Source organism: Rhodnius prolixus, unplaced genomic scaffold (genome assembly GCF_049639745.1).
Source record: "Rhodnius prolixus isolate KJV_2025 unplaced genomic scaffold, Rpr scaffold_4, whole genome shotgun sequence".
Lineage (NCBI taxonomy): Eukaryota > Metazoa > Arthropoda > Insecta > Hemiptera > Reduviidae > Rhodnius > Rhodnius prolixus.
Window position 1 is genome coordinate 25,477,898 of NW_027411614.1, and position 1,045,058 is coordinate 26,522,955.

The 1,045,058-nt window shown below is 35.2% G+C and overlaps 8 protein-coding genes and 1 long non-coding RNA gene across 11 annotated transcripts; 4 read left to right on the forward strand and 5 right to left on the reverse strand.

Moving 5' to 3' along the window:
* Positions 1–11,008: 11,008 nt before the first annotated feature.
* On the reverse strand, positions 11,009–364,529 carry LOC141456502 (lachesin-like). Its single transcript, XM_074132563.1, has 9 exons — positions 364,217–364,529; positions 318,845–318,957; positions 232,572–232,672; positions 184,134–184,319; positions 149,750–149,942; positions 112,596–112,724; positions 102,226–102,345; positions 20,464–20,637; positions 11,009–18,100 (listed from the first exon to the last, which is right to left on the reverse strand). Exons 2-9 carry the CDS (start codon positions 318,909–318,911, stop codon positions 17,778–17,780), a joined length of 1,293 nt encoding a protein of 430 aa, XP_073988664.1. The 5' UTR covers positions 318,912–318,957; positions 364,217–364,529; the 3' UTR covers positions 11,009–17,777.
* LOC141456503 (uncharacterized) lies at positions 36,747–39,381 on the forward strand. Its single transcript, XR_012459799.1, has 2 exons — positions 36,747–38,252; positions 39,211–39,381. It is a non-coding gene; the product is annotated as an uncharacterized lncRNA (long non-coding RNA).
* Positions 335,693–336,085, reverse strand: LOC141455578 (uncharacterized). Its single transcript, XM_074130718.1, has one exon. It carries the CDS (start codon positions 336,083–336,085, stop codon positions 335,693–335,695), a length of 393 nt encoding a protein of 130 aa, XP_073986819.1.
* A 7,401-nt stretch (positions 364,530–371,930) lies between the features above and the next one.
* Positions 371,931–376,691, forward strand: LOC141456484 (leucine-rich repeat-containing protein 58). The gene is made up of 4 exons (XM_074132513.1): positions 371,931–372,568; positions 372,650–372,866; positions 373,867–374,056; positions 376,125–376,691. The coding sequence occupies exons 1-4, from the start codon at positions 372,063–372,065 to the stop codon at positions 376,289–376,291; spliced, it is 1,080 nt and encodes a 359-aa protein (XP_073988614.1). The 5' UTR covers positions 371,931–372,062; the 3' UTR covers positions 376,292–376,691.
* A 25,080-nt stretch (positions 376,692–401,771) lies between these two features.
* On the forward strand, positions 401,772–934,327 carry LOC141456190 (chaoptin-like). Of its 3 annotated transcripts, none has more exons than XM_074131931.1 (9): positions 401,772–401,889; positions 510,681–510,790; positions 608,821–608,983; positions 659,589–659,733; positions 745,696–745,806; positions 767,605–770,068; positions 805,933–806,084; positions 806,194–806,570; positions 925,335–934,327. In XM_074131931.1, exons 3-9 carry the CDS (start codon positions 608,824–608,826, stop codon positions 925,661–925,663), a joined length of 3,738 nt encoding a protein of 1,245 aa, XP_073988032.1. In that variant the 5' UTR covers positions 401,772–401,889; positions 510,681–510,790; positions 608,821–608,823; the 3' UTR covers positions 925,664–934,327. The 3 variants fall into 3 exon arrangements, with proteins under 3 accessions (XP_073988032.1, XP_073988034.1, XP_073988033.1); XM_074131933.1 differs by having other exon boundaries at positions 806,206–806,570; XM_074131932.1 differs by lacking the exon at positions 401,772–401,889 and adding an exon at positions 508,778–510,606.
* On the reverse strand, positions 492,130–492,951 carry LOC141455588 (uncharacterized). Its single transcript, XM_074130740.1, has one exon. It carries the CDS (start codon positions 492,949–492,951, stop codon positions 492,130–492,132), a length of 822 nt encoding a protein of 273 aa, XP_073986841.1.
* On the reverse strand, positions 597,439–598,518 carry LOC141455589 (uncharacterized). Its single transcript, XM_074130741.1, has one exon. The coding sequence runs from the start codon at positions 598,516–598,518 to the stop codon at positions 597,439–597,441; it is 1,080 nt and encodes a 359-aa protein (XP_073986842.1).
* LOC141455509 (uncharacterized) lies at positions 650,609–651,672 on the forward strand. Its single transcript, XM_074130618.1, has 2 exons — positions 650,609–651,028; positions 651,327–651,672. Exons 1-2 carry the CDS (start codon positions 650,609–650,611, stop codon positions 651,651–651,653), a joined length of 747 nt encoding a protein of 248 aa, XP_073986719.1. The 3' UTR covers positions 651,654–651,672.
* Positions 934,328–1,005,877: 71,550 nt separating the features above from the next.
* On the reverse strand, positions 1,005,878–1,007,185 carry LOC141455590 (uncharacterized). The gene has a single exon (XM_074130742.1). It carries the CDS (start codon positions 1,007,183–1,007,185, stop codon positions 1,005,878–1,005,880), a length of 1,308 nt encoding a protein of 435 aa, XP_073986843.1.
* Between the last annotated feature and the right edge of the window lie 37,873 nt (positions 1,007,186–1,045,058).

Below are 1,045,058 nucleotides of genomic sequence, written 5' to 3' on the forward strand. Positions count from 1 at the left end.
TGGAAAAATACGTTTAAGAAATGGAATTTTCATTCGTTTCAATGCGGCTCGCAAGCCGCGGGTTGACGACCCCTGGTCTAACCCATAAAAACCCTCCTGGGTGCGCTTTGAGTATAGAAATGTAAAGGGCTAACCAATTCGAAAAAAGAAATCCCCTAGAAAAATATTTAAGTAAGTAATCAAAAGATCACTTTCAAAAGCATGTTGATTCTGAGAAGATAGGAGATTCTTGGTAAAATGCAAGTTTTTCTAGTGCCAATTACAGTTTCCATATTCATATCACAAATCGGAAAAGTCTTCTCGCTAAATCATTTAGGAAGCGCATTTTAGAAGAGGTTGCAAAAAATAAAGAAAAAGAGAAAACACGATAACTTGGCATTTGGTAAACTGTTTTGAGAAAACTTGTTCAATTATGTAATATGATATTTTTATATTAATTAAAAACAAAAAAAAACTCAATTTAATTCCGTTGAACGCTTTATAATTCACTTTCATGTCTTCACAAAACATATTTAATGGGTCTATTTGATGCTAGCCAATTTTAGATAGAAATTATTATGTTACATTCTGTTTGATCATTGTATACTTTAGGAGTTTCAACTGAGTAAAGGGTTTTAGCGACAAACCACCTTATCTAACAGGTCATTCAAGCAAGTTCTTTTTATAGGAATCTTTTATAAGCAGCTCTATCTTTCCTTAGTATTCATCCTGCGACAACAAATAAATTTCATGTAGAATGCATTTTACTTCTACAAGTCAATATATATTTTTTCTTTTTAGTAGATTTACGTTCTTCAGAGCTGCCTTATGAATCTTCTTCTTCTAAAAGCAGAAAGGAAAGAAAATAAACCCCACTTAAGAATATTTACCCATGGGAAATAAAGAAACTTCTTAGACAAATTTTGGCATTTCGCACACTACGTATAATTGATTGCGAGTTTGTTTTAAAATAACTGTCTTTCTCACAAGGTGTATTTTGATTAGTTATTAAAATCCTAATCAGACTGACTTGATTTTTAACAATTGTTCCTTCTATCCAAAACGTTTCGAAATACTCAGAGCCCATCTTTAGTCAACATTTCAAAATAACATAGATAGATTAAATTAGGGCAGCCTCAAGGCCTACGCCACTGCGACCCCTTTGGATCTATTGTGGCTCCCCTCACTCTAAAGCTCACCCTCCAGACTCGTCCGTTTAATCAGACTCTTAATTCTGGAGAGCGACTCTTGGGTAAAACTCACAGGCCTTGGTTTTTCCTCCCCGAGAAGTAACATCCTTAGCAAGACAAGCCCTTCACACTGACACAACATGTGCAGTGCCGTTTCCTCCTCCTGCTGACAGAACCTACAGAGGCTATCATCCACCAGGCCCATCCGATGTATGTGTTTTCTGAGCCTGCAGTGGCCAGTTAATAGGCCTTCAATTATCCTTATAGCCCCCACGGCCTTGACGGATTAATTCTGCAGTCAGCCTCGGCGAATAGCCTCTAAAGAACTCCTTCGCCTGTCTCTGTCCAGTGGTGGCGAGCCACCACTCCTGAGACTTACTCTGCACCCATGAGTTAATCATCCGCAGACTTAACACACTTCGAAACCTCAAAACAGGGCGGCTCCGGGCCAACGAAGTGTCCCGTAGAGCCTTCCCGGGCCAATAAATCTGCCGCTTCGTTTCCCTTATGTTCTGAATGACCAGGTATCCAAACTAGAAAGACCTTATTTTGGTCACTAATTTCCTTCACAGCACTCAGACAGTCCCAAACCAGCTTTGAATTGACCTGGTAGGAACTAATAGCTATTAGAGCAACCTGATTATCCGAGAAAATTACGACCTTAGAATTAATAATTCCTCGCCCATTAATCTCGGTAGCGCAGAACCTAATTGCAGCTAGCTCAGCCTGAAAAACTGTAGCTAGTTTTCCTAGCCTAACCGAAAAGCTACATTTCGGTTTCTCCTCGTACACTCCCACTCCGTCTTGGAGCCATCCGTGTACCACATCGAATCTCCCACAACTGGGGGTCTACGTCCCCAAGCGTCCCGGTCTCTAATACAGACTTTGAAAGGCTTGTAGAAGTTATATTTGGGAGTCATAAAATCCGAAGGCAGGCCCAGAATAGGGTCGGCCTCCAGCTTCTCGTTGCATAGCTAGAATGGAATTTTAGCAAAGAATTCAATTTTATTCTTGATGTAATACAGATGTTCGTAAAACCAAAATTGCATCAAGGTGCACCTGGTGAGCTGCGCCAAGGTTGGTTTAAGTATTAAAGAGAGACTTAGGACTACCTAATTCTCTCGCCTATGACATAAAAATAAAAAATAAAAGAAAGAAAACGACCAATCATATCATTGATTTTATCCTTAAAAGGCTGTTTGTTTTCTAAAATTCTGATCGGTTATGGATTTCCATAACACCAAATAATTGAATTATCACTTCGGAGTAAAAAAAAATATCATTCTCAAATATTTGATAGCTGCTTTTAATGTGCACGGAATTGTCCTGTAAGGTAGAAGTGCACATTGCACTGAACTGGCATTTCCTTTAGAATCATCCAAACATAAATGTTACCGTAAAAATGCTTAAAATAAAATTGAATCAGTAAATGGGAGGTTTTAAAGGAAATCTAGGTAGCATTTTTGAGAATTGTATCAACATTTTATTGTTATTTTTAATTTCTATTTAATATATTACATTATTTATAGAGGTTAGGTTCTAAGTTCATATTGTTACCTAAACCATAACTTGACATGTTGGTTAGCCTGTAAATTAGTTTAGTTTTTTTTCTTTTAAAAAATGAAGGTAGAAAGCAGGTAGCAAAGATTAAAGTGGATTGGATGTTTGATGGAAAAGCGAGAGGGACTTTATACGGGCGCTGCGTGTCGCCTATTTGCATAAAACTTAACAAATAGAGTTTCACAACTTGGCTCTTAAATATTTTTATATATATACAGTCCAATCAACTTTAGAATTTGCTTCCAAACAACTTTGTGCCTGTACACAATATTATTAGCTCCATACGATATTTTAAATAAATTAGATTGGGACGATTCCAGTAAATTAGAAGTAAAAATGTTTCTATTTTAACCATATACTTAGATATGTATGTATTTCATAATTCTTAGATTAGGTACTAATGCCGTTAAATAGCCACTGCTAAATGAATAATATTGCAGATTAAAACTTATTAACACCTTGTTCAAGTCACTAACATAATTCCTCATCATATATGTACATATTGCGAACCAAAATTTCAAAATTGTTCTAGGGATTATAGAAACAGGCTAAATTGTGAGGAAGAAAATCCGTTCATCTCCGAGAATCCTTCTAATCAATTGTCTTAAACAAACCTCTGGACTCTCTAGATTCTTGTTTCATTCGTTTCAACTGCTGTCTAGATTAGTTGTTTCCTTCATTCAATTTATAACAAACTTCCAAGCACCTATTGGGTGCTAATTTCTCTGCCTTTTTCTTATGTTCTCAATGTTACGTCTCTCTGACTTCCTAAAAAGTTTCTAGAAAGACTCCATTAACTCTGTGATAACTACCATCCAATTCTTTCCTTTCATCACCCAAGGGATGAAATTATTCATCTTCTTTAGTTGGTAGTAGTGTTTAAGCCCGCCTGAAAAAAAAGGCAATACCTTACTTACACTTTTACGTTTTAGACTTTCTGACATTTATATAATCTTCCAGTTTCACTTCACAGAGGGAAATTACTCAATTCAATTTTTCTGAACTTTTCCATATACTTTCATGATGTACTTCCTTTTTTAATAATAGATTAGATAGATAATAGATAGGTAGATTTATTGTAATCTTTTGATTCCTAGTTCTTTAGTTCAAAATTGATGAAATAACCATTTATTTATAACCATATGATAGTTATCATAGAGAAATATATTTTCGTGAGAATAGTTAAATAAGTTATAGAAGGTAAAACTTTGGAGGTTTTCAAATTCGTTAAAATTTAAAAAGTTTATAAAAGTAATGTAAAGTAATCGCCTATTTTTTCAGGCGGGGCTTAACGTCCGACTACCAAATTAGGTGTCGTGAACGGAGGCGACTAGCAAACATACTTTACTGTAAGTTTCTTTTATTAACCCTAAATAAAATCCAAGGCCTAAGACCGGGAATCGAACCCAGTACCACAATGCATATTAGCTTCGCAGGTCTCGCCTCTAACCGCTCGGCTACCGTGGCGCTCTAAAAAGTTTATATCTCTCTTCGCATTAATCAGATTTCAATGAATTCTATACCGAATTATAGAGAAAAGTTAGCTGTATAACTGATGTAAAATGCAATGTTCTAGTGATGAGATATAAACTAATAGATAATAAGATATAGAAGGTTAAATTTTGGAGGTTTTGTAAATCGTTCAAATTTCAAACCTCGACATCTCTTTTCATATTCTTCAGATTTTAATGAATCCTTTACTGAATTGTAGAGAAAAGTCTGCTCCATAACTGGTATAAATAGCAATGTTCTAATGATAATATGTAATAAAATATAGAAGGTTGGAGGTTTCGCAAATGGTTCAAATTTCAAACCTTGACATCTCTTTTCGTATTCTTCAGATTTTAATGAACCCTTTACTGAATTGTAGAGAAAAGTTTGCTCTGTAACTGGTAAAAATAGCAATTATTTAGTGCTAATAGTTAATGAGCTATAGAAGGTTAAATTTTGGAGATTTAAAAATCTGTTATAGTTTCAAACCTCTGTATCTCTCTTCGCTGTTCAGCAAATTTCAATGAATCCTTTACCGAATTGTAGAGAAACGTTAGTTCTAAAACTAGTATAAAATGTAATGTTTTAGTGATAGTAGGTAATGAGTTACAGAAGGTCAAATTTTGGAGGTTTCCAAATTAGTTCAAATTTTAAACCTTTGTATCTCATTTCGCATTTATCAGATTTCAATGAATTCTATACATAATTGTAGAGAAAAGTTAGCTCTATATCTGGTATAAATTGCAATGTTTTATTGATAATAATAAAAAATATTTTTGTTGAATGTAAAGTCCAAATTATCACGCCAATATATATCAACATTAAATACAAAAACTGGCTTACCAAAACAAAATAAGTTTAAAAACGAAATGCGAAGATTAAACATTAAGAAAGACTTAATAAAAACCAAAGATGTTCACATTGAACTGGCCAACATTTTTCATGAAAGGTCGTGTTTGATAGAAACATAGTTAAAGTCAACTTATCTACGCTGAATCCTATGAGTCAACCTCAGACGATGGATGCAAAATTCCAGAACCGGTCAGGTTAGGAATCGAATAGGTCACACAAAAAATTCATGAACTCAAAATCGGAATTCATCCACCCAAAAAAAAAGAAAAATCTAAAAAGGAAAAGCTCAAGACCTATTTAGAGAAGGAATGAGAATGGAAATTTGAAGGGATGACCAAAAGAATCGAATGATGAGTAGATAGAAGTAAATTATTCAGACATTAAAAATTAAATTAAGGAAGACAGCAATGAAATTGGAACCCGATGAATCACGTCAAACATTTTCAAATTTCAAGTTTCCTTAGGATCAAAAGTAAACAGTTAAATAAAAAAAATAGATTAAAAATGTAGTAAATTTGGAATGTTGGATATTTGGCAACCCTGTTGAGGGTGTAAGAGAAGGGCTGACCGTTAGGGGTAGCTAGAGGTAGCAGGTAGTTGGAGACATTCCTTAGTGGAGTAGAGTTGAGTTTGGTCACTCTTTATGGAAGTTATGCCTTATGAATGTTATGTCTTATGAATTATGTGAATAAACTATATTTAGGTTAATTTGTGTTTATTCAAACCCTTATGAGTATTTAGGAAATTATTATTATGTTTTATGTGTTTTAGTTTTGTGTGTTTCTCTCCCGTTTTTATTTTTATTTTTATTCTTTTATTTTACAAAAATAATATTTCAATTGTGAATATAAATGTACGAGTATGTTTGCCAGAATAAAAGTTGAAGAAGTATTGTTGAAAAGATTTAGTGAATCTATAAAGATACACTGATTAATTAGAACAACAAAATGAACTATTGGAATATAAAGAAACTGAAAGCTGACGGCGGCGCAGGATGGACAGGGTAAAGATTAGGAAGGGATAAATGAACTTTCCTTTTATCCAATCTAAAGAGATGATGGATGAGGGACCACAAGAACTACGGTAGTAATAGAGGGTTCTAGAAATGGGGCAAAAGTCTCCAGATTGGTATTTTATAATACTTAGAAAGTGCCGGGTATGAAAGATTTCTGCCGCCCCTTCCACTTAAGTGTTTAAAGAAGGGATAAAGAATGATGAAGAAGAGGAAGGCTCTTTGAAGTGAGGGAGAGAGAGATGGTAAAAAAAACTCTAATGTGTTGGATGCTCCACTTTCTAACCGACTTGCCTGAGTGCATCAACACTGGCCGCATTGACTCTTAAGCAAATGTATCTATCCGAGAGGAAAAGAGAACTTAGGTTTGGAGCGTTTCTTCCTCTCTCAAATATTACAAGGGTGCAGGTTACATATTACTTTTTGTCGTCAACACGGTGTAAACGGAACCATCAATAACTATGAAGAATAATCGTCGGTCGTCAGGCTTATACGCTTTCCATAACGACCCGAAATAAATTATTGTTTTATTAAAAATGTTTAAAAAGAATGAATTTATTGGAAGTTGTTTCGTCCACGTCATTGTAGGAAGAAGGATTAAACAAGAAGCCTACGATTAACAAAATCCTCCGTATAAAAAGTACGACGAAAGTCTTTAAAAACTTTTGAAAAGTCTTGAAGAGTGAATGTATGATTGTTTGGTGCATTTTGTATTTACCATAAAAAAAGAAAAATAAACTTCTAAATAACTAATTTAAAGAGTGGAATAAACAGTAAAACAAAATTCCACTCCAAATTACATGCTTAATATTGAGAGCTCCATTGAATCAATATTCATATATATATTTTTTAAATTTGTTTATTTTTTTTACAACTGTATCCAGTACAATAAGCAAAAGAGATGAGAGATAAGGATAGCGCAAATGCACTTGCACGTATATACTATATACGTATGTACTTATACATATATGCGTGTGCGCCAAGGGCGTGAGTGCAGTGAACGACGACCATCCAGTGATGGAAGCCGTTAGTTCGCCAGATTGGCAAGCTTACGCAGCCACCATCCTAGGAGGTCGGCGTTATATGTTTAGATGGTCGCGTGGCCACCGCCGCTTTAGTCTGCGATGTGGATTTGAAGGAAGTAGTTGTAGTAGAAATGTTGTGGATCAGAAGGTTGTCATTGTGTAGATTTGAGTGGAGTTTTATGTAGCGAGATTGTGCTATTTCAGAGACGAGAAGAATATTTAGATCAGAGTGTATAGCATGATTGGAGAGGTATAAGGGAGCGTTAACTATTGTTCTCAGGATTTTAGACTGAAAGGTTTGAAGTCGGTTGATGTTCGATTTTTTGGCGCTTCCGTAGAGCTGTGTTTCGTATTGGGGCAAGTAGGGCGGTGTATAGTTTTCTTTTGTTCGTCAGAGTCAGTTTTGAACGTTTTTCGAGTAGTTTTATTAAACCTACATTTCAAGCATTGTACGAGGGTCGTTTGAAAAGTCTGTGAAAAGTCAGAGAGATAGCACCACTGGCGCGTATCGAGGTTATGTTTAGTTAGTAGCATCTCTTGGAAGAACACACACCAAGTTTCAGCCAGATCGGTCTATTCCTTTGTGTTTGGCATTCGTTTGAATCGAGGAAGTCGAGTGATTTTCAAAAAATGGACGAAAAAGAATTTCGTGTGTTGATTAAACACTACTTTATGAAAGGCAAAACGCCTCGGGAGACTAAAGAGAAGCTTGATAAACATTATGGTGACTCTGCACCTTCGATTAGAACAGTTTATAAGTGGTTTCAAAATTTTCGGAGTGGCCATATGGGCACAAGTGACGCTGAACGTTCTGGACGCCCTGTTGAGGTTACTACTCCAGAAATCATTGATAAAATCCATGATATGATGGATGACAGAAGAGTGAAGGTGCGTGAGATTGCTAGTGCTGTGGGCATCTCGAATGAACGGGTACATAATATTTTGCATCAACATTTGGACATGACAAAGCTATCCGCAAGATGGGCGCCGCGATTGCTCACGCTTGACCAAAAACGAAATCGTGTGAAGTGTTGCAAGGACGGTTTGCAGCTGTTCCAGAAGAATCCGCAGGACTTTAAGCGTCGTTTCGTCACTGTGGATGAAACATGGATACATCACTACACTCCTGAGACCAAAGAACAATCTAAACAATGGGTTACCAAGGGGGAATCTGCGCCAAAAAAGGCGAAGACCGTTCCTTCGGCCGGAAAGATTATGGCGACTGTCTTTTGGGATTCGCAAGGAATAATCCTCATCGACTATCTGGAAAAGGGTAAAACTATTACAGGTGCATATTATTCATCGTTATTGGACCGTTTGAAAACCGAGCTGCAAGAAAAACGCCCACGATTGGCCCACAAAAAAGTCCTTTTCCATCACGACAACGCAACAGCTCACACCTCAGCAGTTGTGGTCGCAAAATTAATGGAAATAGGGTTCCAACTCGTTTCACATCCCCCCTATTTTCCAGACTTGGCTCCCTCGGACTACTATTTGTTCCCCAATATGAAGAAATGGCTGGCGGGAAAAAGATTTTATTCAAACGAGGAGGTGATTGCAGAAACGAATGGCTATTTTTCAGACTTGGACAAATCCTATTATTCGGAAGGGATCAACAAACTAGAGCAGCGTTGGACGAAGTGTATAAGCCTAAAAGGAGACTATGTTGAAAAATAAAAAAGGTTTACCCCAAAAAATTAAGTAGTTTTTATTTTTGCACGGACTTTTCAAATGACCCTCGTATTAAAATCTTATCTGCACCTGACACCCATCTAACCAAGAATTTAGCAGTGGAGATTTTGTAAATCTTAAAATTCTGTGGTTCAATCGTTGGTCTCAACATTCAAGACAATATTCAGCAGATTCTGGGTTTCAGCTTGAGAATCTCCAAACATGGGAAGTCCAGTTTTAGGCATTATTAAAAAAACTTAAAAAGGGCTGATAGGGAGGTGTCTGTGAGTAGAGCGATACACTCTGAGCGTTTTCTATTGTACAAACAGCTAGTGCTAACCAATGGTGATATTAAATGTCAGCTGACGAAATGCGTCAGCTCTTGAAATTAACAGTTTAATTACTTAGGTTAAATGCTGTACCCTGTTATACAAAGGAGTCAGGCAAGGAAATATGTTTAATGTGCTCCCGTGTTCGTGAAGACCTATTTCATTTTCTGTGCAAATGCCCAATTTACTCGTGAGTTACGAAGCCAATACTTTGGGGTAACGGTTTTTTGTCGCCGGAGACTGTTGTGGACTCACTTACAGGGGTTGCCCATTTAGTAACGCTATTAAAATTTGTTAATGGGGCTCTAGTGCTCGGGTCAAAACATTGAGGGAAAAAAAGATGCGTATATAATCACTTTAATTCTTTATATTTTATATTCTAATCTATTTATGTTCCTAAACAGTTCAAACTCTGGCAGACGGCTTTATGCCATGTCCAATAAGTACAGTGTGTTCTTATGTATGTATTTGAATTTTTTTCTAAATAAACGTATTATTATATAAACAGTAAAACAATCTAGCATGATATCCAGCTTTTTGTAAAACGTTGAACAGGAACTTGCGTTCTATTAACTAAGTGCTTTTCTTTAAGCTACCTGGATTCCACAACTTCTTTGTGTAGTTGATCTATTGGAAAAACTCTAATGTTGTTGGTTAAATTCCTTTTGTCTCTTGAACTTAATTACCTGCTAGCTTTACCAAAAATCCATCAAACCTGAGATTTTATAATTAAAAAAAAAAAATTGGTTTTCAATGAACGAATTTAAGGAAGTGCCAAAAGCTCACTGAATCAAACCCAACCCGACAATCAAGCCGTAATTGACTGCACAAGGCGAAATATACATACATATTGTAACGAAGTTGACCTGGGCAGAGAAGAAAGGCCTAGATTGTTCTAGGGGTTGAGCGACCAAAGTCGGTAACAGGCCACCACTGTGTAAACAAAAAGGGCCGGTCTCTACCTGAGCTGGAAAAGAAAGGGCTAGATTGTTCAAGCAGTTTAGTGACCGTAACCTGTAACGGTCCACCACTGTGTGAAAGCCAGCTAAGAGAGAGAGGCCCCAGTTGGGGAGGTGGCAGTATGTGTTTTCCCCAGCCAATGAACGGCAGGTGGAAGTGAGACAGACGGAGTTGGAGTGAGACAGAGTGTTGGAGGAGGGCGGCCCCAGTTGAAGTGTTGGCAGTATGTGTTTTCCTCAGCCAGTGAGCGGCAGGCGGGCGTGAGACAGACGGAGTGGGGCAGTTGCAGTTAAAGGGAGACAGACACAGCTGGAGAAGTCAGTTTTGAGTTAGTCAGTCTTTGGAAAGTTAGTCTTTGAGAGACAGTTTTGTGAGACACTTTGGAAGGAACAGTTTGAGGGAATCAGTGTTGCGGAGTGCTTCAGAGTTAGCTAGTTGGGCGGTTAGTCAGTTAGTGAGTAGAGCTTTGTTAGTTCAGCTGAGACTAGTAGTCAGTCGTGGAACAGTTTTGTGGCGTTACGTAGTGAGTAAGTAACAGTAAACTGTTGTGACTGTTGTAAATGGTAACTGTAATGAATAGCGTTAGTTGCTAATAAATGTTAATGTTAGTAATGTTAATGTGTTAATAAATCAGACTACTTATAAGTTTAGCGAGTTTTAATATTTATCAAACCCACAAATTATTAAATTAACTAGTGGCAGGCACTAGTTGTAGTTGTGAAGTTTTTAGTAAAAGGACAAAAAAACTTTACAATATGTATGTAGTTCTCAACATAATAATGAAATTGAAAATTCAGAATCTTACGAAAATATATATAAAATATTTTGAATGTGCTAAATTATGATTACCAATAGTCTTCTAAAAAAATACTTCCGTGTTCGCAAAATAATATCAAAATTCAAAATAAATTCAAAATTAAAATAAATCAAATAACGCAGCATATTTATAATTTTATTTTAGCCTACAGTTGTAACAAGATCATACAAATATATTAGCCATATTCATTTTTTATTTATATCTTCTTTTAATTTCATACATTTCATTTATATAGTTTATGCTACTAAAACTCTCTTTGTTGTCTTACTCGTAATAACCACTCTTATATTCATCAATTATCATTACAATTATAACCAATGAATATCTATAAAACTTAAATAACAAAAAAAAAATTACATATTTAATATAATATTCACATATGGCTAACAAAATAATAAAAGCAATTATTTTAGCTGTTATTACGTTTATTTCTTCTTTTTTTTGTCAACATCCAATAAACAATCCTTTAAATATATATTTTTTCTTAATATGATTTCTTAACTAACTATAATGCAATTTCAAACGTTTATACAAACTACTTTTATTTATTTACAAATTATAGAACCGATAAACTTTTTGCTTTCTTTAATAATCATATTTCTTCAATTATTCCAATTGAATAATTTTTTTTTAAAAAAATAAAGGAAATTGTTAAAATTTTCAACGAGAAGAAAAATTAATTATCCAACTCTCATATTTAATATATGTATAAATATAATGTATATAATTTTAATATCTTTAAATAATCCATTTTATGGACACGTTATTCGAGTTTTCAACTCCTAATAAAAAAAAAAAATGGATATGGATTAAATTTTATTATTTTTTAAAAATATTATTTACATTGTTATTACATATTTATTGATGATATTTATTCATGTTTTCTTGGAGTTAATGCCAATTATAGAATTTTTTTTGTTTTTTATTGTTATTAAATTTGGCACAAAATTACCCTTTAAAATATTTATATTTTCAAATATGAACTTTTAATTTACTCCAGGAAAACTGATATCTTTTATTTTATTTAATTATGTACAATGTTTACAAAAATTTGAGATAAAATAAATTTTTATACACATAAATAATCTTTTACTATGATTTTATTTTTAAACATCTACTTTTCGGTAAACTACAATGTATCTTACCAGTTTGTAGCCTTATGTAAATAAGGTTATTACAATATATTAATTGTATGTACTTGGTAATAAATAAATATTCTTGTATTTTATTACATAAAACTGGTCAATTTGTTTCAAATTTGTTATTATCACCACCTTTTTTTTGTCTTTCCTAGGCTTATTTTTTAAAAGCATGAATAAACAATGACAAGCAGCAAATTCTAAAGCTAAGATTTGTAGACTAGTTAGCTAGTCCCAAGAATGTTAGACAAACCAGCCAGCAATACTTGGGTTATGTTGATGTTAAATATGTTCATTTGTTTCAGCTTGATATGGGTACCGATAGCAGAAAAAAAAAGAGTTAAGAAATGACTAATTTTAAATTAAATCCTTTAAAATCTGTAGAAATATTAAGATCAAGTAAAAGACAAAATTTAGACACACTAAACTGCTATTTTTTAATATAGTTAGTTTCTAAATTCATTGTAATGAATCGGCTACATAAAAAATTATATTAATTTACTTGAATGCGACTTTCACTTCTTACTTTTATTAAAACCTCTTGTTTCTTAAAGACTGGCTTTTGTCTAAATAAAAAAATTGTTTATTTTATGAATCTCACTTTCTTAATCGGCGATTTCCCATCTACAGGTTGCCGGTCAGGTTCAAAGAGTCTTTCCTGGACCTGCCAAAGACCTTTGACAGCCATCACCTCTTTTTCTGTTCAACTATTTCATCGTCTTACCATCTCTGAACGATCGTCTATCGAAGTAAGCTATACTCGCTCAAGCCATTCACGAATAAATGTTATTGGATTACTTGAAGAGGTGTATTTGAAAAATGCGAAAGGATAGAATGAAGAATTGAGATGTCAGGTAGAAAATGGTCCTGTTAGAAAAGATGGAGGTGGAATAAGGAAGGGGAAGTGGATAAGGTATGGACATCTTAGTCCATGGCTTCAGGCATGCCAGGGTAATAAGTGCCAAAAGTGATCATTATTTGGCTGTATATATACAGGATGACCAGAGTTATATGCTCCACCCACTTTTTTTTTAAACGCCGGGAAATTTCAAAAAAATAAAAAAACACGTATTTAATCATTTTTAGTCTAGTTTATTTTCAGTGATTGACCCATTTTTTTAAACCCCTGTATCTAGAGATACAGCATCCAACTTTTTTTTTTCAATTGGAACGTTATATTTTTTGCTGCATATTTTTATAGTACTTGAGCTCCTAAAAACAAACAGAGCGTGGGAGTCCAGAGTTTTGGTGTGCCTAACCGTTGATGGTACCCATCCGTGGACAGTTTGAACAGCAGCAAAAAAAAATATAACGTTCCATTTGAAAAAAAAAAGTTGGATGCTGTATCTCGAGATACAGGGGTTTAAATAAATGGGTCAGACACTGAAAATAAACTTGACTAAAAATTATTAAATACGTATTTTTTATTTTTTCGAAATTTCCCGCACTTTAAAAAAAAAAGTGGGTGAAGCATATAACTTTGGTCACCCTGTATATTTAAAACGATATCAATGTTCTCTCTCTCTCTCTCTCTGTAGGCAGGTTTTTTGTTTTTCATGGCTGCAGTGCTGCAGAGATCTGATAGCCAATGATCACACGAGCCTCAACTCAAGTGAAGCATGGTACCGAGAAAAGGTGGAAGAATTACACCGAACAAAATTTAGCTGTGGGTAATATTTGGCAAAAAGATACGATAAATAGACTGAAATAGAGAAATGGATGAATTTCCATTCTTCAGCCAAAAACTATATGAACACCACAGAAATTCTGTAAGTTTGGCCTTCAAGTTCAACCATTACCCAACTAGACATTTTTTTTTACTAAGTTCTTCCAGTGACTTAAGCATTTCTAAATGATTCCCGCTATGATAGCAATGATAAAGTTTACGATGAAACAAAGAAGTTATTGGATTTCTCTGTAAGTTAGTTCACTTCTACTCGTAATTTGTGTCGCCTAAGAATTTCTTTAAAATAGCGCCCAAATTTTGATTTAACTATTTAAATTTAGAGCCATAATTAATGAAGTAACTACAGAAATATGTAAAAAAAAATATATATATATTTTGACCAGAATAAATAAATGATTGTTCACATATATAATTCACAAACGTTGAAACATAAGACTAAATAAAAAGGCAAATCGACTAACAGCACATATTGACAGAGTACTCAAGAAAAAAGTAATTCCTTAGCAAATCATTTATATTATCTAGGGTTCTGTAATTTCAAATAAATATGACTATATTGAAACATGTTTGGGTTTTATAAAAATAAAAGAAATTGAAAAATCACTTGTGGAATTATTAAGCAAATAATTTATTGTTAAATCAATCGTTTAATTATTCTAGAATAAAGTAAATTTTTGGCGAAGTTTTGAAAAGAGAGATGGCGTTTCCAGGGGAATCAACGCAAAGTTGTATTGACCATTTAAAACCAAATTTTCGTATTTATTAATTATAGAAAGATTGTTTTTGTTTAATATGCCTACCATGAGCTTTCATCAAGGATAGCAAGAAGTTAAGAGCTAGCTAAAATTATTTGTGTTGTCATTATCTTGGAAAAGATATAGTCTGAAAAATGTTTTATCTCTCATGAGGTAATAAAAATAATATTTTTATCTCTCATGAGGAGTTCACTCCTAATTATAACGATATCATTGCTGTTGAAAGCTCAGTGTCCGAGTCTACATCAAGTTGCAGAATTCTAAAATATTTTTTCTAGGATTTCCTAATATGTTATATGTTGTACTTATGATCTGGTTTCAGGTAACACTTCAATAATAAAGTAACCTATTCTAAAAATGCTAACTTTCTAACTTTTTACAATTCATCTGCTTTATTGTTTGAATAAACTTTCATTATTTTGGTTATCTTTGTTGGGAATTGGACTGTATCTTGAACATTTCGCTATTCGAGCGTTAGCTGGAGTTTACACCATTTCGCAATTGCTGACATGGTTGAAGTCATTATTGTTAGTGAGTACTGAATCAAGGTACTCAGTCTCACTGGTAACTTTTTAAATCTATATTCCCCACCTTGCAGATTCCCTAAATTTTCTTTGACTTCATATAAGGGGTCTTATCTTCGGCAACCTGGAGTCCAAACGCAGCCGCACCTACTTCTAAATTCTTGTAAACTTATTTGAGCGCTTTTGCAGACCTAGCTGTTAGTACTACGTTGCCCACATAAGGCGAGGCTTGAAGAAATAGGTTTTTGTAAACTTCCTCCATAGTTTATGGTAATTTTCTGAACAACCATCTCTAGAACGAAATTGAAGAGTACAGGAAGAATCAGAGAAGGGATTAGCTTTAGTGATTATGGGATACTAGTTTTCAACGCGAAGATCCCGAGTTCGAGTTAGCCATCAGATTTCACCTTCCTACAGTCCTTCTGTAACGAGGGAACACTGTCATGAGGACAGCAGTACACTGAAAGAAAGTTCCAGACCTCTTATGACTTCAGAGATTGACGCACCTTAAAAAGAGAGGACAAAAAGGGAGAATCGGGACGCTATTTACTTTCACTCATTTTTAGTCACGTAAGTTTTCAAGTTTAATGTATCGGACCCACCATTTTGGGCAAGAACAGTCCGAAATATTTAGCATTGTACAGAACATATAAAAATAATAGTTCTCATGATGAGGGTCAGATAAATGGACAAGGCAAGCACATTCTGTAAGATTGGTTCATGTTAGACATACCCACACATAAATCCAAAATGTTCACATTAGATTATATTAGACCTTGACTGAATTTCTTCTTTACTTTAAGAAGAAACCTTTCCTGAACCTAAAACACAAATATGGCTGTCTCAGAGAAATATAATATATATCTTCTTAGTATCTCTAGTAGATAATAAATCCAAGCTTACAAATATACCTCAGTTTCCTAAATCCACTTCACTTTCACATGAATAAGATTCCCAAGCTGGCCAACCTTGTTCACCCACTTTACTAACCAACTTCTAGAATACTTTTCTAGCCTATTATTTCCTGTTTCATTCTCTTCATGTTGTACGAACTACATTGTTTATAAAGTTTTAACAATAGCTTGTGATATTTCTTTTCTATTGGCCAACTTATGAAGAAGTATTTGCGTTCGGATAGTTTTTTTGAGTTATTCCAGAAATGCACACTAATATATGAAAAAAAGCCGGATTTTACAAATTGGTTAGAGTATACATCTTCAATTTTGTTTAAAGCTGGTTAATAAAAGAGTATCAGATTGTAAACAAAGCCAACCAGGATTACAAAATAAATATTTCGTAATTTATTTTTATTAGAATTTGCTGGAGCCTACTAGCTATTTGCTAGTTTCGCGAAACAAGCCTTTTCATGCTCATACGAGGTGTGGCTATTAAATAACTGATACTGCTACAGAAGAACTATGCATACGCTAAATCTTAACGACCGAAAGCTGTGCAGCGTAAAGCCTTCTCTTTCGATTGCAGCGTCTCACGTGCTTGTAGAGAAGTCTGTCTGACCGGAACCGTCGTTTGTACGACGTATAAGAGGTGTTAGTTTCGTTTTGCCGAAAACATGATACTACACATGTAGTAGAGCAACGATTGTCGTGAAATTTCACATGAAAATGGGTAAAACCGCTACTGAAACTTATCTTTCATTAAAAGAAGTTTATGGCGATGAACGTTTATCACGTGCGTAAGTTTTTGGTGGTTCAAGCGTGTCCAAGATGACCGAGAAGATGACGGAGATTATGACCGCCCGGGTTGCCCTTCCACGTCCAATACGGATGAAAATATTGATTATAATTAATCAACATTACTACCGAACCGTGAGGTGCTTGCTTAACTCCGTGAAAGAGTAAGGAAAAAACGACCCAATTTGTGGAAGAACGGTTCACACTGCATTATCCTGACAAGACGTTTCTAGCCAAGTACAACATCCCAGTTTCAGGCCATCCGCCTTATTCGCCTGGCCTGGCCCCATGTGACTTTTATCAGTTCCCCAAAGTCAAATCTGCATTAAAAGGAACACGATTTCAGTCCGTTGAAGCTGTGAAAGCAAAAGCGGCACGCGTCATGCAGGTGCTCACAGAAAAAGACTTCCAGCACTGTTTCGAACAATGGTAAATACGCATGGAGCGTTGTAGGGTTAGGGGAGGGGTGTATATTGAAGGTGATAATAACTAGTTATGTATAAATTTAAAATAAAATGTTTTACAGCAATAGTCTCGTTATTTAATAGCCACTCTATGAAAGATGTATGTGACCACAAGTTACATTATGATATTGCAAAATTTTTTATCTTATATTGTTTGCAAAATAAGATTTTTTTTTTTTTGGTATTTATTTCCGTGATATTAATTAGGTATGAATCTTTTCTAATACCATTTAAATGTTATTTTTATTATTTATTATTATTAATTATTTATTTGTTTTATTTTATTTTACAGGAGAACCTATTCGGAGAAGATTCGGTTCTCAGTGAACTTCATTTTCTGCGCTGGCGTCTTTTTATAATATATTAAATTAATTTCTTAGATTTTAGTGAAATTCATCTAAACAGCTATTCAAGATTACATAAGGACACGTACGCCATGGTTCTAATTAAAGGTGAACTAAGGTAAGGACTGGAAGGTAATAATTTAGGAACATGAAGCTCTAATGTATTGTCACATACTTATAGATTAATGTTTCTTTTTGTTTAACTCAATAATTCCCATGCCTTTAATGCTATACAGTATGTGGTGAAGGAAGACAATGAACAGTTGGCTGCCGCGTCAAAACGGTAGCTATAGAGCTAAAATCGTTGGCAATATAAGTACACAATAGCTCAGTAATCTAACTCTAAGTTCAGCACCTTTAGATTCTTGGCTAGGATCTAAGGTTACTTGACCACTGGTCTGTCGACCACTTGGTGGCGGTGTATCCGGTAAAGATGACTCTGCAGATCCTTCTTCTTCACCTTCGCCATCCACTTCTAGATCATCTTCAACTACAGAATTAGTATTACTGCCCCCGCTGGTGATGCTCGCCTGATGTCCAGTTTGAGATGGTGAACTGTTTCCAGTGGCTGGCAATGCGGGATATCGACGGCCTACTGCACCAGGAATCTCTAATCAAAAAATATTTAAATTTTTTATGGTAATTTCATTATTTTCGAGCTCATACTAAATTAAAAATAATTTAGCGAAGTAACTGTAAGGGAAAATGCAAACTTCTTTAGCTGGGACACGACCTCTAAGGTAATTCTTTAACAAAACATTATTTGACCATATCTCAATATTTCTGTAGAAAAGAATAATATTCTATATTACAAGATTCTTTTTATATGCATTTTAGGGATAAGCAAAATGTTTCTAGACAAACCAGCGTTAAAATTTATCGTACAATCTGAAGTAACCTACTTCAACTGATTCGACAGTCTGGTGGCTTTTCCTAACTTTACTTAACTACCAGGAAATGGTTATTTTTTTAACCACATTTTTGATTATTGGATAACGAAGTAGACCTCTATGTTAGGTAACCTCTTTGTAATGATTGCTCTAATCGCTTAATTTAGTTAATCCTGTTCTTATTATCCATTGCGAGGTCTAACTTTCTTAATAAGACCAAAGAACGCGGTCTTTGTATCCGGTGTATGCTTAATGAACATGCAGAGGTGCAGATTAAAATTAGGAAAAATTGAGAAACTTCTTGAAAAATTAAAATTCCATAACAAAAACATTGAGGACATATTGTGGGCTAAAAAAATTTACTAAAGGATGAACAGACCTCTTGAGGAGGCAAGAAGAATATAGAGTCTAATCCAACGTTTAAGGACTTTGATTAATAAGAATGTAAACAATCCTCTGTATTTTAATTACGTCTTGTTCCGAAACGTCACCTTTCGCCTGTTTAAACCACTTTAAAACTGAACCCCAATCATCCATGCCACGAATGCTTTCACACATTCAATATTTTTACATTGACTTCTGTTCTATACTCTAATACGAGGGTCGTTTGAAAAGTCCGTGCAAAGTCAGAGAGATAGCACTACTGGCGCATATCGAGGTCATGTTTAGTTAGTAGCATCTCTTGGAAGAACACACACCAAATTTCAGCCAGATCGGTCTATTTCTTTGTGTTTGGCATTCGTTTGAATCGAGGAAGTCGAGTGATTTTCAAAAAATGGACGAAAAAGAATTTCGTGTGTTGATTAAACACTACTTTATGAAAGGCAAAACGCCTCAGGAAACTAAAGAGAAGCTTGATAAACATTATGGTGACTCTGCACCTTCGATTAGAACAGTTTATAAGTGGTTTCAAAATTTTCGGAGTGGCCATATGGGCACAAGTGACGCTGAACGTTCTGGACGCCCTGTTGAGGTTACTACTCCAGAAATCATTGATAAAATCCATGATATGGTGATGGATGACAGAAGAGTGAAGGTGCGTGAGATTGCTAGTGCTGTGGGCATCTCGAATGAACGGGTACATAATATTTTGCATCAACATTTGGACATGACAAAGCTATCCCGCAAGATGGGTGCCGCGATTGCTCACGCTTGACCAAAAACGAAATCGTGTGAAGTGTTGCAAGGACGGTTTGCAGCTGTTCCAGAAGAATCCGCAGGACTTTAAGCGTCGTTTCGTCACTGTGGATGAAACATGGATACATCACTACACTCCTGAGACCAAAGAACAATCTAAACAATGGGTTACCAAGGGGGAATCTGCGCCAAAAAAGGCGAAGACCGTTCCTTCGGCCGGAAAGATTATGGCGACTGTCTTTTGGGATTCGCAAGGAATAATCCTCATCGACTATCTGGAAAAGGGTAAAACTATTACAGGTGCATATTATTCATCGTTATTGGACCGTTTGAAAACCGAGCTGCCAGAAAAACGCCCACGATTGGCCCACAATAAAAGTCATTTTCCATCACGACAACGCACCAGCTCACACCTCAGCAGTTGTGGTCGCAAAATTAATGGAAATAGGGTTTCAACTCGCTTCACATCCCCCATATTCTCCAGACTTGGCTCCCTCGGACTACTATTTGTTCCCCAATATGAAGAAATGGCTGGCAGGAAAAAGATTTTATTCAAACGAGGAGGTGATTGCAGAAACGAATGGCTATTTTTCAGACTTGGACAAATCCTATTATTCGGAAGGGATCAACAAACTAGAGCAGCGTTGGACGAAGTGTATAAGCCTAAAAGGAGACTATGTTGAAAAATAAAAAAGGTTTACCCCAAAAAATTAAGTAGTTTTTATTTTTGCACGGACTTTTCAAACGACCCTCGGTATATTCATTTCCAACCAAAATTTAAAACCTTCAATGCTGATATTTGATTTCAAATATAAACACCCGAATAATTTTAATCTTTTTTATTATCTCTGACATAAGAACTGAGGCAAACTTCCTTCATTCTTCTCAGTTACCAAACTTTAGTTCTAGATTCTAAACTATTAAGAATAAACTAGAAATAATGTACCGTATAGTCGTATGCTGCGTTCCACTTCTCCTAAAGAATTCTTAGCAACACATCTGTATGTTCCAACATCAGTTTTCTTCAAATTGTACACTCTGAGCATCATTTTTGTTTCAAACAATGATCTGACACTTACTTTTGTCTCATATTTCTCATTGGTTACAACCATGTTGTCACCTGGAAAGTAAAAACAAATAATAATAATAATGATGATTCGCTGGTATAAAATGAGTAGAAAATGCTGATTACTATCTTTTGGTTACAAGCTTACTGATTGTGGCAGTATTACGTTTTAAAAGCTGTTCTAAGTTAAAAGACAAAGGTTATTTAGTCTTATAATTCTGAGCAAAATAAAAAGTCAATTACTGTTGGACCTATTCATTTGTACGCTTTGCAAGGCACATGTAGGAGAGGTTGCTTTAAAGTCGTACCACTGCCTAACTTGTACCTCATTTTTCCCTTAAAGATGTGCAGCGACAACACGATATATAGCCTAATTATTACTATGCAGTCTTCAGTCAATAAAAGGGTTCCAATGTATCGCGTTTCTGGGTCTCTCAAGATTGTAAATCTGATTGATAAGTAAATTTATTAATTTTTCCCTGTAATTTTCTCCGTATGATTGGTAATTTTAGCAACGATTAGATTTATACATAAAATACGTACCTATTTTAGGTTTAATTCTACTGCATTTAAACCAATGGTTCTCAAAGTCTCTTGTCTGGCAAATGATAAATAAAGTTTATGTTGCCCCTGTTATTATATGTGTTTTTTACAGTTAGTAAAGTATGATGAAAGGAGTCGTTTTTGAAAAATATAAAAGTTATATAAAGTAAGTTTACACCTAAACAACTCAAAAACATAAAAAAAACAAAAGTTTTTTTAAAGTTGTCTGGTAATAAAATATGAACTTAATGTGAAATATGCGCGTGATGCTGTTTGCGTATTTCTTTGATATAGATCGTGTAGTTTAGAGACATACACTCATCTCATTTTCAAAAGATTTCTAATTTTTCTCTCGTCTTTGTTTTAATATTTACAAAATACTAGTTCACAAAACACGATATGGAAAACTGCGATAAAATACGAGGGTCGTTTGAAAAGTCCGTGCAAAAATAAAAACTACTTAATTTTTTGGGGTAAACCTTTTTTATTTTTCAACATAGTCTCCTTTTAGGCTTATAAACTTCGTCCAACGCTGCTCTAGTTTGTTGATCCATTCCGAATAATAGGATTTGTCCAAGTCTGAAAAATAGCCATTCGTTTCTGCAATCACCTTCTCGTTTGAATAAAATCTTTTTCCCGCCAGCCATTTCTTCATATTGGGGAACAAATAGTAGTCCGAGGGAGCCAAGTCTGGAGAATAGGGGGGATGTGAAACGAGTTGGAACCCTATTTCCATTAATTTTGAGACCACAACTGCTGAGGTGTGAGCTGGTGCGTTGTCGTGATGGAAAAGGACTTTTTTGTGGGCTAATCGTGGGCGTTTTTCTTGCAGCTCGGTTTTCAAACGGTCCAATAACGATGAATAATATGCACCTGTAATAGTTTTACCCTTTTCCAGATAGTCGATGAGGATTATTCCTTGCGAATCCCAAAAGACAGTCGCCTTTATCTTTCCGGCCGAAGGAACGGTCTTCGCCTTTTTTGGCGCAGATTCCCCCTTGGTAACCCTTTGTTTAGATTGTTCTTTGGTCTCAGGAGTGTAGTGATGTATCCATGTTTCATCCACAGTGACGAAACGACGCTTAAAGTCCTGCGGATTCTTCTGGAACAGCTGCAAACCGTCCTTGCAACACTTCACACGATTTCGTTTTTGGTCAAGCGTGAGCAATCGCGGCACCCATCTTGCGGATAGCTTTGTCATGTCCAAATGTTGATGCAAAATATTATGTACCGTTCATTCGAGATGCCCACAGCACTAGCAATCTCACGCACCTTCACTCTTCTGTCATCCATCACCATATCATGGATTTTATCAATGATTTCTGGAGTAGTAACCTCAACAGGGCGTCCAGAACGTTCAGCGTCACTTGTGCCCATATGGCCACTCCGAAAATTTTGAAACCACTTATAAACTGTTCTAATCGAAGGTGCAGAGTCACCATAATGTTTATCAAGCTTCTCTTAAATCTCCTGAGGCGTTTTGCCTTTCATAAAGTAGTGTTTAATCAACACACGAAATTCTTTTTCGTCCATTTTTTGAAAATCACTCGACTTCCTCGATTCAAACGAATGCCAAACACAAAGAAATAGACCGATCTGGCTGAAACTTGGTGTGTGTTCTTCCAAGAGATGCTACTAACTAAACATAACCTCCATACGCGCCAGTGGTGCTATCTCTCTGACTTTGCACAGACTTTTCAAACGACCCTCGTAAGTGCTTTAAATTTTATATTCAAAATTTTTATCCAAAATGAATTCAGATACATTTTCACTTCTTTCACATGTTCACTTCGTGTATCAAAGTACTTTTTCGGCTTCTGTAAAACTTAATCTTCTTATCTGATAAAAAAACCATTCTATGAACATTTACTTCCACATCGTTTGGCAGATCAAAATTCATCACATGCTTCACTTGCGAAATGTCCAACCCACTTCAAGTCCACCGCAGATGCAACAAGTAAAGGAGTACTTGCAGTGCGAAAATTTTTTAGGACTTCTTCTGTTTCTTTCTGTGATCTGTCACCCAATGAATTAAAGTAAGAGGATATCCCGATCTATAGAGATAATCCTCCAATAAATCGGCTCCTTTATTGGTTTCACAAGAGTCTGTTGATTATACAAATGGATTTCGAATCCCGTCAAACATGTTAACAGTCATACATCATGAAAAATAATGGCTAATTTACAGTATATTAATTAGATATACCTTTGAAGTATTTTGCGATTTAAGTATTAATATGTCAAATGTTGATTCCCAAATCGTACCCAGATAATTCCTAAATCAAACTGGTACGATCTAAAGCACCAGCATGAGTATCGAGACAGAAAGAAAAGTATTGCTTTGATTTTTATTTAATTTATTTTTTGTTTAGTTTAAGGCGCGTCATCATCTGAGGACATTGGAGCCCATAGCTTTCTCAGTGTACTGCCAGCCACCAGAAAGGGTTCTCTCGTTACAGACAACAATATCCATGACCGGAAAGTGAGCTGTAAAAAGCTCGTAAGGAAAAAATCTGAGAACCAGCAGAGATGTACGTATTCGAACACAGGATATCCACTTGGAAATCCAGTACTGAGCTAATCCGTACTATATAATATTATTACAGATCTTAAAAAAAATTGGTAGAAGTTAAGTCCTGCCTGAAAATAGTGGCGATTTCTTTACTTTTACTTTATTTTATTTACAGATCCTAAATATTTCAAAAAAAGAGTTTGTAAAAGTTGTAAACGTGGAAGAAGTGTTAGCAATGTTTTGGAATAGAGATACTGGTTTTAATAAAGTGCACATGGTTGTTTAAAGTCACGTCATTCTTCGACGATTCAATAAGTGAATCAAATTCGGAAGTTCTAAAAATCTGACCGGAAATGTAAAAAAAGAATTAGTCGGAAATGTTCTTACTCTAGAATCCTCTTTCTTTGGCCAACAGCAACTAATCTGAGAAAACTGACCGATTCAATTGGCAGAGAATACAAATTAACACATCGTTTTAACACAGAAAACAATAAGGTACGATAAAATGGTACTACTATTGTATTGCAATTTGAGGCGGTTAACGAGTTTGGCTATCTAGGGTCCCTAGTTAGTAGTGAAAATCAAGAGAGCCTGGAAGTTAAAAGAAGAATTATGGCCGCAAATAGGTGCTATTTTGGCCTAGTAAAGTACATTAAAAGCAAGCATATCTCCCGCAGCACGAAAATTCAAATATACAAGACGTTGATACGGCCAGTGCTTATATACGGCTCCGAAGCATGGACCATTCAAAAGTAGATGAGAGGTCCTTGGCGGTATTCGAGCGGAAGGTTCTCCGTAGAATTTATGGCCCTGTACATGATGGACAGAACTGGAGAATCAGGAAAAACCGGGAGGTATATGCTTTGTTCAAGGAACCGGATATCGTCAAAATGGTAAAACTCGGAAGACTGCGATGGGCAGGGCACGTGGCAAGGATGGGAGATGAAGAAATACCCCCAAAAAAAATTATGGAAGGCAGCAAACAAGGTCCCAGGAGGGTAGGCAGACCAAAAACGCGAAGACAGGACTGTGTGGCAAGGAATGCTTTGGCATTGCTTGGATTCCGTAACTGGAGGGCGGCTGCGCAGGAAAGAGACGCCTGGCGGGCACGTCTTGAGGTCTCTTCATGAGTTATAGCGCCATTTAAGAAGAAAAAGAAGAATGTATTGCAATTTAAGTTAAAAAAAAAACAAAAAACAAAAAATTGTAAAATCAATAAACTTCGGTTGTAGATATCTTAATCACAGGATAAGAATTAAAGAGGAAACTGGATGCTGGAAAAAGAGATGTGATATCAGTAAGTTGCTGCTCCATCGGAAATTCAACGTAATTCATCCAAAGTCATTTTGTCTTTGGAAATGAGCTTTAGGCAAAGAGCCGAAGTATTGGTCCAATCTGAAATGGACTAACCATGTACCTTTGAATAGCATCACACGACTTCATTGGCGGAAGCATTCTATTCCAAACTTTTAGCATAATGCTTGTTAATGGTAACAATATAATAAACACATTTGCCTCACCTACCATAGAAATTACTTACTCAAAAAGTGAACTTTTTTTTTTAAGAAAAAAGACAACTGACAGCTTGATTATAAATAAAACTTCGAAATTCTAATTTCAATTTTAAAAATGACTAGATTTTTTTTCTAAAAATGTATACTTTTCTAAAATAATTGGCAAAAAGCGTCATCAACAAATTTCAATGTCTTGTACATTGATGTAATTAGGTTTGCTTTAGTTCCAACTCTCTAAGAATACATAGAAAAGTCGAGAAGCAATAGATAATTATAAAATTGAAGCTATTCTCCATAACTGTTGAGATGGAACCACACTTAAATAGATATATGTATATATATTTTTTGCGCAAATTAGATGTAGATCCAGAACTACCTTCTACAGTATGTCGTCAATTCATCCAGGTAACCCCACATCTTATATCAGATGATTACTGGGCACCATCTAATTTATAATATTCTTAATATCATTAGTATGGAATAGCAGACTTTATCCGAATAAAAAAGACAAATACTGGAGTAGTTACGCTTTTCTTCTAACCAGCAATTAGAGCGATTACTAACAAAACTATTAAACCATTAAATAAATCCAAAGGAAATCCTATCTTTAGCTGAAAAGAAATACGGTAATGTTAAGTTTACACATACAGCACAGCAAAGAAAAGATAAGCATTCTTTTTATCATTGGCGATAACAAACAGTCCAGCTTATTTCAGTTTGATGACATCACTGTTACTTTTATTCATTTCATCCTTATCTTCATTTATGTTTCGTGCTTCTAATCTCGACATTTATGTTACTTTACTGCTTTTCCTTTCTTTAATTGAAGGAATGAAAATAACTTTTGGACAGTATTTAGTTTAATATAAGGAAACAATTTTAGGAGGAGAAAATTATATATTCTAATTAAAGAATTTATCAAAAGTTGTAAAAATGATACAGCCATATCGATAAATGGTTTTATGAATACAAATATTTTTCATATTTTACTTATCTTATGTACACATAACTCATGACGTGCTACAGGCTGTGAGTAACCTTAATTATGCTAGAAGAAAAAATGCTTTACTACAGTAAAAAGTAAAATTACATTCAACGACAAAACATTTTTACTGAAAAATAGAGGATTATATATTTTTTAGGAAAACGCTGAGAAAAATGAAATTAAAAAGAGAAATAAAACGTTGAAAGAGTGCGGCATGTTTTTAATAATTTTCTGAGGTAACCATGGTGATGAGAAAAAACAAACCAGCAAACCAATTATAATTTACGCTAATCTACGGATACGAAGAACAAACCACTCGGTCTGGCTTTCTGTAGAAACAGCTAAATTAGAAATGTTCAAGAAACAACAATAACGAATCGCATTATGCCCATATTTTTCAAATTTATGAAGCATTTTTTATACACTTATTTACTTAATTAAACAGCTAAGTATAAAAAAAAAGAAGTTACTGCAGCATTAACTTCAGGTGTGGCGTCATATCTTAGTATAAACCTTCTTTAAACAGTTCTTATAGTGTAACGAGTTCCCGCGGACCGTTAAGATTTCTTATTTTCAAGATAGGATTCATAAATATTTTGGCAGGATACATAGATTTTGCAAACTAGATAAATAACATGTGAACAAGTAACTTTGAATTCCTCTTCAATCTATTTGGCAAAATCCATTTATCCTGCCAAAATATTTATGAATCCTTTCTTAAGATACCAACAATCTTCAACCGTGTTACAGCAATACCGAGGATGTATGGGTGAGTAGCTGCAGATAAAATGATTCCGCCCGCTTCTGACCTGACTTTCCCCACATTCCTGCCACTTGTTGTAAACCCATTCTTTGTTGGTAGCACTAGCAAGGCATTGTGTAATGCCACAAAAGCGTTCAGTCCCAAGAAAACTGAACCGATTCCTAACCGTGGGAAGACATGAATGGGCCCTGAATCCCTAGTACTCGGTCACTCAGACTAGAAAAACTTTATGCTGAAAATCATTCTTGTCAAGATTTTTAAACAGTCCCATAATAGTCTTAAGCAGCTAGTATAGGAGTTAATAAACGTTTTAAAAGTATACTGGTAAGTACTGTTGGTTCCTCGTCTTATAACCAAAACACAAAGGTTCGTTGTGACTAGTACCGCCTAAAAGACGAAGCCAACCCTACTTGGCTTACCCAGGGTTTAAACCTTGGTTTAGCTTCATACAAACGGCTTCCACTCCTTCAGCGACTTGAAGCTGTACTACTCAGAGACACCTGACAAACACTTCCAAGTCTCTCTGACTGATTTGCAATTTTTCAAGACTTGCTGAAGCTGAATTAAGGATATTAACCTAGTTCCATTTGTCAAAGTTAATTTTAGAATGCGTAAAAACAAATATTTGCAAGCAGTAAGTAGGTTTTTTTGTACCACACTCTGCAATAAATCAAATCAAGAGTTCCACTATCTTCGTTTTAAGTCTGGACGAAAAGTCATGGAGTGAGCAATTAGTTCTTTATTTGAAGCTAATGAGTATAAAGTGGTGGGAAAGTGGAAGATGAAGGAATATTGTGGAAATTAAAATAGCGCGAAGGGAAGGGTGCACCCTGTGCAGAAGGGTGAATACTAAGAGAGCGGCGCTGTATAGGGATGCCTTATTCAATTTGAGAAGGTCCCAACAGTTTCTTGGCAACTATCCAAATCTGCTCCCTCTTACATAGGACGCCAAAACCACTTCATCTGTGAATTATAAGAAATTGATTTTATAATTTATCATTTAACCACTCAGATGAAATAATATTCCCATCCAAACACTGACCATAATTTTGTTTAAAGAAACTAATTCTTAATTTGTTACTAAGCGTAGAACTTTATTGAAGGTTGCTATTAAAAAATAAAGGATCTTCTACTATTTGAAGATAACATAAGATACTTGAGACTGAGTAACTGCAGCAAAACTACAAGAAAAGATGAGATTTCAATGTAGGAATACGAAAATTGCAAATATTTTCAAAATTATTCTTAAATTTACAATTGATAAGTCGTAGTTAACCCTCTAACGGGCGCAATATTTTTGAAAAACCATAGGGCGCCACTAATCTGAGAGATTAACGACCCCAATAGCTGTTAATTTCATCAAAAATGTTTTGGAAACGTATGCAAAATTTCAGTTAAGTTTTTCTTTAAAAAAAAAAAAACTCGTAAGTGGAACAGAACATTGATGTGAATAGAGAAATCAGTCATCCCTAATTTTGAGGTGCACATTTATGAATGAATGTGTGAAATGATTTATTAGCATTATCCAATAAATTTTTTACGCATTGATGCTCGCCTATATTCAGAAGAGCGAAAGAATGACCATGAACCATCTCCGAACGTTTCTGTCGACCTTGTCACCAACTATACCAGGCAAACGCCATAAAATATTATGGCTCCCTCGTCTAACAGTAGAAGTAGGTTTTTTATCCGACAATTTGGTTACTTTATCTGTACATACGCACTCAAATTCATCCACATCTTGATCTTCTAAAAATTTAAAAAAATAAGCTTGTTTAGTGTCCAAATCCCCTTCTCTTTCTTCTATTCAATATTATTTAACAAAAGACACTCGTTGCAAAAAATAGTCAATAAGTAGAAAACTGTCTTTTAAATGATAATATGTAGGTACTTTGTAACAGTTTTTGATAAGAAAACTTGAACAATTTTAATACCCAAAGAATAAGAACACATCGGGCGCAACTAGTCTGACAGATTACGCGGACGCTAAGTAACACCACATAACTCACGAGTAAAACACCGACAGGCCGTTTAGTTAGAAGAAGGTAAAAGAGGAAGCTACTGAGGGCCATGGCTCATTCAAAGAAATACCTGAGTTGCTAACAATAAGAAAATGCCCTCTTCATCTCACAGATTAAATGCGCCCGATGGAGGGTTAAAATAAGATCTGTTGGATTTAGCCAAGAACCTTTCTTGAAGGTGTAATATAAACTAAGTGTACAGTAGACGCGGATTGTTTATAAACCAGCCAATCTACAGAACCGTTAACCAAACTGTATCTTTGTCAGTTTGTAAAGTCACTTTTTGTCCCTTACAGTAATTTCAATTAGTAAATCACTATGACTGTTCTAGTCATAACAAAAGTGTTCCTAAAGTCTATATATTTAAGTCCTAAGTTTATTCACAAACAAATCATTCGCTGGAGCCAAACTGAGTGGCTGTTTTAAAATGCATCAAGCATACAGTCATACTAATGCTTCAAGAACCTCTTTCGAACCAATCTTCTTGCCTGGCAAGTATTCAGCAGAGAGCCTTCATAATGACCAGTGTCTTCACATTCAAACTGATTTTGTACCACTACTCCAGCGTTTCCCAACCTGTAGTATGCATAATTATAATTATAATTTTGAACCAACGCGAGTTGCTGGTTGGTGGTACACGAAAAAAAATCAACAATGGCGGACATGAAAAATTAAAAAAAAAATCATAATTTTTATTAATATTAAATAATTAATAAAAATTATTTTAATTAATATTACACAGTAAAGTTGTTTATATATACAGAAATAAGGTTAGTCTGCCTCAAGATATACGAGAAAATATAATAGTGCTTTTAACAGGATTAAAATTACCTTTCAAGGAGTATTTTCCAAAGCCCGAAAACACAAAATGTTTAATACATTTTGGAATTCTCAAAATTTATTACAAAATGTTGTTGTTCACTGTTGAAATTCATTTATTTTCAACTTATAATAATTCTATCTGAAATAAGATTGGGTGGCCCTTATTTTACTAAATTTAAAATAAATAATTTAATTTATACAATCAAACCCAAAGGTCATTGTTTAATGTGTAGTAAGAATGAGCCGGAAACATTAATTCACCTGTTTATCAGCTGCCCAGTCTATGAAAGTTTTAGAATCCCACTCATTATAAACAAATATAATAATCATAAAGAAGAATTGTGTAAATTAATTAATAATTTTGAAGAGAAAAATATGTACGCAATTTTTAATTGTAAAAAGAAAAAGTTTTAAAACTAAGATCTTACACCTTACAAAGTTTATAAAGTGAACATGAACTTCAACTGCTTTGCAACAGATACATTGTCTCTCTATACAAATAAAGATAATAATAATAAAATAACACACTCGGAATAACAAATTTCACGAAATACAATCATTTTTACGAAATGGTACAATTTAGCATCATGTGCTAACAAATGGTGCGCGAGCCAAAAAGGTTTGGGAAACGCTGCACTACTCGATCAGTCGATGGACTTAATTGCAGATCTGTAAGTATATTCTGAGGTTTTTCTGGTGAAAATTGATCACAAAACGTCCAATTTCAGTGAGATCTCAAAATATGAAATGCTCTCTAAATTTCATTTTTAGCCAAAAGTAAACAGAGCATATACAAAGTTTTTGATTTTTTTTTGGTATAAAATCTCTCCCACTCCTCTTTTCAGTTCTCAAGACCATGAGGAACTCTTCAAAACAGCTGCATAATAAAATATATCTATGTACTTCACTCCCACGGCTCAGATCTCTGATAAAGCAAAGTTAGGAACAATAATCTACAATATATGCATAAATAAAATCCCCTAAGGCTATTGGTTGGGTTGAGTGCGCTACTGCGTTGGCAAATGGTTTTTTTATCCCTTCTTATTTCTTTTCATCCATTTTTTTTAAAAGAATATTATAAAGTTTGCAAATTTACTTACTCTTTTATAAAATGTAGTAGCAAATAAGAATAATAGATATGGCTCGGCGAATTTGGCCTCAATAAATTCCCTCTGAACACTAAATTTTACATTTTATTTTGTAATAATAACAATATTTTTTGTATTTTTTTTTTTTTTAAGTAAATAATGACAAATAAAGGGAACGTATTGCAAGACTACCTTTCATTCTAAGAGTACTGGGTCCATTGGGAAGAATTTAAGGCCGCAGTAAAGACGATAGTGGTAGAGAAATTAAGAAAACGTGAGAAAATGTGCAATCTATCTACCAAAAAATTAAAAAAAAGAAAAAAAAAACATTCTATCAACCAATCTTGGACCTTTAATGACGTTCGCCTATCAAGTAAGTAAGAAGAACAATTAACAAATTAAGAATCTTCCAAAACAAAGTATTGTGTATCGTCTTGGAAGCAATGTAGTTCTTGTTAAACCTCAGGAAGTTAGAAATACCTCTGATCAAAAGTCTTTATAGTCAAATAGAATTTTAGATGGCCTCCAATAATGGGAAGCTAAAATACTCTAATAACCAAAAACCACTCGACGACTATCTGCTTCTTTTTTGCGTTTATTATGCTACAATCAGCGCGTTAGCGCTATAAGTAACAATGATACAATAGAGTAATAAATGATAAGGTAACGAGTGGAGGAGTTACCCAGTGGTAACACTCTAAATCATTATATGGTTAGACACTCTCATCACTTGAGAGGAGATCACGAGACCACTGTCTTTTAAGACGTCTTGTCGGGTTGTCAGGAGGAGTTCTAGATTTTGAGCTAGAGGATTTATATGAGATTGCAGGCTGAAGTAGAGTTTTCTGTACCGTGTTTTAGCAACTTGGGTGACAAAAGGAATGTTAAAGTCATTGTGTATAGTCAGATTGGAGACATAAAATGGAGCGTTTACGATAGTTCAAGTATTTTAGATTGAAGGGACTGAATCCTTTGGAGATTGGAGCGTTTGGTTGAACCCCACAGCTCTATTCCATACGCCCAGATGGGTTTCAAAATAGAAGTATAAATCAGAATTTTGTTGTCTAGAGAGAGTTTTGATCTGTCGTCTAAGAGTCTTTTAAGTAGTCGATAGCGTCTGTTTAGTTCAGTTCTTTTAAGTCTAGTGTAGAGGTTCCAAGAAAGTCTTCGGTCTAAGTAAAGCCCAAGGTAGCGGGCAACGTTCACTACTGGTAGAGGTGTTAGGTTATAGAAGACTGGAGGAGGAGTAATGCGACGAAGAGTGAAGGTGATGTTTTGCGACTTGGTTTCATTAAGCTTTATAGCCCATCTCTTGGACCACTGTTCTAAGGAGGAGAGATGAGATTGCAGATTTCTGTGAGCAAGTACAGGATCATGGTTGGTGGATAGTAAGGCGGTGTCGTCTGCGAATGTGAGAAGTGTGGTGTTAGGATCAGTTGGTATGTCTGAAGTGTAAATGGAGTAAGACTGGGACCCAGAAAGCTGCCCTATGGAACCCTATCGATATATCTGAATTTAAATTAGAAACGAAACCTAAAAATGTATTTATGTAATGCATCCATATTTCGTGTAAATCAGAAAATAAGCTACCAGGAAAGTAAAAAATATTATTTTCTTCTTTTTATATTAAGTTTTGCAAATGAATTCTAATAATTTCACTACCGAGTCTGTTTTTATATAACGATATTTTGCTCTGAAATAAAAATTATTAAAAAAAACCGTAAAACCCGGTTGACAAACTTCGTAATTAATATTGTAATACACATTCCTTCTATTGTGATGAATTTCATGAGATAGCAGATATTTTTATTTCAATTTTCAATTAAATGTCACGCGCTAGTTTGTTCTTGTTTTTAGACGACCTTTCGTTATCTCATATTAAATCGAGAAACAGCAAAAATTCTCCAGGTATGAATTATTTTCTGGATAATTTTATTTAAAAAAAAAAATCTTATCGCTATTTCACTCCTAACCAACTTCAGTAATTAGTCACTAATCTTTAGCTATTTTTCTGGTATCTGTAAAACTTTGATTGGTGCTAAAATCTCCGAATGAATCAAATATCTATTAGCACGTCTAGTATCAGTAACAAGGTTTATCAAATAAGATCAATCATCATTCGGAAATCAATGAAATAAAAGAGAAATCGATATAGATTTAGATGAGATCTTTTTATTTTAGATTGGCTCAGTAACACGAAAGTTAGCAGAGTTTTAGAAGTTCAACATCTTTCATGATGACATGTGAAGTCTTTGATGAACACCCATAACTTTGGTTGGTATAATTGGCCTGGTCTACAGGTTGAATAATATTTCTCGCTATTTATTGCTAATTGCTAAACTTCTGTGGGTTCATTTAATGCGAAGTTCTTAAAACGTTACAACACCAATATCAACGGCTCTTTTATAACCAGTACTAATCTTAATTTCTGCTGAACCCTCAATTACACAGCCTAATTCTTCTGTTACAACACCAATATCAACGGCTCTTTTATAACCAGTTCTAATCTTAATTTCTGCTGAACCCTCAATTACACAGCCTAATTCTTCTGTTACAACACCAATATCAACGGCTCTTTTATAGCCAGTACCAATCTTAATTTCTGCTGAACCCTCAATTACACACCCTAATTCTTCTGTTATGACGTTATATGTGCCAACTCTTGGAGAAGGATTAAAACTATCCAGCGTTTGGTGTTCCTGTGTTTTACATTAAATATATATCTTTGATGAACACCCATAACTTTGGTTGGTATAATTGGCCTGGTCTACAGGTTGAATAATATTTCTCGCTATTTATTGCTAATTGCTAAACTTCTGTGGGTTCATTTAATGCGAAGTTCTTAAAACGTTACAACACCAATATCAACGGCTCTTTTATAACCAGTACTAATCTTAATTTCTGCTGAACCCTCAATTACACAGCCTAATTCTTCTGTTACAACACCAATATCAACGGCTCTTTTATAGCCAGTACCAATCTTAATTTCTGCTGAACCCTCAATTACACACCCTTATTCTTCTGTTATGACGTTATATGTGCCAACTCTTGGAGAAGGATTAAAACTATCCAGCGTTTGGTGTTCCTGTGTTTTACATTGAATACTCCTGTAATAGAAGAGAGATACTGGAACTGAAGCCTATTCAATCACCAAGTGCAGGTGGGTTTCAAAGATTCAGCTGGGAATTGCTCTTAACCAAAAGCTCCTGATTCATTCTCCACATACAGGAAATGCAAATCATTCAGGATTTATTTCCAGTGAGAATAGATAGCCTATTACTTGCACATTGCATATTTAAGCCAAATTTTGTTGCATCTTCAGTCACTTCTGAAGCTAGGACCTCGTTGTAGGTAATAATTTACGAGGGTCGTTTGAAAAGTCCGTGCAAAAAGAAAAACTACTTAATTTTTTGGGGTAAACCTTTTTTATTTTTCAACATAGTCTCCTTTTAGGTTTATACACTTCGTCCAACGCTGCTCTAGTTTGTTGATCCCTTCCGAATAATAGGATTTGTCCAAGTCTGAAAAATAGCCATTCGTTTCTGCAATTACCTCCTCGTTTGAATAAAATCTTTTTCCCGCCAGCCATTTCTTCATATTGGGGAACAAATAGTAGTCCGAGGGAGCCAAGTCTGTAGAATAGGGGGGATGTGAAACGAGTTGGAACCCTATTTCCATTAATTTTGCGACCACAACTGCTGAGGTGTGAGCTGGTGCGTTGTCGTGATGGAAAAGGACTTTTTTGTGGGCCAATCGTGGGCGTTTTTCTTGCAGCTCGGTTTTCAAACGGTCCAATAACGATGAATAATATGCACCTGTAATAGTTTTATCCTTTTCCAGATAGTCGATGCGGATTATTCCTTGCGAATCCCAAAAGACAGTCGCCATAATCTTTCCGGCCGAAGGAACGGTCTTCGCCTTTTTTGGCGCAGATTCCCCCTTGGTAACCCATTGTTTAGGTTATTCTTTGGTCTCAGGAGTGTAGTGATGTATCCATGTTTCATCCACAGTGACGAAACGACGCTTAAAGTCCTGCGGATTCTTCTGGAACAGCTGCAAACCGTCCTTGCAACACTTCACACGATTTCGTTTTGGTCAAGCGTGAGCAATCGCGGCACCCATCTTGCGGATAGCTTTGTCATGTCCAAATGTTGATGCAAAATATTATGTACCCGTTCATTTGAGATGCCCACAGCACTAACAATCTCACGCACCTTCACTCTTCTGTAATCCATCAACTTATCATGGATTTTATCAATGATTTCTGGAGTAGTAACCTCAACAGGGCGTCCAGAACGTTCAGCGTCACTTGTGCCCATATGGCCACTCCGAAAATTTTGAAACCACTTATAAACTGTTCTAATCGAAGGTGCAGAGTCACCATAATGTTTATCAAGCTTCTCTTTAGTCTCCTGAGGCGTTTTGCCTTTCATAAAGTAGTGTTTAATCAACACACGAAATTCTTTTTCGTCCATTTTTTGAAAATCACTCGACTTCCTCGATTCAAACGAATGCCAAACACAAAGAAATAGACCGATCTAGCTGAAACTAGGTGTGTGCTCTTCCAAGAGATGCTACTAACTAAACATAACCTCGATACGCGCCAGTGGTGCTATCTCTCTGACTTTGCACGGACTTTTCAAACGACCCTCGTATTTGCCTTTAACATTCTCTACCAGCAAAGACCACTGAGGTTAATAAAAGAAACATAATGCTTACGTAGAGGTATGTAAACTGAATTTGCAACAATGAGGTAACAATCTTCCACATTGTTAGTACCAGTATGACATGTTACCTGTGAAATAATCAGACAGTGTTCCAACGTAAGATTTATTTGGAACTTTCATTTAAGTTTTAATCTTTCGTACAATTTTAATGTTTTGTTGACAGTTTTCACATGTACGTAGTTTAGGTTTGAGCTATATTTGACTGGTTAGCTAGTGGAAACTGATGGATTTTTGGTTGAGAAGGTCTATATTTAGATTCATGTAGAAGCATCTATTACTTTGAGGTAGTTATTTTACTTATTTAAGGAATCAGGAAAAGTCTTTTTAAGATTCCTGGGTCTACATAAATCAGAATGAGCTGCAATCCTTGTAATTCAGTAAGTTACTGAGTTGGTTGAACCAGTTCTATTGGTAGGAGGACCGGTTGGATTGCCAATTTTCTTAATTTAAGATAACAAAGTCAAGGCATTCTGTTGTTACTTTTAGAAAGAGTCGTTTGACTGCCCAATTCAATGCCAATTTTTTTATTATGCTAAATGGCTTGTTCTATATTGTCCAAACCGATCAAAAGCTTTTTATTTAATCTGTAAAGCTTTTTTAAAACTCTTTATAGAGACTGGCTTTTCAGCGGTGTTCAGATAGCGGGACTCATATCTCACTATAGTATTCTTTTTTTGAGTTCGAATAAAAGGATTCCTGGAGAAAAAATTTTAAAAAGAATTTTAGGATTTCTCTTGGAATGTACTAGGACCCTCGAAGAGCTAGATTCTATTTAAGATGTACTCGTATTTCTGTTTTGGGTGCCGAGACATATGGGAATTTTGGGTAACGAGTAGGTGGACTGGCTGGCCAAATTAGAAGTCTTACTCCACCTTATTAGCTCCCAACTAGCTTCTGGCATGTCATTTGACCCCCGTACGTAGGATATCCAGTGTGGGCGGTCACGCAGCATTCATTCTAACGGATGAGTTCGTATGGGTTGTCCGACAGTCTAAATTTAGATTTTGTAGAGCCCCTGCTGTGTCGAGTGTGAGATGCTGTCGGTCCTTTTATGGGCCTCTCTCACGCACTTCCTTGATGGGTACTCCACAGGGCATTATGGCTTAATGAGATACCTCTACCAATCATGTCTGATCCTTTCTGTAGAGTTTATGGGTCGAAGGAGGAAATTCCATCCATCTTGGATGGTTCAGGTTGTAAGGATCTTTAATTGGAATAAGTTGCAGGAGCATCTCTTTAAGATTATTGTTCTATTGGTTCTGTCGGTTAGGATTTTGACCCTAAGTCGAATAGAGCTGTAGTTTTCCTTTGGGGCAGCTTAATGAAAGGTCGTCTCCCTACACTCGAGTAACAACCAAATATTGTGAAAACTTTAAATGGTATTTTTCAAGTTCATTTAAATAAAAAAACTACAAAAAAAAAATTAGACCAGCAGCTATAAGAAAACTGAAATAGAAATCTCAATTACAAAAACCCGATTTCCAACACTCAGTGTCTTATGTGTAGGAGACACTGTGGACGCATCCTCCCTTTATTAAGATAGATTTAGTCATTAGACCTTGTCCAGGAAGTTAACGTGAGCTTCTATTGTGACGAGTTTCAAATGAATAGAATTTTATAGAGAAAATAAGTATAATAACTGTAACTCTGGTGAAACAGGCAATGTGTTACATTTCATAATTTTGTTTAAATAAATACCTCATCTTCTCGCCTTTCAGAAATAGATATTTAAAACAGTATCTCCCAACTGTGGTTAATGATGACAGTTCAGAAAGTTAGTTAACTAGCATCAATTTTAATAAAATGTACGATATTTATCTCTTCGTTGCAGCAATGATTAATTTCATCTGATTCATGGATGTTATTTAAAAAAAAAAAATATTTTTAATTGGTAGATTATTATCTTTCTTTAATTTTCTTTGTTTTTTGTTTGCGTAGTAATGAGGTTTTCAAATAATAAACCTCATTTGAAATACGAAGTAATGAAACACGCATTAAAATGGTTGCATAAAATTCTTTGTGTAAATGATGATAATTATGTAAAAATCTGCTTAAAGAGACTGATTGTAGTGAGTAACCTCTATTCAAGCAATATTAAATTTAATTGGTATTTACAATTAGTTGAATGTTTAAAAGAAATTAATTTAGAAGATTTGGGCTCATTAGAATGCTTGCATTACAAACCTAATATATCTATAATTTTAGGCAGGTACTACAGGGAATATTTGCATTTAACTGTTTTAAATAAAGTAAATCAAAGTATGTTTAATATATTTTGGAACTCTCAAAATTTATTACAAAATGTTGGTCAACAATATTTAGATAAATCTATTTCTTTTCAAGTTGTAAGAATTTTTTCTGAAATAAGATTGGGTATCCCTTATGTTAATAATTTTTTTTTTTTTTGTAATTTACAATCTGTATAAATATATAGGATAAGTAAATAGGAGGTGAATAAGATGAACTGGTGCGGGAAGAGCAGGAGGAGAGAAGCTATCCAGCGGTAGCACTCTCTATATGAGATAGGGGAATGTGAGGAGAATATGAGTGGTAGAGGGGAGAGATAGAGGAGTAATGACGTTTAGGTCTTCAGACCTCAAGGAAGTCGCGGGGCCACTGGCGATTCAGTCGGTGAGGAGTATTAGGGATGTCAAAGGAAGCAAGAGACAGTACAAGAGGATTAGAGCTAGTCGAGTGAGTAGTATGGAATTTTTGTTATTTAGTCTTGGCGAGTTGGTCTATGAAGGGAATGTTGTCGTTGTGAAGAGCGAGGTTAGTCACGTAGAAAGGAGCGTCAGCTATCTGTCGGCAGTAGTTTTGACTGAAATGTCTGTACAGACCGTATGTTTGTTGGTTTGGCTGAACCCCACAGCTCTAGTCCGTAAGTCCACATAGGTTTGAGGATAGTACTGTATATTAAACGTTTGAGTTCAATGGGCAATTTGGAGCGTCGCCCAAGTAGTCTGTAAAACAGTTTCGCAAGTTTTGTCATTGCTTGTCTTTTAAGTCTAGTGTGTGGGTTCCAAGTGAGTCGTTTGTCTATGTAGAGCCCAAGGTAGCGCACCAGTTCTGTACAAGGAAGAGGATTGCTGTTGAAGAAGACAAGTGGACAGGAGCACCGCCAAAGAGCATGCTGGCATTTCTGTGAGTTCATTTTAATCCGCCACTTCTTTGCCCAGAATTCTATTTTTTGTAAGTGTGTCTGAAACTTGTAATTAAATTTAAAAACAATAATGTAATTTATACAAGCAAACCAAAAGATCATTGTTTAATGTGTAATCAGAATGAGCCGGAAACATTAATTCACCTGTTTATCAGCTGCCCAGTCTATGAAAGTTTTAGAATCCCACTCCTTATAAACAAATATAATAATCCTAAAGAAGAATTTTGCAAATTAATTAATAATTTTGAAGAGAAAAATATGTACGCAATTTTTAATTATTTGAAAAAAGTTTTAAAATTAAGATCTTATAGTCTACAAGGTTTATAAAGTAAACATGAACTTGGAACTCCTTTGTAACAGGTACATTGTATCTTTTATACAAATAAAGTTTGAAATGAGATTTTTATTTTATTATTAAAATTCACGGTTTTGACTTATTAAAAAGTTCTACATTTGTATGTAATATGCGAATTTCAATTTTTGCTGTAGATTTTCTATTGACGATATTCATTGTAAATGGAACGCTGAGGATATCTGTACTTGCTGCAACCTGAATTTACCTGACGACCTTTTTCATTTTTTCTTGACCTGCCCTTTATTTGAATCATTAAGGTTATTACATATAAATCAGTACTTGTTGGATGGTAATGGCCTGATTGGCCTCCTTAAAATAGATTCTGTTAATAAACTTTACAATATTTATTACTTTACAATTAAAGCCTTAAAAAGAAAATTGTTAATAGCAGATACCCTTAGGTATGTTTTATAAATTTAAGTCAGCTCCATACTTCAAATTGTACACTTTATCAAACTTTCATTTATTTACTTATTTATTTACATTTATTTATTCACTATTTTCTCTCTCTTTCTCAATCTGTCTGCTTTCCCTACATTTCTATTTGGTATATATTGAACTCCTCTATAATGATTGTAACTTATATACAGAATAAAATAAAATAATTAGGCACAGGACGGATTCACCGGTAAAGTAATTAAAAACATAAACTAATTCTTTTAATAAAGTGATAAGATATTTATTTATTTTTTGAATTTCGATTTTTTCTTATATCTAAATTCGAGTACAGAAAATAAATTTAATAACATTATTAATTAGGATCTTAAATTAAATAAGTTACGAGTCTCTTTTTAAAAATCCAACTGCCAGTACTCTAGTTCTCTATTTACCCTACTTCTAAAATTGTTTTCTACTTCATTTCTTTTTCTACAATGTCTCGAGTAGAGTTTGTTTTTTAGTTTCATTGTTTACTTTAAGTTTAAATTAATTATTTTATACTATGTATTTTTAGTATAAATTTTTGTTATTTCCTTTCTTTTACTATATCTTAAGAAATGTATTTTTGATTTAAAATTTAATCATGTATTCTGTGAACTCCTCTGTAACGGTTTGTACAAACTTAAATACAGATAATAATAAAAAATAAAAAAAAAAAAAAAAAATTTTGCTGTAGACAAATGTGTCTTAAAAAAGCTATAATAAATAAATAAAGATAAAAGTACGTCATAAATTCCATCACTTCAGTAGAATCTGTTTTTCAAGAATATATTCCTTTTCATAAATGAGTGAATTAAAAACAAAAAAAATGCGTAAAAATAAATATATGTATTATAGTTACGAACGCTATAATTGTAACAATCAAACCGACGATTAATTAAAGTACGGAATTAGGTGTGATAATAGCAAATAAACAAGCACAAAATAGTTGACTAGCAAACGGTGATCTTGTAATGAGGTTTATACGAGTATATGCTCATCAGTATGCGGCTAATGTAGAATGTAGGTCTGGCGAGATAATACTGATTATGATTGTGATGGCCTGTTGTAATGATTGTAGTGAGGGAGGCGATGATGGGACAGGGTGGTGGCTTTTTGTAATGTGATCTTGTTAAACTGATGATGGACTTGCACAAAATATCTCACATCATATGACTGCAATATTCTTCATTATCTTTTTCCTCATCCAATCCATTTCAATAGACATTAACTTCAGAAAAAAACTGTTATTTATTTAGTTTTTTTTCTGTAAATACTGATGTAAGGACGTCACTTCCTTCGAATACACTCACCGAGCCTTGATACTCCCACATCACAAAAATACATTAATCAATCCTATATCTGCAAAGGATGCAGTCCTTGCAGTCTAAAATTCTTCGCTCTATAGTAAACGCTCCTTTCTACGTCACCAATTAAACCATTCACACAGACTTGAATCATTTCCTTTCGTCACACAAGTGGCTAAAACACGTAACAGAAAATTCCATCTTAACATTCAATCTCATCACAATCCACTTGTACAACATCTATCTTCCAGAACATTTCCAGACAACACTTCCAGACGTCTTAAAAGACAGTGGCCTTGTGATCTCCTCTCTGATGAAGAGAGTCAGTAGAATGTAGAATGTTATTGGAGTGTTACCGCTGGGTAACTTCTCCACTCTGATATGTGTGAATGTTGCTTATTGTTACCCTTGTTGCTTATAACGCAATGCGTTTGTAACTAAATAAATGATTAATAAAAAAAAAAATCAATTCTATATTTCTTTTAATTCGGTGATCTGGATAGCTTGCCTCCTCATTTATCGCCTAAAGGACGGCTCACCCCAGGAGTTACCAGGAATAGGTGAAGATAGCATGTATTTCTAGAAGAAATATACAGCAAGAGAGCAGAGAGGATTGGTTTGATTTTTAGGCTTTAGGAAACTGATTTCCTTAATCTCTCTTAAGTAAGGAGAACTCTTTTAAAGAACAGCCGCAAGATACTGCATGCCTGCTCTTTCCCACGGAGTACCTAGTACCTGACACCCTTCTAAGAAGTGTTCCACCGATAACCTTTCTTGTCATCGATGGAACCATAACTTTTTACCTACAACAAAAAAGAAAGCAACTGTTAATTCGTCCACGGACAATATCCTTTAAGAATGCAAAAAAAAAAATGCATTTAAGAAAATATCATCGTATGCTCTTAAAGCATACCTAGATAGAGTGAATAGAAAAATATAATTAAATTTTATAATTAAATTAAAACTTTAAACTTTCCCAATATAAAATATAAATAATAAATAAACAATTAATTAATTAAACAGTTACAAACTTTTTGCCCGATATGGTCTACACAGTACGGAAATAAATGTCTATTAAAATGCAACTGAGGTACAAGTATAGCATTAAAACAGAAGTGTTCATTGGTATAGCCTTGAGTGGATGCTTTAAAGACGAAACTTCATTGAAGTGAGTACCTCTGCAGCGCAAGATGATGCAGGTGTAGAATAATCCGTGGAATCCTTAATTCTCTACTCTTCCAGAGCTTATTTAATTCTTTGAAAGTTGTCCAACCGCCAATAGAGAAACTTACATGGTTTAAATGTAATACATGTACAATTAATTCGCTGTGCTTGTATGTTGCGGGCACCGCACGTTTAGAACAACTGACTTCTTGCCAAATTTGCGCTGCTTAACAATAGCAAAGGAAACGGTTTATTTTTCAGAAATAGCTTCTGGGTCTTCAAAAAATTATTCTGATTACCAGAAAATCGTTTGGTACAATTAACATTACTGCCAAACCAAAACAAAACAAAAACAAATGAAACTTACCAAAACACAATAAAAACGAATTTTTAAATAAACGGTGTGCATCATGAAAAAAAATGTCTGAATTTAACACGTGTTTGTTCAAATCTTAGTCTTGTTAAATCGCCGATTCATGCAGCAGGAAATTCTCGACGTGAGTTGGCACACGTGACTTTTGTTTTATTTTTATCTATGTTCTACCACTGGACCTACCATTTTCTATATGTTAAATTTTTCATATAAACTGGTTAATCCGAAGGAGCCCAGAGGTGACATCTTCTGTAGATGTACAGGCATCACAAATGACCGCTTTTGGTTACTGGATATCAAGGTAAAGCTATAAGATTGAAAAATGATGAAAAAATATGAAGCCAATTGAGGATATAGTTTATTAATTAATGATTGTTTTTTAAATGATCAGTATTTAATGTTTTCCAAAGAATAAACTTGAGTAATCTTTGTCATAAGATTGTTCACAGAATTGTTGAGTGCCGAAAACTCTAAATGAAACAGGAATAATAGTATTAAATCTAGCAGGATAGCTGCAAACATCTGACAATGAGAAAGAAATTGCGTGAGATAAACTATTAGCTATTGTTGGCCAAGCTGGGTGAAAAACGATTTAAGATGTACTTCGGCTCTGAGAAAGTATGTGGAACAGTTGGAGTCAGATTATCTAAGGCCTTGAGAAACAATCTTAACTGGACGTAGCAATATTATTCTTCGTTAAAGGAACTCATTTTTCTGCTAACTATCAATAGGTTAGTTAATTTCAGTTCTTTTCTCAAATAAACAAATATGTTAGAACACACAGAAAGTAAATTAAAATATAAAACGAATTCACTCAAATGACCAAACAAAAGTTTTAGTTACTTGGCTCCGAAAATAACTAAGATGAAAAGAAAGTTTCAGATACCAAGGTTACAATATTCAACTATTCAGTTTTCGGAGATCAAATAAATATAATCATAGGGTGGAAAAATAAACGAAATATTATCTGTCTCAGACATAATATCATCTTGATAATCGACTCATTATAACTCTAGATTCGGTTCCTTTAATGTTACTCTCCAAAAGAATATACTTATATTTTAGCCATTCCCATCACACTGATCACTAAAAGAAGAATAGAAAGATGAACACACTATCTCTTACTGCTGTAACCATCAAGGCTCTAACTTACAAACTGTCTTTAAACTACGAACGTTTAAGTTATATGTAATTCTTAACCAACATCACAGAATTTGTAAAACTGTACATTACACTGAAATGTAACTTTCAGTGAATTCTATCCCAAATGCTAAGATGAATTGTTCTAGAAAAGAGATTGCATTAAATTAGCTATAAAACTATCTGTTTGTCCAATTTGTATGTGTATATGTTACCGCGAAGAACTGAAATTGGAGAAAGTCAAGATTGAACTTGGTGAATGTTGAAATTCACATTCTCTCTTGGTATAAGACCGAATATATGTGGTTTAAGTTGTTGTAATAAATAAGATTGTATAAAGTCCATCAAATAATTAAGTTTATTATTAGTATTATTTTATTTTCTCATTTAGAATGATCGTAAAGACATTAAAGTTACGTTTATTTTGAACAGTTTGTTAATTTTAAGTTAGTAGGACCTCCTCTGCTTTTAGTCTTATTACAGCTTGTAGTCTTTTTGGTATACTTTTAACAAAGTTTTCTAATATATTTATTGAAAGATTGTACCATTGCTTTTCCAAATGATTCTTTGTTAGTACGGGCAAGTGCCCATTAAGTCAAGGGATGTGTTCATCTAAAATCGTTCAGAGATTCTGATTGAGTTTTTCAATTTTTTGTTCAGTACACAATTTGGATGCCACTTTGAAAAGGTGCTTAGCGTGGTTATCTTGCTGGAAGATAAACGATCCCAAGTATATCTTTTCTCCTGATTGTTGTGAATTATTATTTAAAATGTTATAATAATCAACACCAGTAATTCTCCCATCAATTTTAACCAATTGTCCTCATTCTTGCTAGAAAAACAGCCCCCAATCATAATCGAAGCACTGCCGTGCTTAATAATCGACTATCATTTTGCTTTTTTAGGCGATCTGATGGCCTATACACCATACTCTTTTCCTTCTCTTCATTAACTTAAATTAAGATTCACCAGAGTATATAATTTGTTCCCAAAATGATAAGGGCCTAGGCCTATATACACGGCTACCAACATTAAACATTCTTTTGTCAGCCACAGTGTATAATATGCTTTAATAGAAAAGTATGATTTAAAAACATAACAAAAGTAAAATATGTTTATCCAACATTCACTATCAATGCATGGCGGATGTTGACATTTGCCGGTATAAGTCAGAAATATAAACGTTTGAAGTTTGAACTAATGTAAAAACCTCCGAATTTTAACCTTCGATATCTCATTAACTATTAACACTAAAACAATGCGATTTATACCAGTTATAGAGATTACTATTCTCTACAATTCGATAATGGATTGATTGAATTCTGATAAACACAAAGAGAGATATAAACGTTTGAAATTTGAACTAATGTAAAAACCTTCAAAAGTTTACCTTCTATATCTCCATAACTATTACACTAAATCAATGCGGTTTATACGAGTTATAGAGATTACTATTCTCTACAATTCGATAATGGATTAATTGAATTCTGATAAACATTAAGAGAAATATAAACGTTTGAAATTTGAACTAATGTAAAAACCTCCAGACTTTAACCTTCTATATCTCATTAACTGTTAACACTAAAACAATGCGGTTCATACGAGTTATAGAGATTACTATTCTCTACAATCCGATAAAGAATTAATTGAATTCTGATAAACATTAAGAGAAATATAAACGTTTGAAATTTGAACTAATGTAAAAACCTCCAAACTTTAACCTTCTATATCTCATTAACTGTTAACACTAATACAATGCGGTTTATACGAGTTATAGAGATTACTATTCTCTACAATCCGATAAAGAATTAATTGAATTTTGATAAACACAAAGGGAGATATAAACGTTTGAAGTTTGAACTAATGTAAAAACCTCCGATCTTTAACCTTCTATATCTCATTATCTATTAACACTAAAACAATGCGGTTTATACGAGTTATAGAGATTACTATTCTCTACAATTCGATAATGGATTAATTGAATTCTGATAAACATTAAGAGAAATATAAACGTTTGAAATTTGAACTAATGTAAAAACCTCCAGACTTTAACCTTCTATATCTCATTAACTGTTAACACTAAAACAATGCGGTTCATACGAGTTATAGAGATTACTATTCTCTACAATCCGATAAAGAATTAATTGAATTCTGATAAACATTAAGAGAAATATAAACGTTTGAAATTTGAACTAATGTAAAAACCTCCAAACTTTAACCTTCTATATCTCATTAACTGTTAACACTAATACAATGCGGTTTATACGAGTTATAGAGATTACTATTCTCTACAATCCGTTAAAGAATTAATTGAATTTTGATAAACACAAAGGGAGATATAAACGTTTGAAATTTGAACTAATGTAAAAACATCCAATCTTTAACCTTCTATATCTCATTAACTATTAACACTAAAACAATGCGTTTTATACGAGTTATAGAGATTACTATTCTCTACAATTCGATAATGGATTGATTGAATTCTGATAAATACAAAGAGATATAATAAGGAGATTTACAAATATTTCGGACATACACCAAGTGAATCTTGTCATTCCCCAAAGCGATAAAATTTTTGAAAAATTATTTAATAAAATGCCATCGGCCCAATTTGCTTTTTATTTTAGGATATTTTCCCAAGTTTGATTTTAATTAATATTATTCAGTTGAAAAGACAATACAATCTCGTACATAAATTTACAAGGAGTGTGGCTTTGGCAGTGAAAGTGAACGTATCGCTCTCTGTTAATCTCAATTTTTTCAGTGTATATAGTGATTGGTTTGTCGTGAAATTTTGCGTACTTGTTAATTAATGTGAATTGATTACATTTTTGAAATTTCATATAGAACTGCGCAGTTACGAAGAAGAAATTAATGAAAAATAAAGGGGCATAATTATAGAATTGCTATAAACAGTTGTGGTAGAGTTGAACAAGATAAGTCTACAGTTCAAGGGTAACGTTCTGTTTTTGTTTGTTTCTATCGTACAAGTAAACAATACTCATTAATAATAATATTATTACTATTATCAGTGCTTTTTGATTTGAATAAATAATAATTATGGCTTACTCAATTGAGGATTTAATGAACGAAATAAAGAAAAATTTATGTGAGACAAGAGAGATAAAAACAACTTTGGAGAAAACTTTAACTTTAATGGAGGATGTGATGAAACAGTTTTCTGATGTAAAACTGAAATGTAAGGAGTTAGAAGAAAAGAATGATCGCCTAACTGAGGAAGTTAAAATTTTAAATATGCAGTTGCGGCGAAATAACTTTATTATTTATAACGTACCCAAGACTGAGAGTGAAAGCGTTGTGGATAGGGTTAAGGAAGTCTGTGCTGAAGCGGAAGTTATAGTAACTGATCAAGATATAAATAATTGTTTCAGAATTGGAAGAGGTGGGGAACCATGCCCTATTTTGGTTTCGTTAAACAGTAATTTGCTAAAAAGAAAAATATTTAATAGAAAAGAACTATTTCAGCAGAAGCATTATCGCTTAGGCCATGATCGCACTAAGGAAGAGAGAGAGGAAGGAAGGAGGATCTATGCTTGTATGAACAAAATGAAAGAATTGGATGATAGAGCAGTGTATAGTAAGAAAGTGTTTAGATTCAGGGGTAACCACTATAGTCTGAAGGAGGCTGAGGCGCTGTTTATTGAAGGTCAAGCTGGCTATCAGTCTGAAACTGTGTCAGAAGGGGAACAGGCTAAGAAAAAGAAAAGACTAGATGATATTAAAGAACGAATTGGTCAGTTTCGATTTCGTGCCAGATCAGACTCAGCTACATCAGTCAGATCACTACCATCCTGAACCTCGACAAGAAGACGCTCTTTCTACTTACAACCAACCTTCATTTTCTAGTAATGCAAAAGAAACTGTTCCTAAACGTATACAATGTTTTGGTAAGGTCCTGAATATTTCTTTTTGTAATATTAACGGCTATAGAAATTTGTTTAATTTAGATAGTTGTGAGCTTGGTTTGTTAATGGATAGTGTAATAATATGTTTAGTAGAAACCTGGCTTACTGATAGTAATTTTAAATTACCAGCAAATTTGAGTAAATATACATCTTTTTCAAGTGATGCTCATAAAATCAACCCAAAGGGTCGTGCGAGTGGAGGGATGTTGGTTCTTGTCCATGAGAGTATTGTGGAAGACGTTACTCTGATTGGGAAAACTTCTCACTCTATATTTTTGAGTTTAAAAAGAAATAACTTGCTTTTTGTTGTTGGTACTTTTTATTGGCCTCCCACCAGTGATATAGACCATTGTTTAGATCAATTAGTTTACTCAATAGAAAATATTACAAATAAATTTCCGGATAGTAAAATATTGTTGTGTGGGGATTTTAACTGCCGAGTTGGAAGCCTTAATAGCTTACCGGATGACTTATTTGAAAATTGTGCGCTGTATGGTTCAAGAGTAGTCTCGGATAGAGTTATCAATAGGCGAGGTAAACTTCTTGTAGAAACGCTGGAATTTCTAGGATTTTTTCTGTGTAATGGAAGATCTGTTTCGGATAGTCCTGCGAAATATACTTACATATCGAGTGTGGGTAAGAGCACTATTGACTTAATTTGGGTTAATTTATTTATTTATTTATTTATTTTACATCTATACAATACACACTGGTACATGATAGATGGAGAGTGGTTTGACATACAAACTATTGTAGTAATTAACATGTAGTAATTAGCAGAAAAACAAATGGAAGAAAAAAAATGAATGAACAAAATAAACAGTAAAATAAAAATTAATAAAATAAACAACCTTAATTTGACAATATCCATAAAGATAAAAGCCAAATAAAGCAAATATAAATTAAAAGGTATCCATTAAAAGTCTAAAAGAAACTTTCTCATTTTTAAACTGTTAATTGTAAATTTATAAACATCAAATAAATGATTCTTATTCTTTATAGAGAAAATACTTGTTGCAGTTAATGGGTAATATTTACATAAATATCTCTCTCTATACAAAGAAAATGCAGGACAGTCAATAAACATGTGAGCCAAGGTTTCCTGACTATAGTTACAGAGAGCACAAGTTGACTTAATTTGGGTTAATGAAGCTTTCTTCAGTTACTTTAATGATTTTTCTGTAGCAATTCTTTCTGATCTTTTGGATCATATGTTATGTAGGGTTTTTTTTTGGAACTACCTGAATATTCTGTAGAAAAGTTCACTTATAATGAAGATAATATAGTTAAAATTGTTAAGTGGGACCAAAATAAAAAAGATGTATTCCAAATGATTTTATCGCAAACAAATAATATATATTATAATAATACTGACGTTGAATTGCTTTTTCGTAACTTTGTAGAATCTGTTGAGCATTCTCTTTTGAATTCGGGTTTAATGACCTATAAGATCCAGCCAAATTATTCCAGACTACCGGTAAAGCAATTCTGGTATGATAATGAATGCAGACAGCAGAAAAGAGTAGTCCGAATGAAATATAGAGCATTTCAAAGGGATCGATCATCACAGATTTTGTTACAGGAGTATATTAATAATAGGAGACAATATAGATTATTAATTAATAAGAAAAAAGAATGACTTCCGACAAACTATCATTGCAGGTATTCGAGATATAAATAATAGCAGCCAGTTTTGGAAGACTATAAAGACTATTCAGGGTAGTAAAAGAAATATTAACGAAATTAAAATTGAACAGTGGGTAAAATTTTATCAGGAAGTGTACGGAATTAAAACGATAATAGAAAAAAGATACTTTTCCGTTATTGACCCATTTTTAGATGCACAGATTTCTTTGGACGAACTGCAGCGGGTTATAAGAAAGAGTAAAAGTAATAAATCTCCCGGTTTTGATGGAATAATATACGAAGTATTTAAAAATTTAACTCCTGAATGGGAACATTATCTGTTAAATATGTTCAATATGGTGTTAGAAAACGAACAATTGCCAAAAGCATGGTCAAAATCGAAACTTATTTTATTACATAAGAGAGGGGATAAAAAAGATGTTGATAATTATCGTGGAATATCATTATTAAATAATATTACAAAGCTTTTAACAAGTATTCTAGCTCAGAGAATTTTAACCTGGGTTGAGCGCGAGAACCTGCTACCGGAAGAGCAGGCAGGCTTTAGGCAAGGTAGAAGCTGTTTGGATCAGATATATATTTTAATGTCGCTAATTGCCATTAACTTTAGAAATCCAGGTAGTTATGTATATGCGGTGTTTGTGGATTTTAAAAAAGCATTCGATTCTGTGGGACATGAGCTACTTTGGGAAAAATTGTTTGCATTAGGTATCAGCGGTAAAATGATTAGACTTTTGAAGCTGTTGTATGATAACGCGACAATGCAAATCAGTGTTAGTGGAACATTATCCGAGGAAATTGGAATATCAAAAGGCCTTTTACAAGGGGAGAGCCTTAGTCCTGTGCTTTTTATATTATTCATTTCGGATATAGTAACTTATTTTAAGAATAATGGCGCTATTGGTCTAAGTGTTGACAGTTCTCTGGAGGTGATCATGCTTCTATTTGCAGATGATCTTGTCTTGCTAAGTAACTCTTGGTCGGAAACGCAGAAGAAATTAAATTTGTTAAAAGTATACTGTGGTAATAATTCATTAACACTAAACCCAAATAAATCTAAAGTGTTGGTATTTCATAAATCCGGAAGAATGAAAAAACTAAAACCTCTTTTTTGGCATGATTTGGAGCTTGATTATACGCGAAACTATACTTATCTTGGGGTATCATTTTCATCTTCGGGTAAATTTAAACAAGCCTCAGATCATTTTATACAGAGATCAGCGGTGGCCGGTGCAAAAGTAAGGAAGATTTTGGTTAAGGGTAGATCGGATACTTGGGGAACAAAAATGACCTTATTTGATGCGATGGTGGCATCTACTTTATTGTATGTGTCCGAAATTTGGAGCCTACGTTATCTTGACGCCTTGGAAACCGTTCAATGTAAGTTCCTTAAGTCCCTTTTTTACTGGCCCAAATGTACTCCTAACTATGTGGTTCGATTGGAATTGGGACGGAGTCAGGTTGCTGCAAAGGTGTTCAATGGGGTGGTGAATTATTGGATAAAGTTGATGAAATTACCGGAAAATAATCTGTTAAAACACTGCTTTAGAGCACTTTGCAAGCTTGATTCCGTCTGTGCTGATGTCAATTATAACTGGGTGAGCCAAGTAAAATATCTTGCAGAAAATGGAGGAGATCCAGAATTTTTTACTACGTCGGATATAAGTTATCTAATAGAGAATAGGAAGAACTTGTTGGAGAAGTTCAATAATAACTTGTTATCGGTTGATTTAAATAGAATTATTAACTCAAATTATCTGCCTTTTTATCGTAGAGTTTTTAATTTTAAATGTTTTGAGCCTGAGGATTATATAAAATTTTGTACAAGTTTTGAAAAAATAAGGATAGTCAGCCAATTGAGGGTTGCAAATGGTGACTTTCTAAGGTTTTATATAAAAGGGAAAATGTATATTTTCAAAGCAGAAGAAAATTGTAAATTGTGTAATAAAGTTATAGGCAATGTTTTGGAGCATCTTATTCTAATCTGTTCTGGTTATTGTGACTACCGCCAGCGTTACATACAAAGATACATAGTTCATGATGATAATTTACAAAATGTGGAGAGTATCCTGGATTATAACAATCTAATAAAATTAAATGATGTTTATTGTTATTTAGTGGAGATGTTAAGAAGGAACGATTTTGTTTGATTTTATATTTACTTAGGGGTTGCTTATTTTATTTTATTTGTATGAAAAGTTATATAATGTTTAATTTGTTTATCTATTTTCTTTAAAGGACTATGTTATCGCCCCTTTTTACAATAGTTTTTGAATTATTTAATCTTGTAATTAATGGTTTTTTCGAATCGTAAGCATTACTACTATTTATTTCTGCTTTATTTTGTTGTATTGTATATTAACTGAGCCAGACTCAAAATTTGTATAAGAATATTCTTTAACAAATAAAAAATACTACTACTACTACTACTACTACATAAATTTACAACTTGAGGTGAGCCTAAACTTTGCTCTCTATCAAATTTTCCTTAAAAAATGTTACAACTAAAAGTTTGGTTGACTGATTCTGGCGACATCTATCCGCGTCTAAGCGTAACGTTAAATTTGAATTTTCTGCCATTTATGTAGTTATCATCAAACAACTGAGGACATAAAACATACTTAGAAAAATCAGTAAAACCACTTTTTCCTACACAGGACTCCCCAAGCGAATATTTCCATTAAAAACTAAAAACAATTGTGGGTTGTAGACTGTATTAGAAGGGCGGTTCCTCCAGAAAGGGAAAGGAACGCAGGCAATCCAAAATGCCCATTGTTCCCCGCCCACCCATCATCTCATGAGAGATACCTGGGCTTTAGAACAACAAATCCGGCTAAAGGTTGCCAGATGCCAAACTAATAAAGTAGCAACAGTACGCTAGGGAGCATGGCGACTTAATCGCCCAGTGCACTGAACAAACCTAGAGAGTTCATTTAGAATACCAGATGCCACAATCTCCGGTCGGCAGACATTTGACCTCCGACGACGAGAAATCTAGTTTTAGAATAAACGGGACACACCTCTACAAAGTGACGCAAAGTCTCATTGGATTAGCCAGCGCAAATTGGCGACTGGTTAAGGCCGCATTTATTTGAAAAGATGGTACGCTAAATTTGCCAGATCACTCAACACCTGAACCAACTGGCGGATCCGGGACCTGCTAAAACCAACTATAGCCGTTTTTGACAGGTCAAGAATTTCTTTAGCATGACGGCAGTCAGCTCGGGATCTCCACCGTTTCCGATGTTCCTTCAAAATCCACTGCTCCATCTCTGTTCTACAACGTCGATAGGATACAGGGATGCTCCTTCCTTTGCTGTTTCATCAGCACGTTCGTTACCCGTAATCACGGAATGATCAGGGGACCAAGTAACCGAAACAGTATTCAAAGCTCCCAACAATTTGAGAGCAGCATGGCAAGAATTGACCGAGATTTGGTTCTTACTAGGAGAGACCAGAGCTTTAATTGCAGTCTGGCTATCCGTGAAGAACCAAAAAACAATAATCTGCAGATCAAAATTTTTTCTAACGAAGAGAAAAAAAAAGTAAAAATCAAATCTAAAAAAAACTGCTGACTTTGATGATGCTGCCATTATTGATTTTTAGATTTTTATACAAGTTTGATAGGCTATTATTGCAACAAAATATCAAGTGTTCATTTGCACTGGACTATTTAAAATAGATTCGATTCACGTTATACTGAAATATTTTAATTTTATCTTTCAAAGGATGGGAAATTAATGTAAAAGACCATTCTCATTAGTTGATAATTAAATTTGTCTGTAATTAATTGAAAACCAGGTAGATATGACCTCATCGCGGAAGGTCAATTACGAAAACAGGAATGGCAGCTATAATTGGAATCCAAAACTTAATTCAATGTACTGTAGATTTGGATGTTAATAGATGATTTTGATTTTATTTTTGATTTTTTTCTTTTTAGAAAATGTTAATAAAATTTGTATTTTAAGGAAGGACAAGTTACATGAAATATAAGAAATATGTAAAGTAGAATCCTTTCACATCTTTTAAAAGTAACTCTCAAAATAATATAAGGTCTGTCATATGTGGGGATGCAAACCAACTCTAATAAGGAATATAGGGATGTCTTGCGTACAAAGATGGACGGTGAAGAGATGGGTATTCCCAGAGCCAATCTGAAAAAAGGTAGAAACCCTTTTTCTCTTTGTGGTCCAGATAACACGTCTTACAGTGCAGAATCATGTCCGTTCTCTGTTTGTATCCACTACCGCCACCTTTATATCATCGCAAAAAGGATAACAACCGCAATATTTCTCAAATAATATTTGTACTCCATCGTGGATTAAAGAAAATAAAAAACCAAATAATAATAATAATATTTGTTACAAGTTTTATTTCATGCGACCCACAGGTCCTCGAAAAATTGATCCTTGAAGGAGAATAATAGTCCGAGGAGTGAGGTTAAGTTCAAATACCTGGGTTCTGCATTTAAATAAGAAAGGGACATGGATGATGACAGCTGGAAAATATAGAGAGAGCTGTCCGCCTATTAAATGGAATGTTGTGGAATCTAGGAGTCTCTACAGAGCGGGAAAGATTATTTACTCAGCTGACACTGAGAGCATGTTCTTGTAAGGGTGCGAGGTGTGGTCAATTAAAAACCCTAAGAGCAACGAAGGTAGATTTCTGGTGGAGCGCTTGCCAATCAAGGCTTTCAAAAATTAGCAACAAACGCGCTAGGCGAGTAGTAGATGTAACCTGTGATGTACTAGGCAAACTAGAAGAAAGTACACCCACCAGGGTATGGCCAAATTCTGTTGATATCGGAATTAAGAAAAAAAGGCTAAGATATAGATGGTTTAAGAGGGCTCTAGATTGGATTCCTCAAAATAGAATGAGGATTAAGTTTGTTTGGAAGGATTGAAGAAGCGGTTGGTTCCCATCTCACAGCTATTGGACAGAAATCGAGATCTGGCGATCCATGAATGGATTAGGCGATTAATTGAATTCGTCTTAATAAATAAGTGAATAATTGCAACTTCTTTGGTAAGGTAAAACATTAAACTGTATTAAGTGTTACAGCCAAGATTAACCAATAATGAACTTGCCAGAGAGTCGTTATCCTTACGGGGTTAGAATAGAATAGAATAGAATTTTAGATGAGACGGGACCTACGCCCCACGGCACTGCAGCCACAGAAGACTTATTGTGCCAGCCCCTTCTTAGTTCTAGTAAGCGAACCCTCCCCTCCTAAAGAGGTAGAGGACTTTCCCTACTAGTTCTTTTTGCGCTACTATCTCCTTCGGCCTCAGCGTTCCAAAGGTTTCGTAGCACAAACGCTCGATTGCAACGCAATCGAACAGCAGGTGAGAGGCCGTTTCCTCCTCTTCCTGACATAATCTCCACAACTGTTCCGAGCTAATAAGCCCCACCTTGCACAGATGCTTCCTGAACCTAGCGTGCCTCGTGAATAGGCCTGTAATCAGAGTAATCTGATTTCTACCCAAGCACAGGATCTCTTTGGTTCTTTGCTTAAACAGCCAAGGCATAATAGTCTTGCTGTGTTTAACCTCAGGACACATCACCCAGTTCTTTTCGCGCTCCCTCCAGATCCAAATTCTGAAAGCCGCACGAACCGAACCCCTGGTGATCCCCAGGATAGGCTCCGGACCGATGAAAGGAGTGTTAGATCTATTCCTGGCCAGTTGATCAGCTTTCTCATTCCCTTCAATCCCCACATGACCCGGCACCCATTCCAGCCGAACTGTGTTGTGCCGCGCCAGTAGTTCTAGGGCCTTTCTGCATTCCTAAACCAGGGAAGAGGTCATTTTGAAGGATACAAGAGCCTTCAGTGCAGCCTAGCTGTCCGAAAAGATACGAATCTCCCTATTTCTAGGTTTTCCTCAGCACATATTTGAATAGCAAAAACCTCGGCCTGGAAGAAGGTGGCGTATCTCCCAAGAGACCTCTCAATGAGAATCAGGTTTAACCCCATACACTCCAGACCCAGTCCCACAGTCCATCTTGAAGCCATCGGTAAACCAAATGTCTCCCTTCCGGTACTGGTCCATCCAGTTCAACCTCCATTCAGTCCTCGGTTTAATACATACCTGAAATGGAGTCTCGAAACTCCTGACGGGGTTAAAGGCAATGTAAACTCTGTGAAGGTAGAAGAAGGATATTCTGGAGTGTCACCATCTTAGAGAGAGCACGTTGACACGGGATTGGCTGTTGTTTAGACTAACGGACATTCTTAGTCTAATTACTTAATTGCGGGCATCGTAGTGGAAGAGCTTTTGTGGTTGATGTTCAAAGAAATGTTGCTATTTAAAACTCAACTACACAAACCCAAAACCGTTTAGAACTTGCATCAAGAGCGGAAAACGCCATTTCTACCACCTAGTAGTGCCCTCATTAGCTGTACCTACGAGCAGAAGGTGCGAGGAGTCAAGGTAATCCTCAAGGCAATAAAACTCAATTTTACTGAGAGACGTGCAGAGAAGAGTTATCCTCAGAAGATCTGAGTAACACTTATGGGAGGAGAGAATAGAACTAATGGAGCTAGGGGTAAGTTTCTGCTAACAGCTTCTTCTTTCTCTCTTCCCAGCACTTCGCTAGCCGAATGCAAGGTATCCCGAAGAATGAGTGTCATAGAGATAAGTGTATCGAGAATGAATCTTCTAGGAATCGAGCACCGAATTAAGCGCCCCTAGATAGTAATTGAACTACTTTTTAAATTAAATGTGTTTTACAAAAGTCATGTTTGTCAGCAAGAATCTTAAGAAAATAGTCTGCTATTATATAAAATAATAAACATTGATCTTTGTTCCGCTTTTCGGCTATGTATATCAGTTTAGGCACAGTTTTTTGAGAGAACTAGTCTGAATAAAATATTGTTCCAGCCGACGTTTCATTCTATATTATTTATACCATCTTCGGGTCTACAAATATTACAAAATTGCAGTAAATAGATAAGACATGAATATGAATACTACATAACTCTGTGTAGACATCTTAGAAGTCTGCTGCCTTCGCTCACACTCTGGTGGCACCAGAGGGCGGTCGGCCCCTCGCAAACAGCCCGTCTCTCGCCACAGCAACATTGTAGGACATCCTGCTCCAGCAGAACTACAATCCGACCTTCTCAATGCTCACAACTTGTTGATATAAAAAGACATGTCGCTCCTCTAGCTACTCTGGAAAATATGACTTTTCCAAAGACAAAATTTTTTAAAACTCAAAATTGTAGGTGTTAAATAAAATTTTACTTTATGAAGACAGTTTAAATTTACCTCGTGATTTTGTAAGAACAATTTTACACGATAAATCTGATGCAAGAAAAAGAAAAAAGAGCCTAATTTTAAGTTCTAATATGAATGTAAATGTTCACTTAACCCTCAACTGGTATCGTCGGGTCAAATTTGACCCGCGCGTTTCTCTTTTCTGTGGCATTTAGTAAGTATTAACTATAGACATCTCCCCTTCTCTGAATTCTCCTCCTTCATCCTCACCAACAATCGACCATACCAATCAGTGTATGTGAATAATGAGCAGTGCAAGTGAATAAAATATAGGTTTTGGGTCAAATTTGACCCGACAATATTTTTATTTATTTTTTTAATTTATTACATACTGCTTTTGGGGCTTAACCCCTTAGCATGGAGTTTGACATTGATTTACAATAATACATAAATAGTAAATAAACGCAAAAAAATAAATTTAAATTCGTGACAACAAAATTATATGAACTTCCCAAGGGCTTTTCTTTTCCTTTCTGTCTTACGTCAGATCTTAGCTTTCATTAGCTTTCTTAGCTTTCTAAAAGTTACCACTCATTAAGTAAAAAACTTCTTATTTGTAAAGATAATTTAACGTAATCACATACAGCATTGATTTGATTTACAGAGTTAATAGAAAATAGGTTTACATAGTTTTCTGAGTCAGGCAAAGCTGTTGCAATATAGTTGTTTAATTTATGTGACCGGAAAGGCTCGAAGACCTGGCAGGAGAAAAGGAAGTGCAGCAAGGAGTCTGAAAGGTTATTTTTACAAAGAGTACATATATTGGAGCTATCGAAGACATAAGTACAAGAGTTGAAATAGATTTTTGTTTTATTGAGGTTAGCTAATCTAAGCTGGGATATTAAGCGAATTTTTTTGATGGAAATAAGCCAAGATAGATGCTGTTCATTGCTGCCCAGACTACTTATGTGACGGTACAAAATATTATATTTACATCGGTTAATTACATAGGCGATATCTCTACTTAAACAGTCATTCCAGAGTTGTTTTTCTAAGTTTTTAATTTGGGATTTAAGAATAACGGGATCTCCCTGCATAAAATCTAAAGCACCTATGGAGTTTAAAATTGATTTAAACTGGGTAACCCAGTTGTATTGAACTTTATTAAACGGAAGAGTTTCCCTAGCGAGAAGAGCGTCAAAGCAGATGCGAGGTAATCGTGTTGGGGGCATCCCAAGTATATTTACTGCAAGGGTAACCATACTTTTAAATATTCTAACTTTTAAAGGGACAAGTCCATATTCCAGACGCACAATACTATTTGGCGTAAATTTACTGACATTATAAATTTGTTTAATAAACTTCAGCTGTACTTTCTCAATTTCATCAAAGTAGTTAAATGCCCACAATTCTCCGACATATAACAAAGTAGACCTAATTAAAGCGTGCAATAATTTATCTCTAACTTTTGTGTCTGGAGTGCGGGATTTTATCAAAAGTTTGTGTACACGGGTTATTGCCAAGTTACCTTTTGCGGTGAAATACTTACAAGCTTGAAAAAACTTACCCGTTGCACTTAATGGCAATCCCAAGTAATTCACTGAATTTACTATCTCTATCGGTTCACCAGCGAAATACACTCCCCGAAACTTCTTCGAATTTGACCCGACAATACCATTTACGTTATAACTTTTTTTCTTAATATTTTTTATGTTTTGAAGTTTGTTTCCTGTTCTATTTTTTAATATTATTCTATAATATTAAATATTATATTACATAATACTTAATATTATTGCTGATAACTGGTTCTCTTCAGTTAGACTGGTCCATGAACTAGGAAAGCTAAATTTGTCTTACTCGGGGACATTACGGAAAAAATAAAAAAGAAAACCCCTCTTATATAATTCCAAATAAAGAAAAACTACCGTCGGAACTTCACTGTTTGTTTTTACTGGCAACAAAACGTTGGTTTTTTGTACCAAAACCAAACTAGTATGTTATACTCGCATCATGATAATTCAGTACTTGCAGAATTATGGAAAACAAAATATTGTTTTCTTTAGGACTTTTCTATTTTTGAACTGAATATCTTACTTTAAGAAAATAAAGTTTTTCAGTAAATATTATATTTTGTAACTTAAAAACAAAACTGCAACTTTTGAATTTTTAACTTTTTTTTTGTTTTTCTTAATCTTTTGTTAAATTTGTTTATATTCATCATTATCATCATTTTCGTTTGCAAAAAAGCTGACCTGACGATACCAGTTGAAGTTGAGATTTTGAGGATACCAGTTAAGGGTTAAGTAATTTTACCATTACTTATTCTGAGCAACTATTTATGTATGATTTTGAGTATCATACATCGAAAGACAGTAAAACCAAATGAACTGATAGTATAAAAGACGGAAATCCGGATGACAGGTAAACATTTAGTGCGTCGTGATGCTTTTTCACCAAAATACGTTTTAGTTTTTTCCGCTTAAAGTCAATATTAAAAAAAAATATATATATAATAAATTTGCAGACAAGAGGCAAGAGTTTTATTTTATTAGATGCAGGAAGTATATGGGATGTGACAAAAAGGTAACCGAGACTTGGTAGGGTTTGTTTGACAAGAGTGTCATGTATAATACATAGCGGCTCATAGGGCTGGTATTAGAGGGGAGGTACTAGTTCTGTCCTGAAGGTACTCTTGTAAATAAAACAAACCACTTTAGCAGGCTTGGTGTACGGGCGTGCTAGGTGGCACCAGAGGGCGGTCGACCCCTCCATATCCAGTCCGTCTCTCGCCTCAGCAACATTGTAGGACATCCTGCTCTAGCAGAACTACAATCCGACCTTCTCAATATGCTGCATCCATCCTCTCACACAACTTGTTGATATAAAAAGACATATCGCTCTTCTGCACTAAGCTAGATCGTCCCACTGTTCTTCTACGGATTACAAACTCTATCCGACTAACATCAATTTCTTAAAGCAAATACTTTTCTTTACCTTGTAATCTTATTAATATGTAAGAAACGAATTTATTTACATTACACTGAATTCTATCTATAATAAATTAAGAAAATAATAATATTTAAAAAAATTAGTTTATCTTAATTTGTTCTAAATGTCCATTTTTATAAAAAGAAACTATTTGAACCTCTTAGAACCTCCCTGAAGAGCTTTGATCGTTACAGTTGTTACGAGAAGGTGTACATTGCTGAAAGGAGAGAATGTTCGCAGGAGGATGCAATGTTTCCTTGCGAGTAGTTATCGCTCATTTGGGGCTCATTTTGGGGCTTTACCAGAGAACTCATTTGGTTGCCAGAAATTGGAGCAGATAGATCAATCCTAGGGAAGTTAAAAGACAAAATGCTGTAAATACCGGCTCCTTATTCTCCTAGGAATCCTTAGAATATTTCTAGAAATGGTTTGATCACATTTTTGGTAACTTTAGCCTCTTAATGTAAACTCTAGGATGTCCACTTCCAAGCCATCGACCATTTATTGTTTTTAAACTGCATTTCTGTCACTACTTAGTGGTAAGGTAACACTAATACTTCATGGTCTTTGTCCAGCGAACCCCTGCCGTGAGGCAGCTCCCAATTTGTAACTAATTTACATTTTTTTTTTGTTTTTCTTGATTAATCTATTTAACATCAACTGGCAGCAGACGGATATCCATGATGGAAAGAACCAGTTTTATATTATTGTTTAATTAAATAAAGTTGTTATAGTTGAGGCAGCCTCTGCGACTTACCACCATTTTTCTTGTTTTTGTTGTTCACATTGCTGTACCTAATGTAGGGGTAGTGAACCCCCACAACTCATCCACTCTAGCGTAGGGGTAGTGAAACCCCACCACTCACCCACTCTAGCCAGAGAGAAAGGGACAGCCCCCTTGGACACAGAGAAGGGAGGCTCGGCGAAGGTATATAAGAACAAGAGGAAAGTCAAATCAGATTCATCATATCATATTCAATTCAGTGAGATATATATTCAATTCGGAGATTCGGAGATTGTGTAATTCAGTTCAAAGTCTTACACTTGAGTTGTACACATCGGTTAGCCACGTCAGTCAGTCTGTTCTGTTCTTGTAGTGTAAAGTATAGAGTCCTTGACAGTCAGTCATATAAATACATAAAGTCTTATACCGATACTAAAAGTGTTATTTATCCATCAACATCCACAGCCAACATCTCTCTCTCTCTCTCACATCTGAACCCATGACAACGGGGGATGATGTAGGGGTAGTGAACCCCCACAACTCATCCACTCTAGCGTAGGGGTAGTGAAACCCCACCACTCACCCACTCTAGCCAGAGAGAAAGGGGCAGCCCCCTTGGACACAGAGAAGGGAGGCTCGGCGAAGGTATATAAGAACAAGAGGAAAGTCAAATCAGATTCATCATATCATATTCAATTCAGTGAGATATATATTCAATTCGGAGATTCGGAGATTCTGTAATTCAGTTCAAAGTCTTACACTTGAGTTGTACACATCGGTTAGCCACGTCAGTCAGTCTGTTCTGTTCTTGTAGTGTAAAGTATAGAGTCCTTGGCAGTCAGTCATATAAATACATAAAGTCTTATACCGATACTAAAAGTGTTATTTATCCATCAACATCCACAACCAACATCTCTCTCTCTCTCTCACATCTGAACCCATTACACTAATTTAAGAATGCTCGCGAATCGAAATCTAAAATTTTAATATATTGCTAATATTGCGGGTGCCCCCTTTAATATTCAAATTGATGAAAAATTTGTCCAACCACGATAAAAACAACAACCTTTGGAATGCCATAAAACTAGTAAAATGGCTAAATTATTTTACTAGAAACAATTTATAGACTAGGATAGCTAGTGTATAAACCTCCCTCAGAAAGAATCTCTCAAATATTTAATTCTGGGACATTTTATGAACGATAGTTCACTCAGCAGACCAGCTTGTCATACTTAATTTTCACTTTTAGAGATGGCAAAAAATTTAGTCCTGACTTTGACATGTGAAATAATAAATTAAGCAGTAAAAAATAAAGCAAAGCGTCTCTCTTTCCATTTGTATGGAACAGAAGAATGTTTTTTTCTCTCTTTTTTAAAAAAAAGAATCAAAATATCAGTGTTAAAAGCATTTCTTCAAGTTTAATTAGCTTGAACTCGTCAAAATGGATCAGTCAAAATTCCATAAATAACTTTGTAAAGCATACTTTAAGACAACTGTCATCTTACTTGTCAAATAAACTTTTTCCATTTATTTAATTTTTTTTTTATTATTATTATTAATTTTTTCTGTTTAAAGTGGTCATTATTATTACTTCTTTCAAAATCCGTTGAAAAAATAACTGTATTATTTCTAAGAGCTCTTTTTGAAAGGAATGTAAAGACAGCATCTGCAGAGAGTTCTTCTTTTCAAGGATGTTCTCTCTCTCTAAGTAAAACTCTACCCTTCAATTCCCCACAAAAAAACACAGTTGACTACGGTCAAATAATGGTAGAAAAAGCATCCCCAAGAAGAAAAGTCAAGAAAAGATGAGGAAGAGTATATCTTCTTGATACACTTTTTCTATTTGAATACGTTTCTGAGGATGGTGGTTTTAAATAACACTAAATCATCGGCGGCCGCAGTTCGCCCTCGGAGGGAGGGTTGGCCGTGCACAGCTTCTTCTTGCTCCTGTTCTCTCTGCAGACCCTGTTCACTGCTCCGCATACTCTACTACCACTACTTACTGCTCAACAAGCACCAGGGTGGAAGTTTTTTTCTTTTTTTTTCTACCACCGCACACCTCCGGCTCATACTCATTGCACAAACCACTGGAGGATACTTTAGGCAAAGATTACCAACTTTTAATAGAATACAACACCCTTCTAATTACTATGGGGAAAACGTTTCTCTTAAAATGAAATGTTTCATTACTGGGTAAGATAAAACAAAAAAAAAGTGATGAGCCATGGGAAAAAGTAGTGTGCACTAAGTATTTTATAAACGTATAACGCGGCACACTAACTTTAAACCACTAGATAAAGGGCACATACGTAGTGGCAAGGAGAGAAGTGTGGAAAATATTTATGAATAACTTTAGCAGAACTCTCTGAAAATATTATCATTCTTTCATATGCGTTAGTTAGAAGATGAATATCTCTGTAGAGAGGGTTTAGTTTCAAAAAGTTTGGTCAAAGTAAGAAATATTAACTGGCTCTCATGGAGAAGTATAACTGTTACTAGCAAAAGTGTTTATCATGCTGAAATTTGAAAAGGCTATTCTACAGAGATTCCAGTGCCATCTATTTTGGAATTACCTACTCTGGAAACAAAGTATAACTGTCCAGTCATAATGTAAGAAGATGAACTACACCGGACAGTATTAGAAAACAGTAGGAATGGCTCACGTTAGAGGGGAATGAGGGAAAATGAACAACTGGTTGAATTGACCACAGGAGAGGACAGATTTAACAAGTATCTTTGACGAAAATACAGAAATAGAATAAAAATTAGGTTTTACAGGCTATCCTTATTTCAGATACCTGAAAAAGGAACAGGAGAAATTGTGGATTCCCTTTGATTAAAATATTTTTGAAAATTAAACCAAGAAAATGCGGAAATAACAAGATCAGGCAGTAGGATTAATAGATACGAGGTGTGGCTATTAAATAACGAGACTATTGCTGTAAAACATTTTATTTTAAATTTATACATATTTAGTTATTATCACCTTCAATAGACACCCTACAACGCTCCATGCGAATTTACCATTGTTCGAAACAGTGCTGGAAGTCTTTTTCTGTTAGCTCCTGCATGACGCGTGCCGCTTTTTCTTTCACAGCTTCAAAGGACTGAAATCGTGTTCCTTTTAATGCAGATTTGACTTTGGGGAACAGATAAAAGTCACATGGGGCCAGGTCAGGCGAATAACGGTTGGCCTAAAACTGGGATGTTGTACTTGGCTAGAAATGCAGTGTTAGCCGGCGCGCTGTCTTGATGGAGAAACCATGACTTGTTCTTCCACCAATCAGGGCTTTCACTGAATTTAGCAAACACCTCACGGTAGTGATGTTGATTAATTATAATCGATATTTTCATCCGTTTTGGACGTGGAAGGGCGACCCAGGCGGCAATCATCTCCGACTTCTTCTCGGCCATCTTGGAAGCGCTTGAACCTCTCATAAACTCGCGCACGTGATAAACAATCATTGTCATAAACTTCTTTTAATAAGTTTCTGTAGCGGTTTCACCAAGTTTCAAGTGAAATTTCACGACAATTCGTGGCTCTACTACATGTGTAGTATCATGTTTTCGGCAAAACGAAACTAACACCTCTCATACAAACGACGGTTCCGGTCAGACAGATTTCTCTACAAACACGTGAGACGCTGCAATCGAAAGAGAAGGCTTTACGCTACACAGCTGTCGGTCGTTAAGATTTAGCGCATGCATAGTTCTTTTGTAGCAGCATCAGTCTCGTTATTTAATAGCCACACCTCGTATGCTTCAACAGGTATTGAGAGGGTGAATCCTGAAAGGCAGCTTGAGAAATGACCCAGAGGAACCAACAATAAAAATATAATTCGACAAATATTTAGTCATCCTGGACATTGCAAGAATGGTGGAAATTGCATTTTCCATATTTTCTTTCTCAAAACCTTAATATTTCAAAAGTTTGTAAAACAGAGTAAGTAACGGTTCCAATGCTATGCCAATAACTTAAATTAGCGGATTACACACTAAAATAGTAACAATTATGAGGAAATATTATTTAGTTACTTTTAAATTCGACACGAAACTAACTTGGTCTGAACCCATTACACATAAATTAAGTTCTTTAACCAGTTAAGCGGTTTGGTATACACGTCATACCAAATCTGTATGACGGTGCGTTCGACGTGTATACTCGTGAAAAATATAAAATTGCCATTAACTATAAAAACTCGAAATTTTAATAAAATACAATAAGAATATTATTTGGTGGGATGTTTCCCTTATCATACTGATAGAACTGCCAAGTATTTTATACGGAGGGGGTGGAGGGAGCCAGCCAAATGATAAGTGGTTGGTATATGTTTGGTCTCCGCATTAGAGATTGGGAATTACGCACGCAAATAGAAGCTTTCAACCCTTGTGCAATGCCGTTTTTACCTTAGATAGAGGTTCAGATCTCAGTACGAGCATGATTTCATTTTGCACAGGATTCTAAGCTCTTTTCTTCCTTGTAATAGCTCTTGCGTCTCTAGTTAACTAGGCAATGCATACGTGAAGCGGTGCAAGATTTTGAATTGCATAGAATGCTCTGTAATCTCAAGCCCCAGAAACTGCAGAAGAAGTGCTTGCAGTGACTATTAAGACGTTTTGTAAACTTTTGGTTGTTTTGCCCTGCGTTCGACGTGTATACATATCATTGTCTGATTTTAATTCCGCACAATGTGGGGGGTTTTAAAATCTAAATTCCACGCTTAACTGGTTAATTAAGCTTGCACAGTATGCATGGACTTAAGTAAGATTGAAGAGCTTTAATTTTTCCAAAATAAAGGGAGAAGGTAAGTGGGACTTAAAAACGATGAGTGTGATTCCAGCGATCATCTCGGCATCAGTGGTTTCAGCATTGGAGTCTCAAATGGGCTCTTTTCAGGACAATTTCCGAAGTAAATCTCCCGGGATTTACATCATCAACTTATTGGGATAAATAACCCAAACTCGCCACCTGATAACCCTTCTCTTCCATAAAAATTATCGATTTCTATTAAAAATACAGGCTATTTCACAAGAACATTAAAATTTTAGAAGTTAATAATTCGTCTAAAATCCAAAAGCTGGTGTTAGGCTGAATTCTCTCAGGCTAAGTCAGTAATAACTTAAAGTAAATCTAAATTATAATTATTTTTGAAGCAAATCTTAAATTTTAATTTAAATTAAATAAAAGTGACGTACTTTCTATTCACAAGAAGTAATTTAATTGCAAATGAAATGCCTCAGGATGTATGTCGTACTGTATAAATGGTAGTTGGTTTCTAATAGCAGAAGTTAAGCATTCATTCCTTAATATCTATTAATATTAATTTGGAGATTTCACAATTAAAACAACATATTATTATCTTGACTCGAAGTAATAATATTATTATCGAAAAACTCAACTAACTCTCGCTATAATTCTCTAGATTTCAACTTATAGGATCTAGGTGCTTATTGCTGCTTCCTTATTTATGTTAGCCTGTACCAAAAATGTCTAAATTATAAATTATACTTTCTAGGGTTGTGAAAATCGACTCAAAATCGAAAGTTTTCACGTTTACCACACCTTCACTTAGAAGAGTGAGAGAAGGTAAAAATTACAAAAAAATAATGAGTAACATAATAATATCTGCATTGATGTATCATACACCTCCTACGTCATGCATATATAAATAAGCATATATAAGCAGAAAATGGAAAGGCAGCCCAAAGAAGCAGATAAAATGGTTTGCATAGGGTTCAGACTATACGGCGTGAGACGGTTCTAATAAACTGTAGCGAAGTTACTGGTAACCTTCCACCCTAAATTCACAGTTAAAAAAGTGGGTTGTATCGAAATTCCATAGCAAACCTTTTTTTCCTTCAAACATTCCATCAAAACTCTATTACATCACCAAACACCACAGTCTATAAATTTCAGTTTTTTTACTTTAAACTTTAATACCTTTTGGATTTCATTAATAAGTAAATTATCAGTCATTTTTAATTACTTAGAGGAAATTAACTTTTAGTTAATAATATTCTAGCCACAATATTTAATATTTATTATTTTTGGTGACTGATTCATTGATACAATGGGATGAAAAAATAACTGCCTGTGTCAGTCATTTGTATTTTTTTTATTATGCCGAGCTTTCGACCTAGGGACTAGGTCATCTTCAAAGCTAATTGTCAATGTAATATTTTACAATATAACGTAATGTAATATAATATTAGACAATGTAATGTTATATTATGAAAGGGTTGGTGTGTCTTCTGCCTGGTCTGTTCATGGACTGAGTGTGATTGGCAGTAATTTTTTATCCCATTGTAAAAATGAATCAGTCATCAACAATAATGAACAGTAATTACAAGACGAAAGCCAATCGTGATCACACTCAGTCCATAAACAGACAAGACAGAAGAAACACCAACCCTTGAATGAATTTTAAATATTACATTGTCAATTAGCCCTGAAAGATGACCTGGTCCCTAGATCGAAAGCTCAGCTAAACAAATACAAAATGTGACTGGAATTGGCAGTATATTTTCAACCTATTGCACAATATTTAAATTAACATATTATGAATAAAAAACTTATTCTTTTTTTGTTTTAATTATCGACCTTTTCTCGAAGGCTTTCCATCTCGACTGGCCACCGGGATTGCTTGCTGAACTCTTTATCTAATTCTCAAATCCGACGTTTGTCTAGTCCCGATTTTGGAAATATTTCTTTCCCAGTTCGTGCAATCGTTCCCTAAGGTCAGGCCTGTCTACAATAAATACACTGCTGATATCTTTACCCTAACTCACAATCTTTACTTTTTTGTGACGTCGCAATCCTTTCCTCTCACAAAGACTCGGTCCTTGCCTATTACTCTTCAATATCATATAGAATTCTTGAGCCTTGTTTAAAATAGGAGAGAATTAAAATAAATGAAACAAAATGTAATTACATTAGATTCGAGGCGCCACGGTAGCCGAGCGGTTAGAGGCGAGACCTGCAAAGCTAATATGTATTGTGGTACTGGGTTCGATTCCCGGTCTTTAGGCCTGGATTTTATTTAATGATTAAACGAGAAATAGTGAAGTTCGTTTGCTAGTCGCCTCCGTCCACGACACCTAGTAAATGGTAGTTGGACGTTAAGCCCCGCCTGAAAAAATAGGCGATTACTTTACTATACTTTACTTTACTTTACTCTACATTACATTCTCCCTAAGGCGAACTATTCTTCCACCCATTTACCTAAACCTCACTCCTCTTCCCACAACAGATTGTGTTAATTACCTAGGACTCTTCATGGACAAACGCCTAACCTGGAATCCACATACTAGACTTAAACGGAAGGTACTAGACGATTCAAACTTTTCTTTAGACTTTTGAACAAACGACTAATCTATAACATGATACTGAAGCTGCCTGGACTTACGGAATGGAACTTTGGGACTCAGCTAAAGCTAATTTCAGTACCAATCTATTCAATCAAAAACACTCCGTCAAGTCATTAATGCTCCTTACTTTGTACCTAACTCAACCATGCACCGATATCTCTTTGTTCCCAATGTTTCTAAAGCAGCAAGATCTCACTATACCAACCTCCACGCCCCAGATTCCTCACATCTTAATCCTCTAGTTTCCCAATTTATTGCATTGCCAGGAAATCCTCCAAGACGTTAGCCATGTAGATTTTCTTAATGAAGTGTCAGTGCATAGTATTGTAATGGTCTTATTTGGGAATATCACTATTGAAGGTGATTCTCACTTCATGCTACTCATGGTAAATATAAATAAGGTAAGTGGGGGGAAGATGCCACACTTAACACTTATTTCCGTTTTGTAGGAAACTGGGTTATCGAAAAACAACACCAAATGTATCAACGTCTAGGTTGTTTTTTATTCTTTAATTACATATATTTATTAGTATATTTAATTAAATGCAAAACCATTAAAAATGCATTTGAATGAAATTTGTCAAAACTGGCATCTTCCCCCATCATATGGGGAAGATGCCAGTTGATGCGGGGGAAGATGCAAGAATATCTTAAGATATAAATTGAGAAAGAAAAAATTACAAATTTAATGTTAGGTAAACAGCAAAATCTTCTCATTAAACACTGAGGGGAAGGAACACCGAACAAAAGACATTTTTTGTTTAATTTTTAACATTTTTTGCAATGCAAATTGTCTTTGCTGCAAATTTCATGTAGCCATTTCTTGCATGTTATGCATTGAAGCCAATCGCATTTTGGGCCCTTCCTATCACAAAAATATCCTTTACACTCAATACAAAAATCATCGTCCTCCTCTTCAATGTCACTTTCACCACTGGTCATTACCAAATTATCGGGAGCGGAGGATGCTGAAGATGAACTGTCCTTCCTTTTCTTTTTCTGCAGTACTTTTCCCCCTTTTTTTGTCGGCAGAGTAGCCTTTCTACCCAATGCCTCCCGTTTCTCCACCGTCTTAAGGACTTCAGCAGTTTGTTTCTTTCTTCGAGTTTGCTTGGGTTTCTGAAATCTGGGGATAGGACTAATTTCTTTAAAAGAAGTGATGGTACCGCTGCTGCTTGTTGAAGCTATTGCCAGAGGTGCGTTAACTCCTTGTGTGGCATTCAAATTTTCTTTCATATTGTCAGAATGGTATAAGCATGTTCTGGAATTTTTCGCGTATCGTATGGATAAATTCCGCATGCAGAAAATCCCACGCTGCCATTTCCAACAGTGGCATTATATGTACCGTGTTGGGTCAGCTTCTCTTCTTGAAGTTGTAAAAATATTTATTTTAAAAATATCGTTTTCAATCAATAATTTACTTTGTGTGAAATTAGAAGAGCGAAATATCGATTAAAATAAACATCTCCCTACTACATTATTTTTCTATTTTTTTTGGGGGGGGGGGCGTTCCAACAACTAGATTTTATTTTGTAGAAATCTGTTCTAGTTAGTGTTTTTACATTAATTAAAACTCGTACATCACTGTATTGTACTCTGAACAATCACATGGCGCTGATGCTGTAAATATTCAAAACTTCAAAAGGCCCATAAATTATTTATTAATTAATATTTTATCCAACATAAATTACTTTAAAATGGTGAATAGATGTTCATTTATTATTGTAGGAATACATTAATTCACTTTAATGTACATTTGATGTTCATTAAATAATTTAGCCTTGTAGTGAACGAATTTGAATTGAAATGAAAATGTAACCTCATTTAGGGTAATGCTGATTGCACTAAATTCAAGACTAACAGAGATTCTCTGCACAAATAAAACTATAAAATAAGAAAGTTGTGCATATTAGTAGTAATGAATGATTATTTATTTTTCTGATTGTCTAAGTGCGATGAATACAATGTAGTTTTAAATATAGTTTGAAACTACATGTCGCTAAATATCGCGTTGGCAAATAAGTTCGTTCGGTTTTTATTTTGGTACAGATTCATTCCGATTTTCTATTTTTATTCTCGGCGCAAGCGCAGAACCCGATTGTTCATTTGAAAGTTTATGTTAAGCTTATCCTTTCTATGGATTTCGGTTTAACAAACATTACTATTGCGCTTGCTGCGTAGCTGTAAAGATGGCAGAAAATAAAGTGCATTTTCGTCATATTTTGCTCTATTATTTTAAAAAGGGCAAACGAGCTGCAGAGGCTCGTAAAAAGATATGTTGTGTTTAAGTTGATGATGCTTTTGACAGAACGCGTGTGCCAAAAGTGGTTTGCCAAATTCCGTTCTGGAGACTTTGACATTAATGATGCGCCTCGCTCCGGTCGCCCGACCGAGATTAATTCAGATGATGACAATGGCGTAATCGATAAAGATCCATGCGAATCGGTGAGAGAGATAGCAATAGCACTTAACATATCAAATACAAGCTCCAAAAATATACAAGCGCCAAAAACGGCTGGGATACGTTTCTTGGCTCAATGTTTGAGTACCGCATGAATTAACCGAGGCCAACTTAGCCACTCGCATATTCACTTGCGATTCGCTGCGGAAACGTCAAGAAAACGACCCATTTTTAAAGCGGATGGTAACGGAAGATGAAAAATGGATCGTCTACGATAATGTAGTGCGTAAAAGATTATGGAAGCACTGCAGTGAGCCTGTACCTTGAAGGCGGCATTGCATCCGAAGAAGATTATGCTCTCCGTATGGTGGGATTATAAAGGTATCATCTATCACGAGCTGTTACCTTCAGGCAAAACAATTGATTCAACCGCATACTGCTTGCAGTTAACCGAATTGGACCAAGCAATCCGCACAAAACGTCCAGAATTGGCAAATCGCAAAGGTGTCGTTTCCCACCACGACAAGGCCAGACCATATACGTCATTGACCACTCGGAATAAACTGCTAGGATGTTTTGCCTCATCCTCCGTATTCACCGGACCTGGCACCTTCTGATTATCATTTATTCCGATAGTTGCAGAACTCCATGAACAGAAAAACTTTCGATAAAGAAAAGACTGTCAAAAAAACATTTTGATTGGTTTTTCGACGATAAGCCACAGACGTCCTACGAACGTGGCAAAATGAAGTTGGTGGAAAGATGGCAAGAAGTAATCAATAAGAATGGTCAATATATCGTATACATGATTAAAATGAATTCTGTGTATCAAAAAAATTGCTATTTATTCCACTCTCAAAAACCGAACGAACTTATTTGCCAACCCATTATAATGTGCAGCAATCATTTTCAAAACTCCTGATTGAGTGTAAATAATGGCATAAGCGGTGGCTGTTGCATGATTGCTCACAAACACAGAGGTTTTTGTAAAACCCATTTTTTCTGACTCAAAGGGACCTCAAAACGGACAGTTCCAGTGGAAACTCAAAATCAGCGCGATTGCAATACTTAGGAGTATGAGAAGGTGAAAAGTAATGGGTAATTCAGTAAAAAACTTATTTATTTATTTTTACTTCAAGTTATCAAGGATACGCTTTACAAATTTCTGGTTTATTTTTGGATTTCAACTAACGCAAGCAACTATAGTAGCTCCAAAGATCAAGGGAAAATTCCATTTGAAATTGACCAGGAATTTCGCCAAATTATTTTTTGCTCCAACTGGAGTTCCATTGATCTGAAAGTAATACAAGAGCAAGGCTCTCTATGAAGGAGAACAGAAAATAAGATACCATAATGGGAGCTATGCTTCCTGAACTGAAATCATCGTACTTTGGTACTGTGAAGTAGTAATGTTTGTCAGTGAGCTGTAAAAAATGTTTTACTCTAGATTTGGACCAAGAGCCCAACTTTCGGACACGTGTTCTTTTTTATATTAAACAAATCTTACCAATAATGATACAAATTTATTAATTAAATCATTTGCTTATTTCTTTTTAAATATGCTTTTTTAATTATTTTATTTCTCTCGAATGAAATGTAACACAGACCTCACGAGACCTCTTTGGATAAGTCTCTCTAGTAATTAATGATGGAAAAATTATAATTTTGATATTATAACAAACCCATAATATTATAATTACACTTGATGTAATCTTTAGCTTTAAATTGTTTTGATTTTGTTTAATTTACCAAAATATTTTGACGTGAATATGTCTTTAAATTTAAATCATATGATGGCAATCCAAAAAATCTAATGATAACCAAATCGGGGGATACAGTTTGGCATTATAGTTTCGAATCTATCGTCTATTTCCAAAATTAAATTAGACCACTGAATAGCTAAAGGATCAAAGAATTCATTACGATAAGCGAGGACTGTGACACATCACGCACGGTGGAGGGGGAAGCGCCGCCATATTGAGATCATTTTGCTGCGTATCGAGATTTGCAATTAGTATAACTTTTGACTCGGAGACGCTAAGATGTACGTTTAAGTTTTAATCGTCAGCTGTCGTCACAATCTATCGATTGTATATAAAACATTAGTGTAAAATAGTGACAGTGAATATAATAAGGTGTTAGAATAAAAAAATATTATAAAAAATATATAATGTCGGCCTATACGCGTCGAAAAGCCAAAACCAAATACAGAGATCGTATACGGTTGGAAAGGGCTTCTCAAGAACAATCGAATGGTAAAAGTCGCAAAGCCGGTGGAGTCGCCATATATCGCAACATCAATAGCTTCACTGATTGTAATAGAGTTAACATTGACATTTCGGAAATTTATTTGATAATGAAAGACGCAAAAGCTGGTGATGTCTATCTAGTAAACGAAAAAGGCCAATGGCATCTTCAAATTAGTACTCGGGTGTGTGTATATCCATCCGGGCACAGCGTTAGCAGAAATTAAACTCTTTATGTTACGATCGTTGTTAAAATGTTCCAAAAACATCGCTACAATTATACCCGATTACGAGCCTGATCTTACTACACCAATTATGATATTTGGAGACTTTAATGTTGATGTCTCACAAAACCGCTCATTGCCCGACTTCGTACTCAGCGAGTTCAATTTGTCTTATATTGAAACTTCTCCAACAACGTTAGGTAATACCTATATTGATTTAACGTTTACCAGAAATCTCGATATATCTTGTATGCCATTTGTGTCGTACTTTTCGTATAACAGACCTATAATTAATAAAGTTATATTGTAACACAGTAATTATTTGTTTCCTTGATTTCATCCTAAATACATAAATAAAAATATTTTATATAAAAAATATAACCTGTTACGTAAACGTATTCACGTACAAGACACGGCCGTATCCATGACACAGACACAGTATTTTTTTTTTTTTAACATTTTCAGTTTGCAGAAATATGTAGTTTTCGCTAAAATTGAAGTACAAATGAATACCAATCCTCTAATTCTGTCAATTAGGATATACGAGCTATATAGGCGCCACGGTTACCGAGCGGTTAGAGGCGAGACTTACAAAGCTAATACGAGAATGTACTGTGGTACTGTTTGATTCCTGGTCTAGGCCTTGCATTTTATTTAATGTTTAATATGAGAACTTTATAGTAAAGTATGTTTGGTAGTCGCCTCCGTCCACGACTCCTAATTTTTAGTTGGACGTAAAGCCTGCTTGAAAACATAGGCATTACTTTACTTTACTTAATTTTTGTCAATTTGCAAAAATAATATTAACATATGTTTATAAAATGTAAAATACGTTTGTAAAATGAATATAAAAGAAATAACAGAAAAAAAAAGGTCGAAATAAATCGTACACACGGACAAAGATATGAGTGGCACAATGTTAGTATTGGTGAGGAAAGTTGTTAGGCAGATAAATCTGTTGTAGGCACGTACTATATACTTGGCTATAAAGTTTTCATTTGGAGCCTGGATCCGACCAGCTCAGTGTGTACACGGCAAGCAGCAATACAGTCACATCCTCTCATCCTAGCCATTCAATAACATCTTGCTTTTTATATTTTATAATAAAACATACACTCACAAAAATAATTCTATTGTATGATTAATGGGATAATTTATTTATTTTATTAAATGAGAACTGGTTTGATGATGAGCCGTTGTTATGGACTAATAAATTTAGTGAATGATAAGAATATTACCAAGTCCAAATTGATAAAATCAACTGAGCATTTTGACTAAGAATGTATTTACACACTTTTCCTTACGATAGAACGTTTAAATATTTTCTCGATTCAGAATCTGTGTAAGTAATTATGGCACAACTTTTTCTCCGTCTTATACAGGGTGTATGCGGAGGAGTGGTCGAAACTTCGGGAGGTGATTCAGCAGCTCAAATGCAACAAAAAATATTCTCTTCTCTTTGGCCCGATTCTCAATAGTGTCCAAGATATTTGCATTTTTAACTTTTCCGTCGATATTCGCGTTTTTCACCATAAAAATGGCAGTAACCTTTCTAACCTTTATCCTACAACAAACCTGATTATTCCAAACGAAAGAGCGTTAAATTTCCTATAAATTTGCCCAAAACGTTTCTTGTAACAATGAAATTTTTACTTTAATTTTTAAAAAATTCGTTCTCGATGATTTTTGTTAAATTTTTCAACTGCATTTTTTCAATGATTAATAAATCAAGGAGTAGGGAAGGGATTAGCTATGAGGTTAGCATACTGGACTCCCACGCGGAGGTCCCGGGTTCGAATCCAGCAGCTGACCCTTAGATTTTCTCTTCCTAGGAGCTTCTTACAGCTCACTGTCCGGTGATGGACAGTGTTGTCTGTAACGAGAGAACACTGTCCAAAAGGCCGGCAGTGCACTGGAAAAAGCTCCGGGCGCTAATGACCTCAGCTGTTGATGCGCCAAAAAAAAAAAAAAAAAAAAATCAAGGAGTCACATAATTTCAGAAAAAGTGGCGCATTTATTGAGCTTCAAGATAATATGGATTTTTTTGGTTTTTAATAAAGCCCTACCCCGAACAGAGGGGTGTAAATGCAGAAAACTGGGATTTTGCGTAACCTACTTTTCACTACTAATTTACTCAAATTTCAATTTTTGGGGAAGGAACAAAAAGAAAAGTAACCATTTTAGTTTTTAACAATAATTATTTAATAAAACGGAAGTAAAAAATAAAGTATTATCACTTGTATATTAGCATTTTCTAAGGCTGGCCTGCATTATCTGGTACGAAGTTAAAACGGTCAAGATCTCTCTGAGGAATATTCGGAGTTGATAGAATAGAGGATCATGAGCTCCAGATGAACAGTAAACGAGTTGACGAATGATTAAAATATAAGAAATAGGGGAGAGGTTGCTGTACAATGGGATGTAACATTCTTCTTGGAAGAGTAGGATTTCTTAGCGCGACACGATTTGAAGGGCAGAATAGAGTAAAAAGTGGGCAAAAGTTGACCCAAGTTCCAACCCAAGTTCAAAATTTGCAAAAACTCTAGTCAGAAAATACAGCTCAAAAGCGTTAGCGCAATTAAAAGCTCTTCTGGAGACCTTGGACTCAAATCCGACTTCATATTTCTCCTATAAAATTCCACAGCTCCTATAAAAACCAGTTTTGTCCTTTCTAAACCAAGACTGTACTCAAACTCCGATTAAGTGCTCAGAACCACTTTGTAAGCGACATTCCTGGTGTTTCTGTCTGGTTGGAGGAAAACCACGATGTCAGGTGGAGCTGACTCTGCTGGAAGACTCAAACAACTGCCCATAGAAGAAACAGAAACTTCTCAGATTCACAATTACCACTCGCCAGCACTGTTACTAATGAAGAATAACGAAACACTCTTGTACAGGAAAACTGCAAACGTTTAAAATGATTTTGGTAGTCTGATGGAATTATAAGAATGCTGAGTATGATATGAAGACGGTTTCTTCCTGATCGACATCCTGTGGATAACTAGTTTCAATAACGTGTTTGTGCTGAATCTTCACTTGAAGCTTGATGCTCCTGCACAGTTTGGCAGTTGTTAGACAGTGCAACAGTACAATAGGAGCAAACCTTGAGGATGTGTAATACTTGAGATGGTACTCCTGATCGGTATCCAAAAATTGTTTCTGATGCTCAACAGAAAGCTTCATATAGGCGAGAATCAATTTTAGAAACCAACTTCTACCCAGTTTCTAAAAACTCAAAGTAAAATCGCATCAATAAATCAGGGCAGGATTAACTTTTCAAGCATTATACACCCAGTTTAAATGAAGTTGCAATGTTGGTGCCACTGTTTTTGGCGTTTTAATCGAAGCATTTAAAGTTTTTAAATTTAAAAATTGAGGTATAAATTAATAAGTTAGCCGTTAAAGAGCCTCCATCAATAATGGAAGAAGTCGCAATGTTAGATTGGTGAGCGTATCTAAATTGTCGAACGCTCACTTTCTAGAAAAGTAGAAAACAGCATCAGACCTAGGAATCCCAAAGAAAATAGTCAGGCTTGAAATTATCAAAAACCTGTTTGAAGCGAGCACTTAAGGCCTAATTAGAACATCGTGTGCCAAAGTTCAAGTTTTTCGGCCAATTAGTTTAGGAGATTTCGTGGTGAGTGAATATTAATTGGCTTTTATACATTTAATTGGGATTTCAAATATGATTTTTAGTAGTTAGGGTGAAGGGACCAGTAATTGACTGCTTAAGAAAAAATTCGAGTTTAAGATAGAATAACTTCCGTTATTTTGGCTCCAGGTGAAGGTTGTAAAATTGTACCGCTCCAGTAGGATGTATTTTATTTTATTAATATTTTAAAAGCAGTAAATTCGATCTTTATGTCAACCAAAAATGATTTTTTTTGGAAGTATGTCAGTGACCCAGTAATTGACATACCGAATTTTCGGTGGAACCAGTGTTTGACATGGGGTGGGACCAGTAATTGACATACAAATATATTCATGAAACGACATAAGGTATGCATTTAAAATCACTTTTAAATCTAAATAAATCACCTAAATCACTTTTTCAATTGGATTTATAACAAAAATTAGTCTTATTCATAATTAATTACAATCAGTTTTTAAATAGGCAAACCTAAATAATCTAATATTTTTTCAACATTGCCCTTTTTTATGCAGTTTTTGACGATCAACCCTTACACAACTGTCCTACCGGACAATTTTAATTAAGTCTAAACCAAGACAGGTAATTTGAAGAACAGCCCTTACTTTCAATAGTACCAAGGAGATATTAGCTAAAATGCTTGTTAGATCGTACACAATGTCTGTCGGCTCGCTTTTATCTCTTTCTCTCAACTCTTCCGCTCTCTTATCCTTTCAAGTTTCGGCTAAATATTTTGTTACTTAAACCCTTTTTTGGGAACTTTTTTGGTTCTCACTTTACCAAACTACCCTCTCTACTTCCGATTAGACTATGTGGTCACATCCTTGTTTCATTCATTCCGCCTATAACGCTGCTACCGATGGCATCTACGCGTCTTTGGGTTCGAGTTGTTGGTGCTTTCTAGTGAACCAAATTTCTCCTAGCTTCCCTTCTTTTGGAGCGCTTCGCTAATATTTTCCACAATCTGTGCTGCCAGTGTCATTTGCTTCGAAACCAAACTATCTGAATGTAATTCATTCTTACTTTCTGCATCTATTCAGTATTTTATTGTTTATTATTACTGAGTTACCTCTTGGGCACATGTATATATACATTGTGTGCACGTTCATCGTGTCCCGCAACAGGTTGTAAGCATTCGCACTTATAACAGTAATAAATAAATGAAACGTCAATGAAGAAACAACTAGATTAAAAAATATATATCTGTTATTGACTCTTTAACTTGGAAAGGATAGGTATTAATATACACATACCTACAAATAAACCACTGATATTCACATAACTAGGTAACCAATTGACAATCCTCCTTAGCAACGGCTTGTTTTTTCCTTGATTTTGAACTTTTAACACAAATAACCTTCCACTGATACCAAGGAACCTTCCAATAATTAATAATTTTCTGGAACTGCTGCCCAAAGGCTTCTCAATAACGAAATTGAAAGAATCACCACTAAAAACGGCTCATATCCCTTATAATACCAGTTTATTTCTGGTATGTCAATTACTGGTGCCCGGTCAATTACTGGTCCCTTCACCCTAAATACTTTTTATAAGAAAGTCTTTTAAAAATCAATAAAACGAACCTTTTAGAGCTTGTCAACTCATCTGTTACACCGTTTTAAGGAAATAAAGATAATAAATCCAACCTTTATCAATATGTTCTGTGTTTCCTGTGTGTTTTGCGGACAAAACGACATTTGACATGAATATTTATCGTAAATTTCAACATTTTATCTTTGCATTCATTAACCAATTCACATAACTAATATGTGCCCTATTTTATATGACATAATTCTCTAAATATTATTATGCAAATCAAAATTTATTTACATTTAGTTGCAGTTATTCATAAAAATGAACAATATACAGTATTCGCGGGGGATATGTTCCATAAATATGCCGCGAATACAGAAACCGTGAATACGGAATGGTAATTTATATGGGATTATAGGGGATACGTTCCTAGCTGACAAAATAAAAAAAAACTAATATATAAAAAAATCAATTTAATTGAAGTTTTTGAACATTTTGATTAATTATCTTAAGGCTTAGGCAATGGTTTGAAGAATTTTGTAATTTTCTCTTGCTTGGCAGTTTTTAAAAGCTTTTGTTTGCAGTCAAAGTTTGAACTTGCCACTACAACTACCATCAGGTTCTTTAAAATGAGCGTAAAGATACTTTGTCTTCTCCCGGACCATTGGACCACTCAGGGGCACCCTTTTTTGATTGCGGTCTTCGATCCATAATGACAACGCCACTTCCATTTTTTTCTATTGCTGGATCACGAACAATTGCTTTCATTCTGTGCGTTTACATTCTCAAAAACACCGATCGCGGCGAAGGCGGCTTATGTCAAAGTCCTCGGCGATATCATTTATCAACATACTTTAGGCAAAGTTGTAATACTAAGATCTATTTTACTTTTTTTATTAGTCCATTTGACGGCATTTACAAAGGATATTGGGTTGGATACCTATTGGAATCCTTTTATTATCATAGTGTACTTTGGCGAATATAGGAATTGGGTCGCATTTTTTTAATCCGCGAATAGTGAAGACGCGAATGAAGGAAGCGCGAATAAGGAGCTTTTACTGTATTAAATTATAGCTATCGTATTTCAGATTTGTGATACAGTAAATTATATTAATTCATTAAATGTTTTTTTCTGAATAATAAAGTGAAGGCAGAAGGGCCCGGAAGAAAACGATGTCCAACGCCGAAACAAGGAGACGGGCTAAATATCATTGCAAAAAGAGAAACAAGTTCATTTATATACCCATTTGTTTTTGTAAAATGCGTAGCTATAAAGAATTGCTAGAAAATGAACCACCAGAAAGAGGCACCACATTTCTACTGGTATATAATTATTTATTTTAAGAACGTTTATTTTTAATTAGGTACATAAAAGATTTTTTTTTTTAGATTTAAGGCGCGCCAACAATTGAGGTTATTGGCACCCGAAGCTTTTTTTCGGTGTATCTCTGGCCTCCGGACAGTGTTCTCTCAAAAAGACCTTCCTTCCACAGGATAATTCTGCAGTGCTGAAATTATGACAGGCCTGAAATTTTACACTTTCTTACCCTAGCCCCACTTAAATGGGCGCTAGAAAGACTGTAATGAATAAGCTGTAAATTTTTCCAAAGTAATTTGCTGCATATCGCCTTAGGTACACCGTGATATATGTATACAGAATGAATCAATCGACAATTAGCTGGAGGAACCAACAATGAAAGACTCTGATGATGGTCTGGTTAACACACATATTTCTAGGGAATCTGAGTTCTGTAGTGGTAAGAGTGGGCTAAAGAAATTCAAAGGAAATGAATCGAACACGTCTAAATTCAAAGATACTATCGAACTATCTGTTAAAGTTAATAGATATATGATTTTAATACATAACTTTGTATTATACTGTGCTTCGTTAGGCAGAAACAACCTGCCAGGAAAATTAAAGATATTGATAAAAAAATATTTCTCGAGAAAAATAACAAAGAAAATTTCGTAATAACCTAATGGCAACCAAATTTAGTTACTTAAAGAACAAACACATGTTTCATACAAGAATCTTATAGATGGTTTCATAAACATGAATTTACCGAGTGCATTTGACAGGTGATTGGCGTGATTAACAAACAATTGACGTCAGTAGCTTGGGTGTTTTTAGGTTTTATGTAATTTATATGCATTGAAAAGATTATTATTTATAACAATAAGAATTATTTACTTCATTATTTCCCTCTTTTTGCAAAATAATAATAAAAAAAAAATGTTATAATACTTGTCAGTGGTTGTCTTTATGGCCGTCTGAAGGGGTGTCACTAACACATTGTTTTTTGCCCATTTTTACAAAATACAGTGAATATAAACGCTTATAGAGTAACAAAGAAAGATAAAAAAAAATATCATAATTGTAAAAAATTGAACTTAAATAGCAACTAACATATTGTAACGAAGTTGACCTGGGCATAGAAGAAAGGCCTAGATTGTTCTATGAGTTGAGCGATCAAAGTCAGTAACAGGCCGCCACTGCGTAAACAAAAGGGCGGTATCTACCTGTGGCAGAGAAGAAAGGCCTAGATTGTTCTAGGGGTTAAGCGACCAAAGTCGGTATCAGGCCACCACTGTGTAGACAAAAGGGCCGGTCTCTACCTGAACTAGAAAGGAAAGGGTTAGATTGTTCAAGGAGTTAGTGACCTGTGTAAAAGCCAGCTAAGAGAGAGGCCTCAGTTGGGGTGGTGGCATATGTGTTTTCCCAGCCCGTGATTGACAGGTAGGAGCGAGACAGAGAGTAGGAGGAGGGCGGCCCCAGCTGAGGTGGTGGTAGTATGTTTTCTCCAGCCAATGAACATCAGGAGGGCGTGGAAACTTATGCTCAGAGAGTTGGAGGAGGGCAGTCCCAGTTGGAGGGAGGCACGCAGTTAAAAGGAGGCAGACACAGCTGGAGAAGTCAGTTTTTAAGGAGTTCTTAGTGAGTTGTTAATCAGTTTTAATCAGTTAGTTTTGAGTGAGTCTTGGAGAGACGTTAGTTTGGAGAGACACTTGGGAAGTGACAGTTTGAGAGAGTCAGTGTTGTGGAGTGCTTCAGAGATAGCTAGTCAGGCGGTTAGTCAGTTAGTGAGTAGAGCTTTGTTTGTGTAGCAGAGACTAGTGCAATTCGGTGCAGTGCGGACCAGTGGTCAGTCGGGGAACAGTTTTGTGGCGTTACGTAGTGAGTAAGTAACAGTAAACTGTTGTGACTGTTGTAAATGGTGACTGTAATGAATAGCGTTAGTTGCTAGTAAATGTTAATGTGAGTAAAGGTAATGTGTTAATAAATCAGGTTATTACTTACAAATTTAGCGAGTTTTATTATTTAATCAAACCCACATATTTAACGTAACTAGTGGCAGGCACTAGTTGTGTAAGTAAAGTTCTTTCTTAGTAAAAGATGAAAGAAAAACTTTACAATATGATCCCTTTAAGGCGAAGAGATAAACTACAATGTGAACTTTACCAATCAAAAAAAAAAAAATTAATTGTGTGTTTAGTTGAATAAATAAAATTGTCATTCTCAATTACTGGGGAGTAACTGTAGATCCATACAGATTCATTCAGATATTCAATTAATCCATAAAATCCAAGACTTCCTTGCAAAAATAATTAATTCAGAACTCTTTAAGAATTGGGCACTCGCCAATGAAGTGGAGCAGATTCTCCACTCTCATTTGAAAAGATTATTTTTTTTTTCAAACGAAGGTACTACTTTCTTTAGGATATGAATCTATATAAGATTCAGAAAGCCAGTCATAGTCTTCAATGTATGTTATTTTTTATTTGTTGACGTAAAGGAAGGTCGAAATAAAGATGATATATAAGAAGGTTTCGTCTGTTACCTTTTTTATATGAAAAATAAACTAAATTTGAGACTATGATTGATTTTCTGAATCTTATATAGATTTATATCTAAAAGAAGTGAAGATAACGTACTATATACATATATTATAACAAAAAAAAATAGCCTTAACCCTCAAACCACAAGATGCGGGTCGGATCCGACCCGAGGCGAAAACAAATTTCCATTGTTCCCCCCACAATTAACTCTTAGCGATTAGACTCGGTATACCCTTTCTGTGAGTCCTTAGGAAGAGGCCACACTGTTTCCGCCGATTCGGTAAGGGTCTCTTCGCTCTCTAGGTTTGTATTTCTTTCAGTAAGTCAGATTCTGGATCCGACCCGACCTTGGTATTAACGTTATACGTTTTGTCCTGCACAAGTGGAACAAAAATGAAGAAAGTTACTATGGAGATGCACGTTCGACGTTTCTCAAGAATCTTGCGTTTGCCTTGACGCTTCCTCTAGAAGAAAAAAGGCTGAAAAACGAGCGTTTTCCAAAGGAATTACTCCTTACGATTGGAAAATATGTCCTACTTGTTCCCACTGATATTGGCGAACAATCAAATGATTTTTTTCCTTAACAATGTGATAATTTTGTTACCACACCACTATTTTACTTTAATTTTCATTCAACCTTTTTGTAAACTGTTTTGTTTTTATTGAGACAAAGTTCCTTTTTCAAGTTCATTTCTTCACTTATTAGTCCAATCTAAATAGACTAATGCCATAAAATTATACAATTTATTAAAAAATTTATACATTTTATATAGAAATAAATGTGTTATTTTGAGTTATATTTGAGTTTTTCACTGTAAGCAAGAAAATATAGTATCGGGTCGGATCCGACCCTACCTTAGTGTTCGTGTCAAGAAAATTCATCTTGTGGTTTGAGGGTTAAAAAATAAGAATAAAGGAAGGTAATTATTCAGTTATATTTTGCATAATCCAACTACAAAAGGAAGGGCTTCCCTTCAAGGATTCAAATATATCTTGTGACGTACACAAACATTTTGAGGATAATGATTTGTACAAAATTAAAATAAATAATTTTCTACCATTAATTACTGCATTACTCAAATTGATTAACAAGCTCTTCGTCCAAAAGTGAGGTAGGAAATGATTCAGCAAGTACGAGACTTGAAAATTTGTCAGATGGTACCTTGAGAAACTGGTTGAAAGATGGTAGGCTAGTGAAGAGTAGGCAGAAAAGAAATGCAGAGGGGTCACCAGGTAAGCGGCAGTCGAATACAGGCAGTTTGTAAGTCACCAAAAGAGGGTATCTAAGCTATGCGACATTCCTCAAAAGAAAGCATCTAAGAAGGAAAGCAGTCTACAAACGGAATAGAAATACTACTTTTATTAATATTGGTTATTGGAATGTAGGAGGTGTAAGTACTTAGACTCAGATGGATGGTGTTGAGGTAAACAAATTACTTGAATTCGATACATTATGTCTATGTGAGACTTGGTTAAGCGCCGACAACTTCTCCATTCCTCAATATTTATTAAATTACGATGAAATTAATATGTAACTATATAATTGGAGATTTATTTGGTTGAATTTGAAGTTGACAAATACTTTATTAAAATTGAGTAGTTTGATAAAGAACCAGGCTTGTACGATCAATTTTAATCGAACAATGGAATGAAAATTTGCTCGGTGTAAAACCTCAAATTTGCCTTACAACTCGTGCTTGAATTCAAGTTCTACATTGAATTAGCCAAACATGACTTTAAACTCAAACTTTATACAATGTTTCGGCACCTCCAGGTGATGCGACCGCTACTTAAAGAGGACATAAACCCTCATCAGGGAATTATTTTTTAGAGTTTCGCAACTCATCACGGTGAAATCATCATTTCTTGACCCCATGCTCCGAGCACACAATTCGATCTACCATAATAATTTGGAAACTCATTTCAGATAAAACTGGATAAAGGATACTATTCAAAAGGAAAAAGGATAGGCTACCGTTTAAAGAGTTTTTTCTGTGTAAAAACTATTTAAAAAAAAAAAAAAATCAGGAGACCTCAAAATGGTTATTCCAGGTGAATTCACGAAATTGATAATTTGAAGTGATTGCAATACTTCGCTAACTTAATACGTGAAAGTAATAAAATTATAAAAGGTCATTTAAATTATTTAATTATTTTCCAATAAACTGTTAATGCCCAAATTTCGCCATTATTTAAGTAAATAAATAATACTGTACAAATACATTAAATACTAATTACATTTTCTAACGAACCAAAGTTGGGTATAAAACTGGCTCGCCCTACTGCATGGTGTTGATATCTTAACTGGGAAATTAAAGTGTGGAATTCCATGCCGTAAAACAATTATTAGCAGAAGTGTAATTAAAGTTGACGATGGTTTTGATTAAACTGAGAAGTCGCAGTACTCTGACTTCGTGGCAAGATAAACATTATGAGTTATGTTGTATAGTACTCTGTGAACATAATGTATACTAAATTAATATTATTAATAAATAATCAATTAAATTCATTAGCTGTTTGCTGTGAACCCTTTTTATTGAACCAAGAAAATTTAAGTGATTTTACTGAAGACTGGTTCGACTGGGTGCTTGTTCGATACGAAGATTGATTTAGCAACCATGAACTGAAAGAAAACCGAATGGTTGCTTGTATTCTTTGTAAATTTTCAGCAATTTTGTAGATTCTCAAATCTAATTAATGTAAAGTCTCTCAGTCTTTACATCGCTTAGTTTTTGGTTGCAAGGTCTTGATTATCAGTCTGGAAATTATTTGGAAATGAACTTTATTTGTTATAAGCCAATTTAGTTTCTTTATTTAACCAGAATAGTAGTTGAGCTTTGATATCAAAGTTCCGGAAAGAAAACTCAATGCTGCCCTAGTTTCAATCTCTTTTTGATCCTTTGTCAGCTTTTTGAACTATAAATAATCTTCTCCCATGCTTAACATTCATAAGAGAATTCAACGACTAAATTGACAATAGTCTAAAAACAACCCTAAAGGCCCTAAAGCAGCTAAAAATTCGAAATTTCTGTTCTGCCGATTCCACTAAGGAATCATAAGAAGCACAGGCCTCATTTTCTTGGTCATCCCCTCAAGCAATTCTTTTATGAATGTAACTTTTTGTTATTATTATTTTTTTTTTTTTTTTTTTTTTGGGCGCATCAACAGCTGAGGTCATTAGCGCCCGGAGCTTTTTCCAGTGCACTGCCGGCCTCCGGACAGTGTTCTCTCGTTACAGACAACACTGTCCATCACCGGACAGTGAGCTGTAAGAAGCTCCTAGGAAGAGAAAATCTAAGGGTCAGCTGCTGGATTCGAACCCGGGACCTCCGCGTGGGAGTCCAGTATGCTAACCTCATAGCTAATCCCTTCCCTGTGTTATTATTATTATTATTATTAGAAAATTTATTGAGATGTTGGAATTTTTCACATAGTTTTCCATGGCCCTCTAAATTCGAATTGTAACTTTAAATCATTCTAGAAGAATAATAATACGCGTTCGAATGTAATATGACTCAGATATAGATTAGATTAGATTGTTTAAGACGGGCGGTTCCACCAAAAGGTGGAAGGAACGCAGGCAATCCTAATGCCCATTGTTCCCCGCCCACCACTCATCTCATAAGAGATACCGGGGTTTAAAAAAAAAAAAAAAAAAAACGCATCCGGCTAAAAATTGCCAGATGCTAATATAATAAACTAATAAATTAGTAACAAGGCACTAGGGAGCATAACGGCTCAATCGCCCAGTGCACTGAATAAACCTAGAAAGTTCGTTTAGATTACCCGATGCCACAATCTCCGGCAGGGAAACATTTACCCTACCGAAGACGAGGAATCTAGTTTTAGAATAAACTGGACACACCTCAACAAAGTGCCTCACAGTTTCATCGGACTCACCACAGCCAGCACAATTTGGCGACCGGATAAGGCCGCGTTTAAAAAGATGATACGCTAAATTCGCATGTCCACTCAACACCTGAACCAGCTGGCGGATCCGGGACCTGCTAAGACCAACCATATCCGTTCTCGACAGGCCAAGGATTTCCTTAGCCTGGCGGCAGTCAGTTCGGGATCTCCACCGTTTCCGATGTTCTTTCAAAATCCACTGCTCTACCTCTGTTCTACAACGTCGATAGGATACAGAGATAATAGGCTGAGGAGTCATTGTTATCAACGCAGCTCCTTCCTTTGCCGTTTCATCAGCAAGTTCGTTACCCGGGATCCCAGAATGACCAGGGGACCAAGCAACCGAAACAGTATTCAGAGCTCCTAACAAATTAAGAGCAACGTGACAAGAATTAACCGAGATTTGATTCTTACTAGGAGAGACCAGAGCTTTAATTGCAGCCTGGCTATCCGTGAAGAACCTAATTTCAGTATCAGCAAATCCCTTCCAGCGGAGTAAAGTAGCTGCCATCTCAATAGCAGCCAACTCCGCCTGAAAAACAGATGCATAATTACCAAGGTCAAGGCAGATGCGTTCCCATCGGAGCCCAAACTGGGGTCCCCAGATGCAGAGACCAGCACCTGCCCTATCCATCAATGACCCATCCGTAAAAACAGAAATGGCATTTGTTGATAACTCGACGGCCGAAGCACAAGCCTCCTCCCTCGCGAGTATCTGAACCCCATAATTCCTATTGAAATCCAGAGTCGCAGGGATGAAGTCCCCCGGCATGGAGAGCACTGCAATTTGCTTTTTATCTTCCCAAACCAGATCAGCATGACTAATAAGCCTGCCTTTCCGACCGAGAAGGTTCGTAGATGCCCACGTGCCGACACTCTCAAGTCTACGCGCGGCCATCAAAGCCTCCCCTCTAAGAAAAATATCCAAGGGAGGAAGCCGTAACATAAATTCCAAAGCAGATATAAGGCACAAAAGATTTAATATAATCTTTACATAAAGTCGATCTGAGTTTTAAAACTAAAACTGGCAGATTTCTAGTTAGCAGAACTACACTTCGCAATGTTATACTTTTAATAATGAACGTTACTGGCTTATTTTTCTGGGTGAGTTGCTATTTTACTTTTCCATAATACATTGTGAAATTATACACTACTTCTGATTATCCGTTACAATTTTTTGTACAACAGATCTAATTCCAGAAGAATAATACGCGTGCGAATGTAAGATGACTCAGATTGGTGAATTGAGATTTCCAAATCCTATCAAACGCATGTTATTTTATTATCACATAATCTCAGTGGCATTATTCGATGTGCATATATGAATAATGATATGTCAAAAAAATGGGTTCATCCAGTTCAGGTAGTCATTTTAATTAATTTTAATCGGTTTGAAATTAGGTGGCAGTGAGAAAATCTTTAGGCCAGTGACTGGAGGATTATCAGTTAACTTTTGCACACCAATGTTAGGAGATGTGGAATAATGGAATTTTATATTTCAAAGTCGCTGGTGAGGCATCGATTAGGAACATAAAATAGGATGCATGGTAATTTTTCGACTTATTTTTAATTGAAATGGTAGGAATTAACATGCTTGGCAGATCTCAAACCGTGCAGCATCCTTATGTCCATTGTTTACGTTGTTTGTTTTCTCTCTGAATTTAAGAACGTCGGACATTTGTACCGCCTGTTCAGTTTCTGTCTCTTCAGTCTCCTGATTGAGTTCCAGGTAAGTAGCATACCACGATGAAGATCACTAGGAACAGGTAGAAGAGTGTAAGTAGAAGTGTGTAATTTACGCATTAGATTTTCTATCTTTGGTGCCAGGTTTGTAAAGAAATTGTGAAAAGTTGGACAATGTTTTGATGCATTACACGTTTCGGATTGGAAGCGATTACTCATCGCCAGGCTGTGATGGGATATCTGCAGCATAGAATATACTAGACTGCAAGGAGTGGTTATGCAGAATGAATTTGAGTATTAAGGTAAGTTTCGAAAAAATGAAAGGATTCTTCTGAGCTTCCACAAAAAGCGAAAGATGCCAATTCTGATCAAAGGATTCAGCAATATTACCTTTCCAGAGCGGAAGAGGTAACGTCTAAGAAACGGTGTCATAAGCCAATCTGAACTGAAATTCCAGGGACAGAATTCTTGAAGAAAGAATAAATATGCTTGAGAAGGAGCCGCTCTCTAGTGCCTGTCGCACAATAAGAAAGAGCCGTCAAGGCAGTAGGTTGAAGAAAGGACTTTTTAGGTTAATGTAGCAGGATGATGGAAGCGAGTATCCACAAGGATAGGCGTGGAATGAAGGATTACGATTGATTAAACAGATAAGTCCGCTTTTTTTTTTCTAGTGAAGTACTGAAGAAAGAGATAAGGTCGAACCAGGTATTTCTGAGGACGACTACAGGGAATGGCCCATTTGTATTTCATGCATTGATCTCCGACATTTGCATTCCCATTAGCAAAAAAAGATATCGCCTTATAATTATAAAGTTTTATTATAGAATCATTACCTTTTTTTTAACTTTCGAAAGCTTTTCATTTTTTTTTTTTTTTTTAAGTAAATACTAAATTAATAAAAATACAATAAAGAAGTAAAGTAATCGCCCATTTTTTCAGTCGGGCTAAACGTCCAATTACCAATTAGATATCATGGTCAGTGACGGAAGCCAATCCTTAACTATAAAATTTTTTTTCTAACAAATCAACACTTTCAATACACGGGATTCGAACAGGAGATCTCCTACTTGCAAATCCATACTTCATAACCACTAGAACAAAACACACCCTTAAAATATAATAATCGCCTATTACAGGTAAGACATAATATTCTCCACTAACATCTATGTGCTTAAATCAGAGCTAGCAAAGAAATATGAATGTATTTAAAAGTTATAGCCGATTAGAATGAATGGAAGAAAATGATTAGAGGAGGATTACGTGATTTTAATTCAGGTTAAGCTATAAGGATGGCAGGAAGATAGAGTACTGATCCATCCATTAGTTGTAAAGTTTATAAAAATAGTTGGATATAGTAGAGGGATGAATGTGTGAAGCGAATGTATTTATAGGTAAGAATGGAGAGTGAGTGATATTCTAGTGATAAGCAACTAGACGATGCTGGCTGTATGGCGGAAGCCAATGACAAAAAAAGAAAAGCCCAAAAAAATATAATAATTGTTATTATAACAAACTCAATTTACAGTCAACGAAAGAACACCACCCTAAGGTTTAGAAGGCTTTGGGCGCCAGTGATCTAGGCGTTGACGGGTCTTTAATTAAAATAAATAATAAAAATAGCATCACTTCATAAAAACTACATTCTTATTATGAAATAAAAGTAAGAGTTACACAAAATACAGGAGAGCATTATTATTCTGAAATAGAAGTTGATCAAGGCGTTATAGAAGATGAGAGGCTAACAATGCGGCCATTGTCATTGTGTGCAGGCATGTCTATGCTGGTTTAATAGGTCCCACGTACTTTCAAGATTTACCTGATACAGTTCGGCTAAAAACAACTCATTTATCACTTGAACACCCTGGGGATTTCTCACCTAGTACTATACTACGTCTTAGAACTCTCTACAACCTCACCTTATTACCAACCGGCAAAATATAACTATTGTTTCTGAAGATAGTGTTTTATCATTTACCCTGCCATTCCCTATGATGAACGTTAGGGTTTTCTCGACCTTTTCGTATTTCTGCCCTCTTTTCCATAATACATTTTTATTACCTTTGAAATTTTTATTTACCATTTACGAAACCACGTTAAGAGAAGGTTTAAATGAATTTGTATGTATCAGGGATGGCGAACCTTTTTGAGACGTGGGTCAAATTTTGTTCATTTTTTTTTTTTTAGTACAAGCTCTTGGGTCACTAATGCCCATTTGCACAAGAGTTACGTTTAAAAATTTTAAACTGAATATTTTCAAAACTAAATATCTTTAAAATTCAGTTGGCTTAACGGGTCGAAACAAGTGCTATGGAAGTCTCTTTTTACAAACATAACTGAACAAAACCTTACAAAAGTGTGTGTTTTATCTGAAGAAAAATCTAAATATGGTTATTTGCTTTGGGTTGTCGATTTTTTTAACAAACAAAATTTGAGTGAAATTATACATTTTATTTGATATTTTGTAAACATTTTTGCTTTATTTTAAATACTACAAAAGCATTTGTCGTCATTTGCGTTTTAGAACTGTAATGATCAAACTAAAGGTTATAGGTAGCATTTAAATTGCTTCTGTGTCAATGCGGATAGAAAAAAGTACAGATGGAATATAAGTTATCAACACAATTAGAATATTTAAATCAACCCGCGTAAACAAACAGATGGTTGCCTAGCGATTGTGCGTCAGTGTCTGACTCGCGGGTCATAGATTCGCCATCATTGGTGTATACTATGACTGGCTCGGATAGGTTCAGAATGTGATGAAAGAGTAGCAGTAACGTCAACGTATGTTGAAACAATTTGAATCGTAATTTAATGAAAATTTCTGGCGCTTGAATCCGTGTAAGGGTTCTAGAAGAGACGTTTGTTTAGCAACAGTCTGAGATGTCGTACTTCAATTCGCCGGAAGAATAGGTACGATCTCGTTTTAGAAATTCTTGGAATGAGTACTTGACGATCAAGGATAAAGAGTTAAGATTTCTTCTCGTTGACCTTTATTTTCCATTTACGTAACCAGGATTCTGGTAAGTAAATGGGATTGGAAGAATAGGATGGTAATAGTGGTACTCAACTACAATAGGATATCATCGGCTGACGTACAAAACTGATGTAGTGAGAGAGATTGAGTGAAGGTGGTTGGTAAATCGTACACCGTTTAAAATGTGGAGAAGCGAGCGAGGGACTTATGCACTTCTATACGCGGAAGAGATGCATGAACACAACCAATCTTTTATAAAGAAATAAGGTTCGATTTGGATTCTTGATTGCTCTGAAGTAAAATAAAACTTTAATTGGTGCATTGTGTGACTTTTTTTTTTAATTTAAAGTACTCTATTACAAAAATTACAGTTAGTAGGCCACGATAGAATTGTAGAATTATTAACAAACACAATATTATAAGCTATTAATATCATTAATTAATATTGTTGATGGATTATTAGTTAGACTGATCTAATAATGAACATTATACAGATAATACTGTCCTCAGCCTTAGGTATGGCTAATTTACAATAATACAGATAACAGGAACCTTAATTATAGCTTAACATTAATCATAATTATTAGCAAATGTAACTATAATCACTAATTACAAATGTTAACATGTTATACTATATGCCTATGAAACATATACGGACAGCTGTTAACATTCACTCTGAATAATTACTGCAATGTTTGTTCGAAAATAATACACTAGATTAGATTCTGAACGTAGCAAATTCTAGTGTGAAATAATCTTGATTCTCTATTGCAATTTCATTTAACTCTGATTGGGAAATTTTGAATAAATTTGAAATTTATAAGTAACTAAAAATTGAATTTATTTTAATATTAAATAAACGCTACTTTACAAGAAAAGTCAGCCAGAAGCAGAAAAAATAAGAAGCGCTAATTGAATAAAAAAATTCACAAAAATTTTAGTTTAACCAGTACTCGGTTCCAGTCAACGCAAGCACATTGGGAAAAGATTAGCTGAGTAGTTAGCGCACTTGATACCCATGCTGAAATCTCAGCTTCTAATTAAGGCAGCCTCAGATTTAGTTAGAAAGGAATAAATGGCACAATTGCTAGATAATGCAAACATAGTGGGCTACTTCCGTCAAAATAATATCACCTCATATTTTTGGAAAGTTATAGATGGATCTGACGATTTTCTAAGTTATTCAGAATAATTTGAAATTCACTTTTTCTAAAATTTACTTCTAATCATTTCATTCCAGTTTTCATTCTTATCTCACGATAAGAGTAGATCACGAGGCCATCTTCTCTTCAATCTCCTTAAAGGATTACCTGGTAATGTCGAGAAAGATAGGTGTTCTATGAGAGGGTTAGGATGAGCTGCTGTAGAGTGGAATGAAATTTGAGAAAACGAGTGTTAGCAAGATCTGTAATGAAAGAGATTTTGAGGTTCGACCTATTAGGTAGCAGTTACAGTAGATACAAGAGTCTTTGGTTATGTAGGTTAAGTTTCTAACGTTTGTCAAGTAGTCTGGCGAAAAGTTTGTAGCGTTGGTTAGTTTCTTGTCTTTTCAGTCTAGTATGGGGGATTCCATGTCAACCGTTTGTCTAGGTACAGTCCAAGGTAGCGTACTTTATCCACAGTTTGTATAGGAGTTTGGTTCAAGATGATAGGGGGTAGGATTTTCCGTCTAAGAGTAAATACTATAAACTTTGACTTCGTAACGTTGGTTTTGATTCGCCATTTGAAAAGCCAGTCCTGTAAGTGGTTGATGAGAGTTTATAGAGCTCATGTAGCGATAAGAGGATCGGAATGAGGAGATAAGATGGCAGTATCGTCAGCAAAGGTAGAAAGAATGGTATTTGAATGTTGAGGTATGTCTGCTGTATATAAGGAGTAAAGAAGAGGACCTAGGACACTGCCCTGAGGAACACCAGCTCGAGCTAGATGGATATCAGAGTCTGCTGCTCCACAATTGACTCTGAAATATCGATCTTGTAGGTAGGATTTGAGGATGAGGTAGTAAGTATGAGGAAGAATCTCCCTCAGCTTAAACAGTAGTCCCTCGTGCCATCCCCTGTTGCCTAAGAGACAGAAGATACACCAATTCAGTAAAAATATCATATAGACAATGAGCCCTGAAGATGACCTGGCCCTAGGTCAAAAGCTCGGCACAATTAATAAATATAATAACTGAAATTGGCCTTTATTTTTTCATCCTATTGTAAATAATCATATTTGCAGTGGTATCCAGAAAGGTTACTTTGTTTCTTTTGACTGTTTCTCAAACAGCGCTGATTAAAAGTATCATTTTTTAAAAAGAAAGTGTGTTTTAAAAAATTGAACAAAGAATAAATAAGAGTGATTTCAGTTCTAATTGAAAAGCTTTAAATAAGAGTAACAGTAGAAGGTGCGAAGGGTGACGTGGCTTCAGGACACATTAACCCTTCTCCTTCGGTCCTCTCTTAGGACAAATATTTATTCAACAGTTCCTGTTGGAGTTTAGCCAACATGAATCCTGCTACTCCTGCGAGCTGCCACCAACACAACCTGACCGTATCCCAGTTGGAACTCCCCAACGGTGTGATTTTCAACCCGATGAATTCCTTAATAATATAAATAAAAACCCTGTAGACTTTAGAGTTGGCCAGTGACGGGCTTGTAACCATATATTTCCTTCTCAACCATTTTCTCTTCTTCAAATAATGGGCCTTTTTAGTTTAGTTTTTTATATTTCCACTTTCATAAAATATTTTAGGATATTATCAGCAGGGAAGCTGTTGAACAGCTAAATTAGAGATCTTGTATAGATTTTTTTAAGTGAGGGCTGAGTTCATTGAAGGTTATTCACCGAGGCTGACTGCAGAATTAATCCGTCAAGACCGTGAGGCTATAAGGATGATTGTAGGCCTATTAACCAGGTCACTGCAGGCTCAGAAAACACATGCATCGCATGTGCCTGGCAGATGATAGCCTCTGTAGGTTCTGTCAGGAAGAGAAGGAAACGGCACTGCACGTGTTGTGTCAGTGCGAGAGGCTCGTATGGCTAAGGATTTCACTTTTCGGGGAGGAAAAACCAAGGCCTGTGAGCTTAACCCAAGAGTCAAGAGTCTGATTAAAAGGACAGGTCTGGAGGGTGTGCTTTAAAGTGAGGGGAGCCACAATAGATTTTAAATCTCATTGTCAATTTTTTTCTAGTATTCAAAATATGTCTACTATTCACTTTACTGGTCGAGAATTCTGTTATTCACCCAATTCTTACGGATATAAATCTACATAATACTTAGAAAACCAATCATCTTATCTAATATATACAATTTTTTATTTGCTGCTTTTAGGAAGGGAACAAATTGCACTGAACGCCCCATTGTTTTCTAGGAGCACACAAATACACTGAGAACTCGACGTTCACGCTATTCGACATTGCTGATCACAGAAACCAAATTTATGAGAAGTAAATATTTCCCATGATTTTAGGAGAGGATAAATTCATTTAAAGAGCAGTATCTAGAAGTGTGCTTCTCAGAGAGAAAAGAGTCTTTCAGAGCGAGAAAATGAAACGGTAATAATTGGCTTTTTAAGTTTAACAATAATTATTATTTCATCGAATTTCCACTTGGTTCAACGAAAATATAGGGAAATTTCTCTTTTTGGAATTAGCGGGCGTTTGTTGGAAGTGATAAGGTTATTTGGCAGTTTTAGGTGAATAAATAGACATAAGAAAGTTTACTATTTAAATTGTTTGGCATAGCATTCTTACATGTAACCTTTATTTATTTAAATTTCCATAATAAAATAAAAAATCAAAAAGAGAGCAAGTTTTAAGAATAATTTTGATTCATCGTGATTAAAAATAAAACAATGAATGTTTACAAAATGCAGTAATAACCTAAAAAACTTCTGCCACCCAAAATAGATAAAAATTAAAAATAAGTTGTATATTTAATATTTGTATAGAACACAGGCAAAATTCCTTGAAAAACTATGACTCCATCTTAATTTATTGTGTTATTATAATTGTTATTTAAAGCGCGTCAACATCTGAGGTCACGAGCGAGACTTTCCAAGGCACTGCCAACTTCTGGTCAGTGTTCTCCCACAACTGCTGCATTACTGTCCATTGCACAGTAATGCAGCAGAAAGGGTATCCTGTCAGAAGAAAATCTAAGGGCAGCTAGCCCTGCATGTGATGCCGGGACCTCCAGGTTACTGGCGCACAGCTATGTCTATAGAGCTAATCTCTTCCCTTATTAATTATACCTATTAATTTTAGTAACTATGTTTTTCATATTTTTCATGATAAAAGGTATGATGTATTGATTTTCAAAAATTTTATTGATTTGAAATGTCGGGCGTGGCAAACTCGAATACACAAATTTTACAAAAAAAAAAAAAAAAAATTCTAAGCGAATATAAAATTAAAAAATCATCTGATGTAGCAGAATTGGAGTCATCTATTGATAAGTATATTTTCGGATTTATTTATGTACCATTAACGAGCGTTCATTTTTTATGAAATAAACAAGTAACGGTTTCATAGAAGGTCAAAAAAGATTTAACTATACATAATTGAAATATAGTAAAGTAAAATCTTGCCTTTACAAATACATATAATCTGTTTTCATGAATAAAAAAATATTTGAATTATTGATAACGTATTTATATTGGCCTTGAAAATGGCCCAATATCGCTAGGAGTGCCATAAGCTACACGCTTCACCTCTACTTCTTTACACACCAAGAGACGGCTAGTAATGCTCATCATATATGCATTACACATTTACTGGATATCGCCCAAATAAAGTCAAGGCTTTGAATGTACTCAACTCATTTATTTCTTAACTTAAAACTACTGAATGATAATAAGAGTATGAACAATAACCAAAATATAATGAAGTAAAAATTAACTAGTACCATAATTAAACGACACCTGTCGGCGCCCCCACAAGATAGCTCGCAATCAATTACAATCAATTCATCACAATAATCTATTAAATAAAGTCTATGAACAAGACTGGATTTAGAAACCCAAAATAACACTTACATCTTAACTGGGAGGTCTTGTACAATACATTATAACCTTCACAACAATGGTATGCGGTAAGGTTAAGATTTGAAGGATAAGAATGCAGGGAAAAAGAGGAAAAACCTGCAGATAGTGTAGAAACTGTATGTGCTTTAGTCTTCTGTTAGAGAAGTATGTGTAGGTTCAGGTGTTGAATGGACATGCGAATTTAGCGTTGAATGGACATGCGAATTTAGCGTTGAATGGACATGCGAATTTAGCGTTGAATGGACATGCGAATTTAGCGTTGAATGGACATGTGAATTTAGCGTTGAATGGACATGCGAATTTAGCGTTGAATGGACATGCGAATTTAGCGTTGAATGGACATGCGAATTTAGCGTTGAATGGACATGCGAATTTAGCGTTGAATGGACATGCGAATTTAGCGTTGAATGGACATGCGCATCTTTTCAAATGCGGCCTTATACCAGTCGCCAATTTGCTCTGACTGTGGTGAGTCCGATGAAACTGTGCGACACTTTGTAGAGGTGTGCCCAGTTTATTCTAAATCTAGATTTCTCGTCCTCGGGAGGTTAAATGTTTCCCTACCGGAGATTGTGGTGCCTGGTAATCTTTACCAGAACTTTCTAGGTTTATTCAGTGTACTGGGCAATTGAGTCGCCATGCTCCCTAGTGTCCTGTTGCTACTTTATTAGTTTATTGTATTGGCGTTTGGCAACCTTTAGCCGGATTTGTTGTTTTAAAGCCCCGGTGTCTCTAATGAGATGAGGGGTGGGCGGGGAACAATGGGCATTTTGGATTGCCTGCGTTCCTTCCCCTTTCTGGAGGAACATCCCTTCTAATACAATCTGTAATCTACAATCTACAATGTGTAGGGTATAAAAGGAGGCTAGCTATTTAGCGGCAGAGTAGATTAGGATGACAGTCTAGGATGGAAAGGAGTTTCAGCAGACGATTTTGGATATAGTAGGGTACGGGGATAATGGACGCAGTCTCGTGGAGTGAGTCAATTTTAGTGCGTCGAGGAGAGTCTGTTGCGAGTCTGAGAAATTTGTTCTAGCGTTGTCTTGGAGTTTATTGATGTTGCTACTACAAGTCCAGGCTCCAGGTGGAGCAGGCATAGAGCAACATCGGCCTGATGACTACTTTGTAAAGGAGGAGTTAGTTAGTCACAGTCATTTTGGAGTCACGTGAGAGAAGAGGAAATAATAGTCGTATAGCCAGTTTGCCTGCGTTTACTTTGTCCTGAACGTGCGTAGTGAAAGTCAGTTTGTTGTCTAAAATATAGCCCTAAGTACTTAAAGTTGGTAGACCACGGGATCAGAGAATCATTATGTCTAATTTGTCGATTAAAAAAAAAAGAAGTCTACTTTTGGTATGTTAAGAGTATAGCGTTAGTCTTATCGTGGTTTATTTTAATTCTCCACTTAGTGCAGAATTAGGTTAGTCTAGGATGAATAGTTCTTAGGATGGAACCTTGTGGAACGTCTGCTGCAATTGGGTAAGGGTATGAGGAGGCAGAGTTTAAGGGATTTTAGGTTTGTGTTTTTTTAGGTCTCTGATCAAATGGCAGTGTTGAACAATTAAGGTTCGATTTGGATATCGAACTTCGAACCATTTATTCAGTAGTGTGTGAGGTGGTGGACTTCTCGTTACCTTCAACTACGTAAATTTCGGCTTTTGTTTTCTTGTTTCCCTTAAAATCATATAAATCTACTAATTTTTTCTTGCTCTAAGCATAAATAAGATAAACCAATAAATATGACTACATTACGATTGATATTTTTTCAAGATGTAAGAAAATTGCTCTTTAATTCCCCCCCCCCAAAAAAAAATTATTCAGGCATTGCTCCACCATTAACACAAAAACTGGTTCTCTTTAAAGACATTAAATAAAATAATAATGGCTAGAGGCAGATCTACATAAGTTTATCTTTCAGAGAATGGGTTACAATAAATGTGTTCATATACATTAAGAGTGTAAAGCAAGCCACTTAAGTGGGTTTAACTTGGCTAACTAAGAAAGATCTACTCACAGATCTAACATAACTAATAATAATAACCAACTTAAGCTTGCTATTTACCCTTCTGTTATGATAATTCGTGAGAAGTAGCGATGATTATTTAGTTCGTCAACAGTCTACAACTGTTTAACAGAGAAAAATCTCTCTACGGTTACTCAAAATGCATTTACTCCATCAAAATGGAAGTTCAATGCAACTAAGAGGATCGTGCACAATATCTTAAGATTTAACTCAACTATCTACTACTTCTATAAGTAGATATTCCTATATTGCATTTGATGTAGATGTAGATAAGTAGTTCTGGCCGATCTTCAAAATTTACATTAAAATGGAGGACCTCCTAAAGCCTAATCCATTTCATTGTAAAACGAAGTGTTTTCTCTGAGTTTAATGCTATGTAAAATTAAGTTTTAGTTTAAGGACAGTGCTTTTAACCAAGTTTCTGTTTCAAAGCTTCTTTAAACGCTCTTCGGGGCGTGTCTTTCTTCGTCTTTACCACATCGTTTTCATTGGAACAGAAGGACAGAAAATCGAATACCAAAAACAAGCGAGCTACAACGGAGAAAAATAAGTGAGAATAATAATTTTGGAGTACCATATTTGCAACAGAAATTCATGGTATGTTTCACAATGGTGTTTTCTTTTTCTTTAAGGCGGTTCATTGGAAAATATTCATTCGAAATGAAGTAAAACAATCTCTATTATCAAAAAGAGATTTTATGATGAAAGAAAGAATGCAAAGCTTTCTTGGCACGACACTGGTTTGGAATAGTAGGGCGAAAGTAAAAAGAATATAGAGCAGAATATTCTGGAGGAAGCTGAGAACCATGGAACGAAAAGATACTGGCGTTGATGAGATAGATGGGGGGGGAGGCAGAAGCTTGAAGGAAAAGTGGCAGGTGTATATTGTTTCCTTGTGTTCTGAAATGCCGAGGAGGTGGAGGCGAGTAAGCAGAGCATTAGACTTACAGAAAAGCCTGCTTTAGTGACATCGCACGCCTTCCAGAGTATGACGAGACTAAGTTTCCCCATGTCTACCTGTGTACAGAGACAGCATACATGGGGAGCCAGACACACTGATGGAGTTGTAAGGTTTCGTGTTACCCACCAACACACATAAACCCACAATAGAATTTCTCAGAACAATGTTACGATCAACTCATTTATATCCCTAGGTGAATAGACGTGTCATACATCATGCTATACTATTAACCAAACAATAATATTTCTCTAGTCTTCTATTATCTGAACACTCATTCTGAATAAAGAAACACGAAATAAATAATTGATCTAAGAACTTTATTAGTAGCAAAATTTAATTAAAAATACCTAAATTTAGGGCCACAAAGAAATTAATTTCAGTAAAAACAAACCAATATGTTAAAGTAATGAAAACATCAAATTCGGCATACTTTATGTGAACCTTTACTCATTATAAGTTTACCAAATTTCAGTTTTCAAAATGAAGTAATAACTTTTAAAAATATTACTTCTAAAGTAACTCAAACCTGTCTTACAAAAATACTCCTAGATACACCTAGAACAGAGGTCGCCAAAGTGGTCTATATAGACCCCCAGGGGTCTATTTAATAAAAGTAGGAGTCGACCTAGCCAGGAGGACGAAAGAAAAACAATTTCGAACCCAATATAGCGAACCTTGCAAAGAAGCACCAGGCACACCCATCTCATTAATTAAGAAGCAATACTTTAGTTACTTTACTTATTATTTTTACTTATTTATAATTACTTATTATTTAATAAATATTAAGGTATTTAAATTTAAACGTTAACATAGCAGCTAGATAGTGTTGTCGTAAAAAAATGAAACTTCTGGAAGCTGGCAGTGAATTGAAAAAAAGCTCCGGGCGCCATTGATCTCTGATGGTGATGCGCCTTAAAAATAAATAAATAAAATAAGATAGTAAAAAACTAGTAATTTCTGGGGTTGTCAAAAGTTTGCGAAGCAAACAACATAGATTAATATTTCTGAAAGATAAATTGGGCAATCATGACAACTGTGAGCGACAAGGAGTCCATTGAACAAGAGTTCCGCATTCAAGTTACGATATTCTTGTCAATCTCTGTTAAGCATTTCTTCAAGTTGTGAAAAACTCTGACCGAAGATGGTTACGGGTGCATTCAAACTGATTCTCTCGGATAATAAATGAATGTCGAAACACAAAACTTACCTTAATTCTATTATTATTATTTTTTAATGATTTAAGGAGCGTCAATATCTGAGGTTATTGGCGCCCAGAGCTTTTTTTCAATGCACTGCAATGCAATCCGGACAGTGTTCTATCGTTACAGACAACACTCTCCATCTCTGGACAGTGAGCTTATAAGAAGCTCCTAGAAAGAGAAAATCTAAGAGTCAGCAGCTGGATTCGAACCTGTGTCCTCCGCGTGAGAATCCAATACGCTAACCGCATAGCTAATTATTATTATTATTATTATTTATACTGATTATGAAAAGGACGGTATCTATTCGCCACTACATGCAAAGAAGACATTTTATTAATTAATTAAATAAATGTATTATTTATAAATTATGTACAAAAGTATTAATTTATGACCGACTCGTAATTCTGACACATGTATTATAAAAAAAATGACATACGATACATCGGTAAATGTATTATAAAGATACGGACATTGTTTGGTTAAAGGAATTCATATGAAACGTTCGTTGTATGCAATCAATAAATGTTTTACTTTATTCAGTGAATAGATTTATTACAATCAACTTTTTTGCACAAAAATTCTCTCAAACGTTTAAAAAGAAATGAACAGTTTAATAGATCTATGTCAGACATGAATGGATGCAAAATGATTAATTTTTATTTTGTCAATAACATTTTCTGACAATACATGCATTTACGTTAAGCAAAAGGACGATTTTTTTATTATTATTATTAATGTCACTTCAAAAGCAAATTGACTTTTAAAAGATCTTTATAAAGCTTCTTAATTTTTGCATTCAATAAAGAATAAAATGTGTGGACGATGGATGAATTTATCCATCAATATACGTTGGATGTAATGAAATAGTTCTAAGAAGATATGACAACAAAGCAAAACAGAGTGCTTCTTCATTACTCGAACATTTTCAGAAAGCTTCCCTCTCTCTTCCGGAAAGTATGTCAAATAAAGATATACTTGTGTGCCGCAAATAAAAGAACTCCTAAGAAAAGCCTTACGCTGAACATGGGCCCTTAAAACTAATTCTTTGTGACAGAGCATGCAAAGAGTATACGGATTATTAAAGGTTATTCAGGTGTCTGAGGTGGTGAAGATTGCCCTCAGGTGTGCTAATACCAAATAGATTAACCTATCAAATGCCTCTTCATGCTCTTGAATGTATATTGTGAGAGTATTGTGGCTGACATTGTCTCCTCGGAGATGCTTAAAGCCTGAAGAAATGGCCGGTCCATTTACCCTATAGAATCCTCAAATAATATAACCACCTTAAATAAGTTACCTTTTTATTTTCACTTAGTATTAAATGTCTATCATTTCTATTTCAAAATAATTTCTGTTAACGAAAGGTGTAAACTGAAATGCTAGAGAGAGATTGTGATGAATATTTAATGCTAGTATTAAAGTATTAACATTTACTTCAATAATCAAGTGCTCAAATAATAAAGGATGAGACCCCGTTTCCAAAGGAGTCTCTTGGGGCCTGCGTTCATTCAGAATAAGAGGGTGGTATCTCATTAACATCAACGTATTAAATGATTAAGTTACATTTATATTTTGCGAATAGAATCAAATTAAAATATAAAGTAGTGTTTATTTATTTAAATTGCTACAATATTAGAGCAAAAACACAGACTTTTATTTGAAACAAATGATGAAGGCACGGCTCTTTCAAGAAAATTTGATGAATCACTACAAAGACAGACGTTGCACTCGCATCACCATTGATAACTTACAGTCTAGGATTCAAGCAGCATAATTTCTCTAAAATACCTTTTTCTTTTTCAAAGGAAATCTTAGTCCTTATACAGGGTGATCCATTTAAAACACACCAATCGCTAATAACCTTTTTAGGAAAGCGGAATTCCGAAAAAAAAACCCACGAAGTAAACTAAATGTTTTTCTTTTTTGTCTAGTTTTCAAATTTTCCACCCCCGATGCTGAATCTTCATTTTTGGCGGAGTTACGGCTAAAAAACCTGATCGGGGTTTTATAAGGACCTCTGGTTTTGACAATGATTATGAAAACTACATAAACTATTGTGAAAAATGACGTTGATCCCGTTTCGATATCCCTAATATTTATCGAGATATTTAAGATCAAAGTTACTATTTTATCTATTCGTGATCGGTTTTCAATATTAATTTTCCACCAGAAATACACGTTTTGGGAGGTCCTCTGGCTGCAAAAAATGTTATTTGTGACGCAAATAACAAAAATAATAATAATTTAAGATTTTAAAACATGTAGTGTAATGTAATGGTTGTGGGGTGAATCAGGATAAATTTGTTTTTCATCAAATAAAAGCAATCATCACATCATTTTAGTGCAGCCAGTATGCAAGACTTCTTGACTCATGATTACGGGAGAATATCTTGCCACGGGGTAGGTCTAGTGGTCAAGAGCGTGGCCTTGTAAGTGGGTGATCCCCAGTTCGAATCCCGTGTATGCAGTCGTTCTTATTACTTAAAAAGTCATCACACTTTTTTTAATAAAGTGTAGTCATACGCGGGATTCGAACTGGGGATTCTTGCCGTATCCTTTTGAATTGCACTGCCAGCCTCTGGACAGTGTTTTTTTTTCGTTTCAGAACGTAGGTAGTATCAAAGCACAGTGGGCTGTAAGAAGCTCCTTGAAAGCGGAAATCTAATGACCGCTGGGGTATACGCGTGGAAGTCTAGCCTAAGCGTGGAACCATATTATACAGTGTATAGTTAGTTACAAATGTTCTCCAGTTCGTTATCGTCATCAGATTTATTTGGGGAATCGGTCTAAAGATTTGTCATGCACAATCTGAAAAAAAGAAGAGATTTTGATTGGGCGATTATCTGGGCATTTTACAATTTGATGCAACACTCCCTAGCGTTTACATTAAATATCACACAAATTCCTTTAGTTTTTAGTTACGTAAATAATGATAACTTTATGCGATGTTTGAAAACCTAACCTGAGCGATAACTTAGCTAGCGTTAGGTTATTAAAATAAATGCTGCTTAAGCAATTGATAATTTTAAGTGGTATAAATAACACAATAAGATTTAGTTTAACATCTCATTGTTCCCAAAAAGAAATGTGAAGAAATTATCAATTAAAACCAATAAACCGAAAACAAAACACAATTTTTGTTAGTTTGTTTTGAAACCCATTTTACTTCGTATAAACAGTAAATGAAATCATGTTACTTACTGGAATCTCTCATCCAGTATATAATGGCTTTAGGAGATGCTTCTACGTAGCACTCAAGGGTGACGTCAGTACCGAGTGGAGCACCAACCAGTTGATTAGGTACTTGTATTACTGGAGGAACTGAAACAGAAGCACATTAATTAGACTTAACTTAATCGAAACCATTGTTTGTATGACAAAACATTACATGTTATGTAAAATCTCGTGGTGTTACAGATCTCCTGATCTTTGTTGTGATTTCTTTCTGTGGAATCATCATAAAGCCAAGTATGGTGCATATAGATCTTCATCCATCGCTGTACTCAAGAGAATATTCAACAAGAAATCGGTGGAAATCCTTCAAAGGCATTGAAGCATTGAGAGTGCCCACAATTGTGGGGTCTTCAAAAATGTACTGCTTCATTTTTCTCATAAGATCATCCAAGAAGTCTTGTTTCTAAATACTCAAATTGAGAACTGTTGTCTGACCTCAGACTACTATTTAATGCCAAAATCAAAAGTTGCTAGCGTTATTCAAGAGCTGACGACAATCTAATATTTATTTTTTTTGGCCTACCGTTATTATCAAGATCATAAATAATATTTAAACGCAAACTTTAAAGCTATATCACCGCAATTTCTAGTTGCACTGAGGCAAAGCCTTGTAAAGCAGATTTTTTGTTATTTAAAGAAATTCTTCAACATAAAATTTTAACAGCATGGGAGATTATCTAGGATGATGCAAGATAAGATTAAGACTAAGAGATTAGTGTGATAATGCAAGGATTTATGGGATTTTTTTAATGGAAGGTTCGAGCTACTAGTCTGATGTAATGAAATTTTAAGGTATTTGTGGATGGATACATATTTCGGATTGAACGGATCGTTGTCTCTGGAGGTTGGAACGTATGGATTGAACCCACAGTAAAATTCCCCCGTGTCCAGATGGGTTTTAAAATGGAATTGTGCATGAATCATTTGTGGTTTAACGTGAGATTTGATCTGTTGCCAAGAAATCTCTACAATAATCGGTTCAGTCCAATTCTTTTTGGTTGTAAGAGGATTTCAATGTAGTCTTATATCCATGAACAACCAAGGGACTATGGTGGGGAGCAGTAAGGGTTAAATTTGAGGAACATTTAATAGAGCAACCAACAGAGGCTGAAAGAAATATTTTGGAATTTGGTTTCATTAAGCTGAATTTTCTAATTTTTAAACCATTCTTCTAAGGATTTGAGATGCGTTGAAGGTATCAGCTTGTCAGAATTGGGTCTCTGGGAGGAGAAAGGATTGCAGTGCCATCTGCGTGTGTGAGGAGGATAAGCTGTACATAGGATGGGATGGCCCTCTTCTACCAGATGGATAGGAGAAGGGGAAGGACCAATTTGCCGAAGTACCAGTAAGTAGGCCAAGAAAGATTTTTGGAATAAGGTACAAAATGGTGAATGGTGAATTTTCCATTTCCAAAGCAGTCACTCGATCGAAGGCTTGCATCATGTCGAGGAAGACAATCCGCAGATTAAATTTAAATATTTTAATATTTCTCTCCCTTAATAAAAATAGCATTTCAAAGAAAAATAGCAATATATCGCAACGTTAGGCTTTTTATTAAAATATTTTTATAGTCTGGAATGAACTTAGTTTAAACGGATTTAAAGATTAAAAGTAATGAAGCTCCAATTCGTTATAATTTTCACCAGTTACAGGGTTTAAAGAATATTAATTTCAGGTATTAATATTTGATACATGGTACCGAATCAAACACATGTGTGTACAACATATCTCAGCGGAAATAAGGGCACATTAGATAAACCAGTGCCTAAAGCTGTCCACTTTTCCTGATTAATAATACATAACTCACAGCTTGTCACCTCTTGTTGCAATAAACATGTTTTATATCTATACACCATTGTTACAATCTGGGATTATGTATCAATGTAATACAATGTGTTTAGATGTGTCGCTTTTATTATTGTGGATTCTGTAGAGATCGCATATCAGATCCAGGATATTTGCTTTGAAAAAACAAATTAACATTTATTTCAATATTTTACAGTTATCGGAGTTTTTTTTTATTTTCATTTTTAAAAATTACGTATTATTTCGAAATAACTTTTAGACATTCAACCACCAGTTTTACATGAAAAGAAGTACTTGGTGCCGAAAACGGATTTATTTTGTTTCTCCCACCCCTGACCACTCCCCACAAGGACAACGTCTCTTATGATCGTCTCTTAAGAGACTTGCCCAGATTGACTTAACCCGGCTATGGACCACATATCTTTCACTGATTGTTCTACGCGAGTGCCGTCTTATTTATAACTATTCTAACCGCAGACAAAATTGAATTAGATTATGAATTCTGCAATGAACAGTATTCAATAATTCAATAACAGTTCATAAATAAAGTCAACAGTGGATTAGTACCTAGATATACGAGGATCGTTTGAAAAGTCCGTGCAAAAATAAAAACTACTTAATTTTTTGGGGTAAACCTTTTTTATTTTTCAACATAGTCTCCTTTTAGGCTTATACACTTCGTCCAACGCTGCTCTAGTTTGTTGATCCCTTCCGAATAATAGGATTTGTCCAAGTCTGAAAAATAGCCATTCGTTTCTGCAATCACCTCCTCGTTTGAATAAAATCTTTTTCCCGCCAGCCATTTCTTCATATTGGGGAACAAATAGTAGTCCGAGGGAGCCAAGTCTGGAGAATAGGGGGGATGTGAAACGAGTTGGAACCCTATTTCCATTAATTTTGCGACCACAACTGCTGAGGTGTGAGCTGGTGCGTTGTGATGGAAAAGGACTTTTTTGTGGGCCAATCGTGGGCGTTTTTCTTGCAGCTCGGTTTTCAAACGGTCCAATAACGATGAATAATATGCACCTGTAATAGTTTTACCCTTTTCCAGATAGTCGATGAGGATTATTCCTTGCGGATCCCAAAAGACAGTCGCCATAATCTTTCCGGCAGAAGGAACGGTCTTCGCCTTTTTTGGCGCAGATTCCCCCTTGGTAACCCATTGTTTAAATTGTCCTTTGGTCTCATGAGTGTAGTGATGTATCCATGTTTCATCCACAGTGACGAAACGACGCTTAAAGTCATGCGGATTCTTCTGGAACAGCTGCAAACCGTCCTTGCAACACTTCACACGATTTCGTTTTTGGTCAAGCGTGAGCAATCGCGGCACCCATCTTGCGGATAGCTTTGTCATGTCCAAATGTTGATGCAAAATATTATGTACCCGTTCATTCGTGATGCCCACAGCACTAGCAATCTCACGCACCTTCACTCTTCTGTCATCCATCACCATATCATGGATTTTATCTATGATTTCTGGAGTAGTAACCTCAACAGGGCGTCCAGAACGTTTAGCGTCACTTGTGCCCATATGGCCACTCCGAAAATTTTGAAACCACTTATAAACTGTTCTAATCGAAGGTGCAGAGTCACCATAATGTTTATCAAGCTTCTCTTTAGTCTCCTGAGGCGTTTTGCCTTTCATAAAGTAGTGTTTAATCAACACACGAAATTCTTTTTCGTCCATTTTTTGAAAATCACTCGACTTCCTCGATTCAAACGAATGCCAAACACAAAGAAATAGACCGATCTGGCTGAAACTTGGTGTGTGTTCTTCCAAGAGATGCTACTAACTAAACATAACCTCGATACGCGCCAGTGGTGCTATCTCTCTGACTTTGCACGGACTTTTCAAACGACCCTCGTAATTAGTAAATATTTATGGAATAAATAGCTTATGTAGTTATAGTTGCAGAATAGTTTTCTTGTTTTTGTAAGTTATTAGGAACCTAACATTTATTTTTTAAAATGGTTATTAATTTTTTAATTTCAATTGAAATTCGCAACTACAACAATTGTTGTAACAAGAAAACATAGTACATTATAACACAATATCCAGAAGGAGGCACCCAGTGGTGTCACTTCACAATCAAGAACACTTATCACACTGCTCTCATGATAAGAATAAGCTGGAGAGGCCAATAGAAAGGCACTTCTAGAAAACTGTGCTGAAATTATTTCATTTAAACTGCTATTTTTGTGTAATGTAGGGGGTTTAACTCTTGTGGACTGTCAAGGAGAGTTGAATTTGCTGATAAAATACTGATTTTGAATAAAATTACTCAACCGCAAATGTTTCTTTATTGAATAGAATGTACACTTTTTTTGAAGATTTTTCAAAAATAGTTCGTAAAATTTTAGTAAAGGTTCCAATATATATTACGTACTCATGAATTTATAACTTTCAAATAAAATAACTTTTCTTAATATCGTTAATAATAACTTTTATGACAGTGCTCTAATAGAAGTTGGAGTAAGCTACACTCTAAGTTTCATTTTAACCCTTAACTAGTATTCTCAAAATCTCAACTTCAACAGGTATCGTCGGGTCAGCTTTGACCCGAAATTTTAAATGCACATTACTGTGCATTAAATGCACAAAGGTCGATGATATAATTAAAGTCAATTTAGTTTTTAGAAAATTTATTTTGCAAACGAAAATGATGAATATTGAGGGTTAATGAACGAATTCAACTCTATAATTTTTACAAGAATTTAATATGGCTTAAATATTCGGGATTTAAAGATAATTTGGGAGTTAGAACCTTGAGTATAGTGGTCAGAGCAGGGTCTTGTGAGTAAGTGCACTCCAGATGTTTTACTCACCTAGTAAGTGCGATTGCAGCTCCTCTATCCTTTCAGAATTCTGGTTATAATCAATAAATATATTGGCTAATGCTTGAATATTACCTGTTTTTAGATTCGGATCGATTTAGAAAATAAATATTCCCAGATGGAAGAAAATTTCACGAAAATGTTACAACTACATTCGTGTATTCTTTTGTTTTTAGGAAACCAACATGACCTACGATTTAAGAGAATTTAAGAGAAATCTAAAAACATAATTATCATTTATTTAAAAGTATATTTAAACAAACGCATTGATAAATATGATTAGAGCAACAGATATTCCAAAAAAACAAGGTGAAAACTATGGTGTATGTTAGTTTAGTTTGTGTGCATGAAAGGATTTGTAGGGCCGAGACTTTGTGAAGAAAGGGAATTCGGGTGAGTTAAGGGAGTTTAATATTGTAGTCGCATTAATCAGGAGAGTGTTAACAACAATATAGTGGCATCAGCATTCCCTCTGAAGGTGTTTAACCGTGAGCACATTCACAGATCTTGCCGTCTGATAACAGATAACCTGTGTTTCTTTAATTAACTTCAACTATATATATTATATAGTGTATAAGAGTGTATATGTATACTTCTATTTAGTAGACAAAAGTTACATTAACAAAAAAATAAAATCATGCTAAAGTTTACTTTATTTTTCACTGTGTCTTGACGTAGTTATCAATTCTTATATTGCGATATTGATTGATTGCAAATTGCTGGTAAGGGTTTTCAGAGGAAAATCTTCGTTTTGTGGTTGCCTGAGTTTCCAAAAAATACTGGGATTTAAAAAGTTATCTGTATTAAAACTGGTATGACAGTGTTGTAGAAGGGTTGAATCGTCAAAAACTGTATGAAAAAGAGTTAGGTTGAAAAACACCCAATTTTGACAATTGTTTTCTATTTTTCTATAAAAGATAAAATTCCCAAATTTTCTTTAAAATATAGGAAAAATCCTCCTTTATGGTAATTTTTTTCGCATCAACCTTGATTTTATAGATTTTCAAAAATAGTTCTTGTTCTTGTTGTTGTTACCTTTTTTATATTAACAACCAGGGCTGGATTTAGATGAAGAGAGACCCTAGGCTATTCCACTTATGAGGCCCTTTCTCCCTCTATTTTTAAGTTTGTAAATTACATTTTTATGTTTGTTTATTAGTCATATGCGTAGAATTACTCCTTATTTACGGTTCAGTGTTTTAGTGTTCACTGTTTTTAGAATAGTGTAATTTTAATTTTGCTAACAATTTGAATGTACTCGTAGGCCCCTCTTGATCTTGAGGCCCTAGGCTGAAGCCTAGTTAGCCTATAGGAAAATCTGGCCCTATTAGCAACGTAGCGTCAAAACTCGTAAATACAGTGTTGTCATTTGATTCGCAATTTCATGCAGACGTGCCTCTAAACTCCCTAAGGAGTTTAGACGCTATACATTGAATTGGAGATGAGTTAGCCCCCATGTATGTGAGGCCTCCTCCAAAATTATTTTTGCTAATAACTCTATAAATTTTAGCCCAATTTTGATAAAATTTGGCAGGATGAAAGAGTTAGGGCTCCCCTACGTAACATTAAAGCTTCGTCCTACTTATACGATTACTAAGGGAAGTATTGCATCGTTTCTAATTATTAAAATTAAAGTTTGAATTTGGAATTGGTTGGGTCACCAACAGGTCTAACTCCTGTGCCCTACGACGTCCATTTTGAATAATGATAAGCAGAAAAGGTACAAGGTAGCGCTTACTACAACCGTGCTGCAGCATCCGTAAGCACTTTATTAATATAAAACCAAATTTCCATCTAGCTAATGACAAAGTAGTATAACCTGGTTTGCAGAAAAACTTTGCCAGGTATCAATTAGTGACCGTTAAACTTTTTACTTGCTGTTAGAACGGTAGAGGTGGTCGTCGTGTATGTTTTTGCAAAACTAACTGCTCACATAGCTAATTTAGAAGATGGGTTTTCAATTTCAAGAATTATTATCTTTAAAGCAATAATTCGCATAGGAATTTAAAATGGAAAAAGATGAATAAAATATTAAAGAAAAAAAAACAATCAAATACATTAAATTATTTTGCATTAGGTAATGAAATATTAAAAAAAAATAGAATATGAGAATTTGCATATTCATTCTCTTTATGAATTAGTTAACTGAGTATTATATTATTATTATCATCTTTTTCTTTTAATTTGTTTATTTATTTTGTAACGTATGAGGTACAATAAGCAAAAGAGATGAGTGATAAGGATAGAGCAAATGCACATGCACGTATACGAGTATATACGTACATACATACACGCGCACATGCATGTGCGCCAAGAGACGTGAGTGGAGTGAACGACGACTATCTAGTGATTAAAGCCGTTAGTTCGCCAGATTGGCAAGCTTACGCAGCCACCATCCTAGGAGGTCGGCGTTATATGTTTAGATGATCGCGTGGCCACCGCCGCTTTTGGTTTGAAGGAAGTGTTTTAGTTGACATTTTGTGGGTCAGAGGGTTGTAGTGACTGTGTAGATTTGAGTGGAGTTTTGTGTATCGAGATTGGGGCTTTCTTACAGAAACGAGAGGAATATTTAGATCAGAGGGTATAGTATGATTGGAGACGTAGAAAGAAGCCTTAACTATTGTTCTTAGAATTTTAGATTGCAAGGTTTGAAGTCGGTTGATGTTCGATTTTTTGGCGCTTCCGTAGAGCTGTGTTTCGTATTGGGGCAAGTAGGGCGGTGTATAGTTTTATTTTGTTCGTCAGGGTCAGTTTTGAAGGTTTTTCGAGTAGTTTTATTAAACTTACATTTCAAGCATTGTATTAAAATCTTATCTGCACCTGACACCCATCTAACCAAGAATGTAGCAGTGGAGATTTTGTAAATCTTAAAATTCTGTGGTTCAATCGTTGGTCTCAACATTCACGATAATATTCAGCAGATTGTGGGTTTCAGCTTGAGAATCTCCAAACATGGGAAGTCCAGTTTTAGGCATTATTAAAAAAAAACTTAAAAAGGGCTGATAGGGAGGTGTCTGTGAGTACAGCGATACACTCTGAGCGTTTTCTATTGTACAAACAGCTAGTGCTAACCAATGGTGATATTAAATGTCAGCTGACGAAATGCGTTAAAGTAATTGTAGTCGGGTGAGTTGATAAGTCGGCAGTATAGAGAATATAAAGTAAGGGGGCTAGAATGCTTCCTTGAGGAACTTCAGCGAGTATTGGAAGGATAAGAGAAGAAGAAGAAGAATCTTGTTTGACTTGGAAGAAACGGTCGGAGAGATAAGACTTAAGAATGAGATAAAATTATTATTATCATTATTATATTTTAAAACATTTGTAATAATTAAAATCTGCAATGAAGGTTCAGCCGGCTTTCTCTTACTATTTTTCTCACAGTTCTAACTCACAGATTTTGTTCAAACTCAGAACGTTTGAGTCATATCCAATTCCTTAAAGGGGAATCAACTTATCTCTCCTCAAAGTAGTTCTCGATGAAAACAAAAATTTGCATGATTCCAAACTTATTAATTGCAATAAGAGTAAATAAGAAATAAACTAAATTAATTATAATAAAGTGCTTAGCGTATTGGTTTCCCACGTGGAAATCCCGCGTTTAAATCCAGCAGCTGGTACTTAGTTTTTCTTTTCTAAAGAACATATTCTATCTCCGGTGATGGATAGTGTTTTCGGTAATGAGCGAACACTATCAGGAGACATTGCCCTGACAAAAAGTGCCAATAATTGCAGATGTCTACGCTCACTTGGTCATAACTATTGATTGAATAAAAATGCTATTTATTTTCTAAATACCAACACAACGCCTGCCTCAAAATAGTCACGAGAATTACAGTTTCTCCTTTTTAGATAGCTTATCATCTCCTTAACACCATTTAGGTTTTAATCCTGCCATTTGAGAATACGCCGTTGCAAAATTGTGGCAATGATTTCCAAATGAGGCAAGTCGTGTCGGAAGTGCATCCATGTTGCAAGCTACATCCTTCCCCTTACTCTTATACTACTATCAAAGGTTACTTTGGGGAAAAAATAGATGACTAGCCATCAGATCAAAACAAATCTCCTTCTAATCACTTGAAATACATTGCAACCTTCAGAATAAAGCCTTCAATGTCAAGTAATTTAACACCATAAATATTCTCTAACCCACCTCATCATTCCAATCATCATTACTGTAGTGGAATCTGAACTAATTGAAAAACCATTCGAAGGCCGATTACCACTGCAAACCTAGATATATGTGTTTTTTTATCGAGTTATATTTAATGAATTCAAAAAAGAAAATATATGGATAAAGAATTGAAAGACAAAAATAAAAAATGTTAAAATTATTATGCAATAATGAAATATTACAAAAATTTGCATTATTATTTGCATACTCAATCATTTTGTTAATCAGATAATTCACTTTGTATTTTTAAACGTACTTACAATAAACATTGTTTACCTCCATTGCTCTTCAAACGCTGAACAAAGCGATAGTTCAAATTTTTGGCTTTCAGATTTTATAATAACTTTCATTAGATATTATGAATGGATATTTCAATTCAATTATTTAGTAGTTTCTTAAATTATTTATCAAAAAACGCCTCTACTTAGAAACTCTATCCTCTATTAGTAAAATTACTGTCATAGCTAATCAAAATAAAAATGTTTAGTGAAAAGTCAATTTTGAAAATTTTAAATTTTCTCAAGTTAGTGAAACTTCCAAAATATGGCTCATTAATATTGTTAAATAGACACAGACTGCCAATGTATGTTGTAGATTGCATGATGTGTGATAACTAAAATTGGATATATGAGTCGTCCAATCGGGTATTACCTTGGCTCACCTAAAACTGGTGTTAACAAAAAATGTTAATTTTAGTGGATTTAAGAGTAATGAAAGCATACGAAACTTAATCTGATCAAGAAATTGAAAACAACGCCGAAAAATTTAATTTTTAATTTAGAAAATATCTAAATTATCTGGCTGAGTAATTAATAGTTAACTACAAATCTAAAATACCCAGAGAAATGCCGACATTCCTAGTTTATTTCTGGCAGAGCTCCTGTTCTCCTGTCTTCTATAACAGCAATCTTCTTCTTTGCAAAGTCCTAGTACTGTACCTTAAGCTTTTCACTAATAATAGACTAACATGGAACCTGCCCATGAGTAAGACGCACTACATCGTCCAAAGAACTCAAACGACTGATATGCGTCTCAAACCTATGTGGACAAACAGACTGGAGCCTGTGGGGTTCTGTCAAATCTACAAGCACACGGACAGTACGAACATTTCAGTCAAAATTACTCCGGCAGATAGTTGACACTCCTTTCTACGAGACTAACCTCACTATTCACAAGACCTCAACATCCCATTCGTACACCAACTCACCAAGACGAAATATCACTAGTTCCATACTGTTCTCTCTAGCTGCTCTAATCCTTTTGAACAGTCTCTCACTTCTTCGACAGTCCTGACAATCCATCTCGCTGACTGAATCGCCAGGGGCACCGAGACTTCTTTGAGGATTGAAGAACATAAATATCCTATAGAGAGTGCTACCGCTGAGCATTTCATTCGTGTTCACACAAACACACTTACGGTATATACTTTACTTATATAAACACAATGAATTGAAAGAGAAAACAGGACAATTAAAAAAGAAAAAGATAACATTATTACTTAGAAATAAATCTCACAAATACTTACAATGAACATTGATTGATATTCTTTTGCTAACTGCAGGTGGCACGCCATTTGATGCCATGCACATGTAGTGTCCCATGTCAGATCTAGAGATTCTGTTGAGACGTAACATCGTTCCTTCGTGTACTAGCTCTGTAACAAAAAAATTATATACACATTAAAGAAAGTAAAAGCAGAATAGAACGAGTTTTTTTTTTTTTTTAACCCATTCCTAGCCAATTTGTATATGAGCCGTACACTGCACAACTCGATTAACTCCTTAAAAACAAAAAATTGAGAAATGTGGTGGAATATTGTACATTGTTTTTTTAAAATTCCGTTTATATATATATATATTTTTTTAATTTATTTTGTAATTTACAATCTGTATACATTGTATACAATAAGTAAATATGGAGAGAGTGATGAACTGGTGCAGGAGGAGAGAAACTACCCAGCGGTAGCACTTTCTATAGGAGAGAGGAGAATGTGAGGAGGAGAGTGTGAGGAGGAGAATACGAGGAGGAGAGAGGAGAGATAGGAGAATAATGATTTATGTCTTCAGCCTACAAGGAAGTCGCGGGGCCACTGGCGATTCAGTCGGCGAGGAGTATTGTTAGAGATGTCAGAGGAAGCGAGAGACAGTACAAGAGGATTAGAGCTAGTCGAGAGAGTAGTATGGAATTTTTGGTATTTTGTCTTGGCGAATTGGTCTATGAAGGGAATGTTGAGGTCGTTGTGAAGGGTGAGGTTAGTCACCGTAGAAAGGAGAGTCAGCTATCTGTCAGAGGAGTTTTGACTGAAATGTTTGTGACTGTCAGTATATTTTTAGGTTTGGCTGAACCCCACAGCTCTAGTCCGTAAGTCCACATAGGTTTGAGAATAGTGTTGTACTCGTATATTAAGCGTTTGAGTTCAATGGATAATTTGGAGCGTCGTCCAAGAAGTCTGTAAAACAGTTTCGCACGTTCCGTTTATAATATAAATACAAATTAATTTACCATTATCATTCAGCACCTGCTACTGAATTTGAGTTGAGTTATTGCAACGATTTACCTTACAGCATTAAGTTTATTAAAATTGCTTTTGAAATAAATTATTTATTATTCAATGGCCACAAATATTCTTGTCGCTTAATGGTGTTAATCTTTATTATTTGGGAAATTTATTATAAATATAAAAAGCTATGGCTGTACCCTTTTGACACTTAAATTTAAGTTACTTCAAAAAGTGGAGTTAATCGATTTGTGTAGTTTACTGCTCAGTTATACTGTTTGTGTGCTCACAAATATGTACTCATTAGAGTTAATAATTTATTTAAATTAATTATTTCTTTTAATAAATTATAGAATAAGAAAATCTTTTAGATAATATATTTTAAATTAATGTCAGTAAAGGACTTATAGCCTATCGCTATTTCAGTAATTACTAACTTCATTCTCCTCTCTAGATATTTAATAAAACCAACACAACTCATACGGTACGAAAATTGTTGTTTAATCGCAAGTTTCGCCGATTAAGAAATTACAAACATAGTAATGGATTCAATTATTTTATTCAATAAATAATAATGGCGAACAGAAAATTAGAATAAATATCTACTATCTCAGAAACTATATCTGAAATCATAATTTTAATATTTTCAAATTAATATGATGGCAATGAGGTCGCATAGCAACCAATAAATGCGGTTCTTATAAAACTTATTTTTGTTAAATTATGCAAGCTGTGAAGCTAGAGCATAATATAACCACCAAATCTCTCTAGAGACGCCAATTATACGGTAATTTTCCCTTGTTTTATACTCTATTTGGTGGAATGAAATTGCCCAGTTGAATTGGTATAAATTAAACCATATTTGTTCCTGGCAAATATAGTAATTCCCAAAGGGTTTTTTAAAACATTTTTATTAGGTCGATAGCGTAAATAGTATTCAATTTGTACATTACGTAGGTTAATGCTAGTTTAGATATATAAAACTACGTTTTTTTATTCTCCCTCACCCACTGTAGCAACGTCCTGCACGTAGAACACATGGGGTGGTTATGTAGAGATAACGTTGAACGAATGGACCAGTCTGTTACAGCGCTAATGGTAGAAAAGATGTCGATCCTACTTGAACGTGTCAACAGCAGATACCTTCAATTCCGTTGCTGCAGAATCACAGAATGTTTCTATCTCTCTCGTCTATCCACAGTTCACTCAACAATTTCTGACCATATATTTGAAAGTAGGACATCCCTTTCTCTCCATAATCAGTAGAACCTTCACAGCATCATGTCTAATCTGGTGGGAAATCCTTATATTTAACACTTGAGCATGTCAAGTCTTATAATCGTAAAAAAAAAAAAAAAATTGGTAATTCAGCTTTGATTTTTACTGATTATGAAATTTATTATACAAGGGTGGAAAGGTTAGGTTTTACTCATGAGTTTAGGTAATTTCTGTACGAGTATAGCGAAAAGAAATTTCAGGCCAATTGCCAGGTTTAGAAAAGTGGAAAAAATATTGTTGAATGGCGTTTGTCTTTTATTTGACGTCATATTAATCGTATGACGAAGGCAGCTTGAACGAACTAGAAAGTTTATATTACAGCCTCAGAAATATTTCTGCATTACCGCCATAGAATTTGTTGCAGTTAAACATGATTGTTAAAAGTTAAATCCCATACAGTTCCACTATATAGGGTGTTCATTTTAAGACGGCTCAAATGCATTTCATGCTTAGACGGTAAATCTGAGCAAAAAATACACCAACCCTAAAATGTAAAAATATTACTTTCTAAACTAGCCCTGAAGATGACCTAGTCCCTAGGTCGAAAGCTCGGCAAAATAAATTTTACTCGACTGAAATGGCAATTATTTTTTCATCTTGCTGTTAATGGTTGCCAAACATGAGAAAGTAATCGCCTATTTTTTTCAGGCGGAGCTTGACGTCTAACTCCCTATTAGGTGTCGTAGACTAATAAATAGAAAATAGCTACTCAATGGATTCGAACTGGAGCTCTCCCATTTGCAATACCATGTTTGCGACTCCAACACTTTTTATAAAGGAGTTATATTTTTTCTTTAAACGGGCTTTACATCTAACAAGTAAATTAGGTGTTGCTGACGAAGGCGACTAGTTAAGTATTAGGTTGGTGCAAAAATAATGCAGGTTTTTATATGCCAAAAAAAAAAATTATTATAATTTGTATAAAACTAAGATTATTTATTCAATATGTTCCATCATTATCAACACATAGTCGCCAACGTGTCAGAAGCATTCTTATTCCAGTTTCTAAAAAATCTTTATTTAAACTCTCAATAAACTCGCGGAAGGCATTTTCGGTTTCACTTCGGTCCCTAAAATTTTTTCCTCTTAAGAAGTTGTCCAAATGTCTAAATAAGTGGAAGTCCGTCGGCGAGAGATCGGGGGAGTATGGAGGGTGCGGAAGTGTTTCATATTTCAATTCCTGAAGTTTCCTGAGAGTTGGCATTGCGATATGTGGGGCCTGGCGTTATCGTGAAGAAGAATTGGTCCTTTCCGATTCACCAATGCTGGACAAAGATTTTGCAATTTCCTATGCATTTTGTCAATTTCTTGACAATATGTTTCAGCCGTGATTGTTTCGCCAGTATTTAGGAAGCTGTAATGAATAACACCTGCAGTAGACCACCACACTGTCACCATTACTTTTTTCGGGTGCAGGCTTGGTTTCGCAAAATGTTTTGGTGCTTCATCCTTGTCCAGCCACTGGCCTGACCGTCTCCTGTTGTCGTATTGGATCCATTTTTCATCACATGTCACGATTCGATTAAGAAATGGTTCATTTTGGTAGCGCAACAGAAGAGAATTGCAAATTTCAAAACGCCGATGTTTTTGGCTCTGGGTCAATTCGTGAGGTACCCACGTGTCGAGCTTTTTAACTTTACCAATTTGTTCGAGATGGCAAACGACTGTTGAGTGGTCAACACTAACTTCTCTCGCAAAGTCCCGAGTGGTTTTGCGAGGGTTATCTTCCACCAATGCCCTAAGATGGTCGTGATCAACAACAGAGGGCCTACCGCGACCTTCCTTGTCTTCGAGATCAAAATCTCCAACACGAAATTTTTGGAACCATCGCTGCACTGTACATTCACTGATGCTTCCTTCACCCCAAACAACATTGATGTTACGCGCAGTTTGAGCCGCACTTCGACCAAGTTTGAACTCGTAAAAATAAATTTGACGAAAATCTTGTTTTGACATGGTGAATATCGGAGGTCTTAACTCATACAAAATGGGACACCAACTAAACTGATATTTGAGGAAAAACAACATTAATAAACATTGTTTATAATCCATTACCTAGACTGGAGGATTATCTTTGTTTACTTGGCAAGCAGAAGTAAACAAAAGATGAAAGTTCAAAAACCTGCATTATTTTTGCACCAACCCAATACTTTAAATTACTATACTGATCTATTAAAAATGCACCAATTGGTAATAACTTTTTAGAAAAGAGGAAATCCGGAAAAACCCATTAAAAAACTATATATTTTTTTTGTTTAGTTTTCAAATTTTCCAATTCCCAATGCTGTATCTTCATTTTTGGCAGAGTTACGGGCAAAAAACTGATTGGGGTTTCGATATACCTTGATATTTATCGAGATATTTAAGACAAAAATCAGATGGTTGCTTTTATTTGATGATAAAACAAATTCACCCACAACCATTACATTGCACCACATTTTTTTAAATCTTCAAATTTTTTTTTTGTTCTTTGCGTCACAAATAACATTTTTGCAGTCAGAGGACCTCCCAAAACGTGTATTTCTGGTGGAAAATTATTATTGAAAACCGTTCACGAATAGATAAAATTGTAACTTTGATCTTGAATATCTCGACAAATATTAGGGATATCGAAATGGGGTCAACGTCATTTTTCACAACTTTTTGGAAAAGTTGCATCAGGAGTGAAAAATTTAAAAACTATTCAAAAAAAAAACAACAGTTTACTTCGTAGGTTTTTCCTGAATTCCGCTTTCCTAAAATGTTATTAGCGATTGGTGCGTTTCAAATGGATCACACTGTGTAAAATACTATTTATTATAAATTTCTCATATAAAGCATTAAATATAATCCAAGCCCCAAGGCAATACTGGGAATCGAACTCAGTACCTACCTCAGTAGTTTTACGGGTCTCGCATTTAACCGCTCGGCTACCGTAGCACTTATGAAAAGGAATTATTTAGGAATCAGCCAATGGTTTGGCTTATTGTACAGTTTACAGTTGCCGAATAAGTTACAAAATCTTCAGCATTAAAAATCCACCTGATTTAAATACTAATGTTATGGTCCTATAGCATGCATGATCATTAAGGGTTACAATTTAAACTTTCAACCAATCAGAAATTCGCCATTATTCGTAATAATGAAAGAATTCAGTAACAATTAAAAATTGTGAACAGTTTTGTATACAATGGGGTGTGGCGCTGATGGTTTAATGCCGTACAAAGGAAAGATTGAGGACGAAGCAGTAAATAGCAAAGGCTGCATAGATGCTGATGATGAGGTTGGACAAAGCGGGCTGGCCAAAGGGAGCCTTGAGGTCCCTCACCATTCACCACTATAGCCTCATTCTCTAATGAACCCCCACGGGCCACTAAGTACATTGTTATGTTTCAATTAAAAGCCTTGGCGAAGAAAGGGTAACTCATGCTAAGGGATTCGCTTGGCCCCTACAGCCCCATCCTAGAATTTAAGTTTATCCTTTTCTAAAAGTTGGACAACCCATTTTAAACACTATATCCATATCACAAGCTAAATTATAAAACTTTGAGTTGTTAATACGAACAACTTTCATTTTTTCTTCTTTTTTTTTAATATACTACATTATTAATACTTATTTAAAAAAGAGTAACTTCCCAAAGGGAGACTCATCTAAAGTTATGATGATTACTATTTGTTTATGTTTCTGATTCATATGGACTTTTTTATATGAAATATTAAAATGATTCTATCTTGATGTGTTCACATCTTATGGAAAGAAAATTTTAAGTTCTAAAGACAAGGAAGACAGTAAATTCACATCAATTTCCGTCAAAACTTTACTCACTACAGGATCGCCTAAAATATGAATATTAAGTATGAGTATTGTTAATAATTTTGCGGACTAATTCATTAATCCAAAAGTAAGAAATATGAGATTATTGACAGTCAGGCAGAAGACAAGCAACAGTCAAGGCAGAAGACACAGCAACATTTAACCCTTCATCGGTGGCAATATTTTTGTAACGCCAACTAATCTGTGAGATTAATCACCAAATATCTGTTAATTTCATCAAAAATGTTTTGAAAACGTATGAAAAATGTCAGTTTATTTCAATTTTTCTTTAAAAAAAAACTTGTTAAATTTTATATATTTATTTGCAACTGTACAAAATATACGTACATCTAGCAAATGTATATTTACAGATAAACATTTGATTGTGCCACTGAGCTGGGTCAGTACCACAACCAGGATGACGGGATGAGAGAAACCAGCCAGCGCTGAAACTCTCTAGGAACTTATTGGGGTTTAGGAAGCAATGAGGTCACGTGGCCAACGCCGCTTTAGACGACGTGGAGGATTGTCAGGATGGGACGATGTGGATAGTGATTGAGCCAGAGGATTTGGGTGATCAGAGAGTTTGCTGAAGAAATTTAGGAATCGGGTGTGGATTAATTCATTTACATACGGAATATTGAGATCATGATGGAAAGTGCGGTTGGAGACATAGAATGGTGCGTTAACAATTCGGCGGAGGACTTTAGACTGAAAAGATTGGATAAGTTGGAAATTGGATGGTTTGGCGGAGCCCCACAATTCTGCTCCATAGGTCCATATATTGGTCGTAATAGTGTTTTGTAAAGTGTAAGTTTGTTTTGTACGTTCATGGAGGATTTCGGTCCAAGGAGTCTCCTTAGTAGTCCGTAACGTCTGTTCAGTTCTTGTCTTTTAAGTCTTGTGTGAGGGTTCCAGGTTAGACGGCTTTCTAGATAGAGCCCTAGATAACGAACCTGTGTGGATGTCGACTTGTTAAATAACATTAAGGAACATTAACATGAATAGAAAAATCACAGAAATCCCAAATTTGGAGGGGCACATATTTTGTAAATATGCGATAGTTTATTAGCATCATTATCCAAGAAATTCTGTACGTATTGGTGTCCGCTTTGTTCAGAAGAGCGAAATGAACATGAGCCATCTCCAAACGTTTCTGTACACTCTGTATTCCTATAGTCACCAACTACACCTGGCAAACACAATAAAATATTATGGTTTCCTCGTCTAACTGTAGAAGTAGGTTAACTTAACCGACAATTTGGTTACTTTATCCTGTACATACCCGACTCTATTTCATCCGCATCATGTTCGTCTAAAAAGAAAAGCTTCTTGCTCAGAGTCTGAATCTCCTCCCTCCTTTTTTTTTTTTTTTTGGCATTGGCTTCCGCCATACAGCCAGCATCGTCTAGGTGCTTATCACTAGAATATCACTCACTCTCCATTCTTACCTACAAATACATTCGCTTCACACATTCATCATTCTACTATATACTGCTATTTACATAAACTACTGCTAATGGATGGAGCAGCACTCTGTGCTCCTGCCATCCTTGTAGCTTAACCAAAATTAAAATCACGTAATCCTTCTCTAAGCATTTTCTTCCATTCATTCTAATTCGGCTATAGCTTTTAAATACATTCATATTTCATTGCTAGCTCTGCTATCGACTTAAGCACATAAATGTTGGTGGAGAATATAATGTCTTCGTAGCGAAATGGTGCATCTAAATACCTGTATATGTCGTCAAACATTCGTTTCCTTTCTACCACATAACGTGGACATATCATTATTACATGTTTGAAATCCTCCTCCTCAATGCAATCTACGCAAAGAGGAAAGGACCTTTTGTTGATCCTGTGTAGATACGATCCGCACACCGCGTGGTTCGCTCTCAGCCTGCTTATTGTCATAACAACCCATTTATTAGTGACAGTTCCCTTAAACCATGGTTGTCTAGGTAACTGATCTGCCATAGTTTTATAGAATCTACCTTTATCACCATTATTGTAATCTGTCTGCCTTCTCTTTCTTCTATTCAATGTTATTCTACAAAAAAACTCTCATTGCAGAAATAATCAATGAATGGGAAACTGACTCATAAATGATGAGTACTTACTTTGTAAGGAGTTTTTGATGAGAAAACCTGAAACATTTTTCTACCCATCGGGCGCGACAGATTACGCGGACGCTAAGTAAGACCACGTAACACCACCGACAGGACGTTTGGTCAGAAGAAGGTAAAAGAGAAAGCAACTGAGGGCTATGCCTCATTCTAAGAAATGCCTGAGTTTCTATCAACAAGAAAAATACCCTCTTCACCTCACAGATTAAATGCGCCCGATGGAGGGTTATGTTAACAGCGTAAATATATATACATATTTGTGAAAAAGTATAAAAACTAGGGAAAGAATTAGCTGTGTTGTATTGGATTCCCAAGCGGAGTTTCCGAGTTTCTTACAGCTCACTATCCATTGATGGACAGTGTTGTTTGTAATTAGTAATCACTGAAAAAAAGCGCCTGGCGCCAATATCCTCAGATGTTGACGCGCCTTTAATAAAAACAAGTACTAAAAGATGACCTAGTCTCTAGGTCGAAAGCTTGGCGATAAATGGTACAAACAATTATGCCTATTATGTTAAATAAGAACCTACGTCAATTTTAACGGTAGGGAGGTAAATACAGATTATTTATTAGCAAGCATTTAGGCTACAAAGGGCAGGCAATAGCTGGGAGCACGGCAATACAGAATAAAAAAAATTTATAATACATAATGAAATTAATCCATTAAGGACCTTAACTATTTTATGCAATTTTTTTAATGATATTTTGTAGGATGCTTTATAATGGTGAAAAATACATAGGAAAAATGTTTAAAAAAAATTATTTTTGGAAAAACTATGTTTTTCTCAATGTTGCCAAATGGCAACAAATAGACATAGGAGTACAAAAAACTTTATTTCTTTTATAGGAATAAATATATTATTAAACCATAAAACCTAATTTAATTACTATTTACACGAATGAAATCATTAATTACCTATTTGAGAAGGAAAATTAAAATGTATGAAATTCCGCAAAACCATCGATACATAGACCGACATGACATTTTTTACATATTGTGCGGATAATTGATTTACTCCCGGTGGCTGCACATCTCCTTTTCTTTTTGCCTTCCGTTTTCGCTACAAAATGCACCATTTGGTCATAGCTAACTGAATGTCGAAAAACTAATACAGCAGGAGCAAGTAACTGATACCTAGGTAAATGGGTAATATCCCCTCATCCTCCTCCTCACCTGATTCTTCGTCTGTCAAAACAGAAGGGAAGGCGCAGGGGCTTTAACAAAAATTTAGTCAGGGAACAACTCATCGTCGTAACTTCAACAGAAAAACTTGGTCTAAAATAAAAGAAGTGGATGTAGCACAAAGGCTCTTTGTTGCCATTTGACTACAGCAAACTTTAACTTGTTGTAAATTCAATCTAAACATTGCAAAATTGATTTTATGTTTTCTAGTGGTACACATACATCCATTAAAACGAAAAACTTTGAGAAATTTCACTTAAAATAAAACAGTAAACAAATAATAATTAACTAACTCTAGGAGCTGCTGAAGGTATTGGAGATCAGCCATTATTTTAATGGGTTGGCAACTTAGTCATTGCGGATTTTGCCAACAAATGGTTTTAGCACATTCTTTTGTTTTGTTTACGTGATCAAAGCATCTAAGCTGGATTGTTTTCTTGTTCTTAGGACTTTCGCCTTTAATTTAGTAAAAAAAATTTATCGATAAGTCATTTAGTTTCCTTTTTATCCAATTTAAAAATGGAAGAACAAGACGCGCATTTCAGACAAATTTTATTATATTATTTCCGAAAAGGTCAGAACGCATCGCAAGCACATAAGACGTTATGTACCGTATATGGGCATGAAGCCTTGAAAGAAAGGCAGTGTCAAAATTGGTTTGCCTAATTTCTTTCAGGTGATTTTTCACTGAAAAATGCGCAACGATCTGGCAGTCCAGTTGGAGTTGATGAGACCCATATCAAGACTATTTTTGATTCAGATCGTCATAGCCCAACTCGTGAGATTGCAGAGAAGCTCAATGTATCGCGTACATGCATTAAAAAAAAAAAATTAAAACCACTTGGCTACGTCAAGAAACACGATTTATGGATCCCTCATCAGCTTAAGGAAATTCATTTGACGCAACGCATTAGCGTCTGCGATTCGCTTCTGAAACACAACGAAATTGATCCATTTCCGAAACGACTGATTACTAGCGACGAAAAGAGATCAGTTTACAACAAGGTTATTCCGAAAATGTCGTGCATGATGCAAAATGAACCAGCCCAGACGTCACCAAAAGCTGAGATTCAACAAAAAAAGATTATGCTGTCAGTTTGTTGAGATTATAAAGGAATTCTGCACTTTGAACTTTTACCAAGAAACAAAACGATTAATTCAAGCGTCTACGTTGAACAACTCGCCAAACTGAGCGATGAAGTTCAAGAAAAGCGGCCAGAATTGACAAACCGTAAGGGTGTTGTTTTCCAGCATGATAACGCAAAGCCCCACACACCTTTGGTCACCCACCAAAGATTATTGGAACTAGGTTGGGATGTGTTGTCACATCCACCATATAGCCCAGGCCTTGCGCCTTCAGATTACCATTTATTTCGTTCCATACAGAGCTCCTTAAATCGTAAAATTTTTAATGATGCTGATGATGTAAAATCACAATTAATTCGTTTTTTGCTGGCAAAAATCAGAAGTTTTCTGAACATGGAATTATGACACTGCCTGAAATATGACAAAAGGTCATCGACAAAAACGAAAAATGCTTAATTGAATAAAGTTATATTTTTAAGCGAAAATTTTGAATTTTCCTTCTTATTTAAAATCCGCAATCACTTAGTTGTCAACCCATATCATTTCTCTCACTTAGTTACTCCTCATAGACAAAAACCAAGCCACTAATTACTAAGAAAAAGGTTTTTTCTAAATACCAATAACTGCTAATTATCGATAAACCTACTACAAGATGTGTGGTAACGTTCGAAAATATAGAGAAGTTTGCTTTGCCATTTGGCAACAAAGGTCCTAAATGGGTTAAAGTAACTTATTAAAAGGAAAATAAAATAAAATATTAACTGTCACCTCTTTTTTTGAAAAATATTCGTAACAAAGTAATGGGCGGGTAAGTACAGAAATTATTAAGGAAAGATGAATAAATATCATAGATAGAAAATTATGCTAAGGCTAGGTAAACTAAAAAAACATGGATTTACAATATGTACTTCTATTTTCTCTTCTATTTTCTCTAATATCAATACCGAGCTAAATGAATTGAGAAAAAGACGCAGGCTAGATTAGAGCAGAGGTTTCAGTTGTGGTTTCGAGTGGTAGATCTGCCGGAATGTGCTTTTTCTCCCAAAACCTCTGTCACTTGCCTTAATCTTAGCTAGCCACTTATACCACTCAGCTCGTTTACGGGCCAAAAGTTCCATGTTTCGAACAGTGAGCTGAAGCTGGATTACTATAATAGTAGAAACTTCTCTTACGCTAGAAAGTTTTGCATCAATTCTACTTTTAGTGAAGAAAATATTCTTAACTGTTGACTATTTTATGATGCCATGAATCTCAGTTGAGTTTTTTTACTTTCCATTTAGTAAATCTGTTTAACCTAGTTTTAATAATAATAATAATAATATATATATATTATTATTATTATTATTATACGGTTCAAAATGAATTTAGGGCGACATGTTTGGGTGAGGGAGATCTGCCACAGATGCCAAAATGTCTATAAGTGTCTGTAGGTCTATATTCGTCAACCCGTTGTCAACCGTGTGTAAATTTGAAATTTAGTTCGTTTGTCTGTCAGTAAGTTCGTTTATGTCTGGTTGGATGACGGTTATCACTTTCCATCTCGATTGCCATTATGCACATATGTCATTATATATATATCCATATTTATACGCATAATGCGTCATCTGTTAAAGATATAACAAGAATAATGCACCTTATAGAGCTGTTGAAAAAGTGTTGCATTTGATTTGGAATCGTTTATTATTGTTTGCACATATTAGGCAGTTGAGTCTGAAGAAAGCAAACAGCAACTGTAAGGAGTCGCTTAAATCAAATGCATTTAATGAAAGATCAAAAAACGTTGTTGACTTCTCCCCAGATCGCTTGGTCACCGTTCTAAATAGCATTAAGGGATTGAGAACCAAATTAAATGTAGCAAAAATTACCTGAATTCTCCATTAACTACTAATTGTTAATTAATTTTAACTATTAATTATTAATTGTTAAAAACTATTGTAGCTTCGCAAATACGCACTTTGGTCCCACAGAGGTTTCTTTAAACAAACTAAACCAATAAATGTATCAATATCCATAACCTTTGAAAAATAACCTTTAAAAATTGAGCGCGATGAGAGCGAAGTAATCGAACATGTCATAACGCGTTGCTCTACTCTCTACAGATAGCGTTGCTCTATCTTCGCTTTGCTCTCCACTATGCGCGGTCCCATATGTTTACTTGTGTTTGATTTCGCCGCTTTGCTCTTCGTTATCATCGTCGCTCCACTATGTTTCCAGCCTAAGACTACCTGCTAGGAGTTCTAATCTAAAAATATCCAAATCATGCAGTCCAAAATTATTCTCCATATACTATGCGTCCATTCTTACTCTACAAATAGATCCTTTCATCATCACTTTGGTCAAAACCATTTAGGACAGATTCCTCACACTCCATTCCACTAGCTTAAGCCTCCTGTAACAAAACCTATGAAGCCTATTTCCCAAGAAACTTTCCAAAGACGCTGAAAGTCGCAGGCGAACTGTTAGATAATTAAAGGTAATCATCACTGGATGATTTTAATTGTATAAGTAGTATTTATAATAACAAATCATCCAGCTCCAGACAATGTTCTCCCATCATAAAAAAAGACAGTTACCCGACAATGAGCTGTAAGAAGCTCTTAGAAAGAGAAAATCTAAGGGCCGGTAGCTGAATTCGAACCCGGGATCTACGCAATGGAATCCAGTACGCTTACCTCTGAGCTAACCGCTTCTCTCCGGCCAAATTCATAGTATGGCAACCACCACGACTAATCTCACTGATAAATAGCTATATAAATTTGGTCCAAGCGCAAAAATTTTCTATCTTATTTAATCACATTGCGATTATTGCAAGGCATCCAAATTTTGCTATAAGGTTTTCATTAATAATATGTTTATTATTACTATTATTATTTTAACTTATTGCATAACTCACCGTGTGGGGATTCATTAGTTCTGCTTGATAATAATATCATTTAATTAACAAGCAAAATGCATAAACGTTATACAATTATTTGCATTTCATTTATAAAATATACAAATTATATGAAAACTTGGTCGATGGGGGTTGGAGAGAGAAATAATAAAGTTCTCTTGGTAATTACATAGATATTAAATTCATAGATATTAGTACGAAGTGAAAACAGTTCTACTCGTATATAGTCGGCAGTGTCTGGCTGCAAAAAGAAACACAGAGGCTGTGGTACAGTGAATCTGCAGGCAGATGGTTCAGCATCCCAACACACTGCCTCATAGAGTACACCTCTACCTGCGTCTAATTGAGGCGTAATATATATACGGATGGAAAATGAAAACAATATCTGATAGTGCATACTGTATTTATAAGGGCATGTTTATAAATACATGGTAATTTAATGAAATACAAAGATTTTACTGCACTTTTATTGGTTGGCTGCTGAAAATAACATTTTAATTAATTCATTTTTCTGCTGTTTGTGTAAAAGAGAATTTTTTTTTAGGAAAAATTATTTCATTTACTATTAATTAAAAACACAACCTCATTAAATACATCTCAAAAAATAATTGCTAAACTTGCAGTCACACCTTTGATGTACGTATTTAATAAAGAACTTAGCCTTCTAATAATTTTTGTGTGAATTATTTTAAATAGTAATTGTAATTAAAATATTCTTCAAAAACTTAGCTTTATTAAGTACCTATTGCATTGTCTGTTCAAAAATAATAAAAAATGGTTACATAGCTATAAAGAACAAAATGGAGGCATACTGCTCTGAGGATCTCCAACCTGCGCAGGAAAAAGAAAGGAAAGAAGGACTTCTTACAAGAAGTCTCAACTTATGTTTCATGTAGTTTCTTTGGCTCCAGGAGCCTTGGCCAGTGCACTTTCAGCTAAAAGGAGGAGCATTTTGTTTACTGAAAATACAGACTGTTAGATCTTCGAGAAGCAATAGATTAACATATTTATATATATACAATAGATGATGCGAACATTTTTAATTTCAATGTATAAACCCTCGAAGGGTTGTTGATTTTTGGAGGGGGGTTTTAATCAACAGCAGGTAGATTAAATGTGCTGTTAATTCAGGATGAATACTTAACATCTATGTTCACAGAGCACAACCCGTGTATAACTCAAATCACATCGTAATGGATCCCTTCACGTTCAAAATAAAACTGTGGCTGTGTCATGGACATGGCCTTGTGTTGTACGTGAATACGTTTACGTAACGGGTTATATTTTTTATATAAAATATTTTTATTTATGTATTTAGGATGAAATCAAGGAAACAAATCGACGATCGAACACAATCTAAGCCTGTACAGTCCTTTGTCGATGTAGAAGCGATTTCATCATCCACTTGCATAATTTCAACCGCCGCCCCAGCTGCAGATGTACTGACACCGTCGTTGATCCGCTCGGCCGCATTCATTCTTTTACGTTCCCGGCACAGCTAGACTCGGTCATATGGTGTTTTAGTACTACCATTCGATTGTTCTTGAGAAGCCCTTTCCAACCGTATACGAACTCTGTATTTGGTTTTGGCTTTTCGACGCGTATAGGCCGACATTATATATTTTTGATAATATTTTTTTATTCTAACACCTTATTATATTCGCTGTCACTATTTTACACTAATGTTTTATATACAATCGATAGATTGTGACGACAGCTGACGATTAAAACTTAAACGAACATCGTAGCTTCTCCGAGTCAAAAGTTATACTAATTGCAAATCTCGATACGCACCAGTGATCTCAAAATGGCGGCGCTCCCCCCTTCACCGCGCGCGATGCGTCACAGTTCTGGCTTATCGTAATGAATTCTTTGATCCTTTAGCTATCCAGTGGTCTAATTTAATTTTGGATGTAGACGATAGATTCGAAACTATAATGCCAAACTGTATCCCCCGATTTTGTTATGATTAGGTTTTTTGGATTGCCTCCATACGATAGCAAATTTAAAGACGTATTCACGTCAAAATTGCAGTACGAAGGATCAAAATCTGTTTCTCTTTTCTTGCAGCTATTCTGGCGTTCATCAACGACGCAGGATCTATGCTAAAACCTTGAGTACTTGTTCTGTCGTTACAGAAAATAAAATTAAAATTAAACCAAGTGCCTTAATTTTTGCTTAGGAATTTAATGCACGATCATAAAGGTAACCTCTTTCCTGAGTTCTAGTTGTATAGTTTATTTTTTTGAAAAAAGTTTGAATATTAATTTTTCTCGACAAACGATCTAAGTTTTCACTTAGTAACAAACGATTTATCTATACCATGATATTCAAACTTGCCTGGACATGCGGGATGGAACTTTGAGGCTCAGCCAGAGCTTCCAATATCTTCCGAGTACCAATCTACTGAATCAAAAACACTCCGTCAAATCCACTAATGCTCCTTACTTTGTATCTAACTCTACCTTGCACCGAGATTTCCTTGTTACCTATGTTTCTGAAGCTGCAAGATACTTTTACATTAAATTCCACACTTCAATCACCACACATCCTAATCCTCTAGTATCTCCACTTACTACTCTACCAGGAAATCCTCCAAGATGGTTGAAGCGCAGTTGGCCACGCGATCTTCTAAATGAAGTAAGTGCCAATGTACAATAGTGAACTCTTCCTCTTTGGGAGTTTCACCAATGGGTGAATTCTCCCTTCATGCTACTCATGTCAGCTTTACTTATTGCAGACAATACTGCAGTTGTGTTGCACCTAATTGGTAGTCGGATGTTAAGCCCCGCCTGAAAAATAGGCGATTACTTTACTTTTTCTGCAACCATGTAGGAATGTTCTCATTACTCAATTAAAATCAGCTGTGTAATGCCCAACTTTACCTCACAAGTGGGGAAAAATTGCCATTAGTGTCACTTTCCTCACTAGTGAGTGAAAAAACTTTATTGTGCTTCCTTGATATAAGAAGTTTTGTGATTAACATAAATATTTTCTGTAAAACTTTAATAAGCTTATTTAACGTAACTAAATAATTAAAATACGAATATTAAAAAATAAAATAAAAATTGAAAGGAATATAGAAATAAAAATAATACTTTAATAAATAATTAGATATTTTTAATTATAACAGTTAAAAAGGTTATAGTGTTACCTTATAGAAATTTAAAATGGATTCTAGTGATTCCTGTTTAGAAAACACTCCTCCATCAATAAAAGAAACAGCAGAAAATGTAATAAGTAATTTATTACCAAAAAAATCGAAAGATCGTTATACAAGTCGTTACAATAATTTTAAGAAATGGTGCCCTGGCAAAAACGTTAAAAACACATCAGAAAATATACATACTTATAGCTTACTTTCATGAAATTTCTGAATCTTATTGTGGCCTGTATATTCCATGTTAAAAACTACCTTAAACATTAATGATAATTTAGACATAAGTCAATATAAAAAGCTTAAGCTGTAGGACTTGTGATTTTTGTATACTGTAAAAATGAAATTTTTAATTTTTTTAGTCAATAAATCTAATGGTTGCAGAAAAAATATAATATTTAACTCGAGTGTCAAGTATTTTCCTCACACTCGGCAATCTGCACTTGCACTCGCCTCGCTTCGCTCGCTCGTGCGTGCAAACCCTGCCTCGTGTGAGGAAAAGTACTACTTTCCACACTTGTTAAATAAATAACTTACTTTAACTGCAATTGTAAAAATAAATTAAGTAAAAAAAAATGTAACGCAAAGTAATTAATTGTGAACTCCATTAAAAAACATTTTTTGAATTAGTATTCTGGAATTTTGATCAGTTTCCGAGTTGTAAGAACTTGGTCTTGTAAGCTTCGAGCTAACTCCCAACGCCAATTAAAATTATGAGTAGATTTTTAACTGGGCACAAATTTCACTTAGAAACATGTGCTTTTTATTCAGCGCAATGATTTCCACCTGCCCTCTTTTTTATTCATAAAAAAAAAAGTCAAACAAGGGCACAAATCAAAGGGCTGCTGTTAATAAATTGCACTGGCAATCAAATGTGAGTCAGGCAATTGGTGAGCGATTTCAAATTACAAATGTAATATGTAACAGATTTTATTGGGTGTACTATACAACAAGAAAGGTAAATTTATTATACACTCAACAGCAAAAAAAAAAAACCGGACACTTAATATTTTTTATATTAAAAGCTGATTATCAGTAATGTGTTTGTTTTTGTGGGTAATCTGGTTATTACAGAGATGGAAGGGTCTAAGTCCATTGAATTAATCCCTTCAGGATTAGTAGGGCATGAGATAAGACTCAGATGTGGCTTATTTGTCTTGAGGCTGCTTTACCTGACGGAACTCTTCTAAACTGTAAGTAGGTTTTCGCACCTTTAGGGATCTTTAATTTATTAACCGCGCCTTTCTGTCATTAATAGACGTGATTTTTTTTATTTTGGTTCAGAATAATGGTTCTTTCGAATGTAGACGTAGCCCGAGCTGATGCCTTGGCAAGAGAAGGCCGGAGCGTCCGATCTTTCGCAGAAACCCTTGGAGTAGCGAAGTCCGCCATTAATGTTGCACTCCGGCGTTTCCGGGAGACTGGCAGTTATGAACGGAGGGCTGGCAGTGGCCGACCAAGGGCCACAACTGAAGTTGACGATCGATTTATCACGCTCTCAGTATTGAGAGACCGCCATTTAACTGCTCCTGAGGTTCGGCACAGGCTTCAAGTGGCGCGAAATACGCGTGTTAGCTCGGACACAGTACGGCGGAGACTGAGGGAGCGTTGACTTGAAGCAAGGCGCCCCGCGACAGGGCCCCAACACCAGGAAAGGCGTAGTAGAGAAAGGCGATTATTTGCCGACCAGCATTTTAATTGGACTGTAGAGCAATGGGGAACAGTTTTATTCACAGATGAGTCTCGCTTTGGTCTATACCACTCAGACGATCGAGACAGAGTATGGAGACGATCAGGGGAGCGATTTGCTCCTTCGCGAGTCACTGCCTTTCGAAAGGAGATCAGTTATGGTTTGGGGTGGAATCAATTTCCACGCCCGTACTGAACTGATTTTCATTGATAATGGGGGCTCTGACTGCTCGGAGGTACATTGAGGAAGTGCTCCTAGAGGCTGTGACCCGTTGGCTCCATTTATTGGTGACCAATTCATTTTGTTGCAGGGTAATGCTCGTTCACATACCGCCAGAATTGTTACCGAATACTTGGAGCAAGTGGGAATCACAGTTCTGGACTGGCCTGCACGAACTCCCGATATGAATCCCATAGAACATTTATGGGATAATTTAGGAAGGCGTGTTAGACATCGTCATCCTCCTCCTAGTGACTTAAATCAGCTCCAAATTGCTGTTCGTGAAGAATGGGATGCTCTGCCGGTGGAGTACGTCCAAAATTTAATTTCTTCTATGCCTGACAGGATTAGGGCCCTTCGCCGTAGAAGAGGGAGAAATACCCGCTATTAGAAGAACATCCCTTGTCAGAAAACCTGATAAGAATGACGAATAAAGTTTAAAAAAAAAATGTGTTAATTTCTTATTTTTTCTTTATTTTATAATTTTGTGTCAATAATTAATAAAAATTAGTCATTTGTGGCAGATTTTTTGTAAATAACTTATAAATAAACCAATTCTTACCATAAATTAAAAAGATTAGCGTATTTAACAAAATTATAAGACCAAATCTGAGTGTCCGGTTTTTTTTGCTGTTGAGTGTATTATTTTTTTATGTCGCTGGAAACCTACGAAGAAACCTGGTACCTCAGTTCAGGTTATAAAGGATTAAACTTCTGTTCACTCTTCTCTGAAACACTACTAATTGGGTCGGACAACAAAGCGCCGGCAGTCAATAGATTTTTTGTGTGTGTTTGTACTACTTTATTCCAACAATCAAAAACTCGGGGATTTTTTAATTTTGACAAGTGGGCTTCACGGTGGTTTAACATTACAAAGAGTCTAAAATAGTATAGATGGGTTTAGTTTAAAATTACTTTTGTACAGTGATGCAAATTTAATTTTACTGTTATTAGTGTTAATTAACTTTATGGTTATTTTAAAATAGAGATTTATGTATTATTGATCTCCATTTATTTGATTTCCATTAAGTACTTGGGCGATATTACAGCTGCAAACTATCATAATTTGTGTATTATGCTTCAATGTAAATAAGTAGCAAATGTTTCACTTGCATCTCCCATACATATTTGAAGAAATCAATATACTAAGAGATAATTAATTGAAACAATTTTCAATTAAGTAATAAAACTACTACAAACTCCTAAAAGTTCTTTAAAGAGGATGAAACCAACTTTTACAGAGTTATATACCATTTCTTCATGACGAAGGGTTCTCAATCTTGTGCCTGCGGGTACAAATGCGACACTCTTTAAAGACTTAAAATAATGATAATAATACAAAAAAGGGAAGGGATTAGATATGGGTTAGCGTATTGGATTCCCTCGCAAAGGTCACGGGTTCGAATCCGGTCGCTGACTCTTAGATTTTCTCTTCCTAGGAGCTTCTTACAGTTCACTGTCCGGCAGTGCACTGAAAAAAGCTACGGGCGCCAATAATCTCAGATGTTCAAAAAAATAAATAATCAAAATAAAAAACGTTACAAATAAAGGATCCTACAAAATCACATCCTGTTTTGGTTCCAAATATTTGTGCGAATCTTCATTTTCGACTACGAATACCATTAAATCAAAAACTAGATCTCAACTTTAACCTAATGCTGACCTTGATGATAGTTTACGATTGGCATTGTCATTTTACACATATAACCGTAAGAAATTAGTCAATTAAAAGCAATGTCAAAGATCGCATTAATCCGACTTTTATAATAAGTTATTTACATTTTATAGTAAAACTATGTTATAAAATGTATTTTTATAAAGCTACTTTATAAAGATACTTTTTCATTCAAATCCGGTTAACACCAGCAACTATTTTTAGCATCCTCAAATAAACCCCGTGATACAAAAAAAAAAGGTTGAGAACCCCTGTCTCAGACAGTGAAGATTTTTAGTTTTATATTTTGCCACCGAATCAATCATTGGGGAAGACTTAGCTGCATCGACTCCTAAGCGAATAGCCTGGGTTTATCCCCTGCTTTTCAATATTCTTTTGCATCTGAACTTCTTGGAGTTTACTGTTTAGCGAGGGTTGATTGCAACGATAGAATTCTATCCAGAAACCGACAGAACAGAGTAAAAGACTTCAGATGTTGATGTCCCCAAATTTAAAAAAAAAAACAACTATATTGCAACAGCTTTACCTGACCCAGAAAACTATGTAAACCTATTTTCTATTAATTCTGAACATCAAATCAATGCTATATGTGATTACGTTAAATTATCTTTACAAATAAGAAGTTTTTTACTCAATGAGTGGTAACTTTTTGAAAAGCTAAGAAAGCTAATGAAAGCTAAGGTCTGACGTAAGACAGAAAGGAAAGAAAAGCCCTTGGGAAGTTCATATAATTTTGTTGTCACGAATTTAAATTTATTTTTTTGCGTATTTTTATATCCACCATTTATGTGCCATTGAAAATCAATGTCAAACTCATGCTAAGGGGATAAACCCCAAAAGCAATATGTAACAAATAAATAAAATAAATAAAAAGTAGCTATAAAGATTTAAAATTATGAGGCACAGGCGAAATTAATTTTTGTTTTGTTTAGGTACAGAATTTGTTTACGAAAAAGAAAAATCTAAGCTAAATTAGACCTAAAGTAGTATGTCAAGGAGGTGAGTCAAGTTTACCAAAGTTAAGGGAATACACCCTTATTTAAGAGATTAAGAAGTTTAGGACGAAAGGGGACTTAGTAAAGTACTGAGATCCGCCCAATTAGTCACCGGTACAACATGTATATATTTTAATTGTTTAGACATTAACTGAAGAAATTTGAAGAAATTATTTATTTAGAGCAAAACAGCTTAATACGAGTAATTAGTAAAAAGCGTATTAAATATATTTTTTAAATATACGAGTAAATAATGTTGGTGAGAGGGAGATACGTTTGAACAGGGGCACCTTTGAACAGTTTCAATTTCTCGCCAAACATTTATGATTGGTAATTTTCTCCATATTTTGTGATAAACCTGTTGTATAATTGACAGAGTTTCCCTTCGTTTTCATTGTTTGTGAAGTCCAGAATTGAGGAATGTTATATTTTGTAAGGTGGAAGTAAAATTTTTGTTGCAGCTTTGAAAGTGTATTGTGAAGATTGTAGTGGACAAGGTGTAACTATCGTTAGTCCATATTACCATTTGGAATTCGTATTTTTAAATCTAGTATTTACAAAAGTCTATTTGCTTGTAAAAAGTGTTGGATATTATATTTTCTTTTATGGAAGGAGAGCGGGGCACATTTCAACATCTCAGTTAAAATGTGCCCTACCGACTCCAGCAAGTTTGTGACTTTTTTTGGTTTAATCGCAGAGAAGGGGAAAGTGGTCCGAACCTACATTAAGAAGCGCAACGAACCGAATATTTTGTTCAAACTTCCTAAACCCATCACTTCGGGTACAACAACCTGAACTGAGTCATTCTTGATTTTTGAACTAGATTTCAGTGGTTTAAAAGAGATATTAATGTAGTAGTGAGAGAAATAACTGATAGAAGGTAGATTCAGAGTAAAGTAATATCATTTCTTTCTATTTTATATTGTGTTCAAAGCTACCCCACCAATGGGGCAGATATTAACATTTGACACAACATTTTTAAATTAAAAAAAATATAGATATTTAATAAAATACTAACTGTTTATTGATATAGATCTCTTTAGAAGACTTGAAAGTTGTAGAAAACAAAATAAAAAGGTTCAATAATACGATTCTGTGCACTCTGTAACAGCAAATGTAAATTCTGTTCAAATGTGCCCCCCTCTCCCCTAATATAAATAATAGTTCAATACAAATAATGTGACTTCAGGTTTACAAAACATCAATTTTATTGTTGCACTTTGATATGTTGCTATTTACAGTAAGCTGACTGATTTAAACAACTTTTACTAGGTTCAAATAAAATCAATGTAACTTTTTCTGAGGATAAAGTCCTTAGTAGGCCCTTAAATTTAACAAAAATACCTGGATTACCTGAGTGATTGGTGGAAATAGAACTGCATGGACCTGAACATTAAGAAATGCGCAGCAGTTACCTTCATTAGAAAGTGAAATCTGTATTTGGCGGCCTCTAACACTGAGAGGATCATACATAAATAGGGTTGAAATGGTATGGAATTTTGGGGTGGTCATGAACCAGGATCTTCAATGCGATGAACACATTGATGAGATATGTAAAAAGGCTAAATCTAGAGCAGCGGTTCTCAACCAGTCGGTCGCGACCCTGGCGGGGTTAAAATAAATATTTCTCAATATACAGGGTGATCCATTTAAAACGCACTAATCGCTAATAACTTTTTAGAAAAGTGGAATTTCGAAAAAAACTCACGAAGTAAACTATATGTTTTTTTTGGTCTAGTTTTCAAATTTTCCACTCCCGATGCTGCATCTTCATTTTTGACGGGGTTACGGCCAAAAATCTGATCGGGGTTTCATAAGGACCATTGGTTTTGACAATGATTATGAAAACTACATATAAAACTGTGAAAAATGACGTTGACCCCGTTTCGATATCCATAATATTTGTCGAGATATTTAAGATCAAAGTTACTATTTTATCTATTCATAATCGCTTTTCAATATTAATTTTCCACCAGAAACACACGTTTTGGGAGGTCCTTTGACTGCAAAAAATGTTTTTTTTGACGCAAAGAACAAAAGTAATAATAATTGAAGATTTTAAAACATGTAGTGTAATGTAATGGTTATGGGTGAATCAGTATAGATTTGTTTTATCATCAAATAAAAGCAATCATCACATCATTTTAATGCACCCAGTATGAGATTCTTACCGTAATGTTAGGTCAAGAAGTCTTGCATAAGGCGTATGTTAAAATGATGTGATGGTTGCTAGATGGTTGAAAACTAAACCAAAATAAAACATAGTTTACTTCGTGGGTTTTTCCGGAATTCTGCTCCCCTAAACAGTTATTAGCGATTGGTGCGTTTTAAATGGATCACCTTGTATAATTAAATATTGTTTTTGTGATTAATCACTATGTTTAAATTATGTTTGATTTGTAGCAATGAGAATGCATAATGCATATCAGGTATTTACATTCCGAATCATAACTGTAGCAAAATTACAGTTATGAAGTAGCCACCAAAATGATTTTTTGGTTTGGGGTCACCGCAACATGAGGAACTGTATTGCGGGGTCACGGCATTAGAAAGGTTGAGAACCACTGATCTAGAGGTTTTACATTTTAGGCAATGTAGTGACATCTAGGATACCAAAGCCCTGAAATTCGTATATTACTGCTTTGTTAGGTCAAAACTTGAGTATGCCACAATTATTTGAAATTTGTACACAGCGGGCGCAATAAAGCGATTAGAATAGCCACAAAAGAAATTCTTCCACTTCCTTAAATGTTCACCCACCATTTTCTAGAAATCACTTCTTTAGACTCTGAAAACAATATCCTCAAAATGGAAAGTTTAATTTCAAATTTTTGGCATGATAGCCAAATTTTCCTCACCTGGTAAAGTAAAAATATAGCTTATTTCAAACTAAATAAACTAATCAGAGCAATACTCCTAACGGAATCGCTATGGGGAAAACAATCGTGTCTATAATTAAATATTCGGCATCACCGAGAAGGAAAATGACATCAACGCCTATTTTGTGTCAGAGTGAACTAAGAGCCAAATCAAATTAAAAAAAACAATATAAACAAACAGTACAAAATACACTACCAAGTTACTGTTCAAATTATTTCCTATCTACACTCGGCTAGTTTTGAGAGTACTTTAAAATATCTTCAGTTTCAAATAGTACAAATTCGTACAAACTGTTTACTAGAAATACTTGATTTAGTAAATACGGCATGGTTAACACCTTTTAAACGAATTATTTTGAAAAGTGTTGTTTTAACAGTAACCTATCTGAAAATAACCAACTACTGTAGTATCACGTTGCAAAGATAATGTTATTTAAGTAGTGGGCAACGTTTACCATTCAAGAACACCTTTTGATTTTACAAGTGTATTCTAAACAAAGTGTTTCGTCAGTTTTGATTCAGTTAATGTTTGATTTAACTTCTTCAACATAATTCCCAAACCTTGTTTTTGCAATATATTTTATATAAAAGTAGATGATGATGTTTCTAGCCAAGAGAAGAAATTTAGTTTTATATTTTTAACTTTAATATATTTTGCTGGGCATAGAAACGAGAAATATTGATTTAAGCTTGTTATTCAGACTTTAAAAGATATCCTTTGTACTCGTATACTTGTGAGACGCAATAAGAACAAGAAAAAAATTGAATTCTATGAACTACGCAACTAGTTTGCTGCTTTAAAGTTTTCTATTTACATATCCAATATATACACAAATCTAGATATGTAAAGATTTCAAATAGAAATGTTTGGGTTAAAAGAAAACATAACTTACAGCGTTGAAAACAACTACTGATGCTGATGAATTTTATTCAATTTAAAAGACAATTGAAGTGAATCTTTGAGAATTACGTATTATCTTTTCTCGCCCAACAACTGCAGTAAATTACATTTCATTCTAAAATACATAAGTTACAATATGAAAACTTTCTAGATTATATTAGATTTTCTTTCGAAGAGAAAAACAAAATTAACCGCTTTATATTTTTATTCGTTGTGACTGAAACTTGGGAAGAGTAAATAAATGCTGGAGAATACCCAAAAAATGCGACGAGTTTCTCTTTTCATTCAATCATTACTTCGCTATTGACTCAAATATTTCTCAATATTTGACATTTTTAATTTCAGTTGGCACTTGGGCTAGAAGAAAAATATTAAAAGCTCTAAGCGATTTAAATAATTTGGTGTGAACGCTAACACGATCTTAAGGCCGTACAAACATTTTTCAACTCCTTAACAAAAACTTACAGTTTTAAAAGTTAAGTATAAGGGTTGATTAAACGCCAAAAGGTACACAAATCAGCAGTTCCCAACATTTCATTAATACTTCATTGATATAATTTAAGTAATTTTACTGCATTAATTTTCCTTCACATTTTTTAGAATTTATTAGATGTCACAGACCCTTATGCTGGCCATTTTCGTCTACAAAATATTTACTCAAGTAGCACACCATTTAACTTAGATTGACTGTAATATCTATTTATCTATAATAATCAAACTATTAATCACAGGTTAAAAAGAAAACGTTATAAATAATAAAAAAAAATATGAGGCTAAAAAATTCATAAACTTTTTTAAAAAATGCTTACACCAACATACATCGATGATTTTATTTATTTATTTTTATTTTTAAATAAAAATCGTTGGTTTAAGTTCATCCTTCGATTAAAGTAATTGTTATTTTATGTTGTAGTCAAACGTTTGTAATAATAAGTAATAAATAATCTGGCTTTATCGCAAATAATATAGTTTTCTTCAATTACATTCTCAATCTAGGTGTTCTTCCCACAATGTTATATATATGTAATATAAAATAAAGAAAATAAAGATATGCATATTTTTAGGACAGCTAATTATTCCAGTATTTTACCATAAGTAAAATTAGGGGGACTAAATTAAATTACAATTGAGAAATGAGTAATTATTGTTGAATAATCTACTTGTTATTAACTGTATGTTATTTGTGCTCACGAATATTTCGGTAAGACGAATTCAAGACTGAAATATTGTTTTGAATCCTCTGTGATTCAAATTTAAACAGTAGCCGACTCTAACTTAGTCTTTTTCTACTTTAACATGCATGTATATGTGACTACTCAGAATAAAGGGCACATTAAAGAGAAATCAGAAGAATAATTTGGAATAGAGTTAAAATAAAGTACCTATTTAATTACGAAGATATAATATACATTTTATCATAATTGTAACAAAATAATATTATGAATCAACTGGCCAGCATAAGGGTCTGTGACATCTAATAAATTCTAAAAAATGTGAAGGAAAATTAATGCAGTAAAATTACTTAAATTATATCAATGAAGTATTAATGAAATGTTGGGAACTGCTGATTTGTGTACCTTTTGGCGTTTAATCAACCCTTATACTTAACTTTTAAAACTGTAAGTTTTTGTTAAGGAGATTTTTGTACCTTTTGGATAGATTTTCCTTTTTGTCTATTTTACAAAGTTACATATCTTCTTTACAGATTTTTTTAAAATTTGGAATAAGCAATTCTATCATTATAATCTGATAAGGTGTTAAGTCGGAACCGTAACTACCACTGGAGAGATCTTTTTATAGAATGATTATAGTTGCGTTCCCCCAAACCATCCTCAATAACAATTTTCTTGAAAAAGCGTTTTGAATAACATAGGAAGGTATTTGTATGTAAATAGCAAAATTAAACTGCGATTTCAGTACTTCCTTTTAAGAGGAGTAAGAAAAATAAACTACGATTGCAGTACTTCTCCCTAAAAAGCAAAGAGGAAAGATTTTTTAATCGAACGACAATTCATTGATTTAAATCGGTTCACTCATTGATAATTTAAACGATTGCAGTACTTCCTCTTAGCAGGTGTAAGAGCAAGATGGCACTTCACAGCCACGTAGAGGAGCTTTAACCACTTATTCGGGCTGAATTTTATCAAAATCGGACTAAGCGTTATAGAAATATTGATAATAATAGTTTTAGAAAGGGTCTTATTTGGGTGGGGCAAACTCCCCTCTTTATGAGGCACGGCGTCGAGACTTTTAAAGTGCAAATCTGTACAAAATTTCGATTCGAATGACACTTCATTCATGAAAATCGGTTCATGTGTCGATAATTTGCAACGATTGCTATACTTCCCCTTAAAAAGTGTTAGAGCTGATCGTCGCTTTAATGTTACGTAGGGGAGCCCTAACTCTATCACCCTACCAAATTTTATCAAAATCGGGCCAAGATTTACAGAGTGATTAGTAATAATAATTTTGGAGGGGGCCTTACATAAAGGGGGCTTACTCCTCTCCCATTCGATGTTTAGCATCGAGACCCCCAAAAGGCACATCTACATAAAATTCCGAATCGAATGACACCTCATTTATGAAAATCGGTTCACGCGTTTAGGCGCTACGTAGTTTACAAAAAAGGTAACAAGAAGAAGAAGAAGAACAACAACAACAAGAAGAACAAGAACAAGAACATTTTTTTGAAAAAGCCGTTTTTGCTCATTTTCGGCAACTTTTTTCTCGAAACCTATTAGATCTGGGTGGTTGCAAAAAAAATACAGTTATAAAGGAGGGTTTGGAGTAAGATTTAAAGAAAATTTGGGAATTTTATCTTTTATAGAAAAAGAGAAAAAAATTGTCAAAGTTGGGTGTTTTTCAACGTTACGCTTTTTCGTGCAGTTTTTGATGTTCAACCCTTATACAACTGTCCTACCGGACAGTTTTAATCTACGTATTTTCCTCTTTTCTTGGAATTCATTTTTCCTCAATTTATTGATCCTTGAGAACACCAATAGGCTGTGTAAAAGCGGGTTATTTTGAAAGGGCCCCATTTGAAAGCTTTAACGCAGCAATTTTTCCAGGAACTTTTAAAAATAATTTTTCCATTGTAAATGTTTAAATTCAGAACTGAAGTGTAAGTAAACAAAGTTAAATTTTAGAGCCAGTCTAAGAATTGTGGCTGACGAAGATTTGTTCGGAAAACATCTGCAGGTAGCTTTATTTATTCTTAGAGCCTCAGTATACTCGTATACCAGGCAGAGAAGAAAACAGACTCTATCCTGTTTCACTGCGATGTGGTGTGAGATTTATGGATGAAAAATGTTGAAAAATGACAATTAATAAACACTTATAAAAGTTTGTCACTAGACTATATCTATTAAACCAAGGCGAGACCTGTAAAGCTTATATGAATTGTGGTACTGGGTTCGATTCCCGGTCTTAGGCCTTGGATTTTATTTAATGGTTAATAAAAGAAATTTACAGTAAAGTATGTTTGTTAGTCGCCTCCATCCATGGCACCTAGTAAATGGTAGTTGGACGTTAAGCCCCGCCTGAAGAAATAGGCAGATTACTACTACTACTACTACTACTACTACTACTACTACTACTACTACTACTACTACTACTACTACTACTACTACTACTACTACTACTACTACTACTACTACTACTACTACTACTACTACTACTACTACTACTACTACTACTACTACTACTACTACTACTACTACTACTACTACTACTACTACTACTACTACTACTACTACTACTACTACTACTACTACTACTACTACTACTACTACTACTACTACTACTACTACTACTACTACTACTACTACTACTACTACTACTACTACTACTACTACTACTACTACTACTACTACTACTACTACTACTACTACTACTACTACTACTACTACTACTACTACTACTACTACTACTACTACTACTACTACTACTACTACTACTACTACTACTACTACTACTACTACTACTACTACTACTACTACTACTACTACTACTACTACTACTACTACTACTACTACTACTACTACTACTACTACTACTACTACTACTACTACTACTACTACTACTACTACTACTACTACTACTACTACTACTACTACTACTACTACTACTACTACTACTACTACTACTACTACTACTACTACTACTACTACTACTACTACTACTACTACTACTACTACTACTACTACTACTACTACTACTACTACTACTACTACTACTACTACTACTACTACTACTACTACTACTACTACTACTACTACTACTACTACTACTACTACTACTACTACTACTACTACTACTACTACTACTACTACTACTACTACTACTACTACTACTACTACTACTACTACTACTACTACTACTACTACTACTACTACTACTACTACTACTACTACTACTACTACTACTACTACTACTACTACTACTACTACTACTACTACTACTACTACTACTACTACTACTACTACTACTACTACTACTACTACTACTACTACTACTACTACTACTACTACTACTACTACTACTACTACTACTACTACTACTACTACTACTACTACTACTACTACTACTACTACTACTACTACTACTACTACTACTACTACTACTACTACTACTACTACTACTACTACTACTACTACTACTACTACTACTACTACTACTACTACTACTACTACTACTACTACTACTACTACTACTACTACTACTACTACTACTACTACTACTACTACTACTACTACTACTACTACTACTACTACTACTACTACTACTACTACTACTACTACTACTACTACTACTACTACTACTACTACTACTACTACTACTACTACTACTACTACTACTACTACTACTACTACAAATACTATAACTAATACCCGAATTATCAAAATTAAAGCAAATAATGCGTGAAATTTGAAGGCAAGCAATGGTAGTGTGGTGTCGAGGGCGCCTTCTCTTGCATTAATAAATTTAGAACTTAACAAAATTTCAAATCAGATTTTTGATCCTAAAGAAGCTTTAATGCTCTCTACTTCCCTGTAAAATGCAACTCTAAGTGCATTATCTTGGACTTTTGCTCGACAAGCGCCTTACTTGGAATCCCCATACTCGACTCAAGCGACAGGAACTTTACTTACGTAACCGAATGACCAAAAGACTACTCGAAAAACGCTCCAAATTGTCTCTTAAGAATAAAAAGAAACTCTACACAGCTTTACTAGCCCCAATCTGGGCATAGGAACTTGAACTGTACGGTACTACAAAGCGTTCCAATCTCGACCGCATCCAATCCCTTCAATCGAAAATCCTACGTCCATCGTTAGCGCTCCTTTCTACGTAAGCAATCAAACTATCTACACTGGCCTAAAAATTCCATTTGTCCTTGACCTAGCCAAATCCCGATACACCAAATTTCATTCCAAACTTTCCCAACACTTCAATCCGCTCTTAAACAATCTATCCCAAACTACTCTTCCCTCGAATCCTCCACAAAGACTGAAGCGTCGATGGCCTCGTGATCACCTGATTGCATGGTAGAAAAGGGCATCCTTCGAATTCACTTCAACGGCATCTTGTGTTAGTCGACTCATGTTGGTTACCGTTGGATGGCCCTCATTCAAATCTTTCAAGCCATTTTTGTTTATATATTGCAATCTGATTTACTTGTAGCCAATTGGCAGTTGTAAATTAAATAAAGTTAAAAAAAAAAAAAATACAAATGGTATAATATCAACAAATAATAATTTTAAATGTATGACGTAAACATTTTATAACTAAGTTTGATTTGTTAATTGGTGTTTAAAGGCATTAAAAACTTCTATTAATCAAATTAAAAGATCAATCCTGAAATTAAAAGTTTTTTTTTTTAATTTTAGAATATTAGGAATATGATGTTAAGCTTAAATTTTATTTGGAGGTTCACTTGAATTGTCCAGTTGATAAGAAGTAAATGAAATAGTTGAATTAAAGAGGGTTATTGTTAACAAGCAACGGAATTAGAGATGAACAGAGTGGAAAGAGCTAGCAGAGTACCACGCGGGGGCGTCCAGTTTGTAGACTATTACGTGCAAGCGAAGATAAATCACTCGTCTACTCTTTCTTTACCGCCTCCTTGTATCAGCAATGCTCCCTCTGTCTGTAGGTATATATGTGTGTGTGTGAACAGGGTTATTGGCGAGAGTGTGTTGTGTGCGGATGGTTTGGTCTGGGGCTCTAGAGGTGGACGACCAAAAGCGGACGGTCCTGTGGACAAACACAACCTTGTTGTTCTTTAATTTATATTCTCTGTTTACACACCAAGGAGGCTCTGCCCCTCTTTAAAGATGATACTACATTCACCCCTCTTCTAGGACAATAATAGTTATTTCACCCTTACTTTTTTTTTATTTTGTTTTTGTCTTGTACCGAAAGGAAATGGAGCAAGAAGAAATGACCGGTAGAAAAAGACATTTAACAACCTTTTTCTTATTTTCCTTGTTTATAATCCATCAACCAAATAACAATCATCCATATCTGATGATTAAATAGTCTTGTAAAAGATGTTAACTGTTGAGAAGGAACCACAGATTTTCAGAAAAATCCATTTCTAATAAATTAAGAAATTAAATTGATTAAATTAAATATTGTTAACCAACACAAAGGTGAAATAAAAACTACCTTAATTATTGAACAAATTATTCTTAATTATCATTTTGGATTTTGGAGCGTCGCTTCATCGACCAGGAACGTAAACCTTCCTTGAACTTGAAAGAATACTCTGTTGCCTAATTTTTTGGACATTTCTGAGACGATTGGTTGAGTGTTACGCCACAATCTGTTGGAAGATAAGAGGCTACCGGCCAGCGATTGATAGTCGAAATCCTTTTTAAGGAGTCTCTAGGTTAGCTTGATATATAGCAAAACAGCTATGCAATAAAGCACGAGCGATAAATTTACAGAAAGTAATAGTAGAATTTAAGAACACTGACAGAACAGTATATAATAATAAATAATTTAAATTGTAAAATTTAGAAGTACGTAATAAATACAAAATGGCTAACAAACTGACGTAGGTACATTGTGGTTAGCGAGTAAATTTAGACTCTACTCTCTGCTGACAAAGTCCTCATATTTATACAACATGGTTCAATGAATACTTTGTGTGGTCTCCTCCTCAAAAAATAAAAAGCCTTTTGTCTTTTGATCTTTATACCTCGATCTATTATGTTTTATAATTTCAAAATTAATTTCAATATTTCAAAATTTCGTTTGTTGACCCGTCTGGCGCAACTCGAAACATTAGACACCTGCTACTAACTCAAAACAGTTCTGGGCTGAGTTATGTAAAAAATACAGGATAAGATCTGTCCTTAAATATTTACACCAAATAATTTTGTAATAAAACCTTTTTGCCTGAAGTATAAATTAAAAATTTGGGCGCAGTATTTTTTCACTAAAAATATTCTAAAAATAAATAAGATAAATGTCTATATGGTCAGTTTTTTTAAGTGCCAGAATATCCACTAGAATTAGATGAAAAATAAATGTCTATGTTACCATAAAAGGCCGAAATTTCAGAATGTCGATTTTTTTTTTTGGTGCATCTCAACACATACCAAATACGACGCTGAAAGGCCGAATATTTGGGGTATATTCTTTTACATTTGGACCATGACTGGTGTTTGCCGACTTTGAACAGATATGCTTTGGTGGAGCTCGAAGCAAGAACCTAAATCCTTTGTTCACCCATGATTGAGGCCACGTGGCATCTATTTGTTATTCTCTGGAATACTGTTGTTTGTCAGTCTTATGCAAGATTTGGCTGCTGCGTGAAACGTTTTCTTAAATTATATTAAATTAGGTTAGGTTAGTAGATTTGGTTAGTTTTGAGTTCAACAGTTTATTTACATGTGCTGTTTTGTCAAATATCAAATGTTGTAATAATAAAGTATGATTTAAAAACGAAACAAAAATAATTTCAATTTAACACTGATGACAGCCACAAATGAAGATGTTTAGCAAATATTTCGGACATACACCGAAATTCAGCGTACCCCAAATTTGGTCTTTCTTGGTACCATCTACACAACAAAGAAAACGGAGGAAACTGGTAATTGTTCCATTGGTTGAACAATGTAGATTTGCTCACGAATATACGAAGAACTAGCTAAATTATTCAAAAACTATTAAAAAAAGCATTTAATAAATCTAACCATCTAATGTATTACCAACTTTCTATTAGGCGTAAAATAATTAAGTCGATTATAATTAGTGTTATTTATTGAACAGAATTTCTAATTTCACTTTCTTTTAGAAAGAACAAAGTTTAGTAAACTGTTACACGTGAAAACATTGTTGTGAGGGAGCTAGCTCAATCCAAATTCACCTAGGTCCTAATGATTATTCATTGTTACGCCCAAGGCAGAATTCCATAGCTTTGCAAACCCATATTACTTATGGAAGCACTAAAGACTTGATTAACAAGAAGTAATATTCACAAGAATTCAATTAACTTATAACAACAGATAGGCATAGTGTTTTAGTATTGATTAATACGCAAATGCCGATCAAATATATGATTTTAAGTGTACGAGTATATATGTTATGTTCTCTTGAATGAAGTTCACTATGTACTAAAACGGGTTCCTTTAGAGAATATTAAGGATTGCAAGTTCGCATATATGTATTCCTTTTTATTCGGAATGTAACAATGCTCTACGACCTAGAACTATTGTAACACGCTACTGGTTCCAGGAGGGTAACTATATCACTAGAAGAGGGAGGGTACTATTGATAATTGGTTGGGAGAAACTATCTCCTCCAATCCAATCTTCCAAAGATCTAAGAAATTCCAGGTTCTTGTAAACACTGTTCCAAGGAAGGTAAGTTTTTCTCACAAACTAGTTCCTCACGAGTGTTAAATCTTGCTTGGATAATTGCATCGCAATCAGCTGAGAGATATAGAGTATTTTCACCAGATTCTATAGAATTTCCTCCATTTCACCACAAAATCTACAGTGTAACCCCTCTTTTTTTTGACGCACATTCTTCAGATGACCCTTGAGTCCTGTGAGGAAAACTTGTCAGCTTATGGAACTTATCTTTAGTCAGACTGAAAAACGCTTCAGACTAGAAAGGCTAGTCCAAATCATGCTGTAGACCTGCTAACACTTCCATCTTTACTCCCAGTGTTGAAGGATTCAAAGTCTTATATCTTCCGCGGCAATATAACCCAGCTCTCACTTTATGGGTTACTCTGGTCCGATGAGTTTGCTAAACCATTTCCAGACCAAGATTCCTGAACTGGTTACACTGGAAGTTCAGCGTTTCTTTGGCAGTCTGGTTAACAGAGAGTGTAATAGTTTCCTGGATGCAATTGTTCCAGTTGACTTTAAACTAAACGCATTTTGCTGATGAGTGAATTTCTGCCAGAAAGATGCTAAAAAAACTTCCTCATAAGTGGGTATGTAAATATTTATTTATTGGATGTACGTACGCATGTATACAGGGTGAACAAGTAAGTATTGTCCATAGGCCTACTGTGTGTAGAACATCTAAAGTGTAGTTCAATGACTTGTTGGCCAACTTCATATTTTCCACTGTTTTTGAGTGACGTAACTTTAATTTAAAAAAAAAAAATCATTACTTTTTTCCAATAAAAATGTTATTACTCAGACAATTTTAGTACAAATTCGATTCTGATAACACGGATAGAAAGACAGATAAATTTTCTAAAAATTGACACCATTTTGAAGCATAAATTATTCTCCAAACAGCCCCAATCTTCCTCCGAATGCAGGAAAAATAAAAGTAATCGAAATTTTTAAGAAAACTCATTAGGCCCTTATGTGATCATTATCAGACCTAGGTGCTGGCACTTTTTTTTATAAAAGTTTTCTTGTTTAATAGGCTTTCAAACGGTACATCATTTTCCAGTATTCCTTTCATCTTCGTATGAGAAATTACGTTTGTTTTGCAAGAAAACGTGTTCACGAGCACTCAAGAGTTAAACAAGGAAACTTTTATAAAAGGTGCCAGCATCTAGGTCGGATAATGATCACATAACGGACTAATGAGTTTTCTTAAAAATTTCAATTACTTTTATTTTTCCAGCATCCGGAGGAAGATTAAGGCTGTTTGGAGAATGACTTATGCTTCGAAATGGTATCAATTTTTAGAAAATTTATCTGTCTTTTTAACCGTGTCATCAGAATCTATTTCGGACTAAAACTTTCTGTGTAAAACATTTTTATTGGGAAAAAGAAATGATTTTAGAAAAAAAAATTAAAGTGACGTCACTCAAGAACAGTGGAAAATATGAAATTGGCCAATACGCCATTGAACTCCTACTTAGATGTACTACACACAGTAGGCCTATGGACTATACTTGCTGGTTCACCCTGTATGTGTAATGGTGATCTTTCGGTGTATCTATGCACCATGTATCTACAGTAAAGTATGACCAAACGGAAATTCTGAATTTTAAAGATTGTGGAGCCGTTCAGAAATAATTTTTTCATTAATTCAAATAAGTGCTCAAGCAAAATGAAACTTTAAATTTGGGGTTCCAATATTTAATCGTTTCTAAGCAAAATCATTGTACTAAATTTTAATTTTAACTCCTAATTATAAAATAATAGTAATTTGAAATTCAAATATAAATTATTAAAAAGGTACGTATTATAATAAAATGTATATAGCTTTTTAACCAAAATTACATCAGTTTTGAACCTAAAGCGATGATAAATAATGTTTAAGGAGAGGCGGTGCTTGGATACAAAGGAAGCGCTACCCACATAGGCGGAGGCGTGTGGAAAGTAATTTTGGAGTTGAGTAAAAGGGAAGACAGGTGAGGGTGTTAATTTGCTCTTAAAGCCTGGTTTGGAGGCTGGAGTGTGGGCAGATGGTATTAGTGTACTCCAGAATGGGCGGCGAATATATTCGAAGTACAGAGGTTGATCATAGTCACATATATAGAAATACTCTACAGCTACTCATATATCTCTTTCCACTCGCAGTCTCTCATGTTGGCTCTCTTTTCTGCTTTGCTTAAACTCCCCTATGCAACTATAGTTGGCAAACTTTAGTATATATAATACTCATTGTGTTAAGTATATGTTGCGATCGTAGGTGCGAGGTAGGAGTGCTGTCGCCTGTGTGAACAGATACAAAAGGGTGCTAAAAGTTGTTCAGGCATGTTTATAGGTCCGATGTAGAGGTTTTATCAGGGCAGGTGTTTACTTGTGGCCCTTCTACAGCAGAATCTCCTCCCTCCAGAGCGTATAGAACACCATCTAAACCTCTAGTATAGGTTTGAAATGGTTTTATATATATAAACTTACACCCAGACTAACACACAGATATACAGAGAAAAACTCAACATTGATACACACACCACTACTAACAACGAGCGCGACCCAAAACAGGAAAAGAGAAAGTAAAGGAAGCAACAAGAGAAGAGGATAGTGACACAACGCTCTCACCACGAACTGTTCTCAACACACTGGACCACTGAATGGTAACAATATTGTTGTGGGAATTGTCTGGCCAAGCTAGTAGAAAGAAATGGCTAACCTTCCCAATTCTAATAACAATATATTCTAACTCAAGTCTCTTTGTTTTTCACATAATAATTAATTGACATGCTATTTCTATTATTTAATTATTATTTTAGTCTACTTTCTTCCATCAAATTAAGACATTCCGCTTTCGTGGAGCACTAAGTAAGCACGGGTGTTCAGATTTCTTTTAAGATCAATTCTTGATTTTCCTTCTGTCTTAAGTCCTGTTTCTTCTCCTAAGTTCTTATTTTAGATAGAAGGGCTTGGAAGCCAGATCGCCACTGCCAGGTGATTCTTTGTCGTACACTGACCGTTCAAAAAATGAAAGTACTGGGAGACGGGTGTACCGAGCAAAACCGAATTTGATATTTCCATTAGCCTAGGTAAGCTGGCTACAGTTTTTCAGGCGGAGGTAATCACTATATACTGACATAATTATGGGACAGGGAATAATTATTCTCCAAGTCATTATACTCCAAAACATTTACTCAAGGCAGACACTGCTTACAAGGAATCCTGACAAGAATTGTTAACCAATAATAAGGTTATTCTCGTTTGGTTGCGATTTGGTTAAAAAAGCAATAAGATGGTGCAGCACTTGGCTCAGCCAGTTCTCAGGATACCTGTACCCCTTTTGTGGCATGGCAAAATACCATATAATTGCAATGATCAGAGAATGGTTGCAAACCAAGTCTCAGACTCAGAACTGGCTTGGAAAAAATAATAGTTTACTTATTGGAAGAAAACTAACTCACCTTTTTGGATTTTGCCAGAATTTTCTCTGAATACTATTTCAGATCTGTCTTCCCTTTTCCACATAATGTCCGGTGTAGGATATCCTCTTGCTTTGCATACTAAAGTAACTGAACCACCTTCAGGTACCATCACGTCACCAGAACTTTCTTCGTCTATAATGTCCGGTGGTACGACAACGTCCAAATAGCCCATCTAAAAAAATAATACAATTAGCATTAAATTTAAAGGAAACAAAGTGGCAAGTAGAATTAAACAAAAAATATTAAAAAAAATAATAATAAATAAAGGAAGATCTCGGATTCGAGTTCTGCCTGCCCTTAGGTTTTACTTTTCCTAGCAGCCATGCAGATCTCTGCATGTTGATGGACAGTATTCTCTGTAAGTGAAAACAGCATAGTCCGGAAGTTGGTACAGCATTGAAAAACCTCCAGGCGCCAAAGACCTCAGATGTTGACGTGCCTCAATTGCGACCCGCACAGACTTTCTGAATAATAATAATTATTATTTTATTTATTTATTTTTAATGATTTAAAGCGTGTCAACATCTGAGGTTATTGGCATCCGGAGCTATTTCCAGTATGCTGCCGGCCTCCGGACAGTGTTCTTTCGTTACAGATAACACTGTCCATCACCGGACAGTGAGCTGTAAGAAGCTCCAAGGAAGAGAAAATCTAAGGGTCAGCAGCTGGATTCGAACTCGTGACCTCCGCGTGGGAATCCAATACGCTAACCGCATAGCTAACCCCTTCCCTTATTATTATTTAAAATTTATGTTATAACTGCCACTCTCTGAAATAATCTTTCGAAATATTGGAAAACAATTTAAAAATAGGTTAATGTTGAATTTTGCAGAACATGTTTAGCAGTAGGTTGGCCTCCAACAAACTATGTAGAAGGTAAGTCGATTTAGATTCAGACTAAAGATGGAGGCTTTTGTTCCAAAGGCATATAACCAAAAGAAACCTAATGTGTCATACCTCGTAATTCTGATAGAGAGAACCTCTTCTTTTTACTAGAGTCGGTTTTGGTGCATTATCTTCCCATAGTTCCCAAACGCCAGAGGACTCAAAATACAAAACTAACGAGTTCTACGCAATGAGAAAGAACATAAGATCCACCGTCTTCGTCTCCTGTCACAGTCTGCACAAGGGGCAAGTTACATTTTTAGCAGGAAAGTCTATGGAGAAGTTTTCTTTCTTCTTAGATTTAGTCGATACTGGCATTCGATCTGGTATTGTCAAGTTCGACTCGAACGAAAAGTATCCTACTCGCCTTAAACAGGTCGGACTTGAATGTCTCATGCTTTCCTGAAATGACTACTTCTTCAGCATATAATCTCTAAGGGGCCTAGGTGATGAAGTGTCCCTCAGAACAGACGCCAGTTTTTTCACCATCGGGTTAAATATTATAAGTTCAATGCTGGATACAAACTTTGCCCTCTAAGAACCTTGCTATCTACAGTCGAGGAAATGACTAGTTATAATCATTTGAATAACCTAAATCTAGTTACTACGTTGAAATTACACGTTAGAGAGGATCATTACATATCTCATAATATGCCAAGAAACTGAATACTCAGAGACGGTTTTGCATGGGGCGCCCTTACTAGCATTTAACTGATGATATGATAATACAACCCAGAATTTTAGATTGGAAGGACTGAATTCGCTAAATGTTGGAAGGTTTTGCGGAGCGCCACAATTCGACTCCATAAGTCCAAAGTTATCTCACAAGTGTTCAGTACAAAGTCACTCTGTGGATAAATTACATTAATGTACAAAAAATTATTTAGATTGTTTCATTTGTTATTTATAGGTTAGATAGTATTTTGTACTTAAACATTATTTACGCGTTAGTTGTTACAAATATAATATATGTATGTAATCTTTAAGGTAACGTTGTTCAATGTACACGAGTAAGGAGATAATTATTAAATATGTGGTTTACTTTTACTTGATTCTTTCCGATTGTTGAACTTATTATAATAATTATTGTAATTTGAAAGTGTAAAAAAATGTTTAAAGTAATTATGTACGATCTATTATAGTACAAACATCATTTTTCACAAAGGGCACTTTACAAAAGGTGCAAAATTATATGCATAAACTGCTTAACTAGGTAAGACATTTTTATTTATGTACCTAGGCATTATATAAAATGCTCTGCTTGCACATTCAGCTGGTAACATAATTCTGATTTAATAGTAGTAGAAATATTTTGTATTATAATAGCTACAATAATTCGCTTGAATGAAAAACCACTCATTCGCCTCTTCTTGATACTATTGTCAAGGTTATTAATCCAAAATTTTATTCAATTTCCAAAATAAGAAAAGTAAAGTAATTGGCTATTTTTTCAGGCATGCTTTACGTCCAACTACTAATTGGTGTCGTGGACGGAGGCGACAAGCAAACATACTTTACTGTAAATTTCTCATATTAAACATTAAATAAAATCCAAGGCCTAAGACCGGGAATCGAACCCAGTACCTCTTTGCAGGTCTCGCCTCTTAACCGCTCGGCTAGCGTGGTGCCTAAATTTCCAAATATTTTACCAATATTAAATCTCACCAACATTATACACTGTAAAGTCGTAAATTATGCAGAAACATAACTGTAGACAGAGTGGCCTAACCCAACCAATACCAAGTTAACAGATAAACCTGGCAGCCACTCTCGAAAAAGTGAACTATAAACAAGATATTTTTGGTAAAGAGTTTGTTAAACTTGATTTTACCAATAAATATAACCGCTTTTTAAAAGTCTCCAAAAGACAGGATCGTACTTAACAAGAAAATGGAACTTTGAAGCGTATCTACTTTCTCATAAGTTCTTTTAATTGTATTTTCCGAAAAAATTATCTATATGAAATTTAAATGAAAGCGTAGGAGCTGATATCAAGGAAATCAAAAAATAATAAAAAAAATTTTCGTGTAAATGTAACTTTTTCAAATCAAGAAATATAGTTTCAAATTTGATTTTTATTACATAGCAAGGCTGAGCAATAAACAGATTATACCAATCTGCTTCTTCTAGAAGTGCCTTTAATCGAGTTTCCCTTCCGTATGAATGTATAGATATACTTAAATATATTAAGTGGAATACCAAAATTTAAAGACAATTGTAGGAACCGTTTTTAGGAAAATCTCAGATTTCTGAAAAATATTTCCAGTACAGAGGCTCTTCTGATCCACTGGTTTTCTTATCGTCAACTGGAAATTGAGTTATCATTAAAATATCTAGGTGGCAAGGCAGTAAAATATACAAAATTGGTACTTAACCCTCAACTGGTATCGTCGAGTCAAATTTGACCCGCTCGTTTTTCTTTTGTGTGGCCATTTTGTAGGAATTAACTATAAACATCTCCCCTTCTCTGAATTCTCCTCTTTTATCCTTACCAACAATCGACCATACAAATCAGTCGTTCTTGAGCAGTGCAAGTAAATAAAATATAGGTTTTGGGTCAAATTTGACCCGACAATACCATTTACGTTAACTTTTTTCTTAATAATTTTTTATTTTTATGTTTTGGATTTGTTTTCTATCCTATTTTTTAATATTATTCTATAATATTAAATATTATATAGTAAACATCACATAATATTTGATATTATTACTGATAACTGGTTCTGTTCAGTTAAGCTGGTCCATGAACTAGGAAAGCTAACTTTGTCTTACTCGGGGAAATTACGAAAAAAATAAAAAAGAAAACCCCTCTTATATAATTCCAAATAAAAGGAACTACCGTCGGAACTTCATTGTTTGTTTTTACTGGCAACAAAACGGTGGTTTTTTGTACCAAAACCAAACTAGTATGTTATACTCGCATCATGATAATTCAGTACTTGCAGAATTATGGGGGGGAATTTCTTTAGGATTTTTCTTTTCTTTGAATGAACATCTAACTTTAAGAAAATAAAGTTTTTCTGTAAATATTATTTTTTGTTTTTCTGGTTTTGTAACAAAAATTATGTAATAAAAGAATGCAACTTTTGTCATTTTTAACTTTTTTTTTGTTTTTCTTAATCTTATGAAACAAATTTAACAAAACATTCATCATTTTCGTTTGCTAAATACATTTTCTATCAAAAACTAAATCGACTTTAATTATATCATTGACCTTTGAAAAGTAATGTGCATTTAAAATTTCGGGTCAAAGCTGACCCGACGATACCAGTTGAAGTTAAGATTTTGAGGATACCAGTTAATGGTTAACAGAAACCTTATCCAAAAAGTGTCATTAGTCGAATGAAAAATTGATTCAAGTAAAAGTTGGAGATCTCCACATTTACAATTAGTGCAATTTTACTGAAAATTATTGGAGCCTTTTTTGAAAACCAACTTTAAAACTAAAAAACAGAAATATTTATTGACTAAAGTAGTATTTCCGGTAGACTGAGTTTGACCAAAACCTTATTGTTGCGCCCTCTATTAGCAATTTAACCAATTAGCGAACTTTCTGGGAGGAGTTACAGAGGACACGCCCACAAAATTTTTAAAAAACATTCAAGGTATCCCAAAATGGATATTCCCTGCCAAAACTCATCATCAATAATCTAATCTGCACGATTGCATTCCTTCTCTTCCTTCAGAGTAAGAGAAAATAAAACAATCTGAACATTTCCTGAAATACTTTTTTTACTGGTGTATATATTGTAAAGTCATGATGAAACCAAATTCCTTTTCTAGTAATTGTTCAAAACTTCAAAGCAATAAAATAATAATTATTATTGCAGATATTGGCGCTGTATTAGTATTTGTGTCTTTGCGCGTAAATAGAGAGATGATAAGAGTTTAATTGGTACCAAACCTTTATGTTCCTCAGAGGCTGGCTCGACTGGAATGAGGCATAAGAGAGTTTTAGTAGTGGTGAGCCGCACATTCACACTCCCAGTGGGAGAGTTATCCAATTCAGAAGTAAATCAATCCGCTTGCTATAAGACGTCCTTACTTCCCCGCTTTTTCCATCCCACCTTTCGTATCTCGACAGAAAACCGCTGAATGTACTCAAGGAATGATTTAATTTCCTTGGTGCCGCCAAGAAAGGGTGTTCATTGAGAAGAGTGAAGAAAATGCCTGAAAGAATCTCCTATCCGTTTCTTTTTTCACTTAAACATCTCAAATATCTCCTTTATTCTATGTTCCAATACACATACGTATACACAGAAATGTGTATATAGAATGCTATATTTATACACACAATATAATATCTTTTTTACCTAAATTTTTTCTGAATGTTTACAATAATCCCTATCGATCTTTTCAATAAATAAATATTTAAAAATTGCAAAAACCACCTATATTTCCTCTTGAAGCGTAATCTTCAATGAAGACGTAAATCGTAATTAAAGTTAAGTAATAACTATTTTGTGACGCACTGGTAACGAGAATGAATATTTTAGATTCACATAGAACATATTAGCAGTAATTGCATGTTGACTCTTATCAAGACCGACCAAAATGAAGCTGTTTAAGTTTCCAGTCAGACCTCTAGGGAGCAGTGACTTGGACTCTTAAAAGCAGTATTTGAGAATCTTCGAGGCGAGAATTATGTGGCGTATATTCAGAGGAGTATGTAGGCAAGATATTTGGCGGTTTAGATCTAACCAAGAATCGGACGACTTTAGAGGTCATGAAGATATAGTACTTTTCATTAAATTAAAATTCATAAGCTAGCTTCGCTATGTTGAAAGACTACAGATTAAAGGCTTCTTGAAAGACTATAGATTCAAGAGAATAACAAGAGAGATTTTCCACGAAAAGAGTAGAAGACACCCGAGGAAATGTTGTAGTAAAGACTTAGAAGATGATCTGTTGTGGGAATGTCCTTTCCCACCAATGTTTCCTGGTGCTGAAACATTCGTTGGCATTCGACTTATCCTTGGACGTCATCAATGTGTGGCAATCCCAATTGGCTACGTTGGCGGATACAGTGCGGAGTGCTTTTCGGGAGGAGTCTGGGAGAAGGGCCAGAAAGACAGAGCGTTTCCTCCTTTACAGGACACTAATGGAGGATATAGATGATAGCAGTTCACTTTTTGGACATATAGCCAAAGCGCAATTAAATTTTAGAGACCTTAGCTGGCTCTTTAAAATTCGAGCCGAGCTACTCAGACTGAACAGTGTCCCGTGGTTAGAGCGGCAAGGTGATGATAGCATGTGCCCTCTGTGCTCCTTAGGGATACAGGAGGATCTCTACCATTTCCTGGTTATACGTCCTACTCTAGATGAGCTCCGACTCCTGATCATGGGAAGTTCTAGTCTTTCTGGCTATTGTTCTTTCTGGATATTGCCTTTCTGGATATTGTTAATCACTTTTGCTAAGAGAGCATGGATTGTAAGATACAAAATTAATTAATAAATGAAGAACCTAGAATTTAAATATCTTTTATTGATTATTATTTTTAATTTTTTTATTTTCAAGAAGTTTGATTTATTTTGTTCTTTTAAAAAAGCTCTAGAATTTGCTTTCCATTGTACTTCATCTTTTTCTGTCTCATGTCCTTATTTTTTGTATTTTTAATTTTAATTTATTTATTTAGTTTTTTCTTTTTTTATATATGAAGGCTAACTCCTGCAGATGGCTATAGCCATGCAATTTCCTAAATTTTGTATTTTGTATTATTATTATTGTATTATAAAAAATAAAGGATTAATTAATTAATAAATAAGTCTTCCAGATACAGCCCACTCAGTAAATAGAAACAGCTAATCCCGATTGTGCGGGACGGGAGACATTTAATTTCATGATTTTAAGATCTTCAACAAAACGTTGTAACAGATTCTTCTTTTAAGAAATCTAGTTTTAAAACCCATGTGGGCGTATGGAATAGAGCTATGGGGTTCAACCAAACGCTCCAATCTCCAAAGGATTCAATCTCTACAATCTAAAATACTTCGAACTATTGTAAACGCTTCATTTTATGTCTCCAACCTGATTATACACACTGACCTTAACACAAGATGCTAAAACAAGGTACAGAAAACTCCACTGCAACCTGCAATCTCATATAAATCCTCTAGCTAAAAATCTTTCTTCAAGAACTCTTCCTGATAACCCGACAAGACGCCTTAAGAGACAGTGGCCTCGTGATCTTCTCTCTAGTGAAGAGAGTGACTAATAGCCTAATGTTTTGGAGTGTTACCACTGTGTAACTAGTATAACTCTGTAATTCATAGTTCTGTTATCACTGTTACTTATAGCGCCAACGTGCTGATGGTAGCAAAAAAAAAAAAATCTAGTAATACCTCAAAAATAATTGTAGTAATACGCAATATTCATTTCCTGCAAATAGACCAATGTTTAACTTCAAATATTTAACATAATCCAGAATACAATGCACGATAGTCTAGAGCAGCAATTTCTAAATTTTAAAAGAATTCGTTACTTTATTTTTCAATTCGCCAAAGGTAATTTCTATTTTTTACCTATAACGATGTTCCAATCAGAGTTAACGGACATCATTTAATCACCATCATGTTCTTAATTGGCAAATTGAACGACATTTAGACAATGAAGGCCCTGTAATTCCCTTAAGATTTTTTTTTATTTTTATTTTACAAAAAAAGTTCATTATCACTTTTTTCTCATGAATAGCTCGCATGAATTTATCTCACCTCAATTTACTTTATTATTTATTTATTTTTTTTAAATACAATATTTTATTATTAAAAATCGCTAAAAACTACTAAATTTTTTGGAGTAAAATACTATTCCGCTCAACCGATATTTAGTAAATCATGGCTTTTACTTACAAATCGAATACTAATGAAGGAGTGAGTCCACAAATTACACTAATAATATAGAGGAAAGATTTCGAAGACCGACATTCCCGAAGAACATTCTTTAGAAGCAATTACCTGGGAACATGTTGCAAAAAAAAGTTATCAATTTACAAGCGAGCTGTACATAGAAAATTGTGAAAAATCGTTAGGATAGTCGAGAAGCTGAACAAACGTGACACTTCCAACTGGTTTATTTGTGCAAAAGTGCAAAATCTAATGCTGGATCCCTTGATCTTTCAGTGAATTCCTGTTATTGATTTATGTAACCACAAACATAGTACACAGTGGAGGAGAGGAGTTCGATCTCTGTCTCCCCATCGCAGCTCTCGGACAACTACTGTGTTTAGAAGCAGGTCAACAGTGACGGTGGGAGGACCTTCTCTTAGCCAGGATTTTGGTATTGCTGAATCACACTATCTTGCTGAGAAGTAGGTGTAAAGGGAGTCATCCTCAGAACATTTGACATCCCCATGGATGGATTGCGCGAATATAGGGCAGTGGAAAGGGAGATAACTTGCCTTTTGGTGGAGAGTGAGTTGAAGTGGCTATCCCAAATTGTTGGCTCCCTTCTCTTATTTGGAGTTTCCCAAAAAACCTGTGTGGTTTCTCCCTTAAATATGATCGAAACTACATAAAATAAAACCACAACATGTTGAATTTAGGACATAATTTGAAATTAAAACATTGTATATGCTTTCTGACCTTCATTTTTTGAAACTTTATTGTAAAGTGAATGTATTTCGAGTAATCTTAAATGTATCTCTTAGTAATCATAAATTGCAAACCTCGGTTTATTGTGGTGGGAGAAGATCTGAATGTTTACTTAATAGTCTGGAGAGAGTTCTACACCGTTGCATCAGTTCTTGGTGACGTGTGTTAGAGATGGTTCCAGGTAAGCAATTGTCAAAGATAGTTGAAGTAAATAAGCGGGAAGGAATTGGCAGAATCTGAATTTAAAGAAAAGAAAGACTAGCTGAACCGTCAGCAAAATTAAATCTTAAAATGTTTAAGAGTATCAACTGTGATATCTGGTAGAGGTTGGGTACAAGTACACTGTCTACCAGCAGAAAAGGAAAGGTGGAAAAGAGAGAGTGCCACCTCTTCAATGACAAGAAATACCTGTCAGTGAGAAAGCCTCGAAGGACTTGGTAATAGGTTTAAGGGAGAGCATTATTGAGAAGTGACTGCAAACTTGGGTGTAGCAGAGACCATTTCGATGAATTGTTCAACGACATGGAAAGCTAGAGAACAGGACTGTCCCGACTCAAGGTGAGATGAAGATGACGCTAACAACACGATGACACTGATAAATAGTTGAGTAACAGCTATGAAATCTGATTTGTTAATCGGGAATCATATTTATTTTAAACCTTGGTTGAGAGATTTCTCTATAATATCTGCTTTTCCAATATTTTGTCAACAAAATAACCCTATTGGGACTATAAGAAGTAAGCAGGCAAGAAAGATTTTTTGGGGGGGTTTAAGGATCAAACAGACAACGGATTGTTTCCAGGATTTAAGCAGAAAAGGGCACTTCTTATGAGGAATGAACCAGGATGTAGAATCAGGTTGGGTAATATAGGTTAAGAATTGAGAAGATAAGATTCTGAATAAAATACGAATACGTGTGTTGGCCCCACTGTTGGTTTTTATAGGATGTAAACGCAACCGGAGAGAAAACGGTGTCCATAGATATGTCCACGAATGCAGTTCATCCGCTAACGATTGTGAAATGGATGGCAAAGACAGACGAGAAGGAAGGTTACGAGCATTTATACTAAAGATAAAGATATAAACAATATACTGAATTAAACGCAATCTAATTGACCCTAAGTCGCCCGCCTTTTCTTTCAAAAATTCTTTTACTCCAGTTAAGATGAATCTGCATGCTTGACAATCGTTAAATGTTAAATTTGTTTAAATAAATAGTTATTGAACAAAATATGAAAGAATAACTATCTTCCGGCTCATTTTGAGCCGAATTTTATTAACATTTAAATTAAGAGAAACTTTTTTAAGAAATCATTCCAAAAAATTAACTCAAAATATAAATTATATGATAAAAGTAAAGCGGCCAGATGTTGCTTCTCAACGGTATTGTATTTAATCGATCTTTACTTCTAGTGATTAAACCAAAACAAACTTATTAATAACTCAAAGAAAAATAAACCAATACCATCTTAAAGGAAATAATTTGATGAATTTTAGAGAAATGATTTATTTACACAGCGCTGCAATAATCAATTAAGTTTGGTAAATAGTATTTTTAATAGCTAAGCAAGAATCACAGATAGTAAAGCAGTTTATCATTACTTAGAAAGCCGTTTTCTTGTATTTCCAGTTAGCGTTAGAAAGAGAAGTGCTCTAAAAAAACAACCCCGAAATGTTTTACGTTGTTTCAAGCCTTTTGAAACAAATGTCGAATACCTTTCACTACTCTTAGTATAGATAAATAAAAGCTTTACTTATTAATCAGTATTTTTATTTTATAAGTACACACATAAGCTTCGTCAGAGGCAAGATTAAAGTAGCTGCTCTCTTTCTACACCCATAGGCAGTGATAAATAGGAGGATAATGCATCCACATGCAACATTGTAATGGTACAGGGTACGGAATTGCTATACAAAGTGCAACCCAGTCCTTTAACCAGTTAAGCGCGTTTGACGTGTATCACTTCAAACCAAATCTCTGTTACGGTGCGTTCGACGTGTATACTCGTTGTGAAAAATATAAAATTGCCATTAACTATAAAAACTCGAAATTTTAATAAAATACAATAAGAATATTATTTGGTGGAATGTTTCCTTTATCTTACCAATAGAACTACCAAGTATTTTATACGGAGTGGGTGGTGGGAGACAGCCAAATGATAAGCGGTTGGTATATGTTTGGTCTCCGCATTAGAGATTGGGAATTACTCAAACAAATAGAAGCTCTCAACCCTTGTGCAATGCCGTTTTTACCTTAGATAGAGGTTCAGACCTCAGTACGAGCATGATTTCATTTTGCACAGAATTCAAAGCACTTCTCTTCCTTGTAAAAGCTCTTGCGTCCCTAGTTAACTAGAGCAATGCATACGTGAAGAGGTGCAAGATTTTGAAATGCACAGAATTCTCTGTAATCTCAAGCCCCAGAGATTGCAGAAAAAGTGCTTGCAATGACTATTATGACGTTGTAAACTTTTGGTAGTTTTGCCCTGCGTTCGACGTGTATACACTGTCATTGTCTGATTTAAATTCCGCAAACTGTGGGTTTTTTTTTTAAAACTAAATTCCGCGCTTAACTGGTTAAGCGAGTTCCAACGTCATGACGCGGTCTAATCCCAAGTGATAGAAATCCATATTTTCCTGAAAAAAACTACTTCATTTGCTGAAAACTAATAAATAACTTCCTTAAAACTTAATAATACTATATAATGGAAACCACCAATCAACATCAAGATTTTCAACTAAAGGATAGAAACAATTTATTGTAATGACAATTAACAACAAAAGAACCAAATAATTGGGTAAAAAAAATAAATTCAAATATAGTTTAGCAATTTTAATTAGTTTCTTAATTTTTTGAGCTTTAAAGCTCAAGTAAATCCAAATATTATAAATCAATTACCTACCTAACCTTCTGCGTCTAACCTTCTTCGTCTGAAGTTAAAATTCATTTGTACGAGCCTCCCATAAAGGACACTCTCACTAGCGACCACCTCCATTTGCGGACAGTTTTTGGATTTTCCCGTTTTACCCCTATACACTTTCTATATAAAAGAACCTCCTCTAACGGGCACTCTACATACCGACCGCGGGACATTGATTTTGGAGAACGGATTATATGTTTCACCTCCCGCCAACGCCCACCTTATTATTAAAAGTTTGACGCGGTGATAAAAAATAATTATCCCCTCTCAAGTTTTTGTTTTTTTCTGGTTTTTCCTAAAGTTTCCTATATAAGCTCATAGATCTTGTACCATTTTAATCATTTTTCAATATAACTTTGGGCGTACAATATTATTTTTTCCGATATGTCTCTCAAACGAAGTGGTTAACTTTAGGAGAGAAAATAAATGTGTTGGAAGATTTTGCAAAAACCAAATCGAGCCATCGTCAACTTGCCGAAAGGTTTGTTCTATTTTTCTAATAATAGATGATAGTATGATGATAATTTTACCATAAATTATTATTGTTATGAATAAATGTGATGATTATTATAAAAATTGTTATAAAGATTATTAATTAAATTAATAATATGTAGTTTTTTGATAAATGTTTTGGATAATTAAGAAAAATTTGATGCATATCATATAGCTAAATAATTATGCAATTATGTACGTTTTTAAATCTATTAATATTAAACAATTTTTAAACAGATGTTTGGAAAAAAAAAAACCCATATTTTTTCATTAAGAAACTTGCCTACATCCTTCTAACGACAACCCTCCTAACAGCGGCCACTTTGCTTTCCCCCGCCAGTGACCGTTATTGAGAAGTTCGACTGTATTCAAACGATCGCTATACTCGTGTGGATAATATCTAAAATTGGTGAGTAAAAACTAATTTTCCGAAAAAGTGCAATAAATAATTATAATTACTGGAAGCAAACACAGTTTCCTATTTAAAATCTTGATTCGAATAATTTTTCTGTTTGAATAAAGCTGTAACTACTTATTGCTATGATAGACCCATAGTAATGCAATATAGCTCCTCATTATGTGCCTTATTTACTTTTCCTCGTGAACTTACTAGATTCAGATAAGAGAAAACCTGACTTTCGGAGGTATTTGATAAAAGTTGGCTAACTAGAAATAAATGAACAGGATGTTATATATAGAATCTGAGGTGAGTTAGGTGGGTTGGTTTAGGGGATCAGCTTTGAAAGGTGAGATAGCTTGACGCTCTATTAGTTAGTTGTTGCCAGTGTGGAGGAAGGCCTCTAATTCTGTTGCGGTTCGTGCTGCATAGGCTACACAAATGGCAGGAATGTGTTTTATCCCAGTAGTACTAGGCGCACACCCCCAGTGAGGTAGCCACGTATACATGCATAACCTCCTCACCACTTCAGTAAGAGGGTGGTCCGTACCGGCAGCGGCGGAGACAAAGTTGCGGCCTCCTCACCTGGCCATTAATTAACTCCCTCGCCAAACCACTCTGCCTCCTTCTCTCTCTGTCCATAATACTCTTTATCCTCCAGAGTTCTTCCACTTCATTCTAGTTCCTTCTCTTCACATGAGGAGCAGTTTGGGCCCAGCTAGCTAGCAAGAGGAGTAAAACCAACAATGATTACACCAAGAGCAGGAATCGGGCCACCGCAGGAATCCATTAGAGGTAGCAAACCAAACACTAACAGTCTGATAGTGGCTAGCCTTCTTCTGCTTCTACAGCACGCAGCTAATCTACCAGATGTCCAACATATATATCCATCCAATAGCTCTCGCTGCTGTCACATATCCTCCAACATTGAGCCATCATTCCTTCCCTTGCCGTTCCCTCTTGAATGGATCTCAAGCCACTACCGCGTTCCACCTTAGCAAACATTATTGCGGTTTAACTTAATTCTAATCTCATTTAGGAACTTACAATATTTGGTAATTCATGTAACTCTAACAAGGTTAGTTCAAGTTAATTCGGAAATTTTATTTAAGCCAAACCTACAAGCGCAGAAATATTACTAAGTAATTAATACATAAAAATGACTAATAAATAAAAAAAAAGAAAAGTTGATTATTTTGATACAATACTGATACATTTCTAAATCCTAACGTGCGTTCAGTTGTACGTCATAGTTATTTATTTAACAAGTGTGGAAAGTAGTACTTTTCCTCACGCGAGGCAGGGTTTGCACGCACGAGCGAGCGAAGCGAGGCGAGTGCAAGTGCAAATTGCCGAGTGTGAGGAAAATACTTGACACTCGAGTTAAATATTATATTTTTTCTGCAACCATTAGATTTATTAACTAAAAAAATTAAAAATTTCATTTTTACAGTCTACAAAAAGTAATTTATTTATTATAAACATTTATTGTTATATTATAATTATTTACATTACTTACGTATTCACATTACTTATTACATTTTCTGCTGTTTCTTTTATTGATGGAGGAGTGTTTTCTAAACAGGAATCACTAGAATCCATTTTAAATTTCTATAAGGTAACACTATAACCTTTTTAACTGTTATAATTAAAAATATCTAATTATTTATTAAAGTATTATTTTTATTTCTATATTCCTTTCAATTTTTATTTTATTGTTTAATATTCGTTTTTTAATTATTTAGTTACGTTAAATAAGCTTATTAAAGTTTTACAGAAAATATTTATGCTAATAACAAAACTTCTTATATCAAGGAAGCACAATAAAGTTTTTCCACTCACAAGTGAGGAAAGTGACACTAATGGGAATTTTTCCCCACTAGTGTGGGAAGTTGGGCATTACACAGCTGATTTTAATTGAGTAATGAGAACTTCCCCACACGGTTGCAGAAAAAAGAATTTTTACAATTCTCCAGAGTTTTTGAGATGGTACAGAATAGTAAATCAAGTATATTTGATTTTAAAGTTACGAGGTTTTGAATTCATTTCTGCAGCAATGTTTTTTTAGTTGTCAGAACTACCTTTCATGGGCCACCTAAATATCCCTTAACAGCTCCAAATCTTTTTGTAAGGGTTTATTTCTTCTTCCAACTACTACAAAAGCTACCCTCACTACTTCGAAGTTTTAAGAAATATTATATTTCGTGAGATTCAGAAACTAGTTGCAAGGATATCTGCAGTAAAATAGTCTCTGGAATAAATAAAATAAATAAAAAGGCTGTTCGAAGTGCCTGCAAAGTCTACAGATGAACTTCTCAGATTGTATCTATTTGAAATTAATCACCCATATAAAAAGCACTGGTTAATTTAATCTGTTATGCGAAAAATCTAATCAATAAAATGGAACTTTATTGTTATTATTACTAATTTGTATTTTTAATGATTTAAGGCGCGTCAACATCTAAGGTTATTGGCGCCCGGAGCTTTTTTTAGTGCACTGCCGACCTACGGACAGTGTTCTCTCGTTACAGACAACACTGTTCATCACCGGATAGTGAGCTGTAAGAAGCTCCTTGGAGGAGAAAATCTAAGGGTCAGCGGCTGGATTCGAACCCAGGACCTCCGCGTAGGAGTTCAGTACGCTTACCGCATAGCTAATCCCTTCCCTATATTATTATTATTATTATTATCACTTTTAAGGAGCATCAACATCTGAGGTTATTGGTTATCCTTCTCTAAGAGAAACACAACTGTACGCAGGCATCCTATTATAAATTGTACTGCATTGAAAGAATAACGTTTTAATAAATAATTGTTCAATCTATAAGATAATAATAAGAAATAGCATTTTTTACCATCAACCAGTCTTACACTGACAATATTTCTTGCTCTGAATGCAGTAAAGGAGAAAAATTTCCAATTAAAAGTTTTTTCTAACTTCAAATTTCTTAAAATATTCTTGAATTTTAATGCGTTCAACTCTGTTAGTTCCTAAAATATGCCATAATTACTGCCAACTCCGTCAAGTAACTTAGCCAATATAGTTCATCCCGCTCGGCTTATATTGATTACTGAAATTAAGTTATGTAAAATCAAAATAACATTTAATAAGATCTCTAATTTTTTTTAAAAAATTATTTTTATTGATTTAATATTTTTTATTGCAATCATTTAAATTATCAAAGCATTCAAATATGGATTTCCGAAAGTTATATTTTTATGTCAGTATATTCTTCTTAATTGGCTCTACAGTCCAAGATGGACCTTGGCCGCCCTTACAATTCCTCTTCAAGTATTGTAGGTTTCTTAACATATCGAAACAAGAAGGGAGAGTTGGCCCTATGCTTAACTCTCATCCCTGGAAGACCGTGGCTTTGATTCTGAGGTGCCTTCCCCTAGGAAACTGTCTTCACCTTGGCTATGGAGTTCTTCCTAGCCATTCACAGCGGACATTGTTTCTCATCCAGGAGGCTGTTGTTGATAACTGTCTAGTTCAACCTCCACCACACCTAAAGTCTGCTCCCAGTTTGCAACATCCAGGCCGAAACTGTCCAGGACTTTGTTTTCTAATCCAGGCCACCGAATTTGTGGCAGTATAAGTTTATTAAAATAATATGTTTTTATTTATTTTTTTATTTTAATTCTTGATATGGGCTTAGCCAAAGCTTCCAATATCTATAAAATCCCATCTTTCCAGTCAAAAACACTCCGTGGAATCGCTAATGCACCTTACTTTGCATCTAACTCTACCTAGCACTGAAATCTCCTTGTCCCCTACGTTTCTGAAGCTACAAGATCCTGCTATACCAAATTCGACGCCTCAGATTCCTCACATCCTAACTCTCTAGTTTCCGAACTGGCTGCATTACCAGGAAATCCTCCAAGATGATTAAAGCAGCGGTGGCCACGTGATCTTCTTAATGAAGTAAGCGGCTCGTGTACAATAATGAAACGCTCTTCTTTGGGAGTTTCACCATCATGTATTTATGTCCATCATCGGACAGTGTGCAATAAGAAGTTCCTAGGAGATCAAAATCTACGGGCCAGTAGCTGAATTCGGCCCAAGTCCTACGCATTGCAATCCAGTATACGCTAACCAATCAGCTAATGCCTTCCCTGTGCCCTAATTATTGTTATACACATTCATTAATTTAACTCAAATGCATCCCCCACATTTTGAACATGCTGAATAACATTATTATTACTACCAATTATCGAAATTATTATCCCAACCGACTATTCCCTAGTTTTGTCACTTCTAGTTGACTGATTGTCTCAAAGTGTACATTGTACGATCTTACTATGATCTCTGAAGCAAGTATAAAATTCAAACACCGAAATTTTTCGATTATCAGTTGTGTTGAGCGAACCAATTAACAAACAGAGAAATCATTTTAACATAACAATTTTTTTAATTTTTAGTTTGTATTCAGAAGAACATGTAGCAGTTATTTCTTGTGATCGAAGTTGAGAGTTGTTACTTTTCATCGTTCGAATGTTTCATTTATCGATTTTCGATAAATGGACTAATGTTTTCACTAAATTATTGTTAAACAATCCCAATAATTTATTGACTGCGGTTACTATACTTACTTACATCTGTAAGCTAAGAATTTTAAGTTTCACTAGGAGAAACCTGTAGAATGTTATTTCAGTTTGGATAATATCTAGGAGGCACTATATCTGTCAATGCCAATTAACTTAAGTGCTAGTAAACGCAGATCAATAAACTACTCGTTTGCTTAACTGACCGTTAATTCATTTAATATAAGTGCTATACATTTATAAATAACAAACCTATTAAGTTCAGTTTTTATCAAATATTCAACTACCAATTAGGTAGTTGAATATTTGAGTAAAAAAATTGGCGATTACTTTACTTTAATATTATAATAAATTAAATAAATTTCAAGAAGACTAAGAACGAGAATTGAACCCAGTAATAGAATTTATCCCATAGCTTTGGTAGCCTTTGCCTCTAACCGCTCGGCTATCGTAGCGCCTTACTTTACCTTGTATTCTCTGTATCTACGATTGTCCATGGTGCTTGTTCAAAGATATGCAATCAGTTAGACACTGTTGGAAAGGAGCTCTAAATGAAACTATATTTACCAAAATAACATCTATTCTCGGTAAATCTTAAGAATAGCTCCCCGGAGGTGTGGCCTAATTCGAAGTGATTCTGATTCGCTGTTACTATAGAACCCGCCATATTCAAATATAAATATAAAACTATTTCTTTATTTTATATTTACACTTAAATCTAGCGGGTTATATGGTAACAGCGAATCAGAATCACTTCGAATTATTTATTTAGGATTGATATTTCTATTTAAACACCCCTGATTTATTTATTTCTAAATGGGGGGCTTCGCCCCCACACACCCTGATTTTTTCTTAATGGGGGCTTCGCCCCCCATACCCCCCTCCTAACCTACCTAATCACCCTCAATTTTTTAATTTGTGTCACAAGATTCATTACAATAATTACACAGAACAACACAAAAGAAACTTACCTTATTCTGTGGAGTCCTTTTCCTGAGGAGGGTATACTTGTCGAACTCCCTCCAGAAAATCGAACAAAATTTTATAACATTCATTACTCCATCCTCACTCACTCTACAATCATGCTTTAATTTAAAAAAAAACTGCAAATTTAAAACGCTCATACTCATAAAGTTACAAAAAAAAGGCACCTCAAGTCACAAACAGGGCACTCGCGGGAACTATTAATACATTAAACAGGAAGCAGTTACTACGCAGTAAGTGTACTGCGCTTGCCCGCGAAACATAAGAGTTACGAAATTCGCACAATCCGAAACAGTTCATTGGCGGGAAGTAGTTTAAAATCTCACCGGTAGGTGCGCTGTACTTCCCACCCCCTAAAAATAAACAGGCCACACCTCCGGGGAGCTATTCTTTAGATTAGCCCTTTTCTCAGCTTCTAATTCGGCTCAAAATCCTACTGCCGATTCTCTGCCTAACTTCTCAGAGCAGCAAACAATTCTAAATTAAGGAACTGAAGTTTCTTATCGCTCGGGATAATTTGAAAGTATTACTTATTATTACAAGAGCTCTATCGTAATCAAATTTCTAATGTATCTAAATTTTATTTAACATCTGCTAGTACAATAAATAAATAAATAAATAAAAAGCATCTGATTTTGAAACTTGAAAATAGAACAAATGAAATTGATTTCAAATAAATGATAAAAGTGACTCTGGAGAACCTATTGCCAATGCAAGGCATTTCTATTAGAACGAGAATCAAACAAAGCAATCTAGGAATTAAATGAAATTACCACCGCTTCTCTGGATTCAATTAAATATCTCTGCGCTACTGAAAGTAAAATTCTGTAAATTATTAAAAGGGTCAGCAACAAGTTCAATAACTTTATAACAAATACTGGCTGTAACAAAAAAAAGAAAGAAAAACCCTGAAATTATTAAAATGCTTTTACACTTTTAACTTCTAGAAAATACTAAATCATCAACTATTTCCCTTTTTTTAATTAAGGCGCATCAACATCTTAGATCATTAGAATCTGAAATCTCTCTTTCATTATTGATGGCACTGCCCATGGACCGGACAATGTTTTGTAAGAGCCTCATCTGCAAGAAACTCAAATCTAAGTGCCACCCATGGGTACCCACTACTTAGCTTGCCTTCCCTGGCAATTCTCTGTTATTTCCAAAATAATTTCCTAGCAAAGTTTTTCAAATGAGAAATTATCATATTTATATCTATATTGTGTTTATATTACAGTCGAACCTCTCAACAACGGACACTGACTGGGGAAAGCAAAGTGGCCGCTGTTTGGAGGTGATCGTTAGAAGGAGTTAGGCAAGTTTCATAATGGAAAACTATGAGTTTTTTGTCCAAACATCTATTTAAAAATTGTTTATTATTAATAGATTTAAAAACGTACATAATTGCATAATTATTTAGCTATATGATATGCATCAAATTTTTCTTAATTATCCAAAAAAATTATCAAAAAACTACATATTATTGACTTAATTAATAATTTTTATAACAATCATCACATTTATTCATAACAATAATAATTTATGGTAAAATTATCATCATACTATCATCTATTATTAGAAAAATAGAACAAACCTTTCGGCAAGTTGACGATGGCTCGATTTGGTTTTTGCAAAATCTTCCAACACATTTATTTACCCTTCTAGAGTTAACCACTTTCGTTTGAAAGACATATCGGAAAAAATAATATTGTTCGTCCAAAGTAATATTGAAAAATGATTAAAATGGTACAAGATGTATGAGCTTATGTAGGAAACTTTAAGAAAAACCAGAAAAAAACAAAAACTTGAGAGGGGATAATTATTTTGATCACCGCGTCAAACGAACTTTTAATAATAAGGTGGTCGTTGGTTGGAGGGGAAACATATAATCCGTTCCCCAAAATCAATGTCCTCGGTCGCTATGTAGAGTGACCGTTAGACGGATGTTCTTTTATACAGAAAGTGCATAGGGGTAAAACGGGGAAATCCAAAAACTGTCCGTAAATGGAGGTGGTCGCTAGTGAGAGTGTCCTTTATGGGAGGTTCGACTGTACATGTATATACGTATTTATAGAGAGGTAGAGAATTTTTTTATTTTAGCTCCTTATATATGAAATGAGTGTGTTGTGGAAGATTTTTGGCCCTAATTGGAGAAGCGGTAGTTTGAGGATAAAAAGCAACAGTGAGCTTAATAATTGAAGGATTTGGTCACCGAGGTTAAAGTAAGAATGATGGAATGGCTGGGACATATAGAGAGAATGGAGAGCGATCGAGGATTCAAAAAGCTGTGTCAGGACCGACCGGAGGGTAGACGGAAATAGAAAGACCTAGAAGAAGGTTGACTGAGGAAGTGGAGGAAGAAGAGGAAGAAAATTACACTAAATTTTTCATTCTAAGGCAATAATATACAATATATATATATAATATGCAATAATATACAGGGTGTTCAGCATAAGACTACGGTAACTTCGGGAGGCGTTTCTGGGCATCATTTGCAACAAAAAATTCCATATAAACTATGGTTCTATTCGGCTCCGTTTTATAGATATTTTTAATTTTATGTTTTTTCAAGGTGTTACTACTTTTTAGCAAAAAGTTGTCTATATTTCTCAAACTATTAAAGCTACAGCTATTTTAATAAGCTCATTAGAAAGAAGGTTAAATTTCCTTTTAAATAAGCTAATTTGTATTCCAAAATAATAATAAGTATTTTACTTTGTGGCCCAAACATAAGAAATAGCAAGTTTCTAATTTTTTCCAAAAACTTTGACTTCATTTTTCTCAAAAACATTTTATATGAAAAAACCGTGCACTATTCAGGAAAAACATCTACATACGATCACCTTTCGAAAGGTATACAATATTTAGGGTTATGTTAAAAATTGATGCAGAAATCTGTGATTAATTGCAAAAAAGTAGGCCTCAAAACAGTGTCGGCATTATGAAAGGAACTTACTTATCGCTCTAATCTCCAAGTTAAAAACTGATATGTTTTATCCTAATACGGCTTATAAAAACAAATAAATACAAGAAGAAGAAAAGATAGTTTAAAGTCTACATTTTCATTAGATATTTAGTTGTCATTTTGCTATCATTATGCCAGCGTATTCGAATATTGAATATCACGATATGTTATACATCTACGGTTTCGTAGATGGGAATAGTGGAGAAGCTAGGCGGGAGTATTCTAGATGTTTTCCTGATAGGGTGTTCCGAACGCTAAGACGATCGTGGAGGTGTACTGGCGGTTCGGTGAAGTATTCCATCCACTATTATTTAATTTGGGGATCAGAGCGAGTAATAAGTAAAGTAATCGCCAATTTCTTTAGGCGAGGCTTAACGTCCATCTACCAATTAGGTGTCGTGGACGGAGGCGACTAGCAAACATACTTTACTGTAAATTTCTTTTATTAACCATTAAATAAAATCCAAGGCCTAAAGACCGGGAATCGAACCCAGTACCACAATACATATTAGCTTCGCAGGTCTCGCCTCTAACCGCTCGGCTACCGTGGCGCCCTAAGAGTAATATGTTTTTGGCTTATTCATTAGCTCTCCACAATCTCCTATGTTCGGCTTATTCATTAGCTCTTTACAACCTGTTAATTCCAAAAGTTTATTGAGTAGTTCAAAATGATGATTTATTCACATTATTTGGCATATTTCTTTAATTAACTAAAGAATAACACACAGATCTAAACTCGTTAAACGAAAATCCTTTCTTTCGAAATTGGTACCTAACATTCATTTAACATCATATTCATTTTTCTTCTTTTTATTTTATTTTACTATTTATAATGTAAATTTTATATTTTTGAATATAGTTCTTAAATTAATTAATTATTAAATTACACGTTTGCAAAAAATCGTACTGGATTTGATGATTCTGATCAGTTATATTCTTATGGTAGGTGAATTCCTTTCATAATGCCGACGCTGTTTTGAGGCCTACTTTTTTGCAATTAATCACAGATTTCTGCATCAATTTTTAACATAACCCTAATTATTGTATACCGTTCGAAAGGTGATCATATGTAGATGTTTTTCCTGAATAGTGCACGGTTTTTTCATATGAAATGTTTTTGAGAAAAATGAAGTCAAAGTTTTTGGAAAAAATTAGAAACTTGCTATTTCTTATGTTTGGGCCACAAAGTAAAATACTTAATATTATTATTTTGGAACACAAATTAGCTTATTTAAAAGGAAATTTAACCCTCTTTCTAATGAACTTATTAAAATAGCTGTAGCTTTAATAGTTTGAGAAATATAGACAACGTTTTGCTAAAAAGTAGTAACACCTTGAAAAAATATAAAATTAAAAATATCTATAAAACGGGGGCGAATAGAGCCATAGTTTATATGGAATTTTTTGTTGCAAATGATGCCCAGAATCGCCTCTCGAAGTTACCGTAGTCTTATGCTGAACACCCTGTATAATATAAAGGGATAATGAGCTAAATCTTGTTGCTAGTGTAAGCAGTTCTCTGCGAGAAATAAATTTTATTTTCAAAACTCGACTCTCTCAAAATGAAATAGGGTAAAGTCGGGTGAGATGGCCACCATTTAATTTGGTGGGTACCTGAAAATTTTGGTTAGGGCTAGGCTTACTTTATTATTATTTTTGGAAACCTCATACGCTCACAAACATAAGGTAAGGAAAAAATTTCAGAGAAAATGCTAAGGGAAACATTTTTTTATTCTTACCAAAAAAAAAAAATAGCAGTTGGCCATCTATGCCTACTGGGCTGGGTGAGTTGGCCAGTGCAACTTGGGAGAGATGGCCACATATTGTAAATGAAATTGCACTAGTAAAACGTAAAAATAACAGGAAACAATGAATGGTTACTTAATATTTACTTATTATTCTTCTTTTTAAATGCGCTTTTACTACAATTTTGGCAAGTGTATGCAAAAGAAGAGCAATTTTCGTGGAACCACTTCCGCCATATTATGCATTCCAACCAATCTTTTTTTTCTGGTCTTGTTGTAGCTTTCCCCATATCCTGTACATTCAGTTTCATCGATTTCTGAAATGGCGTCACTTTCCTCTTCAAATTTGATTCCTGTTTCGTCCTCTTGGGGAAGGTGAGCGTTTTCTTTTTCGGACAATCCTTTTATTCAGAATCTCTCTTTGGGTATGGTATTTCTCGTTGGTTTGGATTTCTTTGCAACTCTGTTTTACACAACAGCAATGTGCTCGGCAGAAATTAATAAAGTGGCAACAGACTTGGCTCGTTTTCTTGCAGAGATGACAGTTTGGATGTGGGGTTAATACGATCTTTCCAGGTGTCAAGTCTGAAATACTTTCCAACGGAGTTGTGCTACGAGGTTCTTCATCTGCATGACTACATGATGGTATTGCATCCATTAGAGCATTTGTAATTCGACAAAATGTAAAGTGAAAAAAAAAGTAAAAATAATTGGCCATCTATCCCTACTGTTTGATGGCCGTCTGTCCCGAATGCTAGGAAGAGATGGCCTACACGATAAACATAACACAACGCATACTTTTTGACAGTTTTGGAGATTAGGATTCATTAATGTATATTTTACTTACCTAATATGTAGAAAACAACTCTAATGTTTCGACACATACATTCAATGCAACTATTATAAAATTTTATGTTCAGGCGATAATGTTTTTATTCTCTGAGTTAATTAATAACCCTTTACCGCAGACCAAAATAAACTCACTGTAATAGACATGAATGTTCACCACTTGAGAGGTCACGCAGCGCCGTCGGACGACATTTCGGTTAAATTTCGGCTGTTGGCCATCTCTCCCGATTGGCCATCTCACCCAACTTTACCCTACTTCAAGTTTGTCTAATTATGTGGAAACAAGATTTCTAAAAGGGATTCAGCAAAAGCAGTATCATCGGATAATTCAGATAAGAAGAGATTGGAGGAATGCCCGCGTTAGATTAAATTGCAGGATATCGTACAGTTTTACTAACTTTAAATGTAGACAATAATGAAATATCAACAAATATCCCGAATTAGAAGAGAATAATTGCGTTATTATGTTGATAACAGTAGAAAGATGAAATGATGTTCAAAAATTTTTTGTTTTATTATTCTAAATTGTTATTTATACTCTGCGTACTACATGTTATGCTACGTTAGGGCTGAGATAAATGTCATCTGCTAGCAATATCAAAGTTGCAATTGAATTCCCTCTCTACTACTGCTTACTAGAGGTACAATGCATCGTTGCAACCTTGCAATATTGAACTATAAAATCCCATATAGAAGATTCTATAAAAAGTGAACATGAATAAGGAAGTAATATAAGAAAAGTTACGCATGTCTCCCTTACATGTAGCTAATATCAGGTATTTATTTTCCTATGAATCGAATTTTCAATTAATTAATCGTTTTCGAAACTACAAGTAATTAATTCCCCCCCCCCCCACCAATGTTCAGTAGAATTGTAGAGGCACAGGAGAGGGGAACAAAATTAAGAGAAAAATCCATTGATTGAACAAATGAGATAAGATTTAATTGTGATGCAAAGTACTCGTGTAGCCAACGAACGGTCGTGAAATATAATTGGAAACTTACTTAATTGTTCCGTCTCTATCTGATTTTTCCATTTCTCTTTTATTTCAAATTATTTTAGTTGGAAAAAAAATGGAATAAAAATTATAACTTTACACAATCACCAACATGTGCACATAAATAGAATTGTTCCAGCCATTTTCCGAAAAAATGGAAAAAAGTAAAAAATGCAATCAATAAAGCTATTTTTTTTTTAAATTGCAATAAATTTGAATTTTTTTTTTGGGCGCATCAACAGCCGAGGTTATTAGCGCCCCTAATTTCCGCTCCATCTCGAACTTATTACCCCTTTATTTGGGATGGCAGATGTCCCCCAGTACCATGCGCATCCCGGCGCTGAATCTTGGACCAGCAAGGTTCAGTGGAGCTCCAGCTACCGAACAATGGTTCCACACATTCCTTCTTGAATCATCGACGAGGAGGTGGATGGATTCCTTGTGTGTCATCCCTTATATTGTTAACATTTCGGAGTTATCCAAGCCCCTAAGCACAACTCTTATCAATCAGATTATAATCTGATTATTATAATTTTTTTTTTGCGATTATTTATTTATTTATTTATTTATTTATCTACGCCACCCGTAAGTCACGGCAGTTCTGCCATCCGACGTCGGGCTTCCCAGTACACTAATGCTTTTTTCCTGTAGATATCGTCCGATAAGATAAGACTTCTTATGTCCTCGATAGAAGGACACACGTCAAAGTGTTCGGAGGACATGTCTTCTCTTCCACACAGAGTGCAGGTCGGGTCCACCGCCAACCCAATGCGACATAGGTGGGCCTGCAAATAATCATGACCCGTGAGCAGTCTGAAGCAGGCCACGCCATCCCTTCTTGTCAGATTAGGTGGAACTCGTCCACCTGGTTCAACCAATACTTGCCACCGTTTTCCATCCGCTTTTGCTTTTTGTCTGCACTTAACTTCTGATCAAAGACAGGCAGCAGTTATCCTTTTAAAAGCGTGCATAGAGATCGGTTGCTCAGGTTGATCCATTTGCGCACCTCTTTTTGCCAATTATTCATCGGCGTTTATTTATGCTAAAATCAGCGCGTTAGCGCTATAAGTAACAGTGATACAATAGAGCAACAAATGATAAGTAACGATTGTAGAAGTTACCCAGTGGTAACACTCCCAAATATTAGGTGGTTAGTCACTCTCTTCACTGGAGAGGAGATCACGAGGCCACTGTCTTTTAAGACGTCTTGTGGGGTTGTCAGGAAGAGTTCTAGAAGAGAGATTTTGAGCTAGAGGATTTATATGAGATTGCAGGCTGAAGTGGAGTTTTCTGTATCGTGTTTTAGCAACTTCGGTGATAAAAGGAATGTTAAGGTCAGTGTGTATAGTCAGGTTGGAGACATAAAATGGAGCGTGTACGATAGTTCGAAGTATTTTAGATTGAAGGGACTAAATCCTATGGAGATTAGAGCGTTTGGTGAACCCCACAGCTCTATTCCATACGCCCAGATGGGTTTCAAAACAGTAGTATATATCAGTCTTTTGTTGTCCAGAGAGAATTTAGATCTATCGTCTAAGAGTCTTTTAAGTAGTCGATAGCGTCTGTTCAGTTCTGTTCTTTTAAGTCCACTGTGGGAGTTCCAAGCTTATAATTATAGTAATAATAATTTGAATATTGAGTTTTATTTAAAAACTCGAATTTTATTGATCTTATTTAAGAGTAAGATAGCTACAGAATCAATAAAGTGTAGTAGACCACTTACCAAGAGGACATATTCAAATTTAAAGACGATTTTCGGAACCGTTTTTGAGAAAATCTCTCGTCTCCAAAATGGAAAACGTGTAAACCAATGGCTGCCAAACTTTTAAACTTTTTTGATCATCGACCTCCTCTACACACACAACTCACAAAAAAAAAGTTAAAAAAGGAAAAAACTTATGTGTTCCTTAAATGTTTCCTTTATTTTTACAAATTGAAATTGATACTTAAATCAATGAGAAGGATGCGCTTGATGACGCTTGACAAGATTAGCTAATGTTTGGTTCGAAATTTGGTTAGTTTCAGTCTTAAATTGTCTCGAAGCTCCGAATTCAATTTATTTCTCTTCCTTCCTTTCCTTCTGGGGCGCTACAGTCCTGAAAGGACCCAGGCCTCCTCAACCAGCCTTCTCCATTCCTCTTGATCGTGAGCTCTTTAGATCGCCATCTTCGCACGCCCATGCTCCTCAGGTCTGCCTCCACATCATCCAGCCACCTCATACGAGATTTCTCTGCTTTGGTAAAATAGAATTAACTTCACTGAAGCTGGATTTAAGCGTATACGACAAGGGGTCTCCAAACTGCGGCCCGCGGGCCACATGTGGCCCCCCCTGAGGACATTATCCGGCCCCCGCCGCACTTCCGGAAGGGGCATCTTTTTCATTGGTGGTCAGTGAGAGGAGCACTACATGTGGCGGTGCCGCAAAGCGCTGCGTCGCTCATGTACAGTACTGATTCCGGTGACGCGGGATGCACGCGTCTCGGCTCCGGAAGCAGTGTACAAATAACAGCAGAAGTAGGAAGAAAGGCAAAGCACTATAACTAGACCGGACATTGACCATCTCATTAGCCAAAAGCAGGTCCATAATTCCCACAGAAATACTGGGCAGTTTGGTGATTTAAATTTACTTGTTCTTTAATTGAAATATTCCATTTGTTCCCGTTTTTTTTTTTTTTTTTACTTTAAAATAGTTTGTTTTATTGTCCGGCCCTCCAACGGTTTGAGGGACAGTGAACTGGCCTCCTGTGTAAAAAGATTGGGGACCCCTGGTATACGAGCTTGGAAATGCCGCAGTACAAAGTTTTGGATATTTATGCGTAATATCTATATTCTTTCAAACTTTACTCATAGTTAAATTATTAATAAAAAAAACATATTTGCTTCAAGATAAACTAATCGACTCCTCCTAGATCGGATCGACCTCTCATTACATTATATCGACCCCCCAGGGGTAAACAGTGGTACTTTTGATTAAAGAATTTTTATTGCTAATTGACTGCCAGATCTCCAGAGAGTCAATCGAAATATTAGTTTTCAGTTTCAGGAGATTTTTCGTTTTTTAAGTATTTTATTCGCGCACTTTTTTTCTAGAAACTACTTTTTTTTTAGATTCTGCAGACTTCAAAATTGATACTTTCTGTAAAAACTTTTAGTCTAAAATTTTGTCGACCATATTACTTTATTTAAATCTTGTGGGAGAGTAGGAAAAAATAAAAATAAATAAACAAACAAACTGAACGTAAAGCAGCCAATGGGAGACTCTGGAGACTGTAAATGGAACCCCCTTACCACTTTACCAACTTTTATTTGAGAGCGAAAAAGAAGCTCTCTGTAGCCAGTGTTTTAAATTTACTTATATATAAAAGATATAATACGGCAAGAGATAGAGGAGCAAATGAAGGAAGACGGAATGGGAGGAAATAAAGACTTGCGAAGAGGTAAGTTTAGGGATTGGTTGGAATGGCAAGATGAAATAGGAAGGAGATCTTACGCCTGGGCTACTTCCAATTCAATCAAACTCACTTTTCTCCTCTTTGATTCATAATCGACCTATTTAGCTAAGGAAAGAATGAAGACAGTGTTCCATTCCGTTATTTAGCGAGCACATCCTCCAGTCCACCTTCATTTAAGTTTTCACAATAATTTTTTGGTGGTAACTATTTCTTTTTCTTATTATAGTAATTAATTATTTTAACCAATCACATTAATATAGCTTGAATGACGTTAAAAATATAAAGTTTAACACTGCATTGCCAATCCGAAGTCAATTTGTCTCCAAAAAAAAAAATAGGAATGGTCTCTGTTTCCCCACATCTCATAGCTATCCCGAAATGCTTTTAGATATGCTACCCCCACTCTCTCACCATTCGATTGTCACGAGCTGCAGACAGTGGAATTCTTAGTTTCTTTTTGCAGATTAGTTAACTTGAATCATAAGAGTCATTTTGACTCCAGATTGGCATTACACGTAAATCGATCGGAGTCATTTCGGCTCCAGATTGGCAATATAAGTAGATTTTCTGTTATTAACTTGATTCCAGATTATTACCTAAATGCTTATTTGATAAATTTACATAATTTTCATAGAAAGTATCAAGGCACAAAAAAAGCCTCTTTCTAGAATTGATTTTCTGTACGAATCGGAGCAAAAACTTGCAGCGAATTGGGTAATTTCCGATCCGTGCCAACAGTGCACAGTAATTGAAAAAATAGTGAATGTAATTAAAAAAATGAAAAATTCCCTGATCAGAAGGCATCCAATCAGGGTTCTAGAAAATACTGAAATTACTGCGATCCTAAGTTGAAGTTAATTCCTTCTGCGTGAAATGTTAAAGCCGATTTGTGGACAAAATTTGTTTTTTCGTTCTTAATTCCTATTTTTTCTCATCCTTTAATGCAAATTTTATTATTAAAATTGAAATAAATGTTAAAAATATATAAATAAACTATGGAGTCAATATGACTCCACATTGGCAATTCGAGCATTGGCAATGCAGTGTTAACCTTTTTTCTTTTAGATTCTAATTTACTTGAAAGTCAGGATTTGTTCTTCTTAAACTATCCACGAGAACGCCCAACAAGATTCTGGCTTTCAGCGAAATTACTGTCTTCTAGTTCCGTTAATCGTTAATAAAGCGATTCTTCTTCAAAGCCTGTATTCTAGAAGTAAATAATTTATGACATTTCGAAACAAGTACGCTGTAAAGGTAGAACTATAACTATGTTAGTAGCGGCCAGTGCCTAGCCAACATATTGTTCCCCAATCTAATAATTTGAAATCATTTTATAATGGCCTCGGCTATATGATTCTAGCAGTCCAATATGTTGACATTTTGTCATTTCTGTCACTGTCAATCAATGCCATGGTGGTCATTGCAATGTCAATGTCATTTCTTGTAACGTGCAATGCATCGTAGGGAATCTCCTATAACAGGGGTGGCCAACAAGTCGATCGCGAGGCCAGTTTTGGTCGATTTTCGATCGCTCGCGAAGTCTGGGGTAGAATTCCGTGTACCAAGGACTTTGAAGCGATTGTAGAAGACAAAACTTTCTAGCAATAGTTTAATGCATTCTGGGAATTTGCCAAGGTCATAAATCCCTAGAATTCTGACAGCCAGACAATATGTCAGGATATACACATAATTATGATTCCTTGGTTAGAGACATGCAAACTAAGTCTTCCCATTAATGTTAAAGCAACAAAGTAAATTATAAATCTGTCTTTATCTGTAGCTATTTTGAATTAATAAATATTGTTAATAATTATCCATGTTCTTTTAATTCCCCTGGATGTGAGTTTTTTGGCTCTTTAAATGATTATTGCTGTTGTTGTTTACGTAGGTAAATAAGCCGTATATCTATATTTCAGTACGAGGTGTAATCAGCGAGCTATTGATAGATTAGCAAAAAGTAAGTCATATTATTCTTTCATGATAAATTTTCCTGGCCCAAAAAAAAACAAACGCGAAAGTGAAATATTGAAATCAAATTATCGGCCATACTGTGCATTTTTATAACAACTTTTTCATATTTACGAACAAATAGTACAACAACTTATACCTTGCAGTTGATAAAAAAATTAAATTGCATTTTAAGTTAGTAAAAATCTATCTTGAAAAAGTGTCGGATAATCGAATATTTTAGGTACCGCATGTACGGAATGCTGCGATCAAAAGATGGGTCTGGAAATTTATTTCCTTCATGAGCCTATATCTCGAAAACTTAATAAGTGATTTACAAAATAATATATTTTACTTATCTACCCAAACCTAGCTGGAATGCACCTTATACTGAAACGCAGTGTATAAACATAGTATGCATTTCTCACCCCTTCTTCCTCCTTAGACTACGCCTATGACAAGTCGATCGCGACACACTTTTAAGATAAAGAGTAGATCTTAAGGTAGAAAAGTTGGCCACCCCTGTTCTATAAAATCAGCCAACCCGAAATGCAAATTTGAGTTCCTGAGATTTTGCCCTAAAATGGATAAATTAAAAGAAAACAAGACAAATAAGTAACTTTTATTTATTTCCTCAGAAATATCCTTAATAAAGCAATTCTGGGAGAAAAGAGCGGTTACTCCTTTTTAAGTGTCACTTAATAAGTGCAATTAGGGTTCACATTATATGTTTAATAATTATAGAGATTAAGTATATAAGTGATTTTATTTTTAGAAAGTGCGAAAACATCTAAGGTTACTGGCGCCCGGAGCTTTTTCCGTATACATGCTAGCTAGTTTGACACACGCAGATCTGTAACTTAATTTGAAAAAAATAAATAGATTTTATCATTTAAATTTTATAAATGAAAGAAAAGATAATTAAAAAACTTATTCAAAGTATCACATACATATACATTCACATCATTCACTGTCAGCAATTGGCAGGAAGTATAATACAGTGTTACAAAAACATTATGCTAAGATTATGGGTGCAAAATTTCAAAACCATCCAAAAGTATAAAAGAACGTGCCACGCTAAGAAGAATAAAATCAAGAGAACAAGTTGGCTAGATTTTAAAAAGTTCTAAAATAATACCTATTCAATGCTAGGACATAATCTTATAATGTTAGATATAATCAAACTCGATTTCTAACCGCTCGAACGTACTAATCTCTGACAGTCAGTTAATGCTTCATTTACGACGGAGAAATTCGACTTTATGTCGTAAACGTTCGCACATTCTGAGTGATTGATAGTTCTGATGCTATTTCATCTTAAAATAAGCTTAAGATCCTCCTGCAAATAAGCAGTTAATTGCTGCTTAACCTCATTATTAGCTTCGTATAGGCCATCGTTTCCCAATCTGTGGTACGCGAGTTGCTGGTCGGTGGTACGCGAAAAATTATCAATAGTGTCGGACAAAAAAATAAAAAAAATTTAAAGCAAACAAATATCATAGAAACGTTTTTCCCTATAATTCATACAAATTATTTTAATTAATAATATTATACAGTAAAGTTGTTAATAAGTACAGTAATAAGGTTAGTCTTCTCAAGATATATGAGAAAATATAATAGCACATTTAACAGGATTAAAATTGTCTTTCAAGGAGTATTTTCCAAAACCCGAAAACACTAATGATAATTGGATTTCAAACCCCTTCTATAAAGAAAATTTAGGAAAAGCTACATCATTATCGATAAAAGATAAAGAAAATTTAATAGAATTATCATGTGACAGAACTTAAATGATAACTATGTAAAGATTTACTTACAGAGACTGGATTGTAATGAGTAAGCTCTATCCAAGCAACAGTAAATTTCATTGGTACTTACAGGTAGTTGAATGCTTAAAAGAAATTAATTTAGAAGATTTGGGCTCAAATATAATAATCTTAAAGAAGAACTTTGTAAATTAATTAATAATCTTGAAGAGAAAAATATGTACGCAATATTTAATTATTTAAAAAAAGTTTTAAAACCTTACACCTAACAAAATTTATAAAGTGAACATGAACCTGCACTCCTTTGCATCTCTCTACAAATAAAGATAATAATAATAAAATAACACACTCGGAATAACAAATTTCACGAAAAATGCAATCATTTTTACGAAGTGATACAGTGTGGCATGATGTACGCGAAGTGGTACGCGAGCCAAAAAAAAAAGGTTGGGTAACGCTGGTCTAGGTGATAGATTTTTGTAAACACATGGCGGTGTTTTAATTTGGCATTGAAATAGGCGAGACTCTCAGTACAACAATTCAAATATTTGTTTAAATATACTAGCATTTGTATGAAAAATTTCCATTTTATGTGAAGTTTTTGATTTTATTTAATTTTTTTCTTCTTCTTTAATAAAATAACTTAAAAGAGGTGGTGGTTATAACTGGAAACGGACCAAATGGAAACCTAAAAGCAAAGACTGAGAGCATTAAACTGTCAAGAAGTCAAGGTAAAAGACTTATTCAGAAAAGTGGCCAAACGCTTTCTTTTCTTGAAGCCAGCATTTATAACAGCCATAAGGACTGTTTCTATTTCTTCCATGTCCTTTTCTTTTGATACCAATAATTGCCAGACACAACTTCACCCTGTATTTTTTTCAAACAGTAAACTGTGTCTTCCACTGAAAGACTAAATGGTCGATTTGAACGGAGCGACAAGTGCCAACACTTGAATATCAGCCAACTAATATTTGCCAATGAAAGCGGCTTTAAATGAAGAAATCTTTGCTGTTTGTCCTCTGATTTATTTGGAAGATATTTTCTATTAAAAAGAAAGAAAGAAGCTATTTAAGTCGCACTTTCTTTTTGTATTCATATTACTTGGAAATTAATATTTTATATACTTATTATTTTTAAAGTTTGCTCTACTTTGAGTAGATCAATTTCAAATTAAAAAAATGATAATAATATCAATAAATAGCGCTAATGATCTTCACAGTGGTTGCGCAAAAAAAAATCAATAAATATCAAAGAAGCCACTTCTTCAGCAAAGTAATTTTTGAAAAGAAGAATTGTGGAATCTCTAAAGTTCTAAGAGAAGATATAGAAATTGTTTAAATTTAAGATTTTGAATACTCAAAACCAAAAATATGACATAATCAATACATATACATTCTTTATTTAGTAAGAGAAGCTAAAAAATAGTATTACTAGTATTGATTACAAACACATATAAGATGGACACAATTTATCAACGTTCTCTTCCCATTGCCGCTTTTTCGCAGACGCCATTAAGCAAAAAGATGCAACGCAATGTGCGTAACAAAAGTTTATAACAATAATCTAACGTAGAATAAGGGGATTAACTATGCGGTTAGAGTATTGGAGATACCAGGTTCGAACTAGCTGCTGTTCTTTAGAATACGGTTACCAGACGACCCCGTTTCCCGCCGCGACAGACCGCTTTCTGTGTACCGAAGGCCTTATAGTTTTTTCTGAGGCAGTGACGTTTGTACATAAAATAGTAGGCCGCAGAGTTGAAAATTATAAAATTGTAACATAATTTCTAGTAACATAGTACAGATAATATAATGTAGGGCAAGGGACAAAGATTTCTTTGTATTTAAAAAATACCTTAAAATAATAATAATAATAATAATAATAATAATAATAAAAGGGAAGACTTCAGCTGTTGATGCGCCAAAAAAAAAAAAAAAAAAAAAAAAAAAAAAGGGAAGATACGGTTAGCGTACTGGACTCCCACGCGGAGGTCCCGGGATCGAATCCAGCTGCTGACCCTTAGATTTTCTCTTCCTAGGAGCTTCTTACCGCTCACTGTCCGGTGATGGACAGTGTTGTCTGTAACGAGAGAACACTGTCCGGAGGCCGGCAGTGCACTGAAATAGCTCCGAGCGCTAATAACCTAAGATGTTGACGCGCTTTAAATCATTAAAAAAATAAAATAAAATAAAAATAATAATGAGGGAAGGGATTAGCTATGCGGTTAGCGTGCTGGACTCCCACGCGGAGGTCCCGGGTTCGAATCCAGCAGTTGACCCTTAGATTTTCTCTTCCTAGGAGCTTCTTACAGCTCACTGTCCGGTGATAGACAGTGTTGTCTGTCCGGAGGCCGGCAGTGCACTGAAAAAAGCTCCGGGCGCCAATAACCTTAGATGTTGACGCGCCTCAAATATTAAATAATAATAAAATCCGAATATTCCTTAAGAAGGGGCTAAATCAATAAAATAATGTTCAAAAGGTTATGATTAAAATTTAAAAAATGTTAAGTAATCTGTACAATAATTAGTTCTTATTTATTAAAGAATGGTCTTATTTAATGTTATATTCATTTTGTGAAATTTATGATAGTAATAAAAAAAGGGGCAAATTTTATAACCTATAAAAGCATCCGCCCCAAACAATTTCACCAAGAAATTATCTTCCTTATTGAACTTTTTTCTTTTTTTAATGTTTACAATGTATATTAAATTATGCAAGAATTTTGTAATAACCAATAATTATATCAGCCCAGATGGGAAATATGTAACCTTCATAAAATAAAAAGTAAAATACACTATTTCTTTTAAAATATTAAATAAAAACTCACCTCACTTTTCATTGGATCTGTGTTAATCTGGCACATGTATGTACCTCGGTCTTCTTCTTGAACGTTACGGATATGTAAATTCCAAGTACTGTGGTCTGAATGCGACACAGCTACGCGAGGGTTGTGCGTGATTACGTGCTCGTGGATTGCTTGTATCGCTTTCGTGTCCGCCTTAACCCACCCAACCTGCACATAAATAAAATATGGTATAAGACAATATGGTATAAGACAATATGATACAAAAAATCAAAAATATCATTTATTTTTACTTTCTCTTAATGTACTAGGTAAGGTGATTTTAGATATTTTACTATTTCTGGAAATAACAGTTTTGCGGTTCTTGAGTCTAAATAAGGTTTGTTTACTAGTTGGTATAAATATGAGTGTTGCAGTGACCGCAAACGAGATATAATTTCTACAGAATAAATACAGCAAAAACAAAAGTGTGAAAAGACAAATGCTCAGATAAATATAAATGTGAGCTGGCCAGTTTATAGCAATCTTTCGCTGTCCAGCTATCCTAGGCATTGTGATTATTAGGTCATCTACAAGATCATTAGGCCTTTTTCAGCCGCACAGCCAGCTTCCGAAAAGTGGCAGACTATACTATCAACGAGCTGTAAGATCTCCGCCGGAGAGCGCTAACCATTGAACTAATTTCTTCCCTCACCAATACATTATGATCACTTAACTGGTATCCTCAAAATCTGAACTTCAACCGGTATCGTCGGGTCAGCTTTGACTCGAAACTTAAAATGCACATTACTTTTTAAAAGTCATTGATATAATTAAAGTCGATTTAGTTTTTCTTATTAGAAAATTTATTTAGCAAACGAAAATGATAAATATTTTGTTAAATTTGAATAATAAGATTAAGAAAAACAAAGAATGTATATTATAAAGATAATCTTTCAGTAGCCTTGAGATTCTGATCTCTGTAACTTTAAATTACACATTAACCAACAACGTATTTGAGAAATCTTCAAACTAAAATAAGTTTTAGTTAAGAACAGTTATGATGATGTAGCTTAAAACTCCACAAATTTTACACTACCCTGAAGATGGTAATAGATGTACCGAAATGTTGGAGAGATGAGAACAGTTATGATGATTTAGCTTAAAGTTAAACTTCACAAATTTTACACTACCCTGAAGATAGTAATAGATTTACCGAAACGTTGGTGAGATAACAATTATGATGATGTAGCTTAAAACTCCACAAATTTTACACTACCCTGAAGATGGTAATAGATGTACCGAAATGTTGGAGAGATGAGAACAGTTATGATGATTTAGCTTAAAGTTAAACTTCACAAATTTTACACTACCCTGAAGATGGTAATAGATTTACCGAAACACCGAAGGCGCCACGGTAGCCGAGCGGTTAAGAGGCTTTGACCTGCAAAGCTAATATGCATTGTGGTACTGGGTTCGATTCCCGGTCTTAGGCCTTGGATTTTATTTAAAGGTTAATAAAAGAAATTTACAGTAAAGTAGGTTTGCTAGTCGCCTCCGTCCACGACACCTAATTAGTAGTTGGACGTTAAGCCCCGCCTGAAAAAATAGGCGATTACTTTACTTTTTACTTACTGAAGATGGTAATATATTTATCGAAATGTTGGAGAGATGAGAACAGTTATGATAATTTAGCTTAAAGTTTTTTTTTTTTTTTTTTTTTTTTTAAATCTTTTATTGCAATTTACCACTGCAACAGTTGTTGCAACAAGCAAATACGGTGAAAGAGAAAAGAAATAACGGGAAATCATGATTGGAGAAGGCACCCAGTGGTGCCACTCCAGTAACGTGCTTAAAATAAGAGAAGATCTCGAGGCCATCTTCTCTTCAATCTCCTTAGAGGATTACCTGGTAATGTGGAGGAAGATAGGTGTTCTATGAGAGGGTTAGGATGAGCTGCTGTAGAGGAATGAAATTTGAAGAAACGAGTGTTAGCAAGATCTGTAATGAAAGGAATTTTGAGGTCATTATGGATAGTGAGGCTAGATACATAGAACGGAGCGTTAAGAAGTTTTCGAAGTATTTTTGACTGTAATGTCTGGAGGCGTAGTGAGTTGGAACGTTTAGTCGATCCCCATACTTCGATGCCGTATGACCAAATGGGTCGCAGTAACATTAGATATAAGAGTCTTTTGTTATGTAGGTTAAGTTTCGAACGTTTGTCAAGTAGTCTGGCGAGAAGTTTGTAGCGTTGGTTAGTTTCTTGTCTTTTCAGTCTAGTATGGGGATTCCATGTCAACCGTTTGTCTAGGTGCAGTCCAAGGTAACGTACTTTGTCCACAGCTGGTATAGGAGTTTGGTTCAAGATGACAGGAGGTAGGATTTTCCGTCTGAGAGTAAATACTATAAACTTAGACTTCGTAACGTTGGTTTTGATTCTCCATTTGAAAAGCCAGTCCTGTAAGTGGTTGATGTGTGTTTGTAGAGTTCGTGTAGCGATAAGGGGATCGGAATGTGAAGATAAGATAGCAGTATCGTCAGCAAAGGTGGAGAGGATAGTATTTGGATGTTGAGGTATGTCTGCTGTATACAAGGAGTAAAGAATAGGACCTAGGACACTGCCCTGAGGAACACCAGCTCGAGCTAGACGGATATCAGAGTCTGCTGCACCACAGTTGACTCTGAAATATCGATCTTTTAGGTAAGATTTGAGGATGAGGTAGTATGTATGAGGAAGAATCTCCCTCAGCTTGAACAGTAGTCCCTCGTGCCACACCCTGTCGAACCCTTAAAGTTAAACTTCACAAATTTTACACTACCCTGAAGATAGTAATAGATTTACCGAAACGTTGGTGAGATAACAGTTATGATGATGTAGCTTAAAACTCCACAAATTTTACTCTACCCTGAAGATGGTAATAGATGTACCGAAATGTTGGAGAGATGAGAACAGTTATGATGATTTAGCTTAAAACTCCACAAATTTTACACTACCCTGAAGATGGTAATAGATGTACCGAAACGTTGGTGAGATAAAACAAAATTTGTGTTTGAATTTATTGATTAACCGCAACTCAATACTCCCAAAATCATAATCGTTTTAGTGTGAGTTGAAATGTAAGTAGACGATCTCATGGTTTAAAATTTCATTGAAACGCTGCTTCCCATCTCGTTGTAAAGGATTTTAATGTAATTTGTTAGATTAAATTTGAGGATGATCAAGGACTGAACTAGTTTTCTTTGTAATTAAATATCTGCAGTGTGAGCGACAAAAAGAGAAATTCTCAAAAATGCTACTCTCTAAGTATTCGGTAGCATTAAGAAATTAAAACACTTAGATGATAAAATATTAAGTGCGAGTCACGTTTAGTTAATTTAGTAATGTTATATTCAAAGACATATGTATTTACAAGCACATGTTTAAATTAAATAAAGTTGAAGAAAAAGAGAGCACAGGGAAGGAAACATATAGAAGAAAGAAGAGCCATGGTGTTAGCTCATTCCGGTAGAAGATTTATGCATGAACCTGAGGCGACAACATACCAGTGTAAAGCACGATGCAATATATTTATATATATGTGAGTTTGTCTACATGAAGGATATGTGAATATATATTCGTCTCCTTCACAACATCACAGCTGCCCTGGTACACACGGCAAGTGGGCCAAAAAAAGGGACATATACATATCTAAAGGTTCAAAGAGTTGACTTAGTTAATGTTTAATTTAATACTGTACGAGATGATAAGATGGTGTCCGCACGTGTATTACAAGTATAAAACTAACTAAAAACAGAACTGTGCTTTAATATGCATAATCTCTAGCATTAGTTAATTAAAGTAGAAGAAAACAACAATACACAGATATTTGGTGACAAAAGTAGTGGCTTTTACATCCAGATTTCTGTGAATATGAGAGCGTGCACGCACGTATGTAAATACCATAACAAAAAGAAACTCCAAAAATTCAAAAAATATATGCTATTTACAAGGGGTCAAAGTCGGTAAACCGGAATTCCCACTTAAAAACCAGTTTTTCAGTTGGCTTATTAAAATTTTGTCATAAAAACAGCTACTTCGATTTTATTTAAACTTGATGCGCTAATTGACTATAAAGTGGATCGATAACTTTTAATTGAAATACAATTTTCAAATATAAAATAAAATAAAATTGTGTAAAAGGTTAGCAAAAATTTACCAAGCGAGTTCAGAAGAAAAGGTCCAATATGCATCTTCTAAGATCAAACACTCTTTTCAAGTCATGCTAAGTTTAAAAACAGTTAAACAATTTTTAAAACACTAAAAGTCTAATTCAACGAGATAATGATTGCCAACACTTGATCTGTAACTAAAATTTAAAAAGTGATTCGCCTTTAATAATAATTGAAAGAGTTGTTAGTTCAAAAAGAATTTACTTATTTGCCCCTCATATACTTAATTTACATCAACTAAACCACCTCTAAGCCAAAACCATCCCCAAAAAGCAATTTTCTAGTGGAAAAGATCAAATAAGAAAATGTGGTAGGATTTTCATTGGAGTCATTTTTGAGAAGACTTTTACTGTTTACCACAGTAAGACAGAGCAAATGAACTCAACTGACTATCTCTTGAACAAGAGAACAGAATAAACAAAGAGTTCGAGGAACAATAGTTTTATACAGGGTGTTCATTTTAAGACGGCTCAAATGCATTTCATGCTTAAACGGTTGATCTGAGCAAAAACTGGAAGAGGAAAAATTTGTTGCCCGTCACTTCTAGTTTTAGAATATGTGACTCGAATTTAGATTCCTGATCGCATATACGGCAGACGTGCGTCCAAAAGTAACGTTTCACAGTTGACCCCCATTTTCATATACACAGTTTTAAAGAGTATAAAAAGCTATGAAAGAAATCAGAAACCGCAATTCGATATCTTTAAAATTAAAGGTGCTAGGCCATTTCAAAATCTAATATTTATTAATCATATTTCAATTTTTTGGCTGGCTCGTAAGCCAGGTTAGCCAGGAGGTTATCAACTGCTCTCTGTATCTGAGGAGGCACCTTTGAAGGCACAGTACTTGCTGCACAAGCTGCGTAAAGTGCATTATTTGATAAATTAAGGAATAAGTTTGATCTTTTAAAGGAAAGATATTGATCACTTAAATATGTGGCAGGAGATTTCCAATTTTTTTGGCAATTAAACGCAACTCTTCCAAAAATACCGAAAAATTGTTTGTAACAAATGTAAAATTATTTTTTAGCCATTTTGTGTATGGTTGAGAACATCTAAAGCTCTTAAACATTTGATTTTTCTTAGAAAATCACAAGGAAAACGACTTATTTTCCGATATTAAGAAAAATACTAGCTTTACTGTCTTGGCAATATTTTTAGTAGAAAGGGGATGAAAAAATACATAAAAATGACCTATCGCGTGCTCTTCTTTCTCTTTGATAACAAGTTAAAATTGAAATGGTGTTAATAAATACCAGATTTTGAAATGGCCTAGCACCTTTAATTTTGAAGATATCGAATTGCGGTTTCCGGTTTCTTTCATAACTTATTATACTTTTTAAAACTGTTGAAAATGGGGGTCAACTGCGAACCCTTAACTTTAGACGCGCGTCTGCCGCATATGCGATCAAGAATCTAAAATCAAGTCACATATTCTGAAACTAGTGGTGATGGGCTACTAATTTTTCCTCTATTTTTTGCTCAGATGAACAGTTTACGCATGAAATGCATTTGAGCCGTCTTCAAATGAACACCCTGTATATTGATAATTGAATAAATGAAGTAGTTATGTTTCTCGGAAAGCTTAACTAACGTTTAATAAATTAAATGAGAAGTACGTTTCCTCTTCGCAAAAGGCTGATGAAAGAATAGAAATAAACCAATAAATTATACTTCCGTTAGGTACCCATTTTTAACTTTTATCTTAAAAACTGCTTTTTCTGTTTTGCCTTGACAATTTATAAAATTACTAAGAATTAATTGTGGTTCTAATTGTCCAAATTTGAAGTAAATCGGCTGACCTAAAGAGCCACATTACTAAATAGATTTATTAGTTTTTTGCGAGTTTAAACGAGTTCAACCACATTTTTAAATGTTAGTTACTCAGTCAGTGAATTTATTTGTTAATAGTTCTGTAAAAATATTGTAATGGCAGTTAGAATAATTCCACTTAAAATTACAATGAGACCTACGCCAAGGTGCTTTTACTTCTCATAAGGAGCTTCATAATTTAGACCTACTAAAGTTGATTTCCCTTGGAAGATTCCGTGGTATTGGCAAGTTAGCTTGTGCTAAAGGGTCCAAGTCTACTTTGGCAGTCACTAGTTACAGTAAACCCTATCCAGTCTTCTGATTGATTGCACTTCTAAAGCCCAATCGAATTTTAGCTGTTGAGCTACAACGATCAAAGATCTTGGGCCAACTTTTTTATTAAATTTTTTAAAAATTATCTAACAAAAATTGAAAAGAACTCCTGTTGTATACTATTTACTGATGATACCGTCTTTTATTTAGAAATGACACTCTAGCCGACCCATTGACGGAATAACAATTGATTTTAATGTCGGAATGTTTTAAGCTTTTAATATCTCAAGAAACAAAGAGCTTTCCAAAATAAATCCGAAACCGATCTTATATATCCAATGAAGGTCTTGTTATCTTAATAACTTTATTAAAATAAATGGTGCCCAACTTTCTTGGAAAAAGGAAGTTAAATATTTAGGGTTTGCATTAGACTCAAACCCAGGGGAGTTACCAAACTTATTTAATCATCAACCCCATCGAATTTTCAAAACCATTTATTGATATCTTCATCATTTATTTTCAGTTATTTATTTATATGCCATAATTATAAAGAATAAACCTTGTTTGAACAATTCGCATTATTTATTTATTTATTTTTATTTTTTAGGGCTGTACAAGTGATTTCCTTGCTGCCAGAAGCTACTATCCTTATCGAATTCCTCCTGGGAGACTGAGTAAGTTTTTCCGGTAGTACTGTAGGATATTACTTAGTACTAGTGGGAGCTCATTGATCTAATTAAATTTCGCAATGCAGAATATCCTGTTAAAAATACTTTTACTACTCGGAAAATATACGAAGAAAAATATTTGTTCAGGGAAAATCCGCTTAAGAGATTCAATGATAAATATCTTAAAACTATTACTGCCGTAAGGAAACTCAGTGGTTAGCGCACTGATTCCGTAAGGGGAGTTCGCGGGCTGGTATCCTGCAGCCTGCCTTAGGGGTTTTTTTTTTCCTTTCTTTATCCTCCTACAGCTCACTTTCCGGTAAAAAGTCAGAACGGTCTGACGGAAGAATACATTCCAGAGGCTGGCAGCGCATGAAAAAAGACCATGAGCAATCTTAGGTATTCATTATTTTTCATATAAAGTTAGAAACTGTCCAGTATCTGTTTTAATTTATATATAAATTGACGACCTCGTAAGTTGTGAGTATTCGACTCTTTGCTGTTTTGAATCAAGCTTATATTTACCTACAAAAGTTTTTATTTATTTTTATAGCTGCAGTAAATTTCTCTAGAAAATGAAGCTGTTGCATGATATAATTAACATACTGAGTAGCGTGAGAGGAAAATAGATCCATTGGCGAAATTCCTAATGCACTTTTACTGCATGAAATTGCAACAAGTTTGGCAACTACAGGGTTATGTACTGAGTATACTAAGGTATGGAACTTATTATAGAGGGATTTCGCAATTTCGGAACAAGTAAGAAGCATTATGAAGAAGTTTCACTGATTGGAAAGAGTTGGTCTTTGAAAGCTTTGGCTGAGCTTTGAAATTCAATTTCTTATGTCCAGAGAGAGAGAGATTTGAATATAATTTTGTAAATAATTAGTTTGTTGTTTGAAGAAAGATCCGAATATTTGTCAAGATGTCTAAGAGACATCGTCAGTTAAGTTCTTCCCGTTTATGTCTAGTATGTTGATTCCAGGTTCCAGGTAGTCTATGAATAATTTACACCATTTTTGGAGGGAAGAGGTGTGTCCATTGTGATAAATGGGTAGAAAGCCAGAAAAAAGGAGGGAATGTAATTTAATTTACTTTAATTCTCCATTTGTTTTTAATCAAAAGTCAAAGGATTCTAAACGTGATTGAACGGCATAGGATAGGAAAGTTCTAGGTCTTACGGGTTGGAAGGATGGCCGAGTCATCGTTGTAGGTGGAAAGAAAAGGGGCGAGAATGGCAAGGGAATTGTGTGAAAGTGGTAAGTGAACACCCTTCCGGAGGAGTCCTGTACGAATTGGGAAGAAGCTGTGTAGACAATTCCACAAACATAACTGAGAAAGCGTTCAGAGATATGATGGGAAGATTAGATAATAATGAAATAGGATGTATTTTGTAAATATTTTTAAATTGAATGTTCATATTATTATCCTTAAAGCACTGCTATATTATTAAACAAAGTTGGGATGAGAATTTAAAAGAGTAGGTTTGCGTTAAATATTTTTTGAATAGCAATAGCTTGGTTATAACCTTGCACTAATATAAGCCGAATCTAAAGACTTCTCACAGTTTAAAATTAGGATATTTAGTATTGATTTTCTGGGTGTCTAGTCAAGACCTAAGTCTAGACAATCAATGATGTAGTGAATGAATAGGGGTGGGTGAAATCAGAAGGAATTGAAGAGAGAAACCAGACTTTGGGCAAAGTACATAAAACATACAACACCACTCCGTTGGAGGTGAGTCTTCTTTGTAAGTTCAGGGTGCAAACTGATGTTGGAAGGTTTGAACTCTGGGCAAAGATAGGATGATGAAACGCTCCTGTTGCTCTGTAGCAGAGGTAACAAATTGTTATTTTTATCTTTTAGTTTCACATCGCATCACGCTTTGTGTCCCAACATCTCATTTTACACTTCTTTTTTAAGCATTTTCGGAGGAAATTCAGAACGATTTGCACACCCTTCTCTCCAAGTGCACGTGACATAGAAGAGCAGTTGAAGTGTTGGTAACACAAACGTTAACAATGACACTATCATCATCAAGCTGTGGCAGTAGACGGAGCACAAGGTTATTAGGCATTCATCACCTCTACGTTCGACTAATGACACAACTACAAAGACTTTGCCAGCAACTCGTTTAAACATCCTCAACACCTTTTAAACACACCTGACATTTATTAACCCGTATATTTTACTTTACTTTTAGCAAACTACTAAAGGTTGTATTCAGTAATGTTCAGTTTAAATTGCCACCTGTCATTGTAATTAATCTAGAAGGCTTAATGTTCAATGAAATTCGGCGAACATTTCTACGTCTTTCTACTTTTGTTTAACTAAGTTTATTTTAATATTACTTTCCTAAAACCTCATTCATGGAAATGTTCGGTTTTAAATTTTCACTAGTCACTTTTTACGTAACATTAGTGAAAATTAAATATGGTACTATAATTTCGAGATTAAATAAAATAATAATCTTATCGCTACACGAACTCTACAACCACACATCAACCACTTACAGGACTGGCTTTTCAAATGGAGAATCAAAACTAACGTTACGAAATTAAAGTTTATAGTATTTACTCTCAGACGGAAAATCCTACCTCCTATCATCTTGAACCAAACTCCTATACCAACTGTGGACAAAGTACGCTACCTTGGACTGCACCTAGACAAACGGTTGGCATGGAATCTCCATACTAGACTGAAAAGGCAAGAAACTAACCAACGCTACAAACTTTTCGCCAGACTACTTGACAAACGTTCGAAACTTAATCTACATAACAAAAGACTCTTATATCTACTGTTACTGCGACCTATTTGGTCATACGGCATTGAAGTATGGGGATCGACTAAGCGTTCCAACTCACTACGCCTCCAGGCTATTACAGTCAAAAATACTTCGAAAACTTCTTAACTATCCTCACTATCCATAATGACCTCAAAATCCCTTTCATTACAGATAACACTCGTTTTCTCAAATTTCATTCCATTCTACAGCAGCTCATCCTAACCTCTCATAGAACACCTATCTTCCTCCACATTACCAGATAATCCTCCTATGGAGATCGAAGAGAAGATGGCCTCGTGATCTACTCTTATCGTGAGAGCAGTATAGCAAGAGCACGTTACTGGAGTGGCACCACTGGGTGCCTTCTCCACTCATGATTTTCTTCTATTTCTTTTTTCTTTTACCATATTTGTTTGTTGCAACAACTGTTGCAGTGGTAAATTCCAATAAAAGGTCAAAAAAATAAAAATAAAATAAATAAAATAACTTGTCAGGAAAAATCTTTAACGATTTTATTTTGGTACTTCTACGCCGCTCGAAGGAAGCAATAAGTATCCTACAGCCAGATGGAGATAAACTTCGATCTTATAACTCGAGAGGGACATAAACACTTTTTTGAATATTTATTGAGATTCTCCAGAAAGAGGATTGGAAAGCATTGATATTAGGGAGAGGTCATCCCTAACTGCTACTAGCAGAACTTCCCAAGGGATGTCCTAAAAAAGAATAGTAGAATTGTAAGGAACGTCACCTCAGGTCCTCAATGGTCTCCTCGATCTTGAATTGAGGGGCTAGCCAACCCTACGTCCACGTCGTGAGGACCGGGCAACGCGCTCTTTGAGTGCGGCTAACAGGGCAATGGCGGGCCTGGCGGTAACCCACCGCGGGCCACCTCTTTAGCGTGTCCCATCCTGCTTTCCTGTCCAACCTGATCCCTCACTTCCTTTATCGTGGGATGGGGGGTGGATTAGCCGCCCCCTCAGGTAAGGGCGACCCTGCGAACATCCCAGCCCAACATCGTACACGGGGAACATACACGATTACGAACACACACACAACAACACGTACATGCACATAATACAGACCTATTAGTAGGGCCCAATCCAAGGTGTTACGCGTTCCGTGCCGAGGGATGGATGACACAGGGGTACTGTGTCGATAACGGAGCCTCCGGGGCACCGGGCGCAACCCCGGAGTATTTAGCCTTGCCCGGCTAATGCGGGGCTCTGGTCGGGTGGACGACCCTATCCTCAGCTACTCGTGGGAATTGTATGGGTAGAAAAAAAATTAAAAAATCGAAACTTCAGGCAGGGATGCCATCGGGAACTGGTGCGACAGGCCATGGGGAGGGGAGTGACCCCACAACCAGCACAGCCAAAGCAACAGGTAGCAGGACTACGGTAACTGCCCAAGGCACAGATGGAGGGGCTCCCGGTCCCGCAGCCACTATGGCCACGGTGGAAACTGGCGACATGCCAGGGACTGCCAAAGGCCGGGTCTGCGGGCCTGGGGGCTCCTCTGTCCAAAAGGCCAAGGCAAAGGCCGGTCGAAGCTTTAGAGCGGGATCGCTAGAAGCGATCGAGAATATGTCAGATAAGGACGTTCAAAACGCCAGGCTGTCAGGGCTCTCCAGGAAGGAGCTCAAAGTTCGCATTGAGGCGGGCCAGGTGTATCTCCAGGCCAAACGCCAGTTAATAAGGGAAAATTACCTTCAGTGGGTAGAACGTACGACACAGGCGACTAAGAGGCCAAGGTCGGAGGGGGAATCCCCACTGCAGCAGCGGCCGCCCAAGAGGGTTAGAGCCAAGACTGAGGAGAGATCCTACAGTGAGGCTTCCTCATCGGCGAAAATTGCCGTGGTGCAGAGGGGCTTCCCCGATTACCAGTTAGGCACGGATGAACTTCAAGTCATCCAAAATGCCATTTTGGGGGAATATGACAAGATCCCAAGAGGCGGGCCGCAGGTCAGGTTGGCCAAATGTGCCCATAAACCAGGGTTTCTTGTTATTACCTGTGTAGGGGACGATAGTCTGAGGTGGCTGCGGGAGATCATCCCAAAGCTCAAACCTTGGGAAGGTGCTAGCCTCCGGACACTCGAAGGGGGGGACATTCCGGGTCCAGAGACCTGTAAGGTCTTTATCCCTAACGAGGGGGGCAAGCAGGTTGAGGCTGAAAGGGTGCTCGCTCGTTTAGAAGTGAGCAACCAGGGGCTGAACACCAAAATGTGGAGGGTCTGGGGATGCTTACCCGTTGAGGGTGGGCGTCTCTGGACTTTCTCAATAGATAGGGGGTCATTGGCGGAGCTTCAAAGGCTGAACATGTCCCCCTATTTTGGTTGGGGGCGGGTTACTTTTCGTCATAAGCTCCCGAAAAGTAAAGGCTCGGAGGAGGCCAAGGCGATGGAAGTGGAAGGAGATCAGCCACAGGCCGGGAGCTCAACGAAGGCGGACTCGCCAAAGGGGGGTCAGGGGGGCCTGGAAGGAGAGATGGCGGCGTTGCAGGCTGCCCTGGCCGTATTACCCGTAGGGGAGGGGCGGATAGAGGAGGGGGCGGACGGTGAGGCGGGGGTTCCGATGGGTGCGTCTCCTGGCGGAAGCGATGCCGGCTTGCTCCACAGGCCTCAAGGCCAGGAGCGGTTGCCGGCGGCTGCGGAAGCCGGGGGGCGACCCTTGGGACCCGGGGCTGACGTTCCGCCCCCCTCGGAGAACTAACATGGCGATCAGGATGGTGCAGGCGAACCTCCACCACGCAAAGGCCGCTTCGGCCGTGCTTAGTAGGAGGTTCGACAGGGAGGGGCTACATGTAGCCCTACTGCAGGAGCCGTGGTGCCATGGGAGGATCGTCCGAGGATTGAACCCGAAATTCGGGAAGGTGCTGTACAACAAGTCTGTAAGTAGACCTCGAGCATGTATAGTACATAGTAACAAGGTGAGCTGTAGATTAATACCGGAGCTGTGCTCCGCCTATTTCGTTACAGCTCTCCTAACTATTAACACCGAAGAGGGAGAAGAAAGGCTGGTCATTAGCTCTGCGTACTTCCCCGGTGATGAGGATCTCCCCCTCTGCCTACTGGAAAGAGTAATGGACTACTGCAGAGGTGGGAACTTGCAGCTGGTGCTGGGATGCGACGCCAATGCGCACAACGTTGCCTGGGGGAGCACCGATATCAACCAAAGAGGTAAGTACCTTTATGAATTCATTATTGGTGAAGGGTTGCATGTAGCCAATGTAGGCTTGGAACCAACTTTCGTGACTGCAGCTAGGAGGGAGGTGTTGGATGTGACGCTAGCCTCGCGCTGTATGTTGAGCAAAATTGCTCATTGGCATGTATCAAGTGAGCCATCGTGCTCGGATCATAGGCACATAAGGTTCGATATATGCACTCCACCATTGGTCATTAGCAGGCTTCGAAGCCCGAGGGAGACCCACTGGGAGGGATTTGTTGGGAGTCTCAATGAGTCTCTCGGTGACTTTAAAGCGGATGTACGGACAATAGGAAGTCTGGGACGGGCAGTGGCACAGGTAACTGAGGCGATTTTGGACGCCTACCGGGAAAACTGTCCGGAGAGGGAAAGACCTAATAGGTCGAAGACGGTCTGGTGGAATGATCACCTCGACAGAAGAAGGCGAGAGGTGAGGAGGCTGTTTAATAAAGCCAAAATCAACCAAGACTGGGCATCGTATAGAAGGGTACTGACGCAGTATAATGTCGAAATAAGGAAGGCCAAGCGCAAAGCCTGGCGGAGATTCTGTGAGGACGTAGCAGACACTTCGGAGTGCGCGAGAATCCACAGAATCCTAGCAAGAGAAGGTACTGCGGACAGGGTAGGGTTCCTGAAGAAAGATGACGGAACCTACACTAACTCGATAGAGGAGTCGCTGGAGTTGCTCATGAGCATACATTTTCCAGGGTCCTCTTATGGAGAGGCCCCTTTAGAGGTTGAGGGGCTGAGAAGGCCTGGTCGGGCGGATTGGAAAATCGCGAATCACGTCATACAGCCGAATAGGCTAAGATGGGCGATTGGAAGTTATCTTTGACCGAAGGCTGACATGGAATTCTCATATTAATGCTACCGCACACAAAGCCAGAATCGCCATGGGTAGGTGCAGGAGGCTATGCGGTAAAAGTTGGGGATTAAGCCCGAAGATGACTCTGTGGATTTATACCTGTGTCGTGAGACCAATGGTAACCCACGGGGCGGTGGCGTGGTGGACGAAGACCTTGCAGATGGGGGGGCCGGGAGCGCTCGGAAGTATTCAAAGGCTGGCCTGCTTGAGTACGACGGGTGCCATGATGACTACCCCCACTGCGGCCTTGGAGGTCCTGTTAAACCTTCCACCACTCCACATTCACGTCCAAGGCGTGGCAAGAGCAGTTGTGGCACGACTACAACAGGGACAAGCGCCCATTTATCCCAGGCATACGGGGAAATATCAAGACCTATGGGAGGAGCTGGAGGCGGACCCGATTTTGGGCCTGCCTACGGACATAATGACTCCTAGGCATGACTTCCAAAAACCCTTCAAAGTCCTGATTTTAGACAGAGGGGCATGGAAGAATGGGCCGCCAATTACAGGCGAATCTATGTGGTACACGGACGGGTCTAAGATGGATGACGGAGTGGGAGCCGGCGTGTACGGGGCTCATCCGAGATGTAATATCTCGGTGAGCCTGGGAAGGCTAGCTACGGTCTTTCAGGCGGAGCTAGTCGCGATTATTATCTGCGCTACCGAAATAAGAAGGCGGGGAGTGTATAACTCCAGAGTTGTCATTTATTCGGACAGCCAGGCTGCTCTGCGGGCAATTGACTCGTGGGAGATCAGCTCAAGGCTGGTGTGGGACTGCCTAGGTGCACTGAAGGAAATCAGTAGCCATAATAAGGTCTTCCTGGTTTGGGTACCTGGGCACTCGGGTCACAGAGGCAATGAGGCGGCGGACCGCCTGGCCCGGGAGGGTTCAATGAGAGCGCTTATCGGGCCGGAGCCGTTCTGCGGTGTCTCAAGATGCCTCAGGAGCACATCCATTAAGCTATGGATGCAGGACCGATCAAGGGAATGGTGGGTCAAAACTCCAGGCCAGAGACAGGCGAAAAAGTTTATCCATAGCTACTCGCCCAAGCTAACTGCAGAACTACTCCAACTAGGCCGGGTGGCCATAAGGATAGCAGTTGGCATTCTCACTGGCCATTGTAGACTAAATAAGCACATGCATCGCATGGGCCTGGCAACGGATAGCCTGTGTAGGTTTTGTCAGGAAGAAGAGGAGACGGCACTGCATGTGGTATGTCAGTGCGAGGGGCTGGTCTGGCTAAGGTACCGACTCTTTGGCAAAGAGAAGCTGGTGCCAACAAGCCTCAGCCAGGGCCCTCTCTCGGACCTATTAAGGCTTTTAAGGCAAGCAGAACTCGAGAGGGTGCTCTGATGGCAGGTGCTCTGATCGACCACCTGGGAGCCCCCCCCCAATTCCATAGTTTGGTTAAGGACAGGATAGGGAGAGGGTCTTCAACTAGGGGGATGCCACAATAGATCCTTGGGGTGTCGCGGTGGCGTAGGCTGAATAGCCAATTCCCCAGATGGAATCTAATCTAATCTAATCTAACGTCACCTCAAAGCTGACTAACAGAATTGAGTGAATCTGTGCTTTCTAGTTAGTATTAACATTACACGGAAAGTTCAAGGACTTCATTAAGAGACTGGAGGCTTTGTCTTTTTTCTTGGGATAAGACTCAGTTTACGGCTAAATTTCCCTGCATGAACAGGAAGGTATATTTCAGTTAAACCCTGACAGGAAATATCCGTACCAAAACATAGTAATTCCTTCCGTCAGCGTACGAGCCATTATAACGTTGAGTTCTCCAGTTATCAGCTCAAAAATGATTTTGTAAAGTCTTTAAAAAAAACTATTGACCTGGAAAAAATATACAAATTTATCCTACTTTGGGTGGCCAGGACATGTTTGAGTGATGTAAAACTGAGAAAGAGAAAATCCTGGCGTCTCCCCATTACGAAGCCCTGAATATTTCGGTTAGATCAGCAACTTGCTCCTTAAAGAGGACCTTAAAAAAAGGAGAAGGGAGCCAGTTCAGCAAATTTTTCAGAGGCAGGCAATGATCTATCGGGTAATTGTAACTATAACATTTGACGCATCACCTCGGTATGAACGAAAATCAGCTGCGTATGCTTACAGGTTTTCTTCCGAAAGCATATTCAACTTTCTCATATAAGAATCTGTCAGTTACTAAAAATAAAATTAAAAAAAAAACTTCTCTTTACAATTTACTTGCATTGCAAGCACTTTTCTTTTCTTTTTGAATTAAGATGCTTTAAAATAGGTCAATGAAAAAAAAGTTCACTCTTAAATGCCTGGTTAAGCTAATAGAATATCCAAGTCTAAGAAGAAGTATTTGCATATATTTTATATTCTGAATATAATATACAGTCTACCGAGTACCGAGTAGGCTTATTACAGACAGTAATTTACAGTAAAGTATGATTAATGACCAAAATTTCCCTACTTTTTTATTTTTAATCCAATCGTTTTGATAAGATTAAATTATTAAAATTAAAATACAAAATGTGCGCAAAAAAAGATTAGAGGTACAACAGTGAGAAAGCACAAGCACTTTAAAAATAAATGAATAAATAAAAATAAAAAAAAATAGAAAGCAGAAAACTATAGCTAATTGCAAGAACAGGCAATTGAGTGCTTTCCAAATTTTTTAGTAATACTTTCTGTGAGAAAACGAGGTTTTTATGGAACGAAATTTAAGCAAACAAAACTATGAAGAAACGATTAACGAAGGGAAAGCTTAAATTTGATAGGCAGTTTTGAGGAGACGTTCGGAAGATGTGAGAAAATGAAGAGCAATGAATGAAGTTTGGAGCAAAACCATAGAAAGAGGATATTGGCGAGCAGAATGTTCAAAAAGAAGGTATTTGGGGTTATACAGGGAATATTATATAGACGACATTTTGTAGTGAATTGGGAACACAATGAACCTGAAAGTAAACAAAGATTGAGAAATTTAGTATCCGAATCAGACTCCTTACTCGCTATCTAGCAGAGATGTCGTTTAGCAAGGCTTCTTTCTGGGACCTCCTTACGACGGAAGCACATTTTTTTTGCGTAAGGAGAGAATAATTGTATTATTTCTATTTGTGGATACTTATTCATATTTTCTCGTTTGAAAAGCTTATAAAGCTGTGAATCAGGTACTTTGAAAAAAGAAAAGGCTTAGCATTTAAACTGCACCCAGAAACCATCACAGAAATTCCTCTGAATTCCGTGATAGACTAAATGGTCAATCTAAAAAAGTATACCTTGTACTGTGCCATTACCATTTTATTTAAATTTCTCAAAGAGAATGGCTCCAACAGTTATTCTTCATTCTCCATCTTCTTGTTTCAAGAACTAAAACTATTTCACTGACAAACACGAGGGTCGTTTGAAAAGTCCGTGCAAAAATAAAAACTACTTAATTTTTTGGGGTAAACCTTTTTTATTTTTCAACATAGTCTCCTTTTAGGATTATACACTTCGTCCAACGCTGCTCTAGTTTGTTGATCCCTTCCGGATAATAGGATTTGTCCAAGTCTGAAAAATAGCCATTCGTTTCTGCAATCACCTCCTCGTTTGAATAAAATCTTTTTCCCGCCAGCCATTTCTTCATATTGGGGAACAAATAGTAGTCCGAGGGAGCCAAGTCTGGAGAATAGGAGGGATGTGAAACGAGTTGGAACCCTATTTCCATTAATTTTGCGACCACAACTGCTGAGGTGTGAGCTAGTGCGTTGTCGTGATGGAAAAGGCCTTTTTTGTGGGCCAATCGTGGGCGTTTTTCTTGCAGCTCGGTTTTCAAACGGTCCAATAACGATGAATAATATGCACCTGTAATAGTTTTACCCTTTTCCAGATAGTCGATGAGGATTATTCCTTGCGAATCCCAAAAGACAGTCGCCATAATCTTTCCGGCCGAAGGAACGGTCTTCGCCTTTTTTGGCGCAGATTCCCCCTTGGTAACCCATTGTTTACATTGCTCTTTGGTCTCAGAAGTGTAGTGATGTATCCATGTTTCATCCACAGTGACGAAACGACGCTTAAAGTCCTGCGGATTCTTCTGGAACAGCTGCAAACCGTCCTTGCAACACTTCACACGATTTCGTTTTTGGTCAAGCGTGAGCAATCGCGGCACCCATCTTGCGGATAGCTTTGTCATGTCCAAATGTTGATGCAAAATATTATGTACCCGTTCATTCGCGATGCCCACAGCACTAGCAATCTCACGCACCTTCACTCGTCTGTCATCTATCACCATATCATGGATTTTATCAATGATTTCTGGAGTAGTAACCTCAACAGGGCGTCCAGAACGTTCAGCGTCACTTGTGCCCATATGGCCACTCCGAAAATTTTGAAACCACTTATAAACTGTTCTAATCGAAGGTGCAGAGACACCATAATGTTTATCAAGCTTTTCTTTAGTCTCCTAAGGCGTTTTGCCTTTCATAAAGTAGTGTTTAATCAACACACGAAATTCTTTTTCGTCCATTTTTTGAAAATCACTCGACTTCCTCGATTCAAACGAATGCCAAACACAAAGAAATAGACCGATCTGGCTGAAACTTGGTGTGTGTTCTTCCAAGAGATGCTACTAACTAAACATAACCTCGATACGCGCCAGTGGTGCTATCTCTCTGACTTTGCACGGACTTTTCAAACGACCCTCGTATTTAAGAATTTCGGTTTTTTTATTTCAAGTTATTTATTTATTTTTTTTAAAATTAAATTCTTCCTAAACTTGGCAGTTCTCATATTTTATCTGTGAACACAAAACATAGAAGTTTTTGTACATATTTCATGTAAAATTTGACTTAAACTTTTTTCTTAGATAAATTAATTTTATTCTGATTGAATCTTTGCATTAAGTCAACTCCCACTCAGAATATTAATTGACTTATTTTGTTTATTTTAAGGTGGTTAGCAATCCGTGCATGAACTGGTCGCTTTGCTATTACACCATTCTACCTTTTTTTAAAATTTCCATAATTAAAGAAGTCGAAAGTCCCATCGGGAACAAGTCGAAAAATAGGTTATATTTAGTTCAAAATTCCAACTGTGAACACTTGTCAATGACAGCTTTGAGGCTTAGATAAAAAAACGTAGGAATACTTATCACATTTTTAATAAGATGATGTTGGGATCGATCTATCCTAATCAATAGAACTTCATTTGTAATTCAAATTGGCAAATTCTCATTAATAACTTCACTTCATTGCTTGTTTCTTAAAAGTATGGTGGTAACCAGTGACGGCTGGTATTTAGTTTTAAAAAACCCTCACAGTGTGCGGAATTAAAATCAGACAATGACGTGTATACACGTCGAACACAGGGCAAAACAACCAAAAGTTTACAACGTCGTAATAGTCATAGACAAGCACTTTTTCTGCAATTTCTGGGGCTTGAGAATACAGAGCATTCTGTGCTCATTCACAATCTTGCACCGCTTCACGTATGCATTGCTCTAGTTAACTAGAGGAGCAAGAGCTTTGAATTCTGTGCAAAATGAAATCGTGCACAAACTCAGGCCTGAACCTCTATCTAAGGTAAAAACGGCATTGCTCAAAGGTTGTATACGTTAAACCAAATATCTTTTACGGTGCGTTCGACTTGTATACTCGTTGTGAAAAATATAAAATTGCCATTAACTATAAAAACTCGAACTTTTAATAAAGTACAATATGAATATTATTTGGTGGGATGTTTCCTTTATCTTACCAGTAGAACTGCCAAGTATTTTATACGGATAGTGGTGGAGGGAGCCAGCCAAATGATAAGTGGTTGGTACATGTTTGGTCTCCGCATTAGAGATTGGGAATTACGCACACCAAATAGAAGCTCTCAGCCCTTGTACAATGCTGTTTACACAGAAATCAAAGCTCTTTTCTTCCATGTAAAAGCTCTTGCATCTCTAGTTAACTAGAGCGGTGAAGCGGTGCAAGATTTTGAAAGAGCACAGAATGCTCTATAATCTCAAGCCCCCGTAATTGCCGAAAAAGTCACTTGCAGTGACTATTACGGCTATTGTAAACTTTTGGTTGTTTTGCCCTGCGTTCGACGTGTATACACTGTCATTGTCTGATTTTAATTCCGCACACTGTGGGGGGTTTTTTTAAAACTAAATTGCACGCTTAACTGGTTACAACTGTGGGAACCCAGCAAAAAAAGAAATGTTTGTGGAGAGTTTATGATTTCAGTTAGGGAGCTGGCACAATAAGCCTATTGTGCCTGCGGTGCCGTGGGGCATAAGTTCTCATCCCGTTTCTAAAATCTAAATCTTATGATTTCAATCAGAATATTCTCACTTATTTAGTTAAATAACCTGGCTCTTCCATCGTTTATGTGAGCCAATTACTTAATTACTTCGTGAAATTTCTGCTATAAATTCTTTTATAGGTAGTAAAGTAAGAGTTGAATTAGCCACCTTCACACAAATGTAAACGGTTAAATGGACTGAACACGCCGGCTAGAACTGCCCCTAAGGCTAAGGCTAAGGTCAGTGTCAAAACGTTAAATGGAATGCGCAGTTCCATTACAGCGTGATTGTATTGTTTTGGAATACCCCCATTGCAGGCCATGAACTTCAGGCCCCCCAAAGGCCGTAGTAGTGATTAAATTTGTACGATACGGGAGAGATAATTTTTAATAGTTACGATTAAAAAATATGTTTGAAGTAAGTTAAACAAATTAATTTTATAATTAGATTAATTATAAACCACTTATTTTATGCGCAAAATATTTCATAAGATTCTTACTGCTGGTGGCAAGAAACAAGTAGGTTGGTCGCTCATTCCGGCAATATGGGAGCCATACAGATTCTTGGGTCTTACGATTCGCTGAAGTGTAGTTTCTAACATTATATTGTTACATTAAAATTTTATTAAATAAATAAGATTAATGGCTAATAAAAATGCAAGAGCGTATGGCGAAATCAAAGCCGGGGCTACCTAGATAATCGTCTTAAGGAAGTTATCTTCTTGAGAGGGGCGTCAATCTACTTCCTCCTCTGGTGAAAAGATTTAATATTAAATTCCCACTTCCTCCAGATTACTTGTTTCGGCCATACTATAGTTCTCTTCCTCTCTCTTTTTATGCTCCTCTAGGAGCAGGATTGACAGGCTAATTAAAAAATAAATACTCTTCACCATCATACCACTTCACTGTGTTTTTTAGATGTAGAAGAGGAAGGCGCTAGCTTATGTACTTAGATGTCAGGAAGGACATGAAGAGGCTGGGCATGATCGCCGGAAGGACCTCTGTTCCTGGACTCTGGTGGTAGTAATAAATTAGCGTAGGGTTTGCTCTGGAGCGGGCGAGGTAGAAGAGGAAGCCTTGTGTTATACTGTTCAATGTTATAAATGATGCCCAGGCGGACTTTATCACGAAGCCAACCTCGCATCCAGCGTTATTGTTGTCAGAGAATTTTTTTTTTTTTAATATTATTATTGTTTTATGAAAATTAATCAAGCAACGTCGATAAAGGCAAAAATGTCGTTCATTGGAGGTCACCATAATGAAAATAATGGTCTCATGTAGGGGTGACCGGAAAAAAACTAGAGTGAGAAGAGGGACGAACTTCCTTTTAATTAATGAATCATGTCAGATTGGGTAGTTAAAAATGTGTACAATGTTGCGGAGGATGTGGAATTTCAAGATCACAACTTCGTCTCCATGTTGCTTCCACTTGGTCTTCAGAAGTATTTTCTTGCGTGGTGCTCATCCAAATTACAAAATAAATCAAACAATTACTGTACATTAAAACATAAGTGAAGTTCAACATAATATAAACCAGTTAAGCGTGGAATTTAGTTAAAAAAAAAAAAAAAACAGTGTGCGCAATTAAAATCAGACAATGACGTGTATACACGTCGAACGCAGGGCAAAACAACCAAAAGTTTACAACGTCGTAATAGTCACTGCAAGCACTTTTTTTGAAATCTCTGGGGGCTTGAGATTACAAAGCATTCTGTGCTCATTCAAAATCTTGCACCACTTCACGTATGCATTGCTCTAGTTAACTAGAGACACAAGAGCTTTTACAAGGAAGAAAAGTGCTTTGAATTCTGTGCAAAATGAAATCATGCTCGAACTGAGGTCTTGAACCTCTATGTAAGGTAAAAATGGCATTGCACAAGGGTTGAGAGCTTCTATTTGGTGTGCGTAATTCCCAATCTCTAATGCGGAGACCAAACATGTACCAACCACTTATCATTTGGCTGACTCCCACCACCCTCTCCGTATAAAATATTTGGCAGTTCTATTAGTAAGATAAAGGAAACATCCCACCGAATAATATTCTTATTGTACTTTATTAAACTTTCGAGTTTTTATAGTTAATGGCAAATTTATATTTTTCACAACGAGTATACACGTCGAACGCACCGTAATAGAGATTTGGTTTGACGTGTATTCACTTAACTGGTTAGGCAATTATATCTGTGATATGGATTAAAAGTTAAGATTAGAAGAGTGTGATAAGATGTTTCATTGAAATTTAAAAGCGAGAGTGGTACAGAACAGATTATATTGTTTAGAGGAAGGTTGAAAATGAATATGGTATCAAATTGCTGTCGTCTGCAGGATAATTGTTGAAGATGGAGGACGCTTCTAACTAGCTCAGGGCTGCAATCAAACCTAGAAAGGCTAAGTTTAAATCTAAAGAAACTAAAGAAACTTGTTTTGAATGCCTTCTAGAGTTACGTACAGAACGTTTACTGGCTGTACAGGGCAACAAAGTATTGAATGGAACAATCCATGAATACTGTAAACATTGTACATTGAACAAGGAATTTGAAGCAGAGTTTAATAAAAGTACATAAAACATTAATTTGGTCCTAAGAAACTGAATATAATTTTCAAAAAGGAATACACCATCAGCAATAAACGTATAGATAATAAAAAATATAAAATAAAAATATGAATTGATAAAAATTATATCACAAAGTGAACATATTTATAAATTGAAACAATAATTCTTAGACGGACAAGCAAGATAATGAAGACTAAGATGGTGCCCAAGGTTCAGACAGAGAAAGGAACTTCTGCAGCAGCAGACCATATTTAAAGGCAGCCATCACAGCAATTACAAGAAGCATAGCCAACAATCTTAAAGCAATTTAAAGAAGCTTTAAATCAACCATGCTTACTTAAAATGATGTCCACTTTTTTTAGTAATCGCGTGACAACACATTTGGGGAAGAAATTCTTTGTATTCCCTCTTTTGGATGCAAAAGAAAACCATTGATGGTTCCAATCGATACAGTACAATGTGAGCACTTTAAAATACATTTTTGTTAGTTACATGGATTACGATAAAAGAAGTAATATGATTTGAAAATACCCATCCAAACAGGCTCGATTTAAATTCATAGTAGTGGATGGCTAATAGAGTAGCCGAAATGTCCGAGAATATTATTAGAATCTTGGATTGATTATCTTCTGTTTCTGAAGTCTGAAAAGCCAGTTTTCGTAGGCTTACCGAAATATCATACTTTGGATCAGCGCCAAACGTCCTGGACATAGTTCTTTGGAGCCAACCGAGAACCAGATTCATACTTTTCAAGAAATTATCAATGGCTGTTAATTATTATTGTTCATTATGATTGCTGTTGATTCCTAATTAATTTTGTAAAAGAAAAAATATTTAAAAAAGTTATTGCGTCGTATTCTAAATGAAAACAAAGTTTTAAAATGGAACAGTTTACTTCTCAAACCAAATTTTCTTTCTAAAAATAATTCTAAGAGCGCCCCTATTCACTTCTGGGTAATATTTTACCAATTTCTATTCATAACTGTTACAGCTAACGAGTCGATATTCTATTTCAGAATAATGTGAATTTTTTTGGCAAACTAACTTCCAGACATTTTTCCCAGAAAGAGGATGTTGTCCGCTTTCATTGAATTCTACCTACCAGCTTCAACTATACATCAAGAAGTCGAGACGTACTTTCTCTATATTAGAACGCCATCAGACGATCCATATGGGAAGCAAACATTAATAAGGTAGGACTAAAAGAGGATTTAATTTAGTTTGATTTTACTCTATTATTCTACAATTTTTTTATTCAATAATTTTTTTCTTAACTCTGAATAATGGCCCAAGTGTCGATATAACTAAGTAATATAATCTAATCAATAATTTTAGGAGAAGATTCTTCCACACAATTTCTCGTTTCAGCAGGTGTTCTTCTAGTTTTAGAAGGTGTAAATCTAATTTTAAGTTTAGCTCCGACAGAGTTCTTTAAACACCAGTCATAAAATAACTAATTATTGAGTGAGTTCTAGCTTAGACTGCTATTTTTATGTAGTTCTCAGATTGGATTTGAAAGTACATTTATCATTTACAAATAAATCTCTGTTCAAAGGAATGTTAGGTTTATATTTAAATGTTTTATGCCCTAGAATATTTTATAGCATCAGAGAAAGTATAATATACAATTTGTGCATGGAACAGCCACTTTTAAAATGTTGAAATAAATCATTGTTATGAATATTATAGAAAAATTATATTTATATGTTGCGTGTAAGTCATTAAGTGAAATTATAGATAAGCCATCATAGGTGTATGAACGTATGAACACATTTAATAATATTCTTATTTTAAAAAAACTCATTTTATCCCTAATCTAAAGTTTGAATTTATAGATTGAAAAGAGAATTTCTCCTTTTGTATGTTACTAATATTAAACTTACGGTTTTAAAGAGGTCGGTAAGCGAACTGAATTTTCAATCGATGCCAAGGAAAAAAGAATTTTATAAAATCTTTTAGCTTAAACGAAATTTGACACATAAATCTAATAATTCTTTTTAATATCCTTTATCTTTCAGTTAGTACTGGGATCCAGAATAATAGTGACTTACTCAACTTCATCAAATTTTATTTTATTTTTTCCAGGATTGCAAAGAAAATTAGGTGATTGTATGTGAAACTTGTGCTATTTACTAGCAGGAATTTCCCTGAAGCTACTGTTCCAAGTTTTGGACAAGTAGTTTGGCTAGCCAGAGCGAGTTAGTAAATGAAAATAGAAATATAGACCGATACTTTAGCGGGCTTTAAAATAAAGATAGAGAAATAGAAATAGAGAGGTGTTGATGGTTGTTGAGAAGGACAAGGGAGTGCAAAGCAGTAAAAGACTGCTTAAAAAAAAAATGAAAGATTCAAATAAAAAAGTTAACAAAAAATGGACGCTGCTAAAACTCCTCAGCAAACTTAATTTAAACAAAATTAAAAACTTCTGCTAGCGTTGTCCAGCAGAGTGTTATATTTTTTATTGAAATGTATTTTTCGCTGATTTGAAATAAAAATAGGAATAAGGTGAAAGAACATCACTGCACGGAAGCAGGGGAAGAAATTGGTGAGAGCTACTGCAAAACGTCACATCAGGACTGTGAGGCTTTAAGCCGTAGTAGCATATGAGCTAACTGGTTTGCATGAGAATAGCTTTTATGGTGGGTAACACTGCATCGGACAGATTAATAACCAAACATTGGATCGTTTGCAGATTAAAGGGAAGAAAGATGTTGGCGAATACAAATCGGTACGGTTAACTGGTGAACGTTGAGCATAATTCTAGAGAAGGAGAAATTAGAAGAGGGCTATCGACATGCTTGGGCCGCCCATTCTGGAACATGACAAGAAGTGAACTAACTTCTCACCATCTGGGGTCTATCTTCTAACAATAATGCACTGTTAGCTTGGAGGAGGGCACTACAGACCCAGTAGGCCGGCCAGCCCAAGACTTCTGGAGTAAAGGTTGCCAGCCCAACCATACCCCCAAGATGAAGGGTATGACAAACGGCCGCCCAACAGATGGTGTACTATTCCCCTTCACAGTGCTGTCTTATTCTCATACCGCTTCTCTACTGTTACTGGTTGCCAGTTCACTCGTCCTATTACACTTTACAACAAAGCTATATACAATGCTTTACAAGTTCCCTGTTAAGTAAACCCACAGATTCATTGGCTTCATGCTGAACTTTATTAACTAAACAATAACATTAGGTACATAAACCATCATGAAATTCTTCCAACTGTTATCTTCAGTTGATTTATTCCAAGTCATCTGTTGTTTAGCAAGAAGCCTTATCATTAGCTGAAGAAGTTTCGTTTATCTGAAGAATTTACTTATTATGTAAAATATAAACAGATGGAATATTTACAAAACTTTATTAATTAAAATTTGTACGTTTGGTTTTCACTTGTTAACGATTTCAAAAAAAAGAGGAAACTGTTCCTTTGCTAATATTAACTTTGTGTAAAACTGCATATTACTCCAAAATTTACTTTAGGGAAAATCTGCCCTAACCGCCTCACAAATGCCTAAAGAAAATTAAAAATGCAAACAAAACATTTAAAGACGAGAGCGTCATCATTTTCGAAAAAATCCCAACGAAGAGAAATAACTGCTCACTTGTGCGATACATTCGGATCAAAATCAAAATATAAAATTTCAGCTCACTGCAGTAATAATAAAGTAATAATTTGTATAATAATAATCCAAAATTAATATTCTGGGAGAGTTTGGTAAGTTCTAAAGCTTCCAATTGTTGCATGTTTGCTAACAACTGAAAATGTTATAATCAACAACATCCAAACAAATAGTATGTATCTCTGATTTTATCCTTCGCAACATTCATGTTTATTATATCCCTGCCATTTTTCGGGCTTGGACATCAGTCAGAGCAATCGGTAACGAATACATTAAACAAATATATTGTATCATTCAGAGACCAAGAGTTAAGTCTTTAGTTAAAAAATAGAATAAGCATTCTAAGTATTTATTTATTTTATATTGTAGGTAATTTTTTATTTTATGTCATTAATGAAGATAAATGTAAATACTAATTAATAAAGATTATTATTATTATTATTTTTTTTTTTGGCGCATCAACAGCTGAGGTTAATAGCGCCCGGAGCTTTTTCCAGTGCACTGCCGACCTCCGGACAGTGTTCTCTCGTTACAGGCAACACTGTCCATCACCGGACAGTGAGCTGTAAAAAGCTCCTAGGAAGAGAAAATCTAAGGGTTAGCTGCTGGATTCGAACCCGGGACATCCGCGTGGGAGTCCAGTATGCTAACGTCTTAGCTAATCCCTTCCCTTATTATTATTATTGTTATTATTATATCATACCGAAATTACCCCAACTTCTTTAACTGTTAACCTTTCAATATCAACTATAGTTTTCTACTCTTGCTTTTGAAAGATTAATGAATCAAATTCTGTGCGGTTTTAATTAGTTAGATTAAACAATAAATATATAAATATAATGAGAATATTAGAAGTAAATACTGTTTAAAATTTGGTTAGATCCGCAACTTTCACTCTAGAATTAGTGTGGACTTTTTGGCTTGGCTTGGCTATAAGTTTGGGTAAAAAGTAATGAGTGAACAAGATTTTGTTTAATTTTAAAAGTTAATAAAGATAATCATATTTTTTTTTGGCGTTTATTTTTGCTACAATCAGCGCGTTCGTGCTATAAGAAACAGTGATAACAGTAACAATAAATAACAGAGGTACGAGGGTCGTTTGAAAAGTCCGTGCAAAAATAAAAACTACTTAATTTTTTGGGGTAAACCTTTTTTATTTTTCAACATAGTCTCCTTTTAGGCTTATACACTTCGTCCAACGCTGCTCTAGTTTGTTGATCCCTTCCGGATAATAGGATTTGTCCAAGTCTGAAAAATAGCCATTCGTTTCTGCAATCACCTCCTCGTTTGAATAAAATCTTTTTCCCGCCAGCCATTTCTTCATGTTGGGGAACAAATAGTAGTCCGAGGGAGCCAAGTCTGGAGAATAGGGGGGATGTGAAACGAGTTGGAACCCTATTTCCATTAATTTTGCGACCACAACTGCTGAGGTGTGAGCTGGTGCGTTGTCGTGATGGAAAAGGACTTTTTTGTGGGCCAATCGTGGGCGTTTTTCTTGCAGCTCGGTTTTCAAACGGTCCAATAACGATGAATAATATGCACCTGTAATAGTTTTACCCTTTTCCAGATAGTCGATGAGGATTATTCCTTGCGAATCCCAAAAGACAGTCGCCATAATCTTTCCGGCCGAAGGAACGGTCTTCGCCTTTTTTGGCGCAGATTCCCCCTTGGTAACCCATTGTTTAGATTGTTCTTTGGTCTAAGGAGTGTAGTGATGTATCCATGTTTCATCCACAGTGACGAAACGACGCTTAAAGTCCTGCGGATTCTTCTGGAACAGCTGCAAACCGTTCTTGCAACACTTCACACGATTTCGTTTTTGGTCAAGCGTGAGCAATCGCGGCACCCATCTTGCGGATAGCTTTGACATGTCCAATTGTTAATGCAAACTCACGCACCTTCACTCTTCTGTCATCCATCACCATATCATGGATTTTATCAATGATTTCTGGAGTAGTAACCTCAACAGGGCGACCAGAACGTTCAGCGTCACTTGTGCCCATATGGCCACTCCGAAAATTTTGAAACCACTTATAAACTGTTCTAATCGAAGGTGCAGAGTCACCATAATGTTTATCAAGCTTCTCTTTAGTCTCCTGAGGCGATTTGCCTTTCATAAAGTAGTGTTTAATCAACACACGAAATTCTTTTTCGTCCATTTTTTGAAAATCACTCGACTTCCTCGATTCAAGCGAATGCCAAACACAAAGAAATAGACCGATCTGGCTGAAACTTGGTGTGTGTTATTCCAAGAGATGTTACTAACTAAACATAACCTCGATACGCGCCAGTAGTGCTATCTCTCTGACTTTGCACGGACTTTTTATATGGTTAGTCACTCTCCTCTCTTGAGAGGAGATCACGAGGCCAAAGTCTCTTAAAGCGTCTTGTCGGGTTATCAGGAAGAGTTCTTGAAGAAAGATTTTGAGCTAGAGGATGTATATGAGATTGTAGATTGAAGTGGAGTTTTCTGTATCTTGTTTTAGCAACTTAGGTGAATGTTAAGATCAGTGTGTATAGTCAGTTGGAGACATGACCTGGAGCGTTTACAATAGTTCGAAGTATTTTTGATTGAAGGGACTGAATCGTTTGGAGATTTGTGCGTTTGGTTGAATCCCACAGCTCTATTCCATACGCCTAGATAGGTTTCAAAATAGAAGTATAAATCAGTCTTTTGTTGTCTAGAGACAGTTTAGATCTATTGTCTAAGAGTCTTTTAAGTAGTTGATAGCGTCTGTTTAGTTCTGTTCTTTTCAGTCTAGTGTGGGGGTTCCAAGAAAGTCTTCGGTCTAAGTAAAGCCTAAGGGCAACTACTGGTAGAGGTGTTAGGTTATAGATGACTGGAGGAAGAGTAATGCGACGAAGAGTGAAGGTGATATTTTGAGACTTGGGTTCATTAAGCTTAAATAGCCCATCTCTTGAACCACTGCTCTAATAATAAGAGAGATGTGACTGAATAATCATACTTAAACAAAGAAACAGACAAAACAAAAGTAAAAAAAACATAGATTTGTTGATTATGGTAGGACTGAGTATCAATTTTACGGAATCCCATGACTATACGAAATTGGAATTTCTTTTAGTGGAAGAAGACCTCATCTGAGAAAAGAAAGTCGAATGGATTCTTTTTCATTAAATAAGGGTCACTTGAAAAAGTTTGATAGAGCTCGCCACTGATGATCACATAGTAACCAAAAGAATCCAATCTCCTATATGAAGTTTCTATTATTAAAAAGTCTTTGATGGCATTCTGAAGTGACAAACTATTTCCCCAACAAATAAAGAGAGATATAAATGAATATTTAAATTAGTTACTACAAATATTTAAAATTTTGTTGTCTATTTATTTAAGTTTTCTGAATTAAGTGATACAAAGTTGAAAATCAATAACGATCACAAATTATTTAAAAAAAAAAAAAAAAGCCAGCGAGGATGGAATGGGATGACTATTGTTTTCGAAATAAAGTGAGTAAACAATGGAGAGGGGCTCTAAGCTAGTGTAAAGCCGCCAATCTGATGAAGTGAAACCAAGTGAAAATAAAACCAGTAAAGAGGAGCGATAGTCGGGCTAACTCTATGGAGATCAACATAACCTGGCAACGCAGCACCTTTCTTTTTAGCATACACAAACAACTAAAAATCTTTATTATAATGACAAGTTTTGTAGAGAAATAGTGTTGAGAATATACCTCTATTTAGAGTAGAACCTATTCATATTGTCATTTGCGCTACAAAGATTTATCTATTTATATATATTATTTTAACAATAATTAAATACAGTGAATATCTCTGCATACTAGTCATTTTATATTCAGTGAGAAAGCTTTAACTGTTTCATTTCAGTTGTAGCTATAAATCAATCTTCATCGTTCCACTCTCACTGAACTCCTCTTTCTATTCTCTGATCCTTTCTTGAGTGAAACTATTGTAAACTTATCGATTTTCGATTTTAAGTTTTCACAAGTTGGAATCTGCCCACACGACTTAAATGAACTGAAGTTAACAGGCGCTATCCGTAACTCCAGAAGTGTTAGTTTGTTGGGTATGGTTAGTTTAGATTTAGGTCCGATCATGCGTCTAAGTTGTTCGTTCCCTTTTGTTTAGTTGTTGTCTTTTAAGTCCAGTGTGTGGGTTCCATGTGAGTCTACTGTCCAAGTAAGAAACCTAGGCAGGGATGGAACACTTTTGTTTTAAATATTTCAGGAGGGGCTTAACGTCCAACTACCAATTAGGTGTCGTGGACGGAGGCGACTAGCAAACATACTTTACAGTAAATTTCTTTTATTAACCATTAAATAAAATCCAAGGCCTACGACCGGGAATCGAACCCAGTACCACAATACATATTAGCTTTGCAGCTCTCGCCTCTAACCACTCGGTAGCCTCATTTATTTTAAATAATTTTTATGCAATTTCAATTTCAATTAGATCGAGGTGCTCTTGTTGGATTTTGGAGGTTTTGGATGGTTCTTAACGGGTAAAGAGGATGCTGGTGTCGTCAGCATAGGTAGTGATTAAGGTGTTGGGAGTTGGCAGGGATGGGGCCAAGTGTTCTGTCTTGTGGAACTCGAGCGGAAATAGAAAACATTCGGAGCCCACTCATTCTTTAAAATGTCGAACAGTTAAATAGGATCGGAAAATCAAAAAATAAATGCTAGGTAAGAATTTTTTCGAAAACGATTCAAATATTTTTTTTAAAGAAAACCTTGTGTATTACATAATCTGACAAGTACATACATCTTTCACTGTAATTTCAATTCAGGTAGGGTTAAAATTAACCTCTCCTCTAATGTACCGATCTGTAAATACCTGTAGATAAATAATTTCATCGCCTGTATGAAATTTAGGCATATCAAAATTTTATTGGCCAAATTCTTATGCAATGGCCGCAAATATTCTTGTCGTTTAATGGTGTTAATCTTTATGTTTTGGAAAATGTATTATAAATATAAAAAGCTATGACTGAACCAACTTAAGTTTACCTTAAATTTAAGATGTTTCAAAAAGTGGAGTTAATCGATTTTTGTAGCGATCGGCTCAGTTAAGGATGAGAAAATTGTTATTTGCTTTTCTGAAGTTCAATTATAAGAGTTGGGGGATCTTTTAAAATGCAGGAAAACTGCGTTTTATAAAATAATTTATAATTTTTTGCGCAATATTAAAGTTAACACTATATTTGCTGTAGATAAATTAGTTAATAAAAACTGAAGTGAGCTCATAGGTAATAAACTACACTTTAATTTATCTGTCTGGAATTATTTATATTGTGATAGGAAAAATAATATGGGGTGATGCTCTATCATTACCAAATTTTGCACAGAAATGCAAATTCTTGTCTGTTTCAATAGTTCAAAAAGATAACTAGTCAAATTGATTAGCCAAACATTACTCCTCTTTGATGCGTAGGCTACCTTAACATTACTATCTTGGGCGTGTCAACTACTAAGGAACAAATCCTACGAGTCAGTATTTCGTTTTATGGAGTTAATCGAGTTGTTCAGTGAACGGGTCAATTACTTGTTACTCTTTGATGCGTAGGCTACCTTAACATTACTATCTTGGGCGTGTCAACTACTAAGGAACAAATCCTGCGAGTCAGTATTTCGTTTTATGGAGTTAATCGAATTGTACAGTGATCGGGTCAATTACTTGCTACTCTTTGACACGTAGGCTACCTTAACATTATTACTACCTTGGGCGTGTCAACTACTAAGGAACAAATCCTGCGAGTCAGTATTTCGTTTTATGGAGTTAATCGAATTGTACAGTGATCGGGTCAATTACTTGCTACTCTTTGATACGTAGGCTACCTTAACATTACTACCTTGGCGTGTCAACTAAGGGACAAATCCTGCGATTCAGTAAATTAATGTTGAGAAGTATATTTAGCCCGTTCACACAGATCCACATTTAGCTCTGCTTTCTAAATCTAAGGCTTTTAATCACTAAGGTCAAACCCGGCCTTGTTTTTAACAAGACCAAATCCATTAACGATAATGTTGAGCGCCTATTTAAATTAGGTGAGAAGTGAATGGATCACTGACTGGACCGTTTATAGACAAAAAATAAATGCATCAGATGGCATGAAGATAGTTGTGGTTTTCGGTGCCAATCTTTGGGGTAAAGCTGAAGAAATAAATTTTATTTTATTTTTATTTTTTGGCATCTACTTGACAGTTTGCCAGGCTGAAAGTTTCGCAAGAGGTTGCTGATGAAAACCTAAAGAAGCGACATTACAGGTAAGAAGACGCGTTTTTTCTTGGACAACCATGTTGAATCAAAAGCGCCTATTTTACGAGGAAAAGACTTTAGAAGTAGTATGGAGGCAGGCCATTTTCTGTTTACAATCTGGTTTACGGTAAGAAAATCAGCATGTTTCTTTGTCGAGGTCGGTAAAGATCGAGCTTTTATTGGTGCACAGTTCACTAGTGAAAATGTGGTTAATACGTAGTGACTGGTAACATTGCTGATTTGAAGAAACATGAGCGCTACTACGGATTCAGCGACATCTTTCATTCATCAGGCAGAGGACGACTCCGTTGCTGTTAATAATTCACTTGACATTCTAAAAAAAAATAAAAATGCCATTTAAGGTCTAAGGTACCATTCAAGGTTTGGTATTACCATTATATTGACCCCGTCGTATGAAAAAATTGACATAGCATTTGTTTGCTAGCCTTAATCTATTCTCCGGACTTGTCCAATCTGCGCAGCATTGTGATAAATCAAAAAGTTCTTTTAATGGAACTCACTAAGAACAAAGTTAATGTGCCCCATTTAATGTTTATTTTATTCAATTAAGTGTATGTTTTTTTTGTTTTTTTTTTAATTTTAACTGTACCGACAAAATTCAGTTCTTCGATGAAGTCAAAAGATCAAAAGAATAGTTTTTAATAAGATTTTGTTGTTGTCATTTTCACAATAAAAACACCGAATACTTTGAACATACTGCTTAGAGCAGGGGTCCTCTTACTTTTTACATAGGGGACCACTTCAGACTGTTGGTGGAGGGCCGTACTATAAAAAAAACTAAGAACTATTCCCTACGCGCACTGCACATATCTTATTTTAAAGTAAAATAACAAAACGGGAACAAATACAATATTTAAAATAAATAACAAGTAAATTTAAATAAACAAACTGCCCAGTATTTCTGTGGAAACTATGGGCCTGCTTTTGGCTAATGAGATGGTCAATGTCCGGTTTAGTTATTGTAGCTTTGACTTTCTTTCTACTTCTGCTGTTATTTTATACACTGTAGTACTGTACGTGAGCGACGCCACCGCATATAGTACTCCTCTCACTGACCACCAATGAAAGAGGTACCCTTCCGGAAAGAGTGGCGTGGGCCGGATAAGTTGCCTCAAGGGGCCGCATATGGCCCGCTGGCCGTAGTTTGAGCACCCCCTGGCTTAGAGAAACGATCCTAAATGCTGCAAAATAATGAAAAAAATTGGATTTGCAAACTAACAAAAATTACTACGGAATAAATCGATAATAATGCGAATAAAGATAAATATTTTTGATTATTTTATATCTTATTATTTTGTTTTTATGTTCCCTTTTACGGAGTTTATGTTTTTGAGAAGGGTCAATCAATAACCAATTTTTTTTACCGTTCTAGGCTAATATTTCGCGAATTGTAATTAACCTATTTAGCGTCTTTAGAAAGTGAAAATAAATTGTGGAAATAATTTTGCAATAAGTTTGGAACAATATGCAATCTTCAAGATCAAGATGTTAAAAATAAGATTCTTTAGTTGTATTTATAAACAACACAAATTCTAAGTTATGAAACAGTGAATAAATTTACCGAAATATTGGCCTCGTAATAGAAAAAATTTTGTAGGTAATTGATTAAACTCTTTTCAAAATAAGAAACTAAAAAAGTAACCCAAAACAAAATAAGTCGAAAACTTACCAAACCTGCCAATATTTAACCTCTTCTAAAAATCAAAAACATTCATTTAGAAATTTTAAAGAATCGTGTTGAAATTGCCCATTAATTTCATATGGGACGATTAACGTTATCTTTTGTACTGGTAGGTTATTAGGGCAAATTCGATAACATTAACGGAATGACCTGTTAATTATTAAAACATTACAATTGATTTAGAAACTGAGGTCTCTATTAGAGATAATGACAATTAACCTAAATTCAAATACACTCTAAACGCAAGTTTATCTTTTACACACAGGTATGGTGAGATATCTTAAGTTTATAAAGGTGACTAAGATGAACGGTAAATACCAAGAAATAGATATCAACACTCTAAATTAAGAGCACAATAATTAGATCTTTCACTACTTTTCTATCTAGTCCGGCCAACTTCTACAGGGTGAACCAGTAAGTATTGTCCATAGGCCTACTGTGTGTAGTACATCTAAAGAGGAGTTCAATGACGCATTGGCCAACTTCATATTTTCCACTATTCTTGAGTGACGTCAATTTAATTTTTTTTTTTCTAAAATCATTACTTTTTTCCAATAAAAATGTTATTACTCAGAAAGTTTTAGTCCGAATTCGATTCTGATGACTCGGTTAGAAAGACAGATAAATTTCTAAAAATTGATACCATTTCGAAGCATAAGTCATTCTCCAAACAGCCTCAATCTTCCTCCGAATGCTGTAAAAATAAAAGTAATCGAAATTTTTAAGAAAACTTATTAGGCCCTTACTGATCATTATCAGACCTAGATGCTGGCACTTTTTATAAAAGTTTCCTTGTTTAATGGGCTTTCAAACGGTATATCATTTTCCAGGATTCCTTTTATCTTCATATGAGAAATTACGTTTGTTTTACAAGAAAACGTGCTCACGAGCACTCAATAGTGTTAGTTATCAAGTTGTTTAATTCATTGAAAACTCTTTTAGATGGGCCAGTAGTCAATTTTTACAGTAGATTGTCTTAAAATAAGAAAGTCAAAGGTCACAAATAGCAAATCTGGTCTCTCTTTGAAATATTTGAGGAAATGTTAGGAAATATTTTAAACAAGTACTATTTTTATAAACAAAAATTCAAATGTACTTACTCCAGATTACAATTTCACACACAACTACACAGTTGAAAAAGAAAAGAATGTGAATAAACCTTAAACTTTTTTTTTTTTTAAGTGCAATTTTGACCTTTGACTTCCTTATTTTAAGACAGTCTACTATAAAAATTGGCTACTGGTCCATCTAAAAGAGTTTTCAATGAATTTAACAACTTGATAACTAACACTATTGAGTGCTCGTGAGCACGTTTTCTTGCAAAACAAAAGTAATTTCTCATACGAAGATAAAAGGAATCCTGGAAAATGATATACCGTTTGAAAGCCCATTAAACAAGGAAACTTTTATAAAAAGTGCCAGCACCTAGGTCTGATAATGATCAGTAAGGGCCTAATAAGTTTTCTTAAAAATTTCGATTACTTTTATTTTTACAGCATTCGGAGGAAGATTGAGGCTGTTTGGAGAATGACTTATGCTTCGAAATGGTATCAATTTTTAGAAATTTATCTGTCTTTCTAACCGAGTCATCAGAATCGAATTCGGACTAAAACTTTCTGAGTAATAACATTTTTATTGGAAAAAAGTAATGATTTTAGAAAAAAAAAAATTAAATTGACGTCACTCAAGAATAGTGGAAAATATGAAGTTGGCCAATGCGTCATTGAACTCCTCTTTAGATGTACTACACACAGTAGGCCTATGGACAATACTTACTGGTTCACCCTGTATAACTGGAAGAATGCAGCTAACAAAGCAACAGCTTGTAATCAATTCGCAGTAACAAAAGTTTGGTTTTGTACAGTCGTGGCAATACTGACATCAGAGAGTTTTTTTTTTTATAAGCTTTCACATCCGTGATGACAACCAAAGTAAAGAGAAATCATGACTAGCAGATTTTGTAGAGCCGCTTCAGCAGTCGCTTAATTCAAGAAATAAAATTAATTCCATGGCAACTAATAAATTGGCACCAAAGACTAAAAAAAATTGCTGTTTAAAGGATATATATACCACAGTTTCAATAGTAACAACAGCCGCGAGGCACAGGCCAAGCCGGAGAAAGGATAAGAAGCAATCATTCCGTAGGATTTGGATCAGGATATGCCGGTAGAGAATCACAATAGATCTTGAAGGTAAAGTAGGTTATTGCACTTTTTTATTTTTATTTTCATTTTTTTTAAATAAATAAATACTCGTTCCTTTGCGCCACAATCAGCAAGTTGGATTGCTTTCAGGATCCTGAGCAATGTATGACAGCGTGGATCTTTTTTCTTCGAAGTGCCGAACCTCCTTCAGCCAAACTAACCTATCACACAGGCACAAATCGTTAAATGCTGTTTTATCTTCTTCATGAAACAGACTGTCTTCGTCAAACCCATGCAATGCATGTGTTTATTTAATCAATATCTATCAATCAAATTAATCGAAAAGTAGATCTTGGGTTGAAACAAAATTCCACATTTAGAGGCAGCCGGGGCTCTCTACAGTACCAGATATGGTGAAGCTCTGTTGTTATAACTAAATTCCGCTTCGGTCTATATCCGTCAAATAAATATTTTCAATAAGCATGCCATTAGTTCAATCCAAAACATATAGTACAATATAAAGTCACGTTAACGTACATCAGTTTTCATTAATTTCTACATACCTAATAAAACAAGTAACATACATTGTATGGACTAGATTATAATATCTGACATCATTTCGAAATGCATATCAATTGCACAAGTCTGGCTGCTGTTCACAAATGTTATAATCATACAGATTTTAATGTAATAAAACGGGTGCTAATCAATACATCACCAGCTCTCAGCAACTTTATAGGATTGTAACAAAAATATCCTCCTCAATACGTCAATAGTCAAAAACCTGATATGAGAATCCTAAAACAACTTACAATTTGTAAAAAAAACAAGGAAACTATCAGTCAAAAATCCCATTTATCCAAAACATATTAAAAGTTATTAAAACAAATAAAGGTACTTTTTTTTTTTTAATTTACAGCGCAATTTATTTTGTTTGAATATTTATAATTGTATTTTATTACCATAATTTAATTTTACTATTATAATATGTGTAACATTCTAATGTTTTATACTTTGAACATAACTTGGATTTCTAAACATTATTAATAGCAATAATGATTTCATAAATGTAAAGATGTTTGTATTGCGGCATAATTACTAATTTGTTGATTTTACACTTTTTAAGTTGGTATTATCTTTTTGTGCCTTAGTATTCAAAAGAATAACTTTTAGTTACATAATAAATACACAATGAATTGGAAGAAACTGAAGAAGTGACTAAGTAACATAAGTGGACTTAGACACCCTCAAATCTCCTAAGATAACAATGGGAAGGTAATTAGCTCATTAGTTAGCGCACTAGATTTCTATACGGAGATCCCAGTTTCGAATCCAGGTACTTGCCCTTAGAATTTCTCTTCCTGCGAGCTTTTTACAGTTCGGTAAGGAGATAGAACATTGTCCGTAGGACAAAAGTGCACTGAAAAGTGCTAAGGGTCCCATTGACTTCTGTTGTTGACACGCCTTAAAAGAAATCATGATAATAATAATAATAATAATATAGGGAAGGGATTAGCTATGCGGTTAGCGTACTGGACTCCCACGCGGAGGTCCCGGGTTCGAATCCAGCTGCTGACCCTTAGATTTTCTCTTCCTAGGAGTTTCTTACAGCTCACTGCCCGGTGATGGACAGTGTTGTCTGTAACGAGTGAACACTGTCCGGATGCCGGCAGTGTACTGAAAAAAAAGCTCTGGGCGCCAATAATCTTAGATGTTGACGCTCCTTAAATCATTAAAAAAATAATAATAATAATAAGAATAATAATAGTTTTTTTTTATGGAGGGAGAAAATGCATTATGCATTTTATTTTATTTTTTTTTTTTTGGCGCATCAACAGCTGAGGTTATTAGCGCCCGGAGCTTTTTCCAGTGTACTGCCGACCTCCGGACAGTGTTCTCTCGTTACAGGCAACACTGTCTATCACCGGACAGTGAGCTGTAAGAAGCTCCTAGGAAGAGAAAATCTAAGGGTCAGCAGCTGGATTGGAACCCGGGACCCGGGACTAAAAAACCAACCTCCCATAGAGAGCAGAGAAACCAACCTTAGTGCCACTTACTAGCTTGGGAGCTATGCGGTTAGCGTATTGGATTCCCACACTGTGGTCCCGGGTTCGAATACAGCTGTTGACTCTTAGATTTTCTCTTAATTACTTCAAGGTGGTGTCTCACAATAGCTCATACGAGCTCCCACCGGCCTTCATTCACCTATCTGGAACGACCGAAATCCAGCTCCTGCTTCTTTCTTATCAATATTGCCTTCACAAAGGTCGCCACACTATCCCAGCCGACTCTGTGGGAGAGTATAATCCCTACTATATTTTCGGGCGTGATTCGCCCAATTTCTTGCTCCAAGCTCTGTCTCTCTCCAGCACCCATCTATCACACAGAAAGATGTCAGAGGTCAGAGTCTCCGAAGATACATTCCGGGTCTCCAACTTTCCCTATCCTATACAGGTAGAGGTGAAACACCCGAACCCTGTAAGAAACTAGGTGAGGTAGTAGTCGACCTCGCCATGCTTTCTTCCGGCCCACTCAGAAGGATTGCCAATGAGCCGTGCAGTCCATCTACCTCGGGTGACCGTCCACCATCTCTCATGCCAGGATCGAATTGAGTAATCTCTGGCCACCACATTCGCCACCGATCTTCCGAGGACTTCCCTTAATAATAAGCCATCTTACGTTCCTAGGCGACAAATCGATGGGGCCACCACAAGTGCCGCAGGCTCCGAGACCGTTCGATAGGCAGAGTCGGTCCTGAACGCTCCTCTTCTTTATACCGACGCCATCTGCATCCGATAATTTTCCTAATTAAGAGTGTCGGCCCAAACTGCATACCCGTATAGAAGAATGGCGTTTGTTACCGACATCAAAAATGCCGTTTAATCGACGTCGGTCCCCCAACACTGGACATACGCCAACTCAGAGCAGATGTCACCTTCGCAGTTTTCTTCGGAGTGCCTGATCTGCTCCCAAAACGAGAGTTTAATAATACTAATAATAATAGGAAAAGTAATAATAATAATACAATAAGAACTTAACGCCTTAAAAACATCAAGAATAAAAATTTTTCCTGCATGATCTTTCCTCTATTCTGCTTCTAATGTAATCCAGAATCAATTACGTTCATAGTAGTATCGATAAATAAATCATATAAATAAAAATTTAAAAGTAAGGTTCCAGATTTCTTTCGCTGGCTCTGGTTTTATTGGTCCGGATCCCCACGCGGAGGTCCCGGGTTCGAATCCAGCTGCTGACCCTTAAATTTTCTCTTCCTAGGAGCTTCTTACAGCTCACTGTCAGGTGGTGGAAAGTGTTGTCTGTAACAAGAGAACACTGTCCGGAGGCCGGCAGTGCACTGAAAAAAGCTCCGGGCGCCAATAACCTTAGATGTTGACGCGCCTCAAATAAATAATTTAAAAAAACAAACAAATCAGGAGACCTCGGAAAGAATATTTTTATTGAAAACGCCACTCGCTCTTTCTAGTAGTGTTTTAGAAGAACTAATAGTATCAGTTGTTCAGAAACTAACATAATTATGAAGAAATTATTAAAATACAGACAGATTTCTTTTGAGCGTTAATAGACCGTTTCAAACTGCCACAATAATACTTTGGCCAAATTGTTTCAGGAATAATAAAGACCGGAATTATTATTCTCACTACGTTTTCACTTCCATTCCCTAACCACTCAGAAGGCAATTTTTCTCTCATTCGTCCCTCTCCCCTTATTGCAGGAAACATTGTGAAGAGTATGGGTTTTTCTTTTTTTTCAAAAAAAAACAGTAGCACGTTATGCAAGGATAGGGGCGGAGCGAACAAAATGTAGCAATTTCCCACAGTAACACATATGGCAGTGCAGGGCGGTTCTAACGCAAAGTGTGACGCTCACATTATACATCTATGATAGTGAGGAAGATGTAGAAATAGAATTATTAGCTTGGAATAAAGATGGTTTCTTTAAAACTAATGTCCTTACTTTTCCTCGCTACTAACAAGAGGAAATGTACTGAACTTAGTGTGTTTCAGGTAATTTGGTTTCGCCTGAAATATCCATTTTCAGGTCCTCTGAGTCATCATAGAGTTCAAACTTGATATATCATTTGGGTACCACCATTTATACCTTTCCTGTAATTTAGCAAGCCAAACCTCTCAACCAAACTTTACTTATTGCACTCAAAATTTTCTTTAAACAAAACTTTCTTTACCAAAATTTGATTTCATACGTCATTCTAATAATGGGGGAAGCCTAGCATGGTTCTTTTATGAGGTTAGAATGACCAAAAGCTACTGCTTAGCGATGGTGTCCTAGAAATCTCATTGGTTCCTTCATAAAATAGTATTTTAGCGTTCTCAAAAGGAGTTACAGTCGTTCACTATCACTAATTGATACACCGCCCAACGCCAGATGATTTGAGATGAGTTTTCGAAACATTTAGAGAAGTTGAAGATTTTCTCGCGATAGCTATACCCACGAAAACAAAGGATTTGAAGGATAAGATTTTATGACAACAGTAATCCTGCGGCATACTAAACTTGCTCATGTCCACAAAGTCCTGAGTAAGGATTTAAGTTTTCGTTACTGACCATTTCTCAAGTCCCCAGATGATTCTTAACTTTTTATCTCTTAACATTCTTCTCTTAACTCAACTTCAACTTAACTCAATTTCAACTTCTCTTAACTGAACTTAAACTTCTTTTAACTCAACTTCAACTTCTCTTAATTCAACTTCAACTTCTCTTAACTCAACTTCAATTTCTCTTAACTCAACTTCAACTTCTCTTAACTCAACTTCAACTTCTCTTAACTCAACTTCAACTTCTCTTAACTCAGCTTCAACTTCTCTTAACTCAACTTCAACTTCTCTTAACTCAACTTCAACTTCTCTTAACTCAACTTCAACTTCTCTTAACTCAACTTCAACTTCTCTTAACTCAACTTCAACTTCTCTTAACTCAACTTCAACTTCTCTTAACATTGATTTTTAGTATGGTAGAAGTGATTGACTATTTGAACGGAAGAGGTTGGCTGGTATAAATAAAATTATTTGTTCTGCTGATAAATAATAGATAAATGTTAATTGATGCATTTAATAATTATTATTAATGAAACACTTTTGCCAGAAATTTGTTTAGGAGTACTTGTGCGAGAGGGGCAGGGTAGATTCATAATTTCAGCAAACATTCAAACGTTCCAAATTTGAAGAAGTTAAGTTAGTAATTTGAGAATATGAGGTCGTGTCTCTATACCAGAATTTCCTTTTTCGGTGATGTTTACAAGAACTATAGGCCGTTTACAGTCGCTTCAATCGCCTAATTTTTAGTCCCCTCGTTGGACATAAGTCCGCACTCACCATACTTCTTACTCCACTCGGCTGGTTAGGACCCTGGTCCAACTTTTAGGTCATCTTCTAACGCACCCTAGCATTAACAAAAAATGATTTTCAGATATTTGAGATGAAAGCACTAAATTTTGTGATTGAAACTTCAAGATAGTCAAAATAAAAGTAGATAATTTTTTTTAAACACTTTTTTTTATCAGATACAATATAAAATGTTTTGAAAATAAATGTGAATAAAATTAATTTATCGTCTTCAATGTAACAGTATACACAATGTGATGATGGTCGAAAAATTAAATAATTCAAAATAATGTGTCACTTTTACTGTCATATAGTGACAGTGGAACTTTATTGAAATAAACTTATCAGTTTTGGAAAGGGGACGAACTGTAATAGACATTGGCCCCACGGACCCATCACCGCCCCCAATTGTGTCCTGGTCTGCTGTCCCCCATACTCCTTAAACTTCTGTCCTCACAGTGCCGCACAAATGAAATGACATTCAAATGAAACTTGTATACTTTAGAATATTTTAATGGTAATTTTATTCATCTCTTGCTTCAGGAAAAATAAATAAATAAAAAAAAGCTATCTAATTTATGACATTAACTGCTTTTAGGAGAACGCCTCTGCACACGTTCTGGTCCAGCGTACAAAAAGCTGCTGAATTTTTCTTTTTTAAAAAAAACATGTGCTCTAGAAAATTAAAAAGAATTACGTAATATCTTGGGACATGACGATGAACATAATTCGAGGTCAAAATATTTGCTAATGAACTCAGGATCATCTGCACTTACGAGTATCTTCATTTTCTCAAAGGAATAAGTATTGCCTTTTCTTTATCGTGATATTTTAATTTTATTTTGAAAAAGTATGCACCATCAATTTTTCTAGTGAAGCTATATTTTGAAAGTAACATGAAAGTTATTTCATAATATGGCGAAACGGTTTTTGGTTCTCCAGTTGAATGGCAATTGACTTGCAATCTTACAGAACTGTTTGGGCAACCATGCGGATATCCCAGCCTAACAATAAAACTGTACTTATAGAGTCGTTAAAACTTTCACGCACTGTACGCAAAGCTTGCAAAAGCTGTTGATGTAAATAGTTGTAACTAGATCGTGCAAATAAAATCCACGAATGCAATCATAGATCAAATAAGTTGCACTGGATTCATATTTTTCCTGTTCCCAATACTTAAATGAGTTCAAACTGGAGGACAAAGCGTTGCTGAGATGGCTAGAAAAATAATTACCGTTGGGTCAAAAAATATCGTGAGTTTCCAGAATTTCGAAGATTTTGATTTTCTAAGTTAGTCCCCTCGTACCGGCCAATCTACGGTAAACGAAGATTATGCCTTAAGTACCATCGTGAACTGAATTTCGTGAACTCACTAACTTGATGGTTCAAGACAAGAATGACCAACCCGAGGCACGCCATGAATAAATTTTTTTATTAAAATTTGTATAATATGTATATCCAAATAGAGTTGATTGACTTATAATATCATAATGAACCAAAAGCTATTTCGAAAAATCAGAATCAATAAATAGAATTTATCAACACTAATGTCATGGAAGAAAGATTATCTAATTTTTGGGATCTGGAAAAGTAGAAAGCGCATATGGATTAAATTATACCTGCGAATTACTTTTTTCAAAAAATAAAATTTTCCAAACATAAAGTTTCTAATAATATGGACAATTATAAAACTAATTAAAACTGCCCGGTAGGACAGTTGTATAAGGGTTGATCGTCAAAAAGTGCACGAAAAAGCGTAACGTTAAAAAACACCCAACTTTGACAATTTTTTTCTCTTTTTCTATAAAAGATAAAATTCCCAAATTTTCTTTAAAATATAGGGCAAACCCTCCTTTATAACTGTAATTTTTTTGCAACCACCCAGACCTAATAGATTTTGAGAAAAAAGTTGCCGAAAATGAGCAAAAACGGCTTTTTCAGAAATTGTTGTTGTTCTTGTTCTTGTTGTTGTTGTTGTTGTTGTTGTTGTTGTTGTTGTTACCTTTTTTGTAAACAACGTAGCGCCTAAACGCGGGAACCGATTTTCATGAATAAGGTGTCATTCGATTCGGAATTTTATGTAGATGTGCCTTTTGGGGGTCTCGACGCTGTACACCGAATGGGAGAGGAGTTAGCCCCCTTTATGTAAGGCCCCTTCAAAATTATTATTACTAATTACTCTGTAAATCTTAGCCCGATTTTGATAAAATTTGGTAGGATGATGGGGTTAGGGCTCCCCTATGTAACATTAAAGCGACGATCTGCTCTTACACTAGTTAAGGGGAAGTATAGCAATCGTTTCAAATTATCGACACGTGAACTGATTTTCATGAATGAAGTGTCATTCGAATCGAAATTTTGTACAGAATTACACTTTAAAAGTCTCGTCGCTATGCCTCATATGGAGGGGAGTTTGCCCCACCCATGTAAGGCCGTTTCTAAAACTATTATTACCAATATTTCTATAACGCTTTGTCCGATTTTGATAAAGTTTAGCACGAAGAAGTGATTAAAGCTCCTCTACATGGCTGTGAAGTGCCATCATGCTCTTACACCTACTAAGAGGAAGTACTGCAATCGTTAAAATTATCAATGGGTGAACCTATTTACATTAATGAATTGTCGTTCGATTCAAAATCTTTGCCTCTTTGCCTTTTAGGGAGAAGTACTGTAATCTCCCGTTTATTTTTCTTACTCCTCTTAAAAGAAAGGTCTGAAATCGCAGTTTAAATTTGCTTTTTACGTACAAATACCTTCCTATTTTATATAAAAAGGCTTTCTCAAAGGAATTGTTATTGAGGATGGTTTGGGGACCGCAACTATAATCATTCTTTAAAAAGATCTCTCCAGTGGTAGTTACGGTTCCTACTTAACACCTTATCAGATTATAATGATAGAATTGCTTATTCCAAATTTAAAAAAAACAGTAAAGCAGATATGTAACTTAGCAAAATAGACAAAAATGAAAATCTATCCAAAAGGTACAAAAATCTCCTTAACAAAAACTTACAGTTTAAAAAGTTAAGTATAAGGGTTGATTAAACGCCAAAAGGTACACAAATCAGCTAGTACTCAACATTTCATTCATGGTTAGTTGATATAATTTAAGTAATTTTGCTGCATTAACTTTTCCTTCACATTTTTTAGAATTTATTAGATGTCACAGACCCTTATGCTGGCCATTTTCATCTACAAAATATTTGTTCAAGTAGCACTGTAGATTGACTTTAATATCTATTAATCTATAATAATCAAACTATTAATTACAGGTTAAAAAGTAAACGGTATAAAAAATAAAAAAAATTACGAGGCTAAAAAATTCAAAAACTTTTTTAAAAAAATGCTTACACCAACGCTTACAAAATCAATGATTTCGATTATTTTATTTTTAATAAAAATCGTCTGTTTAAGTTTATTCTTCGATTAAAGTAATTGTTATTTTATGTAGTAGTCAAACGTTTATAATAATAGGTAATAATTATCTGGCTTTATCGCAAATAATATAGTTTTCTTCAATCACACTCTCAATGTAGCTGTTCTTCTCACAATGTTATATATATGTTATGTAATATAAAATAAATAAGTATTGCATACTTTTAGGACAGCTAATTATTCCAGTATTTTACTATAAGTAAAATTAAATTACAATTGAGAAATGAATAATTGTTGTTGAATAATCTACTTGTTATTAACTGTGTGTTATTTGTGCTCACGAATATTTCGGTAAGACGAATTCAAGTCTGAAATATTGTTTTGAATCCTCCGTGATTCAAATTTAAACAGTAGCCGACTCTAACTTTGTCTTTTTCTACTTTAACATGCATGTATAAGATGTGACCACTTCAGAATAAAGGGCATATTAAAGATAAATCCGAAGAATAATTTGGAATAGAGTTAAAATAAAGTACCTGTTTAAAAACGAAGATATAATATACATTTTATCATAATTATAACCAAATAATATTATGAATGAACTGGCCAGCATAAGGGTCTGTGACATCTAATAAATTCTAAAAAATGTGAAGGAAAAGTTAATGCAGCAAAATTACTTAAATTATATCAACTAACCATGAATGAAATGTTGAGTACTAGCTGATTTGTGTACCTTTTGGCGTTTAATCAACCCTTATACTTAACTTTTTAAACTGCAAGTTTTTGTTAAGGAGATCTCCTGTCTTATTGGTGTAAGCTCTGCGAGAATTTAGACAATTGTAGTACTCATTTAGTTTTACAATTGAGCACAATTCCAGCTTTCTAGCTGTATTTATAGAGGAGATATAAGGTGTTAAATATTGGAGTTTTACAATTCCTTCATATTTCGATTTGCTGTTCCTCCTGTCCTATTGGAGTAAACTCAGCGAAAATATAGACAATTATAGTACTCAATTAGGTTTACAATTGAGCTCAATTCCAGCTTTCTAGCTGTATTTATAGAGGAGATAGAAGGTGATAAATTTTGGGAATTTTACAATTCCTTCATATTTCGAATTGCTGTATCTCCTGTCCTATTGGTGTAAACTCTGCGAAAATTTAGACAATTATAGTACTCAATTAGCTTTACAATTGAGCACAATACCAGCTTTCTAGCTGCATTTATAGAGGAGATAAAAGGTGATAAATTTTGGGAGTTTTACAATTCCTTCATATTTCGATTTGCTGTTTCTCCTGTCCTATTGGAGTAAACTCAGCGAAAATTTATAGTACTCAATTAGGTTTACAATTGAGCTCAATTCCAGCTTTCTAGCTGTATTTATAGAGGAGATAGAAGGTGATAAATTTTGGGAATTTTACAATTCCTTCATATTTCGAATTGCTGTATCTCCTGTCCTATTGGTGTAAACTCTGCGAAAATTTAGACAATTATAGTACTCAATTAGCTTTACAATTGAGCACAATACCAGCTTTCTAGCTGCATTTATAGAGGAGATAAAAGGTGATAAATTTTGGGAGTTTTACAATTCCTTCATATTTCGATTTGCTGTTTCTCCTGTCCTATTGGAGTAAACTCAGCGAAAATTTATAGTACTCAATTAGGTTTACAATTGAGCTCAATTCCAGCTTTCTAGCTGTATTTATAGAGGAGATAGAAGGTGATAAATTTTGGGAGTTTTTCATTTCCTTCATATTTAGAATTACTATATCTCCGGCCCTATATTAGTTAAATCTCTGCGAAATTTTAGACAATTATAGTACTCATTTATCTTTATAATTGAGCAGAAGTTGATATAATGTACTTTTTCTCTACCGTATAAGCGAATCTAAAACGTATGCTTTGACGATCGTGAATAAGAATCTGTGATCGTAACATGAAATGTCTTGAATGAATCAAGCTAATTTTATAGAATAATTTCAATTATTGAAATCGAATTTGAACTATTTTCGTTTATAGGAGATTTATTATTAATATTAAATAAGATATCGGAATTTAAAAGTGTACTATCAGCTGACTAAACCTGTCAACTGTTCTCGACTATTTCAATCAGATATTTTCTTTTAATGATAAAATAAATGAAAAATAATAATAAAAATCTACTACCCTAAACGATAAATTGTTCCAAGCCCTTCTCTCGGCGATGTACGTATAAAAGAGAGATGTATGTAATTGTAAAAAGGTAGTAGTAGAGCACTAAATCATCATTATACGGTTCCCTTATTTTTTCCGCTGTTACGCTTTCATAAACAATCCTCATACAATAAAATTTCATATTGTTTTTATCATGCTTCTCAAAATATAACTATATATACATACATACCTATGTTCAATAGGGATGTATTTATTTTATTTTTTAAAGTAAGAATAGAAATCCGGGCAACCATTATCATGAAATATTCGAATTAATTTTGTCTTTTTCATATTTACCTGAGCGTCTGTTATTACTGAAAAATGAAATATTGGAAATTATATTTAAACAGGGATGAAAACAAAAATAAATGCTGGTCACTGACGTGCTGAGCGATCTAATGGGATGTGAAGGGAAATTTTAAAAGAGCAAGACAACTAACTTTTAGCTTACTAGCCGCAACTATGTGCGGTAGTAGCTTCTTCATTAGAAGTCAATGAAGTGAAATATCCATCATTTAATTGGTACTTCTATCAAAATGAGGAATTCGTTCGCTAAGTTAGACTCTGGATCGCTGGTGGAACCGAATCTTAATATAAAGTTACATCTCGCTGTGGGATTTTCTTCTTTGCAATATTTTGTAAACACACAGGAACACCATTTTCTCAAAACCACTTTTTCTGCTTCAGGAAGATCTTAAAACGGACGTGTGCAGTAATAAATTGACTTCGAAAATTTGGCCTGATTGAACTACTTTATTTATGAATTAAGAGTTACTAAAAAATGTAGTAGTTTGTTTTTAATTAAATGCAGTTTAATTATTTCTTCTGTCCTGACCAGAAGCAGAAAACACCTTATTATTTACATACATTTTTGTGGTAGGAGATTTTGAATTCAATCATCTTCAGAGATGAACATCAGATACCAAGCCTTCGTGAAGGTTATCACTTCACTGTCTGACAGTATCTGAGTTATGAGACATGTGCAGCCAGATAGGTTGGTGATAACATAGTAGAAATGTTTCTACACAACCTGATGATTCAATCTCTTACGATGGAAGCAATCAGAATCAAAGGTAACATCATTGTAGATCTAATCATAAGTTCAATGATATTTTTGTTTATTTCACTCTGGTAGCTTTATATCAGTTGTTTCATTCATCTAATAAAGTTTCATTGAGTAATCATACCTAAACTAGTTAGAGAAAGTAAAATTAAAGATTAATAATGAAGTGAAAAACGAATCAAATACTCACTCTATAACCACCAAGATGTTCAACGATGCAGCTAAATGTGGCTTCCCTACCGACAGCAATCGTCAGGTTATTTAACGGACTGGCAAACTCAGGTTCGTAGCCTACAAATAATAAAAATAACAATAATAATAATATAGTGGCAGAGTGATTTTATTTAAAAAAAACAAAAAGTACAATTTTATATTGTAGAATACTCTTCATCACTTTTGGTGAGTGATTCATTAATCCCGAGGGAATTTCAAACATTACTTTTTATTTTTGTCAAGTTTTCTACCAAAGGACTAGGTTATCTTCAGGGCTTATGCTGTTGACAGTTATATTGTTATATGTAAGTAAGGTTGGTGTGTCTTCAGTTCTGACGGTTTAAGGTATTCAATACGAATCTATATGTGAGAATACAATAAGCATACAGGACAGAAGACACACTAACCTTACAGGGAAAAAGAAAAATAATCATTATTATATACAATTTCAAATGTTACAATAATAATTTTGAATATAATTAATATTTTTTTAAAAATAATCATATCCTAAAATTAAATAAAATGCATAATAAACTTACTAAAAAATTATAATATTATAAGTAAATTAATAGCATCAAATAGCAAGTTTACCAACATCGCCAATTGTGGAGGCAATTTATTGTAAGCACAATATACATTAAAATACATATATTTAAAATATATTTAATATAAATTTTTAATTACTAGGGCTTTATCCACTCCTAGAATCACAGGAAATACTTCCGTTCCATCAATTTGGTTTCCTGTACAGTCCAGCAATGTCATCGCGTTGTCAATGTAATCTCAACCTTTCCCGGGAGTTTTTCTCGATGTTGCTCAGGCTTTCGATCGCGTCTGGCACCGGGGATTGCTCTCTCTAAACTCAAGAGCATCCTACCAACTACATACTTTCACATCCTTCAATCTTACCTAACTGTACGCTTTTCTAGTGTCGTCTGTGGAAATTCCTACTCTCCTTGTTCCCCAGTTCATGCAGTTGTTCTCCAGGGAAGTGTCCTTGGGCCTGTACTCTACACCATATGCACTGCTGATATTCCTACCAATCCTCATACCTTCCTTTTTACTTATGCCGATGATACGGCAATCCTCTCTCCTCATAAAGACTCGGTCCTTGCCTATCGCTCCCTTCAATCCCTTATAGACTCTCTTGAGCCTTGGCTAAAGAAATGGAGAATTAAAATTAATGAAAATAAATGTAATTACATTACATTCTCCCTTCCACCCGTTTACCTAAACCTCACTCCTCTTCCAACAACAGATTGTGTTCAGTACCTAGGACTCTTCATGAGCAAACGCATAACCAGGAATCCACATACTAAACTCAAACGGAAAGAACTGAACAGACGATTCAAACTTCTCTCTAGAAATCTCGACAAGCGATCTAAACTCTCACTAGAGAATAAACGACTTATCTACACTATGATACTGAAACCTGCCTAGAATTACGGGAATGGAACTTTGGGGCACAGCTTAAGCTTCCAATACCTACAAAATCCAATTCTTCCAGTCAAAAACACTCCGTCGAATCGCAAATGCTCCCTACTTTATATCTAACTCTACCTTGCACCGAGATTTCCTTGTTCACTAGGTTTCAGAAGCTGCACGATCCCGTTATATTAAATTCCATACTTCAATTACCTCACATCCCAATCCACTAATACCCCAACTTACTACTCTACCAGGAAATTCTCCCAGGCGGTTGAAGCGCAGGTGGCCACGCGATCTTCTAAATGAAGTAAGTGCCAATGTACAATAGTGAACTGTACCACTTTGGGAGTTTCACCAATGGGTGTATTCATAGAATAGATACATTTATTCTATTATCATATTGTATCAACTTCACTTGTTGCAGAATTATGCTGCAGTTGTGAAAATAAATAAAGTAAAAGAAAAAAAAAATTACTAGTGCTGTCCTCTAAAACGCCATTTTGTTGTACTGTGTAAATATTAACAAAGATTAGGTATGACACCAAATTTTAAACTTAAAAACAAACCAAGTAACCTAAAAGGCATTTCATTGAATATATTTTCTATTATTTCTGTTGAATATCTTTTATGAGTGCTTTCGAAACTCGTAATTTTAAAGAAAACATCCATAATTTTGAATTCAAGTGTTATTAAAAGAAAATTTGTAAGGTACAATAAAATACAATTGTGTTAGCTGCTGAAAATTTGATCACATTTTTACAATTTTAAAGCTCATAATCCAATATCCTAAATTCAATTAAATCGCGAGTAAACGAGAAACATTAAACAATTAGCCCTCCTGCTATTTTTGGTAATGGAAAAACTCGAGGATCCATTAGAGAATTATAACCGAGAAATTTCCTTCAACAAAACCTTTATTAAAGTCAGTTGATTACTAACCTTATTTAGTTAATTAATTTCGTGAATCATACCATTAGTTTAATTAAGTAATCTGTTGATACTCTAATTATGGTGAGGAGATATTCAACAGTTTAGAAATATCATGGTTATATCTAAATCACACTCAATCATGAACACTTCGCCAAAACAGTCCAACAGTGTTCACCAGGTTATTCTATTGTCAGCAATCGTCTGGGACCACCTGTTGATTTTCCAACCTACCAAACCGCACAGTCTCCTTTGTTCTACCATTAGCAGCTGTCATATTTGTATATTATTATATAATATGGTCTCTGTACTTTAAATCTTCTTGTTTTAAATCCTATCTCAAATAGAGTAAGTATTGCCCATCTCAAATTTAATCGTTACCACTCCTTATAAATTATGTGCTTTCATTTAATTTATAATCCCATTATCTTGGTTATCTTAAATTTGGATCATTTGTACTAGAATTGAACAGTGAGAATTAATAAGTGCACTAGCTTTTTAATCACTGGATAAGTTTTTATTTAATTGTTGCTGTTTTATTCATCAAAAAAAGAAGACAGATGATGACCTTCTTTCAAGTATCGGTCAAATTTGTAAGAAAGTCACTTACAAAATTATTTAAATGTCAAAGATAGAAAACAGTATAAACTTCAAGATATACCTATGGTTACGGAAAGAATATCTTGCACGGGATGAGCGGGTGTTGGTCTAGTGGTCAAGAGCGTAGCTTTGTAAGTGGGAGATCCCCAGTTCGAGTCTCGTTTAATCTTAAAATTAATGAAAGCAATGCGTGTGGCTACACTTAATTAAAAAAAGTACATATTAAGATTTTTTTTAAGTAATAAGAATGGACTGCATACGCGGGATTCGAACTGGGGATCTCCCACTTACAAAACCACGCTCAAGACTACTAGACCAACACTCACTCCTCCCTGGCAAGATATTCTTACCGTAATTAAAACTGTCCGGTAGGACAGTTGTATAAGGGTTGATGGTCAAAAACTGCACGAAAAAGCGTAACGTTGAAAAACACCCAACTTTGACAATTTTTTTCTCTTTTTCTATAAAAGATAAAATTCCCAAATTTTCTTTAAAATAAAGGGCAAATCCTCCTTTATGACTGTAATTTTTTGCAACAACCCAGATCTAATAGGTTTTGAGAAAAAAGTTGCTGAAAATGAGCAAAAACGGCTTTTTCAAAAATTGTTGTTGTTCTTGTTCTTGTTGTTCTTCTTCTTCTTCTTGTTGTTGTTACCTTTTTTGTAAACAACGTAGCGCCTAAACGCGTGAACCGATTTTCATGAATGAGGTGTCATTCGATTCGGAATTTTATGTAGATGTGCCTTTTGGGGGTCTCGGCCCTGTACATTGAATGGGAGAGGAGTTAGCCCCCTTTATGTAAGGCCCCCTCCAAAATTATTATTACTAATTACTCTGTAAATCTTGGCCCGATTTTGATAAAATTTGGTAGGATGATAGGGTTAGGGCTCCCCTACCTAACAATAAAGCGACGATCTGCTCTTACACTTGTTAAGGGGAAGTATAGCAATCGTTTCAAATTATCGACACGTGAACCGATTTTCATGAATGAAGTGTCATTCGAATCGAAATTTTGTACAGATTTGTACTTTAAAAGTCTCGACGCTATGCCTCATAAGGAGGGGAGTTCGCCCCACCCAAATAAGGCCCTTTCTGAAACTATTATTACCAATATTTCTACAAAGCTTAGTCCGATTTTGATAAAATTTAGCACGAAGAAGTGATTAAAGCTCCTCTATGTGGCTGTGAAGTGCCATCATGCTCTTACACCTACTAAGAGGAAGTACTGCAATCGTTAAAATTATCAATGAGTGAACCGATTTACATCAATGAATTGTCGTTCGATTCAAAATCTTTGCCTTTTAGGGAGAAGTACTGTAATCGCAGTTTATTTTTCTTGCTCCTCTTAAAAGGAAGTACTGAAATCGCAGTTTAATTTTGCTATTTACGTACAAATACCTTCCTATTTTATTCAAAACGCTTTCTCAAAAAAATGGTTATTGAGGATGGTTTGGGGACCGTAACTATAATCATTCTTTAAAAAGATCTCTCCAGTGGTAGTTACGGTTCCGATTTAACACCTTATCAGGTTATAATGATAGAATACCTTATTCCAAATTTTAAAAAATCTGTAAAGCAGACGTAACTTTGCAAATAGACAAAAAGGAAAATCTATCCAAAAGGTACAAAAATCTCCTTAACAAAAACTTACAGTTTTAAAAGTTAAGTATAAGGGTTGATTAAACGCCAAAAGGTACACAAATCAGCAGTTCCCAACATTTCATTAATACTTCATTGATATAATTTAAGTAATTTTACTGCATTAACTTTTCCTTCACATTTTTTAGAATTTATTAGATGTCACAGACCCTTATGCTGGCCAGTTCATTCATAATATTTTTTTATTATAATTATGATAAAATGAGTGATGAATTATTCTGAGTAGTCACATATACATGCATGTTAAAGTAGAAAAAAACAAAGTTAGAGTCGGCCACTTTTTAAATTTCAATCACGGAGGATTCAAAACAATATTTCAGTCTTAAATTCGTCTTACCGAAATATTCGTGAGCACAAATAACATACATTTAATAACAAGTAGATTATTCAACAATATTTACTCATTTCTCAATTGTAATTTAATTTAGTCCCCCTAATTTTACTTATGGTAAAATACTGGAATAATTAGCTGTCCTAAAAATATGCATATCTTTATTTTCTTTATTTTATATTACATATATATAACATTGTGGGAAGAACACCTAGATTGAGAATGTAATTGAAGAAAACTATATTATTTGCGATAAAGCCAGATTATTTATTACTTATTATTACAAACGTTTGACTACAACATAAAATAACAATTACTTTAATCGAAGAATGAACTTAAACCAATGATTTTTATTTAAAAATAAAAATAAATGCATAAAATTATTGATGTAAAAAAAGTTTATGAATTTTTTAGCCTCTTATTTTTTTTATATTTTTTATAACGTTTTCTTTTTCACCTGTGATTAATAGTTTGATTATTATAGATAAATAGATATTACAGTCAATCTAAGTTAAATGGTGTGCTACTTGAGTAAATATTTTGTAGACGAAAATGGCCAGCATAAGGGTCTGTGACATCTAATAAATTCTAAAAAATGTGAAGGAAAAGTTAATGCAGTAAAATTACTTAAATTATATCAATGAAGTATTAATGAAATGTTGGGAACTGCTGATTTGTGTACCTTTTGGCGTTTAATCAACCCTTATACTTAACTTTTAAAACTGTAAGTTTTTGTTAAGGAGATCATATGTCAAGAAGTCTTGCATACGGTGTGTATTAAAATGATGTGATGGTTGCTTTTATTTGATGATAAAACAAATTCATCCTGATTCACCAACAGCCATTACATTACACTAAATTTTTTTAAATCTTCAATTATTATTATTTTTGTTTTTTGGGTTACAAATAACATTTTTTGCATTCAGAGGGTCTCCTAAAACGTGTATTTCTGGTGGGAAATTAATATTGAAAACCGTTCGCGAATAGAAAAAATTGTAACTTTGATCTTAAATATCTCAACAAATATTAGGGAAAGCAAAACGGGATTAAAGTCATTTTACACAGTTTTTTATGTAGTTTTCATAATCATTGTCAAAACCAGTGGTCCTTATAAAACCCCAAACCGGTTTTTAGCCGTAACTCCGCCAAAAATGAAGATACAAAATTTGGAAAATTTGAAAACTAGACCGAAAAAAAGATATAGTTTACTTCATGGGTTTTTTCGAAATTCTACTTCCCTAAAAAGTTATTAGCGATTGGTGCGTTTTAAATGAATCACCCTGTATAATAAGGGTGTTTATTTTAAAACGGCTCAAATGCATTTCATGCTTAAACGGTTGTTCTGAGCGAAAAATGGTAGAGGAAAAATTTGTTGCCTGTCACCTCTAGTTTCAAAATATGAGACTTGATTTTCGATTCCTGCCCGCATACGCGGCTGACGCGCGACCAAATATGAGGGTTTGCAGTTGACCACCAATTTCATATACACACTTTTAAAAAGTATAAAAAGTAATGAAAGAAACCGGAAACCGCAATTCGATATTTTCAAAATTAAAGGTGCTAGTCCATTTCAAAATCTGGTATTTTTAATCATATTTCAATTTTTTTAACTTGTTATCAAAGAGAAAGAAGAGCACGCGATAGGTCATTTTTATGTATTTTTTCATCCCCTTTCTACTAAAAATATTGCCAAGGGCGTAAAGCTAGTATTTTTCTTAATATCGGGAAATAAGTCGTTTTCCGAGTGATTTTTCTAAGAAAAATCAAATGTTAAGAGCTTTAGATGTTCTCAAACATACTCAAAATGGCTAAAAAATAATTTTACATCTGTTACAAACAAGAAGGTTTAATAATTATTTGGTAATTCTGGGAGGGTTGCGTTTAATTACCAAAAAAATTGGAAACCTCCTGCCACATATTTAAGTGATCAATATCTTTCATGTAAAGGATTAAATTTATTCCTTAATTTACCAAATAATGCACTTTACTCAACTTGTGAAGCATGTACTGTGCCATCAAAGGTGCCTCTTCAGATACAGAGAGCAGTTGATAACCTCCTGGCTAACCTGTCTTGTAAGCCAGAGGAGGCACCATGCTTGAGAACATGTAAAGCTCTTAACATTTGATTTTTCTTAGACAAACCATTCGGAAAACGACTTATTTCCCGATATTAAGAAAAATACTAGCTTTACTGCCTTGGCAATATTTTTAGTACAAAGGGGATGAAAATATACATAAAAATGACCTATCACATGTTCTTCTTTCTCTTTGATAACAAGTTAAAAAATTGAAATATTATTAATAAATTCCAGATTTTGAAATGGACTAGCATCTTTAATTTTGAAGATATCAAATGGTGGTTTCCAGTTTCTTTCATAACTTTTTATACTCTTTAGAACTGTGTATATGAAAATGGGGGTCAACTTCAAACCCTTACTTTTGGTCGCTCGTCAGCCGCGTATGCGGGCAGGAATCTAAAATCAAGACACATATTCTGAAACTAGAGGTGACGGGCAACAAATTTTTCCTCTACCATTTTTTGCTCAGATCAACCGTTTAAGCATGAAATGCATTTGAGCCGTCATAAAATGAACACCCTGTTTAAAAAGTGGCGACCTCTATTTATTTCCTCCTCACAATAAATAATATATTTTATTTTTCAGATTTCGTATGCTTTATTATAATTTTTATAATAAAAGTTAATTAGTAGCCCAGCGATGACGTACTAAACAACCTCATTGAAAGAATTCAGATTCAAATCCCATTGGCACTACAACTAATAAAATGGCAATTTGCATTACATATAAATGAAATCTCTACTGTATTTTTTTTTATTCCAGAATAATCAAAGTTCAGATTCAGTAATGCAACAAGTTCGCTCGCATAATTCATTGGATTATGATTCATTAGTTTTAATCATTTTGTTCTTCACCAGTCAGATTTATTAAAATTTACTTTCATATTCTGCTCACTTCAATGACAGTTTTGCTTATGTAATGGGTTCAGATGACTTGAAGAGGAGGTTTATGATGCGGGAATTAGTTAGAGATTTTAATGAGTTGATATTCGGAATATGAATTACGTGTTTACGAAAATAAATAAATATATATATTTTAACAATAATTTAGACGTTTGTAAAGATATACTACAATAATTTAAAATGATTTAAATTGTAACTAGAATGCTCAACTATAATGACGTTAAATAGATATATGTTTAAATACTTAGATAGGGACGCGCTCGCGGTGTAACTCGCTGGTAGAATCTTGATGTTACGCTGGTAAAATACTGAAGAACAATCATCGACTGATTCCCCACTTCCTGTAGAGAGACCATATATAGCCATCACTACACATTGACAAGTCTTGTAATTACTAGCATCTTTAATTTTGAAGATATCAAATGGTGGTTTCAAGATTCAAATCCCATTGGCACTACAACTAATAAAATGGCAATTTGCATTACATATAAATGAAATCTCTACTGTATTTTTTTTTATTCCAGAATAATCAAAGTTCACACTCAAACATCTCTTGCCGTGTGTTGACCCTAGTCTTGAATAGGCCGGGTGACAGACGTTGGAAGTTATCAAAGGGCTGTAGCCAGGTATTCGGTCTTTTGAGTGTTTGTAGCCAGGTGGTCACTGTATACTGACCGTTTAATGGCCCTTTTGAAAGCGGTGTGTCTTTGGCGGGCGGTCCCTTTTGCCCGTGCACTGACCGCGGCACTTGACCTAAATACTAGCGTCTGACTGGCACCACTAGTTATAATTTTTATAATTAAAAATTATATATTTTTCTTCTGTTATCACATCACACTTAATAATATTTCCTTTAATAAATTATTTGCACGTTTTATTAATTTTGTACATTTTTAGGAAGTTAAAATAAAATACTTTGATAATATGTTTAATTGAATTGTCTTTCTGATTTTGTGTAGATCTTCCGAATTCATTTAAATAAATAAATTAGCTTGATTTGGTCGGCTGTGAATTTTTTAGAATACATATTGAAATAGATATACACTTAAACAAATCTCCCATTATCGTTTACTCTTCGTTGCAACAAATAAATAAATCAAATTAAAGAAAATAATGTAAATAGTGTACGCACATTTGTAGTGAAGTTTTCCGTGATTTATTGGCTTGCTGTTCTGAGCTTATTGTAAGCGTCCAGGCTTTGTTTACTAGCAAAACACAATCGCTAATGTCTAAGTTTTAGCCATTAATTATTATTTTCTAATTTTTATTGCAATTTACAACTGACTAGATTAGATTAGATAGTAGATGGGACGGGACGTACGCCCCACGGCACCGCAGCCACAAAAGACTTTGTTGTGCCAGCCCCTTCTTAGTTCTAGTAAGCGAACCCTCCCCTCTTAAAGAGGTTGAGGACTTTCTGCACTAGTTCTTTTTTGCGCTACTATCTCCTTTGGTCTCAAGGTTTCCTAGCGCAAACGCTCGATTGCGACACAATCGAACAGCAGGTGAGAAGCCATTTCCTCCTCTTCCTGAACACAAACTGCACAACGGTTCCGAGCTAATGAGCTCCACCTTGAACAGATGCTTCCTGAACGTACAATGCCCGTAATCAGAGTAATCTGATTACTGCCCATGTAAAGAATCTCTTCGGTTCTTTGATTAAATAGCCAAGGCAATTACAACTGACTTAGTAAATATGTTTGAAAGTATATGCACAACTTGAGAAATGGGGAATGACGATCATCCAGCAGTGATGGACTCCCTTCAATCGACAAGATGGCTACGGTGGTCTCAACCGTTTGAAAGCGATTTTGCAGCAAGAGGAATGTTAAGACAAGTTTTGGTAAAATTCGGCCTAACGATATTTGAAGAGTTACTCAACAAATAGAATGTTGAGATCTTTATGTTTAGTTACGCAATCCATATCAAGAAATGCTTAATGGGTATTTTTTGGGAGAGCTGTGCAAGGGACTCTTACATCTAAAATATCATCTTTGAATAAGAAGAAGAAGAAGAATAAGAAAATAAATTTATTACGAGTATACTGGAACTGTTGTCCCCTAAGAATAAATACATGTGCAGTTGGAGGCTCCATTAGTTTGGCCTAACTTTTAAATATTTATAAATAAAAATAAGTATATACAAAATGAAAAATTAAAACTAATAACATAAAAGAATATAATTAAGAAAGCTGGTTAGAAAGGAGATAATTGAACAGAAGGGATTTAAAGATGTAAAGGGTAGGAGCATGACGGACATATGAAGGTAAGGAGTTCCAGAAAGAGGTAGCGTGTATTAGAAAAGATTTGTCGAAGGATGAAGTACGGTGTGAGGGAATATAGAGATCAGAGGAACGAGATCTAGTATTACGTGAATGGATCGAGGATTTGAAGTTGAAAAATATAAGATGGTCTTTTAGATTGGATGACTTGGAAAAGGAATGAAGCCAAAAAGGCACTGTTTTCCGAAAAAACAGGCGACCATTTGTTTCGAAGTGCTTCGAGCGCGAACAACTTTTGTTGGATTTGGTTCATCTTGAAACACCCATACAATCGACTGCTGTTTAGTTTCCGGCTCATACGCATATATCCATGATTCGTCACCTGTTACAATCTTATACACATCTTTTGAAGCACCCCCATTGTATTTCTTAAGCATTTGTTTGCACCAATCGACACGAGCATCTTTTTGAGATTTTGCCAGATTATGTGGGATCCAACGAGAACAAACCTTTTTCACGGCTAAATGATCATGCAATATTTTATATATGCTGGTGGAACTAATGCCTAAGGTTGCCTCAATCTCACAGTATGTCACATGACGATCTTGCATTATTAGTTATTGCACAGCATCAATGTTTTCTGACACAACAACTGATTTTGGATGACCTTCACGACTTTCGTTGGTGAGCGAACGACGACCACTATTGAATTCGTTATACCAGCGTTTCACGGTGGCAAAGGATGGGGCTTTATCGCCAAAAGTGGAAGTAAGTTGATCGATGCACTCCTGTCTTGATAATCCACGTTGAAAGTCGTAATAAATCATTGCACGAAAATTTTCACGAGTTAATTCCATTTTTTTTTTGCTGAGACACAATTTTCAAGTGGCTGTAAACATCACAAATCGCGCTCAAATAACAAAACGTTCTGAAGAAGGATATGGTCAAAAATGTCAAACTTTCAAGTGGAAACGTCAGATAGCAACTGACCACACTCAGTGTTGCCAAGGCTCAAAATATAAGTAATGCCCCTCGTACGGTCCTATCTTTTCGCCGTCAAGAGAGATTAAGTAGGTTTCAGAATTGCGTACTTAAACAAAAGTTACACAGCTAGAAGTGTCATTATTGAATGATTGTACTTATTGCTTTATTTTGTTTATGAATAATTTTCTCTTTTTTTCACTTTATTTTTATATTTACAACTGCAACAATTGTTGCACCAAGTAAATCTGATCTTATTGGTTCAGTTCAGTAATTAAACAATTGCAGCAATAGTGCGCAAAACAGCAATCGAGTAAAATTGAATCACTACATCGAATCAATAGTGAATCCATCCTTTACTCAATTCAGTATAATAATGAACCCATTATCTAGCGATTTAAGAATAAAGTGAATTAATGAAGGGAAACGTTTTTTTAAAAAATTAAAATGAAATTAAAAATGATTAGTATAAGACAGTAATTAAAAACAAGAAGAGATGAGGCATTTTCAAACAGCCGTATACCTCATTACGATGCTCAAAGATAATGAACTATTTCCCCAGGTTCTAGCCGAAAAAGAGCTGTATTCTAGTAAAGGTAGAGAGCCGCCACGTGCTGGGTCCGAGGATGATTCTGGGTTCCTCTATAAACGCCATGGTAATTATCACTCTTCTCTCTCTGCTCTCATTTCTTTTCAGACAGTCAAACTTATCTGTTCAGGCGTTTCTGCTATTGAATAACTACAGTTGAATACTTGAATTACCTGTTACTGTCATCTCTATTACATTCTAACATATGCTCGTCTATTCATTTCATTTTCTAACTTCTTTACACGAATTTTGCTCTTTAAAAAATTAAAAACTTAATGAACCTTTGAATTCCCAATTAATTTTATTAATATATTTGATTTTGCATTTTTAATTTTATGCATTTTTATTGCAAGCAGAGTGGCCGCCTGGGTAAAGTGGCTGTATGCAAAAGTATGTTTGAACACCCCTCCCCATCTGAAGTTTAAAATTAAGGAATGAATAAAATATTGTAAAGTTTTTCCAAAAAACTTTACTTACACAACTAGTGCCTGCCACTAGTTATTTTAATAATATGCGGGTTTGATTAAATAATAAAACTCGCTAAATTTGTAAGTAATAACCTGATTTATTAACACATTACCTTTACTCACATTAACATTTACTAGCAACTAACGCTATTCATTACAGTCACCATTCACAACAGTTTACTGTTACTTACTCACTACGTAACGCCACAAAACTGTTCCCCGACTGACCACTGGTCCGCACTGCACCGAATTGCACTCTCTGCTACACAAACAAAGCTCTACTCACTAACTGACTAACCACCTGACTAGCTACCACTGAAGCACTCCGCAACACTGACTCTCTCAAACTGTCACTTCCAAAGTGTCTCTCCAAACTAACGTCTCTCCAAGACTCACTCAAAACTAACTGATTAAAACTGATTAACAACTCTAAACTCTAATAACTCCTTAAAACTGACTAACAACTTGATTAACACTCGTTAAGAACTCCTTAAAAACTGACTTCTCCAGCGGTGTCTGCCTCCTTTTAACTGCGTGCCTCCCTCCAACTGGGACTGCCCTCCTCCAACTCTCTGAGCATAAGTTTCCACGCCCTCCTGACGTTCATTGGCTGGAGAAAACATACTGCTACCACCTCAGCTGGGGCCGCCCTCCTCCTACTCTCTGTCTCGCTCCTACCTGTCAATCACTGGCTGGGAAAACACATATGCCACCACCCCAACTGATGCCTTTCTCTTAGCTGGCTTTTACACAGGTCACTAACTCCTTGAACAATCTAGCCCTTTCCTTTCTAGTTCAGGTAGTGACCGGCCCTTTTGTCTACACAGTGGTGGCCTGATACCGACTTTGGTCGCTTAACCCCTAGAACAATCTAGGCCTTTCTTTTCTGCCACAGGTAGATACCGCCCCTTTTGTTTGTGCAGTGGCGGCCTGTTACTGACTTTGGTCGTTCAACCTCTAGAACAATCTAGGCCTTTCTTCTCCGCCCAGGTCAACTTCGTTACAATATCTTTATACAGGGTGATTCATTTAAAACGCAACAATCGCTAATAACTTTTTAGGGAAGCGGAATTCCGAAAAAACTCACGAAGTAAACTACATGTTTTGTTTGGTCTAGTTTTCAAATTTTTTACCCCTGTTACTGTATCTTTATTTTTGGCGGAGTTACGGGCAAAAACCTGATCGGCGATTCATAAGGACCACTGGTTTTGGACAATGATAATGAAAACTATATACAAAATTGTGAAACCTCGTTTCGATGTCCCTAATATTTGTTGAAATATTTAAGATCAAAGTTACAATTTTATCTATTCGTGATCGGTTTTCAATATTAATTTCCCACCAGAAATACACGTTTTTGGAGGTCCTCTGACTGCAAAAAATGTTATTTGTGACGCAAAGAACAAAAATAATAATAATTGAAGATTTTAAAAAATTTAGTACAATGTAATGGTTGTGGGTGAATCAGGATAAATTTGTTTTATCATCAAATAAAAGCAATCATCATATCATTTTAGTGCACCCCTTTGCAAGACTTCTTGACCTATGATTACAGTAAAAATATCTTGCCAGGGTGTTGGTTTAGTGATCGAGAGCGTGGCTTTGTAAGTGGGAGATCCCTTGTTCGAAACCCGCGGGTGCAGTCATTCATAACACTTAATACATCGTAATATTTTTTAAAATAAAATGTAGTCATAGGCGAGATTCGAACTGAGAATCCCACAGTATTTATTTCCCCTTTAAAAAAAACTTGCTTCTTTAGAAATATAATGATGAAAACATTATAAAACGGAATTCCATAAAACAAAATAGACCAAAATAGAAAAGACATTATGTATTGCTCTGCAGAGCTTTACTTATATACATAATTTTAAATGGAGTTCAGTTCTGTATAGAAGAAGCTATAGGCTTGTCAAGGTGGGTTCGTAGCAGCAGAAATGTTTATTGCATCCCTAACTGGTTTTGGACTTCCATGCGTCATCACTTATATTTTGATAACTTCCTCAGCAGTATTGAGAGATCAACAGTGAGACCGAACATTAGCGAGATCGAATTTTTCTTCACCATCTGATTAATCTACATCTGGACATCCAAAATTAGTCAGGGATACTTAAAGAAATGCGTGCTAAAACAGATAAAATCAGCTAGGTTAGAAGTTATCCATTACTAGAACCCTTGCAACTAAGTTCTATTCTAGGAAAAAGTAAAAACCTACGTAGGTGAGTGTAAAGAGCTGAAATTTAAAAAAATGAACTACCTTTCCCCATTTCTTTTAACTACAACTATCAATTACCACAGCTAATGCCATCAAAATAGTGTTATTTGATGTTAACCCTCAAACCACAAGATGAATTTTCCTGACACGAACACTAAGGTAGGGTCGGATCCGACCCGATACTATATTTTCTTACTTACAGTGAAAAACTCAAATATAACTCAAAGTAACACATTTATTTCTGTATAAAATGTATAAATTTTTTAATAAATTGTATAATTTTATGGCACAATTAACATAGAATAGACTAATACATGAAGAAATGAACTTGAAAAAGGAACCTTGTCCCAATAAAAATAAGACAGTTTACAAAAAGCTTGAATGAAAATTAAAGTAAAATAGTGGTGTGGTAACAAAATTATTGCATCGTTATGGAAAAAAAATCATTTGATTGTTCGCCATTATCAGTGGGATCAAGTAGGACATATTTTCCAATCGTAAGGAGTAATTCCTTTGAAAAATGCTCGTTTTTCAGTCCTTTTTCTACAAGAGGATGCGTCAAGGCAAACGTAAGGTTCTTGAGAAACGTCAAACGTGCATTTCCAGAGTAACTTTCTTCATTTTTATTCCACTTGTACAGGTGAAAAGGTATAACGTTAATACCAAGGTCGGGTCGGATCCGACCTAGAATCTGACTTATTGAAACAAATACAAACCTAGAGCGCGGAGTGTCACTTACCGAATCGGCGGAAACAGTGCGGTCTCTTCCTAAGGACTCACAGAAAGGGTATACCGAGTCTAATCGCTAAGAGTTAATTGAGGGGGGAACAATGGAAATATTTTTTCGCCTCGGGTCGGATCCGAATGCGTATCTTGTGGTTTGAGGGTTAAGAATGTCCATGTTCAAGGACATTCCATTAGATTTTAATGGATTTAAAACTGTTCAGCCTTTATAACAGTTAAATATAACTTCTCATTTGTGAAAAATATTACAATGCATGATACTTTTATTCCCTTCAGTAAAACTAGAACAAATTTTACATTTATCTCATTTTCCTGAACTTCTACAACCAAAACTAGCCGAACTACTGTGTAATGTCTAGCTGTTACATTAAAATGGAATGTTAAAAGTTAAAAATGTTTCTAGTAAAATGAGTGAATATTTTCCAATTTTTCCTTTTTTCAGGCCCTTTAAATCGGAAACAAGCCGACGTACGTTGTATTATCTAACCGTGGCATTAAAACATACATATATATTTTTTAAACATTATTTTCTCTACTGCAGTATATTTCTGCAATAAGTGAAACTGATACAACACGATGCATAGTATAAACATGAGTAACGTGAGGGGAGAATTCCACCCATTGGTGAAACTCCCAAAGAAAAACAATTCACTATCCTTCCACTGGCACTTACTTCATAGAGTAGATCGCTTGGCCAACTGCGCTTCAGTCGTCTTGGGAGTATTTCTAGGCAATGCAGTAAGTTAGGATACTAGTGGATTAGGATGTGTGGAATTTAATGTAACGGGATCTTATAGCTTATGGAAACAAGGAGATTTCGGTGCAAGGTAGAGTTAGGGACATAGAAAGGAGCATTTGCGATTCGACGGAGTGTTTTTGACTGGAAAGATTGGATTCTGTAGATATTGGAAGCTTTGGCTGAGCCCCAAAGTTCCATTCCCGTAAGTCCAGACAGGTTTCAGTATCATGGTGTTAATAAGTCGTTGATTGTTTAGTGAAAGCTTAGATCGTTTGTCAAGAAGTCTAGAGAGAAGTTTGAAACGTCTGTTTGGTTCTTTCCAAGTATGAGTCTAGTATGTGGATTCCAGGTTAGGCGCTGGGACATGAAGTGTCCTAGGTACTTAACAAAATCAATGTTAAAAGCATAAAATAAAGAATTTTTTTTTTAACCTTTACCCCGCTGGTTTTGGATCAAGGAGACGTTTTGTTAATTTAAAATCGACTCAGTAAAGCGGTTTGAACTGTTCGGTGAGCCTGATATAGTAGCCACTATAAAGTCTGGTAGACTACGATGACTGGGACATTTGCACCGAATGGAGGAGACGAGAGGTCTCAGGAAAGCACTGTATGGACACCCTAGTGGAAAAAGGCCAAGGGGTAGACCTCGACTAGGATGGTTGAGCGACGTACAGTACGATTTGGAAGCCCTTGGCCAACAGAAATAGGCAGATATAGGCGGAGAGCGGCAGTGGCTGAGGCTCGGCTCCTTCATGGACCGTTAAAGTCCTTGAATAAGTAAGTAAGTAAAGCGGTACTCCAAGTCGAGGAATTTGGATCGCTGAGGTCCATTCGGGTATCCTGATGGGACGAAATCAAAATACACAGTTACCTGTGATTAGCTTTATTTCTGAGACACACAAACACATAAAAAATTCCAAAAACTAATTTTTTTCACTCAGTGAATCTCAAAATGGATATTTAGAAAATTGTTCATTGTCTCAGTACTTTCTTTGCCAACAGTAAAAAAGGAGTTTTTAGAAATGCAAATTTAAACCATTTAATTAACATAAATTGTGTTCACTATAGAAAAACAGTACAGAATATAGCTGTTGGTAAGTATAATTTCTCACAATGGAAAAGGAGAGAATAAGTAAATAAAGAGGCTGTGATATTAACATCCACAACTCTGTAACTAACACTAACTTTGGCTGAATGGCCCATTTGAAACTGAACTGTATAAATTTAAGGAGATCCTTTGTTTGTTTTCAATCGATACAGTTTGGCAACTATCCAAATTACAGGCTAACCCCTCCACTATTCTTTGCCTATACATTCTCGGCACATTTCCTAATGTGGACACCTTTTGGGTTCGTTTTGTTTCATTAATCTCAAATCTTCCCACTAAATAATAGAATCCTCTATATTCGACTGAAAACTGTTTTTTTTTTAGGAAAGAGGGAATTCTTTTTTTTAGTTATAAATCAGTTCACCACTATCTCTAATATTATTATAAATGTAGGTTAGAATAAATCTTTCAAAGAAATTAACATATTTCCTTCCTTAATCTGTAGATGATTGAATCTAATTGAAGTACATTTATTAAATTAAATTTCTTCAACAATAACTTGGCGCTCTAAAGTGTAGATGGAGAGTCAAAAAGCACTGCGTAGGCCATCTTATCAAAAATTTAGAAGCAGGTAATTTAATATTTATTTTTTCGCGTATTTCCTAATATTAGCCCGCATTTTTAAGAGATTCACAAAAATAATATTATTTTAACAAAATTTTAATAATAGATAAAGTAAGGGAATGCCTATTTACGTCCAACTACCAATTAGGAGTTGTGGACGGAGGCTACTAGAAAAACATACTTTACTGTAAATTTCTTTTATTAACCAATAAATAAAATCCAAGGCATAAGACCGGGAATCGAACGCAGTACCACAATACATACGAGGTCTGTAAATAAAGTAATGATACTGATTTTTTATTTTTTTTTATTCAAAAAGAATTACAATTCTATATTGTCACCTTCAAAATAACTTCCTTCTGAAGCCACACAGCGCTGGAGACGTTTCTTCCGCTCCTCATAGCAGTGCTCGAACTCCGATACTGGAATAGCCTTCAGCTGGTAGGTTACAGCAGTTTGAATATTTTCGACTGTCCCAAAATGAGTTCCCTTGAGGTGATTTTTCAACTTCGGGAAGAGAAAAAAGTCACAAGGACTCAAGTCAGGCGAATAAGGAGGCTGAGGAGCCACAGGAATGTTTTTTACTGGCCAAAAACTCGTTTTTTGAAATTGCTGCGTGTGACAAGGAGCATTATCGTGATGCAACACCCACTTGTTCTTGATGTTTGGTCTCGTCCATAAAGAGTTTCTACCTCTAGGTCTAACGGGCCAATCAACACTTTTACCGAGAGGTTCTTGAAAAACTTCAAAAAAGGGTCATTCGTGTGAGACCAAACATCAAGAACAAGTGGGTGTTGCATCACGATAATGCTCCTTGTCACACAGCAATTTCAATAAACGAGTTTTTGGCCAGTAAAAACATACCTGTGGCTCCTCAGCCTTCTTATTCGCCTGACTTGAGTCCTTGTGACTTTTTTCTCTTCTCGTAGTTGAAAAATCACCTCAAGGGAACTCATTTTGGGACAGTCGAAAACATTCAAACGGCTATAACCTACCAGCTGAAGGCTATTCCAGTATCGGAGTTCAAGCACTGCTATGAGGAGTGGAAGAAACGTCTCCAGCGCTGTGAGGCTTCAGAAGGAAGTTATTTTGAAGGTGACAATATAGAATTGTAATTCTTCTTGAACAAAAAATTTTTAAAAAATTAGTCTCATTACTTAATTTACAGACCTCGTATCTTCCGTTGAGTGCGGTTGATCAAAATGATATAAGGCGCCTGTTTTTTGGGCTCAAACGCAAGAATCGGGTCGCAGCCACTTTTATTTCATAATAGCTTTCGGGTTTTCATTTCTCTGTAGCATGATAAAGATTATATCGTGCATAGGTGTTTACAGTGTGATGATAATTTTATTTTGATCAATTTGATGCGCACTGAAGTGATAAAACCGTGTCCTACAATAGAATTACGAGCGCCCTGTATACAGCGTATCGTACAATTCCTTGAGTTCACATTGCTCCTGATTCTCTAAGTGTTATCCTCTCATACCTGTCAATATATGTCGCTGAGTGTTTTTCGATCCAAGCAATTCAACAACTCTTTGCCTTTGCTTTGACACCATTTTTTTTTTGCATACCCATTTAACGACCGGTCTGAGAATTATCGATTGCTAGAAATTGTCAACATTCACGAAAAAAAACAGTATTTTTAGGGCCGCCTTTGATGAAATCAAAGAATAAAGACTTCAGCCATTATCGCATTAACTTCTCCAAATTTTACCATTTTTGACATATTTGTCTGCGAGCTGTTTATGTCGTTCAACTGCCGCGAAATTTTAACTTTAAATATTAATAATAATGTTGCTATACAGGGTGAACCATTAAGTATTGTCCACAGGCCCACTGTGTGTAGTACATCTAAAGTGGAGTTCAATGACGTATTGGCCAACTTCATATTTTCCACTGTTCTTGAGTGACCTCACTTTAATTTTTTTTTTTCTAAAATCATTACTTTTTTCCAATAAAAATGTTATTACTCAGAAAGTTTTAGTCTGAATTCAATTCTGATGACACGGTTAGAAAGACAGATAAATTTTCTAAAAAGTGACACTATTTTGAAGCAAACGTCATGAGAAAACTCATTAGGCGCTTACGTGATCATTATCAGAACTAGGTGCTGGCACTTTTTATAAAAGTTTCCTTGTTTAATGGGCATTCAAACAGTATGTCATTTTCCAGCATTCCTTTTATCTTCGTATGAGAAATTACGTTTGTTTTGCAAGAAAACGTATTCACGAACACTCGACAATGTTAGTTTATCAAGTTGTTTAATTCATTGAAAACTCTTTTAGATGGACCGGTAGTCAATTTTTAAGTAGATTGTCTTAAAATAAGGAAGTCAAAAGTTACAAATTCCCTTTTAAACATTTACTTCTGATCTCACTGAAATATTTGAGAAAATGTTAGGAAATATTTCAAACAATTACTTAATCAAAAATTCATATATATGTAGTTTCAAAATTCAATAATAAATAATAGTAATGCACTGGGTTAAGAAACCCCTCAATATTTACACAATGAAGTTAACCTGCCAACTAGATTTGAAACTCCTGCATGTTAATAAATATCTCTTTTAAATAGTAAAGTTCTTTTTTCTCACCAAAAAAGAAAAAGTATTTGGCGGTAATGGTTGACGGTGAAGAGGATGTTGCCAACAGATCAGCGGCGGAAGTTGTAAAGTGTTCATGGTTGTTCATGTCTGTTATTTAGTTGGTAAAGTTGTGAAGTTTGTAAAATTGTAAAGAGTAGCCTTCAGGTTCACACTTAACTTTCTAGATCTACACAAACACCACTACATTTACCACCAACAGCACTTATCATCCAAACTTTTTCTCTTTTTTTTTATTTATTTCATTTCCTGTGTTACATAAAACATCATAGAATTCTCTTTATTAATGCAACACTTTAAATCTTATAAATCAAATTTAAACTGGCTAGCAGTTAATGAATCAAGACAAAGAAGTTAGTAATAATAACAGTAATTACCAGCTGCCTGATCTTAATTCCCCCTTGACGTTTCTTGACCTCACTGTCCTGTGATGGATGTTGCCTACAACGAGAGAACACATTCCAAAAGCTGGTAGTACACTGAAAAATCTTTGGGCATTGATGACCTTAATTTCAAAATAACCTAGTGTAAATGTTCTTTTGTTCAAATTCTTAAATCTCCGAAAGTTCTTCACCGATTGCTTTGAAATTTTGTCACAACATCACATTCGAATACGCGTGTGTTTTTGAATAAAAGTAAAGTAATCGCCTATTTTTTTTCAGGCGGGGCTTAACGTCCAATTACCAATAAGGTGTCGTGAGTTATGATATTTGAAAGAGAGAAGAGCTTTTTAAAAAATTTTATTTAACAGCAAAATTAGATGTTAACAGCTCGGAGGGTTTGACATGAATAAAATTGCAGGAGAGCGTGTAAAAAAATTAAGAGTACATCAGAATAAGAGAGCAATGTGCATAAGAGCATAAGAAAGTTATGTGGGAAAAATAAGTGTATTTATTAATGTAATTCTGCGGAGGCGGCTCGAGGTGTCAGGCTCTTGTGAACATTGCTGTAACTGTGGACGGAGGCGACTAGCAAATATACTTTACTGTAAATTTCTTTTTATTAACCATTAAATAAAATCCAAGGCCTAAGACAGGGATTCGAACCCTGTACCACAATACATATTAGCTTCGCAAGTTTCGCCTCTAACCGCTTGGCTACCGTGGCGCCTAATGTTTTTATACACCTATTATATAGATGTCACACCTGTGACAGGTAGAAAACAAATGCCATCTGTTTGAAGTAAAAACAACAGACGATATACTAAATATTTTACGATTCCATTTCAATGTTTTCGATTGCATTGTTGAATTGAATGTTCTTAGATATCAATGCACGACAAATATCCCTGAATCCACCGGCTACAACGTTAACTGCTTTCTTCACGTTACGTCAGAATGAAGCGTTTGCCGAAAACTCTGCTGTTCAAATGGAATGGGAGTAGAAAATCAGTTGAACGACGCAAACGAGGAGAGTGAGTCGACGGACAACCTGGCATGTTTAACAAACTACTGAAGGCAGACTGTACACCGTGCATCTCAATCAAGATGAAAGGCTTCTTTCTTCGTATGATGTTGGTAAATTGCCCGGTCCAACGTCTTCCAGCAATTGAGAATTGTCTTACTATGCCACTTTCTGCAGTGCATGTCAAGCTCTGAATTTATTGGAGGACGACCGACCCTGGGATATATGCATTAATGACACTTGCATCACGTCACATCCAAATGAAATTCGTCTATTGCTTTGCAATCGTATGACCGACTACTCTCCTTCATCTCCAACAGAATTATGGGAAAAATATAAATCGCACGTGGCTGAAGATATTTTCCTTTGAATACGCAAGGAAAATTCAAATATGAACCTAGATTTCACAGTAGAAATCTACAACGAAGCGTTGATAATGATTGAAGATTTGCGCTTAGAAATCGCGAACAAAGTTCATAATCAATTGGGAATGCCATTACCCGAATCGATCTGCTGCTGCTTCGCTATGGACTGAACCACAGTAACGCCCGCTTATGTAAGTGCTTTATGCTTATTGGAAGGTCCACTAGGAAGCAAGAAGGAGTAGAAATTTACAATTTTAAGAAGTAGAATTGGAAAGTAAAGGTCTTAGGAATTTGTGCATTCCGAAAAAAAAGAAGAAAAAAATAGAAACTAGACAAAAATAACGTAGAAATGACTTGAATAATACGAGCAATTTAGACACAGTAGATGCAGACTGGGGTTATATCTCTTGTCTTCTCTGAAGATGCGTTGCTTTTTTTTTTATACAAACTTGCTTTTTACAAACCACTGCGTTCTTTGTCTGGAATATTCCCTCGGTTGAAACCTTATGGTTATTGGATGAATCCGTTAGACCTTTCTTTCTAGCTGCTACGACCCAAGCTTCAGTTTACGTGCGATCTTTAATATTAGTTTAAAAGAACTATTTGAAATTATTTTCCATTTCAGAATACTCAGATTTTGTCGCACGATTAAAGAGAAAATAATTTAAAATTTAATATACAAAAAAAAAAAAAAAATCAAGTACTTTCTCTTGTATTGTACCTGTGAATGCAAGTAGGGCTCCTAAAACAATTTCTATTTGTAATAATCTAGACATACCATATTATGTTCCAGACTGATCTTGGAAGACTGATTGGTTAAGTAAGATCTTGATAGGATGTTTCTTATTTCTAGCTACGGTTCCACCAATCACAAGCTTTCAAAATTACCAAAACGACCAAAATTACTCATACAAACATGACATTTAATGAAAAGGAAAACAACATGTAATCAAAATTACTCTCATAGCAACGATTATAAATCCAAAAATATCTTAAAACGCGTAAATGAAACAAATAAGAATGAAGATTGTCGCCAAATATTTGTATTTTACTCTATACCGCATTTATTAGAGAAATATTTGAGGTCGATGATTCTGACTAGTGGCTTATTACTGTAATGAATCCGAACACTATTTCGAAAATTAAATCCATCCTTGTTCATGTGCAGATACGATGTGTGAATTTCCATAATTAAAGGTAGTTAATATCTTGATTGCTATTTGCAATTGGACAAATGAATAACTTAATTTATATATTTTTCAAATTTTTATTAAGTGAAAATAAATGTTAACTATCACGATGAATTTATAATTTTATTACGATGATAAAGCCGTGAACATTTTTAAGATTTATCATTGTTTATGTAATGATTAGATAAATCATTCAATCAGTAATCATTGCTTAAACAAACTGGTTGCTTAAGCAATGGTTGATTAATCAATGTTTAATTAATTTTATTGTTTTTCTTCTTGTCACAAGTAAAGGTTACCTAATAAAGGAGGATTTGCATTATATTTTAAAGAAAATTTGGGTATTTTAACTTTTATAGAAAAAGAGAAAAAAATTGTCAAATTTGGGTGTTTTTCAACGTTACGCTTTTTCGTGCAGTTTTTGACGATCAACCCTTATTATCTAGTCAAATTTACGACATGGCGTTTTCATCCAAAATATCTGTTTCGAAGTGCCCAGTTTTGGAAAAGGTAGCTTTTTTAAAAACAAATTCGTCCATGAGTGTTAACACTTGCTCTAAAACGAAGTGCTGTAAAGTACTTCATTATAAAGCTACACTTAATATTTCGTTAAAGTACTTACCCTTGACAAGAAGTAAGCATAGACAATTTCTTAACCGAACGTAAACTTTTCAGATAGATTTTTTGTTTAATTTGTTCAAGTTTTATTTGTAACTCCTACAATGATTTTGTTAAAACATGGCGTACTTAATGTTCACATGTAGATCTAAAATATTTAAAAGAATGATGGCTTAGTTTACGACCATTTTTGATAGATTTTTCTTAGGAATATTGAGGAGAAGTCAATAAAATTTTTGTAGTCCGTTAGAAAGAATGTGCTTATAAAGGTTCTTCGCTATCAAGCCCCTGAGGTTTCCCAGTAAGAACCAATACTTGGGGAACGAGTGAGAGGATTAAGTACGGGAAGGAATTTTGTTGGTTACAATGTCTCCTTACTTTTTATCCTTGTATTCTACTGGTGTTACAAAACGTACGAGAAGCAGTGGTTCTAGAAGAACACCAGAGGAATTCGAGATCCCAAATTGTCATCAGTCCAAGGAGATTCTGGGCTGTGTACGTAGACTATCTTAGGTAGACATTTAACAAGTTTCAGTTCGGTGCCATAATTTACCATTTATGAGATCCATCTTCACCTTCTCACCAATTCAGACTACCAGTGGTAAGTTTAGACTTTTCATTAGTGAAACTACGCTCCACTTTGTAAAAAGGTTGTTGCGCTTATTTTCAAACCAGATCTCTAGTCTTCAGGAAGTTGAGTGGCTCACTTCCCGGGATTGTTTCGTCCGGTAAATATAACAAAACCTCCTCGTTTCATACTAAACACTTGTAAACTGTGCCGTCATGTCTCCTAGTATACTACTAATATAACTATTACTGTTCAGTCGAACTCATCTTTTCTTGACACCCCCTCTTTTTAAATTTCCCGCCATGCTTTTCCCGCGTTTTGGTTCACGCCAAACTTCTGTAGCCTCGCATCTTGTAACCTTCATTGTGTTTTTCACTTCTCTTCTTTCCAGGCTACAGTGCATCTCGTTCATCGGCAAGAAGAAGGAGCAACAACCGCCTTCCTGTATCCTTTACATTACACTTCTCTTCAGCATCAGTTTTTCTCCATCTTCAACTGCAGGGGTTGTCTCGGTGTCTTTTGTTTGCCCTCTTTATGGCCTTGACCCCACTTGGTGTCCAACCTTGTCGAAGTGGTGGGGCTTACGCACTAAGGGCAACTAAAGATTAACCCTCTCTAAAACTCTCCCGTTTTCCGCTTCTGGGTGTAGGCGTCTTCGCGCGCCTACAATTACTATCCGCTAAATTAAGTTCATCTATTTTCGACTGGCCGTTTCTTCTTGTCGCTCTGGTTCTTCCTGTGGTGGTGAAGGTGTTGGATGAAGAGCAATGAACATTTTCTGCGTCTCTTTCCTTCAGTAGCTGCTTGTGCAATCTAATCTAAGTTAAAACTTTAAATGCGTGTTATTTAAACTAAATTTGAAAATCTATGAACAATACAACTAAATAATCACTGCCATCGTTCCATTAATTTCATTCGATTTAGCTACAATAATGTAATATTGTAATAATAGAAAATTATTGTAATAATGAGCCAAAGTCTCAATGATTTACAATTATAATTAAATTAGGTAAAATAAATCTACAACATAGTTATTTACAGTATAAATCATATTAATCAGACTATATAGTCATTATAATCCTGTCTACATACATTTAAGTAGTTTAAATTTTGGAGAAGTTTACTTAACTTACAATATTCATATTGAAAAGTTGAGATTAATGGCTCAGCTTCGTTTAAGTTATAAAAAAATCTGTAAAATATACTTCAATCTGAAAAAAATTGAATTTAACAGTAATAAATTATGTCAACTGTGTTCATTAAATGAACCTGATGACATTGCTCATGCCATCGCAAGGTGCCCTACCCTTTCATCTTTTAGAGATCCACTTGTTCAGAAATACTGTGGTGCTGTGGACAATTGTGATGACATCTTTGTAAATTTTCTTTCTTTTACGGAGCCAGGTCATCTCAGTAAGTTGAATGATGTTTTTGTTTTCTGTCTAAATATTTTTAAATTAAGAAGTATTTTTTGTTAGTATTTAAAGTAATTCTATCATTTTATTTATTTTTTTACTATTTTTGCCTTTTATATTTATATTTTTGTTATTACTATTATTATTACTCCTTAACAAAAACTTACAGTTTAAAATGTTAAGTATAAGGGTTGATTAAACGCCAAAAGGTACACAAATCAGCAAGTACCCAACATTTCATTAATACTTCATTGACATTATTTAAGTAATGTTACTGCATTAACTTTTCCTTCAAATTTTTAGAATTTATTAGACGTCACAGACCCTTATGCTGGCCAGTTCATTCATAATATTTTTTGTATTTGTGCTTAAGTAGCAAAATTAGTACTTCCTTTTAAGAGGAGCAAGAAAAATAAACTGCGATTACAGTACTTCTACCTAAAAGGCAAAGATTTTGAATCGAACGACAATTCATTGATGTAAATCGGTTCACTCATTGATAATTTTAACGATTGCAGTACTTTCTCTTAGTAGGTGTAAGAGCATGATGGCACTTCACAGCCACGTAGAGGAGCTTTAATCACTTCTTCGTGCTAAATTTTATCAAAATCGGACTAAGCTTTGTAGAAATATTGGAAATAATAGTTTTAGAAAGGACCTTATTTGGGTAGGGAAAACTCCCCTCGTTATGAGGCATAGTGTCGAGACTTCTAAAGTACAAATCTGTACAAAATTTCGATTCGAATGACACTTCATTCATGAAAATCGGTTCACGTCTTGATAATTTGAAACAATTGCTATACTTCCTCTTAACAAGCGTAAGAGCAGATCGTCGCTTTAATGTTACGTAGAGGAGCCCTAACCCTATCATCCTACCAAATTTTATCAAAATCGGGCCAAGATTTACAGAGTAATTAGTAATAATAATTTTGGAGGGGGCCTTACATAAAGGGGGCTAACTCCTCTCTCATTCGATGTACAGCGTCGAGACCCCCAAAAGGCACATCTACATAAAATTCCGAATCGAATGACACCTCATTCATGAAAATCGGTTCGCGCGTTTAGGCGCTACGTAGTTTACAAAAAAGGTAACAACAACAAGAAGAAGAAGAAGAAGAACATTTTTTGAAAAAGCCGTTTTTGCTCATTTTCGGCAACTTTTTTCTCGAAACCTATTAGATCTAGGTTGTTGCAAAAAAATTACAGTCATAAAGGAGGATTTGCCCTTTATTGTAAAGAAAATTTGGGAATTTTATCTTTTATAGAAAAAGAGAAAAAAATTGTCAAAGTTGGGTGTTTTTCAACGTTACGCTTTTTCGTGCAGGTTTTGACGATCAACCCTTATACAACTGTCCTACCGGACAGTTTTAATTAGTATTTTGTTTTTTACTAAGTTATCTTGAATTTATTTATTCTTTAAGTAGGAAAATCCGATTTTGTTTTGTTATTTTATTATTTTTATTAATTATGTATAACTATTACTTATTTATTTTTTGTATTTGTTGAGGTCTATTTCCAACTGTATACCCTATATGGGTTAAGCCAGTTGTAAAATTTAAATAAATAATTAAATTAATCAGACTATGTTGAATAACCGTGAAGGAGGAAAACATTTAACTAATAATTCATTATTAATATGGACTGTAGAATTGGATTTAAGCATTTATTGAATTTTTATTAATTTTTTTTTTGTTCTAAAGACATAATTTAGGGATTAATTACATCATTAAAATTTAATTTTTGAATAAAATCAACGGAGCAGAAGTACCACTTTACTGAGTTTATTTTTTTTTTAGGGGTTTTAGCCATTTTTATGGTACAAAATAATTGCAAGAAAATTTTCTCACGTATGAGAAAGTCATGCGAGTGATTTATCTCTGACTTCTATTTTGAGTGTGTGTGTGAGAAAGCGATGAGTATAAGGTTAAATAAATTTGTAGAAAATTGAATTTTGTACAATCTCATTGTATTTTGTTTTGTTTTTGCAGGTTCATCGTGTTACCGACGTGTTCAATATGAAGTAGACAAGAAATATATACACCAACACATACATTCCTCGTGTATATACTTTTATATATATATATATATGTTTAGAGGTTGTTTATTAGATGGGAACACAACAACAACATCCTCACCTGTTTACCGCCCTCCGCCGTGTCTACAGCCTCTAGCAGAGATGTCAAGCTATACTATGCATCAATGTTACCCTATCCTTCTGTAAATCTTACTCTAAATGTGTTGTATATCAGGAGCTGCAGACTTCGCTCACTCTCTCTGTCTGACTGGTAATGGGATCAAGTTTTTACAACACTGGCGTCGTCATTTGCAAAAATACACCACACACAATACAAATACAAACAGAAAAGAAAATACATCGTATTTCAAGGGATTTCTATAGGATCACATTCTCATTGGCTCTTCTCTAAAATTGCAAAGGCTGTGGAAAGCCGAAGCAAAGCAAAGCAAAGCAAAAAAAAAAATCTTCTTTTGTTTAACCTTTTTTGCACAGATTGCTAACATGAATATTTCTATTTTTCTCTTACAAAGTTTGAGAAAAGAATATGCGATCTTGACAAACGTGTGAAATTGATTTTTAAATGTTTACATTTATTATTAGTTTATCTTGTCAAAGATTTTATAGATAAAGTTGCACAACTCGTGTAAAAATTAAAGCTAATTTAATGCAATCACATATTATAAATTATTATACCTCACAATGGTTCTGAGGAGTGAGACGCCGCGGTAGCCGAGTGTTTAGAGGCGAGACCTGTAAAGCTAATGTGTATTGTGGTACTGGGTTCGATTCCCCAGTCTTAGGCCTTGGATTTTATTTAATTGTTAATGAAAGAAATTTACAGTAAAGTATGTTTGCTAGTCGCGTCCGTCCACGACACCTAATTGGAAGTTGGACATAAAGCCCGCCTGAAAAAAAATAGGCAATTACTGTACTGTAATGGTGTTGAGGAATGTAAAACGAGAGAATAATTATCTTTCAATTTTTGGAAAAAGAGAAAGATGTGTTTTCCATGCATAACCTGCATGCCAGGGAAGATATCGTTCTAATTTTGCATTTACGTAAGTGAGAAAAATTTATTTTATTATTGAGAAGAACCTGGATGCCCCGAAGACTACTATGTCTGCCATGGATCTCTTCTATGATTCTTTAAGAGGGAATCGACATCAGAACTAAAGCGGATGTCGATAAGACATTTAAACTGCAAGCTATTGGATTAGCTTTGTACCATTGTTAACAGTAGAAGGTTCTGAGAGAAAACATCTTTTATGCTATTACCTATAACATCCTTACCTTTTTTCCGCAGAAGCATCACGATTTTTAATCGCTTTAATCATGCACAATCATCATGAAAGACCGACTTTTTAGAGATCACAGTCGCCTGTCTTCAAAAGAATACTTACAAACTATAAACTATTATGACAATTCATTCATGAAAATCGGTTCAAGTGTCGATAATTTTAAACGATTACTATACTTCCTATTAACAAGTATAAGAGCAGATCGTCGCTTTAATGTTACCTAGGGAAGCCCTAACCCCATCACCCTACCATGTTTTATCAAAATCGGGCTAAGGTTTACAGAATTATTAGTAATAATAATTTCGGAGGGGGCCTTACATACATAGGGCTAAATCCTCTCCTATTCGATGTACAGCGTAGAGACTCCTAAAAGGCACATTTCATAAAATTCCGAATCGAATGAAAAAAATCGGTTCGCGCGTTTAGGCGCTACGCAGTTTACAAAAAAAGTAACAACAACAACAAGATCAATTTTTGAAAATGCTGTTTTTGCTCATTTTCAGCAACTTTTTTCTCAAAATCTATCAGATCTGGGTTGTTGCAAAAAAAATTACAGTCATAAAGGAGGATTTACCCTATATTTTCAAGAAAATTTGGGAATTTTATCTTTTATAGAAAAAGAGAAAAAAATTGTCAAAGTTGGGTGTTTTTCAACGTTACGCTTTTTCATGCAGTTTTAGACGATTCACCCCTTATACAGCTGTCCTACCGGACAGTTTTAATATTTCGTTTTACATTATCAAGTTCTACTGGCCTACAATCATTTTTAAAAACTACTATATTTGTTATATTTACTATAAAAATATACAAGACGTAAAATACATGTGAAAATGGATATAATAGAAAACTATGTCTTTACGACGGAATTAAGAGTAATTATTTTTATTTTCATGTTGAACTGGGAGAAACAATTAATAAGCTGGCGAGACACGTGGAGTTGCCACCTCTGACACGTGGAGCTGCCACCTGTGAGCGGCGCACGCATCATACATCACACCTCTCTGCCCCCTAACATCATCCAAAACATATTGGATTTTTTTTTTCCCAACATTCAGAGTAAAGGAAACTAAACTACTGCTTTACTTTTATAGTCTAGTTTTCTTCTTAATTGTAAAACCCTAATCATTTTAAAAATCTTAGGGCAGTAAGTATATTAATCGTTAGAATGTAGATGAATTCCGCCAAAATCATTATTCCCCAAAAAAATGTTATTCAAATCAAAATTATAAGCTCGACGCAGACAAAAATAAATAAATACAAATTGGGAGGGTACTTAGAATATTAGGAACTAACTTATTTATGCCTTCTTTGTCAGTTGGTACACTTTTTTTCAGTCGAAACAATTACAAGTGTTCAAATTCACACGATTTTACGGTTTTTCTGATCATCATACCTACCGAATGACAGTTTTCGCGAGTACAAGTTTGTGAAATATACAGAGCACGTCTTTGATTTCATGCGGTGTGCGGATCGTATCTTCGCAGGATCAACAAAAGGTCCTCTCCTCTTTGCGTAGATTGCAATGAGAAGGAGGATTTCATATATAAATATAAACATATAATAATGATATGTCCACGTTATGTAGTAGAAAGAAATCGAATGTTTGACGACATATACAGGTATTTAGATGCACCATTTCGCTAAGAAGACATATCGTAATATTCTCCACCAACATCTATGTGCTTAAATCTATAGCAGAGCTAGCAATGAAATACGAATGTATTTAAAAGTTATAGCCGATTAGAATGAATGCAAGGAAATGATTAGGGAAGGATTACGTGATTTTTATTTCGGTTAAGCTATAAGGATGGCAGGAATATAGAGTACTGATCCATCCATTAGTTGTAAGGTTTATGTAAATAGGTTATATAGTAGAGGGATGAATGTGTGAAGCGAATGTATTTATAAGTAAGAATGGAGAGTGAGTGATATTCTAGTGATAAGCAACTAGACGATGCTGGCTGTATGGCGGAAGCCAGTGCCCCCAAAAAAAGTCTTTGATTTGTTTTTAAATTTTTGTAATTTTGAACTAGAATTGTAAGTATTAAAAAAGTAATGTAATGCCTACTTTTTAGTCCAGGTGTACTTTACGCCTAACTTCACGGGAATATTTCCCTGTACTCAGCTTTAGAACACTTTGAAAGTGCTCTGAGAATCATTGTTTTTGGCAAGAGCTCTATGATCTGGAAAAGGAAAATAAACGCAAACAATTTGCACAATTGCTTTATTTCTAGGCATCAATAAACCTGTTGGCAGCGCTCAAGATGATTCTTATCTCATAGAAGCCACGAAGAAGTCAGTGGTGGAAGACAGCCACTGATATTCATGGAAGTCATACATCCACCGCAGGAATAAGTCCAGTGAAATTGAAGGCCACTTTTTTTGGAAAGAACATTTAGAAGTATCAACAGCCTGAATAATTCAAAAAAGAGTTAAAAAGAATAATAGCTAGGGGATTCGGTAGATTCTTGTATTTTCTGGAATAAAATAAATTTAAGATTATGTAGGAAAGACTTGATTGGCATTTCACTAGGTCGACCTTAGTAATTTGCCCTCATAGAACATTAAATGTCACAAGACCATTGGAACACACGTTCTTACAATGAAAAGTTTACGCCATGTTGTTCACTATGAAAGGTTTTACAATTGTTTATCTATTTGACAAAATATCTAAATATAAACGACGCAGTTATTATTTAATCCACATTTTCTTCTTAATGGTTTTCAAAAAGGTCATTCTGTAAGAATCTTTCATTTCAACTTCCTAAGTTTTTCGATATTTTTATTAGATATTTGTAAATTGCCTTTAATTGATGTTTTAATTTTATTAAGTAATAATAAATCTGATTTACAGTCATTAGTAATTCTTAAATTAATTATGAATGTAGTCCCATCGGCTAGAATTTAACCTATTCTGTTTGCATTTTTACTACAATGTAGTTCATTTTTACACTTCTAAAGCTCAAATTAAATACATTTCTAAATATTATGACCTTACTTAACCTTTAGCAGATAGCCCTTTCGTCTAAATTTAGAGATTATCTTTTAAATGACTGAAACATTTGCTGCGAAAGTTGATAATAAAGAAAAAGTTATTTGGTTGTACCTAAAATCGCAAAAAACTAGCACAATAGCAAGTTGCTCAGGGCGAAAAGCCCAGTATTCTTTACAGTAGTAAAACATTAAATAAATAAGTTAAAGCCTTTAGTTAAAGGTAGATAAAAAAAAAAATTAAATTCTGCCTCCAGCATTTTGTGGTAGTTCTAGACAGTTCTAGAATAACGTTTTTTTCGTGGTGCGACAAGCGATAAACTGGCTAAAGCAGCTGTGGTTATAAAACTAGACGTTTTTGAGTTCGATTTTTTTTACCTCTTTTTACTGTAATACTGTAAGACTAATAATTCTTACTTTTACACAATCTACCCTTTTTCATGGTAAAAGATTAGCTAAGTGTTATCGCTAAAAATCTACCTGACGCAAAAAATCATGCTCGAATACTGATCTACGAAACTTTGATTCAGTCAGGCTATCAGCTAGAAAATGTAAGGTATTTTGTCTATCATCTCTTGATTGATTTCAGCGGGGCTTATGATTAAAATTAGAAATTCCTTTCTTAGCTTAATACTACGAGGGTCGTTTAAAAAGTCCGTGCAAAAATAAAAACTACTTAATTTTTTGGGGTAAACCTTTTTTATTTTTCAACATAGTCTCCTTTTAGGCTTATACACTTCGTCCAACGCTGCTCTAGTTTGTTGATCCCTTCCGAATAATAGGATTTGTCCAAGTCTGAAAAATAGCCATTCGTTTCTGCAATCACCTCCTCGTTTGAATAAAATCTTTTTCCCGCCAGCCATTTCTTCATATTGGGAAACAAATAGTAGTCCGAGGGAGCCAAGTCTGGAGAATAGGGGAGATGTGAAACGAGTTGGAACCCTATTTCCATTAATTTTGCGACCACAACTGCTGAGGTGTGAGCTGGTGCGTTGTCGTGATGGAAAAGGACTTTTTTATGGGCCAATCGTGGGCGTTTTTCTTGCAGCTCGGTTTTCAAACCGATGAATAATATGCACCTGTAATAGTTTTACCCTTTTCCAGATAGTCGATGAGGATTATTCCTTGCGAATCCCAAAAGACAGTCGCCATAATCTTTCCGGCCGAAGGAACGGTCTTCGCCTTTTTTGGCGCAGATTCCCCCTTGGTAACCCATTGTTTAGATTGTTCTTTGGTCTCAGGAGTGTAGAGATGTATCCATGTTTCATCCACAGTGACGAAACGACGCTTAAAGTCCTGCGGATTCTTCTGGAACAGCTGCAAACCGTCCTTGCAACACTTCACACGATTTCGTTTTTGGTCAAGCGTGAGCAATCGCGGCACCCATCTTGCGGATAGCTTTGTCATGTCCAAATGTTGATGCAAAATATTATGTACCCGTTCATTCGAGATGCCCACAGCACTAGCAATCTCACGCACTTTCACTCTTCTGTCATCCATCACCATATCATGGATTTTATCAATGATTTCTGGAGTAGTAACCTCAACAGGGCGTCCAGAACGTTCAGCGTCACTTGTGCCCATATGGCCACTCCGAAAATTTTGAAACCACTTATAAACTGTTCTAATTGAAGGTGCAGAGTCACTATAATGTTTATCAAGCTTCTCTTTAGTCTCCTGAGGCGTTTTGCCTTTCATAAAGTAGTGTTTAATCAACACACGAAATTCTTTTTCGTCCATTTTTTGAAAATCACTCGACTTCCTCGATTCAAACGAATGCCAAACACAAAGAAATAGACCGATCTGGCTGAAACTTGGTGTGTGTTCTTCCAAGAGATGCTACTAACTAAACATAACCTCGATACGCGCCAGTGGTGCTATCTCTCTGACTTTACACGGACTTTTCAAACGACCCTCGTACTACGAGTACAATTACTAATTTAAATAGCATAATATTATTAGATATTCTATAATAATTAGATTATAGAACGCCTCCTAACCGCCAAAGAAGTTCATTTTCCTAAGAAGAAATCAATTTGTATTTAAATAAACAAATTTGGTCTGATGTTTGAATTGTGTTGTTCAAATTCCATTGAATAAAATCAGCATCTAAATAATACATTCTTTGCTTTCTGTTTTAAACAAATAAGCAGTGTTTATTAATACCTAAGGATCACAAATAATACTGGAAGTCATTGTTTAAATGAATGGTCACTGCTAAAGAATTGGAATTATCATTCCGAAATATAGAATTACATCTAAACGGAATAAACTGCCCTTAAAATAATTTGGTAAAATCTTTGCACTTAACTTTTATAATTCCAACAATCAAATTTAAGGAGGAAATCATTAATTTCATGAACACAATAAATATCAAAGACCTTTGTTCTTTTCTGAGCTAAATAGATTTCCACCATCAGTGTTCAAGCTTCTATTGATGAGCACCGACATGAAAGAGATTACGAAATGGCTATTTCTCAATAGGGTTATAGGGTTTTAATATTGTAAAAAGAATTTAAATTAGGGCAGATAGAAACCTTTCTTTCCTTAATTATAAATGAATTCTTTGGCTTATTCAAATTCAAAGAAAATTAGGTATTATTGTAAAGTATAGCTAATACTCCTCCTAAATTTTAGGTATAGTCACTGCGGCAGTTTCCCCGAAGTGGGTAGAAGTGGAGGAAAAATACACCCTTGAGAACCTTTTGTGAGGACTGGATGCTTAACCCTCAACTGGTATCGTCGAGACAAATTTGACCCGCACGTTTTTCTTTTGTGTGGCATTTTGTAGGAATTAACTATAAACATCTCCCCTTCTCTGCATTCTCCTCTTTCATCCTCACCAACAATCGACCATACAAATCAGTCGTCCTTGAGCACTGCAAGTAAATAAAATATAGGTTTTGGAGTCAAATTTGACCCGACAATACCATTTACGTTATAACTTTTTTTCTTAATATTTTTTATTTTTATGTTTTGGAGTTTGTTATCTGTTCTATTTTTTAATATTATTCTATAATTAATATTATATTAAATAGTAAATATTACATAATATTTAATATTATTGCTGATAACTGGTTCTGTTCAGTTAAGCTGGTCCATGAACTAGGAAAGCTAAATTTGTCTTACTCGGGGACATTACGGAAAATAATTTTTTTTTGTTTTTTTAATTTTATAAAACAAATTTAACAAAATATTCATCATTTTCATTTGCTAAGTACATTTTCTAAGAAAAACTAAATCGACTTTAATTATATCAATGACATTTTAAAAGTAATGTGCATTTAAAGTTTCCAGTCAAAGCTGACCCGACGATACCGGTTGAAGTTGAGATTTTGAGGATACCAGTTAAGGGTTAAGAAAGGAAGAGGTTAAGTCTTTGGTAACGAGGAACACACGATCTAATAAATAAAATTTGAGAATAAGGTAGGAGAAAATAAATTGAAGCCTAACCAAAAGGCCTTCGTGGAATCTTGCAGGCCCTCACTCCTAGGCAATAATCGTTCAGTTCAAATGAGTGTCTACTTCATGTGAGCCTCGAGGATAGTTGCATGGCAACCTTGTCCCACCTTTTCTTTCCGACTCTCGTCGCTTCGACAATCTTCAGCGTTATTAATCCGATATCGGCACCCACCAATCAAAGGAGGTGTGATATGTATTATAATGGTTCATAACCAGGTTCAATGTTTACTGTAGTATCACAAGCCTTGATAACTGAGCTGTTCACTGCGAAACTCGGCTTCATAAAACTAAAAGAAGTGGAAAAATGTAATGAAATAATGCACATTGTCTTTTAAAATTCTAAATATAAATATAAATAGAATTAGAATTACCAACGGAACGGGACCTACGCCCCACGACACCGCAGCCACTTTTTAGGCTTGGTGTACTAACCCCTTTTGGATCTAGTAGATGAAACCTCCACTACTAAAGAGGTTGAGGACTTTCCCCACAAGTTCTTTTTGCGCTACTATCTCCTTTGGTCTTAAAGTTCCAAAGGTTTCTTAGTTCAACCGCTCGATTGCAACACAATCGAACAGCAGGTGAGAGGCAGGTAATAAGCTCCACCTTGAACAGATGCTTCCTGAACCTACAATGCCCGTAATCAGAGTAATCTGATTACTGTCCATGTAAAGAGTCTCTTCTGTTCTTTGTTTAAACAGCCAAGGCAATTGCTGTGTTTGACCCCAGGATACATCACCCTGTCCTTTTCATGCTCTCTCCAAATCCAGTGGATTTTGAAGGAACACCGGAAATGGTGGAGTTCCCGAGGTGACTGCCGTCTGGCTAAGGACATTCTTGGCCTGTCAAAAACGGCCATGGTTGGTTTTAGCAGGTCCCGGATCCGCCAGTTGGTCCAAGTGTTGAGTGGACAAGCAAATTTAGCGTACCATCTTTTCAAATGGGCCTTACCCCAGTCGCCAATTTGCGCCAGCTGTGGTGAGTCCGATGAGACTGTGCGGCACTTTGTAGAGGTATGCCCCGTTTATTCTAAAACTAGATTTCTCGTCTTCGGGGGAGGTTAGATGTCTCGCTACCGGAGATTGTGGCATCTGATAATCTTTACCAGAACTCTCTAGGTTTATTCAGTACACTGGGCGATTGAGTCGCCATGCTCCCTAGTGTCCTGATGCTACTTTATTAGTTTATTGTATTGGCGTTTGGCAACCTTTAGCCGGATTTGTTTTTAAACCCCGGTATCTCTGATGAGATGAGGGGTGGGCGGGGAACAATGGGCATTTTGGATTGCCTGCGTTCCTTCCCTTTTTTGGTGGAACTGCCCTTCTAAAACAATCTACAAATCTACAAAATCCAGTCTATGAGAGCCCCACGAACTGCACCCTTGGTGATCACCCAGGACAGGTTCCGGGCCAATGAAAGAAGTGTTAACTCCGTTCCTGGCCAGCACATCGGCTGTTACATTCCCCTTAATCCCCACATGACCCGGCACCCATTCCAGCCAAACTTTATTGGAACAATTGTTCCAGGGCCTAAATATAAATTCCAATAAATTTACCGTTAACAGTCAGTGCCTGAAACTGAATTTGAGTTGAATTATTGCAACGATTATTGTAACTATGAGCACTTAGTTAATCAAAATGGCTTCAGAAATAAATTAATTATTCAGTAGCTAACAACAATTTGCCGATTAATGGCGTTAATCTTTATTATTTGTGAAATTATTATAAATACAAAAAGCTATGGCTGAACCAAATGCTTTGACAATTAAATTTAAGATACACGTATTTCAAAAAGTAGAGTTAAGTTAATTAGTGCAGTGAACGACTCATATGTGTTTTATACCAACAAATTTCGAGATCCTTTGAAAATTTGTAAATGTTGAAAATAAAGCCCAGGACCGACGTCCATTATGCTCTCTTAAAATCACTTTTTGAAGCTTCTCGGTAGAGTTAATGTAATAAAAAAATATATATATATTTGCAACTTAAGTAAAAAAATAACATAAAGCACTCAACACGCAAAAAAAATGAAATTGAAGAGAGGAAATAAAATGTAATAACGGAGGATGTGCTAATATTTTGTGTTATATTTTCCATTTGGTTAGGCCACCTCGGGTAAATGGAGGATCAACGGAAATGGGTCATACGGCTTGAACAAGAGGAGGATAAAGTAGAAAAAGAGGAAGAGGTCAATTGTGTTGTGGATTGAGACAGGATGAGGTCAGGTTAGGGTAGTTATAACACTAGGGTTCAATGGCGGCTGTATTGGTTGTGGCCTCACGGACAGTTTTTAATTGTAATAAATTCGAATCAGATCCTGTTTAATGAGAAATTGGATATACTATGTTAGATATTGCTCTCACTATAGCTGTATTTGCTACATATTCATTTGGCTGGGCGTACTACTTCGGTTATGGCTGCCACCCTCCGCATACCTGTACCAAGCGCCAACTCTACAGGCATTAACACCAGTTTACCTAATGGCTAAATGGGTGAGATTGTTAATTTGTAATACTAAATAGACCTAGACAGTAAATGTAAAGGTTATTCAAAATGTGACTGTGGTTTATTAATATTCTAATTTACACCTTTTATTAAAATAATTTCTGCATAAATCATAATAATTAACTCAAATAATAATTTTAAAATATCATAAGCTACGAGCGCACCCAGAAGGGTCTAACCTAGACTCCATTTTTCCCGAAAATATTTTAAAAATGAAAGTAGTTTTGTTTGTAGAAGATCCCCAGTTCGATTCTCAGTGTGTGACTACTTTTTATTTTTTATTAAAAAGTCAATAATAAAATATACGCTTCTAGCCCCGTCCATGATACCTAAATGCACGCTAAGCCCCGCCTGCAAAAAATGGGCGATTACCTTTACTTTTAGCCATCGTAAGACATAGCTAACATCTTTGAAAGCATGAATCGTTCAGTTGGTCTACATCAGCGTTTCCCAACCTGTGGTACGCGAGTTGCTGGTTGGTGGTACGCGAAAAATAAACAATAATGGCGGACATAAAAAATTAAAAAAAAATAAAGCATAAAAATATCATAGAAACGTTTTTTCTCCTAATACATAAATATTATTTTAATTTATAATATTATACAGTAAAGTTGTTAATATGTACAGATAAGGTTAGTCTGCCTCAAGATATAAGAGAAAATATAATTACACATTTAACTGGACTAAAATTGTCTTTCATGGAGTATTTTCCAAAACCGTAAAATACAAATGATAATTGGATTTCAAAGAAAATTTGGGAAAAGCTACATCATTATCAATAAAAGATGAAGAAAATTTAATAGAATTATTTTTAGTACAATAGTCTTGAATAGAAAAAAAATTAACGCAATTTTTAATGATTTAAAAAAAGTTTAAAACTAAGATCTTACAATTTACAAAGTTTATAAAGTGAAGATGAACTCCTTTATAACAGATACGTTGTAACTCTAACTAAAGGTAACAACTAAAGGTAATAATAATAAAATAACACACTCGGAATAACAAATTTCACGAAATACAATCATTTTTACGAAGTGGTACACCACTGAACATGATGTACGACCAAGTGGTACGCGAGCCAAAAAAAGTTGGGAAACGCTGGTCTACTTTCTAAACATAATACTCCATAGTAACAGAATTAAAGATACAAGCTTGTGACGCAAGGTACAGGCAGCCGCAAATTAGTCAAAAAAGAATCATACCAACCAGGCGGATATGGACCACGGCAGACTGTATACATCTGTAAGTCTGATAACAGAGTATTAGTCAAAAAGAAGAGGAACCAGCACGGCTATTTCAGTAAATAAATGTGCTGGCAGTGGGTACACTCTTCAGAGATCTTTCAAGTCTTCAAGTTTTAACCCAGGATCCTCTATTTATTCGCCTAAATTAAATTAGTGTTCTAATAAAAGGATTAAGAACAGAATTATTCTCTAGTGTTGATGTGACAATTGACTGGTTTCCGAAGACGAACATTTCAGTTGTTAAGAATAATTTTGGGTGAGTGAAATGGTATGAACACCATATACCGTAATCACCCAGTTTTAAGGAAGAGACTTGATGTATAGTGTAAAGAGATGATGCATCGTGATAAGTTGATGAGACTGTGATGAGTTGATGGATAAGAAAGGAATAATTAATAGCACTTATAAAGTTAGCAACACTAGACCATTTCACAAAAAGGACTAATAATGAATGAATGTAACTTAAATAAGAACAATGGATAAGCAATGGTAGTTTGGCGTCGGGAGAGAGTTGATTTTACTCACGAATTGATAATGATGGTGAACCGTTATGGCGCGCTGAACTGGTGATTCGAATGTAGGTGTGCTCAGCTGATGTCTCGTCAAGTTAAGGCGTAACACTACTCTTGGAGACTTACGAGTTACCGAGTTACCAACATGGGCCTGGCAGATATAGCCTTTATAGGTACTGTCAGGGAGAGGAGGAAACGGCACTGCACGTGTTGTGTCAGTGAGAGGGGCTTGTCGTGGCTAAGGATGTTACTTCTCGGGGAGGAAGAACCAAGGTCTTTACCCAAGAGTCGTTCTCTCAGAATTAAGAGTCTGATTAAGCGGACGGGTCAGGAGGGTGAGCTTTAGAGTGAGGGGAGCCACGATAGATCCAAAGGGGTCGCAGTGGCGTAGGCCTTAAGGGCCGCCCTACTAGAATCTTATCTCTCCGCTTTCAAACATTTATCATTTAGTAAAAAACAATTTCTTTTTCTGGTACTGCAGCTAATATCCTCCACAGTAATGTCTCTCCAATCCTTCTTTCCTGAGTCTCCTACAGTGTTTACTATGATGCCTTAATGTTGAATGCACCGTGATTGTAGTGTTAATATATTGCTTACTGTTCTGGCGAACTGAGCTCAGGTACTTGTGGGGTCGCTACACCCAGGTGATTGCAAGCGACAATCAATCACCCCTTGCTGGTTCACAAGTTTATTATTAGACTTCAGTTAGCCAGTTAGCCTGGTTTCCGATTTGTCTACATTAGAATATAGTTTATTGTTGTTATCTTAAAGATATATTTATTTATCTTTCAAATTCATCATTTCAACATAATTTCTAAACCCAACAAGTTTATTCCTTCTCACGACAATATCAAATAATACTTGACTTGGTAACTATATTTTTGTAATATACAATATATGTATATATTTATTTTCCAACTGCAGTATAATTCTTCTATAGATATTGGAAGCTTTGGCTGAGCCCCAAAGTTCCATTCCCCTAAGTCCAGGCAGGTTTCAGTATCATAGTATAGATAAGTCGTTTGTTCTGTAGTGACAGTTTAGATCGCTTGTCGAGAAATCTAGAGAGAAGTTTGAATCGTCGAGTCAGTTCTTAGCGTTTAAGTCTAGTATGTGGATTCCAGGTTGGGCGCTGGTCCATGAAGAGGAGTGAGGTTTAGGTAAAAGGGTGGAAGGATAGTTCGCCTTAGGGAGAATGTAATGTAATTACATTTGTTTTCATTAATTTTAATTCTCCATTTCTTTAGCCAAGGCTCAAGAGATTCTATAAGGGATTGAAAGGAGCGAAAGACTAGGTCTGGGTCTTTTTGAGGAGACAGGAGTGCCGTATCATCGGCATAAGTTAAAAGAGAAGTATGAGGGTTGGTAGGAATATCAGCGGTGTATCTGGTGTAGAGTACAGGCCCAAGGACACTTCCCTGGGGAACACCTGCACGAACTGGGAAACAAGGAGAGTAGGAATTTCCACAGACGGCACTAGAAAAGCGTCCAGTAAGGTAAGATTGAAGGATGAGAAAGTATGTAGTTGGTAGGATGCTCTTGAGTTTAGCAAGCAATCCCCGTTGTAATATATTTAAAATTGATTTTACAAAATCAAACTTCAGGACTGCAGTACAAGAAAGTTTTGGATTTGAGGTTATATTATTGAATGTTTTATTCTAATAGATGTACTCTGTAAAACAAATTCAATTTAAACACATCAATAATTATAAGTTAAACGATTATATCAATATTATTAGTGAATTTTGGATAAAATGTGAAAATTAGGTTAAATTTAATATAACAATGTATTTAAATAAGTGTTTAGAGGGGTGTCCTATAGTGGATATTTGACGTTGATGTGTATGTGTTTGTGTATTGGTGAAATGCATTCTCCAACGACATGATAAAGAGAGGGCTCTAGTTGGAATAGCATGCAGCGGGGAGCGGCAGGAGGGAGGATTGTAGCAGATGTCAAGCGGACACAGTCTGCCCGGACACAGTAGATTATCGCCCCCGAAAGGGTGACTGGGCAGCGTAGCCCACATTACACGACCCACAGACAAGGCCAGTAGTGACCAGCCAGCCACACTGTTTATTACCCGCACGTTATGTCCACGCCTGGCAATCTCGCCGAACTCTTCACTGACTCCATCAGGCTACTAGTTAGCTGTTCATCCGCCTGCCTCCATTCACACTTCCTCTCTACCATTCACCTTCTCTCTCTCCATCAAACTGGCCACTATTTTTCACATCGAACAGGAAATTGCAGGTCCCAGGCAGCCGCTTTTCTCTCGTCCAATTCCAATATAAATCGCATGATAATAACGGGCTTGTTAGCATTTAAATTATGTTTTTATTCATTTCAGCGTGGTAAATATTTTTTTTACAATTAATGTTTATACCGTTTGGTGTTCTCTTAAAGAAAAAATCAAATGCTTTGATTTTTACGCAAAAAAGTACATCTGTTTGCCGCCTATTCAGAAGACATTCTTTTAACCCTTCAGCCGGGTCATATTGAACCAGCTCATACTTTCAAGTCTTCTATTTTAATATCTACAAGGGCTGGGCTCGCGAATTTTTTATTTATCTTTTTTTGGCGTATTTTGATTGAGATGGCATAGGATTTTTTCCCGCTGCCTGCTGTACGGGCGCGAACCAGCCATTTTGACCCGAGGTGACAGTGTGTGCCGTTCATTTCTTAGTCTTAGTTCATTTCTCAACCTTTGTTGGGACTCTTCGAAAAAATAAGCCAGAAATCCCCACTGCATTTCTGCCACACAAGTCAAGGGAGGCGAACAGCTACCTTTTTGGATTCACAAAGAAAATTTCTATGGTGTCTTATGTACCCAAAAAATCAAGAGCAGTAATTTTGTTATCTACAATGCGTAGCGATAAATCCATTGACAGTGGAACAGGGAACAAAAATAAACCCGAAATTATAACTTTTTACAATTCTACCAAAGGAGGGGTAGTTACTAATGACCAACTTTGTGCAAATTATTCTGTAAGAAGAAAAACTAATAGATGGCCCACGGCCATTTTTTACCACTTACTTAATGTGTCAGGCATTAATGCGTAATGCATATATGCGTATAAACCAGTCTCGTTGCAATACCTTCTCAAATCCGTTCAATTCAAAATACAGTCAAGCCTCCCATAAAGGACACTCTCACTAGCGGCTACCTCCATTTACGGGCAGTTTTTGGATTTCCCTGTTTTACCCCTATACACTTTCTATATAAAAGAACCTCCGTCTAACGGTTACTCTACTTAGCGACCGTGGACATTGATTTTGCGGAACGGATTATATGTTTCACCTCCCACCAACGACCACCTTATTATCAAAAGTTCGTTTGACGCGGTGATAAAAAGAATTATCCCCTCTCAAGTTTTTCTTTTTTTCTGTTTTTTCCCTAAAGTTTCCTATATAAGCTCATACATCTTGTACTATTTTAATTATTACTTTGGACGAACAATATTATTTTTTCCGATATGTCTCTCAAAAGAAAGTGGTTAACTCTAGAAGAGAAAATAAATGTGTTGAAAGATTTTGAAAAAACCAAATCAGATAATTGAGAAAAATTTGATGCATATCATATAGCTAAATAATTATGCAATAATGCAATTATGTACGTTTTTAAATCTATTAATAATAAACAATTTTTAAATAGATTGGAAGAAAAACCTATATTTTTTCATTATGAAACTTGCCTACCTCCTTCTAACGACCACCTCCAAACAGCGGCCACTTTGCTTTCCCCCTCCAGTGTCCGTTTCTGAGAGGTAATTGGTTGACATTTCTTTCAAAGTTTACTTAATTTATAATCCTTATTAGTTAATTCTTATTACTTAATACTTAATATAAGGAAGGAAAAAATATTTCCAATTTCAGTCATTATTTTTTATTAATTTCATTATTTTAATTTTTATTTTAGGTCACCTTCAGGACTATGTTGCTGACCTGTTCATAAACCAGAACATTGAAAACTGACCACACTCAGTACATAAACAGACTGCGCAGAAGATACACCAACCTCACATATAACTATGTAAAAAATAATTATAATTGACAATAGCATAAGCACTGAAGATGGCGAAGTCCCTAGGTTTAAAGATTGGCAAAAGTTGTGACTGAAATGATTCATGAAACAATCACCAAAAATAATGAACAAAACTCTTAGGCCTTGGGCACACAGAAAGCGGTCTCTCGCGGTGGGCAACGATCTCCGACCGAGGCGGTCAGGCGATCTAGTTGTATTACACAATTTTGCATCATCTCTGTCAAATAGTAAGCGGTCTAGTCTTTGTCGCGACGACAAGCGATCTGGTAGTACTCGTACAGAATTACGGATAACGTGACCGCCTTGCCACCTAGTAATACGTAATAAAGATTCCAATGTTAAGACACTTTATTACTCATTTTTTATTTCATTCTCGCGACATACGAAAATACTAGAAGAACCTATCTTTATGTGACTCCAGTTCGATACATAAGCGGTGGTATTCCCCTAATTGTTCTCTCTTCTTATTGATTTCTTGCACCCAACTTCGTCTTTTCTTCTTTTTGCTTGGCAAAGCTAATAGCAGAAGGAGTTGTTCTTCGTCCGAGCTCATACTCAATATATAAAAATTAAAACAAATAACAAAAAAACGCACTACTACTTCTCAAGAAGAAAGCTACCAAACTGGACCGCTCTAACAAAAGAATTGCGTCCTGTGTGACGTCCCCATATCGCAGACCGCCGCGACGACCGCTGGATCGCTGCCCGCCGCGACAGACCGCTTTCTGTGTGCCCAAGACCTAAATGTATAATATTATATTTAGCTTCTTAATTATAAAGCCATCTTTCAAAAACAATTTACCTTAATTAGAAGCGCAAAGTTGCATAGAAACAAAAAACAAACCTGCGTATCAAGCACTGACTGAAGCAACACAAAGTAAAAGTTATTGGTAAATCTAAAAGAAAACTTTGTAAAAATATGTCTCAGTAATTTACATCCTCATTTGGGCAGTCTAGAAATGATTTAATAAAATTTAACTTAATATTAACTTCAAATGCTCCCAAAATGTAACTCATATTACACAAATTGATCTTTGATAAAAAAAAAAGAAGTATTCCCTTGACATGGAAGGTAATAATTTTAACAGAAATCTGCATTTGTAGAACACTCCGAGTTTATTAAATAGCAGAACATAACATCTTTTGTAACGAACAAGAACTTGTAACAAGATATTTCTGCGCAAAGTAAACGAGAGAATGATTAAAACTGTCACAAAGAGAGATTGTAATTATGGACGCTGATTTATTTTTATGCTAGAGAAAAGTAAATCAAAAAAATGTAAGACAGAATACCGGATATTTTACTTAAAAAAAAGGTTTACACTTCCTCGTCTTCAAAACCGGATATCGAAAGTTTTACTTACAACACTTTTCTTACAAAAAAAAAATAGTAAGTTAAAAAATAAATAAATGAATTTAAGTAAAAACATAAAGGCCTCATTCTTAAATTCTTTGTAGCATTCTCAAATGGGATACTTGCGAGCCAGTGGAGGCACCTTTAAAGAAACAGTACATGCTGCACAAGATCAGAGCATTAGGTAAGTTCTCGGCTTATTCATTAGCTCTTCACAACCTCCTGTTCTCGGCTTATTTATTAGCTCTTCACAATCTGTTAATTCCAAAAGTTTATTGTGTAGTTCAAGAAAATATGTTTTATTCACATATTTAGCATATTTTTCTAATTAACTAAAGAATAACACACAGATCTAAACTCGTTAAACGAAAATCCTTTCTTTCGAAATTGGTACCTAACGCTCATTTAACATCATATTCATTTTTCTTCTTTTTATTTTATTTTATTATTTATAATGTAAATTTTATATTTTTGAATATAGTTCTTAAATAAATTAATTATTAAATTACACGCTTGCAAAAAATGGTACTGGTTTTGATGTTTCTGATCAATTATATTCTTATTATGGTAGGTGAATTCCTTTCATAATGCGGACGCTGTTTTGGGGCCTACTTTTTTGCAATTAATCACAGATTTCTACATCAATTTCTAAAATAACCACTACTCATCATATACCTTTCAAAAGGTGATTGTATGTAGATTTTTTTCATGAATAGTAGACGTTTTTTACATATAAAATATTTTTGAGAAAATTGAAGTCAAAGTTTTTGGAAAAAATTGGAAACTTGCTTTTCTCATGTTTGGGTCACAAAGTGAAACACTTGATATTATTATTTTGAAATAAAAATTAGCTTATTTAAAAGGAAATTTAACCTTCTTTCTAATGAGCTTATTGAAATTGCTGTAGTTTTAATAGTTTGAGAAATATAGACAACTGTTTGCTAAAAAGTACTAATACCTTGAAAAAAAACATATCCATAAGACTGAGCAGAATCGAGCCATAGTTTATATAGAATTTTTTGTTGCAAATGATGCCCAGAATCACCTCCCGAAGTTTCGACCATTCCTCCCTGTGCACCCTGTATATTTTGAATGTTAAAGTTTCGATTGTTTTGTGCATGGACAATGTTTTAGGAATTGTAAGATTAGTATTTTGTATGGGTGTTTAAGAAGGAAACCCTGAATAACCTCTTTCATTTGTACTGTAAACTAGAAATAATTATAGTTAATTTAAATATTGACGAATTTGTGATTCTAATCAGTTAATAAATAATGTGTAAATAAATAAAGAAAGCAATAAGTAGCAATAATATTCGTGTGTTCAATGGATCTAAAAATTTTATTTCAAATATTTTTCCAAATACATACGAAGTAGAGCACTTCTGTTAGATGGAGGATGGTTAGCCTTATCTCTAACGTGCCATTACTGTTTATTGTCCCATCTTGTTAGCTATATAATAGTAAGGACCGAATGCAAATCTAAATATCCAAATGATTAAAATATCGGCCATTTTGCTGAAAAGTTTTCCAGTTTTTTAAGTTTTTTTACTTATAAACTATATTATATTCCTCATAATTTACAATTTCATTTAAACTTCATTTGAAGTTACAAACAGACAAATCAACAAATTGTATTTGAAACATATTTCTTGGAAAATTCGAGTAAAGGTATCTCCTTGCCTTTACCTTCGAGAAACGGATAGATTCTCTCTAAATTGGGCCAGATTTTCATGTTGGTGCGGCCCATTATTTTGTCGACGGTTAAATGTATTGTTAAAATCTACGAGGGTCGTTTGAAAAGTCCGTGCAAAAATAAAAACTACTTAATTTTTTGGGGTAAACCTTTTTTATTTTTCAACATAGTCTCCTTTTAGGCTTATACACTTCGTCCAACGCTGCTCTAGTTTGTTGATCCCTTCCGAATAATAGGATTTGTCCAAGTCTGAAAAATAGCCATTCGTTTCTGCAATCACCTCCTCGTTTGAATAAAATCTTTTTCCCGCCAGCCATTTCTTCATGTTGGGGAAGAAATAGTAGTCCGAGGGAGCCAAGTCTGGAGAATAGGGGGGATGTGAAACGAGTTGGAACCCTATTTCCATTAATTTTGCGACCACAACTGCTGAGGTGTGAGCTGGTGCGTTGTCGTGATGGAAAAGGACTTTTTTGTGGGCCAATCGTGGGCGTTTTTCTTGTAGCTCGGTTTTCAAACGGTCCAATAACGATGAATAATATGCACCTGTAACAGTTTTACCCTTTTCCAGATAGTCGATGAGAATTATTCCTTGCGAATCCCAAAAGACAGTCGCCATAATCTTTCCGGCCGAAGGAACGGTCTTCGCCTTTTTTGGCGCAAATTCCCCCTTGGTAACCCATTGTTTAGATTGTTCTTTGGCCTCAGGAGTGTAGTGATGTATCCATGTTTCATCCACAGTGACGAAACGACGCTTAAAGTCCTGCGGATTCTTCTGGAACAGCTGCAAACCGTCCTTGCAACACTTCACACGATTTCGTTTTAGGTCAAGCGTGAGCAATCGCGGCACCTATCTTGCGGATAGCTTTGTCATGTCCAAATGTTGATGCAAAATATTATGTACCCGTTCATTCGAGATGCCCACAGCACTAGCAATCTCACGCACCTTCACTCTTCTGTCATCCATCACCATATTATGGATTTTATCAATGATTTCTGGAGTAGTAACCTCAACAGGGCGTCCAGAACGTTCAGCGTCACTTGTGCCCATATGGCCACTCCGAAAATTTTGAAACCACTTATAAACTGTTCTAATCGAAGGTGCAGAGTCACCATAATGTTTATCAAGCTTCTCTTTAGTCTCCTGAGGCGTTTTGCCTTTCATAAAGTTGTGTTTAATCAACACAAGAAATTCTTTTTCGTCCATTTTTTGAAAATCACTCGACTTACTCGATTCAAACGAATGCCAAACACAAAGAAATAGACCGATCTGGCTGAAACTTGGTGTGTGGTCTTCCAAGAGATGCTACTAACTAAACATAACCTCGATACGCGCCAGTAGTGCTATCTCTCTGACTTTGCACGGACTTTTCAAACGACCCTCGTATGTGTACACTAGAGTTCACTTTCTCAAGGCTGAACACTGAATTCCTTTTGTGATAACCACGTCATGATTTACTATCACTAAACTCCAGAACTTTAGCTAGAATTATTTGATTTTCATTATTTTTAAACGAGAATTTCATTAACATTGCCAATAAAATAACTCGTACTCGGTACAAACCACTCTGATATTTACTGGTAAACATACTGAATATAAAGATATGACTTTGTCAATGAGCCAGTAGGAGGAGTAACATGTGCAAAAGCAATTCCATCCGTTCGTTTGTTCTTTTAACACTTTTCATTTAAATAACTTTTTTTGCTTCTATTTATTCTCATGTTACTTTAGTTGCTCTAATTGCAGAGTGCAATTTAATTTTAATTTTCGCCTCTCTTATGCAATACTTCTTTTTTTCATTCCCTTTTTCATTTTGATTCTCAGTTAACCTTTACTATTCAGTAATTAATAGCTTTTAATAGATTCTTTAAATAGAATTTTCAATTCCTCTTCTTTGATCGCTTGGCAATTTAAAAAATTTGAATAAGTTCTTAACCAGTTAAGCGTGTTTGACGTGTATACACGTCAAACCAAATCTCTGTTAAGGTGCTTCGACGTGTATACTCGTGAAAAATATAAAATTGCCATTAACTATAAAAACTCGAAATTTTAATAAAATACAATAAGAATATTATTTGGTGGGATGTTTCCTTTATCTTACCAATAGAACTGCCAAGTATTTTATACGGAGAGAGTGGAGGGAGTCAGCCAAATGATAAGTGGTTGGTACATGTTTGGCCTCCGCATTAGAGATTGGGAATTACGCACACAAATAGAAGCTCTCAATCCATGTGCAATACCTTAGATAGAGATTCAGACCTCAGTGCGAGCATGATTTCATTTTGCATAGAATTCAAAGCTATTTTCTTTCTTGTAAAAGCTCTTGCTTCTCTAGTTAACTAGAGCAATGCATACGTGAAGCTGTGCAAGATTTTGAATGAGCACAGAATGCTCTGGTAATCTCAAGCCCCAGAGATTGAAAAAAACGTGTTTGTAGTGACTATTATGACGTTGTAAACTTTTGGTTGTTTTGCCCTGCGTTCGACGTGTATACACGTCATTGTCTGATTTTAATTCCGCACACTGTGTGGGTTTTTTTTTAAAACTAAATTCCTCGCTTCACTGGTTAAGTCATAAAAAGGAATAGTTTCAAATAAGCATTGGCTTAGGAAATTCATATTTCTATACTTTGTAATCGTTCACATTGGTCTAATTAGGGAAGGAATTAGCTGCTCCTGTTTCTCACTTCAGAGCAGTTAGATATCTTGTCTGGTTTACACTACTCTTAAGTACTATTGCCCGTCAAAGGAAACGACACACTTTCTAGTTACACTTTATCTTGTAGGGTACTGCTGATGGCCAAGAGCCATCAGTCCAGACTGTGTCAGTAAGAGTTAGAAATGGCCTCCCAGATTGCGGGCTATGCTATATTTACTAGGCTGTGTTAAGATCTCTGGCATATTGAAACCTACTATTACTTGGTAAAACCCTGGAAGGCATATATACTACATACTCTCAAGAAGATAGAACAATAAGCCTCTCTGTCCACAGAGCCTTAGGAAACAGTTCCCAACTTGCACTGCAATAAATTAATAAAAAAAATGCTAAATATGGCTTTACAAAGAAAGCATGATGGCTTAATGATGTAAAATCGTTTTCAGAATTATTATATAAGAAAATGAAAGGATTCTAGTTCTCACCGAACTTCATAATATCAATAATCTGTGAAACGTCCTAAAGTGATAGACCTACTCAAGTTCAGTAAAATACTTACTTTTTTGTTTTGAACATTATTTTATTAATTATTTTCAATGTTTTTACGGTATTGTAGGATATTTTACAGAGAATCTAGCGGCCCAATGACCTGAAATCTAATGTCTAAGTTTCAAGCAAAGGATTTTTAACATTAAGCAGATACTCAGACAATACAAAAAATATGATTTGATTCAATATGTTGAATCAATTCTAAAGAATAGTTACAACGAGCTATTAATTGAAGGCTAAACACTTCTAATATAATCTATAGCTGAAGTTGAAATTGCTAGCGGGAGATTGAGAATAGACTGTTCATAGATAAACTATGGCCTTTGTTTTCAAATATTTATTGCATAATTAAAATATGTACATCACTCTCTCGGTTTATCTGGCCAGGACGTGTTCTCAGACAATTTGTTTATGTTTACATTTCACTTCCGTTATCAAGGACGTATATCTCTTCACATTAAAAATTGCATGTAATTACTATATCATAACTTTATATTACAATAACAAGGAAGAACATTCAAAACTAAATTGAATAATTGGGACAAAAACAAGGTAGGTAACAAAGGTTTTTTTTTTTGTATTCCAATGCCGGCCTTTGAACAGTGTTCCTTCGTTGCTGAGGACAATGTCTTTTTACGGACAGTTATCTGTAAGACGCTCCTAGGAAAAGAAAATCTAATGGCTAACAGATGGATTTGAGCCCAGATTCTCTGCTTAGCAATACAGTGCTTAATTACTGTGCTAATCCTTTCTTATTTCGATATTAAATTATTGTTGTAGCAGTAAGTTCAATTTGCTTAGTTAGGTGCCATCAATAAGGTGCCAGGAGTACCATTTTTATGGAATCAATTTGTTTTTTTCAGTTATTTGATGATTTCTCGAATGATTTGATGATTTCTCGAATGATTTGATGATTTCTCGAATGATTTGATGATTTCTCGAATGATTTGATGATTTCTCGAATGATTTGATGATTTCTCTTAAAAATTCCTTTCGTTTCCGCTAAAGCCAAACTCTGTGACCTAAAATTTAATTCCAAGCTAACTCCTCATTTAAAGCCACTTATCCAAGCTCTCTCAACCCCTCAAATCTTCCCACAAACCCTGCTAGACTTTTGAGGAGATAGCTAGCCGTGCGATGTCTCCTGAATGCCTGTACGTCGGCTATCCAGAGAAGCTGGAGCACTACTAGGGTCTATTACAGCTGTCATCTTTGAATGACCGCCGTCCAAGAAATCAAGCTAGAGTACTATGTGCGCTGTTGCTAGTTAACGTCCATACTTATTGTACGTTCATCGTTTTTTACTTGAACTTACTGTAAAGTTATAAAATTCTTAAATGAATAACAAAAAATTAAATTAAACTTCACATCTGATTCTTGTAAGTTTTTCCGTGTCCTATTATTTATTTTAATTTTATTGTTTTAACATTCATTTTTCTATGAACCAAACCTGCCTACCCTGACGAGGCCCATGCATAGAAGGTTAAATTAAAGGTTCTGTACCAAAATTTAATTTAGCAAAGATAAAATTATTAATCATTTGTTCATAAAATACTTACTAATTGTACAGTAAATTGAAGTGTTCAATTAAAAGTAAATAAATAAATTAACTGTAATTTTATTTATTAATTAATAAACCGATGCCAAAATTAGGACCTTGTTAGTGGAAGTAAATTTGATTAATTAACATGAAATTTTTATTAACAGAAAAGTATCAATATTGATTTTATAATCTGAACAGATCTACTCATTTTGTTTTAGGAAGGTTTTTTTTCAAAAAAAAAGGTTAATTTTTAATGAGGAATTAGTGATTCTACTAATGAAATTTTTATATCAGTTCGCGAATAACAAAACATGTATCTATAAGATATTTAAGTCCAGCGTAATAGAGAGTGTATTTGCATAATTAAGAGAGATTAAGCAATTGCATTATTATGGAGATACTTTATTGAAATCTAACTCTCCTCATTAAATATAAATGAACCCAATTTCAGTGGAAGTCTGAATTAATAGGATTAATTGTTGAAAGAAAGCATTATTTGTCAATTGTCAATTGTGATGTAGTGGGTTTGCTGCATATAATCGAGGAAAATACATTAATCTTTTATCATAAAGAATGAAATTATAACAGCTAGCTAGGATCTGCAAAAATAGTTCAGTTCTTAGATGCAGATTTCTTGCAATAAATGTTGAGATAACTGCGATTGTAAATAATACAGTGATGTTACAGGTACCTACAGTGACTATATCAGTGTATGTTAAGCGCACGCTTAACTGCCCAGTCGTTTGCAAATAGTTCCAATATGAACATTATATTTGTGTTGTTATTTTTGGCCAACTTAAAAAAATATTAATGAAGGTTAAAAATGAATCAATAAATCTTTGCATTTTTTTTTTTTTTTTAATGTAATTAACAGAACCATTTGTTCGGTCTTGTCTAGTAGATGTTTGTACTCAAGGTGAGGTACGTGTAGTACATTAGAGTGTTTGTCACATTCCAGATTCCGTTATAATTCCTTGATTAACAGCTCTTTATCAAGGATCGAGAATTCTTTCCGGAATTTGAACAACTCCAGGAATTGGATACGAGTTATTTTTAGCACTAAAAATTAATAAGTTTTTATTAATTAATTAAATTAATTCACGTTCGTAGGCCTACTTTAACTACTGGATTGCTTTTACTTTACAAATTTTGAATTATAAATAATTTAGAAACTATCAAATTCTGAATCAAAACGTAGAGTTATTTGTTTCCTATAGTTTTGAACCAAAATTTATTCAAACTACTTTTTACGTTCCGACACTCTACTTGGTTCTGTCGTTAAATTGCTTCGCATGAGACTCAAACGAATTGACCTCAATATGAGGTATAAAATGTTGAAAAGACTACTCGACAAACGTTCTAAACTGACCCTGATGAACAAACGAACACTATATACTGCTCTACTTGCTCCAATATGGAGTACGGAATACAACTCTACGGAAGCGCTAAAAAATCGAACATCAACCGACCTCAAACCTTATAGTCTAAAATCCTGAGAACAAAAGTTAACGCCGTCTACGTCTACGTCTCCAATCATACTATAGTATACACTCTGATCTAAATATTCCTCTCGTCTCTGAAATAGCCCAATCTCGGTACACAAAACTCCTCTCAAATCTACACAGTCATTACAACCCTCTGATCCACATCATGTCCACTGCAACACTTCTTTCAAATCCACAGCGCAGACTAAAGCGGCGATGGCCACGCGACCATCTCAACACATAACGCCGACCTCCTAGGATGGTTGCTGCGTAAGCTTGCCAACGTGGCGAACTAACGGCTTCCATCACTGGATGGTCGTTGTTCACTCCACTCAGCCCTAGGCGCACATGCATGTGCTCGTGTTTATACGTACACACACATATATACACGTGCATGTGTATTTGCGCCATCCCTTATCACTCATCTCTTTTGATTGTTGTATTGGATACAGTTGCAAAATGAATAAACAAAAAAAAAAAAAAATTGCTTCGCACTCCTAACCAAGTACACTACCTTCGTTTACATCCGGACAAACGACTAACTTGGAATCCTCACACCGGAGGAGACTAACAGAAGATTTCGCAAGCTATCAAGACTACTCGGACAAACGTTCTAAATTGACATTACCAAACCAGCTTACTTTACACAAAACTATGCTGAGGCCTTGAAGGGGCTGGCACAATAAGTCTTTTGTGGCTGCGTTGCCGTGGGGCGTAGGTCCCGTCCCATCTATTATTCTATGCTGAGGCCTTTATAGACTTAAAGGTAGTATAGGGTTCCGCTCAGCATTCCAATCTTTCCCGAATAATCCAATTCTTACAATCCAAAATCCTTCGAGAAATAATTTTATCTCCAATAAAAGCTTACATAATGATCTGTCCATTTCCTTCTTACCCGATCAAAGTTTCCACAACTCCTTTATCCTATCTCTTGTACAACAGCTTTCAAACCTAACCTTACCCAATACTCCCTTTATGATCAACTTCACTATTCCCTACGCCACGAAGTGATACCACGGATTATCTTCTTCAAATGTCATTCTTGTAATTTTATTAGGATCCCATTTTTGGTTGTATTTTACAATTGCCCAAATAAAGGATGGTAAAAACAAAATTGAAAATTATAAATTGTTTTTAAATAAGACAGCAATTTACTCTACATTTTTTCTTTCGGTAGCGATGGTGTCGAGCGGTTGGCGATGTCACTCGCTCACTGAACAGCTGGTTGTGCCCATAAGACCATGGCTGCAGTGCTCTGGTAAACAGTAACCTTCCAATAATATTGCCAATTCTCCAGAAGCTGTATGGCAAGTGGAAGAACTAAATTCCACCAAACTAAATTTTAATCCTTTCTATCTCTTACTTTACAAATTAGTACTTTGTTCTCTAATGATCTATCAGATCATTTGTTAATTAAATCTATAACATTACCTATGGGTTTTGTGGTACCATTTCCTAATTCTTCTCCGTTTATTTTCTACCGTTAATCCCTCCAATCACAAATTATGGTAAAACTGCCTGGATATCTGTCCATACTTCAGTAATGATGTAACAAAATATGAAAAATTTATTACAATATCATCAACGATTATGATTCAGCTTTTGGCCCAATTTATTACCGAATTGTGGTGAAAATGGAGAATATTTATAACAAACCAGATCTCCGGAAGCCAATGTTTTGGCTACCTACTTATTTTCAACGATTATAAACGGCACTATTTATTTCATCGTTTAAACAAACGTAGCTGGATATTTGGTCAGTGTTTAGTTGTGTTAAAGTGTAAGTTGTTGGCTCACATACGTACAACACATATGTACACATACTAAAATACACATGTATGTAGAGACCTTTCATATGACAATCTAGTTGGAACTGAGGCGACAACTAGGGCGGAAATTGTACACCCAAACCGAGCATTTCCACTGGCGGAACGTCCTGCCCGCCATCACATGATACAGCAGGCTGTTTACTGCTACCGGACCACTGTTCTACACCAAGCCGGACTACCGGGACAGCTCATCAGTTCCTCAACCATACCTCCAACATCATCACCTCACCCTTAGTTTTGAAAAAAAAAAAAAAAAAAAAACCAATGCAACCTTCCATTTCTCTCGCACTACCCCATTCTGTCGTTCTACATACGCATGCAATCATATGTACGTATTATTGCGTGTATCTGACTTTACAATAACCGAAATATAGTAGATTTCATTTAATATTATAATAAAGAGTTACATATGTATGCTAATCGCTCAGTTCATGACACCTGATCGTGGTAGTTACATGTAAAATTCGCCTGATTTGTCTGTTTTACCATTTTTACGTTCTCCTACTCCACGTGACAGCCGTAAGACCAGCAAACATGAAGATTTTAGGTTCTGAATTTTCAACAATACGTTTTGAAGGTTCCGGATGCTGAATGTGAAATACCGAAGAAGTATTATTTACTTTCTTTTCATTCCCTTAATAAATTAACACCCAGAATGTTTTCTTAATCTATTCTTTATTAAGATCCAATTAGAGTTGAAAAACTACAGATCAATTAATACTCAACTTCTTCTATATTAATACTTCTATATTCCTCAACTCAATAATAAAATGTAATAACAATAGTATAATCATAACAGAATTAATTTATTAAAAATAAGTTTAGCACTGAAATTTGTTATCGTTCTTGTTTTAACTCTTAGTACTCATTGCTTTGTCTATTTTTTTTTTTTTTTTTAATTAAAGCGCGTCAACATCTAAGGTTATTGGCGCCCGGAGCTTTTTTCAGTGCACTGCTGGCCTCTGGAAGTGTTCTCTCGTTACAGACAACACTGTCCATCACCAGATGGACTGTAAGAAGCTCCTAGGAAGAGAAAATCAAAGGGTCAGCAGCTGGATTCGAACCCGGGACCTCCGCGTGGGAGTCCGGTACGCTAACCGCATAGCTAATCCGTTCCCTGCTTTGTCTATTGTTGCTGCAATCACTTTTGTCTTTCCAATTTTAATAGAAGTTCTTAGATTTTCTATTTTGTTTTAATATTATGTTTACCGAATGAAACTTTCAACAAATTATTTTTCTAGTAGTAGTAGTTTTTCAATTATCGATCGCCTTAAAATTAGTAATCAAATAAACTGGGTTCGATTCCTGGTCTAGCCCTTGCGATTTTATTTAATGGTTAATATGAGACCTTTTTTTGTAAAGTAAGTTTGCTAGTCAACTTCAGCCACGACATCTAAATAGTAAAGTAATAGCCTATTTTTTCAGGCGGGCTTTACATCCAACTACCTAATTAGTTGTCGTGGACGGAGGCGACTAGCAAACATACTTTACTGTAATTTCTTTTATTGACCTTTAAATAAAATCCAAGACCTAAGACAAGGGAATCGAACCCAGTACCACAATAGATATTAGCTTCACAGGTCTCGCCTCTAACCGCTCGGCTACCGTGGCGCCTTATTCTTCGGAGTAAATGTGTGCGTAAGAGATCTACAGATCACCTCTCTTATAGTCACTCTTGTACTCTTGTTTCCCGTCATATTCCTGAGCCCTCCGTTACTCCGTCACTTCATACTTATTTAGGAACCTCTTTTCACACTCTTAAGCTTAATTAACAGACAGGACTCAACAGTGGGAGCGACAATGGAATCTCAGCGGACGGTAGCGTAGATTTTCTGGCGATCAGGCAGATCTAGTCTTTTTGTTCGTAGTATTACTGTTCTGACTGCTTTATTTTAGGAACTAAAGAATTCTTCGCTCTTTCACCAAATTCATAATTAAAAATCATTCTGACGTAGTTACTAGGTAGATGTAAACGGTAAAGGAATTTATTAAAAGTTAGTCAACATTCTAAGAATTATATCACAAGATAAAGACAATCTGTCTTGATTTGTGGTTGAATACAACACATTAATATTGTGTGAGTTATAAATCATAGAATTTGTAATCAAGTTAAGTAAAGAAAAGTTATGCATTATCTCATGCAAAAGAATGAATAGAAGAAATAAAAGGAACTGCTGAAAATTCGTAGTATACTTGGCTTGTCCTAGTTCTCCTTTTACTTGCACCACTTCTATAGAGTGGAAATATTCACCCGCCTACTCCAACAGTTAGAAGAACAATACTATGCCATCGTTTTCACTGAATACTCTACTGGCTGGATATAGACAGAAGAAGCAAGATGAGGCAGCAGTGCCAAAACATCCATGAGAGTCACTTTAATTGCGAAAGATGGAAATCGTTGTTTACCACACAAAGAAAATGTAAATGAACGCATTAAGGCAGAAGAACATGAAGAAGAAGTAGTAGTAGAAAAGGAAAGCTTCTGTCCATTAACATTTGTCGTCGAACAAAAGGAGTAAAGTAAAACCGACAAGCCTTTAGCTCTCCCTAGACGCCGGCCAAGCAGCCATAAGATATGGCGGCCGCAACAGCTCAGCAAGGCTTGATTGTGTGGCTCACTGACTCGCCACGTCATCATTGCTTTCGCTTCTTCTATATTTTCCATTCTCTTCCGGAGTATATATATATATATATATATATATATATATATATAAGCACGCAATCCATTAAGCCATATAAAGGCTACTTTCTTAACTTACGAATATTACTATTATTTCTATATTTTATATTAAAGCAATCTTTTTCTAAAGCTTTTACCTTTTTATCTTTCTTTACATTTTCACTACTAAAAAACGGGCTTTATAAATAACGAAAATATTTGTATTTCCCTTAATTTTGTCTTCATATTTATTCCGAACATCTCATTTAGTATGTAGTACAAATATATATGTTTTAATTAAAGATGTACATGTGACATGTCATGAAGATTGAAGAGAGACCACACATTTCGATTTCCCAAACACAAAGATACTTAAATCAGAAAGCAACACACAAAAAAGGAAAGTGCTAGAAATGATATACATATCTAAGACAGAAAACAGTAGGGTTGCCAACTGCCCTTTTTTTTTGGAAAGGACAGTCCTTTTTTAACACCTGGTTGTCCTTGTCCTTTTTTTAAATTAGGAAAGAACGCCTTTTGTCCTTTTTTTCAGATATTATTCACACAAATCTAATTTATTTTATCGTATTTTTGATTTAAGTTCCGAGACTTCTTCATTTGGCGTGTTGTTTTTCTGTTCTAACTGAACTGAATAGGTCAACATTCTGATTAATTATATTCTTATGGTAGGTGAATTCCTTTCACAATGCCGACGCTGTTTTGAGGCCTACTTTTTTGCAATTAATCACAGATTCCTGCATCAATTTTAAAAATAACCACTATTCATGGTATATCTTTCGAAAGGTAATTGTATGTAGATGTTTTTCATGAATAGTGCACGTTTTAAACTTATATAATATTTTTGAGAAAAATGATGTCGAAAGTTTTTGGAAAAAATTAAAAACTTGCTATTTCTTATGTTTGGGCCACAAAGTGAAACACTTGATATTATTATTTTGAAACATAAATTAGCTTATTTAAAAGGAAATTTAACTTTCTTTCTAATGAGCTGATTGAAATTGTTGTAGCTTTAATAGTTTGAGAAATATAGAGAAATGTTTGCTAAAAAGTAGTAACACCTTGAAAAAACAAAATTAAAAATATCTCTAAAACAGAGCCGAATCGTGCCATAGTAAAGTAAAGTAAGTAAAGTAATCGCCTATTTTTTCAGGCGGGGCTTAAAGTCCAACTACCAATTAGATGTCGTGGATGGAATCGTGCCATAGTTTATATAGAATTTTTTGTTGCAAATGATGCCCAGAATCGCCTTCCGAAGTAACGGTAGTCTTATGTTGTATATTCCCTGGTCCCAAAATTCTGTCGACGGCCATGTATGTAACTATTTTTTTTTAGGGTGTCCTTTTTTATAGAGTTGGCAACCCTAGAAAACAGTCTAAATTTCAAAAACTGACACCAACAATTTAAACAACATATACGCCAACTTACTACAAAATACTTGACAATTCGGCAACACTGACTTCCTTACAACTAAACACATATCACACACAGACCGATCACATTCAGTCCATGAACAAACAAGACAGAAGACACGCCAACCCACTGATGATGCAAAACAGTATATTGGTAAATTAGGTAAATATTTTTGTAAATTTTCGTTACATTATACATATTCATTGTAATATAATTAATTGGTAATATAATTGTTAACACACTAAATATGTTCCACAGCCCTGAAGATGACCTAGTCCCTAGGTCGAAAGCTCGGCATAATAAAGTTTATAATGACTGAAACTGGCATTAATTTTTCATCCTATTGAAACTATGATTCAGTCACCAAAAATAATGAACAGCGACCGCACAGGTTTTTTTTAAATAAATTCTAGAAAACAGTCGTACAACTGATGATGTATTGACAGTAGAATCAGACGACCACTGTTCTGAAAATAAAAGTTCGGAAATTTAAAAAATTATAGAAACTCTAGTTACATAAAGCCTTGTGTAGTTTTAGCGGTCATCAAGATCAAAAGACAAAAGCGATATAACCAGGAATGTCAGAAAATAAACATTATTTTACATAATTCCATGACCTCTTCTATCTACATTTACGATATTTCATTTCTAAATGAAGAATATTCACAGATAAGTGCTAATTTACTCTATTCTGCAAATCTAAACAGATTCTGGGCTTAACTATTACCCCAATAGTGTAGACAGTTGGAAAACTTCACTCGATATTTATAACTCGAAACTATAATAGGTTAAATGTAACACTAAAACCTATGATAGATTGGAAATGTTGTAAATAGCACCATAGTGGTTTCCAGGGTGACCACACTATAACCCAGATGAGAATGCAAAGCTCAACATGCCCTCAGAATTTGCCCGAAGAAGGAAGGGAGACATCAACTTTGTTTTTAGTAGGAGCAGTAGAGCGGTGGAAGTACTAGTTTGGGTTGAAAAGGCCCGAGGCGGCGAGCTCCGTCCTAAGTAATGAACAGTGTCGTGGCTGCACAAGTTGGCCGGCCACACGGTGCGGCTCGCCTCTCCGGCGGTGTAGATATTCTCTGGGTTCAACGGCGTTTACCTCAATTAATAACAACCACCGCACCATTCTCTTCGGCATATCCACCATCTCCCACACATCTTCATTCTATCCCATCAACCGCTTTTATTTATCCCCCCCCCCCCACCAATCGAGGGGAAATTTATTAAAATTGTTCCTTGTACCACTCATCTCTTAAAACAAGAAAAATAGCTGGTAGAAACATATTTCAAGTATGCGCGCATTGTTCTGAAGTTTTACAACTCCTATTTTAGTTGACGGGTGGTTATTTTTTAAGTTTCAGCTTCGGCTTGCTTTTTTTTAATGTTTTTGTTTGCGTTTTTGTTTTTTTTTTCCACGACCCGGCGGATTCCCACTTCTCGCTCGCAACACGCCGATAACCTCTCGCAGAAAACCCCAAATAATTCATCTAAAGTAAACACTGAAGGACTCATTCTCTTCTGGCAAAAGTGAGTCTTAAAACAAATAGAACTATCAGAACCCTACTATCAGAATGTACCTGAAGGCTTTCTTATGTTCTATGATTGGACATTACAGATACAGCTCCCCAAATAAGGGTAGTAATAGAAATTGAACTAAAGGCTTTAGCGTTTGGCCTCCATTGAAGAAAGATATCCGAAAAAAAGATTGGCTAATTATGTTTACGGAAGGATCATTGGATTCAGCTCCAACGAGGGTAACTTAGGGAGCTCCCTACCTCGCGGGAGACAATCTTGACAATTATGTCGCTGAAGTATACGATACCAATTAGGCAATCAACCTTCTTCGCCTTGCTACATACAATACTTTTGTCTAGCTTTAAACTACTATTGATTAAAACTATTTTTCTCGCTAAACATACAAAATTAATCGGAAGTAAGGTAGCAAGTTTTTACAATAGTTATAACGTTTCTCTACCGCTAATCATGTCACAATTCCAAAAGAAAATAATAAAAACATTCTAAAGTTCAAAAATTGTTTTAAGAAGAATTGTTCCCAGTTTCTTTTAGAAGAATTGAATGGAGTTTCTCTTTCAAGAAATAGTGGAAGAAGAAATGCAGGAACATGGGTATAAGAATAGGGGAGGACATTTTATAAACTCTGCCTTTTGCTGATGACCAAGTGGTTGTAGCTTCCGAGGAAGAGGATCTTAGTTACATGTTGAAAAGGAATATTCTAAATGGGGCCTAGAAATTAGCAAAGATAAAACGGAATACTTGGCCTTTAATAGACCTACAATCACTCTTCCTCCTTTAGAAAATAGGGCCGTTGGACAGGGTGCTCTCTTTAAGTATTTGGGAGTTTATATCAATGGAAAGGGAACACTTGAAAGCGAAAGAAAGTGATTGGCATGATGAACCCCGTGCTGTGGAGACCACAGGATGTTTCATTGGAAACCAAAAAAAAAGGATTTTCCACTCCTTCCTTGAAGGAGTAACCCTTTATGGCTCGGAAGTGTGGGTGGTTGGGACGAGAGAAGCACAAAAGCTTTAGAAATGGATTTTTTTTAGGAGAAGTTGTCGCGTTTCGAGGACTCAGCGGGTGACAAACTCGACCATACGAAGCATCGTTAAAGTCGGCACAAGTATAGTGCACACCGTTGAGACCAAACAGCTGCAGTGGTACGACCATCTCAGAAGAATGGGGCAAGAGAGATGGCCGGAGAAGCTTTTAGATTAAGTCCCGAAGGAGAGAATGGAGAAGAGGTCGCCCAAGAAAGAGATGGCAGCAAGAGGCCTATCAGAGGAAGATTGGGAGGATAGAGACTACTGGCGATCCATTTTGTTGGGGTTCAGCATATGACCCAAGGTTGTTAAAAGCCGGAAAAAAAAGAATGGAATTTTGGTTTAAAATGCATTTTTGTTCTGTATTTATGCAATTATTTCAGTATCCATTTTTCTATGTTTTTAGGATAGATATTTGATCATTTTTACTTCCGATAGCAATAAAAATCAAATACATATTTCGCTGAAGCTAAAAATAACCATTAAAAGCTTTTAGCAAATTTTATTACTTTTTTGAAATGTCAAAGCGTGCTTTATTCTATAGATATTGGCTCACCCTTTAATCATCAAATAAATAAATAAAATATAAAAATGTAAACCTCAAAAAAGATCAGAAAGAATTAGATAGTGACTAAAATTTAGACCATTGCCACCATAGCCATTATTCCCTATGATGAGGTGATGGTGATTCCGGATGAGCTCCTACTGCTTCGTATTATTGTTTACTCTTTGAAACATTGGTCTCTCAAAGGCTCTTCGGCAGTAGATCCAAACTGACAGGTTTCAGCCAATGTATAATACTCTAGAATTGCAGTCAGAAAAAGGTCATTGTCGTCAAGATTTTTTTGTAATTAGGGTAGGGAGAGGGGGCACTTTTGAACAGTTTTAATTTCTCGCCAAATATTTAAAACATTTATGATTGGTAATTTTCTCCATATTTTGTAGTAGACCTGTTGTATAATTGACAGAGTTTTCCTTCGTTTTCATTGTTTGTAAAGTCAGAATTGAGGAATGTTATATTTTGTAAGGTGGAAGTAAAATTTTTGTTGCAGCTTTGGAAGTGTGTTGTGAAGATTGTAGTGGGCAAGGTGTAAAGTATTGTTAGTCCATATTAACATTTGGAATTCCTATTTTTAAATCTAGTATTTAAAAAAGTCTATTTGCTTGCAAAAAGTGTTGGATATTATATTTTCTTTTATGGAAGGAGAGGGGACACATTTCTACATCACAGTTAAAATGTGCCCTACCGACCTGCAAGTTTGTGACATTTTTTTGTTTAATCGCAGAGACGGGGAAAGTGGTCCGAAGCTACATTAAGACGCGCAACAAACCGAATATTTTGTTCAAACTTCCTAAACCCATCAAACTTCGGGTACAACATCCCAAACTGAGTCATTCTTGATTTTTGAATTAGATAACAGTGGTTTAAAAGCGAAAGTAATGTAGTAGTGAGAGAAATAACTGATAGAAGGTAGATTCAGAGTAAAGTAATATCGTTTCTTTCTATTTTATATTGTGTTCAAAGCTACCCCACCAGTGGGGCAGATATTAACATTTGACACAAAATTTGTAAATTAAAAAGATATAGATATGTATATAAAGTACCGACTGTTTATTGATATGGATCTGTTAAGAAGAGTTGAAAGTTGTAGAAAACTAAATAAAAAGGTTCAATAATACGATTCTGGGCACTCTGTAACAGAAAATGTAAATTCTGTTCAAATGTGCCCCCCTCTCCACTCCCGCAGTGGGTCGCTGTTGCATGCATCTTCCTGGATGTTGCAATCCGACGGGTTCCTAGCACATTACTCCATGCACTTTCACTATACAAGAGGAGCACAAAACTCTTTCTTCCACTACCTACACACTAAGGCACATTACACTACACATTCAAGGGCTTACCCTTCCCTTGGAATTTGCTTGGGTAAAGGGAAGTAAACCCTTTAAATCAAAGGTCTTCCATTGTTAAAGGGGTTGGGACAACTCTACTTGGCAAAACCTTAATACGGCTCGAAACCTGAATTAAAAAAATTGAGGAGGCTGGAGCCCTCCATCGGCTGTAAAGCCCAAGAAGAAGAAGAATACTCAGAACAGGTAAAATGAAAATTTGACTGGATAGCACTAAATACCCTGTCTGTAATAAGGCACTGCAATACTTAACCCGCCTCTCCATACTTCTATAAATATACCAAGTTCATAATAAATAGCGAAAAGATTTGAATAATAGAAAGATAAAAGAAAAGCATTATGGATCCACTTGAAACTTTCTGCATCTGAACAGATATTTTTTTGGGGGAGCTAGGCCGTAATACTGGGAGAGAGGCAAGAGCGCTACTTTGCCAATTAATAAATCTTTTAAGTGCCGTTTAATCTTATTAAGAGATTTGGCGCCATTACAAAAATGAGCTCACTGCTAAGAGCCAGGTTTAGAAAGTCCATTATACTGCCACCATTCTTGCCCGCTGCTTCTAGATTTCACCTACTTTACTTCCGCCTAACCATTCATACACAATGCTTTTTATTATTATTATTATTTATCTGTACTGATTTAACTTGCACGCTTTTCAGAATATTTCTTTCTTTAAATGTGACCAAAAACCTAATGTGCGCAACAAAGAGTGAAATTTATAAATATATTAATACCAAAACTAAAAGCAAGGAAGAAATAGTGTACGGTTTATCTCCTTCTTTTTTGGTAACAGATTTAACACCCACAGTTTAAAAAAATAAATCGTAAATACGAGGGGCGTTTGAAAATTAAGTAGTTTTTATTTTTGCACGGACTTTTCAAACGACCCTCGTAATTATAAGATTAATAATTATTTTAAACTAACACACGCCATATTTCAATGTATATTTAGAAACAAATCTTTCCCCAACTTATGTTTATTAAAACCGGCCGGTAGGACAGTTGTATAAGGGTTGATCGTCAAAAACTGCACGAAAAAGCGTAACGTTGAAAAACACCCAACTTTGACAATTTTTTTCTCTTTTTCTATAAATGATAAAATTCCCAAATTTACTTTGTGATGTAGGGCAAATTCTCCTTTATAACTGTGATTTTTTTGCATTCGAGAAAAAATATGCTAAAAATGAGCAAAAACAGCATTTTCAAAAATTGTTCTAGTTCTTGTTGTTGTTACCTTTTTTGCAAACTGTGTAGCGCCTAAACGCGCGGACCGATTTTCATGAATGAAAAGTCATTCGATTCGGAATTTTATGTAGATGGGCCTCTTGGGAGTCTCGACGCTGTATATCGAATGGGAGAGGAGTTAGCCCTCTTTATGTAAGGCCGCCTCCAAAATTATTATTACTATTTACTCTGTAAAATCTTTGCCCGATTTCAATAAAATTTGGTAGGATGATAGAGTTAGGGCTACCCTAAATAACATTAAAGCGACGATCTGCTCTTACACTTGTTAAGGGGAAGTATAGCAATCGTTTCAAATTATCGACATGTGAACCGATTTTCATGAATGGAGTGTCATTTGAATCGGAATTTTGTATAGATTTGCACTTTAAAAGTCTCGACTCTATGTCTCATAATGAGGGGAGTACGCCCCACCCAAATAAGGCCCTTAGATATCCTAACATTCTTGCAAAAATAATAATAAAGACACAAATCTTTTGGTATAAGGAAGTGCAGGATGTTTGTACCAGGTGTGCAATCTTAATGTAAAAGATGTACTCTGTGGGGAAATAAAGACATCAGAAGTAATAAATGCATTGAAGCAGAATATTATGGATGAGTATAGGCTGAAATCTGTAAATAGCACAAGGTACCAACTGTATATTAGAGTTAGAGGTGGACAACTCTTATCTCTATAATTCAAATTTAGACGGTAATTATATTAGTTGGATATTTAAAAATAAGAGGCGAATTGTTATATCTTAATAAGTACAGTGTTGCCAACCAGGTTAAGTTATGTTCACTGTGTAATAGAAACGAGGAAGAGGATATACTCCATTTTATAGGCATATGCCCTATTTTAAAAGAATTTCGGTAGAAATATATAAAAAAAAAAGGCATATTACAGTGAATTTAAGGACTTATTAAATGCTAAATGGTAAGGATAGTCTGGTTAAATTTGCTAAGTCAGCATGGAAGTATACAGGGTGACCAGAGTAATATTCTCCACCCACTTTTTTTTAAACGGCGGGAAATTTCGAAAAAATAAAAAACGCGTATTTAATCATTTTTAGTCTAGTTTATTTTCAGTGATTGACCCATTTTTACAGATACAGCATCCAACTTTGTTTTTTCAAATGAAACGTTATATTTTTTTTGCATATTTTTATAGTATTTGAGCTCCTAAAAAAACAAAATTCAGTTTATTGTCAAAATTACATTATTATTTTTAAAGAATCTGTTCAAACTGGGCTCAATTAACGGATAGGCAAGCCAAAACTCTGGACTCCCACGTTTTGCTTGTAGCAGCACTTATGGTGGCGAAGTCAAGATCTAGGCAGGCTAGAGTTATTCGACGTTCAGGTGGTTTTTTTCTGCAAACGTTTGGTGTGGAGTTTTAGGAAATCAACTAATCGGCCCATACTTCTACAGAGAGAACTTAACGGGTGAAAGGAATCCAACTTTTTTTTTAGAGACAGTTCCATTTAAAAAACAAAAGTTGGATGCTGTATCTCGAGATACAGGGGTTTAAAAAAATGGGTCAATCACAGAAAATAAACTAGACTAAAACTGATTAAATACATGTTTATTATTTTTTCGAAATTTTTTCGTTTAAAAAAAAAGTGGGTGGAGAATAAAACTCTGGTCCCCTTGTAAATATTCTCTTATGGCTCTTCTATATCTCCCACTGTGAACCACGTATTGATATGGAATTTTGTTCTCTTATACACTTTGCTTTTCTCAATTATAAACTATACGTAGTTATTTTGTGCACAGATATAAAAAGGTAGAAGATATAAAGGGTTGAAAATTTATTGGGTCATGAAATTCTGTAAAATTATGGCCGATCTATATCTCCCACTGTGAACCACGTATTGATATGGAATTTTGTTCTCTTATACACTTTGCTTTTCTCAATTATAAACTATACGTAGTTATTTTGTGCACAGATATAAAAAGGTAGAAGATATAAAGGGTTGAAAATTTATTGGGTCATGAAATTCTGTAAAATTATGGCCGTTTTATATCTCCCACTGTGAACCACGTATTGATATGGAATTTTGTTCTCTTATACACTTTGCTTTTCTCAATTATAAACTATACGTAGTTATTTTGTGCACAGATATAAAAAGGTAGAAGATATAAAGGGTTGAAAATTTATTGGGTCATGAAATTCTGTAAAATTATGGCCGATTTATTTCTCCCACTGTGAACCACGTATTGATATGGAATTTTGTTCTCTTATACACTTTGCTTTTCTCAATTATAAACTATACGTAGTTATTTTGTGCACAGATATAAAAAGGTAGAAGATATAAAGGGTTGAAAATTTATTGGGTCATGAAATTCTGTAAAATTATGGCCGATCTATATCTCCCACTGTGAACCACGTATTGATATGGAATTTTGTTCTCTTATACACTTTGCTTTTCTCAATTATAAACTATACGTAGTTATTTTGTGCACAGATATAAAAAGGTAGAAGATATAAAGGGTTGAAAATTTATTGGGTCATGAAATTCTGTAAAATTATGGCCGTTTTATATCTCCCACTGTGAACCACGTATTGATATGGAATTTTGTTCTCTTATACACTTTGCTTTTCTCAATTATAAACTATACGTAGTTATTTTGTGCACAGATATAAAAAGGTAGAAGATATAAAGGGTTGAAAATTTATTGGGTCATGAAATTCTGTAAAATTATGGCCGATCTATATCTCCCACTGTGAACCACGTATTGATATGGAATTTTGTTCTCTTATACACTTTGCTTTTCTCAATTATAAACTATACGTAGTTATTTTGTGCACAGATATAAAAAGGTAGAAGATATAAAGGGTTGAAAATTTATTGGGTCATGAAATTCTGTAAAATTATGGCCGTTCTATATCTCCCACCCTAAACCACGTATTCGTGTGAAATTTTGTACTCATGTATACATTGTTTTTCTCAATTATAAACTATAGTTATTTTGTGCACAGATCTAAAAAGGTAGAAAATATAAAGGGTTGAAAATTTATTGGGTCATGAAATTCTGTAAAATTATGGCTGTTCTATATCTCCCACTGTGAACCACGTATTGGTATGGAATTTTGTTCTCTTGTACACTTTGTTTTTCTCAATTATAAACTATAGTTATTTTGTGCACAGATCTAAAAAGGTAGACGATATAAAGGGTTGAAAATTTTTTGGGTCATGAAATTCTGTAAAATTATGGCAGTTCTATATCTCCCACTAAGAACCACGTGTTGGTATGGAATTTTGTTCTCTTGTACACTTTCTTTTTCTCAATTATAAACTATAGTTATTTTGTGCACAGATCTATAAATATAGAAGATATAAAGGGTTGAAAATTTTTTGGGTCATGAAATCCTGTAAAATTATGGCCGTTCTAAATCTCCCACAGTGAACCACGTGTTGGTATGGAATTTTGTTCTCTTATACACTTTGTTTTTCTCAATTATAAACTATAGTTATTTTGTGCACAGATCTAAAAAGGTAGAAGATATAAAAGGTTGAAAATTTTTTGGGTCATGAAATCCTGTAAAATTATGGCCGTTGTATATCTCCCACCCTGAAACACGTATTCGTGTGAAATTTTGTACTCATGTACACTTTGTTTTTCTCAATTATAAACTATAGTTATTTTGTGCACAGATCTATAAATATAGAAGATATAAAGGGTTGAAAATTTTTTGGGTCATGAAATCCTGTAAAATTATGGCCGTTGTATATCTCCCACCCAGAAAAACGTATTCGTGTGAAATTTTGTACTCATGTACACTTTGTTTTTCTCAATTATAAACTATAGTTATTTTATGCACAGATCTAAAAAGGTAGACGATATAAAGGGTTGAAAATTTTTTGGGTCATGAAATTCTGTAAAATTATGGCCGTTCTAAATCTCCCACAGTGAACCACGTGTTGGTATGGAATTTTGTTCTCTTATACACTTTGTTTTTCTCAATTATAAACTATAGTTATTTTGTGCACAGATCTAAAAAGGTAGACGATATAAAGGGTTGAAAAATTTTTGGGTCATGAAATTCTGTAAAATTATGGCCGTTCTATATCTCCCACTAAGAACCACGTATTGGTATGGAATTTTGTTCACTTATACACTTTGTTTTTCTCAATTATAAACTGTAGTTATTTTGAGCACAGATCTAAATACGTAGAAGATATAAAGGGTTGAAAATTTTTTGGGTCATGAAATTCTGTAAAATTATGGCAGTTCTATATCTCCAACTAAGAACCACGTGTTGGTATGGAATTTTGTTCACTTATACACTTTGTTTTTCTCAATTATAAACTATAGTTATTTTATGCACAGATCTATAAATATAGAAGATATAAAGGGTTGAAAATTTTTTGGGTCATGAATCCTGTAAAATTATGGCCGTTGTATATCTCCCACCCTGAAACACGTATTCGTGTGAAATTTTGTACTCATGTACACTTTGTTTTTCTCAATTATAAACTACAGTTATTTTGTGCACAGATCTAAAAAGGTAGACGATATAAAGGGTTGAAAATTTTTTGGGTTATGAAATTCTGTAAAATTATGGCAGTTCTATATCTCCCACCCTGAACCACGTATTCGTGTGAAATTTTGTACTCATGTACACTTTGTTTTTCTCAATTATAAACTATAGTTATTTTGAGCACAGATCTAAAAACGTAGATGATATAAAGGGTTGAAAATTTTTTGGGTCATGAAATTCTGTAAAAATTATTGACGTTCTATATCTCCTACTGTGAACCACGTATTGGTATGGAATTTTGTTCCCTTATACACTTTGTTTTTCTTAATTATAAACTATAGTTATTTTGTGCACAGATCTAAAAACGTAGAAGATATAAAGGGTTGAAAATTTTTTGGGTCATGAAATTCTGTAAAATTATGGCTGTTCTATATCTCCCACTGTGAACCACGTATTGGTATGGAATTTTGTTCTCTTATACACTTTGTTTTTCTCAATTATAAACTATAGTTATTTTGTGCATAGATCTAAAAACGTAGAAGATATAAAGGGTTGAAAATTTTTTGGGTCATGAAATTCAGTAAAATTATAGCCGTTCTAAATCTCCCTCCCTGAACCACGTATTCGTGTGAAATTTTGTACTCATGTACACTTTGTTTTTTTCAATTATAAACTATAGTTATTTTGTGCTCAGATCTATAAATGTAGAATATATAAAGGGTTGAAAATTTTTTGGGTCATGAAATTCTGTAAAATTATGGCCGTTCTATATCTCCAACTGTGAACCACGTATTGGTATGTAATTTTGTTCTCTTATACACTTTGTTTTTCTCAATTATAAAGTATAGTTTTTTTGAGCACAGATCTAATAAGGTAGTAGATATAAAGGGTTGAACATTTTTTGGGTCATGAAATTCTGTAAAATTATGGCCGTTCTATATCTCCCACCCTGAACCACGTATTCTTGTGAAATTTTGTTTTCATGTACACTTTGTTTTTTTCAATTATAAACTATAGTTATTTTGCGCACAGATCTATAATTTTTGAAGATATAAAGCAGTGGTTCTTAACCGGTGTTCCGCGAATATGGTCCATGTGTTCCGCGAAATTTCAATTTTAAATGTATTGAAATTTAGAAACTTAGGAATGATACGAAAACAAAAAATTGTTCCTTTTTTTTTAATTTGAATTTAATTTTAAGTTCTTACTAAATACCGAATTTCAAATTATTTATTGTTAGTGTTCTGCGAAAAAAATATGTACATATAATTGTGTTCCGCGTCTATGAAAAGGTTAAGAACCACTGCCTTAGGTCGACAGCTTGGCAATAAAACTAATAAAATAAATAAGGCTGAAATTTATTTTGTATTTATGGGTTTATACCTATGTTCAATGTAACTATGGTTTCATAAGCCTTGATAATTGAGCCTTTCACTGCACTCTAAATTTTAGAGAGTCTCGCCGGTAGTTCTTGAATAGAGAATTAGCAATAATTTCCTCTTTAAAGAAGAAGCAAACTACACATCAGTAATATTTTACATTAACACCTTTCAAGTTTTACAATTTTTCCTTCTTCAAAGAAACAAAAAATTTGTAACAAAACTTTACAATTTTCGTTTTACTGTAATTCCGAAGTTTTTAATAAATTTCTTTCAAACTCCGGATTCTTTAAACATATTTATTTTTTCAATAATATAGTTTGATATTCTGAACAAATGAAATAACAGTTTAGAGAGAAGATTTTTTTATTTAGTGCTGCGAATGGCCTTTGGCGTGAAAAAAAAGAAGAGGGTAAAGTAGATTATTGGCATGGTCTTCATGAAGTTGTCTGAAGGGTGTAGAAGAACCAACCAGAGTCATAGCACCTAGAGCAAACCTTTACACCATACCCAACTACAGCCTAGAACAAGAGCAAGAACTTTATTTCGTGTTCGTTTAGTGTAAAGGGTTTTCCTTTAGTTGCTCTATGAACATTCTTTACATTAAATAATCTGGGACGAACACTTACTCGAATTTCTTTAACTCTGAAAGTCCTAGCACATAAACAATCCTATTTATATTTTACACTTAATTATGCTGTTTCAATTAGGTTCGAATCATTCGCTTTCCGGATTGTAATCAATAGTATTAAAACAAATCTAAAAAATAAACTTGGAACAATTAAAATATGTCGACCCCCATTTTTATATACACAGTTTTAATTGAATTTATTGATTGACCTCACCTAAATATTCCCAGTTAGTAATTGCCTACTTTTGCAGTCGGACTTTTCGTCCAACTACCAATTTGGTGTCGTGGACGGAGGCGACTAGCAAACATACTTTACAGTAAATTTTTTTTTGTTAACCATTGAATAAAATCCAAGGCCTATAACCGGGAATCGAGCCCAGTACCACAATAGATATTAGCTTTACAGTCTCGTCTCTAACCGCTCGGCTACCGTGGCGCCTATTTCTTCAGAGTAAATGAGTGCGTAAGAGATCTACAGATCACCTCCCTTGTAGTACTTTTGTACTCTTGTTTCCCTCATATTCCTGAGCCCTCCTTCTTCTTCTTCTTCTTCTTCTATTATAGTAATAAATTAATTTTGTAATTAAAAGTTTGACTCCAAAAATGTAATTAAAGAAAACGACGGTTGTTGTAAAATTGTCTTTGTTTTATCACACTAAGTCTTGAAAACAGTTTAGAATCACCATTGAAAGAACAAGCATGTGGATTTGGTGGTTAAAATTACGACGAAGCTGCACAACTAAGATGGATGGATACCAGTTAGGAGTGGTAGACGGCTAGCCCTGGGTATCTTTAATGTATTCCGCGGGAGACTCTAATCGTACCGACAGATGTTCCGAAGTGTTATTAATTATTTAATAAAAACTCTCGGAGGCAGAGGCTGCAACCTATTACAATGGGTTTCTTCTTCCTTGGTTAACTCTCTAGCAGGCGCCACCATCCTGGAAGTGGTGTTGGACCGCCACTTGAACACCCTAACACCAACGCTAGTTTCCTCTAAAACCAGCTTGTTCCATGCCAGCACTAAAACTCATCTTACAACTAACACGTTCGCCTGGATAATTGCTCCAGATAACTCTCCGACGTAGCCGAAACTCATGTACAAAGCTTTTTCATCGGCAACTTCACCAAGGAAAACTCACATGTATTAAATTGTTCTGAAAACTTGAAGATTTATACAATCATTGTCTTACTAATACCAAGATAGTAAAAGTAAAATTTTTTACATAAATTAATATAATTTTAAGAACAGAAGAAATTGCCACAAATAAAAACTCTTACTGCATCAAGATTAATTCCTAACAAGAATTATTAAAATTAGTAGTATTAATAATATTTTATACCCATAAAGTAACGTTTTCATAAAGTAACGTTTTCTTTTTTAAAAAAACTTCTCCAAATCTTCTTTTTACAGAACAGATTAATTTTGTCGTAATTTCTATCAAATACAAAATAGTTCTGACTTTTTATTTGGTGTATTCAACACCTTTTAATTTCCAAAATAACTATCCCCAAATATTTTAATTTTCTAGTCGTTCGGTGTGCGTAATTTTTTGCGCAAAGATTATTTAAAGATAACTCTATTAGAAGTGATTTAAATTCAATATTAATACTGTATTTCCTTTAAAATGACTAGTAAAGACTTGAAACTTTTATAATAGAAACTGGAATGCAGATCAGAGAGAAAAATCTGAGTTAATTAATGAATCCCAAATTGAATAAAAGTTTGTTTGGTTTTGAATTCGTGAGTCACCAAAAAAAAAAGAAATGATGCACTTGATAATAATCAAGAGAATGAAGAGTCTTTAAAGCAGATAAGTAGAAAATGGATGAAAATGGCGAAGAGGATGCTGTTTGAGCAACAACATCCATCTCTATACCACAATTAACTACGATTTGGAGTGGCCAGATATTCATTCGACTAGTAGAAATGTCCGTCCACGGCTATTTAATTAATCTGCATCAACGGACCACACTATGCTAAACCAAACCAATAAGGGACTCTGTGTAATTACAGTATGTAACCATTGTTTGCCCTTAATATTGCACTATACTAATCGATAAATCTTCAACTGTTAACGATGTACTTCACATTAAGCGCTTCTAACGATGGGCGTCACTACGTTACAAATTATATACATATATATATATAGGTTAAATAGGGTTTTACATTGAAGTAAATTGTAAAGCCTAAATAATTCATTGATGGAAACCTAATCCTAACGTTACCTTCAACTACTCTGATGTTAAATGCACTTTGTTCATAAATCATAAACCCTATTTGCAATAATTTAACATTCAAATTTAAATGATTATTTTGATTTTAAGAGCACTATTTCTCAAGTCATTTCATGCTTAATATTACCTGCATTGAACCCATTTCAGAATTAGCCCAGGCTATTTCCAGTAATCTAAATGGTGAGCCGAATAATAAATTATAATTTAGGACAAACTTTTTTTTTTGCCCAGTAACGTTCAATTTGAGAGTAAAAATTCTGAAAGCTCATGTTTCTCTACAAGATGGCAAAATTGTAGATGTTATCTGTCTCCCACTCTTCAGAAAGTCGAAATTTGCTGTGGTTTCTTTGTGTTGAAAAATAACTTTACTTCAGTTAGATGCTTTAAACTGGTCGCTTTTTTACAATTTAAAGCTTTAAGGATATATTTTTCAAGTTAGGAAATACTCAAGTTGTAATCGTTCAAGATACGAAGTACATCGTATATCAAGGCATTAATGAAAAAAACTACAAGATTATTTCTCAGACTGGATCAGAGTACCAGGAAGAGACAAAGATGATTTACACGTAAAAGAAGAGGAGTGAAATCGCTTTAGTATTTAGTATCAGGGCTGAAGGACGAGAGGATGTAATGGAGGAAGTCAGAGTGAGAGTCCGGACAGCATAAAAATGCTGCATCCACTAGTGTGGAACAAAACTGCCCTAAAGGTGATAAAAATAGAGTTTTTTTTAACAATATAATGGGCAAATCCTTACCTATGAATCACGACGCAGAAAGCCTGCGATAAAGGGAAGGTAACGACGATGGACTGTTGAAAACCGCAATTTACAATTAGTATTGACAAAATAAGGGAATGAATAAAACAGAAACCAAGAAGAGAATATTGGCGAAAAGAAAGATTAAATGGTAGGGGTAGTTAAGAAGAATAGCTCCAGAGATGTGCCGAAGAAGGCGAGGAAATGGAAATGGTGGAGAAGGAGGAGAGGAAGTCCAGCAAAGCGGAAGAAAGATATTGGCGATTAGATGGCAGGAAAAAGATTGGGAGAGCGATATTGGTGGCATTGAGACTCCGGAAATAGGATGTGACCCGGAAAGAGAGAGTGACAAATTAAGTCCGGAAATATATAAAAGATGCACGAGGATAACATATACAGGATAAAAGTTCTCAGGAGATTATCCGTGTGCGAAAAAGGGATTAAAGCAAGAATGCTGTATGTTTCCAACATTGTTCAAGATATATCTGCCTGGTGTTTTCCATGAATATGTAATGGACTTGGCAATCCAAATGGATCCTATCATTTCAAAACTCTCTTCACCCAGGTTGCTTTATAACTCAGGACAGGAAGAATATGGAATTTATGTTAAGGTTTGAATGAGGAATATGAGCAATGGAGTTCGAGAATACTTAGCTGAAACTGAATAGATGTCTTTTGGCGGAAAAGCAATATAAAGTAAGGCCTATTTTTTCAGAAGGGCATCACGCCCAACTTCCGATAAGGTGTCCAGGACGGAGGCGACTAGCAAACATACTTTACTATACATTTTTCTTATTAATCATTAAATAAAATCCAAAGCTTAGACCGGGAATCGAACCCAGTAACCACAATATCCTAGCTTTGTGGGCCTTGCCCCAAACCGCATGGCACCTCAGTGCTGAATGGTGAGGGAGCTAAAGAGTTAGAAGATGGGTTTCCTTTCTAGAAGTCACAGAAGAGTCAGACCTCAAGAGTTTGGATGTGCGGAAATAGAAGAATAGATAGATAGATGCGCGTTGGTTGACAAATCTCTTGAAGTAAAAATAACAGTCAGATAGAGTCTAGTTTGAGCTGTGATGCAGTGTATGTCGTGTCTTATAAAAAACTTGTTAAAAAGTGGTTTGTAACTCACCTTTCGTGTTGAAAATTTGCATAAATATTTCTCAAGCATTAATGACTGTGTATGTGAAGTTTAAGAAAAATCTATCGACTAGAATTAATACAATTTGTTAAGAAATAAAATTCAATTAAATGGGAGTAAGAGTTGATTAAACATTAGTGTAGTGCACAACATTCTAAAGGTCGTGCTTATAGTGCTACTGTGTTTACTACATCATACTCGTAGAATATTTCTTACAATCATTTATCATAATAAAATTACTTTTAATTAAAGATAAAAATATGGGTTCTGAAGTGATTGACCATTTAAACAAATTATATTGTGAAATAAAAAACGATATTGAAGATAGTCGCTCTAAAACTGTCAGTGAAATAAAAGAATATATCGACTGTATAGATAACAAAGTGAAAACAATTGAAACAAAAATCAGTCATCTGGACCGTGAGGTGAGAAAAAGAAATGTAGTAATTTTTGGGATCTCGGAAGAATTTTCAGACTACTGGGAGCTGGAGAAATTTGTCTGTAACTTCCTATTAGAAAAATTGACGGTAAATATTGATGTGAAAGATATAGATTTTGTTAGGCGTATAGGTAAAAACATAGAGAACAGAAGTCGCCCTATTCTCGTCGGATTCATTAGTTTTCGTTCGAAACTGATGGTAATACAGAATGCGAGCAAATTAAAGGGTAGTCAAATCTTCATCGCACAAGATTTCTCAAAAGATGTGATAGCAATTCGAAAGAATTTGCAACCACAACTCACTCGAGCCAGGCAAGAGGGTAAATTTGCTACTCTCAAATATGATAAACTTATTGTAAGAGATGACGTTCAACCTTACAATAAAAAACGCCAGTTATCAAACTCGCCACCGGTGCAATGTGATGCATCACGGGTGGATGAGTCCATGATAAAGAAAAATAAAATTAGTGAAAATCTATCATTAAAACCAATAGTGGGGCAAGACACAATTCAGCCTCTTATTACATCCGCTGATTCTCGAGACCTCGAGCGCGTGTCTACAAAAGGGGCAACAGCCCTTGGTACATAGCAATCAAGCCTAATTTATGATTCCCTGGACATCTTGGCATACAATATAGCTGGTCTTAAAGGAAAACAACACGATTCGGAATTTATTAAATACCTAAATCAATTCGATATTATCATTTTATTGGAGACGTTTATTGAGGAACATGAAATGGGTTTACCTTTAACTTTATTCAAGGACTTCAGCTTAGTGTGTATCCCGGCTACAAGAAAGAAAACGAAGGGGAGAGCATCAGGAGGAAGTATATTCGGTGTCAGACATGGTAAAAATGATTTAATTGAATTTTGTAACATTTTTCACCGGTATGTGTTTAAGATAAAATTTAAATTTGAAGATCCTATATATGTTGTACCGGTTTATATTAATTGTAACTTTTGGGATAAAGATTTTAACGATCTGTGCAATTTTGTATTGGAGCACCATAATCTTAAATTCATCATAGTTGGTGACTTTAACTGTAGAATCAGTAATTTACAGAATATTTTAACAAAAAATTACCCAGTCTGTCAGTCAATTCAAGAGAATATCTTTATCATTTCCTCCTTGGGTGCCCTAGATATTATGATATAAGGATCAAAATATTTGAAACGTCCAGAATAAAATATGTTGGCATTCTTAAATGGAAAAAACTGGTCTTTATTAGTAAACTATTGTAAAATGGCTTACGACCTTAGAAATAATTTATTAAATATATAACAGTAATATTACTTATCAATTATTTACTTATATTCTATCTTATCAAATATTACTTTTCAATTATATTACTTATTAATTATCTACATCAAAGAGGTATAAAATATTTTTAGTTTTTATTTGTTTTCTTTTTTTAATCTTATTTCTATTATTATTATTATTATATTGCATTTATGTTTTAAGATATGTTTTGGTTTGTTAAGGTAAATTGATAAGACTCCTCAGACGGCTTAGGCCATTGAGTCTGTCTTATGCACTTGTTTAAGTAGTTTTGTAATATTGTGGAAATTAATAAAGACTTATCTATCTAACAGTCAGATAAGTAAGAAAATATGTGAGGAGATACTTATCGAATTATCAGCGGTAACATATCACTTTGATTGACTTTGATAACATATCAGATTTTTATAATTCAAACTAAAACTTAGTGTAAATCGCATGTTTTTGAGGTAGCTCAGTCAATCAATTTAATAAAAAATAGAACGCTTGTTCTTTGTGTAAATTACACGAAATATACGTTATCTACCCTTACTGACGAACCTGTCTCTAGGAGGATTTAAAAGAAAGAAATGTTTTCATTAAAATGCCATAAACCAGATAAATAACCTGGCTCAAAAGCCTAAAATACTTTATAATAAAATAAAATATATTTTATAAAATAGTTACTAATTTAGTATTTTATGTGGCCCAAGATTAATTCAATTACTAAAATAACAGCATAATGTGTGAAGAATCAAATATTTAATAATGCGTATGGCAAATAATATTGAATATTATTTTATTAATAAAAATTAATCTAAAAATATTACTCCAAAATCTACCTCCATTGTAACCACATAAATTCTTCGACAGCCAAACCGATTGCAGAGCCCTTGGTTTGCTAATCTGCTACGACCTATTTACTATCAGTTGATAGTTACAAATTCTTTTTACCAGAAATAAGAGAAATTAAAAACGAATCAACGCAAAATATGCCCTGTTTTTCTGAAATTTTGTATATGTATATACTACATTCAGTTGATTAATTTTTTGTGTACGCTCGTGTACATGGAAAATAGAAGAAAACTTTTTTTGCTTAACAGAAATCAAAATTTAATAAAATAGTTTGCACGCTAATAATGTTAAAGTTTTGCAGATTTTGTTGAATAAATTTGAAATTATAATCTATACTCAACAGGAAGGGATGTTGCCAAACTTTTCCTATCAGTTAAGGATTAGTCTTAAGACTTTGTTTTCCTTTATAAATATTGGTCTACAGATTAAGGATCATATTAGGGAAATTTCCTAGAAAAGTAGTTTTTAAGACTTGGATGGAAATAATTATCATAAGCGATTATACCTTGCTTTTACCAAATCGCTCCACTAGGAAAAAGGAAACATTAAATTAGGTAAATATCAACCGGTTTTGTAAATTGATCACAATGAGCAAACCTTTGGTACAAACGTCCTGGCACCACTCTTATGAGTGATGTTGGTAAAACGCGATTAGAAGCTGAAACTAGTTAGAAACAGCTAAGAGAGCTCCAAATTCTGACTTCAGGCTCCCTAAGAAATGACCGTCTAGTATGGCCAATACTGATGTCAAGAGCAAGCGCACTGGCTACTCTATACTACTCGCTACTAGGTCTCCGAGCAGCTTTTAAAGAGTAACCAGCATGGCTCCAGCAGAATATGTAACGAGTACGCTGTTTGACTAGAGAGCTCGTGGTAGCAAGTACACCTTCGGCGCTCCGCTAAAAGAAAACCTAGCCAGCTATTCGCAAACACAAGTCCTAGAAAGCTTCACACCCTACAAAAGAGGCACACACTACACCCTGGAGAAGCACGATAAGACGACCCTTTTTTCCTTCAAAGTCCCAACAGAAAAAAAAAAAAATAAATAAAAACACTCCCGAACGACGAAGGAAGGAAGCTGGACAGAATTAAGCCAGCGTTTGGCGTGACACTTCCCGAGGCAAAGCCGTGCGGTGACTTTCTGTACAGACCATAGTAAACAATTCACTATTAGCCATAGTGAGCCATCACTGGAACACAACGAGCCAGATGAGACAACACAGGATGCCCCGCAGCACTATACCAATCCACCGAACGGATCAGCCCCAGGAACACAGCATGACATCTCCCTGACTGAGAAGGAGGACAGTGTGGAGATCACTCGTCCCACAAAGATCAGCCCACGTGCACGGGTCAGCGATTTCCAAGATACTAAAAAACTATACTTATCCCAGGAAATAACTCGCCTATACATAATATATAGTATGATTTTATTTTTATATTAGTTTTTTTTTTTGTCAATTTAAGGTGCGTCAATATTTGAGGTCATTGGCGCTCGGAGCTTTATTTAATGCACTGTCGGCTTCCGGACAATGTTCTCCCGTTACAGACATCACCGGACAGTGAGCTGTAAGAAGCTCCTGGAAGAGAAAATCTTAAAAGCCAGCAGCTGGATTCGAACCCTGGAGCTCTGCGTTGGAATCCAATACGCTAATCGCATAGCTAATCCCTTCCCTTAGTTATGATGTTAGCTTTCAATAAAGTAAAAATATTAGCGTTGTAAAATACGAAATGAAAAATTTATTATCTGACATGCCTAACATTGCACGATTTGTTTATCGCTGCAATACTTTCATCTAGATCAATAACTTTTAATTGACAAATTTTATTATAAATTATTTTCAGAACATTCAAACTGTTATTTCGGTGTAATGAGCAATTACACTATTAGAATTCTATAAAATTATATTAATTTAATATGCTTTAAAGTTTAGATATTGTAAAAATGCTGGTTTACAGTCTCGACGATCGTATAATAGAAAGTCATGCTTTTTTTAAATTATATTATTTAAATTGCATTTTTAGGATATGTACCTTCACTCAATAGACCCTTGGTTAGAAAACTGGCGCATAAAAATTAACCCAACTAAGTCTAAATACATAGATTAAATAGATTAAATTAGGGCGGCCTCAAGTCTTACACCTCCGCGACCCCTATGGATCTATTGTGGCTCAAGTCTAAATAGATAGTCTTCACACTCAAACGTCAAACTCTTCTTACGTCTTACATCACACACACCTATCCACACCAGCCGACCATGTGCGGTACCTTGGAATGTACCTAGACAAGAGACTTACCTGGAACTCCCATACGAGACTTAAACGTACCGAACTGAACTAACGATTCAAACTTCTAGCCAGACTACTCGACAAACACTCAAAACTCTCACTACAAAACAAACGACGATTCTATACAGCTCTTCTCACACCAATATGGACTTACGGACTCGAACTTTACGGAACAGCTAAAAAATCCAACATCAATAGACTGCAAACACTCCAATCCAAAATACTCCGCGTAGACGCTCCATTCTATGTTAGCAACCACACAATCCATACAGATCTCCAAATTCCACTCATCTCCGAACTTGCCAAAATCCGATATAAAAATTTTCATTAGACTCTCATTTCATCCCAACCCTTTAGCTGCAAACTTGTCTTCAATTACGCTATCCTCCAATCCTCGAAGATGGCTGAGGCGCCGTTGGCCCCGTGACCAACTGGGTGACTAATGGCGGCCATCACTGGATGACTGTCATTCACGTCTGACACGTTAATTATTTATACATTTATCTCATTTACTTATTGTACCCTGTAGGTATAGGTGTAAATTTCATTAAAAGGATAAATAAAAAAAAGGATATGTACCGCCGAAGCGCATTTTAGAATTGAATCTTTCTCTCTTTAATTTAGAAGAGATAGAGGTGGACACAATATTTTAATGGATGTAGTTAAGTAGCAAGATAAAGCTGCAAGTTGAAGATAAAAAAAAGTATAAGACAAACTGTAAGAAGTTCATTCAGATTCTTGGGTCTTAGTTATTTCACAGCTAAGAGATTAGACGTGGCGCGGATCATCGGCTGCACTTTCTTGGAGACTTTATTGGATATCTATGAGTGTATTCCGTTGCTTTTAAAACAAGTTTACCAATTCCTCCACCCATTTTCCAATAAACTGAAATAAAGCTTTCTTTCGTAAAGCAAAACTTAACCAGTAAGTTCATGGGAACAGGAACACATTGCAAACAATATTTAGTCTTCTTACTTCCAACGATAGATGTATATGGAGCAAACACTTTCCAAACATTTCGAAACAAAAAACAAAAAAATCTTTTCTCAGTTGTGGGTAAAGAGAGGCAAAAGATATTGATTTACCCTTCCTCCACTTTTGAGGTTTTTTTCTCGAAGATGAAGAGTTTTGGGGCAATAGATCATCATTACAATGCGATAACAACTTGCGTCTCTCTTAACTCACTGAATCAAGATGATGAAACGAGCAGGACAGTTCACGTTATGTGGTTTACAAGGGAATTAATTGAAAGTAGGGGTCCCCAAACTTTTTACACAGGGGGCCAGTTTACTGCCCCTCAGATCGATGGAGGGCCGGACTGTAAAAAAAAAACAAAAACTAAGAACTATTCACTGCCCTGCAAATATCCTATTTTAAAGTAAAATTACAAAATGGGAACGCATACAATATTTAAAATAAAGAACAAGCAAATTTAAATCAACAAATTGCCCAGTATTTCTGTGGGAATTATGGACCTGCTTTTGGCTAATGAGATGGTCAATGTCCGGTTTAGTTATAGTGCTTTGCCTTTCTTCCTACTTCTGCTATTATTTCAGACTGCTTCTGGATCTGTGACGCGTGCGTACTACCGGAAGTAGTACTGTACGTGAGCGACGCCGCCACATCCCACCAATGAAAGAGGTACCCTTCCGGAAGAGTGGCGGGGACCGGATAAGTTGCTTCAAGGGGCCGCATGTGGCCCACGGGCCGTAGTTTGGGGACCCCTGATTTAAAGGAATGACGTTAGTTTACGCACTGAGAACCCCTTATCAAAAGACGATTTCTAAAATGAAGTAGTAAGAATGGAGAATTTCTAAAGTTTGTCCAACATATTGTTCCCTAATGGAGAATATTATATTTTTTATTTTCGCATCGTTCAATCGACAGCTAATTTTTTTTTTTTTAGCTATTCTGAAAAACCTGTATACTTTCTTGTTAAGAGATTAGTGCGTCATTCCAGTACCTCTCTTTGTTAGGTACCATTGGCAAATAAAATATCCTTTTCGGCAAGAACGGTTCCAAAATTGCTAAGAAATAATAAAAAGGTGATTTTCTAACATTGATACTTGCGATCCAAGTTCAGTTTCTCTCAATACAGATGTCTGATCATTAAGAAAAAGTTACTGCTCTCTGGAAATTAAATTATCTCTCAGAGTGGAATGCTTTGCAATTGAGTGATCCGACTGTATTACTGCTTCTTATTGATGAGAGTAATGCATTGCTCAGATGCATTGGGAAGATCTCTGTAATGCTATACAATTATTTATTAACGGTTTTTGGGGATGTTTTATTCAGACCAGTTGAATGTATTTTCCAAAAGAGAAGTTAATTTAAAATTTTCCTCCGTTAGAAAAGGGCTGAATTAAAAGTGAGGAAAGAGTTATATATTAAGACGACTACAAAAGAAATATGAAAGTTTAAGACAAATAAATTAATATTGATTAAAAACAGAGATGATGTGGCTTTGACGGAGGAAAGCATCAAGGGAACCAGCGATTAGTGAAAGGAAGAAGTAAAGAGAATATTCGGCAATGACTGCTAGCAAGGAAGGATAGTTAGATGGCTGGCGGTGGTAAGCGCTATGTGCTCGAACTGGCGGACCACCACCAGCAATCTGCATAATTCTGCAGTCAACTAGCGCCACACTCCTCTACGAACAAAAAGGAAGCTCTTGTTTAGAAAGTGGGATAAGACGGGCAAACTGTAAGGGGTAAATTGAATCTTTGCAAAGTCAGTGGCTGTTAGTACAGTATGGGTGTAAGTAGAAGGGGAGCTAATGAAGGAGTTCTCTTTGGAGCCTAAATTACACTCTTCAGACGGAAACGAGAAAAAATTACTGAGGACAACACCGTTTAAAGTTTTAAGTTGTTACTGATGTTTCTATGTTCTCAGCATTGGTTTTAATAAAATTTCATAGCTATTAGTTGTGATCGATATCTCAATTTACTGTGGGGCTAAGATTGGAATCTAAGAGAGTTTGTATCTCCCGTATTACAAAATTTAGCTGGCATTATCAAGGGTTAGTAACATCAAAACTAGTCTAGAAAGTTTCTTTAGAGTCATTAATTCTTAATTCTAAATTACCTAATCTAAAATTAATTTTATCGTAGCTATATATTTACGTAAGAAATGGATACAAGCTGATATTTCTTTCAAACTTAGTAAATCCTTCTTTATTACTATTGCCTATATCTCTCTTAAAAATACAATGTTCTTTAAGACATCCAATTAGATGTTGTGAGACAATCCATAAAGAGACAACTTCAACACTGTTTATCGATAAACGATCAGTATTCTAGATCATTATGGAAATTTAGAAAGAGTAGCAGTAATATTCTTCGAGAAAAAATATTCTGTACTTCTCCTCTGGGCATTAAAAGGAATGTTCTAAGCAACGGTTTTTTTTGGCCATCGTCTTCCCCGTTCCCATTGGTTTCTAGAAACTGAAGACCTACTCTGACGCCAGGACCTACAAAAAAGCCTGGAGAAACTTTTTACAAATATTGGTATCTACATAATTATTTAAAAATCTTCCAGAAGAGATTGAGTAAGCTGTACATTACTTTGTACAATCATCTGCTTAGGGCTTACCACAAACTATGACGCCACTACAGCGTGTAATTCTCTTTATTTCCCCCAAATAGCCCCACAGCTCTCCAGGGACCTGAGCCGATTCTAACAACGTGCTCCAGTCACTTCTATTCTGCACTTCTAATCTCCATCTCCTCATGCCCATTTTTTTTTTAGATCCTCCAACAAATCGTCAAGTCATCTTTTCCCAGGGCCTCTCTTAGGCCATCCACATTCTTCCCCCTACAAATCAATCAACCAGCGTTGCTATCGGAACCGGTTCTTCTAAAAGAAAGTCACCAAATCTTACTTCATGAAAAAGTTCTTGGTTTTCCTTTCTTTTTCACACGGAGGTCAAAATAGGGCTCTGAATTTTTCATTCTCGATGGTAGCGTGACCTCGCTTTCTTTGGTCAGAACCTAGGTTTCTTAACAGTATTTAATTGTTCCTCTTATAATGACCTTGTAATTAAGAGCATTCAGGGTAAGTGAGTGGAAGGACTCGCAAATATTCATGTTTTTCTTAAGGCAATAATGTGCATAATTTACTGATGCAAGGGACCAATTAACTAAGAAACGGCGCGCTACGTCAACTTAACACCAAACCCGCTATCCATCACATTAAAGACCGTACATCTGACTGAATAGAAGCTGTAATTTAATTTTAGCGCAACTCCAACCAAATTTGCAAGATGAATGTACAGTTTCTAACCCAGTGGTTCTTAACTAGTGTTCCACGGAACACTGGTGTTCCGCAAATATGGTCCAAGTGTCCCGCGAATTTTCTATTTTAAATGAATTAAAAATTAGAAACTTAAGAAAGATACGAAAACAAAAAAACGTTCCTTTTTTTTTAAATTTGAATTTTCTACTACCAAAGTTGGCCTATCTTTTTAAGTCATAGTCTTTTACTGCATTTTTCCAGTGGAAGTGAATTAGTGATGGGCAAAATCGTTCATTTTCTTTTTAATTTTAATTAATACATGTATCTTTTTTGAAAATTATATTCAATTTTTTATTATTCATTAATTTTAAGTTCTTGCTAAATACCGAATTTCAAATTTTTTAATGTTAGTGTTCCGCGAGAAAAATATATACATAATTGTGTTCCGCGTCTTTGAAAAGGTTAAGAACCACTGTTCTAACAATAGAAAACTAATCTTTATGGTCTGCAACCCGGCGGCTCCTCTCCTTTAGAAACACATCACCACTTGGACAAAATCTGAAACTGTAAGCGCAGAATCATTTTTCCGAATGCCTAACCTTGGTTTACGAATTGCTAACTTTGATTTATCAGATTCCGATTTCATTCAACAGGTGCCTAGTTCCAGTTACTGAACCAGTACTTTCATTGTGACGAAGATATTGCTCTCTTATCTCACAAGGCAATACCTTCTGAAGTTTCCCATCTAATAAAACATCTACACTCCAAAAAGTGCCAGACTTTGACAAAGTTACATTTATTATCTTGACGAATCACCCAAAGAGGGGAATGGTGCTCTTTACAGTAATGTAAAACTCCGGAATGAAATTTTTCCCTATTAAAAATTATAAATTTCTAATTAAACATAATTAGTGGGTGATCGGTTAAGTGGAAGACAAATTTTCTTCATCAAACTAATGAATCAACTTCATTCATGAATGAAGGACCCGATTCACATCAATAAATCACATTTCTTCATATCTTAATGTGAAGAAATTGGTCAGAACCCAATTTAAAGTCTGATAAGCGTTTTCCTACAGTGCAAAAGATTTTTGACAAATTCATTTTCAAGAGAATTTGAGGCTACTTGAAGGAATCTTATCAGTTGGATATCGGAGTTCCATCGTCTAACAATACAGACGACATCCTGCACTGCGCGGAAGCAGTATTATTTTGGGGACTTCTTAGATGTTGCTTTAGAATCGGATATAGCACTGGTTACTGAGGATACTGAAGCAACTTAATCGCAACATTCCACATACCTAATAACTTTTCCTTACTTTCTCTCGTATTGGGTATTGTCCTTTAGGAGCTGGTGTACCCCAGCAATGTATCCCAACCTATCCTCCTCACATTCTGCAGCAGCGCAGTTGGTACAACTGGTTCCAAGCGTTCCAAGATCCACTGCCGTTAATCCCTTTAATTAAAAACACGTACTGTCTAAGTAATGTTACTTTTTAAACAACCAATCGTCGATCTCCAATTCCTAATTATCTGTAACTTATTCGCTAATTCCACTCTTTTCGCTCACTTTATAACAATCCTTTAACCCATTTATTTTCCTCAGTATCCTTTCAAAAGAATTCCCAACGGCCACGCGATCTTCTATAAAGTGTCAACAGTGTGTAGAGTGTGGCTACAGTTCTCTGAAACAGTTTGTATTATCCCCCAAGGATTATTACTTCTTCGCTGTCATTATATGTTGGACTAATTGCTTGTTGCTGTTCGTCAAGCCAACTAGCGGTCTTCAATTTTCCAAAAAAAAATTACACTAAATTACAATTTGAAATTAAATGAAATTAAACATTAAAGATTACCTTGAATGATAACTAGCGGCAATAAGAATATCCTAGCTGGCAATACCAGGCACAGAAGTTTGTTCATTTCTCTAAGACCAAATCACTGCCCTGACTTCATCATCTGCAGCCACCTTAAAACAAACAGAACACATCTTTTTATAACTACGCCAGTATCTGGTTGATGAGCATTGTTATTGGTTTCAGATTATCCTTCTAAGTATTTCCTAGAATCAAAGATCTAACTTAATTGACTATTTATTTATTTTTTAATTATCTGAAAATATTCAAATTGATATGAAATGCGAATAATTTGCTAGGATTTTTATATTTTCTCATGCCCTCACTGGCTTGGATTTCTCATTAAGCCTGGACAAAAAATCAATCAATGAATTAATCTGAGTTTTTCTTCTGAAAGCTGTCAATCCTAACCAAATTTCGGAGGGTTAGAGACGAGACTCTCAAAGCGAAGAATTGTAGTCTAGGTTCAATTCCACCCCAACTAGGCCTCGGATTTTATTTAATGACCAAGATGAGAATTTAATAGTACGTTTGCTAGAAGCCTCCGTCCACGACACCTAATTTGGAAGTTGAACTTAAAGCCTGCCTAAAAAAATTAGTCATTTCTTTCGAGGTATTCCATGTTATGTTACGTCCTTTTGCTCAAGCTGACTGCTGCATCTATTCCCAACTTGTCTTTTCCTTCTTTCTTTAATATCTCAGGCAAAAACTGCCTTGGGTATTTGCCCATCCAAAGTATGTGTCCAAACCATTTCAATTGCTTTAATTCTATCGCATGAAGGATGTTGCTATTCACTGGTATTTCTAATCTTCATGTTCCTTTTGACATCATTCTGTTTTAAAAATATTAAATCTATCACTGAAATTAAAAATGTGAAAAATAATTGCACGCATTCTAATGAATACCTTTATTCCTATAACCACAGTCATTTTATTCTTTCAGAATAATAATTCTAATTAATTCCAAATTACTTTCTTTTACAATAAATAACCGAAACTACTTTAGTGAACTGAACCTTTAGAGATACGTTCTTCCATAAGTATTTAACCTTTAGCATTAAGCCAAATTGATATGTTTACAAATTTACATCCTTTAAATAAGTAACTAGACCATCCTATCCTCATGACCTCATGCAGTATTTCAGGATGTGACAGTGTCCTTGTCACAAATCACGTCTACTTTTCTTCAAAGACATATCCTTTTAGCAAGTCTGGATTCGTTAATTACATGACATCATGGTCACTTGGCCTTCTATCACATTAACCGTAATAAGAGTATTAACTGTTGACCTGGTTAGCTTCAACATTATTGATTCACATTGTGTTTAATTTCGAAGACAGTACTTCGCATTCGTGATAATTAAATATTTTTCATCTTTACTAATTTTTTTGACTTGACACTTTCTGCACGCAGGATGTGTTTCAAATTAAAGATTATTAGCAAGCGCAGGGGTTGACTTTTCGCGGGTAAAGTTGCATGGGAAACCTGGAAGATTATATCTGACTCTTTTCTCTACCCTATTACTTCCCTTGAGATCTTGATGCCTAGGCTGGAGATACCCATACTTTCTAGAGAGCCTGGTGAGACAAGATGAGTTACCAGTGAGTTAGAGGAAAATTAGCTCACACAGAACCCTCTTGCTCCCCCCTAGAATATTCTTTTTTTAAAGAATATTTAAGGATGGAAAATGGAGGTGGATGTTTTAAAGAAGTTGTTATCCTTAGCTGTCTGTCGGCTTCTTCTTATCCTTTTCAATCTTAGAGAACCTAGGTGAATTGTTTCATCCCCAAGGGTAGCTGCAGGTTCTCACCTGGCTCTAGTAGGGGGGGGGGTCAGGACGCAGTGCAGAATACCTCGAACAATAGAAAATGATGAAAGTAGGCATATTCAATGATGCCTTCAAGAAGTAATGGATGATTTTCGTCCAATTCTCGTTACATTTTCCTAAAAGATTTTGATCTCGAATTATTGAGAGAATGGAGAAGGCAGGACAAAGGATCTAAAGGAGCTACATAAAACTAGAAAGTTTCTTCTTTGATCCTTATCAGCTTTTTCTTCAGAAAAGCATGGACGTAATCTTGAAAACAAAGAGATCCCGCTGCTTGTGAATAAATGCGTTTGGCAATGAAGTATGTGGCTGGTTGATAACGGTTTTGTAAATATAAATTAATCCATAATTGGTTATCGATTTTAGATCAGAACAAGTTCTCATCGAATCGATTTAAAGCTGAAACTGGAATGAATCAAATCTTTCTTTTCTTAGGGATCACATTACTACGACATTTGTAAGGGCCAAGGCCTGTTTCCTGAACACAGTGGCCCAATGATTTGATATTGTTTTAACATTAGCTTCAATTCTGCTCAAACACTTGAATGCAAAAACACAAATTTACAGTTTCTACAACGTTTTTTCTGATATTTTTTTGAAAATTCTGCGCTGATTGTTCGGTTGACTATCTATCAACTGATTGTCCGAGAGAGAGTTAACAATTGAAATCACCATCAAAACTCAGGAATGGGTAGGAGTTGCCAAAGCAGGGTTTTGTAGGTCACTCATCAGCCAGAACAAGTCTTTCAAAAAAACATATATATATTTTTTTTTTTACTTTATTTGTATATTTACAACTGCAACAATTGTTGCATCAAGTAAATTTGATCTTACTGGTTCAGTTCTCTTGTAATGACATGGTTAGAGTAATCACTCACAGGTGAAACTCTTTCACAGTGATTTAAACACAATAGATCTCTAGGCCACTTCCGCTTCAAACGGCGAGGTGGATTGTCGGGAAGGTGAGGAGAGGAGAGTTGTTGGACAAGAGGATTAGGATGGAGAGCTAGCAGGCTGTGAAATTTGCGGGACTTTATTAGGTCGGTGACAAAAGGGATGTGAAGGTCAGTGTGTATGGTAAGGTTAGAAATGTAGTATGGAGCATTCAGGATTTTCCGTAGGATTTTAGACTGAAGTGTCTACAGGCGTTTGGAGTTAAAAGGTTTGGTTGAGCCCCACACTTCTGCTCCGTGTGTCCATATGGGTCTTAACAGTGTCTTATAAATTGTCAGTTCAAGTCGAGTTTAGATCTGCGGTCAAGTAATCTAGTAAGTAGCTTGTAGCGTCTGTTCACGTCTTGTCGTTTCAGTCGAGTGTGTGGGTTCCACGTGAGTCTCTTAGCAATGTACAGTCCTAAGTATTGTACTACGTCAGCTGAAGGAATCGTTACACCGTTCAGTTGAACTGGTGGACTCGCAGATTTTCGTAATGTAAAAGTAATGTGCACTGATTTTTGTTCATTAATTTTTATTTTCCATTTTCGGAACCTGGTTTCAAGAAGATTTAGGGTGAAGGGACCAGTAATTGACTGGGCACCAGTAATTGACATACCAGATATAAACTGGTATTATAAGGGATATGAGCCGTTTTTAGTGGTGATTCTTTCAATTTCGTTATTGAGAAGCCTTTGGGCAGCAGTTCCAGAAAAATATTAATTATTGGAAGGTTCCTTGGTATCAGTGGAAGGTTATTTGTGTTAAAAGTTCAAAATCAAGGAAAAAACAAGCCGTTGCTAAGGAGGATTGATAAGAAAATAATTTTTCTTTTTTCTTATTTTTCGTTTATTTGTTCATATATTCGTGTGGTTATCAATGTTCTGTTATAATTAGTATTACTTGTAGATTTCATTTATGTAGTTTTTTTTTTAATTATAAGAAGCATTGAGGATTAAAATGGGGCTGTCAATCACTGGTCCTTGAATTGGCAATTTGCCCAGTAATTGACAGGTATGTCAATTACTAGTCCTACAGCTTTTTTGTTTGAGACCAGTGATTGACTTCCTGGGAAAATGATAAGATAGGTTGATAAATTTTATTATAATTAAAAATTCAATACATTGTAAAATAAAATCATTGATAAAAATCGGCAACATAAAATATGTTTAAATTAATGAATTAGCAAATGTACGCCTTATTTCAAGAGGGCATGCAGAATGATTATTCTGTAGAGAATAACAATGTATGAACAACAAACTGGAATAATCGTGATCGCCGAACAGCTTCTGAGGCCTACGTGATTGATAAAAACGACGCCCACTTATCGGAGTTTGAAAATCTCTCATTCTCCCTCAGTTTTGGGTCCTTGCCACATGCCAAAGAAGAAAGGGAGGAAATGGCTGAACCATAGAATTCCATCAAACAAAACGGCCAGGGGAAAAATGAAGCTCCCTCAAGAGAAGTACCAGGTGCGAAATTAAACATAAGTGGAGAAGTTGGTGACTTAGTGATGTTACACATTACTTACTTTTTAATCTAGTTTTTTTTTCATTGATGTTTCATTTATTTATTACTGTTGTCAGTGCGAATGCTTACAACCTGAGGCGGGACGCGATTAACGTGCACACAGTGTATATATAAATGAGCCCAAGAGGTAACTCAGTAATAATAAACAATCAAATACTGTTTAGATGCAGAAAATAAGAATGAATTACATTCAGATAGTTTGGTTTCGAAGCAAATGACACTGGCAGCACAGATTGTGGAAAATATTAGCGAAGCGCTCCAAAAGAAGGGAAGCGTAGGAGAAATTTTGTTCACTAGAAAGCACCAACAACTCGAACCCAAAGACACGTAGATGCCATCAGTAGCAACGTTATAGGCGGAATGGATAAAACAAGGATGTGACCACATAGTCTAATCGGAAGTAAAGAGTTTGGTAAAGTGAGAACCAAAAAAAAATTCCCAAAAAAAGGTTTAAGTAACAAAATATTTAGCGGAAACTTGGAAGGATAAGAGAGCGGAAGAGTTGAGAGAAAGAGATAAAAGCGAGCCGACAGACATTCTGTACGATCTAACAAGTATGTTAGCTAATATCTCCCTGGTACTATTGAAAGTAAGGGCTGTTATTCAAATTACCTGTCTTGGCTTGGGGACTTAATTAAAACTGTCCAGTAGGAGAGTTGTGTTAGGGTTGATCGTCAAAAACTGCATAAAAAAGCGTAATGTTGAAAAATATTAGATTATTTAGGTTTGCCTATTTAAAAACTGATTGTAATGAATTATGAATAAGACTGATTTTTGTTATAAATCCAATTGAAAAAGTGATTTAGGTGATTTATTTAGATTTAAAAGTGATTTTGAATGCATACCTTATGTCGTTTCATGAATATATTTGTATGTCAATTACTGGTCCCACCCCATGTCAAACACTGGTTCCACCGAAAATTCGGTATGTCAATTACTGGGTCATTGACATACTTCCAAAAAAAATCATTTTTGGTTGACATAAAGATCGAATTTACTGCTTTTAAAATATTAATAAAATAAAATACATCCTACTGGAGCGGTACAATTTTACAACCTTCACCTGTAGCCAAAATAACGGAAGTTATTCTACCTTAAACTCGAATTTTTTCTTAAGCAGTCAATTACTGGTCCCTTCACCCTAAATGGATTTGAATGTTTTGAGTGGCTTGCACCGGATCGGAGTGGGATGAAAGTATAGCAGTAACAACAGTTGAAACTATTGTATTTTGGGATAGAGGTAAGTCAGCAGTATGTATATTAGAAAAAGGAAAGGGCCCAGTATGCTTCCTTGAGGGACACCAGCTTTTATGGGTATAAAGGACGAGAGGGCCTGCCCTTGACGAACGTGGCAGTACCGATCGGTATAAATAAAATACATAGGACAATTAAATCTGTTAAGTTGGCAAAGTACTAGTAATAGTAAATCTCCGTAAATAAATAATCCATGATTTTAATTATTTTTATTAAAAAGTCGAAAGATAGTTCATAATTTTTCCCTCCTTGTTGATGTGCACTCGCCTAAGCCTACATGATAAAGAGCGAGAGAATGGAATGGGCGTGAGGGGGAGATAGAATACATTACGGATGAAAGATAAGTAGGGAAATTGGCCTTAGTGTTGTTGGTCACACTGTCTGCTTATTAATGTCGCCTTATCTGCAACACAATAACAGTCGAGACAACCATTACAACCGATTCTCAACCAGTACAAATGCTTTGCTTTGTATTTACGACTTTCTTAAGCTTACAATTTTTTGTATAATTGCAAATTATAATTAATATTCGCTGTTAGTGTCATGTTTAGTTAAATTTTCCATAATATAGAATGAACACTGTAAATTCTGATCGATTAAAAGCGATAAAATCCATTTTATGACTAATACAAGATAAGGTAAACCAAAATACGTAATTTGTTCGGTCGTGACTAACTTCCGACTCCCGCGGCTCAGTCTCGCGCCCGCGCGCGTACTAATGTACGCATCCGCCTTAATTTCCTGCTATCACTATCGCCAATTACTAAGTCTTATTTTTTATTCAATAATTTTCAGTATATTAAAATCTTAGTTTCCGTTTCTTATGCCAAATGCGTCACTACCTATCACTTCTATTTCCTTTATTTGTTTTTCCTATTCTAAGCCCTTTGCCCCACTACTTCCTTTAGGACCGTGTGGTCACCTTTCGAGCCTACACAGTTCTCTGCGGGACCGCGCTATTTACGCTTCTGTGTTTCTGTGCTAATACGCTTATATTCAACGCTTCACTCATCACTTCACGCCTATCATTTTTCATCTGCATCTAGTGCCCTTAGTACGCTATTACTTTCATACTTCCGCTGACACCTAACAGTACGCATCATCCGCATCTAAACGCCTCTCCCGAATATCGCTTCACGCATATTCCACCGCTTATAGTGCACTTATTGCACTATTCCCCCTTTACTCTTCCGCTTACCTCATTTCCACTTCCGCTACGCTTCTCTGAGCCTGAGCCCACATATTGCCTCCCTTTCTCAGAGCTCAACACACACACACACACACATTTACATAAACATATATACACGCTTCCGCTCCACAGCTTCCTTTCCTCTCATCGCTTCTCAGGCAGATTATCAACATACCTCACGCACATCGCTCCTTGCAAAGGGTAAGTACCTTCCCCTTTTTCTTTTATTTCTCTTTAGTTTTTCTATTCTTCTTTGTCTACTATTATTTCGTACAGCGCCCACTTGGGCATTTGGGTGTAGGCGTACTCGAGCGCCTACATTTTGGTCCTCCGGGCCGGATTTTCGCACATATACAGTCCACTTCTTCCGCATCGCTTAATAAAACCCACTATGGCGCCTAAAAAAGGGAAAGGCACTGCAGGTGCATTATCGTTTGTTGCCTTCACTCGCTTAATCAGAGCAACTAAATTGGCCCTGGATCGACATCTCGAGGACTTTGCCGAACGACTTAGAGTCGCTCCTCTGTCCTCAACGCTCATAGCTTCGATGACGAGATTGGTCGAGGCCGATTACGCTACATTCCTTAAAAGCGTTGAGCCTTATGTAGAGGCAGACTCGCTTCCTGAAGGCCTCTCAGAAGACCAATTGTCGGCTGAGGTCCAGCAAGTGCGGGACTTACACCGACAGATAATCTGCACCTTCGAAGAAAGTTGCCCCGCTTCATCCGCTGTCGGTGCAGCAACCTTCGCTGCCCCGCTCCTCCCCCCACTACCGATACCGGACTTTTCCGGCAATATCCGGGAGTGGCCGCACTTTAAGGACCAGTTTGCGTCCCTCATTATCGCCAACCCCGCACTTTCCGGGGTGCAGAAGTTTACCTATCTACGGGGGGCGCTTTCCGGGGTTGCGTGCTCTATCATTTCTCACATCCCCCTCCAGGAAGCGCAATTCCTAACGGCGTGGGATTTGTTGTGTGGCCACTTTGACAGCCACCGCAACCTCGCCTTATCGCTGCTCGACCAGTTACTTCCCCGCGCTCCTCAGACCCCCCCGCGTACCACACCTCAGCATCTGGAGGCCTTGCTGGAGCAGGTGGGGTGTGCAGAGACGTTTCTTAATATCCCCGCGGATGACCCGGCCTCTTTTCTACTGTTTTTGCTCCTGTCTCGCCGCCTTGACCAGGAGAGTCAGCTCGCTTTCGAGCTGGCCTACGCTGATGAGCCCTTTCCCACCGTAAAACACTTACGCACGTTTCTGCGTAGGCGCTCGCTCGCCGTCACTCGGGTGACCTCTTCCGGTCCCCCTGTTCGCGCGGCCGTAACTCCTGCCTCCGCATGCGCTTCCCCCCCTGCGCCTCGCAGGGCATCCGCGCTTAATCCCTCCGCCTCCGCTCGCACCCCCCTGTATCCGCCCCGTGGAGCTATTGCCTCTCGGGACCCCTCCGCGCAATATGTAGCCCCTGCGCCCCCGGTGTCTGTTTACAGCTGCGAATACTGTGCAGCTAAGCATTCTATTCGGCAGTGTCCCCGGTTTAAGACACTGTCTATCACCCAGCGCCGGGCATATATAGATGCTCACCGATTATGCAGGAATTGCCTCTCCGCTAAACATCTGACTACAGCCTGCAGATCGGTGCAGTCCTGCCGCGTCTGTAACAAACGACATCATACGATGTTGCATCCCGTGTCTTCCGATTTCCCATCGGCACCCTTGTCTCCCACTGACCGCCCAGTGGCCCCGCAGATTATCCCTTCGACCTCCCCGCCCCGCTTACCGCTTGCCACTCCGGTGGACAACCCCACTGCCACCTCGCCACACCGTTCACCTGCCTCAGCGTCTCCCCCGTCGCGCTTTAGTTGGGCGGACTGTCCCTCCCCCCCCGCGTTCGAAGATGAATCGCCCCCCTTGCCCGCTCTTCCTAACCCGGCTGAACTCCCCCCCTCTCGCAGGCATATCCGCTCCCGCGTTCCCCGCCCCTTATTGGACGCGGAATGAGGGTTTCCGCCAACCCCCCTCGCCTATACCATCCCCCCCGCGTATCCATACCCACTTTTGCCTACCATCACGGTACACGCTGTGAATCAAAACATTCACGGTTTTGTGCGCGCCCTAATTGACACTGGAAGCCACCAAACGCTCATTACGCGTCGGTTCGCTAACCACCTCCGCTCCCCCTTGCACCGGTGCTCCTCCGATTTGCTCACGCTCGGCGGCGCTGTTACCGCTCACTCCCGGTATCGAACCAACTTCTTTATCTCCCATTGCGGAGATCCCCCCCTGTTGCGGGTCCATGCTACCGTCCTAGAGGATATCATTCCTCCGCTGCCCACGCGGCCTTTTGCTGGCAGTTGGCCCCATCTCCAAGCTCTCCCCCTGGCAGACCCCTCATTTAATTATCCGCAGCCCATTGAGCTGCTGTTGGGAAATGATGTGTTACCGCACCTCATGCTCACTGGGGTAATTCGCCCCACGCTTCGCGCGCCGGGCGCTTTCCGCACTACCTACGGCTGGGTACTTCATGGGCCATACCGCCCAGCGCTGTCTAGGAATATCCACGTACGCTTCGCGCCCGGAACTGTGTTTCATACTCGCGAGTCCAATCCGTCTCCCCAGCGTTCCTCCGTGTCACCTCTCGTTCTGGATGCGGTGGCTCTCATCCCTGCGCCTTCCGCCGCTGAAACCAGAGAATGCGTCACTCACACATCCGCAAATCCGTACTCCGCTTCCGAATCGGTCGCTCCAGCTATCGCGCTTCCTGTGGTACTTCCTGTGATACAATTTTCCGCCCCCTAACCGCTCCGCCTGAGCGCCGTCTTACCCATCTGGCACTCAACCGCTTGTCCCGGTGGAATCTGACACAACGTATCCAGCAGGACTTCTGGACGCGCTGGAGTCAAGAATATCTGCATACGCTGCAGCAGCGTGAGAAATGGTTGCTACCCGCCACAGCCATCTCGCCGGGTACTGTCGTCATTCTTCGCGAAGACAATGCTCCTCCCCGCCAATGGCCGCTCGGCCGCATTACCGCCTTACATCCCGGACGAGATGGCGTCTGTCGGGTGGCTGATGTGACCACCGCGTCCGGCACTTTCCGCCGACCGCTAAACAAGCTCTGTCCTCTCCCATCGCAATAGAGATTCCGCTTATCAATCTTCGCTGAAGCCAAGCCTTCAGGGCGGGCGGGATGTTCGGTCGTGACTAACTTCCGACTCCCGCGGCTCAGTCTCGCGCCCGCGCGCGTACTAATGTACGCATCCGCCTTAATTTCCTGCTATCACTATCGCCAATTACTAAGTCTTATTTTTTATTCAATAATTTTCAGTATATTAAAATCTTAGTTTCCGTTTCTTATGCCAAATGCGTCACTACCTATCACTTCTATTTCCTTTATTTGTTTTTCCTATTCTAAGCCCTTTGCCCCACTACTTCCTTTAGGACCGTGTGGTCACCTTTCGAGCCTACACAGTTCTCTGCGGGACCGCGCTATTTACGCTTCTGTGTTTCTGTGCTAATACGCTTATATTCAACGCTTCACTCATCACTTCACGCCTATCATTTTTCATCTGCATCTAGTGCCCTTAGTACGCTATTACTTTCATACTTCCGCTGACACCTAACAGTACGCATCATCCGCATCTAAACGCCTCTCCCGAATATCGCTTCACGCATATTCCACCGCTTATAGTGCACTTATTGCACTATTCCCCCTTTACTCTTCCGCTTACCTCATTTCCACTTCCGCTACGCTTCTCTGAGCCTGAGCCCACATATTGCCTCCCTTTCTCAGAGCTCAACACACACACACACACACATTTACATAAACATATATACACGCTTCCGCTCCACAGCTTCCTTTCCTCTCATCGCTTCTCAGGCAGATTATCAACATACCTCACGCACATCGCTCCTTGCAAAGGGTAAGTACCTTCCCCTTTTTCTTTTATTTCTCTTTAGTTTTTCTATTCTTCTTTGTCTACTATTATTTCGTACAGCGCCCACTTGGGCATTTGGGTGTAGGCGTACTCGAGCGCCTACATAATTCGATAGATGTTTTACTTAATAGTAGGTTTTTTTTCTTCTTTTTTTCTAACACGTTTCAAAATTTCATCCATCTTCAGAGATTGAAACTGTTTTAATGTTTCTGCCTCGTTCAGTCTTTAAAAGAAATAGAACAATTTAAATGAATGATAATTTCTCTACACCAGGGTGGCTCCTGGATCCTCAAAATATTGTCGTTGATGTGGCCAATTGTTTACTAAGTTCACGAAAAAATTTGTTGGCGACTTTTAAAAAGCCAGTTATCCAAACAAGTATAAGGTAATCGCCTGTTTTTTGGGGGGGCGGGGCTTAACCAATTAGGCGTGGACGGGGGCGGAAGCTCGTACTTAAAATAACAAAATAAACAATTTTTTCTAACAAATAAAAAGTAGTCATACACGGGATTCGAACTGACGATCTTCTACTTACAAAGCCACGTTCTTGACTATTAGACCAACACCCGCCGTTAACACTAAACCTACCGACATTTATGCATAACTATTCCTACCGTGAGCGGTCAAATGACCGGACTTTAAAATTACTTAAATTTCTTATTTTAGAATGAAGATAATAATTATTAAACCATGAAAAAGCGCAGTTTCTTTTGTTTAAAAATAAATCTCGTAGATTTTACTCTTTTTTGCATCATTTTTTATAATTACAGGCTTCTCAATTGCAAATTTCCCGCATACGTATTTATTACATTTTATACAGCATTTTTTAGTCTTATTGCCTTTGCAGTATCTTATTTGGCTATTTTCCGACCATTGGTTCGTGTACTAATATTTGTCATGCTTTTGCAATGGTAATACAAACTTTTGCCTTGAAATTTCACTTCCGGTAGTTTTTGATACAAAATCCATGCATTTATCCCGGGGCTAAGTCTAGGATATTGAAAACTATTTGTTGAGGCCATCTCCGAGATTTTCCACGGTTATATTTCTTCCACGAGCTGTATACATTTCTGCTAATTTCAGAGCGACCAACTCCCCAAGCGGAACTATAGGTTCTCTGCTTTCACGTTTTCCCAAAAATGGAAAGCCTTTTATTGCATCGAACGCTAGCCAAGATTTGATACCAAATTTGTCCGGTTTATTTGGCATGTACTGAGTAAATCTGCATCTTGACTTTGTTGGGAACAAATGTCCTTGGAAGAGATATATGCTCTTGGTTGAAACAGTTTTGACTGTTCTCTACGAATTTGTTCCAAAATTTAGAAATCAAAGCAAATTTATCGGTTTGTAAACGATTATTTCTTTGATCCACTCGAATAAACCTCAAAACTTCCGTCTATACATTTCTGCTCACAGTGTTTGAGAAGAATGCTCGTCCCTATTTTTGTTCCAGTGAAAAGGGCAATATCGTACATTTTTCGCCTCATATGCACCACATGCAAACAATAATCCGATAAATGCATTATCAAATTGAGATTTTGAGAGAATTCTGTTACAAAAATAAATAAATAAATAAAATAAAATATTAAATAATTAAATAATAAGTAAATAAAATGAAAATATTCAGCGGACTACAAATTTTTCTCAAAAATCAAATATTAGGAAAAGAAGTGAATATTAAAAAAACAATTGTATGCATATTTTAGGAAAAGTCGTGAAGTTTAATGGCGGTATGATGACGCTGTAATTAGAAAATTTAAATCAAATTTAAAAAACGGTCAATTGACCGGTCGCGGTAGGTTTAGTGTTAATGTATGTATAAGTAAATATTAAATATTTTTTAATAACTTTTATTATAACTTTTTTACAATGTAACTTTTTTTTATATGTGTTTGTGTGGTAGCTACATCATACTTGACATCGCTAATGGAACATAGATAAGGTGAGTGAAACCGCTAAGTTTTAGTAAGAGATAATAATGGGCCATAGGGAACCAACGGACCAAGAGCGGTTGTCAGTCTAAAGATGTCTAAGCGAATATGTAAAAGAGCGTGCAGCTTCCAATATCTCGGCTCGAGATGGAGTGCGAAAGATCGGTACGAAATGAGCAGGTTTTATTCAAGATATTATTTTTCTGTAAAATTATTTTTGAATGAATCTTTCGACTGTTTTTGAATAATAGAAATAAAATAAAACTAACAGATAATGGATAAAATAAATATAAAGCTGCATAATTTATTTAATTCCAAAATTACGCACTAATACGCCCACACACATGTAGTTCTTTCAATGTCAGTGTTTTGCAAAAAAAATATCAAGTGATATGTGTTCCGCAATTCTAAAAAGATTAAGAACCACTAAAGAAAAGATGTAGCAGGAGTTTAATAATGAAGAAAGAATTTGCCCTAATAAGTCAAGGAAATTGCCAGTCAATTCTGAACAACATCGTCAAACCATACAAACGAATCTCACTAATGTGATTGTCAGATTCCAATCAAAATTGAGATGAAGCAGTAGATTTCAAAAGTACGGTACCTCATTTGTCTTGGTGTAAAGATAAACGATCGGTGATTAGTTTTACCAAGAGCTAAGTGACGGATCTTTGAGTGCTAAAATCAAAACTCTGGGTAAAATACTAACCAAAATCTCAGCAATATGATTATTTCTGTGTCTTCGAAAGAGTTATTAATTGACGAGTGCGATTAATTATGTACGTAGAGCAGTCTAAACTTATATTTAAAACAGTTTTTCCATAAAATTATATTAAGGTACTTGTGTGAAAATAGGTGAGAAAACTCTCTTTTCTTTCAAGCAAAAATCATTTTAAAGCAGTTCTTGGAGAAGGATTCAAGCACTCATCTCTGGATGGTTACATTTCAGTGTAATGCACGGTTTGAAAAAATCTATACAGAATTGGTGAATACTAAAAGCAGGAGCCCATCTCACAGCTGAAAGCAGAAGACCCACCTAGATGCGTTCTGTGCCTTGGACCACATGTGGCAAGTTGGAAAGGATGCACTGTCAACAAAGAACTACAACAGAAGAGAAAGCTGGAACCAGTCTATAATCACCCGTCTGCACTGAGAAGGCAACAGGAATCGAACCACGCTCCTCAGCTTCACTCTTCATCTCCTCTGCAGCTTGGAAGAAAGGCTTCATTACCAAACACCAGTACCCTAAGCTATGCTGAAGTAGCAGCTGGACCATCTTCTCTTCAATCTCAAACCCAAGCTCCAGTCACAACCACTTCTCCAATCGATATTACATCAACACTCAACTCTTTCATCACTGACTTGAAAAACCTGGTAACTCCACTAATTTCGCTTCTCACCTCGCTAGTCAATAAACTACTTCCTTAAACTCCTACTACGGCTCACACTCAACATTCATTAACTATACTTCTTTGGAACGCTAATGGACTAACTTCACGACGACATGAACTGGACATTCTTCTCCATGAGAAAAGAATTGACATTGCGCTGATTACTGAGACCCACTTTACAAGCAGATCATATTTCTTCATAAACGACTACATTATTCACAGAACTGACCATCAAGACAACACAGCTCACGGAGGGACCGCCATACTAATCAGAAGAACTATACAACACAACTACACTCCTAGCGACTCAACTAACTTCTTGCAATCTACTACCATCACTCTCACGACAGATCTTGCTCACACTCGTTTCTTCAAATTTTCACTCCTCTACAGCAGCTCATCCTAACCCTCTCATAGAACACCTATCTTCCTCTACATTACCAGGTAATCCTCTAAGGAGATTAAAGAGAAGATGGCCTCGTGATCTTCTCTTATCGTGAGAGCAAAGCACGTTACTGGAGTGGCACTACTGGGTGCCTTCTCCACTCATGATTTTCTTTTACCATATTTTCTTGTTGCAACAACTGTTGCAGTGGTAAATTACAATAAAACATTTTAAAAAAAATCAGAGTTCGAAGAATAGAACCGAGTAGTAACCTTGAAAATGGACCTGAGAGGTAGCCGTTGAGCGTTCACACCAGATAATGCTCATATTGTGTTGAATTAAACATAATTTTTGCCCAAGACTATTTCCGCCATCTTCGCATAGATTTCTTTTTTTTAAAAAAAAAAAAAAAAAAACCAAGCTAAGGTTATATTTACTAAGAGGCCATATTTAATTATGTGCAAGTTTAAGGTCGCCGGAAATTGCGGATTAATAATTTTATTAAAGAAGTTTGGTACGCCTCAATTAGTTTTTACATTATTTATGGCATCCTATATCCCATCAGAAACTTTTTATTTTAACTTTTTTAAATACTTAATACAACTTTATTTTGATGTACAGTAGAAAATTTTAAATTGTTTGGTTTAATGTTGAAAGTAAGAGCAGAATTTTGAACGATATTTACTTTTATTAAAATTAAAGCTTATTAATAATGAATGATACCGTGCTTTTTAAAAAGAATTTTTAGCCTTTAAAGTCGTAAAATAAATAAATATTAATGCACAAAAAGTTTGGTTGCATTTTTTAGGAGGTTTACGCCAGGCTGTTGGATACTTGTTCCACTTATTGACGTAGAACGGATTAAAGTATTTTTCTCCTTTAACTACTGATAAACTTTTCCTTATCAACTTTTCTTTTTTTCAGAACGGTTCAGATTTTCATCTACAAAAGAGATTGATAATTCAGTAAGTTGTCGAGAATTTGGTACATCCTGACAAAGCATCATTTGATTTGATTTATGTAAACTGTACATAAATACATACGTATACATAAAGGCCTAAGGCGACTCAAAATCTGAGCTAATTGGCTTCTGGGGCTTTTTTCAGTGCACTGCCGGCCTCCGGACAGTGTTTTCTCTTTACAGACCAACACTGTCCATCACCGGAAAGTAAGCTAAAAGCTCCTAGGAAGAGAAAATCTAAGGGCCAACAGCTGAGTTCGAACCTGGGATCTCCGCGTAGGAATCCAACTCGCTAACCGCACAGCATATTATTATTATTATTATTAGTATTATTTTTTTTTTTTTTTGCCATTTGCCTTCGCCATACAGCCAGCATCGTCTAGGTGCTTATCACTAGAATATCACTCACTCTCCATTACCTATAAATAAATTCGCTTCACACATTCATCCCTCTACTATATACAACTATTTACATACAAACTTACAACTAATGGATGGATCAGTACTCTATATTCCTGCCATCCTTATAGCTTAACCGAAATTAAAATCCCGTAATCCTTCTTTATTAATTTTCTTCCATTCATTCTAATCGGCTATTACTTTTAAATACATTCATATTTCTTTGCTAGCTCTGCTAAAGATTTAAGCACATAGATGTTGGTGGAGAATATTATGTCTTCGTAGCGAAATGGTGCATCTAAATACCTGTATATGTCGTCAAACATTCGTTTCCTTTCTACTACATATAATCATTATTATATGTTTGAAATCCTCCTCCTCATTGCAATCCACGCAAAGAGGAGAGAACCTTTTGGTGATCCTGGGAAGATCCGATCCGCACACCGCATGGTTCGTTCTCAGCCTGCTTATTGTCGTAACAACCCATTTATAAGTGACAGTTCTCTTAAACCATGATTGGTAATTGGATTTAGGTAACTGATCTGCCATAGTTTTATAGAATCTCCCATTACTGTAATCTGTACATGGAGTTTGTAGCGTCTCAAAAACTCTTGCCCGGCATCCATTCGATTCAACTTGTGTTGGTCTGTCAGTTGTTTTGGGACCCAACTCGCGGACAGTTTCCGATATCCGAGAGTTTCTGTGATGGTTTTGTGTAGCAGAAATCTGGAGATTTGCGGAAACATCGCAGAAAGTTCATCCACAGTTAATCTGCCATCGTCACGGAGCGCATTTTCGATTTTTTCCACAATTTCGTCAGTCAGAATTGAAGGTCTTCCGCTCCTCTGATCATCATGCACAAACGTACGACCGTTTTTAAACTCGCAACACTATTTGAACACACTCGTACGATTCATAACTTTATTATTATTGTTATTATTGTTATTATTATTATTATTATTATTATTTCATTTCTGACTCCTTATTAGGGAAATCACTTAGGGGGGTGGACTTTGCCACAACCCCTTATCTAAATTACTATCTATCTCTCGGAGTTAAAAACTAGATCCAAATAATAACGGGCTGCACGCGGCGATTGGCTGTATTGATCTACTTAATGGGCAGCACTCAGGAACTTTAGGACGATACGGACCATATCTAGGAGGACTGCCTTCTGCGCCTCTACAACCAGATCAGTGGATAGGCCCAACTCATTGACAGCAGTCACCGTTGTTCTGGGCACGAGGCCACTCGTGGAAAGTATTATAGGCGCAATCGTTGTTTTGTCCAGGTTGTACATTTCTCTTAGTTGGAAACTAAGGTCCTGGTACTTCCGGATCTTTTCGCCCCTGCTTTTCTGCATGTTATCATCATTAGGTATGGCGATATCGACGATATGTGCCACACTACCCTTCCTATCCATAACTAGTATGTCCGGCTTGTTGTTAGCAACACTCCTATCCGTTACCAATATACTGAGTGTCCCAATATACTTTTGTGTGCGCATTCTGTAGCAGCGTCGGCGGATTATATTTTTAATATGGCACTTCTATCTTCAGCAGCCCAAACTTTGAGCAAAGTGCTTTATGGATAATTTTAGCCACATTATTGTGCCTGAAAATGTACTCTTTCGGCGCAAGTACTGAACATCCTGAAACTATGTACTGTATGCTTTCCGAAGTGGAGTTGCACATTCTGCATTTATCGTGCACTAGACTTTCCCCTAGAACCCATCTTCGGTACGCCTTCGTAGCTATCACTTATTATTATTATTATTATTATTTTTTTTTTTTTTTTTTTTTGCGCATCAACAGCTGAGGTTATTAGCGCCCGGAGCTTTTTCCAGTGCACTGCCGGCCTCCGGACAGTGTTCTCTCGTTACAGACAACACTGTCCATCACCGGACAGCGAGCTGTAAGAAGCTCCTAGGAAGAGAAAATCTAAGGGTCAGCTGCTGGATTCGAACCCGGGACATCCGCGTGGGAGTCCAGAAACTAACCTCATAGCTAATCCCTTCCCTTATTATTATTATTATTATTATTATTATTATTATTATTATTATTTACTAATTATGCAAAGGACGGTATCTATTCGTCCTCACGTAAGCCACTACTTGCACAGCAGAGAACTTTAATTATTAATTGTATTATGTTTTATTCTTTATAAATGCAACAATGTAATGTTGCAACAAATTATTATTTGTAAATTTATTCTAAAAGAAAAAGAAACATAAGAATAAAACAAGTAATTGTGCAACATAATAATTTATCGAGTGAATAATAATCACTCTTAATAAATAAATCACTTTTACTTTGTTTGTTAATGATAATAATATAAACACAAAGAGAAAAAGAAAAACATGATGCACGTGGATTTAATAATGCGGTCACCTTGGATATCTTCAGGCTTGGATATCAACTGGGAGGCGACGTGATATTGCATGCTTCTCCACTGAATGCAAATAAACAATTCATTCTCAATGTTTAACTACTCATTTTAACTTGTCTGTTATTTGTTTAAAGTGTTACGAGCATTACCTACTACATATAATCTAACTGTACATTGAATTTTGGAAACAGCCATATTTTTAAGATCGCTTCTTAGATGAAATTCAGTTAATCTTAAATTAGGCCTCAGTGAAGCTTTGCTAAACAATAAATCTTGCATTAAATTGAAACTAATATTTTTAATATTAGTAACATTTAAACAGGAATTTTTTATAATAAAGCGATAGAACATTTAAATTGCAATAAAATTTATTCAATAGAAATTTAATGGGATGTATTTCTGATTTAAATTTTCAAATTTACGCAAGTCTATTTACTTAATAGTTAATGGAAAAGGTGTCAAAAGACTATAGAGTTAAAATACGTGAAATGTGATAGAATAGATGAAACTAGATATAGTTGCTCTTCTAGCAATACCACTCTTTGACCTAGAATAGATTCTATCAAGTAAGACTGCTCTTTGGCATACGTAGAATAGAAACGGAAATCCTAGTAGCTGTTAACTAGATCAGTCTCTGTTTTCCTTTGAATGAAGCAGGTTTTTGTTCTAAAATAAAATCAGATGAACATTGCTAGGTATTTGTTATACGAAGAGAAGTAAATAAGCAGTCGTTATCCAATTCTATCAGATCAACCTGGTGCGCCTGTTCGAAATTAAATTGAACAATTAAAGAATAGGTGCAGCAGGATAGGTATTCTAAGGAAACAGAAAAAAATTGACGAAGAAAGAAAGAAGTCTCATCGATGGTAAAGGTCGGTGTTTATAAAATCGTATTCGGCCCCCTTTCATACTAACGGCTTCAAATGAGGCTTGGATCTTGTCAAAAAAGTTAAACAACCGTCACCTAGGAAATCTGATCTTTTGGGAAGATTAGAAGAGTTAGGATCAGAAATAACCAAGTAAGAAGAGCCCTAGGTGCAGCATCAGTCCTACAACGACCATCAAGGTATGGTCAGAGTGACAGACAACTTTATAGGACCTTATACAACCTTATTGATGATTAATCGGAATGAAGAAGATGTCAGCGTCGCCTCCAAAAAGGGAGAAAGAAGTATTAGAGGGATAGGATTGAAGGAAAAGAGAAAGGAACTGGCCATGAATAGGGATGACTAGAAGACAATCCTGTCTTAAGACGGCAGAAAAGGAATGGATTATGATGGTTATTTATTTAACTGTTTTTCAGACAACCTTAATCAGATCACCCTGTTTTTTGCAAAAAGTTGTGTCCAAATGAAAACAAGTTTCGCATTACTGGTCGACAGACAACTGTTTCAAGCATAAACAACCATAATGAAAGCATAGCTTGTTTCTAGTATAAACAGCCATAATGCAAGCATAGCTTGTTTCAAGCATAAGCAGCCATAATGCAAGCATAGCTTGTTTCAAGCATAAACAGCCACAATGCAAGCATAGCTTGTTTCAAGCATAAACAGCCTATAATGCAAGCTTAGCTTGTTTCAAGCATAAACAGCCCATAATGCAGGCATAGCTTGTTTCAAGCATAAACAGCCATAATGCAAGCATAGAATGTTCCTAAAAAACATTAATTTTCATTAATTATGGCTCCTCCGATAAATGCAGTAATGTCACTGCAAAACAGCAAAGTGTTACATTATACTAATCCGATATTGGTAATTTGGAAGTTGTATAAAATGGCCTAATTATAATTGTTCATAGTTTAAATTAAAAATGAATTTAATCATTTAAAAATACGTATAAATCAATTCTAAAGTTCAAAAACAGGATATTGATATCTACAATGAGTGTTGAAGATTTTGTCAAACAAATTGAGTATTTAATAGTAGTTTGATTATTTCTACTAACCAATGACGTAATTCACATTAATAATTGCATCATCACTTACAAGGTTGACAAATAGAATGTGATATAGGAGTAGATGCAATCTGGTACGAAACTAAACTAGAAAATATTTCTCAAAGCTTCATATTTAATTTTTTATTTACATCCAAACTGAGTGTTCTTTAAACATTCAAAATGAAAATAAATAATGTGCGGAGTAAAAAAGATCTAAAGAAGTAATATAGTGTTTGATATTTAAATTGAACAAATAATATGAATACATTTGACATTTAACATTAATTTATAACTACTGTCGGCAACCATTTGACGAGAATGATATTTAACGAAGTTGAAGATTATCTTCTCCGCCATTTATTTGTATAGTTAGAACTGTTGTGTAGAACATAATGACGATCGGCATATAAAATACATGAATATAATTAAAAAATCGGTTGTAAACACCCACGTTACATTTACTTATTGCTATTCTCAAGGTACTAACTATTTCTTTAATAAATGTGTTGCAGGACTTATAAATTAATCCATAATTGGTTATCGATTTTTAGATCAGAACAAGTTCTAATCGAATCGATTTAAAACTGAAACTGGAATGAATCAAATCTTTCTTTTCTTAGGGATCACATTACTATGGCATTTGTAAGGGCCATGGCCTGTTTCCTGAACGCTGTGGTCCAATGATTTGATATTTTTTTAACATTAGCTTCAATTCTGCTTAATCACTTGAATGCATAACACAAATTTGACCTAATTGCAATAACTCCTTTTAACTACGAGTATGTAAGAATAACGCGAAAAAATATAACAAGTATAAATAGCATTTATAGAACGATAAGGATGCCGCAGACAGTGTATATAACTTGTCCAAAACAACTTGCTAATTCCCATTATTCTAGTGGATGGCCTTATACCTATGTAGATGTAGATCGAACAGGCAGTGGCAAGTGAGAACAGGGTGGTCCATGTGGGTGAGTACACACACCTAGAAACTTTATGCAAACAGTATAACCCAGAGGGTTTCGCTTCTCATTCTGGGTACAATCTTTGAGCTTTAACATCTTTTGATAAGTCTTGAGTTTTTTTTGATAAGGACTTTTTTTTTTGCGAAAGGCGATATTTTTACTACAGTGGTCGCCTGACTCGAGTTGACAGATCAAGGTCATATTCCTTCAATAAATAAATGCTTCTAAAACTGCTATATATGTTGCTTCTTCATTCTACGGCTATGAGTTGAGGAGGAGGAGTCCTGATGCACAAATTTCACTCCGCTGGCAGCCGAAAATTCGCTTTCTAGATATACGGTCCATCTTCTTAGCGTACCTTCTCCAGTTTCTGATTGGGGATTATTACCAAATTGTGATATGACAATTTCATGCGCTGGTTGAGCGTATAAAAGTATAACTGCCTTAAAAAGGGGCCAAGCGGGAATTGGGTCATAGCGTAATCTACAACAATGGCATAGATCTTCCTGACATCTCTCAGAATAGAATCTCACTCAGTTGAGGTTTATTGGCGCCTAAGGCACACCAAAGTACCGGCCATGAGTTCCAGCTAGTTTAGTGAGGTATATAGATTTTGGCTACCATAATGTTAGTATCAGGAATCAAAGCATACCATCTTAAGATATTTCTCTTTATATCAACGAACTTTGTCTTTGTGACTTTATTTTGCCCAAGACTTTTTTATGGATTCCACCCATCTCTGACTTTTGTTTTGTTCCATTTTGATAATTTTTGTAAATTTGTCAATGATGAAGGCAAAGTGGACGTGACAATGAACGGCTCTAAGTTCACAATTACTGACATCAACTTCGGCAGCCAATCTTTGCTGGTAGTTTTCTTTTCTTTTATGAAGCTTCGGCATCAAAGAGTTCTTAAATGTTTGGAGGATCGATCGGTGGCTTTGGCTCATGATTGTATCATTGTAACACCCAAGTTCATCCAATTTCTCTTTATGTGCCCAAACTAGCCACCCTATTTATTATACGCGTACTTCTAAACGTTTGAACTATTCTCTATTGCTGCAAGAAATATTGAGAGTGAAATTATATAATTATTGGATTTTTTGAACCTTAATGAAACTAAGTCGCAAAACATCACCTTCACTCTTCGTCGCATTACTCTTCCTCCAGTCTTCTATAAACTAACACCTCTACCAGTAGTGAATGTTGCCCGCTACCTTGGGCTTTACTTAGACCGAAGACTTTCTTGGAACCTTTACACAAGACTTAAAAGAACTGAACTAAACAGACATTATCGACTACTTAAAAGACTCTTAGACGATAGATCTAAACTGTCTCTAGACAACAAAAGACTGATTTATACTTCAATTTTAAAACCCATCTGGGCTTATGGAATAGAACTGTGTAGTTCAACCAAACGTACAAATCTCCAAAGGATTCAGACCATTCTATCTAAAACACTTCGAACTATTGTAAACGCTCCATTTTATGTCTCCAACCTGGACTATACACACTGACCTTAACATTCCTTTAGTCACTCAAATTGTTAAAACAAGCTACAGAAAACTACATTTTAACCTGCAATCTCATATAAATCCTCTAGCTCAAAATCTTTCTTCAAGAACTCTTGACAAGACGCATTAAAAGACAGTGGCCTCGTGATCTCCTCTCAAGTGAAGAGAGTGACTAACCATATAATGTTTTGGAGTGTTACCACTGGGTAACTTCTCCACTCGTTACCTTATCATTTGTTACTATTATCATACTCACTTATAGCGCCAACGCGCTGATTGTAGCATAAATAAACGCCCCCCCCCAAAAAAATCAATATAATAAATAATAAATAAAACTTGAAAATGTTTTGACATTCTACTTAAGAAATAAAATGACCTCGATGATTTCTTGACTGATTCATTGGTGAAGCAGTCATCTTAAAGGGTAAATAAGCAGATAAAGATAGTGATCTTCTGGAAGAAAGGCAATAGTTCCAGTCCCCTCATGGCCTTGTGAAGTAATCGGAGTAATGTTTTGCTTTTCAAATATTGTATGTAGATAATGTAATCTCTCGGAATGATTGAAAATATAATAGTGAAATCAATTCCTTATTAGATATATCTGATTATAATAGAAAAATATTGCCACAGTATTATCTATAAAAATAACTATTAACTATTAATTAACATATCTAAAGCTCTCAGTCAGTAGTATACGAGGGGGTACCCAAAAAAAACCGGAATTATTTTTTAAAAGCTATTTATTTACTAATTTTTTACAGAACAACCTTATCCCCTTCAAAATACTCTCCATTACAACTAATACATTTGTCCCACCGGTGCTTCCACTGTTCGAAACATTTTTTGTAGTCATCTTTAGAAATGGCTGACAGCTCCTTCTTCGTTTTTTTCTTGACCTCTTCAATGTTGTCAAATCGGTGACCTTTCATGCCCTTTTTCATGCGTGGAAATAAGAAAAAGTCGCACGGAGCCAGGTCAGGCGAGTAAGGTGCGTGGGGCAGCGGAACCATGACATTTTTAGCCAAAAACTGTGTAACAGAGATGGCTGTGTGTGCAGGTGCATTGTTGTGGTGGAAGAACCAGTCTCCTGTTTGCCACAAATCGGGTCTTTTTTGGCGAACATTATTGCGCAATCTTTTCAAAACTTCCAAATACAAGGTTTGATTGACGGTCTGACCTGGGGGGACAAACTCTGAATGGACTACGCCTTTGGCATCAAAAAAGCAAATCAGCATTGTTTTGATGTTTGACTTGACTTGACGACATTTTTTTGGTCGGGGTGAAGATGACGTCTTCCATTGGCTCGACTGTTGCTTTGTTTCTGGGTCATAACCATAGCACCATGACTCATCACCAGTAATGACCTTTGACAGAAAGTCTGGATCAGTTTCAAGCTGTTGTTTCAAAGCACGACATGTTTCAACTCGATGTTCTTTTTGATTGTCAGTCAGAACTCGAGGAACAAACTTGGCAGCAACCCTTTTCATCCCCAAATCTTCCGTTAAAATTCGCTGAACCGAGCTCCAAGATAACCCACTACTCTCTGACAGTTGATCAATTGTCTGTCGACGGTCTGTGAACACCAGCTCTCGAATTTTTTCAACATTTTCGTCGATTCGGGCAGTTGATGGACGTCCAGAACGAGGTTTGTCATCAATCGACATGTCGCCATTTTTAAACCGAGTAAACCACTCGTATACTTGAGTTTTTCCCATAGCGTCATCTTTGTAAGCTGTTTTCAACATTAAAACACTTTCAGCAGCATTTTTGCCGAGTAGAAAACAAAATTTCAGAGCTGCACATTGTTCACTCAAACTTGCCATCATAAAAAACGAAAAAAGAACAAAACAGCGCTGGTAAAAACAATCACTGCAGATGAACAGAACAAGCCAGGCAGACAACACAGGCAGGAGTGAACTGGCAAGGAATTGCGCTATACACGTCTAGCAGCAGAAATGCGTACTACATAAGCTCCATGCGCGGCAACGCAATTCCGGTTATTTTTGGGTACCCCCTCGTACACGTCTAGCGGCAGAAATGCGTACTACATAAGCTCCATGCGCGGCAACGCAATTCCGGTTATTTTTGGGTACCCCCTCGTATACTAAAAGATTTATAGCCTTTTATTGCAAATTACGTGTATATATGTTTGGTTGTTTTCAGTGAGGATCTAATTGTGAAAATTCAGTGTGACCCCCTAGATCCGAACTATAATAAGCCGTACATTTAGGAAAAAAATCAAAAATGTAGTACAGTATAATGCGGGTGTCAATAGAAATATTTTTCAATTTCTGGGCCAGTGAAAAATATTGGGTTTTATTAGAAAGGAAAATGCTTCGCCAAGGAGACCCTACAGAAAAGGAAATGGCTCTAATTGGCTGGCGGTATTAATTGGAAATATTAATGACTCCATGTACTATAGACTTTTCACAGAGGAAAATTTTAATTATTAATTTATATTTTCAGCCCCAGACTTGTTACTTGTTTTCAGTTCAATTCTAATTTTCTTAGAATTTATAAATTTGGTTTTTACGAGTATTATGTTATTCCAGTATAAAGTAATAGTTATAACTTTGATTTTATAAAAATTAAATGTGCTTAGATTAAATGGAAATTGCCCTGATGACAAGCACTGCAGCCAAAAATGGAGAACTATCCCGAATCCATCACTACCTACACAAACTATAATATACAGGGTGTCCCAAGGTATATGGATAACGACTTTTTCTCGGAAACTAAGATAGCCAGAAAAAAAACTAAAAATTACGTGTCCCCTTAGTTTTTTGTTAGAAATCCAAATTTAATTTGTAAATTTTTTTCGGTGCTTCCAGAAGCGAGATACAGGCACCAACTTCAACAGTTGTGTACGTCAATCTTTAATAGACTTCACTAATTAGTACGAGTGTTCTTAAAACGATGTAACCACAAGGAACCATCGCGACTAGAGGTTATGAAGTCAAGAATATTGGAGTATAACCACCATATTGCTATAAAGTTTTTCTTAGATTCTAAAAAGATTTAGGATGAATAGATTTAAATAGAAGATACTTTGACGCTATTGGTGGATGTATTAGAATTTAGATTACACTACTCATTTAGTAGTTGTCGCTGGTTGGATGGTGAACTCAATTTTAATTTAGTTCTTCAACTTTGTTCTTATTATGGTTTAATTCAATTTCGTTCGTGATTGATTGCAATCCAAACGTCAGACGTACGTAAAATATTACTACTATGACTTTGCATTTCAAAAGATGGACAATGTTTGCGGAGCTGATCTTTAGAAAATTAATCTGAAGAATATTTAACGATTATTCTAAGAATATAGTTTAAGAATAAACTTCTAAGAATAAATTTGAAGACAATAATCAAGATATATCTTATCAAACATTGACCTAAGACAGTCACGATGTGTTCCTGCCTTCTTGATCATGATGTCAGATTTACCCATGATAAACTAACCCGGTATAACTTGTGGCTAAAGTTTACTGACAATTCCAGAGCTTTATCTATTTCAATATTTTTTTTTATCTTCATTTGTTCCATGATTTTTATTTAATTAAATAACAACCTTCACAATGTGACGCAATTTCATTTACTGGTTATTTCTTGTTTTGTTCTAAGTAAAATATAAATTATATGGAAATTATTAAAATATTATATCCATTTTAGAATTAATAAATCTTCGTTTCAATCCACGGATTGAATTCTTTATTTTCACTTCATGGAATTTTCATATTTCAATTAATAAATTTTACTCAATTTGCAAATATTCTTTTATTTTTATATTGCACAGAATTTAACAATATCTACAATGTTTATTACTGTAATAATTCCCTATATTTAGGGGTGTTCTGTTAATTATTTTTTATGGAAACGCTGAGGTGTAAAATTCTTAAAAATATTTTTAATGCTCCAAAAAGGAAAAGAAGTGAAAATCATTGCGAACCCCATTTTATGTACTTTACAGGGTGAACCAGTAAGTATTGTCCATAGGCCTACTGTGTGTAGTACATCTAAAGTGGAGTTCAATGACGTATTGGCCAACTTCATATTTTCCTCTGTTCTTGAGTGACGTCACTTTAAAGTTTTTTTCTAAAATCATTACTTTTTTCCAATAAAAATGTTATTACTCAGAAAGTTTTAGTCCGAATTCAATTCTGATGACATGGTTAGAAAAACAGATAAATTTCCTAAAAATTGACACCATTTTAAAGCATAAATTATTCTCCAAACTGCCTTAATCTTCCACCGGAACCTAGGAAAATAAAAGTAATCGAAATTTTTAAGAAAACTTATTAGGCTCTTATGTGATCATTTTCAGACCTAGGTGCTGGCACTTTTTACAAAAGTTTCCTTGTCTAATGGGCTTTCAAACGGTATACCATTTTCCAGGATTCCTTTTATCTTCGTATGAGAAATTGCGTTTGTTTTGCAAGAAAACGTGTTCACGAGCATACAGCAGTGACATTGTATTGTGTTGTTTAATTCATTAAACTCTTGTGGATGGAGCTGTAGTCAATTTTTAAAGTATATTGTCTTAAAATAAGGTAGTCTAAGGTTACTTATTGCACATAAAAAAAAAAAAAAATCTAAACTGAAATATTTGACAAAATGTTAGATTTTGAAACTAAGCAAATTAGCCTCCGATTATAAAAATAGCACTTGTTTAAAATATTTTAATGATTTTAGAAAAAACTTTAATGTGACGTCACTCAAGAACAGTGGAAAATATGAAGTTGGCCAATACGTCATTGAACTCCACTTTAGATGTACTACACGCCTATGGTAGGCCTATGGACAATACTTACTGGTTCACCCTGTATACGTTTATTATTGTACAATAATAAGAACATTTTATAAAAATAGTCAACAAATTATAAAATACGTACAGTACTCGTAAACAATTGCATAAATATTTATACTAATACATTAAAAATAATAATTTTTATAAAATATTAGGATCATGTTCAGGATCAGGTTGAACTTCCTTTATTTTGTTGTCATTTGCTGAACGATGAGATCTCAACCAAATTTTTACATAATCATCTGGACTAAATTTTCGTTGCGGTGGACCATTCATTTTTATAAATAGGAGATTTGCTAGATTTTCAATTAATATTCTATTTCTTTGTTCAGTTAAAATAATATTCTTATTACTAAATCCTCGCTCGCACTCTGCCGAACTGCAAGGAATAGTATCTATACTCGTATATCGAATTGAAATTTGTAAATCTTCAGGAATTTCTTTGCCTCCATTATTAATATAATCTCTAAACGCATTGGTACATCGCATCGTTGATGTTATTAAATTAAATCTGGCGTATAACGACTCGATTTCATTTTCTCCATAGTCAGTTTCAATATCCGTTGGCCATTCCGTTGGATCTAATACTCGAAATTCATTTATTAAATTATTTTCTGTATGTAGTCTTCGAGTCATATTGTTAATGAGACCAGACGTGGAAAATTTAATTCACGTAATTTTTCCAATATATCAACCAATTTTCGTTAAAACAGAAATCATCTTTAGTACCGGAAAGCGTTCCGGTCCAAAAAGGATGTTCCGGAACGACGTTCCGGAGCGTTCCACCTCGAAGACGCCACTGACTATATTCCTTATATAACGGCCTATTGCAATAATTCATATATTGTGTCCGTTCTTACGATTACTTAACCATAATTATCGTTCTCAGGGTTAGGGTTGCTTGACGCAGTTTCTTTTCCTAGATATACGAGGGTCGTTTGAAAAGTCCGTGCAAAGTCAGAGAGATAGCACTACTGGCGCGTATCGAGGTTATGTTTAGTTAGTAGCATCTCTTGGAAGAACACACACCAAGTTTCAGCCAGATCGGTCTATTTCTTTGTGTTTGGCATTCGTTTGAATCGAGGAAGTCGAGTGATTTTCAAAAAATGGACGAAAAAGAATTTCGTGTGTTGATTAAACACTACTTTATGAAAGGCAAAACGCCTCAGGAGACTAAAGAGAAGCTTGATAAACATTATGGTGACTCTGCATCTTCGATTAGAACAGTTTATAAGTGGTTTCAAAATCACGGACTTTTCAAACGACCCTCGTATAGACAAATTCATCTTGAAAAACAAAGTACCTACAATAACGAAAATTATGTAAAATTGTCGGTATTATATTGCAAGACAAGTTGAAAGAGACAATTTCAAAACAAAAAATTAACATTGATAACAAATTAATAAGTGTTTAGTTGTTTATTTATCTCCGAATAATAATGTTATAATAATAAAAAGTGTATTTTTGCCAATTAACGCATGCACGTGAACGAGATAAATTATATTGAATTTCATCAGAATTCAAGTATTGTTCTTTAATTCAAATATTAATTGTATACATACATTATCATCGTTTCTTGCTATAAAAAACGTAATTGATCATATTGATATGCAATCAATTCCTCGTGACAATCAGAATGCAAAAAAGTAACATCTGATCTCAAGAAAATTTTAATAATTTTCTATCACAAAAAAAACAACCTTTTCAATTAAAGACACTGCTACAAAACTGCCTTGAATTATTTTTAAAGCATTTATCCGACATTCAAATGTAAACAGAGTGTGGCAGAAGTTTATTGATATAATTCAAAGACGTTCATCACTGTTATATCGAACTATTATTTGGTATTAGAGTTGCGTTACAGTTCTTTAAATCAGGGCTTTGCAAGCGGCGGCCTGCGCTTCGAAATTCAAAATAACTAATTTATTTAAAACAATTACTCCATTTTATATCAAAAATTTCTTTATAAATAATGTAGGTGATGTAATTTTATTTTAACACAAAACATTTGTTCGCGCCTGTCATTTATTTTGTTTTAATTTTTGTTATATTGTACTGGTTATATTAAGTTTAATTTACTCTTTACAGTCGGCTAGATATGAGCGTGTGGATATTAAATAACGAGACTGATGCTGCTACAGAAGAACTATGCATGCGCCAAATCCTAACGACCGACAGTTGTGCAGCGTAAAGCCTTCTCTTTCGATTCCACCGTCTCACGTGTTTGTAGAGAAATCTGTCTGACCGGAACCGTCGTTTGTGTAAAACATGATACTACACACGTAGTAGAGAGATGAATTATCGTGAAATTTCACATGAAAACGGGTAAAACCGCTACTGAAACTTATCTTTCATTAAAAGAAGTTTATGGCGATGAATGTTTATCACGTGCGCAAGTTTTTGAGTGCTTCAAGCGTTTCCAAGATGGTAGAGAAGACGTCGGAGATGATGACCGCCCGGGTCGCCCTTTCACGTCCAAAACGGATGAAAATATCGATTATAATTAATCAACATTACTACCGTGAGGTGCTTGCTAAACTCCGTGACAGAGTAAGGAAAAAACGACCCGATTTGTGGAAGAACAAGTCATGGGTTCTCCATCAAGACAACGCGCCGGCTCACACTGCATTGTCTGTCCAGTACAACATCCCAGTTTTAGGCTATCCGCCTTATTCGCCTGACCTGGCCCCCATGTGACTTTTATCTGTTCCCCCAAAGTCAAATCAGCATTAAAAAGAACACGATTTCAGTCCGTTGAAGCTGGGAAAGCAAAAGCGGCATGCGTCATGCAGGTGCTCACAGAAAAAGACTTCCAGCACTGTTTCGGAACAATGGTAAATTCGCATGGAGCGTTGTAGGGATAGGGGAGGGGTGTATATTGAAGGTGATAATAACTAAATATGTATAAATTTAAAATAAAATGTTTTTTACAGCAATAGTCTCGTTATTTAATAGCCACACCTCGTAGTCATGTCAGTGATCTTTGCAACTTCACGCAACAAGACAATGCAATGCGCATTTTTATATGTTCAGTTTAGTGTTTTCTTTCGTCAGAGATGCGTGTTACTGTGCACTTGTAGTCCGCAAATAGACGCTCTCTGATCAGAGAGGACACATCAAGAAAGAAAGATAATTGAGAAAGTTAATTAAAAGAAAATAAAGAGTTGGAACTTTAATATTTACAAAAGAGAACGATGATTTAAATTCTGTCTTCTATAGCATGGCTGCCTAGTTTTCGAGGATTCCCACGCTGAATATCCTGGGTTCGAATCCAGCTGTTGGTCCTTAGATTTTTCTCATCCTAGGAAACGTCTCCCGGTTATGGACGCGCCTTAAATTCGAATAAATAATACCAATTTTTAATGTTAATAAAAATTAAAATAAATGAATAATATTTTGGATCGACTTTGAATTGGTTCGACTTTAAAATAAGAAATATTAATTGCCTACATTTTCCAAGATAAAACACCTAAGGTTCGGTTCGGAATGAAAATTTCGGATTGAAAAAATAAAAAGAGTTTTTATTTTATTGAGTTGTCAAGTCGCTACAATGCACAATTGCACAAAATGAAATAAAACGCATTTTTCAAACTTTATACTTTCAGTTATGTTGTTTTACACTAAAATCCCGAAAATTTGCACAATATTTACCACTGCTACAGGTTATATCGCTTAAGCGTTCAATGTTCGTGTAGGTTAGAGTAAAGTAAAGTAATTGCCTAGTTTTTTCAGGCAGGCTTTACTTCTAACTACTAATTAGGTGTCGCGAACTGGTGCTGATGGTAATAAACATTCTTTACTGTAAATTTCTTTTATTAAAATCCAAGGCCTAAGACCGGGGAATCGAACCCAGTACCACAATACATATTAGCTTTACAGGTCTCGCCACTTAACCGCTCGGCTACCGTGGCGCTTACGTTCTTGTGATAAGTTTTTATGTGGAAAGCATGCAACAACATGGGCACATGATTTCCATATATACATACGATTATAGTAAAGTAATCGTCTAACTTTCAGCTGCGGTTTAACGTCCAACGATCTAGTTTCAAGTGTCTTCGACGCTGGCTGAAGCACTTACTTTACTATTTAAGATTTTCTCTAAAAGTCCATTAAAAGTGCTTAGGGACTCATTGTCTAATCCAATGGCCTCCTCGATCTCCGGACTTAACCCCACTGGACTATTTTTTGTGGGGATATCTAAAAAATAAAGTGTACAGTAACCTTAGCTGCCTAGATCTTGACTTTGCCATCATAAGTACTGATACAAACAGAGCGTGGGAGACCAGAGCGTGGGAGACCAGAGCGTGGGAGACCAGAGCGTGGGAGACCAGAGCTTTGGCTTGCCTATCCGTTGATAGAGCCCACTTTGAACAGCTTCTTTAAAAAAAATAAGGTAATTTTGACATTAAACTAAAATTTATTTTTCATATTTAAATTCCATAACCCCCCACACTAGACTTAAAAGAAAAGAACTGAACAGACGCTATCGACTACTTAAAAGACACTTAGACGACAGATCAAAACTCTCTCTGGACAACAAAAGACTAATTTATACTTCTATTTTGAAACCCTGGGCTAATGGAATAGAGCTATAGGGGTTCAACCAAACGCTCCAATCTTCAAAGGATTAAATCTCTACAATCAAAAATACTTCAAACTATCGTACACGCTCCTTTTTATGTCTCCAACCTGGCTATACACACTGACCTTAACGTTCCTTTTAAAACAAGATACAGAAAACTCCACTTCAGCCTGCAATCTCATATAAATCCTCTAGCTAAAAATCTTTCTTCTAGAACTCTTCCTGATAACCTGATAAAACGTCTTAAGAGACAGTGGCCTCGTGATCTCTTCTCCAGTGAAGAGAGTGACTAACCATCTAATATTTGGGAGTTTACCACTGGGTAACTTATCCACTCGTTACTTATCATTTGTTACTCTGTTATCACTGTTACTTATAGCGCTAACGCGCTGATTGTAGCATAAATAAATGCAAAAACAAAAATCCATAACTTTTAAAAAACCTAACCAATTTAAAAAAAAAAAATTGTTTTTTAGGAGCTCAAGTTTTATAAAAATATGAAAAAAAAAATGTATGTTGTATCTCGACATATTGGGGTTTAAAAAAAATGGGTTAATCACTGAAAATAAACTGGACTAAAAATGATTAAATATGTCTTTTTTATTTTTTCGAAATTTCCCGCCGTTTAAAAAAAAAAGCGGGTGGAGCATATAACTCTGGTCATCCTGTATACATATAGTAAAGTCTAACTTTCAGCTGGGGTTTAACGTCTAACGATCTACGAGTTTCAAGTGTCTTGGACGGTGGCTGAAGCACTTACTTTACTATTTAACATTTTTCTCTAAAAGTCTTTCAACTCGCGACATTCGAACAGGGGATTCCCAACGTAGAATACGTATATATCTACTATAGTTGCGCCGCCTAATTCAAGCGAGAATTTTGTTGCATCATGGGTAAGGAAATGTTGAAGAACGTTGAATCATACCACTCAACTTTAAATTACAAGTGTAGCGTCTTGTTGAAGAGATGAGAGGAAGATTAGCTAAATAATAAAAAAAAAAAGTTAATAATTTCTGAGTGTATTTAGTAAGCCATTTAGAAGTACCATACAAAAGATAACGGGCAAAATACTGAGACGAAAAACTAGGGATGAAAAAGAAAAGCTAACGATTTGAAAGGAGACAGAGAGAGAGAAATGGCTGAATAATGCTCAGTTATCAATGAGATATGACCGCGTTGAAGAAAATTATCCAGCTCAGTTCGGCATTGTGAAGAAGCATGAAAGAAAAGAAGGAGCATTGGCAAGAGGCAATTGGTAAAGTCCCCACTTCAATATAAATGCAGATCTTACGACTGACTTATTAGCAATACAAAACTTTTTCACTTTAACCCTTCGCCTAGCTATTCAACTCTGAGGAACCAGCAATGAGAGCCGAGGGTAGAACATGTTAGCTACAGAGGTACAGCATTCACTCTGCGGCTCCATACATTTCCTTTGTATTAGATTTTAACTTTAAAATTCTATAATTGAATCTTTCTTTGTCTTTTATTTTGTTTGATCTTATTTTACAAATTATTTCTTTAACGTATGGAACAAATTTAACTGGTTTATCAGGTTTGCAGGGGCTTATCAAGATTTTGGTTTTTAGGGGAAGGTTTCAGCTTAAGACTAACCTTTCATTCAGATTCAACACCCTTTCTTAATGAGATCGAATATACAAGGTGTGGCTCGTAACGAGACTATTGCTGTAAAACATTTTATTTTAAATTCATACATATTTATATTATCACCTTCAATATACACCCTCCCCTATCCCTACAACGATCCATGCTAATTTACCATTGTTCGAAACATGCTCCTGCATGGCGCGTGCCACTTTTTCTTTCACAGCTTCAACGGACTGAAATCGTGTTCCTTTTAATGCAGATTTGACTTTAAGAAAACAGATAAAAGTCACATGGGTCCAGGTCAGGCGAATAAGGCGGATGGCCTAAAACTGGGATGTTGTACTCGTAGTTGGCTAGAAACGTCTTGACAGACAATGCAGTGTGAGCCGGCGCGTTGTCTTGATGGAGAACTCATGACTTGTTCTTCCACAAATCGGGTCGTTTTTTCCTTACTCTTTCACGGAGTTGAGCAAGCACCTCACGGTAGTAATGTTCATTAATTATAATCGATATTTTCATCAATTTTGGACGTGGAAGGGTGAACCGGGCGGTCATCTTCTCCGACGTCTTCTCGGCCATCTTGGAAACGCTTGAACCACTCAAAAACTTGTGCACGTGCTAAACATTCATCGCCATGAACTTCTTTTAATAAAAGATAAGTTTTAGTACGGTTTTACCCAGTTTCATGTGAAATTTCACGACAATTCGTTGCTCTACTATGTGTGTAGTATCCATGTTTTCGGCAAAACGAAACTAATACCTCTTACACAAACGACGGTTCCGGTCAGACAGATTTCTCTACAAACACGTGAGACGCTCCAATCGAAAGAGAAGGCTTTACGCTGCACAGCTGTCGATCGTATGTAAAATTAATTATGTCAACAACTTTCAGCTTTATAAGATAATCGTTTCTAATTAATTAATTATTACAGGAAGAATGTTAGACAGTAGCCATATAATGTCTTCATTGAAAAAACTTTGTTATTAGTGCTCTACATTTTGGGTAACATTGATTGGCCTTCGTCTGGAGCCACACAGAGCATGTATAAAAGGTTTTTATATAGTGAAATCTTTCTTTAGCCATAGTCGAAAAATTTTTTTCATGTAATTTCAGTCACTGACACATTACAAACCAAATTAAGTAAGACAGTTTTACGATAGAAGACGAGGAGAAGGACGCCTGGATGGACGGCGCTAATCTTAGATATCACATTTCTCGGTAAGCCAAGCAAAATTAGTTTACACACTGTTAACCAGATGTTTTTTCTTCACAGCAGATTTGATTAGTGAATTCCATCTAGGAATCCACTTAAATTAAAAAAAAATCATTAATTAGATTAACAAAAGCTGTGTTCACCTGATCAAAAAACCTACAAATATCAAAGTTCTTATCTAGATCTTTCCATTTTATCCGGTAGCACTTTCATCAAAGATAGATTAATCAGTCTATTATTTTAAAAAATACACTGCATTGCCAATGCTCGAAGTTAGTCAGTTATTGCCAATGTGGAGTCATATTGACTCCATAATTTATTTTTATATTTTTTTACATTCATTTCAATTTTAATAATAAAATTTGCATTAAAGGTTGAGAAAGAATAGGAATTAAGAACGAAAAAACAAATTTTGTCCACAAATCGGCTTTAACATTTCACGCAGAAGGAATTAACTTCAACTTAGGATCGCAGTAATTTCAGTATTTTCTAGAATCCTGATTGACTGCCTTCTGATCAGGGACTTTTGCATTTTTTTAATTACATTCACTATTTTTTCAATTACTGTGCTCTGTTGACACGGATCGGAAATCACCCAATTCGCTACAAGTTTTTGCTGCAATTCGGACAGAAAGAGGCTTTTTTTATTGTGCCTTGATACTTTCTATGAAAATTATGTAAATTTATCTAATAAGCATTTTGGCAATAATCTGGAGCCAAGATAATAACAGAAAATCTACTCTTATTACCAATCAGGAGACGAAATGACTCCGATATGTTTACGTGTAATGCCTATCTGGTGTCAAAATGACTCCTATAATTCAAGAAAACTGATCTGCAGAAAGAAACTAAGAATTCCACGGTCTTCAGCTCGTGACAATCGAATGGTGAGAGAGTGGGGATAGCATATCTAAGAGCATTTCGGGATAGCTATGAGATGTGGCGAAACAGAGACCATTCCTATTTTTTTGGAGTCAAATTGACTTCGGATTGGCAATGCAGTGCTAGTGGGGCCTCGTTCTGAATTAGATTTTTCAAGATTTAATTTCTACCAATTTTAGAACGAGTATTCTATTCCACAAATATTCTAAAACATTATTCATGAGTTTTAGAGACTGAAGCACATTAGTTTTACCTAATTTATGTGCTCTTTTTTTTTTATCAACGGTTTAATTATTATTAATTTTCCACCTCATAATATAATGAAATGGTTTCTAGTGGCCCCATTTCTTTGCAAGTAACCATACATCATAGAGATAGGGTTTAGCTGAATAAGTTGGAGTTAATTACTCGAAGCGCCCGTTTCATGATTTTATTAACAACTCTGAAAAGAGTTCATGTAATATCGCGATAATGCTAATTTTTTGCTTGATAATCGTGTGCTCATCAATTTTCTGGGCATAATTTGACAAATAATTTTGCGTATGACCAAAAGTTTTTTATCTCTTCATTCAAACACTTTTTTAAGTGGTTCCTTAATTACCGGTAGAACGTCAATGAAAACACACAGCCTTTTAAATCTCATCAATTTCTATTTCGTTGGTTGAAAATGTGGTTAGATCCGCATTCGTAGATAATATCTTTATCTCAAGTTTATTGCATCCTTGACCTTCTCCTGCTCTTTCAATTCCCTACCAACATTCCAGGAATGCAATTCTCATTCCTGTGGCTTCATGGACGAAGCTCAGTTTGGACAGCTCTCGATCCCATAGTCTATGGTTGTCCTTAATGTAGGAAGTCATGGTAGTCAAGGTAGATGGTAAGTTGCAGAGTACCAAATTGAACATTCATACTCCTTCAACTTACTGCAGAATTCGTTGCTCATACGTTCCATTGTCACATATTATTTTACCTGGGACTCCAAAACGTAAAATAATGTGTTCCTATACCGATGACGTGACTTTTATAGAGGTAGCCTTGCCTCTTTTGTAGCATGACGGTATATTTCGAAAAATACTGCAAGACTAACAAAAGGAATCGATTCTTAGGTTTAGAAAGAGACAGAGATCTCATGATGTCCACTGAGGTTAACTGCTAAGGATATGTAACAACCTTCAGCCGACCCATCATCCCAGCTGGGTAGCGCTGAAGTGCCTTCATATCTATTGTCATAAAGTACAGCGAAAGACATTGTTGGCGACATCTGTGGCCATCTCAGGAAGTGACACTCCGCATTATTTCATGATCATTATCCAAACATTACATTATTATTGATTGTTGAAACTTTATAAATGATCTCTAGGCGACGGTCGTCAAGGGAGATTGCCTAGAATGGTTGATTAAGAAAGTTAGTGGATAAAAGGATTGTGATGATGTCCGAGATGGAATGGGATCCGTTATTCTCATTTTGGATCTTTTTTTTTGCGTTTATTTATCCTACAATCAGCGCGTTGGCGCTATAAGTAACAGTGATAACCGAGTAACAAATGATAAGTAACGAGTGGAGAAGTTACTCAGTGGTAACACTCCAAAACATTAAGCTATTAGTCGCTCTCTTCACTAGAGAGGAGATCACGAGGCCACTGTCTCTTAAGGCGTCTTGTCCGGTTTATCAGGAAGAGTTCTTGAAGAAAGATTTTTAGCTAGAGGATTTATATGAGATTGCAGGTTGAAGTGAAGTTTTCTGTATCTTGTTTTAGCAACTTGTGTGACAAAAGGAATGTTAAGGTCAGTGGGTATAGTCAGGTTGAAGACATAAAATGGAGCGTGTACAATAGTTCGATGTATTTTAGATTGAAGAGATTGAATCCTTTGGAGATTGAAGCGTTTGGTTGAACCTCACAGCTCTATTCCATACGCCCAGATGGGTTTCGAAATTGAAGTATAAATTAGTCTTTTGTTGTCCAGAGAGAGTTTTGATCTATCGTCTAAGAGTCTTTTAAGTAGTCGATAGCGTCTGTTTAGTTCTGTTCTTTTAAGTCTAGTGTGGGGGTTCCAAGAAAGTCTTCGATCTAAGTAAAGCCCAAGGTAGCGGGAAACGTTCACTACTGGTAGAGGTGTTAGGTTATAGATGACTGGAGGAGGAGTAATGCGACGAAGAGTGAAGGTGATGTTTTGCGACTTAGTTCAATTAAGCTTCAAAAAAATCCAGTAATTATACCATTTCACTCTTAATATTTCTAGCAGCAATAGAGAATTGTTCAAACGTTTAGAAGAACATGTATAGTAAATAGGATGGCTAGTTTGGGCACATAAAGAGAAATTGGACGAACTCGGGTGTTACGCAACAACATAGTTGTGATTTTAGCTACAATGATACAATCATTTGAACTGTTATTCAAAAGCCAAAGCCACCAATCGCTCCTACAATCATTTAAGAAATCTTTGATGTCGAAGTTTCATAAAAGAAAAGAAAACTACCAGCAAAAATTGGCAGTCAGTAATCGTGAACTTAGAGCCGTTCATTGCCACGTCCACTTTGCCTTCATCATTGACAAATTTACAAAAATTATCAAAATGGAACAAAACAAAAGTCAGGTGGGTGTGGAATCCATAAAAATGTTCTGTGTTGTATTTTGGATCCAAAAAAATGAATATTAATTGTTTAATGGGATATTTTTGATTGAAAGGTTCCAGTGATTGTAGTTTGTAACTCATGGAGGAACTATAACTCAAGTCCGAATCGTTTTTAAGAGTGGTTTGTAGAGTAGTACTTAGTTGCTTAGGGTTAGTTTTAAGCGTTTGTCAAGTAGTTGCTTGAGTTAGTAGTAGCATTTTTAACTGATTTTCTTTATTGTAGAGTGGACTAGGTATTTCAAAGTATCAACGCATGGTTCATGTCAGCTGGAGGTCTGATAATGGCACACTCTCGGTGTGAAGGTTATGTTTTCATTTTAACGGCAGTTTCCACTAAGCGGAAATTCTTGAGGCTTCCGCTCGAATACATCAGACTCGAGTGCGTTTCATTTAGTAGATGGAAGCAATTAAGTAAAACTCAGGATGTAGAAACAAAACACCTTATTACTACTTTGGCTTACCAAGGTGAGGCAAAATGAAGCGGTGAATGGGGTTGTGGGGGGTTGGAGGAGACAGAGGGAGAACTGACAAATGCTGAAAGGATGCTGCGCGAACCAGAGCCAAACATCCCTACTTTTCTTAATTACAAATCATCAAAAATGATTTTCAGAGATTTTGGAAATTAATTTTGAATTTTTGTTTAGGTTTTGTGAAAAATAAACCTTGGAGAGAGAGAGAGAGAAAAAAAATGCAATTAAAATGTAGAATGTAGTAAAAATAAACACATAAACCTCCTTGGGAAAAAGCAATATGACACGGCAAGGTTAGGATGAAAAGTACTTGATTTAATATGCAATATGTAGCGACTCCTGGTAATGGTTACTGGATTTACTGAATAAAACACTCAGCTAGTTACGATTAACTGCTTCTATTTATGGCTTTTAATTTTTATTTTCCGTTATTCGACGTAGAATATAATTGGTAAAATAGAATGAGCGTATTTTTATACTTAATTTTAGGGCGCATCAACTGTTAAGACCACTAGCGCCTATTTTTGGTTTTACTTATTATGTGGTATCCGCATTAAAAATTAGAAAATTTATTTTTATATTGAAAATTAAAGAGCAGTTTGTTATTCTTCTTTATAGTCTTTTATTTTGTTTATTTTGTCTTTTATTTTGTTTATTTTGTCTTTTATTTTGTTTATTTAGTCTTTTATTTTGTTTATTTTGTCTTTTATTTTGTTTATTTTGTCTTTTATTTTGTTTATTTTGTCTTTTATTTTGTTTATTTTGTCTTTTATTTTGTTTATTTAGTCTTTTATTTTGTTTATTTTGTCTTTTATTTTGTTTATTTTGTATTTTATTTTGTCATTAGTTTAGTTATCTTTTATATAAGAAACAATGCATTTTTAGTTTTCAGTTATTTTATGTTATGTAATTACATTGTCCTTTAATTTATTTAATTTGTACCAATACTTTATTTGTATAGAGGTATTTTCCTGAAAACAAATAAAAATTATACTTATTTTCACTTACGAGGGGGTACCCAAAAAAAACCGGAATTATTTTTTAAAAGCTATTTATTTACAAATTTTTTACAGAACAACCTTATCCCCTTCAAAATACTCTCCATTACAACTAATACATTTGTCCCACCGGTGCTTCCACTGTTCGAAACATTTTTTGTAGTCATCTTTAGAAATGGCTGACAGCTCCTTCTTCGTTTTTTTCTTGACCTCTTCAATGTTGTCAAATCGGTGACCTTTCATGCGTGGAAATAAGAAAAAGTCGCACGGAGCCAGGTCAGGCGAGTAAGGTGCGTGGGGCAGCGGAACCATGCCATTTTTAGCCAAAAACTGTGTAACAGAGATGGCTGTGTGTGCAGGTGCATTGTCGTGGTGGAAGAACCAGTCTCCTGTTTGCCACAAATCGGGTCTTTTTTGGCGAACACTATTGCGCAATCTTTTCAAAACTTCCAAATACAAGGTTTGATTGACGGTCTGACCTGGGGGGGACAAACTCTGAATGGACTACGCCTTTGGCATCAAAAAAGCAAATCAGCATTGTTTTGATGTTTGACTTGACTTGACGACATTTTTTTGGTCGGGGTGAAGATGACGTCTTCCATTGGCTCGACTGTTGCTTTGTTTCTGGGTCATAACCATAGCACCATGACTCATCACCAGTAATGACCTTTGACAGAAAGTCTGGATCAGTTTCAAGCTGTTGTTTCAAAGCACGACATGTTTCAACTCGATGTTCTTTTTGATTGTCAGTCAGAACTCGAGGAACAAACTTGGCAGAACCCTATTCATCCCCAAATCTTCCGTTAAAATTCGCTGAACCGAGCTCCAAGATAACCCACTACTCTCTGACAGTTGATCAATTGTCTGTCGACGGTCTGTGAACACCAGCTCTCGAATTTTTTCAACATTTCGATTCGGGCAGTTGATGGACGTCCAGAACGAGGTTTGTCATCAATCGACATGTCGCCATTTTTAAACCGAGTAAACCACTCGTATACTTGAGTTTTTCCCATAGCGTCATCTTTGTAAGCTGTTTTCAACATTAAAACACTTTCAGCAGCATTTTTGCCGAGTAGAAAACAAAATTTCAGAGCTGCACGTTCTTCACTTAAACTTGCCATCATAAAAAACGAAAAAAGAACAAAACAGCGCTGGTAAAAACAATCACTGCAGATGAACAGAACAAGCCAGGCAGGACTGAACTGGCAAGGAATTGCGCTATACACGTCTAGCGGCAGAAATGCGTACTACATAAGCTCCATGCGCGGCAACGCAATTCCGGTTATTTTTGGGTACCCCCTCGTATTCTACTAAGTAAGATAAGGGTATTGTAACTGTGAAGAAGTTGATTTTTTCCGGATTTCTGTGTACGTGTGGGAGGTGTTTACGCAGCAAAACTCAACAAAGAAAAATTGCAGAAAGTTCTAATTGGGATATCCATATTGGGTACCACAATATCCAGATAAAGTGCCGACAATAAACTTTTGGTCAAATTCAATCCACCAGAACGGCTCCTTTAATGAATCAATATTCCAGTTTTTTTCCTATAAAATTTATTTATTTTATTTTGATTTTTTTGAAACACAAAACTTATCGCTAATAGATAACTCTACAAACCGAGAAAACTCGATTTTGGGCACTTTTGAACGAAGGAAGTTTTTGGGGGCTTCTTTCTAAACTGTTATTTTCAGTATAATGTGTGGATTTGTAATCAATTAAATATTAATAAGAGTTAAATATGTAACTAAAATTCTAACTTACAAAAAAGAAAAGAAATTGACGAATTTACCGAATAAATATTTCGCATGTTTTTTTATTATTTTTTGAAAATAACACTTTTTAACTGAACATGGACAAAATTGAAGTCAAAGTACAGATTGGAAGATTCAACAAAATTTAAGAAAATAAATTGAACGACCCCTTATGACATTATTTAATGTGTAAAATAAACTCAACACTTGCTTTAAAATATATTCTGTTCGATTTAAAATGTATAAACTATTCCATCAGTAAAACATTACAGTGACCTAAACATAGAAAGAATGAACAGAAACATAAATCTGTATAAATTATAAATTCATTGTACAAACAAAGAATGGAAAAAAATGTTTAATTGAAAGCAATTAAGATAATTTATTTCTGATTAGTTATCAATTAAAAATTGTTAACACAAAAAATCAAAACAAATGGGAATGACGAATTCTATTCAAAGAATTAAAAATGTTATTATTTAATTTTATTAGTTCTATAATACAAAAATAAATGATTTTCTGAGAAAATTAACTTTCGTTGTTTATATTAATTTAATTTCTGCAGCCAACAGCTGGTTCAAACTTGGTTCGAATGTTATTATTCTTGTAAAACGGAATATTATTAGACTTATTATTATGTTTGAGTAAATCTGAGAAATTTAAGTTTGTTAGTTTCTTGTTATTTACACGTTCAAGAAAATATAATATTACTGATCGCATTTATTAGGTAAACTTCCTTGAATTTCCTAATGTAAGCTCATAAAGTGAAAATCTGTAACTTTATTATAAGCAAAAACCAAGTTTTTCGGAAAAAATAATCCTGCATATTATACCTAAGTGCAAAAAAAAAAAAATAGTAACGTGGAAGAATAAATAAAGTTTACTTTATTGATAAAAACGGGATACTGATTAAATAAATCTAATATATATAGCATTCCAGGAAAAATGTTTTTGACGCAATGTGTTGTTTAAATTGAATATCTTAAAATAATTGTAACGAATCTTTTGAAATTGTTTTCAATTTAAATTTCCCCGAAAAACTTCATAAATGATAAAAACAAACTCTTTGATCTGTTTCTAAATTGTAGACCATTCCATCCACTAAGAACAAAAGAAGAAGAGAGAATGCTACCAGCCTCCGTCATCCCCTCTATTTCCAAAGAAACCTTTTTCACGCGGATTATTTGGGAATTTAATTCTCTGAAATTTCATTAATTGTTAAACTGGTTTTGTTTTTCTTTGAACAAATTTTGTTTTCATTTTATTTATATTTAAAAAAACATTTCGTATCACAAAAATAAACAAAGCTATTACTTTATTTTTCACGTTTGTAAAATGAAGAAACAGTTTCATAAATTTTTTTGCATAAATAATTTAGAAAATCAATTTTAATTAATTACCCCGATTTGTTTTTCTTCAATGTATCAGCTGCTTTTTTGGGGCTACATAAATATCACAATATTACAGAACTATTCATCTATTTGGTGGCTGATACATTCTTCTGAAATAGAAGTAAATTTATTCAGTAGGAAGAAAGAATAATGTCAGTTTCAGTCATGATTTTTTTACTTAATTTTACCGGAATCAGTCACCAAAAACAATGAACAATACTTGTAACAAAAATTATTGCCAATTTCAGTAATTTTTAATTTTACCAAAGAGTCTAGGTCAATCTTGAGAGCTGTCAAACTTGGCTATAAAAATTTATTTTAATTGACTTGACTAAAATTTAAAATGACATATCGTATAGTTTGTACACTAGTTTATAAACAATTAATTATCTATGCTGACTAATTGATACTGTACATGGATTTTTATTGCACGTTAACATATTTTAATTTCAATTAAATGTAATCAAAATCCATGTTCAAGGTCAATTAGTCAGCATAGATAATTAATTGTTTATAAACTAGTGTAAAAAAATATTTTATAAATCGCAAATGGGAACCAAATATAATTTAAATATACGTAGAAGCTAATAATGGCAACTGATGAAATGTATGATAAGCGAAGGTTCTGGGTAGATTTTTGGCATAATGAAAATCCGAAGAAACTTAATGAATAACAGAATTTATCGCATAGGGGATCATGGTGTGAAAATGTAAAATCTGGCAATTTTATCTAATTCAAAGTAAACAAAAACAATATTAGAATTCCTAGTATAAATAAATAATCAGCTGATGGATTTTGATTGTGTAGTGTTCTTAGTAATGGCCGTAAGTCTATTTCAATTGAATAAATGCAAAGGGGCGTAACAAATTCGTAAACGAGAATAGAACACGCGCATATGACTATATTGACGACAAGTGTCCTTCATTCATTCGATATTACGTAAAATATTTCATCTATTAATAAAAACACATTTATAATTTATACAACAAAAATAAAGAATTTTAATCCAACTTTATACTTTTAAGAGTCGAATACGCTATAAGGTGAATGATATACAATATTTTATTGTATGTAAAAACAATTTGACTGGAAGACCTAATTGTACATGGAATTTTAAAAGATAAAATTTAAAAGAATTGACATTTAAGAATTTGTAATTGTAAATTAAGAAATTAAATATTTATTCTACAGTCCGATTCTATCAAATTTATTGCCCGGTAAACCTATATTTTTAATTTATTACTGTTCCTAATTTAAATTACTTTCAATAAACCTTTCAACAATTAGAAAATGTAATTAATTTGGAAAAAAGAAAATAAAAACAAAATATCACCTGACATGATATAAGTACGTTCTGAAGCGTCAAATATTTTAAAGTTAGGCATAACTTAATTAATAAAAAAATTAAATATGTTTATAATACACAAAATATCGAAGTAATGAATATAACAGGACATAAAAATGGCCGATTTTGTTGGAAAATATAATTAAAAAAGTTAAAATTAAGTTAGTAATAAAAACCACATTTCAGACTAACATTTTATGATGTAACCTATTAAAATTAATTGCTTGTTTATATTGTAAGTTAAAAGAGGTAGCTATAATGTATTTTGAAGGAATAATAATTTTATACAGGTACTATTATTATACATATTGAGTTTGAACTTTAAAAATTAAAATTTCTTAATTCTTTATTTGATTTATCTAATTAAAAAAGATAGTTAATGCAAATAAGGAGGTGCTTGATTTATAGTAAAATCAGGAAAATGTTAATTATTTGTTGAATTAACAAAAAGTAATTTTAAAATTTAAAGTCTGTTTAGCAAATAAAATTTGAAAGTACTGTGTTAATAAACGCGGATATAATTTCGTTGAAAATCTGTTTGATTTAAGAAAATTTTGATTATCAGAGAAAATTTCTAGCTCTTCTACTCTAGATGGACTTTATTAAAAACATTTGATTCAGTCTTAGTCCTTCAGAAAGATTCATTACGTGAAATTTATTGTGATATTGGCAATGTTTTTACCTATTTCTAATATTTTGATTATTTTATTGGTAATAAATGTTGATTGGTGTAGACAATTTTTAAAACTAATTAAAATATTGGTGAATAAAACACTTATATATAAGGCTTATTTTAAGTTAAAATTCTCAAAAGAAGACTTCAATTATATGGGTTTGCTAAAGATAAAGATTTTATAAGATTCACTGTATAGAACAGTGATTTTCTAAACAATAATAATAATTTTAATTTTAATAATAAGTTTTTTTAATTTTAATAATAAGTTTTTTAATTTTAATAACAATAATTTTTTTAATTTTAATAACAATAATTTTTTTAATTTTAATAATAATAATTTTTTTAATTTTAATAATAATAATTTTTTTAATTTTAATAACATTAATAATAATAATAATAATTTTCTAAACATTAATTTGAATTAAACAAAATTAGAAAAAGCAATTAAACGTTAAGAGTTTCCGCTTTTCCAAAAATATACCTTTTATGGTGGGTCGGTTTCCCGTACCTGAAATTCAATGTACGTTTTCTTTTTCTTTTCAATTTACGCGATCCGACGTATTTGTACCAGGAGGTCTATACTCCCACGTCTGTTGTCGGTACCTTACTGAGGTTGGCCAGTGCCGCCTCTGTCCGCCCCCAGGCTACTGCCGCGCAACTCATTCCCGCCCCCTACTGACAAACACGTGGCTAGATTTCACCGCGTGGTAGGTACATCTTTTTTTTTACGTCAAATTTAGCTTCTTTTTTTTTTTTTTTTTTTGAAGTTCAAAATTTAAAAAAAAGTTAAATTGTGTTTTATTAAGTGTACCAAATTACGTATTACTATTATTATTTTTAAACAGGCGAAGTTAAACTGAAAATCCCAATCTTTGATTTTATGGACGTTCCAAGTTCAGATTGATAAAACTGGTAGAATGTATATATCATGTAACATTAACCAGTTGATTCAGTGTTAGTCCTTGATTAAATCTAATGAAGGTCAGTTTAATCCAAACATGTTCCCTTTAAAAGTTCAACTGAATTTTGCAAAATTTATAACTGTTGCATTTAGAAATAATTGTTTTTAGTGCATAATGGCTAGTATAACAGGCGTGACACATGGAAGGGCGTACCCAGAATTTTATTTTTAGGAAGAAGCGAATACATTACTTTTTCATTTTAAAAACCATTCTATCGTTTAGGAGACAAACCAAACAATCAATATCAGTAGTTCACGTATAAGTTTCTCAAATGAATAAGGGAAGCTGTTCTGTGTAAGTTATAATCTATAAATTAATAAAAGACTATCATTAATAAGTAATTAGGTCTAAATTAAGTGATCAGACCGTGTGAGATTCTTGGATGTATCAGGTTACAGGTTTTGGATGTATCAGGCAGGGCTGGTTGCAAAAACATTTACGTGTCCAGATAACCGATTCCAGAGTCCATAATTTTACACATACCCAGGTGGCTCTTTTGGTTATTATATCCAAGGAAGTATGAGATCACCAGGTTGGATATTCTGATGAGTATTGGAACATATTGGTGTCCGGGTCTTTCAGGAAAAGAGCATAAGACGACGATGTTACTCTTAAAGAACCTAAGTCATTTACGTCGTAGCAAAATGCCGCCATACTAATCCATCCATCAATGCATGGACACAAAAATAGTCATAGCAATGGCCAAAATACCTTAGGGAGAAGCAGATCAACAAATTTATGATTGGCCGTTTGCGTAAAATTTGCCGGACGTTGATTGGTAAATCATAGATTTTTTTGACAAGCTACTGTAAACTTAAGCCCGTGTCTTGGATTTGTCAGCCCTAGTTAGATATGCCAGACTATTTGCTGATAGTGAGTGTAAATTTGATGGAAAGTATAAGAAAGGGCAATAAAGGATTGAATATTTATTGCTTAGTGAGAAGGGCGATCAGGGCAGAGAGTTTGACACATTAGAGAAGAAAAACTCGTGCCTTAAAGGACATCCTCACGATACCCTAATCAGTGCCAATCAAATCAGAAGAATAGTAGGTGGTCTCAAAATAGATGGTTTCTCAACAGATCCGTTGGTTCTAAGTCGTAATTTTACAGGCACCCAGGTAGCACTACTGGTTATTAAATTTTACGAAGTTAATTCAAGGTAGTAAGTGATCACCTGGATGGACAGTGTGATAAGTATTGTTAAAAATGGTCTAGGTGAAGGCTGACTGACCCAAACTCCAAGAAATCAATCATAATCTAAACTTAGGTCCAATTTTTAAGTTGGAAAATTGTAATTAGATGAACTATGAGCGATCCCGAATACCTATTGCTCTGAGAGTCCACACAATGTCAGCTATTTGTTCTTCTCTCCCACTAGTAGTCTTCACAGCAAAGAAATGAATTCATCAAGATGGACTATGATTTGGTCAGCTACAATGAACCAATTTGTTAACTTCAGACATAGCGTTGACAGGTTTCAAGTAGTTAAAGGTTCAGCTTTACTTTATTTTGTAAATGATGCCAATCTTGACTTTATGTACAAAAATTGAATACTCCAAGAAGTCTCATGTATCTAATGTTAAACAAAATCTCTTTTCATATGAAACGTTTTGCTCTTCAGCTTATAAAAGCGTTACTAATCTTGTTGCTCTCCTTCCAATATCTCTACCCGCACTAATTCTCATTTCTAGTTATACAAGAGAACCTTTCCTTAAGACTGAAAGACACTCAACCTCGGGATCTTCCTTTAAACCATATCTCCAACATCTTACACTTGAACAACTTTAGCAAGCTGGAAATGACAAAAGGAATAAAACAAATCAGTCGCAAACTCTCGCACTACTATTGCGCATATTTAGATAATTAAAGATTATTAAGATTAATTATTAAAGATAATTTGATTAATTAATTATTAAAGACAATTACAGATTAATTATTAAAGACAATTAAAGATTAATTATTAAAGACAATTAAAGATTAATTATTAAAGATAATTTAATTAATTAAAGATATTTGGATTAATTAGAGATATTTGGATTGATTAATTATTCAAGATAATTAAAGATTAATTAGATAATTAATTAAAACAAAAGCTTTTAACCTATACATTTTTTTTTAGCCTACCCTCAGAATGCCGTAAATAAATTAAATTTTATGAGACAAATTATTCTATTAAAATGCATTGATATTCATGTACGTAATAAATAAACAAAGTTTAGAGATAATTATGCTCAATTAATTAAATTAATTAGGCAAAGTTTTTTTTGTATTTTTAGGAGAAACCATTATTGAGAAAATCTCAAAATAATGAAAACTTACTTTTGGTTAACGAATTTGTAACAAAATTACGAACAGTCAAATCCCTTGGTCAGACCATATCGAAATGTATAGTTTCATATTCTACAATTTTTATAGTTTTTGAAATATTTTGTACAAACACAAATAGAAAAGCTTTTTTTCTGTCCTGGGACAATATCCGTTCAGAACAACAAAAAAATTAATTTGATTCTTGTACAATCAAAAATTCTTGATGGAGAAACCTGGTTAGAAACTATTAAAGATGTAAATAAAGACAGAGATTGGTAAATAATTAGTATAAAGTTTAATGCGTTCTTTTTCATCTAAGAATTAAATTAAACTGATAAATTTATTACTAACGGAGTCTTTGAGAAATGAACAAGCAGAAAAACAGAAGAGAAAAAGAGGTGCTGGCAGAGAAAGGATTAACACTTAATAATAATTAATTCAGTAAAATAATTAATAAAGAGAAATGGGTGAGTATTGTAAGTCCAAGATTGGAGGCCAAAGCTTTCTTGATGGGAGCTTTTTGATTGTTTATTTAACAAAGCCACTTCTTATTAATTATTAAGTCTATTCCATTTCGCGCCTTATTGTGACAGCTGTGGCTGAATTGTGCATGATTCTTCTACTTTTAGAATTTTCCTTCTTTTATAAAATAATATTCCTTTGAAAGTCACTCTAATATTAGAGCTTATGAGTTTTCAGAGTTCAGTATTAATAAATAATAACATCACCTAATGTACCGAGCTATATACACTCCCACACACACGTGCGCGCGCGTTTGGGTGTGCATTGAACTCCCTCTCAATCGTATAAATCTAAGTAAAAATAAAGTTTTTTTAATAATAAGGTAACAAAATATAATCATTGGCTACATATATTATTTGTGTAACTTCAGCACGTATCAGAGCAACATGAATCCATCTGTCTACATTCGAAAGATGCTCTAACCTACTAATTGGTTGTCAAATTTGGATTAGCTTCCTTGGTTCAGTGCAAACAGCACCGGTTATTTCGTGGCACTCTCCTGTTCTGTCTGTTTGATTAGAGTCCTACGGGGTCTTGTGAGGGACTCTTAGGTAAAAGCTTTGAAGGCAAGAATCCTCTACCAGCAGCTTTACTCACTGAACTGGGAAATTAACTCAATTCTCATATCCGCTATTTACTCTCGAACATAATATATGCTCATATTGGGGGGGTTGGTTGGTCTAGTGAAACGTGGCTTTTTAAGGGGAAGATCCCCAGTTCAAATCCCGCGTATAGCTACTTTTTATTTGTTACAAAAAAATGTTAATAGTAAAGTATATGATTCTGCCCCCGCCCAAGATACCTACTTGGTTGGAAAAAAATGGGCGATTACTTTACTTTTGATATTAATAGATGTAGTACTGTTACATCTTCAATTTATCAAACCTTCTTAGTCTATCGGTGACAAGTATTCGCGGTGCACTTGTTTACTTATCTTGAAGTGGCTCTTCAAGAGAACTGTAATTTTCCAACAGCCTTTAAAATTATATGAGTGGCTAATAAATGAACTGTTTTGCCTGAGGTATCCACCTACCACTTCAATGACTATTAGGGCGCCAATGCACTTAACTGTGGAAAAAATAATTTTTAAGCGTTCAGTCCAGTTATTAAATTGAATGCTGACTAATTTCTGCAAAACTTAGATAAAAACTGTGATGATCCTCGCATTCAAAACAGCAATACTCTGCTCATCACAGGCATGCAACGTCGGCTATAAGTACACGACTATCTTGAGGACGATAAGGTAATGTATGGCGATGAAATGTTATTTGTTTTCCGTATAAAATGAAGAGTATTAAAAAGTTTGGGAAAATTCTAAAGTAGATGTTGGAATCTACAGATAGTGACGGATAATAACTAGTATAGACCAGGAACGAAGTGGAGTTTGCAACTGGGGTTTGCCATGATCATCAAGAAAGGCCGGCCCAAGTGTCTAGCCAGGGGTCGGCAACCTATTTTAAGTAGAGAGCTATATTTCCTTAAATAATTTTAATAAATCTTACCAAGAGCCGCAAGGATGATAGTGTAAAAAACTCTGTAGATCATATGTATTCACAAATTATTATTTTATGATATTCAATAACATTTAAATGTTTTATACATTTATTTTTACATATTGCAAAGTAAATAAACAAATAAATAATAACTTAACGAATGAAAAGGCGGCAGTCTTACAATATATAATCATGTACTTTATTTTGATATTGTATAAGTCCATTCAATTTCGAACCTATCACATTTAAAATTATTTTTGAAAAAATACGTTTAATAAATGGAATTTTCATTTGTTTCAATAAAATTAAAATATACAATATATTTTGGGCAGGCTGAAGAGCCACACAATTTGGATAAAAAGGCCGCATGCTGCTCGCAAGCCGCGGGTTACCGACCCCTGGTCTAGGCCATGTTGAAGGTCAGTCAGTTCTTTGATCATAAAAATATCTGACATCTTGGAATAGTTATAAAACATTTAAAATGAAAAAATCAATCATTTTCATTGATTCGTGCCTGAATGTGTGTCTGAAGATCATAATTACCTCACGCTTTTCCCAAGAAAATGTCCACTTTTAATAAAAATATGAAGTTTTTCGAGACAGATCTTTAAGACATAGGACCTAATGACTAAGAACGGGCTACCTGATAAAATCCAATATTCTTACGTCACATTCAGTCTTCACACTGGTTACCTTTAAACCTACTAGTTTTTAAATCCATTAAATACAAGATCATAAACCTAAATCTTATATGCTTTCAGCCAACTTATTAGCTTTTTCGTTACCCTGTATTCCTTAATCTTCAGTCCCTCTTCGCTCTAAAAAAATACCTTATAAACTAGTCCCTCTAAAATGCATCCACTCCAAAGAACTTCTAAAATATTGTGACACGAAATCTGACTCCTAAAAACCTCCTGTTGACGCTATGTATGTCGTATTACCTTAATGCTGAACAAATGGCGAATTACTATTGCATCTACAGTAATTTATTTAATTCTGTGTGAATTCATTAAAGTTATAAGAACATTAAGAAACAATGCAGTATTTCGCATTTATTTTAGCTCCACTTAGCAATATTTCCTTCTGAATGGAGTAGTAATTTTTTCGACATAATGCTGGAAGTTTGCTTAGATTTCTCTAGCCCTTTAAAAGGTACATTTACATTTTTTTCATTTCTGGTTGCTTCAAGATGTAGCAACTCTATGATTTGTTTGTATTTTATTATTTTCTACTTTCATGCATTCTAAAAATAAAAACCAAAGTCAAGACAGTTCGAGAAACTGTGTTTTTATGTAGATGTTTATGCTTAATAATTTTTTTTTGCTTAAAGATTTCTACAGATAAGTTGAAGCACTCTATCGCTAAATGCGCGTAGTTCATCCTGGAGTGTAAATGCCCTTTATAGGCTGAGCTTAGAAATTCCCTAGGTTATTCCTCTCTTAGACTGCTCATCATTAAAATAATTACTTTATTTTGTTTTACAATAAATTATAAATATAATTATTATTTTAAAGTTGGACTAACTGTTCCCTCAAAATAACTAATAATGTGATCCTCAATTAAGTTTACTGTTCATCGTCTTGATTAAGAAGTTTGCAGGCTCTTCATCAGAATTGTTCGCCTGAATAAAAAATTCGTTTTCTTCTTACTAAGATTAATTTATTTTCATTTTATCATTTTTCTAAAAGTAAAATATTGACTGACCACCTTTTTTCTTGGCTCAGACCACATTCTCATCACTAGTAATCAGAGTGTGTACTGAAAGTTGTGATAAAAGACTAATAAAAACAAAAGTATAACTCCCTAATTCTATCCAATCGTTTAATTTATTATTGCGCAATAGTCTGGTTATTTATTTATACTAGCGCCTTTATCAATGCAGCAAAAATGTAGTATCGCCTTTTTAATCGGATTCTATCAACTAAAAAAACATACAAGAGAAAGCGCTAGGTGATAGGGTCCTGTACTAAAATTTAACCTAATTTTCATGCAAATATTAAAAACAAATGTATCTACTGCTTCGCAACAGATAAAGTTAGGAGAGTCTAAACAGATCATCGTCGATGTTGTAAACGAATGTTCTAGGTCTCTGGCCTTTTTCGACTATCTCAGGCTATAATCGAACTTGGCTGTGAAATAAGCAAGAAAAATCAGCTCAGGGAATTGGAATAGAATAGTAACCAGAGGAATAATATCTGTTGACATCTGGAACAGATGGATCAGCTAAACGGCAAAACTGCGGGAGCAGACGTTTTTGAAATTAAAGAGTACTCCCTTGCTTGAGCCTATGATTATAATATCGAGTTTCTTTGTTTTCCAATATCTCAAGAACAGAAAAAAAAGTGTTTTTTCTTGGAAACTTGGGCTTCATTCTTTCTCTCTTGTCTTGGGAGTCCATCTCTCCAGCAAGATCAGAATTCCAAAACATACGTTAGAAATGCGTAGTAATAAAATTGAGAAAGTCGTTTAAGTGTTTACCCCAATTTTTTTTATTATCACACATTAAATAATGTCAATTTCAATTAAGATATTTAAATTTCTTGCTGGTTAATTAATCAGTCGGCTACTTACTGCTTACTATTACGGAGCAAATTGAAGTATTCAGTTATTGTTCTGAGACCTAAGTAGAAACTAAATACAAAATAAATCTCACATCGTGAAGTTTTTTTAGGGAATTGTTAGGCAGTTGACAATTAAAAACTTAGGAACAAAATTTTAAATCAAAAATATTGTTTTAATAATAAAAAATTTATATTAAATTATTATTTAAATGATTATATTCAAAATGTTTTTAAAAATTACTTAAAATATATTAATAACTACGAAGAAATAAATTTCCCCTAAAGGAATATTGAATTTGTACAGTTGGTAGCATTGTCTTGTTTAAACTCCATTTCATATATCATTAGCCTATTGAGTGATATTCTACCCTTTGACGATGTGACCGTGATAGAGGCGTATTAGTGTTGTGAGGTGCTCCGTTTAAGAATATTCAAAAGTGTTTAGTTTAGTTGTGAATATTATGTTCATTAATTGAGCAACCATGGATTTATACTCTTCTTCAGAAAGTAGTGACAGTGATCCAGCACATTCTGTTAAGACATTGGATTACTCTTATTTGATGCTTAGCAGTCAGACTTTAGTGACCAAACTTACTGATTTAGAAGATAATCATTCGAGAGATGAAAAACCGGAATCCGTCCAAACCCTTTTTTTGTACAACAATCAACTTATAGAACTACCAAAAAAAGTAGGAATATTCCACAACCTCAGGCATATTGACATCAGTAATAATCGTTTAAAATCACTTCCGGATTTTATGACACACTTTCCATTAACCTCGTTGAATGCAAAAAATAACATTATTAGCAACGAAAGTCTTCCAAAATCATTTCTTCCTTGGTCAGGAACTTTAAGAAAACTTAATCTTGGAGGTAATAATTTAGGTCATTTTCCAATGCAGTGTCTAGAATTGTCAAATTTGAAATATCTGTATTTGGGTAGCAACGAAATAGAGGAAATTCCAAGGAATATTAACAAAATCACTGGGTAAGTAATTTTCGTTTATTTCTGTTTTTTTTTTTTTTCATCAATCATTGTGAGTCTTTTACAAGTTATATTTGTGCCTAGGCTTTCAATATTATGCGTTGGAGGAAATCGTTTAATTGATGTACCTGACACCGTAGGAAAACTTGAAGATTTGGAAGTTTTAATAGTGAGTGACAACAGACTAGAAAGTCTCCCAGCTTCAATAGCAAATCTCAAAAAGTTGAAAACTCTGCAGCTTCATAAAAATAGGCTAAGAACATTGCCAACAGAAATTGTGGCGTTAAAATGTTTATCAGAGGTAAGAAGTTTGGTTTTTATACAGCGTTGACTTCTATTGTGATCAGCAATTCTTGGCAATGAATGAATTTGAAAATGAATTTGTATCTGTAAAATAGAAATGATAAAAATCATTAAAAGGTTATTGATTTAATTATACATAAATGTGTTTATGATTTGATTCTTCATAATTCAGTTTATTGAATTCTCTAAATACTTTATGCCCCTATTGGTTGCTTAATAATTACATTAGGTATTTTAGATAATATAACTCGTTTTCTCATTAAATTGTTTATCCAAGTTTTGTTGTGAAAGTTTTTGACAATCTATTCAACTACAGTTCTTCTTTTAATATGATAAATATTTTTAAGCAGTTGTCGAATTTTAATTTATAATAAATTAAAGAGTAATTTTCAAACCATTCATTAGCACTCTTATGTAAAGTAAAAGTTATTAAATTCTTGTTTGATTTTTTTAAACCGGAATAAATTTATGTGCAAAATAATATTCCGAATCTAAAGAAATATTATGCATATTAAACCAGATTAATTTAAATTGCATTAAAATTTAAGAGATAAGAAGGTGATTGACATTACAATTTTTTCAATGAAATTCATTGAATTATTTGTTGCCAATCGGTTTCCATTAATTGTAAGAAATATTGTAATAAGTTTAAGATATAATCATTCTAAAAAAATATAAATTACATTAAATTTTTTTTTACTTACCATCTGACTTGTATAAGGAGCTATCTCTTAATTCATTTAAGACATAGTACCGACTGAGTTCTTGACCTCCGGTTTTCAATAATAACTCCTCTTTGTGCTGAATTGGTGCTCTACCTTAGGCTGTTCATAGAGCTAGCTTTTTTCTGTGCCTTGCCGATCTCTGGACAGTTAATCATTGTTGATTAATGGAGATTAATGGACATCATGGAGATTCTTCTTTCCATGGCCAGACAGTGAGCTGTAAGAAACTGAATACTGTTTTTAATAAGATTTATATTATTTTTTTTTTTACAGTTGAGCTTACGAGACAACCCACTGGTGGTAAAATTTGTGAATGATATGACCTACAATCCAGCCAGTCTATTAGAAATATCTGCAAGAAGTATTAAAATACATAACGTCAACTACTCGCGTTCTGAACTTCCACAGTGCCTGTCAGACTATCTTGCGAGTGCTCATCACTGCCTAAATCCTAAGTGCAACGGTATTATATATATATATTTTTTTTTATTAAGCCTATTTAATATACATTTTTTTTTTTTGTTCTACATATTTAAACCATTATATTTTACTTTTTAATGGATGTACTAAAAAGGGACCATTTCTCTTACGAATCCAGTTCATGAATTTTACAGTAAGTTTTAATCATTTGGTTTCTGTAAACTGTTTCCTAACATGTTACGATCTACTTCAAATACCAGACCAGTTAGATGCTTTTTTTAGAAATTGCATGAGGACAATAATTATTTTGTCCCTTCTTTTACAAAAAAAGGTTTGCAGTTACTGACGCTACTCTGTGAAATCAAAAGGGTAGTTGTTCTTGAAAAAACCGGTATGAGTTTCAATAAATTTATTAGTGAAGATAAAGAAATAAATGAATTTTACAGTAAGTTTTAATCATTTGGTTTCTGTAAACTGTTTCCTAACATGTTACGATCTACTTCAAATACCAGACCAGTTAGATGCTTTTTTTAGAAATTGCATGAGGACAATAATTATTTTGTCCCTTCTTTTACAAAAAAAGGTTTGCAGTTACTGACGCTACTCTGTGAAATCAAAAGGGTAGTTGTTCTTGAAAAAACCGGTATGAGTTTCAATAAATTTATTAGTGAAGATAAAGAAATAAATGAATTTTACAGTAAGTTTTAATCATTTGGTTTCTGTAAACTGTTTCCTAACATGTTACGATCTACTTCAAATACCAGACCAGTTAGATGCTTTTTTTAGAAATTGCATGAGGACAATAATTATTTTGTCCCTTCTTTTACAAAAAAAGGTTTGCAGTTACTGACGCTACTCTGTGAAATCAAAAGGGTAGTTGTTCTTGAAAAAACCGGTATGAGTTTCAATAAATTTATTAGTGAAGATAAAGAAATAAATGAATTTTACAGTAAGTTTTAATCATTTGGTTTCTGTAAACTGTTTCCTAACATGTTACGATCTACTTCAAATACCAGACCAGTTAGATGCTTTTTTTAGAAATTGCATGAGGACAATAATTATTTTGTCCCTTCTTTTACAAAAAAAGGTTTGCAGTTACTGACGCTACTCTGTGAAATCAAAAGGGTAGTTGTTCTTGAAAAAACCGGTATGAGTTTCAATAAATTTATTAGTGAAGATAAAGAAATAAATGAATTTTACAGTAAGTTTTAATCATTTGGTTTCTGTAAACTGTTTCCTAACATGTTACGATCTACTTCAAATACCAGACCAGTTAGATGCTTTTTTTAGAAATTGCATGAGGACAATAATTATTTTGTCCCTTCTTTTACAAAAAAAGGTTTGCAGTTACTGACGCTACTCTGTGAAATCAAAAGGGTAGTTGTTCTTGAAAAAACCGGTATGAGTTTCAATAAATTTATTAGTGAAGATAAAGAAATAAATGAATTTTACAGTAAGTTTTAATCATTTGGTTTCTGTAAACTGTTTCCTAACATGTTACGATCTACTTCAAATACCAGACCAGTTAGATGCTTTTTTTAGAAATTGCATGAGGACAATAATTATTTTGTCCCTTCTTTTACAAAAAAAGGTTTGCAGTTACTGACGCTACTCTGTGAAATCAAAAGGGTAGTTGTTCTTGAAAAAACCGGTATGAGTTTCAATAAATTTATTAGTGAAGATAAAGAAATAAATGAATTTTACAGTAAGTTTTAATCATTTGGTTTCTGTAAACTGTTTCCTAACATGTTACGATCTACTTCAAATACCAGACCAGTTAGATGCTTTTTTTAGAAATTGCATGAGGACAATAATTATTTTGTCCCTTCTTTTACAAAAAAAGGTTTGCAGTTACTGACGCTACTCTGTGAAATCAAAAGGGTAGTTGTTCTTGAAAAAACCGGTATGAGTTTCAATAAATTTATTAGTGAAGATAAAGAAATAAAGATTCAGGGCTGCCTTCACTTGACTTTGGAGAAGTTTTATGGAAAGGTCCAATTCAACCTCAAGTATTTGTATATTTAATGAACCAAGTAGCAACCTTAGGTAGCCATATTTCACTTCTGAAAGTTATATAAATGTATATTTTTGTTTGTTTTTACTTTTTTCAGGAGTCTTCTTTGATAATCGGGTGGAACATATAAAGTTTGTAGATTTCTGCGGAAAGTACAGAGTGCCTCTTCTCCAGTACCTATGTTCATCAAAGTGTGTTGTAGACAATTCTGTTTTACAAAGTCAGGCCGATTACGGTAGGATGAGAAAGGTTCTTCTTGGATAAATTAAAGAAATATTTAAAAATATTTTTATATATAGATTCATTAACTTTTAAGCCCTTTTTGGGTATACATACCTCTTTATGTAAATTTTGTCACTTATTATTTCGTAACCCAAAAATGATTTTCATATTTTTATTTTTCCAATAGTACCAATTAACTTTTTATATATATTTTATTAATTTGTTAATGTCATAATAGAGAGGGCAGCAACTATTTGACAGTAGTGTAAATTTTATTTTTTCTTTAAAAGATATCGTAAACTTGAGTCTAATAATTTTTATTTCTTCAAGAAAAGTTTTAGTATTTCAGTTTATACTTTTTGTTATTATAGCCTTCTTTAACGAGAATTCTATTTCTAAAATTATATTTTTTGTTTATTAATTAAAAGTTTTTTGATAATTATTATTCCAATCATTTGACGGACCAAAATATCTTAGTTAAATTAATTGACCAAATTAATTCTGTTGAAACGTTTTTATAACGTAGTAGAAATTGAAAATTCTTTAGTACGAAACTTAATAAATTTTTCCTATCACAATTTCAATGAAATTTAATCATTTAATCAGTACAGGGATGGCGAACCTTTTTGAGACGTGGGTCAAATTTTGTTCATTTCTTTTTTTAGTACTAGCTCTTGGGTCACTAATGCCCATTTGCACAAGAGTTAAGTTTAAAGATTTTAAACTGAATATTTTCAAAACTAAACATCTTTAAAATTCAGTTGGCTTAACTGGGTAAAACGGGACGAAACAAGTGCTATGGAAGTCTCTTTTTTTACAAACAAAACCTTACAAAAGTGTGTTTTATCTGAAGAAAAATCTAAATATGGTTATTTGCTTTGGGTTGTCGATTTTTTTTAACAAACAAAATATGAGTAAAATTATACATTTTATCTGATATTTTGTAAACACTTTTGCTTTATTTCAAATACTACAAAAGCATTTGTCGTCATTTACTTTTTAGAACTGTAATGATCAAACTAAAGGTTGTAGATAGCATTTGAATTGCTTTTGTGTCAATGCGTGATTGAAAAAAAAAAAAATACAGATAGAATATAAATTATCCACATAATTTGAAAATCTAAATCATCCCGCGTAAACAAACAAATGGTTGCCTAGCAATTGTGGGTCAGTGAAAAAGCTTGCGCGGGTCATAGGTTCGCCATCACTGATTTAGTACAAGCTAATGAATACCATATATTAAAGTAAAGTTAAAGACTAGATAAGATAAGTTCATAAAGTACAGAACTCTGTGCTTTAGAGCAATATTAAAGACGAATAATCACCTCCACGAAGGATGGCAACTCCAACAAAGTGGAGTAAAATAAAGTAATCGCCTATTATTTGAGGAGGGGATTAACGTCCAACTACCAACTAGGTATCGTGGGCAAGGACGGAAGCACATACTTTACTACTAACATTTTTTTCTAATAATAGGGGTGACAATAGGATCACGAAATTTTAATAACTCATTTCAACCAAACATTAGGTCCCAATATTTCAGTGCTTACTGCATTGAAGTATTTGTACTAGAGCACAATTAAAGACAAACTAGCTCCACTATTGATGGAAATCAATCGGGACGAGAAATGTAATATAGGAGTTAAAATTTACTAATCGTTCGTGGAAGTCAAACATTGTCTCATTATTTCGGTTCTTTCTGTAATGGACACGAATATATTCGTGCTCAATTAAAGGATTAAACTGCCTTCAAAATCGATAGAAATATGAACACTGGAGATTTAATCCTAAAGAAGATGTGGGATGCTGAAATTTACTGATCACTCATGACAAACTTTAAGTCTTAATATTTCGGTGTTTTTTTTCGAACTGAAGCCTAAAAGTTTAAGCACAACACAGAATAAAACTATCTCTACACTTGACGAAAGTATGAACTTTAGTGATGCAGTACTGGAGGAGATACAGTATGAGTTCTAATATTACTCCGTAAATTAAAATAAAAATACTGAAAGTACCTCCACACTTAATAAAGTATTGATATGGAAGTTACAATACAGGCGTAGATATGAATGAAAGTATACTGAACTTCAACATTCCGTAACTACTTCAGTATTGCTTCTCCAGTGTTATTTTTATGAATTGTGGAGATAGTTTGAGTGTTGACTGATTTTTTAATGCATTGTGTTTAGCATGGAAAGGTCCAGTGGTATTGGGACTCAAATGTTGACTGTTATGAGTGATTAACAATAAATTTAAATTTCACATACCTCCACCAGTGATGCTTATAATCTCTAATGTTAATATTTCTGTAAATTGTTGAGATTTGGAATCAATTATTCATAATACATAGGTCTCAATACACTAGACACCAAGATAATATCATTACCATTGAAAAAAATGTTGAAGTGAGAGGCACAGTACAGTAGGACAGAAATAAATAATAAGAATAATAAATATGGAATAATAAAGTTTTCTAATCACCCAAGACAATCAATCATTATGCCTCAATCAATGTCTTGGTGCCTAGCATACTGAACTTCATGAATTAAAGCGCAATTTAAGACTAACTATCTCCAAAATAGAAAGAAGTAACAACTTTAGAGATCTTAAGAGAATTGAAGTTTATTAGTCACTCAAACAGTCTAACCAGATCCCAATATCTCTGTCTTCCTTATATTGACCTCAATTGTATTGAAAGTTCAATGAAGGAATTAACTATCTCAATTATGGTTCAACTATCTCCACAGTTGATTGAAATATCAATGTTTGAAATGAAATACTTGACGAGTTACGGATGTTAAAATTTACTAAATTACCCGTGATAGTTAAAACTAATATCTCGGTGTTTTTAGTATTGATATACAATTAAAGCACAATTTGAGACTGGAAGTATTTCGACAATTGATAAAAGTAAAGTAATCGCCTATTATTTGAGGAGGGGATTAACGTCCAATTACCAACTAGGTATCGTGGGCAAGGACAGAAGCACATACTTTACTATTAACATTTTTTTCTAAAATGAAAAGTAGCCAGTAGATTCGAACTAGGGATCTCCCAATTACAAAGCCACGCCCATAACCACCAGGCGAATTCCCGCCCCTATTGAGGTGAAATGTTAGAGGAGTTATGGAAGTTTAAGTTAATATCACTCACAACAATCATAACTTAAGATCCCAATATCTCTTTTCCTTCCGTACTGAATCAATGTATTAAATCGCAATTAAAAACGAAATATCTCCACAATTGGTAGAAGTATCAATTTGGGAGATGCAATGTTTGAGAAGATATGGAATTTTGAGGTTTACTAACTACTAATGACTATCAAAAATTTTAAGACGTAACACCTCGGCTCTTAGCTTAGCGCACTGAACTGTTTTTAAAAGAGAAAGACTAAAACTATCTCCAAATTCGATAGAGGTATTAACTCTATATCCACGCATTATGCTAAGATGTCAGCGAGACCAATATTTTTGACACAATACTCAGAAATTCAGTTGCATTATGCATAATTTTACAGATCGTGTAACGGTTAAAAATTTCATCAAATTTTTTGTATTTTTGTATTAGGAATTTCTTCTTTTTAGCTTGATGCGTTTGATTGATTATGTTGCATTAAGTTTGCAAATTTGCTAAACAAATCAGAAATTCTCCATGGTTCATGCAATGGTTGCATTGACATCAGGTGCCTGCATATATTTATAAACAGCAATGCATAAATATATACATGTTTGTACATTTTTTAAAATGTTTACTGGACATTCATTCCTATTCTTAATATCTTTAGAGATTTTGTGATTAAATATTATTAATAATTTTTTCTAGGAACGTTATAAACTCGGAGATAGCGCGCGTTTGACTGGATTATCTTTTCTACATCTCCAAATATACCTCCATATTTTTTAAACAAGATTTCTACAACTTATAGGAGATAAATCTAACCGGGCTTGTGAAATTCGGTTAGTTGAGCCCATATAATGCTGTACTGGATCTTCTGCAATGCAGGATTCATTGGATTTTAAGAAGTTCGTGATTATTTATGACTTACAAAAAGTCAATCTTCTTTTGAAGAAGATTTTCTCAAACCTTTGCTTATAATTTAATATTATAGTATTTTCACTGATACCTGGAGTTGTGTTTATGTTCAATTCAATTTTAAAAAGAACAGTAAATTTTATTGAAAACGCAGTTTAAGAAGCACGAAATTATTTTTTACACTTCCATTAATACCTGAAGGTTAACAATACACTGTACTAAAGACTCGAGACAAAGTGACTTCAGAATCAACTTCAAATTTTTCACATGAAGAAGTGTTCCGAGTCTTTCTGACATTTTTAACTCTTTAAGATTGCGTGGTATGATTTTTTTAGGGGTTCTTAAATATACATTTAAACTTTGCCTTTAGATTTGAACCTTAAAGAATTGAAACATTCCCTGTTGTGAAATAAATAACAATCATAATATGAATTTGAAAATGAATATGGAGCAGGTAAAACTTAAAGTGCATTGATATACTAAGTGAGAGTAGCAACCTGCCTCTTGAGGCCAGGATTATAAGGTAGCTCAAACCTTCTTTGAAGAACTTTTTAGTGTCCAAGAAAATAGTTTTCTGGAATGATATCCAGAGAGTCACCGACTGAACCACAAGAAGCTAGAATTCAAATTAAAGTTCACATGAAAAATGCACATTGAAGGAGGTCGCCAAGAATAAGCCGGTTAAGAAAGATGGCATTGCGTACTGAAAGGTTAGCGAAATATTATGAACAGATTGGGATATTAGTTTGAGGTCTATAATATCTCAACTCGCGGACAAAATTTATTAACACTTGTCGATGTGGCGTAGTGTAAGCAATCTTACAAGTATAATTAATATTGTTACTGCCGAGAAAACAAAAATTGACCTCTGAGGGTTTAATCGTTAAATTAATGTTATTTTATTAATTTATTTTCCTAAAGTACAAATATACGTAGACTTAATAAATGTAGATTAAAGTATTGTAAGTTCTCAAACCGGGAACGTAAGTAGGAGAATAAAAATAAACTGCTTTATCACTACTACTATCTGGTGGCTTAATGCGGAACTATATTGTTTCAGGTTTTGCAATCAGTACTGTTTTTTTCTGATAGTCTACAACCAAACCAATATTTAACAGATATTTACATCAAAAAATTGATTGTGAAAATACGCATGAAAGCTAAAATACACCCAAAAGTTTGAATAGTAAAGAATGTATGTATATGTTATCACACTAACAGTAACTCCAAAATAGCCCCTTTTGAAATGTGCTCTAAATATTACTTTTCTAAGTACATTTTTGGTTTAAATCAGTGATTCTCAATTACTATGCTGCGGCACTTTCAAAGTTTTGAAGTGTGCTGCCAAATTTTAGAAATGCCTTGAATAAAAATTATATATTAAATGAAGAAGACGATATGAGAGTAGCATTATCATTTATTCGACCAAATATAAACGAAATTATCAAAAAACATGAAGCTAAAATTTCTCATTAAAAGAATTCTTATTATTAACTTGAAATTAATCACTTAATAAACATTAAACATATACTATTGTTTTTATAGTAAGTACATATTATTTTATTTTCTACTGAAAATAAACGAAACTATTTTACACAGTGTATTATGGATAAGTATAATACTTTTAAACTTATCTTATTGTTAGCGTACCGCCTAATTTTGAAAGTGTACTGCGACAAAAAAAAAGGTTAAGAATCAATCACTGGTTTAAATAATCATTCTAATGGAAGGGGTTAGGGTATTTTGAAATATTTAATGTTTGCCCTAAAGTCATGAATGATATAATATTGAACGCACTATTTTATTATATCTAATAAAAACTATTAATTAAGTTCAAAACTATTTAATTAAGTAGTTTGCGTTAAGATAAGTTTGTGTATTTTTTTTTATAATCAAATTGTTCTTTGAGTGTAAAATTGTTTTAAGTTACCTCAGTGCTCTAATTGATAAATAAGTAGCAAAAATCTAAATCTGGGCATGTTATTGTCATTTTTAAGCCACTAGGTTGGAGCATGTACTAAAAAATTATATTAATTCGCCTTCAATTGTATTCAACGAAATACAAGAATTGTTGCGTAACCATTCGTTTCTTCACTTATATTGTGATGAAGGACACAACAACTGGTGGCGCCGGCGACAATAAACAATGCAGCAGACGCAAATGACTGAATGAAAATAATTGCTGCCTTAATAAAGGCAGTTGCAGAAAGAGCAGAGAAGTAAATGTAAAAGTTATTGAAATCTGAAGTTCAGCTAGAAAAAAGAAAAAAATATATTGTGTTGAAACAGAATTACTAGAAAAATTAAACCTGTGAGGGTTGATGGAGCTCACAGAGACTCCTATCCCGGCAAAAACATATTTAGCTCCCTCTAATATTATACCAAGAAGTACTCTTTGGATGGAAATCTTTATAGGAAAACCAAAAATATCTCTCCGCTCTCTAATTTTACTAAATTGAAATTTCCCGAAATACCACACCAATCAAGCAAAACCAGTCCTTTACTTGAATAATTAGCGTACCAAATGTCAAGAAATCCTTTGGTGGTTTACAAGATAATTGCGGAAAACTGATCAGGATAATTGGCACTTCCAATTCTTGCTATTTTCTTTAACTGGAATTTTCGCATTTCATTTATTCCTCGTAATTATATACTTAATTGGACCAAACATTACAATAAAATGGCCACTTTAAAGCGGAGTCTCTCTCCTTATTTATTGCGGCTGGGAACTAACTCAAATTGGCGACATTTTCGATCAAATAAAAAACTAAGCGAAGTACCGACTCACCGAGTAGAAAGTGAAACTCACAGTTAACCGAGCCTTTTTTGGATGGAAAGTTCTTGGTCTAATCCCGTGTTGACTCGTGAACTTAACAGCTAGTTTGAAGATCTTGAAGTTTTGCAGACAATTTGTAAAAATTAGGGACTGGAACACAGTTGGAAATAAGCACGTTGAAATACTTCTTATCATGGCTGCAAGTATTAAACAATTTTATAATAGAATAGTTTTACTAAGAATTGAACAAATACAATCTTAATATTTATATTTGTAAATAAACATATTGCCGCAGATCTAGGATGACCCAGTCTTAGTAAGACTTAGAAAAGGGTATTGACAAATTATAGTATCTTATTTGTGCAAGTCCAAGAAATAATTTTAATAATATTTATAATGCATATCTTTAAACAAATATTTTGCTTAAAGTGGTTAAAACTGTAGAAAGTAACTTCTTCTACCGACCAAGTACTGTTATCATGGTGCGACTGCTCGAAATAAACTTATTGACAGGTGTTGCATATGTTAAGTTCGGTGTATAAGCTGAAGGATAATAATTCTTTAAGTAAAGTTCGATTCGCACTCTACAACTCTCTAATCGCTATTCCAACAAGGCTGCTGATTACAATATCTGAAAACTCTTTAACTAAATAAATACTGAATTTGGATCTTAACATTGATTGCTAAGAAGTTATCTTTCAGCAGACATTTTAGTTTAAGGAACTTTTTTATTATCTTGTATTTTTATAGGATGAAAAATTAATGCCATTTTCAGTCATGATAAACTTCATTATGCCTAATAAAGTGGCATAATAAAGTTTATCATGACTGAAAGGCATAATAAAGTTTATCATGACTGAAAGGCATAATAAAGTTTATCATGACTGAAAGGCATAATAAAGTTTATCATGACTGAAAGGCATAATAAAGTTTATCATGACTGAAAGGCATAATAAAGTTTATCATGACTGAAAGGCATAATAAACTGTATCATGACTGAAAGGCATAACAAAGTTTATCATGACTGAAAATGCATTAATTTTTCATTCTATTGAAACTATGATTCAGTCACCAAAAATAATGAACAGTAATTGTGTTTTTATTTTATTTTAAGAATTTTACAACGGTAAACTAAAAATGAAATAATGCAGGTGGAGATGAACATTAGGTATGTGCTGTTTGGAAGGGCTTTCTTCAGAATATTGAGGAAGGAAAATGTCAAGGGTGCAATTGTTATGCCCCGTGGCTCCCCAGTTCTCTTCCTAAAATAAGTGCACCCGGGAAAGTTTTCAACGCGTAGCAGACTCAGAAAAATAGCGAGTATCCGAAATGAGACCGTTCATGTTGTACTACATAACTGTCTTTCTAGGCTCTGCAGCACTTTGCACCACCGAGTATCTGCTTACAAAAGCTTACAGACAGGTTAGGCGTCAATCTTAAGAAATAATTTATAAAATATATTAAAAAGCTGAAAATATAAGCTTCGATGATAATATCTACAGACAGGCTTCTGAGAATAACACTGTTTATGTTTAACGCAGTAATCAAATGAAACTTGAGCATATTCATACTACTTAACAGATGGTTATTGTAATTTATTTATTAACAAAATAAGATATGGGCTTGCTCACATACTGATTATGCATTAAACACATTATGTTATTAAACTATTTATTCTAACTAAATTAATAAGAATTATCTGAATTAGGTAAACTTGATCAAAATAACAGTGAATAATAATGTTAGAAGTTATTACTGTCATTCGATAGTGGCACAAATCGCTTCATGAATGTTAAAATACAAAGAATTTGAAAAGTGCTCAAATACTTATGTATATTTTCTTCGAAGAACTTTTTTCTCAAAACCATATCGTTTCCCGTGGGTTTTGAAACGAAAAAACTGCAAAAAAAAAGAAACAGGATTAGAAAAATTTAAAGGTTATTTAGGAATCAATGGATTATAACATCAATAAATATTGTCTAAAAAATGTTAAGCTAAGCACTTTAAATCACACTCTAATCACAAATGTGATCACTCTCACATTAACATTAAACTTTTTTATTATCTAGATGGTATTTATAGTAGTGTGGTCTTCTTTGACATTTTAAAAGTAACGACCTTTATGGACGAAAAATACTACATTAACTTCTTTTTTTTTATCAAAAGGTTTGCTTTAGGAACTATTCAAATTATATGTTTTCTTATCAGACCAAAATTTTAAGAAAAAAGAAAGTGTACGATAACACCATCAATTCCGGTGTAAATCTAAAAGTGTAAGTGAATCTTATACAGGGTGTATACGGAGAAGTGGTCGAAACTTCGGGAGGTGATTCTAGGCATCATTTGCGACAAAAAATACTATATAAACTATGGCCCGTTTCTGCTCCGTTTTATAGATATTTTTAATTTTATATTTTTTCATGGTATCACTACTTTTTAGCAAACAGTTGCCTATATTTCTCAAACTACTAAAGCTAAAGCGATTTCAATAAGCTCATTAGAAAGAAGGTTAAATTTCCTTTTAAATAAGCTAATTTATATTCCAAAATAATAATATTCACACTCCAGAGTATTTCACATTGAGGCCCAAACATAAGAAATAGCAATTTTTTAATTTTTTCCAAAAACTTTGACTTCATTTTTCTCAAAAATATTATATAAGTTTAAAACGTATACTCCTCATGGAAAACATCTACATACAATCACCTTTCGAAAGGTATATGATGAGTAGTGGTTATTTTAAAAATTGATGCAGAAATCTGTGATTAATTGCAAAAAAGTAGACTTCAAAACAGCATCCGCATTATGAAAGGAATTCAACTACCATAGGAAAATAATAATTGATCAGAATCATCAAATCCAGCACGATTTTTTGCCAACGTGTAATTTAATAATTTATTTATTTAAGAACTATATTCAAAAATATAAAAATTACATTATAAATAATAAACTAAAATAAAAAGAAGAAAATGGTATATGAGTTTAAATGTGTGTTAGGTACCAATTTCGAAAGAAAGGATTTTCGTTTAACGAGTTTAGATCTGTGGGTTATTCTTTTGTTAATTGGAAAAATATGCTAAATATTTGAATGAAACATAGATTTTCTTGAACTATACAATAAACTTTTGGAACTAGGCGATTGTGAAGAGCTAATGAATAAGCCGAGAACTTACTTATCGCTCTAATCTAGTGCAGCATGTACTGTGTCTTCAAAGGTGCCTCCTCTGGCTCGCAAGCAAATCTGCATTCTCAAATGGCCTCTGTAACTGTTCTGGTGGAATGGCTCTTCAGATCTCAAATATTCTTCCCCTCACCTGATCTCGTGCCAGGGACTCTCCGCTGATTTGACACCGCTAGATTTTTCCTTATGGAGAGTATTAATAGTATAATGTTTATGCGCGCCCATGACATCAGATGAGAGAATAGCAACTGTTTGCTAAAAAGTAGTGATACCTTGAAAAAATATATAATTAAAAAATCTATAAAACGGAGCAGAATCGGGCCATAGTTTATATAGAATTTTTGGTCGCAAATGATGCCCAGAATCACCTCCTGAAGTTTCGACCATTCCTCCTTATACACCCTGTATAAGTAGAGTCTCTGTCTGGATCAGCTGGAAGAAAGTACCGCCCTGTTGGCGATATTTTCCCAAGAGTGTAGAATGTATGTAGCTATAAAGAATTAGATATGTATATGTTGTGTGTACCTTGAAAGGTTTGATGGGCTAGAGTTAGCCAGAGGTTTTGCTGAACCCATTTATACACCAACTAACTATTTCTCCTGGCGATAAGTGTATTATCTGAGAGTTAGGAATGACAATTTGCGTTAGGCTTAGATATCCACAGCGACAAGGGATGTTCTTCTAATAGCGGGTATTTCTCCCTCTTCTACGGCGAAGGGCCCTAATCCTGTCAGGCATAGAAGAAATTAAATTTTGGACGTACTCCACCGACAGAGCATCCCATTCTTCACGAAGAGCAATTTGGAGCTGATTTAAGTCACTAGGAGGAGGATGACGATGTCTAACACGCCTTCCTAAATTATCCCATAAATGTTCTATGGGATTCATATCGGGAGTTCGTGCAGGCCAATCCAGAACTGTGATTCCCACTTGCTCCAAGTATTCGGTAACAATTCTGGCGGTATGTGAACGAGCATTACCCTGCATCAAAATGAATTGGTCACCAATAAATGGAGCCAACGGGTCACAGCCTCTAGGAGCACTTCCTCAATGTACCTCCGAGCAGTCAGAGCCCCCATTATCAATGAAAATCTGTTCAGTACGAGCGTGGAAATTGATTCCACCCCAAACCATAACTGATCTCCTTTCGAAAGGCAGTGACTCGCGAAGAGTACATTGAGCAAATCGCTCCCCTGATCGTCTCCATACTCTGACTCGATCGTCTGAGTGGTATAGACCAAAGCGAGACTCATCTGTGAATAAAACTGTTCCCCATTGCTCTACAGTCCAATGAAAATGCTGGTCGGCAAATAATCGCCTTTCTCTACGACGCCTTTCCTGGTGTTGGGGCCCTGTCGCGGGGCGCCTTGCTTCAAGTCCACGCTCCCTCAGTCTCCGCCGTACTGTGTCCGAGCTAACACGCGTATTTCGCGCCACTTGAAGCCTGTCCCGAACCTCAGGAGCAGTTAAATGGCGGTCTCTCAATACTGAGAGCGTGATAAATCGATCGTCAACTTCAGTTGTGGCCCTTGGTCGGCCACTGCCAGCCCTCCGTTCATAACTGCCAGTCTCCCGGTAACGCCGGAGTGCATCATTAATGGTGGACTTCGCTACTCCAAGGGTTTCTGCGATAGATCGGACGCTCTGGCCTTCTCTTGCCAAGGCATCAGCTCGGGCTACGTCTACATTCGAAAGAACCATTATTCTGAACCAAAATAAAAAAAAATCACGTCTATTAATGACAGAAAGGCGCGGTTAATAAATTAAAGATCCCTAAAGGTGCGAAAACCTGCTTACAGTTTAGAAGAGTTCCGTCAGATAAAGCAGCCTCAAGACAAATAAGCCACATCTGAGTCTTATCTCATGCCCTACTAATCCTGAAGGGATTAGTCCAATGGACTAAGACCCTTCCTTCTCAGTAATAACCAGATTACCAAAAACAAACACATCACTGATAATCAGCTTTTAATATAAAAAATATTAAGTGTCCGGTTTTTTTTGCTGTTGAGTGTATGTTAAGTTTTTATTTAATGGAAATAAAAACCGAGCCAAATTGTTTCTTCTTAATATTCTGAAAGAATAAAACATCTCATTTTTACTGTTTAACAGCAGAACTAAAACATAACTTATTTGATTGTTTGAAAAAAATAAAATAAAGAGCTCTTTATGCGAGGATTGTGAAGTAAAATATTTGTTTAAAATTTGAAAACTAATAATAGTGAATATGTTATTGAGACTTTGAGAGGCGCTGACGTGAAATCATTTTTATTTTATTTTTATTTTTATATTACAAGTCATTTTAGAAATAATGATCGTGTACTCCGAAATTGGATACAAGTATAGTTAATTGTAAGTACAGTTTCGATATCTTCACTAAGAATTTTATTAACAAGATTATTTAATAGATTTTTTTTCTTAATGGTTGAAGAATGTTATTCAGGAAGGATATGTAAAGGTTCTCTCACTATCAGAAAAATTAGTAAATTACATAGTTAATGGCCAAATCGGCATGTTTTTTTGAAGAAGAGTTTTTGTTATTCACCTTTATCTTGAAAAAAAACACCATAAATTTTAGGAAGGTTATCGATATGGTGTATTTTAAATAATTTAAAGAGTACTTAAATATTTTCTGTGCTCTAAAACCTTAATAACCTTACTGCGGAATATAATTTCAGTTGGCAGAAAATCTGTAGTAAATTTTTCAACTACAATTAGGAAAAGTAGAAAGAGTAGGTGTTTCGTAGCAGATTTAAAGAAAAATAATTTAAAACTCCTTTGCATTTAATATTTAGTTATGTTCTACTTAATAAGATTAATAATTTATAAAGGAGTAATTATTAAATAATTCCCAAAGGCAAAAATATGTATTGTTTATACATTGCGGTTCATATCATCATCAAGCCCTAAATGAATGAACAGCTTTTATGCTAAATTGAGGTCTATAGGATCACTTAAGAGGATTAGAATACGAGGGAATGGGTGAAGAAATAGGCTTACCAACGCGAAACATCTTGAAACTCATTGCAAATGATTAATTATTTACAAAAAGACGACTTAAATCATTTTAATTTCCCATTCCTAAAAACGTAGGTAATACGATTCAACCGTATATTAGCTTTAATGTGAGTAGTGTAATGGGTTCAGATGACTTGAAGAGGAGGTTTATGATGCGGGAATTAGTTAGAGATTTTAATGAGTTGATATTCGGAATATGAATTACGAGTTTACGAAAATAAATAAATATATATATTTTAACAATAATTTAGACGTTGTAAAGATATACTACAATAATTTAAAATGATTTAAATTGTAACTAGAATGCACAACTGTAATGACGTTAAATAGATATATGTTTAAATACTTAGATAGGGACGCGCTCGCGGTGTAACTCGCTGGTAGAATCTTGATGTTACGCTGGTAAAATACTGAAGAATAATCATTGACTGATCCCCCACTTCCTGTAGAGAGACCATATATAGCCATCACCACACATTGACAAGTCTTGTAATTACGGGTCACACTCAAACATCTCTTGCCGTGTGTTGACCCTAGTCTTGAATAGGCCGGGTGACAGGCGTTGGAAGTTATCAAAGGGCTGTAGCCAGGTATTCGGTCTTTTGAGTGTTTGTAGCCAGGTGGTCACTGTATACTGACCGTATAATGGCCCTTTTGAAAGCGGTGTGTCTTTGGCGGGCGGTCCCTTTTTGCCCGTGCACTGACCGCGGCACTTGGTCTAAATACTAGCGTCTGACTGGCACCACTAGTTATAATTTTTATAATTAAAAATTATATATTTTTCTTCTGTTATCACATCACAGTAGAAATGAAATTCTGCTGCTCGGTTCAATAAGAGAAACAGCTTGAGGAAAATAGAAACCCATCGAGTGTGAAAAATTCGCTTTACATTCAAATTGTAATTTAATAATATTTAAAATGTTGACAGATTTTCTTTAATTGTTGAATAATAAACTAGATTTTAAGTATTCTGCAGTGAATAGAGGCCTAACTTGGTGATTCGCTTAAAAGCTGAGCCTATTTTTATGGTTGCAAATCAATTAGCGCATCATTTAATGAGAAAATTAACAGAATGTTTTTTTTTTTTAATTTATTTGCTATTTACAATCTACAAAAGATGTAATAAGTGAATATGATAAAAGAAGACTTCATGACTGGATCGGCTTGAGGAGAGACGTTGCCCTCTGGCTACACTCTCGCTGGAGTCTCTTACACTAGTGAAGCTGGTCACGAGGCGTTTCAATCGTCGTGGAGGACGATCTGTAATCGTTTTGGAGGCAAGATTTTGAACAAGAGGATTTGTACAGAATGGAAGAGAGTCAAAGAATTTTCTATATTTAGATTTAGATTCTTCAGTTACGTAGGAGATTTTGAGATCGTTACGGAGGGTAAAGTTAGAGACATAAAATGGAGAATTCGTAATCTGTCGGACAAATTTTGATTGGAAGGACTGTATTCATTCTGAATTGGAATGTTTGGTTGAACCCCACAGCTCAAGTCAGTAAGTCCAGATCGGTTTAAGTACGCTGTTGTATGTTATATTACATTAGTCTTTTATGTTCCAGTGGTAGTTTGGATTGTCTGCCAATTAGTCGTAACAGTAATTTGTTTCGTCGGTTGAGTTCAAGTCTTTTCAGTTTAGTGTGCAGATTCCACGTTAATCTTTTGTCGATGTACATCTCAAGGTAGCGAACTAAATTAGCAGAAGGAAGAGGAATTTAGTTAAAACATATAGGGGGATAAGAATTACGACGGAGAGTAAAAGTTATCTGTTCGCATTTTTGAGTATTGAATTTGACTCTCCACTTTTTGACCCAGGGTTCTAGTTTGAGTAGATGAGATTGTAGATAAGAGGAAACTGTAGTGGCGTCTGAGTTAGAAGAGAGAATTGCAGAATCGTCAGCTTAAGTGCAGAGCAGTGTGTTTGAGTCAGTTGGTAGGCAGTGTTCCCTCTAATTTTTTGTGACCTGTGTACGCACTTTTTTAAGTGTGTGCAGTTTTTTCCAAAATAAACAAATTTAGTGCGGCAATTTAAAAAAGTGCATATAATAATAATAAAAAAAGACAATACAATAATAGTATTAATATTCAGCCAAATTTTGTACCTACTTATACGCATTGACTCGATCTCACAGCATACCACACATTTCAACGGAAGACAATGAAAAAACTACCCTAAAAACAAGTCAAACCATTAGTTCGTGAAGACAGAATTAAGCTGATTGCTGTGGCTTCCCTTTTCCATTCAAATGGAAAATAAGAAAATTTAAATACTTACAATGTAATAACGTTGTCTGCCTATAATTTTTTAAATTAAAACATTCGTCAAAACAAACAAACAAGAACCACAATTCACAATTACTTATTATTGAACAATTTTAGAATTAAGTATTACATTTTTTATGAATGGCATTTATTTTATAACTTCTCTCTCCTGTCTTTTGGTTTTAACCATTCTGCATAAACTTAACTTAAATTTACATTGTTTCCGTCATTCATATATGATTTTACTCTCATCAGCATATACATATGTTCCTGCAATCGATTTCTTTGTTTTGTTTTAATCAAAAAAATTTTTGTGCGCGCAATTATTTTTCATGTGCGCTGTTTAAAATTTATGTGCTTAAAGCGAACACTGTTGGTAGGTCAGATGTGTATAGTATAGCGAAGCGGTCCGAGAATACTACCTTGAGGTATAACAGCCCGTGCCAGAGAGTAGTCGGAAGAGGCAGATCCATAACTTATCTTAAAGAAGCGGTCGGTAAGAAATGATAGTATAATCAAGTAATAAGTTGATGGAAGAGCTCTCTTTAACTTCCACAATAGTCCTGGGTGCCAGACTCTATCAAAGGCCTGAGCCACGTCGAGAAAGGCCCCACAGCAATATTGTTTCCGCTCCAGAGAGGAAGTAATAGCATCTACTACTCTGTGATACTGGTGAATAGTGCTGTGCTGTTGTCGAAAGCCAAACTGATGTGTTGGAATTATAGTCGCAGATTTCAGAATAGGGTAGATGCGTTTAAGTAGAAGTTTTTCTAATATTTTTCCCATAATAGGTAGCAAACTAATAGGTCAACAGAATATTTAACTGTAAAAAGTAAATTAATGTGAGAAATATTATTATGTAAATACAGGAATCGGCATTTTAAGAAATCGAGGTACGAAATGACATCAAAAAAGGGTATATTTTGTATCCTCAGTTACAAGCATGCTACCGCTTGTTGCAGAAAAAAAGCATTAACATCTCTCACAGACCACTAAATAACAGCTCTTAATTGTAAAAATATTAGTAAATTCAGTAGTGTACAAACTCTTGTGTAGCGTGGAGAAAGTCAATTTCATTAATTAGATACACTGATTTACTATGAACAATTTTATTTAGATGCTTTAAATATAATCTCGCTGTACGCATTTTAGAATTTTCGTAGTTTAGAATTCTTACTGCATATATTTACTCGTGATTAGCAAATAAACAATAAACCCAGTGTCAAAACTCCAAACAACATAATTAGGCTTTGTATTTGTGAACCAGTTCAAGATAAAAATGGAACAATCCGTTAAAATTACACGTAATTAAATAAAATTACAACTGCCTAGTAGGACAGTTGTGTAAGGGTTGATCGTCAAAAACTGCACGAAAAAGCGTAACGTTGAAAAACACCCAACTTTGATAATTTTTTTCTCTTTTTCTTTAAAAGATAAAATTCCCAAATTTTCTTTAAAATATAGGGCAAATCCTCCTTTATAACTGTCCTAAAAATCTTTTTGTTACCTTTTTTGTGAACAACGTATCGCCTAAACGCGCGAACCGATTTTCATGAATAAGGTGTCATTCGTTTCGAAATTTTATGTAGATGTGCCTTTTAGGGGGTATTTATTAGAAATAATAAAACCTCGTTTTCATTGAATTTTTTTAAAAACTATCCATATTTCGAGAAATTAATACGAATTTGATAAGGAAAATCCTTTTGAGTGACGTGCTTCTAATTAATAGACGAACAAAAAATCTTAAGATTTCGAAACTAACATGGGAGAAGAAGAAATTTGTCTATTGTCTTTGTAAGGGTTTATTTTCATTTTCTCTTGTGTTTATGTAAAATTTGTTTTTTGACAATGAGGTGATTTAGCAATAATTTTTTTAACAATGATAAAATTGAAGTGTGGGACCAAATTATTGGTTTTTCCCGGGCGCCGATGTAATGTCTGCTTAGATAACTTACTATGAGTGTTATACGTTTACATCGCCTTATGTCAGGTAACTCAAAATTTTTATGAATTTTAGGGACATTGAATACATTTAGAAGGAGTCATGCATTACAATGAATAAAATAAAAATTTAGTCTTTATTCACATAACTGCCATACACTTGAATGAACAGACAAACAATCTCGAGGTGCTCTCTAAAAAGATTCTGGAGGATAAACAAATTTATTTTCCTAAATCAAGGTAACGCTATTCCACTGCTCCTTCTTCAGTGACTGCTTCTTCCAATTTTAGTTGCAAATAATGAGCATTTACGAGGGTCGTTTGAAAAGTCCGTGCAAAGTCAGAGAGATAGCACTACTGGCGCGTATCGAGGTTATGTTTAGTTAGTAGCATCTCTTGGAAGAACACACACCAAGTTTCAGCCAGATCGGTCTATTTCTTTGTATTTGGCATTCGTTTGAATCGAGGAAGTCGAGTGATTTTCAAAAAATGGACGAAAAAGAATTTCGTGTGTTGATTAAACACTACTTTATGAAAGGTAAAACGCCTCAGGAGACTAAAGAGAAGCTTGATAAACATTATGATGACTCTGCACCTTCGATTAGAACAGTTTATAAGTGGTTTCAAAATTTTCGGAGTGGCCATATGGGCACAAGTGACGCTGAACGTTCTGGACGCCCTGTTGAGGTTACTACTCCAGAAATCATTGATAAAATCCATGATATGGTGATGGATGACAGAAGAGTGAAGGTGCGTGAGATTGCTAGTGCTGTGGGCATCTCGAATGTACGGGTACATAATATTTTGCATCAACATTTGGACATGACAAAGCTATCCGCAAGATGGGTGCCACGATTGCTCACGCTTGACAAAAAACGAAATCGTGTGAAGTGTTGCAAGGACGGTTTGCAGCTGTTCCAGAAGAATCCGCAGGACTTTAAGCGTCGTTTCGTCACTGTGGATGAAACATGGATACATCACTACACTCCTGAGACCAAAGAACAATCTAAACAATGGGTTACCAAGGGGGAATCTGCGCCAAAAAAGGTGAAGACCGTTCCTTCGGCCGGAAAGATTATGGCGACTGTCTTTTGGGATTCGCAAGGAATAATCCTCATCGACTATCTGGAAAAGGGTAAAACTATTACAGGTGCATATTATTCATCGTTATTGGACCGTTTGAAAACCGAGCTGCAAGAAAAACGCCCACGATTGGCCCACAAAAAAGTCCTTTTCCATCACGACAACGCACCAGCTCACACCTCAGCAGTTGTGGTCGCAAAATTAATGGAAATAGGGTTCCAACTCGTTTTACATTCCCCCTATTCTCCAGACTTGGCTCCCTCGGACTACTATTTGTTCCCCAATATGAAGAAATGGCTGGCGGGAAAAATATTTTATTCAAACGAGGAGGTGATTGCAGAAACGAATGGCTATTTTTCAGACTTGGACAAATCCTATTATTCAGAAGGGATCAACAAACTAGAGCAGCTTGGACGAAGTGTATAAGCCTAAAAGGAGACTATGTTGAAAAATAAAAAAGGTTTACCCTAAAAAATTAAGTAGTTTTTATTTTTGCACGGACTTTTCAAACGACCCTCGTATTTGTATGAGGCGATAACACCATCAATGCTCGTTTCAATAGACCAGCAAACTGGACAGCGATTAAAATTTTTAAAAGCTAACGCAAACACATTCCGATTTCAAGACAGTAAGGTCCCTATTTTGGGGCAAGCTTTTTTTTAGCAGTGCTGATTAAATTTTAGAAATTATTAGTTTAAACTTGAGTCCAATTGGACCCGCCATTATCATTTACAACTTGGAAGATTCAACGATATAATATATATCAACGTTACGCTTTTTCGTGCACTTTTTGACGATCAACCCTTATAAAACTGTCCTACCGGATCTTCTGACCTACCGGAGAGTTTTAATTAATTAAATTAAAACATTTTTGGTTTCACTCTTAACATACTGGAAAGGGATCATATTGTTCAAATATACACTCTTGTTTTAAGGGCGATTTGTTGTTATAAGTGCAGTTTAAACAATATCTAACAACAATATCAAGTTAAACAATATCTAAGTTTATGAATATCTCCAGATCCATACTTTGTTAGTCCACCCTCTGTTAAAGAGGTATGAAAAGTTTGGAAAAGTTCAATTTATTATTATTTTTAATCAGATTGAAAATTTTCTCAAACAACGTCTGATAATATATTCTATTTAGAGACTAAATAAAGAAATTTGAATGATGATTTAATTTGTGCGTGATGAGCAAAAGGAGATAAATTACTCCAGTTATCAGTGATAATTATGATGATCTTCTGACCTCAAGTAAGTCCCCGGGCCTTCCCGCTGGTTCAGTTAGATTGACAACAATAACAGTAATGGTGAAAGATTACACGAATTGCTTAAAGCAAGTAGAGAGAGCAGTTATGGAACTTGCGATATTTCGTCTTGGCAAGTAGTTGAACGATGGGGATGTAGAGGTCGTTGTGAAGAATAAGGTTAGTCACCGTAGAAAGGAGCATCAGCTATCTGTCAGAGTAGTTTTGATTTTTTAACTGAACCATACGTTTCTTTCAGGTTTGCTTTTACTTTAATAAATTTATTTTTTTAATTATTCTTCTTTATCTTTGGTAGAAACAAAATTGCTTGTGACTTGTGCGCGAAGTGTTTTATTATTCGGGCGGTTACCACACTATACTTCGGCTCGCGTTGCAATATTCCATCCAACCTAATCTTAACATTTCTTACGAAGATAAATACTTTCAATGTTATCGCCCTAATCCAGTTACTCTTCTCTCCTAACATTCCTGACAATTCACCTCGCCGTCTGAATCGACATTGGCCTTGAGATTTCCTTCGGGACTGACCAGTGTCATAGGTTCTTCTAACATCTTTGTTAGTTTATTGCACCTTTATACGTACTAAATTATTATGCATTATGATCATGTACATTTATATTTATTTTTGTGTCATTGCAAACTACTGAATTTTTTTTTTTAATTTATTTATTTAACACACTGTTTTAATACAGACATGTATGTGACAGTGGGATTGACCCATATTACATTTATAAACATAATTATTAAAATTTCAAATCATAGAACAAAATTAAAATTATAGCAGTGACTAAAAACAATTCTCATAATCAAAAAAAAATTAAATTAATTAACTAAAAGACTTGTAAATAAAATAAAAAGAAATAATAATTGTATCTTAAGAAATCAAAAATTATATATTTTTAAAGGAAATTTTTATTTAGATTTGATTTAGTGATCTGTTTAATTAATACTGTAGTTAGTCGTTGATATAAAGTTTCTAAATGGAATAAAGTTAAATTTTGCAAATCGGTAACAAAAATGTGACAAAATAATAACAAAGAGTTCTTTTCTAATAGGAAAGCACGCAACTTCATGGCCTTTATTACGAAGTTGTAGGTGTTGTAAATTTGAGCCACATTACCAAACAAAAGTACCTTGTCCAAGGAAGCGTCCGAACATCTGGCCAAATACCTGTCTCTGAGCAACTTGTAATAAGGGCACTCAAAAAATATATGTTTAAGAGATTCCTCTTTCTTTTTGCACAGCTTACAGTTTTCTGAAAATTCAACCTTACAGACTTTTTTTCTGCTAGACAGAGTACACATTTTATCGGAACTAATTCTAAGCTGACTGACAATTCTAATCACTTCTAAGGGAATGTTACAGAATAGATGCGAACTGGAAAAATCTTTGTACAAACTACTGAAATTTAAATTGCTACTGATTTGTTCCAGCTCATTTTTATTACTATTACTATCATTATTTTATATTCTTATTTGTTAGGACTAGTTTTGTTTATTTCATATAGAAAGAATTACCTTACATCCTAATCCTCTAGTTTCCCAACTTGCTGCATTACCAGGAAATCCTCCATGACGGTTGAAGCGCAGGAGGCCACGTGATCTTCTCAATGAAGTAAGTGCCAGTGCACAATAGTTGAACAGTACCTCTTTGGAAGTTCCACCAATGGGTGAATTTTCTCCTCATGTTATTCATTTTTATACTATGCATCCTGTTGTATCCGCTTCATTAATTGCAGAAATGTACTGCAGTTGTGGGGAATTTTTTTATAGTAAACTTAGGCCGACGGCTGTAGCCATGCCGAATGTACTTGTTTTTTAAAATGGTGTAGTAAGTTACTTTTTTTAAATAAAGTATTATTGTTTGTAAATTTCTAAGTAAAAAAATAAAGAAATCGAAAAATGTTGAAATATATTTAAATTAAGACCAGATAAACCAGTTGTTTACTTGATTCTTTTGCTCGAATCCGAATCGAGAAAGATAGTGTGCAATATTTAACGAGCAATAAGCGTGAAAAAGAAAATATTTCAAAGCAAAATTTGATTTGAAGGCAGACAGTGATTTTTATATCTCTCTTATTTGTGAATGTTAAGGGTTTCATTTTTCAAAAGGCGCGGCCGATATTTCCTTAATATTTTTTTCCCCTTTCTTGCCATTTTATTTGCCAGTGCCAAGTTATGTGTAATATCTCAGTTTGATAGAATATTTGAAGGAATAACAAAGTATCGTACGAATAATATCAGCGCTACAGATGGCAAACATATCACCTACTTATTTGAATAGAAAGCAATTTTTAATAGAGTTCAAATTCCATAACTTTGACTATCTTTATTCTTTATTTATTTTTATTTTTTCTGAGGAGTTTTTCACTAGAAATGAAGTTAAAATGCATCACTCTTGTAACATTACTTGTGACATAACTTTGAATCATGGTTATTTTCGCTTATTGCAGATACATCGTTTTCTTGACGTCATGGCTGTGAACAGTGACTCAAAAACGAAACCTTCCAGAAAAACCGGACTTCAGGTTTCAGGTTTTTTCGAAAATGACAGGGATAAGATTTTTCCAAATTTTTGTGGAACATAGGTTTTTTTGCTTTTATTTTGAATATTTTTTTGTTGTCAAAATTGGTTAAAAGGAGGTTATGAGGTTAAAGGTTAATACTAAGTAAAATAGATAAAAATTCTTGTAATGTAAACGGCGTATTCAAAAATGCGTGCTCAGCTAGTACGTTCTTAGAACTACTAAAGGGGTACCATTTACACCAAAGGAACACGAAACAGTTCCAGTTCTTATTCCAGGATTTAGTTTCGTTTAACCATAGCAGGAAAGAAACCTCCTTAAATACTGATCCAGTATGATGCGAGACTTAAAGTTAAAAACAGAATTGAAGATTATTTTTTTTCAAGTCTATACTTGAGAAAATTTCAAAATACTAAAAAAACAATAAGTTGTTTACACAATTTTTAAATTTGGAAATTAATTTCATTAGTGATTGTTATTAGGTGGCGAGGTAGTAACGATGCTGACAAAACACTTTTAAAGTAAGAAAGTGCCCCTAAACAAATTTTTAAAACTTATAGGTCTATATAAGTATAATTGGCTCGCCCTGTTTAAAGGAATTTGTTGGAGCGGTACTAAAAAACCTTTGAAAAATGGAAAAAACCGATTCGGATAGCTGCGACTGACAGATTTTAAGCAAAATTCTGTTGTAGCATTCTCTAAAAAACATTCAAACGAAATTTTAAATATAAACTTTCAGTGATTTATCGTTTTCGAACTACAGTGGATACAGATAGACTGTGAGACAAACATTCGATTTTGTAAAAACTACTTTTTCTGACTCAAGGGACCTAAAAACGGATATTTCCAGTGAAAACTCAAATTTGAAAATCTTTGTGATTACAATACTTAGTAGTAGAGTAAGAGAATGTAAACATTGATTTTTATGTAGAATATTTAGGATGCGGATAGGGCTCAAATTGATGTTGATCATGAACAGCCTACTTCTTCTGGCCGAAATAGAGATCAGATTTCTTAATTGAAGGCGCATAACTTTACTCTAAATTTATTACTATTATTATCATTATTATTATGATTATCATTATCTTTATCATTATCTTTATCATTAAATTTATCATTATCTTTATCATTATCTTTATCATTATCTTTATCATTAAATTTATCATTATTTTTATCATTACCATTATCTTTATCATTATTATTTGTTATTATTATCATAATTTTATTTAATAATCAATTACATAGCCAAAATAAATGTACAAAATAAAATTTATTTAATAAAGCAATGGAAAAGACTTCTGCTTGAGAACACTGCTAAAATATTTATTGAAAGATACAAAATATTCAATGAAATAAAATATTCAATGATAAAAGATAAAATTCCCAAATTTTCTTTAAATCTTACTCCAAATCCTCCTTTATAACTGTAATTTTTTTGCAACCACCCAGATCTAATAGGTTTCGAGAAAAAAGTTGCCGAAAATGAGCAAAAACGGCTTTTTCAAAAAATGTTCTTGTTCTTGTTCTTGTTCTTGTTCTTGTTGTTCTTCTTCTTGTTACCTTTTTTGTAAACTGCGTAGCGCCTAAACGCGTGAACCGATTTTCATGAATGAAGTGTCATTGGATTTGGAATTTTATGTAGATGTGCCTTTTGGGGGTCTCGGCGCTGTACATCTAATAGGAGAGGAGTTAGCCCCCTTTATGTAAGGCCCCCTCCAAAATTATTATTACTAATAACTCTGTAAATCTTGGCCCGATTTTGATAGAATTTTGTAGGATGATAGAGTTAGGGCTCCCCTACGTAACAATAAAGCGACGATCTGCTCTTACACTTGTTAAGGGGAAGTATAGCAATCGTTTCAAATTATCGACACGTGAACCGATTTTCATGAATGAAGTGTCATTCGAATCGAAATTTTGTACAGATTTGCACTTTAAAAGTCTCGACGCCGTGCAGGAGGGGAGTTTGCCCCACCCAAATAAGGCCCTTTCTAAAACTATTATTACCAATATTTCTACAAAGCTAGTCCGATTTTGATAAAATTTAGCACGAAGAAGTGATTAAAGCTCCTCTACGTGGCTGTGAGGTGCCATCATGCTCTTACACCTACTAAGAGGAAGTACTGCAATCGTTAAAATTATCATTGAGTGAACCGATTTACATCAATGAATTGTCGTTCGATTCAAAATCTTTGCCTTTTAGGGAGAAGTACTGTAATCGCAGTTTATTTTTCTTGCTTTTCTTAAAAGGAAGTACTGAAATCACAGTTTAATTTTGCTATTTACGTACAAATACCTTCCTATTTTATTCAAAACGCTTTCTCAAAAAAATTGTTATTGAGGATGGTTTGGGGACCGCAACTATAATCATTATTAAAAAGATCTCTCCAGTGGTAGTAACTCCGACTTAACACTTTTACAGGTTATAATGATAGAATAGCTTATTCCAAATTTTAAAAAAATCTGTAAAGCAGACGTAACTTTGCAAATAGACAAAAAGGAAAATCTATCCAAAAGGTACAAAAATCTCCTTAACAAAAACTTACAGTTTTAAAAGTTAGGTATAAGGGTTGATTAAACGCCAAAAGGTACACAAATCAGCTAGTACCCAACATTTCATTAATACTTCATTGATATAATTTAAGTAATTTTACTGCATTAACTTTTCCTTCACATTTTTTAGAATTTAATTAGATGTCACAGACCCTTATGCTGGCCATTTTCATCTACAAAATATTTACTCAAGTAGCACACCATTTAATTTAGATTGACTGTAATATCTATTTATCTATAATAATCAAACTATTAATCACAGGCTAAAAAGAAAACGTTATAAAAAATATAAAGATATAATATACATTTTATCATAATTGTAACAAAATAATATTATGAATGAACTGGCCAGCATAAGGGTCTGTGACATCTAATAAATTCTAAAAAATGTGAAGGAAAAGTTAATGCAGTAAAATTACTTAAATTATATCAATGAAGTATTAATGAAATGTTGGGTACTTGCTGATTTGTGTACCTTTTGGCGTTTAATCAACCCTTATACTTAACTTTTAAAACTGTAAGTTTTTGTTAAGGTAAGATACAATTTTACAAATTTAATTACCTTGCTACTCTAGATTTATCTTAATCTCTAATTCAGGAAATTAATAATAAATTATGAATTTCTTTCAGTTCGCTGATTCAAGGAAGAATCGTTGAAGTTTTTTTTTTTAATTTATTTTTTCCCTTTATTAATTAAATCTATATTTATTTTACTTTAAATTTAATTATTTAGATGTAAAGTTTTAAATTTTACCTCTTTTGAAAATTTAATGTCGAATGATCACACAAAGTTCACAAATATATGTAGGCAGTAGTTATTTATCCACGCTGCCACCAGAGTTTTCGGGGGCGGCAATCCAGTGACTGGAAGCAGTCAGTGCCAACCCGGGCTCCTTACCTTCCGTGTCTAAATGAATCCGGTCTTATCCATGTCACGTGGTCTTCTAAAACTGGACGCACATCGTCCACATTGACACAAAACAAAAACTAAAAAAAAAAAAGGTACGAAGGTTCATATTTTATGTTTCGCTTTGTTTTAATTAATTCAATCATTTTACACGAAATTATTTACTGTTTTAGCTTATTCTTGAAATATTTTCTGCCTTTATAAAATGATAAATTTTGTATTTACAGTTTAAACTTGCTTAATTTACAACTGTCAACCATTTAATAATTGGTAATTTACTAAATATTTACAATTTCGATTCCAATTTTTTTTTTATTTGTTTTTTAATTTTTTTATTTAAATATAGAAAAAGTATTACAGGTGAATCTACAGTCGGTTCGTGGTGATCTATGCGTGATGGTTACTGGAACAGTCTTTTTTAATTTACTAAAAATAATTTTGTTCGATTTCTGGAATTTCTTCTGCTTTTAATGAGCTGTAGGAAGTGAATTTTTTTATACTTATTTCTATTGAAATACTAATTCTATTGAATTTTTATACTAATATTCAACACTAAATAATAATGACATTAAAAACTTTTTATTAATTTTATTTTATTCATGTATTATTATTATTGTTGTTATTAATATTATTATTATTGTTGTTATTAATATTATTATTATTGTTGTTATTAATATTATTATTATTGTTGTTATTATTAACTTATTGTTTAATTATTTATTTTCACTTATCTAAAAGAGACTCCTTTACTTTATTTTGTTTTGTTTTGTTACGGCTGTAATGCTAAAACAATAAATATAAAATATCTAACTATCTATCACTAAATAATAATAAAAAAGTTTTATTTAAGAATTTCTAAATTATTTTATCTGAAATAATAATAATAAATAAATTGAATAAATTGAAATAATAATATTCGTTATTAGGAAATCTTTTATGCTAAAACTTTTCGCCATTTCTGTGCTTTTCTGATTCAATAATTTGCAAAATACTTTTTATTTATACATCAATAATTTGGTACATCTAGATGATTTTTGGCGATTCAATTATTATGGTTTCTTCATCTTCACTTCAAGAATTAGGCAACATGCCTGTTCCGTCTTCACAATATATATATATATATTTTTATATTATTATTATTTTTCAATGGTCGTCCTACACTGCGTTGTCCTCCAGGTCTATACATATTGACCATTTCCGGAACTCTTGTAGTTGACATCTCTCTCTACTTTCCTCTATAAATTCGTTAATATTATTTATATTCAATTCTTCCCGTATGTCAACACATCTTTTTGTGCAACTCTTAACTCAAGCTCTTGTAACCCAAGGATTCGTTTTCCGTAAGTGTGCAAAGGCATAGACATAGTTTTTTTTTTAATTTTAGCTTTATTTCCGATCTCGTTTTATTCTTAAGTGTCCTGTTTATTGCACCACACATAGATTGAAATTTATTTACTTCATTTTGTTATATCATTATCTGGACGAAAGCTAACCTCACAACCCAAATACTTAAAATACGAGACCTATTCCAATGGCTTATCATCTATTATTATTTTAGAACGAAGTGGGTGCTTTCCATGGTGGGCCTATAACCTTTGTCTTTAAAACTGATATATTTAAATTATAAAGTCAGCCATTGATGTAGTTTATACACTGAGCGCTGTAAATCTTACTCATTCTTCTGTAATATTATTACAACGTCTGCACAGAGCAAGATGTTTAGGTTGCTCTTTCTGTGATACCTGAACTGTCTCCTTTTTGTATCAGGTCATCTACATAAATATTAAACAGAGTTGGCGATATACTACATTCTTGTAATCCTCGTTTCATGATTTCTATTCTTTATCATATTAATTGTGAGCCACACCTTCTTTTTACTGCTCCTTTTTTTTTAAAAAAAACCATACCATCTCTAGAGGCGTTCTTAAAGTGCCTTAGACAGCTATTCGTAGTTGGGAACCGAAAGCACTTTTTGATTATTTTCCCTAAACTCTAAATGAAGTTTTCCATTTCCTTCGCCATTGAGGGTACCCAGTGCCATCAACAGACAGATAACAATATAGAATTTTATTTGTTTATAATTTAAAAAGATAGATAAATAAACAGAATATATAATGAGATAAATTTATTCGACATTTTCTTGGGATATAATTTTCATATAGAAGAGAAAGAAGAATTAATTTAAAAATGAAAATTACTAGTTGCATTATTTTCAAAAATAATAATATCTGATAACTGCGTTAAGCTCTCCCCTCCGCCCTAAAAGCACAATTATGCAACTACCTGAGGCAATTACTTTGAGGTAACGATGTTACCTTTGGGATTTCACTTTTTCCCTAATCTCCCAAGACAATTAAACAAATTTTTTGTAAACATCTTTTGTATTTTTGTATTTTTTTTTTTTATACTATACCTTTACTTGACATTGCAAATACGAGGGTCCGTGCAAAAATAAAAACTACTTAATTTTTTGGGGTAAACCTTTTTTATTTTTCAACATAGTCTCCTTTTAGGCTTATACACTTCGTCCAACGCTGCTCTAGTTTGTTGATCCCTTCCGAATAATAGGATTTGTCCAAGTCTGAAAAATAGCCATTCGTTTCTGCAATCACCTCCTCGTTTGAATAAAATCTTTTTCCCGCCAGCCATTTCTTCATATTGGGGAACAAATAGTAGTCCGAGGGAGCCAAGTCTGGAGAATAGGGGGGATGTGAAACGAGTTGGAACCCTATTTCCATTAATTTTGCGACCACAACTGCTGAGGTGTGAGCTGGTGCGTTGTCGTGATGGAAAAGGACTTTTTTGTGGGCCAATCGTGGGCGTTTTTCTTGCAGCTCGGTTTTCAAACGGTCCAATAACGATGAATAATGTGCACCTGTAATAGTTTTACCCTTTTCCAGATAGTCGATGAGGATTATTCCTTGCGAATCCCAAAAGACAGTCGCCATAATCTTTCCGGCCGAAGGAACGGTCTTCGCCTTTTTTGGCGCAGATTCCCCCTTGGTAACCCATTGTTTAGATTGTTCTTTGGTCTCAGGAGTGTAGTGATGTATCCATGTTTCATCCACAGTGACGAAACGACGCTTAAAGTCCTGCGGATTCTTCTGGAACAGCTGCAAACCGTCCTTGCAACACTTCACACGATTTCGTTTTTGGTTGAACTAGTTGGTCGTAAAATTAGTTTGGAAATGGATTTTCATTAATTTAGAAAAAAGGATTTAATTCCCAATTAGTTTTTTATCAAAGTGAAGTTACAACTTGGACTTTATAAAACATTAAATTGATGTTTTTGTTTTTCAACGAGTTGGCATTGTGTTTTCTCAGAGATAGGTAGGTTCACTTGATTATCTCATCTCCCAGTTAAAAGTTCACATTCTCATTCATGTATCCAGTTAGAAAGTTGGAGATTACAAGCTTCGCAGCCTGAAATTTGGAACGTAATAACAAAAATGTATCGTTTGAACATGGCTCGATTTTCTCTGAAACGATTTTCAAGCTTAAAATGCTTATTATTATTATTATTATTATTAACCATTTATCATACAAGCAACATCTTCATATTATTACTAAGATTGTCTTTACCAATAAAAGAGGCTGTTGTTAACACGAATGGAATGAGTAGAGAGAAGCCGACCATTGATGACAATCGAGCGTTGAGGTGGTACAAGTACCAAGGAGATTCCTAAGTCACTTCCTTTTCAATCCTCTGGCTAACTTCTTTGGTAGAGAAGGTAGTTTTGACTTGCCAAGAGACAGTTGTTGTGTTGTGCTAATATTTCTTAGATAGTTTGTAACAAGAGAAAAAAAAGTAAAGTAATTGCTTATTTTTTTTCAGGCGGGCTTTACAACCAACTAACAAATTAGTTAGTTAGGATGAAGGCGACTAGCAAACATATTTTACTACAAATTTCTCATATTAACTATTAAATAATGTCCAAGGAGGCGCCAAGGTAGCCGAGCGGTTAGAGGCGAGACCTGTGAAGCTAATATGTATTGTGGTACTGGGTTCGATTCCCGGTCTAGAGGCCTTGGATTTTATTTAATGGTTAATAAATGAAATCTACAGTAAAGTATGTTTTGCTAGTCGCCTCCGTCCACGACATTTAATTGGTAGGTGGACGTAAAGCCCGCCAGAAAAAATAGGCGATTACTTTACTTTACTTTTAATCTCCAAGGACTAGGCAGGGATTCAATCTCTATACCAAAATAAACCATAGTTCTGCAGGCCTCGCCTCTAACTGCACGGCTATCGTGGCGCCTATTTTTGTATTTTGTTTTAGTTTTAAGTTAAACTTATGTTCAGGATAGTAGTTCAGCGTTAGATTTGAAATGTAGTGAGGCGCGTCATTAACGTGTCTGTCTGAAGAGTTTTAAAATCATAACGGTGTTGCCATAAAGGTCGAATTATTGTTCAGAATTTGACGTTTAAAGCATGTCTTTTAGGTCTAGTGTCGAGGGCTCCAAGTGTGGCAGCGATCTAGATAGCGAGTCACAGACTGTGGCAGCGGAATTTGGTTAAAGAAGCCTGTCGTACATGCAAGTTTTCCGTAGATTGAATGTCATATGTGCTGAGTATTATAAATGCTATTGAATGTCAAATATCCTTTCTCTCATAAAGATCGAAAATGTATTTCCTGGGCAATAACCTGCGAGACTACGTGTATGTAGTTTATACGTAAATAAGATAAAAACCATTTTCAATGCCAGAAAAAGGAAAATCCATACAGGAAGTTGGAACTTTTGGTTACGGAATTTTCTTTTAAATGCAGAAATCCATCAGCACATTTAATCCATCTTGGTAATGAGACAAAGACTTTAGAGAGAAGCGATTCTTCAGATATTTATTTTTCTCTCATCTCAGTCCCAAACATTTTAACTTTTAACAAAGTTTTAGAAATAGTTATAGCTCCAAATTTAATAAGCTTTAATTTCTCTTACTAGGGCAGAGGAATTACCATAATCAGGTCAAACTGTCAGTTTCTTGTATTTCTCCAGAAGTGAACTATTTCATGCCCCCACAGTCTAAAAATGGAGTTTTTAGGGAATGTAGTTAAAACTCATGGATTTTTTTCATTCCAGACAAACCCGTAATTTACTAAACTCGTTTGCTTTTTTTTTCCGGCGTCTACTATTTCGGAACTTCCGAATCGTAAGAATACGAATTTATAAATTATTTTTAACAAAATAAGTCACACGCTAGGTTTCATAAAAACGACTCCTCTTCATAACTCTTCATTTAGATTCCTCTAGCTTAGGAGTCGGCTCAGGGAATTTTAAGTAGAGAGCCATTTTTCCTTAAATAATTTTAATAAATCTTACCAAGAGCCGCAAGGATGATAATGTAAAAACCTCTGAAGATCATTTGTATTCACAAATTATTATTTTATGATATTCAATAACATTTAAATGTTTTATATATTTATTTTCACATATTGCAAAGTAAATAAACAAATAATAACTTAACGAATGAAAAGGCGGCAGTCTTACAATATATAATCAAGTACTTTATTTTGATATTGTATAATTCCATTCAATTTCGAACCTATCACATTTAAAATTATTTTTGAAGAAATACGTTTAATAAATGGAATTTTCATTTGTTTCAATAAAATTAAAATATACAATATATTTTGGGCAGGCTGAAGAGCCACACAATTTGGATTAAAGAGCCGCATGCGGCTCGCGAGCCGCGGGTTGCCGACCCCTTCTCTAGCTCTTTTCTCGGCAAACTCATTTGACAACAGAGCCACATATCAACAGTAGTAGAACGATTGAAATTTCTTTTGAGTGCAAAATGTTTAAACATGAACTGTTTAGGTCGATCGCTTCCAATTCTACCATCCTAATTCGTCTTCTTTCGTTCATCCTTTAATAAATGTCCAAACCATCTCCAAATAACACTCCCAATCCTCGTCACACTCAATCACTCCACATCGCTTCAACTTAATAATCTTTACTTAAAGTTTTAAGTCTTTGTTAAACTACAAGTTCATTGAATCAAACTTAATATCATACATTATAACGATAATTTTTATTGATAAAAATAAATAGTAAGGTATTTTGTGGAAGAGCCAAAGAGTCGCATGTGGCTTGCGAGCCGCAATTTGCCGACCACTACTCTAGTTGGAGCGCCAAAAGAGTTCGAAACGTTGAAAAAAAAATGGAACATTTTGGTTAAAAGGATAATTTGATTGCATGAAAAAACCGAGTTAAATGTTCACTTAGTGTCACTGACAATCTTCGAAGGAGTGATATCTTGAGTATAAACGAAGCTTTCCAGGTCTCTTGGATTTTAAATTCATGGCAAATTACTAAAAGTAAAGTAAAGTAATCGCCTATTTTTTCAGGCGGGGCTTAACGTCCAACTACCATTTACTAGGTGTCGTGGACGGAGGGACGGAGGCGAATAGCAAACAGGCAAATTACTATCTTACCTGAACACTATGCATTGCATGCTAAATCCAAGAACATTAAACGATTATTAAACATTCGAAAACAAAATTGAATTAATCGTTATTTCTCTTGAAAGCTGCTCGTTAGTATTTTTCTTATATAATACATAATTTAATTACAGGTTTAAATTACAGGTACCTTAGTAATTTACTCTTGTTTCAAGTCTGAATATGCAATTATTAGTCATGCTTAGAGAAGATAATAGGCTTGTAAAATAGCTTACATCACCTCGTGTATTGCATCAGTTAAGTATGTGGCCTGAATAGGTACTCTACGTAAAGTGGTTTTCATTATAATTGATCCTACAGCAAAGATGAAAATCCCTGATATGACATTCAGCATTAACTAAAGTTTCGTTTAAGCATTAGCTAAAGTTATTATGTTAGTTTTGCTAAGCATCGTTAGAAACTTAGTACAAATTATGAAATCTTTCTCAAAATACTTCTACGTTTATCTTTAAGAAAGAATTTTTACAATTTTAAAAAACGAAATTATAATTTTCATTCAAATTGAAATAATATAAAATTAATTTTTATAGCTGGAAACATTTTACTGCAGCTGTTATCTTGAATTTATATTTTTTATTTGCCAGAATTCTTTGGCTATCATCACTCAAAACTAAGTCATCCGCTTAAAAAAATAAAAAAGATGAAGGACGCCATTATGGTTATCCAGGAAAACACCTGAGCCCCTTATTTCTAACAAATGATCCTAGTTGCTCGCAATAAAATTAAATCAGAGAATTTGCAGTTTCTTTCTTCAAAATATCTCTCTGTTCAACTTATTTTTGAGTAAAAAACATATTCACTTTGCCTAGAAAAAATATGTACGATACAACTAATTTAACAATTAATTAATTTTAACGTTAACTAAGGTTAGTTATTGTTGTTATTGAGCAGTTGAACGCGCCTGTGTGATGAAGTTTGATGAATTTTAAATTAGCCATGCAAGTTAAGCGTGGAATAAATCGCACTTTATTTAAAGCTTTAGAACTTAGAAATTTAAAAACACTTTGAATTAACTAATTTAATGGTTAAAATTAGAATCTCTTTTCTGCTGTAGAAGTCCTGATATTTACATAAACTGGTCCAATGCCTTCTTGTGTGGTTTTCTCTTGGGAAACCTTCAGGTTGTTGGGTAAATCTTTTTTTTTTTCTTTGTTTCATGGCCTTAATTAACTGCTGACCGTACCGAACTCCGCCTACCTTCAGTTTTTATGATTATTAAAGTTATGTTCAATTCTGAATTTCTACTTCATTTTCTCAATTTTGCTGTCATTACAAAATGTGTGAATTGCTTGAGGAGGTGATATTAAATGAATTGAAGTTAAGAATATAATTCCGGATCATCAATTCGGATTTCGGAGACATCACTCAACAAACTCACCAGGTGCTTCGCGTTGTTGACACTATCGCTACCTCCCTCGAGCGAAAGCAGTATTTCCCGAGTGTTTTCCTTGACGTCGCTCAGGCGTTCGCACGAGGGACTACTGTTTAAGCTGAGGGAGATTCTTCCTCATACTTACTACCTCATCCTCAAATCCTACCTAAAAGATGGATATTTCAGAGTCAACTGTGGAGCAACAGACTCTGATATCCATCTAGCCAGAGCTAGTGTACCTCAGGGCAGTGTCCTAGGTCCTCTTCTTTATTCCTTGCATACAGCAGACATACCTCAACATCCAAATACCATTCTTTCCACCTTTGCTGACGATACTGCCATCATATCTCCTCATTCCAATTTTCTTATCGCTACATGAGCTCTACAAATACACATCAACCACTTACAGGACTGACTTTTCAAATGGAGAATCAAAACTAACGTTACGAAATCAAAATTTATAGTATTTACTCTCAGACGGAAAATCCTACCTCTCATTATCTTGAACCAAACTCCTTGGACTGCACCTAGACAAACGGTTGACATTGAATCCCAATACTAGACTGAAAAGACAAGAAACTAACCAACGCTACAAACTTTTCGCCAGACTACTTGACAAACATTCGAAACTTAACCTACATAACAAAAGACTCTTACATCTACTGTTACTGCGACCTATTTGGTCTTAAGGCAACGAAGTATGGGGATCGACTAAACGTTCTAATTCACTACGCCTCCAGACATTACAGTTAAAAATTCTTCGAAAACTTCTATGTATCTAACCTCACCATCCATAATGAGCTCAAAATCCCTTTCATTACAGAGCTTGCTAACACTCGTTTTTTCAAATTTCATTCCTCTACAGCAGCTCATCCTAACCCTCTCATAGAACACCTATCTTCCTCCACATTACCAGGTAATCTTCTAAGGAGATTGAAGAGAAGATGGCCTCGTGATCTACTCTTATTGTGAGAGCAGTATAGCAAGAACACTTAGTGGAGTGACACCACTGGGTGCCTTCTCCACTCGTGATTTTCTTTTATTTATTTTTTATCAGGTACCAGATTTGCTTGTTGCAACAACCGTTGCAGTGGTAAATTACAATAAAAGATTTTTAAAATCTTTTTCTAAAGAATCTTTAAATAATTGGTTGTAAATTTTTGATACCTTAATTAGTTCTGTGATTGTTTTCTCGGAAGTTACAATTCCTTAACGTTAATTTTTAAATATTTCAAACGCTTATCATCATAGTAAAAAACAATTCAGAGTGATAATTTCAAAACTTCGCTGTTTTTGTGAAAATGTAATATCAATTCCATATGATTTCCCACTGCCGTGCAAAAAATTGATGTTTACCTCATGGTTACATAACCATGGAGAGGAAGCTGTGCGACATGATGTTATTTCCTCACTGATATTAATAAGCGCAGGGAAATCGACTATTTCCGGCGTACGTATTGATATTTCATATAAAATTAAATTACGTATTTTATATTTCACACAAATTTAATTTTGTGCAATTACTTATTCTTGTCTTACTGTTGCGGTCACAATGTTCTACAATATATCGCAAGAAAAGAATCACTTTCATCATTAGTAACGAAAACAAATGTGAAAAGATAAACAATCCTACATTGGACAGTGATTTAATCTAAACAATAGCCATTTCTGGGATACAGTTGGATTAAAACAATTTTTTAAACGTTATAGAGGCATAAATATAGTGCTGCACGAGACCGAGACGAGGCGAGACTTTATGCAGTCTCGATCTCGGTCGCTCAAGTCTCGGTCTCGGTCTCGTCGAGATATCTCGGTCTCGGTCTCGGTCTCGGTTTTTTTGAATTTTTGTTTAAGTATTAAAAGTGGTTTGCTATTAATAATCTTTTCAAAAAAAGTTATTATTTTTTAATAATTATTTTAATTTATATATTGGTAATGAAAATGTGTGTAAAAGAAGACAACTACTTACACTTCAATGCATCATATATTACTATTACTGTTATATATCTTTATATAATTTCAAAAAGATGTTAAAAACGCGCCAAATGAAAGACCCAAATAACATATCTGCCTGCTATAACAAGTCGATTCGTGAAATAAAAAATACACCTCCCAACAAACTTCCCGCTCCATTAGTTATGGCTGTTGGTGAAGATAAAGAATCTGGTGATTTGACATTCTCAGTTCTCAGCGTCGAGAAGATGATTACAAACTATGTTGCATAGTAAAACGTAAAAGAGTTTAAAATCGTTACGATTCGATGAAATATTCTAGGGATGAGCTCAACAAATTCTAGAATCTTGGTCTCTATAATTGAGATTATCTGCATAAAAAAAGATTATCATCGGTAAACTGCATTTTAAGTGTGATCTAAATTCACATAGGTGTATAATATAATTTTTCTAAAAGTACAGACTTTATTGAGAACCAATTATATTTTTGCTGTATCCATTAGGTATGTCAAAAATCAGCAAATATCACCGAAGAATGGAAGACAGAAATAATTACACCAAATTAGACCAAGCACCAGTAGACGTTGACATTTTAGAATGGTGGAAAACACTTGAGAATTCCTTCAAAAATTTGTCTAAAATGGCAAAAGATATTTTTAGTATCTGTGCAACTTTAGTGCCATCGGAAAGATTATTTTCGCAAGCTGCGATGATAATGACCAATAGAAGATCTTCTCTAACTTCTGACTCAGTAAAAGCTCTTTTATGTATCAATGCTTGGGCAAAGTGTATCTTAAAAACGAAAATTTGTGGCAATATTTTTTAGATGCATAGATAGTCTTTTTTTTCAAATTCATTAATTCTAAAATTCTAAAATATAATTCAAATAATATCAAAGTTCAAAGTATTAGATTATTAATAGTGAAATTTATGAAATTGAATGAATGAATGATATGAATAGTGAAATTTAGTGAATTTATGTAAAAATTAGGTAATTCGAAGGGGGCCGCCACGGTAACCGAGCGGTGCGAGACCTGCGAAGATAATGTGTATTGTGGTACTGGGTTCGATTCCCGGTCTTAGGCCTTAGATTTTATTTAATGGTTAATATGAGAAATTTACAGTAAAGTATGTTTGCTAGTCGCCTCCGTCCGCGACACCTAATTGGTAGTTGGACGTAAAACCCCGCCTGAAAAAATAGGCGATTACTTTACTTTGCTTACTTTACTTATGTGATTCGAAGTCAAATAGATGTAGTAATATTGGACATATAGAATAAAATCGTATCTTTTAATAATTAATTCAATACCCGTAAGGATTATTTATTAATAAAGAACACAATTTTATAATTTTGTAGCTAAAAATTAATGTTTGAAAAACCGAGACGAGACCGAGATTTCTCGACGAGATATATATCATGTCTCGATCTCGGTCTCGGTCTCGGTTGCTCAAGTCTCGTCTCGGTCTCGGTCTCGGCACCGAGACTGAGACCGAGACCGAGATTTGTCTCGTTTCTCGTGCAGCACTACATAAATATGAGCTCCGGTGCTACCCCATACTTAGAACTATGAAGTGCAGTGTGATTATCTAGACTACGTCTTCACAAAACATCTTACTTTAAGAAAACTGCATGGCCGTTTTGATTGGGTCTCTACAATTTTAGAAAACATCAGTAACTTCTTCACCTGAAAAGTTGATTTCAGCATGTTTAATTAAGACTGGGTTTATTTTTGTCCTAGAGTGTAAATAATTTTTTGGAGGCCATCATGTTTATGTATCTTGGAACAAAGATTATCGCCAATTTTAATCATAATTTTTTATTTATTTTTGGCCAAGCGTTCGACCTAGGAACTAGATCGAAAAAGCCACTTCAACTCATCGTAGCAGTGCGAAATGCGAGAGTCTCTGAAGCAGTCCATGAGACGCTTGAGCTTAGCTTCAATATCACCGCCATACACTAAGCAACCATAGTCGGGTCTTAATTGGTGATGGGAACTACTAAACTGCTTTAGGATGTGGATAGAGCGGCGAGAGATTTGGGAAACATGGGTTTTCCAGGAGAAGTTTTGGCCAAAAGTGATACTGAGGTTCTTAAAAGGGGAACAATATTTTATTGGGTTATCATGGAGGAAAAAGATTAGGAAGAGGAGCTAATGATTTAAGGAGTGAGTTGGAGCCAATAACAATGACTTTGGTCTTTCTGCATTTAGAGTAAGCTTATTTTCCGTGGCCCATGATGTGGTATTGTTGAGGGCTTCTTGAAGTTTCATCACAGCTTCGACTGTATTCGACGAAGAAAAGGATAGGTAAATCTAAGAATCGTCAGCATAGAGGTGATACTAGGAATTGGAAATGGGAAAGAGGAAGGTCATTGATGTAAATGGAGAAGAGGTGGGAGATGGAGAAGAACCTTGAGGAACACCACGTGACAAAGGAAGGTGTGAAGAAAAATTCCTATTAGGAGTGACGACGAATTGGGAGTGATTAGACAGGAAGGATTGGAACCAGCGGAGGGTGCTGTTGGAGAAAGACTGGGATTGCAGTTTTCATTCAATTCCAATTCAAAATATTTGAGAGTTCAAGAACAACTGTAGAAATGGAAGTTGATGGAAAAACAGAGCACATGAAAATGGTTAGGTTTCCAAAGAGGAGATATTATCACCTCAAATGAGGTAGCCGGCGGAAGAGGAGATTAGCTTCAATCTGGGAAGGTAATTGGCTACAATGAGGCAATGCTACTTCTATGTAAAGTTCTGATTGTCCAATGTTAATTACCGGCTTGCTGTAACGTCAGCAAATGAGTTTCAAATGATGATTATATGGGAAGCTCATAAATTTATCTGTCCAGTTCTAATTATTTGAATAGAAATGAAAACAAACAATTTAATTAAACTTGTTCAACGGAAGAATAAGGTCACACAAATAAAAAGCAACAAGCAAATGTCTCTAAACAATCTGTACGAACTCTGTGTTCTGTATATGAGCTGAATGGCCGCTGAAATATACGTTTACTCTGAAAAATAAAATGGTTGACTGACTATCAACTCTATAAAGTCTCAATAATCACAATTTATGAGATCAAATTCACTTCAGGACGCTCACTGAAGAGGATCCATGCAGATAGCACTGCACTCAACAGAGCGCTTTGTCAAAGGACCACCGCATTTTAGTCCAGGTCGCGGGAAACTGTAAGTGGATTTGGATTTTCAGTAAAGTACATATGCAGACGATACAGCCATACTAGCCACAAGTACACATCCTACATCAGCTTCATACAAATTACAGACACACTTACATAAAATAGAATTCTGGGCCAAGAAGTGGCGGATTAAAATGAACTCACAGAAATGCCAGCACGCCACGTTTACTCTCCGGCGGGGCTCCTGTCCACCTGTTCTCTTCAACAGCAATCCTCTTCCTTATACAGATCTGGTGCGCTACCTTGGGCTCTACATAGACAAGCGACTCACGTGGAACCCACACACTAGACTTAAAAGACAAGCAATGACAAAACGTGCGAAACTACTTTACAGACTTCTTGGACGACGCTCCAAATTACCTATTGAACTCTAACGATTAATATACCAACGATTAATATACTATCATCAAACCAATGTGGACTTACGGACTGGAGCTGTGGGGTTCAGCCAAACCTACAAACATACGGACTGTACAGACATTTCAATCAAAACTACTTCGACAGATACGTAACTAACCTCACTCTACACAACGACCTCAACATACCTTTCGTACACCAATTAGCCAAGACTAAATATCAAAAATTCCATAGTGCTCTCTCCACTTGCTCCAATCCTCTAGTACAGTCTCTCGCCTCCTCTGACATTCCTAACAATCCTCCTCGCCGACTGAATCGCCAGTGGCCCCGCGACTTCCTCGCAGTCTGAAGGCTTAAAATTAATATCCTGTAGAAAATGCTGCCGCTGGGCAGTTTCTTTCCTCCTGCCTTTCACGCCTCTATACTTCAATTTCCCTATTTACTTATTGTATAGTGTATTATACAGATTGTAAATAACAAAATAAATTAAAAAAAAAAAAAAAAAAATATATATATATATAAAAAATCAACCAAAGCTTCCAATATCTACAAAATCCAATCCTTCCAATCAAAATCACTCCGTCGAATCGCAAATGCTCCTTACTTTGGATCTAGTCATACCTTGTACCGAGATTTCCTTGTTCCCTAGGTTTCTGAAGCTGTAAGATCTCGTTATATTAAATTCCACACATCAATCACCTCACATCCTAATCCTCTAGTATCTCAACTTACTACTCTACCAGGAAATCCTCCCAGGCGGCTGAAGCACAGGTGGCCACAGGATTTTCTAAATGAAGTAAGTGCCAATGTACAATAGTGAACTGTACCACTTTGGGAGTTTCACCAATGGGTGAATTCTCCTCTCATGCTATTCTTGTATTTATTCTATTGTCATATTGTATCAGCTTCACTCAGAATTATACTGCAGTTGAGAAATAAATAAAGTAAAAAAAAATCAAAAATATCATTTAAGTAATTTTACAGGACTGGCTTTTCAAATGGAGAATCAAAACCAACGAAGTCCAAGTTTATAGTATTTACTCTCAGACGGAAAAGCCTACTTCCTATCATCTTGAACCAAACTCCTATACCAACTGTGGACAATGTACGCTACCTTGGACTGCACCTAGACAAACGGTTGTCATGGAATCCCCCATACTAGACTGAAAAGACAAGAAACTAACCAACGCTACAAACGTCTCGCCAGACTAATTGATAAACGTTCGAAACATAACCTACATAACAAAAGACTCTTATATCTACTGTTACTGCGACCTATTTGGTCATACGGCACCGAAGTATGGGGATCGACTAAACGTTCCAACTCACTACGCCTCCAGACATTACAGTCAAAAATACTTTGAAAACTTCTTAACGCTCCGTTCTATGTATCTAACCTCACTATCCATAATGACCTCAAAATCCCTTTCATTACAGATCTTGCTAACACTCGTTTTCTCAAATTTCATTCCTCTACAGCAGCTCACTCTAACCCTCTCATAGAACACCTATCTTCCTCCACATTACCAGGTAATCCTCCATTACCAGAGTGCCTTCTCCACTCATGATTTTCTTTTATTTCTTTTTTCTTCTACCATATTTGCTTCTAGCAACAACTGTTGCAGTGGTAAATTACAATAAAAGATTTTTTTTTAAAAAAAAGGAAAAAAAAGTAATATTACTCCGAAAAATCCCATTTGTCCTTGACCTAGCCTAAATCCCGTTACACCAAATTTCATTCCAAACTTTCCCAACACTTCAACCCACTCATAAACAATCTATCCCAAACTACTCTTCCCTTGAATCCTCGCCAAAGACTGAAGCGTCGATGGCCTCGTGATCACCTGATCGCATGATAAAAAAGGGCATCCTTCGAATTCACTTCAACGGCATCTTGTGATGGCCAACTCATGATGGTTATCATTGGATGGCCCTCATTCAAATCTTTCAAGCCATGTTTATTTATACATTGTAATCCGCTCTACTTGTTGCCAATAGGCAGTTGTAAATTAAAACTGTCCGGTAGGACAGTTGTATAAGGGTTGATCATCAAAAACTGCAGGAAAAAGCGTAACGTTGAAAAACACCCAACTTTGACAATTTTTTTCTCTTTTTCTATAAAAGATAAAATTCCCAAATTTTCTTTAAATTATAGGACAAACCCTCCTTTATAACTGAAATTTTTTTGCAACAACATAGATCTAATAGATTTCGAGAAAAAAGTTGCCGAAAATGAGCAAAAACGGCTTTTTCAAAAATTGTTGTTGTTCTTGTTGTTGTTGTTGTTGTTGTTGTTGTTGTTGTTGTTGTTGTTGTTGTTGTTGTTGTTGTTGTTGTTGTTGTTGTTGTTACCTTTTTTGTAAACCGCGTACCGCCTAAACGCGTGAACCGATTTTCATGAATGAGGTGTCATTCGATTCGGAATTTTTTGTAGATGTGCCTTTTGGGGGTCTCGACGCTGTACATCGAATGGGAGAGGAGTTAGCCCCCTTTATGTAAGGCCTCCTCCAAAATTATTATTTCAAATTTCTCTGTAAATCTTGGCCCGATTTTGATAAAATTTGGTAGGATGATAGGGTTAGGGCTCCCCTACGTAACATTAAAGCGGCGATCAGCTCTTACACTTGTTAAGGGGAAGTATAGCAATCTTTCAAATTATCGAGACGTGAACCGATTTTCTTGAATAAAGTGTCATTCGAATCAAAATTTTGTACAGATTTGTACTTTAAAAGTCTCGACGCCATGCCTCATAAGGAGGGGAGTTTGCCCTACCCAAATAAGGCCCTTTCTAAAACTATTATTACCAATATTTCTATAAAGCTTAGTCCGATTTTGATAAAATTTAGCACGAAGAAGTGATTAAAGCTCCTCTACGTGGCTGTGAAGTGCCATCATGCTCTTACGCCTACCAACAGGAAGTACTGCAATCGTTAAAATTATCAATGAGTGAACCGATTTACATCAATGAATTGTCGTTCGATTCAAAATCTTTGCCTTTTAGGGAGAAGTCCAGTAATCGCAGTTTATTTTTCTTGCTCCTCTTAAAAGGAATTACTGAAATCGCAGTTTAATTTTGCTATTTACGTACAAATACCTTCCTATTTTATTCAAAACGCTTTCTTAAAAAAATTGTTATTGAGGATGGTTTGGGGACCGCAATTATAATCGTTCTTTAAAAAGATCTCTACAGTAGTTACGGTTCCGACTTAACGCCTTATCAGGTTATAATGATAGAATTGCTTATACCAAATTTTAAAAAAATCTGTAAAGCAGATATGTAACTTTGCAAAATAGACAAAAAGAAAAATCTATCCAAAAGGTACAAAAATCTCCTTAACAAAAACTTACAGTTTAAAATGTTAAGTATAAGGGTTGATTAAACGCCAAAAGGTACACAAATCAGCAAGTACCCATCATTTCATTTATACTTCATTGATATGATTTAAGTAATTTTACTGCATTAACTTTTCCTTCACATTTTTAGAATTTATTAGATGTCACAGACCCTTATGCTGGCCAGTTCATTCATAATATTTTTTTGTTATAATTATGATAAAATGAGTTCTGAATTATTCTGAGTAGTCACATATACATGCATGTTAAAGTAGAAAAAGACAAAGTCAGAGTCAGCCACTGTTTAAATTTGAATCACGAAGGATTTAAAACAATATTTCAGTCTTGAATTCGTCTTACCGAAATATTCGTGAGCACAAATAACACACAGTTAATAACAAGTAGATTATTCAACAATAATTATTCATTTCTCAATTGTAATTTAATTTAGTCCCCCTAATTTTACTTATAGTAAAATACTGGAATAATTAGCTGTCCTAAAAATATGCAAATCTTATTTATTTTATATTACATATATACAACATTGTGGGAAGAACATCTAGATTGAGAATGTAATTGAAGAAAACTATATTATTTGCGATAAAGCCAGATAATTATTACCTATTATTATAAACGTTTGACTACTTCATAAAATAACAATTACTTTAATCGAAGAATGAACTTAAACCGACGATTTTTATTTAAAAATAAAAATAAATAAAATGAAATCATTAATGTATGTTGGTGTAAACTTTTTTTTAAAAAAGTTTTTGAAATCTTTAGCCTAATTTTTTTTTTCTTTTTAACCTGTAATTAATAGTTTGATTATTATAGATAAATAGATATTACAATCTACAGTCTAGAACAAATATTTTGTAGATGAAAATGGCCAGCATAAGGGTCTGTGACATCTAATAAATTCTAAAAATGTGAAGGAAAAGTTAATGCAGTAAAATTACTTAAATCATATCAATGAAGTATAAATGAAATGATGGGTACTTGCTGATTTGTGTACCTTTTGGCGTTTAATCAACCCTTATACTTAACATTTTAAACTGTAAGTTTTTGTTAAGGAGTTAAATAAAGGGAGTTAAAAAAAAAAAAAAAAAATTCAGCATTTCATTTGCATTAATATTATTCCGAGTTTATTAGATGACACAGAGCCTGCGCTAAGGGTATGCAATTAATACTTTAATTAAAGAGCCGTCCTGCTCTTACCCCTAAACCAGAAATATTGCAATCGTTTCAAATTATCGGCACGTGAATTGATTTTTCATAAATGAATTGTAATTCAATTCGAAATTTTATGTAGATATGGTATTTTGTAGTCTCGATAGTAGATGCTTTAGGAACGGAGTTTGCCCCCACTTAAGAACTATTAACTCTGTGAATCTTCGCCATATTTTACGAGTGATACTTTTTAATGATTTGGCGAAATGATTTGCCGTTTAAGTGACAAGATTTAAGTGTTCGCAAAATACAAAGAAAATATTAGTGATACTTTAAAGTCGCTCTTACAAAAGGTTTATGGATTAAGCAGTTAGTTTTCTGGATTTTTGTACCGCACATCCAACCAGTGGGGCCAATAAACAATTTCTGATTAAAACTGTCCGGTAGGTTGATCGTCAAAAAGTGCACGAAAAAGCGTAACGTTGAAAAACACCCAACTTTGACAATTTTTTTCTCTTTTTCTACAAAAGATAAAATTCCCAAATTTTCTTTAAAATATAGGGCAAACACTTTTTTATAGCTGTAATTTTGTTGCAACAACCCAGACCTAATAGATTTCGAGAAAAAAAGTTGCCGAAAATGAGCAAAAACCGCTTTTTCAAACAATGTTCTTGTTCTTGTTCTTGTTGTTCTTCTTGTTGTTGTTCTTCTTGTTGTTACCTTTTTTGTAAACAACGTAGCGCCTAAACGCGTGAACCGATTTTCATGAATGAGGTGTCATTCGATTCGGAATTTTATGTAGATGTGCCTTTTGGGGGTCTCGACGCTGTACATCAAATGGGGGAGGAGTTAGCCCCCTTAATGTAAGGCCCCCTCCAAAATTATTATTACTAATTACTCTGTAAATCTTGGCCCGATTTTGTTAAAATTTGGTAGGATGATAGAGTTAGGGCTCCCCTATGTAACATTAAAGCGGCGATCAGCTCTTACACTTGTTAAGGGGAAGTATAGCAATCGTTTCAAATTATCGACACGTGCACCGATTTACATGAATGAAGTGTCATTCGAATCAAAATTTTGTACAGATTTGAAGTCTCGACGCCATGTCTCATCAGGAGGGGAGTTCGCCCCACCCAAGTAAGGCCCTTTCTAAAACTATTATTACCAATATTTCTATAACGCTTAGTCCGATTTTGATAAAATTCAGCTCGAATAAGTGGTTAAAGTTCCTCAACGTTGCTGTGAAATGCTGTCATGCTCTTGCACCTACTAAGAGGAAGTACTGCAATCGTTTAAATTATCAATGAGTGAACCGATTTAAATCAATGAATTGTCGTTCGATTAAAAAATCTTTGCCTCTTTTCCCTTTAGGGAGAAGTACTGCAATCGCAGTTTATTTTTCTTACTCCTCTTAAAAGGACGTACTGAAATCGCAGTTTAATTTTGCTATTTACGTACAAATAACTTCCTATGTTATTCAAAACGCTTTTTCAAAACAATTGTTATTGAGGATGGTTTGGGGGACCGCAACTATAATCATTCTTTAAAAAGATCTCTCCAGAGGTAGTTACGGTTTCGACTTAACACCTTATCACGTTATAATTATAGAATTGCTTATTCCAAATTTTAAAAAAAAAATCTGTAAAGCAGATATGTAACTTTGTAAAATAGACAAAAAGGAAAATCTATCCAAAAAGTACAAAAATCTCCTTAACAAAAACTTACAGTTTAAAATGTTAAGTATAAGGGTTGATTAAACGCCAAAAGGTACACAAATCAGCGAGTACCCAACATTTCATTAATACTTCATTAATAGTCAAGTAATTCTACTGCATTAATTTTCATTAATAAGTTATTTTTTAGTATTTATTAGATGTCACAGACCCTTATGCTGGCCACTTCATTTATAATATTTTTTTGTTATAATTATGATAAATCACATTTATGTACATGTATGTTAAAGTAGAAAAAGACAAAGTTAGAGTCGGCTACTGTCTTGAATTCGTCTTACCGAAATATTCGTGAGCACAATTAACACACAGTTATAACAAGTAGGTTATTCAACAACAATTATTGATTCCTCAATTGTAATTTAATTTAGTCCCCCTAATTTTACTTATAATAAAATCCTGGAATAATTAGCTGTCCTAAAAATATGCATATCTTATTTACTTTATATTACATATATACAACATTGTGGGAAGAACACCTACATGGAGAATGTAATTGAAGAAAACTATATTATTTGCAATAAAGCCAGATAATTATTACCTATTATTATAAACGTTTGACTACTTCATAAAATAACAATTACTTTAATCGAAGAATGAACTTAAACCGACGATTTTTATTTAAAAATAAAAATAAATAAATAAAATAAACAAAATCATTGATGTTTGTTGGTGTAAGTTTTTTTTAAAAAAGGTTTTGAATTTTTTAGCCCCATAATTTTTTTTTTATTTTTTATATCTTTTTCTTTTTAACCTGTAATTAATAGTTTGATTATTATAAATAACTATAACTAGATATTACAGTCAATCTACAATGCTACTTGAACATATATTTTGTAGACGAAAATGGCCAGCATAAGGGTCTGTGACATCTAATAAATACTAAAAAATAACTTATTAATGAAAATTAATGCAGTAGAATTACTTGACTATTAATGAAGTATTAATGAAATGTTGGGTACTCGCTGATTTGTGACCCTTTTGGCGTTTAATCAACCCTTATACTTAACATTTTAAACTGTAAGTTTTTGTTAAGGAGTAAAGAAAAGAGTCCCCTGGTACTATAAATTATTACAATCAAACAGGAGTAGATTTAACAATGTTTACATTCTCACAGCTTTTTTTTTTTTTGTTTACACACCGCAATTCTCAATTAGCAACAAGTTTACTAGTTCGAGAACTGGAATAGAATGAGAGAGGTAGGTGGTAAAATTTGGGTGTAGTAGAAAGGGAAAGAAACTTTATATTATTAAGTTTGGTAAGTCGGCCATTCAATACATTCTATGTGGTGATAAATTGTAAGATCTCAGAAAACGGTAAAGTACAAACCTATTGGTTCTCTAACATTCTTTATATGAAGCCCTTTACCAATAATACTTGTTCTCTGCAACGGCTACTTCCAGCTACTAAAATATTTTACAAGCTTTTCCAACTTTTTTATAAACTTTTAACAATTCAACATTTTCTTTTTGTTTCTACTTCTATCTCTTGAACAAATAATTTAAAAGTAAATATTTAGAATCTGTTTTTAGTTTAATTGATTTAATTTTTACACACTCTAAACTCTTACGAGAAAGTTAAACATTGGTTTTGAGAACTCTAAATACGATATTCGTGATATAAGTGGCCGAGCGTTGTCAATGCAACAGAATGGGCCCCTTTCGTTGACTAAAAATGGCTTAATTATTGCCAATTTCTGATGCATTACGTCAATTTGGTTACAATACGGTTCGGCATTGATGGTTTCGCCAGGATTTGAATCAGACCAAATGAAGCCCAGCATACAGAAACCATCACCTTTTATTGATGATTTGGGAGACTTTGGAAAATGTCATGCTGCTTCTCCTTCCCAGAGCGTCTGCTGTTGTTGTAGAGGATCCACTCTTCATCACCAGTCACAATTCTGGACAGAAAAGGATCGCTGTTGTTTCGGCAAAGAAGTGCAGCACAAATTTCATACCGCTAATCTCTTTCATACCAAAGCTCGGAGAACATCGTCATCAATGGTAGAACTTCTTCCACCGGCCTTCTTTGTCTTCAAGGCTCAAGTTTCCCACTCGAAATCTCTGGAACCACCATTGAACAGTGCATTCACTTATACTACTTTCGCCCCAGACATCGTTGATATTTCTGGCCGTTTGGGCCCCGTTCCGGCCGAGTTTGAACTCGTAAAACAAAATTATGCGAAGAAAATCACGCTTTGACATCTTAGTAAAGACTGAATTACTTCCAAGTAGCAAAATGTTTCAGAGGTAAACAAACATTTTTGTTTGAAAGAGAATTAATAAGTGTTTACATTTATAAAAGTCAAAAGTCCAACAAACATAAACCGTTTACTATTTGGAGGGGTATTTTAAAGAAAACATAAAATCCTGCATTATTTTCCGGACAACCCAATAGATATTCCAGGGAAGGGATTAGCTATGAGGTTAGCATACTGGACTCCCACGCGGAGGTCCCGGGTTCGAATCCAGCAGCTGACCCTTAGATTTTCTCTTCCTAGGAGCTTCTTACAGCTCACTGTCCGGTGATGGACAGTGTTGTCTGTAACGAGAGAACACTGTCCGGAGGCCGGCAGTGCACTGGAAAAAGCTCCGGGCGCTAATAACCTCAGCTGTTGATGCGCAAAAAAAAAAAAAAAAAAAAAAAAAAAAAAAAAAAAAAAAAAAAAAAAAAAAAAAAAATAGATATTCCATAAAGCAAGCTGGAGTTTTCTAGGATAAAGAATTTTTATCATTGTTACACCAACATTGTTTTATGAAATATGTACAAGCAGCAGTAATCCTGTAATAAGAATAATCTCAGTTTACGATGTGTAGCCCACAAGTCATAACTTTGTTAATTAGAATTTAATTTAAGGCAAATGTTTAGAGCGAGGTTTTTTAGTTTGTTTATTTTCACTTGGAAGATGTTTTTATTTAAGTTAGTAGACATTTTATTAGACATGGACAAAGTTAATACTCTGTAAACAGTAAAATAAAACACAGAATACTGTAAATGTGTTTACGTATGTAAATAAATAAAATTCTGCCTTTTCCGTGCTGTTCGTGTGACATTAGAGTAAACTTGGAAGTACATAATTCTAGAGAAGTGCAGAGAAATGGATAGTGTGATTATCCAGGAATTCTTTCACCAGTAATGAACCTGTTTTTGTAGCGAACTTGATTAGGTAAACATTTAATAATAATAATGTTTTATTTATGTATATATAAAAAAAGTAAATACATTTTAATTTAAAATAAACAAAAAACATTGTACGGCACAGAAATTCCGTCTGCCGGAGAGTTAAGGCAGAATAAATAAAACAAAATAAACACTTCAGTAACACACAGTCCAAAACTTATAATATTAAAAAGAAAAATTAAATAAAAAATTGACAGCTTAAAAGAATTAAATAAAAACAGAATAATAGAAACCTGCTAATCTAAGGAATATAAAAGAAAATTATTACATTCTCTGAAAAAAGAAAAATACAGTAGAAAATAAGAAAAGTGAAAATTACCTTATTAGATGCCAAAAATGAAAAACTGAAGAATGTATTATACCTAATTAAAATATTTAAAAGAAATACACGCAAGCCTTGTAAACAATAAGACTGTGATGTTCAAATCATATGTCGGCATAATACCAAGCATGTCGCTCAGAGTCGATACGTTTGCAATCTTTCTCAGAAGAAGCGTTAAGAAAAATTATCAGCGCTGAGATTAGGTAAACATTTAATAAACCTTTTAAATGCTCTCAATAATATTTAATTTTAATTACCTTACAATATTAATTTTTAGTTATAATTTGTAGTTTTGTTTGTTATTTTATTTAAAAGTTTTAGGTATTTTATATGGTACTAGGCTATGGATTAGTTAATAAATACCTTGGCGATTGGCGGTAATCTCGTCAGCAAACGTCTTCACCCCCTCATTCTGCAGAAATATTGTTTGAGAATGACAGTTATTACCAAAAACAGAATTTGAATTTATATTATGTATGTTAACGGCAGAGAATGAAGTTCTGCCATTTTGACTAGTACTCGTACCTAGTTACTAGATAAAATTCAAGAAATTGTCCAAAAATTATCTAGGTTTGAATATTATTTAATTTCAAAAATTTCATAAAGCAAGTTATTTATTTAGATTTTATTTTTAATGCCTTGGTGTTTTATAAAATGCCATGAAAGAGAAAAAGTCAATTTGTGAATATTTTTAGCATGCATTGTGATTGAATAAGCATTGAATTGAAAACAATAGCAAGCATTGACAAAGGGCTTAAGATTCGGACGGTTTCGCTTCTCTGATCTGGAACAGATAAATTAAATTAATGAAAATAAAAGTATTTAGATTATTTTATTTGTTATTTACAGGTTAGTTAGTTGTTGGTGTGTGTAAATATGATTAGCACTGTCAGTTCTTACAAGTTTTAGGTTGTTAGTTAAGGTTATTTTGTTTAGTTTACATTAACTTGAAATGAAATTTGCACTTAACATGTCATTTATTTTGATTTAATACTTTTTTATTTTTCTTAGTTTATCTTATTTTAATTTGAAAACGTAAAATTCTTGAACATGCACGCTCTATTATTTTAATAATAATAAAGTTTATTCAAGAGGAGAACTAATTCAAAAAATAAATCTCCTTTTTGTAAAAGAAACAAAATAAACTTAATAAGACAGTTAAAAACCGTTTGTCGGGGTTTGGTTTGATTTAAATAAGATCTTTAATGACTACAGAATTTGTTCGAGATTTAGAGACATTTGAATTCATTAATAATTTTTTTTCTATAATTCCAAGCTGCGATCACATACGTATCTGACAAGGACAGGCCCAATCTTCTTGAGCATTCAACAGGCAGAGGAAGAAATCAAGGAGGAGGAATCTCTTCCCAAAAACTGATAGGCGGTATGCGGCAAGATTATACTTATAAAGAGAATTTTCCCCTTTAACTCTGCAATTCCTCAGTTTAATTACTCACTGAGTAGAAGAGATATCGCTTTGTGTTTTCACTCATCAGATCTGCAGCCCTAATCCTCTCCCAAAAAAGGTTATCGATGAAAAGTGGTAACCTCTTAATCTACTTCAATAAAAAACTTTTTTCAATCAAGAAGTTACAGTTTGGGGACCACTGGAAGATCCTCTTCTTGCTTTATGCGGAAGTTCAGCGTGATTGAAGTCTGCGCTGACAACTCCCTCCACTCTTTTGTTCGAGATATGTGGACTACCGCCTGATCCATCTCTAAATAGACACTCATTAAACTGTTCATAAAGTAACTAGGCTTTAGATAATATGCCTCGCTTGCAAATTCTTCTCTTTAACATTGTGTAAGTACATGCGAGGTGTTGCTATTAAATTACGAGACTGATGCTGCTACAGAAGAACTATGCATGCGCCAAATCTTAACCGCCGACAGCTGTACAGCGTAAAGCCTTCTCTTTCGATTGCAGCGTCTCACATGTTTATAAGAGGTGTTAGTTTCGTTTTGCCGAAAACATGATACTACACATGCAGTAGAGCAACGAATTGTCGTGAAATTTCACATCAAAACTTGATACAACCGCTACTAAAGCTTATCTTTTACTAAAAGAAGTTCATGGCGATGAATGGTTATCACGTGCGCAAGTTTTTAAGTGGTTCAAGCATTTCCAAGATGGCCGAGAAGACGTCGGAGATGATCACCGTCTGAGTCGCCCTTCCACGTCCAAAACGGATGAAAATATCGATTATAATTAATCAACATTACTAGCCGTGAGATACTTGCTCAACTCCGTGAAAGAGTAAGGAAAAAACGACCCGATTGGTAGAAGAGCAAGTCATGGGTTCTCCAACAAGACAACGCGCCGGCTCACACTGCATTGTCTGTCCAGAACAACATCCCAGTTTTAGGCTATCCGCCTTATTCGCCTGACCTGGCCCCCATGTGACTTTTATCTGTTCCCCAAAGTCAAATCAGCATTAAAAAGAACACGATTTCAGTCCGTTGAAGCTGTGAAAGCAAAAGCGGCACGCGTCATGCAGGAGCTGAAAGAAAAAGACTTCCAGCACTGTTTCGAACAATGGTAAATCCGCAGGGAGCGTTGTAGGGATAGGGGAGGGGTGTATATTGAAGGTGATTAGATTAGACTAGGGCGGCCTCAGGGCCTACGCCACTGCGACCCCTTTGGGTCTATTGTGGCTCCCCTAACTTTAAAGCTCACCCTCCAGACCTGTCCTTTTAATTAGACTCTTAATGCTGGAGAGTGACTTTTGAGTAAAGCTCACAGGCCTTGGTTTTTCCTCCCCGAGAAGTAACATCCTTAGCCACACGAGCCCCTCACACTGACACAACACGTGTAGTGCCGTTTCCTCCTGACAGAACCTACAGAGGCTATCATCTGCCAGGCCCATGCGATGCATGTGTTTTCTGAGTCTGCAGTGGCCAGTCAATAGGCCTACAATCATCCTGATAGCCCCACGGCCTTGACGGATTAATTCTGCAGTCAGCCTCGGCGAATAGCCTTTAATAAACTCCTTCGCCTGTCTCTGCCCAGTGGTGGCAAGCCACCACTCCTGAGACCTACTCTGCACCCATAAGTTAATGGTCGCAGTCTTAACACACTTCGGAACCCCAAAACAGGGCTCCGGGCCAACGAAGTGTCCCGCAGAGCCTTCCTGGGCCAATAAATCTGCCACTTCGTTTCCCTTATGTCCTGAATGACCAGGTACCCAAACCAGAAAGACCTTATTTTGGTCACTAATCTCCTTCAGGGCACCCAGACAGTCCCAAACCAGTTTTGAGTTAACCTGATAGGAACTAATTCCCCGTAGAGCAGCCTGACTTGCAGAGAAAATTACGACCTTATTGAAGGTGATAATAACTAAATATATATAAATTTAAAAGAAAATGTTTTACAGCAATAGTCTCGTTATTTAATAGCTATACCACGTAAATTAGTTTGGGTGAGAAAGAGAGAGGCAAGGAATGAGGGTTCAAAATGCTAGAGGTTATCGCATGCTGTTAGTAAAAACGGAAAGAGAATAAAATCTGCATTATTACAATACTTCCTGTTGTGACGTAATAAGAGGAGTTTTAAAGTAACTTGTTGAAAAATGGTTTAACTCGCTGGTCTGTATAAAGTCAATGCTAAAAATAACTTATTTTGCAAAAAAAGTACAAAGCACTTTCGCTCATTTAAGGAAACTATTAACTATTCTCTAAATTCTTTTATCTTTTTAGGCGAACAAAGTCGGTTATGTTTGCAACCGAACAGCACACAATAGGTTGGTACTAATAGTGGCTGCAAAAGAGTAATTTGTGAGCCCCATTCCTTCCCGTTTACGGTCTCCGCATTTCCACTGGTGGATCGTTATTTTACAGAGGAGACACATTTTTCAACTTGAATACCCTTTGATTGCAACGAATGTGAGGTTCGTGGGGTCAAAGAGAGTTTTCAATCTATTTTCGGAACATCTATTGCTTTGTATTTAACAAAAACACACCCTCATAATTCAACATTCCACATTATTCCTTTTTTATATGTAAAAATATATTACATATAATGGAATTTATGTAAGAATGTATGGACATATTGCTTTCAACACTATCTGTTACAGAAATTTCAATACACTTGAATTTATCTAAATATAGTTATGAATGACGTAATTCAATTTGTACTGTTATTCCTAAGACATCTCAGTATTTGCGAATTACGAGGTCTGTAAATTAAGTAATGAGTGATATTTTTAAATTGTTTTATTCAAAAAGAATTACAATTCTATATTGTCACCTTCAAAATAACTTCCTTCTGAAGCCACACAGCGCTGGAGACGTTTCTTCCACTCCTCATTGCAGTGCTCGAACTCCGATAATGGAATAGCCTTCAGCTGGTCGGTTACAGCCGTTTGAATGTTTTCGGCTGTCCCAAAATGAATTCCCTTAAGGTGATTTTTCAACTTCGGGAAGAGAAAAAAACGTCACAAGGACTCAAGTCAGGCGAATAAGGAGGCTGAGGAGCCACAGGAATGTTTTTATTGGCCATAAACTCGTTTATTGAAATTGCTGTGTGACAAGTAGCATATCGTGTAGCAACACCCACTTGTTGTTGATGTTTGATCTCACACGAATGACACTATTTTAAAGTTTTTCAAGAACCTCTCGGTAAAAGTGTTGATTGACCGTTTGACCTTTAGGTAGAAACTCTTTGTGAACGATTCCCGTGGATATCGAAAAAACAAATCAGCATGCATTTGATCTTCGACTTTGCCATCCTTGCTTTTTTTGGGCCTTGGAGAGGGTTGAAGTGTGCCAGTCCATGCTCTGGCGCTTGGTTTCTGGGTCGTACTCAAACACCCAAGACTCGTCACCAGTAATGACGAAGTTGAAAACTCACCTCAAGGGAACTCATTTTGGGACAGTCGTAAACATTCAAACGGCTGTAACCGACCAAGCTGAAGGCTATTCCAGTATCGGAGTTCGAACAATGCTATGAGGAGTGGAAGAAACGTCTCCAGCGCTGTGTGGCTTCAGAAGGAAGTTATTTTGAAGGTGACAATATAGAATTGTAATTCTTTTTGAATAAAACAATTTTAAAATATCAGTCTCATTACTTAATTTACAGACCTCTAACTTCTTTAATTATGATTAAGCTTAAATTATTTCAAGACAGATGTGATTATGGTACATTATGATGACTATTTTAATGAATCTTTCTACAAGAAAAATCGATGTAAAATTATAAGGATAATTAGTGAAATGAGGGGGAAAGAATGTGATAAGCTGATGAAACTGTGATGAGTTGATGAGTGGAAAAGAGATAATTACAAAACTTCTAAAGGTACCGACACTAATCTATATTCCAATATTAATTTACAAAAATGGAGCTTAGTTAATCAAAGATTAATAAAGGAATGTTCGTTAACACTTTATGATTATATATTTGCATTAGAGTTAACTAAAAATTTTATTACATCAATATGATACATCATTGGTTTATTAAAACTGTTCGGTAGAACAGTTGTAACAAGTTGTTATAAGGGTTGATCGTCAAAAACTACAAGAAAAAGCGTAACTTTGAAAAACACCTAATTTTTTTTTATTTTTATTAATCATTTATTTAGTTACAATCATCGCATTGCGTTATAAGCAACATGGGAAACAATAAGCAACATATCACACATATTAGAGTGGAGAAGTTACCCAGCGGTAACACTCCAATAACATTTTACATTCTACTGACTCTCATCAGATAGGAGATCGCGAGGCCACTGACTTCTAGGACGTCTAGAAGTGTTGTCTGGAAGTGTTCTTGAAGATAGATGTTGTACAAGTGGATTGTGTTGTGATTGAAGGTTAAGATGGAATTTTCTGTATCCTGTTTTTGCAACTTTTTGTGTGACGAAAGGAAATGGTTCAAGTCTGTGTGAATGGTTTGATTGGTGACTTAGATAGGAGCGTTTACTACAGAGCGAAGAATTTTAGATTGCAAGGACTGGATCCTTTGGAAGTTTGAGCGTTTGGTTGAACCTCCACAGTTCGATGCCATAAGCCTAGACTGGCTTTAATATACTTACATATATAAGTTTTTTGTTGTCTAGAGTGAGTTTTGATCTGTTGTCGAGTAGTCTTTTCAGTTGTTAGAAGCGGTCTGTTGAGTTCTGTTCTCTTAAGTCGTGTATGAGGTTTCCATGTAAGTCTTCTGTTAAGGTAAAGCCCAAGATAGCGGACTACGTTGACTACTGGTAAAGGAATTAGATTGTAAAAGACAGGAGGAAGAGTGATGCGTCGAAGAGTGAAGGTAATGTTTTGAGATTTTGTTTCGTTCAGTTTGATAGCCCATTTTTTGAACCATTTTTCTAAGGCGGTGAGGTGAGACTGAAGGTTTCTATGAGCTATTAATGGATCTTTGTTAGTAGATAAGTTGGCAGTATCGTCAGCATAGGTGAGAAGCATAGTTTGAGGATGAGTAGGTATGTCTGAGGAGTAGATTATGTTCAGAATGGGGGCCTAGAATGCTGCCTTGCGGAACTCCAGCGTCAGCATGGCTGACTGGAGAAAGAATAGTTCCTACCTTCACTCTAAAATGTCTGTCAGTCAAGTATGATTTCAAAATGAGGAAATAGGTGGCTGGAAGGATGGTCTTGAGCTTCCAGAGAAGTCCAGTGTGCCACACCCGATCAAAACACCTAAATTTAACATAATTCCCAAATTTTCTTAAATATTTAGGGCAAATAGTTTCTGTTTTTTTTTTTTTGCAACAACCCAGATAGATTTATAGATTTTGAAAAAAAAGTTGCCGAAAAAGAGCAAAAAAGGCATTTTCAAATTTTTTTGGTACTTCTCCTTAATACATTTTTTGTAAACATCGTTGCGCCTAAACGCGTGGACCGATTTTTATTAATTCGGAATTTCATTTGGATATGCCTTTTGGGGGGTCTCAAAGATGTATACGAGTTTAGATAATCTTCATTTCTGTTCAGAGGGATTATCCGATAACTATTCGCAATCGGCAGAAAAACTTGTTGATAATAAGAAGAGCATTGATAAATCAGAATATTTCCCAAAATGTAAAAGTGAGAGAAGATAAAATGAAAATTGGCGACTGCGTATTCCGGTGGTCCGAAGAAAAAGGTTTGTTATATAATGTGGGAGAAGGAGTTTCTAAGATCAGGGAGCTGACTGGGATTGATGTTGGCGACACGGTAACGACCCTACTTCAAGGAAAATATCCGGCATTTGGCAATTCTGGAGGGAGAGGAACTTCCGGCGGTCAAGGAACTACAGCAGGGATTCAGGCCGTGCAAGAACATAAATAGGGTAAGCTGGTCTGTCGAGTATTTAGCAAAAATTCTAATAATGATAAAATTAATAATTTAAATAATATTAATATTCTTTTCTATAATATTAGGGGAATTAAATCAAAAGAAATAGCCTTTTTTGATTTTGTGAAAAAGTTTGATATTTTTTTGTTAGTGGAAACATTTTTGATTGAAGAAAACTTTATGTATTATAGAGATAAATTTTTAGATTTTGAGTTGAAATTTGTAGGTGCTAAGAAGGAGAGAGTACGGGGAAGAGCTAGTGGAGGTTATCTGTGTGGATTCAATAAGAAGAAATTTAGCAAACATCACGTTGAGTACAATAATATTAATGGTAAAATTTGTATTGAACTAAAACTAAGTGAAGGTCTAATATATTTGGTTCCTATTTATCTAAATGTTAACAAGTGGAATGATGACTTCAATGAAATAGTGCAATTAATTGAACAAAATAGAAGTTTAGATTTTATATTGTTAGGAGATTGGAATGCTCACACCGGGAACTTACAAATATGTCCTAAGGAAATTTTAGAGAGTACAAATCTGATATCAGAAATTAGGAATACAAAGGATACTAAAACGGATGATAGAGGGTTGGTTTTAACGGAATTCTGTGAAGACCAAGGACTTAATATAATGAATGGGCGAACGTTAGGAGATGAACAAGGAGAGCTGACCTATATATCAACTAGAGGGTGTTCGGTGATTGACCTGGGAATCGCATCTATTAACTGTTTAAATAATGTTAAATATTTTCAAGTAGTTCCGGAAACATTTTCTGACCACCTACCGTTAAAACTAACATTATCGGGTATAAATATTGCGCAGGATAGCCTAATGTCGCTCTTACCAAAATTAATTTGGAATAAACAGCAGGAGATAAATTATGTAAAAAATTTAAAAAAATATGTTAAATGGGATGACTTTAATAAAAGCGATTTAGATTTGCTAATAGATAAATTTGTGAACCTCATTAGAGAAGCGGCAAATAAAAATAAATTCCCACATAAACCCCAGCCAATCGCAAAGGAAAAATGGTTTGATAGGGACTGCTTAAAAGCTAGAAAGATATCCTTTAAATTTCTTAACTTATTTAGAAAAACTAATTCGGAAGGGATTAAAAGTTGGTACATAACAGCTAATAGAAGTTACAAAAATATGTGTTTAATTAAAAAGGAAGCTTTTTATGAAGGTACTATAACCAGAATAGAGGGGGCAAAAGATACCAAAGATTTTTGGGAAAGTATTAACATATTAAAGCAGAAAAAGTACATGTGTAGCCCCGAATTGCTTATTAATGACTGGGTGTGCCATTTTAAACAACTTCTGAATCCACCTCTCCTGTCAAATCCAGTGCAATATGCAGAACCATACGTTCAGGACGAAGCTTTGGATGGTAGAATTAGTTTTGGAGAAATTAGGAGTGTAATAAATAAAAGTAAAAATAATAAGGCCCCGGGTCAGGACAGAATACCTTTCGAATTTCTAAAAAATCTACCGGAGGAGTTTGTTGCGTTACTGCAGGATATTTTTAATAAGATATGGGAGAGAGGGGAAGTGCCTAGAGCCTTTAAGGAGAGTATTATTTTTCCAATATATAAGAAGGGCGACCCGAAAGAGGTCAAGAACTATAGAGGCATATCCCTCATCAACACGGTTGCTAAATTGTTTGCAGGGGTGATTATGCAGAGAATAAAAAATTGGGTAATGCAACGTGGTATCATAAAAGAAACTCAAGCGGGATTCAGAGAAGGTTATAGCACAATAGATAACATTTTTAATTTATATAATATAGTTAATATCAAATTTAGCCAACAAGAGAAAGTGTATTTATTTTTTGTGGATTTTCATGCGGCCTTTGATAGCATAGATAGGAGAGCCTTATTTTATAAATTATCTGTTAACGGCATTTCGACAAAAATAATTAAAATATTGAAAAGTTATTATGAAGATTCTTACACAAAAATATGGACCAAAAATGGACTTTCAACTGCCTTTGCTTCCCAAATGGGGGTTAAACAGGGATGTTTGCTCAGCCCTATACTCTTCTCGATTTTTCTAAACGACCTGGAGGATGATCTAACTGGGGGTGTGATTATAGATGGGTGTAAAATAAAAACTTTGATGTTTGCCGATGATATTGTGCTGCTTGCCTCTTCTCCTGCTTCTCTGAGGATCATGATAGGGGATTTGGAAGACCACTGTAAGAAATGGAATTTAAAAGTAAACTTAGATAAATCCCAGATCATGGTCTGCGGGAAGGCGAGGGGGAGATTGAAACAAAATGAGAAGTGGTTCTTTGAGGGAGACAGACTACAGTGTGTTAATTCCTATAAATATTTGGGTATTATAGTTAATCCATCATTTAATTTCAAACAAAACAGTAAAGAAAAAGTAGCCAAAGCTAAATCTGCTGTGAATAGTGTTTGGCGTAAAGTAATAATGAATAAAAATATCGCATTAGATAACAAAATTAAAGTCTTTAATAGTGCAATAAGAGCGGTATTATGCTATGGCGCACAGGTTTGGGGCTACTTAAATTTACAAGAAGTTGAGAAGCTACAGAAATACTTCCTAAAGAGGTTATTTTATCTGCCTCCAAACACACCCGATTATGTCCTATACCTGGAAACTTCAATCCCACCATTGTATGGCTACACTCTTAAAATGCACATAGACTACATCCGTAAAGTACTAAATCAACCACCAAACAGACTCACTAATTTTTTAGCCAATGTAATAATAGAAAAGAAAATATCCTGGTATAAGCACATTAAAGATTTAGGTGATCAGTTTCAAATAGAAATTAACAAAGAAATTCTCAAAACATTCCAGCCTGAAAACCTAATAAATAAACTGGAATTAAATAGTAAAATGGCAATGCTAACCAGAGCTGATAAAAGTGAGTTTCACAAATTATATTCAAAATTAGATCCACACCAAGCAGAATTTTATATCCACAATGACGCAATAAATTTATATAGTAAATCTCTCATATTAAAAGCTAGAGGCGAACTGTTAGACCTGAACTACCAACCATGGAATAAGAATAGGGTGTTTATGTGTTCCTTGTGCAATCTAAATGTCCCTGAAGATACTGTTCACTTCCTAGGAATATGCCCAATTCTAGGGGAATTTAGAAAGGCACATTTTGGTAAAACTAAATTAAGTCAAGAGGAGGTGGTCAATTTATTGAATGGTACTAACTGGGTAACACTCGCCAAATATTTAAACACGGTTATAAAATATCGGAAGTTCCTGGTTGAGCATTTCCAATATAGCAATTAAATTAATATATGTATGATAATAAATTCTGTAATTAGAAGGTAAGAATGAATTAAATTTAAAAAAAAAATTAAAGTAGGCAACTCGACAGACGGCAAAAGCCATTGTCTTATACGCTTCTTTTTTGTAAAAGCAATTTTATTTATGTAATTTGCGAATAAAAGCATTTATTCATTCATTCATTCATTCATAATCTTCATTTACCAGCTGATCTGCCAAGCCAGTTATCGGCGGACATCTTTAACTCGTTAGTGATATCTCTTATTAACGTGATTTTTTAAGTGAATATTAGTGCGCGTTAAAGTGAAGTTCGGTTTTATAGTATAAAATTTATACATTGTGTTTGAGTTATACTTAGCGCGTGATATACAGTTATAGTGCGATTAATGTTACGAATTAAGTGCTATTGGACTGGTGATCTACTGAAATGCAGATGAACTTTATATTCTTAAAACAAAGTAAGCCTTCATAATCAATTATTATATTTTAAATTTGCATTATGTATTTATTACTCATGCATGCAAATAACATATTCATCCTAAATTCGTAAATTAACTGCTAACCTCATTGAATTCCATCAACTTTAGTGTTTTAGAAAGTATTTTCAATTATTAAACTTTCGATTGCGAATTCTCAGCTTTTCGTTCGATATCGCTTCCATTACCTTTATTGTCTGAGACACTGGCTGCACGATATTTACCCTATCGGAGACGGATCTTATACATTTTCTTTTACAATAGTCTTTAATTATAATATTTTTAAGAACATCATGTTATAATTATTTACAATTTATGCACAGAATCCCCTAATTATACGTTCACAACTCCTTGTACATTTGTTACATAGAAAACTCAGATTTTTATTGTCATATTTTCCAGAATTTGTACTTAAAAAAAATCTAAAAATGACCAATTATTTATTCTTCTACACGTGTTTCATAAAGTTTGCAGTGGCGCATCTGTGAAATTCTTAATATTGAAATATTACTACGTTCAAAACAGTCAATTACGTTGGTAAATAGTGATGAAACAGCGTAAAACAAACATTGAGTGGAGTATTATTAAGTGGTGTCTAGTTAAATATAGACTCTGTAGGAGGTCTTCAATGATTACGTCCAAGAAGCTGCTCGTTTGAATTGGAGAAGCTAAAGGACCTCCTGTAGAACATGCCATTCAATATCAGAGATACATTATAAAGTTACAGCTTTTGATCTAACCGCCAATATAATTTTAATTAAAACATTAGAGTAAATTTTAGTGTAACGATGAAACTGTGTGCTAATATCTGAGTAAATTACTCGAACTTACTCTTAAGGAGTTAATAAGGCGATGTAGGTTAGAGCCAGACCAACCATCCAATTTTATGAGCACATATTGTTCGCAAAAAAAAAATCAAAATTGGTTGCTGAATAACATTTACTTTAGCTTCCTAATTAGAAAAATTAATAAGTAACTATTTAGAAAAAAAAATGCTTTACGAGGATAAAAAGATGTATTAAAATTGACTTTAGTGACCAGTGTAAAGTAAAAGTGAAGTAATCGCCTATTTTATCAGGCGGGCTTTACGTCCAACTACCAATTAGGTGACGAAGACGGAGGCGACTAGCAAACATACTTACCTGTAAATTTCTTATATTAACCATTAAATAAAATCCAAGGCCTAAGACCGGGAATCGAACCCAGTACCACAATACATATTAGCTTTACAGGTCTCGCCTCTTAACCGGTCGGCTACCGTGGCGCCTTATTAATTTATATATAACAATAAAAAACCCAGAAATTATGGTTTCCTTATTTAGAAAAGAATATAATCGTAAACTAGACCTTTTTTTTATTCCCGATGAGATTAATATTTAACGATATAATTAGAGATTTATTTGGTTGAATAAGGGAGAATTTGACCAGTGAAATGTCAAGAGGACACCTCACACAACAGTCATGAATATGTAAGGGTAGTGAAACCCCACCACTCATCCACTCTAGCGTAGGGGTAGTGAAACCCCACCACTCACCCACTCTAGCCAGAGAGAAAGAAACAGCCCCCTCGGCACACAGAGAAGGGAGGCTCGGCGAATGTATATAAGAACGAGAGGAAAGTCAAAAAGGAGATTCTGTGATTCTGTTCAAAGTCTTGCACTTTAATTGTACACATCGTTTTAGCCACGTCAGTCACTCTGTTCTGTTCTTGTAGTGTAAAGTATACAGTCCTTGGCAGTCAGTCAAATACATATATAATATCTTATACCAATACAAGGTGTTATTTATCCATCAACATCTACAACCAACATCTCCTCAATAGTGAAACCCCACCACTCATCCACTCTAGCGTAGGGGTAGTGAAACCCCACCACTCACCCACTCTAGCCAGAGAGAAAGAGACAGCCCCCTCGGCACACAGAGAAGGGAGGCTCGGCGAATGTATATAAGAACGAGAGGAAAGTCAAAAAGGAGATTCTGTGATTCTGTTCAAAGTCTTGCACTTTAATTGTACACATCGTTTTAGCCACGTCAGTCAGTCTGTTCTGTTCTTGTAGTGTAAAGTATACAGTCCTTGGCAGTCAGTCATATAAATACATAAAATCTTATACCGATACCAAAGTGTTATTTATCCGTCAACGTCTACAACCAACATCTCCTCAAACACCATTACCAATACATTATGGGTCTTACAAAGCAGAGCACAGCCTTCCAAATCGCTATTCTTCATTCTTAAGTTCTTATTCAAGATCGTCAACCATAGGTTAGATGAGATAGCATTAAAACGTGACGGCACTATCTCGAAACCAGATATTGGTTCAACTGAAGATCCATTCAGATATTATAAGTCTAATGTGCAGGAGCCAATTCTTGCATTGAGTAATTACTTCTGGATGAGCTAGCTTCTTTTTAGATATTTTAAAAGGTTCAAAGTGGCTAGACGACTTCTTTTCTGACTAACTTTAACTGACTATGCAGTACTCACGGTGTAAATTTTGGTCAAGATCTCAGCTCTTTTCCTTGGGTTGATATACTGATATAACTGAACTCAATTTGCGGCGAAGTACTTTTATCAAATCCGATTTGCTTTTCTCAACCGTAAGCCTGTACGTATCATCAGATACATAAGACAAGTATTAATTATTAAATTTATAAAATTGGTTATTTAAAAAAAAGGAAGTTTTTGACAAAATTAAAATGCAATGAAAGTATCGCAAATATCGAGATTTCCTTGGTTACAAAGGCCTAAAGGGAACATTTAAACCGATTTAGTTAACTTTTTGTGTTTCTCTTGAGCAAAAGTGACCGCAAACAGTTGTACAAAACGTTGTGAAATTTCAGTTATATATTATTACATCAAAATGGTGCAAATTCGGATGGAATAACTATAGGGCGTGTTTTAGACTGAATGTAGGCAATTTTAGGATTTTAGTTTCGAAACAAGTACAAACGCTAGTTGTTCGTTAATCTTAACTTGTTCCTTTTTGAGGTGTATTGAACCGTTTAATATTTAAGCTTTTTTTATTTATTTAGTAATATTTGAGCAGTTCTCAAATTTCAAATTACTGTTTATAACAACATCATTTGTTGTAATTTTTAATTACTTCTGCATTTGCATAAAAAGTGTAGGAGCTTTATCGACAATTATAATTCCAAATCGTCAATGTTCTGAATCGATAGTCTATTCCCGCTGGTGGTATACACTTTGAAATGCTATTGTATTTTTATAAGAACAAGTATCTAAATTTAAATTATAATAATTTGGGTTTCACCATCAAACAGCTCAACACACACGTTTTTTTTAACGCAAAAGAATTTATGGGAATCAATCTAGACCAGGGGTAACCAAACTTTTATGATCATGGACCCCTATATAATTTTCCAAAATCTCGATCGACCCCCATAAAAGTAATTTTCAGTTTATTAAAATAAATCTATCTATTAGGTTCTGTGTTTTTTTATGATTTTAAACATTTATTAAAGTAATTTTACATTGTGTAACAATAGTTTTATGAAAAATATCTTAATGTTGAAATTTAAATACCTTAATATTTATTAAATAATAACGGATGGATAAGCTATGAACGAGGGAATTAAGATGTGGGAGAATGAAGACTTGAGGAATTATTAGTAAAGGTTTTTTGATTAGTTGGAAAACAAAAGTGATTCCCAAGTCAGCATGGAGAGTAAAATTAGAAACATAATTTAGAGCGTTGGTGATCTAGCAAAAAATTTTTATTGCAAGGGACTTGGTTAAACCATAAACTTCGCATCCGTGTGACCAGAGGAGTCTTATGACAGAGTTGTTTAGAGAAAGTTTGGAGCGTCTGTCTAATAGTTGCCCGAGTAGCTGGAAGTGACGATTGAGGTCTATTTTTTGTTTTCTTTCTTGTATGGAGATTCCATGTTATCCAAGTTCTGAGAAGTTTTCTTGTCCACAGAAGGTATTCTAGTCCCATAGAGCAAGATTAGCTTGGTGAAATGTAGTCATTTTCATTAGCCAGTCTGCTAGAGAATGTCAGTCTGTTCGGAGTTGTATCATCTGTTAAGTTTTAAGAGTCTGCACTAAGCGAGGAATGTTTACTTCTATGTTATTAATCCATAAAAATGAGTTTTCTTGGATAAATAAACTTTATTACAAATATATACAATAATTACAAACATGAAGTTTCAATATGTAATTAATTACATTATGACCTTCATTACATAGTATAAAGGAAAGCTAAGGATAAGAAGGATAGAGAATGCAAAAACCAGCAGCCAGACTAAATGAATCAGGTATTTATGAAACTTTTTTATTTCATTTCAGTATTATTAAATTCCGTTTTCTAATTATCCCCTATTTTAAGTAAATATACGAGGGAAGGGATTAGCTATGAGGTTAGCATACTGGACTCCCACGCGGAGGTCCCGGGTTCGAATCCAGCAGCTGACCCTTAGATTTTCTCTTCCTAGGAGCTTCTTACAGCTCACTGTCTGGTGATGGACAGTGTTGTTTGTAACGAGAGAACACTGTCCGGAGGCCAGCAGTGCTCTGGAAAAAGCTCCGAGCGCTAATAACCTCAGCTGTTGATGCGCAAAAAAAAAAAAAGTATATATACGAGCAGTGTTAACTAATTTTAATTTGCTTGTTTCAACTGTTTCCAGTTTGTGTTCGTTTTACAGAATAGTAACTATCTTATCTAATCTGAACATAAGATACGAGGCGTATTTTTCAAGTACCGTTTTGAAATAAAAGAAAAACAAGTATACGAGGTATGGCTATTAAATAACGAGACTGATGCTGCTACAGAAGAACTGTGCATGCGCCAAATCCTAACGACCGACAGCTGTGCAGTGTAAAGCCTTCTCTTTCGATTGCAGCGTCTCACGTGTTTGTAGAGAAATCTGTCTGACCGGAACCGTCGTTTGTGTAAGAGGTGTTAGTTTCGTTTTGCCGAAAATATGATACTACACATGTAGTAGAGCAACGAATTGTCGTGAAATTTCACATGAAACTTGGTAAAACCGCTACTGAAACTTATCTTTTATTAAATGAAGTTTATTGCGATGAATGTTTATCACGTGCGCAAGTTTTTGAGTGGTTCAAGCGTTTCCAAGATGGACGAGAAGACGTCGAAGATAATGACCGCGCCCGGGTCGCCATTCCACGTCCAAAACGGATGAAAATATCGATTATAATTAACCAACATTACTACCGTGAGGTGCTTGCTCAACTCCGTGAAAGAGTAAGGAAAAAACGCCCCGATTGGTGGAAGAACAAGTTATGGGTTCTCCATCAAGACAACGCGTCGGCTCACACTGCATTGTCTGTCAAGACTTTTGCAGCCAAGTACAACATCCCAGTTTTAGGCCATCCGCCTTATTCGCCTGACCTGGTTCCCATGTGACTTTTATCTGTTCCCCAAAGTCAAATCTGCATTAAAAGGAACACGATTTCGGTCCGTTGAAGTTGTGAAAGAATAAGCGGCACGCGTCATGCAGGAGCTGACAGAAAAAGACTTCCAGCACTGTTTCGAACAATGGAAAATTCGCATGGAGCGTTTGTAGGGATATGGGAGTGGTGTATAATGAATGTGACAATAACTAAATATATTGTAATGTTTCTCCCCCCCAAAAAAACTTTACTTACACAACTAATGCCTGCCACTAGTTATTAAATATGTGGGTTTGATTAACTAATAAAACTCGCTAAAGTTGTAAGTAATAACCTGATTTATTAACACGTTAACATTACTCACATTAACATTTACAAGCAACTAACGCTATTCATTACAGTCACCATTTACAACAGTCACAACAGTTTACTGTTACTTACTCACTTCGTAACGCCACAAAACTGTTCCCCGACTGACCCCTGGTCCGCACTGCACCGAATTGCACTAGTCTCAGCTACACTAACACAGCTCTACTCATCAACTGACTAATTGCCCAACTAGCTACCACTGAAGCACTCCGCAACACTGACTCTCCAAGACTAATTCATAAACTTGACTAATAACTATAAATTCTAATAACTCCTTAAAACTTGCTTAAAAACTTAATTGAAACTCGATTGAAACTAACTCCTCCAGCTGTGTCTGCCTCCTTTTAACTACGTGCCTCCCTCCAACTGGGACTGCCCTCCTCCAACTCTCTGAGCATAAGTTTCCACGCCCTCCTGATGTTCATTGGCTGGAGAAAACATACTGCCACCACCTCAGCTGTGAGCCGCCTCCTCCCATTCTCTGTCTCTCTCCAACTCCGTCTGTCTCACTCTCACCTGTCAATCACTGGCTGGGAAACACATATGCCACCACCCCAACTGAGGCCTTTCTCTTAGCTGGCTTTTACACAGGTCACTAACTCCTTGAACAATCTAGCCCTTTCCTTTCTAGTTCAGGTATAGACCGGCCCTTTTGTCTACACAGTGGTGGCCTGATACCGACTTTGGTCGCTTAACCCCTAGAACAATCTAGGCCTTTCTTTTCTGCCACAAGTAGATACCGCCCTTTTGTTAATGCAGTGGCGGCCTGTTACTGACTTCGGTCGCTCAACCCCTAGACCAATCTAGGCCTTTCTTCTCTGCCCAGGTCAACTTCGTTACACTGCCCCCCCTCTTAGAACTGTTCGTCCCGAACAGAAGTCTCCTTCGTGATGTAGGGCAGCAATCGGTCCAAGTGTACCACCTTCATCTTGGATCTGGGCGTACGTTGGATTTCGAACACCAGGTCGTTGAGCAGTGAGACAGTGGTGTAAGATCCTACCCAGCAACTTAGGAGGTTTTCCCTTTTTGCGGACACGCTTGTACGACCAAACTTTCTCCCCTCTCTGGAACGTTCTTCCAATGCCCTGCCTGTCGTACGATGTCTTCGTCCGGTCACGTACCTTTTCCCGCGCAGCTCTCCATTTACGTCGAAGTTCCACAGCATAGCTGTTCACGTCCGACTCGTCCGTCTCTGGGCTGCCAAATAAAACGTCACTGGGTAGTCGACGCTCCCTGCCAAACGCAATGCTTGCAAGCATTCGCTCTTTGGTCTCTGGAACTGCTGAACGGTACGCCATCTTTAGGAGAGGCGTATATTCATCCCAGTCCTCCTGATGTTCATTCCCCAAAGACCTCTGATGGCCTTCTAGGGTCCTGTCGATTCGCTCCACTATGCCATCAGAGTGAGGGTGTAGCGACGTCGACCTTGTCCTCCTGACGCCGAGGATCTGGTAGACCGTCCAGGCTTCAGCTGCCGTTGACGCGTCCTGATTTGCTACGACGTGGGCCTCTGCCCACTTACTGAAGCAGTCCACTGCAACCAAAGTATAGCGCATTCCTCTTCCGGAATCAGGAGAGGGTCCTGCCAAATCGAAGGCTATCCTCTTGAGCGGTAACCCAATCTTTTCCTGCCTCAGGGCGCCATTGGTTTCTCGGCTGGTTCCCTTTCTTGCTACCCACTCGGTGCACCGACTAGCCCAGTCTACACCGTCCTCGTGGTAGCCTACCAAAGAGAACCGCTGCCTCCGCTTGGCCAATGCCCTCCTCACCGCAGGATGGATCCCGGTGTTACCTCCGTGGATGTCCGATAGCTCCTCCTCCCTTCTCGATCCTGGCAGGATTACTCGATCTCCCACTTCTTTCCTGTCCACGCTTTTCCGGTCCCACGACAAAATGTCAACTGCAATCGCGAGCGAATTCCGCCGGGCACAGTAGCTCTGTACGTCCCGACTGCTGGGTGCAAGCTCTTTCCGGACCGCTTCTCCCTGACACGTGAGCACAGACCCCGTGTCCTCACTCAGAAGTTGTCCCTCCATAGTCGCTTCAGGGCTCCATTCCACTCCTGGTTGAACAATGGTTCTCTTACCTTGACATTTGTCTTCCTTTTCGCTGCAGTTTTCTATTCTTTCTTCTTCCCACGCAGCTTCCTGAACTTCTACACAGCTACGTCTCCCTTTATCCTGGTCACCTTTTAAGTCTGACCTGCTATCTGCATCATCCTGGCTGCCTTCGTCTTCTTCTTGGATGTTGTTTGTTTCGGCCTTCCTTTCCCCTGGTATCTCGTTTTCCCTTTTTATTTCTCCATTTATTTCATCTTTGCCGGTTCTAATCTCGAACCGCCAGTTTTTCAAACCTTCAATCATCTCACTTTGGGTTTTTTCCATGTTTTTCAGAACTTCTATCATCTTATCCTGGCCCTTTTTAAGCTCATCTTGGCCCTTTTTCAGCTCCCTCATCAGTGCTGTTAACTCCTTCATTTCCTGCTTCCGGGTACTTACGGGCATATAACACTCGTCAGTTTTCCACAACTTTCCGGCCATTCACTCGAACTAATCGAATCACACTTACTCGTCTAGCGGCTTTATCATATCCCACTTCTGACACCAATGTAATGTTTTTCCCCCAAAAAAAAACTTTACTTACACAACTAATGCCTGCCACTAGTTATTAAATATGTGGGTTTGATTAACTAATAAAACTCGCTAAAGTTGTAAGTAATAACCTGATTTATTAACACGTTAACATTACTCACATTAACATTTACAAGCAACTAACGCTATTCATTACAGTCACTATTTACAACAGTCACAACAGTTTACTGTTACTTACTCACTTCGTAACGCCACAAAACTGTTCCCCGACTGACCACTGGTCCGCACTGCACCGAATTGCACTAGTCTCAGCTACACTAACACAGCTCTACTCATCAACTGACTAATTGCCCAACTAGCTACCACTGAAGCACTCCGCAACACTGACTCTCCAAGACTAACTCATAAACTTGACTAATAACTATAAATTCTAATAACTCCTTAAAACTTGCTTAATAACTTAATTGAAACTCGATTGAAACTAACTCCTCCAGCTGTGTCTGCCTCCTTTTAACTGCGTGCCTCCCTCCAACTGGGACTGCCCTCCTCCAACTCTCTGAGCATAAGTTTCCACGCCCTCCTGATGTTCATTGGCTGGAGAAAACATACTGCCACCACCTCAGCTGTGAGCCGCCTCCTCCCATTCTCTGTCTCTCTCCAACTCCGTCTGTCTCACTCTCACCTGTCAATCACTGGCTGGGAAACACATATGCCACCACCCCAACTGAGGCCTTTCTCTTAGCTGGCTTTTACACAGGTCACTAACTCCTTGAACAATCTAGCCCTTTCCTTTCTAGTTCAGGTATAGACCGGCCCTTTTGTCTACACAGTGGTGGCCTGATACCGACTTTGGTCGCTTAACCCCTAGAACAATCTAGGCCTTTCTTCTCTGCCCAGGTCAACTTCGTTACAATATATATAAATTTAAAATAAAATGTTTTACAGCAATAGTCTCGTTATTTAATAGCCACACCTCGTAGGTGCTTTCAACAGCTTTTTGTCTGGAGATGGACAGTGTTAACTTTGTGCACCTTCCCTTAGCCAGCAGAACAATGAAAATGGTGCCAGTGACCTTTAAAAAAAACATGAGCATAGTTGTTTTTATCAGACAAAATAGTCGTCCGATATTGTTTGGTCCAACATTTCTCATTAATTTTTTGTTATTTCGTATTTTATTTGACAATGTTTCGACAATCACTGCCAAAGGTAAAAATTTTAACGAAAATTTGAGTAAAGTTGATTCATAGTTGTCGCAGTTTCGTGGTAGTTATGCTGGTCTTTGGCGATCGACGTGTTTAACCACACTGTTATCTCTTCCAGCCTCAGCAGTGGGTCATTAGAGCACTTCATGTATATTTTTTGATGTTGATCTTTTAAAAAATTTTAATGCTATAAGTCTTGTCAAATCCGGCTATAGAAGAAGGGTATTGGCAGGGACTTATACTTAAGGGGGGAGAATCTCCCACTGTGTAGCGCCATGATTGATGACGTCGTCTAAGTAGAAACTGCCTCCATTAAAATAAAAAAAATACCATTACCTTCATTAGGCTGGGACATTTTGTTTCCCCCATATTTTATAGAGTTATAAAAAAGTTTTATTTATTGTAACTATTCTCCTATTTTCCCTCACGAACAGGAACTTTCAATAAAAATATTCTTTTAAAAACTTATAAACAAGAAAAAATTAAATCTTTTACTTAAATTAAAATTGTATCTTTTTTTGTAATATCCAGGGTGACCAGAGTTATATGCTGATATACGTATGTACAACTCCAATTTAAATCTACTTAATAAAGTACTGAATTAGTATAGTTACTGCAGTTGCAACTACCAATTTGATTAGTTGGGTCTGTAGCGCTCTCTCAAATACTTATTTTATTACCATGACCCAAGGATCTACTTTCTAGCTGCCCTGAACCTTTGTATATATATATTTAAGTGAATGTGATTTGTTAAATAGTTGTCGGTCGTAGTTCCAAGAGAACAAGATTAGTTTTTCCCTTCGGCAAGTTGGTGACGGCTATGCGAAATAGGAACTACAGATAATCATGAACTGTAACCAGGTGGAAATTTGTAGTAAATTACAACTTTTGCAGGAAATGGATTTCCTAACAGTTTTTGGGCTCCTCTTTCCAATTGGTTATTTGATAACTACAATCAGAACTGTACTTTTGCTTTTCTTCGTACTATCCTTTAGGAAAGTCTATACCATAGGGGGACCAGAGTTATATGCTCCACCCACTTTTTTTTTTTAATCGGCGGTAATTTCGAAAAAAATAGAAAACACGTATTTAATCATTTTTAGTCTAGTTTATTTTCAGGGATTGGCCCATTTTTTTAATCCCCAATATCTCGAGATACAGCAGCCTACTTTTTTTTCAAATGCAACATTATATTTTTTTTTGCATAATTTTTATAGTATTTGAGCTTCTAAGAAAAACAAATAATTTTTTTTTTTTTTGAACCGGTTAGGTTTTTCAAAAGTTATGATAATTTAAAATATGATAAACAAATTTCAGTTTATTGTCAAAATTACGTTATTTTTTTTTAAAGAATCTGTTCAAACTGGGCAACATCAACGGATAGGCAAGCCAAAACTCTGGACTCCCACACTCTGTTTGTAGCAGGACTTATGGTGGCGAAGTCAAGATCTATGCAGGCTCGAGTTATTCGACGTTCCAGATCATCGACTGAAGCCACGGGATTAAGGTTACTGTACAATTTATTTTTTAGATATCCCCACAAAAAATAGTACATTGGGGATAAGTCCGGAGATCGAGGTGGCCATTAGATCGGACAATGAATTCCTAAGCACTTTTCATAGAAATGGTGCTGGGCAACCATCTTGTTGAAAATACATATCTAGCCGACGTTGTAGAGGAACATCTTCAAGCAGAACTGGCAAAATGTCTCTTAAAAAAAAGTTAGATACCTTGCACCAGTTAAGTTCTCTCTGTAGAAGTATGGACCGATTAGTTGGTTTTCTAAAACTCCACACCAAACGTTTATAGAAAAAAACAACCTGAACGTCGAATAACTCTAGCCTGCCTAGATTTTGACTTCGCCACCATAAGTGCTGCTGCAAGCAAAGCGTGGGAGTCCAGTGCTTTGTCTTGCCTATCCGCTGATGGTGCCCAGTTTGAACAGCTTCTTAAAAAAAAAAAAAGTTATTTTGACAGTAAACTGAAATTTGTTTTTCATATTTTAAAGTGCCATAACTTTTGAAAAACCTAACCGATTTAAAATATAAATCAAATATAAAACAAAAATATAACGTTCCATTAAAAAAAAAGGTTGGATGCTGTATCTCGGGATATTGGGGTTTACAAAAAATGGGTCAATCACTGAAATTAAACTAGACTAAAAATGATTAAATATGTGTTTTTTTATTTTTTCGAAATTTCTCGCCGTTTAAAAAAAAATTGGTAGAGCATACAACTCTGGTCACCCTGTGTTTAATAATCTTGTTTATTAACTTCAATTAATGAAGAGTCACTTATTTTGTAGTTGCCTAATATTTAAGGTTAAAAATAAAGAAGTACATCAATTAATTTTATTAAAAAATCCAAACTATGCATCTGTTAATCTGTTTTCAGATTCCACAGAACGTTTATCTCCTTTAACCTTCAACATTGCTTTGTGGTTTCGCTTTTGTCTAAAACTATACCCAGCTATTTAAAAGATATTTCATTCTTTTTAGTTTAAAATTATAATTTTAACCTGTCTAGCTAAATGTCAAAGCGGAACAAACAAAAAAAAAATCTTAAACAATTTATGTTAGTGTGAATAGCTAATAGGGTTGGACTTTTACACCATAACCATAACAATCAATGAGAGAGTATTTGTGTTATTGTGCAGAAATGGCATTCCACATTTCCGTGGAACAAACCAAGCCGAAAACAAGGCAATAAAGTTGATAGAAGCTGATTGGGAGGTTGGTAGCTCTATCAGACTTCCTCCCTTCGAAGTGCCACTTTCTCCACAGGACCCTCTTTCTACCTCCTCTATCTGTTCTAGTTGAGTTTAGCTCCATGGCGTTTTATTAGTTGTTATTGCTATTGCTTCCCTATACTATTATTGTTTGTGAGCCTGTCTACCTCTCTCTCTTTCTATATATATATATATATATATTTCTAGATTACAATAGCCAGTTCGCGCGTGATTGGACGCCGTCGATTCCGGCATTATCTCGCACCTTTCGCCTGCTTCATTTCATTCACATTCTCGCCCTCCTTCATCCAACCCCTTACAACCATTTTTTTTTGTATATTTTTGCTAAAAATGAAACTTTAACGACTACATACCAATGAAAATCACAAATAAAACGTGACTTACTTTCTATTCTTCAGCCGTTTTTAAATTGATCGTAGCCATTTTCCGTTTCTATCAAATGAAATGAGAATGGGTAGAGATTTTTCCCCGTGGAATCTTTAAATCACTACTTATCACTACTTTTTTTTTTTCTTTAAGTAATTGTAGCCATTATTTTTGTCATTTGTTGTTGGGCCAACGTCAGTATCTCCTCGCCATTGCTCCGAAAGGCAATAATTACGAAAAATATCTTTCTCTAATTTGTACGATTCTTTAAATATTAATTTTTTTTTTTGAAAATGTAGTCCAAGCGGTTGAAGGCGTGGCCCGCAAAGTTAAAAATAATTGTGGAGGGATGGGATCAGCTATGCGGTTAGCGTATTGGATTTACACGCGGAGATGACGGGTTCGAATCCAGTTGCTGGCCCTTAGAGTTTCTCTTCCTAGGAGCTTCTAGCAGCTTAGTTTCTGGGTATGCAGTCGTTCATAATATTTGATACATCATAAATAATACTTTTTTAAATAAAAATGACTGCATATGCGGGATTCGAACTGGTGATCTCTCACTTAGAAAGCCCCGCTCTTGACCACTAGATCAACATCCGCCCCTCCCTGGCAAGATATTCTTCCTCTAATCATAGGTGAAGAAGTCTTACATACGGAGTACATTAACATGATGTGATGATTGCTTTTATTTCACTAAAACAAATATAAAACAAATTTATCCTGATTCTCCCACAACCATTACATTACACTAAATTTTTTTAAAACCTTCAATTATTATTATTATTATTATTATTATTATTATTATTATTTTCTTTGCGTCACAAATAACATTTTTTGCAGTCAAAGGACCTCACGAAACGTGTATTTCTGGTGGAAAATTTATATTGAAAACCGATCACAAAAAAGATAAAATTGTAACTTTGATCTCAAATATCTCAACAAATTTTAGGGATATCGAAACGAGGTCAACGTCATTTTTCTCAATTTTTTTATGTAGTTTTCATAACCATTGTCAAAACCAGAGGTCCTTATAAAACCCCAATCGGGTTTTTTAGCCGTAACTCCGCCAAAAATGAAGTTACAGTATCGGTGGGTGAAAAATTTGAAAACTATACTTTATCTAATAGGTTTTCCGCATTTCTGCTTTCCTAAAAAATTATTAGCGATTGGTGCGATTTAAATGAATCATCCTTGTACAATATTTTGGTTTTATGATTTAAGGCGCGTGAACATCTAAGGATATTGAGGCCCGGAGTTTTTTTTCAGTGCATCACCGGACAGTGAGCTGTAAGAAGCTCCAAGGAAGAGAAATTTCTAAGGGCCAGCAGGTGGATTCGAACCCGCAGGAGTTGCCTCCGTCACGACCCACAATTTAGTAGTTAGTCGTAATGCTAGTTTGAAATAGTAGACATTATTATACTTTACTTTTTATTTTTTACTCATAGCAATCAACGGCCAAACAGAAATACGATATCTAGTTTTCATTAGAATCTCCATCTTGTGGTCATTGGTTTTTGGAGCCATTTTTGATGTACTGTTGCCTTTGTCTGTGCTTTTCTAGTCAACATTACTGAAAGTGTTAGCTATGAATGGCTACTAAGAAGAAAAATATCTAAAACAGAATAAATAGTTATTTCTATATATTTTATAAAATTTAGGGATTAGGACATGTTTCAGAAAAACATAAAAAACTTAGTAATTATTTAAAGAACAAAAGATTAGAGGCCCATTTCGATTTACTGAGAGATTCACAAACAAAATTCCTGGCCATAATTTTATATTAGTAGCAATTGTCGATTGACTGGTATTACGATTTGAAAAGTTATAGTGGATTATCTCGAAAACGGCACCAAAGACATTTAAGTTTGTGAAAACTTTAAATACTTACAGACCAAATATTTATTCAAAACTTATTGTTAGAACCGTGTTAGAACCAGAACAATGTAATGGCACTGAAGGCCTATTAAAAGAGAAATATTCAATGAGATCACTCACAGAGATCTCAAAATCTCAAAATATTATTGTTGCTAAATCCAAATAAGTGCAGTAAAACAAAGAAAACATCTCAAAATAGATTCATAAAATTACAAAATTTATTTAATGACGTCTTTTGGGGAGAGAATTATTCTAAAATCGAGTACGATAGAAATAATGAACATATTATGTTCAAGTAAATATGCTGAACAGTGAGTGTTATATTTATATTAATAAGCAAAAGGTTTTTAAGGGTTCCGAATAATGCAGCTAATTCAGATGTTTTACGCGAAAAGGCTGCAGAGAGACGAGAACGGATATTATCCAAAAAATTTGTAAATATTACTGGCATTTAAAGAATTCAGATAAAGGGTATTAGTGTAATTAAATATTTTAAGAGCCAGAGCATGAGTTGAGAAATAGAATGCTGAGTTAAGCAGCTGAAGGCATAGAATTTAAAATATTATATTAAGATTGAAACATTTCTTAAAGTAATCAATGCTTGCGAGATGTTGCAGACAAAAGATCTTTGCACCTGTAGCGCACAACATATCGCTGGAATGGTTAAAAACACATAAATCTGATATGAATACACCTAATTTATACATTGCTTTTGTATACTATTCTCGAAGTTCTAACCCATTAATATGCTTCAAACCCAAAACTATTGGGTTACATCTCATTCTTATCGCTTTAACACTGCATTGCCAATGCTCGAACTTAGTCAGTTATTGCCAATGTGGAGCCATATTGACTCCATAATTTATTTTTATTTTCTTTTATATTGATTTCAATTTTAATAATAAAATTTGCATTAAAGGATGAGAAAGAATAGGAATTAAGAAGGAAAAAACAAATTTTGTCCACAAATCGGATACCGGTTGCTTTGAAGTATACAGAAACACATATTGCCTTATGGCCGGGCATTATCGTGCATAAACAGTGATTCAGGACCAGTGAATGGCAGGTAGGGCATTACATGATCTTGTAAAATCATCTCCACATACTTGAAAGCATTCAAGGCCCCTCCATGAATTGGTACCAACTCGGCAAGTGCCTCCCAAGTAATGCCACCCCAGAACATGATCGAGCCCACTCCAAATGCCACAGTTTGTGACATGCAGCACTGACTGGACCGTTCTCCAGGTCTTCTCCATACTCTACCACGGCCATCTGGACTGTTTAGTGTCACCCTCGTCTCTTCAGTGAATAGGAAGTTTTCCATTCCTCTTCAGTCCATGTTCTCTTGCAAATCTTAGTCTCTGTCTACGGTGTGCTGCAGTAAGAAGAGGCTCTTTCACAGGCATTCTGGATGAAAGGTTTGACTCTCTCAGTCTTCTACTAATAGTAGACTCTGAGATCGTTATCCCCCAACCAAGTTTTTAATGCTTTAAGATGTTGAACTGCGTTTCCTGACCGCTTGCATTTTAATAAAACGATCATCAATGGGATCTGTGACTTTTGGTCGTCTTGAGTGACTCCCTGTCTCTCTGTACCTTTTAATGGCCCTTGAAACAGTAGAGAAATGAAAACCAAGGCGATTAGCGATGTTTCGCAAAGATTTTCCTTCTTCGTGAACAATTATTACTCTTACTGAATCATCACGGCTTAAACGACTCATTATCACTTGAATAAAGAAATAACCGGATGTTAGGGGCAAAGTAAAGGTAAATGCATACTGAAAGAGGAAGTGAAATCAATCGAGATAAACATTTAATCCTCCGTTTCTTGACAAATAATGTGTAACAAAGGCGTTAACAAACCCTTCTGTCTCTCCTCAGCTAATTCATAAATTAATCCTATTACAAGAAGTAAAATAAAAGTTGGTCCAGGCTCCAAATCTAAAAAAAAAAAATCGAAATTTATAGATGTTGCGATTTTTATAATCGACTGGGAGATTAGATACGCTATTTCAGATGACTGTTTCACTCTCTACTTATTTATTAGTGGGAATAAGATCTGTTACTTACTTACTATACAGCTCTACAGCCCGGGGTGGGCCTTGGCTTCCTTAATAATTTCATTCCATGTTTCTCTGTCCTTAGCTTTTCCTTTCCAGCCGGTTACGCCCAGTGTCCTTAGATCTTCCTCCACTTCCTGGATCCAGCGTCTACGTGGGCGCCCAATTCTCCTTTTTCCAAAGACCGTGCCTTGCAGTAGTCTGCGTGGTATACGGTTATCTGGCATTCTTTCCACATGCCCAAGCCATTCGATGCGACGGACTTTTTATAAAATGAGTAACGCAAATATCGTTATATAACGCGTAGAGCTCTCTGTTCGTTCTGATTCACCAGTTGCCATTATCACTATCATAAACTGGTCCGTATATCTTTCGGAGAATTTTACGTTCGAATATCTTTAAGCTGGTATCCGTTGCCGCAGTCAGATTCCACGTTTCCGCTCCATATGTCAACACTGGCCTAATTAGCGTCTTATACAATCTTATCTCGACAAGTTGGAGGTCATAAACAATTTTGTGTTCGCATAGAATGCACGGTTGGCTGACATAATTCTTTTGTTCACCTCGTTCGATATCTTTGCTTTGAAGATCTGTTGCTGAAATTCCAATTTAGCTGAAAACCTGTAGTGCGAGTAATTTCTTACAGCCATGAGAATTATTAATTAAAGAATTTCGTGTATTTAATTACTGAATTTTGTAAATAAAAATATCACTTTTTTATGGTGGTAATTTTGTGAAATTTGTCGCCTAAAAAAGGCCTCTTATTAAATTACTCTGCCAAGAAATAAATAAAACAAAAAATTAAAAAACAAAAAACAGAAAAAAACAGTGTCTCTACCCTGCTTATACAGAACTCAAACAAATATTAATCTTAAACTAATTACGCAAGATCCGAGAATAACAATTAAAAAGTTAAAAGTAATTAACGTCAACTGCAGGGTGTATATTCTATTGAATTTTGTAAAATTACTAAAACAAAAAAAAAGAAAAATTGAGAGAAAGATTCTAATATTTTTTGTGTTAAGTCGAATGAAAACAAAAAACCCCAAAACTTGGGCCATTCATTAATTCACAAAAGATTTATTTCATCCACAGTGACTACATTCATGCTTTTTTCCACTCATGTATTCTTTTGTTTTTAATATGGCTTTCCCCCCCTCCTTTACAGAATGATTTAATTAGAAGTTTTCTCGGTTTGTTTACATTTTTAATTTATTGATTGTTTTTATGTATTTCAATTTTTCTGGTTAATTTGCTTTAAAAGGTCTTTAAAAAGTCATTTTCACACAGTAGCCAGTAATCTGAACTCACGATTATATTTTTCGAGGGTCGTTTGAAAAGTCCGTGCAAAGTCAGAGAGAAAGCACCACTGGCGCGTATCGAGGTTATGTTTAGTTAGTAGCATCTCTTGGAAGAACACACACCAAGTTTCAGCCAGATCGGTCTATTTCTTTGTGTTTGGCATTCGTTTGAATCGAGGAAGTCGAGTGATTTTCAAAAAATGGACGAACAAGAATTTCGTGTGTTGATTAAACACAACTTTATGAAAGGCAAAACGCCTGAGGAGACTAAAGAGAAGCTTGATAAACATTATGGTGACTCTGCACCTTCGATTAGAACAGTTTATAAGTGGTTTCAAAATTTTCGGAGTGGCCATATGGGCACAAGTGACGCTGAACGTTCTGGACGCCCTGTTGAGGTTACTACTCCAGAAATCATTGATAAAATCCATGATATGGTGATGGATGACAGAAGAGTGAAGGTGCGTGAGATTGCTAGTGCTGTGGGCATCTCGAATGTACGGGTACATAATATTTTGCATCAACATTTGGACATGACAAAGCTATCCGCAAGATGGGTGCCGCGATTGCTCACGCTTGACCAAAAACGAAATCGTGTGAAGTGTTGCAAGGACGGTTTGCAGCTGTTCCAGAAGAATCCGCAGGACTTTAAGCGTCGTTTCGTCACTGTGGATGAAACATGGATACATCACTACACTCCTGAGACCGAAGAACAATCTAAACAATGGGTTACCAAGGGGGAATCTGCGCCAAAAAAGGCGAAGACCGTTCCTTCGGCCGGAAAGATTATGGCGACTGTCTTTTGGGATTCGCAAGGAATAATCCTCATCGACTATCTGGAAAAGGGTAAAACTATTACAGGTGCATATTATTCATCGTTATTGGACCGTTTGAAAACCGAGTTGCAAGAAAAACGCCCACGATTGGCCCACAAAAAAGTCCTTTTCCATCACGACAACGCACCAGCTCACATCTCAGCAGTTGTGGTCGCAAAATTAATGGAAATAGGGTTCCAACTCGTTTCGCATCCCCCCCTATTCTCCAGACTTGGCTCCCTCGGACTACTATTTCTTCCCCAATATGAAGAAATGGCTGGCGGGAAAAAGATTTTATTCAAACGAGGAGGTGATTGCAGAAACGAATGGCTATTTTTCAGACTTGGACAAATCCTATTATTCGGAAGGGATCAACAAACTAGAGCAGCGTTGGACGAAGTGTATAAGCCTAAAAGGAGACTATGTTGAAAAATAAAAAAGGTTTACCCCAAAAAATTAAGTAGTTTTTATTTTTGCACGGACTTTTCAAACGACCCTCATAGATATTAGACGCGAGAAATTTTAAAAAACAAACAAACAAAATCCACTGCCATCTAAAGAACTGTGAGGCTTCTTTGATCTTTGGTCTCAGTATTATACACAGAATGTCTTCTCTAAATTAATGGCTGGAGTAGTGTGGCTATAATTCATATAAATATGTATAACCTATTAAACAGGTTGTGCCAAAACTGATATTTTTGCAAGTATAACATATTTTGTGTCTAATGTAAATATTTTGGATTAGTGGTTGATGACTCTTATTCTATTAAAATAGTTAATTTTCTATTATTATTTATTCGTAATACTGCATTTTTTACCAAAAAAAAAAATGGTCTGTGTTACACTTTAATGAACATGAAATAAAATAAAATATAAAAATACGTCAATATCTGAGGTTACTGGCGCTCATAGTTATTTTTCAGTGAACTTTCTGCCAACTGGCAGTGTTTTCTCGTCATAGACAAGTCAGAAGAGAAAATCTAAAGGCCAGCACCTGGATTTGAGCTCGGCATCTCCACGTGTATTAATCCAGTGCATTAACCACGAATATAGCAGGATCTATTTCCATGTAAAACCGGTATTTTTGTAGCTGGAAGATTTGGGTTCTTAGTCAATCCGAAGAGTAATATTTCACTTTCTTTTTTTTTTAAAGCGCTACGGGCCATGGAGTCCCTTTTGGTTTCCTCGACAATCACCTTCTAAACCTCCCTGTCTTGCGCCTTAATTCGCCATCTCTTAATACTCAATCTTCGGATATCCTCCTCCACATCTTACAAGCATCTCATTCTCGGCCTGCCCCTCAATCTTCTACCACCTGGGTGACCATCCACGGCTTTCTTGGGCATTCTCTCTTTTCCCATTCTTTCTACATGTCCAATCCACCTCAGTCGACTGGCTTTTACCACACTCACTATATCCAGTTCATGGTATAGCTCCCTCAGGGGAGCCTATATCCCTAGATGGCGCGTCCCCCGGTGGCGGATAGGGGAAGACCTCTCAGATATGAGAGAGGTAGGAGGGAAATCAAGTACCTCTCGTGGGACCAAATAGGCTGGGCAGAACAGGCTCATTAGTTGTGGTGGAAGTAACTGTTCTAGGGGAAGGTAACCCCCAGGCTTGTCCATGGGACATATTTTTTCTGTCCCATCCCATCCCATCCCATGGCAATTTATGCCTGTCCCATCCCATCCCATGGGATTCCCATTACAATATTAATATGGAATACAGTTGAAATAAAATTATTAAATTTACGAAAGTTTACGTTTAGTGTCTACTAAATAGGACTACATGTACAAAGAGACATGCAAAACGACTAAATTTATTAACTTTAACACTCAAAAGTATAATCCAAGTATGACAATTTAGTATCATTCTGACACTCTCATTAAATTGAGAAAACCTAAACAGAGCCTTTAAAAAAATCTAGGAAAACCTGAATTATCCTTTAGACTCGAAATCCTTCTCATAGCACCATGCAGTTACATAGATGATGAATGAATTCTATTTTGTTGCACTTACGCAACTGCAAATTTCAGCCTGAATTTATTTTACAATATCAAGTATCGACTACCATGGGAAATACAAATGTGTGCTGTCCCATCCCATCCCATCCCATGGGAATAACATTCCTATGGACAACACTGGTAACCCCGAAGTAACATCCCTGGTCCTCCCGGTTGGGGGTTGGGCGTGGGGCTAACAACCCCACTTCTTACAAAATGCAATGTTCATAATCCAGGCAACATTTCACTTCGACCTAAAAAATTTGACTTACTTAGAAACAATACTTCTATCTCATAATTCTTAATTTGATCTCATTACTGGCAGCATCGTTCCCTTTACTGTAACTCACTTTAATTATCTTTGAGCACCATAACTTTAAGATGCTCAACACATTTCAAGAAATCTTGATCGGCAGGTAAATGCCAATAAAATTAACTGAAATTCTAAATATTTGTTTGAAAATTTAATGAAGAAACGTTGAATGGAAGTTTTTAAGCGAAATTACCGCAATATTATACCACAAAGTATGTCTTGCACGTTACAATAATTAGCGAATAGTAAGTTAAATGAAATATCAACACCGTTCAGTGATTTTTGAATTAATGAAAACGAACTGGCAGGAAATATTTGCTTGAAATATGCTGTAGTTTCGGTAGTTTACAGTTTTTCTCAGTTGTTGCTAAGCAACATTCCTCACATCGCTTAATTAAAACCCGTCAAACTTGGCTAAATCTCATGTTGTGGTTTCACAACTATTTGGTAATTCTGAACATTTTCAAGTGCCTTTCAAACCAATTTTCTGCTTCGTTGGTGACACTTTTTGCATCGTTACATTTATATATTTTTTTTCCTAAAATTGGAATAATTGGTGAGGCAATTAATTTATTTCATTCCAACTTTAAAAAAAAAACATGGGCTCATTAGAATTTTTGTTAATTTAAATTTAATACAGTAAGAACGCTTCATTAACAATTGAATGAATGAAAAATCATTCATTTACCCACTTCTGTTGATTTTTAATTTTATGTTTTACATTTAGGTTTAGGTTTCCGGTGTTACAAGAAATATCGAATACGCGAGCTGGATTGGATGCATGAATAAGCAGGTTAGAGTGGGTGACGTATGCCTGTATCAGCTTGAATAGTTTGTATTAGCCGAATAGATACGAACGGGTAGATAGAACCGAATTGTCAACTAAGGAGTTGGAGTTTTGATATTAGAAACACTTAAAAATAACTAATTTAATAGCTGAAATAAATGAAACACGAATAATTTACCATCATAAAAATTTAGATCTAGATAGACAATGAAAGCGGCTAGACCTGTGGTCCGCAAACCGCGGCTCGCGAGCCACTTGCGGCTTTTTGGCCTCTTGAATATGGCTCTTCCACATTCGATTGAATTAAAAAAAAGATTTGAAATAGTAATTTCATACTGTAGTTACTTTAATGTATTTTATTTAGTGAAACAGAATACACCTTAAGTCCAGAAAGACTTCAGCACTAACTTCTACAAGGTTTTATACAAAATGTCCTCTAAAGAATCCATAACTCATGGTTAGCGATAACGTGGAGCCTATTTACCACTGCATTGCCAATCTGGAGTCAATTTGATTCCAAACAAAATAGGAATGGTCTCTGTTTCCCCACATCTCATAGTTATCCCGAAATGCTCATAGATATGCTATCCCCACTCTCTCACCATTCGATAGACACGAACTGAAGACCATGGAATTCTTAATTTCTTTTTGCAGATTAGTTTACTTGAATCATAAGAGTCATTTTGACTCCAGGTTGGTAATATAAAAAGAATTTTCTGTTATTAACTTGACTCCAGACTATTGCCTAAATGCTTACTTGATAAATTTACATAATTTTCACAGAAAGTATCGAGGCACAAAAAAAAGTCTCTTTCTAGAATTGATTTTCTGTCCGAATTGCAGCAAAACTTGTAGCGAATTGGGTAATTTCCGATCCGTGTCAACAGCGCACAGTAATTGAAAAAATAGTGAATGTAATTAAAAAAATGAAAAAGCCCCTGATCAGAAGGCAGTCAATCAGGATTCTAAAAAATACTGAAATTACTGCGATCCTAAGTTGAAGTTAATTCCTTCTGCGTGAAATGTTAAAGCCGATTTGTGGACAAAATTTGTTTTTTCGTTCTTAATTCCTATTCTTTCTCATCCATTAATGCAAATTTTATTATTAAAATTGAAATCATTGTAAAAAAATATAAAAATAAATTATGGAGTCAATATGACTCCACATTTGCAATAACTGACTAAGTTCAAGAAGCATTGGCAATGTAGTGTTAAGACAGATTGAAAAAGTAGCTTTTAGAATATTTTCGCCACCAGAATTGAAAGTAAACGGTGTAGTGCTGTTGGCTTAATAGCCTTGGGAATCATGATTACATTGTGGTTGTGGAATAGAGCCGTAGAGGAGGCAAGAAGTACTTAATTATATTGTAGCTGCGGCTATTCTTCTCAGCGAGATTGGTAATGAATTCTGTAACTACTGATGGGACATAGCTTGTAAGAGGGTTTGAGAAGCAAAGGGTGTGTTTAAGCTCGCTAGTATCGACAGACAAGTGTTCTGCTTCTTTTATCTGCCTAGGAGGTGTAACATATGCTAGTGGGTGTGGAGCGAGAAGATTATCTTACTCTGGGTCTGCTTTAGCAGAAGCATTGAGGTGACACATGATGATAGATTTCAGAGATTAAGGAATAATGGCGATAATAAACACTCTCAAACTACTGCACAATCACCATATTGTTTTTAAGAAGGGACTATAACATGTTTAGAGACAGAGGAATGATTAAAGAACTGTAGTGGGTGTAGAGCTAATGGTGATGACACGATGAAGATGTTGCCTCCTTCAGTTTGGAACATGTAGCGCTTTAATAATCCCAATTTTTTGAAGTAGTTTTTAGAAATAATAATGTTACAGAGGTGGCTATGTCGCTGCCTTGCACATGTAACCATTCTTGACGTATACTGGTTTGAGATTAAAAGTTTAACAAATCAATTAGTTAGCTTGTAATAAGGTGCAGCGCACTTACTACTTTGTGAGCTCACCTTATATTGCTGAAGTGAAATGATCATTAAGACTGCTTCTTTATCAAAGCACAGGAGCGAGCTTAAGTGAACTGGAGCTATCCAAAGCATTATGTCCTTCAGTAAGTTAGTAAGTTTATTCCATCTTGTTACTAATCAGAATCACATTACACAGTCACAGATCGTCAAAGCATACATGAGTTGGAGCAGTAGAATATTTAAGAAATTGTCTCTAAGGATTCTATATGTAATTATCAGTAGAAAATGCATCATTTGCATATGCTTCTAAGAGTGTTATTTAAATTAATGAGATGACCTTTCGATCACCAAAAGCAATTTATTATTTTCTTTTAATATTGCAGGGTTAACCTCCTCGTCAATATTAAGCCTAGTTATTTATCATTATTTTGCATAATCCTGTAATTTTGTTTGCCAACATAGGTGTGTTAGGAGAAATTTGGGCGAATTATTGGATACTTTGACATGAACGCGATACTTTTTTACACCGTTTAGGAAACTAACCTCTTAGCCAACTTTCAAGAAGAGGAGAAGGTGGTAATATGGGACAGACTTTTTTTTACCTTGCACTACAAAATTTAAAATCGACTCTGAAGTAAAATCATGGACATACATTATTTGTCTTTGTAAATTTGGAGTCCTGAGTGGATTATAGCAAGGAGTCTGGAGTTGCACTGAAAATGTCTGCAGTGGTGCCAAATTGGGTTTTCAGAAAGTGTGGTCCGTAATATGGGACACACATAGTAATTATAGTTAATGTTCTCGTTTTTCCATGAATTGTAAAAATAAGCCTTAAATGTGCCACAAAACTATATTTTACACAATTGTAGTACATTAAGGATAAAAATTAGGGTGTAATCAGTTTTCTTAGAGAAATGTCAAGACATGATAGGTGGACTGGACACAAAAATCACAAACGAATGACTCCTTTTCACACGCAGTGCATTCCATATGAGCACAACGACAACAAACAACGCACTCAATCAACATTTCACCAGGTTTTGAGTTCTCCGCAAAAAATACAATCCGCATCTTTATTATCTGATGTCGAATTTTGGGGCGGAGTGGACAAATCTGATTCCCCTTAATGAAACTGAAAAATCAGAATCGTCTTCAGAATCTGTTTGTTTTGATAATAGGCGATGCAATTTTGACTTTGGCCCCCTGAAGTGAAGTGCAGCTTCTCGAATACCAAGTTTTTTCTCCCTTACAGTTTTAATAGCATCAACCATGTCCTTTTCATCCCTATTTTTACGTTTGCCTTTCGACGATGGTCCTAATTTTGTTCTAGGCATATCTTTTTAGGCCCTTTATAGTACCCTGTAAAAAAAAAAAAAATTATAAGTCACTAGTTTCGTCCTCAGTGCCACTTTTCACAGTTGTTCGGCAGACGATTCACGAGGTTGTTATATGTGATAACGCTGTCCCATAATACCACCTTACACCGCGTACATTTTTTATTTTTTAAATTTATTTGTTAAGTTACACCAGCGCTAGATACACCATAAGTAACAATGACAACTACCGACACCACTACAAACTCACTAATTAAGGGGAGAAGTTACCCAGTGATAACACTCCCTAATTTTTTATTTGAAATCCATAATACTGGCAATTAAAACTCTCTACTTTCTACATTTTTAATGTCTAAGGGAAATTATTCTGACTTACCTCGGTATTAACCAAAAGCAGAGGAAAATCAACCTTAAGAAAACTTTTTAGCACTGACAAAATCAACACGGTCCTCTATTGAACAAAGCTGCACTGCCTGCTGCAGCAGACAAAACCTACCCCAAAGAGTAGCAAGGCACCAAAAACTAACAGATAGCCATTACTGGTTTCACAAAAACAGGGGTGTCCCAAATTCCAACCCCATCCCATTTTACCACCTTCTCCTCTACGAAGTAAATATCTGAATGTTTTTAAATCTCCTAATTGCTTTCTTTGCTAAAGCTTTGAAACTGTATTTTGGACCACTACTCCACCTTCTTATAGCAGTTTAATGATAATTATATCTTTACTGGGAAGTCATTAATTTTGTCACTGCCTCATAAATAATTAATCTCCCTCTTCTTTCTATTTTTTTGCAATTTCTTTTAAAATAGAAGAAGGCAAACTTGTTAATTAAATAATAATATTACAAAGTTATCTCGCTTTTATTAATTAATCCGATTCACACTTGTTTTTTAGTTGAGGTTTTCATTTTTATTAAATCCTTTACTTTAAAAAGATGAAGTCAGCTTTTTAAAAAGTTTAAATACAAGCATGTTTTGCACTTCTACGAGTATCATAAAGGGCTCTTACAGAAACAGCATTTAGTCATCTTGAGTTCATTTTAAGCACTGAGGAATTTGGTGAATATAGTAAGGTACTTAAATCTGTTGAAGTAGATATTTCCCACTAAGTTGCCCTAAGTCAACCATCAAATTTTGAAATTTAAGTTTTGATGTTACTCAATATTATCTCGCTGAAATGTACTTGGAAAGAGCTGCACAGACTGTTTTGCTCATTGCACTGTGCTTACAGTTTTAAGTATCAATAAACTGAATATATGTATATTTATAAACTTATATCTTTTGTACATCCCTCACTTCAGGATGTAACATCACGTACCCTTGGAAATTGGTGTACGCAATTGAGAAATCCATGGACCCCAGATTAAGAACTCTTGCTACCACTGCTCTGCCAGAAGTGCCCTGAAAATGGAATTTTCGAGGAATACTTTTACTTATTACCAATAAGCTCATATTTGGCAGTGGGATCGAAATTTTCAAAATTATTGGGGGACCAGATTCTCAAAAACCTCCATAAATTCATTCAGTAAAACTTGTGGTTCTGGTTAAAGGTTTTAGAATACTTAGAAACAGACTTTCAGTTATCCTGGTATTAAACAGTTGAGTTCGGTAAACGGAAAATATTCTTTTTATTTTAATAAATTGTTTTGGTTAAAAAATGTTTAAAAAATAATGAACTTGACTGTAAACGAAGGAAAAGTGAACATAGTAAAGGTATGAAGATGTATTCAAGTGAACAATTGCTCTTTTAATTAACACTAGAAAACGCATTTCTGTCTGAATTAAACTATAATTTTATTACAGCCGAGACCTCGAAGAATGTAGGTAATTCACCAAGTAATTTGTCCGTCCACTCGTCCGTTTCGCCCTTTACTTACCCAGCATTACCTTTCTGTACCCTGCTGGGAACTTTTAACAATTACATAAGTTGAGGAGAGCAAAAAGTACTTCTAAATAATCATTATACTAAACCACTTATCCAATCTTGATTACTGAATTACTTTTATTCTCTGTGGTTTCAAAGCTGCCGAAAAGACCTTCAGTGGCCCAGAATTAACTTTTTGACGAAAAAGTTTCGGCCATTTTTTTTTTTTTTTTTTGCCAAGAATTCAATAGACGATACGGACAACTACGAAGATTGCTAGGGCAGAGATCAGCCATGAATGTACAGAATAAACTGACTCTGTACAAGACACTACTAAGACCCCCATCTGGACCTACGGACCTGAGCTGTGAGGCTCTGCGAAACCATCCAACATCCAAAGAATTCAATCCTTTCAATCTAAAGTCCTTCGGCATAGTGTCAACGCTCCTTATCCATCCAATATATCCAATGTTAAACCTTCACCTCAATATCAATATCCCTTTTGTTAATGATCTCGCTTCCTTAATTTCCATAATAGCCTAACCATACATCCTAATCCCAACAGCACAAGCCTTATCCACGACAACCCATCCCGATAGTCCTCCACGACGCCTGAAACGACGTTGGCCCCGCGACCTTTTACCTATTTCCTAAACTTCCTTCCAACCTCTAGAGAGTTCCAGCATTGGCTGGCCCCTCTCAACATGCCTTCTCGATTGTAGCGCTGGATCCACCAGGATTCAGCAACCAATCTGTCCTTAACTTGATACAGACCTCATTTACATGATGTACAGGTTGTGAATTCATTAAAAAAAATTTGTTGCCAAGCTTTCGTTCTAGGGACTTCGCCATTTCAGGACTGTGGAACATATTTCACAGATTTATAATGTACATACATTAAATTGTTATAAAAATTGGTTAATTTTTTATATATTATAATTGTCAATAGCATAAAGTAATTCATTCTTTGTAAACTAATTTTTTTATCAAATTAATCTACAATATAGTTCTGTAACTGCAACCTATGTTCCACAACCTTGAAGATGACCTAGTTCCTAGGTCTGAACCTTGGCAACAATAAATAAATAATGGCTGAAATTGGCAATATTCTTTCTTACTTCCGGATTAATGAATCAGTTACCAAAAATAATGAATAATATTCTACAGAACATATAAATAAATATATACTTTTCGGCTCTCTGCTGACGGATAATATCCAAAGCAATAATGTTAAATTATTGTATATATACACCTATGTAAAAATATTCCTGTTAATAAACATTAATAAATAAAAATAAAAAAATACTTTTCGGCTGGAGAGATAAATGAGTTAATTAACATGTTCGTACAGCACACACTTGAAATAAATGTAATTTAAATTAAATTGATTTAATTTTAATGTTTTAAATTTATTTATTTAAATGTTTAGTTTTAATTCCAATGTAACTTATTTAAGGTAATACAATTAATAAACCGACGTTGGTCGGCTCAGTTCGAAAAGGTTAGATTGTTCAAATTTGGGTCAATACTACGATAGATTCAAACTTAAAAGAAAACGAAAGACTTGAGGTTTTGTTGGGGACCCCTAATAAGTTATATTTCTGGCTAATGTTAAGGTTTTGCAGACTATCTACTGTTCGTAAGAATGTTTGGTAACAATGCCTCAAATGTTAGGAGTTTGAAAACTAATTATGAGTTAGAACCTTGACAATAGTCGTTAGAGAAAGAATTTTTTTTTTCAAAGTTTAACCAAGTTCAGATTCTGCATACAAAGTTCAAACTCACTAAATGGTAAAGCGATTAAGCTTGTGGACGATGACTGTCCCGTTAGTGGCAAGTTTTATCCATACGCAAGTTGGCCACATTTTTAAAACGTCATTAGTGATGCTTGCATTTCTCTTAGAGACTTGAAAGTTCTTCTACTGGTTAACAAAATAAATATAAATTAAAAACATATCTTAATAAACTTATTCAACGGTAATTTACTTATTACTAAACCAAAGCTAGTCTATATAAGTTTAGTTTATGTCCGATCAGCAAGGCGAGCTTAAACACTTAAGAATTTGCCTGCTTTAGGCGTGACCCGGTGAAAATCAATAAAAAGTGAGTGAACCATTAAGCCTTAAATTATCATGAAAAGTTTTCATCAGAAATGGCGATAGAAATACTTATTTTGAGACCATTTCTTGATTTCCTCTTCCGAGCGTTTATTGTTGTTCAACGCCTGTTTGAAGTCAAATTCTAATAAGAAATTAATCAAAGAACGATGTTTGTGTACATTTCCAGGAACAAATAATGTTCGCGTGTTTTGTAGGTGATAGATATAATTTTTTAAATATAATTTCGAATTTGAGAGTTACGCAATTTTAGCCGAAGCGAGTACAAGTTACAGATACATTTACATAAAATAGAATCCTGGGCAAAGAAGTGGCGGATTAAAATGAACTCATAGAAATGCCAGCATGCCACGTTTACTCTCCGGCGGGGCTCCTGTCCAACTGTCCTCTTCAACAGCAATCCTCTTCCTTGTACAGATCTGGTGCGCTACCTTGGGCTCTTGATAGACAAACGACTCACGTTGAACCCACACACTAGACTTAAAATACAATCAATGACGAAACGTGCGAAACTGCTTTACAGACTACTTGGACGTCGCTCCAAATTACCCATTGAACTCAAACGCTTAATATACAGTACTACCCTCAAACCTATGTGGACTTACGGACTAGAGCTGAGGGATTCAGCCAAACCTACAAACATACGGACAATACAAACATTTCAGTCAAAACTTCTCCGACAGATAGCTGACGCTCCTTTCTACGTGACTAACCTTATTCTTCACTAAGACCTCAACTTTCCCTTCATAGACCAACTCGCCAAGACAAAATACCAAAAATTCCACACTACTCTCTAATCCTCTTGTATTGTCTCTCGCTTCCTCTGACATCCCTAATACTCCTCGCCGACTGAATCGCCAATGGCCCCGCGACTTCCTTGTAGTCTGAAGGCCTAAACACCATTATTCTCCTATCTCTCCTCTCTCCTCCTCATATTCTCCTCCCCACATTCACCTCTCTCCTATAGAGAGCGCTACCGCTGGGTAGTTTCTCTCCTCCTGCACCAGTTCATCACTCTCTCCATTGTACACAGATTGTAAATACAATGTGTACAGATTGTAAATTACAAAATAAATTAAAAAAAAAGAAAATTGTGCAGCTAGTGAGTAGGTCATGTGACAACTAATTTACTTAGTTGCTTATAATTTCTGTCTCTCGTTGCAGACAAACTGCTGTAAACCTAGATATATCTGTACTTAGAAGATGTTCTGACGTACGACTCTAGCTTGCAACCACTAAACTAATACCTTACTTGATCTATACACATTTAAATGCAGATAAAAGTTTGAAGCTTTACCAAATTCTAAGATTATAAGATTCTGTTGCACCAATTAAAAATGCGACCGATTCACTCTTATGAAATAAATGATATACTGTTGACTACACTATCTTATTTAAGCAAATGATGGGTAAACTTCTGCAAAACTGCTATCTCTCTTTTCACAGTAAAGAAATATGTCCTCTATTTGTGAACGTATATCTGTGCAAAATGGAAGACTTTATGACCTGGGAATCCATTTTGTTTTATATCAGCCAGAAGTCGTGCATTTAACTGATGCGACGGTAGTTTTATTGATCCTCGACTTAAAGTGCTTGTTTACAACTTTTTCACGGGATGACAGTTTATGCTATAAGTTTTATGACGAAGACTAAAATGACTTTTTACATGCTTACTGTAGTCTTATTGCGCTTATTTAAAAGGACAGTTTTGGTTGTTTTGTGCTCTAGAAAGACCTATCTAAGTAGAGTAATGAAAAAATTATTAAACCTTCTAGTTTTAACCTTAATTGTACATTGCCGCTAATTTTTCTCTCGCCATGGTAATTATCAATTATTATTATTATTTATAAACTGACATACTGCCCTGCTTGCCATGGACTATTGCTTGTCGCCATTGATTGCTAACACACTGATGAACGACTTAATTGATCTTTCCATCTCACCACAACATTACATCCTCCATAATTAAACACATTGATGGCTGATTTCTATCAGTCAATCCTGACCACATCTTCTTTAAAGTTTTATATCATCAAGATTTACAATTAATTTTAGAGAGAGAGGAAACTGATTAAAAAATAGCTTTTCTCTATAATTCTTATAATAATAATTAATGATAAAACACTCGCAAATAATAGGTAAACCAAACTTACCTTCTCTGAACGACTTATTTTTTTATTTTTAGGCCATCCATTTTTAACAAAAAGTCATTATAATAAAGAAATCTATTTAATCATGCCATCAAACTATTCTTCCCGTGTTTTTCATCAAGACTATATAGATGTCAGACATTCTTCTTAAAAAGACTATCCTAAACATTCTTATTCAACAAACTTTATTTATTTTTATTATTTATATGCAATCGGGGTCTAGCCCCATACAAAAGGGTTTGGTGTAACGACAATGTTATAGGAAAACACAAATATACAAAATTCAATGAAAATAATAATACAAAAGTACTACAATTAAATAATACAAAAATACTAAAAAGTACTCGCTTCGGTGGCACATATACTAAAATTGGAACGATTCTTATTCAAAAAACTTGCCAAATAATTAGAATCATTCGCAAACTCAGTCCATTCAGCGCACATCCAGAATCACTCTGATTCACTCACAGAAACTCACATTTTCGTTCACTGCACAAATCCAATCGACCACAAAATTACCTCTAGCCTAAAAACTTCCTTAAAAATCCTATTTAAAGGATTCTCTCCCAACAATAATTTAACAAATATTGCTTTAAACTCAAAATCCCATTATAAACTACTCAAAAGTTGCTAAGGAATTTATAAATAACATCAAATATAATTAACTTGCACAATGTTTTGATGTTTATCTCGTTATTTTGGCATTCAATATTTGTTTATATTAAGGAATTAATGCACTTGTTAGTCGTACAAAGGTTAATTCATTTTGATAAACGACAAAAACAAACATTGCTAATTTTGTCCTTTAAAATGATTCAGTATTCTAATGCATTTGAAAGTGAATGAACCTTTTTTTGCTTCTCAATTATAATTTTTTATCATGGAAAGAAGACCTCTAAGTGATGAAAGGGCAAATTTAATTGTCCAGTTTCATTTCCAGGGGCTTTCTCAGCTTGAAATTGCTAATGCTTTGAACATTGCGCCAAGTGTTGTTTGCCGAGCATTGCAAAGATACCGCGAGTTTGGAACTGCACAAAGACGCCATGGCGGTGGGAATTTTCGAAGAACCACTGAAAGAGAAGACCGCCTAGTGAGGATGAATGCCCGCAGAAACCCTTTTTTGACCGCCCGACAGTTACAAAATCGTCTTTTTGAATCCTCTGGGACTCAAGTATCTGACCAAACGATTAGAAATCGATTGAGAGAGGTTGGTTTGCGTTCGTATCACCCAGTTAGAAGGCCCTCTTTGGATACTCGGCACAGAAGAGCAAGATTGGAATGGGTAAACTCTAGGTTGAGGGAGAACCAAAACTGGGAATTTGTATTGTTTAGTGACGAGTCAAGATTCTGTGATAGCAGACGTTTGCGAGTGTGGAGAAGGCCAAACACTCGTTTTGAGCCACAATTCATCCAACCGGTAACAGCACACCGCGGTGGCGGTGTCATGGTGTGGGGTGGAATTACTCTCAACAATCGTACTGAACTACACATCATTCAGGGCACTTTAAATGGGATCAGATACAGAGATGACATTATTCGGGGGTTTGTCTCAGGCTTCCGAGACAATATTGGGCCACAATTTGTTTTTCTCGACGGCAATGCCCGCCCTCACCGCGCCAGATGTGTTCTTGAAGAAATTCGTCGTCTCGGCATTACCCACTTACCACTGCCAGCACTATCACCAGACCTAAACCCAATAGAGCACATTTGGGACAATTTACAGAGACGAATAAATAACCATCAGCCCCAACCCAGGAACACCGGAGAGCTTGCTAACGTTTTAACGTTACTATGGGAAGAAATTCCTCAAGAAGAAATAGCTGCCGTTATTTTGAGTATGGCAAACCGTTGTTCAGCTGTTCAGAGAGTAAGAGGAGGCTACACCAGGTACTGAAAAACTATTAATTGGATTAACAAAATAAAAATTGTGGAAAAACCAGTGGAGATGTTTTCCACAATTTGTTAGGACACTCACGGCTTTTGTTAAATCGTGTTTTATCTTCGTTTTTAAAAATTTTATTTCTGAAAGATAATGTGATATTAAAAGACAAATGAAGCAACTTTTATTTAAAAGAAAATATAACTCTTTCTGTCTTTTTTTGATCTTTTTATTGCAATTCCTTAGCAACTTTTGAGTAGTATATTTCACTGTCATACAAAGTACAACTCCCAACTGTAACGCTACAACTACCAGGAGAATCAAATACAATTTTTTACGAAAAAAACACAGAAAACAGAATAGGAAAGAAGTTATTTGCAGAAAAATGACCACACGTTCTAAGGGATATTTCTTCTTCAAGTTTATCAATCCTTTCGACTTAACCACGCACTCTAACCTCATTAAAATCTTCTATATAGATCCATACAAATTCACCTCTATCCCTAACTCCACTAACTTCAAAAAAGACAAAGAAATCTTAACATTCAGCTAAAATAAATTTTACCAGGCACTGATTAAAAATGTAAACATAAAATTTGAATTCCAGTCTAAATTTTCTAGTTCTCATTCTATACTTCACTGTTTTTCAAAATTTAAACATCCAACACTTGGTTCTAGTTTAATAAATTGTTACGTGCATAATTCTTCGCACTTAAAGTATTTTTTCAATTTTTTTTTTAAAGTTTAATTTAATTTAATTTGTTCTTTATTTAATAAATTATGTGAAATTTCAATTAAATTTGCTCTTGTTATTAACCTTTTTTAAAAAAATTAACCTCACTCTTTTTTGTTAAAAAAAAATAACTTTTTTTTTGCAATATTTTTTGTTTGTTTATCGCTGATCTTCAGCGTTTATAAATTCTGTTTATAATTTTTCATAATTTCCTAATGAAGGGTTAATTACCAAATTAATTAAGGGAATTAATTGTACTTGAAACGAGAACACCAATTACAAAGTTTTTATAATGAAGGCTTTCTCGGGCTATATTCGAACATCCTTGCTCTAATAAGTTTAAGGTTTTAACTTGAATAAATAATTGATTGTTCACATTTACAAGGCAAATAACTGCATTAGGAGCTGGTAGTTGTATGTGAATGATGTATACGACTATACTTGTATAGTTTATGTGCATGTTGACGTGCATATCCCTTCTCTCGCTCTCTGCAAACATTCGCATTCCTACCCTAATGCACTTATTTCTTATTTTTGGACGTTTTTCTTCTGTCTTGTCTGTTCATGGACTGGACAGACAAGACAGAAGACACACCAACCCTGAAATGTAAAAATATTACTTTCTAAACTAGCCCTGAAGATGACCTAGTCCCTGGATCGAAAGCTCGGCAAAATAGATTTTACGCGACTGAAATGGCAATTATTTTTTCATCCTATTGAAACTATGAATCAGTCACCAAAAAGAATGAACAACAATGAAAATGTCCCTGATCAGAAGGCAGTCAATCAGGATTCTAGAAAATACTGAAATTACTACGATCCCAAGTTGAAGTTAATTCCTTCTGCGTGAAATGTTAAAGCCGATTTGTGGACAAAATTTGTTTTTTCGTTCTTAATTCCTATTCTTTCTCATCCTTTAATGCAAATTTTATTATTGAAATTGAAATCAATGTAAATTTTTTTTTTTTTTTAATCATTATTTAGTTACAATCAACGCCTTGCGTTCTAAGCAACAATGATAACAATAAATAACAATAAAAGAGTGGAGAAGTTACCCAGCGGTAACACTCCAAAAACATTTTACTTTCTACTGACTCTCTTCATCAGAGAGGAGATCGCGAGGCCACTGTCTTTTAAGACGTCTGGAAGTGTTGTCTGGAAATTTTCTTGAAGATAGATGTTGACCAAGTGGATTGTGATGTGTTTGAATGCTAAAATGGAATTTTCTGTATCGCGTTTTAGCCACTTGTGTGACGAAAGTTATGTTCAAGTCTGTGTGAATGGTTTGATTGGTGACGTAGAAAGGAACTGTTTACTATAGAGCGAAGAATTTTAGACTGCAAGGACTGGAGCGTTTGGTTGAACCCCACAGTTCGATGCCATAAGCCCAGACTGGCTTTACTATACTTATATATATATGTCTTTTGTTGTCCAGAGTGAGTTTTGATCTGCTGTCGAAAAGTTTTGCCTTTTCAGTTGTCGGTAGCGTCTGTTGAGTTCTATTCTCTTAAGTGGAGTATGAGGATTCCATGTAGGTATTTTGTCAAGGTAAAGCCCAAGTTTTTAAATTTGAAAATCTGTTTGACGCACTAAGAATAAAAGACATTTAACAGGATGTATGGAGTAGATATTATGGAAATATGATGAAATAATTTAAATTATATTTCAGAATAAGTAATATTTTCATTGGTTGAAAGATAAATAAGATATCCGTTTTTTATAAAAACTAATCCATAATGCAATACAGAAATGTATGATTTGCAGGTAATAAATCTCAAAGAGTATCTTTTAAATTCAGTAGAAGTATCTGTTTAAGCCCCAAATAAATCTGCCCATTGAAGTTCAAATATTAAGCTCAGTATATTTTAATAAGTTTCCAAACTTCTATTTGAATTTTTGATTTAATAATCTGATTTTCATATAAATTATTATCTATAAATTATTCTACTCATTTCTTTGGTTCATTATATCAAATTGTTCTTCATTTATTAGTTTGTATTTGCTAAATCTGGTTGTTAATTTGAATGAAGTCTACCAGAACTCAACGTAATTGTAGAGAGCAGTTATATTTTGATTTTAATTAACCTTTTTATAAGGTAATAATAGTTTTGTGGTTTTTGAAATAAGTGTTTTTAATTATTTTTCTCTAGTCTACTTGGCTGACTTTACGTTTGTGTTTTCTAAAGGAGTGTCTAGGACAGTTTCCATGTAGATTTACGTTTGCTGGTTATAAGAAGGACGTAAAATTAGTATCCAGTCAGAATTTCAATCAGAAGGACAATAAGGCCCCAGGATATGACAGGATCAGCTATGAATTTTATAAAAATGCTCCTTCCTCCTTTCATCAAAAATTGATGTCGCTGTACAACTATATATTCGAGACTGGGTCAGTGCCTCCTTCTTTTGCTGGGTCCCTTATTTTGCCGTTGTATAAACATGGAGATATCAACGATGTGTCTAACTATAGAGGAATATCGTTTCTGGATTCTATATCCAAAATTTTTTCTGGACTGTTGTTAAGGCGGTTTGAATCGTTCATTACCAGTTACAATTTATTAACTGAATGTCAAGCTGGATTTAGGCGTGGTTACTCCACAATAGACAACCTTTTTATCTTAGTTAATCTTATTAAACTAACGTTTTCACAACCCAAGAAAAAGCTATATTGCTTTTTTGTGGACTTCAAAGCCGCCTTTGACTGCGTACACCAACCGTCTTTATTTTATAAACTTTATAATTTAGGTGTGTCCACTAAGTTTATAAAAATACTGCAAAATTTGTATCTAGCTTCTCAGTCTGCAGTAATAGGAAGAGATGGAGTATCAGAATTTTTCCCTGTAAGTAGTGGAGTCAGGCAGGGTTGCTTGCTTAGCCCTATTATGTTTTCGGTATTTATAGACGATTTACCTCTGTTCCTTGAGGGTGGAGTTCGAGTTGGTGATGCCAAAATAAATGTTTTAATGTATGCTGACGACATTGTCCTAATAGCAGACACCCCCCTCCTCCTACAGAGAAATATAAATATATTAGAGAGCTACTGTGATCAATGGAATTTATCCCTTAATCTCAGTAAGTCCAAAGTTTTAGTGTTTCGAAAGGGAGGTCTATTGGCGGCACGGGAACGTTGGCAGTATAAAGGTAAGGTAATTGAAAGGGTAAAAAGATACAAATATTTGGGAGTTACTTTATCTAGTCAGCTCTCTTTTCAAGAACATCTTAAAGAAAAAATCTCTACCGCAAAACTTGGTATGAATACAGTTTGGACGAAGTTAATTTCGCAAAATGAAGTTCCAATTCATGTTAAGTTTCAGGTTTTCAAGTCTGTATCCCGTTCTATTGCCTGTTTTGGCGCCCAAGTTTGGGGTCATGAAAGGTTCGAATCGCTGGAAAAATTTCAGCGTTATTTTATCAAAAAAATATTTCTTCTTCCAGCCTTTACTCCCAACTTCATGCTCCATATTGAGACCTCTCTAGATCCAGTGTTTTTGCATACTCTGAGGCTTCATATAAATTATTGCCTTCGTACTTTGGATCTCCCTTTTCATCGTTTGCCCAAGGTGGTGGCTCAGGAGGTGGTACGACAGAGGGTTTCGTGGTTCTCGTCTTGGGTCTTATTGTGCCAAAGGTATGCGGTCAACTTTGACTCTCAACTGACGAATAAGCTATTATGGCGTGGGCAGCTCGATGATCTGCTTTCAGCAATAAAATCGTCTTACATCGCAGATTCTCTTAGTCGTGCAAAGAGTTCTGAACAGTTTCTATTGTATAGAGCTCTTATGGAGGTTGAGGAGGAGCCCAGAAGATTTTGCGCTCCTCACTCTGATATCAATATGAATTTGTCCGATTTGAGTCTATTGCTGAAAATTAAGGGTGAACTTTTGAAGCTAAATTCGGTTCCTTGTATAGAGAGGGATTATCAGGAGGAATTATGTAATATGTGTTTTTTCAGTAAAGAAAATCTTCATCACTTTTTAGTAGAATGTCTCGCTCTAAGTGATTTGAGAAAACGTTTCCTTGGTAGTGCCACTCTTCAAGGGAGTGACATAGTGCAGATGTTATCCTCCAAGTCGTGTAAACCTTTGCTTGAATATACTCGTAGGGCTATGGTTTTGAGGAAAAACTTGACCTCCTAATACTTCTCATGTTTATAACTTAAGTTATAAAGTTCATTTATTTACTAATATTTTCACTTCCTTATTTATATTTTAAGCACTTCATATAACTTCAAATTATTTCTATTTTTCTTGTATTTAATCTCTTATTTAAATTATTTACCTCCCAGTAAAGATCACATATGTATCTGATAATTATTTACACTATTCTTTATTTAAAATCCAGTATTTAATTTTATTGAGCAGAGTAATAATTTTTTATTGTGAAACAATTAATTTTTTCTTTTACTTTGACATTAATTGAGTTAATCTTGTTGAGATAATTTGTTATTTCAATGTCTAGCAAACTCTGGCAGACGGCGTTAGCCATGCCTAGTAATACTGTTATAATCTTCTTTATTTTTGTATTTTTGTATTTTTTGTACTTTTGTATTTTGTAAATAAAAAAAAAAATTATTTTTCTCTAGTCTACTTGGCTGACTTTACGTTTGTTTTCTAAAGGAGTGTCTAGGACAGTTTCCATGTAGATTTACGTTTGCTGTTATAAGGAGGACGTAAAATTAGTATCCAGTCAGAATTTCGTTCGTTAATTCTGGACCAGCGTATCACTCACTGCTTTTTTGGTTCGTTAGTGTATTTTTGTTTCGTGTGGGATATAGTTGAATAGTTCGTGTGAGATTGAAAATGAAAATTAGTTTTTACAGAATTATTATATCATTTGTATGCGATAGAATTTGAAAACTTGAGTTCATTTAAAAACAAAAAGTTTTCAAACTTTAGTGGAAATTCCGTCTTTTTTCATTCGTTAAAACAATCAGTAATCTAAAATCTAATCCAATCGTAATGCCTCTTTAAGGCTACTGGAAATTTACGTCTCATTTTCAAAAACAATTCTGTTTTTCTTTTAAGAAACTGAATTTTTGTTTTTTATAAATATTTTTAGTTAAATTAAAATTAAGTAGGGAGTTACTCCACATGAGATATCTCCCACCCTCTTATCATGATGTGTATATTACGAGAATGGTGCCCATTTTCAAAAATGTTTTACTGATATAAAATTGAAGATCCACTTCGGTAACAGCCGATCCAGATAAAGTATTTCTGCTACACTACTGATCACTATTTTGTTGATTTGGAGGTGCTCCTTTCCCTCTGAATTGAGGCTACACTAAATATGGCACTTGTTTTCTGTGAATCGTCAAGTAATACAGTGCAACCTCGATTAACCGGCCCTCGGTTAACCGGGATTTGGATTAACCGGGATCACGTTGAGTCATCATAAGAACACCTGGATCGGCGTCGAAACAAAAGTTAATTTTCGGTGGCGATAGGAAAATTTTTTGTCTTCCGATGTAACATAATTGTAGGCGTGGCAGCAACTCTTTTATACCTGATTTTCTTGAAGGGTCATTATGTATGTATGTATGTATATAAAAACCCAAAATATGGTGCAATTAGTACTGAATTTCTTGGGATTTAACACGGTCTTACAAAAGATCTTACAAAAGACCATGGGATTTAAGTGTCGTAAATGGTTGATTTTCATCTTCACGGTTATATGTAATATTTTTATGAATAATTTTAATCTTCCCAGAGAGCAGCCTAATCTCAAGCTAGTCTTCAGTGTTAATCAGTTCGTCCTACAGAAAACATCTATCGTTTGCCCTTTCGGTCGAATTTTTATTTCACTTACGCAATGGAATCCGTTAAGAAAACTGGTGCTAAACGTAAACGTATATGTTTATCTATCGAAGATAAAATCATAAAATATGTATGTAAAAAATAAAAAAAAAGAATTGCCGTCTAAGATAGGAGTTGATCTCTGGGACGAAACAGTAATGTATTACTATATAATACTGTGTATTCGGTTTAACCGGGATTTCAGTTTTCCGAGGTTCGCTCGGTTAATCGAGGTTGTACTGTATTGTATATCTCAAAGTTAAGGCAGCTTTTTCTGTGTCTTAAGGATTACCGTTCAAGCCAAGGCATTCCTCCACTTCTTCTTGACATGCAAGTCCCCATCCATCAAGCCGCGACCTGCCATTTACATCAGGATTCCATACTAATATAATCATAGCGGTCATTCACTCTATCTTCTTCTTGGTGGCACCCATTTAAAAAGGTGATTTGGCCGCCTAGTCGTTCCTAACCTCCTTGGCCGTTCCAGCTCCATTAATTTCAAATTCCTCAGATGCCGTCTCCTACTCGTCCTTCACTTCTCTTATCCTTTAATCACCAATCTTAACCATCTTTGTATTTCTCAGAAATTTTCTTCGTAAATCCTACACCATACTTCTTCATTTTCACTTTAATTTTTCTAGAGTCGGACTAAGTTTCCGATGTGTTGGATACATTCAGTCATTGAATGATAAATTCTTTGTTTTCTTTTGAAATGGCCAATATTCCGTAGCACCGGATGTTGTATTTTTTATAGCTTTCTTTGCATTTCAAATTCTTTTAAATGCCTCTAAGTCGAAGGCACATCACTTAAGTAAATGATTAACTCATCATGTGAATTAGAATTGCTAAAAATACTAAGTTGTAGTAATTTTTCAGTTAATGCACTGCTCTTATGATAATGCGAGAGTAATAATGAAATTAGCAGTTACATAAGTCAGTCACGGTATAGCTTTTTTATCTTTTTTTTAAACTTAACCGCTCATCTGATCCAGTGAAATAGCCAATGCACTTTCTGAATAGCAATAAAAATGCAGTAAGCGAGTAGCTATTACAAGGATAATATTGGTTTGGTTTAGCTTCTTGTTTGAAACTCTAGAGTAAGAGAGAGAGAGAATAATTAATTTATAACTGAGAAGGAAGCAACTAATTTCTAACTAACTAAACTAAGTTAGTTTCAGTTAGGCAGAACTGTTGATATCGTAGAGTTGTTAACTGGCAACAGGGAATTCTGTTCGAGAACTCTGTTTCTATTGTACGCCGTAACAATTGGTCCTGACCACTGCGCTAGGCCGCATATCTCCTTCTACCTCTTCTTCTAAGAGCTGTAGTCATGGTCATTTGTTCCTAGATTGTTTCCTATTTCCTACTTTATAGCATTCCCAATACCTCTAATAAATTTGCTAAAATTGTATTGTAGTTTAGAACTGTTTCTTGTAACATATGTCGCAGTTAAACTTAACTATTCACCCCCCAAAAAAAGGCACTTAAAATCTTTCAAAAAAAAAACTAATTATTTCCGATGGATTAATAAAATGTTTTTATGTTCAGCCTGCAAAAACATTTTTATAGACTCACTGAATCCCAAAATAACTTTTATTTTTTCATTTTATTAGTAATATTTACAACTACAATAAATAAATCCGATGTTACTGTTCAGTTCGCTTTTTAGACTTTGTTAGGGTAATCACTCATTAGTAAAACTCATTCACAGTGGATTACACCCATTAATAGATCTCTAGGCCACTTCCGCTTCAAGCGACGAGGAGAAGTTGTTGCACGAGATTAGTATGGAGATCTAGTGAGCTGTGAAGTTTGCGGTAGCTAGACTTAATTAGATCGGTGACAAAAGGAATATTGAAGGTCATTGTGAATGGTGAGGTTAGATATGCAGTATGGTGCATTTTTGACTGCAATGTTTTGTAATCCGTTTGGAATTTGAACGCCTAGTTAAGCTCCACACTTCTACTCCTTATTAGATTAGATTAGGGCGGCCTCAAGGCCTACGCCACTGCGACCCCTTTGGCTGCTCCAACTTTAGAGCTCACCCTCCAGACCCGTCCGTTTAATCAGACTCTTATTTCTGGAGAGCGACTCTTGTGTAATCTTCACCAGCCTTGGTTTTTCCTCCCCGAGAAGTAACATCCTTTTCTACTCCTTATGTCCAGATTGGTCTTTACAGTGTCTTGCAGATATTGTAAATTATAATACTTTTTTCCTCGCAAGTGCCCCCCCCCCCCCTCAACAACCAAGCCAAAAAATTGATAAAATTCGTAAACTGTTCAGAAATAAAGGCTTGAAGGATGAAATATTAGCCCAAGATTGCGGATTCATTACACCTGTATTTCACATTGATCCATTTCCGGTTCTAGAAGTAGGAGAGTGTTATATAATATTTATTTATTGTATTTCTGTCTCTAAAACCTTGTTATTTTTGCGGATTTTCGATTACCAGTTTTATAGTAAATTTTATTTTTGAGATCGTCATGAGTTCCAGATGGTAAATTGATCTGTACTTTGACTATCCAGAATAACGCAAAAACTAAACTTAGCAGGAAGTCCTAATTTGATGTATCGCTCAAGTACTCGAGTAGACGCGACTTTTAAATCTGTCAAGCGGAAATAATATTTTTCTTAATTCAATTTCCATTTTCTTTTTTCTTAAAAACTGCTTCGAAGATTGTCTTTAATTAGTTTTAAAACTATTGTGCTAAGTAGTTCTATAATTTTTATTATATTAATAATAATACAAGTTATTAAATTCTTCTTCTACAAACAAACATACCTTCATTTAAAATAATTTGCATAAAATTCATGGCTACAAAACTTTTTAAAATAAATGAAAACAGGAGCTAAGTACAACCATCTTGGAGGTATATTGTAAGAGGAAAAAAAATATATAAAAGGAATTTCTTAATTTTAAGGAATAAAGAATAATAACTGCGAAGTTCTTGCAATAGCAAATACAGGAACTGTTAACCACCATCAAAAGCAGGAAGGTCCTTGGCCACATCTTGAGGGGTTAAAAAAAGTATAGTCTTCTCCAGCTGATTATGAAGAGACGAATTTAGGAACGTCACAGTGTGGGGCAGATGCAGCTTTCCTGGCTGAGGAACGTTAGGGACTGGAACTGCTTACAGAGTGCTGGATAGGTCTTTAATGTAGCGGAGCATAGGGAGGCATTCGCTAAAATGATTGGCAACGTTCGGAAAACCAGATCTTGTGCATGAAGAGGAAGAAAGTTTCCCTTAGTTCTCTAGAAGGCCCTTTCAATGAAATATCAGGTCTTATAACTTATTAAACTGTTTTCATTTATTAAAGTAATTTTTGATTGAATTTTACCCGCGCCTAAGTACGAGCCTCGTACTTGTTTGCTATAAAAGTAAAAATAAAGTGTATAATTGCAAAAGCAGCACTACAAAAATGGCAGACAGATTACAGTAATGGTAATAAAGGGAGATTCTATAAAACTATGGCTGATCAGTTACCTAGACAACCATGGTTTAAGGGAACTGCCACTAATAAATAAGTTGTTACGATAAGAGGCTGAGAGCGAACCACGCGGCGTGCAGATCGTATATTCGCAATGATCAACAAAAGGTCTTCTCCTCTTTGCGTAGATTGCAATGAGGAGGAGGATTTCAAACATTTAATAATGATATGTCCACGTTAGGTGGTAGAAAGGAAACGAATGTTTGACGACTTATACAGGTATTTAGATGCACCATTTCGCTACGAAGACATAATATTCTTCACCAACATCTATGTGCTTAAATCTATAGCAGAGCTAGCAAAGAAATATGAATGTATTTAAAAGTTATAGCCGATTAGAATGAATGGAAAAAAATGATTAGAGAAGAATTACGAGATTTCAATTTCTGTTAAGCTATAAGGATGGCAGGAATACAGAGTACTGATCCATCCATTAGTTGTAAGGATGAATGAGTGAAGGGAATGTATTTATAAGTAAGAATGGAGAGTGAGTGATATTCTAGTGATAAGCACCTAGACGATGCTGGCTGTATGGCGGAAGCCAATGCCAAAAAAAAAAAAGTAAAATAATATGACTTCAAAAAACAATAATTTACTCTTCACTCAACCAATGATGTTCAGGGGCTTCCGGCAGTAGATACAACTTAGCCAGCACACCAGGGACATGTCCAGGGGAAACTTCCGCTTAGAAAGAAAAGCGAGTATAGTAATGTGACGTGATCGCTGTACTTCTCTTACCTGCAGTAAGACAAAAAAAGAGGGAGAAATAAGAAAAAGAAGCAAAAAAGAAAAATTCAAGTATTTAAAGATATTAAACTCTTTAAAAGGAAAAGCGTCAAGGGAGCATAGCTAATGTAGTCACATTTGAAAAGTTGTGCTTTGGAAAAGTTGGGTGCGTTAAAACTTTAGGCGCTGTGCTTTATCCTTAAACTTGGCTTCTTATCCTGAAGCTAACTATATATATATATTTGGAGGCGCGTGTGAAAGAGACACGGTCTGACATCCAGCTTCAATTATGTTCTTCTTCATGTTCAGTGTCTTATCTCTTCTCAGTCACCATCCTTCACCCATCCTAGTACTTAGCAAACATTTTATATTTAAAACAAATATTTTTTTTTACTTTCGCTTTAAGCGTTTTGAGGAAGTTCGTAAGTTTAACAAATTTTAAAAAATTAGTCTTTAATTTTCACTCATTAGGTTTGCCCGTATTAGAGAAAATTGACTTCAATTTACAAAATAATCTGTGGCTACACAACGTGACAAGAGAATAGTTAGTACTTTGTAAACAGAAATCATTTATAGTTACGGTGACCATATTTTATGTCGAAGGAAAAAAAACTCACGTGGAACCCACACACTAGACTTAAAAGACAAGCAATGACAAAACGTGCGAAACGGCTCTACAGACTACTTGGACGACGCTCCAAATTGCCCATAGAACTCAAACGCTTAATATACAACACAATTCTCAAACCTATGTGGACCTACGGACTAGAGCTGTGGGGTTCCGACAAACCTACAAACATACGGACAGTACAAACATTTCACTCAAAACTCCTCCGACAGCTAGCTGACGCTCCTTTCTACGTGACTAACCTCACTCTTCACACCGACCTCAACATTCCCTTCATAGACCAACTCGCTAAGACTAAATACCAAAAATTCCATACTACTCTCTCGACTAGCTCTAATCCTCTTGTACTGTCTCTCGCTTCCACTGACAACCCTAATACTCCTCGCCTACTGAATCGCCAGTGGCCCCGCGACTTCCTTACAGTCTGAAGACCTAAACGCCATTATTCTCCTATCTCTCCTCTCTCCTCCTCACATTCTCCTCTCTCCTATAGAGAGTGCTACCGCTGGGTAGTTTCTCTCCTCCTGCTCTCCTCCCGCACCAGTTCATCATACCCTTCTCATTTACTGATTGTAAACAATGTATACAGATTGTAAATTACAAATAAATTAAAATAAAATAAAATAAAATAAATACCTTATAAAATGGTTAAGTTATAACGCTGAATGCTCACCAACGCTCCAAATGCATCATCCACCAACTAGGGAGTAAAAAAACTATCCCAAAAATCCCTATAAGAGTGTCCACCCTCTGGTATTGTCAAAGGGCTGTTCGGTTGGTGACAAACTAGCGCGACGCCATGACAACACTGGTCGTCATGGCGTACACTACACTAAATATACTGTTAATTTTTTTAAAAAAAACTTTGTGTCTACCTTAAAAAAAAGAAAAAAAGGCCTAATTCAGAAAATAGAGGACAGAACAGTGAAATAAAGGACTGTCCTCTTAAATAAAGGAGGATGGTACCTCTAGTTGGAGCACACTTCCAAACATAGACATTTGACTATTTGACTACGAACTCCTAGCCAATATATAAATAAAACTATAAATAGACTCAGAAAGGAAGGCCAAAGAAAACATTAAAACTATTCTATGATGGCGCAGAATTGAGCCTGATTGTAGAATTTGATTATTTGGGTGTTCTGTTCTCAAAGTCGGACCTCTTTATTGGGGCAGCAAGGCAGGCAATTTCAAAGGCTCTTATAGTGGCGGGCTCGGTTTTGAACATCTGTTTGAAATCTAGGCTCTCTCCTGAGCCCCTAAGAAGAGATTCAATGAAGCTTTAATCTCTAGCCGTGCTGCTTTATAGGGTTCAAATATGGGGTCTCCGGTACATAAATAAAATTAGTAAAAGAATCGCTATATTTGTACAAACGGCATTTTCAACTTGCAAAAAGTATCCCGAATTATATGATTCGTTTAGGTGCGAGACAACTACATATAAACTACATAATCTTAAAGTTAAGCCTAAATTGGTTGTTGAATATTTTGGAAAATGAGTGATCAAAGATTACCTAGAATATGTTACCGGAAGTTGTTGAGGATTTCGTTGTTTAATTCGGACTCGCGTTTTAACTGGGCAGTCCAGTTAAAAGATCTCCTGCAACCAATTAACCGATCCGACATAGTATACATTGAAGATGTAATTTAAAAAAGAAAATTCCAGAAATTTTAAAGTTGTACCGAGAGTATTTAATAAATTTGGATAATACAAGTATTCAACAGTCTAGGTATAACAGCCACTACGTAAATGTTTTTTAACCCCTCAATTGAAACCCAGTCGTATCTAACATATAAAATGTCAATTAAGGATTCAAAATTGGCGAGGAATCGGTCAAATAAAAACATCAACTGTAAATTTTATTCATTTTATCTAATAATAATTGAAAGCGAGTTACCACCGGGCTCCCAAAATGATTTGAGGCCTGTGAATAGAAAAAAAAAAAGTGTTTAGACCTGGGTCCGTGTCATTGAGCGTACAGAATACCATAATATCTCAAAATGCAGCTCAAGCATCAGTTTCAAAAATATATCTGATGTTTATAGGTTACTTCCAAAATCTGCCAATTGAATGTGAAAATTTGCTAAATTAACGTTTTCCCATAAAGTAATAAGAGCATTTGCGCATTTTTTTGTCTATTAGTTACTTAAGAAACCTCCTCATCTCCGGGAAGCTGGTTTTCCTCAGAAACAAAACTATTGGAAGTTAGGTAACAAAACTAGAAAATGTGAACAAATAATTCCTTAAATCTCCTGTAAGAAATAAATAAAAATTAAGTAGTTGCCAATGTTGCAAGCAGTAATAATTTTAAGCGAAGAAGTTTTAAAAACAAAAAACAAATAATTGTTGGTCAGAGATACGATCTTGTTTTCTATCCTTGTAGCTGTTTGTCTGGTTGTTTCTCTCAATGAACTCAATTTTGGAAGTTGGACACGATCGAAAATTTATCCTCAATGAAAAATGATGTACAACTTAAGTACCCGCTAAGCTCTCGTTGCCAACTAATTATTAAATTCTAGCTTCAAAGTGAGCGAGCTATAATTCTAGCGTCATCTACACGCTATTATATAATTTAAAGGGACCAATAAACATTCCTTAATTATAGCAAACTATTATTCCAACTTAGGACAAGTGGAAAGTACTTAATAAAGTTAACCCATGATTGATTAATGAACAAAATAGATGCTCAGTTGGATTGTGGGTAATGTCGGTTACAAAAGAAAGAGGACCTGGTACATATTCTTGTTGAATGCCCATTTTACAAACCTCTTAGAGAGTATTACCATTCTGATAATGTAGGGGAACATATTGAAAAATTGTTGAACCCAGACACTGTCAATTCATCTCATGTTCTGTATAAATATGTAACATCCATTTTGAAATTAAGACATTTTCTTTCAATATAACATAAGTATAGTTTTATCTAAACTTATGTATAAGTTTGGTTTGCATAAGGTATTTCATTTATTTAATCTGTATTTGTGATTATTAATTTTTGGGTTGTTTATGATTGTCTGCGATTAATCTGTATCTTAACACCACCATGCTCCTTTTTATGAAGTCTATCCCTGTAATAAATAAATAAAATTGAAAATAAAATAGACAATTTTCCAGTTTGAACCTGAAGAAAAATCTTTTGCAAATAAAGGCATTCCAGATTAGTTGTTCCTCCATTTCATTTTTATCTATATCCAAACTGGGGAATAGGAGAATTTTATTTTTGTATTCATAACAATTACAGCTATATTCTTCTCATGAAGAGGATCAATAGGTTTAGGGATTGTAACCCTTTTTCCATTTGGGATTACGTACATGCAAAAGGAAACCTGCTCCGATAATATTGTATTTTCTAAAAAATATAAATATAATATTTAATATATTCATTATTTAGGAAATTCCAGCTTAAAGATAAGATCAAAAGGCTTAATTAAACTACTCGTACATTCGCTTTGAAAAATGAATCCATTGCCTGCTATCTTAAATAATTCTCTCTTAACTTGAAAATAATGCATGAACATTCAGTTGCACTTTATGTAATTTGATTTTCTTAAAACTTATATTTATAATAAAAATTAAGATGACTTCAATACTGCGCATGATCAGTTTAAGGAAAACAGTAAAAGTGAGGAACTAAAAATGATTTGTAAGTTCAGGAGTAGATTAGATTTCTTGTACGTAGACCGTTCAGCATTATAACACTGTGACAGGTAATCTTTTGTGGCAGCCTGCAGTTGGAGTACTATCTAGTTTAGTCCGTTTGATTATGCTTGAGTGTAGAATGGCATTTCTGAGTAAAGCTTAGAGCTTATCTGACATGGTTTTCTCCTTCAAAGTGTCGAACTCACCTCCCAAAAAATAATATGTTGAGAAAGCCTACCAGCATTCCATTAGTCATTTACTAAGGCAACTCTATATAAGACAGAACTGTTTATGAAGAAAAAAGAATTTTTTACATTTAAGGCTAAAGAGTTTTTTGTTATTTTTGAATAATCCTCTCAGGAAATTTCCCCTTAAAGCGAGGATTAAAATACTTTCGATTTCAAAGTATCAAATTTCTGCACTAAAAGGCAAATTTTTGCTAATATTCTATCTTTATGAACAGTTACGCTGAACTGTCTGATGTTAATAAAAAGCCACTTCAAGTGTATGGTAATTCAAGTTTACTAAAACTAATCTCGCATTCGAAAGACATCTAAACCAAGTTTACTACCAGAGAATAAAAACTAGCACAATAAAGTACAACTCCAATTTAAATCTACTTAATAAAGTACTGAATTAGTATAGTTACTGCAGTTGCAACTACCAATTTGATTAGTTGGGTCTGTAGCTCTCTCAAATACTTATTTTATTGCCATGACCCAAGGATCTAAAGGTTTCCATCTACTTTCTAGCTGCCCTGAACCTTTTGTATATATATATTTAAGTGAATGCGATTTGTTAAATAGTTGTCGGTCGTAGTTCCAAGAGAACAGGATTAGTTTTTCCCTTCGGCAAGTTGGTGACGGCTATGCGAAATAGGAACTACAGATAATCATGAACTGTAACCAGGCGGAAATTTGAAGTAAATTACACCTTTTGCAGGAAATGGATTTCCTAACAGTTTTTGGGCTCCTCTTTCCAATTGGTTATTTGATAACTACAATCAGAACTGTACTTTTGCTTTTCTTCGTACTATCCTTTAGGAAAGTCTATATTTGATAAGAAGTTCAAACGTAATTGATTATATCAAATCTTTTATTTACGTGTTTGTATTTATTTATTTGCTAAAAAATTCTTATTTACGACTAAGAAGTTTGATAAAACCGTCATATACTTCACCAAATAAGATATATATGATCTAAGTGGATTCAAAATAAATAACTTTTAGTGATATATATCTAAAAGATTACAAAATTGCTTTCATTAGGATGCTGTAACTGCCAGCGCTTCTTTTTTTTCCCATTTATTATACTTAATATTTCTAACTAATCAACAATAAAAGCATTAAAAGTGCAACCATTAAAGCCATTACAGTAGTTTGTATCTCGTGTCTCTAATAATATTTCCCCTTTTAATCACTGCACTTCTTGCTAGATCGCTATCTGATGGATGGTTGTACTACAGTTTGGTCCCCACACCTTGCTAAATACACTGACAAAATAGAACATTTTCAAATTTTATTCGTAAAAATGGTTACATTCAAAATAGGTCGCTCTTACAACAATAATGGCACCGTCATAGATACGAGGTGTAGCTATTAAAATAAAGAGACTGATGCTGCTACAAAAGAACTGTGCATGCGCTAAATCTTAACGACCGACATCTGTGCAGCGTAAAGCCTTCTCTTTCGATAGCAGCGTCTCACGTGTTTGTAGAGAAATCTGTCTGACCGGAACCGTCATTTGTGTAAGAGGTGTTAGTTTCGTTTTGCCGAAAACATGATACTAGACATGTAGTAGAGCAACGAATTGTCGTGAAATTTCACATGAAACTTGGTAAAACCGCTACTGAAACTTATCTTTTATTAAAAGAAGTTTATGACGATGATTGTTTATCACGTGCGCAAGTTTTTGAGTGGTTCAAGTGTTTCCAAGATGGCCGAGAAGACGTCAGAGATGATTACCGCCCGGATCGCCCTTCCACTTCCAACCGTGGAACATTACTACCGTGAAGTGCTTGCTCAACTCCGTGAAAGAGTAAGGAAAAAACGACCCGATTTGTGGAAGAACAAGTCATGGGTTTCTCCATCAAGACAACGCGCCGGCTTACACTGCATTGTCTGTCAAGACGTTTCTAGCTAAGTACAAACATCCCAGTTTTAGGCCATCCGCCTTATTCACCTGTGACCTGGCCCCATGTGACTTTTATCTGTTCCCCAAAGTCAAATCTGCATTAAAAGGAACACGATTTCAGTCCGTTGAAGCTGTGAAAGAGAAAGCGGCACGCGTCTTGCAGGAGCTGACGGAAAATGACTTCCAGCACTGTTTCGAACAATGGTAAATTCGCATGTAGCGTTGTAGTGACAGGTTTGGGGTGTATATTGAAGGTGATAATAACTAAATATTGATAAATTTAAAATAAAATGTTTTACAGCAATAAAGCTGGATTAAGAATTGTAGAAGTGGATCATTACATTCAAATTTATTATAGAATTAATGAAGCAAATAAAACTGTGTTCCCTTTGTAATCTTCACAACAAAGAAGAGGTTGTCAACTATTTCATCTCCGTGAGAGTCTTATTTTAAAGAACTTCAGGATTAGCCAATTTGAAACAAGTTACCGCCACTTGGAAGAGTTTATAGTTACGTTGAATGGTAAAGATTGGCCGAGCCTGGTACAGTAGTGCCAACCAACCTGGGCATACAAATACTCGCTAGAAGGAAAATTAAATTATTAAATCTAGTCCCCACGTTCCCTTTCATCTATTTTTTTTTTTTTTTTTTATCTCTACAGCTCTCCCTTCCGTTTGTAGTCTGATATCACTTTATCTTGCCTCCTTAATTTCTCGCTTCCTGCTTATTTTTCTACCAGGATGTATAAATGTTTATTAAATTAACAATGATAACTGTATAACTTAAAATGTTTCCCGTTTGTTTAGATAATTTATGTACGATTTAATAACAAAAGTGTTTTTATAATGTTTGTTTTTCTTACTTCGTATTTTTGTTTGGTTATTTTAATTAACCCTTAATAGGATATTCCATTTATTTCGTATATTTCGTTTAATGCACTTTGTTTTATTTTATTTATATTTCCTAAATAAAAAGACTTTATTACCATTTCATTATTATTATTGATTTCATTGAAGCTAGAGGTAGTGAACTTTTTTATACCTGTAAACCAATTGTTTTTAACAAATGTAATTCAATATTTTGAAATGCAGGTACGCCAGGTAACTTTTGCAATGAATAAACAAAAACATTTCTGATAGAGAGGAAATGAATAGTAGATAATAAAAGTTTTGTATTAAATGAATATTTTTGTCAATGTTTTTCTAAAATGTAATAACTTCTAATAGAAATATGTAAACGCTACGGCTACCGTAGCGATTAGAAGCGAGGCCCTCATACGAATAACGTAGAAGTAACGTGTGTGGTTCTAAGTTTAATTCCCCGGTCTAGGCTTTGAATTTTATTTAAATGGTAAAGATGAGAATTTAAAATCATGTTTTTCCCAACTCTTCCAATTTGATTGTAAAATGAATTAAGGTGGTGTAACTATAAAATATTGTGAATGCAATCCTTTAGCTAAAATGTCACTTCCTGTAACAAGCCATGCAGTCATTTGTTTTTTTAATCAATTTATTAATAAGTAAGATATGATTTTAAAAAGTCGACCCCTGTCGTCGTCCTTACATTATTTTATGAGATAATCTATAAGAGATACCTTTCTTTTCCTTAGCTAGAAAGCTTGTTGGCAAATGTCCAAAGCGATTACAATTGAAGCACTTGATTCCTTCCTTTGTTTGGACAATCCTTAAATTTATCATCTTATCCTGCACTGCCTAACATCTAACTTTCTCACCGGTGGAATTAATTCTAATGACCTTTACACTGGAGTTTTATTTTAAACGATTCATAGTAAAAAAAAACTTGCATTCTATGATTTATCCAAATTTTAATCATTTTATCCTTTTATTTTTATCCTGATTTCCAATTTTCTCTTCGATATCTCACAAAATACTTTATCTTATTAAGGATGTTGAATGTTTCTTTAGAATTCTTACAATGTTTTCAAAAAAAGAAAAGAAAAAGTAGATTTATACAATCAACTGTGAAAATCAGTTATCAGTATTTGTTTTAGAGGTCTACGAGGTGTGGCTATTAAATAACGAGACTATTGCTGTAGAACATTTTATTTTAAATATTTACATTTTTAGTTATTATCATCTTCAATATACACCACTCCCCTATCCCTACAACGCTCCATGCGAATTTACCATTGTTCGAAACAATGCTGGAAGTCTTTTTCTGTGAGCTCCTGCATGACGCGTGCCTCTTTTTCTTTCACAGCTTCAACGGACTGAAATCGTGTTCCTTTTATTGCAGATTTGACTTTGGGGAGCAGATAAATGTCACATGGGGGCCAGGTCAGGCGAATAAGGCGGATGGCCTAAAACTGGGATGTTGTACTTGGCTAGAAACTTCTTGACAGACAATGCAGTGTGAGCCGGCACGTTGTCTTGATGGAGAACCCATGACTTATTCTTCCACAAATCGGGTCGTTTTTTCCTTACTCTTTCTCGGAGTTGGGCAAGAACCTCACGGTAGTAATGTTCCACGGTTGGACGTGGAAGGGCGACCTGTGCGGTCATCATTTCCGACGTCTTCTCGGCCTTCTTGGAAACGCTTGAACCTGTTGGAGCATTGAGTGGTAACTGGGTAACGAACTCATTGAAATATACAAAATATTTATTAATCTAGGTTTTTACAGTATAAAATACAAAGATAAACACATGAAATTACTAAACTAATTATGAACTCTATATTACAATTGCCAACACAGGTTGCGACCTTAACGTATTTTTGAATACCAAAAAAAACAAGAGCCTCTCTCTGTTGCCGCGACCAGAGCACCATCTGAAAAAAACCTCCCCTGGTTATCTCCTGTGCCCCACCAAAGAGGAAGGTGGTCGACATCGATAGCTGTTAACTATCGATGTACCTTAGTACTATTTACGGATTCCTCTGGGGGCTAAACGACATCATTGTTAGCGCTCACTACATCACTCCCCCCAATGATGGCGTCGAGGAATCGCACGCTACGTTTGACCTGACGACCGCTCCTCGTGTGATAGCAGCTCTCTTTGTTTGGAGCGGGTTCTTCTGTTGAGGCTGCCAATAAGAAGGCGGGTTTGATACGATCCAGTGACACAGTCAGTTCCTTGTCAGCCAGCTGGATAACGCATGTTTTCTCTCCTCGTTTGAGAACTTTGTAGGGTCCTGAATATGGAGGCTGCAGCGGCTTCTTAACCTTATCTTCACGCAAGAAGACATGTTCGCATGATTTTAACTCCTGAGGTTGGAATACTGCTCTGTTGCTCGAGCGAAAGGCCGCAGGAGTAAGCTTGCGCATCGCTTCCTTTAGCTCCTGTACCAATACGATTGGGTCCTCTGTCGTCGAAGGAGACAGGAACTCTCCCGGGAGTCGTAATGACTGTCCATATACTGCTTCGGCAACACTTGCCTGCACGTCTTCACGAATGGTCGTCCTGAGTCCTAGTAAAACAGTGGGCAACAACCTACTCCAATTAGCAGAATCTAAATGGGCTATCAGTGCGCTCTTCAAGGACCTATGCCATCTTTCCACGCAACCGTTGGCCTGAGGGTGATATGCCGTTGTTCTCACCCGCTGAGTACCCAAGAAAACTGTCAGGCGATGGAACAGATCAGACTCAAACTGGCGTCCTTGGTCGGTAGTCACTTTCGCAGGCACTCCAAACCTGCTTACCCATCCTTCGTAGAAGGCAACAGCGACAGTCTCCGCCGTGATGTCCTCTACGGGTATTGCTTCTGGCCAGCGTGTAAACCGGTCGATGAACGTCACACAGTACCTTTTGCCATTTGATGGGGGCAGAGGACCAATTATGTCCAAATGGACATGTTGAAAGCGTCCCACTTGACCGAATTCTCCGGGCGGGGTAACAGTATGCCTTGTAACCTTGGCCCTCTGGCAAGCTATACATGACTTAGCCCACATGGCTACGTCGCTATTCAAGCGTGGCCAAAAATATCTTTGCGCCATCAACCTTTTAGAGGCGCGGATGCCAGGATGGCTAAGTCCGTGCGTTAAATCGAAAGCTGACCTGCGAAAACTCTGTGGTAAATATATACGCGCGCGTTGGGTGGACGTTTCGCAGAGTACTGGCTCCTTGGTGCCGGGTAGGTGGATGTACTGCCACTGAAGGTTCTCCTGTTCCTTCAGAGGTTTCAGTTCCGGGTCATTCCTTTGCGCCTCAGCAAGTCCTTCTAGATCATTAGTTAGGTCGATCTCCTCAACTCGCGATAATGCATCTGCCACTTGATTTTCCTCCCCTTCCACATATCTAAGGTCACTAGAGAATTGGCTAATGAAGTTTAACCAGCGAATCCTTAGGGGCGAAGCAGAGCTAGCTTTCTGCCTCATTGCATATATTAACGGCTTATGATCAGTAAGTATTGAGAATTGACGGCCTTCCAACACGGGTCTGAAATAACGGACTGCGGAGTAGACCGCCAGTAGTTCCTTATCGTAAACGGAATAGTTGCGTTGGGAGTCAGAAAGCGCTTTAGAGAAGAACCCAAGCGGTATCCAATGATCTTCCTTTTGCTGAAGTACAGCCCCCATACAATTGCTGGATGCATCACATGACAGTGAGAGTTCAGCATCGGCGTTCGGATGTCCTAGTATGGTGGCTGATGCAATACTTGCCTTACATTCATTGAAAGCCTTGTCGGTTTCCACTGTCCACTCAATCGGGGTTTTGTCATTTTTCTTCGACTTATGCAAAAATTGTGTAAGTGGTCCTTGTACGGCTGCTGCTCTCGGAATACACGGCCTGTAAAAGTTGAGCATTCCCAGAAATCTACGTAGGTCTCGTACGTCCTTAGGCTTGGGGAAATCTTCTATTGCTTGAATCCTTCCTGGCAGTGGTTTAATTCCCCTATTAGTTACCAAATATCCCAAAAACTCAATTTCTGAGAGTCCAAATTTGCATTTACCAGGGTTAAGGGTAACGCCATGGTTATCTAATCTTTGAAATATTTCACGAAGATGGCAGCGGTGTTCGTCTTCATCACTTGAGGCTACCAAGATATCGTCGACATAGACGAAACAATATGGCAGGTCCCTGAGTATTGAGTCCATAAATCGTTGGAAGGTTTGGGCAGCATTACGCAGCCCGAAACACATCCGCGTGAATTCGTAAAGGCCAAATGGCGTAATTATGGCCGTTTTGCAGATATCTTCTTCCGCTACGGGAATCTGAAAATATGCTTTAACCAGATCTAACGTGGAGAAAACTTTCTTGCCCTGTAAATTGTTGCGAAAATCTTGTAGGTTGGGTACACTATACCTATCCGGGATGGTTTGCGAATTTAGTTGCCTATAATCTCCACAGGGGCGTAAGGTGCCATCCTTTTTATCTACCACGTGTAACGGGCTGGCCCATGGACTCCTAGATGGGCGGCATATCCCCTCCTCCATCATGCGTTGGAATTCCTCTTTCACTGCCTTATACTTTGCTGGGTGCAATCGGCGAGCTTTAGCGTTTACTGGACGTCCGGTGGTCTCTATAACATGTTGCACCTGGTGTTTAACTTCTCTAGTCATCGCATTTGGCCTGATTATCCCTGGGAAATCCCTCAGGATATCTCCATATTTCAGACTTTCTGGAAGTGTTGAAATCACATAAACGGGTTGGCTTAAAACTTTTCCGAAGGAAGTGCGTCCTGTTTTTTTGTCAATGAGCTGCCTACCGTTTAGGTCTACCAATAACTCGTACGTGTACATGAAATCTGCCCCTATAATGGGTTTGGGAATGTCGGCGACCACAAAGTTCCACTTGAAAGTGCGCCCTAGCCCTAGGTCCAAAGTGCCTGCTCGTTCACCATATGTCTTTATTGTGCTTCCATTTGCGGCATACAAATTAAAATCACAGGGGTTCCGTTTCTGTAGGCTACTAGGTGGCACTACGGAAACGGCAGCACCAGTATCAATCAAAAAATACAGTCCAGACCTCTTGTCTCTGATGTAAAGGCGGCGCCTACTCTCTTCGATGCCGGACGACGCCATTTCCGACATCTCATTTATTTTCCCGATTGATCTTCATCTCTTCGCTTCCACGAGCATGGTTGCTCGCACTTTTTTGCGTTTTGTTTGAACTTGAAATGGTAGAAACAAAGCCAATCAGGACTGTTGGGGTTACGTCCCTTTGAGTTGCTCAGTTTTCTTGTGCGTCCATCGTTGGGTCTTCCGAGCTTCAATTCAGCTATCTCATTCGTTAATCGCCGGATCTCCTCTTTAAGGTTGCCGATTTCATCATTTGCAGCTACGGAATAAACTTCTGCTGGGTAATGAACCTCTTGAATTCGGTCGGCCACCTCTGCCAGTTTTTCCAAGTTGGTATGTCCGGTGGATATGAGTGAAGCTTGCATGCTACTCGGAAGCGACCTCATCCAAAGAGTTTTCAACATTTCATCCGCTATAGTTGCACCTGCCAATTGTTTCATTCGTCTCAATAGGTGAGAAGGCTTTTCATCTCCTAATTGCCGACCTTCCAGAAGTTTCTGTAGCCTCCTATGTTCCGATTCTGTATAGGCGATAACTAGCCGTGCCTTAAGATCTTCGTAAGGGGTGGTAGAAAGAGGTTTCTTAACAATATCACTTGCCTGCTGAAGAACGTCAAACTCCAGCGCGGGTACAATAGTGTGAAACTTGGATGCGCTAGCAGTGATATTATTCTTTTTAAATACAGACTCGACCTGGTGAAACCACAATTCGGGGTCCGTTTTGTGAAAAGACGGAATTCTGAGTACGGGAGAATAAGCTGCCACTTCTACTTGCTGGTTATCCGCTTCCTCCATCTTTGCAGTACCACCTTCTTCTGTCTTTAGAGTAAGACCTTCCATAATATTACCACTACGTAAACGCTAAAAACTACAAAGAAAAGCGAAATGTTGAAAGCTTAAAACTAAATAATGTTCTTTAATTAAAATTGAGAAAGAGAAGTAAACTATTTGTTTGATATAATATAAAAACAAACACTAAAAATTAAAGAAAAAATGAATAGAATCTCAAGAAGAAATGAAATGATTAGATTCGAAAAACATAAACTGATACTTTAACTAATTGGTACATCCGGGCATAAAATGTGAATGATGTACTACCGCCTAATTTATAATTACAACAATTTACTTATATTAAACTTTAATTATTAAAACAAATCACCGTAAACTACAAATAAAAAAACTAATTAGCATTACTCACGTCGGGGTCACCACTGTTGGAGCATTGAGTGGTAACTGGGTAACGAACTCATTGAAATATACAAAATATTTATTAATCTAGGTTTTTACAGTATAAAATACAAAGATAAACACATGAAATTACTAAACTAATTATGAACTCTATATTACAATTGCCAACACAGGTTGCGACCTTAACGTATTTTTGAATACCAAAAAAAACAAGAGCCTCTCTCTGTTGCCGCGACCAGAGCACCATCTGAAAAAAACCTCCCCTGGTTATCTCCTGTGCCCCACCAAAGAGGAAGGTGGTCGACATCGATAGCTGTTAACTATCGATGTACCTTAGTACTATTTACGGATTCCTCTGGGGGCTAAACGACATCATTGTTAGCGCTCACTACAAACCACTCAAAAACTCGCGCACATTATAAACATTCATCGCCATAAATTTCTTTTTAATAAAAGATAAGTTTCAGTAGCGGTTTTACTAAGTTTCATGCGATATTTCACGACAATTCGTTGCTCTACTACATGTTACTAGTATCATGTTTTCGGCAAAACGAAACTAACACCTCTTACACAAACGACGGTTCCGGTCATACAGATTTCTCTACTAACACTTGAGACGGCTGCAATCGAAAGAGAAGGCTTTACGCTGCACATCTGTCGGTTGTTAGGATTTGGTGCATGCATAGTTCTTCTGTAGCAGCTCCAGTCTGGTTATTTAATAGCCACACCTCGTATTTTGCAAAAACTCCTTTATTTAAAAATATATATTCCTCCAAAGGTCGGTTAATTAAAGAAATGCATTTAGGATTAAGAGAAAAACGAGCCATAATTGAGACGAACAGTATATTTAACTAAACGATGTTACAAATTTATTCGTTCAGTAATACCTGCACAAACTCATTAGAACAACATTGTGATATGAAGGTAACAAGAGTACAAAGGACCCCACAACCGAGCTTGCAGTGTACCGGATACAGTGCAAATATGGGGAAGACTGATTTATCTAGTTGCGAGTGCAGCTCACAAAGTTCTAGCGTGTTCAGTGATTGCGTTACAATAACTGAATTTCTAATACGAAGTGACAGTTGAATTGGTTGAACTACTGTGACGCTGGATTGGAAACTGTCATTATTGATGTTCTATTTAGTTCCAGTCTGTTTCTTAATGGTGGGGATGACAGCAAAGGATGCATTTCCCATTCTAGACTGTGTACTTAGCTTTTGCAACTGGAACTTTTATTGCAATAAAAACTGTTCGTCCATTACTTACCCCAACCCCGGTCTATCTACTTGTCTCTCAGAGACGCTTTAATCTCTTGCAATGGTTAGAGCTTCTTTTCTCCTTTACTCAAAGCCTTTGCAGTGTCTGTCCACTGGGAAATGCTATCCTGTTAGATATAGCTCCTAGAACAATAAAATCTAAGGCTAGTCACTTCCGCGATTGTTCCTCTGGAGGAATTCAGCGTCTTACTACTTAGTTAATCTCTACTTCTCGTAAAGACACTACGCAACGACTTTTTCAGAAATATAAAAATAAATATAGTAAAATGAAATTTATTTCCCTTAGTAGTGAAAGATTGGATAGAAAATAAATTGAGGAATATTTTCGTTCTTTATTGGTGAACATGTTGCAACACGTTTTCTCTATGGGGCTAAGTGGAGACGTTAGTCTTCAACCTGAATCCATTTAAGATTGTAGGCTATGAGAAGAGGTATGAAAATGTTGGTAGCCAACATGCAGGAGCAAAGGATTGTGTCAGAAATGGTGCGGGAGGAACATGTAAGTAGAGTCTGCGCCGTACACCAGGAAAATTGCGGCCTATAGTATAACAAATGTCACTGACAGCTGGCGAGATCTCAGGGTGAGAATGTAATACGCGTAAGTTGCTTCAAATTAAAGAATAAAAAGGTTATTAAAAGGTTGCTAACGGTAAACAAACATCAGCAGATTCCCAATTTTATTTACATTAATTTAATTGCTTAATGATGCTATTAATTTTGAGGTATGTTAGTGAATATCAATGTACTTTCCTGATGACTAATATAAATATTTAAATATAGATAAACAGATCCAAACTTGAATCACGAAGTGACAATATACAAGGCACTGTTAAGACCCATATGGACATACGGAGCAGAAGTGTGGGGCTCAACCAAACCCTCTAACTCCAAACTATAGTCTAAAATCCTACGGAAAATCCTGAATGCTCCATACTACATTTCTAACCTTACCATTCACACTGACCTTCACATTCCTTTTGTCACCGATCTAATAAAGTCTCGCTACCGCAACTTTCACAGCCTCCTAGCTCTCCATCCTAATCCTCTTGTACAACAGCTCTCTTCTCCTCACCTTCCCGACAATCTTTCTCGTCGACTGAAGCAGAAATGGCGTAGGGACCTACTGATATGTGTGCAATCCACTGAGAAAGAGTTTCACCATTGGGTGATTGCTTTTACAAGACATTCACGAGAACTTACACCAGTTTCATCAAATTTACTTGATGCAACATTTGTTGCAGTTGTAAATACACTAATGAAGTGAAAAAAAAATTGCACTAGTTGCATAAATAGTTAAAAATTCTCACCATATAATTGGGCGAAGATTTCATGCAAGGCAATTTAAGAGTCCTCAATCTGACGTCAAAATTTTCCAAGTGTTTTAAGTTAAGAGCCCAACTTAGCCTACTTCAAACAATTAGTACTTTGCATTACATTTTGTATAGAAGCACTTACTCGTAACTATACTTACTGTTAAGCTGCATTATTTTTTCCTCTCTTATGACAATGAAAGGACCCCACACTGCTCCCCTTAATTTAATGATAAGAGCACGTCTTTTTCCGAAGTAAATAATGGAGTTCACTTTAGGGATAACAGCACTTTCTCCGTGATGATGATTAATGATGAGCTCAATAATCTCCTGATACCTCCTGATATTTAGTGAACAGAGTTTCTTTCAATTAATAATCGGAACTAAACTTTTTCTCTCACTTTAATGTAAGGTTTTTCTTCTGCCATACCTAAATGATGAGAGTATTTGCCTTTTTAGTAATAAGATTCTTCCTTTACCTTATATTAATGATAAGAGCTCAATTTTTCTCATGCCTTACTAATAAGAGACTCATTTCTGTCAATCGTCAATTAATGATCAGGCCATATCATCTATTGTGGTTTAGGGTTAACTTTATCCTACCTTAGTTACCTACCTTATTTACCTTAGTTACAAAAAAAAATCAAAGCTCATTGTTTCTTTCGAGCTCTTCTTTTTGTTAAATTAATGTTAAGAGCTCAATATTTTCTCTTGCTCTATAGAATAAAGCCTTAATCAAAACCACCTCTTCCTCTAAATTAGTAACCCGACAAAATACGATAATCAAGTGTTAAGAGCTCTTCTATTATTTTAATTTAAGAATTTTAGTTAAAGTTTTCTTTCACTTATGTGATAACCACCTTAAATCAAATTCTCCTGTGATCTAAATTAATTTTAGGAGCTCAATTTCTTCTTCACTTTACTGTTATGATCTTTTTCTATGCATTACATTAATATTGGACGGTTGAATTTCTCTATTTACATTGCAAATACTTTATATACATATAAAAAAACTGCTTGGTTTTGATATATAAAGAAAACTTTTACAAGCCTAATTACTAGAAGAGGAAGTGGTGGCAATGAGGAACCCAACTGGTATTATGGAACCCTATAATATTTTGGCAGCAAGTGATCTTGTGTTAACAGTATCCGGCTCAAACTGTAGCTAGATAGCGGTAGTGTGCAAAGCAGGTGGATTGGTTCAATTGCTACTGTATGTTCATTTTTGAATACTTTAAGAAAGTAAGTTAAAACGTTATTTTTGTTTTGTTATCAAAATAGTGGTAGTTATCCGCACTATATATTGGTTCAAAGGGATGTATTGCAGCGATTTTCATCTGTGAATCAGTTCTTATGTCTCCCAATTTTTTTTGGTGACATATCAAATCCAAGATAGCGATGCTTGCAATTTGGAACACCATGGGTGCTGGTAATATGGAATTCTGTTCTACACTCGCTGTAGAATAATTTCATGGGGTTCCATATTGTAAGCATTACATGCAAATCATTTATATTCCTGTGGAGAAAAAGGAGAAGAATCTAAAATGGGGCTAAAAAATAGCTGCACAAATATTCATTGCACCTAAAACCACTGTACGGCGAGTTGCAATAATAATACTAAGGTGTTCCATATTACCCGCACCTCAAGTCAGAGACACCACTTCCACTTCTTCCATAAAATTGAAGGTTGCTCATCTGATGGTTGGAGGAGAGTAAATTTGAAAACAATTGTGCAAGACTAAGATATAAAACTAACAATTACCAGAGAAAGCAATGCCATTTTTTTGGAATGTCTAGCATTTTTTTTTTTTTTTTTTACATGGCACTACAGCCCTTGAAGGGCCTTGACCTCCTTAGTAATTTGCCTCCAGCTCTCTCTATCTGTGGCCTTTCTTTTCCAATTCCTCACACCAAGCCTTCTGAGGTCTCCTTCCACATCCTCCAACCATCTCTTTCTAGGTCTTCCCACTTTCCTCCTTCCTTCTGGCCAATTCCGGAAAATCTTTTTCAGTGCTCGATCCTCGTCCATTCTTTCCAAATGTCCCAGCCATGCCAATCTTTTGCTCCTTACCTCGGCAACCAAATCCGGCGATGCAAACAATTCTTTCAGCTCCGTGTTACTTTTTATCTTCCACGAGCCATTTATAAGATTTGACCCGTAAATCTTACGTAACACACGCCTTTCCCACACAAGAAGTTGATTGCTCTCACTCTCATTCAGTATCCAAGTTTCCGAAGCATACAGAACTATCGGTCGGATAACTGTCTTGTAGACGTTTATTTTATGTTTTCGAGAGACATTTCTGGATTTAAGGATCTTGTTTAGAGCAAACGTGCACCTACTTCCGGCCGCCAACCTCTCTTTAATTTCTTTTCTGACGTCCATTTCTCTAGTGAAGATGGCACCCAAGTATTTAAAAGCTTGTACATTTTCAAACGCTCTTCCGCTTAACATCACAGAAGGAGCGTTGCAGATTCGGTTATCGTTCCTAGAGCATAGCATATACTTGGTCTTGTCAGTATTAATGGACAGACCCACAGCCTTGGCACTGTTTTCCAATTGATCATAGCACTCTTCCAGAGCCCTTAAGGTTCTTCCTAAAAGTACTATGTCATCTGCGTAAGCCAGGTACTGCCTTGACCTATTAAATATCGTTCCGTTTGGGTTTGTCTCAATATCTCTGACAACTTTCTCCAAGGAGAGGTTAAATAGGATTGTGGAGAGGACGTCACCTTGCCTAAGACCTCTGTTTATCTCAAACTCTTGAGAGTAATCCCCTTTAATTCTGACTTTCGCAGTTGTTTTTAAGAGGCACATGTTAACGAGCCGGATTAATTTATCTGGGATGGCAAACTCCATATTACCCGCACCTCAAGTCAGAGGCACCACTTCCACTTCTTCCATAAAATTGAAGGTTGCTCATCTGATGGTTGGAGGAGAGTAAATTTGAAAACAATTGTGCAAGACTAAGATATAAAACTAACAATTACCAGAGAAAGCAATGCCATTTTTTTGGAATGTCTAGCATTGGTAAGTCAAAAACAAAGAAGGGTTCCATATTACCACTACTTCATCTATTATTATTTTGTGCGAGTTTATGAATTTCCAAATTACAGAATAATTTTCCCTACTCAATTAATGTACAATATCATTGATAAAAAAGTATTATAAAAATCAAATTTAATTATTAATGTATGCGTGTTAAAAGCTGTTTTAATGTTTTCAACACTTTCGCTTACAAAGCACTCAACATGAATAGTTAATCGCTTGTAAATATTACTTGGGGCTGTTATTTCTAAATGACTGGATGAAACAATGAAGCTTTTATTTACTTCTAAAATATTTTACAGTAAAGTTAGTTTAAACATTGTTTGATAAAATTTGAATAAAAAATAAGTAAATAAACAAAGGTTAATTTAATCGGTGTAAATAAATTATCCACAAACAAATGGATGGTGTAATCCAGTGGATGGTGTAATCCAGTGTGCAGCAAGCGTTAACAGTATTTTATATTTATTATTTTAAATACAATTATTTGGAAAAGTAAAATATTTAAATTATTCTAAATTAAACAAGTTATTAAACAAAAAGAGAGAAAGAAATATAAAATAACAGATTAAGTAGGAAAGAAAGAAAGGATTTAGCCGCAAGTTTAGACAGGTTACGTTCTCCACAGGTAGTTATTGTGAATTGTAGGACGGGCAACTCTCTTAGACAACACCAGATTGTCAACAAGGTAATAAGATTGGTGAGTTTATTGGCCAGTAATACGCAGTAATGGGGATCTCTTTTCCTGCACTAGACAACTCTCACAAATCTGATGAAGGTAGTTCTACCAAAAGTTATTTATTTACTTCTCTTGATATACATTGTAAAAGGAAGTATTGTCGATTTTGTTTTCAATATCCTGTTTTTTCGCTGGAAATGGCGGTTTTTAAAAATTTGAAAATTATTCTTTGTGTGTGAGCGAATGTAGTCGGCGAAACACACACAAAAAAAAAACTGTGGCTGTGTCATGGATACGGCCGTGTGTTGTACGTGAATACGTTTAACGTAACGGGTTATATTTTTTTATATAAAATATTTTTATTTATGTATTTAGGATGTAATCAAGGAAACAAATCGACGATCGAACATAATCTATCCCTATACAGTCCGTTATCGATTTAGAAGCGATTTCATCATCCACTTGCATAATTTCAATCACCCCAGCTGCAGATGTACTGACACCGTCATAGATCCGCTCGGCCGCATTCATTCTTTTACGTTCCCGGCACAGCTTGACTCGGTCATATGGTGTTTTATTATTACCATTCGATTGTTCTTGAGAAGCCCTTTCCAACCGTATACGATCTCTGTATTTGGTTTTGACTTTTCGACGCGTATAGGCCGACATTATATATTTTTGATGATATTTTTTAATTCTAACACCATATTATATTCAATGTCACTATATTACACTAATGTTTTATATACAATCGATGGATTGTGAGGACATCTGACGATTAAAACTTAAACGAACATCATAGCTTCTCCGAGTCAAAAGTTTTACTAATTGCAAATCTCGATACGCAGCAAAATGATCTCAAAATGGCGGCACTTCCCCCTCCACCGCACGAGATGCGTCACAGTCCTTGCTTATCGTAATGAATTCTTTGATTCTTTAGCTATCCAGTGGTCTAATTTAATTTTGGATGTAGACGATAGATTCGAAACTATAATGCCAAACTGTATCCTCCGATTTTGTTATCATTAGGTTTTTTTGATTGCCTCCATATGATGGCAAATTTAAAGAAGTATTCACGTCAAAAAACAAAATCGCTGACAGTTCAAATTGGTTACTTCAATTGCATGCTAATATCGGGCACAAAAAGTAGCTTTTGGGTAATACCAGCCAAAAGAAAATTCAACTTTTCTAATTGATTTCTCAGTTTTTCCCCAGATTTTCTTAAAAATGAATTCTTTAGCTGAAGATTATCTTTAAGTATGTTATGTGCGCATAATAGTTCTCAGTAAACACACCTAAATAGTTCTACATCTTTAATTAGAAATATATTCTGGGGCAAACTTTTTGGGCATAGGTTGTGTTCAACCATTTCAGTTATTATGTGTAGACTTGCCACCAATTAATTGTTGAAGAAAACTGGTTACTTGAAACTGCCATTTTAATGAATATAAATATTTATTTACATACTCTGCCCTCAAAGAATGTTGGCCGGATTCTCCCTCAAGTCTTGCCCCAGCTTATATATTTAAATTTTCTTGACGCTTTGAATTTAACTGCAAAAACAGTTACTTCAATTGATATACACCTTCACTGTACTTTAACAGCGATATTGTTAAAGAAACGTTGAAGTCAGAGATCTGTCCAAGAATCTCAGAGTCAATAGCTTAATGACATTATTAACCCTTTAAACCAATTTAGATCTGCGGCTTTAAGAGATGTTATAAGAAGTGATTGGGTTGTACTAGTTCTAAACGAAATGAATGATTGCATTATTTTGTGCAATGAGTGCATTGAGTAAACAATCCTCTTCAGCAAAAAAAATTCTAACGAATAAGAGAGAATAACGTAAATTAGTCATTTTGTTTATTTAATTATACAGGGTGAACCAGGAAGTAAGTCCATAGGCCTACTGTGTGTAGTACGTCTAAAGTGGAGTTCAATGACGTATTGTCAAACTTCACATTTTCCACCGTTCTTGAGTGACGTCACTTTAATTTTTTTTTCTAAAATCATTACTTTTTTTGCGATAAAAACGTTATTACTCAGAAAGTTTAATAAAGTTTAATTCGATTCTGATGACACGGTTAGAAAGACAGATAAATTTTCTAAAAATTGATACCATTTTGAAGCATATGTTATTCTCCAAACAGCCTCAGTCTTCCTCCGAATACTGGAAAAATAAAAGTAATCGAAATTTTTAAGAAAACTCATTAGGCCCTTATGTGATCATTATCAGACCTAGGTGCTGGCACTTTTTATAAAAGTTTCCTGGCCTAATGGGCTTTCTAACGGTATATCATTTACCAGCATTCCTTTTATCTTCGTATGAGATATTACGTTTGTTTTCCAAGAAAACGTGTTCACGAGCACTCAAGAATGTTAGTTATCAAGTTGTTTAATTCATTGAAAACTCTTTTAGATGGACCGGTAGTCAATTTTTAAAGTATATTGTCTTAAAATAAGGAAGTCAAAGGTTGCAAATTTCTCTTTAAACATTTACTTCTGGTCTCACTGAAATATTTGAGAAAATGTTAGGAAATATTTTGAACAAGTACTTAAACAAAAATTCATTTACTCCAAATTACAATTTCACACATAACTGCACTGTTGAAAAAGAAAAGAATGTGAATAAGCCTTAACAACCCTTTGAACCCACCAACAGATAAACCTTATATCGGAATCTGGAATTAACCAATACTTGTTTAAAATATTTTATATAAGTGCCAGCACCTAGGTCTTATAATGATCACATAAGGGCCTAATGAGTTTTCATAAAAATTTCGATTACTTTTATTTTTCCAGAATCCGGAGGAAGATTGAGGCTATTTAGAGAATAACTTATGCTTCAAAATGGTATCAATTTTTAGAAAATTTATCTGTCTTTCTAACCGTGTCATCAGAATCGAATTAGGACTAAAACTTTCTGAGTAATAACATTTCTATTGGAAAAAGATAATTATTTTAGAAAAAAAATTTAAAGTGACGTCACTCAAGAACAGTGGAAAATATGAAGTTGGCAAAAACGTCTTTGAAGTCAACTTCAGATGTACGAGGGTCGTTTGAAAAGTCCGTGCAAAGTCAGAGAGATAGCTCTACTGGCGCGTATCGAGGTTATGTTTAGTTAGTAGCATCTCTTGGAAGAACACACACCAAGTTTCAGCCAGATCGGTCTATTTCTTTGGGTTTGGCATTCGTTTGAATCGAGGAAGCCGAGTGATTTTCAAAAAATGGACGAAAAAGAATTTCGTGTGTTGATTAAACACTACTTTATGAAAGGCAAAACGCCACAGGAGACTAAAGACAAGCTTGATAAAGATTATGGTGACTCTGCACCTTCGATTAGAACAGTTTATAAGTGGTTTCAAAATTTTCGGAGTGGCCATATGGGCACAAGTGACGCTGAACGTTCTGGACGCCCTGTTGAGGTTACTACTCCAGAAATCATTGATAAAATCCATGATATGGTGATGGATGACAGAAGAGTAAAGGTGCGTGAGATTGCTAGTGCTGTGGGCATCTCGAATGAACGGGTACATAATATTTTGCATCAACATTTTGACATGACAAAGCTATCCGCAAGATGGGTGCCGCGATTGCTCACGCTTGACCAAAAACGAAATCGTGTGAAGTGTTGCAAGGACGGTTTGCAGCTGTTCCAGAAGAATCCGCAGGACTTTAAGCGTCGTTTCGTCTCTGTGGACGAAACATGGATACATCACTACACTCCTGAGAACAAAGAACAATAATAATAATAATAATAATAATAACAGTCTTTATTCAGATAATTTTTACATATTATTTTGCACCAAACATTACTTATCGACATACTCATGGTCAGTGACCGTCTGAGGGGTTGTCAAATTAATTTATTTATCTTCAGTGCAAATATCCAAATATTATTTGATATAATAAAAAGAGGAATTATTTTTTATTTATTGAATTATTTTTCTGTTTAAAGACAATAACAACCAGGGGTAGCTTTTACATTAGTAGTTAAACTGTTGGACACAAAAGTACCTATATTTCCATGCGCTCATACAAAAATTTATTAAATTTGGCCAGTCTTTGCCATTCAGATGCGAGACAAACTCATCAAAACTCAATGCAACCTTTTTCAAATATTGGACACGGAACTCAGCCAAGATGGGGCATATAGCCACGAAGTGATAAACATCCTCCACCTCCTTTCTGTTACACAACGAACATAGTGCGACCGCCTGATTGAAGGCATATTTATTTAAATATAGTAGCTCTCCTCGCAATTTAAACAGCCAACTGACTCTGTTGGCCGACATATTACTATATACAAATTTATTACCTGGCGTTAACTGCTTATATAAGGTATATCTACTACTGTTAGATGCCTTCAATCTAAACTCCGCAACCTTATTTCTCTGGATCAGATTTATTATTTCAGAGGTGGATACGTCACCACTCAGCACTTCACCCAATTCAACATTATATTCTGTGCATATGGCCTGCCACTCTTTATACCCAAATACTTTTTTATTTATTATTTCACGAGTTATTATGTGAGGATATCTGGAAGACGGCAAATTCAAACACTTTTTCACGTAGTTTACATGCAGTTTAAACGTATACAGGAATATTAAATTTAAACCAGTTTCCAAATAAATATTAAAATCTGGTGTGTGTTTAGGCAGCCTGAAACACTTCTTCACAAAATATTTTAAAACCGTTTCAACACTGTCATATACCCGGGGCCCCCACACCTGCGCACCGTAACACACTATTGCCCGCGAGACAGCTTCAAAAACCTTTAACTTAGAAGTAAACGGTATTTCTTTATTTGTTAATAACATATTAAAGGCATTCAGCGCAAATTTCGCGCTTTCTACTTTCTCTTTAAAGTGCTGACCCATTGAGAGTTTCGATGTCATAGTGACGCCCAGGTATTTATAGGTATTGAGAACCTCAATTTCCTCTCCATTATAGTACCATTTTTCATTTCTGGCTGGACGTCCCCCATTTCTAAACACTATAATTTTGGACTTCCGCAAATTAATCACCAAATTCCACATACCACAGTACTCAGCTAGGGAGTTTATCATTCTCTGAAGTGAGACCCTATCCGATGCCAACAACACTAGGTCATCCGCATATGCCAAAACCTTAATCACAGTGCCCTGCATTCTAATACCACCCTCCAAATAGTCATAGACATCGTTGATGAATAGGGAAAACAGTAAAGGGCTCAACAAACATCCCTGCTTTACACCCATTGATGTTTCAAAAGACTCCGACAGGCCACCCTGACACCAAACTTGGGCTGAGCTACCCTCATGCATGTTTTTCAGGACTCTTATCATCCTCGCCGACAAACCCAAATTAAACAGCTTGAAATACAGGACATAGCGGTCAATCCGGTCAAAAGCAGCGGCCAAATCCACAAAAAAGGCAAAAACCTTCTGTTTCTTCGTGCTTAACTTGATCTTAATAATACTCATCAAGCTGTAGATATTGTCAACCGTCGAGTAAGATTTGCGAAACAATGGGTTACCAAGGGGAAATCTGCGCCAAAAAAGGCGAAGACCGTTCCTTCGGCCGGAAAGATTATGGCGACTGTCTTTTGGGATTCGCAAGGAATAATCCTCATCGACTATCTGGAAAAGGGTAAAACTATTACAGGTGCATATTATTCATTGTTATTGGACCGTTTGAAAACCGAGCTGCAAGAAAAACGCCCACGATTGGCCCACAAAAAAGTCCTTTTCCATCACGACAACGCACCAGCTCACACCTCAGCAGTTGTGGTCGCAAAATTAATGGAAATAGGGTTCCAACTCGTTTCACATCCCCCCTATTCTCCAGACTTGGCTCCCTCGGACTACTATGTTCCCCAATATGAAGAAATGGCTGGCAGGAAAAAGATTTTATTCAAACGAGGAGGTGATTGCAGAAACGAATGGCTATTTTCAGACTTGGACAAATCCTATTATTCGGAAGGGATCAACAAACTAGAGCAGCGTTGGACGAAGTGAATAAGCCTAAAAGGAGACTATGTTGAAAAATAAAAAAGGTTTACCCCTTGTATTCATATATTTACATATTTAAATCAACATTCTTATGTATATTCTGCTACTGTACAACAAGCAACACTGATTTCAGATACCTAAATAACAAGTTCATGTACATAATAATAAAAATACAAAACATATATATGCAAGTCGGTCGCAAAGGAAATTTTCTTGAGACTAACGTTTCTATAGTTCACTGTGGGACCAGTTTAATTATAGAATTAAAAAGAATTTTGAAATGTGTGTATAATTACATAAAATATGAAGAGGTTTATTTTTTGTGGGTATAAGGTTTTAGAAGATGTAGCTATAAAATACAAGAAACTGGGATCCCAACAGAAGCCAGGACAAGTAAAGTTAGTTTTGATAACTCCTATCCACATAGTGCACGCACACAATTACAATTTACTGTATCAACGTAATAAAAGCGGTACTATATAAAGCCGGTGAATGCAATTAGTAGTAAGAAGTTGAATTAACATTGGGTTAACTGTAAGGGCTGAGCAATCTAGTGCCGTGCCAACATTGTGAATGCCTTTTAGTTGCCAGCGCACTCTATGTGAACGCTTTTTCAGCCACCACCTGTCTAGCATACACTTTGCTCTACATTTCATTAAGCTACAAAACTTTCAAGTATTTTGACTTGTTTTCATTGCGCAGCTTCTTCAAAACACATCTTTATGAAGGCTACCAAGCTCTCATTGCCACCTTTCATTCTTTGATTTAATCAATGTTTTCTCTTTTCATCCCACGGTATCAAATAAGCATCCTAGCGGCATTAGCGAGAAACATAATAAAATAAAAAAGGACTATTAAAACCAAAAGTTTAACGGTTATATAAATTTAAAGCTTATCAGAGAAATAAATTATAAAATTTAGTATAAATACATTCAAGACTTTTTGCAACAAACTAACTGAAAATGAGGTTGGACCCAGGAAGCCCCTGAAGATGTAGCCAGAAGATTTAGGGTTAGAAGTCGGCAGTTACGGATAACCTATTGATTAGGAGCATGCCACCCAAACTTCCCCAAATTTTCTGTGGATGGCTACTTCAGATCAAAGGGTCCAGGCTTTGAGCCTTGGTAAATAAATAAATTCTATCCCTTAATGCCCTTCTCAGTTATTGCAAAGATGGCATCCAAATTTAGCTGAGAAGTTTGGTAATAAGTATACAACCTTCCACCCACGCTGAGGCTACACAAGAAAGCTTTGATCACCTGGATTACATAAGCTTTCTTGAGCAATCTCAGAAGAAGGGATAGTCGAACAGTTTTGCATAACCAATCCTTCCTCCAAGAAATATTACATATTCCTGCACTAACCGATTAGATTAGATTGCTTTAAACGGGCGGTTGCACCAGAAAGGGGAAGGAACGCAGGCAATCCAAAATGCCCATTGTCCCCCCCTCATCTCATGAGAGATACCAGGGCTTCAAGAACAACCAATCCGGCTAAAGGTTGCCAGATGCTAATATAATAAACTAATAAAGTAGTAACAGGACCCTAGGGAGCATGGCGACTCAATCGCCCAGTGCACTGAATAAAATTAGAGAGTTCGTTAAGATTACCAGATGCTATAATCTCCGGTAGGGAAACATTTACCCTACCGAAGACGAGGAATCTAGATTTAGAATAAACTGGACACACCTCTACAAAGTGCCGCACAATTTCATCGGACTCACCACAGCCAGCACAATGCACTAACCGATTAGATTAGATAATAGATGGGACGGGACCTACGCCCCACGGCACCGCAGCCACAGAAGACTTATTGTGCCAGCCCCTTCTTAGTTCTAGTAAGCGAACCCTCCCCTACTAAAGAGGTTGAGGACTTTCCCTATTAGTTTTTTTTGCGCTACTATTTCCTTCGGCCTCAGCGTTCCAAAGGTTTCATAGCGCAAACGCTCGATTGCAACGCAATCGAACAGCAGGTGAGAAGGCCGTTTCCTCCTCTTCCTGGCACAATCTGCACAATGGTTCCGAGCTAATAAGCCCTACCTTGTGCAGGCCTGTAATCAGAGTAATCTGATTTCTACCCAAGCTCAGGGTCTCTTTGGTTCTTTGCTTATTACTAACCGATAACAGAGCAGTCTTTCTGAGGGTGTAAAATGTTCTACAAAGCGTTCGCTATTCTACCTGGAAAGGTATCCTGAGAGTGGAGGTCCTATCCTTGAGATAGCTAATTCTCGACACCCATCGTTTATCACGCCTTGGACTAGGACATGCTGGGAAGAGAGTGTAACAGCTGTCTGGAGTACTTCACTCCCTGATACCATATTCTCCTTTCTCCACTAAATATCTTCTTCTGCAATACTAAGGATTTACTTCCTTTAAAATTATAAATGAATAAAAATATATAGATAAAAAATTGTGAGCAAGAATAAATATATAAAAAGAAATATCCATACTGTGAGGCAGGAAGAATCTATTATTTTGAAATCGTCAGGGCGAACGTTTGCAGAGTTAGTTTTGCTTCATTAGGCAGACTGGCGAACACCCTCTTCAACGCGGCCGCTATCAAACTGGAATGAGTAGAGAAACACGGCTGGTGAAAGAAAAACCGCATTCGTCTTTCTACCTCACCAGGAAACTCTTTTTCCCTTCGTCGTTTTTCATCATTTCACTCCTATTGGACCGCTCTTCCCCAAATGCATTCATCCCTGTACCCTTAATTTGGAAAGTAGTTGGTCTTCTGTTGAATTCACATAAAATCAACGTCATCCATCATCTAATTAAATGCGCGATTCACCCATTTAAAAGTTCTTCAAAAACTTATTCAAGTCTCAACTTTACTTATTTTTCATTCAGAGGGAAGAGAAAAGTAATGGATGTAAATTAATTCGAGTCAATATATTTTAATCCCACTCTCTAGCGTAAAATGTTTTACTGCTTTAGATTAATTAACAGACGTGTTGGTTAGAATAAGGAAATACAAAATTTAAAGTTTTTTATACTGTTAATTTTTTGTTGGCTAAATTAATTTAAATTATTTTAAAGAAATGCTTTAAAATGAAATGTAATCACACCAGTGCTCCGAAATTTAGGACTATATTTGTAAGTACTTTTCTTGGAAATGGACTTCTGTTCGGTTTTTTTCTAAAGTTAAGGTTTGGAAATTCTCTGGATCAACAGCTTTTTGTTTTGTTTTTCTTTACCGTGTACTTCATTACGACCAAAACTAGATCTATTGGGCCTTCCACTCATCCTAAGCATCCCAATGTTGGTGTAACCATTCACCCTCGTCCAGTAAGGTAATCCTAAGAAGAGCAGCGGAAGCCGGCAGTCAGGTATCATCACTCGCTGTGCCAACACAATTCCCTCCCCAACAGTACCCTTCATGATATCCTGAAGAAGATGCTGCCAAATTAAAAGAAACTGGATGGATGCTTATTTAAATCCAGTTTCCTCTCCAAGAAACCCCACGAAGAGTGAAGAGCCTGGGGCCAACTACTCTCTGAAGCCAACACACCTCAACAGTCAATATCCTCTTCTAACATTTATGGAATCGAAATGTTTTTTTTAAAATCTTCTATTGGAATTTACCACTGCAACGGTTGTTGCAACAAGCAAATCTGGTACCTGATAAAAAAAAAATAAAAGAAAATCATGAGTGGAGAAGGCGCCCAGTGGTGTCACTCCAGTAGTAACGTGCTCTTGCTATACTGCTCTCACAATAAGAGTAGATCACGAGGTCATCTTCCCTTCAATCTCCTTAGAGGATTATCTGGTAATGTGCAGGAAGATAGGTGTTCTATGAGAGGGTTAGGATGAGCTGCTGTCAAGGAATGAAATTTGAAAAAACGAGTTTTAGCAAGATCTGTAATGAAAGGGATTTTGAGGTCATTATGAATAGTGAGGTTAGATACACAGAACGGAGCGTTAAGAAGTTTTCGAAGTATTTTTGACTGTAATGCCTGCAGGCGTAGTGAGTTGGAACGCTTAGTCGATCCCCATACTTCAATGCCGTATGACCAAATAGGCCGCAGTAGCAGAAGGTATAGGAGTCTTTTGTTATGTAGATTAAGTTTCGAACGTTTGTCAAGTAGTCTGGCGAGAAGTTTTGTAGCGTTGGTTAGTTCCTTGTCTTTTCAGTCTAGTAAGGGGATTCCATGCCAACCGTTTGTCTAGGTGCAGTCCAAGGTAGCGTACTTTGTCCACAGCTGGTATAGGAGTTTGGTTCAAGATGACAGGAGGTAGGATTTTCCGTCTGAGAGTAAATACTACGAATTTTGATTTCGTAACGTTAGTTTTGATTCTCCATTTGAGCAGCTCGTCTAAAAATTTCTGTAATTTAAAAAATTATAGAATATCTTTCAAATAACACACCGGTAGCTAGAGGATCTGAATAATAAATCTTCAATTTGAATAGAAGAACCAAGCCTTCAATATAATTAAGTAGAAACACTAATCAACTGCCATTATATATGAAGTAAAATTTAGGAGAGATTAAATTGAATTTAGGAGACCCAAGTATTAAATAAAAGCATTTTCTATGGATCGAAGTATTTTAGATTGTCCAGATTGAATTCTTTGGATTGGTACGTTTGGTTAAACCCCACAGCTCTCTAAAAATTCATTTAATATAATTATTTCTAAAGGCTCTAAACATTACAAAGTACCTGAAACATTTAAAAAGGTGATCCCTTCATTATGTAAAACAACATCTCTATCATTGATTCAATTTTAGATTTATTCTGCGGATAAAATGAATTGAATGATAGAATGCCATCTGTTGAAAATGTGGTTAGGTCAGCAGTGCTGGATAATATCACTGATTTTTATCAGCTTGCCATGACGGGTGAATAAAATCAGCGATAGAATGTAACCTATTTCACAGTAATAATTACTCGTACCTTAAATTAATTTCATTTATTGGCATCATAACATTTTTCATTTAATTTGAAAATGCCAACTGTTTTAAAAGGGTTTCCTGAAATGAATATATGAATATGTATTTTTTTTTTTATTTCCTCTAATTTTCATTGGAATAAATTTATATATTTATAATAAATTATTACATTTTAGGTGCTGATTTCTCCAGTGAGTGCCCAGTGTTTGTGTTAAGTGTCCAGTGCTAAATTCTCTTCTTCAACCTTGCTGGAGACTGGAGTTCTGATATTCCATTATAAATCAAAGTAAGTAAGCACTATTCACTGTTTTATCAAATTTAAAGAATTGAACTTAATTTATTCAGAACTAATAGCATTCATTAATTGTGTAGAATTTTTCTCACATCATTAGAGATAAGTCTAAGCTGTAAAGCAAAAGTAACCTACATACGAGTAACCTCGTACGTTGTATGCCCATAACCTACCTCATATTGTTTTAAAATTGATGCCTTTTTTTTTTTTACTGTCACAAATATTTTTCAGTGAATCTATTCAATTTTATTTTATAATTACCTTCTTCACCTTTGTGATGGCTTTAAATGGATAAAGATTGTATTGTTAACACTTTAATAGTAGCAAAGGTTTTGATTACCTTGTCCGCTCTCTGCATTATATATTCCAGGAGTTCGGTTAGTTGACTCCCTCTGTAAGCGATACATATCCCAAGAGACTTGTCAACTTTTTGTATTGTTTTTTCATTTAAAGCTAATTGTTAAAGAGTAGGTTAAGTAAAACTCTGGTTTTAACACAATTTACTGGGAGCCGATATGCTGCACCAGTAGGATCAGGATTGGTAGGCGTTAGTACACAAGGGATAGAATTTCAATTCGATAAAGATTATAAAAATGTAAAAAAAATTAAGAAGTCTTTGAAAATACATTGAAAAATAATTATTAAAAAATTAATTAAAATAAAATCGTGTTGACATAAAGAAAACAGAGGTAAACATAAGTTTATGATTATTCATAAAATGTGTTAAATCAAAACTAACTGCAGCCCGATGTGCTAAGCAGTACCTCTTATCAATCTTAGCAGTAGCTCCATTACACGTTTCAAATTAGTAACTCTACTGGACAATGTTATTTTTATTTTTTAACTCATATTAGTTGCATAAAAGTAACATGGACTAAACTTGGTGCAGTACAAGTTGCGGAGGATGTGTACATGAATTTTTAGTAAATAGGTATTAATTTAAATAATGATAATCCCGTATCTATTTTAATTTTTGTTTATTGATTGCTACTAAATAAAAGATAAAAAAAATTTATATGGATATCATAATATAACCTCCTTTGGCTAATGTAAAGAATAGCACCCGGAGGTGTGTCCTGTTTATTTTTAGAGCATGCGCAGTACAACACACTTACCGTTGACTTTTTAAACTACTTCCCGCCAATGTTCAAAATATTCTTTTTAAATTTCTCAACTTCCCGCTAATGTACTGTATATAATTTTTTTAACTTCTTACCAATTTATATTTAGCGCGCATGCGCAGTACACTTACTGCACAGTAACTGCTTCCTTTTCAATGTATTATCAGTTCCCGCCAGTGGCTACATGTGCAACGTTTTCAGCAAGTTTTGTTACTTTGTAGGTGCCTATTTTTTGAAACTCCATAAAAATGAGTGTTTTGAATTTAGAGTTCTTCTACTTCTTAAAGCATGAATGTAATATGAGTGAGGATGGAGAAATGAAAGTTTTGCAATTTTGTATGGATGTTGCTTTAATTGGTAGAAGATATGTATGCCCGAAGTGTGGATGTGATATGAAATTGAGTAAACAAAATAGTGCAATTGATAAGTATTCGACCCCATCTCATGATCTGAGAATAAGTGTGCGTAAGGGTTCCTGGTTTGAAAGAAGTAAGATTGCTTTGATTGATGTGCTGTTGATGACTGAGTTTTTTGTACAAAAGAGGACGCAACATGATGTTTGTTTTGAATTGAGCTTGAGTAGAGTATTTGTGTGTGACTGGCGAAGTTTTTATAGAGAGGTGTGCTTGGAGATTGTGATAAATGAAAGTAGTATGCTTGGTGGCGTCGGTAAGATTGTGGAAATAGATGAAAGCAAGTTTGGAAAGAGAAAATACAATAGAGGTAAGCATGTGGATGGTAGATGGGAGAGGGGGTCCAATAAATGTTTTTTCAGGGTCGTTGAAACTAGGGATAAAGAAACGTTGCTAGATGTCATTAAGACTTTCATACTGCCAGGATCTACAATTTACTCGGACTGTTGGAAGTCATATGACTGTCTAGCAGACGAAGGGTTCAAGCACTTGAAAGTAAATCACTCCCTAAATTTGGGAATTTGACCCGAAAACTGGTGTGCACACGAATGCTATTGAGGGAACATGGAGTTCCATAGAAAGGCAGCTACCAACTAGTACCGTCACTGGCCAGTTTGACTCTTATTTAGCGGAGTATATGTGGCATAGGAGTCATTCTTCCAGTTGCGTCCAAATGCGAGATTTTCTGGAGGGTGTAGCTGCCGTATACAGGCCGCCTGAAAGGGATTAGCCATATTAAGGTAAGCTGTTTTTGTTTCTATCATTATTTGTTTGAATCGGGTGTGTGAACTCTTTTAAACATTAGGGATTTTATCTATTTAGGTAGAAGGGGTGTGGAGGCGCAGCCCCCACGAATTTTTTTTTCAGTCTTAAATAAATAATTCGAAGTGATTCTGATTCGCTGTTACCATTTAACCCGCCAGATTTAAATGTAAATATAAAATAAAGAAATCTTTTTATATTTACATTTGAATTTGGCGGGTTATATGTTAACAGCGAATCAGAATCACTTCGAATTAGGCCACACCTCCGGGCGCTATTCTTTACATTTACCCCTCCTTTTTTCACATATTGGCAGTAATCCCAATGAAAATCGCCCTGTAGAAAACTGGCCTTACATATCCTTAATGTTTGCCACACTTGTCCACAATCACAATTTGCAGAACACTGAGAAAACTATTTCAAAAGGTAATTCTGCCACGCATGGTTACATTCAACTGAGACAACTTCCCCACCATTTTCATTTGTAAAACCAGTGTCTCTATCTATTGACTTCATTCAGAAATTATTACTCTAAAATAATATTGTAATTTTTGAAAAATATAGATTAATAGAAATTTATTTTATGTTTTAATGCCAGAAAGCACTTCAGATAATATAACTGAGTGAAAACTTTTGTGAAAATGAAAGCATAAATGTTACATACAACTCTGCTTTCTTTTATTTCAACTTCACTTACTCGTAATCATGCTTCCAATTTCATTTCTTCCACTTAACGTTTATTTAAAATGTAACCATTGCATAATTTACTAGCGAAATATAAACGGCTCTTTCTTATAGAACTTATGAGTACATACATCATTTTTTGCTGCCTAATCTTCTACAAATTTTTTTTCAGACATTTGTGACTCAACTTATTTTAGAAAACTAATTTGTAAATTTCAATTAAGTTTTTTTTTTTTTTTTTTAATTATGTCTGCTTTTTTGCAGGGAACATAAAAATCTCCAAAAGTAATGCCTTGCGAAACTCACAAGGAGAGATAAATTCAACTACCGTTGAACATAAATAATTAGGAAATATTCTAAAATGGCACTTGAGAGGAAAAGCAACACATTATGTCCAACCAGTGTGTTCTTTATTAATTTTTTTTTTTTTTAAATGTTTCAAAGGAAAGTTGTTTAACAAGATTTATGATAAAAATACATTTTATTTATAAAGAAGGTAGATCCACAACAGACCAAATCCACACATTAAGAATTATCTTAGAAAAAACAAGGGAATACAGGCTGAATACACATCACCTTTTCGTAGATTTTAGATCGGCCTATGATAGTGTGCAGCGGGATGCTCTTTACCAGGCTCTTCTGGAATTAGGGATACCCCCAAAGTTAGTACGCCTGATTAAAATGACGATGATGAAAGTGGTCTGTGTAGTAAAGATTCAAAGTGAATTCTTGGATCCGTCTTATACAAATAAAGGCTTAAAGCAGGGAGATGCCCTTGCCTGCCTGCTCTTTAATTTGGCACTGGAATGGATTGTAAGAAGGTCTGGCATACAAACAAATGGCACCGTTCTAAATAGAACCATTCAGCTGTTGGCGTATGCAGACGATGTAGATCTGATTGGTCGATCAAGAGGTGCGGTCGAAAATGCGTTCATCGACTTGGAGAGAGCTGTAACAGAAATAGGTCTTGAGGTGAATCAAGCAAAAACAAAGTATATGAACACTTCTGGAGCGGAGCAGAAACAGGATACTGTGCAATTCGGAAATTACAACTTCGAGTGGGTGGATAATTTTATTTATCAAGGCACGCAGGTGAATCCCGACAACAACGTGCACAGTGAAATTAATAGAAGAATACTGCTGGCTAACAGGACATACTTTGGTTTGCAACATCATTTTAAAAGTCAGTTACTCTCCAGGTCGACTAAGATAAGGCTTTATAAGACCCTTATCCTAGCCGTCTTAACGTACGCCACAGAGTGCTGGGTCACCATCAAAAATGACGAGCTTGTTCTCCTTAGGTTCGAAAGAAAAATTCTTCGAAGGATCTATGGAGCCATTTTGGATGGCGAAACATGGAGACGGAGAAGTAATGCAGAACTAAGGAGTTTGTACAGGGACGTCGACGTGGTGAGTGTGGTGAAGCTTGGACGCCTTCTTTGGGCAGGACACGTAGGCAGAATGAATCCCGAGGAAATGCCACCCAAGATAATAAAAGAAAATATAATCGTATATATAGCACGCGACGAGTGGGCAGACCGAGGTCGCGATGGAGTGATGGTGTTTCGAAGGATGCAAGAACTCTCCTTGGTGACCGAAACTGGATGGTGGCAGCATTGAATCGGGACAACTGGCAAACTTTGATAGAGGAGGCCCAGATTCGCGCAAGCGAGTTGTAGCGCCAGTTAAGAAGAAGATTTATAAAAATATAAATATAAACATAATGATACAAAGTATTTATTGGACATGGCATGAAGCCGTCTGCCAGGGTTTTTGAGTAAAAAAAATCAACTTTTGGGAGAGTGATTTTGGTCGCTGAGTTTCAGTTGAGCCCCAAATAGAGGGACTAATTTAAAATATAAAGTTTCAGATATTTGGTTAGCACACCAAAAAATGTTTTTATTTTTTAACTCGACCGACTTAAAAACGGGTATTTATGGTGAAAAGCCAATAAAGATAATGTTTACATTAATTCTCTCTTTAGTAATAAGGGATGAGAAAAAATCGCTCCTAAAGATGAGTAAGTAAAAAGAAAAAGGCAACTTTGAATGTGGTTAAAATTCAAGTCTATAAATTTAAGTAATATAAGCTTAAATTGTGTTAAAATTTATAGTATCCAACTTTTTATCTTTTAAAGTAAAATTTTTCTCTCTTTATAGTGAAAAAAATACGGTAATCTACTATTTTATGCAATGTTTGTTACTTATTTTTTATATTTATTAGAAAACATTAAGGTGAGTAACGTTTATATTTTGAGGGTTATATTTTCATTAGGCCACCTACTTTTGTTTTTTAAATAGTTTTTTTTTTAAGACTTTTATTATAGGTGGGTTTTAAAAGTTTGTTCATTGAAAATCATAATCTTTTTTTTTTGTATTATTATTAAACAAAAAGAGTGGAAACTTTTTCTCTGATTGGCTACTCTTGGAATATTGATTTCATTTTCATTGTTGCTTGTACCTTTGTGATTGTTTACTTGAGAAACGTTTTATCTTTTCCATTCTTATTTTTTCATCATTTCTTGCTTTCCTCATTTAGTGATTCGTTTTAGAAGTAACAATAATAATAAAAAAGATTATTGCGGTATTGTCAACTCTTTGGCTTTTAAAAATGATTCAGCGTTGTTTTGTATTTTAGCTAGAGCATAGTCTGTTTCTAATAGTTGTTATAGTAATAACATTAATAGGGGCTTCGATTTTTCTTCTTTTTTTGCATTGAAATTGAAACTCAGATTTTAATGAATTACTTAGCCGTTGTCTAAATAGCAATAAACCTGCAACATAATATGAAACAATATTAATATTATTCGACAGTAGAACCCTTCGCTATCCGTAGGCCCTCTCTAGAGCCCTCACAGCCATCTAAGAAATACAATAACAGCAAAAGAAGGAGTCGAGGATGCACTCCGAATCCAACTCTCCCACTAAGTCCAGTAAAGGGATTTTGAAGAGGAACAGTGTAAGCTCAACCTGAACCTCAATCACTGACCGAAACCTAACATTTTCTGACCCTAACCAAACTGTCATAAAATAGACGATGGAACCAACAGCAGAAATGACCACAGAATCAACAGCTTATGTTGAATGCGCGAGGCCGACCATGTCCGGAAACCCGTCATCCTTGTATCGGAGGAAATGCCAGAGCTGGTTAGGGACCGACGAAAGGAAGCTGGGTATGCCAGTCTTCTAGAACGTTCCAATACCATTCTGGGGAGTAAAACTCCATGAATTCACCGTCTTCAGCGCAGCCTAACTATTCGAACAGATCAGGGAATCGCAATTTTACTCAGAAGTTGTCCAAACGATGATCTTCTGCAACATCCCTACTTACCGACCTATTGATTTTCTCATGAGGACCCTGATTAGGAAGAAGTGGTGTTTACAAATTAATGTGGTGTATGTGAGGTCAAAAACGGAAAACCGCAGAATGTTCAAATATTCAGTTTCGATTCAGTAATGGGGAAACTGACAATAAGGTTTTTGGCAAAGTTTACTGAGTATAATAGCTTGTTTTTTTAAAAAATTATTTCACCAAAATTAGATCAAACGCTTTTCTTTTAGCATTATTACTTATTTTTCTTATAGGCAGACTGCAATCGTTCAAATTATCGACATATGAACTGATTTTCATGAATGAATTGTCATATAATTCGGAACTTTATTTAAACATGGTTTTTTGTGATCTCGATGGTACGGACATAACTTAGGAAGGGAGTTTTTTAATAAATGCATATAAATCCCATCTGATCAGTGTTGATATTAATAAAATTTACAATAATAGATATAATAGTTATATCAGGTTCGTCAGTAGTTTTAACCGCGAACAATCTTACCTTAATTTAAATATCCCCTTTGGATTTTTAAAGACCATATGTCAGGTACGGTTAATGAATAAGAAATTCCCAAGAATAATAATAAATAATATAAGATATGAATTTAAACCGGAAAACAATTGTGCCCTGTGTAGTTCAGATAACGTTATTACTGTTGATACTGTTGAACATATTTTGTTGAATTGTACCTTCTTTACTTATTACAGATTGAAATATTTACAGCAGTTAGATTTGACAAGGAAACACTCAGAATTAGATAAATTAGACATTCTACTGAATTGTACCAGTTCAGAAAAAATTAAGCCTATACAGTGTGAACCAGTAAGTATTGTCCATAGGCCTACTGTGTGAAGTCCATCTAAAGTGGAGTTCAATGACGTATTGGCCAACTTCATATTTTCCACCGTTCTTGAGTGACGTCACTTTAATTTTTTTCCCCAAAATCATTACTTTTTTCCAATAAAAATGTTATTACTCAGAAAGTTTTAGTCCAAATTCTATTCTGATGACACTGTTAGAAAGACAGATAAATTTTCTAAAAAATGATACGATTTCGAAGCATACGTTATTCTCCAAACAGCCTCAATCTTCCTCCGAATGCTGGAAAAATAAAAGTAATCGAAATTTTTAAGCAAACTCATTAGGCCCTTACGTGATCATTATCAGACCTAGGTGCTGGCACTTTTTATAAAAGTTTCCTTGTTTAATGGGCTTTCAAACCCATCCATTTTCCAGGATTCCTTTTATCTTTGTATGAGAAATTACGTTTGTTTTACAATTAAACGTGTTCACGAGCACTCAAGAGTGTTAGTAATCAAGTTGTTTAATTCATTGAAAACTCTTTTAGATGGGCCAGGAAGGCAAAGGTTCTCTCTGAAATATTTGAGAAAATGTTAGGAAATATTTCAAACAAGTACTATTTTTATAATCGAAGGTTAATTTTCTTAGTTTCAAATAGGGTACAATAGGAAATTTGTTCTGTTGAAAACTTATCTGTTAGATTGGTTTCAAAATTTTCTCAAATATTTCAGAGTTTAGATTTTTTTTTGGGGGGGGGCAATTTGTAACCTTTGACTTCCTTATTTTAAGACAATCTACTTTTAAAATTGGAGACTGGCCCATCTAAAAGAGCTGTTACGTTAAAAGGACTTTGTATTCATATACTTACATATTTAAATCAACATTCTGTAATTTTGTTATATTTTTTCTCAATTGTGTTTAAACTGAATATTTTCGTATGTCAAATGGCTGAACTCTTGATATAAAATTAATTGTAATTTTGAAGCCAATAAAATTTAAATTGAAATTGAAAAAAAAAATGGAAGGGCGTTTGCCTCCTCGTAAAAGAGCCCCCTCTTAAACTATTAAAATAATAACTCTTCAAATCTTCGCCATATTTTAATAAAATTTGACCGGAAGAAACAGTGTTAGGATAATTATTGCAATCGTGTCGAATTCGCAGCTAGATCTCTTTCTGCCCTTTCAGGGAGAAGTGCTGTAATTACAATTTAATTCCTACAAATAAATTACCATCCACTTCTATTCGAAACGTTTTGCCAAGAATATTATTTTTGTAAGAGTTTTTTTTAAAAATCTTTTTGAAGGCGTTTGCTTTTAGGAAATCTGGAAATAGAAGAAAATAAAACAATTGTTTATTTCTCTGTCACACTCACAATATATATATATATAGTGGGAGAAAGAAAAAGGAGCCCCAGGGTTTAGGGAAGAACTAGTAAAATAGTCGAAGGCTTCACTATACATCACCTGCCTAGCCACTTGTCTGGTCGTTATTTACTCCTTCCTCAGTTCCAGCGCAAAACCTCCTCTGGTAAACTTCTTTTCTTTTCCTAAAAAAAAAAAAAAATCAATTATGATGATGATGGCGCTATAAAGTTTGGCAGTTATGCGATCTATTTCAGTGTTGCTTTGCAAAAAATAATGGCAGATTTTCCCGTTAAAGGGCCATTATTATATTTCAGTGTATATATACATATAACATGTAAATGGCATTTAGTTCGCTTGATGGACGCGACTACTAGATAAATGGCTGCCTGAACTTATAGGATAACTGCAGCCTTGCAACCTTCTCCTATTTTCAATCTATCCATGAAAACTACACAGTTTGGACTAAAATATTCCAAAAGCAATTGAAATTTATATACGTACGTTCTCATTGGTTATATTATTGGTAATGATATATTTTATCATTGGATTATTGGTTACTAAAAACGCTATAAATACGAGGTGTGTTCAAAAAGTAACGGGAATTTTCGTTTTTTGAAAAAAATATTTATTTATTCATCTACATTAATATTGTCGCCTTCAAAGTAGTCCCCTTCGCATACAATACACTTGTGCCAGCGCTTTTTCCAATCCTCGAAACACTTCTGAAACTCGATCTTTGTGATAGCTTTCAGCTCTTTCAGCGATTCGCTTTTAATGTCATCTATGCTTGTAAAACGACGGCCTTTTAATGTTCTCTTTATGTTTGGAAATAGAAAAAAGTCTGGCGAATATGGAGGCTGGGGCATCGTTAAAGTTTTGTTTTTGGCCGAAAATTCACGAACAAGCAATGAAGTGTGAGCAGGTGCATTATCGTGGTGCAAAATCCATGAATTGTTTTGCCACAAATCCGGGCGTTTTTTTCGGATTGCTTCACGCAAACGGCGTTGAACTTGTAGGTAGTACTCCTTATTGATTGTTTGACCTTGTGGCAAGAATTCATGATGCACTATGCCATTAAAATCGAAGAACACAGTGAGCATAACCTTCACATTCGACCGCACTTGTCGAGCCTTTTTCGGTCTTGGCGATCCAGGATGCCTCCACTGGGACGATTGAGCCTTAGTTTCGACATCATATCCGTAAACCCATGTTTCGTCACCTGTTATAACACGTTTCAGTAGATCCGCATCGTTGTCGACTTCATTGAGTGACTCTTGAGCAACTTCCATTCTCCGCTGTTTTTGTTCGAAATTCAACAATTTTGGAACAAATTTTGCTGCCACACGTTTCATACCCAAAACATCCGAAAAAATTTCATGGCATGAGCCAATTGATATGGCAACATCATCAGCGACTTCTCTGATTGTGATTCGGCGATCGTTCATAACCATTTCTTTCACGTTTTCATCGGTTGTTGATGTGCTTGGACGTCCAGGTCGTTCGTCATCTTCAACGTTTTCGCGGCCATCTTGGAAACGCTTATACCACTCGTAAATCCTTGTTTTACTCATAGCAGACTCACCATATGCCTTTATTAACATTTCACACACTTTATTTCATTTTTTACGCAAAATTTAATACAAATTCTTTGATCCATTTTTTTTAACAAACAAAAATCGCCAAGCTCGAAAAACACGTCTAACCTTAACGGCTGCCACTTAAGAAGTAAACAATGAATATTACTGAAAATTTTATCGTACTTCAGGGGCATGTGTACCAACATAATAAAAAAAAAAAATTTACAATCAGACTCTCCAAACCCGCGAAATTTAAAAATTCCCGTTACTTTTTGAACACACCTCGTACATATTTAGGTAGTGTAGAGGGGGGTACATTTGAACAGAATTTGCAATTTCTGTTACAGAGTCCACGGAATCGTATTATTGAATCTTTTTATTTTGTTTTCTACAACTTTCAAGTCTTCTTAACAGATCTATATCAATATACAGTTGGTAGTTTACATAAATATCTATATTTTTTTAATTTAAAAATGTTGTGTCAAATGTTAATATCTGCCCCCACTGGTGGGGTAGCTTTGAACACAATATAAAATAGAAAGAAATGATATTACTTTACTCTGAATCTATCTTCTATCAGTTATTTCTCTCACTACTACATTACTTTCTCTTTTAAACCACTGAAATCTAGTTTAAAAATCAAGAATTACTCAGTTCAGGATGTTGTACCCGAAGTGATGGGTTTAGGAAGTTTGAACAAAATATTCGGTTTGTTGCGCTTCTTAATGTAGGTTCGGACCACTTTCCCCTTCTCTGCGATTAAACAAAAAAAAATCGCAAACTTGCAGGTCGGTTGGGTACATTTTAACTGTGATGTTGAAATGTGTCCCCTCTCCTTCCATAAAAGAAAATATAATATCCAACACTTTTTTGCAAGCAAATAGACTTTTGCTAGATTTAATAACATTAATTCCAAATGTTAATATGGACTAACAATACTAACACCTTGTCCACTATAATCTTCACAATACACTTCCAATGCTACAACAAAAATTTTACTTCCACCTTACAAAATATAACATTCCTCAATTCTGACTTTACCAAACAATGAAAACGAAGGGAAACTCTGTTACTTATAAAACAGTCTACCACAAAATATGGAGAAAATTACCAATCATAATGAGAAATTAAAACTGTTCAAAGGTGCCCCCTCTTACCAACGTGATGCAGCTCTTGAGTTTAGCAAGCGATTCCCGATGCCAGACGTGATCGAAAGCTGGAACATTCAGGTAAAACTCCCAGGCAATACTGTGTCTGCCCTCAAGAGAGGTCTAGATTACAGTATCTTTAAAATAAACATTTTCTGGACATTAAGAGAAAGAGATTTGAGTGTTCACACTTTTTTTAAGAATTTAGGTCAATTGTTATTTTTATAAATTTAGCACATCTAAAAAAAAAAAAAAATGAACTCGGTTAAAAAGCTAACATCCAATCCATCATTTAAATGAAATCTCTAATTATTGGTAATATCAGGCTGACAGTGCAATATGTATGTGATTGATGCCACTGGATGAAGGTATACCGTCAAGTGACGTAGCCAATATGGTCGACTCGACCACCCATCAATATCTCCCGTGATTATTCAATTAATAACCTTGAAATTACATTTCATAGATTTTTTACCAAATGAATATTTTTTTTTCTTTTTTCTCTTTACAGAATTTACCAGTTTAAAAATAACTTGGGGTTTAATAGAATCCGAACTTCTAGTTGTATAAATTAATGTGTTTTAGAGATTCACGGATTTACAGGGGTTTACCGAGCAACTGTTTATAGTTTATTTTTATATACGTACCTACTTTTATTTTTTAATTTCCACAAGTTAATTACTTATTTTTAGATTTTATTGAAGTATGAAATATTAATCCAATTATTCTGGCAGAAATACAGAGTGAAAAGAGAGAATTTTGCCCAAATTAAAAACAAAAAAAATCATCTAGTTTTCGACCCAGCATTTCTGAAGTGCTTAGAATTTGGTACATCCAAATTAGAAATTCAATACATTCAGGGTGTACACGGAGGAGAGGTCGAAACTTCGGGAGTTGATTCAGCAGCTCAAATGCAACAAAAAAATGTTCTATTCACTATGGCTCGATTCTCAATAGTGTCCAAGATATTTGCATTTTTAACTTTTCCGTCGATATTCGCGTTTTTCATCATAAAAACGGCCGTAACTTTTCTATCCTTTATCCTAGAACAAGCGATTTTAGGTAGGCACCTTACCTATTGTATTTTATTACTACTGTGTTTTATTGCTACTGTATTTTTTATTTCCCTTTTATTAAATAATAATTGTTCAAAACTGAAATGGATACTTTTCTTTTTGTTCCTTGTCCAAAAATTGACATACGAGTAAATTAACAATTTGATATTAGTGAAAAATCGGTTACGAAACTACCCAGTTTCTGCATTTACACCCCCTCTGTTCACGGTAGAGTTTGATAAAAAACAAAAATACCTAAATGGTCTTGAAGCTCAATAAATGCACAACTTTTCCTTGATTCATTAATCATTGAAAAAATTCAGTTGAAAATTTTAACAAAAATCATTGAGAACGAATTTTTTAGACATTAAAGTAAAAATTTCATTGTTATAAGAATCGTTTTGAGGCTCTGTACCAAGCAAATTTATAGGAAATTTAATGCTCTTTCGTTTGGAATAAGCAGATTTGTTGTAGGATAAAGGATAGAAAAGTTACGGCCGTTTGTATGATGAAAAACGCGAATATCGACGGAAAATTAAAAATGCAAATATCTTGGACACTATTAAGAATCGAGCCAAAGTGAATAGAATATTTTTTTGTTGCATTTGAGCTGCTGAATCACCTCTCGAAGTTTCGACCTCTCCTCCGTGTACACCCTGTATAGTGCTTAAGTTTTGGAAGATATTTTTGTGACTAAAAGATGTACTTGTACAAAAAAAGATTTAATTCATTTGAATAAGAATAACTATATTAAATAAAAACTAGTGTGCACTCATATGAGTTCCTGTTGATATTGTTATCAAGGCTCCAACTCTCGTGTTTCTCTTGAAACTCCGAGTAATTAATGCTTATCAGCTGTTCTGTCCCAACACCGCCAGAGGAACTGCTCTAAAACGAATTTTTCGACAAAAATTATAAAAAAAGAAAAGTCATTATTTTATTTTTTATATTTAAGGCGCGTCAACATCTAAGTTTTTTGGCACCCATAGCTTTTTTCAGTGCACTGCCGGCTTCCGGACAGTGTTCTCCCGCTACAGACAACACTGTCTATCATCGGACAGTGAGCTGTAAGAAGCTCCAAGGAAGAGAAAATCTAAGGGTCAGCAGCTGGATTTGAACTCGGATTCTCCGCGTGGGGATCCTATACGCTGACCATATAGCTAATCCTTTCCCTTTCATTATTATTATTAATATTATCATTTTATTATTATTATTATTATTATTATTATTATTATTATTATTATTATTATTTGGGTGTAATGTATGTAGATATACAGGAAGTTATTGTAGCATCACATTTATCTCCCATAAAGATGCGGCCTTTTACAAGAAAATTCTCGAAATACTGAAAAATGAAAATAATAGTATATTAAGTGCTTTCATCTAACGAAAAGTACTCTTCCCTAAATTGTATAATAAATAACAATTCTTTAGCTATGAATTTTATTGAAAATGTAGTAACATATCTTTAATAGGTTCTTCGTTGAATCTCGCGCTCATACTTGCAAAAAAATAACTGTCTTGTTAAATTCCAGTTTTAGCAACAAAATAGGAGTCAGCGCTCTGAGTTATTAGAGATTCTAGCTGAATAATTAATCTACAAGACCATTTTTCATGCCTAGCTAAATTTACTGAATTTCACTCGACTCAATTATTCATCTTCTTCTCTTTTATCTTTAGCAAGTACTGACTCTTATTCATTATTCATATGTGAAAATCATAAAACTCCTTGAAGAAATTATGAGCATGAATTTGGCAGAAATTTAATATTAGGCCTAGTAAAAAATGAAAATTAAATCAGCAATGTTCTGCGCAACGGATAAAAGAAAAAGAAAATTGAACCAATCTCTTTAAAAAAAATGCCATTTTGACTTGCTTCTACTAGAAAGGAAGATACGAGGGTCGTTTGAAAAGTCCGTGCAAAAATAAAAAATACTTAATTTTTTGGGGTAAACCTTTTCTATTTTTCAACATAGTCTCCTTTTAGGCTTATACACTTCGTCCAACGCTGCTCTAGTTTGTTGATCCCTTCCAAATAATAGGATTTGTTCAAGTCTGAAAAATAGCCATTCGTTTCTGCAATCACCTCCTCGTTTGAATAAAATCTTTTTTCCGCCAGCCATTTCTTCATATTGAGGAACATAGTAGTCCGAGGGAGACAAGTCTGGAGAATAGGGGGGATGTGAAACGAGTTGGAACCATATTTCCATTAATTTTGCGACCACAACTGCTGAGGTGTGAGCTGGTGCGTTGTCGTGATGGAAAAGGACTTTTTTGTGGGCCAATCGTGGGCGTTTTTCTTGTAGCTCGGTTTTCAAACGGTCCAATAACGATGAATAATATGCACCTGTAATAGTTTTACCCTTTTCCAGATAGTCGATGAGGATTATTCCTTGCGAATCCCAAAAGACAGTCGCCATAATCTTTCCGGCCGAAGGAACGGTCTTCGCCTTTTTTGGTGCAGATTCCCCCTTGGTAACCCATTGTTTAGATTGTTCTTTGGTCTCAGGAGTGTAGTGATGTATCCATGTTTCATCCACAGTGACGAAACGACGCTTAAAGTCCTGCGGATTCTTCTGGAACAGCTGCAAACCGTCCTTGCAACACTTCACACGATTTCGTTTTTGGTCAAGCGTGTGCAATCGCGGCACCCATCTTGCCGATAGCTTTGTCATGTCCAAATGTTGATGCAAAATATTATGTACCCGTTCATTCGAGATGCCCACAGCACTAGCAATCTCACGCACCTTCACTCTTCTGTCATCCATCACCATATCATGGATTTTATCAATGATTTCTGGAGTAGTAACCTCAACAGGGCGTCCAGAACGTTCAGCGTCACTTGTGCCCATATGGCCACTCCGAAAATTTTGAAACCACTTATAAACTGTTCTAATCGAAGGTGCAGAGACACTATAATGTTTATCAAGCTTCTCTTTAGTCTCCTGAGGCGTTTTGCCTTTCATAAAGTAGTGTTTAATCAACACACGAAATTCTTTTTCGTCCATTTTTTTGAAAATCACTCGACTTCCTCGATTCAAACGAATGCCAAACACAAAGAAATAGACCGATCTGGCTGAAACTTGGTGTGTTTTCTTCCAAGAGATGCTACTAACTAAACATAACCTCGATACGCGCCAGTAGTGCTATCTCTCTGACTTTGCACGGACTTTTCAAACGACCCTCGTAAAGTCAAATTTAAAGAGTTTTCCCCTCAAATGTCAGTTTTGAGCTCTCCTGAATCAGAAAACATGGCCTGCGCATATTTTCGCAAACAAAATAGCTCAAATATATAACACGAACGTCACATTTCGCTTTGGCCCCACTTGAGGGACCGAATGTAAATAATCTATTGAAATCCCACACAATCAAGTAAGTAATTCAGATTTTGTATTTTTTTTTCTTAAATGAGATTTTACGAAAAAAAAGCAATTATTTTCATTAACCTACGCTATCTTATTGTCCATGTGCGCGTTTGAAACCTTTTTCCAAGCAACGTCAATGAATAGTGACCAAAATAAGGTCTTTCTGGTTTGGATAACTGGTCATTCTGGATATAACGGATACGAAGCGGCAGATTTATTGGCCCGGGAAGGCTCTGCGAGACACTTCGTTGGCCTGGAGCCCTGTTTTAGGGTTGCGAAGTGTGTTAAGTCTGCGGCCAATAATTTATGGGTGCAGAGTTGTTCTCAGGAGTGGTGGTTCGCTTCATTAGAGGCTATTCGTCGAGGCTGACTGCAGAATTAATCCATCAAGGCCGTGGGGCTATAAGGATAACCTGGTAGATGATAGCCTTTGCAGGTTCTGTCAGGAAGAGGAGGAAACGGTACTGAACGTGTTGTGTCAGTGTGAGGTGCTCGTGTGGCTAAGGATGTTACTTCTCAGGGAAGAAAAACCAAGGCCTGTGAGCTTTACCCAAGAGTCGCTCTCCAGCATTAAGAGTCTGATTAAAAGGACAGGTCTGGAGGGTGAACTTTAGAGTGAGGGGAGCCACAATAGATCCAAAGAGGTCGCAGTGGCGTAGGCCTTGAGGCCACCTTAGTCTAATCTCACGTCGATGAAAAGAACTTCTGCGAAAGGACTTGGTTACATTATTCTCTACAATGCAATTGAATTAAAATGTATGGTTTGAACTCTCATAAATTATAAGTGGAATTAAATGGACATCTAAGTTTCCCAATTCCAAATTTTATGAAATTCTATGAACCAATTACAGATTAGATTTGTTCACTTTTTTAAAATTTGCTGGAAAATGATCTCTAAGATTTTTTTTTTAAATTCAAATTTAAATTTCGTTCAAATAGATCGACAATATTTATTTGACTATAATTCTTTAACGTTCAAGCATTGAAAATAATTTCCTTATCATAGCTGTATCTGTATCCTGAAATATATTAAGTTATAAAAGAGTATTAAAAGAAATGTTTAATTTTCTGAAAACAATTGGGGTAAATGCAGTGTTGGAGTCTAACAGGGAAGCTACGCCATTACAAATAATGAGATATGATTGCATATGATGCAGTTATTAGAGTGAACATTACGTGGCCTTATCTCTTACCACTCACTATTCTCCAGAATTAATCTCATAGTTTTCTTCAAATTGTGAATATTTCTATCATATTCAGTTCTTGCAATTATACAATTTGTAAAAACCCATTAAATTTTCTAGTTGTTTTTTAAAAGAGAGATTTTTAAAAACTAACATTAAAAAAAATTATACTACTGTTATTGTAAATAACAGTGGTTTACCATTTAATAAGCAAAGAGAAATTGAAACGCTCCATTTTCTTAGTTACGCTTAAAACTGTACAGGAAATAAGTTCTGAGGCCAAAATCCTCTTTTGTTGGACTTTACTTGGCTTAAAGAACATTTCCATTGTTAGCGGGAAAACTTTCTACTTTTATTTTCTCATTTAATAGCTGCTACTAACTGAATGTTTCTTTACTAAATGGTAATTATTATACAATTTTTTTTCTTATTTTTTTATTGCACAACAAATATGTTTTTAGGAAAGTTTACTAAATGTTATATATTTGAACATCCCAACTTAAAGTTTAATAGAAATTGTTTCTGAACAAGAGGTAGTTGTTTGTTTAACGATTAATAACATACTTTTTATTTATTATAACTTTATTTACAAAATATAATTCATAACATTTTAGCAATAAAAGTATTCTTTATTAACTTTGTGGATACTACGTCTCTCATTCACAAAGAAGAGATATTTGATAAAGCGGCTATTTCAGTGGAAATATTTCATAAATAATAATTTATATAAATATTTTAGCCACTTATTTTAGCGCTTTCCTTCAAACTTTTACTTTTAAACTTTCTCTTACCGTTCTGAGTAGATTTTTGAAATTGTATTTTCATTGAAAATGGTCTGTTCAATACTTTGTGAAGTTAACTTTTAAATAATTAGGGTTAAACATCACATTACTGCTGTTCTGAACGATCTAAATCGCTAATATTTTTCCAATATTAAACATTTGAGTGATTATTAATTTCTTACTGACATTATAAGTTTTGCAAATCCTTATATTGCACTGAAATGAAACTTAGTAGAGTAACCTACAGTACTTGTAATGTAAGAAGTCTCAGAAAGCAAAAAAAATTGGTTAGGAAAGTACAGTATACATTAATGAATCCTAACTTCTAAAACTGTCAAAAACTACGCGTTGAGTTATGTTTATCATGTTGGCCATCTCTCTCTCTAGCATTCGGGACAGATGGCCATCAAACAGTAGGGATAGATGGCCGATTATTTTTATTTTTTTCCTGTTATAGTTTGGCTCAGTTTCCAATTCGCTGCAGAAAAATGCCAACTTACCATAAAAGACCGAACACTAACCGTGGAAATTATACTGAAGAAAATTTGAGATCGTATTAACCCCACACCCAAACTGTCGTCTCTGCAAGAAAACGAGCCAATTCTGTTGTCACTTTATTAACTTCTCTCGAGCACATTGCTGTTGTGAAAAACAGAGTTGCAAAAAAAAAAAATCCAAGCCAACAAGAAATACCATCCCCAAAGAGACAATTCTGAAAGAAAAGATTGTCCGAAAAAGAAAACGCTCACCTTCCCCAAGTTCCTATGAAGAGGACGAAACAGGAATTGAATTTGAAGAGGAAAGTGATGCCATTTTATAAATCGATGAAACTGAATGTATGGGGAAAGCTACAAAAAGACCAGAGAAAAAAGATTGGTTGGAATGCATAATATGCTGGAAGTGGTTCCACGAAAATTGCTCTTTTTTTGCATACGCTTGCCAAAATTGTAGTAAAAGCGCATTTAAAAAGAAGAATAATAAGTAAATATTAAGTAACCATTCATTGTTTTCTGTTACTTTTACGTTTTACTAGTGCAATTTCATTTACAATATGTGGCCATCTCTCCCAAGTTACACTGGCCAACTCACCCAACCCAGTGGGGATAGATGGCCAACTGCTATTTTTTTTGTAAGAATAAAAAATGTTTCTCTTAGCATTTTTTCTGAAATTTTTTCCTTATCTTATGTTTGTGAGCGCATGAGGTTTCCAAAAATAATAATAAAGTAAGCCTAGCCCTTACCAAAAATTTGCAGGCAACCTCCAAATAAAATGGTGGCCATCTCACCCTAGTTTACCCTAATGGTAAATATAGACGACACCATTAGAACATAACATAGAAATACACCTACCATTTTGTAAAAAACTACTTTTCCAGACCCAAGGAACCTCGAATTGGATATTTTCAGTGACTACTCAAACTTTTAAGAACGGCACGATTACAAATCCTTCCCTTAATAATTTCAGTAATAGAAAGAAATAATTTACTGCATTGATTACAAGCTACTGGTCTTTATCTCCTTGAATGCAGTTCTAACCCAACGAATAACCACCTCTTACTGCAATTAGTCTTTGATAGATTCTTTTCGTTTTTTTTTTTTTCTCGCAACGGTTGATTCAGGGTCGTTAATGTATCGCTTAGAATTTCTTAGGTCTAGAAAGATTCTTAGAGTGATTATGAAGTAGAAAAAGTACTGTTTAAGTAACAGCCAAGAAGTTGGAAAAGAAAGTTAAGTAATTATACAGTAAACTTTCTGGAAGCGATAAGTTTAAAAATAAGTGTCACGGTTTTTTAGCAATTTTTATTTTATTTTGTTGCGGTTAAGCGTTAAAGTTTTTAAAGCTAAATTATCAATTTTCAAACTTATCCCTTAGAGAGCCTGAATGTAACTGAAACTGTTGGACCATCTGCCAGGAAATAGTAATATTTTATTCATAAATGGTTTTATAACAACTTTCTGCGATTATAAAATATCTATTTTCTTGAAAACAACAGCAGGCTCTGTATTAAGCCAAAATAGTAAATAAGGTACTTAGTTATTTTTTGAAAACATTAGTTTTGGGTTTCGCGGCTATGTCGGGGTTTTAAAAAGAAAAAAAAATTAATCCAAAAACTTTTTTTAGCGAACAACTTTGGCCTAATTAAAAGAAATTATGTCAAATTTCTAGTTTGTCAGCTTTGTGGTTTTAAAGATTTCGGATGAGTTAGTAAATGTTATTTGATTTTATACATTTTGTTGGGAATTTCTTTTGCTTTAAATTTAAAATTGATGTTATTCTCCTTTTCTTTGTTCTCTTTAACACTGCATTGCCAATACTCGAACTTAGTTATTGCCAATGTGGAGTCATATTGACTCCATAATTTATTTTTATCTTTTTTTTTATTGATTTCAATTTTAATAATAAAATTTGCATTAAAGGATGAGAAAGAATAGGAATTAAGAACGAAAAAATCAAATTTTGTCCACAAATCGGCTTTAACATTTCACGCAGAAGGAATTAACTTTAACTTAGGATCGCAGTAATTTCAGTATTTTCTAGAATCCTGATTGATTGCCTTCTGATCAGGGACATTTTCATTTTTTTAATTACATTCACTATTTTTTCGATTACTGCGCACTGTTGACACGGATCGGAAATTACCCAATTCGATGCAAGTTTTTGCTGCAATTCGGACAGAAAACCAATTCTAGAAAGAGGTTTTGTTTTGTGCCTTGATACTTTCTATGAAAATTATGTAAATTTATCAAATAAGCATTTAGGCAATAATCTGGAGTAAAGTAAATAACCGAAAATCTACTTATTTTGCCAATCAGCAGTCGAAATGGTTACGTGTAATGCCAATCTGGAGTCAAAATGACTCTTATGATTCAAGTAAACTAATCTGCAAAAAGAATTCCACGGTCTTCAGCTCGTGACTATCGAATGGTGAGAGAGTGGGGATAGCATATCTAAGAGCATTTCGGAATAGCTGTGGATGTGAGGAAACAGAGAACATTCCTATTTTTTTTGGAGTCAAATTGACTCCGGATTGGCAATGCAGTATTAATTTTGTATTTATTAACTACATTCTTAATAGTTTATGTTAACATTGGATGAAAACTATTCCAACAAAGAAGAAAGATTTTCTGTTCTAACAGTTTTTAAGAATATTCTCTGATCAGAAGCAAGAAGTTTCTACATCAGTGGATGCGAACCTTTTTACACCATAAAGCCTATTCATATCTCCTTAACAAAAACTTACAGTTTAAAAAGTTAAGTATAAGGGTTGATTAAACGCCAAAAGGTACACAAATCAGCAAGTACCCAACATTTCATTCAAGCTTAGTTGATATAATTTAAGTAATTTTGCTGCATTAACTTTTCCTTCACATTTTTTAGAATTTATTAGATGTCACAGACCCTTATGCTGGCCAGTTCGTTCATAATATTATTTGGTTATAATTATGATAAAATGTATATTATATCTTCGTTTTTAAATAGGTACTTTATTTTAACTCTATTCCAAATAATTATTATTCTTCTGATTTATCTTTAATATGCCCTTTATTCTGAAGTTGTCACATCTTATACATGCATGTTAAAGTAGAAAAAGACAAAGTTAGAGTCGGCTACTGTTTAAATTTGAATCACGGAGGATTTAAAACAATATTTCAGACTTGAATTCGTCTAACCGAAATATTCGTGAGCACAAATAACACACAGTTAATAACAAGTAGATTATTCAACAATTATTCATTTCTCAATTGTAATTTAATTTTACTTACAGTAAAATACTGGAATAATTATCTGTCCTAAAAGTATGCAATACTTATTTATTTTATATTACATAACATATTATAACATTGTGAGAAGAACAGCTACATTGAGAGTGTGATTGAAGAAAACTATATTATTTTCTATAAAGCCAGATAATTATTACCTATTATTATAAACGTTTGACTACTACATAAAGTAACAATTACTTTAATCGAAGAATGAACTTAAACAGACGATTTTTATTAAAAATAAAATAATGGAAATCATTGATGTATGTTGGTGTAAGCATTTTTTTAAAAAAGTTTTTAAATTTTGTAGCCTCGTAATTTTTTTTATTTTTTATAACGTTTTCTTTTTAACCTGTAATTAATAGTTTGATTATTATAGATTAATAGATATTACAGTCAATCTACAGTGCTACTTCAACAAATTTTTTGTAGATGAAAATGGCCAGCATAAGGTTCTGTGACATCTAATAAATTCTAAAAAATGTGAAGGAAAAGTTAATGCAGCAAAATTACTTAAATTATATCAACTAAGCTTGAATGAAATGTTGGGTACTTGCTGATTTGTGTACCTTTTGGCGTTTAATCAACCCTTATACTTAACTTTTTAAACTGTAAGTTTTTGTTAAGGAGATTTTTGTACCTTTTGGATAGATTTTCATTTTTGTCTATTTTGCTAAGTTACATATCTGCTTTACTGTTTTTTTTAAATTTGGAATAAGCAATTCTAACATTATAACCTGATAAGGTGTTAAGTAGGAACCGTAACTACCACTGGAGAGATCTTTTTAAAGAATGATTATAGTTGCGGTCCCCAAACCATCCTCAATAACAATTTTTTTGAGAAAGCCTTTTTATATAAAATAGGAAGGTATTTGTACGTAAAAAGCAAATTTAAACTGCGATTTCAGACCTTCCTTTTAAGAGGAGTAAGAAAAATAAACGGGCGATTACAGTACTTCTCCCTAAAAGGCAAAGAGGCAAAGATTTTGAATCGAACGACAATTCATTAATGTAAATAGGTTCACCCAATGATAATTTTAACGATTTCAGTACTTCCTCTTAGTAGGTGTAAGAGCATGATGGCACTTCACAGCCATGTAGAGGAGCTTTAATCACTTCTTCGTGCTAAATTTTATCAAAATCGGACAAAGCGTTATAGAAATATTGGTAATAATAGTTTTAGAAACGGCCTTACTTGGGTGGGGCAAACTCCCCTCCATATGAGGCGTAGCGACGAGACTTTTAAAGTGCAAATCTGTACAAAATTTCGATTCGAATGACACTTCATTCATGAAAATCAGTTCACTTGTCGATAATTTGAAACGATTGCTATACTTCCCCTTAACTAGTGTAAGAGCAGATCGCCGCTTTAATGTTACGTAGGGGAGCCCTAACTCTATCATCCTACCAAATTTTATCAAAATCGGGCTATGATTTACAGAGTAATTAGTAATAATAATTTTGAAGGGGGCCTTACATTAAGGGGGCTAACTCCTCTCTAATTCGGTGTACAGCGTCGAGACCCCCAAAAGGCACATCTACATAAAATTCCGAATTGAATGTCACCTCATTCATGAAAATCGGTTCTCGCGTTTAGGCGCTACGTAGTTTACAAAAAAGGTAACAACAACAACAAGAAGAAGAAGAAGAAGAACAACAACAATTTCTGAAAATGCCGTTTTTGCTCATTTTCGGCAACTTTTTTCTCAAAATCTATTAGGTCTGGGGGGTTGCAAAAAAATTACAGTTATAAAGGAGGGTTTGCCCTATATTTTAAAGAAAATTTGGGAATTTTATCTTTTATAGAAAAAGAGAAAAAAATTGTCAAAGTTGGGTGTTTTTTAACGTTACGCTTTTTCGTGCACTTTTTGACGATCAATCCTTATACAACTGTCCTACCGGACAGTTTTAATGACTGATCTCTGTTTTTCAGACACATACGAAGAGGTCGTGTAATAAGACTGGAAGGTTTAAGTTAAACCATTGTAAAGATTGAATGTGAGTGAGCTAGGTTTTCTATTGGATAGGTTAGGGATCCACATTGTGGCCAAGGTCCTGTGGGTCTGTGTTTGTACAATATTTATTATGTTTAACATTTCCATAACTAACTGGTTGTGCATAGTAGAGTTGAAAGAACTTACAATTTTAGATTCTCCACTTAAGTTATCGTTGAGTAAAGGAATTTAATTTTTGAACTAGATTTCTGTGGTTTAAAAGAGAAAGTAATGTAGTAGTGAGAGAAATAACTGATAGAAGGTAGATTCAGAGTAAAGTGATATCATTTCTTTCTATTTTATATTGTGTTCAAAGGTACCCCTCCCGTGGGGCAGATAACAGTTGACACGACATTTTTAAATTAAAAAAATATAGATATGTATGTAAAGTACCAACTGTTTATTGATATAGATCTGTTAAGAAGCCTTGAAAGTTGTAGAAAACAAAATGAAAAGGTTCAATAATACGATTCTGTGCACTCTGTAACAGCAAATGTAAATTCTGTTCAAATGTGCCCCCTCTCCCCTACTCGATAATTTTATAACACACAGAACGGAAGTATTGGCGATCCATACAAGTTTCATGGCATACTCATGCAAGCGGCAAGCTTGCTAATAAACAGAATTTAGTATTCGGATCGTTGAAAGCTTACATCCCATTTGATTAACCTCGCTTTGATCCATTCGTATAAATGCAACTATCCGTATGCATTTACTGTCTTGGTAATCATCGAAATAATAATTGATTAAGTTGTGAGTTGAATAGTTGAACAAGGGAAGACAAAGATGCATAATGTTCATCATTGTAGCGCATGAAACTGGCCATTGAAAAGGATTTGTAGTTATGTTCATAAACGAGGGTATTTATTGACCGGCGTATATGATCTGTTTCAACACTGAGCAATTCTGCTTCGTCTGACCCTCTGAGAGTGTACAGTGTTCTAGAAGGGATAAAGGAGAATAAATGTTGAAGCACCAGCGGTTCGACTCAGCATGATTTATGGTTATCAGTATAGTGATGGACAAGTGAAAATTAACCTTAGGCATGAATGAACTAAACTTCAATTATTTTTATTCTGGTGGTTTTTACGAGTTTGCCAATCTTCTTTTTAGAATTTTTTATCCTTTCACAATTTTGTCCATAAACAAATTCCAGTGAGCCTCCCTGCACATCTCGAAAAAGGAGTATTGAGAGAATAATGTGATGATCCAAAATCTCACTACTAATGATCATCCTTACCAACGACTGAGACCTCGTAAACGCCCCGAATGTTCTTGAAATAAGTAAGCTATAAGTGACAAAGTGTAAGAATACTTGAGCACTCCTGATGGTTTCTTAATTGAATAAAAAAAAATTATTTTTACTCAGGCGTCTCCCGAAGGTGCCTGCACGGATCTTATCCCTCCAAACCACTCTATCCTGGCAATCACTGTCCCGCAGTCCCCAGCCTCCAGAATGCACTGCTGCCAGTCCCGCCTCGGTCGGCCTTTGGTTCTATTAAAGGGTGGTTGCCACCTTAAACATCTTCCGGGAAATCCGTCATCTCCCATTCTCTGTACCAAGTTAAACCTCTTTGGTATATCCGGACTATTACGTCGTTGTCCACTTCCATGAGTCTTCTCATTGTTTCTGACTTCACCCGTTGTGCTCTTGAGCATCGCGCCGACCTTCTCCAGAAGTCCATTTCGACAGCTCTGAGCTTTTGCATTTGTTTTTTCATGAGAGTCCATGTCTCGCTCCCATACAGCAATATACTCTCCACAATGGACGTATAAATTTGCTTTTTCACCCCAACTGATATATATGTGGATTCCGCAATACGGAATTCAACATTCTTATGGCTTTTCGGCCACTTTGAATTCGGGATTCTATATCTTTATCTGAGAAGCCATCCTTCTCAAAAATAGACCCCAGATATTTAATGCTTTTCACATTCCTAATTGTGGAGCCATCTGAGAGTTGGAGATCCTTTTCGTAGCCTGATCCTCCCACTACCAAGTATTCTGACTGTCGAAATTGATTTCTAGCCCCCAGGAGCTATATTCCTTTGCTAAATTTTAGACCATAAAGATTATATCATCACTATCCTGGGCTAATACTGCTTGATCGTCTGCGAAATGTAGGGAAGCCCAACATGCATCATCAATGGGAATACCCATACCAGAGACCTTCCTTTTCCATTGGGACAACACATTGTCCAGGTACATCTTGAAGAGTGTGAGAGCCGCGCAACATCCTTGTTTCAGCCCTTTTGTGGGAGAGAAGTTATCAGAAATAAAATAATAGAATGAAATCAAATCTTCTTCACAGAAGACAAGATATTCTTATACTTTCCACCACCTTATCTTTAAGAAATCGGTTTTACTGCAATAGATATCTTAAAAAACAAAATTTATTAATTTTTTACATTCAAGGTTATTGGTTTATCCAATTAATTTGCTGGAAATATTTTGCAATATTGAAAATATCTCTAGTTTATTAGTGGCAAGTGTTGGAATAGACAGAGGTTATAGAGCATGGGTTTGTAAGTGAAAGTGCCGAGTTCGAATCTCGTGTGAAGCTACTTTACTAATGTACTTACTAATTATTTAATGTTTTACATGATTCTGACTTTATGCCTTCAATAATTTGTTTTATAATTATTTATTTTTAGTAAATAGTATTTCTTCGTGCTCCCTAAAATGCACTCCTAGGGGGAACCCTCCCCCCCCCAGGTAGCGAATCTCTGCTGTAAGGAAAACTGGTGAATGCAGAACTATTTCTTATTCAAAGCGTAATGCACTGGAAATCTGTATTAGAATGTATTATCTAGCAAATCTACCTTTCCGTGTCTTGGCCCTCTTCAGGAAAATGGAAACAATTTTTGTATTCACTATAAATTCTATTCAATCGTCCTTATCAATAACAAGGGAGCCACCCATCCATAACGTATGTATAAAGACTTTCGACAATTTGCATCCAGATGCTAGTAGGGGGATAACAATAGAATGTCAGAAGAACAAATTCCAATTATTGGAACTGAAACACAACACAAGTACCTTCAGTACATTGAATTGTAGATTGTTTGGAAATAAATAGGACTTGATAGAATCAATTTTATTTGATTGTTGCGGATGAATTGAATGTAGAAAATTGAAATTTTATATTATTCTAGAAATCAAAAGTCTTAGAAAGATACTAAACATACAGAATTTAATAATTGCCTATCTACAGTATTTAAATATTAGAAAAACTGAATGTGCAGATATTTTCTTATCAGACGTTGAAGCTTATCACATATAATAATCTAGATGATAGATTGACAGATCGAGAGCTATTTATATTTCCCCAAGAATTTATACAGGGTGATCCATTTAAACGCACCAATCGCTAATAACCTTTTAGGAAAGCGGAATTCCGAAGAAACCCACGATGTAAACTATATTTTTTTTTTTTTGGTCTAGTTTTCAAATTTTCCATCCCCGATGCTCTATCTTTATTTTTGGGAGAGTTACGGCCAAAAAACTGGTTGGGGTTTCATAAGGACCATTGGTTTTGACAATGATAATGAAAACTATATAAAAAATTGTGAAAAATGACTTTGATCCCGTTTCGATATCCCTAATATTTGTTGAGATATTTAAGATAAAATTTTACTATTTTATCAACTCGTGAACGGTTTTCAATATTAATTTTCCACCAGAAATACCGTTTTGGGAGGTCCTCTGGCTGCAAAAAATGTTATTTGTGACTCAAAGAGCAAAAATAATAATAATTGAAGATTTAAAAAAATGTAGTGCAATGTAATGGTTGTGGGAGAATCAGGATAAATTTGTTTTATCATCAAATAAAAGCAATCATCACATCATTTTAATGTACACCGTATGCAAGACTTCTTGACCTATGATTACGGCAAGAATATCTTGCCAAGGATGGGCGGGTGTTGGTCTAGTGGTCAGGAGCTTGGCTTTGTAAGTGAGAGATTCCCAGTTCGAATCCCGCGTATGCAAATATTCATAATACTTTTTTAATAAAATGTAGTCCTAATATTAAAAGCCGATCTCGAATAGACAAAATTAAACCTTTGATCTTAAATATCTCGACAAATATTAGGGATATCGAAACGGGTTCAACGTCATTTTTCACATTTTTGTATGCACGTAGTGTACATAATCGTTGTCAAAACCAGTGGTCCTTATGAAATACCAACCAGTGTTTTGGCCGTAACTCCTCCAAAAATGAAGTTAGAGCATCGGAGGTAGAAAATTTGTAAACTAGACTAAAAAAAAACTTATACTCGTAGTGTAGTACTTAGTGGTTTTTTTCGGAATCCCGCTTACCTAAAATTATTATTTTCTTATTATTAAAATTATTTTGTGCATTACCTTTTATTTTTTCTGTGAGCTCCTGCATGACGCTTGCCGCTTTTTCTTTCACAGCTTCAACAGACTGAAATCGTGTTCCTTTTGATGCAGATTTGACTTTGGGGAACAAATAAAATTCACATGGGGCCAGGTCAGGCGAATAAGGCGGATGGCCTAAAACTAGGATGTTGTACATGGCTAGAAACGTCTTGACAGACAATGCAGAGTGAGCCGGCGCGTTGTCTTGATGGAGAACCCATGACTTGTTCTTCCACAAATCGGGTCGTTTTTTCCTTACTCTTTCACGGAGTTAAGCAAGCACCTCATGGTAGTAATTTTTATTAATTATAATCGATATTTTCAACCGTTTTGGACATGGAAGGGCAACCCGGGCGTGGTCATCATCTCCAACGTCTTCTCGGCCTCAAACGTTTGAGGCACTCAAAAACTTGCGCACGTGATAAACATTCGTCGCCATATACTTCTTTTAATAAAAGTTTCTGTAGTGGTTTTACCAAGTATCATGTGAAATTTCACGACAATTCGTTGCTCTACTACATTTGTAGTATCATGTTTTCGGTAAAACGAAACTAACACCTCTTACACAAACGACGGTTACGGTCAGACAGATTTCTCTACAAACACGAGAGACGCTGCAAACGAAAGAGAAGGCTTTACGCTGCACAGCTGTCGGTCGTTAGGATTTGGCGCATGCATAGTTCTTCTGTAGCAGCATCATTCTCGTTATTTAATAGCCACACCTCGTGTTGTCAAAAATTTTTTTTTTTTAATTCCACGAAACATAACCTAAAAAGAGTTATTTTCCGAAAGTTCACGCGACTGCGCTGCTTTTCATAATTTATTAATAAAGTTACCTTTAAAATAACTTTAGGGCCTGCGATTTCACATGAAATTTTATTTTTTTTAGACTAAATTGTGTTGCCAATTTTAGATCTCTTTAAACAAACATAGATAAGCCATTAATACTAAAATATTCCTACCGTTAAACATTTTCACGGTCTATCCCCCGCAAATTATGAGAAAATTTTGTTGACCAAACTTTTCCTGTGACCCTGATTTTTGAGCCCAAAGCAGGAAAGGCAAAATATTAATTACAAGACGGTTAAAATTAGACAGATTCCTCAGAATGTTGTTTTGCGTTGAACAAGTTTAAGCTAACCTAAAAGTTTTTTTTTGCCCCGCTGGCCACCACCAATCATCCTTTCTCAACATCATCTTCATCATCATGCTTCCCATTTTCTTTCCTCCATAATTAATTAACATGGCAGTTTTTACATCCTTGTTTTCCCTGACAAACAAAAATAGGTCGTTCCTGCTTTTCCTTTTTTTAACATTCTCTTATTTTCAGTTACTGTTTTAACATCAAATAGAATATAATTGATTACACCCTCAAGATGTGTACTTTGAGGGACCAGGAATATGGAAAAAAAGTTATTATCTCTGCTTTCTTTTCTCAGTGAATTAATGTAATTGGTTTGTGAGTGAATGAACAAAAAATCTCAAAACAATAATAATATTAATAGTAAGGGAGGGGATTAGCTATGAGGTTAGCACACTGGACTCCCACGCGGAGGTCCCGGGTTCGAATCCAGCTGCTGACCCTTAGATTTTCTCTTCCTAGGAGCTTCTTACAGCTCACTGTCCGGTGATGGACAGTGTTGTCTGTAACGAGAGAACACTGTCCGGAGGCCGGCAGTGCACTGGAAAAAGCTCCGGGCGCCAATAACCTCAGCTGTTGATGCGGAAAAAAAAAAAATAATAATAATAATAATTAACTAGATTCTATGTTTCAGTTTTAATCTTAGCGCCATTTTAAGTGGTCATTTTTTCTCTGGCAAATGGCTAGACTTGGTTTACTTAAGTTCTTCCATTCTAAACAATATCCCAGAAAATTTAATTTATGTTAGTTTCTGGGATAACTAGGTTAACTTTACACTTGCTTATCTTTTCAGTAAGTTCAGTTCAACTACTGACATAATCAGGGAAAGATTAAGATCATTATCTAAGCAATTAAAGATGGTGGCCCCGATAATAAGTGAAATTACAAAATAGAAATTTATCGTAACAAAACCTAAGGTAAGATAGAAAATAATTTTGATTTTGGTGCACATCCTCTTTATTTGTTTCTCCCATTTTTTAACAAATTTGCATAGTATTCGATCAAATCTTCAAAACTAATCTTACGCATTACATCTGCTTCACATATTCAGAGATGAGGCTCTAGCGTGCCTTGATGCATGGTTGGAATTGTTATCGTACTTCAACCAAGAGGAAGAACGCTTAGCTGAACCATTTGTGGAGATTAATGTTAAAAATATTTGAAAACCAAGGTCCAGCAGCGTTGGTGAACCTTTCAAAAAAATAATAAATAAATTAAATTAGAAGATGAGGGGAGCTAATTGCTATTTTAACGGCTTTAAAATATATTTATTTGCTGTCGGAGAAAAAATATACCATTATTAGTGACAGCCAGAGTGCGATTAATGTAAATTATCACTTATACACAGCCAGGCTGCAGGAATGAATCATACGAATAATACTCGTATTATTGCAGATATTGTAGAAATTATTGCCATTTTTAAAGAGAAGGAGGTCTGCATTAACTTTTTGTGGGTAAGAGGTCATTGTGGTATAAAAGAAAATGAAATTGTTGATAAACTTGCAAAGGAAGCCACCAATAGTGGGGAAATGGCTAATTATAAATTACCTCACACCGATATCAAGTGTATAATTGCAAAAGCAGCACTACAAAAATGGCAGACAGATTACAGAAATGGTAATAAAAGGAGATTCTATAAAACTATGGCAGATCAGTTACCTAGACAACCATAGTTTATAAGGGAACGGTCACTAATAAATGGGTTGTTGCGACAATAACCAGGTTGATTGCGAACCACGCGGTGTGCGGATCGTATCTTCACAGGATCAACAAAAGGTCCTCTCCTCTTTGCATAGAATGCAATGAGGAGGAGGATTTCAAACATATAATAATGATAAGTCCACGTTATGTAATAGAAAGGAAACGAATGTTTGACGACATATACAGGTATTTAGGTGCACATAATATTCTGCACTAACATCTATGTGCTTAAGTCTTTAGCACAATGTATTTAAAAGTTATAGCCGATTAGAATGAATGCAAGAAAATGATGAGAAGGATTACGTGATTTTAATTTCGGTTAACCTATAAGGATGGCAGGAATATAAAGTACTGATCCATCCATTAGCTGTAGTTTATGTAAATAGTTGTATACAGTAGAGGGATGAGTGTGTGAAGCGAATGTATTTATAAGTAATGGAGAGTGAGTGATCTTCTAGTGATAAGCACCTAGACGATGCTGGATGTATGGCGGAAGACAATGCCAAAAAAATAAAACAAAAAAACCCAAAAAATAAATAAACCCTAATTCTTGTTAAATATACATTACTAACAGATAACATAAAGTAAAGGCCAATAGTTCTAATTCATTACTTAAATGAAAACGCGAATGATAATACTTTTTGAATTTAAATGAAATTGGTAGTACATACGTATAGGGCAATTTAATCTAAGTTACGAGTATGTCACAAGCTTTACATACTTATTTGCTGTACATACATACAAATACAAATTCATAATCTGCATACAAATGCTTCTTACCCAGTATTAATTAATCATCTTAAGCAAGTTATGTATTACTAACGCTAAAAGATAAATTGCGAATGAATATTTTGAACTCGTCATTTAATAATCTCTGATTATTAAATTTGTGTTCTTGATTGTCGCATCTATACCCCGCTAGTATTGTCTTTCTTACTAGTGAAGACCAAGTTTGTGTTCCCAAAGCCTGCAGTCAAATAAAATGTTTGGTCCAGAAGATCGAACAGTTTCAAGAACAAGAGGAAGAACAAAGTTTATGTATTATCTTTTAGTGACCATAAACATTTTAATATCTAGGATTAAACTAGGGATGTTTTCGGTCCTGTAAAAAAACAGCAATTCTTTAGGCTAAAGTTTCGACAAATTTATTGTCTTCCTTAGGGCCTGGATATTACAAGTATATAACACTACAATTAGGCTATTGAAGCTTTTGTAGAAGTACATGCCTGTTAACATTATTGTTCTTTCTAGTCATTACCATAATTCCCCATATAAGTCCCGTTATAACTGTTCTCCATTCTATGGTTTTCTGTTTCTTTCGGTAACTCAACCTCTCTTAACTAATATGAATATCTAGGTTTCGTGACCGTAAATTAATGAATTAAGGATTCAAATTGGCTAAGAATTGGTCAAATAAAAGCAACAACTCGTCTTTTTGCCAACGTTTCCACAAATACCATATATTGTCTTCTTCAGGGCGTGGCTATGTGGGTTGGTTGAATTACAAAAAACTAAACAGTTCCTCGATTCCTCGCCAATTTGAATCCTTAATTCTCTTAACTAAGTTCTAACAAATTGTAATGGGTATCAATTATTATGATTTTGTTTTATAAAATGTGTATTTTTGTTCCTGTGATTCAGTGGCCTAATAGTTGTTTTATTTATTTGAAATATCTAAGTAAAGATATTAGGAAAACTATAAGTAAAGTAAAGTAAAGTAATCGCCTATTTTTTTCAGGCGGGGCTTAACGTCCAACTACCATTTACTAGGTGTCGTGGACGGAGGCGAATAGCAAACGTACTTTTTCTCATTAACCATTAAATAAAATCCAAGGCCAAGACCGGGAATCGAACCCAGTACCACAATGCATGTTAGCTTTGCAGGTCTCGCCTCTTAACCCGCTCGGCTACCGTGGCGCCCTGAGGAAAATAAATCTGCCGAAACGTTGGCGTAAATGTAGAGTTGTTGCTTTTTATTTTGACCAAATCCTCGCTATTTCAATCCTGAATAGAAGTAGGTTAAGCTGAGATATTCTCTAAAAGTAACATGTCCTGTTACATATTGTGTGATAATGTAGTCAGATTTATTAGTGCTAAGCTTGCAGAATACTACTCAAATTATCTACACTAATTGAAGAATAAGTAAATATTGGAAGATGGATGGCTAAACAACAATTACACAATTAGTCACATGGGAAACATAAGTTACTCAGTCATCTTTTTACACGTAACACATTTTTTCTGGTTAGAGAGTTCATTTTCTGTTGCATATCTCAAATTATAGAGAGGTTTCAGAAAATTATTGAACTTTTTAACTGCTGATTGTTGAAAAGAAAAAAACCAGTGAGGGACATGTGCCCTCCAAATCTGTTACAGGAATTGGTAATGTAAAAATTCTAAAGGTGCTTTCTATGCAAATAGTATTTTTTGTAAAAAAATAAACTGATCCTGACGATAATAGAATCATTACTGTACTCGCAAATAAATATTCAAATTTTTGACTGCAGTACTTATTTTTACATTCATTTTTGAATATCTAATTAAATTATGTGATTATATTATTAAAGAGGCACTAGCAAAACAAGAATAGACTCAAATAAAAAGCGATAGAAGATAATATTGCTGCCAGTTTTTAGTCTGTGTTACATAAAATTAGGCTAAAATGTTGCTAGAATGTGGCCCACGTACAACCCATGAATAATTTCTAATATTTGTGCCAACTAACAGTTTGGTCTGGACCTAACTTCTGAAACTTTTGCTGTGATTACTCTAACAGATTTCTTATTTAGTTATTTATATTGAATATATTCTTTTGCTGGAGAAGAACATATATGTCAGAATTATATTCTTTTAAAAAATCGATTTCAGGGTGCCCCTAAATGTTATTGCGAAAGATACTTATATCTGGTATTTGTAGGTTGGCACAAATGTCTATCAATTATCGTATCATAATTTCATCGTTGGTTTTACTTTCATATTGTCTGTACCAAAATTATGCCCTTCATTAAATGATGTCACAGTTTCGTAACATTTCTAGGTTTAAATGGTACTGTTCGTAATACTAAGTTCGATTCAAGGGCTTGGCTCTAGTATTTATGTAATGCAATAAAATGAGAAATAGATAATTAAATGTGTTAGCAGAACTTCTGCAGTACGTACTGGATATTTCCTGTACTTTGCAGGAAATATCCAGAATCTATTATTAGTTGCTCTGTTGAATAAAAGTGAAATTTCTACGTTTGACTTCCACGTACTTTCGCTAGATGTAGTTCTTAAACATTAAAATGCTTCTACATCTTTACTTCTATAATTTTAATATTCATTTTCAAGGTAACTGTTTTATTCATAATAATTCCTTGTAGGTTGTGCATTTGAATTTGATATTTAAATACATTTCGCGTGGGAGATTCAACCTTTTCTTCATAAAGAATGGATGCAGCAAAAAATTTTAAACAATTCTGGTCGCCAAGAATAGCTAAGAAATTCAAATGAATTAGGAAATTTAGGGTTTCCTTCTTAAATTTGAGCGCCCCAGTGTAAAATATACTTCCAGCTTTACAATTTTTAATAAAACAATTGCTTTACACAAAGAAACAGCACCTTTAAACACGTACTCGATTTCATTAATTTTTATTTCAATATTTTTATAAACATGTTTCATAATTCGTAAACATTTATGTGTGTACACAATGCACAGCAAAAAAGCTAGGGTTAGCTGCAATCATTTTTAGTAATCTTAGTGCTAATAACTTTGTATTAAAAGGAAATCGGTTGTGAGAATTATGTGGATGTTATGCTACTTTAAGGCCGATACTAAGAAATAAGTTCATTTCCCAAAATGTACAATTAAATATTTACAGTAATTCCCGTCTTTGCGCCCAGTATGGTGCAGAGACCTGGACTTTTAACTGCTGCATCTGAGCTCCGTCTGAATTGTTTGGAGTGCCTAGTACTACAGACTATGTTTTGTCCAATAGAGATAAAAGGAATGTAGATTACTCATTATCAATTTTTCAGAACGAGGAAATTTTGAAGTATGGTCTTTTACAATTTTTAAAATTTCATTTATCGCGGAATGTATACGAGGTGTGGCTATTAAATAACGAGACTGATGCTGCTACAGAAGGACTTTGCATGCGCTAAATCTTAACGACCGATAGCTGTGCAGCGTAAAGCCTTCTCTTTAGATTGCAGCGTCTCACGTGTTTGTAGAGAAATCTGTCTGACCGGAACCGTCGTTTGTGTAAGAGGTGTTAGTTTCGTTTTGCCGAAAACATGATACTACACATGTAGTAGAGCAACGAATTGTCGTGAAATTTCACATCATACCTTGATAAAACGCTACTGAAACTTATCTTTTATTAATAGAAGTTTATAGTGATGAATGTTAATCACGTTCGCGAGTTTTTGAGTGGTTCAAGCGTTTCCAAGATGGCCGAGAAGACGTCGGAGATGATGACTTGCCCGGGTCGCCCTTCCACGTCCAAAACGGATGAAAATATCGATTATAATTAATCAACATTACTACCGGTGAGGTTCTAGCTCAACTCCGTGAAAGAGTAAGGAAAAAACGACCTGATTTGTGGAAGAACAATTCATGGGTTTCTCCATCAAGACGACGCGCCGGCTAACACTGCATTGTCTGTCAAGACTTTTGTAGCCAAGTACAACATCCCAGTTTTAGGCCATCTGTCTTATTCGCCTGACCTGGCCCCATGTGACTTTTATCTGTTGATCTGAGCAAAAAATGGTAGAGGAAAAATTTGTTGCCCGTCACCTCTAGTTTCAGAATATATGACTTCATTTTAGATTCGTGATCGCATACGCGGCAGTCGCGCATCCAAAAGTGAGGATTTGCATTTGACCCCCATTTTCATATGAACATTTTTAAAGAGTATAAAAAGGTACGAAAGAAACCGGAAACCGCAATTCGATATCTTTAAAATTAAAGGTGCTAGGCCATTTCAAAAACTGATATTTATTAATCACATTTCAATTTTGTAACTTGTTATCAAAGAGAAAGAAGAGCACATGATAGGTCATTTTTATGTATTTTTCAACCCCTTTCTTCTGAAAATATTGCCAAGGCAGTAAAGCTAGTATTTTTCTTAATATCGGGAAATAACTAGTTTTCCGAGTGATTTTCTAAGCAATAAATGTTAAGAGCTTTAGATGTTCACAAGCATAGACAAAAGGGCTAAAAAATAATTTTACTTCTGTTACAAACAAGAAGGTTTAATAATTATTTGGAAATTTTGGGAGAGTTGCGTTTAATTACCGAAAAATATGGAAATCTCCTGCCACATATTTAAATTGCAACTTTTAGAAACAAAATATGTCTTCTCGTTCAGTAAATACCGTTAAAAGAAATAGATGTAATTCACCAATTTAGAATGAAACAAGATAACGCTCTTTGGACCTACCTAAAATAGTTTGCCTTTTGTAATTAAGACTGAATCATTGTTTCCAGATGTATGCACCTTCTGCTTTTATTTTTGTTATTGTATTTTTAATTTAAGGTCGTCAATATCTTAAATTTAAAAATTTACATTTCTGTGCGCAGTAGGGTCAGAGTTAAGAGCAATGTTGCAAGAACCATCAGCGTAAGGGTGGAGAATTGTTTCTGGATCAGTAGGAAACTTTGCAGTGTAAGGAGGAGAGCGAGGACATTATCCTGACGTTAATATTGGAAAAGTAGAGGCTCTAGATGAGCCAGAGCTCTACGTTCAGGAAGAGATCTGAAAATTACTGCTTCTGTTCAAGAGTGGATGTAATGGTGGCAACAATTCGGCAATTGAGTTCCTGAATGAGATGTACGGAAACCAATTCAATGAGTAGGAAGAAAATCTTCAAGATGGTGGTCGTTTGAAAAGAAGTATTCAAGTATTTTTTGCCAATATTGATGGCAAGCGGTAAGGAAGATTCAAGACCCATCACAATGATGGTGGTGAGTTTCCACGCTGAAGGAGAATGGGTTTTTCGAAGGACTGCATTGTAAAGATAGAAGAGTTTGCTTAGAGAGAAAACGGAGAATTAAAGTGCCTAAAAGATCGATTCCAGAAGTTTTTTGAAATTTTATTTGGAAGTGATGAACTTGATTTCCGAGCGAAAGAAGGCTTTGGATAGAGGAAATCATTGAAATGTGCTTCAAGTTCCACAAACACCTGGGAAATGTGATGGAGGTTCTTGAATAATCTGGGATGAGGAACAAAGGTACAGGAAAGATATTTAAAGGAGCTAAGAAGTTAGCTGACTCCTCATCAGTTCTTGTTCACGTGCTGAATTTGGAAAATTAAAATAATTTAACATTCATCAATTTAACCTTTCCTTAAAATTGCTTTTGTTTGATTTTTTTTTTTAATTTTAAAGCAGTTAACTGCTATGGACATTATGACGAATTTATTAATATTAATTAAAATGTGCACACGGCCATAATGATCTGAAAAAATACCATTAGTAGGGAACGGATTCGTATGTATTTACATATTTTTTTCTAGGCAATTTACAGACGTTTTTCAACTAGAAGTATTCATACTGACACTCTTTAAACCGTTTGAGCCTACTTTTATTTCACATATTTCCACATATTTGTATGTTATCGCATATTTATACATATTTGATTAAAATAAATAAATATTTCTACATATTTAATCAAAATATGCACATATTTTTCATTTTGGGCATATTTTCATAATTGGAAGGTGGTTGACAGGAACTGTGAACCACAGACTGTGAATCACAGTGGTTAAAAAAGTGTTTTTAAAAGCACCAAGTCGCATTAAAATGCTAGAAGATCTCTATCCAGACTTGTGCCTTCCACCAGAACCAATATTGACAAGATGGGGTACTTGGCTGGAAGCAGCTCAGTATTACTAAGAAAACTACAATAAAATCAAGAATGTCCTTTCACATCTCGAAGACGAAGCAGTAGCGATAAATACAGCCAAGTCTTTATTCGAGAAACCTAATTTAAGGAACGACCTTGCATTCATTTCTGACAATTGCGTATTTCTTGCACAAGCCATTACCCAACTTGAGTCCCAAAATGTTCGACTGACAGAAAACGTGTCCAACGTTAAAAAAGTCATCGAAAAGGTGGAAGGAATACCTGGGAGTAAGGAAGATCTGGTCAGATCAAAACTGGTAGAAATACTGAGCAAGAACAAAGGGTGGGAGACCATCTGCCAGATTTCTGATATTATCAGTGGAACAGAAGTCACCTCAGAACATCGTGTACCCCTTTTACAACCAACGAGATAACTTCTTTCAGCAAGGCACCTATAGCATCAGTAGATGTTGAATGATCTTTTAGTCGTTACAAGTCCATCTTACGCCCAGATCGTCCGTCACTTTACGTTCCAACATTTGAAATTTCATGTGGTTGCAAACAATTTCGAAGAGTGAAGTTTTCAAAATTGAAAATTTAACACATCTTTTTATAAATAGTAAAAATGTTCTTTGTTGTATAAATCATTATAACTTGTAAAAACAGATTATTTTGTTCCTAATAAATTATTATAAATTGTAAAAATGTTCTTTTCTTGTATAAATAATTATAACTTGCCCCTCCCCCCAAAAAAAATTCCATTTTCATATAAAAAAATGTCCATTTTACTTAAATATTTCAGAAAATATTTTAAGAAAATCACATATTTTCCACATAATTGACGAAAATAAATGCATATTTTAATTAAATATTTGGCATTTTTAAATACATAAAAATCCGTTCCCTAACCATTAGTATTGAAAACTTTTCATGACGAGATACGAGTATATTTGCTTTTTTCGTCATTCATAACTTTCACGTGAAATTCAATGTACTATAGAAACTGAAATAATAAGCAGCCTAAATAAATATCACTTCCATTTTATATATATTTTCCCAGTCACAAAAAGTTTTGTAGGAATAAAAATGGCTTAAACAAAGCTATACAATTTTCCCGTTTATAATTAACAGAGGTCTTAAAAAAGCACAACTTTGACATGGCAAGTTCAACACTCGCTTTTTACTGCTTTTTTTTTTTTTGAATGAATTAAAAGAACTCTATGTGTGTTAATGACAAAGCTTAGTTAGAAAAGTTATTTCATGAAGCCAAGCGTCCAAACAGTTAAACTTCAATGTTATTGTTATAGTATGCATTTTGGACGAAATGCCTGTTTTTGCGACATTTTTAGAAACAAAATATGTTTTCTCGTTCAGTAAATAACGTTACAAGATATAGATATAACTCGCCAATTTAGAATGAAACAAGATAACCCTCTTTGGACCTACCTAAAATAGTTGGCTTTTGGAATTAAGACTTGAATCATTGTTTCCACGGGTGTGCACCTTGTACACTTTTATTTTGTTTATTGTATTTTTATTTTTAATTTAAGGTCGTCAACTTCAGAGCCCAAGAGAGGGTCAAGAGCCTAATTCAGTACTCAGCCAGTCTCGGGACAAAAAAGTAAAACATAAAAAAAATTAAGTAATCGTCTTCATACATATTTGTCTTGTAACTTTAAAAAATTTATTCTAAACTCGGTATTGCAATACAGATTTACATATTTATGTGTTTTTCTCGCATTATATAGTTTGCAGAAGCTATACGTGTTGATGGTGTGAAACAGGAGGTAAGTGTAACCCTATCCCTTCCTAGATTGCTCCAAAACGAATTCTCCAAGAAATGTTATCTAAAATACAAGTCATAAATCTACTGATAGAGTTTTTTTTATAGTGAGTTCGACCAACCTGACTTAAAAAACAGAATCTTTGTGTAGATGTTTAGATTTGAAACATAAAACGGAGCGTGAACGATAGTGTATTGGATCCAGATCAAATACCAGGATTATGTGCAACGGTGTTTATTCTCTCATAGCTCATAACCCGTTTCTGCAAACAATAAATATTTTTGTACTTATGTAAATAATAAATGCTTACAAAATTAACAATTAATATTGGTATTTACTACATTTTGTCTCTCTCTTCGGATCCAAAACCCAAAACCAGATATCAAATTAAACACAATTCTGAATACTAAAAATGTTCTTAAAACACTAACCACATGATAGTTATTCCTATACTCTAAAATAGAAACACATATTTAGTGCACTAACAGATAGTGCGGTGAATTTTCGACTGGAGAGATTGAATTCTTTGAAGAGCTTTTGGTTAAATCCCACAGTTTAATACCGCACGCAAGGTGAGTTTCATGTAGAAGTGTAAATCAGTCGTATGTTATTAAGTGAAAGATTAGTTCATTGGTCTAGTAGCCTTTTAAGTATCCGATAGCCGCCTGTTAACTTTAATTCGTTAGAGTTGGGTGAAAGGGTTCCAAGTCAATCTTTTGCCTAAATGCAGCCCAAGATAAAGGACAACATTGGCAGGAGGAATTGGAATTGAGTCATAGAAAATCGGCGGAGGGTGAAATTAATGTTTTGGGATTTGGTTTCATTTAACTTGATTTTCCGTTTTTTTCAAATCTTCTTCAAGAGAAAAGAGATGGGTATGGAGTTTCCTAGATGCAATTTCTGGATCAACGTGAGGAGAAGGTATAGCTGTGTCTTACGCATAGCTTACAAGGACAGTTTCTGGATGGTTTGATAAGTCGGCTGAATACATTCATAGAGGACAAGTCCTAAGATGCTTTCTTGCAGAACGGCCGCTTCAGCTTTATAAACTAGCTGCTGACGGACTTCGATCCATGCAGTTTGTGCTTAAGTTTAAAATTAAATTGTGTTTTTGTAAATTATTTTTTTTTTTTTTTTTCAATTTGTTTATTTATTTTGCAACTGTATGCAGTACAATAAGCAAAAGTGATGAGTGAAAAGGGATGGCACAAATACACATGCACGTATATGCATATCCATACACATACGCGCACATGCATGTGCATCAAGGGCGTGATTGGAGTGAACGACGACCATCCAGTGATGGAAGCCGTTAGTTCGCCAGATTGGCAAGCTTACACAGCAACCTTCCTAGGAGGTCGGCGTTGTGTTGAGATGGTCGCGTGGCCACCGCCGCTTTAGTCTGCGTTGAGGATTAGAAGGAAGTGTTGTGGTAGACATGTTGTGAATCAGAAGGTTGTAGTGACCGTGTAGATTTGAATGGAGTTTTGTGTATCGAGTTTGGGCTATTTCAGAAACGAGAGGAATATTGAGATCAGAGTGTATAGTATGATTGGAGACGTAGAAGGGAGCGTTAACTATTGTTCTTAGAATTTTAGATTGTAAGGTCTGAAGTCGGTTGATGTTCGATTTTTTGGCGCTTCCGTAAAGTTGTATTCCGTACGTCCATATTGGGGCAAGTAGAGCGGTATATAGTGTTCGTTTGTTTGTCAGGGTCAGTTTTGATCGTTTGTCGAGTAGTCTTTTCAACATTTTATACCTCAGATTGAGGTCAGTTCGTTTGAGTCTCGTGTGTGGGTTCCATGTTAGTCGTTTGTCAAGATGTAGTCCGAGATATCGTACTTGGTTAGTCATTGGTATGGAAGTATTGTGGAAGGAGAGAGGAGGGAGAGTTTTCTTGTTTAAGGTAAATACTATGTATTTAGATTTCATTTCATTCACTTTGATTCTCCACTTTTGCAGCCAAGGCTCTAGAAGATTGAGGTGTGATTGGAGGGCACGGCATGCTATTACAGGATCTAGATGAGGAGAAAGAATTGCAGTGTCGTCGGCGAATGTGAAAGTAATTGTAGTCGGGTGAGTTGGTAAGTCGGCAGTATAGAGAATATAAAGGAAGGGGGCTAGAATGCTTCCTTGAGGAACTCCAGCGAGTATTGGAAGGATAAGAGAAGAAGAAGAACCTTGTTTGACTTGGAAGAAACGGTCGGAGAGATAAGACTTAAGAATGAGGTAAAAGGTAGAAGGCAGTAGGCGTTTGAGTTTATAAAGCAGTCCCGTGTGCCATACCCTGTCGAATGCCTGAGATATGTCAAGGAAGACACCCGGGCAATACTGCTTTAATTCAAGGGAAGTAGCGATTACATCCACCACTCGATGTGCTTGGAGAACAGTCGAGTGGCAACTCCGAAAACCGAACTGATGGTCAGGAATGATATTTAAAGGGGCTATTTCAGTTTGGAGGCGGAGTAGTAGAAGTTTTTCCAGGACTTTCCCCAGGATGGGTAGAAGGCTGATGGGTCGGTAAGAGCTTGGGATATGAGAAGGTTTATTTGGTTTAGGGATCATTGTTACAGAAGAGAATTTGTAGAGAATAGGAAAGTAAGTGGTTCGAAGTACAGCATTATAAAGAGTAGTAAGAAATACTATTGCTTTCTTGGAGAGTTGTAAAAGGATGTTAGCAGTAATCAGATCATAGCCCGGACTTTTCTTTTTGGGAAGACAGTTGATTACGTCCATGATGTCTTTAGGAGTGAATGGCTTGGGAGGAGGTGAAAGTTGTAAAGGGATGTCCAGTTCTTTGAGAATATGTTCAGTATGTTGTAAGTCTTGTACGTCGGGATGAGGAGTAAAGACTGTAGAAAGATGTTCGGCAAAGTACTGGGCTCTCTCCTCGTCGGATTTAGCCCAAGAATTGTCCGGGCGTCTTAGTGGGTGAGAAGTTTTTTTGTATTTGAGAATTCTTTTGGTTGCTGTCCACAGAGAGTTGTCTTCAGTTGTGAGTGATTGTGTATAATCAGAGAATTGGTCGTTAAAGTAGTCCCTTAGTTTTGTTGTCAGTTCTCTAGTAAGTTGGTTAAACAGTCTTTTGTGAGAGGGATATCTGGTGCGATGCCAAAGAGCTCTTGCGCGACGTTTGCGCGTTATCAGTTCTCTCAAGTGTATAGGTAGATTTAAAGGTAATGGTGCAGTTCTGTTGGGTGAAGTCCGTTGAGAAGAATGCCAAATACTTTGCTGAATAGCGGTAGTCAAGTATGCCACGTTATCGTCTAGTTGTTGAGGAGTTTTTAAGGACACATTTAAGTTTAGTTTTTCGTCAAGAGTTTCTCGAAATAAGTCCCAGTCAACAGTTCCGTTTATTAGGGTTTGTCGGGGAAGAGCTTGTTTTGGGTGAATGTCAAGGGTTAGAATGACGGGGCTATGATCTGAAGACAAGTCGTTTAATGTGTGTATGTCAGTGTGTAAAGAGGTAATATTGGAACAGATAAAGAAGTCAAGAAGGTCAGGTCTTTTGCGTGGAGAAGTTGGCCAGTAAGTCGGTTGAGAAGGGGATAAGGAAATGTAACTATTTTGATTGAGGATGGTGCTAAGAGTTCGACCTCTCGGATTCGCCACCCGGCTGCCCCAACTGGGATGCTTAGCGTTGTAATCGCCACCACATATGAAACGAGAACCGAGAGAAGAGAGAAAGGATGAGAAATCGTTTTGATGGATATTGTGGTTAGGAGGACAGTAAACAGCTGCAAAAGTGTAGGAGAAGGGCTCTGTCAGTAAAGAGACTACTGTAGATTGTAGGAAGGGTGTAGCGTTGTAGGGAATTAAGAAATGTTGTAAAGAAGTTCGAATAAGTATTGCAGTTCCTCCGTGTCCAGTTCCGTCGGGGTGATTGGTCTTGTAAGTCGTGTAGCCTGGGATGAAAAATCTTGATCTGTCAGTGAAGTGCGTCTCAGTTATAAGGGCGATGTCAATACGTTTGTCTCGTAGTAATATTTCTAGTTCATGTCTGCGGTTAATCAGTCCATTAGAATTCCAGAGGATGATGGTGAGAGAGTGTTGTGAAAGAGCCATTAAGGAGATTGGTTAGGAAGGAGTCTGGAAACGACAGTTGTAAGGAGAGATATCAGAGGTGTGATGAGGGATTTGAAGTCAGTTAAGAAGCTTGTGAGAAGTGTATTGATGTCTCCTGTGGATGAGGTTGTGGGCATTTGAGAAATAGGAGGCGGCTGAGGTCCCGCGGCCACCCTTGCATATGATAGGTTTTGGTTATTGAAGGGAGTATGCAGAGGAAGAAAGTTTCTTGACTGTTGTGTTGGAGGTGGTTGTGGAGTACTCCGTTGTGCTGACCGATGTTCGTACACGGGAGGCTGTCTCCGAGCTCGCTGCAACTCTCTGTACACCATACACCCTTTATAGCTGGCTGTATGGTCGCCGCTGCAGAGAGCACACTTGGCTGGTGTGGTTGGCATCTTGCCGCAATCTTGAGTAAAGTGCTCGCCGGCACACTTTACGCACCTTGGTCTGTGCTGACAATAGCTCTTCGTATGCCCGTACTCCTGGCAACGCTTGCACTGCACAACAATCCGTTGCTTGTGTGGCTCTTCAACCTTTATTCTAGAGTAACAAAGAGTTTCTATATTAAAAACATCTTTGTTATTTGGCCGTGGTTCGAGATCCACAAAGAAGAGAGGCAAAGTTTGTTTGGTGATTGGATGAATAACTGGAGCCACATTTCGAACAGTGTGGCCCAGCTCACTTAGTTCTTCCTTTATGAATTCGACGGGAACGCTTTGATGGAGGTGTCTTAAGACTACCCTGTAGGGTTTGTCTTCCTCCAGTTGGAAGGTATGGTAGTCTGCATTATTTTGTTTGAGGTACCTGATGATACCCCTGTAGCTGTCGATTGTTTTTGCGTGGATGACTAGATCTGAGATTCTTGCTTTACATATAAAGGTATCTCTTCCCACGAGTTGCGATAATGCAGCGCATAAAACACTGTACTGACTGAGGTTTTTCACGTAAATAGGAGGTGGCTTGTGGACACGTATTGAGGCGGGCGCTGCAGTCTCCATGTCCTGTAGATCAGTCAAAGGAGCGAAGGGATTATTAGTCAGCACTCCTGGAGGAGCCGTAACAGTTGCTAGGCCCCGAGCTACTTCGGGTTTCTCAGCTGAGGGCGTCGCTGGTTGCAAAAAGGCAGGAAGGTTTTGTGGTTGATCAATGGGGCCCTGGGGTCCTTTCTTGGCAGAGGCATTCCGTGTGCTTTTGGTTTTTTTGCATTTTTTGGGGGAGACACCGGAAGGATAGTTCCTCTTGTAAGAAGTGGACGTAGTGGACTCGTTGTCCGTGGAGGTCGCTATTACTAAAGCATATTATTATTATTATTATTTTTTTTTATTTTTTTTTTTTTTTTGGCGCATCAACAGCTGAGGTCATTAGCGCCCGGAGCTTTTTCCAGTGCACTGCCGGCCTCCGGACAGTGTTCTCTCGTTACAGACAACACTGTCCATCACCGGACAGTGAGCTGTAAGAAGCTCCTAGGAAGAGAAAATCTAAGGGTCAGCTGCTGGATTCGAACCCGGGACCTCCGCGTGGGAGTCCAGTATGCTAACCTCATAGCTAATCCCTTCCCTTATTATTATTATTATTATTATTATTTTATCATCCTTTTATTGAGATTTACACCTGCTCCCTCAGGGCACAATAAGTAAATGAGATACATGTATATAACGTGGCAGAAGCGAATGACGGTCATCCAGTGATGGCCGCCATTAGTCACCCAGTTGGTCACGGGGCCAACGGCGCCTCAGCCGTCTTCGAGGATTGGAGGGTAGCGTAGTTGAAGACAAGTTTGAAGCTAAAGGGTTGGGATGAAATGAGAGTTTTTGATGAAAATTTTTATATCTAATTTTGGCAAGTTCGGAGATGAGTGGAATTTGGAGATCTGTATGTATTGTGTGGTTGTTAACATAGAATGGAGCGTCTACTATGCGGTGGAGTATTTTGGATTGGAGTGTTTGCAGTCTATTGATGTTTGATTTTTTTAGCTGTTCCGTAAAGTTCGAGTCCGTAAGTCCATATTGGTGTTAGAAGAGCTGTATAGAGTCGCCGTTTTTTCTGTAGTGAGAGTTTTGAGCGTTTGTCGAGTAGTCTGGCTAGAAGTTTGTATCGTTTGTTTAGTTCGGTACGTTTAAGTCTCGTATGGGGGTTCCAGGTAAGTCTCTTGTCTAGGTATATTCCAAGGTACCGCACATGGTCGGCTGGTGGGATAGGTGTATCATGTAAGAAGACAGGTGGTGGAGTTTGTCGTTTGAGTGTGAAGACTGTTATTATGCATATTATTATTAACTAGCTGAAGTTCCGATTTGAACGAATATAGGACTTCAAGATGAGTATACCCTTGTGTTTCCAGCGTAATACCCGGGGTCACACTCGATCTAAGGCTTGCTTCACACGGAGAAAGACACCCGAACAACACTCTTTCTTCTCGAGAGAGAGAGACTATATACTAGGAACATTTTACGGATAGAAAAACAAAATTAGTAATAATTTAGTATAAAAGAAGGTGACGTCGGTGTACAAACACTAAGTTTTTGTAATTTTTAATGAATGAATACATTCACAATAATTTTTTAAAGTTCGATTAAAGTGCTGTAACTGCAACATTTGTTCGATTTGCTTCGAAGTAACTAAATCGGTTTGGCCCTTTTGGGATTTGCTAAAAAATTCAGTTTTTTTTTTTAAATGACCCTTTTATTTATTTGCAACTAGAATAACATCAAATAAATGCGATTAACGGATTAAAATTTGAAGATGGTACTCAGTATGTGATTTTATCTATTGTAACACGTAAGTTGCTTACGAGGTGTGGCTATTAAATAACGAGACTATTGCTGTAAAACATTTTATTTTAAATTTATACATATTTAGTTATTATCACCTTCAATATACACCCCTCCCCAATCCCTACAACGCTCCCTGCGAATTTACCATTCTTCGAAACAGTGCTGGAAGTCTTTTTCTGTCAGCTCCTGCATGACGCGTGCTCACAGCTTCAACGGACTGAAATCGTGTTCCATTTAATGCAGATTCGACTTTGGGGGACAGATAAAAGTCACATGGGGCCAGGTCAGGCGAATAAGGCGGATGGCCTAAAACTGGGATGTTGTACTCGTACTTGGCTAGAAACGTCTCGACAGACAATGCAGTATGAGCCGGCGCGTTGCCTTGATGGAGAACCCATGTCTTGTTCTTCCACAAATCAGGTAGTTTTTTCCTTACTCTTTCACGGAATTGAGCAAGCTCCTCGCTGTAGTAGTGTTGATTAATTATAATCGAAATTTTCATCCGGTTTGGACGTGGAAGAGCGACCCGGGCGGCCATCATCATCGACGTCTTTTCGGCCATCTTGGAAACGCTTGAACCATTCAAAAATTCGCGCACGTGATAAACATTCATCGCCATAAACTTCTTTTAATAAAAGATAAGTTTCAGTAGCGGTTTTACCAAGTTTTGATGTGAAATTTTACGACAGTTCGTTGCTCTACTACATATGTAGTATCATGTTTTCGGCAAAATGAAACTAACACCTCTTACACAAACGACGGTTCCGGTCAGACAGATTTCCCTACAAACACGTGAGATGCTGAAATCGAAAGAGAAGGCTTTACGCTGCACAGCTGTCGGTAGTTAGGATTTAGCGCATGCATAGTTCTACTGTAGCAGCATCAGTCTCTTTATTTAATAGCCACACCTCGTATATCCCTGATCTGACTATTGTATACTTGTGACAGTGCAGTGAGATATGGCAAAGTAAGGGAAGCCGAAATCCCTACACCTGAAGAAGAATGTAAGTCCGAAACCGTTCAGAGATACAATAAACATGCATGCTGTGGCAGATAAAATTAGAGATATTATGTAGCATTGCGGATCTAACCATATTTTCAAAATATCCAATGTATTGCCATGAATGGTATTAGAGAAGATGATCAAGAGGCGATTGGCGCTTCAGTCGTCTAAAGGGAGGTTAGGCTTGAATGCTGTTGTACAAGAGGTTTGTGACGATAGGATTATGAGGTGAGGAATCTTTGATTTGTGTAATTTTATCCGATCAGATGCGAAGTGAATTACGAAGTAAATGTGAGAATTAAAATAATTGTAATAAATATTTATATTTTATAAAATAATACAAATAAAACTTAGACAATAGGAAAGCATAAACTGATCTCTATCATTTTCTCTCTAACCAAATTCAACTAGTTTTGTCTAGGAGTGTGGGACAAAATTAATTATTTATAATTCAAAGGTTTAAATTATTGATTTTATTATTATTTTTCCTGAAAACAAGATTTAGGTATCTGTTAGTTTCATCTTTTAAGCTGAACTGTCAATTTATTTATTTTAATTAGAACTAAATTGATTGTAAAGATTTTTGTATGTGGCTTGACTCCGTAGACAATCATTTTGAACAATATTTTATGTACATTTTTTGTAAAAACCTCAAATAAATAATTGATTTATTGACTAAACAGTTCGCTAGCTAATGTAAAGCAATTATAGTTGTCCATAGTGGAACATTATTCTAATAATTTCCAGGAACAAGAACATTATGTTAATTCAAGTCAGTATTTAGGAAAACCTAATGCTAAAAGTACCATTGAAAAATGAACTTTGAAAATAAAAATTTGGCAGACTTTTAAATCTCTTTGCTAAAACAAAATTGAACCTTTTTTTCAAGTTTACAGCTCAAACAGATATAAATCAGTTTATTTGATTAATACAAAACAATTTTTTTTAACATCAGAGTCAGTTTAAGGATCCTTACTGAAAATTCTAAGAGTAAATGCATTTTGTTCGAAAAGTGAAAGCTGGTGGGCCATTTCAACAGACTGTATCAGGATACAGTGGTCTCCTGAGGACTACTTAGTTCTCCATACCTTACTACTAATGTATGTACGGAGAGTAAATATGTTAGATCACTGTGTATTAGATTGTCTCCAAATGGCACCTAGAAAATCTTACATTTTTTGTAAAAACCTCAAATTGATTGATTGATTGACGAAGTGAATGAATAGATAATTATTTAGAGTTTTATTGGAGACATAATTAGGAGCACTGGTGATTTCTCGAAGGATTTAGGATACGGCAAAGCCTGGAATGCTTTGCTGAATCTCTCATCACTAAGTTCAAATAGAGTGTAGCAAAGTTTTCTACAAAATGCGTTTTGAAATATATAAGTTTAGTTTGCTTAGGAGTTTTAAAATCATGTAAAATCTTTTATTTTTCAGTCTGGTTTGAGGTTTCCAAGTAAGCCGTTAGTCTGTGGGTTACACAAGGTAACGTACGTAGAAAGCGATGTTATTTACAATAAATTAATATTAGGGGATAAGTAGAGTGTCGGATATAAAAAGAGGTTTGAATCATTTCAGTTCGTTCACTTTTTCCTTCCATCCTGAGCTCCACATTTCTATTAGGAGCAGATGTTCTTGAATGTGCACAGAGGCCAAAATTGATTTGGAATGAGAAAAACGATTTATATCATAAGCGAAGATCGAAGTTTCTGTAATAGAATGGAAATAGAGATCAGATCAGTTTCTAGATAAAGTTGGATCAAGAAAACTTGAAAAGCGGATCTCCTACTTTCACAGAAAAAAAAAATATTGTAATAAGAAATGGAAAGCTTGTGGAAACCGGTCACTCAGGCATGAGAAGAAGGGAAATAAAGTGTCAAGGCAGAGGGCGAAGAACGTGTTTTTGTGATACATAAGTAGTTTACTCACGTTTAAGGAAAACGGATGAAGTTGTCATAAAACGCCTGAGAGGCACCTTTAAGCAAAGCTTGTTGTTTACCTCTCTAAACATGTTGCCAAATTCAGCGTATCAGAAAGAAGGACTTTAAAAAAAAAAAAAGCTATGCTAGGGATACGCTGTTCAAATATCACTTTATGCTCAAGAAATTCCTGAATTCTTAATGAATTCCTCTTGGCAATCCATTGTATATCGTATGAAGTATGCACATGTTTAGCCTTTGAATACTTGGCTACACATCAACTTCTCAACAACAAACTTGAAATCAATATTTACCGATCTGATCAACTTGTTAGCTGTTTAATCTTAATTCTCAAGCAGTACACTATTTTAAAATACTCTTTCAATCTTTTAAAAATGTATCTCTTTTTTCTTTTCTTTTTTTGTAAGGAATTTTGGAAAAAAATTATGCTGCCTTAAGTTACCACGAGTAATAAAGTTATATTTGTAGCTTTTTTCGGTTAATCTTTCTAGCAGAATGTTCTAGTCCAGCGTTTCCCAACCTGTGGTACGCGTACCACTGGTAGTACACGAGTTGTTGGTTGGTGGTAAGCGAAAAATAACCAATAGTGGCAGACATAAAACAAAATTAAATCATATCATATCAAAAATACCATAGATACGTTTTTTCCTATAATTCATAAAAATTAATTTAATTAAATATTATACAATATAGTTATTAATATGTACAGTAATAAGGTTAGTCTGTCTCAAGATATACGAGAAAAGATTTTGCACATTTAACAGAATTAAAATAGTCTTTCATAGAGTATTTTTCAAAACCCGAAAACACTAAATAATAATTGGATTTCAAACCGCCTTCTATAAAGAAAATTTAGGAAAAGCTACATCATTATCGATAAAAGAGAAAGAAAATTTAATAGAATTATCATGGGACAGAATTTAAAGGATAACTATGTAAAAATCTGCTTAAAGAGACTATAATGAGTATGCTCTATCCAAGCAACATTATTATTTTTTTTTTTTTTTTTTTTTTTTTTTTTTTTTTTTTAAAGGAGTTTCCCCAAAAGTGAGGTTTTCCTCGCCAAATATGTTTTATCTCCAATAAACTCTATCCTCGGCATCACTTTCCGTCAAACCATGGCCAGTCATGTCTATATCGACTATAGACCTCCAAGTAAGTCTCGGGCGTCCTCTCCTCCTTCTACCATCTGGTTCCCATTCCAAAACCTGTTGGGGCAACCTTTCTGGAGCCATCCTTTTAACATGGCCAAACCACTGGAGTCGTCTCTCACAGATAACTTCTAGCACCGACTTCTGGACATTCATAATCTCCCGAATCTTATTATTCGTTACTTTTTCTCTTCGGGATTTTCTCGCAGATCTGCGCCAGAAGTCCATTTCGGTAGCTACCAGTTTTTTCTGTTCTTGCGACCCAATTGACCATGTCTCGCAACCATACAACAATACACTTTGTACTAGGGCATTATAAATCATTGTTTTGGTGCTGTCAAGAATATTTCTGCTCCATAATACCGGATTTAGAATAGCAATAGCCTTCCGACCCTCAGCAACCCTTCTTAACACATCTTTTTTGGAGGATCCATTCAATTCTAGAACCGACCCAAGGTACTTAAAATGATTCACTTTAAATTTAATTTAAAAAAAAAAGTTTTAAAACTAAGATCTTACAAAGTTTATATTTCACGAAATACAATCATTTTTACATTTTAGCATGATGTACAACCAAGTGGTACGCGAGCCAAAAAAAAGGTTGGGAAACGCTGTTCTAGTCTATATAAATTTAAAAGCTCAAAAAAAGAATTTAATTACAACAATATAGTGAGAAAAAAAATGCGGTTTTCAACACTCTGTGCTCAAAGCTGAGATGACGAGTCTTTCTAGAATCTAGCTTTTTTTAAAAATAATTTATAAAAATATATTTACTTGAATGCTTTCCATCTTTTACAGAACATTTACTTATTTTTAATTTGTAACAATTCACTGTTAGTTTAACTTAGTTAAAAGTGTTGTTCTTGCGTTGTACTTATATTACTCGTAACAACTCAATGGGCAACCGTTTTGTGGCAATAAAGCAATAAAAATTAGGATTCCAAAATTTGAATGCATTTAAAAACAATTAGCATTGTTGTAAAATTAAGTACATTAAGCTTAGAATCAAGTTCCACTTTTATGCTTTAAAAGAACTCACTGCTTAAAATGTTGAAGAACATTTTAAGCAAATTAGAAAATAACGCTTTCAAGTTTAACTTAAGTGGCCATAATTGCGAAGTTAATTTGTTTGGGGACAATAACAATTAAAAGAAAATATTAGTAGTTAGATGGAATTTTAATGAAATGAAATTTTCCTCTTTCCCTTTCTTTTTGTGGCCGTTCTAACTCTGCTTAGATTTTATGTCGTCTGTGTTGTTAGCTAAATTAGTTTACCTTTTTTTAAAAAAAAAAAAAAAGAAAAAAAGTTAACTATTCCTAAAGCCCATTATATTTTGTTATTAAAAATTATTTTATTACTACTGGTAGAACTTCAGTAATTTTTATATTCATCCATAAAAAAGATTTGGATCATCATTACTGTAAAAATTCATTAAAAATCTTGAATATTTCGCAACTAATGGAATTTTACAGGCTTTATTTATAATAAAAATTAAAACTTAGGCCATAAAAATATTTAAAAAAAAAAAAAAAAAAAATGTTCAGTTCGTTAGCTTCTAGTCAAAATTGGTTAAATCTACGCGATCTCTACTTGGTTGAATTTTCACATTGTGCAGATCGAAGTTCTCGTATATTTCACGGATCAAATATTGTTTATTAATTACTTTTGTTTTTAGTCATTCATTGACTTGTATTTCTACACTTGTGATTTCACTTGAATAGACTTGAATAGTCTATTATCCTTTATTGTATTAGCTTTTTTGTTTTATTATAAGAGTAGAATTGACAATTAAATATACAAAATAGTGTAATTTGTATCTGAAAGTTCGGGAAAGAGAAGATATCATATAATAAAATCCTGAAACGAAAAAAAATCTTTCTCCTTTTTGGAAACTGCAGAGTTAGAGAAACACGTAATAGTAGCAGAACATTGGCACAGTAAAGCAGCATAATTTGTTATCTTAACTGTAAGAGTTTTAAGCAGAACATGTGTCTGATGAGAAGTAAGATTTATGAAATATAATATACAAAATACAATTTAATTAATAAATATATACGAGGTGTGGCTATTAAATAACGAGACTGATGCTGCTACAGAAGAACTATGCATACGCCAAACCCTAACGACCGACAGCTGTGCAGCGTAAACCTTCTCTTTCGATTGCAGCGTCTCACGTGTTTGTAGAGAAATCTGTCTGACCGGAACCGTCATTTGCGTAAGAGGCGTTAGTTTCGTTTAGCCGAAAACATGGTACTAGACATGTACGAGGGTCGTTTGAAAAGTCCGTGCAAAAATAAAACTACTTAATTTTTTGGGGTAAACCTTTTTTATTTTTCAACATAGTCTCCTTTTAGGCTTATACACTTCGTCCAACGCTGCTCTAGTTTGTTGATCCCTTCCGAATAATAGGATTTGTCCAAGTCTGAAAAATAGCCATTCGTTTCTGCAATCACCTCCTCGTTTGAATAAAATCTTTTTCCCGCCAGCCATTTCTTCATATTGGGGAACAAATAGTAGTCCGAGGGAGCCAAGTCTGGAGAATAGGGGGGATGTGAAACGTGTTGGAACCCTATTTCCATTAATTTTGCGACCACAACTGCTGAGGTGTGAGCTGGTGCGTTGTCGTGATGGAAAAGGACTTTTTTGTGGGCCAATCGTGGGCGTTTTTCTTGCAGCTCGGTTTTCAAACGGTCCAATAACGATGAATAATATGCACCTGTAATAGTTTTACCCTTTTCCAGATAGTCGATGAGGATTATTCCTTGCGAATCCCAAAAGACAGTCGCCATAATCTTTCCGGCCGAAGGAACGGTCTTCGCCTTTTTTAGCGCAGATTCCCCCTTGGTAACCCATTGTTTAGATTGTTCTTTGGTCTCAGGAGTGTAGTGATGTATCCATGTTTCATCCACAGTGACGAAACGACGCTTAAAGTCCTGCGGATTCTTCTGGAACAGCTGCAAACCGTCCTTGCAACACTTCACACGATTTCGTTTTTGGTCAAGCGTGAGCAATCGCGGCACCCATCTTGCGGATAGCTTTGTCATGTCCAAATGTTGATGCAAAATATTATGTACCCGTTCATTCGAGATGCCCACAGCACTAGCAATCTCACGCACCTTCACTCTTCTGTCATCCATCACCATATCATGGATTTTATCAATGATTTCTGGAGTAGTAACCTCAACAGGGCGTCCAGAACGTTCAGCGTCACTTGTGCCCATATGGCCACTCCGAAAATTTTGAAACCACTTATAAACTGTTCTAATCGAAGGTGCAGAGTCACCATAATGTTTATCAAGCTTCTCTTTAGTCTCCTGAGGCGTTTTGCCTTTCATAAAGTAGTGTTTAATCAACACACGAAATTCTTTTTCGTCCATTTTTTGAAAATCACTCGACTTCCTCGATTCAAACGAATGCCGAACACAAAGAAATAGACCGATCTGGCTGAAACTTGGAGTGTGTTCTTCCAAGAGATGCTACTAACTAAACATAACCTCGATACGCGCCAGTGGTGCTATCTCTCTGACTTTGCACGGACTTTTCAAACGACCCTCGTAGTAGAGCAACGAATTGTCGTGAAATTTCACATCAAAACTTGATAAAACCGCTACTGAAACTTATCTTTTATTAAAAGAAGTTTATGGCGGATGAATGTTTATCACGTGCGCAAGTTTTTGTGTGGTTCAAGCGTTTCCAAGATGGCCGAGAAGATGTCGGAGATGATGACCACCTGGGTTGCCCTTCCACATCTAAAAACTACCGTGAGGTGCTTGCTCAACTCCGTGAAAGAGTAAGGAAAAAAACGACCCGATTTGTGGAAGAACAAGTCCCGGGGTTCTCCATCAAAACAGCCGGCGCCAGCTCACACTGTATTGTCTGTCAAGACGACGTCTCTAGGCAAGTAAAAACATCCCAGTTTTAGGCCATCCACCTTATTCACCCCATGTGACTTTTATCTGTTCCCCAAAGTCAAATCTGCTTTAAAAGGAACAAGATTTCAGTCCGTTGAAGCTGTGAAAGGAAAAGCGGCACGCGTCATGCAGGAGCTTACAGAAAAAGACTTCCAGCACTGTTTCAAACAATGGTAAATTCGCATGGAACGTTGTAGTGATAAGGGAGGGGTGTATATTGAAGGTGATAATAACTAAATATGTATAAATTTAAAATAAAATGTTTTACAGCAATAGTCTCGTTATTTAATAGCCACAGCTCGTATACATAAATAGTTTTATATTATAATTATATAAATACATTAATATATAACCCATTTTCGTTGGCTTTGACATCTGCCAACAAAGTTGCCTCCATCTCATGTCACTGCTTTCCAATACCTGGTTGTTCCCTAAAATCCTTTCGACTTTTAGATCTGCAGGGTTCCTCCACGAGAGTGCTTTACTCTAAAATAATTGCACTGTGATAATAAATGTTATTGCAGTGTTCCATTTTCAAATAAAAGAATAATAATAAAAAAATAACAGGATATTAAAAAAGAAAAGCGAAGAATTTTAATATTAGTAAGAAAAAAAAGGCTGCATAAATACGTTCTCGTTTGACATTTAGTATAAAGTTCAGGAAGGGAGGTCATCGTGTTGCCATCTAAAAAAAGGAAATTGGAAGCTTATATAATCTTTTTTAGTTATTTAAATTAGAGGGATTATTTCTTGGTCTGATTATTTTTCTTAAAATTTATTCATTTTTCAAGTTATCTACTTTTTAGATTTGTCTTTTTTATTACAAAATTTTATTACACTTAGAAAACTTATAAAACTTTTTAAATTGTTTTATTTATTTAATTAAAACTGTCCGGTAGGACAGTTGTATAAGGGTTGATCGTCAAAAACTGCACGAAAATGCGTAACGTTGAAAAACACCCAACTTTGATAATTTTTTTCTCTTTTTCTATAAAAGATAAAATTCCCAAATTTTCTTTAAAATATAGGGCAAACCCTCCTTTATAATTAAATATAACGCTATTTGCGTTGCGAGAAGAGTGCTTCATGACAGTTGCATTTAAAATATCATGTGACTTTCCTTATTTTATCCGCTTAATGCAAGCACCAGTTCCTATATAAAGAAATAGCATCCGAAGTGTTTGTATTTTCGAGCAGGTTTATATATATATATTTATGTCTGTTTTTGGATTTTCATTAATCATTAGAGGTTAGATCATCACATTGTTATAGAAATTTGACTTCTATTATGTAGCCGAGTTAGCAACAAGGGTAGCAATAAGCAACACATCACACATATCAGAGTGGAGAAGTTACCCAGCGGTCACACTCCAATAACATTCTACATTGTACTGACTCTCTTCATTAGAGAGGAGATCTCGAGGCCACTGTCTTTTAAGGCGTCTAGAAGTGTTGTCTGGAAATGTTCTGGAAGATAGATGTTGTACAAGTGGATTGTGATCTGTTTGAATGATTTTTTTTTTTTTTTTTTAAATTTATTTAGCCATTTACAATCTGTATAATACACTATACAATAAGTAAATAAGGAGATAGAAGTATAGAGGCTTGAAAGGCAGGAGGAAAGAAACTGCCTAGCGGCAGCACTTTCTACAGGATATTTATTTTAGGCCTTCAGACTGCGAGGAAGTCGCGGGGCCACTGGCGATTCAGTCGGCGAGGAGGATTGTCAGGAATATCAGAGGAGGCGAGAGACTGTACTAGAGAATTGGAGCAAGTGGAGAGAGCACTATGGAATTTTTGATATTTAGTCTTGGCTAACTGGTGTACGAAGGGGAAGTTGAGGTCGTTGTGTAGAGTGAGGTTAGTCACGTAGAAAGGAGCGTCAGCTATCTGTCGGAGGAGTTTTGACTGAAATGTTTGTACAGTCCGTACGTTTGTAGGTTTGGCTGAACCCCACAGCTCTAGTCCGTAAGTCCACATTGGTTTGAGGATAGTACTGTATATTAATCGTTTGAGTTCAATAGGTAATTTGGAGCGTCGTCCAAGAAGTCTGTAGAGTAGTTTCGCACGTTTTGTCATAGCTTGTCTTTTAAGTCTAGTGTGTGGGTTCCACGTGAGTCGCTTGTCTATGTAGAGCCCAAGGTAGCGCACCAGATCTGTATGAGGAAGAGGATTGCTGTTGAAGAGGACAGGTGGACAGGAGCCCCGCCGGAGAGTAAACGTGGCATGCTGGCATTTCTGTGGGTTCATTTTAATCCGCCACTTCTTTGCCCAGGATTCTATTTTATGTAAGTGTGTCTGTAATTTGTATGAAGCTGATGTAGGATGTGTACTTGTGGAAAGTATGGCTGTGTCGTCTGCATATGTACAGAGTAGTGTAGAGGGTTGTACAGGTATGTCTGATGTGTATACTGTGTAGAGAACGGGGCCAAGTATACTCCCCTGCGGCACTCCCGCCCCCACTGTGGAGAAAGAAGAGATTGCTGAGCCAGTACTAATTTGAAAGAACCTATCTGAAAGATAGGAGCGCAGAATGAGGTAGTACGTTGAGGAAAGATGCTTTTTTAGTTTGAACAGTAATCCAGGATGCCAAACACGGTCGAAGGCCTGGCTTACGTCTAAGAATGCCCCTGAGCAATACTGTTTTCTCTCCAGTGCTGAAGCAATAACATCAACTACCCGGTGACATTGTTGAACAGTACTATGATGACGCCTGAAACCAAATTGGTGGTCTGGAATAACACCAAACTCCGACAATATGGGGTTAATACGCTTAAGTAGCAGTTTTTCAAGAACTTTTCCTAGAGTCGGCAGTAGGCTGATAGGTCTGTAGGATGAGGGAAGGTGAGCAGGTTTTCCAGGTTTCGGAATCATTCGCACTACTGAATACTTCCAGGATAGCGGAAAGTATGTAGTACGAAGGACAGAGTTGTAAATGTAGGTGAGGAAGATGATAGCTTTTTTAGGTAGGTGGCGGAGGATTTCAGAGGTGATGAGGTCATATCCAGGAGACTTTCTAGATGGAAGATTCTTGATAGTGTACTTAACGTCTGAAGGAGTAAAGGCTTTTGGTGGTAGTGAGAGAGGAAGTGGAACGTCCAGTTCTGTTTGTATTTCAGCCATGTGTAAGTCGTCCGACATATCAGGATGAGGTGTAAAGACATTTGTCAAGTGATGAGCAAATAGTGTAGCTTTGTCCTCGTCCGATTTCGCCCAAGTCCCGTCGTCCCGTCTAAGTGGAGAAGGAGTGTGTTTATAGGACAGAAGCCTGCGTGTAGCGGTCCAAAGAGATTTACGGTCTGTAGTCAGGTTTGTAATGAAGGCATCGTATTTTTCAATTTTTAGCTTTTGTAAATTTCTTTTCAGTTGTCTTGTGAGTCTAAAGTACATCCGTTTGTCACTAGGATAACGTGTTTGTTGCCAGAGGGCTCGTGCTCTCCTTTTTTCTCTTATGAGTATTCGTGTTTCTATAGGTAAGTTCTATTGTCTAGTATTCTTCCGATGTGAGTGGGTAGTCGATTCCCAGATGGAAGTCTGTATTGCGTTAGTCAGCGTGTAAACTGCTTCATCAACTTCGTCAGCAGTTTTTAAAGAGAGAGATAGATTAAGTTTAGTGTCAAGTAAAGTTTGGAAGTTGTCCCAGTCAACAGGTCCGGTAATTAGAGAAGGACGAGACGGAAGTGTCTTAGGTGTCGCAGTTAGTACCAACAGCACAGGACTGTGGTCAGAAGAAAGATCAGTAAGAGTGTAGATGTCTGTACATTGTGAAGATGTCTGAGAGGTAACGAAAATGTCTAGGATGTCAGGCAGTTTAGAGAGAGCTGTCGGCCAGTAAGTTGGTTGATCAGGAGACAATACATTGTAGTTAGAGGAAGAGAGAACATTGAGTAGAGTGCATCCTCTAGGATTAGTTGTGCGACAACCCCACTGCGGATGTTTAGCGTTATAGTCCCCACCTGCCAAGAATTTAGGCCCCAGTTTGCCAAAGAAAGTACTAAATTCTTGTGATGATATTGCTTTGTTAGGCGGGCAGTACACCGCTGCCACATTCAAGGAGAATGGGTGGCAAGACAATGTAACTGCCACGGACTGGAGAGCATCAGTTTGCTTGTTTGAATGATAAGATGGAATTTTCTGTATCGTGTTTTTGCAACTTTTGCGACGAAAGGAATGTTCAAGTCTGTGTGAATGGTTTGATTGGTGACGTAGAAAGGAGCGTTTACTATAGAGCGAAGAATTTTAGTCTGCCAGGACTGGATCCTTTGCAGATTTGAGCGTTTGGTTGAACCCCACAGTTCGTTACCATAAGCCCAGTCTTGCTTTAATATACTTACATATATTAGTTTTTTTTTTATCTAGAGTGAGTTTTGATCTGTTGTCGAGTAGTCTTTTTCAGTTGTCGGAAGCGTCTGTTGAGTTCTGTTCTCTTAAGTCGAGTATGAGGATTCCATGTAAGTTTTCTGTCAAGGTAAAGCCCAAGGTAGCGGACTACGTTGACTGCTGGTAAAGGAATAAGATTATAGAAGACAGGAGGAAGAGTGATGCGTCGAAGAGTGAAGGTAATGTTTTGAGATTTAGTTTCGTTCAGTTTGATAGCCCAATTTTTGAACCATTTCTCTAAGGAGGTGAGGTGAGACTGAAGGTTTCTATGAGCTATTAATGGATCTTTGTTAGTAGATAAGATGGCAGTATCGTCAGCATACGTGAGGAGAGTAGTTTGAGGATGAGTAGATTTTGAGGAGAGACCTGTGAAGCTATTATGTATGGTGGTAATCGATTCCCGGTCTTAGGACTTGGATTTTATTTAATGGTTAATAAAAGAAATTTACTGTAAAGAAATGTTTGCTAGTCGCCTCCTTTCACGACACTCTAATGCTTAGGTAGAAGTAAAGCCCACCAGAAAAAATAGGCATTACTTTGCTTTAGTATCTTGTGGTTGATTAGTTTGTGATTCACGCCAAAATTTCATCTACGTTCAAGTAGTGTAGAAAGTCTGTTCACATCTTGGCTGTTTTAGTCGAATATGTGGGTTCCACGTGAGTCTCTTGTCGATGTATTTTCCCAAGTATGTGGGCTATGTCAGTATTTGAAATTTTAGTTAGATGAACTGAACAAACAGCTTTCCGTAAAGTAAATGTTGTGGGCACAGATTTTTTTTTGTTCGTCAAGTTTTTAATTTACATTCGTGAAACCACATTTAAGGGATTTAAAATATTCTGGCTGGCTTGGATAGAATCAGAATGTGGTGAAATAATTGCTAAAAAACGTTAGCAAATGTCGTAACAAATGACGAAGGACACCTGAGTTATCCAGGTAATATAATGTAGAGAGAATGGAAAAACTATTTTCCAAGGATCAACTTTTCTGACTCAGAAAAGGATCAATATGATCGATCATCTTTGAAGAAAACTAAATTTTAATAATTCGACACGATCGTCATATTATGCTGCCTCGTTTAGTTAAAATATCTTTCTACTTAGAAATTTGCTCTTAAAATTTTCAAATCTTGCCAAAAGTTATTCTAGTGTTCCACAGAAATATTTATAATTTATCCACTTGAACTTAAGCTGTAGCTTATACTAAGAAACTTTTGCTGAAGTTCTACTTTTAATCTCCAGAGAGTATAACGTTATTTTTTGCTGAGCAGAGATTAAAACTGCAGTGTTTTATAACGCATCCATTATGCAGATGTTAAGATTTGATTAAAATTTTTCGAATATATTATAAATAAAAGCAAGCGGCTAGAGAAAGAAATTTATAAAAGAAATTTACTGTAAAGAAATGTTTGCTAGTCGCCTCCTTTCACGGCACTCTAATCCTTAGGTAGAAGTAAAGCCCACCAGAAAAAATTGGCATTACTTTGCTTTAGTATCTTGTGGTTGATTAGTTTGTGATTCACGCCAAAATTTCATCTACGTTCAAGTAGTGTAGAAAGTCTGTTCACATCTTGGATGTTTTAGTCGAATATGTGGGTTCCACGTGAGTCTCTTGTCGATGTATTTTCCCAAGTATGTGGGCTATGTCAGTATTTGAAATTTTAGTTAGATGAACTGACTAACATGTTTTTATCCGTGGATTTTATTTTGTAGATAATATGAGATATTTATAGTAAAAGAAGCTAACCTGATTGGTAGTTGAAAGGTAAAGCCAGCACGAAAATATAAATTAGTTATTTCATTCCAGCATAAACCTCTTTTAAAAACGATATGGCCAAACATTATTCTTGGCTAAAAACTTTTTAAAACCACTCTACTAATTATTTGCTGATAGTTCTGATATTACATTAACCTATACTTATTAGAAAGAATATACTGACTGCCATTGGCTTTTAGTGGCTTATACTGTCATATTGATGGGAAATGTTTATTCTGTTTTTCCGACATTAGGGATTCTGTGGCTTTTCCTCTATTGCCTTCACCATCTCTTCTTTAACAGAGTGAATGAGAGATCAGGCTTTTCTTGGCTATATTGCTTTCTACTTAGTTTAATTCTATAGTAGAAACATTATCGAGATTAATGCATTTGCCTGCTTTTGTAATAGTAATCATCAACTTACCGACATTTAGTTGAAACGAGATGATTTTAAGTGTGAGATTAAATTGAGGTTATGTGATTCAAGACTGTAGACGAGACTTTTGCATTGCAGTCAAGTAATATATTGTGTTTGTGGCGCCTCATTTAAATAGTTCAAAAACGTTTTACGGAAAACTCTGGATGTTAATAACAGTTAACATTTCTTTGCCCGATCGTAGTAGGATGCATACAAAATTAAACGTTTTGTAAACTAAAAGTGTTGCATTTAAAACACATTCACATAGAGGGTGTTCAGCAGATTTTCTTGATCTACTCAAGGATCTAAGGCGATTAATAAGTTGAGAAAAATGATGTCAAAGTTTTTGGAAAAAATGAGAAACTTGCTATTTCTTATGTTTGGGCCACCAAATGAAATATTTGATATTATTTTGGAATACAAATTAGCTTATTTAAAAGGAAATTTAACCTTCTTTCTAATGAGCTTATCAAAATTGCTTTAGCTTTAATAGTTTGAGAAATATAGACAACTGTTTGCTAAAAATTAGTAACACCTTGAAAAAAACATAAAATTAAAAATATCTATAAAAAGGGAGCCGAATCGAGCAATAGTTTATATAGAATTTTTTGTTGCAAATGATGCCCAGAATCGCCTCCCGAAGTAACGGTAGTCTTATGCTAAACACCTTGTAGAATAATATTTACAAAGTCAATAGTATTATGTAAAATTATGTCGGTATGTATGATAATTATCTTTGGATTCAGCAAGACAAAAATCGGGTGTTCTTCCTCACACGAATATCTCAAACGTACTTAAATTATTTTGAAACGTACATTTTCCTCTAAAAATTAGTTAATTTCATATTTTCATTAAATATTTCACGAATTCATTTATAAGGTAATATTATCAAAAAAATATCGTTAAAAACAGTCTATCAAGTGAGAGAGCATTTCTTCAATTTTGGAGTTTTAGTTAGTTATTAAATTTATAGAATAAGAATAACTGTAAAGTAGTTGTACCTGATGGCTTTATTAGGCCAAAACTCAGTAAAGACATTTGAGAACAGTCACTTTTATCTTCATATCATCAAGAAATTTATTATCACTGGCATTCTAACGTGGGCATTAGTTTATATCCTTTAAGTGGATAGATTGAGTTTGCTTTCAGATAGGCGATCTCTTCATACATAATCTAAATAGATAAATAAATGATTGAGGAAAATATAAAGGATATGGCTGTATACAATGCCTAGTGTATTCGAAATGGTTACCACATGTAGAATACAATAACAGTACAAATATGATATGTACATAGGTGTCACAATAATTCTAGCGTGTAGTCGTTCTCGTCTATATATACAGCCAATATGGAGGTGTCTGCATTATGTCAGAGCCTATTGTCGAATATAACACCTTCACTATAGCTTCCATAACCCAAATTCACTCGTCCTGGTTCAATAATAACCCAATATGATGTTTGAATTTTTCAATACAGTTATTGATAACCGTTTTACTTTAATATGTTAATGGTTTTGTTAGCCGTCTTAATAAAATTTATTTATATTATTTACAAGTTTACGATAAGTGAAATCACTAATCGTGAAAAGTAAAGTAATGCCAAGGTTTTCCGGCAGGCTTTACGTCCAACTACAGATTAGGTGTCGTTGCCGAAGTTGAAGCTTACATACTCTACAATAAATTCTTTCGTCTTAACCATTAAATAAAATCCAAAGCCGGAAATGGTTTCCAGTACCACATTATACAGGGTGTATGCGGAGGAGTGGTCGAAACTTCGGGAGGTGATTCAGCAGCTCAAATGCAACAAAAAATATTCTCTTCACTTTGGCCCGATTCTCAATAGTGTCCAAGATATTTGCATTTTTAACTTTTCCGTCGATATTCGCGTTTTTCGCCATAAAAACGTCCGTAACTTTTCTATCCCTTATCCTACATCAAATCTGCTTATTCCAAACGAAAGAGCATTAAATTTCCTATAAATCTCCTTAACCCAGAGCCTCAAAACATTTCTTATAACAATGAAATTTTTACTTTAATGTCTAAACATTTCGTTCTCGATGATTTTTGTTAAAATTTTCAACTGCATTTTCTCAATGGTTAATGAATCAAGGAATCATTTCAGAAAAAGTTGCGCATTTATTGAGCTTCAAGATCATATGGATTTTTTTGGTTTTTAATAAAACCCTACCCCGAACAGAATGGGTGTAAATGCAGAAAACTGGGATTTTGCGTAACCGACTTTTCACTACTAATCTAATCAAATGTCAATTTTTGGAGAAGGAACAAAAAGAAAAGTAACCATTTTAGTTTTTCACAATTATTATTTAATAAAACGGAAGTAAAAAATAAAGTAGCAATAAAACGCAGTAGTTAACCACAATTGTTGGTGCAACTTATTTGAATGACATTATGGAGGTTTTTTTTGATCAGAGATAATTAATAATCATTCAAAAATAAAATGGTTAGTTTCTTTTTGTTCCTTCTCCGAAAATTGATTAGTTTTGAATTATTATTAATTAACTTTGATGAAAAAAACCTCCATTATGTCGTTAAAATATGTTGCACAAACAATTGTAGTCAAGAAACTAAAAATTTGCCACAATTCTTTCCCACTTCCTTGTTTGAATAGTTCGGACGATTTTTGTAGCAATTTTAACTAGGCACCTGCCTATTGTGCTTTTTCACTTCTGTGTTTTTTTGCTACTTTATTTTTTATTTCCGTTTTATAAAATAATAATTGTTCTAAACTAAAATGGTTACTAAAATGGTAAAAATTGATATTTGAGTAAATTAATTGTGAAAAGTCAGTTCGCAAAATCCCACTTTTCTGCATTTACACCCATTCTGTTCGGGGTAGGGTTTTATTAAAAACCAAAAAAATCCATATGATCTTGAAGCTCAATAAATGCGCAACTTTTTCTGAAATGATTCCTTGATTCATTAACCATTGAGAAAATGCAGTTGAAAATTTTAACAAAAATCATCGAGAACGAAATGTTTAGACATTAAAGTAAAAATTTCATTGTTATAAGAAATGTTTTGAGGCTCTGGGTTAAGGAGATTTATAGGAAATTTAATGCTCTTTCGTTTGGAATAAGCAGATTTGATGTAGGATAAGGGATAGAAAAGTTACGGACGTTTTTATGGCGAAAAACGCGAATATCGACGGAAAAGTTAAAAATGCAAATATCTTGGACACTATTGAGAATCGGGCCAAAGTGAAGAGAATATTTTTTCGGTCGAAACTTCGGGAGGTGATTCAGCAGCTCAAATGCAACAAAAAATATTCTCTTCACTTTGGCCCGATTCTCAATAGTGTCCAAGATATTTGCATTTTTAACTTTTCCGTCGATATTCGCGTTTTTCGCCATAAAAACGTCCGTAACTTTTCTATCCCTTATCCTACATCAAATCTGCTTATTCCAAACGAAAGAGCATTAAATTTCCTATAAATCTCCTTAACCCAGAGCCTCAAAACATTTCTTATAACAATGAAATTTTTACTTTAATGTCTAAACATTTCGTTCTCGATGATTTTTGTTAAAATTTTCAACTGCATTTTCTCAATGGTTAATGAATCAAGGAATCATTTCAGAAAAAGTTGCGCATTTATTGAGCTTCAAGATCATATGGATTTTTTTGGTTTTTAATAAAACCCTACCCCGAACAGAATGGGTGTAAATGCAGAAAAGTGGGATTTTGCGAACTGACTTTTCACAATTAATTTACTCAAATATCAATTTTTACCATTTTAGTAACCATTTTAGTTTAGAACAATTATTATTTTATAAAACGGAAATAAAAAATAAAGTAGCAAAAAAACACAGAAGTGAAAAAGCACAATAGGCAGGTGCCTAGTTAAAATTGCTACAAAAATCGTCCGAACTATTCAAACAAGGAAGTGGGAAAGAATTGTGGCAAATTTTTAGTTTCTTGACTACAATTGTTTGTGCAACATATTTTAACGACATAATGGAGGTTTTTTTCATCAAAGTTAATTAATAATAATTCAAAACTAATCAATTTTCGGAGAAGGAACAAAAAGAAACTAACCATTTTATTTTTGAATGATTATTAATTATCTCTGATCAAAAAAAACCTCCATAATGTCATTCAAATAAGTTGCACCAACAATTGTGGTTAACTACTGCGTTTTATTGCTACTTTATTTTTTACTTCCGTTTTATTAAATAATAATTGTGAAAAACTAAAATGGTTACTTTTCTTTTTGTTCCTTCTCCAAAAATTGACATTTGATTAGATTAGTAGTGAAAAGTCGGTTACGCAAAATCCCAGTTTTCTGCATTTACACCCCTCTGTTCGGGGTAGGGTTTTATTAAAAACCAAAAAATCCATATGATCTTGAAGCTCAATAAATGTGCAACTTTTTCTGAAATGATTCCTTGATTCATTAACCATTGAGAAAATGCAGTTGAAAATTTTAACAAAAATCATCGAGAACGAAATGTTTAGACATTAAAGTAAAAATTTCATTGTTATAAGAAATGTTTTGAGGCTCTGGGTTAAAGAGATTTATAGGAAATTTAATGCTCTTTCGTTTGGAATAAGCAGATTTGATGTAGGATAAGGGATAGAAAAGTTACGGACGTTTTTATGGCGAAAAACGCGAATATCGACGGAAAAGTTAAAAATGCAGATATCTTGGACACTATTGAGAATCGGGCCAAAGTGAAGAGAATATTTTTTGTTGCATTTGAGCTGCTGAATCACCTCCCGAAGTTTCGACCACTCCTCCGTATACGCCCTGTATAGCTTAGCGAGTTTCACCTCTGATCGCTCGGTTATCGTGTTGCCTGAAATCATTATTTGTACAAAATATTGTTTATTTAATTTGATTATACAAAACATCAAAATGCAAATACTGGCGGTGTTTATTTATATACAAATGGTTTTATCTTTGTTATGATAGAAAATGATAAGCTACGATAGTGTTACAAAACAAGAACAGGGTAAGTAGTTCATTTAAGTCAACAAGTTTTGTTATTATAGTTGCTACCAAAAAGAAAAAGATTATAGACCAATAAACCGAAAAATATGATACAACCATAAGTATGGGAGAGGGGGCACATTTGAACAGAATTTACATTTTCTGTTGCAGAGTGCACAGAATCGTATTATTGAACCTTTTTATTTTGTTTTCTACAACTTTCAAGTCTTCTTAACAGATCCATATCAATAAACAGCTGGTACTTTACATACATATGTATATTTTTGTAATTTAAAAATGTTGTGTCAAATGTTAATATCTACCCCACTGGTGGGGTAGCTTTGATCACAATATAAAATAGAAAGAAATGATATTACTTTACTCTGAATCTACTTTCTATCAGTTATTTCTCTCACTACTACATTACTTTCTCTTTTAAACCAATGAAATCTAGTTCAAAAATCAAGAATGACTCAGTTCTGGATGTTGTACCCGAAGTATGATGGGTTTAGGAAGTTTGAACAAAATATTCGGTTTGTTGCGCTTCTTAATGTAGGTTCGGACCACTTTCCCCTTCTCTGCGATTAAACAAAAAAAAAAGTCACAAACTTGCAGGTCGGTAGGGCACATTTTAACTGTGGTGTTGAAATGTGCCCTCTATCCTTCCATAAAAGAAAATATAATATCCAACACTTTTTACAAGCAAATAGACTTTTGTAAATACTAGATTTAAGAATACGAATTCTAAATGTTAATATGGATTAACAATACTTACACCTTGTCCACTACAATCTTCACAATACACTTACAAAGCTGCAACAAAAATTTTACTTCCACCTTACAAAATATAACATTCCTCAATTCTGACTTCACAGAACAATGAAAACGAAGGGAAACTCTGTCAATTATACAACAGGTCTACCACAACATATGGAGAAAATTACCAATCATAATTGTTTTAAATATTTGGCGAGAAATTAAAATTGTTCAAAGGTGCCCCCCTCTCCCTTACAAGCTATAATAAATCAGGAGTAGAAATCGATTCATGAGTAGTGTGCCCTTCACTAGTGTGACAAGTTCCAGGAGCAGGTTAAGGAGTAATATTATGGAACTTTGATTTGGGTCAAGAGGTAAAATTCTAATATAAAACACTCCGGGAAGCTCTATGAGACGTAAATACAATATAACGCAATGTTATTCTAAAGAAATCTAATCCTGTAGAAGTTCTGAACACGTTCATAACATTACAAAAGAGGCAATATTTCTGAACAATTTTAGAAATTGAACAAAAATTCCAATTTAACTAATAAAGATGAGAACTTAAAATTATATCTATTTTTCTTGTTTAACTTTAGAAGTTTTAACATGGGTTTTTGTTTAAAAGAATAAAACATAATCCAGCAAAGATAAAGTACATAATTACTAATTAGATAGTTTGCTATTTTTAATTCCTCTTCGGTATCAATTTTATTAACACATGAGGTATGTACATTTTAAAAAACTTTAATTTAAAATATAATTAAAAACATTTTAATTTGAAACTTTGTGTAAGTATTGAGGGTCCTTCACAATTATTTGCTAAAATTAATTTCGACCCAGAGACGTTAAACGTTCTCTATAGTTGAAAATTCAATTTTTGATTTCGTTTCCTCTTCAAAATCAATATTTATTTTAGAGAACGGTCGAAAGAGCATGTCAACTAGTCGATTAGCATTATCGTTTACAAACAATGCAAATAATATTGAACCAACATTGTTACTGTAAAGTGGGGCTGTATTCCTGTGTGCTAGACAAAAGCTTTATTAAATCATTAGATCAAAGCTTTGACCTTCACAGTTCACCCTCAACTACACTGATCAGTAGAAGATTAAATTTAATTTTCAACACGTACTTTTGAAATAAATCTCTAAAGATGGATAAATATCAGAAACTGGTCAGTAAAGAAGCTTAACAGAATTAATTAGAGTAATTATTATTAGTTTATATACTTACTGTATTTACTAAAGAATAAATAAATTATTGCTGTTACTTAAATCCATTTTTATATGGTTTCAATTTTCATTTTTTTAACTTAGATTTTTTTAATTAAATTTGGATTTTATAAAACAATTTTATTCAAATTCCATCCAATGCATAAACATGTAACACTTGGAGCGTCTTAATCAAAGCTTCATTAATATTCTTAAATTTTAATTAATATGTAAAAGTGGATGCCTTCTGAGCTATTATATTTTCATTTTGAAAAAAGTGGTCTTCCACTTACGGAAGTTCATAAGATTTATTTCATTGAAATTTGTCGGGTAATCTATTTTCTCTTCATGATTATGAATGCATTACTTAATAAATTCTCTTTAAATTCTTACTTGGAACACAGTATTAATCCGGAGCCTAGAATAATTAAAACGGAACTGGGAAACAATAAGAGAAATGACGGAAAAAGTGGTTCTCTAAGAACCAGTTGGTGTATATACCAAACATATCTTTCTTAAGTAAGCAGAACATTCTCCATACGTTTAGATAATTATTAAGAACAATGGAAGTAAATGAGAACTATATGAAGTTCTCTCCTCCAATGAGAGAAAGAAGTCTTGAGTATTTTGGGCAATTTGGAGCGTCCATCAGAACTGAAGAGGTAGCGCATGGAAGAGGATTGCTATCGAAGAAGATAGGAGTACAGGTACCCCGCTGGAGAGATTTTTTTAAGATACGAGGTGTGGGCTATTAAATAACGAGACTATTGCTGTAAAACATTTTATTTTAAATTTAAACATATTTAGTTATTATCACCTTCAATATACACCCCTCCACTATCCCTACAAAGCTCCATGCGAATTTACCATTGTTCCGAAACAGTGCTGGAAGTCTTTTTCTGTCAGCTCCTGCATGACGCGTGCCGCTTTTTCTTTCACAGCTTCAACGGACTGAAATCGTGTTCCTTTTAATGCAGATCTGACTTTGGGGAACAGATAAAAGTCATATGGGGCCAGGTCAGGCGAATAAGGCGGATGGCCTAAAACTGGGATGTTGTACTTGGCTAGAAACGTCTTGACAGACAATGCAGTGTGAGCCGGCTCGTTGTCTTGATAGAGAACTATCATTTCATCCCAACCCTTTAGCTGCAAACTTGTCTTCAACTACGCTACCCTCCAATCCTCGAAGACGGCTGAGGCGCCGTTGGCCCCGTGACCAACTGGGTGACTAATGGCGGCCATCACTGGATGACCGTCATTCACGTCTGACACGCTATTTATATTATATTTATCTCATTTACTTATTGTACCCAGTAGGTACAGGTGTAAATTTCAATAAAAAGATAATAAAGAAAAAAATTATTATTGTTATGAATAAATGTGATGATTATTATAAAAATTATTAAATAAGTCAATAATATGTAGTTTTTGATATTTTTTTGGGGATAATTAAGAAAAATTTGATGCATATCATATAGCTAAATAATTATGCAATTATGCACGTTTTTAAATCTATTGATAATAAACAATTTTTAAACAGATGTTTGGAAGAAAAACCCATATTTTTCATTAAGAAACTTGCCTACCTCCTTCTAACGGCCACCTCCAAACAGCGGCCACTTTGCTTTCCCCCGCCAGTGTCCGATATTGAGAGGTTCGACTGTATTTATAACGAAAGCTAATAACAATAAACTAGACAATGGACGCTAAAAACAAAGTATAGTGAATTGAAGAAATTAAAAATTTATGTTGCAGTATTTTTCATACATCTATGATGTAACGGAAGTTTATTTATTGATTAAGTTGTACATTTTTAATTGCCTAATCTATTTTGCTTGTATAATTATTGCTGCTGAACAGTTCCTACATTTACTTTAATAAACTATAAAACAATCTGAATTTTTTTGTTTAGTTTGCAATTAAAATGTTATATAACATGCTACATGTTATATTATATATTATATATCGCTGCTATGTTTAATTAAAAGTTTAGTTTGTGCCTTGCTTCTAGATTATTGTATGTTTTTCAATTTTTTATTGTGTAATTTAGGCAAGCGTAAATTTGAGATAAATTATGAGGCAGAATATATTTCAACAACTGGTTTAGATAAGGGCATGTTCATTACATCAAGTTTTTGATTATTTAGTAACTTTTACCCAACTTGATACCACAGTGTGTCTTCTTTTGATCATGAATTATGTTGAGCGTGTCGCATATCCTCTACTTTTTTTTGGCTCTTCTAAACAATTTCTATTCGTTCTTTTCATTTAGTTTAGTGCAGACTTTATTTTTAGAGTGGAGAACATAATAAATTCTCACTTTAATATAGATACAGTTAACATAGCATCTGCATCATTGCGCTTTGCCTTTGATTAATTTCCACTCTAATGTTCTAGGTTTCTTGTTCTTCTAGTTTGACATCAAATTTCGGGACAAACAGTGATTTCGAGAAGTATTAAAGGAAAAGGTACAGCTTTAGCTCTGGACTATCAAATCCAGGGGCTAGTCTAGAGCAGCGTTTCCCAACCTTTTTTTGGCTCGCGACCCACTTGGTAGTACATCGTGCTAAATTGTACCACTTAGTAAAAATGGAAATTTGTTTGATTCCGTGTGTGTTATTTTACTGCTATTATCTTTATTTATATAGAGATGCAATGTAGGTATCTGTTACAAAGGAGTTCAAGTTCATGTTCACTTTATAAACTTTGTAAAGTGTAAGATCTTAGTTTTAAAACTTGTTTTAAACAATTAAAACTTGCGTACATATTTTTCTCTTCAAAATTATTAATTTTACAAAATTCTTCTTTAGGATTATTATATTTGTCCCCAAATCTTCTAAATTAATCTCTTTTAGGCATTCAACTACCGGTTAGTACCAATTAAATTTAAGGTTGCTTGGACAGTGCTTACTCATTACAATCATACTATGTAAGCAGATTTTTGCATAGTTATCATTCAAGCTCTGCCACATGATAATTATATTAAATTTTCTTTATCTTTTATTGATAATGATGTAGCTTTTCCTAAATTTTCTTTATAGAAGGGGTTTAAAATTCAATTATCATTTGTGTTTTCGGGTTTTGGAAAATACTTCGTGAAAGACAATTTTAATCCTGTTAAATGTGCTATTATATTTTCTCGTATATCTTGAGACAGACCAACCTTATTACTATATACATATTAATAACTTTACTGTATAATATTATTGTGGTACGCTTACCACAGGTTGGGAAACGCTGGTCTAGAGCTTGAAAATTAGGTTACGGTCGTCTCAAAATAAAGAAAATCTCGCGTATAATTTTCTTGAATCGGGAAGAAAGAGGCTTCCCCTCTTATAAAGATACTGTTATTTTCCGATGACGCTTCCTTTTTTTGAGAAATTCACCCTTTTTTATCAATTTCCAGCATATATAATACATTGTCTTGTTTTAAAGCCTCGTACACCGTGTAAGACTTAGGTATGCTTTAAATTGTACCAAACGTCCTGTAACATGTCTCGTATAATATTACATAAACACTGAATATTATCACAAACCCTCAAAAGGCACACCTACATAAAATTCCGAATTGAATGACACCTCATTTATAAAAATCGATTCGCGCTTTTAGGCGCTACGCAGTTTACAAAAAAAAAGGTAAGAAGAACAAGAACAAGACCAATTTTTAAAAATGCTGTTTTTGCCCATTTTTGGGGTAACTAATTAATCTATGTTATTACGAAAAAATTACGGTTATAAACAAGGATTTGCCCTACATTATAAAGAAAATTTGGGAATTTTGTCTTTTATAGAAAAAGAGAAAAAAATTGTAAAAGTTGGGTGTTTTTCGTGCACTTTTTGACGATCAACCCTTATATAACTGTCCTACTGGACAGTTTTAATACCCCCTCTCTCCGGGCTGTCCCAAGATTTTGTTTTGGGGAGGGGGCAAACATTAAACAATTTTTTTTTTTTTTTTTTTTTGAGAATATTGCTTGAGAAATATTCTCAGTAAATTAGAGCTTAAGATTGGTCGGGTTTACCGATAAACTTGGGCTTCTAGTACTTCCACGATTTGAAATATCGAATTCAAGCTATTTGCGTATTTTTGTTTTTCGGTTTTGCAGCTTTCTTTCTTTCTCATAGGCACACAATCTCATAAACAGTTATTTCCGGTTGTATCTCAAAATAGAAAATCCACACGATTACACAACACCTTCTCACAAAAGTAAGAGCAAAAGGAGATTAAAATATTTTAATCCAATCCACGTTAATGGCAATTTCAAACGCTATTGTGAGTTTAAAATTGCAAACGTTTGAATTTATAAGAAGAAGAAGTTCATAATTTAAGGAAAAAAAAAGACCCACAATTTATTTTTCTCATTTTATGTTCATATTACATCATTTAAAGGAATACCATGTTACCTTAAATACCTTTTTCAACTTGATGTACAAGATATTTACAACGTTCTATATGAAAAGATGAAGCCATGTTTTGCGCCCATTCATCAAAAGAGAAAATATGAGAATGTACCACTTTTTATCTTTATTGTTAAAGATGAAATTCAATTTAGAGTTCATTCAAGCTATAATGGGCAAATTTTTCATTTTTATTACGTATTTAAATAGGAGAATAAAATAAGTATTTTTCAATTATACTTTTGAATTATTTGAAAAAAAAAGGAAGTTTAAAAAAATGAATGATAAAAAACTTGATGGTAACAATTTCAAATGGTACATCACTCCTGAGTAGAACTACGCGTGGCATAAAGATCATATAAATACTTAAATGAAATTAATGATATTAATTAATGAATAACCTTGAATCAAAATTAATATCTAAATGTAAAAGCATTATTGAATTGCGTAAAACAATATGATTTTTTTTTTTAAATAGTTTTGTCCAACTACCTTCTTCTTATCGACCGATAAGCCTACTGCCTCTCTTGGGCAAAATATTCGAGAGACTTCTGTTACCATGCCTCCACGAAATTACAGAATCTCTCGAAATTATACCGGACCATCAGTTTGGTTTCAGAAGATGCCACTCGACGATCCAGTAGGCCCATCGTGTTGTAGACACCATCGCTTTTTCACTCGAACAATACTGCGCTGGAGTATTCCTCGATGTGTCGCAAGCCTTCGACCGAGTCTGGTACGAAGGTCTACGAGGGTCGTTTGAAAAGTCCGTGCAAAAATAAAAACTATTTAATTTTTTGGGGTAAACCTTTTTTATTTTTCAACATAGTCTCCTTTTAGACTTATACACTTCGTCCAACGCTGCTCTAGTTTGTTGATCCCTTCCGAATAATAGGATTTGTCCGTCTGAAAAATAGCCATTCGTTTTTGCAATCACCTCCTCGTTTGAATAAAATCTTTTTCCCGCCAGCCATTTCTTCATATTGGGGAACAAATAGTAGTCCGAGGGAGCCAAGTCTGGAGAATAGGGGGGATGTGAAACGAGTTGGAACCCTATTTCCATTAATTTTGCGACCACAACTGCTGAGGTGTGAGCTGGTGCGTTGTCGTGATGGAAAAGGACTTTTTTGTGGGCCAATCGTGGGCGTTTTTCTTGCAGCTCGGTTTTCAAACGGTCCAATAACGATGAATAATATGCACCTGTAATAGTTTTACCCTTTTCCAGATAGTCGATGAGGATTATTCCTTGCGAATCCCAAAAGACAGTCGCCATAATCTTTCCGGCCGAAGGAACGGTCTTCGCCTTTTTTGGCGCAGATTCCCCCTTGGTAACCCATTGTTTAGATTGTTCTTTGGTCTCAGGAGTGTAGTGATGTATCCATGTTTCATTCACAGTGACGAAACGACGCTTAAAGTCCTGCGGATTCTTCTGGAACAGCTGCAAACCGTCCTTCCAACACTTCACACGATTTCGTTTTTAGTCAAGCGTGAGCAATCGCGGCACCCATCTTGCGGATAGCTTTGTCATGTCCAAATGTTGATGCAAAATATTATGTACCCGTTCATTCGAGATACCCACAGCACTATCAATCTCACGCACCTTCACTCTTCTGTCATCCATCACCATATCATGGATTTTATCAATGATTTCTGGAGTAGTAACCTCAACAGGGCGTCCAGAACGTTCAGCGTCACTTGTGCCCATATGGCCACTCCGAAAATTTTGAAACCACTTATAAACTGTTCTAATCGAAGGTGCAGAGTCACCATAATGTTTATCAAGCTTCTCTAGTTTCCTGAGGCGTTTTGCCTTTCATAAAGTAGTGTTTAATCAACATACGAAATTCTTTTCGTCCATTTTTTGAAAATCACTCGACTTCCTCGATTCAAACGAATGCCAAACACAAAGAAATAGACCGATCTGGCTGAAACTTGGTGTGTGTTCTTCCAAGAGATGCTACTAACTAAACATAACCTCGATACGCGCCAGTAGTGCTATCTCTCTGACTTTGCACGGACTTTTCAAACGACCCTCGTACTATGGAAACTCAAACGCATCGTTCCTAGCAATTATTACCCCATACTCAGCTCTTATCTCTCTGACTGATTCTTTCAAGTTCTTCAAAGCACTACTCACTCTTTCATCTATCCTGTCTTTGCTGGTGTACCACAGGGAAGTGTCTAAGCTCCTCTTCTTTACACAATCTACACTGCCAACTTACCTTCTAACCTTAATACCTCTATTTACACCTTCGCTGACATTCTCTCCACACACTGTGACCCTATCCTCGCAGTACGCTCACTACAGTCCCACCTTCACTCAATAGAACCTTGGTTAGAAAACTGGCGAATAAAAATTAACCCAACTAAGTCTAAATACATAGTCTTCACACTCAAACGGCAAACTACACCACCTGTCTTCTTACTTCATACACCTATCCCACTAGGTATAAATAAAAATAAAGTAAGGTAAATTATTGTTTTTTTTTATTCGTAACTAATATAAAGAACAAAGAACAGCAAATACCTTATTCTCAACAATCTAATTATCTGTATCTAAATGCGATTGGCTTTGATTCAAGATAACGTAGTGATTAATTACTTAAATATTTTTTACGAAATTGAATTAATATAAAACCTTTAAGAAGAAATATAAATACATATTAACGTCTGTCCCTAAATAGAAATATCTCCTCCGCGCAAAAGAAAACCTGGCGAACGGTCATACGACTTTCTAGTACTAGGGTTTTTCGAGGTTCTACCTTATATACTTTTCCCAACTTCAAATTGCAAAAGATATTATTAATTATACCTAACAAGGCGCTACGATAGCCGAGCGGTTAGTGGGACGGATGTATTGTGGTTACTGGGTTCGATTTCCCAGGTCTACGTATTTGATTTTATTCAATGTAATATTATGACAAGCCTATCTGACTCTTTGGGCCATTACTTTACTCTTAATATTGCTAACGCTACATAGGAGCCCACATGAACCAAAATGTGATGTGATGAAGCTTCCTTTAATTTTTGGAATTTAGCGACATATTTATCTCTATTATTTATTTATTTAACGCACTGTTTTGTTACAAATATGTATATGACAGTGGGAATGTCCCATATTTACATTTACTCGTACAAACATAATTATTAAAATTCCAAATTATAGTACAAAATTAAAATTCATAGCAGAAACTAAAAACAATTCTCATAATCAAAAATTAAATTAACCTTCCTGTTAACAATAAATAGACTTGTAAATAAAATAAAAAGAAGTAATAATTGTATCTTGAAAAACCGAAAGTTATATACAATATTTTTAAAAGAAATTTGAAAAACCCTACCTCCCATCATCTTGAACCAAACTCCTACGTATACCAACTGTGGACAAAGTACGCTAACTTGGGCTGTACCTAGACAAACGGTTGACATGGAATCCCCCATACTAGACTGAAAAGATAAGAAACTAACCATCGCTACAAAACTTCTCGCCATACTACTTGACAAACGATCGACACTCAACTTAAATAACAAAAGACTCTTATACCTTCTGTTACTGCGACCTATTTGGTCATACGACATCGAAGTATGGGGATCGACTAAACGTTCTAATTCTTTACGCATTCAGACTTTACAATCAAATACTACTTAACGCTCCATTCTATATTTCTAACCTCACCATTCATAATGATCTCAAAATCCCTTTCATTAACGACCTTACTAAAACTCGTTTCTTAAAATTTCATTCCTTTACAGCAGCTCATCCTAATCCTTTAATTGAACACTTATCTTCTTCCACATTACCAGGTAATCCTCCAAGGAGACTGAAGAGACGATGGCCCCACGAGCAGTATAGTGCATCTGTTCACGTTAATGGAGTTTTGCCACTGGGTGCCTTCTCCAATCTTCAATCAAGACACTATATTACATCGCATTTGGTTGTTGCAACAACAGTTGCAGTCGCAAATTTCAATAAAAGATTAAAAATAAATAAATAAAATTAGATCAAATAGTCTGAATAAAAACAAATTACCATGCTTACGGTTTCTAAATGTGTCCATTGTAGTAACAAATAGTAATGAGGAATTTACATTTACTAACTCGGGCACAAAATGTGTTCTTTTTTGAGGCAAAAAGTGGACATTTAACATAAAATAAAAACAATCCATTAGTTCATCAAAACACGTATTCTTCAGAATGCTTTAAAAATAATGAGGTGCTTTGGTCGGTAAATTTGGATATACCTAGGGTGTTCATTTTAAAACGGCTCACATGCATTTCATGCTTAAACGGTTGATCTGAGCAAAAAATGGTAGAGGAAAAATTTGTTGCCCGTCACCTCTAGTTTCAGAATATGTGACTTGATTTTAGATTCTTGCCCGCATACGCGGCTGACGCGCGACCAAAAGTGAGGGTTCGCAGTTGACCTCCATTTTCATATACACGGTTTTAAATAGCATGAGAAGTTAAAGTTATTAACGTTTATTTCTCTTAGAAAATCACTCGGAAAACTACTTATTTTTCGACATTAAGAAAAGTACTAGCTTTACTGCCTTGGCAATACTTTCAGTAGACAGGGGATGAAAAAATACATAAAAATGACCTATCGCGTGCTCTTCTTTCTCTTTGATAACAAGTTGAAAAATTGAAATATGATTAATAAATACCAGATTTTGAAATGGCCTAGCACTTTTAATTTTAAAGATTTCGAATTGCGGGTTCTGGTTTCTTTCACAACTTTTTATACTCTTTAAAACTGTGTACATGAAAATGGGGGTCAACTGCGAACCCTCACTTTTGGTCGCGCGTCAGCCGCGTATGCGGGCAGGAATCTAAAATCAAGTCACTTATTCTGTAACTAGAGGTGACGGGCAACAAATTTTTCCTCTACCAATTTTCTGCTCAGATCAACTGTTAAGTATGAAAGGCATTTGAGCCATCTTAAAATGAACACCCTGTATATTTTCCAAATAATCTAAACTGTGCAATAAAGTGCTTAAATAAAAATGGTAAATCAGAAGTTAAATAACTTTTAAATTTATCTCTTCCCTCAATAGTTATAAAACATAGATTACGCTAATATGGAAAGAAACTCACTCCTCCTCTGAACAAAGGCCCCCCCAATCCTGTGTTGGCTTGGGAAAATATTTTTATTGAAGGCGGCAGATTACTGGAGTGGAAAACGTTTAAATTTTTAAAGAATATCTCAAAATGGAGCCTTTTTTGGGAGAAAGCTTTGATTGAAAACAGAAAATTTTACATCATATTTTAATCTCCATAATCTATAAATTACCGTTCAATATATTAGTTACTTTACAGAGAGCCTTAACTGTACCCTCTCCTAAAAATGACCTTCATAGAATTTCCTGGAAAATAGGGTAAGTAAAAAAGTTGCAGCGCAATATGAGTGCAATGTGGGTCAAAAAAGTGCAGTCAAGTCCTCTTAGAGGCCCCCAATCTAAATACAAAGTTTGATCCTACTGCTATTCTCAGTTTTTGAAGTATATTATTCACACACACGAAGGAAGGTCATTTTATAAAAAATTAAAATTTTCTTTCAGACTCAAGGGACTTAAAACGGACAAGTCCTTTGTAAACTCAAAATCGAAAGTTGACACGATCGCATTACTTCCCCTTACCTACTCGTAGTAGGAGAAGAAAGAAATAATTAAAATTAATGCAAATAAAACAATTATCCGCCAGTAAATAATGGGTACTTTGTACTATAACACAAAGTAGCTATTGCACTATGAATTAATCATTTTTAGAGTAGGTACAGTTTGAATCAGTGCTTTAATTAATAAAATAGCATTGGTTGTGGTTCACCTTGAAAAGTTAAATTGAATAATCTTTGAATGCATTTTAGAATAAAGGGTTTAATCACTTGTATAAATCAAACTAGTTCGGAGGGAATTCAATTTATGTAACAAAGCACTTTTGTGGGTTTCCATGAAATGTACACACTTTACTGAATTTTACAATTCGTTGCTGGGTGGAAACCTGTAAGACTTCCGTAGTATTTTATTTTATACAAATTGAAACATTCTATTGTTTTGCTGGGTAAATTTTCATCTGTTAAGTAAAATTGTGCAAAAATTCTTAGGAAAAGTTTATTAAACTGAATAATTACTGGAGATTAAAGGGTAAAAGGTGCTAACATTCAGCTGTAACGCAGAAATATTCTAAGACCTTCGCTCACATTTTAATGTTTTTTCTTAGCTAAAAGCCTTTTCTAAGAGAGAAGGATTCTGAGCCTATGCCATTTCAATATGGAGAAATTGCATTAGATACTTGAAAACAGATTTATCTTAAATATTATTAATACGAGTATATATACCGCAATTTATATTATGTTTTCTTATTAGAATGAATTTGAATTATCTTTTAGCGATAATTATTATTATAATCAATATTTTATTATCAACATCTGAGGTTAATGGCACCCGTAGCTTTTTTCAGTGCACTGCCGGCTTCCGGACTGTGTTCTCTCAGACAACACGGTCCTTCACCGGACAGTGAGCTGTAAGAAGCTCCTAAAAAGAGAAAATCTAAGGGTCAGCAGCTAGATTCGAACCCGGGATCTACGTGTGGGAATCCAACTCGCTAACCGAATAGCTAATCTCTTTCGTAATTTTGTTAAATGAAATCAAATAATTTTTGGCCTACCCACCTGACCGTATGTATGTTGTATTCCAATAGTTTCAATTTATATTAAATTTAAACACATTTTTAAACTAACATTTATACTTCAGAATGATTAGAAGCCAGTGTTACAATTAACATAATTGAACAGCCATACTTATGTACTTTCAAGTGCATCTACTAGTAACTTGGTCTCACTTTAGCTTTACTTGTATAGCCATTCTTTTATATAATTAATCAATGAGCTTTAGAAGTTTTTTAATATCTAATTACTTTTGTTCTTTCTCATTCATTGAAACAGTTCTATTTAGGTCTGAAAGACCTGTTGTGTTACGTTTGTTCAATGAATGTAGCCGCCATTTTGTCTATTTGGTGACGAACAAGACTTTATTTGTTGATCAGCAAAATCAAGCAATGACAAACCATGACAACCATGACAACAAACAACCAAAAAGTAAGTTACTTCCAAGGCAATAAATAGTATTATCGTTATCTTATTTTTAATAGAAAAATAAATATGTTAAGTAAAAAATAACTACAGGATATTTTGAAGCAATGTTCAATTGGAGCTAGGGTTGCCAATTCTATAAAGTTCCAAAAAAAAGGACACCCTAAAAAAATTAGGTACATTCAGGGCCGTCGACAGGATTTTGGGGCCTGGGAATATAAATCATTCGTTTTCCTTTTATTTTTGAGAGACTCCGGCTCCAGGCCCCGGGCAAAAGTCCCCTCTCTCTCGTCTGTAATCTGGCCTGGGTACATTTATATCTTACTTATTCATTCATTTATATATACTTATTCATGAACAGTTCATCGTTACATCAATAACCTGTTAACCAATTCAGTTCAGTAAGAACAGAAAAACAACACGCCAAATGAAGAAGTCTCGGAAGTCAGAACTTAAATCAAAAATACAATAAAATAAATTAGATTTGTGATTTTGTTACTTAAAGTAGCAATTATTACTTACCTTCTTACTAAAAATTCAATGTAATTTTGGTAGAATAAGAAAAAAAATTGACATTTCGGTTAAAAAAATAAGATTGGAAATAAATTAGCCAATCATACGTAACTGTTCAGTGGACTCTGAAAGAGTTAAACTTGGTAAATCCTACACATAGTTTTTTGTTAGCTGAAAACTTACAGAACTATTAGCCTAATAATTCATTAACTACGAATTTTCGCTTTTAATTTAAGAAAATTGTAATTAATACTTTCAATTTTAACGATAATTAACGAGATAAAGCTAAGAAACATCATTTCAACCATTTTATACTTTCAAAATTTTCAAGTTATATCAGTACCATATTTCTCCATTCTATCTGTAAAATCTTTATTTCGTAACATTCTTTATATTTAATAATGTTTTAGAACACCTGTTATTTTATTATATTTTTCTTAATTCTTTCCCACCGTACTTATTATAATAATGTTACCACTCTGCTGATTTAATCTCATTTCTTTCTGTATTATTCTTGTTTGTTCTGTTTTTAAAATATGGCAATACTGTTATTATCTTTACTTATTTATTTATTTTATTTAAGCAGCATCAAAATCGGTGGTCATTGGTGCACGGGGCTATTTTTCAGTGCACTGCGGACAGTTTTCTCTCGTTGCAGACAACACTGTCCATCACCGAAACAATGAGCTATAAGATTCACATAGAAAGAGAAACTCTGAGGGCCTGCAGCTGGATTCGAATCCCTGATGTCCGTAGTATAAGCTAGCCTTAGAGCTAATAGCTTCCCTATTTATAAAAAAATTATTTTCTTTGTAATTATTTCACTCAGTTTTTCTACATTCGATTACTACTATCGGTAAAATTTATTTGTTTTTTATTATCTTTTATGTTATTTATTTATCAATTTAAACGTTAGAAATACACGATATTCAGTAGAAGAAGTTAATATTGGTTTGGGTATTGTTAGAGAAACTACAAAGTTAATTAGAAGTCTATAAATTAATTAGAAGCCTTTTTTTTAAATCTAATATTAATGACAGTAAGACTTGCTGCACATTTAAAAAATATTATTCACAAATTACTGAATTAAATTCTTGTATAGTCACTTATGGCGAGTAAATTATTTTCCTACTTTTTTTAATGTTCCCAGCTCTGTCTGAGCATCAGAGATTTTTGCGAATAATATAATGGCTGAAAATGTTTTATACAGACATTATACAGAAGAGTAGAAATCAGATTGTTACAACAATGTGGACATTGATATTAACGAGATCATTACAGCTGACAGAACGATTCTAACGGATAACAACCAAACGGTTATTAGAAACCCCATAAATTAAATGATGAATTAACTATATTTTGTTTCAGAATAGAAAATGCTTATGTTGCATTTATTCCATTTCCTTGGATGGTATAGCGTAAAATATACAATAATATTTGATATTAATTTATTCTTACTGTAATTAGAAATTCGTCAACAAACAGCTGCAAAGCCAAACTACTAAAGTCGTACAAAATATAAATAGTCGAAGAGAAATGCTGGTCTTGGCGTAATTTGGTATCTCCTTTGGTATTGCATCTCTAATGTTCAGATTTCTCCCAAATGTGCAGATTGTTAGACTGTAATTGTGCCTAAATTCATGTAATTCCGTGCGATAAGAATTGAGACATTAAGATTCAAAATTTAGGCAAAATGAAAGCTTACTAAACTTTATCTTCTTATATCTCCTTTGGTATTGCATCTCTAATGTTCATATTTCTCCCAAATGTGGAGACTGTTGCATCCTGTAATTGTGCATTAACACTGCATTGCCAATGCTCGAACTTAGTTATTGCTAATGTGAAGTCATATTGACTCCATAATTTATTTTTATCTTTTTTTTGTATTGATTTCAATTTTAATAATAAAATTTGCATTAAAGGATGAGAAAGAATAGGAATTAAGAACGAAAAAACAAATTTTGTCCACAAATCGGCTTTAACATTTCACGCAGAAGGAATTAACTTCAACTTGGGATCGCAGTAATTTCAGTATTTTCTAGAACCCTGATTGACTGCCTTCTGATCAGGGACATTTTCATTTTTTTTTTTTTTTTGGGCGCATCGACTGCTGAGGTCATTAGCGCCCCTAATCGTTGTAAGCTTTTCTCTTCCTTTATCCACTCGAGCTGGGTCGGCACGCGTTTGCTGTGGGCTTCCACATACTGCACCTTGCATAGCAAGGTAGGGTGGAGCCCAGGTATGTTGGAGAATATATCCCACTCATCCCCTCTTATCCATCGATCCAGTCGACGAGGGGGAGAGTGGAATATATTTGTGCCTTCCCGTATCTACATCAAATTAAGATAACAAAGCAAGACCAAAAGTGTTATTATTAATATAACTAATTACTAAACCTACTCTACCATAAGGAGGCTATTTTCCTTAGAACTATGGTAATGTGCAGTACTTTTAACAAATTTTCCTGCACATTCTAAAATAAACTTAGTCTAAAAATTAACCTAGAGGGGTTGAAATACTTTTATAAAATTTCTTTCAACCCCGGACTGTGATCTATCCTAAACATTCATACAACTTTCTTGCTAATAAATACATTCAAGCTAATAAATACATTCATGCCAATAAATACATTCACGCCAATAAATACATTCACGCTAATAAATACATTCACGCTAATAAATACATTCAAGCTAATAAATACATTCATGCCAATAAATACATTCACGCCAATAAATACATTCACGCTAATAAATACATTCACGCTAATAAATACATTCACGCTAATAAATACATTCACGCTAATAAATACACTCACACCACATTTCACACAAGGGGAAAGTACTCGATATTCCTTTCCCCTTTAAAAGAACTAAACTATAAACTAACCTAATTCTTAACCTAGATTTTACAATATAAATTAATATGTTTTAAATATGTAAATAGCCTCCTTATGTAAGGAGAACCCTCTTCAAGAATCGCGCGCTTGTCATGTGGCAGGCCTGCTCTTTCTCTTTGGCTACGCAGTGCCTGACACCCTTCCAGTACGTGCGACACTGTCAGCCTTTCTCGGCATCGGGGGCACCTCGGCCTTCTTTCGGCGATTAGGAGGTACCCATGTGTCACACGTGTATGTCCAATCCTTAGCCTTGTCAAAATCACAGATTCGTGCCGCGGGTAGTTTTCGACTGTAGCATTCAGAACACGTGGTTTGATTTCTTTCAGTTTTTCGTTTGTGCGGTCCCACTGCCCTTGCCATTTACTTCTCATTATAAGTTTCATATATACTTTTAGGTCAGTGGGACGCACAGGGATGACTTCATCAGTAGTTGTAGAGGCGGCGCGTTTGGCCGCCTCGTCCGCTCGTTCATTACCGGACACACTAATGTGGCCCGGGACCCAAGCGAACGTCACCCTTTGACCACGTGAACGTAATTCAGATAAATAATAAAATATTTTGGAGACCAACGGGTCCGTCGAGAACTTATCCCGGAGAGCCATGACTGCACTTAGTGAGTCAGTTAATACCAACGCTTTATTGTGATTTTTGTCCATTATTAGCTTTAGGGCCTGGCATATAGCATACAACTCGGCCGTGTACACCGATGCATAATGAGGGAGTGTCCAACTAAGGGTAACTCCCTCTGTGTACACAGCGCTACCCACACCGTTGCCCATCTTCGACCCGTCCGTAAAGACAGGTCGGGAGTCAAAGTAAAAATTCATAATTTCTAATAACTTTTGTCTATAGACAACGGGGGGAGTTTCTTCTTTTTTGTGGATTGCCAGGTCCATGCGGACATTTGCAGAGGGCGATAGCCAGGGAGGGTCAGGAGCAAAACCCCAATTCATAACCTCTCCTAACTCGATGCCCTCCGCTGCTAAAATTTCCTTTGTCCGGACCCCGAGGGGCCTCGTCCGCGTGCGTTGGTGTCGAAATTCCATTTCATGTGGGTTCTCAAATATGGCGGGGTACAAGGTATGAGTCCGTTTCCCCCATATTCCGGCTGCGTAGGCCAGGGTGAGTTGTTCTCTCCTGAGCTGGGGTGGCAACATCCCTGACTCTACGTAGAGGCTTTGTAGTGGACTGGTTCGGAAGGCGCCTGTAAATAATCTAATTCCTTCATTATAAATTCTATCTAGTAGTTTCAGGCGTGACTTGCGCGCAGAGCTATAAACCGGGGCTCCATATTCTAATTTTGAACGGGTGAGCGTAATGAAAATACGTTTTAAAATTTCCCGCTCCATCCCCCACTTATAGCTTCCTAAAAATTTTATTATGTCGAGGGTTCTCCTTGATTTTTTGCTAGCGTAGTCTATGTGATCCTGCCAAGATAACTTAGTATCGAAAATGAGGCCCAGGAAACGAACGTTGGGTTTGTACTGAATGGGTGTGCCTTCCAAGTATAACGTTGGAGCATTATGTTCATGTCTTAAGCGACAAAAGTGTAGGCACACCGTTTTGGTTCTAGAGAACTTAAACCCGTTCCTTTTGGCCTCATCAGCCACTCTGTCTATCGCCTGTTGTAGGAGTACATTAACCTCGTGTAAGTCCTGGCCTGCTAAATAAATGGCAAGGTCATCAACATACAATGATACTTTTAGGGGATCTCCTACAACTTCGGCTAAACAGTTGACCGCTATCGTGAAGATTGTGACACTTAGAACCGATCCCTGTGGTATTCCATTTTCCAGATGGTACTGGTCTGAGAGTACTGACCCCAGACGCACTCGAAACCTTCGTGACTCCAAAAATCCGCGAAGGAATTTTGGTAATTTCCCTCTTAGACCCCATTCGTGACACTTCCGCAGAATCGCATACCTCCACGTTGTATCATAAGCCTTCTCGAGGTCAAAAAACACGGCCAGCACGTGCTCTCTACGCATAAATGCGTTTTGCACATAGACCTCTAGGTGGCTCACTTGATCCAACGTGGAACGATGTCTGCGAAATCCCGCTTGATGCTGGCTATAAAGTCCTCTAGTTTCTAATACATAGGCTAATCTATAATTGATTATAGATTCGAGAACTTTACTCAAGCAAGTGGTCAACGAAATGGGTCTGTAACTGGAGGGATCGCTAGGGTCTTTTCCTTCTTTAGGGATCGGTATGACAATTGCTTCCCGCCAACCATCAGGATATTGGCCGGTCTCCCATATGGTATTATATAACTGGAGAAGGCCTTCTTTCGCAATTGCATTCAAATTTCGAATCATAGCATATGGGATTCCGTCCACACCTGGGGCAGAATCTCTACATTTCTGTAAGGTATTTTCTAATTCATGTATGGTTAGCGGTTCATTATAAGTTTCACTGATAGCGGTTTCAAAGTCGAGTGGCTGCTGCTCCTCGTTACCTTTTCGCCGGAGGAATTCTGCCGAGTAATTTTGTGAACTGGAAACTTGTGCAAAGTAACCAGCCAAGGACTCAGCTACCTCTCGCGGCTCGGTAACGACGAAATCATTGATTTTTAATATTGGTATCGACGGGGTTTTGCGTCCGCCAGAGAGAGTCTTTATTTTGCTCCACACCTCCTTCAAGGTCGTTGAAGTGGAAATCTTCGACACGTAGGAGGTGAGACTTGCCCTTTTTGATTCATTAATTATACGCCTCTCTCTGGCTCTCAGTCTTTTAAGTTTATTAGATTTCATCCGTCGGATACCTCTTGAATCTATTCAAGGCCTGCTTTGTAGCTGCTATGGCGCTTTTACATTCTGGGGTCCACCATGGGACGGGGGTTCGTGGGACTCTCCCGCCAACTCTCGGAATAGAACCACCAGATGCCTCCTCCAGGGCCTTGACAAACAGCTCGCTATCCAGAGTGGTATTTCCTGTAGGAGGTGGTATAGCCACTCTGGCGGCATAAGCAGGCCAATTCGCCTTGTTGATGTCGTATCTCCGTGGAATTATAAAGTCGGATCTGGAGATGGAGCTCGATACTAGGATCGGGAAGTGGTCACTATTATATAAATGGTCTAGTGTGGTCCATTCTAGACGTACTGCTATGGTGGGAGTTGCAACACTCAGGTCAATCGCACTAAAGCCTCCCGAGTGTGCATTGAAATGTGTTGCTTCACCACTATTGAGGAGCATCAGGTTGCTATTATCTATAATCTCCTCAAGAGCTCTGCCTCGAGCATCAGTCCCAGCTGAACCCCACCAGGTGTTGTGACAGTTGAAATCTCCCATCAACAACACCGGGGCAGGGAGCTGCGAGAGCAGATTCTCCAAATCACTTCTACGCCAATAGATGTCTGGCAGATATACGCTAGCTAACGTGATCTGTAGTGGTGTAGTTAGACGCACGGCAACAGCTTGTATATTAGTTTGTAGGTTGAGCCGCCTGCTAGGGATATTATCCCGTACACAGACGACTACACCACCGTGCGCCCTCCCACCTGGGGCAGGTTGTACCTCGTGACTGTATATTTTGTACCCAGGTATGTGAATGATATGACCTGGGCGTATCTTCGTTTCCTGCAGGCACAACCCAAAAGGACGATATTCCGCCACCATTCGGCGTAGTCCTTCTTTATTACTAGTATAGCCCCGCATGTTCCATTGTATAATGGACTCAAACATCTTGATTTTTCCCAATCATAAAACCTGGCAGGATCTTTTTAATATCTATTGCATTTAAAATATCTAATAAATGTAACCTACTATTCATTATGTTATAAAATAAATTCAAAGTATGGAAATAGCAGCTAAAATACATGGATGCTGTGATATAGTTTAACATTACAATGCATTTACTCAGTGGCACACTTATCCTTGGGTTTGCCTTTAGGCCAACCCTTTTTCCTACGTCTAGGAGGGTTGTCGGATGTATTTCCACCCTCCGATTCTGAGGCTTCAATGTCCGTCCCCAAAAGAAGCCACTGCTTCCTGGGGGAACGAACACTGGATTTTGAGCACGTTTGTCCTTCCGTTAGAGATTTTTTCCCCCTAGTCTTAGTAGGGTAGGGGGGAGACAGAACCGGCTTTACTTTCCGCCTCAGGGAGCGTTTAGGTGGACTGACCACCTTCCACTCCCCTTTAGAGGCGGTTGCATTTTTAGGCGGGTTTAACCCCACCTTTATGTCGCTCCCACTAGCAGTGGGAGCAGTTGATTGTAGCCTTGAGGCTACTGGCTCCCTGTGAGGGGAGCTTAGTTTTGATGGTGGGGTCGAGCCCACTTCGGAACTACTCCCCTTAAAATAGGGGAGGTGGTTAATGGGGGGATTTCACCCACTTTTACAATTGTCCCCTTTAAGGCAGGGGAGGGGCCTTTTATTAAGTGCCCTTGAATTTGGGCGGAGCTTGTTAAGTGTGCCACTGGTATGGGTGCCCTCAATTTTTCTGCAAAAGTTATTGCACTCGAAGCGTACGCAGCACTTTCTACTATTGCCCTAGCCTCATGGTAGGGCAACTGCTGCAGTGTCTTTACTTTTTGGATTTCTTTTTCCTTTATTAATGTGGGACACCCAGAGGATCTGGCAGAGTGTTCCCCACCACAGTTTACACAGGTTATTGGAGGTGTGCATTCACCATCATGCGTTGGCTTTCCACATGTGCACACCGCTTCTAGAGCCTTGCAACGCGTTGAGGTGTGCCCGAATCTTTGACACTTATAACATCTCATTGGAGATGGTATGTACGGGCGCACCTTCAGTTTATAAAACGCTGCATCTATTGCCTGTGGCGGTTTCGGTCGATTGAAGGTGAGTACAAGAGAAGCGGTGTCCACTAAGGACCCATCTTGCCTTCTCTTAATCCTCCTCACCTCTACTACTCCTTGATCTGCCAAACCCTCTTTTATATCTTCAACCGTGCTATTTAAGAAATCCCTACAAGTAATTACCCCCTGCGAACTATTTAGTCGCTTATGGGGACCAGCCTCAAGTTCAGCATCCATGTATTTTTGCAAATTTAAGATTGCTGCTGATTGCATACGGTTCTCCGCTTCTATACAAATAGAACCATCGTTGAGTTTTTTAACACTTTTGGTCTTGCCAACTATGCTCTTAATAAATTTATGCAATTTAAAGGAACACTCGTTTAAGAATGTACCCTCCTTCTTTTTAACTACAAAGAATCTTCCCCAGTTGTCCTCTTCAAAATCTATAAATTTATTACTTACCTGACTCTTGTTGCCGCCCTTGGCTTTCTTCCTTGGCGGGGAAGAAGGGCCGAATGGTTGCAAGGTAAACTGCAAACCCGATTCCGTTTTTCCTGTCGAAATGTCCATGTCCTCGCCTTGTCGTTGCCTTGTTGTACCGGTCGTTATTGGGAGATTATGAGGATGGGAGATGGGGAAGGTATGATTAGGAAGTGGCTGGTTTGGAGCTGAGAGAGGTATAGGGAGAAGATTATTTGGAAGAGGTAAGGGATTGGGGATTTGGGTAGGGAGAATAGGTGGGCTAGGCCCTAATGGGTTGATTTGATTATCCATGCTAATCAAATGGGATTCATCGGGGCACGTGGTCCCGCCTCCACGGACGCTACGATGGATCCGGTTACTTTCCGGATAGACCATCACACCCCGACATAGACTGGTGCCACGGAAGACAACGTTCCGGTACCAGGTACCGACCCGTGCCCCCGTGACCCCCTTCCTACCCCTAGGAACCTGTCTGAGACAGGGTTCCCTAGCCGATTTCCTGAAGCAGGGGTATCCTCCAGGTGGAGCTCTCGGGTGAAGCCGAGGCCAAAGACATGTGTTGGGATAAGAAGCCCGCAGGTCAACGTCTCCCTCAATGCCCAGGATCCTCTTTTCCACCCTAGCCCCAAAGCCTCGCCACGGCACGCGAGGGAGAGATATTTATACTCTGACTCTCGACGAGTGCGTGTCCTTGTTCGTGCAGTGTGTGTAGTCGTCTGTATAGTGTGAATGTTAAAGTGTGAGTGAGTGTGTGTGGTGGGGAGCTCGAGTTTACCTGTAGGTTCGCTAAACCCAAGTAGCTGCACACAGCAACTACCTCTGCAGGTCCTAAGTGTAGTGTGTGAGTGTTAAGGGGTGTCAGTGTGAGTGTTGAAGTATTGTTAGACTGGGATACCCGCAGGGACGCCAAGCTCCCTGAAGAAGTGGCTAGTCCACTTCCCCCTACGGGGGCCTTGATACTTTTTATGAAAATTATGTAAATTTATCACACAAGCATTTAGGCAATAAATGTTGATCATATTTAAAAAGAAACACAATGACCCCCTTCAAGTTTTACGATTAGCACACAAATTCGATTCACTGAATCATTATGTAAAGATGAATGTAGCAACCCAGTTTATTGAGCTTCCCTTTGTACGTTACCGCTGTAGCTTGAAAAAGAATAAACCTGAATGAATCTTGCTTAAATTTGATAAATATAAATGTTATGACACTCAAAAATAACAAGAGGAAAATCTCAGAATTCTTCGCGAGGAAGGCAGCAGAGGGTTTGAAGCAGAAGTAAATTTCCCTGTAAGGGTAGACCAAATTGGTAATCTGGAGTCAAGTTAATAACAGAAAATCTACTTATATTGCCAATCAGGAGTCGAAATGGCTCCGATATATTTACGTGTAATGCCAATCTGGAGTCAAAATGACTTATGATTCAAGTAAACTAATCTGCAGAAAGAAACTAAGAATTCCACGGTCTTCAGCTCGTGACTATCAAATGGTGAGAAAGTGGGGATAGCATATCTAAGAGCATTTCGGGATAGCTATGAGATGTAGGGAAACAAGAGACCATTCCTATTTTTTTTTTTTGGAATTAAATTGACTTCGGATTGGCAGTGCAGAGTTAATAATAACTTAAACTGATCATCTACCACGACAACTACAATGACGTTAGCCTCGTGAATCCTATTCAAGACAATTCTAATCATTCAAAAAAACTCTCGAGGGTGTAATTGATTTTTCTTTTCCTGTGTCCTTACTGTTGCGCACCGCCTACGCCTCTGGCGGGACCGATTTTGAGACATTTATGTTTCAAATGTATGCATTGTGCTCGTACGATTGGTTTTAACATTATGGTCTCGTTCTTCACAACAGAATTTTTTTTTAAAGCAATTATATAAGCACGCCGTAGCGAAGTATGGTGGATAATAATTATTTTTAAATAGAGTTCTAAATAAGTAAGTACAATGGTGATTAGGCGAATGATACAGATAATCTACTATAATCCGTAATTAGCAGTTTAGGCGAAGTGTGGAACTAGATTATTGCGTTGATAATACTCTAACTAAATTGGTACGTTCCCCCTCTCCTACACATTACTCCATCTCTAACCCCTCTATTTCCTCCCTCTGCCACACCACGATTATATATTAATACAATTTTGTAGATGATCGACTAAAGGTCGATGTTTTTATGTTCAAAATATGTACATGCTCATGTTTTTTTTATGTGTGTTTTGCCTTATAAATAAACGCGTTTTTTTTTGTTTTGATAAATTATAGTACGCTATAGTATCACATAGAGAAGTAATCGCCTATTTTTCAGGCTTAAGTCCAACTACAGAATAATTTTCATGGTCGGAGGCAGAAGCACATAATTTGCCATTTACATTTTTTACAACCCATAAAAAGTTGCAACACGCGGAATTCCCACTACATTTGTATTACCCAAATAAACAATTGCACTAAAACACACCGCTGTACATATCATATATATTATCATATGAATTGTATGTATTGAAATGTTTTATAATATCGTAAATGAACAATAAAACTTCCTGAAGACATAGTTAAAATGCTTAAAGCTTGGTTTTGTTAGATAGACCATAGTATCTTGTACTAGAGCTAAACAAGTTCTACTGGTTGCTTTTCCAGAAATAATGCTACACTATTTCCATCTACGGTTAGTAGTTTGGTGTGTTTGTACATGAAAGGATAAATGTCCTTCCAGGGTGGAAAAGATTTAGAAAGACTTCTTAACCTTAAAAAGGAAGAGAAAAGATTTAACTAGAGAATATATTTTAGTTGTTAAACTTGCAACTGTTTTTAAAACTAATACTGCGAAAATTGCAGCTTATTTTCGAGGTGAGCTGCTGTACAGTCAGGTGATGGACCACGAATGGCCGAACTTTGATTCTTATTTACATTCTCTGCACGAGGAACACGACGAACTAGATTGACAAGTATTCTACCTGTGCAGTAACCAATATAGTTCCTTGTCCAGCAATGATGGCAGTGTTCTAAGATTTAAATAGTTTTTTATATTTCATTTTTTTTTTTTCAAGGAGATTCTACGTCTAAGGTCATTGGAGCCTGGAGCTTATTTCTAGTGCATTGCCAGCCTCCAGACATTACTGCCCATCACCGGTACAGTGAGCTGTAAGAAGCTCCTAGGAAGGGAAAATCTAAGAGCCAGCAACTGGATTCGAACTCGGGATCTCCGCGTGGGAATCCATTACGCTCACCACTGATTACCCTCTTTTATGATATTGTTATTTTATTTTATTTTTTGGAACATTAACTTCGGGATCATTGTCGCCTTCATGGACCTAATACCATGAAATAAGTTTAACCATGTCCAGCACAGGCAAGGGGAGCCCAAGTCACCAGGTCCAGACATCTCCACTTTATCATTGATCTAATCAAAGAGAAGTAATGTAGAATATTATAAATGTTAAATTTTATTTAACCAGTTAAGCGTGGAATTTAGTTTAAAAAAAAAAAAAAAAAACACAGCGTGCGGAATTAAAATCAGACAATGACAGTGTATACACTTCGAACGCAGGGCAAAACAACCAAAAGTTTACAACGTCGTAATAGTCACTGCAAGCGACTTTTTCTGCAATCTCTGGGGCTTGAGATTACCGAGCATTCTGTGCCTTTCTAAATCTTGCACCGCTTCACGTATGCATTGCCTAGTTAACTAGGGACGCAAGAGCTTTTACATGGAAGAAAAGAGCTTTGAATTCTGTGCAAAATGAAATCATGCTCGTACTGAGGTCTGAACCTCTATCTAAGGTAAAAACGGCATTGCACAAGGGTTGAGAGCTTCTATTTGTGTGTATAATTCCCAATCTCTAATGTGGAGACCAAACATGTACCAACCACTTATCATTTGGCTGGCTCCCTCCACCACCCTCCGTATAAAATACTTGGCAGTTCTATTGGTAAGCTAAAAGAAACATCCCACCAAATAATATTCTTATTGTATTTTATTAAAATTTCGAGTTTTTATAGTTAATGGCAATTTTATATTTTTCACAACGAATGTACACGTCGAACGCATCGTAATAGAGATTTGGTATGACGTGTATATACGTCAAACACACTTAACAGGTTAATGTAAGGCTTACCATGGTTAAAAAAGGGTTTTTTCCCTTAAATAAAACACAAAGTTTAATTCGGCGAAATACTTGCTTGAAAAATGTTTAATTTGGTTGAAATAAGATTTATAACTGTTTTTTTTTTGTTTTTTTTTAATCTAGGCTTCTTTAGGACCGCAATAACTAGTGTACCTTGTGAAACCTCTGGTGTTTACGCGCAAAAAAAGGACTGGTAGAAGATGCTGTAAAAAGAAGACTGAAACAAACGAGATTTTTCTCACCAACTACCAGAGGTCGTCACAAGCCAGTTGATTAATCTACAAAAACCATGTGCAGACTGTTTCAACAAAGAGAAGAAAACGACCTTATCTTTTGGCCAGTGTTGCAAATCAGAGTAGTTTGCAGCATGAGATCTCTGGTATTTTGAGACCAAAGGAGACCTTTTAAAAAAAAATGTTGGTAAAACTCTGGACTTCGTAAAAAAATAGGCTTTAGTTACTACCCAATCAATAAGTACACCGTTCTATCCGGTTGACGATAATCTGGTCAAAGCAGTGTTGAGAATAGCATGTGGCTCTCTGGCAGCCTCCTAGCCTTCATCCCCTTTATCTTATTCAGTCCGCCGTACCTGCGTTTCTTCTTTAGTGATGGTACGCCCTTGGATGCTTTGTAAACAAAAGATACCTATTTGCTCGGCCATTGTCGCCACTGCCTCTCTAAGGCAAAACCGGAAATGATAACCAGTACCCATAATACATCTTAGCCTCTGTAACCGCTCAGCTTGTACAGCATGGAATCTGCTTATTTCCTTTTAAAGTACTTTTACCAACAAGGAGTTCACCAGTATCCTTTTGTAAGGATAAAAAGCTTAGAATAATTTAAAATGCTCTCTGCATATAGTTATATAAATCTTTTACACAGGAAATTGCGTTCCAAACTTCTATTAGATTTTGTTGTTTTTAACTGGGACCGATAAAGATTTTTATTCCTTTGAAATATATTATAAAGGTCCATATTTTCTAAAAATCTCCCCGTTATTTTTAATAAAGACTTATTTGTAATTAAAATTTCTTAAATCATTAAATGTACAGATGTCTACTGAATTAAAAACACCATTAGCCCTCCATTATACAGTATTATTGGCTAGCTTTAACAGCAATTTTTTGCTTTACACTTAGAATTTACTGATACTATGTGTATACACAGCTAAAAACATTTACTCAAAGTAATTTCACTTTATGTATCTTTCTACGTAATATACGTAAGTCATATGTAATTTACGTGGACCATACAAATGGACGTAAAGCTCGCTTGATACAATTAGCCATCATTTTACTAAGAGTCCTGGAGTTGGTTTTATAACTACTTAATAAGTGTAATACACTATACACAAGCGTGCACTCTTTAAAAATTAACAATTTTTGCATCATTGAAACAGAATACTGTCAATTATTTAACAATTCTCTAAAACATTGTATAAAACATATTGTAACGAAGTTGACCTGGGCGGAGAAGAAAGGCCTAGATTGTTCTAGAGGTTGAACGACCAAAGTCAGTAACAGGCCGCCACTGCATAAACAAAAGGGCGGTATCTACCTGTGGCAGAGAAGAAAGGCCTAGATTGTTCTAGGGGTTAAGCGACCAAAGTCGGTATCAGGCCACCACTGTGTAGACAAAAGGGCCGGTCTCTACTTGAACTAGAAAGGAAAGGGCTAGATTGTTCAAGGAGTTAGTGACCTGTGTAAAAGCCAGCTAAGAGAAAGGCCTCAGTTGGGGTGGTGGCATATGTGTTTTCCCAGCCAGTGATTGACAGGTAGGAGCGAGACAGAGAGTAGGAGGAGGGCGGCCCCAGCTGAGGTGGTGGCAGTATGTTTTCTCCAGCCAATGAACGTCAGGAGGGCGTGGAAACTTATGCTCAGAGAGTTGGAGGAGGGCAGTCCCAGTTGGAGGGGCACACGCAGTTAAAAGGAGTTCTTAACGAGTTGTTAATCAGTTTTTAATCGAGTTCTAAGAGTTTAACAGTCTTGTAGTTGTACAGTTAGTGAGTTTTGGAGTTAGTCTTGGAGAGTCAGTGTTGAGACATAGTTAGAGAGAGTCAGTGTTGTGGAGTGCTTCAGTGGTAGTTAGTCAGGCAATTAGTCAGTTGATGAGTAGAGCTGTGTTAGTGCAGCTGAGACTAGTGCAATTCGGTGCAGTGCGGACCAGGGGTCAGTCGTGGAACAGTTTTGTGGCGTTACGTAGTGAGTGAGTAACAGTAAACTGTTGTGACTGTTGTAAATGGTGACTGTAATGAATAGCGTTAGTTGCTAGTAAATGTTCATGTTAGTTAATGTTAATGTGTGAATAAATCAGGTTATTACTTACAAATTTAGCGAGTTTTATTATTTTATCAAACCCACATATTATTAAAATAACTAGTGGCAGGCACTAGTTGTGTAAGTAAAGTTCTTTCTTAGTAAAAGGACAAGAAAAACTTTACAATATAATACCAATAGAGTGATAAGACTGCAAAAAATGATTGTTCTACTTACAGAAAATATGATATGTTTTTGTCAAAATAACTATTTTAAAGTATATACATGAAATATCATCATACCATTGTGTACTAGACTGGTTCATATATAAAGTATATTATACGACTAAAAGGAATATAATATTTTTTGTTTTATTTATCCAAATGTCTACAACTGTTATGGCAATAAAGTGAAGTGGAAATATTTCTATTATACGCCAACCTCATTTCTGCAATATAGTGAATGATTAATGAATAATTTTGGATTAAATCCAAAAAACGTAGGATTTAAACAGCAATAACAATCCACATTGTGAAAATTTATTAAAGAAAATATTGCTTTTGTACTGAAAAAAAGAAAAAAGTAGAAGATGGAATGAGTAAAAAACTTTTTGTGGATGAACGGCAATATCCTAGGAATAAAAGGAAGGATTGTGATAACTTCAGTTATTGTTATTCAACCTGAAACTTCTACCACCATTAATTCAACTGAACACCAAGAATAGAAGTTTACAATCTAACTTACAAGATACAAAAAACAATATTTTGTCTGTAAAGAATAACCGAGTAAAAAAATTACTTTTCCAAAATGCAGTGTTTAATGAAGAATGGAGATTTTGGAAATTAAGTGCTTGGTCTTTTTTCAAAATGAAGACTATCTTAATATTTATAATTTACACAGTTATTATTATAAAAACTATCATTTCTTACTGACAGCTTCTTTAAGATAAGTTGTGAATCTGCCTCTTCCACAGGCACGGGCTGGTGTACCTCTGTGTATCTGACCTACAAACTGACCCTGCACACACTGCTCTGCACTTACGCTGACGATACTGCTATTCTCTCTTCTAACTCAGACGCCACTACAGCTTCCTCTCATCTACACAAACTAGAACCCTGGGCCAAAAAGTGGAGAGTCAAATTCAATACTTAAAAGTGCGAACAGATAACTTTTACTCTGCATCGTAATTCTTGTCCCTCTATAAGTTTCAACTCAATTCCTCTTCCTTCTGCTGATTTAGTTCGCTACCTTGGGATGTACATCGACAGAGGATTAACGTGGAATCCGCACACTAAACTGAAAAGACTTGAAACAAATTACTGCGTCTAATTGGCAATCTAAGCTACCACTGGAACATAAACAGCGTACTCAAACCGATCTGGACTTACGGACTCAAACTGTGGGGTCCAGCCAAACTTTCCAGTTCACAAAAGATCCAGTCCTTTCAATCCAAAATTCTCCGTCGAGATTACAAATTCTCCATTTCATGTCTCTAACTCCACCCTCCATAACGACTTCAAAATCTCATACGTAACTGACGAATCTAAATCTAAATATAGAAAATTCTTTGACTCTCTTCCATTCTCTTGTTCAAAATCTTGCCTCCAAAACGATTCCAGATCGTCCTCCACGACGATTGAAACGCTGTTGGCCTCGTGACCATCTTCAGTAATGTAAGAAACTCCTGCGAGAGTGTTGCCGGTGGGCAGCTTCTTTCCTCAAGCTGATCCAGTCATGAATTCTTCTTTTATCATATTCTCTGATTACATTTTATTCTTTTTGTAAATTGTGAATAGCAAATAAATTAAAAAAAAAATTATAAAAATACTTAATTTAATAAAACAATTAATCCCAGGGGCTGATATTTGTCTAGTGGTCATGAACGTGGCTTTGTAAGTGGGGAGATCCTCATTTCAAAACCCGCTTATGACTAAGGCTTATGATTTTTTTTATTATGTAAGAAAAAATAGTTTATAGTAAAGAATGAGCTTCCGCCCCCGTCCTCGATACCTAATTGATAACTCGACGTTAAGGCCCGCCTGAAAAAACTAGGCAATTACTTTGCATTTACTTTTGACTTTAATAATGAATAATTTAATTATGAATTAGGATCCCAATTTTAGCAAAACTTAGGGTTAGGTCTTCAGGGTTAAAGGCGAAAATAATTCCTTCCCAAAACTATAGAAGTTTCAATCAATTAACTCATCGCTGGATAGAGTTAAAAAAAAACACTCTTTACTCACTTCTCGCCAAATAATTAACTATTAATTTCGTTCAGTAACAAGACTAGCCTTCGGCTCTTGTCGCATTATTTCAGACATGCAAGGAAAGAATCACTTGTCGTACAAATAACTATTTTAATTTAGTTACATACGGCAGCGCTGATTTCTGACAACTTTTTTGTTTGATTTTTTATATAGGAAACTAACGAACTATCAAATAGTTGCCAAATCAACTAACTCAGTGTGAGTTCGGAGGCTGACAGTAGTGTTGTTGATTGCCTAACAGTTAGTCTGGGTTAACCGTAAGGACGCCATGATCCTTTCATTTACAGGATGACTAAGAGTTATATGGTCCACCGACTTTTTTTTTAAACGGCGGGAAATTTCGAAAAAATAAAAAACACGTATTTAATCATTTTTAGTCTAGTTTATTTTTAGTGATTGACCCATTTTTTTTAAACCCCTGTATCTCGAGATACAGCATCAAACTTTTGTTTTTTCAAATGGAACATTATAGTTTTTTTTTTTTGCATATTTTTATAGCACTTGAGCTCCTAAAATAAAAACAAAAAACAATTTTTTGAAATCGGTTAGGTTTTTCAAAAGTTATGGTAATTTAAAATATGAAAAACAAATTTCAGTTTATTGTCAAAATTACGTTATTTTTTTTTATAGAATCTGTTCAAACTGGGCACCCTCAACTGATAAGCAAGCCAAAACTCTGGACTCCCACGCTTTGCTTGTAGCAGCAGTTATGGTGGCGAAGACAAGATCTAGGCAGGCTAGAGTTATTCGACGGTTCAAATCATCGACTGAAGCCACGGGATTAAGGTTACTGTGCACTTTATTTTTTAGATATCCCCACAAAAAATAGCCCATTGAGGTTAAGTCCAGAGATCGAGGTGGCCACTGGATGAGCCAATGAGACCCTAAACACTTTTCATGGAAATTCTATCCAGGTAATCACGAACAACTCTCGCATTATGTGCCGGGCAACCATCTTGTTGAAAATACATATCTAGCCGACGTTGTAGATGAACATCTTCAAGCAGAACTGGCAAAATGTCTCTTATAAAAAAGTTGGATACATTTCACCAGTTAAGTTCTCTCTGTAGAAGTATGGGCCGATTAGTTGATTTCCTAAAACTCTACACCAAACGTTTGTAGAAAAAACAACCTGAACGTCGAATTACTCTAGCCAGCCTAGATCTTGACTTCGCCACCATAAGTGCAGCTGCAAGCAAAGCGTCGGAGTCCAGAGTTTTGGCTTGCCTATCCGTCGATGCTGTCCAGTTTGAACAGATTCTTTAAAAAAAATAACGAAATTTTGACAATAAACTTGCTTTTTATATTTTAAATTACCATAACTTTAGAAAAACCTAACCGATTTCAAATTTTTTTTGTTTTTTTGGAGCTCAAATACTATAAAAATGTGCAAAAAAAAACTATAACGTTCCATTTGAAAAAACAAAGTTGGATGCTGTATCTCGAGATACAGGGGTTTAAAAAAATGGGTCAATCACTGAAAAAAAACTAGACTAAAAATGATTAAATACGTGTTTTTTATTTTTTCGAAATTTCCCGCCGTTTAAAAAAAAAGTGGGTGGAGCATATAACTCTGTTCAACCTGTATAAATGGATAACCCTAACAATTGTAACCTTTCCCTTGTTAGAAATAATATACATTGCAAATGAAAAATACTAATTGTGTATTAATTATGATATTAAGGTTAATTACAAACCCAGAAACAAAAGTTTGAAATTCTATATTCTGTTGCAGGCAATGCTTGTGATCCTGGCTGTAATGGTAGTTTGTTGCCATGCGATACCATGTACATTCAACCCTATGTGTTCCTGCAAAGAAGGGCCACCAATTAAGCCAGATAACATAACCTCTATCAGGGACATATCGTGCGTTGGTGTACCATTTTCAAGATTACCAGGTTAAATTCTATTCATTTTTATTATCATTATTATTTTTAATTTTATTTGTGATTGCGGTAATTTTATCTTTTAATATAACTTTAAGTAATAAAAAGTTGGGTAAGGTTTCTTTATTGAATATTACCATCAAAAAAATTTATTGTATATGCTTTGTTTAATCGAAATGAGCTTTAAAATACAATTTAACTTTGGCAAAGAATTGATAATTCTATGGTGGTTATAGTAATGTGCTCTCTAAATGATTTTAGGTTTTCCTCACAGTCACCTTTTTTAAAATGTAAGAAATAACCTTCATCATAAAATATTTTGTTTTGGTACAAGCAATATTTTTATCACCTTTTATATATATTTTTATTGATAATAACAATCGGATGAAAATTTTACGTTATGCGGGAATATATTAAATAAATTGAAACCGTTTTATGTAATCGAACATGATACTTAATTTATATTGGTAGAAACAAGAAGTATAAGATAAATAGAACGTTTATCGTTCAAACTAAACTTACAATAAAAGTTTTATCTATTTTTATACGAGCAAGCTATCTATTTCAACTGTTTTCAAATACTGAGGGAACATCTTCAACAAAAATATTATTTATTTCTTTAAATGTTTATTACCATTACTGCAAAGAAAAAAGTTTTACTGTCTTATCAAGTTTTAAGTTGTGTTTCTATCGAAATCTCTTTTCTCTAAGGTAGTGTATGTGCCTATTTTTAATATGTATGAATGGCCAACAGATTGTCAGAATGGGGAAACGAGTAAGCTCAGGAAAATTCTTCAACAAAATTGTTACGGAATATCTCCAAAACTTGAGTTCGCCCAGAATATGAGGCCTGGTGATGTAACGCAACCGGTCGGAGACAGTCGAAGGAGGTTATGGTTGGATTGTGGCCAAATTAAATGGCGGTACTGTTGAGCGGCTCTAAGACGCACTATGGTGTACCCTGACCGGTTGCTGCAGACTTTGGAGGCATAGGAAGCCTGCTGGGACAGGCGATGGTGGTCATGGTGTGTTTTGATTGATTAAGACAGTGCTCTATGTCTTTTGCCATTGAAAAAGTTTAGAGAAGCGTCTTTCAGCAGCTGTAGGATCCCTTTTTGGCGGAGGTAGTTACAATAAATTTATATTGGTCGCGGTGACCTTTGGTTGTTTTTGCCAGCATTCTTCCTGGATTGCTCGGTGGGTTGTCAGAGCTACCTGGAGATTCCTTGCTGTAAAACTTACGGGTTACAAGAGGTGTTAATAAGGAACATACTTATTCCACACTCTTTTTATTCTTTTCATAGTGTCTATTTAGAAGTATCCATCCCTATTCTGACATTTGGGGTGTCAATCAAAATATATTAGCTGAGGAAAAGCTATTAGACGGTTTCCGCTGGTAGGTTGCAATTCTATTCGCTAAGAAACAAAATGTCAGATTTGGAGTTTTTTCCCACATTACTCTTTTTTGTACAGTTTTTGCCGATCAACGCTAATACAATTGTCGTAACCGACAGTATTGTTATGTATTACGTAGATCCATGTGTTACGTAGATCTATGTGCTACGTAGATCAGGACTATGTCTTGGAAGTCTTTCTTTTTCTAGGAGCATCAACATCCAAGGACACTGGCGCCTGAAGCATTTTCAGGTCACTCCTGGTCTGCGGTTCCCTCGTTTCAAACAAAATGTCCTCCTCCAGGACAGTAATCTGGAGATTCCAACACACTAAACTCTGAGCTATCATTTCCCTATTGGATGTCTTTTGATGCACTAAGTTTGGCATCATCTTAAGATGAAGATTGCTTTAGACGGGCGGTTCCTCCAGAAAGGGGAAGGAACACAGGCAATCCAAATGCCCATTGTTCCCCGCCCACCCCTCATCCCATAAGAGATACCGGGGCTTTAGAACAACAAATCCGGCTAAAGGTTGCGAGATGCCAATACAATAAACTAATAAAGTAGTAACAGGACTCTAGGGAGCATGACGACTCAATCGCCCAGTGTACTGAACAATCCTAGAGAGTTCGTTAAGATTACCAGATGCCACAATCTCCGGTAGGGAGACATTTGACCTTCCAAAGACGAGAAATCTAGTTTTAGAATAAACTGGACACACCTCTACAAAGTGCCGCACAGTTTCATCGGACTCACCATAGCCAGCGCAAACTGACGACTGGATAAGGCCGCATTCGAAATGGCCACCCATCTTAACTATAAGAGAATAAACTTTTCAGAGTTGGAGGTACCAACGTTAAGATCCGTTTATAAGTGCCTGAAGGATTTGTTCGAGTTTTTGTACATCTCAAGATTCTCTCTAGGCTTACCTAACTCCCAAATAACATCACGTTCTGCTGCTTCTTTGATTCCTTTTTAGCACAAACAAATAATCCAACTAGATTTATCGAGAGTTGGTTCATGTCTTTTGACCAGTCAACACGTGTGATATTTGCTCCGTAGTTTTTGCAGTATTTTTCCTAGGAAAACTGTATTTTTCTTGTAGTTTTTGTTACAGTTTTAAAAAAATAGTGTCCGTTAACTGTTGTGAATAGTTATTTGGTGGATTTTCTTAACGTAAGTGGATGAATTTAAATAATTAACTCTTTACTTTTAAGATAAAATCAGTAGTTTGGGTTTCATACGCTAGAGTGGAGGCTCAGCCATACAAAACTTTATTTATATATTTATTTATTTATCTGCAAAATAAACTGCCTTTAATAATAGAAGAGTCATAGAAGACCTATTTTAACTTTGTTTATAAGCAAAGTCTATTCTTTCTATAGAATGAAAAGAATGCTGAATGAAAAGAGAGGCTTACATTTCAGTGAAGGAGGAAAATAAGCTATTGAGATGTGAAATACAACAATTAAAAGAAGCTAATGTGAAAAGCGAAAAATTGATGGAAGACCTTGATAACAAATCACGTCGTAATAATCTGATATTCAGGGGAGTTTTGAAACACTCGTCCAGTGGAGGAACTAAAACGTACTCGGATATAATTTCAGAATTTTGCAAAGATATACTTAAAGTTGAAATCATGGCAGATAATATTCACGCTTTTCCTCTGGGCTCGAGAGACACTTCTAATTCTCCATTGATGGTATCGTTTACTCATTTTCGTGACAAGATACTGGTATTGGGCGCAATTCGAACACTGAAAAATACTGGATTTATAATCCATCAGGATGTGGCCGAAGTTACAAGAAAGAAAAGAACTAAATTAATCCTAATACGTAAAGAATTAGTCAGATTAAATAGTCGGTTAAAGACATCACTAAGACTAGACAGCTTACTAGTGGAGGGTGTTAAGTTTACCTGGTGTAATACGAAAGGATTATGTCATGGAAATGATGACGGTTTGCTGAAACTACGAGAACTAACTGCTGTGGACCTGAAAGAATTTGTTTCCGCTATATCGTCTAACACTCTACCTAAGGACTACTTCCTGAAGCAGCATTCGACAGCTCAACGGTTGCCCGCCTCCACATCGAGCTCAGTTGATCGCTTCTGAGGCAGGCCTGTCTGCAGGAAACATACGTCGATACATCGTTCTTTGGAATTTAAGTTTTTATCTTATAATGTGGCAGGTTTGAGAAGTAAAATTTCTGATAATTTTTTCCTTAATTTTATATCAGAGTATGATATTTTTTTTCTATTTGAAACTTTTGTCTTAGAAGAAAAAATTATTTTTTTTTCAAATTATTTTGTTAATTATAAATTGGTCTGGGTCCCAGCTATAAAATCATCTAAGTTCGGGCGCCCTAGTGGCGGTATGTTATTTGGTATCAAATCTACTATTAGAAAAGAATTTGCAGATTTTATCAGTATTAATGGTAGAATTATTGTTTCACTTAATAGGAATAATTTCTCTCTCTTAGTAATACCAGTTTACTTGAACCCTAGATCTTGGTTGGCTGACTTCAACAGCTGAACAAGTTTCGTACAAGGCCTGAAATGTCATAACATTATTATAGTGGGTGATGTCAATGTGAGGATTGGCACTGCACAGTTACTCCCCATTGGTTTGGTGTTGGACTCTGCGTTATGCTCTTCCGAGAGACAGTCTCAGGACAAGTTGTTAAATGCCAACGGTTCTAAATTTTTAGACTTTTGCGCCGATTCAGGGTTAATTGTCTTGAATGGGAGATTCGCGGATGACTGGGCTGGTGATTTTACTTTTATCTGTGGGCCTGGGTGTTCGGTGATTGATTTATGTTGTGTCTCTCTAAATTGTATTTCTTTAATTGGTGTATTTAAGGTACTTACACAAACTTTCTCAGATCACCTTCCGCTCTATTTTTCGGTAGTTTTTGGCGGGTCTGACGGCGTAGCAGATGTAGCTGTCCTTCCTTTGTTGCCTCAGTTGGTATGGCGAGAGGATAGCGCAGCGGAGTATAGACAGACATTGTCGACATTACTTGCTAGTGTTCCTCCTCTCCCTAACGACCCAGGAGGGTGTGGATATTCTCACAAATTTAATCAAGACTCCCTCCCCCTCTTGCAATGCAGGTCATTCTTCACATTATATAAGACAGTTTCAAAGAAAGCCTTGGTTTGACTATTCTTGTTTACGGGCGAGGCAAAGATCATTTAGGCTCCTTAACTTATTTCGGAAAACTGGTTCTCACTTCGCAATTACCGCATATCATGAAGCGAAGAGTAGGTATAAATTGCTGTGTAAGGATAAAAAAACAAATTTCTTTGCCTCAATAAATTCGGAATTTCAAGAAGTTGAAGACACAAAACAGTTCTGGCACTTAATTAACCAGTTTAAACGTAGAGGGTTTGTATGCGGTAACTAAATTAGCATGAATGCCTGGGTGACCCATTTTCGCAATTTGCTAAACCCAATGTCTCCTGTGCCAATTACCTTGTATGCCGAGCCCAGTATTGTGTGCCCTTCGCTGGATTCGTTTTTCACGATGGATGAACTTCGGTCTGTTATAAACAATTGCAGTAACAACAAGGCGCCTGGTCATGATCGGATAACATTTGAATTTTACAAAAATGCTCCTTCCACATTCCTTGATAGACTCCTTTCATTATTTAATCATATATATAATTCGGGCATAACTCCAGAATCATTTAGTAGGTCCATTATTTTTCCTCTTTTAAAAAAAGGTGACATTAATGAGGTTAGCAACTACAGAGGCATTTCCTGCTTGGATACAATCTCTAAACTTTTTTCAGGTCTTCTGTTGAACCGCTTAGAATTATTTGTAAGAGATAATAACATTTTGTGTGAAAACCAGGCAGGGTTCAGGCGTGGCTACTCAACTCTTGACAACTTATTCATTTTGACCAATCTTGTGTAGCTGACCTTTTTGAAGCCTAGGCAGAAACTTTATAGTTTCTTTATAGATCTCAAGTCAGCATTTGACTGCGTGGATCACGCCTCGTTAATATATAAGTTATTTAATATATTTATACATATCCTGAAGTCTTTGTACGCTGTTGCGATGTCGGCAGTCCGAGGCAGAAGCGGAATATCACAGTTCTTCCGGGTAGCAAGTGGGGTTAGACAGGGGTGCCTTCTCAGCCCTATCCTGTTTTGTATTTTCCTTAATGACCTCCCTATGCTTTTGGAAGGTGGGGTGCGTGCTGGTTCAACTAAAGTTAACATTCTCTTGTATGCAGACGATGTTGTGCTTCTGGCCGACAGTCCTACTCTCCTTCAAAGGAACATAAACCTTCTTGAGGGAAATTGCGATCGCTGGAACCTTACTCTTAATTTTAACAAATCAAAGGTATTGGTTTTTAAGAAAGGGGGTCGGCCGGCTGCCAATGAGCGGTGGTTCTACAAGGGTCAACGTTTAAAGAATGTTAATCAATATAAGTATCTAGGCGTGACGTTAACCTCGCGCCTCTCATTCGCACCTCACTTTAATTATAAGATTTCCTCTGCTAAAGCAGGTATCAATAAAGTTTGGTCGAGCTTTATTTCACAAGAGGAGGTCCTACTTAATGCTAAGTACCAAGTCTTTGAGGCTGCTTCACGGGCCGTTGTCTGTTACGGTTGCCAGGTTTGGGGTTATGAGCAATTCGACGCCCTGGAACAATTTCAGCGGTACTTTATTAAAAAGCTTTTTGCCCTGCCTCCATCTACGCCTAACTATATTCTACACATTGAAACAGCTTTAGACCCTTTATTTTTATTTACCCTACTACTTCATGTTAAGTAATGCCTTAAAGTAATAAATCTACCGGCATTCCGTTTGCCTCGAATTGTGGCTCTTGAGGTGATTGGGAGAGGTGCAGCATTCTTCGGTCGCTGGACGGCCCTTGCGCGGAGGTACTCTGCTGAGTTTGATGTTTCGCTGGAACACCAGGACCGTTGGCAAACACAGCTGTTAGATTTAGTTGCTAAAATCCGGAATGTTTGTCGAGAGGAGTCTATCAGAAGGGCCGGAAGTAAAAAGCGTTTTCTGCTGTATAGAACACTAACTGATGTGAAGGCGCACTTTGGGGCTTATTTCGGAAAAGATATTGCCACTAATCTGAAATTAGGGGACTTAAGGTGGCTATTTAAGCTAAGGAGAGAGTTGTTGAAGCTGAATAGCGTGCCATGGTTGGATTGTGAGGAGGACAAGAGCCTTTGTGCATTATGTACATCCGGGGTCCGCGAAGACCTCTTCCATTTCTTAGCCGAATGTCCATCACTGGGTGAGCTTCGCCTTCGGTATATGGGAGCCTCTATTGTTCCTGGCTGCTATCCTCATTGGAATTCCACCCACTTCTAAATTTCACTACAGTGGCCTGGAGATCTAGGATTCAAGCTCTGAATGTAGACAGCCCTTTATTCATAGTTGATACGCATTTTCCAAATTATAGCATGATGCTTATTAATATTTTTTTTTCTAATTTTTTTAAATTTATTATTTTTATTATTATGCTTAATATATTATTATTATTTTTGTCATCACTTCTGTAACCTGCCCAAATAGAGAAGGAATTATTTAGTTTTTAATGTTTTATTACTGTATAGTTAATTTGTAATTATTTATTAATTTTATTATTTTTATTCATCCTTATTTTCTCATATAACTTTAATAGATAATTGCGTATTCTGTTTCATTTACATCTTATTGCCACACTTTCTCTCTCTCTCTCTCTCTTCTTTCTTTATCACCGTTTTTATTTTTATTATTTTTGATTTTCATAATTGATGTACCAACTCCTGCAGACGGCGATACGCCATGCATTTCCTAATAATTTTTTGTTTATTTTTTTGTATTTTACATTTAATTAAAAATAAAGGTTTATTGATTGAACTAGATTTATCTTGAGGCTTTTGTCCGCGTTACCTCTAGTTTAGGAAACTTTCCAATTAAATACAACGAATTCGCATTACATTGGCTAAATTGAGCGATCAAATATAAACTAATGGAACAGAAATCACACTTTATTTGTAATATCTTTATAAAAAAAGATCAGCTACAGTTACAGTTGGTAAAACTGTTTCCTAGCGTTCTAGGAAGATTCTATTTGCTTGTTTGGCCACAACCTTAGTTTACAATTCAATTACAATTCCTTCATCAACTGTAGATTCTAGCAGCACGGAACAGCTTCCTTGCTTCAAAATAAGATTTCTGGAGAATGTAGAAACATCATTTCTCTAGGTTTACTTTGTCCGTATACGTTTCTTTCATTCATAAATATGCGAATTGTCCAAAATTAAAAATATTCTGTTACTCAGCGCCGTATTATTGTTATTACGTAGTTATTATTGTAATGATTAAAAATTAGGCAATTATTATTATTTCATGATTTAAGGAGCTCAACATCTGAGGCTATTGGCGCCCGGAGCTTTTTTCAGTGCACTGCCGGCCTCCGGACTGTGTTCTCTCGTTCGCAGACAACACTGTCCGATGATGGACAGTGAGCTGTAAGAGGAAGCTCCTAAGAAGAGGAAACTAAGGAGCCAGCAGCTGGATTCGAACCCGTGATCTCTACGTTGGAATCCAATACGCTAACCGCATAGCTAATCCCTTCCCTCTTTAAATTATTATTATTATTTCCACCAGTATCCTTCACAGTATGTACGAACTATACAGGTAGTCCTCGACTTACGACATTGATCCGTTCCTACGCGGTGTCGTAAACCGTTTTTTCGACGTAAGTCGAAACATACGTAAACTGTACCATATACAGTACAGTACGGTACTGTATTACCAGTAACAGTACAAACTGTAAGCACTAAGCCTATCCTAACACAGTACCCTACATAATTATCAATAAACACATATAAAATGCTGTACAGTACGTTTAATAATGAAATGAAACAGTAATAAAAAAACAGTAGTGTACTTTACGATATCTAATTTCACTTCCATGGTGATGGCCTTGCTTTTCTTCGATGCACTGCCATCAGAAGAGTCTGCCTTACGTTTGGGAGCCATAATGAAGGGCAACAAGTGATCGTGACAACGATGTTAATGGCGTACTGGGATGCTGATGACGCCGTCTTCCTCGGTTCCGAGCTCACGCCAAATCACGTACAGTAGTTCGCGGACTTTTCATAGTACCTTCTGTACAGTACTGTACTGTAAATGGGAGTCGTAACTACGAAACGTCGTAACTCGAGACCGTCGGAACCCGAGGACTAACTGTACATACAAAATTTGTCCCTTTACAAATTTTTAAAACGACTTTATCACTTAATTTTTTAAAAAATAAATAAATTTTTTGTCAGAATTGCTTTTTAAAATAAAATATCTTAGTTCTATATTTTTCACCTGAGTTTAATTCAGATAAGCGAAGCGTGTTATGAAATATTATCATTTCTTGGCACAGCTTTATTTATTTTAGAAAATCCCAGAGAACCCATTCCTGTTTGTTTCACATACTTCACGTAATATGAAGTACTAACTTTATTAAATTTTACGTAATTAAGTAACATATTTTCCTCATTTATAAAACTAATTTTTTATATTTTATTATTATTTTCTGTTTTATGCGCTTAATTATTATCTTTTATTTAATTTCACCACTTTTATTTCAAAAATTTTCGCTTTATAAATAGATTAATTCTCAAGTGAATTAATTAAAAAGGTGTTATATTAAGAGTAGTTTGTGAGCCTGCACAATTTTAATTAACGTGAGGAGAGTTAAGCCTTATATGTTTCGTAATTAAGTTTCCATCCTTTGTTTTCCTATTTGCCTTATTATATGAATGCATATTGTGAGGACTAACATATTTTCATTCTAATTATTGTTCATATTACAAATACTTGAATATAATTTTAATTATTGCTTTGGTCAACATTTTTAAAAATTTTGTAAGTTAGTTAATTGCGATTGTTTTGGTATTAATGTTCTGTATCATATAAATAAATAAATTGTGCTTGCTGGTATAACGTAAGGCCTGACTCTATGTAGTTAATAATAATAACAATAATAATAATAGTAATAATAAGGGAAGGGATTAGCTATGAGGTTAGCATACTGGACTCCCACGCGGAGGTCCCGGGTTCGAATCCAGCAGCTGACCCTTAGATTTTCTCTTCCTAGGAGCTTCTTACAGCTCACTGTCCGGTGATGGACAGTGTTGTCTGTAACGAGAGAACACTGTCCGGAGGCCGGCAGTGCACTGGAAAAAGCTCCGGGCGCTAATGACCTCAGCTGTTGATGCGCCAAAAAAAAAAAAAAAAAAAAAAAAAAAAAAAAAAAAAAAAAAAAAAAAAAATAGTAATAATAATAATAATTACGAATTATCTACAGAATACCAGTGCTAGCCCCTATTTAATTTTTTTTCTCTAGCCCTAACCACGTTATAGCTGCACACTTCTGCCAAATAACAATGAAATAATAATGATTTTTATTGAATTTTAATTTAATATTTTAATAAATAATCTATTTTAAGATGCGTCAACATCTGAGGTTATTGGCGCCCAGAGCTTTTTCCAGTGAACTGCCAGCCTCCGAAGAGACTCCTTACAGACTACACTTCCAACAATCAAGTGCATCAAGAGACATCCAATAGGGAAAGGATAGTTCAAAGGTTGGTGCGCTGGATTCGCACGTCGAGCTTCTGGGTTCTAATCCATTTATAGGCTCTCAGATGTTCTCTTCCTAGAAGCTTCTTACTGATTACTGTCTGGAGAAGTACAGTTTTCTCTGTAACGAGAGAACCAGTGGCCAGCAATGTACTGAAAAAAATCTCCAGGCATCAATATTATTTGAGAGTTTAGCCTAGAGACAAATATTCTTTAGATGTATAAAGCTTAAAACAAGCCTTAGCAGTGTCCGCAGTCCTCTAAGTTCTGATTTATTGCTATTCGGAAAAGGGATTCTCAGCACGACGCCAAACACCCAATAAACTACCGCAAGAAAAGTTATGACATAGTCCGGATCTACTTAGGACACATAGCGAATTGGACACCAAACTTCCATTAAAAATACTTGAATATGATTTTAATTATTGCACGAATTTGCAAGGATTAACAAAGCTATAGAACCGAATGAACTAATAACAGGCTGCAGTATAACTGATAATCTTTTGTATAAGTAATATATTATTATGCAAAGCTTTAAAATTTCGCTATAAAACAGAAAACAAAATGGAATAATCTGTTATTCCCTGGAAGTAATCAATAAATTTATTAAAACTCTATTCTGTAGAGGTCATGTATAGGACAAAAAGTGGTTCGAGGATTGTTGATTGGAAAACCATAGGTACATCCTCGAACTTTCCAGACATGTGATTAGGGTTTCGAAGAGAATGATTGAATAAGGAATTACTTTTGTTGAATTAATTAGATATTCCAACAGAGTTCATCGAATAGAGTCAATTAGAGATGAGAGCTACACAAATTTTCTAAATCAACATATTTGATTTACTCAGTAACCACATTTACTTTTAATTGAAAGAAAAAAAAAAAAAATTAACATGTGGCTGTGTCATGGACACGGCCGTGTGTTGTACGTGAATACGTTTACGTAACGGGTTATATTTTTTATATAAAATATTTTTATTTATGTATTTAGGATGAAATCAAGGAAACAAATCGACGATCGAACATAATCTATGCCTATACAGTCCGTTGTCGATGTAGAAACGATTTCATCATCCACTTGCATAATTTCAACCGCCCCAGCTGACACCGTCGTTGATCCGCTCGGCCGTATTCATTCTTTTACGTTCCCGGCACAGCTTGACTCGGTCATATGGTGTTTTATTATTACCATTCGATTGTTCTTGAGAAGCTCTTTCCAACCGTATACGATCTCTGTATTTGGTTTTGGCTTTTCGACGAGTATAGGCCGACATTATATATTTTTGATAATATTTTTTTATTCTAACACCTTATTACATTTACTGTCACTATTATATATTGTTTTATAAACAATCGAAAGATTGTGACGACAGCTGACGATTGAAACTTAAACGGACATCGTAGCTTCTCCGAGTCAAAAGTTATACTAATTGCAAATCTCGATACGCAGCAAAATGATCTCAAAATGGCGGCGCTACTCCCTCCACCGCGCGCGATGCGTCACAGTCCTCGCTTATCGTAATGAATTCTTTGATCCTTTAGCTATCCAGTGGTCTAATTTAATTTTGGATGTAGACGATAGATTCGAAACTATAATGCCAAACTGTATCCCCCTATATTTGTTATAATTAGGTTTTTTAGATTGCCTTCATACGATAGCAAATTTAAAGACGTATTCACGTCAAAAAAATCGCTCTGAAGCTAAAAAATTAACACTTGGCTTTATTCTCTAGGGAACCTAACTGAAATTTCAATCGACCAAAATCCCTCAAACACTTCAATGAATTGATTTCTCACTTTTTTGAGAAACTTTTTGACAAAATGACTCTGACGATTCTGTTTAAAATAAACATATTTATTGTACAGATGCAGGCCTACAACTCTTATTTGAAATATTTTCTGGAGGAAAATTTGGTTTATCTTTACAATAGGCCGCGGAGGTGTGGCCTATTTATTTTAAGTGCATGCGCAGTAGAGTAATACTCTTTAAAAACATTTATTATTACTTCCCCCTGCAAGTTCCCGCCACTGTAATCATTCCAGTTCCATCTACAGTGAAGCTCCTATATCTTTGGTGTCTCTTTTTTGTTTTCATTTGCCATGAGTAACATTAATTTGCAGTTTCTATTTGTGTTAAAGCATGAATGTAGTGTGAGTGAGGATGGTTATATGAAAGTTCTTCAAATTTTGTATGGATGAAGGGTTAATTACTGATCGATAGGTTTGCCCACAGGGTGAAAGGGCTATGAAATTGGTTAAAGAAAACCCGTGCTATTGATAAGTATGAATGGCAGTGTCGAGTCTATAAATAAATGAAATTTTCAATCTTGAGGTAATAATTCGAAGTGATTTTGATTCGCTGTTAAATTATAACCCGCCATATTTAAATTTGGAATATAAAATAAAGAAATATTTTAGATTTATATTTGAATGTGGCGGGTTACATGGTAACAGCGAATCAAAATCACTTCGATATTAGGCCACACCTCCGTGGGCTATTGTAAAGATTTACCGAAAATTTGTTTATAGACTCTTATGGAAAATGGAGGTCGATAGGCCTTCCCCGGGAATTGATATTCCAGTCGAATGTAGTACGTCTCCCGCCTTTCCGCATATCGCAACCCTCTTCATTGGCCAGCTTTTATCTTTGACATTTTTAACTCCAACAGTTGACTGTTGGCCTCGTGATTTACTCGTGATGCAGGTCAATCATTGATTAATTGGAGAGCCACCAATGGGGACTCCTCACTTGTTATTGTATCAGTTATTACATGCAGTGCAGGTGTAATCATCGCAACTGCAGTTATAAATTGCAATAAAGTTTATTTAAACAAAACAAAATCCAATAAATTTCGTTTAGCAGAGGAATGGAAAGTAAACATTCTCTTTGGCATTTCATTGCAAAGTACGGTTTTACAAACTGCTTGATTTATGGAAGAGTCATTTATGTTTAAAAACTCCAAATTATTGAGGAAAACCTCAATAATAGCCTCAAACTTTGTGAATCGTAACAAAGATCAAGTTTTTTTGAGAGTTCGCACCAGATTTTTTTTTAAAATAAATCTGAAGGACCTTCTCAGAGCACTGCAAATTTTAACTTACAGAAATGAAAAATACTTGAGCAAAAATTCAAATACAGATCAACTTCGTTCTTAAGGCATAATTTTACTTATAAACGATTATTTAAAAAGACATTTTTAAATCCAGAATTTCTTATTTAGATTGAGTACTATGTTTTTTAAGGTTTTTCTTTCTCCTCTCTCCTTCCACAATACTTCTACACCAATTACTAACCAAGTACGATATCTCGGACTACATCTTGACAAACGACTAACTTGGAACCCCCTCATGAGGCTCAAACGAATTGACCTCAATCTGAGGTATAAAATGTTGAAAAGACTACTCGAAAAACGTTCTAAACTGACCTGACGAACAAACGAACACTACATAGCGCTCTATTTGCCCCAATATGGACGTACGGAATACAACTCGACGGAAGCGCCAAAAAATCGAATATCAACTTAATTCAAACCTTACAGTCTAAAATCCTGAGAACAATAGTTAACGCACCCTTCTACGTCTCTAATCACAACATACACTCTGATCTAAATATTCCTCTCGTCTCTGAAATAGCCCCATCTCGATATACACAAAACTCCACTCAAATCTACACAGTCATTACAACCCTCTGATCCACAACATGTCTACTACAACTACTTCCTTCAAATCCACATCGCAGGCTAAAGCGGCAATGGCCACGCGATTATCTAAACATATAACGCCGATCTCCTAGAATGGTTGCTGCGTAAGCTTGCCAATCTGGCGAACTAACGGCCTTCCATCACTAGATGATCGTCGTTCACTCCATCCATGTCTCTGCGCGTGTGTGTATGTATTTGGACAATTTCCTTATATCTCTCATCTCTCTTGCTTGTTGTATTGACTACAGTTGCAAAATAAATAAACAAAAATTAAAAAAATCCAGAATTAATAAATAGGAACCTCTTTTTTTTTTTTTTTTTTTTAGTGACCAATTCTAAAATAATAATTATTTCAAATAACTTTTGAATCTATACAATACGTGTGTCATTAAGCTTTACCCTTCATCTGTAAAATAACAGCACATTTTAAACCAATTTACTTGTCTCAGCCTAAGCAAATATAATAATAATAATAATAATAATAATTGTCTTTATTTACAAATTACAATATATGTATATACATAAATTTACATATACAAAACTAGATTACTGCTTGGTCAAATGACCGTCCGAGGAGTTATAGGTACTCTAAGCAGTTGAAACAAAAATAGTAAAAAATTAATAAAAATAGAAAATGATATTTTTGTAATAAACTTTTCAAATGCTTGAAACACAAACCATTTAATTTGCATAAACCAAATTGAATGTAATACATGAATGAACTGGTGTGAACTAAATCTCTTCTTAATTAAGAAAAAAACATAAATGAAAGCTAACAATACCTTACTTTATAATATTACATAATTACAACAAACTTCCCCTGAGCAGCCACGCCTCTTTACAGCAGCCAATAACTCTGTACCAATTATCTCCATTGACTCAGGATAATAAACTGGTCAGCTTCTAAATGAATCTGGTTAAACCATTTATCTCTGACCTCAGCCAACTTTGAGGATATTGCTACAAAATGATGAATATCTTCTTTATCACATATGTGGCAAAGAGCGCATTAAATATCAGATTTACTAAAAGGTTTACCATTCATATTCCAGAATTCTCCTCTCACTTTAGCTACCCATATTACATCAGCTAATGGCTTATCTCTCACATAACTTCTGTTATAATCTAAATCTTTATACAATTAGATATTTTGTGGAGTTTCTGGCTGCCATTACAAATTCACTATTCAATTCTATGTGTAGCTTTTCTCTTAAAAGTTTAAACTGCGAATTCAATTTAATTCACTTATATCTAAATCCATATTTATATTGTAGATGTTAAAAATTTCTTTTGTATTCTTTAACCAATAAGTATGGTTTTATGAGCCAATATTTTGGGATATCTGTTTGTGGGGAGTTTTTAAAATTTTATTTATGCAATAGTGGCAGAGCTTAAAGTGATCAGATAAACGGGCTGAATACTATAGTTTCCAAATGCATAAAATACGAGTATGTTGGCGCATCCTGAGGCAACAGTAATATTTTTTTATTGAAGAATCTTCAATGTACATGTTACCATCCCATATCTGAGCTCCGTAACATAGAATAGTTCTTGGCGCAGAATTAAACACTTTATGTTTTGTCCCAAAATTTACATTTCTATATAGGATCACATGCTTCCATATGGAATTGAGCCGTCACCTTATGTGAAGTGCCATAAGCCGTTACCTCGGGTCATATTGACCCAGCATTAAAAACTATTAAATAAAAAGGAAAAAATAACTAATATCATGTTACCGGGAATAGAAATCGAAGACAAAACATTTATTTATACTTTAATAAAACAGAAATACAAATTTAAAAAAAATCAGTAACAAAAAAGATGTAATTTCTAAATGAGGTGCTGCTTAGCGTGTAATGAAAAACAGAGAAAATATTTACAGTTTACAATTAAAATTAAAACAGTTAATTAATTACAATTATTTCTACAGTTAGTGCAAATAGTTACTGAGTGTATCTTACATATGTAATTTTTACAGTTACTGCAAAAAGTAGGATATTTATTGTCCCTTGTACTAGAGCATATGAGGCATCTTCTTCGTTTTTTAGGGTTAGGAATGTCTTTTTCATTTGTTGCAATCGGAAGAATTGTTGCGCCTTCTTCTTGCAGATAAATATTGATCCTCACCTTCAAATCCCGTGAGATCACGGTGCTCAGCGACCTTCTGATAATGACGTTTTGCAATAATTGATGCCCCAAACTTTTGAGGAAGGTGCGTCGGTCCATTTTGAAATTTATATTTTTACGTTGAGCATTATTTTTATATGTGATATACGCATTAATGTCTGACACATTAAGTAAGTGGTAAAAAATGGCCGTGGGCCATCTATTTGTTTTTCTTCCTACAGAATAATTTGCACAAAGTTGGTCATTAGTGTCTACCCCCTCCTTCGGTAGCATTATAACAGGTTATAATTTCGGGTTTATTTTTGTTCCCTGTTCCGCTGTCAATGGATTTATCGCTATGCATTGTAGATAACAAAATTACTGCTCTTCATTTTTTGGGTACATAAGACACCTTAGATAGACTTCGGTCACTCAACTCCCAGAACAATCTCCACGGACAATAGCTACATCCCCCTCGGCGGCAAGGCAACTTTGATACTTGTACAATATTATTAGTAGCAATAACAATAAAAAAAATTCCTTTTATTGAATAAAATTAAAGAATTACTTGTTTCGGAAACAGTTTTATTGGAGGAGAAAAATGTTACTCAAGGAATCACCTCGGGTCAGAACACTAAGAAATGAATGACACAAGCCGTCACCTCGGGTCAAAATTGCTGGTTCGTGCCCGTACTGCAGGCGGCGGGAAAAAATCCTATGCCATCTCAATCAAAATACGTCAAAAAGAGATAAATAAAAATTTCGCGAGCCAAGCCCTTATAGATATTATAATAGAAGACTTGAAAGTATGAGTCGGGTCAATATGACCCGACGTGACGGCTGGAGGGTTAAAAGAAAGTGTAGGGATGAGCAAAGATAAATTCCATAAACTGACAGGTTTCCTCCAAAATCATTGTTTGAAGAGCCTGGATATCTATAAGGTGATGGCACTTGCAAGTTTTGTAAGGATATTTTAGATTTTGATTTTGAAAGGTGGGACGGGACCTACGCCCCACGGCACCGCAGCCACAAGAGGCGTATTGTGCCTTCCCTCTAAGTCTAGTAAATGAAACCTCACCTTCTAAAAAGGTTGAGGACTTTCCCTACCAGTACCTTCTGCGCTATAATCTGCTTTGGCCTCAAAGTTCCAAAGATATCGTAGCGCAGTCTCTCGATTGCAACGCAATGGAACAACAAGTGAGAGGCCGTTTCCTCCTCTTCCTGGCACAACCTGCACAACGGTTCCGAGCTAATAAGCCCTATCTTGTGCAGGTGCTTCCCGAACCTGCCATGCCCCATGAATAGGCCAGTAACCAGGGTAATCTGATTTCTGCCAAAGTCCAGAGTTTCTAAGGATATAGAAGACATTGCAACACACTACCTGACTGTGACACCATTTCGCCAAAGAAGATTCAAACACCTGTGAAACTAGGAGTTGCTGGAGAAGATTCGGTCCCGGAAAGCCACTTAGATACTGGGTTATCTGCGACATCTTGGACTGAAATGAGTGATGTATTGTCATTCCTGGCGTACTAGATTTTAAATTTCGCAGCGCACTGTCAAACTCCAATCAAAAAAAGTTTGTCTGCAGGTAGAGAGAGCATTAGATCACATTGTTATTTAATTAAAGTAAAGTAAAGTAATCGCCTATTTTTTCAGGCGGGGCTTAACGTCCAACTACCAATTAGGTGTCGTGGACGGAGGCGATTAGCAAACATACTTTACTACAAATTTCTCATATTAACCATTAAATAAAATCCAAGGCCCTAAGACCGGGAATCGAACCCAGTACCACAATACATATTAGCTTCGCAGGTCTCGCCTCTAACCGCTCGGCTATCGTGGCGCCTTTGTTATTTAATTAGAGTTAATTTTGTTACACATTACTATTGTATAATAAAATTGATTAAAAGAAAAGTTTATATTTTTAAAAATTACAAAACATAAACCGCTATTTCCACGATTATCTCAATTTCCATGGCCATTGTACTCGGTTTTTCAAATTTGATAAATTGACAATAGGAAAAATGCTTTGGCCTTTTCCAAATTTATATGTTTAACTTGGAAAAAAAAAATAATTAAAATTCATAATTTTTACTATCTCCATTTTTCACTATTTAATTAACTTAAAACAAACTTTACCTTGGAGCAAACTGTTTGCAAATTATGTAAAAGTAAAAAATAAAACATTAAAAGCGAGTTCAAAACCAGCCTCTCTGAGATTTGGAAAAAATATAAAAAATGAAAAAGCCTCTTATTTCCAATTTTAATACACCCTAACGAGTATAGAATCGTTGATCCCAACCTTTGTGATATAAAAACATGATGGAAAACAGACCTGCTATCATTTTGCAAGCGTAGTACGTTAACTGGGCTACAGCAAAAAAAAGTCCCAGCATCCGGATAAATGTGTACTGCATACTTCATTCTTTTAATGACTTTTTTTGTTTTAATAACTATTGAAAAAATAACTATTGAAAATGAAAAACGCCATCGTTGAGGATTATTTTATCTTTGCTGGGATTTTATCAATATGATTTGTTAATTGATGAATCTTATATAATTTGTGCCTCATATTTTGATAAATTTCTATTTATTATTGCAAAAATACAATTAGAGTCATCCTTTTTAGGTTGAATTTATCAAATTCAGACGCTCAAAACATTTTACAAAGAATTAATTATGTCCCACACTTCTAACGAGTGTAAGTAACTCCTATTTTTTCAGGCGGGGCTTTACGTTCAACTACCAATTAGGTGTCGTGGACGGAGGCGACTAGCTAACATATTTTACTGTAAATTTCTTTTATTAACCATTAAATAAAAAATCTAAGGCCCAAGACCGGGAATCGAACCCAGTACCACAGTGCATATTAACTTGGCAGGTCTCGCCTCTAACCGCTCGGCTACCGTGGCGCCTACTTCTAACGAATATAATAATATCATCAACGAGAAGTCGTATATTTCTAAAATATGAAGCTGAAACCCGAAAGAGACATTTGTAGATACTGAGATTGGTCTCTGCGTGGTCCGAAACGTCAAAAAGAATAAAAGAGTTAAACTGTGGAAAGTGGCTCTTATAAACGTAATTTCATAAACCACACGTTATGTCAGGGTGGTCTCAACATCGCAAGAAAGCATTTAATTTAATTATAATGTCTAATTTTTGAGAAAGTGAAATAAATTGGATAGAAAAGTTTACATTTTGAATAATTCAGCGACATAAAACATTCTATTTGAACTATTCAGATATAGTACTGCAACCCACGGGCAACAAATTGTCACAACACAGACTCGCACTATTAATATGGTAAATAGTAAACGCGACTCACAGACTCATCGGTTTTGTCGTTACGTGTTTTGTTTGCCCAGAATGGGGTGATGGTGGAATGTTTAACTAATTTGTTCCAACAGACTGGGAATATTCATATTTAACCCGGGGAAACAAGCCATATTGGCTTGCTAAATGGAATGCTACATGTACTCATTCATATGTTATGACAAGTTAATTTATTAGGCTTTAAACAACTTTGGGTAATGACGCCTTTGATCCTGTTTATATTTAGGATACGACAAACTGTAACATAACAGATTTCTTGGGTAAAAGTGATTAATTGATAGATAAAATAATTTTGTTGATTTGAAAATGGTTAATGTAGTTTTATGTAGCCTTAAATGCCTTGAAAAATCATAAATAAATAAAAATTAAATTCAATAAGTTTTACCAGACCACCAATTTGGTTTCAGGCATCATCATAGCACTGTTCAACAATGCCATCCGCTTGTTGATGCTACTTCTTCAGCACTGGAGAGAAAGGAGTATTGCTCAGGGGCATTCTTAGACGCAAGCCAGGCCTTCGATCGTGTTTGGCATCCTAGATTACTGTTTAAACTAAAAAAGAATCTTCCCTCGACATACTACCTCATTTTGCGCTCCTATCTTTCAGATAGATTCTTTCAAATTAGTACTGGCTCAGCAATCTCTTCTTTCTCGACAGTGGAGGCGGGAGTGCCGCAGGGGAGAATACTTGGCCCCGTTCTCTACACAGTATACACATCAGACATACCTGTACAACCCTCTACACTACTCTGTGCATATGCTGACGACACAGCCATACTAGCTACAAGTACACATCCTTCATCAGCTTCATACAAGTTACAGACACTCTTACATAAAATAGAATCCTGGACCAAGAAGTGGCGGACTAAAATGAACTCACAGAAATGCCAGCATTCCACTTTTACTCTCCGGCGGGGCTTCTGTCCACCTGTCCTCTTCAATAGCAATCCTCTTCCTACAGATCTGGTGCGCTACCTTGGGCTCTATATAGACAAACGACTCACGTGGAACCCACACACTAGAATTAAAAGACAAGCAATGACAAAACGTGCTAAACTGCTTAACAGAGTACTTGGACGACGCTCCAAATTGCCCATAGAACTCAAACACTTAATATACAGTACTATCCTCAAACCTATGTGAACTTACGGACTAGAGCTGAGGGGACAAACATACGGACTGTACAGTCATTTCAATCAAAATTACTCCGACAGATAGCTGAGGCTCCTTTCTACGTGACTAACCTCGTTCTTCACAACGACCTCAACATTCCCCTTCGTACACCAACTCACCAAGATTAAATATAAAAAATTCCATACTGCTCTCTCCACATGCTCCAATCCTCTTGTACAGTCTCTCGCCTCCTCTGACATCCCTTACAATCATCTTCGCAGACTGAATCGCCAGTGGCCCCGCGACTTCCTTGAGGTCTGAAGATCTAAAGATCATTATATCCCAAAGAGAGTGCTACCACTGAGTAGTTTCTCTCCTCCCGCTCTTCACGTAACAATTGATCTTAGTACTTCCTGATTTACTTATTGTATATAGGTAAATACAGATTGTAGATAACTTTATAAATTATAAAAAAAAAAATCAATATGTTCTAATTTTTTGAGAGGACGAAAAGTGCGCTAATTGGCAAGGCATCCTCCTTCTTAATATCGTGCTCAAAAACTTCTCTATAAACCTGAAGAGGCTTGCTGGATATTCTAAAGAAGTACTTGGTGAATACTAAGTAATGTTGATTTCGGTCTGGAAATAGCTCGCCGGATAAAATATATTCAAGATTCGGCAGATAATGAATTAGTCCTGTATGCATAATGTTGACTGTCAGCCTCTTTTTATCGACTGCAACCTAACCTTTAATAACCTCCATAAAAATAAAAACCTTCTCATGAATTTAAAAAAATATTGGAATCTTTCTTAAATTGGCCATATTCAATCGGATGCCAATGAATGAAATGCTAAAGGAAGGATAAGCAATAAAGTTGGAGATTCATTCAATGTATACAGTCTGATGGAGGTTAACGCTTCCACTACCGAAGGCGTGCTCTCAATACCCAAGCTTCCTTGTCAAGTAATATCCGCTTTGTTGCTGAGATATCACCTTCCGCCTATTTGTTTGTAAAGGCTAAAATATTTCTTTATATGTACCCTAAAGTAGTGATGGTTTTTTGATCCCTTTAGTCAGAGATGTACAAGCAACGCATCCTATGCGAAATAATAAAAACTTAACTCCACTACTCTGTTCACCGCATGTTATTTTTTTATTAAATTTAAATAATTGGGCAAAAAAGTGGAGAGTCAAATTCAATCCTCAAAAGTGCGAACAGATAACTTTTACTCTGCGTCGTAATTCTTGTCCCTCTATAAGTTTCAACTCAATCCCTCTTCCTTCTGCTAATTTAGTTCGCTACCTTGGGATGTACAGCGACAAAATATTAACTTGGAATCCACACACTAAACTGAAAAGACTTGAACTCAACCGACGAAACAAATTACTACTGCGACTAATTGGCAGACAATCTAAGCTGCCACTGGAACATAAAAGATCAATGTACAACAGCGTACTTAAATCGATCTGGACTTCAGGACTTGAACTGTGGGGTTCAGCCAAACTTTCTAATTCAAAAAAGATCCAGTCCTTCCAATCCAAATGCTCCGTCAGATTACTAATTCTCCATTTTATGTCTCTAACTCCACCCTCCATAACGATCTCAAAATCTCATACGTAACTGACGAATCTAAATCTAAATATAGAAAATTCTTTGACTCTCTTCCATTCTGTACCAATCCTCTTGTTCAAAATCTCGCCTCCAAAACAATTCCAGATCGTCTTCCACGACGATTGAAACGCTGTTGGCCTCGTGACCAGCTTCAATAGTACAAGAAACTCCAGCGAGAGTGTTGCCGGTGGGCAGCTTCTTTCCTCAAGCTGATCCTGTCATGAAGTCTTCTTTTATCGTATTCACTCATTACATTTTATTCTTTGTAGATTGTGAATAGCCAATAAGTTAAAAAAAAATATTAATAATAATTAGTGGCTAAGGATTTACTAGTTACTAGAGATGGGGCGAAATCCGATACAAACATCCTTGTAGTGACCCCCGGATTACTTCACCTTGGAGAAGACCATCAGTGACGGTAGGATAAACTTGCCCCAAAAGCAGAATTGTTGGAATCCTCAATCTCACCTCTGTTCGTCTTGTGGGAAGCCATCCGCCATACATCTTAGAAGGATGTTTAGAACAAGAGGGGGATCTTACAACTCTAGAAAGTGGTTAACCCTGACTTTATCGGGAAGTTAGGTGGTACACCAGGAAGTAATATTATCCTAATAGGTCTGAGTTTGTTGAGCTTTAATTATCATCGAGCCTCTTGCAAGAAGTTTTTAGCGTTGGTTAGTTTCTTTGGTTGGTTGGTTAGTCTTTTCAGTTTTGTGCGAGGATTCCTTGACAATCGTTGGTCCAGGTACATTCAGGTTGAGTACAGTTGGTACTGGAGTTTGTTATGGGAGCTAAGTTATTCGTCTCGATGTGTAAATGCTGCATATTTTGATTCGGTAACTTTAGTTTTGATTCGCCATTTGTTAAGCTAGTCCTGTAAGTAGTTGATTTGGATTTGAAGAGCCCTTGTTAGCAGCAATGAATATTTGGTTAATTTTTCAAATTTCTAGACGCGATAAAACTGTACTGTGTTTATCGGGTACTGATTAAATATTAGTAAGTCCAAAATACGCCAAACTAATTTATTCTTAAAGTTTTTCATCTCTCCTGTAAACTTTTGGTTTTAGCGATAGCAAGGTTTTGTAGGTATATTTTCAAGATAACTTAAAAGAAACAGATATTTCCAGGCAAATGCGATTTCCATCATTGTCGCAATACTTTACTTAGAATTAGAAAGTAAAACATTGACATTTAATGTAAAAAAAGTAAAATAATTGCCTATTTTTTCAGGCGGGCTTTACGGTGTCGTGGACGGAGGCGATTAGCAAACTTGCTTTACTGTAAATTTCTTTTATTAACCATTAAATAAAATCCAAGGCCTAAGACCGGGAATCGAACCGAGTACCACTATACGAGTACATATTAGCTTCGCAGGTCTCGCCTCTAACCGCTCGGCTACCGTGGCGCCATTAAAGTTTAATGTTAAAATTATTGTTGTTCATTCTTTTTGGTGACTGATTTATAGTTTCAATAGGATGAAAAAATAATTGCCATTTCAGTCGAGTAAAATTTATTTTGCCGAGCTTTCGACCTAGGGACTAGGTCATCTTCAGGGCTAGTTTAGAAAGTATTACTTTTACATTTCAGGGTTGGTGTGTCTTCTGTCTTGTCTGTTCATGGACTATGTACATGAAATGTAAAAGTATTACTTTCTAAACTAGCCCTAAAGATGACCTAGTCCCTAGGTCGAAAGCTCGGCAAAATAAATTTTATTCGACTGAAATGGCAATTATTTTTTCATCCTGTTAAAATTATTGATAACAAAATCGCTTAAATGATAAAAAGTAATGATAAAAACCCATCTCAAAGGGGTCTGTAGCTAACAAAAACGCTATTTTACGAATTAATTTGATAAAAATGTTAACGCAGTTTAGAGTACATGAATATATTACGCTCAATCGATGTTATTCAGTTCAGTTCACAACTAGTCATCTCTCTCTCTAAATTGAATCTGTATTGAATCTATTATGTCCTAAAAGAGGCAAGTTTATGGTGCTGAATGCTGAGATATTTGCCGATTTAATCTAACCAATAGCTTTTAGTATCAAGCAGATTGTGGTGGCATTGAATTTAGGGTGCCAACTGTTCCCCAATAGGCTGATAACAAAATAATAAATAAAAAAAAAAATAGTGCAGTATCACTAGTGAGAAAAATTCAATTAAAATTTAAGCCTGCGCCATACATTCGCCATATATGGGAATGCATTCAGACGGCTTATATTTGCTGGAGCCAAACTTGCCGATATGAGTTTTGTCGAAAGTAGATATCGGATCCTTTATTAAATTTCCATCCTAAAATATGAAAAAAACCTTAAACAGAACTTGTTCAAATTCATTTATTTTCGTTCGTGTTATACTAGTGTTTGAAATTTTGCTATGGAATTACTTTAAAAGCTTCTTTATTCTCTTTACCAAACTTCAGTAGCAGGTCCGTCAAGAATAATTGGTTATTCTACTATTCTGAACGTAGGTATTACATTGCCAAATGCATCTACTATCAATCACTTGATTGTCTAATACTGTCCTGTAGGACAATTGAATTAGGGTTGATCGCTTAAAACTGCACTAATAATAATTTTTCTCGATGACTAGTTGCTTCTAATAATTTTTAACTTGTAAAATATTGCTCACAGAAAAAAACCGTTCAAGTAAATTTTTCTTTAAAAAAAATAGAGGACTCTAATTCTTAAATAAAAACCACACCGCCCCATTTGAAAAAAAATGAAGTAGGTGCCCGTATCTCGCTTCTGGAAGCACCGAAAAAAATTTACAAATTAAATTTGGATTTCTTACAAAAAACTAAATGGACACGTATTTTTTAGTTTTTTTTCTAGCTGTCTTAGTTAGTTTCAGAGAAAAAGTCGTTATCCATATATGTAGTTTGGAGGCACCCTGTATATAATTTTATTTTTGTGTTTAGAGTTTTAAACAAGCACTAATTAAGCACAGTTAACAAAATGGTGATTAAATATTTGTTCAATTACGATTGAAGTTTGAACTTAGTACACTAATCTATCGATCTACCAAACTGGGCTAATCATTTACTTGCTAATTATTGCTATTATTATTTATATTTATATTAGCGAATACTGGATTCAAATTCCGGCTTCAAAACAAGCTTCTGGCCCTTAGAACCCTTAGAAGCTCTTCCTAGGAGCTTCTTGCAGCTCACTGTTCGGTGATGGACAGTGTTGTAACTATAGGATACTGTCTAAACAATGCACCAGCCGGCGAATAACCTAAGATGTTGATGCACCTTAAAACAAATAAATATCACTGTTCATTATTTTTGGTGACTGAATCATAGTTTCAGTAGGATGAAAAATTAATGCCAGTTTCAGTCATTATAAACTTTATTATGCCGAGTTTTCGACCTAGGGACTAAGTCATCTTCAGGGCTAATTTACAATGTACTATTTTACATCAGTCCATGAACAGACAAGACAGAAGACACACCAACCCTCTAATGATGTAAAACAGTACATTGTAAATTAGCCCTGAAGATTACGTAGTCCCTACGCCGAAAGCTCGGCATAATAATGTTATCATGACTGAAACTGGCATTAATTTTTCATCCTATTCAAATAAATATCTATGGGCACCTCGCAGATATTATTTATTATTTCGTGTATAAAATAAGATTTAGATATGGAAGGTAGACAATATTTTAAGCGCAGTGATATGAGAATCTGTAAACATTTGTCTTAACAGTATGATTTATGAGTGTTCATTTGTTACTAAGAATGAAGTATTTAACCAAAAACGCAAACCACACACCCGAATGTGTAGAATGAAGTAGCCCGAAAATTGAGTTGTTCAATGTGAGGAATGTTTGTGTGGAAGCCACGAATATATCTGGGTTGTCCTCACAATGCATGGTCTCACCCCGAGGCAATCCCGCTTAAAACCTCGTGGGACTTCCAGACAGCCTTTTTCCCTCTCATTGAACGGTTTTTAATTCTGCCACCCGTACATCAGGACAATTTATTACTAAAAACTCGTTGCAAGCATTTCCTACTGCTTGAACTCCATTAATCTAGTCCCCTTCGGGACTAAGCCTTCATATATTATCTTTGTCAACGTTGAGAAGTTATCTTACAGTATTCCACCTGGGATCGCAACGTATCTCGTCCAAATACAGGCCTTCTTTTTAAGCTTTTTTTTTTCATTTATCACATAATATTTATCTTAATATTTTTAGACAATTTTCTTTTGAATATTCACGCATTTTAATACTTAATATCATAAATCCACTTACGTTTTTTTACACGCATTTTACTTGCGATCGTGGAAAATAAACAAATGAATAAAAATATCAACTCTTCCATTCGCGCAGTTTTCTTGGGAAACCCTCTTTTGAAAAACTTTTCACCCATTTTTATTTCCAGATTTCATTTATCAGTGATTACATTCATTTTATAATTTTCTGAGATTCACAAATAACTAAATGAAAAACAAAAATTTTAAATCAATTGTACGAGGTGTGGCTATTAAATAACAAGACTGATGCTGCTACAGAAGAACGCCAAATCCTAACGACCGACAGCTGTGCAGTGTAAAGCCTTCTCTATCGATTGCAGCGTCTCATTTGTTTGTAGAGAAATCTGTCTGAATTAGTTGGTGTTTGTTTCTTTTTGCTGAAAACATGATACGTGATGTAGTAGAGCAACGAATTGTCGTGAAATTTCACATGAAACTTGGTAAAACCGCTACTGAAACTTATCTTTTATTAAAAGAAGTTTATGGCGATGAATGTTTATCATGTGCGCAATTTTTGAGTGGTTCAAGCGTTTCCATGATGGCCGAGAAGAAGTCGGAGATGATGACCGCCCGGGTCGCCCTTCCACGTCCAAAACGGATGAAAAAATCGATTATAATTAATCAACATTACTACCGTGAGGTGCTTGCTTGAAAGAGTTAGGAAAAAAACGACCCGATATGTGGAAGAACAAGTCATGGGTTCTCCATCAAGACACACTGAATTGTCTGTCAAGACGTTTCTAGCCAAGTACAATATCCCAGTTTTAGGCCATCCACCTTATTCGCCTGACCTGGAACCATATGACTTTTATCTGTTCCCCAAAGGCAAATCTGCATTAAAAGAAACACGATTTCAGTCCGTTGAAGCTGTGAAAGAAAAAACGGCACGTGTCATGCAGGAGCTCGCAGAAAAAGACTTCCAGCACGGTTTCGAACAATGGTAATAAAATCGCATGGAGCGTTGTAGGGATAGGGGAAGGGTGTATATTGAAGGAGATAATAACTAAATATGTTTAAATTTATAATAAAATGTTTTATAGCAATAGTCTCGTTATTTAATAGCCGCACCTCGTATTTTCCAATTGCGTACCTCTGGGACGAGGTTTTCTACAGAATCATAATCGCTTTCATGTGCAAAATTACATCTGCATCTTCAGCTAAATATTGACCAGTTCTTCAATTCACCAAATATCGTGCTTGCTTTATTACTATTGTGAATACTTCTTCTAACATTTAATCAATCGTAGAAAATAATTTACTTAAAACTTATAATTATTTGCAACTAATCAACAGCTAGATTACCTACTATTACCATTTTTGGAAACAATAAACATCAATACATAGTTATTTATTTAACAAGTGTGGAAAGTAGTACTTTTCCTCACGCGAGGCAGGGTTTGCACGCAGGAGCGAGCGAAGCGAAGCGATGCGAGTGCAAGTGCAAATTGCCGAGTGTGAGGAAAATACTTTACACTAGAGTTAAATATTATATTTTTTCTGCAACCATTAGATTTATTAACTAAAAAAATTAAAAATTTCATTTTTACATTCTACAAAAAGTAATTTATTTATTATAAACATTTATTGTTATATTACAATTATTTACATTACTTACGTATTTACATTACTTATTACATTTTCTGCTGTTTCTTTTATTGATGGAGGAGTGTTTTCTAAACAGGAATCACTAGAATCCATTTTAAATTTCTATAAGGTAACACTATAACCTTTTTAACTGTTATAATTAAAAGTATCTAATTATTTATTAAAGTATTATTTTTATTTCTATATTCCTTTCAATTTTTATTTTATCGTTTAATATTCGTTTTTTAATTATTTAGTTACGTTAAATAAGCTTATTAAAGTTTTACAGAAAATATTTATGTTAATAACAAAACTTCTTATATCAAGGAAGCACAATAAAGTTTTTCCACTCACTAGTGCGGAAAGTGACACTAATGGGAATTTCCCCCCACTAGTGTGGGAAGTTGGTCATTACACAGCTGATTTTAATTGAGTAATGAGAACTTCCCTACATGGTTGCACAAAAAAGAAATAATTTGTTAAAAATGTATCAATTTTAAACGGTTTCTCATTTGTTTATATTACTAAAGCTCACGTTAAATAATTATTCTGAATTCAATAGCCTACCTAACATCTTCGGATCAGTCTTTTCATCTAAGTACAGTGTGTGAAACCCTTTGAAATTATTGAAGCGATTACGGAAAAAAAAATATTGAATACTAGGATTATGTATTTACGTTCGTTTTAAAGATAACAACTTCTTATTGAAAAGGTAATTTAGAATCAATTGTTGTTTAAATACATTCTCACTGTAAAGTTGATAAGTTTTTATTCAATCTTTATTACAAACATTACTTATGTATACAAAATGTTCTAAATAAGTGGTAATGAAAGGTTGAATTTTGAAAGAACGAACCTTAAATTTAAACAAATTTATTGAGCACTTGTGGCAACTTCTTACACAAGAGCAATTAATAACTAAGGTTTTTTTGTTATTTTTGTATAATTTATAATCATTTATTGGATTTATTTATTGCATTGCTCATAAAGAATTCGTCTTACAGCAAGAATTTGACAAAAGATTATTTGAACATGGTACATAGTTTAGTCTATTCAAAAATTAACAAAGTTATAATCATGAAACAAAAATAAGAATTCTTTCGTACAAAACTAAAAAAAGCTTATAAACTAGAACACATCGCAACTCATCATTATATTTTTATGTTGAACATATTTATGCTTTTATTATAGAGAAGCATTCTAATTACCAAGATAATCGAATAACAAACAAAATCTGTAACATGGCTATTGAATATTAATAATCATTTTTACAATATAATAAATCACAAATTAAAATTATTGAACTCCGCAGATAGTAGGAAAAAAATAATTTTTCAGATGGTTAAACTAAAAATAGTGAGGTAACTGCTGTTTCTTTACTTATGTATTAAACATAAACGAAATGGGACCAACAAATTAGTACACTTCTGAACTAAAGATGTTATTGCCTTTATGATTTATTTAGCACAATTTATTATTAAGTTCATAAGTTCTTTTCTCTTTCTCAACCAAAATAAATAAAATAAAGATAAAATAAATATTTCTACGTCTAAATGTACTCATATATTTAAAGCATTATGATTATTCAGATCATAGATACTATTTCATATTTATAATAAATAAGTAAATGGGTTAAAAAAAACCTAAAATACTCACTTGAAACATGAATGATGTGAATAAGTCATAAAATTTAATGGATAAAGGAAACTGAAAGCCATAAAACATAAAAGAAATGGCAATGCAGTTAGTGTTCCTGTCTTGTTATGGCTCTCCGCCAGCTTTGCTTTATCTGGCTAAAAGTTTTCTTTGGAATTGGTGATGAACCAAAGTTATTTACACATTTTATGATGCTGGAACATCATAATGCAAGTTTCTGAAATAAAAAGTAATAACAGTAAGATAAAATTCGTTGCAGAGTACATAATAATAATAATAATAATAATAAGGGAAGGGATTAGCTATGAGGTTAGCATACTGGACTCCCACGCGGAGGTCCCGGGTTCGAATCCAGCAGCTGACCCTTAGATTTTCTCTTCCTAGGAGCTTCTTACAGCTCACTGTCCGGTGATGGACAGTGTTGTCTGTAACGAGAGAACACTGTCCGGAGGCCGGCAGTGCACTGGAAAAAGCTCCGGGCGCTAATGACCTCAGCTGTTGATGCGCCAAAAAAAAAAAAAAAAAAAAAAAAAAAAAAATAAGGGAAGGGATTAGCTATGAGGTTAGCATACTGGACTCCCACGCGGAGGTCCCGGGTTCGAATCCAGCAGCTGACCCTTAGATTTTCTCTTCCTAGGAGCTTCTTACAGCTCACTGTCCGGTGATGGACAGTGTTGTCTGTAACTAGAGAACACTGTCCGGAGGCCGGCAGTGCACTGGAAAAAGCTCCGGGCGCTAATAACCTCAGCTGTTGATGCGCAAAAAAAAAAAAAAAAAATTTGTGAACACACACCATTTTATTTAATTCATAGTAATATTATAAGGAAAGAATTAGCTCTGTGGTTAGCGTCTGGATCCCCACGAGTTTGAATCCAGTTCCTTAGTTTTTCTCTTCCTAGATGCCTCTTACAGTTCACTTTCCGTAACGAGAGAACATTGCCTGGAGGCAGTGCGCTGAAAAAAGCACCAGCAACAGATAATACGCCTTAAATTAGAAATAAAATTAATAAATAATAATAATAAAGGGAAGGGATTAGCTATGCTGTTAGCGTACTGGACTCCTACGCGGAGGTCCCGGGTTCGAATCCAGCAGCTGACCCTTAGATTTTCTCTTCCTAGGAGCTTCTTACAGCTCACTGTCCGGTGATGGACAGTGTTGTCTGTAACAAGAGAACACTGTCCGGAGGCCGGCATGCACTGGAAAAAGCTCCGGGCGCTAATAACCTCAGCTGTTGATGCGCAAAAAAAAATAAAATAAAATAAAAATAAAAAGTGCCCGGCATTGCCCTGAAAAAAGCTCTGGGCGCCAATAACCTCTGATGTTGACGCGCCTTGAATAAATAAAAAAATAAAAACTACAAAAAAAAATATCAGAAAAATTTACTAATTAACAATTAGTGTGTTAACAGTGTTTTTTAAAGATAAGAAGAAAAACAAAAAATTGAAGCGAAAATGAATAAAATGAACCTCGGAATTTCCGAATTCTAAAAACTAATAACATTATTGTTATTTTATGAAACAAAAAACTCCCAATTACAAAAGAGATGCAAAACAAGCATTATAGCTGAAATAAAACCAGAATAATTTTAAATTAGCGTTTTCTTTACCAAAATTTTAAATAATAGCAATTCATTTAAAATTCAGAAAGCATAGTTGATAAATTGTATGCGTAGATCGCTGCTTGCAGTTTAGTTTTTTCAGCGGACCACATTAAAAAGTTAAAATCAAGGGTAATTGTATTGTACTGTTTCTTTTTTTGTGATGTCAATGGCCAACTGTCGAAGATAAAAATGTAGAACTGAATGATCTACTGAACTCGAGGGTGTGATATTGAAGTTTGAAAGGCAATACATATTAAGTAAGACAACATTGTGACTACAAAGTTTTCACAGAACGCAAAAGTGGAAAAATTAAAACTTAAATGGCAAGTATGTAGCCCTCAATAAGTAATCTCTTTAATTGGCAATATGTTTTGGATGAAATAATTGCAAATGATACGTCTACAAGGTGTTAAAATTGTTTAAACTTGCCTGGAATCTAGCGTCGGGCTGCACAAGTTATATGATTGTCAAATAAAATAGGAAAAAGTCCTCCATCTCACCTACTTCACCAGCTTACAGAAAATGAAATTAAAACAATCAATCATTGTAGCTGTCAGTAATGCGTTGAAGAGAGAGACAAAGTAAATCCGCCTAACCCAATTTATTGTTTTTCAATGTAACCTGCACCGGTCTAGAGAACCAACAGATAACCTGGCATAGCTAATGATAGACAAAAAAAAAAAAACATTCATCTGGCTTTACAAAAATCACAATTTATTGGGTTTTCCAATAAATTTTGGGTTTTAGAGTCAGAAAATAATCTAGGATAATCCTCCCAAGTTATTCTGGGGAAAAATAATTTTTGTTTATTCGACTTGAAAGATGTTTCTACCGTCAGATTGAATGAAGGATCAAACAAGTTATTTATTTCAATATTTGTTCTGGCAATTACAGGTTTTTAAGGTTGACATTGGGCGCATTCAGCAGACAAGAGCGCTACCAGATCGCTCCCAAAGGGAGCGCTTTATTTCTCTGAACGCTCTGCTACTAATATAACCTAAACATAACCTTTTTTCGAATTAATATTTGCGAGGAATCGGTCAAATAAAAAACAACTCGTCTTTTAAATTAAAAGGTGCTAGGCCATTTCAAAATCTGGTATTTATTAATCATATTTCAATTTTTCAACTTGTTATCAAAGAGAAAGAAGAGCACGCGATAGGTCATTTTTATGTATTTTTTCATCCCTTTTCTACTAAAAATATTGCCAACGCAGTAAAGCTAGTATTTTTCTTAATATCGGGAAATAAGTCGTTTTCCGAGTGATTTTTCTAAGAAAAATCAAATGTTAAGAGCTTCAGTTGTTCTCAAGCATACACGGAATGACTAAAAAATAATTTTACATCTGTTACAAACAAGTAGGTTTAATAATTATTTGGTAATTTTGGGAGAGTTGCGTTTAATTACCAAAAAAATTGGAAAAATTTCAAAATTGTTTTTATAAATAAACGTACTTTGCTAGTAGCGATCACCGCTCCGTCGAAGTAGCATAGAAAATTTCCGCTCCATAAGATGGCGTCCGCTGCCACAACATGTTGTGAGAGCGATGCTAAAAGTGCGCCATTCAGCGGATAGTTCCACAGCGCTCTTGTCTGCTGAATGCGCCCATTGGTTTTCTTGTAGCTTCGAAGTTGTACGGTGAAATTGAATCAAAAGTATTTAGGGGATATTGAGGTAGTTCTTTGTTTGTTATTAATGTAAAACTCAAGGTTATACGAGGGTCGTTTGAAAAGACCGTGCAAAAATAAAAACTACCTAATTTTTTGGGGTAAACCTTTTTTATTTTTCAACATAGTCTCCTTTTAAGCTTATACACTTCGTCCAGCGCTGCTCAAGTTTGTTGATCCCTTCCGAATAATAGGATTTGTCCAAGTCTGAAAAATAGTCATTCGTTTCTGCAATCACCTCCTCGTTTGAATAAAATCTTTTTCCCGCCAGCCATTTCTTCATATTGGGGAACAAATAGTAGTCCGAGGGAGCCAAGTCTGGAGAATAGGAGGGATGTGAAACGAGTTGGAACCCTATTTCCATTAATTTTGCGACCACAACTGCTGAGGTGTGAGCTGGTGCGCTGTCGTGAAGGAAAAGGACTTTTTTGTGGGCAAATCGTGGGCGTTTTTCTTGCAGCTCGGTTTTCAAACGGTCCAATAACGATGAATAATATGCACCTGTAATAGTTTTACCCTTTTCCAGATAGTCGATAAGGATTATTCCTTGCGAATCCCAAAAGACAGTCGCCATAATCTTTCCGGCCGAAGGAACGGTCTTCGCCTTTTTTGGCGCAGATTCCCCCTTGGTAACCCATTGTTTAGATTGTTCTTTGGTCTCAGGAGTGTAGTGATGTATCCATGTTTCATCCACAGTGACGAAAAGACGCTTAAAGTCCTGCGGATTCTTCTGGAACAGCTGCAAACCGTCCTTGCAACACTTCACACGATTTCGTTTTTGGTCAAGCGTGAGCAATCGCGGCACCCATCTTGCGGATAGCTTTGTCATGTCCAAATGTTGATGCAAAATATTATGTACCCGTTCATTCGAGATGCCCACAGCACTAGCAATCTCACGCACCTTCACTCTTCTGTCATCCATCACCATATCATGGTTTTTTTCAATGATTTCCGGAGTAGTAACCTCAACAGGGCGTCCAGAACGTTCAGCGTCACTTGTGCCTATATGGCCACTCCGTAAATTTTGAAATCACTTATAAACTGTTCTAATCGAAGGTGCAGAGTCACCATAATGTTTATCAAGCTTCTCTTTAGTCTCCTGAGGCGTTTTGCCTTTCATAAAGTAGTGTTTAATCAACACACGAAATTCTTTTTCGTCCATTTTTTGAAAATCACTCGACTTCCTCGATTCAAACGAATGCCAAACACAAAGAAATAGACCGATCTGGCTGAAACTTGGTGTGTGTTCTTCCAAGAGATGCTACTAACTAAACATAACCTCGATACGCGCCAGTGGTGCTATCTCTCTGACTTTGCACGGACTTTTCAAACGACCCTCGTAGTTGAAAAAAATTATTTATTGAGCACATTTATATAAAATCAAATATAATCCCATAAAATTAAGTATTTTCATCCTGAAATTAAATTAATGGGATTTGTTTTCAACAAAAATGGCATGATCCCAGATAGCGATAGGTTTATAGCAGTTAATAATTTAAATGTTCCAGCTTACAAGACTGAATTACGAGTAATTGTGTTTTTAAATTATTTAAGAGCATTTGTTAAAAAATGTCCTGAAATAATTGCATCATCTAAAATTGCTTTTAAAAAATGACTGTGAATGTAATTGGACTATTCGACACACCACAGTGTTTCAAGTCAGTCTAAATACCATTATTTGTGTAAATGCCACATTAACGAGCTTCGATCCGAATCTGGTTCTTCCGATTATGATTATTGAATGTGACGTTTCAAAAGCGGCTCTAGGTTATGCCTTACCTCAAAATGGAAAGGAAATTTGCTATGAGTGAAGGTCATTAGACATTAATGACCTGGATTAGGCCCAAATTAAAGAAGAACACGCATGAGAAACGTTGCACAATTTCATATTAGTTCTATAGATGAACTCCTTTGATTTTTCTATGAAAAAAAAAAAAAAATGATAGACTTAAAGGAATCAAAGACTTTAAATTACAATGTCCCCCGCAGAGGTGCCTGTTGCCTGGTGGTACTTGGAGAGCAGCGTCCTCATGGGTTGCCTCAATCGCTCAGTACACCATGTACCCTCGCCTGAACAGTAAAAAAAAGTAAAGTAATCGCCTGTTTTTTCAGGCGGGGCTTAACGACCAACTACCAATTAGGTGTCGTGGACGGAGGCGATTAGCAAATATACTTTACTATAAAGTTCTCAAATTGAACAAGTAAAACCCAAGGCCTAGACCGGGGAATCGAACCCAGTACCACAATACATATTAGCTTCGCCGGTCTCGCCTCTAATCGCTCGGCTACCGTGGCGCCGTCACCAGAACAGTACTCAAACATCTAAACCACCTAAACACATCCTACAGACCAAGGCACTAACAGGATACACCCTAGGGCTACCGTTCTTAAGAGAGGAGCAAGTCCGATTGCTTTAAGGGGGTACCCCCATTGGACATGGTGACGACCAATCTCTCACACTCTTTAAACTACCCGATTTCGAAAGCTCAGGATGAACCAAGAAAAGCTGGAATAAACGGTTCTAAAACTGTTCTAAACGGTTACTACTTGGCAAACGTCTACTGGCTAATAATTTTAAGATTGCGACATGGAATATTTTATCGTACTACAGACCTGGAGCCCTGAATGTGCTCCTAGAGCAAATTAGAAAATATCGGATTCCGGATTAGGCAAGTTTTCCGGAAATCAGCGGATAGATTTCTTTCACTAAATATGGAATCTATTTTAGTTATTATATATACGTATGGAGACGAGCTATAATGCAACCTCAAATAACTTTGAAAGCGAAATTACAAATATTTAATGCCGCTTCGCGATCCATACTGTGTTACGCAGCCCAAGTGTGGGGAACCCAGCAATCTCAGGAAATAGAAAGAGTCTTGTGGTTTTTCATAAAAAAGTTGTTTGCTTTGCCAAATTTTACGCCATCTTATATTCTCCATCTAGAAACTGGTCTGGAACCTATTTTATTCTATACTTTGGTTTTAAATAGTCGTTACATACACAAAGTGTTAAATATGGACCAATTAAGATTTCCTCGTGTGGTTGCGGAAGGGGTTTTGAGATTGGGCATATCATGGGCTGAGGACTGGGAAAATTTGGCTGCACAGACCGTAACTTCTTTGAGTTTTGGCAATTTGGAAAGAGGAGCCCTCCATTTAAAATTTCAATCTATTATCTCCAGGCTGAAGGAAACTTTTGCTTTGAAGCAGAGAGAAAGAGCTCAGGCATCCCGCCGATATACTATTTATAAGCTACTCAATCATCAGGTTAAATGCGCAAATTTGGTTGATAAAACTGAAACGGAAAATCGTATATCGGATATACGTTGGGTCTTTAAGTTAAGGGGGGAACTGCTGAACTCAACCACAAGCCTTATAGCCTGGATGTCCAGGAAGAATGTACTCTCTGCAATTACAGAGTAAAGGAAGATACGTTCCACTTCGTCGTACAAAGCCCTATTTTGGCCCCATATAGACTGTCGGTATTTGGGGACAGATTTCTGTCATATGATTTCTTTCTCAATTTACTGAATGGTCCAGAATGGTCTCACTTAATCAGATATGTGACGGCAGCATGGGAATATAGAAAACTAATAAATAATGAATTCAGCTAATGAAGTATATTAAAAATATAAATATTCATATATATACACAGGGTGTCCCAAGCTATATGGATAACGACTTTTTCTCGGAAACTAAGATAGCTAGAAAAAAACTAAAAAATACGTGTTCTCTTAGTTTTTTGATAGAAATCCAAATTTAATTTGTAAATTTTTTTCGGTGCTTCCAGAAGCGAGATACAGGCACCAACTTCATTTTTTCAAATGGGGAGGTGGGGTTTTTATTTCAGAAATAGATTCCTCTATTTTTTTAAAGAAACTTTTACTCGAAAGGTTTTTTTCTGTGAGCGATATTTTAGAAGTTATGAATGAAAACATGATTCTTATAAGAAATGTCAAAAGGATAATATTATAACGGTTTTTTGATTGAATAAGAAGAAAAGTACTATTTTATCATAAATTTTACTCCTCATTAATATTACAGATCATGCTCGAAATGGCCTCCACCATTAGAGATGCATAGACATGCACTTTCCTGCCCCTTACTGCCAAAGAAATAGATTCAGCTTTAACCGACTTACAGGCATCTATTATTCTCTGCTTTAGTTCATCTACAGATGCAATTCCGGCTTGATTCTGATACACCTAGATTTAGAAATGCTTTTAGATAAGCAGAAATAAGAAAAGAAAGAAAAAAGTTATGAATAATCGCCTTGTTTTTCAGGTATCCCCAAAGGAAATAGTCCATAGGTGTCAAGTCCTGTGAGAGAGGTGGCTACTGAATAGCCCCCGTGTCGATATAACATGCCCATCAAATTGCCTATCGAGATATCTCTTTACATGCCTCATGGTATTATATCGACATGGGGGACGATTCAGTGGCCATCTCGTTCACCGGATTTGACACCTACGGACTATTTCCTTTGGGGATACCTGAAAAACAAGGTGATTATTCATAACTTTTTTCTTTCTTTCCTTATTTCTGCTTATCTAAAAGCATTTCTAAATCTAGGTATCAGAATCAAGCAGGGATTGCATCTGTAGATGAACTAAAGCAGAGAATAATAGATGCCTGTAACTCGGTTAAAGCCGAATGTACTTCTTTGGCAGTAAGGGGCAATTGGCAGGAAAGTGCATGTTTATGCATCTCTAATTGTGGAGGCCATTTCGAGCATGATCAGCAATATTAATGAGGAGTAAAATTTATGATAAAATAGTACTTTTCTTCTTATTCAATCAAAAAACCGTTATAATATTATCATTTTGAAATTTCTTATAAGAATCATGTTTTCATTCATAACTTCTAAAATATCGCTCACAGAAAAAAAACGTTCCAGTAAATTTTTCTTTAAAAAAATAGAGGAATCTATTTCTGAAATAAAAACCGCACCTTCCTATTTGAAAAAATGAAGTTGGTGCCTGTACCTCGCTTCTGGAAGCACCGAAAAAAATTTACGAAGTAAATTTGGATTCCTAACAAAAAAACTAAGGGAACACGTATTTTTTAGTTTTTTTTTCTAGCTATCTTAGTTTCCGAGAAAAAGTCGTTATCCATATAGCTTGGGACACCCTGTATATACGTATACATTACATCTCAGGTCATTGGCACCGGAATTATATTTTTTGAGGGCAAAGTTGACGACAATTCAACAATAATTAAAATTTGCGATGAAATATGAAAAAGTCATGATTAGAGTAGTTAGTTTGTTTTACTTCAATTATTTTCTTTTAATTAACCCCCTTTCATCTCTCTTGTCTAAGATTTAATTAAGGAGCGAATATAGTTCGCAATTTGGTGGAGATCGCTGAAAATAATAAGAACTTCTTTTCTCAATAGATTTTTTCAGCGTTAATTAAATATTTGACTTTAACAGCAATTCTCCTTTTATATCTGTGAATGTAAGACGACATCATTATCAACAACAAGATTAGGCCTTTTAACGTAGTTATTAACCTTAAATATGATAACCATAAAGATCTGATACAAAACAAAAAGCACATAACATTATAAGAAAAATATCATTAAATACTGTAACAAAATATACAAATATGTAGATGCCGAACATTGGAGCTTAAAACTTTTGGCCATTCCATCTGATTCGCGGGAAACCCACGCTTCTTTGCTCTCGAGGGAGATGTGAGCCGTTCGCTGCGCAACTCGATTAACTCCACAAAACAGGAAGTGGAGAAATGCGATGAAATAATGTACATTGCTTTTTAAAATTCCGCTTACTATACAGGGTGAACCAGTAAGTAATGTCCGTAGGCCTACTGTGTGTAGTACATCTAAAGTTGAGTTCAATAACGTATTGGCCAACTTCATATTTTTCTCTGTTCTTGAGTGACGTCACTTTAGTTTTTTTTCTAAAAGAATCAATCAATTAAAATATTATACTGTGGGTTTGGCTTAAACTAAACATGTATATAATCACGACGACTTATCCGCTTCAAGTATATAGTCTATCGTAAGGAGGCTATTTCCGTAGAACCTAACTCAAGTGTGCAGTACTTGTAACAAATGTTGCTACACACTCTAAAAGTGTGCTAATCCTAAATGAATTTAAACCTAAGGTGGGGTTGAAATACTTTAATCTTTATTAAAATTTATCACTCTAAAACTGTGATTGAACCTAGTGCTTTGACACTTAAATTAAAGTTATTTCAAAAAGTAGAGTTGAACGATTTGTGCAGTGAACAGTTCATATTTGTACATCGTCAAAAGCGCTGGTTCACAGCTAATCTATTCCATAAGTATGTGAATCACTGCTTTCTGCGAAGATCTCTTCGTTTCGTCAGAGCCGACATTTTTATTTCTTCCCTTATGTTTTCGCTTCTACGATGGTCCAGCATCGTGCATTCTGTGACCACCCTTAGAAAGCGCTTCTCCATTCTTTCGAACCGTAGTCAGAAATCTTTTGTATGGTCCATGTGTAAAATATTCGGAAGGGACATCACTTTATAAAACTTCATTTTGGTATCCTTGGACGCATTTCTCTGCTGGGGGAGTCGAACTAATCAGATTGTAAGATGCTGCGAGTGTCTCCAAGTGAGTGATTGCAGGTAATCGTAACAATGGCAACCAAAACTGGTAGTCTGCAAAAACATTTCTGGTAGGACAGTTGTATAAGGGTTGATCGTCAAAAAGTGCACGAAAAAGCGTAACGTTGAAAAACACCCAACTTTGACAATTTTTTTCTCTTTTTCTACAAAAGATAAAATTCCCAAATTTTCTTTAAAATATAGGGCATTTTCTCATATATAATTGTAATATTAAACGAATTTAAAGTATTGAAGTATTTTATATATTTGTAGATGTATATTCAGCTTTATTTGGTCTTATAATACGACTTGTATGTCACAAACATCTGCTTCCTTCACTCAAGAATATTCTTATTGAATATCGGCAGCTGCCTGGTTATAAAAATGTCGCAATCTTTCGACATGTTCGTGCCTTGTGAAATAAGAAATAATTCTTTTCAGAAATAGACACCAACAACGACAATAATAATAAGCTTGGCTAGGGACAATGGGGTTTAGTTCAATTGGCAGGACGATGGACTAGTAAACTTGGGGTCTTGGGTTCAAATCTAGGCGCGCTAGCAATTAGATTTTCCACTTCCTACGACCCCTGCTCACTAAACGGAAATGGACATTTTCATGTCTGTATCCAGAGAACGCTCGGGTGGCAGTGAAAAAAGCTCTGAGCGCCAATAAACTTAGATTTTGACCCCCCCTTAAATTTAAATAATCACAATGCTGAAGGTCCAGCAGTATTCCTACTAGTAAAGGAACTGAATTAATGTCTACTTTCTAAGGCGGGGACTTATCGCCCCGTCGTTAACAACCGACGTTAACTATACGTTAACTAACATGATGTCGTGGTCTGAGGCGGATAGCTAACATAATGTACTATAAATTCCTTTTATTAACCATTAAATAAATTCTAAGGCCTAGAATGGGAATCAATGCCAGAACCACATTACATATTAGTACCTTGTATTTCTGTAAGCAGTTTGCTAACAAAATTAATCTAATTTATTCTGGAGATTTTAAAATTATGATCTAATAACCTCTAATCCGTCGGTTGGCATCAAAGTTTAGCGTCACATAAAATGTTTATCTCAAGCCAATCTTGTTTTGGTACACTGGACAATCTATCCTCACCGCAGCTTTTTCATACTTTGCAAAGAGAAAGGTTCAATTTCAGCTCAATTTTTGCTCCCTTCTCGATCTGACAAAAATAATATCAACAGAGTATGTTTACGGGCAACAGAACAAAGTGCTGTTCAGACTGCTGCCAGTGAATTTATTATCATATTAATGATGCTGGTAGGTATCTCATTATAAACAAAATTCTTCTGCTACAAACAGCCAAACAAGTATCTGCGACTTCCCAATCAAGGTTAGTAAAATTTTGAGGTCTATTGGGTTCGGAAAAAATTATTTTTAAAAATATGAACTGTTTCCATTTAAAAATAACTCAGAGGCGAAATAGTGCAAAAAGATGTACCTACTGCAATTTGTTCCCACCAGAAGGCGTGACGGTAACTTCAATAAAAATCCCTCAATCGGTACCCCCACTGCTTTATTTGAATTTTAATGAATTTACGCTTTTTTTTTTCCTTTTTTTTGATATCTTGCTCTCTGCAATACTTCCAACAAATTGTTCCATCCTTCATTACACACACTCATCGTATACTCCTGCTGGTTCTACATTTATTCGAAAATTTTTCCATGGCGTATTAATTATCGAAAATCTCTACTTCTATTGTCTCTAAATTCCTATTTTCTCTATACAGGGTGATCCATTTAAAACGCACCAATCGCTAATAACTTTTTAGGAAAGCGGAATTCCGGAAAAAACCCACGAAGTAAACTATATGTTTTTTTTTTGGTCTGTTTTTCGAATTTTCCATCCCCGATGTTATATCTTCAATTTTAGCGGAGTTAAGGCCAAAAACCTGTTCGGGGTTTCATAAGGGCCACTGGCTTATGAAAACTACATAAAAAACTGTGAAAAATGACGTTGACCCCGTTTCGATATCCCTAATATTTGTCGAGATATTCAAGATCAAAGTTACAATTTTATCTATTCGTGATCGGTTTTCAATATTAATTTTCCACCAGAAATACACGTCTTGGGAGGTCCTCTGACTGCAAAAAGTGTTATTTGTGACGCAAATAACAAAAATAATAATAATTGAAGATTAGGGTGTTTCATTTTTCCGAAGTTGTGAGTATCACACAACTTTGCTTGCCCCCTGAGTCAAAGTATTACAAAAGATATATATGCCAAATTTCAAGAAGATTGGACAATGATTAGAGGTTGCACACATTACGTATCTCAAACTAGCTAATGAAGTGTTTTGTGTTAATGTAAGTTTTCTTTCTATAATTTCATTTACGTTTCTTTGTTCATTACTGGTTAATAATTAAACTTGAAAATGGGAACTAAAAGTGGTATTTGGCTGTTAGAAAAAATGCCCAATGATGAGTTTTTAGGAGCAAGGCTTCCTTCAGAAGAGCAAGTACTTTTAGTGTTTATTTTAGTGTTATCAATGTTGGATGAAGACACTCCTGTTCAAGGATTTCTAGAGGAACAATGCGTGACAATGGTTAACTACATCCAAAATGTTCTAAAAGAAGAAAGCCATCCAAGAGAAGACTACAAAGAGTTTTTAAATCTCCCACTCCTTTATTTAGGAGGTTGGAATGAAAACAATTTCACTTTCAGGATCCCAGGAGCTTTGAATCAAGCAAGGTGGATGGCAAAGGCATTATATGCACTTAAAATAGCCCTTTTTGCTAAACAATTGAATATGTCTCAACGTGAATTTAAAGGAATGAAACGTGTAGTCGATTTTGTCAGTCTCATATACATACGTATGTTCGATTTTGGCACGAGGCTACTGTAAGTCGATGGGCTCCAAAGAATGATCTGGATTTGATACAGCTTCTGGACTCTTACCCGGGGTACAGACGTCAAAAACAGTGCAGTCACAGTTGCCAAAAGGCACCTTTGGTATCTGTCGGAAACAAACGTGTGATTGGCCTTTTTGGATGAACGTATTACTGAAGAAGTTAAACAAAGTATGGTTCAAAATTTGGATACCAAACCTGCGAAGAAGAAGGAATTGAAAAGATTAGAGGGTAAAAATCTAGACTTGGAAGGAAAAGACAAGCCATTTCGTTACCCAAAAAACCAAGACGTTCTTTGAGTTATTTGAGATCTACGACGTGACAGAATACTGCAGCGATTCTCTAAGAAGCCACGTAAATGCTCTTAAAGTGGTAAATGATGCTGTAGAAAGAGAAATAGTTTTGATAAAAAAGTTTAACGAATCGGTTAGAGACGAACAACAAAAACAATTCTTGTTGAGGGCAGTCGAGTATCACAGAGAAGTCGTCACTAACCGAACAAAAGAAGAGATTGCATCATATAAAATTGATCAATATACAAGTACCTTACATGTTCATAATGCCTGCTAAACCTTGTATTTAGAGTTATTATAATTTTAAGTTTGTGATTTATAGTTTTTCCAATAAATGTCATTAAATATTGAGAATTTCGTATTTTTCCTAATTCTGTAAAAGTGGTCAAAGTGTGCAACCTCTAAATATGATCAAATCTTCTCGAAATTCGATATGCGTAACTTTTGAATTACTGAGACTCGGAAGGCGAGCTAAGTCTGCCAAAATTTTATACTAATTTTTTTTATCCTACAAAATGAAACACCCTATTGAAGATTTTACAAAATGTAGAGTAATGTAGTGGTTGTGGGAGAATTAGGAAAAATTTCTTTTATCATCTAATAAAAGCAATCATTACGTCATTTTAATGCACCCCGTATGCAAGACTTTTTGACCTATGATTAGGTTAAGAATATTATACCAGGGTGTTGGTCTAGTGATCAAGAGCGTGGCTTTGTAAGTGGGAGGTCCCTAGTTCGAATTCCGCGTATGACTATATTTTATTAAAAAAAGTATTATGATGTAGTAAGTATTATGAATGATTGCATACCCATACGTATCTGGGATGGAAAATTTGAAAACTAGACCAAGAAAAACATCGTTTACTTCGTGGGTTTTTTCGAAATTCTGTTTTCCTAAAACGTTATTAGCGATTGGTGCGTTTTAAATGGATCACCCTGTAACATATATCTGTAAATCAACATCTTTTTTATAAAATATGTAAAATTTCTCAGTATTTTTTTTTAACGTTTGAAGGGTCACTTCGGTGGAATGTGCACTTTTAGAATCTAAAAAATGTTAATAATAATAGTTCTATGTGCTCTAAAATTTGGATTTTAATAACCATGTATAAATAACGAAGCTTGAAAATTTAGTAGAATAAATACCGTAAGTTAGAGACTAGATTTGTTATAACAATTTGAAGCAACTTACGTCAAGGTCCAAATTCAGATATCTCGTAGCAGATGTGTTTTAATGTCCTTAAACTCCTTTAGTAATAGTAATTACTGGAATGAAGGGATTCCTTCCATTCTTTAATACCGTCTTGGGCGATCTGAGTATTATAAAAAGAATGTACTTAGCCAAGAACCAGAGAAACACAGCAAGTCCGGACATCACGAATCGGATCCTCTAAAAGATTTCAAACTACATCTTCTGAAGCAGCTTTAAATACGATGAATTGCTCTTGAAGTTTCAATCAACGCTGGCTGTGTAAGAAGTTGGCTAGCCAAAATGAATTATGTCTGCAAGTTGGCAAACTATAAGGATTTTGCTCTTTTAGGGCCATCGATGGATTCGTTTTAAGATTTGCTGAGGAAACACTGCAGGCTAGATGGAAACGATTGCACTTTGAGATGTGCAATTAGACAATCTTGTAAGCAAGAAATTTGTTGAAGTTCTATCTATAAAGTTAGCAAGATTTTATTTTGCATAGTTTGAGTTACCCTTGGTTATTCATCTCACTTGCAGATTCAGTTGTGGAACATCCCCCGGCCTCACAGACATGGGCTCACAATCTAAGATGACATCCTGAGTCATGCTGAGTTAAAGAATTCATCATAAGCCAAACTGGCGATACTAGAATTATGTAGATTTTACTTGAAGTAAGCTGTAGACCGAAGTCGTTTACATCGGTCCAAAATTATAACGTCTTCCACATCATAAGCTTTTTATAATGATATTGGGTGAAAAGAGTTCAAGATTTGAGTGAAAGTTGAAGAAAAACTTAAATAAAGAAAAAAGTTCAGAGTTAAAAGGAAAACTTTTCAATAAGTTTTCTAATTTTCACCAACAAATACCTCAGGAAAAGTGTCCTTCCTTTATTGTCCAAGCGCCTAGAGTTTCCTTTTTGTGGCCACTTATGGTTTTCTTCTTTTTTTCATGACTTCCTGTTGTACGGCAAGAAGAAATATTGCAACAGTGTCAGATTTGCGGCATTGTGATTTCCCTGGGAGTAACATTGAGGAATACAAACTAATTGGACTAATTGCTGTAGCTGAGCAAATAAAGGCGAAGCTCACAATGTTTAGTGGTTACTATATTTGATTCTCAGACTTGGTCTTGGATATTTTTAATGTGATTATACTGGGTGAAGCAGTAAGTATTATCAATAGGCCTACTGTGTGAAGTACATATAAAGTTGAATTCAATGAGTTTTTCTAAAATCATTACTTTTTTGCAATAAAAATGTTATTACTCAGAAAGTTTTAGTACGAATTCGAAAATTGCACTTGTTTAAAATATTTCCTAACATTTTCTCAAATATTTCAGAGAGATCAGAAGTAAATGTTTAAAAGGCAATTTGTAACCTTTGACTTCCTTATTTTAAGACAATCTGCTTTAAAAATTGACCACTGGTCCATCTAAAAGAGTTTTCAATGAATTAAACAACTTGATAAACCAATACTGTTGCGGGCTCGTGAACACGTTTTCTTGCAAAACAAACGTAATTTCTTATACAAAGATAAAAAGAAATCCTAGAAATTGATATACCGTTTGAAAGCCCATTAAACAAAGAAACTTTTATAAAAAGTGCCAGCACCTAGTTCTGATAATGATCACGTAAGGGCCTAATGAGTTTTCTTAAAAATTTCAATTACTTTTATTTTTCCAGTATCCGGTAGAAGATTAAAGCTGTTTGAAGAATGACTTTATGCTTCGAAATGGTGTCAATTTTTAGAAAATTTATCTGTCTTTCTAACCGTGTCATCAGAATCGTATTCGGACTAAAACTTTCTGAGTAATAACATTTTTATTGCAAAAAAGTAATGATTATTTTTTTTTAAATTAAAGTTACGTCACTCAAGAACAGTGGAAAATATGAAGTTGGCCAGTATGTCATTAAACTCCACTTCAGTTGTACACAGTAGGAATAGTTACTGGTTCACCCTTTATAAAAAGTATATTGAGTAAAGTTAGCTAACCGCCTCCGTCTACAGTAGATCGGTAGGTGGCCGTAAAGACTGCCTGAGAAAATATAGATTTCTTTGTTTCAATACGCACAGAATTTCAGCGTACCGAAAACAAGCTATTTAAGAACCTTAAAGTGCAATGAGTGAAATGGTACGGGATCGTAGACGGGAGCTGTACTTTAATGAACACGCGTAGTTCGCAAAGTATCGAGCTGTTAAACGTTTATTATTATTTTTTATTTATTTAATACATTTTCATTGGAACCTTCTTGGACATTTTTCGTCGGCTTTCTCATGTTGGTAATACTGAGCGCAGAATTATATTTTGTTAAACATTTTATCAGCATCTCTAAAATATTGCAGTCACGACTTTTCATTAAGTCTATACATTCTGGGTTTTATTTTATTTTGCTTTCTTTTAATTTTTTAATTTTTATTTTTTGGAGGATGCTACTTTAAAAAGCCCAGTGGATGAGATAATCTTTACTTTGTTTAAAATAGTAAAAATTTCACAGAAGCAGGAAAATGTATTTTAATCAAGAGCGTAACGTTTTTAATTTATTTATGAAAACTGAAATAGCAAAATTTTACAGTGAACCAGTTGCTTACAATACAAAGAATGGCAGGCATTTAAATAATTCATTTTTCAGGAAGTATATATGGAAAATATTTTAGGAAATTACTTGTGAATTTCCCACCAAAAGCGGCGTTAAAGAAAGATTAAATCTAGACTTTGGGCATCAATTATTTATTTTCCCTTCAGCGTAAACAGTGAAGAATGTGGGAGATTCCATTGAAATACTCGTTGAATTTTTACTCTCTATTAAAACCATTATCACTTCACCAACTAAAAATACAATATTTCAAAAGAACTGACTTTTCTTTTACCTTCTGGAATAACTCTTAAGCTTAGGGAAAGGGTTTAACGCATTCCTGGATTCCTAAAAATAAATTATTTTTGTGATTTCAATGAAAAAGAATGTTTAGTGAAACTTTTATGTACAAAATGATTGCGATTACTCCGATACAAGCGTCCATTTTGCCGGGAATTCCCAAGTTCACCCCTCTTTTCAAAAACTTGGCTCTCTTGAGTGTACATTGCGCTGAGACTGAGACAATGGACCCCAGCCTTCGATCATAGTTCTTGAACCTTAGACTTCGCTTATTCATTGTGCAACGTAATGCAACATGGTATTTCTGAAAAAAAAAGATACGCATTTTGTGCAGAAAAATTGGTAGGTATTATGTTTTCTTTTTCGAAACATGTTTTGGACAGACTAAGCAACCAATGTAATTAAATTTTTCATCCATTGTGATTTATGAATGCAGTAAATAATCTGTTGCAATTTGCACATTCGATTTGCACAGACAGTAATACAATTACTGTTCATTATTTTTGGTGACTGAATCATAGTTTCAATAGGATGAAAAATTAATGCCAGTTTCAGTCATTATAAACTTTATTATGCCGAGTTTTCGACCTAGGGACTAAGTCATCTTCAGGATTGAGTCCATGAACAGACGAAACAGAAGACACACCAACCCTCTAATGATGTAAAACAGTATATTGTAAATTAGCCCTGAAGATGACCTAGTCCCTAGGTCGAAAGCTCGGCATAATAAAGTTTATAATGACTGAAACTGGCATTAATTTTTCATCCTATTGTAATAGAATATTAAATTTTAATAGACGAACCATTTTTGTTTTTAATTCGTTGGATGTACGGATACATTTAATAGTAATGATTAGGGTGCAGTTGAGTCACTCCAGCCCTTTTTACAATGGTTCTCTTCAACTGGGAAATAATGGATTGAATGAAAACTTCAAGAAGAAAATGCGATCTGTTTCCTTTTCAGGTTTTTAGGGAAAGATTGTAAACGTATCAGAATTTGGAAAAGGAAGATAATGTTCGACAAATATGATAGATACAGAAAGTTCTATCGTGACTGTTGAAGAGCAAAGCTACCATCCTCTGACTTAGAGCTCCCCCTCCAATTCTGACTAGTTCTTTGATGGCAATTTTGCAATGACAAAAAATTATTCAGGTTTTTGGGTGAACAGCGCGTAACCAATCCCGGAACCAATGACCTGCTGCATAATTTTCCTGCAAGAGGAAGGCCTTATTTTGGCCTTAGATGGAGGGACTTGGTATTTGGGACTTCCTTCCAACAGAACAGCTCTTTAGAATTCAGCATGAAAGCTTTTCGGTAGGAAGGCTTAGAAGACTTTACACTGACAGCTCAAATACAGATGTAGTGGGTCTCAGGTTGTTTTGAGCTAAACCTAGATTTGACTTTGCTAGGAACTGCTAGGTTCTATGAAGCTCAAAACAAGTACTGAACTGTTTAGAAATCCTGACGACAATTATCTCGCCAGTAAGGCCAAAATAAGGCCTTCCTCTTGCAGGAAAATTATGCAGCAGGTCATTGGTTCCGGGATTGGTTACGCGCTGTTCACCCAAAAACCTGAATAATTTTTTGTCATTGCAAAATTGCCATCAAAGAACTAGTCAGAATTGGAGGGGGAGCTCTAAGTCAGAGGATGGTAAAAAAACTGACATTGGAGGGACTATTTTGGAACATTAGCATGTTTAGGTGCTGACAGGAAGAAGTGAAAACTGAGTAGTTCATATTATGTCAGTACCAAGAGCTTGTTAGGTGAAGATTCGGCTCTTCGAAGACGAAAAAATAAAAACATTCATCTGGTAGACCAGGAACCTCTCGCCAAGTCCCTAATTAAGCAGACAGGACTGCAGGGAGCGCTCAAAATAGTGGGTACAACAATAGACCCTCCTTGGTAGTGATGACGTAGGCTTTACGGCTAACTTCTCGTACAATGTAAATATATTGTCACTTAGGATCTGTATTTATGTGTATATTTTGTAACAAAATAAAAATTGCGAGTACAAGATATAACCACAAAATTGTTTAGTTGAAAAATAGAAATTTATTGGGCAGATTGTAAATTAAACGAATGACTGGTACACCAGCGATTACATCAGTCTGCAATGGAAATATCATCAGTTATTACATTTTCTGTACTGCTCGCAATTCAGCGCTTTCACTTCAAAACCATGTTTTTAGTGATTTGTTTATTTTTTAAACGGATAAATCATTTAGAAAACCAATTAGGAAGGTTACGATGCTCTTCAAACTCAATATATAGGTATATATGTATATATATTTCCAAATCGATGATACGAGTTATTTAAATATTAGTTCAATTCCACTGTTAGCTCTTAATTTCTATTTAAAAAATTTAAATATTAGAAAGGGCGTGTAATAATAATAATAATAATAGTGCTTTACTTACATCAGATAATCCGTCTGCCAGTTGCTACATCGAAATACAACAAAATAATACACATCGGCAGTATGTTACAGCAAAATAATTTATAAATATAACTAAAAAATAAGTTAATAATTCACAGAAATTCCTCCATAATCAGTCTTCTATACAATATTATATAAGCCTTTAAATATTTATATAAGTAGGCCCAATTTTTCCCATTAAGAAAAAGAATGACATCCTCCTGTGCTAACTTTTTCCCACCCTGATATTGCAATCTATAAGGAGCCAGGATGGGGCATATCCCAATAAAGTGGAAAGTGTCTTCAATCTCAGAAGGATTACACAGGGTACACTCTTGCCTAGACTCTGCACCAAAAGACCTGTAGTTAAGATACAGCGATTCAGATCTGGCCTGCATGATTAGTTGTGCCTCAGAAAATGTCCTGTAACGGATATAATCTACCTCGTATAGCAGTATGGGATACAGTTTATGAAATTGTCCCATTCTAGCACGCGACACCATGTTATCTTTCTCTTGTTGCTGCACTACCAAAATTAAAGTATTCAACGAGGTTTCCCCAGTTAGCAACTTTTTAATTTGGGAATACGGTGGGTACACCGACCGGTTGATCGCTCGCAATGTCTGGGGTGCAAGTCCGTGTACCATGGACTTTGAAGCGATTGTAGAAGATTCCCCTGGATGTGAGTTTTTTGGCCCTTTAAATAATTATTGTTGTTGTTGTTTACGTAGGTAGATAAGCCGTATATCTATATTTCAGTACGTGGTGTACTCGCGAGCTATTGATAGATTAGCAAAAAGCAAGTCATGATAAATTTCCATGGCCCAAAAAAAAAAGCGAAAGTGAAATATTGAAATCAAATTATCAGCCATACTGTGCATTTTTATAACAATTTTTTCATATTTACGAACAAATAGTACAACAACTTATACATTGCAGTTGATAAAAAAATTAAATTGCATTTTAAGTTAGTAAAAATCTATGTTGAAAAAGTGTCGGATAATCGAATTTTTTAGGTACCGCATGTACGGAATGCTGCTATCAAAAGTTGGGTCTGGAAATTTATTTTCTTCATGAGCCTATATCTCGAAAACTTAATAAGTGATTTCAAAAATAATATATTTTACTTATCTACCCATACCGCGCTGAAATGCACCTTATACTGAAACACAGTGTATAAACATAGTATGCATTTCACACCCCTTCTTCACACCTTAGACTACGCCTATGACAACAAGTCGATCGCGACACACTTTTGAGATAAAAAGTAGATCTTATATACAGAAAAGTTGGCCACCCCTGGCAATAGTGATCCTACTTTTGCACGTTTTTCCCAACATAGAACTTTATTGGCAATTACTCGTTTGGCTATTATTTTGGAAAATTTTTGGGGTTTTTAAACAACTTATTCCAGTTGCAATTGATCGCAAATTTCGCCGTACTCAATTTTTCTTTTAAATGCAGATCACACGCCATGTGGGCGTGTATGAGTTAAACGCTGATAGTTCATATATCAAATTTCGAATTGATGTCACCATGCGACCTGGTAATATGCATAGATGTTATAAAATATCCTGATTCCAAACTATAGAATTTAAATAGATCCAAATCAAAAATTATGCGCCACATTTTTAATTAAGAAATGATTTTTTTCCCCCTTATTTTCTGCAGCTTAACTTTATTAAAGACTCCTATAACTTAAAAAACACTTTTAATAATTTGTTTACAGATTTTCCTGGCGGTACGACGTCACACATAGATGTCGTTGGAAGCGCCCTAGAAGTTGTGGAAGCCGATAGTCTAGCCTCTAGCCAACTGCTAACCGTACGGTTCATCAGCAACGCTATTACACAAATATCTGACAAAAGTTTTGTGTAAGTAAATTAGCAAGTAATTGTATTTTTTTTTTGCATTGGCTTCCGCCATACAGCCAGCATCGTCTAGGTGCGTATCACTAGAATATCACTCACTCTCCATTCTTACCTATAAATACATTCGCTTCACACATTCATCACTCTACTATATACGGCTATTTACATAAACTACTGCTAATGGATGGAGCAGCACTCTGTGCTCCTGCCATCCTTATAGCTTAACCAAAATTAAATTCACGTAATCCTGCTCTAAGCATTTTCTACCATTCATTCTAATTCGGCTATAGCTTTTAAATACATTCATATTTCATTGCTAGCTATGCTACAGATTTAAGCACATAGATGTTGGTGGAGAATATAATGTCTTCGTAGCGAAATGGTGCATCTAAATACCTGTATATATCGTCAAACATTCGTTTCCTTTCTACCACATAACGTGGACATATCATTATTACATGTTTGAAATCCTCCTCCTCATTGCAATCTACGCAAAGAGGAGAGGACCTTTTGTTGATCCTGTGTAGATACGATCCGCACACCGCGTGGTTCGCTCTCAGCCTGCTTATTGTCGTAACAACCCATTTATTAGTGACAGTTCCCTTAAACCATGGTTGTCTAGGTAACTGATCTGCCATAGTTTTATAGAATCTACCTTTATTACCATTATTGTAATCTGTCTGCCATTTTTGTAGTGCTGCTTTTGCAATTATACCCTTGATATCAGTGTGTGAATTGTAATCTTTTTCATTGCATTAGTACCAAATAGTGTTAAAGAAAACTTATCGTAGCTTTCCTTTAATCAAGGCATATTGTGAACCATAGAGTCCCTCTTTCTTCGCCGTTCCCTAGAGAAAAAAAATACTAATAAAATGTATCTTATAATAAATATATATATAAAAAAAAAATTAGTAAGCTAAGTTGCTACATTTTAGTAGAATCTCAACACGAAAGATTTTGTTTTATATAAAACCCTTTGGGACATGAAATAACTTTATTATGTAATAAATAAAAAAAAAATAGAATTACTACCTTAACGCAATATTGAGAAATAACGAATTCGAATTAAATTGTCCATAACAACGTTAAAAAGTAATTTAGTGAGAGAAGGCTGTAGTTATGTTGTTCTAAGAATGTACGGTTTTATTCTAGGGAGCAGTAACCCTGCATTCAACTATTTGCAATCTGCTTCTTTTCAGTTTAACAGAGTTATGACTGCGCTAAATCCTCACTCCACTAAATAAGTTTTTGGCGAAGATTTTAATAACTTTTGTTCCATAGCCTTTAATTTCTGGATAGAGTTCAGAAATCCGATTCTCCAGCCATAAATGTGTACAGCCGGATTTAACTTTAAATTTCTCATTTCTTTTTTATTTCTATAAATTCCACTTATACTTTTAGAGATTTTTGTTAAAGTATAGCGGCGAAAAATTATTCAAAACCAAACTAGAAATCTTCATTTTTAAAAATATATCCTTATCTTAAATTGAAGTCTGGATCAAAGCATCAAAATCCTTGGAGATCGCATGATGTTTTTCAACTTTAGTGAATTTGAGTGGCTAGAGTGATAGTTTGGTTTGTCTAGTGCAGGGATGCCAAACTGGCATGCTGCCCCCGAGGTAATTTTTTTGTGGCCCACAATGTTCTGAAATAAAATGAAAAATAGAAAAAATTGTCAAGGCAATACCGTACACATAATTCCATCGCACGTTAACCCTTTAAGCTACTGAAGTGGTCCAGTGCCTTACCTGGAGATCTGCGGACGTTTGAATCATTTACGGCGTCGATTGGAAGCGATATGTCGGCCACTCTAAGAGGAATTCCAGAATGATTCGGTTTTAAAAGACAAAAAAGAAGTAGGAATTCCTCAAAATATATACTTACGTTCTCAGTCTTTGAATCCAGATATAGCAAAACTTGTACGAGGATCGCTGGCCAAGTTTCGGGTAAAAAAAGAATAATTTTCGTTTTATAAATACAATTATATAGTGTTTTAATCCATATTTAATCCTATCCTTATTTTTGAATCCTTACTTCAGAATAAAAAAGTTAACAAAATTTATAAATGTGCTCTGGAGAAAGCCAATCTAGCACACGATCTGTATCCCTTTTAGGTTTCATATTACTGACATGTCTACAACAGCATCTACACAGAATTGGCGTATTTACATCTGCCCATTACACCAGATCGGAGCTATAATGACCAAAGCTGTCTACTGAGGCGGTGTGTATACTCAAAATTCTAAATAATATTAGGTTGCCAGGGAAACGCATAACAGAATTGGCTAGCGTATCAGCGTAGAAAATAACATTTTTCTGCAACCATGTAGGGAAGTTCTCATTACTCAATTAAAATCAGCTGTGTAATGCCCAACTTCCCACACTAGTGGGGAAAAATTCCCATTAGTGTCACTTTCCTCACTAGTGAGTGGAAAAACTTGATTGTGCTTCCTTGATATAAGAAGTTTTGTTATTAACATAAATATTTTCTGTAAAACTTTAATAAGCTTATTTAACGTAACTAAATAATTAAAAAATGAATATTAAAAAATAAAAAAAAAATTGAAAGGAATATAGAAATAAAAATAATACTTTAATAAATAATTAGATATTTTTAATTATAACAGTTAAAAAGGTTATAGTGTTACCTTATAGAAATTTAAAATGGATTCTAGTGATTCCTGTTTAGAAAACACTCCTCCATCAATAAAAGAAACAGCAGAAAATGTAATAAGTAATGTAAATACGTAAGTAATGTAAATAATTGTAATATAACAATAAATGTTTATAATAAATAAATTACTTTTTGTAGACTGTAAAAATGAAATTTTTAATTTTTTTAGTTAATAAATCTAATGGTTGCAGAAAAAATATAATATTTAACTCGAGTGTCAAGTATTTTCCTCACACTCGGCAATTTGCACTTGCACTCGCCTCGCTTCGCTCGCTCGTGCGTGCAAACCCTGCCTCGCGTGAGGAAAAGTACTACTTTCCACACTTGTTCAAATAAATAACTATTAATGAATTCGGAAAATTTCTGAATTCTGTTGATCTTACTACAACAAATTGACAATGTCACTGGCCAACAACAAATACTTGGTAGAAAGTAACACCTGTTCTGGGATTAGCGGATTTAAACGCATGTTAGGTAGGCAAGACAAATAATTCTATTAATGAGGTGTTGCAATTGGTTAAGGAATGAAAGAATTGTGGACAGAGTTGTTGAAAGAAGCGTTCATTCAGATTGTTGCTTAAAAATTAAGATGTATTCATAAAATTAAAGAAGAAGTAACTTTAACTTATTACATTGCTTGAATTATAAATGTTTCTAACGCTGAATTTTTAACGCAGTTTGAACTATTGCTAGAAAAATGATTCAAAAATAGTTTTTTTTTTTAATTTTCAGATAATGTACATACAATGTTTAGCGACAATGGTTCAAAAAACAGAAAAAGTGGAAAATGTTTCCTGAAAAATGGTACTTCGTTGTTCATTCTTTACCAAACTCAAAACTTTAACCAGCCATATCTATTCGTTAAAAACACATTTTTGAAAATTTGGCCCAATTTCAATATTTCCTGTTTCTTACCTAGTTGCTTTCTTGTTCTACTAAATTGATAGCCCAAGCTTCAGTTACCTGTTTCTTATTACCTAGTTGCTTTCTTGTTCTTCTAAATTGATAGCCCAAGCTTCAGCCAGCAACAACCATTTCCCATCGTATGCATATTGATGTTCACTGTGTTATCGTATGGTAATCAGTGACATGCTTACTAAATATAGGAGGTAGTAATTTGAGTATTACGATTCAGTCTAATCGATAAGTAATGTTGATCACTGTTGTTACAATCTTAGTGATTCCTGTGGAGGAAAAAACAGGGATGATTTCAGTAAATCGTTTTGTCGTCATATCACCTATTTTATTCCTTATTCCCTTAGATTATCTGCACCGTCAGGGGTTGGATTTATCAGATTTGATTTACATTTCTACTAATCTGCATCAAACGCTGCATTTCTAGACTCAGCTTTTTGTGCAGTAGTCAAATTCTATAACTGATGTAGAGTTTGACTCCCATAAAGACATAAAAAATCAATCTCTGGCGTTTGGAAGAATGTTCCAACAGTAAGAAAATAAGGTAAGGTGATATGATGGACAACAGCACTGCGAATCCTGGACCCATTATCAAAATATTATTTAGTCCAAGGATGAGAGATTTCAAAGATGGTGGGTGAGTCACCAATTTCACATGATGACCGATTCTGTTGATACTTTTGTTTAGATTTTAAAATTAGACTAATATTGTCTCAATAAATCGTTTACGCTTTGATTTCACAGGTGTCTAAAACTTTTTTATTTAGAAAAATTACATAAAGTGCACCTTAACCAGTTATGCGCGTTTGACGTGTAGGCACGTCAAACCAAATCTCTGTTATGGTGCGTTCGACGAGTATACTCGTTGTGAAAAATATATAATTGCCATTAACTATAAAAATTTGAAATTTTAATAAAATACAATAAGAATATTATTTGGCAGGATGATTCCTTTACCTTACCAATAGAACTGCCAAGTATTTTATACAGAGGGGGTTGGTGGGAGCCAGCCAAATGATAAGTGGTTGGTACATGTTTGGTCTCCGCATTAGAGATTGGGAATTACGCACACCAAATAGAAGCTCTCAACCCTTGTGCAATGCCGTTTTTACCTTAGATAGAGATTCAGGACCTCAGTACGAGCATGATTTCATTTTGCACAGCATTCAAGGCTCTTTTCTTCCTTGTAAAAGCTCTTGCGACTCTAGTTAACTAGAGCAATGCATACGTGAAGCGGTGCAAGATTTTGAATGAGCACAGAATGCTCTATAATCTCAAGCCCTAGAAATTGTAAGTGCTTGCAGTGACTATTACGACGTTGTAAATTTTTGGTTGTTGTGCCCTGCGTTCAACGTGTATACACGTCAATGTCTGATTTTAATTCCGCACACTGTGGGTTTTCCTTTTTTTTAAACTAAATTCATCGCTTAACTGGTTAAGAGATGAGTTGGTAGGCCCATTTCAGTAAATTGTATGGTACTAAGTCTAAAAAAAAAACGGGTTTGAAGAACATTCAATAACTAAGTTCCGTTTTTTTAAATAATGCCTATTTCGATTGTCTCCAAACTTCATAACTTTCTTTTAATTACCTAAAAACTCTTTAGAACACATTAAAGAGCTAACGAAACTAATTTTTCAGAAGAAACAACACCAATGTTGCTTAAATTAGAACAATACATTGTATACAGAAAATTCTTACAGCTCTAGCAGATAATCGAGCATTTATATATTGAAGCAAATTCGATAAGACCCGGATTGTGGTTAGTGTAAAATTTGTTTTAATGTTTGGTATTTACTAATATTAAATCAATATAAATAAACCAGATATTGGCTTAGCTAAACATTCCTGAACAGTTTAGCGTGGTCGAGGTGAACATAAAAGTATTATTTAGCAAATAAGGTAAACATCTGTTCACTAATTCTAAATGCTAAACAATAAAATTTGGTAAATTATTTGTTCATTTATGTTTTATTTGATTTTAAACATGTTATTTGATGACTAGCATAACCTCTTTGCAGTGTAGGCAAGAACGTTTCTGACGAATACATAACAAGCAAGCTCTAATTCACCCACGAACTTACATAATTAGCGTACTCGTTTCGCCACCACCATGAAACCTGGTAATATTAATATGCTGAAAGACAGAAATAGCTAGAAAAATATCTGATTAATGCCAAAGAAAACAAAGAAATTTGTCGATAAAATTCAACAGTGAACCCGCATGAAGTTTAAAGATATTTTCACTTTGTACTTAGCGATAACTATACTGCTCCAGTCCTCTGGTTTGAACTCCATAACTACTACCTGCACCTCATATAATCAACTTACATTTCAATCTTCTCTTTATTATCAGTAAATCTAAAGGATTAAATCTAACTCAGATAACTGAGTATAAACTCTTGTTAGTTATACTTCGGCCAAGTGCTTTCCTAGAACATAATTTGGCTTGCCTTTAGTTTGGACTCATATTTCTTTAAAAGTGCCTGCTTGATTATCTTGGCCACCTTTTGCTCTATTAGCTACAACAGATTTTGCAAGATGCATGCTTAGAGCCGCTATTGGGGTTATAACTCACGAGGACCAACTTAACTAAGCTGTAGTACTGAATGGAAAGCTTCATCATAAGCTAAGTACAAGGATTCTCGACTAAGTACCTGAGCTTCTTTTGATTCCTCTGCCTTTCCTTGAAAAACCTTGTGTTTAGTTTCAGGAGCTTAGTTTCTTTCTAAGTTGTCCCGCTTTTCAGATTATTTTAAGCCTTTTAATATTTAACCTATTGGTGTCGAACCCTATAAATTTAAATTTATTAATTGATATTCTAAACATAAATAGAAGAGAAACCTCCAGGCTGTTATAATAGTGAATCTTCCTTCGTGGGGACAATTACACCCACTTTCCTGCGCAATTTATCACACTAGACTCAGGCCGCTTATTCCTGAACACACTACAGGTTAAATAAACTCCAAGGCTAAGACCCAGCACCCAGTCCAAATACTCCGAGGTCCACTCCTCTAACCTCTAAGCCATCGGAGAGCCTTTATGATTTCTATGGGTGCCGTTGGCATAATAACTTTCTTGGATGGCTGTAAGTTCGTAGTGGCAGTTACAGAAATATAAGTAACAAAAAAAAAGTAAAGTAATCGCCTATTTTTTCAGGCGGGCTTTACGTCCAACTACCAAATTAGGTGTCGGTGGACGGAGGCGACTAGCAAACATACTTTACTGTAGATTTCTTTTATTAATTATTAAATAAAATCCAAGGCCTAAGACCGGGAATCGAACCCAGTACCACAATGCATATTAGCTTTGCAGGTCTCGCCTCTAACCGCTCGGCTACCGTGGCGCCTGAAATATAAGTAAAATCAATGTCAAACTAATTTTGTTGACCTAAAAATGGGCGATATGATTAGCACAAAATGTTACCTAGATAAGTCGACGACTGTTTGTTTCTAAAGGCTATGAGTGAGTACTATTATCTACAAGTGTTTCAAATAGGCGGAACTGTAACATGTCTGTGACAGCCTTACATTATGTCTTCGTTAAACTTATCTTCCAGGCTTAGTGAAGGCTTACTCCTGTAAAGTACGAGTTCTTCTCTCACCCTCTTTTTTTTCAACCTTCCCATTTAATACTTTTATCCATTTAAACTTTGTTACTCGTCCAACTTTGATCATTTTCACCAAGCCAATCACTTTTCCTAATTCTTTTGAAGGTAAAAAAAGGAAATTAACCTAAACTTCTGGAGTTTTCTTTTATATTTTAAAGATATAAGAAAGTTATTTTAATCCCAAAATAATTAGGTTTCTTTCAGTCAACATTTTCAAAAAATATTATTATCTCCGTTTAATAAAGAATCTTCTTTTTCTTTAATAATGCCATTCACAATGGATTAATCTGCATCTAAGTCCATGGCCAACCAAATAGCAGATTTCCATGATTTTACTTTAATTTTCATTCGGTTTCTGCCAACAGCTCATGTTTTTACTACTTTCGATTTCGGGTTTTAGTTACTATCATCAATAAAACAAAATTAAATTAAATTCAGTGCCGCATGATAGGTCATCACCTTCTATAGTTCTTCTACACATCCACAAACCTTGAACTAACAATTTTTATTAATCTTATTTTTAAGTAGTTTTGGCGTCTCAATGACTCCTGTGCTCGAGTTCTTATCTGTATGCGACTTTTAGTTCCTTATTTGTATTTCAATGTTATTACCGAGTTAATAATCATTAAGAAGTAATTATTGTCGGGATATCCATCTGCCTTCTCTTTGAAGAACCTCTCTCTTGACGAAGGCCTCCCTTCACTGCATTTCTACATCCAGTTGATTCTTGACTATGTTGCATTCCAAACAGTTAAGTTCTTATGTTAGTCTAGATCACTAAATGCTTAAAAGGAATCTAACCATTTCTTCTGTGAGAAAAACCTTTAATCAAACTTTTGAGCAAAATATTCAAGTACAAGTTGATTTATATTTTCGTATTCACTAAATAAATTTTACATAAAAATTATTCGGTTACGGGTATTTGGTAAGCCGACTTTATTTAAATATGGGAATTCAATCTCATATATAGTTATTAATAATATTATACAGTTAGCCAATACAATAAAGACACTTTTAAAGTGTCCCATCTCCACGAAGTTCTCAAAGTTAAATTGAAAATCGAATTTTGCTCTCGGAAATTTTTTTCTAATAAATGTTATAGATCTTAAGTTTTAATGAAAATCCGAGAGCCATATTTAGACGCTTCTAAAAAACTGATAGAATAGATTCAGTAAAGTGTACCTCTAAAGTGTAGCTGACTAATTTTTGACCAAAACTTCTCAGAGTTATCCATTAATGGAACCTAAGCTACATACATCGTATTAATCAAACTACATCCTTCGACTTTTCGTTTTTGAACTCCAGGTGAATACACACACACACACACACACTTACACCCAGAGTCTAATTTGTAAAGTCCCACCTTTTTTAGATTCAGGGGACCTCAAAACGAATATATCCGTAGAAAATTCAAAATCTAAAATTGCTACGATTACTAAACTTCTCTTAGTAGAGTGAGAGAATGAAAGGAGCCTAGAAAAACGATATACAGGGTGTCCCAAGCTATATGGATAACGACTTTTCCTCGGAAACTAAAATATTAATAATAATTACAGATCATGCTCGAACTGGCCTCCACCATTAGAAATGCATAGACATGCTCTTTTCTGCCAATTGTCCCTTACTGCCAAAGAAATAGATTTGGCTTTAACCGAGTTACAGGCTACTGAATCGCCCCTCGTGTCGATATAACACGCCATCAAATTTCCTATCGAGATATCTCTTTACATGCCTGATGATGTTATACCATCTTTAGATGAACTAAAACAGAGAATAATAGATGCCTGTAACTCGGTTAAATTCGAATCTATTTCTTTGGCAGTAAGGGATAATTGGCAGGAAAGAGCATGTCTATGCATCTCTAATGGTGGAGGCCATTTCGAGCATGATCTGTAATATTAATGAGGAGTAAAATTTATAATAAAATAGTATTTTTCTTCTTATTCAATCAAAAAACCGTTAAAATATTATCATTTTGAAATTTCTTATAAGAATCATGTTTTCATTCATAACTTGTAAAATATCGCTCACAGTAAAAAAGCGTTCGAGTAAATTTTTCTTAAAAAAAATAGAGGAATCTATTTCTGAAATAAAAACCCCACCTCCCCATTTGAAAAAAATGAAGTTGGTGCCTGTATCTCGCTTCTGGAAGCACCGAAAAAAATTTACAAATTAAATTTGGATTTCTAACAAAAAAGTAAGAGGACACGTATTTTTTAGTTTTTTTCTAGCTATCTTAGTTTCCGAGAAAAAGTCGTTATCCATATCGCTTGGGACACCCTGTATAAGACTTTTTAGAAATTAATTCTTCGCGTACTAACTAATTAGTTGTTTTTAATTTTTCCTTCACATCAAATTTTTGGAAAAAGTGTCGTAGATTGTATACATAGTTTGTTGTACCCTAAACTCGAAAAATAAATTTAGCGCATTTTACAACTTCTTTAGATTTCTAATAAAACAAAAATAATTATTTAACTACCTTTCCCGCTGTAAAAATTAAAAAATACTACACAATGCATGAATAGATTAGTATATAAAGAAATTTCAAGAAAAATAAAACGAAAACAGATTTACTTTCACGGATGAACGCGTTAATCTGACAGATGAAATACTGCTGCTGGAAACTGTAAATTCTAACGTTGTAAGATTTATTGCTGTAAATCAGCGAGGAGTTAGAAAGATACAAACAAAATGCTTAAGCGCACCAACTAATTACAAACATTTAAAAAACAAGTTGGGTATGTATGATGATACTATCAGTTGATTAAATTGATTAGCCAATAAAATGATGGCGAAAATGCATTTGTGTTGTGATTGAAGTAGCGTGAGATTAGACTAAGATAACTAATAAAAATACTATTCAATTAACATTAAATTATGTACTACGTAGATTAAAAATATTTCGAAAAAAGTGCTAAAAATGAGCTAAAATGGCATTCCAAACATTGTTCTTGTTCTTCTTCTTCTTGTTACCTATTTTGTAAACAACGTAACGCCTAAACGCGCGATCCAATTTTCATGAATGAGGTGTCATTCGATTCGGAATTTCATGCGGTTGTGCCTTTGGAGGGGGGGGGGGTTCAAACCTTTATTTGCAACGTTAGAGGAGCTAGCCTCATTTATATATGGCTCCCTCTTTAGCTTTTATTGCAAACTCTGTAAATCTTATCCCTATTTCGTTAAAACTTGATTCAAAAGTAAAGCTCAAAGAATGCATCAAAAAGGCATAAAAAACAATTTGGAGAATATTAAGAATTTTAATTAGAAACTTATGGTCGATTAAAAAGAAAAGATTAAAGAATACATAAAAAAGATTTTCAAATCAATTCCAAAAAACAATTTCAGGAAAAGAATGATTTTTAACTAAAAAAATAAAGGTTGATCACTCTGCTTCGTTAACTTTAATTTACCAGCTGATCTGTTAGGCCAGTTACCTACCGGTGGCCATCTTTAAATCGTTAGTGATATCTCTTTATTAACGTGATTTTTTAAAGTGAATATCAGTGATTGTTAAAGAGAAGTTCTATTTTATAAATTGTGTTTAAGGTGAACTTTTTGTTAATGTCTGTGTTGTCGATTTTTGTTAATGTTATTGTGTAGTAGCTAAGATTGTTATACTAGCTCAGAGTTCCCCAAACTTTTTTGTGTCGTAGACCCCTTGCCATGTTTTTCCGTGTTGGGTAGACCCCCTACTTACCTGATATTGATTTCCTGTAAATTTCTAACTGTAGTGAAGTTTAGTGTAAAAACACATGTTAATTTATACATTTATTAATTGAATTTAAATTAAAACTACTCAAAATAAAATTTTGTATCTGTTATGTAAAATGTACGTAACATTAAATAAACATAAAATAAACTATAAATAAAATAACATAAGCAATAAGTCAATATTTTTAGTGAGAAGGATGAACCTGATGCTTTAATAATAAATTATCAACATTTGGCGTCAATTTTGTAAGGGTTAATCTTAAATCTCCTCGGCTAATGATGTCCAGTCTGTTTCTTTTTTTCGTTAGGAGATTGGTAACAGCGCTGAATATGTTTTGATATTATAAGATAGTATGATGTAAGTTCTATCAGTGTATGTGTTGAGATCCACTATCGTGGACCCCCATTTTCATTTCATGGACCCCCAAATTTTTTTTCGCTGAGGTAGACCCCTTGCAGGTTGTCATAGACCCCTAGGGGTCGATATAGACCACTTTGGGAATCACTGTACTAGCTTTAGGTCTGTCCATAGAGTAGAAATTGAAGAGTACAGGACTTATTATCTCCTTGTTGCAGGCTCGCAAGAATTGTCGTCGAGTTCTGTAAATGTCAATGATTCTTACCCGGAAATTAGATCTTGTAAAAAGGATCGTATGATTTGAATAAGGTAATTAAGAGGGTAAGTCTACCTAATTTTGTAAAGCGATCCAGCGTGTCGAAATTGTCAAATACATCCGCTAAATCTAGAATTATAGCTGCTGGGTACTTTCTGTTTTCTACTTTATGAACGATATGTTCAGGTTATTATCCTAACTTGATGTTATTGATAAATGCTTTGACTTGAACCCAAATTGGTGAGTCAGTCAAGTTTTGTAATAGTTGTTAGCAGATAAATGTGTCCAACCGATTTGCAATTATTTAAATTGTAAAATAAGAAAAAATGAAATAAAAATGGGAGAAAACACAAACTAAAACACAAAACAATATTATTATATACTTAATACTTAAGGGTATGAATGAACACAAATTAACATAAATATAGTTTATTCACATAATTCATAAGGCATAACACACGTAAAGCATAACTTCCATAAAGAGTGACAAATCTACCTGCAACCCTCTAACTACCCCTTAACGGTCGCCCCTTCTCTTGCACCCTCTACAGGGTTGCCAAATATCAAGCATTTAAATTTACTACAAAATACATAAATATCCAATGCTTGAGTTACAAGTGACTGTCGACAGGCGCACTTTATGTCGGTTAAATTACTCTAACGTCTTCAAGTTTCATTTTCCTATGCGGAAGTATTATTATCAGGCAGATTTTCGAAATGCGGAAATAAATAATTTCCGGTCCTTGAATACGACAGAAGTAGATGGTACAAATCTTTCTAGGTTGAACGTCTTTTTCTTATAAATGCTGAAATAAAATTAGAGAGTCCTAATATATAAGGGTTATGCTTGTTACGTGCTCAGGTAATGTTTTAGAATTGAAAGATGGAAGTTGTGAGAACGTAAGATGGCGAAACTAAATCATACCTTTGAAAGTAATTGTTGTTAAATTAAATACTGACGAACATGTGAATCTAATCATTTGACAATTAATGCATAAATCAAATATTAAATAGAACATTTTTTTCGTAGAGAACATGCTACACGCGCGTTATATTTACGCATTTTTTTGTGAGGTTTGTGCATCTGTACCGTGTGTTTGGTACTGAATGACTTTAAATGGTATATCAGAGATATAGTTAATTTGGTCTTTCATAATGTTTTGGTAAATGGCTTTCTGATTGTATATTTCTACTCTTTCAAAAGATGACATTGTCTTTTTTTTTTCAGTATATAACAAAGTCATTGTGTTGTTGTTACTGTCCAGTTGATGACTGTGTTTGATAAGGAGGTTAGCATGATGTACGAGCGGATCTGTTCTTTGTATCTGTCTTGGATTTTTCTCTGGTCAATATAGGAACTATCATAAGTCTGGACAAACTAGTTCGTAAGTTCCGCTGTTGTTATAAGGGTTGCAATTTTCGACTTGTGCATTGTTTCCCAGTTTGTTGTTTGTCTTAAGCGCGGTTTCGAGGTCTAGTTTCTTGGAAAGATTATATAGTTTGTATGTCTCGTTTCCGATGTAAGTAACAGTGGCGAATATGTTGGGTGGGTCATTGTTTTGGCCTTTGTTTGGGCAATGTTGTTTGTTCCTAGTAATTTATTAATAATGTGTAATTGTTATTTGAGGCTGTTTGCGAATATTGTCAAGTTCTCACTGATAGTTTAAAGAGGTTCAGATGTCTGAGAGCGACTAGTTTATGTTGAATAGGATGGTAGAAACTTTTGTCTCTTCTGGTAAGTGTGATATCTAGGAAGTGAAGAGTTTTGCCGTTCTCATATTCAAGTGTGAAATTTCTATTATGGCGATTATGTTTGGTTATCTTAATAATTTACGTATGTCTGCATCTAGTTTGATTATGAGTAGTAAGTGGTTTACATTAAATGGTCTACATTACTTGCGTATGGTACACCGAATTCTCCCTTTAATTGTAGAACACACATATTCATGCTGTATAAATATTTCAGACAATATTGCCAATAGGGATTGTCATTTGTCTAATTAGAGGGAAAATGGCGGTTCTGGCTCACCTAAATTGTGCCAGATCCAAACACCTCCAAATCAGACCGGGTAATCATCGAGTTCAACGAAGCTGTAAGCCATACCCATCAGCACCATACAAAGATCTAAAGATTTAAATGATTTAAATCGGTATAGATATACTCAGATCTCAGAACTGTTAAATAATAATTTTGTTCAGAATAATGTTTGAAATAAATAGGTTTATGACAGAGAAGTTTAAAATAAACAATAGACTAAAGGCTTTTTTAAGCGTATGCTTATTTTTTTCGAAAAATGAGTTTAAAAAAGCACTCACACAAAACAAATAGGGTGAAGCGACCGGTAATTTAGAGCTAAAGAAAAAATTCAAGTTTCGTTTAGAATATCTTCCGTTATTTTTGCTCCAGGTGTTGGTTGGTACAATTGTGCCGCTCCATTAGATTGTATTATGTATTTTGGGTCATGGTTTTGCTATGAAATGGGGCCATTATAACTCCCACAGTAAACAACAGATTATTCGTATGAAATTTTGTGCTCTTACACACTCTATTTTACTGAGTAGTATGCTATAGTTTTCTTGAGTACAGATCCATTAGTTGGGAAGGTATTGAGAGTTGAAATTTTTTTGGGTCATGGTTTTGCTATGAAATGGGGCCCATTATAACTCCCACAGTAAACAACAGATTATTCGTATGAAATTTTGTGGTCTTACACACTCTATTTTACTGAGTAGTATGCTATAGTTTTCTTGAGTACAGATCAATTAGTTGAGAAGATATTGAGAGTTGAAATTTTTTTGCGTCATGGATTTGCTTTGAAATGGGGCCCTTATAACTCCCACAGCCAAAACCATGACCCCCCCCCCCAAAAAAAAAATAAAGTAAAATAATAGTTTATATCTGTTATTTAACTCAGTTCGTTTTAATCGAGTATGAGGATTCCAGGTTAGTCGTTTGTCTAGGAAGTTGTATCTAAAGTAATTTTGTCGAAGTTAGTTCCGGTTTCGATTAGAGCTAATAATTGATCAATATACTGTAGTGTGTTTTCGACTTTTATATTCTGTTTTACAATATTTAAAGAGACTCTGACAGGGTAGAAGTGTAAAGGTTTGTAATGTCAAGAAATATGAGGCGTGATGAGAATGTTAGTTCTGTGTCTTTCAATAAGTGGATAATGTGTTATGTATTTTTTATACGTAAACTTTAGGAATTGTTCTCAGGTTAGGTGCTGAATAGGTATTTGAGTATTCCATTTTTAGGTACGATAAAGGTGTCTATTTTTATAGATGTCTTGATTTGCTGTTAGGCTCGTGTTTTTGGGTCGTTCTTAAATTGGATTTGTACGTTTTTGTTATGAAGGCGTTCTGTTAAAATGTCAGTGTGTTAAAATTGCTGTAGAGTTGCCTTTGTCCGCTTTAAGTTAATATGACCATATTCTTTTTTAGTTTATGACTTAGGTTATTTGCTGTGATTATCTGTTTTGTTCTGCGTCTTCAGTTTGGTGTATATTTTTGATAATGTCAGTTGCTAAGAATTCTTGTGTATACTTCTTCAACATGTGATAGTAATGTTACTGCCATTTCTGCAACTATCGTTAGGTGTTCAATTCTGAGCTCAAAACCGGTTAATTGAGCAAACCGAAACTAACAAACTTATGGCAACAGCGAACTTTAAAAACTAGTCTGTCCTATATGAAGAAGTAATTACTTGTTTTGGTAAAAGCGGGAGAGAAATCAATGACTGTTGCCAAGAAAATATCCGCTCTTACAAATACAACAAAACAGACTCAACTTACGCAAACCACCTTATCAAACCAGTCACCACCCGGACAGTATCAAGAACCCAGGAAGGAAGGGAAGCAAGACGCATGAACGTCTTAGAAAGAATCGACAAACAATAAATATAAAATGACTGAAAAAGGCAATATTCTTTCTTCTTTATAGAATAATTATTTGTACTGCTTATAAGTTGTATTAAAACAGTCCGGTAGGGCAGGTATATAAGGGTTGATCGTCAAAAACTGCACGAAAAAGCATAATGTCGAAAAACAACCAACTTTGTCTCTTTTTCTGTAAAATTTTCTTTAAAATATTGTGCAAAACCTCGTTTACAAGACTAATTTTATTTACAAGTGTGCAGATTAATTAGTTATTGAGTAAAACGTTGTTAAAAACGTTGTTGTTCTTTTTCTTCATCGTCTTTTTACTTTTTTTTTTTTTTTGTAAACTACGTAACGCCTATACGCGCGTACCGATTTTCATTATTGAGGTGCCATTCGATTTAGTATTTCATGTAGATGTAATTTTTGGCGGTCCCGCTGCCATACATTCTATGGGTGAAGAGTTAGCCTCATATATTTAGTCCCATTTATTACCAATAACTCTGTAAATTTTATCCAGATTTTGATAAAATTTGGTAGGATTATGGGGGGGTTAGGGCTTCCCTACGTAACATTAAAGGACCGTCCTGCTCTTATGCCTACTAACAAGAAGTATTGCAATATTTCAAATTATCGACGTTTCTGTTGACTTCCATTTTAGCGGTTTTCGACTCTGCGCATCTTTAGGAGAGGAGTTCATCCCACGAGAGTAAGGCCCTCACTAAAACTATTAATATTTAATAACTCTGTAAATCTACGCCATATTTTAATAAAAATTGGCAGGAAGAAGAAGTGGTAGGGGCATTATGGCTATCGTAAATCAGCCTAATTATTCCCAGTACCCGAATATTTAAAAAATTATTAGATATACTTATAAATTTGTTCCAATCAAGGAACTAAAAGGAAAATCTATCCAAAAGGTACAAAAATCTCCTTAATAAAAACGTTCAGTTCAAAAAGTTATGGTTTAAAAAAGTTTAATTAACCCTTTTTAAAGTGTAAGTTTGTCTTAAGGAGATATAAACTATAATAGACTGTGATAATTAGTGCAGTTTGATGAGAGAGTTTTTGAGGGTTGATTAGGACAAAGCCAGCGATAATCTTGTCAAACACAATTTCCTGCGTGAGTTTATCCCTAGAGGCCTCCCATGCAAACCGAAGAGCTATAATAACTCTAATAATAGTAATAATCATAAAACTTCTATGATTTTTCTTTAAACTATCCGCTCTTACATAAATCTATAACTTTTATTCGAAACTAACCCAGGGAAATTAGTTCTAAAGCACTTCTGAGGGATTTTGGTTTGGTATTCCCTAAAATGCTTATATTTCTTATTGAACTGGCTTCCTACCTGTAAAATATTAATGAATGAATGAATAAATAAATGCTTTTATTTACAAAACACATACAGATTTATACCCAAAAAAAACGTACAAGACAATGGCTTTTGCGAAAAAAAACAAAAAAACAAAAATATATAACGGTCCATTTGAAAAAAACAAAGTTGGATGCTGTATCTCGAGATACAGGGGGTTAAAAAAATGGGTCAATCACTGAAAATAAACTAGACTAAAAATGATTAATAAATACGTGTTTTCTATTTTTTCGAAATTTCCCGCCGTTTAAAAAAAAAAATTGGGTGGAGCATATAACTCTGGTCACCCTGAATATATTCATACATTATTTTAATTTGGAATACAAAACAAAGTAAATTTAATATTCAATTTTCAAAATAAATTTTATTTTAAAATTTTATTATCTCATACATCAATTAATTTAATTGTTATTATGTTTGAAATGCTCAATCAGGGGCTTGCAATATTTTATAACTTTATTTAGGTACATAGCAAGTGTTGTCCAATTGGTAACCAATTTAATAAATTGACTACCTCCTTTTGTTTTACCAAAATATTTCTTTCAAAATTCTCTAGAATTTACAATATTAATTACAATAAAATGAATTCTTAAACTTGATGAAACAGTAACAGGTTTGCCAACATATTGTAGTTGTAGTTTTAAGTAAAAACAGGAGAATTAGATCAACACTCTTTTCCATGTAAAGCGTGAAGTTGGTAGCATCAGGGAGCCAAAAAAGCTTTTTAATTAAAAAAAGTTTTTACTTTCAAACGGGCGCATTTAATCTGTGAGATGAAGAGCGGCTTTTTTTTCCCCCATTGATAAAAACTTAGGTATTTCTTAGAATGAGTCATTGCCCCTTAGTTGCTTCCTCGTCTAACCAAACGGCCTGTCGGTGTACTCGTATTTCCCTCGGTTATTACAAGGCGCCCGATGGTATTTTTTGGAAATTGAATTTTTTCAAGTTTTCATATTAAAAACTGCTGAAATGTACATATTATTGATTATTGGACAGTCCCACTTATTGATTATTTTCGCGAGGAGTGCTTTTTTGAAGAATAATATTGTATAGAAGAAAGAGAAGAGATATATGGACACTGAATAGGAAGCTAGTTCTTTAGAAGAAGAGGATGAAGATGAATTTAAGTGCGTAGGTAAAGTAACTAAATGTTCGGAAATAAACCTATTTCTTGGGTTCGAGGAGGGTGCCATAATGATATGACGTTTGCCTGGTGTAATAGGTGATATCAGAAATTATACAACTTGACATGAACGTTCGGAGATAGCTCATGGTATATTTTTCGCTCTTCTGAACATATCAATGCATAAATAATTTCTTGGATAATGTGTTAATCAAAGTGCCTCATTATATTTGGGTTTGGCTAAAAGAGAGATATAACATAAACATAATTTTTTTTTTTTAAATACAATTTTTATAAAAGCTGAAGTCTAGCCTAGGTTTAATAGTCAATAATCATACAAGATACAAAGGAGCCACAAATAAGCAAATTAATTCTAATATACAAAACAAAAAACAAAAGTAGTTATTCTTTTAATTAATTATTAATTATCTATATATTACACTATACAGGGTGTCCCAAGCGATATGGATAACGACTTTTACTCGGAAACTAAGATAGCTAGAAAAAAATTAAAAAATACGTGTTCCCTTAGCTTTTTGTTAGAAATCCAAATTTAATTTGTAATTTTTTTTCGTTGCTTCCAGAAGCGAGATACAGGCACCAACTTCATTTTTTCAAATGGGGAGGTGTGGTTTTTTTTATTTCAGAAATAGATTCCTCTATTTTTTTTTAAGAAAAATTTACTCGAACGGTTTTTTTCTGTGAGCGATATTTTACAAGTTATGAATGAAAACATGATTCTTATAAGAAATTGCAAAATGATAATATTATAACGGTTTTTTGATTGAATAAGAAGAAAAGTACTATTTTATTATAAATTTTACTCCTCATTAATATTACAGATCATGCCTTGTGTCGATATAACACCATCAGGCATTTAAAGAGATATCTCGATAGGAAATTTGATGGGCGTGTTATATCGACACGGGAGACGATTCAGTGGCCACCTCGATCACCGGATTTGACGCCTATGGACTATTTCCTTTGGGGATACCTGAAAAACAAGGCGATCATTCAAAACCTTTTTCTTTCTTCTCTTATTTCTGCTTACCTAAAAGCATTTCTAAATCTAGGTGCATCAGAATCAAGCCGGAATTGCATCTGTAGATGAACTCAAGCAACGAATAATAGATGCCTGTAACTCGGTTAAAGCTGAATCTATTTCTTTGGCAGTAAGGGACAATTGGCAGGAAAGAGTATGTCTATGCATCTCTAATGGTGAAGGCCATTTCGAGCATGATCTGTAATATTAATGAGGAATAAAATTTATAATAAAATAGTACTTTTCTTCTTATTCTAACAAAAAACAAAGGGGACATATATTTTTTAGTTTTTTTCTAGCTATCTTAGTACCCGAGAAAAAGTCGTTATCCACATAGCTTGGGACACCCTGTATACAGTAATGTCGAGCAGAATAGCCAACGTTGGAGTTCTTCTTTTATTATTATACAATTTTTTATGAACTCAGCAACAGATTTTAATTGTTTTTCACTTAAACAATTTAAGAGGAGATCTAACCGGTCTAAAAGACAATAATTATAAGGCAAAATATACTGACCAATGTCCTTTGTTCTGAAACTACTGAAGAATTTATATTCAATGAGAAAATGGGCGACTGTGTCTCGTAAATTTTCTGAGCAAAGTTTGCAGTTAATTTCAGGATTGAATTTGTAAATTTTTATTTTTTAAAATATCCGCGGAAATCTTTCATTGGCTACTCTAATTTGTGAAAGAATTTTAGCAAATTCAAACTCCTTAAATACGATTCATCATCATGAAAATTACTGATAAATCTGATGTAGCTGTTATATCTACAATTATAGATTTTATTAATGTCAATACGAATCAAGTGCAACTTATATGCATTAATTAAATACTTTTTACTCTTTTTCACCTGATTAAAGTTTTTAGACTTCCATATTTCCGTTGCTCCAATTTTTTTCAAGTGAACTCAAAAGAGAACTACGAGCTTTTAGTTCCAATAAAGGATAACTCTATGAAATATTGGTCAAAAATTAGTCAGCGGGAGGTACCACTTCACTATTCTTTCAGTTTTTTAGAAGATTCTAAAAAAAAACGGCGCCTCTGATTTTCTTTAAAATGTAAGAACTATAACATTTATTAGACAATTTTTTCCGAGAACAAAATTCGATTTTCAATTTGAATTCGGAGTGGTTAGGCTTACTTTAAAAGTTTCATTATTGTATTGGCTAACTGTGTAATATTATTAATAATTATATATGAGATTCAATTCCCATATTTAAAGAAAATCGACTTATCGAATACACATAACCGAATAATTTTTATGTAAAATTTGTATAGTGAATACCAAAATATATGTCAACTCTTTTACTTTGAATATTTTGCTCAAAGGTTTGATTAAAGGTATAGATTCCTTCTAAGCATTTAGTGATCTAGACCAGCGGTTCCCAATCTTTTTTCATTAGTGTACCCCTTTACCTGATTGTGTCCTTAGTGTGTATGTACATATACATATATATATATATATATATAATATAAATAAAAAAATAAATAATCGTATTCTTAATTTTACGTATTGTAACTTTAAATTGACATCAAAACAATCTGAATATAATGTGTCTTGTAAAGAACATATACTCGTACACCAGTTAAAGGGCATTAAGTGGCAGTAAACCCTATTTACACAATCTGTCATAACACAATCTAGGTATACGATCATCTGTAACGATGACCATCCACCAATTGATCAGTCTGACAAAAATTCCTGAAAATCCAGGTGTACCCTGCCGGTTTCAAATCTAACCAAAGCGTCAGGAGTTGTTCTGCACAATGTATCACATTGTGGTATTACTGATTATTACGATATTACCATGTTTATGATAAAAGTGAAATATAATTCTGCAGAGTTAATAGATAAATGTTGAAGATAGAAATTGATTTGGATGTAGTTGGAGATTAAAGGCATTCTTTCACATTACACCAATAAATGCTTCATTGCAAAACAGAGAAAAGTTCAAATTCCAGATTAAAAAATCGTAATAATAATAAATAAAACGGTAAACAATAAAATAAATGAAAGCAATGATTTGGTTAAATATGTTAGAAAAATACGAGAAATGTATGCTTTATTGGAAATTTTATTAACATTTACGAAGAAAGAAATAATATCCGGTGTTACGGTAAAAAACAATACATTTTGTTTCACATCCTGTACGCTTTATATGAAAATCCCGTTTATAGCAGAGCCTACGGCTTGAGGTGCCTCTTCGGCCAGGATCTTTGCATATGAGAGAATATGTGTTGGGATTCTAAATGTCCTATTTTGATCCTGCTTTGTCTTATTGTCACTCCTCCTATCTTATTACACTAGACTAGACGCTTTCTTAGAGTTGTTTAAACATTTACAGTCAGACCTCTTTTTATGCGATATGTTCTAAACACATAAAAGAAAAAATTATGAACAAAAATAAATAAATAAAATAAATTATCTTAATATGTATGGAAATACAATTTGAAATAGGGAGCGGATACCTTTAAACTAAGGTAAGTACGATCAGACGTTTTTTTCCCAAAAATAACGATATTTCATCTTGATTAGGATAATATCCAACATCTTTATTAATTATTAATTTAAAGAATTATTATTGTAATTGTCAATTCATAGAGGGATCACTATTTAATTAAGTACCTTGCCCAGAAAAATCCAACCGATGGCGGTTCACGATTGTGTCAAAATAAAATTAAATTATTACCTAGTATACACTTAAAATTATTAAGTTTTACTCCATATATCAGGGGTGGCCAACTTTTCTATATATAAGATCTACTTTTTATCTTAAAAGTGTGCCGCGATCGACTTGTCATAGGCGTAGTCTAAGGGGGAAGAAGGGGTGTGAAATGCATACTATGTTTATACACTGCGATTCAGTATAAGGTGCATTACAGCGAGGTATGGGTAGATAAGTAAAATATATTATTTTTTAAATCACTTATTAAGTTTTCGAGATATAGGCTCATGAAGAAAATAAATTTCCAGACTCAACTTTTGATCGCAGCATTCCGGACATGCGGTACCTAAAATATTCAATTTTCCGACACTTTTTCAAGATAGATTTTTACTAACTTAAAATGCAATTTAATTTTTTTATCAACTGCAATGTATAAGTTGTTGTACCATTTGTTCGTAAATATGAAAAAGTTGTTATAAAAATGCACAGTATGGCTGATAATTTGATTTCAATATTTCACTTTCGCGTTTTTTTGGGCCAGGAAAATTTATCACGAAAGAATAATATGACTTACTTTTTGCTAATCTATCAATAGCTCGTTGAGTACACCTCGTACTGAAATATAGATATACGGCTTATCTACCTACGTAAACAACAACAACAATAATCATTTAAAGAGCCAAAAAACTCACATCCAGGGGAATTAAAAGAACATGGATAATTATTAACAATATTTATTAATTCAAAGTAGTTAAAGATTTAGAATTCACTTTGTTGCCTTAACATTAATGAGAAGACTGAGTTTGCATGTCTTTAACCGAGGAATTCGATGTATATCCTGACAAAGATAATAATAATGAGTCTTCAGTATGGGAATCAGTCAGGACAGAACGTTGTTTAGTCTTCGTTAGTTTAGTTAGTCTAGTTTACTTTTATAAACTTCAAACCAGATTGTTAAAAAGGCATAAATCTATTTTTAATAAAATGAATAAATACTTAAAAGTCATTACCTCTTTTTGGGGCAACGGTAGCCAATCGGTAAGAGGCGAGGCTCATAAAGCTAATATGTATTGTTGGTATTGGGTTCGATTCCTGGCCTTAGGCCTTGGATTTTATTTAATGGTTAATAAAAGAAATTTACAGTAAAGTATGTTTGCTAGTCGCCTCCGTCCACCGACACCTAATTTGGTAGTTGGACGTAAAACCGCCTGAAAAAAATAGGCATTACTTAACTTTTACTTCAAAAAAGGGTAATCTCATGCTATTTATTATGATTTAAGTTATTGCGCTCATCACTCTACAGTCCAACAATGTCATAGCGTTGTGGATGTAATCTCAACCTCTCTTGAGAGTGGACAGTATTGCCCGGGAGTTTTTCACGATGTTGCTCAAGCTTTCGATCGCGTCTGGCACTCGGGGATTGCTTGCTAAACTCAAGAAGCATCCTACCAACTACATACTTTCTCATCCTTCAATCTTACCTTACTGGACGCTTTTCTAGGGTCGTCTGTGGAAATTCCTACTGTCCTTGTTCCCCAGTTCGTGCAGGTGTTCCCCATGGAAGTGTCCTTGGGCCTGTACTCTACTCCATATACACTGCTGATATTCCTACCAATCCTCATACCTTTCTTTTTACTTATGCCTATGTTACGGCAATCCTATCTCCTCAGATAGACCCGGTTCTTGCCTATCGTGTTCTTCAATCCCATATAGACTCTCTTGAGCCTTGGCTAAAGATATATCACATTCTCCCTAAGGCGAACTATTCTTCCATCCGTTTACCTTAAACTCACTCCTCTTCCCACAACAGATTGTGTTAAGTACATAGAACTCTTCATGGACAAACGCCTAACCTGGAATCCAGATACTAGATTCAAACTTCTCTCTAGACTTTTCGACTCTCGAACTCTCACAACAGAATAAACGACTTATCTACACTATGATACTGAAACCTGCCTGGACTCACGGGAATGGAACTTTGGGGCTCAGCCAAAGCTTCCAATATCTATAATAATCTAATCCTTCCAGTCAAAAAACCTCCGTAGAATCGCAAATGCTCCTTACTATGTCTCTAACTCTACCTTGCACCGAGATTTCCTTGTTCCTTATGTTTCAGAAGCTATAAGATCCCGTTATATTAAATTCCGCACATCAATCACCTCACATCCTAATTCACAAGTATCCCTGCAATTTGTTGCATTCCCTGGTAATACTCCAAGACGGCTGAAGCGCAGGTGGCCACACGATCTTCTAAATGAAGTAAGTGCCAGTGTACAATAGTGAACTGTACCACTCTGGGAGTTTCACCAATGGGTGAATTCTCCCCTCATGCTGTTCATGTATTTATCTATTATTATGTTGCTTCACACTTCAGCTTCACTTATTGCAAGTATGTCAAAAACAAAGTTATATAATTAAATTAAGTTTTATTTTTCTTATCTACGTCATTTTAGTTTTTTCTATTTTTTATTTAAAAGTAGGTACATATATTTTTACTATTTATTTAGCTATTATCTATTTAATCAACTGCATCAGGCCCTTTATACAAGTTTAAAATAATTATATAAATAACAATTTTATTAATTATCCACACATAACATAATTTAAAAGGTATATTTTTATTAAGTTAATATTGTGCACTAGTGTAAATTGTAATATTTTCACTTGGAAGGGTTAATATTCATGTTGCAATTTGTGTAGTATAGATTATTCTTTATTTTAAAGGCATTTTCTTCCTTGTAAGGTCGGAAAATTGTATAAAAATAACTTTTCTGAACTAAGGAACCGTATTTGCGTTGAATTTTATAGTAAGTAGCATATTTATTCAGCGGTGTGGAAACTGGTTGAGCCAGAAATATCTACGATGGTGGTTTTCATTGTTTTTGTGGTAAAAAGGTTTTTGCCAGAGTTGTTTGCTGTTTTGGGTAGGGATTGGACGAGTAAAGAAAGATATAAAAAGTGAATAAAGAGAGCTAGAAATCAGGTCGTTAGTTTTGTTTGAAACAATAGGTTTTTGTGCAACCTCTTTAAACTTAGAGAGGAGAACAAGTTAGAAGGGGTTTTTGGGAATTGAGTGGAATTACTCTTGGACCATTGTGCAAGGGATCTTCCTTAGTGGACTGCACTATCAGAGGTGGAACTAAGTGGTACGACGAGATGGCCAGCTCTCTGTTCCGCCCGCCGGATGTTGGTGGTATGTGATGAGAGTTGCACTTCGCTCGATACAAGGATACTTCTTGCTGCAGACGTTTTCTCATGTACGTCTTTCATCTCTAACCACTTTAGCCTTACCAATATCCTTTCTGTTTGTTTTTAATATTTATTATTATTATTTTATTTTATTGTAATTATTTATTTATTTATTTATTTTTGCTTTTTGACTGAAGTATGATTCCTTTAACGTGTACGCGCAGAGTTAGGATTTAGAACAAAAAGCAGTTCCTTATTAACGGAAAGTGAAAGAAAGTTCGAAGCTCCAGGGTAAGTTTTCTTTTGTTAGGAATTTCCCAAAATGTCTTTTTAGGATAATTTAATTATCTACCCATCTCTGTAGGGTAAATAAAGAGTGGATGGTCCTTTCTTAAATTGCACGATTGCAATCCAATTGTCATCCAATTAAAAACTAAATGCAAAATTTTGTTTTATTTATAAAATATATTAGAAAAAAATTTTTACCTAAAATCTAGGTTACACCTTACACCTATCAAATTCTGGTTTGACTTGGAGCTGCAATTAACTCTAGGTGCGTTTATCTCCAAAGTTCAGGGAAAATCGTAAATATTCTATTTCGGGGTAAAAGTAAGATGAAATTTGCCAAATTTCTTAGTTTCTAGGTAAAACAAAAGATTGTGGAACATGGAGAGCACGTATGTATCTACATAATAACATAGTGTCTTCACATTCAGTAAAAAATATTTAGAAGACTCAAGAGGCTGGTGGCTCAAATTATTAACAATGCCTGACAAACCAATTCCCAAGCTTCTACAAGAGCAGGAGTGCTACTTAATGGAAAAAATGAGCAAAAGATCATTTATAAAGTAGAAGATCCATAGTTCCTTTGGTATTACTGGAAATAAGACGCTCTAATGAAGTCCGGAAGGTAGGCTTGCCAACATGGAGGTTTTACTCTGGTCCGAGCAGGGCTCATAGACCGAACGTTCTCGCTCAGTCTGTTGCAGTTCTTTGTGTACAATGTAGTCTTTCAAAAAGCAGAGTGTGAGACACACGGAGCATGTTTGATGGTAAAATGGCCAAAGATAGTCTTCAATGGTTCAGTTGCTGCATTTATGGTGCACAATACTGAAAACCATCCCTTATATACCATCAAAATTTCTGGTTTCAAAAACTTTTATAAACAATCTATAGTTATTGAACTATATACATAGACACATTTCAATACCCTCCTAAATGCCAAAAATGAATTTTCCCCCAAAAAATTATTTGGATAAAAACTTTTGATAAAAATACCTAATTTAAAGGAAATTTAGAAACCATTTTCCTAAAAATAAAATCTCAGAAAAATGAAAAATTAATTGAGTCACGTGGTACACCTGGCAGTTTTGGAATTTTCTATTAACTCGTAATTTAATTAAGTCACTTAACCAACCTTTATAATATAAAACTCAGCCAGTCGTACATTACCCTGAAAAAGAACATGAGGGACATATATAGCCATTCATCTTTACTGAGAGTCTATTTTATGGAATTTTCCTGGGATTTGACGATAAAAAATTTGCAGATAAACACCAGTACAACGAGAATAGAAAGAGTTAAATGAAAATTAATTAAAGGTTTTTTCATTTTTAAGAATTTAATGGAATTTACGTATAGCAAACTCAGAATTTAGCAACCCACCTTTATAATATATTGGAAACGAAACCCTAAATTACTATATTCAATTGGTCCTTTCAAAATTAAAAGTAATTAATATTAAATAAAAAATGGATGGAGCTATTTTTGTTGGAATTTAGAAAAAGTCAGATTCCGCTGTGTAAAGGCGGTATTTCCAATCGAACGATTTTGGATCGATTAGTTGCAGACAGATCTCCGCTTCTCCAGCCTTCTTTTTTATTTATTTACTGCCAACTACCAAGTTAGATGTCGCTAACGGAAGTGGCTAGCAAACGAACTTAACTATAAATTTCTTATATTAAGCCATTAGATATAATTCAAGGTATAGAGCGGAAATCGAACCCATTAATCATTGCGAGCATCGCCTGTTACTGTGACGTCTGGGTCCAATCTAAGTATAAAGTTGCAGTTTTCGGTAATTTTCATTTTTTGAGATACATACATACACTTACACACTATACACACACACACACACACACACACACACACACACACACACACACACACACACACACACACACACACACACACAGAGAGAGAGAGATCAATTTATGAAAAAACCATTTTCGGAATTAGGGTACCTCAAAAAGGTATTTCTTGTGGAAATTCGGATTCCAGAATTTGGTTTGTTTACAATGTTTTTCTTACCTAAGTGAAAAAAATATAGCCGAATCCTATTTTAATAGTAACCATAAAAACAATGTACGATCATTTTAACAACATCTTCTTTGTCTTAGCTCTTATGCCTTTCAGCGTCGAGCTTTAGATAACTTAGGCCTTTAACCAACGGATTTACTCTTCCCTGTTGTTTGCCAATTTTCGGATAGAAGACCTAGTCTGACCTCGCTTTTGTGCCAATCGCCCGATGTAGTCCAAATAGCCCAATCTTGGTCTGCGGCCTTCTGATTTGGCCTCCATCAAGCACCCAATCTTCTCCTCTCCGCTTCTCCTAAAGACGTGGCCAAACCACCCCAACTGCTGATTCTCCAACTTGGTTACGAAGAGTTGTACCTCTAAGCTGCTCCTTATTGTTTCATTTCTAATTTTGTCACGCTTAGTTTTCCCTTCAACACGGCGGAGAAATCTCATTTCAGTTTGCATGCTTATCCTTGCATAGTCCACGATTCTGCCCCATACTGAAGAAGAAACGGTCTTGAAGACGATTTTAACAACATAAGAAATATAATACAAAGGATTGTTTGAATTTTAGGGGGACAAAATTGATTTTTGTAAATATAAATAAATTAATCCATATTGCTTTGTACATCCTAGAAATGGAGCTTTCACCCATGCTGACTTATTAGAAAAAAAATGTCTATTTCATTATTTTAAACAATTGCTTCATTTACTAATCAGCCACACCAAATTTCTATGGAAGAGCAAAATCTGGACTTCTTCACATTCAGTACAAAATATTTAGAAGACTCATTGTCTGGTGCCTTAAACTTTTAGCAATGCCTAACGTACAAATTCCCTAGCTTTGATATGATAGATTGGTTAAACTAATGAATTGTAGTACTATTAGTCTGCACATTTGATAAAATTATCTCGTTATGAGGTAGTCTAGATTCTGGATTAGTCAGAACCATGAAGTAGTTACTCTGAACTATAAGAGATTGAGTCCTTTAAAAATATATTAATCTCCAAAGATGTAGAACTAATAGTCAACTAAAGTTATAGAAATATTAGCGCACTGGGTTTCCCTGAGTTACATTTTGAAATTCATTCTCAAAATAAAGAATTTAAGGCTAATAACGCAAATTCGCTTAGCAAATAAAGAAACTCTACGCCTTTTTCTGTCTGAGATAAAGCATGAATTACCAGAACTTAAATCTTACAAACTCTATAAATCTGGCGAAGTTGATAATTTACAGCACTTCCTGAATACTTGCCCTGTTTTTACCTCATTCAGACACAAATATATCGCTATATATCTCGCTCAAAACACAATGGAATCTTTGCTAGTGATCAATGACAAAACTAATCTAAATCAATGAACTGTATACGTATATATTTTTGATTTATTGTCTGAAATTAATGAAATTCTTAATCGAATATTGATTTACTAAGATTTTTTTTTTTTTTGTTGATCGATTGTCTTAATAATTATAGTGATTCTTTATAATTTATGAGCACAAATATGTTCAACTCAAGAAGAACATGAGGATTTGCGATGTACATAAGTTTATAAACTTTTTCAATTACAAAAGAGTTCTTATTTTTGTTTTAAGTTAGGAACTTTTTTGTAGACTATACTACTATGAACCATGTTCAAATAATGTTCTGTCAAGTCCAAGTTTTTATAAGCACGTTTGAAAAGTCCGTGCAAAAATAAAAACCACTTAATTTTTTAGGGTAAACCTTTTTTATTTTTCAACATAGTCTCCTTTTAGGCTTATACACTTCGTCCAACGCTGCTCTACTTTGTTGATCCCTTCCGAATAATAGGATTTGTCCAAGTCTGAAAAATAGCCATTCGTTTCTGCAATCACCTCCTCGTTTGAATAAAATCTTTTTCCCACAAGCTATTTCTTCATATTGGGGAACAAATAGTAGTCCGAGGGAGCCAAGTCTGGAGAATAGGGGGGATGTGAAACGAGTTGGAACCCTATTTCCATTAATTTTGCGACCACAACTGCTGAGGTGTGAGCTGGTGCGTTGTCGTGATGGAAAAGGACTTTTTTGTGGGCCAATCGTGGGCGTTTTTCTTGCAACTCGGTTTTCAAACGGTCCAATAACGATGAATAATATGCACCTGTAATAGTTTTACCCTTTTTCAGATAGTCGATGAGGATTATTCCTTGCGAATCCCAAAAGACAGTCGCCATAATCTTTCCGGCCGAAGGAACGGTCTTCGCTTTTTTGGCGCAGATTTCCCCTTGGTAACCCATTGTTTAGATTGTTCTTTGGTCTCAGGAGTGTAGTGATGTATCCATGTTTCATCCACAGTGACGAAACAACGCTTAAAGTCCTGCGGATTCTTCTGGAACAGCTGCAAACCGTCCTTGCAACACTTCACACGATTTCGTTTTTGGTCAAGCGTGAGCAATCGCGGCACCCATCTTGCGGATAGCTTTGTCATGTCCAAATGTTGATGCAGAATATTATGTACCCGTTTATTCGAGATGCCCACAGCACTAGCAATCTCACGCACCTTCACTCTTCTGTCATCCATCACCATATCATGGATTTTATCAATGATTTCTGGAGTAGTAACTTCAACAGGGCGTCCAGAACGTTCAGCGTCACTTGTGCCCATATGGCTACTCCGAAAATTTTGAAACCACTTATAAACTGTTCTAATCGAAGGTGCAGAGTCACCATAATGTTTATCAAGCTTTTCTTTAGTCTCCTGAGGCGTTTTGCCTTTCATAAAGTAGTGTTTAATCAACACACGAAATTCTTTTTCGTCCATTTTTTGAAAATCACTCGACTTCCTCGATTCAAACGAATGCCAAACACAAAGAAATAGACCGATCTGGCTGAAACTTGGTGTGTGTTCTTCCAAGAGATGCTACTAACTAAACATAATCTCGATACACGCCAGTGGTGCTATCTCTCTGACTTTGCACGGACTTTTCAAACGACCCTCGTACAATACAATAATAAAAAGGCGCAAAAAAAGACATACAAAAACTATATTCATGTGACAATAAAGGTTGAACATGCGAATAAACGTGCATGTTGGCTGGCAATAAATCTCGAATTCGTCCAAATAACCTACATATAAATACACGTAACAGGTGGTGCTCTTTTGAAGCGTGAGAGGTTGTGGATCAAAGTGAACAGGTCAAAAGGAGACAGGTAATAACTGTGGATATCGAATAGAATGACTTAAAGCTGGTCTAACATTGGCAAAGATAAACATGCAAGAAAGTAAGTTTCTACAAATTTCCCCTATTCAATCTCGCTTTCTATGTAAGCCATCCAATGCAAGGCTTGTTTGTTCAGTAAGCCTGCCTGCTGTCGGTCCGTTTACAATGCTATGTAATCTGATCTATTTAAATCTTCACTTGTCCTGCATTTATCACTCGACCTCTTTTTTTTAGACTGCCTTCTTATTGACCATTTCGACAGAATGTTGAATATAAATCTGTTTCACAAATGCTGAATAATCAGTTGCCTGATCCCTGATTCTCAGGCTGTTTATACCATTCGGCATCTATTATACGAGGTGTGGTTATCAAATAACGAGACTATTGCTGTAAAACATTTTATTTTAAATTTATACATATTTAGTTATTATCACCTTCAATATACACCCATCATGCGAATTTACCATTGTTCGAAACCGTGCTGGAAGTCTTTTTCTGTCAGCTCCTGCATGACCCCTGCCGCTTTTGCTTTCACAGCTTCAACGGAATGAAATCGTGCACCTTTTAATGCAGATTTGACTTTAGGGAACAGATAAAAGTCACATGGGGCCAGGTCAGGCGAATAAGGTGGATGGCCTAAAACTGGGATGTTGTACTTGGCTAGAAACGTCTTGACAGACAGTGCAGTGTGAGCCGGCGCTTTGTCTTGATGGAGAACCCATGACTTGTTCTTCCATCAAATCGGGTCGTTTTTTCCTTATTCTACCTCACGGTAGTAATGTTGTTTAATTATAATCGATATTTTCATCCGTTTTGGACGTGGAAGGGCGACCCAGGCGTGGTCATCATCTCCGACGTCTTCTCGGCCATCTTGGAAACGCTTGTACCACTCAAAAACTCGCGCACGTGATAAAAATTCATTGCCATAAACTTCTTTTAATAACAGATAAGTTTCAGTAGCGGTTTTACCAAGTTTCATGTGAAATTTCACGACAATTCGTTGCTCTACTACATGTGTAGTATCATGTTTTCGGCAAAACAAAACTAACACTTCTAACACAAACGGACGGTTCCGGTCAGACAGATTTCTCTACAAACTCGTGAGTCGCTGCAATCGAAAGAGAAGGCTTTACGCTGCACAGCTGTCGGTCGTTAGGATTTGGCGCATGCATAGTTCTTCTGTAGCAGCATTAGTCTCGTTATTTAATAGCCACACCTCGTATTGTACAAAGAGACGATGCCTGCTGCTAGAAGTGCTAAGGGATATCTACTGAAAATCGGTAATTTATCGGTTAATTTATAATCAGATTCTGTAATATAGTCTTCTCATTTCGCATATTTACATAGACACAGCCTAGTGGAACCTCTTTTTACTTCTTCAATCACCCAAATAATGCCCTCATTACCCCTAGCTTACTAGAAGTACCAAAATCTTGTTTAGGATCGTGCTAATAACCCTTTTGGTCGTAGAAATACCAGCAACGTTCATTCGCGAAATGTTACAAAATTGTGGCGAGATGTTAAAAAGTAAAACATTTGAAACAGTTAATTTTATGAGGGGTTTTACTAATTAGTTAGTTATTGTAATTAACTAAGTTGAGGTTGTTAGAAGCGTAGGATGTAGACATGAAACAATGAAGATGTTTTGTAAGAGAACGTTGAAGCTATGGTTGAATGGATAGAATACCAGAATAGAAGTAACGGAAGTTAGTAGTGATTGGACGAGCCGACTTTAACTTCCGTCTGCTTTTCTCCTCACATTTTACTTTTATTGTAGCGAAGTAGTAGTTCCAGACTGCCTCGCTGTTGAAAGTAACCAGCACACGTGCATGTGCACGTGTACACTCTGTTACCACTCTCTACACACAAAATTACTCTGACTGTTCTGATTTCCTTTCTTCATCTTCCTGGACCATTATTTCTCTTTTTTGCACCTAATCCTGAATTAGTTTTTTTTTTTTGTAACAACAGCGTCAATTTAAGACGAAGTAACCTAATTGTCAGAAACTACAGAATAAGAATGTACACACCTGTGGGAGTAGAGAACTATTGCGACCCGCAATTAATATCCTGAATACCTCAATTCCCAGATGCGTTCTAAGTGGTTTTTAGACTGAGATGTCTTTTGAGAAGGCGATTGCCAAACTTGTGAAGGAGTTGTTCTGACGATTAATTGGATGGTTTAATTAAAATCTTGAAGCGAGCTAGATTTAGGTCCGATGGTGCATCTTTGTTGTCCGTCCCTTTTATTCAGTGGTTGTCTTTTAAGTCTTATTTGTGGTTTGTGAGGATTGGTTGTCTAAAGTTAAATTTTTGAGGAGCTCCATGTTTTTGAATCTGCTTTGTTCTAGGACAGTGATTTTCAACCACTTTGCCGCGACACTTTTACGTGCCGCGAAAGTTTTGGAGTGTACCGCCAAATTTTAGAAATGCATACAATAAAAATTATATATTAAATGTAGAAAACGATATGAGAGTAACATTATCATTTATTCGACCAAATATAAACGAAATTATCAAAGAATATCAAGCTAAAGTTTCTCATTAAAAGTTTTCTTATTATTAACTTGTAATTAATCCCTTAATAAACATATACTGTTGTTTTTGTAGTACGTTATTTTATTTTATATTGAAAATAAACAAACTATTTTACACAGTGTATTCAGGATAACTAAAATACTTTTAAACTTATCTTATTGTTATTGTAACGCTAAATTTCGAAATTGTAAAAAGTGTGGCGCGACAAATAAGGGTTGAGAATCACTGCTCTATGATATATATTTCCTCCTTCTTCTTTCATGGCCTTAAGGTTCCTGCGAATTAGCCATCATTCAGTGGTCTGCCTTTCAGTAGTGGGTGGTTTCTCTGTTAGTATGTATAGCTTTAAAATCATTGTCAGGATAGTTGCGTGGTTGCATGTTAAAAGATATTTTAATTTTATTTGTCCTTATGCAGTTATATAAGTTTGGGTAAAAGTTTGGGTAAGTTAGTACAGTTTAAGTTGGCCGAAAGTGGGCAGTTTGTCTGTAATATTGCCCTCCACAGCTGATCCCTACCGTTCTTGTTCTTGTTGCAGATAATATGATTTGGCTTCGGCTGTTGATTCTTTATCGCAGGAACATATGGGGTCTATTTGTATGCCAATATGTGCCAAATGGTGAGGTGAGTAGTTGTTGTTGAATCACAGCCTGTTCATGGTACAGTAAAATCCTCTTTTTTTCCGAAAATGCTGTAAACCAAGATTTCACTGGTATTGAGGACTGTATAGGGGAGTAGAATTTCAAAATGTTAGAAAATATTTTAAACAAGTGCTATTTTTATAATCGGAGGCTAATTTGCTTAGTTTCAAAATCTAACATTTTGTCAAATATTTCAGTTTAGATTTTTTTTTTTTTTTATGTGCAATAAGTAACCTTAGACTACCTTATTTTAAGACAATCTACTTTAAAAATTGACTACAGCTCCATCTACAAGAGTTTAATGAATTAAACAACACAATACAATATCACTGCTGTACGCTCGTGAACTCGTTTTCTTGCAAAACAAACGCAATTTCTCATACGAAGATAAAAGGAATCCTGGAAAATGATATACCGTTTGAAAGCCCATTAGACAAGGAAACTTTTGTAAAAAGTGCCAGCACCTAGGTCTGATAATGATCACATAAGGGCCTAATGAGTTTTCTTAAAAATTTCGATTACTTTTATTTTCCTAGGTTCCGGAGGAAGATTAAGGCAGTTTGGAGAATAATTTATGCTTCAAAATGGTGTCAATTTTTAGGAAATTTATCTGTCTTTCTAACCGTGTCATCAGAATCGAATTCGAACTAAAACTTTCTGAGTAATAACATTTTTATTGGAAAAAAGTAATGATTTTTTAAAAAAAAAATAAAGTTACGTCACTCAAGAATAGTGGAAAATATGAAGTTGGCCAATACGTCATTAAACTCCACTTCAGTTGTACTACACGCAGTAGGCCTATTGACAATACTAACTGGTTCACCCTGTATACAGGGTGACCAGAGTTATATGCTCCACCCACTTTTTTTTAAGTCAAGATCTAGGCAGGCTAGAGTTATTCGACGTTTCAGATCATCGACTGAAGCCATGGGATTAAGGATACTTTACAGTTTATCTTTTTAGGTATCTCCACAAAAAATAGTTCATTTGGGTTAAGTCCGGAGATCGATGTGGCCATTGAATGGGACAATGAGTCCCTAAGCACTTTTCATGGAAATTTCTGTCCAGGTAACCTCGAACCACTCTCGCATTATGTGCCGGACAACCATCTTGTTGAAAATACATATCTAGCCGACGTTGTAGAAGAACATCTTCAAGCAGAACTGGCAAAATGTCTCTTAAAAAAAGTTAGATATCTTGCACCAGTTAAGTTCTCTCTGTAGAAGTATGGGCCGATTAGTTGATTTCCTATAACTCCGCACCAAACGTTTGTAGATAAAACAACCTGAACGTCGAATAACTCTAGCCTGCGTAGATCTTGACTTCGCCACCATAAGTGCTGCTACAAGCAAAGCGTGGGAGTCCAGAGTTTTGGCTTGCCTTTCCGTTGATTGTGCCCAGTTTGAACAGATTCTTTAAAAAAAATAACGTAATTTTGACAGTAAACTGAAATTTCTTTTTCATATTTTAAATTACCATAACTTTTGAAAAACCTAACCGATTTCAAAAAAATTTGTTTTGTTTTTTTAGGAGCTCAATACTATAAAAATATGCAACAAAAAATATAACGTTCCATTTGAAAAACAAAAGTTGGATGCTGTATCTCGAGATACATGGGTTTAAAAAAATGGGTCAATCACTGAAAATAAACTAGACTAAAAATGATTAAATATGTGTTTTTTATTTTTTCGAAATTTCCCGCCGTTTAAAAAAAAAATGGGTGGAGCATATAACTCTGGTCACCCTGTATATATAAATATATATTTACTTTAATTTATTTTTTAGTTATTTTTTAAATTAAGCCGAATTTTTGGCATTCTGGGTAATATTCTAAACATTAACTTTCAGTTGGTTGCATTATATAGCGTAATAATCAATGCTTGTTAGTTTGTTGCTTTACTAAAAGAGAGAGGCAATACTCTAGTCTTGGACAGCTGTGATTGGGAGCGGCGAAAGGAAGAAGAAGCTTGGAGAGTTCAGTTCTTTATGTTTCCTCTTCTTGTGGTGGTATTTGGTGTAGACCAGACCCACTAGCTGTTCTGCCTCAGTAGATGTGCACCGCTTTTTTCCTCTTTCATATTCCCATCTTCCATTTCGCCTCTAAATTGAGTTTTGCTTCCGCAAAACACATAATACAACATCCATAACCACCCACGCTATCGTTTCTTTTCACACTATCTCGTCCACTATTTCTTTAGGGAAGCCCTTCTGTTTTTGTCCATATTTTCTTCATGCCTGGTTTATCAAATTTATATAACTTTGGTTTATCTTATTTATTATTGTTTTTAGTTGCTTCGCTCGGTTCTGACCTTCGGTATTTGCGTAGAACAATTAATTATCAGCTTGAATTATTATGAAACTAATTGAAACTACCATTTTGATTTTTTTGCTTTCTCTAACATTATTTGAAAGTGAAGAGATGTGTGACAGCTGGCATTGTCTTGATGAAGAATGATCCGACGGCGCTTGATTGTTTTCCTTATTTCATCGAAGACTTCCGGCAAACAAATGGTTGTTTACCATTCAGAATTGACCGTTCTACGTTCCTCTAAAGGCACTATTGCCACATTACCAGTTTTTCCGAAAAAAACAGGCGACCATTTTGTTTCAAAGTGCTTCGAGCGCGAACAACTTTTCTTGGATTTGGTTCATCTTGAAACACCCATACAATCGACTGCTGTTTAGTTTCCGGCTCATACGCATATATCCATGATTCGTCACCTGTTACTATCTTATACTTATACACATCTTTTGAAGCACCGCCATTGTATTTCTTAAGCATTTGTTTGCACCAATCGACACGAGCATCTATTTGAGATTTTGCCAGATTATGTGAGATCCAACGAGAACAAACCTTTTTCACGGCTAAATGATCATGCAGTATTTTATATATGCTAGTGGAACTAATGCCTAAGGTTGCCTCAATCTCACAGTATGTCACATGACGATCTTGCATTATTAGTTTTTGCACAGCATCAATGTTTTCTGACACAACAACTGATTTTGGACGACCTTCACGACTTTCGTCGGTGAGCGAACGACGACCACAATTGAATTCAGTTATACCAGCGTTTCACAGTGGCTAAGGATGGGGCTTTATCGCCAAAAGTGGAAGTAAGTTGACCGATGCACTCCTGTCTTGATAATCCACGTCGAAAGTCGTAATAAATCATTGCACGAAAATTTTCACGAGTTAATTCCATTTTTTCGCTGAGACACAATTTTCAATTGACTGTAATTACAACACAAATCGCGCTCAAAAAACCAAACGTTCTGAAGAAGGCTATGGTCAAAAATGTCAAACTTTCAAGTGGAAACGTCAGATGGTACCTGACAACACTCAGTGTTGCCAAGGCTCAAAATATAAGTAGTGCCCCTCGTAGTAATTGTACCGAGATTTTTGTAATTTCACTAGAAATATTCGTTTTTTACTTCCATAAGCATGGAAAAAAGGTTCTTACCAATTATTTTGCGTGTGTCTCTACGTGAGTATATGTCCAACGTGACTCAAAACGGAAAGTTGAAATCTGTTATTTCGCTCAGAACACTCAGCAAATATAACAATAAGTTTTTAGTCAAATTCGGCCAATCAAAATGACCAATTGACTTGCTCACTTCACTTTCCCTTGTTACCAAATTGTTTCGTGATGGCTTCCAAAATCCAACCGGCACGAATGCTGTATCATCGCTTTCTATCCCGCCCAGTCACGCCCTCCTAACAACCATCATCATTCAGTGATGATTATCACCAACCCTAATGATTTCTCTGTAAGACTTTGGCGCCAAAAACTCCGCAATTCCATTGTATCAAACTCTCGTTTCATAAATTTAAGAATTTTTGCAAAATTGACAAGAATAGTATCATATATTGTTAACATGTACATAATTAAAATAATAGCTGCATAATAAAAGATAATTGTTAATATAACCTAGAAATATTTGCATACTAGGCAGTTTGCAACCATCTAGCTTAATCGCTTGCCAGATTTGATAACCATCGCATCTATACAAACTGCTGTAAATACTTTTATGATGATCTTGCAAATATTAATGCTCCTTTTTTTTTCAATTTCGAAAAAGTGTTTTAATCGAATAAACAATTATCCAGTGATTATCAGAATTTACTTTTCTATTTTTAAGAATGACTGGGACTTTTTTCGAAAAAACAAATAGAGAATAAAACTTTTCAATCACCTGTTGTAATTGATCAATATGAAACTGTACATTCAAATTGTTTTATAAAAAAGAATTTAATTTCAATTTTTCTTTACTTACTATTTCCATTTGAATGAAGAGTGTTGCCTGATTGAACATTAATTCAGTTTCAGTCTACTCTAGTTGAATGTTTGAAATAGCTCGCCTCTACAAAATAGGAATTTCTCAATTTTGAATAATCACTTACTGCAGTTATTCTATTAAAAATTGTTCATAGTAAAAATTTTCTATTTTCTCTATCGTTAAGTTTAAGCAGAATTTCTTGTAATTCAATCAAACAAAAATCAACTTTTTATTCATTTAAAATGGTTGATTTTGAAAAAAAAATTATCATTCAATCTCAAATATAAAAAATTTTATCATGTAGTTAATAAAAGTTTATCATTATACAAACATAAACATTATTCTCATCTCATGATAAAATATACGAGGGTCGTTTGAAAAGTCCGTGCAAAGTCAGAGAGATAGCACCACTGGCGCGTATCGAGGTTATGTTTAGTTAGTAGCATCTCTTGGAAGAACACACACCAAGTTTCAGCCAGATCGGTCTATTTCTTTGTGTTTGGCATTCGTTTGAATCGAGGAAGTCGAGTGATTTTCAAAAAATGGACGAAAAAGAATTTCGTGTGTTGATTAAACACTACTTTATGAAAGGCAAAACGCCTCATGAGACTAAAGAGAAGCTTGATAAACATTATGGTGACTCTGCACCTTCGATTAGAACAGTTTATAAGTGGTTTCAAAATTTTCGGAGTGGCCATATGGGCACAAGTGACGCTGAACGTTCTGGACGCCCTGTTGAGGTTACTACTCCAGAAATCATTGACAAAATCCATGATATGGTAATGGATGACAGAAGAGTGAAGGTGCGTGAGATTGCTAGTGCTGTGGGCATCTCGAATGAATGGGTACATAATATTTTGCATCAACATTTGGACATGACAAAGCTATCCGCAAGATGGGTGCCGCGATTGCTCACGCTTGACCAAAAACGAAATCGTGTGAAGTGTTGCAAGGACGGTTTGCAGCTGTTCCAGAAGAATCCGCAGGACTTTAAGCGTCGTTTCGTCACTGTGGATGAAACATGGATACATCACTACACTCCTGAGACCAAAGAAGAATCTAAACAACGGGTTACCAAGGGGGAATCTGCGCCAAAAAAGCGAAGACCGTTCCTTCGGCCGGAAAGTTTATGGCGACTGTCTTTTGGGATTCGCAAGGAATAATCCTCATCGACTATCTGGAAAAGGGTAAAACTATTACAGGTGCATATTATTCATCGTTATTGGACCGTTTGAAAACCGAGCTGCAAGAAAAACGCCCACGATTGGCCCACAAAAAAGTCCTTTTCCATCACGACAACGCACCAGCTCACACCTCAGCAGTTGTGGTCGCAAAATTAATGGAAATAGGGTTCCAACTCGTTTCACATCCCCCCTATTCACCAGACTTGGCTCCCTCGGACTACTATTTGTTCCCCAATATGAAGAAATGGCTGGCGGGAAAAAGATTTTATTCAAACAAGGAGGTGATTGCAGAAACGAATGGCTATTTTTCAGACTTGGACAAATCCTATTTTTCGGAAGGGATCAACAAACTAGAGCAGCGTTGGACGAAGTGTATAAGCCTAAAAGGACACTATGTTGAAAAATAAAAAAGGATTACCCCAAAAAATTAAGTAGTTTTTATTTTTGCATGGACTTTTCAAACGACCCTCGTATATGTATAAACACTACGTAATTTTTTAATTGTATAGTGCAATAGAGGAGAAGGTGGTAATATGGGATGGGGTTGGAATTTGGGACACCCCTGTTTTTGTGAAACCAGTAGTGGCTATCTGTTTTTGGTGCCTTACTACTCTTTGGGGTAGGCTTTGTCTGCTGCAGAAGGCAGCGCGTCCAATCGAGTGGCAGCTTGGTCCAAGAGAGGACCGTGTTGATTTTGTTAGTGCAGAAAAGTTCTGTTAAGGTTGATTTTCCTCTACTTTTGGTTAATACCGAGGAAAGTTAGAATAATTTCTCTTAGACATTAAAAATGTAGAAAGTAGAGAGTTTTAAATGCCAGGATTATGGATTTCAAATATGAATGTATATTGGAAAAAAAATGAGGTTATATTGTACGCGGTGTATGGTGGTATTATGGGACAGCGTTGTCCCATATAACAACCTCGTTAATCGTCTGCCAAACAAATGTGAAAAGTGGCACTGAGGACGAATCTAGTGTCTTACAAATATTTTTTTTTTTTCTACAGGGAACTATAAAGGGCCTAAAAAGATCATTTCAAAGATTTCTTGACATTTCTCTAAGAAAACTGATTACACCCTAATTTTTATCCTTAATGTACGATAATTGTGTAAAATATAGTTTTGTGGCATATTTAAAGCTTATTTTTACAATTCATGGAGAAACGAGAACATTAAATGTAATTATTATGGTGTGTCCCATATTACGACCACACTTTCTGAAAACCCAATATGGCACGACAGACTTTTTCAGTGTAACTCCAGACTACTTGCTGTGATCCACTCAGGACTCCAAATTTACAAAGACAAATAATGTATGTCTATGATTTTACTTCAGAGTAGATTTTAAATTCAGTAGTGTTCAAAATATGCGAGGTAAAAAAAGACTGTCCCATATTACCACCTTCTCATCTATATAATTTGTATTTAAAGCAAATGTTCGTAGTATAATACAAAATATTGTTCAATTCTCGCCAACAAATCTTCTCGACTTTTCTTGCTGTTAGTATCTGAGGGCGAATAACGTTCTCTGAGTAACCAAAGATCAACGTATTTTGAAGGATCGAAAAGACTGAAAGGCGGTCCGACAAGATTGATGAACATACAGCTGACATTGTCTTACGTCTTAAACGAAGATCTTGTTGAAATGGCAATTTCGGGACGAATTTAGAAAAAAGTAATCCTTCCTAAAAAAGTAGCTGAATCTTAATATTCCAAAATACAGAAGACATGATAACAGTCACAAGTCTGCTGTTCAAGATCTGTTAAACTTTACAAATTATTTTTTTTCTATCAAATAATCACACCCATAAGCGGTCGTTGGAGCAAGACTTCAGTCAGTTTGATCGCAGCCTATTCCCTACCAAACAACACTAATTACTCTACAGTTCAACAGAATAAGTTATCTCCAATGTCGCTTTCCGTTGTTACAACTCTAAACTTCACAAATGAATTAGCTAATAAATTAATAATGAAATTAGCAGCATATATCAAGATAAAAAGTTAATGTAAGAGATATTAGTTTATAAATACAGAAACAGGCAGCTTAAAATAAATTTAGAGCAATATTAGATTCTACTAAATTATTGTGGATTTCTGTATTATGAGCTGTGGCTATTAAATAACGAGACTATTGCTGTAAAACATTTTATTTTAAATTTATACATATTTAGTTATTATCACCTTCAATATACGCCAACTATCCCTACCACGCTCCATGCGAATTTACCATTGTTCGAAACAGTGCTGGAAGTCTTTTTCTGTGAGCTCCTGCATGACGCATAAACATGCATGTTGGCTGGCAATAAATCTCGAATTCGTCCAAATAACCTAGATATATATACACGTAACAGGTGGTGCTCTTTTGAAGCGTGAGAGGTTGTGGATCAAAGTGAACAGGTCAAAAGGAGACAGGTAATAACTGGATATCGAATAGAATGACTTAAGGCTGCTCTAACATTGGCAAAGATAAACATGCAAGAAAGTAAGTTTCTACAAATTTCCCCTATTCAATCTCGCTTACTATGTAAGCCATCCAATGCAAGGCTTGTTTGTTCAGTAAGCCTGCCTGCTGTCGGTTCGTTTACAATGCTATGTAATCTGATCTATTTAAATCTTCACTTGTCCTGCATTTATCACTCGACCTCTTTTTTTTTAGTCTGCCTTCTTATTGACCATTTCGACAGAATGTTGAATATAAATCTGTTTCACAAATACTGAATAATCACTTGCTGCCCCTCATTCTCAGGCTGTTTTTACCACTCGGCATCTATTATACGAGGTGGTGGCTATTAAATAACGAGACTATTGCTATAAAACATTTTTTTTTTTTTTAAATTATACATATTTAGTTATTATCACATTCAATATACACCCCTCATGCGAATTCACCATTGTTCGAAACAGTGCTGTAAGTCTTTTTCTGTCAGCTCCTGCATGACGCATGCCGCTTTTTCTTTCACAGCTTCAACAGACTGAAATCGTGTTCCTTTTAATGCAGATTTGACTTTGGGGAACAGATAAAAGTTACATGGGGCTAGGCCAGGCGAATAAGGCGGATGGCCTAAAACTGGGATGTTTGTACTTGGCTAGAAACGTCTTGACAGACAATGCAGTGTGATGACTTGTTCTTCCACCAATCGGATCATTTTTTGCGTACTCGTTCACGGAGTTGTGCAAGTACCTCACGGTAGTAATGTTGATTAATTATCCGTCTTGGTTGTGGAAGAGCGACCCAGATTTACATTTTTCTTTAAATTATCATACGGCGATTCTATTCTTTAGATTTACTATTCACAATGACCCTTAGAAGTTCTTTCTTTTTCAATTTATTTGCCATTCTCAATCTAAATGTTAAGTATCATTATCTTCAGAGAGAAAAAAGATTTGCTAAATTTTTATTTTTATGTAAAAAAAACCTCCATATTTTCCACATTATTTTTACTATGAACTATAATTTTTACTATAATTTAAAGTAGAAATCATAACTGCGATTATTTTTGGAGAACAGAGTTAGTAAAAGAAAAATAAATTTCTGTAAGTAAAACAATAGTAAGAATACGGTGTAGGAACATCTTTAGCAATGCTTTTAATACGTAGATGAGCGCCTAGTAAAAGTATAAAGCGAGCGCACCTCTATAACTCGGAAGATTGGTCTATTTAATTCGGTCACTAAACCACAAAAAAAATAAGATTCTATAGAAGCACCTGTTGTTGAAGGGAATCAATGAACCCTAAATCAGAAGCACCTATAAAGTTTTTTTACAAACAAAGTTTCTTTTTTAAAAAGTGTGTAGAATGGAGATGAGGAGGTTGTTATTTTTCTATGAGACCAAAATTAATAAAATCGCGAATATCTATAAAAAAAATAATTACATTCAGATTAAACAAATCAAATTTATTGTTAACAAACACGGCGCTCCTTACTAAAATTATCGAATTTCTAATCTTACATTTTTCAAAGTACGAAAATTAAAGCACTTATAACCAATTATTAGTAATATTATGCCCCAGTGTATATTACATCATCCGGAGGTCCCTAGTGTGGAGATTGATCGACTAGGGATCGATTTGAACGTTCTAGATATCGAAAGTTTCGATAGAATAATTTTGGAGGCACAGTTAAAAAAAAAAGAAAAGAAAAGCTATTTGTTTCTTATTTCAAAATATCAAATTGCCATTTTCTTTATGACAGTAAATGCCAATTATTATTATTGTTTTTTTAATTTATTTGTTAAGTTAGACCAGCGCTAAATACACTATTAGTAACAATGACAATAACTGACCACTATTACACACCCACTAACTGAGGGGAAAAGTTACCCTGTGATAACACTCCCAGGATTAGCTACTCTCTTCAGAAGAGAGAAAATCGTGAGGCCACTGGCGTTTTAATTGTCTGGGAGGATGATCTGGCAGGTGATGAAATGATAAATGGCGGACAAGAGGATTGGAATGAGAGTGCAAGTTCTGATGAAAACCTTTGTAACGAGCTCGTGCAACCTGACCTACAAATGGAATTTCTAGGTCTGTGTGGATAGTTATATTTGAAACGTAAAATGGAGCGTTAACTTTTAGTGCGGAGAATTTTAGACTGAAGAGATTGAATTCTGTGAAAATTGGAGCGTTTCGTTGAACCCCACAGTTCAATACCCTACGTCCAGGTGGGTTTTAGTATAGAATTGTAAATCAGTCGTGAAAGATTTGAATGTTGGTCTAGTAGTCTTTTAAGTAGTCGTTAACGCCTGTTAACTTCAGTTCGTTTAAGTCGTGTGTGCAGGTTCCAAGTCAGTCTTTTGTCTAAATAAAGCCCAAGATAACGGTCAACATTGGCAGGAGGAATTGGAATTGAGTCATACAAGATCGGGGGCAGAGTGATCCGACGGAGAATAAAAGTAATTAAAACTGTCCGGTAGGACAGTTGTATAAGGGTTGACCATCAAAAACTGCACGAAAAAGTGTAACGTTGAAAAACACCCAACTTTGACAATTTTTTTCTATTTTTCTATAAAAGATAAAATTCCCAAATTTTCTTTAAATCTTACTCCAAACCATCCTTTATAACTGTAATTTTTTTGCAACCACCCAGATCTAATAGGTTTCGAGAAAAAAGTTGCCGAAAATGAGCAAAAACGGCTTTTTCAAAAAATGTTCTTGTTCTTGTTCTTCTTCTTGTTGTTGTTGTACTTGTTCTTGTTACCTTTTTTGTAAACAACGTAGCGCCTAAACGCGTGAACCGATTTTCATGAATGAGGTGTCATTCGATTCAGAATTTTATGTAGATGTGCCTTTTTGGGGTCTCGGCCCTGTACATCGAATGGGAGAGGAGTTAGCCCCCTTTATGTAAGGCCCCCTTCAAAATTATTATTACTAATTACTCTGTAAATCTTGGCCCGATTTTGATAAAATTTGGTAGGATGATAGGGTTAGGGCTCCCCTACCTAACGATAAAGCGACGATCTGCTCTTACACTTGTTAAGGGGAAGTATAGCAATCGTTTCAAATTATCGACACGTGAACCGATTTTCATCAATGAATTGTCGTTCGATTCAAAATCTTTGCCTTTTAGGGAGAAGTACTGTAATCGCAGTTTATTTTTCTTGCCCCTCTTAAAAGGAAGTACTGAAATCGCAGTTTATTTTGCTATTTACGTACAAATACCTTCCTATTTTATTCAAAACGCTTTCTCAAAGAAATGGTTATTGAGGATGGTTTGGGGACCGCAACTATAACCATTCTTTAAAAAGATCTCTCCAGTGGTAGTTACGGTTCCGATTTAACACCTTATCAGGTTATAATGATAGAATAGCTTATTCCAAATTTTAAAAAAATCTGTAAAGCAGACGTAACTTTGCTAAAGACAAAAAGGAAAATCTATCCAAAAGGTACAAAAATCTCCTTAACAAAAACTTACAGTTTGAAAAGTTAAGTATAAGGGTTGATTAAACGCCAAAAGGTACACAAATCAGCAAGTACCCAACATTTCATTAATACTTCATTGATATTATTTAAGTAATTTTACCGCATTAATTTTCATTAATATTTTTTAAGAATTTATTAGATGTCACATACCCTTGTGCTGGCCAGTTCATTCATAATAGTTATAATTGTGATAAAATGTATATTATATCTTCGTATAAATAGGTACTTTATTTTAACTTTATTCCAAATTATTCTTCTGATTTCTCTTTAATGTGCCCTTTATTCTGAAGTTGTCACATATACATGCATGTTAAATTAGAAAAAGACAAATTTAGAGTCGGCTACTGTTTAAATTTGAATCACGGAGGATTTAAAACAATATTTCAGTCTTGAATTCGTCTTACCGAAATATTCGTGAGCACAAATAACACACAGTTAATAACAAGTAGATTATTCAACATTATTTATTCATTTCTCAATTGTAATTTAATTTAGTTCCCCTAATTTTACTTATGGTAAAATACTGGAATAATTAGCTGTCCTAAAAATATGCATATCTTATTTATTTTATATTACATATACACAACATTGTGGGAAGAACACCTAGATGGAGAATGTAATTGAAGAAAACTATATTATTTGCGATAAAGCCAGATAATTATTACCTATTATTATAAACGTTTGACTACTTCATAAAATAACAATTGCTTTAATCGAAGAATGAACTTTAATGAATTTAAAAATAAAAATAAATAAATAAATCATTGATGTATGTTGGTGTAAGCAATTTTTAAAAATTTTTATGAATTTTTTAGCCTCATATTTTTTTATTTTTTATAACGTTTTCTTTTTCACCTGTAATCAATAGTTTGATTATTATAGATAAATAGATATTACAGCCAATCTAAGTTAAATGGTGTGCTACTTGAACAAATATTTTGTAGATGAAAATGGCCAGCATAAGGGTATGTGACATCTAATAAATTCTTAAAAAATATTAATGAAAATTAATGCGGTAAAATTACTTAAATAATATCAATAAAGTATTAATGAAATGTTGGGTACTTGCTGATTTGTGTACCTTTTGGCGTTTAATCAACCCTTATACTTAACTTTTCAAACTGTAAGTTTTTGTTAAGGAGATTTTTTGAGATTTGGTTTCATCTAACTTGATTTCTCCATTTTTTAAACCATTCCTCAAGAGAAATGGTTTCCGTGTAAAGTTACCGAAAGCTTGCTTCACATCGAGAAAGACACCCGAGCTACACTCTTTCTTCTAAAGGGAGGAATTATTAATTAGAATAATTATTTGTGGTAATTACAACCTTTAGGTGATAGCCCTGAAACCCAGAAGCCATAATTTCCAGTCCAGTCCAGCCAATCTCCTGCTCTGACACCTCTAGCTACCTTACTTGATTCTACATCTTTTAAAATAATGGGAGTTTTATAGTTTCCATTCAGCACTTTTCTCGGTTATGGCCGTAATTGTGGTTTTCGCTGAAGCAAAAGAGGTGTATGAGACATTCAGTTTCTTTACAGAAGGAATCTCGACCTCGTTACTTTCAACGCAACTCTAAAGCTCACATCTAATGTGTTAGCAAACTTTCTCTAATGTTGCCAACACATAATTTTCTCTAATATTATGTAACACACTCCAACCGCACATTATACCAACTTAATTTGCTCATAAAACGTTGCATTCTGGATGTGTTTACATACGTTTTAGTACTTTATTTTGATGCAATTATATATTTAACTTGATTTGTAACATTTAAGTGTGGCGGTATGGTTTTCTTCGTACTTATTATTGTTAGCTACAATGAGACAGACACACACTCGCATTTTGGGGGAATTAAAGTTCTTGTTTAATATCTTTTGTTTATTACAGGAGATAACCTCAATGAACAAACAGTCCGTAACTATTTTACTACCTTGATTTAACAGCCCCATGAATGGCTGTGGTTAATGACTTAACTTACTTCTGCAACGATCTTATGAAGGTGCTTGAATGTTAGAAATCTCCTGTGAAAATTTCATTAACTTTAGTAGAAAGTTAGGAATAATAGCAGCGCCAGAATTGTAAAATCTCTCTCTACACAACTCTTAACACCTAACATTATTGATATTAAGTTACAAGTGCCTATACTGAGAAACACCCTTCAAAATATCAGCCATAAGTACATGAAAATCTTAAAATTCCACTTGTTTAAAACTGCTGATTTGTGCATATGAATTTTCAAATTATATAGGTATCCCTTTTGGTTTCAGAAAGTAAGAAAAATAGTTTTTCAAATTGTTCTCCCTCTCCATAAGTGCTTATCAAAGTGATATTAGTAAAGTAAAGTAATCGCCTATTTTTTCAGGTGGGGCTTAACATCCAACTACCATTTACTAGGTGTCGTGGACGGAGGCGATTAGCAAACGTACTTCACTATTTCTCATTTAACCATTAAATAAAATCTAAGACCTAAGACCGGGAATCGAACCCAGTACCACAATTGCATATTAGCTTTGCAGGTCTCGCCTCTTAACCGCTCGGCTTCCGTGGCGCCTTTAAAGTGATAGTATCCGCCGCAACTGAAAAACGAAAAATCAAAGATATTTCAAATTAGATATTTCTTTAATTAGTGAACAAAATACAGAACAATAAAACTTTTTATCAAAATTGGCCACAAAGAAATAACGCTTTACTAATTTATGTTTTGTTTTTTTTAAATTTTGTTGAAAAACGTTCCTACGATTTTCTTTGAACATTGAGTTGAAAAACACAAAGAAAGATCTTACTATTGTTAGCTACAGTAAGACAATCTCGCATTTTAGGGAATTAAATTTTTTTGTTTATTATATACGATAAATTCCTTGAACAACGTTCCAAATTTCAAAACCTTGTCTTTCCTCTAATATAGAATTTAAAATGATAATATTTCATCCAATTGTACCGACTAATCTGCCCTACAATTGAACGAAATTGCATAGATTTCTCAATAGTAGAATGCAATATATTGATCCCTTAGTTTGAAGGTCTTGCAAAACCACTAAATTTCAATACCTTATATCTTCTCTAGTACAGAATTTTTTTTTTTTTTTAATTTATTTGCTATTCACAATCTACAAAAAGAATAAGATGTAATCAGTGAATATGATAAAAGAAGACTTCATGGCTGGATCGGCTTGAGGAGAGAAGCTGCCCACCGGCAACACTCACTCTCGCTGGAGTTTCTTACACTACTGAAGCTGATCACGAGGCTAACAGCGTTTCAATCGTCGTGGAGGACGATCTGGAATCGTTTTAGAGGCGAGATTTCGAACAAGAGGATTAGTACAGAATGGAAGAGAGTCAAAGAATTTTCTATATTTAGATTTAGATTCTTCAGTTACGTATGAGATTTTGAGGTCGTTATGGAGGGTGGAGTTAGAGACATAAAATGGAGAATTCGTAATCTGACGGAGTGTTTTGGATTGGAAGGACTGGATCTTTTGTGAATTGGAAAGTTTGACTGAACCTCACAGTTCGAGTCCGTAAGTCCAGATCAGTTTAAGTACGCTTTTGTATATTAGTCTTTTATGTTCCAGTGGTAGTTAGGATTGTCGGCCAATTAGTCGCAGTAGTCTTTTCAGTTTAGTGTGCGGACTCCACGTTAGTCTTTTGTCGATGTACATCCCAAGGTAGCGAACTAAATTAGCAGAAGGAAGAGGAATTGAGTTGAACCTTGTAGGGGGACAAGAATTACGACGCAGATTAAAAGTTATCTGTTCGCACTTTTGAGAATACAGAACTTAAAACCATAATTTTTTCATCCAGTTGCAATGACTAATCTTCCCTACAATTGAACGAAATTGCAGACCTTTTTTCAACAGACAAATTAGACTCGACAATAATTTGATCCTTTGAACTAACCACTACAAGTATGTCGACTTTACTTTACACAATTACTTACGTTCAGGATAATGTGACTTCTAGTGAACTACAAAGAGGATATCAGGCGGAAATTATCCACCTACGATCCTTCTATTACCTTCTGGATATTCTAGTCAAACTTTTAAGCACAGTGTACAAACTTATAAAGGCTTTTTCCGTTATGAGACTATATCATTTTCTTTCGAATATGTGAATACAATATTTGCTATGGGTTGATCAGGTTGTCATATGAGGTGTGGCTATTAAATAACAAGACTGGTGCTGCTACAGAAGAACTATGCATGCGCCAAATCCTAACGACCGTCAGCTGTGCAGTGTAGAGCCTTCTCTTTCCATTGCAGCGTCTCACGTGTTTGTAGAGAAATCTTTCTGACCGGAACCGTCGTTTGTGTAAGAGGTGTTAGTTTCGTTTTGCCGAAAACATGATACTACACGTGTAGTAGAGCAACGATATGTCGTGAAATTTCACATGTAAACTTGATGAAACCGCTACTGAAACTTATCTTTTATTAAAAGAAGTTTATGGTGATGAATGTTAATTACGTGCACGAGTTTTTGAGTGGTTCAAGCGTTTCCAAGATGGCCGAGAAGACGTCGGAGATAATGACCACCCGGGTCGCCCTTCCACGTCTAAAACGAATTAAAATATCGATTATAATTAATCAACATTACTTCCGTGAGGTGCTTGCTTAACTCCGTGAAAGAGTAAGGAAAAAATGACCCGATTGGTGGAAGAACAAGTCATGGGTTCTCCATAAAGACAACGGGCCGGCCCACACTGCATTGTCTGTCAAGACGTTTCTAGCCAAGTACAAACATCCCAGTTTTAGGCCATCAGCCTTATTCGCCCGACCTGGCTCCATGTGACTTTTATCTGTGCCCCAAAGTCAAATCTGCAATAAAAGGAACACGATTTCGGTCCGTTGAAGCTGTGAAAGAAATGCGGCACATGTCATGCAGGAGCTCACAGAAAAAGACTTCCAGCACTGTTTCGAACAATGGTAAATTCGCATGGAGCGTTATAGGGATAGGGGAGGGGTGTATATTGAAGGTGATAATAACTAAATATGTATAAATTTGAAATAAAATGTTTTGCAGCAATAGTCTCGTTATTTAATAGCCACACCTCGTATCTGATCTAACATTAAGCCTGCACTTAATATGAGAGGGCATGAATGGTGAGTGAATCAGATAGGCCTAGGTCAGTGATCAGAAGATATAAGGTATTGCTGACCACTGTTCTAGACAATATAAACATAACCTTCTTGAAAATTCTGCGCTTGCTGCAGTTTTTATTCCCGCACATCATCACCTTCTCCTATCCTAAATTTCTCTAAACTATGTTTATACTTTAGAACTTCTTTGTTTATGCAAAATATTTTTGTATATATTTTTCAGGAATACAGAACAATCACTGACATATTGAAAACAAATTCTGATAACCAGAAGCTCGTTTTCCGATATTTGTTAGATTTAAAGTTGTAGAATTGAAAGTAATTGTTCTTATTTATTCTTGTTATTATTAGATTGATATTTATTTATTCAGTCAGTAATATTTATTTACTGACTTTTTAAAACTTGGGCGTACCTGGCACTTATTCGATAAAGAACAAGTTCGGGTGGTGAGTTAAATAAATTCAATGGACTTTTTGAAAGAACCAAACTGATTTTCAGATTCTCTTTGTACTATAGTAGTAAGGAAAATATATCATATTTTACTTTATAACACACAAAATGACCAGATTTAGTTATCCTTTTCGAAAAGTTTGATTTTTCAAAAGAAAGGAGAAAAGAAGGTTCGGTGAGTTGTAGAATTTTGATGGAGAAGGTCAGTTTGTTTGTAAGGCTCAATACTTGATTGCACGTTTTGTTCGTCTCATAGTTGGCTTGCATTCCCCTAGAGATAGAAAGAGAGAGCAGTTTGTTGAATAATTCATGTTTCGTATAAATTCAAGTTTTGTAATGAAACCTCCATTGAAGTTTTGATTGTCTTTAGCTCTTGAATCTGTTATAAAAAACAAAAAAATCTTCAAAAGTGGTTGCATCACAAATAATTCTGAATAAATTTTTTAGGCAATCGCTAAATAATGGGCCAATTATTACGCAAAATTTAGCGAAGTTAGTTCAAAGTTCAATCACTTGCGATTAAAAGTAAATAGTGAACAATTTTTCAATCACAATTGCTCTGTGTGCTTAATTACAGTACGTTATTTTTACTTTAATCGCACTTAGTTTAAAATGCTTTCATCCGCATTATTTTATTTTATTTATTTTATTAACAAGCTTATAGGTGCAACACCTTTAGCCCGGAGTTGCTACAAATGAAAAAAAACTTAAACGACACATTCCATGAATTAAAGTAATAAAATACAAATAATAACATAATACATAGTAAACATAAAAAAATACAAAATAGAGGTGATGAAAAAACTAAGGAAGAAAAAGAAAAAAGGAAAACCCGAATGACATCATTCGTTCATCAAGAAACTTTTAATCTTTACAGCCTCAGAAACATAGTTATAAACATCACACATTTGCAATTTAGACCCAATTGATAACAAAGTCTGGTACTGATGTTGGGGAGGTGACAAGGAATCAATATACTTTTCTAAGTAATATGTACGTAAAACTTGGTAGACGGGGCAGTCAAATAGAAAATGGATTAAAGAATCGGGGGCCAAGTCATGGCACAGACTGCAGATACTATTTTTTTTTTTTTTTTTTTTTTTTTTTTGGCGCATCAACAGCTGAGGTTATTAGCGCCCGGAGCTTTTTCCAGTGAACTGCCGGCCTCCGGACAATGTTCTCTCGTTACAGACAACACTGTCCATCACCGGACAGTGAGCTGTAAGAAGCTCCTAGGAAGAGAAAATCTAAGGGTCAGCTGCTGGATTCGAACCCGGGACCTCCGCGTGGGAGTCCAGTATGCTAACCTCATAGCTAATCCATTCCCTTGCAGATACTATTACTGTCAAAAACATATTTGATGCCATTACAGTACAGAGTTGCAATTTTAAGGTTTGCTAATCTTAACTGAAGTACAATCCTTAATAAATTAATTGAACAATTCCAATCTAAATAATTCTCTGTTAGGCCTAAGGCGCTTAAATTTCTGTACTGTGCATTAAATCTGCAAGAATCTACAACATAATGGATATCTTCACTTAAACACATATTTTTAAATTGTTATATTAGATTCTTGAGCTCTTGTTTAATGACCCGTTGGTCCAAGGATCGTAAAATTTCTGCCGAACCTATAGGTGTTAAGAAGCTATTCAATTTAGATATCCAGTTATACCTACAAAAAGCATCCTGTAAATGTTTTTGGTAAAGAACATCAAAGCATTCTGGGCAGTCTTCCTGAAGGCATTTTCAGAATTTTTAATAAAAAGTTCAACATTAATTTAAAAACAGCTACTTTCAATGGGTTAAGTCCAAATTCTAATCTAATAAAACTATTAGGGGTGGACATATTTAAATTCAAGATACGCTTTATAAATTGGAGCTGTACTTTCTCAATTTGATTAACATAATCGACTGCCCAAATCTGTCCAGCATTATATCACAAATTGCATTGAAGTTCACATTTACAATTTTTTTTTTTTTGTTTTTATTGCAAACAATTCTTTAAAAATATTATTTTGGAAAGATCTTAGATAGGAGGCGAGTTCGAAAAGGAAAGATTACTGAACGGCTTACAGAATAGATTACAGATCATGAATCTTAGAAACATCTAAGTATATTCCCCAGTGCTTAACACTTTTTAGAAATTCGTAATCAGTATTTCTGTAAGAATTGCAAAAGTAAAGGTCCAAACGTTGAGTGGGTGTTTCTGAATTAGGCAGATTTATAACAATGCTAGGGAAGGGATTTAACCGCGAATTGGATTCCCATGCGAAGGTCCCGGGTTCAAATCCGGCTGCTGACCCTTAGATTTTCTCTTTCTAGAAGCTTCTTACAGCTCACTGTCCGGTGATGGACAGTGTTGTATGTAACGACAGAACACTGTCCGGAGGCCGGCAGTGAAAAATAACCTCAGATGTTGGCGCGACTTAAATCATTAAAATAAACCAACAAACAAAACAAAAACAATACTATCTCAGACTAAGTTTTCATAGAGACAATGTTTAATACTAATCTCTTATGACTAGGCGTAAAGAAAGGGATCTTAGAGCCCAGGATGTTCCTTGCCTAATATTAGAACTGTTCCTGTTAGAAAGCAGCTCTAATCAGCATTTGGTTTGAGAATTTTGGAATTGCAGTGACAACTCGCCTAAGTGTTGTCTACACTCCAAGATTTCAATTAGGTGTTTCAGGCGCATGGCGAACTAGAATTCACTATTCAAATATAATTTCTCGTATCTTTATTGCCCATGTAACGACAAGGTTATCGCCACAAGAGAAGGATAAAAATGGTATATGTACACTTCTTTTGGGAACACGGTTTTCAAATTCAGCCAACAATTCTGCTAGTACAGGATACAGGAATAAAGGAATTGGCCAAAACAGGTGGTCTTTAGAATTAGTTCTCTTGGAAAAGAAGATTTAGAAAATAATTTTTCAAAGTGCTTTTCACATTGTTTGTAAACTGAAGCCATTGTCGCCAAAAATTTCTATTCACTTTTGGGTTTCTTACTTTTCTCTTCCCTGAGTATGGGTTTCCACTAGCTTCAGACAAGACACCTAATTTTGCTCCGCCTTTAAAGATGGGCTATTACTTTATTTGATTACTTACCACTTTCCCTTCCAAAAGTTAATGTAAACTACTATTACTTTACACTATTGATTTCAAATTACGCGGCGTGTTTTTTTTTTAAAGTACCGTTTTGAAATTCGGCCGCTACAGTACTGCGATCGGCATTTGGCTCATGCGCGCTGTGTACCTATGTCAGGAAAGAAATCAGACGCTATTACGGAAACAATCGACCGTGTTTTTGTTTCTTTGTGAGTATTTAAATTGCTTCTATCGATTGCCGACTGTGAAATACGCGTTGTAACCTTTGACTTCCTTATTTTAAAACAATCTACTTCAAAAATTGACTACTGGTCCATCTAAAAGAGTTTTCAATGAATTAAACAACTTGATAACTAACATTCTTGAGTGCTCATGAACACGTTTTCTTGGAAAACAAACGTAATATCTCATACGAAGATAAAAGGAATCCTGGAAAATGATATACCGTTTGAAAGTCCATTAAACATGGAAACTTTTATAAAAAGTGCCAGCACCTAGGTCTGATAATGATCACATAAGGGCCTAATGAGTTTTCTTAAAAATTTCGATTACTTTTATTTTCCCATTTTCCAGAGGAAGATTGAGGCTGTTTGGAGAATAACTTATGCTTCGAAATGGTATCCCTTTTTAGAAATTTTATCTGTCTTTCTAACCGTGTCATCAGAATCGAATTCAGACTAAAACTTTCTGAGTAATAACATTTTTATTGGAAAAAAGTATTGATTTTAGAAAATAACATTAATGTGACGTCACTCACAGTGGAAAATATGAAGTTGGCCAATACGTCATTGAACTCCACTTTAGATGTATCGTACATCGTACTACACACAGTAGGCCTATGGACAATACTTACTGTATATGTTCACCCTGTATATAACTTCGCTTAGAATACAGTAGCAAATTGCTCTACTATCACACTTCTGTTTTAGCCTCTTTCGATTCCAACTTTGGCCAATGAAAAATTTGTATGCTCGTGCCAGGGAATCATTAAAAGAATTTGAATCTTTTTTATTTGGTTAATCATGTTCCCCGTTTTCTTTAACCAATAATGACGGTCTTCTTTGTCCAGTTATTCTTTAAAAATGTGAAATTTGTTAGCAAAATCTAGCTCCTGTGCAGTCGTATCCAATTTCAATATCCTCAACTTCATATTTTGTCCAGGAGATTTTCATCTAACTCTTAAATTTAGTTAAATTGATAACAATAATTAGTGCCCTAATTAATGGGTGCCTCAGTAGACCTTCTGGATCGTAGAGACGAAGGTTTCCTGGCGAACTCTTGTGGAATTTATCTACGGAAGTATACGAGAACTCAACTGAATGTTCGCAATAAACTTTTTTTAAAATTAAATTCGAACTATTTACGTATAAGTAGAAGAAGAAGAAGAAGAAGAAGTCTTTATTTAATTTACAAAATTACAAAATTACATACATGTAAAATAGTATTTCAATTACAGTGAAATTAAATAAAACTAAAAATAAATTCCTTATAAAGACAAACAACATGGTCATTGACCGTCCGTGGAGTCTATGATTTATTGTTGCATTTTATATTTATTTATTTTTGTATATATATATATTAATATATATATATATATTAATATATATATATCAACATATATATATATATATATATATTTTTTAAATTATTATTATTATTATTATTTTTATACTGTTATTATTATTATTACCTTATAATATACTTCCTTCTTTCTGTCTTAACTATACAATATAAAACATAAAGCATTAAACCGAAAATTGGAAAACAAAAAATAGATTTATAATTATCCTGGATTAATAAGTGATACTCGTTTTGCATAAGCTACAGTACAATACTGAACCAAAGCAACCCAGTCTTTGCCGTTCAAATAATCCACAAAGCTCTGTCTAGAAAGAGTAGGCGAACCAAAGTAACGACCGCGCAGTTCAGCCAATGCTGGACAATCCGCCAGGAAGTGAAACAGGTCCTCATACTCATTACTGACACATAGATTGCATTCAAGGTCGGTATTCTTAAAATATTTGTAATTCAACTGTAATAGATCACCTCGAATTTTAAATATCCATCTCATTGATTTCAAAGAAAAAGCATCAGTTAAATACAATTTATCCTCTAAAGTATAATGAAGTTCTTTATAAAATGGGTAATAACTTGTATTAAATACCTTCAGTTTGCAAATGTTATTAAAATCACTGTTTAAAGATTCAATTATAAAATTAAGCGTAGTTTTCCACAAAACGCTATTGTTACAATTTGTGAAGTTTAAATTAAAATTAATATTAAATTTTTCAGCTTGACTCTTAATTTCTGAAAACCAAAAAATATTCTTTTTTATTATTTCAGTAGCTAAAATTTTGGGATATCTATTTTCGGAAAGGTTTAAGGATCTGAGTAGATATTTATAGTGCAGTTTTAATGTGTAAAGGAAAATAGGCGGTAATTTGGTTTCGAAATGTATTAACGCTGAGGGTGCGTATTTTGGGCATCTCATTAATTTCTTCATGAAAAAATAAAGAACCCTCTCAACCTCGTCATATCTTTTCCATCCCCACAATTGGGCACCATAGCAAATGATATTTCTAGTAACTGAGTTGAAAATTCTAATTTTTGATGAATATGAAATATTATTATTATCAATAAATTGTGACCATATTAAGTTTACGCTCAGTTTTGCTTTTGATGACTTGCTTTTTAAGTGTTTAGACATAGATAATGTGGGGGTAAGAACTATGCCGAGATATTTATATTCACTGACCACTTCAATTCTATTTAAGCCCAAAAACCATTTCTCATTTTTGGCTGGTCTACCGCGTATAAGTAATAAAACTAATATAAAGTCAATTCGTGAAATTTTCTTTTTAAATGTGACAAATATAAGTTAGTCAAATAAAATAAGTTAAGCCATTAATATTAATCAATGATTATCTGGGTGTTGGAGAGAATACAGAGTCACATTTCCACGGTTGACTAATTTCCAACAGATATCTATCTATTTTGTGTTTGTGAGATAAACTCCCGTGTCCATGGCTAACTTCAATTTGTAAGTTCATCAGGTGTAATAGCTGGCAGTACCATGCTATAAGCTGTTAACCAAACTGTGATACTGATCCATACTACTATGGATTTCTTTTGTCTCCTCTTAGTATGCTTCTTAGAGTTATCGCGTGTTATATAACATTCTTAAATAAAGATAATCTTTCTTATATAAAGGAAATACAATCTTATTTTTGTCCCTTTCAATTTTTTTTAACTCTCCTACAGTTATCATGAGACCCATAGAAATATTTTTAGGATTTATTAATTTTTAATTGAATGAGGCTGCCGGACAAGAAAGTACCAAGACCAGATTGCAGGGAGCCCAAAACTAATACAACCTCTCTTCAAAGAGGTATGCAGGATGCGAACGTGGTAAAGGATTGCATCAGTTTTACGAAAATCCCGGAATCTAATGGAGAGGTGAGCCGGCAGATTTGCATGACCCATTCCAAGCGTGTATCCTTTAACTTAGAACTAACTAACCAATAATATTTTGTAAATAATTTCAAATGATCTAAGTTTTTAAGGCACAATAATTAATCTTATTGAAATATTCTTCATAATTAGTTGGAGTGGGTTTTATAGTAGGCGATCAAAGACTGTAGTTGTGTAAGAAATGTTCCAAAGTTTCAGTAAGGGAGGTTAGCAGAAGCAGATGCAGCTTTTGATGGAATTAAAAAAAAGATAAGAATGGTCAACTCTAAACAGTATTTAATGGATTAGGAGAAATTCACGTTACTACAAACAGAGTGAAAGAGTATGAAGAGTTCATAATGGAGAAATATCCGCGAACATTGAAGCATAGTTCTTTCTCCGAACACTAACTATCGCAGAGTAACTGCTAACAGGTGGAGAGGTCAGAAGTAAGGATTTTAATGAAGGTCAGAAGTGAGGTAAACCACAATATAATCCTAACAGAAAGAAGTGGAAATGGCGTATCCGGCTAGGACTCCACTGCCCTCTCAATAGTTTTGTTGGCATTTCAATTTTAGAATGAGAGGGTATCAATAACATGGCATCGGCCACGGCTAATGCACCTGTCACTTGATAATCTGATCTGACTTACTACTCCCAAGTTCATCAATCACACATCTATTATCCAAATATTCTTCCACTGCATCCAAACCGCTCTTCACCATGAGAGACAAGGTCGTGTCCATCGTGTCATTAAATTGGAAATTTGTCCATTACTATTAATTTAAAGTATCATTTCGTGCAATATTAGGCTCTCCCAATACGCTTAGAATACGAGATGGGACGGGACCTATGCTCCACGGCACCGCAGCTACAAAAAGCTTAATGTGCCAGCCCCCTTCTCAGATCTAGTAGACGAAACCTACCCTACTAAAGAGCTTGAGGACTTTCCCTACTAGTTCTTTTTGCGCTGCTATCTCCTTTGCTCTCAAAGTACCAAAGGTTTCATAGCGCAGCCGCTCGATTTCAACACAATCGAACAATAGGTGAGAGGCCGTCTCCTCCTCTTCCTGACACAATCTGCACAACGGTTCCGAGCTAATAAGCCCCACCTTGTGCAGATGCTTTCTGAACCTACCGTGCTCCGTGAATAGGCCTGTAATCACAGTAATCTGATTTCTAATCAAACACAGGGTCTCTTTGGCTATTTGCAAACACAGCCAAGGCATAATAGTCACCCAGTTCTTTTTGTGCTCCCTCCAGATCTAATCTCTGAGAGCCACACGAACCGAGCCCCTGGTCAGGCTCCGGGCCGATGAAAGGACTGTTAGCTCCATTCCTGGCCAGTTGATCAGCTATCTCATTCCATTTAATCCCAACATGGCCCGGCACCCATTCCAGCCGAACTTTATTGTGACGAACCAGTGGTTCTAGGGCGTTTCCGCATTCCCAGGCCAGGGAAAAGGTAATTCTGAAGGAGGCCAGGGCCTTCAATGTAGCCTGGTTGTCCGAAAAGATGCAGATCTCCCTATTTCTAGGATTCCCAATATTCTTAGTCAATCTTTTTAGCGATGAAAACCAATTCCACTCAGTAACCATCCAGATTATGTTCATTTTGTTTGTTTGTCTTTTTTTTTAACCAAATTTAGGAAGTCGGTTATCAATTATTGCTAAATTTCTTTTCCAATAGTTAAAATTTTCTTAAAGATCTGCAAATTTAGAGGAGAACGCCTTGTTCCTAAGGTTACCGTATTACATTCAAGGTATAGGCCTTGGCTAACATATTATTTGTTTAAAACATTTCACCTTAGCATTGAGCATTTGGATTATCTTTATTCTGGCTCCTTTAGCCTGCTGTTAGGAGCAGTAACCCAGAAAGACACGAGGGAGTAGAAGGATTTTGACTTCCACCATTATTGCAAATCTTATGCATATAGTATATGCATATATACAGAACACGACATACACAATAATCACTACAAAAAACACCAACAACTCAAAAAGACAATTTTTTTCGAGGCTAAAAGACCAGACTGAAAAAGACAAACAATCAAATCTTATATACGAAATTGAATGCAAAGACTGTCACAAAAAATATATAGGCAAAACATCACAATATTTAAAAAAAAGACTGTACCAACACTCTTACGACACAAAACTAAAAAAGACCACCACAGCACTTTCCTTACACAGCACAGAAAATCATCACACTTTCGATTTTCCAAACACAAAGATACTTAAATCAGAAACCAACACACAAAAAAGGAAAGTTCTGGAAATGATATACATATCTAAGACAGAAAACAGTTTAAACTTTAAAACAGACACGAACAATTTAAACTTACTACAAAATACTTGACAATTGGCAACACTGACTTCCACACAACCTAACACATATTACACATAGACCGATCACACGCAGTCCATGAACAGACAAGACAAAAGACACACCAACCCTGAAATGTAAAAGTATTACTTTGTAAACTAGGTAAATAATTTTTGTAAATTTTGTTTTTATTATACATATTCATTCCAATAGAATCATTGTTAACAAACTGTAAATATGTTCCACAGCCCTGAAGATGACCTAGTCCCTAGGTCGAAAGCTGGGCAAAATAAACTTTACTAGCATGAAATGGCAGTTATTTTTTCAATCCCATTGAAACTTATGCATACAGGGTGTCCCAAGCTATATGGATAACGACTTTTTCTCGGAAACTAAGATAGCTAGAAAAAAACTAAAAAATACGTGTTCCCTTAGTTTTTTGATAGAAATCCAAATTTACTTTGTAAATTTTTTTCGGAGCTTCCAGAAGCGAGATACAGGCATCAATTTCATTTTTTCAAATGAGAAGGTGCGGTTTTTATTTCAGAAATAGATTCCTCTATTTTTTTAAAGAAAAATTTACTTGAACGGTTTTTTTCTGTGAGTGATATTTTAGAAGTTATGAATGAAAACATGATTCTTATAAGAAATGTCAAAATGATAATATTATAATGGTTTTTTGATAGAATAAGAAGAAAAGTACTATTTTATTATAAATTTTACTCCTCATTAATATTACAAATCATGCTCGAAATGGCCTCCACCATTAGAGATGCATAGACATGCTCCTTCCTGCCAATTGTCCCTTACTGCCAAAGAAATAGATTCGGCTTTAACCGACTTACATGTATCTATTATTCTCTGCTTTAGTTCATCTACAGATGCCATCCCGACTTGATTCTGATACACCTAGATTTAGAAATGCTTTTAGATAAGCAGAAATAAGGAAAGAAAGAAAAAAGTTATGAATAATCACCTTGTTTTTCAGGTATCCCCAAAGGAAATAGTCCATAGGTGTCAAGCCCGGTAAGAGAGGTGACTACTGAATCGTCCCCCATGTCGATATAATACCATGAGGCATGTAAAGAGATATTTCGATAGGCAATTTGATGGGCGTGTTATATGGCGATTCAGTGGCCACCTCGTTCACCGGATTCGACGCCTATGGACTATTTCCTTTGGGGATACCCGAAAAACAAGGCGATTATTCATAACTTTTTTCTTTCTTTTCTTATTTCTGCTTATCTAAAAGCATTTCTAAATCTAGGTGCATCAGAATCAAGTCGGGATGGCATCTGTAGATGAACTAAAGCAGAGAATAATAGATACCTGTAAGTCGGTTAAAGCCGAATCTATTTCTTTGGCAGTAAGGGGCAATTGACAGGAAAGAGCATGTCTATGCATCTCTAATGGTGGAGGCCATTTCGAGCATGATTTGTAATATTAATAAGGAGTAAAATTTATAATAAAATAGTACTTTTCTTCTTATTCTATCAAAAAACCATTATAATATTATCATTTTGACATTTCTTATAAGAATCATGTTTTCATTCATAACTTCTAAAATATCACTCACAGAAAAAAACCGTTCAAGTAAATTTTTCTTTAAAAAAATAGAGGAATCTATTTCTGAAATAAAAACCGCACCTTCTCATTTGAAAAAATGAAGTTGGTGCCTGTATCTCGCTTCTGGAAGCACCGAAAAAAATTTACAAAGTAAATTTGGATTTCTATCAAAAAACTAGGGGAACACGTATTTTTTAGTTTTTTTCTAGCTATCTTAGTTTCCGAGAAAAAGTCGTTATCCATATAGCTTGGGACACCCTGTATATATTTTTTTAAATATCTCTCATTTCACGCTGCTATCTCAGGGTTAATACTTGAATTCGTGGTATTAGATGAGCAGCAATTTGTAAGAACGAAATGGTAATCGCTTAACGAATGCTGAATATCCTGAAGAGATATTGCTCCTAGATGACTTTGCGCGTACGTTTAATCATAGAAGCTACTCAATGATTTCTCTTTAGTGTCATCCCGCAATTTTTGTAATTTAGGGCGCACGTCTATGTGTGCAGCTTGTCTCGTACACAATGTGATATCTTGGTAACATAAATAGAGCCTTGATGGAGTAAAAATTCATCACAAAAGGCAACATGACCTAGCAAATAATATATGTATAGAAAGAACAGAACCGTTCACGCCAATTCTTCCTTCAAAGAGAAATTAGAGAACTACTATGAGAGAAATTTCAAAAGAGAGCATTAGGTCTATGACCAGAGACTAACCCTAACTAAAAAAACAGATTTTTTTGGACGAATTTGCCAGCAACCCACTCAATAAAGCTCATCGCAGAAAAATTGAGCTTGATCACACTTGTAATTTTGGGTATTCTGTTTATTTTAATAAATAGGTTAAGGTAAATTTATTTAATGGCACCTTTTTCTAATTTTTACTAAATACGTATTTCATTCTTAATTTTTACTGTATTCTTTTTGTTTACCTTATATTAATTAGTTAATAATCAGCTTTAGACAGATTAGAATTAGAAAATTACAAAGAAAAAAATAGCCTCTTATTGCTTTAAAGTAAATGAAACCTGCTAATCTTTATTTACAAAACATAATTTGCTAAACAGCAGTAATTACAAACAAATTAAACTTTTGAATAGGACATAAAAGACTGTTTATCTGAAAATTCAAGAAGTTGTTGAACATTTGTTCACAAAATTTCTCTATTTAAATGAAAGCTATAATTACTAGAAGTTTGCCACCTTTCTTATTCACTCAGTTCCTCGGACAAGATTTGAAAACAGCTGTCGTAGTTATCTCTGCTTCGCTAAAATTTTCTTTATCTAGAAAGTTTCGTTTAGTAACTTTTTTGTTTGTCTCCTTAATTTCCTTGCATTACGCTATCACACCGTAAGTGAAAGTAAACACGAAAGTTATCAGCGAAAAGAAAAAATTCGGCCGTAAAAGTTTCATCGCTTTTTCTTGGGTATTTTACGCAGTTATAATTGATAAACTTTTAACCAATTTGGGTTCTGTTTTTATTTACTAAATGTTGGTTACCTTTAAAATAGATTAAAGAAGAACTAGGTGTAATGAAGAAACTACATTTGTTACACTTTGTGAAAAATGGCCAATCCAAAACCCCTATCATTTTAGTCAATACAGTACTACATCGATTTGATTAGGCGATACGATAGCCGAGTGGTTAAAGGGGAGGCCTACAAAGCTTAATATTATGTTGTTTTTGGTGGTAATGGGTTCAATTCCTGGTCTAGCCCTTGGATTTTATTTAATGGTTAATAAAAGAAGTTCATCGCAGATTATGTTTGCCACCTAATTGATAGTTTTACGTAAAGATTTACTTGTAAAGAAAAAGTAATGCCTATTTTTCGAGGCAGGCTTTTACGTCCAACTACCAAATTATGTGTCGTGAACGGAGGCGTCTAGCAAACTTATATTACTAATAAATTCTCGTATTAATCATTAAATAACATCCAAGGCTTAGACCCAGTACCCAGTATCAAAATACGATGTTAGCTTTGCTGGTCTCGCCTCAAACCGCTCGGCTACCGTGGCACCTCAAGATTTACCTATGATAGTCAACCTATGAACTGCGAGGTATTAGATTTCGTTCAATGCATTATAAGGTTATAAATAAAGGTGGAAAATACAAACTTTAGAACAGGAGAGTCAAACTTAACCAAGGGCCACTTGGTGCAACAGGCAAGATTCACGCGGGCCCACAACATATTTACAAATTTTTCCTAGTTTTCCGAATATCTAGGGATTCAGAGACTGAGAACAGACAATCTTCATTAAGGCAGATAGATGTTTATCCAGTTAATCTTAATCTGTATGCTGTTTTATTTTTATTTTTTTAATTTGTTTATTTATTTTGCAACTGTAACTAGTACAATAAGCAAAAGTGATGAGAGATAGGAATGGCGCAAATACACAAGCACGTGTATATATGTACATACATAAATACACGAGCACATGCATGTACGCCAAGGGCGTGAGTGGAGTGAACGACGACCATCCAGTGATGGAAGCCGTTAGTTCGCCAGATTGGCAAGCTAACGCAGCAACCATCCTATTAGGTCGGCGTCATATGTTGAGATGGTCGCGTGGCCACCGCCGCTTCAATCTGCGTTGTGGATTTCAAGGAAGTGTTGTAGTAGACATGTTGTGGATAAGAGGGTTGTAATGATTGTGTAGATTTGAGTGGAGTTTTGTGTATCGAGATTGGGCTATTTCAGAGACGAGAGGAATATTTAGATCAGAGTGTATTGTGTGATTGGAGACGTAGAAGGGAGCGTTAACTATTGTTCTCAGGATTTTAGATTGTAAGGTCTGAAGTCGGTTGATGTTCGATTTTTTAACGCTTCCGTAGAGTTGTATTCCCTACGTCCATATTGGGGCAAGTTGAACGGTATATAGTGTTCGTTTGTTTATCAGGGTCAGTTTTGATCGTTTGTCGAGTAGCCTCAGATTGAGGTCTATTCGTTTGAACCGTTTTATTTAATTTCATAGACGGCAATAGTTGCTTACACAAGGACATACTCCAAAAATAACACAAAATTTGTACGGCAAACATTTTTGGATATTTCTTATCTAAATAAGATAATTTTAGGAATTCCTACTTCGTCTTTTAAAACCGACATATGGCTTCTAAAAATCGCTGGAACTAAGTCAGCGTGTTTATTCAAGTTCACGGGCCCCCCAGGAAAGGCCCTGGGCTACATTTATACTCGTCTTCAGTAGTTAATGGAAACTGGCAATTGTGTGTACCGATATTGCCTCGATCTCGCCTAGGCGCTTAGTAAAAACTTTTTCTATTTTCATTTTATTTCAGAACATCGTGGGCCACAAAAAATTACCTCGGGGGCCGCATTCGGGGCCCGCAGGCCGCCAGTTTGACATTCCCTGCTCTAGGATCTTTCTGAAACTGAGGCCTGACAGAACTTACTCCTTGAAACCTTCTTGTCGAAATCGAAGGTCGGGCTAAGTATGATAAAAGGCAGTATATTTCTTCGGTTATTTTAATTAAATTATGACTCGAAATTACCGTTAAAATAGTAGGCATTTTGCTGTTAACATTTAATTTTATTTTGTGCTTTTTGTCCATTTTAACACCCAATTAATCAAATAATAATTTTATAAATTAATAATAATATCGTTATGAAAAAATAAGATAATAAGACTGGTATTAATTCAAGTATTATTGATCGAAGTTATTTTTTAGGTTTAATTTTATTTTAACGAAATGGATGTGTTTAAATGTAAGCTCAGACTGCCTTAGAGGCTGTTATTCTTTAATTTTTCCGTTTTTTAACTTGTTCAAACAATTAGATTTTATCGTAACAAACCTCTGTAGAGTTTTACAATAGCAATTATAAAATCTTCTTAAAACTAGTAATAAAATGTATCTATTTTTTAAATTAATTTTTTGCTACCTATATAAATTTCTTTAAAAGAGGAAAATCGAGGAAAATAAAAGCAATCCATTTCACTAGAACGTTAACCTAATCATTGTTGATGAAAATGATTCCTTTAAAGCCATTGAAGTTTTTTAATTAAATATTTATAGTTTTGCATGAACAAAAGAATGTTTTATTCGCCAGAGTACATTTTATGTTTGTTATTATCTGTAGTTAGATTTTTTACTCAATCTTCAGCGAACCATCAAAAAAAGTTAGGAGCATAAAATGTATACTTTATCTTTAATTCTCTCTTAACTTATCTTTTATGAGTTCTTCCTTTGCACACTAAACATATCCTGCCAAAGGTGTGTCCTTCTTTACTATTCCTGCTTTGGTGTCTAGCCTAATTTTATTTATAAATTGCATTTGCTCCTTCAAAGTTATACTACTTCGTTCTAATAAAAGTTTCTGTCTTTGTAGTTATAAGATTAATCTTAAATTAACTTATTCGGTTTCATTTATATACTTTTACATTCATTAGAACAGTTTAAAACTGTTAACAGCTTTAAGCTTTCGACTAGCAATTTGAACAATCTAAAATAAAATCATTAGATTGACCTTCAAAGCTATACTCTGCAAGTATAGTGTATTTGAGAGACTTTTTAGGAGGTGTCGAATTATCTATACCAAACTGATCAATCAACTATAATATAATGTTTTTTTAAGTGCTTATCATTGCCGGAGAATATGATGGTACTTATTTTGAAAGAACTGAAGTACCATTACTTTGAAATAATCTGCTCTTTGGACTAGATTAGATTGTACAAAAGTTGATCGAATACGCGACACAAAGGGACTATTGTGGCAACCACTAATCAGAGCATCCTTTTCAGCCATTTCTGATAAAATATAGTTCTGATGATAGGCTTCTAGGAAAGGTGGACTTTTCTTCTGCAAAGAGCCGAACACCGAGCCAAACTAGCTCTGCACATTGACACAATATGTGCGGTGTAGTTTGATCTTCTTCCAAGGATACACTCTGCCAAGCCCATGTGATGATGCTTTAATTCAATCTACCCTGTGGCCTGTGTAAAGGTTTATCATCATCCTGATGACCGCTCGGTCTTGCTGGATTATTGCGTCAGTAAGTTTAGGACAGTACCTACTAATTCGTCTGCCACTCCTGAGTCTTTTTATGTAACCATTCTTTTGATAGCCGCTCTGTCAAGGCATTTTCTTATGCTGCAAATGAGTTCAGTTCACCATAAAAATGCAGAAACTTCTTCTGGTCAAGTTCTCGTCAACACAACTCGTCTGTGTGGGTAACCAAATGAAGAGACCTTATTTTCGCTACTTATTATCGCCATATTATATTTTGAACTTAATGTTTTCTCCTTATAATTACTTCGAAGAGTTCTTGTTATTGCGTAAGTCATTTTTTTAAATTTAAATCGTATATTTTTTACGGGGTTTCATTTTCATCGTAACAATCTTCACTAAGTAGTATTAAAACTACGCGTGAAATTTTAGTTCTCTTATAGATAAATGTGCCACTAAAACAGCGAATAATTTATTGCGGTTTATAGTTATTGTGATGACATTGACATAATAGGAAAAACATTCAGAGCCGTGGATGAAGCGTTTCTAGCTTTGGAACATTTAAAAACATTTAATTATTTAATTCATTTAACGTTTTTTTCATTCCTCCATAGCAGCACATCCTAACCCTCTCATAGAACACCTATCCACTCTCTTCCACATTACCAGGTATTCCTCCAAAGGAGATTGAAGAGAAGATGGCCCCATGATCCTATCTTCATTTACGACATCGTTATATTATATCACATTTGCTTGTTGCAACAATCGCTGCAGTTGCAAATTTCAATGAAAGATTAAAGTTAATTTAATGTATTATTCCATCTTTCTAGTCAACTTTACATTACTTACATTTTAAGTTCTCTCCTATTTGGTGGTGCCTTATTCGTTGTAAGCTATGCTGCCTACTACTGGCAGTTTCATTCACATCTTACCACACTAACCTCTCATAATAAGTCATAAGTTTGCCAGAACCTTTTCTTGGGAGGATCTTCTGAGGAAGGAGAACATGCCACTGAAGAACCATTACGGTGAATTATAGTAGCTGTTACATTTAGTGAGAAACTTATGTTTGGCTAAATTCGGAATTCGAAGAAAATCTATGAATTGATCCTTGAAAAGTGTAAATTTTCACATCAAATGGTTTCTGGTTGGCGTGACTGTGATTCTTCAAAAAGAAAAGATTCTGCTGATTTGAACCACTATCGAACATTTTAAATAAGAAAATAAACGATTAGATTCTGACTAAAATTGATTATTTTCTTTAAGCGCTACATTTATTTAAAGAAACAATTATAACAATACGGTATTAAAACTTGCTCTACCCAGTGCCTTACACAAGGGCCTTCCCAATCTCATTATCACTATATTTTTATATATTTTTAGCACCAAAGAAATTTTAATTCTTTAAACATCAAAGGTTCCATCCTTGGAATATTCATTTCAACGTATAGTAGTTGATGCTTGAGTGCTCATAGCATCGTTAAAATTAAATTTGTACTAAACGAGAACTGGGGCGATGATAAGAATAATAAATCGATGCTTCTGCGTATAAAATAAATAATTAAATGAAAATATTTTATAATAATTTATTTTTATTGCTTTAATGTGCAACAATTTCATTTCCTGAAAGGACAGTTAGTCGCTATCCCAACTGAAACCCTAACTCTTTTCCAAATTCTACATTGTTTCCTCAATCTGGTTACCTTTAACCCTACCAATCTCGTTACAGTATCTTTTCAAATCTTTTAAAAACCGTATCGTATCTTTACTTAAGGACTTACAAGTGACAAGCCATAGGTAGTATGTCTGTTAATCATTGCCACTTGGTTCCTTAAATCATTTCTACCTCAGATAATAATCTCGAGAGTGTTTATTAATCTCTTCGTCTGAGTTAAGTTAGCCACAACTCACCTTCATTTATTTTCATACCCAGTTTGTTGCTGGGAGCCTAATAACTGTCAGAAACAGGTAAAACGGTCTATAAGCGTACGAAGGATTGAAAAATGTTCCTGTTCGTCAATGATCACCTTTTTTTTTCATTACCCAGGATTCTTTGTTGTCCAGGACCACAGAGGAAAGTATCATTACTTTCTTCTACCCTAATTCATTGAGTCTTCTACAATCCTCTGCTAACTTTTGATGGAAAAATCAGTGCTTTCAAATTTATCGGAAAATTCTTATTGTACTAACCATCGAACTGCATTTGGGTGTAAATATTAAGGCCCAATCCCAGGGGATCCCGCAATGCGGTGTGTAATTCCAATGGAAATACGTAATCTAATTGCGGAACGTTAGTTCTGCATACTTTTGTTTTTCTCTTCTAAAATTTGAAAGAAATTAGTTAGTAAAAGTAAAGTAAAGTAATCGCCTATTTTTTCAGGCCGGGCTTATCGTCCAACTAACAATTAGGTGTCGTGGACGGAGGCGACTAGCAAACATACTTTACTGTAAATTTCTTTTATTGTCCATTAAATAAAATCCAAGGCCTAAGACCGGGAACCGAACCCAGTACCACAATACATATTAGCTTCGCAGGTCTCGCCTCTAACCGCTCGGCTACCGTGGCGCCTAATTAGTTAGTTTTGGTACAGCAATTGAATCCACATTCATTATCGTTTCCGGACTTTTTCATTCCGTACATCAGGTCCGATTGTTTTGGACTGTGCTGTCAGTGCTCATCGTCCGGTCATAGTACAATCTATGGTAGCATTCAAGCATTCAGACCCCTGTTTGTAGTAAAGCATACTTCCTTTAATGTAACCAATCTTCGACACAAACTTCTAATGGTTTTGTCGATGAAGGTAATCTGACTGTGCCTCTACCGTTCACAATAATAACAATAATAATTTTAGTTTTTCACTTCTTGCTATAGAGGGCGTTCATGTTTCTTATCTTTAGGAGATTCTGTAGTTTTTATTATTCCTACTAAACTTTAAGTTTTAAAGAACAAATGAAATTTTGAATATTTGTGGTCGCGTTTACGATTGTTTAGAACTCTACTTAGATTAATAACTGGAGTATTTGCTTTAACAGAAGTTTAGGCTTGGAGCATATTGCTTCAATTAAGGAGTTCTACATATACTAGTTCATCTCATCCATTTGATAACTTCTTGAAATAACGTGTTCTGTGTGATTTTGGCATTAATTGGGCTTTATATCTTCTACATAACTAATTCAAGAAATTGTCTGATTACAACTTAATTGATGCTTTAATAATAATACATCTAATACTGAATTACGCCAGCATCATTGTTCTCATTGTTTCTTCTGTAGAGCAAATTGTTGCTCGGGTGAAATACTCGGAATTGTGTCAGAGAGTTTACTAGCGAAATTCAATTTCAATTCAAAGACAAACGACAAACGTGGAAACTCCAAAAATGACTGCTAGACAATAAAACTGAAAAACTGAAATATTAAATGACCAGATTTGATTTACAGCGCACTTCTACAACAGATTTGGACTTACTGACGAACTGTCAGGGATCAGTCAAGCATTTCTAATATTTAATCGCCTTCAATTATTTCAGTTTAAAATCTTTCGCAGGATAACAACTGGTCCTTACTGTGTATCCAATAGAACTAAAGATAACTTTCCTTGCATCATCAACCTTCATCTCAGCTTCCTATAAAACAGTTCATTCTCGCCTTCTGAGCATTTCATTCCTCTAATTCATTGTCTCTTTTTGATTTATTCATCTAAAGTTGTTTATACTTCATTTCAAGTTTGTACGTGGACTTAATTTTTCCAAGAGTTATTAAAAGTAACTTTATCAACACTATTTTTAAGATTATTAATATCCCACACGTAATAAAGAGTAATAAATGATATGTTTACTGAATGATATCAACAATTTACTCAATTAATAATAATAATAACTTCTTTATTTGCAAATAGATCTGAACATAATATCCCTTTCTCCAAATTTCAAAATGGGGAATTTTTTTAACTTTTTTGGGGGACGAAATACCACCATCTTGGTCTTCTCTGTGTTTACTTGAAGGAAAGTTGGCTGAACAGAACTCAGACAGAATATTCAATTTTGACTGTGCATCCGTTTTGGAAACAGCAAAGATGACTAAAATGGTCAAAAAAAGTATTCATGCACTAAGTTTTTTTACTTTATCTACTGAACTTTTGTTTCTAGGATGACTATTTCTTCAGCACTGAAATCGAAGATAGTAACAATGAATTTAATGCTCTCATTTTCTTTTATAAACATAAAGAATTGATTAAAAAACAGAAAAATAATTTATTGTATGCAAAAGAAGTATTCATACACCCAGTCTGAATGTTATAATTAACGCAAAACTAAAGACCTAATATTTTGTAAGCAATCCCTTTGCATTTGTTATTGCCTGAAGCCTCCTTGGCATAGATTCCACCTGGTTTAGTGTCTCTTGAGATGTGATTTCTGTCCATGATTTCTTTAAATTGGTTATGAGCTCTTTTCTGGAAGAACATTTCAATTTTCGAATTTTCCTCTCCAAATAAGACCATAAATTTTCAATAGGGTTTATATACGGAGACTGTGGAGGGGTGAGAAGTTGTTTCCAGGCATTTTAAAGCAGCCATTTTTTAGTTTTTTTTGGCTGTATGTTTGGGTTCGTTATCCTGTTGAAAGTAGTATGCGCTACCGATGAGCACGCCAACTCTCAGAAAGCCTCGCGTTAACTTTAGGGACCCTTGTTACGCCACAGACCATCAGGAATCTATGCCAAGGAGGCTTCAGGCAATAACAAATGCAAAGGGATTGCTTACAAAATATTAGATCTTTAATTTTGCGTTAATTCAGACTGAGTGTATAAATACTTATTTTGCAAACAATAAATTATTTTTCTGCTTTTTAATCAATTCTTTATGTTTATAAAAGAAAATGAGAGCATTAAATTCATTGTTACTATCTTAGATTTCAGTGCTGAAGAAATAGTCATCCTAGAAACATAAGTTCAGTAGATAAAGTAAGAAAACTTAGTGTATGAATACTTTTTTTGACCACTGTATATCATCGGCATATAGTAAACATACAATTTCTTTATTTTTTCTTTAAATGATTTAAGGTGCGTCAAAAACGTCTAAGGTTATTGGCGCCCGGAGCTTTTTTCAGTGCACTGCCGGCCCCGGACAATGTTCTCTCATTACAGACAGCACTGACCATCACCGGACAGTGAGCTGTAAGAAGCTCCTAGGAAGAGAAAATCTAAGGGTCAGCAGCTGGATTCGAACCCAGGACCTCCGCGTGGGAATCCAATACGCTAACCGCATAGCTAATCTCTTCCCTACAATTTCTTTATTATTTCCCAAATTGACTCCAAACGCTTCTTGACTTTTTTAAATAAGAAACAAAATCAAATAAACAAAAAAGTGTGAAGAGGAGGGGCGACACTGACTCGCCTCATTTACCCAATCAATGAATACTATGGTTATACCACAGGTTTAGTTCTTCTTTAAACTTCCTAAGATTAGTGATTCAACCTTTTGAATGTAATGTTAAAAAAAAGAAAGCAAAACAAAAAAGAATTGTAGATTTTTTTCTACCCAGTTGCTAAAGTTTGTGGACAACACTTTGACCGTCGAAGAGCATGACTGTGGTAGATGTGGGAAGTTGAAGATGCTGCGGTATGGAGTGGCTTATTTATAGCCACTAAGTTGGGACTTGGTTTTAGTAGTTTCAGAGAGCCCAGTAATGCTTATCTCCTTCTCCATACATTCTGTTCATGTCTTATTTAACAAATATTGTTAATTGTTATGTTTGATTACTAGGGTACTAGGGCATATTTTTAAGCTTACTTTAAAATATAATTTTGTATGATGGTCTACTTTTCGGCCATTGTTGCTAGATTTTTTATTGGAAACATTGAGAAACGGTCAGTAAAAGTTTTGTAGAAAATTTTCTTGCTTCATATCGTCGTTTCAGCAAATTTATTGCCTTCTTTAGGGTAATATAAATTTATAGAGTTATAAGATCAACTACATCATCATAACTATTTGATGTAGTTGTAGCATCATCAACAGTTTTGACAATGAAGTTGATTCTGTAAAAAAGCAATGCCAAAACGTCGGTATAAGAAAAAAGAAATTTGTCCATATCCTATTTGCAATATCTTTTGAAGTGTGACACCCTGGTCGCCAAATATCTTGGGGTTCATCTAGATCAACGTTTCCCAACCTTTTTTTGGCTCGTTTGGTAATACATCATGCTAAACTGTAACTCTTCGTAAAAATGGAGATTTGTTTGATTCCGTGTGTGTTATTTTACTACTATTATCTTTATTTGTATAGAAATGTTTTTGTTACAAAGGAGTTGAAGTTCATGTTCACTTTATAAACTTTGTAAAGTGTAAGACCTTAGTTTTAAAACTTTTTTTAAACAATTAAAAATTGCGTACATATTTTTCTCTTATTAATTAATTTACAAAGTTCTTCTTTAGGATTATTATATTTGTGCCCAAATCTTCTAAATTAATCTCTTTTAAGCATTCAACTACCTATAAGTACCAATTAAATTTAATGTTGCTAGGATAGAGCTTACTCATTACAGTCTCTTTAAGCAGATTTTTACTTAGTTATCATTTAAGTTCTGTCACATAGCAATTCTATTAAATTTTCTTTATCTTTTATGGTTAATGATATAGCTTTTCCTAAATTTTCTTTATAGAAGAGGTTTGAAATCCAATTATCATTTGTGTTTTCGGGTTTTGGAAAATACTCCGTGAAAGAAAATTTTAATCCTGTTAAATGTGCTATTATATTTTTTGGTATATCTTAAGACAGACTAACCTTATTACTGTAAATATTAGCAACTTTAATGTATAATATTATTAATTAAAATAATTTTTATGAATTATAGGAAAAAACGTTTCTATGATATTCTTATATCTTTTTTTTATTCCGCCATTATTGATTATTTTTCGCGTACCACCAACCAGCAACTCGCGTACCACAGGCAGGGAAACGCTGATCTAGATAGTAAACTGACTTTTACAACACACTTTAATTCTCTGGTAAATAAAATGACAAAACCATGTAAGAATGCAGTTTCCTCTACTTAGTTACCTATATGATACAGGCCTCACCATCACTCCATTCCCAAGTTATAGCTGCAAAAGTAGGTCAAAAGTCCTCTAATCCAATTAAAAAAAAATCAAATAGCAGAAAGTTAATAGCAACTACAGGTCTTTAATGTGTAGGAGCCACTCGGCACAGTCTCATTTCTCACAACTTAATTAGAAACATGTTAATCTGTCAGTAATTAAATTAAGCTTTCAGTTTTTTTAATTCCTTGCAATCATTTGAGAATGAAATTAATGAATTAATATAATTATGAATTATGAGAATCATCAAATGAATTAAATTATGTAATTATTTGATTTTATAAGAATAAAGTTACTTAATGAAATCGTTGAATCGTATTGTAAATAATATTATGTACATATTATGTAAAATGCTCAGTGATAAGTATATCTATGTGCCTGATCTTTAGAAGTCTAGGGCCAGAATTTGTACATTAGTTTTGGTGAAAGGCTGCATTAACCACTTTACAAACCTTTGAATTGATCGCAGTACTTGCTCTTACAATATCTCTAGATTGAACTCTGATTTACCATTTACATTTGACAATAAGGAACCTTGAAAACGTAGCGGAGGGCCGTAGTAGATTAGATGCTGGCTTAGAACTAGTTTATATTTTAGAGTTCATTAGACCGTTAAGCGAAACGTGTCGCTACTTAAAAAAAAATCTTTTTTAAAAGAGATTGAATCCGTAGTGAAACAAGATGGAAGTAGTCGCGTCAGTCGTCGCGGTAGTTCATTTAGGTTAAGTACGAGGAAAGAATGTGAGCTGTTGAATTTGGATGGCAGGATAGACTTCTGTGGGAATTGAGGAATCGTGAATGGATAGTTACAGTGAGAAAGGGGATATTTAGATCTTTGTGAAGGATAAGGTTAGTGACATAATAGGGATTATTAACAATACGGCGGAGGACTTTCGATTGGAAGGATTGGATGCGGGAGGTATTGGAGGGATGATTAGTTGAGCCCCACAGCTCTGATCCGAAAGTCCAGATTAGTTTAAGAAACGTCTTGCAGAGGGTTAGTTTGTTGGGTTTAGATTTAGGTCCGATCGTGCGCCTTAATTGTCCGTACCTTTTGTTTAATTGTAGTCTTTTGTGTCTGGTGAGTGAGGAGTAAAGTAAGCAAAGTAATCGCCTATTTTTTCAGGTGGGCTTTACGTCCAACTACCAATTAAGTGTCGTGGGCGGAGGCGGCTAGCAAACATACTTTACTGTAAATTTCTTTTATTAACCATTAAATAAAATCCAAGGCCTAAGACCGGGAATCGAACCCAGTACCTCAACACATGTTAGCTTCGCAGGTTTCGCCTCTAACCGCTCGGCTACCGTGGCGCCTTTGGTGAGTGAGGATTCAATGTGTGTCGTATGATCGCCCTGAGGAAGACAATAAAGTTGTTGAAACTTAGGCTTAAAGATTTTTTTGTTTTTAATTTATTTTGTAATTTACAATCTGTATACATTGTATACAATCAGTAAATATGGAGAGAGAGTGATGAACTGGTACGGGAGTAGAGAAACTACCCAGCGGTAGCGCTCTCTATAGGAGTGAAGAGAATGTGAGGAGGAGAATACGAGGAGGAGAGAGGAGAGATAGGAGAATAATGGCGTTTAGGCCTTCAGATTACAAGGAAGTCGCGGGGCCACTGGCGATTCAGTCGGCGAGTAGGATTGTTAGAATGTCAGAGGAAGCGAGAGGCTGTACAAGAGGATTAGAGCTAGTCGAAAGAGTAGTATGGAACTTTTGGTATTTAGTCTTGGCGAGTTGGTGTACGAAGGGAATGTTGAGGTCGGTGTGAAGAGTGAGGTTAGTCAGGTAGAAAGAAGCGTCAGCTATCTGTCGGAGGAGTTTTGACTGAATGCTTAAAGATTGAGTTGCTTTTTTTCACTTGACCGAATCCTCGCTAGTATAACCCTAAATACAGTATATCCAGCTTATGGAAACAAAAATGAGAACTTATACTAGTAGCATAGTAATCTTTCATTAGTTTCACATACTATACAGCTGATGGATTCAAATACTTCAATCAGGAAGCTCACAGACAATCATAGTTACAGACTGCTATCTTCAGGTAGCTGTACTCTGCGTAAAATAAATACAGGATAGTTAGTAAAACGTCCAAGACCCAAACTAGTTCTAGCAAATAATGGTGTTGGATATTAACTTCTAATGTCACACGGCCGTTAATAATACTTTTTATTACAGAATACCTACCACATTTTCAGAGGTTTTTGTGGTTGTGAAACTCTGTTAAAAATAACATTTTTAGCGAAGGTTGTATTTTATTTTCTTCCCTTTTAATACTGCTACCTTTTTCAGCTCTACAAAAACCATGCAGTTCTTTTTTATTCATTTTCCGGTACGTTTTTAATGAAAGAATGTGACTTGTTCGTTACTTTTATGTTTTTTTTTTGTTAACCTTTTGAACTACTACCTTAGCCAATTTCACTGCTAAATTTCTGACCTTTACCATTGTACAGTTTTCTAATTCAGCTAACAGTTCCATTGGGAATAGCCGGTTTCGACATTGCCATTATTTGGGACCCAATTAAAAGCATTCCATTTCATTAGAAGAAATATTAGGTTAATCAAACTCCTTTTCACGCCAGGAAGTATTTATTTGAATGCCAGCTCCTTGCTCATTTTAGAGAGCCTACCTAGATTCCAGGTGATTACATTGAAGCGAGGCGTACAGATATAACTGTCAAATCTAATGTACAAAACATTAAATGAAAATCCCATAGTTGTTAATGCAAACATTAGGGAGCCTAAAAAGAAAAAGACCTCATAAATGATAGTTAATAATTAAATAATGTTTAATTAAGAGCTTAAAGCATTAGACAACGCGATCAAAGTCTAATCGGTGAATGACCCCACAAATCATCACATTTTGGACGCTACCTCTTATTGTGACTTAATATATATCCCTTATTATAATCCCAATACTAATTTATTCTCAGTAGAATAACAGATTTTTGGGTAGATAAATTTCTAGCCTGGGATGCTTGAAACTAAATTTTAACCCCAAAATGGCAGGTCTCTAGAAAGTCATCTGGTATCTTGCCGAGGAAATGCACTCGCCCAAAGGCCAAGACCTGGCGCCTGTTTTTTGGGATGACTTCTTTCACCAGCCTCTGGAGTTTTTGTATGAGAGCAGTAAATTACTTAGGCCAGCGTGAGCGTCATTCAGTCAATCCCATCTTCAAGGCAAATGTCACTTCTCCCGTCCGTAATTGGCCACTTACACTTACGAGTGTGTCTTTTTGTCCATATCCTTCATAACTCAAAAACAAAAAAATTACAGAAATGTGCAGAAATGTAATAATTCTCTTGGTTCTAGGCTATTCTATAAACTTCTTATTGGTTGGAATAGGCTTTTCTGTCACGTTAGATTTTATTGCAAACTGTATGGTTGATAAGAATTAATACGGGTCAAACATTCTGATTTTGGAAGAAATTTATAAGTTGGAAGTTTGAGAATTGTAGAAAGAGAAGGTCATCTGAGTAGTCATACAAGGTATTTTTAGTGATTTCACCAACAATTATGGTCACTTTGAGAATAGTAGAAAGAGAAGGTCATCTCAGTAGTCACACTAGGTATTTTTAGTGATTTCACCAACAATTATGGTCACTTTGAGAATAGTAGAAAGAGAAGGTCATCTGAGTAGTCACACTAGGTATTTTTAGTGATTTCACCAACAATTATGGTCACTTTGAGAATAGTAGAAAGAGAAGGTCATCTGAATAGTCATGAGTAGTCACACTAGGTATTTTTAGAGATTACACCAACAATTATGGTCACTTTGAGAATAGTAGAAAGAGAAGGTCATCTGAGTAGTCATGAGTAGTCACACTAGGTATTTTCAGTGATTACACCAACAATTATAGTCACTTTGAGAATAGTAGAAAGAGAAGGTCATCTGAATAGTCATGAGTAGTCACACTAGGTATTTTCAGTGATTACACCAACAATTATAGTCACTTTAATTATTTGGGTACTTACATAATTTAAAATTACTCTCATGTTTACACTAGAGCTTAATTTTATTACTTGCAAGAGTTTTCATGGTTCTGCAAGACTCGAGTTCCGACAGAATACTCGTACAAACGACTTGCGAGGAATTTAATATCAGTATCTTAAAATAAACAGTTATTGATTTATGAACTTGTCATGATATTCTAGACGAGCTAGTTATGCCCAAACAGATTTCAAAATGAAGACAGTTTCTTAGATCTCAATGAAATGATTTAACATTCTAAATTCAGGCAAGGTTTTGACAAAAGGGTTAGAAATTTCAGTTTTGTTGTTGAGAATGTTTGTAAATATTGTAACCAAAATAAGGGTAGGTTATTTCGTTTTATACTCCATTTTCTTCACTTTTAACAAATATGTTAATATGATGATGAATACAACAACCATCAGGTTGCCACCATCCTAGAATAGATAATATCGACAAACAGTATCTATTATTTTGTTATGAATAGTGTTTAAATAAGAGCGATGCTTAATATTTTATTTTCCTTTTACTTTAATGAGTTAACTTCATTTTGTTTTATGGATTTATTGTTCAGTATTGCCGCGCTCCAAGCTAGTGCCCTTTGTAGCCTAAATACTTGCAAATAAATAAATATATAATTATATGTGTATGTATCCAGCTACCAGTTAGATGCCGTGGAAGGCGGTGGTTGCACATACTTTACTATTAATATCTTGTTTAACAAATAAAAAGTAGTCACACACGGGATTCGAACTAGGGATCTCTCACTTACAAATCCACTCTTAGTAACCAGTAAACCAACAATCGTCCCAATTTATACGTATATATTTGCTTTTGAAATCTGTTTATTCATTTACATCAAGATTTACAATAAAAACTTGGTTACAAATTAATCTAATTTCAGTTTGGTTCCGTGATTGCATTGAAACAAAACTAGAGATAGAGGCTTTTAAAGTTTAAAACGAAAATTATTCTTGTGTGAATAATTGAAATTCCTCTCGATTGGTATTTCCAAGTGGTTGATTTTAACAAAAAGCTTTACGATGTGGCCTACCTCTCTATGATAACTAAAAAGGGGCGGTGAAAAAAAATGATATTTGAATTCATATGGCCTGCTTTAACGAAGTATGTATGTGTAAGGATTGGGGAAATATTAACAGGCTAAGTTCCGGCACTTAGCCTTACATTTGCTAAAGGCTAAACAAACTTGGCAGGCTCTGCTCACTCCAATTCATGCGCCCCAACAAATTATAATTTTACAAACAATTCTCTTTGCGCAATATCCTTTAACAAAGAAACTTTTTTAATATTATGTACTTAAAAAAATCATGTCTGAACATTTTAATTTTGAATTCTGTAAAAGAAAATAAAACTCCATCCAAAGAGAGTAACGCAGAGGGTAGTAAATAAGCTTCTTTCACATAAACGCACAAGCTATCAGTATTATACATAAAATTTATGATTTCAAAGCTCAATTTGGATTAAAGAAAAATACAATGCTAGAAAGATAAGAGGCATTTCAATGAAGTATATAAATGTATGAGAGTCATTGTATACTTTTTATTAACAATGTAATTTAAATGTTAAAGACATGAAACTAGTTATTTCTCCGACTGTTAAAAAGAATACTTGTCTTGTTACCAGCGTTTGACACTTTCCAGCAAAATGCTTCTTTGATAAATTCCTCAATTTCGTTTTCTTATCCCACAGGCATTAAATAGATTCTGGCATCAGCTTTAGTAAAATCAGCAAGTCTACCCCATTAGATAAATTCTAAATTTAAAAAAACAACAAACATTATACAGGGTGACCAGAGTTATATGCTCCACCCACTTTTTTTTTAACGGTGGGAAATTTCGAAAAAATAAAAAACACGTATTTAATCATTTTTAGTCTAGTTTATTTTCAGTGATTGCCCCATCTTTTTAAACGCTTGTATCTCAAGAAACAGCATCCAACTTTTGTTTTTCAAATGGAACGTTATATTTTTTTGCATATTTTAATAGTATTTTAGCTCCTAAAAAAAAACAAAAAAAAATTTTTTTGAAATCGGTTAGGTTTTTCAAAAGTTATGGTATTTTAAAATATGAAAAACAAATTTCAGTTTATTGTCAAAATTACGTTATTTTTTTTTAAAGAATCTGTTCAAACTGGGCACAATCAATGGATAGGCAAGCCAAAACTCTGGACTCCCACGTTCTGCTTGTAGCAGCATTTATGGTGGCGAAGTCAAGATCTAGGCAGGCTAGAGTTATTCGACGTTCAGGTGGTTTATTCAAAAAACGTTTGGTGTGGAGTTTTAGGAAATCAACTAATCGGCCCATACTTCTACAGAGAGAACTTAACTGATGTTAGGTATCTGACTTTTTTTAAGAGACATTTTGCCAGTTCTGCTTGATGATGTTCCTCTAAATCGGCTAGATATGTATTTTCAACAATATGGTCGCCCGGCACATAATGCGAGTTGTTCGAGGTTATCTGGACAGAAATTTCCATGAAAAGTGCTTAGGGACTCATTGTCCCATCCAATGGCCACCTCGATCTCTGGACTTAACCCCAATGGACTATTTTTTGTGGGGATATCTAAAAAATAGAGTGTACAGTAACCTTAATTCCGTGGCTTCAGTCGATGATCTGAAACGTCGAATAACAACTCTAACCTGCCTAGATCTTGACTTCGCCACCATAAGTGCTGCTACTAGCAGAGCGTGGGAGTCCAGAGTTTTGGCTTGCCTATCCGTTGATTGTGCCCAGTTGAACAAAAGTTGGATGCTGTATCTCGAGATACAGGGGTTTAAAAAAATGGGTCAATCACTGAAAATAAACTAGACTAAAAATGATTAAATACGTGTTTTTTATTTTTTCGAAATTTCCCGCCGTTAAAAAAAAAAAGTGGGTGGAGCATATAACTTTGGTCACCCTGTATATATATCATAATACGTAAAGTGTTAATCATTTATTTTAAAAACAACATTTTAAATGTACAGAAATAAAAATATTCGTCTTGCGCACTAAACTAAAATGAATTTAAGGAAGAAACATTGAACTAAGTACAGCTCGAAGACACTTTTATGCTACACACAGTGCGAATTCGGAATAGTTTCTCAAATAATTGAACATTTATATTCATTTATTAGTCAGTCATAATTTTACGAAAATAAAACGTAATCAGAGAATTTGATGTAATACGATTTTTTATTACTGGATTAGCTGCCCGTTGGCAATACTCTAGCTGAAGTTTCTTACGTTTCAACAGCGTTTCAATCAACGTGAAAGATGATCTGGAATCGCTGTGGAGGCAAAGTTTTCAATAAGAGGATTTGTGCAGCATGGAAGAGAGTTAAAGAATTTCCTATATTTAGATTTGCATTCTCCAGTTACAAATGAGATCTTGAGGTCGTTATGGAAGGTAGAGATACATAAAATGGAGAGTTAGTAATCTGATGGAGAATTTTTGATTGAAAGGATCGTATCTTTTGTGAATTCGAATGTTTGGTTGAACCCCACAGTTCAAGTCTGTAAGTTCAGAGCGGTTTAAGTACGCTGTTGTATATTTAGGCGTTTTCAAGTGGTAGTTTCGATTAACTGCCAATTAGTAGCAACAGTAGTTTGTTCTGTCCGGTTGAGTTCAAGTCTTTTTACCCTAGTGTGCAGGTTACATGTTACTTTTTTGTCGATGTACGAGTATATCCCCAGGTAACGAACTAAAGTTAGCAAGAGAAAGAGAAATTTATTTAAGATTATAGAAGTACAAGAGTTACGACGCAGAGTAAAAGCTATCTGTTAGCATTTTTGCTAATTGAATTTGATTCTCCACTTCTTGGCTCATGGTTCTAGTTGGTTTAAGTGAGTCTGCAGATGTGAGGAAGCTGTTGTGACGTCTGAGCTAGAAGAGAGATACTGGCAGTATCTTTAGCGAAAGTGCAGTGCAGTTTGTTTAGATGTTATGCATATATTTTCATCTATTAATATGTATGCTCGTATATTCGTTTATCGGAGAGGATTCGTTGGATTTATACTAACCACCTTACCCAAATAAATAAAGTAATACCTATTTTTTCAGACGGGCTTCACGTCCTACTACCAATTAGGTGTCATGGACTACCCACCTAAGTATATACAACTTGGAATTGGATAATAACATTAGTATTGTCAAAATAATGATTTGACATGTCAGTCTTGTTATTTGTATTTCTTATTTTCTAGTTAAGATATATTTAGAACAGCATTATAGAAATCCAAAATAACAAAAAAATATTTTTCATTCAGTTTGCAACATAAGATGGAAAACAAGTAATCAAGGCACCACGTTAGCCGAGCAGTTAGAGGCGAAACCTTCAAAGCTGTGTATTGTGGGACTGGGTTCGATTCCCGTTCTTAGGCCTCGGATTTTATTTAATGGTTAATAAAAGAAATTTATAGTAAAGTATGTTTGCTAGTCGCCTCCGTCCACGTCACCTAATTGGTAGTTGGACGTAAAGCCCGCCTGAAAAATAGGCAATTACTTTACTTTACTTTTACTTTTACAAGTAATCAATTCTCATAATCAAACATAGTTTTTTGTCTACATAATGGACACATTATATTGTGAACTGTGAAAAATTGTGGTCCTCCGGAGCAGGATTGTTCGTTTCTTTAAGAAGAAAATCACATACAATAAATCAACTCAAGTGTAATTTTTTGAGGTTATTGGCGCCGAGCTTTTTTCAGCACTCTGCCGGCCTCCGGACTAGTGTTCTCTAGTTACAAACAACACTGTCCATCACCACGGACAGCGAGCTATAAGAAGCTCCTAGGAAGAGAAAGTCTAAGGTCCAGCAGTTGGATTTGCATGGCAATCCAATACGCTAACCGCATAGCTAATCCCTTTCCTCTCAAAATCAATTGTAACAAAACCTGTCTCCGCTTAGAGAAAAAACATAAAAGTGCAATACTCCGCTTTGAAATTCCATTTACAATAACTTAGATTTACAATTAACAAAAACATTGCAACTAAGCAAAACCACCTACAAATAAATATAGCTTCCAAATAAAGTTTAATTCCCTTACTAATTCCAATCTAAAAGCAACTGACTATATTTACAGTAATTCTACATATCTGACAAGTTTTTTCCATTTAAAAAATCAATTACTTCAGATTTTGTTAAATAACTTTTACGCAGCCATCTCAATCTGAATTCCTTAAAAATGGAGCCTCTATCTATATAATGTAATATAGTGCCGTTTATTTTGAAAGTGGGGCAAGTCCATTTTTTGTTATTTAAGATTTTGCGTTTCAATAAATTTAAAAATATTGGTAAATATTAATAGACATATTTTTTGTATTTTGTGGTGTTAGATAATGTAAGTTTATAATCCAATAGTGTTCATAGTGCTGGCTAAGAAAAATAAAGGTTTATTATAACTAAATGGACTTGCCTCACTTTCAAAATTAATGAATTATTGTAATCGTTGATTTAAATGGATAATATTTCAGCCGTATCAGTCTTTTTTTAACAATAAAAACAAAATACTAATCAATAGTTCAACTATTCTTCTTCTTTTTTGAATCATTTTGGTCCGAATTGCCTTCGTATTCAGATTCTGATTCCAAGATTCTTCTTTTATTACCGATTGTCATGGGTCTTATTTCTACAAACATAATAAAATTACTTGCAAATGAGGATTTCATTGAAATGGCGTTATTACCCAGAAAAGTATTTTTATTTCATTTTTGTTACCCACCAAATTCACTTTCAGATGCATCAGAGTTATAATTACCGTTGTAATCGCTTTCAGCCATTTTTTCTTTTTATAAAATAAACCACAATCCGTTAATTTTCAAATAATGAAACTTTTTTCGAACGCCGAGCACAAAACAACACAACTTACTTGTTAGCCGATAATATAAGTCGAATGTTATACAATTTACAGTTTTTCAGAGCCAATAGTACTAAGATTTCCCGATGTTGGTGTTATTATCGAAACACAAAATTAAGATGTACTTATTATTATTAAATAATAATATATTTTATGAAATATTGTACAATCACCGATTACCAATACCAAAGATAGATAGATAAGACATGATGTTAAACCAACACATTTGCTTCACCATACAGCAACCGGAGTTAAATTTTGCTGTACGGTCAAATAATTTCAACCTAAGATGGACTTGCACCATTTTCAAATTAAACATATTTACAATATTGTTAAGAGCTAAAACTTCCATCTCCCAAATATTAGGATTCTGATTTTCTTTTTACTCTAAATTGTTTACAGATAAAAAGATCATTCTAAGTTTTATCTATAATTACCATTATCTTCATTTTTTTCAAAAATGGACTTGCCCCACTTTAAAAATAAACGGCTCAATCTTCATTTCTTTACTCTTGCAGAGCGATATTATAACATCATTACTCTTTTCAATTGCCATCATTATGAACAGTGAACTTGAATTGCGAACAAAACAGTATTTACCTAAAGGTTAAGGGTTTTATTTGTTTCAAATAATCGTGTTAAAAACAAGAAATACAAATTTCAGATTAGCGATTAAAATCTCTGAACGGAAGTTCCGTTTTGATAAAAACTGAGCTAAAATATATTGGGAAACTCAGAATTTTATTAATGAATTTTTTCGTTTTCTTTTTTTTTTAAATTTTTTCAATTTTCTTATAAAATTTTCCAGACTGCAATCATTTTGATTGACGGTTGAACGATTTTCTTTTGGAAGAGGGGGTGCGTTGCTAAGCTCTAAAGTACGCTTTCAATATAGTGTACGGTTCTATGCCTTGTTTATTCCCTAGTGAACTAGCCACTATTATGATGACGTCCCTGAGGGTATCTCAGGCTAACAAGGCAAACAGCACTTACATTGACATCCTTAACATACACTTATTATACAGAGCATGAAGAGCTAATTGATGAGTACAATAGCTTGGGTTTAGCAAACTCATAAACAAACTCATCTAGTCAAACACATTGTACTCTCTACGGATCCTACAGTCTGTGGACAAACGCTGGTACTAGAGAAATAGACGCAATTGTTACTTCAGACCGCAGCTCTATTGGCTTTACAGTAACGGCTAAATACGATATATCTCATAGAGTCTTACATATTATTAAATAGTGTTCAATTAGTTGTTCCCATTCAGAGAATGAATACAACTACAAAACTTGAAGTACGACATTTCTCGATCAATATTTCTAAGTAATTGTTTTAGGGAAATCCGTTTTTTTTTAGGGTATTCTGAGGATAGATGGATTAGTGACATGTCTTGTAGCCGGAATTGAGGTAATCCTTTATCTTTCCCTTTCTAGTTTGTTTAGAAAGCGTCTGGAAGTCATCGTCAGAACATCTGGAGAAGATGTTTGAGGGAAAGGTACATACGGCACTAAGAATCAAGATATCCCAAACTGCAGCCCTACTCTCTTTCTAGAACTCCTCTAGAAGGATTTTGTGCCAAAGAAGGGATGAGAGAAAGCCACCTAAAGCCAGCTCGTTTGCCTTTTTGCCACCCTAGATTAATGGTGGAACTTGGAAGTTGTATGTGGAAGTGTGATTGAGCATGGTTTATCCCTACCTACCTATGGTTCTATTGGCCAGTATGCACTCCCACTAGACCCTTGTTCTATCCGCCATTAGGATTTTTAATGCTAATTATTTCTATTAAAACAATAGTTTAGAATTTTTTTACTAATTTTTCCTCCGTAGGTATTTCATAGAGGATCAACTTATGCAATCTCCAGTGAGCCACACTTAGGATGGCCATGAACTCTTCCTTGAAAACAGAAGTCAGTCGTACCAACTCTTCCTTTTTTAAAAAAAAAAGCGCTAAGGGTCATGGCGACCCTTGGCTTCCTCGGCAATCTCCTTCCAAACCTCCCTGTCTTGCGCCTTAACTCTCCATCTCCTAACACCCAATCTTCGGATATCCTCCTCCACATCCTCTAACCATCTCATTCTCAGCCTGCCCCTCAATCTTCTACCACCTGAGTGAGCATCCATTGCTTTCGTAGGCATTCTCTCTTTTCCCATTCTTTCTACATGCCCAATTCACTATATCCGATTATGGTACAGCTTCCTCAGTTCTGAGTTGGATCTCATTTTCCACCCGTCACCATTTCTTACAGGACTATATACTTTTCTTAAAACCTTTCTTTCCCAGGTATTTAATCTTTCCTCCTGCTCTTTCGTTAACACCCAGGTTTCTGCTGCATAGGTCACTTCAGATCTTATTACGGTTTTGTAAATATTTATTTTTATTTCTCTCAAAACCGTCTTGCTTTTTAAAACGCTGTTTAGTGCTGCATAGCCCCTATTTCCTGCCATCAACCTTGCTCCAATCTCCTGAGACACTTCATTCTTTGCAGTGATTATTGTACCCAGGTATTTAAACTGGCCCTTGCTCTTGAAGACTCTTCCTAGATAGCCTTCGTAAATGTAAGTTGGTGGACGAGAGTTACCCTCTTTATCAGCGGTGAGCGCTGTTAAGCCTTTTTAGGGAGTGGTAATTCCAATTAGTAGGTTACTCTCTTTTCTTAGAAGTTTTCTAGCAAGTTTGGTTGCCTATTGATGGAGGAAGCCATTGCTGAGATTCCTAAGGAGTATTTGGACGTAGGTGGGAGCTTGAAGATTCTTGGAGAGCATTGGTAGTTGCTAGGTATTAGAGGGGAATATATATACCCATCCTAAAATAATCTTAATGGTGTTTGCTTCAAAATATTTAAGTAATACATTGATGGAAAGGATGCGTGGCTCCAGGAAGTAGTTATGCTTTGTTTCCTGTTTGAATTCAATTGCAGAACTGTCCCAGAGTTCTTTGATGAGTTGTTTTATAACCGGAACCGCCGCAGCGTTTAATCTGGCAAAACAGATTTCATTAGTGGTCACAGTCCAGAAAAATAAAAGTAAGGACAATAAATGATGTGCCAAGTGTTAAGTGCAAGTAATAAAATTGCAGTTTAATGAATAGTTTTACGAGCAGAACATGTTGGTAAAAATTCGGTTTCAAAAAATAAAAATAAATTTCAACCAAGAGAAAGACCAGAATTTTACTTTATTTATTTAAATAAAAAAAATAAATTATTAAATATGAAATATTAACTTTAACAATATTGCATTACAGGTCAGCTAGCAAAGTGTTGAGATCGTTGGATCTTAGCTACAACCGCTTGGAACAAGTTCCGTACAGAGCTTTGGCTGCTTTGAAAACATTAGAATGGCTTAATTTGCACAGGTAATACAATTACAAACTTCATTATTTTCTTTAATCTTACTGCATTTTCTATATTATCTTTATTATGCAATATGTTTGTGGCGGTTGTTTTCTCCCTAAAAAGTTAATTGCAAAACTTCTTGTGAAATCTGTTTGGAAAACACTTTATTGACAATAACATTGTCTTTCAAAAGTAATTTCATCATTGGAAAGTGGTCCGATGGTGCGAGTTTGGGTGAATAAGCCACAGGAACATGCCAAGTCTCTTGGTTTTGCTTCCCGCAATGTCCGCAGCAGTAAAGCATAGTATGCCCCTGTGATCACGGTACCCTTTGCTAGGAAATCCATCAATACTACTAAGTGCTGGTCTCAAAATAGTGTAAGTCTGGAATTGAACCGAAGTCCGACCACATTTGAATTGACAATGCCAGTTCTTGTCTACATCTTATGATAAGGAAACATCGCCATAAACCTCTTTCATCTTATCGAACGTCTCCTTTGGTGTGCAGCTTTTCAATTAAAGGAACTTGATGACTGCTCTGTATTCTACTTAGTCCATTATCAAACCTCACCCCCACTTCAGCACCTATAAAATCAAGACCGTTATCAATGCTGAGTTGCAAATTGGCACCTAATCCATATGATTACCCATGTGCATTTTCTGCATCCTGTGGGAAGTAGAAGTGGGTCAGGGTAATGAATTAATGGACGCCCCTCTTATTTTAATAACCGTTCTTACTATCTTCTTCAACCTTGCAATGACCAGAATTAATAGATGAGACGTTGTTATTTGCCTTGTCGCAATCTCCGCTAAGAAATTATCTGATGCTGTGAACTGAAAAACTCAACTGGAATTAGGTGCAACCTGTAAGGATTCAGACAGGATAGAACATGAAATCGTCTCGGGGACGTAGAGGTTTTATTTTCTTTTTTGTAGCAGTAAAGCACCTAAGGTGGACTTGGATACCAGGTTAAGGCAGCCCTTCCACGATGTTGGGGAGGTTTGTATTCCGTTTCTCCAGTAAACCATCTGATTTTCATTTACACAATTTTATCTTACCGATGTTTACATAAAACATTATTTTGGAACTTACAATTTATAATAAAAAGTAGTAAATTTATTTGTTTTGAGGTATTTACATGGAGTCTTCTGACATGAAAGTTTACATATCGTAAACAGTAAAAATTAAAAAAAAAAAAAATAATTATTTGCACTAATAACTAATGTATTGAACCTTTTTATTTTGATTACTACAACTTTCAAGTCTTCTTAACAGATCTATATCAATAAACAGTTGGTACTTTACATAAATATCTATATTTTTTTAATTTAAAAATGTTGTGTCAAATGTTAATATCTGCCCCACTGGTGGGGTACCTTTGAACACAATATAAAATAGAAAGAAATGATATTACTTTACTCTGAATCTACCTTCTATTAGTTACTTCTCTCACTTCTACATTACTTTCTCTTTTAAACCACTGAAATCTAGTTCAAAAATCAAGAATGACTCACTTCAGGATATTGTACCCGAAGTGATGGGTTTAGGAAGTTTGAACAAAATATTCGGTTTGTTGCGCTTCTTAATGTAGGTTCGGACCACTTTCCCCTTCTCTGCGATTAAACAAAAAAGTCACAAACTTGCAGGTCGGTAGGGCACATTTTAACTGAGATGTTGAAATGTGCCACCTCTCCTTCCATAAAAGAAAATATAATATCCAACACTTTTTGAAAGCAAATAGACTTTTGTCTATAAAAAATTAAAGAAATACTAGATCTAAGAATACGAACTCCAAATGTTAAAATGGACTAACAATACTTACACCTTGTCCACTACAATCTTCACAATACACTTCCAAAGATGCAACAAAAATTTTACTTCCACTTTATAAAATGCTGACTGTACCAAACAATGAAAACGAAGGGAAACTCTATCAATTCTACCACAAAATATGGAGAAAATTACCAATAATAAATGTTTTAAATATTTGGCGAGAAATTAAAACTGTTCAAAGGTGACCCCTGTTCAAATGTAACCCCTCACCCCTACTAATAAAAACGAATAACGAGTAACTGAACTAATAACAAACTTTTACTGGCTTTTACTGTCCTTTATAAAACTTCTAATTTTAAGACTATTGACAATATAGAACAGATCATTAAGTTTCGAAACACTATCCACCTGAATTAAGACTTCCACATTTATTTGTAAGAAAAGAATAATGCCAATTTCAGTCATGATTTTTTATTAATTTTGCCCAGCTTTCGACCTTGGGCCTCTTCAGGGCTTATTGAGAATATAATATTTTACAATATAAGTTACAGGTCCAGAAGATACACCAACATATTTATAAATATAGTTTGTTTTTTTTCAAACTTTAGAACATTGTAAATTCAAATTAGTGCTAAGTTTTTCCAACTTTTGCAGATTGCAAGTAACGCTTATTAATTTTGCATTTTCATCATGTTTTACACCTTTGTAGTAAATTCTGACCTCATCAGCTGAGGAAATCCTAATTTGGAAAATGATTCTGTTTTATAAAAAACAAAATTAGTTAACTGAAACGCTTTTCCAAATAACCTACTTCTTTCAAATTGGTTATTTTGGTTACAACTTAAATCCTTATTAACCCTTAGAAAGGAATGATCTATAAATTACCCACAAATGGGACTTTCAGTTTACTTTGAAAAACCCCAACCACTGCCTTCCTTCAAAAGTGGGAGATAATAATTGCAACACTCTCATTTGCAATGTGTGCATTTAAGTTAAAACAAAATCATGGACGCCCTTTGTGCTAAGTAATATCAAAAAATTAGAAAAAAAGAAATCAACTTAATGAAACCTGCTGTTGGCAGAATCTGTTTAACATCTTATGAAGTGGTCCGTTAGAGGCTACTAAATCAGATATTAGACATTTGGACATACTGAGATTTTTCGTTTCTGTGTTAACAGTAAAAAAATGGAAACGTTTTCCGTTTTTTTTTTTAAATTTATTTTGTAATTTACAATCTGTATACATTGTATACAATCAGTAAATATGGAGAGAGTGATGAACTGATGCGGGAGTAGAGAAACTACCCAGCGGTAGCACTCTCTATAGGAGTGAGGAGAATACGAGGAGGAGAGAGGAGAGATAGGAGAATAATGACGTTCAGTTCTTCAGACTGTAAGGAAGTCGCGGGGCCACTGGCGATTCCGTCAACGAGGAGTATTAGAGATGTCAGAGGAAGCGAGAGACAGTACAAGAGGATTAGAGCTAGTCGAGAGAGTAGTATGGAATTTTTGGTATTTAGTCTTGGCGAGTTGGTCTATGAAGGGAATGTTGAGGTCGGTGTAAAGAGTGAGGTTAGTCACGTAGAAAGGAGCGTCAGCTAGCTGTCGAAGTAATTTTGACTGAAATGTTTGTACTGTCCGTATGTTAGGATTTCCAATTCAAAATAAAATAAAATTTGAAATATTGATTCAGTAAACTGACCCATTGACTGATTTTGTTCAAATGGCCAAGGGGTCTCAAAACTGATATTTCAAATAGAAACCAGGAAATTCAATAAAAGAAATTCCAGAAAATTTAAAAACCATTGCAATAATTTCTCTTACATATTCCAATAAGTGAAGTTTAAATTAGCCCTGTGAGAGGAATTTTAAATTTAAGTTACGACAGAGTCAGCTGACTGCTCTAATGTAAGCAAGACGCGATTATTTATTGTGCTTATTGAAATTAAAAGTTTTTCGGTAATTCATGGACTATTTGTGCCGATTTTTGGTAAGTAAGTACCTTACCTCAAGTGGTACTTGATTCTAAAACATTCTCCGGTACATTGTGTTCGGAAGTTTGTTTTTTTGTTTTTGTTTTTTTTTTCCTTCTTTTCCTATAGTGACAATTTATTAACAATATTATTAGCTAGTTTTATGTGACATTTATTATTTTTAGTGAGTATTTCGGTTTTAGGATCTAATAAACTATAATAGCAGTAGTACTTATTTTAAAAAAGTTAAAAAAGTAATTGTACAAATTTAACCTGGACAGTAACTTTAATTATTTTGTTTATAATTATAATCATATGTTAAATTGTAAATATTATTATTAGTGTTAAGTTGTGTACATACGCATTTAGTTCGCTTTTCTTTTTTGTTTATTAACTTTTTATTACTCTCTTTCTGTTTATATTGTTATTCTCTTATTTATTTCTCTTTCACGATGAGTAATTCTAGTGACCGCACAGTAATAGCTACCTCCACGGACAACGAGTCCACTACGTCCACTTCTTACAAGAGGAACTATCCTTCCGGTGTCTCCCCCAAAAAAATCAAAAAAACCAAAAGTTCACGGAACGCCTCTGCCAAGAAGAGTCCTCAGTGCCCCATGCGCACTGCAACCTGCACTGCGGATCAACCGCAAAACCCTCCTGTTCTTGTTCAGCCAGCAACACCACTCGCTCAGAAACCTGAAGTCTCAGCTCGAGTCTCAGCGACTGTAACAGCTCCCCCAGGAGTGCTAACCAATAATCCCTTCGCTCCTTTGGCTGATCTACAGGACATGGAAACTGCAGCACCCGCCTCAATACGAGTCCACAAGCCACCTCCTATCTACGTGAAAAACCTCAGTCAGTACACTGTTTTATGCTCTGCATTATCGCAACTCGTGGGAAGAGATACCTTTATATGCAAAGCAAGAGTCACAGATCTAGTCATACACGCAAAAACAATCGACAGCTACAGGGGTATCATCAGGTACCTCAAACAAAATAAAGCAGACTACCACACATTCCAACTGGAGGAGGACAAAGCCTACAGGGTAGTCTTAAGACACCTCCACCAAAGCGTGCCCGTAGAATATATAAAGAAAGAACTTAATGAGCTGGGCCACACTGTTCGAAATGTGGCACCAGTTATTCATCCAGTCACCAAACAGGCATTGCCTCTCTTCTTTGTGGATCTCGAGCCACGGCCAAATAACAGAGATGTTTTTAATATAGAAACTCTTTGTTACTCGAGAATTAAGGTCGAAGAGCCACACAAGCAACGGATTGTTGTGCAGTGCAAGCGCTGCCAGGAGTACGGGCACACGAAGAGCTACTGCCAGCACAAACCAAGGTGCGTTAAATGTGCCGGTGAGCACTTTACTCAAGATTGCGGCAAGATGCCAACCACACCAGCCAAGTGTGCTCTCTGCAGCGGCGACCATACAGCCAGCTATAAAGGGTGTATGGTGTACAGAGAGTTGCAGCGAGCTCGGAGCCTCCCGTGTACGAACATCGCTCAGCACAACAGAGTACTCTACAACCACCGCCGACAACACAACAGTCAAGAAACTTTCCTCCTCTGCATACTCCCATCACTAACCAAAATCTATCATATGCAAGGGTGGCCGCGGGACCTCAGCCGCCTCCTATTTCTCAATTGCCCACGACCTCATCCACAGGAGACATCAATACACTTCTCACAAGCTTCTTAACAGACTTCAAATCCCTCATCACACCTCTGATATCTCTCCTTACAACTGTCGTTTCCAGACTCCTTCCTAACCAATCTCCTTAATGGCTCTTTCACAACACTCTCTTACCATCATCCTCTGGAATTCTAATGGACTGACTAACCGCAGACATGAAATATGAACTAGAAATATTACTACGAGACAAACGTATTGACATCGCCCTTATAACTGAGACGCACTTCACTGACAGATCAAGATTTTTCATCCCAGGATACACGACTTACAAGACCAATCACCCTGACGGAACTGGACACGGAGGAACTGCAATACTTATTCGAACTTCTTTACAACATTTCTTAATACCCTACAACGCTACACCCTTCCTACAATCTACAGTAGTCTCTTTACTGACAGAGCCCTTCTCCTACACTTTTGCAGCTGTTTACTGTCCTCCTAACCACAATATCCATCAAAACGATTTCTCATCCTTTCTCTCTTCTCTTGGGTCTCGTTTCATATGTGGTGGCGATTACAACGCTAAGCATCCGAGTTGGGGCAGCCGGGTGGCGAATCCGAGAGGTCGAACTCTTAGCACTATCCTCAATCAAAATAGTTACATTTCCTTATCCCCTTCTCAACCGACTTACTGGCCAACTTCTCCTCGCAAAAGACCTGACCTTCTTGACTTCTTTATCTGTTCTAATATTACCTCTTTACACACTGACATACAAACATTAAACGACTTGTCTTCAGATCATAGCCCCGTCATTCTAACCCTTGACATTCACCCGAAACAAGCTCTTCCCCGACAAACCCTAATAAACGGAACTATTGACTGGGACTTATTTCGAGAAACTCTTGACGAAAAACTGAACTTAAATGTGTCCTTAAAAACTCCTCAACAACTAGACGATAACGTGGCATACTTGACTACCGCTATTCAGCAAAGTATTTGGCATTCTACTCAACGGACTTCACATAACAGAACTGCACCATTACCTCTCAATCTACCTCTTCACTTGAGAGAACTGATAACGCGCAAACGTCGCGCTAGAGCTCTTTGGCATCGCACCAGATATCCCTCTCACAAAAGACTGTTTAACCAACTTACTAGAGAACTGACAACAAAACTAAGGGACTACTTTAACGACCAATTCTCTGATTATACACAATCACTTACAACTGAAGACAACTCTCTGTGGACAGCAACCAAAAGAATTCTCAAATACAGAAAAACTTCTCACCCACTAAGACGCCCGGACAATTCTTGGGCTAAATCCGACGAAGAGAGAGCCCAGTACTTTGCCGAACATCTTTCTACAGTCTTCACTCCTCATCCCGACGTACAAGACTTACAACATACTGAAAATATTCTCAAAGAACTGGAAATCCCTCTACAACTTTCACCTCCTCCTAAGCCATTCACTCCTAAAGACATCATGGACGTAATCAACTGTCTTCCCAAAAAGAAAAGTCCGGGCTATGATCTGATTACTGCTAACATCCTTTTACAACTCTCCAGGAAAGCAATAGTATTTCTAACTACTCTTTATAATGCTGTACTTCGAACCACTTACTTTCCTATTCTCTACAAATTCTCTTCTGTAACAATGATCCCTAAACCAAATAAACCTTCTCATTTCCCCAACTCTTACCGACCAATCAGCCTTCTACCCATCCTGGGGAAAGTCCTCGAAAAACTTCTACTACTCCGCCTCCAAACTGAAATAGCCCCTTTAAATATCATTCCTGACCATCAGTTCGGTTTTCGGAGTTGCCACTCGACTGTTCTCCAAGCACATCGAGTAGTTGATGTAATCGCTACTTCCCTTGAATTAAAGCAGTATTGCCCGGGTGTCTTCCTTGACATATCTCAGGCATTCGACCGGGTATGGCACGCAGGACTGCTTTATAAACTCAAACGCCTACTGTCTTCTACCTTTTACCTCATTCTTAAATCTTATCTCTCCGACCGTTTCTTCCAAGTCAAACAAGGTTCTTCTTCTTCTCTTATCCTTCCAATACTTGCTGGAGTTCCTCAAGGAAGCATTCTAGCCCCCTTACTTTGTATTCTCTATACTGCCGACTTACCAACTCACCCGTCTACAATTACTTTCACATTCGCCGACGACACTGCAATCCTTTTTTCCTCATCTAGATCCTGTAATAGCATGCCGTGCTCTCCAAACTCACCTAAATCTTCTCGAGCCTTGGCTGCAAAAGTGGAGAATCAAAGTGAATGAATCAAAATCTAAATACATAGTATTCACTCTAAACAAGAAAACTCTCCCTCCTCTCTCCTTCCACAATACTTCTATACCAACGACTAACCAAGTACGATATCTCGGACTACATCTTGACAAACGACTGACGTGGAACCCACACACGAGACTCAAACGAATTGACCTCAATCTCCGATATAAAATGTTGAAAAGGCTACTCGACAAACGATCAAAACTGACCCTGACGAACAAACGATCTTTATATACCGCTCTACTTGCCCCAATATGGACGTACGGAATACAACTCTACGGAAGTGCCAAAAAATCGAACATCAACCGACTTCAGACCTTACAATCAAAAATTCTGAGAACAATAGCTAACGCTCCTTTCTACGTCTCCAATCATACAATACACATTGATCTCAATATTCCTCTCGTTTCTGAAATAGCACAATCTCGCTACCCAAAACTCCACTCAAATCTACACAGTCATTACAACCCTCTTATCCACAACATGTCTACCACAACACTTCCTTCTAATCCTCATCGCAGACTAAAGCGGCGGTGGCCACGCGACCATCTCAACACAACGCCGACCTCCTAGGATGGTTGCTGTGTAAGCTTGCCAATCAGGCGAACTAACGGCTTCCATCACTGAATGGTCGTCGTTCACTCCACTCACGCCTCTTGGCGCACATGCATATGCGCGCGCGTGTATGTAAGTGCATATATGTGCGTGCCCGTGTATTTGCGCCATTTCCTTACTCTCATCCCTTTTGCTTGTTATATCTATTATAGTTGCAAAATAAATAAACAAATTAAAAAAAAAAAAAAAAAAAAAGTTACGACAGATTTTTTTTTTTGTTTATTTTCCAGCAAAATTGAAACATTTTATGCCATTCAGAAGTATCTTCTAAATAAATAAATTGGGTAGTGATAAAATATTTGTACCTTGCTTCAATATTTTTCTGCTCTCTTTGTCATGTTCAAGAGAATCTGATCAATATATTATGCATTGTATTGAAATAGGTCACACTCATATGTAATATTTTATAAAGATCTTGCTTGTTATCATCTATTGATCAAAGGGAGATTTAATATTTTCTTTAAAATAAATATATATACAGTTATTTATTTTTTATTATTAAATAATTTCCCCATTAGGGAAGGGATTAGCTATGAGGTTAGCATACTGGACTCCCACGCGGAGGTCCCGGGTTCGAATCCAGCAGCTGACCCTTAGATTTTCTCTTCCTAGGAGCTTCTTACAGCTCACTGTCCGGTGATGGACAGTGTTGTCTGTAACGAGAGAACACTGTCCGGAGGCCGGCAGTGCACTGGAAAAAGCTCCGGGCGCTAATGACCTCAGCTGTTGATGCGCAAAAAAAAAAAAAAAAAAAAAAAAAAAAAAAAAAAAAAAAAAATTTCCCCATTAGACGTTTTTGTCAAACAATACGTGGAGTAAAGAATTCAGCGTAAAGAACGACCATGTTATTCAACTCATTTACTGGGGACGCACCTTAGTTTTTGGCCAACTGTACCTCGGAGATGTTTTCTGTATAGCTCTTGCTATAATAACAGTTGTGGTGTAATTTTCTTTGAATGGCCTTTTCCTTTTTATCAGATTACTAGTTCTAAGCAAAAAGGAAAAGTGTATTGTAAGCAATTTAGCTGACAAAACATCCAATTTTGCTAAAGCCGGCTACAGCTTTTTTTTTTCTTCTTTTTTTTTCGAGTGTTGTGTTTTTGCTGTGTAGATGTAGTCCAGCTGTAAAAAGGTGCACATTGTTACGTCCTAAGGGTGTGCACATCCTGGCTGTTCCAATTGGAGATATTTCTCTTTTACCTTCCCATTACTATTATCAACACTATTTAAGGTTTGTTCTGCTAATATCCGTTATAATTGTTTTTAGAGTATAATTTTCGTTTCTTTTTTCTGTTTTACCTAAATAATGGGCCATTTTACTCAATTTAGTGAAGAAAGTTCAAATTTTAAACCCTTATGATGAAATGCAGTTGTTATAAATCATTCTAATTATTGTATTATACTGCACCGGGAGCCTCTTTAGTAAGTATTCCATTTTTTACATTAACCATCCCAAAAAACAACGAAATGTTTTCAGAATAATTGAGTGTGGATTTCAGTATTAAATTCAGTATTAATACATTTATATGTGATTACTCAGAATAAAGGGCATAATAAAGATAAATCAGAAGAATAATTTGGAATAGAGTTAAAATAAAGTGCCTATTTATGTATGAAGATGTAATGTACATTTTATCATATTATAACAAACAATTATGAGTGAACTGGACAGCATAAGGGTGTGTAACATCTAATACATTCAAAAAAATATCAATGAAAAGTTAATGCAGTAAAATTACTTAACACTGCATTGTCAATGCTCGAACTTAGTTATTGCCAATGTGGAATCATATTGACTCCATCATTTATTTTTATCTTTTTTTTATATTGATTTCAATTTTAATAATAAAATTTGCATTAAAGGATGAGAAAGAATAGGAATTAAGAACGAAAAACAAATTTTGTCCACAAATCGGCTTTAACATTTCACGCAGAAGGAATTAACTTCAACTTAGGATCGCAGTAGTTTCAGTATTTTCTAGAACTGCCTTCTGATCAGAGGCATTTTTATTTTTTAATTTTCATTTTTTTAATTACATTCACTATTTTTTCAATTACTGCGCACTGTTGACACTGATCGGAAATTACCCAATTCGCTACAAGTTTTTGCTTCGATTCGGACAGAAAATCAATTCTAGAAAGAGGCTTTTTTGTGCCTTGATACTTTCTATGAAAATTATGTAAATTTATCAAATAAGCATTTAGGCAATAATCTGGAGTCAAGTTAATAACAAAAAAATCTACTTATATTACCAATCAGGAGTCGAAATGACTCCGATATATTTACGTGTAATACCAATCTGGAGTCAAAATGACTACTATAATTCAAGTAAACTAATCTGCAAAAATAAACTAAGAATTCCACGGTCTTCGTGATTATCAAATGGTGAGAGAGTGGGGATAGCATATCTAAGAGCATTTCGGGATAGCTATGAGATATGGGGAAACAGAGACCATTCCTATTTTTTTGGAGTCAAATTGTCTCCGGATTGGCAATGCAGTGTTAAATAATATCAATGAAGTATTAATGAAATGATGGGTACTTGCTGATTTGTGCACCTTTTGGCGTTTTATCAACTCTTTTACTCAACTTTGTAAAATGTAGATTAATCCATAAAACTTTAAATTATAAACTACATGTAAAAAAAAAACACATGAGATTTTAGAATCATGAATTCGTTAACCTGAGAAAAACCTTCTTCTATCCTAGGTAACTGTAAATAATAATTATTTAATAATTTTTTTAATAATAATTTAATTATTATTAAATAATAATGAATAATTTCACTTAAATCAATAAATTCAATCTATTGCAGAAAGCTATAATAGATAAACTTACTAACAAATGACTACTAATTATAGTAGCACCTAATCAACAGCAAAGTTATCCACCATTGCCAATTATGGAACTAGAACTAAGTACAATTAAGAGCTACAGGGATGCAAGCTAAGAAATTAGCTGAGTGGTTAGCTCACAATGGATTCCAACGTGGATACCTCGGGCACTTCTTGCGGCTGGCTCTTAGGATTTTCTCTTCCTAGGAGCTCACTGCCTTCTGATGGACAGTGTAGTAAGTTACGAGGGAACACTGTCCGGATGTCGGCAATGCGCTCGAAAAAACTAACACAAAAAATTGATCATTAGTGATTTTAATTTGCTTAATTGAGCCGTTCACTGTATAATTTGATTAACTTCACTTTTTGAAGTGAAGTGTCAAAGCACTTGGTTCAGACATAGCTTTTTATGTTAGTAATAAAGTTCTCAAATAGTAAAGATTTAACACCATTAAACGACAAAAATTGTTTGGCCATTGAATAATAAATAATTTATTTCAGAAGTCATTTTGATTAAGTCAGTGCTCTAATGTAAATCGTTGCAATAATACAACTAAATTTCAGTAGCAGCCGCTAAATGTTAGCGGTTAATTTGTTTGAATTCATATTATTATACAAGGAATTATAAAAAACAATGTACATTTATTATTTTATCGTGCTTCTCCTCTTTTTGTTTTTTAGAATTGTTGTGCAGTGAACAGTTCTAAAATAATACACTTCTAATTCTCGAGTTAATTCTATTTTATAAATTCAATAACCTACTTAACTTTCATTGGGACTACGTTTAGAATTTATTGTCAAAATCACTGAAACGATTACAGCAAAACTTGAGCTCCGTGAGCCTTAACTCAACTTCCTTCTCTTGTACAATAAATGACTAATAATTTTTGTTAACCTATCTTAAATCATTAAAGTTATTTTAACATTTATTTAATAATTATTAACATTTGAAATTAGCACTCGCTAATTACTTCCTATAAAGCTTGCAAACTACGTACTATTGTACAGAAACACCATTACACACAACTCCTTACAACTGTAGTTCCTAACTAGAGTTGGATGTAAATTAACCCCATTGGGATTAATTAACCCCCTAGCATTGCCGTAGATGTTCACACTCTGAGAGTAACTTAGAAAATATTATTATAAAGTATCTTTTAATATTTCCAAAAATATTCCATATTTGAATTCAATAAGTTTTACTTTTTCCTACGGTCTGAGAAAGGTAATGGAGGTAGTATCAAATGTTTTAATTTTTATATTTCATCTGAAAAGTCCAGATTGGAGGTCAAATGAGTCAAAGTGGTTTTTACAAATAAAGAAGAGAGTGGTTTTGTGTGAATTTAGAAAACATCTTAAAAACTCAAAATAACAGATGGATTAAAATTAAAATTTCCACCTTTTGGGGAATAAAATTCCTCAGCCGCAAGTACTGATCACATTTGTATCCCCATCTGGAGTTTTTCTGTTTACATCCCCCTTAACCCTTCAGCCGTCACGTCGGGTCATATTGACCCAGTTCATACTTTCAAGTTTTATATTTCAATATTCCCGCTGCCTGTTGTACGGGCGCGAACCAGCCATTTTGATCCGAGGTGACAGTTTGTGTAGTTCATTTCTTCGTCTTAGTTCATTTCTTAACCCTTGTTGGGACTCTTAGAAAAAATAAGCCAGAAATCCCCACTGCATTTCTGCCATACAAGTCAAGGGAAGCGAACAGCTACCTTTTTGGGTTCACAAAGAAAATTTCTATGGTGTCTTATGTACCCAAAAAATCAAGAGCATTAATTTTGTTATCTACAATGCGTAGCGATAAATCCATTGACAGCGGAACAGGGAACAAAAATAAACCCGAAATTATAACTTTTTACAATGCTACCAAAGGAGGGGTAGACACTAATGACCAACTATGTGCAAATTATTCTGTAGGAAGAAAAACAAATAGATGGCCCACGACCATTTTTTACCACTTACTTAATGTGTCAGACATTAATGCGTATATCAAATATAAAAAACAATGCTCAACGTAAAAATATAAATTTCAAAATGGACCGACGCACCTTCCTCAAAAGTTTGGGGCATCAATTATTGCGAAACGTCATTATCAGAAGGTCGCTGAGCACCGTGATCCCACGGAATTTGAAGGTGAGGATCAATATGTATCTGCAAGAAGAAGGCGCGCACCAACTCTTCCGATTGCAACAAATGAAGAAGACATCCCTAACCCTAAAAAACGAAGAAGATGCCACATATGCCCTAGTACAAGAGACAATAAATATCCTACTTTTTGCAGTAACTGTAAAAATTACATATGTAAGATACACTCAGTAACTATTTGCACTAACTGTAGAAATAATTGTAATTAATTAACTGTTTTAATTAACTGTAAATATTTTCTCTGTTTTTCATTACACGCTAAGCAGCACCTTATTTAGAAATTACATCTTTATGTTATTGATTTTTTTTTTAATTTGTATTTCTGTTTTATTAAAGTATAAATAAATGTTTTGTCTTCGATTTCTATTCCCTATAACATGATATTAGTTAGTTTTTCCTTTTTATTTAATAGTTTTTAATGCTGGGTCAATGTGACCCGAGGTGACGGATCATAGCACTTTACGAAAGGTGACGGCTCAAGGGTTAAACTCAGTTATCGAAGGAAAACATCTTACAATCGTTTGCTACTCGAAAGAACGTAAACTTTCAGAACGGGGCTGAGTTCTGCAGACCAAGAAATCCTTGCAATGAATAATGTTTTTCTAAACGACTATTCTTTTCCTCGGAAGGAGATAATCTGCTCGTATAATCCATAATTACAATTTTTCACCTTCTAAAGAAGTTATGATAATTTGCGTTCAACGCTCACTGATTGCCATCAGAGAGCAGGAATTTAATGCTTAAATTTTTTAGAGAATGTTCTACGACAAACATGATTATTATTATTGAATAAAACTTTCACAATTATTTGTCTGTTTACGAATATGACCTTCCTAACTTTATCTTTATTTTTTATCTTTTCCCTTAATTGAATTCGTTTATTAGTTTCAAGCTTTAGATGGTGAAATTTTTCACTTTATTTTTTTGTGAGCATTTCATTTTGAACACCAAATTCTAAAAGTAAATATTTTCCATGAAATATGTTTGTTGAAGGTCCATTAAATATTCTCTGAAAACTCCAGTTTCGAAATCAGAAAACGCGTATTTTGTTTCTTTGCTCATAAATTTACAATGAGTTGGTTGTTGACCAGGTTAATATTAGCAGTATATTTGTAATATTTTACCAGGAGTAGTATTTAATTGTATTTAGGTTCACTTAACCGTCATTAGGATTGAAATGTTTTAAAAGAATACTTTTTAAAGCTGAAAGTATTTAATTCATACTTTTCTTTCACTATAATTAAAATATTTTACGATTTTTTTTACCGGTTGTTAATATCAGGTGTCACACATAAATTACACTTTATGTATATAGTAAAATTCAAAGCCTTATGCATCAAATATTGTTATATTCGCTCCCTTTCTTACATTTTGTGTGCTCTTTCAATATTAATTATATCGGCCTTAAGAGCAAAGATTATAAGACGTTATTGTTATAAGTTATCATCACGATCAGCGACTTAGTACAAATACAGGTTGGTATTATCGCGATACAACAGACGCACCTAATTAATTGGTAGAAATCCTTGAAATGGTGTAAATTGATTGGTGGTGAAGTTTTTGAATAAAATTAGCTTGTAGCTGAACCCTTAGCGGGTAGGTAAAAGATTTACTTGGAGGATGGTAGGTGTCCAACTCAGATGGCGAGGTTCCAGAGATTGCATTCTCTGGAATAAATGTATTAGTGGGCGCTTTGATGCTATTCAAAAACCTGTCCTCTGTGCTCACCTGATCTGTCTGGATTATATCCTCTAAGAAGACTTCAACAAGAGATTTGCAACTTAAATTCTTCTACCACCAAGGAACTCTCCTGATTCTTCAATGTGTTTAATCAATACAACGATAAGACAGCTGATTGTCTTATTTTTAACGATTATTAATGTGCACATGTTATTTAGTATTATTGGACGATTTCCTGTTTCAACAAATGTAAACATTACGGATGTTTTAAAGATTTCTGTTTGAGATTGATTCAATGAAGCGTAAATAAAATTCAATTAAATAAACGCAGAACACTGTCTTGAACTTTGATATTTTCAGATTTACTTTTGGAGCTTTTAATTAAAAGAATTGGTGTAAATTATGATTAAAAAAACAAAAATGATCATGTAAGACTAGTATATTTGGATTCATTAAAATAAATCGGGCTATTATTTGGATTTGAGTTATTTGTATTCAGGATATTTTCCAAACAGAAAACTTTGCTAACATTGTCCTTATCCATACAAGTATGTTACATAACTAATGTAGTACATACTCGTATTTACAATGTGCACATCAATACATGCGTATACATGTTTGCGGGTGATGTGCATGATCATCATGAAAGATACTTGCAACAGTTCCATTACATATAATTAACAGCTGTAATGATGTTGATATATTTAGATGCACACATGCACAATCCGCATATTGAAACTGACTATTATGGCATGCAATAAATAATTGCTAAACATCCATCCTATTTTAGTGGTGCATTGTGTTGGACACGTTATATTAATTTAATTGACTTTCAACAATCAAATCTTTTCCTTTATGAGAAAATGACAAAAGAAAATAATTAATTAGCTTACAATTAATATTAATTTTGGAATTATTGAATCTCACTGCGCAATTATAATTGAGCCGTTCACTGCACTAATCGATTAACTTCACTTTTTGAAACATCTTACATTTAAGTGTCAAAGCACTTGGTTCAGCCATAGCTTTTTATATTTATAATAAATTTCCCAAATAATAAAGATTTACACCATTAAACATTTTTTGGCCATTGAATAACAAATAATTTTATTTCAGAAGCTATTTTGATAAACTCAATGCTCTAATGTAAATCGTTGCAATAATTCAACTGAAATTCAGTAGCAGGCATTGAATGATAACGGTAAATTTATTTGAATTTAAATTATAAAAAATAATGTACATTATTTGAATTGAAAATAATGTACATTATTATTGCCACGAAAATTCCAAACATTATTATTATTATTATTAATTAATATTATTAACCTTTGCCAAAATACAGTACATAGAGAGCACCTCTCGACATCTGGGTCTCTCTTGTAACCAAGGTCTATAATTCAGGAAAAGTAACTCACCCCTCAGTTTGCAAAACCAACGCAGATCACGCAATTCCAGATGATTAAAAAAAGACATTGTAGTCAAATCTCTATGTTCAGAAATCAATGCACGATTTACAGCCTCCCCATGGCGGGCGGCCTCGATTTGAGATACAAGCCCAAAGAGAGAGTGTCGTTCCAACTAAGTAACTATCTAAGGATCCAGAACAATTTAAATTGTAAAGACGAGATAGGGAGTGTTTAAACCAGAATGCATTTCTTTTTATCTTAGGAAGACGAAAATCATGCATCGATAAGACTTTAAGGCTGGAAACATAGTGGAGCGGCGATGATAGTTGCTTCAAATCAAAGAGACCGGCAAGCAGCGAGCAAAGAGTCGCATGCACATATGGTGAAGAGTTTAGTCGCGTTCTTCTTTCGATGAGACATGATGGAGGAATTATTACTAACATATATGAAAATTCTTCCTTGAAAATTTGGTATTTATAGCAGCTAGAAGTAGGAGCTGCAGTGTTCATGAAACAAACAGGACCTAGACATGAACTTGGTGAATTCCATCACTTGTACCAACAACTTCGGGAGCGTCCTGGCAAGTTTCATGCGTATTTTCAAAAGTCTATTCCAAAATTTGATTCATACTAACCAGTGTTGAAGGCATGTTAATAAAAAAAAGGACGAATTTCAATGTTAACCCCATTAATCCTGCCCAATTCCTTATCCAACACAAATCGGTTGTGATGTAGAGGATCCTTTCGGTCTCACAGAGGTTTCTTTAAAAAAAACTACACCAATAAATGCAGCAATATCCATGTTAACCTTGAAAATTGAACGCGATGAGAGCTAAGAAATCAAACATGTCACAACGCGTTGCTCTACGCACTCTTGGTAGCGTTGCTCTATCTTCGCTTTGCTCCCCACTATGCACGGTCCCATATGCTAACTTTTGTTTGATTTCGCCGCTTTGCTCTTCGCTATCATCGCCGCTTTGCTCGCCGCTCCACTATGTTTCCAGCCTAACAAAGTACATAATTAATTATCATTTAATTTCTTTACGAACTTTTTTTTCTCATAAATGGGACCTTTTTTTTTTAATTTCCTTGTATGATTATAGAACATTTATTTATTAATTGTGTTCAGACAGAGTAGAGTCAGCATGCGGGATTAAGCAGAATCGCATTATCAATTAAGCTTAGTAAACAAAATTAAGGTATGCCTATTTTTTCCGGCGAGCTTTACGTCCAACTACCGATTAGGGCTGGCGGATGGTGGCAGATAGCAAACCTACTTTACTGTAAAATTATCGCATTAAGCGGCTAACAAAAAATCCAAGGCCTTGACCAAGAATCGTTCCCAGTACCGCAATACAACTTAGCTTGGCATTTTAACGCCTCTATCCGCTCGGCATCGGCCCGCTACTTCATTAGTTTTGATGTAGACAGCACCTGTCACATTGTGCAAAAATGCGTTTCAAAATTTTTTATAAAAAATTGCAAAAACGGATCGTACCGAGGCAACCTTCTTAAAGTAATCCAGATACATTGGATTCAATGGCTGAATCAATCGCTTGAAGTGAGAATTGAGTCGATAGTTTTCAGATTTAAATCCATTAAACTATTTCTTAAAGTGCCTGATTCTGTTTTTATAAAATAATAATTATTTTTTTAAATTTAAATATTCTGCTAATTATCTTTATTAAATGATTCACTAAAGACAAAAAGAAGTAAAGACAAAATACATGCAAACCTCGAGAGTCCAGTCGCGTGGAGAAGGACAAATCCAGATAAGCAATCACAACTTCCCAATGTGCAGTGATTTTAAATATCTAGGGTCACTTTTTACAAACAATAATGACATAACCGCAGAAATAAAGGCGAGAATAGTGACCGGAAACAGATGCCTCTTCGCTATTCAAAAGGTTTTGCGGTTTAAGGATTTGTCCCGCAAGGCTAAGATAAATAGCCTATAAAACAATAATCAGACCCATCATCACATACGCCAGCGAAACGTGCTCAGCAAAGAAAGTGAAAAGATACTCGGGGTTTGGAAAAGAAAAAATATTAAGAAAGATATTTGGCCCGAAGTGCGAGAATGAAGACTGGAAAATCAGGAAGAACCACGAATTGATGGAATTGTTTGGAGAACTAAACATAGTCGCCCAAATAAAGAAGGGAAAATTGAGATGGTTGGGACACGTGGAGAGGATGCCTGCGGGTAGGGTGTCCCGAAAACTATTAAATGAAAACCCAGGAGGCAGAAGAATTCGAGGGCGCCCTCGACTTAGATGGCTGGATGATCTGGAGGAAGACCTTCTTCGGGCTGGAGTTAGAAGATGGCGCCTTAAGGCCGCAGACCGGAGTGGATGGGGGGCAGCTTGTTGAGGAGGTCCAGGTCCTACTCTAAGGACTGTTGCACCAGATATTATTATTTCCGTTTTATTAGGTAATTTAATTTCTTAACATTTATTTCTGTACAAGTTATGTTGAGTGAATTTCAGACTAGCCATTATTTATAGTGAACATGTAATTCCATAACTTTTTTTTTGTTTTTAACAGCGATTCAAATCATACGTTAATTAACGAATTTTAAAAGTGGCCAGAGAGCTGTTGATGTACAACACAGTAGATGAGGGGGTATTCCGACTCCCCTAGGTTCTAACCAATGTAATTGACTGGACGATGTCTGGGTTTGACAGTTTACTGTCCGGCCCATTAAATTGCAAGTAGCTAAGGCAACGCCATCTGTCGGCCATTGGCTCTAATAGAAAACATCAACTAGATGGCCATTAAATCTATCTAAATTACTTTCTTTTAGCTTCAACATTATTAGCTCCGCTTTATTGGGGCAAACAACTTTGTTTTTTTGTCATTATTTATTTTTTATTTTATTAAGCATAAAAATATTGATCTTTTAGAGATAATGGGTAACTCTAAAGAGAGATGAATTTCTCAAAGCTTATTTTATCTTAAACTTAAATAATTAAAATTCATAATCCAGTTAAATAGATAAAAGGTTTAATTTTTGTTCGCCCTTAGTACAATGATGGCAGCTCACGTCACCTTTGAAAATTAAAAAAATTAATTAACTTTTATTTTTAAATTTACACCAGCTATTATTGTCTCAAGTAAATTAGGGTGTTACGATTAGCCGTAGAGCTACCAAAATGTTTATTCAATTTGTTGGTTTTCTTACTATTATTGCTAGATTAACTTAATTAAAAAGTACAATAAAGAATTTATTGACTTCAATTAGAATAATGAGCACATCGCTTGAATATCTGGTGTTATTGCCGCTAATTGCAATCCATATCTTTCTCAGCATCCAATTTGCTTCTTTTTGTTTTTGTTGCACAGTTCTGCTGTCGCAAAAGGCTCTAACTATTTTATAATTGCACTCTTGGAAACTGCAGGATGCAATCCAACTAATTGGATTTAAAAAAAAAAAATATCTCTACTACTAAAGTTTTTATTTGAATGTTGAATCTGTGCAAGATAAATATCAATTGTTCATGTTCCTTAATTATTATAAAAGGACAAATGATCGATTTTTTAGGGAGGACAAGGAACAGCTTTCTTACTTCCTTAATTAAAAATTTTCATCATTCTTAACTGCTCGTCAAATAATTTTTTGGCAATAATGTCAGATGTTTCTTTAAATACATCAAAGATATCAGTGTCCTCTTTGTAAGTTAATTGGTAAAATTTTCAAACCTTTCAAAATTATTTTTACTTGATTGATGAATGAATCCAAGTTGAAATTTTTATTTTAATTATTTCTATTCTATCTGTAGTTATCAGAAAGGCAACATTGAGATTTTGTATTAATAAAACTAAACTTTTAGCTCATTCAACTCAGTTAGATATATCAGCAAGTTATGCAAGTTGGTATTCATAAATCTTAAATCTGAGACGCATTCTTTAATTTTTTCTCAATTCTCAATTCTTTGAGACGCATTAATAAAGATTCTTTTTCAGAGTAAAAAAGTTAAAACTCCTTCTCTCTTCGGAAATAATCTGAAAGAGAACTATTATACAGGTATACTGTATACTCCATTAGTGAGGGAGGCTGCTGAATTAGATAGAATTGCTGAAATGCATCGTACAAAAACAGTGTAATAGTTATTTATTTAACAAGTGTGGAAAGTAGTATTTTTCATAGACAGGGTTTGCACGCACGAGCGAGCGAAGCGAGGTGAGTGCAAGTGCAAATTGCCGAGTGTGAGGAAAATACTTTACCCTCGAGTTAAATATTATAATTTTTCTGCAACCATTAGGGTTATTAACTAAAAAAAAAAAAACTAAACAGGAATCACTAGAATCCATTTTAAATTTCTATAAGGTAACATTATAACCTTTTTAACTGTTATAATTAAAAATATCTAATTATTTATTAAAATATTATTTTTATTTCTATATTCCTTTCAATTTTTATTTTATTTTTTTAATATTCGTTTTTTAATTATTTAGATAAAATAAATTTAAATAAGCTTATTAAGTTTTACAGAAAATATTTAATAACAAAACTTCTTATATCAAGGAAGACAATAAAGTTGTTTCACTCACTAGTGCGGAAAGTGGCACTAATGGGAATTTTTCCCCACTAGTGAGGTAAAGTTGGGCATTACACAGCTAATTTTAATTGAGTAATGAGAAGATTCCTACAAGGTTACAGAAAAATGACATTTTTATAATAATAATAATAATAATAAGGGAAGGGATTAGCTATGAGGTTAGCATACTGGACTCCCACGCGGAGGTCCCGGGTTCGAATCCAGCAGCTGACCCTTAGATTTTCTCTTCCTAGGAGCTTCTTACAGCTCACTGTCCGGTGATGGACAGTGTTGTCTGTAACGAGAGAACACTGTCCGGAGGCCGGCAGTGCACTGGAAAAAGCTCCGGGCGCTAATGACCTCAGCTGTTGATGCGCAAAAAAAAAAAATAATAATAATAATAATAATAAATACAGGGGAAGGGTTAAGCTGAGTGGTTAGTGATTTACTGGATACCAATTCGGAGATCACGGGTTCGAATCCAGCTGCTGGCTCGTGGATTTTCTCTTCCTAGTAGCTTCTAGCTCACTGACCGGTGATGGACAGTGTTGCCTTTACCGAGAGAACACTGTCCGGAGGCCAACACAACATTTTGCTTATACCAACTGGCAATATTGTCTTTCAGTCCAATGTTTATGTAACGCTATTTAATAATTAAAAAATTCTTCGCTTGTTAGTAATAAAGGTACCTCTAAATAAAATAAACCTCATTCCTCATACAGCTTTTTTTAATTATGAGATTACGAGGAATGCTTGGAAATCATTAGACTAATCGATGTTTTGGGGGGGGAATAAAAAATTTAACAGATTTTGTTTTTCCTTGGTCATATTACTTGCTTTCCTTAATTCTGACCCAGGAATGTATAATAATATTTTTTATTCTGTTCTTTTCTGTTACAGTAACAGTCTGACCACAGTTGATGGTGACTGGGGCAGTGCCGCTCAATCCTTGACGAACATGTACCTCGGAGAGAACCACTTAACCGATGTAGAGGGTTTAGGAGTCTTTCAGCGTCTTTCATTGTTAAATTTGGAACGTAATCAAATTAGAACTCTACAAAATGCTAAATTACCTCCTTCATTGCATACACTCAAACTATCAAATAATCTATTAAATCAATTCCCATGGGAATTCTTAGATAGTGGTAGCAGAATATCTTGGCTGTATTTAAGAGATAACTTCATAAATACGATACCATTGTACAATTTTAAAAATCGAAAGAAAATAGATAAATTAGACCTGGGTGAAAACTCCATTGGACAAGTATCCCAGTTACTGTTCAACGGAACTCTTCAAGTGCGAGACCTGAATCTTGAATTAAACAAGTTAGTTAGTGTTAAGGGAGGTGTTTTTAAAGGGACAGAACTTGGTAGAGTTTATCTTTCACAGAATAGATTGAAATCAATATCTGAAGAAACTTTTGCTGGCGTTGAAAATACATTAGAATATCTTGATATAGGAGGCAATCAATTGCAGATTGTGCCAAAAGCTTTGACAAGGCTCAAGAAATTAAAATATTTGTACATACCGTCAAATAATATCTCCAGAATAGATAATGAAACATTCGATAATTTCAGTTCTACCTTAAGTGCTCTATCACTTTCTGATAATCTATTAGAATCGATTCCATACGAATCGTTGGCTGCTTGTCGAAAATTATCTCATTTGAATTTGGGCTATAATCATATTATGCAAATAACTGAAGAAGATTTCTATGGTTTAGAATCATTGGACACACTTTTATTAATGAATAACAGAATTGTGGAATTACCAGCCAACACATTTAGACATACGCCCAAATTACGTGAACTTTCTTTATCGTTTAATAAAATCAGCGCAATCGACATGGAAGCTTTTGTCGATGTGGAGGAAAGTTTAGAAAGTTTGGAAATGAGTTTTGGCTTGTACCAAGAGGAATTCCCAGAAGTATATTTAAAGCCTTTGAAGTCCTTAGTATGGTTAGCTTTAGACAATAATAATTTAAGATCTATTGCTCAGAGTTCTTTATATTCATTCAAAAATTTACAATACTTAAACTTGGATGGCAATCGTTTAGCTCATATACCAGCTGGCGTGTTTCTTCCTAGTGTGCACAGAGAATTAAGGGACATCCGCATATCATATAATCATTTGTTATCAGTAAATCCGCATACATTTGCGTACCTTCCAGAATTACAATCAATCGTATTAAGTGGTAATCAAATAAGAGCGTTAAAAACCAACGCTTTCAGAAGTCTTCCGTCCAAATTGTCCATCATTCTTTCTGATAACAAGATAAAAACAATATCACCGAGAACGTTCAACGATATCTCAACATTGGTTCGCTTGGATTTACAATCAAACGAACTGCACGATTTTTCTCTCAGCGCGTTTCATAACGTTACAGCGCCATATTTACCACTTAATTTAAATTTATCAAACAATCTCATTACAACATTATTAGTGGCGGACACCATGCGACCAGTATGTATTCATACCATTGATCTGACCCATAATCGGATAAGCACAGTACCAAAGGATTTTTTCGAAGCTATTCATCACACGTTAATTAAAGTTTACTTAGGTTACAATCATATCAGTAAACTGGATGAAGCCGCGTTTGGTGAACTAGCGTCACTTCAAGCTCTAGCGCTACAGCATAACTCAATAGTGACGTTGAGGAAACGTGGTTTTGCTGGACTTGGCAACCTACAAATCTTGGACATCAGTCACAATCATATCGAACAGTTACATATGGAACAGTTCAAGACACTGCCACATCTAAGAATAATCGATTTGTCTTTCAATCATTTAAGAAGCATACCAAGAGATGCTTTTCAGAATACAAAATTAGAAAGAGTAGATTTATCAAATAATGAATTTGTAGTCGTTCCAAGTGGAGCACTAGGAGAAGTTGGTTTTACGTTAAGACTGCTAGACATGTCTTACAATCAAATCGAGCATGTTGACGCGACAATGTTTCCAGAAACACCGTTACTTACCGGTTTGAATTTATGTTACAATAAGTTGGCCAACCTAGCGGATAATGTGTTTGATCCGTTAACTGGCTTACTACGTCTTGAACTATGTGGCAATAAACTAAGAACAAATTATAAAACCTTATTGAACCGTTTAAGTTCATTAAGAGAACTGAATCTTGGAGAAGTTGGGCTGAGATCTTTGCCAGCGTTACCACAACTTAGACATCTAGTTACATTGAATCTGTCCTCAAACGCTCTGACAGATCTCTCTTCAGGTGCGCTCATGTCCATAACAAACTTACGTACATTGCTGGTCTCCAAGTGTCGACTAGCGGCTGTGCCTCAAGTTTGGACTCGGCTACCATTGCTCAGACATCTGGAACTCACATACAACCCATTAAGGGTGAGTAAATCTCTTTATATTATTAATTTATTATTGTCATTGGTGCATTTTCTAAAAATTGAAAATAGTTGAATAGAACTTTGACTTCTGGGGGAATAGAGTGGTGTAGGTCGAAGATCGAAGAGTGCAGGGATTAGAGGACAGATAGCTTTTCGATAGTAAGTAGTTCACAAAAGTTTATAATTTTTTAAGCAGTTTAAACGACTGCCTTGTTTATAAAAACAAAGTAAAGGTAAATTGGGCACTTCGTTTAATTTGCTATTTTTTACATAGCTAATTCAGATTTTTGTCTTATTCTCCAATTCCTTTACCCATCACGATTAAATAATTTTAGATAAAAAATCGTTGAACGAGTAGACACTGCAATTCTTTCTCCTTATCTAGATCCTGTAACAGCATGCCTTGCACTCCAATCACACCTAAATCTTCTCGAGCCTTGGCTGCAAAAGTGGAGAATCAAAGTGAATGAATTGAAATCTAAATACATAGTATTCACCTTAAACAAGAAAACTCTCCCTTCCACAATACTTCTGAACTAATCACTAACCAAGTGCGATATCTCGGACTACATCTTGACAAACGACTAACTTGGAACCCCCACACGAGACTCAAACGAATTGACCTCAATCTGAGGTATAAAATGTTGAAAAGACTTCTCGACAAATGTACAAAACTGACCCTGAGGAACAAAAGAAAACTATACACCACTCTACTTGCCCCAATATGGACGTACGGAATACAGCTCTACGGAAGCGCCAAAAAATCGAACATCAACCGACTTCAAACCTTACAGTCTAAAATCCTGAGAACAATAGTTAACGCTCCCTTCTACGTCTCCAATCATACTATATACTCTGATCTAAATATTCCTCTCGTTTCTGAAATAGCACAATCTCGCTACATAAAACTCCACAAACTCCACTCAAATCTGCACAGTCATTACAATCCTCTGATCCACAACATGTCTACTACAACACTTCCTTCAAATCCACAGCGCAGACTAAAGCGGCGGTGGCCACGCAACCATCTCAACACATAACGCCGACATCCTAGAATGGTTGCTGTGTAAGGTTGCCAACGTGGCGATCTAAGGCTTCCATCACTAGATGGTCGTCGTTCACTCCAATCACGTCCTTGCCGCACATGCATGTGCGCGTATATGTATGGATATATATATATATATATATATATGCGTGCATGTGTATTTACGCTATCCCTTATCACTCATCTCTTTTGCTTATTGTACTTCATACAGTTGCAAAATAAATAAGAAAAAGAACAAATTAAGAAAAAGAAAAACGTGTTTTCGAAAAAATGTTAAAGTACTCGGAAAAATAATCCAAATTTACTTTCAGAGGAACGATTTTATTCAAATCTAGAATTCTAGATTGAAGGTTTTTTTAATTCTAGAAATTTAAAATGTTTTGCCTCAACTGTAGCTTATTTATTCTCTTTGATTGTAGGCCCAACTTTTTTAGCGTATTTTCTGTTAAACTTTAAAATTGTTGCCTCTAATTTCCCTTGCTGGAGGACGTAATGATAGAATTATTCGTTGAAGAGACGATGAAAAAGGAAAACAAAAAATGCAATGTTTACTTATTTTGTTATTTTTATTGATTTCCGTTATTTAATAACGCATCCATATTTTGCATAACACATGTACAAGGTTGTAAAATTGGAACTAATAATTTTGAATTTTCAATCATTTAAATGATTTTAAAAAATATTTTTTTCACTATTTTTTGGTAATTATTTATAGGCAGATGCAGACATAAAACACAGAATAACGTAATCATATAAGTGAAGAAAAGTTTTAGCAATTAGAATCAATCAAATACAGACTTAGTTATCCTATAGATGAAAAATATGTCTAGGATGAAATAAATCTCTTAGCAAACGCATTCAAATAGTTAAGGTAGTTACAATTTTCACGTAGTAGCTGATTTTAATAGTTGCTATTATCAACAAAATGATGTTAGAGTTACGGAAATCGTACTGTACATTATAACAATAATTTACACTAGCTGTACCCGACCACGCGTTAGTGTGGCTCAGTCCATAGCGAAGCAGCCGCAGATCTATTCGGGTAATGGCATTCCCAATTGATTATGAAATTTGTTCGCGACTTTTAAAGGCAAATCTTCAATCATTATCAATGGGGGAAAAATTAAAAAAAAAAAAAAAAAATTTAATAGTATTTTTCCGAGAAATAATTACCAAAAACAATTAGATAATCTCATCGGTGTGTGAAGTAGACGGGCTGTAGCTGATGACAAAGTGACACCGTAAGCCACTCCCTCACCAATAAAAGCATAGTTATCCAGTACATAAAATGGTGCTCTTTCACTTTCATTCACGGATCCGGATTTTACTTTCTTTAACTTCAGGAAAATATTTCATTAACTTTTTTGATTCTGCATTGCATTAGAAGTAAGAAACCGGAAATATAATGTTCAAAACAGGTTTATTTTGGACATTTTTACGATATCAATTTTTATTGCATTATTCGATAATTTATCAAATACCTATGGGGGAAAATTAGTAAATAAAAAATTAAATACGAGTATTTTTCTTAGAAATAATTACTAAAAACGATTGGCTAATCTCATTGGCGAACGGGATGTGTGAAGTAGGCGGGCTGTAGCTGATGACGTATTGACACCTAAGCCACACCCCCACAAATAAAAGCATAGTTATCCAGTACATAAAATGGTGCTCTTTCACTTTCATTCATGGATCTGGGTTTTTCTTTCTTTTACTTCAGGAAAATATTTCATTAACTTTTTTAATTCTGCATTGCATTAGAAGTAAGAAACCGGAAATATAATGTTCAAAACAGGTTTATTTTGGACATTTTTACGATATCAATTTTTATTGCATTATTCGATAATTTATCAAATACCTATGGGGGAAAATTAGTAAATAAAAAATTAAATACGAGTATTTTTCTTAGAAATAATTACTAAAAACGATTGGCTAATCTCATTGGCGAACGGGATGTGTGAAGTAGGCGGGCTGTAGCTGATGACGTATTGACACCTAAGCCACACCCCCACAAATAAAAGCATAGTTATCCAGTACATAAAATGGTGCTCTTTCACTTTCATTCATGGATCTGGGTTTTTCTTTCTTTTACTTCAGGAAAATATTTCATTAACTTTTTTAATTCTGCATTGCATTAGAAGTAAGAAACCGGAAATATAATGTTCAAAACAGGTTTATTTTGGACATTTTTACGATATCAATTTTTATTGCATTATTCGATAATTTATCAAATACCTATGGGGGAAAATTAGTAAATAAAAAATTAAATACGAGTATTTTTCTTAGAAATAATTACTAAAAACGATTGGCTAATCTCATTGGCGAACGGGATGTGTGAAGTAGGCGGGCTGTAGCTGATGACGTATTGACACCTAAGCCACACCCCCACAAATAAAAGCATAGTTATCCAGTACATAAAATGGTGCTCTTTCACTTTCATTCATGGATCTGGGTTTTTCTTTCTTTTACTTCAGGAAAATATTTCATTAACTTTTTTAATTCTGCATTGCATTAGAAGTAAGAAACCGGAAATATAATGTTCAAAACAGGTTTATTTTGGACATTTTTACGATATCAATTTTTATTGCATTATTCGATAATTTATCAAATACCTATAGGGGAAAAATTAGTAAAAAAAAAAATTAAATACGAGTATTTTTCTTAGAAATAATTACTAAAAACGATTGGCTAATCTCATTGGCGAACGGGATGTGTGAAGTAGGCGGGCTGTAGCTGATGACGTATTGACACCTAAGCCACACCCCCACAAATAAAAGCACAGTTATCCAGTACATAAAATGGTGCTCTTTCACTTTCATTCATGGATCTGGGTTTTTCTTTCTTTTACTTCAGGAAAATATTTCATTAACTTTTTTAATTCTGCATTGCATTAGAAGTAAGAAACCGGAAATATAATGTTCAAAACAGGTTTATTTTGGACATTTTTACGATATCAATTTTTATTGCATTATTCGATAATTTATCAAATACCTATAGGGGAAAAATTAGTAAAAAAAAAAATTAAATACGAGTATTTTTCTTAGAAATAATTACTAAAAACGATTGGCTAATCTCATTGGCGAACGGGATGTGTGAAGTAGGCGGGCTGTAGCTGATGACGTATTGACACCTAAGCCACACCCCCACAAATAAAAGCACAGTTATCCAGTACATAAAATGGTGCTCTTTCACTTTCATTCATGGATCTGGGTTTTTCTTTCTTTTACTTCAGGAAAATATTTCATTAACTTTTTTAATTCTGCATTGCATTAGAAGTAAGAAACCGGAAATATAATGTTCAAAACAGGTTTATTTTGGACATTTTTACGATATCAATTTTTATTGCATTATTCGATAATTTATCAAATACCTATAGGGGAAAAATTAGTAAAAAAAAAAAATTAAATACGAGTATTTTTCTTAGAAATAATTACTAAAAACGATTGGCTAATCTCATTGGCGAACGGGATGTGTGAAGTAGGCGGGCTGTAGCTGATGACGTATTGACACCTAAGCCACACCCCCACAAATAAAAGCACAGTTATCCAGTACATAAAATGGTGCTCTTTCACTTTCATTCATGGATCTGGGTTTTTCTTTCTTTTACTTCAGGAAAATATTTCATTAACTTTTTTAATTCTGCATTGCATTAGAAGTATGAAGCCGGAAATATAATGTTCAAAACATGTTTATTTTGGATATTTTTACGATATCAATTTTTATTGCATTATTCGATAATTTATTAAATACCTATGGGGGAAAATTAGTAAAAAAAATTTAAATAATATTTTTCAGTATTGCAGAAACGCCCCCGTGTCGATATAACGCCATCAGATATTTCTTGATAGACGTGTTATATCGACTCGGGGGGCGATTCAATGGCCACCTCGTTCACCGGATTTGACACCTATGGACTATTTCCTTTGGGGATACCTGAAAAACAAGGTGATTATCCATAACTTTTTTCTTTCTTTTCTTATTTCTGCTTACCTAAAAGCATTTCTAAATCTAGGTGCATCAGAATCAAGTCGGGATTGCATCTATAGATGAACTAAAACAGAGAATAATAGATGCCTGTAACTCGGTTAAATTCGAATCTATTTCTTTGGCAGAAAGGGACAATTGGCTGGAAAGAGCATGTCTATGCATCTCTAATGGTGGATGCCATTTCGAGCATGATCTCTAATATTAATGAGGGGTAAAATTTATAATAAGATAGTACTTTTCTTCTTATTCAATCAAAACACCGTTATAGCATATTGAAGTTTCTTATAAGAATCATGTTTTCATTCATAACTTCTGAAATTTCGCTCACAGTTAAAAACCGCTCAAGTAAATTTTTCTTAAAAAAAATAGAGGAATCTATTTCTTAAATAAAAACCATACCTCCCCATCTGAAAAAATAAAGTTGGTGCCTGTATCTCGCTTCTGGAAGCACCGAAAAAAAAATTTACTAATTAAATTTGCATTTCTAACAAAAAACAAAATTCATATTCTTGACACAGCTACAGAAAGCCTTCCCTCATGAACTATTCCTAATTAAGTCATTAAAATCGATGGAACGTCTGGAAGTCTAAATCAAGAAAGATTTTTTATATTAATCAGCCTGGGGCTTAATATTCCGAAATTTGCGGAGAAAACCACAGATTTAAGTCCAGCATCATTGAAAGAGTAAATAGAAACTAATTCGTAAACTTTTAAAATCCGATTCATTAAGTGATTGTGAGTTAGTAATGGCCTCTTATACTAAAATATGGTGATTAACAACTACCCTTAATGTAGAAGTTAGTTTAAAATTAAAACTGTTGTTTTAGTCAGTCTAAATGACGTCGGTCTAACAATATTAATTTAATACTTCTTAAAACCACTAGCAGCCCCTATATGATGAACTATTATATTTTATATATTTATTGCACCATTCTTATTTATAATATATATTTATAATTTGGTAATTCCAAAATTATTACAGACCATTCTTATATAAAACCAATGAAATTATGTTGTAAACATAATTTCAGAAACATTATCATTAAAAAATTGGTTATGTTATATCCAGGACGCGGCGTGAGCTGGCCTTGATTGAGGGGTGCCACTGCAATAAAATATAAATTATTAACATGGAAATAAATAAAAAATGTATAAATTTATTCATTTTGTTATGAAGAATGAACCGGTCGCTACGCCAACACTATCTGGGAATTCAAATGAAGCGTAAATATCTTCTAGCCCACAAAAGAAATACTCGTTTAAAACCTGTGGTCCAGAACTAGGTTCACAAGTATTTATGAAGGATCCTCACATATCCCTAATTAAAACACGATTTTCTACAAACTGGACTAGCTTTTCTTTTAACGCCTATAAATATTTTTTAGTTGCAGAACTGGAAAACATTCAAAAGCATCACTTTTGTGTGAAGCTTAACATTTTAGTACTAATAAGTATCCACAAGAAATAAATTATTTAAGAAATTTTAGGATTAAATGATAGGATTACGTGTACACTGATTAAAGTGAAATTTATAGAAAATCATTCGTGATTATTCGAAAAAATAATTAAAAATTCTATTAATTACACGTTATATTTTATGATTATTTATGATCTCTGAACCTAGTACATTTCAACAAGCAGCAGTCTGGTAGAAAAAAGGTGTGGCCTTGGGTTTTGTAAGTTATGAACGTTCTAGCTTCTGATTGGCTATTCCAAACGCCCATATTTTACATGTTTAACCCTACAATCTGATTGGTTAGTTATTAATAGACTAATTTTACATAGAAAAATGTAGTGTAGATTTTTTGTACTAATTTTTCTTCCATAGGTATTTCAGTAATTATCAGATTATGCAGTAAAAATTCTATATGAAAATAATTATTCAAATGTAGACATACTATTGGTTTTTCTTATTCGTAATGCATAAGGTGGAAGGGGAATTCGGTAGTTTTTTACGATTTTAAGAAAAGAGAAAAACAATATTTTCTTATATTTAGGTCAGGAGAATTAGGTAATGTTAATATGGCGGGTTGCCTTTTAATGAAAAGTAGTTTCATGAAAATTATTGAATAAACGTTTAGTTCAAGAGGTGGTTAGCACTTCAATTTTGGATTCTACGTAATCCGAGGAGCAATGAACGATTCCACAGGTTCCCGTAATGGGCAAACACCCTAAATTCTTCAATACAACTATCTGACCAGAGACCTTGAACTTGATCGCCTCACACCCTGATCAGTAAGAGTTCATTGGAAACAGCTTCTTCTTCCTCACAAACTCTGCTAAAAAGTCCCATTACATGAGTCAAATTGCCCTGCAAGGAATCAACCATGAAACTCTGCAAGACACTTCCTAACAAAATAGCATTTTAGTTGCCTTGACAATGAACTAACGTCAAACATCAGCATGCCAAGTTTAAAAAAAAAAAAAAATCGTTAGAACCGTTTACGAGAATATTTCAAGAAGTAGAGGGAAAAGTAAAATAGTGTTTTTGGTTGAGAGACTTTAAACGGTAAGTTGTAATCGAGACCCATCGGTGTTCGCTAACGAGTTATAAAATTTGAGCTTCTTGTTCTTTACTTAATTCGCTAATCGCTAATTTCTGTGGAAAAACTCAACTCATCATCAAAAATTTGGTAGAGGAAGTAATAGGTTTTTCATTTAATCAAAATATAAGTTTATTTTGAACTGATATTTTTGTTTTGAAAGGTGCTCAACATCGAAGGTCCTTTGCACCTGAACTATACCGGAGAATAGACACTTTACTATTTTACTTGATTTACTTTAATCTAATCTTGTCGAAACTAACCTATTGGTTGCCCTAACTCGTTTTTCCTTCTAGCCTAACTAACTAATGTTGGGGTGGAGTACTCGATATTCCTTGCACCCCATAGAGATCTAGCCTAAATTTTAAAATCACCTATTTACACAAAATTTATATACACACTCATACACTCGTCTTAATAAGTACATTCGTCTTAATACATACATTCATCTTAATAAATACGAACATCCTAATAAATACATTCATCCTGATAAATATATATACATTGAATGGAGTACTCTATATTCCTCTCACTCATTTACAATCTAAACCTATTTACATTCACGCAGCCCATTCATAGGCGTGACAGGGTGACAATCCCGTTCATAGACTCACCCGTCCTAGAATGCAGTGGCTCCCGAGAAAGTGCAGGAAGACAACTGTTTGCCACCCTGCCATGGCTGGATTGGCACCCCTACACCTCTTTCACACTGCCTAACCTACTCCTTCCTAAATTGTTAGTATTATGAAATACTACTAATCCTAACCGTTATTTCTCCTACTACTACATAACTTTTGTAAAATACCGATTTCCATAGGTTTGTATTTTAAAAGCGACCTCACATAGTAAAGTGTCTATTATTATATTGAATTAAAAACCTTAATATCTTTAGGAAATTTTAGTTTTTGTACTCGCTTCGGCGGAACATATACTAAAATTGAACTGATATACCTATACTATTATTATTTTAATCAGAAAAAATTATCTCATAAATTTCCAAAAGTTAAAACATTTTATCGCCGTCAAGTTTTTGAAAATAAGATGTATTACTCTATCCGAAGCTTTTTCTATTTTGGATTATTTTCTTTTTCATTTGAGAAATGTTATTTTAACTATATTTATCCTATTATGTTCGATAAAATTGAAAATCCACATTTTTTGAAGGGAAAAAATTAATTTTATTTTTTTTTTCTTTCATAAGGATTTTAAATTTCATAAAGGAGGGCGCTGGAAAATATAATTCTCAGCATTCAGGCGCCTTTAACCACTTGTTGGCTCTTTTGTATCCTTGTTTTAATAAGAAAAGCAAAGTTTAAAAAAAAAAAAGTATTGGATTTATTTATTAAATAAAGGCCCCCGGGCAAAAGTTTAGACGCACCCCTGATAATGTCTGCATTTCATTCTTTTTGGGGAGTAAACGTGCCTTTAGTTAGTTATATACAAAAAACCTTAATATCTATTCGTTTAGCAATTATTATTGGTTTGCCAATAAGTTCGTTCGGTTTTTATTTTGGTGCAGATTCATTCCGATTTTCTTTTTTTATTTTCGGCGCAAGCGCACAACTCGACTGTTCATTTGAAATATTATGTTAAGTGTAACCTTTCTTTGAATTTCGGTTTAACAAACATTACTATTGTGCTTGCTGCGTAGCTGTAAAGATGGAAGAAAATAAAGTGCATTTTCGTCATATTTTGCTCTATAATTTTAAAAAGGGCAAACGAGCTGCAGAGGCTCATAGAAAGATATGTTGTGTTTATGGTGATGATGTTATTTGAGAAATGTTATTTGATGTTATTATGAACAATTGATTCAACCGCATACTGCTTGCAGTTAACCAAATTGCACAAAACGTCCAGAATTGGCAAATCGCAAAGGTGTCGTCTCCCACCACGACAACGCCAGACCGCATGCGTCATTGACCACTAACAGAAAGCGAGTGCCAAAAGTGGTTTGTCAATTTCTGTTCTCGAGATTTTGGCAGTAATGATGCGCCTCGCTCCGGTCGCCCAACTGAGATTAATTCAGATGATGACAAGGGCGTAATCGATAAAGATCCATGCGAATTGGTGAGAGAGATAGCAATAGCACTTAACATATCATATATGAGCTCCAAAAATCATTTGCGCCGGCTGGGGTACGTTTCTCGGCTCAATGTTTCGGTACCGCATGAATTAACCGAGGCCATCTTAACCACTCGCATATCCATTTGCGATTCGCTGCGGAAACGTTAAGAAAACGACCCATTTTTAAAGCGGTTGGTTACGGGAGATGAAAAATGGATCGTCTAAGATAATGTAGTGCTTAAAAGATCACGGAAGCAATGCAGTGAGCAGCCGTAAACAAGCTCGAAGGCGGAATTACATCCGAAGAAGAGTATGCTCTCCGTATGGTGGGATTATAAAGGTATCATCTATTACGAGCTGTTACCTTCAGGCAAAACAATTGATTCAACCGCATACTGCTTGCAGTTAACCAAATTAGACCATGCAATCCGCACAAAACGTCCAGAATTGGCAAATCGCAAAGGTGTCGTCTCCCACCACGACAACGCCAGACCGCATGCGTCATTGACCACTCGGAATAAACTGCTAGGATGTTTTGCCTCATCCTCCGTATTCACCGGACCTGGCACCTTCTGATTATCATTTATTCCGATAGTTGCAGAACTCTGTGAACGGAAAAACTTTCGATAATGAGAAGACTGTCAAAAAACAGTTTGATTGGTTTTTCGTCGATAAGCCACAGACGTTTTACGAACGTGGTATAATGAAGTTGGTGGAAAGATGGCAAGAAGTCATCAGTAAGAATGGTCAATATATAATTGATTAAAATTTATTCTGCGGATCAAAAAAATTGTTATTTTTTCCACCCTCAAAAACCGAACGAACTTATTTGCCAACCCATACATTCAAATCCTTGGATTATAAAACTTAACATTATAAATCAAGTAATTTGGTTTCTTGTTCCTTTAATTGTGAATATACGAGTACAATCTTCGATATTTGAGGAAACAAGATAAATTATTAAAACTGTCCGGTAGGACAGTTGTATAAGGGTTGACCATCAAAAACTGCACGAAAAAGCGTAACGTTGAAAAACACCCAACTTTGACAATTTTTTTCTCTTTTTCTATAAAAGATAAAATTCCCAAATTTTCTTTAAATCTTACTCCAAACCCTCCTTTATAACTGTAATTTTTTTGCAACCACCCAGATCTAATAGGTTTCGAGAAAAAAGTTGCCGAAAATCAGCAAAAACGGCTTTTTCAAAAAATGTTCTTGTTCTTGTTCGGAAGTTCTTGTTGTTGTTGTTGTTGTTGTTCTTGTTGTTACCTTTTTTGTAAACAACGTAGCGCCTAAACGCATGAACCGATTTTCATGAATGAGGTGTCATTCGATTCAGTATTTTATGTAGATGTGCCTTTTGGGGGTCCCGACGCTGTACATCGAATGGGAGAGGAGTTAGCCCCCTTTATGTAAGGCCCCCTCCAAAATTATTATTACTAATTACTCTGTAAATCTTGGCCCGATTTTGATAAAATTTGGTAGGATGATAGAGTTAGGGCTCCCCTACGTAACATTAATGCGGCGATCAGCTCTTACACTTGTTAAGGGGAAGTATAGCAATCGTTTCAAATTATCGACACGTGAACCGATTTTTATGAATGAAGTGTCATTCGAATCGAAATTTTATACAGATTTGCACTTTAAAAGTCTCGGCACCGTGCCTCATAAGGAGGGGAGTTTGCCCCACCCAAATAAGGCCCTTTCTAAAACTATTATTACCAATATTTCTATAACGCTTAGTCCGATTTTGATAAAATTCAGCTCGAATAAGTGGTTATAGCTCCTCTACGTTGCTGATTCTCTTGCTCCTACTAAGAGGAAGTACTGCAATCGTTTAAATTATCAATGAATGAACCGATTTAAATCAATGAATTGTTCGATTAAAAAATCTTTGCCTCTTTGCCTTTTAGGGAGAAGTACTGCAATCGTAGTTTATTTTTCTTACTCCTCTTAAAAGGAAGTACTGAAATCGCAGTTTAATTTTGCTATTTACGTACAAATACCTTTCTATGTTATTCAAAACGCTTTCTCGAAAAAATTGTTATTGAGGATGGTTTGGGAGCCGCAACTACAATCATTCTTTAAAAAGATCTCTCCAGTGGTAGTTAACACCTTATCAGGTTATAATGATAGAATTGCTTATTCCAAATTTTAAAAAAATCTGTAAAGCAGATATGTAACTTTGTAAAATAGACAAAAAGGAAAATCTATCCAAAAGGTACAAAAATCTCCTTAACAAAAACTTACAGTTTAAAATGTTAAGTATAAGGGTTGATTAAACGCCAAAAGGTACACAAATCAGCGAGTACCCAACATTTCATTGATACTTCATTAATATTTAAGTAATTTTACTGCATTAATTTTCATTAATAAGTTATTTTTTAGAATTTATTAGATATCACAGACCCTTATGCTGGCCACTTCATTTATATTATTTTTTTGTTATAATTATGATAAATCACATATACGTACATGCATGATAAAGTAAAGATAAAGTTAGAGTAGGCTACTGTCTTGAATTCGTCTTACCGAAATATTCGTGAGCACAATTAACACACAGTTAATAACAAGTAGATTATTAAAAAATAATTATTCATTTCTCTATTGTAATTTAATTTAGTCCCCCTAATTTTACTTATAGTTAAATACTGGAATAATTAGCTGTCCTAAAAATATGCATATCTTATTTATTTTATATTACATACATACAACATTGTGGGAAGAACATCTAGATTGAGAATGTAATTGAAGAAAACTATATTTTTTGCGATAAAGCCAGATACTTATTACCTATTATTATAAACGTTTGACTACTTCATAAAATAACAATTACTTTAATCGAAGAATGAACTTAAACCGACGATTTTTATTTAAGAAATAAAAATCAATAAATAAAATAAACAAAATCATTGATGTAAGTTAGTGTAAGCATTTTTTTAAACAAGGTTTTGAATTTTTTAGCCTCATATTTTTATTTTATTTTTTATAACGTTTTTCTTTTTAACCTGTAATTAATAGTTTGATTATTATAAATAACTAGATATTACAGTCAATCTACAGTGCTACTTGAACATATATTTTGTAGACGAAAATGGCCAGCATAAGGGTCTGTGACATCTAATAAATTCTAAAAAATAACTTATTAATGAAAATTAATGCAGTAGAATTACTTAAATATTAATGAAGTATTAATGAAATGTTGGGTACTCGCTGATTTGTGTTCCTTTTGGCGTTTAATCAACCCTTATACTTAACATTTTAAACTGTAAGTTTTTGTTAAGGATAAATAAATATTTAAATTTAAATGAGTTATTCTGTAAACAAAGTTTGTTATTGCAAAGGAGTTAAAATGCCTGCAAGTTTGTATAGAATTCTAGCCTCATTAAGAATGAGGCTTTAAGCTATGTTGGTGAATGATCTTCAGTATCTTCATTCAGAGTAAAATTCATTATTCTCATCTTGAATATGAATAAGATATTCCAAGATTTATCTCATTGAACCTTCCAAGAGCTTCTACCCCATCTAATTGTGTTAAATGAATGCACCAAATCATTTTATTGAATTGCAATTATTTAACCTATTTTTAAAGTAAATTTGGATAATTTATCTTTTATAGTAAAAGAGAAAAAAAAAAAATTGTCAAATTTGGGTGTTTTTCAACGATACGCTTTTTTGTGCAGTTTTTGGCGATCAATCTCTTACGCAACTGTCGGACTACCGGATAGTTTTAAATAAGTGTTTTTCGAAATTTACTTTATTATTATTATTATTATTATTATTAATTTCAACGCTTAAGTGAAATAAAGTTTGTGATCTAGCAGTTATTCTTGTACTTTTTATTATTTGAAAAACTCTTTAATATAGGACTTTGCAACTTCGTTTAGAAATAAAACTTTCCGACGAGCTTGCAGAAAAGTGCTCTTTAAGCTAGGAATTTAGAATTCTTAGCGTAATAATTAACTTACATTACTTCGCAACCTAATATTATTCTAAAATTAAATAACTAATTTATATTTTACATTTTTCTGTTTAGTTCAAATCAGCATACTTATTTTTAAAGTATCAAACAAACCAAAAATGAAAATAAAAATTCTTTGATTTATTTTACTTACATAAGTAATTGTGCTAGAATATAGAATGTATCTTAAAAGTTGTAAATATCTGTAGCGAATGTATTAGCTATATTAAGTTAGAATTTATTTATTGGTTTCCCAAACCAAACCGGTTATAACAGGTCCTTTGAGCATGGGGTGATCGTTTGAGGTGTCACATTGAGTGTGGTTCCTATGGTTAGACTGGGGGTAATCTCAGTGACGTTAAAATCTTTGATGAAGTTACTAGTTCACTTTCACCTATTGGGGTAAACAATGAAACAGTTAAATAACACTAATTTCAAACAATGATGCAAATTAGTGCATGTGCACTTAATTAGATTTTAATTTTTATATTTAACGTACAAAGAAAATAATGAATTTAATAGATGGTTAAATTTATTGACTATTTAGAGTATTTACTCTAAGACGAAAAATCCTACCTCCCATCATCTTGAACCAAACTTCTATACCAACTGTGGACAAAATACGCTACCTTGGACTGTACCTAGACAAACGGTTGACATGGAATCAACATTATATTATTATTTATTAAACATAACTATATGAGTCATAACTAACGTTGCGAAATCAAAATATAAGTATAGTATTTACTTTAATAGTATAGTATTTACTCTAAGACGAAAAATCCTACCTCCCATCATCTTGAACCAAACTTCTATACCAACTGTGGACAAAATACGCTACCTTGGACTGTACCTAGACAAACGGTTGACATGGAATCCCCAAACTAGACTGAAAAGACAAGAAACCAACCAACGCTACAAAACTTCTCGCCAGACTACTTGACAAACGATCTAAACTCAACCTACAAAACAAAAGACTCTTATACCTGTTGTTACTGCGACCTATTTGGTCATACGACATTGAAGTATGGGGATCGACTAAATGTTCAAATTCTTTACGCATTCAAGACCTTAAAATCAAAAATACTACGAAAACTACTTAACGATCCATTCAATATTTCTAACCTCACCATTCATAATGACCTCAAAATCCCTTTCATTAACGACCTTACTAAAACTCGTTTCTTAAAATTTCATTCCTTTACAGCAGCTCATCCTAATCCTTTAATTGAACACTTATCTTCTTCCACATTACCAGGTAATCCTCCAAGGAGACTGAAGAGACTGTTGGCCCCGCGAGCAGTATAGCGCATCTGTTCACGTTAATGGAGTGTTGCCACTGGGTGCCTTCTCCAATCTTCATTCAAGACATTACGAGGGTCGTTTGAAAAGTCCGTGCAAAAATAAAAACTACTTAATTTTTTGGGGTAAACCTTTTTTATTTTTCAACATAGTCTCCTTTTAGGCTTATACACATCGTCCAACGCTGCTCTAGTCTGTTGATCCCTTCCGAATAATAGGATTTGTCCAAGTCTGAAAAATAGCCATTCGTTTCTGCAATCACCTCCTCGTTTGAATAAAATCTTTTTCCCGCCAGTCATTTCTTCATATTGGGGAACAAATAGTAGTCCGAGGGAGCCAAGTCTGGAGAATAGGGGGGATGTGAAACGAGTTGGAACCCTATTTCCATTAATTTTGCGACCACAACTGCTGAGTTGTGAGCTGGTGCGTTGTCGTGATGGAAAAGGACTTTTTTGTGGGCCAATCGTGGGTGTTTTTCTTGCAGCTCGGTTTTCAAACGGTCCAATATCGATGAATAATATGCACCTGTAATAGTTTTACCCTTTTCCATATAGTCGATGAGGATTATTCCTTGCGAATCCCAAAAGACAGTCGCCATAAACTTTCCGGCCGAAGGAACGGTCTTCGCCTTTTTTGGCGCGGATTCCCCCTTGGTAACCCACTGTTTAGATTGTTCTTTGGACTCAGGAATGTAGTGATGTATCCATGTTTCATCCACAGTGACGAAACGACGCTTAAAGACCTGCGGATTCTTCTGGAACAGCTGCAAACCGTCCTTACACGATTTCGTTTTTGGTCAAGTGTGAGCAATCGCGGCACCCATCTTGCGGATAGCTTTGTCATGTCCAAATGTTGATGCAAAATATTATGTACCCGTTCATTCGAGATGCCCACAGCACTAGCAATCTCACGCACCTTCACTCTTCTGTCATCCATCACCATATCATGGATTTTATCAATGATTTCTGGAGTAGTAACCTCAACAGGGCGTCCAGAACGTTCAGCGTCACTTGTGCCCCTATGGCCACTCTGAAAATTTTGAAACCATTTATAAACTGTTCTAATCGAAGGTGCAGAGTCATGTTTATCAAGCTTCTCTTTAGTCTCCTGAGGCGTTTTGCCTTTCATAAAGTAGTGTTTAATCAACACACGAAATTCTTTTTCGTCCATTTTTTGAAAATCACTCGACTTCCTCGATTCAAACGAATGCCAAACACAAAGAAATAGACCGATCTGGCTGAAACTTGGTGTGTGTTCTTCCAAGAGATGCTACTAACTAAACATAACCTCGATACGCGCCAGTGGTGCTATCTCTCTGACTTTGCACGGACTTTTCAAACGACCCTCGTATATTACATCACATTTGCATGTTGCACCAACAATTGCAGTCGCAAATTTCAATAAAAGATTAATAGAAAAAAAAATTATTGATAATAAATAAAATTTTAAATTATAAGTTGAATGTTTTATAAAATTAAACAACTTGTTCAGTCAAGTTAGACATCATGACTTACATTCTAGTCTAACATTACGATTCAGTGAACAATTTCCCTCGATATTGATGAATATTTTGCTGAAAATACTCCTGCTAAAGTTAAATCAGTTTCAGAAAAGTAATTAATATATTACTTTAGGGAAACCTGAGATTGGCTATGTGATTACCGTATACTGGAATCCGACGCCAAGATCCTGGGTTCGAATCCCGATACTAGCCCTTAGATTTTCTCTTCTTATGAGCTTCATAAAGCTCATTGTCCTGTGATAGACAGTTTTGTATGTAACGAGAGAAAGGTCTTGCGTGGACCTTAGGGCTGCAAAGAATGAGAAATTGCCAGAAAGATAGATCTTGAAGCGAAGTTCAGTGAAATCAGGTCAGTTCATGGCTTCGTAGAATAGGTTATGGGAACGCAGGTTGCTGCTATCGTTCTTTTGGCAATCTCTTCAATTAATGCTCCTAATTATACATTTTAGTATAATTTCTTATCTTATTATCTTGTTAGTTATTGGTTTTGCATCTTCCACTTACAAGTCTCGTACTTAATAATGGTCTTATTGAAGCATTTTTATATTATCAATTCTACACCTCATAAAATCCCTAACTATTTCTGTTTGTGTTCATCGTGGTAACTGACTATTGAACCTAGTAAAGCATGGTCAGAACTAATAAAGCTGGTAACTTGGTTAAAGCTCAGAAATCCTTCATTCTTTATGATTTGTGTATTACGTAATGCTGCTGTTGTGAAGTAACATGTGCATACAAAATTTATTTCTCTTTAAATGTTAACGTTCCCTCTCTACATCTACATTTCGGTTATTCCCCAGATATAGTGTTGATTTCACGAGTCTATATTTCCCACGGGTGCCTGTCGCTCTTGCTTTATCCAGAATTGAAAACATCAATTTTCGGCTTATCCCAAACTCGTGACGAGAGTAACACTGTATTTTATTTATCAGTTTTTCTTTACCCACTTTCTATGCAACCTTAGTTTTGGGTTAACCACTTCATCTCTATTCAGCATGTCCGGGTACATTTTTGGTGTAACCAGTTTTTCAAAGTACAATTTAGTGGAAGTTCTAAAATATTTTTCCAACAAAATTGTTCTACAACAGTTCTCTTTAGTCTTGAATTTTGTTCTCATTATAAAATCATAAGTTTTCGAGGCTATTTTCAATATTATTATTTTGAGGCACATCCATTGCAAGAGGTTTTGAAGAAAAAAAGGGTGTCCCAAGCTATATGGATAACGACTTTTTCTCGGAAACTAAGATAGCTATAAAAAAAAACTTAAAAAATACGTGTTCCCTTAGTTTTTTGCTAGAAATCCAAATTTAATTTGTAAATTTTTTTTGGTGCTTCCAGAAGCGAGATACAGGCACCAACTTCATTTTTCCAAATGGGGAGGTGCGGTTTTTATTTCAGCAATAGATTCCTCTACTTTTTTTTTTTTTAAGAAAAATTTACTCGAACGATTTTTTTTCTGTGAGCGATATTTTAGAAGTTATGAATGAAAACATGATTCTTATAAGAAATGTCAAAATGATAATATTATAACGGTTTTTTGATTGAATAAGAAGAAAAGTACTAATTTATTATAAATTTTACTCCTCATTAATATTACAGTTCATGCTCGAAATGGCCTCCACCATTAGAGATACATAGACATGCTCTTTCCTTCCAATTGTCCCTTACCGCCAAAGAAATAGATTCGAATTTAACCGAGTTGCAGGCATTTCTAAAACTAGGTGTATCGGAATCAAGCCGGAATTGCATCTGTAGATGAACTAAAACAGAGAATAATAGATGCCTGTAACTCGGTTAAAGCGAATTTATTTCTTTGGCAGTAAGGGACAATTGGCAGGAAAGAGCATGTCTATGCATCTCTAATGGTGGAGGCCATTTCGAGCATTAACTGTAATATTAATGAGGAGTAAAATTTATAATAAAATAGTACTTTTCTTCTTATTCAATCAAAAAACCGTGATAATATTATCATTTTGAAATTTCTTATAAGAATCATGTTTTCATTCATAACTTGTAAAATATCGCTCACAGAAAAAAACCGTTCGAGTAAATTTTTCTTAAAAAAAATAGAGTAATCTATTTCTGAAATAAAAACCCCACCTCCCCATTTGAAAAAATGAAGTTGGCGCCTGTATCTCGCTTCTGGAAGCACCGAAAAAAAATTACAAATTTAATTTGGATTTCTAACAAAAAACTAAGAGGACACGTATTTTTTAGTTTTTTTCTAGCTATCTTAGTTTCCGAGAAAAAGTCGTTATCCATATAGCTTGGGACACCCTGTATTAGGGACGGGGTCAGAATGTTCTAAAACATTCTAAAGAATATATTAAGAGGGGGAAGCGGCCTTTCCTGGTTAATCAAGATCATGTTCTTCTTTGGGTGCTTTTTGTGAAGTAAATAGACAAATTAATATTAATTTCTCACAGAGTCATGAAAATATAAAAAGAATTCAATGCCATTAATGTTGGCCATACCAACGTAACGTTCATGGAGAATCCGACAGTGATAATATTATTTTCAGAACAAGGTAATTCTGCAAGTAGACCTTTATTTTACTAACATTTTGTTACGTCAGAGAAAAAAAGGGGTTTTTAATTTTGGGGGATTATGAATTAATATTATTTTATTTTTTGCCCTCTTTAAAGAAAGAACAAAGAAATTCAATCGACTGAATTACAAATGATTGAATTTCTGCAGGCGTAGATGTCCAAATTATTACTTGAACACTTGGAGGAATGGTTGATCTATTTTAAGTAAATGAGAAGTTTCACAAATTTTAGAAACGGATATCTGGTATCCATTCAAATTGATTTTTCATTTTATAAAGTAGAATGAGTTTATTAAAAAAGCAGGAATTTCTAGTATTTTTTAAAATTACTAGTTACTGATCCTACTTTGTGGCAACTCGGATAATTTTAAATTTACTATTCATCAAATTCCAAATTCTTTTCTAAAAAAAGACACTCAATTTTTGTGCTTTAAGTTTCTACAGTTTAATAAAACCAAGTCTTAAAACATCCACCTTCACTCTTCGTCGCATTACTCTTCCTCCAGTCTTCTATAACCTAACACCTCTGCCAGTAGTAAGCGTTGCCCGCTACCTTGGGCTTTACTTAGACCGAAGAATTTCTTGGAACCCCCACACTAGACTTAAAAGAACTGAACTAAACAGACACTATCGACTACTTAAAAGACTTTTAGACGAAAGATCAAAATTCTCTCTCTCTGGGCAACAAAAGACTAATTTATACTACTATTTTGAAACCCATCTGGGCGTATGGAATAGAGCTGTGGGGTTCAACCAAACGCTCCAATCTCCAAAGAATTCAATCTCTACAATCTAAAATACTTCAAACTATTGTAAACGCTTCATTTTATGTCTCCAACCTGACTATACACACTGACCTTAACACAAGTTCCTTAAAACAAGGTACAGAAAACTCCACTTCAACCTGCAATCTCATATAAATCCTCTAGCTAAAAATATTTCTTCAAGAACTGTTCCTGACAACCCGACAAGACGTCTTAAAAGACAGTGGTCTCGTGATCTCCTCTCAAGTGAAGAGAGCGACTAACAGTCTAATGTTTTGGAGTATTACTACTGGGTAACTTCTCCACTCGTAAGCTTCATTGTTTCTGTTATCACTGTTACTTGTAACGCCAACGCTCTTATTGTAGCTAAAATAAACGCAAAAAAAAATTTCTTACAGGACATTTTAAGAATATCTCTTGTAGGAAATAGTTTGGGAACCATAGACAAGATTGTAGCAGGTTCCACAAAGTAAATTGGATTACTAAATCCGACCTAACTTTTTCATCCATTATCGATTTTTCTAGATTTTGATTCTTCAGATTTGTTTAGAGAATTGGAAATCCAGTTATTTCGTTCTCAGTTGCCATTTGCCTAATTTAAGGTAGCCTATAATGACTATTTAAAGTAACATGGAGAAGCAAGATAGCTTAATAATGATAAAAAGTTTTAGGCAATAAATTTGGCGTCCCTTTTTGCCATTTTTCATTAATTGTTCATAATATTAAATAACTTATTACAATTTGTTTAGCGCAGCGAAGTGAACCTCTTGATATAAACGTGTATTGAATGCAATTCTAGAAATGTAGCGCTTAAGTGCTATAATGGAAGCCTGTGTGGAATGACAAATCTACAACATTCAAAGAGGTTTTAATATAACATGAAGAGTTATATAGCTTGGTATTCCCCAGCTGGATTACATATTTGTGGATATAAAACGTAACATATATCCCTAAATGTGCGACCATTGAAAATTATGCCATCATTTGGTTTTAACATACAGTTTTCATTTGTATGTCCAACTGTTTCGCGGTGAATATGTTCTGTGTTTTAACAATTTTACAATAAATTAAGAGAAACTTCTCTTTTATGACATCACTTTTGATATTGCGTCCACGTAATAAATAAAAAGTTTTGAATTAAATATCTCTGTACCAAGTGACGCGTTGAAAGTTATAATAATTACATACTAAATATCAGAATTAACCACATATGCTACCCTACGTCATCCAACCTCTTTTGATAGATCTCATTCAAAAAAGTTAGGAAAAATAAGAACAAGACAAAGGTGAAGCAAATTTTAGATTAGATTGAAAATAAAATTTGTATTTAGAACTAACTGTACCTACCACGCGTTACTTTGGTTCAGTCCATAGCGAAAGCAACAGCAGATCGATTCGGTGATGGCATTCCCAATTGATTGAGAATTTGGTTCGCGATTTCTAAGCGCAAATCTTCAATCAGTATCTGCTGTGAAAACCATGTTTATATTTCAATCTCCTTAACAAAAACTTACAGTTTAAAATGTTGAGTATAAGGGTTGATTAAACGCCAAAATGCACACAAATCAGCAGGTAACCAACATTTCATTCATACTTCATTGATATTATTTAAGTAATTTTACTGCATTAACTTTTTATTAAATTTTTTAGAATTTATTAGATGTCGCAGACCCTTATGCTGGCCATTTCATTCATTATAAGTTTTTTGATATAATAATAAAAGGTGAGTAATATCAACATAATTAGTTATAAAAATTTAAGTAATTTTACTGCATTAACCTTTCCTTCACATTTTTAGAATTTATTAGGTGTCACAGATTATGAATGAACTGGCCAGCATAAGGGTCTGTGACATCTAATAAATTCTAAAAAAATTAATAAAAAGTTAATGCAGTAAAATTACTTAAATAATATCAATGAAGTATGAATGAAATGTTGGTTACCTGCTGATTTGTGTGCATTTTGGCGTTTAATCAACCCTTATACTTAACATTTTAAACTGTAAGTTTTTGTTAAGGATATTTTTGTACCTTTTGGATAGATTTTTCTTTTTGTCTATTATTTGGGTGGGGCAAACTCCCCTCCTTATGAGGCATAGCGTCGAGACTTTTAAAGTACAAGTCTGAACAAAATTTCGATTCGAATGACACTTCATTCATAAAAATCGGTTCACGTCTCGATAATTTGAAACGATTGCTATACTTCCTCTTAACAAGTGTAAGAGTAGAATGTCGTTTTAATGTTACGTAGGGGAGCCCTAACCCTATCATTCTACCAAATTTTATCAAAATCGGGCCAAGATTTACAGAGAAATTAGAAATAATAATTTTGGAGGGGGCCTTACATAAAGGGGGCTTACTCCTCTCCCATTCGATGTACAGCGTCGAGACCCCCAAAAGGCACATCTACATAAAATTCCGAATCGAATGACACCTCATTCATGAAAATCGGTTCACGCGTTTAGGCGCTACGCAGTTTACAAAAAAGGTAACAACAACAACAACCATTTTTGAAAATGCCGTTTTTGCTTCAACCATATGCGTTTTATATTTCTCCCATAATTCTGTTGGAGATGAAGGAGAGCTGGAGGTCAAAATGATTGCAAACAATGTACGAATTTGATATGTAAGTGACATGTTGCAAGCGTCATTAATGCATACATCCCCCAGTGTCGGTCGTTCTCCAATAAATTCAGAGCTTGACATGCACTTCGGAAAGCGGCATTTTGTAACTATTCTCAACTGCTGGACGACGATGGACAGGGGCACATTTAACAACAGCTTGATTCATCTTGATTGGGATCTTTTCCCTTGATTGATAGAGTATTCTATGGATTTTTAATCCAGATGAACAATTATTTTCATCAATTCGTGTTTGAAAATCCAGCAGTTAAGTTAGAGCATTAACCTTAATTCAGAAAGTTTTACTAAATCCAAACAGAAATCAATAGATCCATGAATAAATTTCCAATATTTCTTAAAATAAGGCAATATTTAAATTCGATGTTCAAAGATGTTATAACATTCTTTTGTAGAAAGTAGTTACAATATAAGATGGCTAAACTTCGCAAGTTGGATTTAAATTTTGTGCTTAGAATTCTGTGAGAACAAGCTAACGTTCTCTCTACTGCTCACACCTTAATGAACTTCTTGAGTAGACCAACTTTCCGACTATGACGTTAATCAACGGCACACCGGGGTTTAACACTTCCCAGTCTTACTTTTAACTTTTACACTCACAAAAACCTTCATCTCTTTCTCATATCTTTTACATTAATCTTTTCCCATTTTTCTATTGCCTTGATTGCATCTTTATCTACTTTTTATCAGCATCAAGACACTTTTAAACATACCCTTATATTTTTTTTATCTTCTCGGAGAAGAACGATGTACGTGCAAAGATAAAGAAAAAGAAAATTATTACTTTATTTTAATTAATTTTTGATATTTATAACTTTCTTTCACTTGGTAAGGAAAATCACACTTTTTACAACGAGTTTTCCGTTTGCAGGAGTCCTGGATCCGAAAAAGTGGTCTGTATAAAATACTGTATGCACATAATCACTTCAACTCAAAAATAACCATTTGCAAGAAGCTCAACATTTCGATATCTTAACCGAATTTAACTCCATATTGAAAACAGGTTTTCAGTTTTTATTATTTTATTTTATTTTCTAGCTTTTCTCGTTTTAATCCAGAGCTGGAGGTCAAAATGATTGCAAACAATGTACGAATTTGATATGTAAGTGACATGTTGCAAGCGTCATTAATGCATACATCCCCCAGTGTCGGTCGTTCTCCAATAAATTCAGAGCTTGACATGCACTTCGGAAAGCGGCATGTCAAAATTAACCAAAATTTGCTTAACTTGCAAAGGATCCAGTCCTTGCAATCTAAAATTCTTCTCTCTTCCTTCTATGGTACCATTCACAAAGACTTAAACATTCCTTTCGTCACACAAGTTGAAAAAAAAAACTTTATAGACAGCAAAATCCATCTTAATCTTCAATCTCAACCCAATCCACTGATAGTTCTATCTTTTCTCCACAACGTTTTCAGACAACTTAAACGTCTTAAAAGGCGCCTTCCTACCGAAGAGGTGTAGATTTCATGTTTTGTGGGGATGCTAATATCATGGATCCAAAATCCGGAATGTTAAATGCGTGTCGCAGCTCTGGCCTTAACAGTCCTGGTCCTTAACATCATCCTATACAGGTAGCGCCTTTACTTATAACAGTTTTGTAGTTATTCATCAAAATATCAATATGTATTTTATTTTATAATAAAGGACGCCAATCTGCGGTCCATGGCTCCATAAGATATTTTCAAAGCACTGCTGGCCTCTATCGAAATAATGGAACATTAATTATTAACATTAAACATTAACAATAAGCATTAACAATAATAACAAAATAATGGAACCATTAGGCGATGGTCAAATTCCCTGGATTCTCGTTAAGTAGAAACTGAAGTTTTATTGTTTGAAAGAATACTTAAGGGCCTAGAATTTCCATGGAGAGACAGATAAAGTTTAGGCAGGCTTCATATTTAATGAGATCTCATGAAATAAGGTCACATTTAAGTTCAGTCTTAAAGCTGTTATTGAGTTAAATGCTGCAGTGCTGTTTCTTAATATAGAAAATTATGTTTAAGTAATGCAATAATTGATTGAAAATTATAAAGGAAATTTGGTATACTTTTATACCCAAAAATTGTCAAATTTGGGTGTTTTTTAAACGTTACGCTTTCACATGTAGTTTTTGACGATCAACTCTCATACAACTGCCCTACCAGACAGTTTTAATTTTGTCTGGGATAACACCCTCATATAATATTTTACAAATTGAGAGAGTGTACATTGTAGTAAAGCAGTATAATAATACATTTTTTTACTGAAGTAACATTTCTAACGACCTGCCAATAGTTGGTTTAGTATCTTAAATTATAACTTTATTAGTATGGTACTTCTATGGTCAGAAACAAGTATTTGTCGTTAATGTTAATCAAGTAATTACACACACATATACTATGTGAAACACATGTGTTTTAGTCGGCAGTAATATGTTACTTGTCCAATTTGACCATTACTGGTTTAAACCCATAGTTTTGGGAATGTAAATTTGACTAAAACAACTCACTGTTCCATTCTATTAGTTTATCAAACATTGTCTAAAATTAGTTCGTTACAAGCTCCATTTATCTTTAGCTTTAGATCATTTTGAATAAATTAACAAAAGCATTCGTTTGAATATTTAATGATTAGCATAGAATTTCTGTTAACTACGTAGAATTTTATTGTAAAAATTACACGAAATTTCAGTTATTTTGAATTAATTTTATTATTTTGATGAATATATTTTGCTACATTCGTGAGGACAGCATGGCTACGGTTTGGAATGCGGAAATTGAATCCTCGCCCTAGCTATACATATTAAGAAAAATAAATAAATAGAAGTTTTTTTTTTTAATCATTTATTTACTTACAATAAACGCATTGCGTTATAAGCAACAGGGGTAACAATAAGCAACATTCACACATATCAGAGAGGAGAAGTTACCCAGCGGTAACACTCCAATAACATTCTACATTCTACTGACTCTCTTCATCAGAGAGGAGATCGCGAGGCCACTGTCTTTTAAGACGTCTGGAAGTGTTGTCTGGAAATGTTCTTGAAGATAGATGTTGTACAAGTGGATTGTGATAAGATTGAAGGTTAAGATAGAATTTTCTGTATCGTGTTTTAGCAAATTGTGTGACGAAAGAAATGTTCAAGTCTGTGTGAATGGTTTGATTGGTGACGTAGAAAGGAGCGTTTACTACAGAGCGAAGCATTTTATACTGCAAGGACTGGATCCTTTGCAGATTTGAGCGTTTGATTGAACCCCACAGTTCGAAGCCATAAGCCCAGACTGGCTTTAATATACTTATATATATGACTCTTTTGTTGCCTAGAATGAGTTTTGATCTGTTGTCGAGTAGTCTTTTCAGTTGTCGGAAGCGTCTGTTGAGTTCTGTTCTCTTAAGTCGAGTATGAGAGTTCCATGTAAGTCTTCTGTCAACGTAAAGCCCAAGGTAGCGGACTACTTTGACTGCTGGTAAAGGAATTAAATTGTAAAAGATAGGAGGAAGAGTGATGCGTCGAAGAGTGAAAGTAATGTTTTGAGATTTTGTTTCGTTCAGTTTGATAGCCCATATTTTGAACCAATTTTCTAAGGAGGTGAGGTGAGACTGAAGGTTTCTACGAGCTATTAATGCATCTTTGTTAGTAGATAAGATGGCAGGATCGTCAGCATAGGTGAGAAGCATAGTTTGAGGATGAGTAGGTATGTCTGAGGAGTAGATTGTGTACAGAATGGGTCCTAGTATGCTGCCTTGCGGAACTCAAGCGTCAGCATGGCTGAATGGAGAAAGAATAGTGCCTACCTTCACTCTAAAATGTCTGTCAGTCAAGTGTGATTTCAAAATGAGGAAATAGGTGGCAGGAAAGATGGTCTTGAGCTTCCAGAGAAGTCCAGTGTGCCACACCCGATCGAAAGCCTGCTTCACATCAAGAAACACCCCAGAACCACACTCTTAAATAGAAGTAGATAATATTATTTATCCTAAATGAAATCGTACTAATTATTTAGTCACAATATATTAATGAGACTGGTTGGGCTCAATTCGCAAACCATATATTATGGTGTGGTAATGATGCAATCTTTAATTTATGCTTGGCTATAACTTTTGTTTCTTTATTTGCTCTTACTAGGTAGGGGATGCTGGAATTGTTAAATATTCCACTACGTCTTTACCGAATAGATTATTCACTTTTTTGGTATTTTCTGAAAAAATATTTCCAACGATTCACTTGAAAATTTTGTAACTTCATCTCAAAATTTGGTCTACAAAAAATAAATAAATGAGGGTATGGAAATTGTACGTTACAAACGGAATGCATTAATACCAACTTAATACAGTCAATATTGACGATACATAAGATGTTAGGGATATTAAGGTTTTTTTTATTAACAAAATTGTTTGCCTGGAAAGATTGAGAAAAATTGCCTTTTATTTTTGTTCTCCTTGGATGAATTTAAAGAGTCAAATCATCCTATCGAATGTTACATCAAGTTTATTCATTTTTATAATCTCGTTATCAATTGTAAATAACAAAACTTTTGTATGATTGTAGCTCGGCACTTTTCCATTCATAAGAAAATATTTCTTCTCCAATACCGAAGAGTTAGGTGTAACAAGAGAAATACAAGTTTCATTTAAAAAGATATCGCATTTAATTACATCATTTGATTTAATAGAGTTTTCTTACAAATTATAGATGAAAGCAAAGTTGTGCTAACAATGTGGGCTACTACCTCCCTTTAATAATGTGCAAAGTGTGTGGGTCTTAGGAGCAAAAGTTTTTTAATTTTCAACCACAAACTATTCCTAAACTTACGTAGAACTTAGGTCGGGCCGTACCAACTTAATTCTATGCTCTAGCCACTTTTAACGCCTCCAAACTTGGTCTATTTTCTTTCTTCAACTCTGATATCACAATTAGCTTTTCGAATATTTTAAGATTTGTGAGTGCAGTGTTCAAAATTGTTGATATTATGACCAATCTTTTATATTAATAGTTTCTTTTAAATATTATAACTCATTTTTGCTTTCTCTTAACCAGTTAAGTGTGTTTGACGAGGATACACGTCAAACCAAATCTCTATTACGGTGCGTTCGACGTTTATACTCGTTGTGAAAAATATAAAATTGCCATTAACTATAAAAACTCGAAATTTTAATAGAATACAATAAGAATATTATTTGGTGGGATGTTTCCCTTATCTTACCAATAGAACTGCAGATTATTTTATACGGAGGAGTTGGTGGTAGGCAGCCAAATGATAAGTGTTTCGTACATGTTTGGTCTCCGCATTAGAGATTGGGAATTACGCACACAAATAGAAGCTCTCAATCCTTGTACGATGCCGTTTTTTTACCTTAGATAGAGGTTCAGACCTCAATAAGAGCATGATTTCATTTCATTCATGCACAGAATTCAAAGCTCTTTTCTTCCTTGTAAAGCTCTTGCGTCTCTAGTTAACTAGAGCAATGCATACGTAAAGTGGTGCAAGATTTAGAATGAGCACAAAATGCTCTGGTAATCTCAAGCCCCAGAAATTGCAGAAAAAATGCTTGCAGTGGCTATTACGACGTTGTAAACTTTTGGTTGTTTTTGCCCTGCGTTTGACGTGTATACACGTCATTGTCTGATTTTAATTCCGCACACTGTGGGGGGTTTTTAAAACTAAATTCCGCGCTTAACTGGTTAAATAGGAATGTGATGCGATCAAGACAAATTTTAGCTTGAAACCGCGATTTCAGGTACCCCTGAGCCAGAAAAATTAATTTTTAGAATTTTTTTTTATACGTATATATAGGTTTATACTAATATATCGGCAAACCTATGTCGGAATTTCGACATTTCGCACTGGTTTTTGAACTAATCTTAAGAAGTAAAGCCACAGTATGTTCTAGCGAATTCGAATTTGACATTAAAAATCATTTTATACGGTGAACCAATGCCGATATTGGGACTTTTTTCACTATTTTTGAACTTTTACTATAAGATAAGATAAGATAAGATATTAGTTGGGACGGGACCTATACCCCAAGGCACCGCAGCCACAGAAGACTTATTGTGCCAATCCCTTCTTAGTTCTAGTAGGCGAACCCTCCCCTCCTAAAGAGGTCAAGGACTTTCCCTACTAGTTGTTTTTGCGCTACTATCTCCTTCGGCCTCAACGTTCCAAAGGTTTCATAGCGCAAACTTTCGATTGCAACGCAATCGAACAACAGGTGAGAGGCCGTTTCCTCCTCTTCCTGACATAATCTGCACAACGGCTCCGAGCTGATAAGCCCCACCTTGCGCAGATGCTTCTTGAACCTACCGTGCCCCGTGAATAGGCCTGTAATCAGAGTAATCTGATTTCTGCCCAAACACAGGGTCTCTTTGGATCTTTGCTTACACAGCCAAGGCATCAAGGTCTTGCTGTGTTTAACCCCAGGACACATCACCCAGTTCTTTTCGTGCTCCCTCCAGATCCAATCTCTGAGAGCCGCGCGAACCGAACCCCTGGTGATCCCCAGGACAGGCTCTGGACCGATGAAAGGAGTGTTAGCCCCATTCCTGGCCAGATAATCAGCTTTTTCATTCCCTTCAATACCCACATGACCCGGCACCCATTCCAACCGAACTTTGTTGTGCCGCGCCAGTAGTTCCAGGGCCTTCCTGCATTCCCAGACCAGGGAAGAGGTGATTCTGAAGGATACGAGAGCCTTCAGTGCAGCCTGGCTGTCCGAAAAGATGCGAATCTCCCTATTTCTAGGTTCCATCCGCAGGTTTTCCTCAGCGCATATTTTAATAGCAAAAACCTCGGCCTGGAAGACTGTGGCGTATCTCCCAAGAGATCTCTCAATGAGTACCTCGGGTTTAACCCCATACACTCCAGACCCAGTCCCACAGTCCATCTTGGAGCCATCGGTAAACCAAATGCCTCCCTTCCGGTACTGATCCGTCCAGTTTACCCTCCATTCAGTCCTCGGTTTAATACACACCTGAAAAGGAGTCTCGAAACTGTATTTAGGACAGATACTGTCCCCTGCCATGTCAATAACCGGCCCAGGGTCAACCTTATCTGAAATAATCATATGGCCAATGCAGGAACTTATACGCCTCCATTGCCCATTGCTCGCCATTCTGTACGCACTGGCCCTTGCCTCCGCCTGAATAACATATTGAAGCGGAGCCAACCCCAGAAGTACTTCCAGCGCCGCAGTAGGGGTGCTACTAAAGGCCCCCGTGATCATCAGACAGGCCAGTCTCTGCACCCTTGCTAGAGCCTTAATTGCCGTCTGTTGTTCAGTCTTCCTCCACCACACCACTGAACCGTAGGTGATGATAGGTATGACTGTACGTGTATAGAGCCAGTGGGTCATCTTTGGGCTAAGACCCCATGTCTTCCCACAGGTTCTAGTTATTCCACAAAGGGCCTGTTTAGCCCTTAATGTAACTCTCTCAATCTGCGCCTTTCAAGTGAGTCTGGTATCCAGGACAATGCCCAAATACTTGACCTCACCCGACACATCCAGAGTTTTACCAAAAAATCGAAGGTTTTTGTAGCTCTCCTTGTCCCTTCTCCTTGTAAAGGGAACCAGAGTAGTTTTAGAAGGGTTCACTGAAAGCTCTACCCTTCTACACCAATTTTCTATAACCTTGAGAGCTTCCTGCATGAGTTCAGCCACGATTGTCTCATGTCTACCCCTGACCACCACAGAAATATCATCTGCATAGCCAAGGACCGAGAACCCACGAAGGTCTAGCACCTCAAGTAACTCATCTACGACCATACACCAAAGGAGCGGGGATAGAACCCCCCCCTGAGGGCACCCCCTAACTGTCGTTAACTCCAGCGATTCCCCAAAAAGGGTCGCTGTGATTCTCCTTGACGATAGCATGTTACAGATCCATCTTGAAACAGTGGACTCTACGCCATGTCTATCCATCGCCAAGGCAATTGAACTGTAGGTAGTGTTACTGAAGGCACCCTCAATATCCAGAAACACGCCCACAGCTGTTTCCTTGCAAAATACCGAAGCCTCCAACTCCTTAACCAGACAATGGAGGGCTGTCTCGCAAGATTTGCCTGTTTGGTAGGCATGCTGATTGGCATGCAGAGGCCGTTGCTTTAAAGCCACCTCCTTAATATACATATCAATCAGTTTTTCTAGCACCTTCAACATGAACGATGTTAGACTAATTGGTCTAAATTCCTTCGCCTGGGTATGAGTTCTCTTCCCAGGCTTTGGAATAAAGATAATTTTTACAGGCCTCCATGCCCTAGGGACATGGTTGAGTGCCAAGCATGCCCTCATTATCCTGCATAAAATAGGAGTAATTAAATCTTTCCCCTGCTGCAAAAGGGCAGGGAAAATGCCATCAGGACCCGGGGATTTATAGGGCTTAAAATAATTTACAGCCCAGACCACCTTATTGTAGGTAATGCAGTATTTAGCCACGGCCCAGGTTTCCCTGGTCCCCCGACACCTATCGGGTCCCAGAGTATCCTCACCATGCTGTCCTGACTCAATTACCTTCGAATCGGGAAAATGAGTTCTCATGAGACACTCCAATGTGTCTCTCCCCGATTTGGTAAAAATCCCTTCCTCGTTCCTGATGGTACCCAGGGCACCCCCTGGACTTTTTGATATTATGCGATGGAGCCTAGCCCCCTCCGAGGTCATCTCTACCTCTTCACAGAGCTTCCTCCAAGCATCTCTTTTAGCCTTTCTAATGGCTATGTTGTAAGAAGTTAGGGCCTCACGGTACTCCTTCCATGTACCCCTTCTTTTAGCTACATTGAACAGTTTCCTAACTTTACTGCGGAGCTCCTTCAGCTGGTTATTCCACCAGCCTACTTTCCTGTTAGATGTTATCACTGTCTCCGCACAATTCTCCCAGTAGGCCTCCTTGATGACGCCCTGAAGTCTCTCAGCAGCTTCATCAATGTCCATCCGGGTCCTAAAGTTATTGTTGACTGTACCAATGTTTGCGCTGAGATCCCGTCTAAACGAGTCCCAGTCTGTTCTCCTAGGGTTTCTGTAAGTAACCACCTCCTTACAGTCAAACCCAATGTCGAACCTAATGTACATGTGATCCGAAAGTGAGGGGACCCCCGACACATGCCAGTTCCTAACAAGGGTCGATACAAAATTAACTTTTACTATAAAAGAAGGACAATACTGTCTGTAACAACCAGTCCTGTTCTAGTAATTGGTGATTTATATTAAAAAGTACATTCTTCGTTGAACCTAGACCGGTATTCCGAATTTTTCTACTGTTTTTTGATCTTACATTACAAAAAATTACACGATGAACCTTATTGTTTTGATTTTGCTCCACCAGAGGACCTGCCTGCAGTTTGATGATCAATATTTGTCAACCGGGAACCCAGTTTACAAAATAGATTTTACATTTTTTTTAATATACTTTTTTAGAAAAAAAGATCGGAGTTTCATTACACTTTGTTGGCATTATAAATATTGTCTTCCAAAACTTAATTTTAAATCACTATTCCAGAAAGTCGATTGAGGGTATTTCTTATAGATATCATCAATAAATATAGGTCATCAACTTTAATTTGATTAATTTTTCTAACAATTTCCTTTTAAGATAAGATTTACTTTTAAGCGTCTAGAAGTAGGTTCCACCAAAAGTGTAAAGTATTTCGATTTAAAGTTGTTTTATAAAGTAATTAATCTATTGTTAGCAATAATATGCATTGTTTTTTTAATTCGGAGGTTAATAGACAAGGTGTACACTTTAGAAGCTCGAAAATTGTGATAATAAAGATGGCTCTCACCAGTTTTTATATTTTAATTTAATAAAAATTGTACTTTGAAGTGTAAATGTGTTAGCCACAGTTCTCTTAATACTCTTATTTATCTATATTTTCAATTTGTACCACTGGGTTTTTTTTAAATTTTAATTTCCATTGTGCACAATGGTATGTTGGGTTACTTTTAACATGTTATTTGAACAATGTTTCTTTACATTATTTTGTGCTTCATAAAATATTTTGTTCCTTTCCCGTTCTTTGTGTTGATTTTTATAAAAATTGTATATTTTGCTTAACTCTTTGTAAAAATTGACTGGTCATAGCACAAATACAATATTTAAAATATAAGAATAAAGAATTAAAAGTTCTCGCCTTTTCGTTTAAGGTTATTAAGTGTTTTGTAGACGGTCGTTAGCAATCAGGTAAACGAAAATTTTATTCTAAATTCTTTGCTTTGGTCTTATTTTGGCGAAGTTATTGTGACTTATAAAGTGGCAAAATTACTGCTAAAAGCCTCTGCCTTATAAAATTAAGTTATCACATTAATTCTAGAGGAAATTCTTAGCATATGCTCAAATTTTCCAACTTTAGCGTTAAACTTCAAGCATTTATACGCCACCACTGGGCTACGACAGGCGAAGGAGTTCATCAGAGGCTATTCGCCGAGGCTGACCGCAGAATTAATCCGTCAAGGCCGTGGGGCTATAAGGATAATTGTAGGCCTATTAACGGGCCACTGCAGGCTCAGAAAGCACATGCATCGCATGGGCCTGGCAGATGATAGCCTTTGTAGGTTCTGTAAGGAAGAGGAAGAAACGGCACTGCACGTGTTTTGTCAGTGTGAGGGGCTCGTATGACTAAGGATGTTACTTCTCGGGGAGGAAAAACCAAGGCCTGAGAGCTTTACCCAGGAGCCACTCTCCAGAATTAAGAGTCTGATTAAACGGACGGGTCTGGAGGGTGAGCTCTAAAGCCGGGGAGCCACAATAGATCCATTGGGGTCGCGGTGGCGCAGGCCTTGAGGCCACCCTAATTTAATCTAAGCATTTATACAGAATTAATCAATATACAACATTTTGAGGTTATCAAACAATTCCCACCCTAACATTAAATATCAAAGGTAAACCCCTTTTCGCGTCGAACTCACTTTCCAAGGTACCCTAAAGCCTAAAACATATTCTATAATCTTTATAAACTCCCAAACTTCATCATCTTATATCTCCTTCAAAAATACAGCTAGAAAGCTGGAATTGTGCTGAACTGTAAAGGTAGATTAGTGCTATAATCGCTTACATTTTCGCAGAGATTACACCAATAGGCCAGGAGATACAGCAATTAGAAATATGAAGGTAACATAAAGCTCCCAAACTTCATCATCTCATACAGGATGACCAAAGTTATATGCTCCACCCACTTTTTTTTTTTTAACGGCGGGAAATTTCGAAAAAATAAAAAACACGTATTTAATCATTTTTAGTCTAGTTTATTTTCAGTGATTGACCCATTTTTTTAAACCCTTGTATCTCGAGATACAGCATCCAACTTTTGTTTTTCAAATGGAACGTTATATTTTTTGTTGCATATTTTTGTAGTATTTGATCTCCTAAAAACAACAACAAAAATTTTTTTGAAATCGGTTAGGTTTTTAAAAGTTATGGGTATTTAAAAAAAAAAAAAAAGGAAAAACAAATTTCAGTTAACTGTCAAAATTACGTTATTTTTTTTAAAGAATCTATTCAAACTGGGCACAACCAACGGATAGGCAAGCCAAAACTCTGGACTCCCACGCTTTGCTTGTTGCAGCACTTATGGTGGCGAAGTCAAGATCTAGGCAGGCTAGAAGTATTCGACGTTCAGGTTGCTTTTTCTACAAACGTATAGGTGGAGTTATAGGAAATCAACTAATCGGCCCATACTTCTACAGAGAGAACATAACTGGTGAAAAGTATCTAACTTTTTTTTAAGAGACATTTTGCCAGTTCTGCTTGAAGATGTTCATCTACAACGTCGGCTAGATATGTATTTTCAACAAGATGGTTGCCCGGCACATAATGCGAGAATGGTTCGAGGTTACCTGGACAGAAATTTCCATGAAAAGTGCTTAGGGACTCATTGTCCCATCCAATGGCCACCTCGATCTCCGGACTTGACCCAAGTGGACTATATTTTGTGGGGATACCTAAAAAATAAAGTGTAAAGTATCCTTAATCCCGTGGCTTCAGTCGATGATCTGAAACGTCGAATTACTCTAGCCTGCCTAGATCTTGACTTCGCTACCATAAGTGCTGCTACAAGCAAAGCGTGGGAGTCCAGAGTTTTGGCTTGCCTATCCGTTGGTTGTGCCCAGTTTGAACAGATTCTTTAAAAAAAATAACGTAATTTTGACAGTAAACTGAAATTTGTTTTTCATATTTTAAATTACCATAACTTTTGAAAAACCTAACCGATTTCAAAAAAAATTTGTTTGTTGTTTTTAGGAGCTCAAATACTACAAAAATATGCAACAAAAAATATAACGTTCCATTTGAAAAACAAAAGTTGGATGCTATATCTCGAGATACAAGGGTTTAAAAAAATGGGTCAATCACTGAAAATAAACTAGACTAAAAATGATTAAATACGTGTTTTTTATTTTTTCGAAATTTCCCGCCGTTAAAAAAAAAAAAGTGGGTGGAGCATATAACTTTGGTCACCCTGTATATCTCCTTCAAAAATACAGCCAGAAAGCTGGAATTGTGCTGAACTGTAAAGGTAGATTAGTGCTATAATCGCTTACATTTTCGCAGAGATTACACCAATAGGCCAGGAGATACAGCAATTAGAAATATGAAGGTAACATAAAGCTCCCAAACTTCATCATCTTATATCTCCTTCAAAAATACAGCTAGAAAGCTGGAATTGTGCTCAATTGTAAAGGTAAATGAGTACTATAATTGTCTAAATTTTCGCAGATATTAAATCAATAGGACATCATGTACAGCAATTCGAAATATGAAGGAAATGCAAAGTTTGCAACCTTTTTTTGTTTTAAGTTGGCTCATCGTGTGCTAATTTCAGATTGCCAATATTCTTCCTCTCCTCCATGAACGTCCTGGAGAACTGAGTGAGTGTTTTCAATACCTTGTGGTGGTCGATCTCAAGCGTGTAGAACTATTTTCTCGTAGATTAGTAAACTTTGTTATTAACAGAAAAGTAAAACAAAAAACTGTAGATAGAGAGTTTTTCTAAGGATTTGTAAAAAAACACTCCTTTAGTAAAATAGAATAGCGTTCCAACGATAAGAAAAATCACTACATCATTCTTTAGAAATAAGTCCCTAAATTATTTATAAATTCATTTGTTGTAATAAATGAAAAGCTTTTTTGTGTGCCGAACGGAATTAATTATGAATAGAATTTGGCAAAATTTGTGGAACACTGTACTTACTTGTTTAAAACTCTTGATAAGAGTTTTTATCGTGTTTAGTTAAAGAACTTACTTTTTCTTTTTTTGAGGTTTTGAGGAAGGAGTTGGAATTTTATTGTTTTAATAATTCATTAGCCTAAATGAGTTTCCGACCTTTAATCAAATATTATTTCGTTAAAACTGCCTGGTAGGGCAGTAGTACAAGGGTTGATCGACAAAAAACCGCATGAAAAGACTTAATGTTGAATAACGCCCAACTTTAGCAATCTTTTTTTCTTTTTCTGTACATCCTGGTTAATATTAAAATGATTTTATATTTTTAATGAAATTGTTTTTTTTTTTTTCAGGTGCTCACCAAATCAAGTTTCCGTGGCTTAGACAGACTGGAATTTCTAGACATCACTTCTTTAGACAAACTGGAAAGATTTGATTTAGACGCACTATCTGGCCTGTATTCATTGAGAAGTCTAAAAGTGCAGACATGGCCACATATTTTTAGGTAAGTATTTAAACACTTGATTTCATTAAACTAACATATATTTATTTTACTTAAAAATTTTCTTCAACAATTAGAAATTTAAGGTTTATCATTTTTAATGCAAAAACAGGTATTATTACAGTGGCGGAGTTGGTATGGCAGTGTCGCGAGCACCGTCCATCCGCCGACTGAGTATAACCGTCTCAGAGCCTACATTAAACAGACTAGGACCTCTTGGCACGAAATTACGCCACCTTGAGATTACTGGACCATCCTTGAGGTGGCTAGATCCTGCCGCTCTGAGAGGTATTGGTCCTTCTCCCGAACTTACACTACAAATCAGGGGTACATCGTTAGAAGAATTACCCTTGGGATTCCTTTCAACGTTAGGCCGAGTTACTCATCTTTCATTGGATTTAAGGAACAACCGACTGGTATCTCTAAGCCCTGACAGCTTCTATTACAATCTCACATCTTGGGAAGATACTGGTACTAAATTAATTTCAGGTAAGCGTCTTTTATTTTTAAGTTGCTGGTGTGTTGAATGCTGTTTTTATGATCTTAAGTTACTGTCTTTTTTTTATACTTCATTTGTTACTATTTTTATTTCTTTATTCACTTCTTTTATACGTTGATAATTTCTACAAAACAATATGTGATATATCACAGTTTTTGTGATATTATTTACAAATACGTTTGAGAGGGACAACATTAAACAATATCAACTCTAAAATTTTAAAATTTGATGAACTAGTGCAACAATAGGTCTTGCGGCATCTGGCCGTTTTGGCGGCGTGGAGAACTACGGGATGAGGCCATCTATTGGTCTAGAGGAATGGATTGAAGGAGGAGAGACAAATGAAATTTAGTGTAACAGAATACTACGATTTCATTGTGTAGATTAGATTAGATTAGATGGTAGATGGGACGGGACGTACGCCCCACGGCACCGCAGCCACAGAAGACTTATTGTGCCAGCCCCTTCTTAGTTCTAGTAGGCGAACCCTCCCCTCCTAAAGAGGTTGTGGACTTTCCCTACTAGTTCTTTTTGCGCCACTATCTCCTTCGGCCTCAGCGTTCCAAAGGTTTCATAGCGCAAACGCTCGATTGCAACGCGATCGAACAACAGGTGAGAGGCCGTTTCCTTCTCTTCCTGGCATAATCTGCACAACGGTTCCGAGTTGATAAGACCCACCTTGCGCAGATGTTTCTTGAACCTACCGTGCCCCGTGAATAGGACTGTAATCAGAGTAATCTGATTTCTGCCCAAACACAGGGTCTCTTTGGTTCTTTGCTTACACTGCCAAGGCATCATAGTCTTGTTGTGTTTAACCCCAGGACAAATCACCCAGTTCTTTTCGTGTTCCCTCCAGATCCAATCTCTGAGAGCCGTAAGAACCGAACCCCTGGTGAGCCCCAGGACAGGCTCCGTACCGATGAAAGGAGTGTTAGATCCATTCCTGGCCAGATGATCAGCTTTTTCATTCCCTTCAATACCCACATGACCCGGCTCCCATTCCAACCGAACTTTGTTGTGCCGCGCCAGTAGTTCTAGGGCCTTCCTGCATTCCCAAACCAGAGAAGAGGTTATTCTGAACGATACAAGAGCCTTCAGTGCTGCCTGGCTGTCCGAAAAGATACGAATCTCCCTATTTCTAGGTTCCATCCGCAGGTTTTCCTCAGCACATTTGTGTAGAGTAAGGCTGGTTATGTAGTAAGAGGATTGGGAAATTTTGGATTGTAAGGATTGGATTCTTTGAAATTCATTCGCTTGATTGATCTCAAGAGATTTAAGCCCTGCATTCCAAATTGGTCGTGAAATTGTTTTATAATATCATTTCTTCATTAGTCAGTCAGTGACTTACTTTTAGGTCCATCCAAGCTAGTACCGTTAACAGTTTTTCTTTCATTGCTGTATGATGATTCCACGTCAGTCTTTCGTCCAAGTACATATTCCAAATATCTGATGGAGTTAGCAACCGAGATGGGAATATTGTTTTAATGTAGAGGACGAAAAGTACCACTGCGAATTGTGTACGTTTCGTTGGTTCGTTTGTTTTCGTTAATTTTGAATAATAATCATTTCAATTTAACCATGTTTAGTTTGGTAAACCGGAAACTCTTCGGATGCCAGCTCAAGTTTCACCCATCTTCTTTTCTTTCAAAATTCCAACCAAACTAGAATTGCGTCTAGTTTCATTCAACTTTCTATCAGTATATTATTCTCATTTTATTGCTTTACAACTATTACTTATTATACTTTAATGCTTTACGTACTTTTACTAAATTGTAAACTATGGATAATTTTAGTCTCTGAGAAAACTTCTATTATCGATATTCTTATTTTTTCGCAGATAATTAATTACTGAAAGATATTTGCATTGATTATTTGAAATAAAATCGTATAATAGTAGAATTAGAGACAATCTACCTCAAAAAAGTAACCTTCCCTAGTAGAAGTAAACTAGAACAGTAATTATACAGTTAGTATTAAATGTGAAAGCTGTACTGTTGTTTCTGCTAATGTATTTAATCGAGTGGAATTGTTCAATTGTTGTAACCAGACATTTTCGGCGCACAGTTGTCCCTTAGCTTATTTACAGTTGAAATACTTCTTTTAATTTAATAATTCTAGTTTAATTTCTGGCCATTTCGATTGATCATATTACTTAATTTTCTAAATTAATTCTAGTGTTGAAATACTTTTAATCTTAGTTCAAACGCTGCGGGAGTAGGTTTTTTTTTATGTATTTTCTAATAAAACAAAAACAAAAACCACATTTCACTTAACATTATTTCCAAAATTTTACTCACAACTTGGTTACAACATATATTTGACTCAGTTTTTTTTTTTTTTTTTTTAATATTTTATTGAAATTTGCGACTGCACGGTTGGTGCAACATGCAAATGTGATATAATATAATGTCGTGAATGAAGATAGGAGAAGGCACCTACGACACCCCATTAACGTGAATAGATGCACTATACTGCTCTTATGAGGAAAGTAGATCGCGGGGCTATCTTCTCTTCAATCTCCTTGGAGGATTACCTGGTAATGTGGAAGAAGATAAGTGTTCAATTGAAGGATTAGGATGAGCTGCTGTAATGGAATGAAATTTTAAGAAACAAGTTTTAGTAAGGTCGTTAATGAAAGGGATTTTGAGGTCATTATGAATGGTGAGGTTAGAAATATAGAATGGAGCGTTAAGTAGTTTTTGGTTGTAAAGTCTGAATGCGTATAGAATTGGAACGTTTAGTCGATCCCCATACTTCTTCGATGCCGTATGATCAAATAGGTCGCGGTAAAAACAGGTATAAGAGACTTTTGATACGTAGGTTGACTTTAGATCGTTTGTCAAGTAGTGTGCCGAGAAGTTTTGTAGGATAGGGTTAGTTTCTTGTCTTTTCAGTCTTGAATGGGGATTCCACGTCAACCGTTTGTCTAGTTGCTGTCCAAGGTATCGTACTTTGTCCACAGTTGGTATAGGAGTTTGGTTCAAGATGATGGGAAGTAGGATTTTTCGTCTTAGAGTAAATACTATATATTTTGATTTCGTAACGTTAGTTATGACTCATATAGTTATGTTTAATAAATAATAATATAATGTTGATAGTAACACATACTAAAAAATAAGTACAGTAAGCATGTAATCAAAAAAAGATTGAACTTTATAGTTCGATTTCGCCTTACCAGAGGATCTGATTATGACCCAGCAATCAACATTCCAAAACCAGAAATCTCCATTTTCTGAAGAGACTTTTTTGTGATTTTCTCAAAAAAGGAAGCTGCCATGATTATCATTATTTTTCACAAATTCTGCTCTCGGTGGATTATAACTTTTACAAGGAAAATACTTTCTAGGGACATTTTATTAAGTAAAAGTGGCCAGAGGGCAGAAGTTGAGGAGGCTTATTCTCTATAGTAACATTGAAGTATAATTCATTGTCATGTGTGTTAGTTACTTCTAAAAAGTGTTAAATGTGTTGTTGATTATCTGGATTTGAAGAAAATTCCACAAATGAACGCATTTTTTTCCTTTTTATGATTTCTTTAACTTTGTAAATGCGTTACATAGATCTTTGGTACATTCATTTAAATTGGAAAACTTGTTCAGGGCAGTTCTAAAGACGGTAAGGTGTGATTCCCTCAGGTTATTTTTGGTGTAATGATCATTTTACTTAGATGTTCATAGGAATCAAGTTTCCAGATCCATTGTGAATTGTTACCAGTGGAAAAAGAGATCACTTTAGATTTTTTGGGAAGGGGACTGCTTGGTAGAGCAGTTGTATTTATGAGTCACCTAAGTAATTTTTGCTGCTTTTTTAAAATAATAAAACAAACAATGCAATTAACTGTTGCATGTTAGTGGAAGAGAATAGGCACAAATGATTTGTAAAACCTCTCGGTGTTGACAAAAATAAAGTGAATTAGTGTAAATCCATTTATGCGTGAATTCTGCGTTGGTAAAACTGAATCCTGAGCAGTATTTAAAAAGCATTCTGCAGAGAATTTCACTCTACCTAGATAATAAAGTCAAGGGAATGGTTTTTTTTCCAGAAATTGTTCAACCAAATCCAAACAAACGACGCATAAAGAATAGATATCACAGCATCACCATGTAAAAAACTTTGAATTAATACTTGGTGACGAAAAATGGATGTATTTCAATCATTCTAATCTTGCTTTACTCTTGATGAAGAGTAATGGAGCGGCTGGAGAGGTTACACGCAGTCAGCATTACTTTAAAAAAAAAAAGATTAAAGTTAAAATAATTAGATTCTCTGCGGACATCGAGTGTCAACAACCATAATTTCTTCTCTGGAGCTGTGTAATTAAATAGTATGATTAAGGAATGTTCAATTCAATTTTATTTATTTAGTATAGGGGTAGTCCCCATACAAAGGAGCATGGTGGGGATGGTGTTACAGATCAATAACATAGAATTATAAGGAAACTAAAGATTAATAATTACAAATACAGATTAAATAAATGAATAAAATTATGCAAACCAAAGTTATATAAAACCATTCATACTTGTATTGAAAGAAAATATCTTAATTTCAAAATGCATGTTACATATTTATACAGAACATGAGCCAAATTTTTCAATATTGTAAAGTTTTTCTTGTCCTTTTACTAAGAAAGAACTTTACTTACACAACTAATGCCTGCCACTAGTTAATTTAAATATGTGGGTTTGATTAAATAATAAAACTCGCTAAAGTTGTAAGTAATAACCTGATTTATTAACAAATTAACGTTACTCACATTAACATTTACAAGGAACTAACGCTATTCATTACAGCTACCATTTACAACAGTCACAAACAGTTTACTGTTACTTACTCACTACGTAACGCCACAAAACTGTTCCACGACTGACCACTGGTCCGCACTGCCCCGAATTGCGCTAGACTCAACCGCATTAACAAAGCTCTACTCACTAACTGACTAACTGCCCGATTAGCTAACTTTGAAGCACTCCGCAACACTGACTCTCTCAAACTATCACTTCCAAAGTGTCTCTCCAAAACTAACTTTCCAAGACTAACTCAAAATTCACTCGAAAACTCTTGACTAAAAACTCTAAAACTGCAAAACTGACTTCTCCAGCTGTGTCTGCCTCCTTTTAACTGCGACTATGCCACTCCGTCTGCTCACGCCCACCGGCCGCTCACTGGCTGAGGAAAACACATGCTGCCACCACCCCAACTGGGGCCGTCCTCCTCCAACCTTCTGTCACACTCCAACTCCTCCTGTCTTGCTCCCACCTGCCGCTCATTGGCTGGAAATCACATTCGGCCACCACCTCAGCTGGGGCCGCCCTCCTCCAACACTATGTCTCATTCCTACCTGTCAATCACTGGCTGGGAAAACACATACTGCCACCACCCCAACTGCGGCCTCTCTCTTAGCTGGCTTTTACACAGGGGTGGACCGTTACAGGCTACGGTCACTAAACTCCTTGAACAATCTATCCCTTTCCTTTCCAGTTCAGGTAGAGACCGGCCCTTTTGTCTACACAGTGGTGGCCTGGCCTGTTACCGACTTTGGTCGCTCGACCCCTAGAACAATCTGGGCCTTTCTTCTCGCCCAGGTCAACTTCGTTACAATATGTTCCCTTACATTATCAGAGAAGTAATTACTCTCTAAGAGGTTTGTAGAATGGGCATTCAACAAGAATATGTACCAGGTCCTCTTTCTTTTGTAACCCACATAACCCACAATCCAATTGAGGATCTATTTTGCTCATTAATCGATCATAGGTTAACTATATTAAGTACTTTCCACTTGTCCTAAGTTGGAATAATAATTTGCTATAATTAAGGAATGTTTAGTGGTCCCTTTAAATTATATAATAGCGTGCAGATGACGCTAGAATCATAGCTCTCTCACTTTGAAGCAAGAATTAAAAAATTCGATGGCAACGAGAGCTTAGCGTGTACTTAAGTTGTCAATATGAACATCATTTGTCATTGAGGATAAATTGCGATCGTTTCCAACTTCAAAAAATTGAGTTCATTGGGAGAAACAGCCAAACAAACAGCTACAAGGATAGAAAACAAGATCGTATCTCTGATCAACAATTATTTGTTTTTAAAACTTCTTCGCTTAAAATTATTACTGCTTGCAACATTGGCAAGGTAAATAACTACTTAATTTTTATTTATTTCTTACAGGAGATTTAAGGAATTATTTGTTCACATTTTCTAGTTTTGTTACCTAACTTCCAATAGTTTTGTTTTTGAGGAATACCAGCTTCCCGGAGATGAGGTTTCTTATGTAACTAATAGACAAAAAGGTGCGCAAATGCTCTTACTACTTTATGGGAAAACGTTAATTTAGCAAATTTTCACATTCAATTGGCAGATTTTGGAAGTAACCTATAAACATCAGATATATTTTTAAAACAGAAGCTTGAGCTGCATTTTGAGATATTATGGTATTCTGTACGCTCAATGATGCGGACCCAGGTCTAAACACTTTTTTTTTTTCTATTCACAGGCCTCAAATCATTTTTGGGAGCCCGGTGGTAACTCACTTAAGATAATTTGACGTGAGCGCAGTGTTCATGCAGTTTGTGTAGTGGTAATAGAAATAATACTATAATAATAATTATTTTTTAACTCCCTTTATTTAATTTATTACTGCCTATGGGCAACAAGTAAATCGGATTACAATATATAAATAAAAATGGCTGGAAAGATTTGAATGAGGGCCATCCAACGATAAACATCATGAGTCGACTAACACAAGATGCCGTTGAAGTGAATTCGAAGGATGCCCTTTTCTATCATGCAATCCGGTGATCACGAGGCCATCGACGCTTCAGTCTTCGGCGAGGATTCAAGGGAAGAGTAGTTTGGGATGGATTGTTTATGAGCGGATTGAAGTGTTGGGAAAGTTTCGAATGAAATTTGGTGTAACGGGATTTAGGCTAGGTCAAGGACAAATAGGTTTTTAGGTCAGTGTGGATAGTGTGATTGCTTACATAGAAAGGAGCGTTAAGGATGGTGCGTAGGATTTTCGATTGAAGGGATTGAATGCGATTGAGATTGGAACGCTTTGCAGTACTGTACAGTTTAAGTCCGTACGTCCAGATTGGGGCTAGTAGAGCTGTGTAGTTTCTTTTTGTTGGTAAGAGACAATTTGGAGCGTTTGTCGAGGAGTCTTTTGATCATACGGTAACGTTAGTAAAGTTCCTGACGCTTGAGTCGGGTATGGGGGTTCTACGTGAGATTATAATTATTTAATTTAATTAATTAGCCAAAAAATTCAAAAAAAAATTAATAAATACTCCAACATACGCACATCAATGATTTTGTTCATTTTATTTATTTATTTTTATTTTTAATTAAAAATCGTTCATTCTCGATTAAATTGATGGTTACTTTACTTTATGTAGTAGTCAAGCATTAAAAATACGTAATAATTAATCTGAATTTATATTAAATAATTTAGTTTTCTTCAATTACACTCTCAATCTAGGTATTCTTCCCTCAATTTTATATATTTGTAATATAAGATAAATAAGATATGCATATTTTTAGGCCTACTAATTATTAAAGTATTTTACTATAAGTAAAATTAGAGGGACTACATTTAAATTATAACAGAAAATCAATAATTATTGTTGAATAATTTACTTGTTATTAACTGTGTGTTATTCCTGCTCTCGAATACTTCGGTAAGACGAATTCAAGACTGAAATATTGTTTTAAATTCATGATTCAAATTTAAACAGTAGCCGACTCTAACATTGTCTTTTTCTACTCTAACGTGCATGTATATGTGACTACTCAGAATAAAGGGCATAATAAAGATCAATCAGAAGAATAATTTGGAATAGAGTTAAAATAAAGTACCTATTTAATTATGAAGATATAATATACATTTTATCATATTATAACAAAAAAAATATTACGAATGAAGTGGCCAGCATAAGGGTCTTGACATCTAATAAATTCTAAAAAATATGAGTGAAAAGCAACGCAGTAAAATTAATTAAATGATATCAATGGAGTATTAATGAAATTTTGGATACTTGCTGATTTGTGAACCTTTTGTAATTATTGTTATTATTTTGTAAGAAATATTAATTAATGCAAGAAACAGAAATGGTAATTATAATCAGGTTTTTGATTGGGTTTACATCTAAGTGGTTAAAAGCAGTGATTATTAGGCCAAGAGCATGTAGTGGTCTGACACCGCCTGAACCTAACTGTTGAGGTATCGTAGTGGTATCGGTTGTGGCTGTGAATAGGTCCTTCTAGCTCACTGTAATTGTCTCCTTGCTAATTGCTTTCCTTGCCACAGCCGACACACTGTCTGCCCTGTTAGAATTCAGCGAACGGTCTTCTAGTAGTATACCGCTGCTCTTTCAATTGGCCGCCCTCTTGTCGCTCACTACTTGTCTTCAACAGCTCCACAACATCGTGAAAATTGCCACTGACAACTGACATGCGGTTACCCACTCAAACGGTACAACATTCTACATTAAAGAACAAATTAGTAAGCTAATCGCTAAATGTCCTTTAACATTCACAAGCTAAATTTCATTACTGGTATAAATCTATTATTGAAATTTGGTTTAAACAATTGATTTTGTTGATTGACAATTTTTGTTTCTTGAAAGCGGCGTGATATTTAAGTAAGACTATTGGTGTTCTTCATTACGATCGATAGTCTCATGCTACAAAATATTATACGTATATTACATTAAATAATGGACAAAATCGACCACTAAGAGCTGGATTGAATCGATAACTAGTGCCTTTCAAGTACTAATCTTAGGACTTGCCTTGGTTGCAAATCTGAGATATGAAACACTGCTGCCAACTAATGCTCAAAACCTGTGCTATGATGAAATAGATTCCTAAATACGAGGGTCGTTTGAAAAGTCCGTGCAAAGTCAGAGAGATAGCACTACTGGCGCGTATCGAGGTTATGTTTAGTTAGTAGCATCTCTTGGAAGAACACACACCAAGTTTCAGCCAGATCGGTCTATTTCTTTGTGTTTGGCATTCGTTTGAATCGAGGAAGTCGAGTGATTTTCAAAAAATGGACGAAAAAGAATTTCGTGTGTTGATTAAACACTACTTTATGAAAGGCAAAACGCCTGAGGAGACTAAAGAGAAGCTTGATAAACATTATGGTGACTCTGCACCTTCGATTAGAACAGTTTATAAGTGGTTTCAAAATTTTCGGAGTGGCCATATGGACACAAGTGACGCTGAACGTTCTGGACGCCCTGTTGAGGTTACTACTTCAGAAATCATTGATAAAATCCATGATATGGCGATGGATGACAGAAGAGTGAAGGTGCGTGAGATTGCTAGTGCTGTGGGCATCTCGAATGAACGGGTACATAATATTTTGCATCAACATTTGGACATGACAAAGCTATCCGCAAGATGGGTGCCGCGATTGCTTACGCTTGACCAAAAACGAAATCGTGTGAAGTGTTGCAAGGACGGTTTGCAGCTGTTCCAGAAGAATCCGCAGGACTTTAAGCGTCGTTTCGTCACTGTGGATGAAACATGGATACATCACTACACTCCTGAGACCAAAGAACAATCTAAACAATGGGTTACCAAGGGGGAATCTGCGCCAAAAAAGGCGAAGACCGTTCCTTCGGCCGGAAAGATTATGGCGACTGTCTTTTGGGATTCGCAAGGAATAATCCTCATCGACTATCTGGAAAAGGGTAAAACTATTACAGGTGCATATTATTCATCGTTATTGGACCGTTTGAAAACCGAGCTGCAAGAAAAACGCCAACGATTGGCCCACAAAAAAGTCCTTTTCCATCACGACAACGCACCAGCTCACACCTCAGCAGTTGTGGTCGCAAAATTAATGGAAATAGGGTTCCAACTCGTTTCACATCCCCCCTATTCTCCAGACTTGGCTCCCTCGGACTACTATTTGTTCCCCAATATGAAGAAATGGCTGGCGGGAAAAAGATTTTATTCAAACGAGGAGGTGATTGCAGAAACGAATGGCTATTTTTCAGACTTGGACAAATCCTATTATTCGGAAGGGATCAACAAACTAGAGCAGCGTTGGACGAAGTGTATAAGCCTAAAAGGAGACTATGTTGAAAAATAAAAAAGGTTTACCCCAAAAAATTAAGTAGTTTTTATTTTTGCACGGACTTTTCAAAAGACCCTCGTACTTCTCACATTGCAAATAATTACAACTAATTTTAGTTAAAGAATTCATTACACGTCTACTTGGAGGTGGCTAAAGTGGTCGATATCGGCCCTCCTCCGATAGTCGGTGGACAATGTGTATTAGAAAAATAAAAAACGAAAATCTTTACCCAAACCACATGTCCGTGTACCATCCTCTGCGCAAATAAAACATTCCATCCAGCTCATGTGCAATAATACAGCGCTGCTTCACCTGACCTTGATTCCTTCAATGGTTCTGGAGTAACTACTTGACCTCATCATCTCGAAAATATTAACCATAGAATCTCAAAAAAAAACTCCATTATATTTTAGGATTTTTAAATTCTGAGATAAATATAATTCATAAAATGCTTATTACTGGAAAAAACTATTTATAAAATAAATAATTTTGATAAATACAATTTAATAATTTATTAAGTATATCTTTGTGAAATACAAGAGGTGAGCAGCATCCTACGCGTCTGTAGGTTGCAGGCCACTGCAGTTGAGATTAAGAGTTTGAAATGTTAAAAAGAAATTTGGCAGAGAACCTCTACTTCTTGCTAATTAATGCTATCTTGATTTTTTTTTTTTTACTTTTATTTAGATTTTTACCACTGCACAGAAATAAATGCAACAAGCAAAACAGATGGTCGATAGTAGAGTGTGCTGATAGGCTAGGCCAACAAGCACACATTGACATGTCTGACATGAACGACGGCCATCCAGTGATAGCAGTCGTAATATGCCATAATAGCAGGAGAATCACGACTGTCACACTAGATAGCCGACGCTACATTCGCAGATGATCGCGAGGCCACCGACGCCTCAACCGTCGTGGAGGATTAGTTGGGAGGGTGGAGGTTGAGAGGGCTTGGACTAAAGGATTCATGTGAGAGGATAGTTGGGAATGGAATTTTATGTAACGGGATTTGGCGAGGACAGAGACGAATTAAAAGGAAGTATAATATAAATTAATGCATATTTTTTCAACTACCAAATTAGGTGTCATAGACGAAGACAATTAGCTAACATTCTTCATGACAAAGTTCTCATATTAGGTATTAATTAAAATCTAAGTCCTAGATCGGGAATCGAATCCAGTTCCACAATATACAGGGTGAACCTGTGTGAAGTATGTTACATCTCAAGAGGACTTCAAAGTCGTATTGGCCAACTTCATATTTTTCACTGTTCTTGAGTGACGTCACTTTTTTTCTAAAATCATTACTTGTTAGCAATAAAAATGTTATTACTCTGAAAGTTTTAGTCCAAATTCGATTCTGATGACACGGTTAAAAAGACAGACAATTTTCTAAAAATTGACACCATTTCAAAGCGTAAGTTATTCTCCAAACAGCCTCAATCTTCCTCCGAATACTGGAAAAATAAAATTAAGAAAATTTAAGAAAATTTATTAGGCCCTTATGTATGTAAAATTTATTAGAACTACGTTTATTGTACCCTATTAGAAACTAAGCAAATTAACCTTCGATTATAAAAACAGCACTTGTTTGAAATATTTCCTAACATTTTCTCAAATATTTCAGAGAGAAGTAAATGTTTAAAGGACAATTTGTAACCTTTAACTTCCTTATTTTAAAAGACAATCTACTTAAAAATTGACTACCGGTCCATCTAAAAGAGTTTTCAATGAATTAAACAACTTGATAACTAACACTGTTGAGTGCTCGTGAACACGTTTTCTTGCAAATCAAACGTAATTTCTCATACGAAGATAAAAGGAATCCTGGAAAATGATATACCGTTTGAAAGCCCATTAAACAAGGAAACTTTTATAAAAAGTGCCAGCACCTAGATCTGATAATCATCACATAAGGGCCTAATGAGTTTTCTTAAAAATTTCGACTACTTTTATTTTCCCAGTATTCGGAGCAAGATTGAGGCTGTTTAACCATCAAGAAGTTACTGTTCTGAAGTAGAAATTGCTGGGATGTTATGATTTATGTTTGAAAGAAACAGTGAAGGAATATGTACCAAAAAAAAAAAAAAAAATGGTATATAGCCAGCAATGGCAGACAGTTGAGGATGAGGAGGGAGTAATGATATAAAAGAGGAGATATTGGTGGAAAGCAGTGGTGAGTTGAGGTCAGAAAAGGACTGGAAAATACATCTTTGTCAAAGGAAGTCCCTGTTGAATAGCTAGTTGGTAGAAGGGTACACGAAGTGGGCAGAACGAAAAGGGAAGTAGTTAGGTAAGAGAGAGTACATCACCGTGGACCACTGGATAGCCGGCTGGTCCCTAGGGAAGGTCCTGCCTCATGCTTCTAAAACAGTTCTAACACTCGCACACTCCAGAGCAGTCCATGTATGACCATGGCTCAAGAGGAGAAGATGGACCAACTTCACTCTTGCAGTTATCTCATTGCAGCCAGTTTCTCAGGGTAGTTTAATTTTTCACTAACTTGTCAAGAAAGCATTACAAACCTGTACTATTTCTTTATCTTATTAACTTGAACAATTTGCCACCATTTTTCTTGCTCCTAAAGTCTAATTTATTTTCTCTGAATGATAGTAATTAGTACTATTTCTCTACAGTGGAGTTGCTATTTTAGAGGTTGCATTTTAAGATTTTGTCAAAATTGGTTTTGTAAAGGATGCTTGTTGCTGCAGTTGAGTAGCTTGATCCTCCGATTATATAATCGTGGAATAAAAAGGAAGGAAATTATGCAACGTCTGTGGCGGAATGTTAGATACTACTAAAGTAATGGTGACTTCCGGTTACTTTTGGAAAACGAGAGAGGATAAGATGGTGCTTCTGTGCTGCCGAGATTGTCGGACGAGGAATAACTAATTGTAAGGTCGTGATTTTCTCGGACAGCCAGGCGGCTCTGCGAGCTGTCGGTTCAAACCAGGCTAATTCAAGGCTAGTATGGGACTATCTGGGTGCCCTGAAGGAAATTAGTGACCAAAATAAGGTCTTTCTAGTGTGAGTGCCTGGTCATTCAGGACACAACGGAAACGAAGTGACAGATTTATTGGCCAGGGAAGGCTCTGCGGGACACTTCGTTGGCCCGAAGCCTTATTTTGGGGTCTCCAAGGGACTTAAGACTGCGACCATTAAACTATGAGTGCAGACTAGGTCTCAGGAGTGGTGGCTTGCCACCACAGGGCAGAGTCAGGCGAAGGAGTTCATAACAGGCTATTCACCAAGGCTTACTGCAGAATTAATCCATCAAGACCGTGGGGCTATATTGTAGGCCTATTAAGCGGCCACTGCAGGCTCAGAAAACACAGGCATCGCATGGACCTAGCAGATGATAGCCTTTGTAGGTTCTGTCAGGAAAAGGAGGAAACGGCACTGCACGTGTTGTGTCAGAGTGAGGGACTTGTCTGGCTAAGGATGTTACTCCTTGGGGAGGAAAAAGCAAGGCCTTTGAGCTATACCCAGGAGCCGCTTTCCAGAATTAAGAGTCTGATTAAAAGGACAGGTCTGGAGGGTGAGCTTTAGAGTGAGGAGAGCCACAATAGATCCAAAGGGGTCGCAGTGGCGTAGGCCTTAAGGGCCGGCCTAATAGAAGCTTATCTTAAGATGGTGCTTTTTGAGGATCGACAGAAACAGTTGTACCGAGTGATGTAAATAGATAAGTGATTGTGCTATCTCATTGATCCATTGTCTTATCGTGATGTGATTGGGTGGAATAAATCTATGCAGATTATTATTAGTATTAACGTTGGTATATAGGGTAGCATTTAGGTTTGTTAGATAGGAGTAGAATGAGTCAGAAATTAAGTAATTTAATGGTTCAATTGCAGCTGATTTTCAAACAGTAGGTTTCATTTTGTTTTCGAATCATTTCTTCGTATTGTCTAGCATCCATTATTCTGCCCAACCTTCGGTAATTCCAGTCTTCAACTATAATTTGTAAGTACACATTCACTCTCTATTAATAACATTTTTGGAAAAAAAGAAACTACAAGTATATCTCAAAACTGTTTTACTTGAGAAACCAAGGCGCCACGGTAGCCGAGCGGGTTAAGAGGCGAGACCTGCAAAGCTAATATGCATTGTGGTACTGGGTTCGATTCCCGGTCTTGGCCTTGGATTTTATTTAATGGTTAAATGAGAAATAGTAAAGTACGTTTGCTATTCGCCTCCGTCCACGACACCTAGTAAATGGTAGTTGGACGTTAAGCCCCGCCTGAAAAATTAGGCGATTATTTTACTTTACTTTTTTACTTGAGAAACCATCTATAACCACGCATTGCATGGTCGGCAGAATATTGTGGGAACATCAATTTCTTCAAAATGGTTGCATGCCAGCAAAGGAAAGAATTTTTGAATATGTTAATTTCGGATTATATAATTATTCAAATATTTATTCACCTAGTTGGTATTTGGTAGGTTAAAGATAATGTACACTGAAGCACAGTTTTTGAATAACAAGGAAGATTCTTTAAAGTAAACAGAAAATATGGCGGAGCATATGGAGGGATAAAGGAATTCTTCTACGAAGGAGATATCGAATTGAAAAGAGTGCTGAACTATTCGAATACATATATGTCCGAGAAAGACCGAAATTGGAGAATGTTAATTCGGGGACGTCAGTACAAATAAAGCAAATGCAAAATTACGCAACATTCACAGAAAAGTACTAGGTTTCTTGATATATATGTTACCGTGGAAGGCCAAAATTGGAGAATGTCAAGATTCACTTGGTGAATATTGAGATTCAAATAGTCGCTTGGTGAAAGACCGAATATTTGGTTTGTTGCAATAAATAGGATTTTATAACGTCAATTACATTTTTTTTTTTTTTTTTACTTTATTAGTACATTTACAACTGCAACAAATGTTGCAACAAGTAAATTTGATGAAACTGGTTAAGTTCTCATGAATGTCATGTAAGAGCAACCACCCATTGATGGAACTCTTTCTCCGTGGATATTACACTCACATCAGTAGGTCCCTAGGCCACTTCCGCTTCAAGCGACGAGGAGGATTGTCGGGAAGGTGAGGAGAGGAGAGTTGTTGTACAAGAGGATTAGGATGGAGAGCTAGGAGGCTGTGAAAGTTGCGGTAGCGAGACTTTATTAAATCGGTGACAAAAGGAATGTGAAGGTTAGTGTGTATAGTAAGGTTAGAAATGTAGTATGGAGCATTCAGGATTTTCCGTAGGATTTTAGACTGTAGTGTCTGCAGGCGTTTGGAGTTAGAGGGTTTGGTTGAGCCCCACACTTCTGCTCCGTCCTTACTTAACAGTGTCTTTTAAAATATCAGTTTGTAATTAAAGACGAGTTTGGATATGCGGTCAAGTAGTCTAGTAAGTAGCTTGTAGCGTCTGTTCAGTCGAGTATGTGAGTTCCACGTGAGTCTCTCTCACATAATTAAGTATCGTATATTATTGGTATCATTTAGAATGTACTGTAAATTTCAAGTTCAGCAGTTTATTTGCATATGCTGTTACTTAAGTATTCTCCTATTTTAACATACATCATATGTTTTAATAATAAAGTACGTTTTAAAGAATTAAAACTGTCCGGTAGGACAGTTGTATAAGGGTTGATCATCAAAAACTGCACGAAAAAGCGTAACGTTGAAAAACACTCAACTTTGACAATTTTTTTCTCTTTTTCTATAAAAGATAAAATTCCCAAATTTTCTTTAAATTATAGGGCAATCCCTCCTTTATAACTGTAATTTTTTTGCAACAACCCAGATCTAATAGGTTTCGAGAAAAAAGTTGCCAAAAATGAGCAAAAACGGCTTTTTCAAAAAGTGTTCTTCTTCTTCTTCTTGTTCTTCTTCTTCTTCTTCTTCTTCTTCTTCTTCTTCTTCTTCTTCTTCTTCTTGTTACCTTTTTTGTAAACAACGTAGCGCCTAAACGCGTGAACCGATTTTCATGAATGAGGTGTCATTCGATTCGGAATTTTATGTAGATATGCCTTTTGGGGGTCTCGACGCTGTACATCAAATGGGAGAGGAGTTAGCCCCCTTTATGTAAGGCCCCCTCCAAAATTATTATTACTAATTACTCTGTAAATCTTGGCCCGATTTTGATAAAATTTGGTAGGATGATAGGGTTAGGGCTCCCCTACGTAACATTAAAGCGACGATCTGCTCTTACACTTGTTAAGGGGAAGTATAGCAATCGTTGCAAATTATGGACACGTGAACCGATTTGCATGAATGAAGGGTCATTCGAATCGAAATCTTGTACAGATTTGCACTTTAAGGAGGGGAGTTTGCCCCACCCAAATAAGGCCCTTTCTAAAACTATTATTACCAATATTTCTATAACGCTTAGTCCGATTTTGATAAAATTCAGCTCGAATAAGTGGTTAAAGCTCCTCTACGTTGCTGATGCTCTTGCACCTACTAAGAGGAAGTACTGCAATCATTTAAATTATCAATGAGTGAACCAATTTAAATCAATGAATTGTCGTTCGATTAAAAGATCTTTGCCTCTTTGCCTTTTAGGAAGAAGTACTGCAATCGTAGTTTATTTTTCTTACTCCTCTTAAAAGGAAGTACTGAAATCGCAGTTTAATTTTGCTATTTACGTACAAATACCTTCCTATGTTATTCAAAACGCTTTTTCAAAAAAATTGTTATTGAGGATGGTTTGGGGGAACGCAACTATAATCATTCTTTAAAAAGATCTCTCCATTGGTAGTTACGGTTCCGACTTAACACCTTGTCAGATTATAATGATAGAATTGTTTATTCCAAATTTTAAAAAAATCTGTAAAGAACATATGTAACTTTGTAAAATAAACAAAAAGGAAAATCTATCCAAAAGGTACAAAAATCTCCTTAACAAAAACTTACAGTTTAAAATGTTAAGTATAAGGGTTGATTAAACGCCAAAAGGTACACAAATCAGCGAGTACCCAACATTTCATTAATACTTCATTAATATTTAAGTAATTCTACTGCATTAATTTTCATTAATAAGTAACAAAAATATTTGAACTCAACATTCACTATCAGTTCATTGTGAATGAATCAGAAATAAGCATATTTAGCAAATATTTCGGACATACACCAAGCGAGACCATGTGAATCTCAACCAAGTGAATCTTGACATTCTCCAATTTCGGCCTTCCACGGTAACATATGTATATACGTTATGAAACCTTGCGAGAAATTATGGCATTTAACAAATGCAACCATTTCTGTGAATATTGCATAATTTTGCATTTGCTTTATTTGTATTGATGTCCCCAATTAAACTTGGCCAAGTCTAGTCAAAGTGAAGTATAATAATGTCTCTAGCTTCCTAAAAGACTTATCTTTAAATTAATCATTTATCATCGCTATATTTCATATTATAAAAACATAATTTTTTTTTTTTTTTTTTACTAATTATACTTGGGTACTGCCATTGTGTCTTCTCACATGGTATATTTCTTTTTTTGTGGTTCCCTAATGTGGTGGGTGTGATTCTGCCTGATGATTGAATAAGCATAACACATAACCCAAAATGTTATTGACAATTTCAGGGATAATTTTGAATTTATTTTTTGCAAAGCTTTCGAGCTAGTTAATTTTTAGGTCGTCTTCTGGGCTTTGAAACATATTTTACAGCAACAAATTTAATGTAAATTAATTTGTTATAGAAAAAATACAATCAAGACAGAAGACACACCAACTTTTGTTGTTAAATATGTAAAAATAGTTATTTATTTAACAAGTGTGGAAAGTAGTACTTTTCCTCACGCGAGGCAGGGTTTGCACGCACGAGCGAGCGAAGCGAGGCGAGTGCAAATTGCCGAGTGTGAGGAAAATACTTAACACTCGAGTTAAATATTATATTTTTTCTGCAACCATTAGATTTATTAACTAAAAAAATTAAAAATTTTATTTTTACAGTCTACAAAAAGTAATTTATTTATTATAAACATTTATTGTTATATTACAATTATTTACATTACTTACGTATTTACATTACTTATTACATTTTCTGCTGTTTCTTTTATTGAAGGAGGAGTGTTTTCTAAACAGGAATCACTAGAATCCATTTTAAATTTCTATAAGGTAACCTTTTTAACTGTTATAATTAAAAATATCTAATTATTTATTAAAGTATTATTTTTATTTCTATATTCCTTTCAATTTTTATTTTATTTTTTAATATTCGTTTTTTAATTATTTAGTTACGTTAAATAAGCTTATTAAAGTTTTACAGAAAATATTTATGTTAATAACAAAACTTCTTATATCAAGGAAGCACAATAAAGTTTTTCCACTCACTAGTGAGGAAAGTGACACTAATGGGAATTTTTCCCCACTAGTGTGGGAAGTTGGGCATTACACAGCTGATTTTAATTGAGTAATGAGAACTTCCCTACATGGTTGCAGAAAAATGTAATTTTTTTTGTAAAGCATAATATAAATAATTTGTATAAACTGTTTTTTTTTTTGTCTCTATAGTTAGTAAAAGGACGAATTACCATCGTTAAATGATTCATTTCCAGTTAATACTTTAAATTTCTCTCCAGTTAAGCAGTTGGCCAAAGAAGAGCACGTTCAAATTAATAACAAATAATATACCAAGCTAACTTGAAGCCGGCATGAAGTTGCTATTACAGTGTAGAGTTGTACCATTACTCTGCAATGTAATTCGGCGCCCGGGGAGATGTAACGAGCACATGTATTAACCATTATTGACCTATATTTCCAGAGATATGCTACTTAAACTGTTTACAAGAGCTGTATACTGTACATTTAACTTACAATTTGTATGTTATATAACTGCAAAATATACATTTAAACACAGTTTTTTTTTTATTTATTTATTTCCAAGCTTATAGGTAAATACCTTTAGCAGGGAGTTGTAAGAGTAATATACAAATAGTAAAAAATAAAAGTAAATAAATGAAAAATACAAAATACAAAAATAAAATAAAATAAAGTAAAATAGATAAATCAAATAACATTTCAATAATATAGTAATAAAATAAAGGAAACTATTCCTTGTGAGGTAAAAAAGTGGAAAAACTAAAACATAATCATTGACATATGTACATAAGTAAAAAATATCTTAATTATTTAGGCATAAATTACTCAACAGTTATCACTCTAAGAGCAAAGAACTTCTCAGCTTCAGAGCTTGGAACATAAAACTGTAAATGTCATTAATTTGATGTACACTATTTATATTTAACAATTTGAGAAGGTTATCATTTTTAGATTCATTTAAATAATAGTATGAGTTGAGAAAATGACTTCTGATGGGTAACAGTGAGGTACATTCAAAGAGGAAATGAAGAACTGAATCTGGAGAAAAAGAGTTACAGATGAGACAAAGATTGTTTTCGTCAAATTCATAATAGGTGTCATTAATATAGAACCTTGCCTTGGATAAACTGCCCAGCCTTAATTGCACTACCACTCTCACTTTTTTAATATTTACTTTCCAATCCAGATATGGCTCTGGTAATCCGAGTGTAGCTAAGGATCTATATAAACAGTTGTATCTGGAGCTGAGTATGCAATCAACATCCTCACTGACACATTTATTTTTAAATTTGTTAATGAGTTTGTGAAATTCCTTTCTCAGTACAGCAGCACTTTGACAGTGAAAGAGATCCAACGAACCCACAGAGATAAATATATTTTTCAAATTGGAGACCCAGTTGTTATCCTTACTAGAAAAAGAATTACCTAAATTAAAGAGAGCGTTATAAGAGGTTCTGAGCAAACGAAAGTGAGGCATATCTAAAATTTTAATAAGTAATGAAAGCATAGACTGAAATACAATTACTTTAACTGGGAGAAGATTGAATTCAGAACGTACATACTTGTTAGGAGTGTTTCTATTAAGTAAATAAATTTGTTTAAATAATTGAAGTTGAACAGTTTCTAGCTGATTAGTGTAATTATAGGCCCATATCCCACCGGCATATAATAAGGTGGTTTTAACTAAGCTATCTGTAAGTTTGATTCTAACTTGGTTCGAATTTGCTCCAGAATTAATTAAAATATTTTTAACTTTAGATGCCGCGGCTTTCCCTTTAGAAATAAAGTAGTGACAAGTTTGGTAAAATTTGCCAGATGAGCAAAAAAGAACACCTAAATAAATAATAGAATTCACAATTTCAACTGTACTGTTGTTAATTACCAATCTTCTAAATCTCTTAGCACGAGTACTTTTTGAAAAATGAACCATCTTAGTTTTGCTTACATTTACAGTTAGCGAGTTAATTTTGCAGTATTCTTCTAGGACAGAAAGTTTCTCTTGCACATCAATAATTGAATTAGCAAAAATCACCACATCATCAGCAAAACACAGCAACAAAATCTTATTATTATTATCTATTGTCACTAAAGAGGCATTTCTGGACTTGAAGAAATCAACCAGATCTGAGAGGTAGAGACTAAAAAGCAAGGGTGACAGGTGTTCCCCTTGCAAAACCCCTGAGGAAACGCTAATATCATCGGTTTCGTCGTCAGAAGTAACCACAGACATTTTAGCATTATTATAAAGGCTTATCAGGATATTAGTAATTTTAGAACCTACTCCCAATTTAATAAGTTTCTCCCATAATAACCCATAGTCTACATTGAAAATCGACAAAGATGGCAAACAGAGGTACATTTTTTGATAACTTTATTGAAATTAAGGAAGATAAGATAAATAAATTATCGTTGCAACCTCTCTTCGCTCTGAAGCCATTTTGTTCATCAGGCAAAAGTGCGCATAATTTAAACACAGTTATATTCCATAAAATTAAAAGTAACTAATCACAAAAGTATATTCTTGCTCTAAATTAGTGCTTATTACGATCGTATTTTACAAACAATTATTTATTGTAAAAGTGAGGGTTTTTATTTCCGAGTTCAGCATTTTAACGAGGATGTGAACATTCTTTACTCAAGATTAAACAAATAATTTTTTTTTTCTGCAATTGTTGCAATAATTTAGACGTAAGGAAGGATATCCGTTCAATTTTGGGTCAGGTTATAGAGTACTAGATTATCTGTTTAAGTTTAGGAAGTTGTGGTAATTTAAAAGATGATTACAAATTTACAGAATGATAAATTTTCAAAAATTAATAATTTTTTTAAGGCAGCTGGCTTCGAATCCGAAATCTCGCCATTAAGCTAATCCCTTCTCTCGATTAATTGTTTATATTGATACTTATTTTAAATTTAATTTTTCCCACAAAGGCGTGTCACTTTGCTGTTAGAATTTAAATTAATTGACAATTAATAAACTTTCAATTTATAAGTTTGAGGATGAGTCCTCAAACTACTCTTCTCATCGATGCTGACGATACTGCCATCTTATCTACTAACAAAGATCCAATAATAGCTCTTAGAAACCTTTAGTCACACCTCACCTCCTTAGAAAAATGGTTCAAAAAATGGGCTATCAAACTGAACGAAACAAAATCTCAAAACATTACTTTCACTCTTCGACGCATCACTCTTCCTCCTGTCTTTTACAATCTAATTCCTTTACCAGTAGTCAACGTAGTCCGCTATCTTGGGCTTTACCTTAACAGAAGACTTACATGGAATTCTCATACACGACTTAAGAGAACAGAACTCAACAGACGCTTCCGACAACTGAAAAGACTACTTGACAACAGATCAAAACTCACTGGACAACAAAAGATTTATATATGTAAGTATACTAAAGCCAGTATGGGCTTATGGCACCGAACTGTGGGGTTCAACCAAACGCTCAAATCTGCAAAGGATCCAAGTCCTTGCAATCTAAAATTCTTCGTTCTATAGTAAACGCTCCTTTCTACGTCACCAATCTAACCATTCACACAGACTTGAACCATTTCCTTTCGTCATACAAGTGACTAAAACACGATACAGAAAATTCAATCTTAACATTCAAACACATCACAATCCACTGGTACAACATCTATCTTCCAGAACCTTTCCAGACGTCTTAAAAGACTGTGGCCTCGCGATCTCCTCTCTGATGAAGAGAGTCAGTAGAATTTAGAATGTTATCGGAGTGTTACCGCTGGGTAACTTCTCCACTCTGATATGTTTGATATGTTGCTTATTGTTACCCTTATTGCTTAGAACGCAATGCGTTGATTGTAACTAAATAAATGATAAAAATAAATAAATAAATTATAAGTTGAATATTTTATAATATTAAACAACCTGTTCAGTCAGGTTAGACATCACGCCTCATATGCTAGTCTAACATCACCATTCAGTGACCAATTTCCCTCGAAATTGATGAATATTTTGCTGAAAATACTCCTGCTAAAGTTAAATCTGTTTCAGAAAACTAATTAATATATTACTTTAGGGAAACCTGAGATTGGCTCTGTTATTAGCATATATTGGATTCCCACACTGTGATCCTGGGTTCGAATCCAGCTGTTGGCCCTATAACAGCTCACTAACCGGTGATGGGACAGAGTTCTGTGTAACGACAGAATCATATTCGAAAATTTTATGTCTTAAATTCATGAATGGTTGGAAAAAAAATTGTATCTTTTTTCATGTTTTACGTGCATCGATTGTTACCATCTTTACCGCCCAAAGTGTAGTGTACTTGTATTATATTGATCTAATCTAATATTGCCCATCAGAGATAAGACAATCACAACGTGTAACATCATTACATCAATGCTCGTCAGAGTCACAATCTCCGCTCTTAATCAACTAACATCGTCTCACAATGCTACCTTCAACATATATTCTCCTAAATAATCTTATTAATTTTAATCTATTTAGCTCGTTCATTGTTATTAATTTAGAATATAGTCTAGAGTTATTTAATTAGTGTTTCAATCACCAGCCTTAGTTTAATCTTAGTCTAGTTAGTACCTAGCTACTAACTGTTACATTTGCATATCTCATCTCATAGCAGCCAATATTACTCATGTGTAAATCTCACATTGCTACATTATCTAGTATTATTTAACAAAAAGTAATCTCTTTGTAATATTTTTTCTAAAACAATGTATTTTTACTCAGTAAAAGTTTTTAGTAGGGACTTACAATGAAGCTTACAAAAAGTGAACTTAATTCTGTTGCATATTTTGCAGCTTATACGGGGTGATCCAGTTAAAACACATCAATCGCTAATAACTTTTTAGGAAAGCGGAATTTCGAAAAAACCAACAAAGTAAACTATATATTTTTTCTGGTCTAGTTTTCAAATTGTCCACCCCGATGCTGTTTTGGCGGAGTTACGGCCAAAAACCAGTTTGAGGTTTCATAAGGACCACTAGTTTTGACAATGATCATGAAAAACACCTAAAAAAAACTGTAAAAATGACGTTGACCCCGTTTCGATATCCCTAATATTTGTCGAGATATTTAAGATCAAAGTTACAATTTTATCTATTTGTGAACGGTTTTCGATATTAATTTTCCACCAGAAATACACGTTTTGGGAGGTCCTCCGACTTCAAAAAATGTTATTTGTGACGCAAATAATAATAATAATAATTGAAGATTTTAAAATATGAAGTGTAATGTAATGGTTGTGGGTGAATCAGGATAATCTTGTTTTATCATCAAATAAAAGCAACCATCACATCATGTTAATGTACTCCGTATGCAAGACTTCTTGAACTGTGATTACGGTAAGAATATCTTGCCAGGGTGTTGGTCTAGTGGTCAAGAGCGTGGCTTTCTAAGTGAGAGATCACCAGTTCGAATCCCGTGTATGCTTATTCATAATAATTTTTACAATAAAATGTAGTCATTCGAACTGGGGATCTCCAACTTACAAAACCACGCTCTTGACTACTAGACCAACACCCTGGCAAGATATTCTTACCGCAGTCATAGGTCATGAAGTCTTGCAAACGAGTTGCATTAAAATGATGGGATGGTTTCTTTTATTTGATGATAAAACAAATTTATCCTGATTCACCCACAATCATTAAATTACACTACATGTTTTAAAATCTTCAATTATTATTATTTTTTTACTTTGCGTCACAAATATCATTTTTTGCAGGTCATAGGACCTGTGTTTCTAGTGGAAAATTAATATCAAAAACCGTTCACGAATAGATAAAATAGTAAATTTGATCTTAAATATCTCGACAAATATTAGGGATATCGAAACAGAGTCAACGTCATTTTTCACAATTTTTTAAGTAGTTTCCACAATCATTGTCAAAACCAGTGGTCCTTATGAAACCCCAATTGGGTTTTTGGCCGTAACTCCGCCAAAAATAAAGGTACAGCATCGGTGGTAGAAAATTTGAAAACTAGACCAAAAAAAAACATATAGTTTACTTCATGGGTTTTTTCGAAATTCCGTTTTCCTAAAAAGTTATTAGCGATTGGTGCGTTTTAAATGGATCACCCTGTATACTTATATTGATTGGGTAGCCTCTTACAGAAAATTTATAAACATGACATTTTGATAATATATATTAGGATATATATTTAATATTCAGCTGGAAATTAAGGGTTAGTTGGGGGAAAGGGGACCGTTCGATAAGACATTCGGACACGTTCAGTTAAGAGAATTTCCGCTTCACTGGTGTTTGGAGTGAGTAGCGCAGTCCGGATATCCGGTAGCGGATACACTGCCCGGATTACCCTGCTGGCTAATATATTGGGCTAGAAGCCCCTGATTACCTCGTTCTAATGCTCTGGGGACCATTCTTGTGTCCATATTCCTCTAATCACAACATAAACTAAAGTGATGAGGGTGATCTACTAAATTTACACAGAGATTAGAGACATTTTATTCATGTTTCACTCAGATTATTTTATAATTCTAGTTTGACTGAATTAATCGTTATTAATGATATTAAGGAAAGACGTAGGATGGTTGGTGTTATGATGATAGAAAATTCATTTGAATAAATAAATGATCAAATTGAATTGATGGTTTAATGTATTTAGGGATATATCTTCCATACTTTACTGGCTCAATAGTCCGAGGTGGATAATTCCTCTCCATGTATAGAGATACATGGAGAGGAATTATCCACCTCGGACAGAGGTCTTGAGCTTTTCGTCTCAATTTGGCCCGATTTTAGGCGGATTATCTTCTAAGTCTTTACTCCAGCATTTCCTCAGGCATGTCCTCTCTTTCTCTTTTCGGAGAATATCTCTCTAGTTATTCATTGATCATTCTCTTCTCATCTGCTAGTCTTCTACATGTCCAAGCTTGCTTACTCTTCTTGATTTAATGAAACGTACTATATCTTTATGGCAAATCAGGTCGTCCAATACTTTGGTTGGGCCTAATTCGCCAAGTACCTTACCTAAATGCTGGACCGAATATAGGTCTCATTATTCTCCTCTCTAAAACTGCTGGTCTACTTACTTTGAGAGTGTACGTCATCGCTACGAGTGTGACCAGGGGTTGGACAGCTTCATTTTCTTCGCTCTTGACAAGGTTTTGCTCGCGTTGAAAACAAACAGATCTTGTTACATCTTTGATTGTAGAATCCACATTTTTAATCTTAACTTCTTTGTTTATCTAATATCAATCCAAGTTATTTTTTGTCCTTTTTAGAATACTACTTACTCGCAACCCTCAAAAATTTACACGCCTTTGTAGTTTTTAATATACAGGGTGATCCAAGGTACATGGATAACGACTTTTTCTCCAAAAAAAAAACACTAAAAAATACGTGTTCCCTTAGTTTTTTGTCAGAAATCCAAATTTAATTGGTAAATTTGTTTCAGTGCTTCCAGAAGCGAGATACAGGCACCAACTTCATTTTTCAAATGGGAAGGTGTGGTTTTTATTTAAGAAATAGATTCCTCTATTTTTTTAAAGAAAAATTTACACGAACGTTTTTTTTCTGTGAGCGATATTTTACAAATTATAAATGAAAACATGATTCTTATAAGAAATTTCAAAATGATAATATTACAACAGTTTTTTGATTGAATAAGAAGAAAAGTACTATTTTATTATAAATTTTACTCCTCATTAATATTACAGATCATGCACGAAATGGCCTCCAACATTAGACATGCTCTTTCCTGCCAATTGTCCCTTACTGCCAAAGAAATAGATTCGGCTTTAACCGAAGTTACAGGCATCTATTATTCTTTGCTTTAGTTCATCTATAGATGCAATCCCAGCTTGATTCTAATACACCTAGATTTAGAAATGCTTTTAGATAAGCAGAAATAAGGAAAGAAAGAAAAAAGTTACGAATAATCACCTTGTTTTTCAGGTATCCCCAAAGGAAATAGTCCATAGGTGTCAAATCCGGTAAACGAGGTGGCCACTGAATAGCCCCTCGTGTCGATATAACACCATCAGGCGTGTAAAGAGATATCTCGATAGGAAATTTGATGGTCGTGCTCACCGGGTTTGACACTATTTCCTTTGGAGATATCTGAAAAACGAGGTGATTATTATTATTATTATTATTTATTTATTTATTTTTTTATTTAAGGCGCGTCAACATCTAAGGTTATTGGCGCCCGGAACTTTTTTCAGTGCAGTGCCGGCCTCCGGACAGTGTTCTCTCGTTACAGACAACACTGTCCATCACCGGACAGTGAGCTGTAAGAAGCTCCTAAGAAGAGAAAATCTAAGGGTCAGCTGCTGGATTCGAACCCAGGACCTCCGCGTGGGAGTCCAGTATGCTAACCTCATAGTTAATCCCTTCCCTACGAGGCGATTATTCATAACTTTTTTCTTTCTTTTCTTATTTCTGCTTACCTAAAAGCATTTCTAAATCTAGGTGTATCAGTAGGTGTAGAGGAATCTAGTATTTCTGAAATAAAAACCTCACCTCCCCATTTGAAAAAAGTGCCTGTATCTCGCTTCTGAAAGCACCGAAAAAAAATTTACAAATTAAATTTGGATTTCTGACAAAAAACTAAGGGGACACGTAATTTTTAGATTTGTTTCTAGCTATCTTAGTTTCCGAGAAAAAGTCGTTATCTATATAGCTTGGGACACATATAACCTTTTCTTTTTTTTTCGAAATTATGGAGTTTTCATTGCTACTAGAAGTGTGAAAATTCCTAAGTTCACTTCTGTCGGAATTCTATCATATTGCACTGAGACCGCACACTGGCCCGCAAGCTGATCGTGTGAAAGAAGAGTCAATAGAGTTGGCTAAGATCATGATTCCAACTCACGTGTAACCTCTTAAGAAGGCTATTTATCTGAATTTATGTTCCCTTTAAGTTCAAGAGTGAGTAACGTAATGGATGACCGCATCATGGTGGTATGGCCTTAAGTATATAACGGGGTCATGTGAGTGACGTATATATAAAGGGCAAGTGGTGTGATAAATTTCCCATAAGCTCCAATAATGTCTGTCGTCTTGGCTAAATTTATTTCTGAAAGATCTAAAATAGTTTTATTATTAGAAGATCTGTTCGTTAATTAATTATTATTTAAATACTTAATTAACTTATTGTGCATTACATCAGAAAATGTCAATTTGTCTAAAAATAAACCTTATTTCTTTAATTACTTTCAGAATATTTCTTCTTATTTCATTTTTTTAATAATATTTTTACAAATATTAACAACTTAGTTCTTTCGCGCAACAAGTACGAGGTGTGGCTATTAAATAACGAGACTGTTGCTGTAAAACATTTTATTTTCAATTTAAACATATTTAGTTATTATCACCTTCAATATACACCCCTCCCCTAACCCTACAACGCTCCATGCAAATTTACCATTGTTCGAAACAGTGCTGGAAGTCTTTTTCTGTGAGCTCCTGCATGACGCGTGCCGCTTTTTCTTTCACGGACTGAAATCGTGTTCCTTTTAATGCAGATTTGACATTGGGGAACAGATAAAAGTCACATGGAGCCAGGTCAGGCGAATAAGGCGGATGGCCTAAAACTGGGATGTTGTACTTGGCTAGAAACGTCTTGATTTTCCACCAATCGGGGCGTTTTTCCCTTACTCTTTCACGGAGTTGAGGCAAGCACCTCACGGTAGTAATGTTGATTAATTATAATCAATATTTTCATCCGCTTTGGACGTGGAAGGGCGACCCAGGCGGTCATCATCTCCGACGTCTTCTCGGCCATCTTGGAAACGCTTGAACCACTCAAAAACTTGCGCACGTGATCAACTTTCATTGCCATAAACTTCTTTTAATAAAAGATAAGTTTAAGTAGCAGTTTTACCCAGTTTCATGTGAAATTTCACGACAATTCGTTGTTCTACTACATGTGTAGTATCATGTTTTCGGCAAAACGAAACTAACACCTTTTTACACAAACAACGGTTCCGGTCAGACAGATTTCTCTACAAGCACGTGAGACGCTGCACAGCTGTCGGTCGTTAGGATTATTATATTATTATAGCATAATATATTAATATTACTTATTGTATTATTACAAATAAAAATATTTATTTGCATTTGGAGAAAAAGGATCTTACAGTGTTTTTTTAATTATAAGTAATTAAGACATTTAATGAGATATTACTTCTATTGTTCTAATAAGAAAACTAATTATATATTTAATTTATCACTGTTGATATTGACAGAAGGCGAAGTACATTTAGGATAGATTTAGATACATAATGAATAAAATGGGACAGTGAAACAGAAAATCATATACTTCATCCTTCTCTTTGGAATTACGTATTTACAGTCTTGAACAGGGTAGAAGTGTTGTCTATTGCGTTTGCAATATAAAGAAGGGAACCTTTTGTTAATCAGACCAAACCGAGCCACTGGTCTGATTTAATTAATAAGGACTTTACTTATGGTCAGGTAAATTTCACCAAACTGAAAGAAAGCTGTTCAGTTGGTAGTGGTGATTAAACTGAGATTGAGTAACTGAATCGATATTAACACTAATCAGGGTGTTTTCAAAGGAGTTAATCAAGTCCTCATTTAAATGCATTAAAGTAAATAAAACCCGGCAAATAAAAACACGACAGCTTGGTCAAATATTCTGTAAATCTTTTCATGTGACCAAACCACAACAAATCTTCTCACTGAAATTCATCAAGTTCATCCAGTCAATGGAAGTCGACTATTATCCTTACTGAAGATTCTAATCAACCTTACCAAATTCCTGGTAAAGATTTCCAATGTTTACCTTGAAGGAGTGCCAGTTTCAACAAGCACTAAACCTCTTAGAAATGGAGCTCAGACAAGGAGCTTAGAAATTTCTTTTGACAATTAATGGGAGGAATCACTCCCCCAGACTCAGAAGAACATTTTCAGCTAGCAACTTAGCCAATCATACTTATCTTAGTCAATCAGCAATTAGATTAATATTTTCCTTATGTATTCAATCGGCGATTTCTTATCTACGCCATTGTTGCCATTCCGGTCATAGCTTCCTTCCAGAGCTTCCCAGCCTGCCATTCATCCTTTCTCAGGTACTTCAGGTTGCCTATTCTTACTATCCCTGGCCATCTACTGGAGGAATCACTCTGTTCTCTTATCCATCGTTTCCGATACTTTCATATTTCAGCGTGACATTCGCATTGTTCTTATTGTTTTTTCGAGTATTTCTTTAATTCAACTCCTCCAACAAACAATTTCTGCTATCGTTTATCTAATTCATTTTTGGTTACCCTCATACTTTAATGTATAAGTTAGAATACCCTCAAAGATAAGATAATGACATTTCTTTTCATTTTCATTGGGAAAAATAATATTCTACAGCACTGGCTTTCTTGCCAGTTGGTTCCTTTTCTAAAATCGAACAAACTACTTGAAGCTATTCATCTTTCTTCGCCCCATTACGTTCAAATCCTCTTCAAGAACCATTCTAATCAACCTGATATTTTTAAACCATGTTTTTTTTTAAATCATTAATTCCAGGTCATCCTTGGCCACAACCGTCTGCAAAATAAATAAATAATAATAAAATAAATGTGCAGAACATGGTACATACTTACGAAAACCATTTTAAATATGGTAGAAGCCAGAATTCATATTAAGACCCTTAGAAATCCTTAAAATGTCTTGACAGCCTATTTCCGAGTGTAACTTTATACGTATATTGGGTAAGGAGGTAAATTTTCAAAGTAAAATTATAAATTCTGCATCAGAGAGCATTGAAGGAATTTAACAGAACTAGAAAACAGAACATCAAGATTATAAAGTAAAGTAATCGCCTATACGCCATATCTTGGATGGAGGGCGGAAGCTCATACTTTACTGTAAACATTTTTTTCTAACAAATAAAAAGTAGCCATATGCGGGATTCGAACTCGTGATCTCCTACATGTAAAGCCACGCTTTTGACCACTAGACCAACACCCGCCCCTCAAGATTTTAAAATTAATATAAAAAAATCAATGGGAAGGTCAACAATAATATTAATCCATTGATAACGATCAAGTAATCCCTACAGAGTGGTAAATTTGAAGAGGAGACGAATGATTGGATTTAGGTGGTTGTGGGATTTCTTAGCACCATGATTTTGCGAACGAGACTTTAAGGTCTAGAATTGTAACTATGATGTAAAAAAAAAAAAATAAATAAAAGCGATGATCATGCGAGAAAATAGGTTTGGATAAAGGATTTCAAATTTGTGGAATATATCTATTCCATACAACTTAGTTATTCCAATCAGATCCATTATGTAAACCCCATGAGTGGGGCAAAGGAGGGTTTATGACTAATGCTGTTATTAGTATTATTGTTGAGAAGGATATTTTTTACAAGAATGACTTTCATCAGAAGTCTGTATGGGTGGGAAGCGTTGAGATAGGATCGTTTAACTCGAGTGTGAGGAGTCAATGATGGTATCTTGTCTGACTGCAGTCCAAGATAAGAAACTCAAAGTTCACTCGAGAGTTTTTTTTAATTTTATCTCGTTTACTCATTTAACTAAGGTGAAAAATATGTATATTTTTACCAACCATTTCTTCAACCAGAATTCAATTTAGCTGAGATTGCCGCCGCAACGTGCTGCCATTGCATTCAGTCTACGTGCCTGGACTTGTACCAAGCATGTTTTCATGAGCCAAACAAACTGTCACGCTACCACTGTGCTCGTTATTCTAAATATTAGTGAATCTATGCTTTTTTTTGCTATTTGCTATTAGAAATTTTAGCTGAAATTGTTTACTTCTTACATTAACATACTCAATGAAAATTTTGATCCTTAATTCTCCTACTTTTTGGGTAGTAAATCTGCAAGTAGTTCATTCTTGGGGATAAATCAGTTTTCAATAACAACTTGTCAAAAGTCTTCCATTATTCACAAGCAGGGGAAGCAAAAATTTGGAGTCCTGAGTGGTTACAGCAAGGAGTCTGGAGTTACAATGAAAAAGTCTGTCGTGGTTTCATATTGGGTTTTCAGAAAGTGTGGTCGTAATATGGGACACACATAATAATTATAGTTAATGTTCTTGTTTCTCCATGAATTGTAAAAATAAGCCTTAAATATGCCACAAAACTATATTTTACTATATTATCGTATATTAAGAATAAAAATTAGGATGTAATCAGTTTTCTTAGAAAAATGTCAAGACATGATAGGTGGACTGGACACAAAAATCACAAACGAATGACTCCTTCTCTCACGTAGTGCATCCCATATGAGCTCAACGACAACAAACAATGCACTTTGAGTTCTTGAACTTTTCTCCGCAAAAAATGCAATCCGCAATCTTCATTATCTGGTGTTGAATTTTGGGGTGGAGTGGACAAATCCGATTCACCTGATGAAACTGAAACATCAGAATCGTCTTCAGAATCTGTTTGTTTTGATAATAGGCGATGCAATTTTGACTTTGGGATCCTGAAGTGAAGTGCAGCTTCTCGAATACCAAGTTTTTTCTCCCTTACAGTTTTAATAGCATCAACCATGTCCTTTTCATCCCTATTTTTACGTTTGCCTTTAGGCGATGGTCCTAATTTTGTTTTAGGCTTATCTTTTTAGGCCCTTTATAGTACCCTGTAGAAAAAAAAATATAATAGTTTGGTCCTCAGTGCCACTTTTCGCACTTGTTCGGCAGACGATTAACGAGGTTGTTATATGGGACAACGCTGTCCCATAATACCACCATACACCGCGTACAATATAACCTCATTTTTCTCCAATATACATTCATATTCTAAATCCATAATACTGGCAATTAAAACTCTCTACTTTCTACATTTTTAATGTCTAAGGGAGATTATTCTAACTTTCCTAGGTATTAACCAGAAGCAGAGGAAAATCAACCTTAAGAAAACTAATTAGCCCTGACAAAATCAACACGGTCCTCTCTTGGACAAAGCTGCAACTCGATTGACGCGCTGCCTTCTGCAGCAGACAAAGCCTACCCCAAAGAGTAGTAAGGCACCAAAAAACTAACAGATAGCACTACTGGTTTCACAAAAACAAAGGTGTCCCAAATTCCAACCTCGTCCCGAATTACCACATTCTCTTCTAATAATAATAATCAATGTAAAAAGACATTTTTGTAATGAAACAAGCTTTGTGAGGAAAGTGTTTCATTTTCCCATGGCATAAACTTCTTGCGAAATGGATATAAAAAAAAAATATTAAAACAAGCATTGAGTAATTTATTGTGTCTTGAACAAATTAATTGTTTCACAAGTTTCACAAATTGTTTCGATAACCCCAAATCGACAAGTTTCTATCGTTTTGTAAAAGGCTAACAATTGGATTATGGTTTGGTTAGTGGGTATTACAGTCAGAACATGTTCGGTCAATTAGGCCAGCTAATAGAGGTCTGGTGCCACAAATGTGCTATCCCGGATTATAAAGCTATGGGTCGACCTCGGTTTGCTCATAAATCTGTAATACTATGTACCCCAAGTTGACATGGCCTAAGGGACCGTTTGTTTTCCTCTAGTAGCACTAGGATAGCTTAAAAGATCTATTATATCCTTAGTTTTTATTCCTTTCTCCACTAAATTTAATATAATTAATCGCATTTTGGAGGAAAAATAAAAAAAAATCAAGCCCTATTACTTATTAACTTTAAATTATTAGTAATTGTTAATATAATACAAACATTTTTCTTATTTACCTAATGTTTTACTTAAAAAATGATGTGTACTTTAATTAAGCAATGGCAAAACAAGAATACGAGGGTCGTTTGAAAAGTCCGTGCAAAGTCAGAGAGATAGCACTACTGGCGCGTATCGAGGTTATGTTTAGTTACTAGCATCTCTTGGAAGAACACACACCAAGTTTCAGCCAGATCGGTCTATTTCTTTGTGTTTGGCATTCGTTTGAATCGAGGAAGTCGAGTGATTTTCAAAAAATGGACGAAAAAGAATTTCGTGCGTCGATTAAACACTACTTTATGAAAGGCAAAACGCCTCAGGAGACTAAAGAGAAGCTTGATAAACATTATGGTGACTCTGCACCTTCGATTAGAACAGTTTATAAGTGGTTTCAAAATTTTCGTAGTGGACATATGGGCACAAGTGACGCTGAACGTTCTGGACGCCCTGTTGAGGTTACTACTCCAGAAATCATTGATAAAATCCATGATATGGTGATGGATGACAGAAGAGTGAAGGTGCGTGAGATTGCTAGTGCTGTGGGCATCTCGAATGAACGGGTACATAATATTTTGCAGCAACATTTGGACATGACAAAGCTATCCGCAAGATGGGTGCCGCGATTGCTCACGCTTGACCAAAAACGAAATCGTGTGAAGTGTTGCAAGGACGGTTTGCAGCTGTTCCAGAAGAATCCGCAGGATTTTAAGCGTCGTTTCGTCACTGTGGATGAAACATGGATACATCACTACACTCCTGAGACCAAAGAACAATCTAAACAATGGGTTACCAAGGGGGAATCTGCGCCAAAAAAGGCGAAGACCGTTCCTTCGGCCGGAAAGATTATGGCGACTGTCTTTTGGGATTCGCAAGGAATAATCCTCATCGACTATCTGGAAAAGGGTAAAACTATTACGGGTGCATATTATTCATCGTTATTGGACCGTTTGAAAACCGAGCTGCCACAAAAAAGTCCTTTTCCATCACGACAACGCACCAGCTCACACCTCAGCAGTTGTGGTCGCAAAATTAATGGAAATAGGGTTCCAACTCGTTTCACATCCACCCTATTCTCCAGACTTGGCTCCCTCGGACTACTATTTGTTCCCCAATATGAAGAAATGGCTGGCGGGAAAAAGATTTTATTCTAACGAGGAGGTGATTGCAGAAACGAATGGCTATTTTTCAGACTTGGACAAATCCTATTATTCGGAAGGGAACAACAAACTAGAGTAGCGTTGGACTAAGTGTATAAGCCTAAAAGGAGACTATGTTGAAAAATAAAAAAGGTTTACCCCAAAAAATTAAGTAATTTTTATTTTTGCACGGACTTTTCAAACGACCCTCGTAATTTCACTAGCCATCAACAGTCTGTAGAATTACCTAATTTTTCTCCAATATATTCACTAAGAGTTAATTAGCAATAGGTAAACGATAATTTTTATTTAAAAATAATTAAACATACACAAGTGTAGGAATTTTTTAATAACAAAAAGATTCTGTCTTCAGTGTACATATATATAAGCGCAATGGTTGCTAATCAATAATTTTAAAACAATTTTTTGAAATACAATATTTAAAAACAGCCTAATTAAAATACATGGACTACAACTGAAAATGTTTAATTAATATTATTGTTAATAAAGAACATGGATAAACATTGCTAAATAAAGGGAAATTTGTTCAAAAATAATATCGTACGGTATATTTAGGATTGGGTTTTTTTAAAATTATGAATTGAACTGTAAACATTGCCTCCTGCATGTGGCCAATAAAGACATGACATTTTGCTACATAATGGGTATATAAAGTAAGAATTTATTATAATTATTATGATAGGTTTTCGACCGTTGTTAATTGATGATATTTGGGAATATTGACGGGCGGTCAATGAATTCACAAATTTTGTTACTTTATACCAACGTTTCGGTAAATTTATTACCTTCTTCAGGGGTATTGTAAAATTTGTGGAGTCTAATATTAAGCTATTATATCATCATAACTGTTGAAACAGATGAATTGTTCTAAAATAAACAGAAACCTTTTATCACTTTGCCAGTCAGAATAAATTATAGAACTTGGTGAGCACCAGGTGGAAAATGTAGCTAAAAAATGGAGAAATATTAAAGATTAAATGGCATGAATTTGAATAATTATGGGAAATGGCTACCCTGATTCTCTCAGTTATTTCAATATGGCATCCCTTCTGCTCTAAGATTAATTTTTGGGGAATAAGTGAAATCTGGAAGTCTTGGTTAACACGGTAATGGAGGCCCTTCGTTTATTTTATCTTTTACTTTTTTAAGAAAATTAACAAAGCTGAGTTTTAGTAACGAAAATTTATTTGAATCACAAACTAAGCTTTTTTTAGGCGATGGTGGAATACAGAATCCTTAATACCGAATTCAGCTAGATGTACTCATTGCAGAACTTTAAAAGATGAAAACTTGGTACCACGAAGCTTTTATTTCTCTAATTTATTAATTGAGTTGCCTCATTTCTCAATCTAAAAGAAATAGCGATTCATTTGGTGTGAAATCTCTGTTTGATACTTAAGGTCTGCAAATGTTGATCAAAGTGGAAGAATTGTCCATCGTTAGTTCTTAAACCGTCACGCTGTCTGAGATTTACAATTCCTGACCATGCGTGTCTCCACAACCAGCGCAGAATGCTTTTACAAGAATAACACTCTAGGATAACGCTAATTTATACATTAAGTATTAAAAGAATTATTAAATGCATTCAGAAAGCGCCAAAAAGTAAAGCGATAAATTAAGATTCCCTAAGATCACTGTCCATGAAGTCATTTCCCACCAAACCGCCTCCAACCAAACTGTTCAAACAGCTTGCTGCCACTATGGTGCGGCGAGTGCTGCCACCAATAACAAGGAATATGCGGCTATCTCGTTGTGAATGAAACATCAAGCCTGGCTTTGCAGCTTCCTTTGTGAACAGTATTCTCTTTAATCCCATGAAATCCTTTGAGGAAAGCTCTTTTGATGGAATATTATATTTTATTACTGTTATTTTATTCTAAGGCGTAAGCAAAGCTTTCAAACTGAATCACATCTTCTTGGATCAGGACTAATCAATTTGATCAATATTATTTTATACGAGCTTAAAGCAAAAGAAATAATCTGCTCAGAGAGTCACTCTCAGAACTCATACATTGAGTGTAATTATTAAAACTATTATTATTTAAATTTAGTACGGATTTCACCAAACATCGTATTTACTTTCTCTGACTTTATACTAGATGAGAGGATTGCGAAAATTTCAAATTTTAAAGAAATTCAAAAAAGTGCATGTACCAACTCGCATTACCAATTATTTTCCCATCTGTTTGATTTCTATATGATTTAAGTGCAAGTTTAGTGCAGCAGAAATATAAAATAGATAATTCTATGCATATTTTTAGGATAGCCAATTATTGTTAAAGTACTTTACTAATTATTTGATTACAAAACTTCTTTAAAAGTACTCAATTAAACGGAGTATATTCAATTATATTTTATAAATTAATTATTATTACATGTTATTTGTATATGCTTTCGTATTCTTCTGTAGCAAAAAATTCGTAATTTAATTAAAATTGGTTATTACTTCCGTTAGTCAAAAGTAATAGAAAGTAGAAAAATGAAAAATAAAGATTTTCTGTTTAATTACGGGCCAAAGAGGGCGTGGTGACTTACATATACGGTAGGCGTGATGTAATAAACTGTTCTCTCTTCTGATTAGCTCTTCAACCAACCTACTTTTCACACTTCTATTCGCCACAGTGATTGGCCAATTCATTATTGTGAATTATTTCTATGAAAAATCAAAGTTTAATTTTTTTTTACTGATTCCCCCCCCCCCGTAGGTATTTAATGAAGAATCAAATTATGCAATAAAAAATTTGCTCAATAAAAACTCAAAAAATAAAAGATTTTTCTTCCTTAAAGTCTTGTATTCTATACTTGTAATGTAATGGTAAACAGAAAATTGGGAATAATGGTTATTTTCTTGTAAAACAGGTTAAAGAAATTTGTGGGTCATGTTACCTATTCACCTACTGCTCCCCACCATTATGTACGTTTATTTGCATAGGGCTGTTATTTAACGATTCTTAAATATTAACAGTTTGATAGCTCCTATTAAAATCAATGTATGTTAATTGCAACTCTTTACTAAAAAAAAAAATATTTTGTATTTGAAAATGGCCAGCTTAAAAGTTTTTAACATCTAATAAATTCTTAACATTATTAATGAAAATTTAATGCAGTAAATTTACTTAAATGACACTATTGTTATAAACTTTGTTCAGTCAAAAAGGTTTTTTGAACTATTTGTATCTGTTCTACGAGGGTCGTTTGAAAAGTCCGTGCAAAAATAAAAACTACTTAATTTTTTGGGGTAAACCTTTTTTATTTTTCAACATGGTCTCCTTTTAGGCTTATACACTTCGTCCAACGCTGCTCTAGTTTGTTGATCCCTTCCGAATAATAGGATTTGTCCAAGTCTGAAAAATAGCCATTCGTTTCTGCAATCACCTCCTCGTTTGAATAAAATCTTTTTCCCGCCAGCCATTTCTTCATATTAGGGAACAAATAGTAGTCCGAGGGAGCCAAGTCTGAAGAATAGGGGGGATGTGAAACGAGTTGGAACTCTATTTCCATTAATTTTGCGACCACAACTGCTGAGGTGTGAGCTGGTGCGTTGTCGTGATGGAAAAGGACTTTTTTGTGGGCCAATCGTGGGCGTTTTTCTTGCAGCTCGGTTTTCAAACGGTCCAATAACGATGAATAATATGCACCTGTAATAGTTTTACCCTTTTCCAGATAGTCGATGAGGATTATTCCTTGTGAATCCCAAAAGACAGTCGCCATAATCTTTCCGGCCGAAGGAACGGTCTTCGCCATTTTTGGCACAGATTCCCCCTTGGTAACCCATTGTTTAGATTGTTCTTTGGTCTCAGGAGTGTAGTGATGTATCCATGTTTCATCCACAGTGACGAAACGACACTTAAAGTCATGCGGATTCTTCTGGAACAGCTGCAAACCGTCCTTGCAACACTTCACACGATTTCGTTTTTGGTCAAGCGTGAGCAATCGCGGCACCCATCTTGCGGATAGCTTTGTCATGTCCAAATGTTGCTGCAAAATATTATGTACCCGTTCATTCGAGATGCCCACAGCACTAGCAATCTCACGTACCTTCACTCTTCTGTCATCCATCACCATATCATGGATTTTATCAATGATTTCTGGAGTAGTAACCTCAACAGGGCGTCCAGAGCGTTCAGCGTCACTTGTGCCCATATGGCCACTCCGAAAATTTTGAAACCACTTATAAACTGTTCTAATCGAAGGTGCAGAGTCACCATATTGTTTATCAAGCTTCTCTTTAGACTCCTGAGGCGTTTTGCCTTTCATAAAGTAGTGTTTAATCAACACACGAAATTCTTTTACGTCCATTTTTTGAAAATCACTCGACTTCCTCGATTCAAACGAATGCCAAACACAAAGAACTAGACCGATCTGGCTGAAACTTGGTGTGTGTTCTTCCAAGAGATGCTACTAACTAAACATAACCTCGATACGCGCCAGTGGTGCTATCTCTCTGACTTTGCACGGACTTTTCAAACGACCCTCGTATGTTCATTTCTACTCCAGATTACAATCTCACAAATCAATAGTGATTTACCATCATCGGAGAGTTCGTGTAAAAGTTAAGTAGTTATTCTTTCTTTCATAAATGTACACCTACAAATTATTTTTTAAAAAATATTGTTGATAATTTATATAAAAAATCGTACATTCTACAGACTCTCATCATCAGAGAGGAGATCGCGAGGACACAGTCTTTCAAGACGTCTGGAAGTGTTGTCTGGAAATGTTCTGGAAGATAGATGTTGTACAAGTGGATTGTGATGTGTTTGAATGTTAAGATGGAAATTTCTGTATCGTGTTTTTGCAACTTATGTGTCGAAAGGAATGTTCAAGTCTGTGTGAATGGTTTGATTGGTGACGTAGAAGGAGCGTTTACTATAGAGTGAAGAATATTAGTCTGCCAGGACTGGATCCTTTGCAGATTTGAGCGTTTGGTTGAACCCCACAGTTCGATGCCATAAGCCCAGACTGGCTTATATACTTACATATATAAGTTTTTTGTTATCAAGAGTGAGTTTTGATCTGTTGTCGAGTAGTCTTTTCAGTTGTCAGAAGCGTCTGTTGAGTTCTGTTCTCTTGAGTCGATTATGAGGGTTCCATGTAAGTCTTCTGACAAGGTAAAGCCCAAGGTAGCGGACTACGTTGACTACTGGTAAAGGAATAAGATAGAAAAAGATAGGAGGAAGAGTGATGCGTCGAAGAGTGAAGGTAATGTTTTGAGATTTTGTCTCGATCAGTTTGATGGCCTATTTTTTGAACGATTTTTCTAAGGTGGTGAGGTGAGACTGAAGGTTTCTTTGAGCTATTAATAAATGATAGAGTGAAATTTTTATTACGAGTTAAATCCAAAACAAGTTACACAACTGGACGCAGTGATGAACTCCGTTCACAAATTTAATATGACGATTTCACTACTGATAATACCTGTACTAACAATTTACTCATACAGGAAAATTAGCAATAGCAGGAAAAACATTAGTTAAACTTTCGTCAAAGGAAACAAAAAATAATAATTAGCGACATGGTAACCCAATTTCACTTGTTACGCACTTTCAAGGTTTATTCAATTTTTTGTGGTTAACTCTCATAAATGTTTTCTATTGTGTACACCGAGATCACGGAACGGAAGCACAAGATTGATTTTGCGGCAGTAATATTTTCAACCACTTTTCAGCTAGAATTTTTAGATAGTAATTGAATTTTATTAGGATTTCATCTGTATTATACAAGACGGCATGAAAAGAAGATAAGTTTTGACATTAGATAGTTGGTGTGCCGGATACATGTACAGCTTTATAGTGTTTACAGCTGTTAGGATCTTTAGTGGGGTTTGTTTAGGTCGGTTCCAGTAATATGTAGAACAGTAAGACATCAGACTTACACACTGGCACACACTATATATAACTGTAGAAACAGGAAGGAAGGATATCTTCTTTTTTTTTTGTATCTTACATCCTGTAGGAGTTGGTTCTCTCTTCTAGTATGCTATTACTTGTTCTATATCTGTGACTGGAATATACTCTATTGAAAATAACACAGACTGTATTTGAAAACCCACAGGAACTCGTTCTGTTGGCAGCATGAACCTTACATTTTCTTTGGTTTCTTTTTCATTTATTTCTTGTTGTTCGGCAAAATATCTGTTCAGGATTTCAAAGCACATATAAATTACTGTTTTTTTGCTTTGTCTTGCCTCATTGCTTTTCAGACTGATATGTTCGCCATATTAAGTTGTACTCAATATTTGAATGATGAGAGCACTACATGCAGGTAGTGCTTTCGTACTTTTAGGCTGCTATAAAAAAATATTGGAAACTTATTGAGTTTGATCGAAGATCGATGACGAAAGCCATAAGACAGGGGTGGCCAACGTTTTGCTTACTATAATATTTTTGAAGACGAGTTCAGGTGCGCCATATAACGCGAACACTTTGTATATCATAGTTGAGAGTTGGTACATAGAATCTGCTTCTCTTAAGGAGGTAAAGCAATAACTTAATCGTTAAATTAATTTATTTTCGCCAGCCTAATAAAGCACCAATCAACACTAGTGAAAAATGATTTTCTGCGTGAGAAGGTCATCATGACGATGCTTTATCTGCCAGTGCGTCTCGTTTGGTGAAGATAACTCTGGACCACAGTTTTTTTTTGGGAACTGATCAAGCAAGATCAGCTGGGAACTTGGATTTATCTGTTGACTCTGCTTGCGCCAAATGTGGCGTTTTGGTCATCGCTGCCTCAAGGAGTTACGGACCCTGGCAAGCCACACTGGCTTAAGGCTATTCTAAGTGTCAGGATCCTCTGGCATTGAAGGCAAGAATAATTGATGAGCTTGCAAATAGGAAATCGAAAAACTAATTTTCGGCTTTATTGTAAACAATTGCAGAAAATACTCCCAACTTGGTAGATCCACACAAAAAAAAGAAAAGTCTTCTTTACTGTACAAGTCAAATAATTATTTTTTCAACAATTATGATTGCATTAAACTTCAAGATCTATGTTCAAAATCAATTTAATCTTGATATCGTTGAGTACCCAACAATAACATTCACATGAAGGAAAGGGTGAACCTAGGTAGTTAGGATAACCTGGGCCTCCACCATGCCTCACTGGATGAGATTTTGGTTGGACGCTAATCAAGTAGAGAGACATGGGCCATCCCAGTTTGAGAAAAGAACATAGTTCTACGAGGAGGAGGACCGACGTCGATGCTCCAAAAAACCGTTTAAAAAAATAAATAAATAACATTCACTGAATTATGCTATAAAGTTATTGCATCATACAAATTAAGTTGAATGACTAATAAATGGGTTGTTAGGACAATAAGCTGGCTGTGCGGATCGTATCTTCACAGGATCAACAAAAGGTCCTCTCCTCTTTGCTTAGATTGCAATGAGCAGGAGGATTTCAAACATACAATAATGATATGTCCACCTTATGTAGTAGAAAGGAAACGAATGTTTGACGACTTATACAGCTATTTAGATGCACCATTTCACTACGAAGACATAATATTCTCCACCAACATCTATGAGCTTAAATCTTTAGCAGAGCTAGCAATGAAATATGAATGTATTTAAAAATTATAGCCGATTAGAATGAATGGAAGAAAATGATTAGCGAAGGATTACGTGATTTTAATTTCGGTTAAGCTATAAGGATGGCAGGAATATAGAGTACTGATCCATCCATTAGCTGTAGTTTATGTAAATAGTTGTATGTAGTAGAGGGATGAATGTGTGAAACGAATGTATTGATAAGTAAGAATGGAGAGTGAGAGATATTCTAGTGATAAGCACCTAGACGATACTGGCTGTATACATAGACGATGCTGGCTGTAGAATGACTATAGTGAAATATTTAGGGGCAATTTTTGACAGAAACTACCATTTTTATCTAATTAAAAATACTAAAAATGCGAATTTCAAAATCTCCTTGGCTTCAATCTAAGAAATAAAAAATATTTCAATAACGTTGAGGTGTTAATCCAAGCCCTACCACGTCCTGTTTTTGAAGATTGTTCTTTAGCCTAAAAAAAAAACCCTTCTTACATTTTGAACTGCACGACATTTTGAAATTATATAAACTCGATTTCTCTTTCGAGAAAACGAGAACACGAGAAAATCCTTGTTCAAGATTTAAGCAGTATCCGATCATTGGGTTGTCTTCCTCTCGAGATATTACATAGTTCTTGCTGCAGGGAACCTGGCCTTATTTCAACAAAAGCTCAGTCAAAAAGTGTGATACACATCTCCTTTTAACAGAAAAAAATAAAACAGATTTGAAAACAATACTTTTATTTTTTTAAAAAAAATTGGAATCCATGTTTGATGTTATTTAAAAATAAAACCGAAAACAACAAAGAATTCCTTCGTTGTTACAAGAAATTAAATGGTGAAGTTATTTCCGTAATGAGGTGAGTCTGTTAAGTGGGTGGTGGTGAAGATAACCTCACAATCGGACCTCATCAGTGTGCCGTTATCTTAAGTAGGCTGTGTCTTAAGTAGGTAGTATCTTAAGCTAAAGGCTGGTCCTTACAAGTAGCATCGATCTCACGTACCTTCTTTATAGTAGTGCGTTAAAACTCTCTCTAGATACTTTGTCTTGGAAGTTTACCCACACATTGCAGAATCACTTCTTGGATATAAAATGCAACCCACGCTACCATTACTCCTGTATGTTAGAAATTATTAAGTTCTCGTTGTCCGGGAGAGCGTTGTGTTGAAATGCTCTTTTAAAATTTATTTTACAAAAGATACCATTTAATTTATGAGCTGATAAAGTGATCGTTACGAAAATAATATTTACCTAGTATAGAATTAAAGGGAAAAAGTGAAGTAACGCCTGTTGTTTGTGGTGTCCAAGTACCAAATTAGATGTCGCAACAGAGGCGACTAGGAAACTACTGTACATTTCTCTCTTTAATTATTAAATAAAATTCAAGGCATAGACCCAGGAATCGAACTCAGTATCACCACAATACAGCTTAGCTCTGTGCGCCTCGCCTCTAACCGCTCGGCTAACGTGGCGCTTAAATGTTTATTTCTATAAATTGGAAATATGCCCTTCCTCTGCATATCAAATAGGTTGATGTTTATCCATGTTTCAGTGGCAGGAGGTTATGAAATAAAGGATTTAAATTTCCTTCTTCAAAATTTTCTTCTGGTTTCAATGCCTTTTTTGGCCTTAATGATTGAGCTTAAACCATTGTTCTCAGCATCTAATACCTTACCCTTAAGTTCTATCTTTTCAAATCGCTTATCCACGCCTTCGGCCTTCCTATATCTGGAAAGTCATTTAATGCCCTTATTCTTCTATACCCTCAGATTGCATCATAATTAAATCTGTAAAGTTCTTCAGTTACCAGATGACCGGCTTACTAAAAAACTGGCAATAAATATTATTGAAAATAACCTATCGTGGTTGAATGAAATTAATACTATGATTAATAATTTAAATATGGGTAAGATGCTATCTATAGAGAATATACATGAGTGGGAAATTGTATTTATGGAAATACGCAAAAATTTAGAAAATAAGTTTAAGGAAAAACTTGTTTTCGATCTAAATAATTTAGAGTTCTATGACCATTATGGAGCGCTGCAATTTGATTTGGGTACTAAGAGCGATTTAAATAGTAGCCTCCCCTTAGAAAGTGTAAGGCTTATTATGAAGATTAGGAGTGGCACTCTAAGGTTGAACCAGACTGCTTTTAAATTTAATACAAATAATTTCTACCCTCTTTATCATTTAAATGAAGTAGAGTCGCTACATCACTTCTTAGTTGCGTGTCCGCGTTATAGCGATATTAAAAATAAATGGTTCAGGGAAAAAATGTATTGGTTGAAGAAATGATATAGATCTACTTAATGGAGCTGACTGGATCAGCTTGATAAATTATTGTAAAGAGGCTCATGAACTTCGAGAGAAGTTGTTAAATGTTTAATACAATTATTAGTTTAAAAAAATATAGTGCTGAGTAATGTTGTTCAGACAGCGTACGATTATGTTTGTGAGTTTAGTTTAGAATTATTTTGGATGTTCTCTTTAATAGATTGATTTGTTAATTACAAAGGAATAAGTTGTTTATGTTGTATTACTTTAGGTAAAAATTAAGATGTTTTTAATATGATCTCTAGGATATGGTAGTTATTAATATCATATTAATCAGCATTAATATTATTATTTTGTATCATTATTACTATTTACGTTGGATCGTTTGCTTTAAGCGAGTTGAAGATTAAATTTAATTTATAATTATATGTAAGTAGCAGAGGTCCCCACTCCGGCAACGCTCGCAAGCAGCTGTGTCTTCTGATTTTTGTTAGATATTAAGATAATATGTTTTAGTTTATATTGTATATTGTACGAAGACTTGAAATAAAATAAAAAATAATAAAATCGCTTATCCAATCTATGTCACTTGGATTTTACAAGCGTTGGCCAGAAAATCCCGCTACCTGTGGTATCTATTGTCGCAATCTTACTTACATACTCCGTGACTTTAATGTCTGGCAAGGACTTGATCCTTCTCACTCGGGGACATTCATGTCTTCTCTTCTCTTTGCCGCTATTGTCTAATATCGTCCTCAACATCATGGTTCGAATGCAGGTAAGTTCATGGTTCTTCTGTTTCCCCTTACTGTAAACCGATCTTTAAGGAAGTATAATTCTTCCGATATGCCAACTAACTCAACGTACTTTTCTCTTTTTTAAAGGAGACTGTTTTTGGCTCAATCGAAATTTTGAGCTTCATGTTACTTCTTATGCTCCATCGACCATTTCTATTAAAGTCCATAAATGCTTCTGAGTACCTTGTTGTTCAAAAGTTCAGGATTAGCTGTGGAAGGACAGTACCATTACCCAGATTTCGCATGCATCCATACGATATCACCAGTCCATTATGTTCTGCTATGTGTAATTTTTGCTTGCCTTGATAGCCTCTTTTATTTTTATGCCTTCAGATGGAAATAGAAGCTCCTGTTGCCTGCAGTTAATATAGCTTCAAGTTCTTCGGTTACGCAAAGTTCCTATATTATAAATACCCAGGGTATTTGAAAAGTATGTTCGCCAAGTTCAAGTGATTCTCTTCTTGAAGTTTGCATGCACTTTGTCTTTTGACTGTTTTATCTTTGAACCCTTGAAATGCTTGATGGATCGTGCTGTTTTTTTCAAGGTTAGGTTAATAATTGGACTCCTAGGTTCAATCCGAACTCCTGTTACAACCGTCATTTTAATTTGACCCAGCAGTATCTATTGCAGATGGCCTTTTTTTTTTGAAAGCCCAAATTCTGTTTTCTCTCCTACAAAATTAATTTCTTATGCTGTTCCTGAAGAGAGTGTATTCTCTCCCTTCCTTTGCTTTCGTAATCCTTTTCTTATTCCTAATCTGGATCCCTCATTCCTTTAGTTCCATTTGTATAATAGATCATTAATAAGTAGCTGCAAGTTTCTACAGTAGGAGTCTAGAAGTATGACAAGGTAAGGCAACATAAATTGCGGACAGTGAACAGTATATTAATTTGTGCTGCGTAGATAACGATAGATTTCCCCAAAATTGAAGTAGCATACAAGAGTAGTTGAATTCACTTTTTCTATTAACAGAATTTAAAGCTCCTGAGGATCAGTTTGATGATTAAATTCAAAGAATATTACAATGTGATGGTTTTAAAGTAAGACAAAAAGATGTACTTAACGATCAAAAGGTGCATTTACAGATTACAAAACTCTGGAACTTGAGTGACCTTGGGCTGGTGACATGTGACGGAAGACGAACCTCTTGGCTACTAGGGTGCTTCCCAATGTTTATACCTTTTTTCTCGCTGTGCAACAAGCAGCCACCTCGTTTTTTGCAGCTCCTTGAGCCTTGAGGGTTGAAATCTTGCCCTTTTGTCATGAAATTTTGACCACTCTGACTGCAGACTTTAAAATGTGACTTTCCTTAAGGGTTAAAAACTCGCCCTTTTGTGACGTAATGTCGCGAACTCTTTGACTTTAGATCTGTGACTTTTCAGTATTTATAAAATAATAATTCTTACAATATCTATTAATTTCCTTATTAATGATAAGCTAATATATGAGCGGTGTTCAGGGCCTTACAAATAGCCAGTTTCTAAAATTGTAATTTAATATTACATTCATCCAAATACCATCCATTTCACCTTCGCTGACAATACTGCAAACTTATCTCCTCATTCCGATCCTCTTACCGCTACACGAACTCTACAAACACATATCAACCACTTACAGGACTGGCTTATCAAATGGCGAATCAAAACTAACGTTACGAAATCAAAATATATAGTATTTACTCTTAGACGGAAAATCCTACCTCCAGTCATCTTGAACCAAACTCCTATACCAACTGTGGACAAAGTACGCTACCTTGGACAGTACCTGGACAAACGGTTGATATGGAATCCCCATACTAGACTTAAAAGACAAGAAACTAACCAACGCTACAAAACTTCTCGCCAGGTTTTTGGGTCTCACTTAAAATTTTGATGCCCTTTTTTAAATAATTGCGCATCATATAGTTGGCCATCTTTAATTAGAGGAAACGCTAATGTTATGTCTGTCGGAGGCGAGGGTTTAGTTCTTCCGCCCGGAGAGGTGACATTGTGTCAGCTAGTGTAATGCGGACATGTCGAGTTGTTAATAGACACATATAGTGCATGTTCTATGTGTCACTATGGAGTATAACTTACCAACACTTCTCCTATTATTGCTTCTATACAATAGTTTAATTGGATCACTCAAAGCAGTTTTAGATTTTACACATTCGTTGCAGGAAAAAATTGTACGCTTTTTCCATGGTCGCTTTCGTTTCTTAAAATAGATTAATTTTCATCAAATAACTCATTGAGTTTATTTTATTTTATTTTTTTTATTAAAGATTTTAATGAAACTTTTTTTGCATCATATTTTTCTGTCCTTCATGGACACTTAAACATCACCAATTTGAGAGCGTCACAAATACTTATCTAATAAACTCTTCAGATAATTGATTCGATAAAATATTCGCTAATGGGTTTGTATCTTGAATGAGATACCTTAGTATTCAATTTAGCTTTATCTGAAAAATGCCTTATCCAACTAGTCATTAACATTATAATTAGCACTAGATAATAATTAACCATCTGCCCGGCGCAGTGAGTTTTTAGCATGACCAAGCACTAGTGTGTTAACTTGATCGCATTAATTATTTTGTTCGAAAGATACTAAAATTTTGACAACATATTAAATAGTAAATTCTACACTTTAAATAAATGGCGCCACGGTAGCCGAGCGGTTTTGAGGCGAGACCTGCGAAGCTAATATGTATTGTGGTACTGTGGGTTCGATTTCCGGTCTTATGCCTTGGATTAAAACTGTCCGGTAGGACAGTTGTATAAGGGTTGATCGTCAAAAACTGCACGAAAAAGTGTAACGTTGAAAAACACCCCAACTTTGACAATTTTTTTCTCTTTTTCTATAAAAGATAAAATTCCCAAATTTTCTTTAAAATATAGGGCAAATCCTCCTTTATAAATGTAATTTTATTTAACGGTTATTAAAAGAAATTTACAGTAAAGTATGTTTGCTAGTCCTAATTGGTAGTTGGACGTTAAGCCCCGCCTGAAAAAATAGGCGATTACTTTACTTTACTTTTTTACTTGAGGAACCATCTATAAGCACGCATTGCATGGTCGGCAGAATATAAAGTATTACTTTTACTTTTTTACACGTTAAATGAAATATTTAGTAGTAACAATCCCTTATTAATACATTAAACAAAAAATATAATAAAAATTAAACTTCAATTAAACAAATTTTGCTGCAAAATAGAATTTTTCTATTCAGTAATTATAGGAAGGGGTTATGAAAGCATTGGATCCTAAATCTTTGACTTTCTCTGATTAGTATTAAAACTAGTTTGCTAGTATTACTAAGTTAAACTTTCGATTTGGAGCATTGACCAGAAATATCTGCTCTAAGTTTTGAAAAAGTGTTTACAGTAAATAATATCTTAAAGACGAATAATCGCGGAAAGCTGAGAAAACCAGAAGGCTTAACTATAACTCAAAATCGTAAACGGAAAACACTTCTTAACTAAATAGATTATTGCCTTTTCTGGAGATTTTATTTTTAAAAAATAGCTCCCATAGTTTACTTTAGATATTGCATTCATACAGTTATTGCATTCATACAGTTATTGCATTCATACAGTTATTGCATTCATACAGTTATTGCATTTATACAGTTATTGCATTCATACAGTTATTGCATTCATACAGTTATTGCATTCATACAGTTATTGCATTCATACAGTTATTGCATTCATACAGTTATTGCATTCATACAGATATTGCATTCATACAGATATTGCATTCATACAGTTATTGCATTCATACAGTTATTGCATTCATACAGTTATTGCATTCATACAGTTATTTTAAAGATTTTTCCAAGGGATATTAAGAATAATTCTAGCAAATATATGTTGTAGGGTTGCCTAGAAAATTTCATTTCAAAACTATGTATGTAAATTATTAAAAATGGTTATAATGTTGCTAAAATATCTTGACAGAAGAAAATTTGACAGCCGGAGAACCACATGATTAGATTTGATGTTATTAGATTTTCCATTTTTCTTGGATTTATTCAAACTACGATTTTCTTTTAACTCCATTTGTAGTACATAATATAGATCGGTAACATTTATTTGATTTATATTCTGGGAAAATCTTTCTAGGAAAGAATGAAATATTTATTTAAAATCCGAGTTAAAAAAAAAATTGTTTAAGTTAGGACTTTGAGAATTATTATCATTTTGAGATTTATACTTCATTTTATAATGTAAAGTTCCCAAGTATTTGTTACTAATAATAATGACAATAAGGAAGGGGATTAGCTATGCGGTTAACGTATTGGATTCTCACGCGGAGGTTTCGGGTTCGAATCCGGCTGATTTTCTCTTCTTAAGAGCTTACAGCTCCGATGATTGACAGTGTTGTCTTTAACGAAAGAACACTGTACAGAGGCAGTGCAGTGAAAAAAACTTCGGGCGCCAATAGCCTCAGATGTTGACGCGCCTTAAATCATAAAAAAAAATAGAAATATATTTATAATAATTTTTTTTTTTTTTTTTTGGCGCATCAACAGCTGAAGTTATTAGCGCCCGGAGCTTTTTCCAGTGCACTGCCGGCCTCCGGACAGGGTTCTCTCGTTACAGACAACACTGTCCATCACCGGACAGTGAGCTGTAAGAAGCTCCTAGGAAGAGAAAATCTAAGGGTCAGCTGCTGGATTCGAACCCGGGACCTCCGCGTGGGAGTCCAGTATGCTAACCTCATAGCTAATCCCTTCCCTTATTTATAATAGTAATAGTAATAATTTTTTGTATGTTTTTACTTAATTTGTTTTCACAACTGCAGTATATTTCTGCATTTAGTGAAACTGATATAACATGACACAAGTTCAGACATGAGTAACGTGAGGGGAGAATTCCAGCCATTGGTAGAACTCCCAAAGAAAAAACAATTCGCTATCCGTCCATTGGCACTTACTTCATAGAATAGATTGCGTGACCACCTGCGCTTCAACCGTCTCTGAGTATTTCCAGACAATGCAGTAAGTTGGAAGACTTGTGGGTTAGGATATGAGGTAATTGAAGTATGGAATTTAATGTCATGGGATCGTGCAGCTTCTGAAACATAAGGAACCAAGAAATCTCGGTGCAAGGTAGAGTTAGATACAGAGTAAAGAGCATTAGCAATTCTATGGAGTGTTTTTGACTGGAAGAATTGGATTTTGTAGATATTGGAAGCTTTGGCTGAGCCTCAAAGTTCCATTCTGTTATAATAATATTTTTTTTTTTTTAATTGTTTATTTAGTTACAATCAACGCATTGCGTTATAAGCAACAATGATAAAATAAGCAACATATCACACATATTGGAGTGGAGAAGTTACCCAGCGGTAACACTCCGATAACCTTCTAAATTCTACTGACTCTCTTCATCAGAGAGGAGATCGCGAGGCCACAGTCTTTTAAGACGTCTGGAAACGTTCTGGAAGATAGATGTTGTACCAGTGGATTGTGATGTGATTGAATGTTAAGATGGAATTTTCTGTATCGTGTTTTAGCCACTTGTGAGACGAAAGGAAATGGTTCAAGTCTGTGTGAATGGTTTGATTGGTGACGTAGAAAGGAGCGTTTACTATAGAGTGAAGAATTTTAGACTGCAAGGACTGGATCCTTTGCAGATTTAAACGTTTGATGCCATAAGTCCAGACTGGCTTTAATATACTTACATATACAAGTCTTTTGTTGTCTAGAGTGAGTTTTGATCTGTTGTCGAGTAGTCTTTTCAGTTGTCGGAAGCGTCTGTTGAGTTCTGTTCTCTTAAGTCGAGCATGAGGATTCCATGTAAGTCTTCTGTCGGGGTAAAGCCCAAGGTATCGGACTACGTTGACTACTGGTAAAGGAATTAAATTGTAAAAGACAGGAGGAAGAGTGATGCGTTGAAGAGTGAAAGTAATGTTTTGAGATTTTGTTTCGTTCAGTTTGATTGCCCATTTTTTGAACCATTTTTCTAAGGAGGTGAGGTGAGACTGAAGGTTTCTGTGATCTATTAATGCGTCTTTGTTGGTAGTAGCAGTATCGTCAGCATAGGTGAGAAAAATAGTTTGAGGTATGTCTGAGGAATAGATTAATAATAACATCTTTATTAGGCCAATTTAGAAAAATAAATAAAACGTGAACAAATAATAACATAAAGATATTATGTCCTTGGTCTCAAGTATTTATTCAATTTAAAACAATAAATGCTTATATTTGAATTTATAATGTATCAATGATTGATCAAAATAACTTTTTTTAACTTCATTAAATTTGCCGCGTTTTTAATAAAATCAATCAAATCAAATCAATCATAGTTTCCAGTTAATAATAATTTAAAGTAACATTTCATGTGCTGTTAACATTTTTTAGTTGAATGCTTTCTTACGTTTATTCAGCAAACTAGAAAAAATAAAGTTAACAAGTTGAACGATTATTCAATTTCAACTTCTCATAATTTACTAAAAAATTGAAGAAAAAATTGGCGAATGTGAAAAAATAATGTGTGAAAATGTACAAAAGGAAGGAAATTTTCCTCTGTCTACATGTTTAGAGCATTTCCTTTTATCTAATGGACTCAGGATCACTTTTCCTGTTTAGTAATTTACCTTTCCGAGAGTGTTTTGGGAAAACAAATATTCGTTTCTGCGCACTACGGGCGTGGGGAATATAGCGGATATGGGGCCACAATTCCACTCCTTCCATCCGCCAACTTTGTTCCTCTCAACTTAGTGGTGGATTTCCAGCAGCTAGCCGGTAATATCTGCTCAAGCATACATTTCTCTGCGTTTGTAAAACAATAATATGTTGAGTTGGGTTTGGTTTAGTGGGCTGTGGGTAATGGGTCAGTATTGCTGACAAGTAAGAGCCTAATCCCAAGTTCGAATTGCTACTTTTTATTTGTGGAAAAACTTATTTGGCTTTCCTAGCCTATCCTTGATACTCAATTTGATATTATTAAATAAGTTAAATTGAATTAATTAATAATCCTACTAACAGATTTACATTGCAATTCAATATTAAAGGAATATCTGTTTTAGTAATTGACCTAGCTTGAACTGGGTTATGCATTAATAATAAAATGTAAGAATTTTGGTTTTTGAAAATCATATTTTAGGTGATCCATTTAAAACGCACCAATCGCTAATACCTTTTTAGGAAAGCGGAATTTCGAAAAAAGTATGAAGTAAACAATATGGTTTTTGTCTATTTTTCAAATTTCCCACCCCTGATGCTGTATCTTCATTCTTGGCGGAGTTACGGCCAAAAACCCGATTAGAATTACATAAGGACCACTGGTTTTGACAATGATTATGAAAACTGCATAAAAAACTGTGAAGAATGACGTTAACCCCGTTTCGATATCCTTAATATTAGTCGAGATATTTAAGATCAAAGTTACTATTTTATCTATTCGTGAACGGTTTTCAATATTAATTTTCCACCAGAAATACACGTTTTGGGAGATCCTCTGACTGTAAAAAATGTTATTTGTGATGCAGAGAACAAAAATAATAATAATTGAAGATTTTAAATAATATAGTGTAATGTAATGGTTGTGGGAGAATCAGGATAAATTTGTTTTATCATCAAATAAAAGCAACCAGCACATCATTTTAATGCACCCAGTTTGCAAGACTTCTTGACCTATAATTACGGTAAGAAAATCTTGCCAGGGTTGAGCGGGTGTTGGTCTAGTGTTCAAGAGTGTGGCTTTGTAAGTAAGAAATCCCCAGTTCGAATCACGCGTATGCTGTCATTCTTATTACTTAAAAAATCATAATACTTTTTTAATAAAGTGTAGTCATACACGGGATTCGAACTTAGGATCTCCCACTTACAAAGTCAAGCTCTTGACCACTAGACCTACACCCTGGAAAGATATTCTTCCCGTAATCATAGGTAATTATTTTTTATTTGACTATTACCAGAGAAAGTCAAACAATTTTTAGGAATTTCTAGCATAGGTAAGTCAAAAACAAAGAAGGGTTCCATATCACCCACCACCACTTCCTCTACTGTATATCACCTTGGTAGTTGGTAGTGGACACACGGAATGAGCGAAACCACCCAGGAGGTGTTAACAGTATCCACAATAAAAGGTTTTATGGACAGGATGACTAGAGAATCTACGGCCTATGACCACTGGCTCGGTGTGATTGTAGATGGACGACGGCTAAAACCAAAACTACCACAAGATAGAATGCCATTTCTCTACAAACATTAATTTTAATGAACAACTATGGGTGTAGGAGCTGCTTCTGATACACGCTAGCGTCCTAATATCATTCAAAAATGAGATCAGTACACCTTGTAAAAACTATGTGCTTTCACTGAAACTAAACATGGATGACTAGAATTTCCAGTCTGAACAGTACAGAGAAAGCTCCCTTTTTTAAACCTTTCATCTAGAAACAGTACTTTTCAAAAGTGATCCATATTCGAGTGAAGCATCAGTAAAACGGTCCTTCCACACCTTACAGATCCAAAATACATCATCAATCATCACACTATACAGTACAGGAGTTCACAGAAAAAGGTTTGGAACCAATCTCGAAAAATCCAAATTTTGTATCGATTGGAACAAACAAATATATAATATTTAGCTAAATTTTTGCACTTAATTAGCAGGAGATTCGATTGACTTTTTTTTGGGCATTGGCTTTCGCCATACAGCCAGCATCGTCTAGTTGCTTATCACTAGAATATCACTCACTCTCCATTCTTACTTATAAATACATTCGCTTCACTCATTCATCTCTCTACTATATACAACTATTTACATAAACTACAGCTAATGGATGGATCAGTTCTCTATATTCCTGCCATCCTTATAGCTTAACCGAAATTAAAATCACGTAATCCTTCTCTAATCATTTTCTTCCATTCATTCTAATCGGCTATAACTTTTAAATACATTCATATTTCTTTGCTAGCTCTGCTAAAGATTTAAGCACATAGATGTTGGTGGAGAATATTATGTCTTCGTAGCGAAATGGTGTATCTAAATAGCTGTATAAGTCGTCAAACATTCGTTTTCTTTCTACTACTAAGGTGGACATATCATTATTATATGTTTGAAATCCTCCCTCTTATTGCAATCTAAGCAAAGAGGAGAGGACCTTGCCCGATTGACTTCCTTACGCTATAAAACAAAATAATCGAAACAATTAATAAAATTTAATAATTCATTTAATAAAAATTTAGTTTTAATAGCTGTAAATAGGTTCACTAAGTATAACTAGAAAATTGTATAAGCGAACGGTCGGGTTGTAATCCCCCAGGTCGGTTATAAGTATAGAGATGTTGCGGCTACTGGGTCCATTAGCTTACCGAAAGCTGGGCATTTACTAATTGCCAGAGAGTGGAGAGAGCGTGTGTCCAAATTGTTGGCCAGCTTGGGCATTGAAACACCATCCTCTGCCCAACTTACTAACACACACAATTCTGAAATTACCAAGAGCCCATTAAGAGAGGTTTGTTTGGCCCACCTCCTTTAGCAAGCATGGAGGCTGGTCCTGATAGTGTTGCTGCAGAGAGTTATTTAGGAACCTTGGTGCGGGACACTAACCAAGCCTATCTCCTGTGGTATTGAACTGCTAACGACGAAGTGAGGAAAAAAGCGGCATGGTTACTGAATCTGAGCTCTTCCATCTTAAATGAACTAGACGCCAACTCAGTGATCCTCTGCCCATGTTTATACTCTTAGAAGCTTCAAAGTTTTCAATTAAAAATTACTTAATCATTTAAGTTTCTACTTTTCTTTCTGTCAGGGTGACGTACCAAATACGTCAACGTAATGCGTCATCAGAATCGTAGAAAAATGAGGTTCTCACTTTCACTTCATGAGGTATTGTAATAGTACAGATTTTCGATTTCGAAAATTCCCTTGGCCTCGTTCTCTACACAGTATACACATCAGCACTACAACCCTCTACACTACTCTGTACATATGCAGACGACACAGCCATAATAGCTTCCAGTAAACATCCTTCATCAGCTTCATACAAGTTACAGACACACTTACACAAAATAGAATCCTGGGCCAAGAAGTGGCGGATTAAAATGAACCCACAGAAATGGCAGCATGCCACGTTTACTCTCCGACGGGGCTCCTGTCCCCCTGTCCTCTTCAACAGCAATCCTCTTCCTTGTGCAGATCTGGTGCGCTACCTTAAGCTCTACATAGACAAGCGACTCACGTGGAACCCACACACCAGACTTAAAAGACAAGCAATGACGAAACGTGCGAAATTGCTTTACAGACTTCTTGGACGACGCTCCAAATTACCCATTGAACTCAAACGCTTAATGTACAATACTATTCTCAAACGTATGTGGACTTACGGACTAGAGCTGTAGGATTCAGCCAAACCTACAAACATACGGACAGTACTAACATTTCAGTGAAAACTCCTCCGACAGATAGCTGACGCTCCTTTCTACGTGACTAACCTTACCCTTCACACCGACCTCAACATTCCCTTCATAGACCAACTTGCCAAGACTAAATATCAAAAATTCCACACTACTCTCTCGACTAGCTCTAATCGTCTTGTACTGTCTCTCGCCTCCTCAGACATCCCTAATACTCCTCGCCGACTGAATCGCCAGTGGCCCCGCGACTTCCTTACAGTCTGAAGAACTAAATCTCTCCTCTCTCCTACTCATATTCTCCTCTTCACATTCTCCTCTCTCCTGTAGAGAGTGCTACCGCTGGGTAGCTTCTCTCCTCCTGCTCTTCCCGCACCAGTTCATCTTATTCACCTCCTATTTACTTATTGTATATATTTATGCAGATTGTAAATTACAAAATAAATAAATAGACTAAAAAAAAGAGAATTCCCTTGAATTTTATATTTTAACGTGTTTAAGATCTCCCTGAGTATAGAAAAACGGTGTTTACAGATTTTGCTGCTTGTGTGAAACGCAAAATCTCTTAAAGTTCAATTTAGGTATTTCTCTTAGGTACCAACATAGGATGCCATTAGGTTTTGGTTAAAATCAATTATGCCATGGATGAAAGTACGATTCTACTGAATTCTTTTTGAATTTTATAAGATTTTTCTCAAAAAGGCTCCTGCGACTTAATTAAAGCTTTAAGTACCAATCGTACATAAGGAGATTTTTATTTCTTACTTGTTAAACATTTCTACTAAGGGCGCCGCAGGAAGAGGGGATGGTTAGGTTTACCTCTAGGATAATTTCGTGTATTGTACGGTCTTGCTTCCTGTATTATAACTTTAAGAATCAAGTGTAGCTCCAAATTTGGAGAAAATAAGCTGACCGAAGGTGATAATTGATGAACAGAAAAGACAAATACACTTAACGATTAAATATTTACAATCAATTCAAAAATGTAGTACTTATTTGGTAGTAAGTCTGAATTTATGTATTATACATGTTAAAGGAAGTTTGGTACAATTTAAAACGTATCTACATTATTAAAAAATATTATAAATATTTTTTTTAAAATTTATTTGCTATTCACAATCTACAAAAGAATAAAGTGTAATCAGTGAATATGATAAAATAAGACTTCATGACTGGATCAGCTTGAGGAGAGAAGCTGCCCTCCGGCAACACTCAAGGCTGGAATTTTTTCACAAGGCCAACAGCGTCGGAAGAATCGTTGTGGAGGCACGGATTTGAATAAGAGGATTTGTGCAGAAATACATTAAATACATAAAAACTAAAAAATGTAATAACTTATACCTGAAGAATAAAACAAAAAATAAATTTAAAAATACACGATGTATTTACATGTATTTTCATAAAAGTTTAGGAGACACTGGTTTAGGGTAAGGACAAAATTTGCAGAGCAAAAAGGATGAATTCTCCACATCCATTCTCTGAGAAAGTAAGCGAAGGAAAGGTTTCTTGTTTAATAATTTTCTGTCTGCAGGGAATTGAAGGATTATTGATGGCTATACCGCGACAGAGTAGTTTACGATGACTATCTAGAGTGGACGGGAGTTTCAGCAGACGATTTTGGATAAAGGAGTTTACTGGAATTACGGACGCAATATAAATATACTTAAGTTCCTTGAGGAGAGTCTGTCGCAAGTCAGAGAAATTTCTTCTGTGTTCACTGGAGTTTCTTGATGTTACTGCTACAGGCTAGACTGGAGGCGGAGCAGACAAAGGAGTAACATTGGCCTAATGAGCCACTTTGTAAAGGAGGAGTTTGTTGGGTACAGTCATTTTCGGGTCATAGGAGAGTAAAGGAAATAGTAGTCGAGTAGGCCAGTTTGCCTGAGTTTACTTTGTCCTGAACGTGTGTAGAGAAGGTGAGTTTGCTGTCCAAAGTTAGGCCTAGGTACTTGATGTGGTTATGTCTAATTTGTCTGTTGAGAAAGGGTCTGCGTTTAGTAAAGAATCTGGTATTAGTCTTAACCATGGTTATTTTGTACTTTCGTTTAGTGCAGTGAATGATTAGTTTTTTCCAATTTTTAAAGATTTCATTCAATGAATGAATGAATAAATATTTATCTCAATAAATATATACATAAAATAAATAATGAAGTATAATGTTCAATACATTTTAACCTTCATAACAAGTGAGGAACGAGAAAGGTTAATTGAGCAGGATAGGAATGCAGGGAAAATAGGAGAGGAAAAACCTGCAGCTAGTGTAGAGAGTTAGAGGAGTATCTGTTTTATTCTTCTGTGTCTGTATGTTATAGAAGGATCTGTAGGAGGCTATGTCGCGGCAGAGTAGATTAGGATGACAGTCTAGGATGGAAAGGAATTTGAGCAGACGATTTTGGATATAGGAGTGTACTGGGGGATAATGGACGCAGTCTCCGTGGAGTGAGTCAATTCTAGTGCGTCGTGGAGAGGTCTGAAGCGAGTCTGAGAAATTTGTTCTGTGTTATCTGGAGTTTCTGTGATGTTGCTACTACAAGACCAGGCTCCAGGCGGAGCAGGTGTAGAGCAACATCGGAGATTTCATTCAAATCATCGGGTCCTACCGTTCCCCAAAATTGAATCGCTGCTTGAATGCAAATCTATATCTTTTATTCAAGTCATTTTTCACAGGAAATTATTATTTTGTGTTATTTTACAAAATATTATTTTTCGGTATTCCCCAAAAATGGCTTCCACTTTTTTTGTAATCAAGAGTGACATTAACAAGGATAGAATACTCAAAATTAGCAACCAATATTTTGTTTTTTTATCATTATGTTGAAATGGAGTAAAGATTTTTCACTTATATATGTAATTAGCTACAAGAAGTGGTTGATACGATTTAAGTTTTACGAGGCTACTTTTCTCATAAATCAATATTAATATCTTCAGCTAGGAGTTTATCGCGTACATGCACCCGTTGGTGAATGATTAATTTTGTTTAGTCCGCGCGCCACATAGTTCGCCTTCTACTTCTTTTTCCAGCATGATAGTTACACATTGCTTATGATGTAGTTTACAGAATAAACAAAAAGGACCGCCTCGTAGTCCAATTCAAGCAAACAACTTTTTTCCCCCCATTGATTGATTGATGTATCGTCTTATTAAAGTTTATTCAGGACACAAACGGCCTGAAATTTAATTTTATTCACTCTGTGGAAAGGTTAATCTTCAGTATAGATCCTCCGATACATAAAATTTGGAGCTGCTCCCCACATTGATCAAATTCCAGTCAAATAAATTGTCCGTGATTTTTATAAATTGATCTGTACGTGAGTTGTCTGTTTGTGGAATGTTTAATGCATCGCCGAAGATAAGTAATTCTATAATTGTCATCCGTCATCCGACTGGAAAATCCTTAAACCATATATTTCAGAAAGACTCCCTCTTAAAATCTTCTCCAATTTTGCAAAATGTATGAATAAGAGGAGAATTTCAATTAATTCTAACTTGCCATAGCACCTGAATAAACCTCAATTAAAGTAAATCAATTGAATTAATCTCTTGATTAAATTAATACAGGCGTTAAAAATCTTGTAGGATCCCAAAATTATTGCGCGTCTGACAGTACCTTTTGTTAAGTGACGAGGTTAAGTCGATGAACGTTCCTTTAAGACAAATTAATCCGTATTAGGATTATTTCTAATTAATCCAGGGTTTTCGTGATATTACCATCGCTCAATTGAACAAGGTAGTGTTCTTCACCTGTATTAGAGAGGGATTGCATGAGCGTTGTTTTAAATTGGGTACGCCACTTCCGTAAAGGGTAACCTCTTTCTTAAAATACTGTTTCTAATTGAGTTTTAATTAAGCCTAGTTCCTGCTCTGTGTCTACTTCGAAAGTAAAATCACTTCCGTACAAACGATTAGGTATCAGATTGGCAATATCCGGAAATGTGCGTTCTACTACTTCCGCAATTTGTCGTAAACAACTGATCGCCTAGAAGGTTGCTGCATGATACTGTTTTCAAACAGTCATGGTAAGGTTAACTTGCGATACAATGTACGTTAAATGTTAATTTTATTTTCCTTGACTCAGATTTTACCTATAAGTTTTCGCTTTATAGGCAATGTGAAACAAAAAAAAAAAAAAATTGTGCATCTGACTAAGTTTGCAGAGAGGGAGCTGGGAGCTTAAATTTATTTGAGAAAATCCAATTATCTGCCGGAAATGATTCCATCCTTAACATGGTGGTGGTTGTACTATCATCATCCTTGTTTACCGGATGATGCGGTAGTTGCCCTGATTCGGAAAAAGGCATAACCAGTCCAGAATGCCCCAATATTCGTCCATAAATCCTGAATATTGTTTCCCTAATACTAGGTTCTCGTTTTTATCTATTCATTTAAAGCACTTAAACTTCTTTTTTGAAATTTATTTAAGTTACACCAGCGCTAAATACGCTCTAAGTAACAATGACAATAACTGACACCACTGCAAACTCACTGAGGGGAGAAGTTACCCAGTGGTAACACTCCCTAAGTCGTCTCCAGGATTAGCTACTCTCTTCAGAAGAGAGAAAATCGCGAGGCCACTGGTGGTACTTAACCAGTTAAGCGTGTTTGATCAAATCTCTGTTACGGTGCGTGTATACTCGTTGTGAAAAATATAAAATTGCCATTAACTATAAAAACTCGAAATTTTAATAAAATACAATAAGAATATTATTTGGTGGGATGTTTCCTTTATCTTACCAATAGAACTGCCAAGTATTTTATACGGAGAGGGTTGGTAGGAGTCAGTCAAATGATAAGTGGTTTGGTCTCCGCATTAGAGATTGGGAATTACGCACACAAATAGAAGCTCTCCACCCTTGTGCAATGCCGTCTTTACCTTAAAATCATGCAAATTACATAAGTCTCCCGGTACTGATAAAATTCCTAATGAAGTATTTAAACATCTCACACCTGAGTGGGAGCACTATTTGTTAAACTTGTTCAATACGATATTAAGCAACGAGCAGGTTCCTAAATTGTGGTCAAAATTAAAGATAACAATGCTGTTTAAAAAAGGGGACAAGCACGACCCAGAAAATTATAGAGGAATAGCTCTTGTAAATACAATTTGCAAACTATTTACAGGTATTTTGACTAAAAGGATATATGATTGGGCGGAAACAAATAACATTCTTCCGGAAGAGCAAGCTGGATTCAGGAAGGGTCGTAGTTGTTTGGATCATTTATTTACAATTAATTCGCTTATGAGTATTCACACTAGATTTAAAAAAAGTTATTATTTAGCAATGTTTATAGACTTTAAAAGAGCATTTGATTGCATTAATCATGAAAAGTTATGGAATAAACTTTATTATTTGGGATTAAGTGGAAAGCTAATAAGAATAATAAAAAACTTATACGATAATGCTTGCCTTCATTTGAAAATTGATAATAATCGTACTGATGATATAGAGATAACGCAAGGTGTCTTGCAAGGAGAGTGTTTAAGTCCATTGTTGTTTGTTCTATACATTAGCGATATTTTAGAATACTTTGCAAAAGCTGATCATGTTGGATTGAGTATTAATAGTAAAAAAGATATTATTATGTTGCTCTTTGCCGATGATGTGGTAATGTTTGGTCAATCTTGGTCAGATTTAACCAAGAAAACTAAAACACTGGAAATATATTGTAAAAACAATTCAATTACGTTAAACTCAGAAAAAACAAAAATTATCCCTTTTTCAAGATCAAATAAACCGAAAGTTTTAGGAGATGTATTTTACGAAGGTCAACTAATACAGTTTTGTAAAAAATACGTTTATCTAGGAGTTCCATTCACATTTAATTGTAAATATAAAACAGCTGCTGATTATTTTGTGAGCAGGTCAACTCCACAGATGGGAAAAGTTTTGAGTATTCTTTGTAATGGTAGATCTAAATCGTGGGAAACTAAGATCAAACTGCTAGAAACCATAATTTCATCAACTCTCCTGTATGGATCAGAAATTTGGGCAAACAGATACTTGTATGTTGTTGAAAGGGTGCAGCTCAGGTTTATGAAAAAGCTGATGTGTTGGCCAAAGAACACTCCAGACTGGATGGTGAGGCTTGAATCTGGCAGGTTGGCATCAAGTGTACAGGTGTTTAAGAGGATCCTGGGTTACTGGTTGCGCATCATGAACATGAGTGACAACCGATTGCCTAAACTTGCGTTATGTAGAATGAGGGGTTTGAGTCAACAAGCGGGTAACAAAGTTGAGTGGAATTGGTTCTCCCAATTGCAGCAATGGCTTGCTGTTATTGGCGAATCTGACTTCGTTCTTTGTAATAATGAGAGGTGCTTAAAACAGAGGGTACCAGATTTGATCGAAAAGTGGACTAACCATGTTCTTTCGCTCGATGTCGATAGGGCTGTTCATTCTGGCTATAGTCGCTTGTATAGAGATATAAGTTTATTAGGTCTAAATGAGGATTATATTTACTATACTTGCGCTTTAGACAAACTCAGAGTGGTGAGCCAGATTCGAGTATCGAGTTGCAAGGCATTGAGAATCAGATCTAGAAATGGTTATTACCACATAGATACCAATTCAATCTGTACAATGTGCAATTTAAATAGAAATGAAACCCTGGAGCACTTTCTCCTAGTCTGTCCGCTGTATTCACCGATGAGAAGACACTACCTGGGAGAGTTTCTTCAAAAAGAGTCCCCCCAGCTAATGAACATACTAAAAATAAACACATATGACCGCCTAAATCAGATCTACTATTATGTAATAGAGTCTTTAAAGCTAAGATCATTTGTGAAGGATGAATAAAGAAATAGAAATAGAATTTATTGCAGCTAAAAATGTTATATCAGTATGATTATTATTATTTTTTATTTTCTGTTTACAAAGAAAAGTTTAATTTTGTTTAATTATTTTATTACTATATAACAGTGGTTATTTAAAATTATTGTACTTTTCAGATCCCCTGTAATATGTTAATAACATCAAATACAGAAGAAAAAAAAAAAAAAAAAAAAAAAACCTCAGTATGAGCATGATTTCATTTTGCACAGAATTCAAAAAGCTCTTTTCTTCCTTGTAAAAGCTCTTGCACCCCTAGTTAACTAGAGCAATGCATACATGTAGCGGTGCAAGATTTTGAAATGCACAGAATGCCCTTGTAATCTCAAGCCCCTAGAGATTGCAGAAAAAGTGCTTGCATTGACTGATTACTACGTTGTAAACTTTTGGTTGTTTTGCCCTGCGTTCGACGTGTATGCACGTCATTGTCTGATTTTAATTCAGCACACTGTGGGAGCTTTGTTAAAACTAAATTCCACGCTTAACTGGTTAAACTTCTGAGGACATTGGTGCCATTTTTCCAGTGTACTGCCGGCCTCCGAACTGTCGTGTTTTCTTGTTTCAGACACAGTGTCCATCACCGGAAAGTGAGCTGTAACGGCTTAAAGAAAGAAAAAATCTGAATGCCGGCAGTTTGGCCGGGATCTCCCTTGGGAATCCAGTACGCCAATCACTAACCTATTTATTCCCTTCCCTAACATATCGTATTTTTTTGTCAAACATAGACAATAAACTTTTTTAAGCTCCTTATTCAAAATTGTTCAAGTTATTAGGATTTACTGCAAATGATCAGCTCACCATCAATTAGCCGTCAATATTTATGGTTGCTGCGCAAGCAAAATTTCGCCAAACGCGTCATTCTTTCCTATTATCGATTTTCGATTGTTTTTTTTTTCTAAACCTGTCAAACTTTTGGTCACTAATTGGTAGCAAACGATCAATATCTGAAATATTTCTCTTCACATATTTGCCTGATTCCGTATTAATAAAATGAGGAATTTTTGCGTATCCACTGCTGTCAAACTTAAAATCCTTCAGGATGAATAATATAGAAAAAAAAAGTGGCTTGCCCCAAAATTCCATTTATTTCCTCTTCCGCTTCATTAAATATCGATAGTTACCGGTAAATTCCAAATTAAAACTGTCCGGTAGGACAGTTGTATAAGGATTGATCGTCAAAAAGTGCACGAAAAAGCGTAACGTTTAAAAACACCCAACTTTGACAATTTTTTTCTCTTTTTCTATAAAAGATAAAATTCCCAAATTTTCTTTAAAATATAGGGCAAACCCTCCTTTATAACTGTAATTTTTTTGCAACCCCCCAGACCTAATAGATTTCGAGAAAAAAGTTGCCGAAAATGAGCAAAAACGGCATTTTCAGAAATTGTTGTTGTTCTTCTTCTTCTTCTTCTTCTTCTTCTTCTTCTTCTTCTTCTTCTTGTTGTTGTTGTTGTTGTTGTTGTTGTTACCTTTTTTGTAAACTACGTAGCGCCTAAACGCGAGAACCGATTTTCATGAATGAGGTGACATTCGATTCGGAATTTTATGTAGATGTGCCTTTTGGGGGTCTCGACGCTGTACACCGAATTAGAGAGGAGTTAGCCCCCTTTATGTAAGGCCCCCTTCAAAATTATTATTACTAATTACTCTGTAAATCTTAGCCCGATTTTGATAAAATTTGGTAGGATGATAGAGTTAGGGCTCCCCTACGTAACATTAAAGCGGCGATCTGCTCTTACGCTAGTTAAGGGGAAGTATAGCAATCGTTTCAAATTATCGACAAGTGAACTGATTTTCATGAATGAAGTGTCATTCGAATCGAAATTTTGTACAGATTTGCACTTTAAAAGTCTCGTCGCTATGCCTCATATGGAGGGGAGTTTGCCCCACCCAAGTAAGGCCGTTTCTAAAACTATTATTACCAATATTTCTATAACGCTTTGTCCGATTTTGATAAAATTTAGCACGAAGAAGTGATTAAAGCTCCTCTACATGGCTGTGAAGTGCCATCATGCTCTTACACCTACTAAGAGGAAGTACTGAAATCGTTAAAATTATCAATGGGTGAACCTATTTACATTAATGAATTGTCGTTCGATTCAAAATCTTTGCCTCTTTGCCTTTTAGGGAGAAGTACTGTAATCGCCCGTTTATTTTTCTTACTCCTCTTAAAAGGAAGGTCTGAAATCGCAGTTTAAATTTGCTTTTTACGTACAAATACCTTCCTATTTTATATAAAAAGGCTTTCTCAAAAAAATTGTTATTGAGGATGGTTTGGGGACCGCAACTATAATCATTCTTTAAAAAGATCTCTCCAATGGTAGTTATGGTTCCAACTTAACACCTTATCAGGTTATAATAATAGAATTGCTTATTCCAAATTTTAAAAAAATCTGTAAAGCAGATATGTAACTTTGCAAAATAGACAAAAAGGAAAATCTATCCAAAAGGTACAAAAATCTCCTTAACAAAAACTTACAGTTTAAAATGTTAAGTATAAGGGTTGATTAAACGCCAAAAGGTACACAAATCAGCAAGTACCCAACATTTCATTCAAGCTTAGTTGATATAATTTAAGTAATTTTGCTGCATTAACTTTTCCTTCACATTTTTTAGAATTTATTAGATGTCACAGACCCTTATGCTGGCCATTTTCATCTACAAAAAATTTGTTCAAGTAGCACTGTAGATTGACTGTAATATCTATTAATCTATAATAATCAAACTATTAATTACAGGTTAAAAAGAAAACGTTATAAAAAATAAAAAAAATTACGAGGCTACAAAATTTAAAAACTTTTTTAAAAAAATGCTTACACCAACATACATCAATGATTTCGATTATTTTATTTTTAATAAAATCGTCTGTTTAAGTTCATTCTTTGATTAAAGTAATTGTTACTTTATGTAGTATTCAAACGTTTATAATAATAGGTAATAATTATCTGGCATTATAGAAAATAATATAGTTTTCTTCAATCACACTCTCAATGTAGCTGTTCTTCTCACAATGTTATATATATGTTATGTAATAATAAAATAAATAAGTATTGCATACTTTTAGGACAGCTAATTATTCCAATATTTTACTGTAAGTAAAATTAAATAAAAGAAATGAATAATTGTTGTTGAATAATCTACTTGTTATTAACTGTGTGTTATTTGTGCTCACGAATATTTCGGTAAGACGAATTCAAGTCTGAAATATTGTTTTAAATCCTCCGTGATTCAAATTTAAACAGTAGCCGACTCTAACTTTGTCTTTTTCTACTTTAACATGCATGTGTAAGATGTGACAACTTCAGAATAAAGGGCATATTAAAGATAAATCAGAAGAATAATTTGGAATAGAGTTAAAATAAAGTACCTATTTAAAAACGAAGATATAATATACATTTTATCATAATTATAACCAAATAATATTATGAACGAACTGGCCAGCATAAGGGTCTGTGGCATCTAATAAATTCTAAAAAATGTGAAGGAAAAGTTAATGCAGCAAAATTACTTAAATTATATCAACTAAGCTTGAATGAAATGTTGGGTACTTGCTGATTTGTGTACCTTTTGGCGTTTAATCAACCCTTATACTTAACATTTTAAACTGTAAGTTTTTGTTAAGGAGTATGTATAGGAAATAAATGTTCCGTTGACAAGTTTTATTAGATAAAGAATGAATATTGCTGATTTAATTTCATTGCTACATGAAGAGTTTTGTAAGGATAATGTACCGAGAACATATTCTTCGAATATTAACCATTTTCGATTCTATAAACTCAAGTTTTTTTCAATCAATAAATTTAATTTCCAATAAAAAGCAAAGGAAAGGAAATTAATCTAATATCCGCTATTAAGTATAAACGGCACAACAGCAGTATTTTGTTTACAATCTAAAATAAAAAAAGGAAATTGTGGCAAACAGCAATCTTTTTACAAGAATATTCTTTTAATTAGAATAGAAACGTACAATTCGCAAAAACATTACGAACGACCAAATTAACTTTGAGCCGGAAACGCACAGGTGCAGCTGAGCAAATATTGCTGTAGTAAACAAATAGAATGCTTTTTTTTTAGATTTTAGTTATTTACGCATTACTTGGTCAAGTTATTAGAACCACATACATATTCATCAAAATCTAACAATAATTATTTTTATTTCCCAGTACAAATGAACTAGTTTTCTGCCTAAATTCACGCATCGCCTCGTATAAAATACATCTCCAACCTTACAATTCTAAAACAATACCTTTGCTTAAAAAAACCTACAGAACTCTTAAATACATACCTAGTTTCATTCATTTTATTTCAATATTTTTCCAAAAATGTTTTACTATCCATTATCATTTTAAATAACTCAAATATATACAATGTAACCATCTTCACTGAAGATATTATCCGTCGAATACGAAAATTCAAATATGAACAAAGATTTCACAGTAGAAATCTACAACGAAGCGTTGATTGAAGATTTGTGCTTAGAAATCGGGAACAAAGTTCTCAATCAATTGTGAATGCCATCACCGAATCGATCTGCTGCTGCTACGATGTAGAATTGCGTCGTGAACAAAATTAAAACACGAGTGATCTTTTGACATATGTGCAATCAAATATTCCTAAGCTAACGCTTGAGCAAACGGGCGTTTACGATTAAATAATGCAAATTGCCAACAACGGGCTTGGAGAAATCTTATTCATAGATGCACCAACAGAACTGGTAAAACATTTCTAATTAGATTGATTCTGGCAGCTGCTCGTTCCCAAAATGACAGCCTTAGCTTTTGTGATAGTCCGGAATAGTTCCATTTCACCAGTCTGAACCACAACAACACGTGATCGGGTACAGCTAGTAATTATATTATATTACATTGTCACTTATAAAACGTACGATTATGTACTGAACTGCACAGTTAACCTAACGTTACTACACTACAGCTAAGCGCCTCCCACTCTTCGCGCTATATCTCAAGAATGGTTGATGGTAGGAAAATTGCGTAGAACTAAATTTGTAGAGAATTTTACGCTCTATAACTTTTGTAATAACTTTAAATGCCAGTTAGAGCAAAGGAAACAAGATGATTACAAAAAATTGATTTTAATACCTTTGACCACTGATTTCCGGTGACGCGTATAAGAGCTTCTGTGACTTTTGACCCAATTTATAAAATACCAAATCAAAGATTGTTCACAAGTTTATAGCTTATTATCTTCCATTCCGAGTTTAAATCATGTGGACTGGGCTAGTTACAATACTATTATTTACTCTTAATAATTAGGTAGTTTTAATTTAAAAAAATTAAATTGTAAATTTTTAATTTTTTTCCCAATAAATAAAAAATAAAAGAGTGTTATAATAAATAATTCGTAAAAAAACCATTATAATAAATGCGTTCTGTTGATTTATTTATTCTTTATTGAGTTTATTTTTCCTACATTTTAGTTTTAACTCAATGTTCCTTGCTTTGGAACGAATAATGTGTAAAGATTAAAAATATCTAGAGATATTTCATAATTGGCAAAAATTCAAGTCAATAAACAAGGTGAAGTACAACTTTTGTATAAGTAGAGCATAATGGTATTGGAGCTTGCAGTAGAATCTGTGTATGATGGGTGGGGCAGTGGAAAGGGAAAAATCAGCCAATGCGAATTAAGATCCTATCTGTACAAAATATGGCCACTATACTTCTTTCTGATTGGCTGTTAATATCTTGATATTCTGCCACACCTCTTTATCACGATTCTACACATAGCTCCTACAGCATTATGTTATCCGGTTACCAAATTTGTATTTTCTTGCATTTTTAAGAGAATTATTTTAATTTTTTTGTTTTGTTCTGTTTTCTTTTAGTTAAAAGCATAAGGACACCCAAAAGGATTAAAAGAAGTTAAAAGAAAATAACCTTCCTTAGTTCTGCTAAACGTTACTTTTTGTTGCATTATTTTTTCCTTTATTACATGATATTTTTCGTACCTTAAATGTATCTATCCTCAGTCTAAAACAAATCCATAAACGAATAGAATTATTTATAACAATATTCATTGTTGACTTTATGTGTCGTAGCAGTAAGGTTTTTGGTTCCTGACAGTTTTGGAATCATCATCATTCTTCAGAGGTGTTTTTCATCCATTTGCTTAAAAAATTAGATGCTTTAGAGACTGATTTCACTTGGGAGATAAACTTTTTGGATTTATTAAAAAGAATTCAATATATCGCTGTGGTTTGTACTTGAAATGGATCTTTTTGAATACAATTATCTTTCTTACATAAGACCACTTTTGTTTATTCAGTTTTTGATGTTTTTCTTTTTCCTTATAATAAAAGTTATATTCCAAAATAACTTGATATGCCGATATATGGTTAATGTCTAAAAGTGTTAGTGTAGCGGCAGTTTTCCAAGCTGTACGTACACCTTTGGAGTCATCCATATGAATGGGAAGAACGTGAGGTTTAAAGGAAATGAACAACTTCCAACCACTAGCCTACAGATACTGGACGTTCTTTTCCAAGTAAGACGAGTGTTTTGCCCATAGCAGTACATTGTATGTTAAAAGCACTTTTCCAATGTAGATTCAACTACCAGGCTCATATATTTGGGGAAAAAAACCATTGCATCTCCCTTCAGGAAAAGAAGCAGAATTTTCTGTTTTATTTAGCAGTATAGTGTAATGTCTTTAAACAATCGGAAAATATCCCGACTTTAGTGAATACAAATGTTCAGAATTTTCCTCTTAAAATAGATTTCTTTTACTGCGCCTAATATTTTCTTTTACATTGAAACGATGATTTACTCGTATTATTCTTTTAAAGGAACTATTAAATCATCTTAGTTCGCTAGTATGAAACTTATTACAAGGCTCGAATCCAACAAACTAAGCAGATACTGAGGGGTAATTATTTATTCGCCAGACGGTTTCCACACACCGATCATAGGTTTTTCTTCATTTTTAATTTATTATTTTTATTCTGTTTCATTAATATAATGTAATGATTAATATACTTTTACTATGACAACAACAGTGGCTATTACGTTACGGAAGCAAGCTGAACGATCGTTATCATTTCAGCAACTGATGAGTGTACACATCTTTGCCAAACAAAATTTGGTAAATAAAGAATTTTATTGACTTACACCCAATAAGCCTAGTTCAAAACGTATAAGAACAATAAACGAAGTAAAATACAACTTTTGTATAAGTAGAGCATAATGGTATTGGAGCTTGCAGCAGAATCTGTGTGTGATGGGTAGGGCAGTGGAAAGGGAAAAATCAGCCAATGCGAATTAAGATCCTATCTGTACAAAATATGGCCACTGTACTTCTTTCTGATTGGCTGTTAATATCTTGATATTCTGCCACACCTCTTTACCACGATTCTACACTTAGCTCCTACAGCCTTAAACATCCCAATTTATTTATCCAAAGAACTGTGTAATATTTTTTTGTATTTCTTTATTTATTAATTAATTACAATAAGCAGAAGAGATGGAAGATCAGGACAGCGCAAATACACTCGCACGTATATATAATTTATGCAGATACATACACGCGCACATGCATGTGCGCCAAGGGCGTGATTGGAGTGAACGACGACCGGCCAGTGATGGAAGCCGTTAGTTCGCCATATAGGCAACCTTACACAGCAAACACACGACCAGGAGGTCGGCGTTATGTGTTGAGATGGTCGCGTGGCCACCGCCGCATTAGTCTGCGCTGTGGATTTGAAGGAAGTGTTGTTGTAGACATGTTGTGGATAAGATGGTTGTAATGACTATGTAGATTTGAGTGGAGTTTTGTTGTATCGAGATTGGGGCTAATTCAGAGACGAGAGGAATATTTAGATCAGAGTGTATAGTATGATTGGAGACGTAGAAGGGAGCGTTAACTATTGTTCTTAGAATTTTAGATTTGAAGTCGTTTGATACTCGATTTTTTGGCACTCCCGTAGAGCTGTATTCCTTAAGTACCATATTGGGGCAAGTAGAGCGGTATATAGTGTTCGTTTGTTCGTCAGGGCCAGTTTAGAATGTTTGTTGAGTAGTCTTTTCATCATTTTATACCTCAGATTGAGATCAATTCGTTTGAGTCTCGTGTGGTGGTTCCATGTTAATCGTTTGTCAAAATGTAGTCCGAGATATCGTACTTGGTTAGTGATTGGTATAGAAGTATTGCGGAAGGAGAGAGGAGGGAGAGTTTTCTTGTTTACAGTGAATACTATGTATTTAGATTCCAATTCATTCACTTTGATTCTCCCCTTTTCCAGCCAAGGCTCGAGTAGATTTAGTATCGAGTGTAATTTTAAAAATGAAATTCCTTCACAATTTTTAAGTTTCCATTTAGTTATTCAACATTTTTATTTATTTCTCATTAATTATTTTAGAAGAAAAAGTTTATTCACTTTTATGAAATGCTTCGTCTAGAAACTTTTCTTTTTTAACTTTTTGTTGAGGTGGAAGATTATAACGATGTGGCAACAATGAGATTAATGTTAGACGAGCAAACGAACTGAGACATTACAATTATTTAGGCATTAGGCCTCTTCAGATTTTTTTTGAAAACCGGCTATATCAACAGGTTTCAAAAAAACTTTACTCTGTTGTTTTGTTTTGTTTTTTGTCATCTATTGGTAGACAATTTCCCATCTTGTAGCAAACAAATTATTTGCAACTTATTGATATCATAGCCCATAGCAACTAATTTGGCAGTATTCCAAACAAGTCTATCCATTTCAGTGGTTTTTATTTCTTCATTTCCTTAATGTCAGTTTACAAAGTTTACTTGTTAAATAGTTCTAAATGGTTATGTAGATAGAGCACTATGTTTTACTTGCATCAAAGGTACTTTTTTTTTCTTTTTCTGACTAAGAAGTTTACTTCTAGTAGTTTTGGAGAAAGATTTTCGAGCATGAAATGTTTTGACAGTTTGGAAGACTGGGCAAAATGTAATACTGATTTGATGGCAAAATACCTTTAATCTACAATGTTTATATCAAATTCTTCTATACCTCGTAATGTATTATAATATTTAGTGGTAACTAGTCCGGCTATTTATCCTTCTCAAATATACGAATAGCGTAGGAGGCGTTACATTCTGCCTTGAACGAACTTGAACAATAAAGTAAAAAGTAAAGGTAAAGTAATCGCCTATTTTTTCAGGCAGGGTTTAACGTCCAACTACCAATTAGGTGTCGTGGACGGAGGCGACTAGCAAACATACTTTACTGTAAATTTCTTTAAATAAAATCCAAGGCCTAAGACCGGGGAATCGAACCCAGTACCACAATTCATATTAGCTTTGCAGGTCTCGCCTCTAACCGCTTGGTTACCGTGGCGCCTCATTGTAGATACAATTGCGAAAAAGCAGAGAGTGGAACTGGGATAAATATAATTTACATTGCAAGTAAACATCACTGACCAACCAATCCTATATTTGATGATAACTTCAAATTAAAAGCTGAAATATGGGTTCATTTAAACGAAGTTTAATACTGAATTAAAGAAAGCATTTCTCCCTAAAAGTTATATTGGTTAAAAAATAGATTGGTTATTTGAAGCAAACGTTGCTATGGTAAAATATTTCATCAATACACTGCTCACTATAGTGAACCTATTACAATATGGAGTCATTGGAGCCAGCCGGTCGTCTTGGAAGCTCCAATACTGCTTGGAATCCTAATAACACTGTCAGTTCATTGTGCAGAACTGATCAAAATAGCAGAAGTCAAGTATATATATATATATATATATATATATATATATATATAGTGGTAGTAACTGGATCTCATGAAAACTTGATAATCTTGCTGGAATGGTTTAGGGTGGTGTTGAATGTGCTGTGGCTGTTGTCCATATGTCCATATATATATATATATATAAATATAATATAGATGTTAGGTCACTATATATAGACCTAGTTCAGTTGTTTAGACAGTCATTTAGAAGGGTAGTAAGTTATTGCCCGACCCGTAGATCTTGCCTCAATACATATTCTTATATCCAGATATATCCACTAATTCCGACATTCTCTCTACAATATTAAGCTTTATTAAATTCTTGAATTTTATTTATGCTCCAAAACACAAATCATTTTAATTAATCTCTTGTATTATGATTTTGCTTGTACTTGGAACCCCATACCCGACTCAAGCAACAGGAACTTTACTTACGTTACCGAATTACCAAAAGACTTCTCGAAAAACGCTCCAAATTGTCTCTTAAGAATAAAAAGAAACTCTACACAGCTCTACTAGCCCCAATCTGGATGTACGGACTGCAAAGCCCCGGAAACTGTACGGTACTGCAAAGCGTTCCAATCTCAACCGCATTCAATCCCTTCAATCGAAAATCCTACGCACCACCCTGAACGCTCCTTTCTACGCAAGCGATCACACTATCCACACTGACTTAAAAATCCCATTTGTCTTTGTCCTAGCCAAATTTCATTACACCAAATTTCATTCGAAACTTTCCCAACGCTTCAATCCGCTCATAAACAACCTGTCCCAGTCTACCTCTTCCCTCAAATCCTCGCCGAAGACTGAGAACATCTCATCGAGAACATAGTAGGGACTATGCTCTCACACAAAGATTGCTGGGACCGGGTGGCTACCTTTGTTAAGGTAATATTAAAAAGAAAGAAACAGGAGCTGGACTTCCGTCTGCTCCTGTCGTAATACAGAATTGAATAAAGGCCGGTAGGAGCTCGTATAGGCTATTATGAGGCACCACCTTGAAGTAATACGTAAGTGATTCCAAAAATGTTTCCCCCTCCGTAAAAAAAAACAAACATTTTTTTGGATTTAGGGGACCCTAAAAGGAATATTTAGGGTAAAAAGTCAAAATCCAAAAACTGCACGATTACAAAGCTTCCCTTACCACAGTAAGAGTAGGAGAAAGTAATGAGGGAATTTAGAAAATTAATTTTAAAGAAATATTTGAACCAAACAATTTGCTTCTCAATCATTAATTTGTATTTGTATTCTAGCTGTTGTTAGAAACATCTTTAAGAAGGAAAGCGCATTTATCACCTTAAGAATTTTTGATTTATTTTGTTGTTAAATCGTTAAGCCCTTGCTAAGGCAAGTGAAACATAATAAGGCCCTTCTTCTCCATCCAAGACAAATATTTAACAAATTAAAGAATCACCATTTTAGCCCATTCTATAGCCTCGCTCAACCTTCTCAGAGTAAAATAGGGTCTTCATTCTCTAACAAGGTCCTTCCAAGTCTGAACGCCAACAGCTGAACGGTAATCTGTAAACTACTCTACTTTCAGTCTGTCGCGCACAATACAGTTCAACTTTATTACAATTCCAAAGTAGATATTTCTTTTTAAATATTGTATCGCTACCTAGTTACTTCTTCAAGACAACTTAAATTCATAGTCATTTATATTAAACAATTTCGTTAAAAGCGATCTCTTACATTATTAACGCGAATATTTTAGTATACATTATTAGAGAATAATAGAAAAATTACATGAAAAACTTAAAATTTACTTTCATCCAGTAAAACACATACGAGTATAAAATGAAAACTACATCAAAGTGGAAGATAAAATTTAATTTAAAGTGTTTTGTGATCACATGTAACCTTGGAAAACTAACATCATCAATATTTATTAAGTTGTTGCAAAGGTTATGTAAAAATCTCGAGTGAAACTTTGCCATATTACAAATTCTTGATGTTCTATCAAACTTTTCAGCTTTTAAACTCTGATTTATAAAACATATTTAATTATCACTAACTTTTCTAGTTTATAAAACTGTATATTATAATATTAATAATAATCTCCTTACCAAAAACTCACAGTTTAAAATTTAAAGGATAAGGGTTAGGTATAATAACAATAAGTGTAACATAGGGAAGGGATTAGCTATGCGGTTAACGTATTGGACTCCCACGCGGAGGTCCCGGGTTCGAATCCAGCTGCTGACCCTTAGATTTTTCTCTTCCTAGGAGCTTCTTACACCTCACTGTCCGGTGATGGACAGTGTTGTCTGTAACGAGAGAACCCTGTCCGGAGGCCGGCAGTGCACTGAAAAAAGCTCCGGGCGTCAATAACCTTAGATATTGACGCGCCTTAAATAATTAAAATAAAAAATAAGTGTAATAATAAAAGATACACAAATCAGTATTTCAAATCAGTTCCCAATGTTTCATTCATACATCAGCTCGTAATTTCAAACCATAAAGAAAAATTCGAAAAAGCATGTGTTTCATTAAAATTTGTTATTATTATTATTAAATTCTTATTTTTCTTCCATTTTCCTAAACTGATTTCCCTTACTACTATTAGGTCGTTCTTTAATATTCACCTTTTAAAAGGTGTTTAAAATCTACTTTTGGAATATGTATAACAATTGATATCTTTAAGTAATTTTACTGCTTTAAATTTTCATTAATACTGTTTAAAATTTTCTAGATGTCGCACACCCTTAATGCTGGCTATTTAGGCAGTGTAGTGAACTATACTCGTACATGAACTATTATTGGCATTTAAGCGAACAAGAATAAGTTTAAAATCGTCTACTTTTTACAACAAATTGTATGTTTCAAAGAAAAATTTAATCACGTCAAGTGCGGTAGAAAAAGTCTTATGAGTAGCAAAAAATTTCATTTAAGACGTGTCTACCTCAGAGGTCATTGGTGACTGGGGGCTTACTTTCAATGTAATGTTGGCTGGAAGTATTCTGTAATGAAACGTCAACACTGTCCATCACCAGATAGTGAGCTGTAAGAAGCTTTAGAATGGAGTTAATCTAAGAGCCGGCTGCTGGTTTCGAACCTGTAATCTCCACTTCAGGATCTAGGGTTCTAACTGCTGAGCTTATTCTTTACTTAAAACTTAGTTGTAATGCGTTCTGAGCTCTATTTTAATGTGACTGTCCAAATTATTCCCAGCTATTCAAACACTATAGTATCTCTCCGAACATGACTGAACTTCTGACCTATAGTAATTAGTTAACTCTTTAGCTAATTAATTCTAAAAGACTGCCACCTAATTAGCTGCACAATTACATAAAGGAATTAGCGAAGGAATTTAAGATTTCTTAAGAAGAAAAACATCTCAGTGCGTCAGAGATAGATTTAATCTGTCTACAGATAGACAAAGAATTTTTTACTAACAAATGGAACATTTGTCCAGCCGAAGAGCAATTAATGCGAGATAATTCCTTATTTAGTGAAAATAATTAACAGGAAATTCTCCTTTAGTCCTTACAGGACACATACACTGGTACTTCTATATTTTTTGCTGGGTGGACAAGGAAGAAAGAAGTTAAATTTTGTTCTTATATTACATCGAGTAAAGTTTCTACATTCGTTTAACTTCAGTCAATTAAACACGGATATTGCATTCCTTTTAACGATATCTTTAAGATATTAATAATATAATAATAATTTTAATTATACTTTATTTACAAAATTTAAGAAAAAAAATTGAAATTTGAAAGGTAATTTATTAAAAAATTTACAACTGCAAAATTAGCATCTAGTAAATGTAATGAAGGGTAGAGATGATTACAAGAGTGGAGCAGTTGTCCACTGACCACCCTCCGAGATATTGTCAAGCTGTGAGGAATGAGGAATATGCCGGCGATAGATTGTGAATGTGATAGGGGAATAGTGAAGAACTTGAGATGAGCGAGATGCGAGTAATTAGCAAGATAATAGAGCTGAGAGAGAATAGTGACTGAATGAGAAGGGAGAGGGATATTTACATATTTACAAAGGAAAAATTGTACATCAATTTTACTCCATCAGTAGATCTCTAGGCCGCCAGCGTCTCAGTCTTCTGTAGGGATTCCCAGGAATGGAGTGGGAAGAAAGTTCTTGGATTAACGGATTGTAGTGGAGAGAGAGATTGAGTTATGTTGTACCGAGATGTGATGAGGTCGCGTAGAAAAGGAACATTGAGATCTTTGCGGATGGTTTGGTTAGAAACGTAAAAATGGTGCATAGTGATTCTGCGAAGAATTTTGGATTGAAGTGTTTGTAGACGGTTAGAGCGCTTGGTAGAGCTCCACACTTCTATTCCGTAAGTCCATAAAGGTTTCAGTATAGTGTTGTAGATGAGTACTTTACTGTTTAGAGTAAGATGGGAACGTTTGTCAAGTAATCGTGAGAGCTGTTTGTAACGTCCGACGTTTGTTCCTCTCTCTTAAGTTTAGTATGTACATTCCAAGTGTCCAAATAGAGTCCAAAGTAGCGAACTTAATCCACAGAAGGAAGAATTCTGCCATTTAAAAACACTGGAGGACAAGTCGCTCTCCGAAGAGTGAAGGTGATGTGGTTACATTTTTCTGTGTTTATTTTAATTCTCCACTTTTACACCATTCATCAAGAAGTCTAAGATGGAGTTGAAGCGTTCGGATTACGATCACAGGATCTTCGTGGGATGTAAGGATAGCGGTGTCATCAACAAAATTAAAGAAAAATATAAAATATTATAAATATTTTACGGCATGGATTGAAAACCGTCTGCACATCATAGAACAAAAAAGTTAAACAGATATAAAAAGCATAGAAATAAAAAATACTGACAGGAAATACCGGTGAGAAAAATAAAATACATTCCTTTGAAAAGATTTTAAACAAATTAAATAAGAGACAAATTTAAATAAGTTAATAAGCGAAAAGAAAAAGTAAATACATAAATGAAAAAGAACCAGACAAAGCTAGAGCTAAAAGCAGAAAGGAAGAAATTAATTTGGTAATTCCCATCTTGTTCACTTGTTGGTTGGTTGAAGAGTTGTACAAATTGAAAGCGGTATTGCCATGCATGATGAGCAAAAGATGTAAGTTTACAATACTCAATTCGGGGCGGGTGTTAGTCTAGTGGTCAAGAGCGTGGCTTTTAGTGGGAGATTCGCAGTTCGAATCCCGCGTATAGCTACTTTTTATTTATTAGAGAAAATGTTAATAGTAAATTATATGCTTCCGTCCAGTCCACGACACCAAAAATGGTAGTTGGGCGTTAAGCCTCGCCTGAAAAAAGTAGGCTATTACTTTACAATTCTCCAATTCGGAGGTGAAAATAAAACTGAGATCAGGCGCCACGGTAGCCGAGTGGTTAAGAGGCGAGACCTGCAAAGCTAATATGAATTGTGGTACTGGGTTCGATTCCCGGTCTTAGGCCTTGGATTTTATTTATAGGTTAATAAAAAGAAATTTATAGTAAAGTATGTTTGCTAGTCGCCTCCGTCCACGACACTTAATTGGTAGTTGGACGTAAAGCCCGCCTGAAAAAATAGGCATTACTTTACTTTTTATAAAACTGAGATCTGGATAAGAAGCGACGACCTAGGCGAAAGTAGCCACAAAATGGAAAATGTCCTCCTTGGCTCCAGAGTTGCACTATGTATGTATCTTTGCTATACCACGGAGTTTAAGATAATATTATTTTGTGCATTTTAAAGATAAATTTTTTAAAAAACAGATATTTGCGAGAGTTCAACTCTTTAATCATAAAATTTAAGTAGTTTTTTATTTTTTTGTTTTAAACTTTTATTGAAATGCGAAGCTGCAACAACTGTTGCAACAAGCAAATGCGATATAAGATAAAAATATTGTGAATATGATCGGAGAAGGTAACCAGTAGTGTCGCTCCATTATCATGAATATAGTTCTATACCGCTCTTATGAGGAGAGTAGATCGCGAGGTCCCATCTTCTCTTCAATCTCCTTAGAGGATTACCTGGTAATATGGATGAAGATAGGTGTTCTATGAGAGGATTAAGATGAGCTGCTGTAGAGGAATGAAATTTTAAGAAACGAGTTTTAGCAAGGTCTTTAACTGAAGGGATTTTGAGATCATTATAGATGATGAGGTTAGTAACTTAAAACGGGACGCTAAGTAGTTTTCGTAGTATTTTTGACTGTAAAGCCTGGATGTGGTAGAGTGTTGGAACGTTTAGTCGATCCCCATACTTCGATGACCAAATAGGTTGCAGTAACAGCAGGTATAAGAGTCTTTTGTTTTGTAGGTTGAGTTTCGATCGTTCGTCAAGTAGTCTGGCGAGAAGTTTTGTAGAATTGGGTTAATTTCTTGAAATTTAAATGTAAAGTTAAAATTAAAATAAATAGAATTGAAATTGACAAATAATATTACCATTGTAGATGCTTTGGTAGTTATCTGTAATGTGGCGTTGTGCAAGAGTAACCTACATCTACGTAGTGAACGTGTTAACTCGGGTAAATTACTTCATTAGTTGGAAAGGAGGGGTGCCGCTCCTCTCGCCGCTCAGTCTAGAGGTGAGTTATAACACCTGGGGATCCCCCTTCTTTGTATCCTGATGAGCAACAAGCTACACCCTGCTTAACACTGTTCCTCGTTGTGCTAGTTTGCCTCACCCGCTAGTTTTATATTAATGACATCGTACTTCCCATAGGACTGCCACATCTCGGGTAATATACGCTTTAACCATATCGATAAGAAATTGTCGGAGGCCCCTTCCTTCCATAATGAAAACTTCAATATTTAATCTAACACTCAATTTCCCGTTTATGACAACCTTCCATGTACTTGCCATACTTTTTATGATATCCTCTTTTGAAAAAGTTTTGTTACTAAAACTTACGAACATTTCATCATAATTCATCTTCTGCATGGGCTTCATATATTTGGTGGTTCATGCTGAAGAACTGATAGTGGAGTAAATTACTTTTTCTATGGTGAACTTGTTATCTAAGTTTTACTTCATTGACAGAGGAATTTTTTTTAGCTTTTATCTCTGTTGAGGGACACCTCAATCAAACATTCGTTGCGTACCCTGATTCCATGTGTCCCTACCTATTCAGGGCATCTTCCTACCACAATCCATTTCCATAAATCTCCATGACTCAGGTCAACCACTTAATCCTAACCTGCTTCTTTGCCTTTTGCCAATCACAACCAAGTTAAAAACTAACTCAGAAATTCTTTTCGCATCCATACTTCTTTAAGTATGATACACTGATTTCCTGGTTAGTTTTCCTTTCACCTCTTGACATTCTAGCGCAGCGTATCGCAACCATTGAGGTACGACCCAATTTTTTGTCGTGGGAGATTAAAAATTGGTCGCTACTTGCTGTCATTTATGCATTCATAGCTAAATTTTACTAAAACTAGCTACAAATTATTAAAACCTTTACAACTAAATTAAATCACTTTTAACAGTAAGTGGGACGCTCAGTAGAGAGTTGAAAACCAACACCTTAATAAGTTTGATCGTTTGTTTCCGGTAATGTTGAGGATTGCATTAACTACATCAATTTAAGTAAGAATAGACAAATTGTTGGTCGAGAATCAGGAGCAGAAGAGCCACTGGTATAAAATAGTTAATATGGATGTAAAGTAAAAATTACTGCCCTGCACTTGCATCTTTTTTTCCCCAATGCACGTGGGGTCGCATTATAATAATTTTGTTCTTATTTTTGGGTCGATAGCCGTCAAAAGTTGCGAAACTGCTGGACTAGCAGTTCTCTTCCAATATTTCATTTCTGTCAGTAGCAATTTCTCTTACAAATCTTAATTTATTAAAATCTAAGTATAATGCTGCATGTAGCATTATGCTCTCGATAATAGACCCCTAAAATTTACTCAATATTAAATTTTGCCACGTCGAACAAACAATGTTTGTTCTCCGCATTGCTAAAGAGCCGTCACAATAACCTTCCTTCACAATAATTTACACTTGGTTTCTAAGATTTATTTAATGAACTTCTAGCTATTTTTTGCCTCCAAAAAACATGAAACTACAAAAATTAGGACATAAAGAAAAGTAATTAAAATTAAATATTTTTTTAAAAGTAGCTCTTATCGCTACACGAGCTCTACAAACACACATCAACCACTTACAGGACTGGCTTTTCAAATGGAGAATCAAAACCAACGTTACGAAGTCAAAGTTTATAGTATTTACTCTCAGACGGAAAATCCTACCTCCCATCATCTTGAACCAAACTCCTATACCAACTGTGGACAAAGTACGCTACCTTGGACTGCACTAGACAAACGGTTGACATGGAATCCCCATACTAGACTGAAAAGACAAGAAACTAACCTACGCTACAAACTTCTAGCCAGACTACTTGACAAACGTTCGAAACTTAACCTACACAACAAAAGACTCTTATATCTACTGTTACTGCGACCTATTTGGTCATACGGCATCGAAGTATGGGGATCGACTAAGCGTTCCAACTCACTACGCCTCCAGGCATTACAGTCAAAAATACTTCGAAAACTTCTTAACGCTCCGTTCTATGTATCTAATCTCACTATCCATAATGACCTCAAAATCCCTTTCATTACAGATCTTGCTAACATTCGTTTTCTCAAATTTCTTTCCTCTACAACAGCTCATCCTAACCCTCTCATAGAACACCTATCTTCCACCACATTACCAGGTAATCGTCCAAGGAGACTGAAGAGAAGATGGCCTCGTGATCTACTCTTATCGTGAGAGCAAAGCACGTTACTGGAGTGACACCGCTGGGTGCCTTCTCCACTCATGATTTCCTTTTATTTCTTTTCTCTTTCACCATATTTGCTTGTTGCAACAACTGTTGCAGTGGTAAATTACAATAAAAGATTAAATAAATAAATAAATAATAAAGAAGTAGCGAAAAGTTGCGGAAGTTCCGTTTGATTGGAGAAGTCCTAGCGATTCCTCTTCCCAAAATGAACTCGAAATCCAAATCTGAGTGCTATTTCACAAATTTTAATTGGCAAAATTTAATTGCCGTACTTTTTATGGACATTTCAGGAATTGATCGCCATCGCTGAATTGAACAATCATTACTTTACCTAAAACTAATTATGAATTATAATTACTTTATTAAAGCTAATTATGACTTTGCAAACAGCTCGTTCGATAACTTTTTTCAATAAAATTTTGCATTTCAATAATAAATACATGCTTAATTTTCCCATCATTAACTTTTATATGAAGCACAATACATTATTATCAAAAAATACGGGTTGTCTAGGATACCCGAAATAGTAAATGGAGATACAAAATAGCTTGGTGGACGAAGGTTTAATAAGCTAATTCCAGATGAGCGTTGAGAAAATAAAATAGTTTCCGACAGCAGTCATGAGGATTACTTGGGGACGGTATAAATAAGTAAGTTGCTTAAACCCGGTCTAATGCCAATATAAATGTCTCGCACCAACCCTTATTTTGAGATTATCTACATTTATTTACTTGAATTTCGTCTGACAGTCTCTCATGCAAGCGAGTAGTTTTATCCTGTCCTTTAGACGGGTTAGGAGGATTACTGGCGATTAGACCATCGGTTCTTCAAAGCTGGATGGTATCTGAGCTACTTTAATTTTAAAATGGATACTATTAAGTTGGGAATTATTAAGACAAGCCTTTTGTCCCAAAATGGATGCAACAAAGCCGTAGCGCCCTAAACTACAATTACTTAGCGATTATCCTTAATATTAATCTGAACGTTCCAGTAATGAGCTTAGAAAAGACCCTTGGGACATCGAAATTTATCAGTTGATCGCAGGTCTTCTGTCAGAGACCAATTATTATCTGGCTAGTCTTAGCATTGCTCTCCACTTCTAGAAATGCAGATTAAACAATCGCCAAATTGAGAAAGGGTAGGAATTCTAATGAACCCAAAAACAGGGGAAGAATGAGATAACCAATAAATAAGATTAACACAGAATCGCAAAACGCTGCCCTTAAGTTATTAATAATAAATTGTTTCTGTTATCTTTTCATCTGTTCCATTAATTAACTCTAAAATTAGCATGCTACAACGCTGAAGGCTATGCCAGGTTATTGGTTTTAAAAAATCAAATTAACTGGAGTTATGGAAGTGTAAACATTAAGAACAAATGTGCTGTTATTTTTGAAAGTGGTATAAGTTCATTTTTCCATGTATCGAGATATTTAAGGTTTTGCATTTGAATTAATTTAAAAATATTCGTATACCTTAATCTATTCAAGTGATGTTATTAACACTATACACCTATTATAATTATTACATTATATTAAATATGTAATAATAATTATTACAATTCTTAAAAAAATAAACGATGTTTTTAGCTCCAAATGGACTTATACCACTTTCAAAAATAACAAATTACAAGAAATAAAAACAAGAGTAAATTTAAGTCCATGTTTTTATACACATTATAGCTTTACTGAAATTGGTTTTTATGTAAAAAGTAATAATTAAAATGAAGACATTTAAATACACGAATAACCAAGTTTATTTTTTTTTTTAATTTCAGTTATATTAAAAATATAAAAATGAAAATTACTTCATTAAGATCTTTAAAGCAAAAAAAGATATTTTAAACTTATTTTTCTTTTACAGTTAGCATAATAGCTAACGAGCAGCGTTCACTGAAGTAGCAATAATCAAAAATAATTGCAATAAGAAAGTTGTTTTAATTATAATTATTAGAAATGGACTTATTCCACTTTCAAAAAAAAAAAAAATTTGAGATAACATTTTATCACAAGTCAAAATTCTTTTGTTGACTTTATAAAAAAAAATCGTACTCCATTGAATGTATGATTATAAATATGGAAAGAATGTGTCTATATCTTACTGAAATTACCATTAACTCATTTTTTTAAAAATTGGACTTATACCACTTTCAAAAATAACAGCTCAAATTACAAATTGGTAAAACATGTTCAAATTTAAGTTTGTACAAATTATTTATTAAAACTGTCCGGTAGGACAGTTGTATTTATTAAAACTGTCCGGTAGGACAGTTGTATAAGGGTTGATCGTCAAAAAGTGCACGAAAAAGCGTAACGTTAAAAAACACCCAACTTTGACAATTTTTTTCTCTTTTTCTATAAAAGATAAAATTCCCAAATTTTCTTTAAAATATAGGGCAAATCCTCCTTTATAACTGTAATTTTTTTGCAACCCCCCAGACCTAATAGATTTCGAGAAAAAAGTTGCCGAAAATGAGCAAAAACGGCATTTTCAGAAATTGTTGTTGTTCTTCTTCTTCTTCTTCTTCTTCTTCTTCTTCTTCTTCTTGTTGTTGTTACCTTTTTTGTAAACTACGTAGCGCCTAAACGCGAGAACCGATTTTCATGAATGAGGTGACATTCGATTCGGAATTTTATGTAGATGTGCCTTTTGGGGGTCTCGACGCTGTACACCGGATGGGAGAGGAGTTAGCCCCCTTTATGTAAGGCCCCCTTCAAAATTATTATTACTAATTACTCTGTAAATCTTAGCCCGATTTTGATAAAATTTGGTAGGATGATAGAGTTAGGGCTCCCCTACGTAACATTAAAGCGGCGATCTGCTCTTACACTAGTTAAGGGGAAGTATAGCAATCGTTTCAAATTATCGACAAGTGAACTGATTTTCATGAATGAAGTGTCATTCGAATCGAAATTTTGTACAGATTTGCACTTTAAAAGTCTCGTCGCTATGCCTCATATGGAGGGGAGTTTGCCCCACTCAAGTAAGGCCGTTTCTAAAACTATTATTACCAATATTTCTATAACGCTTTGTCCGATTTTGATAAAATTTAGCACGAAGAAGTGATTAAAGCTCCTCTATATGGCTGTGAAGTGCCATCATGCTCTTACACCTACTAAGAGGAAGTACTGCAATCGTTAAAATTATCAATGGGTGAACCTATTTACATTAATGAATTGTCGTTCGATTCAAAATCTTTGCCTCTTTGCCTTTTAGGGAGAAGTACTGTAATCGCCCGTTTAAATTTGCTTTTTACGTACAAATACCTTCCTATTTTATATAAAAAGGCTTTCTCAAAAAAATTGTTATTGAGGATGGTTTGGGGACCGCAACTATAATCATTCTTTAAAAAGATCTCTCCAGTGGTAGTTACGGTTCCTACTTAACACCTTATCAGGTTATAATGATAGAATTGCTTATTCCAAATTTAAAAAAAAACAGTAAAGCAGACATGTAACTTAGCAAAATAGACAAAAATGAAAATCTATCCAAAAGGTACAAAAATCTCCTTAACAAAAACTTACAGTTTAAAAAGTTAAGTATAAGGGTTGATTAAACGCCAAAAGGTACACAAATCAGCAAGTACCCAACATTTCATTCAAGCTTAGTTGATATAATTTAAGTAATTTTGCTGCATTAACTTTTCCTTCACATTTTTTAGAATTTATTAGATGTCACAGACCCTTATGCTGGCCATTTTCATCTACAAAATATTTGTTCAAGTAGCACTGTAGATTGACTTTAATATCTATTAATCTATAATAATCAAACTATTAATTACAGGTTAAAAAGAAAACGTTATAAAAAATAAAAAAAATTACGAGGCTACAAAATTTAAAAACTTTTTTAAAAAAATGCTTACACCAACATACATCAATGATTTCGATTATTTTATTTTTAATAAAAATCGTCTGTTTAAGTTTATTCTTCGATTAAAGTAATTGTTATTTTATGTAGTAGTCTAACGTTTATAATAGGTAATAATTATCTGGCTTTATCGCAAATAATATAGTTTTCTTCAATCACACTCTCAATGTAGCTGTTCTTCTCACAATGTTATATATATGTTATGTAATATAAAATAAATAAGATATGCATATTTTTAGGACAGCTAATTATTCCAGTATTTTACTGTAAGTAAAATTAAATTACAATTGAGAAATGAATAATTGTTGTTGAATAATCTACTTGTTATTAACTGTGTGTTATTTGTGCTCACGAATATTTCGGTAAGACGAATTCAAGTCTGAAATATTGTTTTAAATCCTCCGTGATTCAAATTTAAACAGTAGCCGACTCTAACTTTGTCTTTTTCTACTTTAACATGCATGTATAAGATGCGACAACTTCAGAATAAAGGGCATATTAAAGATAAATCAGAAGAATAATTTGGAATAGAGTTAAAATAAAGTACCTATTTAAAAACGAAGATATAATATACATTTTATCATAATTATAACCAAATAATATTATGAACGAACTGGCCAGCATCTGTGGCATCTAATAAATTCTAAAAAATGTGAAGGAAAAGTTAATGCAGCAAAATTACTTAAATTATATCAACTAAGCTTGAATGAAATGTTGGGTACTTGCTGATTTGTGTACCTTTTGGCGTTTAATCAACCCTTATACTTAACTTTTTAAACTGTAAGTTTTTGTTAAGGAGATTTATATTAATGTTCATCGTGCTTGCTATTGTTTCTTTGCTGGAGATTTGTTGCTAGTAAATTGCTGTAAAAATTTTAAAGAAAATCGGAAGAAATTTTCCAGGACACATCAAGGAAAAGAAAAGTCGCATCTTCTTAGTTACTCTTCTTTTTCTTTTTGAGTTTGTCTAAATCTTTCTATCTTAAGAGAAAGTAGCGTCCAAACGAATTTCGAAATCTTAGCTTTTTTGAATGTTTTATTTTTAAGTTATTTTTTTCCTAAATTCACAGACTCAGCCTAAAAAATCATTTTAATAGTTTTCTTGTGATTACAAAACATGCAATTTCTTGAGAAATTTGACTGTAGTAATAGAAAATAATAATAATGTTTTGCAATATCTCTTTGATGGAACTGTGAACTGGAAAATGTAACAGCGGGGTCACGGGTTGTGCACAGGCTATTCTAAACTGAACGAATAAGGTTCAGTGATTGTTTTTAGAGGCAGACCAAGCCCAGAGTATCATCTTCTCAGACAGCCAGGTGGCTAAAGTCTAAAAAAAAGTTGATTTAAGGCTATTGTGGGCGATTGCCAAAACTGGACTTTCCTATCCGGGTTCTGCCATTCTGGACATAAGGGTCATAAGGCCTGGGAGAGTTTTTGAGGTAAACGATGCACTATCTGATCCACCCCTCACCCCACAAATGCAGGAATGATTCACAAATACGAGAGACTAGCGAAAAAAGTCAAATACTTACAACTTGCTTCAATTTAACTTTAAAAATCTATTCAATAAGACGAAACGGCTGTTGTCTCATTATAGCAGGGGCCCTGGTCTCATCATAGCATCTAACCTGACAACACCGCAACCTCAGACAACTCACAAGGTCTGAATACAGTTACCCTAAATAAGTTTTTATAAACTAAGGAAGAAATTAATAATGCCATATTGTTACACACATATTCGGTGAAATATGGAGAAGATAAATCTACGTCAATGTCCATCTGCAGACTTCCTTTAACTCTAATTAAATATACAAGATAAGAGGGGTAGCTTTTATCTATTGGGTGCCACAATAGACCTTTCTAGTTCGCGGTAGCTGTTCAGACCACACGAAATCCAATCTAAACTAAACTCTTATCCAATTTCCGTGGTTTTCTGACGGTTATTTTGTTGAATGGAGTCATGTTTCTACATCAATGTAAGAGTTCCTGATATTAAGTTTTTGGTTTCGCATTACAATTACGCGTAATCTACATGTAGTTATTTGAATAATTTTTTTGTTTTTGTTTAAACCAAGCTTTGTTATTTTTCTGATGACGACTCAATTTTCATAACTTAGGCAGTTCACAAATATTTCCTCTTAAATACGAAAAAGTAATTTGGGAGTATTTTAAGCACAGAATCAGCGAAGATTTTGTAAATTATTTTTAGAAAGCGTCGTCATAACTTAATAAATAATTTTAATTTTAACAACAAGTTTATAAGTGAAATTCCAGCAAAGTTTTCCTGGGCTAAGAAGTCTTTTACCCGATAAAACTTTTACATTTAAACCATTAGTCTTACTTAAACTGAGCTTTGATAGTTAAAATGCTCTCAGACACAATTCTAGGATTAAACGTTAACTTTTGTAATTTTGAAAATTGTTATAATTATCGACGATGTTAATTTTATAACTTCTACATTTATTAATTTTGAGATATTTAACAGTAAAAAGTATTTTATTATTTCCTTCCATAACTGTATAAACTTATTCACAAATAGATTTTGGGTAGTGATTGCCAAAACTAGAGTTTTTACTGTGCAATATATCATTTTTTGGAGAGGAAATAATTATATTTCAATAATTTAAAAAGATAAATTAAACAAAATTATCATAAATAAATAATATTTATTAATAAAACGAATCAAATGATATGATATGTTATACTGTAATGTTTATCATTTTAATTAAATATTTAAAAAATTATTTTTAATTTACTTTTTCTATCAATAATTGTTCCATTACTAGTGACTTCTCTCTCCAAAGTGGTCTTGTAAAGCCTCTGTTACCATTCATTAGCGAGGAAAATATAATTTAAAAAAGGATATTTAAAAATAAGTGTAATAGACTTACCTGGAACCCCCATACGAGACTTAAACGTACCGAACTAAACAAACGATACAAACTTCTAGCCAAAACTCTCACTACAGAACAAACGACTACTCTATACAGCTCTACTCACACCAATATGGACTTACGGACTCGAACTTTACGGAACAGCTAAAAAATCCAACATCAATAGACTGCAAACCCTACGATCCAAAATTCTCCGCCGCATAGTAGACGCTCCATTCTATGTTAGCAACCACACAATCCATACAGATCTCCAAATTCCACTCATCTCCGAACTTGCCAAAATCCGATATAAAAATTTTCATCAAAAACTCTCATTTCATCCCAACCCTTTAGCTGCAAACTTGTCTTCAACTACACTACCCTCCAATCCTCGAAGAGGGCTGAGGCGCCGTTGGCCTCGTGACCAACTGGGTGACTAATGGCAGCCATCACTGGATGACCGTCATTCACGACTGTAAATTTCAATAAAAGGATATTAATAAAAAAATATGTGTAAAATAATAATTCATAAAAAATATAATAATCAGACGTTTCTAGGGAAACAATTTGGCAACAATTTAACTTTTTAGCTCTACAAAGTTCGTTTTTTTTTTGGAGAACTAAAAGAATTTTAATTTCAAATATCTCTATAATAAGGAACTTTGTAGGGTTAAGGAGCTGTTCATCAAACAGGAACTTGTTTTACACTTGTAATCTGCACAAACAGCTAAAACCGAGATTAAACCCCATAGTGAAACATGGAGGAGAGTAGCGATGGACTGTCATAGGACAGAGGACCACCGATATCCTCCAATAATCCGGATAAGTATATGTACTACTAACATTAGTAATACTATTAATATAAACAGTACGCCTACAGTCAACAATAGCATGAATCCCGGTATAGGCAAAACAAATAGAAGTTCGCTGTCTCCGGACTTCTTTGAACCTAATCCGGGCTCCATAATAGTGGGTAATCTTGCCACAGAAACTTTACAATTCAAGCCTAATGATAAAGGTCCCTATTTCATTTTTGTTGAGAGAAATATGAGGGAAACCTAGACCTATCCATTGCTTTACACTTGGCAAATGGATTTATGTTGAAGATAAAATAAACCTGCCCAAGACATTTTGCATATAACAGCTGTCGGGAAAAACAGGATGAAAATTGATACCAGTTCTCCTGGGGCAGTGAACTACTTAAGACGGTCCGGAATGGTTGATTGATTGAATTGTAGGAGGATAATTTCCCCAAAAAAACACTTACATAATTTTTTAATAGAAGGTTGAACTCTGTTTCGTTTCGATGCCCAACAATTCACATAGCACTACAGCAGTTAACTCACTTATTTAACAATACTTGAATTTGATCTCGTAACAAGCAGTTTAGCTCTTTTAACTTTAAGACTTTGACTCTCTTCTTTCGGAAAACGTAGCTCTGAATTATTCTAAGGCACTATAACACTATGTTTTCTGTGTAACGAGAAACACTATCTGACCACCACCTAATATCATTTTCAATCTTCAGAAATACCCTTTAGACAAAAGACTGACTTGGAACCCTCACATACGACTTAAACGAACTGAAGTTAACAGGCGTTATCGACTACTTAAAAGACTACTAGACCAACTATCTAATCTTTCACTTAATAACAAACGACTGATTTACAATTCCATACTAAAATCCGCCTGAACGTACGGTATTGAACTGTGGGGTTCAACGAAACGCTCCAATCTTCAACGAATTCAATCTCTTCAGTCTAAAATTCTCCATTTTACGTTTCAAATCTAACCATCCACACAGACCTGGAAATTCCGTTTGTAGGTCAGGTTGCACGAGCTCGCTACAAAGGTTTTAACCAGAACTTGCACTCTCATTCTAATCCTCTTGTCCGCCATTTATCATCTCATCACCATCCAGATCATCCTCCCAGACGATTAAAACGCCAGTGGCATCGCGATTTTCTCTCTTCTGAAGAGAGTAGCTAATCCTAGAGACGACTTAGGGAGCGTTATCACTGCGTAACTTCTCCCCTCAATTAGTGAGTTTGTAGTGGTGTCAGTTATTGTCATTGTTACTTATAGCTGGTGTAACTTAACAAATAAGTTAAAAAAAAAGTACCTATTATTTGTCTAAAATAAATTTAAAAAGTATTATCTGAAATACTTCATTATAATTAAAGTTCACATTACAAATACAGTTTCAAGAACGGCCTAGTTTTTGGCAATGACCATCCCAATGGCAACCCAAGTTTATTTCTAACATTGCGTTGCCATAACATCTCTGCTTGATTCTACCATGTTGCTGTTTTTCTCTGCTTCTAGAGGGGGCACTGGAAAATTGGCGAATTTCAGCATCTTATCAGTGACCATCCTTCAACTTGGGCTACATCCTCCATTTGTGTGCTCATCATTAATTGCTATTACCACATAACTGATTCTAGTTCTAGTTAACCCCAGAATTACACCTTTCCATGGCTGTTTGGCGTCACATGTGGTGGGTGATTTAATAGCGTGGTTGTGGTAATATTAAACACATTTGGCCTGTTTAAAGTATGTAATATTTATATACTTACTTATTCAGAATATTTATTCTGTTAGATTTAGTGAGATTAGGGGAGTTGGGTACATTGGCAGGGGAAATTGGAAAATCTCCTTTCACCTCGATTCGAAATGATTTACAATATATCACCTATATATGTACATTGCTGCTGCGAAAAATAAATATTAAAAAAAAAATATTTTAGCGGGCAAGTAATATAAGGCCTATGTATTCTTACCCTTTCACTCTTAAATTTTATAAAATAGGTTTGCAAATTTTAATTTAAAAAAATTTCAGTATACAACAAATACATCACATTTAGACATTTTTAATTAAAAAAAAAAAAAAGCATCTAAAATCAGAAGCCATGTTTACTAAACTCTGTGAGTACCACCTTTCTGTCAGTTCTGAAGAATTAATGTAGTGGAATTGACCACTTGTGACTCTTTCACCACCCGCTTGTCTCCTGAATACTAAAATGTATTATATATATTATATACAGCTGTTTATCTGACTGCAAAATTTATAACCTAAAAAATGCAACTAGTTCTATTATTTTAATTGATTTCACAATGAGTCCCGAAATTAAACTACGTATATAAGTGAGGAACAAAAGTTTTAAAATAGAAAGTTTTGAAGAAAATTGACCGAGAAATTTTTTAAAATACTCTCAAAAAAAGTAAAAAAGAAAAAGAAAAATTTATTTCGATTGAGGAAATTTGGACCAAGTTATGGCCGTCGGCATTGAGCCCTGAGATTTCCTTTGGGACTGTGCAGTGACACTGGTTCATCTAGATACCGATGGTCGTTTTTCTCCTTCTATTCCCAGTTTCTTACTATCCTTAAATCTTATTCGCTCATTGTACTTTTCCGTATAGATTATGCTTCTCTAAATAGAAATGAAAAAATTATTGTCGAATTCCTTGGTAGTTCTCAAACATTTATATAACAATATAAACATCAACCTCTAAAAAGTTAATCATTTCGTTAAGTAAGACGATTGCTAGACGTCCAAACAAAATACACCTTCTATACAATTTCAAAAGCAATTAGATCTGTAAACCTTACATTTTCTACTACCAACTTTTCTACTCTATCAAGTTGTAGAAACTGCCTCGTCGACACTTTTTCCACTTCATTTCGTTACAAATCTTACTCATTACGTAGATATAAACTTAGCGTTTTCTCGAATCGTCAGGCTACTTTGAGAGCCCAGGAAAAAACAGAATTTATCAAAACTGGTAAATGAATGTAGAAGAAGACTATTGAGTTCGATTAGATTCTCAAGATGGCCACTCCGCTCCAGAGGGTCTAATAGTGCACCCTTATAGTTCTGTCTGCTTTGTTTCTAGTTAGAAATTTAGTGAGAGGCTCTTGGGCAAGATATGAAGATAATGATTTTTCTTCTCCGAAGAACCGAAACTCAGAGCCAAATTAGCCAATCATAATGACAAAATCCGTGATGTGCACAGTCCTCTTCTCCCTGACTGAACTTATACAAGCTGCCCTCTGCCAGACCCTGCGATGGTTGTGTTCATTCAGTCCACAGTGGCAAGTGAACAGGCCAAACACGAGCATCCTAATTTTCTGGACATCAAGTAAACTATAGTAACAAAAAAGAAAAACCGATGAAGCTGGCGAAGGTGGGTTCTTTTCATCATTTCTCTGACCCACAGAATACGTTGTGTGGATCACCGACAGCTATTGGGCTATTTAATCAAAACAGTTTATACATAGTTGAAAAAGTTTATACTTAATCTTATACCAAAAGGATCCTGTTGAGACTATTAAATGAAGCAGGAAAGAACTAAGGAACATTGTGGCGCCGAACTGAAGATAATTCAGAGTCAACAGAGTGAAATTAAAAAAGATACTGAGTCCGAGAGCGCACTACTTAGGGTAATGCCCGCGCTTCTTTCAATGCAGTAGCAGTATCATGAGAAAGTCTTTATTCAGATGGATGAGCTATCTTTAAAGGATTTGAAAAGGTATCTTAAGGAGACTGATAGGTTGGAATATAGAATGTAGGAGTTAGTTTTGTGTTAGCGTTTTCTATAGGTAGCACCTTTGTCTTAGGATAACCTCCTCGAAGAAAACTTAGTTTTTACAACTAACACAATCAAAAAGGAAATATTTATGTCAAACTTTTCACAAAGCCAATTTACACAAAACAAATTTACAAACTAAGCTCAATAAAGATTGGGAAGTCGCGTACGTTCTCAAACTTAGTACAATGCTAAGAACCTGAACAGAGAAATAACTAGAGGCTTTGGATTACTTCTACAATGACAAAATCCGTGAAGTGCATGGATTAAAATATCCTTTTTTACATTAAAATAGATTGTTGAGTTCTTTTTGAGTAAAAAGATTACCTCAGTAGTTAGTACACTGAACTTCCAGCGTCTCCGCTGGACTCTACTGGACTAGAGTCCAACAGCCTTTTTTTCTCTGCCAGACGGATCTTTCAGCTCACTGACCAGTGATAGTTTAACAGCAGAACACTCTCCGGGGGGCCGGCAGTTTACTGAAAACAGTTCCAGACGTTAATGATCTCAAATTTTGAATACGTGCATAAATTAAAAGAAGAAGATATGCGAGGTGTGTCTAAAAAGTATCCGACCTTTATTATTCCCTCGCAAAATAAAGACGATAGCGCGGCGCCACTGAACTCAGTAAAGGAAGACACCTTCATGCACATGTGTAAATTTTGTCACCGTCTTCCAGCGCGTCAGTCGCTGCCTGTCGGTCGCTGAGTGAGGAGTTACACAACCGATTACCGATTCTCATCAAATTACCGATTCTCTCAAGATGACTGAAACATTAAATTTTGTCAAAAGCTTGGTGATTCTCAAAGCGAAACAATTCGTAAGATTCAGCAGGTGTTTGGAGACGAAGCGATGGGTGAAACTCAAATTAAGAAGTGATTCAACCGCTTCAAAATAGCCGCACATTAGCGGAGAGTGACCATGTTGTTGTCGCCGGAACAAAAGGACCTCCGTTTTGAAGTTGCACTAACTCCAACCTCTTGGGCAATTTCCCGCACGGTCAAGCGACGATCTGCCTTCACCAAATTTCGCACAGTCTCAACAACGGCTGCACTCCGAGCAGTCTGGGGCCTGCCAGAACGCTGGTCACTCTCCGTTGATGTGGGCCATTTTTGAAACGGTTGAACCACTCCTTAATTTGTGTAACACCCATCGCTTCGTCTCCAAACACCTGCTGAATCTTACGAATTGTTTCGCTTTGTGAATCACCAAGCTTTTGACAAAATTTAATGTTTCAGTCATCTTGAGAGAATCTGTAATGCGATGAAAATATTGTGTAGCACCTCACTCAGCGACCGACAGGCAGCGACTGACGCGCTGGAAGGCATGAAGGTGTCTTCCTTTACTGAGTTCAGTGGCGCCGCGCTATCGTCTTTATTTTGCGTGGGAAAAATAAAGGTCGGATACTTTTTAGACAGACCTCGTATTAGTAATAATAAAACCAACGTTTACCTGACATTTAAATATCAACTTTTCTAAAACCTATTAATCACTTTATGCTAATATTTGATTTTGATAAATACTGTTTGTATTGACCTCACTTTGAGTTTATTTAATTGAAAATCATGGCCCGAAGTTGGAGATCATAACATTAATTAGTTGCTTCGTTAATTACTTTAGTATTGATTGTTTTACTCCTGCGAGTTGGCACATGTTATGAAAATTGTATTATCTAATTTGCTTTAACCACATCGCTTTCTTAGAACTAATTTATCTTGGATTTTCTTTATTATGCAATATGTATTAGTGAAAGGCGGGATAATAGAGATTGTTGAAGGTAAAGTTACAAGAAATAACTACTAAAACAATAACAAATTTCATTTAAAAAACGTATAATTTCCCTCTAGATAAAATAATAATCGTAATATTAAAAACTTGGTTTCAACATATCTAATTACTTAGTCTATCTTCTCTCGACAAAGGTAATATGAAATTGGATATTGCTTGAAGCTCAGAATTTTGAGTGGTGTAATAGTGGTTATAGTAACTTGAATAGAACAATTTGAATGCAAAAGAAAGCCGAGTTGTGGCAGATCTAGAGAGTCGGCAAGTTATGTTTTTCCTCTACGAGAATACTGTTGTTTTTAAACTGCGTTATTAGTTTCGATGCTGTACCATTTTGAGTTCATAACTCCTTCCCCATACTTACAATATACTTTTATATAAGATAAATTTTATTTGTTATTTTTATTTTTAAATAAAAAACGGATCAATACTCCAATTTACAGAAACAACAACAATAATAATAATAACATAAATAATACAAATAGTTCTCAAATCTATAATTTAGGTTTATAATTAGGTTTTAGCATTTTATTTTACCTTTTAGAGGTTTTTATACAAATTTATACAATACAAATAGTTCAAAGTAATAGTTGACATCTGGCTTTATTCAGAAAATTGTGTATATCAGTGCCAAAGAAATCTAAATTAAAATGATTGGCTGTCCGCATCATACGAAAGATAGGGGAGTAAAAACCGTAATTATGTTTGCAGTACGGTACATTGAATGGAGAATAATGTCTTGAAGTATGGGATGAGATATTAAAAGAAATTAGAGAAAGAAAGTAAGGGACAGTCTATTTGAGAATGGAGAAGTTTGCAGAGGAAAGAGAGATCCATAATAAATTCTTCTGGTGGCAAGTGGAGGAATATTGAGAGTGAGCTGTAGGTCGGAATAGATTAGGGTTTCTATAGGGATTTTCAAACGGCAAGCTAACCACCGAAAGAGTTTGTTCTGAACAGCCTCAATATAAGACATACGCACCTTGCAAAATGGACTCCAAATTACTGAACCATATTCAAGTTGATACAATTAATATTGATACAATTCCTACATTGTTTTACTCCATTCTGAGTTAAAGAGAGCTAAATTTCTTATAAATATAGCTGATAGGCGACCCCAGACAATAGTTCTTGCTTTACGAAGTGGTACAATTTAGCATGATGTACTGCCAAGTGATACGCGAGCCAAAAAAGGTTGGGAAACGCTGGACTAGAAGAACATTCGCCAAGTGGCACAAGCCTGATAATACTGCACAATTGGGGCTCTTACTGTTGCTGCAGCTCTGTTATTAGGCAATACCGCCGGAGTCGTGCAGCACTGGATCCAACTTATAATATTATTTTCTTATTATTATAACTTATAATTATTATTTTCAAATTTCCTTTCAAAAGTTCAAAATGCGAAAATCCCTTCGTTCTAAGAGAAGCCAAGATATTTCACATTTCAATAAATTACCTTTTCTTGCGATTATTTTCCTTCCTTCTTCAACCCTTGAATTAACTAGTGAAATTTATTGTTCAATTGGGATAACCGTGGAAATAGCCACCAGAAAAGAGAGAAGCACTTACGAAAACTTAGGAAAAATTGCAATTACTGCAAAAATATATCCTTAATTCTTGAGGAGGACAGTGTCCAAGTAGATGACTGCTTAACCTTAACTTCTCCTCACTTTATTTCAAGATACCAGATTCTGGTTCGTTGCCCATTCTTGTCTACTTCAACAGTCCTTATCTCGTATCTTTCATCGCTGAGATATGCTTTCCAATTTAGCTGTTTTTTATCTACAATCTACATCCAGTATCCTTCTAAATAGCTCTAATTTAGAGATGTCTCCTTTTTCTCTTTCTCACTCAGCTTCTTGACTCTTTTTTAGCTCGCTCTCATTACCTAAACTCTCAGTCTCCATCTTCTTTTTTGTACTTATCTTTAATTGGGAAACGTAATGAATATGTAAATTACTTTGTTAAAAAATGAATGTTTTTAGACAGCTTAAGGGGAATTCAAATCATTTTAGAGAATTCACATTCTAACAATGTTATAAATTGTGGCAATTTACCTCCAAAAAAGATTTACAAAAATCTGCATTATGTCTATGAAGATATATAATAAATGAAATTAGGCAGATGGATTACCTCCAATCAGAAAAATATATTAAAAAATCAGGATGGATTACAGAGGAAATAGTTTGAACTGTTGATGAATTGGGTTGGCAGGATAGGCTTCTGAGGATACTGAAGAAAAATGAATGTATAGTATCGGTGACCAAGCGGATATTCGGATCTTTATTCAGTGTGAGATTGAAACCATAATAGAGAGTGTTCACGAAACAGCGGAGGAATCTGGATTTAGAGGATTGGATGCGGTTGATATTTTGAGAGTTTAGTTGAGCCCCACACCTCTGATCCTAATGTCCAGATGGGTTTGAGTAAAGTCTTGTAGAGGGTTAGTTTGTCCTATATGATTAAATTTTGATCCAATCATGCATCTTAGTTGTGCATACTTGTTTAGTTGTTATCTTACATGTTTCATGTTTGGATTAAACCTTGCAAAAATGAAGATAGCGTACAAGTTTGAGTTAAGGTTAGCTTTGTTTTGCCAAAACTTAAGTGGGCAGTAGCACTGATTTGATCCGTCGTAAAGTGATAAAATCAGTCTCTGAAGATGGACGGAACTTGGAAATCAGTCAAGTATACAAAAAAAATATGCGTACTACAACTGATAAAATAAGCGATATTACTAGCATTGCGAACCTAACCATGGACACGTTTGTCACCTAAGGTTGAAATCGTCTTGGACGCTTATGTTGTTGAATGCCATTGGATGAACCAGCTTTTTTTTAGATTCAGGAGCTCTTGTTGGGATTTTTATTTTTCGTTTTTGATTCTTAGAGAATTGAAAATAAATACGAGGTCTGTAAATCAAGTAATGAGACTGATTTTTTTTTTAAATTTGTTTATTCAAAAAGAATTACAATTCTATATTGTCATCTTCAAAATAACTTCCTTCTGAAGCCACACAGCGCTGGAGAAGTTTCTTCCACTCCTCATAGCAGTGCTCGAACTCCGATACTGGAATAGCCTTCAGCTGGTCGGTTACAGCCGATTGAATGTTTTCGACTGTCCCAAAATGATGAAGAAACGTCTCCAGAAGCTGTGTGGCTTCAGAAGGAAGTTATTTGAAGGTGACTATATAGAATTGTAATTCTTTTTGAATAAAAAAATTTAAAAAATTAGTCTCATTAATTAATTTATAGACGTTCGTATATCATTTATATAATTGATTATATAATTTTATTTAACATGTAAAAGAAAAAAAGTTATAAGATTTTTACTGACTACTTTCTATCTGGTAAATCATGTAAGATGGCTAAGTAACGGCAAGGTTGCAGAGTTTGTTAGAAAGAAGTAAGGTTTAAGAAAAACTACCTCCAAAACAAATGCTGCTCACACACTAATAATTTAACAGTACACGTGAAGAATAACTAACTTCTCTACACGTTTAAAGGCATGTATTTGGAAACTAACTAAAGTTTGTTAATAAAAGTTTGTAATGACCAGGCTAGATGATACATTTTTAGCCAATGTAGTGTAGAGTAACTAACTCAAAACTCTGTGAATAATTATTTTCAGTGAATTCAGTTAATAGAAGACAGTGCACCGACTAGTTGATCTCGGTAATGTCTAGTGTAGCATTCAAAAGTTTTCTTTTTTCAACAAGTTTTTGTGTTTTTTTTCTCGGTAACACAATCTCCTCTATTTCTTATAAATTCTTGTAAAATGTTCACTGTAATGTAAAAAGGTCACTAAATCGAAGATGATAACAATAGGATGAAAAAAATAATGCCAGTTTCAGTCATTATAAATTTTCGACCTAGGGACTAGGTCATCTTCAGGGCTAATTTACAATACACTGTTTTACATCATTAGAGGGTTGGTGTGTCTTCTGTCTTGTCTGTTCATGGACTGAATGACACACCAACCCTCTAATGATGTAAAACAGTATATTGTAAATTAGCCCTGAAGATGACCTAGTCCCTAGGTCGAAAGTTTATAATGACTGAAACTGGCATTAATTTTTCATCCTATTGAAACTATGATTCAGTCACCAAAAATAATGAACAGTAATTAGAAGATGATAACTTTTTGAAGTCAGAAGTGAAGAATTTGTTCACAAGTATTCAATAAATGTTTTTTTTAAAGCTTATTTCTCTTAAGATCATTTGTTATTATAATAAAATTATCGATAAATATCATTTAAATATTATCTTACAAATTAAAGGTTAAAGTCGTTCGTGATAATAATAAAATAGTACATACTAAAAATATTAAAATTTCTAGTTTTGAATTTGGTGAGAAATACTTTGCCAATGTTCGAAATTTCACACAAATAACAGTTATGATGATTTAGTTGATCTTATAACTCTATAAATTTATATTACCCTGAAGAAGGTAATAAATTTGTCTACAAAACTGTATTGACCGCTCCTCAATATTACCAAGGATAATCTATCAACAACGGTCGCAAAAACTAAACCATCCTAATATTATAATGAATATACACGGCTAGCTGTACCTGGCCACGCGTTACTGTGGCTCAGTCCACAGCGAAGCAGCAGCAGATCGATTCGGTGATGGCATGCCATCCAATCCAATAGATTGAGAACTTCGTTCGCGATGTCTAAGCGCAAATCTTCAATTATTATCAAGTTTACTGTGAAGTCCATATTCACATTTCAACTTTCTTTGCGTATTCTAAGGAAAATATCTTCAGTCATGTGCGATTTATATTTCTTCCATAACTCTGTTGGAGATGAAGGAGAGTAGTCGATCATACGATTGCAAACAATGCACGAATTTCATTTGGTTGTGACTTATTCCAAGCGTCATTAATGCATACATCTCCCAGTGTCGGTCGTTCTCCAATAAATTCAGAGCTTGACATGCACTACGGAAAGCGGTATTTTGTAACGCTTTTAACAATTCTCAATTGCTGGAAAGACGTTAGACCGGGCACATTTACCCAACAGTATGCACCTGTCACAGGTGTGGCATTTATAAAAACACGCACGTATTCGAATGCAACATTGTGACAAAATTTCAAAGCAATTGGTAAAGAACTTTTGGAGATTTGAGACTCTGAACAAACGAACATTTTTATTTATACAGGGTGAACCAGTAAGTATGGCCATAGGCCTACTGTGTTGAGTACATCTAAAGAGGAGTTCAATGACGTATTGGCCAACTTCATATTTTCCACTGTTCTTGAGTGACGTCACTTTAATTTTTTTTTTTTTAAATCATTACTTTTTTCCAATAAAAATGTCATTACTCAGAAAGTTTTAGTCTGAATTCGATTCTGATGACACGATTAGAAAGACAGATAAATTTTCTAAAAATTGATAAAATTACGTTTGTTTTACAAGAAAACGTATACAGGAGCACTCAAGAGTGTTAGTTTATCAAGTTGTTTAATTCATTGAATTAAACCATTAAACAAGGAAACTTATAAAAAGTGCCAGCACCTAGGTCTGATAATAATCACATAAGGGCCTAATGAGTTTTCTTAAAAATTTCGATTACTTTTATTTTTCCAGCATCCGGAGGGGGATTGAGGCTGTTGGAGAATAACTTATGCTTCGAAATGGTATCAATTTTTAGAAAATTTATCTGTCTTTCTAACCGTGTCATCAGAATCGAATTCGGACTAAAACTTTCTGAGTAATAACATTTTTATTGCAAAAAAGTAATGATTTTAGAAAAAAAAAAATTAAATTGACGTCACTCAAGAACAGTGGAAAATATGAAGTTGGCCAATACGTCATTGAACTCCACTTTAGATCTCCTTAACAAAAACTTACAGTTTAAAAAGTTAAGTATAAGGGTTGATTAAACGCCAAAAGGTACACAAATCAGCAAGTACCCAACATTTCATTCAAGCTTAGTTGATATAATTTAAGTAATTTTGCTGCATTAACTTTTCCTTCACATTTTTTAGAATTTATTAGATGTCACAGACCCTTATGCTGGCCAGTTCGTTCATAATATTATTTGGTTATAATTATGATAAAATGTATATTATATCTTCGTTTTTAAATAGGTACTTTATTTTAACTCTATTCCAAATTATTCTTCTGATTTATCTTTAATATGCCCTTTATCTGAAGTTGTCACATCTTATACATGCATGTTAAAGTAGAAAAAGACAAAGTTAGAGTCGGCTACTGTTTAAATTTGAATCACGGAGGATTTAAAACAATATTTCAGACTTGAATTCGTCTTACCGAAATATTCGTGAGCACAAATAACACACAGTTAATAACAAGTAGATTATTCAACAACAATTATTCATTTCTCAATTGTAATTTAATTTTACTTATAGTAAAATACTGGAATAATTAGCTGTCCTAAAAGTATGCAATACTTATTTATTTTATATTACATAACATATATATAACATTGTGAGAAGAACAGCTACATTGAGAGTGTGATTGAAGAAAACTATATTATTTGCGATAGAGCCAGATAATTATTACCTATTATTATAAACGTTTGACTACTACATAAAATAACAATTACTTTAATCGAAGAATGAACTTAAACCGACGATTTTTATTAAAAATAAAATAATCGAAATCACTGATGTATGTTGGTGTAAGCATTTTTTTTAAAAAAGTTTTTAAATTTTGTAGCCTCGTAATTTTTTTTATTTTTTATAACGTTTTCTTTTTAACCTGTAATTAATAGTTTGATTATTATAGATTAATAGATATTAAAGTCAATCTACAGTGCTACTTGAACAAATATTTTGTAGATGAAAATGGCCAGCATAAGGGTCTGTGACATCTAATAAATTCTAAAAAATGTGAAGGAAAAGTTAATGCAGCAAAATTACTTAAATTATATCAACTAAGCTTGAATGAAATGTTGGGTACTTGCTGATTTGTGTACCTTTTGGCGTTTAATCAACCCTTATACTTAACTTTTTAAACTGTAAGTTTTTGTTAAGGAGATTTTTTTACCTTTTGGATAGATTTTCATTTTTGTTACATATCTGCTTTACTGTTTTTTTTAAATTAGGAATAAGCAATTCTATCATTATAACCTGATAAGGTGTTAAGTAGGAACCGTAACTACCACTGGAGAGATCTTTTTTAAGAATGATTATAGTTGCGGTCCCCAAACCATCCTCAATAACAATTTTTTTGAGAAAGCCTTTTTATATAAAATAGGAAGGTATTTGTACGTAAAAAGCAAATTTAAACTGCGATTTCAGACCTTCCTTTTAAGAGGAGTAAGAAAAATAAAAGGGCGATTACAGTACTTCTCCCTAAAAGGCAAAGAGGCAAAGATTTTGAATCGAACGACAATTCATTAATGTAAATAGGTTCACCCATTGATAATTTTAACGATTGCAGTACTTCCTCTTAGTAGGTGTAAGAGCATGATGGCACTTCACAGCCATGTAGAGGAGCTTTAATCACTTCTTCGTGCTAAATTTTATCAAAATCGGACAAAGCGTTATAGAAATATTGGTAATAATAGTTTTAGAAACGGCCTTACTTGGGTGGGGCAAACTCCCCTCCATATGAGGCATAGCGACGAGACTTTTAAAGTGCAAATCTGTACAAAATTTCGATTCGAATGACACTTCATTCATGAAAATCAGTTCACGTGTCGATAATTTGAAACGATTGCTATACTTCCCCTTAACTAGTGTAAGAGCAGATCGTCGCTTTAATGTTACATAGGGGAGCCCTAACCCCATCATCCTACCAAATTTTATCAAAATCGGGCTAAGATTTACAGAGTAATTAGTAATAATAATTTTGAAGGGGGCCTTACATAAAGGGGGCTAACTCCTCTCCCATTCGGTGTACAGCGTCGAGACCCCCAAAAGGCACATCTACATAAAATTCCAAATCGAATGACACCTCATTCATGAAAATCGGTTCACGCGTTTAGGCGCTACGTTGTTTACAAAAAAGGTAACAACAACAACAACAACAACAACAACAACAACAACAACAACAACAACAACAACAAGAACAACAACAATTTCTGAAAATGCTGTTTTTGCTCATTTTCGGCAACTTTTTTCTCGAAATCTATTAGGTCTGGGTGGTTGCAAAAAAATTTCAGTTATAAAGGAGGGTTTGCTCTATATTTTATAGAAAATTTGGGAATTTTATCTTTTATAGAAAAAGAGAAAAAAATTGTCAAAGTTGGGTGTTTTTTAACGTTACGCTTTTTCGTGCACTTTTTGACGATCAACCCTTATACAACTGTCCTACCGGACAGTTTTAATGTACTACACACAGTAGGCCTGTGGACAATACTTACTGGTTCACCCTGTATAGATTGTATTACGTGTTGATAATAAATTATTGGTAGGTTTTTATTTGAATGTTCAGGCAATTCTTTATTTTTGAAAAAAATACAAATGGCGGAAAGAAATAAATAAATCAATTTAAACTGCGAAAATTAGCTGCTACAGAGGAAAGCCTTGTATTATACCGTATTTATATCTTCTAGATAGGCCAGGTCTCTCTCTTGGTAACTAGCTCTCTTTAAACCACGTAGGGCAAACAGTTTTAGTATCTAATATAAAGCCTGCGAATGTTGTGCGGCAGGTTACGTTAGTTGCATAATAAAAGAAGTGTAAACTACAATTCTCTCACCAATAATTAAGCATGTCAGTATACGTACACCTTCTCGTTTCGCTCGTGCGCCGTTCGTTACACTTAATGTAATTGACTTTTATTACCTTGGCTACTCTATCTGTAGTGGGCTGTTATACATTGTAACCTTTATTGCCTTCAAAAGTATTTCATTGAAAATTTTAAAGATGTCGGTGTTCATGGCTTTTGGAAGTACATATACTAAAAAATCCTTTTTCAGGTTCTCAAAAGCGGACGATACTTAATTCAGATTTGGTGTTTAACGGACATATTCAATTGCTTGTAATTTTATACATGTGATGAGACCGTATATTTCACAAATTGGTACTTTAAAACAGTTCTCTGTTAGATAATAGCAAATCAAAGGTGCCACGATAGCCGAGCTGTTAGAGGTGAGACCTGCAAAGCTAATACGCGTTGTGTTAAAGGGTCCGATTTCCGGTCTAAGCTTTGGATTTTATTTAATATTCAATTTGAGAACTTTGTAGTAAAGTATGTTCGCTAATCGCCTCCGTCCACGGTGCTTAATTGGTAATTGGACGTAAAGCCCGCCTGGAAGAAATAGGCATTACTTTACTATACTTACTTAGTTTTATAATGATAGATAAGGCCAATTAAGCATAGTTGCATATAATATTGCGGGTTTAGCAAATAAAATATATGATCGTAATTTTGTTAATTACATTAAACTATTTGATGTATTTTTATTATTTGAGACTTATGTGGAAGATGATTTTGGAAAATTTAACAATATTTTTTGTGATTATATTTTGCACAGGATACCAGCTCAAAGGCAAGCTAAGTTTGGGCGAGCTAGTGGGGGCTGTCTTTATGGAATTAAATTGAATAAAATAATTTAAAAAAAAATTTGCCTTATAAATCTTTCTGGCCAAAGTTTAATAAAAATATCTCTTGGAAAAACAGTAATGTATGTACTTCCGATTTATTTAAATTGTAATCACTGGGCAGAAGATTTTTCTAAACTTCATAATTTTATGGAAGAAAGGTCTAATTTAAAATTTATGTTAATTGGGAATTTTAACAGTAGGGTTGGGGAACTGCAAATACTTCCAAGTAGACTGTATTTAGAACAAAAATTTGTGATCAATAGGAAAAGAAGTTCTAAAGATTTGACTGTTAATAGTAATGGAAGAGACCTAGAGGAATTTTTCTGTAATTTTAATTTTATTATTATGAATGGAAGAGTAAAAGGTGACCAACAAGGTGAGCATACTTTTATAGGAGCTAGAGGCAGTTCAGTGATTGATCTCTGTGCCATTTCTTTTGAATTATTGCCTTTCATTGAGGAATTTAAAGTCGGGAACTGCATTTTTTCTGATCATATGCCAATAGTTGTTACTTTGCGAGATAAAATTATTGTTCCAGTAAACTCTACTTTACCACTTCTACCCAAATTATTGTGGGATTTTCAGAATAAAGGAAAATATCAAAATAACCTTGAAAACAAAATTGAAACAATTTGGAATTTAGAATTGCCCATAGAAAGACAAATAGAGTATGTAATACAAATTATAAATGATGTAGCTAATAAACCTCATTTTAATAATAATTTTAAGCGCGATAAAAAACAAAAATGGTTTGACTCTGATTGTGTTCGTGCTCGCAAAAAGTCTTTTCGTCTATTAAAAAAATTTAGAAAGACTAATTTAAAGGAAGACAGAGAAGCATACATAAAATGTAATAGTGAATACAAACTTATCTGTAAAAATAAAAGGTTATCTTACTTTCTTAACATTACTTCTCAGTTGAAAAACATAAAAGACTCTAAATTGTTCTGGGAGCTGGTGCGAAATTTTAAAAAATCTGTGTTTGTTTTTGGAAGTAACATCGATGTAAACAATTGGGTGAATCATTTTGAGACTTTGTTTAACCCGCCATTGCAAGCCCGCAGGGTCACGTATGCTGAACCGTTAGTGTTTGATGATTATTTAGATAAGCAATTCACATTAGAAGAATTAAGACTTGTTTTAGGTAAATCAAAAAACAATAAGGCTCCTGGAATTGACCGGGTCCCTTATGAATTCTATAAAAATGCTCCGGATAAATTTTTGCTTTATATTTTAAAAATGTATAATAGTATATATGAAACCGGAAATGCCCCAAATTGTTTCAAGCAGTCTATAATTTTTCCATTGCACAAGAAAGGGGATGTTAATCTTCCAGAAAACTATAGAGGAATTTCCTTTGAAAAACAATAGGTAAAATTTATACTGGACTGTTATTACACAGGATATCCAACTGGATTGCCGATTGTAATATACTTAGAGAATTCCAAGCAGGATTTCGTGAGGAATATTCTACAATAGATAACTTATATAATTTAATATCATTAATAAAAATGAAATTAAGCGTGAAAAGAGGTAAGATATACGCCTTTTTCGTGGATTTGTCCGCTGCTTTTGACCGAATAGATCGATATGCTCTTATATATAAATTGTATCAACAAGGGCTTTCTACAAAGTGCGTTCGAGCTATTAAAGATTTACACACTGATACTGATTGCTCTGTATGGTGTAAAGAAGGTATTACGCAAGCATTTAGAACAAACATAGGCGTTAAGCAGGGATGCCTTTTAAGCCCATTGTTGTTTTCTTTATTCATCAATGATCTAGAGGAGGCTATTGAGTGCGGAGGTATCAGGGTGGGCGATGCGAAAATAAAATTGTTGGCGTATGCGGACGATCTGGTTCTTTTGGCAACCGATCCCAAAAGTTTACAAATTATGATTAACGCGTTCTTCGAGTATTGCAATGCTTGGAATCTGAAAATTAACCTAACAAAGTTACAAATATTAGTTTTTCGAAATGGGGGAAGGCCCTCGAAAAATGAGAAATGGAAATTAGGTAGCGAACTAATACAGGTTACTAATAGGTACAAATACTTGGGAATAATACTAACACCTACACTCTCGTTTAAACCCCACCTTCATGATAAACTTCACAAATCAAAAATAGCACTAAATTCAGTGTGGAATTATTTTATGAAAAACCGAGATATACCATTTTCTGCTAAGAGAAATGTATTTAATACAGTTTCTAGGACAGTAATGTGCTATGGTGCACAGGTGTGGGGAGGAAATATGTTTGAAGAGGCGGAGAAGATGCAAAGATTCTTTTTAAAAAAATGTTTTAATCTTCCGCGGTTCACCCCGACATATCTGCTGTATCTAGAAACAAACTCGACACATCTCTTCATCTACACGCTCAGATTGCACTTAAATTACATAATTAAAATTACACAACTTCCTGCTAATAGATACCCTCTCTTAATGACAAAAGAATTAATAGCAAAAAAACTATTTTGGTATTCTGATTTAGAAAAACTCATAAATAAATTTAATATAACTGCGGATATTTCTTTTGAGAATATGAGTAATTGGAAATCTGAATTTGATAAAATACGTAACTGTTTGGAAACAATATTTCATGCAGAATTCATTGAAAGGGCACAGAGATCAATTTCAAACATGATGTACAGAGAGCTGAACTTTGAGCATAAGTGTATTAGCTATGTGTACGACAATAACATGAGCGATAGTGTTTGGATCATGAAGGCCAGAAGTGGCCTGTTGAATTTAAACTTTAAAATCTATCAACATAGCGAACACAGCTCACTCTGTAACTTATGTAACTTGTCTCAAACGGAAGACTCTTTCCACTTCATAGCTGTCTGTCCCAGATTAAAAGAAATAAGATTAAAATGTTTAAAACAGGAGATATTGCAGAAAGATGTGTTAATAAAATACTTAAATGGAGAGTACGGCTGGAATTCAATTGTCAATTTCTGTAAGTGCAGATTAGCTGCTCCTGGGGAGTGACGCCCCCACGGGTACCAGTCAGCACACATACACAAACAGATTCATACATACATTTTCACACACAAACTCATACACACACCCTCACACACACCCTCACACACACACACACACACACACACTCACACCCAGACTTACTCTCAGTTTACACTCGTACACTAGGGTCTTTGAGAAGTTTACGGTCTCCCACGTGTTTGCCGTGCGTGGCAACCCATGTCGGCGGAAAGAGGGATCCTGGGCGCTGAGGACGACGGAGATCTGCGGACTCCCAAGTCCAACACTCGTCTTTGGCCCTTGCTTCGTCTAGAGGGGTGGTCGAACGACAGCCCTAGTTCGATCAATCGGCTTGGGACGACCATACTTTTGTGTGGGTCCTGTGGGTTAGGATGAGACCCGTGGAGGCACTACATTGTGTTTTACACAGTGACTGGGTCGTTCATGGGTGTTTGACTATATCTTCTATGATGGTCTGCCCCGGTACCCCATTACCTTTACAAAGGGATGGCTACTATCGGGGCCCATTTGAGAGTCCAGGGAGGCTGGACCACTTAGGAGATGAACCTTATTCATACTATTATGAATCCTCAAACAAACCCTCTTTTTTCATCAGGCAGTGTATTAGAAAGTAAATTTATGATAATGAAAATGGTGGATGAGCAGAAGTCTTTTAAGGAAGTAAGTGTTATAAAGCTATACAAGGCTTTGAATAACATAGTACCTGGTTCTGAAATCAAGAAGCTGAGAAATGGGACATTATTGATAAAAGTTATGTCAAAGGCTCACTTTGACAATTTACTAAGTGTGACAGTTTTCTGCAATGAAGCGGTGAGAGTTGAACCTCATAGGGGCCTGAATGTCTCTAGAGGTGTAATCAGTTCTTATGAATTACTCTATTGTGATGAGAACGAAATTAAAGAAGAATTAGCCTCACAAAATGTTATAGAAATTAAGAGACTAACTTCCAGGAAGCAGAACAGGGCAGCAGCACCTACACCTACACCGGCAATGGTGCTTACCTTTGATACCCCTATACTGCCTAGGAAGGTCAATATTGGATACTTGGTATTGGGAGTTCGGCTTTACATTCCTAGTCCAGTGCGCTGCTTCAAATGTATGAAGTTCGCCCACACAGCGATGAATTGTAGCAGCCAGTACCCGGTCTGCGGATTGTGCGGCCTACCAAGGCACGATGGCGAGTGCACGACCCCACTGAAATGTGTGAACTGTTCTGAAGGACACTCTTCCTGGGCTAGGGAGTGTAGAGTGTTCATAAATGAGAAGAAAATCAAAGAAATTATGACAAAGGAGAAACTCACCTACGCCCAAGCGAAGAGAAGAATTTTACCTTCTCGAACGAATGAACAGTCATACGCACAAGCAGCCAGCATCAGTAATGAACGGGAGCGACCACTAGAAAGCTTGTTAACAAGATTAGTGACAGCTGTTGAGGCACTTTCAGAGAGGATAGAAAAGTTGGAGAGAGTACAGAGAGTTCTGCCGGAACCGACAGAAGTTCCGGCGGAGAGTGTACAAACTCCTGATATTAAACCCTCCGGAAGTGGTCTTCGAGTTAGGCTGCCGACGGGTCCAAGTTTAACTAACAAACAGTCAAATAAAAAAGTGGTAAGTAAATCTAAAGTTAATGAAACTCCCAAAAAAGGAAATTGTGAAATAGAAAGTAAAAACCTAGAAGTAGATTTAAAATTTGACCAGACACTTGAAAATACTGGCGACCAACGCCCTTCAAGTAGGCCTAATAGTAGAGGCCTAAGACGCCCATTGTCATCAGCCTCGTCATCAGGTTCATCGGTGACTCAAAGGGTGACCAAATCAATGAGATCCTCAAAACAATCAAAAGAACCACAAAACACCGTAGATGAGAATACTGAGGAGAACCAGCTGAAAGGGGCAAAAAGTAAAATGAAATGATTTTCAATGGAAACAAACTACCATCATCATGAGTATTCTACAGTGGAACTTGAATGGTTATACAACTCATAGGGAGGAATTAAGACGATTGATTAGAGAACAGTCTCCATTAATAGTGTGTCTACAGGAGACACATTTGAAACCAGAAGACAGGTTACAGATACCGTACTATAACTGTTTTAGACACGACTATCTCCGAGGACAGCGTGCCTGCGGTGGGGTAGCAGTACTTGTACGAGAAGATGTTATATGTGAAGAATTACAAATAGTTTCAAATTATTACCAATCGCTAGCAGTTAAAATCAACCTGCCAACAGAGCTAAATGTCTGTTCTATATATGTTCCTCCATCACTACATATAAATAGAGAAGAAATGAGATCTCTTTTAGATCAGTTCCACAATCCTCTTCTATTGCTAGGTGATTTTAATGCACACCATTCCGCTTGGGGTGCAGCGGTCTCAGACGCTAGAGGCAATGAGATTATAGACATCTTCGAAGATTATGACCTCATTCTACTAAATGATGGTAGTAAAACCTTTATATCTTCATCTTATGGGACAACGTCAGCCATAGACCTTTCTGTTTCATCAGCTTCACTTGCTCGAAGATTACAATGGAACGTCCTCGATGATAATTATGGAAGCGACCACTTCCCCATACGCCTAGACGTCTCAAACAGTATCACACCGCAAGCGAGGCCTCAAAGATGGCTACTGAAGAAGGCAAACTGGACATATTTCACAGATTCAGCTACAATACTACGTGAAGATTTGGTCGGAAATATTGATCAAAAGGTGAAAACATTCAATGAGAAAATATTGAATGCGGCACGGGAAGAGATACCAAGATCAAAAGAAATCTACAAGAGAGTAACGGTACCCTGGTGGTCAGAGGCATGCCATCAAGCAGTTAAGAAACGGCGTAGGGCTATCAGGAAACTCAACAGGCATGGAACAAGAGAAAATTATCTTGAGTACAAGAAAGCAAGTGCTGAAGCTAGAAAAGTCATAAGGCAGAGCAAGAAGGAATCCTGGCAAAAATATGTGTCTTCCTTAAATATAAACTCTACACAGACTGAGGTATGGAACAAGATAAAACACATCAATGGACGCTGCAAAGTAAACTTAATATCAGGCTTAGAGAAAGATGGACAATATTTCACACAACCTTCTGAAATAGCTGAGTGCCTTGCAACGTATATAGCCGATTATACCTCTGATGAGGCATATGACCCAAACTTTCTTAATAGAAAGAATTTAATAGAAAGAAGGGAAGTTCCAATGGAATCGGACGATAGGGAAGCAGCTTTAAACTTACCGTTTAATATCTTTGAATTTGAAGAAGCATTACAAAATTGTAAAAATTCGGCTCCTGGTCCAGATGATATTCCCTACGCATTCCTCAAAAATTTAAACGACACCTCTAAAAGCACTCTTCTATCCTTATATAACGAAATATTTACAAGTCATTCATTCCCTTCAGAGTGGCGGACAGCAATAATAATTCCAATTCATAAAGAGGGTAAAGATAAACGCTCACCAAAGAGTTATCGTCCAATAGCACTCACAAGCTGCGTTTGTAAAGTTATGGAGCGTATGGTAAGTAATCGGCTAAATTATTTCTTGGAGTCTAGAAACCTACTATCACAAAACCAGTTCGGTTTTAGACAGGGACGGTCCACCGCAGAACCTCTTGTGATGTTAGAGCACGAAATCCAAGATGCTTTTGTCCAAAGAAAACAAGTAATGGCGGTATTCTTTGATATCAAAAACGCCTATGATATGGTGTGGAGACGTATGCTATTGGATACTCTAATTCTGTGGGGAGTAAATAGGAACATCCTTATGTTCATAAAAAATTTTTTGGATGGTAGGAAATTCCGAGTAAGAATAGGAACAGCATACTCTAGGATACATATACAATGTAATGGCCTCCCCCAAGGAAGCATTCTGAGTGTTCTTCTTTTTAAAATTGCTATAGATGGGATAACTCGTTATGTACCGAACCCAGTCAAGTCTATCTTATTTGCTGACGACTTCACAATTTATCTCACCGTGGACAGTGTAATAGACGGCCAACATATGTTACAACGCGTACTGGATAACTTAGCACAGTGGTCTCTCAATAATGGGCTTCAATTCTCTCCAGAAAAAAGTAAGTGTGTTGTTTTCTCCAGGCTAAGGCGGCATCAACCTGCCCCCATTCTCCATATCAACGGAATGGCCATAAGTACTGGAAGTACTACCCGGTTTCTCGGCCTCATCTTTGATAAAACCCTTTCTTGGAGAGCACATATACAAGATTTAAGAGACCGAACTAGGAAGTCTCTTAATTTATTGAAGATATTATCCGGTACTCGATGGGGGGCGGATGGAGGAGTAATGATTAAAGTATATCGATCAGTTATTAGATCGAAAATTGACTATGGCTGTTTCGTATATTCGTCAGCCAGGGTGAACATTCTGAAGCAGCTCGACACCATACACAACCAGGGAATCAGGTTATCCTTGGGAGCGTTTAAGAGTAGCCCTATAGTGAGTATGAATGTCGCGGCAGGAGAACCCACATTATATTATAGGCGTCGACAATTGGGTCTAGCTCTTTATGTCAAACTGATCAGCAAAACATCAAGCCCATGTTGTAGAATAATTAACCGCTTCCCGCTGGAACAACGATACAATAGGGCTATACGTGCAACTAGACCATTTGGATTAAGATGTAAGCATCTATTGTCCGAATACAATTTGTCCATCCCACCAATGTTTACGTTCCAACAACATGCAATAGCACCCTGGTTAACCCCACCCATAGTAGTGGACTCATCTCTCCTTAAATATCCAAAGAATTCAACGCCAAAGAATGTTTATAAACAGTGTTTTTTAGAAAAATTGGAGTGCATGAAGTTGACACTTGTGGTTTATACAGATGGATCAAAAAATTCACAAGGTTGCGGGGCAGCTGTTGTTATCCGTGATAGGGTATACAAATTTAGCTTGCCGCCCATCAGTAGTGTCTATCTGGCAGAGATGTATGCGATTTACAAGGCATTGGTGACTGTGGGAGGCATTGTGGGGAACATAGCGATTTGCTCAGATTCCACAAGCTCCCTACTTTCCCTGAGACAAATGTACTCGAAACACCCAATTGTACAGAACATCCATGCTTCGCTGTACAATTTGAGGCAAGAGGGGACAAATGTAATATTCGTTTGGACACCAGGTCACTCTGGAATCACTGGAAATGAAACTGCTGACGTGGCAGCAAAGGCGGCAGCCAATATGGAGGTTACGGACCAGAGACATCTGCCGGTAGATGTGATCAGGGAAATCAAAATAAAAGTCCTTCAGGGTTGGCAGAATGAGTGGACCTCAGTAACTGCTAACAAACTGAGGGAAATTAAAGATACCGTCGCACCCTGGGACAGTAGTTACAGAGGTAACAGAAGGGAAGAAGTGGTGTTAGCTCGATTGAGGATCGGCCACACTCGACTAACCCACGGATATTTAATGAATAGAGATGCGGCGCCGATTTGCAGCTCCTGTGATGTCCCCCTTACAGTGAAGCATATAATGCTAGACTGTTCCAGGTGTAATAGGAGTAGAGTATCTAATCATATACCAGGGAGAATAGAGGACGCTCTCGGCAATGACCAGAGCACTATCGATAGAGTCATAAAGTACCTGCAAGATATTCACATATATAATTATATTTAGATGTACCTGAAATTAATAAATTGTAAATAATATTAAATAGTTGATAATTTTTAGTGATATTGTTAGTGATAATACTGTGATAATATTATATTACTGTGATAACTACTGTGATAATACTGAATCTGTAAATAATATTTTTAAGGACATTGTTATAAGTTGTTGTTAGTATTTGGTAGTTTAGTTTGTTATTTAGTCGTTTAGTAACTTAGTCTAGTTAGTAGTGAGTTTAGCCAAAAGGAACAAGGGCAGAGGGCATAATAACCCATTGGTTCATTGCCCAAAAAAAAAAAAAAAAAAAAAAAAAAGATTGCCTCAAGATTACGTCAAAATGTAAACTCTAGTGCGTAGATAAAATTTGAGATAATTATTTTTCTGTATTACTATTATCTATTTTAGTTATTTATTTGTTTTTATTTCTTTTCTTTTCTTTCTTTTTTCCCATTTATCTTTTATTAATTAATTAAATTATTTTTTGCTTTATTTTGTTTTTTTTTTTTTTTTGCATAAGCATACAAGTTTTCAATTTATTTTGCTTTTGCTTATTTGGAGAATTTTTTCTTTTATTTTCCCGTTTGTATTGTTTTTGTGTAAATTTTCCATCTCATTTCTTTTGTATATTGTACTTTTTATTTGGTTTTTGTATTTTACTAGTAATGTGCTGTTTAATTTAATGTATGAGATGACCGACTCCCCCGATGGTCGATGGCCAGGAGGCAGTCTTGAATAAAGACTATTATTATTATTATTATTATTAATGATAGATATACAGGGGGGAACCGGATAAGTGACGAAAAATTTTTGCTGTTAAACTACATACATTCAAAATGTAGTAGAACGCCGCCTGAACGAGTGTCCTATCGCTATCTGTTAGAAAGTTATGATTTTTTCAGGTTTTTTTCGACTAAACCCGACCTTACGCCATAAATACACTATTTCTCAACTTGTGCCTCATTTATTTACATTTTTCACCTCATTTTCGGATTCAGCATTAAATTTCCTATAATAATAGATCATTTTCGTAGTTATTTAACTTTAATCAGATTCATTTATTACAATAAGAACGTTAATTTTTTTAGGAATTTAGAATTTTCATGAATTTTCAAAAATTCGCCTCTTCGTCAAAATTGGTCTTAGAGGCTGTCAAATTTCACAAAAAACTGCTCCTTTTAATACTCTTTCCAATGGTATAATCAGTTTCAATAATGGCTGTTTCCTATTCTGTCTATTACTGAGAAAGTGCTGAAAAAAACGGTGTTAGCGAAGGAAGCAAAGGGGACTGGATAACGCATATTCACCTGTCATTATTTCTCGACCCTTGAACTTGCCGGGTAAACAAATACAGACCTGTTTACACTTGTTTCAATAATAAAATGCCTGCCTTAGATGATGTCTTGATTTATTGTTAGTTCTTTTTTCGCGATGGCAGGGTTTACCACTCGGGAGTACGTAGATATGCACTTCATCTACGGGTTATGTAACGGAAACGCTCTGGCAGCTCAGCGCGAGTACCGCGATCGCTATCCTGACAGACGTTGTCCTACGGACAAAGTTTTTATGAGAGTGCACCAACGTTTGTTGGATACAGGGTCTGTAGTGAAATCTCCAAGAGAAAATTCATCAGACGGAGTAGATGCTGGAATTGAGGAGTACATCATTGACCACGTCACAACTGATCCTAACGTAAGCTCTCGTGACATAGCCTCAGAGATCGGTGCTTCCCAAAGGTACGTTTTGAAAGTATTAAATAAAAAACATTTTCACCCTTACCATTTCACGCAGGTGCAGGGTTTGGAAGAAAATGATTTTGCACAAAGGGAAGAATTTGCTAGGTGGCTTCTGAATAGGGACATAGAAGAATATCATTTTTTCAAACGCATATTGTGGACAGACCAGTCTTTTTTTACTCGTGAAGGTGTATTCAATACCCACAATATGCACCACTGGGCTACGGAGAATCCCCATGCATCTCGTCAGTCATCATTCCAACGCCGGTTTAAATTAAATGTTTGGGCAGGAATAGTTGGCGATCAGTTGATAGGGCCACATTTTCTTCCAGCAAATTTAAATGGAGAGACTTATTTACAGTTTCTCGAACATGATTTGCCAGTTCTCCTTCAGAATCTTCCTCACAACGTTAGCAGAAATTTAATTTATCAACAAGACGGAGCTCCACCTCATTATTCGGTGAACGTCAGAAAATGGTTGTCGCAACGTTTTCCTGAGTGGATAGGGCGAGGTGGAACTACCGCGTGGCCACCGAGATCTCCTGACCTCAACCCTATGGACTACTTCGTATGGGGTTTTCTTAAGAGTGAGGTCTATAAGGTTGAGGTCAACAATGAAGAAGAGTTGAGAAGACGGGTAATTGCTGCTTCAGAAAAACTGAAAGAACAATTATCATTTTCAGCAACAGTGGGAGCAATGCGGAAACGCGCTCGGTTATGCGTCAGGAATCGAGGTCGGCATTTTGAGAACATTATACATAAATCATAATCACTAAGTGATTATGTATTTTACAAGCTTAAAGAAATGATTTTGTTAATAAATAATAATTTTGATATGAGAGTACGCTTCATCCAGTCCCCTTTGCTTCCTTCGCTAACACCGTTTTTTTCAGCACTATCTCAGTAATAGACCAAAGGAAACAGCCATTATTGAAACTGATTGCACCATTAGAAAGAGTATTAAAAGGAGCAGTTTTTTGTGAAATTTGACAGCCTCTAAGACCAATTTTGTCGAAGAGGCGAATTTTTGAAAATTCATGAAAATTCTAAATTCCTAAAAAAATTAACGTTCTTATTGTAATAAATGAATCTGATTAAAGTTAAATAACTACGAAAATGATCTATTATTATAGGAAATTTAATGCTGAATCCGAAAATGAGGTGAAAAATGTAAATAAGTGAGGCACAAGTTGAGAAATAGTGTTTTTTTTTGACGTAAGGTCGGGTTTAGTCGAAAAAAACCTGAAAAAATCATAACTTTCTACCAGATAGAGATAGGACACTCGTTCAGGCGGCGTTCTACTACATTTTGAATGTAGTTTAACAGAAAAAAATTTTCGTCACTTATCCGGTTCCACCCTGTATAGGACTGACCCGCCTGTAGCCTCTCAAGCTTGGCACAAAACGCTAATTTGTCTGCAGCTTCATAAGAGACCTTCGCACCGAACCTCTCACAGTCAGGCGCTTCAGAGGTGATACGGAGCTGCGGTGATGGTGTGGCTAAAGACACTGGCCGCTCCTAGCGCCTATAGGTTAAAAACCTGCCAGCTAATGCCCCCAACTACATAAACTTTGAATCTGAAACCCGAAGAAGAGCGTATGGTATAGGCAAGGATGGTAAAAATACAATAACGGCATTGATTTTCACTTTTGTATAAAAACAATTCGTGTGCTGTAGATACAGTTAGTTATGTAACGTTATTATTTAACAAAAAGTAAAAAAGGAATAAAAATTATAGAGTAAATAAATACTGAAGATAACCTCCCTGCGGGAATCTTTTATTTATCTTAGGTTGAACATATTTGTTTACATGCGATGAAGAAAGCAAAGGAAAGCTTCTTATCAACACAAACTGGAAACAAAAGTAAATATCTCAAAATAAAATGACTACCTCTAAAATCGCAGCATCCTTTTATCTCCTTTATACTTCCCAGCTTTATTAGTAAACTCATACAAATAGGTCCGCTAATGCTTTTATAATATCTGATTAAATATGAGACAGCTAGAGCGATAAAACTAATGTTTAGTGCAGAGCATTTTATTTATTGTAGATGTTACAGAGGACTCCGAGTTTAAACAAACTGTAACTAGGTCAACTAATTCTATGGCGCTCAGAGATTCAAATATATCTTCTATTTTGATTAGATCCAAACCGGAGAAACAAATTAAAGGCATGAACAGATCAAGGTCAATGTACATAGTCTTAAAACACTTAGGGAGTTTCTAAAACTGGTACGAGTTCTTAAAGACAAAAACCTCGCATAATAAAATGATAACTTCTATTCACTAGATGGCAGCTTAAGGCGTGTCTAGAAGCCATTAAGATACTGATATGCATATTTTTACAAAGATATCTGTACAAATACCTGCTTAACACTGCAATGCCAATGCTCGAACTTAGGCAGTTATTACCAATCTGGAGTCAAATTGAAATTTGTATTAAAGAATGAAAAAGAATAGGAATTAAGAACGAAAAAACAAATTTTGTCCACAAATCGGCTTTAACATTTCACGCAGAAGGAATTAACTTCAACTTGGGATCGCAGTAATTTCAGTATTCTCTGGAACCCTGATTGACTGCCTTCTGATCAGGGACTTTTTCATTTTTTTAATTACATTCACTATTTTTTCAATTACTGTGCGCTGTTGACACGGATCGCAAATGACCTGATTCGCTACAAGTTTTGCTGCAATTCGGACAGAAAATCAATTCTAGAAAGAGGCTTTTTCTTGTGCCTAGATACTTTCTATGAAAATTATGTTAATTTATCAAATAAGCATTTAGGCAATAATCTGGAGTCAAGTTAATGACAGAAAATCTACTTATATTACTAATCAGGAGTCAAAATTACTCTTATGATTCAAGTAAACTAATTTGCAAAAAGAAACTAAGAATTCCACGGTCTTCAGCTCGTGACTATCAAATGGTGAGAGAGTGAGGATAGCATATCTAAGTGCATTTCGGGATAGCTATGAGATGTGGGGAAACAGAGACCATTCCTATTTTTTTGGAGTCCAAATTGACTCCGGATTGGCAATGCAGTGTTAAGTACTTAATCCGTGATCACATTGCATTCAAACGGATAGAAATGAGTACACCTCCTCTAGATTTTACTGAAAATGTATTTTTATACAGACCAATAATGAATTTATGTTTTTTACAGACCAAATAAAGATCTATTTTTGCTACAAATTAAGAAAATATGAAATATATGGTCTTAAGAATGTTTTACTATGTTTTGAATTATACCTAAAATGTGACCTTGGAATTAGACGTTATAAATGCTTAAATAGTTAGGTTTATATGTATACATATTTTTGTCAATATTATAAGCGAGACAAAATTTTATGTTTGCTCGTAAACGATATTAGACAGTTACTAAAGAGTATTTGATGAAGAAGTGAGGAAAAGGTGGGTAGATTTGATACGAAGAGTTCAGAACCAACCACTATAGGGCCTTGTAGTTTATCCTGGTGTTGTGGTAGGAGTGTAGGGCTCATCTCTGAAGTTGTGGCTAAGAGGAAGGGACTATAAGACTCACCCGCTGCAAGCCCTAATAGTAAAGAACACTCACCCAGTTCAACCATAGCCTGGAACAGTTAAGAAGTCTGGAAGTCCTCTTCTAGTTCTTGTACTACGGGAGCGGGGCGATGATCTTCAACTAACGAACGTCTTTTCATAGCCTTTCTTCCCAACAGACCCTTTATCTTCCGCTCTATCCGCTCCCTCTCTTCGTTATCCACTTTGACCTCTCACCATATCCGCCACATCATCTCAATAAACACTTTTTTATAAAACATTTATTGTTATTGTTGTTGTTTATTTAAACATTAGTTTAACACATCGCGCTGAAAATGACGCAGGCCCAGTTTAAATCCACTTATTAATATTATTACATTATTTATTATTAATAAGAAACTAATCCAAGTATAATTATTGCATTACTCAATCAATATCTTCTAAATTTTCTACTTATAAAATTAATTTCGAAATTTTGTCCAGCTTTTAACAGTTTATTAAAAAATTAGTGCTAAGTTGCTAATAATATTTGTACTCTTCTCACTTTGTCTCTAAGACCAGAATGAGGGACGACTATTCCGATCTTTCAAAATTTTGAAATTGACTCTTTTTTTATATCGAAAAAAATTTGTTATTACTTGATCAATGTGTTTGTTACGAGCGCGTGAACATAAATTACAAATACTAAAAATCACAAATTACCAAACTTTTAGCTCTAGTATTGATAATAATTTCGCTTCTTGATTAGGCCTAATACAGTGCGATTTCCTAAACACTTTTTTTCCCCCAAAAAAGAACATCGTGTAGCGAGCAGTAATGAATGAGATGCTAAGGGAAAGAAATAATTATAGTAAATTATTAAAAATGAGGCAATATTCAGATATAAATTTTCAGCTGGCTTAATTTACCACTAAGAATGAATTTAAGAATGAAGTGAATAAAGAATGAAGCAATGTTTAGGCGATTTCCTTACTTTGTAAACGCTAATGAAGTTCCGAAATTCTTTTTGAATATTTTTATATTAAAATTTAGAATAATCTGTGTTCATATACAGGGTGTATACGGAGGAGTGGTCGAAACTTCGGGAGGTGATTCAGCAGCTATTGCTACTATTGTTATTGCTACTTTACTTTTTACTTCCGTTTTATTAATTAATAATTGTTAAAAACTAAAATGGTTACTTTTCTTTTTGTTCTTTCTCCAAAAAATTGACATTTTAGTAAAATAGTAGTGAAAAGTCGGTTACGCAAAATCCCAGTTTTCTGCATTTACACCCCTCTGTTCGGGGTAGGGCTTTATTAAAAACCAAAAAAAATCCGTATGGTTTTGAAGCTCAATAAATGCGCAACTTTTTCTGAAATTATGTGACTCCTAAATTCATTAATCATAGAAAAAATACAGTTGAAAATTTTAACAAAACTCATCGATAACGAATTTTTTTAGACATTAAAGTAAAAATTTCATTGTTATTAGAAACGTTTTGAGGCTCGGTATTGAGCAGATTTATAGGAAATTTAATGCTCTTTCGTTTGGAATAAGCAGATTTGTTGTAGGAAAAAAGACAAAAAAGTTACGGCCGTTTTTTTGGCGAAAAAACGCGAATATCGACGGAAAAGTTAAAAATGCAAATATCTTGGACACTATTGAGAATAGGGACTCAAAGAATATTTTTTGTTGCATATGAGCTGCTGAATCACCTCCCGAAGTTTCGACCACTCCTCCGTATACACCCTGTATAACATGAATAAATATGTCGCAAATGTAAGAATACATTATTTATTATATATATGTTTATATATTTATTTATTTTTAATTGCAGGCGGCTTGATGCTTGGCGGAAATCGATGGATCTGCGACTGTGGACTGGTATGGGTTGGACACTGGCTGAGACGCTGGTTAAGAGAATCTTTGGAAATCCATAGAGCAGCGCCCGAGCCAGCGGTTTTGGCCGCCGTAAGAGAGGCTGTCTGCACGGATCCCAAAACTGAACGGATCAGACCACTCATTGAACTTTACCCAGAAACGCTTTCTTGCCACGCGAGTGCTTTGAGTCGCGGAGGATCCAGTGCTATATTAACACCACTACCCATATTCACAGCCATATCTGCGTTTCTCTCGTCTATGTTGTACCATTATCTTCCCATTTAACCTAACGAATTTAGAGAACACGTTTCCTAATTTTTTGTAAATAGAACACCATTTCAGATTAATTGTACCATAAACCAAATTTTTTGCATACTTGTTTTAAAAAATGTTAACTGTTAAATTGTTTGATAACAAAGGAACTTGTAAAGCTCCATCTTATATTGGGTGACGCAATGGATTGTTTCTTTCAATTTTGGAAGGCGATTTTCGTAGTGAACGTTTCAAGGTAACGTAAGGTGTACTCACTTATTAGATTAAACCCTAAATTATTCAAAGTAAATTCTTTTTTTTTAAAATAAAAAGCCGATAGATTCGTCTCAGAGAGAAGAGAAATTTATTGTTAGTTTCATTATTTTTTCTTTACTTCTGCCTAGTTTGAAGGTTAACTTTTGAGATTACCCACATGTTAACAAAAAAGAAATGTTAAAATATTTAATAAAAACCAACGCATAATATTATTAGTAAGCAGTTCAACTCCATAACAGTACCTTTTTGCCTATGTTAGTTACTTGTAGAATACAACCGCGTATTTGCAAGGTACCCTTTTTTATTGAGTTTTGAAAAATATTAAGTGATAAGTGACTCGGTCAGAGTAGGGCAAAATTTTTAGTCGCGACTAATATTTTTAGTCGTGACTAAAAATGTGATTAAAAATTTAGTCGCGACTAATTAGTCATGACTAATTCAATCGTGGTCACATTTAATCGTGATTAAAATTAGTCGTAAGCGCGACTAAATAAAATAATCATGATTAATATCAGTCGTGACTAATTTTTTCAATCACAAATCATTACTCTTAGTCATCGCCATGATTACTCTTGCTGAAAGTATATTATGTATGTATGTACTTATTATACTGTATAATATACATACTGTATACTGTATAATTTATACATATCGTATACTAATCTGTAATTTGTGTAATTTGAGAATGCAAGCACTTTAAAGTTAAACCACCACAGCAACTCACTAGACTTATATAGGTCCTCCTTACACATACTTTTAACCATGTTGGCGACTCTCAAGACTTATGAAGGACCACCTTACACTCACATTTAACCAAGTTAACGACTCTTAAGACTTATACAGGAGTCCTCGGTTAGTACTTTGTGCGGTGCTACTATTAAAAGAATAATTTTTTATTGAAGCCGCTGTTTATTATAGAATCAAAAGCTGTAAGATTGCATTATTTCTAAATCAGTATTCTAAGCTTATAATGAATAGTTTAATTTCTATTTAAAAATACACGATTATTGTTAACTATAGTATAATGTTTGAGTTTATAACTTATATTTTTAAAAAGATATTGCTAATATTATTTAGATTATAATAAAACTGCACATTATATCGATACTTTACACTTTATAGAAACTTACTCCAATCAGCCCTCAGGATGCCCTAAAAACAATTATGCTAGAAAGATTGTATTAAAAAATTCGTTTAGTAAAGTAGTGACACCGGTACTTGAATTTGTTTCATCAAACTTGGTGAAATTTAGAGAAGCATTTTTGAGAAGTCCTTTAGATATACGAGTATCTAAAAGACATAGAATGTCTAAAAGTCTCGTATCTAAAAGACATACTCGTAGAATCGTACATTACACTCCAGTGGTACGTTTAAGGAAAGCCTAACATCACCAGGCTCCAAAATTGCCCTTTATCGAATTGTATTGGAGAAATATTTCAATAAAAAATTGTATTTGATAAAAGATTATTTTAACTTGCGTAGAACGTGTACACAATGACATGAAGAAAACTATAGTACCTATTTCGAGAAAACCTTTTAAAAAAAGTGAAAAATAGCAATAATTAAGTGTAACCTTTAGTTGGGAAATTCCCTTCTAACTCAAAATTTTAGCACCAATTTAATTATTATTTTTAATTAGTTAGGCACAAGGACTGTTCTTCATAATGAAGTGATATTTTAGAGAGAATAAAGAGGTTGTCACCTTTTCTAAGAAGTTACGTCAACCAAATTTTAATAGAAAAAAATAAAAAAGACAAATTGGCAATACATTGTCTCTTCTTTCTCGGATAAATTATATTATTTCAAAAATGAATAGCTAAAATTATAATCTAGTGTTTATATAAAATAAAAATTGAAAATAGCTATAGAAATAAATATACACTAATCGTTGGATGGTAAATCGTTAATAATTTTCTTAAATAATAAAGCCTTCCTCTTGGTAACTGCTTTGTAAGTTGAAGCTATTACAAAAGGGGGCGTAAACTAAGTACCAAAGAGATAAATGTACGAAGAGATTGTAATGGCAGTTTTCATCCTATACAACCAGTCCAGTAAAGGGCTTTGTAATGTGTAAAAGCACTTGAAATTAATCCTTTAATCTTGTAAATGGTAAAACTATTATTAAAATAAGTGATCCGTATTCTTGTGTGAAACATAGATGAAAGAGGGACGTCATCCAACAAGATCTCTCTCTACAAACTAGTAACTCCGCCTAGTTGTTATTATTAATTCGTTTTTTTCAAAAAGGTTTCACTATTTCAGTAAGTCTAGTTTGAATTTGTAGAAAATATTTTTTTAAACATTAAAGAATAACTTAGTTTTTAAGTTGGTTATTAAAAGTTAGGTATATAAATAATAAAAAAACATTATATAGTTATCTTTTGTGGAGTATTGAGGAGCGGTTTATACTCGGAAATTAACATCGATTTCTCGAAATTCTGAATAATTTATTGTTTTTTAAGCGTCTTTACAAAGGAATTATACAAATGCTATCTGATTTGTACATAAGCAATAAATTAATAAATCACTATAACAAATACATTTGAAAACATCTTTTATAACTTTTTTTGTACGTATTTAAAATATTGAAATATAAAATTAAAATGTGGTGACTTGATAATAACCGCTATATCTGTTAATGATAATGAAATAACGGGATATATTTACAGGACTTGCAAGTGTATTGATTTAAAAAAAATTATTTCTGACCACTCTTCATCCCTTCAAAAAATACTTCATCACAAACTATTAAACTCAATTTGCAGAACAATTTTACAAAAAAAGAAAAGTGTCAAAAACAAAAAAGAAATGTACAGGGATTGCAATAGCAGGCGAAGAGAATCTATAATTAAAACAGTCTAGCAATAAAACCAAATAATTAGGAGTGAATGAATTCATGAAAGATGTGATGAAAGACTTTAATGGATGTAAGTTTCTGATAGTTTGTTGGTTTCCTGAAAACATACTAACAATGCTCCGTACTTATCACAAAACAGGTTCTGAAGTAACTGAGACCTATTGTTTAAATTAAACGAAAAATATTAATGCCAGTTATTAAATTTCGAATTAAACGTACATATGCTCTGAACACATTTGCATCACTATTTAATTATGGTATAAAAGTAAAGAAATCGCCTATTTTTTTCAGGCGGTGCTTGACCTGTTAGGTTCGAGGACGAGGAAGCTCCTACGTTACATGTTTGCTTTCAAAGTCTGGGGCAAAATCTCACACGACTATATCTCATAGATATTTAAGTATTTTAATTTCCTTGAAACAAAGAATTGCTACTGAAAAATTGCCAATAATGGTACAAAATGTATTCAGTAAAGGAGAAACTTTAATGTTAAAACGATTTAATTTAAATTGAGAATTTTACTTATCTTTAAAATCCCTATTGAGGTTATGCGGTCACACATTTCATTTAATTGTTTTTTTTTTTTTTTCTTTTTTTTTTGGCGCATCAACAGCTGAGGTCATTAGCGCCCGGAGCTTTTTCCAGTGCACTGCCGGCCTCCGGACAGTGTTCTCTCGTTACAGACAACACTGTCCATCACCGGACAGTGAGCTGTAAGAAGCTCCTAGGAAGAGAAAATCTAAGGGTCAGCTGCTGGATTCGAACCCGGGACCTCCGCGTGGGAGTCCAGTATGCTAACCTCATAGCTAATCCCTTCCCTATTTAATTGTTGTTCATTCTTTTTGGTGACTGATGTATAGATTCAATAGGATGAAAAAATGATTGCCATTTCAGTCTAGTAAAATTTATTATGCCGAGCTTTCGACCTAGGGACTAGGTCATCTTCAGGGCTGTGGAACATATTTACAGTTTGTTAACAATGATTCTATTGGAATGAATATGTATAATATAACGAAATTTACAAAAATTATTTACCTAGTTTACAAAGTAATACTATTACATTTCAGGGTTGGTGTGTCTTCTGTCTTGTCTGTTCATGGACTGAGTGTGATCGGTCTATGTGTAATATGTTAGGTTGTGTGGAAGTCAGTGTTGCCAATTGTCAAGTATTTTGTAGTAAGTTTGCGTATATGTTGTTTAAATTGTTTGTGTCTGTTTTGAAATTTAAACTGTTTTCTGTCTTAGATATGTATATCATTTCTAGCACTTTCCTTTTTTGTGTGTGTGGTTTCTGATTTAAGTATCTTTGTGTTTGGGAAATCGAAAGTGTGATGATTTTCTGTGCTGTGTAAGGAAAGTGCCTGTGGTGTTCTATTTTAGTTTTGTGTCGTAAGAGTGTTGGTACAGTCTTTTTTTTAAATATTGTGATGTTTTGCCTATATATTTTTTGTGACAGTCTTTGCATTCAATTTCGTATATAAGATTTGATTGTTTGTCCTTTTCAGTCTGGTCTTTTAGCTTCGAAAGCTCGGCAAAATAAATTTTACTCGACTGAAATGGCAATCATTTTTTCACCCATTTCATTTAAGTTTCATTTTTAATGAAAGTCCAATAAAAGTTTCATTTTTTTAATTTTAAACAGTGTAGTCATTGACTACTTATAAATACTGAGAAGACTGAAATGCTTCAGTGTAGATTGTGCGGTAACAAAATATACATTTCTATGTGGATAATTTAAACCTTCATTGTACGGCCATAAGCCGATGGGAATTGTCAATTCATTGGATACTAATGTTGACAGCAAAGCTCTCCACGGAATTCAGGAATGAAAACTTGCCGAGTATACCTCTAGCTGCTTCTCTCGTCTGCTCGTTCAGTGGCTATCCGGTCCTTATCCACCAGATACTATCTGTATATCTATCATTCATATACATTTCCACATTCATTGTTTGCGAAGATTGAAAAATTAAATACATCATTTACGCCTCACCGCGTGATAACATTTCAAATAGAATACAAAATAGAAAGTCTACTGTAATAAAAAAAAAAAAAAAAGTAGGGGAAGTATTTGTTAAAACAAAAATTCCCCAAAAGTTTAAACATCGTGTTATAACAAACGAATAAATTTGCAATCGTGATAATATTTGTTTTCTCAATAAAACTACTAATTAATTCGACAAATAACGCTAGTTAGTTGATATCGAGTCAGTGATAAATTTTCAACGAATTTGAATATTGATGGTATTAACTGTTGTATTTTTAAGGAAAAGATAAATTGAAACTTATCTATTTAGTTCGGAGTAGGGAATTTTGGAATAATACCTTTACGTGTAAAATGTTTCACTAAAATCAAGAATAAATATCAGTAAATACGTCAAAAGCAAATTATTCTCTTGATGACTGAAGTCAAAAATAAAATTTGTTTGTCTTCTACAGTTCTTGAACATACCTACTATTCAATTTTTTATTTTAATGTAATTAGTTGCATTAAATTTATATAGTGCACTAAAATTCATTAAATGTATGTTATGACGAAAAAATAATTACAAGAATAAAAGTATGAATATACCTATTAAAAATTTGGAGCTTTACCTCCTTGTATAAAGGGTGTTCTATAAAAAATGTAAAAAGTTTTACAGAACTTGTTGAGAAAATACTAATTATTTGTAAAAAATGTTATAGGAACACATAGATTTTACTTCGATCAATTACAGAACAGCAACAGATCAATGTTCTTGCGCTTATATCCATTTAAAATCGTCAGTAATTGTGCCTTTAATGGACACCGAGAAGAATTTTAAGACCATTGGGCCTAGACTAAGAAACTAGAAGATTACAGGCTGTGTAGGTTTTTCCTTGGTACAAAGGTTGTCCTAAAATTAGGAAATTTTGATTTAGTGTTCTATAGACCGGCGAGGCTCGATTTATAAGAGATAGTATCAATAACTACTGTAACTGTCATCCATGGCATCTATAAAATCCATTTGCCTTGCGAAATTAGAGGTTTCTACATGGCTCTTGGGTTTAACACCTCGGCTGTTATTTTCAGTGCTCAGTTACTTGGTATAGAAGTTTTAATTTACGATCTAAATCCTTCCGATTTTTATCTTTGCGGTCACCTGCAGCAGATCGTTTCCTTTCGCCCAGGCCGAAATTTATGCTGAGGAGAACTAAAAAGAAGCTATGTTGTAAATCTCGAATCTCACCCCTTGATTGAGGATATAGGGAGTCACTCAGGTAGCTTTTCCAACTCACTGCCAGTCTTTGAGAGGGTGCCGAATCATTTTGGCATAAGAGATAATGAGGTTGCTTTCCCTTGCTATCAGCAAGGGCACCGTGCAAATAGCTTTTAAGCAATTGCTTTGCATAGAACACAAAAAAAGCCTGGAATGCTGGTCCAGGGAATGAAACATGGTAAAACTCTTATACTCGTTCAGGGTAAAATCAAAACCGAGGAAACTCTGAAGCTATTTAGGAATAGATTATTCAAATAAGGCCCAATTACAGGGCACGGTATATTCTGAAAACACCTTTCTAAAGTGGAGATAGATCCGGGAACTTCTGTGCAAAAGCTCTGCTAGGAAGAAGAGGAAATGGCTTCTCATATTCTGTTAACTGCGAGGCTTTCGAGTTTTCGATATTAGTTACCCGTATTTGGAACTTTGCAGCTTGATGAGTATCACGACAAAAACTAGTGAGTTCTGGAACAAGTAAAATGGGAAGGATTTACCCACTAGATTACGTATGAGATGGTACAATACGGCTCTTGGGACAGAGAATCCGTAACAATAATTAAGTTGACTGATTTCGTTTAAAAGATTATTTCTAGGACCCAATGGTGTCACCGCATCAAAATAACAATTCAGAACTTTGGGCCCATTGTCCATTTTTTATGGTTTGCTAACCAAACACACTCACTGAACCAAAGACAAATTTCAAAGAATCCCCTTTATCCTTTCTTTTGCAAAACCTGCACAATCGCTTAGTAAAGAAGTTATACAGAACTGATCACTGACGGTTTTGTCTTGTTTTTCCTTGGTAAATAATAATTGTAAATGATAAAACGTTTTGAAACTGAAATTGATCGAAATTAAGCCTAAGCTCATAAAACCTTTGTTTTAACCAGTTAAGCGTTTTTGACGTGTATACGTAGTCGTGAAAAATATAAAATTGCCATTAACTATAAAAACTCGAAATTTTAATAAAATACAATAAGAATATCAGTTGGTGTGATGTTTCCTTTATTTTACCAATAGTGGGAGTCAGCTAAATGATAAGTGGTTGGTACATGTTTGGCCTCCGCATTAGAGATTGGGAATTACGCACATAAATAGAAGCTCTCAACACTTGTGCAATGTCGTTTTTTACCTTAGATAGAGGTTCAAACCTCAGTACGAGCATGATTTTATTTTGCACAGAATTCAAAGCTCTTTTCTTCCTTGTAAAAGCTCTTGCGTCCCTAGTTAACTAAAGCAATGCATACTTGAAGCGGTGAAAGATTTTGAATGAGCACAGAATGCTCTGCAATTTCAAGCCCCAAAAATTGCAGAAAAAGTCGCTTGCAGTTACTATTACGACGTTGTAAACTTTTGGTTGTTTTGCCCTGCGTTCGACGTGTATACACGCTGTTGTCTGATTTTAATTCCGCACACTGTGGGAGTTTTTTTTTTATAACTAAATTCCACGCTTAACTGGTTAAATGATTCTCCAAACAAGTCCATAAGTTTAACATACATTCACTACTGAGAGTATTTACTGCACATAAGTTTGTATTTAAATAAAATTTACATTTGCGTAATATAAATTGTTGGTTAACTGTAAAGTTTAATTGATTGTTAAATATGTGTTTACTGAATCTAGCGGTAGATATTTGAAAAGGTCGAAAAGGTTGGTGAGTTGTTTTCACTTAAGTTGGTTAGTTAAGGGTTCTATTGGTACCATTTTCATAGTAGTATAGAGCTATATAAAGCTTACAAATAAAAATAAATAAAGGAAAGAAATAAACCACGAAATTGAATAAACCTTACTTTTGGGTAACCTAAAAAAGGGTAAAGTATTGTATAGTTAAAAGTAACTTTTACCAAACCTCTTTCGATTGGTTATTGTAAATATACTATTGCCCATAGCGAAAAAAAAGTAAAGCAATTGAGTGTAAAAAAAAAACAGTTTCAATGGCCCCTGACATTTATGTACATATTTAAACGAAGTTTATGTATTTGTTGTAGAATATGAGTTTGTAGTCTGTGATCTTCTTTAAAAATAAAACCTCTTTGTATTATGTAGTGTACCTCACATAAAAATGGCACTTTTATTTCCTAAAATATTTGAGTAAGTTGTCATAAAGGTTTTATAAATAGTAGTACACAAAGTGAGCAAAAAAAGATAATTAATTGTAACATCACCATCCAATAATTATATTCCAAGTTTTACTTGAATGTTTAATAATTAAAAAAAAAAAAAAAAAAATGAAAAAATATACCTATATATACCGTTAAGGCACAAAATGTACATAAAAAGAAAAGCGATTGTATATAATGTTGTATAAAATAAATTATTAATATGTATGTTTAAATTTGCCCCTTATTTCATCTAATATTACCTTGTTTACAACTTTTTTTTTACTCTTTTTACTTCTTAGGTAGAAGTCTTCTTCTCTGAAGTAAAATCATAGACATACATTATTTATCTTTGTAAATTTGGAGTCCTGAGTGGATTACAGCAAGGAGTCTGGAGTTACACTGAAAAAGTCTGTCGTGGTGTTCAGAAAGTGTGGTCGTAAAATGGGACACACATAATAATTATAGTTAATGTTCTCGTTTCTCCATGAATTGTAAAAATAAGCCTGAAATATCTTAAATTTTACCTTAAATATCCCACAAAACTAATTTTACACAATTATCGTACATTAAGGATAAAAATTAGGGTGTACTCAATCAGTTTTCTTAGAGAAATGTCAAGACATGATAGGTGTGGACTGGAATGACTCCTATTCACACGCAGTGCATTCCATATGAGCACAACGACAACAAACAATGCACTCAATTCACATTTCTCCGGGCTTTGAGTTCTACAACTTTACTCCGCAAAAAATTGCAATCCGCATCTTCATTATCTGGTGTCAAAATTTGGGGGTGGAGTAGGCAAATCCGATTCACCTGATGAAACTGAAAAATCAGAATCGTTTTCAGAATCTGTTTGTTTTGATAATAGGCGATGCAATTTTGACTTTGGGATCCTGAAGTGAAGTGCAGCTTCTCGAATACCAAGTTTTTTCTCCATTACAGTTTTAATAGCATCGACCATGTCCTTTTCATCCCTATTTTTACGTTTGCCTTTCGGCGATGGTCCTAATTTTGTTCTAGGCTTATCTTTTTTAGGCCCTTTATAGTACCCTATAAAAAAAAAAAATACTTAGAAGAACTTGTTTCGTCCTCAGTGCCACTTTTTACACTTGTTTGGCAGACGATTAACGAGGTTGTCCCATAATACCACCATACACCGCGTACAACATAACCTCATTTTTTTCCAATTTACATTCATATTTGAAATCCATAATACTGGCAATTAAAACTCTCTACTTTCTACATTTTTAATGTCTAAGAGAAATTATTCTAACTTTCCTCGGTATTAACCAAAAGCAGAGGACAATCAACCTTAAGAAAACCCTTTAGCACTTAAAAAATGAACACGGTCCTCTCTTGGACAAAGCTGCCACTCGATTGATGCACTGCCTTCTGCAGCAGACAAAGCCAAAAGAATTGTAAGACACCAAAAACTAACAGATAGCACTACTGATTTCACAAAAACAGGGGTGTCCCAAATTCCAACCCTGTTTCATAATACCACCTTCTCCTCTAATAATAGTAATAATAACAGTGAATAATAATAATAATAATAAGCCTTCGTGGAAGTCATTGCTTGACTTCCGGACTAGGTGTATAAGCGTATTTCCTATTCCTGTGATACCTGGGTTTCTCAAAACCTTTAAAGCTTCTTTACAGTACTGTCATAACTTTTACTGTCTTCACATTTAGCAGCATTAATGTGTCTGTAATGTTGTTGAGATCATGAGAGTTAGTATTATTTTACTAATAATAAAATGGTGCTACAGAACTAACTACGTCTGGAGCTCTTCTCAAGAAAGAACTTCTATTCTCACTTATCGTAGGCATTTCTTCAACAACCTCACACAATAATCCTTCTGAGATCGTCATCCAAACATCTTAGCCTCTCGGTCTTCTTCTTAATCTTTGTTATTCCGACCGCCTACCTTCATCCTTTGAGGTTCTGGAAATTACTGCACGTTACCACTTCAGGTTTCGCTCTTCTTCTTCAATATCCATTTCTCCCTTCCGTTTGCGCTGAATGGTTTAATTATAAATGAATATGTTTACAAAAAAGGTAACAAGAACAACAACAAGAACAAGAACATTTTCTGAAAAGGCCGTTTTGGCCTATTTTCAGCAACGTATTTCTCGAAATCTATTAGATCTGGGTAATTGCAAAAAAATTACAAGCATAAAGGAGGGTTTGCCCTTTATTTTAAAGAAAATTTGGGAATTTTATCTTTTATAGAAAAAGAGAAAAAAATTGACAAAGTTGGGTGTTTTTCAACGTTACGCTTTTTCGTGCAGTTTTTGATGGTCAACCCTTATACAACTGTCCTACCGGACAGTTTTAATTAATTTTATAAATGACAATTTTCGGGAGTTCAGGTCAGTAATATGCTACTGCCGTTTTAAACTCCTCAAGAATGGGCGTTAATATTGAAAAAAAATTCACGTCGCCCGTATGCACCGTTTATTAAGCGTCTTAGGCCAACCTTGTTCGTACCAATTACGCTTATCGATGTCATAGATTTTGTTTTGGCTATTTCATTCTTATCTGTTACCAAAGCTCTAAGATATTTGAAACTTTTACAGCTTCAGAAGCCCATCAATTGCACTATGTTCCTTGCACATTGTAAGGTCATCATGTACTTAGCTTTTTATTCCTCGTTTACGTGGATAATGGATGCAAATGTGCCTTAAAATGTTTCTTTGACATTGCATTTGCCTGTAATTAAACTACTTAGTTTTATTACATTTGCATTAATTTGGCTAAGGTGGAAAACATCGTTTTTTTTGTTGATCGCGTTCGGATGTTTTTTAATATTTATCTTAAACTTAAGAAGTTTCTTCTTCCTGAAAAATATTTGTAGGTAAAGGTAACGTGACTAGTAATAGAGAATTTCCAAGGCAATTCTATTCAATTAGGAGTTGTGTAAAGAGTTAATCATTTCCCCCAAATGGCAAAAATCAACTGGTGAAGAATCGAGAAGAAAAACTAGTTACAAGTCGAAAAACTGCAAAGTTTAAGAATAAATGGAAAGAAGTATAGTAAACTGATAGATGTTCGCCATCGAAAAATAGAAGAATGTGATGGACACAGAAAAAAAAAAAGGTAACAGTTAAAACATAGATTTGTGGGTCTTCAATTTTGAAGAATTATTAGAGGTAGCACTGTCGAAATTAAAGCTACAGATCGTGACAAGATTAACAGCTTAAAGATAAATGTGCTGAAACTGAGGAGAAATAGTATTATATCGGGAAGCTGGGTTTTTCCAGAACTTTTAAATCTTCTACACAGTACTTTCCACTAATCTCAAGGTCCACCTCAGTTTTAGTTTTTCTTTTAGTAGGTTCTGGTGAACCTAAAATCGTAAATGATACATTTTTATAAGTTTGGGCAACAAAGAGGTTAGGGAGAAATAATTATTTATTCCTGCTTACAACTTGCCTTAAGAAGTTTTGAATTATAATGTACCATATGGTTCCGGAATACACGTCTTTACAGTATTATTATAGGCCTCACCCCAAAGCATCTGACGTCCTGCGCCAAAGAATTGATGGCACAGAAATGGCTCTGTTAAAAAACAAAGCTTCCAAGTGAATGGGCAAGGCGTGATTGGAAAGCTCCCCGAAGAGGAAATGGATAGCTTCCAGGTTGTTTGTGGAGGAAAACTCAATGTAGGATAAGGGAAAGCTTTTTTCTTTTGTAAAGGACAATCTAGGGGAGGATTTAGTTGGTTAAAAAATCTCTTATTACTTTGGAATAAGGTTATGGTTACAGTCTTTATGGTTAGAGAGATACCCTAACTGTAGGTTCCCGCTTCTTCGCACCGAACTTCTTCGGAACACTAGGTGAGTTGTTTCATCACCTGGTTTTACTGCAGTGACTCACCTAGCACTAGTGAATGGCACAATAAATCTAAGTTGGCCAGAGGCTCTGCAACTCTGGCCATTTGTACTAATCAGAAACGATGAAACCATCCCTCTGTTGGTGAGAGTACCACAAAAACCTATCATAAATTAAGTAAAACAGAATGGCTTTAGGCAATCAACGACGTTAACCAGCTTTGCTACACAGATGGCTCCAAGACGGAGGAGGGTGTGGGAGCAGGAGTGTACAGGGTGAAGCCGAAATGTGGGTTTTCGGTTAGCCTAGGAAAACTAGCTACAGTTTTTCAGGCTGAGCTAGCTGCAATTAGGTTCTGTGCTGCCGAGATTAGTGGGCGAGGAATTATTAATTCTAAGATCGTAATTTTCTCGGATAGTCAGGTTGCTCTACGGGCAATTAGTTCTTACCAGGTTAACTCAAAACTGGTTTCGGACTGTCTGGGTGCCCTAAAGGAAATTAGTGATCACAATAAGGTCTTCCTGTTTTGGGTACCTGGTCACTCAGGACATAAGGGAAACGAAGTGGCAGATTTCCCGAGAAGGCTCTGCGGGACACTTCGCTGGCCAGGAGCCCTCTTTTGGGGTTTCTGTTGTCTGCGACCATTAACTTATGGGTGCAGAGTAGGTCTCAGGAGTGGTGGCTTGCCACCACTGGGCAGAGACAGGCGAAGAAGTTCATTAAAGGCTATTCGCCGAGGCTAACTGCAGACTTAATCCGTCAAGGCTTTAAGGATGATTGTAGGCCTATTAACTGGCCACTGCAGGCTCAGAAAACGCATGTATCGCATGGGCCTGGCAGATGATAGCCTCTGTAGGTTCTGTCAGGAAGAGGAGGAAACGGCATTGCACGTGTGGTGTCAGGGTGAGGGGCTCATGTGACTAAGGATGTTACTTCTCGGGGAGGAAAAGCCAAGGCCTGTGAGTATTACCCAAGAGCCGCTTTCCAGCATTAAGAGTCTGATTAAAAGGACAGGTCTGGAGGGTGAGCTTTAGAGTGAGGGGAGCCACAATAGATCCAAAGGGGTCGCAGTGGTGTAGGCTAATTAGGCCTAGTCCAATCTGTCTAACCAGCTTGGTTGGTCCAATAAAGCTAAGCCAAACATTTTTATGATAGTTTCTCAGTAGAGAAAGGAAAACAGAAATACCAACAGAAAGTATAAGAAAAAGGACTTATTTTTCCCATTTTTAAATACCGTGTATATCTTCTTTTTTTATAAGGATGCTAAATTGTGAGCTGTGAAATGATTGAAAAGTTTGTAAACAACAAATACAAATGGCCAACTTTAATATAGATTCGGTACGCAGATCAGTAGTTGTCAAAAACGAAAAACAACAATGCTACAAGTGCCTTCTCAACACTTTTAAATGAGACAAATCTCTTATAACTTGGAAGTTAAAACTTTTTCTCCTAGCTAAGTTTAAATTGGTAAGACCCATGTTTACTTATTGATCGAAGGGAGGGTTCAAAAGTATAATATAGGTAAGGAAAAACAAGTAAAAGGAGAAACTGGTTTTGAGTTTTACAAGTGAAAAGAAAGGATGGAAGAGAGAAAGTTCGAGAAGAAGATGACTGAGAGGGAGGTTGGAAAAGATTGTCTGGCTCAGACATATTGAAATTGAAAAATAAACGGCGTTCATATCAAAAGTTCTTGGCCAGTTCTAGCCTAGGAGCCACAACGTTCTGGCAAGGCAGTGTGGTGAACAAGTTAGATTAGATTATTTGTGAGTGTTTCAGACACAATCGATGCTGATCATGACAAGTCTCTCTTTTATTTCTCTTGTTTTGTCACCGCTGGTTTCCAAACAATGTTTCCCAGACTGAGCCATTAAACAGCCAAAATTTCAACAATTTATCTATTTTTGGAATAAATAGAAATATTCAGCGATCATTCAGATTACTATTGCAGGCGTCCATACCCAGAAGCGAAAGACGCGAGAGTTTTAGAGAGGGTTAATCTTTAGTGCCCTTAGTGCGTAAGCTCCACCACCTCGACAAGGTTGGACACCGAGTGGGGTCAAGGCTGGAAGGACCAGGGCCATAAAGAGGGTAAACCAAAAACCAAGATAACCCTGCTAATGAAGATGGAGACAAATTGATGCTGAAGAGAAGTAAATGTAATGAAAAGGGTACAGGAAGGTGGTTGTTGCTCCTTCTTCTTGCCAATGAACGAGGTGCACTGGAAGGAACAGAAATGAGAACATAGCAAAGGATATACGATACGAGGCTACAGAAGTTTGGCGGGAACCAGAAGCGCGGGAAAAAGCAAGGCGGGAAAGTTAAAAAGACCGCCAAGAAAAGCTGTGCACGACTGAATAACTATAAACGGAGTAAATTTAAAGCGGCAGGCTACAAGGATTAGTTCAGTTGAAAAGAAAATAATTAAAACTGACATTATGAGAACTCTCTGCTACCCAAGCAGGTTATAAATGAAGAATTAGTTACGTTTGTTTGCATTTTAGGAAGTAAATAGTTAAAAGTTACATCAAGCGAGACTCTTTCTTAGACTCAGCAGGTTATCAATGAAGGATTAGTTCAGTTTATTTGTATTTTACAAAGTAAATAATTAAAAATTACATCAAAAGAGACTCTTTCTTAGACTCAGCAGGTTATCAATGAAGGATTAGTTCAGTTTATTTGCATTTTACAAAGTAAATAATTAAAAATTACATCAAAAGAGACTCTTTCTTAGACTCAGCAGGTTATCAATGAAGGATTAGTTCAGTTTGTTTGCATTTTACAAAGTAAATAATTAAAAATTACATCAAAAGAGACTCTTTATTAGACTCAGCAGGTTATCAATGAAGGATTAGTTCAGTTTATTTGTATCATAAGAAGCATTTATAATTTTTTTCTTTATCCGATAATTAATCTCCCAGAGTTGATAACTTCTTAAAGCAAATTTTTGAATTATTACATTAATATAAATTTCAAGTTCCGCGACTAGTTTCTAGAATAATGTTTGTAATATTGTACAAGAAGAAGTAGGCAGTAAATTATAAAAATAAGAAGACGGAAATCGTATTGAAGGAACACGAAACATTGAAATGTAAAAAAGAGACATTGAGGTACAAGTAGTACCCTTAGGCGGTTCCATTATAAATGAAGATGGTCACTTTTTTTTTACTAAAATATAAAAGGCTGAACCTTCAAGATAGTGGAAACCCACGGCCCAACCCAGGGGACCTTTATATGCCTCCAGATATACTTTAATTGGATTGTGACATTCATTTTCCGCTCGAAATAACTGTGGACATTGTACATATTTCCACCAAAAAAAAATACCGATTGCTATATGTTTCCAGCAACTGATGCTTAACAATTTGTGAAATACATAAATAGTCCCTTTGTTTTTGCTTTGTGTAATTTTTGACACCAAAACAATTTCTCACATCATTAACTCGGCAGCGGTGTCTCCGACTCCATCATTTCATTCACACAAATTTAAATTTACTTGTAATTATCCTCTTCCTTGTACAGATCTGGTGCGCTACCTTGGGCTCTACATAGACAAACGACTCACATGGAACCCACACACTAGACTTAAAAGACAAGCAATGACGAAACGTGCTAAACTACTTTACAGACTTCTTGAACGACGCTTCAAACTACCTATTAATCTCAAACGCTTAATATACAGTACTATCCTCAAACCTATGTGGACTTACGAACTAGAGCTGTGGGGTTCAGACAAACATACGGATTGTACAGACATTCCAATCAAAACTTCTCCGACAGATAGTTGACGCTCCTTTCTACGGTGACTAACCTCACTCTACACAACGACCTCAGCATTCCCTTCGTACACCAACTCGCCAAGACTAAATACCAAAAATTCCATACTGCTCTCTCCACTTGCTCCAATCCTATTGTACTGTCCTTCGCCTCCTCTGACAATCCTCCTAATAATCAACCTCGCAGACTGAATCGCCAGTGGCCCCGCGACTTCTTTGAGATCTGAAGACCTAAAGATCATTATATCCCGTAGAGAGTGCTACCACTGGGTAGTTTCTCTCCTCCTGCTCTTCACATACCAATTAATCTTATACTTCCTGATTTACTTATTGTATATATGCAATACAGATTGTAGAACTTAATAAATTGAAAAAAAAATACGTAATTATAATAAAACTTGCTTTGACTATTTCTTTGAAGTTTTTCAAGCAGAACTTGAAACTAAACAGTTCTGAAATACAGGATGAGACAAGTTTGTTCATGCTTGGATGAACGGCAGATGCTGATCCTCAATTGTTAGTAATTATAAAACCGGAAAAATCCTCGCATGAAACTTTCTCTCGCAGCGTCACTTTCACTTAAATTTTTGTTTTTTTGAACTGAACATGGAGAGAAAGAAAAAAACTAACGGCTAGCAGGTGTATTTGAACCAGGGATCTCTGCGTGGAAATCCAGTGCAATGTCCAACGAGCTAATAGCTTCGTAATAATAATTATTATTATTAAAGTAAAGTAATCGCCTATTTTTTCAGGCGAGGCTTAACTTCTAACTACACCAATTAGGTGATGTGGACGGAAGTGGAAGCTCACACATAGTATAAACAATTTTTTCTAACAAATAAAAAGTAGTCATAGGCGAGATTCGAACTAGGGATCTCCCACTTGCAAAGCCACGCTCTTGACCACTAGATCAACATCGCCCTTATTTCTATCGCTCCAGGCCGCAGCTGCTGGAAAACTCACGTGTAGCTTCGTTTATTTATTTCGACCAATTTGATAAAATGCCTCGTTACGACTACGAAAAAATGTCAAATATATCGCTGATCTTACAAACTGTGACAGGCATGCTTCTTTTTTGGGTCTTGACTGGGTTCGGGTTTGCATCCATCATGAGAGGTTGCTTAATTTCCGTCTTTTGTCTACACTTACTGAGTAATGGTGGTTACATGGGGTTTATTTAAATGGTATATTTTTTTTTTTGGCGCATCGACTACGATGGTTAATAGCGCCCTAAATTAAATTCTTTCTAGAGCCACTCGAGCTGGATGGCACTGGCTATTATCCTATACAGCTTCTTCACACAGAACCTTGACCAGCAAGGTAAGGTGAAACATAGGCGATAGCGTATGTTTCCGATATCTCCTCTTACTTCAGCACACAAGTCGACGAGAGCAAGCGAGGAATCTTATTGATGCGATACCATGTCTTTCTTGAACCTTGGTATAATGTTATTTAAAATGTTAATGAAGTGAACCTTATTTTTTTTTTTTTTTTTTTGTAAAAATAATGAAATAAAATCAATGAAAACTTTTATGTTTTTGACGGTTTTAAATTATTTGTGCAAAATCGAAACAAATACTTATAAGAAAGGTGGTAAAATAGAGATGAACTGCTCCTGTAACAAAGAGTGAAGAAGGTAGTGTTTGAATAAATGAAGACTATTTGAAGCTACTGTAGAGAGAAGAAACAGGTGGACACGGTGGACAAGAGGAAGGCCCTTTGGTGATTTACAGAAACCAGAGCGAGTATAGCGGGCACTGGCAAAGGGCCAATTCGGCTCGCCTCTCACATTGTAGCCTTGTGCTCAGCAAGCCATACTTTCCCTATTTCGCCCGCTTATAAACCATCCAGACCTTTATTGCTACAAACGGTTGCTAAGCTAGTTTGCTACAGCCATATAAAATAACTGAACCATTTCTAATTATTATTATTATACTATACTTAATAGTAATTATAAAATAATCTGTCTAATACTCACACGACTCTGACTAACTACAATTCTCGAATTGTCGACTTAAAAGAACATTTTACTTAAAAACTTTTGATATAAATATGAAGTCTAAAGAAAATTTAGGACATTTCCTAACATTTAGGACATTGTAGCAGCCAGGCTCCCTGGTAGAACTAGCTGTTGCAGTCATGCTCCCTGGTAGAACTAACTGTTGCAGTAAAGCTCTCTGGTAGAACTAGCCGTTGCAGTAAAGCTCTCTGGTAGAACTAGCTGTTGCAATAGGCTCCCTGGTAGAACTAGCTGTTGCAGTCAAGCTCCCTGGTAGAACTAGCTGTTGCAGTCAAGCTCTCTGGTAGAAGTAGCTGTTGCAGTAGGCTCCCTGGTAGAACTAGCTGTTGCAGTCAAGCTCCCTGGTAGAACTAGCTGTTGCAGTCAAGCTCTCTGGTAGAACTAGCTGTTGCAGTCAAGCTCTCTGGTAGAACTAGCTGTTGCAGTCAAGCTCTCTGGTAGAAGTAGCTGTTGCAGTAGGCTCCCTGGTAGAAGTAGCTGTTGCAGTAGGCTCCCTGGTAGAACTAGCTGTTGCAGTCAAGCTCTCTGGTAGAACAAGCTGTTGCAGTCAAGCTCCCTGGTAGAACTAGCTGTTGCAGTCAAGCTCTCTGGTAGAAGTAGCTGTTGCAGTAGGCTCCCTGGTAGAACTAGCTGTTGCAGTCAAGCTCCCTGGTAGAACTAGCTGTTGCAGTCAAGCTCTCTGGTAGAAGTAGCTGTTGCAGTAGGCTCCCTGGTAGAACTAGCTGTTGCAGTCAAGCTCCCTGGTAGAACTAGCTGTTGCAGTCAAGCTCTCTGGTAGAACTAGCTGTTGCAGTCAAGCTCTCTGGTAGAACTAGCTGTTGCAGTAAAGCTCTCTGGTAGAAGTAGCTGTTGCAGTAGGCTCCCTGGTAGAACTAGCTGTTGCAGTCAAGCTCCCTGGTAGAACTAGCTGTTGCAGTTAAGCTCTCTGGTAGAACAAGCTGTTGCAGTCAAGCTCCCTGGTAGAACTAGCTGTTGCAGTCAAGCTCTCTGGTAGAAGTAGCTGTTGCAGTAGGCTCCCTGGTAGAACTGTTTAGAACAAAACAGATGGCTGCATTGGTAGACGTCGGTCAAGAAATACCAATTATCGAAGCTGCCAAAAAAAAAAACACTCAGTGCCTTGAATTACCCTATTATTCAAAGTGAAAGGTAAATCTCCAGAGAGCAGGCGAATGGGTCTAAGCACAGTAGTCTCCTCTGAGGAAGATGTTTTAGTTTTGTGAATTTCGTCCGTTGCCAGAGCTGGGTTCCACATCACTAAAAGCCAACTGCTGATGAGTGTGCGGCAACTTATTAAAAAACCAGATAGACAGAATCCTTTCAATAATAACCTACCAGGTAAATCTTGGTACAAAGGATTCTGAAACCATCATCGTATCATTGCGAAAAGGATAGGTGAAAACCTCACAATTTCTCGAACCAAAGAAACCAATACTACTTTGAACGCTTGGTATAATGAACTCTCTCGATACTTGAATGAAGAAGGTATTGCTGATGTCCTAGAAGGTTTGGACGTAATTAAAACTCTCCGGTAGGACAGTTGTATTAGAGTTGATCGCCAAAAACTGCATGAAAATTTCGAAATGTTGAAAAATATTACACTATTTAGGTATGCTCATTGAAAAACCGATTGCGATTAATTATGAATAAGAATGATTTTTGTTATAAATCCAAGTGGAAAAATGATTTAGGTATTTTAAATACACATCTAATTCGTTTCATAAATATACTTGTTTGTCAATTACTGGTCCCACCACATGTCCAACACTGGGTAGGTAACCCCGAAAATGATATGTCCATCACTGCTTCATTGATATACTTAAAAAAAAAGAAGCATTTTTGGTTGACATAAAGATCGAATTTACTGCTATTCAAGTATTAATAATAGACAATACATCCTAATGAAGCGGTACAATTGCACAACCTACACCTGTAGCCAAAGTAACGCAAAATATTCTAAACGAAACTAGAATTTTGTCTTAAGCTGTCACTTACTCCAATCTACTTCTAAAGAAATGTTTCATTTTATTTGTTATTTTAAAGTTCCAAGTCTTTGGAAATAAATAGCCAGAAGTTCATTAAATAAATCTTAAAAATAAAGCGGGAATTACTTAAAAAATAGAAGCCTGGTTACTGATGATTCCTTTTCATGGTCGAAGCGTCTATGTGGATGCCGTGATTGGTCTTCTAGGTTTTGCCCAACTTTTAGGCTTAATCTCGTATAAAATACTCACAATGAATTGTTTTACGTTAACACTGACCAAAAATGGTGCTGAAATTGTGGAAATACGTGCATTCTGAATCCCCCTTGTAGCTTACCTTATGACCTTTTACAGTTTGAACTTTCCACAATATGTCAAAAGTTAAATCAATATATGCAGTATTTTGAAAATGAAACAACTTATCTGATATAAGAGCTGAAAAAAATAAACAAATTTCACTTTGATATTTTTTTATATTATATTGTTCGTTTTGTAAATTAAGTTGTCTAAACATCGAAGAATATATAAGGAAAGTACGTATTTGTTGTACGCAGTATTTTGGTGAATACAATTACTCTATTTTCAATATCTCTAGACATATTTTTCTATATTTTTAGTTTTATTTGTACAGTTTTTAGTTATGTATGAATATACATAAAATACACCGTTCGTTTGGGTGCAAATATTGGTAAGATTAGTCCGACTGTTTGGTTTAAACATGATCGAATATATTTCTATGTGAATATTTATTTACTATCCAAAATCCATTAGCGTATAAATTTAAATATTTTTAATAAAAATCGAAGAGAATGAAAGCGTTCTGCATTTTATGTTTATAGTTCTATTAAAGATGGAAGTACAACAATTTGTATTTTATTTTATAAGTAATTGATTGAATACAAACTTCACAATAAATTTTGATCCTCAATATTGTAAGTAAAGTGAATTATTGGTCCGAGCGCCTACAAAAAACCTCGGTTTAGATGTTAAATTCCTCTCGCGACTCGTATGAGAATGATTTGCGATTGTGGTGATTTTTCATTTTGAGTTTACCGGTAAATTCTCATTATTTGAAGGCAAATTATTCTTTTCTTTTTTTTTTTTTTTTTTTTTTTTTTTAATTATACGTAGTGCGTTCCGAGATCACTTAATTACGTAAACTGTAAATTGGGATTTTGCATGGTGGCAATACTTCCTCAAAATAAGTGAAACTAAAAATGACCGCTTTATGCAATATATTTCCGATTATATTGTATTTTTTTTTTTTTTTGACAGGTGGATTTTCTCAAAATTTTATGAATCTATAAATAATTAGCACAAAATTATCAATTGTCGGCCATTTTTCACGTGAACTTAGAAAATAGTGGATTTCCCTAATTTTCTATTACTCATTTTTCGATAAAATTCAATATTCTAAATTTTTTCGTTTCAGGATTAGTTTGGAAACATAAATACAAAATTATAATGGTGGGAAAATAGTTGTTTTTTAAAAACATTTTTATTGCCAATTTCAATAATTCATTGAATATCTATGAGAGAAAAATCATTATTTTCATTGAAATAATTAGAAATTTGGTATTGGCCAATTACTGTGCCATATTGAAAGTGTGAAATGTAGGCGGTACGTGAAGCCAATAGAGAGCCGTGATCGTTATATGACAACCCCTCCTTCAAACAGACCACGCCCCGTTAAATGAAAACTAAGAGCTAGTCATTACACAAAGTGGTGGTTTTATTCCTTGTTTTTTATTACTATCTACTTAACCTTTTATTATTATTATTATTATTATTGCTTAAAAAATTGTTCATCAAATAATCCAATTTTTAAAAATATTTACTTGAATAAAATATATGGAAAATTTTAGTCAGCAATTTTCAAAAAAATTGAATGATCATTATATTTCTGGTGTTGTAGTTTTGATAAACATTTAAAAAGTTATTATAAGCGAAATGATTACAAATAAAATTAACCGTGGGACTGTGGTTTATTCATTATTTACTCGACACTCATCATTTGATGAATCAGTTGAAATAATCTTTACAAAGTTACTACATATTGCTTTGATGCACACTGTAGCTTTGTAAAATAATCTCCCTAGTACAGATGAATGCAACCTATGAATGTGCTGATCATCAGACTAATTAAGTGTAATTTTAGATGAATTTCTGTCAGAGAGTATTTCCACCATTACAGGAATTGACACAATGTTGTGTTACAATGAAAGATAGTTCCATTAAGCAATTTAGATGCATTGAGAATGCGGAAGGGGTGGAACTGCTAGCTAATATAGTTGATTTTATTCGTCAGTCAATCTTTTCTTATTTCTATCCGGTTCGGGTTTTCATCCAGCATCAGTCTTTAGTTAAGATGATTAAGATTAAGAGGAAAGAGTTAAAAGTAGATAAAGAAGTTCATTATGTTTTAGATCAATTAAATTTGTCTGGAAACTATGGGCAGGTTTTAGGCAGTGCAGGAGGTTTAGACATTAGCCCATTCAATGTAAGAAAAATCTCTGGAGCGATCTAAGGCAGATCTGATAACAGTGGGTCCATCAGGGTTGTTAAACGAAAAACTGCTATGATGGTTCCAAATGACTGATGGAATCCTAGTGCTGCCGTCTACTTTGAGGCTTGAAGTTTTTTGCTGACGCCCAATAGAATCACTCTTTCCCAGGCTGCACTTCAAGCTCTACCTTTTTGTGCCTGGTGTGAGAGAGAGTTGCATCATTACTATCTAAATTGTATTTTTTGCCGCGGTAAGCAACTTTATTAATTTTAATTTTATTTTTAACTCACGTGGAACCCACATACTAGACTTAAAAGACTAGCAATGACATAACGTGCGAAACTGCTTTACAGACCAATAGGACGACGCTCCAAATTACCCATTGAACTCAAACGCTTAATTTACAGTACTATCCTCAAATCTACGAGTATGTGGACCTACGGACTAGAGCTGTGGGGTTCAGCCAAAACCTACAAATATACGGACAGTACAAACATTTCAGTCAAAACTCCTCCGACAGATAGCTGACGCTCCTTTATATGTGACTAACCTCACTCTTCACAACGACCTCAGCATCCCCTTCGTACCAACTCGCCAAGACTAAATATCAAAAATTCCGTACTGCTCTCTCCACTTGCTCCAATCCTCTAGTATAGTCTCTCGCTTCCTCTGACATACCTAACAATACGCGCCGATTGAATCGCCAGTGGCCCCGCGACTTCCTCGCAGTCTGAAGGCTTAAAAATCATATCCTTTAGCAAGTGCGACCGCTGGGCAGTTTCTTTCCTCCTGCCTTTCACGCCTTTATACTTCATTCTCCCTATTTACTTATTGTATATTATATTATAGATTGTAAATAACGATATAAATTTAAAAAACACACATTTCTTTAAGCTAAAAGATTTTTGAAATTGATGCATAATTTTAGATGTAGGAAAGTGTAAAATATTCGGATTGTGAATTATTGTTAAGAGTATTCTGGGAAAGCGTGCACAAATAATCTGTTCAACTAAGACGGCACAAAGTAGGTGTTAAAGTTTAACGATGCGGAATCATCATGCACATTTACCTGTGAGAGGCAGAAACATGAAGGATGTTTATTCGGTCATCTTGGAAATGTGTAATGTTGCGTTGTAAATAGCAACTATCCGAGTGGCTGCGTAATGTGTTCGAATAAGATGCAGTCAGTCTAGCGTACACAAAGCCTCTCTTCTAGCAATATCTCCCTCCGCTAGCTCATTTGTTCCCTAGAGCGCAAATCTAATAAACAGAGACTGTGAGATTTACCTCACATTTCCTTTCCTTTTCTGAATTAACTATTTGCGCTCAATTAAGATTTCATAATTAAATTTTTTCTTTTAATGAAATAAAGTGATAAAAGTAAACCGAACATATCCATCTAATTTAAATATTATAAAAGATTAAACACTTTTACTTCCTCTTACTCTGCTTTAGAGAAACTATTTGCAATCTTGTAGACTTTCAATTTTGAGTTTAAAGCTGAAATAAGCGTTTTGAAGCCATTCTAAATCCGAAAAATTACGAGGTTGGCTATTAAATAACGAGACTGACACTGCTTAGATCACAATGAAATGTTAAGACATTTAAGGACCCTAAAAACTTGCCAACACTCGCGATATTCTCCGCATCAACGTTCTGTGTGGCCTACGAGGTGAGGCTATTAAATAACGAGACTATTGCTGTAAAACATTTTATTTTAAATTTATACATATTTAGTTATTATCACCTTCAATATACACCTCTCCCCTATCGCTACAACGCTCCATGCGAATTTACCATTGTTCAAAACAGTGCTGGAAGTCTTTTTCTGAGAGCTCCTGCATGACGCGTGCGCGCTTTTTCTTTCACAGCTTCAACGGACTGAAATCGTGTTCCTTTTAATGCAGATTTGACTTTGGGGAACAAATAAAAGTCACATGGGGCCAGGTCAGGCGAATAAGGCCGGATGGCCTAAAACTGGGATGTTGTACTTGGCTAGAAACGTCTTGACAGACTAGACAATGCAGTGTGAGCCGGTGCGTTGTCTTGATGGAGAACCCATGACTTGTTCTTCCACAAATCGGGTCGTTTTTTCCTTACTCTTTCACGGAGTTGAGCAAATACCTCACGGTAGTAATGTTGATTAATTATAATCGATATTTTCATCGGTTTTGGACGTGGAAGGGCGACCTAGGCGGTCATTATCTCCGACGTCTTCTCGAGATCTTGGAAACGCTTGAACCTCTCAAAAACTTGCGCAAGTAATAAACGTTCAACGCCATAAACTTCTTTTAATAAAAGATAAGATTCAGTAGCGGTTTTACCCAGTTTCATGAGAAATTTCCTGACAATTCGTTGCTCTACTACATGTGTAGTATCATGTTTGTTTTTGGCAAAACGAAACTAACACCTCTTACACAAACGACGGTTCCGGTCAAACAGATTTCTCTACAAACCCGTGAGACGTTGCAATCGAAAAAGAAGGCTTTATGCTGAACAGCTGTCGGTCGTTAGGATTTGGCGCATGCATAGTTCTTCTGTAGCAGCTTCAGTCTCGTTATAAATTTAAAATAAAATGTTTTACAGCAATAGTCTCGTTATTTAATAGCCACACCTCGAAGTTTTTGTAAAGTAGCCGGTGTGTCTTTCCGTATCTTCCGTAACTTAAAAACGGAAGAAGGTAGAAATTTGAAATTTTGTTTAATTGCTAATAGAGTAAAAAAGTAAGTAAAGTAATCGCCTATTTTTTCAGGCGTGGCTTAACGTCCAACTACCATTTACTAGGTGTCGCGGACGGAGGCGAATAGCAAACGTACTTTACTATTTCTCATTTAACCATTAAATAAAATCCAAGGCCAATACCGGGAATCGATCCCAGTACCACAATGCATATTAGCTTTGCAGGTCTCGCCTCTTAACCCGCTCGGCTACCCTGGCGCCTTAATTGCTAATAGAGGACGCAACAATAAGGTTTTGGTCAAACTCAGTCTACCAGAAATACTACTTTACTCAATAAATATTACAGTTTTTTATTTTTAAAGTTTGTTTTCAAAAACGCCTCCAACAATTTTCAGTAAACTTGCATTAATTGTTAATATGTAGATCTCCAACATTTACTTGAATCAATTTTTCATTCGACTAATGGCACTTTTTGAGTGAGGTTCCTCTAAAATGCAAATTTTGTATGTTTTACTGCTTTGCCACCTAAATATTTTAATAAGAATTATATGCGGACTTAATTTCCAATTTTGAAGAAAACCTTTGTCATTTGACTGATTATATTTTTGAGTAATCTGAGATTTTCCTGAAAACGGATCTTATGATTTAAGTTATATTTCGTATAGTGATTAAAAACGAATACAATTCTTTTGAGGGGGAGGGGAATTTTACCCGGAGAATTTATCTAGTGGTATTTCTGGAAAAAGGAGTCAGTAAATATGATCTGAAGTGCCTTTTCGGGGTAATGCACAGCCACCTGCAAAAATAATAGTGAAAAACAAGGAATCGACTATTTATAATTAAATAATTACTTAAAATTTCAAATTTCTACTTTCTTCCGTTTTTGAGTTACGGAAGGTACGGAAAGACAGGCGGACTGGCCGACAAACCGGCTAAAACTATAATTCATTGATAATTATAAAAACTAATTATTCGGATTTAGGGCTCAACAGCCTATAACATCCAAAATTAACTTAAAGAAAAAGGTAGCTCATGCGGGATTCAAACTATGGATGTCCCAGTTACGAATTCTTGTACTCCTAGAGCAGAGGCAATATCGTAACGGATGAAGGGCTCATTTGGTGCGATTGTTCCCACACTCAATCAGCGAGTGTTGTGCGAGTCGGAAATATAAAAGGAGTCGAAATCTGTGCTCTAAACTGATTAATCTAGCTCTAAGTTCGAACCCGGTCTGGGAATCAATAAACATGCATTATTGTACGTTAAATATTATATTGAAGAGTATGACTTAAACCGCTTCCCAACCTTTTTCCATGGTACATTTTTTAGATTTTGAAAGGTGGGACGTGACCCAAGCCCTACGGCACCGCAGCCACCAAGAGGCTTACTGTGCCTTCCCCTTTTGAGTCTAGTAGCTGAAACCTCCCCTGCTAAGAAGGTTGAGGGCTTTCCCAACCAGTTCCTTCTGCACTATAATCTCCTTTGGTCTCAAAGTACCATAGATATCGTAGCGCAGTCTCTCGATTGCAAAGCAATCGAACAACAAGTGAGAGGCCGTTTCCTCCTCTTCCTGACACAATCTGCACAACGGTTGTAAGCTAATAAGCCCTACCTTGTGCAGGTGCTTCCTATGCCATGCCCTATGAATAGGCCTGTAACCCAGGGTAATCTCATTTCTGCCCAAGCCCAGAGTTACTTTGGTACTTTGTTTACACAGCAAGGGTAGGACACTCTTGACCCTAGGAAGCACCACCCAGTTCTTTTCATGTTCTCTTCAGATCCAATCTCTGAGAGCCTCACGAACTGCGCCCCTAGTGATCCCCAGGACTGGTTCCGGGCCAATGAAAGGAGTACTAGCTCCATTCCTGGCCAGCAGATCAGCAGTCTCATTCCCCTTAATCCCCACATGACCCGGCACCCATTCTAACTGAACTTTATTGTGCCGAATCATGGCACATTAGTGAAGATACCAAACAGTAAACGGCACACTGGAACTGAAATGCTCCCATTTCATTTTAAAATGACGTATTATGCTCAACTAATGCTGTAATAACTACACTATTACAATCCTACAAAAATACAAGTTTTCGTGGTAGGCTGAAACACTACCCACTACTGAAATTGTTATGGAGCGCCACCGCCAAGCAGAACTGATGAAGTGAGGTTTGTTTTGTTTAAGAAACCAATGGTATTTCCGCATCACTTTATGTTTTATTTCATTATAGCAAGATGAGGTTATACTATTTTAGCTTATAATTAATTTTAATGCCACGCCATTATAATTTTATTATTTTTTGCCACGGTACATTTCTACCGTAGCGGCTCATAGGTTGGGAAGCACTGATTTAAAGTATCAGTCAGATGAGGTTCATTTTATACTATGTAATGCGGAACAGACTTGCCGTTGTAAGAAGAAGTGAATTCTTAAGTACTGTAGGTAAATACAAAAAAATATAATTAAATACGTGCTGTAGTTATATTATTCAATTCACAATGGACATGAAAAGTAACTGGGCATCACAGTGAAGAAAAGCTTTTTTACATTTTAAATGTAATTTTAAATCAAAAAGTCAATAAGAATGTAAAAAAAATAAAAGTCAAGTCTTGGTAGCTTTATCCCATTTGTAAATGTACTTAAGGAATTAAACAGGTTTATGTACTTAGCCATCCTTTAAGTTTTCATTTTCCACATTATTTACTGAAGTTGTTTTACCAGCACACATGGTCCGTCTAACTCAGTTTTTAACTTACATTTTTTATTACCATTGTTTATAGTCGTTAAATTTACCAAGTCGCTAAATTTTAATAGTAATGTTGGGAAGCGAGTTGTTGAAATTCTGAAAAAAAAATACCTTTAATATGATTTGTTTCTTTTATACCCACGAATTATTTATGTAAAATTCAAAGAAACCTAAAAATAACAATAATATAAGAATATTTTTCCTGTTTTACTAAGAAAAAGTTTGAATTGTGAACCCCTTAAAATACAGTGGTCAAAAAAAGTATTCATACACTAAGTTTTTTTACTTTATCTATTGAACTTTTGTTTCTAGGATGACTATTTCTTCAGCACTGAAATCGAAGATAGTAACAATGAATTTAATGCTCTCATTTTCTTTTATAAACATAAAGAATTGGTTAAAAAGCAGAAAAATAATTTATTGTATGCAAAATAAGTATTCATACACTCAGTCTGAATGTTATAATTAACGCAAAACTAAAGACCTAATATTTTGTAAGCAATCCCTTTGCATTTATTATTGCCTGAAGCCTCCTTGGCATAGATTCTTGATGGACTGTGGCGTAACAAGGGTCTCTTAAGTTGACGCGTGGCTTTCTGAGAGTTGACATGCTCATCGGTAGCGCATACTTCTTTCAACAGGATAACGATCCCAAACATACAGCCCAAAATACTAAGGAATGGCTGCTTTATAATGCCCGGAAACAACTTCTCACCTCTACACAGTCTCCGTATATAAACCCTATTGAAAATTTATGGTCTTATTTGGAGCGGAAAATTCGAAGATTGAAATGTTCTTCCAGAAAATAGCTCAGAACCAATTTAAAGAAACCATGGACAGAAATCACATCTCAAGAGACACTAAACCTAGTGGAATCTATGCCAAGGAGACTTCAGGCAATAACAAAGGCAAAGGGATTGCTTACAAAATATTAGGTCTTTAGTTTTGCATTAATTATAATATTCAGACTGAGTGTATGAATACTTATTTTGCATACAATAAATTATTTTTCTGCTTTTTAATCAATTCTTTATGTTTATAAAAGAAAATGAGAGCATTAAATTCATTGTTACTATCTTCGATTTCAGTGCTGAAGAAATGGTCATCCTAGAATCAAAAATTCAGTAGATAAAGTAAAGAAATTTAGTGTATGAATACTTTTTTTGACCATTGAATATTAAATACTTCCATTATACTATTTACATTATACATTGTTTAGGTCTGCACTTAAGCAAATATAGACATTCGAGAAAATGTTTTTTCAATTATACCTTTCAATATCGCCCACTTAACGCCCGACGCGCCCTGTAATGTAATAAATAATCCTATAATATCTTAGTTTAGTACTTTCCAGTATAACCACTGGGCCTAAATCTTTAACGTTTAACTTTGTAAAAGTGTAACAAATAAATGCAAGTCTAATAAACTTATAATATAACTGTCCATCCTTATTGTGTAAACCTTTTTTCCTTGTACATTATTAATTTATGTTATCCTAAGAGCCAAGCATAATCCCGTCTTAAAAATAATTGTTTTTTTTTTTTTTTTTTTTTTGAAATAAAGAGGTTCAATTAAGTCTAGCTATGATTAAAAGCTAATGAGGGTAAAGTACTAAACAATTAAGAACGGATAAAAATGCATTAATTTATCAGTTTAATTGTCGCATTTCTTTGTAAATTTTTGATGTTGTGTAATAAATTAATGTAATTAAAAGTCTTGCGTGTTTTATTATTACATCGAACCTATTACTTAACTAGTTGCAATCTCTAATTAAGAAAAACGTTATAATAGTTATATTTCCTTATAGTTACATTTAATATTACAAGTTCTCACATGTAATAATCATGCTACCCGTCATAGAAATGACATTTCTTTGGAATATTGTCAGAACAAGAAGTCCCCATTGTATATTTCTCATTTTACAGTTTACATTCTGGCTGTTTTCTAAAGAAATAGCCAACACAATGTAATTTTAAGACAATAGAACTGTACGGAAACTGACTAGCTAATTGTATAATACTTCGTAAAATAAATTGTATTTAGTCTTTATTACCTTTTGTAATATTTCTTTTATATTAGATCAAGTATTCTGTACTTAGATTAATTTGTTTCTGTACTACGATAGCATCTACTGATCACAAAATATGCGAAATTACACATATATCGATACTTTTTCTTCTTTTTTATTATTAGAGAAAAATTCTTCTTATTTGGGTATATCGGATCGCATTAGTTCTTTTTACTCACGCTTATTAACAAGAGATAATATTCTGAAATTCTTCTGCTTCTCTCTAAATTTAGGAATTTAGTTTTTCGATACCAATTTGGTAAAGTATCTGGCGTGTGATAGTGTTAGAACATATTATTGACAAGAACATCTATTTTTATTGAATGAACAACAATTTACTCTACACATTCTTGGGTCAGCTCTTCCAATTCTTCCACTTTTTGGCATCTCGGCCATCTTTGATCAACAGTGTTTCATTTTCTCCAATTCACTCAGCGCATATCTTGCCGGTTGGTAAACAGTTTTCTAAATCCAAAAGGACAGTTTTCGTTTTTGTTTCTTTGTGTTCATTTAATATGAGATGTTGAAAAAATTATTTCTTTTTGGGAGTGCAACATTTGTCACTTCAACTCCCCGACATTATATTCTTAATGTACATACGTACTTGATTGAATTAAGTAAATAATTTTGTTAAAAATGATGAATTTATTGTATGTATTACAAAACTTTGTGCGTTTTATGTTGTGTTAATAAATAACTAGAATTCTGAAGGTTAGACAGAATAATGGAACCGAAAGTTTCAATAGAATTAGGCCCAAATTTTAGGGAGAAACAATAGTTCCATCATTACGATATAAAAGGGCTAAGTTTTTCAAAAAGAGACAGAAAAGGTGTTTTCTGCCCGAATAGTTCAAAATAGTTCAAAGCCAATAAATACATTCACGCTAATAAATACATTCACGCCAATAAATACATTCACGCTAATAAATACATGCACGCTAATAAATACATTCACGCTAATAAATACATGCACGCTAATAAATACATTCACGCTAATAAATACATGCACGCTAATAAATACATTCATGCCAATAAATACATTCATACCTATAAATACATTCACGCCAATAAATACATGCACGCCAATAAATACATTCACGCTAATAAATACATTCACGCCAATAAATACATTCACGCTAATAAATACATGCACGCTAATAAATACATTCACGCCAATAAATACATTCACGCTAATAAATACATGCACGCTAATAAATACATTCACGCCAATAAATACATTCATGCCTATAAATACATTCACGCCAATAAATACATGCACGCCAATAAATACCTTCACGCTAATAAATACATTCACGCCAATAAATACATTCACGCCAATAAATACATTCACGCTAATAAATACATTCACGCCAATAAATACATTCACGCTAATAAATACATTCACGCCAATAAATACATTCATGCCTATAAATACATTCACGCCAATAAATACATGCACGCCAATAAATACATTCACGCTAATAAATACATTCACGCCAATAAATACATGAACGCTAATAAATACATGCACGCTAATAAATACATGCACGCTAATAAATACATTCACGCCAATAAATACATTTATATATGTATTTTATAAAAGTATTTCAACCCCTCTAGGTTAATTTTTAGACTAAGTTTATTTTAGAATGTGCTGGAAAATTTGTTAAAAGTACTGCACATTACCATAGTTCTAAGGAAAATAGCCTCCTTATGGTAGAGTAGGTTTAGTAATTAGTTATATTAATAATAACACTTTTGGTCTTGCTTTGTTATCTTAATTTGATGTAGATACGGGAAGGCACAAATATATTCCACTCTCCCCCTCATCGACTGGATCGATGGATAAGAGGGGATGAGTGGGATATATACTCCAACATACCTGGGCTCCACTCTACCTTGCTCTGCAAGGTGCAGTATGTGGAAGCCCGTAGGTACCGCGTGCCGACCCAGCTCGAGTGGCTAAAAGAAGAGAGAAGCTCAAAATGATGAGGGGCGCTAATGACCTCAGCAGTCGATGCGCCAAAAAAAAAAAAAAAAAAAAAAAATACAACCAATTTAAAAATTGCATTTCAGAATAACCTTTTATGTTAAGATGTAGATAATGTTCTGAATTCTAGGTTTAACTTCCACTACAGGATAGTAAGTGTTTTAGGCATCGAAGAGCATTTTCTTAATGTCAACATGAACATTGCTATTTTAAGATTATTTGTACAGTTAAGACTTGTTAGTTTTTTCTTAAGGGGGAGGAAATTTAAATTTAAGCCAGAAAACCTCTGTTTTACCTGTTCCTTGTTTAAATCTGACACGTTAGAACATTTCTAAATAGAGTGCCCTTACTACAGACCCTTAAGATATCAGCATTTAAATAAATATACATTGGAAATAGTTTCCCTTTTGACTTTCCGCTCTAAATTAGAGTTACACAATTTGTACCATTTTGTTACTCAAGCTTTGAAAATGCGGCATAAAGCAGGTGAAATATTAGGGCTCAAATAAAGTTCTCAGTTGAGCTTATTAATTAAAAAATAATTTGAAATAATAATAATTTTTTAGGGAAAGGTATCATTTTATTTTTATTTATGTTTATATTATTTTTTTTTTTTTAATGATTTAAGGCGCGTCAACATCTAAAGTTATTGGCGCCCGGAGCTTTTTTCAGTGCACTGCCGGCCTCCGGACAGTGTTCTCTCGTTACAGACAACACTGTCCATCACCGGACAGTGAGCTGTAAGAAGCTCCTAGGAAGAGAAAATCTAAGGGTCAGCAGCTGGATTCGAACCCGGGACCTCCGCGTGGGAGTCCAGTTCGCTAACCGCATAGCTAATCCCTTCCCTTTTATGTTTATATTATTTTTTTTTTTATTCATGTATAGTACATTGCAGTTTATTTATGTTTAGCCAACTCATTGCAGAAAGTTGTAAACCTATAAGTAATGTTATTTATTTATTTAATATTTAATTACTATAATTACTAATTACTATTACTATTGGGATATAGTAACTAAATAAACTGGGTGCCATAATTATCAGGATACCGTTACATTCGTGTTAAAGGGGAAATGAAACGGCGGATCGCTTGGCCTGGGAAAGCTTTCATGAGACCTGCACCCATTAGTGGTTTTGCAATGTGTCTTCTCCGAGCGGCCAACAAAAAATGGGTGCATTATAAGTCGCAGGATGGGAGGAAATCTGTGCCTGAAACAGGCTGAAAAGTTTCACTCCTTAAACTTACTGCGGCATTATTTCAGCAGAACATTGTGAATAGAGTAAACACATGCATCGCGTAGGCCAGGCCAGAAGACTAGTCTCAGCAAGTTCTGTCAGGGGCAAAAAATGAAACAGCAGTGCCTGTTTTTTTTTTTTTTTTGCCAGGTTTGACTTTGGGTTCCGCTGTTTAGAGAGGAAACATCCACGCTGTCATACTTTGTCCAACAACCTCTCCGCCCGACTTATCTACACTTCTATATGCAGGTTAATATTTAACCACAATTATTCACCACATCATCTAACTAGAATTGGCATAGAGATCAACCCAAACTGTTCATGCTCTGCAGATACCATGGCTGACAGTAACCACTTAATACTAAGATTTCAGTAATCATAGTAAGGGGAGAGAACATTTGTTCCCCGGGAACCCAATTGCAAGAACAAACCTGTCCCTTTAATTCAGTCAAAGGACAAAGTAACTAATACCTTCTCTTGCTAAGGGATGCACTTTATCTGGCAATGTATAGATAAATTATAATTATTCACTGGCCAATTAATGTAAACAAATTAAGAAATGTACAGGGTGAACCAGTAAGTATTGTCCATAGGCCTACTGTGTGAAGTACATCTAAAGTGGAGTTCAATGACGTATTGGCCAACTTCATATTTTCCACTGTTCTTGAGTGACGTCACTTTAAATTTGTTTTTCTAAAATCATGACTTTTTTCCAATAAAAATGTTATTACTCAGAAAGTTTTAGTCCGAATTCGATTCTGATGAAACGGGTAGAAAGACAGATAAATTTTCTAAAAATTGATACTGTTTCGAAGCATAAGTTATTCTCCAAACAGCCTCAATCTTACTCCGGATGCTGGAAAAATAAAAGTAATCGAAATTTTTAAGAAAACTCATTAGGCCCTTATGTGATCATTATCAGACCTAGGTGCTGGCATTTTTTATAAAAGTTTCCTTGTTTAATGGGCTTTCAAACGGTATATCATTTTCCAGGATTCCTTTTGTCTTCGTATGAGAAATTACGTTTGTTTTACAAGAAAACGTGTTCACGAGCACTCAACAGTGTTAGTTTATCAAGTTGTTTAATTCATTGAAAACTCTTTTAGATGGACCAATAGTCAATTTTAAAGTAGGCAGTCTTAAAATAAGGAAGTCAAAGGTTACAAATTGCACTAAAAAAAAAATCTAAACTCTGAAATATTTTAGAAATTGTTAGGAAATATTTATTTTTATAATCGAAGGTTAATTTGCTTAGTTTCAAATATGGTACAATAGAAAAAATGAAAGGTAAGAATGCAATAAGATAATTACCTTAAATTTTACCTTAAATATCCCACAAAACTAATTTTACACAATTATCGTACATTAAGGATAAAAATTAGGGTGTACTCAATCAGTTTTCTTAGAGAAATGTCAAGACATGATAGGTGTGGACTGGAATGACTCCTATTCACACGCAGTGCATTCCATATGAGCACAACGACAACAAACAATGCACTCAATTCACATTTCTCCGGGCTTTGAGTTCTACAACTTTACTCCGCAAAAAATGCAATCCGCATCTTCATTATCTGGTGTCAAAATTTGGGGGTGGAGTAGGCAAATCCGATTCACCTGATGAAACTGAAAAATCAGAATCGTTTTCAGAATCTGTTTGTTTTGATAATAGGCGATGCAATTTTGACTTTTTGGACCCTGAAGTGAAGTGCAGCTTCTCGAATACCAAGTTTTTTCTCCATTACAGTTTTAATAGCATCGACCATGTCCTTTTCATCCCTATTTTTACGTTTGCCTTTCGGCGATGGTCCTAATTTTGTTCTAGGCTTATCTTTTTTAGGCCCTTTATAGTACCCTATAAAAAAAAAAAATACTTAGAAGAACTTGTTTCGTCCTCAGTGCCACTTTTTACACTTGTTTGGCAGACGATTAACGAGGTTGTCCCATAATACCACCATACACCGCGTACAACATAACCTCATTTTTTTCCAATTTACATTCATATTTGAAATCCATAATACTGGCAATTAAAACTCTCTACTTTCTACATTTTTAATGTCTAAGAGAAATTATTCTAACTTTCCTCGGTATTAACCAAAAGCAGAGGACAATTAACCTTAAGAAAACTTTTTAGCACTTAAAAAATGAACACGGTCCTCTCTTGGACAAAGCTGCCACTCGATTGATGCACTGCCTTCTGCAGCAGACAAAGCCAAAAGAATTGTAAGACACCAAAAACTAACAGATAGCACTACTGATTTCACAAAAACAGGGGTGTCCCAAATTCCAACCCTGTTTCATAATACCACCTTCTCCTCTAATAATAGTAATAATAACAGTGAATAATAATAATAATAAGCCTTCGTGGAAGTCATTGCTTGACTTCCGGACTAGGTGTATAAGCGTATTTCCTATTCCTGTGATACCTGGGTTTCTCAAAACCTTTAAAGCTTCTTTACAGTACTGTCATAACTTTTACTGTCTTCACATTTAGCAGCATTAATGTGTCAGATATTACTTGTCAGATGGATAATCAGTTCTGCAGATTTGACAACAAGAAGTTAAAAATAAATAGAATTGAAATATTTAGGTAGCAAATAAGTGACCAGAGGTAAATCTAAAGCTCTCTCAAAACTAGCTCTTCGAGCTTCAGTGGTAGACATTGTAACCAACAGGTTAGGAGAATTAAAGGAGATCTCTCCTGGAGAGACGTTTCAAGTTATCTAAGTGCATTTTGTCAGAAGTGTAGTAAAATCCTCAAATTGCATGGAAATTACAGAATAGACGGCCAAAGCTCTTGGATCTTTTCTTTTTTGAGCTCTTCTTAATTCGATCAACCTTCGACTTTCTAAGGATTTAAGTTAATTAAAGAGGAATAATCTTACCATTTCTTGTACTTGGATAAGGGAAAAAAGAAATAATATTTTTGCGAGAAATCTCTGGAATTGAATAATATTGATTTGACCTTGTCGGCGCTTGTTAGAATATGACTTATATTGGACGATACAAACCTATAAATAGACTAGGTAGTATAAGGGAATCAGTAGGAGTGAACTAGGGTAAAAGGTCAGCCAGGTTCATACGGAGTAACCTATAATGATGCGGATGTCGGTGTAATTATTTATGGGTAATTAAACGAGAAGGCCATCTTCTAATCAGGTATTCAGCTTATTTAATGTAATTAACCCATAGATTAAATGTTTAATTACATTTTAGATTGTACTAAGACTGATAACTTGTTGCTGCCTAAAGAAAGATTGTCTAATTCATGCTTTGCTTGGTGGCAATAAATTTTTAAAAATCTGCTCGGTTTAAATTAAAAACATTTTTTGACTTTTTGCTTTTTCTTGCTGCAAGACGTTAGAGACGGGTTTTTGTAATCGTGCGGATTTCTGGTTTTGAGTTTTTAACTGGAGTTATCTATTTTGATGTCACCTGAGTCCGAAAAAAAGTAGTGTTTGCAATTAGACCTTTCACGCCATCTCTCTCCGTCCACCGTAACTACTCTCCTCCATTGTCTAGCAAGGGGTCTGCACCCACCGTCGCGGAACATTCTGAAAAGGGTGTTCTAAAGTTTCATGACTTATAAGAAGGCGGAAGATCAGATTTAGTCAGCGTGGGGACCAAGACCCATGACCAGTTACCGGTGACACCGCATGGAGGACACTGTTTGCTTTGTCTGATTGAAACAATTGGGATGAATTTCTACGACTTACGTTGGCTCTAAGTGATTGGCTGTCCAAATTAAAAGCTCTTAGGACCGCTGGTGAAATGTTTTTTTCTCTAAGAATGGGGGTCAGTTCTAGGCTAATAGGGCTATGTTACCTCGCCCAATGCAGGCTATCCTACACGTCCCAAGAGTACCTCCACTCTGCCCAAAATTTAGGTAGCAAGTAATAGTAATAATAATAATAATAATAATAATAATAATAATAATAATAATAATAATAATAATACTGTATTTATGCAATTTTACATATTACAGGGAGTCAGTCAGCTTCGTACATTTTTTCTTTTACTCCAATACATTTCTAAAACAAATTAAAAAAATAATAAATAAATAAATAAATACAATAAATGAAAATGAGAATAATAAGTTAAATAAATTAATTAATAATAAACTCCTTTTGAAAACAAATTAATTAAAAATAAGTCAGTAGGTAAATAGCTCCATATAAATTAAACATTTTAAGGAAACATAAAGTAAAATAAAATAACTCAAAATAAATTTAAGGCAAAATCCCTTCTTTTAATAACAGCCAGCATATAGAACGTTATAGATTTTAGTTTATTCAAATCAGTAATCTTTAATAAATTGAATTTTCTTCCTCGCTGATATTTTTATCAATGTTTCTTTGTAGGAATTGGTCTCTAGATAATTTATAATACGGGCATCTAAAAAAGTACATGTGAAAGGGACTCGTATTCATTGTAATTGCACATTTCACATATTTCCTCCGCATTAATTATGTGAGACTTCCCATCAATAAACAATTTTACAAGGGATTTATTTGACAGTCTTAATTGGGCGACAATTCTAATATATTTGAGTTTACAATTATATTTAAGGTATTGTTCGCCACCTATAAATGAAGCCATCAATCTATAACTGTTCTTATATCTCGAATTAAGGATCCTTTCAATATCTTTACTTTGTAAGTTATTGGCCCATTTACTTAGAATATCATCACAGTTATCGGCAATAGTTTTACAATCGTAAGTCGTGTCTAAAATTGAAGGACATCCCAAACACGTTAAGATATCATTTAAATACGACAACCAATTTTTTGTTTTACAATTAAACTGTGATTTTTTTCAAATAATTAAACAAAACATCATAACATTGTCTGGGCAAACATCAACTGACGTCATATTAAGAACTTTGGCCCACCATTTTAATACCCTTTCAAGCACTACAATTCTGAGATGTTTGTAACCTATTTCAGATTTTATGAAGTGGTTAGGAGTATTCACAGACAAGTGGTATACAATTGTTTGAAAAAATTAGTTTGGACTCTTTCAAGATCTTCGAGATGACCGAGAGCCCAGATTTCAGAGGAATACAGTACGGTTGAAACACCAATAGATTCAAATAATCTAATTTTGGTTTCCTAGATGTTAGACCGCCCTCTAATTAAAATATCTTTAATCTTTCCTAACGCTTTTGAGCCTTTATTTGCCATTTGATCAGAGCATAGTATAAAATTACCCGAAGAACTGAAAGGGATTCCAAGCAAAATTTAGGTAGCAAGTATTCCAAACCAGAGATCTAATTCAAAATAGCATTCCCTCTTCCTGACATCACCAAACTCATGAAATTAAACGGAATTTTCCACTTTGGCATGAAGAGAGCTGTGCCTCTTGTTGCCTATTTAAAATCTTCAGCCTAATTTATGGCTAACCCTACAACAAAAACGACTGTGGGCATTTCTATAGGTTAGTAGAGAAGCTAGTTTAAAGGGTAGAATCTTTCTTACGCTGATCAGTTTTGCCATAACAATAACTTACCAACGAAAGCTCACCTTTTGAAACGGGAAGACACCTAAACCAAAACAGAAAAGGAAATTTCATGATTTAATAAAGACCTTAAAATTTATAAACGTTCTACCAACTGCTGAAATAATTTCTGACCCATTGTTATGATTCTCATTTTTTATTTATTGTTCACATTTTTAATCAAACATCCATTTTTATTCAGAATACATTGAATTATGCATTCATATTTTTTTTTTTAATTATTAATTTTGTAAAAAGTAACACAATACTGCTTTTTTGTTAAATTAATTTTAATTATTTATTGCTTCCGTTTGACCTTTATTTCTCGTTAAATATTTTATTCATTTTGATTTTTACCCATATAATGTCCTGATGATGTAAAACTTAGAAATGTAACATCATTCACCAGAAGTTGACATCTTTTATCATTTAAAAGCTTACCGCTTTAATTTATTAATTTATGGATCAATCAACAAATTCATGACTGCAATTTTTCGCCCATTATCCAGAGGTAAATTCATCTGTTAGAAGTTGAGATTTAGACATATAACGCTTCTGTCACAAACAGTACCAACAAAATCTCTACATTATTCTGAAAATGTATTAGATTAATACATTTTCCAAAATTAAATTGGATAAAATATTTAATAGCTAAAATTAAAGATAAAGTCGATTAATTAATAATAATGTGCACCGTAATTGGTAGAATAATTTATAGTTGCACGGTGGTTTTTTTAATTATGCTATTTTGTTCAGGCCCAATTATGCAGTTAGGGCACGGTATTTCTGCTTAATTGTTTGTCTGTCAACAATGTGCTTTACTAAATCTAAAATCCCTAAATTTTCGAGGTGACAGCTTCTATTATGGATTTTTTTTCCTCCATAGCCTTTTCATTAACAAATGGATGTCAATCAAGGTATCGTTAATCTTAAAACCAGTGAGTAGAGAAGAATATGAAGTCGAGGCGTTGGAAAGTTAGGTTGCCATTGGCGATGCATTATCAAGAATTCCCAGAGATCTATCGCATTTCTAAAACGCCGAACGGCTTAATTAAGAATCCGAACATTTAAAACAGCAATTACCATTCATCAGTGATTAACGTAGAACTTCTTATTGGTAGAAAACTTTCGTGGCGGCCAGATTTTTGTGAAATTAATGAGATGTTAAGTAAGTTTTCTGAAAATGAGCTTTACAAACTTCATATTTCGCTCGCTGGCCCATGGTCACACTACGATACAAGAAAAGAAAGCCTTTTTTTAAGGGACGCTTTTGAATAGTGAGTATATCAAAATGACACTTTTTCTATCTCCTGGTAGAACTACGAAGTGAAACTTATTAGTTTCTAGAAATTTCCCAGCAAGATTTTCTTGAGGCACATAATTTTCATTTTTTCACGATTTACTTAAGTAAAGATCAACAGAAATTTCTTTAAAATATCTAGTGAACTGTTTCTTTTTAATTAAAGATACCCCGCCTGGACGTACGGTATTGAACTGTGGGGTTCAACGAAACGCTCCAATCTTCAACGAATTCAATCGCTTCAGACTAAAATTCTCCGCACTATTGTTAACGCTCTATTTTACGTTTCAAATCTAACTATCCATACAGACCTGGAAATTCCGTTTATAGGTCCAGGTAGCTCGAACTCGCTATAAACGTTTTCATCCGAACTTGCCCTCTCATTCCAATCCTCTTGTCCGCTACTTATATCATCTCATCACTTTCCAGATCATCCTCCCAGACGATTAAAACGCCAGTGGCCTCGCGATTTTCTTTCTTCTGAAGAGAGTAGCTAATCCTGGAGACGACTTAAGGAGTGTTATCACTGGTTAACTTCTCCCCTCAATTAGTGAGTTTGTAGCGGTTAGTTACTGTCATTGTTACTTATGGCGCTGATCTAACTTAACAAATAAATTTAAAAAATAAAAAATAAAATTAAAGATACAAGCTAAGAGAGTTATTGTTGTATTAGTGACACATGCTATCAGTATTACTCACAGCACAAACTGCAAACGTAGTGTAACAACGTCACGAGTCCTTCTCTGTCTCATCTTCCGCATCAAATCTTTCTTCTTCTTCTTCACTGATCCAGCGAGCTTACAGGATTCCGCTCATAGATTTCTTAACGCAGATCCATTACCTCGAGACAAAGCATTTGACCGGGTCGCCCCGGTTCTTTTCTTCTTGATCTTTCTTCATACCTTGCTATTAAAACTGGTTACACCTTTATTCCTTTTGCAGTGTGTCCTTAGTTCCCTTATAGTAGTGTTATGCACTTAGAGTAGTGCATTCAGCATCAAAGTAGAGAATAGTCTCCTCTTTACCAGATTATACAGGTAACACATTGTTTATTCGTAGCTTATACAATTTAAATCTAATAATTCATTGAATAAATCGAAAATTAATCTCATTGCTTCTAATTTCGAATTTGTGGAAACAATTTAGATCAAATTTTAAAAGCTTGTAATTCTGGGAGAAGTATGCGCTGCTTGATAGTAGAACAAATTCCTCTAGCTGCGAAATCGGAGGCCGCCCACTGCCCAGCTTTGGCTGTTCGTCTAAAATTAATAATAACAATAATAATAATACACAAATTATTTTTGCCAGTCAAAACAATTTTAAATCAATAAATTTTAGCCTGAGCTATTCTTCAATGGGTTGTTGTGATAAAATTTAATTTTTGTTTGGTTATCAAAAGTTATACGATAACCTAATTTGAATAACACGTAATTTAATTAGATGATCTATTTTATCTTTTAAAAATGAGATTGACGGTAATTAAACGAGGCAGAAGTGCAGAACATTTATCAGGGTTCCACTAAAACACAGCTGCTATTAAATAAACTTGAATTATCTTCGTGTAATTCTCCAAATGACTGAGTGATGCTATTAAACCGACTCAATTACACAACTTTTATTCTATTTTAATTCATAAAAATAATAATTTCAATTATTATTATTTTATTTAATCAAATGGACACCGTATACTTCAAGTCCTATGCCCGGAAAGACTCAGAATGCTAGCATTAACTCGAAACCTGTCGGTCCTGTTAGAAAATGATAGGGCTGATTACTCCATCATGTCTAGTTGCAGGTCAAAAAAAACAGGTTGGAGCTTTTCAGTGGCACTTTCCTCTGATAATGCACAAACGCTTATTTTCAGTGATTCCATGATAGTTGCTATTTTGAATTTAAAATTTATGGTACGTTCCATTTTTGTTTTATGCCAAACACACCCATAAAATAATGATTCGTAAAAATCACTTTTGGGTTCTAATCTCTTCTTTTTGCGTTTACAATTCATGTTTAAAAATCTACTCGATTGTAGTACATTTTTTTTAACGAAAAATATGAGAATAAAGTAAAAAATGTGAGATATTTTCCTGAAATTTTCAATTAACAAAATCATTTGCGTAAAGTACCAAACATTGATGGTGAATTTCTTGTTTCTAAAGGACAAATTAAACCAAAATAAAAAAATTAAAACTTTTAAAATATAACAATTTTATCATGTCGTGAAGATAAAAGTAAAAATGCTGTAAAACAGAGATGATTGAATCTAATTGAAGTACATTTATTAAAATTAAATTTCTTCAACAATAACGTGGCGCTCTAAAGTGTAGATGGAGAGTCAAAAAGCACTGAGTAGGCCATCTTATCAAAAATTTAGAACTAGGTAATTTAATATTTATTTTTTCGCGTATTTCCTAATATTAGCCCGCATTTTTAAGAGATTCACAAAAATAATATTATTTTAACAAAATTTTAATAATAGATAAAGTAAAGGAATGCCTATTTTTTTTCAGGCAGGCTTTACGTCCAACTACCAATTAGGAGTTGTGGACAGAGGCTACTAGAAAAACATACTTTACTGTAAATTTCTTTTATTAACCAATAAATAAAATCCAAGGCTTAAGACCGGGAATCGAACTCAGTACCACAATACATACGAGGTCTGTAAATTAAGTAATGAGACAGATTTTTTAAATTTTTTTTATTCAAAAAGAATTACAATTCTATATTGTCACCATCAAAATAACTTCCTTCTGAAGCCACACAGCGCTGGAGACGTTTCTTCCACTGCTCATAGCAGTGCTCGAACTCTGATACTGGAATAGCCTTCAGCTTGGTCGGTTACAGCCGTTTGAATGTTTTCGACTGTCCCAAAATGAGTTCCCTTGAGGTGATTTTTCAATTTCGGGAGGAGAAAAAAAAGTCACAAGGACTCAAGTCAGGCGAATAAGGAGGCTGAGGAGCCACAGGAATGTTTTTACTGGCCAAAAACTCGTTTATTGAAATTGCTGTGTGGCAAGGAGCATTATCGTGATGCAACATACACTTGTTCTTGATGTTTGGAGTCACACGAATGACCCTTTTTCGAAGTTTTTCAAGAAAGTGTTGATTGACCGTTTGACCTTGAGGTAGAGAAACTCTTTGTGGACGATTTCGTGGATATCGAAAAAACAAATCAGCATGCATTTGATCTTCGACTTCGCCATCCTTGCTTTTTTTCAATATCAATAAACGAGTTTTTAGCCAGTAAAAACATTCCTGTGGTCCCTCAGCCCCATTATTCGCCTGATTTGAGTCTTGGGGACTTTTTTCTCTTCCCGAAGTTGAGAAATCACCTAAAGGGAACTCATTTTGGGACAGTCGAAAACATTCAAACGGCTGTAACCGACCAAGCTGAAGGCTATTCCAGTATCGGAGTTCGAGCACTGCTATGAGGAGTGGAAGAAACGTCTCCAGCGCTGTGTGGCTTCAGAAGGAAGTTATTTTGAAGGTGACAATATTGTAAAGTTTTTCCAAAAACTTTACTTACACAACTAATGCCTGCCACTAGTTATTAAATATGTGGGTTTGATTAACTAATACAACTCGCTAAAGTTGTAAGTAATAACCTGATTTATTAACACGTTAACATTACTCACATTAACATTTACAAGCAACTAACGCTATTCATTACAGTCACCATTTACAACAGTCACAACAGTTTACTGTTACTCACTTCGTAACGCCACAAAACTGTTCCACGACTGACCCCCTGGTCCGCACTGCACCGAATTGCACTAGTCTCAGCTGCACTAACACAGCTCTACTCATCAACTGACTAATTGCCCAACTAGCTACCACTGAAGCACTCCGCAACACTGACTCTCTCAAAGACTTCACTAACAACTGATTAAAACTGCTTAAAAACTCTAAAAACTGACTTCTCCAGCTGTGTCGGCCTCCTTTTAACTGCGTGCCTCCCTCCAACTGGGACTGCCCTCCCCCAACTCTCTGTCTCTCTCCAACTCCGTCTGTCTCACTCTCACCTGTCAATCACTGGCTGGGAAACACATATGCCACCACCCCAACTGAGGCCTTTCTCTTAGCTGGCTTTTACACAGCGGTGGACCGCTACGGCTACGGTCACTAAACTTGAACAATCTAGCCCTTTCCTTTCTAGTTCAGGTAGAGACGGCCCTTTTGTCTACACTGTGGTGGCCTGTTACCGACTTTGGTCGCTTAACCCCTAGAACAATCTAGGCCTTTCTTTTCTGCCACAAGTAGATACCGCCCCTTTTGTTTATGCAGTGGCGGCCTGTTACTGACTTTGGTCGTTCAACCTCTAGAACAATCTAGGCCTTTCTTTTCCACCCAGGTCAACTTCGTTACAATATATTTAGAATGGTAATTCTGTTTGAATAATTTTTTTTTTTTAAATCAGTCTCATTACTTAATTTACAGATCTCGTATTAGCTTCGCAGGTCTCTAACCGCTCGTCTACAATGGCGCCTAAATAATAGATAAAAGTTTAGCATAAAATAAGCGATAAATTTTGAATGCATAAATTTGTGTTAATTTAGCTAAATTAATGCGGCTAAATGTTAGACATTAGGATGAAAATGACCGGAATATTTAAAACCAAAAATTATTTTTATATCTGTATTATACGAGAACATATTCTATTTCCGTACTGACAGAGATGACAGCAGCGATCGAAGCTAACCACACAATATGGGTGTTCACCTGCAATTGGAGTAGCGGTAAATAGAGATGAAATCAATATAAAGACCTAAGCGTTAATTTATGAATAGACCAGTTCCATATTACTCTTATTTCGCTTTAAAAACGGTGGGTTACAGTTCAGTAGAAATGATAGTAAGCAGATTAAACATCAGGGTGCTATTCCCTTTGCCTCGGCTTATGTTTACATGTACGCCTGTGTAAATTATAGCAGTTCAACTACACCCTCAATTTAATTATAACAGCCAAATGCCATGACAAATATTTGTATCGTTTGCTACAGCCGTGATCCTAACATTTAACTTTGTAATAAATAGCAGAATCCTTTTGGCGTAATAACATGGTAATAACATGGCGTAAACACATGGTGTTTATAATACTAATATTAAAGATGAAGAGAAGGGCAAATTAGCAAAGTAATTAGCATGCGGGGGTTGTCTGAAAAGTTTCCGAGCTAACAAATAAACGAGACATTTTACCTTAAAATTTATTTTTATTTTTCAACATGGTCTCCTTTCAAGTCAATACACTTTTTCCAGCGAAGCTCTAACTTTTTTAACCCTTCCAAATAATTGCAGACGTCTTTCTCTGCAAAATAGGCGTTTACCTATGCGATCACCTCCTCCTTCGATGAAAATCTCTGCCCTACAAGCCAAATTATTAGGTTAAGAAACAGGAAAAAGTCACTGGAGGCCAGATCTGGAGAATACGGTGCTTGGTCAACCAATTCAATCGGGATTATAGCCGAAGGAACAGCTGAAGTATGAGAGGTGCGTTGTCCTGATAGAAAACCATTTTCTTTCTTCTCAAATGCGGTCGTTTTTTGCAAATTTCTGCCTTTAGTGATGCACAATACTCTCCCGTTATTGTTTTACCTTTTTGAAGATAATCACCTTCCCGGCCGACCGAACCGTCTTCCCTTTTTTGGACCCTTTGCAACCTACTACTTCGGCTGTTCCTTCGTCTCTGGAGTATAGTGGTGGATCCAAGTTATAAATCGACGCAAAAATCTGACTCGTTCCGCTTAAACTGCTCCAAAAGTGTTTTGGAAATGTTCATTCGTACGCGTTTTTGATCCAAAGTCAGCAAACGCGGCACCCAACGCGCGGCGGATAGCTTACACATGTTTAATTCTACATTTAATACGTGACAAACGCGTTCTTTTGTTATGCCATAGCCTCTCCTATCTCTCTAGCTTTAATTCGACGGTCGTCCAATACGATTTGGTGAAGTTTTCCGACATTATCGGCGATTGTCGCAGTTTTTGGCCTTCCTGAACGCTCGTCATCAGTCAAGCTAGTTCGACCACGTTTAAATTCAGCTACCCAAAATTAATGATGGTACAGAGTCTCCTTATAAAGCGTCCAACTCATCTTTGATTTACCTTACAAAAACAAATGTTTAATGATAGCTCGGTACTCAATTTTTTTTCCATTTTAGTGAAAACCCTTTACAACGACTCATTCAAATGATTGTCAAACAAAAACTGAGCATGCAAAATGGCTGAAATTTCAATGAGTACTTTTAAAAAGCATGCGCCAACACATTCCCCCAACTTTAGATGAAAATTGCTCTCGTACTGGATTCTCGAGCGGAGATCCTCGGTTCGAATTCAGCCGTCTCTTTTGAGTCTTACTTCTAACAGCACACTGTCCCTGAAAAAGTGCCTCCTCAGATACAGAGAGCAGTTGATAACCTCCTGGCTAACCTGGCTTGTGAGCCAGAGGAGGCACCTTTGAAGGAACAGTAAATGCTTCACAAGTTGAGTAAAGTGCATTATTTGATAAATTAAGGAATAACTTTGATCCTTTACATGAAACATATTGATCACTTAAATATGTGGCAGGAGGTTTCCAATTTTTTGGTAATTAAACGCAACTCTCCCAAAATTACCAAATAATTATTAAACCTTCTTGTTTGTAACAGATGTAAAATTAAGTTTTAGCCATTTTGTGTGCGCTTGAGAACATCTAAAGCTCTTAAGATTTGATTTCTTTTAGAAAAATCACTCGGAAAACGACTTATTTCCCGATATTAAGAAAAATACTAGCTTTACTGCCTTGGCAATATTTTTAGTAGAAAGGGGATGAAAAAATACATAAAAATGACCTATCGCGTGCTCTTCTTTCTCTTTGATAACAAGTTAAATTGAAATATGGTTAATAAATACCAGATTTTGAAATGGCCTAGCACCTTTAATTTTGAAGATATGGAATTGCGGTTTCTGGTTTCTTTCATAATTTTGTATACTCTTTAAAACAGGGTACATGAAAATGGGGGTCAACTGCTAACCCTCACTTTTGGTCGTACGTCAGCCGCGTATGCGGGCAGAATTTAAAATCAAGTCACATATTCTAAAACTAGAGGTGAAGGGCAACAAATTTTACCTCTACCATTTTTAGCTCAGATTAACCGTTTAAGCATGAAATGCAATTGAGCCGTCTTAAAATGAACACCCGTATACATAAATAATAAAATATAAATATAAATAAAAACTGTACAGTTGGACAGCTGTAAGTGTTGAGCGTCAAAAACTGCTCTTAAAAGCGTGTTAAAAAACGCCCAACTTTAACAATTTTTTGTCTCTTATTCTATAAAATATAATGCTCCTATTTTCTTTAAAGTAAAAGGCACAGCCTTGCTTGTAAATGTAATTTTTTTCAACAATACAGATCAAATAGATCTGAACGTAGAGTTTTCAGCATTTTTGATACAATAGTTTTTGTGATATTTTGTTCTCACAGAAAATCAACCCAAAAAAGGGGAGAGAGAAAGGATTTTTTAAAAGCCTTTTCTTTTCCTTTGGACTCAAAACGGATATTTTTGGCGAAATCTCAAAATTGAAAATTTAACGCAATCGCAACGCTATCTCCAATTTGTAACAGAAAGTAAAAAATAAATTTTTTACAGTGTGCATTTAACCCATAAAATGTTTAAAGTTGCTATCATTCATTTCACTTCATAAAATATAAAATGTGAGATACTTTATCCTGGAATTCATTCTTTATTTCTATCTTATCCCTACGTCCACCCGTCTGCCCCTCTTCTAAATCATTCAAGCACGGCAAAAATAGTTCTTACTTTTCGAAGCATTCCCTCGAGGATAAATTACCTCCATGGATGGTATAAGAAATATTTAATAAGGAGGTAGTGAAGATGTTCCATCAAATGGATATAAAAAAAAAAAGAGTAAATCACCGTAAAATATTTGTTTATAGCTTATTTCTGGTTTTGTGGGAAACCATTTATTGCTATTCAGAATATTAAAGCTTTAAAGTGATTAATCCATCACCAACAGACTTACAGTTGCAATAGACAGACTTACAAAATTCTGCAGCAAATGGAAAATTAAAATTAACCACAACAAGACAAACGCTATACTCTTCACCAAACGCAGACCCACTCTTAACCGACAAATCAGATGTAATAACACTCTCAACCCGTGGTCTACCCACGTGAAGTACTTAGGGCTAACTTTAGACAACAAACTGACTTTCACTATGCACGTTCAGGACAAAGTAAACGTAGGCAAACTGGACTATACGACTATTATTTTCTCTTCTCTCAAGTGACTCCAAAATGACCGTGACTAACAACTCCTCCTCTTCAAAGTAGTCATCAGGACGATGTTGCTCTACGCCTGCTCCGCCTGGAGCCTGACTTGTAGCAGCCACATCAAGCAACTTCAGATAACCCAGAACAAATTTATGAGACTCGCAACAGACTCTCCACGCCGCACTAGAATTGACCCACTCCACGGAGACTGCGTCCATTATTCCCGTACACTCCTATATCCAAAATCGTCTGCTCAAACTCCTTTCCATTCTAGACTGTCATCCTAATCCACTATGCCGCGACATAGCCGCCTACAGATCCTTCTACAACAAACAGACACAGAAGACTAAAACATATCCTAATCTAACTCTCTACACTAGCTGCAGGTTTTTCCTCTCCTTTTTTCCCTGCATTCCAATCCTGCTCACTTAACTTTTCTCTTACTTCACTTAGTTAAGAAGAAATGTATAATATATTTATACTTCTATATATATTCTATGTATTTATTTATTGAAATAAATATTGATTCTATTGTATATTTCGAAAAAAATAAAAGAAAATGATTAATGTTTTAAGAGTTTCAAATATAATGATTTAGCTTCTATAATCTAGGATTAAGCTTTTGGTTAGAGGAAGAAAGAATGTTATCAATTTCGGTAAAAAAAATTTTATCTTTAGATAGGCTTTCAATCTAGGGACTAGGTCATCTTCAGGACTATGATATTGATAATTACAGTATTTACATTGTTATTATAACTGAGGTTGGTGTGTCTTCTGTCCTGACTATTTCGGTATAAACAGGCACAAATAACGAAATTTGGTTATTTACGACTTCCTTGGAAAGTTGTGGCGAAATAGTTTTTACTTTCCAAAACCTATATGATATCTATATGTACGAGGGTCGTTTGAAAAGTCCGTGCAAAGTCAGAGAGATAGCACTACTGGCGCGTATCGAGGTTATGTTTAGTTAGTCGCATCTCTTGGAAGAACACACACCAAGTTTCAGCCAGATCGGTCTATTTCTTTGTGTTTGGCATTCGTTTGAATCGAGGAAGTCGAGTGATTTTCAAAAAATGGACGAAAAAGAATTTCGTGTGTTGATTAAACACTATTTTATGAAAGGCAAAACGCCTCAGGAGACTAAAGAGAAGCTTGATAAACATTATGGTGACTCTGCACCTTCGATTAGAACAGTTTATAAGTGGTTTCAAAATTTTCGGAGTGGCCATATGGGCACAAGTGACGCTGAACGTTCTGGACGCCCTGTTGAGGTTACTACTCCAGAAATCATTGATAAAATCCATGATATGGTGATGGATGACAGAAGAGTGAAGGTGCGTGAGATTGCTAGTGCTGTGGGCATCTCGAATGAACGGGTACATAATATTTTGCATCAACATTTGGACATGACAAAGCTATCCGCAAGATGGGTGCCGCGATTGCTCACGCTTGACCAAAAACGAAATCGTGTAAGGACGGTTTGCAGCTGTTCCAGAAGAATCCGCAGGACTTTAAGCGTCGTTTCGTCACTGTGGATGAAACATGGATACATCACTACACTCCTGAGACCAAAGAACAATCTAAACAATGGGTTACCAAGGGGGAATCTGCGCCAAAAAAGGCGAAGACCGTTCCTTCGGCCGGAAAGATTATGGCGACTGTCTTTTGGGATTCACAAGGAATAATCCTCATCGACTATCTGGAAAAGGGTAAAACTATTACAGGTGCATATTATTCATCGTTATTGGACCGTTTGAAAACCGAGCTGCAAGAAAAACGCCCACGATTGGCCCACAAAAAAGTCCTTTTCCATCACGACAACGCACCAGCTCACACCTCAGCAGTTGTGGTCGCAAAATTAATGGAAATAAGGTTCCAACTCGTTTCACATCCCCCCTATTCTCCAGACTTGGCTCCCTCGGACTACTATTTGTTCCCCAATATGAAGAAATGGCTGGCGGGAAAAATTTTTTTATTCAAACGAGGAGGTGATTGCAGAAACGAATGGCTATTTTTCAGACTTGGACAAATCCTATTATTCGGAAGGGATCAACAAACTAGAGGAGCGTTGGACGAAGTGTACAAGCCTAAAAGGAGACTATGTTGAAAAATAAAAAAGGTTTACCCCAAAAAATTAAGTAGTTTTTATTTTTGCACGGACTTTTCAAACGACCCTCGTATATGTATCATAATATATCAAGGTAGTTTGAAGAGCAGCAGCCTTTAATGAGCCAATGAGCTAGATGTTATTCTGATGTTCCAAGCTTGAAGCGAACTGGCCTGTTCTGAAGTTGAAGTTTGTTAAGAGGATTTCACCAAAGTATAGTTTTTTTTCATCTCTTTTTTAATAGACAAATAAATCCATTCCTGGCAAAAATCACAAATCAGTTCTTTTTACCTTTGCGCAAGAACTGATCACAGAAATATAATATTGGTTAATTGAATACTGCTTTGATGAATATTGTATATAGCTTTCGCTGCTTCAAAAACGCTAGGTTGACTAATTGAGGTCCACAAAAATGATATTGTAAAAAAGCAAATAGCGGACTATCCAGTTGGAGATGAGTTATAATGTCCTAATCAGAGGAGTCCTAAAAGAGTGTCCCAAACATTTCCTTGTGATTAAGGTGATTTTAGCGATACATGAACTGTTCATTTATGAAATTACTCTTATTTTAACAGCGAAAACTGAAGCAAATAAAGTAGTTTTTTAATTAAACAGTACGATAAAGATTTATTCAACTGTTTTATATATACTACATAGTATTTCTGAATTAAATATTTAAAAATCACTAATGCAACTGTATGTTTTTCTGTTATCTAAAGTTGGAAAATCTGCTAACAGCAGGTTATAATCTCTTAATGGTTGGCGTAAAATAAACCACAAATAACAATTCTGAAATAAAGTTAATATAAAATAGCAAAAGAGAATGTTTATTCAATAAGACATCAAAGACATGGGATAAAACTTGGTAGTTCATTTAGTTTCCATAATTGGCTTAACATTTTAGATTCAAAAAGGAACTCCTAGAAACGTATTAATTAAACAAAAATAATTAGGGAACTAAAATTGTAAATACAACAGATAATTCATTTGGAGGATAATAATTAATAATTTAACGAGATTATGCTATTATGAAAGTGCAGTAATTCTTTTAATCAAGTTCTTTGTTGAACTAATCCCTTAGTCCCTTAGTAGTTCATAAAGTATCAACCAAATGTGGCTTTACTTTTCTTGTTTTTATTAATTCTCTATCGTAACAGCAACGCTTTTGTGGCATGGAACTATTAGATGGCGTAAGTGGTTGCTACACATAATGAACAAATATTTTGTTGGTGAAAATGGCCAGTATAAGGGTCTGTGACATTAATTGAATTCTCAACAATATTATTAATTTAATGCAGTAAAATTTCTTAAATTACAGTAAAAGCTCCTTATTCGCGCTTCCTTCATTCGCGTTTTCACTATTCGCGGATTAAAAAAATGCGACCCAATTCCTATATTCGCGGAAGTACACTATGATAATAAAAGGATTCCAATAGGTATCCAACCCAATATCCTTTGTAAATGCCGTCAAATGGACTAATAAAAAAAGTAAAATAGATCTTATTACAACTTTGCCTAAAGTATGTTGTTAAATGATATCGCCGAGGACTTTGACATAAGCCGCCTTCGCCGCGATCGGTGATTTTGAGAATGTAAACGCACAGAATGAAAGCAATTGTTCGTGATCCAGCAATAGAAAAAATGGAAGTGGCGTTGCCATTATGGATCGAAGACCGCAATCAAAAAAGGGTGCCCCTTAGTGGTCCAATGGTCTGGGTGAAGGCAAAGTATCTTTACGCTCATTTTAAAGAACCTGATGGTAGTTGTAGTGGTAAGTTCAAACTTTGACTGCAAACAAAAACTTTTAAAAACTGCCAAGCAAGAGGAAATTACAAAATTCTTCAAACCATTGCCTAAGCCTTAAGATAATTAATCAAAATGTTCAAAAACTTCAATTAAATTGATTTTTTTATATTTGTTTTTTTTTTTTTATTTTGTCAGCTAGGAACGTATCCCCTATAATCCCATATAAATTACCATTCCGTATTCACGGTTTCTGTATTCGCGGCATATTTATGGAACATATACCCCGCGAATAAAGAGCTTTTACTGTATTATAAAATTTGAATAAAACATATCAGCTTTTCCAAATTTTTCAAAATGACTGAAATTATGAGCTGAAGTATGAATGAAATGTTGGGTTCTTGCTGATTTGTGTACCTTTTGTCGTTTAATCAACCCTTATACTTAACTTTTTAAACTGTAAGTTTTTGTTGAGCATATAGAACACAGATAAAAATTCTCATTTGAATATAAGGTTTAAAATTTAAATTTAGTTCCAACTGTGGACAAAGTACGGTAGCTTGGACTGCAACTAGACAAACGGTTGTCATGGAATCATACTAAACTGAAAATACAAGAAACTAACCATCGCTACAAAACTTCTCGCCAGACTACTTGACAAACGTTCGAAACTTAACCTACATAACAAAAGACTCTTACATCTACTGTTACTGCGACCTATTTGGTCATACGGCATCGAAGTATGGGGATCGACTAAGCGTTCCAACTCACTACGCCTCCAGGCATTACAGTCAAAAAATACTTCGAAAACTTCTTAACGCTCCGTTCTATGTATCTAACCTCACTATCCATAATGACCTCAAAATCCCTTTCATTACAGATCTTGCTAACACTCGTTTCTTCAAATTTCATTCCTCTACAGCAGCTCATTCTAACCCTCTCATAGAACACCTATCTTCCTCCACAATACCAGGTAATCCTCTAAGGAGATTGAAGAGAAGATGGCCTCGTGATCTTCTCTTATCGTGAGAGCAAAGCACGTTACTGGAGTGACACCACTGGGTGCCTTCTCCACTCATGATTTTCTTTTATTTCTTTTCTTTTTTTTACCATATTTGCTTGTTGCAACAACTGTTGCAGTGGTAAATTGCAATAAAAGATTAAAAAAAAAAAATTTAGTTCACCTCTTAATTTCATTAATAAAGCTATACTATTTGTGTACTTAATGGGAATTAGCGTGTGGATAAGCTATGAACAAAGGGATCTATGAAGGGGTTACAATGGGCGAAGAAGGACTCTTGGAATTGGCGATAACGGTATTTTTTATTAATTGGAATCCAAAAGGGGTTTTACAGGTCACAGTATAAAGCGTTGGTGAATTGGCAAAGGACTTCGCATTGATTGCGATGGGAATCGGAATACTTGGTTAAACCATAAACTTCGCATCCGAGTGACCAGAAGAGTCTTATGACTGAGTTGTTTAGAGAAAGTTTGGAACGTCTGTCAAATAATTGCCAGTGAAGCTGGAAGTGACGATTGAGGTCTAGTTTTTTTTCTGCCTTGTTTAGGCGAGGGTCCGTATTAATCGCTTCTCCATATACAGCCCTAGTTGGCAGTATGCCCAACAGGAGTAATGATGTCTCTGCGGGTGTTAACAAAGAAAAAGTCCTTCAGCGGTTCCCATCCATAGCCTGAACTATACAACACATTGGAGCGGTCTTTGATGCTAGACCTCAGCTAAGTCGACCTCAAACATTTCCTATTTTTTTGGTGTAGTATATGCTTTTTTCAAAATGCTCTTTGGTTTTCTCTTCCTTTTCCTGAGATTACTTCAACACCCCAAATTGTTGGATGGAATAGTCCATTCTAGGTTTAGTTCTCCTGCAGCGACTACCTTCCTAAGTAGCCTCTCCAGGAAAACTAGGTTCTGAATATATGCCTATATAATTGTAACAATTAATTAACTATTAAAAGTAACCAAATCAAGTTTAAGACCGAGTTTTTAACAGCTACTTAATTTTTTTGTTGTAATATAAAGATAACTCACTAATAGGAATCATATTTCAATTCCTTCTTAATTAATGAATTTGTATTTTATGTCGTACGTGGCGCTAGCTGCATGTTTTGGAAGCTTCATCTTCAAATATAATTTCACTTTGATGAGTTTAATAATTTTGTTGCCTAATTTTTCAGCCTTGGCTTCGCGTCCAAAATACGCAACTGAATTAGATGTAGGCGGATGCTGAAACACGTATTTACCTATTAAGATTTTTCGAACAAATAAATAGTAGCTTCATGCGAGACTTGAAATTGGGTTTATTGTATTTTTAGGTTCATTTTTGCATATGCAAAGTATAAATAAGACCCCTCAGTGAAGATAAAATACATATATGTATTTGTTTATTTTATTTTATTTTAATGATTTAAGGCGCATCAACATCTAAGGTTATTGGCGCCCGGAGCTTTTTCCAGTGCACTGCCGGCCTCCGGACAGTGTTCTCTCGTTACAGACAACACTGTCCATCACCGGACAGTGAACTGTCAGAAACTCCTAGGAAGAGAAAATCTAAGAGCCAGCAGCTGGATTCGAATCTGGGACCTCCGAGTGGAAATCCAATGCGCTAACCGCATAGCTATTTTATTATTATTATTATTGTTATCATTATTTTGTTCTTAATTTACAAATTCTTGAACATAACAGCAGTGAAATAAATAACATTATTGCAAAAATTTTGAATTGAATATATTTGTCTAACTGTATATTTTATATAAATTAATGCTCTGGCAAAATGAGCCAATTAATTAATTAAGTATTAAAATGGACGAATTAAACGTGTGTTTACTTGATTATAAAATCAATTTAACAACATTAATCTATTTTATTAACATCAGTAAACATTTTACTAACTATTATTGTATTTTACACCAAATTAACTTCTATAATCCTTCATTTTATGTATCATTTGTCGGTGATTTAAAGTTTATATGAAGGAAACAAATGTTCGGTTAAATTAGATTCACGAACTTTCGAAGCTTTCAGTACTTCTAAAGGTTTATTGCAAGGCTGTAGCATGCCTCTCACTTTATTTAAGATGTATTACCTAGATGTAGCTTTAAAAGAATGGAGAAGGCTATGCCATTAAAACGTTTTACACGTGAGAAATAAATAGCTTTTCTGCGAGCAATCAGCTATTTGCGAATGACCACATGGTGCTGCCGCAGGGTTTTAGAGAAAATTATACGAAGAATGCCTGGTTATCTAGCTCAGCAAAGCTGAACGTCTTTCTGAAGCCCAGGATAAGCTGGAGTTCGGTTCTAAATAGCTGAAGATGACACTTACTTTCAAGTATCTAGTGGGATCCTCAGTCGACTGTCCTTAGCTTTTCTCTTCCAAGGAGGTACTTTCGTTCGTATAGTACAGTACAGAGGTACAGTTCGTAGTTCGATAATGGATCATGAGGTCCTTAAAGAGAGAACACGGTCTTGTTGAGGCCGGCAATGAATTACTACAATTGCTTTATCTTTACTTTTTACAAAATGAAGCGTAATGAAGTAATAACCCTTTACTGTATAACCGAAACCTTTTTGGTTTATATCCCACGTTGGAAAAATATGGTTACAATGTATGTATAGATGCGTGCCTATTGAAAGGTTCAAAGGACACAGTTATTTTTGAACAAGGTTTTTGTTGGAACAATTGCATTATGATTCAATTACAACACAAACAAATAGGTACTGTGATATCCACGAGTTTAGAGTTGGGTTTGCAAAGCTAAGATATATTATATGTAGTTATACAAAGTTCGATTCCAAGTCTAGGCCTTGGATTTTATTTAATTGTCAATAAAATAAATTTACAGTAAAATAGGTTTGCTAGTCGATTCCGTCTGTCAACTAATTTGAAAGTTAATATTTGTCTGCCTTCAAATAGAAATTACTTTATTTTACTTTAAATTTTAAAACGATAAAAAATTAAAAGCATAACGTGTAGGCTTGAAATGCAGTATCTTTAAAAACTACACAACTGCGCTTTTGGCCCATGAAAATTGTGAAAGCACTTATTGTGGAACTGGAGTAACTTCCTGCAAATTCTGCAGGATTCTGCAAATCTTTCTGGATTGATTGTGGGGATGGTGGCCAATTCATTAATCTATAATGTTTCATCTTCATCTGGTTGTTTCAATTTCATTAATGGCTACTGCAAAAAGTGTCATTTGTAAAGTAAATCCTTGCGGTATACAGCCATGGACATGACAGCTATTTCAAACCTAACCTGTAATTCACGAATGAAGGATAATATTATTTTCCTTAATTGCCCATCAGTGAAAATGTTTCAGTGTCCTGTGCAGTCCAGCATAGTTCAGAAGTTTCAATTTTTTTTGGATAGATTGCTTTCCTTTTTCCTTCTTGATGTAAATGTTCATTAAATGATAAAACCAGAATAGTTTGTTAAGTTTTGGTTATTATAACCAATCTTGGTCAGAACTGAAACATCCTTTCCTTTGCTAGCTAGCAATCGAAACGTAACTCAATAAAAAATATGTAAAATGTTGAAACTAATCTGGTTTCATTTAATAAACCTTTAAATCAAAAATTTTTACAAGTTTTTACTTCAACGTTTCCAATTTGAATGGTTTTTTAACTTTGTGATATAAAACCGCTTTACGAAAAAATTCTGCTTTTTGTGGTTACATTTATTGAGTGTAATAAGGAGAGAAATATGGTTAACTTTCCTGAAGGCATGTTTTAGACAAGAAAAGAAAAAAGTAATAAGCATTTAATTAAATAAATAGTAAACAAAATTTAGAGAATATCGCTGGAGCAACTTTGAAGTAAATTACAAAATCTGAATTTAAAAAAAAAATACAAGAAAAAGATTATGAAATGGTAATTCCAGTGTTTTTGTGCCAAGCAAATCCTTTTAAGAAACGGAAGAAAATAATTTTGAGTTTCAAGTGAGTTGTTTCTTAATGGTTCACTGAGTGATGCGCAAAACATTTCTTTAAGACGAAAACTTAATTTGCGTGTTCCAATACATTCCTAGAGGAAGTATAATAATTTTTTTTATAAATTTTAAGGAAAATTTCAATAGCAATAACAAGTGGGCAGGATGCGTAGGGGTTGACCAGAATCCCGTGTAGGAGGCAGTGGGTACAGCATATAAACCACGCCTTCTAAATCTTCACCTAGAGCACTTGTAAGTACATAATTTTCCCAAGCGAATTATAATTTTTTAAAAAAAACTCGAGTTTATAAAATAATAACCCAGAATTCTTTGTTTTTAAACCAATGAATGGTTTCAAAAACAATTTAATTAGACTAACAAAGGTATTATCTGCATAAAGTACACAGTACTTGCCTAAGGAGTGCTTTTTATTAAGGATGAATTTCTTGTAAATGGGAGTCATAAGAGATAAACTTTGAATTACCTTCAATTAGTTGTTTGTAAGGTAGCACTTTAGGGGTTCAATAGACAAGAAAATAGTCAAGAATTTTAAATCTACAGTTGACAGCTTCTCCAACTAGAAGGTGATCATTTTTTTTTTTTTTGAGGTGAGAAGTCTTTGGCTTACAAGATAGCTCTTTCGCCCCGGCCAAGAAGCTCTCTGTCAGTCAAGCTGACAGCAACTCTTTCCTCGACAGTTAAAATTAATATCTGACATTAACCTATAGTTTTTAATTCAAACATTACTTGGGGAAAAATTTGGAAACTAGTGACTGTGTCTATGGTCGAGGAGTGGAGTGTTGTTCTAGTCAGTTTCGGTAGATCTTCAGTTAAATCGGCTGCCCTTATGACGTTGAACCGCTTACCCTATCTGTGCTTTTCACTTGGGTCGTAAGCCTTTACCTTCAAGTTGCTAGTACTGCCACTGTCTTGTAGCTGTTCTCAAACAGGCTGGTTTAATTTTTAGCTTTTGCTGCAATAAAGCCAATTGCTTCGATTTTTATCTATCTTCCAGAAGCTGCTTATATAATTCGAAAAGGAAGGGAAAGCTATAACTATATCTATATGTCGGAGAACTTTTTTTTAAAAAAAAAAGTTGATAAGCAAGAATAACTCTGTCAGAAGTTAGCCAAACTAAATATAATTTACATAAATTCCATGACGTCCAAATCTGATAATTTCTAAAACGTCTTTTATTGCACAATGGAGAAGAGAATAAAAAGAGAATTACGCTTTTAGTGCGGTTAGGAAGAGTTAGGGAGATTGAGACGAGCGAATAACTTTATTTAATGGGAAAGAACTATTTTCCTGGGCGATATGGTGGTATAGGTCTGCAGATTCACCTGGGCCCAATAAATCTTAGAACGTGAAAGAGTTGCAAACTTCTACAACACACAAATCCTTTAGGTCAACTTGCTAGCTACTTCTTTTATTCAACTCTTGTTTCCAATTAGTGAAAATAAGGTCGAACTAAAGTAGAAATAAATTATAGAAAAAAAGGTAAAAGAGAAATCTGTCAAATAATATCTCAGTTATTTTTTTTTTAAAAAAATCTAATTTATGATTGCCGACGTTTCTACCAATTATGATGTCTTTTCCTACGCCATTATGAAAGGTTTTATATTTTCTCATATTCTATTAGTAAAAGAAGCTACTGTAATTGCGTAGGTTTTCGATTTTCACAGACATATTGAATTTTTGTTAAACAAAATGTGATAACAAATTGGTATCCGGCATATTATATAAATAGCTCCCATTCAATTAGTTATTTTGAAATGTTTTATTTGAAGAATTCTTAATTAAAATGTTTTCCACTGTTGAAAATTCAAAATTAAAAAAAAGAAAGAAAAACAATGTGTGGTAATTATTTTCAATTATATTAATTGTTACAGAAGTAGATAAATTATAAAGTCGTGATTAAAATTTCAAAATGAAACTTAAATCAAAAAATTTGATAAATAAAAATACAGGGTGATCCATTTAAAACGCACCAATCGTTAATAACGTTTTAGGGAAGCGGAATTTCGAAAAAACTCACGAAGTAAACTATATGTTGTTTTTTTGTTTAATTTTCAAATTTTCCACCCCCGATGCTCTATCTTTATGTTTGGCGGAGTTACGGTCAAAAACACGATTGGGGTATCATAAGGACCACTAGTTTTAACATTGATTATGAAAACTACATAAAAAACTGTGAAAAATGACGTTGACCCCGTTTCGATGTCCCTAATATTAGTTGAGATATTTAAGATCAAAGTTACTATTTTATCTATTCGTGAACGGTTTTCGATATTAATTTTCCACCAGAAATAAACGTTTTTGGAGGTCCTCTGACTGCAAAAAATGTTATTTGTGACGCTAAGAACAAAAATAAAAGTAGTTGAAGATTTTAAAACATGTAGTGTAATGTAGTGGTTGTGGGTGAGTCAGGATAAATTGGTTTTATCATCAAATAAAAGCAACCATCACATCATTTTAATGCAACCATTATGCAAGACTACTTGGCCTATGATTACGGTAAGAATATCTTGTCAAGGAGGGGCGGGTGTTGGTCTAGTGGTCAAGAGCGTGGCTTTGTAAGTGGGAGATCCCCAGTTCGAATCCCGCGTATTACTACACTTTATTAAAAAAAGTGTTATGATTTATTAAGTAATAAGAATGACTGCATACGCGGGATTCGAACTGGGGAATTTATCCCTGATTCACCCACAACCATTACATTACACTACATGTTTTAAAATCTTCAATTATTATTGCGTCACAATAATATTTTTGCAGTCACTGGACCTCCCAAAACGTGTATTTCTGGTGGAAAATTAATACTGAAAACCGTTCACGAATAGATAAAATTGTAACTTTATCTTAAATATCTCGACTAATATTAGGGATATCAAAACGGGGTCAACGTCATTTTTCACAGTTTTTTATGTAGTTTTCATAATCATTGTCAAAACCAGTGGTCCTTATGGAACCCCAATCAGGTTTTTAGCTGTAACTCCGCCAAAAATGATGATTCAGCATCGGGGGTAGAAAATTTGAAAACTAAACGAAAAAAAACATATAGTTTACTTCGTGGGTTTTTTCGAAATTCCGCTTTCCTAAAACGTTATTAGCGATTGGTGCGTTTTAAATGGATCACCCTGTATAATCAATAAAAGTATCACTTAAAAATAAGTTTCAAAACTTCGGTAGGGAAGGGATTAGCTCAGAGGTTAGCATGTACTGGATTCCCAAGCGGAGATTCCGGGTTCGAATCCAGCTGCTGGCCCTTTAATTTTCTCTTTCAAAGAGCTTCTTATAAGAGCTTCTTATAGCTCGTATATCACTGACCAGTAATGGATAGTCTGTAACAAGAGAACCCTGTCCGGGGACCGGTAATGCACTAAAATAGCTACGGGCGCCATTAACCTAAGATGTAAGCGCCTTAGATTAAACTAAAGTAATAATAATGCAGTCAAGGAGTCAATCTAATTCAATAACATTGACGTAACCAGAAAAATGTACAACATTTTGTATCAAAAGAATATTAAGCTAATCCAGAGGGGCTATAGAGCTTTCACAAAGTCACAATGTTTACAAGAGGACAGTGTGAGAAAAGTAGTCCATTTTTTGAATCCAGCTTTAATACAATTAGTAACCCAAATTTAAAACCCAGTCCAAATTAGAACAAATGAGTGACTTTTATTGACTTTTTTATGTACTAAAGTAAATCAAAACCTGTTTAATACTATTTGCAATAGGCGCCACGGTAGCCGAGCGGTTAGAGGTGAGATCTGCGAAGCTAATATGTATTGTGGTCCTAGGTTCGATTCCCGAGGTCTTAGGCCTTGGATTTTATTTAATGGTTAGTAAAAGAAATTTACAGTAAAGTATGGTTTGCTAATCGCCTCCGTCCACGACACCTAATAAATAGTTGGACGTTAAGCCCAACCTGAAAAAGTAGGCGATTACTTTACTTTACTACTATTTGCAATTGAAACTTCTACCTAGTACTAGTCAAACTCAAAACCAATCGGAAATAACTCTCTTTTAATCAAATATTAAAACTGTCCGGTAGGACAGTTGTATAAGGGTTGATCGTCAAAAACTGCACGAAAAAGCGTAATGTTGAAAAACACCCAACTTTGACATTTTTTTCCTCTTTTTCTATAAAAGATAAAATTCCCAAATTTTCTTTAAAATAAAGGGCAAACCCTCCTTTATAACTGTAATTTTTTGCAACAACCCAGATTAAGTAGATTTTGAGAAAAAAGTTGCCGAAAATGACCAAAAACGGCATTTTCAGAAAATGTTCTTGTTCTTCTTGTTCTTCTTCTTGTTGTTGTTACCTTTTTTGTAAACAACGTAGCGCCTAAACGCGCGAACCGATTTTCATGAATGAGGTGTCATTCGATTCGGAATTTTATGTAGATGTGCCTTTTGGGGGTCTCCACGCTGTACATCGAATGGGGGAGGAGTTAGCCCCATATATGTGAGGCCCTTCTCAAAATTATTATTACTAATAACTCTGTAAATGTTAACCCGATTTTAATAAAATTTGGCAGGATGAAAGGTTTAGGGCACTCCTACGTAACATTTAAACGACGTACTGCTCTTACCCTTATTAGGGGGAAGTATGGTAATCGTTTCAAATTATCGAAACGTGAAACGTACCGATTTTCATGAATGAAGTGTCATTCGAATCGAAATTTTGTACAGATTTGCACTTTAAAAGTCTCGTCGCTATGACTCATAAGGAGGGGAGTTTGCCCCACCCAAATAAGGCCTTTTCTAATACTATTATTACCAATATTTCTATTACGCTTAGTTCGATTTGGATAAAATTTACCACGAAGAAGTGGTTAAAGCTCCTCTACGTGGCTGTGAAGTGCCATCATGCTCTTACACCTACTAAGAGGAAGTACTGCAATCGTTAAAATTATCAATGAGTGAACCTATTTACATCAATGAATTCGATTCAAAATATTTGCCTTTTAGGGAGAAGTACTGTAATCGCAGTTTATTTTTCTTACTCCTCTTAAAAGGAAGTACTGAAATCGCTTTTTAATTTTGCTATTTACGTACAAATACCTTCCTATTTTATTCAAAACGCTTTCTCTAAAAAATTGTTATTGAGGATGGTTTGGGGGACCGCAACTATAATCATTCTTTAAAAAGATCTCTCCAGTGGTAGTTACGGTTCCGACTTAACACCTTTTTAGGTTATAATGACAGAATTTATTATTCCAAATTTTAATAAAATCTGTAAAGCAGATATGTAACTTTGCAAAACAGATAAAAAGGAAAATCTATCCAAAAAGTACAAAAATCTCCTTAAAAAAAACTTACAGTTTAAAATGTTAAGTATAAGGGTTGATTAAACGCCAAAAAGTACACAAATCAGCAAGTACCCAACATTTCATTAATACTTCATTAATATTTAAGTAATTTTACTGCATTAAATTTCATTAATATTTTTTTGAATTTATTAGAGGTCACAGACCCTTATGCTGGCCAGTTCATTCATAATTTTTTTTTTTATTGATTTAAATCGCGTCAACATCTGAGGTTATTGGCGCCCGGAGCTTTTTTCAGTGCACTGCCGGCCTCCGGACAGTGTTCTCTCGTTACAGACAACACTGTCCATCACCGGCCAGTGAGCTGTAAGAAGCTCTTAGGAAGAGAAAATCTAAGGGTCAGCAGCTGGATTCGAACCCGGAACCTCCACGTGGGAATCCAATACGCTAACCGCATAGCTAATCCCTTCCCTTAGTTCATTCATAATATTTTATTTTTTGTTATAATTATGATAAAATGTATATTATATCTTCGTAATTAAATAGGTACTTTATTATAGCTTTATTCCAAATTATTCTTCTGATTTATCTTTATTAGGCCCTTTATTCTGAATAGTCACATATACATGCATGTTAAAATAGAAAAAGACAAAGTTAGAGTCGGCTACTGTTTAAATTTGAATCACGGATTTAAAACAATATTTCAGTCTAGAATTCTTCTTACCGAAGTATTTGTGAGTACAAATAACGCATAGGTAATATCCAGTAAATTATTCAACAATAATTATTCATTTCTCAATTGTAATTTAATGTAGTCCCTCTAATTTTACATATAGTGGGTAAAATACTGGAATAATTAGCTGTCCTAAAAATATGCATATCTTATATTCCAAATATATAACACTGTGGTAAGAATACCTAGATTGAGAATTGAAGAAAACTATTATTTACTATAAAGCCAGATTAATTATTACCTATTATTAAAAACGCTTGACTACTAAATAAAGTAACAATTACTTTAATCGAAGAATGAACTTAAACCGAAGATTTTTATTTAAAAATAAAAATAAATAAATAAAATAAACAAAATCATTGATGAATGTTGGTGTAAGCATTTTTGAAAAAAGTTTTGAATTTATTAGCCTCATATTTTTTTTTTATAAAGTTTTTTTTTTTAACCTGTGATTAATAGTTTGTTGATTAGATATTACAGTCAATCTAAGTTAAATGGTGTTCTATTTGAACAAATATTTTGTAGATTAAAATGGCCAGCGTCTGTGACCTCTAATAAATTCAAAAAAATATTAATGAAGTATTAATGAAATGTTGGGTACTTGCTGATTTATGTACCTTTTGGCGTTTAATCAACCCTTATACTTAACATTTTAAACTGTAAGTTTTTGTTAAGGAGTTTTATGATAAACTGAATAAATATTGACCTTTAAAAAAGTTATCACACCTAAATTTGATATTTTGTCCAGGCCAGTAAACAGCAATCAACAAACCGCACTTTAGTCCCTTTTTAACCAGTAAGAAATCTGGCAGAATTTCTTGCTACTTCATTACACGAAATCAAACTTAATTTTGCAACATTTTCTTGATCTTTGAAGCACACTAAGACTTCTTGCGGTGGATGTAATTCCAAATTGCATCAGGAATTTTTTAGATGTAAATCTTGGTAAAAGGCATTTAAAAAAAAAAAAAAAAAACGAAAACGAAAAGAACCACCAGGACACGAAAAACTGCGGCGTTTTCAAATCGGATAGCATTTCCCACAAAATAATCAAATACTGACGCGTTTAGGATCTAAGTTGTTTAAGATATCGAACAATTGATGCGATTGCAATGAATTTATTGAAATTTGCAACTGCAACGATTGTTGCAACAAGCAAATGTGATATAATATAAAGTCGTGAAGGAAGATAGGAGAAGGCACCTAGTGGCGACACTCCATTAACGTGAATAGATGCACTATATTGCTCTTATGATGGGAGTAGATCGCGGAGCCATCTTCAAATTCAAATTAGATATTCTCTGCAACTTTAGTTTTATAGATCTCCTGAACATTTCTAAAAAAAAAAAAAAAAAAAAAAAAAAAAAAAAAATGGTACTTATATAAAATAAAAGAGTCTTTCTTCTCTTACCCCTAAGTAAAAGAAAGTATTGCAATCGCACCAATTGTTCATATCTTAAACAATGTAGGACCTAAACGCGTTTCTATTTGATTATCGTAAATATAATGCCATTTGATTCGAAATTTATGTGGCCTTTTGGGGGTCTCGATTCTGCACATAAATTACGACAAGAGATGACTCCCCCTTTTTAAATTATTATCATTATCATTAACTCTGAACATCATATTCCAAATTTACGGTTTTCCTACTTAAGTGCAACATGTAGTCATGCTCGTCCTGCGGTTTTCATTGTTTCATTGAGAAGCTAAGCACTAATAGATTTTTGAACAGAAATAAATCATATTTACTATTGGCTCTCTCACTATTTGAGACAGTAAGGCGATTGGTTTCGTTTAGTAGTTATGGACTAGTTTAGTAGTTATGGACTGTGTTTGCCAGAAAAATGTGAATAGTTATTATTACTTTCCAATCTCGTGCACAACCCCTAATTTTGATAGTTGCGTAAGCACCTCTTATTTAAAAAATAGGCGTACTGTATTTTAGGCAGCTAGTTATTATATTGCTATTTCTTAAATAAATTATTAATTTAATCGAACAAATTTAATAATTAGATACTAGCAGACTGAAGAGTTATTCTCACTAATCCTAGAATAATATTATTTATTAAACGATGTCATGAACTGTGGTTAGATCGTGCTCTTTGTCAAACTTGTATATCGAGAAGTACAATCCTCCTCTGTTTGGAAAAGTATAGATAAAGAGGTAAATCTTCACTTTAGTTTCTTCTGGCAAAAGCAAGAGGCTAGAAGATACCCTGCCAGATCGGTTAAAAGCTTTTTATTGTCTGGAGCCACAACTCAATCTAGTATTCACACACGCCTCCAATGCCCCACAACTCGATCCAATATACGCGAGGTAGCTGTATGGATTACGAACTGACACAACCCATAATTCTTTACAATCCAGATTGGGCTCTTTCTTTTCTTACTGTATATTTCTGAAGATTTTTTTTTTTTTTTTTTTTTCATTTTGTGTTCTTGTTTTTATTGTTCTTGTCATCGTTTTATAATAATTGTTATTTTCTGTTACATTACGATTGTAACCAATGTTTCGCATTGAGATTATATCAGAATAACACTTTTGAAGCCGTCTGACTAGGTGACTGAAATAAAAATAAAAAAAGGATACTTAGTAGCAAGCACTACTGTTACTGCGAACAACCATAGAATGCTTCAACTTAAATAAAAACCCTTACGGTACCCGACCTAACTTAGCGATCAAAATCATTCAACCTTAAATCCCACTTTACTGAAGGATATACTTATTTTTTGTAATTTTCCCTAAATTGGGTACCGCTATTTTCGGCTAAGTTTTTTATACGCAAAATGCAAAACATACAGATCTATAACTATTTGCTTCAATTCCTAATTAATGGGCCTAAATTATACGAAATTTATTTAAGAAAGTCCAAATTTTATTCACCTTTATGTGAGATTTTTATCAGTAAAATAAAGTTTTAATTCTAGATTAATTACTAAAAAATCGGTGCCCTCGTAATTATATAAGACAAAAAATATTAACTCATAGAGGGAGGGCTGGTAAGTTTATTACTGACTAAGAGTTGCACTTTTTTTAAATTTTATTCACTAATTACAAACGCAATAAAATATTTTTTAGAAATTATAAACACTCCTATTGAGGGAAGAGACTAGCTCTGAGATTGGTAAAAACCAGATTCAAACCGGGAGAACTTGGGTTCAAATCCAGCTGCAGGCGCCCCATTTTCTCTTCCAACCAGCTTATTAGAGCTCACTTTCCGGCGTTAGACGGTGTTGTCTGCAACGAAGGAACCCGGTTGAAAACTGGCAGTACACTGAAAAAGATTCAAAAATTCAATAACGCCAGAGATGTTAATTCGATTTAAATTTAACCCAATCTTCTCTAATATAGCAATCTAAATAATAGTATTTCATCTAGTAGCAAAGACTAATGTTCTCTATAATTTTATATAATTCCATAGATTTCTGATCGGTAGAATCCCACATATTGATATCCAAAATTTGAGCGTCTTGCAAAACTAACAAATTTCAATACCCGATATCTCCTGTATATTGCAATCTAAATGATAGTATTTCATCTAGTAGCAAAGACTAATGTTCTCTATAATTTTATGTAATTCCATAGATTTCTGATCGGTAGAATCCCACATATTGATATCCAAAGTTTGAGCGTCTTGCAAAACTAACAAATTTCAAAACCTTATATCATTTGTAATATTGCAATCTAAATGATAGTATTTCATCCAGTTGTAAAGACTAATGTTCTCTATAATTGTATGTAATTTCATAGATATCTAATCAGTAGAATCCGAGATATTGATATCCAAAGTTTAAGCGTCTTGCAAAACACCAAATTTCAATACCCTATATCTCCTGTAATATTGCAATATAAATGATAGTATTTCATCCAGTTGTAAAGACTAATATTCTTTATAACTGTATGTAATTTCATAGATATCTAATCAGTAGAATCCGAGATATTGATATCCAAAGTTTAAGCGTCTTGCAAAACACCAAATTTCAATACCCTATATCTCCTGTAATATTGCAATATAAATGATAGTATTTCATCCAGTTGTAAAGACTAATATTCTTTATAACTGTATGTAATTTCATAGATATCTAATCAGTAGAATCCCACATATTGATATCCAAAGTTTGAGCGTCTTGCAAAACTAACAAATTTCAAAACCTTATATCATTTGTAATATTGCAATCTAAATGATAGTATTTCATCCAGTTGTAAAGACTAATGTTCTCTATAATTGTATGTAATTTCATAGATATCTAATCAGTAGAATCCGAGATATTGATATCCAAAGTTTAAGCGTCTTGCAAAACACCAAATTTCAATACCCTATATCTCCTGTAATATTGCAATATAAATGATAGTATTTCATCCAATTGTAAAGACTAATATTCTTTATAACTGTATGTAATTTCACATATATCTAATCAGTAGAATCCGAGATATTGATATCCAAAAATTTACGGGTCTTGCAAAACACCAAATTTCAATACCCTATATCTCCTGTAATATTGGAATCTAAATGATAGTATTTCATCCAGTTGTAAAGACTAATATTCTTTATAACTGTATGTAATTCCATAGATTTCTTATCAGTAGAATCCGAGATATTTATTTATGTGAATCTAAATTGAAGTGAACTAACATTTAGAAAACAATGTTTCCTTGAAAATTTATTGTTATATGCTAAAGTAGAGTGGGTGTACATTTTCTCGAAATGTTTGAATTAAGATGAAAATCTGAGCACATTGATTTCGGAGTCTTTAATTTTATTACTCTGCGTATTCTCTTGTTTCAATACGGAATATATATATACTGTTGTGGCTTTTATAATAAGCTTTAACAGCCCGGCTTGATTTGAACGCGGGACGATGCACAATATCTGTGTTGGGCCAAACCCTTTCCCATTATTATTGTTATAATTACCGAATTGTGCACATCTGTAATTACGTTTGCGCGCAATAATTTATTGTCTAAAAAACAGCTAGAAAAAAAACACTAAGTTGTAACTATCTGAAATTAACTAAACTACATGCTCTAATTCCTACAAAAAATATTATTGCGTTCATAGCTGTTATTGCAGCTCTCAGTCAAGCTTTGTAGATTCAATCTTACATCCTCTTGCAAATAATTAATAACAAAACTCGTTCTTATTTTGTTCTTTTTGTGTAGTCAAAGGATTCTTCTTTGATTCACTAACTACTCTTAGAGAGTCGTAGAAATGAACTAGATTTGTTCAAAGGAAATTGTCCACACGTTGATGTTGAAATTTAAAATAAAAAGAAAATTTTCACTTCCGGAGAAAAGAAGACAACAAGTTTGGGCACTCAGGCGACTATCTCAGGAACATCTTAGCATACCTCATAACGTGAAGTTTGGTCAACACCTAGAGTCCTTACTCCTCCTAGTTCCCTGGAGCGATAGTCTAGGAGAGGATGAGTGTAACCTGTTCAATCACAGGTTCCATCAAGTGATCTTTCCAAGCTGAGGGGCGTTAATGGCCACAGTTGTCGATGAGCCCCCAAAAACCTTATTTATCACACAATCAATTTCACAGTAGTTACTTACATAGTTGTTTTATGATACATCCTTCGTAAGTAATAAATCACAGAATCCTCACAAGGCATTTAATTTAAAATGGTAAAAAAATTGAGTAATTTTTCATTAGAATTAATTACAGAATATCTAAGACATAATTTCGCTTAATTCTTGCGATATTGTTGATGAAAATATATTATTTTCTAAGTGGCTTACAGATAGGACAACAATTAGAATACGAAAAAGATCTTCATTTGCATTCAAATTGAAAATAGTGCATACATAATTAGGCATAATCCTATAGGAATAAACTTTAATATTTATTTAGCTTGACCCGACTTAAGTGATTTTCTTTCTCTTTCTATAATGTAGCAAATATTATTTTCTGAATATTTTTGGTTTAATCTTCCAAATATCATCGAAAAAATTAATATTTCATTCGCCATTCAGTGTTAAACCCTGTGAACTTATGGCTGCCAATAAATTACCAATTATTTATTTATTTATTTAACGAAATAGCCTGATTTATTTATATACTCAGCAGACGCCCCTTACAATTTTCCTTCCTAGGAGCTTCTCACTGTCAGTGATGGACCATGTTGTATGTATCAAGAGAACACTGTCGGGAGGCCGGCAGTGCACTGAAGAAAAAAGAATCCAAGCGACAATGACCTCAGATGATGACGTACCTTAAATTAAAATAATTAAACGAAAACAATTTTTTAATAATTTGTCTTCTTATTCTCTTTGATCTTTCGCAGTGTACAGCTCCATCCATGTTTTCCTAAGTTTTGAACATTTAGTCATTAAAATGAAGAAATATAAGAATTTGAATCATAAAGATCTAAATAAGATTCATTGTTGCCGAAGTGTAAAAATTGAATACATTTTTATCTTCTAAATGATTCGCTAATTAAGTGTTTTTTGAACACCTTTTACTCAGTCCTAATAATGCATTTTTTTTTTTTCAGAAAATTATCAGAATCTTTGAAGTGAAAGTCGTTGAACCAGTTAAAAAATTAATTCTCACGAACTGAAATATTTGTTATTGAGCAATGCATAAAATTGATTACTCTTTAATCAAATATAAAACACGCGTTTGTTTTTTTAAAATAATTTTCTACTGACATTTAAAACTGCAACAATTGCTGCATAAAGTAAATGTCGTAAATGATAAGACAATATTAAGAATTTATGGGCAGTCGTTGGTCTAGTGGTCAAGAGCTTGGCTTTGTGTGTAAGAGATCGTCAGATCGAATCCCGCATATGGCTACTTTTTATTTACAGAGGGTCCGATATGTTCACGTACACCTTTATATTGATGTCCTAAATGGACGGATTCTTTGAAACGTTGGTATTCATTTGTACTTCGTATGAAGCAAAAACTACATAATTCGTAATTATAGTATTAAGAATTTTGAATGGAGAAGGCACCCTTTGTTGTCGCTCCATTCTCGTGAATATATGTAGTTCTATACCGCTCTTATGAGGAGAGTAGATCGCGAGGCCCCATCTTCTCTTCAATCTCCTTGGAGGATTACCTGGTAATGTGGAAGATAGGTGTTCTATGAGAGGGTTAAAATGAGCTGCTGTAGAGCAGGGGTCCCCAAACTTTTTACCCAGGGGGCCATTTCACTGTCCCTCAGACCGTTGGAGGGCCGGACTATATGGAACAATCTATTTTAAAGTAAAAAACAAAAAACAAAACGGGAACAAATAGAATATTTTGAAATAAAGAACAAGTAAATTTAAATCACCAATCTGCCCAGTATATCTGTGGGAATTATGGACCTGCTTTTGGCTAATGAGATGGTCAATGTCCGGTTTAGATATATTGCTTTGCCTTTCTTCCTACTTCTGCTGTTATTTTTCGGAGCCGTGACGCTTACGTCCCGCGTCACCGGAAGTAGTACTGTACATGAGCGACACAGCGCTTTGCGGCACCGCCAGATATAGTGCTCCTCTCACTGACCACCAATGAAGGAGATGCCCCTTCCGGACGTGTGGCCGGGGCCGGATAAGTGTCCTCAGGGGGCCGCATGTGGCCCGCGGGCCGTAGTTCGGGGACTAAAATTTTGGAAGAGGAATAAAATTTGAGCAAACTCATTTTCGCAAGACCCTTTAAGAAGGGCTTGTAAAGTCAGATACATACAAAAACGGAGCATTGAGGCAATTTTCTGCAGTATATTTGACTGTAAAGTTTGGATGCACAGAGAGAGTTGGAACGTTTAGTCGATCCCCATACTTCGAAGCTGTGTGACCAAATTGGCCGCAGTAATAGTAGGTAGTCTTTTGTCAGGTTGTCTTAGCGAAGTTGGTATCGTTGATTAGTTGATTGTCTTTTCAGACCAGTATCCGGATTCTATGTATCATCCGATTGTCCATGTATACTCCAAGGCCGCCATATTTTGAATTAAAAATTGGAATTTTTCTGATCAATTTTTACATAGGCTAAGATTGTTTTTGCCATCCCAATTTACTAAAAAGTGTTAAATACTTTTCAAGAGAATTGACCCTCTTATCATGAAATACAACCTAAATTGCATACAATAAATTACGAGACGATATTTTTATTCTGCTTTGCATATAATATAATAAAAGTAGTGACTCTTCTGTTTAATCAAGAACAGCAGCGAAGGAGAGAAATATATGAGACTTAGGAATGAAATACTGTGAAAGAATACATCTACAAATTTAATGGAAACTGAGAACAAGATTGAGTAGTTGGAAATTGCAAGAGAAGTTGGCAGAAAGTTGGCGGCGCGCTGGAATAAACCGCAATAAGTAAACAAACTAAGGCTAAGTAATCAAAGACAAAGTAAAGGATTTTAACAATTGATGCGAACAAAGTTAGCTGTCACAGAACTTAACTTCCTTAATCCTTAGTTTGTACAATGTTACCAACCTAATCAATAAATTTATATTTCCCATCTTAGTGTAAAATTTTATCATTTTAATTGTTTTTACACATTAATGAAAATTGGTGTGGATTGTCACACGATTTTCATTTGAAAGATATTGTGAAAAAAAAAACCGCTAAAACCAGCTCTTTTTTTAATATTTAGAACTTAACACGCATTAAAGTTGTATTAAAACTGTCCGGTAGGACAGTTGTATAAGGGTTGATCGTCAAAAAGTGCACGAAAGAGCGTAACGTTGAAAAACACCCAACTTTGACAATTTTTTTCTCTCTTTTTCTATAAAAGATAAAATTCCCAAATTTTCTTTATAATATATGGCAAATCCTCTTTTTTAACTGTAATTTTTTGTTTTGCAACATTGAGATCTAATAGATTTGGGGAAAAATGTTGTCGAAAATTGGAACAATTTTATAAAATGTTCTTGTTCTTCTTAACCTTAACACTTTTGAGAGAAGCTTAATCTCATTTCTCTCCCAAAAATATGTTAAGAAGATGTTTCAAGGTAAATGTTTCAAAAAATAATTTGAGTAATAAGTTTTTTGCAGTCTTTTTTTTACAAATTGGTCTTTGTGTGGATTATTTATCCAGCGTAACTCGAAATCATAGAAAGCTCAAAATTAATGATTGTTTTGGTTTTTCGACCGTTCTTATTGGATTATCATGAAGAAATTATTGAGATGAGGACAATAAATATTGTAAATAAATTTCTTTTTTCACACCGACGTTTCGGTCGGTAAATACATTACCTCTTTCAGGGTTTTAAAAAATTTGTGAAGTTTAATCATCATCATAACTGTTGTCAACAATTTTTTTTTTTTATGTTATTAATGCACGCATGTGTCGGTTGTTCTTCAAATAAAATTCAGAGCTTGACATACACTGCGTAAAGTGGCATGTGTAACGCTGTTGACAAAGCTCGATTGCTGGAAGACGTTAGACCGAGGCACATTTACCAATAGCATGCGAAGAAAGAAGTATTCATCTTGATAGGGATGTGCACGGTGTTCAGACGGCCAATCTTAGTTTCTTTAAACATGCCAGGTTGTCCGTCGACTCGCTCTCTTCGTTTGCGCTTCGTTCAAATGATTTTCTACTCGCATTCCATGTGTACACCAGTGATTTAACAAATGCGTATTTTTTTTACATATCGTGAAGAAAGCAGTTAACGTTATAGGTGGTTGATTCAGGGCTATTTGTTGTTTATTTAAATTTATGAACATTCAATTGAAATGGAACAATGCAATTGAAAACAATGAAATGGAATCGTGAAATATTTAGCGTTGATGTTTTACGGCCAACTGAAAAAACACATTTTTTTACCTATTACTGGTGTCACAATTACATAACAGGTATATTAAAACACGCCCGTATTAGAATGCTACTTTGTATTAAAATTTAAAATCAATCGGTGAAGAACTTCAGGAGATTTAAGATTTTGAACAAACGAACATTTAAATTTTTATATTTATAATATATCTTTATATTTTCTTCAGAATAATGAAACTCGACCTAACAGAGGCAAAGAATTTGACCACCTCCTAACTGATCCATTATTTTGCCCAACCTTTGGAAATACCAATCATTACCTAAAATATCTTCTTATACTGTAATATATAAAATAACATAATTACTACAAGAACGTACACATTATTACTATATATTTTAGGTATAGAACATATCTTATTTGCAATTTAGAAGGCCAGTTGGTGGACTATAAAATTGGACAGCTTTTGTTTGATCGACTTCGACCACGATCACTTCTTCAAAAATTTATTTGTAAAGTTACACCAGCGCTAGACACGCTATAAAGAACAATGTCAATAACTCACATCGAACTAACTAATTGAGGGGAGAAGTTACCCAGTGATAACACTCCCTAAGTCATCTCTAGGATTAGCTACTCTCCTCAGAAGAGAGAATATCGCGAGGCCGCTGGCGTTTTAATCGCTTGAGAGGATGATCTGGAAGGTGATGAGATGATATAAATGGCGGACAAGAGGATTGGAATGAGAGTGCAAGTTCGGATGAAAACTTTAATAGCGAGTTCGTGCAACCTGGACCTACAAAAGGAAATTTCCAGGTATGTGTGGATGGTTATATTTGAAACGTAAAATGGAGCCGTTAACGATAGTGCGGAGAATTTAAGACTGAAGAGATTGAATTCGTTGAAGATTGGAACGTTTCGTTGAACCCCACAGTTCAATACCGTTCGTCCAGGCGGGTTTTAGTATGGAATTGTAAATCAGTCGTTTGTTGTTAAGTGAAAGTTTTGAACGTTGGTCTAGTAGTCTTTTAAGTAGTCGATAACGCCTGTTAGAAGATATTTAAAAAAAAAAAAAACAATATGGTTGCCGTTATAATGGTGAATCTAAATGTAGTAGACACTGCACAAGGAGGGCACTGTGGCTCTGCAATAATTATAACATTCATCTCCGCCCTGAATGTTTTAAATCGTTATAAGATTTTTTTTTTACTTATAGCGGCACTTTTTAAACTTTTGAATGTTCAATCCAAACAATTATTTTGCTAATGCAGTGGAAGTTTGCATTTTATTGTTTCACTTTTTATAAGATGATACAAGAAATATTGTTCCATTAAACTAGAATGATGTTGAAAATATAAATAGTAGCTAAGAAAATTCTAAAAAACTCGAAATTTGTGAGCACCAGTGGGCCTTAATATTAATGAGTAGAGACGGGCATTAATTTATTAATAAATAATCAATTTATAAAATGGGTGCTTTTAACGTGCGAGATTAATACACGCGCGACAGTGGAAATGTTCTGCTTGGCGTCATCTACCTTAGTTTACGAAGCAGAAAACTAAATCAATAGTAAGCAGTGAAATTAGCAAGCAAATCTTGTAATTTTTAGTTAGCTCTATAATTCAAAGCAACATGTCGTTACAAAATATATAGGCCATATCTCTTACGATACAAAACTATCCAGCGTATCATTTATTAAGGATTAACTGTACGTACATTCTCTCGTTTCGTAGCACTAATAGTTTTCCCCCTCCAGTCTGCGTCCTAAAAAACATTCTAGTAATAGTAAAGTAGTGTTACTATACAAGCACCTAAACGCTGTAGCCTAATGGTTTCATAACTGACCACAAGACGTAATAATATTTGCATGCAACATGAGGAAATGTTCAAATATATATTTTCTTGTCTTGATGTATTATCACTTTATAATTAGTAATCAACGAATCGTAAAAAAAAATTGCATCTATAATGATTACTTTTCTTTCATTAAACTTATATTTAGAAAAACTGCATTATTGTTGCGCTACTTTGAAGGTAAATTGCACCATGGCGTTTCTTAATAGTGAAGGTGTTAACTGCAATTTTTAACACTTCGTAAAGACGAACTGTTTTTAACTTACGGAACAATCGTCTGGAAAATGTATTTTTACTCAACCTGCGAATTTCCTTATCTCAATGTCTTCCATGATCCCCCGGATTACAAAATTGTTATTCCTTCATTTATTATGCCCATAGAGTTATTAGACACCAGCGCCAGCTCATTTGAGCTGAAGAGGTAATGCCAGGAGAATTTCTGGATGTGTTTCAAGGGGTTGCAAGAGTTTGTCTTCTCCAGCGCCTCTTGCTGAAGCTCAAGAGTTTATATTGATTATTAACTTCTTTACAAGGACTAGTTTATTAGGTGTGTGTAGTTTGTGCTCTCGTATTCTTCTGTGGCGAAAAAAAAAAAATATTCTAATTGTAAAATCCACATTCTAGACTTAACCGGAAAGAACTAAACAGACGATCTTAACTTCTCGACAAACGATCGATACTTTCATTAAACAACAAACGACTTATCTACACATGATACTCAAAACCTGTCTGGTCTTAAGGAATGGAGCTTTGGGGCTCAGCTAAAGCTTCCAATATCTACAAAAAACACCAATCTATTCAATCAAAAACACTCCGTCGAATCGCTAATTTTTTTTTTTTTTTTTTTTTTTTTTTTTTTTTTTTTTTTTTTTTTTTTGTCCGGCGCATCAACTGCGAGGTTATTAGCGCCTCACACTCTTTCATTTTCCACTCGAGCTAGAATGGCGCTTGCCCAAAATACCCAGCATCCGAAACAACGCCTTTGAATGGTCAAAGGCGGAGGGAGCTAAGGAAGAATGGTATTATGGTCTTGACTTACTCTCTTTACCATCGCATCCGACGACGGGGAGAAGTCAGCCCAACGTTTCGCGCCATTCTCTAACTAGTATCAGGGGATTGCTAACGAAATCACTACCTAAGCACTAACTAAATAAATACATTCATACCAGAAGATACATTCATACTAGAAAAAAACACTCATATCAATAAATACATTCTTACTAATAAATACATTTATACCAGCAAGTACATTCATACCAATAAATACATTCTTACTAATAAATACATTTATACCAGCAAGTACATTCATACCAATAAATACATTCTTACTAATAAAAACATTTATTCCAGCAAGTGCATTCATACCAATAAATACATTTTTACTAATAAATACATTTATACCAGCAAGTACATTCATACCAATAAATACATTTTTACTAATAAATACATTTATACCAGCAAGTGCATTCATACCAATAAATACATTCTTACTAATTACATACACGCTTTCTACATTCACTCTGGAGGAGTGTACTCGATATTCCACTCCTCGCTTAAGATATCCTAACCTACCCTAACCTAACTGATCTAAATTTTACTATACAAGTTACTACTCTTCAAAAAGTCAAACAGTTTTCCTATATAAGGGGAACCCTCTTTTAAAATTGTCCGCAAGTTACATGGTAGCCCTGTTCTTTGTCTCTTTCCTTTAAGGGCCTGACACTCTTCTAACATGTGGATCACGGTCAGACTCTCTCTACATAGTGGGCATTTCGGCTTTCTTCCGTTCACTAGCAGGTATCCGTGGGTGACTCTTGTATGCCCAATTCTGAGTCTGGTGAGCACTACCGACTCTCTACGCGGGAAATTCTCTACTATTTGATTAAGCACTTGTGGCTTAATTTGCTTCAACTTCTCATTTAAGAGATCCCATTCGGACTGCCACTTTTTAAACATGGAGTACTTTGCAAATGTTTTTACGTCGTCCGGTCTGACAGGGATGGCTAGATCCGCATTTGAGCAGGCAGCCTGTTTGGCCGCTGCATCAGCTCTCTCGTTTCCAGCCACCCCTATATGACCTGGTACCCATACAAAGATTACCTTTTTATCACATGTATTCAGATTATGCAATGTCTCATGGATACGGATAATAAATGGGTCGTCTGAGAATCTATCCTGAAGGGCCTTTATTGCGCTGAGAGAGTCTGTCAGCACCAGGACTTTAGAGTAATTTCTTTCAGATATCGTTTTTAATGCTTGCCAGATGGCATACATTTCGGCTGTGTACACTGTAGCATGCGAGGGAAGTGTCCACGTGGCGGTAACTCCTTGAGTGTAGATGGCACATCCTACACCGTTGCATATCTTCGAGCCATCAGTGTAAATGGGTCGGTAATCCATATAGAAATTTAAAATTTCTAAGAGTTTCTGCCTATAAAGTACGGGAGGAGTTTCTTCTTTCTTATGTGCTGTCAGATCCAACCTAATTCGTGGAGAGTTCATTAACCAAGGAGGAAAAGAACTATATCTCCAAGACTCCACTGGACCAATTTCTAGCCTCTCCGCTTCTAGTACACTTTTAGCTCTGACGCCCAGAGGACGCGTCCGCGTTCTCTGCTGTTGAAATTGGTGGTCGTAAGGGCTCTCAAATAAAGTCGGATGCAACGGATGGGTTGGTTTCCCCCATATTCCAGCATAATACGTCAATGTCAGCTGCTCTCTCCTAATTTGAGGTGGGAGAACTCCCGCCTCTACATAAAGGCTTTGAAGGGGGCTAGTTCGGAAGGCACCAGTGTACAATCTAATGCCTTCGTTGTAAACTTTGTCCACTATCTTAAGCCGTGATTTGCGAGCGGAGCTATAAATTTGGGACCCATAATCTAATTTGGAGCGGGTGAGGCAAACAAACAAGCGCTTTAAAATTTCCCGTTCAGTTCCCCATTTATAGTTTCCTAGAAATTTCAGAATTTCTAGCGTTTTTTTGGCTTTGATATAGGTAGACTCGAGATGTTCTTGCCAGTTTAATTTGGAATCGAATACGACGCCCAAATAACGAACACTTTCTTTGTAATTTATCGGCATGCTGTTCAGGTATAAGGTTGGTATTCTGTGTTCATGCCTTAGACGACAGAAATGAAGACATACCGTTTTTTGTCTCGAGAACTTAAAACCGTTTCTGGACGCTTCTATGGCTAGGCTGTTTATGGCTTGCTGGAGCGTAGCCCCAACGTCTTCTAAGTTCTCACCAGATAGATAGATAACAAGGTCATCAACATATAGAGAGACTTGCAAGGGTGCTTCAACAATTTCTGCTAAACAATTAATTGCAATTAGGAACAAAGTGACACTTAAGACTGATCCCTGGGGAATCCCGTTTTCTAAACTATAAGGACTAGACAAAACTGATCCTAAGCGCACACGAAACCTTCTTGATTTCAGAAATCCCTCTAGGAATCTGGGCAGTTTCCCTCTTAGGCCCCAGTCCCGACACTTCCGCAGGATTGCATATCTCCACGTAGTATCGAACGCCTTTTCGATGTCAAAAAACACGGCTAGTACGTGTTGTTTAAGCATAAAAGCATTTTGGACATAAGCTTCTAACCGACTTAATTGATCCATTGTGGAATGGTGCCTGCGGAATCCAGATTGGTACCTACTGTAAAGTCCTTTGGTTTCTAGGATGTAGACTAACCTATAATTTACTACAGCTTCGAGGACTTTGCTCAAGCAGTTGGTTAGGGATATAGGCCTGTAGCTTGTGGGGTCGCTTGGGTCTTTCCCTTCTTTAGGAATTGGGATAATAATCGATTCCTGCCAACTGTCGGGATAATGTCCAGTATCCCATATGCTATTAAACAGATTAAGCACATGCATTTTCCCTTGGCTTTCTAAATTTCTTAACATCGCGTAAGGAATTTTATCTACGCCAGGTGCAGTATCTCTGGTTTTCCTTAATGCGTGTTCGAGCTCTGACATTGTTAGTGGGACGTTATATGTTTCACTGAAGGTGGTATTAAAATCTAGTGTCTGGAGCTCCATTTCTCGTTTTTGATGGACGAATTCAGTTGGATAGGCTTGGGTACTTGAAACTTGATAAAAGTGTCTAGCAAGGTTTTCAACCACTTCCTGTGGCTCTGTGATAACTTCATCATTTATTAAGAGAGTGGGAATAGTAGGTATACTTCGTCGGCCAGAGATGGCTTTTATCTTATTCCATGCCTCCTTTAATGTAGTGGCCGTAGAAATTCCTGATACAAATGAGGCAAGGGATTTCTTTTTTTCCCTTCTTATGATAGACCTTTCTCTAGCTCTTAATACTTTAAAGTTTATAAGGTTTTCTTGAGTGGGGTATCTCTTCAGTTTATTAAAGGCCCGTTTCTTCGCTGCGTTAGCGATTTTGCATTCAGCGTTCCACCATGGGACAGGAGGTCTTGAGATTCTTCCGCCTACTTTTGGAATGGTACCCTCTGCTGCTTGGGTTAACGCTTGTTCTAATGTGGCCGTATCAAGAGTAGGATTTCCTGTGAGAGGAGATGTAACTACTGCGGCAGAAAAAGCGGACCAGTTTGCTCTCTTAATATCAAACTTTTTGGGGGCAATAAATTCGGACCTAAAAGTGCAGCTCTTTACAATTATGGGGAAATGGTCGCTATGAAATAATTCTTCTGCTACATCCCATGACAAGCGGGTGGCCAATGTCGGTGTAGCAAGACTGAGGTCTATGGCACTAAAAGTGCCAGAGTAAGCATTAAATCGTGTACCTACGCCGTTGTTGAGAAGGGTTAAATTTGCGTTATCAAATACCTCTTCCAAAATCCTGCCCCTAGCATCATTTCTTGCTGACCCCCACAATGTATTGTGGGAATTAAAGTCTCCCATCAACAATAATGGCGAGGGTAATTGTGAAAGCAGTGCCTCCAGTTCACTTTTTCGCCAAGAAGAATCTGGTAAATAAACATTTGCCAGTGTGATTAGCATTGGTGTTTCCAATCGTACAGCTACTGCTTGCAAGTTTGTTTGAAGTGGGAGTCTTCGGGAGCGGGTATTTTCTCTGACACAGACAGCCACACCGCCGTGTGCTCTTCCATCTAGTGCAGGTTGTATTTCTTTTCCATGTATGATTTATCCTGGAATCCTAGCGGAATGACCTGGCCGCAATTTGGTCTCTTGGAGACATATTCCAAATGGTTTGTAGTCTGCAATCATTCGACGCAGGCCTTCTCCGTTATTTATAAACCCACGCATATTCCATTGAATAACGGACTCTGTCATGGAGCAGATGGAGAATAATTGCTTCTTACAAGTCGTTCTTGCGGCTGGGAATGGAATAATGTATTTATATTTACCCTGCTATTTACATTCACAAATCTAGGATAAGACAAGATGAATTTAAGTTTGCAAACGACCTTTAGGATACAATAAGGATCGTTTATACAGGAGGAGTGACAGCAACAGTTGGGAGTACAGAAGTGTAAATTCATTTTTGGGTGTTTAAATAATATACCTTTTAGGTTATCTGTCATTCCTCACATTTCGGTGGTCGATCAGAAATATCGCCACCTTCAGTGTCAGAGACATCTACATCCGTCCCAGGCAATTGCCATTGTCGACGTAGGGGACGTAGGTTGTGATTGGAGGTGGAGGCCCTAGGACTTCCAGCTTTTCTTTTGGATTTACTATCTTGTACCTTTGTGACACAAGATAGTTTCTTTTGATCTTTCCTCCTCTGGGAGCGACGTGGCGGGCTAACAACTCGCCAGCCCTCGTCAGAAGAGGGGATGGGTTTTTGGGGATTAAGGATATTTAAGGAATTAACACTAGTTGTTGGAGTGTTTTGTATCAACCTTGAGGTTGACAAAGCCCCGGTAGGGGCGATATTTAAGGATGGTGGGGATTCTCCCACCTTATTATCGATAGTTCCCCTTATGGCCGGGGATAAGGCCGCTTTAAATTGGAAGACTGGTGTTTTTAATTTGTTAGCAAATGTTATCGCAGGAGTAGCATAGTATTTGCTTTCAACAAGCACCCTAGCCTCAGGATAGGACAGCTGTTGAAGTGTTTTAACCTTCTGAATCTCTTTTTCTTTCTGCAGTATTGGACATCCATTTGACTTTGCTGTGTGGTCGCCCCCACAGTTCACACAGGAGATTGGTGGCGTACAATCACCGTCATGAGATACTTTGCCACAAACACATAGCTGTTCTGCCGCTTTGCATCTTTGCGATGTATGTCCAAATCGTTGACACCTATAGCAACGCATAGGCGATGGTATATACGGGCGTACCCTTAATTTGTAGAATGCTGCTTCAATTGTTGATGGTGGCTTTGGCTTATTAAACGTAAGCACCAGGGAAGCGGTATCAACTAGACATTCGCCTTGCCACCGCTTAATTCTTCTAACATCAATAACTCCTTCTGAAGCCAGCCCTTCCTTGATGTCTTCAAGATCGCTATGCAGAAAGTCTTTACATGTGATTACTCCTTGTGAGGAATTTAACTTCTTATGAGGGGCTATTTCTATTTCTATATCTCCTATTTTATTTAAGGCTAATATTGCACTTGCTTGGATGGGAGTTGCAGCCTCAATGCAAATGGTTCCATCGGCAAGTTTCTTTACGTTCTTTGCGTTTCCAATACTGTTTTTTATTAAAGTACACAACTTGAAGGAACAATTGGTTGTGAAATTACCCTCTTTCTTTTTCATAATGAAGAAGCGGGCCCAGTTGTCTTCTTCTAAATCTAAAAATAGAGTACTTTGTTTTTTCTTCATTGAGTTGCCTCCCTTGACTTTCTTCCTTGGCGGGGAAGAGGGTTCGTAAGGTTGCATGGTCTTTGCACCTTTAGCCGGTTCTTCAGCTATTACTTGACTTTTACGTGAGTCCTTATTCTCGCCAGAGTCATTAATTATTGGGTTTGTCAATCCAGTGGGGGAATTGGAACAGGAAAAGGGGGGGAAAGTTGGAGAGGATTGAATTGGTAGTTGGGAAATTTGGGTAAGAGAGGGTAGTGGATTAGTTGGTGGGCATTGCCCTGAAAAAGAATTTTGTTGATCCATAACAAAATCTTCGATTCATCGAGGTATGTGGCCCCGCCTCCACGGACGCTCAAGTGGACCCGGTTACTATCCGGGTGGACCATCATACCTCGATATAGCCCGGTGCCGCGAAAGACAACGTTCCCATACATAGTACCGACCCGTGTCCCCGCGGCCCCCTTCCTGCCCCTAGGAACCTGTCTGAGACAGGGTTCCCTAGCCGATTTCCTGGAGTAGGGGTATCCTCCAGGTGGAGCTCTCGGGTGAAGCCGAGGCCAAAGACATGTGTTGGGATAAGCTGCCCGCAGGTCAACGTCTCCCTCAATGTCCAGGACCCTCTTTTCCACCCTAGCCCCAAAGCCTCGCCACGGCACGCGAGGGAGAGATATTTATACTCTGTCTCTCGACGAGTGCGTGTCCTTGTTCGTGCAGTGTGTGTAGTCGTCTGTATGGTGTGAATGTTAAGGTGTAAATGAGTGTGTGTGGTGGGGAGCTCGAGTTCACCTGTGGGTTTGCTAAACCCAAGTAGCTGCACACATCAACTACCTCTGCAGGTCCTAAGTGTAGTATGTGAGTGTTAAGGGTGCCAGTGTGAATGTTGAAGTGTTGTTAGACTGGGATACCCGCAGGGACGCCAAGCTCCCTGAAGAAGTAGCTAATCCACTTCCCCCTACGGGGTTCGAATCGCTAATGCTCCTTACTTTGTTTCTAACTCTATCTAGCATCGAGATCTCCTTCCCTATGTTTCTGAAGACGCAAGAGCCTGCTATATGCAAAGCTGCACACCCTAGTTTCCTTAAATCCTAACCCTTTAGTTTCCCAACTGATCACGCCCATCAAACTGCCTATCGAGATATCTCTTTACATGCCTGATGGTGTTATATCGACACGGGGGGCGTTTCAGTGGCCACTTCGTTCACCGGATATGTCACCTATGGACTATTTCCTTTGGGGATACCTGAAAAACAAGGTGATTATTCATAACTTTTTTCTTTCTTTTCTTATTTCTGCTTACCTAAAAGCATTTCTAAATCTAGGTGCATCAGAAACAAGTCGGGATTGCATCTGTAGATTGAACTAAAGCAGAGAATAATAGATGCCTTTAACTCGGTTAAAGCCGAATCTATTTCTTTGGCAGTAAGGGACAATTGGCAGGAAAGAGTATGTCTATCCATCTCTAATGGTGGAGGCCATTTCGAGCATGATCTGTAATATTAATGAGGAGTAAAATTTATAATAAAATAGTACTTTTCTTCTTATTCAATCAGAAAACCGTTATAATATTATCATTTTGGCATTTCTTATAAGAATCATGTTTTCATTCAAACTTGTAAAATATCGCTCACAGAAAAAAACCGTTCAAGTAAATTTTTCTTAAATAAAAACCACACCTCCCCATTTGAAAAATGAAGTTGGTGCCTGTATCTCGCTTCTGGAAGCACCGAAAAAAAATTACAAATTAAATTTGGATTTCTAACAAAAAAACTAAGGGAACACGTATTTTTTAGTTTTTTTCTAGCTATCTTAGTTTCCAAAAAAAAGTCGTTATCCATATAGCTTGGGACACCCTGTATTTTAACTCAGATGGTAATTTCTTGATTATGCTAAACTATTTGAACAAAATTGTTTATATATCTTTTCCTTATTCATGAGATTTTCGGCAATGTTATTAACTTCTGTCTGGCACACGAAAAATAATCTGAAAAAACTCTTGAAGATAAATAAAAGCCAAGCGAATGTTTTTTAACGTAAGTTCTGTCTTAATATTTATTTTACTTTCACCGGACAAAAAATAAAAAAAAAGAAGTGATTTTTCAATCAAATAAAAAAATTGAGTTCTTTACCATTAGCTGGCTTTTTTTTTAAATTGCTTATAGAGAAAACATTTATACGACGGCCATATTCGCTCACCTCTGACGTATTTTTTTGGCAGGAAAAGAGCTTTAGTCACATTAATGGAGGACCCAATCACGTGAATACAGTAAAATAAACATTTAAATTCTAACTGTGGGAAATTGGTTTTTCTTCATTGTTATTTCTAGGAATTCCATTGTAAATTGGGAGTTCTTTGTTTTTCCCCATTGATTTTAGATTATTAAAATTTAATGTTAACTACAATGGATACTACACAACCAATGTTGATCATTTTGCCGTTAAATTTCAGTAGGTCGTGCTTTCGTGATGGAAACCATTTACGACGGGTTGATTGTTACCGATTTACAATGATATTTAATTGAATAATTTCACAAATACTCAAATGATTGGTGTTTTACACCACAATTGGTAAATACTTAATAATATTAAACTGGAATAAAACTCTATAATTTTCAAAATAGAAAGAATTTTATGCATTTTATTTTAGTTTATTTCTCCTGTCCTCTTGAACAGCAATCCTCTTCCTTGTACAGATCTGGTGCGCTACCTTGGGCTCTACATAGACAAACGACTCACGTGGAACCCATACACTAGACTTAAAAGACAAGCAATGACGAAACGGGCGAAACTGCTTTACAGACTACTTGGACGATGCTCTAAATTGCCCATTGAACTCAAACGCTTAATATACAGTACTATCCTCAAACCTAGTGGACTTACGGACTAGAACTGTGGTGTTCAGCCAAACCTACAATCATACGGACTGTACAAACATTTCAGTCAAAACTCCTCCGACAGATAGCTGACGCTCCTTTCTACGGTGACTAACCTCACTGTTCGCCACGACCTCAACATTCCCTTCATAGACCAACACGCCAAGACTAAATATCAAAAATTCCATACTGCTCTCTCTAGTTGCTCAAATCCTCTTGTACAGTCTCTCGCCTCCTCTGACATCCCTAATAATCCTACTCGCCAATGGCCCCGCGACTTCCTTGTAGTCTGAAGACCTAAACGCCATTATTCTCCTATCTGTCCTCTCTCTTACTCATAATCTCCTCCTCACATTCCCCTCTTCCAGGACCACCGCTGGGTAGCTTCTCTCCCCCTGCTCTTCCCGCACCAGTTCATCTTATTCACCTCCTATTTACTTATTGTATTATATTTATACAGATTGTAAATTACAAAATAAATAAACAAAAAAAAAATTAGTTTTATAGTAATTACATATTTTGTAATGTAATAATATGTGAAGGGGCTATTGGTTATTCCTTACAATACTAAGATATCAATTAATATCAAGCTGTGCAAGAGGAGCAATGTGTGATGGAAACAAAGTTGAAGCCAAAATCTCAACACTAAACTGATTAGTCCACATCTGCTGATGGATGAAAATGAAAAAAACCGGTCTGTGATACACTAAACATGCCTGTTAATGATAAATCATGTTTCGAATAAAAGAATCAGATATGATCAATTAGCTGAAACGTTTTGAGCCAGCCCTTTGAACGAGATAAAAAGAAAGGGCATGGAACCATACTAATTGCCATGTGCTTTTTAATTTTCAGAGTGTGGTGTGGTTCTATTTGTAAGGAGAGTAAATAAGCATCTCCCTTGAATATAAAAGGTATGTCCCATGTTTCTTAAAAAAAACAAACATCAAAAACAAAACTATTTCGCTTCCACTTCTCTAAAATCTACGCCTAGCTCGTATTTGTAACTATTTGCAAAAATAATTTACAAATATAGTCAGTTTTGAGGAGTTTAGTGGTGACAGTTCTACATAGTTATGCAATGTTGCTATCAATTGTTACATATTAATTTAGGTTTAAAAAAAAAATACTTATAAATCTTTTCTGTTAAACCAAATTTTTGGTTAACTGATTTTCTGTGTTGTTCTGATAGTTTTTGGTGAATAGAATAGAATAAATCTTTATTTCAGTAAAAATATATACAAAAAATGAATAAATGAAGTGTAATGTACACAACATTATAACCTTCATAACAGTGCTGATTAGAAAGGTTAAGATGAACAGGATAAGAATGCAGGTAAAAAGGAAGGAAATACCTGCAGCTAGTGCAGAGAGTTAGAGGAGTATCTGTTTTAGTCTTTTGTGTCTGTACGTTGTAGAAGGATCGTAGGAGGCTATGTCGCGGAAGAGTGGATTAGGATGACAGTCTAGGATGGAAAGGAGTTTGAGCAGACGATTTTGGATATAGGAGTGTACAGAGATAATGGACGCAGTCTCGTGGAGTGAGTCAATTCTAGTGCGACGTTGAGAGTCAGTCGCTAGTCTCTGAAATTTGTTTTACGTTGTCCTGGAGTTTATTGTATATTTCTTCTATATATTGCTATTCAAAATTTACAAAAAGAATAAAATGTAATCAAAGAATATGATAAAAGAAGACTTCATGACTGGATCAGCTTGAGGAGAGAAGCTGCCGACCGGCAACACTCTCGCAGGAGTTTCTTACATTACTGAAGATGGTCACGAGGCCAACAGCGTTTCAATCGTCGTGGAGGACGATCTGGAATCGTTTTGGAGGCAAGATTTTGAACAAGAGAATGGAAGAGAGTCAAAGAATTTTCTATATTTAGATTTAGATTCGTCAGTTACGTATGAGATTTTGAGGTCATTATGGAGGGTAGAGTTAGAGACATAAAAAGGAGAATTCATAATCTGACGGAGTATTTTGTATTGAAAGGAATGGATCTTTTGTGACTTAGAAAGTTTGGTTGAACCCCACAGTTCGAGTCCGTAAGTCCAGATCGGTTTGAGTACGGTGTTGTATATTAGTCTTTTATGTTCCAGTGGTAGCTTTGATTGTCTGCCAATTAGTCGCAACAGTAATTTGTTTCGTCGGTTGAGTTCAAGTTTTTTCAGTTTGGTGTGCGGATTCCACGTTATTCTTTTGTCGATGTACATCCCAAGGTAGCGAACTAAATTAGCAGAAGGAAGAGGAATTGAGTTGAAACTTATAGAGGGACCAGAATTACGATGCAAGAGTAAAAGTTATCTGTTCGCACTTTTGAGGATTGAATTTGACTCTCCACTTTTTGGCCCAGGGTTCTAGTTTGTGTAGATGAGACTATAGATGAAAGGAAACTGTAGTGGCGTCTGAGTTAGAAGAGAGAATAGCAGTATCGTCAGCGTAAGTGCAGAGCAGTGTGTTTGAGTCAGTTGGTAGGTCAGATGTGTACACAGTATAGAGAAGCGGTCTGAGAATACTACCTTGAGGTATAACAGCCCGTGCCAGAGAGTAGTCGGAAGAGGCAGATCCTCAACTTATCTTAAAGAAGCGGTCGGTAAGAAATGATAGTATAATTGAGTAATAAGTTGATGGAAGAGGTCTCTTTAACTTCCACAATAGTCCTGGGTGCCAGACTCGATCAAAGGCCTGAGCCACGTCGAGAAAGGCCCCACAGCAATATTGTTTCCGCTCCAGAGAGGAAGCAATGGCGTCTAATACTCTGTGACACTGGTGAATAGTGCTGTGCTGTTGTCGAAAGCCAAACTGATGTACTGGAATTACAGTCGCAGATTCCAGAATAGGGTAGATGCGTTTAAGTAGAAGTTTTTCTAATATTTTTCTCATAATCGGTAGCAAACTAATAGGTCGGTAAGAGGTTGGAAGGTGTAAAGGTTTATTAGGTTTCGGTATCATTTTTATTACAGAGAATTTCCAAGTTAAGTGAAAATCCATCCCAATATTCAATAACCATTACCAATCACAAATCCTAGACTAATACAAGTAATAATTACCTTAATGGCTAGCGCAGACCACTAAGCCAGTCCATAATGTAGGTAGTAGCCACATATTTACTGTTTCATTTTAACACGGAGAATGTATTTTCGACTGATATTCGCCAGTAACAAAGCAGATCTCTCTAATAAATTTCCTCTCTAATTAACAATGTAATTCGATCAATTACTGTGTATTGACTTTCATTTAGATAAATTTGAAAATAGAAATATTTGCAGATTGTTAACCTTTTTCTTTTTAGATTTCTGCATTAATCATGTTGATTAATCACAGTTAATCAGTTAGAAAATTTGGCTTCAACAATCTCATTACGTTTTTTTTTATTCTAGTTTGCGTTCTTGATTCTTCTTTAGACTTCAAATTTTTACGAACTTCAACAGTATTCATCTTCATTGCTCTTAAACAGTACAGTTGAAGAAAACTAGGCGTCACAACTTCTCCAGTTGCACACTAAAATTGTTCTCTGAATCTCCTATCGCATTTTTAAGATTATTAAATGAAAGTATTTGGCGACTGTCAAGACAATTACATTGTACTCGAACTAGCTTTGTACAACACAATTTTTAATCTAACTTGGAATTTTACCAACAATTGTTAATGTCACAGGCGACGATGGAACCAGACTATATAAATATTAGCTTTTTCATTCTAGATTGAAATTAAATTGAATTTATATTAGTCAATTTACTTACAAAGTGCATTTTCATTACTACGCTCACAAAAATGTGGTTATAAAGCAACATAATTGGGAAATTTATGTTGCATTCATTCGACAACTTATTGTTGAAACACAGTTTCCTTCGGCTCTGTAAAACCTTTTACTAATGTTTTTTGTGATAATTATTTTTGTGGTTTATCTTTTCCTAATTTCATATTCCACATTATTTTGTGGAACGTAATAAATTTGAGGCTTTTATGTTCAGGAGAGAATTAGTAAGGATTGGAGCAGGCTTAGTTTGTTAAGGCGGTAACCTCATACGGAGGTTTTCTGAGTTGCCCATTACAATGGTTGATTAATAGTCTGAATGTATGTAAATATAATATATTTGTACATTTATTCATATCAAGGAGAAATTAATTAAGAGAATATTATGTAATTTATCCAATCGAATTGGACATATGTCTATTTTTATTCTTAATAAGTTATTCTATTGAATGTTCTAATATTATAATAATTAAAACTGTCCGGTAGGACAGTTGTATAATAAGGGTTGATCGTCAAAAACTGCACGAAAAAGCGTAACGTTGAAAAACACCCAACTTTGACAATTTTTTTCTCTTTTTCTACTAAAGATAAAATTCCCAAATTTTCTTTAAAATATAGGGCAAACCCTCCTTTATAGCTGTAATTTTTTTGCAACCACCCAGATCTAATAGGTTTCGAGAAAAAAGTTGCCGAAAATGAGCAAAAACGGCTTTTACAAAAAATGTTCTTGTTCTTGCTCTTCTTGTTGTTGTTGTTGTTGTTCTTGTTACCTTTTTTGTAAACAACGTACAGCCTAAACGCGCGAACCGATTTTCATGAATGAGGTGTCATTCGATTCGGAATTTTATGTAGATGTGCCTTTTGGGGGTCTCGATCCTGTACATCGAATGGGAGAGGAGTTAGCCCCCTTTATGTAAGGCCCCCTCCAAAACTATTATTACTAATTACTCTGTAAATCTTGGCCCGATTTTGATAAAATATGGTAGGATGATAGGGTTAGGGCTCCCCTACGTAACATTAAAGCGGCGATCAGCTCTTACACTTGTTAAGGGGAAGTATAGCAATCGTTTCAAATTATCGACACGTGAACCGATTTTCATGAATGAAATGTCATTCGAATCGAAATTTTGCACAGATTTGCACTTTAAAAGTCTCTGCACCGTGCCTCATAAGGAGGGGAGTTTGCCCCACCCAAATAAGGCCCTTTCTAAAACTATTATTACCAATATTTCTATAACGCTTAGTCCGATTTTGATAAAATTCATCTCGAATAAGTGGTTAAAGCTCCTCTACATTGCTGATGCTCTTGCACCTACTAAGAGGAAGTACTGCAATCGTTTAAATTATCAATGAGTGAACCGATTTAAATCAATGAATTGTCGTTCGATTAAAAAATCTTTGCTTCTTTGCCTAGAAGTACTGCAATCGCAGTTTATTTTTCTTACTCCTCTTAAAAGGAAGTAATGAAATCGCAGTTTAATTTTGCTATTTACGCACAAATACCTTCCTCTGTTATTCAAAACGCTTTTTCAAAAAAAGTTGTTACTGAGGATGGTTTGGGGGACCTTAACGATAATCATTCTTTAAAAAGATCTCTCTAGTGGTAGTTACGGTTCCGACTTACCATCTTATCAGGTTATAATTATAGAATTGCTTATTCCAAATTTAAAAAAATCTGTAAAGCAGATATGTAACTTTGTAAAATAGACAAAAAGGAAAATCTATCCAAAAGGTACAAAAATCTCTTTAACAAAAACTTACAGTTTAAAATGTCAAGTATAAGGGTTGATTAAACGCCAAAAGGTACACAAATCAGCAAGCACCCAAAATTTCATTAATTCTTCATTAATATTTAAGTAATTTTACTGCATTAATATTCATTAATATTTTTTAGAATTTATTAGATGGCACAGACCCTTACGCTGGCCACTTCATTTATATTTTTTTGTTATAATTATGATAAATCACACATATGTACATGCATGTTAAAGTAGAAAAAGACAAAGTTAGAGTCGGCTACTGTCTTGAATTCGTCTTACCGAAATATTCGTGAGCACAATTAACACACAGTTATAACAAGTAGATTATTCAACAATTATTCATTTCTCAATTGTAATTTAATTTAGTCTCCCTAATTTTACTTATGGTAAAATACTGGAATAATTAGCTGTCCTAAAAATATACATATCTTATTTACTTTATATTACATATTACATTTTTTTTTATAAAAAAAAAGTTTTAATTTTTTAGCCTCATAATTTTTTATTTTTTATAACGTTTTTCTTTTTAACCTGTAATTAATAGTTTGATTATTATAAATAACTAGATATTACAGTCAATCTACAGTGCTACTTGAACAAATATTTTGTAGACGAAAATGGCCAGCATAAGGGTCTGTGACATCTAATAAATTCTAAAAAATATTAATGAATATTAATGCAGTAAAATTACTTAAATATTAATGAAGAATTAATGAAATTTTGGGTGCTTGCTGATTTGTGTACCTTTTGGCGTTTAATCAACCCTTATACTTGACATTTTAAACTGTACGTTTTTGTTAAAGAGTTTTATATACTTTACTTTAAGACAAAGTAAAATATATAAATTTGTCAAAACATTGGCAAAAAATTAGAGTTTAGTTATTGACGACCTCGCCAATTTAAATCCCACCATATTTTTAAGTTTATTTGTCAAACAAACTGTACGCATGTAAAATAAATAAATATATTTGTACCTGTGTACATATTGTGTCTGTGTACATGTGTAAGTGTATGCATATTTAAGTTGTTTTATGTATGTACGTGCGCATATTTGGATTTACAACGCTTCGAGGAAGCGGGTCTAAGGAGTTGAATACAAAATACGCCATATAGAGTTGCCTTTCGAACGTATACAATACTGACATTGGGTTAGATTTCAATATTCTATGCAATGGCTGTCGCAGCTAAGGCAACAAAATACATTCTACATAAAATACATGAATCATTAATACAAAAAGATTAAAAAGGTCTTAAATTCCTATTCTTACGATTTGCGTATTGAAATTGTCCTGCTATCTATCTAATATGTGACATCCAACTTCCAAATTAAGCACCTTAGACATTTTAAATGAACTAGAAAATTTTACATTTATTATTTCCTTAACAAAAACTTACAGTTTAAAAAGTTAGGTATCAACCCTTATACTTAACTTTTTAAACTGTAAGTTTTTGTTAAGGAGATATACAAATATGTTGAAGGTCTTCATTGCGTTCTTGATAACCAGAGTCGAGCACTGCTTTGGCTAAAAAGATTTTGAAAAAATATAACATGAAATAATATGTAATTTGTCCAAGTATTAGATAGGTTAATAGCAAGGTCGTTTGGAAATATTAATGCGTTCGAATTACATGTACCCTGGACACAACTTATAAAAACTTGAATAAAAATGCCTTATAAATTCACAATTCTGGGACCATACGAGATGTGGCTATTAAATCACGAGACTGACGCTGCTACAGAAGAACTATGCATACGCCAAATCCTAACGACCGACAGCTGTGCAGCGTAAAGCCTTCTCTTTCGATTGCAGCGTCTCACGTGTTTGTAGAGAAATCTGTCTGACCGGAACCATCGTTTGTATGAGGTGTTAGTTTCATTTTGCTGAAAACAAGATACTACAAATGTAGTAGAGCAACGATATGTCGTGAAATTTCACATGAAACTGCGTAAAACCGCTACTGAAACTTATCTTTTATTAAAAGAAGTTTATGGCGATGAATGTTTATCACGTGCGCGAGTTTTTGAGTGGTTCAAGCGTTTCCTAGATGGCCGAGAAGACGTCGGAGATGATGACCGCTCGGGTCGCTCTTCCCCGTCCAAAACGGATGAAAATATCGATTATTATTAATCAACATTTTACTACCGTGAGGTGCTTGCTCAACTCCGTGAAAGAGTAAGGAAAAAACGACCCGACTGGTGGAAGAACAAGTCATGGGTTCTCCATCAAGACAACGGGCCTGCACACACTGCATTGTCTGTCAAGACGTTTCTAGCCAAGTACAACATCCCAGTTTTAGGCCAACCGTTATTCGCCCCATGTGACTTTTATCAGTTCCCCAAAGTCAAATCTGCATTAAAAGGATCACGATTTCAGTCGGTTGAAGCTGTGAAAAAAAAAGCGGTACGCGTCATACAGGAGCTCACAGAAAAAGACTTCCAGCACTGTTACGAACAATGGTAAATTCGCAAGGAGCGTTGTAGGGATAGGGGAAGGGTGTATATTGAAGGTGATAATAACTAAATATGTATAAATTTAAAATAAAATGTTTTTCAGCAATAGTCTCGTAATTTAATAGCCACACTTATTAATTAGACAAGCCGCTAAGTAAAGTTTTTGGTTATCGTTGGCACTGTTATGACTCCTTAACAAAAACTTACAGTTTAAAATGTTAAGTATAAGGGTTGATTAAACGCCAAAAGGTACACAAATCAGCAAGTACCCAACATTTCATTATTACTTCATTAATATTTAAGTAATTCTACTGCATTAATTTTCATTAATAAGTTATTTTTTAGAATTTATTAGATGTCACAGACCCTTATACTGGCCATTTTCGTCTACAAAATATAAGTTCAAGTAGCACTGTAGATTGACTGTAATATCTAGTTATCTATAATAATGAAACTATTAATTACAGGTTAAAAAGAAAAACGTTACAAAAAATAAAAAAAAATTATGAGGCTAAAAAATTCAAAACTTTTTTTTAAAAGAAACTTCACCAACATACATCAATGATTTTCAAAAATCGTCGGTTTAAGTTCATTCTTCGATTAAAGTAATTGTTATTTTATGAAGTAGTCAAACGTTTATAATAATTATCTGGCTTTATCGCAAATAATATAGTTTTCCTCAATTACATTCTCAATGTAGGTATTCATCCCACAATGTTGTATATATGTAATATAAAGTAAATAAGATATGCATATTTTTAGGACAGCTAATTATTCCAGTATTTTACTATAAGTAAAATTAGGAGGTCTAAATTAAATTACAATTGAGAAATCAATAATTGTTGTTGAATAATCTACTTGTTATAACTGTATGTTATTTGTGCTCTCGAATATTTCGGTAAGACGAATTCAAGACAGTAGCCTACTCTAACTTTGTCTTTTTCTACTTTAACATGCATGTACATATATGTGATTTATCATAATTATAACAAAAAAATATTATAAATGAAGTGGCCAGCATAAGGGTCTGTGACATCTAATAAATTCTAAAAAATAACTTATTAATGAAAATTAATGCAGTAGAATTACTTAAATATTAATGAAGTATTAATGAAATGTTGGGTACTTGCTGATTTGTGTACCTTTTGGCGTTTAATCAACCCTTATACTTATCATTTTAAACTGTAAGTTTTTGTTAAGGAGATTTTTGTACCTTTTGGATAGATTTTCCTTTTTGTCTATTTTACAAAGTTACATATCTGCTTTACAGATTTTTTTAAAATTTGGAATAAGCAATTCTATAATTATAACCTGATAAGGTGTTAAGTCGGAACCGTAACTACCACTGGAGAGATCTTTTTAAAGAATGATTACAGTTGCGGTCCCCCAAACCATCCCCAATAACAATGTTTTTGAAAAAGCGTTTTGAATAACATAGGAAGGTATTTGTACGTAAATAGCAAAATTAAACTGCGATTTCAGTACTTCCTTTTAAGAGGAGTAAGAAAAATAAACTACGATTGCAGTACTTCTCCCTAAAAGGCAAAGAGGCAAAGATTTTTTAATCGAACGACAATTCATTGATTTAAATCGGTTCACTCATTGATAATTTAAACGATTGCAGTACTTCCTCTTAGTAGGTGCAAGAGCATCAGCAACGTAGAGGAGCTTTAACCACTTATTCGAGCTGAATTTTATCAAAATCGTACTAAGCGTTATAGAAATATTGGTAATAATAGTTTTAGAAAGGGCCTTATTTGGGTGGGGCGAACTCCCCTCCTTATGAGGCACGGCGTCGAGACTTTTAAAGTGCAAATCTGTACAAAATTTCGATTCGAATGACACTTCGGTCGGTTCACGTGTCGATAATTTGAAACGATTGCTATACTTCCCCTTAACAAGTGTAAGAGCTGATCGCCGCTTTAATGTTACGTAGGGGAGCCCTAACCCTATCATCCTACCAAATTTTATCAAAATCGGGCCAAGATTTACAGAGTAATTAGTAATAATAATTTTGGAGGGGGCCTTGCATAAAGGGGGCTAACTCCTTTCTCATTTCATGTATAGGATCGAGACCCCCAAAAGGCACATCTACATAAAATTCCGAATCGAACGACACCTCATTCATGAAAATCGGTTCACGCATTTAGGCGCTACGTTGTTTACAAAAAACGTAACAAGAAGAAGAACAAGAAGAACAAGAACAAGAACATTTTTTGAAAAAGCCGTTTTTGCTCATTTTCGGCAACTTTTTTCTCGAAACCTATTAAATCTGGGTCGTTACAAAACAAATACAGTGATAAAGGAGGGTTTGCCCTATAATTTAAAGAAAATTTGGGAATTTTATCTTTTATAGAAAAAGAGAAAAAAATTGTTAAAGTTGGGTGTTTTTCAACGTTACGCTTTTTCTTGCAGTTTTTGACGATCAACCCTTATACAACTGTCCTACCGGACAGTTTTAATACAATTTAAATCACTCAAGTGAAGCGTTGAAATTAGGGGCGAAACAGCTAGATGTTAGGATCCCAACTCAGCGATGTTCATCTAACCATTCATTCATTAATTTTTACTCCTAACCAGTCCTTCATGCTAAAATGCTGAAATTTCGGCTAAAATGTTGAAAAGCACGAATTTATATTCATTGATATGATAATCAGTAACTTCAAACTTGAGTGAAAGTTTCTTTTCATCTCGCGTTACGATGTTAAGTTTATATAGCTTAGGGAATGCACTGTAATAACATAAACAGAAAAGCATTACCAATGCTATTAATACTATTTAATTACGAAATGAAAATTTTAAAATAAACTTAATAAAAACATTTAGGTTACGCTGTAAAGGGAGCTTTTTAAGCTAAATAAATACACCAACTCATGTGAAGGCCAGAATAAGTGGACATTAGTATAGATTTTTACTTTTTACTCAACTGAAACGTTGGCCACGTTCTTGTTTTAATAAATTGTCGCTCCTCGAAGCATATTATTAAAACTTATTGTAATAATAATAAAAATTTATTGTAATATCTTGCAGGGCAGCATTCTGGGTACTATTTTTTACTCCATTTACACTTCAGACGTACCAACTGATCCTAACACCACACTTCTCACTTACGCAGACGACACCGCCTTACTGCCTACTAATCATGATCCTGTAATAGCTCACAGAAATCCGCATTCTCATCTCTCCTCATTAGAACAGTGGTTCAAGAGATGGGCTATTAAGCTTAATGAAACTAAGCGACAAAACATCACCTTCAGTCTTCCTCCAGTCATCTATAACCTAACATCTCTACCAGTAGTGAACGTTGCCCGGTACCTTGGGTTTTTCTTAGACCGAACACTTTCTTGGAACCCCCACACTAGACATAAAAGGACAGAACTAAACAGACGCTATCGACAACTTGAAAGATTTTTATACGAAAGATCAAAACTCTCTCTGGACAACAAAAGACTGATTTATACTTCTATTTTGAAACCCATCTGGGCGTATGGAATACAGCTGTGGGGTTCAACCAAACGCTCCAATCTCCTAAGGATTCAATCTCTTCAATCTAAAATACTTCGAACTATCGTAAACACTCCATTTTATGTCTCCAACCTGACTGTACACACTGATCTTAACATTCCTTTTATCACCGAAGTTGCTAAAACACGATACAGAAAACTCCACTTCAGCCTGCAATCCTCTAGCTCAAAATCTTTCTTCTAGAACTCTTCCTGACAACCCGGACAAGACGTCTTAAAAGACAGTGGCCTCGTGATCTCCTCTTAAGTGAAGAGAGTGACTAACCATATGTTTTAGAGTGTTATCACTGGGTAACTTCTCCCCTCATTAACTTCTACTGTTCACTGTTATCATTGTTACTTATAGCGCCAACGCGTTGATTGTAGCAGAATATACGCAAAAAAAAAAAAAAAAATATTTTTAATGATTTAAAGAGCGTCAACATCTGAGGTTATTGGCGCCCGAAGCTTTGGACAGTGTTCTCTCGTTACAAACAACACTGTCCATCACCAGACAGTGAGCGGTAAGAAGCTCCTAGGAAGAGAAAATTTAAGGGTCACCAGCTGGATTCGAACCCGGGACTTCCGCGTGGTAATCCAATTTGCTAACCGCATAACTATTCCTTTCCCTAATCCTTCCCTCTCACTTTATTATTATTCTGTTTATTGCTTCAAAATTAGTTGAACAATATTATACATATATGTACATAAATTCCTTAAATGTTAACATTTAATTAAACTAAAACATCTAATGCGAAGACTCTGACGTCTTTCTTTTATAACGTTTTCTAACTTCTGGCCTGTAAATTTTCTTCTTCTTCTTGGAGTTTTAAAATATATATTTAACTCTTTCTCACATTGTACATTTGGGTTAAATTAATTTAAAGAAGTCTGGTGTTCGTAAACAACCCAAAAATTATATAGTTCGTAAAACTGTACAGTATGTACCAAAATTCCCATTATCCCCCTGCAAACATCCGTGCAAAGTGCTCTTTTAACAGCATGTTTATGTTGAGAGAAGCTTTTAAGTAGCATAAACAAATTACAACAAGTAACCATCATTTACTCCAGGCGTTGAGTGTGCACACCCCATTTTCATGGCACAATATTATTCGCCTCCAGGAGCTATGTGGAATGCTTTCGCAGCATTGCTGAAGTGATGGAAGAATGCATTCCGAACAGCGTCTTTGAGGTCTTCAGTTGTCTGATAACGATTCTGGGCGACTTTTTGTTTGATGTAATAATCCATAATGCGTAATCACAGTATGTCAGATCTGGACTTCGTGATAGCCACTTTAGAGGTGTCGGTAACGCTGGCGATCCTCTTCCTATCCATTTGTCTCTGAACACTTCGTTTAGGTATTCCCTCACACATATTGGAGAAATGATCTGGCGCCCCATCTTGTTGAAACCAGATTCGATCACGAAGCCCCAAACGTTCCAATCGCGGTATAAACCGCTTTTTCGGCGAACGTTGCACTGATACTACAACTTCCGCACACGTGTCTGCTCTTATTGATGCTCTTCCAGAACGTGGTCTCTCCTAAATGGAACCAATTTCAATTAGCTTCTTCTCCCAACGTAAATTTGTTGGTTTTGGTGGTGATGCCCCGTTAAATCTAACGTTAAAATCATTTTGGATCTCTTTCAATGTTTTCCCAGTGTGAGGTCGTTCATGAGCCCAGGTTTTTCATGACGATTCATTCCTTCAGGGTATAATTTGATTCGTCAGACATTCTTTTCACGACCCAATATCACCTGGATCTCGAAACATCACAGTTAGATGGGGGATAATGGGACTTTTGGTACATACTGTAGGTATACATTATAAAGTTTTTTTCTTTGTATCCCAAACAGTAAAACATATTTTTATCCATCTATCTTTGTATCCATTAAATACAACATTCTACAGGAAGTGTTTACATTTCAAACGTCTACGCGAACGCAGAATAAATACAAAAGAAAAAATTGTCCAACTTAGGCTAACCGATAGGGTGTTTCACAGTACTTTGGCCGATTTGATGGAGAATCTGAAAGATCACCGCAGGATATACTGTATTCAATTTAGTAAGAGTTGGCTTAAAGCTGTGTTCAATTAAACAGGTACATTTAATCAGAATAATCATGCAAATTCGAATCGCATTCTTCTCTTGATTGTAAAGCACCAAAGATTGTGCATCACGACATAAAGACCAGCAATGTTGAATGCCTTTAATTGGACGATGCTCCATAGCAAGTAGATCTCAATCTCTAACTTATAAAAAAAAAAATCATTCATAAATCTAGGGAAAACGAAAAAAATGTTCATGAAATTACAGTTTGTACACAGAAAAGTATTTTATTCAGTGAAGTACTCTTATTAAGACCCTCTGTTAACGTAGTATTTTGCCAAATTGAGGCGATTTTACTGTAAAATGTGAATTATTTAAACCAAAATAAACTTAAAATTTATTTTTATAACTTTATTTTACCCAAGTTAAGCGGCCATTTTTAAATATTAGCTTCTAAGTGTTCAATAATTCAAAGTGTAATGTGTACTTGGTTTGATATGAGATAGAGAAGTGGCTAAAGGAAGCTTAGGCTTGAAAGCCAACTATCCCTGTGCATCTAAAGTGGATTCCCTTGTTGCTCCTTTCAATCCGAAAATCAATCGACCGTACTTACAATAGTCGAACACTTTGTGTAATGTGAACAAAGATTAACTGAGCAATATTTTTTACTCACAAACGAACGGATAAATATTATATTAATTTAATATTAATGCCTATCGCGAATTCATCAGCTATTTTTTTACCCTTAATCTCAAGTATATGCAGGATCCAGAAGAGTCTAAAAAATTTTCCCTGACCAAAATGACCCAGATATCTCCAGCATACCCCTGATAGTTTAGAGTCCCAGTTGGGTTTAGCTAATGCTTTTAAAGTTGCCAGTCTATCAGAAAAAGGTCCTTAATTCCTTCGCATGATTCTGGATCCTCCTTTCTACGCCTCGCAGGAATGTTATTATTTCATATAGCTCCAGCTGAAAATGGGTCGCAAATTGCACTAATGCCACTGTCCAGCATTACAGGTCACACAACTCGATTCAGACTCCTGCATTTGTCTAGATCAGGGGTCCCCAAACTTTTTACTCAGGGGGCCAGTTCACTGTCCCTCAGACCGTTGGAGGGCCAGACAATAAAAAAAAAACTATTTTAAAGTAAAAAAAAAACAAAACGAGAACAAATATTTAAAATCAAGAACAAGTTAATTTAAATCACCAAACTGCCCAGTATTTCGGTGGGAATTATGGAACTGCTTTTGGCTAGTCAATGTCCGGTTTAGTTACAGTGCTTTGCCTTTCTTCCTACTTCTGCGGTTATTTTGCACAGTTTTCGGAGCCGTGACGCGTGCGTCCCGCGTCACCGGAAGTAGTACTGTACATGAGCGAAGCAGAGCTTTGCGTCACCGCCACATGTAGTGCTCCTCTCACTGGCCACCAATGAAAGAGATGCCCCTTCCGGAAGTGCGGCGAGGGCCGGATAAATGTCCTCAGGGGGCCGCATGTGGCCCCCGCGGGCCGTAGTTTGGGGACCCCTGGTCTATATAGATAAATATACTGCACTTAGTGTAAAAAGTACATATTACCTTGTTAATGTACAATATTTATATACAAACTAATTAGCATATTACATACCCAAGATCATTCAATGTTAATTAGATTAATGGGAATAATAATTATGTAAAACTATACGAAACATGTACTCTTCAATGCATTTAAAATAAAACCGAGTTATCACACTTTAATAATTAACATAAATATTTTATTATTCATTAAAATACTGTTTCTTACTTCTCTGGACTTGGAAATGTAGTTAATTATCACAACTAAAAATCACTTTAGTTTTAATGTTTCTATTGCGAACAAATAAATTTTACTTAAATTACTTTGTCAGCCATGCATAGTTCGTTCAAACTAATGGCATTGGCAATAAATTCAGACAGATGGTGTCTATTTGGTGCATACGAGGGCACTGTAGCAGCAATAGTTCCAGAGTTTCTATTATGCCAGGGTAAAGTTACAGACAGCGTGTCGATAGAGTGATAGCTGCTACTTCTGGACTAAATCCCTATAAATTTGTCGCTTGTCCCAAAACTGACTGTCCACCAAAGTCATGTCTATTGGAAGTGCCTTTACTGGACATCCTTCTCTATTACACTAAGTCCACTAATGTGCCTCTACTATAGTTCGATTTATTGTACTTTCAATGTCCTGTAAACTGAAATGTTTAAAGTGTTTTTCGATCCGAAACAAATTTTTTTCTCTTGATAAAATTTGAATCTTCAAAATAACAAATTATTGCTCCCCGAGATATGTACCAATTTCTGCAGCTGTATGAACCAGGTTGTATCCTTCCTTATTTGCTCTTACGAGTTCAATGACTCCAATGACAGAACTCGAATCCAATAGTACACAACTTTTTTAAAGAAAACTGTAGCATAAAGGGAGGCCTTCCATTATCTAATCTAAGTACGTAGTCAGAAATGAGTTATAAAGTAAGCCTGTTTAGCAGATTTAGTACTTGTACTGCCATTAGGACTGCCAGTGTCTGCAGAGTGTGCGAATTACACAAAAAAAAAAAATGGATATGAGATGACGCCTTCCTAACTCCATTCGAAGAGATTTGTAAAGAATGTTAAGCCTAATGGTTCTCCTGAACCTATCAAATGGAATATCTGATTACAGAACATGCACCAGTGACTCACCACTTGTTCAACATAAAGGTAATTTAACAGGCACAGTTTTAACAGTTAGTGCATCTAATTTAAGGCAAGCACGCGGTTTGTGCAATGCGGAATGAGAGCTTTTAGACTGGAGGTAATTCAAAGAGCAACTACATAAAATTGTCTCTGTAATGTGAGAAGGTAGTAACGAGTATGGTAGGTTGAAACTAAATGTGAAAGTTAGGGTTTTCTGTCGGGTAGGAACAATGCATTAGGGCACCAGCCCCGAATAATAATATAGTCTGGTTAGTAACTAACAAAATAGCTTTCTAAAGAAACCTAACGCCCAATCGTGAGTAGTATAGCAGTCCAAATACAATTAGAACTGGAGCAACTTGGGCATTTCCTTCTTCAATATACGAGGTGTGGCTATTAAATAACGAGAATGATGCTGCTACAGAAGTACTATGCATGCGACAAATCCTAACGACCGACAGCTGTGCAGCGTAAAGCCTTTCTCTTTCGATTGCAGCGTCTCACGTGTTTGTAGAGAAATCTGTTAGACCAGAACCGTCGTTTGGGTAAGAGGAGTTAGTTTCGTTTTGCCGAAAACATGATAATACACATGTAGTAGAGCAACGAATTGTCATGAAATTTCACATGAAACTGGGTAAAACCGCTACTGAAACTTATCTCTTATTAAAAGAAGTTTATGGCGATGAATGTTTATCACGTGCGCAAGTTTTTGAGTGGTTCAAGCGTTTCCAAGATGGCCGAGATGACGTCGGAGATGATAACCGCCCGGGTCGCCCTTCAACGTCCAAAACGGATGAGAAATATCGATTATAATTAATCAACATTACTGTCGTGAGGTCCTTGCTCAACTCCGTGAAAGAGTAAGGAAAAAACGACCCGATTTGTGAAAGAATAAGTCATGGGTTCTCCATCAAGACAACGGGCCTGCACACACTGCATTGTCTGTCAAGACGTTTCTAGCCAAGTACAACATCCTAGTTTTAGGCCATCCGCCTTATTCGCCTGACCTGACCCCCCATTTGACTTATGTCTGTTCCCCAAAGTCAAATCTGCATCAAAAGGAACACGATTTCAGTCCGTTGAAGCTGAGAAAGAAAAAGCGTCATGCAGGAGCTGACAGAAAAAGACTTCCAACACTGTTTCGAACAATGGTAAATTCGCATGGAGCGTTGTAGGGATAGGGGAGAGGTGATAATAACTAAATATGTATAAATTTAAAATAAAATGTTTTACAGCAATAGTCTCGTTATTTAATAGCCTCACCTCGTAGGCCACACAGAACGTTGACGCGGAGAATATCGCGAGTGTTGGCAAGTTTTTAGGACCTTTAAATGTCTTAACATTTCATTGTGATCTAAGCAAAGGTAAGAGAACAATTTCTTGGTTCTTAATTTGGGTTTACGCTTTGAGAGGTGCTAGGAAGCCGAATAGTCCATCCTACAATAGTCTAGTTTTAAAGGTTCAGAACATTATTTATTTCTTTACATTTTATGATGTATACTTCATCATGTGAAGTTGATAATCACTAATTCTTAAAAGAATCAAAAACAAAAAATGCTGGGTTAAAGAACAATAAATCTTGAGGGGAAAAAACAATTAATTAACTATTAACGAAATAACGAAGTATCATATGCTCGTACAATACAATATAGGAAGAATATAAGATCTCTAATAAATTCCAGTTAGAAATTCCTGAGGAAGAAGGATGAAGAAGGGAGCCTCATTAATATCCCTCTGGGTAAGGACATATTCAATCACGGATGTGATGTCCAGAGCCAATTGACCTTTCCTTCTTTTCGAATTCTGAGCTTTTCGGATTCTCTATCAAAAATACGCGCCCGATCTTACGAATTTGTGCTCATTTTGCAGGATAGAATAGCCACTATTCTATCAATAAACTCAGCTAGCCCTACCTGATTTTCAGCTGTTTTCAAAAGTAGTTTTACAAAAACCACAAAATGATGTTAGAACAACAGCTAATGAAAAATATATTTATTTATGCCAACTACAATTTGAGCCTAAAGATTTTTATCAAGGACGAATAATTGTTAAATTCTTTATATTGATGAATTAAATTTGTTTTTATCAATTTTAACATTGAACATACATTCTCTCTCTCCTAGAACCTATAATTATTTTATTTATTACGGCATTTGAAAGCACTTATCTTAATTTTCCCATTGTTTACATTATGCAATTAACTTTCTCAATCGTAAAAATATTTTTACTCATCTTTTTTAATAAATTTGTATTTAAGTCACAAGTAATAGGCTATCGAACTGAACGTAACTAAATCTCAAAATATTACCTTCATTCTTCGAAGCATCACTCTTCCTCCTGTCTTTTACAATCTAATTCCTTTACCAGTAGTCAACGTAGTCCGCTACCTTGGGCTTTACCTTGACAGAAGACTTACATGGAACCCTCATACACGACTTAAGAGAACAGAGTTCAACAGACGCTTCCGACAACTGAAAAGACTACTCGACAACAGATCAAAACTCACTCTAGACAACAAAAGACTAATATATGTAAGTATATTAAAGCCAGTCTGGGCTTATAGCATCGAACTGTGGGGTTCAACCAAACGCTCAAATCTGTAAAGGATCCAACTCCTTGCAATCTAAAATTCTTCGCTCTATAGTAAACGCTCCTTTCTACGTCACCAATCAAACCATTCACACAGACTTGAACATAACTTTCGTCACACAAGTGGCTAAAACGCGATACAGAAAATTCCATTTTAGCATTCAAACACATAACAATCCACTTGTACAACATCTATCTTCCAGAACGTTTCCAGACAACACTTCCAGACGTCTTAAAAGACAGTGGCCTCGCGATCTCCTCTCTGATGAAGAGAGTCAGTAGAATTTATAATGTTTTTGGAGTATTACCGCTGGGTAACTCCACTCTGATATGTGTGAATGTTGCTTATTGTTATCATTGTTGCTTATAACGCAAAATGCGTTGATTGTAATTAAATAAATGATTAAAAAAAAAGTCACATGTAGTTAAGTACCGTAGAAACATTATTGCACTAATGGTATTCAATTAGATAATTAATATGGTAGGAGTAACATAGTTACTAATTAAATTGTTAATGCGTAACCAATAGATTATTTAAATTATACACTTTGAATTAGTTTTATTATTTTCTGTTATTATTTTTACAAATCACAGCTGATTGTGGGAATGTGCTGGCCTGCTGATTAATGGAAATTCAGAGCGATGATATGTTTACAATTACAATAATAACATGATAATAACATTGGTAGGGGAGGGATTAGCTATGTGGTTAGCGTACTCGATTCTCACGCGGAGGTCCCGGGTTCGAATCCAGCTGCTAACCCTTAGATTTTCTCTTCCTAGGAGCTTCTTACAGCTCACTGTCCGGTGATGGACAATGTTGTCTGTAACGAGAGAACACTGTCCGGAGGCCGGCAGTGCACTGAAAAAAGCTCCGAGCGCTAATAACCTCAGCTGTTGATGCGCTAAAAAAAAAAAAAAAAAATAACATTGGTGACCAAATGGCTGTAATTCGCACCTGATAGAATTATTGAATAATCATTGAAGTGGTGTCCCTTGGTTGACATTTAAGTAGCTAGAGAAATTCTCATATTATTGAAGCTAACATTGACAATAAACATGATTAAGATAGAATTAATAAATACGCAAGTAAATACAATAGGCAAAAAAAGTATTTGCACACCCTGTTATTTTAAGTTTTCATATAAAAAAAAATTCGCTTTTTACCCAAATTACGTTTATTTAACTTCTTAAATCAAGCACTATAAGATGATAAATATAAATATGCAAAAGAGTCAAATAAATTAAGTATAAAGAACATAATGTTATTTTATACTGCAAAAAAAGTATTTGCACAGCTAGTTAAACATTGCAAAAACTAATTTGGTTGACCCATAACCAATCATAACTTTGTCCTTAATATTTAGTGTGCATCCCTTTAGCTTCAATTACGGCTTGTAACGCCTTGGCATTGATTCAACTAAATTTCTTGTCACCTCATCTGATAAATTGTTCCAGGAATCAACTAACACCTGTCTTAAGTGCTCCTTACTAGTAATAGAGGTCTGGCGGACTTTCCTGTCCAGAATATGCCACAGATTTTCAATTGGGTTCAGGTCTGGTGATTGAGGTGGGTTCAGTAATCTTCTTGGGGCATTATAAAGGAGCCATTCTTTTGTAATGTTGGCCGTATGTTCTGGATGGTTATCCTGCTGGAAATGAAAATCGTTCTCCAAACCTAATTTTACAGCACTTGCCTTCAAGTTGCCTCGCAACACCTCCACCTAAGACCGAGCTGTCATTATGCCCTCAATAACTTCTAAATTACCCACCCCAGAATAAGCCATACTGCCCCAAACCAAGATATTTCCTCCTCCATGCTTAACAGTTTTTAATATAATTTTTGTATTCAAACCAGTATTATTTCTTCTCCAGATTGTTATTATATTTTGTGGTTTAATAACCTCAATCTTGCTTCCATCAGAAAAAAATAATTTTTTCCCGAGATTCTATAGGTTTTTTAACAAATTCTTTGGCGAACTCAAGATGTTTTTTCCTATTAACCTCACTAATATATGGCTTTTTTAAGGGTCGCCTGCCTCGTATACCTTTATTGTGAACGAAGTTTCTTATTGTTTGAGGTGTAACCGTCTTTCCTGAACAAGACGCCAGGTCATGCGCAAGTTTTTGAGCGCTGTGAGTTGGTTTCCTCAGCGCGTCTTTGACGACCTTCCTCCTCTCCCGTTCATTTAAGGCTCTTGGTCGACCTGTTCGCTGCTTATTTTCTGTTGTTCCTCTTTCAATGATATACCTCACTGTTGAAAATGATAAATTTACTTTATTTCCGATTTCTCTATTACTGTTTCCAGCACGATGTAATATAAGCACTTCCTGTCTCACACTCACAGGAATTTTTCTAGATTTTGGAGCCATCTGAATGCACTAGTTGAAAACACAATAAAAACTAATGAATCTAATAAAGGGAGTGTAGACAGTACCAAAGGTGACGTTAATCCTCTTTTGTTAAGGCATTTGTTTTATTTACATGTCAAGAGATCCCAAATTACAGCTGTGCAAATACTTTTTTTGCAGTATAAAATAACATTATGTTCTTTATACTTAATTTATTTGACTCTTTTGCATATTTATATTTATCATCTTATAGTGTTTGATTTAAGAAGTTAAATAAACGTAATTTGGGTAAAAAAGCGAATTTTTTTTATATGAAACCTTAAAATAACAGGGTGTGCAAATACTTTTTTTGCCTATTGTAAAAGCTAAGTTTGCAACACAAAGCACGAACGTTGCTGCTCACTCTGGCAATGCAGTTGCAGATTGTGACGTGCATTCAAAATTCGAATATTGTAGCAAAAACAAAACAAAAAAATGGATATTTTAATAGGATAGAGGAGAAGGTGGTAATATGGGACAGGGTTGGAATTTGGGACACCCCTGTTTTTGTGAAACCAGTAGAGCTATCTGTTAGTTTTTGGTGCCTTACAACTCTTTGGGGTAGGCTTTGTCTACTGCAGAAGGCAGCGCGTCAATCGAGTGGCAGCTTTGTCCAAGAGAGGATCGTGATGATTTTGTCAATGCTAAAAAGTTTTCTTAAGGTTGATTTTCCTCTGCTTTTGGTTAATACCGAGGAAAGTTAGAATAATTTCCCTTAGACATTAAAAATGTAGAAAGTAGAGAGTTTTAAATGACAGTATTATGAATTTCAAATATGAATGTATATTGGAAAAAAAAATTAGGTTATATTTTACGTGATGTATGTAATATGTGGTATTATGAGACAGCGTTGTCCCATATAACAACCTCGTTAATCGAGCAAGTGTCTGCCGAACAAGTGTGAAAAGTGGCACTGAGGACGAAAGTAATGTCTTTTTTCTACAGGGTACTATAAAGAGCCTAAAAAGATAAGCCTAGAACAAAATTAGGACCATCGTCGAAAGGCAACCCTAAAATTTGGGATGAAAAGGACATGGTTGATGCTATTAAAACTGTAAGGGAGAAAAAACTTGGTATTCGAGAAGCTACACTTCACTTCAGGGCCCCAAAGTCAAAATTGCAACGCCTATTATCTAAACAAACAGATTCTGAAGACGATTCTGATGTTTAATTTTCATCAGGTGAATCGGATTTATCCACTCCACGCCAAAATTCGATAACAGATAATGAAGATGCGGATTACATTTTTTCCAGAGAAAAGTCCAATAACTCAAAGCGTGGAGAAAAGTGGATTGAGTTTGTTGTCGTTGAGCTCATATAGAATGCACTGCGTGTGAAAAGGTGTCAATCGTTAGTGATTTTTGTGTCCAGTCCACCTATCATGTCTTCACATTTCTCTAAGAAAACTGATTACACCCTAATTTTAATCCTTAATGTACAATAATTGTGTAAAATATAGTTTTGTGGCATATTTAAGGCCTATTTTTTACAATTCAGGGAGAAACGAGAACATTAAATATAATTATTATGTGTGTCCCATATTACAATATGGGACACACATAATAAAATTTGAAAACCCAATATGGCACCACGACAGTCTTTTTCATAGTAACTCCAGACTCCTTGCTGTAATCCACTCAGGAATCCAAATTTACAAAGACAAATAATGTAATGTCTATGATTTTACTACAGAGTAGATTTTAAATTCAGTAGTGTTCAAAATGTGCAAGGTAAAAAAAGACTGTCCCATATTACCCACCTCCTCTATTGTTTAGTTAAAATTTGGTATTTGTGGAAAGTTATGAGACAGAATGGAAATATTGAAACAGTACATGTCAGATATCGGAAAATTATTTATTAGTATATTGGCTGGCGTTTAAACGCAAGAGTTTGAGTTTCGAATAGAGGTTTAGAAGTGATAAAGGCGAAGTTGCAAGTCCTTTGCTAACTAAGAAGCTTGGTTGAGTGTTGAGTGTATATGTTGGCCACCACAGACAGCTCTAATTAATAGATTAACCAACCTTCCCAACTGTTGCCCTAACTACTAACAACCTGTTCAGAATGTAGGGGACAACGCTACCTATAGCTACAGTGTAGCCACAGCCTTCTGGAGCTCACTTACCACCCTCACTCACTACCATTTCCTTTTCTCAATCTTGAAGGCTCTGATGAAGCCAACTCCTCCGCTTCATTATTTCTTCTAACTTTTTTCATTCGCCTGTAGCACTTTAATTGCCTATTCACATTTATTTACTTTACTCTTGCTGTACTTTTTTTAAATTGTTTTTTCCTTATCGCTCTCATATCCGGTTAAAGCAACTTTTATCGAAAAAAAAAATAGTGTTAAAATAGATTTTATTCAGCAACTCTATTAGTTTAAAGTTTCCAAGTTGGCGATTTCACACTATTCAAAGGAAAACATTATTTTAAGGCGCATCAACACCTAAGATTCCAATTATCTTGGTAGCCCGAAAGTGCATTTGCTAGCCTGATTTCTCAGGATTCAAGTTTCCTTGTTAAATTCCTAACTTGTTTGTCCTAATTTGTTTGCCCTGTCTGTAACGAAGTGATGTGGTTACCAAATTTTTACTAAAGAAGCATCCTACACAATTTGTCTCCCAAAAAAGTGACAAAGAAGACAGCCAAAAGATAAAGAAGAAAACTAGAGAAAGATAGAATAGTTAGTTTATGTCTAGAAATAAAAAAAAAAAAAAAAACTAACCATAGTTCTGCAAGAAGACGCTGATTAGTAAGGAACAAGATAATGTCAGAAACATTGATAAAGGTACTTACTAAGAAACCATCACATAAGCTCTTTATACACATTTTTGGCTGCCGATTTAAAGACTCATTTGTGGATGACCTTGGTATCAAATTTGATCGAAAGTATTGAACATATTGATCGTTAACTATCGGCAAATTAATATTTGATCGATTTGGATGCCTACGCGGAGATTCTAGGTTTGAATCCTGCTAATTGCTCTTAGATTTTATCCCATCATACAGCAAACTATTCAGTAGTGGGCAGTGTGGTCGTTTACGAGAGGAGACTATCCAGAGGCTGGTATTGCACTGTAAAAACTCTGGGTGCCATTGACCTCAGATGGACGAGGTGTGGCTATTAAATAACGAGACTGATGCTGCTACAGAAGAACTATGCATGCGCCAAATCTTAACGACCGACAGCTGTGCAGCGTGAAGCCTTCTCTTTAGATTGCAGCATCTCACGTGTTTGTAAAGAAATCTGTCTGGCCGGAACCGTCGTTTGTGTAAGAGGTTTTAGCTCCGTTTTGCCGAAAACATGATACTAAACATGTAGTAGAGCAACGAATTGTCTTGAAATCTCACATGAAACTGGGTAAAACCTCTACTGAAACTTATCTTTTATTAAAAGAAGTTTATGGCAATGAATATTAATCACGTGCGCAAGTTTTTGAGTGGTTCAAGCGTTTCCAAGATGGCCGAGAAGACGTTGGAGATGAAAACCACCCGTGGAAAAACCAAGGGCTGTGAGCTTTACCCAAGGGACGCTCTCCAGAATTACAAGTCTGATTAAACGGACGGATGTGGAGGGCGAGCTCTAGAGAGGGGATAGATCCAAAGGGGTCGCAGTGGCGTAGGCCTTAAGGGCCGCCCTATTAGAATCTTATCTTCATTTATAAGGGTATCGTCTTTAAAATTTGAAAATGCCAACTATAGGCGTAAACGATGCACTGTTCCTTGGAGTGGTTAACCTAAAATATTTTTCACGTTTTAAAGAAGGAACAGCAATGATTTTTAGATAAAACGATTAAAAAAGAAATTTAAGTAAATGGGTTTAGGCTGGGTAATAAATGAGGTTAAATGCAGACTAGCTGCTCCATGTTTTACATAAAATAGTTGCAAAAAATTTTAAAAAAAGTTTTCAGAAATAGAAAATAAAGTAAAAAAATCATTAAAGGCAGAAAACCGAGCCATACTTTTTGGCAACAGAAAACCGAACCATGTATTTAATTAGACAATACCAACCCATAACATGTGACCTAAATATTTTTAAAGCAAAACAAAGCGAAATAAAGACATGAATTATACTGGGGGTGTAACAACTGTAACGCGAACGGAAGAAATGACCCCGAGGATATGTACATACGAGGGTCGTTTGAAAAGTCCGTGCAAAAAATAAAAACTACTTAATTTTTTGGGGTAAACCTTATTTATTTTTCAACATAGTCTCCTTTTAGGCTTATACACTTCGTCCAACGCTGCTCTAGTTTGTTGATCCCTTCTGAATAATAGGATTTGTCCAAGTCTGAAAAATAGCCATTCGTTTCTGCAATCACCTCGTTTGAATAAAATCTTTTTCCCGCCAGCCATTTCTTCATATTGGGGAACAAATAGTAGTCCGAGGGAGCCAAGTCTGGAGAATAGGGAGGATGTGAAACGAGTTGGAGCCCTATTTCCATTAATTTTGCGACCACAACTGCTGAGGTGTGAGCTGGTGCGTTGTAGTGATGGAAAAGGACTTTTTTGTGGGCCAATCGTGGGCGTTTTTCTTACAGCTCGGTTTTCAAACGGTCCAATAACGATGAATAATATGCACCTGTATTAGTCTTACCCTTTTCCAGATAGTCGATGAGGATTATTCCTTGCGAATCCCAAAAGACAGTCGCCATAATCTTTCCGGCCGAAGGAACGGTCTTCGCCTTTTTTGGCGCAGATTCCCCCTTGGTAACCCATTGTTTAGATTGTTCTTTGGTCTCAGGAGTGTAGTGATGTATCCATGTTTCATCCACAGAGACGAAACGACGCTTAAAGTCCTGCGGATTCTTCTGGAAAAGCTGCAAACCGTCCTTGCAACACTTCACACGATTTCGTTTTTGGTCAAGCGTGAGCAATCGCGGCACCCATCTTGCGGATAGCTTTGTCATGTCCAAATGTTGATGCAAAATATTATGTACCCGTTCATTCGAGATGCCCACAGCACTAGCAATCTCACGCACCTTCACTCTTCTGTCATCCATCACCATATCATGGATTTTATCAATGATTTCTGGAGTAGTAACCTCAACAGGGCGTCCAGAACGTTCAGCGTCACTTGTGCCCATATGGCCACTCCGAAAATTTTGAAACCACTTATAAACTGTTCTAATCGAAGCTGCAGAGTCACCATAATGTTTATCAAGCTTCTCTTTAGTCTCCTGAGGCGTTTTGCCTTTCATAAAGTAGTGTTTAATCAACACACGAAATTCTTTTTCGTCCATTTTTTGAAAATCACTCGACTTCCTCGATTCAAATGAATGCCAAACACAAAGAAATAGACCGATCTGGCTGAAACTTGGTGTGTGTTCTTCCAAGAGATGCTACTAACTAAACATAACCTCGATACGCGCCAGTAGTGCTATCTCTCTGACTTTGCACGGACTTTTCAAACGATTCTCGTACTATGTGGGGAATGAGCACTTTGACAATGACTGGTTTGAGCGCTGGAGAAACAAAAATTACAGATAATCATTGAATAATATCTAGAAAACCACACAATTTAACCACTCACTTGAAATTTGAAAAAAGAACTCTACCTTTCTGTTGTTCCGCAGGCAAAACTACGCGCAAATGTCAACCATTTGCAGAAAAAGGATCAAATTGTTAGTGGTTTTGCAATAGCTAAATTTTGTATATTGGTAATGTAAAGGAAATGGTGATGTTCAACTATGATAGCTCAAGCACAAATAAATAAATTAGATAACCCGATCATTTTAATTTGTTCCTTAACATTGTTTTCTTGCATATATCTTACACAGAGACGAATCTTTGTAAATACTTGGTTCATAAATATCTGGACTGTGGATGACCAAAGAAAAGATTCTAAAGAATTGACCGCTGCTTCTCAGAGAATCTATTGTGGTACCCATCAATTAGAGCACCTCTTCTAGTCATGTCTGATTAACTAGACTTGAGTGTGGTGCAAGACATCTGGGTTTGATTTTACTTCTTCAAAAAGCCAAACCCTGAGGCACTGAGCTTTCTAAAATCCACTTTGTGGCAAGATTTGTATTTTCCGTGTAATTAATTGAAAATAAGTCACCCAGATTAAAGCGATTGAAGCCACTGTTTTATAGTGGTTTAAAGTTAGATTATTGTAGGAGCTATATTTATCTGGGAGTCCCCTTTTCTGCGAGTGGAAAATTTAAAGCCGCTTCAGATTTTTTTCTACAAAAGTCGGTAATAGCCGGCGCTAAAGTTAGGGACATTTTAATAAAGAGCAAAAGTGACGCTTGGGAAACGAAAATGGCTCTATTTGACTCTATGGTAGCATCAACAACTTTATACTGTTCTGAGGTGTGGGCTTTAAGGTATTTGGATGTGTTGGAAACAGCACAAACTAAATTTCTAAGAAGTTTATTTTACTGGTCACAGTGTACCCCTCACTACATGATAAGGCTTGAAACTGGTAGGGCTCCGTTAAGTTCGTTTGTTTTTAAAAGAATCATTAATTATTGGACAAAATTACTCTCTCTTCCTGAGGATAGGCTTCCGAAACAATGTTTCAGATTTTTATGTTCCCTGGATACCAATGATCATTATAGCAATGAATACAACTGGGTGTCAATGGTTAGATCCTGGGGGGAATCATTAGGTGACGTACATATCTTTCATACAATGGACAGTGATTTTATTTCAAATGATGTAGTTGATAAACTACTAAACACCTTACTTAGTAAAGATATAGATCGGGCTCTTAATTCAAAATTTAGTTCCACCTACAGACGTGTAACTGACTTCAATTATTACCAACCACAAACCTATTTGAAATACAAAATTAACTTTGAAAAATTAAGAATAGTTAGTCAATTGAGGCTCAGTGGTGATAATATGATAAAATTGTTCTTCAAAGGTTCTCTCCTCAACATGACATCCGATCAAGACTGCCCAATTTGTCAACAAATAATTTTAAATTCGTTGAATCATCTGCTGGTAGAATGTCAGGCTAATTATAGTAACCGAGAAAAGTTTTTAGAACACTATTTAACAGAATCTGAGAGTGATGCCCAATCAGATCGCTTGCTGAATTTAGACAGCATTCAAAAAATAAATTCTTTGTTTTTGTTTATCTTAAACACCATTAGAAAAACCACTTAAGATTTAAATAAATAAAAAAAAAAAAAAAATGTAAAGGTGTTTTATCTCTGGATACTGTCTCATTATTACTGTTAAGTCTGTGCTCTTGGTTTTATATTAAAAAGATTGGTTCATTTTTTATTTATTAATATTATTATTATTTTAATGTTACAGTAGGTATATTTTTCAGAAGAATTGTTTATTTCGTTTATACCAGACTCATTGTACAAGTTTATCTTAAACAATAAAATATTATCTATCTAATTGAAAATTAATTTTTGGTGTGAAATAGTAAAAAAGTCAATCCCTGTGATTCCTAATTCTTTCTCAAATAATTGAATCATCTGTGGATATCCAAGTTCCTAATATAGTAGCCCGAAACCAGTCAATGAAGTAAGGAGGCCGGCCATTTTGGAAAAAGCATCTCTAACAATTTGATAAACGGTCCTTTCGCGCCAATGTAAACAATTTTGTTGTAAAGTTTATTAACGAAATTCCATTAGAGAAAGAGGGTGAGCTGGCCTTCTCGCCATTATTGAATTTTAAATATCTTTCGGCTTCACCCCAACTTGTGGAATTCTTACTTCATCTCGATTTAAAAAAATAATAAAATTGAATAACCGTTATGCCTTTTTTTGATTTGAGATACAGCATTATACGGGGCCACTTCAAAGACAGAAGTTTACAGTTTCATTTGAGATATTCTTTGAATGCTGGACTTTGATGTCCGCCTTATAAAAACAGATCGGCCCTTAATTTCTTTTAATTTTTAATGATTTTATTAATTAATAATAATAATAATGTGTTTATTTGAACAGAAAATTACAAAATCCATACTAAATAAAAAATACACTTTTCGACAATAGACATACGTCCGTCTGCCAAGTTACTCTTTAAACTTACAGAATATAATAAAAATAAAAATGAAAAAGCAATTTAAATTAACTTATAACATAACTCAAACATAAAATGAAACCTAAAAAGAATAATAATAAAGCAATATTAATAATAATAGCGTACTTACATTATACAGGGTGTATACGGAGGAGTGGTCGAAACTTCGGGAGGTAATTCAGTAGCTCAAATGCAACAAAAAATATTCTATTCACTTTGGCCCGATTCTCAATAGTGTCCAAGATATTTGCATTTTTAACTTTTCCGTCGATATTCGCGTTTTTCACCATAAAAATGGTCGTAACTTTTTTGTCTCTTAATCTGCAACAAATCTGCTTATTCCAAACGAAAGAGCATTAAATTTCCTATCCTCGTAAATTTGCTTGGTTCAGAGCCTCAAAACGATTCTTATAACAATTACATTTTTACTTGAATGTGTTTTCTGCATCTACACCCCTCTGTTCGGGGTAGGGTTTTATTAAAAACCAAAAAAATCCATATGATCTTGAAGTTCAATAAATGCGCAACTTTTTCTGAAATTATGTGATTCCTTGATTCATTAACCATTGAGAAAATGCAGTTGAAAATTTTAACAAAAATTATCGAGAACGAAATTTTTATACATTCAAGTAAAAATGTAATTGTTATAAGAATCGTCAAGCAAATTTTTAGGAAATTTAATGCTCTTTCGTTTGGAATAAGGAGATTTGTTGTAGGATAAAGGATAGAAAAGTTACGGCCGTTTTTATGGCGAAAAACGCGAATATCGAGGGAAAAGTTAAAATTGCAAATATCTTGGACACTATTGAGAATCGGGCCAAAGTGAAGAGAATATTTTTTGTTGCATTTGAGCTGCAGAATCACCTCCCGAAGTTTCGACTACTCCTCCGTATACACCCTGTATACATATTACCACATACATAGTGAAGTACAAGAATTTATGGATAACATACTCTTATTTATTCATTGTTCTGAGCAACAAGAAAACCTCTGGATGTGGATGCCGTCCTCACATACCTACAAAGGCTGTCCCAATCCTTCCCGTTCAAGTATTCTTTTAGCTCTTCATTGGACAGTGATTTTATTAATTATCTTCTCTTATTATTTTAATATCTCAGTTGTGATTGGGACTCCGGCAACGGTGAATATGAGTGCTGATGTATAATTAAAACTGTCCGGTAGAACATTTATATTAGGGTTGATAGTCAAAAACTGCACGAAAAAGCGTAACTTTGAAAAACACCCAACTTTGATAATTTTTTTCTCTTTTTCTATAAAAGATAAAATTCCCAAATTTTCTTCATAAAATAGGCCAAATCCTCCTTTATGACTAATGTACATAGGGTTTTGTTTAATATCATCGTACTCCTCCCGATATTTTGATTTTACTTCTAATTTTGTTCCTTCTTTTAACCAGCCACTAGATATCTCTTGCTGAACCAACAGCCTGTTTACGTTACTAGTTAACCTGTCCTGGGGATCACTAAGGGTGCAATTTGTGAGGCTCTCAGAGATTGGATCTGGAGAGAACATGAGAAGAGCTGGGTGATGCTTCCTGGGGTTAAAAACGGCAAGAGTGTTATGCCCTTGCTGTGTAAACAAAGAACCAAAGAGACTCTGGTCTTGGGCAGAAATCAGACTACCGTGGTTACAGGCCCTATTCACGGGGCCTAGCAGGTTCAGGAAGCACCTGCACAAGGTAGGGTCTTATTAGCTTAGAACCGTTGGACAGATTGTGTCAGAAAGATGAGGATACGGCCTCTCACTTGTTGTTCGATTGCGTTGCAATCGAGAGACTGCGCTATGACATCTTTGGAACTTTGAGGCCAAAGGAAATTGTAGCGCACAAGGAACTGGTAAGGAAAGTCCTCAACCTTTTTAGAAGGGGAGGTTTCATATACTAGACTTAAAGGGGAAGGCACAATGAGCCTCTTGTGGCTGCGGTGCCGTGGGGCATTGGTCCCGTCCCGATTTCTAATCTAATCTAATCTACATACGTTACCAGTTCTCAGTTATCTAAAAAAAATCTTTTATGTGCGAATTGCAAACGCACTGTTCACGAATGGTACTTCTTCTTCAGACGTTTGATGCGCCTAAAAAAACCAATCACATGGGTTCATTTTTAATGAAACTGTCAATTTTTTTTTTTTAATTTATTTGCTATTCACAATCTACAAAGAATAAAATTCGTAATAAGTGAATACGATAAACGAACACTCATGACAGGATCAGCTTGAGGAGAGAAGCTGCCCACTGGCAACACTCTCGCTGGAGTTTCTTACATTACTGGAGCTGGTCACGAGGCCAACAGCGTTTCAATCATCGTGGAGGAAGATCTGGAATCGTTGTGGAGGCGAGATTTAGAACAAGAGGATTGGTACAGAATGGAAGAGAGTCAAAGAATTTTCTATACTTAGATTTAGATTCGTCAGTTATATATGAGATTTTGAGATCGTTATGGAGAGTAGAGTTAGACACATAAAATGGAGAATTTGTAATCTGTCGGAGAATTTTTGATTGGAAGGACTGTATTCTTTGTGAATTGGAATGTTTGGTTGAACCCCACAGCTCATGTCCGTAAGTCCAGATCGGTTTAAGTACACTGTTGTATACTAGTCGTTTATGTTCCAGTGGTAGTTTGGATTGTCTGCCAATTAGTCGTAACAGTAATTTGTTTCGTCGGTTGAGCTCTAGTCTTTTCAGTTTAGTGTGCGGATTCCACGTTAGTCTTTTGTCCATGTACATCCCAAGGTAGCGAACTAAATTAGCAGAAGGAAGAAAAATTGAGTTAAAATTTAAAGTGGGACAAGAATTACGACACAGAGTAAAAGTTATCTGTTCGCACTTTTGAGTATTGAATTTGAATCTCCACTTTTTGGCCCAGGGTTCAAGTTTGTTTAGATGATATTGTAAATGAGAGGAAACTGTAGTGGCGTCTGAGTTAGAAGAGAGAATAGCAGTATCGTCAGCGTAAGTGCAGAGCAGTGTGTGTGAGTCAGTTGGTAGGTCAGATGTGTACACAGTATAGAGAAGCTGTCCGGAGAATACTACCTTGAGGTACACCAGCCCGTGCCAGAGAGTAGGCGGAAGAGACAGATCCATAACATATCTTAAAGAAGTGGTCGGTAAGAAATGATAGTATAATTAAGTAATAAGTTGATGAAAGAGCTCTCTTTAACTTCCACAATAGTCCTGGGTGCCAGACTCGATCAAAGGCCTGAGCCACATCGAGAAAGGCCCCACAGCAATATTGTTTCCGCTCCAGAGAGGAAGCAATGGCGTCTACTACTCTGTGACACTGGTGAATAGTGCTGTGCTGTTGTCTAAAGCCAAACTGATGAGGTGGAATTATAGTCGCAGATTCCAGAATAGGGTAGATGCGTTTAAGTAGAAGTTTTTCTAATATTTTTCCCATAATCGGTAGCAAACTAATAGGTCGGTAAGAGGTTGGAAGGTGTAAAGGTTTATTAGGTTTCGGTATCATTTTTATTACAGAGAATTTCCAAGTTAAGGGAAAGTGTGTTGTCCTGAGAACTGAGTTGTAGATGTATGTTGAGAAAACGATTCCTTTTTTTGGAAGATTGCGAAGAATTTGTGCTGTTATCAAGTCGTATCCTGGAGATTTTTTGTACGGTAGGGATTTGATTAGATGTTTAACGTCAGACGGAGTGAATGGTTTTGGTGGTAACGAGAGTGGGAGAGGGAAGTCTAGGTCTGCTATGACGTCAGTGCTGTGTGACTCGTCTTGAATATCTGGGTGAGGAGTGAATACGTTAGTTAAGTAGTTCTTAAGTTCTGTCGTTGTTTCATTGTCGGTAATTGTCCAAGATCCGTCGTCACGTTTAAGAGGAGAGGAGACAAATTTATATCTGTCAATTAAAAATTGTAAAAAAGTGGAAAGTGATTCCACAGTTTCCAAAGTATTAACTGCCAAAATCGAGTCACAAAATTCAATATAACTGTAGGCAATAAATTCGTTGCTTGTCTTGAATAAAAATGATTACAAAACAATATACATTTACGAAATAAGCAGCGCAATTGGATTGCTGCAAGGCTAATTATGCAATTCCAACAGCAATGTCACTGTAATAGTTATTAGAAAATTGTGGTACAAACAACGACTTTTCAAAATCATTCTATTTTTAAAATAAATCCTAAATATAGTATGAATTTAAATATTCTTTCAAATTTGTTTATTTTCAAAAGAAATTGCTGTAACAGTAATGGAATTTGAGGAAATAATAAATTTGTTCCTTTAAAAGGCCTTGAAATGTTTCTTCTGAAAACATCAATGTTATTGTTGCACCGCGAATTCAATTAAAACAAAACAAAAAATCGGAATCAACAAAACATTAATTAGTTTCTTAAAGTTTTGCTAAAGAAGTTTTGAAGGATTTTCGTTTGTTTTTTAAGTCGAGTTAATCCGAACTTTCAAGCCCTGAACCTTTTTTTTAGTGCAACACTAACCTGCGGATAGTGTTAACAAGAAAAGGCTAGTTACTAAGAAAGAGGGAGCCTGGTCTCTCGGAGACTCAATTTTCAACACAGTCACCCCTGCGCCATCCACCCATCAGCAAGGATAGCATGACCTAGCTGGGACTGGTCTAGGAAAGGGAGGGCAACAGCAGTCTGGGATATCTTGCTCCCCAGTCATCCCCCTCATGTTCTGTGCTCACCTCTCAGTTAAATGGAAAAGTGTTGCGATTGAAGATTACCTAAATCTCAGCGCAGGACTAGATTCCACGCCGTCTCTCTGTTGATCGGCTGCTAAGAAAAGGAAGAGATGGGTTCTCCTAATCGGAAAAAACTTTCTATTGCACCACTGTGAATATCGACCCAAATTTATCTTGATTATTGCGTATTTCTTAAACTGAAAGGGCCCACATTTTGATGAAGCACTGAATACATCTAAAGCAATCTTTAAAAATAATATATTCCTGCATCCTTAGGCTGAAAACATAGTGGAGCGGCGATGATAGTTGCTTCAGATCAAAGAGTCCGACGAGCAGCAAGCAATGAGTCGCATGCACACAATGGCGAGTTTAGTCGCGTTTCTTCTTTCGACGAGACATGATGGAGGAATTATTTCTATAAGAAAATTCTTCCTTGAAAATTTGGTATTTATAGCAGCCTAGAAGCAGGAGCTGCAGTGTTCATGATATAATCAGGACTAGACATGAACATAGTGAATTCCATCACTTGTGCCAACAACTTCGGGAGCATCCTGGCAAGTTTCATGAGTATTTTCGAATGTCTATTTCAACATTTGATTACATACTAACCAGTGTTGAAGGCATGTTAATCAAGAATTGGACGAATTTCAATGTTAACCACATTTAATCCTATCCCATTTCTTATCCAACACAAATCGATTGTGATGTAGAAGATCCTTTTGGTCCCACAGAGGTTTATTTAAAAAAACTACACCAATAAATGCAATACCCACTTTCACCTCTGAAAATTGAGCGCGATGAGAGCGAAGAAATCAAACATGACACAACGCGATGCTCTACTCTCTCTTGGTAGCGTTGCTCTATCTTCGCTTTGCTCCCCACTACGCGCGGTCCCATATGCTAGATTAGATTAGATTAGATTTGAATGGCGGGGCAGGACCCAAGCCCCACAGCACCAAAGCCACAAGAGGCTTATTGTGCCTTCTCTATAAGTCTAGTAGATGAAACCTAAGTAACCTTCTAAGAAGTCTCCTTTGGTCTCAAAGTTCCAAAGATGTCATAGCGCAGTCTCTCGATTGCAAGGCAATCGAATAACAAGTGAGAGGCCGTTTCTTCCTCTTCCTGACACAGTCTGCACAAAACGGTTCCGAGCTAATAAGCCCTACCTTGTGCAGGTGCTTCCTGAACCTGCCGTGCCCTGTGAATAGGCCTGTAACCAGGGTA

Coding starts and splice junctions, on each gene's coding strand:
- LOC141455509 (XM_074130618.1), top strand. CDS start 650,609: ATGGGAACTAAAAGTGGTATTTGGCTGTTAGAAAAAATGCCCAATGAT. Junction 651,029..651,326: donor TGAAACGTGTAGTCGATTTT/GTCAGTCTCATA, acceptor GTAAAAATCTAG/ACTTGGAAGGAAAAGACAAG.
- LOC141455588 (XM_074130740.1), bottom strand. CDS start 492,951: ATGGAAGGTCTTACTCTAAAGACAGAAGAAGGTGGTACTGCAAAGATG.
- LOC141455590 (XM_074130742.1), bottom strand. CDS start 1,007,185: ATGCAACCTTACGAACCCTCTTCCCCGCCAAGGAAGAAAGTCAAGGGA.
- LOC141456190 (XM_074131931.1), top strand. CDS start 608,824: ATGCTTGTGATCCTGGCTGTAATGGTAGTTTGTTGCCATGCGATACCA. Junction 659,734..745,695: donor ATATCTGACAAAAGTTTTGT/GTAAGTAAATTA, acceptor ATTGCATTACAG/GTCAGCTAGCAAAGTGTTGA. Junction 806,085..806,193: donor ACATGGCCACATATTTTTAG/GTAAGTATTTAA, acceptor ATGCAAAAACAG/GTATTATTACAGTGGCGGAG.
- LOC141455578 (XM_074130718.1), bottom strand. CDS start 336,085: ATGCGCACACAAAAGTATATTGGGACACTCAGTATATTGGTAACGGAT.
- LOC141455589 (XM_074130741.1), bottom strand. CDS start 598,518: ATGGACATTTCGACAGGAAAAACGGAATCGGGTTTGCAGTTTACCTTG.
- LOC141456484 (XM_074132513.1), top strand. CDS start 372,063: ATGGATTTATACTCTTCTTCAGAAAGTAGTGACAGTGATCCAGCACAT. Junction 372,569..372,649: donor AATATTAACAAAATCACTGG/GTAAGTAATTTT, acceptor ATTTGTGCCTAG/GCTTTCAATATTATGCGTTG. Junction 372,867..373,866: donor CGTTAAAATGTTTATCAGAG/GTAAGAAGTTTG, acceptor TTTTTTTTACAG/TTGAGCTTACGAGACAACCC.
- LOC141456502 (XM_074132563.1), bottom strand. CDS start 318,911: ATGAACAAACTTCTGTGCCTGGTATTGCCAGCTAGGATATTCTTATTG. Junction 112,725..149,749: donor TTCTGGCAAAATCCAAAAAG/GTGAGTTAGTTT, acceptor TTTTTGTTACAG/AGCTAGTACACGAAGGAACG. Junction 102,346..112,595: donor AATATCAATCAATGTTCATT/GTAAGTATTTGT, acceptor CTTCTGTTTCAG/TTCCTCCAGTAATACAAGTA.